Source organism: Ambystoma mexicanum, chromosome 1p (genome assembly GCF_040938575.1).
Source record: "Ambystoma mexicanum isolate Mex_15411 chromosome 1p, UKY_AmexF1_1, whole genome shotgun sequence".
Classification (NCBI taxonomy): Eukaryota; Metazoa; Chordata; class Amphibia; order Caudata; family Ambystomatidae; genus Ambystoma; species Ambystoma mexicanum.
Window position 1 is genome coordinate 673,336,563 of NC_090921.1, and position 1,153,433 is coordinate 674,489,995.

The 1,153,433-nt window shown below is 46.4% G+C and overlaps 3 protein-coding genes across 10 annotated transcripts; 1 reads left to right on the forward strand and 2 right to left on the reverse strand.

Moving 5' to 3' along the window:
* Window positions 1-29,413: 29,413 nt before the first annotated feature.
* On the reverse strand, window positions 29,414-68,956 carry LOC138578972 (cathepsin K-like). Its single transcript, XM_069649740.1, has 8 exons — window positions 68,831-68,956; window positions 63,494-63,629; window positions 41,982-42,104; window positions 41,575-41,724; window positions 40,683-40,901; window positions 38,864-39,029; window positions 36,476-36,581; window positions 29,414-30,185 (listed from the first exon to the last, which is right to left on the reverse strand). The coding sequence occupies exons 2-8, from the start codon at window positions 63,617-63,619 to the stop codon at window positions 30,086-30,088; spliced, it is 990 nt and encodes a 329-aa protein (XP_069505841.1). The 5' UTR covers window positions 63,620-63,629; window positions 68,831-68,956; the 3' UTR covers window positions 29,414-30,085.
* A 127,006-nt stretch (window positions 68,957-195,962) lies between these two features.
* On the reverse strand, window positions 195,963-871,301 carry ARNT (aryl hydrocarbon receptor nuclear translocator). 4 transcript variants are annotated; one of them, XM_069649742.1, is made up of 21 exons: window positions 871,177-871,301; window positions 796,013-796,124; window positions 752,661-752,705; window positions 734,926-734,970; window positions 647,913-648,126; window positions 646,642-646,855; window positions 574,680-574,782; window positions 486,148-486,213; window positions 418,684-418,769; window positions 418,333-418,409; window positions 416,963-417,097; window positions 416,586-416,660; window positions 415,707-415,858; window positions 380,732-380,842; window positions 380,472-380,538; window positions 352,293-352,416; window positions 351,204-351,309; window positions 312,357-312,504; window positions 286,647-286,803; window positions 233,040-233,179; window positions 195,963-199,288 (listed from the first exon to the last, which is right to left on the reverse strand). In XM_069649742.1, exons 2-21 carry the CDS (start codon window positions 796,120-796,122, stop codon window positions 199,199-199,201), a joined length of 2,265 nt encoding a protein of 754 aa, XP_069505843.1. In that variant the 5' UTR covers window positions 796,123-796,124; window positions 871,177-871,301; the 3' UTR covers window positions 195,963-199,198. The 4 variants fall into 4 exon arrangements, with proteins under 4 accessions (XP_069505843.1, XP_069505844.1, XP_069505842.1 ...); XM_069649743.1 differs by having other exon boundaries at window positions 312,357-312,501; window positions 752,661-752,708; XM_069649741.1 differs by having other exon boundaries at window positions 752,661-752,708.
* Window positions 871,302-871,392: 91 nt separating this feature from the next.
* Window positions 871,393-897,961, forward strand: LOC138579035 (uncharacterized). 5 transcript variants are annotated; one of them, XM_069649747.1, is made up of 6 exons: window positions 871,393-871,445; window positions 878,937-879,035; window positions 879,374-879,464; window positions 888,078-888,284; window positions 888,398-888,447; window positions 888,782-897,961. In XM_069649747.1, exon 6 carries the CDS (start codon window positions 894,294-894,296, stop codon window positions 896,208-896,210), a length of 1,917 nt encoding a protein of 638 aa, XP_069505848.1. In that variant the 5' UTR covers window positions 871,393-871,445; window positions 878,937-879,035; window positions 879,374-879,464; window positions 888,078-888,284; window positions 888,398-888,447; window positions 888,782-894,293; the 3' UTR covers window positions 896,211-897,961. The 5 variants fall into 5 exon arrangements, with proteins under 5 accessions (XP_069505848.1, XP_069505846.1, XP_069505849.1 ...); XM_069649745.1 differs by lacking the exon at window positions 888,398-888,447; XM_069649748.1 differs by lacking the exon at window positions 888,398-888,447 and having other exon boundaries at window positions 879,377-879,464.
* Window positions 897,962-1,153,433: the final 255,472 nt, after the last annotated feature.

A 1,153,433-nucleotide genomic window follows, 5' to 3' on the forward strand; every position in this document is an offset into this window, starting at 1 on the left:
TCTGCCTATGCCAAATCGCATTAAACACTATTGCCCCTATACCGTATTTTGCGTACATCTCATATGCCGGCGAACCCGCGGGTGGCGCGACCTGGCCAGTTTCCAAAGATTGTCTACAGCAGTGGAAAAATCTCACCAGATAGAAAGACAATTTCCCAGGCATGGTTAAGCCTTACCCTTTTCTTACCCTGGGCGTTTGATCTTGCAAGAGCAACTCTCGACCAATATCAGAACATTTAAGAATCGGGACAAAACTCACCTGATCAATCAATTCGTCACTAAGGACGCAATTCGTCCGTATACAGACGCAACCAAGAATCGTCGTGATTGCATGTCTGGCTCAATCTGCCTCGTTCCAGGACCCTCGCCTCGATGCTCTCTGGGCGCTGCTCGTCGATCAGGGATCGGCTGTGTATGGATCTGCAAAGAGTCTCTCATCACTTCTACAGGGGCGCCCCGAACACCTTTCGATCCCGGCTCGACAGCTTTGTCCTCGATTCGTTTTTACCTTCTTCAAACTCAATGTATAGGATGGAGCATAAGTGGGATGGTCCCTATTTTGGCGCCATATTTGCTAGGCCATAAAGACCGCATATTTAAACTAAGGCACAATAACCATATACACTAGTGACACGACAGACACAAGGTTCGATTTCCAAACAAGTCTGGTTTATTTTCAAAGTATCTCAGTCGGCCGACTGGGTCTCAACGCCTCGCAACATGTATTCCCAGACCTCGTGAGACGCAAGAGAGCGAGAAAACACTCAAGCAACAACATATATACATTACATGAAATCAGTACAAAGGCAATTCGATCCACCAATAGATGTATCATTCAAGCTAGGATTCGGTGATCGACAGTAGTGACAAATATGACACATTATGACAAGTCTTCATGCAGTCTAAACATAGTTATTCTAGCAATGGCAGCATAGACAGCGTTCTTGTTATGGGGAACATAGAGCTCTTAATCCAACAAAAATATCATGTTCGTAGCAGAGAAACATTCCTTAGCACTTTATCTGTGTGTTTCAGTTCATGAGCTAAGGGTCAGACAGTTCTGAAGCAGAAAATAACACTCTCCGCGAAGGAGTTCCGCTAGAAGAATATAATTCATGGTTTAACTGCCTTTTACTACAGCGTTTGCTAGACAGGCCTGCACCTGGACTACTGATTAGAAGCGGCCTCTGCTCGCCTTCAAGGACTTAGTGTGAGAGAAATAAAATGTATCTTTTCATAGTTTGACATTCCTGTCTGTGTTAGTATTTCAGCATTCAGGCCGTGGCCTTGCACCTTGTGTGAGTTCAAAGCATAGAATACATTTTGCAAAGCATTTTGAACAGAAAAGAAAAAAGCAAATGGCTGGCATTTCACAAAATAGACGCCCTCTGGTTACATTGACGATTCTGCAATTGCGATGTTTGTCACATGATGCGATTGGTTTCTGGCCAACATACTATACATACCATAGGGTCGTTGCTGGTCTAAGAGACATATCTGTTCTGAAGAGTCATCAGTCGTATGGCTCTCAGCTCTTCCGTGATAACATTGATTACCTTTCTTTCTGGTAGTGTTAATCATCTGTAACAATTCCCACCTGGTTATCTGTAATATTTGCTGCTGTCTGGATCCTGGGCATGAAGATTATCGTGAATATTGATGAGATGAGGTCTGACTGAATAATCAGTGTTCATATGGAATGGAATCAAAAGCTTCTATTGACTTAGCTGAAATATAGTTCTCTCTCTTCATTTGATTTATCAGCTAAGCAGATCTCTTCTTCCTCATGTGAGCATCTGTTTTTGGAAATTCACCAATGTTCAAGTCACTTTTAGGAATCACCAATGCTGGAACATGGACAATCACTATATAACACCGTCCTCCCCAATCTCTGGGCAGCTTCATGTAAGCTCTGGATTCACAGGCCCAGTAGTGATCCATTATCACTGCTGTTCCAATGTTCATTCCTGGTACATCAAAGACTCGACTACAATTTTGATTCTCTCCAACTTTTCTTGTGCCATTGTTTCTGAAACACAACTTTGCATTGTCCAGAGGTACTATCTGTAAAGGGCCTCCTTTGTCTTCGACCCATGTCAGTAGTTTTGCAAGTCTTGGCCATAACGGTTTGCATCCATTTTCCACAATGTCAATGGATGATTTGCGGCAACCCTTTATCACCCAGGCTCTGCAGATAACCACACCTTCCTCCCAGCCATCTGGAGAAAGTACTGATGCCCAGATCTGCATCTGGCCTCTTTCCTTCCAGCTTTGAATTTCCTCTGCAGTTTTTCCTGCACTCTTAAGTCTTCTGTTTACTTCCCATCTGATTCCAGCTCCTTTCACTCCAGGTTGTTCATATCTTATCACATGATTTCTGGTATGTGTTCTTGCTTTTATCTTTGTGTCCTGGATATAATAATCTTTGTCTGGAGCTGCCCATTCCAAAGATACGGTTCGGCCCATGAACTGACCTCTTGCTCGACATAGTGCTATGTGAGATAGGCAATGTGCTGTCTGAACATCTATTTCAACAGCTATGAATATCTTATTTTTTTTATTTATTTATTTTTTATTATTTTTATATGGTTTACAAAAGAAAACCTTTAAAACAGAAAACAAAATACACTTCTTCCCACTTCACCCCGTTGAACATACGTTATTAGAGGCTTTAACAATCATTCCCTTTTGATGTCCAAATCGGCTCTTTTAGATGGATTTTCATTTCCTTCAAAAATGGAACTAAACTAAACATGATTTTTCGGTCATCAACTTCAAATATAACTTTCCACCACTCTTCATCCGTATAGGTGCTACGTGCCTCAAAAAGCGGTCTGAACAACTTAGTTCGCAACGAGCGAAACTCTGGACAAAACAGCGTCAAGTGTTTTAGTGTCTCTATCGAATGTTTACAAAAACGACAGCTTAAATCAGCAGGATCTTTAAGTGACCAAGTACTTGTACGGTCTTTTGTCATGAAAAGATTAAGTCGAAAATGCAAGTATAGTAATCTTGAATTCTGGTCGGGAGATTGTAGCAGATACGGTTGTAGTTTGTCTAGCTCTCTTGCTTCTGGTGGTACATCTCTTAGGAGACGAGAACTAGATCTATCAGTGCAGGTTTGATGCCAGTCTGCACTCTATAGTTTACGTTCAGCCTTATTAGGATTTTCAAGTAAAGTAGTAATGTCGATATCGTTTGCGTCCAGAATTTCAGAACATTGCCGATTCGATTTGGCAAGCATTGTATATTAGGGATCTGAATCTGGCTTGTGTAGTATTTCGAAAGGAGGGGCTGAATTAGAGAGCTGCGATTTCCTGTATAGAGTTAGGGCATCCCAATAAACTCTCGCTTGTATGGATGTCAGTCCCAATTCAAATCTTATGTTACTAGTCGGACATCCTTTAGAGATATGTAACGCTCTGGTCCAAAAATTGTTTTCAAGTGTGTTCCATAACTCATGTGAGCAACCAAACATATTTTCAGCGCCATAGATCAAGGTCGGTATTACTTTTTGTCTGTAAAAGTTTATCACAGGTTTTATAGAGAATTTTCCGAATTTTTTGTTTATGATCACGGCCTGGCAAGCCAGTTGCTGACATTTTCTTTTGGTGGCCTCGACCCAAGGATTGTCATTTATGTGTGCACTTATTATGGATCCCAAATATTTTATGTGAGTAGAGATCCGAAGTGGTATTTTTTCCAAGTACCACACATATTGGGTTGATCTCTTTTTATAGGCTGACAGGTTACGCAATATCAAAACTTCACATTTTTTCTTTTTTAGACAGAGCTTGTTTTTCGTTACATATCTTTCTAAGGCATCCAATTTTCGTTGTAAGCCGACTGGTGTGACATCCAAGAGTAGTAAGTCATCAGCATACAAGTAACCCAACTGAGAGCCGTGAATTTTAGGTGGAAATGCTGTTACCTCATTTAATGCATCGCCTATGTCAGAAATGAAGAGGTTGAAAACAATTGCAGCCAAGGAGCATCCTTGTTTCACTCCTTTAGAAGTTGGAATCAAGGGTGATAAGGAGCCTCCTTTGTCGAGTCTGACTTGCACGGTGGTATTAGGGTGGAGCTCTTTTATTGCGTCTATAAAATCCACTGGCACTTCCAAGCTTTGAGTTTCTCCCACAAAATGGGGCGGTCAACACTATCAAAAGCATGTGAGAGATCAATAGATGCAACATAGATGGCAATGTTAGTTCGTATTGACTCCATTTTTAAGAGATTCAGCAGAAGGGTATTAAGACCACAACCTACGCCTTTAACAAAACCCGCTTGTCGTGGGTCATTACGATAGCTTTTAAGAGCCCAGGATTTTAGCATTTGTTGCAGTTGAGTTGCATAGATTTTTCCTATTACATCTACCAGGGCAATAGGTCGATAGTCTCTCGGGTCCAGTCTGTTCCCCTTTTTGAAAATCAGAACAATTATAGCATTTTTCCAAGATCTAGGGGTAGCTTGCTTCGTTTTTATTCTTTCGAAGAGGAGTAAACAGAGCTTCGCCCATTCTTTCGGATTTTGTTTCAATTAGTAGTTTGTGAGGCCATCCGGCCTAGGGGCTCTTGATGCATTAGAGTTCTTAATTGAGTTTGTAATGTCGTTTATATCGAACTCCAGTGCCCACGGGGTTCTGGCCTCGCTTGTACTTTTATCTTCCACTTCAACCGTGTTAAACAAGTTCGTGTAATGTTTTACCCAAGTTTCTTGAAGAATTGGAGATGCTTGCAATGCTACTTGTGGGGTGGCAAGATTGTTAATTACATGCCAAAATTCAGCTGAGTTGTTGTTCTTAAGAAGACGAATCATCTCTTCAGAGTCATTCTGCAAGATTATAGCATAATGATTTTTTCTCCAGTTTCTATATTTTTGTGTTATACGTTTTTTAGCTGCATAGTATAACTCTTTGTTTCCTCTTGGTATCATCCTTAATTCTTTGTGTAAAGTTCGTTTTTGTTGCAACACCTGTAGATCAAACTTGTGTTTATGCTGTATTTTATGTTGTTTAAGGCCTTGTTTGGGTTCCACAAATTGACTCACCAACAAGTGTTGATATTCAGTCTCACCAGGAGTGTCCTCCAAAGCAGATGTTACCAAATTTATGTCTTTTGTTTTGAAGTTGAGACGAATTCTTCCAGATCGGTACGTAGTGTCGTGAAGCCATAATTGTTGGGATGGCTGACTGTAGGCGTTGAACGACATCTTTAGCATGTCGTGATCGCTGTGTTTCATTTTAGTGATCTCGAGCCGATGTACTTTGGCTGCAGGATCTTCAGACACGAAAAGATAGTCTATAATTGAGGATTGGTTTTCACGTCTCCATGTGGGATGTGCCGGAATATCACTCGGTGTATTCCCATTCAAAAGTGTAAGGTTTCTCAAGTTCATTTCGTTCATCCAGAGATATCCTGTTTTTTCATTGGTCTTATAAGTCAAGGAATTTGTTTTTGACACAGTGTTCAGATTCAAGCAGTCTATATTAAGATCACCACAAAGAAGAATCGATGGTCTGCTTGAGTTTTCCATTATATTGTCCAGTATAGAGGTCACCTGATCTATGAACTTAACAACGCCAGTTGTAGTGTGATTCCAATAAAGATTGATTATGTACATGGACTCTGATTTGTCGAGGGTGGTAAAACTCACTTTGGCGATTTGTATGTATGGTGAAACATTTTCTGTCTCAGTGATTCTGAGTCCATGATCTTTTTTGACCGCTATCAAAAGGCCAGACATCGGCCTACCTTTGGGTGGTTTGACCGCTGGATTTACCACTATCTCAAAAGCGGGCGACAGCGGGCAGGTTGTCAGCCAAGTTTCTTGTAAACAAATCATGTCTAGATTATTCATCCAAGGGGAATTGAATAAATGAACAAAACCCTGTGTGTTCCAAGATCCAAAATTAAGGAACTGAGACGAACTCCGATTTAAACATTAATCATGGTTTTTGTTGTTTAGGTTTGCAGCCAACCATGCCCAATTTCCATTTTCTGCATCATTCTTTTGAGTAGACCTGATATTTTTGTTCAGACCTTCAACAGTTATTTGAATTTGGTCATTTATGTGGAACTGAGTTACTTCTGTGTCCTTGAGTTTAGCCTCAGTTCTAGTTGCTGTCCTAGGTTCCATGTCTTTATATTCTTTGAATTTTGTACTCAAAGTTATTGTTTTCTTTAAATTTTTCTGGCTTTTCTCAAACATATTGTTTGAAGAAGACTCAGGAATTTTGTCGACTTGGCTATGTGGATATAAATCAAAACCTAGGGACAGAAGTGCCGGTACCGCGTCCAACAGTATCTCTCAAATAATTTTGGATGCTAGGTGCAGAGTCACCGTGTCGTTTCTTTCTTCACAGTGAAACTCCACTATTTTCACGTCATCAGAATTAAGTGTTTGCAAACTCGGTATCAAATGAAATAATTTAGACAGATACTGCTGATTTAAAATCAAGTTATCACAGGAATCAAGTCTTTCCAGAATTAATTTTTCGAATGAAGATTCCTTTTTTGTTATTTTTAATTTTGGCATCATGTTTTTAGGACTTGATTTAGTTTCATCTTTAAGCTTTCCGTGCACAGATTGACATTGATAGGACAAACATCCTAAGCTTGTCGAACCACTTTTTCCAGTTATTGTGGGCATATCGGAGACCTTCACTTGACTGGTATCACAGTCAAAATCCTTCAAACTCTTCGACACCAGCTTAAGTCGCCTTTCGGCCAGTGTTACAAAAGGTGAGTCTGGTTTACCGTTTGCTTCAAAAATCGTGTCAGCAACCTTTTTTGTGGGCGTGTGAGAGTCCTTTGTTTGGCATGTTTCCGGTTCAAGGTCCTTTTTGCTCATAGCCACCAGTTTAAGTCGTCTTTCGGCCATTGTTAGAAATGGTGAATCCCGTTCGTTGTTCAGTTCAGGAGTCATATCAGCAGTATTGACAATAGTACATGTTCGTCGTATCTTTGATGATTTTTGAACCCCTGGTGGAACGTCCGGCCGAGACTTCTCAATATGGCGGCCCGAACTAGTGGCTTCTACTCCTGCGTGTTGTGAGGCTAGGCTCTTGTTCACAAGGTCTAAAGGCTCATCTACAGAGTTTTCTTCATCATCCTCATATGTAGATAGATTTACCAAATCCAGGACATCATCTAGAGTTAGTTCGGGAGAGCTGGTTTTGACATTAATGTTTCCAATTTCTTGCAGAGCATTTGGGTTGGCAAAGTTGGAGGAATTGCATCTCGTACTAGAGACTGTTAAATTTACTGTTTTCAGGTTCCGCAGAAATTTCCTGGAGCCATTTCCGCATCTCATTTTATTGAGCGGTAGATTTTTAGTCTTTTTCTCACAATTAGCAGGCTTCCCAACAGTGGGTGTAGATACTGGCATTGACAGCCGTTTGGATTTTTTGAAGATGTCGTATACTTCCACACTCACAGGGGCTGGCACAGTGTTCAATCTTGTCGATGTTTTACCATCGTTTAAGCCTTTTGGCTGGGGGACAGGTTTACTTCCTGAGGATGATGCCAATTGAGGGTCAGCAATTGCGGGGTTGCATGATTGACTACTAATTTCAACCATCTCATCAAATGTAGCTATCATTTGTAAAGAAGAGTCATTCTCACACACTTTAGACACTGGGACAACACTCTCCTTCTGTAAGTGTGGACCACCAACCCAGGCTGAGTTCTTAACCAAATGAGTCGTTGTAGAAAGGTCCGTACTTATGTTTTGTTTATTGGTGGCAGGAATGGAACTCGTCCAATTTCAGTTTCCTTGCGGTATTGTGGAGTTTGTGGCTGCTACGTTAAGCGCGCAGTCTGTATCGCTCAGCACCTTAGCTGAGGCAGTTGCTTCCAAATTTGTGTTACTCACAGACTTCACAGGGTGCTCTTTAAAAAGTTTTAAAGCTTCACGAGCTACTTCTGCCAACAGTTTTCTGTCCTCATTATTGTTTGCAGTAAAACTGCAGACAGAGTTTAAAATACGGCCAATTTTATCATTTGTAGAGGTTAAGTTAGTTTGATGTTTCGTTTCTTTCCTTTCTAATTCGATTATTTTTGTGTTAAGAAGCGCAGTTAAGGTTGAAAGGTCCTTTATGTTTTCGTTCATCTGCTCATAGAGTTTCAGAAAAGGCGCAAAAGAAATTCCCATAGATGCTATTATTACAGCCTGTAAATCTTTGCAAATGGGTGAATTTCGAGGGTCGTCTTGCTTACTGGTCTTACGTACTTGTTTTGAAGAATTGGAGCGTCTGCAAGATCTAATTTTGGGGTAAAGGCGCTCCATGATCGAAGAATCAGGCGAAGAGGTTTCTGAGACGGAAGTGTTTTGAAAGTGTTGATGTATAACGGCTTTGGAACGTTCAACGTGTTCTGATGAAGAGGACTCTTGACTTATTTGGCCATTGCAAAATGCTGATTTGGAGGTAACTTTTAACTTTTTTACCTGAGAGCAATGAAGCGGTGATAAGCTGTCTGTGTTAGTCCAACTGCGTTTTGCTCCCACGGTAACTCTACGTATAGCGTTTTGCGAGTCGCTTTGAGACACTTTTTGCATCACATGTCCTGGCCGTTCGTTTGTGGATGCCTTACGTTCTTGGGTCAGTATTTCGACATGTCGGTTTTGTTGGATTTTAGTCATTAGTGCTAGGTCAGTGATTAGCTTGTTAGCAATATCTAATCAATGTCTACAGATCCCCGATCCCTGTGTGGTAAGTACCTCATTGTGAAATTCAGAGTTAGGTAGTGCAGAGAGAGTTGGTACCTCTCTGGTCGGACCATCTCTTTGAGGAACTTCAACACATGAGGTGTTTGATGTTGTTGTCATTAATTAGACCGGCACATCGCTGCCAAGAGAGCCGTCGTGATTAAATAAGGCTACAGCATCTATAGACGTACAACAAGAAGGTAGTGGGCTCAAAGTGACACAATCCATTCCGTCACTACCGACCATGGTCTCAGAGTTAATGTATGTTTCACTAGATTTGCTGTTACAGTTGTCTATATCCATGAGGTTAATTACACCTATCTCAACGGTGTTAATGTCCGCAGAACACAGTACGTTCAAACGACTTCCATCATTTCCGCTGTGTTTTTCAATGCGGACATCAACCGGCGTTGACACAAGAGCCTCTTCTGTGAGATCAAACACTAAGTTTGTCGTTGGACCATGGTTAACGTGATGGGCGGTTTCCGCAGAGCTTTCTAAACAGACTGACCCTATAGTGGGGTTACTACTGTTAGTTAGTTTGAGTGGTGGACACTGCTCAAAAGCCTTGTGCGCAGACGAGCCATATGCAGATTCAACATTTGTTGCGACATTGTTAGCATCAACCTCGACAGTGGGGCTGATGGCATCACCTGTCTCAGTGATAACTTGCGTGCTAAATGTACTTACAAGTGCTGAGTTGCGGTCCCCGCAGAGAGCTGCATCCATCTTCTCGGAGACGGGGTGTACGTCCATAGAAATCCATTTCTTGGTTTGTGCGCGAGTCTTAACAAGGTGCATGAACGTCGGTGTTACAGGAACAGTTTGTGCTAAAGACTCAGCGTTCATCAGGGCAGCAGCAGCCGTAATGTTTAACTCGAACAGCAGACGGCACCTTCAACCGCCTTCACCGCAGACCACACAGAACAGCAAAACAGCACAGTGCTCGCCCTTTCGCCGAGGGCTTACGCCGCAAGGGCGTAGAGGCGGCTCTTTTAAAGTCAGCTGATCCTGTTGCTGACTTAAAGGCACACGCACCTCCAAAAGTATTTTCGTAGTTCAAACGCACCCTTTTTCAGACGCTCTCGGCAGCTAGAACAGGGCATGGGGAAGGAATTCCCAATGAGTTCCACAGCACACGAATCACCAGCAAAACATCACAGTGCTCGCCCTTTCGCTGAGGGCTTGCGCCGCAAGGGCGTGGAGGCAGCTCTTTTAAAGTCAGCTGATCCTGTTGCTGACTTAAAGGCACACGCACCTCCAAAAGTATTTTCGTAGTTCAAACACACCCTTTTTCAGACGCCCTCGGCAGCTAGAACAGGGCACGGGGAAGGAATTCCCAATGAGTTCCACAGCACACGAATCACCAGCAAAACAGCACAGTGCTCACCCTTTCGCTGAGGGCTTACGCCGCAAGGGCGTGGAGGCCGCTCTTTTAAAGTCAGCTGATCCTGTTGCTGACTTAAAGGCACACGCACCTTCAAAAGTATTTTTGTAGTTCAAACACACCCTTTTTCAGACGTCCTCAGCAGCTAGAACAGGGCACGGGGAAGGAATTCCCAATGAGTTCCACAGCACACGAATCACCAGCAAAACAGCACAGTGCTCGCCCTTTCGCCGAGGGCTTACCAGATCTTAAACCTTTCCATACTATAAGGCAGGAGTGCACATACATAGCATTCCTCCCCTGAGGTTCTTTTTCCTACCTCTTTCATGTGTTGATACCACATGTTATTCCACAAATGTGCTGTACTAGCTAGGTAGTCATTCAAATCATGTTCATTCTCCCTTGCACTTCTCTTAGGTCTCTTTCTTGCCCCATGAGCTCTTATGATCCTCTCATGAAGTATATCAGCATAGTTCCTTCTTACTGGAGGAATCATGGGGACATTTGTCAGTGAAATCAGTGTTTTTACATGTGCTACTGGTGTAGGAACAATCACATAGGGCCTTGGCTGTCATATAATCGCTATATCTGTACCTTCCTTCTGCATAGGAAGATACATAGGAACTACTGCTCTCTTTGGACCAACATAATAAACAGTATGTATTGTGAGAAACAGAAGAATAATGATGAATATAATACATGTATTTATTATGTACCAATAGATCCAACTCCAGCAACAGTGGCTTCTCGCACGTCGCTGCCATCTCTCGGCTATTTCAACAGCTATGAATATCTTAAACTTTTCCATACTATAAGGCAGGAGTGCACATACATAACATTCCTCCCCTGAGGTTCTTTTTCCTACCTCTTTCATGTGCTGATAGCACATGTTATTCCCCAAATGTGCTGTACTAGCTAGGTAGTCATTCAAATCATGTTCATCCTTCCTTGCACTTCTCTTAGGTCTCTTTCTTACCCCATGAGCACTTATGATCATCTCATGAAGTATATCAGCATAGTTCCTTCTTACTGGAGGAATCATAGGGACATTTGTCAGTGTAATCAGTGTTTTTACATGTGCTATTGGTGTAGGAACAATCACATAGGGCCTTAGCTGTTGTATAATAAATATATCTGTACCTTCCTTCTGCATAGGAAGATACATAGGAACTACTGCTCTCTTTGGACCAACATAATAAACAGTATGTATTGTGAGAAACAGAAGAATAATGATGAATATAATACATGTATATATTATGTACCAATAGATCCAACTCCAGCAACAATGGCTTCTCGCACATCGCTGCCATCTCTCGTTGTTTGCCACATTATTATTATTGCTATCAATATTTCCCATCTTTCCTGTGATTACTTTTAAGGAAGGAAAATAAACTTTAATCGGGAATGTTATTCAGGTGCACAGGTAGTAGATGAATTTGCATGATGATCACATGTATCAGTCAATTTATTGCAAGTCGATTCCTGGGATCCCTCAGAAATACACAAGTGTTAGTATGTCATCCAACAAGATAAGGATGTTTATGGAGCAGAAAATAAAAGATCATGCCAAGCAGTTTGTGGGCATCTTCATCAGATAGAACCATCTGTACTTTCCATACAAAACTCAGGTAGCTGAAGAATCTGTTCAATAATGGCTGTGAGCAGTCTCCTCACAATAGGCCAATTTTTAGGATCTTGCAGAAACAGGTTAATGTCACTAGTTCTCCCAACCAGCACAGGATATGCATAAAGAATGAAGAGGTAAACATCAAAAATGATCCGCTGAGTGTTGCCATTAGACACCACCATGGGTGCCTCGAAAGAGAAATTTGGTAATAAAGGAGTCTAAAAACTGTTCCCTCTTACAGTCATCGAAAAGGGATTAGAGATTTGGCATTTTTTCTTCTTCAGGATCTCAATGCCTCACAGTCCAATGTTAGCAAACTCCTGTGGCTCAAGAACAATAGCTTTTTCACTCCTTGTTTAGCAGCTACAAAGAGTATCTCGGAAGAACCACAGTCCAATGTACTCTTTATCTGTCTATTTGACAGTCTCTGCGTCCTTCTTCCTTGTCATCAATCTAGTCTGCACGTGCTGAACTTCTTCTCTGTGGCTTGCTTCCGAATCGGGTGGGCTGTGGTGGTCTCTCCATCATAGACTTTTACGTCCCCCAGGTGCATCCATGCGCGTCTCCCTAGTACTTTCACTGCTAATGGAGTAACGTCCTCCACTACGAAAGGGCAATTAAATCTGGGCTTGTGCCAGTTACACGTACAATTCCTAATCAGATTTTTGTCACCTGGAAATAGTCTAGGTATAGGTAATTCCTCAGGTATGGTTGTTGTATGGTCTTCATCTGTGTTCTGATACCGGCACCCCGTTCATTTGACTTGATCTGAAATGACAGTGATACTTGTGGTCATACACATTAAATAAGCATGTAGCTCATTTCCTAACAATTCTGCTGTTGTCTGGGCATCACTTCTAGTCCTCAGTGGAGGAGTGAGAGGCCTACTCATTCGTCTCCCCATAACTAGTTCATGAGGTGTGAGGTGATGGTCAGAGCATGGTTGGTTCCTCAATGCATATAATGCAAGGGGCAGGCAATGCAGCCATCCCTTTTTCAATGTTAACTTTAGTTTGGCTATCCTCTCTTTGAGCAGACTGTTAAGTCTCTCACATATCCCGTTTGCTTGCAAGTGATAAGTAGAAGAAAACGTATGCATAATGCTCAATAATAAACTTATTTGCTCAAAAACCTCATTCACAAAATGTGGGCCATTATCTGATCCTCTGCAAAAAGCTGGATGGACTCACCCAGATAAGTCTGGTGGTATCTCAACTACTCACGTTGTGCTTTTTTATTTTTTTTTATTTTTCAATAACAGTTACTTAGAATTCAATTATTCTCCTGTACAGCCCTTTCTGGAAATCAAAAGTATGCAATCCGTATGGTTTCTTCATGATATAAGTCAATGCTTTTATTCATCCAACATAGGTTGTCTGATAGTAATAATTTAACAGCAGTTACAGTTGCCATTACTCGTGAAAAACAAAGACAGTAAGGTAAACAATTTCCATCCATTGTATTTTGTGGATCCAGGTGTCAAAGGATCTTTATACAGTCTGGTAGCTCCTCCTACGCATATGAAAATGCCTATGAAGGTTCAAAGGTTTGAATAGTAAGCAACTTGAGTGGTGCCCACTTCTACCCTACCTTTCCATTATCTGATCTCAACACCTCACATATTCCCCATTTAGGAAATACTTCTCGGACTATAAATGTTGCAGCGGAAGTGGCGTCAGGGTGTGTGCATGGACCAGCCTCGATCCACCTAGAAAAGGAGCACACCACCGCTATCATGTACGCATATCCATTACAGACCTGCAGCATATCAACATAGTCGATATGTAAATGATGAAAAGGACCATTTGGTCGAGGAATAACTCCTCTGATTGTTCGCAGCGTGTGCCCAGCAGTAAACTTTTGACATACGATGCAATTTACTACATGAAAAGCAACGTGTCTGAACAGGTTTGGTACGAACCAGTCCTCCACAATGGTTGCTGCACGGCTTTATCTAGTGACATGCGCAGATTAGTGTAGCTGTTCCAACGCCAACCTTAATAAGGCTACAGGCATCACCGGTTTACCAGTGCTTTCCTGTCACCACAGTGCCTCGGAAGGGGATAAAGAACACCCCCTCCATGTCCACAGATCTTTCTCATCCTGTGGAGCTCCAACTTAAACTTCCATTAATTGGGTTTTCGACAACTGATTAAAGTTTTCATTCACAATCATCATCACCACCATTCTTCCTTTCACATCAAGCGTATCACAGCTCATTATCTGAGGTGAATATGCAACTCTTTTTGCTTCGTCATCTGCGGCTTGGTTTCTGTGTGAAAAAAAATCAGCTCTTCTAGTGTGCGCTGCGCACTTAAAAAATGCGATGGCTACTGGGAGATGTAGTGCTTCAATAAATCTGTCCAATAAGGCGGCGTGCTGCACTGGAGTGCCGTCCGCTCAGAGTTAGTCCCTCCTTTTCCAATGTGCTAGCCCTGTGTGCAAGGTTGACATCACATAGGTGGAGTCACTATAAGCCATTACTTCCTGGTTTGAATGTTTCTTGAGCGCGACAATCAGCACCACTAATTCTGCAGCCTGTGCTGAAGAGTGAGATTGTAGTCGTACACTTGTCATTACTTCAAATTCCCCATTAGCCCTGTGTTTTACCACAGCAGCACCTGAATATCTTTGTCCACCAGTTTGATCAATCTTCAAGGAACCATAAATAAAGAGAATCTCCCCCGCTGCTAGAGCATTTTCCTTCACCCTCTGGATCTCATCATAAAATTCCTCATAATTCGAGCAGTCATGTACCTGCTCGTCCTCTGCCAGTGGTTCAGCTACAAATGTGGCAGGGTTCACTGTTTTATATCTGACTATTTTAATCAATGGATTCGATATAACCACCTCATAAGCAGAAGCTCTTTGTGATGTCAGGGTACCCTTAGGTTTCTCCAAAACAGCAAACAAAGCAAGGCACAACCCCCCTTTAGATTTTTTGATAGGGTGCACAGCGGTATTGCAGGGTGACTCTGATGTCACTAAAATTCCCTGATCCATCATGGCGGATATTGTCTTAAAAATACCTTTGTCTGCCCCTCGAAACATGGGAAACTGCCTTGCTCGAGGTAAAACTGCTCCTGGCTTTAGTTTAATCTTGACTTCTCCAGCCACCTTTAATAGGCCTATGTCATAGAGGCCCGTAGTCCATAAAGAAACTGGTACTTTCGCTGTGTCTTCATCAAAATATTCAGGACGCTGTCGCACTATCATCATTTTCTGTGCAACCTCGCATCCTTCTGCCGTAACCCAACATGTAATGCTCATCTCAAATACTATTTCGTTGTCTGAAGGGTCATCTCTAAATATGTCCTCATCAGTGACATCAGTCAATCTATAACCCTCTCCAATAGCAATCACTGTGCTCCATGATCTACCGTCATCATCAAATCCTATGAGCATAGCCGATTCTCCTCGCACTACAGCTGCTTGCAAATCTAAGGGAAAAACCTGTCCCCCCTCTTCGTCCATGGGAATCTCTGGCCATCAGGTATTCTCATAGTCTTACCCACGATACCAGGCAGCCAGGTTAACAAAATGCCTGCCCCATAGTGAAATACTTCTGGTTCTAATGGTACTCCTCATATGGCTATTTGCCCTGTAAATGCCATAATAATTTTTCCCACCTTTAAATAATGTATTCCTGGCGTTGAACACACTGTGCCTTCATCAGTGAAAGTAATTGTCATGTTTAGTTTCGTCATTAAATCTCGGCCCATTATTTTAAATGGTGTCTTCTGTGAATACAACAATGGAACAGACATATCACATTATCTTATAGAGACTGGCAATTTTTCAGTAAAAGGAACTCTGCTTGTAGCTTCTGAGAATACTTGAACATTTATGGCATTACCCGATATTGAAAATGCTCCCTCTCATATAAATGAGTGAGTTGCACCCGTATCTACTAAAAAAGAAAAGGATTTGCCTCCTATAGTGACGTCAACCCTCAGTTCCTCTTGAGGTTTGGGAGTCACAGATAGTACTGAACACATCAAGTCACCCAGTGAGCTGTCCTATTATGGGTACATACTTATTCCTGTGCCCGTGAAAGGATTCCCACCCTCGACAGTGACACCCCCTATCCTAGGAGTCAATAACTGTCCTGTGGTTGCACTCTGCTGTATCTGCATAGGTGCGTGCTGTGACTGCCCTTGCAGCGGATTCAATGGTGCTTGCTGTGGTTGCAAAGCCTGTTATATTCTCGGCGCTTGTGCTGGATACACTGTCTGATCTTTGGCAAACCCATCCCTAATTTATGGGCTATATGCAGGCAGATAAGTAGTCCCCCCTCTTGAGAACTTCCCATTCTGTACATACCCTTGGCCCCCACGTGTTTGCACTATGTGCCCTGTCATTCCACATGTCCAACATACAGGAAGGAGTCTTCTGATTTGCCCTCCCTGCATTCCTTGATTATCATTCTGCATAGTCTGAAACCCACCTGGTTACTCTGATAATTCCCTTGATTATTCTGAAAGCCTCCTCTTCTGCTGAAACTTCCCCTACCTCTTGGTATGAATCTGTTCCCTCCTTGATTGAACTGCCATTGGTTATTCACCTTTGGCATGCCCGTTGCTTGTTGTAATCCTGACCCTTCTCCACTAGTTAACATTGCCCCTTCTATAGCATACTTAGATAGCTTCTTCTGTACTAGCTAAGCCTCCTCGAGTTTGCTAACATCATCTCTCTTTTGATTTTTCTCCTGCAACAGTCGGCAATGATGCGCAATTGTCAGCTGTATTTCTGGCCATGGTTTCACCCCCAGACACACTAGCTTCTTATGCTGTCTCTGTGCCTTATCTGGTAATCCCTGACATAATATATGATAAAATGCAGGTATAGATTTTCCCCATGGTTCCCATGTTTCCAAAGACCACTGTTCTTGAAAATTCTGAATACAAAAAAGCGGATCCTCCCCCCCCTTCCTGCATCTTTAGTGCCATTATAGCTCCCATTTCTGACGTATCAGGACATTGTACTCGAATCGCTTTCCAGACTGCTGCTCTACAATTATTAAACAGCGCTCCATTGTACGTTGTGTTCTGTGCAGTGGCACTCACGTATCCTGCTCTTGACCAAATGTCATCAGCTGTCTCCCCAAGGTTAGCTGCTAGAAGACCCTTAATGTCCCTTATTGCGAGCGTATTTCCTCCTATATTTTTTTCTAATTCATAGATCCATTTTCCGGCACCCGAAGTTAAACTCAGGAGTTTACACCTTAAATAATCCTTATCCATCTGGGGCCATGATATATATTGTGGTCTGGCCCCTCCTTTTTCCAACAAAGGGAACTGGAAAATCCCAAAATCGCACTTGTCTCCCATCGTCTGCCTGTCCATAGCAGGGACAATGGTTCTGCATCATCTTCCTCCTGGTAATGACCTTAGCCTAATCACATAAGGTGGCGAGTTCCTACTCTCACTAAGAGGTCACCTTTTAGGTCGATCTGGCCGTGTCAGGGGATCTGGCATCCTCGCTTTAGGTAGGTCCAGATCTGACCATCTTACTTCCGTATCTGTTGGAGAACATCCCTCGGGAACACATGCACTAGCGCCTTCCTCCCCATGGCAGGTTTCTCTTTCTTCATCTGACATATATTGTTTCCAACTAGTATGACTTCCCTTGTTCTCGTCTCTATTTAACGTTAGTTTGTCCAAAGACAAAGCTATATGCTCGAGGCTGAACAGACCCCCTTCTTTGCTTTGTGACTGAGCTCCCTCAAATCGCGATCGTCTTTCCCTTTATTTCTCAATTAACTTTTTGTCCTCATCTCCTGATAAGCTTTCTCGATTATATCTCCAATAGCTCCTATATCAAAATCATCTTCTAAGTCTACCCTAGAGGGTCCTGGCATTGGTTCTTGTGTTGGGAAGAACTCCTCCATGTCCTCCCATGCCACTACTGTATTAGGTTGCATTAACACTTTCTCTATGCAATCAATGTCGCGTGCCCATTGCCTTCTCATGTGTTCCATTTCCTCGTCAAACTCTCTTCATTTCTTTGCTTCCTCCCTAACCTTTTCCTCTTCCTGTCTTTTCACCTCTCTTCTCTCATTTGCTCTACGCACTTCTTCATCTCTGCGTGTTTGCATTCTTTTATCTCTTAATTTCTGTTCTTCTTCTTCTTCTCTTCTCTAACCTATCTCGTTCTTCGATTGCCTTTTGCCTGTTGTCATACTTTCTTTGCTCCGCTCTCTCTGTTTTTTTTAACTGTTCATCTTGATACCGTTGTTCCCGTCTTTGTCTACTCTTTCTTTTAGCCTCGTCTTTCAAACATTTCTCTTGTTCTCTATGTTTTTTATCTTGTTCGTCCTGATCTTCCTTTTGCCTTACTTCCTCAATGCTTTTCCCATCAAGTTTGAGCAATATCTGACCTCCCATCCATTTGTTCTTTATGAGCGCTACCTCGTCAGCTTTGTCTTTCTCTCCTTTCCATCTTTTTATTTCGCTCTCTATATCTAGAGACATACCTGGTCGTTCACTTCTCTCCTTGTCCCGTGGGACTTTAGGGATCACATCTCTTTCTGGCGTCTTCTTGGGACTCTCATCGCTGCTACATGCAGGTGACTTATGTGTCGGGTTGTTATATCCTGTCGCTGCCTTAAGCTCTCTTAAAGGATATAATCCGTCATCTTTCGTAATATTGTCATTTACTTCAGGCACGGTAGGGGGAGCAGAAGGCTCTTCATCCACCTCTTTACACTGGTTAAGCATCCAGCCTTCAGGAGGTGGGTCTTTCCTTTCCTCCTGGCCGATCTTCCAAAGCTCTAAGCTACCTAACCTATTTTCTAGCTTCTTTCCCATGTGCCCTCTGTGCAAATATGTCATCATGTGTTGCAAAACTGCTTTGGACAGTGATCCCCTTGTGGTCATGGCATGAACATTTTATCTGCCGTGCCCTTAACCCAATCTGCACTCTATTGCTTAAGTTTGGGTGCATGTTTTGGCAGCTGTCTGCACAAGTGTATAAGCAGAGTAACATCCTCCATCATGACTAGTCACAATCGACTGTCAATACTTACCGTTATTTTACACTAATAAATACTTTTCAGAAAAATAATACAATATGAGCGTGCACTAATCGTCGCAGCTCCAAACCTCTGATTCACTTTACTTTGATCTACCTATCTAATGAACATCATTAGTGAACTAAATAAATAAATAATCAAATTTCAACCTTTCACCACAATCTATTACTTTTCGTTTCTTCAATATCTCATAATTTCTTTACCATAGACAACATACAGACAAACAGATAAACTGACAGACTGGTCGGCCCACATAAATCTCTGTCAACGCTCCTCGTGACTCCTCTTGACCCTAATAATGACTCTGATTAGAGTATAAGTTGTTCTCTTTAACGATCCTTGATTGTTCGTAGCCTAGGTATGTCCACTTGTATTTTAGAACAACTTCTTCTTAAAACGTCCCTTGATGAAGGATTCTAGGCTTATTATATGGATCGCTCCTCGTCCATATATGTTAAACTATGACGTTCTTCGTCCTTAAACTAAACATACCCCAACCAACCCTCTGTTTTTTCTTTCCCTGTTATCCCTTTATCACTTCCCCCACTCAATGCCCATTCATCGTTTGCCCACTCTCTCAGTCTACTCACCATTTGCGTTTTCAGCTTCTGACCCTTGAGATCGCCTCCTTCTCAACCAGCCGCTTCAGCCTTCGGTCCGCTCAGCTACCTGTAGAGATCGGGAGGGGAATTCCGTGAAACGAGGGACCCGTCCCACCTGTCTCCAGTGACTTGCACGTTTTTACTAATGGCCGCTATCTACAGGGAGCTTTACGGTACTCCAGCTAAATGGCGGAGGACACTCGATATTTCGAGACCCATAAAAGCCTATTTGGTCGATGGGTCTTTAACCATCCTCTTTCTGCTACCACGTGAACCCGTCTATCCAACACTAGGCCCTTTAAAATGAGGGCGCAATACTTTGAGATGGATGGGGATGTAGAATATACTCAAACATCAATAATCAGACTGACTCAGGAAGTTGGCAAAGAGCGTCTTTTTTAATATCAATTATCTAAAACAGGGAGTATAACGAACATCAACGAACATCCTCTCGATCTTCTCACTCAGCAAGTTTCATAAAAAAGGCAGGTTATATAGAAAAACCTCATCATCATTGACGTCAATCTACGTGGCAAACTACAAAAACCTACAGAAAAGTGATAGGCTTAAAGAGAACATCTAGGTATATGTTCCATACTTGTTCGGGAAGTGAATTGGGTCTCTAATATCAGGTGGGGCAACTAAGCCCTCCTTGAGTGCAAATCACTGAACGACATCAAACACACAATGTCCTATAGGTTATATAAACTATAGGGCTCTCTATTACGTGGCCCTCTACAATTGATTGGCACCCTTGTACCCCTCTATGATATTCCACTTCACGCTAGCAGCACGCAGGCTGGCACCCAGGTGCTGGTGGGCTGGTCATGGCCATAGCTTCCCACCTAATTAGACTGCCATCTATCACCACTCTTGCTGTCTGCCAGTCAATTAGCCTTTGAACATGGTCTTGGAAATGTTCTCTGTGCCTGAAAATAAAAGGGAGTATAGGCATACTTTGTCTCTTGGTTTTGATACAGCTCAACTCAGTATCTATTTTCATCCGACCATGTGACTGAAGACCATGTTTCAGAGCTTTTCTGTATTTAAAATTCTATTAAATGATGAACCTCTGACGTCTTCAATGTTCTTGCTCCTCACCTCAAACAGGAGTTTGTTCTTTTCACATGTTTTGTAGCTATTGCATGAATATCCAAGCTCACAGTGGCCTTGACTTCCTGGTGCTGGGCCAGCCAAACCTTTCTTGAATCTACCTCCGTCATTAAGTCAATTTCCAACTGCGCCACACTGAAAAATGCTTTCTATTAAAGGGTTCAGACTCTGCTAAAGTACGTTGTGGAACAGCCTTAGTCTATTTTTTCAAAGATACAAGGTACCTGGCAAATATCTATGGTCCTCCAGGTGAGTATACCAATATAACAAAAAACTGGACCAATAGATCAAAGATGACAATGTACTCTGAATTCTTTTTCATTAATTCACAAATAATGATTTTAATTCATCACATATCATTGCATAAAAAAATCAATATCCATAAAACATTCATAACCTTTATCCCATCATTCATACACATTCATGCTTTCATACATACAATCTCTCTATATTGTTCAAAGACGGTGTCATAAACAATGCCACCATATCATACAATTCAATGAATATACTGTGCTAGCACCCTTTCTGATTTACAGGTGTGTCCCTCTGTATTAATTACAGGTGATCTAGCAGTCAACACGTGTTTTGGTTGATATTAAACAGGGCATAACATCTCATGCCCTTTAGTTCTTCCAACCTTCGTCAGGACTGAGGTCAACTACCCAATGTGTATTGCCTTGCAGATGGATGGGGTGAGCAACGTGATCTCCACTACACAATTGTTGGAGGGGAGTGTAGATTTTCTGGGCAAAATCCCATGTACACTCTGCCTGGATATGTGTCAGCTTTTTCTTATTCTTATTATGTATCAGGAATGTCTCATTATAGATATCCAATGGTCATCTCATGGGTTTTTTAGATGTGGGTGCATCATCTTGTTCGTGGGTGTCCTTGTGCTGACGTAACTAGTTGCAGATATTAATAAATGTTCTTTCAAAGGGCTTCTGTATAAGTTGGAGCCTTGTGAATATATATTCACAACAAGTCTTCAGTGATTAAGCAAGTGCTTGCTATTGTTGGTTTTCTACTCGCTCACGTCGACATTTACATGTGTCGTACGCGATTATGGCACAAAGAGCTCCTGCCGAACTCTATGTGGGGCGTTGAAGGTCATTCCTATGCATAGCTAGCCACAAGAATACTTTGTCTGCCTGCGTTACTGCGTCTGTATAATTGTAAAATGACTTTACATTTTCTTCATCGTGTCTGTATCATGAGCATCTTCATCTCAAGCCCGAAATGTTGCTCATCTTTAACACCTCCTCTTTAGATCTAAAAGAAAGTTTATGGCCTTCACCCTCTTTTCTGGATGTGTCAGCTCTGCTTCACATGACGTCATCAATCTTCTTTCTTGCTCGTTTTCACACTTCCTCCGGGATTTCATTCAAATGACCATCATATTGTCGGGAGGGCATATATGGCTTCCTCAATGGGTACTTTTCTTCCAGGATTCATTTCAGTTTAGGTATTTTCACTGGTACTGCGCGTGTCTCACACTCTGGCTCCCAACATATAGGCATCATGGGGGCAGAGCTTTGAGTGGGGGTACTTGGCTCCACCTCTACACAGGGGTAACCCCGTCTGCCACAAATTGCAATGTTTGTGTTCTGACTCATCAAAACATTTCTCCAACCCAATTCCTGTCAATGGAATCTCAGGTTAGAGCATCATACAGGGTTCTCATTCCAACTTTGCAAGCACTAACTGGCCCACAGTACCTGCACTTCTTATGTTTGGCCATGTTTAGGGCAGGGACTTCTCCAAGCTTGAGGAGATACTTAATAGCGTTTCCAACCGTCTCGAATTTCCTTGTGAAACATACAAGCTGTCAGAAGCCCCCACAGGTCGGTGTTTACGCTTCGTCCTGTGAAACGCCAAAGCGCAGCTAAGCTCAGCTGATCCCCTTGAAGTGTTGTTTTGTGTCAACAAAACCTTACAAAAAGGGAGATAGCCACTGCACAGGGGTGTCTGAGGAAGGACTATTCTCCATTAAGAGGTGGGTGATAATATATGAGAGGATAGCATAACATTGCATGCTGTGTGAAATGTAAGGCTCTAGCACAGAGGTCTTCAAACGCTATCCAAGGGGGGCCTGATAGCCCACGAGGGCCCAGCCTGAAATTAAAAAAAAGGAAATGCCAGGGGTGGCTCATACTGGAGCAAAAAACTGGCTCTGTCACCAATATAAAAATGGTCCATAGTTGCAGGTGGCAATTCATTCCTTTAGTCACAGACTGTTGGAATAGTATCCAAGTTTTTTTGTGTGTTTCTAAAATGTGTTTCTAAAATGTAAGCAAATTGTGATATTTAAAGAATATTTATTCAGCAACAATGGTCAAAACTACTAGCTGCATAGTGAAGTAACTCATCAAACAGGTTCACATTGGCCAAAAAAGTGGCCCATTTTGACCCTATCGGCCAGTCCGAGCCTGGTGGTTCCATCCATAATGTGTGAGGGGGCGTCAACTCAGTGGCCCCCTCATCCATTATGGAGGAGCCAAGGAGCCAGCCCAGTGAGACACTGAGCACTCCCTCAGCTTCTTTTTCCAGCTGAGGGAATGCTCCTGGGCTGGCCAAACTGGCAAATGGAAACACAGTTTCCCTTTGACCGTTCAGTTCTCCAGCCTCACATGCTCAATGAGCCATGCAAGGCTGGGGGAGTTTTGCTTTGCCAGACTTGCATAGCTCATTGGAAATGCTGTCTGGGGAACTGCATGTTGTTGGGGAGAATTCTAATTTCTGTGCTAATTCTCTTCAACCTTAGAGAACCCCAGCCCTTTTTTCTGGACTTTAGGACTTTTAAATTTTAACCCTGAAGTGAGTGAGCTTTTTTTCTCACTCTTTCATATGTTTTGACCTGATTTGGATTGCGTGTTTCCTTTGTTTTTGGAGTATGACAAACTCGATAGGCATCTACTTTTTGTATGGTGAGACACAGCACCTTCAACGCTTTAGATTTCGCCTAAGGTATGAATACCTTTTCTTGTCTGAACTACTCTTCCCAACAATAGTAAAGTGAAATTGACTTTACTTACCTTTTCTCTTTGTAGGTTCAGTACACCCCATTTTATGTGGAGTGCTGGGGGTTACCCAGTAGCCCCTTATCCTACTTACTCATGTAACAAATTGTATGTAACCCTCACTACTTTAAATGGCTGGTGTCAGTGGTTTAATTTTCCTACCATTGTGCTTTTCTACCACAGGCTGAATCTTCAGCTGCAGTATAGCACCCCTGGGTGACCATTTTGTCAAAATGGCCCGGTCTTCTTTTTTTACCATTTTCTGTTTGTGAGGTCTTTCTTGGGTTTTACTCTGTGCGCCAAGCCAGGTTTGAGCCCTTTGTTGGGCTTCAGTACTGAAACCCGCCTCTGGCTCCAGTGTGTCTGAAAGGGCAGGAAGTGAGGGAGATTCCCGAATCCCCCGTCCTTTGTCTTTAGGAATGCCTGAATGCACCCAGTTCTTATTGGCTGGCTGGCTGTCCTTTCAGGACAACCACCCTGCTGTTTGAGTGACAGCTAGGCTGTGCATGAATGGGAGAACCTACATAAAAGGCAAAGGTTTTGGGACTAGAGGCAGAGTCAACCACTGGGAAGAACACCCGACGAAGAAACCGTGAACGAAGTTTGCTGCATCCTCCTGGACCTTTGAATTGCCCAGTGAAACCCTGCTGCTGTGCTGAAACTCCTTTTTCTGATCGACAAGAGAAGCTCCGGAAGGGACGACTTCTTCCCTTGGGTTAGTGGGACCAACTAACCCCGAGGCGAACTCCACTGGGCCATTTTACCTGACTGGCTGTACTTCTTTGCTGCTGCAGGAACCGAGTGTCAGGGGTTGAGAAATCTGTAGTCGAGTGCAAAGTCTGCAATCCGGCCAGAAGCTCCAGGAGTCTCACCAGGACACTCCAGAAGCAGGATGACCAGAGCTCGAGTCCACTCACCAGAGTGCAGGAGTGAAGGAAGCCCAACCAGTGTTCAAGATCCGCAGTGGAGCTGTTTACTGAGCGCTGAAACCGTGAATTGCTGCTGATCGGAAAAGAGCCTGTAGCTGCCACCGACCTCCGAATTGCTGCCGCAGGAGTCCTCCAGACGTCCTACCTCTTGTCCCCATGACTGAGGCCCAGGATCTGCATCACTGCAACCAGACAGAAGCCAGCTGGACCACTCTTCTTCTAACCACAGGTACTGTTCTGACTTGGGGCACTTACCTCAGTGTCTTTAGCTCTGTTGACACTTGCAGTAGCTACTTTTCTAGAGTCAATTTCAGCTCTATGCTTCCCAATTGTAACAGCTTGTGACCCTACAGTGATTTCTCTTCAACAAACTCCAACTTTGTGCAAGACTTTGTTATCTAAGAAGTGCCTCAGCTCCATAGACTGTGCTTCAATTGACTTTGGCTGCCCCGGCTCCCTGCAGACTCATCTAGTCCACTTGACTTCGATATTTACTGTCCCTCAGAGGTGATAACTTGGTTTTAAACTATTATAGCTGGGAAAGGTTTTTGCCTAGACTCAATTGGATGATTTAAGTGCTCACATGCTCTGAGAACCTATTTAACCTGTTTCCCTCCCTTAACCTTTCCTTTCTACAAACTTCAGAATCTACAAAGTGTACTAGGGATATATAACTGCCATTACTGTCCTAGTTAGTGAAGTTACCTCAGGGTATAGGAAGTGAGTAAAAAGCATCTGTAAAAAGCATCTCTAAAGAGTATCTACTAGCTTTGCGTTGATTCTGGAAAAGTATTTCAAAGTATATTTGATAGTTACATATATTGCCCTTTTTAAAGAATGCTTATTTAAAAACTGTTGTTAAATAAATAGGTAACTTTATCTAAAACCTTGAGTGTAAGTGTGTGTGTGTGTGTGTGTGTGTGTGTGTGTGTGCGTGCATGTGTGTGTGTGTGTGTTTTGTGTTGGTCTGCAGAGCTGATTTTGACGAGTGGGGGTTTGTACAACAAAGGCATCAAATGCCTTTGTTGCACAATTCCCCTATCCACCTGCCAAAATCAGCTATCCTTCTGAGACGCTGTGGAGCCCAGGGGACAGGGATGGTATTTTTTTACTGGACATCTATGATAGATGTCCAGTAAAACATATCATGCCTGCATCAAGGTCCTGCCAGCGCCAATTGCAAACTGTTTGGCTTTTTACCCAATTTTTCTTTTAAAGTATGCTCTAAAATGCAACATTTTAACCCATTATTTTAAAAACCTTCCCGGGGGTAAACTCCTTGTGGGCTCCGTTGCTATGGCATATCTGGGGGAAATATTTATGCCCCTCCACTTAAAGAATTCACCAGCCGCCACTGGCCCTGGGACTGTGCTGGGAGCAGGGTGAGGATCCCAGGTACTGTGGTGGGAGCAGGATGGGCAGGAGCCATGGAATAGTGGTGGGAGCAGAGTGGGGAGAGCACAGTGTCTGTGGTGGGGTGAGCCCAGAGACTGGATAGGAATGGGATGAAGAAGCCCAGAGACTAATGGGATCAGATGGGGGAGACAAGGGACTATACTGGGAGTAGGTGCACTGACGGCGTGCGATAGTTCATAGCCATTTGGATTTACTGTCCATGTGGCATTTTTGTGGGGGGTGGCAGGCCCACATTTTGCTCAGGGGAGGCCCACTCCTAAAAGGTTTGAAGACAACTGCCCTAGCAGATGACATGGAGCTATGTGAGCACTGCGAATCTATCATTCGGAATCCGAAAAGGTCGATTTCGTTTTTTCTAGAACATTTCCATGCAATTATATGTGGGGGGAGACCCCCGCAGCCCCTCCCCCCAACCCTTTCCCCATATAGCTGCGGGGAAACGTGCATTTCAAAATCTGACATTTTCGGACCATTTTTACCTTCCCAGTGTGACATGATCCCAACGACATAACATTACTTTGCATTTCCTTTCATGTGAGTACAGTTTTAAACCCCATGTTCTTTCATTGTGAAAACTGTTTTAAAAACGTACACACTTTCATAGGCTTTTACTGCTATCCTGTAATCAGGATGGGTGAAATAAAGCCTTAATCCGATTTTTGTTGGACATGTTTCTAAAACATGTATATAATGCCAAGTTGGTGTCTTGCATAATTTGTGTACTTTAGAAGGCATTGCTATAAAACTAATCTTTTTAGACACAAACCGTAACAAATAATTGTATTATCTATAGATGGGAAGATATGTGATCAAGTGCTTTAATTGCAGACTATGCCCAAATCCTGGTTTCACCAGGTAAGCAAAGTGTGTGATCCTGGGCAAATCATTTCGATGTCCCTCTGGCCACTGTGTAAAAATTGGGAGTCCAGAGGGAAGAAAATCTCGCTAACGTCGGCCAGATTGAGGCGGTAATTTTCCAATCTCCCAGAGCTGTAAATGAAGGCTAGAAACCACGTGTAAAAGATTGGTGCATGCAACTAATTTGCCACTCATTTCAAAAGCAAATGCATATCTGTCAGCTTCTGATTTGATGATGGCAGATATGCATTAGATTCCTATGGAATCCTCCATCTTTTAGCAACTAGTAAGAGCTGGAGGGCTCCATAGGAGTTCATGTAAAGGACTGTTGTAATGTACGGACAGGGCAGGAGCCATTCACGATTGCACTACAAAGCTCAAAGAATGCACTGAAACTCGGGTTTGCCTGAATGTTCATGCATTTGCTCTTACTGGTGCAGGCATTCAAAATTGAATGGCAAGGGGGTTCGGGGGGCTGCTAGCACTCCAGTGTTAAGGAGATTGGTCCAATCTCTGCATTTAGCAGTGGTAAGAAAATGACTCCCCTGCCCACCAAAGTGAAGGCATGTTATGTTGCCCTCAGTGAAATCTGAGCTCCACTTTCCGAGGATCAGATGTGAACCCAAGTTGCACGTCCAAGTCTTACAAGCAACTCATTAGGATGATCAGGTTTTAAAGTAAGATGTGCACCTCTGCTCATTTTCATTTATCCAGAAACCCCTATGTCTCTCAGCAGGTGACATTTCTCTTTAAGCACCCTCGTTTATCCATAAGCCATGCTCTTCTTATAGTATTTAGTTGTCTTCTAGATCCTCCTTTTCTTCTAAGCCTGCCAACTTTTATACATCGCAATATTGTTGCCAAAACAGCGCAAACTCGGCCTGTGATTGATGGACGTCTGAGAGATAACTGCATTAGGCTTGCATAATCCAATGTCAAGCAAACTGCTTAAAAGTACACAGTTATACTGAGATTTTGGTTGGAATCACCGATTGTAATATTTCAGTGGGTCATGGATCCAAGCTCTGCAAAAAAGGAATTACAAAGAGCGAAAGAGAGATGACAATATGATTGGACTGGGGAAAGTGGTGAGAGAGACACATAAAAGGGATACAAATAAACAGTGAGACACACAGTGCAAGATACAGATAGAAAGTGAGACAAATAAACAGTGACACACAGTGCAAGATACAGATAGAAAGTGAGACAAATAAACAGTGAGGCACACAGAGCAAGATACAGATAGTAAGTGAGACAAATAAACAGTGAGACACACAGAGCAAGATACAGTAGAAAGTGAGACAAATAAACAGTGAGGCACACAGAGCAAGATACAGATAGAAAGTGAGACAAATAAACAGTGAGACACACAGAGCAAGATACAGATAGTAAGTGAGACAAATAAACAGTGAGACACACAGAGCAAGATACAGATAGAAAGTGAGACAAATAAACAGTGAGACACACAGAGCAAGATACAGATAGAACGTGAGACAAATAAACAGTGACACACAGTGCAAGATACAGATAGAAAGTGAGACAAATAAACAGTGAGACACACAGAGCAAGATACAGCTAGTAAGTGAGACAAATAAACAGTGAGACACACAGAGCAAGATACAGATAGAACGTGAGACAAATAAACAGTGACACACAGTGCAAGATACAGATAGAAAGTGAGACAAATAAACAGTGAGACACACAGAGCAAGATACAGCTAGTAAGTGAGACAAATAAACAGTGAGACACACAGAGCAAGATAGATAGAAAGTGAGACAAATAAACAGTGAGACACACAGAGCAAGATACAGCTAGTAAGTGAGACAAATAAACAGTGAGACACACAGAGCAAGATACAGATAGAAAGTGAGACAAATAAACAGTGAGACACACAGAGCAAGATACAGATAGAACGTGAGACAAATAAACAGTGAGACACACAGAGCAAGATACAGATAGAAAGTGAGACAAATAAACAGTGAGACACACAGCGCAAAGAAAGTGAGACAAATGGAGAACTACTTGAATGAGCGCAATTTTTGCACCTTCGTTTTTCATCCTCGGCCCACTTAAAGCCTGGATTGGTGAGTACCTGTGCTTCATTTTTTCTTTTTTTTTTACATTTTAAGGACTGTTTCAGGCCTCTCAGGAAAGAGTATTTATCATTGTAATTGCTATCCGAAGCAGGGGCGTTGCCAGGGGGGAGGGGGTTGAGGGGGCTGTAGCCCCTGATCTTTTGGTTGTAGCCCCTGATAGAATCTCAGGAGCTACAATCAAAAGACTAGCTAGCCCCCAGTCCCAACAGTTCCGACATCAGTTTAGCCCCGGGTCTTTTCCAGACCTAGCAACTCCCCTGATCCGAAAACTGGCCGCCCTTTGTAGGAAGACAACACACAGGTGGCGGCGAGAGCCGAGAACCTTCTGCCTGCACGGTGTAAAGTCTGTTGCGACAATTTCTTACCCCCTTAATGTTCGTCGACCCGGAAGCAGAGCAAAGATTGGGAACATGTTCTTTAAAAAGAAGAATGAGAGTAGAGACTGTGTGGTAACTTTACCTATCATATAATACTCGGGGACTTGATACATCGCTTTTCCAGTCCCAGAATGTTTGAAGTAATGTTTTGTCACAGAGTTTCTGGAGAAGTGTCAGTTGCCATTATCTTGCACACTGGTGTGGTGGTAAGAACAGGAGCAGTGAAGTCACAGGGGCAGTCACCAATAACAGAACACTGTTTATTTATTGGAACATTTTACAGATTATTTTCAAACGAAAGAATTGGGGGAGGGGGGAGATAAAAAGGCCATAACAACCATAGTGTACACAACATCCTGTAAGCGCTTCAGCTGGACTCGGAGTGATGCTGGCACATTTGCACATAGTAGGCCGTGCTTTGAAGTGGGAACACGAAAACGTTGATTTGAAGACGCTGCTCATTACATTAGCACCACATTATCGGCGGCAGGTCAGAAGATAAGAGGCAGTGGGGCGGCACCGAAGGCACAAACGGACAGCAGAACACCAGATCTCATTGGATGATGAACCAGGAAGGCAGGAAGGCAGGAAGAGCAGGGATGAAACAGGTTAGACATCACCAAAGGGCGCGGGGAGCGGGATGAGGAAAAGGGGAAAGAAAAGATACAACAATTAGGCCAGAAGGAAAACAAACAAGAGGAACGGAATACAAGCGACATGAGAAAGAACCTCAGACATCCTGAACAACAGTAGCGGCGGAGATTAGTGGAAGTCTGTGTTTGGGTACATGTCTGTGTCTCTCAAGATGCCACGGTAATGACACAAGAGCACCATCGCCTTCTGACGTAAGGTGCACTGTCTCACTCAAGGTGTACCGTCTTCTCCTCACTGGAGGTGCCCATCGGGTCGGTTCTGCACTCACATCACTGGAAAGCTGGCCAGGGTGGTGATCCCACAGGCGTTCCCTTTGTTTCTGGCCATCAGGACGTAGCCTTTATTACCCCAGTACACGCCCCAGCTGAAAAAGAAGGAAAACATGTCAGCCATTGTATTTGAATGTTCAGAGCTCCTTTACATATCCCACGGAACTGGCTAGTATTTCTAACCCTCTCCAGGCTAGGCAAGGGCCCCTTCAATGGAAGTGTCCCCTACCAAGCACCACCCAAGCGTTCCTTCCATGATAGTGTGCCCTGCCAAACACCACCCAAGATTTCCTTACAAAATAGTGTGTCCTACCAAACACCACCCAAGATTTCCTTACAGAATAGTGTGTCCTACCAAACACCAACCAAGGGTTCCTTCCATGATAGTATGTCCTACCAAACACCACCCAGGAGTTCCTTCCATGATAGTGTGCCCTACCAAGCACCGCCCAAGAGTTCCTTCCATGATAGTGTGCCCTACCAAGCACCACCCAAGAGTTCCTACCATTATAGTGTGCCCTGCCAAACACCACCCAAGATTTCCTTACAGAATAGTGTGTCCTACCAAACACCACCCAAGATTTCCTTACAGAATAGTGTGTCCTACCAAACACCAACCAAGGGTTCCTTCCATGATAGTATGTCCTACCAAACACCACCCAGGAGTTCCTTCCATGATAGTGTGCCCTACCAAGCATCGCCCAAGAGTTCCTTCCATGATAGTGTGCCCTACCAAGCACCACCCAAGAGTTCCTACCATTATAGTGCGCCCTGCTAAACACCACCCAAGATTTCCTCACAGGATAGTGTGCCCTACCAAACACCACCCAAGAGTTCCTTCCATGATAGTGCGCCCTGCCAAACACACCCAAGATTTCCTTACAGAATAGTGTGTCCTACCAAACACCAACCAAGGGATCCTTCCATGATAGTGTGCCCTACCAAACACCACCCAAGATTTCCCTACCAAACACCACCCAAGATTTCCCTACATGATAGTGTGTCCTACCAAACACCATCCAAGGGTTCCTTCCATTATAGTGTGTCCTACAAAACACCACCCAACGGTTCCTTCCATTACGGTGTGCCCTATCAAACACCACCCAAGATTTCCCTACAGGATAGTGTATCCTACCAAACACCACCCAAGGGTTCCTTCCATTATAGTGTGCCCTACCAAACACCACCCAAAGGTTCCTTCCATGATAGTGTGCCCTACCAAACACAACCCAACAACCCAAGAGTTCCCTCCATGATAGTGTGGGCTACCAAACACCACCCAAGAGTTCTTTCCATCCTAGTGTATCCTATCAAACACCACCCAAGAGTTCCTTCCATGATAGTGTGTCCTACCAAACACCACCCAAGTGTTCCTGTCAAGATAGTGTGTCCTACCAAATACCACCCAAGAGTTCCTTCCATGATAGTGTGTACTACCAAACACTGCACAGAGTTTCTTCAAAGATAGTGTGTCCTACCAAACACCACCCAAACGTTCCTACCGTCATACTGTGTCCTACCAAACACCACCGCAGAGTTCCTTCCATGATTGTGTGTCCTACCAAATACCACCCAGAATTCCTTCCCTCATAGTGTGTCGTAGTGAACACCACCCAAGAGTTACTTCCATGATAATGTGCCCTACCAAACACCACCTAGGAGTTCCTTCCATGATAGTGTACCCTACCAAACACCACCCAGAGTTCCTTCCCTCATAGTGTGTCGTAGTGAACACCACCCAAGAGTTACTTCCATGATAATGTGCCCTACCAAACACCACCTAGGAGTTCCTTCCATGATAGTGTACCCTACCAAACACCACCCGAGTAACTTCCATGTAAGTGTGCTCTACCAAACACCACCCAAGAGTTCCTTCCATGATTGTACGTCCTACCAAACACTACCCAGAGTTCCGTCCATCATAGTGTGTCGTAGTGAACACCAACCAAGAGTTCCTGCCCTGACATTGTTTCGTAGCGAGCACCACCCAAGCGTTATGAAGGGTAAAAAATTATTACAGACCAGTTGTGGTGTTATTTTTCTTACTAGATGTCGGTTGTGATGTTGCAACTAACATGTTACTATGGCTTTACTGCTACATGGAACTAAAATTACAGCGCTCACTATAGTATGTGACACAGGTGTGGTTTGAATAGGGAAGGAGCAGGACAGGGCACTTAAGCTTTCGTTAGAAGTGTTACAGCAATTATAACAAGCATTTCCAATGCCAACAGTTTAGACTTTTGTAAATGCATGGGAAAGGCATTTGCCAGGCCCTGCCACACATTGATGGCAGCAGCTGGAAAATGATGTGAGTACCTAGGCATATAATAGAAGTGCCTGGCAAATGCCTAATGTTTATACACAAGCCAAAGCAAAATGGTTGGCTTTGTCAATGCTTGTTTTAAGAGAACTTCCGTGAAGGACATGCATAGTGCTTATAAACCGAGTGGCTGAAAGCAGACCTTGTTAAATACATTTTTATTACACTAGGAGCGCCTCTACTGCTCCAATGAAGTCATTAACATTCAGAAGAATGCTTTAAAAAAAAATACTGGCAGACACTTTGACATCAAAGTTTGTTAGTACGGTTTGATAAACCTAGCTCAAAGAGATCCTAGGAGGATGTGCGTTGGGCGGGAGGGGCAGCAAGTGGGTGGGAATGGGCATAGGGATTAACATGGCCATGGACAGTCAATGGGTGGGTAAATAACCAAACAACACCTACAAGCTTTGTAACCCTCCTCATATGCCATGTCTCCCTAGCTGTACTCCAATGCAATAGTTTCGGTTTATAGGTGGCGGCAAAACTAAAAAGCAGCATTTTCGAATGCTGCCTTTTTTAATGCTCTGTCTGATTAGTGGTTTTGAAACCCATAAGCAAAAAATCAGGCCTGCTTGTGAGTGGAGGTATTACCTCTGCTCATAATGACAATAATAGCGCAGGGGGAATCACCACTTGCGGTGATACTGCCACCCCGCAAGGAAGTCTTCTTTAACTTCAGAATATGGAGTAATCAAAATACATAATCCAGAGCTCTCAAGGTTCCCATGGGTATGCATGAGAAGGCCATCCAGTCCTGGCTTTCCTTGGAATTCTGGGACTTGTAGTTTTCCGAAGTTTCAAAAGGGAAAGAATAAACGACAAGTCCAATAATCCAAATAGAAAAACAGAACTGGATGGCCGCCTCACGCATTGCCATGGAAAACGTGAGAGCTCTGAATTATCATCACCACTGGCATTAAATATCATTCTGTTTTGCATTTATTTTAATTTTAATTTGATATTTATAAAGCGCACCGAAACCAGGGGCATCTGGGTATTGGTTTACATGAAAGTAGTGATTACAATGGTTACAAACATAGGTGGTATATACATAGTACATAGATCTGAGTTTCTGGTCTATGTGGAGCTGACAATTGCCACGTGTCTATAGAGTTGTGAGAGTTCAATTACTTTTGGATGTCTTGGGAAAAGAGACAGGTTTTGAGGCCCTTGCGGAAGGACCAGAGGGATGCATGTGATCTTAGAGATAGAAGCAGGGCATTCCAGTGTTTGGCAGCAATCACAGGGAAGCTGCTGCCTCTGGCCTTCTGATGCCTGTATCTGGGAATGGCGAGTAAACCTGAGTAGGCAGCCCGCATAGGTCTGATGGATTGGGCCTTGGAGAATTTTCTGAACAAGTATGTCAGGGCAGTGTTTGATAGACATTTGGGGGCCAGAGACAGCGTTTTTTAACATGATGCGTTCTTGGACAGGGAGCCAGTGAATATATTGTCTAGCTGTGGAGATCTGGTCTTTTTTAGGGATGTTTAGCGCCACTCTTACGGCGTTATTCTAGATGACCTGTAATAATTTTATATTGCGGAAGTTGGAGCCTGCAAAGAGGGACTTACAATACTCAATCCTGCATAGTATAAGAGCTCTAGCAAATGTGATGCAGCTATTGGCGGTCAGGAAGGGCATGTAGGCATTGATTAGTTTAGCGATGTATGCTGCCGCAGCAGATGCGATACCGTTTACCTGTCTAGTTAGGGATAGCGATGAGTCTAAGTATATTCCTAGGGTTTTTACCTCTTTAGCAACGGTGATGATGTTCCCGTCGATAATAAAGGATTTGTAGGAGTGTTGAGTTTGTTTAGCTGAGATTGTGTGCCAATAAGGAGAAGTTTGTTTTTCTCATCATTTAGGCATAGTCTGTGTCGTGCCATCCAAGCCTGGCCAGAATGGTTTGGTACATTTTGCTCAGTGCGTTGGAATCAGTCTCATAGTTGACGGAGATAGGTAGGAGGATTTGGGTGTCATCTTCATAGTTAGAGTTGTTGACACCCAGGTTGTCTAGGAGGTCAAAGTGGGCCTTGGTAAAGATATTGTATAGTGTTGGTGAGACACAGGAACCTTGTGGCACTCTGCAAGTGACTGGGGCTGGGGGGAGCTGACACAGAGGTGGAGAACACTCTCATTGTGTAGTTAGATAAGAAGGACTCTGTCCAAGCTATGGCTTTAGTTGAGAAATGGGTAGCTGATGAGATGTGTTAGCAGAGGGATTTGTGATTGACCAACTCAAAAGCCACTGAGAGGTCAAGTAAGAGGAGGATGGCCATGTTACCCTTGTCTTTCATTTCATCCATTTGTATTTTTAGGTCCAAGAGGGCGGATTCCCCTCTGTGACCGGGGCGGAAGCCCGATTGGCATAGGCCGAGGAGGTTGTGAGTTTCCTGGTATTTTTGGATTTGCAGATAGGCTGCTCTGTCAAGTATTTTTAAGGAGAAAAGGTACAGTTATGATAGGCAGGTAGTTGGTGGAAACGTTGACATCTAATGTGGATTTCTTGAGGAGGGGAAGTACCCAAGCCTCTTTTAGGTTCTCTGGCATATTGCCAGTTGAGTTGGAGTTATTGATCAGTGCTGTAATGAAAGGGACAAGCTCTTTGGCAAAGTATTTTACAAGAGAGGCTGGACATATGTCTCCTTGGCATCTAGAGGGTTTCAAGCCTTTAATAATTTTGGTAGTTTCAGTAGTGTGACCGGGGCGAATTCAAATCAATGAGTGGAGATGGGGCGTGGGGGTCGCTGGTCTAGAGGCTGGTCAGCTGGCGAGAGGTTTTTTTTGTTTTTTTGCTGTGATTTTGGTTTGGAGGAGGGAGATTTTGTGGAGGAGTGCATTTTGGATGTTCCGGCACTAAGCAAGGTCTTTAATGCAGTTATCTTGCCAGTGAGTTCACGTAAAATAGCGAAAAACTCTCTTGTACCCAAGTTTGCTTTTTCAATTCTCTGGTTGTATGTATCACTTTTGGTTAGAAGAATAGCCTGTTTGTATTTTTTGGATAGGGCAGTGAAGTGATGTTTGTTCACGTCGGAGGGTATTTTTTCCACGCAGTCTCAACTGCTCTTTTTGTGGAGCGTAAGGCTTTACGATTGGGGGTGTACCAAGAGTTCAGGTGGGCTTTTGGTTTGGGTTTATGGTTGCTCAGGGGTGCTACGCTTTTTGTTCAGGGGTGCTACCCTGTTAATGGCTTCTATGAGAGTTTGGTTATAGAGCTCGACCATGGAGGTAGGCTCAGTGTTTGCATGTGAGTAGGCTGTTAGCGGTAGCAGCAGAGAGGGAAGCCGGTGCTGGTTGGATCGAGACATCCGATTGTACTATCGGTGACACTGAATGTGATAACATTATGGTCTGACCAAGGGCAAGGAGAGTTAGCTAGTATGTTTGTGTTGCAGATGAGATCTGCAACCCAATCTAGGGTTCAGCCTTCATGTGTGAGGCTTGAAATTCGGTGAGCGAAGCCTAGGCTTTAATGCCTAGGGCATTATTGGTGTTTCTGAATGGGAGGGGAAAGGATGTAATTTATTAGGAGGAATAAAATATGCATAACCCTTCACGTACTCAGAAAATGGCTAACCCATCGGCATCACTGTTACCTCATAAAGGGTCTCCGTGTTCAGCCTATGACATCGTACAGCATCTAATTTTGTAAGGTTGAAGTACTTTTTTTCTCCATCTATGAACTTTTCAATAAACGGTACACAAGACTTCATACTACACCTATTTAAGAAAAACATGCTGCTGAGAACATGTGAGCATGCTGCCTGCACCAGAGGCTAAGTCTGTCTAAGAACCCAGCTACCCTACAAGTTTCCAAATAAGATATTATACAGCCAATCAGCGAAAATGTGGAACCCAGAGCCCCAATGGAAGAGGACCCTGCTAAAGTGCCATGGAAGTCTGCAAGAGGATGCCTAGCACATGTACCCCAATACTAAGTGAGGTGCTGTAGGACTGGGGAGGAGACCAACCGTGGCATCTAACCATGGACCCTCTACTGTACTGGATTATCGCTCCCCGCCGCAGGACTCCTTTGCAGGTCTTTTCTGCATGTCATACCTGTTTTTGACAATCCAGTGCTTTGTCCCCTTCTGCTTTCCGTAGCCCACCACCAGCACTGCATGGTTGACGCCTTCAGCGTCGCAGCTGCTGTCGTAATACACACCTGGAGGACACAGAGGTTCAGAGTTAGAGGGAAACATCTCCACGTTCTGGCTCTTGGACACAAGACACTGTTCATCAAACTGGTCAAGTGGACCTGTGGCACCCACATTGTGCCTCAACTTTTGCCTCTCATGCTTCAGCCCTTGCGCCTCATACCTCACACATCTCGCTCGAAATGTTGAACTTCTTCCCTCTGTTGTCTCTACGCATATGATGTTCCTCCTGTGTGGCTCAGCGGTGCTGCGTTTAAAGGCTCCTCTGCCACCATTTGGCCCTGTGAGTTCATCCAGAATGCACCATGTCCACCAAATATCGTCAAAAGAGCAGTTTGCCTTCAGCACCATGTATGCAATGTCCCATATGTTGTTTAACCCCACTGTATGGTTCAGTCCGCAGCGTTGTGTGTTGCGCGTGTATGCCTGAATGCTCCCCAGTGCATAGCTCGGAGCAGTGTACTGCCCATCGCGACGCCCCTTGTGTGGATGTGCCTAGAGTGCATCACAGCAACATGCTGCAAGAACGTGTCTGCAGGGTTAGGTGCACTATAAATCATGAACTAAACTAAACTAAACATACAGCACGAGCACTGGCGAAAAGGGGGACCCTGTATCCCCTGCGGTGCAGGGGTCACCATGATGCTTATGCCTAGAAAGGGGGGGTCCAGTGGCAGTGGGGGGGGCACAGCAGGGCTTGCAGGGGAGCCCGCACATGTTGTGTTACACCACTGAGTATGAGGTCCCATGTATGCCTCTGTCCACGGCTGAGCCTGGCAGAATGAATCGTGCATGTTGATTCTGCCCAGGGCAGGGTTCAGCAAAACACCCCAGTGTATAGGACAGTCCAGGTCCAGTCCAGACGTCAACATGGCGCCCTACGTACCCTTCTGCTTAGAGTAGAGCCCAGTAAGCAACTACCCTTTTATCACATGTATTGTTCTGCCTTGAGTATAGACGTGCACAATGTCCCTTGTACCTACTGAGGGCTTGGAGTAGAAGATCCAAACAAATAGATTAACTCGCCCAAGCGGCTTACAAGGGGGTCTTTTGTATTTGGTTGCGTTCACATGGGGCGTCTCGTCTTGGATTGTGCTCGTACTCGCTCCTGCAAAGCGAAAGGTAGCGATTGATGATCTTGAATAGCTCTCAAGGGTGAAATGTAATTTTCTTTACACGCCTTTCTGTAGGGATATCTAGTCTTGGGGGGATTATGTTTGGTATTCAAGCATTGAATTAATTATTTGAACTCCTACACTTTATAAGAATTGATTGGGCATAGGCTGTTTATTCTAAGAGTAGAATTCTTCCATTGCGTGCCTTTGATGATCTTTCCTGTATCGATTGGAATTGGTTTTTACTTACGTCACTTTGTTTTTTACTGTTATTGTGTATTGTTTATGTTGGCTTTTATGGTATTTTATCGAAATAAAGCATGAACGAACGTATGTCCCTTGTATGGTTTTGTTCAGGCGTACCGCAATATCCAATTCTCTATGCATGACTCTTCCAGGAAATTGGCCAAAACTACACGTTGTTGTGCCCATTGAAGTTCCTGACCCCATTGCCTAGGCATATTGAGTGTGCTTATTGCAGCATGATGGCCCATGTATGGTACATGACTCTGCCCACACCTTGGCACGATGCTACATAGATTGTTCTGCCTTGAGTATAGCATTGTACAGTCACACAGCACTACGCAATGCTCAATGCATGGGTCTGTTCAGTGAAGTGCCCAGGACAGTGGCACATATATTGATCTGTCACATGCAGGGTCCAGAATGAGGCCCCTTGCATGACTACACCCAGAGCAGGGCCCAGCAGATGCCCCTTGTACGGCTATTTCAAGTGCATAGGCCAGCACATCACCCATGCATGATTCTACCCAAGGTGTCAAGTTCTTCTCAGTGATGAGTCTAGCAGGAGACACCATGTATGGTGTCTCTGTCCAATGTACAGGATTCCCAATGTGCAGTATTGCCTATGGCACAATCCGACATGGTTCGGCCGAGTAGGGGTGCTTGGACGGCTCTTATATGGTTCCGTACAGAGCTCGGTACAGAATGAGGCCCAAAGTGCAGGGTCTGAAGTTATGCCCTGCCCGTGGTTCTGCCCACAGCACAGTAAAGCACTGTGGCCATGTGTGGTGCTGCCAAGGGTTTAGTCCATCAAACAGGAGAAAGCTCCATGGATTTCCTGTGCTAGTGTGGAATCCCGGCAGTGCAAGCAAGAGTGCACCACGAGCAGAGCCACACACGAGTGCGGCCTGAAAGAGCGACCTGCTACTCACCTTTGCTGTAGAACTGGAAGGAAGGGAGACTGGCATCAATGCTGACGGCTACCGGGCCCACCTTGGCCACAGCTTTCTTCAAGGCCTTCTCGTTGCCTTGGGGGATCTCCTTGAATCCCGCACATCCGGCGGCTTTTCCAGTGGGGTTATAAAGGCAGCTTTCATCCTGCATAGAAAAGGAACAGAGGACAAATCATGAGCCAGCAATGCAATCCCAGAGCTGGCATGCAGGGGCAGCCCCACCTGTGGGTATCACATTAGAGCACTTCCTCCATCAAGACGGGACAACACCAATGCTTCAATAGGGGAAACAAGACATATTATTTTCTTGAGACTATATAACCGAAAAAAAAACAAGATACCATAAATGGAGACATATACGATTTAAGATTAGAATCCAGAATAAATCCCAAAGATTTGAGAGAGGAGACCAAGGTTGGGGTGTTGGCAAGAGAAGAGAGTGATTGGTGGCCCTCATGAATAGATGAATGGGAACTAGAAGAAGATGATAGGAACAAGCACTTTGTTTTGGTGGGATTTAGCTTGAGTGAAAGTAAGGACAGCCAATCCTCGATGGTGGCCAGGCTTCAGTGGACAGTGATCTGTTTGTGATTTCTTGTATTGCCGAGTGTGTGGCACACCCTCTAAACACAAATCAGGAGCATTAACAGCTGTGTGTAATTGGAGAAAGCTAAAAGGGGACCACGAGGTACCACAGATTCCCACTAGAGTAAGGGGCGGTTCCATCTGCCCTAGAGCACAACATGTGGCGCTGCCCAGTGAGCACAGTTTAGTGCCGTATGGACGTAGGTTTTTCACCGCAAAGGCCTCATCAGTTTCCATTTTTCACCCATGCCACAGCCCCAATATGAGTTTCATTTTCTGTTTGGTACTTATTTTGTAAATCGCTTCTGGGGCAGAGGAAACAATATCATTCATTTTTCCAAATATGTAAATTAGTCTTTAAATGCTACTCCAACTGAAGGTGCTGTGTTAGGAATTAAGATACTTTTGCAAGCGCCGACAATCTTCTTGCTGCTGTATTATCAAGGGAGCCCATAAACATTCAGCTTATGTTGATGGGGTCCCCTGAAAATACAGCTGCAATTAAGGAACCTGAGAAATGAGCCTAGCGTCTGGCCTGGCACGTTATTTGACGCAAATCTTGCACGCTCTGACCCACAGCCATTCTCCATTTCTCACTGTATGCCCCGAAATACCCTCAGTCGTGCCCTGCAGCACCCCTTGCAGCGCCATAAGATACAGTCAACTGCACTCGGCAGCACCGCCAGTTGCGGCCTTCGGGCAACCTCTGCACACCTTCAGAACCCCCAACCTCTGCAAGTCTGTGTTCCCCCAAATCGCACATCCTCGGTCATGTTTATCTGCACTCCTTTGGCACAGAGCGGGGGAGTACATTTCCACACTTGCACACAAGGTCTGTAAAAAGAAGGGGACTGAAAACTGATATTAGGGGGAGCAGAGGGACTGGCACGCAGCCTGAGCAAAAGAAGAGGTGTGCATAGGGCGGGTCACATGAACGCTCTTCATTTCTTCTCCTGGACTGCATTTATGTGCAGTGCCCAACCCAGAAGCTCTCAGCCACATTAGACCATGTAAACCTCCTACAAAGTGGTTTGGATTCCTACCAAGATTTGACCAATGTCACCGGTTCTGCCTATCCTTCCCTAGCCACCGCCTAACGTCGCCTGCTAGGATGTGACCATGTAGACCTTGAGTTACACGCCTACTTCCAGACCGCGGCACCAGCACTGTGCGGCTGTGTATGGAGAAGACCTGCTGGAGATGTAGACCTTACCTCTCCGACGTACGGGTACGTGTCCTCTGAATCAATGCCCTGGTTGTCCCTCACATATCCAAAGGCGTTGGTCATGTAGCCCCCTTTGCAGCCAAAGTTGTCCATATCGCAGTCCACCAGGTTCTGGGGACTGAGGGACACCAGCTTGCCAGTCTTCTTCATGAGCTGCCCCTCGAGGGCCCCAACTGAGCTGAATGCCCAGCAGGAGCCACAGTGACCCTGGAACACAGAAGGGGTGTAGTTTAATGTCAGAATTACAGCATCCTCCTGTTAGATGTCAACAGTGTCCCTGGGCCTGGTTCTAATTGCTGTGGCTGGTGTGGGATCTCAGTAGGGGCAGGCAGCATAATAGCACAACAGAAATAAATGCCAACATCTTCAATTCCACTCAGGAGATGCTAGTGCAGTCCTGGTTTCAACTTTTCATTCTGGGACTTGTAGTCCTGGATTGCCCCATTGTATGGCTAATGTTAGCCTTATGAAATGGTCTACAACTGGATGGAGTGCTCAACAATTAGGCTCCTTGGCTAAAGTGGTTTACTCCAGCAATAACGTCTCTTGACCAAGATGGCACCAGACCCCTTGGAGCTAACACTACGTTTGGAAACCGTGAAAGGGGCTGATCATCAGATCAGAAAGAACAGCAAGCCTTGTTAAAGTTGATGCACTCTCAACCAAACTCTGCCTCCTGTTTTGAGAGCACTTGTGCTGTGTTTATTCATTATTTTGAGTGTTTCCATTTTATCCTCCATCCCCTTTTCCTCCACTATATACATGCCTATATAATAGAGACCCCTTTCATTGGTACAGCTGTTTAAACCATGTACTACATTAGTTGCCCCACAGAATTAACCAGTCACTGCCACATGCCTTGAAAACGCTGCCCCTTTACCTGGTCCTGAACGGGGGTTACGTAGCCCTTCTTCCTGTAGTCCACATAATCTGGCACCCGCCCTTCGTAGTTAGGAACCCATGTGTTGTTGTTCTGCCGCTCCAAAGGCACCCGCAGACCTGTCATTTTACTCACAACTTCTTCGCTAGTCTAGAAAACAAAGCAAATATCAGCCAGAGACCAGTGAGTGCGTGTATGGAGGCAGGGCCTAGAAGCATACAACCTTCGATATAAAGCCTGGCCAATGGCCCTCAGTGCTGTGTATGAAGCCACTGACTTAAATGTAAGAAATGTCTATAGCGATCCACCGTCATCTCTATGATGACCGATTACAGTCAGCTCAGTTCAGAGAGTGAGACCAGGCTGCATAGCAGACACAGCTGAGAAGGGATGGGTGGATAACCTACCATGTCCCCCAGATGGTTCATGGCCAGTTCATAGGAATGCACCCCCATGTTGAATTCCAGGTTATGGGCATTGATGTACTTCAGGTTTTTCTCCCAGGTCATTCGCCTCAGGAGCTCATCCACCTGTACAAGTAAAATCAAGTAAATTATACATTACACTCTTTGTTTTAGATGTATGAATACTTACAAATAAGCCAATATTTGTTACTCTTATTGGTTAGTGTTCCCTCTTCCATGGTTCGAGGTCCCGCTTACGGGTTCATCCCCAGACAAGATAAAGGATAGATAAGAGACAGGGGGACATTGCCCTGGTGTCAGAGTTGGGTACTATGTTTGGATGGGAGTGCCAGTTCCTACTATCGATAGGGCCCAGGAGAACCAAGGAAGTTGGGCCAGTGTCCAAGGGGTATGGACGTTGGCGGGGAGTTGCGGCAAGGAGGGAGATGATTTCATTTTGGACTGTGTGAGAAGAGTTTGGGGCTTGTGGGAGATATCAGGGTAGACCTCTGGGTGAAATGAGAAGGGATTCTGGCTCCTGACCCGAATAATGGCCGACAAACGACTAACAAACCCTTTGCCCTAGCGGGCAACTTTCCCAGCAAGCCACTGAGTATAGCATTTGGGCATGTGAAAGTGAGGTTTGAGACATCTCTCAACCTTCTAACCAACATACTAAGGAAGGTGAAATGGGTGGGTTTGATCCTCAAATTGTAAGCTGCCCTTCCACTGAACCAGTGATCAAAGTTCCACTACTTTCATTTTTTCTGTTTATCATTCCTCAACTTTTTATGACCATATTCACCATTCTATACAGTGGAATTGTCCATTCATGTCCCGTACAAGTGAAAAGTTGTAATAGGAGCCTTAGTTACTAGTCACTTAGACTATTGTAATTCCCCGGCCACAACACCTTGCCACATGTTGCACTATTCTCCACCTACCTTCTCCCCTGCCGAGAACACAGTTCCACTACTTTTTGGTACACTTTACCACTGCACTAAACCTTAAGATCTTGCCGTCCATAAGCCTTAGCATGTTATGGTAATGTCTGAGTTTCCACGCTGAACCTTTCCCTCAACTCGCAGATGCTGGTTTTATTCTTTATGGGATACAATATGTCAGAGAGAGAGAGAGGGAGAGGGAAGGAAAGAGGCATTACGGGAGGAAGGGAGAGATAGAGAGAGAGGGGATGAGAGAGGGGGAAAGCAGGACAGAGGGAGATGGGGGAGAGAGAGAGATAGAGAGAGACAGTCAGTAAGAGAGAGAGAGAGAGAGACAGAGACAGAGACAGAGAGGGAGAAGAGAGAGCCAAGCATTGGGAGTTAGAGAAATGGAACCTGTCTGCAAAGGTCCAAGGGTTACAAGTAGTTTTGTTTGCATTGTAAAGCACCTGGCTATCCAACTAAGATCTGCTACCACCTTATAATACACACACACACTGACCTCCCACAACCGGCTAACACAGGCCTAGTCATTAGCACAGTAACACTAACCAAGCCGCAAGTAAGCCTTCTTTTTAGCCCAGTCACATTCTCCCACATCGGTGGCTAACCAGACCCAAAGAGCTGTAGTCCATCAAATCTTGGGGTCTTCCCTTGGATAATGTAGAGAAGCCCCTCAAAGCTCACACCAGAAAAAAAACAACCCACTAGGGAAAAAGGCCCAGCACACCCCTTGCCAGGGAAAGAAAGTTTTATTTCAACAAAATAGAAGTGCGCCAGCAAAGAAATCTGCTGTCACGGAATGTTCTGGCAAAATCAGTAGGAACAACACTTTATGAAGGCACATATCATCAGTGACATAAATTACATAATGTATAAACCCACGTAGCTGTTTGATCGAGACCCTATGCATAGGCTACCTACTCCATAAGGGATGCCAGGCCATTGGTCCCAGCCCCTTCTGTCCATCTTCTTCCATGTGGGCTCCTCCTTGCGTGTAATTAGGCATAAAGCTGCAACTAATTGGCAATTATGTGAAGGAAAACAATACAGGCTCTAACTCTAACCTGATGTGCACCTGGTACTGAGACATGGACTAAGTGGATACTTCAAGGCCATCGCTTCTAACAAACTACAGCTTGATTCCAGACACGCTGGCACCCATCAAAGTTCCCCACCCTCATTTTAGCTATGTTGTTTTATCCCCCCCTATGTTAAAGGCAAAAGATCTCTGTTTTCAGATCTTTTATGATCATTTGGGGGCCTAACAGCTTTATGGTTGGTGGTCTGGGAATTACTGGTATCTTGGAATGCTGGGGGCCTTGGGACTGGAGCTTTTGGGGTGCTGTTACTTAGAGCTGAGACAGGAAAGGTCAGAGGCTCATGCCCTCGTTCTCATGGGATCGCTTTTCACAGTGAGCTCTCAACCCCCTTAGGGCCTTGCAGGGCGCATTCCCTCTGGGATACGAAATGGTGGCAACACAAGACAATGAAAGGTCTATAGGTCTATGAATCTCTCCAGTCTGGCTTTTCTCACCAATGCCCAAGCTACAATCTATTTCCCTACTGCATACGCGTTTATTTCTATGTGTGTGGCTCGGGCCTGCAGCCCTGGCTTCGGCGCAAAACTAGGCCTTGATTCCAATATGGCTGCTACTATGTAAGATGGGGTTTGATTCCCCATGTATACTAGAGCAAAAAATTCACACCACCCTCCCCGCACTATGGCCCCTATTTATTTATTTATTTTATTTTTTTATACGCCCAGACCCAGAGGTATCACAGTGTAGGTTACAGAATGCTTACTTATCTGTTTACAATGCAAAGTCAATACCTGAATAACAAGATGCTTACTTTTCTGGTTACAGGTCACAATCAATACATGAATTACAGTCATACGTGAGAAATGTTGTAGTTCTAATCGGGGCCTAGTTACTAGAGTGAATCAAGTATTAAAGGGCAAAATGGTTGTTATGGTTCATTCACGCAAGTTGAAAAGCCAGGTTTTTAACATTTTCTTGAATATCTGGTGAGAAGGTACGCCTCTGATGCTGGAGGGAAGGGTATTCCATAATTAATTTCGGGGTCAAAACTGCAAAGCTGTGGCCCCCTGTCCTGGATCTTTGATAACGGGGGACAAAGAGAAGTGAATTGTTGCAAGATCTGAGGACTTTGGTGCTCTTTTCGTGGACAATGGTATTGTGCAGGTAAGTGGGAGCTGTGTTGTTAGGGCACTTGTGGGTGATACAGAGGCTTTTAAAAGAGATTCTGGCTTTGATAGGGAGCCAATGGGCCTCCCTTCTGATCTTTGAGATATGGTCGGATTTGTTTATTCCTACTGCTGCTCGCAGTGCTTTATTTTGTAGGAGTTGGAGTAAGGCAATGATAAATTTGGAAGCATGTAGCATTAATATGTTACAGTAATCTAACTTGGATAGGATAAGAACCCTGGCTAGAATAGTGCCGTTTTGGGGGTTCCAACATTTCCGGCTCAGTGCAATGAGCTTTGAGGTGTAGGACGTGGCTGAGGAGAGTGCATTGACATGTTTGGTCAGTGTTAGGTTGGTGTCAAAGTGGACCCCTAGGGTTTTGGCTTGGTTGAGAATTGGGATAGGTGTGCCGTCGATAGTTATGGAATTATAATCTGTGTGGAGGGCTTTCATTTTTGCTGGTAACCCCACAATGAGGATCTCTGTCTTTTCGTCATTTAGACAAAGACTGTTATTTGCCATCCAGTTTTGGATGATAGCATAGATTTTGTTGACTGTGATGGTGTCTTGCTCATGGTTACCCGTAATCGGAATAAGAATCTGCGTATCGTCGGCAACATTTGTATAGATCACTCCCATAGCATCTAGTGGTTTGAAGAGTAGCTTAGTGTAAGCATTATAGAGAGTTGGTGATAGGCAAGAGCCTCGTGGCACTCCTATCGTGACTCGAATAGGGTCGGCTGCTTTCTTTCCAATGCTTACTCTGGAGGTGTGATCACATAGAAATGATGTGATCCAGAGTGTGGCTTCTTGGGAGAAATTGAAGTTGGTATGCAGGGTATTACATAGTTTGTCGTGGTCCACCAGATCGAATGCGGCAGATAGGTCTAATAGTAGTAGGATGCTAAGATTTCCGGTGTCCCTTATAATATGCATTTGCATTTTTAAGTCTAGAAGTTCCGTTGTTTCGGTGCTATGGTTAGGCCGAAAGACTGATTGTCTGGCACCTAGGAGGTGCTTCTCCTCCAAGTAGTTTTGAAATTGGGAGTAGGCTATTTATCAATTATTTTGAGCAGAAAGGGGACGGTGGTTATTGGGCGATAGTTTGTGGGTACTGCAGGGTCAACAGATGTTTTTTTCAGCAAAGGAGTGACCCAAGCTTCTTTGATGCTGGCAGGGACCTCCATGGAGGCAAAAGAGGTGTTGACAAATTTTGTGATGATAGGTAATAGGGTAGGAGCGCATAGTTTGATCAGTTTGGCCGGGAAGCAGTCTCCTTTACAGTTGGAGGCTTTGAGTTTAGAGATGGTGTCAAGGACTTGCTTTTGACTGACCTGAGAGAATTTAAATGCTGTTGATGGATTTCTGGGTTCTAGGTCTAGCGATAAGCTAAGGGTTTTTTTGCTGACCAGCAAGGTTTTTTTGACTGTAATTTTATTTTGGAGGAGCGTGTCAATTTTTTATGCCAGTGCATTTTGTTTGGTGGTACACCATGCTTTACTGATATTTATGGGGGTGGTGGTGGGTAAGGGACTTTCCAGTTCTTTCAATATGGCAAAGAGCTCTTTGGTGTTTGACGCTGCATTGTTGATACATGTGTTGAAAGCATTAGCTTTTTGGTAATTTAAGGTGGATTTGTAGGTTAGGTTGGCTTTGGCGAAGGCCTTTGTGGAATCTATAGTTCTGGTTTTTGTATGGATGTGTTCCAGTGCCCTTTTGTTGTGCCTTAACACTACTAGTTTATCGTTAAACCAGAAGTTAGAATGTTTAGCTGGCTGCAGTATTTTTGTTTTGATTGGTGCTAGTGCATAGATGGTGGTAGTGAGGCAGGTGTGGTAGGAATCTGGGAGGCAGCTAGAGTCCGTATCTATGCTGGTTTGTGCAGCGAGTGCCTCTAGCAGGACATGGGTGATGGTTTCAGCTGAAAGGTTTTTCGTATTCCTTATTTCAATGGGGCTAAGGGGTTTCGTGTCCCTGGTTACTGTTCCTTGTGTGAGAATTTGGAAGCAAATGAGGTGGTGATCAGACCAGTTGCTTGCTGAGATAGAGTTGATGGATAAGCTTGCGTTAAGGGTAAGTATCCAATCTAGCATGCTGCCCTTAAAATGAGTAGGTGCATTCACAAGTTGTGCGAAGTTCATGTCGGAAAGAGCGTCGTGAAGGGTGCTTGCTTTGTGATCAGAGGTGTCATTGAAGCCTAGATTCAGGTCGCCAAGTAATATGAATTTGGTATTCGGTTTGATGTAAGGTGTGATAAGAAGTAGAATATTAGATTCAGGGTGGTTGAGGTGGTTAGGGGCTCTGTATGTAATGAGGAGGTTGATAGTGGTATTGGATTAGTAGTAAGTTTGATAAGGAGTAGTTTATAACCTTCCAGGTTATCACAGGGGAAGGATCTGAATTGAAGATGATTTTTAGCTATGAGGGAGACCGCTCCTCCTACTGAGTTAGTGCAGTCTGATCTGAATATGGTAAAATCCGTGGGAATGGCCAAGGTGGGTGCTGGGCCCAATGCTGGGTGCGGCCAGGATTCAGTGATGACTAGGAAGTCAAGGTGGTAATCTATGATGAGATCATGTATCTCAATGGCGTGGCCGCCTAGGGAGTGCACATTGAGGAGTGTTCCTTTGAGCGGGGGTGAAGGCACAGGAGTGGTAGAGGTGTTACTCTTGTTGCTAGCTGGGGTTGTGGTGGCTATTGTTTGCATTGCCGCTGTAGGAGAGGTGAGGGTGTGATACACTTTGGTTTCCCGTTTGGGCAGCTGGGCATTGCTTATTGTGTGGGGTGGGCTGTGGCAAAAGCGTGCCGATAGTCTGGAACGCCTGGTGTATCCTTTTCTTGGGTAGGTAGAAACTGGAGGTGGCGGAGGCACTCTAGCCTTGAGGCGGTAAGTCTGTGGAGGACTGATGCATGGGAGGGTGCAAGGTCTACTGGTCTGGGAGCTGTTAACAGAGATGGTATCGTCTTTATTAGGGTTTCTAGAGTTGCATTTAGGCGTATAGGCTTTGGGCAGTAGTGGTGTAAACTGGGAGAAGGGGACGGTTTTAGAAAGGAAGGGGGAAGGGCAAGGAATGGGGTAGTGGCGGGGCCAGCCTAGTTTGATTAAAACATTACCTACCGGGATGAATGCTCCTCCTGAACAGGGTGGTGAGTCCATGTTGATTAAGAACAAGTGCAAGTAGAGATAGGTCAGTGGTGATTGTGCAGTCTGTAATTTAAAGTCAAGGCCTGACTAGATCCTACGAACATTAGGTAGGTGATGATGGTTGTGCTGGCTGTGAGGGTGATTCTGTGTCATACTGCAAGTGCTAGGAGCTGAGAGGGCCTGCACTTTGGTAAGAACGGACGCATAGTGGGTCCTGGCTAAGCTGTGCGTGGAGGTGCGGTACACGGGCAGGTAATAGGATACAATAGATTCAATATGGCTAGGTAATTTCTTGTGTGGTAGAGGCAGCAGGCAATGGGAATCACAGTTTAGTCATCAATATGGGTACAAGCACAACTCTAACGGTGTAAGATGCAACTTATAGCACAATGTGGATACAGTGATGGTTGGACACAATTTTTAGGCAACAGGCAAACATATGATACAGTAAAATTGCGACGGCATGCAAATTATAACGTGGTATATCCCTGGTGTGCAGACATGCACATTTAAGCGATGTGCATTATATAGGGTGGTAAAGTCAACATAAGAATGCAAGAACATTTTGTTTTTTACGGCTGTGGCATGCACAGTAGATCACGGGTGCTGATGTAAGTCAAAGTAGCTTTCCGCATGCCTGAGGGGCATATTTACCTCTTGTGTAATGTTTGATGCAGCTATGAGGAATCTATGCAGCTGCAATACCGACAGCGTGCATAGCGCTAGTAGTCGATGGGGATGAGTTTACGATGGACTATGGGTCAACACTGCATGCGGGCATAGGATGGCAAGCTTGCAACAAATTGGTAGTACCGGGTATGGTGATTGTTTAGGATGACCAGTGGGGGTGTTGCCCAAGGAGGGTGCAGATCAATAACCTAATAACACCCATCTCCCACTTGTAACCTCCCCTAGGCCCTACTGCACACTCCCAGGCTTCTGTTTCATCCAAAAGTGATGGGGGGCCTGGGATGATCATCCTTCCTTCCCAAAATTCCCACCTTTTGTTAATACTACTTTAACAAACTCCCATGTCAGCCCCTCGTCCTTTTCGCCCCTTCCTTCCTTTTCCAATCTCTCAGCTTCCAAATATGAAGATGACCCTTCCATTGGTACCCATCCCTTATATACAGACCATTCACTTTCCCCTGCTTGTGCACATTGCTCAGGGATACATGTCCTATATATATTCATCCCCCATCCCCTGCTAAATCTCCCAGTGTTCTGTGTATTTTTTCGGGGACAGGTGGGGTAACTGTAGTGGCACCTGAGGGGTGAAGATGTTGTTCTATCGCAACCATGCATGGCTTTTTTGGATCATCAGTTTGAACAGCACCATCTTTTGTACCATGAGATGCCTCCTGTACTCCAATTGAAACCATCATCATTGTGCTACTAGGCAATGCTTTGGCACAACACTGAAGTCCCTGCGTGCTGACAAGTGCAGCATAGTACCAATACGAACATGACCACAGGAATCAACATCTTCACAATCGCCCCCATCCAGGATGGTGCCCAAGAAAAAAGGTAATCAAACCAGTCAGCGGCTTCTGTTTGCATATGAGAGCCGAGAATGTGCAGGGCCCGTGTTGGTGAGAGACCAGTTTTCTCTGTCATTAGGGGGTCCATAGGTACAGCATGAATCACCAATTTTCTTGCAGAGCCCTCCCTCCATGGCAGTGACGAGGTCCAGCACGTATCTATTTTGCATTGTCATCAGCCTGATTGGACGCATTTCTATCTTCATCGTGTTGGGCATGTTCTGGGTCATTGGCTAGCTGGATTACTTCCCACTGCACTATCTGGAGCCACTAGGCATTTGTTGCAGTTTGCACCCCTTGTAGCAACAGCGATGCAAACAAATATTCTTCTTTGCTGTAGAGCTGGTATTGATCTGGGATGTCTTTTAGCAATTGCGAGGAATCTTGCAATAGATAATTCGATCTTCTCCTCCTCTGCAATTTTTCTCTTTTTTCCTTCTCTGGTAGGATGCAAAAGATATGCTTCTGTGTTGGCACCGTGGTGGGGATGCCGGACCTTGGTGTAGCTTTTGGAACTGACAAGCCACCTGGCCCCACTATCAAATGTCCTACAGGGACCACCAAGAGTGCTGAGTGCAACGAGGCCACCGAGCAGGTGCCACTCCATGATGGTGGGAGGTGCAGCAACGCCTGCTGGTAGCATATCCAGTAGTTATCCATCATTGCAGCTGTCCTTTTTTTGAGATCTAGAATGTGTAATGTTTTGTTGCACCTACTATAGACCCTCACAAAGATGCTCCCTTTGTTGTTAAAGCACAGTTCGTACTCTTCCTCCTTTTGCACGTTCACTGGTTTCTCTATTGCCTCGATCCGTGTGAATTTTGCCACTTGTTCATTCCAGTATCTGCTGCATACCCTGTTTACTTTATCCATCACTTTTTCTCGAAATCCTACTAGCCGTCCTGCCATGCAGCACATTGTAGTTTATTGCCATCTGTTCGCCACAAACTTGACACCTTCCGACTTAAGATACGGTTGTTGCAAGCACTGCATGCTCTTGGGGTTTTGGGCACACTGCAGGTGATCAGGGTCCACCACGTCTATGCCTGGAAAGTGCTTTGCAGTCTGCACAATGTCAGATGCAGTAAACGTTGAGCCTTCACAATAGGTAATTTCCTGTGGCATTAATACCTTGTGGGCCCCCGACACATGTGTGGAATCAAGGAGCACACATAACAGCTTCCATCAACTTTCGTTTTCCCCACTGAGCTCATGTCTGCTTACCAACTATTACTTACCTCTGGATGGTGCACATCTTCTATCATGTCTAACCCAATCCCTTGGTATTGATCTTATTTAACCCTTCTAATGTGTCTTTTAAAATTCTTTTATCAAAATATGAAACCCCAAAAAGGAAAGTATAATTTATAATTATGTTAGAGAACACATTAGGAAATACTGATAACATGGGCATATTTGCAACACTCCCCATACATTGCTGGGTGACAAGAGTATCATTGAGAAATGCATCAAGCTGTTTATCATGGACTGCGGTCGCAGTATTATCTGTGGCAGTTATATTTGCAATTGTATTTGCAACATTGTCATGTGTTACAAATCCCACAGAGCCATTAGTAAACGATCCGTTAATATTAGCTGCATTTCCTAAACCCCCTTTTTATATCACTACTCCATATAAAACTACATCCTACATAAATTCCTAGTCCAAACATAGAAATAGCAAATATACTAGTTACCCAATGCATTACACATATGTATGTGGGGGAAAACACAGTTACAAGAGAACCTTTCTAACTGCGGGACCGTACATTGTTTTATAAATGGAGTTGTTGGCCCCCTGTACATCCATTGCAAGGTAAATGAAATGAAAGAGAGACTAGGGGAAACAATAGAGAGAGGAAGAGAAGGAGAGAGAGAGAGAGAAAGAGAAAGAGAGAGAGAGCTAGAAAGACAGAGCTCTCATTGCAAACAATGCAGAGCAGAGTTTTTATTTATTACAGAGGTATGCTGGATGTAGAACTTTTATTTTTATGTTTAAAAGCACTTTTGGCAGACACCAACAGTCAATCTGCAGCTGACAGTTGTTCTCTCAAATGTTTTACCTGGAGAAAAGGAATTACTTGGCAGAAACGTAACGTGTACTCTTTAGTCATTTACTGAGTTTGGGTGGGAAATGTGAGGCCTGGCCTGCTTTGAGAACATCAGATAAATGTACCCAGTACCGTAATTCACAAACATTTACCACAAGAGGAGTAGCATAAAAAGCCCCAAAGGGGCCATTATATCTAAGCTCGTTCCACCGGCAGACAATGTTTTTTATAAAGACGTGGTTGCCAGGGGAAAGCTGAAGAGGAGGTGACGTGGATGGAGTATCAGATGCAGCACTGATTGTTTCTTCAGTCCTTGGCAGCGCGATCTGTTGAGAGATACATTTTATGGCTTTGGTTAGGGCACACAAGTAGCAACATAATTCGTCCCCTAGCATGGATGCAGCCTGTGAGCATCAGATGCTCTCCAGATTGGAGATAGAGGGGTGTGCATGCAGCGCCCCATTACCACCTCGTGGAGCAATGAATGATGATCCTTACAGGGCTTCGTGTGCATACTGAACAAAGCAAGTGGCAAGCAGTGCACCCAATTCTTTTTTAGGGTGGTGCAAAGCTTGGAAAGAGTCACTCTTGATAAGAGCATTGATCCTCGCCACAACCCCATTGGCTTGGAGGTGGTAAATTGTACAATCTGATGCTTGATGCCCAATAATGCGGTAACTTCCTTAAAAAGCTCTTTGAAGAAGTGCGTGCCATTAACAGACCTTCACACTTCACACACACCCCATCGAAGAAAGACCTCTCTCACTAAAAATGTGGAAGCACATTTCTCATCAGGGTGTGCACAAGGACCAGCCTCCACCCACTGTGAGAAAGGACACACAACCACAATCAAACTTGCATAGTTGCCCAGTATGGCGGGGAAGTGTACCTCAGATAGTTCATAAAGTGAGACAAGTATTGTATCTTTGACACGTAGTACAGTTGATGACCATTTTAGTTATTGCCACCTGCAGATTGGGGACAAACCAGTCTTCCTGTATATCTGCGGCGATGTGTTGCTTGTATACATGGGAAGGGTGGTGCAGCTAGTCAAGCACAACCATCAGAATCTTGTATGGCATAACTGCTTTGCCCAATGTTTCTTTTCACCACAATAAATCTGTAGTTGTGCAATTGGTAAGGAATTGTAGGAGTCTGGCAATTGTTCCCTGCTCTGCGCTAACACTGGGTACTAAGAAATACTTGTCACTGGTAAATATGCTGGCCGCTGCGGTACCGAGTCAGACCTTGTCTGTATCGTTATTATGGGCAGTGCATTTCACTACTGCTGTTAAGGAGGGTTGGGCTAGTGCATCAATTAGTTTGTCGAACAATCCTGCATGTTGTACTGGGGACAAGTCAGCTCTTTCTAAATCCCCTCCTATTCCGCCGCACCAGGCCTGCGTGCACCATGGTGGTGATGTAGGCCGAATCAGAATAGATGGTGACACGGCACCCTTGAGATGCTAAAAGTGTCTTAATGAGCACTACAAGTACTTCTGCTTGGGCCAATAGTGAGTTGGTAATCTCTTCTGCACCAATACCTTGTATACTCCATCCACCAGGTGTACTACTGCTGCTCTTGTATGCCTCAACCCTGAGCTCTGTCTTCCTCAGTGCACTGCTCTGTCAAAAAGGTGGCCGGATTCACAGTTTTACACCTCACGATATGAATGTTCGAGCTGGACAAAATGATTTCATACGCGGACGCCCACTCTGTGTTCAATGTTGATTTGTGGATCGCTCCAAAATGGCGAACACTGCGCGATCCATGTCCAGTGTCACAGAGCACACCATAACAATTGTGGAGCTCTTCTCAATCGCAGATGCAGCGCTTGTTCACATGGTAACTAGCCCTGCAATACAGAATCTAGCCATCCGCTGCAATATGCCAATGGCTTGTGGCCCATCGTACTCTTTTATGTTAGTACTGCAGTCCTCAATTGACCATTTGAATGGGAAAAGAGATAGACCTCTTGCATGTAATCAGGGGTGGCCCGCACTAGGGCCTTGGAGACCCTTCCTTTAGAGCATACATAGTTAGCAAGCATGTCTTCCATCCATGCAATCTTATGGTCATTCTTTTGGGCCTCTTTAAGGCCGTGTAGCAGTGGCCAGGTGTATGACGCATAGCCTAGGATTCATGTCCTACAGTATTTACACAGCCTAAAGAATGTTCGCTTCTCTTGAACAGTTTTGGGCTGGGGAGTGCTGCGCACTGAGGTGGCATGATCATGTATAATTGTTTTCCTGTGAACCGATATCAAGTGGCCCAGATAGAGCACTTCTTAGAGACAATATTGCAGCTTCGCCTTGTCTATCTTGTACCCCTTGAACACCAGTAGCATTAGAAGACTGATTGAATACACTTTTATTTCTATGTGTGTGGCTCGGGCCGGCAGGCCTTGCTTCAGCGCAAAACTAGGCCTTGATTCCAATATGGCTGCTACTATGAAAGATGGCCCAGGTATACCAGAGCAAAAAACATACACCCTCCTCCCGCACTATGGCCCCTAGTGACACCACCCTCCCACCTGTAACCTCCCTTAGCCCCTACTGCACACTCCCAGTCCTGTTTCATCCAAAAGCGTTGGGGGACCTGGGACGATCGTCCATCCTTCCCAACAATAATATACTCCCAATTTTCTTCCACAAACCCATTGAAAGCGGATTGGCACTCAGAAACCTGGTATATCCCACCTGCACCTATCAACACCACAGGTCATGCATCTCACTTTCCAACTGTCCCAAAATGCCCCTCTTTTCTTACAGAGCCAACCCAGCAAGGCCACCAATAGTGGCAAACGGGTGCTATACAAGACCACTTACATTACACTACATTACATGGGAGATCTTTTGCACGGCAAACCACAAACATAATTTCTCCAAGTTTTTGAATATTAGGTGTTACTACAAAACACATTGCTACTCAAACCTGACGCACAAGAGGCAGGTCGATCCAGCATTCTCACCCGGGGAAGGGCCATTGGCCAATCAGGTGGCTGGAATAGCGAGCGAGAATATATATTCTCTGCCTGCTGTTCCAGCTACTCCAGGCCCTTCCTCAGGTTGGTGCCATTTTATAAATAAATGTATGTGGGGAGGCAACAGAGAGCCTCTCTGTTGCCTCCCCACCCTCCGAACCCCCCAAACCAAAGAAAACCTCTCCCCATCACTCCCTCCACACTTCTGTGCGGGACCAGAGCTTTGAGGTCCAGTCCGCCGCCTTTCGCCATAGAAATGGAACATGGACTTAGTCGCTCTTCCCTGTGGTGGCGACCATCTTTTTTTCCTTTTTTATTTTTTTCTGCTCTTCTCCTGAGAAGAAAAAAGAAAGCCATTTGTACCCCGGATGAACCCCGGAGTATGAATGACTTTCAGGACGGACATGGCTCAGGCTGATGGGCTGTTACCTCCCATGTCCGCCCCACTGGGGCGTGAAAGCCATTTTTCAAAACGGTTACATGCAAGTCTGTGTTAAACTCACTGATATCCTACCAGTGAGATTTCTGAAGCATACGTCCTCGGCACGCTGGGGTGCACATGCAGCTCACTGGTCATCTATAGCAAATGATTAAGCTTAGTCTTCACACTTCATTGTTAACCACCTGTTAACAATGAAAAAATAAGTAATTTTGAAATGCACCGTTCTCTTTTAATGCATTTTTAACCATTTTACTGATATCCCCCTACTATCGATCATACAACTGCTTAGAAGGTCACATCCCTTGGTGCCTTTGAGTATCAAAGACAGCTATGTCACTACCTGTCATGTCCGTTTTTTGTGATGTCACGTCTGGATAATGTGAATACATCTGCAAACTGGGTTAGGTGGCGCACAGGGCCTCACAAATCCTTGGACCGGACTTTCCGCTAACTTCTATACAAGGAGAGGGAATAAGGGAGAAATGAGAGGTACCAACCTGATGTAGAAAGGGGTTTGCAGATGGAGGAAAGAGATGAGAGTAACAGTTAGAGGCCAGAGCTAGAGATAAAACCTGGAGGCAGAATGAAAGGGAAGATCCTGACGGTACTGAGGAGTTCTTCACACAAAGGGTAGCTTTGCAGTTGTACTAACGCACCCTGCTTGGTATATGAGAAATGTAATTCTCTAGGGGAACGAGGAGCACAATCAAAAGGTGATGGCTGCAAGACTATAAATTAACCATAACGACTTTCATTGCTATGATATGATATGATATGATATGGTATTTGTAACGCGCCTATACACAAGTGTTTCAAGGTGCGACGAGGCAGGGAGGGAGGGAAACAAGGGGAAGACAGACAAACGATCCTACTAGGCCAGGTGTCATTCAGATCGCGCAAGTGCAGAGGTAAGGGGAAAAGGAGAAAGTGCAGGGGGAGGAGGTGGGGGGGAAAGTGCAGTACAAGGTAAGTAGCGTAATAAAATAATAAATAATAAATAAAAGGGCCAGCTGGTGGCAAGTGCGAGGTAAGTGCAGAGCAAGTGCTGGGAAGGGGGCTGTAGGGATACAGTGACAGTCCCACAGTGCAGGGGGAGCCAGGGAGGCAGTGCAAGTGGAGAGTGGCTGGGCCCTGGACCGAGGTCACTGAGAGTGGCCCAGATGCAGGTTTAGTGCAGAATTCAGTGGGGAGTTAAGCAGGTTTAGCAGGGGAGAGGGAGAGAGAAGGCAGAAGCGAAGAGGAAGGTTTTGAGGTGCTTCCGGAACCGGAGATGGTTCTCCTCGAGTTTCAGGGAGGCAGGAAGGCTGTTCCAGAGGGAGGACCCTGCTGCGGAGAGAGATCTACCCCCAGCTCGTTGCTTCGAGAAGCGGCTGACCATGAGGGAGTTGGAGACGGATGAGCGAAGGGCTCGTGAAGGAAGATATTTAGGAAGAGAGAGTTGAAGGTATTTAGGCCCCAAGCCCCAGAAGGCTCATGGCAGCCTTTCATATTCGCTATTACCGTCAGTCTGGTCCAGCCACCAAAAGGAGCCGTCCATTCTGAACGGTTAATCCATGTCCCCTCTGCATGGGATCAATAGCAACCCCAGCCATGTTATGATCATGTGGTGAAGCAGTTTGGGCCAGAGAGCTCTCAATGTGGCAGGACCAAATACTAATTTGTCTACAATGGTATGGAAGGCTGACAAGGGCAATGAGAGTGCTTATCAAATCAAATACAAAGTAAAAACCGGGGATTGGATTAGCTCCTCCCAAATGGAATGGGGCATCATGCCATGTAGGCTTGCCAGACACGCGAGGAAAGCGTAGCCCCTTTTTTCCTGCCCCGGTCCAAGCAAGGGTGTCCACCTCCTCCCACCAGACCTGGGAGAGTCCCCATGGAAACCACCAACCCCAGGCCAGACAGTAGGGAGGAGTGCTGCACCTCAAGATAGTATTGCTGATAACAGGAGATGGGCTACACCCTGAGTTCTTCCATCACAAATGGACACAGACACCAGAGGGAATTTAATATGGACCTCAACAAGGACCCCTCTTTATTTATTTAAACACTTATCTTTTAAACCTTTTATCTTTTATATTACCTAGGATTCCCCTGACATGAGCATCAACTCACTCTTCCTTGGCGGGGTCACGGGGACCCTTAGGGTGAGTCTGGCGCAACAGGCCCATTACCTAAACTCGGGTGTAGTGTGAGGCCAGAGGATGACCTCTGTGGGTGGTCCCATCTTGCTAGGTGGCCTCAGACAGGCCGCCACACTGGCCCGCTACCTCACGCCTGTCTATTTCCCATTTACCCGCCTTCTCTACTTAACGTCCATATATATATTTAATATCTTACCCTGCTTACCCTAATACTTATCCCAGCTTTACACTTCCCCCTACTTAAGAATTACCCTAGAGAACAGAAATGAAATATATACATATCACTGAACAAACGTCGTTAAAGGGACGTTATGGTTAGCAAAACCTATGAAATTCATTGAAAAAAACATTGCTCGCTGCCTCAGCAATGCATTGTTAAATGCAGAGGGCGGCCCGCTGTCTTATATTCACTGCTCCACCCTTCTGAGTGGAGCAGACTTCACTGCTCTTCACCTCCCAGGGTGCGCCTGACACAGGCAGCCCAGGAGGACGTATCAGCACGGGCCCACATCGCTGGCCACAAGACAGGCCCACTAGGGACATGGCTTGGCAGCCTGGCCTGGGCTGCCCCCACACACAGGCGGGGCTGGGCTGTTCATTTTCAATCCGGGCAGCCTCATGCACACCGCCCTGTCCCTTGGTGATTCCTGGACAAGGACGCTGTGTCCCGCGGGCAGGCCGACAATCGCCACTGCCCCATGGCAGCCAAGGTGCCCCTGGCATCAGCAGCTAGGCCCACAAGTTTAGTCTCTGGGGGGGCTCCCCCACCCACCACCTAGTGTCATTTCTTGATTAAGACCCTGTGGGGCTTCTCGAGGCAGCAACCCCCACCCCAGGTAGGTTTTTTCCTTTCTTTCTCTGCTTCTCTCTCCTTCAACTGTCTTTCTTAACTGTCACTTTCGTTCAAATCCCCCTCAGGATTCTTTTCTTCCCTGCCAGCCCATTTTTGGGCAGGGGAGCTCGGTTCTATTGGTCTTTCTTTCTTCTGAAAATACTCCATCCAGCCCCATGATGGGCTGGATGGTTTGATCCAACACAAACACATGTATAGTACACACATAAATAAAGTCAACACACTACACATTTAATAAAAATATTTTTATTACCCTAGGGTCTGCATCTCTATTTCTAGGTGTTGCCTTGGGGGACAAGCATGTAGCCCCTACTAGCCCGGCCCTGTCTACTGAGGGTATGTGCAAGGATGGACGAGGGCATGGGTGTATGAAAGCAGACGCAAGAGAATGTGTGTAAGAGAGGAACTGGGCAAGAGTGTGCATGCAAGTGTGTTTGAGTACCAGCATTGTGGGTCAGAAATGGTGCATTGTGAAAAGGAGGCACAAGGTGGGTCTGATAGGAAACAGTTGCATACACAGGTAGTGAGAGGTTGCGGGGCATAAACCATAAACGGGGAAGGTAGGGAATGGTGGTGGCAAGACCCATCTGGGTGAATAGAGGCACATGGGGGGTGGATTGGCAATTGGGAGAGGCACAAGGAATGTGGTCGACACGAGAAATGGGTGGTTGGTGAAAGGCAAGTGGGAGCCAAAAAAGAAACGAAGTGAAAGGAGAGGAATGGAGCAAAATAGTAATGGGGCAAAAGAGGCATGGTGGTGTTCACCTTCAGTCGAGGTCAAAGGAGTGTCTGGTGATTGGAGCATCAAGGATGAAGGGTCAGATTTGTTCGTAAGTGTGGTCAAGGCCCTCTTCCGTATGACAGATGGGAGTCAACAGAGGAAAGCTCAGAAATGTGTCATGCCCCCAATAGGTTTGGCTATCAGATGGCACTTGAGACTCAAAGGGAGATGGGGTGTGGGGAGTAGACACAGCTCGTGGGCGTTGTTTGGTTTTTACCCACTGATTGACTAACCATGAACATGCTAGCACCTCTTGCCATTCCCATTCACTACCGGCACCTTCCTTCCCTAAACACACTCTACTAGCATGTCTTTGAACTAGCTGTGTCAAGCAGTAACATCAAATGTTGTGCTCTATGTGGCTTATCAGTATTATTCCAAAGCAGTCTTCTGGAAGATAATGGTTTAATTGCGGCTACAAAGGAGATCCTTCTGGAATAAAAATGCCTTAACTAAGTGTTCCTTCGCCCACTTGATTTATATTCAATATGAGTGTCCTCACGTCTTCTCCTTGTTCTGAAGTCCTGTTATAAACGAGCATTGTCAAAGCCAAGGGTTTTGGCTTGTGTATAAGTATTAGGCATTTGCTAGGCACTAATATCATATTCCCATGTTCTTAAACCAGTTTCCAGTTGTTGCCATCTTATGGCCAGATAATACCAATATGGCATTGCTTCACAAATTCTTCCCCCATGCTTACATAAAAGCCATACAATGGTTGTTTTCCTTTGGTTTCTGTACAGATTGCTCAGCACAAGTCAAACAAGTTCTCTGTATTTTGAGCAGATTTGGGAAGGTGTGAATGGCACAGCCAATAGGAACTAGCTTCCCACTTGTTTATTGTGTTTAAACTTCAGTCCACACACTCAGCGCTCCCCACCTGAACAGACGCACTGCTGGCAATACTAGAATGAACGTGCAAAAAGATACCTAATGGTGGTGTGAACACTTGTCTGGAGTGGGACAACAGATTTGTTGACAGGGAATTTCCTTACATTTCGTGGGACTGACAGCAATACGACAATTGTTCATTTTGTTGAGCACATTGCGACAACCATGGAGGTGTATGGTTAATACGTGTTACTACTTGTTTTACTGACTTCAGAAGGATGAAACACTAAGTTGGCCCTACTAAGATTTGAACCTCTGATCTAGAGATACTGCACATCTCTGTAGCTAGCGCTCAAACCACCGAGCTATGCTACCATTATTCTCTTGCATGTCTTGTACGCAGTTGTATACATCTGAATGCAACTCACAGTGGTGAAGGCAGCTTTGGTGCTGGGGTGGTCAGCGGGGGCGGAGGTGGAGGCTGGCCCAACGGCTCCTGATAGAGCACCAGGAATATAAATGATTAATCGCCAGTCACGTCTCGTGAATATTTTCAGTGGCGCGGCCTATACTTCCCCATAATAATTAAGCAGAGTTTTGGGAAATTCTCCCCCAAGAATTTTTTTTTTTTAAATGTAGTGAAATAGTGCATTTAAAGAACAATGTTCGAGGAAAATTGGGGAAAGCAACCACACAATTTATCATTGGTTATCTTGGTTCATTAACATGAAAAAAAACATAAAATGCCATGATTCATGGTCAGTCACAGCTGTTCAATATTTTCAGAGGAGGTGCCCAAATATTTCCCTAAATTAGCTCACGTGATTCAAGTGTAGTGAGCGAGCCGAACATAATTTAGGGGGGGAATTTGGGCTTCTCCCCCAAGAAAGAAAATGTTTAATTTGTTGAATTGTGCATTTTACAGCACCGCTTTGAGAAAAATGGCATGAAAAGCTATACAATTTACAATTCGTTCTCTAGGGTAACACATGAAAGATCCTGTAAATGCCATGTCACCAACAGTACATAGGAGCATTTCACAACATTTTCATTAGGCTGTGCCACACTCTATGCCAGTAATAATGATCACTGTAAATCCCTTGCATGACACTGCAGCCACAATCTGTCTATGCCAGTAATAATGATCACTGTAAATCCCTTGCATGACACTGCAGCCACAATCTGTCTATGCCAGTAATAATGATCACTGTAAATTCCTTGCATGACACTGCAGCCACAATCTGTCTATGCCAGTAATAATGATCACTGTAAATACTTTGCATGATGATGCAGCCACAATCTGTCTATGCCAATAATAAGGGTCACTTTAAATCCCTTGGTTGAGGCTGCAGCCACAATCTGTCAATGCCAATAATAATGGTCACTTTAAATCACTTGCTTGAGGCTGAGGCCACAATTTATCATTGTCAGTAATAATGGCCAATGCAATTCGCTTGGATGAGCCCAAAATAGAAATCAACATTCCTATTGCTAATGCCCGACCATGCAAACACATCAAACACACATACGTGCATGCATTGCATTCACACTCACACCCGTACCCAGACACCTACACACAGAAACACACATGCACCCACACAAACTCTGACACTTACAAACATACATGCATATCTACAAACTCACCTGACCCAACACTTGCACACGCACATAAACACTGCATGCATTGCATACAAACACGCAGCCATGCATACATTATAACACAACACTTACCTTTAGGCATTCTGCTCTGCAGCAAATCTTTTGGCAAAGGAAGGAGTGGGCACTGGGTGCAAACAAATGCAGGCAGCACTGGCACACCACAGAAGAAGTGGAACACCAGCACCACTGATCAATTACATGGTTGCTGTGGCTTAGCAACCTTTGGGCAAATTGCTACACCACACTGCACACACATTTTCTTTTTAAAAAAGGAAATATAGCAATGTTAGCACTGGTGAGTGCCAGCCTGTGGGAGGCCAGGGGGTGTGAACTGGGCACCGAGGAGGATGCCGGGAGGGTGGCTGACCACCACCCTAACCCTTTCACTAGCTCTGTGTTATATGTGTTTGTAATTAAAAGAAGTTTTGTTTTCTTCAGTGCTGTAACTGGCCTGTGCATGCATCACAGCAGTTAGTCATTCCTTGCTTGTTATTGTATATAGTTTAGATGGGACTCTAGTTCCATCATAAAATGTAACATGGGGAGTAAATATATGGGAGGCCGGCATGTGGGTGAGGGAGTGCTGGATAGTCAAGGGGCGTGGAAGCAGTTTGGGGCCTCATAAGAATGGACTGGCCAAATAAAGTATTGGACTAGAACAGTTTGTATTCTGCCCAGCGTCATTACCTAAAACTCTGCCACTGACAACTCACCAATCAATCACTTAATTACATGTAGAACTATGTTATTTGTTTTCAATATGGATGTGAATTTCTCAAATAGTTACTCACAGTAAATCTGTAAATGTCACTGAGTTTACCAGATACACAGTTGTTTCCTTTGATTGGAATGGACAGTGTACTGTGGATTACCAAGGGGGTATTTTTAATCCCTACACTTTGCTAAATTGCCTTGTAATTATGTCTCAGATATGCATTTTCTTTTGTGCCCTCTTGCCCTTTCCGATTGACTCATTCCAGTTTTGAAATACCCGTTTTTATAAGGATTTTATTTATATTGTTGGGTTGCTTTATCATATGGTTTGGTGTTTTGCAGGTAAACTTCATTGAACACACAGTATTTGGTTAGATTTCGACAGACAGCCATGCGTAAAGAAGTTTACACTGGTGCACATTCTAAGATGTGATGGGAGGAAGTGTACTACTACCTGAATTACAAACTTTAGAACCAGAAAAACTTGGGTATACCCCAGAGCCTAAATTTGACCAAACGATGTGATTCTGTGCAAATCAGTTTACATCACTGTGTTTTATTTTCCTTCGGTAAAAAAAAAAAAAAATCACTTAATAGTGATCATTTTACATTTCCACTACACAAAAAGACTCGCTCATGCATGCTTTAATACAATACATTAATGATACCACAGAGTGGGTCAGGGGGGCATGGCAGTGCCCTACAACGTTCTTGGGATGAGGCATGAAAAAAACAATTATGAATGAGATACACCTTTGAGTAGGGCATTACATATGAAGACATATCAATGATATTAAGTCACAGCGAGTGTTACATTTAAATGTATTTAATATGTGGCCGGTTCACGAGTCATGGTGCTTTCCCTTTCAGTCAGGTAGACTGAATAGCTTGTTGGGAAAATCTCAAAACCACCCAGCCAAGATATGATTGGTTTTTCATAACGCATTTAATCCTTTGAGGTTTCTAAGCCCGGACCCCGGGATCGAACCTGTGGTGCTCTGTGTCGTATTGCTTCCAAGGCGAGCATGTTGCCCCTGAGCTATCCTCCCGAGCCATCCGTCACATCACTAAATAGCGATATTCCCCGCCCCCCATACATAATGGTTGTTTGGACCTTATCAGTCTGATATTCTGCTCCCTAACCCCACTTACTCGGGGTCCGTTGTGGATGTCTATATGTCAGAATAGTGCCTGTGGGTCCAGGCCATGGGGTTACCTGGCTGTTGTATTGTTTACTGTACGTCTTCTTCCACAGTTCCCAGTGTGAGTCCAAACTTTCATCCTGGTACAAAGTGCCAGAAACCACGGGGAGCAGCAGCAGCAGGAGGGCGGCCCAAGTCATTCTGTGAAGTCTGTGAAGGAACGAAAACAAGATCTCAGAGCTGCAACACGACATATGTCACCAAGAAGCACCCCGATTTGAAGGCAGGACTACAATTTGACAGTGGCTGCCAGGACTACATTCTAGCAGTAGGAAGAGAGAGGAGAGAGGGAGGGGGTGGGGGTATGATTCCTGGCATTCTCCCGGATGTATACTTTTGGCTGTGGCTGTAAAGCATGGTAAGCAGCAAGGAGCTCATGATTGCTATTCAGGGCCTGGCTAGGAAATTGAAGGTTTGCTGTTCAGGCCCCGTGTTCGATCCCAGCCAGGGATGCTAGCAATATGATTTAGTGTTAATTTAAAATAATTTTAAGTTTATGTTGTCTATATTATGTTGAATTGTTGACAAACTAGAGTTCGATCGGAGCCGAGATTGATACTTTCACAGCTGGTATTCTGCAAGGTCATCAGACGCTCTCTCCAAACCCGGGACAAGGTATTTCAATGATTAAAAACTGCTGCGACAGAGGAACAGACGCCGAATTCCAAGACAGTCCCGGCATTACCGGGGCGTCTGGTCACACTAAGATCAACATGACCTGTTTATTTTTTTATTTCAGGAGGTTCGGGTAGTGCTTCAAACAGAAACACTATGAAACAGGGCACACACAGGCAGGGAAGCATCATACATGCCAACATTATGCATTCAATCCAGGAGCCCTGTAGTCCATTCCTGGTTTTAACTTCGCACTCTGGGACTTTCATTCCTGAATTTATAATGGGGAACTTGGACCACGAGACCCGGAATGCAACATTAAAACAGGGACTGGACTAGCATATCCCGAATGGGATGGATCATGTTGGCATGTATGAAGCTTTCCTATTTCTGGCTGCCTTACAAGGGTGAGCAGAAAGGGTGAAGTGTTGCATGTGTCGGCTGGGGGGAAATGGGAACATGGACGAGAAACAGGTGGATATATGGGGGATGGGCGGAGTAGTGGTCAGGGGTGAAATGTGGAAAGCAGAAATAGATGTGGATGCCAAGAGTGAATGCGTGGTAGAGGCTGAAGGAAGGTGTTGGAGAGAAGAGAGACAATGAACACCAATTGGGAGACCACCTCTTGGAAGGAGATGGGCAAGCAGGGGCCAGCTTTCCACGAGATGGGGAGGGGTCGATGTGGGAAGTGGAAGGTAATCCAGCCAAGGGCAGAGCCACGAACGCCCATGTTTGCGAGGGCAAGAAGGAGGGAGGGGCGAGCAGCATTGCGGACGGCAGTAGATACCAAAGGGGATGTTCTGTGGAGTGCATGGAGCCGAACCCAGAATGAAGGGGGCTGCAGGAGTGTTGCTAGGTCTGGAAAAGATCCAGGGCTACACCAATGTCGGGACTGGGGGCTAGCCAGCCTTTTGGTTGTAGCCCCTGAGCTTCTATCCGGGGCTACAACCAACAATCCCGGGGCTATAACCCCTCCAGCCCCCCGCAGGCCCCAGCAATGCCTCTGTGCCACAATGTCCACTGGTCTCCTGCACGGTCTGGAGAGAATTGGAATAGTTTGGGAGGAGTAGATTTGTGTGATAGGGCAATAGCTATCAGGTAGCGGTCGGCAGCCCTTTTTTCTTTACATTTGATCAAATCCAAGATAAAACTGTAAGGAAATTGCAGCTGTGCTGTAATCAAAATCATGAGGTCGGAATAGCAAAGTATACATGAAATATGGCCAACACTTGTGGTGCATATGGGATGTTAAGGACCCTGAAGAAAGTTCCCTTGTTGCCTTCATTGGCCCAGAGCATGTGTCAGGTAGGCACCCATGGCAGGCCCCAAGCCCCTCACATAGCTCCAGGATAGACCACATCGGGTTATGCCCAAGTTGTCCCAGGAGGATAGCTCAGCGGCAGCAAAGCAACATAGGTTCGATCCCCGGGTCCGCGCTTAGAAATGTTTAAGCGCATTATAAATATGTAACTAAGACAAAAAAAAACCACAATTACGCAACTAAGAAAATCAAACGATTCCTGCCTGTGAGCGCTTTATAAATGTTAAAACTAAAAAATAAAATAGGTTAACCCGGTGTTCATGCCATCCCACAGGCCTCCACCTCAACCTCATCCTGTGTGGTGTCACATAACTCCTCAACAGCGCGAATCAGGCCCATATGTACCAGCAGTAGCTTACTTATCTCATATATGAATCCCATGCCCGAGATGCAGAGATTTCAGGGCATAGCTCCCCTCCTCCACACTGTACCGGTCTGTGCGGCAAGAAGCTCAGGGTATCACTCCAGGTGCAGAGACATTGCAACATTCAGACAAATCATAGAATAACATTAATAATGTAGCAGTCAGGTCTGAAGAGATGTCAGGGTATAACCCCCCCTATGGAACCAGTCAGAGCTGCAGAGATCCAAGGTGTAGGCCCTGTAATGGACCTGTCAGAGCTGCAGAGATCACAAAGTATAGTCCCTGTACTGGGCCTGGCAGAGGAGCGTAGATCCCGCAGTGTGACTGTCAAACTCTACTTGCCACAGCTGCATATATTTCATGATAACGGCAGAGGTCTCTGGGTATGACCCAATAAAACCCCCACCTCTCAGGATGCAGCAGTCTCGTAGTACTGCAGCCCTGCATAGTCTGTCAAGACCTAGGGCTGACACCCCATTCTGTGCCTGCCAGGGCTGCAGAGATCTCAGGGTTACAGCTCCATGCTGTGCCTGCTTGAGCTGCAGAGATACTAGGGTTAAAGCTCCATCCTGTGCCTGCCAGGGCTGCAGAGATCTCAGGGTTAAAGCTCCATGCTGTGCCTGCCAGGGCTGCAGAGATCTCAGGGTTAAAGCTCCATGCTGTGCCTGCTTGAGCTTCAGTGATCCTAGGGTTAAAGCTACATCCTGTGCCTGCCAGGGCTGCAGAGATATCAGGGTTACAGCTCCATGCGCTGCCTGCTTGAGCTGCAAAGATCCTAGGGTTAAAGCTCTATGCTGTGCCTGCCAGGGCCGCAGAGATCTCAGGGTTAACGCTCCATTCTGTGCCTGCCAGGGCTGCAGGGGTCTTAGGCTGTGGGTCCCATACTGTACCCATGAGAGCTAAAGAGGTCTCAGATCCCAGACCTCAGACATATGGTACCTGTCAGTGCCCCATAGGCCTCGAGCTCATATATAAGGCCCTTTACTGTGCGTGTCAGTGCTCCAGTGATCTCGGGCATTAGTCCACATTCTGTGCATGTCAGAACTCCACAGGTCCCAGGCTCTCCACCCCATGCTTCCTATAGGAGTGTTGCATTGCTCTCTGGATATAAGTGTCCACTACTGCACCTGTCAGGTCTGCAGACATCTCAGACTCTAGACCCCATACTGTACCCCCTCAGAGCACAGAGACCATAGCATATAGACACCATACTGTGCCCATGAGAGATACCAATGTGGTGGGCTCTAGATGACATGCTGTGCCTGAGCTGTGATATGTCGAGATATATAAACCCAATAAAACGCAATATTGCGCCCATCAGGGCGCCAGTGCTCCCAGGTTCTAGCCCCCATACCGTGCCCATCAGGGCAGAAGAGAGATCATGATATAAAGACCATACTGCGTGTAACAAGGCTGCAGGAATCTGAGGCGCTAGGCCCATTCTGTACCCGTGAGAGCAGCAGAGATGTCAGGCTCTGGACCCCATGCAGTCCCTGTCAGGGCTGCTGCGATCTAGAGCTCTATGCCCCATACTGCGCATGCCATGCTGCACAAATGGCAGGCGTTGGACCTTTTATTGCACCTGTGAGAGATGCAGAGATCTCAGGCCCCAGACCCTATGCTGTGCCCGCGAGAGCTGCTTTCTCTCCTCCTCTCAGCTGCTGAACTCCTGGTAGAAATTGAAACTGCACTGTTCACCTGGGTACCCTCTGATCTCGGGCCCAGGTCCCCTCCCCGCCAGTTGCACTCCTGCACTGGTTGCCCCCATGGCAACCCTTGCACTCGGGGTCTGTTTCTGGATCCCTACAGTCCCCTGCCCTCACTTGACACTTGATGTCTGCACTTACCCTTTGCGCTTGCCACCAGGTGGCCTCCCTTTTTATTTATTTGTATTTGTTTCATTTGTTTTACTGTGTGATCCCATGTACTGCACTGCCCCCTCCCCTCTCCCCTTGCACTTTCCCCTCCCCCTTCACTTGCGCAATCTCAGTGTCACCTGGCCTAGTAAGATCGTTGTCTGTCCTCCCTTGCCTCGTCGCGCCTTGAAACACTTGTGTATAGGCGCGTTATGAACGTCATATCATATAACTCAAGCTCCCAAACCAACCCCCTATACCGTGCTTGCCCATGCTACAGAGACGCCATGCTCTAGTCTGCATACTGTGCTGCCAGGACCCCACAGATCTCGGGCGCTCGGCCCCAGGCTTTACAGGTGGGAGCTGCATTGGTCTGCGGATATAAATGGAACACGTCTACTGCATCTGCCCAGGCTGCAGAGAGCATGCGCCAGTGAGAGGTGCAGCTATGGCAGGGTCTAGATTCCATGCTGTGCCCAGATATAAACCAAATACTCTGCAGCTCAGTGCTGCCGAGTTCTTAAGCGCTAGCTCCAATACTGTGCCTGCCAGGGCTCCAGAGGTCTTAGGCTTTAGTCCCCATACTGGGCCTATGAGGGCTGCATAGATCTCACGTGCTGGCACCTTCTCTCGGGGAAACTCTGTCTGCTGGGTCTGCACAGATCTCAGGCTCTAATCCTCGAATGTGTGCTTGTTAGGGCAGACACTACGCATGACTGTGCTGCAGCAATCGCAGGCAGTGACCTTCATGCCGTACTGATCATGGCTCACAGAGGCGTTGCTGGGGGGGGGTGGGCTGAGGGGGCTATAGCTCCGGTCTTTTGGTTGTAGCCCAGGATAGAAGCTCAGGGATTACAATCAAATAGGCTAGCTAGCCAACAGTCCCAAAATTAGCATAGCCCCTGATCTTTTCCAAACCTAGCAACAGCCCTGGCTGAACATACCCTGTACAGGGCAGATCTGTGCCCATTCTAAAGACCTAGCCCACGTAACATGGCTGTTATGGTTGCAGCTCTACTGGACCCCACAGTGGGCCTCTCCCAACAGAGCCCAGGCTCAAAGACCCCAAGGCCGCAGGGATCTCAGGCCCTATGCCCTACACTGGGAATGACAGGGCCGCGGCCTGCCTGGATCTCAGACTGTGCCTTTGCGGCCTACAGCGCAGAGACCTCGCACTCTAGGCGCAATGCTGTACCTGGCGTGCCTGCAGAGTACGGGCTTCCTCCAGTTCCTCGGACGCTGCAGGGAATGGGAGCGACTGCCGTCCCGAGAGACTCTTATAGTGACCGAGGGAGGGAAGTGCCCGGGCTGTGCGGAAAGATTGATCAGAGCAGAGCAGGCCGGGGCCGCTGAATCACGAAGGGAAGTAAACCGAAGGACGGCGGAAAATCATCTTCTTCCATTAGCAACGCGAGCGACGACAAGGCAGGAATTGGGCAAGTCTCGGCAGGGTTTGGGGACAGCGGCACAATGCCATTAATACAATTGGAGAGGACCTCTTTAGCCGAGGGAGAGTCTTCACCCACTGCCTTACTACCCTTCATTTCCTTACCCCAGGACATGGGCACCCTTGCCATTTACTTCCTTTCTGAATGCACATCCGAAAGCGTCACTTCCTTGTTGCATGCACATCCGAAAGCGTCACTTCCTTGTTGCATGCACACCTGTAACCAGACGTACGCATAGGCTACAATATCTGGGGATGGGGGGCGGGGGCAAACCCGTTGGGAGAAGCACTATCTTCAGAGACTGTGGGGGCACGGGCAAACATACTTGTGTGGGGGCATCTAACTTCTTTATATATTCAAATGTCACTATTGCAGTGCAGCTTCAACGTTACAAGCAGGAAACTCCATCCTTTACGACTTAAAGCACCCACTTAAGAATTTCTGTGGAAATGAGCTGCCTCATGGCCCCCAACCCCCAATTACAGTCACTCTCCTGGCATGCAAGTAACCCCCCATCGCGAGTTCAAGTACCTAAAAATGTATACCTATGCAGGTGCCAAGAATGACACGATGTACATTAATAATTGCTGAGCCTTTGCTAACTGAAGCCCCAGACACTGTTTTTCTATGTGGCCTGTTCTGTCCTTCCACGGCTCTGTAAATCAGCCAGGACAAGTCAACATAGCCCAATATTTCGGTGGGTGGGGCTAAAGCACGATCTGCCCAATGGCCGTTGCACCACTGCCTATTACCTTGAGTTCCTCACGCCATGCGCCCATCAGTGCTCATCCTTAGCTATACATGTGCCTTTCCATGCCCATCCTCTGCCTTTCATTCTTTGCCTCCTACCACTCTGTAGTCTTTACTCCCCTGCCCATGCCAATCCTTAGCATCCAGTTCCTTGTTCTATGCCCATCCTTAGCTATAAATGTGCCTTTCCATGCCCATCCTGTGCCTTTCATTCTTGGCCTCCTTTCACTCTGTAGTCTTAGTCCCCTGCCCTGCCCATGCCCATGCCCACCCTTAGCACCCAGTTCCTTGTTCTATGCCCATCCTTAGCTATAGATGTGCCTTTCCATGCCCATCCTGTGCCTTTCATTCTTTGCCTCCCACCACTCTGTAGTCTTAGTCCCCTGCCCATGCCCATCCTTAGCATCCAGTTCCTTGTTCTATGCCCATCCTTAGCTATAAATGTGCCTTTCCATGCCCATCCTGTGCCTTTCATTCTTGGCCTCCTTCCACTCTGTAGTCTTAGTCCCCTGCCCTGCCCATGCCCATGCCCACCCTTAGCACCCAGTTCCTTGTTCTATGCCCATCCTTAGCTATAGATGTGCCTTTCCATGCCCATCCTGTGCCTTTCATTCTTTGCCTCCGACCACTCTGTAGTCTTAGTCCCCTGCCCATGCCCATCCTTAGCATCCAGTTCCTTGTTCTATGCCCATACTTGGCCAACAGTCCCTTGATCCCTGCCAATTCTTAATTTTAAACCATGGTTCCAGTGCCTTTATTAACATTCAGTTCCTTTGCCCTGTACCCATATGTAATTCTCAGTTTCATGCCCGTTTCTCATCTTTAGTTCTTTGGTGCCCGCCCATGTTTGACCTTCATTTCCATGCCCCCTGCCTACCCTTAAGCTTCTGCAATGCCCAACCTTAACCTTGGCCCTCACCATCCCTTGCTTCGTGTCCCAGATTATTATCAGTCCGTCACCATCTTGCGTATCTTCAAGCACTAGTCACGTGCATCCCTTGGAGAACCCCATAAGCACCCCAAGGGCTGTGACAGACCAGGACAGAAGTTGATGTACCCTGTTTCTCCTGAGGCGAGACTTCTGCTCCCTTCTCTTTTCTCAATCCATGAAGTGCCCAGAATGAGTGCCTACTCCCTGCAGAGGCGCTGCCTGTCCCCAAGCTTGGTAGAGTATGCATTCTTGCAACCATGCACAATAGCGAAGGTGGGCACCCCAAAACCAGAGGCAGCCATGGGAGTGCCTGCTGCTTGCAGGTACCCTAAAGGTCTATCTAGCTGTAATTCGTAAGCCCTCAAACCGTATGGGGCTTCCAAGCACTGTGGCAAGATAAGAACAGGAACGTCTTGATTGCCTTTTGAAAGGCACCCAATTGTTCATGTTGCAGAGGTGTATGGGTATTTGATTTGGTAGAATAACTGCTTGAAATGAACAGTCTGCCACTTGAACTCTTCAGCACCGCTGGAGACTCATGGTTCCTACAATGTCGTGCTAGGGAAGATGTAGCCCCGCCTATTAGGCTTGGTGTTGTGTTTCCATAGGCAGGTGGGCTAGAATCAGTGGCTTCAAAGAGTACACTTTACTTCCTGAGCGGCTTCTGTAGTCCTCTTTTCACTTTCCATTGTCCTCTTTTTGTTTCTACTATTGGTGTGTTTTCCCTGGGAAGGGAATACATTCACAGCATTTCATGTATCAGATCATTCTTGCAGTTAGCAGAGGTGCATGGATAGGCATGCCTATGCATGGAACCATCTGTTAATGCGCTCCCAGCTCCATCTGACAAAGATCTACAAAGTGGACAGCTATTAGCAGAGGGGGCCGTATGGAGGAACGGGACAGTGGGCCAGGAGTATGTGCACTACTATTATTTATTCGTATGGAATATCCTATTTCCTTCATAACATCAGAACATTAGAAAGATCTGAAAAGAGAGAGGGGGGGAAGCAAAAAGGAGAACTCTCAATTATCCCCAAAAGCATTGGAAATGTGACTAAAATAACATCCTCCCGCCCCCACGCAGGTGGAACCCAGACGCTACTGCTTGCAAAAGGCACTGATCTTACACCTATCCTTCAGTGGGACACGTCTCTGGTAGGCCACAGGTGCTACGTTGGCCCTGTAAAAATGTGCATGAATTCCCTTGGATGGAGACAGGGCTTCAATTGAAAACAGAAGCCAATCTGTGGACTTCTAAATGCATCTCTGGCCAAAAGCCTGTAAGAAGACCTTTTGGTCTCTAATAGGATCCGGGTGAATTTGAAAGTCACGCTCGCATCTAAGTTGTGCAGGTTCCTTTCTGATGCTTCTAGGGGGATTTACATTAAATAACTGAGGAAAGGTTTCCTGGTTGATTGGCAGTTGGGTAAGAATAATGGACAGGAGCGGGAGCACCACCATATCCATATCTAAAATTGTACATTACTCACCTTAAAAGAGACCCTCAAGCTCACTGATAGGGTGAGCAGAGGTAAGAGCATCTAAGAAAGCCTTTTTTAAGTTATCATCTTCAGATCGATCAACAGAGCGCTGAAATCCTAAACTGCACGTGGATAGTTAGCCTATGAATACAGATGGCTTAAGTCGTCACCATGCCGTTTGATGACTGGGTTCTGAAATTAGAAAGCATTTGGCTCGCAATCATGGTAGGCCTAAAACGCTTCAAAATGTTCGACAGGAGTAAACCTTAACATAGCTGCCAAGTTGCCTTGTCTCCTGCATGACACCTCAAGACGTTGCTGGGATTAGTAGGCCCCTGTTTAGAATGGGAAAAGTTAAACTAAAAGTCGCTGCATTCAATGGGAAAACCAGGACTGGTTTGAGGAATCAGGCATGGCACGAGGTAATGTGACAGGTTAACACTTGGCATTGCCAGTTCAGGCAAGAGGAAATTGAGACAACAATCAAGATTGTTGCTGTCCTAGTCAAATGCACAACAGCAGAACATGGATGATTGCTGCAATGCTCAGAGCAATTGGAATCCTTAATACCCCTGGAGGGATGAGCAGGTTATCTATACTCAAGCCTAACTGATTAAAGGATATGTCTTTATGAGGCTAGGGACATCAATAATGGGGAGAACAAGTGCTGCTGTTGAAGGAATAGGTTGGGCCAGAGTGGTAGACTTTTTGGAGGATGCTCAGCCAGATGTAGGAGGTGCAAATGATATAACCTGGCGGACTACCAGAATTAATCAACGACACAGACTCAATTTGGGAATTTTCTTTTAGTTTAGAGGGAGAATAAGAAAGGAAAAAATGAAGTGGCACTTCCACAGAAGAAGGAATGCACCTTCCAAAGACGCCTCCCTTAGACCCAATCAAGATTCATACAGTGGGCATTTCCAATGTCTCCACAAATCCTTCTGAGTTGCATCCCTCACAAAATAGATGCCCTGTATGAGTGTTTCCCTGTACGTTTCCTTTTGTGGATGTGTGTGTGTGTGAAGAAGGGAGATGTGTTGTATCGTGCTTGGTGTGAATGCGGGTGCTAGGGAATGCATGAGAGAATGTTGGTGTGTCTGAGAGAATGTTTGGTTGTGAGTGTAGGAATGCCTGTAGGGAAGGTTTCAGAGTATGTCAGTTGGAGAGACCCAGCCTGGGTGATGGGACCTAGTGGTTCATGTTTACCATCTTAATGTAACTGGAATAAAGCTTAACTGTGGAACCTACACAAGATGACTAAGGATCTTTCATTATTACAGAGACAACCAGTGGTCGAAGTGGGCAGGAGCGGTTGGGAGCGGTGCTCCTCTACTTTTTAAAATTATGTGTTATTGTTCCTATACTTTTGTTCCTATACTTTTTATTTAAAAAGAAACTGTTCTGGAATGGTTTCTTGCACATTCAGTGCACTGCCGTGACCGTTCCTTTGAACAGCAGGTGCATGTGTTTGGGGTATTTGGAGTGTGTGTGGGAGGGGGCATGACAATGGAGTTTGTGGGGAACTGGGGCAGGCCAGTAGGGAACATAGTTCCAGTACTTCTTTTCGTACACTTCGACCACTGGAGGCAACCGGTTACTATTAGGCATGATATTAACAAAGTTTGACTATCCACTTAAAAACATTATTTTCATGCCAAACTAGTTCACATGGATATAAATTAATCTTTAAAATGAGCTTTATAGTGTTACTTTAATGGTCTTGGAAGCAGGCACAGACTTGCCGGTTAAGAGGTGGAATGAGATCTTTCAGTTGGAGAGTGTCCCATCAAGGTGGCAATTGCCTCACATTTGCAGAGAGGCAGATGTACACCTCATCTCTAGTGCCCATCCCCTCACCACCGTCGTACTGGAAGAATAACAGCTAGTCACTGTACATGACACTAGGTATCATCCTAATACCGTATTGAAGATATGAGAGACGTTATGCCATCAGACAACTGTATCGAATGTACCCTCACACTGACGTGGTGGAAGGATGTCTGCATACACTATTGGACATAGAAGAGCTATACGAGAAATCAGACCAGAGCAAAGTGACGTCATGAAGAGAAGACATGAGGGCACACTAAAACGACATGTGAATACTTAAAGAATGAAGATGATGTAACAAGAGAAACATATATGCAAGTACGAAGAAATCATATACACCAAGAAGATAAGTAAATGTATATATGCAGAAATGCAAGGTAAATGAGGCATAAAGAAGCTTACTGCAGGAGAAAATATAGCGCGAGTATAGCGGCCATGATGAAAGATGGATGTCGACTCTTTATAAATAATAAGCAAAGAAGTCTTAAAGAGGGGGGCGTGGCTAAATGGTCCTCTAATGATTCTCCGAAATTAGGACGCTCAAACCAGGCTGTAGAGGGCAGGACTTCATCCACTGCAGCATAAAGGTGTGAGGCACAACAAGAACTGCACTACTGTGAAAACAGTAACACGGGACACAACCCGTGAGCTAAAAGAGGTTTACTGAATTTGGGCTGCTGAAGGAAACAAAATGGCGGCGGGTGCCTTATCAAGAAACTGGCCACGAGACAAGATCCCGTGTGAGGAAGCGGATTACTGGCCCGACATGATAAGACACCGATCGGCGTGCTGGAGAACAAACGGAAAGCAGAGTTAAAACTACAGCAACATCGGGAGCGGACCGGCGTGCAATCCACTGTAGCAGAGCTCTGAGGCTACAAAGTATCACAGCCCCGCCATGAGACTCGAAAGATAAGGGCAACACACTGCTGACCGTACGCAGTGTGTGACACAAGTAAAAGCGAAATCAGCACCGTGGACGGGAATCAAAACAATTCCGGAACGCCCAGCTGGGGAATGTAAGAAGGTCGCTAGTATGCAAACCCCGACACCGAGACCAATACAATGAGAGCGGGACAGGCCTGGAACAGTCCCACACAGAGGCACCCACCCGAGGCAACCGAGGACTAGAAGAGGTACGTGGCGCCCGGAGACGATAAGTCACATACCAGTAGATTGCAACATCAAGAACCACGCGAGGCGTCCCCGGAACGAACACAAGAAACAAGGAAATGACCATCCCAATGCAATGCGAACATGAACACTGGGCAGAATGAAAGTTTGCAATAAATAGATAAGGAGCGGATGGCACATAACAGTAACGAAGCATACTATGTGAACGCCTAGAGCAGATTGAGAAGCACGGATGCCATAATACTAACGCAGGATACTGGGAAAGCGCATTTTAGACAAACCTTAAGTGCGCAATAAGGAGGCCTTAAGGCATGTAGAGGGTCAAAGTAGCTGAAGCTAGTACTGTACATGCCCACAGGCCCGAGGAGTGGAGGTAAGCGGCACTGCCCCACACTGCACAAACAGTACCCAAGCGACTCACTGAGGGACATTCAGATCCTGGTGCTGGATACCGAAAAGAGGCCCATATAAAAATGTGAGTCCCGGATGGCCCAGAGCAACACAGTCCTGTCAATAACACCTTCAAGCACTGCTACCACAAGGCAGGCCGTGGAGAGAGAGGGAAGACGAGAGCATGACTGGAGGGATCACCCATTACCCAAAGCTGAAAGACAATATAGCTCTCTGTGTTGGTAGGCCCTGACTATAATGTGGACCACAGCGCATGCATGTAATCGGAGGGCAATGAGAGCGAGCCTTGGACTATAGTTGAAAGAAAGAGTGAGCCTGGAGACAAAGGGACTGTTGGGGCACAGAAACAAGGAATCAGAGCCTGACTATACCATGAAAAGAGCCCAGTGTTCCAGCAGGAGTAAAAGGGTGCACGGGGACCACAGTAATCGGGAACTACAGTGGAGCTACGGACCTCAGTCCGCATACTGAAGCAGAAAGTAAGAGTCGAAGGCACAAGATCATGGCTGATGGACAAAACAGTGCGGCTGGACATCCACCAGGCCATGAGTGGACAGGCTACCCCAGGCTCGTAGGGGGAAGCCATAACAAAGCTGAGGCGGGACACATGGCGTCCAAAACAAAGAAACCCAAAGGGAAGCAGCCGTTGATGGACATATTTGCGAAATCGCCTCGTGCAGGAGAGATGGCGAAACCTCTGGAGCGCAATACACCGGAAGAGGTCACCTCGGCGAGAGACGACCGACAAATCTTGGATGCAATTGCAGACTTGAAAGTGGCATGGGAAGCCAAGTTGGGATCCACCATCGCAGACCTAAAGACATCTCTGGAAGGTAAAATAGACGATGTCAGTTTGGATGTTAACCTCTTGAGACAGGACGTGAGAGGTTTAGCTGAATGCACAGATAAACTAGAAGCCAAGGTGAAAACGAACACCAGCAGCTGTATCGCCAGCGCCAAGGAGATCGCAACTCTTCAACAAGTGCGTAACTTGGAAAACAGGCTGAGGAAGCAGAAAGGCGGGCGCGCAGAAACAATGTTCGGATTGTCGGTCTACCAGAAGGAATAGAGAGCCCGGACCTGACGAATTACATCGAGAACCTACTGCTGCAAGAGATCAGAGCGGGTTCACTCACACAGGGATTCACAGTAGAAAGAGCACACAGAGCCCAGACAAGGAGATCACCACCCGGGGACCCCCTAGACCGATCATTGCTAAGATCCTAAACTATAAGAAAAGAGAGAAAATCCTCGAATATTTCCGCAAAGGAGGCACTATCAGTCAGGCATGGGCAACCATAACGGCATACCCTGACTACACCTTCCAAGTACAGAGACAACGGTTAAGCTACATGGCGATCAAGAGACGGTTACATGAGTCCGGCCTGAAATACATGCTGATGCACCCACAAGATTGAAAGTGTTGCATAAACGCAAGGCGTTTTTCTTTGAGTATCCAGAGGATGCTATGCATTGGATGGACACGCAGAATTGCCCGGCGAAAGCGGATGACCAGACAGAAGGCGGTGGCAACAAGTGAACTTACACTTTGTTTACAAAGCTCAATTTTATAAAACAACTGGGAAGGGGCGGATAGAGTAAACTAGGTGAATTTCTGAGATATGGACTTGCACTAAGCAAGGCCGGAGGATACCGCACATAGCTAAAGATCCAAACTTTTGGACTAGATTATAAAGGGTAATGCGAGTCGCCTAGGAAGTGTGCATGACGCAGTGCTCAAGACATATGAGCGGGTAGCATATTGTGGCATTAATGCAGGAGTTATGGAGGAGACGCGTCCTCAGCCCCAGTAGTTAGTCAGTTAGGATATTAGTAGTATAGTATCCCCTTGCTGAGTTCTGCGTATCAGGGAAGCTGCGGAAAAGGACTAGATGTGGGGTAGTCTGAGATCCAAGGATGGACTTGGGCAATTGGTTGGGAGGGTCGAAGGGGTGGGAGTTGGGGTAGTTGGGGTAGGTAATAGTAGGGAGGGGAGGGGAAGACCCTGCAATCACAAGCCAGTTCACAAAAAGAGGAGAGCGGGTGTGGAGTCGGGGGAAGTGGGGTACGGCTGACATGCGGGACCTGAAGATAGTGACCTGCAACATAAGAGGGATAACGGCTACATCAAACGTAATAAGGTCATGATGTACTTGAAGAGGCAGAGAATAGACATTGCACTGTTACAAGAGACCCACCTGACCAAAGATAAGCTAGAAGTGATAAAGAAGAAAGGGACCACAATAGACGCACCATATTTGATATATGCCAGAGGGGTCATCACGCGGATAGCACCACATGTTCCATTCAAACTGGTACGACAGGAGATAGAAACAGATGGCAGGATGATATTACTGAAAGGGCTGATGGGGAACAGAGAGGTGAATATTATCAACTTATATGCCCCGAATAATGATACTACGATATATTTCAGGAACCTGTATGATAAGATTAGCACATACATAGATGGAGCAATTATAATAGGGGGGATTTTAACTGTACATTGGACCCCAAGCTCGACAGATCGGATATGAAAGCACCCAAGCCCAACCCGGTGGCAAAGGCCCTAGGGGCGCTTGTAAATGATTTTCATATGGTAAATGTGTGGAGGAGACTTCACCCACAATCCAGAGAGTACTCACATTACTCGGCTCCACACGACCTACATACCAGACTGGATTACATATTTGCAGCCAGTACAGTAATCGAAGACATGAGGAGAGCAGAGTACAAGGCAGCAGTCCTCTCGGACCACGTGCCATTGATCATGACTTGGCAGATCTCTCCTCCCAGGTCGAGAATCCCAACATGGAAGCTCAGGGCCAAAGCGCTGAGGGATACAATATTCAGAGAGGACCTGAGGAAGGTCATAAAGGAGTACTTTGAACACAATACGGGGAGTGTGAGGTCAGTCGGCACGCGGTGGGAAGCATTCAAGGTGGTGGTTAAGGGGGAAGCAATCTCCAAATCGAAAGGACTACAGGGTAATATAGTGCAAGAACTGCAAGACGCAGAAAAAGAGATAGAAACCAAAATGCGAAATGGGGCAGACTCCCGGGGAGAGGCTGAAGCCATAAGTCAATTACAAGAGAAATGCGGAGCCCACTGGGAGAGACTAAGCAATTTAAATTATAGGAGATATATAGAACGACAACATGCAGAAGGCGACAAACTAGGCAGACTGCTAGCCTGGTTGTGTAAGAATGAGGCCCCCAGACAGGCAATCAGAGAAATATAGAGGGAAGATGGGTTGATGTAGGACACTCAAGAAGGGGTGAATTAATGCTTCTACAGATATTACCAAAGGCTATACGCAAACAAGTTTGAAGAAGAGGAAATTTACATATTAGATGCACTGGCAGAGATCACTCTACCCACGCTTGGGGTAACAGATAGAGAAAAACTAGAGGCCCCACTCACGGTGGAAGAACTAGAACATGTGATCCGGATACTACCGACTAATAAGGCCCCGGGGGTGGATGGTCTCCCGAGTGAGTTCTATAAAACATATAGAGCTGACTTACTGCCACCGATGTTAGCCATGTTGACTGAGGCGTTTGACAAGGGTAGGCTGCCTGAGACCCCCAGGGAAGCGACTATCATCCCACTCCTCAAGCCAGATAAACTGAGCACGAACTGTGGATCTTACAGACCACTGTCGATGCTCAACCAAGATAGCAAGATACTCACTGCAGTAATGGCAAATAGACTGAAGTCAATAATAAATAAACCTTTACATCAAGACCAGACGGGGTAGGTCCTGAGTAGGTGTATTTCCGACAATCTCAGGAGGCTTCACCACGTCCTAGACCAGACAGAGGGGAGCCCCCAGGAAATAGCGATAATCTCGCTGGACACGGTAAAAGCCTTCGACTCGGTCATATGGCCGTGGCTGATGGCGGTATTGAAGGAAAGTGGGATAAGGGCCAGGGTATCTGAAATGGGCCCAATTGCTGTACAGTGAACCTGTGGCCATGCAAGGGTGCCCCTAGTCCCCGATGCTCTTTGTCTTAGCACTGGACCTTAAGTGATGTACCAAAGACAACAATATAGCAAGGTGGGAATCAATACAAAAGGGGTACAGCATCTGATATCACTATACGCAGATGACATGCTGCTTTATCTGAAATACCCTGAAGAAAACCTGCAATATATTCTAGAGGTAATGGAACGATATGCAATACTCTCTGGCATAACAATCAACCCTAAAAAGTCCACCATATTCCCACTAGGCAGATATGTAGGAATACCACAGCATGAGCTACCAGTGCTACAGATAGGATGGACAACAAACACACTAAGTACCTGGGAGTGGATATATATCACAAAGTTAAGGATCAACATAAACATAACACAGAAAAAGTGGTGGGGAAAATAGAACGAAACATAGTATTCTGGGCCCGGTTGCCTCTGACCATTATGGGCAGAGCAGCGCTGCTGAAGATGATAGTACTACCCAGGCTGCTGCACTACTTTGCAAATGTCCCGTATATGATACCTAAAAGGTTCTTCACCAAGATACAAAGCATATGCAGGGGGTTTATCTGGCACAACTCCAGAAAAAGGATAGCATTGTAGAAATTGCAGAACCCGTATGACTAAGGAGGGATTTGACTGCCCAATTCTGAGGTGTACTACCTGGCTGGCCAGCTTCAATGCGTAGCTAGATGGTTATCTGAGGGCCCCACACCGGAGTCTAAATTACTGAGGGCGGAATGTGCACCTTATTTTTTGAATGAATGGTTGTGGCTGGCAGAACCTCCGAAGGGAAAGGGGTCGACATTACTGGACCTGGGGAGGAAGATCTGGCGAAGAGCCTGCCAGGTGATGGGCAGTCCCCTTCCGTGCTCCCCACAGGTGCCTTTGGTGGATGAACAATTGAGGACTATTAGAGAACACTGGTAACCAGTAGGCGTAATAACCATAGGAGATGTATGGCAAGAAGGGGAAAAAATAGAATTTAATACACTGATGGAAGATATGGGCTTACATAGTGGACAATAGATTACACACGCTAGGCTAGTGGCAATGGTAAGGAAGACATGGTCAGAGGTGGAGCTGACCCAGCAAGCAGATGCTGCCATAGAAACGCTCCAGGCGGTATCTAACAGGGGCCATGAGGTCTCCCGAATCTATGAAATAATGATGTCCAAATTTGGGAAAGAGGTAGTCCAGATGAGGAGGGACTAGGAAGAAGGAGGGGAAACAATAGGCGACTGGCTGTGGGTCAGAATGCAAAGATACCATAAGAAAGTGTCTAGGAATGTGAGACTACAACAAATTCAGCTATATATTACCCACAGAACATATATGACCCCTAAGAAGATTGCTAAGTTTACGAATGCCAATACACAGAAATGCCCGAAATGTGGAGAAGCAGACGCAGGGATGGTACAAATGTCCTGGGCATGCCCCAACATAGCAAGATATTGGAAAGAATAGCACACCTCCTAGCAAGTAAAGGGGATAAAATTGGAAGTGGACTCTCTATGGGCGTGCATGGTAGGTGGATTCCCAAGACCACATAAACTCAAACATGTGAGCAAACTCAAAGGCCTGGCGTATATTCTAGCCAAACGTAGGATAGCAATGAGATGAAGGCAAGCAAGAGACCAAATACAGAGGTCTGGTGGAGGGACCTCCTGAAATGGGCAGATGCAAAAACGGTTGTGTGGAGGGAGGCGGTGGTCAGAGGGGGTGAGGAGGAAGCGATCACACTTACAGCCTGGATACATTTGATCACCTCACTGACGCGGTCTGGACAGGAGGGAACTGAGGCAGATTGCTCTTCGAACAGTGAAGGAAGCGTAACACCCATAAGTTAGAAAGTGGCAGCTGGAGATCTGCGAGGCTCTAAGGGGAAGGGAGGAAATTGGGGAGGGGGGAAATGTTGGAGAATTGTTATTATGTACTGTGTTTTGGTGCAATGTATGTTGACTTTTATGGAAACTAATAAAATATGTTTATAAAAAAAAAGAAGTCTTGAAGAGAGAGATTGGAGCTGCAGAGCTAACAGGCATTGGAAAACAGTTTTGCGTGAAAGAACAAAGAATATGTTTGGCTTGGGGTCAAGGATGCCATCAAGGGGTAACTGCAATACGCACAGCATATTTCTCTTAGATTAAGGAAAGGAGAAAACATTTACAGATGCCAAGCATTGACCAATTAAAGATGCAGAAAGCCTATGCAAGTCGGAACAACCAAGTCTCCAGAGGCCAAGAGGAGTAATAGCACTCAGCATAATTGAATTAAATAGCACTAAATAAAAGGTAGAAAAGGCCAAAATCATGGTCTTCTGACACGTGGTACAAGACTCGTAAACAAGACCTATTGATTAAGCTCTAACTGAAGATAGTGATGTACCTACACTCCCTTAAAATTCCCAAGGAAAAGACCAGTCAGCAAGGTCAACTACAGAGAAGAAGCCTTGGCTTAGGGCCTAACTGGTGAGAGATGTAGGCCAATTCACCAAGTGGGCAGTGGTCTAACGTTGTTCCCCGCATCTGGGTTTCGTTTTGTTTACGTGCTGCTAACAAGCCGAATGTCCAAGGTTGGGAGAGAATGCCAACCAATCATGAGGGCCTATGTAACAGTGTACCATACATTGTTGCAGAGGCCAATCCACTGCTGTTATTCTGCTATTAATCTGTATTGTATGTAGTTTAGAGGTAGTTCAAGGCATGCCTACCAGATAAGGGGCAGCCAATTATGTTCTAACACCTAAATAGAGTAGAGGTATATATGTTCACTTAACCATTCCCTCCTTTCGATAGGTTTTTACTGTTTGCCACATAGGATGATGTCATAGCTGACCTACATCGGGGTATAAAGCTTTGTGTAATCAACATGTAGACGGGAGTGAGTGAGCTGCAATCTGCTTGTTCACCTGGTTTCCCTACTTTATTTGAGCTGATAATAAAGTAGTATTTTGCCATATTCTTTGAGCCTGTCTGGTTATTTGGGTCTGAGATCGTTTATCAGTAAGTCTGTCTGGCACTTGGAATGCTCCAGGCGCCACCGGTCACATTCACACATAAGAAAGGCATAACAAAAGAAATATTTTCCAGAAGTAATAGAGAGGAATCTGTTTATAATGTAGACTGTGTCCTGCTCATGAGAGCTCCGAAGGTGAGCACTTCCCTTCGGCCATGGCCCAGTAGTTTGTGGGAGGGGGGGTGGCTGCAGCCATTAATTAAACGGTTCTATGTTCTTAGATCGCCGGGAGATTTTCCGCAGAAATTTTGCCGAAGATTTCTGGCAGAAGAAACTCCTTCAATCACCCCCAAACTCCTTTCCATGTTATCTAGTATCTTTTCCCCACCCCCACTGCCGCTTATATCCATTTACCCACCAACCCCCCATATTTTTCGATGAGTTTTTTCAGGTCGAACATTTTCGGCAAAAAACTCAGCAAAAAAAGCCTGGCGATGTAATAACGTCTTACCCATTACACTGCTGTCAATTAGCAGGGCCTGGCTAAAAACAAAGACAAGTGTGCAAAACGTTGGTGCCCTAGATGGCAGCAAGATGAGAGGCTGCACTGCTCCAAAAGGTCAGGGTTTTCTGCACTATAGAGGCAAGTGCGGGGGCAGGAGGGTTTTTCGATCCTTCGTTGCTTCGCAATTTCTGTCTGATTTTTTACAATGTATTTATGAGTCCTTTATTGCATTCCACTTGGACAGCTTAAAAACAAAAATCGTCCAACTAAATATCTTTTTTATTGTGTCGCAGACTCTTTCTCCCTCTATGCTTCTTTACAGAGCACCATCCTGTGTGACATCACTGTGGCATTAGCACACCAGGTCACATTATTTACATTTGCACTGCTGCTAAAAAAAATAAACAAAAGGACTTAGCACCTTTTTTTCTACTTAGGTCATTTGGAATGAAGAACAGAGCTGTTTTCCAAATCCGTAGTATGTAAGTTTCTACATAACGTAAAAAGAAAGGTGTTTTCTACATGTCTTTTTATAGTGCACAATACACAGTAAAAAAAAACAGTCTGCTTCATTTTTGCCCTTGTGAATTTTTTTTTAGGTAACACAGATTGAGGCAAAACCTTTTTGCTCCAGTCCCTGTTAAACAATCGATAGATTACTGTTCTGCATTTGTTTGCACAAGGGCAAAGTATAGATAATTTGCTGGCCCCCAATGACATAAAACCACGTGCGAAGTGACACTACTAAACAAGCGGCGGAACAGGAAACAACCTTGAAACAACATGTTGACTTTTTATTTAAAAAAAAGAAAGAATCTGATCTTGAAGCATGACACATTTCCACCGTATGTCAATAAGCTCATGCTCCGTATAGCTGCAGACAGTGGCTCCTTGGCAGGCGGTGATGGGTGCGTATGTCGAGGACGGACTCATCTAACCCTGACTGGATGCCTGCTGAGTAAGTCCCCAAAGCAGGACAGAGAGTCACACAACTCTGTCTGCACTTCCCGTCTAAGGGAGTTCTGAGTCATCCGAGAATCAAGCGTGTCCAGGAGGGGAACGGAATACAAGGCAAGGGTAGGGGCCACAAGTACAGGGTAGTCACTGTCACAACATGTGTACAACTATCCTAAGTCGCCTGTACTCCAGACATAAGGAATGTCCAGGCTGCAGGGCAGAATATTGTTTGTAAAAAAAATAGGAACATTATGTGTATGGAAAAATAATCATTTTTGTCTTTATGTAGCACATCTTCACTTTATTAACACCAGGGTAAGCAGGTTATCAGTTATATCTTTCAGCCCCAAATTGCCCGCAGCTTGGAGACTTAATTCTGCTGTTTGGGTCTAAACTGCTCCAGGGCTCTTAAGCATATCCCTGTTCTTGCCGCAGACCTTCCGGGTTTTTGGAGCAAACGGCCCAACTCTGGCCCTGAACATTTGACCTCAATGCAGTGCTTTCCGCTCCATGCACTCACCACAAAATGACACACTTGCTCATCCTTTCGATTATATACCACACTTGCACCACTCTGTCCCCAGGGTCGCAGTTCGCTTCTGCATAAAGAACACAGACGTTACAAACGTCTTCCCTAAAGAAATGGGCACTCACATGTAGGTTCGGAGCAGGTATCACGACAGAGGAGTTGATATGCGAGCAGATTATTATACATACTAAGAATTCCGTGATACCAGAGAGATTATGGATGGTAAGAGATCCATCGTTACAGCAGGCTTTGGTGATTGCAAAGAGACTTGAGCACACTCAGCGGTGTTCAAAAGAAATTAAAAGCAAGAAAAAGGAAGTTCAACAGTCTAGAGGAAACACAGAAGAAGAAATGGGTGAACAATCACGTGTAGCAGTGGTTAGGAAGAAGAAGGAGACCCAGATTGAAAAAGTAGAAGAGTCATGTGGTAAAACGCAGTCTAGAAATAAAAATCGGGACAGCAATGTCGCGAAATAAAATAAAATTGTGCGTAAGAGCACGTACCGAACAGGAGAAACCAGGGAAAGGGATAGATGTTTCAGATGCGGAAGAACAGGACACTGTGCCACGTCGAGAAACTGCCCAGCAATTGACAAAATCTCTACGGCATGCAGAGGCAGAGGCCATTTTGCAGTAACCTGCAGATATGAAAAGAGAGTGTCAGTCATGCAGGAAGACTCTGACTCCAAGGAAGAAAGAGTAGTAATGGTGCGCGAAGATAACCAACAAGGCATGAAGTGCCCCAGTTGTAAGATTAGTGTCGAGAATTGGATACTGAAAGGAATGGTTCGTTCAGAAATATTATTGTCCCTATGGTTCGGCCATGTGCTTTTAACCATAATTCGATCGATCGTACAAACATTTCCTATGTACCTTACCAAGGTTTTTGTCTCATGAACACAAGCAAAATCAGGCAGCAGGGCGCGGCCATCTTGTGATAATCTTATCACTTGCCGCATCACCCTGGGTGACCTGCGTTTGCGGCACTAAATCATATCCCCCGCCCCTGAGCCTGACATCACCAAATCATTTATATTCTCAGCCTCTCGCCATGACATTGCTGGGAAGCGTAGCCAAACTTGACCAGTCATCACCTACGTGACTAGATGAGGAACCCGGAAAACAACACACATCGTCTCACAGCACAGCGCGTCACAATTAAGAATATGAAACTGTACTTTAAAAGGAAACAGCAAGACTGTACAGTTGGTAAAGTACATTTTTTTCGCATTAAATGTTTCGATAACATTCGGCGTCTAACACAATCAATGAAAATTGAACTTTTTTTCTTTGCTCTCGTTCCATAAATCCGCAAATGTTTATCGTGAGTCACACGCTGTTCATTTTGGGTACACAGGGTGTTTGTTTTGTCTAAATGAAGCACTTTAGTCGCTCGGTGAATAGCAAGGCTGGTGCATCAGCTTGGCCATAAAGGTTGTTATGTTGCTCCTAATCGCCGGTACCGCGTACGGACATATTGTCTGTCGCCCCAAAAGACGGTTAAGTAGATCCAGTGATTGACATGTAGCTGCAGCTGGAGGTTGAAGAAATCATCGGTCGGGGTCTGGAATAGATGACAATCGCAGAACGGCACGATGTACCTGTTTGCAAAAGATAAAAATCGAAATGTGTCTCAGTAGCCGATCTTTATTATAATCAATCATTTTCTTTATTAGCGCAGAGGTGACACAATTTGAACCAAGAGAATACAACGTGGAATATCAAAGTTTCATTAGTAAGGACGAAAAGATTGGAAACTGGACACACAATTTGGAAAGACGACAAAGGTACATATCAATAGTAAAGTAGGAATGAAACATTGTGTAAAATAATTACACGATATGTAAATATGATCAGATTATCTCGTCCTATTGAAATGTGAAGACCCATACCTCTGGCACCGGATCTACTACGAGGGATGTTGTGATTGTAGTGGACGCTTGAGTATCTCCCTGAAATACAGTACTTGCATTAGTAAGGACGAAAAGATTGGAAACTGGACACACAATTTGGAAAGACGACAAAGGTACATATCAATAGTAAAGTAGGAATGAAACATTGTGTAAAACAATTACACGATATGTAAATATGATCAGATTAGGTCGTCCTATTGAACTGTGACGACCCATACCACTGGCACCGGATCATCTAAGAGGGATGTTGTAATTGTAGTGGATGCTTCAGCATCTCCCTGAAACACAGTACTTGCATTAGTAAGGACGTACAGATTCGAAACTGGACACACAATTTGGAAAGACGACAAAGGTACATATCAATAGTAAAGTAGTAATGAAAAATTGTGTAAAACAATGATACATTGCGAAAATATGATCACATTATCTCGAATTCCGTGCATAAAACCAGTCTGGAACAGAATAGCTAGGTAAGATTACCTGATACGCGCTCGAAGTGGTTGATGACTCCAGGCAAGACATGGATGTTGAATCTTGTTGCTTCATATACGGTGGATAGTCATGGAGTGGTAAAGGGAAAGTATTATTCGACTTAGAAATTCCAACATTAAAAAGTGGCATGTAAGGAGACTGAATACGAGAAAATTATGCTTATTGAAATGCATAATATAGCATAGTTATCCGTCCCCATAAATCATTTTTCTATGTGGGTTCTACAAAACAAGGACTGGTGTTTAGCAAAATAGTCATTATTTCAACAGCTATTCAATCACATAAATATGGAAAATACTATAAGTGACATTTACACCGAAAATACAGGCGTAAAGCTAAATCCGGAAGTGTGACTCACCTGTGGCAGCATTTTCACGAATAAAGTCGGAATAGCGTTTGGGAGCAAATTTCGAGTTGTTCTCAGTTGATTCCTCTTTGTGTACAAGGATGTATCGTACATATCCGGGTCGAAGTGCAGGCTGCAGAATCGATGACCCCTCTTGTCCTCCAAGACTTGTTTGACTCTACTTTCAAGCTCTTCCGGTGGATATCCGCAACGTCTGACCCATTCTCTTATTCGATCAACAGTCTTAGGGAATACATGCATTGTAATGCCTTCGGATTTGTCATGGGTCTTCGAAGGGCAACCGAAAATAGAACATGCAGGCATTGTTTTAAATACTGCAAAATAAAGGTCAACATTATTAGAAAATTATTTTGCATAAACATGTGAGAAAGAATAAATTGGACCATACATTGTTCATTGCACGCTTTCTTTTGGGCTCCACAGCAAAACCAGTGCCGCGTGTGCAGCTATATTATGGGATACATTTCACAAACGATTCATTGATGTGTTGAAAATCAGAACATGTTACTCGTCCCTTGAATGTTCTATCATGCACGAAAAGGAAACATGCTTATACTATAGACACGGTCCGCGAAGGATGCAAAACGATGCCAATTGATACTGATAAAAATTGATATATCGATAACATAACAAAAGAAACTCAAGTCAATAGCAATGATACAAATTAACAATGTACTACTGAGTACGTTACTTCGAAATAGATATAAATTTACAAATGAAGGAGATATGATTAGGATACATGCCCTTACCTTGACCAACAAACAGTTGGATTCAGCAAGCAGAGTAATTAGCGGCAGGAGAACTGGGAGATGTTCACAGGGAGCACACTGACGAGTTCACTCGAAGCGGTCACATAGTAGCACGTTCACGAGTTGACTTGCAGTGCTCAAAGATGTTCTCATGGTAAATATCAAGTGGTTTATAAAGAATAACAAAAAGGGGTGTGTTTGTGCATGAATTACGTGTATATGTCGTGGTATTATGTGTATTGCAGGGGAGCGGCCTGCTTCAAGCGGAGGCCTGCCTGGAGACACAGGGTCTGAGGAGGCATTGTGAACAATGGCCCCTGGGCGTAGGATACCTTTTGAAGTGTACATGTTGTTTGGAACCTTGGCCATTCACGCACCTGACAGCACCCCATGGCAGCGCACATCCACTGGTGCGAACTGCCTTTGATAGTGGAGGGAGGGATGGATGGGCCGGGAGGCGTGCAGACAAGGCACCGGAACACTCCTGAATGGAGACACACCTATGTGTATTGCAGGGGAGCGGCCTGCTTCAAAGGGAGGCCTGCCTGGAGACACAGGGTCTGAGGAGGCCATGTGAACAATGGCCCCTGGGCATAGGATACCTTTTGAAGTGTACATGTTGTTTGGTACCTTGGCCGTTTGCGCCCCTGACAGCACCCCATGGCAGCCCACATCCACTGGTGCGATCTGCATTTGATAGTGGGGGGGTGGGATGAATGGGCCGGGAGGCATGCAAACAAGGCACCGGAACACTGCTGAATGGAGACACACTTATGTGTATTGCAGGGGAGCGGCCTGCTTCAAGGGGAGGCCTGCCTGGAGACACGGGGTCTGAGGAGGCCATGTGAACAATGGCCCCTGGGCGTAGGATACCTTTTGAAGTGTACATGTTGTTTGGCACCTTGGCCGTTCGCGCCCCTGACAGCACCCCATGGCAGCGCACATCCACTGGTGCGAACTGCCTTTGATAGTGGGGGGTGGGATGGATGGGCCGGGAGGCGTGTGTAACGCTCACCTGATTCCCGCAGAGGGGCCGGTCTTGACTGGGTGAATGCCGTATCTTCAAAGGTGATGTGTAACACACGGTTGGCTCTTTGGGCGGACCTCTGTGCACTGTATGTCTGACTCGAAGAGTAAGATGTCTTAGGTAAGTGAACGCCGAGCTCTCCATCTGCCTCGGGGCAAGGTGCCGTAACCAGTTTCTTCACTGGATAAGGGTGCAGGCCTCTTGGCCTCAGAGGACTGCTGTCCGTCGTTAACTGCACGAACGGTAAGTTCTGGGCACTTCAAATGTCTTAAAAGTCTTTTGTAATGATATCTCTTGTTTTGCAGGGTTCCGGCGATGGCGGATGGCGGGCTGATGAGAGTTGAGGATCGAACCCGCGTGAGGAATAGAAGCGCCTGGAAGCACGTAAGTAAGCGCTTGTAGCCTGCTTCACGATGCGCACTAACTGTCCCTTTTATCTTGCAGGTACAAGTTCGGAGCTTTAGAGAAGCTGAAGGGTGCTGGAATACCCACTGGATTCGGCGTGGGAAGGAGTAATGGCACGTGAGTAATAAAGTTGCCCAATGTCTTTAAACGCACCTTCTTTTGTCTTTCAGATGCGGGATGCAGCACCGAAGGCCTCCGGAGCGTGCGAAGAGCTGGTAAGCTTTTGTCTTTCAGATGCCGGAATGCAGTGCGAAGACCTCCGGAGCATGCGAAGAGTAGGTAAGCCTTTGTCTTTCAAATGCCGGAATGCAGCGCGAGGCGTTGGTGACAGCCGATGGACCAGGTAAGAGATGCGCTGCCACTGAAGACCGTAGTGCTAACCTGTTCTTTCTTTGTCTTTACATGTGCTGCTGAAGACTGGATTCCAGGATGGTAAGCCTTTTTTCCCTTAGGTCCAGGATCAGAAGCAGAAGACACGATGAGCGTTCTGCTGCAGAGAATGCAGAATAACGCAAAGCAAGATTCATCCATCGGGTGTGGTTTAAATAGCCTCCTGTAGTGCTTAGGTATCTCCTTCCACAGCCACGCCTAGGTAAGAAAAGAGTTCCTGCTTTCCAGAAGAGTTCCAGTGTTCTGAACCTAGGGAGTGGCTCCTGCCCCACCCAACAGGAAAAGTAGTCCCAAACAGAAGAGGATCAGGGGTTCAACTGGCAGGTAAGTAAGCAGCATGGTCTGCTGCAGGTAAGTCCACCCAAGCATTATGAGCCCGGCGCTTCCAGCGCTGGGACTGGGCATCTTTATGAGCCTGGTGCCACTGGCGCCAGGACAGGGTCCAAAAGGTCCCAATTGGGACTGGCTGGCACTCGGAACCGGAGTTATGGGTCTGCTTCCAAGGGAGTCGGGCAAGTCCTGATCTTTTGGAAGCAGAGATCATGACAGCGTGCAGACAAGGCACCGGAACACTGCTGAATGGAGACACACTTGATTCACTTAAAAACTGAAACAACCATTGATAAAAAATATGTTGTTTTTTATTTGGTTTCTTATTTTGATGGCACAAAAATACTAGACATTGGAAAGGTCTGGTTGCAGCTCAGCGAGGGAAAATCCCCTGTACTGACCGCTGTCACTGGGGAAAGTTTGTCTAATGGCACCAATAACACAGGTGGGTATTACTCGACGAACGCGGTGTCCAAGCCTCCCATAAAGCCACCATGTGTACGAACGACAGGCATCCAGCCGGTACCACCTATGAAAGAGAAAGATATCATCTGTTTTTAAATGACCAAGATAAGTGTATTAAACCTTAGTTGTCAATGAAGAGAATTGCAAGACTAAACGGATATGACAATGACATCTTGAAGTTACGAGAGTATAGGGGACAACTTGAAATAGTAGTGGCCTAACTGACACCACAACCAGACTATACTTACTCGTTACTTGGATTACGAGGGCGAACTGTTGAGCGAAGTTCGTGCATAAGCACCATCAAAATCCTCAACATGGACCGTGTGAGGCAGGCTGCCGTGAAGTCTGGCAGCTCGGTAACGCATTGCGTCTGTGGATCGCCTTGCGATATGTAGGACAAACATCCAGAGTTTTCTCGGCAGCAGCAGTTCTCCTCCTCAGTTGGCATTAGCGCGCACCGATTGCAGGTACACCAGATGGAAACACCGTCCATGCGACTAGGCCCAGGCTCTTCATCTGTTGAAACGTCCGCCCAACTGTTGTCCAACTTCCCATCGGTTACGCAGCTTTCTCTTTCCAGTAATTCCTCCTCGGAATACTCAGTCTCGTACAAGTAGGGCATTATTGTTGCCATTGTGTGGTAAAGAAACGTAAATATTTTATAGCGGTCGTACTGGTATCTGTTCACACGGGCTACAAGCAATGAAGGTAGCTGACCAGAGCACAGAAACGAGTCACAGAATACTCAAAGAAATACAGCGAGAGGAAGGGAAAAGAAAATCTGCTGTTGTGTGTTGTGAAACGCTCTGTTTATACTTATCGAGGTAAGAGGCTTCCTGCCGTTTTCATGGCGACACGTCATTAGCTGAGGCGCAGAGAATGTTGCCACGAGACGTGCTTTGGCGTTGTGAAATGGGCGGTACGCATCTAGTGATGTCAGGCTCAGAGGCGGGGGATATGATTTAGTGCTACAAACGCAGGTCACCCAGGGCGATGCGGAAAGTGATAAGATTATCGCAAGATGGCCGCGCCCTGCTGCCTGATTTTGCTTGTGTTCAAGAAACGAAAACTCGGGTAAGGTGCACAGGAAATGTTTGTACGATCGATCGAATTATGGTTAAAAGCACATGGCCGAACCATAGGGACAAAAATATTTTCTGACCGAACCATTCCTTGAAGGTGATGGTGGATAGTTGTTCGCCATATACGATAATTATGAAGAACAAATGGAATCGAATGGCTGAAATAAAAATCTATGTGACCAAGAAAGGAGTGAATATATCGGGTTGGAAGGATCAAGCTAAGTTGAAAATTCAACTTGATCCATGTGAAACAGATCCTGTACTTTATGTTGATGAAGGAAGACATGAAGCAAGTAATAGTGAGGATACAAAGGAAAATGTGTTTCAATCGAAGGTGGGGTTGCTTCAAGGCTATTGCTTAAAACCAAATTGTTGAACTAAATATGTCTCCTCTGTAACCGGTACCACTCTCTCGTGCTTGATATACTGTTCCCCTGTAACCACGGAACACACTTATCCACTTCTGCTGTCTATTTTTTGTATTCAATGCTGTTAAACCTGTACTAAGTAAACATCCTTGTAACAGCGCCACAATGCCCCAGGGCCACTATGCACTATATAAATTCAAATAAATAAATCAATGTCTGGTACTCTCACAGAGGTAGCACGCACTGCAACCTCCTCTCAGGGGTTTCTGGTGCCTGTGGGGAAAGAGGGTTAGGGTCCACAGGTTGGATAGATAGGGGAGTTCAGGGTGACCGGAAAGAGGGTAAGAGAGAGATTAGGGATAGGTAGAGGGAGATATGGTAAGATATTGCTCCTTGGGTCTTCTTATCATAGCACTAATTGTGCGTATTGCATGATTTCCAAGGTTGGCATTTATACACACTGCGCAGACACTAACACATCTACAAAGAAAGCCTACTTGCAACGGACTGTTTTCCCATAATACAAGTACAATGCAAGACTAAGAATAATATCACTGAATGCCACACTAATACCCCCCTTGCTTAACTTGGTTATGTGTCGCTCTGCAGGTTCCCCTGCACTGTTTTAGCAAGTATACACACTAGGGAGACAATGGGCCTCATTACAATCCTGGCGTTAAGGGGTTAACAGCGCCGTAAAAGGCTGCGGCGCTGTTAAACCCTTAACGCCCGATTCACACGTAATTAGCACCTTCCCCATTCCCATTGTGCCCTATGGGCCAAAAATGGGAATGGGCAAGGGGCCATGGTGAATGGGAATTATCGCCCCACCAACCTTGTAATGGGCGGTAATTCCGCCATCCACCATGGCAGAATCCGGCATGGACCATGGTGCTAATAGCACCATGGTCCAATGCCAGGGTCGTAATGAGGCCCAATGGTTATGAACACCAGGAAGCAAATGCACTTAGCTTTAATCCTGCAGCTTGAGCGATGTAGCGCCCTCTGCGTCGTCCCTGGGAACGCTCTCGGGTGCTGTGGTGCCGTGAGCAACTGCGGGTCTATGGGAGAGTTATAATTAGAAGCTGTTGCTGTGCCGACAGCTTTATACACAGCAATCGTAGTGATCGTTCTTAAGTCATGTTAGTCTACATCAAAAAGGCGGATTAGTATAACCCCAAGTTTTCTGTTAGTATTTTCAACATGCAGGAGTTTGTTTCCCAAATGAGTATAATAGCAGTACGTCAAGCGGCAGTGCCACAGTACTTAGCTTTGCTGGAGTGGGCTCTGGAAGGAGGATCAGGCAGGGCACAGCCCCGTAGTGGTGTTCTGCCAAGGATCGGGCTTGGGAAGTGCTCCGCAATACATCTTCTCTAGTCGGAGGTTAAAGCATGAACAAAGTTTCCTAGGTGTGCATGCGCGTTGCAGTGGGTGAGGTCTGGCAAAGCCTCTGTGAGCGTGTCCAGGAGCGAAGGCTGCTGGGGAATGTAGTTTTCTTGTCCTGTTTTTCCTTCTGCTCCACTTTCTACGTGCCAGCTGTGTTTCTCTGATGTCTGCTAGCTTTTCCTGCTGGAGCCTGCCAATATGTAGCTAGAGCCTACCAGTATGTAGCACTCCACCCCTGCACATGGGACAAATGTGGCATCTACTGTGGGTGACATGTGGCTGTGCCTGTATGGCCCTCCCTAACTCAGTAACTGCACCAATAACAGCGCACCCAACCGTCTGTGCGTTCCACCTCCGGCCACCCTGCACCTGCCCATGTTAGGTACGTGCACAGAATTATACTTAAGCCTAAGGTGATCCCAGTGATACACAAGAAAGCCAGACCTTTCCCGTTTGCATTAATGGATAAAGTAGAGGCGGATTGGAGAAAGAGAATGTCATAGAGAAAATTGAATCGTCATGATGGATGAGCATGATCGTGGTGGCAGTGAAAAAGAATGGAAAACTCCATTTGTGTGTGGATTTAAGAGATCTGAATAGAAACATCCAGGTGGACAATTATCCGTTGCCAATCATATCAGAAATATTAAACTGTTTTGAGGGAGCAAATGTATTTACTAAATTTGATTTAGCAAATGCTTACCACCAAATAAACTTAACGGAAGAATGTAGATGTCACGAAGTCCAGATCCAAGGCGCAGGAGCGACGTTGTACCAACCACACCCACAATGGTCACGGACCCGCAAGTCAAAGCTTATACGGGTTTCCTGGACCAGAGCAGGGAAGGAGGGTTAGGGTCTCGATGGTTGGATAGGTAGGTGGGAGTTAGGTAAACCGGATTGAGGGTAAGGTAGAGGTTATGGGCAGGACAGGGGGAACATAGGGAAAGGTTGATTGCTGCACACTTTTGTTCAGGTGTCCTCATCCCTTACTAGCTATTCTTCACATAAGCACCAATTAGTTCATGAGCTTACCCCTCAACTATCTAGCCCTATGTCAACAGACCAGTACACAGTTGTAGGACAATACGTTTTGCATGCAAACTTAGCTCTGGTCTTTAGAGTCCTGTCCATGAAGGGCGGCAGAGTTCTTTGGCACGTCTAAGAGGTTCTCTCAGCAACGGTCCAAGCTAAAAGAAATGACAAGCATTAAAATGTGCCCTTCAGAGTCGTCAGCATTCACACCATGCCACACTCACACACATACAGTTTTTGCTTCCTTCTCAAGGCGCGGATTGCGCAAGGTAAATGCGCCCAAAGAACAGTGGTATACACCAAGGTGTACAACAAGTAACAAGCAGTCTTCCTGCAGACCCCTGTGGGCGTAACTGTAGCTTTTACCGAGTTCTCACAAGCGGTCTTCCCTCAGACCCTCGTAAACGCATACACGTTTAAAACATGGATGAGTATCACTGGTGTTTTTGCCTCGTGGGTCTTTCTGGGGCTCCAGGAGGCGGAACCACTCCAACAACAACAACACGGACCCCTGTGCGGGTTAATTTCCCCAATATATACTGCCCGCGCACTATGGCGCCGAAGTTTTGTCCACTTAGCTTTTACTCGAAGGGGCAGCGGCTCTGGATGGGCAAACTAGGGCCCCCTGCACTTTCCCATCGATCCCCTTAGGTTCTGGCATGAACAGGTACTTATCTTGCTGAAGCAAGGGGTCGGGCTGCTGCTCGGGTGGGGCTGGGCCCCTGGCGTGTGATTTTGCTGGAGCTCCGGTGCGCACGTCTTCTCGCCGTGGAGTCTTGAGCGCAAGCCCCATACCTGGGACTCTGCGCATGCGCATTGGGGTGCCACGCCCGTCCTGGCTCCTGATTGGCCCGGGCCGGACCGAGGCATACTGGGAGTTGTAGTTGTGTGGTGCCGGCTGCTGGGCAATGTAGTTTTGTAGAGCTGCTCTCCTGCACATAGGGCAAAGCAGCCTTTTATACGGTTGCAGCTTTCCCCACAATGTGTGTGCAGCTGATCCAGCCACAATACTCCCCACAACACCCCTATAAGAGACCTGTCTGTGTCTTTGCCTGCCCTGTCTGTGTCTTTGCCTGCCCACATCCCTGACAGCACTCCCCCTCCCACAGAAGGTAGTTGTCCCAGGTTTATTAGGATAATTCCTGTGAAAAGCGCGCAACAATCTGGGGGCATGAATATGCTGTGAAGGTTCCCATGTGCGCTCTTCGGGACCGTACCTTACCCAGTCCACAAGGTAAAACACCTGGCCTTTTTTGTCTTGTTTGGAATTCAATATTGCTTGAACTTCGTACTCGGGTTCCCCATGAACTAAGACGCAAGGTGGTTTCCTAGTGGCCGTTCCATGTGGGGCAGGTTTCAGGAGGGAAGTGTGGAAAGTGGGATGAACCTTCATTTGGGAAGATACAGTCAATTGAACGGCAACTGGGTTTATGACCTTTGCTATTGGAAATGGGCCCAAATACCAGGGTTGTAATTTCCTGGGTCCATCCTGACAAAGGTTGCGGGTGGATAGCCACACCTTTTCTCCCACACAATAGGGTGGGCTAGCTCGGCGACGCTTATCAGCATAGCGTTTATATGTGTCTTTGGCCCTCGTGACCTTGCACCTCCTTCCAAACTTGCTCTATGCCAATCCGTTGTCCGGCCAACGTAGGCAAAACTGGTTCTGAAGATGGCATAGCCATGGGGAGAATTTGTGGGTGTCGCCCATAAAGGCACTAAAAGGGAGTCTTTTTGGTGGAAGCATGTGTGGCGTTGTTATATGCCAACTCAGCCAACCAAGTATGTTGGACCCAGGTTGTCTCCCTACTTGTGGTAAAACAATGTAAATACTGCTCAAGGCACTGATTTACGCGTTCTGTCTGACCGTCAGTTTCAGGATAATACCCGGATGACAAGCGGACTTCCATTCCTAGGATCTTACAGAACTTGCGGCAAAAACGGGAGATGAACTGCGGACCTCTATCTGTAATGACACAATAGGGGAGGCCATGGAGGCGAACTACATTCTGTAGAACTAATTCAGTGATTGCGCTGGCAGTCGGGACTCCCTTGCAAGGGATGAAGTGAGCCATTTTTGAAAAGGTATCTATTACCACTAATACAGAAGTGTATTCCTGTACCTCAGGAAGATCCACAATTAGGTACATGGTGATAGTATGCCATGGTATCATTGGAGTTGGTAAGGGCCGAAGAAGCCCAGTGGGTTTTTGGTGACTAGCCTTGTTTTGCGCACAGACCTCGCATTTTGAGACATATTGTAGAATGTCTTGTCGCCACTTTGGTCACCAAAAATGTCTGGCTACCAACTCCTGGGTTTTTGACTTTCCCGGGTGTCCCGCAAAGAATGAATCGTGGCACCATGATATGGCCTTTTCCTGTAGTTGCTTGGTGGGCAAGTATAAGGCTGACCCATGATAGGGAAGCCCTTCAATAAGTGTGTTCTGAGGATCTTGTTTGCACCACTGATGGATTTCTAGCATAGTGAAATCCTTTAAAATGGTCTCAAAGAAATCTGAGGTGGCACCAATAATACGGGTCAAAGGAATGATAGGTTGGGGTGGAATTCCAGCCTCTCGCTCTGCTGACTCAGGATATCGTGACAATATGTCAGCCTTTCGGTTGTTAGCTCCGGGTCTATAGGTAATGATAAAGTCAAACTCAGCGAAGTTTGGCGCGGGCTTAGCGTCTTGGCGGTTCTTATGAACTGGAGGTTACGGTGGTCCGTTATTACCGTGATGGTATGACGTGCCCCCATCAGATAGTGTCGCCACTCACCAAGAGCTGCCTTTATCGCCAACAGTTCCCGATCGGCAATGATATAATTCTGTTCGGCAGGGAGAAATTTCCTTGAGAAGTAGGCCACTGGATGTAATAGGCCTGTTTGGGGATCTCATTGGGACAGGATGGCACCCAGAGTGCAGCTTGACGCGTCCGTCTCTACTACAAACGGTCTGGACAAATCTGGATGTTTCAGTACCGGCGCATTGGTGAATGCCTTTTTGAGCTGTTGAAACCCCTGGTTGTCCGCTGTGTCCCACACAAATGGGCAGCCCTTACGAAGAAGCTTCGTGGTTGGAGTGACCAATATTGAGAAGTTTTTAACAAAGCGTCTGTAGAAGTTCGCAAACCCCAGGAAAGACTGTATCTCTTTCACATTGGTAGGGGGAGCCCAATCCAAGATTGCCTGCACCTTTTTACTGTCCATTTGTACGCTAGTCGGGGTCAGATAATAGCCTAAAAATTCCATGGTGGTACGATGGAATTCGCACTTCTCCGGTTTTGCATAAAGATGATGTTCTCGCAGCTTTTGCAAAACCGCACGCACATGTTGGACATGTTCCTGGAGATTATGAGAATATATGAGGATGTCATCAATGTACACAACGGCACACACGTCTAGATATCCTCTAAGGACCTCATCCAGGAAGTGTTGGAAGGCTGCAGGGGCGTTACAAAGACCGAATGGCATAACCTGATATTCTTACAATCCAAACTTAGTTCGGAAGGCGGTTTTCCATTCATCTCCCTCGCGCACCCGCACTAGATGGTATGCGCCTCAAAGGTCCAACTTGGTATAGACAGCCGCATCCCTGACCTGATCGAGAAGGACTGGGATTAGGGGAAGCAGATAACGGTTCTTAATGGTTATCCGGTTCACCCCGTGGTAATCTATACAAATCCGGAGCTCTCCGGACTTCTTCGGTACGAAGAACAATGGCGACGACACCAGTGAATTGGAGTGTCGAATAAAGCCACTCTTTAAATTAGAGGCAATGTGCTCTTGGAGGTGATTATTTTCAGCCTCCGTCACAGCATAAATACGGCTACAAGGTAGGGTAGCCCCTGGCTCCACATCTATTCGGCAGTCAAAGGGCCGATGTGGGGGTAAAGATTCTGCAGCTTGTTTATTGAAACGTCCACAAAGTCTGCATACTCTTGGGGTAGGTCTTCGGGACACACTTCCATTTGCTTACTAGTGGTGCTAATAGTACACAAAGAAGGTGAAACTCCTTGCTGGCAATGTTCTTGACATGGCGCCAAGTTCAAACTGATTATCCCTGTGGTCCAGTGTATTTGGGTGTTATGCTTCTTTAGCCATGGTAATCCCAGAATTAGCCTGAATTGTGGGGCGGCAATGATATCAAAGGCAATAGTCTCCCTATGCCAAGCTCTGCATTGTAAAGCCACCAAACAGGTGCTATGTGTTATAGGCCCAGAGCAGAGCAGAGTGCCGTCTATGGCACATACAGGCTTAGATTTCAGGCTTAGATTTTTGCTGTACAGGGATACCTAAGGTAACCACATACTGGGCATCAATAAAATTCCCTGTCGCCCCTGAGTCCACTAACATAGTGACCTGTTTTCTATGTGTTTGAAATTCCAAACAACCGTGCAAGGTGGCATGCGTGGCATAGTTGGGGGCCCTGCTACTAAATAGGCTCGACCGGGTGACCCCCACTACCGACGAGCCGACGTGTTTCCCTGGGTTTTAGGCTTGGTTGGGAACTCACGGACAAAATGTCTGGATTTGCCGCAGTACATACAGACGGCGTCCTTCCTCCTTTGTTCCTTTTCTTCCTTGGTTAGGGGACCTCGGATGGAACCTATTTGCATTGGTTCGTCCCCCTCAGATTTGGCCGCCACCCCCCGGGATCCCTTATACAGATCTAATCGAGGTACAGGTCGAGAGTCTCCCTTTCGCCTATCGCCCCGCCTTTCTGCCATACGATGATCTAGCCATAAGGCCAGGTCAATCGTGTCTGAGCACTCTCTTGGTTGTGGGTCAACCTGGGCTATAAGGTCTTTAATGTTATCTCTCAACCCTTGATAAAAGCGAGACATCTGCTTGTCACAGGGCCAATCGGCATCGGCTACCAGCCGATTAAAATGTGTGACATAAGTCACCAATTCCTTGTTCCCCTGCTTGAGACTTAACAATTCCCGATCCTTAGAAAGGGTGGCCGCTCGCCAGTTGAATATTTTTTCAAACTCCGCCAGGAACTCATCCCAGTCATAAAGAATGGCATGGTCCTTTTGGACTAAAGGGTTTGCCCATGCAGCTGCGTCCCCCGTGAGGTACGATATTACGAATGCCGTTCGGGACTGAACGGACCTAAAGGCTGCAGTACTTGTGCAGACAAGGTGGCATAATCCTGTCTGGACGCCGCCAGTTCCCCTTGTAAGTCCTGCAGAGCTTTGGCTATCTCTTCCATGGCTTCAATGGGGGCTGGGTACGCCGATCGGGCACCTGAATAATTCGTGGGCTTGCGCTTCTGTCACGAAGTCCAGATCCAAGGCGCAGGAGCGACGTTGTACCAACCACCCCCACAATGGTCACGGAGCCCGCATGTCGAAGCTCACACTGGTTTCCTGGACCAGAGTAGGGAAGGAGGGTTAGGGTCTCGATCGTTGGATAGGTAGGGGGGAGTTAGGTGAACCGGATTGAGGGTAAGGTAGAGGTTATGGGCAGGACAGGGGGAACATAGGGAACATAGGGAAAGGTTGATTGCTGCGCACTTTTTTTTCAGGTGTCCTCAGCCATTACTAGCTATTCTTCACATAAGCACCAATTAGTACATGAGCTCACCCCTCAACTATCTAGCCCTATGTAAACAGACCAGTACACAGTTGTAAGACAATACGTTTTGCACGCAAACTTAGCTCTGGTCTTTAGAGTCCTGTCCATGAACAGGACACGTCTATGAGGTTCTCTCAGCAATGGTCCAAGCTAAAAGAAATGACAAGCATTAAAATGTGCCCTTCAGAGTCATCAGCATTCACACCATGCCACACTCATACACATACAATTTTTGTTTCCTTCTGAAGGCGCAGATTGCGCAAGATAAATGCCCCCAAAGATCAGTGGTATACACCAAGGTGCACAACAAGTAACAAGCGGTCTTCCTGCAGACCCCTGTGGGCATAACTGTAGCTTTCACTGAGTTCTCACGAGCGAGTTCCCTCAGACCCTCGTAAACACGTGCACGTTTAAAACATGGATGAGTATCACTGGTGTTTTCACCTCGTGGGTCTTTCTTGGGCTCCAGGAGGCAGAAACACTCCAATAACAACACGGACCCCTGTGCGGGTTAATTTCCCCAATATATACTGCCCGCGCACTATGGCGCCGAAGTTTTGCCCACTTAGCTTTTACTCGAAGGTGTAGGGGCTCTGGATGGGCAAACTATGGCCCCCTGCACTTTCCCATCGATCTCCTTAGGTTCTGGCATGAACAGGTACTTATCTTGCTGAAGCGAGTGGCCGGGCTGCTGCTCAGGTGGCGCTGGGCCCCTCGTGTGTGATTTTGCTGGAGCTCCGGTGCGCACGTCTTCTCGCCGTGGAGTCTCGAGCGCAAGCCCCGTGCCTGGGACTCTGCGCATGCACGTTGGGGTGCCACGCCCGTCCTGGCTCCTGATTGGCCCGGGCTGGCCCAAGGCATGCTGGGAGTTGTAGTTGTGTGGCGTTGCTTGCTGGGCAATGTATTGTTGTAGAGCTGCTCTCCTGCACATAGGGCAAAGCAGCCTTTTATATGGTTGCAGCTTTCCCCACAATGTGTGTGCAGCTTATCCAGCCACAATAGTCCCCACAACACCCCTATAAGAGGCCTGTCTGTGTCTTTGCCTGCCCTGTCTGTGTTTTTGCCTGCCCAGTGCCCACATCCCTGACAGTAGAGCCTTAACTGCATTCATCACAACTTTTGGCATGTATCGTTATAGAAGGATGCCTTTCAGACTGGCATCGGCAGCCACCGTGTTTCAGAGGGCTATGACGCAGGTGCTCAAGCTTCTAAAAGGAACACTGTTATATCAAGATGATATAAAAGTTTTTGATTAAGGTGAGAATTAATATGAGAGATTGCAGAAGGTGTTGCTGAAGTTGGTTGAAAAGGGGCTCAAGGTAGAAAAGAGCAAATGTACATTCAAGGAGCGTGAAGTGGAATATTTGGGGCACAGTGTCAGTGGGAAAGGATACAGACGTAAGTTGGATGCTATGGAAGCTATACGGTATGCTCCAGCCCCTACAAATAAGGAAGGATTGAGATCATTTTTAGGTCTGTGTGAGTATTATAGTACATCAGTGTGCAATATTTGCGAGCATCACAGAGCCTATTAGGAAGTTGCTGAGAAAAGACACTGCTTTTGTGTGTGACGCAAAATGTGTGCATGCTTTTAATGTCATAAAAGAATATTTGTGGGGCTTTGGAACTGGGTGGTTTTGTCGTTGGTAGAGAAACCAAGCTTACTGTGGATGCCAGTGGAGTGGGGCTGGGGGCTGTTTTGTCCCAGGTAGTGGGGAAGCGTGAGAAGGTGATTTGCTATACCTCAAGAGTAGTGACGGAAGTGGAAAGTAGATATTGAGTTATAGAAAGGGAGTTGTTATCGTGTGTGTGGGGGATAAATTACTTTCACAGGTACATTTGGGGAAGCAGATTTACTGTGTGTACTGACCACAAACTTTTAGGGGAGTTGTTAACTGTTAAAGGATTATGCAAAGCCACACCGAAGTTGGCAAGTCTGAGTGTAAGATTGCAGCACTATGATTTTGTGGTCAGGTATGTGCCATGAATGAGGAATAATGTGGCAGATTTTCTCTCAAGGTTATCAGTTAAAGATAGTGTTACTGGTGAAGAGGCGGAGGAGGAGGATGTTGTGGCAGTAGACAATGAGGTGATTTCCAGAGACAGTTGGATGGATGAGTTAACGGGAGACCAAGTATTTGAAAGAGTAGTTTAGTTTACTATTAAAGGTTGGCCAGCAAAAGGAGAACTGGGCGAAAATGCCAGGCCGTATTGGGAGGTCAGAGAAGAGTGTTCTATGGAAGGTGGAGTGTTAGAAAGAGATAACAAGTTAGTGCCACCAGTGAATTTGAGAAGAGTTGATGGAGAAGGCTCATCAACGTCATCCTGGGTCCACAGTGACAAAACGAAATTTAAGAGCTAAGTATTGGTGGCCAGGCATGATTTGATTGTTGAGTGGTTTTAGAGGAACTATTGGTCGCATCAAAATGCTGATAAAAGTTGCAAAATACAGAGTAGTGAATTGTGTACATTAACCATACCGGAAGGAGCATGGGAGCAGCTGGGTATTGATATTGTGGGGCCATACCATAGATTCGGGAGAGAGATGAGGTTTCTGATAGTGATGGTAGATTACTGTCCAGGATGGGTTGAAGCCAAATGAGCACGCAGTCTGAGTGCGGGTGAAGTAATGAAGTTTTGGGAATATATTTTGAGAAGAGAGGGTTACCCCAAGAGGATGAGTGACAATGGGGTACAGTTCAGGAGTGTAAAAATGATGAGGTGCGTGTGTGAGCTTGACATTGAGTGGAAGCTTTCAGCGCTTTACCACCAGGAGACCAATGGGAGAGTGGAAAGGTGTAACAGGGTCTTGGTGGAGGCTGCAGAATAAGCGGTCAGAATCAGTTGGGATGTGAGATCAGCAGTTGATGTAAAATTGTGGTGCATAAGGACATCGGTATGTAAAGATTCAGGGAAGTCACTGTTTGTAATTATGAGAGGAAGGGAACCTAATACCATGCTTAATCCGGCATGAGTCAACTTAAAGGAATGTTTTGAGAAAGAGTGCAGAGATAAAGAAAGGGCGAATATGACAGATAAGAGGAAGTTCAAGCCGGGTGATTTCGTGAGAATAAAGAAGGGTATGTCACCCAGTAGGGAGGTTCCAAGTTTTCATATCCAGTGAGAATAAAAGAAGTATTCAACAAGTCTGTCAGAATTCAAGATGGGACTGGGTGGAACATGAATAGGTTGAGTAGGTGGAATTGGAATGGTGGAAGAGTGGGTTTGGATGTTTGTGAATGGAGGAAGCATGATTTGTGGGTGGATGAAGATGTGAATGAAGTCGTTACAGAGGTGAGAAGCTCCAGTAGAAGTGGCGATGGTAGTACACAAGAGGAAAGTATGTTGCGTGGAGGAAATTAGATGAATGTTTCAGTTGCAGGGGGTAGAATTCACAGACCACCTGTTTGGTCCAAAGATTATGTCATGAAGTAAGGAAATGGCATGGGAAAAACGTGTTGTTGGGACATTTATGCTTTAGTTATACTGTTATGGGCCTTAGCATGGTTTTCTGCCCACATCTTGCATTTTCTTTTGCTTTTTTCTTTTGTTTTATGGGGAGGCGGGTGTGTTGTATGCTGTATGCTTCTACACGCGCGAATGTCACGTGTGTATAATGGGGAATGTAGAATCTGGGGAGGTGATGGTTGGGAGAGACTGGAGTTTATGGTGGATGTGCTGCACCACCCCCCTGGAGAAATAAATATACATGTCACTAGTCACTGCATCTTCGTAGTGATTTGGATACTTTACTTTCATAAACCCTGTGCCCAAAACAATCTGCAAGCACTGCCACTGGGATATACATTTCATGATGCCTCTGTCCTCAATATATGCCAGCACTCCCACTGTAAAGCACTTTCACAATGCCTGTGCTCACAATATATGCCCCTATTGTTTCACTGTAGGAAAGCATTGTAATTCTGGTTGTTGCAATACATTTGTGCATTGCAGCTGTAAGAACACATCCATGTTGGTTGTGCAGAATAATATTAGTATTGCAACCGTAAGAGGACCTTTTCGTGCTGGCTGTACCAGCACATCCCAGTATTGCCACTAATTGCACACTCATGCTGGCTGTGCACAATAATGGCAGGGTTGTGCCAATTTATACAAGCACTGCAACTGTAAGAACATGCTCATGTTGGCTGTGCTCAATAATGCCATTATAGACATTGCTAGAAAACATTTACATCCTGACTGGGCAATTTATGCCAGTATTGCCATTGTAAAAACACACAACTACTGATTGTACCCAATGCCACTATTGACAATGCAAAAATGAATGTTCATGCTGACACTGCCAATGTATGCCAGCATTGTGTGGTAACACATCTTGCAGACAGTTCCAAGAATATGCAATCAATGCCCAGTAGAATGCTGTGTTGCAGTCAGTCCAGTATTGCCATTGTGAAACACATTCTGATGGAGTTGGTGCCAGTCCCCTTAAGCCCAGTTCTCCCAGCCACCCCACAAAGCACATACACAATTAGACAATTACACATGCACACACAAAAATACATACATCCACACATACATGCATTCACACAATACGGATGCACGCACATAGATTATTTTAATGTATTTTTTCCAACCATCCTTTGCCTGGTCCCTCACTACGCTAATCTCCAGTGATTGTGCAGCAATACGAAGCAGGAAGGGAAATTCATTGATGCTGTGTAAGTTTTGATCGGATTCTGCTTAATTAGAATATTTATTGGACAATGCAAAAAGACAGCAAAGCAAGCTATTCGAATGAAGATAATGGTCGATGTAAATGCTGTGACTGATGAGCACACACAGATCAAAAACACTACCCGTAAGCACCTGAAAGAAAGTCATCTAGCACCCTCAGGAACAAAGTTCGGTTACCGTAAGGATCATAAGAACTATGTAGGGTGTTGGGTGTTCTGTCAACAAACTGGTGAGTGCTGCCACATCACCTGGAGTATTTACAATGCAGGTGGGCTGTGGGTGGTATGAGCAACCTGAAGGTGTCTCACTGGCTAGTGCCCGGAGATTTGTCATCCAGGTGGCCAGAACATGGCCATTGCTATTGGATCCAGTTTTTAGGGGTGGACCAGTGGGGGAGGTTCACCTGGATGGGGGTCTTCATGGGGTGGAAGTGGGACACTGATGGGGGAGACACGGTACCCCATTCCCTGCAACACCTTTTGCCCATCCTACCCTGTAGGGTATTTAGAATCTCTAACCCCCCGCCCCTTTTCTGACACAAACACTTTCTTACACCGTGACAGACAAATGGGCAAAACCAGAGCCGTTTACCTGACATGTCCGAACACAACGGTCAGGCAGAGTCAGGCAATTGACAATAACCACATTCACCTGACAGCCCCATACCTTCCCCACAGGAATAAAAGGCATAGCACGAGAGCACACTACGAGCAAGGCCAACCTCACAAGGCAGTAACTATACCGAACCGTCAGTTCAAGCGGAGAAGAAAGGCTGGGAAACCTGAAAGGATGACAAAGAGGGAAGTGCCCTTCTCCTTTTGAACCCAGACCCACAATTCCTCTGTGAAAGGAATTATAAGACCCGAATATACAGCTGGTGTGTGGCAAGCTCATGGCAGAGGTCAAAGAGCTACTACATATTAGCACTTTACGAACTTCTGTGTACCATCCCCATACTAATAGCTTGGTAGAAAGATTCAACAAGACCCTAAAATGAATCCTGTGAAAATTGGCAGACAAGGCCAGGAAAGACTGGGACCAAATGATCCCGTGGGCACTATTTGCAGTGAGGAAAACCCCACAGCCTCTACAGGATTCTCCCCCATTTGAACTACTTTAAGGCAGAGAACCCAGAGATGTCCTGGACATGCTCCAGGAAGCCTGAGAAGAACGAGAATAGGCACCCATTCCCATCTCGCAAACAACTACCCGAATGCGAGAACATATGAGACTTTTTGGAGATCTAGTCTGCACTCATATGGAAAAAGTCCAGAGCCAACAAAAATCTAATTACGGCAAGAAAGTAAGCTTGAGATGAATTTCTATAGGACAAAAAGTATTGGTCCTGTTACCCACCTCAGAAAACAAGCTTGTTTCTAAGTGGCATGGGACATATGAAATATTAGAATGAACAGGAACCTGCACTTATAAAGTAGTCCAACCAGACATAAAACAGAAGGTCCATTTATATCACGTAAATCTCTTAAAGCAGTGGACCAAGAACCCATCAGCCACCCATGCCAAAGGACTATCTTGTTTGGATCCAGAAGATATAAACAACTTTGAACTAATTCCCCCCCGAGTTATCTATTTAACAATAAGAAGATCTAAAAGATGTAGTTACATCAATCCCTGATGTATTTTCAGACAAAACAGGAAGAATCAAAGGCACTTACCACTATATTAGAACACCCAAGAAAAAAGTAATTCATTTAAAAGCGTATTGACTTCTGGAGGCCCGTAAACAGATAGTGGTAGAGGAAGTAAACAAAATGCTGCAGGCACATATTATTGAGCCTTTGTCGAGCCTATGGTCCTCCCCTATCATGTTGGCCACTAAACCTGATTGTTCCTGTCGTTCCTGGAGGTTTTGTATAGACTTACGTCAAGTTAATGCGATTTCTGACTTCAATGCCGATCCCATGCCATGCACCGATGACCTAATTTTTAGACTCGGAGCAGCCACCTTTCTATCCACCCTAGATTTAACAAAAGGGTACTGGCAGGTCCCAGTATATGGGCCAGATAAAGAAAAAACAGCATTTTAAATGCCCTTAGGACTGTTTCAATTCAAAGTCCTCTCTTTCGGCTTACACGGCGCACCAGCCACTTTCTAACAACTAATGGATAAAATGCTGCGTCTCTATTCTTATTTCTGTGGTGCTTATATTGACAATATCATCATTTATAGGAAGACATGGGAAGACCACCTTTCCATCTTCATACTATAATGAGAGTCCTCAAAGAGGTCGGCCTAACTGCTAATCTATCTAAATGCAGATTGGCATAGTCAGCCATAAAATATTTCGGCTTCTTTGTAGGGAATGGGAACTTACACCCCTAACATGAGAAAGTGAGAGCCGTCCTAGATACACCTACACCCAGGAATAAAAGGGATCTTAGAGCCTTTCCAGGGTTAATAGGATATTAGCGTAGGCTTATCCCAAATTTTTCGGACACAACAGCTAGGCCGACAGATAAACTCAAGAACGGCAAACCCCAGAAACTTAATTGGTCTGAAGAGGATGATATATGTTATAACACCTTAAAGAAAACACTGTGCCAGGACCCGATCCTGAAGGTAGCAAATTTCTCTAAAAATGTATTATTGCAGACAGACGCATCCTTTACAGGTCTAGGAGCAGTCGTATCTCGGGTGAGCAATGGATCAGCACTTCCAACGTGAAAAAAATTACTCCACTAAGATGACCCCCAGAACAGGATTCCAGGTGAAATCCAACATGGCCATCCATGCTGTTCTACAAATCCCTTGTAGTCTAGTGGTGCTAGGTGTAGCCCAGGTCTATATAAAACCCGCCCTGGGCCACACCCAGCGCTTTGCGTTGTCTCCGGCTGCTGAGCCGGCAGTGTGACATTTATCTCCACAAGTTCCAGCATTCCTCGCTTACCAGCTTGAGCATTCAGCAATCCTTCAGAGTTCCAGCTGTTATCTGAACACCGTCGGGCCACCCGCTTACCTGTTCCAGCAATCAGCAGAACTCCACAGCTCCAGCCATCATCGGTACACCGTCGGGCTTCCGCTTCTCTGTGTCAGCATTCACCTGCAATCCGGAGTTGCATCTGTCATCTGCACTTGTCTCCATACTCACTGCGGCAGTAGAGGAATGCTTTCAGCACACGGCGCACCCGGACCTGAAAAACAAAGACAAAGGACACAGTAAGCATCATTCCGGCATTACATCTAAAGCCCACATATAGCTGCTAACACTGAGGCAGCAACTTCCACAACCCGCTCACCTGCTATACTCGCTCCATGTTCTCGGGCCCTTCTGAGCACGTGCAGGGTTCTGGCACCTCCAGGGTTCCATTCTGCCGCATCTGCAAAGGGATAGAGACAGCAGTTAGTAACGTGTGCGTAGACATTAAAGAAGGATATTGCAGCCACAAAAAGACTATGGGAAAGGACATCCCTCCAGCAAGATACGCTGCTTAAACAAGAACACTTTCAAGGACTCTTAACAGCTTAACAAGGACATTGTCAAGGACTCTTCAACATCGCATCCCGTGCGCCGCAGCAGGTCTGGGCCACAACCACCAGTGAAGCAACTGGAACCAGATGCCGATTGTTAGGCCTCAAGCCTACTGTATCAATAAGGTGAGCAAGACTACCAGCCAGCCAGCCAGTATACCCTGGGGGAGAAAGGGGAGGTGGGAACCAGTCCACACAAGCATACATTTACATTATCCTCCTGTTTACTGGTAGATTCCATTCTTTGAAGACCAAGCATCAAACCCACAATGCTGAGGGTCCTACCAAATCCCTCTCGACCATACTGCATGCTGGGCAATCGCCATTCAGCGAAGCAGAGGGGAGAGTGTGCTCTGGGTTCAGCATCCCACTTCAGAAGGGCTGAGTATTCAACACCAAGGGAACCCACTTCCGACGATCTGGGCTAGGCACTCCTGCAGGGCACCAGTGGTAAGCATTACTGAATGCAAAGCCCTTGTGTAAACGCCCTGCCTGAGTGGCATGGCGTCGCAGTTGATCAGTTAGCTGCCCTTTTAGGCGAACTATGGGCAGAGGTACACGCCGCCCGCTTGGAGACTAATGCCATGAGGAAAGAGCTGGTAGTTAACCAGGAACGAACAGAGGAGTAAGCAAAATGCCCGACCAGGACCCAGGCGGGCCAGGTAACTTTACCAGGTCCATCAGATGGTTCTGTAGCAGTGCCCTCTCAAATACAGGTAACCACCCCAGTTACTGTCCCCTTAGCCCCTCCTGAACAGTTTTTGGGAGATCCCAACAAAATGCTGTTTTTATGAATCAGTGCCGGCTTCATTTTTTATGTCGGCCAGGTGCTTTTCCCACTGATCAAACAAAAGTTGCCTTTGTCTTGTCTTATCTGGGTGGGCATGCTGATAGTTGGTCAGTGCCCCTGGTAAACTGTGATGATCCCATCCTGTACAAATTCAGGGGTTTTCAGCAAGAATTAGATAAGCTCTTCACACGCAGGTCACAGGCAGGCTTTAGACAGAGAATTTCTCACCCTTCGACAGGGATGCCGAGATCTCTTAGTGTACATTACCACCTTTAACCGACTAGTGGTTGAAACGAACTGGCCTGAGGAGCAAAGAACCACCTTGTTTTACCAAGGGTTTCTAAGTGAACTTAAGGATGTTCTGGCTCAGGTTGTTAATCCGCCTGAACGTTGCTCAGAGTATATTTATTTGGTGGTGTAATTGGAGCATCAGTTACAGGAAAGAAAAGCAGATCAAGGTCGTTTGGATGGGCGCCCTGTTTATGTGCATCTGTGAGACGTATCCCGTACCACAGAAAATCCACCGGAGCCTATGCAGTTGGCCCCTGTGCGAGGACCCCTGACTAAGGGGGAAAGAGAGAGGCGCCGGCGTCAATAACCTTATTTGTATTGCAGTAAGGCCGGGAACTTCCTTAGAGATTGCCCAAAAAAACACCTTGCAGACCTTTGGGAGTGACTGATGTTGGAAGGGTAATGGACCTTCTTAAGGAGCCGTCAGAAAACTCCATGGCCTGACAAGTGTAGAGATCACCTTGTCGGGGAAAGAAAGGAAATCAGCGGTCTTGCAAATCACAACACCAGTAATTCTCATTTGTCCCAAACAGCCTCAGCGGATGCACACCCTGGAAGCTTACATTGACTGTGGGGTGGCAGGGAACTATATGGACATCACTGTAGCCCAACGGATCAGCATTTCCACACTCCAAAGGGAATAAGTAGATAACAAAGTTTTTGTGGACGGTGCACAACTGTCATCAGGACCAGTGACCAGGTGTTCCGAAGAGGTCAAACTGTTATGTGACGGTGGTCACCGGGAACACATAGTGTTTGACTTAATAAGCGCATCCTAGTTCCAGCTCATACAAGGCATGCCCTGGTTGGAGTGCCACAACCCGGTCATCAACTGGCGGCACACACCGTGCCATCAGAATCCCCATGTAACACAGCTGTGTACCAAGTGAAGAAATCAACCCGGGGGTCATGGAGATTTATGCAGGATCTCCGCCGGCTAAACAATATTGTTTAAGCAGAGTTTCCTTTAGTCCCGAACCTGCTACAATAGTATGTAACAAAATATTTCACAGTCATAGATTTCAAGAATACATTCAATTCCCCTTCATAAAGACTCCCAGGATGTTTCTTCCTTTTCGTACAGAAATCAGTGACTAAAACAACCAAGACTGCCTCAGGGGTACTGTGAGTCCTCATCCATCTATAATAGGGTCCTTCAGATGGAATTGGGCAATGCACAACTCGAGAGTACGATAATTCAGTATGTGGGTGACATTTTGTGAGCAGTATAAAAAAAATGGTATTTTCCCTTCTTTTTGTTTTTGGGGGATTAGTTTCCAATTGCGAAAAATTAGACAACGGAATACAAAAAAGAGAAACTGATTACCCCTCTCTCCACCTCTATAACTCTGACTGGTGACTCTTGTTTAAAGCCTCGTTCTAAAATCAATGTACACCAAAATTGTACAGCAAAATTATCTCAGCCACGAGACATGCGACAATCTGTATCCAAAGTATATCTTTATTACACATCAATATACATTTGCATATAAAAACATCATCTAACATCTGGTTCTTAAAAAAATCAGGACTGGATTCTTCAAAAGAATTCAAAAGAAAAATTCAAAACAATTTTCATCAAAACAATCAAAAACAATGGGGTTGTGGTTATGTAGTTGTACTATAGTTCGTCATCACTATTGTGGATGTATATTTGACACAGCACAGGATATAGCTTTTGAATTCTTTCCTATGAGATTCACAAATGACAGGTACTTTTCTTTGTTTTTTATACATCACATAACACAAAGGCTTAAGCCTCAAAGAAAACTAAAATGGCTTCTAAACAAAGACTTTACTAATTCCTAGCTGTTTTTGTTTACATATTATGAACCTATCCAGCTCTATTGCGACGACACATAGATGTTGTTGTATTTTTGGGAAATCAAAAAACAGTCCTATTATTCGCAGAGTTATTATAGCTATCATAATTCAGTTTTTGCTATACAAAGTGCACATTTGAAAAATAACAAAAGGTAAACACAGTAAATTAAAAATGGGAATTTTCCATTATATAAAATGCACACTAATAAGAAGACCAGCTACTCCAAAAGAGATCATGTGGCATTTGAATACTATGGCAATACTTCTTGCAACAACGTTTTGGCCTATGTGTTGTTTGTATTTTCGTATGCTCTTTACATTTCGTGAGATATGATTTTATAATTCAACTGAGTACCTGAGAATGAGACATCTCTTTTTATCCCTGACAAAGGCACAAGTGATATTTTTTCTGATATTTCTGAGCAAATTGCCCGATATAAAAGCGATGTTGGGGAGCTAATGACGGTATATATTCAAATCTTGACAATTCGGTCAATTTAAAGAATAATATGTGGTATCAGCACATGCAGAAAGTGGGGAGAAAAACGTCAGATGAAAGCTCCTATGTATGTTCCATTATACCTTATGCTTTGGGAACATCTAAAATATTCATAGCAACAGAAGTATCAGTGAAAAAGGCATACTGCCTGACGCACCTTGCACTTTGCCTAATCAGAGGACAATTCCAATGCAGGACCGCATCCACAGTTTATTTATCTATTTATTTATTTATTTATTTTTATTTGTAGAGCGCACAATACAGCCCACAGGCATTGCGGCGCTTGCAAGTCGAAAGGAAGCTTAATTGTTAATACAGTGATACAGACTTAGTTACATGGATGTTGAGTAGCAGGTGATAGGCTGAGGCTTAGGATTGGCAAATCAAACAAATAGTCTGGTTTTAATAGCTTTACGGAATGCCAGAACCCACAGTGTGGGTAAATAATACAACATCCCAAAGAGAATACAATTATGTACAAGACATGAAGTCAAGGACAAAGCTAGAGACAATGCATTGAATAATAAAATACAAACAGCCTGGAATAAATGGAGCAGGAATCAAAATCGAGGAAAATAGGATGTCACAATATAAGGACAAGAACGGTAAAGAAATACGAGAATGCTGGGAAAGAGGTCAACTGCGAATTAAAGGAACAGTCCTTACTCCCGAAGGATGGGCTGATGGACTTATCGTGTGCAAGTTAATGGCATTAATAGGACAATGGGAAGTTGTTGTGGTGAATTCAGAAAGAGAATGCAAGGATCAATGGCCTAAGATCGCAGGGTTGTTAACATGGTCAGACCCGTAGTGTGGCGGACCGGAAACAAGGGTGCCGGTGAGCTTACGGCGCACCCTCGTTTCCGGACGGCATACTTGGAATGAGGCCCAATATTTGGTATATGTGACCGCGTTCACTCAGAGTAGGGATTTAGTTCATGACAAAGAAAATGAGATAGAATGTCAGCACTGCAATGAAAACCACAATCAATCCTGTGAAAACCTCATTTCGAGAACAATCCAGTCACTGTGCCGTTGTCTTTTTAACATAGATATAAGCACTGCCTGTAATACCACAGAAATCCGTTCAGGTCTGCAAAAATAATCACACATTTTCTCTTTCTCGAAACACTTTTCTTTCTTAATGCAAACCATTTTTAGGACACCCAAAAATAAGTTACACACATACTGCCAGGATCTCACTGACACTGGATGGTTATCTTAACAGCTTCTAATGTGAAGTGTGATCTGTCTAGAGCCTGGGTTCCATCACCGGCAAGATCATAGCCTTTTTTATCCTGACCCAGCTACTTTGATACCACAATGCGCCTGCAGTGTCATGGCAGTTGTCCTCCTTCATGGGAGTAGTATTGATGTAATGTCATTGTCATATTTATTGGTATGGTCCCAACCCGCTTTAGGTTGAACGACCTCGGGGGACAGAAGTCCAGGTATAGGAAAGTCATCAGAGAGGATTAGAATGCGTGGGTGCATTTTAGCCAATAGAAAGGTAGGTAGGAGTGGCCAAATCCCTGCTAGCCACCCATGTTGTGCTGGGATGTGGATGGGTGTGGATTGGTAGTTCGGGGAGCATGTGAGAGCAAGAAAGGCATTTTATGTTCAGCTAGACCGAATTTGTATCGTGAGGGATAGCTGCATTCTTATGGCAAAGGTGTTGTGCAATGTGTCTTAGTGTAGTGTATCTATTGGGTGGGTGCTGAGAGATAATCTGGAGAGTATGCGAGAGCAGGAAAAAACTGTTATGTGTGCAGCTATTCCCAATTTCTATCGTGGGGGATAGCTAAATTATTATGTCAGGTGTGTTGCAAAATGTGTCTTAGTGTAGTGTATGTATTGGGTGAGTGCTGAGAGGTAGTCTGGACAGAAAGTGAGAGCAGGGGAAACATAACATGTGTATCTAGATCGAATGTTATCATCGGGATAGCTGCATTCTTATGACAGAGGTGTTGTGCAGTGTGTCTTAGAGTGGATCATGTAGTGGATGAGTGCTGAGAGGAACTCTGGAGAATATGCAAGAGCAGGAGAGTCATTATGTGTGCAGCCAGACCACATTTATTGTGGGGGTTAGATGTATTATTATGACAGAGGTGTTGTGCGGGTGGATGGCAGTGTCTCTGGCTAGTTTTGATAAGTGTGGGGTTTGATATGAACTCGCATAGCCTGGCTGGTTTCTGGGTTGCGTAGATGCATCTGAATTTAGAGGGGGGGTGGGATCAAGGCGCAGCTAAATTCTACCCAATCACTATATAAATGCACCTAGTATGATATAGTGGCTGCCATCTAATATTCACCTAAATTCAATATCTTGGATACACTCTGGAATGTGCCTGGATTCAAAGACATTGGTTAACCTCAAGAATTCATCTAACAGTGATAAATTGGCTAACCTCAAAAATGTATCTAAAATGCAATACCTTTGCTACCCTCAAACATCCATCAATAAGCAATACATTGGTTACCCTCAAAAATTGTACTAGATGCAAATCATGTATTACCGTCAGAGATTCATCTAGAAGTAATACATAGGTTACCTTCAAAATTCATCTATGTGCAATACATTGGCTACTCTAAAATTAAACTAAATGCCCTACATGTGCTACCCTCAGAAGTTCACTAGGGTTTCAAGCTACCCTGAAAAATCCATCTAATGCAATACTTTAGCTATTCAAACAATCTAAGTGCAATACATTGGCTAGCGTTCCTTTTGGCTATCTCCCTTAAGTATAGGCGTAACACGTACCTGTCTGCTATTCCTGGCTTCTTGGTTTTGTATCTGCTGCATGGATTATCTCCTGTTTTCTATTGGGGATTCTTAGTCAGGTTAGTTTTGACAAAATTCTTACCATCCTTTGGTGATTGTATGGGAACATTCATTCCTGCCGTGGTCATCATGGGTTGAATAGCTAGATCACAGAGGATGACAGGGTCACTCAGGATGTCAGGGGGAATAGCCATGCCTTGAGGGCCGTGCGGAATGCCAGGTGGTCCTCTATGCACCGGATGCTAAGTGGCATAGAATTCCATATAGAGGGGGCTTGGGCGGAGAAGGTGGTGCCTCAAATTCAGATGGATTTGAAAGAGGGGATCGCCAGTAGGAGAGCAGTGCCTGAGCACAGGTTTCTATTTGAGTGTTAGTGGGTGATTTTCTGTTAAAAGTATTTTGGGCTTGACTTGTGTAGGCCTCGGTGAGTGATGCACATGGTTTTGAAAGCAACCCTTAGTTGGGCTGGCAGTCAGTGGAGGATACGGAGGGCGGGTGTGATGTGCTCTCTGGGGCTGAGGGCTTAAATGAAAGGTGTAAGCTCCTGGGCTGTGGCCAGCGCCATGTGGCTCTTTCTTTCTAGAGTGGCTCACTTTTTTGTTCAGGCCTCTTAAAAAAACAGGGGTTCCACAAGTGTAACACTTTAAGTAGTGACCCTAAATAAGAAAGAATAGGAATAAGAAATAATTTGTCTTTCTGGAATTCCATACAATAATTGCTAGACTCATTAAAGGTTTATTTCAGACACACTACAGGGGGTGAGTCACTGATTTAGTCTGTTTTTAAACACCTCAACTCAGTCTTTCATCCTTCTGAGGTCGATAAATGAGTACCAACACAGGCTGGGTGTTTATTTGTTCTATATAAAGCACTTAAGTGTAAGTGCTACATAATAACACATCATTATCATTTGGTCATGGACGTCTGCTTGCAATCACAGTAATTTGGTAATATGGGCCTATACTCGCCTTGGACATCTGCTTGCAATCACAGTAATTTGGTAATATGGGCCTATACACACTGATATTAACGATACATATGGTGACCCATTCTTTTATGAAATGTATATCACATTACAGTGATATTGTAACCATATTTTTCATAGTGTACTTAGGATCAATGCTATGTGATGCCATTTCCTGTTCTGTTAAGGTGTGAAAGGTCATGTTCTATTTCTTCCTGTGATGTCATTTTAGGTGGGATCAAATGCCATCACTTCCTGTGATGTCATCAGAGGTCAAGGGCCGTGTGATGTCACTTCCGTTACCCCTGGCATTTTGGCGAAATGACGGCCCTGCATGATTGCTGTCACTCTGTGGGGGCAGGAGAGGTAGGAGAAAATGCACCTGAGTATGCAGAGGTATAGGCAGCATGATTTTGTCACGGTGTTAATGTGGTGTGATAGAGTCAGGTCAGTGTCCATCGTGCAGCCCAGGTTTTTGACTGTGGACGATGATGAATCAGGTGGGGCGGGGGAAGCAAGGGAGGGAGGCAAGGGCGTGGATTACGGAAAGAGGGTTGCCTTTCCACAGATCAAGATCCCTGTTTTGCCGGGATTGAGCAGAAGGTGGTTGACCATCCTCCTTCGGTCAATGCCGGTGAGGCAGGATGCAAGGACTGCAAGGTAGGTGGAGATGGACATGGGGATTTTAAAGATGATTTGTGTGTCGTCGGCATAGTTGTAGTAGGGGAGGTTGTATGAGCAGATAAATGCAGTGAGAGGGCCCATGGAGAGGTTGAAGAGAAGAGGGGATAGGCAGGCGCCTTTGGGGACTCTGTTACTGATGGGCCTGGGTGAGCAAAGTGAAAGGAGACAGATGAGTGATTTGGTGTCTGTTGGTAAGGAAAGAGGAGATCCGCCTTAGTGATGTGTCCCTAATGCCAAGGGAGTGGAGTCAGTCAATGAAGATGCTGTGGTAAAAGGTGTTGAAGGCCATCGAGAGGTCAAGGAGTATGAGCGCGGCGCAGCCCTCTGCGTCTGCAGTGTTTTTGAAGCCATCTCATTTGGAGATTAGGGATGATTCAGTTCCATGAAGAGAGCTTCCGTGAAAGTACTGCGCTGGTAGTCGACAGTGCGGCCGGTGAGTTTTGACTAGGAAATTGGTGTTAGAAATCGGTTTGTAGTTTGCAGGCAGGAAGGGGTCAAGTGATGTTTTTTGAAGGCGGTGTTTGACGTGAAATGTTTTGAAAGCTGCTAGGAAGATGCCTGAGGTGAGGGAAGAATTAAGGATGTATCTTGCAATGCTTTCTTGAGGGGGGGCATGGGTTACTCAGGGGTCTGGACGGACGGCTGTCAGTCAGTAATTTAAGGAATTCGAGTCTACAGATGGGAGAGAAAGAATAGAAGATAGGAGGGCACGCAGGCTGGTTGGCAGGTACATTTGGGTGAGCGAATAGAGGGAGTGCGGCCCATTTCATGTCGTTTGAGCAGGTTCTTTCTAGCGCTGTGTTGTAGATGTTTTCGGTGTGGGCATTACAGAAAGATTGGGAGACACGTTAGGGGGAGAAGTGCAGGGGGGCATGGATTCTATGATAATCTTGTGGAGCTCCTTGCTATTGTTACGGGTGTGAGAGATTCTGTTCTTGTAAAAGGATTTTTTGGCCTTAAGGATTTCGGCTTTGTAGATATGATGTTGATGGATGTAGGCTACTTTATTTTGGGGGTTTGGTCGGCCCGCCATCTACGTTCAAGGGAATGGCTGCCTGTTTTTACATTTACATTTACATTTGAGGAGGGCAGTGAACCGCCTGGGCAAGGGGCCTTGTCTGGAGGGGGTAGATCTTGAGGGCATGAGAGTTAGGAGAGCGTTGGAGAGCCATGAGTCAAAGTGACTGATGGAAGGTGTTCCTTCTTCGACTGGTAGGGAGGGGAGGTAGGAGAGAAAGATCCATGCACACTAGAAAAAATACAGGAAAGGGATTAGAGGCTGTGAGACAAGTATACATAGCCCGTGTATTGAATGTAGGACACAGATTATTAGCCTCACAGAAGGCCCATATCGATAAGCATAGATAAAGGAGATATATCAATGAAGAACGTGCACATACCATTGACCAGACTGAGCATACAGAAGAGATGTTAATGAGGTGTTAACAACACATACTAAAATTAGAAGAGGGTCATGGTTTTCAAGTGGTGTGGCCACCAATGAGCCAAGAAATAAATTACTTTGCAATGTGTAATGTACATGAATTGTCGCTTATTATGTATTTAGCAATACTATAGCCAGTTGACCCCTGAATGAGGCTTTTATTTTAAGAAAGTTCCTAGATAACTGAATCTCTCTTAGGAACTGACAATTTTGAATGTTTAGGAACTGGCAATTTTGTACAGGTTAGGCGCTATCAGATTATACAAGATGCCCAGGATAACACCCACTTTGGTGGGAAAAGGACATTAGAGCCCAGCCAGCAGATTTGACACTTGAGCATATTGCTTCCCAATTCTTGCTGTACAGCAAGGTGCAACTATTTTGAATGTTTAACTTTAAGAACTAAAATATTACCTAGTTTCAAGCCCTGACTTGGAAAGTACACATATCACATGATAAACAAAGATGACATTAAAAAAGTATTATTTGTGTTCATTGGAGAGGCATACACATTTTCCATGAATGTGCACAAGCGACTGAGTGTAGCAAGGGAGCATCAATCACTCAAGGCAGAGAGATGGTGGATCCCCAAAATAATTTATTTTTAAATAATTGCCCAAAGTGTTGCATTTTGCAGGACTTGTTTGTGAAAACTTGAAGCCACACAATTTACAATCAATGTTGTAGGGTTACATAAAAAAAATCAAAAAGATGCCATGTCACCCACAGTGCTGAGGAGCATTTTCCGACTTATTTTAATGATACCCTTCCCCACAATTTATGCCAGTATTCTGGCAGTATGAAAACTCATTTTGATAAGAACATCCTCATGTTTGCATTACGCTTAATTATAATGTAAGAAAACGTGTCATTGCTGTCTGTGTCAAAACATGGCCAGTATCCCTATGTAAGAACACTCGTGTTGGCTTTTCCCATAATGCCAATAACAAATAATGCTTTGCAACTTTAAGATAACATGTTCTTGATGGCTTTACCAATACATGGTTAGTATTCCCATTTAAAAATACTCATCTTGTTATCTTTGCCCATGATGCCAGTTGAAATGTCATGCCACTGTAGAAAAACATGTTAATGGTTGCTGCGCCAATGTAGACTAGCATCCCTACATAGGAACGCTCATGTTGATATTGCCCATAATTTCAGTAAAAATTCAGTGCCACTTAGAAAACATGTTCATACTGGGTGCACCAATGTATACGAATGCATAAGAACAATCACATTGTTTTCTACCATAATGCCAGTAAAAACGCCATGCCTCTGTAAGAAAACATGCCTGTGCTGGCTGCACCAATGCCCAGAATGATTCACCTCGTAGTCGAGAGATTGAAGGTCCTGGAATAAGGATGCAACCTTCACAGCAGCACTGAATATTATGGCAAATATCCTTACAGCCAAAGTTCTAAATGCCCCCCCTACCTATTTGTAAGGACAGAACAATGGCCTTCAATTTTTTAATATCTTTGTCTAGAGTTACGTAGGAGTTGCACATCATAACTGTCTAAAGACATATGAGATCATTTTGTGCAATCCCTTTTTCCACTGTTTTTGCTTTCACCATCACCCTCCTTGTCTTTATTGGAGTTCCAAACCTCTGTGGGAATGACTTTTCTAATTTGTCTTTGTTGCCTAAACTGACATCCAAAAATCAATCTGTCAGCATTCATGATTGCATGCAACAAATGGGGGATGTTCTATCAGTAGGTCAAAACCTGCAGTTACTGAATCCGAATCAACATCTTTAGACCCACGTGCATGAACTGTGTGATCGAAAACCAGTGGGGTAAATCTATTGAATAATGCAAAATCATGAGACGTCTCTAAACTCAAAGGATTTCCTATGAGTAGACAAGAGTATATAGAAACACAATTTACAACAGTATCACTCTCTACACTCTGAGCTAATTTTTTAAGGATTTCAATCAGGCGACACACACCCTAGTCGCGGCCTAGTATGCAGCGCACGACTAAAATGCTTATCTTTTTATATTGATTCAATATTGAGATGGTACACCACTCATATCACACACCCTTTTCAAATACGACAGGTCACAATGGACCATGAACCAGGCTGGTTGGTAAAATACAATATTTATTATTTATTTATTTTTAAATTCAAAAGATATCATACTATGGGGCAGCAATCACCAATGGGGTGATAATTATAATGAGAATGTGAGCAATGCACTGGGTTTAACCTGCTAGTGGAACATAGACACAGCAAAGCAGAATAGGAGCACTTTTTGATTTAGGACAGATAAAACCCAAGTTAGAATTTCCCCCTCAACCCACACAATCAATTCTGAAGGGATAAACAGACGCAGCAGCTAATCAGGAATGAGAAATAGGAAACAAGCAAAATCCAAATCTGACCGTCCCTCCCCAAATAAGAGAGAAAAACGGATTTTAAACCCCTTGCAATGTTAGTATCTGCTGAGAGTTTATGGTGTGGCTTCCTTCCTTAGAGGAAGATTTTAGCTCTGTTATCTGGAATAACTGGTTTTGGAGAACTTGCAAATTCAGCCCATGTGCTTTAAAATCTTTATTTTCTTATCTTGGGTCCTGAATTAAAACAAACATGTGGAATAAAATAGCCCCTGTGTGTGTCATTACCAACAACAAACTCCTTTACATTGCTAAATAAGGCAAGCTTTCATTCAACCATTTCCTTTTTAAACGGACCATTTTTTTCCCTTTCGTTTGCAAAGGCCCATTTTTACATGTGTGGTGAAAAGGTAGCCTTTCTTTCTTTAAATTCGGTTTGGCAGCTCCATCAGATTCCTAAAATGTCTTTGCAGCCAAAGTCATTTTCTTGAAAGCAGGAGTTTTGTCTGAAGCACAGATATATTGAAACTGACCTGGCGCAGAGAGTTAAAGTCGCTTTGAACTGCTGCGTTTTGGATACTTTTGAAAAGAAATAAACGTGTGTTCCTGTGCGAGTAAAAGTGGAGTTCCTTGTTAATTTCTCTCAGAGTTGGTTTGACAGGGCCTATCATTCAGAAACCATGCCTGGTTTTGCTGAGGCGCAATGTAATATCCTGGGCATGGCAGGGCCTTTTTAATCACAGTAGTTTAAGACAGAACAGATGGAATTAGCGTCAAAGCAGCATTTTTAAAGAGTGAAAAAGTTTCATTTTGAAGGGGAATTTTGGGTTTTCAGCAAAGCAGTGCTGCCTTTTCACTTTATCCATTTATATGCTTCAGAACACACTGGCATGCTCCTTCAGTGTGTCCTCTTCTTCCATCCTGCCTGAAGTGTGCTTGTCAGGTGGTGCAGCCATCTTTCTGTTGCTGTAAAAACGCAGTTTTCAGGTCCTGGTGTGCACAGGAGCCAGCACAGCCATTTGCTGTTTTCTGCGACAGGCAGCTTTGTGATGTGGCGAAATACTGTTGAGTGGGTTAATATATCCCACAAAATCTTCATGGATCACAACTGATATGTTGAAATTCCTGCCCCTCTCTTGATGGTGCTGCCTCGGCATCAAACAAGGATCTAACGGATTTGGCATGGAGTGCATAAGAGGGGTCACCTCTGGATTATGGGGATTCTTAAACTTCAACCTTGCCTGTTGTTTTGGGTGACTGAGTCCCATATTCCTTTCTTTAATGTAATTAATAAAGGTGATCCAATATTCCACAATTAGAGATATAAGAACATGAACTATCAGGAATAGGATGTACATGTATATCTAGCAAAGTAGCAGGGCATCACTTTCATTAATGTATTTTTCCTCCTATTTTTTCAGGTGAGAGACATTGAGTAGCGTTTGGTTTGTTCATGTTCCCAGCCAACGCTACAGCACAAAGAGAAAGCTAGCTTGTCAAAAAACCACATCAGGCGATATAACTGATTAAACATTAGGGCACTGAATAAGCAAATAGGGTTAATTATCAGTAAATAATTATCCCAACTACATGGTGCAGTGGTAGCTAACAAGAGGCATCAATAATCTGTCACTGCGGTAGGGAATGCCGCACTTGCTCCACTAGTTCGACTCCCCACACCCAACGCCAGAGATCACGGTCAATGATGCTTGCTGGAGTCTGATAGAATAAGTGGAGCAGAAGTAAACAAATGCACTGAACTTTCCCAGCAGTGCATTGGCAGTGTGTAGCCGCAAGGCCAGAACATATGCCGATTACCTGTTTGAAGCGCACAATAAGTCCACGGCTGGCCATTGGTGGATTATAAAATCATCTATTCGGTTTCATTCAAGTGATTAATTTCACACAATATATTGCGTAGCCATGTGGCCGTGAAACCAGTAAAAGTCTGACAAACTAAAATGATGGCTAATAGAAATAAAAAGAAAGAGAAAAAATTCTTCTTTCACCATCAAGTTCACAGACATATCTCAGTGGATGACCACATTATAATTAAATTCATTACAGTTATACAATAATGTTTGGTTCTTAATTTCATTGAGATCAACTTGAATCCAGATTCTAAATATAATAGCTGTTTAGATGTAATTTAAGATCAGATGGTCGGTACTAATCAATATTAAAATTAGAATGAGCAAGGAGACTAGCTATTTTCCTAATAACCCTTTCTATATTACCTCTCAAACATTGTTTGTTTTTTCAACTCTTCATAAAGGCATGTCTTTAAAGTCCTCCCTTTCGCTGCTCTCATTCTCGAATAGTTCTGGAGCCACTGAACTTTTCTTTTTGCAGCTGAAAGGTGGTCTATTCGGGATGTTAAGTGCAACCCACAGGACGTGCAAAGAGGTTGTAACAATAATCCAGTCTGGCACCAGTGATTGCTCAGGCGATAGTTATGCAGCTGGTCAGTGTCAGGAATTGTCTAGCTGCCTTGATGAGTTTAGCTGTGTATGCAGCTGAGGAGGTAATATTGCATTCACTTGTTTAGAGAGGGAGAGGGATGCATCCAGGTGGACGCCCAATGTTTTTACTAGGCTGAGACAGGGATCTGAATCCCGTCTATAGTGAATGAGGTGAACTGTGGGTCGGGTTCCTTCAACAAGGCATGGGGTCCCACCAGCAGGGTTTCCATCTTGTCGTCATTAAGGCACAGGTAGTTCGTAGCCATCCACGCTTGTATAGCTGAATACATTTTGTTAATGGTGAGGGAGTCCTCGTCGTATATGTCTGACAGGGGGAGGAGGATTTGGGTGTCATTGGCATAGTTCATGTAATACATGCTGATGGCATCCAGGAGGTCGAATAGAGCATTGTTGAAAATGTTATAGAGGGAAGGGGAGACGCATGAGCCTTGAGGGACGCCGCTGGGCGTGGGAATTGGTGGTGCATGGTCTGAGAACACTCTCAATTCCAGGAAAGAGGCTAGCTTCGATGTAGCTTCATGCGAGCAGTTAGCCCCATCTGTGAGGTGGTGGCACAGGGTTTTGTGATCCACCAGGTCGAAGGCAGTTGAAAGGTTGAGTAAGAGGATGCGTGCTGGTTTGCCCACATCTCTAAAGTAGTCTAGCTGATTTTTCAGATCTAGCAGTGCTGATTCTGTGCCGTGACCACCCAGAATCCAGATTGGCTCATCCCTAGGATGTGGTTGGTTTCTAAGTAGAATTGTATTTGGTTGTATGCTGCCCTGTCCGAGACCTTTAGCAGGAATGGTACCGTTGTGATGGGATGGTAATTGTTCGGGACTGATGGCTCGAGCAAAGGTTTTTTTAGTAGCGGAAGGACTCATGATTCTTTAAGGCTGGCCGGGACCAGGCTGGAAGTGAAGGAGGTGTTGATGAATTTAGCAATGAAGGGTACTAAGGTTTCACCTCAATCTTTGATGATGTAAGCTGGGCAGATGTCCCCGTTACGTTTTGAGGGTTTTAGATTTTTGAGTATGTTGGCCTTTTCTGTTTCCGAAACTTGTCTGACTTGGAATTGGGGTGAGTTCAGCAATTTAGTAGAGATGGTATGAGGAGAGAGTGATTTAGTCAAAGCTTGATTCTTATCAATTTTCTGTTGAAGGGTCCTTATTTTGAAACACATTGCGTTCTGGATATTAATGCACCAGATCTCATCTTTGGTGATAGTGGAAGTGGATGGGGGGTGGCGACTCTAAATGTCTAAGAATTTTTAAGATTTCCTGTGAGTTAGAGTTTGCATTAGATATTCTCATGTTACAGGTTTAAGCTGTTGTTGTGATAACGGCCTGCTTATATTCTTTGGCTATCAGGTTAAATGATGTTGCCAAGAGGTCTGAGGGAGCTTTGCTCCAGATGACTTCCACCTCTCTGTTTTTGCGCGCCGGGCCAGGAGGTCTGAGTTAAACCATGCGTTGATGTGGCTTGTTGGTTTGGTTTTCTTGGGGAGTGTTTTAAGCTTTTGTTGTGATAATGGCCTGCTTATATTCTTTGGCTATCAGGTTAAATGATGTTGCCAAGAGGTCTGAGGGAGCTTTGCTCCAGATGACTTCCACCTCTCTGTTTTTGCGCGCCGGGCCTGGAGGTCTGAGTTAAACCATGCGTTGATGTGGCTTGTTGGTTTGGTTTTCTTGGGGAGTGTTGGGGCCACCCAGTTCACTGCTTTGGTTAAGGTGTCAGTGTAGATATCTACTAGGACCTTCAGGTCTTAAGAGTTATGGTGTTCTAGGCAAAGTGGAGCAAGGAGAGGGGAGAGAGATTCTTTGGATATCTTCAGAGAGCTGCGAGACATGGTAGGGGGCATGGCTAGGGTCGGAGTCTGCTGTTTCCGCTGGGTGAAAGTGAAGCTAAGGGTATGGTGATCTGACCAGGGACAGGGAGCATTGGTGGTGATGGTGATCTAGCTATTCAGGTCGGCTATCCAGTCCAGTGTTCTGCCTTTGGTATGGGTAGGGGCTGAGACACAATGTTTGAAACCAAGGTCTGATAGTGCGCTCGCAACCGCTGTAGCAGTGGTGTCTGAGGGGTCTTTGAAACCTAGGTCAACGTCCCCCAGAAGTACAATTCTCGACGTAGGCTTGATGTTATTCCCTACCATATGAATGAGGTCTTCCTCGAAGGTGGAGGTTGGTCCTGGGGGTTTATAGATGATGTGAATGGTAGTGCAGTCTGAGGGGGATAAAGAGAGCTTCACAATAAGGAGCTCACAATTCCCATCCATTGGGATACCGAGGGGTCTGATTTGTAGGCAGTCTCTAGAAGTGAGTGCTACACCTCCACCCCTCATTTCAATTCTATTGCATCTTAGTTTGGTGAAGCCTTCAGGGAGAGCTAGGGATAGGGCATGGCCTGAGGCTTGGTGGAGCCAGGTTTCTGTGGTAGCTAACACATCTCTTTTTGAGAGGCGATCAGATCATTAGTATCTAAGGCATGGGTGGGGAAAGATCTTACATTGATGAGGGCTCCTTTGCGGGTGGGTAGGGTAAATCTACCTGGGGTGCAGGTGGCATTATCTATGGCAAGGACATCTGCAACTTCATGGCGTTGGTGCTGATGGGTAAGGGGACCTTGGCACTAGAGGATGTGGCCTGGGTGTGGGAGGTACTGATATTTCTCATGGGATAGTGTCTGTTGGGTGCAGTGGTGGACTGCCATTTCTTTTCATGCATGAGGCTGCTATCCCTGGATCGCTCCAGGCTGGAGTGCTTGTTGTTCTTTGAGCCCCTTTGAGGGGTCACTTTGGCGTTTGTGGTGGGCGAATGGTGCCTAGAGCGTGTTCTTAGGCTCAGGTGGTGATTCCTTCTTGAGGTGGTTGACGGGAGGTGGGAAGGGCTATATTTCGTTGATCTACGGCCTAGCCTGCTGTTCCGTAGTATGGTAGTAGCAGGGCTGGGGGTGATTGCACCAGTTAACTTGGGGGTCATTATCAGAGGTGGCAGAGTGGGGGTTCCCTGGTGCTAGATTCATGACCTTGGGAGGACGAATAGTCTGAATCAGTCCTGGCTTCGGGTAGTGTGTTGGCATTATGCCCTATAGCAGCAGAGGTGTTCCATAAGGAGGGGTTAGTTTTTCCGAGCAACTCAAGGGGTATGGTGAATGTTGCACTTTTCTTCTTCTGTATACCTGCTAGGGGTTGTTGTAGGCAAGAGACTATGTGCATCGCTGTGCTGCCTTTCAAATAAGGTACGTTTGCAATTCCGTGGTGAATGTGAGGCTCAAGAATATTCTGGTGTGACACCCCGTGGTGAGGGCTTTAGGCTAGGGCAATGGGCGTAGTGCGTGTGTTCAGTTTGGCACCCTCTGACAGACTGCATGTTTTCACGGCTATGGGGCTAGCGCTGGAAGTGCTGCATTCGTGGTGGGCTTGTTGGGCTGTGGCACAGGAGGTGCTCGGGAGCTCTTGGACACTGAACCACTTGGGGGTATGGGGCGAGACTTGAGGGGGGAGGAAAGGGGTTGGCAAGGGATCAGGTAGTGTCGCGGGCAATGCAGACATACATACCTCCCCAGAACAGCAACATAGGAGCCGGCAGTACAATTGTAACTCTCTTGCTCACCTTTTGGTTGGATCTGTTTGGAACAGGCTGTGCATGGACTGGTCTGTGTCCATTGCAGCGAGCAGCAGAGAGCTGTAGAGAGTCTTGTTGGTCTTAAGACACAGCCTTTAGTAGTGTCTGGCTCCGCCATCTGGCTTTGGTCGGGAATGGCTCTTTCTAGTATTTCAGGCCAATCATCTTGCTCCACAGTGCCTGGGGCCGCCATCTTAGCAGGGGGAGCATCTCCTACACAGCGGCTTACCATGCTCCTGCGTGTTCTCTGGTGATTCCGGTGTGGAGTCATTGTGCAGTGGAGCTACAGAGAGTCTTGTTGGCCTTAAGACACAGCCTTTAGTAGCAGAGGTGGATTCCGCTGCAACCAGAACGTCTTGCTGAATCCTGGTGTGAGGAAGAAAAGGAGGCTTGCAGAATCTCCCCTCCCTGGCCCAGTGCTTGTAGACGCGGGGCACCAAGATGGTAGCCACCATTGACACTAGGCTGTGTCCTCACCTCAGAGTGGCATGGGAGACTCACCACAGACAATAAATACAGTCTGGCATTCAGGGGGTCGGTGCTGGACATTCCCTGCTCACTGAAGGCCCTCCGGGAGCCTTCAGTATCTTGTGCTCCTGACATTAAAGCGGCACCTTTGCAACCAAAGGATTTTTATACAGGGTGATGTTTAGATCTGACAAAGTCTTTGAATGGCTTTGTCAGGTGAAAGAAATAAGACATGAATCAAATGAAGCACAGAGGCGTGGGCTATGTGTGCAACCTCTTAAATCATTCAGCACAAACTGGTGCGAAGGCGGGTGCTCCGCCTACAACAACACATGGGCTGCAACCCACGATACCAACAACTGAAAGGGGACAGGGTCCCTTCACATACATTAACAATAGAGAGGGGACACTACATCTCCCCCCTGACTTAACAGAAAACGTGCACCTTTAGTTCATTTCTTCAATCCAGCGAGAGGGCTTGGAAACCACCCTTCGAGAAGGACTTTGCAGGCGAGGCGTGCCCTCCGCATGACAGTCACTGTTGCTGTCATCAGCGTTCATGTCTTCTTCTCTGTATTCAGAGTCCAGATCTGATGAATCTTCACTGTTTGTGTTGTTGCTATTCTTCTCGAGGCCTTCACCATCAAATCTCTGAAAGAATGAAGAGTTTCTGGTCATGGTGCCATTGGGGCTGGCTGCTGTTATCATGGACCGTTGTATGAGAGTCACAGTCATTGGCTCTGCCTTAAAAGCGCACACTTCTTTAGAGTCTTGAGTTTGCTGAACTAGCACATGATCACCTATTTGGAAGTTGCTGGGCTTCTATGGTCTGCATACTCCTTAATTTTGTTCTGGCTTTCCTTGTCTTTGGCCTGTGCCGCTTCGGCATATTCAGCCGGTAAGGAGAGGTTGGGACTGTGTGGCAGTGTTGTCTTTACTACCCGCCCAAACATGAGCGCTGAGGGGCATGTGCCTGTGGAACTGTGTGGCATGTTTCAATAGTCCCGCAGCAAAGTGCATGCTGCCTGCATGAAGGATCCCTTTGTGATCGAGCATACTTGTAGGGTACATTTTAGGTTGTTCATCAATCTTTCCACTGTCCCATTTGCTTGCGGCCAAAGGGTGTGACTTTCCGATGTTGGAACCCAAGGTGTTCTGCAAACAGGGCAAAATCATATCCGCTGAAGGGAGGGCCGTTGTTGGATTTTACAATGGAGGGAATCCCATAGTCAGCAAAAGTCTTGTCCAGGGATGGAATCACCGCCTGGGCACTGGTGGAGTGGATGAAATGGACGTCCGGGAATTTAGACATTTTATCGATAATTACAAGTAGATATTTGCCGTTTGCTAGTGGGCCGTACATGTCGATGGCAATCTCCTCCCATACTGTGGTGGCATTGGTGACATTTTGAGGGGCTTCAGAAATGTGCGTGGGGCGACTGCCTTGCCTGCTATGCATTTGCCTAGTACTTGTTCTACCCTTTCATCCATCTGGGGAACCACACTTTGGTTCTAAGCTGTCTTTTTGTGGAGGCAATCCCTCAATGTCTGGAGTGTGCCATTGCAAGTGTATGGACCTGCAGGCTTTCCAGGATGACAATTCGATTTTCCTTCAACAGTAGTCCTTCCAGGGACACTGACAGTGTGAGCCAGACCGTGTGGAACTGTCTCTCTACAGCTTCAGTTAGTGGCTGGTCGTGTTTGGTTCTGGTGTGCCAATGGGCCGACTTTAGGCATTCCTATATTTTCTGAAGTAACTGGCCATTCTTCAAACCTTCTAATAGATGTGCCCTTGTGACTGATTTAGGCAGTGCATTACTTACTAGATAGTTTATGTATTGATTTGCTTTGATGGATTGTCTTTTGTCCTGAGCTGGTAGGGGATATCGAGAAAGAAAGTCAGCTGGGTTGTTTTTCTTCCCTGGGCGGTGTACGATTTTTAACAAATATTCTTGTAATCAGAGTCCCCACCTGGCAATGCATGAGGCTTCTTGGCCATTGGTTTGCCATAAATGGTTGTAAGGTCTTGATGGTCCGTGATAACTGTGAATGGGCATCCATATAAGAACAGAGAGTAATGTTCACATGTCCATACCACTGTGAGACTCTCTTTTTCCAGTTGTGAATATGCACATTCTGTCGTGGAGAGGCTGCAACTTGCATATGCCACTATGCGTCTTGGTCAGTTAGGCAGGGCTCCCGGCTTAGATTGAGCAAGGATAGTTCCTAGGCCTACCGGGCTGGCATCGACTGTCACTTTTGTGTTGAGGTCTGTGTCATAGAAAGCCATGCATGAGGCGGACGCAATTAGTTTTTTGATTTCTAGAAAAGCCTCATTGCACTTTCTGGACCAAGAAAATTCCTGTCCCTTTCCCGTGAGTAGTCGGAGGGGTGTGCTGACTGAGGCGAAGTCCTGGATGTATCTAGTGCAGTAGCTCGCCATTCCTAGAAAAGATCTTACTGCGACACTGATGTCGGCGTGGGGGCTCCCACTGGTGCTTGCACTTTGTCTGGATCCGGTTGTAGTCCATTGTTTGAGAAGATGTGTCTGAAAAACATTAGTGTTGCTCACATTTGTCCGCATTTGTTGGTAAATTAGCTTCCTCCAGCGCCATACACACTCTTCTGAGCATGTCATCATGTGCCTCTTGTGTGCCCCCAAATACTGAAATGTTGTTGCTATAATTTAAACAGTGGGGGATATGCTTGATGACTTGATGGATTTCATTTTGAAAAATCTCTGCGGCTGAAGACACTCCAAAGCTGAGGTGCTTGTGTCTGGAAAGCCCTAGGTGTGTGGAGAATGTTGTTATATATCTGGATGCTGGATGTAACTCTAGGTGATGGTACCCTTTGTTCAAATCGGGTTTTGAAAAAACCTTTGCCCCATGCAGCAGGTACATCATGTCTGTCATTCATGGCGCTAGATGACGTTCTCTCTCTATCGCCACGTTTAAGGTATGCCCCTGTAGTGCTGGGCTGTCAGTTGTACCTGGGTATTTATGTGTAGTTTTATTTAAGTTTCCCCAGACATTTGAACAATGTCAGAACATTTTCTTCATAATTTCCTTCAGGCCTGTTGTGTATGCAGACATGATCTGGCACATGACGTGTATGAGTCCTCCTCGTACTTCACCTCTTATGATGTAGATTTTGACTTTGAGGCTCTTGTCTTTGTATTGGCACATGGCTGTGAACATTCCTGTGCAGTTGAAGGTTTTGTTCGTGCCATATGGATACATTTCAGTGTCAGCTTTGCGCAGTTCTTTATTCTTAGTGAGAGAGTTGTATGTTTCTTCATTAAAGACATTTTCTGTCGCCCCTGTGTCTATGAGGAATTCACGGTTCTATCTATTTATCTGTAGTAGTAGGCTGGGGCTGTATTTGGTGGCTGTGCTGTTCCCTATAGCATGAACATATCCTCTCTTTCGGTCTCTGCTCAGTGAGGAGGAATTTGACTCACATCTTCGTCGTGGGGACGCTTCCAGATATATCTAATTTTCTGTCTTGGTGCTCGCCTCTGAGTCGCTTCTGCATCGGTATTGCTCTGAATCTTCCTTTCGGTCAGTACGCCGCCAGTCTTTGCGTGATGACTTGCGTGTTCTGCTGTGTGAGCTGTGTCTGCTGTTTGTAGGCAAACGCCATGTGGTCGGGCGAGGACTTTCCGGCCTTGGCCGATGACTGTTTTCACCTCTGGGGGTCTCTGCTTGATTCCGCCGCTTGGAAAAACGTAATGTTCTTACATACCGATGAAAAGTGGTCTTCTCCACACTCGTCACACTGATGTCCTACAGCCGGGCATGAGCTAACATGTGGAAAGTTATCTATAGCACTTCTTTTGTTCTGAACTATGTTCCAGGGTGGGTATGGGGCACAGGGTCACTGGTCATGCAGACTGTGTGATTTTGATGTTGCTTAGTGACTCGGTTTGTAAAGATAGGGTGGCATCCGCTATTGCGAGTTGAAGGATTTCACCCAGAGTTCTGCTTTTTTGTAAGAGCTTTTTCTGGAACTCAGGAGATTCACACCCAGCGATGGCCTGTGATTTGAGGGCCTCTCCTGTGGAGTAGAGATCAAAATCACAGTATTTTGACTTTTCCTTAGTCTCATTACAAAATTGTCCATGTTTTCTCCCTTTTCCTGCGTGGATGTGTGGAATAAATGTCTTTCGTAATCTAATGTTCTTCAATGGTGCAAAGTAATTATTAACCAGATCAATTATGCCTTGAAAGGTGTCTGTTGTGTTTTCAGGCATTTAGAACACATTGTCCCTCACTACTGGTCCCAGTGAGTGCAATAATTCTTCTCTCAGACGGCATTCTTCTCTTACGCCTGTTGCATCAATGTATATTTGTAATTCTTTTAGCCACCGGGACCATCTTGGTGCCAGACTGCTGGTGTCAGATATATCAAACTATGGCATGGCTTGCAATTGTAATGAGTCATGGCTACCCTCCTCCCTATGCGCAGGATTGCAAAGGGTTGACGTGGAGGGGGGGCTTTGTGAGCTGCTACCCACTTCAAGGTCAGACATTATGGTTGGGGCCAAACTGCTGATTGCTCACCTTCAGGGGTGCAGATGTAGCGGGCTAGATGGTAGCAGGCCTTCACAGCTGGATCTGATGCTTATGGCTGGCAAGATCTGGCTTGTGGTGGCGTAGTAGGGCTCTTGCTGCTTTGAAATGCAGCTTGTTGCTTGGGAAATGGGTTCATGTGTGCCTGAAATGCTGTAACGGTAGATTTCCTCTGTGGCGGGGACAGCAGGCAGGAGCACGAGGCTCGCGTGTTGTGCCACATGTACTACGCGGTGAGCACGTGTGTTTGAAAGTTTCCTCCGTGGCAGTACAATCATTGATATTGTCCGGCGGGCATTCGAAATGTTCTCCGTGATGGTGTCAGCATAAATATGCATGCACGGCGGTCGCGGCCGCTGTTACGCTCACCTGGTATCCACAGGGATGCCACCCAGCCGGGTTACTCACTGGTATGCTTCTCAGCTTTGCCCTGATGTGGTCTTCAGGGAAGGTTCTGCCTTGTGGTAGAATTAGGCGTGCTCTCCGTTCTGCCTTCTTTGCAGGGGCTTGTTGTCTTTCATGGGCGAGTGTGGTCCAGTTACTTCACTGACGCCGGCCCGTTTGATATTGTTCAGGTAGGTCTTATTGCTGTTCTTTAGTTTTGTTGCTATCCTGCATGCCTTTCTTTGTTTAAAATGTCGCTTTTTTCTCCCTTAGGTATGCAGAGCTTCAGTGCGGCGACCTGGCTTGGTTGAGCCTGCTGGTAAATGATGGCGCATTAAGAGCATTATGATGCGGTAAGCAAGCGTTATGTGCAGCGCTGCAAAGTCTTGCCTTTGCTAACCTGTGTTTTCCTTCCTTGTAGGTTGCGGTGTTCTTCTGCGCGAGTGGAATGTCCGGAGTGGTGACAGCCGAGAGGCGACCAGCCAGGTAAGCCTTTTGAGAAGTTCGTAATTTGTAAATGTCTCTACTGCTTTCTTTAATGTTGCCTCTATCTTCCTTCTTCAGGTCGTTCGGTCCGGGAGGCATGCAGATTCGAGGAAGCTGTTCTCAGTAGCTGCAAGTGTTTAAAGATGAAGACTGCAGGTAAGATGCTGCTGCTAATGATGTTCCTTCTGTCTCCTTGCAGGTTCTGCTTCTCCGAGGTTCGAGGGAACAGCTGGACACGGTGAACGTCACGTTGCAAGCTACAAAGTAACGCAAAGCGTGTTGTCTTGCTCAGGTGTGGTTTAAATAGCCCCAACAAAATAGTCCAGGTAAAGTAATCCCTAGGCTAACACACCCAAGACACTAGACCGCATAGCTTGGTTCTTAGGAACCAAGCTATGTGGATGCCTCCATGTTGGCTGACAATACAATAAAGTAGTTCCCAAGCACATTGTTTTTCATGGTGTATGAGCCTGGCGCCTAAGGCGCCAGGACTGGCCCCATGAGGGCTTTTGAAGAGGATGCCAGGCTCTAGAGGCCCGAGTCCTGAGTCCACCTAGCCAATGGGTTTGCCAGAGGGGGTTTTGGTCGAGGGTCGTGACAGTCACGCCATCTTTATGACTGAAAGCAGCACTTTCCTAGCATGCGTTTGAAGTTTCTCTGTGGCGAACCGTAACAGTTCAATCGCAGCGGTCTCACCTTCCTTGGGATTGAGGGCAGTGCTGCTAGCGTATGCGTGCGCTGTAGGCCGGAGCAGAGCGTGGGTGTTTTCGGCTCCGCAGCAGTTCAGGAAATTAGCTGGAGTGCCTACTGTCGCCTGACAGGGAAACGCCGGTTTTCTTGAAATTAGCCTGTGCGTTGAATAGTCACCTCGTTGCCATTGTTGAGATCTGACAAAGTCTATGAATGGCTTTATCAGTTGAAAGAAAAAAGACATGAATCAAATGAAGCGCCTGATGCGTGGGCTATGCGTGATTCCTCTTTAATCATTCAGCGCGAACTGGCGCGAAGGCGGGTTCTCCGCCTACAACAACACGTGGGCTGCAACCCACAATGCCAACAACTGAAAGGGGACAGGGCCCCTTCACATACATTAACAATAGAGAGGGGACACTACAGGACATATAGATCCTATCCTGCCTAATGTGTCATTTGCAAGGGAGAATTCAATAGACTGCATTAATACTCGATTCTAAAGAAGAATTTGCCTATAGCACTGTTGCTCACTGCTTTGACCTCCACTTGCTCGTACTTTTACTGAGATTTATAATCCAGCTTGCGTGTTACAACTGGAGGGGAGTGGCCCTACCCCCATCTTCAATAGTGCTGTAATTTACTGGACATTGATGTCATGGCAGCTGAGCCTTCCAAGGGCTCCAAAGAAAGTGATATCCAAAGGCGTAGCCAGGATTATCTAACTAGTGGATCCTGCAGCTAATACAGTTGGGCCCACTGCAGTGACATTAACATCTGTAAATGCCCACACAGTGCTGCTGAGATCATTTACAGATTTTGGGGGGGTACCTTACCCACTCAGGCCCTACCCTGTCTACACCTCTGCTCAGACTCTGGTGATATCCTCACCATGGTGCAAACTGAGACAGTGGTGGATGTCCAGATTCACACTCTGCGGGGAATGTGGAGGACTTATGGGCCACATGGACATTCAGCAACTGATTTCTGAGATCAACTTGGAGATTCTGGGGACTGTGGCCGACTTGGTACAGAAAGTTGAAATGGCAGACAAAAGCGTAGATGCACGGAAACACAATCCAGTGATTTTGAGACATGTGAGCAGGGATACACAAGTTTGCAAATGGAGGTGTCGACGTAAAAATGGAGGAGGCGCCCTAATAACATGGGCAGGGTCCTCTCCTCCCTCCCCCCTGGGTAAGGGGGAGGCAGGTAGGTCACAGAGCCAAGGGGCGGGAAGCCAGTGAAAAACAGAGAAATGCCCACGAGTTAAACAATGGAAGTGGGCGTGACAGGCAGCATATAAACTGCCTGGCTTCCTTCCACAGGAGATTCCGGCTCAAGCAGAAGGACGCCCGCTCGAGTGCAGCGGGCGCCTGTCCGCTTCTGCTTACAGCCTCTCGTCCGCGTTGACCCGTTGGCCTGCTAACTGGATCTGCACTGCCAAACCTACCTCTTCATCCCCGGTGCCTGAACATATTGCATTGTATGGAGCGGCTCCAGCAGGCAAACCTGTATTGTGCCAGTCCAGAAACAACAGTGCTGGTAGGCTTAACGGCACCATTGTTTCTGGACCGACACACTTGTAATGAGGCCCAATGTCTGTGTTGTGTCTTGTGTTCCCTGCATGAATGTTTGCTGGAGAGAATGCCTGGTGGAATGTATGCTGTGGTATGTTGTGGTGTGAGTGCCCTTGTAAATTCTATGCATGTCAGTTGGAGTGAAGCAGCCTGTGAGAGTGGAGGCCAGTGGATGTCTCCTGTGTACGTGCCTACTTACCCTTGGATTTACCTGATGTATATACCTTGTCACTGGAACTTAGTAAAGAAGGTGAGGTGACCCCTGTCCCATGGCTCCACAGCCGTTGCATGGCAGGAAGGGGGCAGCTGGGGGCGGGAGTTGACTGTATGTTGCAGTTGGAGCATCAGTAGGGCCACCTTGCAGTATTTGGCCACTGAAGGAGGCTGGTAAGCCCAGCTTGGGAGAGATTGGATCAGCAGTTCCCAGTGGGGCCACCTTACAGTTTTGGCCACTGGAGCAGCAGTTCTGAGTGGGGATACCTTGCAGTTTTTTTGCCCACTGGAAGCGACCGGTATTTCCAGCCTGGGAGAGACTTTGCTATCATAGCCTGGGAATTAATGTTAGTCCCTAAAGGGCCTGGGAGTGAGAAACACAGCAGCTGTCAAGACCTGGGAGTATGTGGAGCTTAGGAAATGTATGAGCAGAAATGACCTAAGTCTGGCGTTCCTGCATAACAAAAAGACATTTCTTTCTGCTGCTAACAAGAGCGGTCAGAAGGGAGCTATGAGAATTCTGTTTTGCCGTTGTTCGCACCGCCCACCCACATGGAATCCTAGCAAATCAGGTAAGGGCTGCTGTCCGTACAGGTGAACATCCGTGATTGTTTTACTGTGCTAGAACTGGCGAGTGCATTGGGGCTGCGAGCTCTATTGCTCATCTCACTCTGCTGAAGTCACTTAACGGCCATGATATGATATTTATAATGCGCTTAAAACCCAGAGGTTTCTAAGCGTGGACCCGGGGATCGGACCTGTGTTGCTCCGTGTCGTCTTGCTTCCAAGGCAAGCACGTTGCTGCTGAGCTATCCTTCCAAGATGAGTAGTTCGTAATGGGCCAGCGTTTGGAATGCAGATGACACCTCAGCAACAGTTGTTGGTTTCTTCAAGTGCTTCCCTTTTGTTTAGAGAAAAGCACCCATGGACGTGGTTTCAACATGCTGCAATCAGGAAGTTTTTGTCTTGATTGATTAGAGGCAAAGGCAAATGGCACATTTGGTGTCTGTGTCGTGCTGTGTAGGATCGCATGTAAGAGAGGTTCTGCTATCACACGGTAAAAGATTGTGTCATCATTATTAAAAGACATTTGTTTTTAAAGGACGCCCTGAAGTATTTTAAGAGTTCTGAACAAGGGAAGGAACAGTTTTCTTGCAGTTGGCTGGTTTACATCTCTTTCACCAGCGCACGTTTAGCTTCATCAATTGACATTTTTGCGGTTATTGTTGTCATGTGAGGCCTGCAATGGGATACTGTTTTTGCATTATTAGATACTAAGGAACTGTGAGGATATACCCTGTGTGGCTGTCTGGTTTAATGAGAGGATATACCCTATATGGTGTACTGAGTAGATAGATGATTTTCCCAGCATGTATGTTGTGGCCTTTGTTTATTTCTGATTGTCAAAATATTAGTGACAATTTGAATTTAGAATTTCATCAGTTCTAACAATAATTATACCTTACTTCAGATGGGATTTGGTCCACAAATTTTAAATGCGATTGGAGCCTACAACATGATATTTCCGCTAAACTATGGGTCAATGATGTGTTGTCTCAAGCATTTTGGCTGTTTAGAGCAACCAGACAGGGCTGCCCGCTCTCACCCTTTTTATTCAATCTATCCCCTTGAGCCGTTACTAGCATTCATTAGACAGGAATGGAACCTTTGCGGATGGAAGAGGGGCGGTGAGGTGAAAGTCTTGGCATACGCTGATGATTTCACGGTGGTGTTAACAAACCCAGGTGACGGAGGGACACTACTGAATAATATGCTACAGGAAGTGGGGGGATCTGTCAGGCTACAAAGTAAATTGGGGAAAAACAGTGGTTTTCCTGCTTAATGTGAGTCCGTCAAGTAGAAGGTTATTAGATTGGGAGCGTCAATGGGCTGACTCCTCGGTAAAGTATTTGGGTATTTATTTGGTGCGTGATATTAAGAGGACGGTGGAGCATAATGTTAATAAGTTAAAGGAGATTCTGTTAAGGGACATATATAGGTGGGATAGGCTGACATTGAGCCTTTGGGATAAAGTCAACGCCATAAAAATGATTCTACTACCAAAGGTTTTATATTATATACAATTGCTTCCTCTTAAATGTACCAAAAAGGTACTCAATCATATCGATAGAGTTTTCTTTGAATTTTTGTGGGGGATGGGTAAAAGACCAGGAATTCCACGATTTATCATGATTCGTAATGTCAAGGAAGGGGGTTTCAGTTATCCGGTGTTGGAGAATTATTATAAGGGGGTTTTACTAAAAAAGGCTTTATATTATTTTTGGGGAGGAGGGGGACAAGACCCTTTTTACTCGTAATGGAAAGAGAGATGCTTAGTACTTTTCCCTTAGATTGCTTATATTCTTATGGGAAGCTACCAAGCTCGGGGGCTAAATTGGAAGCATTGGTGGCTACGAAATCTGCTTTGGTTTAATTGATTCAGGGGTGTGAGCAGGATTTGTTTATTTATGATACAGCTTCTATTTGGCTTAATCCGGGATTACAGATTGAGAACAAAATGCTAAATTGGTGGGGCTGGGCTAATAGTGGCATTTTGAAGATTGAGGATGTGTGGAATGAGGGGAGAATGATCTCCTTTGATGAGTTGGTTGATCAATACGGGTTGAGTAATAGAGAGTATGGGAGGTACAGATCTTTGGCACAACTGATTACAGAGAGACAACAAATGTTCAGTGGGCCAATGAGTCATAAACCCCAAGTATGTGACCTATTTAGTACTCCCCCAGGTTTAGTATATAAACATATTAAATGAATGCCTTTACAGGAATGCATGAGGGATGCATGGGAGAGGTTGCGATTGGCGTGGGTTTCAGAACTGGGAAGACACTTGTCTGGGAAAGTTTGGGATGATGCTTGGAAGGTAACGGTAAAGCACCGGTGCGGGATATCCCTCAAAAGATTTTGGGTCGTATATATTGAACGCCGGTGAGAATGAGTGTAAGTGGATTGGCGAATACTGATCTGTGTTGGGGTTGTAATCATTCAAGAGGGACTTATTTGCATATGCTTTGGGAGTATGAAAGAGTGTTAGACTTTTGGAAAGATGTTTTGAATCAGATTGATCTGGTGGCGAGTATATAATTTCCTCAAACGTTTATGTCTGTGGTCTTTCTGTGAGGGTAGGTGTGAGGAAACTTGCAAGTTCTCAGACTGGATCGATAGGGCGTTGTTAATGGCTATAAAACATATCATGAAAGTGTGGAAATCTAGAAAAAAGCTGCATCCTGAAAAATGGTTGGCGGATATACAAACTCTTTCACTTTTTTGAGAGGTCTCAGGCATTGAGACTTCATCGGGAGGATGAATATGGTGAGAAATGGTGGTACTTTATGATTTATTTGGTCAAGGTGTAGGTTTGGTATTTTAGGTATAATAATGACAAAGTGGCTGAGTGGGAGGGGAGGGTATTTTGTCTTTTGTATGTTTGTCGTGTGTTGTATCCACTTTTGGGGCTTAGGGGTGGGATTTTGTTGCTATGTTATTTTTGTGTTCTGATTAGCTTATTTGATGGAATGAAATGTATATGGTTATTTAAACTCTGTTCTCACTTGAATGTTTCTTTTTATGATATTCATGGAATAAATGTTAAATAAAGATAAAAAAAGAATTTCATCAGTTCTCACAGCCGATTTATGCGTTAGGTATGTATTTATGTGTGACAAACCCATGTTTTAAAGACTACTAGTTCAGGGCAACCGACTTTTTTAGAGTAGGATTTTTGTTCTTTTACTTGCAATGCCTCAAATGTAATTTTGCCAACACTTGTGTGTTGATGATGTGTTTTGAGTTTGTTTGTTGTTGTAAACCCAGACTGCTGACTTAGTAAACCACTGGTTTGGGTATGTGGCAGCTCATATTGTGTGTGTGTGTGTGGTGTTTGCAGCACAGTATCCGCTTATGGGGCTTGACCTATCTTTGGTGGTGCAGTGTCTGCTGTGAGAACCTGGCATGTCCACGGGCCGTCTAGGGTGTTGGACAGCCGGCACTTAGTGGTCTCTGACCGCACAAATATTGGGGTTTGGAACCGAGCACTAGTTTTTTAGGGGTGTTCTGCCACCCCGTGCCACACATTTTGGGGTGCTGAACACCACGCCTGAGGGGGTTTCTTGCCTGTGCCTTTGGGAAGTTGGACGCTGTTAGCTTAGGGGGTAGTACTCTCTGCCTGCTTGTGCACGGTAGTGGGTGCCTGTGCTCTGTGCCTTTTGAATGTTGGGATATTGGACACCGCACCTCTGCCCGTGCCTTTGGGGAGTTGGACGCCGGTTCCTTAAGGGGCAGTCCTTTCCTCCTCCTTGTGCACGGCAGTAAGTGTCTGTGCTCTTTGCCTTTTTTAACCTTAATCATTTGTTCTGTATTAGTATAGTAGAAGATGAAGGCTGTGCTGTGTTTCGGTGTACTTCAGTTGTTGGCAGCAGGATGAACCAGGGTGCTGTTTTGGGATTGTGTGGAATGGGGGTGTGTTGAGAGTTAGGGCTGGTTCTTTTGTTTGAGTGTCTGTTGTTATGCCTGCAACAGACTGACTTTTTTGTAGGTCGTTGAAGGGACAATTTAGGTGGGAGCAAGTCCCCTTGTTCTTCAGAATGGAGTGACTGGTATTTGGTTTGGAGTTTGGAGTGAAGGTGGCCAGAGTGTTGTTGGTTTTATACTTTGGTTGCATTACCCCGTGTATTTCCCTTGTGCTTCTTTCCGTACCTTTATCTTGGCTTCTGTTGAGGAGATAGATGTGTCGTGTCTTGTGCTCCCTGCCTTGACCCATGCGTGTGGAATGTTGTGGTGTGAGTGCCCCAGTAAGTTCCATGCATGTCAATTGGAGTGAAGAAGCCTGTGAGAGTGGAGGCTGATGGATGTCTCTTGTGTACCTGCATACTTACTTATCCTTGGACTTACCTGATGTATATACCTTGTCACTGGAACTTAGAAAAGAAGTTCACTTCCCTTTCCTGCAGTATCAGATCTTTCATTTCACCCCGCTACACTGTGCTGTTTGCTTGTGACGAATGATATTTTTTGCATCACTGAGACCTATTTGTCGGATGCTTCGACTCCAGATCTAAGCATGCTATCCCCGACTCTTACTCAATCCTGCATGGTGACCAAAATTCAGTTCACCCTGCAGGCGGAGTGACAATTATATTCAAACAACAGTTCAAATGTTCTATTGTTATTGCCCAACATGAGCCAAAATGGAGCATATTCTAGTCCGACTGTCTCTTTCTCCCAATTCTACTACGTATTTTTTAATTATGTATCAACCCCCCCGACCTATGACCCTTCTTTTCCTGTTGAATTGGCTGATTTTCTCCTTGCTCTACAGCTGAATTATCCTCGTTGGAGATTTACATTTCTGGCCCGACGACCCTACTGATTTACATGCTGTTAATTTACTTGCTTTTCTTTCTGACTTGCAGTTTTCACAACTGGTGTCAGGCCCTACTCATTCTCATGGTCACAATTTTGATCACATTTTTGCCGAGATCAATAGTTTTGTTACCCATTCTGCATATCCAGGTATCTAGTCTGACACCACATTATTCCTTTTACTCTTTTAGCTTACGGCTTGGTACTATTGCTAGGCCCATGCACTCCCCCTCTCAGTTTTGGAGTCAAGTGGACTCAGCTATTTTATCTGTTTGTGTCATAGGCCATTATGACACTGTTATTACAAATTCACAATCTGACCCATTGTCAGCACTGTATTTGGATTTTAGCTTAGCAACTGACGAATTAACTCCGGTGGAACAGCGTAAGAAACCCCAAAGGCCGTCAGTCTCCTGGTTTACTGAGCATCTGCGCTGTCTTCTATTCTATACATTTCATGCATTGCGCCAACACGCCCGCAGGCCTCAGGGCGCTCACAAGACTCACAACAGGAAACAATTAAAGAGGAAAATGAGGACTGATCTCCAAAAATTCTCGCTCATCTCCTTTGTCAAACAAGTATGTCTTGAACCCTTCTTAAACTGTGTGATTGAGGGAAACAGTCCGAGTGAAAGCGGTATGATGTTCCACTAGGTAGGAGCCCAGGAATCGAAGCCGATTCCTCAAAATCTCTTCAAGAAATAGCGTGGCTGAATCAGAAGGTCATCCATATTTGAACGAAAGGGTGTGCCTAATTGGTGCTCTCTTAATTCTTGAACTGTGATAAAGTAGAGCATTACCAGCCAAACATGTATATACTATATAGACTCTTTAAAGTAGATTCTCTGTTGAACAGGGAGGCAGTGCAGCTTGAAGCTTTTTAATGTTGGTTTGAACTGTTCCAACCAAAATACTATTACAGTGGTCTAGTTTTGTGTTTATCGTAGCGGCTGCGATTAGTGCTCTGTTTTTTTCTGATAAATAGGGGCGGATCTGCCAATGTAAAATGTGTTGGGTAAGCACAAGAGGAGCTCAAATATGAAACATATTTTTTTTAAGGTTAATTGGGGGTCGAAGTAAGCACCTATATAACGAGCTGAGCGCCAATGGCGTTCTGCATACTTAGATAATGACAAACATCTACTGAACGCACAGCGGCTTGTTTATCATCAAGCCATTAGGGAAGCAAACATTTCTTACTTTTCTAGGATCATTTTTGCTGCACAAAGCCAACCTAAGGAAAGTTTTGCAGTTCGGGAGTTTTTTCAACTTGCTTCTGCTTTGGCGAAGGTGACGGCCTCCCAGGTGCTTTGCGATTCTCTTGCTGATTTCTTCAATCAGAAGATAATTAATATCCGCATTAATATATTGGATTCTAACACAGTTCAGTCGGTCCCCTCCTGCCCTGTTCTACTTCCTATATCCAATTCGGGAAACTCTTTTCTTACTTTTTCACCTGCTGTGGAAAATCAAGTTTTTCATATTGTTAACATGCTTAGATCCGCTTCTCCACGTGATCCTATACCTCTCTGTGTGTTGAAAACGATTGTATCTGAACTGTTGCCACTCCTTGCTAAAGCAGTAAATGACTCTTTGCAGGCCGGCGTAATCCCTGTGCCTTTAAGACACCCTGGGCCTCTCCTTTGTTTGAAAAGATCTCTCTTTGCCCCACTATTCCAGCCAATTTTTGTCCCATTTCACTTCTGTTGTTTTTGATGAAGACCCTTAAAGCCATAATCACACCTCAATTAAGGCACTTTCTCTAGTCCCACTACATTCTTGACCCATTTCAGTCGGGTTTCCACTCTTCAATGGGCACAGAATCGGTCCTGCTCTCTGTCATTGATGACCTCACCTTAATATTAGATCAAGGTGGAATGGGTATTAATATTTTACTGGATCTCTCTGTGGCGTATGACACAATAGACCATGTTATTTTGTGTCAAATCCTGGAGGAGATTGGAATTTGCGGCTCTGTTTTGGTATGGCTCTGGTTCTTTCTTTCCAATCATATGCAATCACTTTCTTTTCCCTCCTTTTTATTCCATTCCTTCTCCCCTAACCTGTGGAGTACCTCAGGGTTTGGCCATCTCTCCCCTGTTTAATATCTATGTGCTTTTCCTCTCCAAACGTTTTCATGCACATGGCTGTCGCTTCTACTCCTACACAAATGATACACAGCATATTCTGCATTTTGACCATGATCAAGAGCTAACAACCACTCATTTTAGGAACTGTCTGGCTGACACTGCTAACTTGAGGGAAACAAAACAGGCTCAAACTAAATGCCGACCAAAACGGAGGTCATGATCCTTGATGCTGACTCATTGGAATCTTCCCCTTGGTCCATGGATGTTTGGCTCTCTTCCCTGGGCCTTCTTCTTCTCCCAGTTAGCACAGTGAAAAGTCTAAGTACAAAAAATGCGTCCTCACTTTCCATTGAGCCTCAGATCACTTCCACATGTAGTGCTGCTAATTTTAAACTTAAACTGCTTAGGAACACCATACCTTTTGTCCAAGTCAATCTCCGGGAGATGGTGGTCTCCACTTCAGTCATGGGCATCTTAGGCTATTGCAATGGCACCCTGTTTGCACAACCCAAAACCTTTAGCCACCGTCTGCAGGTGGTCCAAAACTCAGGGGTTCAGTTGGCCATGGGACTGCCCAAGTTTCCCCAGACCTCTGCTGTGCTCCGAAAGTTGCACTAGCACCCGATTGACTGCCGTATTAAATTTTAAATGTTGTACATGGTCCACCGGCATACTATGGATGTGGGCCACCTATCTCTGTCATAAAACCAGGAGATATTGCCCCTCTCGCAACCTTCATTCTGCCAACCAGATCTACTACAAATTCCTCACTTTTGTAAATGTACCATGGGTGGAAGAGCTTTTTCAGATGCTGCGCCAGTTTCATGGAATTCCCTCCCTATTTATCTTGTGCTTTTGTGCAGGGATGTGACCAAATAATTCATGCTGGACTGTCCCTTTTGGGGATGAGACCAAACCTGATTTGCATATGGTCTTTCCCCTTCCTGTAATGGTTTGGCAGACGAAGAACAATGGTCTGAAGGGCTGCCCAGAACAATGCCAGATGTTCAGATTAATTCAAAACCTTCCACCCATCAGCTCTTCTGTTTTGCATAAAACATACAGACATGACAGAGTTGATTTCCTACCCTGGTTGCTCCTGGCAAATTTGGCAGGGATATGCCAGAGCGTTCTGCGGTTAAGAAGAACCAGGTCCCATCTTTGCAAAACGTCAGTCCATACTCACTGACAGATTTAATAATAGTTTTTTGCAAAATGATAGCATCAGGTATAAGATTTTGTAATTGACGTACATCACTGGGCATATTATTTTACGAAGAACACTTGGCATTGATATCTCTTACCAAAATCACCAGACCAGCATCAATGTTACAGATTACCACTCCAACAGCAGGGCCACTATTTTCACAATCTCAACAAGAGTTTCAGTCATCTCTGTTGTGCCATAGACATTAAATCACGTCTAGTTTAGATGAACCTGTCCTTTGAAATCAGGTTGCTTGTATTTTGGGAATATCCTGGGTGGTTTACCTCTGCTATCACAAAATAATTTTTTACCCCAATAATTAAACCTTTGCTTGGTTGCCCCTTGTGGCCATTGTGTGTAGGGTTTAATAGGATAGATATGCTATCAAAACATGGACGGCAACTCAACCAAACCATTTGTATGAGGAGAATATCATAGTTAGATATAAAGTTGAATACATTTCCCTGATAAGAATCTTCTTCTGGCCCAAGTAGTGCATGATATCAGAGACAGAGGGCCTAAAAGCGAGGGTGGCGGTAACCCACCGGTACGACCGGCGGGTTGCCGCCATCCCAGTAACACCGGATCCGGCGCCTGGCTTCCCGGTGCCACCAGGCCATTACAAGTCCCGGTGGCGTGGGAAGTCAGGCGCCGGATTTTGTAGCTCCCCATTCCCATAGAGTCTGAATCGAACTCTATGGGAGTGGGCAGACGGATGCGCCGGCACCATTGCGAACGGTGCCGGTGCTTCCTTGAAGAATCTCCCTACCGGCACCCTTGTTTCCAGGACCGCCACATTTGTAATGAGGCCCAGAGTCTCCCAAGATTGACTTGTGTTGGGGAAGAATCTCAGGGTGCTGTGTTGCTTCCAACTACTGGCAGTGCTTGCTTTGTTCTTTTCCACCATCAGTTTGCTTTTTCACATGGGTCATCGTTTTCTCTTGTCCTATTCCCCAGGCAACATATTTTCAGATAATGCACATCCCTTTACTTAGCTCAACCCTTTGTTGTTAAATGATCCTAATCCCTAACGTCTCTTATTACTCATTTATAACTAAGGCTCCCAGTTTTCAGTCTTTAATGATTTTGACAGATAAATGCAGGTGGATATCACTCTACTTCCAGGCAGTGTGTATTTGTAAAAAATTGAGAAAGAAAACTGAAATGCATGTCTCTTGGTTGGGTCTTTAAGTTGTCAATCATGCAGTGCAGTTCAATGCCTGTGCAGACTAACATAACAGGGAGGTTGAAAAATAAACTATCATTTGAAAGTTGTTTAAATGGCTGCAGATATGCGGAGATTGACATGCTGTGCAAGAACCCAGCTCTACAGGCCTCCTATTATAAGTATCCAAATGCTAGTGTGTCCGTTTCACGTGAATAAACGTGGAAATATACTATTTACAACTTATTTTTATTAACATAGCAAAAATTCAATCTGGATAAATGCAGAGAAAATGATGAAAATGTGAATAAAAATGGAAATGGTGAATACATATATATATATATATATATATATATATATAGAACGGGAGCCTCATTTATACCCCATGCAAGAGCATGACGGATAAATATTATTCCCCATTCCCATACACAAACGATATGCTAGATGTTCTAAGGCTAACTTGCCTGCAGCCATTGTTTTACAATAAGGTTTTGAGGTTATTCGTCCCTTCTCCCCAGAGGGGAGCCTCCCCCTTTGAGGGTAGGGAGGTGAGTCAGCTCCGCAAGAACCTCCCTAGGGGTCTGGGCAAGTGGGACCTCACTAGGAGATACTCCCCCATTGGGGACAAGGACTTCCATTCCTGTGAGGAACTCCCTAAACCCTCCACCATAGCAGCCTATGTAGGACTACCTGCCATGACATGAAGAATACTCTGACATCAGGGTGTTTGGCTGGGAACAATGCTGAAACAAACTATTTTAGAAAAGGAAGGGAAGGGTGAAGACAGAGGATCACAGGCAGGGGAAACCCCCTGATAGCAGTGCGTATTGGAGAGGCAAAGTGGAAGAGGAGAGAGAATGCCGTAAGCAGGGGAAGCCGCCTGATATCACTCTGGTATTTTCAAGCAAGCAGAGGAAACTAGTCTGAAACACCAGAGGGCTGGCATTTGCGTGAATGTAGAAGCTTTGTGAGCAGTTGTGAGCCAGGAGAAAAGCATCCTAGAGAGAAGGCAGAGAACGGGAATTCGGTGACACAGAGAAGCGCGAAACCCAAAGCAGGAGGAGACGACTCAAGCAAGTGCCAAGCCCTACCACGTTCCCTTGCACAGTAAGAGGTAATGGGGAGAAGTGGGAGGCTGCCGGGGGGCCATTATAAAATGAGAAGAAGACCATGTCCCAGTGAGACAAACAAGATACTAAATAGAAAACTTTAACTGGAGCTGTGAAAATATGATAAGCAGAATAGGTTGCATGGGCACAAGACATATTCAAACTAAGAAAGCTTGGGCTGCAAGACTCAGAGGCATACACGTTTAGCCCAGAGTTTAAGGAAGTGTATCAAGGAGGACTGTCAAAACCATATCCCTGATGAGGGAATAAAACCTAAGTATGTTCTGAACGAATTACAAGAACTTATTAAGCAGGTGGCAAGAGACTGCTCAAAGAGACGTTGCTCCTAACACCTTGGATTAAAGAAGAGATATTTCTATAAGAAATTACCAGGAGAAGAAACATTCTCTTGGTCTAATTTAAGTTAGTTAACATAGTGGCAGGGTCATTTAGAGTTAGTTTGGACCGCGGACATATTCAATTGCGACTTCCTGATGACCACCTTTAGTTTATTAGATAGGTAGAGATACACTCTAGGAGTAGGGAAAAATAGGCCTTATTCTTATCATTTTACTCAGTCAAAATGTCCTTAATGTGTCGGACTATTTCTTCTACCCCACCAGAAATGATACACATTTCCAAAGCCTGGATATTCTATTTTAATCAAAGCTGTTAAAATAACTTGTATTACTGGAATTAATGAGTATTATTCAGTATTTGTGACTTCTATTTAGTGGTACTGGCTCAATGCCTAGAAATAATTCCTCCATCACAAGACATGCAGTAGAAATACCATTTCTTAATAAACCGTTTGTGACAACATTGGCTTTTTTTTTTAAAGTTGACTGTGGATGTTTATGCATGTCTTAAGCTCACTCATCTCTTGCTGGGCTGAAGAGTCAAATGTGTTTCCAGTTGAGTCACTGTCAGATTTTTCAGACATTTCCTGTTGTGACTCCCACTCCTGACCTTCTGACTGTTGAATGTAGTTTGCTCTTGTCTTTATTTATCACATCTCCTGTTTAATTTAATAGGCAATTCACCTTGATAGCAAAGTTCCTTACTTGCGGTTTTCTCTGTGACATTGTTTTGTTCTCCAAGCCTCTCTCAAGTCACAGGACTTGATATGCGTGCATCTCATGTTTTTATTCTCTTTCTCTGGCTTTTTAGGGCATACTGGCCCTGTTCTGTAGTTATTAGTTCTATGTCTTCAAGACCACTCATTGCAAAGGTGTTCTTCTTTTGAGGTTGACCTACGTCGGGGTCAGTGATGCTCATCTGCATTGTATCAGTTTACATTAAATGTCAAGGGGCCTCATCACAAGTCCGGCAGTAACAATAAAAAGGGGCGGTAATGGAATTAGCGTGACCAATACCGCTCCGCCGGATCATGAGCCAGCGCAAATACTGCGACTGTAAAACCAGCCAGCACTATTACAGCCGGCGCTATTGCAGCTGGCGCTATAACAGCCAGCGCTATTACAGCCTGCCACATGAGGCGCAAACACAGTCCCATCACAAGTCCATGTACAGCAGTATTGGCGTCGAAAACCAGCACTAATACTGGTGAAAAACTGTGCCGAAAGCCCAGCCAGTTACCTCCAGCTTCTAGCAGTAGCTCTGGGCTGTTGTCAGGGGAGCCACAGGAAGGTGTGTCAATGTCCGGCTCAGGTGTCTGAGCACGCTGGCGGTGGCAAGGGCTTTCTGGTGACTGAGCATGCTGGTGGCGGAGTACGCACCCAGGGGTTTGTAGCCCTTCTGTATGCTGTGACACTGGGCTGGTGTCCCCCTTGAAACCAGTCGCCCTGCCTGGAGGTGTGACCTCGGTGTCATACCCTCCAGCTGCAGGAGTGGGTACAGTGGGCGTTGCAGTGGTTCTGGTGGGCTGTGGAGTCGACATCGACCTGGCCCTGCTGGGTTGTGGTGTCTCACGGCGGGCCATCCACCTTGGCGTAGCCTGTCTGCACCTTTGCAAGGTAGGGGTGGTGGCGGTCCCTGAGGGCCTAGATGCACCACTCCCAGATGGGCCTGACCCCTAGTCCTCCTCGGATGCCTCTGGCAAATGCGTGAGTGCCTGTAGGGGACATAGGAAATGTTGTCAGGTATGGTTCCCCCATGTGTGTCGGCATGCAAGACACATTTACTATGGTACAGAGTGGGACCCCACACATTTGGGCAGATGGGCATGGTTGGTCAGGGGAGATTGCATGTGGGCCCAGCATTATGGGGATGGTTGCAGCAATGCGTGTGTGACACATGCCCAGTCGGTCTTTGGCCTTTGTGAGGGGAGGGCAGGGTGTCCATGCTGGGGCAGCTGATGTTTGGCATGCATGCTTGCTGTCCTTCATGCCCCCACGTCCCCTCCCCAGGTGGAACTCAGCTTGTGGGGGCGGGTGTGGTGGCTTAATCCGTGGCACTGGCATGGCTCTATGGGACACTTCTGTGCAGCCACCAGGGTTGCACTTTGGTATACACTGATTGGCTAGCTGAGCCCATGTCGGTGTAGGGGGACATGTACTTCCCTGTGTCTTGTCTGCCATGCCAACATGGTGCAGGCCAACTGGGCCCGCAACATGATGGTGTGACTGCTGCACAGTGTCGTGGTTGCTCACGCACCACAATCCCACTAGCACAGGATGTGGTGTGCATGGCACTTGGATAGGTCACTTACCTCCCCTTCCTGCTGCTGTAAAGCACAGGGGTGCCCTTGGTGTTCTGTCCCATGGCTGCTGTGAAGGGTGGCTGATGTGCCTGTTGACAAGACCAGCTTCTGGGTCTGTTGACATGTGTCCCTGTCCACTGGGGCATATTATGCTAGATTGTCATTTTTGCATACACTTGTGCGGGGGGGGGGGGGTGAGTACCTCCTGCCTCCTGGCTGCTGGCATCCTCGCCTCAGATATTCTGGCTTGTTTCCAGGTTCGAATGGCTGCGGGAAGTGGAGATATTGGATGGATTGTGTTTTTTCAAAATGGCCTCTGCTCTGCTTCCCGTTCTGGCGATGATGCCGGTGGTAGCACTATTAGTGCCGATGTTTCGGCGGTAACCCTTATTTCAGCGTCATTTCCGCCAGGCACTAATAGCGTTATCACCTGAGTCGGCATGCTTTCACGCCAGGTTGTGATGAGGCGCTAATTCCGCCGTACGACCTGGCGGTAGCGCTATTTGCGCCCAACAGAAATTGTGCCAAAATCCCACCGGACTCCTGATGAGGCCATAGATCTTTTATGAATCCCCATCATAGAGGTGGTCGTCTGTATTTTTTTTTTTTTATCGTGTTCTCTTTTTAATATGGTCCTCTGGAATCATTTTAGATGTTTTGCTCACAAAACATTTACCTGCAGGCAAAATAAGAATGGGGCACTGAGAATTAAGCTCTTCCAGTTCGAGTTTAATGCCTTTACTTTGTATTTGTATTTATTTTATTTGTAAAGCGCTCCTGGCCCTGAGGCATCTGGGCGCATGTCTTACAGAAAATAGCATTACACAAAAATAGACAATCTTGTTCATGGATTACAAAAAGCAGTCAGAACAATACACAGTATTGAATTAGTGCCAGGTTAACAAAGGTGCAGCAGGTTGTACAGTGGGTACAAAGAAATAATTCAATCATAGCTAAACTGAAGACTGCTGCCCAGCAAGATACAGGTCATGGAGCCAACGTTTAGTATTACTCTTAAATAGTTGGAAGGAGGGTTCGAATCTGAGGGAGGAAGGAAGCGTGTTCCAGAGCTTGGCCGCCAGGACAGGAAAACTGGAACCTCTGGCTTTCTGGAGCTTAAATCTAGGGATGGACAAGGTGTGAACTTGAGCAACTCTTAGGGGTCTTGTGGAGGTGTGTTGGTGAGGTATTCTGGGTGAGATTCGCCCTTGCTTTGTGCGTTAATGCCAGGATTTTAAGGGAGATTCTATGCTCAACAGACAGCCAATGGAGGTTGCGTCGTGTGTCTGATATGTGGAGCTTCTTTGGAATGTTAAGGACGGCCCTGATGGCATTGTTCCGTGTTACTTGGATCTTATTGATGTTTCTGTGGCTAGTCCCTAAATAGAGGGCGTTGCAGTAATCAATTTTGGCCATAACTAGGGTTCTAGCAAGAGTAATACTGTTAGAAGTCGTAAGGAAGGGCCTGCGCACGGTGATTAGTTTGCAAGTGTATGCTGACGCTGCTACCACGGCGTTAGTTTGTCTGGTGAAGGATAGTGTGGCATCAAGGTAAATACCTAGTGTTTTAGTATTATTGGAGACCTTGATAGTGTTGCCATTGATAGTGAAGGATTTGAAGGCCGGGTCCAGCTTATTGAGTCTAATGTGAGAGACAAGGATTAGTAACTCAGCTTTCTCATCATTTAGGCAGAGACCATGATGCGCCAACCAAGCTTGGATAATTGAGTAGATTTCGTTAAGGGCTTTTGTGTCTGTTGCGTGGTCGCCTGTGATGGGGATGAATATCTGGGTGTCATCCGCATAACTGGTATACGTGACACCCATATAATCGAGAATGTCGAAGAGGGGCTTAGTGAACACATTATAAAAAGTGGGGGAGACACACGACCCTTGCGGGACACCACAGAGTACTGGAGAAGGTTCAGCCGAGGCAGTTGGTGAGAAGACCCTCATAGTTCTATTTGCAAGGAAGGACTTAATCCAAGATGTAGCCCTATCTGAGAAGTGGGCAGCTGTTTGCAGGTGGTGGCAGAGAGTTTGGTGGTTGACCAAATCAAAAGCTGCCGATAGGTCAAGCAGAAGTAGGAAGGCTAATTTACCTTTGTTCTTTTATGTCTTGGATTTGTGTTATGAGGTCAATCAAGGCCGTTTCCGTACCGTGCTTGGGGCGGAAGCCTGATTGCCTGGGGCCCAAAAGATTGTTAGTTTCTAGGTAAGCCTGTATTTGCAGGTAGGCTGCTCGGTCCAGTATTTTTAGTAGAAAGGGCACCGTTGTGATGGGTCTATAGTTGGAAGGGTTACTGGGGTCAAGGGTAGGTTTTTTGATTAGTGGGATGACACAAGCATCTTTAAGGTTATCAGGCACAATTCCTGTTTTGAAGGAGGCATTAATGAGATTGGTAATGAAAGGAGCAAGGTCATGTGTGGCCGCTTTGATGACAGGTGCGGGCATAGGTCACCTTGACAATTGGACGGTTTGAGCTTCCTAATAAAGTTTTCCACTTCTCACGTGGACAAAGATGAGAAACTAAATGGTTTAAGTGAAGGCTCAGGAGGGGTGATATTGTACATAGCTGGTTTGGAATCTGGATCATCAAGTAGACTACATATTTTGGAATTAATTTTAGTTTGTAACATAGATATTTTGTCAAGGAGAGCCTTCTGGATGTTGGCACACCATGAGGAATCTGTGATGCATTTATCGATGGGGGCAATAGGAGATTCAAGTTCTTTGAGGATCTTGAACAACTCTTTTGTATTGGATTCAGCTTGTATGATTTGTTTATTATAGGTGTCTTTTTTGGCTAGAATCATAGCTTCTTTGTAGTTGGAAGAAGCTGTGGTCAGGATACTTTTATTGGCTTCAGAAGGGCAGTTTTTCCAGTGTGCTTCACCATTTTTCCTGGTTTTGCGCAATTCTCGTAGGTGCGGTGTAAACTAGGAGTTGAGATGAGATTGTGGTTTGGGTTTGCGCAGTTTTAGAGGGGCTATAGTGTTTAGGGCTTTTAGAATGGTGCGATTGTAGGTATCTACTAGAACTGTAGGGTGTGAGTGGGAGGTAGAAGTGTTGTTGAGGAGGGGGAAGAATAAGTAGGAGGAGTTTTTCTGTTATAATGTCCTTCTTATTACAGGTATGAATAGCCGGGGCAATGTTCAGATTAGGGCTGTGTAGGGTGGCTGTTCTAATAGAGAAGGTTATTTTGTGGTGATCAGGCCAGGTGCATGGTGTGATGGACAGCAGATTGGTTGTACAGTTGAGGTCCGCGAGCCAATCAAGGGTTTTTCCTTTGATATAAATAGGCTTGTGAATGTGATGGGTGTATCCTAGATCGGATAGTGTACTAGCTAAATCAAGGGCAATGGTGTTCTTGGGGTCTTTGAAGCCAAGATTAAAATCTCCTAGAATTATGCTTTGCTAGGTTTAGTATTGGTAGCAAGGAGCATTGAAATGTCATCAGAGAATGTAGAGATAGGTCCAGGTGGCCGGTAGAGAAGATGTACTGTGGCCCTATGGTTTGGGGAGAGAGGCAATTTGATAGATAGAGATTCAGCAGATGGGACCTGAAGGTTAGGAATAGCTCTGATATCAACTGAGTTCTTAAAGATGAAGGCAATGCCGTCTACTTTTGTTTGGTTGATGTTTCCATCACATCTGATGATGGCATAGTTGTCTGGAATGGCAAGGGATAATAAAGGGCCAGCTGCTGCGTGTAGCCACGTTTCCGTGGCAGCAAGGAGGTCAAGGTCTTCCGTAGTAATAAAGTCTGCAATGTCCAATGCATGGGCTGGTAGGGATCTAGGATTAATAAGGGCTGCTATCTTTAGTGCTCGTGTCCTGAATAGTTGGATGAGTAGCAGTCATAAAATCAGTGCTAGAGATGGTACCTAAGTCATTGGCAATGTTTGTGGGCTTAGCGTGAGGCAAGGAATATTTGCTACTCTTAAGTGGGTGTCGTAAGTAAGGGCCTCAGGTCGATCTTAGAGATGTGTTAATGACAAGGCAAATAAGCTGGGTGATATCAGAGCAGAAAGGTATTGGTGGTGAGTGACTGTTGTGAGGGATCAGAAATGTGAGGCTGACAACTCTGACGTTTTTAATAAGCTGCCATTTTATTAATTTATTTATTTATTAAGGTTAGATAAACGCCTCACTAGCTATACCCCAAGGATGATTTCCATGCCTATCGAGAATAAATTAAAGGAAACACTAACAAAAGGATTCTGTCCCTCACGCTTGTACATACAACAAACTCAACAAGGTAATGTATGGCCATTCAAATATAATTAAATGTCCAGTTGTGTTCAAAACCTGATAACTGTCTCCTTGTAACCTGGGTGAGTTCACCATCCCCAGATTCAGACAGGATTTCAATCAACGGTTCAAAGCAATGGGGAAATTTGATCTTGCAAAAAATGTTCCAATAAAGTTCCTCTTGCTCCAATAAGTCTCTGACTTAGACTTGACCAACAGGTCAATAGTTCAACAAGTCTTTTATCTCTCCACTTGTGGTAGAGAGTTCTACATAACTTCTCTTCGGAAAATAGGTAGACTTCCACAGTTCATCAGTATCAACAAAAAGGCTTTTGTAAGGATAGTTCTGCAACAATTCACAAAATACTTGCATCAGCAATATTAATTTGTCAGGATGATTCCACAATTCTTCACAATGTACTTTTGTGGTCTTGCCACTTCGTCTTCAACACTTCAACTCTACAGCAGTTCTACCCCAGCCAATGTATTAATGACTTTTGACAACACTGTTCAATAAGCAGCATCAGCATTCCCAGATCCTTCTGGAGAACCAAACTCCACATCTGGAGATCCAAACTACTTGCATCTTGAAGAGTGTCAACCAGGTCCCTCATTCTCGACTCCTCCGACGTGAGCTCCTCTGGGACACCAGGCATGCCATAGTCCAGCCCAAACAATGGGCTCTATTCCTCCTCCTCTTCATAGATGGAGCTGGCTCAATGAAGATGTCGACGGTTTTGACATTGTCGACTTCGACATCGAGGGGCTCAACAGCAAAATCTTCGACGGAGCAGGAGGAGGTGGAGTTGGCTTAGAATTTACCCAAGGTGTCGAGTCCATTAACGGCACTCGAGGAACCTCAGAGATTTTTCTGTCTGGGCATTCTTGGGCACGCAAACAGAAGATTTGACTGACAACGCCCTGTCAGCCTGACTAGGCACAATGGGTCAGAAGCCTTTGACTCAAACAAAGGGGTGGGTGTTGCCGCCTTGGTGAATACCTCCAACATTTTTAGTCGGAATTCTTCCAACTTTAGAAACAGTAGTTTTCCATTGGGCGAGGAGTCCCAACAAGGTGATCGTGACTGATGGTGCATGTTGCTGGATTTCCTTGTGGAGGATGACGAAAAGTGACAAGACCTCAACCTGGAGCACTTCGCATGCTTACTGTGCTTCTTGGCCCAGCAAGGAGAAACCTCTCTCAAACTCTTGTCTTCTGAAGATCTTAACTTCGATGGGGTGGTTGAAGTGGATTTGAGAGAAGGCCTACCGAGGACGAGCTTCCCCTTCCTCTTTTTTAAGGCCTTCACCGTCACATTAAAATGAGCCACATCCATCGACTTTATGGTCCGTACCCAAGCACCAAAGACATATCTGGTGCGGGTCTGTGATAGATATCTCGGACCCGCAATCAGAACATCTTTTGAACACAGTTTTAGCGGTAGACATCGGCGAGTAAATTTGAATACACAGTCGAAAAAACGCTGAGGTGAGTGAACTGTTTTTAAGCAGCAGTGCAGAAAAACAGAACTGCAGCCACACGCGCGGCGAGTGCCGTTTATACCGATGCCGACACCATGGTAAAGCACAGATGGAGGACGTTGAGGGACACTAGGTCGGCAAAGCACAGCGCCCTCTGCTGTGGAAAGTTTTCCAAAGCTGCAAGCAGGATATCGGATAATATTCTGAGACTATCAAAGATGAGGAATACGTGGGATGACACAATCCATACAAAGAACAAATGACGTACCTCGCGGTAATGTTATTTCTAATGGATGTTCATCCTGCAGATTCCTCATCACCCTCCCTACCTGTCCATCATTGGCGATTCGCTAGTACACCTAGGCTCCGCGATCCCTGAGAGTCAGAGAGCTAGGGGGAAAAGGGTAGAACTAGGCCACGTGGTGACCCTATGTATACTGTCCTATACATCATGTGCGGTGCGTAGAGGTGTCTGGCGGACCCAAGGCAGAGCAACAATGCACCCCCTGGCAGCGTAAGATTCTAAAGAGCAGCTGTGCTGGGAGATAAATATGAAAGATAAGGAATCTATTGGAGGAACATCCATCAGAAAGAACATTACTGAGAGGCAAGTCATTTGTTTTTACTGCCATGCTTACCCATGGGAGAGAGGCATCTCAAGAAGAAGTGCTGCAAACTATGCGCTAGTTGGTCTTTCTTAATCCAACAAATAGGGTTTAGGAGAATAATCCTAGCACCGCCCCCTTCCTGGGAACAAAATCCTGCAAATTTGGAGGAAATCAGGCAATATGTAGGAGTCAGGCAGATGTTACTTAATCTCTCTGTGGCTTGTATCAGTTTAGAATCTTATGCTTTGCATATCACATGATCTATTTCTATTTATTTTGGCATCCGGTGGGTGAGACAACACGTAAGCATCAAAGCATGAAGATTACTGTGTCAGGAAAGAAAAATATAAAACCTAGGCACTGCTGAAAAGGAGTCATTTGCTTTTCTTCCTAAAATAGAAAAGATCCTCGGTTTCACTGGTATGTTCCGGGAGACGCTTTAAATCTTATAGCCAATACAGAGCATGATCTGCCAAATCTCTTTTCTGGTGGAAGCGCACCCCAATCACTGTTTGTCAGAAAATGGCGAGGAGACAACAGACTATATGACACGCTGCTTTAGGTAACTAAGAGTATGGCCATAAAAGGGCTAATCTAGTGGTTGGTGTGGAGTATTAGAACTTTACTGACAAAGTCAAAGGGCGCCAACATGGGTGGTGCAGCCAGACTATCCGTATGCTATATGTACACATGATGCACCATACACCAACATCCTCAGATTGTTTCTTGTCTGATAAGATACTCAAGTGAGGTAGAAAAAGAAAAAGTGAGTAGGCATTGTTCTATAGCTCCAATGTGGTAAAAGTGGGCGCATGTGACTCTAAACAGATACAAGCCATAGAAATATTTAAGAGTAACATCCGCTTTGAGGCATGTGAATGTGTCTAAACTTGCATGCTTTACATTGACGAGCAGCACCTACAGGTGGTGGTAAGCGAGCAGAAATAACAGTGGTAAATTATTTTTTTGAAACAGCCTGTCCCATTTGTCAATCTACCTTAGTTTGCGTGTCTGCAGAATAGATTTTTGTAGATGTACATACAGAACTCTATGTTGCTCCGCTGCAGATGGCTTCTAGAAGAACATTTGCAATGAAAGCAAACAAGACCCCTGCACCACTTGTAGAATGCGCCTTTGGAGTAAATGGTAAAGGGTTGCATGCTTGCTAAGCACACACAAACCACACACAATGATCAGTTTGGTAACGGGGTTGTACTTCGTGACCTGCATCCAAAGAAACAAATAACTTCTCTTACAAAGGAATTTTGTTTTGTTGATGTACAAGGTGATGTCTCTCCAAGCATGTAATGACCCTCCCCCTTTGTATGCTGGTTATGTAAAAAAGCTGCAAGTTTGACTGACTGACTTACATGTAACCTTGAAATAAACTTTGTTAAAAAACAGATGTGTTCTGAAGACCACCTTGTTCTTGTGAATAGCCGCAAATGGCTCATCCATGGAGAGGGCTCAAGGTTCTCTTGTTGAAAAACAACCTTGTATGCAAACAGTTGAAGAGCTGATGTATCCATGGGCTCAAATAGGAAGCTCATAAGTCTATACAAGACAGTATAAAAACCCTAACCTGGTGCTAGATGTGGTACTCATGGATCACTGTGTTTAACACCTCCCATAAATGTTTTAAACTCTTTTTCCAACAAAATCTTATGTTGTGATATGGTATATGTTGCAAGGGCTCCTAGGTGAAACTTCAGAGAGTTGAACACTAACCCCAAGTCTAGTAAGTCAAATAGATAAGTTACAATGTCCGCTGGTGAACAATCTATGGTATTAACTGTGTGTGTTTTGCACCATATAACAAACCGCTTCCAGTTGTTAAAGTAAAATGCTCTGCTATTGGGCTTTTGGTCCTCATTACGTATTTATGTATTTATTTATTTATATTTATATAGCGCGCAGACAGCCCAGGGGCATTGTGGCGCTGTTACTTGCAGGAACTTAGTTACAGGGGGTACAGGATTGGTAGCAGTCGTTGGCACATTATGATTGCTACGAACAGATTAGTCATTACAGCTCATGCATCTTTGGTCATTACATTACAGACATTTTATTGGCAAACATGGTGCTGCGAGAGACCTTATGTGAAGAGGATGGTTTTCATAGTTTTCCGGAAGGCAATGAGGGAGGGCTCACCTCGGATTGTGGGAGGGAGGGCATCCCAGTGTGATGGTGCGAGATAAGGGAAGCTGGATCCTCCAGCTCTGGCTCTTTTTACTAGTGCGTATGTCAATACATTGTTGAGCAGGGTTTAAATACCCACATTCTATGAATTTAGGGGCCAGGCTGCCAAGTACACAGCCTGTGGAGTTGGATGGTTTATCTGTTGACTGCTGTTTTGACAGGTTGTGCACTGGGATCAGTTTGAATGTTTTTTTCTATCGCCATGTGTAGTAAGTGAAGATATCCCACTTGTCATGCCTGCATGATGAGAGTCCTTGCTACTCACCTGAAGTAGCTTGTAAACTTTTGTGTAGGGGGGAAGCTGGAGGATAAGCACAAGCAAATGTATCTGACCAGCTTATCCATACAGCATTTCCTAGAGACTCAAGTAGTGGGCATTGCCCTCTCAGCGATGTTTTTTCTGATGGATGTTCCTCCCATGGATTCCTCATCTATGATATCTCTATCCCAGTGCAGCTGTTCTCTGGAAACATTTCTGCCACCAGGGAGGTACAGCATGGCTTCTCGTTGACTCTGTCTGCTGCCTCTACATGCCCCATGCTGCACATGATGTTACGGCCAGTACATACAACGGTGCTGCACACTGTGACCTCAGTTCAACCCTTTTTACCTAGCACTCTGAAGCAAGCTGAGGGACCATTGAACTGATGATGTCCTAGCTTCCCGCAAAGAGACAGGTAGGGAGGGTGATGAGGAATCCAGGGGAGTTACTGTAGCGACTTCTGTACTCCTTTCATCCATACCTACAAGAGTCCAGCCTGTGGGGACAGGAGCGGAACATTTTTGCACAGCACAAGAGTAAATTTCCCCTCTAGGTTCAACAGTAGGCATTACAGCGTGGCCGTGGCCAGCACCGCCTACCGGCAAAACCCATCAATCCTGGCATCAGCTAGACAGGACAGCTGACTAACAGCAAATCAATGGGGGAGGGCAGGTGGGGCTTATGGAGGAAAGGGGACTATGAACTAAATGTACAGAAGTCACTGCTTTGAGTAACTTGTTTTTACTCTTAAGTCCCATCCCCTTTCCTCCATACTTATGGGAGGTTACATAGCACTAATCCCCTTGGGGGGCTGGCAATAATCTAGGAAAAAGGTTCTGTAGTACTGCCTGGCCAAAATTGGCATCAGCCCTGGCTGAAGTGTCCACACAGTAGTGTTTGCAGAAAGCAGATGGCGAAGACCAAGTTACTGTCTTACTGATGACATCCCATGGAATGTTACTTTGGAAAGCAACAGCTGTAGTCTTACGCTCCGACTGCATGGGCGTGCAAGCCCTTGGGTATGGATTTCTTTTGCAGATTGTACGATTCAGCGATACAGGAGACAATCCATCTTGCTATTCTAGACTTTGATGCCTGAAGGCCCTATTGCTGGCCATCGAAAGAAATTAACAAGCTGTCAAATTTTCTATAAGAGCTCGATCTATCTAAATGAAATATAAGTGCTGCAAACATCAAGCGTATGCAGAACTCTTTCCCCTTCTGTCTGCAGGGATAGAAATAACATAGGTAAAATAATCGCTTGGTTCACGTGAAATGCCAACACTACCTTAGGCAAGAATTTAGGTTGAGTTCTTACCACCACCTTTTCCTTGTGAAAGGTTGTAAATGGCTTTGTTGCAGACAGGGCTTGAACCTCGCTAATTCCTCTAGCAGAAGTAATGGGCGTTAAAAAAAACTGCCTTCCACAAAACTAGCTTTATGTCTACCGATGACATGGGTTCAAATGGTTTATGAGAAACCGCAGCCAATACAACATTGAGATCCCATACAGGGTGAGGTTTAGCCACTGGTAGGAAAATATGGAACGAATCCTTGAAGTGTTGTTTTAGAACAGGGCTTGAAGTGTATATGTTGAGTTCCGGAGAACTGACATAGGCTCCTATAGCCAATAAATATGTGCAACAAGAATGTATATTAATGCCTGCAGCAGCTAGGTGAGACAGGAATGATGGGAGATTGCCCAATGAAGCGGGTCAAAAAATGTTCTAAAATCCACAAATAAAACCAAGTCCACTTACTCTTGATTGTGATCTGGAAGATGACTTTCTGGTAGCTTGCTTGATGGTAGGATTGTGATCTGACATGCCTAAGCCAGCAAAGGTTAACTGCTCAGGTACCAGGCAGTTAAGTTCTGAGATGTTGCGGAAGAATGAAACACCATCCCCCTGCTGAGATAGGAGATCGTGCTTCACCGACAAAGTCCATGGGCTGCAAGTGCTGAGGAGAAGCAAGTCTGAGTACCAAATCCTGGTTGGCCAGTTGGGAGTTATAAAGATTAGAGTGCAGTTGTTCACATTTTTTAATATCAAGAGCACCCTCAGAACAAGAGGTATTGGGGGAAACGCATAACATGCCATTCCATTCCAAGTAATCGGTAGTGTGTTCAATAAAAATGTTGGATCCTGTCCCGGAAGGGATGCAAATGTTTAGTTCTCCGGCTAAATGAACAGCATGAAGAGCAATCTGGTGAAGTACTGCCCACTCCCAAATTTGGATGGCTAGACAGCAGAGGTGGAGATCTCGTTCCATCTTGCTTGTTTATATAAAACATGGCTATCATGCTGTCTGTTTTCAGAAGAACCCTTGAATTGATAATCAGAGGTAAGAAGGATTTGAGAGCTTTGAAAATTGCTAACAACTCCAGGACATTGGTATGGCATTGGCTCTCTGCAGGAGAGCATAGCACGAGTTTGAATTTGCCCAAGTGTAGCTCCCCAGACCGTTGGCGACGGATCTGTTATGGAGTGCACGTGAGGAGCATCTTGAAAAGGCACCCCTCATCGAGATTCATGTCCTACCACCAGAGAAGGTCTTGCCTTCATTCGGGAGGAATCCAGATCTTTTTTAATTGTGGATCTCTCTTCTGATCTCATAACTCCGCTAGAGGAAGCCAGATTCTCCTCTTCTTGAGACGAACTAAAGGGAGAGCTAACATGGAATGCCGCCATCAGGCCTAGGGGTGCTGAAACCACCAAACCAAGGTGACATTGCAACTGAGAAAGTGTAAAATGGACTCCTTTATATCTTGAAATCTCTGTTGCGTGTGGAAAACTATGCCTATACCGAGTGCCATCTGAAACCTATGAAAGTGATGTCTTGTGTAGGCTGTCAGTGCCACTTGTTATAGTTGACTGACATCCACAGCTTGAACAGCAAACAAATCTAGCAATAGCTGGAGAGCTGCTGACACCTGATGGTATGATTACGCTCGGTCTAGCCAGTCGTCCAAATAGGGATATATGTGAATACCCTGTGCTCTAAGGTGTGCTGCTTTAGGGCTCATGAGTTTTGAAAAAAAATCTGGGGGCTGCATTGAGTCAGAATGGAAGAACTTGGTATTGATAATGAGGTTGGTTGAAGAAAGAAAACCTCAAATCTGTGCGGAATAAATTGGAACATTGAGATAAGCGTCCTTCAGATCCACTGCACACACCAGTCTACCTGGTGAAGTGCGTTGCGAATATGACCCGATGTAACCATCTTGAAATTCTCTAGTAGGAGGGAAAGATTTAGGGAGGGCAAATTCAAAACCATTTGCAGGCCCGTCAGGTTTTTGTTTGGAACGGTGAAGAGGCGAGAATAAAAGCCCTGACCTTTATCGAGGGAGGTATTACCTCCATCGCTCCGATGTCATGAAGGTTGAAATTCGCTTGAAAAGAGTGGCCAAACCCAGCTGACTAAAAGGGGGGAATAAGGAGGAAGGGGGCGGAATGGGTAACCAGTACCCATTGGAGACGAGCAATAAGGTCAATGAATCCTGTGAAATGGTGCGCCAGGTCAGCAGGAAGTCTGAGATTCTGCGACTTACTGGGGAGGAGTGGATCCAGATGGCCATCTCATTGTTTTTTTAATGTCCGATAATTCAGCGTTGGATGGAGAAAATAATCCCCTATTTGAAGTTCTCGGTTGCTTTCTACTCTGAGAACTGGAGATCTATCTGTTTGTCTGCCCTTTCTTACCTGGTAGCCACAAAACCCACCATAGCTCTTACTTTTGAAATCAGACTGCCTGGATGTTTGAAAAGGCTTCTGAGGCGCTTTCGTCAGAGTAAGAGATTTTGCAGTTACGGTAGAAGTTTTCTTCTTATTCAATTCCTCATCCGTGGATTAATGGAATAAATAATTGCCTTCAAAGGCAACGTCTAAGATCTTGTCTTGTAGATCTTTGCAAAAATGCATAGCTCTGGCCCATGTTGTTTACTTCGGATCTACTCCAATACCGATAGCTCTGGCGGATGTATCAATGTGGTGAACCACAGAGTCCCTCAAGTCTTGAGCAATCAATTTGGCTTCAGCTAAACGTGATTTGAAAGCCGCTATTCTTTCCTGAGAATAGTATTGTTGAAAATCGGCTTTTTCCAACCATAGCGTATGGTTAGTGGCTAACAGGAGTGCATCAGAGTTTGCCTGTCACAAATGAAGGGATGCAATAGCGTTAACTTTTTTTTCTTATGTGTCCAGCAACTTATCTTCTCTAGAATTAGAGCTTTGCGCACTAAAAGATGTATTCTGTGGAATTTTTGCAAAAACTGTAGTAGATGCTACCACTGAAGATTGATGTTGTGGGACTGGTGAGAGGCTTCAGGTTTCGGAGTAAACGCTCTCTGCATCTGGCATCTGATTTGTAGGAACTGGGTCAGAGTAACAATCTTGAATTTGTCCTTAAATAAGAACAAGAACAGCAGATCCAGAATGGGGTGCAAGCCCCCATCCTTCTTCTGCACTAGAAAATAGGTGGAGTACCACCTTGTTCTGAGTGCGGAACCAGTTTGATCGTGCTTTCTGTAAGAAGCTGATAGAAGCTCCTCTTCTAGGAGGATGGGATTCAGAGACAAGGGGGTGGCCAGAGGACCGTGGTCTGGTAGGCACTGGAGAAATGGGAGGCAATAACCCTGACGGATGACCTGTAAGGCCCAAGCGTCAGACATGGTCTCTGATCATTCCATGCTGAACAAGGAAAATCTCCCTCCCAATGGTGATGAGTGATGAAGCCTGTCACTGACGTTTGGCTCCCTGGGGAGCGGAGGGAACAGCGGTCGCTGCAACACCTCCCCGCTGGGAACCCCTTCCTCTACCTGTCGGGAAGCACCTGACCTGGCCCCTTTCTGGGCAGGTTGTCCACGGCTCCTCTGGGCAAAGGCAGGAAAGGGGAAAAAAAAAAACCTGCCCCGAGAAGAGGACTGTGTGGAAGGCTGCTGGACTGCAAGCCCTAAAGACTTGTCAGTCGCCTTAGGCAACTCAACCTTCTGGAGGGAGTCATCAGCCTTAGCTCCAAAAAAGTGCTGTGCGTCAAAAGGCATGTCGAACAGCCTCATTTGAACGTCGGCCACAAAGCCAAACGTCCGTAACCAAGAATGGCGCCTGCCCACCGTGCTAGTGGCCATGGACCTGCACACGCAGTCCGCTTTGTGAAGTCCAGATTGCAGTATCTGTCATGCCGTCATGCCGTCTCCTTGCCGTCCGAGACTAAGGTCAGAAACCCATCCCTCACTTTGCCCTCGGGGACGTACACCACCATATTGGCTACTGAAGACCAGAAGCCAAAAGAGAATTCCGTCACTGCACAAGAGGCATTCAAAGCCCACAGTGCTAGACTGCCTGACGCAAACACCTTTTTGCCCTAAGCATAAAACCTCTTACTCTTCCTGTCTGGTGGAAAGGTAGAGGTCTTCAGGCTCGCTGTTGGAGCCTGAACCACCAGGCTTTCAGGTGAAGCGTGAGTGGAAAGGAAACATGGGTCTGTCGTGGGGGATGGTGTTTACTTGGCAGGTCCCTGTCCACTGCCAAAATAGAGGATTGTTTTTCCCACACTTCCAATACCGGGGTATCCACAACCATATTAAAAGGGCATTTCCTTCTTTGTTGCATTGTCCAGAATGTCACAGAGGTCGTATTAAACAGAGTATCAGCCACCTTAGCCATCAGGCTCTGGAAGGCAGACTGAGGCTTACAGGGGGTGGGAGCAGTAAGATGTCCCAACTCAGGGGAAGTGTCTAGGTCCAGCATGTCCTCACCGTCCTCATGAAATTCTTCCGGGAAGTCTCTCACCTCCCTACAACACAGGTTCAAGCCAAAAAGGGACCTGGTTGACCTCCTCGACGTAGATGGCCATACCGAGAGACCTTGCTCTGCATCTGGTCCAGGCCCGAGCCCTTAGGCGTGCTGTGTGGTTTTCCGAGGGTAGCCTGGCGGTCACAGAACATGTGATGGGAGCCACCGGCACTGCAGCCGAAGCGGACAGCCCCGTTTCCTGCACAACAGGTGCCAGTACCGGCAACGCCTTGGCCAAGATGTCAAGCATCTTCAGGCAGATGCTCTCCCCTTCCTCTGGCGTGGAGGACGAGTTTGGAAAAGGCACTTTTGTCGACCGCTCAGGGTAACCCTTAGAGCAGTGGCTCTTTCTTTAGGAGGAAGAAGAGTGGCGATGAGGACTCACTCAGGGAGGGTGACCTCTTCCGATGTTTCTTCGCCACAAGTCAGATCTTCGGAGTGCCGCACCGTGCCATCTTGACAGACCGTGGAACCTCACCCTTCACCTTGGGGACGAACGTGACAATCTTTGCCACCTGTTCCAGGAGGGCCTTTGGGTGCATGGACTGACACGACCAGCAATCTTGGGTGTCGTGGTCTTTGCGCAAGCAGTACAAGCATATCTGCTGCAGATCCGAGACCGACATCTTCCATCCGCAATCCACACACTGCTTGTATCCGGACGCTTTCGACAGTCTCGGTATGACATTTTCAAAAATAAGCTTGACGAGCTTGTTCCCAATCAGCAAACAGACTGCGCAGAAAAAGGGAACTGAGGTCATGGGGCGCTGCGCCGATATATATGGTGGCCCCAACATATATGGCGGCGGGCGCATAGAGGCACAGAGCCGTGCTGCGCCCCCTGGTGGTGGAAAGGTTTCCAGAGAACTGCTGCAGTGGGATATCATAAATGAAGATTCCATGGCAGAAAAGAATCCCTTAGAAATGCAGGATGCCATGAGGGCCGGCAACCTCAGAAAATCGAATGCCGGTAACTATTGGGTGTTTTGAAATCTCATTACCATCTGCAAGATATGTTGAGCCCTCAACTTGGGAGGCGAATCCTTGCCAGAGGAAGAATCCAGGACTGTCCCATTGAATTGAAGCGTTTGAGAAGGTGTCATCTGGGACTTCTTGAAAATTGAGGGAGAATCCCAGTTTTTGGAGAGAGTGGCAGGTGCTGTTCAGATTTCCCAGAGCATGTTTGGGAGAATGAGTTCTGATCAGCCAATCGCCCAGGTAAGGAAAGATGTGAATCCCTCCTCGCATTAGATTTGCTGTCACTGCAGCCATCAACTTGGTGAAGACCTTTGGGGCAGAGGTGAGCCCAAAAGGCAGTACTTGAAATTGATAGTGAGAATGTCCAATCGCAAACCTCAGGTACTTCATCTGTGTCTGGGATGCATAGGCACATGAACGTAAGCATCCTGAAGCTCGGGTGCCACCATCCAGTCTTGGAGCTGAAGGAGCCTGGAGGATCTGCGTTAGAATGACCATCTTCAATTTGTATTTCCTGAAGAAATTGTTCAAACACCTCCGGTCCAGGATGAGTCGCAGTCCTCAGTCTTTCTTGGGGAGCAGTAAATCGGTGGAGTACCAACCTGGTTCTGTTCCACTACAGGTAACTTATCCACAGCACCTTTCTTCAACAGGGAGAGAATCTCTTAAGAGGAGCAGATCTGGATCCTGAAGTGTGCTTGCTCGGGGGACAATCTGCAGGCCTTTGGCAAAATGTGAGACAGTAAGGGTACTGGAGCACCGGCTTGGAGCACAAGGGTGCGCTACTGTTGTAGCAACAATGCATCGTAAGTAATGGCGCATCATTCTTGTAGATACTGGATCAATCTGCCTCCCACTGGGGTCCTGTAAGCAAAGTGCTCGGAGATGTTTTGGAGCTGTGGCTGAGGGCAAGGAGGAGGCAGCTGCGTGGGCAGTTTTTCCTCCATGACTTTTTGGGGCACGTGTAAATCTTCTTTGTCTTTGCTTTTGTACTGCCCAACCTCTTCCCATTTGACAGAAGGAAGAGTAATACCGAAAGGACCGCCCTCACCGGTTCTGTGAGGGTGGGCGGTTGTTGGATGGCTACACCAGAGATTTTGCAGCAGTCTTTGAGGTTTTTCCAAGCTGTCGTCCGTCATTGGGTCAAATATGTTGTACCCATCAAAGGGCATATTTAGAAGCCTTGATGGGCATTCGGGGAAGATCCAGATGTATGCAGCCATGCAACCGCCTGATTACTGCGCTAGACCCCATGCATCTGCCAACGCAATCTGATGAGTCTAATCCTGATTTAAGGGATTGAAAGGAAGCCTCATTTCTGTTATTAATCAGGCTATTAAGCCCCTCTGTGATCTCCCCTTCAGGAATATTATCTGTACCATGAGCAATCACATTCCATAATGTGTAGGTATATTTGGCCAGTGCACAAGATGCATTGACGGCTTTTAATGCCATGCTTCCTGCTGAAAAGACCCTTTTTGCAAGGGCGTCATAACACTTATTGTCCCTTTCTGGAGGGATGGTTGGATAAACTGCGGCTTTGGATGTTGAAGTCGCCGCCTGTACTACGAAGCTTTCAGGTATTGGATGCTTTTAAAGGAAATCAGAGTACAGAGAAGAAGGTTCATACTTTCTTTTTTTACCATTTCTTTATTTGCAGCCAGTGTGTGATGTCTGGTTTTTTCCAGACTTTCATTATTGGAATTTTTGTTTGCTGTATGGAATGGCAGCAAAGGCTGATTAGGAGGACCCTTGTCCAAGATGTCCGTTAAGTCAACCTGATTAATGTCCTTTGCAGGATGACTCGAAAGTTGATATTCTATCAACCTGTTCATTACAGTACTAGAGGCTGCATATGGATGAGAATGCACATTTGGGGTGTCAAACTCACTCTACTCCAAGCCACTGCTATCATGTAAGTTCCAGCTGTGATTCCTCGGAAATAAATTCCTCTGGAAGATTTGGGGTTATAAAAAGTTTGTACACAGAGAGGATAACATCATCTTCCTCCTCAAAAAAGAAAAATTCGTTTTCGATTGTGGTTTACATTTTGAAGTCAACTCTGAGGACAAAGTCGATGTCTAAGGTCCCTTCGACTCAGATTACTTCAAGGAGGATGTCACTGGAGCCTTTTGTTTCCATGTTAACTCAGTGGTCAATGCAATTCGAGTAGACATCTCAGAGGCCTTTCGACTCAGGCTTTTGGGCATGCAGGACAAAGCCTTAAATCGATTTCCTGACGGTCTTGGAGGACGCTTGGGTAATCAACAGCCTTCTTTGGTTCTTTTGAGGGACCAAGAGTGGCCACCTTTAAAAATACAACCAATATTTACCTTACTATACTAATTTGTTCTGTTCTCCCTCCTTCCCCCTCTCTTCTCTCCCACCGGCATTGTCCATTGTTAATGTAACATCAATCATTGTATATATCATGTACTATATGAAAAATGTGCATCTGATACCTAAAATGGATGTACACAATTTGCACAGAACTGCAACACTAAGGAATTTTTTGGGAAAGAATGTTCCCTGTTGGACCAATATTCACCAACAGAGGATAACCGGCACCAAATCCCGAACTGGCTAAGAACAAAACTATCTCCGTGTCAAGAAAGACACTACTCGCACCCAAGATCAAGCAAACAAATTGGGATGCAACCATAAGATTTGTGACTAGATATAATACAAAAAGCCACACAGTGCAACAAATCCTGAGAAAACATTGGTAACTCCTATTGATGGACGAACATATTAGACAAAACCTAACACCAAATCCTAGCCTCTCTTTTAGTAGAGCACCCGACACTGCACAACATTCTAAGCCCATCCTTTATGGCACAAAAGAACATAGCCGCCACAGATTGGCTCACATCGAGTACACCTGTAGGGTTCACAAAATGTTGTTCATGCACAATGTGCATATAGGCGAAAGAAAACTCAGATTGCAACCTTTAAAGAGTGTCCAGATTTTAAAATTGCAGAACAAACTGCAGAACAAAGTGTAATTTATGCAATCATGTGAGTGTGTGAACAAAATCTATATCCGCAGTATGATTAGAGAATTACGCATAAGGATCAGCGAACACTTGAATAACATCCATTCCCCAGACCCTAAACTACCATTGGCCAACCACTGGCAGCAGGGAAGACAAAAGACAGGTTTGCTTCATTGGCCTGCAAACTGTATAACATGGACCAAGAGGAGGTAACAGAGCGCAAACTGCGCCAAGAAGAATCAAGACTGATTTGCCATTTTAGATGTGTTAAAAATGGTTTAAATTCAGATCATGATTTTTTTTTTGTGGATAGTGATCAACAAGAGTATAACAAAAACAGTGTCATATTCTTTGATGAAACCTATTCTGCTTGCGATCAACAAGGTAAGGTTTTAACATTTTTCCAAGTCAGAACAATTTTGAAAACAATAGAACCCTCGCACCCACCCTCCCTCCAGGTCCAAACAGTTCAGGTAGCCGGATGGTTCAGCTGGTATTAGAGGCTTGCTGTGTCTGTCCATTTGGTACTAACTATGGGGAATACCGATCCAGTCACATGGAGAGATGGAAAACCACAAAGTAAATTATGAAGCCACTTGGGACAGGGCGTGATTTGACAAGCATTACAGCGACCCTGTCCCATGTTGCAGTAGCCCGCAATGTCCGGTGCGTCGTGGTTCTCAGGGGCCGCAGAACTTGTCAGGGCTTAGTGTTTGCCTCTTTAAAGAATTCTCGGAAGGGAAGCCATTGAGCGTTGACGTGTGTATGAGATTCCATGAGTAGTGCTGTGAGACTTTCCATCTCGTAGATCTCTTTTGCTTTGCGCAGCCATTCTGTTTTAGTGGGAAGTGTGGATGCTTTCCATTTTAATGTAACACACACGCGTGCAGCTAGAAGCAGGTTCCTGGTTATGTGGAGGAGGACTAGGTACTACTCTTCTACTCGTTCATCCCCTCTATCTGGTGGATCCACCCCATGATTTCCTTCAAATATGTTTGTATGTGTGGGCAACTACACCATTGATGCCAGTAGGTGCTTATTAGTGGGCACCCTCTCCAGCAGTTAGGGGTGACGTCTGTGTAAATTTTAGCCAAGCGTTGAGGGGTCAAGTGCCATTGTGTTAGGATTCTGCAATTATGCATTTTGTATTGCACTGCAATGTATGATTTCCAAACTGCTCTATGTATTGCTTCCCATCCTTCGTGGTTGTCTTCCCAACCTAGGGCCTCATCCCATTTTGCTTTCATACGTGGTGTAGGAAGGTGGCCCCTGTCTAGTAGAGCTCGATATATTGTTGTTATTAGACCCTTCATCAAGTATGGGAGTGGCTTAATCACTAATCCTTGCTGTGCCTCTTCTAACTCTCCCTTGGCTAAGAAAACCCCTCTTTCCACATTTGGCCAGCTCTAATTAGGCCCTGTTCGTATTGTGGTTGAAAGCGAATTGGCTCCATAATCGAGTCTCTGATGGGGGGGCCCAAATGCAACTAAGTGGGGAAGGCCAGGTTGTAATTCCGATCATGCTAGGGTTCTTTGTGTTCCATATTGGCCACAGCACCTCTAATTCTGGGTGTTCTTGTGTCTTTCGTGGGATGGATTGCGGGGGAGTCCACAGCCATTTTCCCAACGTCACTGGGGTGAAGAGGGTATTTTCTAGCTGAACCCATTGTTTGGTTTTCAACTCACGGATGTGGTCCTGCTTGTTTCTTCCCTCTTTTGGTATAACAATGATCCTGGCTTCTGTAAATGACGGTGGGGTGATCCCTTTGGCCATGATGTCATTATACAAAAGGGCTAGGAATGGGACAAGTGCTCCTCTCAGTCTTTTATAATATGCTGGCGTAAACCCGTCCGCGACTGGTGCAGATTCCGCTTTCAAGCGTGAAATGGCATGGTCTACCTCTTCTGACATTATGAAGGAATTCAGTTTGTCTCGGTCTGAGGGTTGAATTTGGGGAAACGTGACATTGGCCAGAAATTCGTTGGTGCTCTCTTGTGGGGGACTGCCATCTGTGGAGTATAGCTGTTGGTAGTAATGGGCAGAAAATGCAGTGATATAGGTTGCATTAACCAGGGTGGTTCCAGCGGGGGGAGTTTATATTGAGGACCACCCTCTCAGCCCTCTGTTTTTGGAGTCTGGCTGCGAGAAGAGAGTGTGCTTTGCCCCCTTTCTCAAAGAACCTCTGTTTAACAAATCTGAGGTGAGTTAAAGCCTTTTACGGCCAAATCTTTTTCAAATCCCGTCTGAGGTCTCTGATTTCTGCTCTATGTTCAGGCGTGTCCCTTTCCTCTTTTCCCTGGCTGCTTCCTTGTCTTTTATTTCCGGTTTGATTTGAGTTTCTCTAAGAAGTTTTACTCTTTTAACTGAGGCCCCCTGAGCAATTAGCAGGCCTCTGATCGTTGCCTTTGCCGATTCCCATGCCGTATTACGGGGAGTCTCCCCCATGTCGTTTCTCCTAAAGAATTCCCAGACGTCCTCGTTGAGCGATTCCCTGAAAAGGTTAAACTCGGGCCGATCAATCCTCTGCAGCTGTCGGCAGGTGGTACCTGCTGCGGCCCGCAGGCCCCGTGTTACGCTGTCTCTGTGATTCTATAACACTGGCCAAGTGAATCATCGGACCATAACACAGGCCAAGTGTTTCACCTGTCTCCCACTCCCAACAGGCAACGTAGGAACGGCGTGGTTGCAATTAAACACGGACCCAGTTCCAGCTAAGTAACAGGGAATAGGCACAGACGCCAGGCATATAATCATGAACACCACCAAAAATCGCACATACAAATCTAGATATGCCACAGCGGCCTGGTTACCAACCAAATCAGAAATAGTCCTTTCAGCCACAGGACCATCAAAGGACCAAGAATGAACACAGGACCTGCTAAAAATATACAAAAAACAAAGGGGACCCCACCCAGGGCCACACATACCATTGCTACCTTAGGTAAGACAACACATATATATATATATATATATATATATGATGCACTACTCACCGTAATTGTATTTCCGATGCTTGTATCCGCTTAGATTCACACGCTGTGCATAGGCAGACATCTAGTGGAAGCTGCAGAGTATTACAGTGGTTGTTTTCAAAACTCGAAAAAAGGGCCATAGACAGGGCGTGCCATTAAAAGTATCCCTAGTGTGACGTCCACTGTACCCATGATCCCTCACGCATTGAGGTCCCTCAGATTATTTTTCTGACATGAGGTAGCATGAGATGTAGCGCGAGTACAGTTGTATCCAAGCAGATACGATTAGACAAGCTCATAAGCATCAATGCGCCTTCTCTATGAGGGAGGAAGGGTGGGTCGCATGTGAATGTAAGCTGATACAAGCATCAGAAATACGATTGCAGCGAGTAATGTATCCCTTTTGAGGCTTGTGGAATCTGCGTAGATCACATGCTGTGCATAGATTAGCGAGCAATGGAAGAAGTCCCACTTGTGGATCTGTCTTGGAATGAGTGTCAATGCAGTAGTGCTGAATGAAAGTATGTATTGAGCTCCATGTAGCTGCTTTGCAAATACTGTCTAAAGGGACATTTGCAATGAAAGCCAGAGTGGCTCCAGTACCTCTTATGGAGTGGGCCCTTGGCGTAAAAGGCAGTGTTTTATCTGATAGGGAATAGCACAGTTGGAAACATCCGACTATCCATCTAGAGATGGCATTTTCAGAGATGCGGTCACCTTCTCTGCCTGGCGCTATGGAGACAAACAGTTGATCTGTTTTTCTTAGCTGTCTGGTCTTGTCTACATAGTAGAGGACTGCTCTCCTCACATATAGTGTGTGGAGTTTTACCTCAGCTCAGCTTTTGGGTTCCTGGAAGAAAGCCAGTAGCCCGATTGACTGGTTTACATGAAATTTGGAGATTAATTTAGGTGAGAACCTAGGGTGAGTATGTAAAACCAGCTTGTCTTTGTGTACAACAAAGCAAGGTTCCTTCACGAACAATGCTTGGATTTCACTAACTCTTCTTATGGAAGTGATGGCCACTAAGAAGGCAGTTTTATAACTCAGGTATTTGAGATTAGACTTGTGCATTGGCTCGAAAGGGGGTCCCATGAGCTTAGCGAGTACCACATTGAGGTCCCACCCTAGCGGCGGGTTAGAAATTGGAGGGTGTAGACTCTTTACCCCCTCCATAAATGCTTTGATAACTGGTACTTTCCACCATGAGACCTTATTATGAGAGGTTGTGTAGGCTGATCAGGCCGCCAGGTGGACTTTTAGGGAGTTAAACAATAACCCAGCATTTAGCAAATGGAGCATATAAGTTAGCATATAAGCTTTTTCCACAAGCTCCAAACTTGAGGCGGGCGTGGCAGAAGGCTGGATGCAGACTTGCAGGCACGGTGAGTGTTACGCTGCTGGATGCAGAATAACACGAAGCGCGTGCTGCTCTTCGGGCGGGGTTTAAATAGCCCCCAAAGTAGTCCCAGGCAAGTATTCCTCCCCAGCCCCGCCCGAGTAAAAAATAGTCCCTAAGTAAAGTAGTCCCTTCCAAGCCTCTTTTGGCTTGGAGCTCTTGCAGCATGGTCTGCATTAGGTAAGTTTGCAGCATGGTCTGCATCAGGTAAGTTTTAATCTATGAGCCTGGCGCCTATGGCGCCAGGACTGGACCCAAATAGCCCCTAGCAGGGGTTGTTGGGCTTGCTTGGGGTAACTTGATGCCTGCTTCCGGGGTTGCTGGACTTGGTATGGGTCCCCGGGGGTAGCCATCATGACAGCACTCCCCCCCTCCCCCCAATGCCGCTCCTAAAGTAGTTCTTCCCTGTGGTTTCGGTTTGTCTGGGAAATTTTGGTGGAATTATTTCACCAATCGGGGTGCATGAACATGGTCACTAGGTTCCCATGACCTTTCCTGTGGTCTGTAACCTTTCCAGTCGATTAAATAAAAGAGTTTTGACTTTATTAGCTTGGAGTCCAGGATGTTCATAACTTCAAATTCGGGTTCTCCGTCTACAAGGATAGGGTGTCTGGTGGCTTGGTTAGTCTTGTCCCTGGTTGCACTGGCTTCAAAAGTGACACATGAAAGATGGGGTGAATTTGCATATTAGCAGGTAAGTCCAACTTGACAGCCACCGGGTTGATAATGGCCTTAACAGAGTAAGGTCCCAAATATCTGGGGTTAAAGGACCATGTTCCCTTTAGAGGTATATGTTTTGTGGCTAACCATACTTGGTACCCTAACTGGTATTGTGGAGTATCAATTCTATGCCGATCAGCATCTTTCTTGTATTTTTCTTTCGCCTGATTTAAATGTGTAGTTGCTTCCTTAAAGGCTTGTGTAATCGTAGCGTGCAGATGGTCCACTGCGGGCATTTCTAAGTGTTGGGGGGAGTCAAGGTCTGAGGTTCGAGGATGGTGTCCATATAAGGTATAAAAGGGGCTTTGTCCAGTTCCAGAGTGTACTGAATTATTGTATGCATATTCGGTGATCCAAAGAATGTCTTTCCAATTACTCTCATTCTGATGTAACATACAACGCAGGTATTGTTCGAGAGTCTGGTTGGTCCTCTCCGTTTGACCATCGGTCTGGGGGTGGTGACTGGTCGATAAGCTCACATCGATTTGCACCAATTGACAGAATTTTTTCCAAAACTGTGAAATGAATTGACTGCCCCGGTCAGAGACCAATATGGACAGAAATCCGTGTATGCGAACAATGTTTTCGAGGAACTCCTTGGCCAGGATTGAAGCCGAAGGTAATCCCTTTAAAGGAATAAAGTGGGCCATCTTGGAAAAAAGATCCACAATAACTAGAATGGTGTTAAATTCATTGCATGGGGGTAGATCAGTAATGAAGTCTCACGATAAGGTGTGCCATAGTGTAGGCGGAATGTCTAAAGGTTGTAAGAGTCCAGCTGGTTTTTTCTTTTGACTTTTGTTTTGGGCGCAAATGCCACAAAACATCACAAATTATTTAATATCCTTTTGCCAGGTGGGCCACCAGAATTGTCTTAATTTTAGCTTCAGTGTTTGCAATACCTGGGTGCCCCTCCATTAGGGTATCATGATAACGGGAAATGACTAGCTCTTGTAGTTCCTTGTGTGGCAGAAATAGCCGCCCTTGGTAATAAGGCAGATCATTGGTGACAGAGTAGTCCGGGCCTTTTTTTACCCAGTCCTGCAGGGCTGTAGGATCAAAGAGTTGCTAGATCTTTACCTGAATGTCCTCTAGTGTCTGTAGAGTAGTCATGCCAAGAATTCTTTGTTCGGAAATTATAGGTACTGGTTCTGGGTTCACTTCTGCCTCTCCCATCCCTACTCGGGATAGGGCGTCTGCTTTACCATTCTTACAACCTGGTCGATAGGTTATTACGAAATCGAACTCGGCAAAGAACAATGCCCATCGGAGTTGACGTGACGATTGGGCCTTGGCTGTCTTTAAATACTTGTAAGTTCCGGTGATCGGTGATCACAGTAATGGTATGCCTGGCACCGAGAAGATAGTGCCGCCAAGCCTTGAAGGTGGATTTAATGGCTAATAACTCCTTGTCGGTAACCGCATAGTTCAACTCGGGTGGCGAGAACTTTCTGGACCAAAATGCTACTGGATGAAGCTGGCCAGTTTCAGGGTCCTTTTGAGACAGGACAGCTCCCATGGCTCGACTGGATGCATCAGTTTCCACTATGTAAGGAAGTTCAGGACGCGGGTGCTTTAATACAGGTGCAGACGTGAATTTCGCTTTCAGCTCTTGGAAGGCATTTTCAGCTTCTTCAGTCCACATAAAGCGTTTATTTTTTCGCAAGAGTGCTGTGATGGGATGTACAACATGTGAAAAATCCGGCATGAATCTGCGGTAGAAATTGGCAAAGCCGAGCATGCTTTGTACTCCTTTAACTGAACTTGGTGATGGCCACTTAAGGATTGCGTCCACCTTTCCTGAGTCCTTTCGGACTCCCTTTGGGGTCAGGATAAACCCAAGGAATTCAACTTCTGTGGCATGAAAAACGCATTTTTCCAGTTTTGCATATAGTTTGTGCTGGCTCAATTTCTCAAGGACTGCTCGGAAGTGCTTCACATGGTCAGATTCTGAAGAGGAGTATACTAGAATATCATCGATATATACGACAACACAAATGTCAATGAGTTCACGAAGGACATCATTCATGAAGTATTGGAAGGCTGCTGGTGCATTGCACAACCCAAAAGGCATCACCTGGTATTCGAATAACCCATACTTAGTGCGGAAAGCAGTCTTCCATTCGTCGCCTTCTTTTACACGTACCAGATGGTATGCCCCCCGGAGATCTAATTTAGTGTATATACAAGCGTCCTTCACTTGGTCTAGTAGTTCAGGGATCAGAGGCAATGGGTATCGGTTCTTAACAGTTATCTGGTTCAATGCGCGGTAGTCTATGCACGTTCTGAGGTCACCTTCCGTTTTGGGCACGAAGAACAAAGCTGAAGATGCAGGGGACTTGGATGGGCGAATAAAGCCATTGGCAAGGTACTGGTCTAAGTATTGTCGTAGGTGAAGGTTCTCAGGTTCCGTAAGGGCAAAGATCCTGCTAAAAGGGGGTTGTGCACCGAGTATGAGATCGATTTGACAATCGTACGATCTGTGAGGAGGTAAGGTGTTTGCCTGTTCTTTTTGGAAGACATCCTGGAATTCTTGGTATTCTGGAGGTAGTTGCATGACTGCTGTGGTTACTGTGGCCAGGCCTGCGTTCTGACTTTCCTTTGGGTAACAGGTTTGTGCACAATCTGGGAATGTTATTCTCTTCTCTCGCCAATCAATACAAGGATTATGTGTTTCCAACCAGGGTATCCCCAGTATTATTTGGAACTGTGGGGCTTTGATTAGATCAAACACAATAGTCTCTCGATGCCCATCCTGACCCAATAGTGTAATCTCTGCGGAGGAATGAGTTACAGGCCCAGAGGCAATTTCAGTTCCATCGACTGTGGTGATGACATCTGAGGTGGTTTTTCGGCAGAGGTAGATTCATCCTGGAAGCCAATTCATAGTCCACATAGTTTCCTATGGCCCCGCTATCAATGTATGCCCTTACTGCGTTCATACGCGATGGCTGCCCTGAATCCACGAGAACCATTGGTATGATGAAATGCGAGGTCTGAGTATCCTTCTTCAAGCTCGGCAAGCGCACCTCTACGCTTGTCGGGCGTGGTCATTTCCCGAGTCTGACTCCATATGGCTTTTATCAGCAGCTCCATCCACCTTCTTGGGTGGTTTTACAGGGTAATCCCGTAGAAAATGCCCAGAAGTTCCACAATATAGACACAATTGCATTTGCCGTCTCCTTTCTCTCTCCTTCTGGGTTAAGGATCCTTAAACCCCTCCGATTTGCATGGGTACGGAAGCATCTGCTCCTTTGGGATTAGCATGGGTTTTGACCAACACCCGATTCTCAAACTTGGCTCGATCAGCCTTTTTGTTCTGAAGTCTGTGATCTAACTGGACTACCAAGTCTATATTTTCAGCGCAGTCTTGAGGTGGGTTCACGACTTGAGCCAAGACATCCTTGAGTTCTCCTTGAAACCCTCAATGAAATAACGTGATTCGTTTTACCTCAGGCCATACAGTTTCCACTATCAACCTATTAAAGGTTGCGATGTAGGATAGAAGGTCCTGGTTACCCTGTCGTAGGGACAAAAGTTAGTTATCCAGGGCCTGTCCTTGGGAGTGCCGGGCAAATAGTCTTTCCATGCTCGTTTGAAAGCCCTGAAAATCCTGAAGAATTGGGTCATCCTGAGTAACTAGTGGAATTGACCAATCAGCTGCACTGCCGCTGAGATATGACAATACAAAGGCTACCTTGGCTTGATCGTTTGGGAAGGCTCCAGGTCTGCATAAAAAGTGCAAGCGGCATTGGTTCATAAACATGGCGAACCTTTTGGGATCTCCGGCAAAGCGTTCGGGTGGAGCTAATGGAATATTTCCTGGTAGGTTTATTTGCACAGGGTTACTCGATAACACAGGAGCTGGATTTCCCCCGGAACCAGGTGGGGTGCTTGTCCAGCCTGTCTTTGCAATAGTTGCCTAGCAAGGTCATCAGTTCACTCCTTCGACAAAATCAGTTCTCTCCTAAGAGCATTGGTTTCTTGACGGGCAGAATGCACTTCAGCCCTCAGTTCCCCTAGTAATTGGGCCAATTGGTCAGTCTCTGAGGTATCCATAACGCCCAGGTGGAAATTTGTGGGTAGGCTTTGCGTTCTGTTACGCTCACCTGGCTCCCACAGAGGCGTCGGTCGGAACTGGACAGCTGCGGTCTCCACCAATGTGACGTGTAGGGCCGAGATGACGGACTGGACTGGCCCACCTAGCTTCGTTTGCTTGAAGATGCAGTCGAAGTTGCGCCGACCCGTGAAGAGGAATAGTACCCCCGGTGGTAAAATCAGGTAAGTCTATGGGGGGGGTAACTAATATTCCTCTGTGTATTCCCTTTGCTCACCTTGCTGTTCTTGTCTTTTCCTTAGGTGCTGGAGTGCGGCGGGAACATGCAGGAGGATGCGGTGGAATGTGAAGATGCTGCGAAGGCCGGTGAGTTCAGCGTGGCGCTGCAGCAGGCAAGGCGACGCGCATAAATAGCTTCTTTCTTCCAGCTTGAAGGCGCGATGGATTGGGAATTCAGGTAAGGATCAAAGGTATTGCTCGTGTTCTAACCTTTTCTCCTTTCTCCCTTTTTCTAGGAGCTCCAAACTCGAGGAGGGCGTGGCAGAAGGCTGGATGCAGACTTGCAGGCACAGTGAGCGTTACGCTGCTGGATGCAGAATAACGCGAAGCGTGTGCTGCTCTTCGGCGTGGTTTAAATAGCCTCCAAAGTAGTCCCAGGTAAGTATTCCTGCCCAGCCCCGCCAGAGTAAAAAAATAATCCCTAAGTAAAGTAGTCCCTTCCAAGCCTCTTTTGGCTTGGAGCTCTTGCAGCATGGTCTGCATCAGGTAAGTTTTAATCTATGAGCCTGGCGCCTATGGCGCCAGGACTGCCTCTCCATATGAGCCTGGCGTTGGGCTTGCTTGGGATAACTTGTTGCCTGCTTCCAGGGTTGCTGGACTTGGTCTGGGTCCCCGGGGGTAGCCATCATGACAGTTGTACAGGTAAGGGTACACTGGGATTGCCTCCCTGTGCAGGTGTGCTGCCACCACTGCCAGTAGCTTTGTGACTATCCTTGGAGCCAAGGCTATTCCAAAGGGCAGCACCTTGAATTGGTAGTGCTTGTTTGCTACAAGAATCTGCACAAGAATCTTCTGTGTGCTGGGAACATTGAACTATGAAAATAGGCATCTTTCATATCCAGTGTTGCCATGTAATCCCCCTTTTTTTAGAAGAGGGATAACCTCTTGTAGTGTAGTCATGCAGAACTTTTGTGGTTTGACATACTTGTTTGCAGAGCACAAATCTAATACTGGGTGCATTGTTAGATCTTTCTTTGGCACAAGGAAGTAAGTTGAATAAATGCCTCTGTTTACCTGGTTGGCCAGGACCACTTCTATGGCGTCCTTTAATAGAAGTGTGGCTATTTCTTCTAGAAGGATCCGCTGATGTTCTTCTGAGTGGATTTTCTGCCTTGGGGGGGATTGCTGGGACATTGAAGTAGTTCTATACAGTAGCCCCCTGCTACTGTAGACAGCACCCATCTGTCTGAGGTGATACCCTCCCACGCGTGGGTGAAGTTGTAAATGCGGCCTCCTACTGGAGAAGCATGGGAAGACACCTGGAGTGGAATGTCACTAGCTCTGAGGTGGTGTGCCACCTCGAGCAGGGCCTCTGCCCAGACCACAACCTCTGCGTTGTCCTCTGGGATAATCTTGGAAGGATTGGCCTTGATTATTTACCCAGGAGGAACTCTGGCCCTGATTGTAGCTGGATCCTTGTCGAGAATTTTGGCCCCGAAAACAGGGAACGTTACCGTTCCCTCTCTGTCCAGAAAGCTTGTTAGTGATAGGGGTGTAGCGAACTTCGGGTTCGAGTAAGTATTCGGCCGAAAAAGAGCTATGCGGCTCCGGCCAAATAGTTTCTTGCTATTCGGCTCTTGCCAAATACTTTGTCATTCTCATTGAGCTACAATGCAACGAGAACTCAGAAAGGCAAATATAGACTTCAGTTTGCAAAACTGAATGGAATTAGACCAGCCACTTAGCCACAAAACCAGATAAATTGCTATCACACAGCTGTAAAATTTCTTATATTGTAATTTGCTCTTTAGGGCATGTTTTGTTACATATTCTTAGACATGAAAGGTGCTCACCTTTTATACTTAGCCAGCAACAATACAGGAACATCTTTTCTTTTGGGAAATGTGTATATGCACTGTGCACTTTCTTCAGTTGGAAAAGACAAACTCAAAGAAATGTGCATATTTCACTTTAGGATACATTCCGTTCCTGTCATGTCACTTCCCATTGCACATGTCATAGTCCCCACTTTTCTTTTTGTAATGACTTGAGTACTGAGTTTAACATTATCTGATATTTTATCAGGAATGATAAGGTGCATGTGTTTGTGTATTGGTGAGAAGGAGTGGTGAGGATAAGTGAAAAATGAGCAGCATTTGTACCTATGGGCCATGCCCAGAGAGAAACATTAAGAATTCACAATAGGTAGTGGAGACTAGCAGGGCTCGATTAGGTGGGGGCATTTTACTCTGCCTGACATAACAGACCTCTCAGAGGAATTTATGTTGGGTAATCTTTCCAATTCCAAAGTGGGCCAGTGTGTGACAGCGGGTAAAGATAGGTGTTTTTGTTTTTCCTATATTTGTATTTGGTTCATTTACAAAAAGAAATTTGTAGAACCTTTACAAAAACAGCATAAAAAGAACATTAAAATATTTACATATACTTCGTGTAAGTTTCCATCATAATCAGCACACATTTAATAACAGTTGAATCCTATCAACACTTTGTATCATCTAATACTTGGTATTTGAGCAGCTCTTTTTCAATAACTTTACACAGCCTAACCAGTTCAAATATTAAAGGTTTATGCATGCCTTGATTCATACGTGCCCAAAGAAATTGCAAACTGTCTTCGTAGTCCATATTCACAAATTTAGAGAGTCGCTTAGTTCTCATTAGTTTAAAATGTGGGCATTCAAGGATGAGATTTTTCATGGACTCAATCGGTTCTTTGCAAAGAGGAAAGCGACATTTCGTTAACTTTGGCTCGCCATGGTTAGACCAATTAGCAGTTCTTTCTCTGGTGTGGTATAGATTGAATCTATACCTCATGTAAGCTTGTCGTGTGTGGTTGCATTGAAAAGTAACAACATGGTCAAACCTGGGAGTCCGTTGTTTGAGGAAGGCACCGTACTCTTTGTACATTTTATATGTTGAAATGCTCTCAATTGTGCTCCTCCAATCCTGTTCGAACAACTTCTTTTTAGCAAACGCAGGACAGTGGTATACATCGTCTATTGTAATGCAGAAGAAATTCAACATGCTTTGCATACTCAGTTGATATTTCTTAAAGGACACAGAAGAGGAGGTGTTCATCAACCCATTTAAGTCAGCATACAATGAGTTTTTACAGGGAAAGCAAATGTTTGCGTACCCAGATAATTGACACCATATGCAGCGTGAAGATAGTCCAATCAATCCCAACTCATGACGTAATACTGCATTGGGTATACACATTGGCAGATGCATGGCAGATTTAAGCAATGTTCCCTGTGCAGTGTCCAAGATTGAGGTAATATCACTAAGAAACATATCAATAGCATACAGGATCACAGTTTCTATTTTTAAGGTTAAGAATTCTATCATGGGTATCAGTGAAAATTTACTATATTTTGAATAGATCATTTGTAATTGAGATAGTAAAGGGCGTGACTTATTTTTGATTAATTCCGTCCAATATTTTGTTGAATTTTGTGTGGTTAAGTTGTAGCCCAGATATATCCACTAATGGAACACTGAATTTTGGTTTGCATAATCTCCCATTGATATCTTTTGCTACTTTGCTTAACACCATAATTTTTAGAATAACTGTTTTTGCGGGATTGGGAGTGAGGTAATGTGCAACTGCGAATTCCAGAAAAAGCAATAATTTCGTTTGTAGTCCAGCCAGTGTGGGATCAAAAACTATAATATAATCTGCAAACGCTATCCACTTCAAACGAAGCGATCCAATTTTTACAGAGAACAAGTTGTTAAGATCCCATAATTTGTCTAGGTCTGCGATGTACAAGTTAAAGAAAGTCGATGCTAAATTGCAGCCTTGCTTGAGACCTATTGATGTGTTAATTTTATCCGTTGTTCTACCGTCTGCCGATATTTTTATTTTTATATGAAGTATTTGTGTGAAGTTTGATGAACCAATAAAACAGAACTAAGGGGATTCCCATTAACCTCAATTTATTCCATAAGAGGTTTCGCACCACTTTGTCAAAGGCTGCTGTCATATCTATCATGGCCATATATATAGGTTGTGAATTCTTTCCTTTCATGGCTGCCATAAGATGGGCCATGAAAGTAGTGTTCAGCGAGGTCCTCATGCCTTTTCTAAAACCTGTTTGGAACTTTGAAAGAAGACTGTTTTTTTCGATGAACAGTTCCAGCTCATGTAAGAGAAGGATGGCAAACAATTTTGCATCAGTGTCAATCAATGCGATTGGTCTGTAATTCTGTGGAAGAGAAGGATCGCCCTTTTTGAATATTGGCACAATGTTGGCTGTAGTCCAAGAGGGGGGAATTTGACCTGTGTTAATGATGAAGTCAAATTTAGTTTTTAAGATTTCTACCCAAAATTCCGGGTCAGCCTTATAAAGGCAAGGGGGCAGACCATCCGGGCCTGCTGATCTGGAGTATGAAATTTTTGACATGGCCCATTTGAGGTCATCCTGTGTCCATTTCAATCGGGCGATCTTGCTATAGCAGAGCTGTATATTGGTACAGACTCAAATCTCATTGGGATGCGAAATTTCGTAGTAATATAGTCGCACCATACGCTATCAGATATGCAGCTGACAGGAGTGGAAGGAATTCGCTCATCATTGTTTTTTATCATATGCCATATTCATCTTGTGTCATGCAAAGCTATCGCTCGTATGAGGTCACAATTCTCTCTATTGTATTTAAGTATACATGCGTGTTTTAAATTCCTCTTAAATTCCTTCAGAATTTGCGTCCGCATATAGTGGCAATGTTCCTCTCCAAGGCCAGATGTTTTAAGTTGTCTAAGTGCCTTATGTTTCGCTCGCTTAATAGTCTTACAAGTAGCGTCAAAGGAGTGGGAATGAGGAATCCTGGTATGTCTTTTACTAAACGTAGAGAGCACGTTTTCAATTACCTCAGCATAGTGGTTTAGCTTTGACATTTCAGTAATATAGTTGGCAGGTTGAAATGCATTTATCAGTTGGGATGCGTAGTAGACAAATTGCTGGCATAAGCCTTGCCTCCATCTGATGGAGATTTGTGGCCGATCAGTCTCAGCTAATGCTAAAGCTGGTACAACCGCTAGTCGTCTGCATTCCCATTTCAAGTTACAAGCAATTCGTGCGTGGTCACCAATCTGGATGGAACTACATTGAGAGGATAGAATAAGCATAGACAGGGGTCGGGTAACAAAGATAAAATTAATTGTCGTTGATTTGGTTCCACGGGACCATGTCGCTTGGGATTTGGGATCTTTGTATGTTACCATATCCATGTCCCAATTCTCAAATATTCCCTAAATTGAGCACCCCTGCCTCGTGACAGGTTTGACGGTTTAAGTGGGCCACTCACTTGATTCTCTACAATCACAATTGAAATTTCCTCCTATAATAATTTCCGCTGGTTGGTGCTTGCTAACTATGTTCCCTAAGCATTCATCCAATTCATCTAGCATTGCTTCAATCAATGAACTAGCAGGGTTCCAATATAGGCTAATAATAAAAATGGAAGGACATTTTTTAGTCAAGCTGTTATGTACAAGGACCCCCAAAAGATTTGCGGATTCCCATACCCATTCTGACTGAAGATTAACCGAGTTATTAATGGCTATTGCAAGGCCTCCACTGGGCCGTCCTAAAAGCGGCCTCCTAGTGGGCTTGCAATACGCACTGAATCCTGGTATAGAAAATGCAATTTCATAGTCTCCTGTAATATAAGAATTGTAGGTTGATCCTTACTTGATAGGGATGCATGCCAACTCATGAAGTTAGTATGGCCACAAGTATTCCAAGAGAGTACCTTGAGCAAGCCCAATTCAGCTTGCTATGAGTGTAAAGCTGGTGATTTAATTCCCAAAAGGGCAGTAACCATAGGTTCCAACCATGGCATGCCTTTAGTTATGGCTACTTGTGTTAAAACTGCATGCAAATCTCCATCGACATTCGCTTTACTTTGTTGAGTGTCAGTAATATATACTGGTTTCATGTCGACGTCAGGAGAGATGTATGCTAGAAAATCATTGGCTAATGATTCCAATTCAAAAGAAAATAAATGTTGTCCTTGGATTTTGAGCTCATCGCGATGGCACCAGAGAAATTTTAATATGGATTCAGAGCTCAAGTAGCATACTGCTCTATGATTGTCCATTTGGCCTCTAGGCACTCTAAGAATGTCTTCTGATTTGACCTTTCTTAATGGAGGGATGCGTGAGAAAAGCGACAGTATAAACGATCGAGTAATCTGCTTGCCTGCAGTTGACATTCTGTTTCCTTCCAGGCCAACCAGGAAGAGTTTTTTAGTGTCCTCGGTTGACTTCACGAGTTGTTTCTCCACATTACCAGGCGAAAAGAGGGATTCCTCTTTCGCGTTTTACCACTCCTGATGTTGGTAGTGCCTTATTTTGAGTTTCGTCATTTGAATCGTTAGTGAGAAGAGCTTTTCGGAGTATTTCAAAAATGTAATTGTGAGGTTTCAAGGGGGTTTTTATTTCGGTACATTGTGAAGCTAATGTTTCTGCATCAAAAATCGCCTTCGTAAGTGATTCCTTGCTAGACATATGCTCTTCAAATAGTTTCTCAAGAGTTCCCAGAGAAACTTGATAAGAAATACCGGACCCATTAGAATTGGTCATAGGAATGGCTCTGCTCAGAGCAGGGCTATGTAAAGAGATTTGAGTGGGAGCGAAAGTAGATTTTAACTCCTCTTTGCCCAAAAGACTGTTCCTTTGCATTAGAGTGGGCTGATCTGCTACCACCTCATTAACTGGCTGGGGTAACTTGACTTTGTCAAAGAAGGTTCCTATCAAATTTAGTTTAGATGGGACAAAATCAGAGTCTAATGATAAGGCTTTGCCCTTTCCATTGATTATCTTTGAAATTTTGCTTGTACTAATTTCCTTTTTTCCTGCTAAATTCGCTGAGCAGGAAAGAGACTCAGAGCAGACCGCACTATAAGATTTTTCCACTTTTGGATGCAGGTTAATATTGCTTTTAAGTTTATTGGTTGCCAGGATTTGCTCAGATGCAACATCTTTCCTGGTAGTACAAGTTCTTCCTAGGGTCGAAAAGTAACTAGTCAGATTCGATTTTACATGTGAAAAAGTTGGCTCATCAGCCACTTTGGGCTCCATTCCAGTTTGTAATCCTTCACTATTTGCCAGAGATCTTTTGGGCAAAGCATCAACCATAGGGAGCTTAGTAATTAACATTTTCACAGGGAGCCTTGTTTTTTCCATAAGTTCAGACCCATTATTTTTGATTTGTGGTTTAGGTATAATACTCGGTGTCGATATTAATGCCTCCTGACTCTCCTTTGAGAGTTGTCGAAGATCAATACTTTCCTCGTCAGAGATTATAATATCTGAATCTTGGGCCGGTATCGTTCTCAATGGTGTCATCTTGTTGTTACTTCCCTCCTTATCAGATTTTATAGCCTTTGCTTCCTTTCTCCTCTTCACAGTTCTTTTCATTGCTCTTTGGTGCATCCTTTTGGCACGGCGAGACATGAAAAAGGAGTCATTTTCGAGGTTATGGACTTCCCCTTCCATCTGCTGTTGTTCGTCGAGTGCTCTCACCAAAGTTGAAGGACTGTCCGGACAATCATCAGGGGGAAGTAACTTACTCAGTTGAGATATAATGGTACAGTTCATTGTTTCTATTGAAGTTTTAAGTTCTTTTACTTCCGACCTACAGTTGCCTAGCAAGGGGGATTTGCTAATATTAGAAGATAGTATAGTGTGATTACTTGAGTTATCATCAGTTTGAGTGGTTTTCTGACATTTTACCGAGACAAGTTGAGACGTTTTGTTATTTAAAACTCGTAGTGTGTCTGCAGCAATGATAAAGCCTTCTATCTTTTCAATTTTAGCACCAAGATGGTGCAGAGTGGCTTTTATCTCTTTCAATTCTAGATGAGTCAGATTGTGTCCCTTATCCAGCAAATCTAAGATTTTAATGATTACAGGAAAGGTGCATGGCAATCTCGAGACATTTCCGCCAGAGTCAATCGGGCCATCCAAAAGGTCAATTTGAAAAGGCCTGATTGAGACATCTGCACCATCTGATGTGTATGTCATACGCAGAAGAGGAGAGTCATAGGAGGGAAGTTGTGCATTGGCCCTGACTTACTCAGTTACTAAATCACAATCACCCAATGACTGGGAGACCACCCTTTGTGACTTCTTGGATGGACCATAAAGAAGAGGCGTCAATGTGCCTATGGCACGAGACACTTGGTCGTCCAGGGCAACCATGTTTTTTATAATACGATCATGATGGTCATTAGTAGATAAGGAACAAGTTACTTACCTGTAACTGTTGTTCTCCAGCATGGGTCTGGCATGGATTCACATGCTCATGAATATTCCCCGTCGTCAGGCCGGGAATCCTCGGTATAGAAAAAAAAAATCAGTATCAGTTTCGTTTCTGATCTGTCTTTCTTAGTAGTAACCAATCACTGGTCTCTGGGTCATTCTGCCCCCAGCCAATGACTGCCCTCTCCCTAAGCCCCGCCTCCGGCAGCCATCCTCAGATTTGGTAGCACGTAAAGTGGCAGTATGACCAAGTGAAGAGCCGCAGAGGGGTAGGCGGGAGGGTTCGCATGTGAATCCATGCCAGACCCATGCTGGAGAACAACAGTTACAGGTAAGTAACTTGTTCCTTCTCCAGCATGGGGTCTGGTATGGATTCACATGCTCATGAATAAGAGAATACATAGCAGTACACACATGCACAACCACGGGAGGTGGCAACAGGCTCAACATTAAGCAATACAACAACTCAACATTAAGCAACTCTTACCTCCTCACCAGGCTCACCTCAGGCGAACAGGTTGCGCAGCACTGCTTGGCCGACCCTGGACTCCTCCCTGGAGTCCCGATCGACGCAGTAGAATCTTGTGAAGGTGTGCGTCAACCTCCACGTCGCAGCCCTGCAGATGTCCAGCAGGGGCACACCAGACAGGAACGCTGTGGTAGCAGCGATCGCTCTGGTCGAATGGGCTCTCGGACGGCCGGGCAGCTGTCGGTTTGCCAACCAGTGACAGTGCATGATGCAGCCGGAGAGCCATCTGGAAATCGAAGTCTTCGAGAGAGCCTTCCCTTGATTCACAGTCTCAAAGTTCACAAACAGTTGTGAAGTCTTCCGAAAACTCTTCGTGCGGTCCACGTAGAACTTCAGCGCTCTAGCTACATCCAGCGAGTGCAAAGTCCTCTCAGCCGGCGACAAAGGCGACGGGAAGAAAACTGGCAACACCAAGGGCTCGTTGAGGTGGAAGTCCGACAGCACCTTGGGCATAAAGAATGGGTATGTCCTCAGCGCCACCCTCGTGTCATGAAAAGTCAAGTATGGAGGCTTGCAAGATAGGGCCTGGATCTCTCCCACTCGTCGTGCGGAGGTGATGGCCACGAGGAAAGCTGTCTTCCACGACAGGAACTTCAAAGGCGCCAAATGCATAGGCTCAAATGGGGCCCCCATGAGCTTGGTCAGCACCACATTAAGCTCCCACGCCGGGGCAGGAGCCTTCACCGGCGGGAATGATCGGAATAGTCCCTTCATGAATTCTTTCACCAGGCGATGAGACCACAAGGACGCCCGTCCCGTCATCCTGGTATATCGGGAGATTGCAGCCAGATGTATTTTAATGGAGGCGTGAGCCAGTCCAGCTTTGGCCAGCGACAGTAGGTACAGCAGTACTTGAGGGGCCGTAATCCGCAGAGGGTTAATCTTCTGTGCAAGGCACCAGACAGAGAACCTCTTCCATTTATGTCCGTAGCACTTGAGAGTTGAGGACGCCCTGGCCTTTGCAAGAACCTCTCTGCAGTTGGCCGGGATGTCGTACCCTCCGAACTCTAGTGCTGAAGGAGCCAGGCCTGCAAGTTCAGCGACTCCGGGTTGTGGTGAAGAATGGCGCCTCTTTCTCTGGAGAGAAGGTCTGCGTCCGTCGGCAGCTTGACTGGTGGGGACGTTGACAAGTCCAGAAGGTCCGGGAACCAGATCTGCCTCGGCCACGCCGGTGCGACGAGGATCATCCTGCACCGGGACCTCTTGAGCTGGTTGATGAGCCGGAGCAGCAACGGCAGCGGAGGGAACACAAAGAAATAGGCCGTCCCGGGGGAACGAAAAAGAATCGCCCATGCTCCTCGGCTGTGGGAACCTGCTGGCGAACCTCCGGCACTTGGAATTTGCCGCCGTCGTGAAGAGATTGATTTGGGGTTCGCCCCATCGTCGGAAGAGTCGATCCACTTGATCCTGGCATAGTTCCCACTTGTGGCACGAGCGCAGCTCCCTGCTGAGTGAGTCGGCGATCGTGTTTTTTATTCCTGCCAGATGAAGAGGCACCAGAAACATCCCTTGGCCGACGGCCCAATGCCACAGATCCTGGGCTTCCTTGGATAGGGCAGGGGACCTGGTTCCGCTCTGCTTCCAGATGTAGAACATTGCGGTGGTGTTGTCGGTGAAGATCCTCACCACCTTGCCCTTGAGGGACGGAAGAAAGGACCTGAAGGCCCAGAACACCGCACGGAGCTCCAAGATGTTGATGTGGAGAGACTTCTCCGGGAGCCAAAGGCCTCTCGCGTGAAGATCTCCGGAGTGTGCTCCCCAACCTTCCAGGGAGGCGTCCGTCGTCACCGTCACCTGGTGAGCTGGGGTCTGAAAGTCCGTGCCCGCCGAGAGTTGGGCGCGGGTACTCCACCACCGGATCACCTGACAGAACGTCTCGTTGAGAGGGATCCTGTCCTCGAAGCTGCCCGTCGATTGGATCCAGCGGGCGTCAAGGAACTCCTGTGAGGGTCTTATCCGAAGCCTGCAAAGGTGCACCAGATAAATGCAGGAGGATATCATCCCGAGGAGGGACTTGATAGATCTTACCCTGGCCATGTCCGTAGCCAGCAGACGTTGCACTTTGCCCAGAATGGTCCTGGTCCTTTCCTCCGACAGCGAGGCCAGCCTCGCCACTGTGTCAAGCTTGGCTCCCAGAAACAGGGCGACTTCCGACGGAACCAGGTGGGATTTCGGAAAGTTGGAGAATCCCAGGTCTGTGAGCAGCTGGACGGTCTTCGCAGTGTGCGCCACGGCGAGCTCCCTTGTCCTTGCCCGGATGAGTCAGTCGTCCAGGTAGGGGTAGACGTGGATCCCCTGTAGGCACAGCCGCGCCACCACCGGTGCGAGGCACTTGGTGAACACCCTGGGTGCCGACTTCAATCCGAACGGGAGGGCCTTAAACTGGTAGTGCCGCCCTTGGACCACGAACCTGAGGAACTTTCGGTGTCTTTTTAGAATGGGGATGTGGAAGTACGCATCCTCCAAATCCAACGACGACAGGAAATCGCCCTCCTCCAGCTGTCCCAACACATGCTGGAGGGTGACCATACGAAACTTCTATGCCTTGATGTACTTGTTCAGTCGTCGTAGGTCTAGGATGGGGTGCCATCCTCCTGTCTTCTTTTTTATGAGGAAGTACCTTGAGTAAACTCCGGAGCCTCGAAGCCTCTTTGGGACGAGCTCGATGGCACCCTTCTTGAGCATTGCCCTTACTTCCAACAGTAGTTGAGGGATGTGATTTTCCTTCCTGGCCACGGGTGGAACACGAGGGCACTTCTTCTGAAACTCGAGGGCGTGCCCTTGGGCCAGGGCGTCCAGCACCCAATGGTTGGTGGAGATGGACTCCCACACGCTGATGAACCTCGCCAGCCAGCCTCCCACCGGGGTGCTTCGGCGGGGGCCCGACCCCACGGTCGGTTCAAACTTGTTTGGAGGCCGCCTTGCCTCCTTGACCCCCTTGTCGACCACGACGGGCACCACCTGACTTGCCGCATCCCCTGTAGGCTTCCTGGGACGAAGATCTATCCGCTTGGCGGTAAGTGGAGGGGCCACTGCCGGATCCCTTGGAGGCACCTTGTCTGCCTCCGGAGCTCCGAAAGGACGGCCGTCGTTGTTGGAGCACTCCCAGTGCCCGGGCAGTCTCTGTGTCTATCTTGATGGCCTGAAGGGACTCATCAACCGCCTTCCCAAACAGGTTGTTCCCGTCGAAGGGCATGTCCAAAACCTTGGTTTGTACGTCCTGGCGGAAATCCGTGGCCTTGAGCCATCCTCGTCGTCTCAAGCAAACGCTGTTGCCCAACTGACGGAAACCGGTGTCGGCGATGTCCGTTGCCACCCTGATGGCGTGGTCCGAAGCAATCTCCCCCTCCTGTAGGATTTCAAGGGCCTCAGCCCTTTTGGCGTCTGGAAGGAAGTCTAACAGAGGGGCGATTTTGAACCACAACTCCCTGTCGTAGCAGGCTACGATAGCCAGGGCGTTGGCCGCCTTGATAGTCGTCGCTGTGGATGAGATGATCCATCGTCCCATCGTGTCCAACTTCCTGCCCTCGCCGTCCGGCGGGGAAGTTGATGTTGAGGGCGATGCCCCACCATCTTTCTTCTTTGCCGCCGCCGAGACGACCGAATCCGGGGTAGGTTGTGCCCGAAGGCACAAGGGGGCAGCGTCGGGGACCCGGTACTTCTTCTCGTACCGGTCCCTCTTTGCCGGCGCCATGGCAGGGTTCTTGAGGAGAGCGAGCCCCTCATCCCAGATGTCATCAAGAAGCGGTACGGCGAGGACCGTCTTCCTTTTAGCCTCGCGCCGTTGGTATAGGAACCCTTCTTTCTTCTTTTCTTCTGGGCAGAGCTGGAAAAGCTCGGATGCCCTGGAAATCATGGCATGAAAGGATCCAATCTCGTCGGGCGGGGACGCCCGAGCAGGGGGCGACGGGGGAAACGTCCCGTCGTCGCATCCATCGTCATCTGTACCTGTCGTAGCTGTGTCTGTGCCTGTATCATCCCCGTGGGTAGTAGACCGGGGGGAAGGCAGAGCAGGCCGCAGAGGTGGGAGAGGTGGCATAGGATGCGTCGTCGTCCTCTTATGCGGTGGATTCTCCGAAGGTCCTGGCTCCGGTTCCCCCGTCGGGTCTGGCTCAGGTACCTCCATCGGGGGAAGGGGCAACCTTGTCCTTATCTCCGAGCATAGGGACTGAATCGCTAACAAAATGGCCGCCGAGGTGTCCTGCGGCGCCAGAAACGACGGGCGCGAGGGCTCTTGAGGAGCCTTGTCGGCGACGTCATCGCCCTCGTCTGGATCCCTCCCGATGGGCTGGGCCTCTTCCACGACTTCGATGAGCTCTTCTTCAGAGGTCGTGTCCGTATCCACGATGGCCACCAGCCCCTCCCCCACCTTTTCCAACGAGGACTTTGTAGGGGTCTTCTCAATGTGCTTGAAAGACGATTCCCTTCCGCGGTGGCAGGGAGACTCTGGGTCCTGAGGGCGCATCCACTGGTGTAGCCTCCACAGGCTGAGCCAGGGCCGCGGCGACATCCTCAATCGAGGTCCTAGCAGGGTGAATTAAGGCCATCGTCACCTTCTGGACGCCTGGGGCCTTCACCTTGGGGGGAGGGTCCGAGCCTCAATCCCCCTCTGCCGGAATCTTCGAGATCGACCGGGGCCTCTCCAGAAGCTTCGCCGGGTTCTCGGACTTCTTCTTATCCGAGCCAGAGCGTTGGCTCATGGTTGATGGCGCCGGGGAGGATGCGCCCTGCCTGGCAGCCAAGGAGCCCAACCGTTCGGCGCTCCCGGTGCCCATGGACTCGCGGTGCTTAGCCTTTTGTTGGCCCCCCATCGCCGGGGCACCCTCACAGGACTTAGAAGACCGCTCGGACTTCTTTTTCTTCTTCTCGCCTGACGGGCTCTTTCCTTCCAGCCAGTTGGCGAGACGGAGGTGGCGATCCTTCATGGTCCGCTCCGACATGTTCCCACAAAACACACAGTCCTCCTCCTTGTGCGTCTTGTCCTCATGGAGACAGTAGAGGCATAACAAATGCTCGTCCTCCTTGAAAACATTATGAAGCTGGCATCCAGGGCAGGTCCTGAACAGCTTCCCGGGCGTCGAGCTTCCGTTCTCCTGGGCCATGTCCGGGGTAGGCCTCCGAACTTCTGGAATCCTCCAAAAGCGTAACTCAACGAAATCTTCACCCTTGAGGGGCGTAGAAAACTCCGAAACGGATCCCTGTTGATCGGATGTAGAAACGGTGGAGCTTGAGGCTCTATTAACCGAAAAATGAGAAAAATCTCCTGAAAAAGCGCGAAAATGCAGCAAAAGCTCGAGAGCTACAGCACGAGGACTCCCAACACTTGAACGTGCAGTAAAAATCTGAGGATGGCTGCCGGAGGCGGGGCTTAGGGAGAGGGCAGTCATTGGCTGGGGGCAGTATGACCCAGAGACCAGCGTTTGGTTACTACTAAGAAAGACAGATCAGAAACGAAACTGATACTGATTTTTTTTACTATACCGAGGATTCCCGGCCTGACGACGGGGAATATTCATGAGCATGTGAATCTATGGCAGACCCCATGCTGGAGAAGTTCAATAAGGTGCCCTCATCGCTTACATCATGATTTTCTGCCGTCCTAACTGTGTTATTATACATAATACTCTCGCTCTGAGAGGTAGTAGAACAGAGTGTAGGTAGTGAGTTCCTATCACTGGTGTGTATCATAACCTCGTACGGAGACGAAGTCGGGCAAATCTTGTCCCCCGTACACATCCCCGTAGTCATTTTTCCTAAAGTAACCGGTTCAGAATATGATGCACTGCCGTGACAAATGAGTGAGTCAATACTGGAAGAGGTGATTGCCATAAAGTCGTTACGTTTGCTCCTTAAGCCTGCAGCCATGTCTGTAGTAAGCAATTAACGGCTAGGTTTCTACAAAGGCGACACAATCAATATAATGAGTCTCGGTGGCTAATTTCTAGATTAAATAAAAATAAGTCTCAGTTCTAAATAAGTTAGTTCAAAATACGCTTTCTAGAAGTGGATACACCTCTAAAACAGGAGCGCAGATAGTTACCGTACTGGTTGAAAACAGTGTGCGAATTACCAAGCAATTTGCCTTGAGTGACTTACTTCGAGCTTTATCTTACTGTAACACAAGACAATCGCATAACAGATTCAAACCTACTAACTCACTCCAGATCAAAACTAAGATATCAAGGATCGACTTAAAAGCATCAATAGTCAGCACAAAGACCAGCCAGCATACTTTTATATGCCTTTCCGTGAGCGCATAAGAAACCACTTAGTACGTTGTATGTGGCTGAACACAGGTAGCAAAACCAGAATCAGGCTTTGGGCAATTGACCCAAAGCGAAGGTGAGCAATGCAACAGCATCACCTACATTAATTTCTCCAAATGGACTCGACAGCCCACCTCTTAAATAGCAGTCTCAGCTCCACAGCTTTATCGGGTGTTCCTAGGAAATAGTAAGGTAGGAAGTAATCAAAGAGGCAAACCTCCGCAGTCTCCCATCCAAGTACGCCACCTAACAGCCAAACAACAGCTAATGGGCTTATCTCCGAAGGGCTTTACGCCGCAAGTGTGGGCTGCAGTGCGCTTTGTAGTTGTGACACGTCACGTGATAGGTCAGATGAAGAGCGCAAGCCCCGCCTCCTCACCGCAGCGTTCACGCACCTGCAAGGGCTCCTTTACCGCTCGCAGTGCAGGTCTGTCCCAACAAGAAAAACAATCGTTGTGCACAGTTAATGTTCTTTGATCCAGAAAGTAGAGCCAGATCGGTGTGAGGACTCTGTATGAGACAGTCAGAGAGCTATGCTCTGTTGGTGGTATTTGTAGGATGTAGAGTTGGGAGAGCCAGAGAATTCCTGGGATGGGCCAAATCAGGGCCGAGACTTGGAGTCCGGCTTGGCTCCAAGTGGCACACGTGGGCTGAACCAGCAAAATAAGCATGCAACTATTGGAACCAAAGACACCATTGCTGACCCTCTGCCCGCATACAGTGCAAGCCCCCATTACTTGCATCCTCCCTCCCCAACACCTCCACAAACTTCCTACTTGGAGCCTGCAAACCCTTTACACACATACCATACATGGCATTCCACCTCCCACCTCAAATCCCCTACCTGGAATTATGCTTGCCCATCCCTACTAAACATAAATCCCTGCATCGCCTCCCACCTCCTCAGACCACGCAGAGACGAAACACCCTACACCTACTTGGAGAAATCAGAAAATGAAGGTTAAATCTCCCTTTTCTCTGGCTTTTATAATTCAAATAAAGATTCTGCATTGATTACAATGAAGAGAAATACAAGTATAGAATGCATTTAAGTTTTTTTGTAAGATGATTTATTAATTAAAGCAAAAATTCGGTATTCGGCCAAATATTAAATATGCTATTCGGCACAGCCCTAGTTAGTGAGTAGACCTAAAGATTTAAGAGTGTCATACTCATCCTTGGCTGTTTTAAATGCATCTTCAACGGCCTTACCGAAGAGCATGTTAGGTTCTACTGGCATGTTTATAAGGGTGGCCTGCGTTTTCGGTCTAAACCCTGACTGGCGCAGCCATGCATGCCCTTTAATAACGGTCCCCTCTGCAATGACTCTACCGGCATTGTCTGCCACGTCAAAATTGGATTTAAGGAGACAGCTAGACACAGCCCTCCCATCTGAAGCCACCTGTGCTAGTTGGGATCTGAGTGGCTCTGGGGCAGACGACATTTCTTCCCACTTGTGGCAGTTGTAGCTAGCCAAGAGTGTTGCATTATTCGCTATCCGGGTTTGATAGGCCGCAGAGGATGCAACCTTTCTGCGCATGGCATAGATCTTTTTGCTCTCCTTATCTGGTGGAGCCTCGGAGGAAGCAAGGGGAGTGCCTGCTCTCTTTCTAGTCATGGTCACAACTAAGGAGTCTGGTTTTAGTTGCCCTCTAATATATAATGGGTCTGATGGTGCAGGTCTGAATAATTTCTGCACATGTGGGTTTACGGCCCGTGTGAGATTAGGGGCTTCTAAGGATGGCTGAATTCTGCACTGCACTATTTTCAGTAGGGGGATACATTGGGCCACTGTCTTTTTGTCCCCCAGGATTTGTTCTGCAAAGTTTCTATCCTCCTGTACCTCCTGTGTGCCAATCTGAAAGTGTTCAGCAGCCTTGGCTAGTACTTCATTGAGGAGAGGTTGATTATCAATGGGGGAATCGACCACTGGAGTGTCTTGGTTAAGAGGGGAATCTATGGAGTACATATTAGCCTCTTGGTCTGCTTCTGGGTCCTCGTCATCCCCATAATAAGGGTCCTCTGTATCCTCATCAATAAGTTGAGGGTCAGATGCCTCTACAAAGAAGAGATCTTCTTGGTCTGATTCAGGGTCATAGAGATCTATAACTGTACTCTGAAAAGGTGCATCTGAATGAGATTTCTTAGAAGGGTGTTGAGTAGGAAATGCAGTGGCCTGTGAACCAGAGGGGGCCGAGGTTGGGGGGGGAGGGAGGGTTCGAGAGGAAAGTAATAAGGGTTTTTCTCGTAAAAATTGGCCATAAAAGTCATTCTTCTCATTACTCTGTGCATATCTTGAGAAGACCATTCTTTAGAACTTGAAATGACCAAGTCTTCATCAGTGGGAGGTACCACCTTAGGCCTAGAATCTTTAGGTTTTTCTATGGACCTGGATTTTCCCTTTGAGGTGTCTTCACCCTTGGAGGGCTCTTGTGCCTATGAGGGGTCTTCTTGTGGTGTTTCCACAGCCCCTGAAGCCCAGAGGAGTGTTTTACTGACTTCTTGGGTCCTGTCCCCTTATCCGATGCCGAGTGTCGAATCTCTGCTGCGGGTAGGGCCGAGGTCTCGTCAGCGGACGATCGACCTTCGGAGGGATTTTTTTGAGCGACACCTTTGCCGTCTTTCGACGGTTGTGCCCTGTTGTGTGGCGACCTTGAACGAGATTGCCCAGACGACAGGGACACAGTGGACCATTTCCTTGGTGTTGATCATTGTCGATCACTCGACCCATGTGTCGAGTCTCGACTTGGGCTTATGTGTTTAGTGGTGTGAGTCTTTGTAGCGCTCCCGCAACATGGCCGTCGGCCTGTCCTACAGGGTCGGGGACCTGCGCTTGAGTAGCTGAAGCTACTCCTTTGCCCTCGCCATCCAAGAGGACAGCGTTGCTGCCATCGCTGAAGTCCCCCTTCACGTCAATGGCCTCGAGCTGCCAGTGTAGTGGGCCCAGAGTTTCGTGGAGAGGTCCTTTAACGTCTTTGGCTTTAAGAGCCTGCACGCTCGATAAGACATTTCGACATGGTCTCTTGGAAGACACAAATTACAAACTAAATGTGTGTCCAACTATGGAAATTTGTGGTTACAATTGGGGCAAAATTTAAAAAGTGTATTTTCCATAATTATATGTTATGGTTATGGCAGCTGGCCGAACACAGTGTAGGAAGGGGAGTATATGCATCCTAAAATGGCCTCCCTCCTCTCTCCCTACTGTCTGGGCCGAGGCTGAGAAACGGCTTGTCCCATGTTTGGTTGTAGAAAATGGCTTGGTCGCTCAATCTATTCCTATTGGTGTAAAAACCGGGGGAGTCAATCCTTTGGGGTTCAAGTGGGCTTGACACTGTGCTTAAGGCACTGTTTTTCAAAGGTAGGAGGTTTTACAGGCCCTGCCTTTGCCGCCTACTTGGCATGGGTTTTGTTGCAGGCACAAGTGTGATGACTGCAACTTTTTGGGTGTCTGCTTAATTTGTGAGTGTTCCCCGGCGTATTGGAGTTACTGTGCACCATGTTTCAAAGACGGTTTAATCCAGTCTGTGTTATCTTTGGGCATCAACATCGATAACCCAGCACCATGTCTGTGGGCCGACCTTTAAGCCCTTTGATATTCAGTACTCTATGTCGGTTTCGAGGCTTTAGTAGGCTTGGTATTTTTTTTACTGGGATTTTGCGAGTTTTCAGGGTGCATCCAGAATCACTAAGTGTGGTCTCTTGGCAGTGCTTCTTGAACCATAGGAGGCAGGGGCCAGCAATGAGTGAAACGTAGGTGGTCCCTCCTGGGGTTGCTCTTCAGGGTTCGAAAACACCCCCCATGCCAGAGCTGTTAACATTAACCCCCTAAATCATGCCCAGGTCTTGAGCCTCCATCGTATACGCTGCACACTGTTTTTCTCTCTCAGCTTTGAGAGTTTTGGCCTTAGATCTCCAACACTCCAGTCACTTATCTCTGGCATAATGCCGGGCAGACATTTGTTACAGGCCTGATAGGTATTTTGCACTGCAAACCTGGTTTTAAACCAGGGTAAACATTAAACTGAGTATACTCCATAATGTAATAGAGGACAAGAAGACCAATAAAAGAGACAGTAAAGAGAAGAGAAGCCATTCTCAGCGAGAATGAAAGATCCCCTGTGACCCTACTGTGCACCGGTTGCCGGTGGGGTGAAGCCAGTTCTTTGCTGCGCTTCAAAGTCGCCATTGATACAAAACAATCAGGTTGGCATCGAGTCTGATGAAGGAGCCGTGGGTCGAAGATGAAGCCAGTAATTGCTGGATGCCGAGCTTCAGCTATTACTCCCACCACCACACCGATGCATGAACAGAATCTGAGAAAATTGACATCCAGAGAATCATGAATATATTCGTATGACAGGGATATTGTGGCAGCACTGCATCCAAGTCAATGCCCCTTTTTACTTTAGAAGTAAACAACTTGTGATATCATGCCTCGACCACCAGATTGCAGCATGTGCAAAGCATGCAACCCTCAACAGGGCCACAGGCCTCAGATACATCTCACCATCTGAGGACTGATTTGACTTGGAAGCTTGCATTATCACCAGTGTCTTCTCCATATCATTAGTCGTATCTTCAATACACCTTTTGTATTGCAATGTTTAAGACCGCTAACATTGTAACCGCTAGTATGAGGTTTTTGTACTTTATGTTTCAGTTTTTCGATGATACCCATCAAGTGGTTCCCCCGCCCCCCAAGTAGGTCCACAATTTATTTAGAGCTAATGAGTTTGGTGAGGGCTGCTCCTCACTTTAAAAGCAGAATCATCAGCCACAGGTGCACTCTGCTATTACTGAAGTTACAAGGTAAAGTGGCTTGAATGATTTCTCCAACTCCACCTGTGTGTGGGTGTGCACAAATAACATGCCTAAGAAACACAAGAGCCACATGAAATGAAAAATATTTCTTTATGTAAAATCTCTGCTACATATAATCTGCAACTTTCGGTCACAACACAAAGCCTTTCTTGCAGAATGTAATAAAGTACACAAACTTTATAATAGCCCCAAATCCCCTGTCCCCTCCCCCACCCCAAACTCCCAACCAACCACCCCATGTCACAATACAGCGGTTAGGATTGCATCTTAAAATATCTGATTATCAAAAAGAAGCTTCTGCACCAAAGGAAGCATACGATTGTCCGTGCCGTGTGATTTTATGTAAATTGTTGATTTGCACTGAATGGTTTCTCTCTCAGTTACAGGGAGAACCCTAACTTTTGTTTCCTAGCTCACCATGTGGGCTAAATGCCAGTGGGTAAATGTTGCACAGAAATTATTGTTCATAGCATTTCTGTAAACTACCTTTCATGTCCAGTATAGTGCTATGGCTTTCTCCCCTCTTTGTTACCTTAGTTCTGGCAAAAATACATTTATAATATAATAAACGTTATCCTTTAAGACAACCTTCGCAAATCCATTTGGTCTCTGGGCAGCAATTACATTGTGTGTATCCGGTGGCCAATCAGCACAAAATATCAACATACCTGGGATATCAGCATATGACTTGAAAAGGAAATAGTAATCCAGACCAAGTCTACTAGGTACAAAACGCAAACGTGGGATACAGGTTAGATAGTTCAATGGGGGAAGATCACCAACAAGAAGTCCATTCCACTGGCTGAAAAATGCGAAAGAGTAGTGGAGATGCCAGTAAACTCGGAGGCAGAGATTCGAGGATGGGATGTGCTGGATTGTTTTTGTTAATATCACATGTATTGTGCGTTTTTCCATTTTCACATCCTTAATGCATTCATTTTTATATCTTTCCCAGTGCGATTTGAGCATAACTAAAAAATGCAAAATTTAAAGTAGCATGGATTTTCGCCCTTTTTACCACCTTTCACTGTGTGGTCCTTTTGGCCGGATTCCTAAATGACCGTATTAGAAACTCAGCACAGCACTTCGCCAACTCCATTCATACTTCACTAGCCACAGGAGTATAACTTAATGTGATATTACACCCTTAAGCATGACCAAGCCTCTACATAACAATGGGATTTCATATTAATTTTACATCAGACCAACTTTCATAGTTCTGCTTCAGTGTCGGACAGATAGAAATCGTTCATACTTGACAGATGTACCGGAGCCGACAACTATGAATTCATCTTTGGAGTGAACAAAACAGCTCTCCAAACCGAGCCTCAAAGGTTGGATCGATGTAGAGTGCACCTTCATACAAGCCTCTGTCGCCTTCCAAAAAGTCACCCTACCCACTGAGCTATGGGAAGCGTCCAAAACTGGGCTTCCTTGGGCGTAAGATGGTATTCCCCCTGCTGCACGGAGTGCAGGAGCACTCAGATTCATCACAGAGTAGATTCCTTGTGAACTCTGCAGGCCAATATGTCAGCAGAGGGGTTAGAGTACTGTTCCCCTGCTAACCTATGCAGGACATGAAACAGCACGGTTCATAAAGGGAATTGACAGCGCCTAGGCGAAGTTTGAAATATGTTGGGAAGGGCAGGAGCAGCATGACAGGCCAGCAAGGAGGAGGAATAGTATAAAGTCCCAAGAAGAGTATGTACTTCTCCATACAATGATTATATAGGAAACAATGTAACTGATTAGCAAATGTGGAAAGCACCCTAAAAAACCGTGAACAGTAACCTAGAGAAAGATTACTAGACCAATGTTTTGCATAGCTGCTGCTCTGCAATTCTTGCTCTTAGAGGTTCCATTCATATTCCAGAACAATCATGCACTCATGAACAAGGCAGGCTCTTATATTACTTCCCAAGCCTTTCAATGAATCGGTGACTTAATTACAGAGATAGAGGGTATACTGTAGGGTGTCATTCTGTGGCTTTCTTTCCATTTCTAGGAGTATTGCAATGTACAAGGCAACAATAGACTAACCATTTCAAGAGAAAGCACCTGGAGATTAATGTATTTCACAGATCTGACATTGGCGCAGATCTTGTTCCATTTTATGACCCATGACTGTTCGTCTGATGGGTTCGCAGGATTTAAAGGCGTCATATTATTGGTGTTGTGTATAACGGTTTAAAATGCTTTCCAGTCATAGTCTATATGTCTATGGTTATGTACTTTCAGCAGCTCGCTCAAGGCGTTTTCCCTATTTTCTTTTTTCCTTTTAAAAACACATTAGGTGTGGATTATGTATGGCTGTCCAAACAGCTGGGATGATCTGGGAAGGGTGAAGCTTCAACACTGACCCATTGTGGCTAGCTAACCCCCGCCCGCTCTCCTTCAACTGCACACATCTTCATTGTCCTCCCTTCTGCTTACAAGGGAGGGATCAGTATCACTGCAAACCTTGATGTAAAAGTTAAATCATCGTGCCTGCAAATTAGGGCCCCAGATGTAACTTGAATGAATACTGCAAACCAAGGCGTTCCATGTTTTCCTCTTTCAACAATGGGTTCATTTTTCGGCTTTTCAGACAACTGGCCTTTTCTGACTTGAAGCGAGAGTGAAATGGTCAACTGACTTTAAACTTGTGTTAAGGGAGGAAAAGGGGAACTTCTGCATCCCGTGTATACACCGGGATCAATTAGACTTGAGTACACAAGAAGGCTGGAGGGACCCATCACAGTAGACCCCTCCTAACACACAGCAGCACCATTTACCAAGGGAAAGAGCAAACGTAGCACAGTAAACTCTGATCGAAGAAATCCCCACATGGTGCTGTCTAAAAGAAGTAAATCCCACATTACAGTCTGACAGACGAAATCCACACTTGGTTCAATCTGGGGGTCCTAAAACAGCTCTTCAGTGTTCAAGGTGATCTAGCCAGAGTAAAAAAATCCAGAAAGTCACACAAAGCAGGAAGATGCTGGTGGTGTCGGAATTCAAACAGCCTCGGGCGTGCCAGCCAGTCCTTGGTCAGAGTTACACGCAGCCCCATTAACAGAGCAGATTCTTCTCACACCAGAGATCTGCTCAAAGCTTCCAGGGGGCAACACAATGACTGCTCATAGGAAGGCTGAGGGACCTCTTCTGTGAACACTTAAGCGGTTCAAACCTTCTGGCAAGTGAAGCATTCAAAGGTTCATCAGTCTGAGAATGCGGGGAAAATGCCCCATAGCATCTCCTGCTTGGGGCCTGGCACAGGTCATCCCCCATACATCAAGGGATCCTTTCTAGTCCTTATCCTAGAAGGGTTTACTCAGCAAAGGACGGGAACATGTTCAGCTCTGCAAACTCTTCACTGTTGTATCCAGCTGCCTGTTCTCCCAGAATTGACAGCATGTCCTAGACAAGTAAGGAAAAAGAAAGGGTCAGTTGTTGTGAGACACAGAGCAGAGGTCAAATACCATTAATCAGTGAGGTACAGGTTAGACATCATGAGGCACTGAAGACAAATAGTTAACTGTAAGGGTGTTGAACTTATAGCCAAGTATCTTGCATTCATATGTTGCATATTTCCATGGTGCACAATATAAATCCCAGTTACATAACACCCAGCGATCCTAATCAGACCCAAGGGGACTCCAAAAACCATCATAATTCAGGTTTGCACCAAAACGGCCATGCGTTTTCTCTCAGACTCACATGGATTCCTTCAAAGCAGGTGGGATTTCAAATAAGGGAAGATTTCTTCAGGATGCTTGCTTTGTGTTGACAAGTCCTAAATTGTGACTCACAGTAAGTCCTGGTCATTTTTTGCTCTGGTCTCCCCCGTGCAGTGCACCAACCTCCGTTTGGAAAATCAATTTGTTTTGTAGCTTTCCCATACCATTTGAAGGTACGGCCTCAAGCTGTGCGCTTTATCTTTTTTTGCTAATGCTTTCATGATTCAGACATGTATGTCTTTTTAATTGCACCGGATGGTGCTCCGGTCTACAGCGCTTGACTGGTTGAATGCCTACACACATTCACGCTACTAGTTAGCGCTTCCATTTGATATTTTTTTTTTATTTTAATTTCCTTGTAGCCGACTAGCGGCAGAGGGTACCTGTACTCAGCTGTCCACCGATGCTCGTGCTCGGCGAGCAGTCTTTTTTTTCTTTCCTTAACTCACTCACTATCAGGGGCGGTCTGTCCTCACTGCCTGCTGGTAGGAGGACCGGATTGGCTCTGGTAATACCTAGGGGTTGAAATGGAACCTCTGTGCAGACAGCACAGCGGTTGTGCGCTCTAGCCGCACCGAAGTTGCGCCAAGGTTAAGCCTGTCTGGGACCGTCGGGTCACGGATGGGTCCGGAGGGAGGGCTTTGTTTTCTAGGCACTATACGCATGACACTCTCCTGGCTCTCTGTGGGTCTGATTTTGCCTAGAGGCATGTCAGTGCAGGGTTCAGCAGGGGAGACGGTGAAGACTGCTGGTAAAGAGCATTTAGAGAGATAAAGAAGAGAATGAAAGCTGAAGAGATCAACAAAGATATACTAATAAATAGATCACAGCATGCTAAATGAAGAGTTCAGCAAAACGATTGGATTAAAACAATAGAGGAACAATCGAAATATAAAAGATCTTTGAACTGTGCAATAGAATCGAGCGCTCTCAAAGAACTGCCAGCATACTTAGCATGTTTCCCAGAATGAACTATACAAGACCTATTCCTACGCTTTCGTTTACACATATTACTGACTCGCGACTACTTAACCACCATAAAACATCCAAAAACAAAGACCGCAGATTGTCGATTTTGCAAGAATGAGAATACCAGAGAGACACTCTTCCATATAATTATGGTTTGCCAAGCTTTGACAGAAAAAAGAAATTTGTTCAAGGACTTTTTCAAAATCTCTCATAAACAGATGAACACACAGGAACGATGTGCCCATCTCCTAAAAGATCATGACAAGAATATAATTTTAACAGTAATCAAATTTTGGACTGCAATCCTCAACGATTGCAACCCTCAAGAATTGGAAACAGATGTCAAATCTTTTTTTTTCTTTTTCTTCTGTGTTTCGATCTTTTCCTGTTTAAATGTAAACGCCATAATGAAAAGTTTGTTTTACCAAACACATTAAAAAATAAAATTTAAAAAAAGAGCATTTAGCGGCCATGCTTATTAATGCCCGATCGATGGTGGAGCACGCCCATTTCCTCCGATCGATGGTGGAGCATGCCCATTTCTTTTATGAGGTACTATCTGAAACACAGCCTGATCTGGTCTTTGTGACTGAGACCTGGCTGACAGAGGCATCTTTCCCGATACTCTCTCATGCCCTACCTGCTCAGTATAATATTGTTCACCTGGATCGGATCTCTGCCCATCCGGAGGGGTGGGGTTGTGGGGGACGGTTGCAGTAATATTCAAGTCTTTCCATATTTCCATGATTCCCCTGGTTCACCAGTTGCAAATGGAAGCATTGTTGCTACGTCTTATGTAATCGGCCTCCTTTTCATGGCATTTCCCTGTTATTTATCGTCCACCTGTATTCTAGATGTCCTTCGTTAATCCCTTTTCAGAGTTTTTTGCGGCCCTTCAGGTCAAATATGGGAATTTGATGGTATTAGGAGATTTAAGGCCCCCCATGCCTCCAGGGCTATCCCATTTCCGTGAGGCTATGCTGGATTTGGAACTGGCTCAATTTGTCTCTGACTGGACACATGCCCAGGGCAGCATTTTGGATCTTATATTTTCATCTGTAAGCAGTATCACTGGTGCTCAGGGGAAGCAGGTACTGTGGTCCGACCAAAGTCTCATCTCTTTTGATATTCTGGGACCCACAGGGTGAGCTAAATGACCCCCAGCTACGTCTTGGAGACGTAACTGGCATACAGTTGCTATCCTCTGAGATCGTGACTCGCTGCAGGGCCACTGGGACTATGGACCTCTCTTCACTTTCAGGCATCCTAGTTGATGTTGCTAACCTAACAGCCCTGCTTAAATTAGTTCACGCCTGGAAATACCCTTCTGAGCCCTGGTTCACTGATTTTCTTAAAGCATCTCACCTGCAAGTTAGGCAGGGAGAGCATAAAATGCACTGTGCATATGGATCTGTTCAAAAGGCTTCTTTTCAGTATTTTGCTAAAGTATACCATCAGAATGTGAAAACAGCCAAACAATCCTATTTGGCTAGCAGGGTGGAGCTTGCTCTTAACCAATCTAAAGAACTCTTCTGTGTGGTTAATTCTTTTTCCTCGGCCACCCGGGTCTCCCCGATGGTGCCAGCCTCTGAAACTCTGTAACTCTCTTTCAGATTGTTTCTACAGTAAGGTAGTGGATATTCGTAATAACATCTCAGGCTGTAAGCAGCACATAGCAATAGCTCCAACCTGTGAAAGGGTGGATGTGGATGCCGATAGAACAGGATGGAATACGTTTCCTGAATTTTAAGTTCTGCAGGCAGTGGGCCATTTGAAGTTGCGGGCCCCGTCTGACCCCATACCTCTGGCCACTCTTAAAATGATCCTGCCGGCCATGATCCCTTGGGTTGTGGAGGCAGGGAACTATACCTGTCTGACGGGTACGATTCCCATCGAGTTGAAGCAGGCTACAGTGATTCCACTTCTTAAAAGACCCTCTTTGGATGCGTCAATGCTGGCTAATTTTTGCCCCATCTCTCTTCTTCCGTTCTTTATGACGCTATTAGAGTCCCTGATAGCGCCCCTTCTTTCTTCTTTTTTGGAATCGTCCCTATTCTTTGACTCCTTTCATTCAAGGGGTTTCGACCAGGACAGGATCCGGAGAGTGTCCTGGTTTTGGTGGTCAATGATCTCACCATGTTGGTGGATCAGGGCGGAGTGGCGGGCTCTGATTTTATTAGGTCTGTCGACGGCATTTGACATGGTCGACCATGCCATTCTGTTATCTCGCCTGCAGACAGCAGGCCTCTTTGGACGGGTCCTGGCCTGGTTTCTTTCTTTCCTCACTGATAGGAGTCAATCACTATCTTTGCTTCCTTTTCTTTCCTCTTCTCACACATTATACTGTGCTGTTCCGCAGGGGTCGGCCTTGCCCCCATGCTTTTTAACATCTATATTCAGCCATTGATTCGCCTCATCCGATCCTACAGCTTCTGCTATTATTCCTATGCCGACAACACTCAGATCCTGGTCCGTCTTGACCAGGACCAAGTGACTGCAGCCTCTGAACTGCGGGAGGGTCTGTCGGCAGTGGGAAACTGGATGAGTGCGAACTGACTGAAGCTGAATGGGGACCGGACCGAAATCTTGGTGGTGGGTTCTCCTTCTGCTGTATGGTCTGCCTCTTTTTGGCCTCTCACCCAGGGTGAATTCCCTATACCGGTGAAGGTGGATAAGAACCTAGGGATTCTTCTGTCATCTGACTTATCTATGTCATTTCAAGTCAGTGCAGTCTGTAATACTGGACACTTCCTTCTTAGAGTGCTGCGCAGAGTTCTGCCCTTCTTGCCTGAATGTCTGTGACCACTGGTAGTGGCTTCTTCAATTACCAGTTGGGTTGACTACTGCAATGCGCTCTATCTGGCACAACCTTTGGGGTTGATATATCGTCTACAACTGCTGAAAAATGTAGCAGCCAGGGTGGCTACCACTTCTCCCTATGGAGCCCATACAAGTCCTGCGCTTCGGTCCTTGCACTGGCTCCCCAGAAGATTAAGTTTAAAGCTCTGTGCTTGGTACATCGTGCCTTTTTTAGGCAGGGTCGGAATACCTGCAGGACACATTCCCCCCCCCTATATTCCGGGCAGACCTCTGCGCTCAGGTGATGCCAATTTAGTGGCTATCCTGAAGGTCTGCGAGGCCAGATGTGCTTTTTCATATGCAGCCAGTAAACTGTGGAATGGGCTTCCATCTAGCCTTAGAGGCATGGTGAACCATCACCAGTTTAGACGGGTGCTGACAACCTTCCTGTTCTAGGACCACGGCAGTGGGCAGTATCCTTTGTTTTCCTTGCGGCAAGATGCCTTTGGGCGAAAGTGCACGCTATGATTACAATGAACATAACTTAACATCCCTTTCAGAGGGGACCCCCAGCATATCTGAAGCTGTTGGTGTGATACTACAAAGATTTTTTGGAGGGAGGTCTTCCGAACCTCAATCCCTAGCTTAACTCATTTTGTTTTGGGTACACTGGTCAGCCCTTAAGGCTCCCCGTGACTGGGTATTGTATACCCCATTTAAGTCAATGGTAAAGCACTACTTAGCAGGTCTGCAGCCCATGGATTTCCAGATGTTTTGCCCACGACTCCCATGATCCTTCCCTATAGGCTGTCTGCTAGAAGTTGCTGTCCAATACATCTTGAGAGCAGAGGTTGCAGACCCCTACACTAGTAGAGCCCATAAAAACATGAGCTTATTTTTGCAAATATGCGGACAACACTCAAATCAAATACTATTTGACTGGTGAGGAACATCCCGGTACCACTCTCAACAACTGCCTGACACAAGTAAGCAAATGCATGATGGCTAACAACCTCAAACTCAACCCAGACAAAACTGAAACAATAATCTTGCCTCACGCTGCCCCAGAAACAATTCAAACATGACCTCTGTAAATGGGTAATTGACCTAGAACATTGCAAGTGCTCAAGTAGGAATACATTACTTACCTGTAACTCCTGTTCTCCAGTATTGGCATCTTTCATAGATTCACAGTCGTCAGGCTGGGAATCCGGTTCTATGTGATATTACTGCATGTTAAAAACCGAACACAAAAAACATGGATGATGTTTTGGCCGTTTTTGTTGCGACTTTTAAATGCGGCAATATCACTTTCTGCGCCCCCCTCAGACAAGGTGAACCCCCACCCTCTCCCACAGGTTGTTTACTTAATCGGGGGTGGGGGAGCGAGGCCCTTTTAACCCACCCAGGGCCCCCTTCCCATCACAATACACACTCACTGCATACACCCAACACTCACCCACAAAAGCACACAGACATACACCCATCTTTCAATCCTACGACAGCTCTTCAGGATCCTCGTCAGCATGTCAGTCCCTGCGCACACACGTGTGCGGCAGGGGTTTGACAAGTATGACAGTTTGATTTAGAAAGACTGCTCTGTGCGATCACAGAGCAGTCTTTCTAAATTGATAATTTTTCTATTCGACCCTTTTAAAAAGGTCAATTAACTTAGGACTAGGAATCCTCGATAACAGAGCAGTTTCAATTGAAACTGAAACTTTCAGTCACTTTTATGCTCTAGTATAGTCACTTTTGGGTCATACTGTCCACAGACAATAGGAACATATCCCTTAGCTTCTCCCCTGTCGGCCATCTTCAGATTTTGGCAAGCGCACTTGAGAGGCAGCATGACCCAAAAGAAAAGCCAGAGGGGTAAGGTGGGAGGGTCGCATGTGAATCTACGAAAGATACCAATGCTGGAGAACAGGAGTTACAAGTAAGTAACATATTCCTTCTCCAGCATTGGATCTTTCCGATTCACTTGCTGTAAATAGAGGACTTGGTCGTCGACAGTGTTGAAGAGTGGTCGTAGACTGTCGTTGACGGTTTTACGGTTGATGACGAAGGGGCTTTGAAAATGTTTTTTTTGTGTGTTAAAGCTGTGATATAGATGTAATTTTGAACAGATATACGTATAGAGAGTGGGCGCTGTTGCGGGGCTAAACGGAGTAGCCACATTGCAAGGTCACTCTGCCCCATAGCCAGGTCGTCAGGCTGGGAAGACCACCCAGAGCGCCGACACAGATCAAACAAGCTACTGCATGAGGAGCGGAAACAAGCCGGGAGGTGCCAGGTGAAGTTTCAGGAACCCCTGCCTCACCTAACCCACCACTGCTGCCCTGTGATCAAGGGAACACCAGGGGGGGGAGCTGGCATGCGCCCCTAGGGAGAATCCATTGCCGAGCCACAGCCAGGTGTGAGAAGCTGAAGGTCTGACAGCTTCTAGACAGGAAGAGCAGAGCGATAACCGATGCGCACGGCAGACCCACATCCAGGTGTGGAAAACGCTAGTAACGCGCAATAAGGGGGTCAGCACGTAAAGGTCTTGTAGCTGACAGACAGCAGAGTGCAGAACCATTTCCAAGGAGGCCAAGCAGTCACAGAAGGGTTGGGGGGCCACCCACCCTCCGCCCAATTCCTGCACCGGGGGCAGGGAGCAACAAAAGGAGATGACGCTTGCTTCCTCTCCCCCCGGGAGCTCATCCAAAACAATACTGAACGCTGGGTCCCGGCCGGATACGAAGAGGGGATTTTAGGATCCTACGGCACATAGCAACATAGCCCGTTTACCACAGAAGTGGTATATTGCTCAGGGGTAGCGCCTGGTCCCCTCGTTCGATATACACCCAAAACCTAGGTCCAGTCTGACAGGAGGAAGGGGCACACAGGACCTGCGGAACATAAAACAGCAACTCCCAACACACGAGCAACAGCGTTGGCTATGACCAGAGAGAAAGACAAGGCCAAGAAGGCTGAGGGGCAAACAAAGATGAAGGCCTACACTTCTGGAGGGGCAAGAGAACATGCCCCACAGCATTCGCAGAAAGAGCAGTGTGCAGAAGGGGGAGGCGGCGAGACAACTGTGCCAAGTAAGACATCCTGAGAGCGATCCAGGACCCAACTGGAACAGCGAATCGACACAGTGGGTTTGGATGTGGATCTCTTGAGACAAGATCTCGTAAGGTTGCCTCGAGAGTTACTGAGGTTGAAGACCGCATTTCTGCAGTGGAGGACGCAATGGGCCCACTGAGTGTAGAAGTAAAAGCCCTGCTACGCAGGACAGAACAACTGGGGAGCAGAATGGAGGATGTGGAATGGAGGTCCAGCAGGAGCAACCTACACCCGAGTGGGCTGCCTGAAATGGCAGAGGGGCCCTCCATGGAATTATTCCTCAAGGAATTGATCCAGGAATGGATGGGGCAACAGAGCTGGTCTAAATTCTTTTCTATTGACCAGGCCCAGAGAATTCCAAGTACAGAGCCCCTCCATACCCCACACCCCCGTGAACACCACCCAGGCAAGTCATTGCTAAACTGCTTAATTGCAGAAACAGAGATGCCATCCTTCAGATGGCCAGAAGGAAAAGCCCAATGGAATATAATGGAGCCAAGATCGGCATATACCCGGACTTCACAAAATCAGTCCAAAAGGTCAGGCAGTCCTTCGATGCTGTGAGTAACAAAACTTCAGGACAGAGGATTTAAATATGCGATGATGTTCCCTGCGACAAAGAGTATGTGGCCGGCAAGGAGTATGCTTTTTCACCAGACCAGATGGAGGCGTGGGACTGGGTGGAGGCAACCCCAGTCCCTGCAAAGGATTGGAGGTGGTCACCCATGAAGGGGAAGGACATGGGTCACAATCCAGAGGAGTCACTCGCAGACGTTGCGAGTAATATCAAATGGCATAGGCCACATAAAGTCAAACAACCAGGCCCAAGCAGCTGACAATCGCAATCCAACTGGAGGTGACCGCCGGGAGACCAGCTCGGGAGAAAACGAAGTCAAGAAATACATTGAGGCCTGGTGGTAGGGGCAGAGCGATTGCCACGATATGCACAGCCCCCCAAGACGATCCTCATCTCTGAATCGGGAGCTGGGAAAGACAGTTCAGGGCACGACAGATGCTTCAAGTTGGTGAGAAGCATAGGGTGGGGGGCAGGGTACAGAAAGGAGAACAGGGGATAACACTGGAGAGGGAGTTGGGGAGTTCATGTTCAAATTAAGGTTTATGCTGGCATTACACAAGACTAGGCAGAGGGAACAGAGGAGCCCCAACCTATGACAGATACCCAAAGGTACGGCACAAGCAACGGCCAGAGAGTAGATGATGGAACCTAAGCTTATTAAGTGTTTGACATGGAATGTCAATGGCCTCTTGGATAAGATTAAGAGAGGTCTGGTAACATGATCTATAAGAGACCAACCTGCTGATATTGTACTGTTGCAAGAGACCCACTTGATGGACACGGTGTGTAAATTCCTGGGGGAAAGAGGCAATACTCAGCAGTAGAACACGCAGGCTATCTCGGGGGTCCAGAGGGGAGGCATTATTGATCTGAAAGGCTGTTCCCTTCCAGATGAATAGGATATTCGGAGGCCGAGGAGGGAGGTTTCTGGTCCTCACCAGCGACTTGTGGGGAGAATCAATCACAATAATCAACGCCTCTGCCCCACCACCGCTGCAAGCAGACATTGTGGAAGAAACACAGGGTATGGTGGTAGAGTATGGAGCTGAGCTCACCATAATCGGCAGGGATTTTAACCATGTCCATGTTAGGGAAATTTATAGGTGGTCACAGGGTTCAGATATTCACAGAGGGGGAAGAACACCAGACTACGTGATGTGTGGAGGGACCTGCACCTAGACCAGCAACAACAGTTCCCATTCCACTCTGGGGCCCACAATTCAATACCCTAACTGGACTACTTCTTAATGCCCTGCACGACTTTAGCTAGAGTAAGGGAAGCGCGCTATTTGGCCAGGGGTTATCGGATCATGCTCCGCTGAGCAGAACAGTAGAAGGAGCTGCAAGGAAAGGGAGCGGGACTGGAGATTAAACGCCTACTACCTAGGCATTGAGGTAATAAAACAGGCACTACTAGAGGGGACGGAAGAGGTTTTTTCAGCTGAATGCGGGAATGGTGGAGAGTAGTGGAACCTTGTGGGAATCATATAAAAGGCTGAAGAAAGAAACTACAGGGGAAAGAGGAGGAAGTGGGTGCAGCAGTGAGGCTTCATGCCCAGATGAACACCATGGACACCAGAGGGGCCTGGCTAGGAGAATACAGGGAGGTGGCGACAGACGAAGCCCGCCAAGCGTATTGGCATGCAAGAGCAAGAGTATACGAGCTGGGGGATAAAGGGGAGCACATGGTGGCCTGGTTCGAAAGACGGGAGGAGGGAGCTAGATGGGGGCGTGCTATCACTGACGGGGCGGGGGGGTTGTTTTGGGGGCAGTTCAAGGAAAGGGAGAAGATAGCCGGAGCATTTGTGGACTATTATCAGACGCTCTATGCAGAGGTATCGGGGCCCACGCCCACAGAGCTAGACAGATACCTGGCAGGGCTCACCCTACCACGCCTGGAAGAGAGGGAACGTCTAGATTTAGAGGGGGATATAACCAAAGAAGAGATCGGGGAGGCCATACAGGGACTACAATCAGGGAAGACAACGGGGTCAAAAGGGTTCCAGGTGGAATTCTGGTAAAGCGTTTGGGACAGGGTGGACAAACTCACGCTAGAAATGTTTTGCAAATGCCGAAAACAAGGAGAATTCCCTAAGGACCCGAGAACAGCTAATATTGTGGTAATACACAAGAAAGGGAAACCCCCAAGCGAATGGCCCTCATATCGACCTATTTCGCTGTTGAATGTGGAGGCAAAGGTACCTGCAAATAGGCTGCTCCCACTGATGACTAATATACTCAGACCAGTGTGGCTTCATTCCAGGCAGAGCCACTCGGGTGAATCTGAGAAAGCAGCATAATGCCCTGACCAACTAGAGGGGCCACACGTTATCATGGCATTAGACTCTGAGAAAGCCTTGGACTCTGTGTGTGGGCTGGGAGTTCCTCTGGGCGGTTATGACCAACATGGGGGTGGGACCAAATGTCCTGAGATGGGTTTGCCTGCTTTATACATGGCCGCTGGCCAGGGTGAGGGTCAATGGCCACACGACTTGCACATTCCTGCTGCAGAGGGGCACCCAGTAGGGCTGTCCATTATCGCCTGCTACTGTTCCTTCTGGCGATCGATCCATTGGTGCAGGGTATCCGGTCTGACCCACAGATCTGTGGATTTAAATGGCCCTGGGAGTGGGAAGATAAAATATCACTATAAGCAGATCTCCTTGTGTATCTGGGGGACCCAGCGAGATCCGGCCTGAGGCCAATGGCAACTTCAAAGGAGTTTGGGTGGTATTGTGATCTTAAAGTTAACTTGACCAAATCGGTGGTCATGCTGGTTAGAAGAGAGGAAGCTGCGGTACCTAGGGGATGCCCACTTTGAGTGGAAGAGGCAGGGTTCAAGTACCATGGGATACAAATTTCAGGGACCAGGGGGAAGTTCCTAGAGGGCAACCTGGACCCGATGATCAATAGACTATGGGAAGATGCCAAGCATTGGGCTACTCTTCCGATAACATTGCTGGGGAGAGTGAACTTGCTCAAGATGCTGGCACTTCCCAGGTTGCTATATGTGCTACAGAACACCCAGTCTGCATACTCAACAAGCAATTAGATGCGATTAATGATCTGGTTTGTGGGGTTATATGGGGCAACACCCTGTATACACATGAGAATGTTCACGAGATCAGTGTGGGAAGGGGGTCTGGGACTCCCTGATGTGTGGAAGTACTAATGGGCGTCCCACTTGATTGTGACCAACAAATGTTTGCTTGGGGGATACCCTCTCACACACGAGACTCCAACTAGCCAGTATGTGTGGGACGGATCTAATACAAGTGCTATATGGGAACCCGGGGAAACATCTCTCCCTAGCAGGGCAGAGACTAGTACAAATCGGGGCCGAAACTACAAAGGCGATGGGATGGAAGAGGAAAACCACCAAATGGCAACCATAATGGGGCAATCCGTGGCTCAAGGAGATGAACAAGTTAGGGCTACAACAGTGCTGGAGCGGGCCAGCATTAAAAAGGTGGGGGACGTGATTAAGAGTGAGGAGGTAATGTCATTCCAAAGCATACAAGATAGGTACGGGATTGGGCCGAACGATAGATTTGCTTATCTCCGGTTAATACATGCAATGGAGGCACATTTTGGGGGCTGGGGGGATCTCCTGGGAAATACTAAAAATATGGGGGAAAATGGGAGGAAATATTGGGTTGATGAGAATGTGCAGACCCCTGAACTGGGGCGGGCATGAACTGCCAGACACACAAGGAGGGCACCGAGAGGGGGGTGGGCTGAGTCAGGTATAAGAGGGAGGGTGAAACGGGTTTACAGTAACTTACAAGTTGGCAATGTGCTTTCCCCTTGTGTGTATAATTACTATTTTATATGATGGAACGGCCAGTGGAAATGCCAATAAGCAGAGTTTAAAAAAAAAAGATGCAAGTATAGAGAGATTTATGAGGATGTGTGGTAAAAAGTCTGATGATGGCCAACAGGGAAGGAGCTATGGGAGATGTTCCTATTGGCTGTGGGCTGTATGAGCCAAAAGTGACTATATTAGTGCACAAAAGTGACAGAAAGTTTCAGTTTACGTTTAAACTGCTCCATGTTACAGACGATTCACAGCCTGACGACAGGGAATATTCACAGCAATGATGGAGAATCTCAACATACTAAGGGACAACGGCCTAAAGCTAGACCTGCAAGTCAACACAACAATTGAAATAGTGCTTCTACCATCTACGCTCAGTTATGTGTTAAGATGGATTTCTAAAATCTGGCCTGATGGACAGATTTCAGGAAGCTAACCTAGTTGTAGTGAACAGGGGAACTCAGAGGTTAGCCAAACCCAATCAAGGTATGCATGCAGAGAGGTCAAAGCTTAGTCTCAGGCGTGTGTGAGTGTGGTAAGGGGTCCACAATGAGTTCACAAGTGGAAGCACACAACAATTCTACTTATACAGGTAGGTACACAAATACTCTAAGTCCCAGAACACACTAGAAAAATTAAACAAGCAGGTAACACCATCACACAACACTCAGTTAGAAAACATATATACAAGGACCTTGGGTTTGTAGAAATGCATTCAATTCACTTAAACAACTGAAAGGAAGGTAATTATGCAATTTGAAAAACCAGTGTAATACCCTAACTTTATGAATCCAATCCTAAAAATTGAATGGGGCACGGTGCCTAAAAGTCCCAAAATTCCTTTAGAAGAGGGGACAAAGTTAGAAAAGGTTCTTGCGGTGGTGAAAAAGGTTCCAGAAGACTTCAAGGATTTTACAGGCAAGATAAGTTTTTTCTATCTTTTAGAACTGTTTAAAAAAAATGTAAAAAGCAAAAGAATGGAAAACATTTTTTATTCTAAGATTTTTAATATGGGAGACAGAGGTGGCTGCAATTATTGCAGTTACTCACCGCCCTTGCTCAAACTTTCCTAAAGGACTTGGCAGGTCAACTGAGGAGCCGGACGCAGGTTTTCCTGCTGTTGGATCCAGTAGATCCTGCTGTTGGATCCTGCTGTTGGATCCAGTAGATCCAGTAGAGGAAGCATGGGAGCTGCGGGTGCAAGGCTGATTCCGGTCGGGTCCAGGAGCAGAGTGCAACCCTTTCCAAAGAAGAAATGCAGCAGGTACTGATGTAGGCCTCTTTTAGGATACTACCGGAGGAGGAAAGCTGGTTCTGGCGACAGCAGGCGTCTCTCCAGTTGCGCTCGAAGAGGACCTTCCAGGATAGGATTCCTTGATGCTGGAAAGCTGGAACTTGGCAGGGAGGTGACTTGTAGAACAAGCTGGCGATGTCTGAAGTTTCGGGTGAATATGCAGAACAGTGACAATTCTGGCACAGTAGCCCAATCTAGACCTGGTCAGTCCACCAGGTGGTCCAAGGATGATTCCGAAGGCTCAAACCTGCCGAAACGCAAGAAGATGTTCAGAGCAAGGTTGGTCCCATTAGTCCAAGGGTTGAAGCACTGCAGAAGGCCTTCTTGTATTAGGTAGTCCAGCAGGGCTTCACCAGGACAGTTGCAGGAAAGGTCGCCAACCCTCTTCAGGAGCCATTCATGTGTCTTCAGTCAGCTGCACGACTAGACAGTATACTTAGATCCAACGCTGATCTACTGGAATGGCTGCAGGAGTCCTCTTATCCCAAATCCAGGTCATGACAAAAACCATCTCACCAATTTTAAAGATCTGCACCACTCACTCAGCCAGTAGTGGTCAAATCAAGGCCCACTTCGGTTTTACTCGTGCATGCACACCAGACTCTCACGCACCACAGTTGTGGAATGGGAACAGACAGTCCCACCCACTTCCTGTGTCCAAACACACAAAGTTTGCACTAGCCCACAAAAGCAGCAGCTTTCCCGGGAAAATTCAAGACAATACAAGGGATTTCCTGACCTGAGAAGAACAAGTTACTCTCTTACCTGGTAACGTTCTTTCGATGGGATGGTCCGACGACTTATTCCATATCTATGACAGTAATCACCACAGCTGTGCTGCTTCGGAAAATCTTTTGGCGTCTGTGTCCTACGTCGATACGCCGCCCTCCAGGACCTCCTCCGACGGACGATGTCACTGGATGTAATAAGTAGGACGCACGACGCCCGTAGCCTCAGATGTAGTTTTTTCCCCAGAATGTGTGGCACCAGTCCTCTGCCAGTCTGACCACACAAAGCCTTGCGGAAACGTAAGCTGCAATCGCATAAGAAATTCTGTAGTGGGGAAGGCAGGGAGGGAGCGATATGGAATACGTCGTCGGACCATCCCATCGAAAGAACGTTACGAGGTAAGAGAGTAACTGGTTCTTCGAGGGGATTGGGTCCTCCAACGTATTCCATATCTATGACAGACTCCCAAAGCAGTAACAATGCAAGGAGGAGGGAAAAGAATTTAGCAAAAGAAATTTAGAATGCCCAATTAAATTGCGGAGCAAAGGACCGCCTTGCCAAAGGCCAGATCCTGCCCATGGATGGAATCGAGGGTGTAGTGACGTACAAAAGTATGGACCGAAGCCCAGGTGGCTGCGTCACAGATGTTACAAATAGGAACACCCCTCTGTAGGGCAGTAGAGGCAGCCACACCCCTGGTAGAATGGGCCCACAAGCCGACCGGTGGGTCCTTACCCGCCAAGCGGTAACACTCAGAAATAGCCAGAATAATCCAGCGAGACGAAGTCTGCTTAGTCACAGCTTGTCCCAAACGCTTACCAGCGTAACCAATGAAGAGTCGATTGTCCACTCTGACCCGGGACATGCGTGAAATATAAAAGCTTAAAGCTCTCCTAGGATCGAGCCTATGGAGCCTCTCCTCTTCCTTACCAGGATGTGGAGGAGGATGAAATGCCGGAAGAACAGCCTTCTGGCCTAAATGAAATTCCAACACCACCTTCGGAAGAAAGGATGGATGAACTCTAAGGACAACCCTGTCCTTATGAAATACAGTAAAGGGCGGCTTAACTGAAAGTGCCTGTAACTCACTCACTCTGCGAGCGGAAGTGACCGCAACCAAAAATACAGTTTTAAGAGTTAACAGTCTCAAAGGGCAAGAATGCAAAGGCTCAAACGGAGCACCCATCAGAAACTTGAGGACAAGGTTCAAATCCCAACCGGGCACCTGGAAAGGTGACGGAGGGAACACATTAGTGAGCCCTTTTAGAAACTGAGAAATTAAAGGAATTTTAAATTAAGAACACTCTTCAGACGAGCGCTTAAATATGGACAGCGCCGCCAGGTAACCCTTAACCGTACCCACTTACAAGCCCCTGTGGGCTAAAGAAAGCAAAAAAGACAGAACCACAGGAATGTCACATGCAAAAGGATCCACATTCATAACACTGCACCAGTCGCAGAACTCGCCAACGGCAACGGTATAGGGACTTAGTTGCGGGCCTTCTGGCAACACCTCCATCACGTCTACAGGGAGGTCCCAATCCTTATACCTCAACCTTTCAAAAAGCAAGCGTGAAGGTTGAGGGATCTGACCTCTGGATGGAGAACCTGACCTCCCTCCCGTGAGAGCAGATCGTCTCGGTAGAAAAGACGACGTGGAGGGCAGATGGACAAGTCGAGAAGGTCCGGGTACCACGTCTTCCGGGCCCACGCCGGAGCAATGAGGATCATCCGGGAACCGAACATTCGTAACCTCCGCAGCACTTGTGGGATGATGGGGACTGGAGGAAACGTGTACAGCAGTGGGTAAGACCACTCCACCACGAACGCGTCTCCTAAGTCTCCTTTTGGAGGAAATTCCCACGAGCAGAACCTTTCGCACTTCCGGTTGACACTGGAGGCGAAGAGATCCACTTGAGGGGTCCCCCAAAGGCCAAAGATCTCCAGGAGAATCTCCTGAGCCAACTCCCACTCGTGAGAGATCGCGCTCTGCCCGCTCAGAGCGTCCGCCGTCTCGTTTTCGTCTCCGGCCAGATAAGCTGCCAAGATCGAAACTTCCTGCTGGATTGCCCAGAACCAGAGCTGCATCGCCTCCCTGCACAGAGGAAGTGACCCTGCCCCCCCTTTTTGTTGAGGTAGTGCATGGCCACTGTTTTGTCCGTCAGAATTAGGACATTTTCTTCCTTGCACAGTCGGCAGAAAAGCCTTCAGGGCAAGCCTGACGGCTCTCAGCTCCAACAGATTGATATGGAGTCTGGACTCCTACGGAGACCAACGACCGCTGACTGTCAACTCGTTGGCATGAGCTCCCCATCCCGTGAGGGATGCGTCCGTCATGATTGTAACCTCCGGCCAGGGTAGCCAAAACGGAGCCCCCTTCATCAGATTGCCTTCAATGGCTCACCACAGAAGGTCCTGGGCAACCGGGGATGGCACCTGAACAGGGTCTGACATCCTGCCGGAGGACTGAGACCACTGGAGCTTGAGTGCCCATTGTAAAGATCTCATCCGCAACCTGGCCTCTGGCACCAGAAGAATGCAGGATGCCATGAGGCCGAGCAATCTCAAGAACTCGGAAGGTGGGAGACTCTGGGCAAGCTGAACCTTTTGCACCATCGGCTGAATGTGATGAGCCCTCACCTGGGGAGGAAAACACTGCCCCAGGGACGTGTCGAGCACTGCTCCGATGTACTGGAGCCTCTGAGTTGGTGTCAAGTGGGACTTCTTTAAGTTGAGCAAGAAGCCCAGCTAGTGGAGGGAGTGGCAGGTGACCGACAGATGATCCAGGACTTGCTCGGGAGAGCGTGCCCTGATCAACCAATCGTCCAGGTAGGGGTAGACGTGAGTCCCCCCTTTCCTGAGATGCGCTGCCACTACAACCATGAGCTTGGTGAAGACCCTCGGGCGGAGGTCAAGCCGAACATCAGGACCCAAAACTGAAAGTGCGAGTCGCCAACTGCGAACCTCAGGTACTTCTTGTGCTTTGGATGGATCGGCACATGAAAAGAAGCGTGCTTGAGGTCGAGAGACACCAACCAGTCCTGAAGTTTAAGGGCCTGGAGGACTTGAGAGAGAGTAACCATCTTGAACTTGTCCTTCCTGAGGAGTTTGTTCAAACCGCGCAAGTCCATGATGGGTCTCAATCCCCCGTCTTTCTTGGAAATCAAAAAAATAAGGGGAATACCATCCCTTGTTCCTCTCTGCTACAGGCACCAGTTCAATGGTGCCTTTCTCCAGCAGGGATTGAATTTCCTGCACAAGGAGCGGATCCGGACTCTTCAAAGAGATTCCCCGGTGGTTTGTCGTGAGGCCTCTGCCGGAAAGGAAGACAGTAGCCGTGGGCGATGATCTCCAGTACCCACACATCTGAAGTAATGGCATGCCACTCTCCAAGATGCTGCCCCAGGCTTCCCCCAACCGGCGAACCATGGGACATGGCCTCATGACTGAGCTGAAGCGGCTGCGGCGTTGCCTGATGGCAAAGAGGCAACTGCCCGAGCGGCCTTGGCACCTCGAGTACCTTGTTTTCCACCTCTGGCACTTCTACGGTGGCCCCTTTGACTGGCAGCTCCTCTCGCTTTACCAAAGGATGAGTAATAACGAAAGGAACCTCCCCTCCATTGCTGTTCCCTAGGACGAAAAGGCAGAGGTTGTCGAACTGCAGCGCCCAACGACTTTGCTGCAGCTTTGGAGATCTGCAACCTCTCAAGGCTCTCGTCAGCCTTGCTGCCAAAAAGATGTTCCCCGTCAAAGGGCATGTTGAGGAGCCGGGCCTGCACATCAGGAGCAAACCCCGACTTCCGCAACCACGTAAACCTGCGTATTACGGTGCTCGCCGCCATGGACCAGCTGACGCAATCTGCCATGTCCAAACCCGACTGAACGGCCTCACACATGGCATCCTTGCCATCCTGGACCATAGCAAGGAAACCATCCCGTTCGTCCCCTTCGGGAATATGTTCAGCCGCTAAGGAAACAGTTCCACAGAGTGTGCGTGAAACGAGACAAGGCGCACACGGAGTTGGCTGCCTGAAGCGCTATACCCCCTGAAGAAAACACTTTCTTCGCCCAACCATCAAAACGTTTGTCGTCCCTATCAGGAAGGATGGTAGGATACGACGCCTGCTTTGCTGGGACTGTAGCCGCCTGCACCACCAAACTCTCCGGAGTGGGGTGCTTGGTCAAGTAGCAGGGGTCGCTACTGGCTGGGCGGTATTTTCACAGCAAAGACTTGCCCACTGCCGGGAGACTCTCTGAAGCAGTCTAAGCCGCGGCCACCCTCCTCTGTAGAGCCATATGGAACAGCAGTACCGGGTCAGTTGGTGGACCTTGGTCGAGGATATCCGTAAGGTCATCATGAAGAAAATCCCCTGGGGGAGCACCCCACCCCAAGTACTCAGTGACCCTAGACATAAGGCGCCGGTACGAGGAGTCGGCATGAGTGCCAGGCTCAGGCCTACAAAACTCTACCTCCGGAGAGGTGTCCAGACCACTGGAGTAGTGCAGGGACTGACGCAGGTCCTCAATTTGGCTATGGCCCGAGAGAATCTCATCTGGCACCGTATCAGGAACCATGCCATCATCAGAGCTCTCATCCACCTCTGAAATGTACTCAAGATGGTGGGAAGAGGGCACAGAATGGGGAACAAAGCCATGCTTGACCTTGGCCAGAGCCTTTCTAGGGGGTTCCACCACGCCCTGGGGTACCCCTGTCGAAACAGCCTCGAAAGGCGTCGACACAGGCCTCGAGGGCAGAGCCCAGAGCGTGTCCCTCGACAGCCTGGGCGCCGATGGCGTTGACGACTTCTTCGGAGGCGGAGCCTCGAAAGAGTCCACCGACGACCTTGGCGCCACAGGCGTCGACGTCTTCCTCGAAGACACCACAGGTGCCCACGGTCTAGAGCGCGTCGAGGACCGGGACCTGGAACGGGCATGACAAGAACGATTCCCCTAGTCCGAGCGGGACCTTTCCCGCGAATCGTGCCGACCACCAGAGCCTGAAGGCATACGAGCGGTGTCTCTCGACCGATCACGACCGACCCCACTCGGAGGCGCGGACGGACCAGTGCCCTGCGATTCAAGAATCGCTAGCATTTTCTTACCGAAGGAAGCCCATTCCTCCGGCGCCACATGCTTGGTGGGATAAGCGACCCGCCGACGGGCAGAGTCCTCGGATGAGGACGGGGAAGGCGACCGATGACGGCGCTTCTGGGAGAGCCTCGGAGAGGCAGAGGAGTGGTGGGACCTACTCCCGGACCGAGACCCATTGGACTTCCGACGACTATGCGGAGAATCGCCCATCGAATCGTCTGTGGAAAGCTCCACAGACCTCGACTTCCGTGGTTTGGACACCTTACCTACCGACAGTTTCTTCTTGCGCTCCCGCAAGGCTTTGGACGTAAGCGATTGGCAGTCGACACAATCATCCGTGTCATGGGCCTCCCCGAGGCACCAGAGGCAGGCGTCGTGCGAGTCCGTCACCGACATCTTGGACCCACAGTCCCCGCATTTCTTAAAGCCCAGACGCGGGGTGGAGGACGAGGTAGACATCACGAAGGATAACTTCACAAACTAACAGGTTCGAAGAACCGATAAAGAACAGAAACTCCAAAGAGTCGAGGCGTGCCGATATCTCCGAAGCGAACACGTTCGCAGAAAAAACGGAACTGAGGCTACGGGCGTCGTGCGTCCTACTTATAACATCCAGTGAAGTCGGCCGTCGGAGGAGGTCCTCGAGGGTGGCGTATCGACGTCATCGACGCAGGACGCAGACGCCGAAAGATTTTCCAAAGCAGCACCGCTGTGGTGATTACTGTCATAGATATGGAATACATCGGAGGACCCAATCCCCTCGAAAGAAACAATATGGCCAAAGAACAAGCGAGAAGTCTTGTAGTACAGCCATTTTCAAGGCACTAGTCATGTTTAGAAGCCAGATTCCCGTAAACACGAATGTGCACACTAAAAGTACTGCAAAAATAGTATTAAATGTAACTGCTGCTACCACCATGTCTTTAAACACATATAAAAAAAAAACATGTCTCCCCCACCCCCCCGCGGTGGAAAGTCTAGGGGGATACAAAATAATCCCCGTGCACTGCATTGTAAGATGTTGTGGGCACTGTTCGAACCGTTAACAAAACAGGTAAAAAGTAAAAGACAAAAGGAACACAGTTTCCCATTCCTGATTGTCTGAAGGACTGATCAGTTTTCCCATGACAAATGAGCAAAAAGGTCTGGAAAGTGAAGTTGAAAGCTTCATTTCTCTGTAAAATGTCAGGACAAGTTAAAAAACTAAAGCAAAAAGTTTGGAGATACATAGAATATGGAGGGAATGTTGCCCAAAAGAGAAATCAGTTATGCCCCATCTCTCTTTGCCAAGCAGAAGGTTTGCCGTCATACTGCTAGTTCTTTCAAGAATCGACAAGACAACAAAATGTATCTAGGAATGCCAGATTATCTAAAAGAAAATCTAAAACTGATCCAAAACACAGCAACTAGACTATTACTTTTACATTTTGGACATTGTTCTACACCCAAACAAGCCCATACAGGATGGTGGCAGCTGTACTTTTCTCTTTTTTCTGTGCCCTCTTGCGTTGGGGGAGATTTTCCTCAAGCCTTGTGGTGTTGGTCTTTAGCTATGTATTCCCTATATATATATTAGGGATTCCCTCAGGTTTCGCTAGGGTTTCAAGTGGTAGAGTGGCACGGCAGCCCAGGCTCAACACCCAAGAGGTGATAAGGATGGTTAATTAGTACAGTACACACGTTTCACAAATGAGGGAATGTCCATGCGCTATATTTTTAAAAAAACAGCAAAAAATGAAAAGCTAAACAAACCGGTTGGTAAACTTCATAAAACAAATCTGAATCCCTAATCAAGCATTCAACAGTTATTATAAGTTCAATAACAGGTGTGTAAAGTGCTTTCCTATGTAGGGCAGAAAAGAGTTTTTAAAGAGGCTAACGGCAACCAGTTGCGTCAATTTATGCTGCCTTTTGCAAAAAAAGTCCAAAGGAATATTTCTGGAGATCTGGTAGAGTTTAAGCACCAGAAGTCCTTCAGTGATGAAGAGGGAAGCACCCAGATAGAGATCCAGTTCAAGAAAAGACTGGCCAGCAGAATATTGTGATACCAACACATTGGGCCCTTGAAGCAGTTTTGCAGGAGGCGATTTTGTGGTTTTCAGAGGCTTTTCACTGTGCACATTGTTTTTGACCGCTCTGGGCTCCAGCAATGAAGCCCGATTGTTGCCAAGGGTCTTGGGGTCCCTCCTACAGAAGTTATTGAAGATTCAGCATCTTTAGAGTCGAGGGTCCAAATCAGAGGAGACAAAAGATGAAGCAGCTACGGATACAGTAGTTGGTGATGCAGGGTTTCTTTGATGTCCTTAGGCTAAGGATTAGGCTGCAGAGGACGGGTTCCTCTTGAGATTACGTCTTGACAGGACAAATGTTGGAGATTAGCCCAAGGAAACACACTACAGAGGGGCTAGCCAAGGAAGGAGGACTGGGAGGCGAGTTAAATTGTGTGACTGCAGGACAAAGACATATACTGCTTGGGCTTCCCATATGTGGGGAGATTGAAAGAAACTCATTGCCCTGTGTCCTGGGATGAAGAAACACGGGTCCAGAAGGGGCTGCCACTTCTGGACCAGGCGAAGCAGGCACAGTCAGGAGCTTCATGCAGAAGAGGCCTTTAAGCAGGAGAGGTGATTCTGTTGCTGCTACTGGATCAAAGGGAATGAGCATCACAGCCTGTTCCTTCTCATCTTCAAGGGAGGCAGAGGTTTGCGGTCAGATTCAAGAGTCAAAAGGGTGCAGACACAGAGCTTTTGTCCTTACTGGAGCATCAGCCCTTCTGGGATAGTATGTTTAGAGTTCCAGCATTAATCAAAGGTGAGTGGGTAAGGACTGTGCAGTAATTGACCTGGATTTTACCTGATTCAGAATACAGAAAGAAAATATCCTAGGATCCTGAATCCGGTAAAACAAACTGTCCATGTCCTTGCTGAGACACATTAATACAATGCCCCCACAGTTATGAGCTGTTCTCAGTGATCAGAGAATCAGAGCTCAAAAGGGCTCTGCTCTAGCTTGTCTTCTTTGTTTTGAACTAAGTACATACAAGTGCAATATGCATCCTAGATGGCTGCAGACAGCAGCAGTGAAGGACTTGGTGTGGCACTGTGTATTAATAGGTACTTAAAAAAAGGAGCGATTCATGCTATGTGATACCATGACAAAAAACGGTTGCTTTTTTTTTGCACTGCATTTCATTCCAGATTGAGTGCCATTATTTAAGCTTGGGTTTATCTGCATGCTGGTAGTTGCAGGCTTCCATTCAAATCCAGCAGGAATCATACTTTTTGTTCAACTGTATCGTTAGGTGGGTTAGTTATGACATTTCTGCACATTCCAAATCATCTGTTATTTTAGTCCTGTCTTTTTACACACGCCTGCCACTTGTCTGCCATGGCCCCACCCCTAACCACGCACCATTGCACATCCCCTTTGCCACCTCATGGCATGCCAGAGAAATGTTCCCATTCCCAAAACTGGGTAAGAGGGGTCTCTTTCAGGAAGCAGTGAGATTATGCAGCACCCAATCACAAACCAAACAACATTCAAACAGAGGGGAGGTGCACCCTGTTTTGGCACAGGATATTTTGCTGCACCACTGTGGCTGCAGAACCCCTATGGGTGCAGCCACAATTGTACAACTGCCAATTCCGTGTAAAGCGCTCTATAAATAAATCAATCAATTCAGCACCTTTCAATCAGCGCAAAGGCCATTAAGGTACAGCTGCTAAGGTTTAGAAGCTGTGGCGGAACCACCCTCATGCCAAATGGGTGCAAAATTCTGGCATATATAAAAAGAAAACTTAACTGTACTCAGCTCTACAGATGAGGGGTCTACCGGACACTTTTACTCCCTAGAAATAGGCAAATACTCCCCAAATGTGGAGTAGAAATACTCCCAACAAACAATAGGAAACAGACACGTCCGACCTTGTGCTCCTGCTTTCACCCACACAGCTCCATAGATATGTTTGGACCAGAAGTGCACATAGTACTACAGGAAAAAACTACTATTATTACTGCCTGATTGGAAGAAGTAAACCTGTATCTTTTAATGTGTATGAATAACCAGATGCATAGGAATCATTATTACAAAAACATTTCCGTTTTCCAGTTGCAACATTTTTACTCACTTATAAAATACTCACAATGGGAATTGGACTTAACATGTTTACCCCTTAAAAATTCATTTTACTCCCAACTTTAAAAAATACAGAGTAAATTAGCCATATGACCAAACAGGTCTTATAGGTAGAGGGAACAAATGTCATACTTAACCTACAATTCTGCATGTATGTATATGTATGGTTGCAGGGATAGTATAAATGTTGTGCATCTCCAAGCTATAAACTCGGATTAGTTGTGTGGCTACATGCCAAGCCTTGAAGACGACAGACTTGGGTTTGGATATCACCAAGTGCAGCTGTACATTTGTTTTCCCATATTTATTTATTTGCATTTATAAAGCGTACAAAACAGCCCAGAGGCATCGTGGCACTATTGCATGAACTCTACTTTGTTACAATTGCACGTATGTGTACTTAGTTGTGCATGATGCATTACATGGACGGCGATAGGGCTGCACAAGGTTACATAGTGTGTAGCATATCGCTACATAGGGGCTCCTACTGAGCCACCATTATAAACCACTCGGTCCATGAGGCTCGTAGTTACTGCTGCCACTGTTGCTATTTTAACTGTGAACTGTGATATTGTGTTTTAAAGCAAATCTTGGTCTTTTAAAACTAGATTGACCGATTTACTTCCTTGTTATTCATTTGGACGCCGCACTCGCGGTCAGTCCTCTTTCTGTTGCGGTGAGGGGGTGGGCTCAGCCTCCCCTCTCTGTCACTTCTTCTGAAATGTGCTGCCCCGAACGCGCGTGCAGCGGACGGGCGCAGGGGGCACGCCATCAGCGCACCAAAGGCGCGCTTAAGGCAAACCCGTCTGTGCTCGTCCGTGTCAGGGCACCTGGGCGCTTGCACTACTCCAGGGCTCATCTTTTGGTGCTGTGCCCACCCACCTTCACACTCTTAACTGGCTGGTGTAACTCCACCCACCCCCTCCCAAGGGCATCAATAATCCCTTCTCAACCTGCGCCGGCAGAAGCTAAGAAGCCCAAGTCTCTTTCTCTACTGCTCCTTAATACTCGCTCTGTGCATGCTGATGAAGTTTGGTCCCTTCTGTCCGACCGATGCAAGGCCATGCTGTGTCTCACAGAGACTTGGTGGCAGGCTACTTCTTCCCCCTCCTTTGTTCATGCCATTCCTCCTGGCTATCTTATTTCTCATACGGATCGTCCTCCCCACCAGTGTGGTGGGATTGCTCTTATCTATAGGGACAATCTCACCATCACTCAGCTGAACTGTCCCCATAACCTGGCCATGGAAGCCCTCCTGGTCAGGTGTATTGACTCGTCTGTGAGGACTTTTCATTTATTGCTGGTATATCGCCCACCTGGCCCCCAGGCAATTTCCTTGAAGGTTTTCCTGACTTATTAGCCCAACTTCAAGTGCAATGCTCCCACCTGATTGTACAAGGCGATTTTAATATAAAATTCAACCAACCCAGGTCGCACGCACTTATTCTATTTTTTGACAGCCTATTTGATTTAGACCTACATCAGCTCGTCAACCCTCCTACACATAGGCTAGGCAATACGCTAGACCTGATTTTTGCAAACAAAATGCTTCTGACAATACAGTTCACTGAACCAGTATTATGGTCTGACCATCTGCTGGTGTCCTGCTCACTTGAAGCATCTTCTGGCGGCGCACGTGGTTGATCCACCGACACCCAGAGCATGGCCTCTGTTATTAAGGCTAAATGCAGGTCCGACCCGGCAGTCTCGCTCTCTTCTCCTTCCCAGGCCTTAGTCGAAGCTGCCAATTTGGTGGCTCCTCTTCGCCTGATTCAACCTCGCAGATCCCCTTCAGAACCTTGGATCCCTCTGGGCCAATCCAGAACTCTCTCTGCGGCAGTGAACTCACTGGTATCACCCGAAAAACGTACTCCTAAAGTCACCCCCTCTTAGGAATTATGTGATGCTCTATCCCAGTATTTTATTGCCAAAATTAATACTATTCGCCAGAACATCTCCACGTCGCTTGCCATTTCTGCGTCTGTGGAAAAACATCCTCCACTCGCTGTAGCTTCTGTTAACCCCACAGCCTGGTCTGTATTCACTATGTTCACTGAAGAATCAGTACTGACGGCTATCTGTAAAATGAAATCCTGTTCTCCCTCAGATGCTGTCCCGCTGGCAGTGATGAAACAGATCGCCCAGCCCTTCTCACAGAAATCCCGGTGGCCATCAACAATTCCTGCCATTCTGGGATGGTGCCTCAGAAACGGAAGGCGGCTAGAGTGATCCCTCTTCTGAAGAAACCATCCCTTGATCCCGGAACCCTGTCCAATATCCGCCCTATTTCTCTTCTCCCCTTCCTCTCTAAACTGCTAGAATCACTGGTGTCACCTCTTCTCGCCACATTCCTTGAATCTTCATGCTTACTCAATTCTGCCCAATCTGGGTTTTGTCCTGGTAGAGTGTGTTCTGGTCGCTGTCCAGGATGATATGGCCCGGCTGGTGGACGCAGGTGGAGTGGGTGATCTGATTTTTCTATATCGTTCAGCAGCCTTCGACACGGTCGACCACCCCATTCTGCTGTCCCTGGTAGGGAGAATTCTCATAAATGTCCTAATTCCCCTCACCTTAGAGAACCCCAGCAACTTTGCTGGATTTTTGAGGATTTGATTTTCTCACCTGGAAAGAGTGTGAGCCTTTTTTCCCCACTCTTTCATGTATTTTGATGTGTGTTTTACATTTGTGTTCTTTAATTATGGAGTTTTAGATACCTCCATAGGCATCATCATTTCATGTGTGTCACAGCACCTCAGTGCAGTGACACATGGATGTCTTTTAGACTTCCCACAGGTTTAAATACCTTCTCTGGGATAAACTACTGTTTCCCAGAGAATGTAAAGTGAAATTGACTTTACTTGTCTTTCCAAATTCCTAGACCGAGCACACACCATCTTACAATGGAGTGCTGGAGGGGTTACATAGTATCCCGTGTGTCTAAATAATCATGTAGCAGTCAAATGCTACCCTTTCCTATTGGAAAGGCTGTTGGCAGCGGTTTTACAACAAACTACCATGATGTTTCCCGACCGCGAACACCGGTAGCTAAAAATCACGGGAGCCATGTTTTTCAAGATGGTGCCTTAAGCCCCTTTGTTTAAACAGGTCCCGGTCGTCTTTTTTTGCCGTTTCTTTTTGGAAAGGTCCCTCTAGTGTTTGTCTCTGCATGCCAAACCAGGTTTGGTCCCTTTGTTCGTATGCCTTTGGTGGGCTTCAGGACTTAAGACCGCCTCTGGCGTCTGAGTGTTTGGGGAGGGCAGGAAGTGAGGTAGGTGCCCGAAACTCCCTGTGCTTAGTCTCCTAGGAGACCCAAATGCACTCCGGCGTGATTAGCTGGCGGACTGTCCTGCAAGGACAGCCACCCTGCTGGGTGAGTGACAGCTAGGCTGGAATGAAAGGGAGAGAACTGTTTAAAAGGTGAGTCTCCTTGACTGGAAAGCTGAGTCGACCACTGGAACGAAAGAACCGAAGAAGAGCTGCAAGAGGACGGCAGTCTAGGTTTCGTAGCCCCAGTTGTGCACAATAGGGGCAGTTGTGCACAATGGAGACAATTAAGTACTAACTTGGGGGTTGGTCTCTTTTCTTGCCCATTTCTAGCGTGGTTGTTCTTCGTTAGCCGTTCTACCATTCTGGGAGGGGAGCCAGTGTGTGTTTTGCCTTTGGCGGGAACCCATGGGTGTCCCCGCCTATGCTCCAGTATGTCTGGGCAGGCAGGAAGTGGGGGATAAGTTTTCACTCCCCTGCTTTTTGTCTGCCTGAGTGCCTGAATGGAACCATTTCCCACTGGGGGTCTGGCTGTCCTGATTGGACAGCCACCCACCCCTTTCTGAGAGAGATTGCAGAGGAGTGTGTGCTGAAACTGAATAAAATGTGAGGTTCCTGAGGTGACGGTAAGTCGACCACTGAAAACTTAAGTAACCAAAGAAGACAACCAGAGACCCTGGCAGACCCTTTACAACAGTGTCAAGCGACCACTGCTGCCCTGACCCTGTTTTCTATGCAACAGAGAAATTGAAGGTGGTCTAATTGTGCATTATTCACATTTGGAAACCAAATACACAAAATATGTTAATCATACTCCGATTCGTGATTATTTGCCACAAGGGCTACCTATGCGTCCTTGTTTAAAACCTATCATAGGTTGAAAATCGGAGAGAAAGAGGTGACCAATCCATAAGTCTACGGCAGGGTGGTGTAACATATTTTGTGTATTTTGTTTCCATATGTGAATAATACACATTTAGACAGTCTTCAATTTGAATTGATGGCCATCACACCTCACATGGTTTTGTCTGTTTTACACTGAATATTTTATGTTGACTACGGTTGTGTATGTATATATGTATCTTTGGAACTAAGAACACAACCGCCTGTACATTCACTGTACTGCTTATGTGATAAACACAAATAAAAAGTAATAAGCTCAACAAAAGAAAAGTACAAAGTAAACTGACAGCCAATTAAAGAAAGCTGTTTAGAAAAGAACATGGTGTTTTTGTATATGTTTGTAGACTGAACCTGCGAACCAAACACAGCCTTGAGACTGGGTGCTAAGAGCAGAATATTTCAAGCTTCTATATTCCTCAAATAACTTGTAGCATCTATGAATGATGAGATGTTGCAATTGCTAAGTGGCAGGACGCCCCCTCGTTTAATAGAGGGGACAGGAGGGCAAGCTTCCCATTCATCGCTGCCAGGCAATGGAACTCCCTCCCTCTCGCCCTCAGATCCAAACCTTCACACCTCGCATTTCTCAAAGCGATCAAAACCAGACTATTAGCCTAAAGCTCCCAAGTAATCCAATAACGTTCCCAGGACCACCCACATGTGTACCCAGACTACAACAGATATATGTAATTTGCTATGTTATGTTAAATCTACTTGTAAAGCGCACAGTCGCCCGAAGGTATCATGGCGCTATGGTGAGGAGGTCAAACCAGACACCAAGGAGAGCATAAAAGAGGTGAGTTTTTACAGACTTTCTGAAATCTAGATAGTTAGAGATTTTCCTTATGGTCCTAGGAAGATAATTCCACAGCTCTGCCGCTGCAACAGAGAAGACACGTCCTCCGACCCAGGCCCGTTTGTAAGTGGCCACCATTAACAAGTCAGCAGAGGCTGAGCGTAGTGGCCGGCGGGGAGCATAAGGAGAACATTTCACCTAGAGATATTCAGCCCCTTAGCCATGAACGGCATGGTGAACAATTCATAGTGCCTTGAAATTGATTTGTTGAGTCACCAGGAGTCAGTGCAAGCCTTGGAGAACTGGAAATATATGGGCACCATAAGGAGAGTCCGTGACAACCCAGGCGGAGAGATTTTGAAGTCGTTGCAGCCGATGAATTCATCCCTTTGGTTGAGCCAAGTAAAGGGATTTATGATAATCCAGGCGCGAGATCACTATGACCGCCACCACCGGGGCACGCACGGGGCAGGGATCATGGGGAGCACCTTTTTTAGCGTTTTGAGCTGAAAGTGGCCGGCTTGGCACACAGCTGCTACTTGCTTGTCCATAGACAGGGAGGCTGACAGTACTACCCCAAGGTTTTTAACCTTGTCCACTGGGGTGGGAAGGGGGCCATGGAAGAAGGTCAGAAGGAAGACACCCAAAGTGAAGGATCCGGAGGGCAGCCTACCACCATCACCTCAGTTTTGTCTCCGTTCAATTTGAGCCAATTGTGGTCCATCCACTCGCCTACGGCCGCCAGACACCTCCGTAGGCAGGACGACACCTCAGCCTGATCAAGATCTAGCCGGATCAGGATCTGAGTTGTCCGCATACGAATAGAACCCGACGCCAAATGAGTGGATGAGACACACAAGGGCCCATATGTAAATGCTGAACAGGATGGGAGACAGAGAGGAGCCTTGCGGTACTTCATAGCTGAGGTGACAGGGGACAGAAGAAAAAGGAGGCATAGCGAGAGCGAGTACGATCCGCCAGGAATGAGGTGAACCAGGCTAGTACTTGCCCAGATATTCCCAATTGGGCAAGGCGGGACTGTTAGGCAGAATTGCAGGCAGCACCCTCTGGGACCACTACACACAATTAGGACTACAGATGTTAGCCAAACCAACCTTTGGTATAAGTCTATACCAGACAGTTTTTGGTAGCGAGCTGAGCAGCCAGTCTTATCTCAAGAGTGAATGTGAGCAGTACAAGTAGTTACACAGAGGGCTTTCAATCACAGTGGTTCAAGTTGACACTGATACTCAAGGTTTCTTGGTAAAAACACTTATTAATTTATTACACAATCATTTAGAAAACATTTCACTAGAAGGAGGCAACTTAATATTATAAACCAATACACTTCAATACAAAATTCTAAGATTTTGAGACGGTTTGAGCTTGCCTGAAATAGGAGCCAAATGGCAGTTCAGTTACTTAGAAGGGAGCAAAAGGCACAGGGTAAGTAAAATAGATCATATATACTTTTTAGACAGTGCAAATAGTTTCAGTTTACCAGAAGAGTTCAATTCAAGTCAATAGGCCAGGCCAAAGTCAATGGGCTAGTGTTCTGGATAGGAAAGAACAGTTCTGGTATCAAACAGTAAAGTCTTATGTCGGGTCACAAGCTGATTAGGCCTGCGAGTTGGGAAAGTTTCACAAACTTTCACTGAATCGGGTTGGCACAGTACCTTAGTATCAAGAACAAAATGCAGCTGAAGACGTTGGCTCCTGGCAGGTCCTGCAGGTCTCACTGTTCCTGAGCCTCAGTCGTGGGGACAAGAGGGAGGACGTCGGGGGACTCCTGCACTGCACGGGATCGTTGAAAAAGCAAACAAGATGGAGTCACTTCAGTTCCAGTAGCGGTAGTTTAAAGCGCACAAGCAGGTGTCCCTCTCCGTGGTTAATCCTAACTAGCCTTGAGAATGGTATCCAGGTGGCTTACAAGTTGATTGGTCCCACCAATTCAAAGGAAGAAGTCGTCCTTAAAGGGCCTGCTCTGTCGAGATGAACTTGGCAATTCGGACCTGCAGCAGGGCTTCACCGGATAAACAAATGGTCCAGGAGTTGCAGCAGTCTTCCTTCAGCTCGTCTTCGGTTCTTTCGTTCCAGTGGTCGACTCTGCCTTCCAGTCCTGGAGACAGTTTTCTCCCATTCATTCCAGCCTAGCTGCCACTCACCCAGCAGGGCGGCTGTCCTTGCCGGACAGTCAGCCAGCCAATCATGCCAGAGTGCATTTGGGTCTCCTAGGAGACCAAGCACAGGGAGTTTCTGGCACCTCCCTCACTTCCTGCCCCCCCCCGCCCCAGACACTCAGAAGCCATGGGCGGACTTCAGTCCTGAAGCCCGCCAAAGCCTCACGAACAAAGGGACCAATCCTGGTTTGGCGCGCAGAGTTAAACCACAGAAGGACCTTTCCAAAAGAAACGGCGAAAAAAGAGGACCAGAGTCTGTTTTTACAGAGGGGTCTTGGGCGCCACATTGAAAAACATGGATAACCCGATTTTTAGCTACCAGTGTTCGCGTTGGGGAAAAATCATGGTAGTTCGTTATAAAACCACTGCCACCAGCCATTTTAAAGGGTAACATTTGACTGGTACAAGAGTGTTTAGACATAGGGGATGCTAGGCAACCCCTCCAGCACTCTATGGGAAGATAGTGATTGCTGGATCTAGGAATTTAAAAAGACTAGTAAAGTCAATTTAACTTTACATTCTCTGGGAGACAGTAGTCAGTCCCAGATAAGGTACTTAAACCTTGGGGAGTCCTAAAGGTGCTGTGTGACACAACAATAAAAAGATGATGCCTATGGGGTTATCTACAACTCCATAACCAAAGAACACAAGAGTAAAACGCACATCAAAAACCTGAGAGAGGGGAAAAAAGACTTGCACTCTCTCCAGGGAAAAGAAACAAGTCCTCCAAATCCAGCAAAGTTGCTGGGGGTCTCGAAGGTTAAGGGAAATAAGCACATTTCTGAGAATTCTCCCTAACAGGCGACAATTGTCCCTGGTTTGGGTTTCTTGATCTGGGTGGCTGAAGAAGGCACTTTGGAGGGAACAGATGGATGCACTTGAGCAGTGAGACACCCAGCAGTGGATCTTTGGAGGGGCTGGTGCATTGCAGCCCTTCCCAGGCTTCAGTTCAGCGACTGTTGTCGTCCGGGAGACCTTTCTTTGGTTCTCGTTCCTCGACTCAGCTGAGGGGACTTCAAGGAGTGGAAAAGTGTCACTGGAGGCCTGGAACGATGCCTACGAAGTTTCAAACGGATCGGCGCTTCACATGACGCTACACAGCAAAATGGCAAGGTCCCAGGGTTTGGGGAGTTTGCAGCCAGAGAGGGTCACAACTCTTCGTGGGATGGCGCAAAAATGCAGGTGGTCTTCAGACTGGTTGGTCTTCAAGAGATCGTCCCTGTTGCTCAGAATTCAGGGTCGGGTCTTAAGCAGTCACTCAACGGCTCTGACGGTGGCTTCGTGGTTGCTGGAACGTCCTTTAAATTCCTCTTCGAATCTTCAGACCAGTGGTCAACTCTCTGGTTCAGCATCAGAACCCTCACCTTTTATGCAAGAAAACCGGCTGAGTCCACCAATCACCATTCAAGCCTCTCATGCAAATCAGGGGTACAGCTGTTCAGGGGGCAGCTTCCCAGTTCAAACAGGTTCCAGACAGGCACACTGCAGGACAAAGACCAGGGGATTTTCGGTTACCTCCCCCACTTTGTCTTTTTAAGCACTCAAAGCACCTTGGTCGGCTTTCCAAGGGAAGCCCACCAAAGACAAGACCCATCAAGACCTCCCCCACCCAGGATGGTAGAAGAAGGCTCTAGTAAAAACAAGTCATCATGAACAGGGCTTAAAAAATTACAGCCACCATTTTAGGCAAATAGTGACCCCTGTTGTCTCTACTGCAGCTGCAAAGACAGTCTGTGGTAGAACTCCACAGAAAGTTGTGCAAAAAGGTACATACAAGTTCAGCTGACAGCCTGCAGGCAGTGTAACAGTAACTTAAGGGTACCGGAACAGTGAGAAAAGGGAGACAATGTTTCCCCCTCAGCACTCCACATAAGGTGGAGTGAGCTGAACTCACAAAATAAAATACAGGAGGGACAAAAGGCCGCCCCCCCCCGCGCTGGTAACTGTAGTTAACCCAGGTAAAATAAAAAGTAAAGCTCAAGGAGCTACCAGCAACACTTCACAGAAAGTGCTTGGTGCTGCAATAGTAAAACGTAGATGCAGGAAAAGATGGAGGAAAGCATAACTCCATTAAAAAGTACCCAAAAGAGAGAAAAAGGGTTCCCAGGGTTAAAGTAAAAGAAAGAGTGAGTGTGTCTTCACCCCTTTCCTCATTTGGATCTTGTACTGGAAGAGGTCTTGAACAGATATCTGTGCCCCGCGACAGACCGAAACAAAATACAGACGCCAAAAGTGACCTCTCCACCTGCGATCTTCCTCGACCGGACCAAGTGCAGATGGATTCCGGAACATATACAGTGGTCTCCGGAAGAATCAGAGTCAGGGGGTAAGATAACATACCAGTTTGTCCCTCCCCCAACCCTCTGTCCTCCATAGCATTACATTGGGCCTAAAATCCTGGGCTTAAACTCACTCTTGCGTAACCTTTGGTGGTGAAATCTGGATTACAGATCTTTCCGAAGGCATATCCTAGTATTTCCGAAGGCATATCCTAGTATTTGGGGGTGAGTACTTCCCTGAACTTCACTTGAACTTTTACCTAACTTTGGAACTCTTATGAATCATAACCACTGGCACTCCTATTCCTGTAAGAAGTATATGCTGTGTAACGGGTGGCTTTTCGGCAAAATACCCCAAACCATTTTAGGGTACGACTTTATAAGATTGAGGTAAGCTGCGTGGGTTGGTTATAAAGAGTTCTGCCTATTTTTCTATGCATCTGAAAACTTGCTTTATTGCACTGGTAATGGATTCATATGCAATTCTATTTTTCCTAAGGGTGAATGTACATATATCATTTATTTAGTTTTGTGTGTCAATACTTTCGTGTGATTTTGATCTGCTAAGTGTGCTATTAGGAGGCCTAATAAATAATTGTATTTCTATATGCTTATTCTCTAACAGGAATTACTGGTGTTGTATGGACTCATTTTAGCCCTGGACTACTTTCACACAATTCCTGAGACTAAGTCTTGACTGCTCTGCTATCTCACCTTGATTCGGTTTTGGCTAGCCTCTGAGTGTCTCCACTGTTCAACATGACAGGGTGGCCTCTAAAAATCCTCCGACCACGACTGATATTAGAAATCCATTTAAACAGCTTATATGACATAGAAGTGAGGGTATGAAGGACCAGATGGCTAAAAGACAAGAGGGTCAAAGGACAGGCAAAAGAAAATGCACAGCCATTTTAGAGTATATGTACTGCATTGTGTGTAAAAAAAATTAAAACCATGGTCAAAAACGAGTTGCTGCCACCAGCCTGTCTTGGACAGATTCAAGCAAAAGAAATATTACTTAAAACAGAAAAAAAGAAAACAGTATCCCTGCCACACTTCACTGTAAGGTGATGTGTGCAGTTTAAAAACAAGAAAGTTCATAATCAAGGACACGGCACCTCTGTATAGAAAGCTGCAGGGACTGATCACTGCCCCTAAAACAGATGAGATAATAAAGCCAAGTAAAAGCTAAAAATGACTTTACTAACCCTCAAAAGTCATGTCAGATTGCAAAACGTTGAGGGGTTACATATAGGTCTATAGGGCAATAGCAGCAACAACAAAAATGTGTTCCTAACATTGACATTGCCCCTGTAACATACAGCTATACTGGTTGGGGAACCCCGGATTGGCCCTATATGGTTATACCATATATGCACCAGTCGAATATTGATGCCTGAATGCCTTCGCTCAAAAGGAGAAATGGCTTCCCCTGGTTTACTGCACAAGGTTTGAAGCCTAGCAATTCTAAACACTTCTATTACCGGAAAAGCTTCAGACTGGTTGGGCTGCTGGCCATGCTGCTCTGCTGCACTGCTTTCATGGTGCTGTGACTGCCACTGGGGCCAAACTGCAACTCCTTCTGCTGCTGATGTCTGAAATTGGGCCGTAGCCTGATTTCGTTCTGGAATGAAATAAGGGGAGTTGAATAAAAAGCAGCATTAGCCAGAGTTCAATCTTTTCTTTATTTTTTAAATGGCAGTTTATTAGCATTTTCAGAGAAACAGAAGGATTCAATGCACGTCAAATATATGTGAAGAACAGGTTGTTAGTCTCTGAAAAATTAAGTCCTGCCTAAAACCCCTCACTCCCCCTCCTGTCTGCTCAAACACCTTGTACAGTTGTGTAGAACAAAGCAGATTCATTTTTACAAAATCACGTATATGTGGTATTGTACTTCTCTAAAAATGGCAGCCACAGCCAGATATCCCACACTTTGACAAGCCATTGCTTCTTTGTGGGTGTTGTCAGTCTTTTTGAATATAATGCTACACAGCTTCCCACTGCTATTAATAGGTTATGTGGCATATGTGCCAATGTACATCCCTCCTCACCCTCCTGGAACAGACCAAATAATATCTTTGGTGAGAGTGAGCATGGTTTCCCCTCCAGCTCCATAATTCACGATAACGCCTCCTTCCAATATAACTGAATCACTCTACACTTCCACCACATGTGCCAAATGTTGGCATCTACTTGGTCACATCTCCAGTAAGTTGAGGTAACATGGATTCACTTGTGACAGATGATGCGTGGAGTAGTGCCACTGATGCAATAGCATGATCGCTTGCCACTTGTACTGCAGTGAGATGAAGACTGGTGAGATTCACAGCACATAAGAGACCTTCCCCAATCAGGATTTCTCATTCAAGATCTTTGCCCCACTGTAATACAGATGCTCAGTGGGTCCCTAGGTTCATCAGATATTAGTTCATAGTATGTACAAGCTGTTAGGCCCATTGAATACATCACTGTCAGTTTGATTTTCTAAAAGGACATTAGGTCTCTGTGTAAATTCCGCCCCATCTTTTGTCTGTTAGGGCTCCTTTAGTTGAACATAGGGAAACATTAGAAGAGGGCGGATCCGTAACACCTCCTCCAATTGCTCACATGGTAAGTATTCCCCAACCTGACCACATCTGGTGGCCCTCTCCAATCGCGCCTTGTACCAACTCTGGAACCGTAATGGTTTGTGGATTAGGTCCCTTACTCCTTACTGGGGATGCCCAAATGCAGCTCAGCGGTGAAGGCCATGAGGTGAGACACTGGGTATGTTGCCCCTCCTTTTATATATCCCTTTGCAGTGCCAAGACCAAATGAACTATTCGCCTAGGGATATTTGACTGGGGAACCCAGACGCATTCATTCAACTGAACCAGAGGTAGCACCACATTATCCAGGTGCGCCCACTGCTTAGTGGAAAGCAGGTCTAGGTGGTGAATCGGCACCCTTAATTGCGCTGCCCTATGATAGGATTATCGGTCAGGGAAGCCGCTACCTCTGGGTAGAACTAATGTCTCGTAAGCAAATCGGGGCCTGACTTTAAACCACAGAAATCCCAGTAGGGTTCTTTGGGGCAGTTGTAGAAAAATGGGGGTTGGGGGGAACCCGGGTAGGTATCATCTGGAACAAAAAAAGGAATTGGGGTAATATGTTCAATTTAATAGAATTTAACCTCGCCATCCAGCAGAGGGGTATTTTCCCACATTTGGCTATATCGTTGTGCACCCTCTTTTTCATAGTGAGAGATCCTTTCTGTTGTAGAAATTAGACAGGTCCCTCGGTATGTAATAGCCTCCCTCTGGATTTTAAAGGGCAATGTTTCCAGATAATGTTCATCTCCCTCCAGTAAATTGCCTACGGGGAAGGCGTTTGATTTATCAAAGTTAACTCTAAATCCAGAGTGCCTCGCATATGTTTTGATTGCCTCTTCTATCTGTAGAAGCGTTTGACGCAGCTCTGCGACGTAGAACACACCGTCCTTAAGCTTAAACTTCTTACTCATGACCATTAGTCCCCTTATATTAGCATCTGTTCTGATGATAGCCCCATGACCAGGAAATAAAGTAGTCTTGTTCCTCTATATAGGCCCAAGGGTCCCAACCTGAACCCATTCACTAATACCATTACCACAGAATAGGAGTACAGGGCTTCTGTCCATCCTTTACACCTTCGGCCCATACCAAACGTTCCCAACACTTTGCTCATGAATGCTCAGCACACAAGCAAATGACTTTTTGGTGTCTAAAGACAGGATGATTGCTCCAATCTTCACCACCTCCAGGACAGTATTAAGAGTAGATTATTGGGCAATTATCTGCCCCTTGTCTGTTCTTAACGAAGCCCACCTGATCTGGGTGGAACAGGGATGGAAATACTCTGCCAAACATCAACCCTAACACTTTTGCAAATATCTTGGCATTAGATTCAACAAAGAGATAGGACTGAAAATGTCATCAGTTTCTTACATTACTTGGGGATGGCTACTATTACTGCTTCAAGGAATGATTTTGGGATGGCGTCAGCATACATGACAGTGTTAAAAAGCTTTGACAGGATTAGGAAAGATTTTCTTTTTGCACTTTTCCCTCAGCACATTCCTATGGGACCCCCAGTCATATGTTTTGTTAATTTTTAAACCTGTCCTGATTTTTGGAGGTCAGTAAAGCATCTAGCTTTACTTCCCTTGCCTGTTTTGCTCACTCTTATGGGGAAACTGAATAGTCCTTAATATCAGTACTGACAGATATTGTTTCTTTTGGAATTCTTGTATTTTTACAATTTCACTCATTACCTTACAGTGAAGTGCAGTTAGGATACTTTGCATCCTTATAACTTCTTACCTAATGGATTTTGGTACCTTTGATGATGGGCTAATAAAAGCTGGTGGCAGCTGTGTGATTTTTACAGTTGTGAATTTTACAGTTGATATGTTTCTCGTGTACTTTTGAATTTACTGCAAATGGGTACCAACAGTGGCTAGCACTCTAAAATGTCTGTGCCACAAGAATTTTGCTAGTTATTTGGAAATCTTGCCCCCCGGCCTTCTTCCTGAATTCTCTGGTCAGGAAATGCCATATAAGTTACTATGTATTTCTAGAATCTGGCCTGGTGAAAAGATTTTAGGAGGCCACCCTATTTATAGTGAACAGGGAAACTCAGAGGTTAGCTAAACCCAATCATGGAAAGCATGGCGAGTGGTCAGGGGTCCACAATGGGGCACTGAGCACCAATGTTCTCAGGGCACCGGATTACCACAAACCTTTTATTGTGCAGATGCCGCTGACACTGGGATAGGTGCTGTCCTTCCACAGTTAAATCACAAAGGCAGGGAAAATCCTATATGTTTTATTAGTCGCCAGCTTAAGGACAGAGCTCAGGTGGGCGTTTATGGAAAAGGAATGTTTTTCCATAGTGTGACCCTCCAGAAACAGATCTTACCTCTTTGGGACTCACTTCACTGCGCAGACTGTCCACAAGCCCCTAAAGTGACTAATGAACATAAAGGAAACAAATCCTACGTTTATCAGATGGTCCATAAACCTTCAAGGCTTTGACTTCACCATTGGGCATAGGCCAGGTGCACAACATAGCCATGCTGATGGGATTCCCAGAATCTATAACCTGGAACAAGAAACCCATCATGTGATGGATTAGATCCCCTGTCCCTAGTTGGGGGGATTTGGAGGTCACAGTGTTAGGAAAGATTCCCCTGCAACTTCTATGGGCCCAGAACCTTTTGCTTTTGAACCTGTCCTAACATTTTATAGGGAAGTGAAGCCTTCAACTTCACTCCCCAGTGCTTGTACTCATTTGTCATGGGGAAACTAGGTCTCCCTTTTGTCCTTTTACTTACACCTTTTTTTAACAGTGTGCACAGCATCTTAAAAATACAGTGCAGTGGGGATTCTTTTGTATCACCCTATTCTTTTACACTGGGTATTTTTGGCTATTTTTATATGTGCCTAAAGGCAAGCTGTTGGCAGCAGTTACATGTTTACCATGTTTGCAGTACTGTTACTGTGCACAATAGCGTTTACCATGTTTGGCTACACAACGTGGCTAGTGCCCTAAAATAGCTGTGCTACTCAATACTTTGCTTGTTCTTTGGCCATATTGTTTCTTGGCCTTCTTCCTGCCTTCTGAGGTCGAGAAATCCCTAATATGGCTATGCATTTTCACAGGAAAACTGCCGCTTTAGCGGGCTAGTGTATGCCATGTGTGTGCGGGCCCAGGAAGTGGGCTGGGCTGTCGCCTAAAAGTCTGGTGTGCATGCATAAGTGAAACCCACAGTGGTCCCTGATTGGATCAGTGCTGCCTGAGTGAGTGGTGCAGATCCTTACCATTGGTGGGCTGGGATTTGTCACCAGCCATGATTTGGGATACGAGGACGACTTCTGCAGCCATTCCAGCAGATCAGCACTGGAGCAAAGCATCCTGTGTAGTTGTGCAGCCAACTGAACGCTCGTGCACATCTCATGAAGAGGCCTTGCAACCTTTCCTGCAATTGGCCCGGTGAAGTCCTGCTGGACTACCTGATCTGGGAAGACCCTCTGCAGTGTTTCAAACTTTGGACTGGTGGAACCAACTAGAATCGTCCCTGGACCTGCCGGTGGACCGATCAGCTATGTTTTGGTCTACCTGGCCAAAAGCATCGCTGTTCTGCATTTTTGCCTTGACATTCGGTGGTCACCAGCTTGCGCTACAAGTTGACTTACTGCCAAGTTTCAGTTTCCCAGCATCAACGGATCCTGTCCTGGAAGGCCTTTTTTGACCGCGACTGGAGAGATGCGTGCTGTCGCCCGAGTGCAGTGACTGCCGCTGGAACCATCTCTTCTCCGTTTGGTAGAGTGTCTGAAGAGGCCTGCATCGGTTCCTGCTGCATTTCTTACATCAGAATGGGCTGCACTCAGCTCCTGGACCCGACCAGAATCTGCCTTGCACCGCATCTTCTACTGGATCCAACCTACCTCCAGCGACTACCAGTCGACCTGTCTAGTCACTTGGGAAAATTTAAGTCAGGGTGGTGAGTACTCGCAATACTTCCACCCGCCCCAGTCGCCCCTAAACCTTAGAAAAAAAACATTGTTTATTCCATCCACCTGCTTTTTAAACATTGGTTGTAAAAGCTGTTGTAAATGATCAGAAAATAGGCTTACTTACTTGTAACATTGTTGTGAGGTTCTCTGGAACATTTTTCACCACCACAAGAACCTTTTCTTCCTTTGTCCCCTCTCCTGAGAAGTAGTTTTCGTGACTTTTGGGCACAAGGCCCCATTCAACATAGGGATTGGCCTTATAAAGTTAGGGTTGATTAAGTAAATTGTATGCATTTCTACAAACCTAAGGTGACTGTATATATGTTTGAAAACTGAAAGTTGTGTGATAGTGTCTACTTGTTAATTTTCTAGTGTGTGCTGAGCCTACAATAGAGTATTTTTGTACTTACCTGTCTAAGCAGAATTATTGTGTGCTTAATTGCGTGGACCCTTGACCATGCTCACTCACTCCAGAGACTAAACCTTGACCACTCTCCAGGCTTACCTTGATTGGGTTTGGTTAACCTCTCAAGAGTTCCCCTGTTCACTATAACTAGGGTGGCCTCCAGAAATCTGCCTACCAGGCCAGATTTTTGCAATCCATCTCAACACAGATGTAGGTTTTTTGAAAAACGGATTGACATGCCGACGAGTGCTGCATGCCGCTCTCACGGCTGCCATAACAACCACGCTGGTGTTGCTACACGTGGGGCCGACATGCCCAGGAAGGCCTGGGCGCGCCTGCATTCATCATGTGTGCTGCCTGCTTCTGTCCTGAAGAAAAGGTAAATTGTTTTTGTATGTATTGTACATGTATTTATTATGAATGCATGTTGCAGCTGAGGGAACGCTCCTGGGCTGACTTGAACTGTCAAAGGGAAATATGGTTTCTCTTTGACAGTTTGTGCCCTAGCCGCATGTGTCCAATGGGCCATGCAAGGCTGGGGGCTTTTTCTTTCCCCAGCCTTGCATGGCCCTTTGGGGATGCAGGTTGTGGTACTGCAAATTTGTATGAGTGAGGGGGGGTGCTGTGCCAGCTGTGTAATTTTCCCTCCAGTTGTGTACACCACACATTTTTACTTTGTTTAAACACTATAGTCTGACTTGACCAGAGGAGCACAGCCTTCTGCTGCACTCTTCTGGGCTTTTCGCTCACTTTGTTATGGGGAAACTGACATGCCCTTAAAGACAGTCAGTACTGGGAGACTTTGTTTCCCTTAGTCCTTGTCAATATTGCAACTTTTCTGAGACATGTTGCAAGTGCACAAAGTACCTTATAGTACAGTGCACTTGGGCCTTCCTGTCATTTCTAAAGGCCCTAGTTACTCTCAAAGGATTTTTAGGAGAAGTGCAGATGTGCCTTGGACAGGGCTGGTGGCAGCTTAACTTTTAGTGTATTTTTAACCCTTTCCTGCCAGGTAAACCGCGGTTACCGCGTTTGGCATGGTTAGGTGGCCTGGCTCCAAAATGGCTAAGCCGTACGGTTCTTTGTCCTGTCCTTTGGCCATCTTGCCCCTTCACCTTCCCCGGGTCAGTCCTTATTTGGGCATGCATTTTGCTGGCTTCTGCATGCCTCGAGTGTGCGCCCCTAGGATGTGGGCTAGATGGCCTAGTTCCAATACACATCCTGGGTGCCAGAGAGTCTGGTGTGCTGTGAATGCCTGGGACACCTGTAGCCCATGATTGGTCCACGTATGGTATGCCTGTATGTGAGCAGATCTCCCATTGGGTCCTCTTCGTTTTGGCGCGAAGGAGATTTTGGATAAGAGAAGGCACCATGTCGATCTCTGGAGTTTTCCCTGAATGAAGGATAGGATCCAAGTATTCTGAAACTAAGAAGCCGAGTCAAGGAACCACTGGTGACCCACTGGAAGATGTGGCACCCTGAGCCCGCTGTCGTCCCATGGGACCCCTCCGAATCTGGTCGTCCTAGAAGGTCTGTGAAGACGCTTCAACCCATTGGAATAGTGGGACCAACTATTCTCGGGAACTTCATCAAAAGCTGCAAGTAAGCCTTTTCGGAAGCGTCCCTGGGCCAACCAGTGAGCTGACCAGCTTGCGCAGGACCTTTGCCCTGAAACCGCCTCCATTTCGAGGAGGCCCTTGAAACACAGTCCATTGCACACTCTGTGCTCACGGCACTCTCACACCGAATTTCGTACACTTGGCATTCCCAAATCTGGAGTAGAGTGAGTGCGCCCAAACCGGAGTATACGCGGTTACGGTGTCACCCAGCCGTGGTGACGAACTTTGCAAGTTCATTGCAGCTGTAGTCCTCTGTGCCCTCAATCCTGCTACAGCAGAACTGGCGTGATCCATCAACCAGGAGTGGAGAAATTGCCACTGTCCCGTTTGGGAATCAATGCTGTATCTTTGTCGCTGAAAGCAGCAGAGCTGCGAGATTGCTGAATTTGAACCTGCAACCGAAGTGGACTCGACTGCCGAAGTTTGGACCTGCAACCGAAGTGGACTCGACTGCCGAAGTTTGGACCGGAGTGCACCGGGGGTCAGTGAATAATTGCAACCCTAACCGGTGGCCCCTAGTGCATCCATTCATTGTTACGCACGAGTGGCCCCTGAAGGCCCCTCTCCTTTCCACTGCTAGTGCGAACTAGCAAACTATTCCCAAACTCTGGAACCTGCTCTGCCCTGCTGGGGAGACCCTCCACGAATAGTGGGAACTTATTTTGCATCACCTCACCCACCATCCTGAGCTGCTACAGACCCTTGAAGAGACCCAGTTTTGCCCATCTGCATTACTGCACGCACCAGCATCGCAAGTACATTTGAGCAATAGGCTCCACTCTTCTTAGGGATTGGACTGCCTTTCAGTTAGGATTGTGTTTGATGCAGAAGGGACTAAACACTATTTGCACTGCCCGTTTCCTTCCCTTTTTAGGTTGTGGACCAATTTCGTGCATTAACCCTTTAGACCGCATTGGTCTTGTATATATGTACAGTATATTGATAGGATTGTGTTGGCTTAGAAGTATTACTGTGATTTTATTTGTGTGTTGAACCTCAAAGGCCTTGAAATAAATGTATTTGTATTTTTAATATATCTACACCTGACTGGGAGTGAATTATAAGCGTCCTTTACTCTCTGTGTTCATTGAGGTCTTTCAGTCACCCTCACCCCTCCTGAGACCGAGTCTTGACCACCGCCAATGCTACCTTGATTGGTCTGGCTTGTCCAGAAGGTTACCCTCTTCCAAGAAACTAGGCTGGCCTTCTGAACCTCTGCCCACCAGGTCAGAGTTCATAAATCCATTTTAACAGTGCCACATCATCAGTGCTCCGGCAGTAGTTCACCCAAGTACATTAAAGAGAAATTACAAAGCCCTCGCATGACATGGCCGCAGTGTTGAGCGACGCAGGTGTTTGGCGGCAATGGGGTAGCGGCGTAGACTGAGTGCGGACAAACTCACCCTCCTGTCTGCGGCTGCAAGGTAAGAAGGTGCAGGGAGAGGTAGCTTGCTTCACTCCATGCAACCCCGCTGACCTGGTGCCCCTTCTCACTCTTGCACACATGCCATTCCCTCGCTACCGGTCCTTGCACGCCCCCTGCTTACTTGCGCTCCCTCCCTTGAATCTTAGGCCGCGTGCGCTCACTTGCATCTTATGCCGTGTGCTCCCTCACAACTTAGGCCGTGTGCGCACCCTCACAATTATAGGCTGCATATGCCCCCTCACAACTCAGGCCGTGTGCGCTCTCTCACAAATTAGGCCATGTACGCTCCCTCGCAACTTATGCCACGTGTGCTCCCTCGCAACTGAGGCCATGTGCGTTCTCTCTCTACTTAGTGGCATGCACCTCTCCTTCTCTTAGTCGCTGCGTTCCATCGCATCTTAGGTCCCTGCATTCCCAATGGTCCCTTTCCTCCCCTGTCCTCTTGGCTCCCTCCCTTGATCTATTGTGTACTGTTCTTGATGTTTTTGTTGCTCCAAGGTTGTTGGCTTACATTGTCATTGCCTGCATTCCTGTTGTGTACCTTCTTTACTTGTAGGTTCCTTTTGTGTTTGACCTTGTACGTCCACCTTGCTCTGATATTGTGCTGTTCCCCATGTTTCTTGGCATCACACTACACTGCCTGCTTCTTCCAATCTAGGTCCCCTGCTGTGCTTTGTGCTTTATTGTTGGCTCTGTCCTTCTCTTCTAGGTACCCTGCTGCGCTCTTGGTGCTTATTCTTTCTTCCCCTCTAGGAACCCTACTGTATTCTGTGCTTTGTTGTTGGTCCTTTGCATCAGCATCCGTTTTCTTCTAGATTCCCTATTGTGCGCTGTACTTTGCTGATGACTATGTACTGCATCTGATTTCTCTGGTCAGTTGCTTCTTGTCCATTGTTTTCCCTCCCCTCCTTTTGTGCCCCCCCCTCTTGGAGTCCACCCTACCTCCTGCTCCCCAGCGCTAACCCTTCAACCCCCTCCCCTGCTTGGGCTCCCCTCCTCTCACCACCCCCCCTCTTCCTTCTCTGCATCCTCTATGGAGCTCTCCGTCTCACCTATCTTCACTAACTGCTTTTCTATTGACTATCTTATCCCTCTCACTAGGTCTGGCAGCAAGAAGCTCAAAAAGGACATCCTGGTCTCCAACCTAGGCCTCCCTCTCGCTGATACCTACACCAGTGCTTCCTCCAGACAGACCCCGACATCCTCTTTGTCGTTCCCTCTCCTGTTCTATGAACCCCCCCCAATACGGTCTCTGTTCGTTCTCCTTTTTCCTCTTCTCCCATTAATGGTGGCACCCAGTGGGAGGCCCTCCTAGCCCCCTCCCCCTCCTCCAAGACATCATTAATGTCTACTTAAATGGCACCGTCTTGGTCCAGGGCCCTCAGGCCAACCTCCTTTTTTGATAGACGCTTCCCATGCACCTTATCAACTTCCTTTCCTCTCCTGCTATCCCTTCTTTTCCCCTCTCTGGATCCTCTGCCGCCTCCATCCTCTGCCACCTCTACCGCACCCTCTGCTGCCTCTCTGGCCACCCTGTTGCCTCCTTCCCCTGCCACCCCTCTGGCACCCTCTTCCTCCTCCCTGGCTACCTTGCCTTTTCCCCCTTCCTCCTCTGCCCATCCTCAGACACCTCCAAAACATCTGCAGGGCGTACCTCTGACCCTCCACGGAAGTCCTTCAAAGGGAGCAACCTGCTCCACATTGCTACTCTCAACTCTCGCTCTGCTGTCAAACACTCCTCTGATATCTACCATCTCCTGGAAGAACTTGATTTGGATCTACTAGGTCTCACGAGACTTGGTACGCGGCCAGCTCTGTCACAAGCTTTGACACTCATTCTTTATGGCTACAAGATCCTCTCCGGACCCAGAACCAACTGTCCTGGTGGGGGTGTAGACTTGATCTTCCCATAGTGGATCCCTGCATCTATCATTCCTATGCAGGACTACTCCTCCTTGGAATGCCTGGCCTGCAGGCTCTCTAACTCTCCTGGCCTCTCTCTCACTGTGGCAACTATCTACAGGCCACCTATCCAGATTGCCCTCTTTCTCTCTGAGTAAGCCGATCTTTCCTCCTCCCTCCTCGGCTCTACCTTGCTCTGAGCCCTGAACATCCACAACTGGATGCTACTTGTCCTTCTTCGGGACTCTTTAGCAACCTCTGCGACTCTCTCTCTGTCTCTATTCTTCCCTCTGGCCAGACTCACTCTGCAGGTGTTAGGCAGAATTGCATGCAGTACCCTCTGGGACCACCACATATAATTAAGACTACAGGTTTAAGCAAAACCAACCTTTGGTGTACGTCTGTAATACACAGTTTTGTGGTAGCGAGCTGAGCAGCCAGGCTTATCTCAAGAGGGAATGTGAGCAGTACAAGAGGTTACACAGAGGTCTTACAATCCCAGTGGTTCAAGCAGAAACTTACCCTCAAGGTTTCTTGGTAAAACACTTTTTAATTTATTACACAATCATTTAGAAAACATTCACTAGAAGGAGGCAACTTAATAATATACACAAATATACTTCAATAGCAAACCAATACGTTTCTGAACAAATTAGGCTCCCCTGAAATAGGAGCAAAAAGGCATTTCAGTTACTTTCAATGGGAGAAAAAAGGCACAAGTTAGCAGAATAGATCACACATACTTTCTTAGGCAGTGCAAATAGTTATAGTTCACTAGAGGACTTGATTCAGTTCAATAAGTTCAGGCCAAAGTCAATGGACTAGTGTCTTGGATAGGAAAGAGCTTTTCTTGAAGTAAATGATAAAGTCTTTGCGAAAGTTCTCAGAAGTAGTTTGTACGAAAAAGAATCGTATGTTGGGTCACAAGCTGATTAGGCCTGTAAGTTGGGAAAGTTTCACAAACTTTCACCGCAAGAGAATCGTTCTCTCAATCGGGTTGGCACAGTACCTTAGTTTGAAGCAAGAAATGCAGCTGAAGACTTTGGTTCCTGGCAGTTACTGCAGATCTCTCTGTTCCTGATCCTCAGTAGTTGGGACAAGAGGGAGGACGTTGGAGGACTCCTGCACTGCACGTGTTCGTCGGAAAAACCTGACAAAATGGAGTCACTTCAGTTCGAGTAGCTGTGTCATGATCTCTGCTTCCAAAAGCTCAGGGTTTTCCCAACTCCCTTGGAAGCAGATCCATAACCCAGGTTCCGAGTGCCAACCAGTCCCAATTGGGACCTTTTGGACCCAGTCCTGGCGCCAGTGGCACCAGGCTCATAAATATGCCCAGTCCCAGCGCTGGAAGCGCCGGGCTTATAATGCTTGGGTGGACTTAACTGCACAGACCATGCTGCTTACTTGCCTGCCAGTTGAGTCTCTGATCTTCTTCTGTTTGGAACTACTTTTCCTGTTGGGTGGGGCAGGAGCCACTCCCTAGATTCAGAACACTGGAACTCTTCTGGAAAGCAGGAACTCTTTTCTTACCTAGGCGTGGCTGTGGAAGGAGATACCTAAGCACTACAGGAGGCTATTTAAACCACACCCGATGGATGAATCTTGCTTTGCGTTATTCTGCATCCTCAGCAGCAGAACGCTCATCGTGTCTTCAAGACCGGCGCCTCTACGGGAATCAGGTGAGCGTTACAGAACGCAAAGCCTACCACAAAACTCCCGTCCAGGCGCTATGGAAACCTCAGATACCGACCAGCTAGCCCAGTTACTTGGGGAACTAAGGGCAGAAGTGCATGCAGCCCGTCAGGAAACGAACGCTCTAAGAAGGGAACTGATTATTTCCAAGGAGCGAACAGATGACCTTGCTAGACAATTGCTACAGTCACAAGCCGGACAGACCCCGTTACCCGCATCTGGGGGAAATCTTCCTTCTACATCCTCTATGAATCCAGTGCAGATCAACCTACCTGGGAATGTACCTCTGGCTCCGCCCGAACGATTTTCTGGTGACCCAAAGAGGTTTGCAGTATTTATCAATCAGTGCCGGTTGCACTTCTTATGCCGGCCAGCAGCCTTTCCAACTGATCAAGCTAAAGTAGCTTTCGTGCTTTCGTACCTGAGTGGCAATGGGGCAGACTGGTCGATCCCTCTGGTAAATCAAGATGATCCGGTCCTCCATGATTTTCAAGCTTTTCAGCTCAGTATGGAAAAACTGTTCGCACGACATTCACAGGGGTAGGCCTTGGACAATGAGCTTCTTTCGTTGCAACAAGGTAATCAAGACCTTTTGGCTTATATTGCGTCTTTCAACAGACTGGTAGTGGAAACTCACTGGCCTGAGGACAAAAGGATTACGCTGTTTTATAGAGGTCTACGCGGAGAGCTCAAAGATGTGTTAGCCCAAGTAGTGAATCCCCCACAAGATTGTTCGGACTATATAGACTTAGTCGTTCAAATAGATCACAGACTGCAGAACAGGAAGGCCGATCGTTCCAAGTTTGATGCTCGAGTATTTTCCAAACCGCCAACTCCTTCCAAAGGAGTAGACTCCGGGGAACCCATGCAAATAGGGGGTCTGAAAGGTCCTCTAACACAAAAGGAGCGGGAAAGGAGAAAACTGTTGCAATTATGCCTCTATTGCGGAAACTCAGGGCACTTTCTTCGAGACTGTCCGGTGAAACCTGCCAAGAAGGCAGTAGGAGCTGCAGTTACCAAAGTTACAAACTCTGAGCAGGGAAACGACCTCGCCCGACAAGAATAGAGGTCCTCTTGCCGAGCGTGAAAACCAGTTCCGTGACCTCGCATTAGCCCTGATAATCCGGATCGATTACATGCAATTGAAGCTTACGTCGACAGCGGTGCCATCGGCAATTATGTGGATCATGAAATGGTTTTGAGGATGGAATCTAACTCTTTGTCCCAAGGCTGTAAAGGACGTCATTACTAAGGTGGATGGTACGGAGATAGCCTCCGGGCCAGTAACGCATACCACTCAAGAAGTGACGCTAGTAAGTCAAGATGGACACCATGAGAAGATCGTGTTCGATGTGATCAAGGCCCCTCAGTTTCAGATTATTCTAGGAATACCTTGGTTAGAGAAACACAATCCTCTGATCGATTGGCGAGCAAGAACGGTCCAGTTTCCAGAATGTGTCTCTACTTGTCACCCTCCACCTGGTGTTGCACTGGCAGCAATTTCTTCAGAGACTCCCCAGTTACCTCCCAAATACCTAGAATACCAAGATGTTTTCCGGAAGGATCAGGCTAACTCTCTACCTCCTCATAGGTCTTATGACTGCCAGATCGACCTGATACCTGGATCTACTCCTCCTTGTAGTAGAATTTATGCCCTCACCGAGCCTGAGAACCTTCACCTTCGACAATACCTGGATCAATACCTCGCAAATGGGTTTATTCGTCCTTCCAAGTCCCCTGCTTCTTCAGCTTTGTTCTTCATTCCAAAAAAGGAAGGAGACCTTAGAACTTGTATAGATTATCGCTCCCTGAACCAGATCACCGTTAAGAATAGATATCCGTTACCTTTGATCCCTGAACTCCTGGACCAAGTCAGAAAAGCATGCATATATACAAAGCTGGATCTTAGAGGAGCTTACCACTTGGTACGAGTAAAAGAGGGCGATGAATGGAAGACGGCCTTCCGCACCAAGTATGGGCTATTTGAATATCAGGTCATGCCCTTCGGACTTTGTAATGCCCCGGCCGCCTTTCAATATTTTATGAACGATGTCCTCAGAGAGCTCATAGATGTGTGTGTTGTTGTTGTTTACATTGACGACATCCTCGTTTATTCTTCATCGGAATCTGAACATCGGAAACACGTGAAAATGGTCCTCGAAAGATTGCGTCAACACAAACTTTTCGCTAAGTTGGAAAAATGTGTTTTCAACGTGACTGAAGTTGAATTCTTGGGATTCATATTATCACCTGGCGGAGTGCGTATGGATTCAAAGAAGGTCGATGCAGTTCTCAAATGGCCATCACCATCCTCCGTAAAAGGTGTGCAAAGCATGTTAGGCTTCGCTAACTTGTACCGCAGGTTTATCCCCGAATTCTCTCGAATAGTCCAGCCCATCACTGCCTTGTTAAAGAAAAACAAACGTTTTGAATGGTCTACCGAGGCGGAACAAGCTTTCCAGGATTTGAAGACTAAATTTATCTCTGCACCAATCTTAAAACACCCTCGCCCCGAACTCCCCTACATCGTGGAAACTGATGCTTCAAGCCTTGCCATGGGGGCAGTTCTATCACAAAAGGACCCGGTAACCAATCAGTTGCATCCCGTGGCATTTTGGTCCCGCAAATTCTCACCTCCTGAAATCAATTACACGATTACTGACAAGGAACTTCTGGCTATCAAGTCTGCCTTTAAGGCTTGGCGGCATTATCTGCTGGGGGCCCGACACACCGTTACTGTGATTACGGATCACCGAAACCTGCAATATTTGAAAACCGCAAAAGCCCAATCCTCTAGACAACTCCGTTGGGCATTATTCTTTGCCGAGTTTGACTTCATAATTACCTATCGACCTGGTACAAAAAACGGTAAAGCTGATGCCCTTTCTCGGATGGGAGTGGAAGAACACTTGATCAACCCTAAACCTGTACCAATCATTCCCGAACAAAGAATTCTGGGTGTAATCGCCACAGAATCCATAGAGGAAGTTAAGGATAAAGCCAGGCAACTTGTAACTCCAGCAGACATACAGAATTGGCATCTGCAGGGAAAGGACTTTGCAGTAAAGGACAACTTATTGTATTTCCAAGAACGGTTATACCTACCCAGCACAGATTTACAGAAAAAAGTAATCTCTTGTTATCACGATTCTTTAATGGAAGGACATCCCGGTATGGCCAAGACCTCAGAAAAGATCAAGCGCTACTTCTGGTGGCCGTCTTGGAAAAAAGATATCAGAGACTTTATAATGTCCTGTGGAGTATGCGCCCAAAACAAGAGTCAAAAAGAAAGACCAGCAGGCCTCTTACGCCCTATTGACATCCCACCTCGCCCTTGGCATACGCTTTCTATGGACTTCATCACCGATCTACCTCCATGCTCCGGATACAATACGATTCTAGTAATCGTGGACTTATTCTCCAAGATGGCGCATTTCATTCCGCTCAAAGGCTTGCCAACAGCAGCAACTCTGGCCCGAGAATTTCTCGAAAACATCGTCCGACTGCACGGTTTTCCTTCGGTTCTAATTTCGGATCGAGGTAGTCAATTTATTTCTCATTTTTGGCGAAGTTGCTGTCGGTCGGCTCAAATTGATGTGAGACTATCAACCAGTCACCACCCTCACACCGACGGACAAACCGAGAGGACCAATCAAACTCTGGAACAGTATTTACGCTGCATGCTGCAACAAACTGAAAAAACGTGGAAAGACATCCTTTGGATAGCAGAATATGCCTACAATAACTCTGTCCATTCGGGAACTGGGAAAACCCCGTTTTTTCTTTTGTACGGCAGTCACCCTCGAACCTCGGAGTTGGATCCCCTCCAAGATCTTGAAACACCAGCAGTAGACTACCTGCATTCTACAATCACCCAAGCCTTTAAGGAAGCTGTTTCTCACCTTCAAAGGGCTAAAGAACAATACAAGAAAGGAGCAGATCAACATCGGAAGGAAGCCCCTCAATATCAAGTAGGGGATCAAGTCTGGTTATTCACCAAATATCTACCTCTAAAAGGGCCACGCACATTAAACCCAAGATACCTTGGTCCCTATTCCATCACTACCATAGTAAACCCAGTAGCGGTCAAGTTGGACTTGCCCCCGCACATGAAGATACATCCGGTCTTCCACGTCTCTCTATTAAAACCCGTGCAACCTCAAACCCGACTAACCAAATCTCCAAAACCTATCATCCTAGTTGATGGAGAACTCGAGTTTGAAGTCAAAAGCATTCTGGACTCCAAGATCTCCAAATCTAAACTATTCTACCTAATTGACTGGAAAGGCTACGGCCCCCAAGAGAGATCCTGGGAACCTGCTGAATATGTCCACGCTCCTCGCCTAATCAAAAGATTTCACCGAACATTTCCTGACAAGCTAAAACCCCCGGAGAAGACCCGTTTGGGAGGGGCCTTGAGGGGGGGTACTGTCATGATCTCTGCTTCCAAAAGGTCAGGGTTTTCCCAACTCCCTTGGAAGCAGATCCATAACCCAGGTTCCGAGTGCCAACCAGTCCCAATTGGGACCTTTTGGACCCAGTCCTGGCGCCAGTGGCACCAGGCTCATAAATATGCCCAGTCCCAGCGCTGGAAGCGCCGGGCTCATAATGCTTGGGTGGACTTACCTGCAGCAGACCATGCTGCTTACTTGCCTGCCAGTTGAGTCTCTGATCCTCTTCTGTTTGGAACTACTTTTCCTGTTGGGTGGGGCAGGAGCCACTCCCTAGATTCAGAACACTGGAACTCTTCTGGAAAGCAGGAACTCTTTTCTTACCTAGGCGTGGCTGTGGAAGGAGATACCTAAGCACTACAGGAGGCTATTTAAACCACACCCGATGGATGAATCTTGCTTTGCGTTATTCTGCATCCTCAGCAGCAGAACGCTCATCGTGTCTTCTGCATCTGATCCTGGGCCTAAGGAAAAAGGCTTACCATTCTGAATCCAGTCTTCAGCAACACCTATAAAGACAAGAAAGAACAGGTTAGCATTACGGTCTTCAGTGACAGCTCTTCACTTGCCTGGTCCATCGGCTGTCACCAACGCCTCGCGCTGCATTCCGGCATCTGAAAGACAAAGGCTTACCTACTCTTCGTGCGCTCCGGAGGTCTTCACACTGCATTCCGGCATCTGAAAGACAAAAGCTTACCAACTCTTCGCACGCTCCGGAGGCCTTTGGCGCTGCATCCCGCATCTGAAAGACAAAACAAGGTGCGTTTAAAGACATTGGGGAACTTTAATACTCACGTGCCATTACTCCTTTCCACATCTAACCCAGTGGGTATTCCGGCACCCTGCAGCCGTCCCGAACTTGTACCTGCAAAATAAAAAGACAGTTAGAGCGCATCGTGAAGCAGGCAACAAGCGCTTACTTACGTGCTTCCAGGCGCTTCTATTCATCACACGGGCTCCATCTTCAACTCACTTCAGCCCGCCATCCGCCATCGCCGGAACCCTGCAAAACAAGAGACATCATTACTAAAGACTTTAAAGACATTAGAATTACTCGAAACTTACTGTTCGTGTAGTAAACGACGGACAGCAGTCCTCTGAAGTCAAGAGGCCTGCTCCCCTTATCCAGTGAAGAAACTGGTTACAGCACCCTGCCTCGAGGCAGATGGAGAGCACGGCGTTCACTTACCTAAGACATCTTACCCTTCGAGCCAGACATACAGTGCACAGAGGTCCAGCCCAAAGAGCCAGCCGTGTGTTACACATCACCTTTGAAGATACGGTATACGCCCAGTCAAGACCGGCGCCTCTACGGGAATCAGGTGAGCGTTACAAGCTGTTCATCAAGCACACAAGCTGGTGTCCTTCCTCCTGGTTATCCTAACCAGCTCAGAGAATGGTATCCAGGTGGCTTACGAGTTGATTGGTCCCACCAACTCAAAGGAAGAAGTTGTCCTTGAAGGGGCTTCTCTGTTGAAAAGGAGCTTTGGCAATTCGGACCTGCAGCAGGGCTTCGCCGGGCAAACCAACGATTGAAAAACATGGCTCCCGCTATTGTTAGCTACCGGTGTTCGCGGTGGGAAGAAATCATGGTAGTTTGTTTTAAAACCCCTGCCACCAGCCATTTCAATAGAAAAGGGTGGCATTTGACTGCTACATGCGTTTCTTAACACAGGGGATACTAGGTAACCCCTCCAGCACTCTATAGGAAGATAGTGTGTGCTGGGTCAAAGACTAGTAAAGTCAATTTAACCTTACATTCTCTGGGAAACAGTAGTTTATCCCAGGGAAGATATTTAAACCTTTGGGAAGTCTCTGCTTCTAAGGTGAAGGGAATTAGCAACAGCAGGGCACACCCTGGACGAACCGATATATATTTCTGATGGTTGTATCTGCTTAGATTCACATGCTGTGCATAGGTCCGACATCCAGTGGTTACTGCAGAGTATTGCATTTTGTTTTTCGTAGTCGAAAAGGGGACGTCGACAAGGTGTGTCTGTAACACTATCCCTATAGTGACGTGCGGCGTACCCACAATCCCTCACGCGTCGAGGTCCCTCCGTTTGTATTTTTTCTGCCCTGAGGGAGCCTTCTAGACGTGAGTGAGTACAGAAAAGAGAGAGATATAAAAGGATGTGTATGTTCCTTCCATCCGAGCGGGGAGGAAGGGTGGGCGCATGTGAATCTAAGCAGATACAACCATCAGAAATGCTTTTACGGTAACCTTCCATCCGAGCGGGGAGGAAGGGTGGGCGCATGTGAATCTAAGCAGATACAACCATCAGAAATGCTTTTACGGTAAGTAATGCATTGTCTTCTGATGTTTGTTAATCTGCTTAGAATCACATGCTGTGCATAGACTAGCAAGCAGTACCCAGAGTTGGAGGTGGGTTGTGAGAAGGAACAGTAGAGAAAAGGTGTCTTAATACTGCTTGTCCCACCTGGGAATCAGCACTAGAGTGGGCATCTAGACAGTAATGTTTTGTAAAGGTGTGTACAGAACTCCAGGTTGCCGCTTTGCAGATGGACTCAAGGGGAACATTTGCAATGAATGCTATGGATGCCCCAGTGCCACGAGTAGAGTGTGCTCTTGGCTTGAAGGGTAGTTCTCTCTTAGCAAGAGTATAACAGAGAGTGATGCATTGAACAATCCATCTAGATATAGTGGACTTTGATACTGCATCTCCTTCTCTTCCTGCTGCCACCAAGACAAAGAACTGATTAGTCTTTCGCAGTGGTCTAGTTCTTTCCATATAAAACATGACAGCTCTGCGCACATCAAGTGTATGCAGGCTCTTTTCTCCTAGATTTGAGGGATTTTGAAAAACCTTTGGTAGTTCTATTGACTGGTTGACATGGAATTTCGAGATGAACTTCGGTGCAAACCTTGGTAGAACCACCTTATCTCTGTGAACCGTTACAAAGGGGTCTAGAACAGAAAGAGCCTGTAGTTCACTTACTCTCCTAATGGAGGTGATAGCTATTAGAAAAGCAGTCTTAAGAGTGAGGTCTTTAAGAGTTGCCTTGTGCATGGGTTCAAAGGGTGAACCCATGAGCCTGGTGAGTACCACATTTAGGTCCCAGCCGCGAGCTGGGTTTGCTATTGGAGGGTGTATCCTCTTTACCCCTTCCATGAAGGCTTTGATCACTGGGACTTTCCACCATGACACTGAGTTAGGAAGTGGTGTATGCAGAAAGTGCCGCTAGGTGGACTTTAATAGAATTGAATACTAGACCTGAGTCCAGCAAATGGGTCAGGTACAGAACAATTTGTGTGGGAGAGCAGTCAACAGGGTTGATGCTTCTTCCTCTACACCAGATGACAAATCTCTTCCATTTGCTAGAATAACAGTGACGAGCGTTAGTTTTTCTAGCTTCCCTGAGGATGTCCATGCACCTTTGTGGAAGTTGTAAATGTCCAAATTCTATGACCTCAGGAGCCAGGCTGCTAAATTCAAGGTTTGAGGGCATGGATGCAGTGTCCTGCCCTTGTCCTGTGACAGCATGTTGTACGGGCATGGCAGTTTCACTGGTGGAGACAGAGACATCTCCATCAGATGAGCGAACCATGGTTGCCGGGCCCACATAGGGGCCACTAGTATCATGGTGGCTTGTTCCCGGTGCATCTTGTGCACAATCTTGTTGAGAAGGGGAGTCGGGGGAAAAGCGTAAACAAATTTCCCTGACCATGGAATCGATAGACCGTTCCCCTTCGACTGGTTCTGAGGGTACCTGGAGGCGTAATCTAGGCATTGTGAGTTCTCCAGAGTTGCAAACAGGTCTATTTCTGGGAAACCCCACTGTGTGAAGACGTCGAAGACAATGTCTTCGTGTAACCGCCATTCGTACTCTGCGGGCAGGGGAAAATCTCTTCTGAGTTCGTCTGCTAGCAGATTGAGTTCCCCTGGTACATGTTGTGCCAGTAGGAACATGTTGTGTCTGAGAGCCCATTTCCAGATGTTCTGGGACAGCTTGGACAGTCCTGGAGAGTGGGTTCCCCCTTGCTTGTTGAGATAGTACATGGCTGTGGTGCAGTCCGTGTGGACCATCACCGTCTTTCCTTGTAGGTGTTCCTGGAAGGCTTTCAGTGCCTTGAACACCGCCAGTAACTCCAGTAGATTTATGTGCTTGGATGCTACGCTCGGAGTCCACACTCCGTGGGCAGTCTGATGGGATAGGTGAGCCCCCCCCATCCTGTGAGGGATGCGTCTGTGGTAAGAGTGGCTTCCACTGCGGGTGTGGCAAAAGGTTTCCCTATTAGCAGGTTCTCCTTTGTCCACCACCGTAGCGAGAGAACCAAGGCCTGCGAGACCACCACTAGATCGTCCCATTGTCCGCTGGCCTGACAACACTGGCTGTTGAGCCACTCTTGCATTGGGCGCATGCGCAGGCGCGCGTGAGGTACTAAATAAATACATGACGCCATCATTCCTAGCAAGTGCATTGCTTTGTGTACCGTCACCTCTCGACCTGCCACATATTGGGGGATCTGAAACAGCATGTTTTGGACCCTCTCGTTGGAGGGGAAGACGAGGCTGACCTTTGTTCGAATTAGAGCCCCTAGAAATTGTTTGATCTGGCTGGGGTCTAAGCTGGACTTCTTCTCGTTGATGGAGAAGCCCAGTTGGAACAAAAGGTCTACAGTCTTTTGGGTATTGGTGAAGCATGTTTCGTAAGAATCCCCTGTTATGAGCCAATCGTCGAGGTAAGGGTATACTGGGATGGACAACCTGCGCAGATGGGCCGCTGCCACTACCAGTACTTTCGTGAATACCCTTGGTGCTGATGCTATCCCGAATGGTAGCATTCTGAACTGGTAGTGTTTGTTCTCTATCATGAACCTGAGGTATTTTCTGTGCGCTGGCAACATTAAAATATGAAAGTATGCATCTTTCATGTCCAGTGTTGTCATGTAATCCCCTTGTGATAGCAAGGGGATTACTTCCTGTAAGGTTACCATGCAAAACATTTGGGGTTTCACAAATTTGTTCGCTGGGCGCAGATCTAATACAGGGCGCATGGTTAGGTCCTTTTTGGGTACAAGGAAGTACACTGAATAAATACCTTCCGTTACCTGAGATAGAAGCACAACCTCTATAGCTCCTTTTTCCAGTAGCTGTTCCACTTCCTGTAGAAGGATGGCGAGGTGTTCTGGTGTCATGCACCGTCCCCGTGGGGGTTTGTATGTTGGGGAACTGTTGAATTCTATACAGTAGCCGCGGGCTATGGTTGATAGTACCCAACGGTCTGATGTTATTCCCTCCCATGCTGGAAGAAACGATGTTAACCGGCCCCTGACCGGCGATGCATGGCAGGGGACCCGAATCTTCGGGTCATTTGCTGTTACTGGACTGGGAGCCTCAGGGGATAGAGGCCCGGCCTCTCCCCTTGCCACGGCGTTGGCCTCTATGATTGTACTGGCCACTATTACCCTGGTTAGAGGACCAGTTGTTGGCAGAGTATTGTTGATGATTCTGCTGCTGGCGTTGGCCACGAAAAAGGCACTTATTGCCATAGCCGCGTCTGTTAGGGGGCCTAGAAATCTGGTCATGGGTCTTGATTGTGTCAAACTGCTTTTTAGCATTTTCTAGAGCCTCATCAACTGCCTTACCAAAGAGATTGGTATCCTCTATAGGTTTGTTGATCGGGGAAGCCTGTGTTTCAGGTTTAAATCCCGAATTGCGCAGCCAGACGTGGCGTTTGAGGAGTATCCCTTGGACTAGGGAATGCCCAGCAGTCTCTGCAGCATCTAAAGTGTTTTTAACGATGCTTTGGTTCACTAGTGTCCCTTCCGTGATTGTGGCCAGAAGGCTTGTACACAGGGGTTCTGGTGCCTCTTCAGCGTCGCTACGTAGCTTGCTCCACTGTGCGTCTGCGTAGCTTGCTAGTTGTTATTAGCGATCCTTGCTGAGAAAGCGGCGGAAGCTGTGACTCTTTTCCCCAGGGCATACGGCTTTTTCCCCCTCCTTGTCTGGGGGTGACTCGCTGGTGGACAGTGGCACCCCTGCCCTCTTCCTTGTATTTGTTACTACAAGGGAGTCTGGTACGGAGTGGCCCCTGACGTACAAAGGGTCAGAAGGAGATGGACTGAAGAGTTTTTCTATTCGAGGATTGACCCCTTTGACCAACGCAAGAGTGGATAGAGAAGGGGTGATTCTTCTTTTTACTGAGGCAAGGAGTGGAATGGTTTGACTGACAGGGTGTTTCTCCTTAATTACTTTTTCCACAAAGTCAATGTCAGGAGAGGTCTCCCTGTGTCTAATTCGAAATGCGCTGCTGCTTTGCGCAACAGTGCATTAAACGTAGGCTGGTCATCTATAGGAGATGTGTTCCTAATAGGCGAGTCTTTGGGAGGAGATAGGGCTATGGCATCAGGGTCAGAGTACGCTGATGGGGACTGCCAGGGGTGTGAGGTAACTACCTCTAGTTCTTCTCCGAAGCCCCCTGCACCTGTATCTGGATCTTCTTGAAAACCCTCCTCCTCTGGGTTTCGTTCTTCCTCTACACCCATAAAATCATCCTGTTCCTGAAAATGTTGTTCCTCTTCAGTGAGGTCATACACATCTAATTCCTCATGTGAAGGATTAAACAGCCGAGGAAATTTGACCCTGGGGTCCTTCTCTTGGTCTTTTGGGTGTTGGTAGGTTTTGGTTTTCCATCAACCTTTCCATTTTCTCCATACAGAAATGGAGTCTCTCCAGAGTTTCATGGGGTACCCCTGAGTAGTCTAGGGGGGGGGGGGATTAGTGTTTTCTGCCTGGAAACGTTTTGACCTCTCCCATAATGTCGAAGAAAGATTTCCGTCGCTTTCTGAAAAGCCTTCCGGTAGGCCCTCTAGAGTCCCGCTAGATGAAGGGGGCAGTTCCTGGCTCCCCTTCGGCTTTTTCGGCGTGTCTTTAGCCCTTTGCGCCGTATTCGACGTGTCTTTCATCGTCTGCTTATGGGTATCGCCGGAAACAATCCTCGCTAGGCTCTCGACAAGTAAATTGTCTGTGGAGGTTTCTGGTCTCGACGTTACGGGCTTTGCGTGTTGTACTGCGACGGGCGCTCTTACATGTAGCGTTACGTCAGATGGTTTTGGGGTAGTGCCTTTATTTGTGGAAAGCCCAATCGCTGGTCGCGGCTGCGTTTGCGAGTGGGGCTTTAGACTCTTACGGTCTGAGGTAGACGCTGAGGTGCTCTGCGTCTCCTTCGGTGCCGATGGATTCTTTGACTTTGACGAAGAAGAGCCGTGGGTTGTGTGCTTATGGGAGTGAGTCTTTTGTGCGTCCTTGTCGCCGGGGTGTTCATCTCCATAAGCAGGGTGTGAGCCGAGCCCGTCGGGGCCGGGGACGGACGTCGAGAGCGGGAGCGCTCCCTCGAGAGGTTTAAGACTTCTGCAACGGAGGTCGTGTTATCACCTTCCTCGTCACTTTCGGCGGCGGCGGGTGAGGAATCAGACTTTGACATGGCGTAGGCCGCCCACCTCTTGACTCTACGTTCTTTTAGAGTTTTGGGTTTTAAAAGCCGACAAGCCGCGCAGCCGTCCTTCTTTATGACCGAGGAGCAATCAACGATTACAGCGTTTATGCTTGTCCTTCCAGGTGTACTTGCCCTTGCAGCGCGGGCAAAACCCAAAGGGTGTCCTCTCCATAGCTGAGGCAATAATTAGTGGTGATAACAACCCTGAGGGAAAGGGAAGGGAAAGGGAAAGGCATTCTCGAAGAGAAACAAGATAGTTCCACCCCCACTCTCCCTACTGTATGTTGGCCGGCGAGGCCAGGCCACGTGTTCGGCAGCGCCGAAGGATCTCCTCCGTCTCGTCTCCTCCGTCGAAGATCTTGTTCGGCGGAGAAACAGCTTCGCAGCTACGTCGAGGGGAGGGATCTATGTGTTAATGTAATAAGTCAGGACCAAGGTCCAGGAAATAAGTTTTGCAATGTCTCTCGAGGAGCTCCGTGTAAAGGCAACCAAAAGCTGGGCGGAAAAAATCAATCTGAGGGACCTCGACGCGTGAGGGATTGTGGGTACACCGCACGTCACTATAGGGATAGTGTTACAGACACGCCTTGTCGACGTCCCCTTTTCGACTACGAAAAACAAAATGCAATACTCCGCAGTGACCACTGGATGTCGGACCTATGCACAGCATGTGATTCTAAGCAGATTAACAAACATCAGAAATATATATATATATATATATATATATGATACATTACTCACCGTAATCGTATTTCTGATGCTTGTATCTGCTTAGATTCACATGCTGTGCATAGGCCGACATCTAGTGGAAGCTGCGGAGTATTACAGTTTGTTTTTCGAACCTCGGAAATGGAAAATGGGCGTAGACACAGGGCGTGCCAGTAATACTATCCCTAGTGTGACGTCCACTGTACCCAAGATCCCTCACGCGTCTAGGATCCTCAGATTGTATTTTTTCTGACATGAGGTAGCATGAGGAGTAGCGTGAGTACAGATAATCCAAGCAGATAGACAGAAAGGTAAGACTATAAGCCATCATACGCCTTCTCTCAGAGGGGAGGAAGGGTGGGTCGCATGTGAATCTAAGCAGATACAAGCATCAGAAATACGATTACGGCGAGTAATGTATCCCTTCTGAGGCTTGTGGAATCTGCTTAGATCACATGCTGTGCATAGATTAGCGAGCAGTACTTGAAGAAGGAGGTGGGATGTGAAAGGGTCATGAGCAAATAAGTGTCTTTGTCCCTGCTTGTCCCACTTGTGTATCTGCCTTGGAATGGGTGTCAATGCAGTAATGCTTAGTAAAAGTGTGAATAGAGCTCCAAGTAGCTGCTTTGCAAATAGTGTCAAGGGGTACATTTGCAATGAAAGCCAGAGTGGCCCCAATGCCTCTAGTAGAGTGGGCTCTTGGCGTGAAAGGCAGAGTTCTTTCAGAAAGTGAGTAACACAGCTGGATACAGTTAATAATCCACTTCGAGATGGCACCTTTAGAGACGCGATCCCCCTCTCTGCCTGTAGCTACGGAGACAAACAGTTGATCTGTTTTCCTTAGCGGTCTGGACTTATTTACATAGTAGAGGACCGCCCTACGCACATCTTGGGTGTGTAGTTTCACCTCAGCCAAGCTTTGCGGGTCCTGGAAGAAAGCCGGAAGCTCGATGGACTGGTTTACATGGAATTTAGATATAAATTTAGGTGAGAACCTAGGGTGTGTGCGTAAAACCAGTTTGTCTTTATGGACAGTAAAGAAGGGATCCTGCACGGACAGAGCCTGAATTTCACTGACCCTTCTTATAGAAGTAATAGCTACTAAGAAGGCCGTTTTATAAGTCAGGTGTTTGAGACTGCTTTTATGCATGGGTTCGAAAGGGGGGCCCATGAGCTTGGCTAGCACCACATTAAGGTCCCACCCTGGTGGTGGGTTTGAAATAGGAGGGTGAAGTCTCTTTACTCCTTCCATGAAGGCTTTAACTACTGGTACTTTCCACCACAAAACCTTGCTCTGGGAAGTGGTGTAAGCCGACAGGGCTGCCAGGTGTACTTTCAGTGAGTTAAAAACCAATCCTGCATCCAGCAGGTGGAGCATGTATGTAACAATAGTGGAAGGAGTGCAATCAACGGGGTTGATTGATCTACTCTGGCACCAGTTAACGAACCTCTTCCACTTGTCAAAGTAACAGTGCCTTGTATTTGGTTTCCTAGATTCCTTTAGGATGTCCATACACCTCTGTGGCAAATTGAGATGTCCAAACTCTATGACTTCAGGAGCCATGCTGCCAGGTTCATTGAGTTGGGTTGCTGGTGCACTGTTTGACCTTGGTGCTGGGACAATAGGTTGTACCAGGCTGGAAGTTTGATGGGCTCGCACACCGCCATCCTGCATACGTGTGGGAACCACGGTTGTCTTGCCCACATGGGAGCAACTAGGACAAGCGTCATCGACTCTCTGTTCATCTTGTTCACCACTTTCCTGATGAGAGGAGTTGGTGGAAAAGCGTACGCAAACATCCCTGACCAGTTCATCCACAGGGCGTTCCCCTGGGAGTCTGGTTGGGGGAACCTGGATGCAAATCCTGGGCATTGTCTGTTTTCGCTTGTGGCGAATAAGTCTATACTGGGGAAACCCCACTGAGAGAAGATATCTTCTACGACCTCTCTGTGTAGAACCCATTCGTGTTCCTCTGGGAGGGAGTCTCTGCTCAGAGCATCCGCTAGGTAATTGAGCTCCCCTAGAACATGTTGTGATGACAGGAAGATGTTCCGTCTGAGTGCCCATATCCAGATTTTCTGGGCAAGCTTGGACAGATTTGGCGAGCGAGTCCCTCCTTGCTTGTTCAGGTAGAACATGGCTGTTGTGCTGTCCGTCCGGATTTGCATTGACAGGTTTAGTAGGTGGGGCTCGAACGCCTGAAGCGCTCTGAATGCTGCCAGAAGCTCTAGCAGGTTGATGTGGTTCTTGGCCAGAGTGAGACCAGAGACCCTGAGCTGTGTGGTGGAGATGGTGAGCTCCCCACCCCGTCAGACATGCATCTGTAGTGACTACTGCCTGTACTTCGGGATCGTAAAAGGGTTTCCCCTGTGCGAGATTCTCTCTTGTCCACCAGTGAAGGCTTTGTACCAGTGTTGGCGAAATGACCACTAGATCGTCCCACTGACCACTTGCCTGAGACCACTGTTTCGCCAACCATTCCTGCATGGGACGCATGTGCAGGCGCGCGTGGGGGATCAGGTAAATACATGACGCCATCATGCCCAGTAAACGTAAGATTGCTTTGCGTACCGTTATTTGTTGACCGGACTGATAATGCGGAATTTGCAGTAGTATATTCCGAATTCTTTCTTCTGAAGGAAAGGTCAATCCCTCTTGAGTATCTAGGATTGCTCCTAGGAATTGTTTGGAGGTGCTCGGCACCAGGCTTGACTTTTTCTCGTTGATTGAGAAGCCTAACTCGTGGAGGAGGTCGATAGTCATTTGAATGTTTATCCTGCAAATTCCTGGGGTTTCCCCCGTTATGAGCCAGTCGTCCAGATAAGGGTACACTGGGATTGCCTCCCTGCGTAGGTGTGCAGCCGCCACCGCCAGTACCTTGGTGAATACCCTTGGTGCCAAAGCTATCCCGAAGGGCAGCACCTTGAATTGGTAGTGTCGACTGTCCACCTTGAAGCGCAAATACTTTCTGTGCGCTGGGAACATGGAAATATGAAAATAAGCATCTTTCATATCCAAGGTTCCCATGTAATCCCCCTTTTTTAGGAGGGGGATTACCTCTTGTAGCGTGGTCATACGAAACTTTTGGGGCTTGACATACTTGTTGGCAGGCCGTAAGTCCAATACTGGGCGCATTGTCAAATCTTTCTTTGGCACAAGAAGTAAGTTGAATAAATACCCTTGTTTACCTGGTGTCCCGGGACGAGTTCTATCGCGTCCTTTTCTAGCAGAATGGCGATCTCCTCGAGGAGAATCTTCTGATGTTCTAAAGAGTGTACTCTTTGTCGTGGAGGATGGTTCTGGGGACGCTGCAGTAGTTCTATACAATATCCTGTGGATACTGTTGACAGCACCCATCTGTCTGATGTGATCCCTTCCCAAGCCTGGGTGAAGTTGGAAATGCATCCCCCTACTGGGGTTGCGTGAGAAGGGACCCTGAACTGAGCGTCACTGCTTTGGTGGAGGCGTGCCGCCTCCCTTGTTGGGGCTGCCTCTGCCTTTACCACGACCTCTCCTATTACCCCTGCCGTAACCCTGGGAAGACTGTTGGTTGTTCCACTGTGTACCCTGCCCCTGGGAATAGGTAGATCCTCTCTGGGAATTTTGGCCGCGTGGGCGACGAAAATTACTATTCCCTCTCTGGTTAGGGGGTTTGTTGGTTAACTGGCCAAGGGACTTGAGTGTTTCGTATTCGTCCTTGGCATTCTTCAGTGCGTCTTCGACCGCCTTACCAAACAACAGATCGGTTTCCACCGGTTTGTCCAACAATGATGCCTGGGTTTCTGCCTTAAAACCAGACTGCCGTAACCATGCATGTCTCTTGATAACAGTGCCTTCCGCTATCAATCTACCTGCGTTGTCCGCGGCGTCGAAGGTTGCTTTCAAAATGCAACCAGACACGGCTCTACCCTCTGCGGAAATCGAGCTAACTGGCCCTTTAAAGGTTCAGGAGCAGAGGCTATGAGTGCCGCGACTACTGATGGCAGTTGTAGCTGGCCAACAGGGTGGTGGAGTTTGCAATCCTTGCTTGATAGGCGGACGTTGAGGCTACTTTCATGCCGAAACCGTATAGTTTTTTGCTCTCCTTGTCGGGAGGAGCCTCGGACGATGACAAGGGTGTTCCAGCCCTCTTACGAGTGTTGGTGACAACTAGGGAGTCTGGCTTCAGATGTCCTCTTATATAAAGAGGGTCAGACTGGGCCGCCCTGAAAAGTTTTTCAACCCTGGGATCGACTGGTCTGGTGAGGTTCGGGTTCACCAGGGACGGATCGATTCTCCACTGAATGGACTTAAGGATAGGGATGGTCTGGGCAACAGGCCTCCTTTCTCCCACTAACTCTTCTGCGAAGTCCCTTTCCTCCTGGACACCGTGGGTGTCAATGTGGAAATGTTCTGCTGCGCGTGCGAGAACCTCGTTTAGGAGGGGTTGGTTATCGACCGGGGAGTCGGTAACCGGGGCTTCGTTCTCTACCGGGGAATCTACTCTGTATGTTTCCGGGTCCTCCTCTTCCTGGTCCTCATCATCCCCATAGTAGCCCGTCCCGGTTTGCTCTTCTATCATACCAAATTCTTGGTCCTCAAAAAAGGAAGCCTCTCCTTGATACAGTGAGTATAGTCTTGCGTAAGGTTGCACCTCGAAGGGTTCTGACCTCATCAGAGTTTCAAACCGGGGCTTCTTACTTGGGGGGATAGGATCAGTAGAGCCTGAGGGTGTTGCCCCCTGTGGATCATACAAGAAGAAATGTTCTGGATTTTTATCATAAAAATCTGCCAAAGAAGACATTCTTGACATGACCCTATCTATGTCTTCACTGGACCATTTTTTGGAACTGGGGATGACCCTCTCAGCAAGTCTATGGGATTTTTCCTGAGTAGCTTTGCTGGTTTTAGACATATCAGCAGACCTGGTTTTGTCTGTCTGTTTAGGGGGAGAGGTGTGTTTCACAGGTGTGGAAGAGTGCAAAGGTTGTTTCTTCTGCTGTTTACCCCCCTCCCCGTGAGTGGAAAAATGTTTTCCCTGTACTTTAGTGGCTCCCGAGGTTTTCGACGCCTGGCGTCGAGGATCGGGGGTGGTGTCCCTATCCTTCGAGCGTGGGGCCTCGCTGGTTTTAACTGCGGGCTCCGACTCCTGGAGCGCGGCCTGGGGGTGGAAGTCGTCTTCGTCTCCCGACGATCGAACTTCTGTTAGCCTAGGGAGCGAGGCACTCTTGGCAAGAGTGGATGATTGCCTGGAGTCATGCGGCGAACTTGATCGAGAGCGCCCAGAGGACACCGAATCGGACCGTTCTGTTTGTGCCTCTTTCCGAGAACTCAACGTCGTTGAGTCTCGGTTGGACTTAGTGTGTGTAGTATGTGAAGCGCTTGTGTCGCCGGGGGTCTTCCCCATAGCCGCCCTGCCGGATGACCTTCCGAGGTCGGGGACCTGCGCTCGGCTGTCTTTCGACGCCGTAATGCCCTCGCCGTCCGAAAGTACGGCGTCGCTGCCGTCGCTGAAGGCGCCCTCCGCTGCCATGGCCGCCTGCCTGGCGTGGTGGGCCCAACGCTTCGTCGAACGGTCCTTAAGTGTCTTAGGTTTAAAATTACTACACGCTCTGCAGTTCGCTTCGGGGTGGTCCCTCCGCAAGCAGAGATTGCACGTGGCGTGCCTGTCGACCCAAGGGTATTTGCGATTGCACTTGGGGCAGAATTGAAAAGGGGTACCCTCCATACGCACCATGAGGCAGCGGGCTGTTACCTTCCAAGGCCCGGGCCGAGGCCAGCGGCCTTCCGAGGCCCAAATCCGTCGTGCAGCAGCCGACGGTCGATTTCTTCTCCAGCCGGCGTCGAGTGTCAATAGATTATAATTTTCAATTTTTAGCAAAAGTATGGCGGAAAAAACAATCTGAGGATCCTAGACGCGTGAGGGATCTTGGGTACAGTGGACGTCACACTAGGGATAGTATTACTGGCACGCCGTGTGTCGACGCCCATTTTTGAGTTTCGAAAAACAAACTGTAATACTCCGCAGCTTCCACTAGAAGTCGGCCTATGCACAGCATGTGATCTAAGCAGATTCCACAAGCCTCAGAAATATATATATATATCTCTCTCTCTCTCTCTCTCTCTCTCTCTCTCTCTCTCTCTCTCTCTCTCTCTCTCTCTCTCTCTCTCTCTCTCTCTCTCTCTCTCTCTCTCTCTCTCTCTCTCTCTCTCTCTCTCTCTCTCTCTCTCTCTCTCTCTCTCTCTCTCTCTCTCTCTCTCTCTCTCTCTCTCTCTCTCTCTCTCTCTCTCTCTCTCTCTCTCTCTCTCTCTCTCACCTCACCCATCCCCCACCTTAATCTCTCTATCTCTAACACTTTTGATGTCCTTGCCCCTGTCATGAGGATCCGTTTGAAGCCCAAATCCAAGCGCAACTCTGGGTACGATTCCGGCCTCATCACCCTTAAACATAGTAGGGTGGCTGAGAACTAAGTGGAGGGCATACAGACTCTGTCCTCGCTAAGAAGAGAGCCCACTTCCAAGCCCACGTCGCTGCAGCATCTATCAACTTGGTCAAACTCTTCAAATCTACAAGGAGCTGGCCAATCCTGCTGCAGTCTCTACCTTCCCTGTGCCCTCCCGGGCCCTTTGCACAGCCTGGGCTTCTCGTCTCATCACTAAACCTCAGGACATCCTGTCCACCCTCTCTTCATCTAGATCCTCCTCCACTCCTGGGCCACCTGCGGCTGTCTCCACAACCACCAGTCTGGCTTCAGAGCTGGCAGAAGCACAAAAACCGCTCTCCTGAACACCCATGAAGACCTGCTCTCAAACCTCGACTCCAACCTGTCCTCATTCTCCTCAATCTTGCTTCTGCTTTTGTTATAGTCAACCATGTCATCCTGCACAATCGCCTTCGTGATAACCTGGGTATCACAGATTAGGCCATGGCCTGGCTGACCTCCTTTCTCACTGACCGACGCTCAGGTCCAACTGGGGTCTTTACTCTCTTCTATCCCTCTCTCTAGCCGTGGTGTTCCCCAGGGGTCTAACCTTTCTCCCTGGCTTTTCAACCACTGCCTGGCACCTCTTGCCGACAACATCGCTACTTTCTTTTCCAACTTTCAGTGTTATGCGGATGATACCCAGCTATCCGTCAGGCTCCCCTCAGCAGTCTCTTCTCCCCTTTCCTCATACTAGACTGTCTGGCCACAATTCAGGTATGGTGTGCCGCTAATGATCGCTACCTTAATGCAAGTAAGGCTGAGATGAACAAGTTACTTTCTTACCTGGTAAGGTTCTTTCGATGGGATGGTCCGACGACGTATTCCATATCTATGACAGGTAATTACCACAGCTGTGCTGCTTGGGAACATTTTCGGCGTCTGCGTCCTGCATTGATATGCTGTCCTCGAGGGCCTCGATCGAGCCTACGTCACTGGATGTTATAAGTAGGACGCACGACGCCCGTAGCTTCAGTTGTAGTTTTTTCCCCAGAACGTGTGGCACCAATCTTCTGCCAGCATGACCACAGAAAGCCTTGAGGAAACATAAGCTGCAATTGCATAAGAAATTCTGTAGCGGGGCAGGTGGGGAGGGAGACATATGGAATATGTCGTCGGACCATCCCATCGAAAGAACGTTACCAGGTAAGAAAGTAACTTGTTCTTCGAGGGGATTGGGTCCTCTGACTTATTCCATATCTATGACAGACTCCCAAAGCAGTACCAACGTATGGAGGAGGTAAAAGAATTTAGAATATAGACATTTAGAATGCCCAATTAAATTGCAGAGTAAAGGACCGCCTTGCCAAAGGCCAGATCCTTCCCATGGATAGAATCTAGGGAGTAGTGTCTTACAAAAGTATGGACCGAAGCCCATGTGGCTGCTTCACAGATTTTACGAATAGGAACACCCCTCTGCAGGGCAGTAGAGGCAGCCAAATCCCTAGTAGAATGGGCCCGTAAGCCTACCGGAGGGTCCTTACCCGCCAAGCGGTAACATTCAGAAATTGCCAAGATAATCCATCTAGACAAGGTCTGCTTAGTAACAGCTTGTCCCAAACGCCTTCCAGCGTATCCTATAAAGAGCTGATCGTCCACTCTGACCTGGGACATGCGTGAATGTAGAAACTTAAAGCTCTCCTAGGATCCAATTTATGGAGCCTCTCCTCTTCCTTACCAGGATGTGGAGGAGGATAAAATGGCAGAAGAATGACCTTCTGGCTTAAATTAAATTCCGACACCACTTTCGGAAGAAAGGAAGGACGAACCCTAAGGACAACACTGTCCTTATGAAACACTGTGAAGGGTGGCTTAACAGAAAGTGCCTGCAACTCACTCACTCTGCTAGCGGAAGTAACCACAACTAAAAATACAGTTTTAAGGGTTAACAGTCTCAAAGGACAAGAATGTAAAGGCTCAAATGGAGCACCCAATAGGAATTTTAGAACAAGGTTCAAATCCAAACCAGGCACCTGGAAAGGTGACGGTGTAAACACATTAGTGAGACCTTTCAGAAACTGAGAAATTGAAGGAATTTTGAAATAAGAACACTCCTCAGACGAGCGCTTAAATATAGACAGCGCCGCCAGGTAACCTTTACTGGTGCCCACTTGCAGGCCCTTGTGGGCTAAAGAAAGCAAAGAAAACAGAACCACAGGAATGTCATATGAAAAAGGATCCACATTCTTAACCCTGCACCAGTCCCAGAACTTTCTCCAATGGCACCGGTACATGGACTTTGTGGCAGGCCGTCTGGACGAAAGCAACACCTCCATCACGTCTTCAGGGAGGTCCCAATCCTTATACCTCAACCTTTCAGAAGCCAAGCGTGAAGGTTGAGGGATCTGACCACTGGATGGAGAACCAGACCCCCTCCTGTGAGAGCAGATCATCTCGGTAGGGAAGACGGTGTGGAGGGCAGATGGACAAGTCGAGAAGGTCCGGGTACCACGTTCTCCTGGCCCATGCCAGAGCAATGAGGATCATCCGGGAACAGAACCTCTGTAACCGCCGCAGCACTTGCAGGATGACGGGGACTGGAGGAAACGCATACAGCAGTGGGAAGGACCACTCCACCACGAACGTGTCCCCTAAGGCTCCTCTTGGAGGAAATTCCCGCGAGCAGAATCTTTCGCACTTCCAGTTGACACTGGAGGCGAAGAGATCCACTTGTGGGGTCCCCCAAAAGGCGATGATCTCCAGGAGAATCTCCTGAGCCAGCTCCCACTCGTGAGAGATCACGCTCTGCCTGCTCAGAGCGTCCGCCGTCTCGTTTTCGTCTCCGGCCAGATGAACTGCCGAGATCGAAATTTCCTGCTGGATGGCCCAGAACCAGAGCTGCATCGCCTCCCTGCACAGAGGAAGTGACCCTGCACCCCCCCTTTTTTTGAGTTAGTGCATGGCCACTGTGTTGTCCATCAGAATAAGGACAGTCTTCCCTCGCACAGTCGGCAGAAAAGCCTTCAGGGTAAGCCTGACGGCCCTCAGCTCCAACAGATTGATATGGAGTCTGGACTACGACGGAGACCAATGACCACTGACTGTCAACTCGTTGGCATGAGCTCCCCATCCTGTGAGAGATGCGTCCATCACAATCATCACCTCCGGCCAGGGTAGGCAAAATGAAGCCCCCTTCATCACATCGCCTTCGACGGCCCACCACAGAAGGTCCTGGGCGACTGAGGGCAGCACCTGAACGGCGTCCAACATCCTGCCGGAGTACTGTGACCACTGCATCTTGGGAGCCCATTGCAGAGATCTCATCCGTAACCTGGCCTCTGGCACCAGAAGAATGCAGGATGCCATGAGGCTGAGCAACCTCAAGAACTCCAACGCCGGGAGACTCTGGGCATGTTGAAACTTGTGCACCATCTGCAGAATGTGATGAGCCCTCACCTGAGGAGGGAAAAACTGCCCCTGGGACGTGTCGAGCACTGCTCCGATGTACTGGAGCAGCTGAGTTGGCGTCAAGTGGGACTTCTTTAAGTTGAGGGAGAAGCCCAGCTTCTGAAAGGAGTGGCAGGTTACTGACAGATGATCCAGGACTTGCTCGGGAGAGTGCGGCCTGATCAACCAATTGTCCAGGTAGGGGTAGACGTGAATCCCCCCTTTCCTGAGATACGCTGCCACCACCACCATGAGCTTGGTGAAGACCCTCGGGGTGGAGGTCAATCCGAACGGCAAGACACGAAACTGAAAGTGCGAGTCGCCAACTGCAAACCTCAGGTAATTCTTGTGCTTGGGATGGATCGGCACATGAAAATAAGTGTCCTTGAGGTCGAGAGACAGCAACCAGTCCTGAAGCTGAAGGGCCTGGAGGACTTGAGAGAGAGTAACCATCTTGAACTTGTCCTTCCTGAGGAGCTTGTTCAAACCACGCAAGTCCATGATGGGTCTCAATCCCCAGTCTTTCTTCGAAATCAAAAAATAAGGGGAATATCATCCCTTGTTCCTCCCCGCTACATGCACCAGTTCTATGGAGCCTTTCTCCAGCAGGGATTTAATTTCCTGCGCAAGGAGCGGATCCGGACTCTTCAAAGAGAGATTCCCTGGTGGATTGTCGCGAGGCCTCTGCCGGAAAGGAAGACAGTAGCCGTGGGCTATGATCTCCAGAACCCACACATCTGAAGTAATGGCACACCATTCTACAAGATGCTGCACCAGCCTTCCCCCAACCGGTGAACCATGGGACATGGCCTCATGACTGAGCTGAAGCGGCTGCAGCAGTGCCTGAGGGTAAAGAGGCAACTGCCCGAGTGGCTCTGGCACCTCAAGTACCTTGTTTTCCACCTCTGGCACTCCTACGGTGGCCCCCTTGACTTGCAGCCCCTCTCGATCTACCAAAGGAAGAGTAGTATCGAAAGGAACCTCCCCTCCATTGCTGTCCCCTAGGACAAAAAAGGCAGAGGTTGGCGAACTGCAGCGCTCAATGACTTTGCTGCAGCTTTGGAGGTCTGCAACCTCTCAAGGCTCTCGTCAGCCTTGCTGCCAAAAAGATGTTCACCATCAAAGGGCATGTTGAGAAGCCAGGCTTGCACATCAGGAGCAAACTCGACTTCCGCAGCCACGCAAATCTGCACATTACGGTGCTCGCCGCCATGGACCGGCTGACACAATCTGCCACGTCAGACTGAAAGGATACACACATGGCATCCTTGCCATCCTGAACAAGAGCAAGAAAGCCATCCCGTTCCTCCCCTTCGGGAATATGTTCAGCCACCAAAGAGATACAATTCCAGTATGAGTGAAACGTGCTAAGGCACACACAGAGCTGGCTGCCTGTAAAGCCATACCCCCGGAAGAAAACACTTTCTTCGCCCAGTCATCAAAACGTTTGTTGTCCCTATCAGGAGGGATGGTAGGGTACGACGCCTGTTTTGCCGGGGCCATAGCCGCCTGCACCACCAAACTCTCTGGAGTGGGGTGCGTAGTCAAGTAGCTGGGGTCGCTACTGGCAGGACGGTATTTTTTCGGCAAAGACTTCCCCACTGCCGGAAGACTCTCCAGAGCAATCCAAGCCGCTGCCACCCTTCTTTGCAAGGCCATAGGAATGGCAGTACCGGGTCAGTTAGTGGACCTTGGTCCAAGATGTCTGTCCGGTCATCCTGCAGAAAATCTCCTGGTGGCGCAGACCACCCCAAGTACTCCACTACCCTCGACATGAGGCGCCGGTAGGAGGATTCAGCATGCGTACCCGGCTCAGGACTGCCAAACTCAACCTCCGGGGAGGTGTCCAGACCACTGGTGTCGTGCAAAGACTGACGCAGGTCTTCTAACTGGCTATGACCAGATAATAGGTCATAAGGAACCTCCTCAGGAACCAGACCTTCATTAGACCCTTCATCCACCTCAGAAATATAGTCAAGAGGCTGGAATAAATCCTTGGATGAGGGCACCTGTTTGGACTTGGCCAGAGACTTCCTCAGGGTTTCCACCGGTCTCCGGAGCACCTCAGAGAAATCCTCCTCGAAAGGCGTTGAGGGCATCGAGCACGGCGCCGATGGCTTAGACACAGGCCTCGAGGGCGGAGCCCCGAGCGTGTCCTTCGACAGCCTCGGCACCGATGGCTTCCGCGGAGGCGGAGTCTCGAGAGAGTCCTTCGACGGTCTCGGCGCCAAAGGCGTCGATGTCTTCTTCAAAGACCTCACAGGGTCCGACGGTCTCAATGGCATCGAGGACCGGGACCTGGAGCGGGCATGGCTAGAGCGATCCACCTTGTCCGACCGGGACCTCGAAGGTTCCTGGTGATCGCGACGACCGCTCGAGCCCGAAGGCATGCAGTTTCTCTAGCACGTTCCCTGCCGGCGTCTTTCAACAGCGCGGACGGAACGGAGCCCTGTGACTGAAAAATCGCCATCATCACGTAATGAATCCCATTCGGACTAGGACGGGGAAGGCGACCGGTGACGGCGCTTCCGTGAGTGCCTCGAAGAGGCAGAGGAATGGCAGGACCCACTCCGGGACCGAGACCCCCCTGGACCTACGCCGACGATGTGGAGAGTCGCCCCTCGAATCGTCAGTCGAAAGCCCAGTGGATTTCGACTTCCAGGGCTTGGACACCTTACCGACATAAAGCTTCTTCTTACGCTACCGCAAGGCCTTCGAAGTTAACGACTGGCAATCGTCACAATCGTCCGTGGCGTGGTCCTCACCGAGGCACCAGAGGCAGGCATTGTGCGGGTCCGTCAGCGACATCTTGGAACCCCAGTCCCGACACTTCTTGAAACACGGCCACGGGGTAGAAGAAGATGAAGACATCATGGAAATCTTCACAAACAAACGGGCTTGAAGAACCGATAGAGTAACTCAGAAGAACCGAGGCGCGCCGAGATCTCCGAAGCGAACACGTTCACGGAAAAAATGGAACTGAGGCTATGGGCGTCGTGCATCCTACTTATAACATCTGGTGACATCGGCTCGACGGAGGCCCTCGAGGACAGCATATTGACGACATCGACGCAGGACGCAGAAAATGTTCCGAAGCAGCACAGCTGTGGTGAATACCTGTCATAGATATGGAATACATCAGAGGACCCAATCCTCTCGAACCTCCTCATTAGAACACCAGCTCGCCTCCTTTCCACTCTCTCTCTGGCTGCCCACCCTGGGTCCTCTTCCTGCTCCTATCTGTGAGGCTAAGAACCTTGGTGTCACTTTCGACTCCACCCTCTCCTCCTCTCCTCATGGCTCAGACATCTCTAAGAAGTAAAACTATCAGCTGCACCTCCTCAAGAGGTATTCTTCGCTTCCTCACTTTCCCCCAGAAGCCCACGGTCTCCAGAGCTCTGGTACTCTCTAGGCTAGACTACTGCAACAACCTCTTTCTAAATCTGCCTGCCTCTACTCTCCGACCTCTACAATTTATGCAGAACAGGACTGCAAGACTTGTCCTTGGCCTCAGCCCAGGGATCGTATCTCACCAGCTCCAAAACCTCTTCACTGGCTCCATGTGGTGGCACAGATCAAGTTCAAGAACCTTTGCATCGTCCACAAGGCTTTCTGGGGCCTGGCACCGCAATACCTCCAACTCTCCCTTCCTAAACAGCTCCCTTCTCAAGCTCTGCGCTCATCCACTTCCAACTCTCTGAGGGTCAAATGCTTTTCCAAGCAGAGAGTTGAGGTCAGATCTCTATCTTCGGCTGGGGTCTCCCTCTGGAACAGTCTCCCTGCCTCTCTCAAACTTGAGCAGACCCACCTCCCTTCTGGAAGCAACTCAAGACCTCCCTTTTCGCTTCCTCTTTCGCTCCTCCTCTCCCCAGCTGATGTCCTAACTGCTCCACACACTGGTCACCTGGCTACCCTCTGAACTCTGGCCCAGGCTCCTGCATGTCCAGTGGCCCTTGCACTGCCTCTGTGCTCCCCCAGCACTCATGGTCTGTTATCTGCAACCTTAGAGTCCTTTCTTTCTGCACTTATGAGCCACTTACTGGCTGCACTTATTGAGTTACCTGGACTTCTCCCCTTCTACTTCCCTGCACTTGCGCGATCTGAATGACGCAGGCCTAGTAAGATCGTTGTTTTGTCCCCCCTCTGTTTCCCCCTCCTTGTCTTGTCACGCCTAGAAACAATTGTGTATACGCGCATTATAAATGCCATATCATAAGGGAAGCCCAAAGGGACAACTCAGCCTAAGCCCAAATGTTACAGGAAACTACAACTCCAATCACACACTATGGAGACATAAAAAGGTCACCCATAAAAAGAGTAAACAACTACGTGAGAGTGGAAAAAGATTCCCACTCACCTAGGGACAAGTCCAAGCAAAATGTTCTGAGGTTGACAGGTCAGGAAGATTGATCATGAATATGAAAATCTTACCCAACAGGCATCTACGCTAGAAGTCCAGTATAAAATGGGTTACCCCATCCGCCCTGGATACTCGTTCCCCGGCCCAGCACAAACACACAAACATGCGCATACACATTCACACAACACATGCACACACAACATTCACACGCACACCCATATGTCATACTCTCACTCATTCACATACATAAAAAAATAAAAACTTACCTGCACACAGCCCTGATCCGCACGGATTCTGTCGCCATCTTCAGCGCAGCAAGAGCAGCTTCTTGCGGGTCTGTGGGTTTTGCACCCTTTTACAGGCACCTGATGAACAACTATTGCTGGTTGGGTTCTCTCACTCTCTCAGTCCTTAACTCTGGTGAGGGGACTTCAGGGATTCAAATTGCGTCTCTGGAGGTCCAGCAGGAGTCCACCAAAGGTTCAGATTAAATCAGACTTCTGAAGACCATGCACCGCACACTGGCACTAGGTCTCTGGATATTGGTGGTTTGCCGCCCAGCAACGTCGCAGCACGTCGAGTGATGGCTCGTTTTGCAGTTCTTCTCAAGACTAGTGGATTCCATCAGTCTCTGGTTAGGAGATGTCGCATTCAGGACCCCCAGGTCGCTTAGAAGGAAGGGTTACATCAGGCTCCATCAGGCTCTGGTTACACATCAGGCTCTCTGGTCGCTGGAAATGGTTACAGCCTTGGTTTCTTCCTCTTTGGATTTGGTTCCAGTGGTCGACTTGTCAGCAGCTTTTAGGATTGGAGTATTTATCAGGAACTACAGCCCAACTTCTGCCAACTCTCCCTGCAGTTTACAGAAATGGGAGTTCTGGCCTAGGATGACAGAAAACAACCCAGGTAACAACAAGCATACAAGAAATGGTGAAAAAAGAAGGAGCTCACCAGTCCAGTAGAATGGTGGCCCTCCTGTGCATTACTGCGGCTGATTTGACAGCCTGCAAGTCATAAAGACTCCAAGTCATACAAGTAGTTTCACTGCTACCAGTCATCCAAGTAAACTTGCAATTGTAACAGAAATGTTACCAGGTAATAAAGCAAGAGGATACATTGTATCTCCCCAGCACTCCCCATAAGGTGGGGTGTGCTGGCTCACTATATAAAATGTAAAAGGGATGGAAATCCCACTTTACTCTTTGGGAACAGCAATTCGCCCAAGTACATTTAAAGAGAACAAAGGTCACCCATAAAAAGAGTAAATGACTAGGTGAGAGGGGAAAAATATTCCTACTCACCTATGTACAAGGACAAACATTTACAAGTCCAAGCAAAATGTTCTGGGGTTGACACAGGTCAGGAAGATTTATCATAAATGTGAAAATCGTACCTAAAAACTGCACCTCTTCTTAAACTCTAAGGCTGCTGAGTTAATTCAAATAAGCGCTCTTAGTTGCCTGACTGAAGTTGCTCCACAGTCCACAGTGTCCTAGTTATTTAACTCACCTGAGGGTGTAGGAAGGGTCTGTGTGTCACCCCCAATGGGTATCATCTGATTTAGAGAAACTGAATGTGTTTTGAAGTGTATTATAAGTGTTGCATAGATTGCTCCCTTCTGAAGAAGGCTTATACAACGGACTGTGAAATAAATTAATAATTGTTTTATCAGGAAACCGTGAGTGTAAGTGTTTATTTGAATAACTGCTACTGTCAAACTGTCACAACATCACTGCTCACATTGACCCCTCAAGATAAACCTGGCTGCTGAGCCACACTACCAACCTGTGTAGTTCAGACTTATACCAAAGGTTGGGTCCCTATTGCCAGGAGGTCAGGGTTATTGTGCACACAAATGGTATTGCATACAATCTTGCCTAACAAAGATCGATCTGGGGACTGCCCCATTTGAGGAAAAGGTTGTCCACTTGATCCTGCCGAAGCTCCCACATGATTCGGCGACTGTGTTCTTTACTCCTGCCAGGTGAAATGGCATGGTGAACATCCCCCCTGGGTGACGGCCCAGTGCCATAAGTCATGCGCCTCTTTCGACAGCGCTGGGGATTTGGTGCCCCCGTTTCCGGATGTAAAACATTGTGGTGATATTGTCCATGAAGACCCTCACCACTTTGCCCTTGAGTGACGGCAGAAACGATTTGGGGGCCCAAAACACTGCCCGTAGTTCCAGAACGTTAATGTGTAGAGTCTTCTCCGGCAGCCACAGGCCTCTGGCGTGAAGACTTCCGGTGTGGGCTCCCCATCCTTCCAGGGAAGCGTCCGTCGTGACCGTCTCCTGGTACGGGGAGGGCTCTGTAAATCTGTGCCTCCAGCGATATTGGAACACACGCCCCACCACCGTACCACGACAGAAATCCTCGTCAAGCACAATCCTGTCCTGGAACACTCCACACACCTGAACCCAACGGGCGTTGAGGAACTTCTGTAGAGGGCGCATCCGCAACCTGCAGAGCCGAATCAGGTATATGCATGACATCATGCTGAGTGGAGACATGATGGTCCTCACCGTGGCGACCCTCAGTGCCAACAGCCGTTGCACTTTGCCTAAAATGGCCGATATCCTCTCCTCCGATGGTGACGCCAGGCAGGACACCGTGTCAAGCTTGGATCCCAGGAATAGTGTGTCCTGCAATAGAGTCAAGCAGGACTTTGCACAATTCATCGAGAACCCCAGTTCTGTCAACAGGCGGACGTTATTCGCCGTGTGGTCGACGGCGATGTCCCTTGATCTGGCCCGGATGAGCCAGTCGTCCATGTAAGGGGGCACGTGGATCCCTTGCAGTCTTAGATGGCCCACTACCAGAGTCAGGCACTTGGTGAAGGCTCTGGGCGCCGACTTCAGTACGAAGGAAAGAGCCTTGAACTGGTAATAATTCCCTTGAACAACGAAGCGCATGAACTTGCAGTGTCCTTTGCGTATGGGGACGTGGAAGTACGTGTCCTATAGACCCAACGACGACAGAAAGTCTCCCTCCTCCTACTGGCTGAGCACGTGCTGCAGCGTGACCATCCTGAACTTCTGGGACTTTATGTACTTGTTGAGTAGTCGTAGGTCAAGAATGGGCCTCCAGCCCCCGGTCTTCTTTCTTACGAGAAAGTACCTTGAGTAAACTCTGTAGCCCTCGGAGTCACTTTGGAACCAGCTCTATCGCCCCTTTCCTTAACATGCGTTGTTCCTGTCGGGCCACCGGTGGTATTCGAGGACACTTCAGTTGAAACTAAGGTGTGTCTGTGGGTGAGAGCATCCAGCACCCATCCGTCGGTGGAGATGGTCTCCCACACGCTGACAAAGTCTGCCAGCCGGCCTCCCACCGGGGTGCAGCGGTGGAGGCCCGACGTCTTGGCCGGTTCAGTCCTGCTTGGCCGTCGGCGCACCGCCCTGGGAGCCTTGGCAACTACGGTGGCCACCTCCTAAGGCCTTAGAGCAACACCTGTTGGCTTCCTGGGTCGAGGAGCAGGAGGGTTGGCAGTAAGTGGATGAGACCCCACCGAAACCCTTAGAAGACCTTCTAGACTTTCCTCCTGAGGAACGAAAGGACGGCCTGTGTTGTTGCAGGGTGCCCAAGGCACCGGCCGCCTCGGTGTCAGCCTTGATGGGCTGGAGGATTCATCGACTGTCTTCCCGAACAGGTTGTCTCCGTCAAACGCCATGTCCAGGACCCTCGTCTGGACCTCCTGCCTGAAGTTGGTCGCCTTGAGGCACCCACGACAGCGAAGGCAAACCCTGTTGCCCATCTGGCAGAAACCCGTGTCCGCAATGTCCAGTGCCACTGTGATAGTGTGGTCCGACGCCACCTCGCCTTCCTGGAGGATCTCCAAAGCCTCGACCCATTTGTCATCGGGGAAGCCACCTTGTACCAAAGCTCCCAGTTGTATCTGGCAATGATCGCCAAGGCGTTGGCCGCTTTCACCGTCGTCGCTGCTGAGTAGATTACCTTTCTATTCATGGAGCAGGAGCGCGCGAGTGGCGAATTTTGAAGACTCGTGGAGAAAAGGGGCGTGGCTAAATCAGCACGAACACAGCAACTGCAATAGGAGTCTGGAAGTCACAGAGCGTTCTCCCCAGCACAACAGCCACTTCCGAGCCACTTCTCGGAGCGCGCGCGCAGGAGCGGCGAATTTTGAAGACTCGTGGAGAAAAGGGGCGTGGCTAAATCAGCACGAGCACAGCAACTGCAATAGGAGTCTGGAAGTCACAGAGCGTTCTCCCCAGCACAACAGCCACTTCCGAGCCACTTCTCGGAGCGCGCGTCCCTATGAACTACACTAGGGTGGAGGGTAGATCTGCAGCCACACTTGATTATATTTTTACCAATCAGTATGGTTTTCACTTCGTTATTGATATGGGTGTTGTAGAAAGAGATGAGAGCGACCACCTACCCCTGTGTTTATTATTTGCTACTCCAGGAAAAGAAGTAGAGAGCCATGACTATGATGAAAATGGGATGCTTAGCATCAATGAAGGTAATAATAGAATTGTCTGGCACAGTCGTAATATTGAGCATGTATCCCAACTTGTATATACTTTACTACCGGAGTTTATTAAGGAGGGGGTGTCTGGCATGAATGCTGGTAATTTAATCTTGCAAAACTTTACTGAGATTATGCATAATATACAGAAACAAGTGGGTGACCGTAGAAAATACAAATCATCTGGTGAACGCTCTAATATGGTTATTCCGCGTAGGCTTGGGAATGACAAAAAGATCAATGAAGCAAAAAAGAACCTACGTAAGGAAATTCGCGATGTTGTAAGAAACAATGATTCTCTGTTGACAGAGTTCGCGGTTGCATGCCATATTAAAAATCTTAAAAAGAACTATAAAGATTGGCTTAAAATGCACAAACGCAAATGTGAAACCAACTTGTGGAAAAAAATCGCATTGGTCGCCCTGTCTAACAACAAACAAGGTATCTGGCACCTGCTCAGGAAACACAAAAAACGTGATTTGACAATCAATTGTATTACTGAAGAAGTATGGGCCCATTATATAAATGGTACACTGGGTAAAGTCGAATTAGATGCTAATATCTCTCTACCACCTGAAGTTATATGGGATTGTCAATCTTCCGAACTCGACATAGTCAAGATTATTGAAAATCTTAAGAATTCCCGGGCAGCTGGACCTGATGGGGTCTGTAATTTAGTTCTGAAAAAGCAGCCTGAGTTGTGGGGTGCTGCACTAATGCTATTATTCAAACAAATAGGGAAGCTTGGTGCAATACCTCCATCATGGAAGACAAGCCACATTCTAACAGTGCACAAAAAAGGGTCATGGGACAACCCGGCAAACTTTAGAATGTTGGCTATGTTAGATGTTTCTTCTAAGATCTTTACCAAGGTATTGCTCCAGGAACTTAATGTATGGATTAGTGATCACAATATCCTTCCCTCTAACCAAATTGGCTTTCGTGCCAAATCAAGCACCACACACAATCTGCTACTACTCACATCATCGATTGAGCATGCCTGGAGTACACGCAATCTTAATGTCGATTGCGCATACATCGATTTCTCTGCGGCATTTGATACTATTCTTAGAAATAGACTTTGGAAAAAACTCAGCTCATGGGGGATCCCACAAGGTCTCCTAAAGATGCTTATGTTACTACATTCAGAGACCTCTGTACGCATTAGACTTAACGCGGCTGGTAAACTTTCTAAACCCATGGCCACTAGTTGTGGTGTGAAGCAAGGCTGTATGATCGCTGCCATCCTGTTCAACCTTTACCTGTCAGATATGATGAAAGCATTTCTCATCCCAGAGGCTAATCCCGTGAGGGTTAATGGTGTGACTATTGGTTGGCTTGCCTATGCTGACGACCTGCTGTTATTGGATTACACTCCGGCGGGTCTTCAACATATGCTTGACTCCCTGGTCACTTATTCTTCTGAAAATGGATTGACCATTAATATTGACAAGAGTAAGATAATGGTCTTCTCAAATAAACGTAGAACTAAGAAACACTCGTGGAACCTAGCCCTTAAAAAAGTTGAACAGGTAAAATCTTACAAATATTTGGGTGTTATTATTGATGAAAGGTTGAATTGGGATGAACAGTGGTCTACAATCAAAAGCCGTTGCACCGTAGCCGCAAATGCTCTGAGTGTATTTATTGGTAGAAATTGTTGTTTCTCTGCCATTGCAGTTCTTAATATCTACTTGTCAAAAATCAGATCAATGCTCCTCTATGCTGTTGAAATATGGGGCCACAAGTTTGTCAAACGTGGCGTGGTTTTTGAATCCAAACTTTTAAGAAAACTCTTGCGTCTACCCCGAAATGTGAGTGTTGAATACCTATACTTGGAATTTAACATCAGAAGTTATTTGTATGCATATATTTGTCAATGCGTTTTGTCGTATGAGAAAGCTGTGACACTTTCCACTAATACAATTTTTGTCCCATATGTCAAAGCCTACCTTAGTCTTGAAGGGAATGTGCTGATTGGTACAATTGGTATTATCCAAAGGCTCCATCGCATATGGTCTAATGGGTCTGTCCCAGGAACTATGTCTCTACTTGCCTTCAAATGAGACTTAAGAAAAAAGTCCATGATTACTGCCATGAACTTAATACGGTAAATTTAGCATCTAAAAGGTTCAGTGGCTGGTTTTTAGATGAGTATTTGAGTAGAGTTTTGTCTCCTCAATACATTATAGCCTATCCCAACACAGGTACTTTTCGCACTTACCTTATGATGAAATTTAACTCGACTGTTGCATTAGAGACAAATTGTGTCAAAATGGGGTCTCCACCAACATCAAAGTATTGTCGTCTATGTGGAGTAAATGTTGTTGAGTCCCTTCACCATCTCATTATGTGTTGTGAAAGCTTAAATGAACTACGAACCACGTGTTTTAAATCCTATAATAATGGCATTGTGTTGACTGACATATCTGATCAATGGATGCTTTTTATGAGAGGAAATGATATTAATCTGATATATTTTATTGTTGTTTTTTATCTGAAGATTGTGGCAATTTTAAAATGTATTGTATAGGATATATTGGAAATGCAATATGTTTTTAGATTTTGTGTATATATGTTGTCTGTTTATGTGTTATACAAAGCCTATTGGCTAAATGTATATCTAATTAATAAATAAATATTCATGGAATCCAATTTCTTCCCATAGTTGTCCGGGGGTACAGATGAAGAGGATGATGAGTTGGACTACTTCTTCCTGGCAGCCGCTAAGACTACGGAGTCCGGCGACGGTTGAGACCGAAGACACATGGGCGCAGGCTCTGGCACCCAGTACTTTTTCTCAAGCCGGTCTCTCTTTGCTGGATCTGAAGCAGGATTCTTCAGCAGCACCAGGCCCTCATACCAGACGTCGTCCAGGAGCGGTACCGACAGGATAGTCTTCCTCTTTGCCTCCCGGCATTGGTACAGGAAGCCCTTCTACTCCGGAGTGAGTTGGAAAAGCTCCGACGCCCGGGCAATCATGGAATGAAAAGATCCCACCTCGTAAGATGGAGAAGCTCTCGGTGCCGGTGATGCAGGATCTCCCAGTCCTGAGTCATTGTCTGTATCCGTTGTCACCGTCCCCCCCCAGGGTGGTAGAGGGGTGCAGCGACGGTTGGAATGGAGTTGAAGGGTGTCTCCTCCTCCTCATCCTCCTCCTCTTTGCCGGTGGGTGCTGGCGGGGTTGTCATCAACCTCCTCTGAATCTCCAACTCCAGTGTGTGGAGTGTCGATAGGATATCCTGTGATAAGTCACTTGGGAGAACAAGGGGGAGAGGGTCGCTGGGCCCAGAGCCCATGTCGTTGCCACAGTCGACGGTATCAACGTCATCATCGTCGCCGCTGCCGCCACCTCCGGAGGGCATCTACTCAACTTTCCCATCATCGTCGTCACCACAGTGGATGGTGTGGACAGAAACCATCTCCGCCTCGTCAGATGAAGCAATGTCCGTGCCCTGGAGTTCTTCTCCGCCCGCCACCCCCTTCTTTGGGTCCAGAGGGGTTGGTCCCAGGCTAAGCTCTGGCATCCTCTTCTCCAGAGATTTTTCTATAGGCTTGAACAAAGACTCTCGCGCCTGGCAGGGAGAGACAATCTGGCTGCCGCCAGGGCACCCTGGATGGGGCCCCCCCCCCCTTTTGCCTTCGAAAGAGAGGCCACCACCATCTCGATCGAGGAGGCTGACTTGGCCTGTATCACCTGGGCCTTCACAAAGCAGGTTGGCCATCTTGGCCTTCTTCACGGGCAGCTTGGACACCTTGCCCTGCTTGGCGTTCTCTGGTGTCTCCCGCAGCTTCTCCAGGGTAGCTGATTTCCTCTTGGATGAAGAGCTGGAGCAGTGGCTGGAGGCAGACACACTATGAACGCACCCAGACCGTCGCCGGACCCGCTTGCATTGTGACCCCGAAGGAAGCGAACTTGCAGTGCTTGGCCTTGTGTTGGGCCCCCACGGACGGAGCACCCTCAAAGGACTCAGAAGCCCGTTCAGGTTGGCTGGATCCGGAAGAGGCATGCCCCAGTGAATCACGCAGGGTAGAGGCCCTGGTCTTGAGCCACGCCGCCAACCGGGCGTGTGTCGATCTTCATCGTGCGCTTGGTGAAGCCACGGCAGATCTCACAATCTTCTTCTTTATGCGCCGGGTGTAGACAATGCAGGCATTGGGAATGTTCGTCATATTCCGCAAGCCGCAGCTGGTGCACAGCTTGGTCCGGCGTGGAGTAGGCCTGAAGACTTCTAGAAGCTTCCAAGAAGAACACAATGATTTCTGCCCTTGAGTGGCAATGAAAGATGCCAAAAAACAGGTCCCCGTTAATCGGAAGGTTAAACGATCGAGCACACAGGCCCGATTTGAACCGAATACAGTTTTCCTAGCAAAAAACACAAAGCTCGAAGAGCGAAACGAGAGGACTTCCAACACTTGAATGTGCAGTAAAAATCTGAAGATGGCTTAGGTAGGGGGCAGTCATTGGCTGGGGGCAGTATGACCCCAGAGCTCAGTGATTCGTTTACAGGAGAAAGAGTTTAGAAACAAAACTGAAACTGTTTTTTCTTTTACCAAGGATTCCCAGCCCGACGACAGGGAATATTCATGAGCATGTGAATGCATGCCAGACCCCATGCTGGAGAATTTACTTTATTTACATTTTCCTCTGTATAGAACCAACACACACTATCCTACAATAGGGTGCTGGAGCGGTTACTCAGTATCCCCTTTGTCTACCTTCTTGTGTAACATTTTTATGTTATCCTTTCTACAATTAATGGCTGGTGGCAGTGGTTTACTTTTTCCTACCGTTGTCAAAATGGCCTCCTTCTTGAGATTTACACTGCGCGCCAAACCAGGTTTGGTCCCTTTGTTCGTTTATTCTTTGGTGGGCGTTCACTGGTGAAGCCCACCTCTGGCTCCAGTGTGTCTGGCAAGCAGGGGTGTTGCTAGGTTTGTAAAAGATCTGGGGCTAAGCTAATGTCGGGACTGTCGGAACTCAGGGCTAGCTGGCCTTTTCTTTGTAACCCCCCCCGAGCTTCTATCCAGGGCTACAACCAAAAGACCCAGGGATATAGCCCCCTCAGTTTCCCCCCAGCAACGCCTCTGCTGGCAGGGCAGGAACCAAGGGAGGTGCCCGAAAATCCCTGTGCTTAGTCTCCTTGGTTACAGGAATGCACCCAAAGGTGATTGGCCGGCTGGCTGTCCTTGGCAAACAGCCACCCTGCTGTGTGAGTGACAGCTAGGCTGCAAATTAATGGGAACGACTTGCATATAAGGAGAAGTCTTTTGCAAGGAAGGCAGAGTCGATCACTGGACGAAGGAACCGAAGAAAGAAACTGCAAGAGAAGCTTGCTGCACCTCCTGGACCGTTGGTTTGCCCGGTGAAGCACTGCTGCAGAGCTGAAGCTCCTATTTCGACACAGACTAGAGAACCCCGAAAAGGACAACTTATTCCCTTTGGTTGGTGGGACCAATCGACCCCCAAGACGAACTCGACCGAAACCCCTCTCTCTGCTGGCTGTACTTCCATTTCTGCTGCAGGAACGAGTGCCAGGGGACAGGAACACCAGAATCGAGTGCATCGTTTTAAAGCCAGACCCGAGCTCTAGGAAGATCCTCCGGACTGCCTCGAAGCAGGCTGACCAAGCCTAAGCCACCTCAACGAGTGCTGGACCCCAGAAGCAAGGAAAGTCTACAAGGCGTTCAAGAACCGTGGTGGTGCCATTTGTGAGTAGCTGAAACCGCGAAGTGCTGCTGATCTGAATTGCACCTATTGCTGCTGCCGACCTTCAAATCGTAGTGCAGGAGTCTCCAGACGTCCTCCCTCTTGTCCCCACGACTGAGGCCCAGGAACAACAGGATCTGCAGGAACAGAAGCCAGCTGGAACCATTTCTTCAGACCTAAGGTACTGTGAACTAAGGGGTACTTACTTCTTGTGTGTGTAGCTTGCTAGCTTTCACTGGAGACTTGCATTTGTTGCCCTTTGCAGAGTTGCTTGCAGCTTTGCCCTTCACAAGCCTCCCAGCAGTTTGTGGCCCAACAGTGATAATCTACATTGCATTGGGGAGGAGGGGTCAAAAGTGCTTACCTGTTTGAGAAACTTGTTAACCATTGTTTCCTCACCTAACCTTTTCCTTTTTGTCACCCCTTCAGCATTACCATTTAAGTGATATATTAAGGTCCACAGTGTCCTAACTATTGAAGTCACCTCAGGCTGTAAGAATATCTGTGTACATCCCAAAAAGGGTATCTACTTTATTGAACAGAAGGAGTGTATTTTTATTGTTGCCAATTGCTCCCTTCGAAAGAAGGCTTTTTTTTAATATACTTATTTTAATTGAAAATCTATTTTTACAAGAATCAACAATTACACCTTTTCTATGATCAGATAAAACTTTAAAAGAAAGTCAAGATCCTCCAGAGGGGGTAGGAAGTTGAATAAGATGGTAGTGGGAGCATACAGTGTGACACGTAGAAAGTTGGTTGGTGCGCTCTCCAGCTGTAAGTCGCATGAAGTTCTCTCCTTACCGCTCAACAATTCGAAGGTTCTCCCACCCCCGATCCTTTGTGCAGTCTTTCATCTTAGCTTTCAGTCTGGTCTCATGGTATCTAATTTCAAGCTCTTGAAAAATTTGGTGACTGCAATTACCCACGTGGTTCGTTCGCCACTCATGAGACGAGACCACCATTCCTTTTCGTCATAGGAATGGAGGTCAAAGAGAATGTGGTTAAAATAAACTTCTCTTTGCTGCTCCAATGCTTGACAATTAACAGTAGACGTCTTAAAATTTCGATCGAGTCCTTGTTTTGACAAAACCGACAACATTTTTCAACCTTTTTGCCCCTCTCGGCTACTACCTCTTTTGTCATTAATAGATTCAATCTTATTCTCAAAAAATGTTCCCTTAGCTTTTAGTTGGGACATTTCTGGATGTAATTTGGAGGTTGGTTGATTTTGTTTATTATCAGAGGTATGTTCTTTGTCAATTTGTTTCTATTTGCCTGGTCTTGCGTTGCTATTCAATCCTGAATGAGTAGTTTATTTTTTATTTTTGATGGATTGTTCAAAAGATCCTCCTCTGTGCAGCCAATTTGGCCCAATCTCGTTTGGATTTCCGTGACCCATCTAGACATGATCTTAGTACTGGTTTCCTGAAGTTCTTTGTTAATTAGGCCGAATATGTGGGGCTTGCTTTGTCGATTATCTTCCTGTAAAGCATGATTCTATTGCGAGCAACTATTGATGAGATGGATTGCAGCCTTAGTTCACTCCGAATCGATGCTATCGGGGTTGATTGCGGCAATATCAAAACCCTTCGCCAAAACTTTCCTTCCAACTTATCCCATAGGGTTTCTGGGAGATTTGGCATGGTTTCAACGCCATATGTTAGGCTTGGTATTATCTTGGCCTTATAGAATTTCAGGACCGGTATAAAGGAGAATCTTCCATATTTCCTATTAACGGCTTTAGTCTGTGCGATCAAGGCTTTCAATTTGGAGTGTTTCTTGCATTGGTAAATCCCTTCTGTTTAGCTAAGGGTCACGCCTAAATATTTGAAGCTGGTAACTGTGCCTAGTTTTTTCCCTTCAATGACCCATTTTGGGTTTTCGTTTTTTTTCTTTGAGAGTTCAAAAGACATTATCTTAGTTTTGGAGTTGTTTATTTCCAAATCGTTTGCTTTAATGTACGAGGCCAAGTTGTCCAATTTTCTTTGGAGGCCTATTTGAGTTTGATCAATGATGATAATGTCATCTGCGTAGATTAGTCGGGGTAGATGTTCACCCCCGAAGGTTGGAGGGAAAGCTGGAACTTCCGATTCACTGCCCTTATAATCGGCAATGTATTCGTTATATAACACAGGTGCCAGGGGGCAGCCTTGGTTGACCCCCCCCAGGTCGTTCGATCGGTTTTGTTAATTGACCTGCTCTGCTAAGGCGTACTTGAATTGTTGTTTCGGAATATAATGCTCCGATTTGCCCCAGCAATTGCGATGGGCATTGCCAAGAAATATGTTTGTTCCAAAGTTTGGACCGGTTGACCTGGTCAAATGCCTGAACGAGGTCTATAAATCCCATAAATACTCTTGGTTTGCCTTCCAAAACTTTGTTCTTCAGTATACTCAATAAAAGAATATTTGCTGTTGTTCCTACGGATTTGACGAATCCGGACTGTAGTGGATCATTGATGTTATTGCTGTTGGTCTAAGTTTGGAATTGATCCAATAAACAGGCAAAGAGCTTTCCGATTGTGTCAAGTAGTGCGATTGGGCGGTAATGTTTTGGATTATCCCTTGCTCCCTTCTTGAATATTGGTACAATATTTGCACATTTCCATGACACTGGGAGTGATCTTGTCCGCTGACATTCTTTAAATACCTTAGAGATGAATATCGACCAGGCATCCGCCTGCTTTTTCAAGTCGAAATTGGTCACCCCGTCAGGACCGGGAGCTCTGGAGTGGTTTCATTTTTTTTATTTTGGCTAGTATTTGGGCCGGCTTGTGTGGAATGACCCATGGCTCAGAAGCTTCTTACGGTGTCTCTATGGTGTTCCTTGCCTGATACAACTGTTTAAAGTGGTTGATCCATTTTGCTTCTCCCACGCTGTTCTGTAGGACGTCATTGGATAATCTTGTGGTGGTTTTTACCAGGGTCCAGAAAGTAGTAGTTTTTCTCCCGCAAATGGCCCTCAGCATTTCTTCAGAGTCGACCTGGTACATTTTCTTTCTGTGGATTCTCGCCCAGACTTTATATTCCTTTTCAGCATTAATAGCCTCTGCTTTTATGCTGGGTGATGATGGTTTTTTTTGCCTGTCTCTTTAGTTTGCGCATCCATCTACGCTTTATGACTAGATCTTGATCGTATGTGTGGATTGTAGATCTTGTGCAAATTACTGATTTTCCGTCCGATTTCTTGAAGGCCATGAGAAGTGGACGATAGTCTATTGATTTATTAGTTGTATCAGTATTAGAATATTGATTGATTAGTTGTGCAATCCCTGCTTCTGTTATCTTAAGGCGCACTGCACTACAATCAGCCTTTAATTCATATTGGATTGTCTCAATTGGTGGTTTTGGAGAAATCCACTTCATCTGCAACATGTCGTGGTCGCTGTGGGTAGTTCTTACTACATTGAAAGATTTTATTTCTGCGAGTAGATTGCGCGAAACGTAGATGTGATCTATTGTTCCTGTTTGGTTTTCTCGTTCCCAGGTTGGAATCCTTTTTATTGCTGTTTCAAACAGCAGATGGAGATTGTGCAGGTCATTGATTTTCATGAGGGACTTCCATAATCTGGCCCTTACTGATGGCTCCGTATGTTGTTGGTTGGTCGTTTTTTGGTCACCAACTCCTTCGCAAGTTATATTTAGGTCGCCGCCAATCAAAATATGATCAATGTCATGGTTCTCAGACGTTGTTTCAATAACTTTTTCCAGATTGTGAAGGAAATCGTTGTTAGTAATAGCATTAGGGTTCCAGTAGATATTTATGAAAAGCATCTTCCTTTTTGTCGTTTCTGACTTTGCAATGTGACAGTTCCATAGAACTAGAGATGCTTGTATAAAATGTGTTGATGTTAATGCTGAAATCAGATGGAACCCGCTGCTTGAACGAAAGGCTGTTAATAGACCCAAAGGCTTATTTTAAAACGGACTGTTGAATTAATAATTATTTAATCAAGAAACCTTGAGTATAAGTGTTATTTGAATACATGTCACTGTGAAACTATGTTGCAACCCTACAGCTCACATTGACCCCTCTTGAGATAAGCCTGGCTGCTCAGTCACACTACCAACTTCTGTAGTGCAGGCCTATATCAAAGGTTGGGTTACCTATTGCCAAGAGGAAAAGGCTGGTGTAGTCTCCCACAGGGTTACTACATACAATCTTACCTAACAATATGTGCCATACAAATAAATATAAAAACCCTTGACTCACCTCTGTGATATGGAGTAATGTTTGTGCCATATGTGACATCTGGTAGAACGTGGAACTAACCAGTGTCCCCAAGACAAATTGATTTCCATTGGTGAGGGTGAAAAAGACAACTCACTAAAAAGAGGTCAGGATCACAAAATTAGTCACTAGATATTCTGGTGGTATGGGGTACCCCATTGAAAGAGCTGGGAAAGCTGCATAAAGAAGAATCGTACCTAACAACGATCCCTTTGCAAACAATGTTGGGTCATCTGGTTCCACTTACCGAAGCTGCCAGCCCGGCTTGCCAGACTAGAGTAGGCAGCTGTGACTGCTGAGGATGTCGATCCCTGAGTTGACATTGGGCTGAAAGGAGTAGAACTTGGTTGAAATGTCGTCATCCCAAATGGAGGGGATTGTGTCTTTGTTGCCTGTGATGACACCTATGGGGATCAAAAGACAAACATGAGTATTACATGCAGAAAGAAAAGTTACCTACTTCCCAACCAAACTTTGGTGACAACAGGATAGCATAGAAGGTTACTAGATGGCTTTACAGAACACTGTCTCACAACTAAGGCACATATCCTCTCCTCTACACCAGCCTTGTTGCCTAAAAAACCTTTTAGGATTCTTGATGATATGGCAATGTGTGAAAAAGCATATAGAAAAGTTGATTAACTTTGTAACCCAGCCTTCCTGGAAGCTGGGTCAGGAGAGATGGAATGAATACAAAACGAAATAATCTGTTGCGCAGCCAGCCTGCTTGCCTCAGAACAATGAGTCAAGTGGTAACTTACAGTGGCCTAGCTAAGCTACCTTTGAAACTGATGAAGATGCTCAGTGACAAAACAGAAATCTACAGTGTTAAGGAGTTTTAAAATAGTCCACCAATTGTAGGACTTGTGAAGACACACACTTGGGAAACAGGGCTCCAACTCTTAGTATAGTTATCACGATCCCCTGCTTCATCACTTAAGTCTGACAAACTCCCTTCCCCCGCACCTGATTCACTGGAAGTAGTGGAGGAGTCCTTGTTCCACTTTCTGGTGAGCTGCTTGGTCTTGAAGAGGTATGGTCTCCCTCGGTGGGAAGCCACAATGCCCGCTTGCTATAAAGAAGCCAGCTAGAGGCCTCTTCCCAAGGGAGCCAATTAAGAGGAAAAAGCCTGGTAGGCGGGAAAAAAACCTCTTGGTAGTGTAGCTCCTGTGTAGTGGTGAAGAGAAGCAGGTAACCAGATGGGACTGGCAAGTCCAACACTCCTTGGTGCAGAGGTTTGAAAGTAGTGTTGAGAGGAGGCGATGATCCTTGGATGGGAAGCACTCCAAAAGGGTACTTGCAGTCTTCACTGTTAGGAGGGTCCTGGGAAGGCTTAAGGAGAATGCAGAGCAGTCTCCACTGCAGAGATGTGTGGATAACCAGGGTCATGTGAGAATAACCTCTGTAGCAAAAGGTGGGGTAGCAGAGGTGAGCACAGGAAGTCCGAAGAGGAGAGAAAGAGTAGAACAGCAAAGCCATGAAAGGAAAGTAGAAGAAAAACAAAAGGCAACGAAGCAAGCACTGAGCAAGGCGGATCCTGTGGGAAGCTCCGGAGAGAGCGGCAGCAGGACGGGGCTCAGAAAGAGCGAGAGAAGAGGGAGAAACGTGGAGTGGCCACAGAGCAAAAGCCCCGAAGAGAGGGCTGAAAGGAGTGAACGGCAAACTGGCGAAGCGCCAGCAGGCACAAGGAAGAGCGGGGAACACTGCATTTCACCCAGAGCAGGGAGAGCAGCAAATTGGGTTGCACCGCGCCGGGTGCCTGCCGCGTTTTGAATTTACAGCCCTAGGCGGCCAGGACAGTTGGAAGACAAGACTGTCAAAGCACGCTTCTGTAGAATGTGCTGTGGCTTCCTAATGGCGTCCGTATCTCCAGGGTCTCCACAAGCACCAGTTCTGCAGGTGCTGCCAGTAGGCTTGAACCACACACGTTTTGTTGGTAGCAATAGCTGAGCAGTCAGGCTTATTTTAGGAGGGAGAACATGTTAAGGAGAATTTTCATTTTTGTGCTAAAATCCTCCCACCATAGAGAACCCCAGCTCTGAGTGTGACCTTTTTTTTTCACTCTCTCGTGTGCATTTCCCTGATTTGGATTTTATATTTTTAGTGTTTTTGGAGTCTGACAAACTCCATAGGCATCTGCTTTTTGTGTAGGGACAAACAGCACCTTTAGTGCATTGTCACTGAGAAATAAGTGATTTCTCTAAGGTTTAAATACCTTTTCTTGGATAAACTACAGTTCCAAAGAATAGTAAGATGAAATGGATCTCACTTACCCTTTCTCTTAGTAGGTCCAGCACACACCATCTTCTGTAGAGTGCTGGGGAGTTACTTAGCAGCCTGTTATCCTACTTTCTCATGTAACATTTTTTGTTACCCTCACTTCTTTAAATGGCTGTCAGCAGTGGTTTAATTTTTACTACCTTTGTGCTTTTCTACCGCAGGCTGAACCCTCAGCTGCAGTACAGCACCCATGGGTGTCCATTATGTCAAAATGTTCCCATATTTTTTCACCATTTTCAATTTGTAAGGTCTTTCCTGGCTTTTACTCTGTGCGTTGAGAAATATTTGAACCCTTTGAGTGTTTTGCCTTTTGCAGGCTTCAGCCATGACGCCCGCCCAGGCTCCAGTGTGTCTGGAAGGACCGGATGTGAGGGAGGGTCCCGAAACTCCCGTCCTTTGTCTCTAGGTGCGCCTGATCGAGCTAAGTCCTTATTAGTCAGCTGGCTGTCCTGGAAGGACAGACCCCCTGCTGTGTGATTTACAGCCTAGACTGTGGATGAATGGGAAAACATGCTTAAAAGGCAAGTGTTTTGGGACTGTAGGGAGAGTCGACCACTGGAAGAAACATCTGAAGCAGGAATCGTGACGAGATGCCCGCTGCAACCTCCTGGACCTCGAAGTACCGGTGAAGCCCTGCTGGTGTGCTGACCTCTTTTTTTCGAACTGACGGAGAAGCTCCGGAAGGGACGACTTCTTCGCTTGGGTTGGTGGGACCAACTAAACCGGAGACAAACTCCACTTTGGAGCAATCCCAGATTTGCTGTGCCTCTCCGTAGCTGCAGAAGCCCAATGTCAGGGGCCGAGTGCCCATAACCGAGCGCAAGTCTGCTGCGGAACAAATCTGGCCAAAAGCTCCAGGAGCCACCCAAGGACACTCCAGAAGCAGAATCCCTCACCAGAGTCCCCTCACCAGAGTCCAGGACCGAGGGAGCAAGGAAAGTCCAACCAGGGATTTGTTCTGCATCAGTGCTGTTTGCAAAGCACTGAAACCACGAAGTGCAGCTGAATTGAAGAGAGCCTGTAGCTTGCGACGACCTTCCAGAGTACTGCCACAGGAGCCCTTTAGACGTCCTCCCTCTTGTCCCCATGACTGAAGCTCAGGAACCAGTTTCTGCATAGCTGTAGCAAGACGGAATTCAGCTGGACCACTTTTATTCCAACCTGAGGTACTGTTTGGGCTTGAAGGTACTTACCTTCTCGCATTAAGTCATGCTGTCTCACTTGAGAATTGCACTTGCTTAACTTTCTGAGTTGATTCCAACTCCCCTTTGCACAGGCCTGACAGCTTGTGCGTCTTCAGTGATTTCCTTTGAACAATCTGACTTTGTGAAAGACTTTTATCCAAGAAGTGCATCAGAACTAAAGACTTTGTCCAAATGACTTTGGCTATCCCGGCTCCTTAAAGGCACTCTCCTAAATCTATTGACTTTGGTATTGCTTGTCCCTCCATAGGTTGTAGCTTGTTGAATACTGTTACTGCTGGGAAATGCTTACCTAGACTTCAGTGAAGGATTCAGTTGTCCTCACCTCTTTAATAAACTGTCCTAACCTTTTTATTTTCCTTAACTCTTCCTTCCTGCAACCCAGATTCTACAAAGTACATTGGTGTGATATATAAATGCAAATACTGTACCTTGTAATTGAAGTCACTTCAGGGTGTAGGAGAAATGTATTGAGCATATCCAACAAATATTCACCAACTTAATTGATTTTGTAAAGTATTTCCAAAGTTTAATTGTACCATTACAAAGAATTGCCTTTTTAAAGAATGCTCATTTAAAACTGATGTTAAATAAATAACTATTTATAACTGAAACCTTGAGTGTAAGTGTTACTTGTATTGACAGATTTCATTTGTGCAGCTCTACAGCTCACATTTACCCATCTTGAGACAGGTCTGGCTGCTCAGTCAAACTACCAATTTGTGTAGTACAGACCTATACCAAAAGGTGGGTTACCTAATACTAAGCAGATAAGTCTTGTGTGACTGCACCAATTCATACCTAACAGAAAGGGCTTTAGGCAGTACATAAACTTAATGTATAGACATAGGTCAAAGAAACACTGACACTAAAAGTTATAATCCTCTTCAAATACTGCCTCAACTACTTGGCAGGATTCGGCTGGGGTCGTAGCAGTAGAGCTGCATACCCTAATCAATTATCACATTAAGTTATCCTCATTACAAGCTATAGCCTGGTCCAGCCTGTATGGGCAGTCCTTCACTTAACAATTCTGAAGCACCCAAAGAGCCCTTAGATAATCCAAAGGGCGCCAACATCAATCAGTTGACCGCTATCCCTTTTAAACAGGGTCCTATTACTCCTGGTGCATCAATAGGGGAATAACAACCTGTTAGGGAGAATTCTCATAAATGTGCTAATTCCCTTCACGTTAGAAACCCCTACCAACTTTGCTGGATTTTGAGGACTTGATGTTTTTTTTTTTTTTACCTGGAGAGTGTGAACCTTTTTTCCACACACTCTCATGTATTTTGAATGTGTTTTACTCTTATGTTCTTTGATTATGGAGTTTTAGACAACTCCATATGCATCATCTTTTCATGTGTGTCACACAGCACCCTCAGTGCTGTCCGTAGGTTTAAATGCCTTCTCTGGGATGAACTACTGTTTCCCAGAGAATGTTAAATGAAATTGACTTTACTTGTCTTTTCAAATTCCTAGACCCAGTACACACTATCTTACAATAGAGTGCTGGAGGGGTTACCTAGTATCCCCCGTCTATAAACTCATGTAGCAGCCAAATGCTGCCTTTTCCTCTAGAAATGGCTGGTGGCAGTGGTTTTACAACAAACTACCATGATTTTTCCCCGACTGCGAAAACCGGTAGCATTAAATCGTGCGAGCCATATTTTTCAAGATGGATTCTTAGCCTCCTTTGTTTAAACGGGTCCCGGTCTTCTTTTTCCACCATTTCTTTTTTTGAAAGGTCCTTCTAGAGTTTGTCTCTGCGCCCCAAACCAGGTTTGGTTCCTTTGTTCCTATGCCTTTGGTGGGCTTCAGGACTGAAGACCGCCTCTGGCACCTGAGTGTCTGGGGTGGGCAGGACTTGAGGGATGTGCCCAAAACTCCCTGTGCTTAGTCTCCTACGAAACCCAATTGCACTCTGGCGTGATTGCTGGCTGACTGTCCGGCAAGGACAGCCACCCTGCTGGGTGAGTGGCAGCTAGGCTGGAATGAATGGGAGAAAACTGTTTAAAAGGCGAGTCTCTTGGCTTGGTAGGCAGAGTCGACCACTGGAACGAAAGAACCGAAGACAAGCTGGAAGAGGACGGCTGCTGCAACTCCTGGACCGTTGGGTTGCCCAGTGAAGCCCTGCTGCAAGTCCGAATCACCAAATTCATCTCGAAAGAGAAGCCCTTCAAGGACGACTTCTCCCTTTGAGTTGGTGGGACCAATCAACTCATAAGCCACCTGGATACCATTCTCAGAGCTGGCTGTATTTTCCTCAGAGTGCTGCAGGAAACCGAATAGCCAGGGCGAAGGACACCAGTTTGTGGGCTTGACTACAGCTACCGGAATCGAAGATTTGCCTTTGCCAGCTTTTTTACCAGTCCCAGTGCAGTGCAGGAGTCCCCCGACGTCCTCCCTCTTGTCCCCACGACTGAAGCTCAAGAACAGCGAGATCTGCAGGAACTGCCAGGAACAGACGTCTTCAGCTGCATCTTTTTCTTCATTGTAAGGTACTGTGAAAACCTGACCGAGAGAACTTACCTCTCCTGCGAAAGTGCGTGAAACTTTGGCAACTTGCAGGCCTAGTCAGCGTGTGACCCGACATATGAATCTTTATTTTACGAACTACATCTAAGAAACCGGTGCCGTCCCACCTGCCAGGGTCAGACCTGGTGAGTGGAATGGCACCCGTCGCAGAGTTTTATGGAAGCACTGGCATCGTTAATGGTGCCGGTGCTTCTGTGGTCCCGAGGACTCCATGGGAATGGGAATTTACAAAATTAGCAGCGCCTAACTTCCCGGCTGCCGGGGTCGGAATGCCCCAGTGTTACCGGGAAGTCAGGTGCCGGTAATTCATTATGGGTCCGTCGACTATCTGCCGTTTATACCGGCATGGCTACCGCCGGACCCGTAATGAGGCCCAATGTCTTTGACTTTCACCATTTAGGGCTTGCTGGTCTAGGCGCAGTTGTCAGACTACGCGGTCCACCCATCACAGGTCGCGCAACCAGGAACAATAGACTCTCCAACCCACACAAGTTCTTCTGTACTCTGTGCAGATTCACATTCACTTGGCTTCTCTTTATCAGCCTCTTGACTCTGTGTGCAGTTTCACACCCTCCTGGTTTCTCGGGGTTAGCTTCTTGGCTTTGCCATAACATGTTACACACTTCTTGGCCTTGCCGTACTGTATTCATTCATAAAATACACTTTGTGGTGGTCTTTCCCACGCCCCACCTTTCTGTTGCTTTCTTTCACACTTCCGCTCTTTTACGTAAGTTGCTTTCAAATGGGCACTTTCACTTTTTCGTGTTCTGTCGCTATTAACCTTGCCCATAAAGTTTTATTCAGTTCCGTATTCAATAAGCTTACTTTAGTTCGATTTCAAGGTTTCATTTAATTCGATATTCAATATACTTAATTCGGCTTTGTTTCAACGATTCATTCAGTTTGGTATTTAATAAGCTCATACAGCAATTGATTGTCTATGTGTAGACCTCTAGGAGTGCCCCGGTGTTGGGCACTTTCCCCTGACACTCACTAGTCATCGGTGTTCCTCTCCGGGGCGCCGCTTCTTCTCTTATGCTTCTCAGGTCGGTGGGCCGGCCTCGGCGAGCCTCGCTCGCATTCCGGATGCTGTCCTCCACACGCCGGCGGCTCTGCTGCGTAAGCACAGCCGCAGTTGGCATCCTTTCATCTTCCTTCCTCTCTGGCGACTCCAGCTGCTTTATCTCTCCAATGTGGAGGCTCCCACACCGGAGGTGGCTTACCAGCCGAGCTTGCACTGTGCTCCACAGGTCTCTGTGACATCGGCTGGCATCTTGGCTTCTTCTCAGGTCCCACCACTGATGCCTCCTCACGACACAGGCTCCCCACTGGTCCCTGACACACAGGCCTCCCTGTTGCTCACCTTGCTGCTCTTTGGTTCTCCCTTTACACACCTGCAACCACTTGATAGGTTTCAGATGCAGATCTTCAATTGCCTGACCATAGTTAAAAGGGACATGCCTGATCTTTAAAGCACTTCTTCATCCGAGTACCAGAGTGGTGAAATGAAGTTTTAGTGTTCTTCACTTCTGGTCGCTTCTTCCTCGTCCCAGGACTGTCAGAGGTAAAAGGTTGGGAAGAAAGGGGAGAGCTTTTACAATAGCCTATAAAGGCCGGGGGAGGGTTACCATGTCTCACCTACAGCCAACTCACTCCCAATTCCTAAGGACCCTCCACCCTGTGGGGTACGTTGACCAGCCCAGTAGAACTCCCCTACCTCACCAAACTACATCTCAGCAGTCACCAGCAGAATGGCTGCGCTGGCTCTGTTGAGCACTATCACCTTGCATTAAAACTGCGCTTTGCAGTCTACAAAATGATGGCTGCGCCATCTTACCAGCCACACATGGGCAAGATGAAAAAGAGAACACCCCGAGAATTGCTGCCAGTATTTTCTTCAATTGCACCAAAGAAAAGAATTCAAAGGCAGCACTGCTATGCTGCCAGCTTAAAACGTTTTCACTGAGAAGAACAAGTTACTTACCAACTATAACGTTCTTTTCGACTGGATGTGGCTACCACGTATTCCTCAACTATGATATTCATATATCCCCAGCTTTGCTGTTCAGAACAAATAAATCAATCAGCAGAGAGCGCTGTGCATGAGGTTGTGGCGTCGAAGTCCCTCAACCGTCTCCGTAGCGTGTCGACGTCACCAGTCATATAAGTAGCTTGTGCCACGCCCGTTGGCTTCAGTTCTGTTTTTTCGTGGAATTATTCGAGGAACACCCAGGCGTGCCTCTGTTACGCTCACCTGATATCCCGGGGGGCGTCTGGAAGGCTCTGAGATCTGGAACCCTGGATGCGTAGTTGCCCAGTGCTAAAGAATGAATCTGCAATTACAGAAGGGAGGATTTGTGATAACTGTCACTAATGGGTGAATCTCCCACCTCCCTCTGACCGATTCCCTTCCCACTGGGTTCTTTTCTCACCTTAGTTATTTGTAGGGTGAGCTATCCGTCCTGCGTTTCTTGTGCAGGGGCGCTTGACGTTTGTTGGTGAGCTGCCAGAGTTGCTTCACTGGTGCAGTACGCCTTCCTTGGGCCCAGGCCTGCTGTGACCCCGAATCTGCTGGTAGGCAAGTAGGTTTGTTAATTGTAAGGCTTTGTTCTGTTTATGGTGGGAATTCGTTAATGTCTTTATTTCCTTCTTTTCAGGTGCGAAGGTCTTGATGCTGGCGTGCCGGATGGAGAGGCATGTTTCCAGTTAAGAGAAAGCGCGAAGCGAAGCGCCTTTACTGTCTTTTAAAGCTAACCTGTTTTTTCTTCTTCTCCTCCTCCTCACAGGCCGCTGTGGTGCTGCGAGTGGATGAGAGCGCGATGAAAAACAGGCTCCCGGAATCTGTTAAGGTAAGTACAGCGCTGTGCGGACCTGAATATGTCTCTTTTCCTTTGCAGATGTTGCTGTGGTGCTCAGGATGGAAGTGTGGCGTAGCACGATGGAATTCAGGTAAGACTGATGGAATTCGATGTTTTGGAAGTGCGCATTCTAATATTGTTTTTCCCTTTCTCGTTATTGCAGGTCGCAATGTTCGAACAGCAGCTGTGGTAGCGGTTCGCCGGAAGTCCTTAAGCTAGTACTCACAGGTGAGTGATGTTTCTTCTTCTCTCGGTTTCCACAGATTGCAGCCCAGTTGAGATGCTGAGTGCTGGATGGTGTTTTCTCAGGTAAAACAAAATAATCTTGTTCTTGTTCTTGCAGGATTAAAGGAAGATGCTGAAGACCAGGACCTGGACACGGTGAGCGTCACGCTGCTGGTTGCAGAACACCACGAAGCATGTTCTGCAGTCAGGGTGTTGTTTATATAGCCCAGGGAAAGTAGTTCCAGGCCTGCCACACCCAAAACACTAGACCGCATGGCTTGGTTCTTAGAACTAGACTGTGTGGGTGCTTCCATGTTGGATTTAAAAGCCCATGTACATAAATGGGACCTAGTTTGAACAGCCCTTCCTTCCTACATATGAGCCTGGTGCCAAAGGCGCCAGGACTGGCTCCAGGAGCACTTTTGCAGTGGGTTTAAGGCCCTCAGGGTTCTGGTGGGAGCCTGCTTATGGCACAACTTGTGATATATGATATGATATGGCATTTATAACATGCCTATACACAGGTGTTTCAAGGCGCGAAACTGTGGCCCCCTCACAGTGGTCATGACAGCCTCAGACTGTAAGCTCTTTGTGAACGAGAAGTGTAAATAACAAACTGTACTGCGGGGTGGGATGGGCAATGAGGAATACGTGGAAGGAACATCCAGTCGAAAGAACGTTATAGTTGGTAAGTAACTTGTTTTTCGAATGGATTGTGTCCTCCCACGTATTCCTCATCTATGATAGACTCCCATAGCAGTAGTAAAATTTGGAGGTGGGAGTACTAATTATTTTGATCATGTACGGCATAAAGTAAAGCTTTTGCAAACAGACCTTCCTGGGCAGAAGAGGCATCTAAACAATAATGCTCAACAACAGTATGCATTGATGCCCATGTTGCAGCTGAACAAATATCAATTAGAGGGACTCCCCCTCTTCAGAGTCGCGGAAGTAGCCATAAGTACCTCTCGGGAGACAAGGCTTTCCCCGATGAAGTATCCATGACTGCTCCGATAAATTGGAATCTTTGGAATGGTACCATATGGGACTTCCTGTAATTGAGGGAGAAGCCCAGTCTGTGAAGGGAGTGGCAGGTGATTGAGCGATGTTCCTGAGCTTGTTCGGGGGAAGGAGCCCTGATCAACCAATCATCCAGGTAGGGGTAGACATGAATCCCCCGTCTCCCGAGACTTGCTTCCACCACCGTCATCAGTTTGGTGAAAACCCTCGGGGCAGAGGTCAGTCCGAATGGCAGAACTCGAAACTGATAGTGAGAGCCGCCAAACGCGAACCTCGGGTACTTTCTGTGCTTCAGATGGATTGGCACATGAAAGTAAGCATCCTGAAGGTCCAATGATACCAGCCAGTCTTGGAGTTGGAGAACCTGAAGGATCTGAGAAAGGGTAACCATCTTGAGCTTGTCCTTCCTGAGGAACTTGTTCAAGCTTAGTAAGTCCAAGATGGGTCTCAGTCCTCCGTCCTTCTTTGGGATGAAAAGTAAGAAGAGTACCAACCCTTGTTCCTCTTCGCTACAGGTACATGTTCTATTGCACCTTTCTCTAGCAGGGTTAAAATTTCCTGCACAAGGAGCGGATCTGGAATTTTGACAGAGTTGGCTCCCGGTGGATGATCCTGAGGCCTTTTTAGGAAGGGAAGGCAGTAACCCTAAGCTACGGTTTCCAGTGCCCAAGCATCTGAAGTAATGCCCCGCCATTCATTCAGATGCTGAGAGATTCCACCTCCGACTGGGGTCTTGTGTGCCAAGGTCTCAGAGAGATTTGGAGGCGGCTGCAGGAGCGGCTGAGGGCAAAGGTGCCGCTGCTGAGGCTGATTTTGCACCTCTTCCTCGTCCACTATGAGGGAAATTTGTTTTACCTTTCTGTGCAGCCTGTCCTCTTCCTCTACCAAATGAGGAGTAGTATCGAAAAGAACGACCTCTCCAGGAAGATGAGCCCGAATAAGGTTTTTGAGGCTGTCGCACAGAGGTGCTAAGTGACTTAAGTGCCGCCTTAGAGGTCTGCAGTTTTTCTAAGCTTTCATCAGGTTTACTGCCGAACAGCCTCGAGCCGTCAAAAGGCATGTTCAGTAGCCTGGCCTGCAAGTCCGGTGCAAACCCAGATTTCCTCAACCACGCAAATCTGTGCAGTACTGTGCTTGCAGCCATGGATCTGCTGATGCTGTCAACAGTATCCAATCCAAATTGGAGACATTCCACCACTGCCTCCTTGCCATCTTTCACAATATTCAGAAAGCCTTCCCTTTCTTCGCCTTCTGGAATATGTTCAGCCTCCACCTTTACGCAATCCCAGGGTACAGGTAACATTTGCTTACTTAAGGGCCATACTGCCCGAGTAAAATACCTTGAGAGCCCAAGCATCCACCTTTTTATCCTTACTATCTGGGGGGATATATGGATAAGCTGACTGCTTCGTGGAAGTAGCAGCTGGTACCACTAGACTTTCTGGCGTAAGGTGTTTACTCAGATAATCAGGGTCACAGCTTGATGGCCTTTACTTTTTAGGAAAGTCCATCGACTGCTGCAACAGACTCAGGAGTCTCCCAATTTCCAACCCGGTTCTTTGAAGATCCCTATGAAAGGGAAGAACTGGGTCCTTTTGGGGGCCCTGGTCCAGGATATCGGTCCCATCATCTTGTTCAAAGGTTGGTAAAGACCTACCCCAACCCATATATTCAGCAACTCTGTTCATCAAGTTCCTATACCCGGAATCTGCATGTTCTGCAGGATCAGGTTTTTGAAAATCTGATTCTGTTGACGTGTCAATGCCACTGGCAGAGTGAAGAGTGTCACACAGGTCTCTCAATCTTTACTCAGGGTCAATCAATTCCTCTGGCACATTTCTAGTACCAAATTTTACTCCAAATGGAGAAATGTCTTCCTCTGAGGCACTTTCTTCCTCAAAAATACAGGAGATGGACTTAAAGAAGTCTGATTCGAGGAAAGGGGTATACAACGTTGACGACGACTTCGATAAAGGAGCCAATATCTCCATCGGCGTTGAGGTAGTCGGTGCCGATGGCGTCGAAGAACCCGTCGAGTGCTTCGACGATTTATGCTTTCTAGCCGATACCGGGGAATCGCTCGAATCGCTCGACGAACCTTCGACGTTTTAACATCGGGTCGAGATCGTCGCGTTTCCTCCTTACTACTGGACTTGGCCTTCGTAGTTTCTGACTCTCCTGCATCGTCCAAAGGAGCGAATGGGGTCTGGCTCTTACGAGGTTTCTTTGAGGGGGTCGGGCTGCATTCTCGAAGACCTTCATCATTTGCTTTCTAAACTCTTCCAATTTCCTAGTGGAATTCGAGTTAGTCGGACATCTTACCATCTCGGTAGATGTGTCTGACGAAGAGAAAGGAGATCTATGTCTCCTCTTCGTCTTTTTAGAAGACGAAGAACGTCTCGATCTAGTCCTAGATCGAGATCTCTTCGAGTGTTTGTGTCTATCGGAGTCTCTCGACTCGCCGGACTTTCTATGCTTCTTAGAAGCAGCCTTCGAAGAGGCCCTCGAAGCTTCCCGCCCCACCGCTAGTTTACCTTTTCATTCGCGAAGAGCTTTCTCAGTCATCGATTGACAGGAGCCACAGTCGCTGGTCCGATGGTCCGAACCCAAGCACCAAAGGCAGTCACGGTGAGGGTCAGTGATCGACATTTTGCAACCACAGTTGACACACTTTTTAAACCCTGTCTTAGGAGTGAAAGGGAATAGTTTCTTACCTGTAACTCCATTTCTCCAACATTGGTATCTTTCATGGATTCACATGCTTAGAATATTCCCCGTCGACAGACTGGGAACCCTCGGTAAGCTTATAAAGCAGTTTCCCATAGGAAAACGTTTGACACTTTCGTGTCCTATCTACGTCGTTTTGGGCTGCGCACGCACGTCCCACTAGGACGTAGCGGTATGAATGCCCCGCCCCCGCGGCTCCCTTCAGATTTCGACCCCTCCAAAGCAGAATGGGGTGAAACCAAGAACTACAAGACTATTGCATTTAGGGGAGGCCGGCGGGCGCATGTGAATCCATGAAAGATATCAATGCTGGAGAAATGGAGTTACAGGTAAGAAACTATTCCCTTCTCCAGCATTTGATCTTTCATGGATTCACATGCTTAGAATAGAATGCACAGCAGTGATCCTGAAAAAAGGAGGAGGAGTGAATGCAATCCGGCACCCACCCAATCCTGCATATAGCGAATCACGTTTACATAAGATTCGAATTTAAAGTGTGCCACAGTAACTGCACAGAGCAATATACATATAAAGCAATAACAGTATACATAAACATACATTTATATCTATATATGTATATCCATACAGATATATGTCAAAATCAGCATAGACCCTTCTTGAAAAAAGGGCTTACCTTATTGAAATAGATGTCGCAAGACTACTCTTCCCATTTGTATTTCGTCCGCATGCTGTTGTTCGAGGCAGTAGTGGCGGGTAAATGGGTGAGGCACTGACCATGCTGCCGCCTGGCAAATGTCTGTCAGTGGTACCCCTGCCCACAACGCCGTCGACGACGAAGTCGCCCTGGTTGAATGAGCTCTCGGACGTCCTTGTAGTGGTTTTCCCACTCGCTTTTGAATGACAGAAGGCAATCGTCGACGAGACCCATCGGGCCGGTCCCTGTTTTGAGATTGCCTTCCCTTTTGCCGAAGGGCCATATGCAACGAAGAGTTGCTGCGTAGATCGAAGTTGTTGAGTTCGATGAAGGTAAAATTTTAGAGCCCTCTTGACGTCCAAGGCATGTAGGACCTTTTCCGCAGCCGATGAAGGGGTCGCAAAGGTGGGCAGGACAATGGAGGAGTTCTTATGATAAGTTGTAGGAACTTTTGGGATAAAACAAGGACTTGTTAACAAAATCACTTTGTCCTTGAAAAATCTGAGGTATGGAGGGTCTATGACCAATGCTTGCAACTCCGAGATCCGTCTAGCTGATGTTATAGCTATTAGAAAAGCCACTTTCCATGACAAGAACTTCATCGACGATGTGGCCATTGGCTCAAAGGGTGGTTTCATTAACCCTGTTAGCACTATATTCAGGCTCCACGTTGGTGGAAAACGTTTAACCGTAGGCAATGTCCAGAACAAACCTCTCATGAAGTGTTTCACTAATCTGTCGCTAAACAAGGGAGATGACTTCCTTCTTCTTGTGAACCTAGAGATGGCCGCCAGGTGAACCTTTAGTGATGAAAAGGACAATCCGCTTTTTGCTAGGTGTAGTAGATACGGAAGAAGCTGTTCCGGAGTAACCCTCAGAGGTTGCACTCCCGTCTGTCCTTGACACCACGCACAGAATCTTCTCCACTTACACCTGTAGGACTTGTTGGTGGAAGGGGCTCGCGCAGCATGTAAGATCTTCCGACAGTCCGAGGAAATGTTCAAGGCACCAAATTCTGAAAAGTCAGGAGCCAAGCTGTGAGATTGAGACTGTCTGGATTGTGATGCTACAGTGCTCCCTCGTCCCGGGACAGGAGGTGGGGAACCTTCGGGAACGTTATAGGACAGGTGAAGCAGGTCGGAAAACCACGGCTGCCTCGGCCAACACGGTGCCACCAGGATGATTCGGCACCTGTACCTGCGTATCCACTGCAGAGTTCTCCGTATCAGAGGAAATGGAGGGAAGGTGTAGAGGAACTTGTCCGTCCACGGGAAGGAGAACGCTTCTCCCAGCGAACCTTCCTGTGGCCTCCTGCTGGCATACATCTCGCACTTCTTGTTCCTCTTCGTGGCGAAGAGATCCAGCGGAGGCCGCCCCCATTTCTTGAAGACCTTCAACAGTTGACAGGTGTCTATTTCCCACTCGTGAATCTGGTCCATATTTCTGCTGAGTGAGTCCGCCTGTTCGTTCCTTACTCCTGGAAGGTGATGTGCTACGATGGATATATCGTGTTTCAGAGCCCAGTGCCACACCTTCTGAGCCTCGATGGAAAGGGTTCTGGATCGTGTGCCGCCTTGCTTCCTCAAGTAAAACATTGCTGTGGTGTTGTCCGTCAAAACTCTCACTGTGGACCCTCTGATGTGAGGCAGGAACGCCCTCAGGGCCCAGCGCACTGCTCTCAGTTCCAGAACGTTGATGTGCAGGAGAGATTCCCTCTGAGACCAATGGCCTTGTGTTTGCAGAGTGCCCATGTGTGCCCCCCAGTCAGTTAGGGACGAGTCTGTCACTATGATTAAATCGAAACTCCGGCTCCTTTAGGGGTACTCCTTTGGATAGAATCTGGACGCTTTTCCACCACTGAAGAGCTAATAGGAGCTCGTCGTCGTCGACGGTCAGTTTGTCTGACCAGAGGCCTTGAGCCTGCGTCCATCGGTCCGCCAGAAACTGTTGCATTGGCCTCATGAACAGGCGGCAGTTGCCCACCAGAGGAATACAGGACGCCATAGCGCCCAGGATCGACGTATATTTTCTCACTGACAGTTTGGTATTGATTTTCAACTGACCTGCCAATCGACTGAGTTTGGTGATCCTGTCGAGGGATGGTCTCACTAACCCTGACTGGGTCTCGAACTGTGCGCCCAGGAACACCAAGCTACTTGACGGTGTTAACGAGGATTTCTCGAAGTTTATCGCAAACCCCAGCCGTTGTAAGAAGTTCATGGTGGCCTGCAGACTCCTGTGCGTCGACATAGGGGAGGACCCCCTCACCAACCAGTCGTCGAGATACGGGTATACATGATGGCCTTGCCTTCTCAGCTAGGCTGCCACTGGGGCCAAACATTCTGGGAGAAGATTTTAGTCCAAAGGGAAGTACTGTGAAATGGTAGTGAGTCCGCCCTACCACAAACCTTAGGAACTTCTTGTGTCGCCGACACATCGGTATGTGGAAGTACGCCTCCTGCAGGTCCAGAGACGACAGAAAATCTCCTTCTTGAACTGACCGGATCACTTCTTGGAGCGTGAGCATCTTGAACTTCATGCTTTTCAACGATTTGTTTAGCTCGCGCAGGTCCAGGATGGGACGCCACTTTCCGTTTGGCTTTTTCACCACAAAGTATCGAGAAATAAACCCCTTGACCCCTTTGTGATGACGGAAACCAATTCTATAGCACCTTTTTGTAGCATAAGTGCTACTTCCTGCTGCAACACGCTCAGATGGGATTGAGCTACAAACGCCGGTGGAACGTGCAGAGGATTGCTTTTGAATTGCAGGGAATGTCCGTATCTTACAGTGTCCAACACCCATTGATCTGTTGTTATTTGCTCCCATTCATTGATGTAACGTGATACTCTGCCCCCCAGAACGTTCCGATGCCCGTCATTGCTGGTCCTTGGTCTGCTTATCCCTCGTCGACGAGTAACCTGCTCTCTTCTTGGGGGCTTGGTAGTCCCGGCGACGTTTAGCCGCTTGCGAAGCTCGTTTGTATCCCTGGGAGCGGTATGCTGGCCTACTGAAGGATCTGTCCCTCGATGCCGAGAATCTGGAATTTCCCGATGCTCCCCTGAAGGGACGAAAAGACTGGAAACTCTGACCACTCTGGAGGGCCCCCAAGGAACGCGCCGTGTCCGAGTCCTCTTTCATGCCCTTCAGGGCTTCGTCCACCTTCTCGCAGAAGAGGAGGTCTCCTTCAAAAGGCATATCCAGTACCTTGTGCGGCACCTCCGGTCAGAAGTTGGTGCATTTTAGCCATGCCTGCCGTCGGAGAACCACACCGTTATTCACCTGCTTAAACCCCGACTCCACGAGGTCCACTGCGATGTTTATGGCATGAATGGAAGCCTCTTCACCTTCCCTGACCAGCAACATAGCCGCTTTGCGATGTTCATCCGGAAGGTGTTCCAGTATAGGAGCCAGCCGGTGCCACATCTCCCTGTCGTACCTTGCAACTATGGCTAGAGAATTGACCGCTTTCACTGTGGTAGCACCTACCGACAGCACTTTTTTGACGAAAGCATCCTGTTAGGCAGAAACCTGTGCAGTTCCCTCTGGGACGACTGCAAAAGATTTAAGACTACAGGTGTTTGGCAGTAAACCCACTTGGTAGCAGTCTGTAGCACACAGATTCACTTGGTAGCTGTGGCTGAGCAGTCAGACTTCCCTCAAGAAGAGTTAGGCAGTATACAGAGTATCCACAATAGGTCCAAAGAACATAGTAGAACAAGTAAACACTGACCAGGGCATGGTGTAAAAGAGATATAATTAGTTATTTAAAATCACATCTAGTAAAACACACAGGCACTAATGATAAGCAGCTCAAAAACACGGCCACTAAAAGATATACAGTCCCGTAAAAGAATATTAGACAATTCTTAAGTAAAGCCCCACTTATTTTCAGAGAGCGGTGAGCGCTTAACACAGATGGCACTCTAATAATTTGTTTTAAAGAGGGAGAGAAAAGCAGAGTATAATTTGAAACAGATCCCAACACTTTCACAAGAACACACAAGAGAGAAAGGCAAAGTAAAACCGTGAAGTTAAAGTTCGGAAGTCAGGATCCACTTTAAGAGGATCAGAATGAAATGTGTCCAAGGTCACACGGTTGCAGTACACAAAAAGTCTTGAAAAGGTTCAGAAAGGGTGGACCATTGAAAGGGACCAGTTAGGTGGTCAAGGCGGCCAGCCGAGTCCAGAAGGTTAAGGGATTATTATTACCTTGTAGCAATCTTTAGAAAGGGAGGCCTGGCGGACACGGTACCTTAAATTGGTGAGAATACTCCAGCGGGGGCAGTTGCTTCCGGCAGCAGATGCAAGTCGGTGCTTCGTCCGGGGGAAGAGAGGATCTCGTCGGGGAGGAAGACAGGAGTCAGTTGCACTGCCAGGGAAGAAACCAGCCACGGAGTTCTCAGGTAAAAGGAGTGGTCCTTTTATTCGCGGTCCAGTGGTAAGTGGCTATCCAGTTGCCGGGGTGCTTGGCATGGGCAATTCGACCACAAGATGTCCTGGGATGTGAGGAAAAGAAGGAAAACTGGTTGTGCCCACCAGTCAGGGGAAGAAGCCTCTCCAGCCGGGAGATCTTCTCTGTCGTCGGGAAGTGGTGAGTCGGTTCCGCAGGGCTCCACCGGTGTTGTCGTCTTGGTAGGTCGGCTCAGCTTCTCCCTCGTCGGATTCTCAGGTCCTGTGGCGACTTCTGAAGTTCCAGTCCCCAAAGCCCTGCTTTTATGCAGCACACCCCCATTCACTCAGCCTAGCTGTCAATCAAACATGCTAAGTGGTGAGCCGGCCGGCTCACCACTTGGGTCAATCACACAAGTGTGCGACTTGAGTTACCAAGGTAACTCAGTCCAGGGTGCCTAAACCCCCTCCCACACCCATGTGGTACCCAGGCAGAGTGGCACCACTTTTGGAGGCTTCTGTGGAGAAGCCCGTCAAAAAGTGGAACAAAGGGCTCGACTTGGGTTTGGAGTCACAGAAGAGAACACAAACACCATTTTAGAATCGAGTCCTGGCAAAAAATGCCAACCGGCGAATTAATATTAATTAAATAAACCGGCGGTGTGTTCGAGGCTATGAGAATTAAATAATTAAAGTTGGTAGCCTCGAACAATGGGAAAATCCCATAGGGATATATTTGCGGTCGAATATAAAAAGTAGTATCCACTGCCACCAGCCAAAACTCGATCAGTGGGGACGGAGACGTGCCCCCTCGACTAACAGACCCCGGGGCAATCGAATTGCCCCGACCAGTACGTCCACAATATGATGGTTTGTACCGGTTTCTGTTAATAATTTGGGACTAGTAAAGCCAATGGTGACTTTACATGCCCTGGGAGACAGTAGTCATTCCCAGGGTATGGAGTCTATGGTGGGGTGTCACTATGACACCCCTGTGTCACTGCACGGAGGGTGCTGTGTAACACACATAGTAAAAACACATGAGGCCCTATGGAGTAAAGGACCCCATAGCCCATAAAACACATTAACAGTCAAAGGAACACCATAAATCATGTCCAAGAGTGGGAGAAAAAGAGTCTCACTCTTGGCAGGAGAAAAAAAAACAAACTCCAGAAATCCAGCAAAGCTGCTGGGGGACTCACTAGGTTAGGAAATTCAGCTTAAAGAGAGAATTCTCCCCAACACATCCTGTCGCCTGGCCTCACTTTCCGGGGGGGTCGTGCACTTGTGCCGGTCCCTCGCCTTCCTCGCCGCCGATACCACTGAGTCAGGAGTTGGTTGGGAGGAACGGCACTTGCGAGTAGAGTCCGGGGCTTTACATTTTTTCTCTAGACGACCCTTTATCGCTGGTTCCGAGAAAGGGTGGCGCATGGTCTGCAATCCTTCCTTCCACACGTGATCCAGGATGGGTACTGAAAACACTGACCTTCTCCTTTTCCCCATGTGGTCGAAAAGAAAACCGTCCTTTTTCTCTTCTTCCTGGGCCAGCCCAAATTCTGTACAAGCCCTGGCCATCATGGTGTGAAATGACCAAATATCGTCTTGGGGAGATGGCTGAGCCGGGCTCCTCGGGGTTTCCAATTCTGCTTCGGACTCCCAGGTTGGATCCCTGGAGGGGGAAAGGAAGACACCTGACGAGGCTTTGCTGTCCGAGTCCGAATCCATCAGTTCCCCTTCCTCGCGGCATGGGGCCTAGAGGCTTGCATTCAGCGGCACTGCCGCGGGCGTTGAAGGCAGTGGTCGACGAGACGGGCCCGGGTCGTCGATGACCGACCAGGCTGGAGTTGTTGTAGCTAGTCTCATCCAGTGTCTTCAGCAACGTTTGCAACGTGGATAAGACTTCCAATGACAAAAGTGACTGTGGATTGAGCAGAGAGGTAGAACCCAGAATGCTCCCGGAAAGAGGCCTGGTAGCTTGTAACCCTAGGTCTGCAGGGCCAGCTATTCAAACATCCTCGTCTCCCGAGGACACCGATAAGGCCTCTTGCTGCAGAAGTGTCTCTGGCAAAATTGGGTCGTATACCTCTGGACGCCAGGCTTCTTGCAGGATCTCAGTCGATGAAGCGATAGTCGGCTCCGTCATCGACGTCGTCGTCGTCTGCGGTCCAGGAATGGTTGAGGCCAACTGCGTCAGCGGCAGAGAAGTAGTCGACGACTACCCTACCGTCGACGACGGTGGTGGTCGTGCAGGCCTATGCGGCGTTCCCGCCTTTTCCGAACTCGACCTGCGTTTCTCTGCATCTCGACTCGAGGCCGATCTATGACGATCGCCCGAGGAGAATTTAGATTTTTCTTTTTTGTCTTTCCTCGCTGAAGATGAGGATGAAGAGGCCTTCTTCGAAGAAGAGTCATTGGAATGGCCTTCCGATGAATCTTTCTCCACCGGTCGCGATTTCTTCACCGGGGGTTCCGACGACGTTGAGCGGCGCAGGGCCCCTGAAGATTTTGACACCGAGGCCGTGTTGCGCGTGGAGCCCACCTCCGAAGGCAGGTATGCCCCCACTCCGTCGTTCAACCATGCCACAAGTCTTCGACTCCGATTTTTAAGAGTCTTCTGGGAGAAGCTCTTGCATATGTCGCACTTGTCTGCCGAATGATGAGGGTGTAGACAGTATATGCAGTCCATATGTGCATCCCCCTCGTACACCTTCAACCCGCACGTAGCGCACGGGCGGAACATCGCTTTTCCCGACATCAGGAGAAAAACTGCAACAGCACAACCTAACCAAATAGTAGACTACACAAGGTGCTCCCACTACTTTGGAGACGGTTGAAATCTACGTCCTAGAGGGGCGTGCGTGCGCGGCCCAAAACGACATAGATAGGACACAAAAGAGTCGAACGTTTTCCTATGGGAAACGGCTTTGTAAGCTTACCGAGGGTTCCCCGTCTGTCGACGGGGAATATTCTAAGCATGTGAATCCATGAAATATCCAATGCTGGAGAAGGGGTCGGAGATGACGACATTTTCTCTGAGGAAAATATGAAGCGCGCCGTTAACTCAATTGCGAAGCTATAGGAAAAATAGAACTGAAGCCAACGGGCGTGGCATGAGCTACTTATACGACTGGTGACGTCGACACGCTACAGAGACTGTCGAAGGTCATCGACGCCACAAGCTCGCGCACAGCGCCCTCTGCCAAAAATAAAATTCCGAAACAGCGAAACTGGGGAGATACGAATATCATAGAGGAGGAATACGTGGGAGGACACAATCCATTCAAAAGAAAATATTCTGCCTTTTAAAATGACTGCACCCTTATGCTCCTTTTCATCTGTTCAACAGTACACAGTTCTGATCCAGTGAGACCAAGCTAGGTCCCTCCATATGCAGGTTGTGCTCCAGCAAAAAAGGGGGCATTTCTCATTGAATGACAGGCTGTGTCAGGCAAGATCTGTGAAATAACAAAAAACTTCATTCCAAGTCGTATGCAAAACGCTTTCCTTTTTGCAACAAAATGACACAGATAAACCCTTCATAAGAAGCTCTCTCTCTCTTTGCTCATGTCAGTTTCATTGGACCCTTGCTCTGAACAGATTCCTGTGTAGTAGAAATTGACTATGGCCAAGGAAATGCTCAGAATAAAGATACCAGGAAAAGCTGCATTGTAAAGTGACAGCCAAGGAAAATGAACCATGTGTAAATTGGTGCTTTTTACAAACAAGAAAATGTTTAAAAGTTAAATGTTGAATTAAGGGCCAGTCCTTGCATAGAAATGTGATAGGGGTTTGTTTTAAAACATATATAGGATGTTTAATTCCAACAGTCTTGCTTTCTAATTCAGGAAAAGAAAAAATAAATCAGTACATTTACTATGAAACCAGCAGGACAGGTTTTTAGGCCCTGGCTTCAAAGGACTGACTGCAGGATCTACCCCCTCCCCACCCCAAGTGCACCAACATCTGGTGCATATGAATAGGCAAGGGGGAAGCATCTCACACCCTCATCAAACTCTGTGGCAGTGCTCCAGCCGGATACAATGGATTTCGGGGACACATAAGTGTGACTTTAGCAGCACCTCCCCTCCACTCAAACTAAGGAGCTTCAAAGACAGGTTCATCGCAACACAGGGCTAGTGCCTGACAGTTGGCTGTGGGTTGAAAAAAATGCCCTTATTTGGAAGACAATGCTGGCCCATTTGGGGCAAAGGCTGATTAAATTAATAAACTTTAAGACTTATTTCTGCAACCGCAAAATGCAGGAATGCAAAAGTTTAACAGTTTAAATGTAATTTTTGTGGCATTAAACCAAGATATTGTGGCTTTCCCTAGCATGCATGGGACGTAAACAGCAGAAAAATGTAATTCATGGGAAAAGTGTACATGATATCACTTTGAAATTTAATGCAAACATGCTTTGTGATAATAGGTACACATATAAAATTGGAGAATTTTTAATGAAATATTTCCCACCAAAAATTGCGAAAGATTATTAGAAGGGCTAAATGATACTGTATAAACTTGGGAGTTGGAATGCCATGCTCTGTGTGAAATATGTAATCTGCCTATGCGGTTTTCAAAAGTGCCACAACTGTAAAAAGGTGAATTTTTGTGTCATAACTGATTTTGGCAAAAGTGACTCTGTACCTCAAAAAAACACCCGATAAAACTGAGTCCCCTTCTAATCCAGTCCAATCTGCTTCTAGGGAGGAGGCGACATACATAGATTGACCTATCCGATTCTTAGAGGTAGGTCTAGCTTAGGTCTGGCCCCAGAGTAAATTCTGTGGTGTCACCCGCCTTATAAAAGGTAGAGTCTCACAGAGACAAAGACGCACACTCTTCTGAATTTTCCGGCTCCTGCGTATACAGACATTCCAGATTCATCCTGCAAGATTCCCGATCCCACTGCCAGGTCAGAGCATAGCTAACCCTATCCAGGCAGGACCACTGATCCAGAAAAACCCCACTAAAAATCCCAATAACTCAGGGAGAAAGAGGAAAGGTGGCTGAATCCTCATTGGGATTATCCAGTACTACCTGCTTGCCCTGCTATCAGCGTTATCCAGCTGAAGAGCCGCTGTGCTGTTTTCTGCTAGGAGAGCCTGCTGCTGTGACCAGTGACCAGTGACCAGATATTTCCTTTCTGTCCAGAAACTCTGTCCGCTGTTCAAAATACCCCATTCAAGTGCTTGTGGTAAGTATTTCCCTTCCCCAACAATCACAAACTGCGTCCTGTGTTCTGTTAGCTTGTATTAGGTCCAATCCCATAGAAATCCCATAACGGCCTTAGCAGAAATCCTTTAAACTATCAGAATCCTCTGTGTATCCTGTCCTTGATCTACAAGTGTTAGCGTCGTTCTTTCAACTAATTTTTGTCCTTGTGTAAGTCCTTAGTACTATTTTGAGTAAATACATTAATTTTCCCTGAAAGAGGCACACAGCGTGAAGGGGTTACAACTGCAGCTTAACCTTTCTATTCACGGGTGGTGTTTCTCTTTTCTAGCCACTAAAATCTAGTTTAAGTGAAACTTGTCCTTTCCTTACCGATGTTCTTTGTCCACTGCTTTCATTTTTAAAACCGAATTTCCTTTCCCATTGAGAATCTCATACTGTCATTAATTTAGAGTCACTCTTTCACTTTCATATTATCCCTTTGATGTGCATCCGTCACTCAGCATAAAAACTGCATTCCCATTTTGTCCATTTCACCTGTTTTTCAAACCGTTTTGACATTTAAACGTGTGTAAATTAGCAAATGCAATTTATATGCGCGTGATTTGGCTGCACTGCGTATTTCACTTTCAAGTTGATTTTCTGAATTGTATGCCCATTGTTGGGACATTGATTATAGTCTGCTAGTGTTCTTACATCTGTGATATTGCTATACTCATATTTACCTCATTCATTCAACCACACATGTAAAACAAATATTTACTAATTCTGAGTGCTATTTTGTGCAATTGCAAAGGTTGCGTGGGGTAAGGTCGGATTTCACTTCTGTTTGCTGCCTAGAATACCTGGCTCCTTGCTACCCACCACAAATTTGCTTTATAGGGGTTTGAGAGAGTATTGCAGGGGGGAAATCTTGAGTGGGGTGCTATCTACCCGAAAAGCCATCTTGCTCCTATTAATTTGTGCTTTGTTTATGTTATATTAGAAGGTCAAACTAAGTGTATTCTATCATTTTACAGTGTAAAGTATCACCCCAGTGGTGATTGCTGGCCAATATTAAATTTGTGTGATTTCATTTGGATTTTCAAAATAAATAAGCATTTTATTACCACCCACCGGCCTGGTTCATGGTCCATTGTGGCCCAGGGTATTTGTAAAAGGGGGTTTGAGATGGGTTGGGTGCCATCTCAATCTGAATCCTAAGTCAAATTAAGTGAAATTGTTTTAATTGTGTGCTGCAGCCTAGGCCAGTATCAAGAGTCCTGGTCTGGTGTGTGTTGCCCGATTAGAATCCATAACAACCCAGGTGATCCTCCGTCGCTTCTCTGCCCCAGGGACATGATCCAAGAGTGATGGCCCTTGCCTGACCACCTGGGAAAAGGATCCAGGGGGAGTTGGAGTGAGGATACCCTCAGGTTTCTCACAGTAGGGAACCCCCCTATTAGCAATATGGTGAGTAAGGCATTTTCTTTAAGTTAAATACAAGCCCTGTAGTATAAATATGTCTTCTGACCAGAGCCTTTCTTCTGGTACACATTGCATAAATTCAGTGAACTTAATACTGTGGTTAAACATGCTTGGATGGATGGAAGACTAAGATGTTGAAAAAGTCAAACAAACAACAAATGAAAGAAATAGGAGTAGAATTGTACGAGCTGGAAAATACTGTTGCCAAGTGTATATGTTATGGCAGAATATTAACTTGGCAAGTCACCTAAACATTTTGCAGACTTTCTAGGATTTCTGGCGTTCTTGTCCCACCACTACAACTCATAGTGGTGTGCCATCTTGTAGTAGCCCAAATGGCTACCATGGCAAGTTACTTGAAAGCGTGACATTCTGGACCCAGGTTGAATCCATCACTCGGAAAGTGCGCTAAAAAGAGTAAGCTGGTGACAGCTGTAACTTTGCTTTGGATACACCATGATTTTAGTGTTTTCCACAGCAAAACCATCCGAAATGGTAGTAAATTTACGTGTCTAAGACCTACCCCTGACCATTTTGTTTTGTGGCATTTCTTTATTTGAGCAGATCACAAGGACCATGGGTTTTAGGAGGAATTTCCATACATGCTGTCTCCCGGGCCCAGGTAAGTCTACCTCACTTGGTTTACAGGACTTATTTCACATATACAAGTCTTTCCCAAGGGAAAACATGGCAGAGCGCCCAATCCCAACTCCCACGAGGGGAGCAGAGTGGTCATAAGAGACAGCAAATGCTTTGGTAAATACACAAAGATTTGTCAACACAATATTTCCTTAGAAACTATATTCTTTATATAAATAAAGAAAATGGAAATCACTAAACACCCCCCAAAATCGTCAGATGCTAAAAACCAAAGAGTTGAAAAAGCATAAAATTCAGAGGTCCTATAAAATGGGACAGCAGAACCCTAAAAAATAGAATTGTGGCCTGACATCTCTTCTTTGCCTCATAAAGGTAAGGAGGGGTAAAAAAAGACAAAAAAAAACAAGAGGTGACTCTATGGCAGGTGAAACTCAGACATCACTTTTGGAAGAAAAAACGGTCTCATTATCACTTTCTTTCGAAAAGACCGGATAGGGAGATCTGCACAACAAAGCCTGAAGCTCATTCTCTCATCTTGTAGCAGTAATATCGACCAGGAAAATCCCTGTGTTTTAGAAACTGCAAAGAACAAGAATACATTGGCTCAAAATGAGCTTCCATGACAAAAGAAAATGTCAAATGGATATCCCACACTGGAACAATGAACGGTGGGAACATTTTTATATGTTTTAATGCTATAAAATAAAAAGTCACATTTCTACTGTACTTATAGGAGACTTAAGTTGGGTATTACAAATCCACGCACACAACAGAGGGGAACACAATTTCTTTCAGCTGCACACAAAGCTACACACACCTGTGCTGTGAAGGTTGGGCGTGCCCCTGAGCTCCAGTTGGTCCCAGTCACCTGTGTGGGGTTTGCATGGCGGGAGATTTGAGCCAACATCTGACCTGCTGAGGATGGCTGCTGGATTATGTTCACCGGGGGCACCATTCCTCCACTTCTGGAAAAATAAAAGAACTCATAGTTACATTTATAGTGTTACAGCATTGGCAGCTAATGAATAATAGTTGAGATTTTCTTGGGCATCCAGCCCGGGCATCAGCAGCAAAGGGCAACTCCCGGTTGGGGATGGAAAGGCTGTAGAAAAGCCCCTCAACGCTCACACCAGAAAAAAAATACCACCCACTAGGGAAAAAGGCCCAAGACACCACTTGCAAGGATAACAAGGATTTTATTCCTAAATAATAAGTGTGCATCATCAAAGAACTCTGCTGCCGAACATTCTGCCAAAATCTGCATGAGCAGCACTTTTAAAAAGGTACATGGTGTCATCAGTAACATCATTACATACAGTAGAAACCCGCACAGCTGGTTGGTGAGACCCTATACATAGGCTGCCTGTTCCATAGGGGATGTCAGGCCATTGGTCCCAGCCCCTTCTGTCCATCTTCTTCCACGTGGGTGATGCTGCAGTCAATATTGGTCATGAGGTGGCGGCCAATTGCCAATTATGTACAAATTAAACAATACATCGATTTATGTAGCAGTGCACCTGATACAAGTAGACAGGGGCAGAGGGAAAAGCCAAGGTCATTGTAAGTCACACACTTCACTTGATCCTAAACAGTCCGGCATCTGTCCAAGGTCTTCTACCCTGGTACTGGGCTATCATTTTATCCTTCCCTGCACCTCGGAGCACAAATCACGTGAACCAGAAGTGAAGGCAGAAACAGGTTTATGATCGGTGGTCTGTGGCTGGCAAGTACCTTGGAATTCAGGGGTCTTAAGGCTAGGACATTTGAGTGCTATAACTTAAGAGTTGGGACTGGTGGGGGTCAGCGCCTGTGCCCTCCTTCCTGTGGGATTGTATTACACTAAGGTGCTCAACCCTCATCAGCCATTTGATAACCCAAATGAAACTATCATCATGGCTTTAGCACATCATCTGAGTCCCAGCTGACAGGTGCAGAAAAGTACAAAGACGAACACTATTGCGGTACTAGTAGTTTCACGATTGCCCCATCCAGGATGGTGCCCAGGAGAAAAGGTCATCAAACCAATAATCCTTTTGTATGCCAGCTTCAGTTTGCATGTACGATCCTAGGGTGTGCAGTGCTCCCATTATGTGAACCAGGGAGCCGTTCTTTGCGTCGTTTGAGGGCACGAATGTGCAGCAAGAATCAGCAATTATTTTTGCGGTACACCCCTCCTTCCATCCCCTTGACAAGTCTAGCACATATCGGTTCTGGAGGGTCATCAGTTTTATTGCACACATATGGACCTTGATTGTGTTTAGACCTTGTTCTATGTCATTCGCCAGCTGTATAACCTCCCATCGAACAAATTAGTAGCCGCTTGGCGTTCGTAGTGGTTTGAACCCCAGGCAGCAATAGTGATGCAAAAAAGGTTTCTTCTTTCTATATTAATTGGGCATTTCTTTGAACAGTTAAGAGGAGTCTTGAGACAGGTAATTTGATCTTCTCGTTCTTTTGTTTTTCAGGTAAGATACAGAAGGCCCCCTACAATTGAGCCTTGAGTTGGAGCAAGCAAGCTCTTTGATCCCACTGTGAGGTGGTCTTCAGAGATCACGAGAAACACTGAGTGCAACGTGGCCAGTGAGCAGTAGACCCTCCAGGACGGCAGTAGGTTCAAGAATGCCTGCTGTGCACACACCAAGAAGTAGTCCATATCTGCAGCTGTGCCTTTGTGGTCTGGGATGAGCAGGGTTTTATTGCATTGCTGGTTGGCCCTGTCAGAAACCTGAAGGTGTCTCCCCTGCTAGTCCCCGGGGATCTGTCATCCAGGTGGCCAGGACACGGCCATTGCTATTGGATCCAGTTCCTGGGGGAGGACCAGTGCAGGAGGATCACCTGGATGGGTGGGGGGGGGGGTCTTCGGGGAGTGGAAGTGGGACACTAAAGGGTGAGACACAGTATCCCCTTCCCTATGACGCCTTCTACCTACCCCCCTTTTCCAACACAAACACTTTCTCACAGCGTGTATGACAATGGACTAATACCCAAGCCGTTTACCTGACATGTCCCAACACAAGGGTCAGGCAGAGTCAGGCAATTACCGACAACTACACACACATGACTACCTTTTCCCTTCTCCATAGGAATAAAAGGTGGAGCACAAGAGCACACTCTGAGCAAGTTCGAACGCACGAAGAAGCAGCCATTTCAGGACGGCACTTCAAACAGAGAAGAAAGGCGGCGAGACCCGAAAGGACGTCAAGAGTGGAGTTGCCCTTGCCCTTTTCAACCCAGACCCGCTAAGCCTCTGATGAAAGCAACGTAAGACCGGGTATCGCAGCTGGCAAATGGTCTAACGGATGTCAGCGGTACATGGCACCCTCACGCACTGGTAGCCACAACGGGGAGACATGGTTGCCATTGTGGTATCGTCCTTGACTCCGGCGGCAAAGGAACTGCCAATGAGTTCAACACAGCCAGTGAGTTGGAAGAACCTGATAGTCACAAACTGTGTTTAGCTGAAAGTTGCAGTGACAACATTAAGAAGATAAATAGACAAGAGGTCATTTGTGAACAAACTTGGTACCAGAGTTAGAGTGGTCCAGTGCCACGTGAGCACTCAGTCGAAGGTCTCTGGTCGGTACCCCTCTCTGGAGCAAAGAGACTGTTGAACATTGTGACGTATTTAAAGAAAACTACAAGTACCAAGAGGCCATAGGGAAGGCCGGTATAAGGTGGTTATACAAGGGTCAAAACAAATGCCTTGTACAACTGAAAGCCCTTGACACATTGCAGAACTTTTTCATATTGAGGAACAGGCGTTTGCGCCTGGCTGAAGGGAACACTGTGCGAACTAAGAAGGCATGAAGCCCGCGCTTGCAGTAGGTTAAATTGAGTGACCCAGCGAGACGAGATCGCCCTTCGGAAGTCTCTGTTTAAATTGGCAAGTGCTCTGGTCGGTCTGAACCCGAATGAGGGAGGACGATGACTGAAAAAAGGATCGGAGCACGGCTGAGAGGGATCCAAGGGTGAAGGGAAATCACCCGACGTAAAGGAAAATAGAAGGAACTTTTGTCTTGTTGTTTTGGCGTATCAGGCCCTCTGAATCAAGAGACTTTGAATGAGAAGAGATCTGGGCACAGAAGGCCCTGATAATGAGAAAAGGAACTGTAAGCTTGTGCCGGAGAAGCCCAGGAGTGTGCTGTGCTCAAGAGTCCCAACTTATCCCGTGCTAAAAACTTGGGGGATAGGAGACCCCAGCCATAGAATCCTGACTTATTTTAGGACGACTTCTTTCCTTCTTGTGAACATTTTCCCACTCTTTTGTAGCATAGAGGTAAGGATTGGCAATATGTTTTTTAGTATAGGCCCTTTTTATTTGACTAGACTCCACCAGGACTGTATTATTTGATGGTCATAGCTTGCTCCCATCTTAGATTTAGGTTTAGAATAGGTGTTTATCTCACCCATTTTACAGTTTAATAAACACCTTTGAACTGTGATCACCTGTGCTCGTCTTTCTTTGATGCAATGCCTTCCTTACAGCCCCTACAAAAACAGTTTCTTCTTTATAAAAACATAGTTCAGAAGTCTCTTGCCGTTGCACTTTTACTGGCTTTTCCATTGCTTCGATCCACTTTAACTTTGCGATAGGTTTGTTCCAGAATGGCGCACATGCTGTATTCATATGGGCCAACACTTCGTCTCCGAAACCCAGTAGCCCTCCTGCTTCGCAACTCATTGATGTTTCTTGGCAAGTGTTCACTGCGAATGTTACTCCTTGCAATTTCAGTTATGGCATCTGAAAACACTGGATGCTTATAGGATTTTGAGTGCATTGGAGCTGGTCAGGGTGCATACCTTCTAGTTTCACACTCTGCGCCTGGAAGATGCTTCACAGCCTACAAAGTGCTAGGTGAACTAGGCATTGATCCTCTAAAATTGGTATTTCTTATGATATTAAGGCCTTGGGAGCTCCCGAAGCATGTGATATCAATGAACAGACATAACTACTGTTAGGCAAGATTTATATGCAGTACCCTTTGGGTGCACTACAATAACCTTGACCTCCTGGCAATAGGGACCGAACCTTTGGTATAAGTCTGAACTACAGAGGTTGGTAGTGTGGCTGAGCAGCCAGGCCTATCTCAAGAGGGGTCAATGTGAGCAGTAATGTTGTGACACAGTTTCACAGTAGCAGTTACCCAAATAACCACTTATACCCAAGGTTTCTTGATAAAACCGTTATTAATTTATTTCACAGTCAGTTGGATATGCCTTCTTCAGAAGGGAGCAATATATATATAACACTTATAATACACTTCAAAACACACTCTTTCTCTAAATCAGATGATACCCATTGGGGATGGCACGCAGACATTTCCTACACCCTCAGGTGACTTAAATAGCTAGGACACTGTGGACATTGATTTATCACTGGTATATTTAGAGCAATTCTGAGTTTGGTATAAAAGATAGAATTTCAAATAGGTTTAACCCTTTCCAGGGGGAAAGGCCAAAACACAAAGTCAGAGGTAAATAGGGGTCCCTCACAGAGACAGGAGAGCCAATGTTAATTGCACAAAGTCAAGGGGAGCTGAAGTACTTCTTTGCAGGTAGGTAAAAAGTCTTGCACGATATTTTTTAGAAATGTTTGTACAAAACAGTACACTTGAAGGGCCACAAGCTGGGAGGCTTGTGAGGGCAAAGCTTTAGCAACTCTGCAAGGTAACCAAGACAGGTCTCAACTGAGAGCAAGTAAGGCTACACAACAAGAGGTAAGTTCTCTTAGACTTTGCAGTACCTCTGGTTAGAAGAATTGGTTCCAGCTGGCTTCTGTTCCTGTACAGCTCTGTAGATCCTGTTGTTCCTGGGCCTCGGTCGTGGGGACAAGAGGGAGTACGTCCGGGGGCTCCTGCTCTGCAATGGGAAGGACAGCAGCAACAATGGGCAAACTTCAATTCAGCGGTTATTCTGTGTTTCAGCTCCTCGCGTCTGACAGCAAATGGCAACACTGCGGTTCTCAGATACCACTTCAGACTTTCCTTGCTTCTGGGGTCCAATCACCCTGTTGAGGTGGCTCAGGCTTGGTCAGTCCTGCATCAGGGAAGTCCGCAGGATCTTCCTAGCGCTCGGGTCGGACTTAAAAGCAACACACACAATCTGGTGTTCCTCTCCCTGGCACTTCGGTTCCAGCAGCAGCAGCAGAAGTAAAGCCAGCTCAGAGAGGATATCCAGACAGGCTTACTTTGGAGTTGATTGGTCCCACCAACTCAAAAGGAGAAGTCATCCTTGCAGGGTTTCTCTAGTCGAGGCGAATTCGGAGCTTCAGCACAACAGCAGGGCTTCACCGGGCAAACTAACAGTCCAGGAGTTGCAGCAGGCCTCCCACCTTAGAGACCCTCAGCTCTTTTTGCTGAACTTTGGGGCTTTGTACTTTTAATTCTATGTGTTTTCTGTGTTTCTTTTAACTTTGGAGTCTGACAAACTCCATAGGCATCTTTTACATTGTGACACAGCACCTTCAGTGCAGTGGCACAGGGAAGTCTATTAGATTTCCCAAAGGTTTAAATACCTTCTCTTGGTGAAACTGACTTTCCTTACATTTTGTAACTCTCTAGACCCAGCACACACTATCTTACCATAGGGTGCTGGAGGGGTTACTTAGTATCCCCTTTGTCTAGCTTCTCATGTAACCTTTTTATGTTACCCTCTCTACAATTATGGCTGGTGGCAGTGGTTTACTTTTTACTACCATTGTGTGTTTTTACCGCGGGCTGCGTTCGCAGCCACAGTAAAGCACCCATGTGTGCCCATTTTGTCAAAATGGCCCTGGTCGTCTTTTTTCACCATTTCTTGTTGGAAAGGTCCTTGAGATTTACTCTGCGCGCCAAACCAGGTTTGGTCCCTTTGTTTGCTTTGTCTTTGGCAGGATTCACGAGTGAAGCCCGCCTCTGGCTCCAGTATGTCTGGCAGGGGCAGGGAGGGAGGTGCCCGAAACTCCCTGCGATTAATCCCCTTGGTTACAGAAATGCACCAAAAGGTGATTTGCCGGCTGGCTGTCCTGCAAGGACAGCCACCCTGCTCTGTGATTGGCAGCTAGTCTGGAATGAATGGCAGAATCCTGCATAAAAGGCAAGGCTTTTTGGCTTGGAAGGCAGAGTCGACCACTGGACGAAGGAATCCGAAGAAGAACTTGGAAGAGACGCCTGCTGCAACTCCTGGAACGTTGCTTTGCCCGGTGAAGCCCTGCTGCTGTGCTGAAGCTCTGAATTTGCCTCGACTAGAGACGCCCTGAAAGGACGACTTCTCCTTTGAGTTAGTGGGACCAATCAACTCCAAACATATCAACTTATGACGAAACCGAATATGAAGACGTTGAAGCGTTTTCTGAAATTACTGAAGAAAAACAGCAATCCAGCAACAATATACCAACTGATAAGGAAGTAACACGCGAAATGCCAGGGGGCAGACTTGTAGTGATTGAAAAGAAAGCACCTGTACGAGATACGGCAGCCCCTGATCTGGCAGCATCGCAACCCTCAATAGAAATGCCCGATGTTAGCATCGACTTGAGAGGTGGTCCTTCTCTGGCAAGATTGCAGATGAGGAGCCCTATCCCTCAGACCATGCAAGAAAAACACTTAAAAATACAAAGACGCTTATGCGAGAATTACAAAGGAAGTAAATAATGGTCAGTGTAGGAGCGACTCGAGTGGGAGGCAACGACAAGACTGCGAGAAACAGGCTGTTCATTATTCCCCTACAATGTCTGACAAACAGGACTGGAGCAAACCTCCAAAAGATCACAAAACTGACCCCTCATCGATGAAGAGATACCTAACTAGAGGAGAAGGGCATCGATATCGGGTCAGATTGATGATGGAGAGGCTACAATCGCACGACAACCTGATCCTAAATCGCAGTAACATTATCAAATTATTACATCTTATACCAAGTCTACGCTCAATCAACACTGAAGACCTGCTGATCGTCGAATTTCCGGACTTGCGGCGAAATGACAAAGCAGTGATCCATATAGCTTCAACTTTAATTGCTACATCGATTCTGGACGCTAATGTCTCTCTATTTTCTTTGGGCTTTGATGTTTATAAGTTACAATATGCTCACCTAACAGCTCAATCAAATATTAGAGAGACGGCACACTATGCATCAGAGCGCAAACTTCCCTCGCATTTTCCTTCGCTGGGATTGGACAAATCTGCCTCTAACCGGTCGATGAAATCTGCATCGCCAAATTGCAACAAGGCTAGAGAGGATGTGCCGATGCAAAACACGGTGACCACTAGGAAAAAACAAGTTTCGTTTGCGAAAGATAGAAGTCCAGAAACAGTAGACCGGTTTGAAAAAATAAGTATAACCATTCAAGGCCAAATACCAACAGAAGAAAGGACGGTCAAACCACCACTAGACAATAACACGCAAGAACCAATTCAAAACTGCCATTGGTTAGCTGCAACGTTAAACATAAATCAACCACAATAATGCCAGAAGGACCAAACCATGGAACATCTCACCTTAGGTTCTTGGAACACGAGGGGTTTTGGTCACCTGTTTAATAGAGAATAGCTGGGTGACTTATCTATTGCTTGTCTACAAGAGACCTGGCTAAGTGCCACTCCAATGGTAGTAGACTTTAAAATTGCTGTAAACCCAGCCATAATCCCAGAAAAGGGGCGCCCAATGGCGGGCTTGATAACTTTGGTCAGAAACTCAACAGGTTTTGACATCCTCAATTCAATAAACCACTCTCCATATATCCAAGAGTCAACGATTGGAAATTGAACGGTAGGTCTAAAATAATAGAACAAATGACTGTAATAAACGTCTATTGGAACCGTAGAAGAGCGGGGCAACAAGAATTTATTGATGCAGTCTCAACCATCATCGATCGCCTACTCGTGGAACAAAAGGGTACCAACATAATACTCTGCGGTGACTTGAATATCGATCACTTTAATTTGAAGACACCTCAGAGTAAAAATGTATAGTCTAATTGGATGAAGGAAATGAGTGCAAGAAATGTACAAATGTTAAATGGATGCACATAAGGAGATATACCACCAGCTCTGACATGGAATCGCGAGAATCATGGCTCTACAATTGATTATATCTTTGTATCAGCCGATCTCCACCAACGGGTGAAAACTTTAAAAGTGTGCCAAAAAGAAAATAGTGACCGTGACATGTTAATCATGGAATTCTGGAATGTGATGGGATTCGCGAAAGCAAAATGGTCACAGAAAATTAAGGTGGAGGCAAGTAGAGTGAGATTAAGGTTAGCTGAAGACGAGGTTACTTTGATATCTAACCAATTTTGTAGTGCAGAATCTACGCTCGAATATGCACACTTACTGGCATACTTTAAAACAAACAATGGTGGATTTAAACATGCTAACATGAAACGTCTTCACTGCTTTGATTTGGACATATTAATCCAAAAACGATTGATGAGACGAACAATTCGCCAAGCTCTGTTTGCTGACAAAGACACAAGTGGACCGAAGATGAAGGCTGCCAAACAAAGATACAAAAATTGGATTCGATCACACAAAAGCCTAATGTTACAAAGACTCAGAGCGAATGTTAGAAGGTCTCCTAAACAAGAATACTAGAACCTTCTGGAATATCATCAATGATACATAAGCCCCTCAAGTGGCACTGCAGGTTTATATGGTCCCGGAAACAGCATGGTTAGCTCACTTTAATGAGCTCTACAAAGCTAACGAAAATCCCTCTAACTTGTATGTTCCAACCACCAAAAAATGAGCTTTAACTTTTCCTAAGGATGAGATCTTAAGAATAATTATGAAAGCAAACAATTCACGCGCCCCTGGTCCAGACGGCCTAACAAACTTCACGATCAAGCAACAACCGGAACTATGGGCAAACGTTTGTGTGGCCCTCTTTCAGAGAATAAATGATCAGTGTCAAACACCTAAGTCCTGGAAATCAGCCGTGATCGTGCCAGTGTTTAAAAAGGGAGATAGAACTTGCCCGAAAAACTATTGCCCAGTCGCATTATTAGACATCTTAGGGAAGATCTATGTAACCATGCTACAAATAAAATTAGTAAAATGGGCCAAAATTTCAAAGCACGTAGACGTCAGACAGTCAGGCTTTGCTAAGCAGCTTGGCTGCTCTCTGAATCTGCTGATATTGAATTTATTGAAAATGGAGGCGATAAGAGCTGAAAAAATAATATATCTCGCCTTCATTGACTTCTCCTATGCGTTTGATACGATTGACAGAGGATTACTATGGAATAAAATGCGCACGTGGGGCTATCCGGACGACCTCCTGGCGGCAATAAAAGAACTGCATACTGACACTTCAATCAGGATACGCTTGGATCAATCTGGCACCCTGTCAGCACCGGTCAAAACATTTAAGGGAGTTAAGAAGGGCTGCCCCTTGGCAGCTGCGATATTCAGCTTATTCATATCGGACATTGGAATCACCATCGAGGAGACAAATTCTTTCCCCCAAAAAATGCATAGTTCTCCCTTGAGCTGGCTATTATACACTGATGACCTCATATTGCTGGACTTAACACCAATCGGTTTGCAAAGAAAAATCGATGCAGTTCAACAATATGTGGCTAAAAATAACTTACTTATCAATTCGAAGAAGTGTGAAATACTTGTCCTCACGAATCTTAAAGGGAGAAGGACTTGTCGATCAACGTGTCTGTCTTGGTCTATGGGGCAGGAAAATCTGCAGATAGCCTCCAGTGTAAAATATCTGGCCATGATCATCAGTTCATGTATTAATGACGAACCTTGGGCGACGGCTACAAAACGCAAATGTAAACAACTGGCGATCCAGGCCTTAGTACTGAAAAAAAGATTTGGCAAGTTTTCATTGAAACCTGTGCTACGATTTTATATTCAAAAGGTAATACCAGCACTAACGTACGGGGCCGAAAATGCCCTGGTTTGCTCGTAGGAGCTATGGTCCACACTTGAGTACATCTACTGGACCACAGTACTTAGTTTACCAAAAGGAACATCGACAGTCACCATTCGATATGAACTATCGTTAATATCTATTCACGCACAAGTTTGTTGGAACCTGTTGTCATTATATCGGAAAACAAAAGCTTGCAAACAAATTCCGCAATTTGAAATCTTTCACAGCGCCACCTCAACGGCTCCCGCAGTAACGGGAGTGTGGCTGAAACGATGCGAAAATTTGTTGGCAGAATACGACATTACTCCAGAACTGCTTCATGGTAATCCCGACGCAGCAAAAACAAAAATCTAGCGAACGGATTGGGATCATACTTGCACCCAAAGGGATGCCTCTAAATCATTGAGCGAGGTTCCACCTGAAGCCCGGGCTTTCAATATTTTGCAAAAATACATTGATCTATTCCCAGACCCAAATGCCAGACTATTGTTTATGTGTTTCCGACTTAACATATTCAAAACAAAGGAATGATTACGAGCATGGTCGGCAAACGTGGACCTGGATCCGAAGTGTCGCTGGTGTACACAAGAAATCGAAACTTTAAAACATCTAGTGTTATTTTGCACTATTTTACAAACAGAAAGAACTCGATACCTGGGTGTATGGAGTGAATCTCATCCAGCTCTCAACGCCTAAGATTGGTGGCAACAGATGTTCAACGGCACAGATATGAAACTGATATTGCCACTGACATACTTTCTGGCGATAATTGAAAAGCGACTACTGTCTTCTTGATTGCCGTAATCACTCAGATTTGCATCTCTGTTCATTAAGTTTGTAATAAGATGATAAAATTGCGTATTGAGAAACGAACATGTGTAAATAGTTGTAAGGAGTTATAATGGAATGGTTTTATTTTAAAGGTTTGTAAGTAAACCAATAAAATGAAATACATTTAAAAAAAGAAGCCTTGAGTGTAAGTGTTTATTTGGATAACTGTACTGTGAAACTCTGTGTCACAACATTACTGCTCACATTGACACTCTTGAGATAAGCCTGGCTGCTCGACCACACTTCCAACCTGTGTAGTTCAGACTTATACAAAAGGTTGGGTCCCTATTGCCAGGAGGTCAAGGTTATTGTAGTGCACCCAAAGGGTACTGCATACAGTCTTGCCTGACAGGAGAGTACTGTCATTGGCTGGGGGCAGTATGACCCAGAGGACAGTGATTGGTTTAGAGGAGAAATACAGTTTGTAAGTGAAAGTGAAACTGTTTTTTCTTTTACTAAGGATTCCCTGCCTGATGACAGGGAATATTCATGAGCATGTGAATCCATGCCAGGCCCCATGCTAGAGAACAAGTATTTCATTCCAATAAATTGGTAAGCATCAGCAAAAGACTCTGCTGCTGCTGAACATTCTGACAAAATCTGCATGAGCAGCACCTTAAGAAGGTACATCCCGTCATCAGTGACATCATTACATACAGTAGAAACCTGTGCAGCTGATTGGTGAGAGCCTATACACAGACTGCCTTCTCCATAAGACCATTGGTCCCAGCCCCTTCTGTCCATCTTCGTCCATGTGGGTGATGATGCAGTCATCATTGGTCATGAGGTGGCGGCTAATTTGCATTTATGTAAAAACTAAGCAATACATCTCTAGCTATGTATCTGCACCTGGTTCAAGCAGACAGGGGCCCGAAGGAAAAGCCAAGGTCATACTACGTCACACACTTCACTCGATCCTAGACAGGCCGGCATCTCTCCAAGGTCTTCCACCCTCTTTCTAGGCTATAATTGTGTCCCTCGCTGCACCTCGCAGCACAAATCACATGACCCATACGGGAAGGCGGAAAGTTCTGCTTTCTGATCTTTCTTGATCAATCAGGGGTCAAACAGGTTTATGATCAGTGGTATGAGGCTGGCTGGTACATTGATATGATATTTTATTTATATCGCGCTCGTACACAAGTGTTTCAGAGCACGACTAGGCAAGGGAGGGGAACAGGGGAGAATACAACAAGAACGATTTTACTAGGCCCAGTGACATTGAGAACGTGCAAGTGCTTGGAATTCAGGGTTCTTACGGCTGGGGCATTTGGGTGCTTTAACATAAGAGTTGGGACTGGTGGGGGTCAGTGGTCTGTGCCCTCCTTCTCGTGGGATTGTGTTACACAAAGACGCTCATCCCTCCTAGCGTGGCCTTGTAAGGAACATTCTTCCCAGAGCATGAAGACAATGAAGGGTTTATGGATCTCTGTGGTTCTGGCCTTTCTCAGTGGCTGGGATACAACCTATTCCTTTCCTCATGTTCGCAGCCTAGACCTAGAATTCTGGCTACTGCGCCACATTTGTGACTTGTGTTCCAAGATGGCTGCTAATATCTATGATGGTGTTTGTTCCCACATGCAATAATATGATTTTGTAAAGGACTTTAGGAATGCGCCCCTCCCCCCTGGTATTTTATATTACATTTCACAGCCTTTGCTTATTCTGAACCGATTGGGGGTGCGTGGGAAGATTGTCTCACCTTTCCAACAAGGGCATTGGGCCAGAACCCCTTCTCAAGCGAGGACAAAACACTTTAGGAAAATACCTCTATGCAAAGATTGCCCTTTGCCAAACTCCTGCTTCCACTCATAGGGGATCCTTAAACCTTGATATTACCTATAACCACAAAGGGACATCCCCATTTGGGTCCAGTTAACTGCATTTTGGGCACCAATAGCCTATCTGTAACCCAACACAGTACTTCTATTTCTAGCCAACCTTACATTCACCCCCCACTCCTTGCTGCTCACTTGCCAACCTTCTCCTTCCTGGGCTGTGCCCTTCATTGTCTTCTCATGCCGAATTGTACTCTCCATCATGCACCCTGACATCATCCCTTCCTATGCATAACTTGCTTGTCTCATCCCCTTCTCTCATAGCCTTCACCCACAAGTAACTCCTACCTCATTCTCCTCCTCCCATTTTCCTCATATTACCCAGCTCGCGCAACTCTTAAACCACACGCTACCTTTTTTTCAATATCTCCAACAATATCCATTCCCCTGGGCTATCGCACAACCCCTGCTTCTCTCTCCCCTGCTTCCAGTCACGTTTTCACTTACGGCTAGGAATGCACAATCCAATCGCTCTGCACTTTCAGGTTTCTCTGATAGCTAGATCGCCCCTCAGGATTCTGCAACACTAGCAGCACTCTACAAGGATGTCTGCCTTCCTCTCACTCTCCCCAAATCTGTTGGGAAGGACGGTGGAGTGGGGTTATTTATCGAGAAAGCCCTCACTACTGTGCTCCTAGCCCCTCCCCCCATCCCCAGAGACATCTCTTTCAAAATGCCACTATTAAACTCCTCCTAATCTTATTCTTCTCACACGTCTGGCTCCCTATCAACCTCCAGGCCCTCTCAACTGCTCCTTTCCAGACCTGAACCTGCTCCCTGAGTCACTTCTCACTGACATTCCCATTGCCACTTGGTGGAATTTAAACTTCCCACACCCTCCTCAGCCCCCTTACCTGAACCTGGAATTCCCTCCTAACTGATAACCCAGTCTACTCTTCCACGACCAGCCCATTCACTCTAATGGAAACTCTCTTGACCTTGCCTTTCCCTCTACTTCACTCTCCTCCTCTGACCTTTCAATTGACCCATCTCTCTCTGATCACACTGCTCACTTTAATGTCTCATCCCCCCTCAACTCCTACTCCTCCCTTCTCTTCAATGACCAAGAGGAAATTTAAGCAGGCGTGGTGCCCTTTGCCTCTTAGGGAGTCGTCCACGGATCTTCAGTCAGCTGCTCTTCTACACAGGATACTTGGCTTCAACACTGATATGAAGAGATGGCTGCAAAGGTCCTCTTCTTATCCTAAATCCTGGCTGGAAGCAAGCCCAAGCCTGCCAACAGTAAGGTCCATCCAAACAGCCAGGAGTGTCCCAATAAGGGACCACTGGTTTCAGTTATGTCCCACTCTCAGACTTTCTGGCACTACAGATGTGGAATGGGACCCGACAGTCCCACCCCCTTCTTGGTGCAAGCACACACAAAGGCATCAGTAGCCTGCAAAAGCACTGCAGCTTTCACGGGTAAGTGCGTGACCATATATGGGATTTCCTGAACTAAGAAGGCTAAACAACAATCTGGCCAAACAACAAGTGAAAATCGCATGGCACAGCCATTTAGGGTACTAGCCACCTTTAGTAGCCATACACAGTAAACAGAATTTGCACTTGAAAAATAATGGAAAAAAGATCATTGCTGCAATCAGCTTGTCTTTAGGCACATATAAAAGTCACCAAAAATTCCAAGTGTAAAAGACTCGGGTGACAAAAAAGTATCCCCAATGCACTGCATTGTAAGATGCTGTGTGGACTGTTAAAAAGTTACCCAGACAGGTAAAAAGTATAAAGACAAAGAGGGAAACTGTTTCCCCCCTACTAATTCTCTGAAGGATTGATCAGTTCCCCATGCCAAAATGAGCAAAAGGCCAGGAGAAAGTCAGGATAGGTTCAAAAATAAAAAGTTGGAGAGTCCATAGAATATGGAAGGACAGTTGTCTAGAGAGAAATCTTTCCTACAGATGGCTGCAGTGAGGTAGCCCCGAAGGGAGCTGGTCTGTCCACTGGATAGTCAAAGGACACTTATGAAGGTTCAGCAGGCACAATCCTAGAGCAGGGGTCGAGACTGGCTGTTCCCACTGGTCCAGGTGTCGAAGTACCTACAAAAGCATGTTAGGTAAGAATTAGTGCAGTCCAACTGGTGTGGGACTACACAAGACTTATCTATGGGTAATAGGTAACCCACCTTTTAATATAGGCCTGTACTACACAAGTTGGTAGTATGAATGAGCAGCCAGGCTCATCTTAAGCGGGGTAACATGAGCTGTAGAGCTGTGCAATGAAACCAATAAATACAGGTATCCAATAAAACACTTACACACTTAAAGTTACATATTACATTTGTATTTATTTATTTATACACAAGGATATTTAAAGCACTCTTTAAGAAGCAGTAATTAGCTGTAACATTAATCTCAAGTTAGGATTCAATTAAAAAAGTGAACAGAGCATGTGAGTAAGTCACTCATATGTTACACATGTTCCAGCACCCAGAGGCGACGTCATTTGAGGTCAGTATAGCATTTATATAGTATCACCTTTGCAATATTGAGTTTTTAAGGAAGGAAAGGTTAGGGTTAGATTAGAACAGACTGATCGGTGATAAAGACAGTTTGATGCTCCCAAAGTGATACAGGCAATCTATTATCCCAGCATTACAGTGTTTAAAACATGTAAGGGAACAAGCACTACCAAAGCCAATAGGTTCAGAAGGAGGCCTTTAGGGAGATAAGACAGCCAAAGTCAATGGACAAAGTCAAAGCTCTGATGCTCTTCTTAGAAAAATGTTCTTAAATAGACAGTGTTCAAAAGAGAAATCACAGCAACTCAAGAGGAGTCACCTTTAGAAAGCACAAGCTGTAAGGCCAATGCAGGTAAGTTGAGATCAATGTACTGTAGTGTTAAATTGCACTACCAAAGATAAGAAGCACCCCAAATGACAAAAGGATAAAATACCCCAAGCCCCACAGTACAGTGAAAATGAAGAAAGTGTTCCAGCTGGTTGCCTTCCCGATGCAATGCAGTAGACCCTTGTTCCTGGTCCTTGGTAGTGGTGACGAAAGGGAGGACGTCTGGTGGGCTCCTGGGGCAGCACTCGAGAGAGGGACTCGGCAGCAATGGATTTCCCTCGATTCAGGGGCTCTTTGTGATTTTGGTACCCTTTTCTCAGCCCCAGTAAAGAACAAAAAGCTCTGGTTATGATTTCCTTGATCCCTCAGTCCTGCACTCAGGTGAGGGGACTCGGGACACAGATTTCTTGCTTCTGTAGGGTCCTCTGGATGCCCACGAAGATCTGGCTGGATTCAGACTTTCCGTTTTTTTTTTGTAGCCTTGGACAGTCACAACAAGTCAGGGGTTATGCGCCAATATAGAGTTTGTCTCAGGGCTAGTTGGTCCCACCAGCCTAAGGGAAGAAGTCAGCCTTTACGGGTCTTCCCTTTCGATTCAAAAAGGGGGTAAGCACAGCTGCAGGGCTTCACCGGGCACTTTGCGGTCCAGGAGTGTGCTGCTGGCGTCTTCTCATATTCTGCTTCGGATGTTGTTCTCCAGTGGTCAACTCTGCTCTTAGTCCCAAAAAGCTCGCTTTTTATGCAAGTTGCCATTCATTCAAAGCCCTAGACTGTCAAACAGCAGGATGGCTGTCCTCCAGGACAGAGAGCCTGTCAATTGGAACTGGTTTCACTCAGGCACACCTAGAGACAAATTACAGTGAAGATTCAGGACCCTCCCTCGCCTCCTGCCTTTCCAGACACGCTGGAGCCTGGGTGGGCTTCAGGGCTGAAGCCTGCCAAAGGCAAACTACACAAAGGACTCAAACCTAATGCAACCAACAGAGTAAAAGCTTAGAAGAAACTAACAAGATCTGGCGAAAAAAGACCAGGGCCATTTTGGGAAAATGGTCACCCTTGTGTGCGGCAATGCAGCTGAGGTACTGAGCCTGCAGATACATGTCACTAGGTAGTAAAAAACAAACCACTGCCACCAGAGATTCAAGTAAGTTAGTGTAACAAAATGTTACATGAGGAATGGGTAAATGGAATAACTAAGTAACCCCCCAGCACTCCACATAGTGGTGTGTGCTGGACCCATAGAGTAAAGGTAAATAAGACAGGGGTCATTTTACCATTCTTGGAAACAGTAGTTCTCCCAAGAAAATGTAGTTAAACATTAAGAGAAGTCCAACGGACTTCTCAGTGGCACTGCACAAAAGGTGCTGTGTGTCACAATGCAAACGTAGATACCTATGGAGTTTACCACACTCCATAAAACAGTAAGGAACATAGGGAATGATAGTGAGGAAAACACATGAGTGAGTGAAAAAAAGGTCCCACTCACTCAGGAGTAAAATTTAAAAAGCCCAGAGTCCAGCAAAAGAGCTGGGGGGGTCTCTGAGGTTAAAGAGAATTGCCACAGAAATAAAAATGCTAACTAACGAAGCCTTCTTGAGATCAGGACAGAGGAGCAGGGCTTCACTGAGACAGCAATGGAGTCAATGCTTGCCAACTGGAGGGCTGATTCTCGGGTCGTCTTTGGGCTGCTCTTCTTCGTAGAGGTCTTGGATCCATGGGTGGTCTGATTAATGGTTGCTGGAGCCCTCCCTTTATCCACGTTTCAGGCTGGGAGCAAGCCCAAGTCCACTAATTTTAAGGATCCGCACCATTCAAACTAGCAGTGGCTGTCTAATCATGGTTAGCCACTGGACACATCTGCCTAGCAACAGCAAGTCAAGCAAAAGAGATGTAGATTGGGATTAGACAGTCCCGGCTCCTTCCACTGGCCACACACAGTAACCACCCATTAACCTGTGAAAGCCACAACTTTCCCCAGGAAAGGGATTACCATATACAGCATTTACTGACCTGAGAAGGCAGGAAGAAGGCCCCAGAACAATCTGGCCAAAGAAGAAGAGGTGGAAAACCTCATGGCACAGCCTCTTTGGGTGCTTGCCACCTTTAGTATCCATTCGCAGTAAATGCCAAAGAGCACAAGTAAAATGTCACAAAAATGGTATAAATATCACAGCTGCCACCAGCTTGTCTTTGGCACATTGTAGAAGTAACCAAAAAGCCTTTATACAAAAAGATATAAGGATACAAAGTATCCTAACTGCAGTTCAATGTAAGGTGATGTGTGCAATTGTAAAAATACAAGAATTTGCAGAGACCCCTACTGTCCATTTTCTTGACCCAATTGCTGCAATAGTTTCCCTAAACCGATGGCTCACCGACTCCCTTGGGGCTTCCTGGCTATACCTACTCTAGCCCAGCTTAGTGTTCTATAGGAAGATGGAGACTGTGCCTTGCACTCATTCACACTGTCTCACCATGCCCTAATGTCCTTTATTTGACGCTCCGTTTCTCCTACCACCAATCTTCTGTCCCCCAAATGTTACAATCCTCTTTTCTACCTCTACCGTTCGATATTAACTCCTTTCCCCTTCACACACTCCTGCTCCCACTGCACCTCCTTTCAATACTACCTTCCTCCGTTCACAACTAAAACTACTACTCTCCTCACTACTCCTCCTCTTCTCTCACTACCCCCACTCCACATTACCACTGCTCCTCACTAGTACTTGTCTTCTCACTACTACCACTGCTCTTCACTACCACTCTTCTTAGGACTACTGTTAGGGAGAATTCTCATAAATGTGGCAATTCCTCCCACCTTCGGGCCCTCCATCTCTTTTGCTAAACTTTGAAACTTTGAACTTTTCAAATCAATGTGTTTTCTGTGTTTGTTTCTTTTGGTTATGGAGCCTAAACAGCTCCATAGGCACCATTGTTTTATTTGTGTCACATAGCACCCTCAGTGCAGTAGCACAGGGAAGCCTTTCAGGCTTTCCCAAGGTTTAAATACCTTCTCTGGGATAAACTACTGTTTCCCGAGTAAGTAAAGTGAAATTGACTTTACTAGTCTTTTTAAATTCCGAGACCCAGCACACCCTATCTTACAATAGAGGGCTGGAGGGGTTACCTAAAATCCCCATGTGTCTAGAAACTCATGTAGCAGTCAAATGCTACCCTTTCCTCTCAAAATGGCTGGTGGCAGTGGTTTTACAATGAATTACCATGATTGTTCCCGACCGCGAGCACCGGTAGCATTAAATCGCGGGAGCCATATTTTTCAAGATGGCGTCTGAGCCCCCTTTGTTTAAACAGGCCCCAGTCTTCTTTTTTCGCCATTTCTTTGTGGAAAGGTCCTTCTAGAGTTTTGCTCTGCGTGCCAAGACAGGTTTGGTTCCTTTGTTCATTCGCCTTTGGTGGGCGTCAGGACTGAAGACCGTCTCTGGCGCCCGTGTCTGGGGTGGGCAGGAAGTGAGGGAGGTGCCCGAAACTCCCTGTGCTTAGTCTCCTAGGAGACCCAAATGCACTCTGGCGTGATTGGCTGGCTGACTGTCCAGCAAGGACAGCCACCCTGCTGGGTGAGTGGCAGCTAGGCTGGAATGAATGGGAGAGAACTGAATAAAAGGCGAGTCTCTTGGCTTGGAAGGCCGAGTCGGCCACTGGAACGAAAGAACCTAAGACGAGCTTGAAGAGGACGGCAGCTGTAATTCCTGGACCGTTGGTTTGCCCGGTGAAGCTCTGCTGCAGGTCCGAATCGCTAAGTTCATCTCGACAGAGAAGCCCTGCAAGGACGACTTCTCCCTTTGAGTTGGTGGGACCAATCAACTCGACACTAAGCCACCTGGATACCATTCTCTGAGCTGGTTGTATGTTCCTCAGAGTGCTGCAGGAATCCGAATAACCTGGGAGAGGGACACCAGTTTGTGTGCTTTACTACAACTACCGGAATCAAAGATTTGCCAGTTGCCAGCTTTGTGACCAATCCCAGTGCAGTGCAGGAGTCCCCCGACGTCCGCCCTCTTGTCCCCACGACTGAGGCTATGGAACAGCGAGATCTGCAGGAACTGCCAGCAACAGATGTCTTCAGCTGCACCTTTTTCTTCATTTGTAAGGTACTGTGAAACGAGACAGAGTACTTACCTTTCGCGGAGAAAGTGCTTGAAACTTTCCCAACTAGCAGGTCTAATCAGCTTGTGACCCAACATATGATTCTTTCTTTCAAAAACTACTTCTGTGAACTTTGGCAAAGACTTTTCCGTTTAATTACCAGAACTGCTTCATCCTCTACAAGACTTTAGCCCATTGACTTTGGCCTGACCTATTGCATTGAATGAACTCCTCTTTGTGAACTCAAAGTATTTGCACTGCCTAAGAGTAACTTTAATCTTCTTTTTATTAACCTATGCGTGTTTGCTCCTACTCAAAAGTACTCTGAATGCCATTTTGCTCCTCCTTCAAAGTAGTTTAAATGCCTCAGAAACGTACAGTGTAAAGTACTGAAGTATTTTTGTGTGTAATATAGACTGCCTCCTTCTAATGCATGTTTTATAACTGACTGTGAAATAAATTAATAAGTGTTTTACCAAGAACACTTGAGTGTAAGAGTTTATTTGAATACTTGCGATTGTAGACCTCTGTTTAACATAATTAGAGCTCACATTCCCCTCTTGAGATAAGCCTGGCTGCTCAGCAACGCTACCAAAACTGTGTAGGTACAGACTTATACCAAAGGTTGGTTTGCTTACACCTGTAGTCCAAGTTGTATGTAGTGGTCCCAAAGGGTACTGCATACAAACTCTGCCTAACTACTACATCTCTCCTCTCACCACTACTACTATCTCTGGCTCCTACTACCTCACACTCATACATGCACACTCACTATGCAGTTCCCTTTTCTAGTGAAAGCCTCCACACTCCACCACACTCCACCACTACGTTCTCATGCTGGTCTCCTGGTCCCCCTCCACTCCACTGCTGTCATCATCCACTTCCCCACCCTCTTCCCTTTTCCTACTCCGTCCTTTTATCCCCCTCCCCTCTCTGTGAGTGGTTTCTCTCCCTACCCAATCTACCGTATCTATTTTCCAAGGGTGTGTGTGGGAGGAGTGAGAAACTTTAACAGAGGCCTAAGCCCTGCTCCCTTTTCTCCATGCGGGCCCTGACACACTGAAGCCATGGAAAATAAACAGTCATGGGGACAGGGTTCTCCTGCTGCTGCAGCCTTTCTCCTCGCCCTCTTGACAAGGGAACTGAACTTGTGAAACCATATTCTCGAAAAGAGTGAAAAGGGGTTGAAAGGGCAGGGGGACTTCAGTAGACGTCCCTCAGGCCACCAATGATATTACAGAGATCAAAATATAAAATGAGGAACAGAGGTTGAGGGGGCCTAAATAGATGCCATATAAACCACAAACTAGGCATTCGGTCTTAACATTAAGTCACTGAGTTGCTGTTATGCTACCTGAATTTCTTTTTTTTTTATTGTGTATAATCACTTTGTGATGTGATTTTTACAAGGACAAATTTATTTCTTTGCAGCCTGAACATTTTCTGTACATCTAGCAGTGAACCGGTCCCCTGTTCAACATTGGAATTAATGTTTTTGAAGGCAATATCAAGAGGTTTTGCTGTAGTGGTGGTCCATTTGGCTTTTGCACCAGACAGTAGTCTATTCCACCAGATATTTTCTTCCCAGATCGAAGTGTCCATCCTGAGGGCTGACAAGTAGACTGACCTTTCCAGTTTCAGTACTTCACAATGCAGCAGTAGGTGTCTTAGATTTTCGGGCTCGTCTTGTGAGGCGCATAGTCTGCATTCTTTGGACCCAGACTGCAGTCTGATGGAAAGAATTTTGCGTGTGGGAAGTATGTTCAGGCAAGCTCTTAAGAAGGTCTTCATGAGGCCCTTGTCCGGGTATTTGACGCAATATGGCAGTAGATCTGTGAGCTTATTAAAGGTGGGCGGCAGATGTTTGGTCAGCTTATTCTCCTGGGCTTTGTCAAGCGTATTGATCCAGTCCTGTAATTCATTTTGCATTTTATTCTCTGGGGGTTCTTTACGAGGTCCTCTTCACTGCATGCCAAGTTGTCTAATATTGTTTGCGGCTTCTTTCCCCAGGTATTTAGAATGTTAATATGGCCCGAAATAAGCTCTGCTGAAATGAGCTTATATAATCGGGAGTGTGTCTGGGAGGAGCGTTCTTCTGAAAAGTTGCATGGCGTTCAGTTCAATTGTTGATTGTAAAGACAAAAGACCCAAGTCTCGTCTAATATTTGCGATCGAGACTGAGTTTGGAAGGCCAAGAACTGATCTCCACAATAGTCCTTCCAGCTTCGGCCAGATTGTGTCCGGCATGGTAAGTGTTGCTCCCATCCCATAGGTTATTACTGGGACGACTTTGCCTTTATAGAATTGCATTGCTGTTTCGTTGGCTGAGCGGTCGATGTAGGTATTTGAAATTGGTGACCACTTCGATCTTCGTGTAGCCTAAGTACCATCCTCTGTTGCGTCTGCTCTTTAAAGGGCCTTTTTCCAGGATCATAATTTTGGTCTTCAGTTTGTTAATTTCCAGATTGTTTGTACCCATGTATTGTTCTAGGTTTGTAAGTTGTCGCTGTAAGCCAATTTCAGTCTAACAGGATTAAGTCGTCAGCGTAGAGAAGACGGGACACGTTGGCGTTACCTATTCTTGGAGGGAAAGCTCGGATTGATGGTTCTGTGTCCTTGAGGTCGCCCAGGAAGCTGTTGAAGAAAGCCGGGGCTAGCGGGTAACCCTGTTTAACCCCGCGTTCTGACGGAATCTCTTGACAGCAGACCTTGGTTGTTTAATCGCACCCAGAGTTTGGTCGCGGTATGTAGTGCCATGATCGGTTCTAGAATTTCGTTTGGGCACTTCCAGTTTCTTAGTTTAGACCAAAGGATGCGCCTGTCCACTCTGTCAAAGGCCTGAGAAAGGTCTATAAAGGCGAGAAACACAGTTGGGGCCCCTTGTTTCACTTTAGATTTTATCAGATTCAACATCAAGATGTTCACTGAAGTTGCACTGTTTTTTAAGAAACCCATCTGGAATGTATCATTTGCTGGTGATGACTTTGCCCAGGATTGAAAGTGCTTGAGTAGTAAAGTGGCAAAGATTTTGCCAATGATGTCCAGCAGTGCTATTGCCCGATAATTCTCTGGCTCGTCCCTGTTTCCACGTTTAAACAGAGTAACTATTACTGAGTTGGACCAAGAAGTCGGGATTGCTTTTGATGAGCAGCAGTGCTGGAATAGGATGCTGATGAATTTGGGCCATTCGTCTATATTTTGTTTGAGGTCTATGTTGGAAAGACCATCAGGGCCTGGGGCTCTTGAAGATTTTAGAAGTTTAATGACATCCCTAATGTCCTCCTCTGCTGCTAGGGAGATCCATGGGCATTCACTCTTCAATGTTGGTGGTAGAGACGGAGTCACTGGTGCGGCAAAGAGCTTTTTCGAAGAAGTTGATCCATTTTTCTTCAGTCACTGAGCTGGCCAGATGGTTTTCTTTGGTGTTGCTCGAGTTCTTAACGAGCGCCCAGAAGTCGCTGGATTTTTTGGTGCTTAGTGTTCTCAGCATGGCCTCTGCGTCATTTTCATACATTCTGTATCTGTAGTTATGCAGCCATGCTTTATAGTTTTTCATTTCGGTTTTACATTCTAGCCAGGCTGATTCAGAATTTTCATTTTTTGCTTTTCTTTTTGCTTGTCTCATAAGTTTTCTTCTTTCCACTAAAGTTCGGTCAAACTTGTGGTTGTGTTTTCTGGCTATTGTTTTGCATCCTTTTGGTTCCACCTTGTATTTCAATAAGAGCGGAAGGTAATCAGGTCGTTCTGCTTCTTTCAGTTTGGTTGCCGTGTTTCTTTCATATTTGTCTGTAATAATCTTGATGTTGGCCGCAGTCAGGCGGAGTCTGGTTTGCTGGTTGTTTAATTCCAGAGATGGTAGGAAGATTTTACCTTCCGGGTGGTGCTGACGTCCATGTCATTGAAAGCATATTGTGATCAATTTCTATTGTCCAATTACTTCAAAAGATTCAATGAGCGACAGCAGACTGTGTGATACAAAGAAGTAATCGATAGTTGCCTTGGAATTTTCACATTCCCACGTGGGGATTATCTTTTCGCAGGTTTTCAGCCAGGCTACGTTGTGGAAGTTACGTGAGGGCATCAGGGACATCCATGCGCTTCCTCTTTCTTCCCTCGAGAGTTTTTGGTTGGATTTGGACGGATTGGTGTTCGCCGGATCACATTTTGCGTTTAGGTCGCCACAAATGATTATGTGAGTTGTGTTAGTGTCCACTCGGATGCTGTCGATTACACCGGCTACTTGGTTAAAGAAGATTTTGGTTGAAGTTTTCTGGGGTTCCAATAGAGGTTTATGATGGCTTATGGGGAAGTATGTGGTGATCTGGTCCTTGTATCAAGGTACGTCCATACAGTTTCAACCACTAACATCCCATAGGACTCTACTAATTTTTTTGTAATCCTTATGCCAGGGCCGAGCCATGTTGCGAGAAGGAGGCCCCCTTGTAGCTGGAGTGAATTCAATTGCGTATCCATCAGAGTCGGCTGCTCTGTTAAAGGAATGGTTTGGTCAAAAATGTGTATTGTCCCAACGGGGTCGGCCATGTGTTTTTAAGCCTAAGTCGCTCGATTTTAGAAACATTTCCTATGGACCTTACCCGAGTTTTCGTCCATTAAACGCACGCGAATACAGGCATCAGTGCACTGCCATTTTGTGATAATCCTATCACTTGCCCCATCGCCCTGGCTGGCCTGCTTTTTCGGCACTAAATCATATCCCCTGCCCCTGAGCCTGTCATCAGTAGACGCGTACCGCCCATTTCACAACGCCAAAGCACGTCTCGTGTCAACATTCGCTGCGCTTCAGCTAATGACGTCTCGCCATGGAAATGGCAGGACGCCTCTTTCCTCAATAAGTATAAACAGACCATTTCACAACACTTGGCAGCAGATTTTCGATTCCATTCCTCTCTGTGTTACTTTGAGTATTCTGTGACTTGTTTCTGTGCTCTGGTCAGCTACCTTTGTTGCTTGTAGCCCGTGTGAACAGATACCAGTACCACTGATATGAATTATTTTTGTTTGTTTAACACCAATGGCTACAATAATGCCCTACATGTACAAGCCCGAGTATACCGAGGAGGAACTACTGGAAAGCGAAACACGCGAAAACGATGGGTCTTCGGACGGCAGTTGGGAGGACGATTCAACAGCTGAAGAGCCTGGACCTAGTCGCATGGACGGTGTTTCCACCTTGTGCACATGCAATCGTTGCAAGCAAATGCCAACCGAGGACAAGAACTGCTGCTGCTGTGAAAACTCGGGATGCGTGGCCTACATTTCGGAAGGCGAGCCACGACCGCAATGCATCACCGAGCTGCCAGACTTCAGGGCAGCCTGCCTCACACGGTCCATGTTGAGGATAATGATGGTGCTTATGCACGAACTTAGCGCAACTGTTCGTCCTCGTAATCAGAGTAACGAGTAAGTATACTCTGCTTGTCATGCCACTCCTATTTCATGGTCTTCTACTATATCCAAAATTACATATACATATCATTGTAACGCATGAAAGCCATTCAATAGTGTGCAGTGTCTAGATAGCATTTGTCCGAGCAGAATGCCATTAGTTACAAGAATTGTCATTGACAACAAACGTTTATTAAACTTATCTTGGTCATTTAAAAACTGTTTGTTTCATTCCTTTTCACAGGTGGTAAAGGCTGGTGGCCTATCGTTCCTTTACATGGTGGCTTCACGGGAGGCTTGGACACCGCGTTCGAAGAGTAATACCCGCCTGTGCCGTTCGTGCCATAAGAGAAACTTTCCCAAGTGACAGCGGTCAGTACAGGGGATTTTCTCTCGCTGTGCTGCAACCTGACCTGTACAATGTGTAAAGTCTTGTATTTTTGTGTCATCAAAATAAGATACATAATAAAACACCACACATTTTAACAACGGTTGTTTCGATTTTTTAAATGAATCAAGTGTGTCTCCATTCAAGGATGGATATCAGACATCTGTGCTCCGAATGGGTCAAGGTCAGGACGCTGTGAAGCAGGGTGGTCACTATCTAAGCTAACATAATATATTCTCAATAATGCATGCACTAAATAACACTTGTTCAAAGTCTTTCAGTCGATTATTTCTCTATAAAAGTCACACATATACCTATACTATCAATTAACATTGGATTATACAGGCCTTAGGTTAAGGGTTTTGACCACTATAATACACTGTTTGAAGTGTGGGTCTGTGCTCACAAGAATCTCCGGTATGTGGCATTTGTTATTGATAGGCAACGATATACTGCAGTAGGGGTCTAATGTTAGTTGGGGATCTGCTAGGTGGGCATCATGGCGTGGTCAGTGGTCTGGCACATGAAGAGAATACCTTGCAGGGACACAGGGTCAGAATGGCAGTAAGTTTCCACTGGCGAGGGTGCGTGGGCAAGGACACGTTTGTGGAGATGAACGAGCTATGTGCTTAGTTCAGGCTGGTTCACATGCAGGACAGTGATCTCAGAAGAAGAGTGATGTGTTACATTTATTAGCTGTTGCAAATACCTCTGGAGTTTTCCAGTCAGAGTGGGAACAAGGGTGGGGGCCATGTGCTCTGCGCAGTGAGTCCTGGTCACCAAGATGGAGTGGAAAGGGGGTACAAAAATGGATGCCCTGTGTCCTGCTCAGTGGTCCCATCTACGCGAATGTCAACCAAAGTTAACATCACATAAGGGCAAGGGGCGAACCCACTACTGGAGGCACTTGGTCCGAGTTTCTACTGAGAAGTAAAGGATGAGAGGGGCCTGATGGCCCCTCGCTCCCACACACTTGCCTGCACGCCCAACGGCCCATCCATCCCACCCCCCTCTATCAAAGGCGGTTCGCACCCGGGGATGAGCGCTGGCATGGGGGCTGTCACAGGCGCAAACGGCCAAGGTGCCAAACAGCATGTACACTTCAAAAGGTATCCCACGCCCAGGGGCCATCGCTCACATGGCCTCCTCAGACCCCGTGTCTCCAGGCAGGCCTCCCCTGAGGCAGGCCGCCCCCCTGCAATCCACATAAGTGTGTCTCCATTCAGCAGTCTTCCTGTGCCTTATCTGCACGCCCCAGGCCCATCCATTCCACCCCCCTCTATCAAAGGTGGTTCGCACCGGGGATGAGCGCTGGCATGGGGGGCTATCACGGGCGCAAACAGCCATGGTGCCAAACAGCATGTACACTTCAAAAGGTATCCCACGCCCAGGGGACATCGCTCACATGGCCTCCTCAGACCCTGTGTCTCCAGGCAGGCCTCCCGAGGCAGGCCGCCCCCCTGCAAACCACATAATACCACGACATACACACGTCATTCATTCACAAACACACCCTTGTTTCTAATACTTTATAAACCATTTGATATGTCTCATGAGAACATCTTTGTGCTTTGCAAGTCAACTCCTGAACCTTCTACCTGAGAAGCACTGAGATCTATGCTAATTTGCTCGTCGTTGTGCTATCTGTGACCGCTTCGAGCAAACTAGTCAGTGTGCTACCTGTGGCCATCTACCTGTTCTCCTGCAACATACTGCTCGGTCTGCTGAATCCAACTGTTTGTTGGTCAAGGTAAGGCCATGTATCCTAGTCATATTTCAGTCATTTTTACATTTCTATCTATTTGCGATTACAGTACCCAATAGTGCTATAGTCATTGGTCTCATTGCTATTGACTTGAGTTTCAATTGTTATGCCATCAATAGATCTATTTATTTTCATCTGTGTCAACTGTCATCAAATTGCATCCTTCGGGGGTCCAGTCTATAATGTAAGCATGTTTCCTTCTCGTGCAAGACAGAACATTCAAGGGACGAGTCACATGTTCAGAGTTTAGTCACATCATTTAAAAAATGTCTGTAACTTATGCAAATACTAAGCCACACATGATGAAATGGTATAGTTCCAGCGGCCAAAACAAACCTTGCATTGAACATGGTATGGTTCATTTACTTTTTTATGACATTTTTATCCATCAAGGTTTTATAATAATCTTGATATTTACTTTTCAGAATTTTCAACAATGCCTGCCTGTTCGATTAGCGGTTGCCCTTCGAAGACCCATGCTAAATCTGAAGGCACTACAATGCATGTATTCCCTAAAACTGTTGATCGAATAAGAGAATGGGTCAGACATTGCGGATATCCACCGGAAGAGCTTGAAAGTAGAGTCCAGCAAGTCTTTGAGGACAAGAGGGGTGATCGATACCGCATCTGCAGCCGGCACTTTATCTCGAACATGTACGCCACATATTGGGTAACAAAGAAGAATAAACGGCGAACAACACGAAAATTGGTCGCAAACGCTATTCCAACACTATTCATCCACATTCCGCCACTGGTGAGTCAAGTGTCCGGATTTAGCTTTAGGCCTTGCGGTAGTGTGTAGGTAGCTGAATGGATTAATTTATATTTTAGGTGTTGTGTCCCTTGTAATACTTTCAATATTGATATGAGTGTATATCTTTTTGAATAATGACATTTATCAATAAATTATTTTTTGATTTTATAACCCCCAAAGGAAATCTATTTATGGGCACAGGGGAACTGTGCTATATTGCCATTTTCAATAGCATTATTCTCAAGTATTCTGTCGGTTTACATGGCAATTTTTTAATAGTTGCATTTCATTATCAAACAATAATTTACCTTTACAACTGCTTGACTATCCAGTGAATCTGAAGCAAGAACATTCTACATCTGTGACGTGCCCGCAGTTATCAACCACTTCTAGCGCGTATCAGGTAATCATACTTTGCTATTCCGCTACAGACTTGTTTTATGCATGTCAAGAAATAGTTTTTATCATGTGATTATTTTACCAATTGTTTGGTTAGTGCTTTCCAATTGATATACACCTTAGTTGTCGTCCCCTGGTGTTTGTTTCCAGTTATAATTTGTGTTATCCATACTAATGCAACTACTGTCTTTCAGGGAGATGCTGAAGCGTCCACCACATTGACAACAGCCCTAGATGTTCTTCAGCAGCACGAGGTATGGATACTGACAGCTCCATCGACCGTGATCATCAGGACTGGAACACTTGTCGTTTGATTGTTGTACACCATGTTTCATTCGTGGTTAGCCATTGATATGTACCTGTGCGGTTGACCCCAAGTGTGTGTTGTGTTTTCAATATTGTAATCCTTACTAATACAAATACTATCTTTCAGGCAGTTGTTGAAGCGTCAATCGACGCACTTGATGCGGAGCCTGACATTCAAGTAATTCCAGGGGAAGTGGAAGTGGGACCATGCGGATACGAATCGGCGCAACAGCTTTCGGAAGTGCGCACCACATTTACAACATCCATAGATATTCTTCAGCAGCACGAGGTATGGATACTGACAGCTCCATCGAGCGTGATCATAGAACGCGATTCCATTTGCTATCCTTTCTTCCCTATTAACGCAAGTACTGTGTTTCAAGGAGACGATGGAGCTTCCACTACAATCACAAGATCCCATTTAGATGATGCAGATGTAAAGAAATCAGAGAAATAAGTCAATTAAATCTGATCATATTTAAATATTCCTTGATTCTTTTAGACAATGCATCATTTGTGGTTATCTCTTTATATTTACCTGTGCCGCCGACCCCAAGTGTGTGTTATGTTTACAATATTGAAAACCATACTAACGCAAGTACTGTGTTTCAGGGAGTTGCTGATGCCTCCTCTCCAATAAAATCATTCATGGCAGTCTATGCAGAGCCAGAGGTATGGATACTGACAGTTCCATGGAACTAGGTCATCAGAGCTCGAATACTTGTCGTTTGATTGTTCTACACAATGTTTAATTCGTGTTGAGCTATTGAGATGTACCTGTGTGTTTGTCCTCACGTGTGTTTTATGTTATCTATATTGTGATACATATTAATGAAAGTACTATGTTTCAGGGAGTCGATGGAGCCTCATTCCATGCTGTCTATGCGGATACAGAAAATATAGTCATTGCAGCGCAAGAGGAAGGGAAGAGATGGGGAAACGAATCGGAGCTACAGCGTGCAGATGTTGAAGGTCGAGTCAAGAAAGTTGCAAAGAAAAGAAACAAAAATAAGGTTAGTTACAAACAGTTCATAACTTTAGAATTTCTTTGTGCTGGGGACTATTTTATGTTTTTTCCAGTCAATTGTACTATACTTTATCTTGTGTTTAAACTGAACATCCCTTTTCCAATCTGTCCTGTAGTTACCCGTGGGTCTACGAACTATACATACACAGACAGTGAAGCGAATGAGAGATGTTGCTTGCCAGACCATTTACACTATGGAGGAACTATTAATTCAGACGCTGCATGTTGAAACTAGAGATGCTCAAATCCAATGGCCAGAACATGAAATGAATGTGTCCGGAGAATCCAGTAAAGTTGTAAAGGACCATTGCTACAGTGCGACTGCACCACCACAAGAAGATGATACTGAATATATTGAGGATAGCTCGGAAGTAGTCGCAAATCAATTCACACAATCTACACCCGCCAAAAAATTGCCACCAAAAAAGCTGTCGACAATCTTGTGTTCTCCCATCAATGTTGAAGTAACAGATGTTGAAATGACAGAATGAACCAGCAGCAGCATTCACCGACGCATCAGATCCTGATATCGGCAATATTTCTTTCAGTTGTGGTGAAATGTCCTCAACGATGCAGTCCGAAACAAGTGTGACACCTGATGACAGTCTAATGAAAGAAGGCAAATACATAGTATTCGACAGTTGTTTGATGGATATTATAAGCATGTTGAAATGTGGGCGTTCCGTCAGAGGGAAAGTATGTCGGAGGCCATTGATTCATGTTACTCGTCAAAAACAAGGCAGCAACGTCAAAATACATGCCGCCTGTAGATTAAATCATGCGTTCTCATGGTCTGCACAACCGATGCTGGGGAAGCTGCCAGCAGGCAATCTACTGTGTGCAGCTGCATCACTTTTTAGTGGGTCCAGTTTTAGAAAGTTAGAGTCTTTCTTTCAGTTTGTGGGACTTAATTTCATTTCTAAAACGCAGTACTACAAATACCAACATGATTATCTGTTTCCGGCCATTAGTGATGCTTGGAAAATTGTCTCCAGCAAGTACATTCGAAGGGAAACGATTCAGGCTAGCCGGCGATGGACAGTGCGACAGCCCTGGATTTTCTGCCAAGTACTGCACCTACCACTTTCAGGACATGGATAGTAAGAAAATTGTGAGTTCAGGGGTCGTGCAGGTAACACAATGTACATCCTCAGTGGCCATGGAGAAACTAGGATTTATAAAATCAGTGGAATATCTACAATCGAGGGGAATGCACATCGACCTCATAGCCACGGACAGACACGTTTCAATTGCCAAGACAATGAGAGAGCAGTTCCCACATTTAAACATCAATTTGATGTATGGCATCTTGCTAAATCAATCAATAAGAAAATCTCGGCTGCAGGGAAAAAAAAAGGTTTGGAAAGTATTTCACAGTGGTCCCAGTCTATCAGCAACCATCTTTGGTGGAGCTCCAAAACTTGTGACAGGTCAGTGGAAATACTACTTGAAAAATGGCAGTCACTGATGCACCACTGTACCAACGTTCACCGCTGGTCAGAAAACCTACATTTCCACCAATGTGAACATAGCCCTTTGTCCCCAGAGGGGGCAAGGAAGAAGAAGTGGTTGATTCCATCTTCACCGACACACAAAGCCACTGAGAAGATTGTTTTCGATAAAACTATCAAGAGATTTGAGGGTACTGACAGAATTCTGTCACACAGGAAGTTTGGAGGTTTTCCACAATATGTGCCTAAAGTACAGGCCAAAGCGCTTGCATTTCAGCATACAGGGCATGAAACATAGGACGCTACTTGCGGTCTTGGCCCATAACGAGAATCTCTGCCGTGAACAATCTAGGACTACCAGTAATATAAGGATGCCTCGCTACACTAAGGTGTTTTCTAAAAGAAGTAAGCAATGGGTCATCAAACCAGTCTATGAGGAAATGGAGTTCGACTTTGTAAAAAGCCCTATTGTTGCTGTACTCGAGAAGCACACATGGAATTTTGAACATTTCTGTGCAGAGCTCTGATGCATGGCCCCCAAACATTGCCACTGTGCCATGTCCACCCAAAGCAGAGCTGGTTGTGAAGTACAAATCCCGGTTTAAATAATTATAATATGATTGTCTTTTTGTAAATAAATGTTATTGTACAGTGTACATACAAAGTATGCTAACCCTAACCCCTCTATTCACCTCATATCGCTGACCTTGTCAATATGTGTATGTATATATTTTTGTTGCTGTAACTAAGTTTCGCAAGGCTTGGTATTGCAAATAATAAAACAAACAATAGATCTCACTTTCAACTCAACTCCTCGGGTACTTTATACTTTCCCGGACCTTCCCCCAAAAAGTCAATGTCTCCATAGTTATGGGGGCCTCAGGACGCGCCAAGCGAGCCGTTGCAGATGGGAGAGAAGCCAGTTCGCATTTGCACATTGAAGGCTAGTACATAGATGGATTGGAAAATTGAAGTTCCCGTAGTAAAGCCATCTGTGAGATGTTGCAAAGTAAGAATGTATGCTCGTTTAGAGTGAAGGTCAGCGGCTTTGATTTTCAGCTGGCGGCCTGAAGAGGCCCACAACTCACACTGGCAGTATAAGGTTCTATTGTTTTTTGACCTTGAGAGACAGGGACCATGCCGAAAGGACTTCATTTGAAGGAGGGGTGCAATAACGTAAAAGACAATAAGGCAGAAAATTCTGAAACTAGACCGAGTTTCATGTTAGTTCAGTATACGAAAAATCGTTGTCAAGAGCACAGTGGGATTTATGGACTGCATTACGCAGACACACAATGGAAATAGCAAATATAATGTAAGTAACTCTTTAGACGCTTTTATACCGGAATTAAGAATTCATGATGGATGAATGAATGAAGAGCAAGTAAAACGTTTGTGGGATCGTCTTTGTACTGGGCACATGGGCATGCAGGTCCACATTCCACACGCATGTAGACAAACAGTTGTTTCTCATTGTGTGTTAACCTTGATTTATTTTGTTAGTTTTCGCATTGATTTTAGAGCCGAACATACTCCATTGCACTATCCTTGAAAGCAAATAGTTTCAGATTGGCTGTAATAAATAAAATGAATAATATTAATAAAGATCGGCTGGCGAGACTAATTATAATTTTTATGTTTTCAAAACAGGTATATCCTACCCTACTGCTACTGCCACCAGTTTCAGACCCCGGCAGATGGTTTCTTCAACCGCCAGCTGCAGTTTATCGTAAACAACTGCACCACTTTGACGATCCTATGGGATGATCGCCAAGGGCCCATATGCCCTTACGCGGTACTAGCGGCTAGAAGCAACATATCAACCTTTACGCTGGCCTAGTGCCTAGTTGATGGAACAGCCTTGCGGTTCACTGTGCGACCAAAGTGCTTATTTTAACAAAAAACCAACACCCTGTGTACCATAAAGTAACAGCGCGTGACTCACGATAAAATGGAACAGGATTTGGGGATAGAGAGAAAAGAAAAAAAATGACATTCCGATTTAATATGCCAATTGCTGAATATTCTATAAACATTTAATGTTAAATAAATGTACTTTACCAAATGTACCGTGTTGCTGTTTGATTTGAAAGTACAGTTTCATATTCCGAAATTGTGGCACGCTGTGTTGTGAGTTGATCTGTGTTGGTTTCCGGGTTCTGTGTGAAATCGCGTAGAAGACGACAGGGCGCGTTTGCCTACGCAGCACAGTAACGTCACAGAGAGAGGCGGGGAATATGAATGTTTTGATAATGTCAGGCTCAGGGGTGGGGGATATGATTTAGTGCCGCAAAAGCAGGTCAGCCAGGGCGATGGGGCAAGTGATAGTATTATCACAAAATGGCAGCGTCCTGATGCCTGTTTTCGCGTGCGTTTAATGGACGAAAACTCGGGTAAGGTCCATAGGAAATTTTTCTAAAATCGAGCGACTTAGGCTTAAAAACACATGCCCGACCCGTAGGGACAATACAATTTTTTGACAGAACCATTCTTTTAACCAGGTTTCCTGGAGGCATATGACATCATATCCCCCCAGGTTCTGGTTATCAGGGTTGGTAAGGTGTGTGTGTGGCTTCGGGTGTTCCATGAGGCCATTGACAAGATGTTTATCGTAGTTTCTTCCTGGCCTGAAGGTGATGGGGTCGAAGTCCAGTTCGACACCAGTTGTGATTGCTATCTGCGAGGCTGCCCCTTTAGTGCTACTATGATCCATTGCCACGGTCCTTTCATAGATCTTGTTTGTTCTTGGTCAGGTTGTTTAGCTCCGTTTCCAAGTGTATAGTAAACAGGCTTTCCGTTCGATGATGAAACGCCATGGGAACTGGAATGATGGTCTGTTTTGGCGGACTTTTGTGCGGCGAACCTTGAAGAGGCCTTCGTCTGAGTGTCGTTGCTATTTGTAGAAAAGCGCCTGTCAGGGTGAACCCTGCAAGGATTTGGAGGATGGAGTTCTCGGACGGAGACCTTTCTATCACGCCAGTTGTAGGGGTCTTGGGTTTTGGAGATGTAGTGGGTTTTATGGGCCCGCCCTTCTTCTTGACGTCCTTTTCGTGTATCAAACTGAGGGTTTCCAACCTCCGTTAGTATGAAGCCGGCTTGTTTGAGATTGTTGTAGGCTTCCACAGGGATTACTTGCAGGGCCCGAGATTTTATATGGAGAAATGTCTTGGCCTTTTGGTCCTTATGATAGGGCTCAATCAGGCGGAAATCTTCCGTTGAGAGATTTCAGTGAGTCGATTTTATTTAGAATTTTCAGCACCGTTTTTCTATTTAGTATCATGTAGGCAGATCTGCTTGATGCTTGCTCCAGTTTGAAAATTCGTTCGGGTCCCCCTGGGAGTTTTTTCTGAGCAAGTAGGGGGGTTTTGCGTGCTGTTTCTCTGTTGGTTTTTCATCTGACCGGTGATGATACTGACTTTTCGGGGTGCTTCGTCATAGGGAGGCAGGCTACCTGACACTGGCAATTCTGTTTCCTGGGTCGGTGTCTTCTTGGTATGTTTTTTTCCTTGATGGATTTCTATCAGTTTCTGGTGGCCGACCTATGCAAGCAGCTGTGTGTTCTTCACTGTTGGGGGTGTCTGCGTCTCTATGTGAGTGTCATTTCTGGCAGCTATGGTTGTCGTCAGGCTGTTCTGAGCTTGAGAGCTAATAAGAGAATCATCCAGATGTAAATGTTGCGATAAGTCCATCAGGCTGCTCGACGCTTGAAATTCTTCCGTTGTTCGCGGCGAATTGCTAAGGTCAATGAACACTGGGGCCTCTTCTGGTTCATATGTTTGTGGGGTTTGTTTAGCCAGTGGTGTAACTGCTTTTTCAGCTTGTTTGTTTCGGTCTGCACACTTTATTTTACCAGTTACTGGCTGCTTTACACCTGCCAGTTGTAGGACCAAGTTTTGTTTCTTCGGTAGGGAAGACCCTGTGTTCTTTTTTGTGGAGCTAGTAGATGGTATGTTGGTCTCAGGTTGTTCAGTGGGAACGGGTTTCTTGAAGATTGGAGCCACACTTCCTCCACTAGCTGGTTCATCCGTCTGGGAAGCCTTCTTTAATTTTGATCTGTTGGTTTGAGTGCTTTGGAAGGTATCGTTTTATCTTTGTTCCAGACTGGCCAGCTTTGCTTCCCAATTAGCATGGGCGATACCCTGTTTTGCTTCTGCTGCTGTAATATATCCCTCCATGAAGAAGAGTTTAGATTGGATTGCTGCTAGAATCGATGTATTATCTTTTGTGGCATTATTGATAGATTCGTACAGTTTGCAGAAGGGTGTCAAAGCTATGGTGATAGCTGACATTATTGTTGTCATATCTGGTTTCTTTTTAGGCGACCCTCTTTGGTGATCTCCTGATGAGTTCCTGTGTTGTCTATTTTTCACTGGGGCGACTCTATCGTCTAGCGTTGAGTCACGAAAGACCGTTGAGGTTTCCAATGGGAATATCTTCTGTTGAGCTGCCTTTTGTCTTGTTGGCGTTGATGAGTGCCCATTGTTTGCGCTTAAGTTCATGTTTGCTGGATAAAGTGACAGTGATTTGCTGCCTCGGTAGGGCTGTTGAAGATGAATTTTTGTCCACGGCTGGGGGCTCATTGAGTTCCCTCCACTGATCTCCTGCCCTTGTTGGTCTGCGATTTGCTGTGTATGCGGGATCGTTGCTCTGTCGACTTGGTCTCCAATAGACCGTCTTGCCTCTTCGATAGTTTCAGCATTTACGGTGACCGGGGACAATATTGTGATTTCTGGCTTGGTCAGCTGGCTTTCAGTTTCAGGTTGTGTGGTCTTGATTGGGTGATCATGGCCTAGCGAGGCACTTACTTGTGAGTCACAGGGCGTTGTGTCAAGTGGCTGAGACGGAACAAGTGGGAAGGGCATAGTATGTGAGTTGTCTGTTTTCCTTAGCTTTGGAACTGGGAATGTTTTTTCCAGGACCTCCAAAATGTCTGCATCTGAGAGTTCGGTCTCGATGTTTAGTTTCCGTTTACATTGCTGTTCTTTGAAGAGGTTAAAGAGGGCATTCGAGATGAATGGATTAGAGAGGGTTTGTTTCTCTGTGTCGTTTTTCTTATCTAAATTCTGATTTTGCTTTCTGCCTTCTGCTGGTGTGAGGTTTTTGCCTTTGGTTTTGTTGCCAGCATCAGGTCTTGGTGGTTGGTTTTCACTCACCTTCCCTTTGATTTTTCCAGTTTTGTTTTTGTTGTAGTTTATTTTCTTTGGCCAAGGGAAGGGGAGTTTGTGTCTGTTTTGTGCTAAGGTCTCTGGGACCGGGCTTGGGGAACCCTCATGTTCAGTAGTGACCTTTTCTTGGGTGCCTTTGGGGGACAGAATGTCCAATAGGCGTTCAACGCTGATTTGTGGGGAGACATTGAACGGAGGCCGTGGACCACTCCCTGTGGTTCCGTCCACAGGGGGTAGGCCACCAAGATGACGGGGTTCGGCGTGTATCATGGCCGTTGCCCAAGTTGATTTTAGGCCTGGGCGCCCTGAACTGCCCGAACTATAACCTAGGTCATACATGCTGTTATTGCTCTTTGTGTTTTCTGTTGTCGTCGGGTTGAGCATTGGGTTGGACGTTTGCAATCCAACAAGGTCTGGATCTGCACAGCCTGAGGAGTATGCCCGGGCCAGAGGAAGGACCCCCCCCACCCAGGACGTCCTCCGACGGCCTCAGGGGTAATCCCTCTCGCCGAAGCGGGACTCTGGCCCGGGCTGGGCACAGGCGCCGCAGCAGAGGCGGACGGCGAGCGCGGGCTCACACCAGCTTGCAGTGAGTTCCCACAATGTTTGGCTGGCTCCTCAGCTGAGCCGCGACAGTCTCCGGCTGCCGTCGGCGAGTGGGTGTGGCCAGGTCGGACCTCGGGAGCAGTTGCTGCGGTCGATGCCTCTTTCGGGCTCCTCGTCGCTGAAGGTGAGGATAACGAAGGCACTTCTGCATCGGGGATCAGAAGGTGCCGCGCCGCCAGAAAAGGAGTGCATGGAGAACTCACGTGCTTCGGGCGAGCCAAAGGCGCTCCCCCAGCAGGTGGGTTGTTCTTGCCTCTCTTCGGTGGGGAGGCCAGAGCTACTTTCTCGAGGCGAGTTGATGAGTTGGCGCTGCTCCGGAGGCATCGCTTCAGTTCGCAGTCAGAAGATGAGGAAGAGGCGAGGGTCGAAGGCTGTGCTTCGTCCATGGTGCCTTTGACGCCTCGGCCGTCCGAGGACTGCAGGACTGCTCTACTCAGCGTCCTACACTGCGTTCCGCTCCACGGAAAGCTCAGGTGTTTTGTGAGTCCTCCCACAAACAGTATCACAGCAATAGAGGAAAGACTGCAGGACTGCTCTACTCAGCGTCCTACTCCGCGTTCCGCTCCGTGGAAAATCTCAGGTGTTTTGTGAGTCCTCCCACAAATAGTATCACAGCAATAAAGGAGAGACTGCAGGACTGCTCTACTCAGCGTCCTACTCCGCCTGAATTTCTTTAAGGGTCCCTTTCACCTCAGCTGGACATCCAGGACTGTTCATCAGCATCAGGGTCTTCTGCTGCAGACCCTGCCCATCTGACTATTAACCACAACTGTCCAAGCTCTTTCTGGAATATCTGACTGAAATTCTTCATATAAACGCACTTACCTGTGCGGTTCTTATGTGGCTGTGAGGTTCCCAAGCTAAGCTAGTCCACCCAGAACAGGACCGAGTCCTTCCTCACATCTGCAACCTCGTGTGATGTTTGGTGAAAGCGTTTCTTGAAATAAGCCACCTCTGATCCCTCTAGGGGTCTTCTTTGCGTCTGAACTGCTTTCAGGGCCGCATGTGCAGACCGCTTGCTTACCTCCATAGGATAACAACGGTCTACTGTTTCTTAAGGACCAACAGACTTAACATTGGTACAGAGGGGGTAAATGTGCTCCTAAGGCCTGTGTGGCTTCCGACACGCCCACTTGGCCTCCTGTGAATTATGTCACCATTCTATGCTCCCATGAGATCACACTTTGTGGTGTTATATATATTCTGAAGTTATTTGTGTACTTGCCTACATATTTTGTAGTTAATCCCGATACACTACTACAGTAAAGAATCTACACTACAGATATGTTGTGGACGTTCATAGTTTGATATATCTGGGCCTTAGAAAAATCTCTAACAACCAGTAGGCATGACATGTCCACCACAAAATGTACTTTAAACATACGGGGTTCCCTGCAATAAGTGTTAAATCGTGCCGAGATGAAAGCTCTGGTCTTCTTACCTCCACTCAGATGAAGTTCCACCCTCTCCTCTCGCTCCTTTGGCACACTCGTGCTACCGATGTCGGCTTTCCCCGTCTTTGTGTCAATGACAAGTAATCATTGGAAGCATCTTTGTTACTGTATTCCTGGTAGATAGAGTATATCAACCGTAGACCAGAGTGTATCCAATCCCCTACCCATAAATAACATTCTTTAAAATCAAATGTCCCCCAGAAAGGAGACCATATTGTAAACGAGAGAACTTGTAGAAGCCGGGTAACGTATTCACGAATGCTCAACTTCATAGTAAGCATAGCTGTTCTATTCTTCCTCTGAGCACACAGAGCACACAACCAAATTATAGTGTAATAAAATAACCATTCTCAAATGTGCATAATAGGAGCCTCAGACCAATTGTGGTTTCGTTTCGGCACAAAACCACTAGATGGCAGCTTATGTACAACATGCAAATCTCAAACTTCTGCCAAAACGTAGGTAACAAGGGCAGATAGGCATCACACACTCACCTGAAGGTCTCTACAGGCAACCGGGGGGCTGCTGTGAAACTATTCACAGGAGGGAAGTGCTGCTGGCTGGTAGCTACTGTGCTTGGAGTGATTGATTTATTTTGATCTGTGGAAAAAAGAAAAGCAGAAAGTAAATGTGCCATGCTTTCCCTGAACTACTCTAAATATAGTGTCATGAAAGTGTGCACATACTGAATAGTTTAGTTACTAAGGGTGTATGATGTAGTGCTAAGTGATTATTTGTCCTGTGGAGAAGGTCAAGATGAAAGTTGGAGCCTTGTGGCAATTAGTAACTGTCAAGAAAGCTCAACTATTTAAGAACTTACCCTTTATACCTGTGTTCAGTCTACAGAACATAGGCTTTGCGTACCCCTGGGGGCAGATGCTGACAGTTCTGAGGTTAACACATTGATAATTGGGTAGAAATAACATCTATTATTAAAGTGCTTCGAAGAAGAAAATCTGGCATTAACAGTTATATAAATAAGGAATATTGCCCAGTCAATCAATGGAGGCTTCTGTCTGAATGTTTAACCTGCAGAAAACACCTTAAGATGAGTACCTGGTGCTTAGTGGGTATGGATGAACAACAAACCATGGCCAGAGCCCTCAACAGGTTAAGCACAAAAAAAGTACAGCAGTCCCGGTGACCACATGCAGGAACTGGGATAAGCAAACGTGAAAGGAAATTGTCAGGTGGTTACCATCAGGCAATGGAAAATTAAGGGGATTGGGGGGGAGGGGGTTGGGAGGGGCAATGGGAACTGCAGAAAAAACTCTGGATGGGTGTGGCAGCATTATCTGTAAGAAATGTGCAGAATGAACGGGCGTATGGGCCCATGCCAGCAGAGCAATGGGTCGAATAAATTAAACTGGGGTCCTATCTTCGGAAATGGGAAGACCATATTGACTGGCAGGTCTCAAACGGCATGGGGGGGGCATTAATGGTCCTAATTGGAGTGAAGTGGTTAAATTGGATGGGATCGCGGTCCTTATATACGTCATGACATTTTATGTTAGTAGGAACAAAACATGGACCAAACAAAATCCAACGTTCACTGATCCAAGAGCTGCTGCAGCCATTCTTACCCGTGTTGATAGCAGTGTAGATCTCAGAGAACCTAGGCTCCCGATCCTGCCCGAACAAACCATCTCCCTTCTCCAGCTGTTTACTCTGCTCTGGTCCAGTGGCAGTGACGGGCTGGACTGGGACCTGTGCAGGCAATAAATACAATCAAAGCATGCTCTTTAAACGGGAGGACAGAGCAGCAAGTCATGCCATGCTCTCTTCTTGCCCAAGTCTATGCACAAAGTCAGGGACCCAAAACACCAAGTATCAGTTTCTGATTAATAAATAGCTAGCATTACACAGAGTAATCATATTTATGTGACTTATATACGGTTACAATCACAGGCTTTCCAGCGGCTGCCATCTAGTGTTTGGTTCTGTGCATTCGTTTTTTTTTTCAAAATTGAAAGAGGCAGTCGCTGTGACACTACCCCTTATCCTTACTGTGCAGTTACCTATGATCCATCACGCATCAAAATCCTCAGATAAGTTTTCTTGCCATGGTTTACGATGTGTTGCACTGCTTTTCAGATTCGAAGCAGATGAAAGGTACAGAAAGACTTTCTTTGAAAGAAATGCTTGCCTTCTGAGGGCTTGTGAATCTGCTTAAATGCATGCGCTTTGCATAGACTAGTGTGAGAAACCTGAAGGTGTCTCACCCGCTAATCCCCGGGGATCTGTCATCCAGGTGGCAAGGACACGGCCATCGCTTTTGGATCCAGTTCCTGTGAGTGGACCAGTGCAGGAGGATCACCTGGGTGGGGGTCTTCACAGGGAATGGGACACCAGATGGCGAGACCTTTACCCCCATCCTAACAGGTAGGATACTTAGGAACTCAAACCTTCCCCCCCCCCTTCACAACACAAACACTTTATCACACACTGCTTGCTATGAGAGCTAACACCCCAGCCGTATACCTGATGTGTCCCAATACAATGGCTAGTCAAGGTCAGGCAATTACTGACCATCACACACACCTGACTTCCATTACATTTCCCCACACGGATAAAAGGCGGAGCATGCGAGCACACTCTGTGCAAGGCAAAGCACACGAGGAAGCAGTTGCAAGATGGCAGTTTAAAACAAGGCGAAAGACCGCGAGAGAGAAGGGGATCGCAAGGAGGGAAGTGTCCTTGACCTTTTTGACAAGGAACCGTTACTTTCACAAACCCTTGTGAATAGAAAGCAGGAAACCAGGCTGAAGAATCCTGCATGGTGTGTTTGAGGTCCTGCGTCGATAATGAATGTGGGGAGAATCGGCAGCTGACGTGGTACTATCCTTGGCTCCAACAACAAAGCAGCGCCAGTGAAATAAAAACAGCCGGTGAGACGGGGAGACCGATACCAACCTGTCTGTGTTGAAGCCAAGGTTGCAAGCAGCAACATTGCATGGTGAGTGTTGAAGCGAACAGTGTATGAAACGCATGTGATAACCAACGCAAGTAAAGTTGAACAACAGATGAGTGACTGAACTTTGAAACCAAGATACGATACCTTTGACAGAGTGGTCTGGCACCGCGTGCATGCTCATTCAAAGGTCTCTGTAAGGTATCCAACTGAGAGGTGGAAAAAGCGAAAGAGTGGTAAAGGATTGTGAATCGAAGTGGTCCTGCAACGGGTCAAACAAAATCCTGTGCACAATCCAAAGTCTTCGATTTTGATACTACCAAGAAAGTTGATGACAAAGTAGATGTTGGCCTGAGTCCGAACGAAGGAGATCAATTGAAAAGCTTTGGATTAAAGCAGGGTTGTGTTAAAGTGAATTAACATTGGTCCGAGTCTGGCGGAGGGAGACTGATTGAACATTGTGTTAAAACGGGTCTCAGTCCTGCAGAGGGGGATCCGGGGTGAACCGTGAATCATCCGAGGAATATGGACAGTATGAGCATTGTGTTAAAGGGGATCTGAGCCTGTCCAAAGGGGATCTGAGGTCAATAGTGAATCACCTGGGAAATTGAGTGTGTGTGAAATCCTAAGTGGAAAAAAACGTATTGTTTGTTGCATCAAGCCCTCTGAAAGAAGAGACTTTGAAAGGCAAAGAGACTTGGGCACAGAAGGCCCTGATGCTAATGTTTGAACTCCACCCTCGTGCTAGAGAAGCCAGAGACTGTGCGAAGCTCGAGTGTACCACCTTGTCCCGTGCTGAAAACATGGAGAAGGGAGGCCAACTGCCTGAATATCCTGACATATCATTTCTTGAACACTTCTTTCTTTTGCATAACATTGTTTCCCACACTATTTGTATTTAGAGGTAAGGATTGGCAGTAGGTTTATTAGTATAGGCCCTTTTAATTTGACAAGACTTCACTAGGAGTCTGTTATTATTTGATTGTGGTAGCTTGCTCCCATCTTTAGATTTAGGATTAGACAGGCGTTTTTCAAACCCTTTTTGAAGTTCAATAAACACCCTTGAACTGTGGTTTTACCGTTGATACCATGCCTTCCTTACACTAGCCAGCAGTACACGTGATGGTGGGTGATCTGAATAAACAGTGGAAAATATGTGTATTAGTACTGCTTGGACCACTTGTGAATCTACGCTTGCTTGCGGGTCGGCATAGTAGGGTTGGGTGAATGGGTGACATTCTGTGTTGCTGCCTGGTTGATCACAACTAGAGGAATGTTTGCAATGAAGGCCTGCATTGCCCGAGTACTCTGTGTGGAGTACCCTTTTGGGGGCAAGGAAAGATGTTTGTGACCTAATGAGCAACAAAGTTGGCTACAGCGAACAACCCACTTAGCGATGGTGGATTAAGTCAATGACACCCTCCCATACTGCTGCAATGCAGATCAAGAACTAGCTTGTTTTACCAAGGGCTTTGGTTTTACTTACATTGCTGCCCTACGAATATCAAGTGTGCGTAGTGGTTCTTGTTCGGTAAGAATTGGTGCAGTCCAACTGTTGAAGACTACACAAGAGTTTAAATAACCATTCTTTAAAACGTTATCTACTAGTAACATTAAATCAAGGTTTGGATTCAGTTTGTAAAGGACAATAAAAGTTGTTAAATACTAACACAATTTCCAGCACACAGGTGTGTGACTTCAGTTAAGGTCAGTATTCAACTTAGTTACCAATTCAGTTATTGAGTTGTAAAGGAACAAAAGGTTAGAATCGGATTTTGAACATACTTTCTACAGTGTAAAACAATTACAATCTCCCAAAGAGAGGCAGATTTACTGTTTACTTTTATCCCTGCAATAATAGTGTCCACAATTATAACCTATGAGGGAAAGAGTACTGTCAAAGCCAGTAGGGTTAGAAGGGTGCCTTTACAGAGCCAGGAATGCCAAAGTTAATGGGCAAAGTCAATAGTTCTGATGCACTTCTTGTTAGGTAAAGTCTTGACAAAGTTATTAAGTTCAGCAGAAATCTCAGTAACTCAAGTGAGCTACTTTGTAGAGAGCACAAGCTGTTCAGGCCAGTGCAGAAGAGTTGGTATCAACTCTTAAGTGGAGCAAAAGCATTTTCACAAGATAGGAAGCACAACTTATAGATAAAAGGTGAACACACCAAGCCCCACATTACCTGTGATTCGAAGAGAAATGTTCCAGCTGGATTCCTCCTTGCTACAGCTTGGCAGACCCTTGTTCCTGGACCTTGGTCGTGGTGACGAAAGGAAGGATGTCTGTCGGGCTCCTGCAGCAGTACTCAGTAGAGTGACTCCTCAGCTACGGATTTCATTTTTTTCAGCAGCACTTTCAGTTTTGATGCCTTTTCCTTGGCATCAATGAAGAACGAATATCTCTGGTTGGAAGAAGCTTGCGTCCTCGGTCCTGGACTATGGTGAGGGAACTCTGGATCAAGATTTCTTGTCTCTGTAGGATCCTCGGGATGCCCACGAAGATTTGGCCAGATTCGCACTTTGCAAGACGATGCACTCGTCAATGGTCACAAGACCACTGGCATTGGGCTTCTGCAGCTCTGGTGAGGCACAGCAGGTCGGGGGTTGTGCCAAATGGAAGCTTGTCTTGAGGCTAGTTGGTCCCACCAGCCCACCCGAGGAAGTCGCCCTGTACGGGACTTCCCAGGCAATATGAAAACGGGGTCAGCACAGCTGCAGGGCTTCACCGGGAACTTCGCGGTCCAGAAGGTTGTGACTGGCGCCTCGTCACGTCTTCTTCGCATGTTCCTCTCCAGTGGTCGACTAACTCTAGTCCCAAAAACCTCACTTTTTATGTGATTTCCAATTCATTCACAGCCTATGCTGTCAATCACAGAGCAGGGTGGCTGTCATTTCAGGGCAGCCAGCCGGCCAATCAGGACTGGTTTCACTCAGGCACACTTAGAGACAAATGACAGGGGAGTTTCGGGACCCTCCCTCACTTCCTGCCTTTCCATACACAATGGAGCCTGGGCGGGCTTCAGGGCTGTAGCCCACCAAAAGCAAAACACATAAAGGACTCAAGTCTGTATGAACTAGCAGAGTAAAAGAAAGGAAGAAACTAAAACATAAAATGGTGAAAAAAGAAGACAGGGGCCATTTTGGGAAAATGGTCACCCATGGGTGTTGTACTCTAGTTGAGGGTTTAGCTTGCGGTAAACACGCACACTGGTAGTAAAAAGTAAACCACTGCCACCAGCCATTTAAAGTAGGTTAGTGTAACATAAAATGCTAAACGAGAAGTGGGAAAGGGAATTACCAAGTAACACCCCAGCACTCCACATAGGGTGGTGTGTGCTGGCCCCACAAAGAGAAAAGTAAGACGGGGATCATCTTACTATTCTTGCAAATGGTAGTTCACCCAAGAACATGTATTTACACATTAAAAGAAAAAGTCCAAGGGACTTTTCAGTGGCATTGCACCTAAGGTGCTTTGTGTCACTATACAAAAAGCCAATGCCCATGGAGTTTGTCAGACTCCATAAAACAGTAAAACACAGAAATCCTAGTGTCATGGCCACTGGACAAGGGTCCAAGTCCTTCCTCATCTCCAGGGTCCAAATTAACCCAGTCCTGGCGCCTCTGGCCTCTGGTGTCAGGCTCATGAAAAAGTGTGCTTTGCACACTTTGTGCCTAAGGCACGTGCAGCAGGGCTGCGCGTGGCCATAGAACATCATTGGAAGGCACATGCAAGAGTCCCTGGGAGAGGCAAGGTGGAGCCACTAGGCGGGGCTAAAGGGAGGGGCCAGGGCCAGCCTATATAAAGCCAACACATCCACATGCCTCCGCTTCGCGTTATTCTGCTTCCTGCAGCGTAACGCTTACCGCAGTCCTTAACTGAGCATCCACTTGATTCCAGCTGCTCCATCTCTGAAGACATCTTACCGGATTCCAGCAAATCCATCGGTGAAGACGCCTCTTACCTGATTCCAGCTACTCCACCGCTGAAGGCGCACCTTACCTGCTTCCAGCCGCTCCATCGCTGTGCACGCCTCTTACCTGAATCCCATCACTATCGGAGTCAGAGCCTTCTTCTCACCTGATCCGGGCACCCAGCTACTCTGAGCTCCACTTCTTGCCTTCTCCTTCGCGGTACCTTCATCCTGCAACCGCCGCCGGCCTTCTCCTGAAAGGGAAAAATAACACAACATGTTAGAAATCATAGATAATCATAGATAACGAATGATTGGCCGCGCCATACTTCAGACTAGAGTTCCATCATAAAGGCCAATTTACCAGCTGCTTTGGGAGTTCCATCATCCTCAGGGGAATCCCCGGATTCGCTCCATGACTCCGATCTGCATCTTCACACCTATTGGGATGAGATAAGACATTGCAAGAATTACTATTAGTGATCAAGACAAAAGACATTACAAACTATAATCATAACCAAAAGACTTACCTTCTAAGTGGATTGGTCGCAGCCGGTCTGGATCAACACTTCCACGGACCAGTGAAGCAACTAGGTCCAACTCTACGCACCCCTGTTATAAGATGCAGGACCGATAGCTCAACGTTACAACACAACTGGTGAGCTTGCATGGGAAAACGCTTGCACACATCATTTTGGCACAAGAGGGTCGAGGGAAGTCACAACGCCACCATGCCATTCTCATTGCCTCTCATCTTCTCTCAGGGGCAATACCAGCATCCAGAACAGCAGGCCCTGCAGCAACAGGGAGAGAGGTGATCCAGGGGAGCCAAGTCGAGGGAGGGATCCAACCGTGCCCCAACACCCCCACAGAGACCAGGTGAGCGTAACACCTAGTCACAAAAAACACATCAGAGAAAAAGGTCCCACTCAATCAGGTGGAAAAAGTCTCAAGCCCCAAGTCCAGCAAAAGAGCTGGGGGAAGGTTGAAGGGAATTAGCACAGAAATGAAAATTCTCCCTAACACTTCTTCCCATCTGTAATGTGAATTTGGGAAACGGATGGTCCCACGGTGTGGTTGATATGAACTCTGGAGATGAATTTGGGTGTGAAACACAGATGTTTTTATAAAGACCATTTTATGTTTGTGGATGGTGACTGTTAAGTGGAATTTTCATTTCTTTGCCAATTCCCTTCAACCTTCGAGACTCCCAGCTCTTTTGCTGGACATAGGACTTTTTAATTTGAACCACTGAGTGAGTGGGACCTTTTTCTCCCTCTCTGAAGTGTTTTTACTCGATTTGGATTTTTGTGTGTTTTCACTGTTTTTGGAGTTTGACAAACTCTATAAGCATCTGCTTTTTGTATGGCGACACACAGCACCTTCAGTGCGGGGTCACTGAGAAATCCGTTTGATTTCTCATAATGTTTAAATACCTCTTATTGTGTGAACTACAGTTCCCAAGAATAGTAAAGCGAAATTGACTTTACTTACCTTTTCTCTTTGTAGGTCCAGCACACCCCATCTTATGTGGAGTGCTGGGGTGTTACCTAGTAGCCCCTTATCCTACTTTCTTATGTAACATTTTTGTTACCCTCACTACTTTAAATGGCTGGTGGCAGTTGTTTAATTTTACCTACCATTGTGCATTTCTACCGCAGGCTGAGAAAGCAGCTGCAGTGCAGCACCCATGGGTGACCATTTTATCAAAATGCCCCCCGTCTTCTTTTTTTGCCATTTTCTGTTTGTGAGGTCTTTATTGACTTTTACTCTGTGGGTTCAGACAGGTTTGAGCTCTTTGTTTGTCTTGTCTTTTGGCAGGCTTCAAGCCCTGAAGCCCACCCCTGGCTCCAGTGTGTCTGGAAGGACATGATGTGAGGGTGCCGAAACTCCACTGTTCTTTGTCTCTAGGAGTGCCTGAATGAAACTAGTTCTGATTGGCTGGCTGTCCATTTAGGACAGCCACCTTGCTGTGTGATTAACAGTCTGGGCTGTGCATGAATGGGAGAAACCTGCTTAAAAAAAAACCACTGGAAGAACATCCGTAGAAGACGCCGTGAACAAAGCTCGTTGAAACTTCCTGGACCTGCAATTGCCCAGTGAAGACCTGCTGCTGTGCGGACCTCCTTTTTCATCTCGACAGAAGCTCCGATGGAACGACTTCTTCCCTTTGGTTTGTTGGACCAACTAACCCCGGGACGAACTCCACTTGGAAGCCTCCCCGACTTGCTGTGCCTCTCTGTTGCTGCAGAAGCCCAATGCCTGGGGTCGAGGGACCATAATCAAATACAACGTCTGAAGCGGAACAAATCTGGCCAAAAGCTCCAGGAGCCTCCTAAGGACACTCCAGAAGCAGGACCTCCCGATCCAGAGTTCTCTCACCAGAGTGCAAGACCGAGGGAGCACCGAAAGTCCAACCGGTGTTTAGCGTTCTGCATCAGTGTGATTTACTAAGCGCTGAAACCGCGAAGTTCCGCTGAAGGGAAAAGAGCTTGCAGCTGCCAATGACCTTCCCGAGTACTGCTGCCGCAGGAGCCCTCCAGACGTCCTCCCTCTTGTCCCCATAACTGAGGTTCAGGAACCAGGCTATGCTTGGCTATAGCGAGACGGAATCCAGCTGGAACACTTTCTTCTAACCAGAGGCACTGTTTGGTCTTTGAGTACTTCCCTTCCTGCCTAAAAGTCATGCTGTCTCACTTGAGACTTGCACCTACTACTTTCTGAATTGATTTCAATTCCCTTTACACAGTCCTTACAGCATGTGGTCGTACAAGTGGTTTTTCTGAACTCTAACTTTGTGCAAGACTTTTATCCAAGAAGTGCATCAGATCCATAGACTGTGTCCAAATGATTTTGGCTGTCCTGGCTCCATAAAGGCACTCGTCTAAATCCATTGACTTTGATATTGCTTCTCCCCTTATGGGTTCTGGCTTGTTCAACACTGTTACTGCTGGGAAAGGCTTATCAAAACTTCATTGGAGGATTCAGTTGTCCTCACATATTCTGAGACTCTGTTCTAACCTTTTTGCTTCCCTTAACCTTTCCTTTCTGCAACCATGAATCTACAAAGTATGCTAGTGTAATATAGAAATGCAAATACTATCCTTGTGATTGAAGTCACCCCCGGGTGTAGGAGAAGTGCATGAAGCATATCCAAAGATTATTCACTGGCTTGTTCGATTCTATATTGTTACAATCTTTTGCCTTTTTAAAGAACGCTTATTTAAAACGGACGTTAAATAAATAACTATTTATAATTGAAACCTTGAGTATAAGTGTTACTTTGCAACTTGTATTTACGGATTTCAATTGTACAGCTCTACAGCTCACATTGACCCCTCTTGAGATAGGCCTGGCTGCTTAGTCACACTACCAACTTGTGTAGTACAGACCTATACCAAAAAGTGGCTTACCTAATACCAAGCAGATAAGTCTTGTTTAGTCTCACACAGCGTGACTGCACCAATTCTTACCTAACGTAGAGCATAACTGTTAAGGAAAACGGATACGTTTTTTGTATCAATGGTAGCAGGCAGGGAGAAAAACCCTGTCACCAGAGAAACTATTTCAAGATAGATTGTTAGGTGCATTCAGCTTTTTTATACTCTGGCAAACAAGACACATTAGTTCACATCTAAAGCACATTCAATGCATGCCACGGGAGCAATATTGGCATTTACAGCCGTTAGAAAATACTTCTTTATGCTCTTTTCCTCCCACAGATTTCTATGGCATACCTTCTTTCGCTTTTTCTTTTTTTAATATTACTGCTGTCCTGACATTTGGAGGTAAGTAAAGACTTATGCTTCACTTTCATAGCCTTTCAGCTCATTCTAAAAAGGAAACTGATCAGTCCAGCAGACTATCAGTGCTGAGAGAATATGTCTCTATGGATTTCTTGCATTTGTACAACTGCACACATCAGCCTAAAGTGATGTGCGAGGCTAGGGAATATTTTCTTTCTGCAACTTTCCCTCCACAGATTCTTATGGGTCACCATTTCTTTTTGCTTGTTTTGAAATTGGTCATGACTTTTGTGGTAAGTGAAGCATTATGCTTTTCTTTTGTTTCCCCATTAAGCTCCTTTTTATGGGGAAACCGACTAGTCCCTAAGACTGCCAGTACTGAGTTCTATTTGTGAACTCTTGTATTGTTACAACTGTGCACACCACCTTACAGTAAAGTGTAATTACAGTACTTTGTATCTATTTTCATTTATAATGGCCTTTTGGTTACTCTTACAATGGGCCTATGACAAGATGGTGGCAGCAGTGATATTTACACACACACACACACACACACACACACACACACACACACCCCCCCCAGGCAGTTCAATTCAAAGAATGGCAAATATATACATTCTATTGCGGTGCACACAATACTTACATTCAGTTACAAATGCACCAACTGCAGACAGTTTTAAATAGGTGTGTGAATTCTTCAGTAAGGTGTAACCGCATAGATTAGGAAAGAAAGGCAGGTTAGTTGTGAACAGTAGCAGAATGTTTTAACAATTCTGTGTGAGGATCCCCAGCCTGGTCAACCTGTAATGGAAAAGTTAGGGATTAACTTATCTTGTCTTTTACAGCCCAGTTATTTTTAAAGGTTCTAACGCAAAGTATTTGAAAATTAACAAGGGGGGTCCTGGGAGTCCCTCTGCCAGACATTAGTCCTGGTTGCGAGAGACTTACCCAGAGTCTTTAGCTCACTATCTTTCACAGAGAAGAAATATCCTAAACATATCAGTCTTTGTCCTGCCCTGGGGCAGTCCAGCACTGGACTGCTAGGCAATTCTCCTCTGAACAAGAGTACCAACAGCATCCCCAGACATGTGTTTCGGTCTGGTTGGACCTCATCAGTAAGAATAGTGAGCAAGGGGTCCACGTCAGGATTCCCCTAGTAACTTAGGGTGAGACCCAAAGTTACTTAAATATGCAAAGTATTTGAGAGGCTGCAGGAGAACAGGATCCAAGTTGAATAAGGAACACCTGGACGAAGATGCCCTTCCTTGTCACAGTACCTTTGGTGCCTTGGTAGGCGAAGTGGCAGAGTTTCCGGTTTCACTCGACGTTTACCCTTGAGAATGGACCACCCCACCCCCCCCTTGGAAGAAGGAGCCACTGGGATGCTGAGTCCAAGAAGAGAAATGGAACCAAAGTCTTTCTGAAGTGCAGCAGTTTTGCTCTTCGCAGTGCTCTCCATTGGTCGACGATTTCTCTGACTGTAGGAGTCCTGGAAAGATGAAACTTGTTGTGGTCTCCTCAAAGGCTTGGCAGATGAGGGTAAGACCCATGGGGACCTTCGATGACTTCTGGCAGCGACGGGTGCAGAGGTCACTTTTGGTGTCTGGTTTCAGAATATCTTGTTTTCCACCTTTCGGTTCCTCGGTGCTGCAACACGGACCTCTGGATGGCTTCTGGCAACCTGGACTCTACCACTGGAATGGACTACAGACCCTCACCAAGTCTGGACCTTCAATATGTCTTTGTTGGCTTCTGGTGGTGGGAAACCCACCGGCAGACCTTCCTCTGCAACTCACAAAAAGGAAGAGGGGAAGCAGCACAAGAAAGAGGGAACAGAGAATTCTAATTCCAACCATCCCAAAGAGGGCCACACATAGTAAGGGTAAATTCCACAGGAAGACTGGTAAGTCTAGTGAACCCTCTGGTGCTAAACAAGAGGGAGGTCAGCAGAAACCCCTATTCCAAGGAGCATTTGGGAAATGTTTTGTATGTGGGTCTACTGATCATTTGAAAGGGGATCCCAGATGCAAGGGTAAACCTTCAGGGGTCCACACTGCCTCCCGAGCCTTCATCCCTGAGGGAGAAGTTCAAATGGCAAGTAGCAACTTTGAACTACTAGCTGAAGATCCCATTGGAGTCTCAGCCAGTGTTTCTTTAGTGTCCCTGGGTCTGAGGGAATAACAGAATGTGGATGCGTACACCTCTATACCAGATAACACAAAAGAATATTATAAGAATAGTGTACTTGTAAATGGTCAGGAGACCCCTGTCATTAGAGACACTGGGGCAAGCATTACAGTGGTTGATGAAAGTTTCTTCAAACCGGACCATGTGGCTAAGGCACCCAAAGGTCCCTCTAAACTTGCACAAGGCCCAATCCAAATGGTTCCCATTCTGCCAGTCCAATAACATGACTGTAAGAATACCTGTCAATGTACAGAATGAAGTTCCAGTGAGAGTCCTGTTGGGAAATGATTGGAAAATTCTTGGAGTTGTATCTAGTATCCCCAGGCTTCCCAGCAAAAGGAAGCAGGAGAAAACCAGATTGGCTAGAGAGGCAACCTTGAGCGACTCTCAGTGGGAAGTGGATGAAATCCCCAATACCCACAGACCACAGGAAGGCCACCCTTCTATTTCTAAGCCAATGAAAGAGACAAAAGGGAAACCCAAAGTCTCAGAGAAAAAGAAAGGTCTCCAACCTAAACCTGTTCAAAGGACAAGGACATCCCATAGAGGACAGTCCCAGGTCACCGCAGTGAACCCTCCCCCAGCTGAGGCTGAGTGGGAGGTTTCAACCAACTCAGAAGAGTCAGTTACTGGTGAAACAGAGCTGAAAGAAAACCTTCCCTAAGTTGGAGATCTGGATCCTAAAGACTATCCTGAGCTGCAAACTTTAATTGCAGAAGGTGGACCCTCTAGGGCAGAATTCAGAAGAGGAAAAAGAGAGTGTCCCTCTCTAGACGGTCTTAGCCGTGTCCCTCCCTAGACGGTCTTAGCCAACAGACAGCTTCCTGGCTGGAAGGGCAAGTGCCAGGGAAGCATAGGCTTTACTGGGAGGATGATCTACTCTACAGTGATCCTACGTAGTCTACCCCAGGAGACTACAGGAGACGTTGTGCCCCAGGAGGTGAGAAAAACGTTCTTACAGTTAGCCCATGAGATTTCTCTGGCTGGCCACTTGACTTTTCAAGAGGACCAAAGAGAACATTCCGTAAGAGCTGCCACACTTGTCAGACATCTGGCAAAAGTGGAGCCAATAATGTGGCACATTTAGTGCCCCTCCCTGTGGTGGGAGTGCCTTTAGAGAGGGTGGGGATTGACATTGTTGGTCCCCTAGACCCTCCAATCTCTACAGGCAACCGATTTATATTGGTTGTGGTAGACCATGCTACCAGGTATCCTGAAGCAATACCTATGAGAACTGTTACTGCTCAGGCAGTGGCTAGGGCAGTGGTATATTTACCAGGGTAGGTTTTCCTAAGGAGGTCATCTCTGACAGGGGGGGTCACATTTTATGTCCCACTACATGAAAACCATGTGGGAAAACTGTGGAGTGACCTACAAGTTCTCAGCAGCCTACCATCACCAAACCAATGGGTTGGTGGAGATGTTTAATAGAACTATGAAGAGCATGATAGGTGCTTTAGAGGAACCCCTTAGAAGAAAGTGGGACCTTCTACTACCATGCCTTCTCTTTGCTTATAGAGAAGTCCCACAAACAGGGGTTGGGTACAGTCCCTTTGAACTACTCTATGGTCATCCGGTTAGAGGCCCTTTGACCCTGATCAAGGAAGGGTTGGAGAGTGTGCCTTCCCTAGAGCTAGTGAGTCGCTGACTATGTACTAGGCCTCAGAAAGAGAATGGCACACATGATGACAGAAGCTTCTGATAACCTGAAAGCAGTTCAGGTTCTGGTCAAGCATTGGCATGACCAGAAGGCCAACATGGTGGAGTTTACTCCAGATCAGCTAGTTTTGGTTATGGTAACTACAAGGCAGAGTGCCTTACAGGACAAATGGATTGGACCCTTCAAGGTTGTGGATAAACTTGGAGAGGTCAATTATTTAGTGGACTTGGGAAATCCCAAGGAGCCCCTCAGGGTCTATCACACTAACCGTCTGAAGGCTTATGTTTCCAGACCAGAACTAGGAGCTTTGCTTCTAGCCTCTGATCAAGATGAGGAGGAGGAGAGAGAGCCTCTCCCTGATCTCAGGGAACAACCTTCAGATGAGACAGTTGAAGGAGTAAAACTCTTCAGATTTGGCTCTGCAACCAGAGCAGGAGTTCGAAGCTCTGTTAAATCACTTTGGCTCCCTGTTCTCGCCGACACCAGGCTTGACCCCTTGGCATTAGCATGATATTCTCACTGGTGACAGTCTCCCTGTCAAAAGCAGGGGTTACAGGTTGTCAGATCATGTCGGATACCACATAAAACAAGAGGTCAAGAAGATGCTTGATCTCAGGGTTATAGAGCCATCTACAAGTCCATGGGCTGGTCCAGAGTTAGGCAAGATTGTATGCAGTACCCTGTGGGAGACTGCACCAGCCTTGTCCTCTTGGTAATAGTTAACCCAACCTTTGGTATAAGCATGTACTTCAAAAGTTGGTAGAGTGACAGAGCAGCCAGGCTGATCTAAAGAGGGGTCAATGTGAGCTGTAAGGTTGTAACACAGAGTTTCATAGTGACAGTTAATCAAATAAACACTTACACTAAATGTTTCATGATTAAATAATTATTAATTTAACAGTCAGTTGAATAAGTCTTCTTTAGAATGGAGCAAAATATGTAACACCACAAATATACTGATGTTTATGTTTATTGTGTTTATATAGCGCTTTACGCCAAAGGGCTTTACATTATAACAAGGATACAATAAAAAAACAGTAGAAGCAATTACAAAATATGAATCAATCCAGTAATACAGTAAGTAGAACTATTTGCCAGTGAAGATAAACGAGGAAGGAGGTGGTGGAGAAAGGGAAGGAAGTGCGAAACAGGAAGAGGAATAGGCTGAGGATGAGAGAGGAGGAGAGGGGACTTGGAACGGAGCAGGGAGAGAGAGGTAAGAAGGAGGATAAAAGGGAGGAGAGAGGAAGGTGGAAGGAGGGGAGTGGAGAAGAAGAGATTTCAAGGAGACACAAAAGGAGGAATAGGTGGGGATTGAATGGATAGAGAGAGGAAGGGAGTTCCAGTGGAGGGGGGGCAAGGAGCTGAAAGGAGTGAAAACGAGAGGCAAAATACTTCAATTAATACACTCCAAATTTCTTTAAATCAGTAGATACCCATTAGGGATGGCACACAGACACTTCCTACACCCTCAGGTGACTTAAATAGCTAGGACGCTGTGAACACTGATTTATCACTGTTACATTTAGAGCAATACTTGAGATTAGTGTCAATAGGAAAAGTTGAGGGAAGGAAACAATTGTTAACAAATATTCTTAAGCATGCAAGCACTTTCTGAACCCCCAAATCAAAGAAAATTAACCCTTTCCCAGCCACACAAGTTATAGAATGTGTGGCTTTTGTTGAGGGATAGTTAAAGCACAGAGTCAGAGGTAAAAAGAGTCTACCAAGGAGCCATGACAGCCAATGTCAATAAGCAAAAGTTTTGGAGCGATTAGGCACTTCTTGAAGGTAAGTATGAAAAGTCTTGCACAATGTTATAGAAATATTTGTAGAAATTAAATTACTGTAGGCCACAAGCTGGGAGGCTTGTGTGGGGCAAAGCTGCAAGCAACTCTGCAAAAGGCAACCAAGACAAGTGAGATCTAGCAAGGCTACACAACAAGAGGTAAGCAACCCTTTAGTTTACAGTACCTTAGGTCTGAAGAAATTGGTTCCGGCTGGCTTCTGTTCCTGTTGTAGTACGGCAGATCCTGTTGTTCCTGGGCCTCAGTCGTGGGGACAAGAGGGAGGACGTCTGGGGACTGCTGCACTACAGTTTGAAGGTCGGCGGCAGCAAAACAAAGTTCAGATCAGTGGCATTTCGTGGTTTCAGCTCCTCGCGTCTCTCGCAAATAGCACCAATGCGGTTCTCGGATACCTTGTTTGACATTCCTCGCTTCTGGGGACCAGCATTCTGTTGCAGTGGCTCAGGCTTGGTCAGTCCTTCTTCATGGGAGTTCCTGGAGCTCGGGTCCAACTTAAAAACGATGCATTCGATCTGGTGTCTCTCTCACTGGCAACTGGTTCCTGCAGCAGCAATGGAGGTACAGCCAGCTCCGAGAGGAGTTCGCTTTGAGGTTGATTGGTCCCACCAACCCAAGGGGAGAAGTCGTCCTTGCAGGGCTTCTCTACTTGAGGTGAATTCGGAGCTTCAGCACAGCAGCAGGGCTTCACCGGACAGATCAATGGTCCAGGAGTTGCAGCAGGCGTCTCTTCCAAGTTCTTCTTCGGATTCCTTCGTCCAGTTGTCGACTCTGCCATCCAAGCTAAAGACGTCGCCTTTTATGCTGGTTTCTCCCTTTCATGCACAGCCTTGCCGTCACTCACACAGCAGGGTGGCTGTCCTCCAAGGACAGCCAGACAGCCACTCACCTAAGAGTGCATTCCTGCCTCCTAGGCGATAAAGCACAGGAAGTTTCGGGAACTTCCCTCGCTTCCTTCCCTGCCAGACAGGCTGGAGCCAGAGGCGGGCTTCAGCAGTGAAACAAACCAAACCAAATTACCCAAGAAGGTCAGGTGGAATGAGGAGTGCACTAAGAACTGAAGAAAGCCCCTTGTCAAGCACCAGTCTTGAGAGTTCCTGTCTGCAACCAATCCTTCATTGTACAGACAGATGCTTCTAACAAAGGAATAGGTGCAGTTTTGAGTGAACTGGATGAGAAAGGCAGTAAACACCCTATCTGCTTCATCAGTAGGAAACTGAAGGACCGTGAGACAAGGTGGGCAACAATTGAACGCAAGTGTTTTGCCATTGTGTGGTCTCTGAAGAAGTTTGAACCATACATGTATGGATCTACTTTTGTGATTCAAACATACCACCAACCCTTGAGATGGTTAATGCAGGTGAAGCGGGAGAATCCAAAATTGTTAAGGTGGTCAATGTTAAAGAGAATTCTCATAAATGTGATAATACCCTTCACCTTAGAGACCCCCAGCAACTTTGCTGGATTTTGAGGACTTGATTTTGTTACCTGGAAAGAGTGTGAACCTTTTTCCCAATCTTTCATGTATTTTGATGTGTGTTTTACTCTTGTGTTCTTTGATTATAGAGTTTTAGATAACTCAATAGGCATCATCTTTTCATGTGTGTTACACAGCACCCTCAGTGCAGTGACACAGGGATGCTTTTCAGGCTGTGCCAAGGTTTAAATACCTTCTCTGGGATAAACTACTGTTTCCCAGAGAATGTAAGGTTAAATTGACTTTACTAGACTTTTTAAACTTAGACCCAGCACGCACTATCTTCCTGTAGAGTGCTGGAGGGGTTACCTAGTATCCCCTGTGTCTAAAAACATATGTAGCTGTCAAATGCTACCCTTTCCTATCGAAATGGCTGGTGGAAGTGGTTTTACAACGAACTACCATGATTTTTCCCGACCGCGAACACTGGTAGCTAATAAACACGGGAGCCATGTTTTTCAAGATGGCACCTAAAGCCCCTTTGTTTAAACAGGTCCTGGTCTTTTTTCGCCATTTCTTTTTGGAAAGGTCCTTCTAGAGTTTGTCTCTGCGCACCAAACCAGGTTTGGTCCCTAGGTTTCTATGCCTTTGGCAGGCTTCAGGACTGAAGATCGCCTCTGGCGCCCGAGTGTCTGGGGTGGACAGGAAGTGAGGGAGGTGCCCGAAACTCCCTGTGCTTAGTCTCCTAGGGGACCCAAATGCACTCCGATGTGAATGTGAAAACCTGACAGAGAGAACTTACCTCTCACTGCCAAAGTACATACAACTTTGGCAACTTGCAGGCCTAGTCAGCTTGTGACCCGACATATGAACCTTTCTTCTGTGAACTACTTCTAAGAACCATGGCAAAGACTTTTCCGTTTTAAATACCAGAACCGTTTTTACCTATACAAGACATTAGTCAGCTGACTTTGGCCTACCTATTGCTTTGAATCAACTCCTCTGGTGAACTCAAACTATTTGCACTGTTTTAGAGTATCTGTAATATTCGTTTTTATTAACTTATGGCTTTTTGCTCCTACTTCCAGGGAGCTCAACTGCTTAGTATTCAGTATTATAGTATAACTTGTGTGGTATTGGTTGCCTCATTTAGTGAATGCTTTATAAATGATTGTGTCATAAATTAAGAAGTGTTTTTACCAAGAAACCTTGAATCTAAGTGTCTATCTGAATACTTGTCATTGTAGACCTTTGTAACACCCTTACATGCTCACATTCCCTCTTGAGATAAGCCTGGCTTCTCAGCTCGCTACCAAAAACTGTGTGGTACAGACTTATACCGAAGGTTGGTTTTGCTTACACCTGTAGTCACAGTTGTGTGTAGAGGTCCCAGAGGGTACTGCATGCAAACTGTGCCTAACAGTCAATCAGCCTCCAAGGGCTTGATTTCCCCATAGAACACAGGTCAGGGTGTAATCACTGAAATGCTGATGGTCTCTCCATGAAGTATGACCGTCTGGATTAGGAGATTCATCCAGGAGTGGATTAAATCCTCCTGTCCCTTTACTCTGGGGGCAGGGTGGGGGAGGCTAATGTTATGGAGAATTCTCATTTCTGTGCTAATTCCTTTCAACTTTAGAGACCGCCAGCACTTTTGCTGGACTTTAGGACTTTAATATTTTAACCCTGGAGTGAGTTAGCCTTTTTACTCACTCGCTCACTCGTTTTGATAAGATTTTGATTAATTTTTCCTTTGTTTTTGGAGTATGACAAACTCCATAGGCATTTACTTTTGTATGGCGACACACAGCATCTCAGTGCAGTGTCACTGAGAAATCCTTTAGATTTCTCTTAAGGTTTAAATACCTTTTCTTGGGTGAACAACAGTTCCCAAGAATAGTAAAAATGAAATTGACGTTACCTACCTTTTCTCTTTGTAGGACCAGCACACAACCATTTTATGTTGAGCACTGGGGGGTTACTTAGTAGCCACTTTTCCTACTTACTCATGTAACATTTTTTATGTTACCCTCACATCTTTTAATGGCTGGTGGTAGTGGTTTAATTTTCCTACCATTGTGCTTTTCCACCGCAGGCCGAATCCTCAGCTGTAGTGTAGTACCCATGGGTGACCATTTTGTCAAAATTGCTCTGGTCTTTTTTTGCCATTTCTTGTTTGCAAGGTCTTTCTTGGGGTTTACTCTGCGCGACAAACCAGGTTTGACCCTTTTTATTAGTTTTGCCTTTGGTGCTGAAACCCACCTCTTGCTCCAGTGTGCCTGGAAGGGCAGGAAGCGAGGGAGGTGCCCAAAACTCCCTGTCCTTGGTCTCCTTGGTAACCTGAATGCACCCAGTCATGATTGGCTGGCTGGCAACCCTGCTCTGTGAGTGACAGCAAGGCTGTGCATGAAAGGGAGAAACCTGCATAAAAAGCAAGGGTTCTTGAACTGAAGACAGATTAGACCACTGGAAGAAACATCCAAAGGAATTATGAAGAGCAGCTTGAACTGGAGGCTTCCAGCTCTTTAAGAGGCGGTCGCAATGCCCGTAATTATTCAAACATCAATAATCGAAACGACTCAGGTAGTTGGCAAAAGGAAAACTGTTTTAATATCAATTATCTAAAACGGGGAGTACAACAGACATCAACGGACGTCTCAGCGTAAGTTCTCAATGCTTGAAAAAATGTATTATTTTATAGCAAAAAATTGTCATAGGTGACATCAACCTACGTATTACTAACATCATCCTACGTGCGAACTACAAAAACCTATTGAAGAAAGTGATTGGGTCTAAGGGAATATCTAAGTATACAATCCATGCTCGTCCTACAGAGTGAAGAAAAGTGATAGGCTTAACATCAGGTGGGGCAACTAATCCCTCCCCTTAAACAGGTCAATATGAACGTCGCTAAATACACAACGTCCCATTGGTTGCACAAACTATAGGACCCTTAATCACGCGGCCCCCTACCATTGGTTGGCTCTCTAACGTCTGTCTGTACTTTTCCACCTACATTAGCAGCACGCAGACTGAGCTTCCAGGTGCTGGTGAGTTAGTCTTCAACTATAGTTTCCAACTAATTAGCATAACCATCTATCATCACTTCTGTGGTCTGCTGTCAATTAGGACTTTGAACTTGTCCTTGGGAGTGTTCTCTTCCTCTGGAGAATTCAGGGGAGTGAAGACATGCTCTGCCTCAATGCGTAGGTATGGTTGTAATGCTCGTCCAACTTCATCCTTCCGCGTGACTGAAGACCACAAAATCGAGCTTCTGGTGCATTAAAATACTATTTTCTAATAGACCTCCGACATCTTCCTTGTTTTTGTCCATGCTTCCCGGACAGGAGCTAAATTCTTTCACACGATTTCTAATAGACAGGACGTCTTCCTTGTTTTTGTCCATGCTTCCTGGACAGGACTTCATTCCTTCACACGATTTGTATCCAATGTCTGCTCACCCGAGCCTGATATGGCCTTGGCTTCTTGGCTCATCCAGCCTTGCCTTTCTGAGTTTCACTAATGTTAATTCAATTGTTTTTAACTGTGACACACTTACTTCTTTTGCCCAGCTCTGCTAGAAAACGTAGTGGAAACATCCATTCTTTACTCCCTCCTATATCATGTAAAGGTTGGCGCATGCTGCAATCTATTCACTACTTAGCTAGCCTTAAGAAAACTTCATCTGCTTGTGTTTCTTTGCATATGTACACATGAAAAAAGACTTGATATCTTCATCATTTCTGTAGCATAAGTTTCTTCATCTTGATCCCAATATGTCACTTATCTTTGACACTTTCTTGATGCCTTATAGATGCATTCTCTAGTCTCTGCATCTCTTCTATGTGCGTCAGCTCGACTCTGTGTGACGTCACCATTCTTCTTTGCCATTCAGCTGTTCTCTCTCTTCTGGGATTTCATTCAAACGGCCATCATACTGTCTTGTATGCAGGTATGGCTTTCTCAATGGGAACCTTGCTTCCAGGATTCCCCTTGTTATCGGTATTTTCACTGGTACTGCACGGTGTCCGGTCATTTTTTCAAATAGAAAAGTTTTGAAAGGCAAACTTTTGAATCCTTTTTTTTCGAAATTCAAAAGTTTGGAATGACTATTTGATTGAAAAACAATTGAAAGTTTGCCTTTCTAAACTTGGGTTAGGGTTGGGGATCAGGGGTGGGAGATTGGCGTGAGGATTTGGGGGGAACCCCCCCAATATACACTAAAACCTTGCAACATTGCATGGAGCTGTCCAGTGCTGAAATTACAGGACTGGACAGCTCCTAGTAACGTTTCAAAGTAAAAAAAAAAAAAAAGACATTTAAATGCCAATATACACAAAACACTTTGAAACGTTATATGGAGCTGTCCAGGCCTGCAATTTCAGCAATGGACAGTTCCATGTAACGTTTCAACGTTACAAACAAAAAGGCAGTAAAATGCTACTTTTAACATGTAAAAAGTGCATTTCAGTTGAAACCAATCCATGACTATTGTCGATGGATTGGTTTCAAACTAAATGCATTTTCCATGTTAAACATAGCATGTCGTAGCTTCTGATTTCAAAACTTTTGTTTCAAAACTTTGGCTACTCTAATCTTTTGATTCGAACAAATGACCATAAACCGTACCACACACGTCTCACACTCTGGTTCCCAACATATAGGCAATATGGACAAAGTGGCTGATGTGGGGGTACTAAGCTCCTTCTCTACACTCCCCCTCTGGGCGATTCATCAACCACTCTACCATCATCCTTTACATCTAGACATCCTGGTCTATAGAAATGCTTCTTTGGGATACATATCTTTATGACTCCCTTCAGGCATCCAGCTGATTTCACATGCTCATCCTTGTTCCACGTCATGAGCATGCACGGTTCACTCGGACTGCAATAGATCCATCTTCCCACATACTTCTTATGGTTCTTTGGATACAGGAATTGTTTGTTCCCTCAGGTGCAGGGATACTGGCCTTCACAAAGTCTCTGACTTCTTCATCTGTCAAAGCTCTGGCCTTCCATCCTGATTCAACATCGATCATAATTTTCATCCCTATGGCTTTCTTTGCTGTCTTCTTGCATTGTGTGATTATTATCTTGATTACACAGAATCCTAGCAACACCAACACGATCAGGGCTCCAAGGAACATGAACATGTCTGCCATCCGTTGTGGAACCCAAGAAAAAAGTGATCCAAACCAGCTGTCATCAGCAATATAATATTTTCCACTTCGTCTATCATCTGGACATGTAGCTTCGTTAACATCTCTGTGGCCTCTGTCAAGGTGCCATTCTTGTCATTGTGAGAAGTTATGAACGTGTAACATGATTCTCCGATTTTTGCACAAACACCGGCATCCATAGCGATGATCATGCCCAGGACGTATCTATTCTGAAGAGTCATCAGTCGTATGGCTCTAATCTCTTCTCTGATAGCATTGAATCCCTTTATGGTTGTGTTGATCGTCTGCAGCAATTCCCATCTGGTAATCTGCAGCCATTTGGTATTTGCTCCAACCTGGATTCTCGGCATGAAGATCAACGTGAATACCGACGAAGTCTGGATAAACAGTCTTTGTTCATATGGGATGGAGTCAAAGGGTTCTATTGACTTGGCAGAGAAATAGTTCTCCCTCTTCATTTGATTAATCAGCTCCACAGATCACTTCTTTCTCAGGTGAGCATCTGTTTTCGGGAAACTGTCAAGGTTCAAATCACTTTTAGGAATCACTAATGCTGGAACATGAACATTCACCAGTGAACATCATCCTCCCAATCTGTGGGCAGCTGCATGTAAGCTCTGGCTCCACAAGCCCAATAGTGATCCACGATCACTGCTATCCCAAGTTTCATTCCTGGTACATCAAAGATTCAACCACAGTTCTGGTTCTCTCCAACTTTTCTTGTACCATTGTTTCTAAACACAGCTTTGCACTCTCAAAAGGCACTACCTGCAAGAGTCCTCTGTCTTCGGCCCAGGTCAGTAGCTTAGCAAGTCTTGGCATAATGGCTTGCATCCATTCTGTACAATGTCACTGACTGGCTGATAACAACCAATGACCACCCAGGCTATGCAGATCACCACTCCTTCTTCCCATCCATCTGGTAAAACTGATCCCCACATCAGCATCTGGCCTCTGTTCTTCCATCTATGAATTTCCTCTGCAGATTTTCCTGGACTTTCAAGTCTTCCGTTTACTTCCCATCTGATTCCAGCTCATTTTACTCCAGGCTTTTTGTATCTGCTCACGTGATTCTTAGCATGATCTCTTAGCCTTGTCTTTGTATCTTGGACATAGTCATCTTCATCTGGATCTGTCCATTCAGTTGCCCATTTGAGATAGGCATCTCGGCCCATGAACTGGCCTCTTGTACGACAGAGTGCTATATGTGAAAGACAATGTGCTGTCTGGACGTCTATTCGTCTATTTCAATAGCTATGAAGATCTTAGACTTTCCCATGCTATAAGGCAGGAGTGCACACACAAAGCATTCATCCTTTGAGGTTCTTCTTCCGACTTCCTTCATATGCTGATACCATATGTTATTCCCCAAGTGTGCAGTGCTATCCAGGTAATCATTCAGCTCATGATTAACCTCCATAGCACTTCTCTTATATCTCGTTCTTTTCTTACCAGCTTCTCTAACCATTTCATGCAAAATGTCAACATAACTCTTCCTGAGTGGACCAACGAAACATTTGTCAGTGTGCTGGGTGTATTTACATGTGCTACCTGTGTAGGAGAAAGTTCCAGAAGCTTCATCCTATCAACGTAGTATTTATGCATAATAATGGCTTGCATAATCTCCATACATGTCCTCCCTCTAAAAGGTAACCCAGGCTTATTCATCACAGGACCAGGTGCTCTTGTATGTACCCCTAGATTAGAAATGATTACATAAGGTCTTGGCTGCCTAGTAGTTGCCACATCTGTACCCTCCTTCTGTACAGGAAGATGCACAGGAGTCTTTGCTCCACTTGCATTGATATAGTAGTAGTGCGTACTGTAAGTGAGAGCAGCACCACTATGAACAAAATGCAAGTGTAAATTACACACAAATAAGACCATTTTCAACAAAAGCTTCTTGCACATCGTGGACGTCTCTCAGGATCTGTCATGATACTATTGCTATTAATGCTGCCCATCTTACTTTTTAAGGAAAGAAAAACAATTATTTAATCAGGTAACATTATGCACTACTTCTGGAAGCTGCAGAGTCGGTTCCAAATGTTCTTCAATCAGCTTCAGCTGGCTATACGATCATGAACAAAAGTTCCCAGTGGATACCACGAATTGGCCTATTAGCACACGACATGAAGATTCTCCTTCAGGGTAGTGTAGCTGGTCCAATGCCACCCTTAATAAGGCTACAGGCATAACCGGTTTACCAGTGCTGTCTTGTTGCCACAGTGCTTCATAGGGGCTCAAAGAACACCCTCTCTGTGTCCACAGGACTTTCTCATCCTGAGGCGCTTCCCCTTGGATCTCTACTAGCCGAGTACTAGACAAGTTATTTTAACAATTAGGCACACTTATCACCACCATGCTTTCATTCACATCAGGCTTATCAAATGACATGATCATTTCTGAACATGCAATTCGTTTTGTTTACGCGTCTGCTTTTTGATTTCCACGCGAGATAAAATCTGCCCTTTTAGTGTGCGCTGCGCAATTAACGACTGCAATGGCTACTGGGAGTTTTAGTGCTCTAATGAGTCTGTCCAATAAGGCTGCGTGTTGCACTGGAGTGCCATCCACTCAGAGGTAAGCCCTCCTTTTCCAACATGCTAGCCCTGCATGCATGGTTGACGTCACATAGGCGGAGTCACTGTACACGGTTACTTCCTGGTCTGCGTGATTCTCGAGCACGACAATCACCGGCACTAATTCTGCAGCCTGTGCCGGAAAATGAGACGGTAGTTGTGCACTTATCAATACTTCAAACTCTCCATTGGCTGTGTGATTCACCACAGCTGCACCTTTATATCTCTGCCCATCACTTTGATCGATTCTAGAAGACCAGTCAATAAAGAAAAACTCCCCAGCTGCCAAGGTATTTTCCTTCACCCTCGGGAGCTCATCGTAGAACTCCTCATAGTTCGAACAATCATGTGCATATTCGCCGTCTGCCAGTGGTTCTGCTATAAACATGGCAGGATTCACTATTCTGTATCTGACTATTTCAATCGCTGGATTCGAGATGAACACCTCGTAGGAAGAAGCCCTTTGAGAAGCCAGTATACCCTTAGGTTTTTTCCCCAAATGGCAAACAAAGCATATTTCAACAAATAACGTCATGGAAAACCCCTTTCCCTTTTTTTTTTTTTTTAAATCGGATAAATTGCAGTATTACACAGTGACTCTGACGTCACTAAGATGCCCTGTTCCATCATGGCGGATATTATCTTAAAAATACCTTCATCTGCCTCTCGCGACATGAATACTGTCGTGCTTGAGGTAAAATTGATTCTGGTTTCAATTTAATCTTCACTTCCCCAGCCCCTTTCAATAGGCCTACCAACAGGGGCCTGTTGTCGATAATGCAACTGGCACTTTCACCATGTCGTCATTAAAATACTCTGGGCGCTTCCGTGCTAGCATCATTTTCTGAGGTACCTCACGTTTAATTGCTCTCGCCCAATAATTAATACTCATCTCAAATACTGCATCATCTGATGGATGATCTCTAAACATATCCTCATCAGTGACGTCAGTCAATCTGTAACCTTCCCCAATGGCAATCACTGTGCACCATCGTCTGCCGGTATAATCAACTCCATGAAGCATAGCTAATTCTTCTCACACCATAGCTGCTTGCAATTCTAAAGGAAAGACTCGCCCTTCCTCTTCATCCATAGGTATCTTTGGCCTGAATAAAAATTAATCAAGTATTCTCACAGTTTTACCACTAAACCTGACAACCATGTTAACAGAATACGTATCCCATAAGGAAAAACTTCTGGTTGTAGCGGTACTCCTCATATGACCACTTGTCCTGCAAACACCATAATAAATTCACTCACGTTTAAATAATGCATGCACAGTATAGAGTCTCCTGCTCATTTTAAAAAACAGTCGAAGACACACCTGTTTGACTTAGATCTAGAGTAATGTTTTCCAATTTACAGCCCCACCTTCACTGCCCGATTTCCGTTTTGTTTTCTGATTTTATGTTTCTGTCTAGTGAGCGCTTAGAGGCCCAAGGGTGTAACGTGCTAAATAAAAAATTGAATAGATAGATTGATATCCTAAAACAAAACAATGGGAGATTATATCTTGAGGACCATGTCTGCAGGGAAAGGGTACATTTGGGACAGTATCTGTAATTAAACGGATAGAGCGAGTGGCTTTTGGGGAAGTGCCTGATGAAATTGTCAAACTGGTGGGCCCCAAAGTGATTCTCTTTAGAGAATGACAAACGGTTGGGCCTGGATGTCCAAATCTGAACGATATAGGAAGACTGGTAAGTCTAAAGGTAGATTCTGCAGGTAAATTGAAGATCCAGAATGGTCTCAAGTCCTAATGAGCAGGGAAATATTTAGACTGGGTTCCTGAGAATAAGAAATTTGTTAATTGTGTGTGTCCAAAATCCCTATCTGCGATAAAAGGCATAAGAAATGGTCAGAGATTTTTGTCTGTATGAAAATAAAAATATTTGAGGGAATCTGGCAGTATGGAGCACAAGAACTGAGGGCATCAAGGAAAATATGTCTAAGATAAGCACAGAAACAGTAGACAAATTAGATATGCTGTCAGTAATTGTTAGGGAGAATTCTCAGAAATGTGCTAATTCCCTAAACCTTAGAGGCCCCTTAGCAACTTTGCTGGATGTTGAGGACTTGGTTTTTTTTAACCTGGAGAGAGTGAGGCCCTTTTTCCACTCTCTCATGTATCTTAATGTGATTTCTGAACTTTGTGTTTCTTTTGGTTGTGGAGTCTGACAAACTCCATAGGCATCATCTTTTACATTGTGTCACACAGCACCTTCAGTGCAGCGGCACAGGGAAGTCTTTCAGATTTCCCAAAGGTTTAAATACCTTCTCTGGGATAAACTACTGTTTCCCAGAGCATTAAAGTGAAATTGACTTTACTTACATTTGTAACTTTCTAGACACAACACACACTATCTTACAATAGGGTGCTGGAGTGGTCATACAGTATCCCCTTTTGTCTAGCTTCTCATGTAACATTCCTATGTTACCCTTTCCTCACTGAATGGCTGGTGGCAGTAGTTTCGTTTTAACTACTGACGTGTGCATTTACCGTGGGCTGCGATTGCAGCTGCAGTAAAGCACCCAAGGGTGCCATTTCTGTCAAAATGACCCGGTCTTTTTTTGCCATTTCTAGGGTTCTTCTTGAGATTTACTCAGGTTTGGTCCCATTGTTCGCTTTGCCTTTGGCAGGATTCACAAGTGAAGGCCGCCTCTGGATCCAGGGTGTCTGAGGTGGGCAGGAAGTGAGGGAGGTGCCCGAAATTCCCTGTGCTTAGTCTCCTAGGAGACCCAAATGCACTCTGTAGTGATTGGCCGGCTGACTGTCCGGCAAGGACAGCCACCCTACTGGATAACTGACAGCTAGGCTGGAATGAATGGGAGAGAACTGAAAAGGCGAGGCTTTTGACTTGGAAGGAAGATTCAACCACTGGACGAAGAAACCGAAGAAGAACGTGAAGAGGACGCCTGCTGCAACTCCTGGTCCGTTGGTTTACCCAGTGAAGCCCTGTTGCTGTACTGAAACTCCAAATTTGTATCGACAGAGAAGCCCCTGCAAGGACAACTTCTCCCCTCGAGCTGGTGGGACCAATCAACTCCAAAGTAAGCCACCTGGATATTCTCTCGAAGCTGGTTGCTTTTCCACAGAGTTGCTGCTGGAAACCGAATAGACAGGGAGAGGAACACCAGATTGTGTGCGTTACTTTTAAGTTGGCCAAGAGCTCCAGGAAGATCCTCCTGACTCCCAGGAAGCGGGACGGACCGAGCCTGAGCCCCCTCAACAGAGTGCGGAACCCCAGAAGCAAGGAAAGTCCATCTCGAAGGCCAGGAACTGCTGTGTTGCTATTTGCAGTAGTTGCGAGGAGCTGAAACACCGAAGTGCCACTTGTTGGAAAGATTGCCGGTTGCGAGCAGTGACCATCCCATTGCAGTGCAGGAGTCCCCAGAAGTCCTCCCTCTTGTCCCCACGACCGAGGTCCAGGAACAGAAACAGGAACAGAGATCTGCAGAGCTGCACAGGAACAGAAGTCATCTGCTGCTATTTTTCTTCAATACAAAGCTACTGTAAAGTCTGAGAGAACTTACCTCTAATTGTAGAGTTGCTTGCATCTTCTACTACTCACAAGTCTAATCAGATTGTGGGCCTACATTTTATCCTTCTTTTTTTTAAAGACATCTAAAACATTGTGCAAAGACTTTTCTACTTACCTACCAGAAGTACTTCAGCCCATATAAGACTTTTGCCCATTGACTTTGGCTTAGCCAGTTATACTGAATGACTCTTCTTGGGGGATCCAAAAGTATTTGCCTGCTTAAGAATATTTGTGGTCTCTTGTTTGTTCTAATAACCTTTTCCTTTTACCAACTTCTAACAGTATTCTAAATGCAAATAGTGAGATATTAATGTCCCCAGCACCCTAGCTATTGAAGTCACCTAAGGGTGTAGGTTGTGTCTTTTGGACATCCCAAAAGGGTCTTCACTGATTTTAGAATATGAAGAGTGTGTGTTTTGAAGTGTATTTGAGTGTTACTTTTATATTGCTCCCATCTGAAGAAGGCTTACTGTAACTGACTGATAAATAAATGAATAATTGTTTATTAAATAAACCTTGTGTGTAAGTGTTTATTTCAATACCCGTCACTGTGAATCTCTGTGTAACTCCCATACAGCTCACACTGACTCCCCTTGAGATAAGCCTGGCTGCTCAGCACGCTACCAAACTGTGTAGTACAAGCTTATACCAAAGGTTGGGTTTCCTATTACCTGTAGTCAGAGTTGTTGTAGTGCACCCTAAGGGTACTGAAAACAAACTTTGCCTAACAGTAGTGCATGCTTCTCCACTGAGAGTGGAAAACAAATTAACAAAACCTTTACCAGACATTTGGGAGGAAGAGAAATCACAGCGTGTTCACCTGTGTGTGATTGTACACCCCTGCACCATCCCTTCCTGAGACCACTTCAAGTTCCGGCTGTTGCTGCCTGTATGAGATTAGAACATTACAAAATGATTAAAATACAGGGCAATGCCTTAAAACAAGCAAGATGTTAGAACAGATAATGACCAAGATTGTTTTTAACCTTGCATAGAATACCATTCCAACACACTGCAGGCACCAGCAACACCTGCTTTCCACATAGTATAAAATAAGTTAGTTGAAGGTCACCCACTCACCTTGGTGCTAGCTGGCCTGTGCCCATTTCCAAGGGAAGAGAAACATTCTGACTCAGCTGTCCACGTTGTACAGAGTTTGATACCACAGTGCGGGACTCCTGGGTGGCGTTCCTTGGAAAGTTCATGGTTATAAAGTTACAAATAAGGGAGTGACAGATTAAAACAACAACCCTCCTACCACATCAAGCAACCGGAAATGGTTTGGCAGCAATCAAGTAAGAGAAGTGCATTTGTTAAAACTGAAAACATAACTTTTATAACTTTAGTCTCTGCACAATATGTACACATTGAAATGGGTTTATTGCCACCCACATAAAAACTACCCATCTTTTTTCAAACACCACATACAAATATCAATAGTGCGTGACTACTTGTTGACAGACGAGAAAAGATGCAACATTGTCTCAAAAGGATGCAATGCCAAGTATCTGGGTTTTTACATGGAATGGAGCTTGTTAGTCTAGCATTGGTAGCTAGCAGGTATGCTGTAGCGGTGTTCTAGTGTCAATATGTGAGTTTTAATCGCCCAGACGGTGATTTAAAAAAGTTATTCACCATAATAACAAAGGAACTCCAACCAGAGTCCTCTTTACTCCATACGCAGAGCAGGGATGGTACTGGAGGCTGTTGCTTAGCAACTGTTGATCTTATTCTTTGAATATCTCTTGCATTGGCACATGCACTGGCAATCAGTCCCTTTATTCTTTCGAAGTTGGACATTTTTAAAGAAAGGAAGACTGGTGGGAGTATGGAGGAAAGGAGATTATAGATAGAGCACTGTTGTCACTGCAGTAACTAACTTTTTTTTTTAATGTCTCATGCCCTTTCCTCCATGCTTCAGGGAGATTCCCAAGCATCTGTAAACTGAACATGGTAGTTGGAAGTTATTAATTAGTTTCACAATGTTTGGACAGTACATCTACTCTGGAACTAAATTACAGTGCATAGTATTTACAGAAGGTGCGAGGAGTCACCATGTTCCAGTCTTACACATTTCCTCCAGGGGCGTGTGCCTATAGAAGATGAGCAATGCAGATTTAGCTCTCAGCACGTGTTGGGAAAGATTTTCTTTTTGCTGCTTGGATACCCTCTTTTTGCTATTGCCTGCTTCCTGGCAGATAAGTAAAGCCCTCAGCTCGAATTCCCTTGCTTTTTTTGCACTAATGTGAAAACTGATCATCCACAAGACTGTTAGTACTGAGGCACCCTGTCTCTCACTGGAACTCTTGTATTTTGGCCCCATTCTCAGGAGAGGAGTGTGGTGGCTCCCAGGCACAGTACGCACTTTTATTAATGCCAAGTAAAAGAATGTTCACGCAATATATGTTTGTCAAAATAAAGTTCTTTATGTAAAAAAAGGCATGCACTCCATCATGACTATCACTTGGAGAGCCTGGTGAGCTTCAGGGAATCACTTGCAGTACATAAACCAGGAAGACACACCTCAAGACCCCAACCAAAGGGGTTAAGGAAAATCTCCCCAGCAGTGAAGCAGAGTATTTTGAGGTGTTTGGGGCTGGCTGTTTAGGGGCCCAGGCGTGTGATGGAAGGGCTGGTTCAGACCAGCCCATGAGTGTTTGGGGTGATCTAGGAGACATCCTAACATGTCGGGCAGTAAAGCCTGCAGAAATTACAGGGGGCTATCACAGGGGGTAGAAAGTGGGCTTTCTACCTTCAATTCACCCACACAGGATGTGTAAGGGCCTGCCTTGGGCTAGCAACTAGTCCAAACCAGTCCATACCACAATAGAGGGTGCAAGATTAGGCTCAACGGGAGCCCATTTGTGTACAACTGCCATTTCAGGCTAGTTTTGCGATTTCCCAAGGCAAAGAAAAATCACAGTAAAAGTCGTCCAGAGCAAGACTTAAAATACAATATTAGTACCACAATGGCTACCAGCCAATAATGGATATTGGGATACTATTGCTGTAAATGGACTTGCACCTTTGGTGAAGGCAAAACTAAATCACAAATGCCAACTGCCTACGCCCTAAAACTAATGTAGGGAGATAGAACTGCCAGATTAAATGGGGTCCATATACTAAAGAAAAAGGTTGCAGTGGTAGGGCACTTCAGTAAAAGTCACACTGACCACAAAAGGAGGTTGGAGATGCAAAAAACCAAAGTGGGAAAGCGCAGGAACTTTAGGGCTCTCTTAAAAGCACAGCAGAAAACCGCTCAATGAAATTCCGCCCTAAAAGGGGCCAAAGTAATTTGAATATTGAGAAACCTTGCAGTATACAGGCCCATAAATCAAGGGCCTTTATACCGAATGTACACAGTAAAAAGGTTGACAGAAATGAACTGTCTTTGTGGGGGCTAGAAAGGTGTTCTTAAGTAAGAACAGTGAGACTGAGAGAAGGAGTTGTTCAGGAGTTGCATTGTCAGACCAAGAGAGTCAACTTGGGAGTTAGCCAGATAGAAGATTGCTTTATCAGTGAGCCACAGTGTTCGCAAGGACAGCTAAGGAGGCCTGCTGTTAGGGAGATGTTTACAAAGACCACTTGGTGAAGGAGGTTCAACCATCTAACCCAAAGGCCAAACAACACACCCAACCAAATGCGAAGCCAAACCCCTCTAAAGGCTGTAGCACTATCTGAGTAGTCAGACCTAACTTAAGGGGGGGAGGAGGGCAGGTAGGGTAATTCACTTAGTCCACGCAGTTCACCAAGGAAAACACCCTAATACTGAAAAACGTTAAAGTCACACACATACACTATGACTTAGCACGAGGAGAAACTAGTGAGATTATACAAATAGCAGTGTCAGTTAGGTCCCTCACCACCTCTACTGCCAACATGTAAATTCACTATCTAGTGATAGGCACTGTACATTCATGCTAAGAAGGAGGGAGGGACAAGGGAACATAAACACAGCAAAATGTACAACACTCTAGCACATAGTACCATGACTGACTGATTCAAAAGCACAGTACATTAAGTACATATAGATGAAGAGGGGTACAAGCAGAACTTCAGTAGTGAGAAACTTTGTGTGTCTGTTGGAATTCTTGTATTTATACAACTGCACGCATTACCTTACAGTGAAGTGCAGTGCAGTTGGGATAATTTGTATTCTTGTAAATTTTTACAAGAATGGCTTTTTGGTAACTTTGACGATGTGCCTCAGACAAGCTAGTGGCAGCTGAGTGATTTTTGTCTTGTGTACATTTGCATTTACCGCAAATGGCTACTAAAGGTGGATAGCCTCCTAAAATAGCTGTGCCACCAGATTTTCGCTGTTTTTTTTACCATCTTGTCCTTTGGCCTTCTTCATGCCTTCTCAGGCCAAAAAAATGCCATACATGGTAACTCCTTTCCCAGTGAAAACTGCTGCTTTCGCAGGCAAGCAGGCTCTTTATGTGTGAGCCAGAGGAGGGGGCTGGGACCATCTGGTCCTAGTCCATATCCTCTGGAGTCCGATGGTCTGATGCTGGATGCATGGATGCCATGACCAGTGGTTGTCCAGGATTAGACAACTCTGGGCTGTTTGGATGTTGCAGGACTTTACCACTGGTGTGCTTGGGGTAGCTCTGAGCCTGAATCTTGGATACAAGGAGGGCTCCTGTATGGTATGGGAGTTTTCCTAAAGTCCACTTTGGGGGGTAGACATTATAAAACTATCCCAATGGTATATAGATCCCCAACTCTTCGTATCAGTCTGTACTATTCATGGAACCTTGGTAAAGAGACAGAGCAGTTTGGCTTATCATAAGAGGAAGATGTGAGCTGTAGGTAAGCACACTGAACCCAGTTAGTAATGCAATTCATAGAAACACTTGTAGATACTTTTCAAAGGCCACTGCTTAGTTTGTAGTTGCTCGCTGTTACAATTGTCACAACTTTTGACACTGACAGTTCAACCGTATTATCGGTAATAAGGCGCACTCGCGCAGACTTAAAGATGTACAGTAATTGTATTTAGTAGCAAAACCACATAAGAAAGTCTTTTTGGAAGGAAAACAGTTGGTTAGTCAAACAGTAGCAAAGCTTAAGGTTCTAGAGGCAGTTTCAGTGCAAGTGTTAATTCCGCCGGAAATATATCGCGATGCAAAAATATCGCCATATTTTTGCGGCGAAATTCACACATGGACCCTGCGGGGGACACCCCTGAATCATTTTTTAATGTGCGGGGGACACCCCCGCAATCCCCGCTCCCACATAATATCCCCAACAAAAATATTGCCTATGGTGAACCAAACGGCCATATCTACGGTGATATTTTTGTAGGGGATGTTATGTAGTGATACCGCTAAAAGGCAGTTGGGAAAGGGATTACAGTCTTTTGAAGCAGCAGAACAGCGAAAATTCCTGAGGATACTTTCAGTCTCCAGGTAAGGATACTTGGAGGAATAACGTTGGAGACCCTGTTAAAGGACTCAAAAAAGGGGCACAAGTAGCAGGTTGGGCCAGCGGTAAGAGTGGACACCTCTACGTGCACTCCAACATTCTGGAGCGACTTCTTGGATCATGGTGATCAATATCTTTTCTCCCCACAGTACCTTAGATTTGAAGAAATGTTCGTGGCTGGATTCTCCTCGATGTGGCCGCGCAGGACACGACCTCTGGATTCTTTGGTCTGGTGACGAGAGGCAGGACAATGGATGGGTTCTCTCAGCGGCAGTATCGCGAGAGGACCTCTGGCATGGATTTCTTCAGCTTCTCTAGTCAGTCTGCGGTTTTGGCACATTATATGCAGCACCAACAAAGGACACGATTCGCAGGGTCAATCTTCTTCGATTCCTTGAGTCCTGCACTCTGGTGAGGGGACCTGGACGAGTCAGATTGTGTCCCTGGATGCTCACCTGGAGCTCAGCAAAGGATTGGACGGATTTGACCTAGGCAAGACGATGCACTTTGATTGGGCCGGAGGTCTCCTGGTATTTGCAGTCTGCAGCTCTGAAAAGCAACAGCACCTCGGAAATGGCTCTGAATGTAGTTTGTCTGAGGGCTGCCACCAGCCAAAGGGAAGGAGTCATCCTCTTCGGAGTTCCCTTCGTCGCTGTTAGGCAAGATTTGGACAGTACCCTTTGGGTGCACTACAACTACCTTGTCCTCCTGGCAATAGGGATCCAACCTTTGGTATAAGTCTGAACTACACAGGTTGGTAGTGTGGCTGAGCGGCCAGGCTTATCTCAAGAGGGGTCAATGTGAGCAGTAGGGGGGGTTACACAGAGATTCGCTGTGACAAGTATCTAAATAAACACTCACACTCAAGGCTTCTTGATTAAACAATTATTAATTTATTTAATAGTCAGTTTGAATAAGCCTTCTTCAGAAGGGGCAATATAATAATAACACAAATACACTCCAAAATACACGCTCTTAGTTTCTCTAAATCAGCAAATACCCATTTGGGATGGCACACAGACACTTCCTACACACTCAGGTGACTTAAGCAGCTAGTACATTGTGAACATTAACATTAATTATCACTATTGCATTTAGGGCAATACAGAGAAAAGAATTATAGAATAAAACAAGAGATCACAAAATTATTCTGAAGCAGGTAAGTACTTTTGAACCCCCAATGCAAAGTAAGATAACCCTCTCCTGGAAGGAATGGTGAAACACAATGTCAGAGGACAGAAGAGTTATTCAGGGAGCCAGGCCAGCCAACGTCCATTGGGCAAAAGTCTTAGTGAGCTGAAACACTTCTTGTAGGTGAATAAAAGTCTTAAACAACGTTTTAGAAGTCTTTGTAGAAAAAATAGAATCAATGTAGGGCCACAAGCTGTCTAGGCTTGGGAGGTAAAGAAGCTGCAAGCAACTCTACAGAGCAACCAAGACCAGTCTCACATGAGAACAAGTAAGGCTACACAACAAGAGGCAAGTTCTCTTAGACTGTACAGTACCTTTGGTTAGAAGAAATGGTTCCAGCTGGCTTCTGTTCCTGTGTGGCTCTGCAGATCCTGTTGTTCCTGTGCCTCAGTCGTGGGGACAAGAGGGAGGTCTTCTGGGGACTACTGCAACACAACGGGACGTTTCTGCGACAGAAAAGGACCAACTTCTATTCAGCGGCACTTTGCGGTTTCAGCTCCTCGCGTCTCAGCAAATAGCATCACCTGCGGTCTCATGGATAACACTCTGGACTTTCCTTGCTTATGGGGTCCAGCACTCTGTTGAAGTGGCTCAGGCTTGGTCAGTCCTGCTTACTGGGAGTCCGGGAGATCTTCCAGCAGCTCGGGTCCATCTTAAAAGTGATGCACTCCAATCTGGTGTTCCTCTCCCTGGCACTTCGGTTCCTGCAGCAGCAAAGAAGTACAGCCAGCTCAGAGAGGATGTCCAGACGAGTTCACTTTGGAGTTGATTGGTCCCACCAACTCAAGGGGAGAAGTCGTCCTTGCAGGGCTTCTCTAGTCAAAACAAATTCAGAGCTTCAGCACAGGAGGAGGGCTTCCCCGGGCAAACCAACAGTCCAGGAGGTGCAGCAGGCGTCTCTTCCAAGTTCTTCTTCGGATTCCTTCGTCCAGTGGTTGATTCTGCCTTCCAAGCCAAAAAGCCTCACCTTTTATGCAGGTTTCTCCCATTCATTCCAGCCTAGCTGTCAATCACACAGCAGGGTGGCTGTCCTTGGCGGACAGCCAGCCGGCCAATCACCTTTTGGGGCATTTCTGTAACCAAGGGGATTAAGCACAGGGCGTTTCGGGCACCTCCCTCACTTCCTGCCATTGCGAGACATACTCGAGCCAGAGGCAGGGACCAACCCTGGTTTGGCGTGCAGAGTAAATCTCAAGAAGGACCTTTCCAGCAAGAAATAGCGTAAAAAGAAGACCGGGGCCATTTTGACAAAATTGGCACCCATGGGTGCTTTACCAAGGCTGCAATTGCAGCCTGCGGTAAAAACACAATGGTAGTAAAAAGTGAACCACTGCCACCAGCCGTTAATTGTAGAAAGGGTAACAGAATTGTTACATGAGAAACTAGACCAAGGGGATACTAAGTAACCCATCCAGCACCCTATTGTAAGATAGTGTGTGCTGGGTCTAGACAGTTACAAAATGTGAGTAAAGTCAATTTCACTTCACTGCTCTTGGCAACAAGAGTTTATCCAAGAGAAGGTATTTAAACCTTTTGGGAAATCTGAAAGGCTTCCCTGTGCCACTGAACTGAAGGTACTGTGTGACAAAGTAAAGATGATGCCTATGGAGTTTGTCAGACTCCATATCAAAAAGAAACAGAGTTCAAATCACATAAAAATACATGAAAGTGGGAAAAAGGTCTCACCCAATCCAGGTTAAAAATTAAACAGTCTAAGAGTCCGGCAAAGTGCTGGGGGTCTCTAAGGCAGAGAGGAATTAGCACATTTCTGAGAATTCTCCCTAACAGTCGCATAGAAAACGGAGTCAGGGCCGCAGTGAGTGCTTCACAGTGTTGCAAAGGGTCTGCAGGCGTCTATGGTCGTCATTTTCGGTTCCTTCAGTTTCCAGTGGTCAGCTTGCCTTTCACCTCAGGAACCTCTCCTTTTATTCAGTTTCAGCACACACTCCTCTGTAACCTCTCTCAGCAGTTTACAGAAAGGGGCGGGTGGCTGTCCAATCAGGACAAACCGACCCCAAGTTGGGAGCTGGTTCCATTCAGGCACTATGGCAGTCAAAGAGCAGGGCAGTGAAAAACTCCTCCCCCCACTTACTGCCTGCCCAGACACACTGTAGCCTAGGCGGGGACACCCAAGGGTTCCCGCCAAAGGCAAAACACACACATAGACCTCCCAGAACGGTAGAAGAAGGGCCAACAAAGAACAACCATGCAGGAAAAGGCATAAAAAGAAAGGAGCCACCAAGTTAGTACTTAGGTGACCCTATTGTGCACAACCGGGACTGTGAATATAGTCTGCAGTATAAAATATAGCACAATAGTTGTTAGAACACGTCCACTGCTCCTAGTCATAACTAGAAGGTTATCTATGTGACAAAAGTCACAGGAGCAGAGAGAAGGAGGATACTAAGTATCCCTGTGGCACTCCACGTAAGGTGGTGTGCGCCAATCTCTCAGAATATTAAGCTTCAGGAGAGATACAAAATAGTAGAAAGGGGTAAGCTCTGGCCCAACGGGACACCCCTGCACCTAGAGCCACCCCACAGGGCCAGAATAGGGAAGGATCCGCCCCGCAGGGGAACAACACAGAACAAAATCGACAAGTACACAATGAGCACCCCAGCAAAGCTCCCGGGACCAGCAAATTGTTATTGTTATTTTCATTTATATAGCGCCTTATATACCATTGGTGTGGTCTGAAGGAGCTGGTTGGTTGAACGCCCTTGGGAACCGAAGTTCAGATCAGTAGAGAGAGTGGAGAGAGTCAAAAGTTGCGTGTGAGCACCGGGTATGTGTGCAGCTCGTGCGGTATCCGTGTAATAGCTGCTTTTTAGTGGTAGGTGTGATGGTTGAGAGATCAGGAGTATGTGTTCGATCTGGCAGGATTTATCCAGACCGGATGTGGCTGCGTTAGGCCTGAGGAGAACGCCTGGCTGGGGGTTGTGTAACCAGCAGTGATTACTTGATGTGGAGTGAGCGGCGGATGTTGGTATGAGAACAGTTATACCGAATGGTGTGATAGTATCTCTGTGTTCTAGTTGAGTGGTGATGTAAGTAAGCGTGGTGGTGTGATATGATGGGTTATATGCTCTTTCAGACGTTCTCTGCATTCCAAACCATACTATATATGTCGTGCAATTAAATGCGCTACGCACTTGTCCCCTCTACGCACTCCTCCCCTCTAGTCGCTCACCCCCTCTAGCCACTCCTCCCCTCTACGCGCTCATTACGCACTCATCACCTCTAGGCACTCGCCCCCTCTAGGCACTCGCCCCCTCTATGTGCTCAAACATTCATCTGCTCCAGCGAGCTACACACTTTCCGCGCTTGCATATTCATCCGTTATCCACACTGATGTGCTCTACATACTCATCTGCTCCACATACTCATCTATTCTAGACACTTATCCCGTTTATGCTCATCCGTTCTGGACATTCATCTGTTTTACGCACTCCTGCGTTCTACTCGCTTTCTATATTTATATATGGCATATTTATATATTCTATATTTACGCACTCATCCGCACAACACGCTCGTCCGTTCTACACACTCAGCCGCTCAACATGTTCATCCATTCCATACACTCATCCGATCAGCATATTCATTTGATTTCCACACTTCTTCGAACTAAGTAATTATCTGTTCTTCCACTCATGAATTCTTCCATTCAGCGCATACATTTAGTCCACCTGTTTCATCGATTCTAAGTAACTCGTCCACGCCCTTCACTTCGTTCATTCCGCATGCATTCTGTCCATGTCTGGAGTTTAAATCTCTTTACTGTTTCCGTATGAGTTACTCTTGTTAACCATTTCATTGCTTTGATCTACTTTATCTGTTTAATTCTGTTTGTCCTTCTAATTTATATTAGGGTTGTTAGCTGTGAGTTTCTCTCATCAGGTGGTTTGAATGGATTGGTGACATTGAGTTGCTGTTGGTCTGATTGAGTTAGTTTGGAACGGGTTGGTTTTAGGGGAAGAGCCAGGTTTTCAGTAGTTTGCGAAAAGACATTAAATCCTCAGTTAGGCGGATGTGGGGTGGGAGTGAGTTCCATAGCGTGCGGGCCATTGCTGAGAATGATGATCCGCCTAACCTGATTGAGTTTGTCTTTGGTATGACTAGGAGGCCGGCTGAGCTTGATCTTAAGGTGCGTGGGGAGTGGTAGGGTTTTAGCTTGTCTTGAAGATATTGAGGCCGGTTTTATGCAGTGCTCGATTGGAGATGCACAAGGTTTTGAAAGTCATCCTTCGGGCTACTGGAAGCCAGTGCAGCGTCTTAAGGGCTGGGGAGATGTGGTCTCTTGGGCCGAGCGCAAGGAGCAATTTGGCCGCCGCGTTTTGTGCTCTTTGGAGTTTATTTAGTTGGTAAGCATGGACTCCGAAGTATAGGGGGTTTGCGTAGTCCAGTCTTGATATAATGATTGATTCCACCGTGGAGAGTCTGTTGGGAAATGAGACATATGGACAGATGCGCCTAAGGGTTTTAAGGTGGTAGTGGCAGGACTTTGAGACGTTGTTGACTTGGCGCGAGAGTGTTAGGTCAGAGTCAAGGGTGCATCCAAGATTTTTCACTGAGTTGGAGGGGGTCGGTGAGTTGCCCATGGCGGATGGCCAGGGAAGTGGGTGTGGTAGAAGTTCAGGGTTGCCACATACCAGGATTTCCGTTTTCGAGGGGTTTAACAGGAGGTGGCTTTGGGTCATGCAGAGGTCTATGTCAAGGAGACAGGAGGCCAGGTCAGGTCGGGAGTTGGGTTTTGAGTTCAGGAGTTTTAGAATTAGTTGAGTGTCATCGGCGTAGTTGTAGCACAGGATGTTGTGCGAACGAATTATTGGTGGGAGGGTGATCAAGTAGAGATTGAACAGGAGGGCGGATAGGCATGCTCCTTGTGGGATTCCCGTGTCAACTGGTCGGGCTTGGGAGGTAAAGGTGGAGAGTATCGTTATTTGGTACCAATCTTTGAGGAATGAAGCTATCCATTTAAGAGCGGTTCCACGAATTCCTAGGGAGTGGAGGCAGTCTAGAAGGATTGAGTCAAAGGCGGCGATAAGGTCAAGAAGGATTAGTGCCGCACCTCCCGCTGAGTTTGCCGTCATTTTAAGGTCGTCCCAAATTGAGGTTAGGGTGGTTTCAGTTCCGTGACGAGCTCTGAAACCTGATTGAGCGGGGTCTAGGAGATTGTTGGCTTCGACAAAGGCATTTAGTTGAGAGTAGGCGGTTCAGTCAATGAGTTTGGCAAAGAATCTGGTGTTTTAGATGGGGCAGTAGTTTTTGGGCTCGAGAGGGTCGAGCAAAGGTTTTTTAATTAGAGGTTTGCCATGAACCGTTTTAAATGCGTCGCAAAAGATACCAGAGGAGAGGGAGGCATTTATGATGAATCTTGCGTGTTCACCTGCGCAGGTGGAAGCGAAAATTTCTTTGAGGGCTGTGGCTGGGCAAGGGTCCAGAGGGGAGCCAGATGGTTTGTGGACAGATAGAAGTTTGAGAAATTGCTCTGGCGATATTGGACTAAAGGATTCAAACGTTGTTTGCGTAGTGGTCGCAGCTGGACGGCCGGTCGGTATGAGGGGAGAATTGCTTGGTGGATGTAAGAGAGCCAGTTTGGTGGCTAGAGTATTTGTTCTTTCGAGAGCCGTGGTGAAACAGTGGAGGGAGAGTGAGTCGCACAGTGATTGTGAGGGAGTCAGGACAGCAGTGTTGCAAGCCGGATTGGTGAATTTGGAGATGTTGTTGTGGAGTTCTTTGCTTGGGTTTTTGCAGTTTAGGATTCGGGAGTTGTAGTGGGCTTTTTTTGCTGGGGTGGAAGAGGAGGCAACGAGTGGGGGCGCAGGCCAAACTCTTGTCACTCACTGACATCATGGCAGCAATCAGCGACTCTAGAACCTCGGTTGAGACAAAAATAGACGGCCTGGCCTCTGAGGTGTCCTTTTTGAGACAAGACTTAAGGAACCTAACTTCCAGGGTAAGGGAATAGAACAACGAATGTCAGACACAGAGGACACCATTAAAAACCTGCGTGACCGCCTCGAACAAATGGAGCGGAAAATCACTATGCTGGAAAATAGAGCCGAAGACAGTGAGGATAGGTCCCACCGAAACAACCTCCACATACTCGGCCTCCCCGAAAAAGAGGAGGGGCCCTCCATGAAACTCTTCCTGGAAGACTGGCTAACAAACTTGATGGCTCCCAAGAAACTCTCCAAATTTTTCTCAATAGAAAGAGCACACAGGGTTCCGTCGGGCAGACCAGTCCCGGGGGCCCCCCGGCGAACAGTGATCGCAAAACTTCTGAACTATAGGGATCGGGACACACTACTGCATATGGCAAGGGCTACTGGCCCAATCACTTATAACGGCAACCGGATTGGGTTCTTCCCCGACTACACAAGGGAGGTCCAGAAGTCACGGCAATCCTACGGCTATCAAAAAGAAACTGACACCCCAGGGCATAAAATACGCACTCTTCTTCCCGGCAACCCTCAAAGTGTACCACAACAGCAAGGTTCACGTGTTTCATAACCCCTGAGAGGCCTGGGAGTGGTTGGAAACACAGGTCCTCTCTACCCCATGCCCAGACAGACCGAGCAGAAACACACCTTGCAAGGACGACGGAGGCAATGATCACCCCAGTATGCGGGGAGGCAGGGAAAGCCGGACCTCCGGTCCATATGGGACCCACCTGAAATGGGGCAGAATACTGGGAGACTGACAAAAGAAACAGGAAAAGACCTCCAAATTCAGAAGCCCCGGAAGGGATTCATGAGAACGAACCACCACTACCCTCGCTCCAAACCAACCCTCCCCCCCGTGGGGATGCTTTCACTTTCATTTTTATTTACGTTCGGTGGTAATTCCAAACACGAGTTGGGGAAAGGGGTCCTCCTGACCCTTCCCGAGTTGGGGTTTTCCCTTCAATAGTTTAAATGGTTAGGGGAACAGGTGCTTCTGGTTGGGGGTGAAGTGCAGGGTGGGGGGAAGTTTGGGGATTTCGGGGGGGAGGGGAAAGGCCTAATGTCACAACTAACAGCAACAAAAGGTCAGTGAAATAAATGATCAGAGAAATCTTTGCACAGGACATGGGGGGGGACCGAAACATCCCCCCCAATAGCCCGTACGCACACATCCACGTAGGCACAGCCTACGGTTCACAGGTTGGGGTTCTAGAGTTTGCACAAGGAATACACAAGACCGATCGATCACATGGCGGGGTGGCAGGCGGGCTCGGGGCGCCTCACGATGGTGGACGCGATGGGGAAACGTGAATTACATCACATCCTCCCAAATAACCCCAAACCAGGAGTCACGCGGATGTAACACAACCGAGACAAGTATCCCTGTTGACCTGGAATGTGAACGGCTTGGGGTCATGTATAAAGACAAAACTGGTACTCCAATACCTCAACCGCCACTCCACAGACATTGCATTCATAACAGAAACCCACCTAATAGGTACCAACAGTGGGCTCTTTAAGAAGTCTAACTACCCACACACATACCTTGCTGAGTTTTCCAGAGGTTCCAGGGGACTCATGATCCTTTTACATAAAAGAATTCCATTCAAGACAAGGAAGGTGAAAGCGGACCCTCGGGGCAGGTTTGTGATGGTACCAGGGGAATTGCGGGGAGAGACCTGGGGCCTCATAGCAGTGTATGCACCTCCAACGCTGACGGCAGAACTCCTTGCCGAGCTCCAAGTCATAATGCTGGAAGAACAAGCGGTTTCATGGGCAATAGGGGGGGACTTTAATGAAGTCATGGCGATAGCTCGGGACAGAACACACGTGGGCAATAGGGCGGTGGATACCCCGACCAAGGTGTGCCCCTTCGCTGAGGCAATGGGGCTATCCGACACGTGGAGGGCAGCCCACCCAACGGACAGGGGCTACTCGTTCTACTCCAACGCACATCAGTCCCTATCCAGACTCGATTACATCCTCACTCCTAAAAACATGGCCCACCGACTATCATCCGCAGAATTTCCGATCACTCCCCCCTGCTGGTTAAATTAAAGGGTCTAGCACAAAAACAGGAACCCACCTGGCGCCTGAACACCTATTATCTGGCGACACCCGAAATACTGGAGGGGCTCTCGAATAAAATGTCAGAATACTTTTATCTAAATGAAGAAGCAGTGGACTGCCCAATAATAAAGGTGGGAAGCATATAAGACCGTTATAAGGGGGGAAGCAATATCCTTGGTGGCGGCTCACCGCAAATGACACAACGAGGCAATCTCCGAAGCAGAGGCCCAAGTAACCAGACGGGAAGAGCAATTACTCGAGGAGGGAACCCATGAGGCGCATGATGTCTTAGTGACAGCCCAAGCAATTTTGAAAGACAGGGCACTAGATAATGCCCGAACCGCCCAGTGGCTGGTCCGGAGGCAGATATACGAGCGGGGGGACAAAGCTACCAAGACACTAGCCTGGCTAGAGGGAAGGGAGCAGAGTAAAGGGCAAGTACGGGCCATCCAAACCCAGGAAGGGGATATCTTAAGGGGGGACGCTGAGATCGCAGGGGCCTTTGCAAACTACTATAGTGAATTATACTCCCCACCAGTACAATAACTCCCAACAAACACCCCAAACTTCTTAGACTTGATCACGATCCCCCGCCTCTCTGAACCACAGGCAGAATAGCTAGACAGAATCATCACTGAAGACGAGGTAGGGGAAGCCCTTTCACAACTACAGACAGGGAAGACCCGTGGCCCCAACATATTTCCATTGGAACTGTGGAAAAGACTGAGCGGAACGACAACGAAGCACATGCACAGCATGTTCCTCCGCAGCAGGGAACAGGTCACCCTCCCCCGGACCTCTAGAAAACTACCATAGTGGTGATCCCCAAAGCAGGGAAACCCCCAGAGCACTGTGCCTCGTATAGGCCCATTTCTTTAATAAATGGAGAGGCCAAAATATTGGAGTCCTTGCAAATAGATTGCTTTGGGTTATCGGGTCTCTAATCCACCCAGATCAGTGCGGATTTATGCCAGGTAAGTCCACACGAATGAACCTCTGCAGGGTTCAGATTGTCCTCGACCGGGCAGACGAGATCCCATCCCGTTGGCCCCCCTCACGGTCGATTTTGAGAAGGCCTTCGACTCAGTGGGGTGGGACGCCCTGTGGGCCATAATGGAACGCATGGGCTTCGGGCAACATTTCATGTCATGGGTCAAGCTTCTTTACACCCTCCCTGAGGCTTCCGTAAGAGTCAACGGGAAAACGACCAGGCAGGGATGCCCCTTCTCGCCCCTACTATTACTCCTCGCCATCGAACCTCTTGCGATCCGGCTAAGAACAGATAGACAATGGGCAGGATTTGCCTGGCCAAGGGGAGGGGAGGAACGTGTCTTGCTGTACGCAGACAATCTCCTGTTATATCTGAGCAATCCAATAATCTCCTGCCCGATTGTGACCAGAACCCTGGAGGAATACCAACACTTCGTGGGACTCCGGGTCAACACACAGAAAACAATTTACTTTCCGGTGCAAGGGGAGGGGGGTGGGAGGGGGAGGTGAAGCAATCCCAGAACCCTGCCTTTCCTCTCTTTCAGTACTGGGCTTCACTTTCCTGGGCACACGGATTAGCAGGACACAGGAGGACTTCCTCAAACTGAACCTGCATCCGATAATGCAAAAATTTGAGAACGATGTCACCCACTGACACTCCTTCCCACTTCGCTACTTGGGAGGGCGGCACTATTTAAGATGCTGGCGCTCCCGAGATTCCTGTACGTCCTTCAAAATGCCCCACTCCCCATCCCGACCACAGCATTTGCAGACATAAACAGGACCCTCCGTACACTACTCTGGGGAGGGAAACAGCTGTGCATTGCTTTAAAAAACACTTTACCGCTCAGTGTGGGAAGGGGGCATCGGACTGCCCAACATTCGCACATACTATTGGGCTGCACAGGCTGGGGTGGCAAATGAATGGCTACACAGGGACCCACTGCTCTCACACACCCGGGTGGAGGTGGGGGACACCGGCTCCCCATCCCCCCTGCACATACTATATGATGACCAAAAGAACTTAAGAGCAGCACCGAACGGGTCCCTCCATATCCATCGAGTCTGGAGGGGAAATAGATAGATACATCGGCTGGGAAGGCAGACCAACCTTGATCCAACCACTCTGGCGCAATAAACACCTCCCCGAAATCTAAAAAATGGGCCACTTTGAAACCTGGGCGGGAAAAGGGTATCCACACTGGCAGACATTGTCCAGGAGGGGCAACTGATAGACTTTGAAACTCTGCAAACGAAACACGGGTTGTCACCCATGGACCGCTTTAGATACCTCCAACTCACGCACGTCATTAACACTCAATTCCCGAACCTGGCCGACATACCCACCTGCTCTCCCTTGGAAACAAATGTACTCCCACACCGTATCCCTCTCAAGGTAACCTCCACCCTCTACCAGGCATTTAACTCCTTCGGATCGGGGGACCTCGCCAACCTCAAGGGTAAATGGAAACAAGACCTGGGGCTACTGGAGGCAGAAGAAAGGGTGGAGGCTCTGATGTCCCCAAGGGAAATAGGCATTGATGCCAAACTCAGGCTGATACAACTCTGAATCCTACATAGGTCCTACTACTCCAGAATGCACATGGCCAGCTGGGGGGGGAGGGAAGAGGTCGATACAGAATGTTGCTGATGCAAAAGGGCGGAGGGTACCTTCTACCACATGATATGGGAATGTGAGGTGCTGCAGGAGTTCTGGACAGCATGCTTACTTCGCATCTCTAGAATACTGGGCACCACAATCCCAAGGGACCCCAAACTTATCCTGCTGGGTATAGAAGGCGAAACAGAACTCAACATGAAAGAACATTCCTGGGGGTGGCACTTGGAGCGGGAAAGAGACCAACGGCAGCCACCTGGGCCTCGGGAGACAAGATAAACAGACAGATGGTACAATGAAATGGACAGATGCGCCTCCCTGGAAAAACTGATTTGTAATGCAAGGGAGTCCCCCCGTAAGTTTCAGAAAATATGAGGGAAGTGGGAAGTATAAAAACATTGAAGCCAAGAACAAAGGAGAGCCGGGGTACCCAGTGCGCCCGCCTGGTGGGAGGCGCGGCCTCTCTGCTCCCGTCGTGTCATTTACCGTCAAACGATAGGTTATGTTTTGCTATTTACCGCAACCTCGAAGACAGGACTCCTAATGTCATTGTGTACTCATGTTGTAGTTTTTCTTTTGTGTAACAAAACCTAATAAAAAGAATTTGAAAAAAAAAGAATAGTAGAAAGAATAAAGTAGAATCTTGAAGAGAACCCAAAGGATTCCCAGCATCACTGCCCATAAGAAGCTGTGTGTAGCAAAAGTAAACTACAGATGTCTTAAAAGAGATATGGCGAAAAGTAGATTCCATAGAAAAACGAAAACACAGAATAGAGTTCTAAAAGGTAGAGCCCAAAAGAATAAATGCGTGCAAAAAGGATCCACTCATTCAGGATATAAAGAAAAAGGTCCAGAAATCCAGCAAAACGTGCTGGGGGTCTTACTAGGAGAGGGGATGGTTCTGGATGAGCAGCGGAGAACCTGCTTCGCCGTGGACAGTGGAACCCCTGCCCTCTTTCTTTTCCGGTGTGGCATGACTCCGTATGTACGGTTGGAAGGAGATGGGCAGAACAATTTTTCAACCTGAAGGTTGACTACCCATGTGATGGGCTCTGATAACGAAGGAGGTATGCACTTCTTTATAGAATTAAGCCAAGGTATAGCCTGGCTAGTTGGTGGTCTCTCCTTAAGGATATCTTCAACAAAATCAGAGTCTGGGGCTGCCTCATGTGTTGCAATGGCAAAATGATTGGCCGCTCTCTTTAAAATGGCGTTGAACGCCATCTGATCATCCACAGGGGTGGAGGCGAAGTGGGTCGTGACAAATAATGTCCAGGTCAGGAGTATGTGTGGGTGACAGCCAAGGGCCCTGATCCCCAACCTGATCTTGATCCCAATCTGGGTCTTGGTCAGCTGTATCTTGAGGAAAAGGATCTATATCCTCATAGGCCACCTCCTGTTCTGAGACATCTAGGATATCCTCCTGGTAGTCTTGTACAGAGACAGGAAGTTCCTGTAATTTTTGTGGAATGGGACAGGAGTGTTCTTCCCTAGGCCTCTTGGGAGTGATGTATTTATCAGAGAGGGGGGGACGTGGCCAAGCAGCCATGGAGTAGGCTGGGATTCCTTGGAGCTCCGTGATCAGACTTATTGATTCGAAGCAAAATGCATGTGTTGACGGCCGATTCCAGCGGAAAAAAGATATGGTATCTGTGTGAATACTTCAGGCAGCAGATGAGCGTATCGGTGAGAGAAAGTGGACACAGCAGATTGAATTAGGCCACTTTATGTCTTGATCCGGAAGCGGCGCAATAGAAACTAAGATGGCGGCTTGCTAGCACAAAGGGACCCCCGGCGGCACTTGAAATCGGGTGCCCGGCGGGCAGTGACTAGACTGCTGGTGTGCAGCAGCGGATGAAACAGTGTGTGGACGACTGCAACGCTCACCTGACTCCCACGGAGGCGCAGGCCTGGTTTGGAGTGCTATTGCCTCTTCTATGGTGAAGCGCTGGACTCGGAAGATGGACAGGACCGGGCCCTCAAATCTGGCTTGTCTGGCTCGCAGAAATATCCTTCTGTGTGTGAAAAGGGAGTATTAACAATCTGCGGGATAATGTGTAAGTCTCCCACTCCCTTCTCACCCTCCACGAAACCCTTCTGCGATTCCCCGTGAAGCCTCACCTTAGGATCGGAAAGGACGAGCTCTCCATCCTGCTTCTGATGCAGGGGCGCGGAGTAATCCAGTTACTTCACTGGATCATGGATTGTAGAGAGTTCAAGTTTGCTTGAACTTCCCGGTAAAGTACTGTGAGAATTCTGTTTATAAGTATGAGCCCGAAATAATAATTGTCCGTTGTCTCTATTTCAGGTGCAGAACAAAGATTCCGAGATGAGCAATGGAACCGACGATGGAAACTCAGGTGAGTTGTTTGATGAGAGGTTCCTTTAGTGTCCTTGCATACATTTTTTTCCCCATAGGGGCCGGGGTTCGGAAATGCCGGAGATATGGCACCGACCCGAAGTGAGAGGTGCAGTTCCAGTAGATATCAGGTAAGTCTTTAATGAGCGTTCAGATAAAGTCTTAGTATTCGCTCACTAACACGGATGTCTCTTTTGTCCCCTTAGGGGCCGGGGTCCGGAAATGCCAGGATGCGGCACCGATCCGAAATGAAGTGGGAATGACCCAACAGGTAAGTCTTATGATGGCAAATTAAGGTTTTCTTATTCTCTTCCCTAGCTCACCTTTGTTCTTGTCTTTTTCTCCCTAGGCGCTGAAATGTGGCTGCAGATCCAGATGGTCGCTGATGAACATGGAGGCGCCTAGTAAAGGTGAGTGGAATGCGGCGCTGCAGCGATCGATGCGATGTGCTTTTAAAATGAATGTCTTCCTTTTCAGGATCATCGGCGAAATGTCTCCGGAATGCAGATTTAGCAGGTAAGGACTCTTCTTTCTCCTATTCTCTTCTCTTCTCCCTTTGCAGGTGTTCCAGGATGCAGGCGGGCGTGGCAGAAGTCAGGATGCAGGAGAAGACACGGTGAGCGTCCAGCTGCTAGGTGCAGAACAACGCGAAGCGTGAGTTGCTGCTTGGGCGTGGCTTAAATAGCTTTCAAAGTAGTTCCAGGTATGTATCCTTCCTCTCAGGTATGTAGTCTTCCTCCGGCCACACCCGCGTGGTTAAGTAGTGCCCAAGGATAAAGTAGTCCCATTCAGGCCTCTAGATGGCCCGGATGTTGCAGCATGGTCTGCATCAGGTAAGTTTACACCAAACACCTTTAAACACAAAGTCATCTTTTATGAGCCTGGCGCCTATGGCGCCAGGACTGTTGTCCAAAGGGCCCCTACTTGGGGCTGCTGAGACTTCCCTCGGGGACAAGATGTCTGCCTCTGGGGTAGCTGGGCCTGGTCTGGCTCCTTGGAGGTAGGCATCATGACACCGACTACCGCAGAGAAGCCCACGAATAGCCCGAGAGGATGTACACATCGTTGGGCCACTGGGCCATGAGATAGGCGGCACAGCCTTGGTGCTCCCACTAGACCGGGATAATGTATACATGAAACGGACAAGAAGACTGACAGCGTTCCCGCAGTAAGATGGAAGCATCGAGCACGAGGAGTGGATGAGCAAATACGGACACAATAAGTGGCGACGAGACCTGTACGCCAAAAACAAAATGGCGACTGATCCTGAACAAAGGATTACACTGGTGGACCGTGAAGCTGCCTCGTAAGGTCTGGGACGCAGCAAATGGTTATATGCATCTTGTATATACCATCAGCCTTTGATAGGTGCAAAGACCATGAAGAAGCACCGGAGATGCTGATGACGGCACGGAAGCTGAGAGGTGATTGTGACTCGGAAAAGTTACAATCCACCTGAATAACAATTTCATATGTAACAATTGGTGTAGGCTGATATACAGACACTCCATCTACTCGAACAACTAAGCGGCACCGTGCCGGAGTCAGAGACGTGGACAAGGTTGCACCATGTCGGTGAAAAGTTTGAGAGCCAAGACCAAACAACCTACAATGGAGGTCTTCGCGAAGGCGCAGAAGACCCCCACAACATCGGAGCGGAGCGCGTCCACGACTTCTGCTGAAGAAGCCGCAGAAGGAGACAAGCACCAAATCCTGGAGGCTATATCGGAGCTGAGCACCAAGTGGGGCGCGGCAATGGCGGACTTGCGGACAGCCCTGGAAGACAAAATTGATGCGGTCGGGACTGAACTTACCCTGGTACGGCAAGATGTCAGGGGGCTGGCGGAGAGAACAAGTGGGCTGGAGAGTGCCGTAAAGACCAATACTGATGTCAGCACAACTCACGCAAAGGAAGTTCATGTGCTCAAACAGCAGGTTGCTAACCTCGAAAATCGGGTGGAAGAAGCGGAGGGAAGAGCGAGGAGAAATAACATACGGATGGTCGGCCTGCCGGAGGGGGAGGAGGGTCAAGACCCTACAAACTACGTGGAAAACATGATCCTACAAGAAATAGGAGCAGATAAGCTTTCGCAGGGATTCACGGTGGAGCGGGCGCACCGAGCCTTGATGAGGAAACCGCGACTTGGGGCTCCGCTGCGACCTATCATCGCGAGGATCTTGAACTACAGAGATAGGGAGAAGATCCTAGAATATTTTCGTAAAGGTGGGACAATACAGAGAGCATCCGCCAACATTACAGAATACCCGGACTATACTATGCTGGTGCAGAGACTGAGATACAGCTACGTGGCCGTCAAGAGGACGCTGCGAGCAGCAGGCATCAAGTACATGTTCCTGTACCCGGCAAAGCTGAAGGTGCTACATAAGGGCAGAGCGCTCTTTTTTGACACTCCCGAAAGAGGTGGTAACGTGGCTGGATCTGCTGGGTTGCCCGGAACAAGAAGTGGACCATGACAGGCAGGAACAGGACGGCTAAAAAACGGGTGCCGCGGACATTGGGGGTAACGGATTATACCGGGAAATGAGATTAGTTGAACACTGGATAGCATTCGGGCCGTGTGCCCGTCATGGAATATAGTAGGTAAATTGTAATTGGAAGCAGCATAAAGTTAACACAATGCATAATACATTTGGGAATAGGAGCAATAGGATGGAGGCAACTCATCCCCCAAATACTAATAGTTAAGTGGTCATTAGGGCGACTTTACCCTACTGAGTCCTGAGCATAAGTTTGTGCTGGACGGGGCTAAATGTGCCTGAGATCCAGGGATGGAGCTAGGCAACAGTTGGGGGGGGCGTTGTTGGGGAAGGGTTGGGTTGGGGGAGGGAAGGGAGGTGGGAAGTTTGGGTTGTACATAGTTTTGGGGAGTTTAAGTTTAAATATGAGCCTACATGGAAGAGTTGAAGGGTTGTATCTGCATAGCATGACCGGGAGGATTCGGTTGGGAATGAGGGAGGAAGATATCAGAGCGCTATGGGAGATCTCAGGATAGTGACGTGGAATGTCAGGGGACTTAACAGTTATATGAAGAGGAATAAAGTCATGCTGTATTTGAAAAGGCAAAAGATAGATGATGCACTGTTGCAGGAGACACATTTGACGCGGGAGAAACTGGAGCTAGTTGGGAAAAAATGGAAAGGGATTGTGGCGGGTTCGTCGTACTCTCCTTATGCCAGGGGAGTGCTTGTCTGGGTAGCACCTCATGTGCCGTTTCAGCTACTGCAGGAAATGGTGGAAACTGACAGGAGGATGGTTATATTGAGAGGGCTGTTGGAGAATAAAGAGGTATGCATCATGAATACGTATGCCCCTAACCATAACACGGCGGCATACTTCAAGACTCTGTGCACTAACCTTAGTATGTGTGTGGGAAGCGTGGTTATTTGGGGCGGGGATTTCAATTGTGTAATGAACCCCAAAGTGGATAGATCTGACAACAAGATTGATCGGCCCACCCCAGCGGCCAAAGCATTGCAGGTGTTACTAGATCATTTCGGCTTGGTAGACGTATGGAGAACAAAACATCCCAATGATAGGCAATATTCGCATTATTCTGCCCCACAGCAGCTACACACGAGACTGGACTATGTCTTTGCCACGCCGAATGTGGTGGCAGAGAGCACTCAAATAGAATACAAGGTGAGGGTCCTCTCGGATAACTCACCCCTGATCCTTGGGTGGCAATACTGCCCCCCGAGGGCGCGAATCCCGACGCGGTGCCTCCGAGCGGAGGCACTCAAAGATCCGGTCTTTCGTGAGGACATAAGGGATGAGATCATTAACTATTTTGAGACGAATACTGGTAGTGTTGACTCGACGGGTACACTATGGGAAGCTTTTAAGGTGGTGATGCGGGGGGCAGCCATAGCTAAGTCAAAGGGCCTGCAAGGTGGGGTTCTGGCTGACCTACAAAGAGTTGAAGATGAACTAGAAAGGACATTAGAATGTGACAGTGTGGACCCTGAGCTAGCACTTAAACTACAACAGCAATGTGCAGAACATTGGGAAAGGCTCTGTTACCTCAATTATAAAAAGTATGTAGAAAGACAGCACGCGGGGGGAGATAAAATGGGTAGGCTTTTTAGCGTGGCTGTACAAGAGTGAGACCCCTAGACCCCCGATTAGGACAATAGTTGAGAAGATGGCGATGTAGTGGACACTCAAGAAGGAGTTAACAGGGAATTTGCGGATTATTATAGGGTGCTATAGGGTGAAGAGGAGATAACCGAAACACTAGAAGATATAGGATTACCCAAGATAAGTGATGAGGAGAGAGATGGGCTTGATGCACTAATTACCCTGGAGGAGCTGAGGGAGGTTGTGAAGCAGTTGCCCACCAGTAAGACCCCAGGAGCAGACGGGTTCCCTAGTGAATTTTACAAAGTATATAGAGAAGAAGTGCTACCCCCATTGCTAGACATGCTTAACGAAGCGTTTGAGATAGGAAGGTTGCCGGAGTCACTCCGAGAGGCGATCATAATACTGCTTCCTAAGCCCAACAAACCAGGGTATAGCTGTAGCTCCTACAGGCCTTTGTCGATGCTGAACCAGGACAGCAAGATACTGACGGCTGTCCTGGCAAACAGATTGCGGAGAGTAATTAGTAAATGAATCTACCCGGATCAAACGGGCTATGTCCCAAACAGGAATATAACCCATAATCATAGGAGACTCCACTGTGTGATCGAATGGGCAGATAGAAATGAAGGCGAAATGGCGATTGTATCCCTAGACGCAGTTAAACAGTTAAAGCTTTTAACTCTGTTAAGTGGCCATGGCTGCTGGCAGCCCTGGGGGGTTACGGAGTAGGGCCGGGTTATATCAGGTGGGCAAAAATGCTATACAGTGAGCAGTTAGCCAGAGTTCGAACGGGATCGGTGATATCCAAGAGATGGCAGCTTAGTAGAGGTACCAGGCAGGGGTGCCCCTGGTCGCCGATGCTTTACATCCTAGCCCTGGAGCCCCTAGAAATATACCTCAGGCAACAATACGATATGATAGGTATTGAGGTTGGGGAGAAGCGGCATCTAATATCCTTATATGCGGATGATTTATTATTATACTTGAAATACCCAGAAGAGAATCTTCAATATATCCTTGAAGTGATGGAGAAATACGCGGGGTTGTCCGGCATAGCGGTAAATCCTCAAAAATCCAGTTTATTCCCCCTAGGTAGCTATAAGGGGACCCCAGAGGAAAGGTTGCCGGTGTTACAGATACCCTGGGTGATTGGTTCTTTCCGTTACCTTGGCATAGATGTGTATCACACCGCAGAAGAGGAACATAAGCACAACACCGTGGTAGCTGTTGAGAAAATCCAGAAATGCATGAAGTTTTGGGAGAAGTTGCCCCTAGCTATGATGGGACGGGGGGCAATGCTTAAGATGGTGGTCCTACCTAGGCTTTTCCATTATTTTAACAATATCCCACATATGATACCCAAGAAGTTCTTCGCTAAACTGAATAGTGTGTGCAGGGACTTCCTATGGCATGGTACCCGGAATAGAGTAGCGCTATGGAAGTTGCAGAACTTCTATGAAAAGGGAGGTATCAGGTTGCCCAATTTTGAGGTCTACTACATAGCAAGTCAATTAAAATATGAGGCCAATTGGCTCTCCGACGAAGTGACCCCTGAACATAGGTTGTTTGGGCGGGTTTGTACCCCATTTTAAATTATATGGTTGCCTGAAACAGATATGAAGGAGCGCCCTAAGGTGATGATGTTGGGGTGGAAAATGTGGCGTCGAGCGTGTCGGATGATGGAGGACCCATTCCCGTGCTCCCCGCAAGTACCGCTGGTCGCATTAGCAGGAGGGGACAAGCAGCTGAGGGTGATTATCAGAACCTACTGGGAATCGGTGGGACTGGTAACGTTAGGGGACATCTGGCAAGAGGGGACCATTAGAGATTTCGAAGAACTTGAGGAGGAGGTGGGATTACACACTGGCCAATATGTTCCATACCATAGGATGGTCCAGAAAATTCGGAAAACGTGGCCTGAAACAGTGTTAGCAGAGGAACCAGATGCAACTGTGGGGGTAATATATGACATATCGGAAGGGGGGCATGAGATTTCTAGATTGTATGAGATGGTGATGACCAAGGTGGGGAAGGAATTGACACATTTGAGACTTGATTGGGAGGAGGAGGTGGGGGCCCCGATGGGATGTGGGAACGCACCCTGGGATATCACAAAAAAGTGTCAAGAAACGCCAGACTTAAACAAATACAGCTGTACATAACGCATAGGGCATACATGACCCCTCTGAAGATATCCAAGTTCCGGAACGCAGGGCAACAGGCGTGCCCTAAGTGCGACATGGAAAACACTGACATGACACACATGTTTTGGTCATGCCCAGTAATCGAAGGTTTCTGGGGTGAAGTGGCACAAAAATTAGCGACAAAGGGGGTCACGCTTGTCATAGATACGGCTTGGGCCTGCTTGCTGGGAGGGTTCCCCAGACCACGGAAACTGAGAAACTTGGCATATGTGTTAGCAAAACGGAGGATCGCCATGGGATGGAAGAATTGTCACAAGCCACAGGTGGAGGTATGGTGGAGGGAGTTACAGAAATGGGCGGAGACTGAAACAGTAGTATGGCAGGAGGCGAGCAGCATGAGTGGGGAGGAAGAAGTAGGTACCTTGATGGCATGGAAATTATTAATAGCGGAACTGTTCGGATCTATATCGGACCCGATTGAATCCGAAGATAGTGAGACCCAGCCACATGTAGCAGATACTGAACGAGAAGTACAAATAGGCTCATAATGGAGGGTGGGACTTGGGGAGCAGTGGCAAACTGGAAATACAAATGGTGTTTATTGGAATTGTTGTAAGTTACACTGCGTGTTGGGATTGTTTGTTTGTATTGTTGTTTGGTCTGAATAAAATTAATAAACTATTTTTTTTAAACGTATTTATCAGAGAAATCAGTAAATTGGGCCATTTTGTCCATGTAATTTTTGAATCTCTCCCTAGTCCATAGGGAGGGTGCAGGGGTGTCTGGAGGTGGAAAACTCTGCCTAAAAGGGGGAGATTTACCTAAGGCTTTGAGAGAGGCTGAGGTGCTTCGGAATACTCCTCTCGATGAGAGGGGGTTCCCTTGTGATCAGCAGCGGCCGAAATTATAGCCGCAAGACTCTCGCAGATCTTCGGCAGCTTAATGACAGGTTCCGACGTGTCTGATGGCGCCGCTCGGTCGCCGATTTCATCAAAGTTCTGGGTGCTTGAGTGCCCTTGGAAAGCGTTTCGGCAAGCGTGTGTTTTTTGGGGTGAACGACTTTGCGTGGAGGGTGCCGGACCGTGAGGTTCCGGAGGCATTGTCTAAGTTTTCGGCAGCCCTGTTGGCGTTACGCACTTATTCTACGCTTCCGTCGAGGAGGCCTTGGGGGTTGTGTGTTTAATACTTTGCGGTGCGTGGGTGCCCCCGTCTCTGGGGTGTGAACTCCCCATAACATAGTGGTGGCCTGTCTGCTGGGCCGGGGACGGGCATCTTGGAGCCTGAAGGTTCCGTCGAAAGGTCGATGGCTTCCAATTCGGAGACATGGCTGCCGATGGATTCCACATCATTCAAAGCGACGGCGTCAACAGGGGAATGGCGTTCGCCCTGCATTGCATAGGCCGCCCACCGTTTAGTCAGCCTGTCCTTGAATGTCTTGGGATCAAAGAGCTTGCAGGACTTAGAAGAACGCTCGTCGTGGTCTCGAGGTAGACACGAATTACAGCAGCGATGGGTGTCCTTTCACAGGAATTTGTAGTTACACGAAGGACAAAATTTAAAGGGCGTCATCTCCATAGCAGAGGGTGATGGCAGCCGGACCAAATAGGGGAAGTGAAGTGAAGTGAAAAGGAAATGCATTCTTGAACAAGAATAAACCCAGGGGCCCACTCTCCTTACTGTAAGAGCCTGGCCGGAGGCCCGAAGCTACGCGGTCGGCAGACGTCGATCAGTTCACCAGTTGCCGAGCAGTTGTGGATGTCTTCAGCAGCAGGAAGCCCACGCCGCAGTCGTCAAAAAGAAGTAGTCGGGAGACTAGACGACCATAGGTCGTGGGACAATGTAAAGCAATACTTACTCTTGTGAGCTCCGCATAAGGCAGCCAACTAGTTGGGCGGAAAAAAACAAACTGAGGGACCTTGATGCGTCAAGGATTTTGAGTACACAACATGCCAAGTTAGGAATAGTGTTACAGTCACGCCAATGTCGTCGTCCACTTTCGATCTTCGAAAGAACGAAGCAATACTCTGCGATTACCACTAGATGTCGGACTATATGCACAGCACAGCTTGTGATTCTAAGCAGATACACAAGCATCAGAAATGCATACATTTTTCTTCAGACTCCCTTTGTAAAGGGACAGTGATGGTATTGCCTTCGGCGGGATGGGTAGCGCATTCCACATCCCTGGAGCCCAGACATCAAAGCTCAGACCTCCTTGTAACATGGCCAGGCCAGGATGTCCTTATTTGATCGCAGGGCTCGTCCTATTGGTGCCTTTTAAATGCAAGAGCAGAGATACAAAGGGGCGTTCCCAGACAAGCATGTATACACAAGGGAGATTGCCTAGTTCTGTACTTTTTGCTCTCCAGGCGCAGTCCACAGCACTGCCACCTATCTTCTCGGTCATCAAGCGTGTGTCAGTGGACGCTTTCGCCGCTACTTTCTCTCCTCCTCCTACACCTTTGGCTGACTCACTCTGACAAAGCTCTCTCCAACCTACATCTCTGTATCTCTAACACTCTTGACGTCCCCTGAGATAAGTATCCGCTTGAAGCCCACTTCTAAGTGCAACTCTTGGTACGATGCCAACCTCGCCACCCTTGAACGCAAGTGTCGGAACTGAAGGGCATCACACCTACCCTCTGACAAACTGGCCTATCAACTGCTCCAAAGGCAGTACAGAGTCTGTCCTCTCTGCGGCATCCAAGAACTCGGCCGAACTTTTCACTATCTGCAAGGAACTGGACAATCCTGCTGCAGTCTCTACCTCTCCTGTTCCCTCCCAATCCCTCTGCACGGCCCTGGTTTCTCATTTCACAACTAAAACTTAGGACATCCTGTCCACTCTCTCTTCCTCTACCTCCACTTCCTCCTTCTCTGCCACCCCGGCCCGTCTTCGGCTGCTTCCCCTCCTCCTTTCCCCTGTTCACCCCTGATGATGTTTCTAGACACGTCCGATCTATGAAAGTCTCATCAAAGCAGGTTCTCCCCTGCTCATCCAGAACCATCAAGGACCACAGACACCCTGGCTCCAGCCTTGGCTGATTTCTGCAATCACTCCTTTGCCACTGGAACCTTCCCCTACCCCTTAAACACTCCCTTGTGCACCCACTTCTTAAGAAGTCCTCTGCTGATCCTTCCTATCCGGCTAACTATCACCCGATCTCCATCACCCCTTTCCTGGGCAAACCCCTGGAAAAGCTGGCCATCTCCCAGCTTAATCTGCATACTGAATCTGTTGGTTATCTCCACGTCCACCAGTCTGGCATCAGAGCTGCCATAAGCACAGAAACTGCTCTCCTGAACACCTGTGAAGACTTGCTCTCTAATCTTGACTCTCATCTTCCTTCTGTCCTCATTCTCCTCTATCTATCCTCTCCTTTTAACACGGTCAACCATACCATCCTGCTCAATCGCCTCTGTGATAACCTGGCCATCACTGGTCAGGCCCTGTCCTGGTTGACCTCCTTATTCACTGACCAACCCTTTCAGGTCCAACGGGGGTCTTTCCTCTCCATCTCTCTACTTGTGGTGTTGCCCAGGGATCTAACTCCCTGGGTATTCAACCACTAGCTGGTTCCTCTGGCCCGCTGCATCGTTACATTCTGTTCTAACTTTCAATGTTATGCAGATGAAACCCAGCTCTCCTTCAGGCTCTCCTCAGCCAGCTCTGCTCCTTCGCTCATACCAGACTGTCTGGGCGCAATTCAGGAACGAGGTGCTGCAATGATCTCTGCCTTAATGCCAGTAAGACTCTGATCCTCCTCATCGGGACACCTGCTCCCTCCTTTCCCCTCTCTCTCTCTCTCTCTCTGGCTGCCCACCCTGGGCCCTCTCCCTGCTCCTTCCTGTGAGGCGAAGAACCTTGGTGTCATTTTAGACTCCACCCTCTCCTTCTCTCTTCACATCTCGGACATCTCTAAGAAGCCACACTTTCAGCCGGACCTCTGTTAGGGAGAATTTTCAGTTTAGTGCTAAATTCCTCCCACCTTAGAGACCCCCAGATATTTTGCTGAACTTTGGGACTTTGTACTTTTAATTCTGTGTTTTCTGTGTCTCTAGGTAAGTATGGAGTCTGACAAACTCCATAGGCATCATCGTTACATTGTGTCACACAGCACCTTCAGAACAGTGGCACAGGGAAGTCTTTCAGATTTCCCAAAAGGTTTAAATACCTTCTCTTGGATAAACTACTGTTTCCAAGAGCAGTGAAGTGAAATTGACTTTACTTACATTTTTAACTTTCTAGACCTAGCACACACTATCTTACAATAGGGTGCTGGAGGGGTTACTTAGTATCCCCTTTGTCTAGTTTCTCGTAACATTTTTTTTATGTTACCCTTTCCTCGATGAATGGCTGGTGGCAGTGGCTTACTTTTAAATACTGTGGTGTGCTTTTACCGCGGGCTGCGCTCGCAGCTGCAGTAGAACAACCATGGGTGCCATTTGTGTAAAAATGGCCCTGGTCGTCTTTTTTTGCCATTTCTTTGTGGAAAGGTCCTTCTTGATTTACTCTGCGCGCCAAACTAGGTTTGGTCCCTTTGTTCATTTTGTCTTTGGCTGGATGTCCATCAAGAACAGCCACCCAACTGGGACCCGGTCAGCTAAGCTTGAATGAATGTGAGAAACTTGCATAAAAGGCAAGGCTTTTTGGCTTGGAGTCGACCGCTGGACGAAGGAATCCGAAGAAGAACTTGGAAGAGACACCTGCTGCAACTCCTGGACCGTTGATTTGCCCGGTCAAGCCCTGCTGCTGTGCTGAAGCTCTAAATTCGCCACGAGTAGAGAAGCCCTGCAAGGGACCAATCAACTCCAAAGTAAGCACGTCTGGACATACTCTTGAAGCTAGTTGTATTGCCACTTTTGCTGCTGCTGCTGGAACCAAAAAGCCGGGGAGAGGAACACCAGATTGTGTGCGTTGCTTTTAAGTTGGCCAAGAGCTCCAGGAAGATCCTCTGGACTCCCAGGAAGCCGGACTGACCGATCCTGAGCCACCTCAACAGAGTGCTGGATCCCAGATGCAAGGAAAGCCCATCTCGACAACCAAGAACCGCAATGTTGCGATTTGCTGAGACACGAGAAGCTGAAACCGCTAAGTGCCACTGAATATTAGTTGGTCCTTTTCTGTCGCCGACCATCCCATTGCAGTGCAGGAGTCCTCCAGACTTTCTCCCTCTTGTCCCCACGACTGAGGCCCTGGAACACAGGATCTGCAGAGCTGCACAGGAACAGAAGCCAGCTGGAACCGTTTTTCTTCGAACCAAAGGTACTGTACAGTCTAAGAGAACTTCGCTCTTCTTGTGTAATTGTAAAGACTGGAGGGGGGAGTCTGTACTCCTGCTCTCTATGTGGTAGAGGAGAGGCACAGAGGACCCCAGCCAAGATTCTCTATTTGGTAAACCTGGGCGAGCAATCAAGGCCTAGCTTCTCAGGAGGTGATACAGGCTGGTTCTTAAGTACAGTGTAGTCCCCAAGCACCCACAAAGGAATGTCCACACACTATTAGTAAGAACACAGTCTTTATATAATTAAGGTTCAAGGTTATATATACAATCACAATAACTCATTTTGTGTTCAGTTAATCTACAATGGCAAATATATACAGTTCTAAGTGGTACCACAATTACTATCAGATTTCATTAAAGCGCATAAACTGTACTCTAGTCAAATGTCACACAAATCAATTAATAAAGATAACCAACAATAGACATAGGAGGGAAAAGCAGTTGGTTAGAACAAATGGCAGAATAGTACTTTAGCTACTAAGTCACAACTCTGTATGAGGATCCCCCCAACTGGGCAACCTGTAAAATAAAAGATATACTACAAGCCCAGTCCATATATTGTTCAATTAGCCTTATTTTCTTCTAAAATATTTCTACCACCCAATGTACCTGGAATAGCAGAGTTCCTTGAGGAGGCGTCGATGAATCGTTCTGGAGTGACTCCCTTTAAGGCAAGAGCCACGGATTGTCGATGGGCCTCGAAGGAGGTGAACTTGGTGTCGATGATCCTCAATGAAAAGTTCAATGGCTCGGAGGCAGCGGTTTCGGTCCTGGCGGTGCTCATCGACGATGAGTCGAAGACGTCCTGCAAGGATGAGTCATGCGGGGCACCTCAATAGTTTGGGACTGCATAGAGTCTATGAAGAACGTTGGCCCAGCAAGGGCGTCGAGTCGTCCGGTGTCCGCGGTCCTCGGGTGAAGGGAAACACACCGGCGGATTCTCCTCGGCACGTCGGTGGCCTCGACTTTCTCTGGCGGGACAAAGCGGCCGGCGGTGCTGTCGAGAGATTCCTTCGATACGAATGTCTTAATCGATGGAGCTTTGCAGCTGCGGTCATCGACTGCATGGCATCAAGCGGTCCCCTCTTCTGGGCAACACGGCTTCGACGGGCATCCAGCAGTTATAGCAAACCTGCAAACCCTCGTCAACGACGGATGATGGAATGTCGGTGCTTCTCTTAGTTCTCCTCAGTGGTCCCCGTCTCCGGTTGGAAGCCTTTCGAGGGTATGACTTCCAGGGAGCTTTGGCGAAGGTTAGCGGTGCTCGATGGCCCCTCAGAGCTTGGGAAGAGGGTGCCTAACCAGGTCCTCTCTTCATCAGTCCTCGAACTCGACAGCTTTCAGATCGGGTCGAAGCAAATGCAGCACCAGATCTTCTTCCAGCTGGGCCTCAAGGATAAGCATCAAGTATCAACTTCAGCTTCTGAACAAATTCTAGCAGGGAGAGGCCCCTAGATATAATGTTCTGTCTCTCATTCATTCTGCTGGGTCACACTCAGGCAACCAATCACTCAGAAGGGCATTCAGGCAGTCAGGCAGCCAGTCAGCCATACAGTGCATTCAGGCCATTCTCCTCCCTCTCAGACACTCACAACAAGGAATGTGTATTGGGACAAGTACCCAGCCATTCAGTACTACACACTGCATTCATACCAGTTTCGAGCAGGGCTGTCTCAGTCATTGTGTTTCCTACCAGAAACCAGAAATTCACAACAAGAAGTGTATAATGGTCACACACTCCATTCACCCAGGTCCCACCCACAGGGTGTACCCACAACATACAGTCACTGGGAAGGTTCCAGCCAGTCTGGCCTGGACTTCCCCACAATACCATATATGGAAATTCCACCCAACAGCCAGTCAGGGGGAAGGGACAGAGTCAGGGCTTCCCAGGACTTTGGGAAAACAAGGTAATAGGCAATAGAAAGCAAGAGGCCACAGGGGCCATCTTGTTTTCTATCAGGAATCAACCGATTCCAATGGCAGGGCCTGAGTATTCCCAAAATGGAGGATACTCTGAGCACCTGTCAAATTCAGCATAGAGCTGCCACCAGCCCATACCCCGCTCTGTGGGCCACACACAGGTGCCCAAAAATATACACTAGGGGCACAGGGCTGTAGCCCCACCCATGGGTGCCATAAGGGTAACCCAAGGGTCTGTACACCAAACAAAAAAGAGTAAGCGCTGCACTGCCAGGAGTCCAACATGGACTCCTGGCCAGAAATCAATACAGAAAACATATGAAAAAGGATTACAGGACAAGGAAAGGGAGAAACCCTGTCCCTTCAATGCATTTCCAGCATCACAGTAATCTTACTTGTTCTCAATTGAGACTTGTCGTGGTTGCTTCTGTAGAGTTGCTAACAGCTTCTTTACCTCACAAGCCTAATCAGCTTGTGGCCCTACATTGATTCTTCTTTTCTACAAAGACTTCTAAAACATCGGGAAAGACTTGTACTTACCTTACCTGTAAGAATTGCTTGAGTTCACCAAGACTTTTGTCCAATTGACTTTGGCCTGGCCTGGCCTGGCTCCCTCAATGGCTCTTCTTCCATCTGACTTCGTGTTTGGTCCTCCTTCCAGGAAGGGGTTAACTTACTTTGCATTGCGGGTTTCCAAAAGTACTTACCTGCTTCAGAATATTTGTGAGATCTCTTGTTTTGTTCTAATAACTTTTCCCTTTGACATACTTCTAAGTATTGCTCTAAATGCAACAGTGATATTAATGTCCACAGTGTCCTAGCTATTAAAGTCACCTGACGGTGTAGCAAGTGTCTGTGTTCCATCCCAAATGGGTATTTGCTAATTTAGAGAAACTAAGAGTGTGTATTTTGGAGTTTATTTGTGTGTTACTATTATACTGCCCCCTCTGAAGAAGGCTTATTCGAACTGATTGTTAAATAAATAAATTGTTTAATCAAGAAACCTTGAGTGTAAGAGTATATTTGAATACTTGTCACTGCGAATCTCTAACTCCACTACTGCTCACATTGACCCCCCCCTTGAGATAAGCCTGTCTGCTTAATCATGCTACCAACCTGTGTAGTACAGACTTATACCAAAGGTTGGGTTCCTATTGCCAGGAGGGCACGTCTGTTGTAGTGCACCCAAAGGGTACTGCTCCAAATCTTGCCTAATAAAATCCTCAGAGGTATTCTGCTTTTTCTCACTTTCCCACAGAGGCTCAGTGTCTCTAGAGCCCTGGTCCTCTCCGACTATTGCAACAGCCTCTTTCTAAACCTGTCCGTCAATGCTCTTCGACCTTTACAACTCATCCAGAACAGGACTGCAAGACTTCCCCTTGTCCTCAAGCCCAGGGATCGTATCTCTCCAGCTCTGAAATCTCTGCACTGGCTCCCTGAGGCTGCAAAGATCAAATTCAAGACCCTTTGCATCGTCCACAAGGCTTGCTGGGGACTGGGACCGAATTACCTCCAACTTTCTCTTCCTAAGCATCTTCTTTCTCGAGCTCTCAGCTCATCCACCTCCAATTCTCTGAGGGTCAGCTTTTCCAAGAAGAGAATGGGGGGCAGATCTCTTTCCTCCGCTGGGGCCTCCCTCTGGAACTGCCTCCCTGCCTCTCTCAAACATGAGCAGACCCACCTCCGGTTCCGGAAGCAACTCAAGACCTTCATTTTTGCTTCCACTTTCCCTCGTCCTCTACCCTGCTAATGTCCCTGATAGCTCTGCACACTTGTCACCTGGCCACCCCTGAACTCGGGCCCAGGCTCCTGCATGTCCAGTTGTACTCCCAATGCCTCCGGGCTCCCTAGGCACTTAAGGGTCCGTATCTGTAACTCTACAGTCCCTTCTCTTTGCACTTAAGAGCCACCCTCTGGCAGCACCTATTGAGTCACCTGCACTTCTCACCCCCCATGCCCTCTTGTCACTTCTCCCCTCCCTTCTTCCCCGCACTTGAACGATCGGAAGGACACAAGGCCTACTAAGATTGTTGTTTGTCCTCCTTCCGTTTCCCCCTCCTTCTCCTTGTCTTGTCGCACCTAGAAACAGATGTAGAGGCGCACTATAAATGACATATCATACAGGGAGCCAGTGCAGTTTTCGTCTTGCTTCTGATACATGCGCTCGCTTCCCGAGCCCACACACTGCACGAACCGCATCATTCTGCACAGTATGCAGTTTCTTTATATTGGCTAAGAGGTGCCGACCAGCAAGCTATTGCAGTAGTCGAGTTCGCGTTGATATTGGCGGAGGCTACCATTGCCCTGTTCTGCTCAGATAGGAAAGGTCTTATCTGCCACAGCTATTTATTCATGTATGAACATGATGATTTTAGATGAGCAACATGTTGATCCGAAGTAGGTAGACTCCCAGCTTTTTGACATGCTGGGCAATGGGAATGGTATTACCTGCAATCACAAAGTGCCTATATTGAGGGTCCATTTTCTTTAGCCAAGCGCCAGTTCCAATAATCAGCAGCTCGGTCTTCTTCACATTATTAAGGGCTAACTAGTTCAGAGCTACCCAGGACTGAATTGCTGAAAAGATTTGGTCGACTCTTTCCACGTCTGTGGAGTATACCCCAGAGAGTTCAATAATAATATGTATGTCATCCGCCTAGTTGGTGAATTGCACTCCCAGATTGTCCAGAAGATCATACATAGATACATAGTTTAGGCATTGCTGGTTCTAAACGTGAGCTGGCATTCCATCACAGAGCACACACTTTATACTAACACTTCTTTAAGATATGTAAACTGAATGCCAAAAAAATAATGCAGATCTATCATCCACCTCTCTTACAGCCAACCCCACACAATATACAGTACTTGAAAGGAACTTGGATTCACACCATGCAGCTAGTTAGTGCTGTTCCTAACTACAGAAGAACCAACCTCAGATAGAGGCTGCCCGAACTTTGTACGTTTATGTATAGTTAAGCAGGTGTCTTGTACGTACTTGACATTGGTGTTGGTGCAAATGATGTACTCTATTTCGTCAGAATATGGGTTCTGGAAAGTGAAGGAACTGGTTCGTATCCAAAGCCAGTCTCGGCTTTTCGACCTGAATCGGAACATGACTGACAGAACCTGGCCTTTTAACTTCACCACCTGGAAACAAGATGCAACAGTACAACCAGTGACTGGCCGATCAAAGAATCAACATAATTTCAATATCAAACTACTAGAATACTCCTTTGCTTCCCACCCACAGCACAAAGGTTATGAAACTACAGCAAAAGGAGACCAGAAATACAATGTGGAAAAGCGGTCTGTACAGAGTGGTAAATCCACATTACAGTCTGCAGAAAGAGCGCCAGGGCACCACTACGGTTGTGATAGCGCGCAGTACAAATATCCTTTAACATTAACAGTACATGAGATCAATCCAAGTACTAGCTGCCAAAAAGTCAGGGAAAAGCCATCAGCAGCGGTGGTAGTGGTCCCTCTGGTGGGCATCCAACAGAGAGAGGGATTTGATGGAACACTCTGCAATAGAGTCTGATGGTTCATGGAACAGTCCTCAACTGAGGAAGAGGATCAGTGGATGATCAATAGAACATGCTCTCTAAGAGGAGGCAAATTTGTCTTTTGCCAAAGCAGCAGATTCATAAGAAGAAAGGCAGCAGATCATGAATACAGTTGCCATAAATGAAGTTAACTATCCAAGAGGGGGAGTGGATCCACAGACCTCCTTCCAAGGAAAGACAAGTGGGTGCGTTAGAAGAGGTTGTTGGCCATACACTACAAAGTGCACTTACCCAGTTCATAGCGGTTGAATCAGTAGGAATATAAAAACTACACTTATTATTACTGAAGGTGTATCAGAAAACATTACCTGCTGAAAACTGTCTCTGAGCAGCTGCTGGTCTTCAGGGTGTGAGAAGTCCACAATGTCTTTACCTAAAAGCTCCTAGATAAAACAAAATATGTTTATGACTTTACTGTTGGTGTCATAGAGGTCTCCAACCCAACTCTGGCAATGTTTGGCTCTAGGGGTCTAAACGGTTTTGCGCCACAATCAGACTTGTCTGTATCCAATCACAGGCTAACGTTGCCCATATGCAATGACAGACGGCCCGGTTCTACTTATTTAAATGTTACCAGAGTAGTTCAGATCGACTGATTGCGTATGTCAAATTGGATGAAATTTTGATCCACGTGCTTCTGCGCAGAGAGAGCCTGGCAAAATACAGCCTCTTCTAGGATCCTTACCTGCGGCTGGTAGCCAACTGTAGACACGCATCGGTGGTCCACAAATGTGAAGAGACCACTGGTAGAATGCCGAGAGACAAACTCGATGGGCTGACATGCAGTGCTCATGTCCGTGCAGTTTGGGGAGCTTGTGACCTACAACGAGATAAGATTGCCCATAACGTAACTGGAATGAACTGTAGAAAATGATGTTGTATGGAGTGCTTTGACACCACATTTTGGTTTGTGCTCAGAATAAATTATGTTTAAGATCATTTTGGAAAATAAAAAAATAAAAAATACATATCAGCAACACAACTGAATGCCAGAACTCTGGGGCAGATGCAACAGACTATATTAAAGCAGGCTTACTAACTGAAGGCAGCAGCCTATCTAGCAGCCTTGCATATCTTCCAATGGGAAACTGACAAGCAGGGACAATGTAATTATTCCGACACTAGAGCCACATTCTCCCAAAGGACTTGCAAACCCAGCAGTACATGACAGAGCATTTCATGTGTGAGTCCTACTGATCCTGTCAAACAGGAAAGGATATAAGAGTTGGGTATGGTAGGTCGAGTAATATCCAACACATAGCCTCTCCACCCGGTCAAACTACCCCCTACAAAAGAAGCCAAGTAGACTCAAAATGCTGTAGTTTCAGATCTTGTGCTCTCCTAGTTGTATAACATTTTCAAGAGCATCAGCCAATCCCATAGAAATAAAAGAGCACTCGGGTACTTCCAACCGGCACCCACCAGCAGAGTCAGACTAGCCTATATGGCGATAAATCAATGCCAAAGTGCAGGCCCGACATGCTTGTGTGGCCCAGTTTTTGTGGTCAAAGTGGGCTAGTATTTTGGCCAAATCAGGCCACTTTGATGAGCTTGTTAGTAGATTTGACCAGTGTTACTGAACAAATGTTTTTTAAAATTCACAATTTGTAGCACATTTTACTGAAAACTCGCCCGTGGATACTACTCAAAAAGTCTTCTCACAAAAGAAACAAATTGCCATTTGTGACTGTGGGACACTTTTTCCATTGGTGCCCGAGCCAAATTGATGCCCCAGTCCGACCCTGCCCACTAACACACAAATTTCCCATATGCATATCCTGCTATTCGACTAACAATCTCCTCTTCCTTTTTTAGAACCACACACAGCGAGGCCAACAAACCTGGCAAAAGCGGGTTGCATAAGTCCACTTTACATTACATGTAGGGCTAAGTACAACAATGTCTTGAGAGATTTTCTTTGTGAAGGCTGAATACTTCTAACGGAGAGTGCTGCGGCTGATCCTACTTCTGGAACTTCTTCGTAAGTGGCTAAAACATTAACATAGGTTGTTTTGTTTAATCACTGTCAAATGTAAATGATGATGATGGTCTTACCTGCAATCTACCAATAGCAACAAGGCAGAACTTGCTGCCTTGCCCAGAATCTGAATCGTCATCCGGTAATGAGACTCCTGTAAAGGGAAGAAGGGAACATTACAAACCACAAAAAGCTACAAACTCCAGCACATATTTTCCAAGTACTTACGTGGCACATTTAGCCAGACAGAGCCAACATTTTCAGTTACATAGGTTATCACAACAATAATTTCAAAGAAGTCTAAAATAGCATATAGAACAATCTAGTTTGACTAGACAGAATGCCTAGTCTCAAGCTTTAGGCTTACACTAGGGATCTTACATGCAAGAGACAGCTTTTCTACATACCGAAGCTGTAAGAGGTCTTACCTGCTGGGGGCCATGCTTTAATGTACCCAGTGCAATGCACAACTACAAACGGAGACTCCCCGTCTTTAGTGAGACCCAAGCCATTCCTACAAGAGATAAAACAGTTCATCAGATGACTTTATGATTCCAAATTTTTATTAGTTCGAGACATTTAAAACGAAAAAAGATGGTCAATCGACAATGCCAAAACTCAATCAAATGGACAGACGTCTCTAGCTTTTCCTTCTAATTTCTCGCTATGTTTTCTGCCTCATATTTGACAAAAGAACTAGAGATGCTGTTCCATCATCCCACAGTATTTTGAGAGAAAACATGCAGCTCATTTTTATCTTCCAGAATGTCGGGGAGCTTTGCTGTATGCGACAGAACTTGGAAAAGCCCACCTTATGTGACTTGGTTGTACCCCTTAGGTTTAGCCTGACCTATCCAAAGGTTTGGTAACAATGACTGAGTAGCCAGACTTACTCTAGGGTGGAGAAGGGCTGTAGTCAGTGTGAGGGGTCAGAAATGAAAGCCGGACACAAGGTAGTCATTTATTTGGTTAAAGACTTATTAACAAACGGGTTGGGAAAATGCCTCTCTGACCCTGCTCGAAGAGAAGTTTCCCTACCTAAAACCAAAAACTAAGGATCTGTCTGTGTCAGGATGTCAGAAATAAAAAGCCATCCTTGTGTCCAAATGTTCTATCCTGACCCTCACACTACAAACAAATGAATAAAGTCAGATGGGAAATGTCTTTCACCTGAGGTTTGCAAAAAAGTGTTCATTAATACAAATCTAACAGCTTCAACATTAAGGTTCCCCAAGATGAAAAGAACTTGGTTCTAGGCAGTAATTCCCTTCCCCTGGATTCTTCAATGGTATGATAATGTCTCTTGGTCTAACAGTCCTTTCTGTCTTTCTTGGCCCACAACCATCCTGCTAGGTACAACGCTGTTTAGCCTTTTAAGTCCTTTTTTAACAAAAGCTTTTTCTTTGTTCAACAAACACTGTCCTTTCTTTACACTTGTTGTAAGTTTGCAATTTGCCTGGTAGGGGTGTTTTCCTAAAGGCCGCTTGAGGCAAGACTTCTAAAAACTATTCCTAAGGCACACAGGTCCCCAACTCTTAGTATAAGCATACACTCCTCACGGAACCTTGGTAGAGTAGCAGAGTAGTCAGGCCCATCATAGGAGGAATATGTGAGCTGTAGGTAAGTACACTGAACCCAGTTAGTACAGTAGTCCAAAGAAACACATCTGGAAACCTATATCAAAATATATATATTTATTATATTTAAACAGGGAATGTCTTAAAATACTTAGATCACTTACCCAAAACACATAGGATTACTTACAAATATTTTTCAAAGGCCACTGCTTAGTTGGTATTTGCTTGCGGTACAATTGTTACAGAGTTTGAAATTAATGACAGTTCTACCATATTATCAGTAGAACTGCGCCCTCGCGTTAAGACAAAGATATACAGTAATTGTATTTAGTTCGAAAAAACCACATAAGATAAAGTGTTTTAAGAAGGAAAACGGTTGGTTAGTCATACAGTAGCAGAGCTTAAGGTTCTAGAGGCGGTTTCTGAGTAAACTAAAGCTTTTAAAGTCTGATCCCTAACTCTATGCAAAAGTCAGTTCGGAGAGGGCCCAAAGTCTTACGAAGCAGAAGAACAGCGAAAGTTCAGGTGGATAATTTCCGTCTCTAGATAAAGATGCTAGAAGAGTGAACAAAGATGGAGAACCTGTTAAAGGCCTCACCAAAGAGAAACAAACCGACAGCTTGGGAGTGAGGTAAGAGTGGACACCCTGGACACCTCTTCATGCACTCCAGCATTGTGGAGCAGCTTCTTGGTAAGGTAAGAAATACCTTATCACCCCCACAGTACCTTAGGTTAGAAGAAATATTTGTGGCTAGATTCTCCTCTGTGCAGCAGCTACTGACCCGGTCTCCTGAGTCCTCTGACTGGTGACGAAAGAAATGACTCTGAATGGGATGTCTCAGCAGCAGTATCAAGAGAGAACCTTGGCACAGATTTCTTCGTCTTCTCTTTTTCAGTCTGCGGTTTTGTTGCCTTTTTCCAACATAGGATGATATTCGCCCGGTCAATCTTCTTAGATTCCGGTCAATCTTCTTAGATTCCTGGAGTCCTGCACTCTGGTGAGGGGACTTGAGTCAGATCTCGTCTCTGGCAGTTCACATGGAGCTTAGTAAAGACTTGGACGGATTAGGCCTCTGCATGACGTTGCACTACAAATGGGTCGCAGGTCTCCTGGTATTCAGGGTCTGCAGCTCTGGAAAGGCACAGCACCTCAGGGGATGGATCAGATGACAATGCATTACTTACCGTAAAAGCATTTCTGATGGTTGTATCTGCTTAGATTCACATGCTGTGCATAGGTCCGACATCCAGTGGTCACTGCAGAGTATTGCATTTTGTGTTTCGTAGTCGAAAAGGGGACGTCGACAAGGCGTGTCTGTAACACTATCCCTATAGTGACGTGCGTTGTATCCACAATCCCTCACGCGTCGAGGTCCCTCTGTTTGTATTTTTCTGCCCTGAGGGAGCCTTCTAGACGTGAGTGAGTACAGAAAAGAGAGAATATAGAAAAGGATGTCTATGTTCCTTCCATCCGAGCGGGGAGGAAGGGTGGGCACATGTGAATCTAAGCAGATACAACCATCAGAAATGCTTTTACGGTAAGTAATGCATTGTCTTCTGATGTTTGTTAATCTGCTTAGAATAACATGCTGTGCATAGACTAGCGAGCAGTACCCGGAGTTGGCGGTGGGTTATGAGAAGGAACAGTAGAGAAAAGATGTCTTAATACTGCCTGTCCCACCTGGGAGTCAGATCTAGAGTGTGCATCTAGACAGTAGTGTTTTGTAAAGGTGTGCACAGAACTCCAGGTAGCCGCTTTGCAGATGGACTCAAGGGGAACATTTGCAATGAACGCTATGGAAGCCCCAGTGCTTCGAGTGGAATGTGCTCTTTGCTTGAAGGGTAGTTCTCTCTTAGCAAGAGTGTAACAGAGAGTGATGCATTGAACAATCCATCTAGATATAGTGGACTTTGAAACTGCATCTCCTTCTCTTCCTGCTGCTACAGAGACAAAGAACTGATTAGTCTTTCTCAGTGGTCTGGTTCTTTCCATGTAGAACATGACAGCTCTGCGTACATCTAGTGTATGCAGACTTTTTTCTCCCAAGCTGGAAGGGTTTTGAAAGAACGTTGGTAGTTCTATTGACTGGTTTACATGAAATTTCGATATGAATTTTGGTGCAAACCTTGGGTGTGTGCGTAGAACCACCTTATCCTTGTGAACTGTTACGAAGGGGTCTAGTACAGAAAGAGCCTGTAGTTCACTTACTCTCCTAATGGAGGTGATAGCTATTAGGAAAGCAGTCTTAAGATTGAGGTCTTTAAGAGTTGCCTTGTGCATGGGTTCGAAAGGAGGGCCCATGAGTCTAGAAAGTACCACATTTAAGTCCCATCCGGGAGCTGGGTTAGCTATCGGAGGGTGTATTCTCTTTACCCCCTCCATGAAGGCCTTGATAACTGGTATCTTCCACCACGACACTTTAAGTTGGGAAGTGGTGTATGCAGAAAGTGCCGCTAGGTGGACTTTAATGGAATTGAAGACTAGACCTGAATCCAGTAAATGGGTCAAGTACAGAACAATGTTAGTGGGAGAGCAGTCAACCGGGTTGATGCTCTTACCTCTACACCAGATGACAAATCTTTTCCACTTGCTAGAATAGCAGTGGCAAGTATTAGGTTTTCTGGCTTCCGTGAGGATGTCCATACATCTCTGCGGGAGTTGTAAATGTCCAAATTCTATGATCTCAGGAGCCAGGCTGCTAAATTCATGGTCTGAGGGCATGGATGCAGTGTCCTGCCCTTGTCCTGTGACAGCATGTTGTACGGGCAGGGAAGTTTCACTGGGGGAGCTAGGGACATCTCCATCAAGTGAGCGAACCATGGCTGCCGGGCCCACATTGGGGCCACCAGTATCATGGTAACCTGCTCCTGGTGCATCTTGTGCACCACTTTGTTGAGAAGGGGAATCGGGGGAAAGGCGTAAACAAATTTCCCTGACCACTGAATCGACAGACCGTTCCCCTTGGACTGGTTCTGGGGGTACCTGGAGGCGTAACTTTGGCATTGTGAGTTCTCCAGAGTTGCGAACAGGTCTATTTCCGGGAACCCCCATTGCGTGAAGACGTCTAAGACGATGTCTTCGTGCAATTGCCATTCGTACTCTTCGGGCAGGGGGAAGTCTCTGCTGAGTTTGTCTGCTAGCAGATTGAGTTCCCCTGGTACATGTTGTGATAGTAGGAACATGTTGTGTTTGAGAGCCCATTTCCATATATTCTGGGACAGCTTGGACAGTCCTGGAGAGTGAGTGCCCCCTTGCTTGTTGAGGTAGTACATGGCTGTGGTGCTGTCTGTGAGGACCATCACTGTCTTTCCTTGTAGGTGTTCCTGAAAGGCTTTCAGTGCTTTGAACACCGCAAGTAGTTCCAGCAGGTTTATATGCTTGGATGCTAAGCTCGGAGTCCACGCTCCGTGAGCAGTCTGATGGGATAGGAGAGCCCCCCATCCTGTAAGGGATGCGTCTGTGGTTAGAGTGGCTTTCACTGCAGGTGTGGCAAAAGTTTTCCCTAATAACAGGTTTTCTTTTGTCCACCACCGTAGCGAGAGAACCAAGGCCTGCGAGACCACCACTATATCGTCCCATTGTCCGCTGGCCTGACACCACTGGCTGTAGAGCCACTCTTGCATTGGGCGCATGCGCAGGCACGCGTGAGGTACCAAATAAATACATGACGCCATCATCCCTAGCAAGCGCATTGCTTTGCGTACCGTCACCTCTCGACCTGCCACATAATGGGGGATCTGAAGCAGCATGTTTTGGACCCTCTCGTTGGAGGGGAAGACGAGGCCGTCCTTTGTTCAAATTAGAGCCCCTAGGAATTGTTTGATTTGGCTGGGGTCTAAGCTGGACTTCTTTTCGTTGATGGAGAAGCCCAGTTGGGACAAAAGGTCTACGCTCTTTTGGGTATTGGAGAAGCATGTTTCGTAAGAATCCCCTGTTATGAGCCAGTAGTCGAGGTAAGGGTATACCGGGATGGATAACCTGCGCAGGTGGGCCGCTGCCACTGCCAGTACTTTCGTGAATACCCTTGGTGCAGATGCTATCCCGAAGGGTAGTACTCTGAACTGGTAGTGTTTGTTCTCTATCTTGAACCTGAGGTATTTTCTGTGCGCTGGCAACATTAAAATATGAAAGTATGCATCTTTCATGTCTAGTGTTGTCATGTAATCCCCTTGTGATAACAGTGGGATTACTTCCTGCAAGGTCACCATACGAAACTTTTGGGGTTTGACAAACTTGTTCGCTGGGCGCAGATCTAATACAGGGCGCATGGTTAAGTCCTTTTTGGGTACAAGGAAGTACACTGAATAAATACCTTCTGTTACCTGAGATAGGGGGACAGCCTCTATAGCTTCTTTTTTCAGTAGCTCTTCTACTTCTTGAAGAAGAATGGTGAGGTGTTCCGGTGTCATGCGTCGGTTCCGTGGGGGTCTGTACTTCGGGGAACCGTTGAATTCGATGCAGTATCCGTGGGCTATGGTGGATAATACCCAGCGGTCTGACGATATTCCCTCCCATGCTGAAAGGAACGATGTTAGCCGGCCCCCGACCGGTGATGCATGGGAGGGGACCCGAATCTTCGGGTCATTTGTTGGTATTGGGCATGGAACCTTTGGGGCTGGAGGCTCGACCTCTTCATTTGCCACAGCGTTGGCCTCTTTGACTGAACTGGGTGTTGTTACCCTGGTTAGAGGGCCAGTTGGTAGCAGAGTAAAATTGCTGTTGGTTTTGCTGCTGGCGTTGGCCACGAAAGGAGCGTCTATTGCCATAGCTGCATCTGTTAGGGGGCCTAGAAATTTGGTCAAGAGTCTTGATGGTATCAAACTCTTTCTTCGCATGTTCTAGGGCCTCATCAACTGCTTTCCCAAACAGATGTGTTTGTTCTATGGGCTTATTCATCAGGGAAGCCTGGGTTTCCGGCTTAAATCCCGAATTGCGCAGCCAGACATGGCGTTTGAGAAGTATTCCCTGAACCAGGGAACGGCCAGCCGTCTCTGCGGCATCTAAGGAGTTCTTTACGATGCCCTGGTTTACAAGAGTTCCCTCTGAGATTATAGCTAACAGGCGTGAACGCAGGGGTTCTGGTGCGTCCTCTGCTTCGCTGCGCAGCTTGCTCCACTGTGCATCTGCGTAGCTAGCTAGTAGGGAATTGTTATTTGCAATCCTAGTTGAGAAGGCGGCGGAGGTCGTGATTCTCTTCCCAAGTGCATAGAGCTTCTTGCCCTCTTTGTCAGGTGGTGCCTCACTAGTGGATAGTGGTACCCCCGCTCTTTTTCTTGTATTAGTAACTACGAGGGAGTCCGAAATAGAATGTCCTCTGATGTACAAAGGGTCAGAGGACGAAGGGCTGAAGAGCTTTTCTATCCGAGGGTTGACCCCTCTGACTAAGGCAGGATTGGAAAGGGAAGGAGTTATTCTTCTCTTTCTAGAAGCCAGGAGCGGAATAGACTGACTAACAGGGGCTTTTTCTTTAATAACTTTCTCTACAAAGTCTATGTCAGGAAGAGTCTCCCCTGTGTCTATTTCAAAATGCGCTGCTGCCTTGCGCAATAGTGCATTAAGTGAAGGTTGGTCATCTATGGGAGAGGTGTTTCCAATAGGTGAATCCTTGGGAGGAGAAGGGTGAAAGACATCAGGGTCTGAGTGCACTGATGGGGATTGCCAAGGCTGCACTGATGGGGATTGCCAGGGCTGCGAGGTAGCTGTATCTTCTTCAAAAGCTCCTGCACTAGTGTAAGGATCTTCTTCAAACCCCTCTTCCTCAAGTTCTTCCTCTCCACCCAAACACTCATCTTCCTGGAGGTATTGCTCCTCTTCAGTGAGGTTATATACGTCTGTAGAAGGGGGGAAACAGCCTAGGAATCTTGACCCTAGAATCATCCTGGGACCATTCTCTTGGTCTTTTGGGTGTGGGTGGGTTTTGGCTTCCCAAAAACCTTTCCATTTTCTCCATAAAAGAATGGAGTCTTTCAAGGGTCTCATGGGGGACCCCTGAATAGTCTAGAGGGGGGAAATCAGTGTCTTCACCTTCAAAACGCTTAGAACGCTCCCACAACGTCGAAGAAAGGTTTCCGTCACCCTCTGAAAAGCCCTCCGGTATTTCAGAAGTGTCCTTAGATGAAGGGGGCAGTTCCTGGCTACTCTTGCGCTTTTTCGGCGTTTCCATAGCTTTTTGTACGGTATTCGACGTTTGTTTCGTCGTCCGCTTACGTTTGTCTTCGGAAACAATTCTCGCCAGGCTCTCGACAACGAGTTTGTCAGTAGAGGGCTCTGGTGTCGACGTTGCCTGCGTTACGCGTTGTTCCTCGACGGCCGCTCTATGGAGCGTTACGTCGGATGATTTTGAGGTAGCGCCCGTGTTTGATGAAAGCCCAATCGCTGGTCGCGGCTGCGTTTGCGGGTGGGGCTTGAGACCTTTACGGTCTGAGGTAGACGCCGGAGTGCCCTGCGTCCCCTTTGGCACTGATGGATCCTTCGTCTTCGACGAAGAAGAGCCGTGGGTTGTGTGCATAGGCCTATGGGGTCTATGTGCGTCCTTGTCGCCGGGGTGTTCATCCCCATAAGCAGGGCGTGAGCCGAGCCCGTCGGGGCCGGGGACGGACGTCGAGGAGCGCGAGCGCTCCTTCTGGGGGTTAATGACTTCTGTAACGGATGTCGAGTTATCACCCTCCTCGTCACTTTCTGTAACAGCGGCGGCGGGTGAGGAAACTGACTTCGACATAGCGTAGTCCGCCCACCTCTTAACTTTTCGTTCTTTAAGAGTTCTTGGTTTCAAGAGCTTACAGGCCGCGCAGCTGTCCTCCTTATGATCGAGGGGCAAGCAACGATTACAGAGCTTGTGTTTGTCCTTCCAAGTGTATTTGCCCCTACAGCGTGGGCAAAACTTAAAAGGTGTCCTCTCCATAGCTGAGGCAATAATAACTGGTGATAACTACCCCAAGGGAAAGATAGGGGAGAAAGAAAGACATTCTCAAAGAGAAGATAAAAGTTCGAACCCCCACTCTCCCTACTGTATGTTGGCCGGCGAGGCCAGGCCACGTGTTCGGCAGCGCCGAAGGATCTCCTCCGTCTCTTCCCCTCCGTCGAAAAGTTCAGCGGAGAAACAGCTTCACAGCTAACATCGAGGGGAGGGATCTTTAACAATATAATAAGTATAATTAAGGACCGAGGTCCGTAGTAAGTATTTGCAATGTCTCTCTAGGAGCTCTGCGTAAGGCGACCAGAAGCTGGGCGGAAAAAAACAATCTGAGGGACCTCGACGCGTGAGGGATTGTGGGTACAACGCACGTCACTATAGGGATAGTGTTACAGACACGCCTTGTCGACGTCCGCTTTTCGACTACGAAAAACAAAATGCAATACTCCGCAGTGACCACTGGATGTCGGACCTATGCACAGCATGTGATTCTAAGCAGATTAACAAACATCAGAATGTAGTTTATCTCAAGACTGGTTGGTCCCACCAGCCAAAAGGAAGGAGTTGTCCTCTTTGGAGCTCCTCAGTCGCATATAAAACAGGTTCAGGACAGCAGTGTTGGCTTCACAGTGTTGCAAAGGTACTGCAGGCATAGCTGGTCATATTCTTCTTCGGTTACTTCAAGTTCCAGTGGTCGACTTGTCTTTCAACTCAGGAACCTAACCTTTTATTCAGTTTCTGCACACACATCTCTGCAATCTCTCTCAGCAGTTTACAAAAAGGAGCGTGTGGCTGTCCAATCAGGTCAGTCAGACCCCCAGTGGACACTAGTTCCATTCAGGCACTCAGGCAAACTGTTAGGCAAGATTGTATGCAGTACCCTTTGGGTGCACTACAACAACCTTGACCTCTTGGCAATAGGGACCCAACCTTAAGTCTGAACTACACAGGTTGGTAGTGTGGTCGAGGAGCCAGGCTTATCTCAAGAGGTGTCAATGTGAGCAGTAATGTTGTGACACAGAGTTTCACAGTAGCAATTATCCAAACAAACACTTATACTAAAGATTTCTTGATAAAACAATTATGAATTTATTCCACAGTAGTTATAAAGCCTTCTTCAGAAGGGAGCAATATATGTAGCAATTCAAATATACTTCAAAACACACAATCATTTCTCTAAATTAGTTGATGCCCATTGTGGATGGCACACAGACACTTCCTACACCCTCAGGTGACATAAATAGCTAGGACACTGTGGACATTGATTTATCACTAGTACAGTTAGAGAAATACCGAGTTTTGTGAAAAAGATGGCAGAGGAATACACAAAGGTTAACAAATAATTCATAAACAGGTAAGTACTTTTATGGAAACCTTCCATTGGCTAATAAGTTAAACCCTTTCCTGGGGAAAGGATAAAGCACGTAGTCAAAGGTAAAGAGGAGTCTCTCAGGGAGCCAGGACAGCCAATGTTAATTGCTCAATGTCAAGGGGGCTGGAGATATTCTTTGGCGGTAGGTAAAGAAAGTCTTGCACAGTGTTGCTGGGGGGCTTGTGAGGGCCAAAGTTTCAACAACTCTGCAAGGTAACCAAGACAGGTCTCAGTTGAGAGCAAGTAAGGCTGCACAACAAGAGGTAAGTTCTCTTAGGCTTTACAGTACCTCTGGTTAGAAGAAATGGTTCCAGCTGGCTTCTGTTCTTGAACAGCTCTGCAGATCCTGTTGTTCCTGAGCCTCAGTCGTGGGGACAAGAGGGAGGACATTCGGGGACTCCTGACTCTGCAATGGGACGGTCAGCAGCAGCAATGCGCAAACTTCAATTCAGCGGTCCTTCTGTGTTTCAGCTCCTCACGTCTAACAGCAAATAGCAACATCGCGGTTCTCGGATACCACTTCAGATTTTCCTTGCTTATGGGGTCCAGCACTCTGTTGAGGTGGCTCAGGCTTGGTCAGTCCTGCATCAGGGAAGTCCAGAGGATCGTCCTAGCGCTTGGATCCAACTTAAAAGCAATGCACACAATTTGGGCACTCCAGTTCCAGCAGCAGCAGCGGAAATACAACCAGCTTCGAGAGGATGTCCAATGATTGGTCCCACCAACTCAGAGGGAGAAGTCGTCCTTGCAGGGCTTCTCTAGTCGAGGTGAATTTGGAGCTTCAGCACAGCAGCAGGGCTTCACCAGGCAAACCAACGGTCCAGGAGTTGCAGCAGGCGTCTCTTCCAATGTCTTCTTCGGATTCCTTCGTCCAGTGGTAGACTCTGCCTTCCAAGCCAAAAATATACAACAAAGAAAAGTTCCTTTGTTGGAAATTTTAGATTAACTAGTAAAATTTATAAAAAATGAGTAATGCAATTGAAAAATGCTAAGTGAATTAATCACATAAATTATCAAATACATATCAAATGTATGTAGAAAACATGTGTATAAAGTCAATAGATCACAATTAAATGAGAAAAAAGAAGAAAAGTAAGATGTGAAACAAAACTTTAGATGGAAAAATTTATATAAGCAAAAACACGAGGGATGGAGATTGTTTTCTTTTTAGTATGAAAATCCCTCTCGTGAGTATGTACAGACCTTACGGTATCACAATAGGAAACCAATATTCACAAACTCTATTGCAGAGAAATTAGTAAAATGAGTGCTAGTTTCTTAAACACTCTTCCGGAAAGAAGCAGCAACAGAGAAAATGTTAACAGAAAAACAGTTATCTGAAAAACAAATAGAACAGATACATAAAACATCTTGAAACACAAAAATGTAATACAAGTGTGTGAGCACGACTGATCTTTTCTACCTGGCCATGGCCAACTCATATATATTGAGTAAATTATATTTCAATTTGTGCCAGGTGGCCGAGAGGCTTCAAAGTTTAAAGAATGTAATGAAAATATCATCAAAATAGAAACTTGGCGAATAAGTGCCAGACTGAGGCTAATAGAAGAGGCTGATATTAACAAGCTCTACGCCAACCGCCATCATTAAACCATGAAGCAATTTATATATTGCTAGCGTGATATGCCAACCGCTATGAACATAACAAACAACACTGTATTTAAGTGGTACACAAGCCTGAATGGCACAACTGAAATTTCGGTAGAAGATAGATTATGGACCACCTTCATCAGGAAGAACTGTCTGTTCATCCCCTAGGGAAATAGGAAAAACTATTGAATAAGATATTAGGACCTTCAGAGATCCTATTTAAGTGGCACTTAAATTTAACTAATGCCATACAAATACCATGTATGTTCTGGAACATTTTGGACAGCCCCAGAGAGTGAGTGCCCTCCTATTTGTTTAAGTAGTACATACACGGCTGTAGTACTGTCCGTGAGGACTAGAACTGGTTTCCCCTGGAGGTGTGTTTAGAAGGCTTTTAGGGCCTTGAACACTGCAAGTAGTTCGAATAGGTCGATGTGATTGGATGCTACTGCTGGAGACCACACGCTGTGCACCATCTGTTGAAGGAGGTGAGCTCCCCCACTCAGTCAGAGATGCGTCCGTGGGGAGAGTGACTTCCACTGCGGGGATAGGGGCGGTTTTCCCCTGCAGAAGGTTTTCCTTTGATCACCACTGCAGAGACTGAACGAGGGCTGCCGAGATAACAAGTAGATCACCCCACTGGCCGCTGGCCTGACACGATTGGCTTGAAAGCCACTCTTGCATGGGGCGCAGGCGAGCGTGAGGCACTAGGTAGATGCATCCCCATCATTCGCACGGCTTCATATACGGTCACTTGGTGACTGGCTACAAAGTGAGGCTTCTGAAACAGCATGTTTTGGACCCTCTCGTTGGAGGGGAAGACGGGCCCGTCTTCTGTCCGAATTAGAGCCCCGTAAACTGTAGGACTTGACTGGGGGGTTAGACTGGATTTTTTCTCGTTGATAGAAAATCCTAAAATGAAGGAGAATTACTGTCCTCTGGGTATTTTGTCTTGCATGTTCCGTACGAATCCTCTGTTATGAGCCAGTCATCGAGTTAAGGATAGACTGCCTGCGCAGGTGAGCCGCTACTACCGCCAGCACCTTTGTGAACACCCTTGGGGCTGAGGCAATGCTGAAGGGGAGAATGGATAGTGGGTGTCCTCTATCGTGAACCTGAGGAACTTTCTGTGCGCTGGTAACATTGAAATATGAAAGTATGCATCTTTCATGTCCAATGTGGCCATGTAATCCCCCTGCTACAGCAGTGGGATTACTTCCTGAGTGTTGTCATCCTGAACCTTTGAGGTTTGACATACTTGTTCGCAGGGCACAGGTCTAAAACAGGGCGCATGGTGCGATCCTTTTTGTGTACAAGGAAGTACACTGAATAAATACCCTTGTTTACCTGCAGAAGGGGGACGACTTTGATGGTGCCCTTTTCCAGCAGGACGCACAGGTGTTCTGACGACAGGCGTCTGCTTTTCGGTGGGTGGTAGCAAGGTGGTTGGAGAGGGTTAGGACTAAGTAGAAAAGTCCTACCACCAAAAGTCCCACCCCCATTTATTCACATATGTATATGTGGGGGGTACAGTTAATAAAAATGTATAGATGTAAGGTGGGGGGGCTCTGAGGGGTCTCCCCCCACATGTATATATGCGAGAAAAAAGAAAAGAAAAAAGAAATAAAGCAGACTTTGGGTGGTCAGACTTTTCCACTCAATAATTTTACGCCGATCCGGTCGGAGAAACTTGATACAATACCCATGGGCAACAGTCTTTAGTACCCACTGATCTGAAGTGATCCCCTCTCAAGCGTGGAAAAATGAGGACAAGCGACCCCCGAACGGGAAGCGTGGGAGGGGACCTGAACCGGCGAGTCACTTTTAGGTGGAGGCCGGGGAGCCTCTAGAAGTAGTTTTTCTGCCTCTACCTTTGCCCCTACCAGAGCGCCTCTCTGTTGGTATTGGAAGTTACTAGAGGATCCTTAACCGGAATTATTTCCTAACCCGTATTGCCCCTGGGGCGAGCGGGAGAAGGATTGGCCACGAAAGGACCGGCATGAGTTGGAGCTTCCATGCTGGTGAAAGGGCTTAGCCGTGATCTGGCCAAGTGATGTCAGGGTCTAGTGTTCGTTCTTTTCTGTCTCTAGGGCGTCATCAACTGCTTTGCCAAAAAGATTTGAATCCTCCACTGGCTTATTAATTAGAGAGGTCTGAGTTTCAGGATTGAACCCAGAGTTTTTCAACCAGGCATGTCTTTTAAGCAGGGTAACCTGATCGAGGGTGCGTCCAGCGGTCTCAGCCGAGTCCAGGGTGTTCTTCAGTATGTTTTGGGTTACTTGTCGGCCTTCAGCCACGACCACCGGCTGGCATGATCGGTGGGCTCTGGAACGTCCTGAAGACCATCCTGCACTAGGCCCGACTGAACATCACTGTAACTTGCCAGTAGCGTGGTGTTATTTGTGATCCTTGTGGATTAGGCCGCAGAGGCAGCGACATGCTTGCCCAGGGAGTAAAGCTTCTTGCAGTGTTTTTCCAGAGGGGATTCTGTTGAGGACAGAGGTAACCCCGTCATTTTCCGAGTGGTCGTAACGACTAAGGAGTCGGGTGTAGCATGACCCCTAATGTAGAGGGGGTCTGCGGGCGATGGGCTAAATAATTTCTCCACCGGGCGTTAACTGCCCCTGTGAGGGTCGGGGACAGCAAAGAAGGGGCCAGGCGCTTCTTTATAGAATTCAGTGAAGGGATAGCTTGGATATTTGGAGTCGTTGCCTTGAGGATATCCTCCCCAAAGTCTGGAGTGGCTTCGTGCATTGGAATTTTAAAATGGCCAGCTGCTCTTTTTAAAATGGAATTGAACATCATCTGGTTGTCCACAGGTGACGACTCTTTGTGGAGGGGTTGCTGGGGGATCTAGACAGGTGGCGTATGGTTCGACAGTATGTGTCAGTGTAAGCCAAGGACCCTGGTCCCAGTCTGGGTCCTGATCAGCTGGGTACTAATCAAATGGGTTACCCTCTTCATAAGACTCCTCCTGGTTTGGGTCATCTGGGACCTGAAAGATGTCTTCTTGCTGTCCCTGTGCAGAGGCGGGGAGTCTCTGCAATTTGGAGGGGATGGGGCAAGAGTCCACATCCCTAGGTCTCTTGGGTATAATATACCAGTCTGAAAAGTCAATGAACTGGGGCATTTTGTCCATGTATTGCTCAAACCTTTCCCTAGTCCATAGAGACGAAGCTGAATGGTCAGGAGTAGGGAAGGCTTCCTCAAAAGGGGGACACTTTCCTAATAAGGCCTTAGACGGGGGTGGGGGGTATCGGAATAGCCCTCTCGATGAGAGGGGGTGCCCTTGTCCTCCTTGGCCACTGAAATGATCTACAAAAGGCTTCTGCAAAGTTTCGGCAGCTGTATAGAGGGTCTCGACATGCCTGAAAGGCACAGTCGTGGTCGGCGACTCCCCCAGGTCCTACAGCGTTTACACGCTCTTGGGTGGTGGGTCAGCAACCGAGGATTTTTTAGAGGCCTTTGGGGTTGTGTGCTTTTGTACACGTGGTGTGTGTGGCAGACCTTGTCGCAGGGGTGTGTTTTCCCCTTAACAGTGCCGGTGCCCTGTATCGGGGAAGGGCATCTGGGAGCACACAGGCTCTGCTGAGACGTCGATGGCTACCAAATCGGAGCCACGGCTGCAGATTCTGCATCGTTCAAAGCGACGGCACCGACGGGTGAAAGGCCTTGAGCCTGCATAGCGTAGGCCACCCACCGTTTAGTCCGCCTGTCTTTCTATGGCTTCGGTCGAAAGAGCTTACAGGCCTTGCATGAGCGCTCGTCGTGGTCACGAGGAAGAAACCGATTGCATCGTGATGGGTGTCCTTCCAAGGAAACTTGTCGTTCCACGACGGGCAGAATTTAAATAGCAGAGGGTAGCGGCAGCCAGACCAAGAAGAGAAAGAGGGGTGAAGGAAAATACATTCTTAGAGGGGAATAAAACCCAGGGCCCCGCTCGCCCTACTCTAAGGGCCTGCTCGTCGAGTAGTTGAACAGTCACCAAGCAGATGTAGATGTCATCGGCAGCAGAAAACCCACAAAGCAGCCATCGAAGGTAGAAGTGACTAAATGACCGTAGGCCGTGGAAATAAACTTTAGCAATATAAACTCTTATAAGCTCTGCATAAGCGACCAAAAAGGTTGGCGGAAAAAAAACAGCTGGTGGGACCTCGAAGCGTCAGGGACTTTGGGTACACAACACGTCAAGTTAGGGGTAGTGTAACAGTCACACCCATGTCGACGTCCCTTTTGATCTTCGAAAGAAAGATGCAATACTCTGCGATTTCCACTAGATGTCAGATTATATGCACAGCATGTGAATCTAAGCAGATTCACAAGCATCAGAAACTAGGTATCCACTTGGCTCTCCACATAAGGTGGTGTGTGCCAATCTCTCCTAGTATCAGGTTTTAGGAGGGGTACTGTAGTTAATAAGGATAAATGAAGCCTCTCAAAGGAGAACCCAAAGGGTTCCCAGCAACTCTGCCCATAAGGAGCTGTGTGCTGCAAAAGTAAAACAAAGATGCCTTAAGAAATATGGAGGAAAGTAGACTCCATAATAAAGGTAAAACACAGAACAGGGCTCCAAAAGTCAGGGCAAATAAGAACAAATGAGTGGAAAAAGACTCCCCTCATTCAGGATATAAAGGAAAAGGTCAGAAGCCCAGAAAAAAGTGCAGGGGGTCTCACTAGGTGTCATGATGCCTACCTCTAAGGAGCCAGGCCGGGCCCAGCAACCCCAGAGGCAGACATCATTTTCCCCAGGGAAGTCTCAGCGGGCCCAAGTCGGGGCCCTTTGGACTCAGTCCTGGCGCCTTAGGCGCCAGGCTCATAGCGGACCCCAGTCCTGGCGCCTTAGGCGCCAGGCTCATAGAAGAGGATATGTGTTTAAGTGCTTGGGTGCACACTTACCTGATGCAGACCTTGCTGCTTCATCCAGGCCATCTTGAGGCCTGAATGGGACTACTTAACCTGTAGGACTACTTCACCACCCGGGTGTGGTCGGGGAAGGATACATACCTGATTGGTGGAAGGATACATACCAGGAACTTATTCCAAGGCTATTTAAACCCCACCCGAACAGCCACACATGCTTCGCGTTGTTCTGCACCTAGCAGCTGGACGCTCACCGTGTTAGCTCCTGCATCCTGACTTCAGCCACGCCTGCCAGCACCCTGGAACACCTGCAAGGGGAGAAAGGAAGAGAATAGGAGAAGAAAAGCCCTTACCTGCTAAATCTGCATCCCAGAGTCATTTCTCCAATGGCCCTGAAAAGGAAGACATCATTTTAAAGGCATTTCGTTTCGATCGCTGCAGCGCTGCATTTTACTCACCTTTGCAAGGCGCTTCCATCTTCAGCAGCGATCTTCCGGATTCAGCTACGCCCCGGCGCCTAGAGGAAAAAAGACAAGAACAAAGGTGAGAGGGAGAAAAGGAATAAGGAAAGCTCAGTTTCCTTTTAAGTCTTACCTGTTGGATTATTCCCACTGCATTTCGGGTCCTACCGCTTCCTGGCATCTCCGGACACCGGCCTCTATGGGGAAAAAAGACAAAGACATTGAATGAGCAAATGCAAAGACATTACCTGAGCGCTCATCCAGAACTGTTTCACTTCGGGTCGGCGCCATATCTCCGGCACTCCGAACCCCGGCCCCTAAGGGGAAAAAGACATAAGCATTAGCGCTTGCTGCAATTAGACAACGAACATTATTATTAAGCTTGAACTTTTGAACAGAACTTTTACAGCGCCTTACCTGAACAGTCAAGCTTACCTGAACTCCCATCAATCCTCAATCCAGTGAAGTAACTGGGTTTCAACGCGCCCCTGCATCAGAAGCAGGATGGAGAGCTCATCCTTCCAAACCCTAAGGTGAGGCTTCACGGGGAATCGTGGAGGAGGTATCGTGGAGGGTTGGAAGGGAGTGGGAGACTTGAGCATTGTTCCACAGTTGGTAATACTCCCTTTTCACGCACAGGAGGGTATCCAACGAGCCAGGGAAGCCAGAATAGAGGGGCCCTTCCTGTCCATCTTCAGAGTTCTGCGCCTTCGACGCCGCGCCTCCGTGGGAACCAGGTGAGCGTTACAGAACGCGAAGCCTTACCACAATTTCCCACCTGGGCGCTATGGAGACTTCCGAGACAGATCAGCTGGCCCATCTTTTAGGGGAATTACGGGCAGAAGTGCACTCAGCCCGCCAGGAGACTAATGCTCTCAGAAGGGAACTAATCCTATCCAAGGAAAGAACTGATGATCTGGCCAAAAGGTTATTGCAGGGCCAGGCAGAGCACACTCCTTTACCTGTTTCCGGAGATATTTCTACAACAATGGGTTTGAATAACCCGGTACAAATCAATCTACCTGGACACATGCCTTTGGCCCCGCCGGAACGTTTTGCGGGGGATCCCAAGAAATATGCCGTTTTTATGAACCAATGCCGTTTACACTTTTTATGCAGGCCCGGGGCCTTCCCCAACGACCAGACCAAAGTAGCCTTTGTACTATCTTACCTCAGTGGCTGTGCTGCCGATTGGTCTATTCCATTGGTAAATCAGGATGATCCCATTCTCCGGGATTTCCAGGGCTTCCAGGCCAGCATGGAAAGATTGTTCGCTCGACACTCGCAGGGACAGGCCCTTGACAACGAACTGCTATCCTTACGACAAGGTAATCAGGATCTTTTGTCCTATATCGCCACCTTTAATAGACTAGTTGTGGAAACCGGATGGCCTGAAAATAAAAGGATCACATTGTTTCATCGAGGCCTGCGCGGAGAGCTTAAAGATGTTATAGCTCAGATAGTAGATCCACCCCAGGCCTGCGCAGACTACATAGACTTAGTGGTTCAACTTGATCACAGAATTCAAAATAGAAAAGCAGATCGGCTCAAGTATGAAACCAGAGTACCTATCAAGACCCACGTTAACTCCAAGAGTACTGACGTTTCCGAACTTATGCAAATTGGCAGTGTTAAAGGACCATTAACGCAGAAGGAACGAGAGAGAAGGCGACAAATGCAACTTTGTCTGTATTGCGGAACTTCCGGTCACTTTCTTCAAAGTTGTCCAGTTAAACCACCCAAGAAGGTGGTTGGAGCCACTGATAACGAGTTATTGAGACCTGGTTCGGGAAACGACCTAGCCCGACAAGCGCAGGGGTCCGCTTGCCGAGCTTGAAAACAAACTCTTTGACCTCGCATTTTGTCATGCCAATGGTGCTTGTGAACCCAAAACAGCCTCAGCAGTTGCATGCTATAAAAGCATACATAGACAGTGGAGCTATTGGAAATTACATAGACCGTGAATTGGCTTCCAGGATTAAGCTTCCTCTCCGCCCGAAAGTAGCCCAAGATGTAATTACTACAGTTGATGGAACCGAAATAGCTTCAGGGCCTGTAACGCATTCCACAGTTGAAATCACTCTGGTGGGTCAGGACGGACATCGGGAAGCAATCGTGTTTGATGTGATCAAGGCCCCACAATTTCAAGTACTTCTTGGAATCCCTTGGTTAGAAACACATAATCCGAGAATAGACTGGCGAGCAAAGAAGATAACTTTTCCTGATTGTGAACCAACCTGTTACCCAAGGAATCCAGCTATGGGTCTAGCCTCTGTAACTTCCACCCCTGTACAGCTACCTTCTGAATACCAAGGATTCCAAGATGTTTTTCAGAAAGAGCAGGCTAACACCTTACCTCCCCATCGATCTTACGATTGCCAAATCGACTTGGTACCCAATGCACAACTACCTTGTAGTAGGATTTATGCTCTTACTGAACCTGAGAACCTGCATTTGCGCCAGTATTTGGATCAATACCTGGCCAATGGTTTCATTCGCCCATCATAGTCACCAGTCTCTTCCGCTTTGTTCTTCGTACCTAAAAAGGAAGGAGACCTTAGGGCCTGTATTGACTACCGCGCCCTAAATCAGATAACGAGTAAGAATCATTACCCTTTGCCCCTGATACCTGAGCTTATCGACCAAGTAAAAGATGCTCGTGTGTACACCAAGCTAGATCTCCGAGGAGCTTACCACCTGGTACGTATAAAAGAGGGCGACGAGTGGAAGACTGCATTCCGCACCAAATTTGGGCTCTTCGAATATCAAGTAATGCCCTTCGGTTTGTGCAATGCACCTGCCGCCTTTCAGTACTTCATGAATGATGTTCTTCGGGAACTTATCGATGTTTGTGTCATCGTTTATATTGACGACATCCTGGTGTATTCCTCCTCAGAATCTGATCACAGAAACCATGTTAGGGCAGTTCTTGAGAAATTGCGCCAGCACAAATTATTTGCCAAGCTCGATAAATGCGTTTTTCATACCACAGAAGTGGAGTTTCTCGGATTCATCCTGACACCTCAAGGAATCCGAATGGACTCGCGGAAAGTGGACGCCATTCTCAAATGGCCATCTCCTAGCTCTGTGAAGGGAGTGCAAAGCATGCTTGGCTTTGCCAATTTCTATCGAAGGTTCATCCCGGAATTTTCTCGAACTGTTCAACCCATCACAGCTCTCCTAAAGAAAAACAAACACTTTGAATGGACTCTTGAGGCTGAACAAGCCTTTCAGGACCTGAAAACCAAATTCACCTCTGCACCCGTATTGAAGCACCCGCGCCCAGATCTCCCTTACATCGTGGAAACCGATGCATCCAGTTCGGCCATGGGAGCTGTCCTGTCGCAAAGAGACCCAGAAACTAACCAACTACACCCAGTAGCCTTTTGGTCCAGAAAATTCTCTCCACCTGAACTCAATTACGCAATTACCGACAAAGAACTACTGGCTATTAAATCAGCTTTCAAGGCTTGGCGTCACTATCTTCTCGGTGCAAGACACACCATCACCGTAATTACGGACCACAGAAATTTGCAGTATTTAAAGACGGCCAAAGCTCAATCTTCGCGACAACTCCGATGGGCTTTATTCTTTGCGGAATTTGATTTTGTAATTACCTATCGCCCTGGCTGCAAGAATGGTAAGGCAGATGCCTTATCCCGGATAGGCATGGAAGAACCCAATTCGAGTTTAGAACCTGTGCCAATCATACCGGAACAAAGAATTCTGGGCTTGACTTCATTGCAAACCATTGAGGACATCCAAGCTCAAGTAAAACAGCTTTTTGACTCTTCTGCCTTACTGGAATGGAGTCAAAAGGGTCCTCACTACACCGTTAAGGATGATTTACCCTACTTCCAAGAGCGGTTATTTCTGCCAAGTAAAGAATTGCAGGAACTTGTCATTACCGTCATCATGAATCATTAATGTAAGGACACCCCGGTATCGCGAAAACAGAAGAAAAGATCAAACGCCACTTCTGGTGGCCTTCTTGGAGAAAAGACAAAGTCATTTGTGTTGTCTTGCGGAATCTGTGCCCAAAATAAGAGTCAAAAGAAAAGGCCAGCCGGCCTACTTCTACCTTTGGACATTCCACCAGCACCTTGGCACACCTTGTCAATGGACTTTATAACTGACCTGCCTCCTTGTGGTGGTTACAACACGATTCTCGTAATAGTGGATCTATTCTCCAAAATGGCCCATTTTATCCCTTTAAAAGGATTACCTTCAGCTTCCACCTTGGCCAAGGAATTTATGGAAAATATAGTGCGGTTACATGGTTTCCCTTCCATATTAGTCTCAGACCGTGGAAGTCAATTTATCTCCCACTTTTGGAAGAAATGTTGCCAACTAGCACAAATAGACGTGCGGTTATCCACCAGCCACCACCCCCAGACCGACGGACAAACCGAGAGAACCAATCAGACTCTCGAGCAATATCTGCGGTGCATGTTACACCAATCCGAGTTGAATTGGAAGGACATCCTTTGGATTGCAGAATATGCATACAACAATTCAGTGCATTCTGGAACCGGACAGACTCCTTTTTATACCCTGTATGGTCACCATCCTCGGACCTCTGACCTAGATCCACCTCTGACCCTGGAGATGCCTGCAGTAAATCACCTACATTCCACAATAACCCAAGCCTTCAAAGAAGCTACAACCCACTTACAGCAAGCCAAGAAAAAGTATAAAGAAAACGCTGATTTGCACCGAAGTAAAACTCCTCCTTACCAAGTAGGAGATCAGGTATGGCTAGCAACTAAACATCTACCCCTCAAGGGTCAGCGAACTTTTAATCCCAGATTCATTGGGCCTTACCCCATCAAAGCTATTATCAACCCAGTGGCCTTTAAACTCGATTTACCATCCAACATGCGGATTCATCCCGTTTTTCATGCATCTCTTCTAAAACCAGTACAACCTGGAACCAGACTGTCTGAGCCCCCAGGCCCTGTCCAAATTGATGGAGAATTAGAATTCAAAGTGAAAGACATTTTAGATGCCAAGATAGTTAAGTCGAAACTCTTCTATCTTGTTGATTGGAAAGGATATGGACCTCAGGAAAGATCTTGGGAACCCAGTAACTATGTTCACGCACCACAATTAATTCAAAGATTCCATCGAAGATTCCCGCACAAACCAAAACCCCCGGAGGAAAAGACCTTGGGAGGGGCCTTGAGGGGGGGTACTGTCATGATGCCTACCTCTAAGGAGCCAGGCCGGGCCCAGCAACCCCAGAGGCAGACATCATTTTCCCCAGGGAAGTCTCAGCGGGCCCAAGTCGGGGCCCTTTGGACTCAGTCCTGGCGCCTTAGGCGCCTTAGGCGCCAGGCTCATAGCGGACCCCAGTCCTGGCGCCTTAGGCGCCAGGCTCATAGAAGAGGATATGTGTTTAAGTGCTTGGGTGCACACTTACCTGATGCAGACCTTGCTGCTTCATCCAGGCCATCTTGAGGCCTGAATGGGACTACTTAACCTGTAGGACTACTTCACCACCCGGGTGTGGTCGGGGAAGGATACATACCAGGAACTTCTTCCAAGGCTATTTAAACCCCACCCGAACAGCCACACATGCTTCGCGTTGTTCTGCACCTAGCAGCTGGACGCTCACCGTGTTAGCTCCTGCATCCTGACTTCAGCCACGCCTGCCAGCACCCTGGAACACCTGCAAGGGGAGAAAGGAAGAGAATAGGAGAAGAAAAGCCCTTACCTGCTAAATCTGCATCCCAGAGTCATTTCTCCAATGGCCCTGAAAAGGAAGACATCATTTTAAAGGCATTTTGTTTCGATCGCTGCAGCGCTGCATTTTACTCACCTTTGCAAGGCGCTTCCATCTTCAGCAGCGATCTTCCGGATTCAGCTACGCCCCGGCGCCTAGAGGAAAAAAGACAAGAACAAAGGTGAGAGGGAGAAAAGGAATAAGGAAAGCTCAGTTTCCTTTTAAGTCTTACCTATTGGATTATTCCCACTGCATTTCGGGTCCTGCCGCTTCCTGGCATCTCCGGACCCCGGCCCCTATGGGGAAAAAAGACAAAGACATTGAATGAGCGAATGCAAAGACATTACCTGAGCGCTCATCCAGAACTGTTTCACTTCGGGTCGGCGCCATATCTCCGGCACTCCGAACCCCGGCCCCTAAGGGGAAAAAGACATAAGCATTAGCGCTTGCTGCAATTAGACAACGAACATTATTATTAAGCTTGAACTTTTGAACAGAACTTTTACAGCGCCTTACCTGAACAGTCAAGCTTACCTGAACTCCCATCAATCCTCAATCCAGTGAAGTAACTGGGTTTCAACGCGCCCCTGCATCAGAAGCAGGATGGAGAGCTCATCCTTCCAAACCCTAAGGTGAGGCTTCACGGGGAATCGTGGAGGAGGTATCGTGGAGGGTTGGAAGGGAGTGGGAGACTTGAGCATTGTTCCACAGTTGGTAATACTCCCTTTTCACGCACAGGAGGGTATCCAACGAGCCAGGGAAGCCAGAATAGAGGGGCCCTTCCTGTCCATCTTCAGAGTTCTGCGCCTTCGACGCCGCGCCTCCGTGGGAACCAGGTGAGCGTTACACTAGGAGAGGGGAGGAAGCATAAACATAAAAAATATCCCTAACAATACTTCCCTGCCAGGATTCTTTATTCACTTCCATTTGCCTGGTATACTCCCCTGCCAGGACTTCTTGTTTCCATATATTATAGTTCCTCTTTACATCCAAAACTGCATATCTCTTTCTTGGCTGTGTATATCTATCTGTTTCAATGTTCCTTTTAAGCTTTTCCCGCATCTGCATACATGCACTCATATTACTGGGGCTCATGTTTGTACTGCCTTTTTGACACGCAAACAATCTTTTTATTGTTTCTGTCTCTGCAGCTTTACACTGTTCAAACTTTGAGGCAGCCTCACCAGCTCTGTGTAGAGTCTTCGATCCTGGTTTGAACGTACCCGGTACAGCTTTGCTGCTTGCTTCCCACTCTGGGCTGCTCGGACGTCTCTCCAGCTTTTCTTGCAGCTCCGTTCCTGCACCCCTGCTTCCCTTCAGGTCCCAGTGAGGGTAATACTGCTACTTCCAGCTGCCAAATGCCCAGGAATCCCCTCAAAGTTCCTGGTGTCTCCATGGAATGTCCTACTCATGCAATGTTTCTTTCCTTCTCTGCTGGTGAGCCCCTTGGCTATGCCACACCGGCTCGTGCCTCCATCTTCAACATGCCTCAGAGGGAGGTGTAAAATCTTCTCCCGAACAGCTGCTCATAGTTTGGTTTCCATCTTTAAATGTCCCATGCAATAGGACTTTTAGAAAAAAAACTAGCACACTCAGTGAGCTTGAGGCTCTTCGGCACGGCATCATTTCCTTCATCGACCTCATCTCAGTACTTAAGTGGTTGTGGGAATTGGAGTCCATTGATGTAAACTGATGCATAGCATTTGGAAATCTCGCTCAATGCTTCCATAAGAAAAAACAGTTATATATGAAGGAGAATCAGAAATGAACAAGGCATTCCTGGAGTTTAAAAAAATATATATATCCATGGAGCTTTTACTTTTTAGATCTTGAATGGGAGGTTGGTCTGCAAGTTGTCGGGAAACGGTTTCTCTACTTTCCCTAAAAGGAGGAACAGATTGTTAGGGGAATTTTCCTAAAATCCTACTGGCAGTAAGACTTTAGTAAGCTATCCCAGTGGTTTGTAGATCCCCAATTCTTAGTATCAGTCTGTACTAGTTCAGGATCTGGGTAGTACGGCAGCGCAGCCAGGCTTATCTTAAGAGGAAGATGTGAGCTGTAGCTAAGTACTGTGAATCTTAGCTACACAGGCACAACAAAGAAGCACTTGCACATATATTTATATAAAAGATATATTATTTATTATATTTAAACCAGAATCACTTTAGAAGTTTACGGTAGAACACTTAGGAATACTAGATAATACACTTCATAGGGCACACTTTTGTGGTTGTTTGTGGTTACATTTGTAGCAATGTTAGAGGGAAAAGACAAGGTTATCGTATTATCGGTAATTGCGCATTCATGCGGTTTTCACCAGGTCATACGATAATGCATTTACTCTGCAAACACATAAAGAAAAGTCACTTAAAGGGAGGAAAATAAGTGGTTAGTTCAACAGGAGCTTAGTTGAAGGTTCTAGAGAGTTTCTTCACCTGGCAACTTTTCTAAGTCCAAAAACGCAACCCTAGCTAAATGCAGGTTGGAAAGGGCTTGAAGTCTTGACAAACAGCAAATAATGAGAGTTCCTGCAAATTTCTTCCAGTGTCGAAATATATTGAAGCAGCAAGTTAGCAACTAACAATCGAGACCTAAAAAACAGACTCAAAAAGGGGACACAAGCAGCAGCTTCGGTCAGAGGTAAGATGGGGTTGCCCTGGACACCTATGTGCACTCCAACGCAATGGAGCGACTTATTGCAATCAGGTAAGCAATACCTCTTTCCCCACAGTACCTTTAGTTTGAAGAAAGTGTTTGAGTTGGCTCCTCCACGATGTGGCAGCTCTGGACCCGGCCTCTGGATTCCTTGGTCTGGAGATGAAAGGCAGGACAATGGAGGCGTCTCTCAGCAGCACTCTCGAGGGAGGACTTGTAGCGTGACTTTCAGCAATCTTCTTTGCTTCCTGCAGTCCCGCACTCATGTTTGATCAGATGTCTGGAGTGTCCTTATGGTTCCAGCAAAGATTTGGACGGATTCGGCTTTCCCACGACTATGCACTCAAAATAGGCAGCAGGTCTCCTGGCATTGGGGTTCTGCAGCTCTGGAAGCTCCTAGGACCTCGGGAGATGGCTTGTTTCAAAGTTCGTCTTGGGACTGGTTGTTCCCACCAGCCAAAGGGAAGGAGTCGTCCTCTTCAGAGCTCCTCTGTCGCATAGAAAAGGGGGTCAGGATAGCAGTGGTCGCTTCACGATGTTGCAAAGGGTCTTCAGCCGTCTCTGGTCGTCATCTTCTTCAGTTACTTCTGTTTCCTGTGGTTGACTTGCTTTACACTCCAGAAGCCTCACCTTTCATACAGTTCCAGCACATACTCCTCTGCAATCTCTCTCAGCATTTTACAGAAAGGGGCGTTTGGCTGTCCTGATTGGACAGCCAGCCCCCCAGTGGGAGCTGGACCTATTCAGGCACTCTGGCAGACAAAGGACAGTGGGTGCAAGACTCCTCCCCCACTTCCTGCCTGCCCAGACACTTTGGAGTTTAGGCAGGTATACCTGCTGGTTCCCGCCAAAGGCAAACCACACACAGACGCTTCCCCTCCCAGAATGGTAGAAGGACTAACAAAGAACAACCATGCTAGTAATGTCGAAAAAAAAAGGGAGGCCCCAAGTTGGTACTTGGGTGCCCGTATTGTGCACTATCGAGGCTATGGACATAGCCTGCGGTACACAAAATACACAATAGTTGGCAGAACACGTCCATTGCCACCAGCCATAACTAGGTGATTGTCTATGTGACCAAAAAGCCACAGGAGCAGAGAGAACTGTAGTTAATTGAGGATATAGAAAAATAATCTTAAAGGAGGACCCTAAGGGTCCCCAGCAACAGTAACTTTACACTTTTATACAATTAGTTTAAGGGAACACTGATACCCTAGAAAAGTGTGGGGTAGGGGTAGTGCAGTACATAGGATAACAGTAAATGAATAAAGACAAATAAAGGTGCGGCCAGCTGGTGGCAAATGCAAGGGTACGTGCAGACATCAGGTGTCAAGTACTGGTAGGGGGCTGTAGGGATACAGAAAAAACAATGTTAGGGAGAATTCTCTGTTTAGGCTGAATTTCCTAACCTAGTGAGTCCCCCAGCAGCTTTGCTGGATTTTTGGGGTTTATTTTTTTCTCCTGCCAAGAGTGAGACTCTTTTACCCTCACTCTTGGGCATGATTTGAGTGTGTTTCTTTGACTCTAGATGTGTTTAATGGGCTATGGGGTATTTTGCTCCATAGGGCTTCATGCGTTAGTGACCCCCGAAAATAGACTCCATACCCTGGGGCCGACTACTGTCTCCCAGGGCATGTAAAGTCACCATTGACTTTACTAGTCTCAAATTCTGAACAGAACAAGTACAAACCATCATATTGTGGACGTACTGGCCGGGGCAATTTGATTAGTCTCCGTCCCCCCTGATCGAGTTTTGGCTGGTGGCAGTGGATACTACTTTTTATATTCGACCGCAAATATATCTCTATGGGATTTCCCATTGTTCGAGGCTACCAACTTTAAGTATTTAATTCCTATAGCCTCGAACATACCGCCGGTTTATTTATTTAATATTAATTCTCCGGTTGGTATTTTTTGCCAGAACTCGGTTCTAAAATGGCGTTTGTGTTCGCTTCTGTGACTCCAACCCAAGTTGAGCCCTTTGTTCCACGTTTTGGCGGGATTCTCCACAGAAGCCCTCCAAAGTGGTGCCACTCTGTCTGGGGTACTTAGGAGGGGTGGAGGGCAATTTAGGCACCCTGGACTGAGTTGCCTAGGCAACTCAAGTCGCACTCCGTCCTGATTGGCCCAAGTACTTAGCATGTTTGAGTGACAGCTAGGCTGAGTGAATGGGGGTTTTCTGCATAAAAGCAGGGCTTTGGGGACTGGAACTTTAGAAGTCGCCACAGGACCCAAGAATCCGACGAGGGAGAAGCTGAGCCAACCTGCTACGACGACACCACCGGTGGAGCCCTGCTGAACCGTCTCACCACTTTTCCCAACGACAGAGGAGATCTCCAGCCCGGAGAGTCTTCTTCCTTCAACTGGTGGGGATAACCAGTCTGCTTCCTTTTTCACTTCCTGGAGCATCTCGTGGCAACCGGGATACCACGTTTTACCACTACCGCAAATCAAAGGGTAGTACCTTTAACCGGAAAACTCTGCGGCTGGTTTCTTCCCTGGCAGTGCAACGACCTTCATCTTTCCTCCACGTCAAGATCTTCTCTTCCTCTGGACGACGCCACGACTTGCACCCGCTGCCAGGAACAACTGCCCCCGCTGGAGGATACTTTCCACCAAAGGTACTGTGTTCCGCCTGGCTTCCCTTGCAACCGACTGTACGGGGTAGATTTAGCCCCCGGCTTTCGAACCTGGGTTAGCCTGGGACACCCTGGCTAAACTTTTCTGAGCCTAACTAAAATCTTTCTGAACTCCCTGCAAGACTTTGTAAGCCTGTTGTCATTGTGTGATCTTGGGTGCATTTGTGCCCTGCTCTCTCCAAGAGTGGGCCCGGCCTATGGACTTTGGCTCACAAGTAACTTTTGACTTTCCTGCCTTGCTTAAGAGTTCCTAAGTATTAGTGTGGTGTATTTTCCGACATTCTGCCCTTTTCCCTACCTTTTTCGTTAATTTATTGGAGTGCCATCTATAGTTAAGCGCTCACCTCTGTCTGGAAATAAGTGGTGTTAACTAAGACTTGTCTGATAAGAAATAAGGGATGTATATATAATAATAGTAACTGTGTTTAGAGTGATTTACAATAATAGTGCTAGAGTGTTTCAATAAGTGTGTTTTTAAATAAATAATTATATACCTTGATACCAAAGCTCTGGTCAGTGTTTGCTTATGCTAGTGTGTCTGAGTGCCTATTGTGTATACTTTACATACTGCCTAACTCTTCTTGAGGGAAGTCTGACTGCTCAGCCACAGCTACCAGGTAAATCTGGGTGGTACAGACTGCTACCAAGTGGGTTTACTGCCAACACCTGTAGTCCTAAATCTTTTGCAGTGGTCCCCAAGGGAACTGCACAGGTTTCTGCCTAACAAACAATCCAAGTGCAAGGGCTGTCAGGGGGGCCGTGCAGGTGTGCAACTGGCGGGGAGGGACCCTGGGCCCGAGATCAGAGGGTAGCCAGGTAACCAGTACAGGTTCAGTTTCAGCCAGGAGATCAGCAGGGGAGAGGAGGAGAAAAAGCAGAAACAAAGAGGAAGGTCTTGAGTTGCTTCGGGAACCGGAGATGGTTCTCCCCAAGTTTCAGAGAGGCAGGGAGGCTGTTCCAGAGGGAGGCCCCAGCAGAAAGAGATCTACCATCAACTCGTTGCTTGGAGATGCGACTGGTCCTGAGGGAGTTGGAGGCGGATGAGCGAAGAGTTCGAGAAGGCAGCTATTTAGGAAGAGACAGTTGAAGGTATTGAGGTCTCAGACCCCAGAAGGCCTTGTGTAAAATGCAGATGGTTTTAAACTTAATCCTCGCCGCCACTGGGAACCAGTGCAGAGATTTCAGTCATGGAGAGATACGATATCTGGGCTTGAGGCCAATGACAAGTCTTGCAGTCCTGTTTTGGATGAGTTGCAGAGGGTGGAGAGTAGAGGCAGGCAGATTTAGAAAGAGGCTGTTGCAGTAGTCCAGCCTAGAGAGAACCAGAGCTCTGGAGACAGTGAGCTTCTGGGGGAAGGAGAGGAAAGGAAGAATACCTCTGAGGAGGTGCAGCTGGTAGTGTGACTTCTTAGAGACGTCAGAGGTTTAAGGAGAGAAGGAAAGTGTGGAGTCGAAGATGAACCAAGGTTTTTAGCCTCATAAGTGGGAGCAGGAAGAGGGCGAAGAGAGGCCGGCCAGAGAGTGACAGGAAAGGAGGGAGCACGTGAGCAGATGAGGAGAATCTCGGTCTTACTGGCATTAAGGCAGAGATCATTGGCGGCACACCACTCCTGGATAAAAGACAGAGATAAGGAGAAGAGGCAGTGGAAGGGAGCCGGAAAATGAGTTGAGTGTCATCCGCATAGCACTGAAAGTTGGGGCAGAGAGTGGCAATGCAGTGGGCAAGAAGTGACAAGCATTGGTTGAACAGCCAGGGAGAGAGGTTAGACTCCTTGTCAACACCACAGGTGGAGATAGAGATAGAGGAGAGGAAGGATCCAAGTTGGACCTGGGAGGGTCGATCGAAGAGGAAAGAGGTCAGCCAAGCCAGGGCCTGATCGGTGATACCCAGGTTGTCAAGGAGAAGGTTGAGCAGGATGGCATGGTTGACCGTGTCAAAGGCAGAAGAGAGATCAAATAAGATGAGGACACAAGGGGTGTTGGATTCAAGGTTGGAGAGCAGGTCTTCATGGATGTTCAGGAGAGTAGTTTCAGTGCTTCTGGCAGATCGGAAGCCAGACTGATGGTCATGGAGACAACCAACAGATTCAGTGTGAATATTAAGCTGGGAGATGGCCAGCTTTTCCAAGAGTTTTCCCAGGAAAGGAGTGATGAAGATTGGGCGATAGTTAGCCGGGCAGGATGGGTCGGCAGAGGATTGTTTTAAGAAGAGGGTGCACAAGGGATTGCTTCAGGGGGGAAGGGAAGACTCCAGTGGCGAAGGAGTGGTTGCAGAAGTCAGCCAGAGCAGGGGCCAGGGTGTCAATGTGGTCCTTGATGGTCTTGAAGGAACAGGGGTGAACCTGTTTTGATAAGACTTTCATAGATCAGACTTGTGTATAAACCTTGTCAGGGGAGAACAGTGGAATGGCAGAGAAGGAGGGAGGAGAGGTGGTCGGAGAAGGGCCAGGGGAAGGGCAGGAATTAGAGGGAGAAGGGGAGAAGAGACAGTATGTCCTGAGTTTTAGAGATTAAATGAGAGGCCAGGGCTGTGCAGAGGGCCTGGGAGGGGACAGGAGACGTAGAGACTGCAGCAGGATTGGCCAGCTCCTTGCAGATTTTAAAGAGTTCGGCCGAGATGTTAGATGGCGCAGAGATGCGGGCTTGGATGTGGGTTCTCTCCTTGATGCGGACAGAGAGCCGGTATTGCCGTAGGAGCAGGCAGCAGGCCAATTTGTCAGAGGATGTACCGGAAGCACGCCATTTACTCACAGCCACCTTGCACTTGCATTTAAGGGTGACAAGAGTTGCACTTGGGGGCAAGAACATCGAGAGTATCAGATATAGCAGAGTGGAGCATGGAAAGGGCTATGTCAGGGTGTGAGTCAGCCAAGAGGGCAGGGTGGGGGGGAAGGGGAGTGGAGAGATAGTTGCGGCGAAAGCCTCAACTGACACACGCTTCATGGGTCGGATAACCGAGATGGTAGGTGGCAGTGCTGGAGTTGGCTTGGCCTGAGGGGTATAGAGGGTGAGCTGGGAGAAAAGGAGAAAGTGATCACTCCAGGAGAGAGGAGCGGTTAGAGGGATATAAAGGGGAAGGTCTGATGAGATCAGAACATCCAGAGTGTGCCCTGCAGAGTGAGTCGGACTAGAGGGGAGAATAGAGAGTGAGAGTCACAGAGGTCGCAAAAGAGTCCAGAGGAAGGACAGGAAGCATCCAGGTGGATGTTGAAGTCTCCAGGAAGGAGGAGTTGAGTGGTCGAGACCGGGAGGCAAGAGGAGAGGTCTGCCCACTCAGAGAGGAAGGAGGAGATTTGACCGGGTGCGGGATAGATGGTTGCCACAGTAAGGGAGTGGCCAGAGAGAGCGAGCGCGAGAGCCTGCAGACGAGGCATTCGAAAGATGTTTAGGCCTGCGTAGGAATGACAGAGGCAGGAATCCACTCACGGAAGATCAGGGCTACACTCCCTCCGGAACGGTTGGATCTGGGTGCAGAGAGGATCTTGTAGCCATCAGGGAGGAGAGTGTCAAAGCTTGTGACTGAGCTGGCCGTGAACCATGTCTCGGTGAGACCAAGGACATCGAGGTTAAGTTCCTCCAGGAGGCGGCAGATGTCAGGAGGGTTTGACAGCTGAGCGAGAGTTTAGAGTTGCAATACGGAGAAGGTTGCCATCCTTGAAAGACTTCCGGGGAGGGGTACAGATAAGAGGTACACCCTGCGGAGGTGTAGGAGAAGCATGAGGGAGGGTAGAAGAGGAAGGAGGAGAGGGCAAGGAAGTCAGGGAGGAGACAGAGGGGGGAGGCAAGGATGCTGAAGAAGGGATAGCAGGAGAAGAAAGGAAATTCATGAGGCGCGGGAAGTGTCTATCAAAGAGGAGAAGGTTAGCTTGAGGGCCTTGGACCAAGACGGCACCATTCAAGTAAACATTAATGATGAACTTAGATGAGTAGAAGGAGGCCAGGAGAGCCTCCCACCGGGTGCCACCATTAATGGGAGAAGAGAAAGGAGAAAGAACAGAGACCACGTGTGGAGTCCATATGTCTGGCGACGGAATGACAGAGTATGTCGGTGAGGGTTTGCCTGGAGGAGGAACTGGTATAGGTATCAGCGATAGGGAGGTCTGGGTTGGAGACCAGGATGTCCTTTTTAAACTTTGTCCTACCAGATTTAGTGAGGAGAGCGGGATAGTTGATAGAGAAGCAGTTAGAAAAGATGGGAGGGACAGAGAGCACCATAGAGTAGGTAGGGAGAGGAGAAAAAAGGAAGGGAGTAGGAAGTCGGGGCAGGGAAAAACACGGGGGAAGGACACAGGGGGGGGCGCAAGCAGACTAGACGGAGTGAGACAAGTGCACAGTTGAACAAGACGACAGGAGCCTAGATATGGTAGAGAAGTATGATAGATAGATGTTTGCTTAGCTAGGAGGCAAAAAAACCAAAGGACAGCAATACTTTCACAGAAGTTTTCAAAACCAGAGGTAAAAATATACCTAAGTCAGAGAGTCCTGTGTCATGGGGAAAAAGCCTAGGTTTCACAATGCAATTATTTTAAACAGTAATATCACAGTAGAATTAAAAGGTAGCACACTAACTCAATGTAAAGCAACACAAAGTGAGAGAAACTACTTAAACCAATAAGCAAACTTTAGATCAGCTCTTGACCCCTGCTTAACCAATCTTTAAAAGACCAACCCTATACTATGAGTTTCAGAATCGAGGGGGGCACTTGGGTTCTGGTGACATGGGGCTGAGGAGGAAAATAGGCAGGTAGGCTGCAGACAGAGTACAGTCTATGAAGGTCCCTCAGGTTTGCAAGTAACAGTTACTTTGGCAAGTTAGAGCAAATGGGTTGTTCACCCCAATGGGACTCAGTGCCCTGGAGGGGGGGCGCAAGTAACTGCGTAACTGCAGCCCTCCAAGAACACTGCAGCAAGACCAGGTAGGTACCTAGGCTCGGGAGAGTGCCTTTTCAATGAAGAACTTGGTGCAGCAGGACGGTCCCCAAGCTGAGGAGGCAGTCCCCAGTTAGGGTTTCTCTGTGCCGGGCGGCAGAAGGAACTTTGGAGGGAACAGACAGATGCACTCTAGCAGTGGGACACCAAGCAGTAGATCTTTGCGGCACTGGTGCGTTGGAGCCCTTCACAGGCTTTGTGTCCGCGATGATTGTCGTCCCGTAGACTTCTCTTCGGTTTGTGGTTCACGAATCAGCTGAGGGGACATCTAGGAGCGGAAAAGTGTCACGGCAGGCCTAGAAGGATTCTCAAACGATTTCAGCGGATACCGCGCTTCACAAGACTTTGCAGCACGAAATGTCATCGGTCCCAGGGTATTGAGAGTTTGCAGCCTGGGTGGGTCGCAGCTCTTCATGCGATGGTGCAAAATGCAGGTGGTCTTCAGACTGGTTAGGCCCACCAGTACAGGGGATTCAAGAGATTTTCCCCATCTATCAATATTCGGGGTCGGGTCTGCAGCGGTCACTCAAAGGCTGTAACGGTCGCTTGGAAGTTGCTGGAATGTCCTTCTATGAATTCCTCTTTGGATCTTTGGTTTAGTGGTCGACTCGGGTTCAGCTGCAGGACCCACACCTTTTACGAAAGAAAACTGGCTGAGCCCACCAATCACCAGACAAGCCTTTCATGCAAATCTGGGGGGTGGTTGTCCAAGGGGACAGCCAGCCTCCCAGTTCAAACTGGTTCCAGACAGGCACACTGCAGGCAAAGATCTGGGGAGTTCAATTCACCTCGACCACTTCCTGTCCTTTCAGGCACTCAGGGAGTCTTGGCGGGTTTCCCAAGGGAAGTCTGCCAAAGACAAAAGACCCATATAGACCTCCGCCACCTAGGCAGGTAGAAGGATAAAGTAAGAACAAGTCATCATGAACAGGGCTTAGAAAAGTACAGCCAACATTTTAGGCAATGGGGACCTTAGTGTCCTCTGTCACAGCTGTGATGGTAGTCTGTGACAAATGTTCCCAGAAATTGTGCAAAAAAGTACAGTGCCACCAGTCTGTTATATGAATGTGTAACAGTAACTAAATGCTACTGAAACAGTGAGAAAAGGGAGCCAATGTTTTGCCTCAACACTCTACATAAGGTGGGGTGTGATGATCTCACAAAATAAAATACACGAGGGACAAAAGGATATCCCCCTGCCCTGGTAACATATGTTATCAGGCAAAATAAAACGGAGAGCAGAAGGAGCTCCCAGCAACACTGCACAGAAAGTGCTGTGTGCTACAGTAATACATTGTAGATGCCAGAAAACATGGAGGAAAGCATAAATGCAGGAAAAGTATCAAATAGATAAAAAGGGTTGCCAAGTACAGAGTAAAAGAATGAGTGAGTGTGGAAAAGGGTTCCCTACTCAGGAGAATTAGATTAAAACAAAGCAAAACGTTCTGGGGGACTCTCAGGTGGCAGGAATTTCACTCAAAATGGAAATCTACTCCAACACAGAGTATTTTTTTAAACTTTACTCTTTGTGAGGACAGTCGTCAACAGTACTATTGAGAAGATTTTTGCCAACCCTTTCCCCTCTAGAACCCTAAACCTTGCACACCAAAATAAATCCTAATCCAGGGCTACAGTAGGGATGCAGATTAATTGCCACCAGAGATACTCATTGGTCAGATTTGGGATGGCCTGAAAGCATCCTGGTACTCACAGTGTCAGCTGTTAGAAAGGTTTCCTCAGCCTTGTTTTCAAAGAGTGAGAAACACCTATCCACAACTGGGATTTTTTGAAGTACACCTGTTTCTCCTACTGGTTAACGTGGCAGAGTAGCCAAGGCTGTAATCTAGGAGGGGAGCAGGGTGGCTAACAGGTCCAGAAATCACTTTATAGCATTCTATAAATGAAAGTCCTTACAAACCTTTAATCAACATATTTATTTATCACACTCAGCAGAAAAAGTTAAATGCAGAATTACAGGCGAGTACCTTACGACACTGCCAACGTAGAGACGATGGGAGAATCAAGGGTCAACCGGGCCTCCAGGGATCCAAGTTTAACAAGTTGTGTTAATGACATCCAAAGTAAATATGTAATTTAAAGGGAAAACTTCTCCCATAAGAATTATTGCTTGAGGTGTAAAGACGATAGGCACAAAATTGCAGTCAGGGCACTGGTTCGTACTGCAGAATACCAGGCTGTGCCAGAACCAGAAACGAGAGGAAATTCTTCAGGAACAGCAGTATGAAGCACAAACAGAAGGGTATAGGTGCCTTCAGTAAGGGAGAAAGTTCTGCACAGGGCAGCAGAAACAGTTCCTTGATGAACAGCTGCAGGAGTGTGATGCTTTGTATCACATGATAGAGCAGACAATTTACTGGAGCAGCAGCAAAACCCACTCAGGTCAAACCAGGCACTCACCTCAGGTCCAGCAACAAACATGAAGAGGTTTCGGGAGTACACCAGAAGCTGCAGCAATGGAGTGTCCGGCACAGGAGGCCAGCAGGAGGACTCCCCCCCCCCGCACCGGAGAGGGGTTCAACAGGACGGCCATAAATATGTGTAAGAGTATGGCAGCATCAAGCTCCTCAGACATCCAATATGCAGCTTCATCAAGGTACAAATCTCTGGAATGGCCCTGTAGACATGGGCTGGGGTAACCTTATCCACAAACGTCAACATTTTGACACCCATCCTTTTTTCCCAGTCAAATTCCATATATTTACACACAACCACAAATGTAGTATGAGGAGTCTAGAGGACCCTCACTGAACTAAAAACAGCAATCAGTAACACAAATTATGCCTATGTAAGCTCTGTGAAGTGTCCACATAGGCACAACAGCCCTTTTGACCATGCCTAGTGGTTAATATGAAAAAAGACGATGTTAAGAAAGATTTTCTTTTTGCTAACTTTCCCTCGATAGTTTCATATGGAACCCATTATTTTTGCTCCGTTGTTAATCCTGCCCTGACTTTTTGAAGGGATGTAAAATCTTCAGCTTCACTCCCCTTTTTCTCATTGTTATGGGGAAACTTATCGGTCCTTCAGACCATCAGTACTCGGAAACCATGTTTCCTTTTTTAATTCATACACACCACACAGCACATTACAGAGCAGTGTAATGCATCACCCTACCTTTTCACGCATGTGATTTAGTGTTACTTTTATATGTGCCTAAAGGTAGGGGTGTCTGTCTGTCTGTGTCTGTCTGTCTGTGTCTGTCTGTCTGTGTCTGTCTGTCTGTGTCCGTGTCTGTGTGTCCGTGTCTGTGTGTCCGTGTCTGTCCGTGTCTGTGTGTCCGTGTCTGTGTGTCCGTGTCTCTCTCCCAGGGGGTTGGACCAGTCCACTCCATTGGTGCCAAAATGTCTACATGTGGGGAAAATCTCAAACCAGCAGTTGTCCCGAATTGGACAACTACTGGCTGTTTGAATGGTGCTTGTTCTTACCATTGGTCAGTTTGGATGTGCTTCCAGCTCAAATTATTGATAAGAAGAGGACCTCTGCAGCCATTTCTTCAGATCATCTTGCAGCCAAGAACCCCTCGAAGAAGAGCAGCCAGCTGAAGATCTGAAGACACTTATTCCTGAAGTGGCCCAGCATTCCATCCAGTAGCCGCCACAGTTAAGCCCTGCTCCTCTGCCTGATCTCTGAAGACCTTGAGCAGTGCCTCAGCCCTTGGACTAGTGGGACCAACTAGTCTCAACGCCTTCTCAATGATCCTGCCCTTTTGAGCCTTCGAAGTGTCCCAGGACTATCCTGTGGGCTGACCAGCTCCCTCATGGGCTACCTCACCAGAGGCGTTGACGTTCCGCAGTTGCACCCAGAACTTGGTGGTCTCCAGCTTGTGTCACAAGTCGCCTTCCCCACCAAATTTCAGTATCCCAGAATCAAGGGATCCAGTCTTAGAGAACATTGTGTTTCCGTGGCTGGAAGGACGCGCATCATCATGTGTGCGGAGACCATCACCTTCGTGTCCTGAAGAAGTATGCATCCTTGAATCCTTGAATCTTGCACATCATTGCTACTGTATCTGACCGGAAGAATCCATACACCCGCAGCTCCCGTGTGCCTCTCACTGAAACAAACTGTGGAAAATCCAACCTCCAGCGACCCCCAGACGAACCCTCAAGTCAACTGGGAAAAGCAGAGCAAGGGGAAATAAGTAAAGGCAGTGCGCATAGTTCTCCCCCGCCCCTGTTCTCCATAGGATAACATTGGGAACAAGTCCTTTTGCCACCTAACCTAAGCACGGATAGTATAGCTCAGTGGCAACATGCTCGTCTTGGAAGCAGGACGACGCAGAGCAACACAGGTTCGAATCCTGGGTCCGTGCTTAGAAACCTCTCTGTACTAAGTGCGTAATAAAAAAACAATTATAATTATAATAAGCTTCCATGCCACTTGCTTTTGGTTGAACCTGGGTATTAACTCCTGAAATACAGAGACTATTTCCTTAACTTAGTAAAATCGGAGTATTTTATTCCCTCACCAACACAAGTAAAATATAGTTTACCTGCTGTTAGGTCTTTACTAGTGGGATATTTTTACATAATACCTCAGTGAGTGGGAACCTTTTTACACACTCACATAATCTTTAACTCTTTGTGGGTGTCATTTTTAAGACTCTCCATAGTGTCTTTTTAAAGTTATCATCTTTAACAACGTATTGGCAATAAGTGCATGTTGATGCTGGGTTGCCCTAGGGGCTCCCCTTTTAACTTTCTTGTGCTAACCTTGAGTGAACTACAGTTCCCAAGGGTAGAAAGGATCTTTGGATCCCTTTTACATTTAATTCCGTGAAACCGGCACACCCCACCTTATGTGGAGTGCTGGGGAGATACAATGTATCCCATTTCACCTTAAAACTGTAACAATTCTGTTACAGTGACAAGCTTACCTTCAATGTCTGGTGGCAGTGATACCTTGTATTAATTTGGTGCACCTTTACCAATGGCTGTGTTCACAGCTGCAGTAAATGGACCAAAGGGTGTCAATTTTTACCAAAATGGCCCCCGCCTTCTTTTTTCGCCTTCTTGTTCCTTCACCTGACATCCAGGGCGGGAAATTCCTTTGTGTGATTTTTATCTTCGGCAGGAGTCGCTTGGACTCCCCGCCCAGGCTCCAGTCTGTCTGTGAGAGCAGGAAGTAAGGGAGGATTCCAAAACTCTCCAGCCCTTTCTCTTACGCCTTGCTTGAATGGGGACAAATCCCAGTGGGGGGCTGGCTGTCCTGATTGGACAACCAGACCGCCCCTTCTTGTAAAATGCAGGGAGGGGATGCATAGGTTGTGCTGTAATTCCTGATAAATACTGCAAACCTGGAAGCTGAAGACATGTCGACCACTGGAACTTCAACCGAAGAGGAAGATGAAGGAAAAGAGGCTGAGGCAATTTTCAGCAACCGGAGAGCCTGCTGTGTAACCGGAGCTTGCTGCAGCCCTTCCTTCCAATCGACCTGGATTCTCTGAAAACGACGACCCCGACCCAGACCGTGGTGAGACCCACTATACTCAAGGAGACCTGCATTTTGAGCCATCCCACTCGTTGCTGTGACCTTGCGTTGTTGTAATACCCCAATATCCTGGCACCTCAAGTCTTCCGAATTCCGAATCTCGCTGAAACTTCGTGGGAATCCTGGTGGATCTCCAGAGACACGAATGGAGCCCAAAAAGTCCCTTCACCAGAGTGCTGGACCTTTGTAACGACGAGAATTCAACTGGAATTTTCTGTCTTCTTCTGTGCTCCTTGAAAAGGTGCCAAAACCGCAGAACCGCATTCAGCCGCGAGGGAAACCTTGCCTAGAGCCTGCTTCATCGATCCCTGCTGCAAAGTTCCTTCTGAGGTCTTGTTTTCAGTCTCCATGATGTGATAAGGTACAAGAAGCATTTGTGGCTAAAATTCAAAAAGCCAGAAACAATATTATAACGGCTAGAGCAGCTGTAGATACTGAAACCTTCCGGAGAGTTACTCCAACACCTGAAGAAAGAGAATTTCAGCTTCTCGTCTACCTCAGAGGAAGAATTATCCGTGGTAATGTCCAAAATGAAGCCAACATCTTGTGCAGAGAATATTCTACCCACAAAAAACATTCTGGAACATAAAGAACTTTTCACTCCTATCCTGACTAGGATAGTTAATTCATCCTTCAGTGAGGGACTAGTGCCCAAGGAAATTAAGGAGGTCACGATAACCCCTTTGGTTAAAAAGGCGGGCTTGGAATCTACAACCTATTACTAACTCCAATTTTATCTTGAAGATTCTGAATAAAATTGCAACCAATCAACTGCAAAAACACGTGGAAGCCTTACAGATTTTGCATGAACAACAAACTGCTCACAGTACCGAGTCTGCTATGCTTGATCTACAGACCCACATGTTAGAATTGGTCGATAAAGGCAAAACTGGAATACTTATGCTGCTCGTCCAAAGTGCAGCATTTGATCTGGTAGACCACCAGCTACTACAATTAGAGCTTGACAAAATAGCAGGCTGGCCTCATTTCTGAAAGATCGGAAAGCAAGAATTCACTGGGGTGATAAATTCTCTTAGGCGGCCCGATAATGTTTGGAGTCCCCCAGAGAGCAAGTCTATCCCAATTATTATTCAATCTCTACATGAGAAGTCTCTGTGACTTATTAGAAAACATCGGCGTATTTTTCACAAACTACGCCGAAGATACACAGCTCATTTTTGAATTAAAAGAAGACCACGACATTGACAGCGCTAAATTAATGATTTTCGAGACACATCAGGCGAGATCTAAACTCGGAGCAGAGTATAAAGCTTTTTCCATAAAAGAAGCCGATATCCCGGTAATGCTCCAAGTAAAAACATCAGTGATGATGGTGGAAGCGTCAGTGCGCACAGAAGTACAGGTTAATTACCTGTACAAAAATAATGCGTATTATCTGCGTCTTTAAGAGTCATAAGACCTTTTATTGACAAAGAAAGCAGCCACCATTGCAAGAGCAATTATATTGTCACGCTTAGACTACGGTAACCCCTTACTACTCGGAGCCACCAAGAGGGAGCTAGCAAGGTGCCAAGTAATGGAAAATTATGCTGTTTGCATATTCATGGGAATTAAAAACAGAGAACACATATCGACCGGGAGAAAAGATCTTCACTGGCTCAGAGTAGGAGACGGAGTTACATTTAAACCCAGGACGATAGTACACATATGCCTTTTTGGAAATGCACCGAGTTACTTTAAAAACAATTCTCCATATACATGCCCCGGAGATACCCAAGATCAGCAGATGCAGGTCTATTGAATATACCCAGTGTAAATCGTGCCTCAGGGCGCAGCAGATCTTTCCCGGTGAAGGCTGCTAAATATTGGAATAAGCTGCCTGCCGCCCTGTGACGAGATGGAAACCACTTGGGTTTCAGGAAACCATTGAAAACCTTATTTGATTAATCTCAAAGTTCTAAAGCAATTCTTGCTGCCTATCATGTTCCAGGTTTTTAGTTAGGTTTTCAGGTTGTGAATTTTGTATTTCAGGTTTTTACGCGCCCTGATGCCCGTGGGCTATCGGCGTGTTACAAGTATATAAATAACATAACAAGGTATTTTACTCTCCTGTGATTAGGTTGTGCCTCTTCCCAAAAGTAAAGTGTTGCTATCACCCGCTTAGTCCTTTGAGGATAATTGTATGAGTGTCCCCCAACTGGGTCTTGCTTCCCCTGACTTGCTGCTAGCCGGTCCAGAATAGGTCTGTATTAGGTTGTTGCCTACCTAGAATAACTGTTCAGTAAAGTGTAACATTGGGTTTTACTTTCCCCTTCATTGTGAGGCTAAAAAAGTAGGTGGGTTTTACTTACCTTATGTTAGCTGTGTGCCATCCAAAAATAAGTTACACAAGTTACTGCTAACCTCAATCTGGGGTTCCCCGATTTAAAAAGCACCTGTAATTGTATATTACATCCTTAGGTTTTACTCACCTAGTATAACTGTGTTATCACAAAAGTAGTTATAGGTTTTTACTGCACCACAAGTGCTCCACTATTCACCAAGAGTATATTGTCCAGTTGACTGATTATGTGATTTGTACTGAGAATCATTAGACAACTGGAAGGGGCTGCTGCCCTTGCATTACTGAATGTAATTGTAAAAAGTAACCATTGGTTTTTACCCCAAGAATAGGCTTGACCTATACTGAATGTGTATGAAAAGGTTTTGACCCCTCTAGAACTACTATTAGGTATTTCAAATAAGGTCTATACTTGGGGTCTGTGTACTTTCAAGTATAGTGTTGTGTTTCTATACTGTGATTTCATATAATGTGTTAGTACTTACTTACCCCTAGAATTATCTGGCCTACCTGTCTTTAAATAAATCCTTTATTTTTACAATACAAAGTGTTTCAGTGTTTCTTTGGACCATTGGTATTACAATTTCACTTGTACTGATTCTACAGCCCTCTCTCCCTCCTAAAATAAGCCTGGCTGTTCCGTCTACGCTACCATTAACTCAGGTGGTACAGCCTTATACTAAGAGTGGAGTCTTGTACTGCCTCAGTTGAATGGTTTTAGTAAGCCCTTAGTTGGACTTCAGAAAAACTGTCCTAACACCTGCAAAGACTAATTCTGGTAAGAAGCATTGTGGATCCCGTGACTTTTGGGCACAGCGTCCCATTCATCTAACGATTTGGACTGCTTACGCTTAGGTAATTACCTTGTGAACTGGTTCCATCATATAATGCTTTATTTTACTAAACTCTTGTGTTGATTGAGTCATTTGAATGCAATTATGAACCAATGGTGAGTGTATATAGGTTTATTGAGTATCTTGCAATATCACTAGTTTTATTTTATTTTAATGTGTGCAAAAAGCCTAGACTAAATAACAATTTTTATACTTAACTGCCTAAATTGAATTATTGTGCATTATATTGTGTAGACTGAGGGCCCTGACCACACTCGCGCTTCTCCGGAGAATAGCCTAGGCTGATCTACATTGCTACGTTGATTGGGTTTTGGCTAATCTTAGTAAAAATAAAGTAAAGTAACCTCTCTGAGTTTCCTGCTCACTATAACTACGGTGGCCTCCTAAAATCTGTCTACTAGGTCAGATTCTAGAAATACAATTTAACACTCCTAGTTGCAGCAGTACCCCGGCACGCATAAATTAGCCATGCAAGACCAAGGACATTTTGCTTCCCCAGCCATGCATGGTCCATTGGGGATGGATGCAGGCTGGTGTACTGCAGGGCTGAATGTATGAGGGGGTGCTCTTGTGTCTCCCCACACATGCAGAGCTTGAGGGGCTGCGTGATGGTGGCACACCGGCTCCACCGCATGTTTGTAGAAGCCAGGAAACACTCTGCTTCCCAGTTCCTGTTGTATGCTGCACGGGGCCAGAGGACCTTAATGCAGCAGACCGCTGTTAAGATGGCTTTCTAGAATTTGGCTGGTGGACAGATTTTGGGAGGCCTCCCTTTATGATATGGCATAACCCTCCTGTACACAAGTGTTTCAAAGAACGAGTTATAGTGAACAGGAGAACTCAGAGGTTAGCCGAAACCCAATCAAGGAAAACACAGAGAGCAGTCAATGCTATTCTCCAGAGAGAACGAGTAGGGTCAGGGGTCCACAACGAGTCCACACAGTGAAGTGCACAATAATTCAATTTAAACTGCAATGTATAAAAATACAAATATTTATTGTAGGCCTTAAAACACTGCAGCAAGTGAGGACTGGGACCAGAGGACATGCTATCAAAGAGTTTTTTTAAAACTTAACAAGAAAACATCTTTCTAGCCATATTTCTGTCATGATTCCTGCCCCTCATGTCCCTCATGTCCCCAGCCCTCCAAGATGTCAGGCTGGAGCCAGGCCACGATCACTTACATAGCCCTCAAGGGCCTCTCCATCCCTCCAAAGACCCACTTGGAGTCAGACTTGGCGCTTGTGGCACCAGACTCACCCACTCCCATAGGATAACATTGGGGATAGGACTTGTAGTGCATTGATGGGGACAAGATGGATGCCCCCACATATTTCGGTTCCCAGAACTGCATGTGCAGTCTAGTCTTTTGGGTTTGGTTCAGACACCTGGGATACCCAGAGACTATTTAAGCCACGCCCAGGCTAAGAAACATGCTTTGTGTTTTCTGCACCTGCAGCGTGACACTCACCGTGTTCGGATCGGTCTCCAGTAGGCCTGCATCTTTCTTCTGCGCTCAGCTCCTGCAAGAACAAAAACACCGTTAGGAACAGCCTTACCTTGCGGCGCTTCTGCCCATCATTCATCGCTCCTTCTGTTCTGCGGGCATCTTCGGCGGTGACATTCCCATCCCGGCACGCTTCTTCCTAAGGAAAAGGGAAAAGAACAGAAAAAAGGCATTAGTAAGCATTCAGCAAATCTTTGCTTATTTTTAAAGACTGTACGAGCTTCAAACGCTTACCTGAATCCAAGCCGCTCTGGGGGAACTCTATCTGCAAGAGCGAAAAGACACTCCAGGTTAGTGTGGAAACATCTAGAGGCACCGCATACCGCGCTTACTCACTGCATTTCTTCTCCATAACCGGCATCCACGCTGAAAACATCACGGCACCTAAAAGGCACAGAAAAAGTATTTCGTTCAATACAAATATGAAAGGGTCGCATCGCGCTCTCACTCACCTTCAGCGCTACTCATCTCAGCAGCACGTCGTCATCCCCGGACGCCGGCCATCATCTAAGGAAGGAAAGGAACGAAGTTAGAGAACCATTCAAAAGACTCGTTATACTTACCTGTCGGACTCTTGCCAGTGAAGTAACTAGGCAGCAACGATCCTGCATCAATCAAAGCGCCCCTGCGCTGAAAGCAGGACGGAGAGCACACTTTCCAAGAAAACAAGGTGAGCTGTGGATCAAAGGGAAGGGTTGGACCCCGGGGAAGAAGGGGTTCAAGCACACAGAGACAATAGGGAGTTAAACTCTACCAATCCTGTGTTTCAGGCCCAGTCTCCAGTCGAGTAGACTCCAGGGAAGGGTTCGAGGTCATAAGAGGTCAGAACAGGCTGAGTGACGTCCCCGTGGATAACAGGTGAGCGTTACAATTTCTAAAATGGGAGTTTCCTTCGTAACAAATTATACTTCGGTGCTCATCAATAGTCAAAACAAAGAAATAGTCCTATGTCCAAACCTATCCTCTAAACTGGCCCTACCACTTAGAAAACAAAAATATAAAATAAAAACTAGGCAGTGTGCCCTGCCCTTAGAGTTGTGCACCCCGATCTTGCTTGAGGCTTCTACGATTCACTCCTGGCTCCAGATCCAATGGTTATCGGTAGAGAACAATTCTCCATGGTTCAACATTTCTCAACATTCTGTCAAAGTTTCTAAAAAAAGGTGCTCAAGTTAATCAAACAAAGTCTCAAGCTCCTGAAAAGATTAAGTGTCCAAGTTGCCTCGGGGGTGGTGGGGGTTCTATATTTCACTGATCCCTCTCCACCACTTGGGTTGGTTTCACCTCTTAGATGCCTCTGTGCTCCCCTCGAATCGGTTTTTTCACTTGTGGCTCCCTTGGGCCTCTCCGTCCCAACGTCTCACTTACCTCACTGGAGTATTGGTAACTACCCTTTCCATATGCCACCCCCGGTTCTTGAGAGTTTCTGTGAGCTGGTTGGCTGATTATATTATTCATGGTTACTGGGCTCCCATAACACTAATTGCTATTTCGTACTTTCTCCCTCTCCCTTCAGGCCTTTATGCCCCATGTGTGTAGTGAAGGTAATTCTTCCTTCTTTGCCTTTCCTTCTCTCTTCTCTCTTCTCCCTTCTCCCTTCTCTCGACCTGCCTCCAGTCTGAGCAACCTGGATACCTTATTTATTTATTTATTCATTGTGTTACATGGTTTAAACATTAACACACAAACACTATAAATAAGTAATAAAATACATAAAATACAATTGAGAATAATAGTACAGGTGGAGAAGCGTTGGTCAATGTTGAAGGATGTGACATAAACCTTAATATCATGATAAGTGAACTTAAACTAGACTCTGAAATGAACTTGTGATGGCAATGACAGCATTGCCCGAGTTGTGCAGGCAAGTTGTTGAAGGTATGTATGCTGAACGAAACCGTAGCATGGCACCTCAGGATAACGTAGCATCTGGGATCATAGACTATCATGGCATCTGTTATTTTTGTGGAGAACGTAACTAGTGATCTAGTTGCCCCTGATGCAGCACTAATTAACACAGACAGTGTGCAAGTGGAATCAAAAGATATGGATGGTAACGAAGAAGGTGATACTGTAAAAAGTGATGAAGTGGCACATTATGTCGTGAAATTATCGAGAGAAAAAAAGAAAAAAACTGAAAAGGAAACAAGCACGTGCCGTGAAAGCCCCAAATACATCTTCACGAAGGTTTATGCGTAACATAGACACACGTGAAGCTTTGTCTGAATGCAAGAAAGATAAGGTTGTTAGCACAGACCGGGTGATGCCCTCTAAGAACAGTTTAATTACTAATCCTCTGCCTGAACAATCTGCTGCTTTTAGTGCAGTTGGTGACAGTAGTGAAAAACATCATCAGTATTTGCATGGTACCATAAAGTTGGCTGATGCCCTCAAACATAAAGAAGCTACATCTATGATTGACCATAATTTACGAGCAATGGAACGTGGGGTGATGGATATTTTTGACATTTTCAAAAATGCAGACACCCCATCTCGCACTAACACACCCACATCTGCTGGACCATTATGTACGGGCATTCTGAACAAACTTAAGAAAAATGCTGTACCTAACATAGATTGCAACTCGTCAAGTGTAGCGAGTACGAACGACAAAGGCCTAGTTTATAGGGGCCAGAAACCTTATTTACGATCATTTGACATAATACTACGTAAGGGGAATTATGAGAATTTGTGTGACCCCAAAAAACATATTGGTGAATAACCCATTAAATTCTAATGGGTTATCAATTGCAACAGTAAGCACACTCATTGAGAACATTCTGAATAAAAAAATTCATGATGCAAAACAGACTATCAGGTAACATAGAGGACCAGACAGGGCAAGGTAAATATGAAAATATTCCAATTACAAAACAACAGTCTGAAATAGAATATACAAATAACACTCTAGATGTATATTATCGGTCTGTTCCTTACGCATGGAGTGATGGGAAAATGCAAAGTGGGGTCAGCGAGAATAAAATAAGGGAAGTGTCTCCTAACTGATAAAAACTTTAACAAGATGACTTCTAACGGTTTTAGACCTCCTGTTTTCCCTAACGAGTCAAGTCTAGTAATCTATTATGTGTATGAGGATGGTGGTCCCAGGTCCTTAAATAGGCTATATATACTTAACCTATTCAAGGATATTCAAGAACTAAGCCTGATATCATCAGCTGACATACCGCTGGTGGACTTTATACACAATGTCAGGTATGACTATGTCAGGATGGTAATTGCATCACCATTAGTGAGCTCTCTGATTCTGAAAGAGGTTGTTTCCCTGCAGAAAAGGGGGTTTGACGTAATTCCTTACCAAGAGATGATTAGTACGATTCGAGAAAGTAATCAGAACACAGGACGAGTTGATAACATAAGGCAGAGGTGCAGTAGTAAATCCACAGAATGATGGGTCTTCGGTCATAGCTGAAGCCAGATTGCAACTGAAGGATATGCAAGAATGGCATTATCCTTGAGAGAATCCATAAAGAAATTGAAACCAGTGAATAAATCCCTTTAGCGATGAGATATACCATATAGCCTTGTTTCTTGGAATACTAGAGGATTTTCCCATATAGTATCAAATAATGAAATCATTAAACTCCTTGAGCAGTTTGATTTTATTTTATTACAAGAAACATGGGCTGTAGGTAATCTGATCTTGGATCGATTTGGAGTTATAAACCTGCCGGCCAAAAAGAGTATTAGGGGTCGACCCAAGGGTGATCTTGCCTTGGCCTTGCCTTGGCATTCCGCTCGGACACCTCAATTAGAATGAAGTCTTAAATAGCAATAATGGATAGCGCTTTAACTGTTACCTTCAAAATAAAAACTAAAGGATACAATGTTGACATATCGATAAATATGTATTGGAATACTGCAGTTCATAATGACGAGCAGTTGAAAAAGGTATTTGGGATCCTAACTAATAGGATAGGTAAGTGGTTGGACATGTATCCATAGAAGTCAAACGTCGTAAAGCCCAATTAAGAAAGGACATTCGTACATTAAAAAAAGGTAATGCTGCAACTGATGAAATAAAAACAAAGATAAAACACTGTAGACAAGGCTTACAAAAACTGGGTAATTGCACATCGCTCTATTCGGGCGCACAAAGATGGTGAATCAATGCTAAAAGCAATGAAGGGAGGGAATACATGTAATGTTTGGTCTATAATAAATAGTACTGAAATATCACAGATCCAGCTGACAACCATCCCAATAGATACAAAGGTGTGGACAAAATATTCCACAAATTTATATAAGAGAACAGATGCTGAACTTGACGTCTTGCAGACCAATGTTATGTGGTCTGTGGACGTGGCTGTAAGTAATATTTTAAGCCTTATTCGGAAAGAGAAATCCTCAACCACACTGCCCCAAATTACTTTTTCGTAACATTGAAACATAATGCAGCAATGTGAGCTGGGTTACTGTATTTTTTGTTTGAGGACATAATAAGCACTAAGAGGATCCCAATGTCATGGAAGATGTCATATGTTATACTAATATTTAAGAAGGGTAACCGGTTATTTCCCAAAAATTATCGGCCCATTACCCTAACAAATGTTGAATCAAAAATATTTGCAGCGATAGTACTAGAGAAACTGAATCTATGGATTGATGAACAAAGGATATTAGATCTCAGACAGATTGGATTCAGGACATCAATGGGTACTGATGTGGGCGGGTTACTTGTATCGCTTTTACAGAGTATGGCAAGAGTTAAAGGTAAATAGTCACTCTATATTGCTTCCATGGATTTGACAATGGTGTTCGATATGGTCGATGGAAAAAAATGTACGAACTTGGGATTGATAAAGGACTACTCGAGCTTATAATATACCTTTATTCCGATATGGTGATTAGAGTACGTCTAAACAACAAGGGTTTATTGTCTGATGTTATCCAAACTTATAATGGTTTAAAGGCAGGGATGCACACTTGCGGAAACCCTTCATAATTTATATGTCACACAAGCGGGGAGGGTTCTCAATGAGAGTGGGCTGATTTCACCTAAGATTTGCGGCATAAATGTAAAGTGGGTAGCATATATGGACGATTTTTTATTGTTTGATGGTACAAAAGTTGGCCTGCAAAGACTAAAACACATTTGAGAAATACATTGCAGAAAGGAAATTGATAATAAACCCCCAGTAAAACAGTAATATTTCATACAGGTATTAAAAATATAAACCCCAAAACACTTACGTGGGGTTGCTGTGGAATGTGAATTAAAAATCAATCGGTTTTGAGTTACTTGGATTACTCATTTTCAAGTTCCCAATCACACAACTTTATTAAAAATAACTTAATGGAGAAAGCAATGGAGTCTGTGAATCAAATTAAAGTGATTGAAAGCAAATAAGGCAGATTTACATTAGCGCAATGTATAAAATATTATTGCATGAAGGCGATACCATGCTTGTTTTATGGCTTAGAGTTTCTTCCCGACGCTTTAATGCCTTATTTGAAGAAAATAGAGGCATGTCTTTGGCGTAAAGTAATGTTTTTATCCCAAAATGTATCCCCTTTGAGGTGATACAGTACGAACTTGGGTTACAATCACTTAAAAGTATTATGTGTTGGAGAAAGCTAGCCCTTTTACGAAAATGCTTAGTGTCTGTTATTTAGGCAAAGTACTTGAAGGATCGGTGTTGTGTTGTTTAAAAAATGTATGGGAAAAAAATGTATTAAAATTGGGGCTATCAATTGATATACTTATTAATAATCCAGCCAAGGTAAAGGAATTTGTAAAAGCCTTTGATTGGATAGAAAATAATGCTGTCATCCAAAATTCGAATTTGTAGTCTCAAGTCTTATCATTTTGGAAGTGGACTCCGACTCTGGAAAATTATATAATTAAATAGCCTTCTAGGAACAGAACAATGAGATTTAGATGTAATGTTTTAAATACTCAGGAGTGGAGACAAAATATTATAGGTTTTGTCAAATTAATGGAGTGAAGGAGTAATTAATACATCTTCTATTGTTATGCCCAAGTTTGAGGTCTCAAAGAATTGAATACTTTTCGATATTTGTTGATAATAACTCTTAAGTGAATAGGGAAACGTTATGGCATGAAATGCTCCACAAGAACTCTGCGGTTATGAAAATAAGAGTGAATGCATTTCTGAAGAACATTTGTGATTTAGATTAACTTTGTAATGAAAATGAATCATGTTCGATCACCATGTAAAAACTTTGTTTTAAAATGTGGTGCAATAGTATAAAATGTTTATTTATTTAAACACAGTCCCTTTTTAGAGATGAATTCACTTTTAGGAACTGATCTATTAGATGTTGTGAATTTAGGAACTTGGTTATGTTTGTTTAAATTTTTACTTAGTGCTGTAAAACTAAAGTTTTGTAAAGGTTTACATAAACCAAAAATAATAAAAGGAAGAAAAAAAATCAATTTACAATACGTTTGTTTCAAATCCATCACAAACACACAAAATTCAATTTAGACATCCACTCATCCTTTCTCAAAATCCTCTGTAATTGATTAAAATGCAATAGGTCAATTAAAACTTCAATCAATTTTCAAAATCTGGATTTTTTTGCTTAGTATTTATAGATGCCAAGCCGAACTCATGTCAAATTACAGTCATAGGCATCGGCTTTGGTAGATCCAGATTCGCTCTCCATATTAACCCTTCGATATAGTCCAAATTATAGTAATTTACTTGATGATCTCTAAGCCATAAAAGATTGCCTCGTAAAACTTAATGGCCGGCTGTAATGAAAACTTGCCAAATTGGCTATGCACATGTTTCATCAGGCACAATAACTGCTTTACTTTTCCAATTAGATAAGTAATCGATACTTTACTTTTCCCCAGCATAGCAAAAATGTGGAAACCTGAATATCTTATATTTGAGACTTCTTCGATGTTCTGTCCATTCCTCCACCAATCAAGTTTAGACCTCCTCCTGCCTGCTTTAAATGCCACCATCTTCGTCGTTCTGGTGTTAATCGTTAATGCGTTAGCCGCTGCATATTGCCAAAATGCAATGAAAAGCTGAAATTTTCCAACCTTGGTACGATCTAATAAAATGATGTTGCCGTACAATCTACTACCAAATACCACTGGGGGCACAGAAGCAGAACTGTCAAGAGATTTACCTAGATCGGACAGATGTAGATTAAATAAGACCAGGGCAAGGGCACTGCCTTGCCGCAGTCTGTTAGTCATGGGAATTGCATAGGACACATTACCTATCTGACTCTGCCAGGCTAACTGCTGTAATAGGGAAATTAATAAACTCGCTGCTGTTGTTCCCACGCCCTTTCTAAACCCAATTTGATTAGGTTTCAAGACTCCAGTTGTTTGTGCCCATGTTCTTAACTTTCCCAATGCCAGAGATGTAAAAGCTTTGGGGTCTGCGTCTAGCACGGCGATAGGCCGATAATTCTAAAGGGTCTACTCTATTTCCCCTTTTATATTTATTTATTTTTGCATCTGTTACAGTGCACAACACCCCCTGGTATCTCGGCGCTAGTTACATTAAGATACAAGGTTACTTGTTACATTATGAGAAAAAAGGTACAGTGGAGTAAAGTTACATGTTACATTGGAAAAAAGGGAGCAAAAGGGGGGTGGGAGTGGGACAATGCAGTGGGGGATGTAATAGTCTTAGGAGGAATACAGTCAGTTGAACAGCCAAGTCTAAGTTTCTGCAGAAGGTCCAGAAGGCCTGGTCTTTTCTGAGAGCTAGTGGCAGATTGTTCCAAAGTTTGGCCGCCATGACCGGGAAGCTCTTGCCCCCCAACTGAGAAGCGGTTGAAGTTGGGGGTCTTCAGGAGGTGAGAGTTTAATGATCTCAGAGGACAGGCAGGGGAGAATTTCTCTATGCATCGGGATAGGTAAATTGGGGCAGTGTTGGAGCGACATCGGTGGACCAGGGACAAGGTTTTGAATTGAATCCTTTCCCGGATGGGTAGCCAATGTGCAGCTCTCCTGGTTTCCGAGATATGGTCAGTTTTGGAGAGGCCAATGGCCGCTCGGAGGGCAATATATAGGTACAGTTGTGGCCGTAGACTAGGTACGAAGAAAAACTGTACTTTGTAGAATAGTGTTAAATAAAGAATATAAAGTTATTGCCCAATAATTGGGATCCATTTTAAATATTAGATTGCAAAGTCCACTGACTACTATTCTTAATTAATGACTCGATATCTACCCAGCCAAATACAAAATCCCACTACCCTTGTGGATTAACAGGCTCAGCAAGCTTTGACTGAGTGGAATATAACTGTTTAAAGTGGATGATCCAGTTTTCTCTGAAATGGGATTCTCTTGCAGACAAGACTGAACACAATTTTTGAATTTACTAGCTGCCAAAAAATCCTGTTGGATTTTAAAAGTATAGTTTTCATCATGGCCCCACCATGCTCCTGATAATTTTTAATGTATTCTTATGTTTTTGTTCCTCTCGCACAATCATATTTGCCTTATCCCCCCGTGTACGCCCACGCCTCTTCATATTTCAGATATTCCATCTCATTTCCAGTTAATGGCCTGTATTTCGGGAACATAGCCACTCAATCTAGTATTTTTATGAAAGATGGGAAAGCCATCCTGAATTATTGAACATGTACAATATAAGGAAATTAGCGCAATTGGCATAATTGATTTTTTTACATCTCTGGAATTCCTCACAATTTTCCCAAAAGGCCTCTGTAAACCTACTGACTGCCCAATCATTCCGCACAATCGTTTTTTTCCTTATTAATTTTTAAAGTAGATTCTGGGGCGACTCAGAAAAAGGATGAGGGGAAAAACCACAAGAAACTTAGTAAAGAAAATTCGAATCCTCCACCACCTAAAGAGGGCCTCAAAAACCATAAGGTCAATTTCATGTGACACCTTATAGGGTTAATGAAGCCTCTTGGGCCAAACCAGAGGGAGGTTACCAGAGACCCCCATTCCAGAAAAGATGTGGTAAATGTGTGGTTTGTGGCTCTAGTGACCACGTGAAAGGAGATCCCAGATGCAAGGGTAAACCTTCAGGGGTCTATACTGTCTCCTTAGCCTTCACTCCAGAGGAGGAAGCTCCAATGACAGGTGCTCACTTTCTCCTACTAGCCGATGACCCAATTGGAGTTCAAGCTAGTGTTTCTTTAGTGTCCTGGGAACAACAGAATATAGATGTGTATAACAATACCTGACAACAAAAAAGAATATTATAAGGACAGTGTACTTACAAACAAACAGGGGACTCCTGCCATCAGAGACACTGAGCCAGCATTACAGTAGTTGATGAAAGTGTTGTCAAACCTGAGGATGTAGCTAAGGCACCCAAAGGTCCCACTAAACTTGCTGGAGGCCCTATCCAAAATGGTTCCTATTTTGCCAGCCCTCATCCAGTGCAATAACATGAGAGTGCACATTCCTTTTAGTGTGCAATCTGAAGTACCTGGGAGAGTTCTGCTGGGGACTTGAAAACTCTTGGGGTAGTCTCCAGTTACCCCAAACCTCCCAGCAAAAAGAGACTGTAGCTGACAAGATTGGCCAGAGAGGCAAGCTTAAGAGATGCTCAGTTTGAGGTCAAGGAGGAATCCAGTACCTCAAACCAGCAGACAGGCCAACCTTCCACTTCTAGACAGAAAGACCAAGGAGAAATCAAGAGTCTCTGGAAATAAAAAGAGTCTCAAACCCAATCCTGCTCTGAAGACAATGATATCCCTGAGAGGACAGTCCCAGGTCACCCCAATGACCCCATCCCCAGTTAAAACTGAGTGCGTTGACGAACCAACTCCTAAAACCCCAGCTACTGGTGAAACAGAACTGGACGAGATCCTTCCCTGCTTGGAAGGGCTGAGACACCGGACAGCTGCCCAGTTGGAAGGGCAAGAGCCAGGGAAGCATAGACACTCCTGAGAGGATGGACTACCCTACAGTGAGCCTACAGAATCTACCCTAGGGGCCTTCAGGCGACTGGTAGTATCCCAGGAGGTATGATCTAAGCTACTACAACTAGCACATGAGATATCTCTGGCTGGTCACATGAGCTCCAAGAAGACCAAAGAGAGGTTTCCTCTGTACTTTTACTGTTCCACGATAGGTGCAGGTGTTGACAAACATTGTAGAAGCCGCCACACTTGCCAGACCTCTGGCAAAAGTGTATCCATGAATGTGGCACCTTTAGTGCCTCTCCCAGTGGGGTGGGGGGGGAGTTCCTTTCTAAGAGGGTGGGGATTGACATTGGTGGTCCCCTAGACCTTCCTACTTCCTCAGGCAATCGATTTATATTGGTTGTGGTAGACCATGCTACCAGGTACCCTGAGGCCATACCTATGGGAACTGTTACTGCCCAAGCAGTGGCTAAGGCTCTCCTTGGTATTTTTACCAGGGTTGGGTTTCCTACAGAGGTTCCCGGACAGGGGATCTAATTTTACGTCCCACTACATGCAGACCATGTTGAAGAACTGCGGAGTAACTTCGAAATTCTCAACAAGTACTCAACTGCCTACCACCCTCAAATAAACGGTTTGGTAGAAAGGTTTAACAGAACAATAAAGAACATGAAAGGTGCCTTGGAAGCACCCCCTGAGAAGAAAGTGGGACCTTCTACTGCCTGCCTTTTCTTACAGAGAGATGCCTCAAACTGGAGAGGGTTTCAGTCCCTTTGAGCTACTTTATGGTCATCCAGTCAGAGGCCCCTTGGCCCTGATTAAAGAGGGATTGGAGAGTCCTCCATCCCTAAAGCCAGTCTGTGTCACTGAATACGTGCTAGGTCTCAGGAGGAGGATGGGACTTTTGATGACAGAAGCAACTGAAAACCTGAAAGCTGGTCAGGCTCTGGTCAAACATTGGCATGACCAGAAGGCCAACATGGTTGAGTTTACGCCAGACCAGTTAGTATTGGTTATGGTTCCTACAAGGCAGAGGGCCTTACAGGACAAATGGATAGGACCCTTCATGGTTGTAGGCAAACTTGGTGAGGTGAATTATTTAGTGGACTTGGGCAACCCCAAGGACGCTCCTAGGGTCTTTCACACTAACGGTTTGAAGGCCTATGTCTCTAGACCAGAACTGGGAACTTTACTTTTACTCTCTGATCAAGAGGAGTGTGAGCCTCTTCCTGATCTCCTCAGGGGACACCCTTCAGATGAGACAATTGAAGGAGTCAAACTCCCTTCAAATCTCACTCTGCAGCAACAGGTGTGCAAAGCTCTGTTAAGTCAGTTTGCCTCCCCGTTTTCTCTGACACCAGGCCTGACCCCCCCCCCCCCCTTGGGACCAGCATGAATTCTACCTTGTCTTGTCAAAAGCAGAGGCTACAGAATGTCATGTCAGAATTCATAAAGGAGGAGGTTAACAAGATGCTGGACCTGGGGGTTATTGAGCCATCTACAAGTCCATGGGCAAGTCCAGTTGTACTAGTGCTAAAAGCAGGAACCAAGGAATTGAGATTATGTGTGGACTATAGGGCTTTAAATGCAGTCACAAAGACTGATGCCAATCCTTCACACAGGACAGATGGCGGACAAACTTGGATCTGCCAAGTTCCTCAACACATTTGATTTAACCTCAGGCTATTAGCAAATAGCACTGACAGACCATGCCAAGAGGAAAACAGCATTTTCCACCCAGGAGGCTTATACCAGTTTATGGTTATGCCTTTTGGACTAAAGAATACACCTGTTACATTCCAAAGGATTGTTAACCAGGTTCTGAATAGGTTAGAGGACTTCTGCATAGCATACCTGAATGACATTGCAGTGTTCAGCCCCACTTGGGAAGACCATCTTCATCATCTTGGCTATGTATTGCAGGCTCTTGAACAGGCCCATCTGACCATAAAGGCAAGTAAATGTCAGACTGGTCAGAGCAAAGTGGTCTATCTTGGATATGAGGTAGGAGGTGGTGAGATTAGGTCCTTGCCTAGCAAAGTACAGGCTGTACAGGACAGGGCCACCCCAACTACTCAAACCCAAGTGAGAGCCTTTCTAGGTCTCACTGGGTAGTACAGAAATGTCAATGAGAACTATGGGACCATAGTGTCTCCCCTGAATGTCATCTCCTCTCCAAAATTTCCTAAGAACGTCAGATGGAATGAGGAGTGTGCCAAGGCATTTGCAGGGCTGAAACAAGCCCTCTGCAAAGCTCCAGTCTTAAGAGCTCCTGATTACAACCAATCCTTTATAGTACACACAGATGCTTCTAATACAGGGATAGGTGCAGTATTAGGTCAACTGGATGAGCAAGGCACAGAACAGCCCATTTGCTTTATCAGTAGGAAACTGAAGGACCAGGAATAAAGGGGGGCAACTATAGAACATGAGTGTTTTGGCATTGTGTGGTTTTCGAAGAGGTTTAGGCCATACTTGTATGGTCCTACTACTTTCCTTATTCAAACAGACCACCAACCCATGAGATGGTTAATGTAAATGAAGGGAGAAAATCCTAAATTACTCAGATGGTTTATCAGCATCCAAGGGGGTTGATTTTACCATTGAGCATAAGTCAGGATGCAATCACCAAAATGGTCTCTCCAGAAATTATGAACGACTGGAAAAAGAGATTAATCCAGGAGTTGATTATACCTTCCGGTCCCTTAGTCTGGGGGGCGCATAAGTGTTGTGGAGAATTTTCATTTATGTGCCAATTCCCTTTAACCTTAGAGACCCCCAGCTTTGTTGCTGGACTCAGGTCTTTTGAATTTTTACTCCTGAGCAAGTGGGGCCTTTTTCTCACTCACTAATGTGTTTTTCTGACTATGAGTTTTGTGCAGTGCCACTGAGAAGTCCCTTAGACTTCTCTTGTATTTGTATTTTTATTTATTTGTATTTATTTTATTTGTATAGTGCACCAGGCCCAAAGACAACCAGGCACATACATCTTCAAACAGTAATGACAGAGGTTAAGGTTCAGGTTACAATCATTAGAGTTACAAATAGTCATTTGCATGAGCAGAGGTAAACAGTCCAGGATCAGTTCAGATAGGTAGGCAAAAGCAGGAATAGCAAAGAAAATAGTGGCGATCAGTAGGTCTGGGAGGACGGTTGGATCGGTGTGGTCGCTAACCAGAACTTAGCTCATTATTTGAATAAGTTAAGTGAGGGTAGATTTCTGATGGTAAGTGGCATGGTGTTCCACAATTTGGCAGCCAGGACTGGGAAGCTGACACCTCCTGCTGTTTGTAGCTTGTATCTGGGGATCATAAGGCCTTGTGTTTGAGCAGATCTAAGTGTCTGTGATAGAGTGTACTAGGTGAAGCGCGAGGCTAGGTAGATAGAGGCCTGGTTGTGTACGCATTAAAATGCCAGCGATTTCAGTGAAATCCTTTGGGCAACTGAGAGCCAGTGTAGGTTCTTCCTAGTTTCGGAGATGTGTGCTGATCTGGGAATGTTGAGGGCCACCCTGATGGCGTTATTTTGGGTAATATGAAGATTGATAAGGTTGTGTTGGCTGGTGCCTTGGTAAAGTGTGTTGCAATAGTCCAGTTTGGACATTACCAGAGTCCTAGCCAGGATGATACAGTTCTGAGTGGAGAGGAATGGACGGCAGGCTGTGATCAACTTACATGTGTAAGCCAAAGCAGCCACGACTGCGTTAGTTTGCCTCTTTAGGGAAAGTGTAGAATCTAGGTAAATTCCCAAGGTTTTGGTATCTTTGATGGTATTGGTATTGCTATTGATATTGAAAGAGCTGAACATGGGTTCAGCTTATTAAGTCTCTGTTGTGTGCCCAGGATGAGGAGCTCTGTCTTGTCGTCATTAAGACAGAGCTTAATGTTTAAATACATTTTCTTTGGTGAACTACTGTTCCCAAGAATAGTAAAATGACCCCTGTCTTACTTACCTTTACTCTATGGGTCCAGCACACACCACCCTATGTGGAGTGCTGGGGGGGTTACATAGTAATTCCTTAAACCCATTCCTCATGTAACATTTTGTTACACTAACTCACTTGAATGGCTGGTGGCAGTGGTTTCTTTTTTACTACCTAGTGACATGTACCTGCAGACTGCTACTGCAAAAGGGTGACCATTTTCACAATGTATTGTTAGTTTCTTCTGGGCTTTTACTCCGTTTGCATCAGATTTGAGTCCTTTGTGTACTTTGCCTTTGGCAGGATTCAGCCCTGATACCCGCCCAGGCTCCAGTGTGTCTGGAAAGGCAGGAAGTGGGGGAGGGTCTCGAAACCTCCCTGTCTTTTGTCTGTATGTGTGCCCGAGTGACACCAGTTCCAATTGGCCGGCTGGCTGTCCTGGAGGACAGCCACCGTGCTGTGTGATTGACAGCCTAGGGCTGTAAATGAATGGGTACTTGCATAAAAAGCAAGGTTTTTGGGACTAAGAGCAGAGTCGATCACTGAAGGAAAACATCTGAAGCAGAATACGAAAGAAGATGCCAGCAGCACCCACCTGGACTGCAAAGTGCCCTGTGAAGTCCTGCAGCCATGCTGACCCTGTTTTCAAACCAACAGGGAAGACCCGTAAAGGACGACTTCCTCACTTAGGCTGATGGGACCAACTAGCCTCGAGACAGACTATTTTGGTGCAACCCCCGACTTGCTGCGACTTTCCAAGACACAATACCTTGGGTAAATCTGCGAGGACAGCCACCCCCAGATGATTGACAAGTCCATAGTACTCAATGAATGGCTTGCTGCATAAAGGGTGAGGTTCTTGGGACAGAAGGCTAAGTCGACCACCTGAACTGACGCTCAGAAGAAAACGATCAGACACCTGCAGCACCTCCAGGAACCGCATAAGCCCTGCTGAAGTATCGCTGCTGTCCTGACTCCATTTTTGAATCGACATGGAAGCTGTCGCTCCTTTGCTTTTGGAGCACTGTTCACACTGTTTGGGTGTGTTAGGCAAGATTGTATGCAGTACCGTTTGGGTGCACTAGAACAACCCTGCTCTCTTGGCAATAGGAACCCAATGTTTGGTATAAGTCTGTACTACACAGGTTGGTGGCATGATTGAGCAGCCAGGCTGATCTCAACAGGGATCAATGTGAGCAGTAGGGGAGTTGCAGAGATTCACAGTGACATGTGTCCAAATAAACACTTAAACACAAGGTTTCTTCATTAAACAATTATTAATTTATGTAACAGTCAGTTTGAATAAGCCTACCTCAGAAGGGGCAATATAACAGTAACACACAAATACACTCCAAAATACACACTCAGTTTCTCTAAATCAGCAAATACCCATTTGGGATGGCACAGAGACACTGCCTACACCCTCAGGTGACTTAAATAGCTAGGAAACTGTGGACATTAATATATCAATGTTGCATTTTCTTAGGGACAATTCTCCAAAATGGCTAATTTCCCTTACCTAATGAGTCCCTCAGCAGCTTTGCTGAATTTCTAGTTTTTTTTTTTTCACCTGGTAAGAACGTGAGCCTTTTTTCCCCACTCTTACATGTGTTTTGCTGTGTGTGTTTAACATTTTTGTGTTCATAGACTGTGGAGCTTTACCTACTCCATAGGCATCATCTTTTTAGTGTGTGTTACACAGCACCTTCAGTGCAGTGACACAGGGTTGTTTTTTTCAGACTTCCCAACTCCGACTACATTTTCTGGGACTGACTACTTTCTCCCAGAACATGTAAAGTTTCATTGACTTTCTTACTCTTTTTAATCTCACATACCCAGTACAAACTATCTTACATAGAGTTCTGGAAAGGGTTAATATTTATTTTTGTCTGTCTCTCATGGAACATTGTTTTGTTCCCTTTTCATTAAGATTTGGCTGGTGGCAGTGGTAACTACCCTATTTTTCCTACCGCGGTTATCTTAAATAACCTTGGTATTGTGTTAGGCTATCTTGGTAGCCTCGAACTTAGACACACTGGACCAGATATGTTTTTATATGTTTTTTTTGTAAAAGTCTTTCTCGTGTTTTACTCTGCGCGCCAAACCAGGTTTGGTTCCTTTGTTCGCCGTCCTTTTGCGGGCTTCTACACAGAAGCCCTCCTTAGGCACCTGAATGTCTGAGGGGGACAGGATGTGAGGGAGGGGTTTGAGACTCCCTGCACAGGGTCTCCTTGGAGACCCATGTCAAACTCTGATTTGATTGGCTGTGGTGACTGTCCCGGCGGGACAGCCACCCTGCTGTGTGATTGACAGACAGGCTGTGTGAATTGGTGAAAACTGCATTAAAAAGAAGGTGTCTGGGGCTGGAAAGGCAGAGTCGCCACTGGAACGAGAGAACCGGAGAGAAGCTCACAGAAAAGGACCTCAACCACGACTGAACCTCCCGGTGAAGCCCTACTGTGGGTCCGAACCTCCAAACTTCGACAAAAGGGAAGATCTGCAAGGAATCTTCTCCCCTTGAGCGGGTGGGAAAAACTGCAAGCCAGGCCTCCCTCCTCTGGTCGAATTTGCTGTACAGAGCTACAGTGAACCGGATAGCCAGGAGGAACGGACCCTGCTTGGCTTGCTTCGCTGCTGGTATCTTCCCTAGGCAGTGCAGGACCCTCCAGTCTTCCTCCTTCTTGTCAGTCCGACAGTCGCTTCAGGAACTGTGAGCCTGCAGGACCTGCCAGGAATGTCTGCCTCAGCTACAGCATTATTCTGCTCTAAAGGTACTGTGATAACCCGGTTGTTCGTTTCGTCCGACCACAGTGAAAGTGTGTGAAATATTTCTCCAATCCGAGGGTTTGTCCTTCCCTATTCTTTAAAGTAACTTTTCACCCGACCAACTTCGTTGAGAACTCTTGGCAAAGACTTAACCACAAACTACCCTGAACTGTATGATTCTCTGCAAAGACCTTGGCCCATTGACTTTGACCCTGGCCTCTTGATTTGATTTCGTCACTGTAGTTCCTTTTTCTAGATTGCCCTGCTTACTTACTTGTTGGTGCTGCTCAACTTTTGTCTAACTTTGTCTTTCCCTCCCTTTTTATTACTGGAGTGCCATTTTGCTCACACTTCATTTTGAGCTTAACTTGTTCAGAATTTATTGGGTGTGGTGTAGTATATTAGAATCGTGATTTTTCAACTGCTTAATAATAGTGCAATGTTTAATAACTGATGTGTAAATAAATGTATATTCTTTTACTCAGAAACCTTGAGTCAGTGTTTGTTTGAATCATAGTAATTGTTGTCCTTTGTGTAACTATTGATACTGCTCACTTTACTCTTGAGATAAGTCTGGGTGCTCAGCCATCGCTACCACTTTACTGTGTAGTACAGGCTTGTACTAAAGGTGAATTTCTACTGTCACTTGTAGTCCTAATTGTGTGTGGTGTTCCCAAAGAGTACTGCATATAATCCTGCCAAACACATTTAGAACAATACTTGAAGCATGTCAAACAAAAGGGTTATTCGAATAAAACAAAAGATTACACAAATATTCTGAAGCAGGTAAGTACTTGTGAGATATACTGACCCACTCAACAGCATTGCCCCACACCACTAAGCTGTATTTGCGCAGAAATAACCACAAAAGGGTTGTGCTGGTTCATGTGAGCGCCATGGCTCAAAACTGCATTTTGCAACAACAACAAAAATGGATGCACCGTCCTGCCAAGCACACATCGGGCAGGATGGAACCAGGGGGCACATTAAAGGAGATTGCCCGTGTGTTCCAACATAAATAAAAGGAAGCAAGTGGAAAAAGCAGTGTTGCTTTGCTGCAAAAGCCACAATCTCCACTGAAAAGAAACCCTTTTTCACCTTTAAAAATTGCGACTTTAACATGAATTCCCTCTGTTCATTAAAGCCACTGTGATCAATAAGCCCTACCAAGCCCTGTGTGTCTCACGGTGTCTCAGAAAAACCAGGCATGATTCTGAATTGACAAGCCCAGTCAAACCAACTAAAAAAAAAATCTAAAAGAAATCAACCAGGAACCTTACTTTTACTCACATGGGAAACACAGTCATTTTCTATGCACAAGTATCCAAAACTCAGCTGTTCAGAGAGAGACTCTAACTAGCTGAGCCATGCCTGCTTCAATGTATCCATGCTTCAGACCAACTCCAGCATTTCAAGAGAATAACTATAGCTGCAGAGTGTGTGAATCTGCTGGAAATGAAAAGTTAAATTTAAAAAGGAAGGCCATCTGCACCACATGTAAAAAAAATTGGGCTTTTGCAAACTAAAGAAAAACAAATACCTGTGTGTTGGAACAGTACACTGGTGAATGAAAGCTTGCCAGTTTTTGGCAATATGAAGCGGTTTGTGGCTGGTGAGATTATATAACATGGGCTATTTTATGCAACAGGCTTGCTTTAATTCTGGATCTAAGATCAGAAATTAAAGGTTAAAACAATGGTGCCTGGAGTTGCAAGTTGTAAAACAGGTTTACTGCTTGGAGGGGTGGCACCAAAAGGAGGGCACTCTCTCAGCAGATGCTGACAGCCCCCTGATAATTACGCGGTTGAACAGACTTTCGTCTCTGCTGGGACCCGTACAATGAAGCCTGAAGTGTGAAGGGGCAATATAACTTCAATTAAGCTGAGAAACCCCCACCATGCTCTGAAGGAAATGACAGTTGACAGCAGTTGAAGTTAAAGAAAAAGAAATTACCCAGGGACAAAAAGGAACTGCCATTTGTTCACAAAGACTATTTCAGGAATAAACTTTAAAGACTCCTAGCTCTGCAGCAAGACTGAAAAATTGTAAAACTTGCAGTTTAAAAGTGATTTTTTTGCGCTTTCTTTTGAGACATGATAGAACTCATCGACACCTTAGGGGCAGAAAGGGCAAAGTATTGAGGATAAACAGAAAAGTATCAATGTTGCAAACATACATTTTTGTACATACATCCCTTTGGAGAATGCGCATATGTGTATAAAGTTGGGAATTTTAGGCCGAATCGGTCATGCTCAAAATTAACAAAATGTGTCAGAAGGGCGAAACAAGGTCCCACTGACTGGAGGATTGGACGGATATGTGCTGCACAAAATGCGTAACCCGTTTATGTAATTTGCCAAGAGATTGCAATGGTGTAAATGTATGTTTTTGGCAAAATCGAAGTAAAGTAAATGTGGGAGTTTTTGGACATTGTAAAACTCACCTCATAAATCTGACATCATTCCCTTGGAAATCCAACCAGTTGAGAGCAAGGCGGAGATTAGCACCCCTGTCCAATCCAAGTAGTTTAGGGGCATGCTTAGTTAACCCTGCCCAGACTCTAGACACACACACTCTTCCTGATGTCCTGTGCTGCGTTCCTGTACCCATCATCTTTCTGATCCAGACTCCAACTACAAGGCCAAGCATTGCTGAACCCATTCCCAGCAAGGCCACCAATATAAAAAAAAAATCACAATCTCCCATTAACAAGGAGAAAACTGTGGTACCTTTTGCATCGTGTTCCAGCCTGGCTTGCTGCCACTCACTGCATGCTGCTGCAGTCCTGCTACCCTGATGACCTATATTCTCCAGTGACCAGAATTGCCAGTCCAGAAGTGCTACCCCACCAGAACTGCCCTGCTGTTGCCAGGCGCCCTGCCGTGTAGTGACCAGAACTGTTACCTGTCCAAAATCCAAAAACTAAAAAAGTGGACTGCGAGTATCAATTGCCACCCCACCTAAACCCATACCCTATCTTGTCTTTGTCCTCATCCCACTCCCTAAGTCACCCTATCCTTATCCTGATACCTTGTTCAAACTGTCAGAATCATTATTGCAACCCTGCCATTGATTTATAGCGCTAGCACCATCTATTTAGTCATTTTGTCTTGTGAAATCCCAAGCTAATAATCCTATTTCGAGTGATCGGACTGGTTCCGCAAGGACGGGAGCTGGGGCGAGGGGGTTGAACTCACGAATCAACCGTGCAGCTTACTGTGTCCCTCTTTGGTGGCCTAGCCTGAATACTCTATTGTAGAGTAAAACTATTCTTGTCACAACTGTTTTTTTCCCTTTTAGCGCCTTCATTTACACAAAGTGCACCTTCTAGATCTTGCATAACTCATCCAATTTACCAGCTAGACTTAATTTCACTTCCATATTATACCTGTGATATATATCTATCTCCCTACCTAAAAGCCGCATCGCGATTTACAATATTTCACCGTTTTTTAAAGAAACCGCTTCAGTAAATTTACACGGAAAACGGAAATATTTGCAAAGTTTCCAACGTGTCATTTTGATTGTAAACCGTTTTAAATCTTCCATTCATTTTTCGAACTGTATGCTCTTACTAATCCATTGCTTGAGATTGTAAGTACCTTTACATTGTTGCTTTAGTGAAGAACTGAATTTGTTTCAAGGTTTTTGCACACATCCCTTATTTTATTCATCCATTTCCGAGTGTCCTTTTTAACAATGCAAGGGTTTCAAATCCGTTTTTTCACTCTCATTTGAGGAGGGAAGATCGGATTTGAATTCCGTTTTCAGCTTCTTAATCCTGATCACCTGCTGCTTCCTTATATCCATTCAGGATTGATTATTTGTGGGTTGAGGGAACTTTGCAGAGGGAAATCCTAACTTGGGTGCCATCTATCCTAAATCAAAAGTGTTCCTATTCTGCTTTGCTGTGCATGTTCTCCACTAAAAAGTCAAACCCAGTGCAGTGCTCATATGCTCATTTGTAACGATCACTCCATTGGTGATTGCTGCCCTATATTAAAAAAGTATGATTTCTTTTGAATTTGAAATAAATAAATATTGCATTTGACCAACCAGCCTGGTTCATGGTCCATTGTGACCCTGGGTATTTGAAAAGGGGGTGTGATATGAGTGGTGTACCATCCCAAAATTGAATCCACATAAATAAGGAGAAAAGCACCTCAATTAGGTTGCTACATACTAGGCCGAGACCACAGTGTTGAAATCCTTAACAAACCTTCGAACCCCCCAGTGCAGAGCAAGTTAACCCTTTCCTGGAGGGAAGGTAAAAACACACAATCCGAGGAGAGACGAGTCATTCAGGGAGCCAGGCTAGGCCAAAGTCAATTGGGCAAAAGTCTAGGTGAGCTGAAGCACTTCTTGCAGGTAAGTAAAAGTCTTGCACAATGTTTTAGAATCTTTGTAGAAAAAGTATAATGAATGTATGGCCACAAGCTGATTAGGCTTGTGAGGTAAGGAAGCTTTAGCAACTCTACAGAAGCAACCAAGACAAGTCTCAACTGAGATCAAGTAAGTGTCACGACCCTTGCCCAAAACCCCCTCTGGCAAACCCATTGGCCAGGTGGAGTCAGGACTCGGGCCTCTAGAGCCTGGCATCCTCTTCAAAAGCCCTCATGAGGCCAGTCCTGGCACCTATGGCGCCAGGTTCATACACCATGAAAAACACTGTGCTTGGGAACTACTTAATTGTATTGTCAGCCAACATGGAGGCATCCACATAGCTTGGTTTGTAAGAACCAAGCTATGCGGTCTAGTGTTTTGGGTGTGGTAGCCTAGGGACTACTTTACCTGGACTATTTTGTTGGGGCTATTTAAACCACACACGAGCAAGACAACACGCTTTGCGTTACTTTGCAGCTTGCAACATGACGCTCACCGTGTCCAGCTATTTCCTCGAACCTCGGAGAAGCAGAACCTGCAAGGAGACAAAAGATCATTAGCAGCAGCATCTTACCTGCAGTCGTCATCTTTAAACACTTGCAGCTACTGAGAACAGCTTCCTCGAATCTGCACACCTCCCGGACAGAACAACCTGAAAGAGAAAGATAGAGGCAACATTAAAGAAAGCAGTAGAGATATTTAGAAATTACAACCTGCTCAAAAGGCTTACCTGGCTGGTCGCCTGTCGGCTGGTACCACTCCAGACATTCCACTCGCGCTGAAGAACATCGCAACCTACAAAGAAGGAAAACACATGTTAGCAAAGGCAAGACTTCGTACCGCTGCGCATAGCCCTTACTTACCGCATCATAGCGCTCTTAATGCACCATCATTTACCAGCGGGGCTCAACAAAGCCAGTTCGCCACGCTGAAGCTTACCTGCATACCTAAGGGAGAAAAACAGACATTTTAAACAAAGAAAGGCATGCAGGATAGCAACAAAACTAAAGAACAGCAATAAGACCTACTGAACAATGTCAAACGGGCCGGCGTCAGTGAAGTAACTGGACCGCACTCGCCCATGAAAGAAAACGCGCCCCTGCAAAGAAGGCAGGACGGAGAGCACGCCTAAATCTACCACAAGGTGAGGAGAGGGCGCCAGAGGGACTGAAATCATACGGGGGTGGAGGGAGCATACTTAACCCAGTCGGTCAGTCTTGAACACAGTCCTCCTGTATTTTCAGGCAGAACCTTCCCCGCAGACCACATCAGGGCAAATCTGAGAAGCATACCAGCGAGTAACCCGGCTGGGTGGCGTCCCTGTGGATACCAGGTGAGCCTAACAGTAAGGCTACACAAGAGGCAAGTTCTTAGACTGTACAGTATCTCTGGTTAGAAGAAATGGTTCCAGCTGGCTTCTTTTCCTGTGTGGCTCTGCAGATCCTGTTGTCCCTGTGCCTCAGCCATGGGGGCAAGAAGGATTACTTCTGGGGACTCCTGCAACACGAACGGGACAGTCAGCGACAGAAAAGGACAAACTTCTATACAGCAGCACTTTGGGGTTTCAGCCCCTCGCGTCTCAGCAAATAGCTCCACCGCGGGCTCTCGGATGCCACATTGGACTTTCCTCGCATCTGGGGTCCTGCATGCTGTTGAGGTGGCTCGGGCTTGGTCAGTCCTGCTTACTAGGAGTCCAAAGGATCTTCCAGCAAGTCGGGTCAGACTTAAAAGTGATGCACTCCAATCTGGTGTTCCTCTCCCTGGCACTTCGGTTCCTGCAGCAGCAAGGAAGTACAGCCAGCTCCGAGAGGATGTCCAGACAAGTTCACTTTGGAGTTGATTGATCCCACCAACTCTAGAGGAGAAGTCATCCTTGCAGGGCTTCTCTAGTGGAGGCGAATTTGGAGCTTCAGCACAGCAGCAGAGCTTCAACGGAAAAACCAACGGTCCGGGAGTTGCAGCAAGCGTCTCTTCCAAGCTCTTCTTCGGATTCCTTTGTCCAGTGGTCGACTTGGCCTTCCAAGCCAAAAAGCCTCGCCTTTTATGCAGGTTTATCCCATTCATTCCAGCGTAGCTGTCAGTTACACAGCAGGGTGGCCGTCCTTGCCGGACAGCCAGCCGGCCAATCACGGTTGGGTGCATTCCTGTAACCAAAGGGATTAAGCACAGGGCGTTTCGGACACCTTCCTGCCAAGGGCAAAACGCACACAGACCTCCCCCTCCCAGAATGGTAGAAGAAGGGCTAACAAAGATCAGCCACCCTAGTAATAGTGAAAAAAGAAGGGAGGCCCCAAGTTGGTACTTGGGTGTCCCTACTGTGCACTACCAAGGCTATGGACATAGCCTGTGGTATACAAAACACACAATAGTTGGTAGAACACATCCACTGCCACCAGCCATAACTAGGTTATTGTCTATGTGACTAGAAAGTCACAGGAGCAGAGAGAAGGGGGGATACTAGGTATCCCTTTGGCACTCCACTGAAGGAGGGCTGTGCCAATCTCTCAGAATATACAGTTTGGGAGAGATACTAAGTATCTCTCCATCCTTAACAATGGTAGTTACTCGAGGATATAGAAAAGGGAATCTAAAAGAACGATCCCAAGGGTCCCCAGCAACACTGCCCATAAAAACAGATGCCTTTAAGATCTATGGAGCAGACAGACTCCATAGTACAGGTAGAATACAAAAAGTAGAGTTCCAAAAGTCAAAGCCCACAAGAATGAATGAGCGGAAAAAAGGTCCCCTAATTTAGGGTTGAAAGAAAAAGGTACAGAAGTCCAGCAAAACGTGCTGGGGGTCTCACTAGGAGAGGGGGTGAAGCATCAAAATTATAAATCTCCCTAACAGAGATAATGGCAGAGAAACGGTGAGGGTAGGAGAGGTATGGGAAAATACACCTGAGGATTCGTAGATCGAAGAAACAGGTTCTGGATACAGCGTTGATGTGTTGGGAGAGGGATAAGTGTGTCACCAGTGTGCATCCAAGGTTTTTCAACGAGGCAGAGGTTGGGAGGGATGTGGAGGACGGTTTAGGGATTGAGGCCAAGGAATAGGTTGGGAAAGGTGTTTACTTTTCCTGCAGACTAGAATTTCCGTTTTCCCAGGATTGAGGATGATGTGGTTGGTCGTCATTCAGTAGTCCATATCCAATAGGCATGATGACAGATCTGGATGGTTGTAGCCTGGCGATTTTGGGATTTTAAGGATGATCTGGGTGTCGTCTGCGTAGTTGTTGCAGGTGAGATTGTGGGAGCGGTTGAGTGCGGGGTGTGGGTTCAGATAGATGTTGAAGAAGAGGGGAGATAGGGATGCTCCTTGTGGGACCTCTTTTGGTACTGGTCGTGAAGTAGAGGTGAAAGGGTGGAGGAGCATGGTTTGTGAGCAATTATAGATAAAAGAGGAGAGCCAAGTGAGGGCAGTGTCTTTGATTCCTAAAGAGTGTAGTTTGTCTAGGAGAGTGGTGTGATTGATGGTGTCAAAGGCAGCAGAGAAGTCAAGGAGAATCAGTACAGCGCAACCTTCTGTGTCCGCTGTTCTTTTTAGGTTGTCCCACATGGACACGAGGGAGGACTCCATTCTTCAGAGCGGTCTGAAGCCAGATTGGGTGGGTTTGAGGAGGTTGTTGGCTTTAGTGGAATGGCCATGCTACTTGTATGCTGTGCGGTCCATGAGTTTGGCCATGAAGTGGGTGTTGGAGATGAGCTGGTAGTTCTGGGAAGGAGTGGGTCTAATGTAGGTTTTCTGAGGAGGGGTTTGATGTAGGAGGTTTTTAAGGCCTCCTGGAAGGTTCCTGATGTTAGGGAGTGGTTGAGGATTGAGCGTGGTCAGAGAAGAAGAGTCTTCCAAGCATTTAGTGGGAATAGGGAATACAACTTTGCAGATGTTTGGGCTTATTTAAAGTCCTGATAGCTGGAATTCGAAAACCTGAACATTTTATGAGCCACAAAGCAATATCCTTATCAATTTTACAACGTACTAGGCATCTGGAGAACATACCAGGCACAGAAGAAATATATTTAAAAACAGATGAAGAGTGTTACCTGCACCTATTCCTCATGTAGCTGAGCCTGTTCATGGACACTGGGTCAACAGCAGTGCTGCCACACCTGTAACATAAAAAAGAGAACATTTACAGTGTGCAAACACACAACCACGCGCCAGGTCAAAGGAAAAGAAAAGTGAAGCAAGACAGTGCTTCCTGGACAAACGTAAGAACAGAATAAGTGATGCTCCACAACTCATTCCAGTGCCTGGCAACATTTGGTATAAAAAAATAGCAGGTTAGTCATTGTAAACACTGTTGTCCTAAATCCACTCATGTAGTCAGAGATGTTTCTTAAGACTTATTTCTAGGGCCCAGAAATATTAATCTAGTTGGTTTACAGGATGTTTCCTCTGAGTTCCTGGCACTACAAGTGGTGGATTGGCCAGGGCAGTCAAGGCACTCTTGAAAAGATGGGAGCTGGTTTAAACGTCCAGCAAACACTTGATTAATCCAGAAAAAGGGGTGGTACACAAAATGTACCAATAAGACTATATACTTTATTATAAAGATGTACCAAGATAACAAAATAATAGTGAAGTAAATCACTGACTTTTTAGAATACAGTAAAAACAAAAGACTGATCTCACAAGATCTTGAAATGTTCGCACAAGTCCACAAAATCAGGTTCACAGGCCTGAGAAAACAAATGGCCCCAAGTGCCATGTTAGTCAGGGCTCTACAAAAGCGACCCCCTGCAGGAGAGCACCCCCGGCTGATGATCGCGAAGATTCTGAACTTCCAGGATAGAGAAACTATACTGAAGCAATCGAGAGAAGGAGGAGAGATACTGAGGGACAAGTCAAAAATAGCCATATACCCAGACTATACGCCTAAGGTTCAAAGAGCTAGAAACTCCTTTGTGCCTATAAAAGCTAGACTTAGACAATTAAATCTGAAATACATGCCGATGTATCCATCCAGGCTTAAGGTGTTCTACAAGGGCTGTGCTGTTTTCCTTGAGACTCCAGCTGCGGCTGCAATGTTGCTGGAACACAACAACCTTGACAAAGGAGAAGAAGCCGTCACTTGAGTACCACATTGCCCTGAAGAGGAGGGGACTACGGGGGGCATGGCAGGCTACTGAAAGGGTCAAATCCTAACTGCATGGATACAACTGCACACCGAAACCATGTGAAAGTAACCTAAAATTCGACGGGAGCAATGACTGGCCACTTACCTTGGGCTCAAATGTCTAACCAACGGAATGAATAGTGTTAGCCTGTTGCTGACACAAGACCACCCGCACACAACGGCCTGGATGGGCCATGGGGGCGCGGGGGCGCCTGAGCGCCACGAGGTTGACGCAGCAGCTAGGCGCTTGTTTCAATTATTTAATTTTCATTGTTGTTCGAAATGTTTGGTGCTATTAGCTTGTACAGGCAAAGAAGACAGAATGGTTGCTTTAATGGATGGGGAGTAGGGGGGGTCGGAAACATCAAAATGGCAGGTCGAGGTAGACATGTGTGTAAATAAGGGATGGTGAGACGATGGGGTAATGCTAGGGGGGACAACTCTGAACAGCCATGACAGCTAATGTTAAGGTAATAACTTAAGGGGAATGGGCACTTATTTACATAGGAACTGAGTGAAATCCTATCTTACTAGGAATAAAGTGTCCATCGCCCTGCTTCAGGAAACTCACTTAATGACTGATGCTATGGCTAAAGTGAAGGAACACGGGGGGGGGGGCAGGGATATGGAGTGGCATACTCTAAATATGCTTGGGGTGTCTTCACTTGGATAAATGCTAACGTGCCCTTCCAACAACTGGGGATGGAGGCTGACACAGAAGGTAGATACCTGATAATGAGGATTTATAGAACAAACAGAAGTATGCATAGTTAACTCCTACTTCCCTAACCATGGAATCCCAGCACACATTCACATGCTAGATGTTAGGCAAGGTGTGTATGCAGTACCCTCTGGGAACACTACAAACAACTCTGACTAAAAGTATCGGAAACCCAACCTTTGGTATAAGCTTGTACTACACAGTTTTGGTAGCGTGTAGAGCAGCCAGGCTTATCTCAAGGGGGGGTCAATGTGAGCTGTAGTGGAGTTACACAGAGATTTACAGTTACAGGTATTCAAATAAACTCGTACACTCAAGGTTTCTTGAATAAACAATGATTTATTTATCAGTCAGTTAGAATAAGCCTTCTTCAGGAGGGAGCAATATAATAGTAACACTCAAATACACTTCATGAAATATACACTCTTAACATCTCTAAATCAGTAGATACCCTTTTGAGATGGCCCACAGACACTACCTACACCCTCGGGTGACTTCAATTGCTAGGGTGCTGGTGACATTAATAATTCACTGTTGCATTTGGGAGTCAAAGGACAAGGTTATTTAGAACATACAAGAGACCACAAATTTTCTTGAGCAGGCAAATACTTTTGGATCCCCCCAAGAAGAGTCATTCAGTACAATAGGCTAGGCCAAAGTAAATGGGCAAAAGTCGTATATAGGATGATGCACTTCTGGTAGGTAAATGGAAAAGTCTTTGCACAATGTTTTAGAAGTCTTTGGAGAAAAGAAGAATCAAATGTAGGGCCACAAGCTGATTGCTGATTAGACTGTGTAATAGAAGATGCAAGCAATTCTACAGCAAGAGGTACGTTCTTTTAGACATTATACAGTACCTTGAAAAATGAAGAAAAGATGCAGCAGATGACTCCTGTTCCTGTGCAGCCCTGCAGGTCTCACTGTTCCTGGGCCTCGGTCTTGGGGACAAGACGGAGGACGCTGGGGGACTCCTGCACTGCACTGGGACAGTTAAAACCAGCAACATGCAAACTTCACTTTCAGTGGCTGTTCAGTGTTTCAGCTCCTCGCGTCTACCGCAAATAGCAACATCGCGGTGCCTGGCTGTCGAGATGGACTTTCCTTGCTTCTGGGGTCCCGCACTCTGTTGAGGGGGCTCAGGCTCGGCCAGTCCTGCTTCCTGGGAGTACGGAGAATCTTCCTGGAGCTTCTAGGCCAACTTAAAAGCAACGCAAACTATCTGGTGTTCCTCTCCCTGGCTATATGGTTTCCAGCAGAAATTCTGTGGAAATTCAAACAGCTCCAAGATGGATGTCCAGGATGCTTACTTTGGAGTTGATTGGTCCCACTAACTCAAAGGGAGAAGTCGTCCTTGCAGGGGCTTCTCTGTCGATACGTATTTGGAGTTTCAGCACAGAAGAAGGGCTTCACCGGGAAAACCAACGATCCAGGAGTTGCAGCAGGCGTCCTCTTGTAGTTCTTCGGTTCCTTTGTCCGGTGGTCGACTCTGCCTTCCAAGCCAAAAGCCTCGCCTTTTATTCAGTTCTCTCCCATTTATTCCAGCCTAGCTGTCATCCAGCAGGGTGGCTGTCCTTGCAGGACAGTCAGCCGGCCAATCACCACAGAGTGCATTTGGGTCTCCTAGGAGACTAAGCACAGGGCGTTTCAGCACCTCCACTTCCTGCCTACCCCAGACACCCTGGAGCCAGAGGCGGGCTTCACTTGTGAATACCGCCAAAGGCAAAACGAACAATGGGACCAAACCTGGTTTGGCGCGCAGAGTTAATCTCAAGAAGGACCCTTCCACAAAGAAATGGCGAAAAAGAAGACCGGGCCATTTTGACAAAAATGGCACCCTTGGGTGCTTTACTGCAGCTGCGAACAAAGCCTGCAGTAAATGTACACCACGGTAGTTAAAAAAGAAACCACTGCCGCCAGCCATTCAGGGAGGAAAGGGTAACATAAAAATGTTACATGAGAAGCTAGACAAAGAGGATACTAGGTAACCCCTCCAGCACCCTATTGTAAAATAGTGTATGCTGGGTCTAGAAAGTTACAAATGTAAGTAAAGGCAATTTCACTTCACTGCTTTGGGAAACAGTAGTTTAACCCAGAGAAGGTATTCAAAGCTTTGGGAAATATGAAACACTTCCCTGTGTCGCTACACTGAAGGTGCTGTGTGATACAATGTAAAAGATGATGCCTATGGAGTAACCAAAAGAAACGCAGTGTTCAAATCACATTAAAATACATGAGAGAGTGGGAAAAAGGGTCTGACTCTCTCCAGGTTAAAAAAATTAAGTCCTCAAAATCCAGCAAAGTTGCTGGGGGTCTCTAAGGTGGAGGGCATTAGCACATTTCTGAGAATTTCTGAGAATTCTCCCTAACACTAGGTGCCAAGATAACCCTGTACCGGGAATGTTTATCTGGGGTGCGGGGGAGTGACTTCAACTGTGTAGAGGATTTGGACTTAGACAGGCCCAGTCCACCAATGAACCAGACATCAGAAGCCACAATAGCACTGAATGCACTGACAGGGAGGCTGGACTTGGTAGATGTATGGAGGGAACTACATCCTGGTGATAGAGGCTACTCCTATGTTTCCTCTCCCCATGGTTTGTATACCAGAATTGACTACTTATTTTTGGGAAAGTCTCAGTTGGCACAGGTAGAATCAGCGCAATATCTGGCCAGATCGGTCACGGACCATTCACCACTGCTGCTTGAATGGAAGAGGTTGGGCCTGCGACCCCTCATACCGTTTTAGCACATGCCCACTGATGCCCTAGCGGACCAAGCTTTCAGAGATGACCTCTGGAACAAGCTAGAGGAATACATGGATAGGAATGTGGGAAGCATACAAGATTGGAGTACCACTTGGGAGGCAATGAAGGTTGTGGTAAGGGGGGGAGGTTATTGCCAGTGTGGGTGGTATTAGGAAAACGCTAAGGATGAAACTTGAGAAATGGGCGGAGGACATCAGACGAATGGAAACTGGTACAATGGGCAGCCCAGGAAGGGAAATAGGGCTAGCAGAAACCAGACATAAATGCCAAGAAGCATGGGGGAGGCTATCAAAATTCGATTATATGGTGAAAACGGCCAGGGTGCATGGAGAAGGGGACAGGCCAGGCAGGTTACTATCATGGTTGTGCAAAAGAGAACACCCTAGACACCCAACAACGGTGCTAAAGGATGAAGAGGTAACACCACATAAGACACAGCAAACTATAAATGATACCTTTAAGGAATTCTACTCCCAACTATACAGCCATGGGAGACTAGTGCCCCAGGAGGACATTCAAGATACGCTATAAGACATAGGGCTGTCTAGATTGGGCAAAACGCAAACTGAGGCTCTAGAGCACGATATTTCGGCCGAAGATATCAGCGAGGCTATTAGATCCTTTGCCACCAGCAAAGCTCCCAGAAGCGATAGTCTCCCCCCAGAATTCTATAAGGCATATATGTCAGAGTAACCCCGATGTTACTCGAATGAATTTAAAGAGGCCTACGAAAAGAGGGTTTTGCCAAAGAGCATGAGGGAAACACTAGTAGTTCCTATACCCAAACCAGGGAAAGCCACTGATGAATGTGACTCATATGAACCACTGGCGATGTTAAATTATGATGTCAAGTTTCTGACTACAATATTAGCTAAGAGACTTCCAAGGTCATTGGGGGCCTGGTGCACAGGGACCGGAACAGCTTCATTCCTGGTCGCAGCATGGCTATAAATCGCCGCCGATTACAACATGTCATAGTGCATACGGCAGACACACAAGTGCCCTATGCAATAATATCATTAGACGATATAAAAGCGTTTAATTCAGTGTATTGGGAGTGGCTACTCGTGGTGTTGAGGGAGTTTGGGTTCAGAGAACAGTTCATCAGGTGGGTGAAGATATTATACACTGCTCCAGTCGCGAGGGTTAAATCTGGAAGAGTGGTATCATCGACCTGGGACATACAAAGGGGCACTAGGCAGGGGTGCCGGCTATCACCCATGCTTTATGTGCTGCGGCTGGAGCCAATAGCAATTTATCTTCGAAAACAATTTCTAGAGGCAGGCATCTGGGTGTGAGGCGTTCAGCACATAATCGCTATATGCGGATGATGTACTTCTGTACGAGAGACCTGCAACATAATGTGCCAGTGGTGCTGGAGGTACTAGATAATTATGCAAAGGTGTCTGGGATCTTCTTCAGAAGGAAGAAATCTTGCATATTTCCTCTGGCAGGTCTATGTGAGGAGGAGACGTTCGGATATCTGGGGGTAAATATACAGTACAGGCCGGAGCAAAAGTATGAGAGGAATACAGCAGCAGTGGTGAAAGGCTTAAGGAAATCTATAGTGTTCTGGTCCAGATTACCGTTGTCGCTGATGGGCAGGGTGGCTATCACCAAAATGATAATTTTGCCAAGATTCTTACACCATTTTCACAATGTTCACCACTATATAAAAGCCTAATTGTTCTGATTGTTAGAAGTGTTACTACGGGAGTTCCAATGTGAAGGGGCCAGACACAAACTGACACTCACCACTCTATGCCTACCATACAGGGAGGGGGGAATGCAACTACCGGACTTCGAAAAATAGTATCTTGCAGAACAACTCAGTTTCGTAACCAGACGTCTCTCAGATTATGCCACATCGGAATCAGAATTGCTGCAGAAACTGGTTGCCCCTGCGTGCCTGAAACAAAAACTCTGGGTACCTCTGGGCAGCTTATGCTATACTCCCATGAATGTCACGCTGGGCAGAAAGGTGTGGCACAGAGCTAAGACGCTGCTGAATCTTGGGCATCCCTACTCACCTGAGACCCCATTAGCTGCTCATGTATGCAAGGACAGGACAGACTAGCAGTGGTAAGACACTGGGAAGGGTGGGGCATTTACACCTGGGGCAGACATGTATGATGAGGGAAGCTTTAGGGAATATGAATCTTTGCAGGATAAAGGGCTCCCAAAGGGACAATTTCTGTGGTACCAGAGGGCTCGGAGGGTAGCTATAGGGAAATGGAGAAGTTGGCCTGAGGAACCGGTAGCCAGCCCCCTGCTGACGCTAATGCATAATCTGAACGATGCTGGAAACCGGTGTCCAGACTATATGGCCAACTGGCAGATAGACTCCACCCCAAGAGTACAATGTTGAAAGAGAGGTTGGAGGCAGACTTAGGAGAGAGCATAACAGAAAGGGAATGGGAGAGGATACTGATTTGGCCCTGTAAAGTGTAAAGGAACTTCCGGTTTCGGCTGATTCAGTATACCGTCTTATACCGTACCTATATGACCCCGCACAGGGTGACCAAATTCAGCAAAGACACGCGCCCACTATACCCTTGGTGTGGAATGGGGGATGCAGGGCTGATGCATATGTTTTGGGGATGTGTACGGGTTCAGCGGTTCTGGGCATGGATAGAACAGGCTAGCAGGAAAGCAGGGCAGGCTAGCAGGAAAGCAGGGATAGTGAGATATGACTGGACCCCGAAGGAATGCTTGCCTGGACCGTACCCAGTAGTCTGCAAATTCAAACATGTGGTGAAGTTTATGGATATGGTCTGCATACTGGCCAAGAGAATCATTGCAATGGCTTTGAAATCGGCGGGGGGCCCACAATACACACACTGGCAAAGGGAACTTGAGTGCTGGGCACAGGCGGAAACCAGGGCATGGGGTGCTGGGGTGGCTGGGTCTGAGATGAATACGAGTGATACCTATGCAGCATGGAAGACACTGGTCTGGGATGACAAACCCCCATGAACACATAGTAGATATTCAGAGACAAGCACTGATGAGAGCAGTAAGCAGTTGGTACTACCTGGGAGACTATTCCTGGACAGAAACAACACTTACCTCAACTTGACCCTTATTCACCTGCAAAGTTAAATGATGTCTTCGATGTTAAGATGCTAGACAAGCGGAAGCCTTTTGTGTGTTACTATGTTTTGTTTTGTTTGTTTTGAGGCAATATTAGCACAACAGAATGTTTTGATTGCAAATGTCGCTTGGAACGTTTGTGTAACTGTACCTACATAAATGCCAATAAAAACAATTTCAAATAAATGGGGCAATGTTCACCAATGGAGGTATGTAGGTTGTGTACAAATGGGGCCCCAAAAGCAAGGACCACCAAAAAAGACCTTAAAAGGAGGCAGAACACCTAGAAGCTAAGATCCAGCCACAAAGCTAGAGGGGGTAGTGCCATCACGAGCAAGGGTTGCATTGGTTCTCATTAGAAAAGCCCATTCACAGGCAAACCAGCAGTGATTTAAAGAAAATCAACCCTGTGGGTGGATTCTGGGAGGCCGACCTATTATGGTAAACAATGAAGGCATTGAAGCATAGCCAAACCCAAACAAGATAGGTAGCAGAGTCCCAAGGCTTAGGAGGGCATGGGAGTGGTCTAGGGCTTCAATGAGAGACACAGAATACACAACACAGTAGGAATGATTTATTAGGCCTTTAAAATACACACTATGCAATGAATCCATCAGGAAGTATTGTCACACAATGAATGTAAAATACATACATGCATCCACCCTAAAACGTAACCTTAAAGACAGTTGAGCAATAGTTTAGCAGAGTTATCAGCAATGCTTTCAATATCTGTGTGTGGTGAAGTCAGTGAAAAAAAGAGAAAAGCAACTTATTGAAAACTAGTGCAATACAGGTAAGCAATCAAGTTAGAAAAGCACAGTAAAACACTGAAAAACAACCCTATCATTAGATCCCTAAAACGTACTAAGCCCAGCTGTGAGTTGGAATGGGGCTTGGTGCCCTAGAGTCACCAGTTCCACAATATATACCGTTCAGGTAGGAATACTATTCAATTGAGCGAGGCCAATGGTTGTGATTCAGATAATTATCCTTCTCCATCCCACCACTCTAGAAAAGGCATAGGGGGATCCGACTAGACTATCACTGATCTGAGTCAGGCAGGGAGAGTTTAGGTGATAAACTCATGTAACCCTGTGGAGGAGAGAGGGGAAAATAAACAGGTATGTTAACTTACCTCCTCCTCCCCCAACTCCGATTTTCCCGGAGAGGCCACTTCAGTGGTTCCTGAATCTGTTGAGGCCACATACTTCTGTGCTTGGCCTGGTCAAGGGAGGCCGAGTGCTCGTGGGTGCAGAGGTCGATTTCAGCAAATATTTATTTTCTGTCTGTCGTAGTAGCTATATTACAGATTGTGATTAATCTAACGGAGTCATCACTGATGCCCCGGCGGGAACCTCCTCCCATGAAGCCATGGGACTGCAGCTGCTACATGATCCTGACCCTGGTGGCGGCTATATGAGGGAGGATCACATGGGAGGAAACAACCTCTGGGGAGATGTCATGGCTTCATTGGAGGAGACAGGTTATTCCCCATTTTCCGATGAAGAAGATACCTAAAACTGTAATGACCTATTGCCATATATCTATCTATACCTCCTTTTAATGAAAGCAGAGATACCTTTTTCCAAAACCCCAAAGACCAAACTTACAACCCTGGTCTAAAACGTAAAATCTCAAAAACTATTGTTTCCAGTTCTAATTATCCATCATATAGAACTGGTTCATCATTTAAAACCGATGTAAGTGATTTTCCAGGAAATCTGTATCAATCAACATCAATTGACTCTTTTCCCCACAATCACCCAAATACTGGGATGAGGAAGAACGAAAGAACAATGCAGAACAGAAGGAGCCTCAAGCTCAATGAGCATTGTAGTTTTCAGAAGACAACTGTGCGCGGGCCATTTAAAGATCGAAGACAAACTCCAAGAGGCTGCTGCTGTTTGGGAGAAGTCATCGCACTTCTCTTTGAGGCTTGAGGAGATTGTAAGCACGAACCAGTGTGCCCAGAGCGAAATGTCTGAGATTGTCTTCATTTCCAGCCAATTTCAGAGACATTTCCCTCTGTCCACTCAACGAAACACGTCGCCAAAAACAGATGTCATACCTTCCCGCATTCCCACAGGTGTCCCGATGAAAACAGTACCTCACATGTGTGGCTGCTCCTACCAGGGCGCAAAAGGAAAAAGGCTACACCACTTGTAACCCCCAAAGGGTGTGGGGAGACAACCTACAGATTTGGGCCTAGGGTGTCCAAGCCACCAAGGAAAACAGGGAACCCCATGCATTTCTGAAAAGAGGACATCCGTCGGAATCCGTAGAGGTCTGACTTGCACAAATCAGCCCAGACTTTATTACCCAGAAATGCTGGCAAACCCCGAAATGTGGCGAAAAAACCCCAATTTCCGCACATTTCACTCGGCTCACCCACCGAAACATGCCGCAAACAACACATGGCCTACTGTCCCACGTTCTCACACGTGTCCCGATGAAAACGGTACCTCACATGTGTGGGTGCAGCTACCTGGGCGCCAAAGGGAAAGCCTAAAAGACCCCTAACCCAAAGTCTTTTCCGACTGCTGAATTTCAGGATTTTTTCAGACGGGCACACCATACAGATATGGGCCTAGGGAGTCTAAGACACCAAGGAAAACAGGGAACCCCGTGCATTTCTGAAAAGAGGACACCCATGGGAATACACAGAGGTGACTTGCGCGAAGCAGGCCAGAATTTATTACCCAGAACCCCAGACAAAGTGAACATTGTGTTTTTTCCCCACCAAATATCACACTTTGACGGGGATTGTGGGTAATAAATTCTAGGCCGCTTCGCGCAAGTCAGACCTCTTTTCGGAAATGCATGGGGTTCCCTGTTTTCCTTGGTGGCTTGGACACCCTAGGCCCAAATCTGTAGGGTGTGCGCATGAGCAGAATGCCTGAAATGATGCTGTGCCGAAAGACTTGGGCTTACCCGTGTTTTCGACTTTCCCCTTGGCGCCCAGGTACCGTTTTCATCGGGATGCCTGTGGGAACGTATGACATTTGTTGTGTTTGTGTGGTTTTCATAACGTTTCGACCCATTTGCTGGTGCCCTTTGTCACACAACCCTTTCATTTCCCAAATGTGCCCTACATTTAGTTGCTGCTTTAGGCACCATACACTTTTGTAACCTGCACAAGTCACCTACCCTTGAAAAGGTCTGCCTGTGCTCTTTCAAAAAATGTATGCTTGCCGTTCCTCACCACATTGGTTTTCCTGATTTACACATGCTAAGTACGTATGTTCAGGCCGTAAGCATAAAACTCCTGTGTACCATGGCTCAGTGTTTGGCTTGTTTTGTGAAACACTACAAAACAAAATCTGTGCTTTCCTAACTTCAAGAGTCGGAGGAATGTAGCGGAACATTGTTTTTCTCAAAATTCATAGAAGCCATTGTCGTATCAAGCCAACCATGTCCACCACATACCTTTTTGTCGGTCATTTTCCCGCTTTTTCCCCCCAAACTATGGCATTTTCCCCTACCTAGTTGTTGCCCGACCTGGGCAAATCACCCCTTCCTAAACTTGGAATTTTGTCTACTTTTCAGAAATGTATGCCTTTCTGTCCTAAAATCCAGCTTTACTACCCTTTTCTTCCATTCCGTCCACGCATGTACAATTGGCAAAAATAGCCAAACTCGCCTACCTCTCACAAAACGGTTGATAACCACATCAAAATAACTATTTTTTGTTTCCACTCAACCTGTTCTTGAGAGCCAGGAAATTGGGGAATTCAGCACAGCAAACCATTTGTTCCTAGCTCTTACAAGGAAAAAACCACAGGCTTCTTTGTACATCATTTTATTGTCATTTTTTGAAAAAACACAACATTTTCGTCCTTTTTGGTTATTTTCTCTCACCCCCTACAACAACCTAGGATACCTGGGTGGCGTTACAACCGCCTACATGTTTGAAAAAAGGGGCCAAATATGGCCGAGATATCCCATGTAACAAAAAAGTTACAAGTGAATGAATGGCGACATACCGATATCACCGAAAAAGGCCTTGGCACTGGGGGGCAAACCCCTAGCACTTAAATGGTTAAACAATTATTAATGTATTTAACATTCAGTTAGAGTAAACCTTCTTCAGAAGGGGGAAATATAATAGTAACACAAATACACTCCAAATATTTCTAAATCAGTAAGTACTTTTGGGATGGCCCATAGACACTACCTACACCCTCAGGTGACTTCAATAGTTAGGGTGCTGGGACATTAATATATCACTGCTGTATTTAGAAAACTCTACAGAGGAGTGTCAAAGAAAAGAGATTTCACAATATGACAAGTATTCAAACAATTATTCTTAAACAGTTAAGTACTTAAAAAAAAAAATGCAAAGTCAGTTAACCACTTCCTGGAAGGAAGACAACCCATAAGCAAAGGAGAGAAGAATCATTCAGGAAGCCAGGCCAGCCAATGTTTAGTCAGCAAAAGTCAAGGTGAACTGAAGCACTTCTTGCAGGTAAGTAAATGTCTTGCACAATGTTTTAGAAGTCTTTGTAGAAAAGAAGAAATCAAAGTAGGGCCACAAGCTGATTAGGCTTGTGACGTAAAGAATCTGACAGCAACTCTACAGATGCAACCAAGAGAAGTCTCCAATGAGGACAAGTGAGGTTACACAACAAGAGGTAAGTTCTCTTAGACTTTACAGTACCTTTAGGTTGAAGAAAAGTGCAGCAGATGGCTTCTGTTCTGGTGCAGCTCTGCAGATCCTGGTGTTCCTGGGCCTCAGTCGTGGGGACAAGAGGGAGGACTTCTGGGGACCCCTACACTGCAACGGGACGGTGACCGACCGCAACCGGCAATCTTCAAACAAGTGGCACTTCAGGGTTTCAGCTCCTCGCGCCTACCGCAAATAGCAACACCGCACTTCCTGGCTGTCAAGATGGGCTTTCCTTGCATTTGGGGTCCAGCACTCTGCTGAGATGGAGTCCTGCTTCCTGGGAGTCCGGAGGATCTTCCTGGAGCTCTTGGCCAGCTTAAAAGCAACACACACGATCTGGTGTTCCTCTCCCTGGCTATTAGATTCCAGCAGCAACTGCAGTGGAATCTCAACCAGCTCCCAGAGGATGTCCAGGAGACTTACTATGGAGTTGATTGGTCCTACCAACTCAAGGAGAGAAGTCGTCCTTGCAGGGCTTTTCTAGTCGAAACGAAATTGGAGTTTCAGCACAGCAGCAGGGCTTCACTGGGCAAACCAACGGTCCAGGAGTTGCAGAAGGCGTCCTCTTCAAGTTCTTCTTCAGATTCCTTCGTCCAGTGGTCGACTCTGCCTTCCAAGCCAAAAAGCATTGCCTTTTATGCAGGATTCTCCCATTCATTCCAGCCTAGCTGTCAGTTACCCATCAGGGTGGCAGTCCTCGTTGGACAGCCAGCTGGCCATTCACCTAAGAGTGCATCCTTGTCTCCTAGGAGACAAAGCACAGAGCTTCTGGCACCTCCCCCACTGCTTGCCCCCCCACCAGACACCCTGGAGACAGAGACGAGCTTCACTCGTGAATCCCGCCAAAGACATAACGAACAAAGGGACCAAACCTGGTTTGGCGCACAGAGTAAATCTGAAGGGCCTTTCCACAACCAAATGTCGAAAAATGAAGACCAGCGCCATTTCGCCAAAAATGGCACCCTTCGTCCTTTACTGAAGGTGTGAACGCAGCCCACAGTAAATGCACACCACAGTAGTTAAAAGTAAACCACTGCCACCAGCTATTCATCTAGGAAAGGGTAACATAAAAATGTTACATGAGAGACTAGACAAAGGGGATAATAAGTAACCCCTCCAGCACCCTATTGTAAGATAGTGGGCCTCATTACGAGGTTGCCAGTCCGGATACAACGGTACCGGTAAGCTTGCCGACACAGTTGTATCCGGACCGGCAAACTCTGAGTTGTGCTCGCGGGTGCGTTTCATTCCACCAGGTCTGACCTGGCGGAATGAAAGGCACCCGCGAGCACAGCATTTCGGATGCACAGGCACCGTTGATAACTGGGCCTGTACATCCAGTTTCCCCATTCCCATTGAGCCCCATCGGGCTCAATGGGAATGGGGAAGAATTTATTCTGGCGCCCAGGAATACCTGGTCCGGCAAGGCCAGAATAATCCAATAATTGCCCATTTACAGGCGCCAGAAAAAATGCAACTCCGGCGACAGCCGTGCCTGTTTTACTAAGTTGCAAAGTTGCTGGGGGTCTCTAAGGTAGAGAGGAATTAGCACATTTCTGAGAATTCTCCCTAACAGCAACAAACATTGGTGGTATCTGGTGAATCCATCAATGGACTTTCCATCGAAAAAATATGCATCGAATGCATGTTTTTAAAGGGTTAATTTTTTTGGGGGGTGTTTTAAAGGATAAAAATCAGGGGGTTGGAGAGGGAACACTCCCCCCCCCCCCATGAAAAAAATAAAAGAATTGCATTTGATGCAATTTTTTTCAATGGAAAGGACCCTCAATGGAAAATACTCGATGCAAAGACCATAAACCAATAGTGGTAGTGCAGCCCGCAAGTGGCAAGTGCTGGGTTTAAGACGGCAGACAGGGTATGTCTGATAAGTGCAGGAAGAGAAGAACAACTTACCCCTGGGAACGCTCTTTCGACTGGATGTTCCTCCAAACGTATTCCTCATCTATAACATGTAATGTCCAGCTTCGGCTGCCTCGGAAAACATGTTCGGCAGAGGGCGCCCTGCTTCGATGGCGTCAAGTCGATGTCCCTCGGAGGCGTTAGTTGCGGGTGATGTCATCCGGTGTTCTAAGTAGCACGTAGCATGCATGGCGCCTGTTAGCCTCAGTTCCATTTCCCCCCCTCCCCTGTGTAGCACATATGCCCATAACACGGGCTTGACAGTACTAAACCTTGTCGGAAAGAAAGCTGTAATAGCATGGGAAATTCTACAGAGGGGTAGGATGGGAGGGTAATGAGGAATACGTTGGAGGAACATCCAGTCGAAAGAACGTTACCAGGGGTAAGTAAATTGTTCTTCGATTGAATTGTGTCCTCTAACATATTCCTCATCTTTGACAGACTCCCAAAGCAGTATCCAAGATAGGAGGGTGAAGAATTTAGCCACGTAGAATTAATTTTTTTCTTTTTTTTTCATTTCTTTTTTTAAAGGGCAGAGTAAAGGACTGCCTTACCAAAACCAACATCCTGAGCATGGGAGGTATCCAGAGAATAATGCTTAGTAAACGTGTGTATTGGTGACCACGTTGCAGCATCACAGATGTTTTTAAAAGGGACACCCCTTTGCAGGGAAGTCTATGTGGCCATGCCTCTGGTACAATGAGCACACAAGCACTCGGGAGGATCCTTGCCAGCCAGTCTATAGAATTCAGAAATAGTGAGGATGATCCACCTAGACGAGGTCTGTTTAGAAACAGCCTGGCCCAGTTTGGGACCTGTGTACCCCACAAAGAGCTGGTCTTCCACTCGCATTTTGGACATTCTGGAAATATAAAAGCTTAATGCTCTCCCTAGGGTCCAACCTATGCAGCCTTTCCTCTTCCTTACTAGTTTGCGGAGGAGGACAGAAGGCTGGCAGCACAATTTTATGACTTACATGAAAGTCTGAAACTAGTTCAAAGGAGGGTTTCACCCTCAACACAACCCTGTCCTTGTGGAATATAGTAAAGGGTGGCTTGGAAGAAAGTGCCTGCAACTCGCTCACTCTACGCCTAGATGTAATAGCAACCGATAGAATTGTCTTAAATGTTAACCTCCACGGACATGTGTGCAAGGGTTCAAATGGGGTACACATCAGAAATTTCAAAACCAGGTTGAGGTCCCAAACGGGAACCTGAAAAGTAGAAGGCGGGAACACATTTGTGAGCCCTTTAAGATACTGAGTGACTAGTCGGATCTTGAAATAGGAGCATTCCTTGGATGAGCGCTTAAAGATTGAAAGCACTGCCAGGTAACCCTTAATGGTTCCAACCTGAAGACCTTTGTGTGCTAACGAAAGCAAAAAGGATAGAACATCCGGAGTTGTTCACTGAGAAGGATCAACATTCTTTTCCCTGCACCAGTCGCAAAACTTATTCCAGCGGTAACGGTATAGAGACTTTGTTGCTGGCCTTCTGGCAGAAAGCAACATCTCCATTGTATCATTCGGGAGGTCCCAATCCTTGTACCTCAACCTTTCAGAAACCAAGCGTGAAGGTTAAGAGTCTTAACCTCTGGATGGAGAACCCGACCCTCCTCTCGTGAGAGAAGATCCTCTCTTTGTGGAAGACGTATCTGAGGACAGATGGACATGTCCAGAAGGTACGGATACCACGTTCTCCTGGCCCAATCTGGGGCAATGATGATCATGTGGGTCCTGAATCGCCTCAACTGCCCGAGTACCTGAGGAATGACGGGAACTGGAGGAAACGCATACAGTAGTGGGAATTCCCAATCCACCATAAACTGGTCTCCTAGAGCTCCTCTCGGAGGAAATTCCCCTGAGCAGTACAGCTCGCACTTCCGGTTGACATCGGTCGGGAACAGATCCACTGGAGGGGTTCCACAAAGGGCCAAGATCTCTTGAAGGACTTCCTGAGCTAGTTCCCACTCGTGGGAGACTGTGCCCTGCCTGCTCAGAGCGTCCCCGGCCAGGTGAACTGTCGATAGGGAGATTCCTTCCCGTATTGCCTAGTACCAGAGCTGCATTGCCTCTCTGCACAGTGGTAGTGACTCTACGCCTCCTCTCTTGTTGAGGTAGTGCATGGCCACAGTGTTGTCATTATCAGGACATTCTTTCCCCGTACAGACGGCAGAAAAGCGATAGTCCGATTGCTCTCAGCTCCAAAAGATTGATGTGTAGCATGGAGTCCGATGAAGACCACCGCCCACAGATTGTCAGATCGTTGGCGTGAGCTCCCCACCACGAGTGAGGCGTCCGTCACTAGCGTGACCTCCGGGCATGGTTGCCAAAAAGGTTCTCCCTTCAGAATATTTGCCTCGCAGGCACACCACAGAAGATCCAACATCTTGCCGGAGAACTGGGACCATTGTGTCCTGAGAGCCCACTGAAGGGATCTCATTCTCGGGCGAGCCTCTGGCACCAGAAAAATGCAGGATGCCATGAGGCCGAGCAACCTCAAGAATTCAAAGGCCAGAAGACTCTGGGCATTTTGTTACCATCTGGAGAATGTCTTGAGCCCTCACCTTGGGTTGCGAGCACTTTTCCAAGGATGTGTCTACGACAGCCCCGATGTACTGGAGCTGCTGGCAAGGTGTCATATGGGACTTCTTGAAATTGAGGGAGAAGCCCAGCGTGTGAAGGGAGTGGTAGGTAACGCTGAGATGATCCAAGGCTTGTTCGGGAGAACGTGCCCTGGTCAGCCAATCGTCCAGGTAAGAGTAGACATGAATCCCCATTCTCCTGAGATGCGCTGCGACCACCACCATCAGTTTAGTGAAGACCCTCGGGCGGAGGTCAACCATAATGGCAGGATCCGAAACTGATAGTTCGAGCCACCAACGCCGAACCTCTGATATTTCTTGTGCTGAAGATGGATTGGCACATGAAAATAAGCATACTATAGGTCAAATGACACCACCCAATCCTGAGGTTGGAGGGCCTGAAGGATCAGAGAAAGAGTGGCCATCTTGAATGTGTCCTTCCTGAGGAACTTGTTCAAGTATCTCAAGTCCAAGATGGGTCTCAGTCCCCCGACATTCTTGGGATTGAAAAAATATGGGGAATACCAACCCTTGTTCCTCTCCGCTACATGCACTGGTTCTATAGCGCCTTTCTCTAGCAGGGTCAAGATTTCCCGCACAAGGAGCGTATCCGGAAACCTCAAAGAGTATCTCCCTGGTGGATTGATCTGAAGCTTTTTTATAAAAAGAAAGGCAGTAACCATGGGCTATTGTTTCGAGAGCCCAAGTATCGGAGGTAATGTCCCTCCATTCTTCTAGATGCTGAGCCAGTCTGCCCCCCCACTGGTGAGCTGTGACTGAAGCCCTCAGAGCGGTTTTGAAGCGGCTGTAGCAGATGCCGATGGTAAAGAGGCTGCTGCTTGAGCTGGCTTGGCACCTCTACCACGTCCACGACGTGGACATTTTCGTTGGCCTCTTTGACTGGCCATTCCTCTCGCCCTTTCAAATGAGGAGTAGTAGCATAAAGATCTACCCCTCCAAGGTTGTCCACTAGGACGAAAAGGCTGAGGTTGCCTAACAGCGGTGCCTAAAGATTTGGCCGCCGCTTTACATGTTTGCAACTTCTCAAGGCTCTCGTCATCCTTGCTGCCAAAAAGAGGAGACCCGTCAAATGGCATGTTGATCAGGCAAGCCTGCACATCAGGTGCAAAACCCGACTTTCGCAACCACGCAAATCTGCGTATCACGGTGCTCGTAGCCATGGAACTGCTAATGCCATCTGCAGAATCCAACCCAGACTGAAGGGACTCACACATGGCTTCCTTGCCGTCCTTAACAATAGCCAGCAAGCCGTCCCTTTCTTCCCCTCGGGAATATGCTCTGCCGCCATAGAGATGCACTCTCACAGAGTGTACAAAAATTTTGCCAGAGCACAAGTGGAGTTGGCAGATTTCAACGCCATACTCCCAGCCGAAGATACCTTTCACGCCCACCCATCTACGTGCTTATTGTCCCTATCAGGAGGGATGGTAGGGTACGCTGCCTGTTTCGAGTTAGCCGTAGCTGCCTGGACCACCAGACTCTCAGGAGTGGGGTGTGTTGACAGGTAGCCGGGGTCGCTACTGGAGGGGCAGTATTTTCTTGAAAGAGACTTGTTAACCACTGGATTAGTCGATGTTTCCCAATTCCTGGCCACCCTTTTTCGCAGAGCCACATGCACATGGAAAGGTAACAGAGGAACCGTAGGTGGACCCTTGTCGAAAATGTCAGTTAGATCATCCTGATCATAATGCACATGAGGTCTAGACCAGCCCAAATATTCAACAACTCTAGACATAAGTTGTCTGTACGAGGAGTCGGCATGCTCCCCTGGTTTTGGCTTGCCAAACTCCAGTTAAGGAGAGGAGTCTATACCACTGGCATTATGCAAAGTATCACAGCAATTCTGCATTCTACTCTCCTCTGAAATGAGGCACTCAGGAACATTAGGGGTCCCAAACTGGAGACCAAAAGGGGCATCCTCCTCATCCGAACGCTCCTCCTCCTCAAAAATGGAAGTGAGGGGCTTAAAAATGAATCCTTTTTCGGTAGAGGGGCATAGCTTTTCTCTGGTATGGTACCCAGAGGCTTTGAAATTGTCTAAGGCATCGACTTTGAATAGTTACCGCCTTCTTTGGAGGGTACACAGTCACTGGGAGCTGTGCCGGTAACATTGGCACAGCTGGCGTCAACGGCTTTGGCGTCAACGGCATCGAAGGCCTGACAGGGGTCGATGACCCGATGGGCATTACAGACGGCTGTGGTGCAGATGGCATCGACAACCTTGACCTCTCTACATGTCTCTAATGATCCTTATACACCTTGTCTGAACGAGGCCTCGAGGGCTCTCGATGTGGATCACGCTGTTTACTCAGGATCAAGGGCATGCGAGTAAAAGGCCGAGACCGCTCCTTGCCTGCTTCCACAGAAGGCGCGGCCAGAGCCTGGCACTGTTTATCAAACATTTTAAGCATTTCCACACGGAAAGCCTCCCATTCTGCCGGTGTCGACTTTTTGGGTTGGCATTTCATGCCTTCTCCTTTGATCTCTTTGATGAAGAGAAAGAGTGGCGGCAACCACTCCTATACTCCTAGACCTAGAGCACTTGGCCTTCTTCCTCCGAGGAGTCGCCTCTCGACTCATCGGTTGAAGGCCCAGCAGGTCGGGACTTATGAGGTCTGGAAACCTCGCCTACCTTGAGCTTCCCCTTTCAAGGCCTTTCCTGTCATGGATTGACACTTGGTGCACGTATCCGTATCGTGGCCCTCGCTGAGGCACCACAGGCAGACCCGATGCAAGTCCATGATGGACATCTTGGAGCCGCAGTCCCGGCATTTCCTGAATCCGGACCAAGGTGTCCGAGTAGAAGACGAAGACATATTCGAAAAACCAACAGCAAATACATTCACAAGTACGAGGCGCGCGAGTTTCTCACGAAGCAAACGCATTTGTGGAAAAACTGAACTGAGGCCAACAGGCGCCGTGCATGCTACTTATGACATCCGATGAAGTCACCCTCGACGGAGGCCTCCGAGAGACATCGACTCAGGGAGCCCCCTGCCGAAAAGTTTTCTGAAGGAGTAGAAGCTGGACATAACATGTCAAAGATGAGGAATACTTTGGAGGACACAAACCGGGGGTGAGGAGGGAGAAGGCAGAAGCAAAGAGGTAGGTCTTGAGGTGCTTCCAGAACCGGAGATGGTTCTCCTCAAGTTTCAGAGTGGCAGGGAAGCTGTTCCAGAGGAAGGCCCAGCCGAAGACAGATCTACCCCCAGCTCGTTTCTTTGAAAAACGACTGACCCTGTGGGAGGCAGAGGTAGAGGAGCGAAGAGCTCGAGAGGAGAGCGATTTGCAGAGATAGCTGAAGGTAATTTATAAATGTACACACTCATTTTCTGAAAGAAATAGTTAAGTGAAGCCGGCAGCATTACTTTTGGCGAAGGGGCACAACCAATTCACAGGTGAGCAAAATAACCTTATATCTACTTTTCAGAATGGCAGAGCAATTCTAAAGTGAGTAAACCAACCTTATATATACTTTTCAGAATGGCAGAACATTTCTAAGGTAAGTAATAACTTTTGTAACTGTTCACTCTCAACCAACTCTTTGACAAGTAAGTAACTTTTAAACACGTATTCTCTTTTCTAGACAAAAGGCCCAATCTTTTAAAATTCTTTACCTTATTCTTGGAGCATGAGTGTTCTCAGTGGCATAAGGGGGTTCACTGAAGGCTAGTTCCAAAAGGCAGTGTCAGGATAGGTTCTTAAGTAGCAAAAGTCAGGGTTCCTAAGGAAGGCTGTTAGAACAAGTAAGTACTTTACTTTAGAGTTAGTTTAGGGTCCATGCGACCCTAGGAGTATTCCGCAGGATCCTGGGTCAACTGGTTGAGTGGCCTCCCAATCACAGAAAACACCCCAAAACTACATAGGAATCACAAGAGACTTAAGGTAAGTAAATACCCAAGCCAGCCCAGTACTTCAGCACAGAAGAAGATTTTGCCGCAGGAGGACCTGAGGATCTGCAGCCAAAAACCTGGTTGTTGAACTCCTTTATTAAGAAGACAGAAAACACGACACTGTAAGGACTTTTGCAGCAAGGATCACGGGGAAGGCTCTAGGCAAGAGTTTTGTCACGGCTGGATGCAGTTCTGTGGATTTGCCACCTTTTTCGGGAGCGCAGGAGAAGGCGTTTTATCGCCGGTCAGATTCTCGTCGTTTGCAAGGTCCAGCACTCTGGTGAGTTCAGACTGGAATCGTGCCTCTGGAGATCTGGCAAGAAGCCCACGACGTTTCAGCGAGATTCGGAATTCGGAAAACCGTGCACTGCACAATGGCTCGAGGTCCCAGGGTATTGGAATATTGCAGCCCCACAAGGTCGCAGCACGGCATGGGGTGACTCAAAATGCAGGTCGTCTTCAGTTTATTGGGTCTCACCAGGCTATGGGTTGGGGCCGTTGTATTCAGAGTCCCCAGGTCGATTGGAAGGAAGGGCTACTGCAGGCTCTGGTTACACAGCAGGCTCTATGGTTGCTGGAAATCGTTTCAACCATGAATTCTTCAACTTCTTTGGTTTTGGTTCCAGTGGACGACTACTGCTTCAGCTTCTAGGATCAGACTTTTATGCAGGGACCCAGCCAATCAAACAGCCTTGCAACATTCAAACTTGGGGGGTTGGACAGCCAGCCTTCCAGTTTGAACTGGAATCTCACACTCAGGCTGGAAGACAAAGGGCTGCAGAGTTTTGGACTCCTCCTTCGCTTCCTGCCTTCACAGACACTCTGGAACCTGGGAGTGGAGTCCACAAGATTCCCACATAAGATAACAATCCCACAAAGGAATTTTCCGCCATGGAGGTTAGGGGAAGGAACAAGAAAGGACAAGGAACACTAAAATAGAAAAAAAAACAGACAGGGGACATTTTGGTAAAATGAGCACCCATGGGTGCCTTTTACTGCAGCTGTGGAAACAGCCCTCGGTAAAGGTGCACTGAATTAATAAAAGGTATCACTGCCACCAGCCATTAAAGGTAAGCTTGTCCCTGTAACAGAATTGATACAGTTTTAGTATGAAAGGGGATACATTGCATCTCCCCAGCACTCCATAGAAGGTGGGGTGTTCTGGTTTCACCAAATAAAATGTAAAAGGGATCCAAATATTCTTCCTACCCTTGGGAACGACAGTTCTCACAAGGTTAGCCAGAGAAAGTTAAAAGGGCAGCCCCTAGAGCAAACCAGCAACAATAGGCACTTATTGCCAAAAAGGTGTCAAAGAGGATAACTTTTAAGAGACACTATGGAGAGTCTTAAAAATGACACCCATAAAAAGAGTTAAAGATTATGTGAGTGTGGGAAAAGGTTCCCACTCGCAGGATGTATAAGGAAAAATAATACACCAGTAAAAGCAAAAAGTCCTGGGGTTAACACAGGTCAGGAAGATTTATCATTACTATGAAAATCTTACTTAACACTGTTTGAATCGGGTTTGAGTCCTTTCTGCATTTTACCTTTGGCGGGCTTCAGTCCTGAAGCCTGCCCAAGCTCCAGTGTGTCTGGAAGGGCAGGGAGTGAGGGAGGGTCCCGAAACTTCCCTGTGCTTTGTCTCTAGGTGTGCCTGAGTGAAACCAGTTCTGATTCGCTGGCTGGCTGTCGGCAGGACAGCCCCCCTGCTGGGTGCTTGATAGCCTACGGCTGTGAATGAATAGGAACTTGCTTAAAAGGTGAGGTTTTTGAAACTAGAGGCAGAGTCTACCACTGAAGGACAACATCCGACAAAGACGACGTGAAGAGACACCAGCAGCACCCTCCTGGACCATGAAGTGCCCGGTGAAGCCCAGCAACTGTGCTGACCCAGTTTTCGTTTCGATTGGAAAGACCCTCCACTGGGCTTGTGGGACCAACTAGCCTTGAGACAAACTTCATTTTTTTTTTATTGTATTTGTATTTGGTTTGAATAAACCTTTACAACATTTAAAACAGTGTAAAAACCAATGTAAAAAACATTTCTGAAACCACCGCAACAACTGCTTACTCACACAATGTTGCAGACATCTTTCAGAAATCGGACAACTGCTATCTTTAGTGATATTCCAGAACCATGCATCATTTCCCACCATAACATTTCCGTTAGTACCCGGTCAGTGGAGTTTACAAATTTAGCAAAATATTTGATTTGTGCTGCCATTAGTGGCTTACATTCTAGCAGGAGATGGTATAATGTGGTATAATAAATAAGTAATACAAAATTACACTCCGATAGTCTGGAAAGGCTGACTTTCTCCAGCAAATCTGGTCCGGGTTACACTTAGATAAAGTGTTAGGGTAGTTGCTTGGGATGGCATTCTCATTCTCACCTCACTGACTTTCCTCCAGCCTTTTAGTATACATGGTGTCCCTGCCTTTAGAGATCTCTGACCAGTTTTCCCCTTGAGTAGGTGCCGGGAGTTTTTGCCCAGGATAAAGGTCCGTCTCACTCACCGGGCCCACCAAGCCCTGACTTGCGTCTGCTACCTCTCGGGAAGACTCTTCCTTCGATTTCACTGCAGTCTGCTGAGTCTATCAAATCCCTTGACACTCCACTTCCATGCATACTGATTCTTTCCTTCCATCTATGCATAATTTACTCGTGAGAGGCTCGTTGCCTCCAAGACTTGAGAGAATGTTTTGAGGGGGGAGCAAGTCTTTCTGTCTTGCCTGGTCCAATATTCCTTGTATTAATACATTCACGTCGAGCAGGTCACCCTCATTCACTTTTGTTAGTGGTGACCGCTCCAGAAGGACTGAATGCGTTCTCATTCTCGACGAGGGTACAGAGTCCATGACTACCGAGTCTTCAACAGCTATTCCAACCGCTTCACTTAAGAGAGGAGGTCTTGGTAGCCCTTACATCCTCCTTCAAAATAGAGACCAACCCGCCCCTCTCCTGAACTTCAGGGGGGAGGCCAACCGAAGAGACCTCCTCTACCTGGTGGAACGGGTTACCTAAGTTCTTCTTAACTGCCTTAGAAATGATAGGATCTAACGTCTGCCCAGGCAAAGAGAGGGAAACCCTCTTAGCTGGTACAAGGAAATGCGTTGAGCCGACCATTGGTGGCACTTCCCCCCCCCTCTCTAACGAGGCAGGTTTCATTTTTTGTAGGCAAGGATTCGATGCCCTGTGCCGTCACACCCAGCCAAGCTTTCGTTTAAAAAAAAAAAAAAAAAAAAAGTTAAGCCAGTTATTTTGGGAGCAAACCGAAATCTGTTCCACCAAAAGTGTCTTTTGTTTCCCCTTAAAGTTATTAGAGTGAGACTTTACCTTCAAAGCTGAGAATAGAGTCTCTCGCCAGAGCCCCTCCTTCCCTTTTACACAAAGAAATATCTTTTCAATCGTTCTTCAGTTTTGTCATTATTCTACTCGCCAGGGAGCCCAAGGTCGGTTGATTATCCATTAGCTCCAGTGCTTTTTTACTGGCCTCATTTAATTGTCTCAAATCAAGTGTACCATCCTCCCGAGATAATGTCAAAAGTGAGCGACTTAGCAGTGAAGCCCTTGATTTTCTTGTTTTCTTGCCTTTGACCAAGGCAGAACCATTTTTCTCTGGCAGAGATTCTCTCAGAGCGCTACGCTCAAGGGCCTTCATATAGCGTTTTTCTCTTTACGAGAAATGAAAAATCTAAAATTACTTTCTTTTCCCGACCCTTGGCTGGCTGTCTGTGCTTGTTTCTCTATCACCGAATCTCGTGCTTCCTCCTCGAGAATGTCAGTAAGCATTGTTGGACTATCCAGATTTTCCCTGCCCACCAACACCGGCGATGAAGGGAGCTCCCGAGAGTGGCTTTGAGCCATTATGTCCTCCAACTGTTTCTGTATTAAGTTTAACTTTTGAGCCTGGTCAAAGTTCTGGGTTACCAGTTTTGTCATAAGATCTAGTTCAACCAATTTAGGAGATGATTAAGCAAAGATGCTTGAACAGCATTCGTCAGATTTTGGTACTTTGGGTCCAAAAGAAACACTGTTTGTGAGGAAATCTCTTTAATAACAATCTCATTTATCTGTGTGGCTTTTGAACATCTTACTAGGGGAGGAAGAGAGGAAGGGATTTCTTTCAAATTCTTTATGATTTCCTGAGAGCAGTTAAGGCCCTCTAATTTTCGCAATATACCAAGGATTTCAGCTAGTTTGTTGTTTAAGTCCCTCATTTCATAGTGGTACGCTCATGTCCTTCATCCAAAAGGTTTAAAATCCTGGTCAGCACTGGGAAATTAATTTCAGCTTCCTGCTGCTCTTGAAGAAAAGAGGAATCTATAGTATGGCCACCCTTAGAAGAGAAGTTGGAAAAGGGGGAAGGGGGGGAAATAGAGTTTGATCTAGGGCTAGAACAGGATAGCATTTTATTCCTAACTCTGGTCCTTCGGGATCTGAAAAGGAAAGATTATAAAAAGAAAGAAATTCCCCTTTTTCTTTCTCCCCCCTAACCACAGCCTTATCTTGGAAGACGCCCAGACAGACAGGGTGGAAGGAGTCGGTTCAGGGGCACAGAGAACTTTCATATTCCAGTTTATGGAAATGTACATTGTCTATGCCCACTCCCCTTGGGCTGGATTGGGGTGGAGGGACTCAAGGAGAGACAAAGCCACTTATCTAGTTCGGCCATCACGACCGGGGCCATCATTGGGGAGAATTGTTAAGAAGGATTCCTTTTTGGAGTGACCAGCTGACCGGGGGATCCGGGACACTAAGGAAGCTATGTTGCACTGATAAATCCGGGTCCAGAACTATATCAAGGGGGAAAATCTTGTGAGTCCTATTTGAAGCTGGAGAGCCCAACCAGTCCAGCGTGGCAAAGGGGTGGCGATCAAACTGGGGCAAGGAATTTTCAGCCCTTCCTCCCTCCCTCCCTCCCTCCCTCCGGAATACTATTTTCTGTATTGATTGCTGCCACTTCCTTAGCTACCGGGGTCGGGTCCAAAACCTGTTGCATGTCCTCCAGGTCCAAACTATTGTCCCCAGAGTTATCTAGGTAGCTTTCTATGCCGACCACCCCGTTATTTTTTTGCAGTTCTTTTTTGACCAAAATATAGGACCTCAATTTGCCACTCCTCAGCGGTCGTGCCATAACTAAACTCGCCGCTGCTTGATTCCCTACTATATGGGTAACCCGTGTTCCTGTTTACTTAGTAGGAGCCGGGGGAGGAAAAATAGACTTACGTCACCCCGTCTACAGTGCCGCCAAGTAATTGGCGACCTTTACAACACCCAACCTTCAAACTCAAACCCTGCTGCTTACACACATCCACGAGAGCGCCCTGGAAAAACTACCAAATAGACCCCTCCCCCCTAGGTGCAATATGGACAATATGTGTACTTAACTGAAAATCCCACGGTACCAAATCACAAAAATCACCAAAGCACCCAAACAACAGCGTTCCGCTGCAATAATTTGAGAAGAGGTAACCACACTCTCACCCGCTCCCCCCAAAGCAAATGAAAGCTGGAGGAGTGAGCAACTGGAACTCGTCCACTCAGAGCCTTCAGTGGAGAGCACCACCCGTAATGCACAATCGTTTCACTTACGTGGGTGAGAGTAGAACTCTTTCTCCCCAATTAAAGGATAGGTACAGACCGATGTAATTCCATTCAGTTTTGAGCTCCAAACATTTATCGCAAAGCACTACCAGTTCACACTCACAGCATGTATTAAGAATATTACTTATATGCATAACCAAAAAGTAAAGCAGCAATGGGAAAGCAATGCTTTCCTGAGGGGCGCACACGGGACAAGCTGACTGGGCTCGCACCGCCCGATTCTTTTGAACACCAGCCCCTATTTACTGTTGTCGCCCCAGGGCTTCAGAGTGGAGCCACCATGAAATAGGCAATAGTCTTTAATATACTCACCGCCCCTCCTCCTTTAGCTACTCTCATTAATCACTGCCCGTACTGTCCCACGAAGCAATATGCTCCTAAATTCGAGACGCTCCAGAGCGGAGAGAAGGAGAAAGTGAGACCCGGCAGCTGGCAGGGTGCCACTGGTGACGGGTAAGAGTAAAGGACGTCTCCCAAGAACCCGGAAGTACTGTCCCTCTAATATTTTGTTAAGGCAATCCGTGTGGAAATGACTAGAACAGAGGAATAAACTAATAAAAGGCTGTGCCAGGCCCAGTGCCAGCGAACAGCAAACAGCACTTGCAGGCACTTCGATGGGCACGCGCACTGGGGCGCGTGCCTGGTGCTTATGACCACCTCACCCACGCAACAGGGGGCGGGGCTTGACAGTCACACTAGAGTAAGAATAAAAAGAAAATAAGGATCACTGTAAGCATACGTAGTTAGAGAACATTAATCCGCTCAATCCACGCGCAAACAGACTTCAAAGAACTCAATTGCTACGCACAATCAAGGGTCCAGATAAAAGTTCAGCGTGTTACGGTGCTAGTCCAAGGCAGGCTTCTCCTGTTCCAGAAGCTCCGGAAGGGACGACTTCTTCCCTTGTGTTAGTGGGACCAACTTACCCCGAGACAAACTCCACTGGACCATCTACCCGACTGGCTGTACTTCTTTGCTGCTGCAGGAACTGAGTGCCAGGGGTTGAGAAATCTGTAGTCGAGTGTAACATCTGCAATCCGGCCAGAAGCTCCAGGAGTCTCCCGAGGACCCTCCAGAAGCAGGACGACCAGAGCTCGAGTACCCTCACCAGAGTGCAGGACTCAAGGAGTGAAGGAAGCCCAACCGCTATCCACGATCCGCGGTGGTGCAGTTTACTGTGCGCTGAAACCATGAAGTGCAGCTGTTCCGAAAACAGCCCGTAGCTGCTGACGACCCCCAAATTGCTGCCGCAGCAGTCCTCTAGATGTCTTCCCACTTGTCCCCACAACTGAGGCTCAGGAACCCGGGATCTGCATTGCAGCTACAGGACAGAATCCAGCTGGACCACTTGTCTACAAACCAGAGGTAATGTTCAGACTTGGGGAACTTGTCTTTAGCTTGCTCTTCTCAGTTGAGACTTGCAGTTGCTACTTTTGTTACAGTTGATTTCAGCTCTGCTCTCCACATGTTTAACAGCTTGTGACCCTACAAGCGATTTCTACAAAACTCTACTTTGTGCAAGACTTTTATTCACTACGAAGTGCCTCAGCTGCATAGACTGTGCTCCAATTGACCTTGTCTGTCCTGGCTCCCTGCAGACTCCTCTAGTCCATTTAATTTGATATGTTCTGTCCCTCAGAGGTGATAACTTGTTTTTAGACTGTTATTGCTGGGAAAGTTTTTGTCCAGACTGCATTGGAAGATTTAAGTATACTCACATGACCTGAGAACCTGTTTAACCTTTTTCCTGCCTTTAACCTTTCCTTTCGGCAACCTCGGAATCTGCAAAGTGTACTAGTGATATATAAATGCCATTACTGTCCTTGTGAATGAAGGGTGTAGAAAATGTGTGAAAAGCATCTCTAAAGATTATCTACGAAGCTTAGGCTGTTTCTGGAAAAGTATTTTAAAGTATATTTGATTGTTACATATCTTTCCCTTTTTAAAGAACTCTTATTTAAAAATTGATGTTAAATAAATAAATAACTATTAATAACTGAAACCTTGAATATAAGTGTTACTTGACTACTTGTATTTGCGAATTTCATTGCTACAGCTCACATTTACCCCTCTTGAGATAGGCATGGCTGCTCAGTCACAGTACCAACTTTTGTAGTACAACCCTATACCAAAAGGTGGGTTACCTAATACCAAGAAGACAAGTGTTGTGTAGTCTCACACAAATTCTAACAGTTGTCCACAGACTAATCAGCCACTGCTTGGTCGATATGGTCAGGGGATTGGATGATTTATACATCATCATCATCGTATGATCTGTATCCTCCATGTCCCCTTGGTCTGTTAAAGAGCCAGGGTCTTGGGAACCTCGAGTGTCATAATAGTATAGGCCATCAGACACCTTCTGGTAGGTTGACGTACTAGGTTGTGTTAGGTCCAGGCGAGCTCTTTTGCCATCGGGCTGCTTGTTAGCTGTATCGCCTTGAGAGGGACCCTGGAGGTTGGTAAATTGATCTGGGTGGTGATCCAAGAAATCAACAAAACTAGACATTCTCCTCATAACCCTATCAAACTGTTCGGGATCCATTGGGAGTAGCATGGTAACACTGTGGGAGCAGGTGCAGGCAAAGACTCTGGAACAAGGGCTGTTTGTTGTGCATTGCCCCTGAGAGAGTTTTCCTAAGGGCAGTGTATTCCTTATTCTTTGAAACCTGTGATTTTGAGGCCAGGAAAGTCTAAGATTTTTAGTTTTTCACTGTCTTTGCTTTGAGGGGAGTGTCAGAGACGCAGAGACGTGTTTTGTAATGAGTCCACTCATTTCCGAATGTTTAGCTGGGGCTGTCAGCGCGTCTTTCGACACATGTTCGCCGGAGCCCGAGGACTTTACTGATTTGGTTGCGGTGTTGGAAACTGACTTTGGCGTCTGTTTCGGGGGCCTGTCATGTGGCGAACGCTATGGCCCAGAGGACAGGGATTTTTCGGACTTTCCCTTCGACACCGCGTGTGGCTTATCAATCGATGACGTGGTCGAGTATCGGCCATGGCGTGTGTTTAGTGTGGCGTGCAGTGAGAGTGCCCGAGCCGTTGGGTGTCGTCACTGTAGCAGAACTGCCGGCATGCCTGTTGGATTCGAGGGCTCGCACGGGGGAATTCATCGGGTCCCAATCGCCCTCTGCGTCACTTAGGATGCCGATGCTGCCATTACTGGAGGCTCCCTCGATGTCCATGGTGGCCTTAGCCTGCATGGTGTGGTGGGGCCAGCGTTTATTTTTCTGGTCCTTTAAAGTTTTTGCCCGAAAACAGTCTGCAGGTATTGCACTGTTTTCCGGAATGATCCCTAGGGAGGCAAAGGTTACACACTCTGTCAGAATCCTTCCAGGTAAAGGAACAGGTGACTTGCCTGTAACTATTGTTCTCCAGCATGGGTCTGGCATGGATTCACATGTTCATGAATATTCCCAGTCTTCCGGCCGTGAATCCTCTGTAAAAGAACAAACAGTTTCACTTTCACTTACAAATGTATTTCGCCTTTAAACCAATCACTGTACTCTGGGTCATACTGCCCCCAGTCAATGACAGTCCTCTCTCCAAGTCCCTCCTCTGGAAGCCATCTTCAGATGTGTTAAACACTCAAAGTGGCAGTATGGCCAAGAAGAGCCGCAAAGGGGTAGGAGGGAGGGTTTGCATGTGAATCCATGCCAGACCCATGCTGGAGAACAATAGTTATAGGTACGTAACTTATTCCTTCTCCAGCAAGGGGTCTGGCATGGATTCACATGCTCATGAATGAAGAATACATAGCACTACAACATTACACAACCACAGGAGGTGGCAAAGCTCAACAGAAGCAATTACTCTTACCTCTGGAAGAGGCTAACCTCAAGCGAACAATTTGTGAAGCACTGCTTGACCGACTCTGGACTCCTTCCTGGAATTCGTGTTGATGCAGTAGAATCTCATAAAGGTGTGTCATGCAGATGTCCAGCAGGGGCACACCAGACAGGAACGCCGTCATCGCAGCAATCACTCTGGTGGAGTGGGCTCTCGAACAGCCAGGCAGCAGTTGGGTCCCCCAACCGATGACCATGCGTCATGGAGCCGGAGAGCCACTTTGAGATGGAAGCCTTGTAATATATCTTCCCATGGATCACAGGACCAAAGTTCATGAACAGTTGAGAAGTCTTCCGAAAACTTGTGCGTGCCACATAGAACTTTAGAGCACGAGCAACGTCCAGCGAGTGCAAGGCCCTTTCAGTCGGTGACGAAGGCTTTGGAAAAAACACAGAACACCAAAGGGTCGTTGAGATGGAATTCCAACAGAGCCTTCGGCATGAAGGAGGGGTGCGTCCGCAGCACCACACTCGATTTGTGGAAAGTCAGATATGACTGTGTGCAGGATAGGGCCTGGATGTCATCCACCCTCCGGGCAGAGGTGATCGCCACAAGGAAAGTCATTTTCCATGAGAGGAACTTTAGTGGGGCCTGATGCATAGGCTCGAAGCCCCCCCCCCCCCATGAGCATCGTCAGCACCACGTTGAGTTCCCACGCCGGGGCAGGATCCTTCACTGGCGGGAAAGATCTAAACAGTACTTTGAGGAACTCCTTGACCAGACGGTGGGACCAAAGAGAAGATCTTCCTGGAGACCTGGTGTAGGGGGAAATAGCCACCAGATGCACTTTGATAGAGGTGTGTGCCAGTCTCGCCTCGGCCAAGGACAACAAGTATGGAAGAATCTGCGGGATCGTGACCTTCAGGAGGGGTGATCTTCTGCGACTGTACCACGTAGCGAAACGCTTCCACTTGTGACAGTAGCACTTAAGAGTCGACGACGCGTTGGCCTTGGCAAGGACATCCTTGCAGTCTGCTGGCAAAATCGTTTCTACCAAACTCTAGGGCTGCAGGAGCCAAGCCATCAGGTTCAGCGATCCTGGGTCATGATGCAGGATTGCGGCTTCTCCTCTGGTGAGCAGATCCGTGACCACCAGCAGCTTGAACGGAGGGGACACGGACAGGCTGAGAAGGTCTGGGTACCAAATGTGCCTCGGCCACGCCGGGGCAATGAGTATTATCCTGCGTCTGCATTGTTTGTGATTGATGACTGGCTGCAAGAGATGCAACGAAGAGAACGTGTACAGAAACGGGCCTTTCCACTGTAAGGAAAGCACATCCTCCTGCTGCTCGGTTGGAGGATCCGCTGGAAAATGTCCGTCATTTGGAGTTCGCTGCCGTCACAAACAGATCGATCTGGGACGTGCCCCACTTGATGAGGATGAGGTCCACCTGGTCCTGCCAAAGTTCCCACTCGTGGCAGGAGCGCAACTCCCTGATGAGGGAGTCAGCAATGGTGTTCTTGACTCCCGGCAGGTGAAAGGGGACGAGGAACATCTCATCTCTGACGGCCCAGTGCCAAGGGTCCTGCACTGCTTTAGAGAGCACTGGGGTCAGAGTGCCCCCCTGCTGCAGAACATCGTGGTGGTGTTGTCCGTGAACATCCTCACCACTTTGCCCTTCAGAGACTATTGGAATGACTTGTGGGACCAGAACACTGCCTGCAGCTCGAGGATCCAGGATATTGCTGTGGAGATCCTTCTCCTTTGCATGCCACAGGCCTCTGGCGTGCAGACGTCCGGTGTGGGCTCCCCAGACCTCCAGGGAAGCATCCATGGTGACCGTCTCCTGGTACGGGGGGCTTTGGAACCCTGTGCCCCGGGCGACGTTGGAATGAACACCCGCCACTGTATCAGCCGACAGGAACTCCCTGTCGAGCGGGATCTTGTCCGCAAAGACTCCGGACAGCTGAACCCAGCAAGAGTCCAGGAACTCCTGAAGAGGTTGCATCCATAACCTGCAGAGCCGGATAAGGTAGATGCAAGACGACCATCATGCCGAGAAGCGACTTGATGGCCCGCACCATGGGGGTCTTCAGTGACAACAGTCGTTGCATTTTCCCCAGAATGGCCGCTACCCTCTCCTCCGAGGGCGACGCTAGGCAGGAGACTGTATTGACTCTGGCTCCTAGGAACAGTGCATTCTGAGATGGCGTCAAGCAGAACTTGGATAATTGATGGAGAATCCCAGATCCAGCCACAGCTGGACGGTCGTCTCTGTGTGTCCGACAGCCAACTCTTGCGAATTGGCCCGAATGAGCAAGTAGTCCAGGTACGGGTACATGTGTATTCCCGGTAGACGCAGATGGGCCGCTACCGGCACAAGTTACTTTGTGAACACCCTGCGGGCCAACTTCAGGCCAAAGGAGAGGGCCTTGAACTGGTAGTGCCGGCCCTGCACTACAAAGCCTATGAACTTTCAGTGCTTCTTGTGAATGGGGACGTGGAAGTAGGCGTCCTTCAGGTCCAGCGACATCAAGAACCCTCCTTCCTCCAATTGGCCGATCACATGCTGCAACGTGACCATCCTGAATTTTTGGGACTTGAAGTACTTTAGACGCTGCAGGTCTAGAATGGGCTGCCAGCCCCCAGTTTTCTTTTTGACTAAAAGTATCTGTAATAGACTCCGGAACCCCAGAGTCGTCTTGGAACCAGCTCTATCGCCTCTTTTTGCAGCATGGCCGTACCTCCTCCAAGAGTTGAGGGATGTGCTGCTCCTGCCGGGCCACCGGAGAAATCTGCGGACACTTGTGCTGAAACTCCAGGGTATGTCCGTGGACGAGAGCGTCCAGCACCCATCGGTCAGTGGAGATCTTCTCCCACTCACTGGCAAATCCCGTCAGCTGGCCTCCCACTGGGGTGCATGGGTGGGGGCCAGACATCATGGCTGGTTCAGTCCTGCTTCGGGGTCTGCGTCACACCTTGAGGACGACAACAGTGCTCACCACCTCCACTGCAGGCTTTGGAATGGCCTCCTGGGTCATGAACCTGGAGGGCTGGCTGTACGATGAGGAGAAACCTTTCGTCGACCTGCCCGACTTTCCCCTGGAGGCAAGAAAGGAAGAGCGGTGTTGCTGGAGAGTGCCCAGGGCATGGGCCATCCCTGTGTCCGCCTTGATGGCCTGCAAGGACTCGACGGCCTTCCCAAAGAGATAATCACCGTCGAAGGGCATGTCCTGTACCCTCGTCTGGACCTCCTAGCGGAACTTGTGGCCTTCAGCCAGCCTTGACTACGGAGGCAGACACTGTTCCCCCCTCTGCCGAAAACCAGTGTCAAGGATGTTCAGCGTCACAGTGATGAACGGTCTGAAGCCACCTCTCCCTCCTGGAAGAGGGTGCTCGCCTCCATCCTTTTGTTGTGGGAAGGAACTCCAGAATTGGGCTCAGCTTGTTCCCATGTTCCCTGTCGTACCTGGCCATGATCGCCAGTGCTTTGGCCGCCTTGATGGTTGACGCTGCAGTGTAAATGACCTTCCTCCCCATGGTGCCCAACTTCTTCCCCTTGCAGTCCGGAGGGAATGAAGACGACGAGGAAGGGTTAGACAAGCTCTTCCTCGCGGTTGGCGACACCACAGAGTCCAGCGATGGTTGTGACCGTAGTCACCTGGGTGCGGACTCCAGCACCCAGTACTTTTTCTCCAGTCTATCCCGCTTGGCCACGGCTGTGCATGGATTCTTCAAGAGGGCCAGGCCTTCCTCCCACACGTCGTCCAGGAGAGGTACTGCCATGATGGTCTTCCTCTTGGCATCGCGCCTCTGATAGAGGAAACCCTCCTTCTTGATTTCCTCGGGCATAAGCTGAAAAAGCTCAGAAGCTTTGGCGACCGTCCAGTGGGGACGCCTTCAGTTGCAGAGATCTGTCTGCCGTGACGATATTGTTTTATCGTCGCCGTCTCCGTCCCTGTGTCTACCGGGGGGAGGGCACCTGACGGGGATGTGGAGGATGATACGGGGGCATCGGATGGTGCTTCCTCTTTTTAGCCAGAGACTGATCGAGGGCTGCAGGGACTGGAGCCTGCGGCATCCTTTTCTGGATTTCTGACACCAATGTGTGCAGGGTCGATAGGATGTCCAGCGATACATGTCTCGGCTGAGCTGGTGTGGGCAGACCACTAGGCCCGCGCCGTCGGCGTTTCCACCGTCATCCTCTATCGTGTCCTTGTAGACCATGTGCAGGGACTCCAGATCCCTGTAGTCCGTGGATGAAATTTCCATGGCCTGGGGCACGGCCTGGGGCTAGCCTAGGACTTCATACCCCTTTCCCCCCACTTTTGGCACCCTGGGAGGTCGGGCCAGATTCAGAGAGGGCATCCTCTTCTCCGGCGTGCCAGCAGGCTTGGCCACCATCCCCGCTGAGGCCTCCCGCCTGAGGCAGCGTTAGGCAAGATTGTGTGCAGTACCCTTTGGGAGACTACAGCAACTTTGTCCTCCTGGCAATAGGAACCAAACCTTTGGTGTAAGTATGTACTACACAGGTTGGTAGTGTGGCTGAGCAGCCAGGCTTATCTCAAGAGGGGTCAACGTGAGCAGTAGGGCTTTTACACAGACATTCACAATGACAAGTATTCAAATAAACTCTTACAATCAAGGTTTCTTGATTAAACAATTATTAATTTATTGAACAGTCAGTTATATAAGCCTTCTTTAGAAGGGAGCAAAACATGTAACACTTATAGTACACTTCAACCCACACTCTTAGTTTCTCTAATCAGTTGATAACCATTGGGGATGGCACAGAGACACTTCCTACACCGTCAGGTGACAAATAGTTAGGACACTGTGGACATTGATGTATCACTGGTACAGTTAGAGCAATAGGTTAGACTGGGGAATAAAACAAAGGTTAAAAAATAATTAATTAACTGGTAAGCACTTTTTGAACCCACCAATGCAAAGTAAATTAACCCTTTCCTGGGGGAAAGGTAAAAGCACAGAGGTAAGAAGAGTTTCTCAGGGAGCCAGGACAGCCAATGTTAGTTGAGCAAAGTCTAGGGGAGCTGAAGATCTTCTTTGCATGTAAGTAAAAGTCTTGCACAATGTTTTTAGAAATGTTTGTGGAAATAAAATCACTGAAGGGCCACAAGCTAGGAGGCTTGTGAGGGCTGAAGCTGACAGTAACTCTGCAAGGGCAAACAAGACAAGTCTCAGCCGAGAACAAGCAATGCCACCCAACGAGAGCTAAGTCCTCTTAGGTTTACAGTACATTTGGTTAGAAGAAATGGTTCCAGCTGGCTTCTGTTCCTGTACAGCTCTGCAGATCCTGTTCCTGAGCCTCAGTCATGGGGACAAGAGGGAGGACATCTGGGGACTCCCTACAACGGGAAGGTCAGCGGTAGCAATGGGCAAACCTGAATTCAGCGTGTCTTCAGTGTTTCAGCTCCTCGCGTCTGACAGCAAATAGCAACATTGTGGTTCTCGTATACCACTTCAGACTTTGTGTTTCTGGAATTCAGCAGGCTCAGGCTTGGTCTGTCCTGCAAATATTTCAACGAAGGTAGCAGGCGCTCCTCTCTAGAAAGAGCACGGCATGATAACCTGTTCTGAGATGAGAGTTTGCAGCACACGCTTTTTGCTCACTGTACCATTCACAGATGGGAAATATCCCTTTGCAAATCAGTCTTTGTCCCGCCTACATGGGGTCTCTCCGAGTACTGTGAGCAGGGAGTCCACGTCTGGTTGCCATAGCATTTCGGTGCTGGACTGCCCATGTGGGCGGGACAAAGACTGATATGCAAATGTATATTTCCCATCTGTGAAAGGTACATTGAGCAAAAAAGCAGATGGTTGCGAACTCTCAATGTGGTTAACAACCACTGAACAGGTTATCATGCCTTGTTCTACCGAGAGAGGGGCGCCTGCTACCTTTGTTGAATTCTTTGAAGGAACTTGGGGTTGGTCAGCCTAGGTTACCTGGGGGCAACCAGACGTGGACTCCCTGCTCACTGTGCTTAGAGAGGCTTATCTTCACCTCACTGATGATGACCAACAAGGCTGAAACACGTGTATGGGGTGGCTGTTGGTAGTCTTGTTCAGAGGAATTGCCATAGCATTTCGGTTCTGGACTGCCCATTTGGGCGGGACAAAGACTGATATGCAAAAGGCTATTTCCCATCTGTGAAAGGTACAGTGAGCAAAAAGCAGATGGCTGCAAACTCTCAATGTGGTTAACAACCATTGAACAGGTTATCATGCCTTGTTCTACCGAGAGAGGGGCGCCTGCTACCTTTGTTGAATTGGTCCGTCCTGCATCAGGGAAGTCCGGAGAATCTTCCTAGGGCTCGGATCAGACTTAAAAGCAATGCACACAATATGGTGTGCCTGTCCCTGGCACTTTCGGTTCCAGCAGCAGTGGAAATATAGCCAGTTCCGAGAGGATGTGCAGACTGGCTTACTTTGGAGTTGGTTGGTCCCACCAACTCAAAGGGAGAAGTCTTCCTTGCATGGCTTCTCTAGTCGAGATGAATTTGGACCTTCAGCACAGCAGCAGGGCTTCAACGGGCAAAGCAACAGTCCAGAAGTTGCAGCAAGCGGTAGTTTCACCAAGAGAAGGTATTTAAACCTTTGGGAAATCTAAGAGACTTCCCTGTGCCACTGCACTGGGTGAGGCATGACCCTGTTTGGGGCACAGGCCAGAGGCCTTGGCGTTTAGCCACGCCACCAGTCTACTATGTCGATCCTTCATTTTCTTGGAGAAGCCAAGGCAGATCTTGCACTCTCCTTTGTGATCCAGATGAAGATAGTAGAGGCACTGAAGGCGTTTGTCCTTCACAAAATAATTCCGTAGTGCGCATCTGGTGCAGAGATTGAAAAGGGATCTACCTTCCTTCTTCCCTCCGTCATGGCCGAAGGTGCGGAGTAGGCCCGATCGTCAAAGTCTGGAAACTTTGACGATCCTTGCCCTTGAGGGGTGCTGAAGTTCATTAAGAAATGGGTGCCCGCTATCGGCAGATAGAGAGAAGAGCACACAGGCTCTTTTTTGACAAAAATATAAACTTTTTCTGTTGAAAAACGAAAAAACTGTAGAAGTTGCTCACAGAGCAAAACTCAAGGACTCCCCAACACTTGAACGTGTAGTAAAACATCTAAAGATGGCTGCCAGAGGCGGGGCTTAGGGAGAGGGCCCTCATTGGCTGAGGGCAGTATGACCCAGAGTACAGTGATTGGTTTAGAGGAGAAATACAGTTTATAAGTGAAAGTGAAACTGTTTTATCTTTTACTGAGGATTCCCGGCCTGAAGACGGGGAATATTCATGAGCATTTTAATCCATGCCAGACCCCATGGTGGAGAACTTCCTGTTACAGGAAGGACAGAATTTAAATTGTGCGTTTTCCATAGTATGGAAAGATGGCAGCCTGGCAGAATACAAGGAAGTAAAGGGGAACAGGCATTCTTTAAGTGATATGAATTATGACCTGTCCCACTCTCGCTAATGTACAGGTCCGAATGGCGAATGGTCGTGTCCTCGAAAGCTGCGGCCAGAGATCTTGCGGTGTACGGTCGTCAAAAGGACAGAAAGAAAGTCTAACTTTAAACTAAGTAATGGCGTTAGCCAGATGAAGGAACTCTACAGTTTGTGTCCGACTATAATGGAGGGAAAAACAATCTGAGGGACCTCGACGCGTGAAGGACCATGGGTACATTAGACGTCTGAATAGGGATAGTATTACTGTCACGCCCTGTCAACGCCCCTTTGAGTTACGAAAACAAAAAACGGAATACTCTGCGGCTACCACTAGATGTCGGCCTATGCATGGCATGTGATTTAAGCAGATCCACAAGACTCAGAAAATGTATACTATAACTATATACTAGAACTATAAGTTTAAGTGTCTTTACTGATTTCGTTGTACAGCTCACATTATCCCTTGTTAGGCAAAGTTTGTATGCAGGACCCGTTGGGACCACTACACACAACTAAGACTACAGGTGTAAACAAAACCAACCTTTGGTATAAGTCTGTACCACACAGTTTAGGTAGCGAAGCTGAGCAGCCAGGCTTATCTCAAGAGGGGAATGTGAGCAGTAATGATGTTACACAAAGGTCTACAATCACAAGTACTTATTAATTTATTTATCTGTCAGTTCTAAAACATTAATCAGAAGGAGGGAATATAATCACACACAAATATACTTCAATACTATTTCAGAATACTGTTAAAGAGGATTAGAAGGCAAAGATTATTAGAACATGAAAGGTTACAATTATTCTTAGACAGTGCAAATACTTTGAGTTCACCAGAAGAGTCAATTCAATTCAATAGGCTAGGCCAAAGTCAATGGGCTAAAGTCTTGGATAGGATAAAGCGGTTCTGGTAAGTAAACAGTAAAGTCTCTGCACAAGGTCTTGGAAGTAGTTTGTAAAAGGAAGAATCATATGTTGGGTCACAAGCCGATTTAGGCATGCGAGGTACGAATGTTTCAAGCACTTTCAACGCGAGAGGCAAGTACTCAGTGTGATTTCACAGTACCTTACAAATGAAGAAAACGATGCAGCTGAAGACTTCTGTTCCTGGCAGTTCCTGCAGATCTTGTTGTTCCTGTGCCTCAGTCGTGGGGGGGGGAGAGGAGGAGGACGTCAGGGGACTCCTGCACTGCACTGTGAGTGGTCCAACAGCTGGCACTTGGCAAACTTCAATTCCGGTAGCTGTAGTAAAGCACAAACAGGTGTCCCTCTCCCTGGTTATTCGGATTCCTACAGCCCTCTGAGGAAAAGGCAACCAGCTCCGAGATTGGTATCCAGGTGGCTTACTGTCGAGTTGATTGGTACCACCAACTCAAAAGGGAGAAGTCGTCTTTGTAGGGGCTTCTCTGTCAAGGTGAACTTGGCGATTCAAACCTGCAGCAGGGCTTCACCGGGCAAACCAATGGTCCAGGAGTTGCAGCAGCCGCCCTCTTTAAGCTTGTCTTCGGTTCTTTCGTTACAGTGGTCGACTCTGCCTTCCAAGCCAAGAGACTCCTTTTATTCGGTTCTCTCCCATTCATTCCAGCATAGCTGTCACTCACCCAGCAGGGTGGCTGTCCTTGCCGGACAGTCAGACAGCCAATCACCACGGAGTGCATTTGGGTCTCCTAGGAGACTAGGTACAGGGAGTTTCGGGCACCTCCCTCACTTCCTGCCCACCCAAGACACTCGGGCGCCAGAGGCGGTCTTCAATTTAGAAGGCCGCCAAAGGCGAATGAACAAAGAAACCAAACTAGGTATGGCATGCAGAGCAATACTCTAGAAGGACCTTTCCACAAACAAATGGTGAAAAAAGAAGACCAGGACCTATTTTTACAGAGGAGGCTCAGACGCCGTCTTGAAAAACATGGTTCCCGCGATTTAACGCTACCGGTGTTCGCAGTCGGGAAAAATCATGGTAGTTCGTTGTAAAACCACTGCCACGAGTCATTCTGAGAGGAAAGGGTAGCATCTGACTGCTACATGCGTTTCTAGACACAGGGGATACTAAGTAACCCCCCAGCACTCTATGGTAAGATAGGGTGTGCTGGATCTAGGAATTTAAAAGACTAGTAAAGTCAATTTCACTTTACTTACTCTGGGAAACAGTAGTTCATCCCAGAAAAGGTATTTAAACCTTGGGAAAGCCTAAAAAGGTTTCCCTGTGCCACTGCACCGAGGGTGCTCGGTGATACAAATGAAAAGATGATACCTATGGAGTTGGTTAGACTCCATAGCCAAAAGAAACACAAGAGTAAAACACATTTCAAAACACATGAGAGAGTGGGAAAAAGGGTCACACTCTCTCCAGGTAAAAAAATGAAGTCCTCAAAGTCCAGCAAAGTTGCTGGGGGTCTCTAAGGTGAAGGGAATTAGCACATTTATGATAATTCTCCCTAACATCACTCTTTAAGATAAGCCTGGCTGCTCAGTCACACTACCAACTTGCGTAGTACAAGCCAATATTAAAAGGTGGGTTACCTAATACCAAGAGATAAGTCTTGTAAAGTCCCACACCAGTTGGACTCTACAAATTCTTACCTAACACATGATCTTGAGAACCGGCTATATAGTGAGGTACTTGAAATAAAAGGTTTGGTAATCTCTCATTTGAGGGGAAAACAAACTCCTCTTGAGTATTTGTAACTGCAAATAACAGGGGGGATCCTGGGAGTCTCTCTGCCAGACTAATGAGATAAGTCTAATGGGTAAGTCTCTTGTAACCAGGACTAATGTCTGGCAGAGGGACTCCCAGGACCCCCCTTGTTAATTTGCGTATTTATAGCTTCTCCAAGGAATTGTCTTACTTGCTTTGGGACAAGACGATTTTTTCTTGTTGTTGGAGAAGCCCAATTTGAACAACAGATTGACTGTTCTCTGGGTTTATTTGCAGATTTGTGGCGTTTCTCCTGTTATGAGCCGGTCATTGAGATAATAGTACACTGGGATTGATTCTCTGCATAGGTGCGCTGCTACTACTGCTAGTACCTTTAGCACTGATGAAATGCCAAAGGGGAGGACTTTGAATTGGTAGCGGTTGTTTGCAATCTTGAAGCTCAGATATTTTCTATGCGCTGGCAACATTGAAATATGAAAGTGTGCATCTTTCATGCCTAATGTTGCCACGAAATCCCCTTGTTTTAACAGCAGGAAGCTTGACATACGTGTTTGGTGGACGCAAGTCTAGTACAGGGGGCATAGTCAAGTCTTTCTTTGGCACAAGGAAGTCTATTGAATAGATACCCTTGTTTACCTGGTTGGCATGGACTAGTTTGATAGCGCCTTTTTGGAGCAGGTACTTGATTTCTTCTAGAAGAATCTTCTGGTCTTGTGGTGACATCTTTCGTTGTTATGGAGGATGGCTGCAGGGTTTTTCTAGAAATTCTGTGGAGTAACCCCCTGCCACTATGGATAACACCCACTGACCGGATGTGATCCCCTCCCATGCGTGGGTGAACTGGCAAATGCGATCCGACTGGAGATGCATGGGAGGAAAACCTGCATCGGGACGTCATTGTTTAGAGGCAGGGAAGTCTCTGGTGGTGAAGGCTCTGTTAGGGAGATTTACCATTGTGCTTCAACCCCTCTCCTAGTGAGTCCCCCGGCACTTTTTGATGAACTTCTGGACCTTTTTGTTTTAAACCTGAATGAGTGTAGCCTTTTTCCACTCATTCATTCATTCTTGTGGGCTCTTGTCTTTTGAAACTCTATTCTTTGTAATTTACCTAAACTATGGAGTCCGTATGGTCAATAGCTCTTAAAGGAATCTGTATTTTACTACTGCAGCACACAGCTCCATATGGGCAGTGTTGCTGGGGACCCCTAGTGTGCTCATGTAAGATTATTTTTCTATATCCGTTAGGGAGAATTCCCATTTCGAAGGGATTGTGTCCTCCGACGTATTCCTCATCTTAGATAATTCGTCTCCAGCTTGCTGGCCTCAGAAATGTTTTCTCTGTAGAGGGCGCTGTGCGTCGACGTATGCTGAGTTGGTGTCCCTCGACAGCCACCGTATTGGCACCGACATCACCATGCCCATAAATAGCCACGCGCGGCGTCTGTTGCTCAGTTCCGTTTTTTCCGTGCTTCGTGGGGCCTCGGAATATGGTTGCTCAGTTCAGTCAGATAACCTCTAATATTTCCTCGATAAAACTAACTCGTACTCGATGGCTTCCTCATCCGAACCGACGACTCCGCGGCCCGGCTTAAAAAAATTTCGAGACTGCGGAAAGAAAATGTCACGAACGGATCGTCAAAGGATCTGTTTGTGGTGCTTGGGAGTCTAGCACCATTGTTCGGAGTGTGAGGACTGCATGTCCATGACGGCGAAAGCCTTGATGGAGCGCAAGGGGAAGCTCGAGAGAGGTAAGTCAGTCAAAACCTCCTCGAAAGTTTCTTCGGCCGAGTCGAGGCATTTGTCTCCTCGCCGTCGAAAGCATTCCCATTCTAGGTCTCGAAGTAGCTCCCACCACTCGTCGAGATCTAGACACTCAAAAAAGGGAGACGTTGAAGATCCCTTTCCTCATCATCTTCCCAGAAAGGGTCTCCTGTCCCACAAAACACAGCTCTCAGGCTGAGTGGGAGGAATTCAGGAAAAAGATGCTAACGTCTTCGAGAAAGCGGCCTCGACCCCCTCGAAGACAGCTGAGGGTGATACCCTGGGTGAAAGACCCAAAAAAATCGAAACGCTGCGAGTCGTTGCACCCGGCGAAAGAGTCTACCCGAGAGCGCCACGGGCCATCGGGTAAGAAGGCATCATCTTCGACGCCGTTGTCGAAAGTCCCTGGGACTCATGGATTGGCGGCATCAACGCCGTTATCGAAGGGTTCTTTGACCATCGGTCGATCGAATCGACGCCATCGTCGACGCCGACATCAACGCTGATAAAAGAAAAAACCACGGCTACTTCACAGCCAACGGTTATACCCAGAGCCTCCAGCACGACGCTGAGAACATCGTCGACATCCTCGAGCAGGATCCCGATCCTCTCGAGTTCCTCGAGCCCTCTACCAGTTTTCTCGACGCCTTTCTCGGCGCCTTCGAAGCCTTTCACATCAGCGTCGAAGACATCAACGTTTTCTCTGCCAATAATGACAAGTTTGGCTCCTTCTGCTTTAGAAATGGGTTTTACACCTATTCCGAGGTCAGAGTACCCCAGATTATCTTCGATCTATGAAGAAGGGGAGGATTCTGATCAAGAAAGACCCTTCGGGCTGCAGAGGACCGTTTCAGAGGATTTTACCTCTGAGGAAAGAAGGTTGAAAGACCTACAGGAATCCTTACATGAGGCAAGTGGGTTGGACACTTCCCCAGAAGTGGAATTGGTCAAACCAGACCCAGGGGAACATGCCGAAACCCCCTATAGAACCCTGATGGCAAGAATTATTGAATTCATGGGTTGGTCTGCGCCTTCACCTGTTTTTCAACAGGATGACCTTACAGACATACTAGATAAAAGTCCACAGGAGGATCCTGTGGTCCCTTTCCATACAGCTTTACAAAGGAAAATTTCATCAAATTGGGAAACTCCTGAGGTTATCCCTACAGTCAATAAAAAATTGTCAGCCAAGTTCAGGGTAGCTGCGGCTGACCCTGAGTATTTATCAAAACACCCGACTCCAGAGAGCCTGGTGGTTCAAGCAGCAACTTCAAGCTGCAGATCCGCTTATCCTAATATCCCACAGGACAGAGATGACAAAAGGTACGATTCTATGGCAAAGAAAGTCTTTCCTGCTTGTAGTATGGCGTTGAAGTCCATCAACGCCACTTGTACGCTCTCCAGGTTCAGTCACACACTGTGGGAGTGTGCTTCATCAGCGGCTGACTGCATACCGGAAGGAGATGAAAGGGAAGCCTTCCTTAACATCATTAAAGATGGCAAAGATGCCATGTGCAAATCTCTTCAAACTGGCATTGATTCCGCTGACAGTATCAGCAGGGCCATGGCGGCAAGTACCACAATCCGCAGGCATGCATGGTTACGAAAGTCTGACTTTGCTCCAGATGTACAGGCCAGACTTTTGAATATGCCCTTTGACGGCTCTTCTTTATTCGGGGAAAAAGGCTGATTACAGTCTGGAAAAGTTGCAAACATCTAAAGCAGCAGCAAAATCTTTAGGAGCTGCAATCAGCCAAACTCCTTTTCGCCCCTAAGGAACCTCTGGGAGAGGAAAAGTCCTTTCGCTATCATTCCGCATTCGGGAAAGGCAGAGGACAGCAGGCTCAAAGAGGCCAAAGGAGATCCACCCGAGGTGGACGGGTCAAAAGTACTAAGGCCGCAGCAGGTGCCTCTTTACTCTCGGCATCTGCACCAGCCGCCCCCAAACCACTCTGAGGTTTTTCCACACAAAACACCTGTAGGGGGCAGGTTAACTCACCATCTGACGGAATGGCAGGCTATTACGTCAGATGCTTGGGCATTGGAGACAGTTGCCCAAGGTTACTGCCTACCCTTTCTTCGCATCCCTCAGAGTCATCCACCGGGGCACAGCTCTCTAAAAGTTCCAGATCCGCTCCTCTTGCAGGAAATTGTAGACCTGCTAGAGAAAGGTGCCATAGAACCGGTACCTGTAGCAGAGAGGAACAAGGGCTGGTACTCCCCCTAATTTCTCATACCGAAGAAGGACGGAGGACTGAGACCCATCTTGGACGTACGAGAATTTAACAAGTTCCTCAGGAAGGACAAGTTCAAGATGGTTACTCTCTTTCAGATCCTTTAGGCCCTCCATTTCCAGGACTGGCTGGTATCTCTGGACCTCCAAGATGCTTATTTCCATGTGCCAATCCATCTCAAACACAGGAAATACCTGAGGTTCGCAATTGGCGGCTCTCATTATCAATTTCGAGTTCTGCCATTTGGGCTGACCTCCGCCCGAGGGTCTTCACCAAGCTAATGTCGGTAGTGGCTGCAAGTCTAAGGAGGGAAGGGATCCACGTCTACCCCTACCTGGACGATTGGCTCATCAGAGCCGTATCTTCGGAACAAACTCAGATCCAGCTAGATTATGTCTGCCACTTCCTTCACAAACTGGGCTTCTCCCTCAATTTAAATAAGTCACAGATGATACCATCACAGAGACTCCAGTTCATCGGAGCGGTCCTGGACACTACCCTGGGAAAAGCCTCGCCACCAGAGGTGAGGGCTGTTAGGCAGAAACCTGTGCAGTTCCCTTAGGGACCACTGCAAAAGATTTAAGACTACAGGTGTTTGGCAGTAAACTCACTTGGTAGCAGTCTGCACCACACAGATTCACTTGGTAGCTGTGGCTGAGCAGTCAGACTTCTCTCAAGAAGAGTTAGGCAGTATATAGAGTATACACAATAGGTACAGAGATACAGTAGCACAAGCAAACACTGATCAGAGCTTTGGTGTAAAAGTATATAATTATTTATTTAACGACACACTTGTAAATTACACTAGCACTAAAAAGGTAAGTAAATTCAGCACACAGTCACTATTATATATATACAACCCTAATTACTTATTAGACAAGTCTTAGTGAGAAACACCACTTATTTTCAGACAGAGGTGAGCGCTTAACATAAGATAGCACTCTAATAAGTCATGAAAAAAGGGAGGGAAAGGCAGAGTTATGGAAGCACACAAGTTTCAATACTTTTAAAAGAACCACAATAAGGCAGGATAGGCAGAGTTCTACTGGAGAGCAACGAAGTCAATTGCAAGGCCCAGCTCTTGGAGAGAGCAAGCAGAAGGGGTCCAGGTTCACACAGTGGGGTTATGCCCAAAGAGTCTTGTAGATAGTTCGCACAAAAAGGATGAAATTAAAGTCAGGAAAAGTTAGCTATGTTGTCCCAGGCCAGCCCAGGTTAGAAAGTCGAGGCTTTACCGTCACCCCGAATGATCTGTCGCAAGGGAAGCCAGGCGGGACACAACAGTACCTTAAGTGTGAAGGAAGCTCCAGCGGGGGCAGTTATTCCTGGCAGCGGGTGCAAGTCGGTGTTTCGTCCAGAGGAAGAGGAAGGTCTCGCCGTGGAGGAAAGATGAAGGTCGTTGCACTGCCAGGGAAGAAACCAGCCACGGAGTTCTTCGGTTAAACGGTACTACCCTTCTCTTCAAGGTAGTGGTAAGCCGTGGTATTCCGGTTGCCGGGGTGCTTGGCACGGGCAAGGCGGCCACGAGATGCTCCAGGAAGGTGAAAAGGTGAAAAAGGTAAAACTGGTTATCCCCAGTCTCCGGACTGGAGATCTCCTCTGTCATCGGGAAAAGTGGTGAGACGGTTCAGCAGGGCTCCACCGGTGGTGTCGTCGTTGCAGGTCGGCTCAGCTTCTCCCTCCTCGGATTCTTAGGTCCTGTGGCGACTTCTGAAGTTCCAGTCCCTAAAGCCATGCTTTTATGCAGCAAACCCCCATTCATTCAGCCTAGCTGTCAATCAAACATGCTAAGTGGTCACACAAGAGTGCGACTTGAGTTCCCAAGGCAACTCAGTCCAGGGTGCCTAAATCCCCTCCCACACCCCCTGTGGTACCCAGACAGAGTGGCACCACTTTTGGAGGCTTCTGTGGAGAAGCCCGCCAAAAAGTGGAACAAAGGGCTCAACTTGGGTTGGAGTCACAGAAGAGAACTAACGCCATTTTAGAATCGAGTTCTGGCAAAAAATACCAACCGGTAAATTAATATTAAATAAATAAACCAGCGGTATGTTCGAGGCTATAAGAATTAAATAATTAAAGTTGGTAGCCTCGAACAATGGGAAAATCCCATAGAGATATATTTGCGGTCGAATATAAAAAGTAGTATCCACTGCCACCAGCCAAAACTCAATCAGGGGGGGGAACGGAGACGTGCCCCCTCGAACAACAGACCCCGGGGCAATCAAATTGCCCCGACCAATACTTCCACTATATGATGGTTTGTACTGGTTTCTGTTCATAATTTGGGACTAGTAAAGCCAATGGTGACTTTACATGCCCTGGGAGACAGTAGTCAGTCCCAGGGTATGGAGTCTATGTTGGGGGGTCACTACGACACCCCTGGGATACGGCACGGAGGGTGCTGTGTAACCCACATCAAAAAACACATTAGACCCTATGGGGTAAAAGACCCCATAGCCCATAAAACACATGGAAAGATAAAGGAACGCCTCAAATCATGTCTAAGAGTGGGAGTAAAAGAGTCTCACTCTTAGCAGGAGAAAAAAATAAACCCTAAGAATCCAGCAGAGCTGCTGGGGGACTCACTAGGTTTGGGAAATTAGCCTTTACAGAGAATACTCCCTAACAAGGGCTCAAGATATTCTGCAGATAGACAACAAATTTCAAAATGCCCAACAACTCCCAGCCTTCGACTTTTTGAGATTGCTAGGCCTCATGGCATCCTGCATCTTCCTTGTGCCAGAGGCTCGCCTGAGAATGAGTTCTCTCCAGTGGGCACTAAGAACCCAGTGGTCACAATACTCAGGAAGAATGACAGATCTCCTTCGGATTCCGGACAAGGTAGCCCACGACCTTCAATGGTGGGCCTATCCAGAGAACATCTTGAAAGGAGGACTGTTTTGGCAACCATGGCCGGAGATAACAGTAGTCACAGACCCCTCACTCACGGGGTGGGGAGACCATGCCAACGACTTGACCATCAGCGGTCGTTGGTCTCCATCGGAGTCCAGACTACACATCAACCTATTAGAGCTGAGAGCGATCAGACTAGCGCTGAAAGCTTTCCTGCCATCAGTACAGGGGAGCAATGTCCTGATAATGACGGACAACACGGTGGCCATGCACTACCCCAACAAAAGAGGAGGCGTAGGGTCACTGCCACTGTGCAGAGAGGCAATGCAGCTCTGGTTTTGGGCAATTCAGGAAGGAATCTCTCTATCGGCAGTCCACCTAGCCGGAGAGAAGAACTTTACAGCGGATGCTCTGAGCAGGCAGAGCACAGTCTCCCACGAGTGGGACCTAGCTCAGGAAGTCCTTCAAGAGATTTTCGCCCTTTGGGGAACCCCTCAGGTGGATCTGTTCGCCACCAGTACTAACAGGAAGTGCGATCTGTTCTGTTCAAGGGAATTTCCCCCGAGAGGAGCTCCAGGGGACGCGTTCGTAGTGGACTGGGAGTTTCCACTCGTTTACGCGTTTCCAACAGTCCCTGTTATTCCTCAAATGATCAGGAGGTTGAGAAGATTCCGGAAAACCATGATCCTAATTGCCCCGGACTGGGCCAGGAGAACGTGGTACCCAGACCTTCTGGATATGTCCATCTGCCCTCCAATCCGTCTTCCACTCAAAGAGAATCTTTTCTCGCAGAAGGGAGGTCAGGTTCTCCATCCAGACATAAGAACCCTCAACCTTCACGCTTGGCTTCTGCAAGGTTGAGGTACAAGGATTGGGACCTTCCTGATGACATCATGGAGGTGTTGCTTTCGGCCAGAAGGCCAGCAACAAAGTCTTTATACCGCTGCCATTGGAACAAATTTTGCAGCTGGTGTAGAGAGGACAATATCAACCGTTTTTCATGCGGTACACCAACAGTGTTATCGTTTCTACCCGACTTGGCAAACTCGGGCCTTCAAGTTGGCACTGTAAAAGGCTATCTCGCGGCGCTATCAATCTTCAAGCGCACTGCGGAGGAACCATCGTATTTCAAACTACCCTTAGTAATACAATTTCTCAAGGGATTAACTCATGTTAGTACTGAAACCCGCCTCTGGCTCCAGTGTGTCTGAAAGGGTAGGAAGTGATGAGGTTCCCGAAACTCCCCTGTCCTTTGTCTTTAGGAATGCCTGAATGCTGGCCTTTTAGGACAGCCACCCTGTTGTTTGAGTGATAGCCTAGGCTAGGCATGAATGGGAGAAACCTGCTTAAAATGTGAGGGTTTTGGGACTAGAGGCAGAGTCAACCACTGGGAAGAACACTCAATGAAGAAACCATGAACCAAGTGTTACGCTCACATGGCTCCCACAGGGGCGTCGGTCGGACCCGGACTGCTGCGGCCTCCACCCACGTGATGCGTAATGCAGCGATGACTGACTGGATCTGCCCTCCTAATCTTGTCTGCTTGACCCGTAGAAATATTCTTCTACAAGTGGAGAGATGGATTTAGCCACTTGTGGATTTAAGTGATAGCACCCCCACTGTCCTCCCCACTAATCACCTCAGTGCCCTCTCAGCAATCTTACCTGATATTCTTGAAGGATGAGCCCTCCATCCTGCGAAGCACGCAGGGGCGCGTTGATGACCAGTTACTTCACTGGCCTGAAGATATTGGAAGAGTTGTAGACGAATCCTGACTCCAAAAGGTCCTGGCGAAGAGCCGTAAGTATATAGTTCGTAAGAGTTCAAAATGTCTGGAATTCACTCCTGCCCAATTCCACTTTTATCTTGCAACTTTGACCCAATAAGATGATTAACTGCTGAAAGCGCTCCGGTAAAAGTCTTGTGTTGCCTAATACTGTCCAGTAAATAATGCCAAGGGTTAAACTTGCTGCTTTCTCCTTTTCTTACAGGTGCGGCATAAGAAGATGTGGCGTGCTGATGAATAATACCTCTGGCGGTAAAATCAGGTAAGCATATGGCGGCTAAAGAGATTGTCTCTGTCTGTTCTCTCTGCTCACCTTGTTGTTTCTTGTCCCCCTTAGGTGCCGGGATTCGGCGATGTAAAGATGGAGACGGCGCCGGAACGAAGAAAAGCTGCGTGGAACGGCGAGTATGGTGTGGCGCTGCTGCTGCGATGCGACCCGTTTAAAGCAAAGTCTTTCCTTTGGTTTGAAGATGCGATGAATCCGGAATCAGGTAAGAAATCAGGTAATACTCTTGTTCTAACCTTTGCTTCTTTCCTTCTTTCTTGGTGCTCCAGGTTCGAGGCGGGCGTGGCAGAAGGCTGGATGCTGCTGCTGGCACGGTGAACGTTACGCTGCTGGATGCAGAATAACGCGAAGCTTGTGCTGCTCTTCGGGCGTGGTTTAAATAGCCTCCAAAGTAGTCCCAGGTAGGTATTCCTCCTCGACCACACCCGAGTAACAAAATAGTCCCTAAGGTAAAGTAGTCCCTTCCAGGCCTCACATGGGTTTGGATCTTCTTGCAGCATGGTCTGCATCAGGTAAGTGTGCACCTATGAGCCTGGCGCCTATGGCGCCAGGACTGATGTCCCATATGAGCCTGGCGCCAACGGCGCCAGGACTGAACCCAGACAGCCCCTAACAGAGGTTGCTGGGTTTTCTCAAGGCAACATGATGCCTGCTTCCGGGGCTGATGGACGTGGTCTGGATGCCCGGGGGTATGCATCATGACACCAAGCTTGCTGCATCCTCCTGGACCGTTGAACTGCCCGGTGAAGCCCTGCTGCTGTGCTGAAACTCCTTTTTCTGATCAATAAGAGAAGCTCAGGAAGGGACGACTTCTTCCCTTGTGTTAGTGGGACCAACTAACCCCGAGGTGAACTCCACTGGACCATCCTCCCTGATTGTTCCTGCAGCAGCAAAGAAGTACAGCCAGAGTGCCAGGGGTCAAGAAATCTGTAGTCAAGTGCAACATCTGTGATCTGGCCAAAAGCACCAGGTGTCTCCCGAGGCCCCTCCAGAAGCAGGACGACCAGAGCTCGAGTCCCCTCACCAGAGTGCAGGACTCAAGGAGTGAAGGAAGCCCAACCGGTATCCAAGATCTGCAGTGGTGGTGTTTACAGCGCGCTGAAACCGCAATGTGCCGCTGTTCCGAAAAGAGCCCATAGCAGCCGACGATCTCCAAATTGCTACTACAGGAGTTCTCCAGACGTCCTCACGACTGAGGCTCAGGAACCCAGGATCTGCATCGCTGCAACACGACCGAAGCCAGCTGGACCACCACTTCTAACCAGAGGTACTGTTCAGACTGGGGGTACTTACCCCAGTGTCTTCAGCTTTGCTCTTCTCAGATGAGACTTGCAGTAGCTATTCTTTTGCTAGAGTTGATTTCAGCTCTACCCTCCACGAGGGTAACAGCTTGTGACCCTACAGTGTTTTTCTTCAGAAACTCTCTAACTTTGTGCAAGACTTTGTTATCTAAGAAGTACCTCAGCTCCATAGACTGTGCTCCAATTGACCTTGGCTGTCCTGGCTCCTTGCAGACTCTTCTAGTCCATTTGACTGACATTTTCTGTCCCTCAGAGGTGATAACTTGATGTTTAACTGGTATTGCTGGGAAAGGTTTTGTCTAGACTTCATTGGAAGATTTAAGTATACTCACATGCCCTGAGAACATGTTAACTTTTTCCTTCCCTTAACCTTTCCTTTCTACAAACCTCAGAATCAGTGTACTAGTGATATAAATGCCATTAATGTCCTTATTAGTGAAGTCGCCTCCGGGTGTAGAAGTACGTAAAAAGCATCCCTAAAGAAAATCTACTAGCTTTACATTGATTCTGGAAAAGTATTGTAAAGTATATTTGTTTGTTACATATATTGCCCTTTTTAAAGACTACTTACATAAAACTGATGTTAAATAAATAACTATTTATAACAGAAATCTTGAGTGCAAGTGTTACTTGGCTACTTGTATTTGTTGATTTCATTGTTATAGCTCACATTTACCCCTCTTGAGATAAGCCTGGCTGCTCAGCCATAATACCAACTTATGTACTAGAAGCCTATACCAAAAAGTGGGTTACCTAATACCAAGAGGGCAAGTGTTTTTTTTGTCTTCCATAGGGTTACTACAACAATTCTTGCCTAACAATATCCTTGAGTAAACTACAGCTAGAGATACTTAGTATTTCTTAGTATCTCTCCCAAAACAATATAGACAGAGTTTGGCATACACCACCTTCAGTGGAGTTGCAAAGGGATACTTCGTATCCCCCTTCTCTCTGCTCCTGTGATTTAGTATCCCCCTTCTCTCTGCTCCTGTGATTTAGTATCCCCCTTCTCTCTGCTCCTGTGATTTTTTTATTCAGATAGACAATCACCTAGTTATGGCTGGTGGAAGTGTTCTACCAACTATTGTGTATTTTTGTATATATCGCAGGCTATTTCCATAGACTCCATAGCCTCGAAAGTGCACAATAGGGGCACCCAAGTACCAACTTAGGGCCTACCTTCTATTTTCGCCATTACTAGCGTGGTTGCTCTTTGTTAGCTCTTCTTCTACCATTCTGGGAGGGGGAGGTCTGTGTGTGTGTTTTGCCTTTGGCTGGAACCAGTAGGTATCCCCGTCTAGGCTCCAGAGTGTTTGGGCAGGCAGGAAGTGGAAAGGAGTCTTCCACCTCTGTGTCCTTTGTCTGCCAGAGTGGTCTGGCTGGCCCGATTGGACAGCCCAATGCCACTTTCTAAAAAAATGCCGAGAGAGATTGCAGAGAAGTGTGTGCTGGAACTGTATAAAAGGTGAGGCTTCTGGAGTGTAAAGCAAGTCGACCACCGGAAACAGAAGAAACCGAAGAAGATGACCAGAGACGCCTGCAGACCCTTTGCAAGACCCTGAAGAGACCATTGCTGTCCTGACCCCGTTTTCTATGTGACAGAGAAGCTCCGAAGAGGACAACTCCTTTCCTTTGGCTGGTGGTAACAATCAGTCCCCAGATGAACCTTGAAACAAGCCATCTCCCAAAGTTCCTAGGAGCTTCCAGAGCTGCAGAATGCCAATACCAGGATACCTGCTGCCCATCTCGAATGCATCACAGTGGAAAAGCCGAATCCGTCCAAATCTGTGCCGAGCCCGTAAGGACACTCCAGAGATCCAATCCAACTCGCCCAGGCCCTCTCACCAGAGTGTGGGACTGCAGGAAGCAAAGATGATTGACCAGGCGATCTGTGTCCTTTGTTGGTGCAGCTGAAAAGGCACCGAAACTACAGAGTGAACAAAGAAATTGCTGAAAGACGTGCTACAGGTCCCCCCTTGAGACTGCTGCCGAGAGACACTGTCCATTGTCCTGCCTTTTGTCACCAGACCAAGGAATCCAGAGGTTGAGTGCAGAGCTGCCACATTGCAGAGGAGCAATCAGAAGCACTTTCTTCAAATCAAAAGGTACTGTGGGAAAACAGGTATTGCGTACCTAATTCAAAGATGTCGCTCCACAGCGTTTCAGAGCACGTAGAGGTATCGAGGGCAACTCCCTCTTACCTCTGACCCCAGCTGCTGGTGTCCCCTTTTCAAGTCCGTTTTTAGTTGCTAACTTGCTGCTTCAATAACTTTAGACACTAGAAGAAATCCACAGGAACTCTTCAGTATTTGCTGTTTGCCAAGACTTCAAGCCCTCTCCGAACTGCCGTTAGCTAGGGTTGCGTTTTTTGGGACTTAAGACTTGCCAGGCGAAGAAACCGTCTCTAGAACCTTTAACTTGCACTAAACACTTATTTTCCTGCCTTTAAGTGACTTTTCTCTATGCGTTTGCAGAGTAAATGCATTACCACATAACCTGTTGAACACTGCATGAGTGCGCAATTACCGATAATACGATAACCTTCTCTTTTCCCTTCCAAACATTGCTACAATTGTAACCGCGAACAAACACAAAAGTGAAAGTGCTCTTTGAAGTGTAATATCTAGTATTCCTAAGTGTTCTACCATTACTGTCTGAAATATTTAAAGTGATTCTGGTGTAAATATAATAAATATATATATTTTATATAAATATATGTCTTCTTTGCTGTGCCTGTCTAGCTAAGATTCAGAGTACTTACCTACAGCTCATATTTTCCTCTTAAAATCAGCCTGACTGCTCTTCCACACTACCAAGGTCCTGAGCTAGTACAGACTGATACTAAGACTTGGGGATCTACAAACCACTAGGATAGCTTACTAAAGTCTTAATGCCAGTAGGACTTTAGGAAAACACTCCCAACAGCGAGGGAGTCCAACATTTCATGCAGCGATCTTTGAATGTTTTGGGCTTCAAAGGGAAATAGGCATTCACAAAGAGAAAAAGAGTAGATGTCTGCCCCCCACTCCACCTACTGTGAACGGCCGGAACACGGGAAGGCCCGCGTAGGCTGAAGCCAACAGTCATTGAAATTGAGGAGCTCTCTTCGATGCAAGTAGCTGGAGATGCCTGTCAAACGTCGCCAAAGGTTGCTTGATAGCGAAAGACGATTAAAGGATGCAACAGCAAATATAATTTTTAACTTTGCAATAATGAAGGCATAGAACCAGGAATCTCTGCAACACGCGATCGACTATGAAGGCGGAGAAAAACAATCTGAGGGATTTCGACACGTGAAGGACCATGGGTACAGTAGATGTCACACTAGGGATAGCATTACAAACATGCCCAGTCGACGTACCTTTTTGAGTTTCGAAAATATGTCATGCAATAGTCTGAGTACCATTAAATAAAGGCGTATTCAAAGCATTTCGTCTAAGCAGATCCACAAGCCTCAAATAAAATAAATATATATATATATATATATATATATATATATATATATATATATATATATATATATATATATATATATATATATATAAGGCTGAGAGGCTGTTTTCGGAAGAGCTTTGTTTGCAGTTTTTCAGCAGCCGTTGCCTCACCACTACCACTTCTGAAGACATTATTCTGTTTATTCGGTGTAAATTCTTTTGGACGCCGTTCGTGCGCCTTCTGCTGTATTTGTATTAATCTCACTGACACCACGCTGTTCAACCATCCGCATTCATTACGAATATAACGTGTGTTGCTCTTGTGTAAACTCACGTATATATGGGGAAATGGATCGCCGGTTTAAGCTTATTCAGTGGCTCTTTTTTTAACCGGCTGCTGTGTTAGGCCAGGAGTGGCCCTCAGCAAGGAAGATATTTCAAACGAATTTGGATTTCAAAGTGGACAGAAAGGCTCTCTAGGTGAGCTACTGCTTGTGTGCTGCTCATGCGGAGAGCAGAAAGATTATCAGCACGAACATCACCTGATCGGCCTGACACAGGGAAATAAAGCTAACTTTAAACATGAGGTCATGGCCTACTTGGCCTAATTGTAAATGTACCACTGGCTGCCGCCTGCATGCACACACAGCAAGTCAGCTATGTGGACCCAATTCCTTACTCACCCCACCCAAATTATTCCTCGGCAGTTGCAAGTGGTGAGTGCAAATTTTACAGCCTGTCATACTGCTTTCTGGTACATGTAGACCTTCATTTATAAAATGTACTGGAATACAACAAGGCATGAAATGCAAACCACAAGAATGAAACATGATCCAAGAGCTCAGTTTCGGGATAATTTTAGAAACTAGATTGTTGGGCAGGAAAGGGAATCCTGTTTTTTGGCCTTAAATACAGACCTTTTTTATAACTGACTGATCAAAGGGTTGGAGCACCAAGGGGTGTCTTCTTGAGATCAGGCAGAGGAGCAGGGCGTTTCAACGGGCCAATCAAGTCGATGCTTGTCATCTGCAGGGGTTTTCCTTGGGTCGTCAGCCGTCTGCTCGTCTTCGTACAAGTCATGGCTCCAACGGTGATCAGAAGAATAGTTTTAGAATTCCTCATTTTATCCATGATTTGGGCTAGAAGCAAGCCCCAGCCCACCAATGCTAAGGAGCAGCACCATTCAAACAGCCAAGGGTTGTCCAATCCTGGACAACCACTAGGTAAGATGGATTTCTACAATATGGCCTTGTGGACAGATTTTAGGAGGCAACTCTAGTTATAGTGAACAGGGGAACTCTGGTGGGTTAGCCAAAAACAAAGTCAACGCAGCAATGGGGCGCAGTCAAGTTTATTCTCAGGAGAGAATGAATGAAGTCAGTGGTCCACAATGAATCCACACAGTGAAGTACACAATCATTAGATTTAGACAGGAGTGTACTAAAATGCTATATTTATTCTAGACCCAAAACACACAAAAATATGAAACAAGCAGGTGATACCACACAACATTCAATAATAAAACTATATACAATCACCATAGATTCTAAAATACATTTAATAACAAATGAAAAAAAATAGGTCAAGTGATGCAGCAAGAAGAAATAAAGTCACAAAAAATATTCCCTAGCTTCAGAAGTGTAATCCCTATGAAGAGTGAGGCTTTGTGTCCAAAGGTCACAATGCTTCTCCCCAGAATGTATTAGATGCAGGTAAAGTACTTGTGTTGCTGAAATGTTCAAGAGTAGAGATGCAGTAAAGTTACTGGTAAGTAAAAATGTGTTAACTTTTGGGTTTCACTGCAACGACCAAAAAGCAGTGGAATGAAAGGATACAAAGACTTGTACTCATGACATGGGAGACAAATGCTTTGCCTTTACTTACCCTCCAGACTTTCCCAGAGAACTGGATGGCTCAACTAGGGGGGCGGGGTGGGCTACAGGAGGGGTGCAAGGATTCCTCCGGTCTGGTCCAGGAGCACAGTGCAACCCTTGGCGATGGAGCAATGCAGTAAGCACAAATACAGACCTCTGCCTGAGTGAAACCAGTCCCGATTGGCCCGCTGGCTGTCCTGAAAGGACAGCCACCCTGTGGTGTGATTTGCCGCCTAGGCTGTGAATGAATGGGAAATTGCATAAAAAGCAAGGTTTTTGGGACTAGAGGCAGAGTCGACCATTGGTGAGGAACATCCGAAGAAGACGTGACGAGTCCACAGCAGCAGCATCCTGGACCGCAAAGTGCCTGGGGAAGCCCTGCAGCTTTGCTGACACTGGTTTCAAATCGACTGGGCAGGTGGGACCAACTAGCCTCAAGACAAGCTTCCATTTGGCGCAACCGCGGTCTTGCTGTGCCTGACCAGAGCTGCAGAAGCCCAATACCAGGGGTCCTGTGACAATTGACGAGTGCATTGTCTTGTGAAGTCTGAATCCGTCCAAATCTTCAAGGGCATCCAGAGGACCCCATCGAAGCAGGAAATCTCAAAGCAGGAAATCTTGATCCAGCGTCCCCTCACCAGAGTCCAGGGCCGAGGGAGCAAGCTTCTTCTGACTGGAATTTTTGTTCTTCATTGGTGCTGAGGAAAAAGGTGCCAAAACACTGAAGTGCTGCTGAAACATTGCTGGGGAGTCCCTCTCCCGAGTACTGCCACATGAGCCTGCCAGATGTCCACCCTTTAGTTGCCACAACCAAGGGTCCAGGAACAAGGGTCTGCCAAGCTGTAGCAAGGAAGAATCCAGCTGGAAAATGTTTCTTCGAATCACAGGTACTGTGGGGTTCCGGGTGTTCACCTTTAGCCATAAATTGTGCTTCCTGTCTTGCAAAGTGCTTTTTGAAGTTGATCTCAACTCTCCTGCACTGGCTTAACAGCATGTGCTCTCTACAAAGTAGCTCACTTGAGTTAGTGATTTCTGAACTTACTCACTTTTTCAAGACATTATCTAAGTAGAAGTGCATCAGAACTATAGACTTTGTCCATTGACTGTGGCTGTCCTGGCTACCTAAAGGCACTCTTCTGAACTGACTGACTTTGGAAGTACTTGTTCCCTCATAGATTATAATTGTTGACACGATTATTGCTGGGATAAAAGTTTACCTGCCTCCCTTTAGGAGATTGTAATTGTTTTACAAACTGTTGAAATTATGTTCTAAATCTTAATCTAACCTTTCCTTCCTTTAACAACTCAATATCTGAATTAGTAACTGAAATAAGTGCAATACTGACCTTTACTGGAACATGTATAGCATAAGAAAAGTCTTTACAACTTTAATTGTCTTTTAAAAACTGAATCCTAACTTTGATTGAACGTTACTAGCAAATACAGCTTTTTATTTCTAAAGAATGCTTATTTAAACCTTGTGTATACTATAAATACATATTTATATACAACTAAGTGTGTAAGTGTTACTTGGCTTCTTGTACTTACTGATTTTAATTGTACAGCTCCACAGCTCACATTACCCCACTTAATATAGGCCTGGCTTCTCAGTCACACTACCAACCTGTATAGTACAGGCCTATATTAAAAGGTGTGTGAGCTAATACCAAGCAGATAAGTCTTGTGTAGTCCAACACCAGTTGGACTGCACTAATTCCTACCCAACAGGCTCCAACGTGGATCTGAAGAAATGGCTGCAGGAGTCCTCTTATCCAAAATCCAGCCTGGAAGCAAGTTCAAGCCCACCAATGGTAAAGATCGGCATCATTCTAACAGCCAGCAGTGTTCCAATCAGGGACCACTGTTGGTTTCACTCATGTCCCACACCCGAACTTTCAGGCACCAGAGATGCAGAGTGGGACCAAACAGTCCCACCCACTTCCTGAGTGCCGCGCCGCGCCACACCCCCATATACCCACACACACACACACCCCCATACACACACACACACACACACAAAAGAAAGGCATCACTAGCCCGCAAAAGCTGAGGCCGGAGCTTTTCCCAGGCAAGTGCATGACCTTATATGGGTTTTCCTGAGCCTGGCAAGGCAGGAAAAATGCCAAACAAGAATATGGCCAAACAACAAGCAAAATTCTCTACGTTAAGTAGCCATGTACTGTAAATGCAAATGTGCACACTAGAAAGACACAAATGGTAAAAATATAATTGCTGCCAGCCACCAGCTTGTCTTTAGGCACATACAAGTAGCCACAAATCCCAAGTGTAAAAGACTAGGGTGATCCAAAAGTATCCCCATTGCACTGCATTTTTAGATGCTGTGTGCAAGGTTAAAATGTTACACAAGTTAAAAAGTTACAAAAGTGTAGAAGTCAAATGATAAACACAGTATCTAACACTAGTAACCACATTTGCCTAGCAACAGACTTTCAGGATCCAGAGTTTGCGGATTGGGACTACAGTCCCAGACCCTGCCTCTGGCTCCCACACACACAAAACCCAGTAGCTTGCGAACGTCACAACAGTCCCCGGGATAGGGACTTTCATAGAAGGCATTTCCCAACCTGGGAAGAAAGGAAGAAGGTCAAAGGACAAACGTAAAATCTTGTGTCGCTGCCATTTTAGGGTGTCAGCCACCTTTAGTAGCCATTCACATTAAATGCAAATGTCCTGAAGCAAAATGAGAAACACCACACAGATGCCACCAGTTTGTCATAGGCACATTGTCAAACCAAAAATCCATTGTATAAAAAGTTATAAGGATACAAAGTATCCTAATTGCACTTCATTGTATGATGTGTGCATTTGTAGAAATACACAAATTCTTAAAGAGAGACGTCTACCAGTAATTATTTTTAATTTTTTTATTTATTGCATTTGATTATACGCCCAAACCCTTGGGTAGCACATACATCTTTGTTTTCATATTAAAGTTACATACAATTTGTTTTGCAGATGCTATAAAGTCATATATACAGAGTGTTTATCATTTGACATTGCAGTTATCTTGTGGTACTGGGAGGGCCGACCAACTCCGATGAAGAGCTGGTGCTGGAGTTTTAGTATTTGTTGAATAACCATGTTTTGAGATGTTTTTTAAACTTCGATAAGGAAGTTTCATTAGACAGGTGAGGGGGAGTGAGTTCCAGATGCGGGGGCCTGCGATGGGAAGGCTGGCGTGACCTGCTCATGTGGTGGTGAAGCGTGGGATGAGTAGCTGAGTATTGGCATTGGATCGGAGTGTTCTAAGCAAGGTTTTGCGTGTAATGCAACTATCGAGGTAAGTGGGGACAGCATCACATTTTTTTTGGGTGGTGGTTAGTGTTTTGTGGAGGATTCTTACGTGCACTGGGAGCCAGTGAGCCGCTCTTCTATGTTGCGTGATGTGTTCTCTTCTCTTGATGCCCAGTGCTGCTCAAAGTTCTTTATTTTGTAGGATTTGGAGTTTGGTTAGGTTTTTTTTTTGAGGTACCTAGCAGTAAGATGTTGCAATAGTCTATTTCTGGTAAAATGAGGGCTCTAGCAAGAGTTAGGCAGTTGTCCACAGATAGGAGAGTCCTGCTTAAAGTGATGAGTTTGGCGGTATAGGCCGTTGAGGAGGCAAGAGCGCTAATGTGATTGTTCGTTATGAGGTTGGAGTGGAGGTGGACTCCTAGCGTTTTGACTGTGGGAAATGGTGATGGGTGTGCCATCCATCACTATGGAGGTATACTATGGGTGGAGTTTTCTGAGCCTGGTCGGGGAGCCAATTATGAGGATCAGCTTTTTCTCCATTAAGGCAAAGGCTGTTATTACCCATCCAGTTTTGGATATGTGAGTAGATGGTGTTGATGGTGGCCGTGTCCTGTTCCAGGTTGCCTGTGATGGGGATAAGGATCTGTGTATCGTCAGCAAAGTTTGTGTAAATTACTCCCATAGCATCTAGTGCTGCAAAGAGTAATTTAGTGTAGGCGTTGTACAGCGTGGGAGAGAGACGGGAGCCTTGTGGTACTCCTAGTGGTACCGGGATAGGGTCCGGCTTGACTTCACCTAGAGTGACTCTTGAAGTACGGTCAGAGAGGAAGGATTTTATCCAGGCGGTGCCCTTCTGGGAGAAAAGAAAGTTAGTGGGTAGAGTTTGGCATAGTTTGTTGTGATCGACCAAATCAAATGCTGCAGAGAGGTCTAAGAGTAGAAGGATGCACAGTTTACCGGAGTCTCTGATGGCGTCCATCTGTTTTTTTTAGATCCCGAAGGGCGGTCTCAGTACTGTGGTTGGGGCGGAAGCCCGATTGCCTTTCCCTTAGTAGGTGATTTTGTTCAAGGTGGGATTGTTTGAGTAGAAATGGCACTGTTATTGGCCTGTAGTTGGTGGGGATAGTTGGGTCTAGGGAAGGTTTTTTGAGTAAGGGTGTGACCCATGCTACTTTGATGGATGTGGTATTTCGCTGGAGTTAAAGGACTCATTCACAAAGCTAGTGATGGTGGGAGCTAGCATGGAGGCGCAGTCTTTAACTACTTTAGCTGGGGTGCTGTCGTCTTTGCAATTAGAAGGCTTGAGTGATGCTATAGTTTTGAGGACTTGCTCAGAGGTTACTTGTTTAAAGTGAAATTCTGGTACTTCCGAACTAGTGGTCCAACTAGTGGTCATGGTCAGATAGTGAGGGGGCGTGGAGGTGAGATCTAGTCATTTTTTTGCGAGGCTATTTTGTTTTGGAGTGTGGTCCCTTTAGAGGATAGCGCATCCTGAATGGTGGTGCACCAAGATTTGCTAGAGATTATGGGGCTGGTGGGGTGGATAAGAGATTCGACTTATCTAATAATAGTAAATAACTCTTTAGTATTGTAAGCTGCGGCCGCTATACGGTCGTTGAAAGATTCCGCTTTGTGCGAGAGTACACCAAATTTGTAGGTTTTAGATATTTGTTGTAATTTGGTTTGAAGTTCTGGTTAGGTGTTCTAATGCTCTTTTTTCTCTTCTAAGTTCTACGAGCTCATTGTTGAACCAGGGGGCACTGCGTTTAGGTTTGGGTACTTTGGTTTTGAGGGGGCTACTTCGTCAACTGCTGATCTTAGGCATTGGTGGTAGTGCATAGCAATATTCTCTGAGCTCATGCTGTCTAGTGGTTTAGAGTTGAGTAGGTTCTTGAGTACTGGGTTGAAGTTATCAGGGGTGAGCTTGCGAGCATTTCTGACCTGGGTGGGTAGTGGATTACAGGTTTTGGTTGAGTGGTTAGTATCTAGGTTTATTTTTAAATTAATCAGGCAGTGGTCGGACCAGTGCAAGTTGAGGACATCTGTTATGGATACTGTGGTATTAAGGGTGAGTATCCAGTCAAGGATTCTACCTTTGGAGTGGTGGGGGTGTTCACTATTTGGGAGAATCTCCTGGAACGCCTTTTGACATGCTGCCACTTTGCTGTCAGTGGAGTCATTATAGCCTAGATTGAGATCCCCTAGTAGGATATATTTTGTTTTAGGTTTAAGTAGGGGTGTAATTAGTAAGGGTAGGTCTATGTCTGGTTTACATGGTGCGCTCAGAGTTCTGTAAACTATTAGGAAGTTGAAGGTTTCATGATGGTTGATGGCTAGTTTGAGTATCCAAAGCGGGTGCTTCCTAGTATTGGGCAGGTTTTGGCATGGGGTTGAGGTGTGATCGGGAATGCTGGTTGGTTGGGGAGGAATGGCGTGGGACAGGGCAAAGGGTGGTGTCTAGGTCAATAGAGTTGTGCCAGGCCTGTCTTGTGCCGTATGAATGCTTCTTTAGAACAGGTTATGTTGTTGATGCGGTTGTCCGTTTGGGGGATCAGGTAGGTGATGGCGGGTTTGGTGGTAGTTGTACTAAAGGGCATGATTCGATGCAGTGTAGTTCTGTGTAAGAGGAAGAGAGGGGTGAGGATGGCGAGGATGGTGTAGGTCAAGGAAGGGACTCTCTCAGAAGTGTGGTCAGTTCTGGGGAGGTTTGAGCATCTGGGAGTGGTTACCTGCGTGCAATGAGGTGTGAGTTTGCTTTGAGGCGAGTGTGGGGAGATGCACCAATGGTGTTGTGGGAGCAACTAATGTCTAGCTATTGCGAGGTGTAGGCAATCAGGATAGGTTTTTGCACGTGTGTGGCTTTGCTAAGGTGATACTTTGGGTCGAGTGATCTCTTGCGAGTACTGGTCAAGGTGGGCTGTTGCATACACGTACTATGTCAGGGTGGGCTGTTGCAAACGCATGCTATATGGAAATAGACAGTTGCAAACATGGGCTAGGTCAATGTAAACTATTGCAGGCGCATGCTAGGTAGAAATAGGCAGAGGTAATGGCAGTGTTAGGGATGAGTCAGTGTCCCCATAAGAACGAGCAAAACAAGCAAGGGATGTAAAGCAGAAGGCTTTAATGACCTCCACAAAGTAAAGATAGGGTGAAAAATAAGCAAAAAGAATTCAGGTCTCATAGGAATCTATGGAGTTAAAGGTGCAAAAAGAAACCCTTTCTTAAAGGATAAAGGGCATTCTGGCACATTAAGCCTCTCCAAAGGCATGAGGGAGGTGGGCGGGGTGGGACATGAGCAGCAAATGAGGGTTGTGGAACACAGTCACCTTTTTTCCACAGTTGTCAATCTCTTTTATTACAGACAGTATTGCTGGCCACAAACGAGACTATGGGGGGTCATTACGAGTTTGGAGGCAGCCATGGTGGTATTAGCACCATGGCTGCCTCCAAAGTCGTGTCCGGGTTCTCTAAATGGGGACTTACTGGGTCATTCCAACCTTGGAGGACCCGGTAAGCCCCCATTAAAAAAAAACCTTCCCCATTCTCATTCGAGCCCCCAAAGGGCTCAATGGGGAGGGAGCCAATAACGGGCCTGTAAATTACGGGCCCGTTATTAGCTTCCTGATCCCTTAGTGGCTCCCGCTAAGGACGGCTGGTTTTACCAGCTGGCCTTAGTGGGACCCGCTAAGGGACCTCGGAATGCGGCGGTAAGGGGTTAACGGCACCGGCATCCTTACTGGTGCCGTTAACCCCTTACCGCCGTACTCATAATGAGGCCCTATGTCACAAGCTTTTCCTGTGTACTTTGTAAAGAATCCTAACTTCTGTCCTGTTTTCCCCAATTCCTTTTCCACCATCACTTGATCTCTTTTGCATTCTCACCATCTGTGTTTGCTTCCAAGGGCTACATATATAGATCGCTCAATTCACAATGTGCACATTAAAAGCAACAGCCATTCATGTTCCCTTTCCCCCCCTCAAGTCCTCTGTTGCTCTTCCGTTCCCTACAGTACTTTGAAGCAGCTTTCTGGTACCATTAGATCTACACAATCAAGAGACGTTACAAGTTAACGTCTATTCTTGCTTTCCCGTTTCCCAGACTCCTTTTTCCATCCCCATATTCCTACCCGCTCTCCCAAATAATGCTTCAGTGTGGCTTTCGGGGCAACATGAGTGTAAAGACTGGAAGGGTTTCGGGGAGGGGAGTATCTGTACTTCTGCCCAGTACATGGCTCGGGTAGAAGCACAGAGCACACCAGCCAAGGTTCGCGAAGGGTAGCCATGCACTAGCAATCAAGGCACAGACTCCAGGGAAGTGCTGCAGGCTGGTTATTAGGTACAGTGAATCCCCAAGCTCCCTACAATGTAATGTCCAATGTGAGGAGTCAGAAATAAAAGCCGGACACAAAATGGTCATGTTTTTGGGTTAAAGACTTTAATTAAATAACAGGTTGGGAAAATGCCTCTCTGACTGTGCTCCAAAGAGGAGTATCCCCACCTAAAACCAAAAATCAAGGATATGTATGTGTCAGGTTGTCAGAAATGAGAAGCTTGTGTCCAAACATTCTGTCATCACCCTGACACTACAAACAAAATAAAGTGAAAAGGGAAATGTCTAACCTCGTATAGTCAAAAAGTGTTCATAACTAAAAAGAGAATAACTCCAACATAAATGTTCTTCAAGATGAAAAGACCTTTGTTCCGGAGGGTGATTCCCTTCCCCTGGATTCTTAAATGATTTGACAATGTCTTTTGGTCCAACAGCTCTTTGGGTCTTTCCTGGTCCACAACAATCCCGTTAGGTAAAAAGCTCTTTAGCCTTGTAAGTCTTTCGTTAACACAAGTTCCTTCTTTGTTCAAAATACTGTCCTTAGACACTTCTCGTAGGTTTGCAATTTGCATGCTTGTTAGTCTGGCAACAAAGAAGGCCTGTTTATCTGTATCTTCCATGTAAATAGTGTAAACCTCTCAAATATGCTTTATACTGTATGACAAGAATGTATTGTACTGCCGCACCCTACTGTGGGCCTCATTACGAGGATGGAGGTAAGGGGTTACCGGCACTGGTAAGGATGCCGATGCCGATAACCCCTAACCTCCGTATACCGAGAAGGGACCAGGGAGCTAATAACGGGCCTGCTATTAGCGGGCCCATTATTAGCTCCATCCCCATTCCCATTGAGCCCTATGGGGGCTCGAATGGGAATGGGGAATGGTTCTCAGAATGGGGACTTACCGGGTCTTCCAAGGTTGGAATGACCCGGTAAGTCCCTATTCAGAGAAACCGGACCCGGAATGCAGTAAGAGGGTAGTCATGGTGCTAATAGCACCATGGCTACCCCCTACCTCGTAATGAGGCCCTGTGTCTTTTGGAACCGTTCATTGATTAAGCTGAAACACATGTCTGTAACCATTTTCTTAAGTGTAAACACCTAGATACCCCTGGGTTATGTGTGTTATATAAATGCTCAAATAAATAAAATAAATACTTCCCTGCCAGGTCTCTTTATGCACTTCCAATTGCTTGGTATACTCTCCTACCAGGACCTTCTCTTGTATTTTCACCTGCCTGGTATATTCTTGCCAGGACTTTTCCTATTTTATGAAAGTTCCTCTTTGTTTTCAAAATCACATATACCTTCTTTGGCTTGGAATATCCATCTACTTCAATGTTCATTTAAGCTTCCCACACATCTGCAATCCATGCGCTCATTAGCTATTGAGGTTTGGGTCTGTACTTTGCCCTTTTGAAAATCTTATTCTTTCTATAGTTTTACAACATTCAACTTGTTGGTGCCATCGCTGTTAGGCAAGATTGTATGCAGTATCCTTTGAGTGCACTATAGCAACCCTGACCTCCTGGCAATTGGAACCCAACCTTTGGTACAAGCTTGTACTACACAGGTTAGTAGCGTGTTGAGCAGCCAGGCTTATCTCAAGAGGGGTCAATGTGAGCCGTAGGGGAGTAAACACTTACACACAAGGTTTCTTGAATAAAAAATTATTAATTGATCAGTCAGTTCGAATAAGCCTTCTTCAGAAGGGAGCAATAGAACAGTAACACTCAAATACACTTCAGAAATACACACTTTTAAAATCTCAAAATCAGTAAGTACCCTTTTGGGATGGCCCACAGACACTACCTACACGCTCAGGTGACTTCAATAGTTAGGATGCTAGGGACATTAATATATCACTGTTGCATTTAGAATCAGAGTTAAAAATATGTCAAAGAGAAAGGTTATTATGACAACATCAGATCTCACAAATATTTCTCAAAGCAGATAAGTACTTTTGTAAACCCCCCAATGCAAATTTAGTTAACCCTTTCCTGGAAGGAAGACCAAAAACATTCACAGAGGGAAGAAGAGTCATTCAGGGAGCCAGGCTAAGCCAAAGTCAATTGAGCAAAAGTCTAGGTGAAACTGAAGCACTTCTCAGAGGTAGGTAAAAGTCTTGCACAATATTTTTAAAAGTCTTTGTAGAAATAAGAATTCAAAGTAGGGCCACAAGCTGTTTAGGCTTGTGAAGTAAACAAGCTGTCAGCAACTCTACAGAGCAACCACAACCAGTCTCACCAACAGACAACAAGTGCAGTTACACGACAAGAGTTAAGTTCTCTTAGACTGTACAGTACCTTTAGGTTGAAGAAAATGCAACATATGACTTCTTTTTCTGTGCAGCTCTGCAGATCCTGGTGTTCCTGGGCCTCTGTCGTAGGGACACCTGCACTGCAATGGGATGGTCACCGACCGCAACAGGCAATCTTCAAACAAGTGGCACTTCGGTGTTTCAGCTCCTCGCATCTACCGCAAATAGCAAAACAGCAGCTGCCGAGATGGGCTTTCCTTGCATCTGGGGTCCAGCACTCTGTTGAGGTTGCTCAGGCTCGGTCAGTCCTGCTTCCTGGGAGTCCGGAGGATCTTCCTGGAGCTCTTGGCCAGCTTAAAAGCAATGCACACAATCTGTGTCCAGGTGGCTTACTTTGGAGATGATTGGTCCCACCAACTCAAGTGGAGAAGTCGTCCTTGCAGGGGCTTCTTTGTCGATACGAATTTGGAGTTTCATCACAGCAGTAGGGCTTCACCGGGCAAACCAACAGTCCAGGAGTTGCAGCAGGCGTCCGCTTCAAGTTCTTCTTCGGTTCCCTTCGTCCGGTGGTCAACTCTGCCTTCCAAGCCACAAAACTTTGCCTTTTATGCAGGTTTCTCCTATTCATCCCAGCCCAGCTCTCAGTCACCCAGCGGGTGGCTGTCCTTGCCGGACAGTCAGCCGGCCAATCGCCACAGAGTGCATTTGGGTCTCCTAGGAGACTAAGCACAGGGAGTTTCGGATACCTCCCTCACTTCCTACCCCCACCAGACACCATGGAGCCAGAGGCGGGATTCACTTGTGAATCCCGCCAAAGGCAAAACAAACAAAGCAACCAAACCTGATTTGGCGCGCAGAGTAAATCTCAAGAAGGACCTTTCCACAAACAAATGGGGAAAAAAGAAGAACGGGGACATTTTGACAAAAATTGCACCCTTGGGTTCTTTATTGTAGCTGTGAAAGCAGCCCGCAGTAAATGCACACTACGGTAGTAAAAAGAAAACCACTGCCACCAGCCATTCAGTGAGGAAAGGGTAACATAAAAATGTTACATGAGAAGCTAGACAAAGGGGATACTAAGTAACCTCTCAAGCACCCTATTGGAAGATAGTGTGTGCTGGGTCTAGAAAGTTTCAAATGTATGTAAAGTCAAATTCACTTCACTGCTCTTGGAAACAGTAGTTTATCCAGGAGAAGATATTTAAATCTTGGGGAAATCTGAAAGACTTCCCTGTGCCAGTGCACTGAAGGTGCTATGTGACACAATGTGAAAGATGATGCCTATGGAATTTGTCAGACTCCATATCAAAAAGAAACACAGAGTTCAAATCACATAAAAATACATGAGAGTGGGAAAAAGGGTCTCACCCTCTCCAGGTAAAGAAATCAAGTCCTCAAAATCCAGCAAAGTTGCTGCGGGTCTCTAAGATAGAGAAGAATTAGCACATTTTTGAGTATTCTCCGTAACAGTCGCCGAAACGCCCTTGGTCACTGTAGAGGAGGTCCCAAGGACAGCCCGCACTCCAACCATCCATTCTGAAGTACCAGGAACGTTCTCACCGAAATATGTGAAGTATGATGAGCAAATATACCAGCAGAGAGCCGCAGTGGGGCTCTGTCCAGTACCCATCAGAAGAAAAGCAACTATTGAAGTACGTATACCTAAGAAACCATGGACAGTAAGGTACCCATTGAGAAAACCATATCAACAAATGAAACGAAACGAAGATTGTCCAAGTACAGACCCTGAAGAAACCAAAAAGGTCTTAATGGAAGACGAATGGTGACGACACAAGAACCAGGACTGACTCGCATATAGAAGAGATGACGACCAGAGAATGACGTAAAGAGACGGAGACGCCATGAACTAGCGACATTGTGGACCTAAAGAGAAAGGACGATGTCAAATGTAAGAAGCTTACGCTGTAAGCATGACGAAGATATTCAACCAGTTTACACATGTACATATGCTTGGAACCGCAAGAAAATCGTGCGGCTTGTTATGCTTCGCAGAAGACAGACTGCGGCAAGCGCCACCTATACATATCTACCTCAAAAGCAGCACGTTATATACGTATACTTTCACTGTGCACAAGAAGCAGAATCAACCCAAAGGTTACTAAAAGCCACACGAGAAGAGCTTCATATTTAGCAAAATGAAGAATAAGCGGCAGAAACGAAACTCAGCAGAGGCAAATCGTGCCAGAAAGACCAAGGTCGTATCAGTTAAAATGGACTAACAGTAGCTACAATTAATTGAAGCAAAGAACAGAATATCCAGCTCTGAAAGGTCGAGATAAGAAACCGAAGGCAGGTGGTGGGTGAAACGAAAATCAAATACACGAATTACATGAAGAAGAGGCAAATTCACGGTGTCTGAATCACGTGACCAGTAGAGTGCGAAGAAGTGAGACTTTCACACCTACGCATGGCAGTGGGCCAGGCGAAGATATCCAGACAGGAGATGAGGTCTTGAGGCCAACCACAGTGAAATAATTGACACATGGCCACTACAGTGATGATTGATTGTAACAATAATTGGAGGAAGGCCGGGCGGAACTAGGGGGAACCCTGCACCTGGCCGACCATTCTGCGTGCTGCTAGGCAAAGTGGAGAAGTATAAGTGGGGTTGGTGCCAACCCAATAATAAAGGACCAAGTTATCTAGGGCCCTATAGTTCGTAGAACCAATAGGACATTCATACTTTTAGTGACGTCTACAGCAGCCATTTTGAAGGAAGGGCTTAGATGCCCCACCTGACAGTGTTTACCCAATCCCCTTACTCTGTTACCATATACAGATATAGTACCTATATTAAAGTTACCTTTGCTGAGCCAATAGAATTGCATGCCAACTTTTAAGCGTTACTCGTCAGTGATGACGAGTTTTTAGTATAAATGATGTGTTTTTTATGAAATTCGTTGGAGTTGTGAAGCGAGAGAGAAGATCCCACATCCGCTGATATTCATGAGACTCCCCGTTTTTTGTACTTGTCATTAAACGGACTCCCTTTGCCAAACTGTTGAGTTGTCATTATTGATTTGGTGTTGGAGTATTAATCTGCACCCCCATCTATCTCACGGGTGCTGCCATCTTATCTTAAAGTACTATTGGCCAAACCCGAGCTCTATGGGCCGGTTGTGGGTCCCAGTGTACACTTGGTAGCAGAGGATGGTTTATCGATTAGATAAGACACCCATTGACCGTCGACATAAAGTAACCCTAGGTCCTCGGCAATATCACAAGTCCTTTGCCATCCGGCTGAGTAGACCGCAAAGCTCCCCGTAGTCAGTGGTTAGAGTAAAAAAGCAGAACCTGCAGGCAGAGGTCTGAAGGGACCTGTGTTTCCCCACATAACCCCTTCCCATTCCTACGGGCAGGTGAACGGGTAAACGGCAGGAGAGGCGGTGACAAAGGGGGTGATTCCAAGCATCCAGAGAGGAAACATGCAAACGGTGAGTGAAAAAGACTAAATACTTTGGCAAAACGTGCATGCCTTAGAACAAGTAAGGGAAAGGTAACAGAGGGAGGCGGGAAAACAAAATATAGTCAGAAGTAGAGTAGAATATATATATATATACACATTATATATATAATGACTCAGAGGGTGACTAAGTAGCAAGATAGAGAATACCAGGGAAGACACCCGAGAAGAGAGAGGATACCGGGGAGGACACCCGAGAAGAGAGAGGATACGCCTAATTCCTACGCTTTAATATAGCAGCTAGAAGAAACTTGCATCCATAGTCCTGAATAAAAAAGGAACAAATGGGTCACCACAGCAGTTAAAGACGCTTGTGAAAGGGATGAGTTTACACTCCATGTTGGGGTAAACATTAGGGGCAGAGGTCTGTGTAACCAGCTCGAGTTTGTCTAGTCTGTTAACGTCTGTTTTACGTGTTATTTGTTTTGAAGTCAGAGGACGAAATTTTTCCTTCGAAGAACTAGCATAAAAATTACGTGATTGGATAATTGAAATATTGTAGAATACAACCTGATGTTTGCTGATTAAAATAGAAGATATAAAATTTTGTGGAAAAAAACGAGATTGGAGCTTGCGACGATTGGTGTTCACTCATACGGCTGAAATTGTTGAAGTAACAAAAGACATAACAAGTGTTATATAAAGAGAAAGTGAATAGATTTAAGCATGGAAGACATGACTCAATTAGTACACCTGTGCAAATAATTGCCAAAACATGCACCTAAGCTGAAAAAGTACAGTGCAGAATGGGTTAAAGGAACCGCAAACAAGATGTTTATGCCATGGCCCCAGGGTGGATTGTTATCTAAAACGGTCCTACAGCACATGTTGACAAATTTGCACGCCACATACATGGGCAAAAAGTTAGACAAACACCTAGCTAGTCTAGAGTTGTGGAAGATGTTTCAACAGCATAAGGAGGAGGAGCCGCCATTAGACTGGATACGTAATATATGCACAGAGGGGGGTGAGACGCCCTCTGCGCCACCCGCCCCATCTGAAATAAAAACTGAGGGCAGTAAGGACGTAGGGTTATACCCGCTAAGAGAACTTAAAGCAGCTACAGGGTATAGCAATCCTGCATATGAGTCACCTACGCAAAGTAGTAACGAAAACCTAGACAAGGATAAAGATAGAGATATCACCTCCAAAATCCCGAGGGACAAAGAGATGCGAGAACGAGAGAAAAGACCAGGCACAAGCAAGTACATCTCTCGACACGGAGAGAGAAGGCAAAAGATGGAAAGGAAGTGAGGATAGAACTGATAAAATAGCAGTCACACAGAACGAATGGATGGGAGGTCAGATTTTATTGAAACTCGAGGGTAAAGGCATAGAGGACGTGAAACAAAAAGAGAAGCTAGATGATTTACAGAGAAAAGAGAAGGAGCAAGAAAAAGGATTGAGAGACGAAAGAATATGAAAAAAAGATAGGCAGAGACGAGAACAGATATCGCAAAGAGCATGAAAGGTTACATGATCGTAAGCAGAGAGCAGCCAATGATCAGGACAGACGGGAGCAGCGAAGGATAGAAGAAGAGAAAAGGATACAGGAGAAAAGAATAAAGAGACGAAGGGATGAAGAAATTCGAAGGGCAAATGAACGTAGAGACGCAAAGAAAGAGGAAGAAGATAGAGTCAGAGAAGAAGCAAGGAAGCGCAGCGAATTCGAGGAACGTAAGCAAAGACAAAGAGCATGTGATCTTTAATATCTGGAAAGGGAGGTTAAAAAACCTGAGCCAGTAGTAGATTGGGAAGACATAGAAGAATTATTTCCTGAGTATGATTCAGTACCAGGCGCATCTAGGGCAAATATGGAAGATGACTGACACCAGAAGCATTGGAGAGACGATCGATAGAATATATGATGAAATGGGGCTAGAACAAGTACCCCAAGGGGAGGGGGAAGACGAGCGCCTGGAGAGCACTCAGCTGTACGATGCTTAGGATGTCTCCCGAAATAGTAGAAATAGAGTACTGTCCCTAGATATGTTGGAAATCAGTAGGAACAAAGCATGCGAGAGGTTGCATGAGTTGGGCACAGACAATGTCCAACACCGAAAGAGAGGAGCATGGGGAAAAGGAGGAAGAGAGGAGATGTGAAAAACTATTCTCAGAAGGGAAAGGGATAAGATGGTTAGATTCTAGTGGGTATGCACCAAGGGCATCAGAATCAGCCCCACAGTCAGACCGACACAAAGATGTATCTCACGGTCAGAGGGGGGTGTCTCCACCACCCTATGTGAGCCGGCTAAGAACATTGCCAGGTAGGCTGTGATGCGGGAATATTACTCCTGCAATATGCAGAAGAACAATGAGAGAAGAGAGAGGGCTATGCGTCCCACTTTCCGTTGCTTGAGAAATGTGGAACAAGACCACAGTATATTCCATGGCCACACATGGATCGGGAAAACCTGAAAAATAAGCTTCCAATGTTGACATCGGCAGCTGGAAAATGGATACACAAGTTAGAAAAAATGACAGGAGGGAACACGTTAGTTTTAGGGGATATCAAAGGTCTCCATACTCGGTGATAGAGCAGACGATGTGTGGACACGGGCAGGTTACTCTGGTGTGACCACAGTTAATACTGTGCATGACGGAGCACCATTCAACAATTGCAGAGCCGCGGTATGGAAAGCATTACGATTGCTATATCCGGATACTTCCGACATGGGAGCTATAATGACACATAAGATGAAGGAGTCGGAAGACCCTTTGCTTTACATCCAGAATTTCCAAGACGCGTGGGTACTCGAGACTCTGGAATCTTGGGGGTAATCTATACCCGTGTTTTACCATATATTATGCCAAGGGCTGCCAGATCAGTTACAGAAACAGCTCAAGAAATTGGTAGGAATCGAGGCCAAACCGTGATCTGAAATACAGTTGACCATAGCACACTATTGCAGGCTGCTGCAGGAAAAGAATTGCAAAAAAGAGGCTGCACGAAAGGGTGAAGAGGCTAAATTAGTGCAGAAGAAATTGTCAAAATATGCCCTTGATGGGGCAATGATAACTAGCACAGACGGGTCGAGCATGCAGCAAGTCAATAATCCACAACAGAATAATCAAGGCAATACTGGGATTTATCCCAGGGGAAGAGGTTTTAGAGGAAGAGGATGGCTGAGTAATCAGGGAGGTTTTCAGAATAATCAAGCAGGCTTTCAAAACATGCAAAGTGGCAATCAAGATATGTCAAATGGGCAAATCATCAGACCACCGCCAGTATGTTGGTTGTGTGGGATAACAGGGCATCTGGCACGCACATGCAGAAGTCAAGGCATGATGCAAAACGACCAAGGAACAAGAACAAGCATGGTGAATCCACCTGTGTTTTTACAACAGGGAGGAATTGGAGTTGCACAGAATCACACGGTGCAACAACAAATGCCAGGAGCACAGCAAAGCTTGCAACCTCAGAATTCGATGAGTTTTCCACAAGGACAGTCTCAACAGTCACCGATGCAACTGTCGCAGACAGTAAGTACAGGTCAGGCTGCAACCCCTGGAATGAGGAGTAACACTGGTGATGGGGAAGTCCATTCGCACAAGGTGGGACAAACTTGTATATGGACTAGGACAGCTCACTGGGAACCCTGATGTGTTCTATCCTATCTGTGACACCAGATGCTCACCAGGAACCAAGGGTGGATGTCGTTATAGGGGATAAAGAATATTCCTTCTTAGTTGACACGGGTGCAACACGTTCGTGTATACGTGAAGGCAAGTTTTCCTTGTCCGGCGATGCTATAAATACTCAGTTTCACATGAGCTACAAGTCGTGTTCCTTTTACAGACGCACTTCCAGTCTCTATAGGAGAATGTGATATGAATGTACCGCTATTATATTCGCGACAAACCCCAGTCAACACCTTGGATCGAGATCTAATGACGAAGTTAAACATGACAATCTTGTTCATGGAGGAGGGCATAGTATGTTCAACTCCAGGAATGCACTATTTGAACGTATGCGAAATGATTATAGCATACGCAGGACACACAGCTATGAGGGCTGTACCATTAGACCCTCAAATATTTGCATATGAAGTACGCATGCTAATGGCAGGGCTGCCAGGCCTTGCTGAGAAAACCATGAGGACCCCAGACGAATTTCTATTTAGGCCAAGAATACCTATGTACGAGGAAAAGGGCCAAGTATTTCCCTTGATGATACACACAGCCGCGATACGAGGGAAAATGGCTTTGATTGATGGTTGTGATGATGAAGGCCGACAATGGTGCACAGTAATCGGCATTGAAGAAGGGTACAGATTGACTGACGTCACTGATGACGATCTGTTTGACGAGCAAGCAGATAGGGGAGAAACAGCAGTTTAGGTAAATCTCACTTTCTGGGTGAAAATGATCAAAAGAGAAGTGCCTCAGAGAATGATGTTGGCACAGAACCGTCCTGAATATTTCGAGGATGACATGGCCCAGGTGCCTGTCTCAGTGTGGACTACAGGCCCCCATGACGTAGGCTTATTGAAAGTAGTCGGAGAAGTGAAAATTAAACTGAAGCCAAGAGCAATACTACGAAAAGCATGACAATATCCCATGTCCGGGGAGGCAGATGAAGGAATATTTAAGACAATTGGGGCTATGATGGAGCAGGGCATCTTAGTGACGTCAGAGTCGTCATGCAATACTGCAGTTTACCCTATCAAAAAATCAAAGGCAGGGTCTTGGCGTTTAATTCAGGATTTAAGCCCAATAAATGATATTGTTTAGGTCGAGTTCCATTTAGTCCCTAACCTGGCTATAATCCTATGTAATATACCTGCTGAGGCAAAATATTTCACAGTGATTGACTAGAAAAATGGCTTTTTCTAGATCCCATTGCACCGAGATTCACAAGATCTGACGTCATTCACATTCAGACAAATGCGTCTGAAAAGCACGAGGCTACCTCAAGGGAACTGTGAGTCTCCTTCTATATTTAACAGAGTCCTGCAGATGGACCTAAGCAATATTGCATTAGAAAGTGTTGTCTTACAATATGTGGATGACATCTTAATTTGTAGCACGACAGGGGAGAGATGCAGATACGATTCTATTCAGCCATTGACCATATTGGCTGAGAAAGGATATAAAGTTGACAAAGAGAAGTTACAATACGTTCAACAAGAAGTGCTATAAATAGGTCAGCTGATCTCACAAAAAGGGAAAAGGGTTACCCCAGAAAGGGCTGAAGCCATACTGAACACAGCCAATCCACACACAATAAAGCAGATGCAGAGCTTTTTAGGTCTTTGCAATTATGTCAGGGCATGGGTCTTCGACTACAGCTCATATACCAAGCCCTTGCTGCCGGCCCTGAAGAAGGCACAGGTGACGAAAGAAAAGATTGAATGGTCCGAGACCATGGAAGAAGGGTTTGCTGAACTCAAGAGAGCCATTTGCACGGCACCAGTTTTAGGGATTCCCAATTATGAATTGTACCCGTTTTCACACGAATGTCAGCATTATGACGGCAGTGCTCACACAGAGAACCACATTGGGGTAAAACCCCCTGGCATATTATAGTGGAAATTTTGACCCAGTGATGAGAGGTCATTTCCATTGCGAACAAAGTTTAGCTGCCGCAGCGTTTGCCACAGAGAAGGCTACAACCATTGTGATGGGATGCTCCATGACGTTGTACGTCGAGCACTCGCTATTTGCTATTCTAGAGAAACCGAAGGGCACATTGACATCTCAGAGAGCTTCTGCCTATGAAGGGATCATATCGAATCCATTGATTAAAATAGTCCCATGCAAGATAGTGAACCCAGCTATGTTCATAGCAGAACCAGTCACTGAAGGAGAGCCAATACATGACTGTGCCAATTATGAAGATTTCTGTGATGAAATTCCCAGAGTAAAAGAAAATGCATTGGCAGAAGGAGAAATTGTCTTTGTTAATGGTCCATCGAGAATCGATCAAAACGATGGACAAAGATATACAGGCGCTGCTGTGATGAAGCACACAGTAAATGGAGTTTCGAGTGCTTCTTAGTGCACGATTACCATCTCATTATTCAGCACAGGCTGCAGAATTATTGGCGTCAATGCTCGCGATTGAGAATCACGCAGGCCAGGAAGTAACGTGTACAGTGACTCCGCCTATGTAACATCAACAGTGCATGCAGGCCTAGCGCGCTGGAAGAGGAGGGGCTACCTCCGAGCGGATGGCACACCAGTACAGCACGCAGCCCTACCGGATAGGCTGATTAAGGCACTACAGCTCCCAGTGGGCATAGCGGTCGTGAAATGCACCACCCACACGAAGGGGACAGATTTTTATCTCACATGGAACTCAAGCAGCAGACACAGAAGCCAAGCGTATGGCATCCAAGAGCGAGACTATCATGGATGTGGAAGTCACTAATGTAAATGAAAAAACGATTGTCGCACGGAGTGAACCCGAAAGCTACAATAACATGGGACAAACGCAGTTAATGGAACTCCAAGGGGAGGCACCACAAGAGGAGAAAAATCTTTGGAAGCGGCGAGGGTGTTCTTTAAACCTCTCCGAAGGCTTGTGGTGACAAGACAGCACTGGTAAACCAGTAATGCCTATAGCCTTGTTAAAAATAGCATTGGAACAGCTACACTATCCAGCACACATGACAAAAGAGAATCTCGCAGCAACACTCGCTGAAGACTGGTCCATACCGAACTTAGCAGAGCATGTTGCATTTTTTATGGTGAACTGTATAATTTGCAACAGTTCACGGCTGGGCACACACTAAAAGTAATTAGAGGAGTCATCCCAAGGCCTAATGTACCTTTTCAGCACTTGCATGTCGATTACGTCGATATGATTCAAGTATGTTGTGTCCATTCTCTAGATGGATAGAAGCAGGTCCATGTACACACCCAGACTCTACCTGTGCATCCAAATTTCTAGCGAGAGAGGTATTTCCCAGGTGGGCAGTATGTGAAGTCATGAGATCAGATAATGGGACTCACTTTGTAAATGAAGTTTTTGAACAGATTAGCTTGTTGCTTGGTATAAAGCACAATTTCTCGTCGGCGTATCACCCACAAGGTAATGGAATATGTGAGAAGCTCAACGGCTTGCTAGTGGAAAGGATAGCCAAGTTGAAGCTTACTCTAAGAAAGGGATGGTTACACTGCCTTCCTTTGGCACTGTATGCACTCAGAAACCAGCCTGGTTCTGACCATCATCTTACGCTACACGAAATAGCAACAGGAAGAAGAATGCACACTCCCCTGACACCCTGAGACAGCGCTAGATGTGATGCCCAGCCAACAAGAGAAATCTTAGGGTCTGAAATGCAAAATTACTTGAATTGCATAACATCTTGTCTTACTGTAATTTCAGGCCAGCTGCAGCGACGACGAAAAGGGTGCAGGGCAGCACAGAACACAGGAGGTACTACTGCAGGCACAGCGCAGGAACTATGTATTCCATCAATCTACCCTGGAGACACCGTCCTGGTGAAGAACCACACAAGGGAAAAGTGGGACGAGCCAAGGTTTAAACGGCAGCTTTACAGTGGAAGACTGCACTCCCTCTGCAGTGAAACTGCAAGGAAGAAAAGCTTGGATCTTTTTGGGTGACATCAAGCCATACATCGGAGAAGGCCCCCTGCCTGCACCCCACAGCGAAGAGACTACGGGCGACGTGGAAGAACCACAGCATGGGCAGACGTGATCCATGAACAGGAAGAAGGACACATGACCAGCAGCAAAGCAAAGACAAGGAACTCTTGTGCAAAAGTTGAGGCTTCATTTTGGACATTCCTCTGAGAAAAAAAGGGGATAAAGACATAAAAATGGACACTGTGCATCCTAGTTGCAGGGTGAAGAGGAAAATTGCACGTGTAAGCCACAACATAGTCTCTTGACTTTGAACTTTGGTTTGAGGCACACTGAAGCCTTGATTAGAAAAGAATATGCCAAATTGATCAAGGACACATAAATCGGAAGAAAATACAGTATCCTGATTCTTTCAACACAGAGACTTTGTTCGGAATAACTTATGGTGTTCCACAGTAGCGACATCACCAACGACGTGTTAATATTTATCGAACTAGTACTGAGATCATACCCGTCATTGGTGGGGAGGGTCACCAGCATTACTGACTTTCTTCAAGATCCTGAAAACGAAAAGACAATAAGGAGGCTGCTCACTAATTGCAGAGCAGTTCCTCCTGCTTCCAGAATACAGCGAGGAAAAACCAAATGTCCCAAGCGGAGGAAGAAGCAAATAGGCTTATCAACGTACTGTTCTTTCATTTAATTGAAGACTGTCCAGATTGTGTCGGAAGAACTACTGATGTTTTGACATTTCTTCGAGATCCAGCAAACACAGAAGGTTTAAACATAAACCTGAATGGAATAGTTATCCAAGTTCCTCTTCACGCACACCAAAATTGCAGAAACTGTTCACAGTGAGTGAGGGCCAAACAGTTCCAAACTTCAGCAAAGGCAGGATAAATGTCCCTGTCGCCAGAAGATAGCAGATTGGCACGCAACGTCTTTTTTCGCCTAATCAAGGATTTTCCAGAACTCACGAGGAGACCTGTCAGTGTTGACGTCCTCACATTCATCAGAGACCCAGCTAATTCTGCACAGATGAGCATGCTCTTGCATGGTATTGTGATGCAAGTCAAACTTCCTAACCATCAACAGAACTATCTGAGAAGATTTTAACTTTCCACTGAGGGACAGATCAAGAAAGTAGTGCAAGAGACTTTACTTTTTGTTATATTGACAAGGACACAACAAGTCTTCGGGAATGAAGCAAATCAGAGGCACCGATTGTGATATATATTTTGAACATGCACAGCAAAGAGACCTGCTGAATTATTGCCTGATTTTGACACTTCCCATAGCCTAGCAAGAGAACTGTGTCCAGAGATAATAGATAATCCATTGTTCAGACAAAGGGGGACAAATTGTTTTAAGTACCTGCTACACACAAACAGAACCAGCAGAATCCAGAAATAATATTAAGAGTGTATTAAAAGTTATCATCTTTCAACGGATGATCGAGATGGGGATTCAAAGCAGCAACGTCGTCCTCCTTCAGCAGGAGAGACGTCCATATTTTTCTGGAACTAAATGCTGCAGATTAACCTACAGGGGTATTATGTACTTATGCATTATATTCATCATTGTTTTACTGACACTGACGATTAGAACTGCATTTTTTTATTGTGCACAAAGCGTTCCAATTCCAGTGCACCCACCTAATGATGCACGCATGAAGCCTACGAAGGCACCCAGACCTTACATAGTCATTCCAGTCCCTAGGAGGTCTGATGGTGGAATGAATGAACTTGAGATGGATGTGATTAGCAATGACACACACACACACACACACACTTGTGGTAGCAAGCAAATTGAAAAGCCGCAGACAGGGTCGGCAGAGTATGAATGTAAAAAAGTTACTGACAACCGCACGCATGCAAACACTGAATGCACGCACACACGCACGCCAGGCCTAGTGTCAATAACTGCCGAACCACAGGCCAAAGAAGAAAGGAAGGTTGGGCAGCCAACAATGAGTGAAGTGATAAGACAGGTGGGAAAAAATGAACCTTTGAAGAGACAAAAAGAGTTGGAGAGGAAACCAACAGAAATAGCATTAATGAACACCCCTGATACAACACTGATGGAGACAAAGACAAGCTCAAAGAAAATCTCACGAGCACAGCGGATATCAGAATCAATATGGGCATCATTAGCCAGAGCCAGGAATAGGCAAGAAGAAATAGAAAGAATTGCCAGACTTTCCTCCACTCTACTGGCACAGATGAAGAAACCTGCATCATGGATCAGGATACCTTAGAATTCTCCAGCAAGAAGAAGCCATACAGATGCATTCAATGATGTAGTTATAGCAAACTACATGAAAACCTTAAGAGTCAAGAGAAGCATACAAGGAGATGACAGTGAACTAAACGATTACTTGGACAGCACAGCACATTTGGGAAACAACATCTGGTACCAGCACATGAAAGAAGTTGGAAGACGAAGTTCAGAGGGGGAATGCTTTGTTTGTGAACTCCTACCTTACAGCATGGGGAAGTCAAAAATCTTTGTAGCTGTAGAAATTGATGTCCAAACAGACCACTGTCTGTCACACATAGCAATGTGCAAGACCAGAGGCCAATTCATGGGAAGTGATGCCTCACTGAAATGGGCGACTGAAGCAACCGATCCAAATGAAGACGATTATGTCCAGGACATAAAGACAGGAAACAAAGGAAAAATGAAACACATTGTGATTAGACATGAGAAGCCTGGAGCCAAAAGGAGCAGAAATCAGAAGAGAAGCAAATCAGAAGCTAAATATCCAAGGAAAAACTCCAAAAGAGGTTCGGAGTTGGAAAAACAGAGCTCAAATGCAGATTTGGGGAACAGTGCTTTCACCAGACGGATGGGAGAAAGAAGTAGCGATTTGCAGAGCATGGATGGTCCTCGGTCAATATGAGCCTACCATCAACATAGTGTGAAATGGATGCAAGCCATTGTGGCCAAAGCTTGCAAAACTGCTGACATGGGTCGAAGACTGAGGAGGACCCTTGCAGATAGTGCCACTGGAAAGCTCAAAATTCTGCTTCAGGAATAATGGCATTAGAAAGATTGGAGGGAATCAGAACTGTGGACAAGTTTTTGATGCTCCAGGAATGGTACATGGAACTGCAGTAATTATGGATCATTATTGGGCATGTGGATCCAAAGCATACATCAGGCTGCCGAGAAACTGGGGAGGTATATGCATAATAGTGAATGTCCACGTTCCAGCGTTGGTGATCCCGAAAAGTCACCTGAACATTGACAGTTTCCCGAAAGCAGATGCTCACCTGAGGAAGAAGAGAGCTGTGGAACTGCTGAATGGAATGAAGAGAGAGAATTACTTTTCTGCCAAATCAGAAGAAGCTTTTCATGCAATCGCATATGAACACATGCTATTCAGCCTCACTTCATCAGTGTTCACGACAATCTTCATGCCAAGATTTCAGGTTGGAGCAAATACTAAATGGTTGCAGATAACCAGATGGGAGTTACTGCAAACCATCAACACAACCATAAAAGGATTCAATGCAATTAAAGAAGAGTTGAGGGAAATCTGACTGATGACTCTCCAGAACAGCTATGTACTTGACATGATCACAGCTATGGATGGAGGTGTTTGTATAAATGTGCAACATGATTCTCCAATTTTTGCACAATCTCACGACGAAGAAAATGGAACCTTAACAGAAGCCATAGGTGTGCTGACGAACCTACAGAATCAAATGATTGATGAAACTGACGAAGTAGACAACAGTTGGTTTGGATAACGATTTTCATGGGTTCCACAATGGATGGCAGATGCATTCAAATTCCTAAGAACCCTGCTAGTGATGATATTACTAGGATTCTGTGTTATCAAGATAATAATCTCTCAGTGCCAGAAAACTTTGAAAAAAGCCATAGTGATGAAGATCATGATTGATGTCGAGCCAGGATGGAAGCCCAAAGACCTGACTGACGAGGAAATAAGACTTTGTGAAGGCCAGCATTCATGAACCAGAAGGAACAAAGTTTCTATATTCCAGGAAGCATGGAAATTATGTGGGAAGATGGGTTTACTGCAGCCCAAATGGACAGTGTCAACTAATGACATGGAAGAAGGACGAACACATGAGAACAGCAGGAAGTTTAAAAGGAGTCATAAAAATATGGACCCCAAAGAGACATTTCTTCATACCATCATGTATAGACCCAGAAGATGAAGAAAGAATAGACCCAAATAATGACGTAAAAGGGAATATAGAGGAACCAAAGAAGGTGGACCCAAAGGAAAAGATGAAAGTGGTCGATGAATCGCCCAGAGGGGGGAGTTTAGAGGAGGTCCCAAGTACAGCCCGCAAGGTCTGTCCAGTACCTATCCGAAGAACAGCACCTATTGAAGTACAAATACCTAAGAAACCATAAGGTACCCATTGAGAAAACCATATCAACAAATGAAACGAAACGAAGATCGTCCAAGTACAGTCCCTGAAGAAACCTAACAGGTCTTAATGGAAGACAAATGGTGACGACACAAGAACCCTGACTGAATCGCATATAGAAAAGATGACGACCAGAGAATGACGTAAAGAGACGGAGACGCCATGAACTAGGGACATCATGGACCTAAAGTAAAAAGGCGATGTCAAATGTAAGAAGCTTACGCTGTAAGCATGATGAAGATATTCAACCAGTTTACGCATGTACATATGCAAGAAAGCTAAGAAAATCGTGCGGCTTGCTATGCTTAGTAGAAGACAGACTGCGGCAAGCGCCACCTATACATATCTACCTCAAAAGAAGCATGTTATAGAAGTATACTTCCACTTTGCACAAGAAGCAGAATCAACCCAAAGGTTACTAAAGGTCACACAAGGAGAGCTTCATATTTAGCAAAATGAAGAATAAGCGGCAAAAACAAAACTCAGCATAGGCAAATCGTGCCAGGAAGACCAAGGTCGTATCAGTTAAAATGGATGAACAGTAGCTACAATTCATTGAAGCAAAGAACAGAATATCCTGCTCTGAAAGGTCGAAATAAGAAACTGAAGGCAGGTGGTGGGTGAAACGAAAATCAAATACACATTCACGGTGTCTGAATCACGCGACCAGCCGAGCGAGGAGAAGTGACACTTTCACACCTACGCATGGCAGTGGGCCAGGCAAAGATATCAGAACTTTTCCAGATAGGAAATGCGGTCTCACGGCCAACCAAAGTGAAATAATTGACACATGGCCACTAAAGTGATGATTGATTGTAACAATAATTGGAGGAAGGCCAGGGGGTACCCTGTACCTGGCCGACCATTCTGCATGCTGCTAGGCAAAGTGGAAAAGTATGAGTGGGGTTGGTGCCAACCCAATCATAATGGACCAAGTAATCTGCTTGCTGCTCCATTTCCCTATTTAAGGAGCCCTCCAGCTTCTTTTCCTTTGCAGATGGGGAGCAGGTGCAAGTGGATCTAGGTCACCTGGCCTAAGCCCCGCCCACCTGGTGCCTTCCTGCCTGCCGCTCTTTTTCACCACTTAGCAAGCCCTGCCCACCTGGTGCCTTCCTGCTCTTTTTCACCACTTAGCAAACCACGACCACCTGGTGCCTTCCTGCTTGCCGCTCTGTTTCCCTATTTAAGGAGCCCTCCAGCTTCTTTTCCTTTGAAGATGGGGAGCAGGTGCAAGTGGATCTAGGTCTCCTGGCCTAAGCCCCGCCCACCTTGTGCCTTCCTGCTTCCTGCTCTTTTTCACCACTTAGCAAGCCACGGCCACCTGGTGCCTTCCTTTACCATCACCGTCTTGTGGCCAATGCTGGATTTGACTTTTATGGACTTCATTCATTCACGGTGCGTCACTCTTTCCCAACTCTCATTCTGGACTTCCTTTGCATCTTGTACTCATGGTGGCCCTGAATCATGCTATTCCCATCTTCATCTTGTATCCTGGCTTGCAACATTATGTGTTACTACTGACTTCTGCAATTGTATTCGCTCTCCACTCTTGCGTCTCCACTCTTTTTGACTGCTTACTCTCTGTTCTCTCCTCCTTTCCCTTCTCCCTTTTCCTATCTCTTCCCCTTACTTTCTTCTATGCACTTACTCTATCAGAATTGTTCCTGGACCTAATATGATAGCAACCTTGTCTGTTTCCTCCACCCTCCCATTACTGTTTTTTTCCTCCTCACCAACCCTCCAGCACTATCTGAAATGTCGTCAGGCCTAGTATGATAGTCCCTTGTTTTGTTCCTCCCCTCCCTTTCTGCACCCTTCTCCCTCACCTTTTGTTTTTCTCCGGCTCTACCAGAAATGTCGTCAGGCCTAGTACGGTAGTCGCCTGTCTGTTTCCATTTCCTTCCCACTCTCCCCCTCCCTTCCTTATCTATGTCTTAGCTCTTGCACTATCTGAAATGTCGTCAGGCCGAGAACGATAGTTAATTTCACATCCTTACTGTTCATGGCCTGTAAGAATGTGGTTGTATTTTCCCTTGTTCCCTCCCTTGCCTTGAAGCGCTTTGAAACACATTGTGTATAGGCGCTATATATATATAAACTATCATATCATATCAATCTAGGGTCCTATAGTTAGTAGAATCAATAGGACGTTGTACTTTAAGTGACGTCTACAGTAGCCATTTTGAAGGAAGGGCTTAGATTCCCCACCTGACAGTGCTTACCCAATCCCCTTACTGCGTTACCATACACAGATATAGTACCTATATTAAAGTTACCTTTCCTGAACAAATAGAATTGCAATCCAACATTTAAGTGTTACACGTCAGTGATGATGGATTTTTTGTATAGATTATGTGTTTTTTTATGAAGTTCGTTGGAGTTGTGAAGCAAGAGAGAAGATCACGCATCCGCTGATATTCATGAGACTCCCGGTTTTTTGTACTTGTCCTTAAATGGACTCCCTTTGCCAAACCGTTGAGTTGTCATTATTGATTTGGTGTTGGAGTATTAATCTGCACCCCCATCCATCTCGTGGGTGCTGCTATCTTATCTTAAAGTACTATTGGGCAAACCCTAGCTCTATAGGCGGGTTGGGGGTCCCAGTGTACACCACCTTGCTTAGGCTGGCTCACCGGCTCTTCAGAGCGACTTTGGTCCCGTTCATGCTTACGGAGCGTTCCTTTGTTGCTTGCTTCCCACTCTAGGTGGATGCAACGTCTCTCCGGCTCCGCGCCTGCTTCCCTACAGGTCCGGGTAAGGATAATGCTGCATCTAAGAGCTGCCGAGCGCCCAGCAATCCTGTTGCGACAACGTTATCTCCACGGCACTTACCTCACGCTCAGTTTTACTTCTCTGCTGGCAAGCTCCTCTGCTCCGCCACATCACTGCATGTCTCCAGCGTCTGCATGCCTCTGCAGGAGATCAGACATCTTCTCCCGGGCTGCCCCAGATAGTTTGGTTGCCATCTTTAAAAGTCTCGCACACAGGGTGTTTTCACCAAACTAGCACGCTCAGTGAGCTTCAGGCTCTCGTTGCTCTGCATTATTTCCTTCATCCGCCTCGTCTCAGTACTTAGGTGGTTGTGGGAATTGGAGCACATTGATGTCATGTGATACATAGTATTTAGGGAGTCTCTGTCAATGATTCCATATGAAAGATCAGTTCTTCTAGAAGGGGAAATTAGAACAAAAGTTATTCTTGGGGTTTTATCTTTCAGGTCATAGATGAAGGTTTGACCTAAAAGGTGTTGGAAAAAAGTTTCTTTACTTTCCCTAAATGGGTGGGGGGCAGAGACATAAAAACAGGGCATTAGGGTATTGGGTATCAGGGGATTTTCCTCATGGGCAAATGGGGAAGAATGCGGTTCATTCAATGAAGCCATAACATCTCCCTGGTAGTTGTCTCCTCTCATGTGATCCTCCCTCATAGCTGCCCCCAGGGTCAGGATCAGGTCGCGGCTGCCGTCCCCTGGCCACATGGCAGGTCACAGCCGGGGAATTGGATTACCTCACCACACACTAGGTTAGCTGATAAGCACTTAATAAAAGAACAATTGGAACAGTCCTTTTATTAAAATATAAAGAGTCAGGTAGATGTACACAAATAAATAAGACTCTGTTTGTACTAGAAATCTAATCGTGTAATGTAACTTAATATTTACAGTTCTATGTGGTACCACTTACCTTTAAATTCAGTTATAATGCACCAACTGCTGACAGCTACTAAGCATTGAAATTATTAGGCAAGGGTTAACCTCATAACCATTACTGTAGAAAGATAGGTAATAATTCAAACACAGACAGAATGCTTTCTTTAGTTTAAAAAGCCACTGCTGTGTGAGAATACCCCCATTGGGCAACATGTAAGGAAAAGTTAAGGTGTACTTGATGTTGTATATTACAGCCCAGTCCAAATATGTTAATAGTCGGCTTCTCTTTCTATAGATCCCACTGCCCCATAGTATCTGGGAAGCAACAGGAGGACAGGTTCCAAGATGAATCTAGGACCACTGGATGAATCCTGAGGATGGAAGATGCTCTTCCTTGTCACAGTACCTTGGGTGCCATGGATGGAAAAGTGGTGGAGTTTCTCTGCTTTACTCGATGCTGCCCCTTGAGGATGGACACTCCCCCTTGGAAGATGGATTTGCTGGGATGTCGGTGTCCAACAGGAAAAGACAAACAAGCAGTGTCGGAAAGGGAGCAATGAAGGTCTCTATGGCGGTGGTCTACATTGGTGGGTTGCTACGCTGGCTGTGGATAGCCCATGAACATGAAACTTGCTGTGGACCCCGAGAAGGCTTGTATGTAGAAGATAAGTCCCTGGGTGGGCGTCAGTGACTTTCGGTGGCGCTGGGTACAGTGCCAGTAGTAGATGTAGGGTTTCAGTATTTTGCAGTTGCCTGCCTTTAGGTTCTTTGGTGCTGCAGAGCACGGTGGCTTCTGGGGTCTTGGACTCTAGCACTGGACTGCCATGTGGACCTTCACCAAGTCTGGACATTCAGGAAGCTTTCTTCAGTGTTTGGTGGTGGGAAACCCACCAGCTGGCACTCCTCTGCAGGCAGCGACCATGGATCTTATCTGATGCAGAAAAGCGGGCAGATGTTGTGGCTGCAATGCAACTTGAAGATTTCTTGTGTTACTTGGAACTTTGGCAGCACCAGGTGTTGAGCAGCACAATGCCGGGGTATCCAGTCTTCTTGGTGATGCACAGCAATTTGACTTCCAGCCGTCAAAAACACTCCTCTGGCCCCTGGATGACACAGGTGGACTTCTTGGGCTCAAGATGTCCAGACACTCCGCTTCTGTACCAACGAAAGCACCTCTTCAGGACGGCGGGCACACAAGTCTGGCTACCAGGACACTTCGGTGAAGAGCAGCAGTTGCAGATGTCCACTCTTAGCTACGGGAAGAGGTGCCTAGTCAGGTCCGCTCTGGTTCAGTCCTCGAATCAGAAAAGCAACTTCCTTCAGCCGGGTTCACGATACAAGCTTCTCAATACTTCAGCTTATGCTTCAGTTTCGACTTTAAGCTTCTGAGAAGGAGGAAAGTGAGATGTCCCTACTTGTACAAAAATGTTCCTCATTCACTCAGGCTGAGCCAGAAAATCACACGCCGTATGCATTCTTGTAGCTATCAATCAGACTCTCAGACATTCAGGCCATTCACCCAAAACCAGATACCCATAACGCAGGATGTGGATTGTAGGCAACTTCCAGCCTTTCAGAGCATTCTCTGCATTCATTCAGTTTCAATCAGGGCCGGCTCGGGCAGGTCCACAGGCATTGTGAAACAACCAAAACCAGACACCCAAAACATAGGATGTTATTTCACTCCTCTCGCCATTCAGGCAGGTCCCAACCCTAGAGTGTACCCACAACAGCAATCCCTGAGAAGGCTCCAGCTAGTATAGCAGGAGGCAGCCCCAGTTCCATACATGGTCCTTCCACCCGCATACAGTCAGGGGAAGGGAAAAGAGATAGAGTTTTTGAGGACATTGAGAAACAAGAGGGAAAGGCAAAGGAAACCAATAGGCCACCAGTGGTCATCTTGATTTTGCCCAGGAATCCATTGATTACTAAAGCAGGGCCTGGGTGTCTCAAAAAGCGATGACACACAGAGCCAATGTAAAGTCATCAGTTAGCTCCGACCAGCCCATACCGTGTTCTGTGGGCAACACACACATGTGCCCAAAAACACACACTAGGGGTACACGAGTGTACCCCTACCCATGGCGCCATAAGGGTAGCCCATTGGTCTTTTTTCAACAAGAACATAAATGAAGAGCTGCACTATCAGGGGTTCAAACAGTACCCATGTGCAGAAAACAGTCCAAAGTGGTAGTGGGACAAGGACAAGGAGGCCCTGTCCATCCAAGGCATTTCCAGCGTCACAATGTGTATTAAACAAGCCGCCAAAACGACATACATGTTAAAAGCACAACATTTAAGCAATGTGACTGTTTCCAGGCTGGAGGTATTAAGCACAGTGAAAAGCACAGGAGAGGGAATTTGGAAGAGATGGAACAAAGGCAACCATGTCAAGAAAAATAACTGGTGACCATTCAAAAGAAACACCTTGTCTTGTCTATTAGCCGGTCTATGTAGAATCTGAGGACACTTCAGGACTCCCACTATACATAATGTAGGGGAGGAAGGGTCAATCCCCCCCCTGTACTTTCAGCACAAAAGAAACCTAATACTCATGCAATAGTGGGGAGACGTCCTCCTTGCCCTTCCCTGGTCTCCATTTCTAGACTAGGCCGCATCCTGAGCCCTGCGAAGCCACCTCTCCCCTTCTGAAGCACTGCGCACCATGCACACAGGGAGCCGCCACCACCACCTCCTCCCATGTCTGAGCCAGCCCAGCTTCTTTCTCACGGATGCTGTGGCGTGAATTGTTGCAACCAGAAACTGTATTCTTCTATCCTTCCTCTGAGCTCATTGTCCTGCGTGTGACCGGGGATGAGTTTCAATTCTGTCCCATTTGTCTCCACAAATCTGCTCTTGCTCCTCTCACCCCCACTTTTTGAAGTTATTGCCGGTGTAACCTTTTGCCCCTCCAACGTTTCTTTGATGTAGCAGAAGTGTGAACCTTCCCCACTGACCACCCGAGTGCCCCCAATATAATTGGTCTCATGTCATCATATGTCCCGCCTAAAACCAACACCTATCAGTTCACTCACTCAAGCACTGGGGCGCCATGACAAACAAATCTTAGATCAAGCCCACTGATAACGCACCTGGGGGGCAAGGCCCTCGTACCCGTCACAACTACAAAGGCCTGAGGCCGGAACGTGTAAATACAGGTCTTCAATTTATAGGTGTCCCCATACCTTATTACTTAGTCTGTATTCTGTATTAATCATTGCATGTCAGGAGATAGCATGTAGCTTAGCTTAGACAGAATGACCTCTTGTGGAACTGACCTGACCTTCACACCACCCAGATGAGCCCAGCTGACCACCTACCATGCGAAGTAACAGCCCTGCACTAATCAATCATGTGGAGCCGGCCCCTACACTGCCATACTGAAACTTTGTTCTCAACCAATCCCAATCTAACTTGATGTACCTATAGAGAATCATCACTAGTGACGATTCTAACACATATAATGTACTGCATTCTGTATTGTAGACCAGAGCTCTCTCGAGGCAGCAGAGTCCTCTGCATGCATATATTTTGATAAAACTTTGTTCTCCTCTCAACCATTCTATTTGGTCTCAATCCCTACTGGGGTGTGTCCTCATTATTATTGGTCTATAATTGTATTTTGGGGATGAGCACCTTCAATACCCCTTCTTAATAGTACAGCTATTAAGAAGGAAAGACACAGAACTAATAAAACAATGACCATGAAAATCAGTATTACACAATTTAACGTGTCCTAAAGAACATTTCAGAAACTCCAAGATGGAATAGCAACTGAACAGAGTGGTTACATCTTTACAGGACCTTACCTCATGCGGCATATAAAGGAGCGCCGGGATCCCATACTCATCCTCATGGAGGACGGTTGACCTTCCTTCTTCACAGTGCCAGTCTTCAGATCCAGGATACGGCCTAAAAGAAGCAGCAAAAAGGATGCATGTCATGATTATACTATGGTATACAACAGACACTGCTCACTGGATGACTGCAAAGCAGCATGCCCTTAAGGCACAGGAAGGACTGCACATTCTTTGATGCAAGCAGCAGTGATAAGGACAAAAACCCTCACTAAAGACAGGCTTTTCTGATTGGCCAGCTACACAAATGGATCCTGCAACCTATTAATATGAAAAAATATGACATGACCTTTGTTTTACCATATCAATGTCAACTGCACATTGTGGGGAGTGGCATAGATGATACATTTAGGATTCTGGAAGAGAAAGCATGCAGGATGCAGGTCTTCTCTGAATATGCCTACTGTAAGGGTATGGAAGGTGGAAACCAACACAGGTGGTATTCTTTTGGCTATATTGGTTCAAAAAAATAAAGAGAAACCCCTAACTTTATCTTCTAAGAGGGGTTTCCCTGCCTCAACCAAAACACTAAAGTTCATCATAATGTCCAGGAAAAAATAATAAGTTCACTGTCCTGTTTCAGAAACCTATTTCTTTCCTTTACACTTCTAATTAAACTAAATGATTGGTAAGTCTTCTTAGTGCAGAAAAATGTCTCCCTTCTTCTGGAGAGCAGACTCTAGGTCCAGTAAAGCAAGGGACTGTCCTGCAAGGGAATGAATCCCTTCCCCAGGTCAAAATCCTTTTCCAAGGTGAAAACAAAGTTCAAAGTATAAAGTCTGCACGAGGAGTACATGTTCTTGGTTCAATTTTCATTTCTGTGCCAATTCCCTTCAACCTTAGAGACCCCCCTCCCCAACACTTTTGCTGGACTCAAGGCTTTTTAAATTTTACTCCCGAGTGAGTGGACCTTTTTTTTCACTCACTCATGTGTTTTCCTAACTGATTTTCCATGTTCCTTGGTGTTTTATGGAGTCTGGTAAACTCCATAGGCATCTGCTTTTGCATTGTGCCGCACAGCACCTTTTGTGCAATGCCACTGAGAAGTCCCTTGGACTTCTCAAAATGTTTAACTACATTTTCGTGGGTGAACTACTGTTCCCAAGAATAGCAAGAGGACTCCTGTCTTACCTTTATTTTATGGGTCCAGCACGTACCACCCTAGGTGGAGTGCTGGGGTGTTACCTGGTAATTCCTTTAACCCTTTCCTCATGTAACATTTTGTTACACTAACTCACTTGAATGGCTGGTGGCAGTGGTTTATTTTTAACTACCTAGTGACATAGTGACATGTATCTGCAGGCTGATACTTCAGCTGCAGTGCTGCACACACGGGTGGCCATTTTTCCAAAATCCATTTCTTGTTAGTTTCTTCTAGGTGTTTACTCTGTTGTTTGGATCAGGTTTGAGCCCTTTGTGTAGTTTGCCTTTGCCAGTGTGTCTGGGAAGCAGAAAGTAAGGGAGGGTCCCGAAAGTATGTCCTTTGTCTCTAGGTGTGCCTGAGTGAAACCAGTTCCTATTGGCCGGCTGGTTGCCCTGAAAGGACAGCCACCCTGCTGTGTGATTGACAGCCCAGGTCTGTGAATGAATGGTAACTTGCATAAAAATCAAGGTTTTTGGGACTAAGGAGAGTCGACCACTGGAGAACAGAATCTGAAGCAGAGGACAAGAAAAGGCGCCAGCAGCACCATCCTGGACCACACCCTCCTGGACCGCGAAGGTCCTAGTGAAGCCCTGCAGCTGTGCTGACAACGTTTTTGACTCGACAGGAAATATCCGCAAAGGACGACTTTCTCCCTTAGGCTGGTGGGACCAATTAGCCTCGAGAACTATTTTGATGCAACCCCCGACTGGCTGTGACTTTCCAAGGCTGCAGAAGCCCAATACCGGGGTACCTCGACCACTTGTGAGTGCATTGTCTTCCGAAGTCTGAATCCAGCCGGATCGTAGGCATCCAGATGACCCTAGAGAAGAAAGGAATCTGCGTCCATAGTCCCCTCACCAGAGTCCAGGACCCAGGGATCAAGGAAATTCTAACCAGAGCTTTTTGTTCTTCATTGGCGCGGAGGAAAAGGGGGAAAACCTCAAAGAGGAGCTGAATCAATGGAAATACATTGCTGCTGAGTCCCTCTCTCGAGTGCTGCAGCAGGAGCCCGCCAGACGTCCTCACTTTTGTCACCACAACCAAGGACCAGGTGCAAGGGTCTTCTGCATTGCATTGTGAAGGAAAACAGCTGGAACACTTTCTTCATTTTCAAGGTACTGTGGGGCTTCGGGTATTTTATCCTTTTGCCATTTCGAGTGCTTCCTACCTTTGGAAGTGTGTTTTAACCCAACACCAAGTTGACCTCAACTTACCTGCATTGGCCTTGCAGCTTGTGCTTTCTAAAGGGGACTCCTCTTGAGATGCTGTGATTTCTCTTTTGAACAATGACTATTTAACGACATTTTTGTAAGAAGAAGAGCATCAGAAATGTGACTTTGTCAATTGACTTTGCCTGTTCCGGCTCCTTAAAGGCCTCCTTCTGAACCTAGCTTTGGCAGTGTTTGTTCCCGCGCAGGTCTTAAATGTTGGACACTTTAATGCTGGGATAATTGAATGTCTGCATCCCTTTGGGAGAATCTAACTGTTCTTATAACCAATCAGTCTATTCTGATTTAACCCTAACCTTTCCATCCTGAAAAACTCAATATTGCAAAGGTGATACTTTATAAATGCTATACTGACCGCAAATGACGTCACCTCTGGGTGCTGGAACATGAGTAACATATGAATGAATTACTCACCTGCTTTATTGTTCACTGTTTGAATTGAATCCTACCTTGGGATTAATGTTACAGCTAATTACTGCTTTTTAAAGAATGCTTTAAATATCTGTGTATAAATAAATAATTTATTATAGCTTTAAGTGTTTAATTGGATACTTGCATATACTAGTTTCATTGCACAGCTCTACAGCTCATATTACCCATCTTAAAATAAGCCTGGCTGCTCAGTCACACTACCAACTTGTGTAGTACAGGCCTATATTAAAAGGTCGGTCTAATAGGAGATAAGTCTTGTGTAGTCCCACACCAGTTGGACTGCACCAATTCTTACCTAACAAACTCAAAGTTCAAAGTTCCAAAACATCAGCATTCCTTATTGACCAGGATTACCGATTTTACTGTTGGATCCCAGGAGAAAGTCTTCGCCTCTCCGGGTGTTCTGCTTCTATCCCATGGGTAGGACTCTCTTCCCCTGGATCTTGTTCAGACTTAATTCTGTGGGGTATCTATTACGCAATATCAGATGTGATGTCTTCTCAGCACCAGGGGGTATGCCCTTCTTCCCCTGGTTCTTTTTGGGTTTCTCACAATGCCAGAGGAAATGACTCCCTTTCCCCTGGCCTTTATCCAGCTTCTCACAACACCAGGGGTGAAGGACTCCCTCCCTTCCCCTGGTCTTTCTCTGGCTTCTCTACTGGTCGTATAGCAGACCCAGTTCTCTATCCTACCAGGTACTGCTGTTGTCCATATAACTGTTAGATTTTCTTTTCTACACTTGGGGGTTCCAGACCCTTACTTTAGGTGAAATTATGTGTTCAGTCTCTTTACAAGGCTTTCTTCTCAGCCCAGCTCTCTAGCGTACTTCCACGCTTCTTTTTAGGGCCCTAAGCCCCTTCTTCTGTCCCCACCAGCTAGCCCCGCCAAGTCCCTACCTTCAAGGAGCTTCGGTTTAGGCTCTGGCTGGTCCCACAATTCTCTCTCTTCCTATGGCATCTCTATTGCTGCTGCTCCCCGCTGGCCTGCCGTCCCAACGTGCACCGTGTCGTCCCGGCTCTTCAGTTCGGATCGGCAGCCTGCTTTCCAGTCGGGAGAAGGGTCCTTCCTCTTCTGACTCTTTTCGTAGGCTTCACCCTCTTGCCTCACATCTCAGCTTGCCGGTTTTCTCTTCGCTGCACTGCTGACCTGCTTGCAGCTACTCTAAGGAGGACTAAATGCCATCTTCACTCCTTCCCTTTTTATGTTGCAGTTGCTCACATATTGCCCAGATTGACAAGAATGCAGGTTTTGGTTACGCAGAGCGCTCTTGATTACTCCACACCTTTTCTGTATCTTGGTACTGGTGTTATCATTCTCAACTGGGTTACTTGGATTCTTCTTCATCCCAGTTTTTACATATGACTCACCTAGGTAGTCCCTATTTTTCCTCGTCTCAGTATTTCTTAAGTGGGTTGGATGATTTACCATACCCAACTACATGGAACTATGACACCCTGTATAGGATGGGAGGATGTGGTAGGTTGCGGTATAGTTTGGATATACAACGTCCTCCCGGATAGTCATCCCTAGTCTCATAGGGGGGTTCCCTCCCCATAAAATCCCCCAACTGAGTACCACCCCCTGGGGGATTATCGGATAGCAGCCTCACCTCGCTGGCCTCATGGGAAGGGGCTACCAGTAGAGGAGACGGGATGACATCCAAGTCACACTACCTTTCACAGGTATACATTTTAGCACAGCAGTCAAAGTTGTACTCAAGTGCGAAGGGTGAGGGAAATTTACAATTACGGATTGTCTACTCAATATAGTAGTTATAATATATTCTTCATATAAGTTTCGGCAAGCAAAGAATACCAAGTGTTTCACAAGCAGATGGCGTCCTAGTATCATGTTTTTAGGGAATGTCTTCAGCAGAAATCTCTAAACATTCAAGACATAGTTTTAGGATTTAGAATGCAGTGTTTTGGATTTGGTTTTTAGAACGGAAGAGCAAAACCCAATGTTACCTCTTCGGTTAGAATTCCATTTATGGGGCTTCTGCAATCCGATTTTATGGGATTCCTAAACCTTTTAATTTTCCCCCTTTGGTTTTTCTATGATGTTAGAGTTATTTTTGTGGTAACGAGTATCTACTTACTTATTCTAAATCTGAGTGTTATGAAGTGTATTTTCATTGTTGCATATTGCCCTTTCTAAAGAAGGCTTATTTAAAACTGACTGTTAAAATAAATATTTAATATTCATTTACTAGAAAACCTTGAGTGTAAGTGTTATTTGGATATTTGTATATGTGGATGTCGATGCTAGAGCTCACATTTACCCATTTTAGGATAAGTCTGCCTGCTCAGTCACTCTACCAACTTGTGTACTACAGACCTATACCAATAGGTGGGCTACCTAATACCAAAAAGGACAAAGACTGGTGTAGTCTTCCACAGGGTTACTGCATACAATCGTGCCTAACAAAAGCATCAACACTTCACTTTTTAGACAGGCAGACCAGATTCAATTAAGAATATTAGCGAACTGCGTGCAATAAAATCAGTGAAGAAAAACAGGTGCGCATTGTAAAACTAGTTTCAACCAGGCAAGTAATTAGAACAGTTTTAAAATATTTATACTTGCCTTATAAAATAAGTCCAAAGCATTTAAAAGTCCTTCCATACTAAAGAAGATGGGTCCTAGTGCCCAAAAAGTTGCAAGTCCATAAGATAGTCCTTTGTAGGGAGATTAGGGACTTTTAAAAAAGCAAATTAATTGTTGGCAAAGCCAACATGTAGGTATACGTGTTCCAATGAATTACGAAGAGAGCAACCAAAGTTCTTTCAGGGTCCTCTCCCAATCCCCACCACCTGTGGGGAAGACCAGGGGGATCCTTGGTCAAAATGCCCACGATCGAGAGCAGGCATAGGAGAGGTAGGACGAGGACATTGTGCCCATTGAACCCTATGGGAAGGGGATAGAAATCAGTATGTAAACTCAACTCACATAATCGGATTGCTTCAGAACCCCCACCACCACCTCCCAGGGTGTCTGAGTATGCATGGCACACTTAGGGTATTGGTTCCCTTACAGTGGGACTTCGGTTGATGCAGAGGTCACTTGCTGGATGGGCCTGGGGTCTGGCTGGTCAGCGGTTCCGTGCTCTGTCAATATTGTACCTCTGATTGTTCTGCTGGATGACTCTGGCACGATGAGAAGACGATAACGACGATGCAGACTAGCTCAGGGGACCACCAAGACCTGAGGAGACCTCAATGAACAGCAGAGGTGACCCTCGGATGGAGACAAAGAAGGTGGTCCTGCAAAGTCACTCTGTGCTGCTCAGCTGGAACTACAGGGGGAGGCATCTTGTCACACAACCCGAGAGCCTGTGGAGTTCCAAGTCCAATCTCTGTTAGGAAAGATTTCTCTTTAGGCAAATTTACCTCCATGTTCTATGGACCCCCAGACTTTTTGCTTCCATTTTCGGACCCATCCTGACGTTTTACAAAGAAGTGAAGCGTTCAGCTTCACTCCCTTGGCCTTTGTCCATTTTTTTCTGGGGAAACTGATCAGCCCTTCAGACTATCAGTACTGGGAAACTATTTTTCCCTTTTCTGGTAACATTTAAACAGCACACAGCGTCTTACAATGCAGTGCAGTGGGGACACTTTTGGGGGGGGCAAAGTGGGGGGAGGGGGCCAGAGGGAGAGAAGTTACGAGCAGGCCTAGGAGCTGGTGCAACCTGTCCCTGTGGATGAATGCAGCAAGCACCGGTGCTGTTCTCTTCTAGGGCACTCAACCTAGAAAACCGGTTTCATCGACAGTCACCGATGCACGGCATCAGCAAGTGTCAAAGTTGTCGCAGTTGAAAGAAGCCTCCTATTTCGGGACTCGTTCATGCAGGGATGATTAACTTTCGCAGAAAGGCTACTGACAGAAGAAGCTAGAGACCCAAGAAGTTTCCGAGGCGAAACACAGAACAGGGACATTTCTACCACAGTAGCCCAAACTGAAATTGGTCAGCCAACTGGAAGTGTCCCTGGACCATCCGGTGGGCTACCTCAGTAGAATCGTCACCTTTTACGCGTTCGTCACCGGAACTGCTGAAATTCAGCATCCCTGCATCAGGGGATCCTGCTCTGGAAGGTCTTAGTCAAGTACGACTGGAGAGATGCCTGCTGTCAGCCGTGTGGGCTAGCCGTCCCTGGACCACGTCTTGCCTGTGTTAGTCAATATTGTATGCATTAACCCTGTGGGAGACAACACAAGCCTTGTCCTCTTGGCATTAGAGAACCCAAACCTTGGTATAGGTCTGTACTACACAAGTTGTTAGAGTGACTGAGCAGCCAGACGTATCCAGCCAGACGTATCTCAAGAGGGGTCAATGTGACCTGTAGAGGTGCAACATAGAGATTCACAGTGACAAGTATTCAAATAACACTTATACTTTCTTATTAAAATAATTATTTATTAATTAATTTAACAGTCAGTTTAAAAAGAATCCTTCATCTGAAAGGGTGTTAGGCAAGATTGTGTGCAATATCCTTTGGAAGACTACAGCAACCTTGCCCTCCTGGCAATAGGGAACCCAACCTTTGGTATAAGTCTGTGCTACACAGGATGGTAGTGTGGCTGAGCAGCCAGGCTTATCTAAAGAGGGGTCAATGTGACCAGTAGGGTTGTAACAGAGTTTCACAGTGACAGTTATTCAAATAAACACTTACACTCAAGGTTTCTTGATTAAACAATTATTAATTTATTTAACAGTCAGTTATAAAAGCCTTCTTCAGAAGGGAGCAAAACATGTAACACTTACAGTACACTTCAAAACACACTTTCTCTAAATCAAATGATACCAAATGGGGATGGCACACAGACACTTCCTTCAACCCCAGGTGAGTTAAATAGCTAGGAAACAGTGGACATTGAATTATCACTGGTACATTTAGAGCAATACTGAGTTTGGTGTAAAGGATTCGATATGGGAATAAAACAAAATGTTAACAAATAATTCATAAACTGGTAAGCACTTTTAAAACCCTCCAATGCAATGTAAATGAACCCTTTCCTGGGGGAAAGGCAAAAGTACAAAGTCAGAGGTAAGAGGAGTCTGGCAGGGAGCCAGGACAGTCAATGTTAGCTGAACACAGTCTAGGGGAGCTGAAGATCTTCTTTGCAGGCGAGTAAAAGTCTTGCACAATGTTTTTAGAAAAGTTTTAGAAATAAGATTCACTTGAAGGGCCACAAGCTGGGAGGCTTGTGAGGGAAAGAGCTGAAATCAACTTTGCAATGGCAACCAAGACAAGTCTCAACTGAGAGCAAGCAAGTATACACAACAAGAGGTAAGTCCTCTTAGATACACAATACCTTTGGTTAGAAGAAATTATTCCAGCTGGCTTCTGTGCCTGTGTGGCTCTGCAGATCCTGTTGTTCCTGGGCCTCAGTCGTGGGGACAAGAGGGAGGACGTCTGTGGACTCCTGCAACACAATGGGCAGGTCGGCGGCAGCAATGGGCAATCTTCAATTCAGCAGCACTTCACAGTTTAAGCTCCCTGCGCCTATAGCAAATAGCAACCCTGCGGTTCTCGGATAGCACTTCAGACTTTCCTCGCATCTGGGGTCCACTCTGTTGAGGTGGCTCAGGCTTGGTCAGTCCTGCTTCAAGGAAATTCAGAGGATTTTCTTGGCGCTCGGGTCCAAATTAAAAGTGATGCACCCGATCTGGTGTTTCTCTCCCTGGCACTTTCGGTTCCATCAGCAGCAGCAGTGGTAGTGGTAGTACAGCCAGCTTCGAGAGGATGTCCAGGCGAGTTCACTTTGGGGTTGATTGGTCCCACCAACCCAAGGGGAGAAGTCGTCCTTGCAGGGCTTCTCTAGTCGAAACGAATTCCCAGCTTCAGCACAGCAGCAGGGCTTCCCCGGGCAAACCAACGGTCCAGGAGTTGCAGCAGGCGTCTCTTCCAAGTTCTTCTTCAGATTCCTTCATCCAGTGGTCGACTCTGCCTTCCAAGCCAAAAAGACTCGCCCTTTATGCAGGTTTCTTCCATTAATTTCAGCCTAGCTGTCAATCTCACAGCAGGGTGGCTGTCCTGCAAGGACAGCCCGCCGGCCAATCACCTTTGGGTGCAATCCTGTAACCAAGGGGATTATGCACAGGGAGTTTCAGGCACCTCCCTCACTTCCTGCCCCTGACAGACATACTGGATCCAGAGGCGGGTTTCACTTGTGAATCCCGCCAAAGACAAAACGAACAAAGGGACCAAGCCTGGTTTGGTGCGCAATGTAAATCTCAAGAAGGACCTTTCCAACAAGAAATGGCGAAAAAAAAAGACCAGGGCCATTTTGACAAAACACAGCTCACTGTAAAAACACAATGGTAGTAAAAGATAAACCACTGCCACCGGCCATTAATTGTGGAGAGGGGAACATAAAAATGTTACTTGAGAAACTAGACAAAGTACTACGTAACCCCTCCAGCACCCTATGGTAAGATAGTGTGTAAAGTCAATTTCACTTCAATGCTCTTGGAAACAGCAGTTTCACCAAGATAATGCATTTAAACCTTTGGGGAATCTAAGAGATTTCGCTGTGCCACTGTACTGAAGGTGCTATGTGTCACAATGGGGGGGATGGCACACAGGCACTTCCTATAACCTCAGGTGACTTCAATAGCAAGAACACTGTGGACATTGATAAATCACTTTTACACTTAATGCAATACTGGAGTTATGTAAAGGGGAAAAAGGTTAGGGTAGGGAAGGAAACAAAGGTTAACAAGTTCTCTGAACAGTTAAGTACTTCACAATCCCCCAATGAAGTATAGGTTAACCCTTTCCTAGCCATACAAGTAATTTATGTATGACTTTTTGGGGTGACTCTCCTCCAAGGACAGCCAACCAGCCAACCAGCCAATCACCTTTGGGGTATTCCTGTAATCAAGGAGACTAAGGAGACTAAGCACAGGGAGTTTCCGGAACCTCACTCGCTTCCTGCCCTAACAGACATGCTGGAGCCAGAGGTAGGCTTCACCTGTGAATCCTGCCAAAGACAAAATGAAGAAAGGGACCAAACCTGGCTTGGGACGCAGAGTAAATCCCAAGAAAGAACTCACACGCAAGAAATGGCGAAAAAAGAAGACTTGGGCCATTTTGACAAAATGGGCACCCATGGGTGCAATACTGCAGCTGGAGATTCAGCCTGCGGTCAAACGCACAATGGTAGGAACATTAAACCACTGCCACCAGCCATTAATTGTAGTGAGGGCAACATACAAATGTTACATGAGAAAGTAGACAAAGGGCATACTAAGTAACCCCCACAGCACGACACATAGGGTGGGATATGCTGGGTCTACAAAGAGAAAAAGTAAGTAAAGTCAATTTCCCTTTACTACTCTAGGAAAATAATAGTTTATCCAAGGGAAGGTATTTAAACCTAAATCGAAAGGAATTCTCTGTGACACTGCACTGAGGGTGCTGTGTGCCACAATACAAAAGGGGATGCCTATGGAGTTTGTCAGACTCCAAAACAAAAAGAAACACAGAGTCCAAATCAGATAAAAATACATAAGGGACTGAGAAAAAGGTCTCACTCACTCCAGGTTTAAAATTAAAAGTCCTAAAGAAGGGACTGAGCACAGAAATGAGAATTCTCCCCAACACTTGTCCCCTCTCAACACCCCAGACTAAGGGACAGGAGGATTTAATCTACTCCTGGATAAATCTCATAATCCAGTCGGTCATACTTTCTGGAGAGACCATCAGCATTTTGTCGATTACACCCAGGCATGTGTTCTATGGTGAAAACAAACCCTTGGAGGCTGATTGACCACCTTAACAATTTAGGATTCTCCCCCTTCACCTGCATTAACCATCTCAAGGGTTGGTAGCCTGTCTGAATTACAAGCTACAAATGCAGAACTAGTCTCAACTGAAGGAACAAGTTACTTACCTGCAACTGTTGTTCTCCAGCATGGGTCTGGCATGGATTCACATGCTCATGAATATTCCCCGTCATCAGGCTGGGAATCCTCGGTAAAGAAAAAATCAGTATCAGTTTCGTTTCTGATCTGTCTTTCCTAGTAGTAACCAATCACTGATCTCTGCGTCATACTGACCACAGCCAATGACTGCCCTCTACCTAAGCCCCGCCTCTGGCAGCCATCTTCAGATTTGGTAGCACGTGAAGTGACAGTATGACCAAGTGAAGAGCCGCAGAGGGGAAGGCGGGAGGGTTCGCATGTGAATCCATGCCAGACCCATGCTGGAGAACAACAGTTACAGGTAAGTAACTTGTTCCTTCTCCAGCATGGGGTCTGGCATGGATTCACATGCTCATGAATATAAGATTAAATAGCAGTACACACATGCACAACCACGGGGGGTGGTAAAAGGCTCAACATTAAGCAATACAAAAAACTCAACATTAAGCATCTCTTACCTCCTCACCAGGCTCACCTTAAGCGAACAGGTTGCGCAGCACTGCTTGGCCGACCCTGGACTCCTCCCTGGAATCCCGATCGACGCAGTAGAATCTCGTGAAGGTGTGCGTCGACCTCCACGTAGCAGCCCTGCAGATGTCCAGCAGGGGCACACCAAATGAGAATGCCGTAGTAGCAGCGATCGCTCTGGTCGAATGGGCTCTCGGACGGCCTGGCAGCGGTCGGTTAGCCAACCGGTGACAGTGCATGATGCAGCCGGAGAGCCATCTGGAAATAGAAGACTTCGTGAGAGCCTTCCCTTGATTCACAGGTCCAAAGTTCACGAACAGCTGTGATGTCCTCCGGAAACTCTTCGTGCAGTCCACGTAGAACTTCAGCGCTCTAGCCACATCCAGCGAGTGCAAAGTCCTCTCGGCCGGTGACGAAGGAGACGGGAAGAAAACAGGTAACACCAAGGGCTCGTGAAGATGGAAGTCCGACGGCACCTTGGGCATAAAGGAGGGGTGCGTCCTAAGCACCACCCTCGAGGCATGGAAAGTCAAGTACGGTGCTTTGCAGGATAGGGCCTGGATCTCTCCCACTCGTCGTGCGGAGGTAATGGCCACCAGGAACGCAGTCTTCCACGACACAAACTTCATAGGTGCGGAGTGCATCGGCTCGAATGGGGGCCCCATGAGCCTGGTCAGCACCACGTTAAGTTCCCATGCCGGGGCCGGGGCCTTCACCGGCGGGAACGACCGGAACAGTCCTTTCATAAACTCTTTTACCAGTCGATGGGACCACAGGGACGTCCGTCCTGTGGTTCTGGTATATCTGGAGATCGCCGCCAGATGAATCTTAATGGAGGCATGGGCTACCCCAGCCTTTGCCAGCGATAGCAGGTACGGCAGCACTTGAGGGGCCGTAATCCGTAGGGGGTTGATCTTCTGTGCTCGGCACCAGATAGAGAACCTCTTCCACTTATGACCGTAGCATTTGAGAGTCGAGGACGCCCTGGCCTTTGCAAGAACCTCTCTGCAATCGGCCGGTATATCGTAGCCTCCAAACTCTAGCGCTGCAGGAGCCAAGCCTGCAGGTTCAGCGACGCCGGGTCGTGGTGGAAGATGGCGCCTCCTTCTCTGGAGAGAAGTTCCGCGTCCGCCGACAGCTTGATGGGAGGGGACGTTGACAAGTCCAGAAGGTCCGGGAACCAGATCTGCCTCGGCCACGCCGGTGCGACGAGAATCATCCTGCACCGGGACCTCTTGAGCTGGCTGATGAGTCGAAGCAGCAACGGCAACAGAGGGAACGCATACAGGTATAGGCCGTCCCAGGGGAACGAGAACGCATTGCCCATGCTTCTCGGCTGGGGAAACCTGCTGGCGAACCTCTTGCACTTCGAGCTCGCCGCTGTTGCGAACAGGTCGATTTGGGGTTTGCCCCATCGTCGGAAGAGTTGATCCACCTGATCCTGGCGCAGTTCCCACTCGTGACACGCGCGCAGCTCCCTGCTGAGCGAGTCGGCGATGGTGTTGCTTTCTGCTGCCAGGTTGAAGGGAACCAGGAACATCCCCTGGGCGACCGCCCAGTGCCACAGATCCTGTGCCTCCTTGGATAGGGCTGGGGATCTGGTGCCTCCATGCTTCCGTATGTAAAACATTGTCGTGGTGTTGTCCGTGAAGATCCGCACCACCTTGCCCTTGAGCGACGGGAGGAACGATTTGAGAGCCCAGAACACGGCTCGGAGTTCCAGGACGTTGATGTGCAGGAGCCTCTCCTCTGGGAGCCAGAGGCCTCTTGCGTGGAGATCTCCGGTGTGGGTGCCCCAACCTTCCAGGGAGGCGTCCGTCGTCACCGTCTCCTGGTACGCCGGCGTCTGGAAGTCCTTGCCCGCCGTGAGATGCGCTCGAACGCCCCACCACTGAATCGCCTGCCGGAACACCTCGTTGAGGGGGACCCTGTCTTCGAAGGTGCCTGTCGCCTGTATCCAACGGGCGTCGAGAAATTCTTGAAGAGGGCGCATCCGTAGTCTGCAGAGGCGCACCAGGTAGATGCAAGAGGACATCATCCCCAGGAGGGACTTGATGGACCTCACCCTGGCCACGTCCGTGGCTAGCATGCGCTGCACTTTGCCTAGAATGGTCTTCGTCCGTTCTTCCGACAGGGCCGCCAGGCGCCTCACTGTATCGAGCTTCGCTCCCAGAAAAAGGGCCACCTGCGACAGCACCAGGTGGGACTTCGGGTAGTTTATGGCGAATCCCAGGTTTGTGAGTAGCTGGACGGTCCTCGCAGTGTGTTCGACGGCGAGTTCCCTCGTCCTTGAGCGGATGAGCCAGTCGTCCAGGTAGGGGTTGACGTGAATCCCCTGTAGGCGCAGTAAAGACCCTGGGGGCCGACTTCAATCCGAACGGCAGTGCTCTGAATTGGTAGTGGCGTCCCTGGACAACGAACCTGAGGAACTTTCGGTGACTTTTGAGGATGGGAACGTGGAAGTATGCATCCTCCAGGTCCAACGACGATAGAAAGTCGCCTTCCTCCAGCTGTCCCAGTACGTGCTGGAGGGTGACCATCCTGAACTTATGTGATCTGATGTATTTGTTCAAACGACGAAGGTCCAGGATGGGGCGCCAGCCGCCCGTCTTCTTCCTGACGAGGAAGTACCTTGAGTACACCCCGGAGCCCCAGAGCCTCTTCGGGACAAGCTCGATGGCGCCTTTCCTGAGCATCGCCCGTACTTCCAACAGCAGTTGCGGGACGTGATTTTCCTTCCTGGCCACAGGTGGAACGTGAGGGCACTTCTTCAGGAATTCGATAGAGTGTCCTCTTGCCAGGGTATCCAGCACCCAACGGTCGGTGGAGATGGACTTCCACACGCCGACGAAATTCGTCAGCCGGCATCCCACCGGGGTGCTTCGGTGTGGGCCCGAGACCACGGCCGGTTCAGTCCTGCTTGGAGGTGGTGGCCTTGCCGCCCTGGCCACCTTGCCGACGGCAGCAAGGCGCTCCCTACTTGCCGCGACCCCTGTAGGCCTCCTGAGACGAGGAGCGTGCCGCCTGGCGGTAGGACGACGAGCCACCGCTGGATCCCTTGGAGGCACCCTGTCTGCCTCCGGAGCTCCGAAAGGGCCGTCGTTCCTGAAGGGCTCCTAAGGCGCGGGCCGTCTCCGGGTCCGTTTTTATGGCTTGGAGGGACTCGTCCACCGCCTTCCCGAACAAGTTGCTGCCGTCGAACGGCATGTCCAACACCCTGGTCTGGACGTCCTGACGGAAGTCGGTCGCCCGGAGCCAACCCCGTCGTCGTAGGCAAACACCGTTGCCCAGCTGGCAGAACCCGGTATCGGCAATATCGGTTGCCACCGTTATGGCGTGGTCCGACTCCACCTCGCCCTCTTGCAGTATTTCCAGGGCCTCGGACCTCTTGTCGTCCGGCCGGAAGTCTAATATGGGGGCCAGCTTAAACCAGAGCTCCCTGTCGTAACGGGCCACGATCGCCAGAGCGTTGGCTGCTTTGATAGTCGTCGCCGCCGACGAAATGACCCGCCGCCCCATGGCGTCCAACTTCTTTCCCTCGCCGTCCGGCGGGGAATTCGACGTCGAGGCTCCTGACCCCGCCACTTTCTTCTTCGCCGCCGCCGAGACGACCAAGGCTGGCGTTGGCTGGTCCCTGAGGCACAGGGGAGCGGTTTCCGGTACTTCTTCTCGTACCGGTCCCGTTTGGCTGGTGCCGTGGAGGGGTTTTTGAGAACCGACAGGCCCTCCTCCCGGCGCTGATAGAGGAAACCTTCCTTTTTCTGCTCCTCTGGGCAGAGCTGGAACAATTCGAACACCCTGGCGATCATGGCGTGGAATGAACCAATCTCGTCGGGCGGCGAGGCCCGTGCGACGGGAGACAGGAGACCCGTTGAGCCCAACGCACCGTCATCTCCCGACTCATGGGAGGATGAGGAGGGAACTGTAGGCCTTACGGGGGCGAGCAGAGGAGAGGGTTGGGTCCTCCGTCGTTTGTTCTGAGGACTTCCCGACGGGCCAGGTTGCGGGTCCTCCGGCCTGGGCCGTGGGAATCTCGTCCTTATCTCAGAGCATAAGGACTGGATGGCAGACAAAATGGCCGCCGAGCCATCCTGAGGCCTAGGATCCGGCTGCGCCGGAAGGGAAGGCCGCTCTTCCTCACCATCGTCGTCTTCCTCGGTTATCTCCCGAGGATCTTCCTGACGGGATCGAACCTTCTCGAATTGGACTTCGAGGTTCCTCACGGCCTCAGTCAGTTCCTCCTTCGAGGCTGACTCCGAGCTCGAGGAGGGCACCGTGCCCCCCCCTCGCTTCTTCCATCATGGCGGCCACGACGATGGGCTGAAAAGAGGATTCCCTCCTTGGCGGCAGGGAAACTCTAGTCCCGGAGGCAGTCTCCGCTGGCGGTGTCTCTGCCGGCTTGGCAAGAGTCGCCGCGATAGCCTCGATAGAGGCCTTCGCTTGCTGGGTAGTGGCCTTCACCACCTTAGGTGCGTCCCGGGCCTTCTCCTTCGGGGGAGGGGCGACGCCTCGCTCCCCCTCTTCCGAGATCGGACGGGGCTTCTCCCGAAGCTTACCCGGGGTCTCGGACTTTCTCTTCCCCGAACCGGAGCGTTGGCTCGTGGTTGACGGTGCCGGGGAAGGTGCGCCCTGCCAGCGGACTCGCGGCGCTTGGCCTGGTGTTGGGCCCCCGTCGCCGGGGCGCCCGCACAGGACTTAGAAGCCCGCTTGGACCCTTTCTTCTTCTTCTCACCCGTCGAGCCCTTCTCCAACCAGCTTGTGAGACGGGATCGACGGTCCCTCATGGTCCGCTCCGGCAAGTTCTTGCAGAACTGGCAGTCCTTCTCTACATGAGTCTTGTCCCCATGAAGACAGTAGAGGCATTGCGAATGTTCGTCTTCCTTAAACACATTCTGCAGCCCGCATCCAGGGCAGCTGCGAAACAGCTTGGGTCCGGGCGACAAACTCGCATCCTGGGCTATCTCGAAGTAGGCCGCAAATGTTCTGGAATCCTCCAAGAAGTTGATTCGACGAAATCTTCACCCTTGAGGGGCGTAGGAAAATCCTGCAACGGGTAGCCGTTAACGGGAGTAGAAACGGTGGAGCTTGAGGCTCGATTAACCGAAAAAATGTGAAAATTCACCTGAAAAAGCACGAAACACGCAGTAAAAGCACTTGAACGTGCGTTAAAAATCTGAAGATGGCTGCCAGAGGCGGGGCTTAGGTAGAGGGCAGTCATTGGCTGTGGTCAGTATGACGCAGAGATCAGTGATTGGTTACTACTAGGAAAGACAGATCAGAAACTAAACTGATACTGATTTTTTCTTTGCCGAGGATTCCCAGCCTGATGGGGAATATTCACGAGCATGTGAATCCATGCCAGACCCCATGCTGAGAAATAGCTGAATGCTTTGCATCCTATTATGCAGAACTCTACAGTGCGCAGAGCAACCCGTTAGATGGTACTGCAATAGATGGGGTTACCCTCCCCTCATTAGATACTGAGCAATCAGATATGATGGAAGGAAACATCACAGAAGAGGAAATATCAGCCGTCGTCTCCCAACTTCATTCAGGCAAAACCCCAGGCCCAAATGGTTTCCCAGTGGGTATATGGAAAAAACTGGATAGCGACAACGTTGTCCCTCACCTGTTTAACATGTTTCAACACTCAAAAACAGAAGGGATACTCCCATTGGATTTATGCAAGGCCACCATAATAGTAATACCGAAGGAAGGCAAACCACCAAATAATGCAGCTCCTACAGACCCATCTCCCTGTTAAATAGTGAGACTAAGATACTGGCAAAAGTACTCACCAACAGACTCCAAAAGGTAATCTCACCCCTCATTCATCAGGAACAATGCGGCTTCATGCCAATGAGATCCTCAAGAATGAATATCCGTAGGTTACATCTAGCACTTGAAAAGGCACCAGCCCTACATGAACCACTGGCACTGTTGGCCATTGATTTCGAGAAAGCCTTCGATTCTGTCTATTGGGAGGCACGGTGGGCAATTATGAGAAAAATGGGCTTTGGTGAACAGTTCATAAGCCGGGTTCAACTCTTACCTCTGCCATAGGTGCGTTATACGATTGAACAGCGGGCCTTCTCGTAACATCCAGCTGAGAAAGGGAACCAGGCAGGGATGCCCCCTGTGGGCCATGCTATTTGCGTTAATAATTGAGCCCTTAGCAGTGATACTGAGAAATACACCAACGTGGATGGGTTTTCGCCGGGACCAGACTTGGGAAGACAGGGTTTCCCTCTACGCGGATGATTTACTGATTTATTTGGGTAACACAGCGGTCTCCTGCCCCATAGTCACACGGCTGCTGAATATGGCAGGTTCAGCGGATTGAAAGTGAACTGGGGCAAAGCGATACTGTTCCCGGTTAAGGGAATAGACTGTATACCTCCTGAGGGTTCCCCGTACAGAGTCGAGATGGAACAATTTAGATATTTAGGCATCCTGGTCTCGAACAAACTGGAGAACTATACGACCAGAAACCTATATCCAATCATGCAGAGATTCTCAAGAGATACGAGTCACTGGATGACGCTGCCACTGACCCTATTGGGAAGAACAGCGCTTTTCAAGATGCTGGCTCTTCCTCGCTTTCTATAGATCCTACAAAATGCTCCTTTGCACATTCCTGCATCTGAATTTCCTAAAATAGATAAGACATTGCGGAAGCTATCAAGGGGTGGGGGGGGGAGACACCCAAAGATAGCGTTACACACTCTCCAGCGTTCAGTGTGGGAGGGAGGGATTGGGCTCCCGCATATCCAAACATACTACTGGGCGAGCCAGATTGCGGCTATAAATGACATACTGCATGGTAATCCAGAATTACCGCACATACAAGCAGAGAAAGTTGCGAGACAAGGCATACCCCCCGCTTGAAAGCCTATACCATGTTGTGACCCGCCCTCCTTCATGCACGATAGCAACCCACATGGCTCAAATCTGGGTGGAGTCACACAGGCATATAGGCTGGGCAAATAAAATCACCCCAGTACAACCTATATGGAATAATACAGTTCTCCCCGAGCTTCACAAGCTGCTGGAATGGCCGAGCTGGGAGACAGCTGGCATATTAACACTCAAGGAAGTGATAAAAGACGGGAAAATTATACCCTTCTCAGACGCGTCGGCCACCCACGGTCTCCTAGCATCTGAACAATACTGACACACACAGTTGTCCCACGCACTTCAAAAACACATGCCAGACCTCACTGATAAACCAGAATGTACACCCATAGAGAGGAACATCGTTCTGGACAGTGTGAATGTTAAAACTACATCTGTTATGTACAGCGCTATCTCTTCCTTTGCCACAAAAGAATTATGTAGTCTGAAAGCCAAATGGGAACAGGATATGGGCCCACTTTTGCCTGAGGACTGGACCTTGACCTTAATGTACCCAAGAGCGATAGCAATATCGGCTAGGATCAGGCTTATAAGTGTTACACAGAATATATTATCCACGAGTGCCACTGTACCGTTGGGGCAAGATTGCAGATGCCAATTGCCTACGCTGCAAACAGGAAGAGGGTAACTTCTATCACATTCTATGGCAATGCACACGCATCCAGTATTTCTGGCAAAAATATTGTGATAGAATGTCAAGAGGTTTGTGCCGTCAAATTCCTAATGAACCAAAGTTAATGTTGTTGGGGATTGAGGAGGTGGGTGACATGACTTGCTTTGAAAAACTTCTATTCTCAACGACCATGGGACTGGCCAAGAGGAACATTGCACAACTGTGGGGCTGGGAGATCACTCCCCAATATGACCAATGGGTGTCGGACGTGGAAGCCTGTATAGCAATGGAACATCGAGTCTATTCAGCTAGAGGCTGTCCTGAGAAAGCGCACACAATTTGGCGGAAATGGGAACAAGCTATGTAGCAAATGAATTAGGATCTGTGGGTCAGGATTTGTGCCAGACATAGCACAGAGATATGACTCAAGTACCAACCTGCAATGAGCTGTACAGTTGTAACCAATATAGTTGCAAACTGAAATGCCTTTGTTGTATGTATGTATGTTCCTTTTCATACTGTATGTTCTCGTTCTTAGTTAATGAAAATACAATAAAATGTATTATTTAAATAAAAAAAATGTTGAAAGTTACCACTTGCCATATGAACTTCTCCCTCAGGGATGAAGGTTAAGGAGGCTGTGTGGACCCCTGAAGGTTTACCCATACATCTTTCACATGGTCAGTGGACCCATATGCATAGCATTTACCAAATGCTCTCTGGAATGGGGGTCTCTGCTGAGTCCCTCTGGTTTAGCAGCAGAGGTTTGACTAAACTGACCAGGTTTCCCATGGGACTTACCCTTTTTTATGTTTGTGACCCTCTTTTGGATGGTTGGAATTAGAATTGTCTTTCCCCTCTTTGGGCTGCTTCATCCTTTTTGTGAGTGGCCCCAGAGCCGTTGGGAGTGTCCCTGTTGGTAACCCACAAGTCAGCATTTGCTAACTTTTTTAGATCAATCTCTTGTGAGTCAGCCAGGTGCTGTCTCAGCTCAGGAGAGCAGGCATCAAAAATAGATTTTAACAAAAAAAGATTTTACATTCCTTCAAAGGTGTTCACGTTGTAACCCTCAACCCAACCATCTACGTCTTTCAAACATTCACACACCAAAGTAGCCCAAGGGGTACACATCAGTCCTAAACCTCTTAAGGTACTGGGAAGGAGTTTTGCCAAACTGGATATTAAGGCCAGCTTCAAATGTTCATATTCTTGCCTCTCAAGGGCACTCAATTCCAGTATAGCATCACTTGCACTGTGGGGTATCCTAGACAAAAGCCAGGGAATTAAAGCATTCCCTGTGAGACCCTGAATCTCTTGATTGTATTAAAAAAAAGCACTCTACCAATCCAATATATCAAGTTTCACATCATACATACTCACTGATTCTTTGGTCAGGCAAGGCCTCTAGGGACTGGAAGACCTAGAGGACTCTGGGAGGGAAGCAGATTCAATAGACAGTCTTTTCATATCCAGCGCATGCTGCATTTCCATTTCCCTGATTCTGATGTTTTGATGTTTGGCTTCTCTTTGAGCATCTAATCTTTTGGCTGCCAATTCAATTATCCTTATCTCAAGGGAAACATACTCTGGGCTCAATGTTGGACCTCATGGGGTCCCAATGGAAACGGGTTGAGGCAAAAAGGCAGGGTGTGGCAAAGAGGGGCTCTTATCCCGAGACTCATCTACCTCCTCCGACTACTCTTCAAGAAATGGAGTTAGAATCTAAACTGTCACCCTCATAATTTTTCACATTTCTTGGGTTAGTAGGTGTTACAGGCCTACTACCCAAACTTTGGTGATTTAACAACCTTGTAAGCAAATCATTTTTCATTCCTTTTACAGTAAGACTTCTGACTTCACACATTTCTTTCAGCCGATTTACTGTACGAATGATCAGGGCTATAATAATATAATTGCTTTTTACTTTCTGATGGAGCTTAGACTTGTGGAGGTTTAGTTTAACACAAGCAAAACAATAAAACTCAACGTAACAACTCTACACAAATTCCACCAGTGTTAGGTAACATTGTATGTAGTAACCCTGTGGGAGATTACACCAGCCTTGTCCTCTTGGCAATGGGGAACCCAACCTTTGGATTAGGTCTGTACTACACAAGTTGGTAGAGTGACTGAGCAGCCAGACTAACTCAAGAGGGGTCAATGCAATATAGAGATTCAAAGTGACATGTACCCAAATAACACTTACACTCCAGTTTCTTATTAAAAAAATGATTTATTAATTTAACCGTCAGTTTTAAAATAAGCCTTCTTTAGAAAGGGCAAGATGCAACAATAAAATACACTTCAACAACACACTCTTTCAGTTATGTAGACCCCCCCCCCTCCCTGGGGTGACTTCAATAGCTAGGACACTGTGGACATTGATAGATCACTTTGACACTTAAATGGAAAAAGGAACAAGGTTAGGGAAGGAAACAAAGGTTAACAGGTTCTCTGTACAGGTAAGTACTTTACAATCCTCCATCGAAGTATAGGTTAACCCTATCCCACCTATACAAGTAACTTATGTATGGATTTTTGAGGGACAGATGAACACAAAGTCAGAGGGTAAGAAGAGTCTGCAGGGAGCCAGGACAGCCAATGTCAATTGAACAAAGTCTAGGGGAGATGAGGCACTTCTTGAAGATAGCACAAAATGTCTTGCACAGTCTTATATAGAGAGTTTGTTGAAAAGAATCACTGTTGAGCCGCAAGCCCAGCGGTCCTTCGTGGTTTCAGCTACTGGCAAATAGCACCACTGCGGTTCTTGTACACCTTGTGGGCTCCCCTTGCTTCTGGAGTACAGCACTCTGTTGAGGTGGCTCAGGCGTGGGTCACCCTGCTTCGGGAGGGCCCTCAGGAGCTTCCTGGAGCTCGGGCCCCGCTTAAAGACGATGCACTCATTCCTGATGTTCTTGTCCCGTGGCACTCGGTTCCAGCCGCAGCGAAGTAGTACAGCCAGCAGGAAGGGGGTTCCAGTCAAGTTAATCTTGGGGTCAGTTGGTCCCACCAACCCAAGGGCTTCTCTAGTAGATACGAAATTTGGAGCTTCGGCACTGCAGCAGGGCTTCACAGGGCAAACCAACGTCCAGGAGGGTGCAGCAAGCTTCTCTTCTAGTTTCTTCTTCAGTTACTTCGTCCAGTGGTCGACTGCTATCCTTGCAAAATACTTCAGATTTTAGGCCGGTTTCCCCCATTCATTTGCAGCCTAGCTGTCAGTCACATATCAGGGTGAACATTAAAAGTCCTAAAGTCCAGCAAAAAGAGCTGGAGGTCTCGAAGGGAAATAGCACAGAAATGAGAATTCTCCCTAACATCACGTCTCATGAAGTGTTCTGAAAAGGTCTGCATCATTGTCTACTGCATTTCCACTCCACACAGGTTTGCACTCTGCTCCTGGAGCAAACCCGAAGAATTCTTGCACATGCAGCTCCTGAGCACCACTCAATGGAACCAATGGTGTGAAAGCCTACCTCCAGCAACTCCCATTCGACACACTTAGTCATCTGGGAAAAATGGAGTCATGGGGGCACGTAATTGCAACCTATTTCCCCTCCCCATGTTTTCCTTAAAATAAACTTTGGTTATTCCATTCCATCACTCTTTTTTCGTCAGATCTACCAGCTTGTATCTATATAGGAATATCATTTTACTGACCAGTAACATTGTTGAAATTGTTAGGGAATATTTTCATAGTAAATGATAAAACTTCCTGACCTGTGTGAACCCCAGAACATTTTGATCTCAGTGGTGGATTTATTTTGCTGATAGCTCTGAGTTGGAACCTTTTCCCACACTCTCAGAATATTTTACTCTTTTTATAGGTGTCATTTTTAAAACTCTGCATAGTGTCTTTTAAAAGTTTTCTTCCTTGACAACTTTCTGGCAATAAGTGCCTATTGTTGCTTGGTAGCCTTTGTGCTACCCTTTTAACTTTCTCTGGCTAACCTTGTGAGAACTATCGTTCCCAAGGGTAGAAAGAATATTTGGATCCCTTTTACATTTTATTTGGTGAAACCAGCACACCTCACCTTATGTGGAGTGCTGGGGAGATGCAATGTATCCCATTTCACATTAAAACTGTAACAATTCTGTTACAGGGACAAATTTACCATTAATTGCTGGTGACAGTGAGAACGTTAATTAATTCGGTGCACCTTTACCGTGGGCTGTTTGCACCTCACCGGTAAAGGCTATCAGGTAATAAAACTTCGCCAAAAATTTCACCGGTAAAAAGAAAATTGCTGTGGGTTGCCCCAGTAAAGGTGTACCCCATTATACCATTTAAGGGGAGGGGGGGTTGCGGCGGTGTCCCCCACTCCCCTTAAATGGTATAATGGGTCCAGGGGTTGCAGGGGTGTCCCCCGCATCCTTTAAATGATTGTGGCGGCAAAACCACAGCATTTTTGCCACAATATTTTGTAATCGCAGCCATTTTTGCCGCGATTTTAAGACATAGAAACCGGTAAAGGCACCCATGGATGCTCATTTTACCAAAAGGGCCCCAGTCTTGTTTTTTCTGCATTTTAGTGCTCCTTGTCCTTTCTTGTTCCTTCCCCTGACATCCAGGGTGGGTAATTCCTTTGTGTGGCTTATCTTCCCACACTCATGCTCCAGAGTGTTTGGGAAGGCAGGGAGCGAGGGAGGATTCCAAAACTCTGGAGCTCTTTGTCATCCAGCCTGAGTGTGAGATTCCAGCTCAAACTGGAAGGCTGGCTGTCCTGAAAACCCCCCCAGTTTTGAGTGTCGCAAGGCTCTTTGATTGGCTGGGTCTCTGCATAAAAGTACAATCCTGAAAGCTGAAGAGGTAGTCGACCACTGGAACCAAAACCGAAGAGGATGAAAGCGGCTGAGACGATTTACAGCGACCGGAGAGCCTGCTGTGTAAGCAGAGTGTTAGGCAGAGCTTGTATGCAGTACCCTTTGGGACCACTACACACAACTATGACTACAGGTGTAAGCAAAACCAACCTTTGGTATAAGTCTGTACTACACAGTTATTGGTAGCGGAGCCGAGTAGCTAGACTTATCTAGAGAGGGAATGTGAGCTGTAATGATATTACACAGAGGTCTACAATCGCACGTATTTAAGTAAACTCTTACACTCAAGGTTTCTTGGTAAAACACTTATGAATTTATTTCACAGTAGTTAAAAAAGATTCATTAGAAGGAGGCAGTTAAATATCACAAAGATATACTTCAGTACTATACTTGTTAAGTTTATGAGTCATTCAGGCTACTTTGAAGGAGGAGCAAAAAGGAATAGGTTCAGAACATAAAAGAATTACAAGTTTCTTAGACAGTGCAGATACTTTGAGTTCACCAGAAGTCAATTCAATTCAATAGGCTAGGCCAAAGTCAATGGGCTTAAAGTCTTAGATAGGATAAAACAGTTCTGGTAAGTAAACGGTAAAGTCTCTGTAGAAGTTCTCAGAAGTAGTTTGTAATAAGAAGAATTATATGATGGGTCACAAGCTGATTAGGCCTGCTAGTTGCAAAAGTTTCAAGCACTTTCACTGCGAGAGGTAAGTACTCTCAGTCTCATTTCACAGTACCTTACAAATGAAGAAAAAGATGCAGCTGAAGACTTCTGTTCCTGGCAGCTCCTGCAGATCTCGCTGTTCCTGAGCCTCAGACTTGGGGAGAAGAGGGAGGACGTTGGGGGCGGACTCCTGCACTGCACATGGACTGGTCAAAAAGCTGGCATGGGCAAATCTTCAATCCCGGTAGCTGTAGTAAAGCACACAAACTGGTGTCCCTCTCCCTGGTTATTCGGTTTCCTGCAGCACTCTGAGGAAAATACAATCAGCTCTGAGAACGATATCCAGGTGGCTTAATGTTGAGTTGATTGGTCCCACCAAGGGAGAAGTTGTCTTTGCAGGGATTCTCTGTCGAGATGAACTTAGAGATTCGAATCTGCAGCAGGGCTTCCCCGGGAAAACCAACGGTCCAGGAGTTGCAGCAGCCATACTCTTCAAGGTTGTCTTCGTGTCTTTCATTCCAGTTGTCGACTCTGCCTTCCAAGCCAAGAGACTCGTCTTTTATTCAGTTCCCTCCCATTCATTCCAGTCTAGCTGTCACTCACCCAGCAGGGTGGCTGTCCTTGCCGGACAGTCAGCCAGCCAATCATACCAGAGTGCATTTGGGTCTCCTGGGAGACTAAGCACAGGGAGTTTCGGGCACCACCCTCACTTCCTGCCCACCACAGACACTCTGGCGGCAGAGGCGGTCTTCAGTCCTGAAGCCCGCCAAAGGCGAACGAACAAAGGAACCACACCAGGTTTGGCGCGCAGAGCAAAACTCTAGAAGGACCTTTCCACAACGAAATGGTAAAAAAAGAAGACCAGGACCTGTTTAAACAAAGGGGGCTCAGACGCCATCTTGAAAAACATGGCTCCCGCGATTTAACGCTACCAGTGTTTGCGGTCGGGAAAAATCATGGAAGTTTGTTGTAAAACCACTGCCACCAGCCTTTGAGAGGAAAGGGTAGGATATGACTGCTACCTGGGTATCTAGACACAGGGGATACTAGGTAACCCCTCCAGCTCTATAGTAAAATAGGGTGTGCTGGGTCTAGGAATTTAAAAAGACTAGTAAAGTCAATTTCACTTTTCTTTCTCTGGGAAACAGTAGTTTATCCCAGAGAAGGTATTTAAACCATGGGAAAGCCTGAAAAGGTTTCTCTGTGCCACTGTACAGAGGGTGCTGTGTGACACAAATGAAAAGATGATGCCTCTGGCATTGTCTAAAACACCATAACCATATAAAATACAAGAGTAAAACACATTGATTTAAAACGTTCAAAGTCCCAAAGTTTAGCAAAAGAACTGGAGGGCTCTGAGATGGGAGGAAATGGCACATTTTGAGAATTCTCCCTAACACGGAGCCGTTAGGCAAAGTTTGTATGCAGCACCCTCTGGGACCACTACACACAACTCAGACTACAGGTATAGGCAACCCAACCTTTGGTATAAGCTTGCACTACACAGTATTGGGTAGTGTGTTGAGAAGCCAGGCTTATCTCAAGAGGTATACATGTGAGCTGTAGTGGAGGTACACAGATTTACAGTTATAGGTATTCAAATGAACTCTTACCCTCAAGGTTTCTTAAATAAACTATTATTAATTTATTTATCAGTCAGTTAGAAAGCCTTCTTCAGAAGGGAGCAATATAATATTAACACACAAATACACTTCATTATTGTACATGCTCAGTTTCTAAATCAGTAAAGACCCTTTTGTGATGGCCCACAAAATCTGGTGTTCCTCTCCCTGGCTATACGGTTTCCAGAAGCAACTCTGTGGACATTCAACCAGCTTCAGATGGATGTCCAGGTGGCTTACTTTGGAGTGGATTGGTCCCACCAACTCAAAGGAAGAAGTCGTCCTTGCAGGGGCTTCTCGGTCGATGCGAACTTGGCGTCGGCACTGCAGCAGGGCTTTACCGGGCAAACCAACAGTCCAGGAGTTGCAGCAGGCGTCCTCTTCAAGCTCTTTTTCGGTTCCTTCATCCAGTGGTCGTCTCTGCCTTCCAAGCCAAAGGACTCGCCTTTTATTCAGTTCTCTCTCATTCATTCCAGCCTAGCTGTCAATCACCCAGCAGCGTGGCTGTCCTTGCCGGACAGTCAGCCAGCCAATCACCACAGAGTGCATTTGGGTCTCCTATGAGACTAAGCACAGGGAGTTTCGGGCACCTCCCTCACTTCCTGCCTACCCCAGAAACTCTGGAGCCAGAGGCGGGTTTCACTCGTGAATCCCGCCAAAGACAAATTGAACAAAGCGACCAAACCTGGTTTGGCGTGCAGAGTAAATCTCAAGAAGGATCTTTCCACAAATAAATGGCGAAAAAAAGAAGACTGGGAGCCATTTTGACAAAGACAACGCCTAAATGCACACCATGGTAGTTTAAACAAAACCACTGCCACCAGCCATTTAATGAGAAATGGGTAACATAAAAAAATGGTACATGAGAAGCTAGACAAAGGGGATACTAGGTAACCCCTCCAGCACTCTAATGTAACATAGTGTGTGCTGGCTCTAGAAAGATACAATTGTTAGTAAAATCAATTTCACTTTACTGCTCTGGGAAACAGTAGTTTATCCCAGAGAAGGTAGTTAAACCTTTGGGAAATCTGAAAGACTTCCGTTTGTCAATGCACTGAAGGTGCTGTGTGACACAATGTAAAAGATGATTCCTATGGAGTTTGTCAGACTCCACAACCAAAAGAAACACAGAGGTAAAATCCACATTAAAATACATGAGAGAGTGGGAAAAGGGGTATCACTCTCTCCAGGTTAAAAAAAACAAGTCCTCAAAATCCAGCAAAGTTGCTCGGGGTCTCTAAGGTGGAGGGAATTAGCACATTTCTGAGAATTCTCCCTAACATTCGTCCCCCCCACACTAAGGGACAGGAGGATTTAATTCACCCCTGAATGAATCTCCTTACTCCAGTCGGTCATACTTTCTGGAGAGACCATCAGCATTTTGGTTATTACACCCTGACCTGTGTTAAATGGCAACATTAAACCCCTGTAGGCTGATTGACCATCTTAACAATTTAGAATTCTCCCCCTTCATCTGCATTAACCATCTCAAGGGTCAGTGCTCTGTTTGAATCACAAAAGTAGATCCTTACAAGTATGGTCTAAACTTCTTTAAAGACCACACAATGGCAAAACATTCTCTTTCTATGGTGTCCCACCTTGTCTCAGGTTCCTTCAGTTTGCTACTGATGAAGCAGATTGGGTGTTCCCTGCCTTTCTCATCCAGCTAACTCAGAACTGCACCAATACCTGTATTGGAAGCATCTGTCAGTACAATAACGGATTGGCTGTAGTCAGGAACTCTTAAGACTGGAGCTTGACAAAGGGCTTGCTTAAGTCCTTCAAATGCCTTAGTGCACTCCTCATTCCACCTGACGTTCCTGGGGAATTTGGGTGAAGAGATCACATTTAAGGGAGAAGATATGGACCCATACTGCTCAATGAAGTTCCTATAGTACCCTATGAGACCTAAGAAGGCTCTCACCTGGGTTTGAGTAGTAGGGGTGCCCCAGCCTTTTACAGCCTGCACTTTGCTAGGCAATGGCCTTATTTCACCTCCTCCTACCTCATGTCCAAGGTAGACCACTTTGATATGTACTTGCCTTTATGGTCATATTGGCCTGCTCAAGAGCCTGCAATATATTTCCTAGGTGGTCAATATGTTCCTTCCAATAGGGCTGAACACTGCAATGTCATCCAAGAATGCCATGCAGAAGCCCTATCCCATTCAGAACATGTTTCACCATCCTTTTAAATGTAGCAGGTGCATTCTTTAGTCCAAAAGGCATAAACTTAAACTGGTCGATGACTCCAGGGGTTGAGCATGCAGTTTTCGTCTTGGCATGGTCTGTCAGAGCTATTTGCCAGTAGCCTGAGGTTAGGTCAAATGTACTGCGGTACCTGGCTGAACCACATATGTCCACCAGTCCATCTGTCTTAGGTAAAGGATGGGCATCAGTCGTGGTGACTGCATTAAGGGCTCTATAGTCCACACATAATCTCAACTCCTTGGATCTTGCCTTTGGTACTAACACAACTGGACTAGACCAATGACTTGTAGGTGTCTCTATTACCCCAAGATCAAGCATCTTGTTGACCTCTTCCTTTATGCGGGTTCTTACATGGTCTGACATTCTGTAACCTCTGCTTTTAACAGGTAAACCGTTACCATTGAGAATCTCATGCTGGCCCCAAGGGGTCAAGCCTGGTGATAGTGAAAACAGAGGGGCAAACTGATTTAACAGAGCTTTGCACTCATCTGGTTGTTCAAGTGTCAGATAAGAAGAGAGATTAACTCCCATCTTTCCATCTAAGGGCTCTCCCCTGAGGAGGTCAGGTAGAGGCTCACTCTCCTCCTCCTCCTGATCAGAGGCTAGAAGCAAAGCTCCCAGTTCTGGCCTAGAGACATAGGCCTTTAGGCGGTTGGTGTGAAAGACCCAGGGGGGCCTCCTTAGGATTGCTTAAGTCCACCAAATAATTGACCTCTCCAAGTTTTCCCACAACCTGAAGGGTCCAATTGTGAAGGATTCCAATCGGGCGTCACACCCCGGACCAGGACCCTTGGTCTCAGCCTAGGATGTAGCACTCAATGAGAATACTTTTTCTTTATTTTCTATGAATTCGAATTGAGCAGATACCCGTCTCGCACCCCCTTTTACAAATACCCCGGGTACCAATGGACCATGAACCAGGCCACTGGTTGGTAATACAATATTTATTTATTTTACTTTCAAAGGAAATCACACAATTTTTATATTTGGCAGCAATCACCAATGGGGTGATAATTACAATTAAACCACTGAAATACACTTGGGTAACCTTCTACAATAACATATTCAAAGCACAAATGAATAGGAGCACTTCTTCTATTCGGGTAGATGGCACCCAAGTTAAGGCTTTCCCCTGCAATGTTCCCTCAAACCCCAATTAATCGAATTCTGAGTGGATAGAAGGACGCAGCAGGGAGTCAGGGATATGAGGCAGCAAACAGAATCAAAATTCAACCTTCCCTCACAAAACCCTTTGCAATGGCATAAAATCCCCTCGGAATTTAACAAATTATTAAATATATAGGTGTGGTTAAATAATGATGTACATATGTTTTATCACAGTATCAGGGATGTTATATTAACCACGAACACCATATGTGTATCAGTGATGTTATATCAACCATGAACACCATACTTAATACTAGTACTTCTTCCCCACATAAAACCGTGATCAAGGGGGCACTGATTAATGCCAGGTCCCTCACTGCTCACGCGCTTGACATGGCCGACCTGATCACAACACATGACCTCGACTTCATCGGCATTAAAGAAACCTGGCTCCATGTTGCCTCAGGACCACTTCTATCAATGGCCAACCCCACAGGATTTACTATCATCAGAAGTGATCGCAACACTAGCCAAACTAAAGGAGGCATTTTGCCTTCATACACAAAAACGCGATTAGCCTTTGTATCGCCCCCACACAACAAACTCCATCAGCAGAGTTACCCTCAGTAAAATAAGCCTCATCACCTAACCAAACATCACACTTCACCTTATTTACAGGCATCCCGGTCCTATATCTACATTTGCAGAAGACATATCCTACATCCTTGCTGACAATACCAAAACTAAATCGCAAATTATTTTATTAGGTGATTTCATCCTTGGTCTCCAAGATCCCAATGTCGCTACAGCACGCGATATTACTAACGTACTATCGAACCTAGGCTTTACGCAACGTATCAGTGAACCAACACACATTAGGGGCAGAACTCTTGACTGGTTAGCAGACCTAAACTGTGAAATCAATATTGAGTCTAACCAACCCTGTGCTTGGACTGACCACCACTTAATCACCTTTAGCATCCCAGTAAAAAATGTTTGCACCACACAGGACATCGAGCCCGCAATCTGCACAAGAAATAAGACAGATAACATGTGAAAAACTGCTTCCACTTCTCCTTTCAACTCTCAACGATCACTCCTCCCGGATTGCACTGTCCTGGTAGAGATGTTTAATCAGACTATGCTGAAAGCTCTTGAACTCATTGCACCTATTAAATCTAGGAAACCCAAACCACATGTCCACCTCAACTCTTGGTTCACACCGCAGTTGAGAGTTTTACGTAAAGAAAAACGTAACCTAGAAGCTCGCTGGAAAAGCAATCCTTCTGAAACGAACAAAGCTAGCCTCGCCTTAGCCACCTTGAACTACAAAGATGCCATCCTGCAGGCTAAAAAAAAGACACCTATAATAAGCGAATCCTACAAGCCAAATCAAACAAAGAGTTGTTTAAGATCTGAAAAGAATTGGAATGACATGCATTACTTACCGTAAAAGCATTTCTAATGATGGTATCTGCTTAGATTCACATGCTGTGCATATGGTCCAACATCCAGTTGTAACCGCGGAGTATTGCATCTTGTCTTTCGGGGGACCGAAAGGGGACGTCGGCATAAGCGCGTCTGAAACACTATCCCTATCGTGACGTGTGCAGTACCCAAAATCCCTCACATGCCGAGGTCCCTCAGATTGTTTTTTTCCACCTAGATAAATGGTCGCCCTATAGCGGAGCTCTTCAGAGACATTGTTTATCTTACCGAATTGTCGGTTTAATTCCCGTTAAATCACTTCGCCTATCAAGAACATCTTAGACGAAGACTACGGGGGTACTGTCTACGGCTGTGGATTCCGGCACCTAAGATCCGGCGTTCGGACCTCCACGTGGTCGGGCCTTCTGGCCGGCCTACACAGTAGGGAGAGTGGGCTCGGGGTTTGCCATACTGCTATGTCTTTCCTCTTTTCCACTTCTTTCCTTTTTGGCCTGGTCACCCTTCCCTTCTGCTATGGAAAGGACTCCATTTAGATTCTGCCCTCTGTGAAGGGTCAGATATCCGTGGAAAGACGAGCACACTTCGTGTATGCTTGTCTCCCCCTAGAGCACTAAAGCGGTGTTCGACATTTAACTCCTAAACCTAACCCCTTAAGGAGCGCTGGTTGAAGCGGTGGGCTGCGTACGGTATGTCACACGTGGAGCCTCCCTCCCCTGGCGCGATACCAGCCGAGAGTGACGGGGGTACATCGGATGACCAAACGTCCAACGCAGACGTTGTAGACCTTGTGGCGGACGATTCTAGAGCCACCATGCCCATCCCCGACCCCTCCAGGCTCGACTCCGGTCTTGCTACAGGGACCAGACCCGGTGACAGGGGTGTACAATCGCACCGCACAAAACACACAACCCAAGCGCCCTCCTCGACGACCTCGTCGAAGAAGGCGCACGCGCCATCGGATCGATTTGACGACTGGCCTTAATAAACATAACAAAGGCGCTACTCCCCAAACTACACACGCCGAAGTTTCTGAACAAGTAACTTCAACTAGTTTCAAGGTTTCCAAGGCCCGTGCAGGCCCGAAAACTATGAGTAGGCCTCTAACTACCAGTAGGCCTCTACCCGAGAAACCATCATCGGAGGCTTTGTCCCCCGAGGATTCAGTAACCATCAGTAAGAGTATCAATAGGATTGATACGGCGGTGGGCCTAGTACCAGTTTCGCCCACAGTTATGGGCCAATCCGCCGAAGGGTTTCCAACAGTTTTGGACGATGATCCTGAGGACTCTTACGAAGAGACCCAGATACCCCTCTCAAGCACCCTGAGGAGATCCTCTGAACGCCTTAGGGCAGAGGACCCTGTTCCTGCTCAACTGGGTCCATTTGGGTCATCCAAGTGGACTACGGAACAATTTGAGGGGTATATGGATCGACTGGAGCAGGTTTTCGGGGCGTCTGATCAACCTCCGCCGAAAAAAGCTCAGGTACCCTAACCCTCACACACGAGTTGCCCAACACCTAGATGTTCAACACTTTGTTGATTATCAAGAAGATGTCCAGAAGGACACGTATAGAGACATCTATACAGAAGAAGAGGAGACTTCTTTTCTGGACAATTATGGGGAAGATCAAGGTGCAACGGACAACTGGGAGGACCCCTAGCAGGACGATCACAATTCTGATATTGTTTGCTTCGACTCTTTCCCATCCACACCGGTTCGACAGGCTCCCCCGGTGGATGATCAAATGGCTTTCAACAACACGTTGAAAAAGCAGGGGAATTCTTTAAAATTGCCACGCTTGAGGCATTGCCTGAACAAGATTTTGCAGAAAACATTATTAATGACACGCCTCCGACAAGCCAGTCTATTCCTCTCTTGAATTCTGTAAAGAGACGGCTGGCCCCTTCTTTACTCACACCCGCTCAGAGTAGGGCTGTGAATCCAAGGGTCGAGAAACTCTTCCGGCCCTCCCCCGCCGACCCGCTTTATATCAAAGCACACGCAATCCCAGACTCGCTGGTGGTGACCAACACTCGCAAGAGAGCAGGGGTTCCCCTTGCCACGGGAGAGTCCCCCCCCCCGGACAAGGAGTCCAAAAGGTTGTATGCCTTAGGCAAACGGGTCACGTCGGCGGCTGCTTATACAGTCCGGATTGCCAATAACACAACGTTACTGGCAAGCTATGTCGACGCCCAATTGAACCTACTCCAGGAAGGCCTCCAGGAGGTTCCGGAACCAACCAGAGCCAAGCTTCTCGCCATTGTCTCCGAGGGCAAACTTGCCAATCAAAATGTTGTAAAGAATACCCTGGACTCCGCAGAGACAGCAGGCAGGTCTCTCGCACAGGGTACTCTCCTAAAGAGACACACGTGGCTGCGCACGTCGGGTTTCAGACCTGAGACCCAGGCTTCCATCATCAATAAACCCATTGAAGAGGCCAACCTCTTCGGAAAGGCGGTGGACAACAGCCAAGAAGGAGCATGAGACTATTAAGTCGCTGCACCAGATTTCCCAAAAACCCTCTTCACAGAGGGGCAGCAATTCTCGGCGGTCCTTTCAAGGACAAGCCCACGCCGCTCAAAATAATTTCGGCACGGGCAACTTCAACACAAGTCAACCGGCTGCAAGCCCCACTTACTACCCCCAGAGGGGTCAGAGGCACGGAAAGAATAGAGGCAGAGGCTCCAATTCCAGAGGTGCGTCAACCTCTGGTCAGAAATGACCACCAAGTTCAGGTCCCCTCCCATGTCTCCCCGGTCGGAGGGCGATTAACATCTTTCCTCAAGGCATGGGAGGGGATAATTTCAGACCAGTGGGTATTAAAGACGGTCGCCCACGGTTATTGCGTGGAATTCGCCCGACCCCCACAGTTCAGACCGCCGAAACATCGACGCCTTTCACCGGAACATCTGCAGATACTGGTCCAAGAGGTGGAGGCGCTGCTGGGAAAGGACGCCATAGAAGCCGTCCCGGTTCTTCAGGTAAACGAGGGTATTTATTCAATATAGTTCCTTGTACCAAAAAAGGATCTCACCATGCGTCCTGTTCTAGACCTGCGCCCGGCGACCAAGTTCATAAAGCCCCGGAAGTTTCGCATTGTAACACTTCAAGAGGTGATCCCATTGCTAAAACAAGGGGACTTCATGACAACATTTGATATGAAAGATGCATACTTTCATATTTCAATGCTGCCAGCGCACAGAAAATTCCTAAGGTTCGTGATTCAGGAAAAACACTACCAATTCAAGGTACTCCCCTTCGGCATAGCCTCGGCGCCACAGGGGTTTACCAAGGTCCTGGCAGTGGCAGCAGCACACCTGCGCAGACTTTCAGTTCCAGTTTACCCTTACCTCGATGATTGGCTCATCACGGGGGACTCGTTCAACGTTTGTTTTTCGAACACCCAAAAGACAGTAGACCTACTGTTCAGCCTGGGATTTTCTATCAACGAAAAGAAATCCAGCTTAGTCCCCAGCCAAGTAAAACAGTTTGTGGGGGCTCTAATTCGCACAGAAGACGGTCTGGTCTTCCCTTCCAGCGAGAGGGTTCAGAACATGCTCTCAAGTTCCTCAGTATGTAGCCAGTCGGGAGGTGACGGTACGCAAAACTATGCGTTTGCTAGGGATGATGGCGTCATGCATATACTTGGTCCCCCACGCGCGGCTGCGCATGCGTCCCCATGCAAGAGTGGCTCAGCAGCCAGTGGTGTCAGGCCAGCGGACAATGGGAAGATCTGTCAGTTGTCTCGCCAGCCCTCGTTCTCTCTGAGCAGATTAACAAGCATCAGAACCCTGGTTACCCCACTCGATACGTGTACTAAAGATAGCACCTGGTGTGCGAATATTCAGAAGGCGCTCCTCGGTAAAATAGTGACTCGCCAAGCCAAAATTAATGACAAAGCAAACTGTCACCAGATTGACCCGCATTACAAGTCCCAGCATGATAGATCTAAACCTAGCATTCACTCTCATAAACCATTCAGCTTCTCGCCCCTCTCCACTAAAGTTGAAAATATCATCAACCACCTCAAACCCTCCAATTGCCAGGGTGATTTATGTCCAGCCCCCATTATCAAGGAGGAATCACATAACTTAGCCCCATTCATCACCGCCTTTATAAACTCATCATTTAGCACAGGTATTGTCCCAAGATAATTTGAAGGATGCGTGGGTCATCCCGCTTCTTAAAAAACCTACATTAGATGCAAGCAAACCAACTAACTACAGGCCTATCACTGTGCCTTTCTTGTTAGAAATCTTGGATCAAGAGCCTACCTGCATATCCAAGACTATCTGGAAACTAACAAACTCCTGGGCCTTAGACAATCTGGCTTCCATCCGCGTCACAGAACCGAAACCGCCCTTATTGACCTAAAAACCCAGATTGAAGACAAGGGAAAGTTAGCCCTACTACTCCTCCTTGATTTATCAGCAGCGTTCAACCTGATAAATCACCAAATCCTCTGTCAACACCTCAAATTAGCTGCCCACTTTTCAGACAAAGCTCCTGCATGGATCAACTCATTCTTGGATAACAGATCCATGAGGGTCTTCTCCCCCAATGCTGCTGCTGAACCTTCACCAGTTCCTTGCAGGGTACCACAAGGATCGTGCGTTTCCCCTACACTCTACAATGTGTTTACGAAACCACTGGTCGGCATCTTGGATTATCTGGGTGTCACCTAAATGAATTATGCGGATGACACCCAGATACTCATCCCCATTACTTGTGACCACACAGCAGACACACTAGCTGTAAATACTATCTACCAAGTCATCCAAGCCAGGATGTCTCAACACAAACTCTGTCTCGATGACGAAAAGACAGCTTCTCATTCTGGGCTCTCATCAGAGACTCAACAAACTAGACCCCGCTTTCAAATCTTTCGTCATTAATGGCAGCATAATTTAAGTTACAAACAACACCAAAACATTAGGTATATATCTCGACTCCACCCTTTCCCTCTCTAGACAAACTAACGCAGTATCCTCAGCCGCAGCTTACACCTGCAAGCTAATCACAGCCTGCCGACCCTTCCTCCCACCAGCCAACTGTACTACCCTAGCCAGGACTTTGGTCATGTCCAAAATCAATTACTGCAACCCCCTCTATTTAGGCACAAACCAATGCAATCTCAACAAATTACAGATTATCCAAAATAATGCCATTAGAGTCGCATTAAACATCCTCAGGGACCATCACATTTCTGACACTAGGCAGAGCCTTCGCTGGCTTCCGGTATCACAAAGAGTTTCACTCAAAACACTTGCTTTGATGCACAAATGCCTCACCAACCAAGCACCCAACTACCTGGTCTTCAGATTTGCCTACCACACTTCCAACAGACCTCTCAGAACTGCCCAGGCTAATTGCCTCTCCATACCTCGCTTTAAGTTACAAAGATCAGGTGGGGATTGCTTCCCAGTCCTTGCTGCGAAACTATAGAACTCACTTCCAAACCCTCTGCGAGCTGAACCCTTGTTCCTTGCCTTCAAGAGCAAGGCCAAAATATGGCAGTCTGCCCAAGACCTTTCGCTAAACTAACATACCCTTTAGTCTCCACCCGCTCTCTCCGCCTCACTGCTTAATGTTGCTTGTGTATATACCCTGTAATTAATGGTTATATATTTACTTGTACTTATTTTGTGCTTGGTGATTGGGCCTGCTTATTAACGCCTTTTGCTCGTCTGACTATAGAACCTGTATATGACTGTAATTTATGTTTCTTCCTTATACTGTATATTACCCAGTATGGTATGCTCATGTCAATCTGCCATGTAACCTAAGTAATGTGCGCGGATGCCCCAGGACCAGGTGCGCTATAAAAATAAATAAAATACAAATACAAATATCACTAGCAACTACAAGGCAAAGTATCACAAAAGCATACAGTTCAAAAGCAACTTGAAATGGAGAACATAGTGCTGTCAAAATCGCACGTGGAAAAGTTGCAATTTACACTTTTTGCAGTTTTAAATGTCAAAATTTTTTTTTTTTTTTAAATGGGTGAAATATACAGAATCAGAATGCGGTTTTTAGGCTGGGTGATAGATGCACATCACAGGGATCATATAGAAGTAAAAGAGTGACTATAGCTGAATAATTGGATGAGATTTTCAAGGGGCAAGAAATTTGGTTTTGATAAAATAAAGCAGTTAAAAAGAGAAAATCAGTTTGGAAAGAAAAAGGACAAGTTTTACTTAAACTAGATTATCAAGAAGATAGCGTTGCCCATGAAACAGGTTAAGCAGCTGAATTAACCCCCTTCACGCTGTGTGTCTCTTTATGTGGAAATTAATTAAATTATTCAAAATATTGCTAAGGGGTTACAAGATGGGGTGAATGAAAGGATGGCGCTAGGAAATCAATAACAGGATGCACAGGGAATTCAAACAGTCTAAACAAGTTACCAGGGTTTGGATAGGATTACTTATAGAGTAGGACAAAGACAAAGGGTCAAGATGGGATAGGCTAAGTGTTGCTATGGGATGGGGAAATACTCACAGTGCGCACTGGAGTTTGGGATTTGGGACAGCCAACCGGGTTCTGGACTCCAAGGGCTCTGGTCAAAGCACAGCGGGCGCCACTTACAGCAAACATCTGGGCAATTCTGGTCACTGGATGCAACGGTACAGCGGGCATGCAGGTAGTGGGCAAAAAAGCTGGTCTGGTCACTGGATACACCCAAAAGGTACCACAGTTTTTCCCCCTTTGTTATTTGGATTTTTAGTGGTGTTTCTGGATCAATGGCGTTGCTGGGATAGGGTCAGCTATGCTTCGGCCTGGCAGTAGAGTCTGGAATCTTGCAAAGGTGGATCTGGAATGTCTGGATACGCAGGCGCTGGAAATTCAGGAGAGTGTGTGTGTCCCTGTGAGCTCCCACTACTTATATAAAGCGGGTGACATCACCGGGTTTATTGTTGGGCAGAACTAAGCTAGACCTACCCCCAAGAACCGGATAGGTCAGCCTAAGTTGGTCGCCTCCTCCAGAATGGGACTCAGTTTATGGGTTTGTGTTTTATGAGATACAAAGCCATCCCACAGTCCTTTTTGCCAAACATCCATCTTAACATAAATCACACATTTGTACAGTGGTGGCAATTTTGCAAATGACATAGGCATATTACATATTTCACACATACCATGGTAGTCCAACTCTCACGTTTGAAGGACTTTGTTAAGTCTGTCTAATAACTTTTCATCATTTAACCTACAATTCCATAACTTTATACATGTGTATATAGTATAAGGCATGCGAGTATTACATTTGAAAGTGGCATCATATACACTTTCTTCAGACTATCAAATTCTCTGGCATTTCCGTCCCCAATGTGCCAGTGAAGGCTACAATGGCTTAAATTAAAGCCACCAAAATTGCATCTAGATTGTGAAACTTTCTCATTACTGCGTTGTCGAATTTCGGAGATAAAAAGTCTTGAAATGTATTAATAAAATAGCATTTGGAGCCACAGGCCCAGCATTGTCTACCAAATAAGGGCATAACTTCCAAGGCTGCTCTGGAATTGGCTTTCAAGCTCCCCAGTAGAAGTTGAGGGGAGGTGATTTTCCAAAAGTCACCAGTAGGCATCCCAGAATCTATTGTGTCAACCTGGCACACAGACTGAAGTCTGATGAGCGCGTGATACTCTGCCTCCTGGCCATTCAGAGTTTCAAAGGGCACAATTAACACATAGGTGTCCCCAAAATCCCTTGTGGCTTCCTTTGGGGGAAGGCAACTCCTGTTGTCAACACCCAAATGTCCCTTGAGCCATGGCAGAAAACCTGTTTGGGCTGATTTCCCAGTACAGCCAATACATGTATTTCTTTAAATTATTTTATTTTGTTCTGAATCAAAAGCAAGCCTGTTGAAATAAAACATTTCATATGTTTCCCAGCAAAAACCCCTTTACATTGTTAGCCAAGGACAGGGGCTCATTCAACATTACATTCTTAAACCAGGTATCTTATTTGCAAAAGCACATTTCAACACGTGGTGAGGTCTGCTGGGATGTCCCTTTCAAAATGTTTTCTCTTCCATCCGAATTCCCAACATTATTTTGCAGCCCTAGTCAGCTTCTCTTATACAGCAATCCGTTCAGACACAGGTCCACTGAAATTAACATATGCCCATAGAGCTAGGGTTTCTTTTGAAGCATTGATTTTTGACATTTTGTAGTCCAAAAGTCAAGCATTTTTCCGTGCGGCTGGAAGCAAAGTTTCTGTGGATTTCCCAGATCTGGTCTGACACAGCCTGTCATTCAAGGATAATGCTCTCTTCTGCTGGAGCACAATCTGAGTATGGATGGGCAAGGCAGGGTCTCACTGATAAAAGCAGTGTGATGTTAAACAGATGAAGAGCGTCAGGGCAGCATCCTTTTCAATGTAAAATATTCCAGTTTCAATGGGAACTTTTTAGCAAGCAAATCCGCTTCTTTGGTGCACACAAGAAAACACACTGGCAGCCTTCCTCAGTGTGCTCCCTGTTCCAACTTGCCCAATAGGTGCTTGGCAGACAGTGCAGCCATCATTTTGTAGCTGCAAAACACCGTTTTGATGCGAAGCAATGGTGCCCAAAGGAGCCAGCACAGCCATTTTGCTATTAACTGCTGAAGTGCAGCTTGGTTATGGATTATATGGATGGGAATTCTGCTGAGTGGGTCAATCTATCCCACACAATCCATTTGTCCTGTAAGGCATTCTGCCTTGTAGGTACCATAATTAGAACTAGCTGGTCTTGAGTAAATGCAACTATGTTGGCCTTCTGGTCATTCCAATGCTTCACCAGAGCTTGACCTGCTTTCAAGGTATCTGAAGCTTCTGTCATCATGTGCGTGATTCTCCTTCAGCGACCTAACAAATAGTCAGTGACTCTCACTGGCTTGGGGGAAGGAGCACTCTCCAACCTCTCCTTGATTAGGGCCAATGGACATCTAACTGGATGACCATACAGATGCTCAAAGGGACTGAATCCCACCCCTTCCTGAGGCATTTCTATATAAGCAAAGAGAAGGCATGGCAGCAGAAGGTCCCACTTTCTTCTAAGGGTTTCTTCTAAAGCACCTATCATGCTCTTCATAGTTCTGTTAAACCTCTCTACCAATCCGTTGGTCTGAGGATGGTAGGCTGTTGAGAACTTGTAGGTCACTCCACAGTTTTTCCACATGGCCTGCATGTAGTGGAACATAACATTAGATCCCCTGTCAGAGATAACCTCCTTTGGAAAACTTAGTCTGGTAAAAATACCAAGTAGGGCCTTAGGCATGGCCTGAGCAGTGACAGTTCTCAAAAGTATTGCTTCAGTATACCTGGTAGCATGGTCTACCACAACCAATATAAAATCAGTTGCCTGGCGCTGTTGGAGGGGTCTAAGGGACCAACAATGTCAATTCCTACCCTCTCAAAAGGGACTCCCACCACTGGGAGAGGCATCAAAGGTGCCACATTCTTGGCTCCACTCTTGCCAGATGTCCGACAAGTGTGACAGCTTCTACAGAATTTATCTACATCAGACCCGATCTTAGGACAGAAGAAATAAAGAGAAATCCTTTCCTTGGTCTTCTTAAAACTTAAGTGACCAGCCAAAGGAACCTCATAGGCTAACTGTAGAAACTGGTGTCTCACCTCCTGGGGCACTACAAGTCTCCTGTAGTCTCCTGGGATAGACTCAATAGGTTCACTGTAGAGGAGGCTATCCTCCCAGTATAACCTGTGCTTCCCTGGCTCTTGCTCTTCCAGCTGGGAAGATGCTTGTTGGCGAAGTCCTTCAAGAGTATGTCACTCTCTTTGACGTCTGCTGAAGTCTGCCCTACAGGGGCCACCTTCTGCCAGTTAAGACTGCTGCTCAGGATGGTCTTTAGGATCCAGATCTCCAACAGGTGGAAGGTCTTCTTCCAACTCTGTCACCAGTAGCTGACTCAACCTCTTCTGGTTGGATCTCACACTCAGCCTCAGCTGGTGGAGTAGTCACTGGTGTGACTTTGGACTGTCCTCTCGGGGATGTCCTGGTTTGATGCACAGGAGTGCCATCTAGCACTCAACCAATCCAAAATATCAAGTTTCACATCATACATACTCACTGCTTCTTTAGGCATGCAAGGTCTCTTTGGACTGGAAGACCTAGAAGACTCTGGGATAGAAACATTTTCAGGAGACAATTTCTTCATTTCAAGAGCATGTTGCATTTCCATTTCCCTTAGTTTGATGTTTGTTTTCAGCTTGGAGTTGTAATCTTTTGAACCGTAACTCATTTTTTCAAGAGAGGCAAATTCTGGACTCAGTACTGGACCTGGTAGGGTCCCTCTGGCTAAAGGTCGAGGCATAAGGGCCTGCTGAGGTAAAGAGGGACTCTCTTCCTGAGACTCTTCTGACTCTTCAACAATATTAGAGTCAGACTCTGAATTGTCATCCTCATTATCATTTTCCACATTTCCTGGGAGAGTAGGTGTGACAGGCCCACTACCCAGACTTTGATTATTCAACAATCTTGCAATTAGTTCATGTTTCTTTCCTTTAACAGGGAGGTTCCTGACTTTACACATTTCTTTCAGTTGCTCTACTGTTAAAATGATCAGGGCTTTCTGCATGAAGTTGTCTATCTCTGGCATGTTACAATTGCATTTCTAGTGGAGCTTAGCCTTGTGAAGGTTTTTAGTTGAACAAAAGTAAAGCAAACTCAATGTAACAACTCTACAATCTATCCTCACCGCCCACCACCAGTGTTAGGCAAGGTTTGTATGTAGTACCCTCTGGGACCACTACACACAACTCTTGACTACAGGTATAGGCAACCCAACCTTTGGTATAAGCTTGTACTACACAGTTTGGGTAGCGTGTTGAGCAGCCAGGCTTATCTCAAGAGGGGTAAACGTGAGCTGTAGTGGAGGTACACAGATATTAACAGTTACAGGTATTCAAATAAACTCTTACACTCAAGGTTTCTTGCATAAACAATTATTAATTTATTTATCAGTCAGTTAGAAAGCCTTCTTCAGAAGGGAGCAATATAATAGTAACACATAAATACACTTCAATACTGTACACTCAGTTTCTAAATCAGTAAAGACCCTTTTGGGATGGCCCACAGACACAACCTACACCCTCATGTGACTTCAATAACTAGGGTGCTGGGGACATTAATACCTTACTGTAGGCATTTAGAATACATTTAGGAATTGGTAAAAGGCAAAGGTTATTAGAACAGAAGAGACCCAAGACGAGTCATTCAATTCAATAGGCTAAGCCAAAGTCAATGGGCAAAAGTATTGTATAGGATGAAGCACTTCTGATAAGTAAATGGAAAAGTCTTTGCACAAGTTCTTAGGAGTCTTTGATGAAAAGAAGAATCAAATGTAGGGTCACAAGCTGATTAGACCTGTGAGTTGTAGAAGTTTCAAGCAACTCTACAGTAAGAGGTAAGTTCTCTTAGACTTGTTTTACAGTACCTTAGAAATGAAGAAAAGATGCAGCTGCTGACTTCTGTTCCTGTGCAGCTCTGCAGATCTCACTTTTCCTGGGTCTCAGTCGTGGGGACAAGAGGGAGGACATCGGGGGACTCCTGCAATGCACTGGGACGGTCAAAACTTGCAATCAGCAAACTTCACTTTCAGTGGCTGTTCAGTGTTTCAGCTACTCGCGTCTACCGCAAATAGCAACACTGCGATTCCTGGCTGTTGAGATGGACTTTCCTTGCTTCTGGGGTTCCGCACTCTGCTGAGGGGGCTCAGGCTTGGTCAGTACTACTTCCTGGGAGTCCGGAGGATCTCCCAAAAGCTCTAGGCCAGCTTACAATCATGCACACAATCTGGTGTTCCTCTCCCTGGCTATACGGTTTCCAGCAGCAACTATGGAAATTCAACTAGCTCCGAGATGGATATGTCCAGGTGGCCTACTTTGGAGTTGATTGGTCCCACCAACTCAAAAGGGAGAAGTCGTCCTTGCAGGGGCTTCTCTGTCGATGCGAACTTGGCGTTTTGGCACTGCAGCAGGACTTCACCAGGCAAACCAATGGTCCAGGAGTTGCAGCAGGTGTCCTCTTCAAGCTCTTCTTCGGTTCCTTCTTCCAGTGGTCGACTCTGCCTTCCAAGCTAAAGGACTCCCCTTTTATTCAGTTCTCTCCCATTCATTCCAGCCTAGTTGTCAATCACCCAGCAGGGTGGCTGTCCTTGCCGGACAGTCAGCCGGCCAATCGCCACAGAGTGCCTTTGGGTCTCCTACGAGACTAAGCACAGGGAGTTTCTGGCACCTCCCTCACTTCCTGCTTACCCCAGACACTCTCTGGAGCCAGAGGCGGGTTTCACTTGTGAATTCCCCCAAAGGCAAAATCAACAAAGATCAAATCTGCTTAGACGTGCAGAGTAAATCTCAAGAAGGACCTTTCCAAAAAGAAATGGCATAAAAAGAAGACCGGGAGCCATTTTGACAAAGATGGCACCCGTGCTTGCTTCACAGCAACTGTGAACGCAGCCCGCGGTAAATGCACACCATGATAGTTTAAACAAAACCACTGCCACCAGTCATTCAATGAGAAAACGGTAACATAAAAAATGTTACATGAGAAGCTAGACAAAGGGGATACTAGGTAACCTCTCCAGCACTCTAGTGTAAGATAGTGTATGCTGTGTCTATAAAGTTAGAATGGTAAGTAAAGTAAATTTCCCTTTACTGCTCTGGAAAACCGTAGCTTATTCCAAAGAAGGTAGTTAAACCTTTGAGAAATCTGGAAGACTTCCCTGTGTCACTGAATTGAAGGTGCTGTGGGACACAATGTAAAAGATGATGCCTATGGAGTTTGTCAGACTCCACAACCAAAAGAAACACCGAGGTAAATTCCACATCAAAATACATTAGAGTGGGAAAAAGGGTCTCACTCTCTCTAGGTAAAAAAAAATCAAGTCCTCAAAATCCAGCAAAATTGCTGGGGGACTCTAAGGTGGAGGGAATTAGCACATTGAGAATTCTCCCTAACAGGAGCATGCTGTAGCTCTTCCCTCCAATCGACCTGGGGATTCTGAAAACGAGGACCCCGGCCCAGAGCCTGGTGAGAAACACTAGTCTCAAGAAGACCTGCATTTTGAGCCATCCCATGCTGTGCTCAGACCTTGCGGGCTGCAATACTCCAATACCCTAGGACCTTGAGCCATTGTGCGGTGCACAGTCTTCCAAATTCCGAATCTCGCTGAAACTTTGTGGGCATCCTGCTGGAGCTCCAGAGGCATGATTCCAGTCCCCTCACCAGAGTGCTGGACCTTGCAAATGATGAGAATCTGACCAGCGATATTCTGTCTTCTGTTCTCCTGAAAAGGTGCAGAATCCACAGAGCCGCATGCAGCCATGAGGAAAACCTTGCCTAGACCCTTGCCTGTTGATCCCTGCTGCAAAGCCCCTTCCAAGGTCCTGTTTTCAGTCACCACGACAAGCAATCCACCGACCGGGTTTTTGGCTGGAGATCCTGAATTCGTCCTGCTGCAAAACCTTTTGTGCTGAGGTACTGTGCTGCCTTGGGTATTTACTTACCTTAAGACTCTTGCGATTCCTCTGTAGTTATGGGGTGTTTTCTGTGATTAGGATTCCTCTCGTACAGTGCACTGAGGCCCCTGCTGGAATCCTGCTAGGGTGTCTTCTGTGAAGCACCTGGACCCTCAACTACTTCTAAAGTAAAATACTCAACTGTTTGAACAGTCTTGCTTAAGAACTCCGACTATTGCTACTTAAGAACCTATCTTGACATTGCCTGTTGGACACAAGTCCCTAGTGACTGTCACGCTCACCTGATTCCCACGGAGGAGCAGGTCTGGCTTTGAGTGCTGATGCTTCTTCAATGGTGAAGCGCAGGACTCTGATGATGGACAGGAAGGGCCCCTCTACTCGGGCTTTTCTGGCTCGCAGGAATATTCCCCTGTGCGTGAAAAGGGAGTATTACCTACTGACGGAATAATGCTCAAGCCTCCCACTCCCTTCCAACCCTCTACGATTCCCTTCCACGATTCCCCGTGAAGTCTCACCTTAGGGTCTGGAAGGATGAGTTCTCCATCCTGCTTCTGATGCAGGGGCGCGTTGAAACCCAGTTACTTCACTGGATTGAGGTTTGATGGGAGTTCAAAATAAGCTTGACTATTCAGGTGAGGCGCTGTAAGAGTTCTGTTGCAAGTTCAAAAGTTCAAGCTTAATAATAATGTTCATTGTCTTATTGCTGCAAGCGCTAATGCTTATGTCTTTTTCCCCTTAGGGGCCGGGGTTCGGAATGCCGGCGATATGGCGCCGACCCAAAGTGTAAGTTCTGGATGAGCGTTCAGGTAATGTCTTTGCATTCGCTCATTCAATGTCTTTGTCTTTTTTCCCCCATAGGGGCCGGGGTCCGGAATGCCAGGAAGCGGCAGGACCCGAAATGAAATGGGAATGACCCAACAGGTAAGTCTTAGAAGGAAACTGAGCTTTTCCTATTTCCCTTCCTTCTCTCACCTTGTTTTCTTGTCTTTTCTCTCTAGGCTCTGGGAAGTGGGTGCGGATCCGGATGATCGCTGCTGAAGATGGAGGCGCCCAGGAAAGGTTAGTGAAATGCAGCGCTGCAGCGATCGAAGCGAAATGCTTTTAAAATGATGTCTTCCCTTTCAGGATCGTCGGTGTGATGTCTCCGTGATGCAGCTTTAGCAGGTAAGGTCTTCTTTCTCCCCAATTCTCTCTTATCTCCCTTTGCAGGCGACCCAGGATGCTGACAGGCGTGGCTGAAGTCCAGATGCAGGAGCTGACACGGTGAGCGTCCAGCTGCGAGAAGCAGAACAACGCGAAGCGTGAGTTGCTGATCGGGCGTGGTTTAAATAGTTTTGGAAGAAGTTCCAGGCATGTATCCTTCCACCGATCAGGTATGTATCCTTCCCCGACCACACCCAGGTGGAAAGTAGTCCCACAGGTAAAGTAGTTCCATTCAGGCCTCAAGAGGGCCTGGATGTAGCAGCATGGTCTGCATCAGGTAAGTGCACATTAAAACACTTGAACACATGTCTAGCTTTATGAGCCTGGCGCCTAAGGTGCCAGGACAGGGGTCCAACATGAGCCTGGCGCATAAGGCGCCAGGACTGTGTCCAAAGGGCCCCAGCTTGGGCCCGCTGGCACTTCCCTGGGGGGAATGATGCCTGCCTCTGGGGTTGCTGGGTCGGACCTGGCTCCTTGGAGGTAGGCATCATGACAGTGACCCCCCTTCTTCCACTGAGAACACTCATGCTCCAAGAACAAGGGAAAGACTTTTAAAGGTTTGGACCTTTTGCCTAGAAAAGAGAATCAGTGTTTAAAAGTTACTTACTTGTAAAAGAGTTGGTTGGTAACCAATTCCGAGAACGAACAGTTACAAAGAACAAGTTACTCTCTTACATGGTAACATTCTTTCGATGGGATGGTCCGACAACGTATTCCATATCTATGACAGTAATGACCACAGCGGTGCTGATTTGGAAAATCTTTCGGCGTCTGCGTCCTGCGTCGATGACGTCAATACGCTGTCCTCGAGGGCCTCCGTCGAGCCAACGTCACCGGATGTTATAAGTAGGACGCACAACGCCTGTAGCCTCAGTTGTAGTTTTTTCCCCAGAACATGTGGCACCAAACCACTGCCAGTATGACCATAGAAAACCTTGCGGAAACATAAGCTGCAATCGCATAAGAAATTCTGTAGCGGGGCAGGTAGGGAGGGAGCGATATGGAATACGTTGTTAGACCATCTCATCGAAAGAATGTTACCAGGTAAGAGATTAACTTGTTCTTCGAGGGAATTGGGTCCTCCAACGTATTCCATATCTATGACAGACTCCCAAAGCAGTACCAATATATGGAGGAGGGAAAAAGAATTTAGAATATAGAAATTTAGAATGCCCAATCAAAATGCAGAGTAAAGGACCGCCTTGCCAAAGGCCAGATGCTGCCCATGGATAGAATCGAGGGAGTAGTGACATACAAAAGTATGGACCGAAGCCCAAGTGGCTGCATCACAGATGTTACGAATAGGAACACCCCTCTGCATGGCAGTAGAGGCAGCCATACCCCTAGTAGAATGGGCCCGTAAGTCTACCGGAGGGTCCTTACCCGCCAAGCGGTTAACATTCCGAAATTGCCAAGATAATCCATCTATACAAAGTTTGCTTAGTAACAGCTTGTCCCAAACGCCTTTCAGCGTAACCAATAAAGAGCTGATCGTCCACTCTGACCCGGGAAATGCGAGAAATGTAGAAACTTAAAGCTCTCCTAGGATCCAACCTATGGAGCCTCTCCTCTTCCTTACCAGGATGTGGAGGAGGATAAAATGCCAGAAGAATAACCTTCTGGCTCAAATGAAATTCCGACACCACCATCGGAAGAAAGGAAGGACAAACTCTAAGGACAACCCTGTCCTTATGAAACACCGTGAAGGGTGGCTTAACTAAAAGTGCCTGCAACTCACTCACTCTGCGAGCGGAAGTGACCGCAACTAAAAACACAGTTTTAAGGGTTAACAGCCTCAAAGGACAGGAATGTAAAGGCTCAAGCGGAGCACCCATTAGGAATTTCAGAACAAGGTTAAAATCCCAACCAGGCACCTGGAAAGGTACTGGCAGAAACACATTGGTGAGAAATTAAAGGAATTTTAAAATAAGAACACTCCTCAGACGAGCGCATAAAGATAGACAGCGCCTACAGGTAACCATTAACAGTACCCACTTGCAGGCCCCTGTCGGCCAACGAAAGCAAAAAAGACAGAACCACAGGAATGTCACATGAAAAAGCATCCCCATTCTTAGCCCTGCACCGGTCGCAGAACTTTCTCCAACGGCAACGGTACAGGGACTTTGTTGCCAGCCGTCTGGCCGAAAGCAACACCTCCATCACGTCTTCAGGGAGGTCCCAATCCTTATACTTCAACCTTTCAGAAGCCAAGCGTGAAGGTTTAGGGATCTGACCTCTGGATGGAGAACCTGACCCCCCCCCTCCCGTGAGAGCAGGTCGTCTCGGTAGGGAAGACGACGTGGAGGGCAGATGGACAAATCGAGAAGGTCCGGGTACCACGTCCTTTGAGCCCAAGCCGGAGTAATGAGGATCATCCGGGAACCGAACCTCCGTAACCTCCGCAGCACTTGCGGGATGACGGGGACTGGAGGAAACGCATACTTCAATGGGAAGGACCACTCCACCACGAATGCGTCTTCTAAGGCTCAGTTCGGAGGAAATTCGTGGGAGCAGAACCTTTTGCACTTTCGGTTGACAAAGGAGGCGAAGAGATCCACCTGAGGGGTGGATCTCCAAGAGAATCTCCTGAGCCAGCTCCCACTCGTGAGAGAATCTGCTCTGCCTGCTCAGAGCGTCCGCCGTCTCCTGTTGGTCTCCGGCAAGAGGAACTGCCGAGATCGGGATTTCCTGCTGGATGGCCCAGAACCAGAGCTGCATCGCCTCCCTGCACAGAGGAAGTGACCCTGTCCCCCCCCTTTTTGTTGAGGTAGTGCATGCCCACTGTGTTGTCTGTCAGAATCAGGACATTCTTTCCTCGCACAGTCGGCAGAAAAGCCTTCAGGGCAAGCCTGACGGCCCTCCGCTCCAACAGATTGATATGGAGTCTGGACTCCGACGGAGACCAACGACCGTTGATTGTCAACTCGTTGGCATGAGCTCCCCATCTCGTGAGGGATGCGTCTGTCACAATCGTCACCTCTGGCCAGGGTAGCCAAAATGGAGCCACCCCGTCCCCCATCAGATTGCCTTCGACGGCTCACCACAGAAGGTCCTTGGCGACCGAGGGCGGCACCTGAACGGGGTCCGACATCCTGCCGGAGGACTGTGACCACTGCATCTTGAGAGCCCATTGCAGAGATCTCATCCGCAACCTGGCCTCTGGCACCAGAAGAATGCAGGATGCCATGAGGCCGAGCAACCTCAAGAACTCGAACGCCGGGAGACTCTGGGCATTCTGAAACTTGTGCACCATCTGCTGAATGTGATGAGCCCTCAGGGACGTGTCGAGCACTGCTCCGATGTACTGGAGCTGCTGAGATGGCATCAAGTGGGACTTCTTTAAATTGAGGGAGAAGCCCAGCCTGTGAAGGGAGTGGCAGGTGACAGACAGATGATCCAGGACTTGTTCGGGAGAGCGGGCCCTGATCAACCAATCGTCCAGGTAGGGGTAGACGTGAATCCCCCTTTCCTGAGATACGCTGCCACCACCACCATGAGCTTGGTCAAGACCCTCGGGCGGAGGTCAATCCGAACGGCAGGACATGAAACTGAAAGTGCGAGTCGCCAACCGCAAACATCAGGTACATCTTGTGCTTGGGATGGATCGGCACATGAAAATAAGCATCCTTGAGGTCGAGAGACACCATCCAGTCCTGAAGTTGAAGGGCCTGGAGGACTTGAGAAAGAGTAACCATCTTGAACTTGTCCTTCCCGAGGAGCTTGTTCAAACCGCGCAAGTCCATGAAGGGTCTCAATCCCCCGTCTTTCTTCGAAATCAAAAAATAAGGGGAATACCATCCCTTGTTCCTCTCCGCTACAGGCACCAGTTCTATGGCGCCTTTCTCCAGCAGGGATTGTATTTCCTGCGCAAGGAGCGGATCCGGACTCTTCAAAGAGAGATTCCCTGGTGGATTGTCTTGAGGCCTCTGCCGGAAAGGCAGACAGTAGCCGTGGGCTATGATCTCCAGAACCCACACTTTTGAAGTAATGGCAGGCCACTCTACAAGATGCTGCGCCAGCCTTCCCCCAACCGGCGAACCATGGGACATGGCCTCATGACTGAGCTGAAGCGGCTGCGGCAGTGCCTGAGGGCAAAGAGGCAACTGCCCGAGCGGCCTTGGTACCTCGAGTACCCGGTTTTCCACCTCTGGTCCTCTTACGGTGGCCCCTTTGACTTGCAGCTCCTCTCGATTTACTACAGGATGAGTAATATCGAAAGGAACCTCCCCTCCATTGCTGTCCCCTAGGACGAAAAGGCGGACGTTGGTGAACTGCAGCGGTCAACGACTTCGCTGCAGCTTTTGAGGTCTGCAACCTCTCAAGGCTCTCGTCAGCCTTGCTGCCAAAAAGATGTTCACCATCAAAGGGCATGTTGAGGAGCCGGGCTTGCACATCAGGAGCAAACCCTGACTTCCGCAACCACGCAAACCTGCGTATTACGGTGCTCGCCGCCATGGACCGGCTGACGCAATTAACCATGTCCAGACCCGACTGAACGGATGCACACATGGCATCCTTGACATCCTGCACAATAGCAAGAAAACCATCCCGTTCCTCCCCTTCGGGAATATGATAAGCCGCTAAGGAGATACAGTTCCACAGAGTATGCGTGAAACGAGACAAGGCACAAACAGAGTTGGCAACCTGAAGTGCCATACCCCCAGAAGAAAACACTTACTTCGCCCAGCCGTCAAAACATTTGTCGTTCCTATCAGGAGGGATGGCAGGGTACGACGCCTGCTTTGCGGGGGCCGTAGCCGCCTGCACCACCAAACTCTCCGGAGTAGGGTGCGTGGTCAAGTAGCAGGGGTTGCCACTGGCTGGGCGATATTTCTTTGGCAAGGACTTGCTCACTGCCGGGAGACTCTCCGGAGGAGTCCAAGCCGCAGCCACCCTTCTCTGCAAGGCTATATGGAATGTCAGCACCGGGTCAGTTGGTGGACCTTGGTCGAGGATATCAGTCAGGTCATCCTGCTGAAAGTCCCCAGGGGGTGGCGGGGGGGAGCCAACCCAGGTAATCCATGACCCTCGACATCAGGCGCCGGTATGAGGACTCGGCATGCGTGCCAGGCTCAGGCCTACCAAACTCCACCTCCGGAGAGGTGTCTAGACCACTGGCGTCGTGCAACGACTGACGCAGGTCCTCAAGTTGGCTATGACCAGAAATGAGGCCATCAGGAACCTCTGCAGGAACCTCACCTTCCTCAGACCCCTCATCCACCTCAGAAATATAATCCAGAGGCTGGAAGGAGGGTACAGAAAAAGGAACAAAGACCTGTTTAACCTTGCCAGAGCCTTTCTGGGGGTTCCACCGTGCCACGGGGAACCTCTAACAAAGCCGCCTCGAAAGGCGTCGAGTGCAACGGCGTCAAGCGCAGAGTCGACACAGGCCTCGAGGGCAGAGCCCCGAGCGTGTCTCTCGACAGCCTGGGCACCGATGGCGTCGACGACTTCCTCTGAGGCGGAGCCTCGAGAGAGAGTCCGTCGACGACCTCGGCGCTGCAGGCGTCGATGTCTTCTTTGAAGACATCACAGGTTCTCGCGGTCTCTAGGGCGTCGAGGACCGGGACCTGGAACGGGCATGTCTAGAGCGACCATCCTTGTCCGACCGGGACCTCGAAGGCGACCCGTGGTCGCGACGACTGCTCGAGCCTGAAGGCGTACGAGCAGCGTCTCTAAACGGTCACGGCCGGCGTCTTTCGACGGCGCGGACAGACCAGAGCCCTGCGATTGGAAAATCGCCAACATCTCCTTTCGGAAGGAATCCCATTCCTCAGGAGTGGAATGCTGGTTGGGCAAGCAACCCGCCGACGGGCGGAGTCCTTGGACGAGGACGGGGAAGGTGACCTGTGACGGCGCTGTCATGACCGCTGTCTCCAAGGAGTCAGCCCCAGCCCAACATCCTTGGAAGCAGGGTCACAACTTCCATTCTAGGCACCAGCCGGTCCCCACAGGGGCCTTTTGGACCTTGTCCTGGCGCCAGTGGCGCCAGGCTCATAAGGGAACCCAGTCCCGGCACAGGAAGCGCCGGGCTCATATTGAGAGGAATGGTGCTTGGGTGGACCTACCTGCTGCAGACCATGCTGCTCACTTACTTGTAGGATGATATCCTCATCCATTCCTGGCTGGAACTACTTTACCTTCTGGGTGTGGCCAGCACCACTCCCTGGGACTGGATACTGGAACTGTTCTGGAAGCTGGAACTTCTTTCTTGTCTGGGCGAGGCTGTGGAAGGAGACACCTAAGCACTCCAGTGGCCTATTTAAACCACACCCGATCAGTGCAACGTGCTTCGCGTTATTCTGCACTAACAGCAGGACGCTCACCGTGTCAGCTCCAGAGAATCTTCAGCTTCTGCATCTGTGAATAAGAAATCTTCAGTCTTACCTCCCGGAAGATCAGTCTTCAGTCTTCAGCAGCGTCTGAAAGAGAACAAGGACACCAGGTTAGGACAACACAAAACCAGCGCAGCACTTACCTCGTCCATCGGAGCATCCTGAGGCCGCGTGCCGCACTCTTCATACTCCGGCAATCCTGCGGAAACAAAGGACATTGGTTAGTGAACCTCCGTGATTATTCTGCTTACCTGTGCCACGTACGCCTCGATCTTCGTCAGGCGCTGTTGTCCGCACCTGCTAAAACAAGAAGGACATCATTAGGGGCACAGTACGCCATCACTACTCACGTGCCTTCTAGCTGTCATCGGCTTACCCATTCTCCGGCACGTACCTCGGCGTCCATCTCCACGCCGACTGCTACGGCTACCTGAAAAAGGGAAAAGAGACATTAAGAAGTGCATTTAACTTCGAAAGGGAAAAGAGACATTAAGAAGTGCATTTAACTTCGAATAACATTCTTTTACTTACGTGCCTTCACGAGCTCCGGCATTCTTCTCGCTTACCTTATCTACATACCGGACCAGCAATGGCGAGAGACATTTAAGGGGTCATATAAATAAAACTCCATATTCAAGCAATCACCGTTCGTGCAGCTAACGACGGCCTTGCTCCCTGACTTCATCCTCTGCAATCAAGGGGCTGGGCAATTAACCAGTGAAGCAACTGGCATCAGCACCCCTGCACAGACGCAGGATGGAGAGCTCCGCTTTCACCTATATAAGGTGAGCATATTCAGCCTACGAGTAACGTGGGGAGTCCAGAAAAGGGGAAGGTCAGATTGGCCAACCAGACATACATTAACCCCTTGTTCTCCTGCTTGCAGACACCTCACCCTCCAGGTCAAAATTACGGTGAGGAGAGGGTCTATCCAGGGTGTTACCAGAGGCCTGCGCGTGACCCTAGAAGACACTGAAATCTCCAAGCCCGGACCTGCGCCTCCGAGGGATTCAGGTGAGCGTTACAGAACGCGAAGCCTACCGCAAAATTCCCACCCAGGCGCAATGGAAACCTCGGACACAGATCAGTTGGCCCAATTGCTTGGGGCACTGAGAGCTGAAGTACAGGCATCCCGCCAAGAGACAAATGCTTTACGAAGGGAGTTGATCGTTTCAAAAGAAAGAACGGATGATCTGGCCAGACAGTTGTTACACACATAAGCGGGACAGACGCCTCTGCCTGCCTCGGGAGGGAGCTACACTCCTACAACCTCAAATAATCTGGTACAAATTAATCTGCCAGGGAATGTGCCTTTGGCCCCGCCCGAACGTTTTTCAGGTGATCCAAAACGGTTTGCAGTATTCATCACTCAATGCCGCTTGCACTTTCTGTGTAGACCCGCCGCATTCCCAACTGACCAAACCAAAGTAGCGTTCGTACTTTCCTATCTTAGCGGTAGTGCTGCAGATTGGTCCGTTCCTCTTGTGACACAAGATGATCCGATCCTCCATAACTTTCAAGATTTCCAGACCAGTATGGAAAAGTTGTTCGCCAGACACTCACAGGGGAAGGCCTTGGACAATGAACTCCTATCACTAAGACAAGGGAATCAGGATCTCCTAGCATACATAGCATCTTTTAACAGACTGGTGGTTGAGACTAGGTGGCTTGAGGATAAGAGAATCACGCTTTTCTACAGAGGGCTGCGTGGAGAACTTAAAGATGTCTTAGCACAGGTGGTGAATCCCCCGCAAGATTGTTCCGATTATATCGACCTAGTAGTCCAATTAGATCACCGGCTACAGAACAGGAAGACCGATCGTTCCAGATTTGAAACCCAAAAATTTTCAAGACCTCAGAGCTCCGCTAAAGGAACTGATTCCGTGGAGCCCATGCAGATAGGGGTTGTTAAAGGACCGTTAACCCAAAAGGAACGGGAAAGGAGAAGACAATTACAGATGTGCCTCTACTGTGGGAATTCCGGACATTTCCTTCGTGATTGTTCAGTGAAACCGGTCAAGAAGGCTGTAGGAGCTTCCGATAAGAATGCTGAAAAACTAGAATCGGGAAACGACCTCGCCCGACAAGTGTAGAGGTCCGCTTGCCGAGCGTTAAAACCAGTTCCTTGTCCTCGCATTTGGTAATGCCTATGGTCCTCATAAGTCCAGATCGACCAGATCGCATGCATGCAATTAAAGCATACATTGATAGCGGAGCGATCGGTAACAATGTAGATCAAAATATGGCAACCAGGATGAATCTTCCTCTATGTTCTAAGATGGTTAAAGACATAATCACTACAGTGGATGGTACAGAAATAGCTTCCGGACCGGTTTCTCACACCACCATGGAAGTGATGTTGCTATGCCAAGATGGACATCGGGAGAAGATTGTGTTTGATGTAATCAAGGCCCCGCAGTTTCAAGTAATCCTGGGTATTCCTTGGTTGGAAAAGCACAATCCTCAGATAGACTGGCGAGCCAAGGTAATCCGGTTTCCAGAATGCGCCCCAACTTGCTACCCTCGACCCGATATCAGGCTTGCAACCATCGCTTCCGAGAGCCCCCAATTGCCTCCAGAATACCAAGAGTTCCGCGACGTCTTACAGAAAGATCAGGCCAATACCTTGCCCCCGCATCGGTCATACGACTGCCAGATAGACCTAATACCTGGATCTACTCCTCCGTGCAGTAGAATATATGCTCTCACTGAGCCAGAAAATCTCCATCTCAGGCAATACCTGGACCAGTACCTGGCTAACGGATTCATTCGTCCCTCGAAATCTCCAGTTTCTTCTGCTTTGTTCTTCGTTCCGAAAAAAGAAGGTGACCTGAGAACATGTATCGATTATCGCGCCCTGAACCAGATTACAGTCAAAAATAGATATCCTTTGCCTCTGATTCCCGAATTATTGGACCAAGTTAAAGGAGCCTGCATATACACAAAGCTAGATCTCAGAGGAGCTTACCACTTGGTACGCATTAAGGAGGGTGACGAATGGAAGACGGCCTTTCGCACTAAATACGGATTGTTTGAGTATCAAGTAATGCCCTTTGGACTATGTAACGCACCGGCCGCCTTTCAGTTCTTTATGAATGACGTTTTCCGAGAACTTCTTGATGTATGCGTAATTGTTTATATCGATGATATCCTGGTATACTCATCCTCAGAAGCTGAGCACCGAAGACATGTCACAGCGGTTCTACAGAGACTTCGCCAACACCGTTTGTTTGCTAAATTGGAGAAGTGTACTTTTCATGTAAAGGAAGTCGAATTCTTGGGGTTCATCTTGTCACCCAATGGAGTTCACATGGACTCAAGAAAGGTGGACGCTATCACCAAATGGCCGTCCCCAACTTCCGTGAAAGGAGTACAGAGCATGTTGGGCTTCGCTAATTTTTACCGGAGATTCATTCCAGAATTTTCCCGAGTAGTTCAACCCATCACGGCCCTTCTGAAAAAGAATAAAAAATTCGAGTGGACTCCAAAGGCCGAACAAGCCTTCCAAGAATTGAAAGCTAAATTTGTCTCCGCTCCAGTCTTAAAGCATCCTCGTCCAGAACTTCCGTATATCGTCGAGACAGACGCATCCAGCCTTGCAATGGGGGCTGTGCTATCACAAAGAGATCACGAAACACACCAATTACACCCTGTGGCATTTTGGTCTCGCAAATTTTCGGCCCCCGAAATCAACTATACAATTACGGACAAAGAACTTCTGGCAATTAAGTCCGCCTTTAAGGCCTGGCGGCATTATCTCCTGGGAGCCCGGCACACAGTCACTGTAATCACTGATCATCGCAACCTCCAGTATCTGAAGTCAGCCAAGGCCCAATCTTCGAGACAACTCCGCTGGGCATTATTCTTCGCGGAATTTGATTTTGTGATCACGTATCGGCCAGGGAATAAGAACGGAAAAGCAGATGCCCTTTCCCGAATAGGGGTAGACGAACACTCAGCTAATTCAGAGCCGGTACCAATAATCCCCAAACAAAAGATACTGGGAGTAATCAACACGCTATCCCTTGAAGATATCGAAGCAAAAGTCAGTCAACTAATAACTCCTGATGATTCATTGAATTGGCAACTGAAAGGGAAAGATTTTACGATAGATCAGAATCTATTGTATTTCCAAGGAAGACTATATTTGCCATGTGTTGACTTACAGAAGCAGGTCATCACCTGCTACCATGATTCTCTAATAGAAGGACATCCAGGGGTGGGCAAAACCCTAGAGAAAATTAAAAGACATTTTTGGTGGCCGACTTGGAGAAAAGACATTAAAGATTTTGTGGCTTCTTGCGGCATCTGCGCACAAAACAAGAGTCAAAAGGAAAGACCAGCAGGTCTGCTACATCCAATAGACATTCCACCATGCCCTTGGCATACTCTCTCAATGGATTTTATCACAGATTTACCCTCCTGCTCCGGATACAACACAATTCTAGTAATCGTGGACCTTTTTTCAAAAATGGCTCATTTTATTCCACTGAAAGGTTTACCAACAGCTCCCATTTTGGCCTGAGAATTCCTTGAAAACATCGTCCGGTTGCACGGGTTCCCTTCAGTGTTAATCTCCGATCGAGGGAGCCAATTTATTTCCCATTTTTGGCGAAGTTGTTGTCGTTTAGCGCAAATTGATGTACAACTTTCCACCAGCCATCACCCCCAAACTGACGGGCAGACTGAGAGGACTAACCAAACTCTGGAACAATATCTACGCTGTATGTTGCAACAATCGGAGGGCACTTGGAAGGATGTCCTTTGGATTGCTGAATACGCCTACAACAATTCAATCCATTCAGGAACTGGAAAAACCCCTTTCTTTCTGGTGTATGGAAGTCATCCTCGAACCTCTAATTTGGATCCACCTCAAGCTCTCGGAACGCCCGCTGTAGACCATCTGCATGCGACAATAACTCAAGCATTTAAGGAAGCCACAGCTCACCTTCAACGAGCCAAGGAAATATATAAGAAAGGAGCGGATCAACATCGAAAAGAGGCCCCTCAATACCAAGTAGGAGACCAAGTCTGGCTGTCCACGAAGCATTTATCCCTAAAAGGACCACGCACCTTCAACCCAAGATATTTAGGACCCTACACGATCACGGCTGTGATAAATCCGGTGGCTGTGAAATTGGAGCTACCTACTCGGATGAAGATACATCCCGTTTTCCATGTTTCTCTCCTTAAACCTATGCAACCCGGAACCCGTTTGACTAATCCTCCAGAGCCAATCCAGGTGGATGGAGAACTCGAATTTGAAATTCGAAACGTCTTGGATTCCAAAATGTCCAAATCGAAACTGTACTACCTGATTGATTGGAAGGGATTTGGCCCCCAGGAGAGATCTTGGGAGCCTTCAGAATATGTCCATGCACCTCGTCTAGTCAGGAAGTTTCATCAAACTTTTCCCAACAAGCCAAAGCCTCCGGAGAAGACAAGCTTGGGAGGGGGCCTTGAAGGGGGGTGCTGTCATGACCGCTGCCTCCAAGGAGTCAGACCCAGCCCAACATCCTTGGAAGCAGGGTCAACTTCCATTCCAGGCACCAGCCGGTCCCCACAGGGGCCTTTTGGACCTTGTCCTGGCGCCAGTGGCGCCAGGCTCATAAGGGAACCCAGTCCCGGCACAGGAAGCGCCGGGCTCATATTGAGAGGAATGGTGCTTGGGTGGACCTACCTGCTGCAGACCATGCTGCTCACTTACTTGTAGGATGATATCCTCATCCATTCCTGGCTGGAACTACTTTACCTTCTGGGTGTGGCCAGCACCACTCCCTGGGACTGGATACTGGAACTGTTCTGGAAGCTGGAACTTCTTTCTTGTCTGGGCGAGGCTGTGGAAGGAGACACCTAAGCACTCCAGTGGCCTATTTAAACCACACCCGATCAGTGCAACGTGCTTCGCGTTATTCTGCACTAGCAGCAGGACGCTCACCGTGTCAGCTCCAGAGAATCTTCAGCTTCTGCATCTGTGAATAAGAAATCTTCAGTCTTACCTCCCGGAAGATCAGTCTTCAGCAGCGTCTGAAAGAGAACAAGGACACCAGGTTAGGACAACACAAAACCAGCGCAGCACTTACCTCGTCCATCGGAGCATCCTGAGGCCGCGTGCCGCACTCTTCATACTCCGGCAATCCTGCGGAAACAAAGGACATTGGTTAGTGAACCTCCGTGATTATTCTGCTTACCTGTGCCACGTACGCCTCGATCTTCGTCAGGCGCTGTTGTCCGCACCTGCTAAAACAAGAAGGACATCATTAGGGGCACAGTACGCCATCACTACTCACGTGCCTTCTAGCTGTCATCGGCTTACCCATTCTCCGGCACGTACCTCAGCGTCCATCGCCACGCCGACTGCTACGGCTACCTGAAAAAGGGAAAAGAGACATTAAGAAGTGCATTTAACTTCGAAAGGGAAAAGAGACATTAAGAAGTGCATTTAACTTCGAATAACATTCTTTTACTTACGTGCCTTCACGAGCTCCGGCATTCTTCTCGCTTACCTTATCTACCTACCGGACCAGCAATGGCGAGAGACATTTAAGGGGTCATATAAATAAAACTCCATATTCAAGCAATCACCGTTCGTGCAGCTAACGACGGCCTTGCTCCCTGACTTCATCCTCTGCAATCAAGGGGCTGAGCAATTAACCAGTGAAGCAACTGGCATCAGCACCCCTGCACAGACGCAGGATGGAGAGCTCCGCTTTCACCTATATAAGGTGAGCATATTAAGCCTACGAGTAACGTGGGGAGTCCAGAAAAGGGGAAGGTCAGATTGGCCAACCAGACATACATTAACCCCTTGTTCTCCTGCTTGCAGACACCTCACCCTCCAGGTCAAAATTACGGTGAGGAGAGGGTCTATCCAGGGTGTTACCAGAGGCCTGCGCGTGACCCTAGAAGACACTGAAATCTCCAAGCCCGGACCTGCGCCTCCGAGGGATTCAGGTGAGCGTTACAGGCGCTTCATGGAGTGCCTCGAAGAGGTAGAGGAATGGCGGGACCAACTCCCACACTGAGAACCCCCCGGACTCACGACGACAATGCGGAGAGTCACCCCTCAAATCATCAATCGAAAGACCAGTGGAACGCGACTTCCGGGGCTTGGCCACCTTACCGACCGACAGCTTCTTCTTACGCTCCAGCAAGGCCTTCAATGTGAGCGATTGTCATCTGTATCGTGGTCCTCGCCGAGGCACCAGAGGCAAGCGTTGTGCGTGTCCGTCAGCGACAACTTGGACCCGCACACCCGACACCTTCTTAAAACCGGACCGCAGGGTGGAAGAAGCCGAAGACATCATACAATATCGCAAGGAAGAAACAGGTTCGAAGAACCGAAAGAACAGGATTCAGTAGAACCAAGGCACGCCGAGATCTCCGGAACTGACGCTACGGGCGTCGTGCATCCTACTTATAACATCCGGTGACGTCGGCTCGACGGAGGCCCTCGAGGACAGCGTATCGACGTCATCGACACAGAAAGATTTTCCAAAGCAGCACAGCTGTGGTGATTACTGTCATAGATATGAAATACGTTGGAGGACCCAATCCCCTCGAAAGTGTATTACTTACCTTAGAAATGTTCTGCCATTCTGAAAGGTACATATAAGGTTGGTTTACTTACCTTACAATTGTTCTGCCATTATGAGAAGTAGATACAATGTTATTTTACTCACCTGTGATTTGGTTGTGCCTCTTTGCCAAAAGTAACGCTGTTGGCTTCACTTAACTATTTCTTTCAGAAAAAGAGTTTGTAAGTTCCCCAGCTGGATCTTGCTCCCCCTGACGTGCTGTTAGCCTGTCCAGAATAAGTCTGCATTAGGTTTTACCTACCTAGAATAACTTTGAGTCACTCATAAAGTGTAACACTGGGTTTCGCTTTGCCTGATCTGTTTTAGACAGACACAAACACAGTCTTAGGTTTACACCTGCCTTTAAGTTGCTTATAGCTCCTGTAATGAGTGTATAGGTTTTACTTACCTTGTGTATAACTGTGTTATCCTAAAATAAGTTAGAGTTATTGCTTCCCTTAGTCTGTGACCTGAAAAGCAACTGTAATTGAATACTACACCCCAAGGTCCAACTCCCCTAGAATAACGGTTATCCTGAATCAGAGTTATAGGTTTATGCTGTTCCTAGAATCTGTGTTTCACTAGATCAGAAAAGTATATTGTCCAGTTGATATTAATATGTGATTTCTTGCTGAGCGTCCCAGTACAACTGATAGGGTTTACTACCCTGGTATTACTGAAGGTAATTTAAAAGTAACTATTTGTTTCGACTTCCCTGGAACTCCTGTTACGTGTTCCAAATAAGGTTATATGCTTTGGTCTGTGTACCTTACTGCATAGTGTTGTGTTTTTCTATAATGTGTTTATATGATCTGTGATAGTACTTTTTTCCCCCCAAGATTTATCTGGGCCTACTTGTATTTAAATAAACCATTTAGTTTTACAATAGATAACGTTTCAGTGTTTCTTTGCACCATTTGTATTACAATTTCATTCATACTGATTCTACAGCCCGCTCTCCCTCCTACGATCAGCCTGGCTGCTCTGACTACGCTACCCAGAACTCAGGTGGTACAGCCTTAATACTAATAGTGGAGTCTTGTACTGCCTCAGTTGAATGGTTTTACTAAGCTCTTAGTTGGACCTAAGGAAAACTGTCCTAACAGAAATATCTTCTGGAACATTTTCACCATCACAAGAACTCAGTCCCCTCTCCTATGAAGGAGCTTTGTCTCTTTTGGGCACAAGGCTCCATACATCATAGGGATTGGGCTTATAAAGTGTTAGGCAAGAATGTATACAGTAACCCTGTGAGAGACTACGCCAGCCTTATCCTCTTGGTATTAGGTAACCCACCTATTGGTATAGGTCTGTACTACACACGTTGGTACAGAGACTGAGCAGCCAGACATATCTCAAGAGGGGTAAATGTGAGCTGTAGAGCTGTAGCAGCAAAATCCAAACATGCAAGTATCCAAATAACACTTACACTCAAGGTTTTCTAGTAAAATAATGTTTTATTTTAATGGTCAGTTTTAAAGAAGCATTCTTGAAAAAGGGCAATGTGCAACAATAAAAATACACTTCACAACATGTTCTCAGAATCAAGATAAGCAAGTAGATCCTTGTTACAGATGCTTCAAACACACTTCCTACACCCTGAGGTGACTTCAATTACTAGGACAGTATTGGCATTTATATATCAATTTTTGCACTTGGTAAAATTCTGAGGTTGTGGAAAGGAAAGTTAAGGGAAGGAAAAAGGGTTAACAGGTTCTCAGAGCATGTGAGCACTTTTAAATCTCCCAATGAAGTTTAGATGGAATCTTTCCCAGCAATAACAGTTTCAAAAAAGTTACCACCTATGAGGGACAGTTAGAATCAAAGTCAATGGGTCAGAAGAGTCTACAGGGAGCCAGGACAGCCAAAGTCAATTTGAACAAGGTCTATGGAGCTGAGGCGCTTCTTAGCACAAATATCTTGCACAAAGTTAGAGAGTTTGTAGAAAATCACTGTTAGGCCACAGGCTGTTAGGCTTGTGAAAGGTAGAGCTGAGATCAACTCTGCAAAAAGCAGCTACTGCCAGTCTCAAGTGAGATAATACAAGCTACAGACAAAAGAGGTACGTACCCCTTAGCACAGTACCTTAGGTTAGAAGAAGATGATGATCCAGCGTGCTTCTGTTCTGGTTGCAGGGTTGCAGATCCTGCGTTCCTGGGCCTCAGTCGTGGGGACAAGAGGGAGGACATCAGGAGGACTCCTGCACTGCAGTTTGAAGGTTGGTGGCAGCTACGGGCCCTTTTCAGTTCAACGGTACTTCGCGGTTTCAGCTACCAGCAAACAGCACCACCGTGGATCTTGGACACTTGATGGACTTTCTTCCCTCCTTGAGTCCAGCACTTTGGTGAGGTGACTCGAGCTTGGGTCCTTCTGCTTTGGGAGGGTCCTTAGGATCTTCCTGGAGCTCTACTCTGGCTTAAAGACAATGCATTCGACTACAGATTTCTCGACCCCTGGCACTCGGTTCCAGCAGCAGCAAGGAAGTACAGCCAGTTGGGGAAGGTCCTCCAGCAAAGTTGGTCTTGAGGTAAGTTGGTCCCACCAACCCAAGGGAAGAAGTCGTCCACTCCAGAGCTTCTCAAGTCGATTCGGAAAAGCAGTTTCAGTACTGTAGCAGGACTTCACCGGGCAGTTCCCCGGTCCAGGAGGATGGAGCAAGCTTCTCTTCACGATTCCTTCATCGGATGTTTCGTCCAGTGGTCAACTGTCTTCTGTTCAAGAAGCCTCACCTTTTTATGCCGGTTTCTCCCATTCATGCAAAGCCTAGCTGTCACTCACAGGGCGGGGTGGCTGTCCTTCAAGGACAGCCAGCCAGCCAATCAACAATGGGTGCATTCAGGTAACCAAGGAGACCTAGGACAGGTAGTTTTGGCAACCTCCCTTGCTAAGACTGGGGCAATTATTACACAGTGGCCACCATTGGGCGCTATACTGCAGCTGAGGATTCAGGCTGTGGTAGAAAAGCACAATGGTAGGAAAATTAAACCACTGCCACCAGTCATTTAAAGTAGTGAGGGTAACATAAGATTTTTTACATGAGTAAGTAGGAAAAGGGGCTACTAGGTAACCCCCCCCCCCCCCCCCCAGCACTCCACCTAAGATGGGGTGTGCTGTACCTACATAGGACAAAGGTAAGTAAAGTCAATTTCACTTTACTACTCTTGGGAACAGTAGTTTACCCAAGAGAAGGTATTTAAATCTTATGAGAAATCCAAAGGACTTCTCTGTGATACTGCACTGAAGGTGCTGTGTGTCACCATATAAAAGTAGATGCCTATGGAGTTTGTCAGACTCCAAAATCAAAGACAACACAGAGTCCAAATCAGATCCAAATACATGAGAGGGTGAGAAAAAGGTCTCACTCACTATAGGATAAAAACCAAAAAGTCCTAAAGTCCAGCAAAAGAGCTGGGGGTCTCTAAGGTTGAAGGGAATTAGCACAGAAATGAGAATTCTCCCTAACAAACTTAGGGCATCATTTTTGTGAATTGGTTTCAATTTACTGCATCATTACTTACCTCCTTTTAATTGCCTAAATATTGAATGTATTCCTACAAACCTAAAGGGTAACTGTATATATGCTTGATAATTGCGTATTGGGTGGTATTACTATCTGCTTTTTTCGTTTTCTACTGGGAATTTTGGGCCTATACTAGGAGTATGTTTGTACTTGTATGTCTAAATTGAATTATTGTGTGCTTCACTGTGTGGACTCATTCATTGTGGACCCCTGACCTCACTCATTATCTCCCGAGACTAAACCTTGACCACTCTCCATGCTTACGTTGATTGGGTTTGGCTAACCTCTCAGAGTTCTCCTGTTCACTAGAACTAGGGTGGCCTCCTAAAATACGTCAACCAGGCCAGATTCTAGAAATCAGTCTTAACACTTGGGACAGCAACAGATGCAGAAAAGAGGGTCATGGGGAAGCTGGACTGTTCACAGGGTGGTCCTAGGAGACTCCCAATAGCTTCCAAGGGCAGGGTCCTCAAAGCAGGTGTCAGGACTGGCTGTTCTTACCGGTCCAGAGGTTGAATCACTAATGAGGGCCTTCAGGAGATCAGACAAAGGATAGGGCTTCCCAAGACTTTGCTAGATGCAATGCTGGTTGCATGCAACAACAATACATGGGTCTTAAGCAGAACGCTCCTTTTTCGAAGGATTCTTGCTCCAACGATGTGACGAATTACCACAGGATTCTTCCTTTTATCATAAATTCGACCTTGAGCCGTCCCCGAAACCACCCTTGATAAGAATCTGCACCATTCACACTGGCAGGGGCCGTCTAATCGTGGACAACCTTCAGGCACCAAACCAGCCCAGCAACAGACCCCCACCCACCAGGACCTGAAATGGGACAGATAGTCCCACCAACCGCATCTAGCCACAAAAGCATACCTCTGCATCGCCTTACATAGGGCTTACCTTATATGGCCTATCCATCCCTGAGAGGGCAAGAGGAAGGCCAAAAGACAAGACAGCCAAAGGACAGGACAAAATCCTATGGTGCAGCCATTTTAGCATATATGTACTCTAAACGGCATTATGTGGTCAAATGCAAATGTGCACATGAGAAAAGCGAAAACCACAGTTGAAAAATCTCCACTGCCACCAACCAGCTGTGAACAATTTATGCAAGTAACAGAAAAGTTACTTTAAAAAAAAAAAAAAAGAAAAAGGGATATCATGTATCCCGGCCACACTTCGCTTTAAGGTGATGGGTGCAGCTTAAAACAAACAAGGAATTTCATAGTGGGTACAGAGTACCACCTGCACGGATAGCCAAATGGACTGTTCAGTGTCTCCAAAACAGATGAGCTAAGCAGGGTAACAAAATAAAGCAACAAGGCTTTACTTACAATCAAAGGTCTGGTCAGGATGAAAACAAAAGCAAAAAGTTGGGGTACTCCATAGAAGTCTATGAAGAGAAAGTGGCAAATGGAAAATATTTCCCCAACATTAACCTAGAACAGTTTTGTGGATTATGCTGGTGGGAGGTGTAATTTAATTAATTTTGGAATCACCAGGAAAGCAGCCAATTTGACCGCATTAGTAGTCCTACCGCCAACCATTTTGATTTTGGCTATCCCCTTTGACCAAAAAGAAGAACAATCAGCCTTCCCAGGACAATGACCCACTGGCTAGGAGTGAAGGCAATGGAGGAAAGGGCAGCACAAAAACGGCAGAATCAGATCAAGCAGATCTGGACAGCTGGATGGGCAAAACAGAGGGCCAGTCAGTAGAAAACAGCCCCAAAAAATGAACATGAAGGCGACCAATGATGGCCCCCAATGAAGAGCAGGGGCAGTTCAGTGGTGTCACGCTACCCTCCTGGACAACTGCAGCTTGCTGCCTTAAGGTGCAAAACCAGGAAGATACTTCAAGCAAAAGTGGGAAAATAGCCAAGAAACAGTCTCACAGGACATCTAGTCCATCCAGTGAGGAGGACCAGTGGAGGACAAAAGACCGCTCAGAAGGCAGTCCAGCAACTAAAACAGGAAACCAGAGATAAGGATATGGGGCACAAATACCAGCCAGTACAGCCAAGCTTTGGACCAGGGTTTCAGCAGCGCAGGTTTGTGGCAAGAATCGTCCAGCATGCAGATAAGTAAACCTACAAAATCCAGCAGAACGGAGGAAGAGTCCAGATCTTCCCTAGATATATCGAATTGCTCAAGGGCTGGCATAAACCAGCTCTCCAATTACACAAAAGGGCAGGTACACAAAGGATTTAGTGGCCAGACAATAAGGCTGGCACTACAAAACTGCCAAACACACAGTCCAACCACATAGTGTTGCTAGGTAAGATTTTCATATCAATGACACATCTTTCTGACCTGTGTCAACCCCAGAACATTTTGCTTTACTGGTGGATTATTTTTCCCTATACCTCAGTGAGTGGGAAACTTTTTTCCACACTCACAGATCCGTTTACTCCTTTTATTGGTGTCATTTTTAAAGACTCGCTATAGTGTCCTTTTAATCATAATCCTCTGACAACTGTTGGTCTATACCTTTTTATTGTTACAGGGTTGCCCTTTGGGATCCCCCTTTTACTTTCTCTGGCTAACCTTGTGATAACTACAGTTCCCAAGGGTAGAAAGGATATTTCTATCCCTTATACATTTTGTTAGGTGAAACCTACACACGCCACCTTATGTGGAGTGCTGGGGAGATACAATGCATCTCCCTTCTCATGAGCACTGTAACAATTCTGTTACAGGGACACGCCCACCGTAAATGGCTGATGGCAGTGAACCAGTGAACCTTTTTACAAATTCGGTGAAGCTTTACCGCGGGCCATTGTCACAGCCCACGTAAAGGTACCCATGGGTGCTGTGAGAAACCTGAAGGTGTCTCATGTACTAGTACATGGGGAACTGTCATTCAGGTGGCCAGGACATGACCATTGCTATTGGATCCAGTTCCTGGGAGTGGACCAGTGCGGGAGGATCACCTGAATGTGGGGTCTTCGGGGAGTGGAAGTGGGACACCGGAGGGTGAGACGCGGTATCCCCTTCCTTTTGACACCTTTTCCCCATCCTGTCCAGTAGGATACTGTTAGGCAAAGTTTGAATGCAGTACCCTCTGGGAACACTGCAAACAACAATGACTACAGGTATAGGCAACCCAACCTTTGGTATAAGCTTGTACTAAACAGTTTTGGTAGAGTGTTGAGCAGCCAGGCTTATCTCAAGTGGGGAAATGTGAGCAGTAGTGGAGTTACAAAGATTCACAGTTACAGGTATTCAAATAAACTCTTACACTCAAGGTTTCTTGCATAAATAATTATTAATTTATGTATCATCAGTTATAAAGCCTTTTTCAGAAAGGAGCAATATAATAGTAACACACAAATACACTTCAATACTATTGAATACTATATTTATAACTGAAACCTTGAATATAAGTGTTACTTGTATTGACGGATTTCATGTGTACAGCTCTGAAGCTCACATTTACCCCTCTTGAGATAGGCCTGGCTGCTCAGTCACACTACCAACTTGTGTAGTACAGACCTATACCAAAAGGTGGTTTACCCAATTCCTGGCAGATAACTCTTGTGTAGTCTCACAGAGTGGGACTGCACCAATTCTTACCTAACAGCAACCACGTCTCCCCGCCCTGGCAATCAGTGCAGGAGCATTGCATGTACCGCTGACATCCGTCACACCATTCGCCAGCTGCAATTCCCGGTCTTCTCCAGCATGGTGTCCCGTAGGACGCAGGGAACGATGCCGGCGGAAACGCAGAGGTGGTCAAGGGCGGCGGAAATGCTGACTGGGACGATGACGACTGCGGAAATGCTGATGACGACGTGGGCGCTAGGCCCAGCAAGTCTACTCCCGACACCTCCCAGGATTTATTGCTGGACATCCTTTCAACTTTCCACACACTGGTGTTGAAGATCCAGAAGAGGATGCCAACAGCACCCCCGGCTCTGGCCACGGTGGCACCAGGCCTGCCACCGAAGAAGAGAAAACGGCACCCTACGCCTCATCAACCACCGCACATGCCCTCCTCCCCTACGGATACGGGTACAGACACGGCGACTACGGACATGGACGAAGATGGCAGCGTTTCTTCGCCGCCGAGTGCCTCTGGCCCGGATGAAGTGGTGTTGCCCTCACGTCTGAGCTCCTTCAGCTGACGGCAGAAAAGACCAAGAAGGAAGGTTTCCTTTACCAACGACGTGAGGCCAAGTGGAAGACCATTCTAGTGGTGCCTCTCCTGGACGACGTTTGGGGATGAGGTCCTGGCCCGGATGAGAAATCCGGCATCAGCCCCGGCGAAGAGGGAAAGACTGGAAAAGAATTACTGTGTGCCGGAGTCGGCACCCAAGTGCCTACGGTCGCAGTCCTCCCTGGAGTGAGTGGTCAAGGCAGCTGCTAGGAAGAAGTCTTCCAATCCCTCATCCTGAGCCTCCGTTCCCCCGGACAGTGAGGGGTAAAAGTTGGACGCTGTGGGTAGGAAAGTGATCTACTCGGCAGCGACAGTCAAGGCAGCAAATGTGCTTGTGATCCTGGCCAGATATGACACAGATGTGGTATAAAATGGCCCTGCTGCTGGAATTTGCCCCAGACGACAAACGGGTTGGGGTGCTGGAGATCCTCGAAGAGGGCGAGGTGGCATCAAACCATGCCAGCACCGTGGCCCTCAACATTGCAGACAATGGGGAGCGGTGTCTGTCCCCGTCATCGTGGCTGGTTAAAAGCCACCAACATTTAGCAGGAAGTCCAGACTAGGGTTCTGGACATGCCCTTCAACGGGGACAACCTCTTTGGGAAGGCCGCCGACGAATCGCTGCAAGCCATTAAGACCGACACAGAGATGGCCCGTGCCCTTGGCACGCTTCAGCAACTCGTCCTTTTCGTGCCTCAGGAGGGAAATCCGGCAGGTCGTCGAAGGGTTTCATTTTCGTACCGCCAGCCCTACCGTTCCACGACCCAGGAGGCCTACATGGGCCATATTCCAAGGCTTTCTGAGGTGGCCGATGTCTCTCCCAAGGTGGCACGCAGGCCCTGAAGCAAGAGTGAACCGGCCGGGACTTCGGGACGTCGGGCCCTCACCCTTGCAGCCCAGTGGGAGGAGGGCTGACAGGCTTCATCAGCAATTGGGAAAAGATCTCCACCAACTGATGGGTGCTGGGCGCTCTTGCCCACGGACACGCTCCAGAGTTCCAGCAGAAGTGTCCGCGGATACCACCGGTGGCCCGGCAGGAGCAGCACATCCCTCAGCTCCTGCAGGAAGTACGGGCCATGGTAAAAAAAGGGGGCAATAGAGCTAGTTCCAAAGCGACTCCGGGCCAAACCTGGTTTGACGCAGAGAGTAAATCTCAAGAAGTATCTTTCCAACAAAAAATGGCAAAAAAAGAAGACCGGGCCACTTTGACAAAATGGGCACCCATGGGTGCTATACTGCAGCAGCAAACACAGCCCACTGTAAAAACACACAATGGTTGGAAAAAGTAAACCCTTGCCACCAGCCATTAATTGTAGAAAGGGCAACATAAAAATGTTACATGAGAAGATAGACAAAGGGGATACTAAGTAACCCCTCCAGCACAGTAGGATAGTGTGTGCTGGGTCTACAAAGATAAAAATGTAAGTAAACTCAATTTCATTTCACTACTCTTGGAAACAGTAGTTTATCCAAGAGAAGGTATTTAAATCTTTGCAGAAATCCAAAGGATTTCTATGTGATACTGCACTCAAGGTGCCGGGTGTCACAATGTAAAAAGATGATGCCTATGGATTTTGTCAGACTCCAAAACCAAACGAAACCCAGGGTTCAAATCAAGTAAAAATACATGAGTGGGAAAAAGGTCTCACTCTCTCCAGGATGAAAATTAAAAGTCCTAAAGTGCAACAGAAAAGGGCTGGGGGTCTCCAAGGAAAAAGGGGATTAGCACATTTCTGTGAATTCTCCTTAACATGCCTTTGGTGCCCTATCCTTTGTCTCTAGGAATGCATGAATGCAACGATTCCCGATTGGCTGGCTGCCTGTGATTGACAGCCTAGGCTAGGCACGAATGGGAGAAACCTGCTTAAAAAGTGAGTGTTTTGGGAATAGTAGCAGAGTCGACCACTGGGAAGAACAACCCGATGAAGAAACTGTGAAAAGAGCCCGTAGCTGCGGCCGACCTCTGAATTGCTGCAGCAGGAGTCCTCCAGGCGTCCTCCCTCTTGTACCCACGACTGAGGCCCAGGAACCCAGGAACCTAGGATCTGCATCGCTGCAACCGGACAGAAGCCAGCTGGACCACTCTTCATCTAACCAAAGATACTGTTCTGACTTGGGGTACTTATCTCAGTGTCTGTAGCTTGCTCTTCTCAGTGGAGACTTGTAGTAGCTGCTTTGCTAGAGTTGATTTCAGCTCTACCCTTCAAAGGTGTAACAGCTCGTGACCCTACAGTGATTTCTCTTCAACAAACGCTCTAACTTTGTGCAAGACTTTTACTATCTAAAAAGTGCATCAGCTCCATAGACTTTCAGCTCCATAGACTTTGCTCCAATTGCCTTTGGCTGTCCTGGCTCCCTGCAGACTCTTCTAGTCCATTTGACTTTGATACTTGCTGTCCCTCATAGGTGATACATGGGTTTTAAACTAATATTGCTGGGAAAGGTTGTTATCTAGACTTCATTGGAGGATTTAAAGTGCTCACATGCTCCGAGGACCTTTTTTCCTTCTTTTAATCTTTCCTTTCTACAAACCTCAGAATCTACAAAGTGTACTAGTGATATATAAATGCCATTACTGTCCTAGTTAGTGATACTGTCCTAGTTAGTGAAGTCACCTCAGGTTTTAGAAGTGTGTAAGAAACATCTCTAAAGGGCAGCTACTAGTTGCGTGTTGATTCTAGAAAAGTATATTTGATTGCTACATACATTGCCCTTTTTAAAGAATGCTTATTTAAAAGCTACTTTTAAATAAATGTATTGCTACATGCGAAACACTCAAATTACCTATGTTGCATTGATCTATTGTACCACTTGTTTTGTAACCAAGAAACTTTACTGTTGGACCGCATTCACTGTAACCCTGAATCAAGCCTACTTACATTTGCCTGTAATAGCGCCTCGATGCCTGTGGGCTGTAGTGCACTCTACAAATCCAAATAAATAAAAAATCATTTATAACATACACCCTGAGTGTAAGTGTTACCTGGCTACTTGTATTGGTGGATTTCATTGCTACAGCTCTACAGCTCACATTTACCCCTCTTGAGATAAGCCTGGCTGCTCAGTCACACTAGCAACTTGTGTAGTACAGGCCTGTACCAATAGGTGGGTTACCTAATACCCAGAGGACAAAGGTTGTGTAGTCTCCCACAGGGTTACTACATCAATTCTTGCCTAACAAGTAGCTCATTATATTGGAGCTGATTGTCGACTGGCGAGTCAGCCACTGGCTGGTCTTGATGGTCTGGTGACTGGATCACGTAGAGGTCCTGGTCGTCATCGTCAAAATATTGGTCCTTGTCATCTTGGTTTCCTTGATCTCCCTGAGATTCAGGGTTTTGAGACCCTGAGGGATCTATAATGTAGAGGCCTTGAGAGGGTTCTTGGTACTTGTAGGTGGCCTGGGTGGAAGTGCTGGGCTGTGAAATGTTCAGACATGGCCTTTTAGTAGATGGTTCATCCCTGACCCTTTTGTGTAGGGCACTGAAGATTCTCAAGTTCCACAGGGTGCTTGTCCATGAAGTCCACAAAGCAGGACATTTTCCTCATAATTCTATCAAAACTCTCTGGGTTCCACTTAGTTGATTTGGGAAGTACTGACGGGTTAGGGGTGTGATGCAAGGGTGGCTGTTCCTTGTGGTGCATGACCCCTGAAATGGTGTCTCCAGCGGGAGAAAGGTCGCTATCCTGGGAGGTAAAGGGCCGGGATGGTAGAGGCATTAAAGATTTTACTATTTTCGACGTTTTAGACTTTAAGAGGGTGACCGGGATGTGTTTTTTTATAGGAGGGCTTTTTTAGATGGAGTGTCTGAAATGGCTTTCGGCACCTGTTTCGGAGGCCTGTTGTGCAGCGAAGACCGCGGCCCTGAGGACAGGGACGATTTAGAGGACCTCTCCTTTGACACTGCACGGCTCACTGGTCGACGACGCGGTTGGTCCGTGGGGTGTGTGTTTAGTGTGGCGGGAGGTGTGTGTGCCTGAGCCAACAGGTAATGCTCAGTCACAGGGCCGCTGGCCTGCCTATTGGAGCTGGGGGCCCGCTCATGGGATTCCACTGAACCCAGATCGCCTTTGGCGTCACTAAGGACGTTGATCCTGCTCTTGCTGGATTCCCCTCTCACATCTATGGAGGACTCAGCCTGCATTGTGTGAGCGGCCCAGCATTTGGACCGATGGTCCTTTAGGGTTTCTGGACGGAAAAGTCTGCAGGACTTGCAGTTTTTCTCAGGGTGGTCCCTTGGCAGAGAGTGATTGCACACCTTGTGCATGTCTTTCCAAGCGAATTTCCTGTTGTAGGAAGGGTAACATTTAAAAGGAGTATTTTCCATTCCTAATGGAAAGGGCAGCGTAGTGACAAAAGGGAAGATAAGAGGACAGAAGAGGCATTCTCTAAAATGGTACAAAGTATTGACCTCCCCCCACTCTCCCTACTGTGAAGGTTTGAGGCCCAGTGAGCCCTGTGTAGGCCGCAGTCTTCATTCGTTGAGAGTTGAGCGTTGTCGATGATGTAGCCGTCTGTCGAAAGCTGCCGAAGCAGTTGGTAGTGTAGCGTGCAGTTGTTGGAAGGACAGAATAAAAGTATAAAGTTAAACTTTGTTTAGACAAAGCCGTTAGCCAGAAAGAAACTCTGCAACCAGCGACCAACCACAATGGCGGAAAAAAAACAATCTGAGGGACCTCAAAATGTAAAGGAACATGGATACAGTAAACGTCACACTAGGGATAGTATTACTAATGCGCCCAGTCGACGTCCCTTTCAGTTTCGAAAACAAATCATGTAATACTCTGCCGGTACCACTAGATGTCAGCCTGTGCATAGCATGTGATCTAAGAAGATCCACAAGCCTCACAAATATATATCGTTTTCCTCACTGCCCAAAACATGATTAAATACAAAAATCAAGTTGATTTCAAACATTGTCCAAATGACCTATACAAATTCCAAATTCAGAATTGCATCCATTTAAATCTATTAGGCATCAGAACTGCAAATATTAAGAACAAAACGTTACCCTGTTCATTTTACTTACCAGACATGGAATTTTCTGATGTGGAAAGTTGCTCACGCAGTTTTTCTACATCATCGGGGTGAATCTGGTCATAGAGGGTGCTGCCAAACCACTCGGACTGTGTCTGGTTTAATACAGGGGTCACTGAATCGGACACATACACGACCCGTCCGGTCTCGCAGGACACCACAAAGAGGAAGCCGTCTGCAGCCTCCAGGATGAGGTGCTTCAGCTCCTATGAGAAAGCAAAATACATTGTTGAGCCCCTTTCTGAAAAGCTCGAAATGGGACAAGCAGCACTTAATGTAGACTTAGTGTACCAGGTGAGGAGAATACTTTGATTTTTGGCAGTAGCATATTTTCCAGGTTATACTATAACACCAATCAATGATTAGGCAGTGTCAGGAAAACAGGGCAACGCCTTTCAGAAAGTATTTTGGAGGCTTTTTCTCAACCACAACACGTTTCTAAGCATTGGAGCAGTGTTTAGAGTACCATACTTTCTAAGGAGAAGCTAAATATTTCCCAAAGTACCCTGGAATCATTATGCACATATAGCAAGACTGAAACTAACCCAGCACTCAAATGGTACCCATACTACATCAGCACAACACAATCGAGCATAATCCAACAACCCCCTAGAATCTTTGACCCCATGTAACAGACTACTTGTCCCACAGCAATCGGTCACCCACATATCAGCAAATGGCTTTACCATGCAAAAGCACACATGGCCTCTTAACAGCATCAGAATCAGACAAGGTCCTTGCACTAGTTCACTACGTCTCCAAACAGTACTAATATAAGAGCATGGTTCTGGTAGTATCTCACATGTCAGACAAAAAAGCATACAAAACATGTGTGTGAATGGATCTTACTGAGAGCAGAGAAAATAATTAATGAATGCAAAGGACACTAAAAGGGAGTAAAACAAATGACTGTTCTGTATTTCAAACTAAAGACTTTTTTGGGGAACCTTGATACCACTGCAAGTGCTTCAAACGTGCTTCATGTTGCATACCTGCCAGAGCTATAATAGGACTTCTTCCATCTAACTACCTGATACATAAAGGATTAGTACATGCACTTACAGAAAATCCTGCAGTTAAATTTTCCTGCCAGAAGTGAAGCATTTAATGTAACTGTGTGGTACAAAGAAGCAGACTTTTGTTATGTTGGGCTGCTGAAACAGTAGGATATGCACTTGGCTGGATCGTTTTAACTTCAGGAAATGTATACATGTACAAATCAGACAAGAGCAACAAGCAAAGTAAAGAGCAAGAGTCAGACACCTGATCAGTGAGGAAGGAAGGCTTGTAAGTGCCATCTGTGGATGTATTGCCAGTACCCCGCAGCGACTTCATGTGGGACACTGCCATGCGAAGGATAGTCAGCTTATCTGGCTTGCGTGCCAAGGCGCTGCAGGTAGGAACCATGTCTGAGAGCTCTGTGATGTAGGCTGTCATCTTGTTACGCCGTCTGCGCTCAATCTCGCTGTGGTTCTCCCTACGGAAAAGGGGAGCAAGAGCAATCTGTATGAGATATCCTACAGATTTTAAGACACACTGAACAATTAATGGAACACCAATCTGACACTGCACAATCCACTGTCACCAGCAAAAGTGCTTAAAAGCTTGGTATGCAAGACATGGGAACACACATGTCACACAATAAAAGCTGAAGGAAGAATGAATAAAATGAATGTGGATTGTGTGTGCTAGATTGTGAACACAGACCACTTAGGCCTTGTAATTGTAGATAATGCAAAATAAACTCAAGCACTAGGCCAAGGTGAAGGGTGCACCTATTCTCATACCTGCTAGGAGTTTCCCACTGGTAGAGACATGTAAGTTACCGAACTCTGCTAGGACCACCTTTAGCGAACGTCATAGCGGTTGTTCCACAGCCAAACAAATGCCTTAGGAGTGGGCGATAAAGCGGCATTTGAAAATCTAGACACTGCTCTGCTTCACCTACACATGTAAAGTACATTTATCTTACTCATTAAGAAAACAAAACTAAAAACGTTTCTTCAAAACAGTAATAAAATGGTGAGAAGGGAATATGCTAATAGAAATGAATGACCAAAATCACAGTTTCATACTAGTGACAACTCTACTCCCTACTCGACATGCCCCTTTCCTCCATACTTGTAGGGTGTCAGTAGTACATATTAGGGCCAGACCTATACGCAGCAGGAATTTAAAGAAAGACATTGGGGCCCACGCGTGAGCCACACCAAAACACAGGCCAACACCATATACCTGCTGCTCCCCCACTACCACTCGCCAGTCCTTTTTGCAGTGAGTGTTTATACAGGAAGGGAATCACTTTTAAAGAAAGGAGGGGCCATCTGAAGGAAAGGGAAGTACAGTAGTCCGTGCAGTGAGTAACGGGTTCTTAGTCCAATGTTCAGTCCCTTTCTTCCCTACTTGCGGGAGATGAGACAACAATGAAGCAAGTAGGAGGGTGGTAACAAATCTGTTAATTGTTGAGTCAGCCAAAGATATTCAGCCTGGTGGAATCCTGCATCCATGCTTGGACTATAACCGAGTAAGTAGTGTCTGCAGAAAGCACGAAGAGGAGACAAGGGTGTGGGTCTTCGATATCCTCCAGTGAAACATGCCGCTGTAAAGTCACAGAAGCTGCCTGGGCTCCAACAGGGTAAGTATTCCCTTGGGAAGAGGCAGGGCCCTTACCTTGTAGAACTGCACAGTGCAGGAGATACTCCAAATAGCAGGTGATAACTTTGAAGCCTACTTGTCAAAATCTGAGCCTCACTTGTGATGAAAAGCTTGGTGGGCGAACATATTTGTTTAGTGCAATCAGGACATTATTTTTTTATTAAAGTCTCTTGACTGCAACAGTTAAACTCCAACGCACAAACGACTGCACCACTGAATGTGACAAGTAGAGCGATGGGAAGCAGACTAGAGGTCACGACTGGACAGACTTGTGTGCCAGAACAGGTAAGTGGTGGGTGCGGAGGAATAGTGCAGCAGTGAAGTCAGCTGGAGGTATTTTGCGGTACCCCACAAAATGGGCTACGGGAAGGATGAGGGAGACATAAGAACAGGATAGCCCAGGAGCAACACACACGTTTTGTAAACCACGCCGAGCAGCAAAGGTTTGATAGCGAGTCTCTCGCATACAGGCTGTAGTGCGGCATGAAGCACAGTATAAGAAAACAATTTATTTGCAGAGGGTGGCCTTCACAGCTGCCTTCTGCAAAGTCGGCCTTGCACTAGAGGTTTTTAGACCTAGACCTGACTTTTTGCACTCTTGCCACATCAAGTGTGTGAGGAATACTTAAAGTTCCTCAGAATGGTGTGGAAAAAACAAAGATCATTGATTTACTGGTTGATATAGAATTTTATGTCCCACCTTCAGGGAAAAGACAGGTGTGTGCCAAACACACATTTCTGTCTCGGAAACTGAATTAAAGACATGTACAAGAAAAAAACTTTCATCACACCAATCCCCCTCGTAGATTGTAGAGCCACTACAAAAATGTTTTCCACATAATTATCTGAAAGTCTGTCCATGTCATGGGCTCAAACGGTTTATAGGTCAGCTCATGTCAGCTCATCAGCTCATTACGGATGAGGTTGTTCTACCACTTCAAAATGTTGCAGGACACCAATGAAGCGTCTCTACATCACTGGATTCCAAAAGGAGTACAGGGAATCACCCGAGTTATGGTAGGTCCCTATGCTGGAAAGATAGCTGAGCCAGTACTCTAGCTTCAGACCATATTCGAGACTGGTGCTCATCTCCAAGAACCAGTTGCAGGAACACAGGCCCTTTCTGTCATACTTCATGGGGCCGAAGGTAAAAGGTACCTCCTCAGGAACCAACCTGCCAAATTGAACAACTTAGTAGAGTGACAGACAACCTGCCCGCTCTGCTGGCTATAGGAGGGCTTGTGATGGGGCAATAGCTAGGGAATGAGTGATGCCAGTTCCTTCTGATCAGAGCATCAATACTTTGCCGGCCACCATGGTCCATCAATAGTAGATGGCAAAAAGGTCTCCTCAGCTTGTGCATCAGTCTCCAGATGACAATGATTGGGGAATAGGCATAAAGGAATGGTTTCTCCCACTTGAGGCAAGGTATCTTCCATGGAGATGCTAGGGATGCAAACAAGGGACATGGGGCAAATCTGAAAAATGTATGTTGAGGCCAGGTCATGGATTTCGAATTCATATGTGGGGAGAGGCAGCCTGCTCTACGCATCTGCTTCCACATTGAGGGATCCAGACAGATGGAACAAATGGATGCATGTCCTGTACAATAGCCGAAATTGAAAGCTGTAGGACAAGACTGTACATGGTGGGAAATTCTGCCCCCCACTTGTTAATGTAAAACACTGACCATCATGCTGTTGGTGTGCATCAGGACAGGACGATGCAGGGTGCACAGAAACCGTAACAGCTCTAAGAATTTGAGCAATTTCAGTTTGGAGTGGTCCAGAGATCTTGCAATTGCAGATGACCCATTCATCATCTTAGAAGGAAGTGTCTGGGTTAGGGGGCGAAAGGGGACACCACCTCACCGCCAATGTAAAATTGGGAGGTTGTGTACACTAGGAGAGTTCCTCCAAAACAGGGGGACACAGAAACAGAGGCTGATTGGGGTGGAGTCTACTGGTCTTAATGAGCTGCTAAGTGAAGCTGTAGGACTTGTATTGGGAACTGTGTAAAAGAAAGCAAGCAGTCTGACGCAGACAAAAGGATTGTCCTAGGTCGTATGTATAGGATTTGGGAACATCAATCCCCAGCTAGGTTTCAGTGCTTCCCCTTAAAAGCCCAACTCTACAGAGGCAAAAGTGGCAAAGCAGTCTGAGGCCAAACTCCTGGGAAGAGAGCAGGGAGATAAACACGTACAGCAGAAATTATATGCAATGAGGAGATAACCATACAATAGATCAATAAAAATATCTTCCTTATTTAGGCATTATGCAAAAGAAAAATGTAGTGCGTTACAGTTAGGTAATGTTTCTAACAGTCTTTAGGGCAGTGACTTCTGCACTACACGTTTAGGGATTTTGTTTAGAGTCCAGATGCATTGATTTTGGTAGGGCTTTTAGGACCAAGGCAAAACCCAATGTTACCCAATTGAATAAAAAGAAAAATCTGACATGCATTACTTACCGTAATAGCATTTCTGATTATTGTATCTGCTTAGTTTCACATGTTGTGCATTGCATCTCGTCTTTCAAGGATCGAAAGGGGACATCGACATGGGCGTGCTTGTAACACTATCCCTAACGTGAAGTATTGTTAGGGACAAATCTCAGAAATGTGCTAATTCCTCTCTACCTTAAGAGACCCCCAGAAACTTTGCTGGATTTTGAGGACTTGAATTTTTTACCTGGAGAGATTAAGACTTTTTCCCCACTCTCTCGTGTATTTTTGTTATGATTTGAACACGGTTTCTTTTGGTTGTGGGGTCTGACAAACTCTGCAGGCAGCATCTTTTACACTGTGTCACACAGCACCTTCAGTGCAGTGGCCCAGGGGAGTCTTCCAGATTTCCCCAAGGTTTAAATACCTTCTTTTGGATAAACTACTGTTTCCAAGAGCAGTAAAGTGAAATCGACTTTACTTACATTTGTAACTTTCTAGACCCAGCACACACTTATAATAGGATATTGGAAGGGTTACTTAGTATCCCCTTTGTCCAGCTCTCATGCAACATTTTTATGTTACCCTTTCCTCGAAGAATAGTTGGTGGCAGCGGTTTACTTTTAACTACCGTGTTGTGCTTTTACCGCAGGCTGCATTCGCAGCTGAAGTAAAGCACCCAAGGGTACCATTTTTTTCATAATGGCCCTGGTCTTCTTTTTGCACCATTTCATTGTGGAAAGGTCCTTCTTGAGATTTACTATGAGCGCCAAACCAGGTTTGGTTCCTTTGTTCGTTTTGTCTTTGGCGGGATTCAAGATTGAAGCCAGCCTCTGGCTCCAGGGTGCCTGGCGGGGGCAGGAAGCGAGGGAGGTGCCCAAAACCTCCTGTGCTTAGACTCCTAGGAGACAGGAATGCACTCTTAGGTGATTGGCCAGCTGGATGTCCGGCAAGGACAGCCACCCTACTGGATGACTGACAGCTAGGCTGGAATGAATGTGAGAAACCTGCATAAAACGCGAGGCTTTTTGGCTTGGAAGGCAAAGTCGACCACTGGACAAAGGAATCCGAAGAAGAACTTGGAAGAGATGCCTGCTGCAACTCCTGGACCGTTGGTTTGATATATTATATGATAGTTTATATAGCGCCTATACACAATGTATTTCAAAGCGCTTCAAGGCAAGGGAGGAAACAAGGGCCAATACAATGACATTCTTACAGGCCATGAACAGTAAGGATGTGAAATTAACTATCGTACTCGGCCTGACGACATTTCAGATAGTGCAAGAGCTATGACATAGATAAGGAAGGGAGGGGAGAGTGGAAGGAAATGGAAACAGACTACTGTACTAGGCCCGATGACATTTCTGGTAGAGCTGGAGAAAAACAAAAAGGTGAGGGAGAGGGATGCAGAAAGGGAGGGGAGGAACAAAACAAGCGACTATTGTACTAGGCCTGACAACGTTTCAGATAGTGCTGGAGGGAAGGGGGGGGCAGTAAGGTGAAGGGGAAGCGACAGACGAGGTTGCTATCATACTAGGTCCAGGGACAATTCTGAAAGAGTAAGTGCGTAGGAGAAACTAAGGGGAGGAAGGAGATAGGAAAAGGGAGAGGGGAGGAGAGAACAGAGAGTAAGCAGTCAAAAAGTGTGGAGAAGCAAGAGGGGAGAGCGAATACAACGCCAGAAGTCAGTAATAACACAATGTTGCAAGCCAGGATACAAGATGAAGATGGGAACAGCATGATTCAGGGTCACCATGAGTACAAGATGCAAAGGAACACCATGAGTACAAGATGCAAAGGAAGACCAGCATGAGAGTTGTGAAAGGGTAACGCACCGTGAATCAATGAAGTCCATAAAAGTAAAATCCAGCATTGGCCACAAGACGGTGATGTTGAAACCAGAATATATCAGGACAGACTCCTGTGTGCGGGGAAGGGGGGCACAAGGGAACAAGACAGGGGGACCAGAGAGGGTGGGGATGGCCTGTGGGGACAGAGGGTGTAAACACATGTTGGTGCATGCTTTGCCCGGTGAAGCCCTGCTGCTGTGCTGAAGCTCTGAATTCACTACGACTAGAGAAGCCATGCAAGGACGACTTCTCCCCTTGAGTTGGTGGGACCAATCAACTCCAAAGTAAGCCTGTCTGGACATCCTCTCGAAGCTGGTTGTTTTTCCACTGCAGCTGCTGCTGGAACCTGCTGGAACCTAAGAGCAAGGGAGAGGAACACCAGATCATGTGCGTTGCTTTTAAGTTGACCAAGTTGACCAAGAGCTCCAGGAAGATCCTCCGGACTCCCAAGAATCAGGACTAACCCAGCCTGAACCACATCAACAGAGTGCTAGACTCCAGATGCAAGGAAAGCCCATCTCAACAGGCAAGAGTAAGTGGTGGTGCCATTTGCTGAGACGTGAGGAGCTGGAACCGCAAAGTGCCACTGCCATGCAGGAGTCCTCCAGACAACCTCCCTCTTGTCCCCACAACTGAGGCCCAGGAACAAAGGATCTGAAGAGCTGCACAGAAACAGAAGCCATCTAGAACCATTTTTCTTACAACCAAAGGTACTGTAAAGTCTAAGAGAACGTACCTCTTGTTGTGTAACCTCACTTGTTCTCAGTTGAGACTTGTCTTGGTTACTTCTGTAGAGTTGCTAACAGCTTCTTTACCTCACAAGCCTAATCAGCTTGTGGCCCTACTTTGATTTCTTCTTTTCTACAAAGACTTCTAAAACATTGTGCAAGACTTATCTACCTGCAAGAATTGCTTCAGCTCACCTAGACTTTTGCCCAATTGGCCTGGCTCCCTGAATGACTCTTCTTCCCTCGGACTGTGTGTTTTGTCTTCCTTCCACGAAGGGGTTAACTTACTTTGGATTGGGGGTTACCAAAAGTACTTAGCTGCTTCAGAATATTTGTGAGATCTCTTATTTTGGTCGAATAACCTTTTTCGTTGACATACTCCTAAGTATTGCCCTAAATGCAATATATGATATATATATATGTCCACAGTGTCCTAGTTATTTAAGTCACCTGAGGGTGTAGGAAGTGTCTGTGCGCCATCCCAAATGGGTACTTGCTGATTTGAGAAACTAAGTGTATTTTGGAGTATTGGGGTGCTACTATAATATTGCTCCCTTCTGAAGAAGGCTTACTCAAACTGACTGTTAAATAAATTAATAATTGTTTAATCAAGAAACCTTGTGTTTAAGAGTTTATTTGATTACTTGTCACTGTGAATTCCTGTGTAACTCCCTTACTGCTCACATTGACCCCTCTTGAGATAAGCCTGGCTGCTCAACACGCTACCAACGTGTGTAGTACAGACTTATACCAAAGGTTGGGTTCCTATTGCCAGGGGGTCTGGGTTGTTGTAGTGCACCCAAAGGGTACTGCATACAATCTTGCCCAACACGTGTAGTGTACCCAAAATCCCTCACGTGTCAAGGTCCCTCTGGTTGTGTTTTTTCTGCCGTGAGGGAGCCTATAATTATCATGAGTGAGTACAGAGAGAGTAAGATGTCTATGCTCCTTCAACTCCGAGAGGGGCGGAAGGGTGGACGCATTTGAATCTAAGCAGATCCGATCATCAGAAATGCTATTACGGTAAGTAATGCATGTCTTCTGATGCTTGTGAATCTGCTCAGAATCGCATGCTGTGCATAGACTAGCGAGCAGTACCCAGAGATAGTGGTGGGATGTGTGAAAGAACAGCAGTAAAGAGATGTCTTAGTACCACTTGTCCGACCTGAGAATCAAACTAGAGCAAGTATCTAGGCAGTAGTGTTTTGTAAAGGAGTGTAATCTAGGCTTGAAGGGAAGATCCCTCTGTGCAAGAGTGTAGCATAGTGTGATGCAGTTTACAATCCACTTTAAAATGGCTGGTTTAGAGACAGGGTCCCCTTCTCTACCAGCTGCTACTGAAATGAAAAACTGGTTTTATTTTTCATGGTTCAGTCTTTTCCAGATAATATACGAGGCTTCTTTCTGCCATGTTAGTGGGGTTCTGGAAGAAGGTGGGTAATTCTATTGACTGGTATACATGGAATTAACAAATTAATTTAGGCGCAGACCATGGGTGAGTGCACAGAACCACCTTAATGTTTGTGAATTGTAAAAAATGTATCTATAACTGAAAGGGCCTACAGTTCACCAACTCTTCTTATTGAGGTGACTGCCACAAGGAAGGCGGTCTTGAGTGAGTGATTTAAGGCTAGCCTTATGCATAGGTTCAAAGGGAATTCCCATTAGTCTTGTGAGAACCACATTCAGGTCCCATCCTTCCATTTAAGCCTTGATAACTGGTATTTTCCACCACAAAACCTTTTTCCGGGGCATAGTGTAAGCAGAAAGTGCAGCTAAGTGTACCTTAAGGGAATTAAAAACCATACCCGAGTCCAGTAGGTGAGTCAGGTATAAGACAATATGTGTCGGTGAGCAGTCTATGGGACTGACGCTCGTGGAATTGCACCAGATGATGGAGCGCTTCCATTTATTGGAGTAGCAATGTCTGGCGTTAGTCTTTCTTGCTTCTCCAAGTATGTCCATGCATCTTTGAGGAAGTTGGAGGTGTCCAAACTCTATGACCTCAGGAGCCAGGCCGCTAAATTGAGAGTTTGCGGGCATGGATGGAGTGGTTCCCCCCTGTCCTGTGATAGCATGTTGTACTGGCATGGTAGTTTCCTCGCAGGGGAGTCTGACAGTGCCATCAGATGAGAACCAGGGAAGCCCCAGTCTGCGAAGACATTGAGAACAATGTCTTTGTGCAATCGCCACTCGTACTCTACAGGTAGTGGGAAGTCTCTGCCGAGCACGCCTGCCAGAAGATTGAGTTCCCCGGAATGTGTTGTGAGAAGTATACAAGAACTCGCACAGCGGGTGGCTTCCCCCTGATAGAATTGAAGTGCTTTCGGGTACACTGAGGAATCCATTTATCTTGAACGTTTGGAATCGATTTCCGATTTCCGTTGACCTGTACAATCTCCACCACTAGGACAGTGGAGTGTTTTTATGTTTATTTTAAGGAGTGTGAAACCAAAGGAGGGGCTTAGATATGTTCCACTGACACATAAAAAACAGGAGTGAAGACATGGTCACTCCTAGTGTTTGTCCTGAAGAAGGTCGTCCAATCACCAGGCCACAGTAGATGGCCACTGACTGACTGAAACATATGTAGACAAAGGGAGTCTATACGAGAACATCATTGGACTATTGTGCATATTGAAAAAACCTTGAAGAGTGCAATATAATTATGAAAATATGTTAAGGGGACGAGGAAGACCGTATTGATAACGGTTAGTCCTGTTCACTAAAATTGTTGGTGTAAGTGTGCATATGATGGTATGAATGTGTGTGATAGGTGGAAAACAATGGTGTATGTGAAACTATAAGTGCCCGGTACGGTATTCGGATATATTTTATACTGTTTTGATAATAATTGTGGAAAATAAATTTTGGATGAAAAGATTGGTTTGGAAATAGTGTGGTAATTCAGCCTCACCACCACGGTCCATTTCTTTGTTTATGTAGGTGTGTTTGAAAGGCCTTCAAGGCTTTGAATACTTCCAGCAGTACCAACAGGTTTATGTTTGTGTTTGTTTTATTATTTGTAATGCGCACCAGACCCGGGAGTATCAGGGCGCAACAGTTACAAGAATGTGCGAAGCTTAGTTACAGTGATACATAAAATGAAATACATTACATACAAATACAGGATATACAAATATTACAAAGCAGTACAATAATTAGAGTTCTACCCATAGGGACCACAGGTGGGCAGTGCTAAATTACATTTCAGTTACACAGGCATAGGTCATCCCAGGGCGGAGTTTACATCGCCCGCGTTTACTGGTCGGAAAATTTGAACCATGTGATAGTATTAGATCTGAAATTCTGGTAGGACTGGTTGTCACGATGCCTGCCCCCGGGAAACCAGGTTTGACCCAGCTTCCCCGGAAGCAGGCATCATGCCATTTAATGCAAGCCCATGAACCCCAATTAGGGGCTATTTGGGTGCAGTCCTGGCGCCAGGCTCATAAGTTCAGAATCAGTCCTGGCGCCAGGCTCATGGTCAAGGACTTACCTGAAGCAGACCATGCTGCTAACTTACCTGAGGCAGACCATGCTGCCAGTGACCAGAAGTCAAATGAGGCCTAGGAGGGACTATTTTTCCCTAGGAACTATTTTTTACTCTGGTGGGGCCGCGGAAGGATACTTACCTGGAACTACTTCCAAGGCTATTTAAACCACGCCCTGACAGCAATCCATGCTTCGCGTTATTCTGCACCTGCAGCCTAACGCTCACCGTGCCTGCAGCAGCTTCCAGTCTTCGGCCATGCCCGCCTGGATGCCGGAGCTCCTGAAAACCTGAAAGAAAGCAGAGGGAAGGTTAGAACCAGAGTTTTTACCTGCAAACCTTACCTGAATCCTGAATCTTCTTGGCTCTGACCTAGAAGGAAGAAATCAGACGCGCGTCGCTTCGCATCCTGCAGCGCCGCGCGGGAACTCACCTGAAGCAATCCTCCGCATTCCATCGCGCTTTTCAGCATCCAGCGGCCGCTCTCCAACACCTGTGGAAATAAAGTCAATAAGGTGAGCAAGGGAGCATTCCCAGACAATAAAGGCAATCACCAGGACTTACCTGATACCACAGAGGGTACTTACCTCATCTCGGGTCGGCGCGGCCTCCACAGCTTCTCCGCCGTACCCTGGCCCCAAAGGGGAAACAAAAGCAACACAAAAGCGCAAGTAGGGGAAACCGAATTCCGCTACAGACTTACCTGGTTACTGCCTGAAGCCGCAATCACCGGAACCTCCACCGATTCAGCGCCTGCAAAAGGAAAGGGTCACAGGTTAGACCAGGTCCTCATTATCGAACTGAACAGAATCCATAAACACTTACCTGCATCTTATTGGTTGCCACTTGGAACTCTTCTCAAGAACTATTAAGGAAACCTAGGGAATTTGGACAGAGTGAAGGCCAGACGTTTTTGAACTCTTTTTCAAACTATTTTCTTACGGAGTCAATACCGTTCTGCAACTCTCCAACATCCCACACCAGTGAAGTAACTGGTCATCTACGCGCCCCTGCGCTCGAGGCAGGATGGAGAGCTCATCTTTCCAAACTATCAGGTGAGAACGTAGCAAGAGTTCGGAAGTAATTTGGGGAAGAGATCGCAGGAGTGGGGGAAGGTGGGGTTGGCGCCCAGTCCCCGCAGGTGGCTAATTCCCTTTTCTCCATTACAGAAAAATATTCATAAGGGCAAAACAAGCTAAGCTGGGTGGTCCGGTCCAGTCCATCATTTCGGCGCCCAGTGTGTCGCTGGAAGAGGTAACAACAGCCCAGTTCAGATCGACGCCCATGTGGACACCAGGTGAGCGTAACACTGGTCTTCTCTCAGTGAAGGGGGCAAGGAGTTCCAAAGTTGGGCCGCTTTGACGGGGAAGCTATTATCTCCAATCGTGGATAGTTTGAATCTGGGAATGGTCAAGCAGTTCAGGTTAGCTATGGTGTCCGCTTGTGGAATCTCTCAGAGAGGTAGATAGGTGCGGCATTGTTAAGTGATTTGTGAGTGAGTGACACTGTTTTTAGTAGGATTTTGTCATTGTCAGGAGCCAATTGTTCTGTCGCCTACTCTCAGAGATGTGATCTCTTCTGGCTATACCTAAAGCCGCTCTTAGGTCATGATTTTGGAGGATTTGGATTCTCCTGATGATGGATTTGTTTCAGCCTATGTACAAGGCATTGCAATAATCTAGACGGGACAGAATGAGGGCTCTGGCCAGGATGATGCAACCGCTGTTAGAGAGAAAGGGCTTACCAGAGTTTACACGTGTATGCCGTGGTGGACACTAGTGTGTTAAGTTGTATGGAAAAGGACAAGGTGGAGTCGAGATAAAATCCTAATGTTTTTACCTCCTTAACTACCTTGATGAGGTTGCCGTCAATTATAAAGGAGGAGTAATAAGGGCCTAATTATTTTAGGTTGGTGGGGATACCCAAGATAAGTTCAGTTTTGTCATCATTCAGGCATAGACCGTGTGTTGCCATCCATGCCTTAATGATGAGGTACTCTCTATTCACCAAGGCCAAATCCTTGTCATGATCTCCTGAAAGTGGGAGGAGAATCCGAGTATCATCTGCCTAGTTAGTGTAGGCGATACCGAGATGGTCCAGATCATCGAAAAGGGGCTTGGTGAAAATGTTGTGCTACAGCTGGGGACCAAACGCTGTGCGCTGTCTGATTAAGGAGGTTAGCGCCCCACCCCGTCTCAGATGCGTATGTGGTGAGAGTGGCTTCTACTGCACGGTGGTGAAGGTCTTCCCTTGCAAGAGGTTTTCCCTTGACCACCACTGCAGAGAGAGACAATGGCTGCCGAGTTAACCACTAGATCGTCCCATTGTCCATTGGCCTGGCACCATTGGCTTGAGAGCCACTCTTGTATTGGGTGCATGCGCAAACATGCATCTGGGACTTGATAAATGCAGGAGGCCATCATCCTTAACAGTCGCATGGCTTTGCAACTGGCTACATAGTGAGGTATCTAGAACAGCATGTTTTGAACCCTCTCGTTGGAGGGAAAGACAAGCCCATCTTTGGTTCGAATTGGAGCTCCCAGAAATTGCTTGACTTGGCTTGGGTCTAAGCTGGACTTTTTCTCGTTGATTGAGAATTCCAGACTGAAGAGATCATCTACCGTCTTCTGGGTATTTGATAGGCATGTTGCGAATGAATCCCCTGTTATTAGCCAGTCGTCGAGGTAAGGATAGACTGGAATGGACTGCCTGCACAGGTGAGCCGCTACTACTGCCAGTACCTTTGTAAATACCCTTGGGGCTGAGGCAATGCTGAAGGGAAGGACCTTGAACTGATAGTGTTTGTCCTCCATCATGAACCTTAGGTACTTTCTGTGCGCTGGCAACATTGAAATATGAAAGTATGCATCTTTCATGTCAAATGTTGCCATGTAATCCCCCTGTGTTAGCAGAGGGAATACTTCCTGCAATGTTGTCATTCTGAACCTTTGAGGCTTGACAAAGGTATTCGCTGGGCGCAAGTCTAACACAGGGCACATGGTGAGACCTCTTGTAGCAGAATTTTCAGGTGTTCTGGCGAAAGGCGTCCTGGTGGACGGTATCGAGGTGGCCGGTGGAACTCGATACAATACCCGTAGGAGACGGTCTTGAGCACCCACTGGTTTGAAGTGACCCCCTCCCATGCATGAAGAAAAGATGTTATTCGTCTCCGAACGGTGAGACATGGGAGGGGACCCGGACTCGCGAGTCATATTTGAGCAGAGGCCGGGGAGCCTCTTGGGGTGGAGTTCCTACCACTTCCTTTGCCTCGGCACGGATCCATTTGTTGATATTGACCCTTGGCAGTTGCTCCTTGTCCGTAGGACCATGGTGTATTCCTGTTCCGTACTGGTTGTGGGGGGAATGTGGGAAAGATTGTCCCCAAAAGGAATGGCGAGAGCTACCCCCTCGCTGTTGATATGGTCTTGCCGTAATTTGGTTTAGAGGCTTTAAGGTTTCATGCTCCTTCTTCGCTCTTTCTAAGGGGCCGTCTACTGCCTTTCCAAACAAGTTAGTCTCCTCCACTGGCTTGTTAATAAGGGATGTCTTTTTCTCAGGCTTAAAGCCTGAATTCTTGATCCATGTGTGCCTTTTAAGAAGGGTACCCTGGCCCTGGGCCCGTCCCTGCTGTTTCTGCGGCATTCAAGGTGTTTTTCTAGGATATTTTGGTTGACCTGCCTCCCTTCTGAAACAACCGCCAGCAGGCGTGATCATAACGGTTCAGGGACTTCTTGTAGGCCTTCCTGAAGTAAATTCCATTGGACGTCACTATAACTAGCCAGCAATGTGGTATTATTGGCAATTCTAGTGGAATATGCCGCTGACGTAGTGATGCGCTTTCCGAGGGCGCATAACGTTTTACAGTCCTTGTCTGGTGGTGCCTCTGCCGTAGACAAGGGTACTCCAGCTCTCTTCCTTGTAGTAGAAACTACTAGGGAGTGTGGAGGGCATGGCCCCTGATATACAGCGGGTCTATTGGGGAGGTTCTCGACTGGAGGATTGACAGCTCTCGTTAGAGATGGGGTTAACAAAGAGGGGGCAATGCGCCTTTTGATAGAAGTAGTGGTATCGCCTGACTTGTAGGGGGTTTCTCCTTTAAGATATCTTCCACAAAGTCTGTGTCCTGCACTGCCTCTTGTGTGACAATTTGAAAATGTTCAGCAGCCTTCTTCAGAATAGCATTGAAGGCCATTGAGTCATCAATGGGTGAGGCTTGCCATTGAGGAGGTGAGGAGGGAGGTTCTAGACAAAGGGCGTCTGGATCTGGAGTAGTGGTGGGGGAAAGCCATGGAGCTTCCTCTATTGGCTGTTCATCACTCCAGTCTGGGCACTGGTCTGGTGTCTCCTAAAAAGGATTCTCTCCCTGGTTACAGGGGTCTTCATAGACTTCTTCAGGTTCTGAAATGTCTAAAACCTCCTCCTGTGGGAATTGACTTGGAATTCTTGATACTTTTAAAGAGTAGGGCAGGAATCCTCCTCCCTGGGTGTTTTCGGGGCGATACATTTCTCAGAGAAATCTACAAATTTGGAAAGTTTGTCCATGTATCCTTGAAACCTAACTCTGGTCCATAGGGATGAACCAGAGGGCTCTGGAGCGGGGAACGGCTCTTCTGGAGGACAGAAGTCCTTTTAGGTTGAGATTTTTCAGCCATTGTCAGATAGGGGCTGTGAGCCTTCTGAGTACTCCTCTCAACGTTTGGACGAGTCTCAAGGTTTATTTGCCGCCAAAACGATGGCAGCGAGACTCTCGCGTAGTTCTGGTGGGTCAGGGAGTATTTCCGACGAGCCTGTAGCTGTCGAAGATTTTGGGTTGCCGAAACCTTTTGAGTAGACGTGCCTTTAGAAGTCGCGTCAGGGCCCTTGAGAGTTGAGTGCCCGAACGCATGCAGTGTGGATATTTGCAGGGAAGACGGTCGATCACGAGGATTGCTGGGCGTCGTCGAAACTTTGACTGGCCCGCTGGCTTCTATTGCTTTCTCGACGAGTTTGTCGAAGGAGCTAGTGGGGTTGTGCGCTTTCCTTCTTGTGGTGTGGGTGTGCCCCTGTTGCCGGGATATTGTCTCCCCATAGCAGCGCCGGAGGCCTGACTGGGCTGGGCTGGGCTGGGGCTGGGCACTTGGGAAACTTCTGGTTCTGCGGGGGGGTTGATGGCCTCCTCATCAGAGCCATGGCTGTTGCTTGCATCATCGTCACTAAAGGCGCCTGCGCTGACGGGGGTGCTACACTTCGGCCTGCATGGCGGAGGCCGCTCACCGCTTCGTCCATCGATCTTTTAGCGTCTTCGGATGCAAAAGTCGGCAAGACTTAAAGGACTGCTCATCGTGATCACGAGGCAGACACTTGTTACACCTTTGGTGAGTGTCCTTCTACAGGTATTTGCCGTTGCAGGACGGGCAAAACTTAAAAAGGAGTCCTTTCCATAGCAGAGGTGAGAAGCGACAGCGAGACCAGAAGGGAAATGAGGGGGTGGGAGGCTGGGAGGAAATGCATTCTACAAAGAATTAGAACCCCAGGCCCCCACCCTCCCTACTGTATAGGCCTGGCCGTAGGCCTGTTAGGAAAGATTCCGATTTATGTATCATTTTCCCTCCAGTTGTGTACACCCCAACTTTTTGCTGCTGTTTAAACACCATAGTCTGACTTTGCCAGTGAAGCACAGCCTTTAGCTGCACTACACTGGGCTCTGGCTCACTTTATTATGGGGAAACTGACATGCCCTTAAAGACAGTCAGTACTGGGAGACTTTAGACCTTTCCAATGTTGCAACTTTTCTGTAACATGTTACAAGCGCACCATGTGCCTTACAGTACAGTGTGCTTGGATCTTCCTTTCATTTCCAAAGGCCCTAGACTCTCTCAAAAGATGTTTTATGAGAATTGCAGATGTGCCTTGGACAGGGCTGGTGGCAGCTTATCTTTAAGCATATGTTTAACCCTTCCTTGCCCTGCAAACCGCGTTTACCACAGTTGGCACAGGAAGGTGGCCTGGCTCCACGAGGTTCTTTGTCCTTTCCTTTGGCCATCTTGCTCCTTCACCTTCCCCAGGTCGAGCCGACCTGGGTCCGTCCTTATTTGGGCATGCATTCTCCAGCGAAACGCCAAGCTTTCGTGGGCTTCTGCATGCCTTGTGTTTCCCGCCAGGATGTGGGCTGGACTGTCTAGGTCCACTACACATCCTGGCTGCCAGAGAGTCTGGTGTGCTGTGAATGACTGGGACCACCGTGGTCTGTGATTTGTCCACGTCTGGTGTGCCTGTATGTGAGCAGATCTCTCATTGGGTCCTCTTTGTTTTGGCAGAAAGGAGATTCTGGATAGGGGAAGGCTCCAAACACCCACACCAGGTCCAAGTATCCTGAAACTAAGAAGCAGAGTCGAGGAAACACTGGTGACCCGCTGGAAGGTTTGGCACCCTGAGCCCGCTGTTGTCCCGCTGCATCTGATTGAATTAGAAGGACTGCGAAGATTACCTGAATAAACAATTGCACATCCCTGCCATGCACACTATCACACTATAACTACCCTAGCTCGGCACTGACCTCTTCACCAACCACTGCCAACCCCTACCTTAATTCACCAGCCCTCTGGCTCAAACACTTTGCTACCAAACCTACTCCCAATCAACCATGCTCACTACATAAAAGGAACCTTAGACCCGACTCCAGATTCCTGCATGCTTCTCACCGCCACACCGGCACTACCAAGCATTCTAACCCTGCAATACATTCTAGAAGAGACCTCACCACACTATTAGCCACCTTATCCTTGAACACCAAACAATGATAGTACCCCTCGCGTACAGAAGACTGCGATCAAGGGGGCACTGATTAATGCCAGGTCCCTTACTGCTCACGCGCTTGACATGGCCGACCTAATCGGAACATATGACCTTGACTTCATCGCCATTACAGAAACTTGGCTCCATGCCGCCTCAGGACCACTTTTATCTCTGGCCATCCTCATAGGATACACCATCAACAGAAACGATTGCAACACCAGCCAAACTAAAGGAGGTGGTATTGCCTTAATTCACAAAAACCCGATTAGCCTCCGTATCTCCCCCACTCAACAGAAGCCATCAGCAGAGCTACTTTCGGGGAAACTAGCCACATCACCTAACCAAACCATCACACTTCACCTTATTTACAGGCACCCCCGGTTCTATATCTACATTTGCAGAAGATATATCCTACATTCTTGACAACAACATCAAAACCAAATTGCAAATTATCATATTAGGTTAAACCTTAGTTTAACCTCAGTCTACAAGATCCTAATGATGCCACAGTACTCGATTACTAATTTAGTATCGAACTTAGGAGCATACTCGTCCTTGGCACTTAAGAGGTTTTTAAACTGCAAAATCAATATTGAGTCTAACCAACCTTGTGCATAGACTGACCACCACCTAATCGCCTTTAGCATCCCAGTAAAAAACATTTTCTCAAGCTCTCCTGCTACGCAGGACATCGCTCCCGCAATGTGCACAAGAAATAAGGGAGACATAACATGTGAAAAACTGCTCCCACTTCTCAACAAATACTCCTCCTATTGCACTGATCTTACTGTCCTGGTAGACACATTCAATCAGACTATGTTAAAAGCCCTTGACATTAATGCACCTATTAAACCTAGGAAACCTAAACCATGTGCCCACCTCAACTCCTGGTTCACACAGCATTTGAGAGTTCTTCGTAAAGAAAAACGTAACCTAGAAGCCCGCTGGAAAAGAAATCCCTCTGAAATGAACAAAGCTAGTCACGCCTTGGCCACTCTGAACTACAAAGAGGCTATCCTCCAGGCCAAACAAGACACTTAAAAAAAGCAAATCTTACAAGCCAAATTTAACACTAAAGAGTTGTTTAAGATCCTAAAAGAATTGGAATCCCCGGTCACCCCACCTGATACGTGTACTAAAGATAGCACCTGGTGTGCCAATATTCAGAAGGCGTTCCTCAGCAAAATAGTTACTCTCCAAGCCAAAATTAACGACAAAAAATCTCCCTCCAGCTGGACTCTTAAGACAAGCACCAGTATGATAGATCTAAACCTAGCATTCATACTCATACGCCATTCAGCTTCTCGCTCCTTTCTACTACTCAAGTTGAAAATATTATCAACAATCTCAAACCTTCCAACTGCCAGGGTGATCTATGTCCAGACCCTATTATCAAGGAGGCTTCACATAACTTAGCCCCATTCATTACTGCCATTATAAACTCATCATTTAGCACAAGTATTGTCCCAGATAACTTGAAGGATGCGTGGGTCATCCCACTTCTACATTAGATGCCAGCATACCTACAAATTACAGGCCTATCATCACTGTGCCTTTTCTGTTAAAAATCTTGGATCGGGCAGCCTACCTGCAGATCCAAGACGATTTGGAAAATAACAAACGTTTGGGCCTTAACCAATCTGGCTTCTGTCCCCGTCACGGTACGGCAACCGGTCTTATTGACCTCAAAACCCAGATTGAAGACCTAAAAGACAAAGGCAAGCTGGCCCTTCTACTCCTTCTCGGTCTATCAGCAGCGTTTGACTTGGTAAACCCACCAAATCCTCTGTCGCCATCTTGAATCATCTGACCACTTCTCAGACAAAGCCACTGCCTCGATCAGTTCATTCCTGAATAACAGATCCATAAGGGTCTTCTCCCTTACTGCAGCTGCCGAACCATCACCAGTCCCTTGTGGGGTACCACAAGGATCGTGCGTTCCCCCGACACTTTACAACGTGTTTACGAAACCACTGATCGATATCTTGGATTATCTGGGTGTCACCTACACTAACTACGCGGATGACACCCAGATACTCATCCCCATTACCGGTGACCACACAGCCGACACACTAGCCGTTAAAACTATCTACCAATTAATCCAAGCCTGGATGGCTCAACACAAACTTTGTCTCAACAACGAAAAAACAGTGCTCATCATCCTGGGCTCCCATCAGAGACGCAACAAATTAAACCCTTATTTCAAATCATTCGTCATTGATGGTAACATCATCAAAGTGACGAATGACACCAAAACATTAGGTATATTTCTTGACTCCACACTATCCCTCTCTAAACAAACTAACACAGTATCCTCAGCCGCAGCCTACACCTGTAAGCTCATCACTGCCTGCCGACCCTTCCTCACAACAGCCAATTGTACTACACTAGCCAGGACCTTGGTTATGTCCAAAACTGATTACTGCAACGCCCGCTACCTATGCACAAACCAATGTAATCTTAACAAATTACAGATAATCCAAAATAATGCCATCAGGGCCGCGTTAAACATCCCCAGGAACCATCACATCTCTGACACCAGGAGGAGCCTTCACTGGCTTCCAGTATCACAAAGCATTTCACTCAAAACTCTTGCCTTGACGCGTAAATGCCTCGCTAACCAAGTGCTCAACTACCTGGCCTGTAGATTTGCTTACCACACCTCCAACAGACCCCTGAGATCTGCCCAATCCAACTGCCTGTCCATACCTCGTTTTAAGCTACAAAGATCAGGTGGGATCAGCTTCCCAGTCCTTGCTGCAAGACTATAGAACTCACTCCCTAACCATCTTAGAGTTGAACCTTCATTCCTTGCCTTCAAAAGCAAGGCCAACACATGGCTGTTTGCCCAAGACCTTTCCCGGAACTAACATGCCCTCAGCCACCACCTTGCTTTCGGTTTCATTGTATAAAGTTGCTTGTGTATATATTCTGTAAACTCTCTGCCCACATCCCTACTTGTACATTCCTGGTGTTTTGTGATTGGCCCTGCTTATCACTGCTGTTATGACTGTAAATTATGATTACTCTTGTCCTTCATTGTATTTTACCCTGTACATTTAATCTGCCATTTAACCTGTATATTATGTTTTATGTCAATCTGCCATGTAACCTAAGTGATGTGCCCGGAGGCCCTTGGGCCATGTGCGCTATATAAATAAAATACAAATACAAATACAAACCCATTGGAATAGTGGGACCAACTATTCTCGGCACCTTCATCAAACCCAGCAAGTAAGTCTTCTCGGAAGTGTCCCTGGGGCAACCAGTGGGCTGACCAGCTTGCACAGGACCTTTGCTCTGACACCGCCCATTTCAAGAAGACCCTTGAAACCTGGTACATCGCAAGCTCTGTGTTCACAACACGCTCACACCAAATTGCGTACACTTGGCATTCTGTCTGGAGTAAAGAGAGAGCACCTGAACCAGAGTACACGCAGTTACTGTGTCGCCCCGCCGTGGTGACTAACTTCACAGGTGCCTTGCTGCTGTGCCCCCCTGTGCCCTGAAGCCTGCTACAGTGAAACTGGCCTGATCCATCCAGCAGGAGCAGAGAAATCGCCACTGTCACGTTTGGGAATCATCCCTGTAACTTCGCTGCTGAAAGCCGCAGACCCGCACAACTGCCACATTTCAAACTGCAACCGGAGTGGACTCGACTGGCGAAGTTTGGTGCGGAGTGCTCCGGGGGTCGGCGAGTACTCTCAACCCTTAACATCCACCCATTTTTACGCACAAGTGTCCCCTGGGGGCCGCTCACCTTTCCACAGGTAGCCCGAGCTACTGTCCCATTCCCAACTCCTGGAACCTGTTCTGTTCTCTTGGGGAGACCCTCCACGAATAGTGGGCACTTATTCTGCACCACCTCACCCCTCTTCCTGAGCTGCTAAAGACCCTACAAGAGACCCTGTTTTCGCCCTTCTGCACTATTGCGTGCACCAGCATTTGAAAGTACATTTGAGCACTAGGCTCCACTCTTCATAGGGACCGAACTGCCTCTCAGTTAGGATTTGAGCGTTGCAGAACTGCCTAAGGTATACTTGCACTGTTTGCTCCCTTTCCTTTTAGGTTGTGGACCCATTCTCTGCATTAACCCTGTAGGCCACTTGGCATTGTATATATGTGCATAGTAGTGTTCTACCGGCGGGTTTGGCAGTAGGGCTATTAACGCCAGTGCTATTAGCACCGGCGTTACCGCCCAACTCGTGATGAGGCCCTTTGTGTTGAAACTGAAAGACCTTGAATAAATGTACATGTATTTTTAATATATATGCACCTGACTGGGAGTGATTTGTAGTGTCCTTTATTCTTTGTGCTCATTGTGGTCTTTCAGTCACCCTCACCCCTCCTGAGACCTAGTCTTGACCGCTGCCAATGCTACCTTGATTGGTCTGGCTTGTCCAGAAGGTTACCCTGTTTCAAGAAACTAGGCTGGCCTTCTGAATCTCTGCCCACCAGGTCAGAGTTCATAAATCCATCTTAGCAATGGCCGAGGCCACACGGTTGACAGCGTCAACTGAAGCACCAGCCACCGAAATCTGTAGTCGTCTCCAGCGTAGGATGCAAAAGTAGTCGTCAATGAAGGATGGTCGAAGACTAAACGACCAACGGTCGTGGACAAAGAGTTATCATTTTCAATGATGTACAAGCTCTGCATAGGGCGATCAGCTAGCTGTGCGGAAAAAACAATCTGAGGGACCTCAACGCGTGAGGGATTTTGGGTACACTCCACGTCACTTTAGGGATAGAGTTACAAGCACACCCATATCGACGTCCCCTTTCGATCCTAGAAAGACAAGATGCAATATGCCGTGATTACCACTAGATGTAGGACTATATGCACAGCATGTGATTCTAAGCAGATACAAGCATCTGAACTGCAGTTATAGCCAAAAGGAGCTGCTACCCTTCAGAGTCAGCACAAGTTTAGGTTGTGGACCGCTTGCGCGCAATTTCAGTCTATAGGACAATTTTATCCAGTGAGAGAGACAAGCAGCAAGCCTCATGATTGTAAGCACAAGGAGCTGGCCTAGCAGGATTACATAAGTACCATGAACTACATAATGGAGGTGTTACCGATGCTGTGGTTTGGTATGGCCGGAATTTCAGTCTTGGTAGTTGAATAGGTGCAGGAGGTGGGCCAGCGATTCGTAGGATGTAGGCTGGTAGTTTGGCCAGTTGTAAATTGCAGTTCCTACATACTTCCAGTCCTTAAAGGGTGGGTGGTTGGGAGTGGGGGTTGTCACAGATTGCACAAAGGTTACTCAATCTCGAGGATGGTGCAAGGTTATTTACATTTTTGTGGGTAAAAGGGTCATCCTTCTCTCGCGAGTCTCTCTTAGTATGTTCTCCCTAATCCAAGCGTTCGTTAGTCTGCTAAGTGCTACTGAACAGTAACCCCTACTGTCTAGTCACTGTCTTCTGCAAGCAGTGTCTCCCTAAATGCAAGATGAGTAAACATCCTCAGGGGCTTCCTAGCTGTCCCCACCCTAATCAGTTGGTAGCATTCTTATGGGAGATTGGTATAGTGCCTTGCATGTATTACTCCGTTGGATTCAGGCTGGTTCACTCACACTGAACTCTTCTACTTTCACTACTACACTCCTCTTGCAACTTCCACCACTGCTGTTCATGCAAAGGTTCACTCCTAGTTCGCCTCCACCCGCACCATTTTACAATTCTTCTTCCCCACTACTATTCTCCTCCAACCACTTCTCCCATCATACACCCTCCTTTGACCTGGTGCCAGACTTCACATTCACACCTTACACTAACCTCTCTACTCACTTAACTCTCCCACACACCCACTCATACTGTAGACCCACTACCAATTCAAAGCCAATTGCTCAAAAAAATCCTCCCCACAAGTTGCCACTCCCCACCCCTGCTTGTCTCTTGATTGCCCTCCACCGCCCCATCTGATAGCAAATGAAAAACACACACTTCCTGCTTCCTGTCGCGTGCTTAAATAACTCTCCCTTGTGAGGATTGGACAACCTTTCCTTGCCAATCTGGCCCTATATTCCCCACCCAGGGTGTGTATGTATAAAGGGAAAAATACCCACTATATAGCAACGATGGCAGTTAGGGAGTTCGGAATCGAAGTTCGTGGTCTGTTCCTGTTGGGCATCCCAGTAAGTTTGGGGGAGGACAATCCCTTTGCCCTGATTTGTCCATGGTGGTCTAGGGGACCAGTTACTTGCTGTGCAAGTTTGCCAAAGGACTCTGCCGGTCATACGAAGCAGGCGCTAATGAAGCTGCAGGTGGTGTGTCTCAGTCTCATTATCGATCTGCTTCCTTTTTGTTGGATGCAGCGAGCGCTGACGTTTGTTTTCTTACTTGCCATTCTCTGTGGTCCTTTTTGCATCGAACTAGGACTTTCTGAAGGCAAAATCAAACACTGGCCAGAATCTGAACCCTGAGGCATGGCTTGAAAGGAGGGTCTGCAAACATGCATGCTGGCACAAGGGGCAGTGGGGTGGACCGGAATTGGGGCCCACTTTGCTGCCACCATCCACATCAGGAAAAGGGATGGATCTAGATTCCTCCCGGACAACCATCCCCACCCATGGCTCAGGGGCTACCCACCTCCTCTGGCAAGGCTAGGGTAGTGTGTGTGTGTGAGATCGAGAGTATGTGCCTAAGTGTGAGAGAGAGCAATTGCCTAAGAGTAATTTAATTTCGATTTTCCCCTACTAGCTTACTGATCTTTCCACCAGTGAGACGCCATTCAGAGCCTTCCTGTCAATGTAACGCTGTTATATGTCTCTTGGAGTCCGAAGACCTCTAGGTCAGGGTACACCAAAGGTACCCAGTAGTCTGTTTCGCCAAGCAAGTCACCCTGCTAGGCTACTTGTTTAACTATGACTGGTGTGGGACTTTACAAGACTTATCTCTTGGTATTAAATAACCCACCTTTTAATATAGGCCTGTTCTGCACAAGTTGGTAGAGTGACTGAACAGCCAGGCTTATCTCAAGAGGGGTAAATGTGAAACATACAGCTGTACAATGAAATTAGTAAATACAGGTATCCAAGTAAACACGTACACACTTAAAGTTATACTGTACTTATTTATTTATACACACAAGGATAATTAGACAATCTTTAAAAAGCAGCAACTAATAGTAACATTAATCCCACAGTTTGGATTCAACAAGAATAACAGTAGGTGAGTAAACTTTTCTTATGCTAAACATATTCCAGCACACCGAGTGACATCATTTGAGGTCAGTATTAGTACTTATTTATGATCATCATTACAATATTGAGTTTCAAGGAAGGAAAAGTTAAAGTTAGATCAGAACATACTTTGTAAGTAGTAAAACAGATTCTCCCAGAGAAACATAGGCAGTCTTTTACCCCAGCAATAATAGTGTTTAACAATTAAAACCTGTAAGGCAACAAGCACTGCTAAAGCCAATAGGTTCCGAATGGGGCCTTTAGGGAGCCAGGACAGCCAAAGTCAATGGCTCAGTTCAAAGTTCTGATGCACTCTTCTTAGAACAATGTTTTAAAATAGTGAGTAGTTCAGTAGAAAATCACAGAAGCTCAAGAGGAGCCACCTTGAAGAAGCACAAAATTGGAGGCCAGTGCAGGTAAGTTGAGATCAACTCAAAAGGGTTTAAAATAGTTCTCCCCAAGATGGGAAGCACCGCAAATGGCAAAAGGTAGATGTACCCCTGGTCCCACATTACCAGAAAATTGAAGAATTGGTTCCGGCTGGATGCCTTCCTGTTGCAGTGTAGCAGACCCTTGTTCCTGGTCCTTGCCGTGGTGACAAAAGGGAGGGTGCCTAGTGGGCTTCTACAGCAGCACTCGAGAGAGGGATTCTGCAGCAATGGATTCTCATTGATTCAGTGGCCTTTTGTGGTATTGGCACCTTTTTCTCAGCACCGAAGAAGAGCGAACAGCGCTGGTCCCTCGGTCCTGGACTCTAGTATGGGGACTCTGGATGAAGATTTCCTGCTTATGTAGGGTCCTCTGGATGCCCACATTGTTTTGGCTGGATTCGCACTTCCAAAGACAATGCACCCGATGATGGCCAGGGGTCCCCGGGCATTGGGATTCTGCAGCCTTGGAAAGTCACAGCAAGTTGGGGGTTGCGTAAAAAATGGAGCTTGTCTCAAGACTAGTTGGTCCCACCAGCCCAAGGGAGGACGTTGTCCCTTGGAGGTCTTTCCAGTCGAAACGAAAACTGGGTCAGCACAGCTGCAGGTCTTCGTGATCCAGGAGGGGGGCTGCTGCATATCTTCATGTCTTTTTCATCGGATGTTGTCCTCCATCGGTCGACTTTTCTTCTAGTCACAAAAACCTTGCCTTTCAAGCAAGTTCCCATTCATTCACAGCCTTAGGCTGTCAATCGCCCTCCTCCCCGACAGCCAGCCAGCCAGCCAATCAGAACTGGTTTCATTCAGACACACCAAGAGAAAAAGGACAGGGAAGTTTCGGGACCCTCCCTCCCTTCCTTTCCAGAGACACGAGCCTGGGCGGGCTTACGCCCAGAAAGAACGAACTGACAAGAAATGGAGAAAAAAGAAAACCGGGGCCATTTTGGGAAAATAGCCACACTTGGGTGCTGTACTGCAGCTGAGGAATCAGCCTGCAGATACATGGGACAAAGATAGTAAGTAAGTAAGTAAGTAAGTAAATAAATAAATAAATAAACCATTACCACCAGCCATTTAAGTGAGTTTGTATAACAAAATATTACATGAGAAGTGTGATAAGGAGTTACTAGTTGAACCCCCATCACTCCACATAGGGTGGTGTGTGCTGGACCCACAAAAGAAAAGGTAAAAGTCACCTTACTATTCTTGGGAAAAGTAGTTCACCCAAGAAAATGCATTTAAACATTAAGCGAAGTCCAAAGGACTTCTCAGTGGCACTGCACAAAAGGCGTTGTGAGTCACAATGCAAAAAGCAGATGCCTATGGAGTTACCAGACTCCATTAAACAGTAAGAACACAAAGTTCCTAGTCAGAAAAACACACGAGGGAGTAGGGGAAAAAGTCCCACTCAGGAGTAAAAATTAAAAGGCCCTCAGCACAGCAAAGAGCTAGGGGTCTCTAAGGTTAAAGGGAATTGGCACAGAAATGAACATTCTCCCGTAACAAGGACCAGATGCGGCTAGATGTATGAATGGGTTTCTGGGATTCAATGCTAAATCCAGATCCTGAAGTGAGAGTGCAGAAAGATATGAATATGGGGCTATCAGTTATTGAATGTTGACCAAATGTCTGAATGGTGCATTGTCCCCATTTGGAAGATGGATGTGCATAGTAATGTGAGAGCCAGGAAAAATACTGAAAGATTCTAGTTGCCTCACCCCCACAGATGTGGATTTTTTCCCATTGATTTTTTTATCATCATCAAGGTATTTGAGCCAAAACCCCATCCAGGTATCAATGGAGAGCAGTCAAGGCTATTGTCAGGAGAGTGAGAGTGGGGTCAGGTGTCCACAATGAGTGCACACAGTGACGCACACAATCATTCAATTTAGACTGGAATGTATAAAAATACAGGATTTATTCCAAACACTAAAAAAAAAAAAAGAAACATGCAGGTTATGATTATATTGAACAACACTCAACAATAAACATAGATACAGTCACCAAAGGTTCTTAAAATGCATTCAATGACAAATCATCAAAAGAGGTAAGTAAAGTGATACAGTAAGATGGAACCAAGTCACAAGTAATATTCCCTAACTTCAGCAGCCCAATCCCCAAGAAAAGTGAGGCTGTGTGCCCAAAGGTCACAATGCTTCTATGCAGAATGCACCTGTAGCAGGTAAGTTATTTGTGTTGATTATTGTTCAAAAGAAGAGATGCATTATGTTACTAGGTAAGTACAATGGGTTCTTATCTTTCAGGTTTCACTACTCTGGTTCGACGACCAAAAAGCAGAGGAATGGGAGGACACAGACTTTTTCTGAATGTTATCCTATGGAGGACAGGGGGGAGACAAATAATTTGTGTTTACTTACGCTCCTGACACCAATTATCTCAGCTAACTGGATGGGCCTAAATGGGGCCTTGGGGTGGGGGAGTTAGATGGAGATTGGATTTTCCTGCCGTTCGTTCCAATGAGAGATGCCCAAGAGCTGCCAGGATTCTTCTGGTAGGGTCTAGGAACAGAGTTCAAACTGTGGCGATGGAGAAATGCAGAATGCACAGATGCAGCCCTCTTCAGTACACTTCACAGGACACAGACGACGGCAGGCGTCCTTCCAGCCCCATTTGCAAAAGTCCTTCTAGGAAAGATTCCTTGAAACTGAGGCTGAAATCAGTCAGGAAAGCGACTTATACCACAAGCTGGCAAGCACCAAAGTTCCAGTGGAACGGCAACGGGTCTAGCGAGGTAGGCTCTGGAGACCTGGACAGTCCACTGTGTGGTCGAGGGATACTTCAGAAGGCTCAGGATGGCTGGATCCTCAAAAAATGTTTAGACTGCATGGCCCCACTAGTGGAAGCACTGCACAGGGCCATGGCAGATTAGATAGTCCAACAGGTCTTCACCAGGCCAGACGCAGGAGTCTTCTTCGGATCTACAGTCGGCTGTTCTTCTATAAGGGTTTCTTGGCTCCAACTCTGAAGAAATGGCTATAGGTGTCCTCTCAAAACCCAGCCGGGTAGCCAGTCCAAGCCCACCAACGATAAGGCTCTACACCATTCAAACAGCCAGAGGTTGTCCCATTAGGGACAACTACTGGTTTCACTCATGCCCCAGAACTAGACTCACTGGCACCACAGAAGTGGGAGTGGGAAAAGACAGTCCCATCCCCTTCCTGGGCCACACACAAAAAGGCATCACTAGCCAGCGAAAGTTGCAGCTTTCCCAGGCAAGTGCATGACCTTATATGGTATTTCCTGACCTGGCAAGGCAGGAAGGTTGCCAAACAATTTGGCCAAAGAACAAGCGATATTCTCGTAGCATGGCCATTTCTGAGCACTAGCACACATTTAGTGGGCCTTTGCCCTAAAAAGACTTGACCCATCGATGGGCATGTCAAGAAGCCTAGACTGGACATCAGGAGCAAATCCAGATTTACATAGCCATGCAAATCTCCTTATGACCCCACTTGATCCCATAGAACGACAAACACAGTTTGATGCATCCAATCCCAATTGGAAAGACTGGCATGCAGCTTCCTTACCATCATTAATTATGTTGTAGAAGCCATCCCTCATTTCTCCCACAGGAATATTATCAGCCGCTTGGGAAACTACATTAAAAAAGGTGACTGTATAAATGGCTAATACGCAAGATGCATTAAATGGCCTTGAGAGCCATACTCCCAGCGGAGAACACCCTGTTCCCTAGCGCGTCATATTTTTTGTGATCCCTCATCAGGTGAGATTGATGGATAATCTGCTGCTTTAGATGTGAAAATAGGCGCTTATACCACCAAGCTCTCAGGAGTATGGTGCATGGAGAGAAAATTGGGATCAATATCTGATGCCTCATATTTTCTTACCAACTCCTTGTTGACAGCAGTTGTAGTATCATGCTTCTGTCAATGTTCCAAGATATGTTTTTGAGTGCAGAATTGAAAGGCAGTACAGGTTCTTTGGGGGGTCCTTTCTCCAGGATATCTATAAGGTCATCCTGCACTATATCATTTGCCGGATGTTCCCAACCCGAATACTCAGGGACTGTTCATCACTGTCCTGTATGCAGCACGTGGATGCGCAGCCGAGTCTGGTGAAGCAAATTCCAAAGAAGTGTCTAACCCACTGGCTTCTTAAAGGCAAGTAGCCAAGTGCTCTAAACGAGATTCCTCAGAAATGAGTTCCTTAGGGACATTAATACCTGAAGGGTACGGCGTCTTCAATCTCTTCTTCCTCCTCAAATATTGATCCATAGTCTTTCTTCGACAGTGGTATAAAACTTGAAGATGGATCGGAGGCCAATGTCGATGGTTTCAACGTTGAAGACCTCACCATCGAGTCCTTCAACGGTGAAGATGTGGAAGCCACCTTTGGCTTTGATGCTTCCTTTGTGGTCAAAACAGTTGACGCCACTCAGATAGGCATTCCAGAGGGCATTTGACCCAGGCTTTTGAGTGCACGAGTCAGAGCCTTCGAAGATTTTCTGTCAGCTTTAGAAGGCGCTGTGGGATCATTAACCTTTTTAAGCTTTTTCGAGGGACCACCTTTGAAAAGACGTCCATATTTTCAAGGAACTCTTCCCAATCTGCTGTGGAGGCAGACTGGTCGGTGAAGCATACATGTGTCTTGTCGGGCGAGGAGTCAGATGACAAAGAACTATGGCGTCACTGCTTATATTATCTTTGAGAAGACAAAGTCTGATGTGAATCGCTCCTTGACCTCAACCGCTTAGAGTGTTTGGAGCATTTCTTAGGCCTTTGAGGTGACTTTGTCCTTAAACTCCTATCTTCAGAGTATTTCCTCTTTGAGGGAGTAGAGGACAGGGATTTTGATACTGACCGAAGTAGGGTGAGTTTAGACTTCCCCTTCTTCAAGGCCTTATTACTCATGGACTTACAGGAGCCACAGTCGTCCACTTTGTGCTCCTTACTGAGGCACCAGAGGCATAGCCTGTAAAGAACTCTGACATCCGAGTCACAGTCCGCACATCTCTTAAACCCAGTCTTAGGAGTAGACATAAACTGTCATGATGCCTACACCCGGAGCACCAGGCCAGGCCCAGCACCCCGGGAGCAGGCATCACGCCCCCGGGTAAAAGCCCAGCGGCCCTTTATAGGGGCTCTTTGGACTATGTCCTGGCGCCGTTGGCGCCAGGCTCATGTTGGACATTAGTCCTGGCGCCAGGCTCATAAGGGGAAGTGTTTGGTGCACTTACCTGAAGCAGACCATGCTGCATGAAGAACCAAGCCAAATGAGGCTTAGGAGGGACTATTTTTCTGAAGGAACTATTTTGTTACTTGGGTGGGGCTGTGGAAGAATACTCACCTGGAACTTCTTCCAAGGCTATTTAAGCCACGCCCGGACAGCCACACGTGCTTCGCGTTGTTCTGCATCCCAGCAGCTGAACGCTCACCGTGTCTGCTCCGGCACCTGGACTCCAGCCACGCCCGCCTCGAACCTGGAACACCTGTAAGGAAAGAAGAAGAGAGTAAGGTGAAAACCAAGAACTTATTCAACCTTCTTACCTGCATCCGGAATCTTCACGCCAGCATTCCTGAAGGAAGACTTCCATTTAAAAGCACCGCGTTGCTCGCTGCAGCGCCGCGCTTCACTCAACTGTTCCCGAGACGCCGCCCGGCTCCATCGCGGCTCTCAGCACCGGTCGCCACATCTCTGCACCTAGGAAGAGACAAAAGGTGAGCAATGGAACACAAGAGGAAAGCCGAATTTACAGCCATATTACTTACCGGCTTTTCTTGGTGAACCATTCCACAACTCGGGTCGGCGCCGCATCTTTGGCAGGTACCGCACCCCGGCCCCTATGGGGAAAGGACAAAAGACATTACTGGGGAATTATAAAGACATTTAGAGGGGTCACCCTCATCACTAACTCACCTGATTTTACCACCGGCAATTTAACCCCTCAACCCATCGCCTTTGTTCTGCACCTGAAATAAAGGACAGATCACAGGTTAGGAAAAACATAAAAGGAGGCTCACACTTGAACTTTTGCATCTTCATACTTACGGCGTATCGCTCAGTAAAGTCAAGTGGATTTGCCAGCGCCATTCTGAAGACCAGTGAAGTAACTGGACGAACGCGCGCCCCTGCACCAGAAGCAGGATGGAGAGTTCATCCTTTCCAACCATAAGATGAGCTTAAACCGGGGGTTTTGGAGGAAGTCAGAGAAGAACGAAGGGGGAAAGGGGGGAGCAAGCACACTATTCAGCAGACAGTTAATCCCCTTTCTCATCTGCAGAAGGATATTCCTACCGGCCAGACAAGCAAGATTTGGGGGTCCTGTTCAATCGCTGGTCCAAATTCTGTGCATCACGGTTGAGGAGGCCACAGCAACCCAGACCAGCACCTCTGTGGGAGCCAGGTGAGCGTTACATAAACGAAGAAAAGTACTACACAGTAGAAAGAAATCACTGAGGCGAGTCTAATTGTTCCGAAGCGTGCTGTGCATGCAGAAAAACAGAACTGAGGCAAAGGACGCTGTGTGTGCTATTTATACCACCGTCTACGTCACGTCAGAGCGCAGGAATGGAAGCCATTGAGGGACATTGATCCGACTCCAAACAGTGCCCTCTGCCGTCGAAAAGGTTTGCAAAACTACAAGCAGGATAGCAGTATATTAAAGATGAGGAGATCATGGGAGGACAATCAATTAGAAGGTTCATTTTGCATTTACTCGACTGGAAATCAAATGGGTTTTGCCTCAGTTCTAAAAAGACTCCATATTAAAACCAATCTATATAAAGTATACATGAATAAGGTCTGAGCAATCCCTTATTGCATCTTATGGTATGTAAATCTCTAACTTTTTACCACTGTATTACCCTTGTGAGAGTACAGCCCTAATTTCTCTGACACAGCTTCCCTCTGGGACAGTTATATACATAGAAGCACAGAAACTAAAGTGTGGAATGATTCTATAAAACCCTAAACATGCAGTGTATGAAAGTTCAAACTGCAGCAGACAAAAGGTGGGCGGTGCATGGTTCAGAATTTGTTTTTAATAAGTGGTTCCAAAGGCAATCAACACAGCTGTTCTTGCATGATAAGAGCAAGGGAGCAAACAGACAACCGCAGGAGGCATGGGGGAACAACAACCACAAGCAGTCCCTCTATAAGGTTAATCACCTATAGTTTCCAAACAAAAAGCTTGTGGAAAACATCTGTTCATAGAGGAAGATTCTTCTACCCCAACAGTCAGAAGGTAAAGTCAATCTGTGCTTGTCAGATTCAAAACATATTTTTTTTATTATCACAATCATTAAAACCACATTTCTTGCATTGATTTTATCAATTCAAAGGTGTGAGTTGCTACAGTACAAGGAAACAAGTAGTGCAAAGGGAACAGACTATAATCAGTTCCCAAATCTTTCAATCAAGTGTCTAGTACTGTGCAAATTTAAAACACTACTCATCAAGCACACCATTCATACTAATTACATGCCAATCATACTAATTCATAAAACATACTAACACCCAACATGTTTCTTTCCTATTATTATTGATCTTACTAATACAAAGAAATTCTTCAGGGGCTATCTGTTTCAACACAAACCAATGTTCAACTTTCAAAATACAACCCAAGTATCAGTTTTGGTTAGATGCGCTGAATAACAGTTTTTATTCAGCTCTTATTTTATTCAGCTGTAAATCCTTCATTCGTCAGCATCATCTTAGTCTTGACTAGAATGATGAATCTTACCCACAAAGGCCAAACGTGTTAAATGCCCGTGGGTGGCTCAAGCCGTCATCAAGGTCAACTGGTACCAAATACTTGCACACCACATCTTGATTCGGAAAAAGCCGTAACACGGAGGACACGAAGTAATACTATCAAGTTCCAATTGGGCACACGTCAGCTTCAAGCAGTACGACCCATCATTCCTGCGGGTGTTAGTATAGTGCTTACATGACGATTTAAGTTTCGTACTAAGCCTGCTCAATGTGAGGCAACGCAGCGTCAGGATATCTTCACTCTAGATGGCGGCATCGGCCGCCCGAAGTCGAGGTGGGCGTGCTTGTAGGCCACCTTTAGGTAAACAGTCTCACGAACTTCCTTCCACCATAAATTATGGGAGTGTCTGGGGCCAACGTATTGACTTTAGTGTCATCTCCCTGTGTGTGCCGTAAGGCTCATCTTTCCTCCTTGACCGTCCGGGGGGGCTCGGAGCAGCAGATGTGGTTCACTATGGTCGTACAAAAATAAGTTTGCACAGAGCCCAGCAGTAATTTGCCTTCAAATTGCGGATTCTAAGCAACATGTCAAAATGAGCCTTGCTAGTCCTTTAGACAAGTAGTTCTTCTAACTGCTTGGGAACTAGTCCCAGCGTTTGATAAAAGGTACCATTTAGAAACCCCAATCTTTAGAGCATACTTGTGAGCTGGATGCACATACAGCTTCCAATCGGGTACAGTGCACCATTCAAATATCAAGCAGTGATGTCATCACTTTCAACCATTCCCAGCTTCCTTCCAGGCACCCATTCTTACATCTGGTCATGGCTACCATAAGTTCCCAACCTGGAGTCTTTAGCAGCTCATGACCTTAGATGGCCATGCAGTCATTGTAATGCTTTCAGGATAGACACAGCCTTGTGGAGTCTCACTGGACTCCACAAATCAGGACACTATTTTAATGGAGACCTGCAGGAAAAAACCTTTCTTCAATGACAAGTAAAATTGAAGAAGAGTGCAGCCTTCTAAAAATGTATGCAGAAAGTGGAGTGAAAGTGTTCTGCGGGACCTGCGCCGCAGTATTTCCACTCCCTCTACCTGCTGGAGGCGTGTCTCCTGTGCCTGAACTTCCTGCTGCTGTTAAAAACTCCACTCCACTGCGGAAAGTGGAGTGAAAGTGTTCTGCAGTGTTCTCGGGGCTTGAGGGCGATGGTGCCGGCTGCCGCAGTGGATTTAAGATCATCGCCTTTCCTGCAAATCGACCCAACAGAACGTCAACTGCTACAACACGAAAGGTCAGTTAAAGCCTTTAGAAGCATCAGCATGCACTCGGAAGCACCCTTGGAACTTTCTACTAAAGCACCTATTAAAGCACCTATTAAAGCACCTAAGCGGAGTGAGGAAACAGAGGGTCGGCGGCTGAGAAGCCACCGGACCCCCTCTAATAACATCCCCGACGGGGGTTTCTAAGCGGTCGACCGTGAAACCCCCCCTGCAGTCCTTAAAACCATTGGCCGGTCTGCATCATCTGGACCGACTAGATCTTTGACCGACCCCTTAGTAAACTATGGTGATCACGAGTCTCGCCCTCCCACAGTCGAAGCAGCTGACCCCAAGGGGCCCAACAATCGACCTTTGACTGTGGCTTCCCCCGCTTTGAACTTAAGAGACATCACCATTTTCAACGTTTAGCAACAAAAGGAATAAAGATAACAATACTGTCTTGGAACACAGGCTGTCCTCGAATATTGTAGAGGAGCGACAGAGCAGCCTGACGATAGATCTCAACACATGTGACAGCGATCCCACCAGACATTCAACACGCTCAATATGAAGGCAGCCCCTTTGAAACAAGGCCCAGTCAAAGTAAACGAAGCCTTGCATGCAGAAGAAGATGAGCTCTGTCTTAATAATAAACACCTACTGCAGCGTTGCCAAGATTCTTTGGAAAAGATGAAAGGGAGCTCAGGGCCCCCCGCTACACCAGACTCCTCAAACCTTCTTGCAACGAGTGGTGCCGGTCCGGCGATTGACTGTCTCCACCCCCAGGCCACGCAGCACGGGCCGAAATTAACGATCGAAGCTATGATGCATTCAGAGCCTCAGGACAATGTAACTGTGGATCTTGCCACGCGGCCCGTTTCACCCCACAGGATCTCAGATGGACCTAACAAGGCCCTTTTCGTGACAGGTTCTGTCACTTCAGAGCACAACGTCCTGCTCGATGGTGACTCTCCACCTACTTCGTCCAAATCAAAAAAGTCTCTACAAGCCTCGGATAGTGGGCCCCGAACTCAGGTCCTGAAACCCATCTTTACGAGAAAGCAGCGTCCCAAAGCTATGGCCCTTAAAAAGATAAAGGAGAAAGTGCCTCGCCATTTTCCTTCTTACAAAGAAGGTCCCTGCACAGGAGCCGAGACCACCCAGAAAACTGCTGCCCGGATACACCCTGTGTCGAAGAAGCAGGCTGGAACCAACAGGAAGGTCCTTCCCATTCCAATGCAGTCCAATGCACTATAGGATTTTTTTAAGAAGCAATGGAAGAGAACACTTGACTTGTCAACTGAACTGTTTGACGCAGAAATTCTCGAAGTCGTTCAAGCATCGCCTTCCAACAAAGCTCGGAAAATAGATCAGTCGGAATTGAACAAGGACCTTGTGTCATCACTGTTCCAACATCCTCCTCTTTCGCCATAGAGTTTGGATTTACCCAACCGATTGACCGAATCCTCTAAACCCCTCTCGGAAGGGCGTGAAGAACAAGAGGCTACACATGGGAAGACGGGTGTCCAACAGGGTCATCTCCGGAGGACGTATTCTTAAACCCTCTCCGGCAACCGGTCCACCCACAACTGACAAGTCCTCTATTAGAGAAAGAGGCGAAATCAAATGTGGGCGAACGACCGGAAACCACTTTGTCACCACTAAGAGACCCGTCCAACGCGTTACTCCAACCGTTGTGGCCATCCCAGCCAAACGTCTCTGCGCTGGAAACTGAGCCATCAGCAGAAAAAACACCTGATAATCAGCAGAGCAATTTGCTCCCTCACGTATCAAGAGAAAAAGACCCTCTAGAGCCGATGTCGTCTGTTGGTAGCCAAAAGAAATGAGCCTCATTCACTTCAATCTCAGTCCTAGCCACCGACGTAGCTCGGTGACAACTAGTCCAACCAACAAGCACAGACTGAGTGATTTTCACGGTTCAGCTTCTAGGGACACCCACTCAAAGAAACCGGACCTCTTGACTATTATGTCAACAGTGACTACTGCCCTGGCCCCTTCAGCAAATTATACGAGGCAGTCAACGATTCCTTGAAGGACCAAACCACCATCATATCGATGATGCACTCGAAGCTTATTTTCTTAGAAGGTTACATCACGGCCATGGAGCAAAGAGCGCTGGACCATCAGGGGAAATTAGAAAAAAAGCTCCAATCCTTGCAACAAGAACAAAATTCACAACTTCCCACTTCCTGCAATGAAAACAACAGGCCAGAGAGTGAAGGACTGCCTTCAGTGGCACAAGTGGAGTCTAGACCACCTCATCCCCACCACTCTTCTGTAAGCGGAGGAGTCCAGTGCAACTTGACCTCAGGAGTCCAATCACCTAAAGTGGCCTGGATTGCGACCACAACGAAAGCCCAGAAGTCCCAGACCCGCCCTCTACCACTGAGAAGCAGGGCAAGACCCCGTCAACCTATATTCAAAGCTGTGAGGAAATAGGGCTAAAATAGGGCCAAAAGCCACAGTGGATTCGACGTTGGGCTTTCCGATTTTTGAAAATCGGAAAACAAAAACTAAAACAGTGGTCCACGAAAAAAGACACGTATTGCTAGTTTTAGTAACAGAAGGTTCACGGGAGGTACGTGAAGACAAGCAGTCCAAACGGGGCATGAGACTGGACATCGACGAGGCCCACACTAACATTCATACCTTGGCGAAAAGACCCAATCCAGAAGGTGAAGTGGTGGACTTGGTGAAATCTCCGATCACCATCAAGGATTTTGTGGCTGATATAGCACTCATGGACCTATCACTACACTCGGATCATGAGCAAGAACCTTTGGCTCTCCCTGTGTCCTCCCTGGCGAAGGGAGCATCAATCGTCCTCGATCCGTCTCCCACAGTCACTAGTACAAAAATGAGTGGCTGAAAAAGATCAAATCGTGACTACAGCCATGCCTCCCCCACCGGGAAGCGGAAAACCTCTAGCAGTGGTGCCAGCCAGTCACCAACCCTGGATTCGAGGAGATCCAGAAAAGATCAGAGGCCGGTGGCATCGGACCAAGCAGATGGCAGTAGCCGTAACGTTCCCTGGAACCGTGAGGACGACTCAAATTTGAGCTCCATCCATCGAGAAACTAAAAGCGACTATAGATCCTCTGTACCCACGAGAACCTTCAAATTAGAACAAACACTGGCTGCTAAGGAGGATTTTGTTTTGAACAGTGCTGTACATTCTATCGACCATAAGCAAATTAAGAGCATTGAAAACTGACGCCTTCACTTTGATAGAACCTTACCATAGAAAACGCAGAGCCAAGGCCTACCACCACATTAAACCAAGTGTGGTCCAATCGCTCTCATCAGAAGTGTACAAAGACCTGGAAAAAAAGGGTTGCCGCCTCACTGAAATCGAACTTCCAAAGCAAAGTCAGTCGAGTATCATGACCATGACTCCATCTGCGCATCGAAACACCCGCTACACGTCAAGAACTGAAGATTTGTATAAAGACTTGCGATGGGGCAGACATCCCTGCTCACGAATGGACCACACGGTGGACTCGTCAAATCACAAATCCAGTGACCTGTTTCCCCGTCATCACCTAGATTCCGACACAAGGTGGCTCAGCCCCAGACGTAGATGCACTGGTCCGCCACAAAGAACAGGGAGCAACTTTGAACGCCCCTCCAATGATAACGTGGTTTGAAGTTCGAGGCGATCAACTCCACCTAAGACAAGTGCACAAGGCATTGATATTCAGGAAACTGATCCAACAATCAAAGATAAGCCCAAGAATGGCTGTAAAGGTCTGTGGGCTTGGTTACCAAAAGCCCTGGAACCCAATACCAGGAAATAGCAACCAGAGCATAACATCGAGTCTTAGGGCCAAAGTGTGAAAGCGACCCTCAAGACCAGCTACTCCTCGCTGACACTGGGATCATGGAACAAGAGGACATCTCCATCTTACTCGACCCAGTGAAACAAACCTTGGAGCTTTCAACATCATTTGTCTACAGGAGACATGGCTGGAGGATCGACCGGCTCTTGACGGGTTCACTGTGATCACCTCTACGGCCCTTAAAGGTTTGCTTGGCCGACCTTCATCTGGTCTTCTCCTGGCGGTCCAAGCCGATGCTGGTATTAACGTCATAAAAAAATATCTGAAGCCTACAGGCACCTCGTGGTTCTACTTATATGGGAACATTACAAAGCTCTGTGTTCGAAGCCTGAAACGATCCAATTAGCTATTGTGATGCTGTATTGGAAACCACAGTGAACTACGAACAACAGCTTTTGCACATCTGTGACCGATATGATCGACAAGCTCCTTGTGGACTATCAGCTATCTAATATAATCATCTGTGGGGACTTGAAAGCTAAATGTACAACATCTACAAAACCTGCTGAGTTAAGCACGTAAAGATCAGGTGCTGAGGATCGAGGACTGGCGTGGTTGGAAGTGATGAATTCTCGAAATTTTCACAACACCGCTTCAATCCTGGACAACAGACCTTTTATCCCGAGGTAGAAATGAGATTCGTCATCCGCAACTTTGGACTATATTTTTGTGTCGCACGGCATGGTGCCCCTAATCACGAATTTTGCGGTCCAAAGAACTGAAGCCAGTGATCACAACCTGTTATCCGTTTCCTGGAGTGCCTGCCGTGCTCAAAAACCATCCTGGAATCCGAACATTGAGCTGAACCCGCAACAAACTTGCTTAAGAGTTTTGGCCACGGACATACTCAATGTGACCAGAAAGTATAATCAACAAGCAACGCCAACCAACTTGGGAGGTCTGACCCCCAAGGTCAATTACCAAACTTTGTTACTCAAATATAGAGTAGACAGAAATGCAAGACCTAAAACGACCCGGCTGGCAAAACATGAGTATAACAAAATGCTGGTGGTCAAGAGGCGACATTTAAGGCAGCTGCAAAGGGCCACAGCGAAACATAACACATGTGAAACAAGATCAACCCTTGCTGCTGAGACCAGATCCTATAAAGCATGGCTTAGAGGCTACCGTGCAACGCTATACCAGCAAGACTCTGAAAATATGCTCAAAATCCTAAATAGAAAGAACAGAGAATTCTGGTCTATTGCTTGTCCATTAGTTAACCTGATTAACGAAGCCCTCACAAATTCGGTCAGTGAATCAAAATGGGTAATCTATTTCACGGCACTCTTAAATCTCTGAGTGGTTCCAAAAGACCAACATCATTCAATGGGAAGATCTCGCCGATAAAGATGATATCCGAAAAACCATCAAGAAGCTAAAATCGTCTAGAGCACCAGGCCCAGATGGCCTGATGAACATAGACTTAAATCGTTACCCGGAGGAGTGGACTGTGCTAGCGAGTCAGATATTCACCCATTGCAAAGATGAAAAATCAATCCCATTGTCTTGGACCACAGCAGTCATTGTACCAATCTTCAAGAAAGGCGTCAGAGAAGATCCGACTAACTATCGCCCGATAGCCCTGCTGGATATTATTGGTAAGATCTTTGCGACTCTGCTCCTCGAAAGATTCCAAGGTTGGGCTAGGTCAGCGCCTTGCACAGATCCCTTTCAAACAGGGTTCTTAAAAAATGTGAATACCTCCGTCAACATAATGTTACTGAACATCATCAAGAGTAAGATCATGATTGGTGCCCCGAGAGTGTACCTAGCTTTCATCGACCTTACCCAGGCCTTTGACCGGGTAGATCGAGAGAAACTGTGGAAGAAACATTGAGCGTTGAACTGTCCAGCACCGATACTGGGCCCCCTCATCACCCTCCACTCAGGCACAAGCATGAAAGTGAAGCTTAGCGGCAAGGTGTTCTCTCTGTGGAAATTCCCTCGAATCGAGGAGTAAAGCCGGGCTGTCCATTGGCCCCAGCCCTATTCATTGCTTTCCTGGGCAACTATCAAGAGACTGTAACAACGTTATAAGCCTTGCCTCCCAAACTGATCGATAGAAAATTTGGTAGATTTTCACTGCTTCCTGCCATTCAGTTCTATAAATCTAAAGTGGTCCCAGCCATCACATATGGAATGGATGCAAGCCCGGCTATCCCTTCGACAATATGGCCCAAACTAGAAGGTTTCCTCTGGAGAGCCGTCCTGATTCTACCAAAATCCACTCCCATTGCAGCAATCCGACAGGAGCTAGGGCTGCTCTCACTATCGGCAGCGGTAGATCATACCAGTATGCAACTTTTTAGAAAGACCTTAATGCCGCACAGCTCACCAGTCTACAGATTGATTGCAGACGAAATTTCCAAAGGTTCCTCTTGCATGCTAAATACCTGGATGGAAAGGAAAAAATCTCTCCTTGAGACAATTTTATGTTCAGAGGAAGTCTTGATATTCAACCCAATGAGTAAAACAGAAGATGGAAGATCAGGATTGGTCAATGACTCAGGATAAAACAGTAACCAGTAAATCTCTGGCCCAACTTGCATCAACAGTAAGAAAACGGAATTTCTCGCCAGAGTAAATCACGAAACATCCTGACAAAAAGCTAAAAGGAACCTTTATCAGAGCGCGGCTTAATCTTCTTCTGACTCGTGAAATTCAGAAAGAAGATCCCAGTCCAACTAAAATGAATGTAGACTTTGCCCAGAGAAAATTGGAATCCATCAGACATCTGAAGCGGTCATGTCCAGCAACGTGAGGAGTGCCTACCTTATACCTCTGTTTTCCACCTGCGACCTTTGTGAATAAGAAATCTAGTGGGCCGGTCTCATCTCCGGAGAAAATACCAGATGGATAATCGCAGGAGTCAAGATTTTAAATGCTGCCTTTGAGAAAATAAACTCTGTGAAAACGGAGCGCAACTGATGCGACTAATTTACAATTCAATATGAATTCTCGAAGCTGCGACCTTCACTCTTGTAAAAGCCTCTATGTGGCTAAACACAAGTAAATTAAAAAATGTTTTTACAATGTCTTGTGTGAAGGCATCATGAAGCCAGACACAGATAACAGGCTTCAAGTTCAAAGTAAAATACTTTATTAAATCAAATGTCAGGATGGTAGAAGGCCTAACTTGCCCTATGCTAAGGTGGGCTTCCCCTACCTGAACAAAACTAAGGAAGTCGAAGTCAAAGAGTTCAACTTAAAAGACTGTCTGTGTCTGAAACCAATACTTTCTCTCACAACTAAAGCTAACCAATGTGTAGGGATATCACAATTTAAAGAAATAGTGTTAAACTCAAAGTTCTGAGCTTCTTCCAGCTTGCAGCTTTCTTTCAGCTCCCAATCTCCAATTACAAAAAAGTTCCACGAAAAAAAGTGTCAATCTCCAGTTCAAGGTGATGCAGTTCAAAAACAATTCTCGGGTTCTCTTCCCCAAGTTCCAAGCAACACAGCTCACAGAAAACAAAAGGTTTTGAGGCTTTGTTCTCAAGACCACACATGTAGCTCCTCAAGTCTCATGGTTCTCTTCCCAAAGACTTTAACTTCATCATCACAATGTCTTCGGGTTTTCAACATTTAGGGCTCACTGGTCTAGGCGCAGTTGTCAGACCAAACGGTCCACCCATCAAACGTCGCGCACCCAGGATTCCTGACTCTGACTCTTGGCTTTGATGCGTAGATTTACAATCCTCTGGATTTTCCTTGTCAGCCTCTTGGCTCTGACATCACTTGTCGCACATCTTTCCCAGTCTTTGGCCTTGTCGCACTGCATGCATTCATTCATAAAGTTCAGTTTAAAGGTGTTTTGCTCACATCCATCTGTAATCCATTTGCACGTGGGCATTTGGGTGATTCACATTATTTGCTTGGCCCATGAAGGTTTTTATTCCATTCAACATGTATAATGCTTAACTTCAGGGTTTCATTCAATTCGTATTCAATAAGCATTCATCCAGCTTAATTTTAAAGTTCCATTCGGTTCAGCATTCAATAAGAATTTGTTTTGTTAATTTTAAAGTTCCATTCAATTCGGTACTCAATATGTATTTTTGTAGGAGCACCCCGTTGTTCGAGCGGCCTCCCAGACACTTACCGGCTAAATGGGTCTCCTTACGGCGGTTCCCTCTGCTTCTCCTTCACTTCTGAAGCCGGGAAGCTCACCCTCTTGAGCTCTGCTCGCCTGCTGCGTGCGTCTCCCTGCATGCCGGCAAGCAGAATGCTTCTTTCCGGATGCAGACAGCATCCCTTCTTCTTGGTGCTCTCTCGCTGCTCCTGCAGCTGATTCTCTATCACAGAGGCTTCCAGACTTGCAATAGGTACATGGCCCACTAGCTACGGGCTGTGCAAGTCCTCTGGGGAATTTGCCAGTGTCCTAGCTTCTTGTCCGTTCTCACCACGGCTGCATCCTCTGAAGCAAGGTCCCCCCTGCTGGTCTCTCCCACACAGGCCTCCCTGTTGATCTGTGTTCTGCTTCACTGCTCTCTCTTTATACACATGCAGCCCCATGACAGGCTGCAGGTGTGGATATCCAATGAGACTTTCCTGACCATAATTAAGGAGACATGCCTGAACTTCATAGCTCCTTGTAGGCATATGTCCCATCCAAGTACTAAAGTGGTGAAAGGTTGTAGTGTTTATCCCTCCTAGTCCATCTCAGCACTGTCAAGAGTTATATGTGGGAAAAGGAGGGGAACAGCTTTAAAATAACCTCCAATGGTCAGGGGAGGGTTTGATGGATTCTCAACAGGGCAAGGGGGATACCATGTTTCTCCTAAGGGTACCCCACTCCCAGTCCCCAAGGATCCTCCATCCAGGTGATCCTCCCTCGCTTCTCCACCCCCAGGGTCAGGATCCAAGAGCAATAGCCATTCCCTGGCGACCTGAGAAGAGGATCATGGGGTTTTAGGAGGGAGAATACCCACGGGTTTCTCACACCTGTTACCAGCCAGTATGTTACACAAGGACCAAAGCAGGAAGACCTACAAGGTACCTTTGGAGCACTCCGACCTGGCAAGTATTAGACAATCCCAGGTATAAAAGTGTAATCGTCAGTAAGAGTCAGGAGCAAGACTCACTACTTAAAAGTGCGATCAATCCATGAGAGCAAGCAAAAAAAGTCAAGGGACTCCAGTAAGGTCATAGGATAATACTTTGGACCTAAAATGTGCTCCAAAATGTACTAGAGAAATAATAGAAGGTATGTATGGGTGGCAATGGAAATCAAAGTGTCTCAAATGGCCAGAATCATTTTGTGAAGCAGTAAGGAAAATGGTCCTAAATAGCGCATTTCTGCCAATACTGTTGGCCTCGCCGCACACTGGGAGGTTCATTGGTGCAAATTACCAGTAGAGTAGCCCCATGGTTGGGATGCAGCGATGGGTCTGGTGGGGGTGTTGATAGCCAATTGACTTTGTGGTCATATTGTCTCTATAAATATTTTTACAGATGCATACAATTGCACATATGGTGCAAACACTTAAAGTTAATAAATTGTGTAATCCAAATTTTGTTACCATATAAAAATCATAATATTCTCTCGCACCATTGCTGGAAAATGTACAGTTATTATTTGAATGCTACATATCCTTACTGCCTCCGACCAGCACAAGAATGCTGCATCGATCATTTGTGTGTTTTACTGAGACCATCTGATACCAGTTAACCAAGAGGTTAACATCGTCCAAGATGGCTGCCCGATGATTTTACGCACCTCCAGTGCAATCACGCTTCCTCCCTGAAGCGGACTGGTGGCCCAACAGGATTTATCCCATCAGGGCACACCGGCAGGTGTAAGCTGGCGAGCTGTCGAGTGGCGAGTGCCTACAGCTGTGGCTTAAGTTCGTCCCTTACCCAGTCTACCATCCTGCCTGCTTGACACATACACCCAGAAGCCCGCCACACAGACCCTCGCACAATAACATTGCACTCGATGGACTCCTCTGTGCTCCAAGGCACGGGTTGTATCTGGCGTGCATTCTGACGCCCTCCGCTCCATCAGTACCTGTCCCACTCAAATCAAACTCACGGGTGAGACGCAAATGCGGGCCAATATATGTATCATTTCCCCAGACTTGATACCGGCCCTCTGGCAAGCCGCATTGTTTCTATTGTGACTTGCACCCAAAGCGCACCGCTATTATATGTATGTATGCACTCTATGCCGGCCTGTAACTGTACTACGTCTCGCCGCTGCTCATGAACACCTAAGACTCCATGCTTTTGATCCACTGTCATCATTCACATGCTATATTGTACTACTTGTGACCCATGACCATAGTGTATAGTTGTATGCTGCTTGTTCTGATATTATCTCAGGTTTGATAATTGCCCATGCCCTGTGTATGTATCCACTATATGCCGCTCCCAAAGTGCTTTGTCGGTGTACACTGCACCACTTCACAGTTTGTAATGCTACTACGCCGTGCCACTGCTCGCGCTCTGCCAACACACTCTGTATCTCTCCGTTACCGCCGGCACATACCATTGGTGAGCATCTCCGGAAAGTGCACACTTATAAGCCATTCTGTACCTTTCCTAACGTGCCACTAATTGTATCACGGCTTCCTTACCGTACTGTTAATTATCCTCCCAGTATCCCCACCATGCATCCACACACCACTAAGACCGCTGCCCTGTTCTATATATTGACCTACATATGCCACTGCCTGACATTTTCCTTCTCACGGCCCCTGCGATGCTAACATGCTTACACATCTGACCCAGGACAAACATATCAATGAACCTAAGGCAACCACTAATGTGCTCACCTATACACTCAGCACTCCACACCCACTTGGTACCCAGAAATGCCAACCTTGCACTTAGGACCTACCTTTCCAGAGACATCACTGGTACCTTTGTCCCCTCCATCAGAACCAGAAATTAATTCCTCCAACTGCGCACATCGAGCACCCTCTCACAACTCTCATACACACCTCCCCCTCTCCCAACGCATCTAACCCAACCATCAAGGGAGCACTCATCAACGCCAGATCTCTTCCTGTCCATGCACTTGACATCGCAGACATTATCACACTAGACAATTTGGACTTCCTGCCCATAACGGAATCCTGGCTCAACGACGCCTCTGGCCCAGTCCCATCTATGGCTATCCCTGACAATTATTCATTATGCAGGAGGGACGGAGCCAATGCCAAAGGGGGTGGAGTGGCTATCATAGCCAAATCTTCCTTGAACTTGAGAGAGGTACCTCCTACTCGCGCTTCTTCCTGTGAACTCCTTTCAGTAAAATTGTCCCTCTCAGCTACAGCCACATTAAACATCCACCTCATTTACCGACCTCCAGGGATGAGGTCACGCAAATCATTTCCTCTAATACCAAGCCCAAATCACAATCCATTCTATTGGGTGATTTCAACCTTGGCTTTAACGACCCCCTCGACAACAATCCTCTCTCTGTGGCCAACTACATGTAAGCTCTCAGTTTTCCACACAAGATCCAGAACCCCACTCACGTGAAGGTTGCATACTTGACTGGCTTGCAATTGTCAACTGCACTTCCACCATTTTATCTAACTCTCCCTGTCCCTGGTCTGACCACCACCTTGTCACTTAACATTAATACCAGATCGAGCTCAACCAACCCACCTATGGCTGTATCTCAAAAAATATATATTATAGCAAACAACTTGCTCCCACACCTGCAACCCGTTCTGGCCTCTCCTACAGACACAACGGATGACCCCCCTCCTCAATGACCACATTATACAATGACACAATGCTAGCAGCTATAAACAAAATAGTGCCACAGGCGCTAGGCAAAGCCAAACAACCAGCCCATGACCATGCTTGGTTCACCCCCGAACTAAAAGGCTTAAGAACTACCAAAAGAAAAGCAGAATGATCCTGGAATAAATTCCCCACTTCAACTAACAAAATCTTATTTGTCACGGCCTCTAGGAACTACAAACAACAAGTACTTCTCACCAAAGGCAAATTATACAACAACAGAATATCCAAAGCCAGCTCCAATACCAAGGAACTATTCCAAATCCTCAGAGTTAGAAACCCCCATCCGACCACCCGAAAGCTGTAATAAAGACGCTAATTGGTGAGATTATCCAAAATGCTCTCCAAAACAAAATCAGTCGCCTTCAAGCAGCAATCAAAATCAAAAAGAACAGCCTATCCACATCTCACCACCACCTCCCACCGCCAACAACCTTAAGGTCCTCCCCCAATTTGATTTCATGGAGATCACCATCCCAGAAGTCCTAAAAATCATCCGTAGCTTAAAACCCTCATGGTGCCAAGGTGACCTTTGCCCACCTTCAGTCAAAGACTGTGCTCCCCAACTCGCCCCATTCATCACCAAACTGATCAACGCATCCTTCAAAAACAACTGCGTCCCAACGGACTTAAAAAAAGCATGGGTACTACCGTGACTAATAAAAACAACCCTTCACCCAAACACATCCTAATTACCGCCCCATAACAACAGTTCCTTTTCTTCTAAAAATTCTCGATAGGTGGGCCTACCTGCAGATTCAGAAATATCTAGAAGTCAATAATATTCTGGGGCAACGTCAATCCGGCTTCCGCCCAAGACACGGGACGGAAACAGCACTTCTCGACTTAAAATCCAAATGGATAACCTGAGGGATAAGGGTAAATTAGCAGTGCTTCTTCTTCTAGACCTCTCAGCCGCCTTCGACTTGGAGGACCACAATATTCTCTGTAAACGCCTAACATCAGTAGCAAACTTTTCATCAAACGCCACACTATGGATAAAATCATTCCTTAGCAACAGAACTATGAAAGTCTTCTCCCCTAAAGCCAAAGCTCCCCCCACCCCAGTCGCATGCGGATTGCCACAAGACTCCTGTGAAGCCCCCACCCTGTACAATATCTTCACAAACCCTCTCTTTGACCGCCTTGACAGCCTGTGTGTCACCTACATTAACTACGCAGGTGACACCCAGGTCCTCATCCCTATAACAGGACACCATGACACCAACACAGACACCCTCAACTCCCATCTACCACTCTATCCAAGAATGGATGGCTCAGCACAGGCTCTGCTTAAAGGACGATAAGACTGAGCGCTTTATTGTCGGCTCTCAACACAGAACCTCCAAACTCACACTCTTCAAGTCCTTCACTATAGACGGACACACCATCACAGTCGCCAAAGAGGTAAAAACACTGGGTTTCTACCTAGACTCCACACTCAACCTCAATAAACAAATCAATGCCACCACCTCAACCACTTCACCGTTGGTATGATTTCAAAGCGCTGTGGGTTGAACGCCCTCCGGGACCATAGTCCAGGTCAGTGGAGAGCTTAGTGTAGTGAATAGTGCCTGCGCACACTCAGTACGTGTAAAGCCAGGGCGGATTAAGTGGTGTGTAGCTTCATTATAGTACTATGCGTTGTGCAGTGGTTGTGTGAGATGAAATGAAATACTTTATTTATATCGCACTCATACACAAGTGTTTTAGAGCGTAACCAGGCAAAGGGAGGGGGAACATGGGAGAACAAAAAAAATAAAAATAAATAAGCAATCTTACTAGGCCCAGTGACATTAAGAAATGCGCAAGTGCATGGGAAAGGGAAAAGGGTGAAAGTGCATGCAGGGGGGTGGAGAAGTAGAAAGTGTGGAATGCAGGAGAGAAGGAACAAGTTACTTACCTGTAACTGTTGTTCTCCAGCATGGGTCTGGCATGGATTCACATGCTCATGAATATTCCCCGTCGTCAGGCTGGGAATCCTCGGTAAAGAAAAAATCAGTATCAGTTTTGTTTCTGATCTGTCTTTCCTAGTAGTAACCAATCACTGATCTCAGCGTCATACTGACCACAGCCAATGACTGCCCTCTACCTAAGCCCCGCCTCTGGCAGCCATCTTCAGATTTGGTAGCACGTGAAGTGGCAGTATGACCAAGTGAAGAGCCGCAGAGGGGTAGGCGGGAGGGTTCGCATGTGAATCCATGCCAGACACATGCTGGAGAACAACAGTTACAGGTAAGTAACTTGTTCCTTCTCCAGCATGGGGTCTGGCATGGATTCACATGCTCATGAATATAAGATTAAATAGCACTACACACATGCACAACCACGGGGGGTGGTAAAAGGCTCAACATTAAGCAATACAAAAAACTCAACATTAAGCATCTCTTACCTCCTCACCAGGCTCACCTTAAGCGAACAGGTTGCGCAGCACTGCTTGGCCGACCCTGGACTCCTCCCTGGAATCCCGATCGACGCAGTAGAATCTCGTGAAGGTGCGCGTCGACCTCCACGTAGCAGCCCTGCAGATGTCCAGCAGGGGCACACCAGATAAGAACGCCGTAGTAGCAGCGATCGCTCTGGTCGAATGGGCTCTCGGACGGCCTGGCAGCGGTCGGTTAGCCAACCGGTGATAGTGCATGATGCAGCCGGAGAGCCATCTGGAAATAGAAGACTTCGAGAGAGCCTTCCCTTGATTCACAGGTCCAAAGTTCACGAACAGCTGTGATGTCCTCCGGAAACGCTTTGTGCGGTCCACGTAGAACTTCAGCGCTCTAGCCACATCCAGCGAGTCCAAAGTCCTCTTGGCCGGCGACAAAGGAGACGGGAAGAAAACAGGTAACACCAAGGGCTCGTGAAGATGGAAGTCCGACGGCACCTTGGGCATAAAGGAGGGGTGCGTCCTAAGCACCACCCTCGAGGCATGGAAAGTCAAGTACGGTGCTTTGCAGGATAGGGCCTGGATCTCTCCCACTCGTCGTGCAGAGGTAATGGCCACCAGGAACGCAGTCTTACACGACACAAACTTAATAGGTGCGGAGTGCATCGGCTCGAATGGGGGCCCCATGAGCCTGGTCAGCACCACGCTAAGTTCCCACGCCGGGGCCGGGGCCTTCACCGGCGGGAACGACCGGAACAGTCCTTTCATAAACTCTTTTACCAGTCGATGGGACCACAGGGACGTCCGTCCTGTGGTTCTGGTATATCTGGAGATCGCCGCCAGATGAATCTTAATGGAGGCATGGGCTAGCCCAGCCTTTGCCAGCGATAGCAGGTACGGCAGCACTTGAGGGGCCGTAATCCGTATGGGGTTGATCTTCTGTGCTCGGCACCAGATAGAGAACCTCTTCCACTTATGACCGTAGCATTTGAGAGTCGAGGACGCCCTGGCCTTTGCAAGAACCTCTCTGCAATCGGCCGGTATATCGTAGCCTCCAAACTCTAGCGCTGCAGGAGCCAAGCCTGCAGGTTCAGCGACCCCGGGTCGTGGTGGAAGATGGCGCCTCCTTCTCTGGAGAGAAGGTCCACGTCCGCCGACAGCTTGATGGGAGGGGACGTTGACAAGTCCAGAAGGTCCCGGGAACCAGATCTGCCTCGGCCACGCCGGTGCGACGAGGATCATCCTGCACCGGGACCTCTTGAGCTGGCTGATGAGTCGAAGCAGCAACGGCAACGGAGGGAACGCATACAGGTATAGGCCGTCCCAGGGGAACGAGAACGCATCGCCGATGCTTCTCGGCTGGGGAAACCTGCTGGCGAACCTCTTGCACTTCGAGTTCGCCGCTGTTGCGAACAGGTCGATTTGGGGTTTGCCCCATCGTCGGAAGAGTTGATCCACCTGATCCTGGCGCAGTTCCCACTCGTGACACGCGCGCAGCTCCCTGCTGAGCGAGTCAGCGATGGTGTTGCTTTCTCCTGCCAGGTGGAAGGGAACCAGGAACATCCCCTGGGCGACCGCCCAGTGCCACAGATCCTGTGCCTCCTTGGATAGGGCTGGGGATCTGGTGCCTCCCTGCTTCCGTATGTAAAACATTGTCATGGTGTTGTCCGTGAAGATCCGCACCAACTTGCCCTTGAGCGACGGGAGGAACGATTTGAGAGCCCAGAACACGGCTCGGAGTTCCAGGACGTTGATGTGCAGGAGCCCCTCCTCCGGGAGCCAGAGGCCTCTTGCGTGGAGATCTTCGGTGTGGGCGCCCCAACCTTCCAGGGAGGCGTCCGTCGTCACCGTCTCCTGGTACGCCGGCGTCTGAAAGTCCTTGCCCGCCGTGAGGTGCGCTTGAACGCCCCACCACTGAATCGCCTGCCGGAACACCTTGTTGAGGGGGACCCGGTCTTCGAAGGTGCCCGTCGCCTGTATCCAACGGGCGTCGAGAAATTCTTGAAGAGGGCGCATCCGTAGTCTGCAGAGGCGCACCAGGTAGATGCAAGAGGACATCATCCCCAGGAGGGACTTGATGGACCTCACCCTGGCCACGTCCGTGGCTAGCAGGCGCTGCACTTTGCCTAGAATGGTCTTCGTCCGTTCTTCCGACGGGGCCGACAGGCGCCTCACTGTATCGAGCTTCGCTCCCAGAAACAGGGCCACCTGCGACGGCACCAGGTAGGACTTCGGGTAGTTTATGGCAAATCCCAGGTTTGTGAGTAGCTGGACGGTCCTCGCAGTGTGTTCGCCGGCGAGTTCCCTCGTCCTTGAGCGGATGAACCAGTCGTCCAGGTAGGGGTAGACGTGAATCCCCTGTAGGCGCAGCCGCGCCGCCACTGGTGCTAGGCACTTGGTAAAGACCCTGGGGGCCGACTTCAATCCGAACGGCAGTGCTCTGAATTGGTAGTGGCGTCCCTTGACGACGAACCTGAGGAACTTTCGGTGACTTTTGAGGATGGGAACGTGGAAGTATGCATCCTCCAGGTCCAACGACGATAGAAAGTCGCCTTCCTCCAGCTGTCCCAGTAGGTGCTGGAGGGTGACCATCCTGAACTTTTGTGATCTGATGTATTTGTTCAAACGACGAAGGTCCAGGATGGGGCGCCAGCTGCCCGTCTTCTTCCTGATGAGGAAGTACCTTGAGTACGCCCCAGAGCCTCTTCGGGACAAGCTCGATGGCGCCTTTCCTGAGCATCGCCCGTACTTCCAACAGCAGTTGCGGGACGTGATTTTCCTTCCTGGCCACAGGTGGAACGTGAGGGCACTTCTTCAGGAATTCGATAGAGTGTCCTCTTGCCAGGGTATCCAGCACCCAACGGTCGGTGGAGATGGACTTCCACACGCCGACGAAATACGTCAGCCGGCCTCCCACCGGGGTGCTTCGGTGGGGGCCCGAGACCACGGCCGGTTCAGTCCTGCTTGGAGGTGGTGGCCTTGCCGCCCTGGCCACCTTGCCGACGGCAGCAAGGCGCTCCCTGCTTGCCGCGACCCCTGTAGGCCTCCTGAGACGAGGAGCGTGCCGCCTGCCGGTAGGACGACGAGCCACCGCTGGATCCCTTGGAGGCACCCGGTCTGCCTCCGGAGCTCCGAAAGGGCCGTCGTTGCTGAAGGGCTCCTAGGGCGCGGGCCGTCTCCGTGTCTGTTTTTATGGCTTGGAGGGACTCGTCCACCGCCTTCCCGAACAAGTTGCTGCCGTCGAACGGCATGTCCAACACCCTGGTCTGGACGTCCTGACGGAAGTCGGTCGCCCGGAGCCAACCCCGTCGTCGTAGGCAAACACCGTTGCCCAGCTGGCGGAACCCGGTATCGGCAATATCGGTTGCCACCGTTATGGCGTGGTCCGACGCCACCTCGCCCTCTTGCAGTATTTCCAGGGCCTCGGACCTCTTGTCGTCCGGCCGGAAGTCTAATATGGGGGCCAGCTTAAACCAGAGCTCCCTGTCGTAACGGGCCACGATCGCCAGAGCGTTGGCTGCTTTGATAGTCGTCGCCGCCGACGAAATGACCCGCCACCCCATGGCGTCCAACTTCTTTCCCTCGCCGTCCGGCGGGGAATTCGACGTCGAGGCTCCTGACCCCGCGGCTTTCTTCGCCACCGCCGAGACGACCAAGCCTGGCGTTGGCTGGGCCCTGAGGCCCAGGGGAGCGGTTTCGGAGACCCGGTACTTCTTCTCGTACCGGTCCCGTTTGGCTGGTGCCGTGGAGGGGTTTTTGAGAACCGACAGGCCCTCCTCCCAGATGTCATCGATTAGGGGCACCGCGATGACCGTCTTCCTCTTGGCCTCCCGGCGCTGATAGAGGAAACCTTCCTTTTTCTGCTCCTCCTGGCGATCATGGCGTGGAATGAGCCAAACTCGTCGGGAGGCGAGGCCCGTGCGACGGGAGATGGGAGAACCGTTCGTTCGTCATCACCGTCGCCCTCAGAACCCGTCGTCGAGCCCAACGCACCGTCATCTCCCGACTCGTGGGAGGATGAGGAGGGAACTGTAGGCCTTACGGGGGCGAGCGGAGGAGAGGGTTGGGTCCTCCGTCGTTTGTTCTGAGGGCTTCCCGACGGGCCAGGTTGCGGGTCCTCCGGCCTGGGCCGTGGGAATCTCGTCCTTATCTCAGAGCATAAGAACTGGATGGCAGACAAAATGGCCGCCGAGCCATCCTGAGGCCTAGGATCCAGCTGCGCCGGAAGGGAAGGCCGCTCTTCCTCACCATCGTCGTCTTCCTCGGTTATCTCCCGAGGATCTTCCTGATGGGATCGAACCTTCTCGAATTGGACTTCCCGCACAGGACTTAGAAGCCCGCTCGGACCCTTTCTTCTTCTTCTCACCCGTCGAGCCCTTCTCCAACCAGCTTGCGAGACGGGATCGACGGTCCCTCATGGTCCGCTCCGACAAGTTCTTGCAGAACTGGCAGTCCTTCTCTACATGAGTCTTGTCCCCATGAAGACAGTAGAGGCATCGCGAATGTTCGTCTTCCTTAAACACATTCTGCAGCCCGCATCCAGGGCAGCAGCGAAACAGCTTGGGTCCGGGCGACGAACTCGCATCCTGGGCCATCTCGAAGTAGGCCGCGAAACTTCTGGAATCCTCCAAGAAGTTGATTCGACGAAATCTTCACCCTTGAGGGGCGTAGGAAAATCCTGCAACGGGTAGCAGTTAACAGGAGTAGAAACGGTGGAGCTTGAGGCTCGATTAACCGAAAAAATGTGAAAATTCACCTGAAAAAGCGCGAAACACGCAGTAAAAGCTCGAGAGCTAAGCACGAGGACTCCCAACACTTGAACGTGTGGTAAAAATCTGAAGATGGCTGCCAGAGGCGAGGCTTAGGTAGAGGGCAGTCATTGGTTGTGGTCAGTATGACGCAGAGATCAGTGATTGGTTACTACTAGGAAAGACAGATCAGAAACGAAACTGATACTGATTTTTTCTTTACCGAGGATTCCCAGCCTGACGACGGGGAATATTCATGAGCATGTGAATCCATGCCAGACCCCATGCTGGAGAACAGAATAAATATTTCAGCAAGTGCTAGGTTAGTCAGATACGGTATATCTGATAAGTGCAGAAGTAAAGTGGGTGGGGGACTGTATGGGTACAGATACAGGCCCCAGTCCAAGTGGTGGCCTGGAGGCAGTGGGGAAGGGGAGAAGAGAGAGAGAGAGAGAGAGAGGGGTCTGAGATAGAGGGAGAGGGAGAGGTAGAGGGAGAGGGAGAGGGAGAGGGAGAGAGGCTTCTGAAACCAGAGATGGTTCTCCTCTCAAGGTGGCAGGGAGGCTGTTCCAAAGAGAGGCCCCGGCCGAAGACCCCCAGCATGTTTCTTTGAAAAACGACCTACCCTGAGGGAGTTAGAAATAAAGGAGTGAAGAGCTCCAGAGGGAAGGGATAGTTGAAGGTATTTTGGACCCAGGCCCCAGAAAGCCTTGTGGACAATGCAGACAGTTTTAAATGTAATCCTTGCATCCACAGGGAGCCAATGGAGGGATCTCAGTGCTGGAGAGACACAATCCCAGGGCTTGAGGCCAAGGACAAGTCTCGCAGTCCTGTTGTGGATTATTTGTAATGGGCGGAGAAAGTTACTCATCAACTGGTAACGTTCTTTTGACTGGATGTTCCTTCCGCGTATTCCTCATCTTTGATATTCGTATCATTAGCTTTGCTGCTTCGGGAAAAAATAATTCCACACCAGGGGGTGTTGTGCTCGATGACATGGCGTCGATGTCCCTCGAAGGTTGCCGTAGAGCATCAACATCATCCGTAGTACAAAGAGCTTGAGCTGCACCCGTTGGATTCAGTTCTGTTTTTCCGAAAGCTTTTGCTTTGTGTATTTGAAAACAGCGCTTCAGTCTTTCGTCAAGATATCTTCATCTTCGAATCCTTCTACCCCAAGAACTGGCTTTAAAAAAGGCCACAATTGCGGGAAGAACATGTCGATCACTGATCCCCATTGAGTTTGTCTATGGTGCCTGAGCCCCGACCATCGGATCGATCAATGCGGGTTCTGTCAGGCTATGACGCCTAAAGCGCTCATCGAATGGCAAGGTAAATGGGCAGTGGGGGAGGAAACTTCGAAGATAATTAGAGACTCTGGGGAGTCTAAGGACTCGTCCCGGCATAAGTCGAAGACGTCTTGATCGAGGAGTCGGTCATGAAAATCTTCATCTTCTTCTTCGAAGGAGGCGGAGAAGAGACATCACCGATCTCCCTCTTCTTCTGACTACACAGGGGCTATTACTTATCCAACTAAACATGACTCCCCTAAGAAATGGGAGGCCTTCAGAGCCTCAATGATGCAAATCTTTATCACACAGGCCTTCAGAAGAAGGTCATAGCTAATTGGGAGACCCCAGAATCTGGACCTGCAGTAAACAAAAATGTTGCAAGAAAATATAGACCATCATCATCTGATCCAGAAGATTTAGCTAGGCATCCAACACCTGAAAGCTTAGTGCTGCAAGCAGCTACATCCACAAGACAATCTGCTTACCCATCAATTCCCCCCGATGGGGATGCTAAAAGAATTGATGCATGGTCACGCAACATTTTTTCTTCAAGCAGTATGGCTTTAAAGTCAATCAAAGTTACCCTGTGGGACTGTATTAGTATAGCGGCTCAACACATTCCGGAAGGAGAGGAAAGACGGCTTCTGGCTATTGTAAAAGATGGAAAGGAGTCAATGGGGGAATGTCTCCAGTCAGGATTGGACACTGCCGACATGAACAGCAGGTCCATGACTTCTAGCACCATGCTACGCAGATTTGCGTGGTTGAGAAAGTCGGGCTTTGCACCGGGTGTGCAGGCCAGACTACTCAATATGCCCTTTGACGGCTTGAGGTTGTTCGGCAGCAAGGCAGATGAGAGTCTGGAGAAGCTGCAGACATCTGAGGCAGCGGCTAAATCTCTTAGCGCCTCCATACGTCAACCTCTACAACACTCTTACTCAGGCTCATCTTCCTGGAGGGGTCGTCCTTTTTGTTTTGATTCCTCATTTGGAAGAGGAAGAGGACAGGCTAGTGAAAGAGGACAAAAGAGATTTCCTCGTGCTGGGCGAGGAAGGGGTGCTAGATCAGCCCCAGCAGTGGCAACTGTCCCCTCAGCAGCTACTGCAGCCGATTCTAAGCCACTCTGATGTCTTGACCCACAAGACCCTGGTGGGAGGCAGAATATCTCTGCATCTGAAAGAATGGCGAGGCAATAATTCAGATGCTTGGGCACTGCCGAAGCAGCAAAGCTGATACGAATATCAAAGATGAGGAATACGTGGGAGGACACAATCCATTTGAAAGAGGCTGTTACAGTGGTCCAATCTGGAGAGAACCAGAGATTGGGAGAAAGTGAGCTTCTGAGGGAAAGAGAGGAAAGGCACAGTACCTCTGAGGAGGTGAAGTAAGAAGTTTGAATTTTTAGAGACATCAGAGATGTGCGAGGAGGAGGACAGTGTAGAGTTAAAGATGACCCAGAGGCTCTTAGCCTCGCAGCTGGGCGTAGGAGGGGGGCCAAGGGAGGGGGGCTAAGGGAGGCCGGCCAGAGAGTGAGGGGAAAGGATGGTGAAAGTGTACCAACGAGGAGGATCTCAGTATTGTTGGCATTTAATCATTGGCGGCACACCAATTTTGAATGGCAATTAGGCAATCAGAGATGAGGGAAGGAGAGGAGGTGGCAGAAGGAAGCCTGAAAATGAGTTGGGCGACATCAGCATAGCACTGGATCTTTTAGCAGAAAATGGAAATGCAGTAGGCGAGAGTTGCCAGGTATTGGTTGAAAAGCCAGGGCGAGAGGTTAGACCCCTGGGGAACACCACAGATAGAGAAGGAGATGGAAGATAGGAAGGACCCAAGTTGTACCTGGGAGGGTCGATCAGAGAGGAAAGAGGTCAAACAGGCCAGAGCCTGATTGGTGATACCCAGATTGTCACAGTGACAGTTGAGCAGGATGGTATGTTTGACCGAGTCGAAAGCAGAGGAGAGATCAAGTAGGATGAGGACAGAGGGGATGTTAAGAGTCGAGGTTTGAGAGCAGGTCTTCACAGATGTTCAGGAGAGCAGTTTCTGTGCTTCTGGCAGCTCTGATGCCAGATTGATGGTCATGGAGAGAGCCAACAGAATCAGAATGAAGGTTAAGCTGAGAGATGGACAGATTTTCCAGGAGTTTACCCATAAAGGGAATAATGGAAATTGGGCGATAGTTAGCCATACAGGAAGGATCAGCTGTGGGTTTCTTAAGGAGAGGATGCACAAGGGAGTGCTTCAAAGGGGAGGGGAAAGATCCAGAGGCAAAGGTGAGGTTGCAGAAATCCGCAAGGGCCAGAGCGAGGGCATCGATGTGGTCCTTAACAGTTTTAGATGAACAGGGATGAACCTGTTTTGAGGAGGCTTTCATAGATCGGACTTGTCTAGCAGCCTCATCACGGGATAATTGAGGAAAGGAGGAGAAAGAGGGAGGGGGGTAGCTGAAGGTGGGTCAGTAATCAGAGAAGGAGAGGGGAGAGGAGGGGGAGCGGAAGAGAGGGTGGACAAGATGTCCTGGGTTATAGTATAGTGGGTATAAGGTATAGTGAGGGAAATAAGAGATGGGGAAGCCAGCGGAGATCAAGACATCAAGTGTGTGACCAGCAGTGCAAGGGGGAGAGCCTGCAGACAAGGCATTCAAAAGAGGAGTAAGGGAATGATAGAGGCAAGAATCCACTCGGGGAAGTGCACCTCCTGCGGGCCGGGTGAATCTGGGGGCAGAGAGGATCTTGTAGCTGTCAGGGAGGAGAGTGTCAAAGCTTGTGACAGAGCTGGCCATGAACCATGTCTTTTTTTCTGCCCAGGAATCCATGTGGGACTCCTAGCAGTGCAGCGCTTCCTGTTTTTGGTTTGGTGAACAGACCCATGGGATACCCGTATGGCACCCATGGGTGGGGGTACAACTCTGTACCCCTAGTGTATGTTTTCGGGCACCTGTGTGTTGCCCACAGAGCAGGGTATGGGCTGGTGGCAGCTCCATGCTGAATTTGACAGGTGCTCAGAGTATCCTCCATTTTGGCCAGTGGAATCAGTTGATTCCTGATAGGAAACAAGATGGACCCTGTGGCCTCTTGCTTTCTATTGCCTGTTACCTTGTTTTCCCAAAGTCCTGGGAAGCCCGGACTCTGTCCCTTCCCCCTGACTGGCTGTTGGGAGGAAGTTCCATATATGATGGTGTTGTGAAGTCCAGGCCAGAGTGGCTGGAGCCTTCCTAGTGACTGTATGTTGTGGGTACACCCTTTGGGTGGGACCTGGGTGAATGGAGTGTGTGACCAATATGCACTCCTTATTGTGGATGTCTGGTTTCTGGTGTTTGACACAATGACTGAGACAGCCCTGCCGGAAACTGGTATGAATGCAGCGTGTAGTGTTGAATGGCTGGGTACTTGTCCCAATACACATTCCTTGTTGCGAGTGTCTGAGAGGGAGGAGTATAGCCTGAATGCACTGTATGCCCGATTGGCTGACTGACTGCTGAATGCCCTTCTGAGTGATTGGTTGCCTGAGTGTGACCCAGCAGAATGAATGAGAGATCAACGAGTATATCTGGGGGCCTCTCACTGCTAGAATTCGTTCAGAAGCTGGAGTTGAAACTAACATTGAAACTGAAGCTGAATCTCAAAGCTGAGCCTGAAGAATGTTGACTGCTTTCTCCCTTCGCCGAAATCCGAAAGCCATCGAGACTGATCCAAGAGAGGACCTGGTTAGGCTCCCTCTTCCCGTGCTCCGAGAGACCATCGAGCACCGCTAACCTTCGCCGGAGCGCCCTGGAAGTCAGACCCTCGAAAGGCTGCCGACCGGAGACTGGGACCGCTGAGGAGAATGAAGATAAGCAGCGGACATTCCGTCCATTGCCGTCAACCAGGGTTCGCAGGTTTGCATAACCGATGGAGGCCCGTCCAAGCCGTGTTGTCCAGAAGAGGGGACCGCTTGATGCCGTGCCATTGACGACCGGAGCCGCACGCTCCTTTGCCGAAGACTTTTGATTCACTGACGCGCTCGTCCGCACTGCCACCTGCCTTATCCCGCCGGAGAAGGCCAGGTCGTTGATGCGCCGAGGAGCATCCGCCGGTGGGTTTCCCGCCACCCAAAGACCGTAGAGACTCCGGACGACTCGACGCCCTTGCTGGGCCACAGTTCTTCACAAACTCTTTGCGTTCCTGAACTATCAACATCGAGGTGCGCTGCACGTCTTTTCCTTGCAGGACGTCTACGCTCTGTCACCGACGAGCACCGCAGCTGCCACCTCGAAGCCAAGTTCACCCTCTTCGAGGGATCTCGACGATCCGTGGCTCCTGCTATTCCATGTACATTGGGGTGGTAGAAACCTTATAGAAGGAAATAAGACAAATAGAACAATATATGGACTGGGCTTGTGATATATCTTTTTTTTACAGTTTGCCTTGGTGGGGGCAGGGGGGTTCTCCACACAGAGCTGTGTCTAGTGGTAGGGGCCAGTATTCTGCCAATTGTTCTAAACCTCCTAGGTCTATTGTTGGTTACCTTTATCAAGTGATTTGTGTGACATTTAACCAGAGTACAGTTGATGCACTTTAATGAAATCTGATAATAATTGTGGTACCACTTAGAACTGTATATATTTGCCATTGTAGATTTACTGAGCACAAAGTGAGTTATTGTGATTGTGTATATTACCTTGAACCTTAATTATATAAAGACTGTGTTTTAACTAATACAGTGTGTAGATATTCCTTTGTGGGGGCGTGGGGATTACACTGTACTTAAGAACCAGCCTGCATCAACTCCTGAGAAGCTAGGCCTTGATTGCTAGTGCATTGCTACCATAATAGAGAATCTTGGCTGGGGTCCTCTGTGCCTCTCCTCTACCATATAGAGAGCAGAAGTACAGACCCCACCTCCAGTCTTTACAGTCATGTTCTTCAAGGAGGTGGCAGATGTCAGAGGAGTGTTTGACAGCAGAGCGAGAGTTGAGCGTGGCCAGATGAAGAAGGTTGCCAGTATTAAAGACCTTCCGGGGAGGGGTACAAATAATAGGTACATCCTGCGGAGGTGTGGTTGGAGCTTGAGATGGGGCAGAGGAGGAAGGAAAAGAGGGCAAGGTAGCCAGGGGAGGAGAGTAAGGGACAGCTGGAGAAGGAAGTTGATGAGGCAAGGGAATCGCCTATCAAAGAGGAGGAGATTGGCCTGAGGGTCTTGCACCATGACGGTGCCATTTAGGTAGACATTAATGAGGACTCTGGAGGAGCCAAAGGAATCCATGAGGACTTCCCAGCGGGTGCCACCATTAATGGGAGAGGAGGAGACAGGACAGAGAACAGAGATCATATGAGGGGTCCAGAGATCTGGCGAAGGAACGACAAAGAGGATGTCGTTGAGGGTTTGTCTGGCAGAGGCACTGGAATAGGTATCGGCACAGGGGAGACCTGGGTCGGAGGCCAAGATATCCTTTTTAAATTTCTTCTTACCAGAGCTAGTGAGAAGGGAAGGAAAGTTGATAGAGAAGCAGTTGGAGTAGATAGGAGAAACAGATGACGCCTTGGGCAGGTAGAGAGATGAGGCAGTAGGAGAAATATGCAAGTACAGCGGTAAAGGAACAGTCACTGGGCTAGCAGGTTACAATTGAGGGCCAAAAGTTAAATGGAAAACACACCAAATTTGACTATCAAAGGCAGATGCTGGGGCACCATAGGTAAAATAAATGAGATATAAGTTAGAGGTGAGTGCTGAAACGAGAGCAATTAGAGAGCAAAACAGGGAGACCAGTTGGAGCTGGTAGAAGGAAAGTGAAGGAACTTGAAGGGAGGAGAAAGGGTAACAGAGGGAGGTAACTAGCACATAGGAAGGGAAGTAAGAGAGTCATTGGTAGTCCACTTTCACAAATGAGTGAGTTGGCATCCCCAGGGAGGATCAGGAAGTGGTGGTGGATTCATGTAATGTTGTGGTAGCAGACAGGGGCCTTATAAGAGGACCTTTGCCGAGGGGGCCGGCTAAAGCCTGCCAGTCCCTCGTTGGTGCAGAAAAGAAATTCCCCAACTAATCCCTGATCAGGATGGAGGACGGCAGATGGCAAAACACTGCCTCAGGATATGAAGAGGCCTGGACGGCCATGTTGGAAGCAACGCATGGTGCAAGTAACAGGCAAAAATGAACACAAGCACAGCTTTTCGCGGTGAAAGGCAGCAGGATCGAAAAGCAGAAGCTGCCCAGAGCGCGATGATGAAACGCTGTTATTTTCAGGCAACAGTAGCAAAAAATATAAATTGCACATACTACAACCACAAAGCCAATTGCCACACTGACAACACAAACTCCAAGGATCAGTAGATTGTATGCAGCAAGGCTAATTGAACTTGTGTAGCTGCATTCCAGCGGTGGGAGGCTGTGAAAGGGATTATATGTCCAGCTAGGCCAATATCCGTGGGGTATAACTGCATTCTAAAGACTGTTGAGGTGTTCATGGAGGTGTATAGGTGTGTGTATATAGCTAGGCCAAATTAATGGAGGGGTATAGGTGCATTCTATTGTTTGTAGGGTGTAAGGAATTCAGGGTGGCAACAGTAAAGACAGACACAAGTGATCACAGTTCAAGGGCGTTTTTTAAACTGTAAAGGTAGGTTGGAAGAATGCCTAATCTAAACCTAAATCGAAGATGGGAGCAAGCTTCGATCATCAAATAATAAGGCAGTCCTAGTGGCATTGTGTCAAATAAAAGTGCCAATACTAAGAAAAACCTACTGCCTGTTACGTTCCCCTCGTCTCTGCCTGGACTTTGGGGCACGTTTGTAGCCCTCACTGGACTTGGCTCCCCTGGATCAGACTTCTTCCCCAGCTTCTGTAGTGTGGGCTGCTCTGGCTGCTGGCTGCTGGCTGCTGGCACTGACCCAGAGAGAATACGAGAGGCAGTGAGAATGCTGTGGTTGGACTGTGCTTTCCCTTGAACCCTTCGTTCCAGAATGAGGTGAGTATACGTTTACCCATATAGTCTCACCTGTTTTCTTATAAGGATGAGCTCTGCATCCTGCTTCTCAACTGCAGGGGCGCCTTTGATGGACCCATTTGCTTCACTAGTTCGTGTGCGTGGCAGCCCAGACCGGCTGTGACTGAACGACTTTGAAGGTAAGTGTTCTTAACAATGATTATTGTCCGTATCCTTTTGCAATGTCTTTTTTCTGTGATTTTTGGAGCGAGTCCAAATGGCTGCCAGAGGGGTTTACGAGGTTCCCAAATAGAAGGTAAGTTGAAGTTTCAAGGGCGAGCGCAAGGATTGTGTGTTGCGCGACCAAGCGTATGATATTTATGTAGTCTCTAACCTTGTGTTTCCTTTTCTCTTGCAGGAATGAGACAGGAGGCGGCTATCCGAAGACCTACCATCGGTTACTGAATAGATGGATCCGTGAGGAGGCTGGGCGAGAAGAGCTCCCGCGTAGTTAGATGCCCGGAACAGGTGAGGATACGCCTCACCTCCGATGACAATGGAAATCAGGTAAGATGCGATGTGCTGCAGGCGATGGAATTGCAGGAGTTGGGTAAGATGCGCTTCCGGCATTGGTGTTGCTGGAGTCAGGTAAATTGCGCTTTGAGTGATGGTATTGCTGGTAGCAGGTAAGGTGCACGCTGAAGATGAGGTGACGGATTCAGGTAAGCTGCGCTTCAAACGATGGTGTGGCTGGAGTCAGGTAAGGTGCGTGCTGAAGATGATGAACTGGAATCAGGTAAGAGCGCTTCAGGTGGCGGTAAGCGTTACGATGCAAGAAGCAGACTAACGCGAAGCTCTTGCATGCGGGTGGGGCAGGCTTAAATAGCCTGGTCCTAGCCACGCCCCTTTGGCTCTGCCTTGTGGCCCCACCTTGCCACTCCCAGAGACTGCTGCACGTGCACCCCAATGTTTCCCAATGGCCACGCCCAGCCTGGATGCACGTGGGGAGCCTGCTGGGGAGGAAGTAACACGTGCCCCAGACACAAAGTGTGCAGAGCACACTTTCTCATGAGCCTGGCGCCTTTGGACCCTTTAGATGATAAGGATAGTAGCCCTTGACTTGTGACCATGGCACTCCCACTCCTTACGCTAAATACAAAAGAATTGTGGGATAATGTTCTCAAGACAGAAGGAAGTGTTCTCAAATAAGTCAGGATGCGGTACTTGAGGTCTCCCTTCCCCACGTTTTCAGCACGGGATAAGTTGGGACTTGGAGCACAGCAGACACTTGAGCTTTCCCATCACAAGCTAACCGTTCCGCTTTCAGCAATCAGGACACTCAGTGGCTAAGCCTCTTTTTTCTATCAAAAAGTATTTTGCCGCTGTGGGCCTGATATATACAAATAATAAAGCAAGAGTTCCTTTTCACAGATACAGTGGGTGAAGTCTTTCACCTCTGGATCCCCCCCTCTTCTGGGCGCAGATCCCTAGAAAGTTCTTTAATGATACCAGAATCTCTAATAGTTACTCCTACTGCTTTCAAGGGTCTGTCAGCTTCACAGTATCAAAACAAAAGTTCAACAAAAGCTCTTCTCTGTATTTGGGTGATAGTTCTTCACCCCCAGGTTCTCCCTCTTCCGGGTTCAGACCCCTCTCAAATATCACTTCTCTTTATCGGCTTCCCTCTGGCATATCATGCATTCATAAGGCTTTTCCTTTTGTATTTTTATTTGTTGCACTCACGGGTCGGTGGCTTTTCACCACTGGATCCCCGACTTCCAGAATCAGATCTGACTCAACTATTCGCCTCCCTCAAATGGGTTCACTATGGCTTTCACTGCAACTGATCTGGTGACTTTCGTAAAATGTCTTTTTGTACAGTTCACTGTGGACATCCCTCTGCGGGTTCACTCTTGTCAACACACTGTATTTCGGGACTTAGAATTCACCCCCCATTGTCGGCATCCCTTGTTCGGGTTCACATTTTCTCCTTTGTCGAAATCCCTTGTTCGTGTTCACGTTTGCCAATTTGCCAATCTGTCAATCGTACCTTTTCTCATTCAACTCTTACAATACGGAATTCACTTCCCTTAGCTTCACAATCTATCAGTCAAAGACTTTCGATTGTACAGAGGATTTTACAAGACCCCTGTAGGACCACTTTGACCCCTCTTCTCACCTTTCCCAAGGCCTTCTGGTTCTGGTAGTTTCAATAATCGGGTAATTGCCCAGTTTTTCCTGAGTGAGCACACACCTGGTGCCGGACTGCTCTGTTGCTAGTTTTACCCTTTTCTCCTCAATCACTCTTTACGCTTTCAGAGTTCAATTGGCCGTTTGCTACTTTTCGTTCAACACAGTTCAGTTTCTTACCGGCTCTCCCCTCGACTCACCGGCTGTGATGAACCGCTTGGCTGTCTTCCTCTTTCGAGACAATGTTGGTACGAAAAAGACAAGTGTCTCTCCCCAGCTTGTTTATCAGCATAGGAGGGTCTTGTCTACCGTTCACATCTGCTGCAACACACGCTGGCTATTGTTCGCGGTCTTACGATTACTTCTGCTGAGGTCTCACTGGCTTTGGTCGGAAAGGGCAAGGTTGCTTCTTTCCTCGTCACCCTCTCGGTATTCCCCGGTCTTTCTCCTCCTCTTTAACTGCCATGCTGAGATAGCTTCCCGGATATGCAATCTGTCTTGCTCGTTGTGTGCTTTTGTGCGCCACCGTTTATCCCTGTGGGGAAGGGAAAGGTCCGTCAGGTGTGCGCGATTCAGGTTAATTGCCTGACTTTGCCTGACCCTTGTGTTGGGACACATCAGGTAAACGGTGCTGGTGTTTGTCAGTCATCTTTCATGATGTGCGAAAGTGTTAGTCGGAAAGTGGGGAGGGGTAGAGTGTATTTAAGGGTCTTTAAGGTACAGAGGAATTAGCACATTTCTGAGAATTCTCCCTAACAATGGCCATGTCCTTGCCACCTGGATGACAGATACCCGAGGACGAGTTAGGGAGACAACTTCAGGTTTCTCACAAGGTGCAGAGGAGAGAGTTAGCATATTGGTGTGTTTGAGTTTCTGTCTGGAATGGAAGGCGACCCTGTTCCTGATGACCTTTCATTGCCTGTCGAGGTGGCAACATCTCCTTTTGGGCAATGATAACCAGATCTTGTCACAGCACTTGCAGGAGCTTTCCGCCATGTCCACTTACCTTGGCGGGCTCAGTGGCGTCTTGACGACTTCTCCCTGCGTCTCCGGCCGGTTGCTCGCACTCCACGCATGGGGGCCGCCATGCGCCGGGGGCGGCGGCTGACTTCCGCACATGCGCAAGGAGCGCTGCTTGGTCCGTTGCCAGGGACAACAATGCCTCAGCTTTCTTTCATCATTGGCTTCTCCACAGCATAAAGACGCGGCACTTAGTAAGCCTGATGCGTCCCAACCTTTTCTGTAGGTGAAACGCTGTTCAGTGTTTCTGTTCTTCTTGGATCCTTGCCTGACCTTGCTGCCTTGCCTCTTGTTCACGCTCTTGTTGGCATGCCTGCCTGGCCAGCCTTCTTCTACCCCCTGCCCCTTTTTTTTTTCTTCTCGCTCCTTTCTCCTTGTGAAGATCTTGGCCTCCCACTTACAGTGCTTGCACTGTTTGGCACAACCACTTGTGGAGAGGTCGGATTACCGTCGGGCTGCGGAACTGCTCCCTGTTCCAGGCTTGCTCTGTATCACAGCTTGGCTACGGGAGTGGATATCCTCACTACAGGTATTTGGGACTCATGGGGGGCCCAGCTTGATAGATCTGGCCCAAATAGTATCATTTCAATATAGGTGCTAGAAGAACCTCAGTATGTCATTCTGCTCACTACATTCCCAGATAAGTAGGATTAGTAAAGATAGAAGCGCTAGTATTCCATCAGTGGGTAGTTCTGCTCAACAAACTTTCAGATATCACCCCTCCTGGACAGATATAGTGCATACCTGGATGAGGTAATAATCAAGCTTAGTCATGGCGTAGGTACTTAAGTGCCATTAGGACTCGGGTTACGAGTCTAGAGCAATTGATCCCGATAATTAGAGAAGGATACTATTGGCTTGTGAACTTAGTGTATACCTGGTGGAGGACAAAGGACAGACAGCAGGACTAGTCATAGCGTCCATAACGGTAGTCTTTCGTACTGAACTTTGGTTGCCGTTTGCCCCTCAACCTGCAACTACCACCTCTGGTTCGACCACCCGCCTCAATATTAGGTTGTATACCTTAGCAAGAGTTGCCACCCTTTTCACTAATTGTTCTGATCATGCCCTTTTGCCTATGTACCCATTCATATACTACTGTTGTACGCATTGATCCTACTAATGATAATGATGTGTCATTTATATAGCGCCTTAATCTAAAGCGCTTTACAGAGCACATATTTACATACAATATCACCCAACCGAAATTGGTACTGATTTATCGACCTCAGAAGGCGGAAAGGCTGAGTTGGCCTTGCCGGGATTCGAACCTGCGACCTGCAGATCACGCTCAGATCGCAGCAGCGAGTGCTCAGCCCGCTGAGCTATTTTACCGGCTATCCTAGCCTCATTCCTGTGCATCATACTGCGTTAGTGTTCCCAGTACCTACGTACCGTTGCATTTGAAATTGCTCTCATCAATCCTGTTCCATTTGCATGTTTGTTACCAAATTCCGTATTGGCCGAACACTCCTAACTAATGAGCCTGACACGTATAAGACCTATAAGTTACTGTATTTACTGCTCACATTGACCACTGCACCTGATGAGGTCATCCGTATGAGCCTTAAATCATATTGTGCCCACCAGGAATGACAATGCATTACTTACCGTAAAAGCATTTCTGATGGTTGTATCTGCTTAGATTCACATGCTGTGCATAGTCCCACATCCAGTGGTCACTGCGGAGTATTGCATTTTGTTTTTCGTAGTCGAAAAGGGGACGTCGACAAGGCGTGTCTGTAACACTATCCCTATAGTGACGTGCGGTGTACCCACAATCCCTCACGCGTCGAGGTCCCTCGGTTTGTATTTTTTCTGTCCTGAGGGAGCCTTCTAGACGTGAGTGAGTACAGAAAAGAGAGATATAAAAAGATGTCTATGTTCCTTCTATCCGAGCGGGGAGGAAGGGTGAGCGCATGCGAATCTAAGCAGATACAACCATCAGAAATGCTTTTACGGTAAGTAATGCATGGTCTTCTGATGTTTGTTAATCTTCTTAAAATCACATGCTATGCATAGACTAGCGAGCAGTACCCGGAGTTGGAGGTGGGTTGTGAGAAGGAACAGTAGAGAAAAGATGTCTTAATACTGCTTGTCCCACCTGGGAATCAGATCTAGAGTGGGCATCTAGACAGTAGTGTTTTGTAAAGGTGTGTACAGAACTCCAGGTTGCCACTTTGCAAATTGACTCAAGGGGAACATTTGCAGTGAATGCTATGGATGCCCAGGTGCCTCGAGTAGAGTGTGCTCTTGGCTTGAAGGGTAGTTCTCTCTTAGCAAGAGTGTAACAGAGAGTGATGCATTGAACAATCCATCTAGATATAGTGGACTTTGAGACTGCATCTCCTTCTCTTCCTGCTGCCACCGAGATAAAGAACTGATTAGTTTTTCTCAGTGGTCTAGTTCTTTCCATATAAAACATGACAGCTCTGCGCACATCAAGTGTATGCAGGCTTTTTTCTCCCAAATTTGAAGGGTTTTGAAAAACCATTGGTAGTTCTATAGACTGGTTGACATGGAATTTCGAGATGAATTTCGGTGCAAACCTTGGGTGTGTGCGTAGAACCACCTTATCTTTGTGAACCGTTACAAAGGGGTCTAAAACAGAAAGAGCCTGTAGTTCACTTACTCTCCTAATGGAGGTGATAGCTATTAGGAAGGCGGTCTTAAGAGTGAGGTCTTTAAGAGTTGCCTTGTGCATGGGTTCAAATGGTGAGCTCATGAGCCTGGTAAGTACCACATTTAGGTCCCAGCCGGGAGCTGGGTTTGCTATCGGAGGGTGTATTCTCTTTACCCCCTCCATAAAGGCTTTAATAACTGGGACTTTCCACCATGACACTAAGTTGGGAAGTGGTGTATGCAGAAAGTGCCGCTAGGTGGACTTTAATAGAATTGAATACTAGACCTGAGTCCAGTAAATGGGTCAGGTACAGAACAATTTGTGTGGGAGAGCAGTCAACAGGGTTGATGTTTCTTCCTCTACACCAGATGACAAATCTCTTCCATTTGCTAGAATAACAGTGACGAGTGTTAGGCTTTCTAGCCTCCCTGAGGATGTCCATGCATCGCTGCGGGAGTTGTAAATGTCCAAATTCTATGATCTCAGGAGCCTGGCTGCTAAGTTCATGGTCTGAGGGCATGGATGCAGTGTCCTGCACTTGTCCTGTGACAGCATGTTGTACGGGCAGGGAAGTTTCACTGGAGGAGATAGAGACATCTCCATCAGGTGAGCGAACCATGGCTGCCGGGCCCACATAGGGGCCACTAGTATCATGGTAACTTGTTCCTGGTGCATCTTGTGCACAATCTTGTTGAGAAGGGGAGTCGGGGGAAAAGCGTAAACAAATTTCCCTGACCATGGAATCGATAGACCGTTCCCCTTGGATTGGTTCTGGGGGTACCTGGAGGCGTAATCTAGGCATTGTGAGTTCTCCAGGGTTGCGAACAGGTCTATTTCCGGGAATCCCCATTGTGTGAAAACGTCAAAGACGATGTCTTCGTGTAAACGCCATTCGTACTCTGAGGGCAGAGGGAAGTCTCTGCTTAGTTCATCTGCTAGCATATTGAGTTCCCGTGGTACATGTTGTGACAGTAGGAACATGTGTTTGAGAGCCCACTTCCAGATGTTCTGGGACAGCTTGGACAGTCCCGGAGAGCGAGTGCCCCCTTGTTTGTTGGGGTGGTACATGGCTGTGGTGCTGTCCGTGAGGACCATCACTGTCTTCCCTTGTACGTGTGTCTGGAAGGCTTTTAGTGCCTTGAACACAGCAAGTAGCTCCAGTAAGTTTATGTGCTTGGAAGCTACGCTCGGAGTCCAAACTCTGTGAGCAGTCTGATGGGATAGGTGAGCCCCCCATCCTATGAGGAATACGTCCGTGGTTAGAGTGGCTTCCACTGCGGGGGTGGCAAATGGTTTCCCTATTACCAGGTTTTCCTTCGACCACCACCGTAGCAAGAGAACCAAGGCCTGCGAGACCACCACTAGATCGTCCCATTGTCCGCTGGCCTGACAAAACTGGCTGTTGAGCCACTCTTGCATTGGGCGCATGCACAGGCGCGCGTGGGGTACCAAATAAATACATGACGCCATCATTCCTAGCAATCGCATTGCTTTGCGTACCGTCACCTCTCGACCTGCTACACATTGAGGGATCTGAAACAGCATGTTTTGGACCCTCTCGTTGGAGGGGAAGGCAAGGCCGTCCTTTGTTTGAATTAGAGCCCCTAGGAATTGTTTGACTTGGCTGGACTTCTTCTCGTTGATGGAGAAGCCCAGTTGGAACAAAAGGTCTACAGTCTTTTGGGTATTTGAGAAGCATGTTTCGTAAGAATCCCCCGTTATGAGCCAATCGTCGAGGTAAGGGTTTGTTTGTTTGTTTGTTTATTTATTTAGTATAGCGTGCAAAACCCAGAGGTAACAGGGCGCAACAGAGGTCAGGAAGATAGGATTACATAAAAACTTGGTTACAGAATAGGATAGGCATGAGAAAAAGAGCATTACATTTACAGTTACATTGTGTGGGATGTGCATATATACATATAATTGAGCGAAAGCTTACAAATTTACATAATTAGTGCTGTGCATAGGGGCAGTTCGGTTGCATTTACATATTTACATATTTAAGGCTGTGCATGGTAGTCAGGTTATAGCACTGGCATGATCAGATTAGATGGCAGGGTTAGTCGTGAGGATCATTGGCCCGCAGCCAAGTGAGGGTGTTTCGCCTGAAGCTATAGTAGGATTGGTCTGTCCTAATGTAGAGTGGGAGGGCGTTCCAGTGTTGGGCTGCCAAGACAGGCAGGCAGGCTGCCGCCGGTTTTCTTTTGTCTGAAATTGGGTACCTGCAGGCAGTAGGAATTAATCGATCTGGTGGGGCGGGTGGACGTTTTTTTCTTTATTCTGGATGCGAGATAGGGGGGGGCTGCGTTGTTTAAACATTTGTAGGTGAGTGTTGCCGTTTTGAGGGAGATGCGGTCGTGGATTTTAAGCCATTTGTGTTCTCTCCTTTTGTTGGAGATGTGTTCCTTGGAGGGTAGGTTGAGGGCTGTTCTGAGAGCGTTGTTTTGTAGTGTCTGTAGTTTGTTGGTTATGCATTTGTTGGCTCCTAGGTACATGGCGTTGCAATAGTCCAGTTTGGATAGTATTAGGGCGTTGGCTATGATGATGCAGCTAGCTTGGGTGAGGAAGGCTCTACTTGCCCTAATTAGCTTGCATGTGTAGGCGGTGGAGGATGCTAGTGAGTTAACTTGTTTTTTTAGTGACATGGTTGCATCAAGGTGAAAGCCTAGTGTTTTCACTGTTTTGGCCACTGTGATGGTGTTGCCATCAATGTTGAAGGCCTTATAGTTGGAACTGAGTTTTTTGAGATTGGTATTGGATCCGAGGAGCAGGATTTCGGTTTTCTCATCATTTAGACATAGACCGTGTGTGGCCATCCATGCCTGAATGATGAGATATATTTTGTTTACCAAGGCCGTATCTGAAGCGTAGTTGCCTGAAAGGGGTATGAGGATCTGGGTGTCATCTGCATAATTGGTATATGAGACACCCAGTCTGTCCAACTTGTCAAATAGGGGCTTGGTAAAGATGTTGTAGAGGGTGGGAGAGACGCAGGAGCCTTGGGGCACCCCACAGGTTATTTTAATGGGGTCTGCTGAGGCTAGGGTGGAGAAGACCCTCATAGTTCGGTTGTCCAAGAATGATTGGATCCAGGCTATGGCCTCTTTCGAGAAGTGGGCTGCTGAGGCCAGGTGTTCGCACAGGACTGCGTGATCTACCAGGTCAAATGCTGCCGACAGATCGAGGAGTAGTAACATGGCAGTGTTCCCTTTGTCGTTAATCTCATTGATCTGCAAGGGTATACTGGGATGGACAACCTGCGCAGGTGGGCCGCTGCCACTGCCAGTACTTTCGTGAATACCCTCGGTGCTGATGCTATCCCGAAGGGTAGCACTTTGAACTGGTAGTGTTTGCCCTCTATCATGAGCCTGAGGTATTTTCTGTGCGCTGGCAACATTAAAATATGAAAGTATGTATCTTTCATGTCCAGTGTTGTCATGTAATCTTGTTGTGATAGCAGGGGGATCACTTCCTGTAAGGTCACCATACGAAAATTATGAGGTTTGACAAATTTGTTCGCTGGGCTCAGATCTAATACAGGGCACATGGTTAAGTCCTTTTTGGGTACAAGGAAGTACACTGAATAAATACCTTCCGTTACCTGCGAAAGAGGCATGACGTCTATAGCTCCTTTTTCCAGTAGCTGGTCCACTTCTTGTTGAAGGATGGCGAGGTGTTCTGGTGTCATGCGTCGTCCCCTTGGGGGTCTGTACGTTGGGGAACGGTTGAATTCTATACAGTAGCCGCAGGCTATGGTTGATAGTACCCAGCGGTCTGAAGTTATTCCCTCCCATGCTGGAAGAAAGGATGTTAACCGGCCCCCGACCGGCGATGCATGGGAGGGGACCTGGATCTTCGAGTCATTTGGTGTTGGTGGCTTGGGAACCTCTAGAGGCAGAACCCCGACCTCTCCCTTTGCCACGCCGTTGTCCTCTCTGGTTGTATTGGCCACTGGTGCCTTGGTTAGAGGACCAGTTGTTGTTTGCAGAGTATTGCTGCTGCTGATTTTGCTGCTGGGGTTGGCCTCGAAAAAAGCGCCTATTGCCATAGCCACGTTTGTTAGGAGACCTAGAAATCTGGTCCAGGGTTTTGATGGTGTCAAACTCTTTCTTTGCCGTTTCTAGTGCCTCATCAACCGCCTTTCCAAAGAGGTTGGCATCTTCTATAGGTTTGTTGATTAGAGATGCTTGTGTTTCAGGTTTAAACCCCGAATTACGCAGCCAGACATGGCGTTTGAGGAGTATTCCTTGGACTAGGGAACGGCCAGCTGTTTCTGCAGCATCCAGAGTGTTTTTCACAATGCTTTGGTTGACTAGGGTCCCTTCAGTAATCATGGCCAGAAGGCGTGTACGTAGGGGTTCTGGTACCTCCTCGGCGTCCTTACGTAGCTTGCTCCATTGTGCGTCTGCGTAACTTGCTAGCAAGGAATTGTTGTTTGCAATCCTTGCTGAAAAAGCAGCGGAGGCTGTGATCCTCTTCCCCAGGGCATACCATTTTTTGCCCTCCTTATCTGGTGGTGCTTCGCTGGTAGACAGCGGGACCCCTGCTCTTTTCCTTGTATTTGTCACCACTAGGGAGTCTGGTACAGAGTGGCCCCTGATGTACAACGGGTCTGAAGGGGAGGGACTGAATAGTTTTTCTATCCTCGGGTTGACCCCTCTGACCAACGCGGGTGTAGATAGTGAAGGGATAATTCGTCTCCTTACTGAGGCGAAGAGGGGAATGGTTTGGCTGACAGGGGGTTTCTCCTTGATTACCTTCTCCACAAAGTCAATGTCAGGAGAAATCTCCCCAGTGTCTATTTCGAAATGCGCTTCTGCCTGGCGTAGTAGGGCATTAAATGTAGGTTGATCGTCAATAAGTGACGTGTTCCTATTAGGGGAGTCCTCGGGAGGGGACAGGTTTAGTACATCAGGGTCCGAAAACGCTGATGGGGACTGCCAGGTATTTGGCCTGAAAACGTTTTGACCTCTCCCATAACATAGAAGAAAGGTCTCTGTCTGAAAAGCCTTCTGGTAGGCTAGGAGTCCCTTTAGATGAAGGGGGCAGTTCCTGCCTTCCTTCAGGCCTTTTCAGCGTTTCTCTAGCCTTCTGAGTGGTATTCGGCGTATCTTTCGACGTCTGCTTCTGGCTATCGGCGGAAACAATCCTCGCCAGACTCTCGATGACTAATCTGTCTGTGGAGGGCTCTGGTATAGACGTTACGGGCGTCGCATTCTACGGCGACGGGCGCTCTCCGACGGAGCGCTTCATCTGGCGGTTTGGGGGTAGCGCCCTTATCTGGGGGAAGCCCAGTCGCGTCTGCGTTTGCGAGGGGGGCTTAAGACTCTTACGGTCTGAGGAGGATGCCGGTGGAACCGGCGTCTCCGTTGGCGCTGCTGGTTTCTTCGTCTTCGACGAAGAAGAGCCGTGGGCTATGTGTTTATGGGAGTGTTTTTACTGTGCGTCAGTGTCGCCGGGGTGTTCATCCCCAGAAGCAGGACGTGAGCCGAACTTGTCGGGGCCGGGGACAGACGAGGAGCGCGAGCGCTCCTTAGAGAGGTCTACGACTTCCGTAACGGAAGTCGGGTTATCACATTCCTCGTCACTTTCTGCGGCGGGTGAGGAATCGGACCTCGACATGGCGTAGGCCGCCCACCTTTTGACCTTGCGGTCCTTTAAAGTCTTAGGCTTAAGAAGCCGACAAGCCACGCAGCCGTCTTCCTTGTGGTCGAGGGGCAAGCAACAGTTACACCGTTTATGCTCGTCTTTCCAGGTAAACTTGCCCTTGCAACGCGGGCAAAACCTAAAGGGTGTCCTCTCCATAGCCGAGGAAATCTTTCACTGTGATAACAACCCCGAGGGAAAGGGAGGGGAAAAGGAAAGGCATTCTCAGAGAGAAACAAGAAATGTCCCATGACCCCACTCTCCCTACTGTCTTATGGCTGGCAAGGCCAGGCCACGTGTTCGGAAGCGCCGAAGGATCTCCTCCGTCTCGTCCCCGCCGTCGAAGTTCTTACTCAGCGGAGAAAAGGCTTTGCAGCTACGTCGAGGGAGGGATCTAATGTAAATCTATATTAATAAATAATGACCAAAGGTTGAGTAAATGAATTTGCAATGTCTCTCGAGGAGCTCCGCGTAAAGGCGACCAATAAATGGGCGGAAAAAAACAATCTGAGGGACCTCGACGCGTGAGGGATTGTGGGTACACCGCACGTCACTATAGGGCTAGTGTTACAGACACGCCTTGTCGACGTTCCCTTTTCCCCTACGAAAAACAAAATGCAATACTCCGCAGTGACCACTGGATGTCGGACTATGCACAGCATGTGATTCTAAGCAGATTAACAAACATCAGAAATTGTATTACTACTCTATCACGCCTAAGGATCTACATACTCTCCCTGCCTGCTATATTATATGATCTATAGTTGCGATACCCTGTACTCTCCATAAGGGACTTACTAATCTACTGATGGACATAGATACATAGTACTGTTACCTGTATTGTTTCAATGACCTTTTGATCGCCTCTCTGGCACTATATTGACATGGGGCTCCTCGTGTTGCCTTCTCACGCTGCACCATTACACTCTGCAGCTCCTGTTCTCTAGGATTGCACCACAGGTCATTCCCTTGTTCCTCATAGCATCACTTACCCAGCCTTGCTCTACCAACTGTAGAAACTACAGACTTAGTTCTAGACGTCCACGTAAATATAGTGCCCACACCACCCTGGTCAATACCATGGCAACCAATACAGCTAATCCAACTGCTTTACAGGCTCTGGAAGCTAGCCTGGACTCTTCTATTAGTAAACAAAAAAACATCTCACCTCCCATCAAAGCTGCCCTTATCAATGCCCGATACCTACAGGCTCATGCATTGGATATCGCCGACATCATACTATTACACGACTTAGACTTTATCACCATTACAGAGACCTGGTTACACACAGCCTTGGGTCCCTCCCTCGCCATTCCAGACAATGGGCCTCATTACGAGTCCGGCAGTAGCTTTGCCGGAAATACTGTCAGGCTGCCGCCGGACCAGTAATACCATTCCGCCTCAGTGATTGCCGGAATCACTGGGGCATTACAACCCCGGTGACCCAGTAATTCTGGAGGCGGAATTCTGTAAATCCCCATTCCATTGGAGTCCCATAGGACTCCATGGGGATGGGAGCCATGGAAACACTGGTTCTGTCTATGACAGAGCTGGCGTTTGCATGTCCGCGTGCAGGCGTATGTGGTTATTTCCACTACGTCAGACCTGGCGGGTGACACCTTACGCCTGCAGGACTCTGCATCAGCCGGTTTTACCGCCACCATTGTTTCCGGACCAGCTGATTATCGGAGCAGATCGAGACACCAATATCTCCAAAGGAGGGGGCATTGCTTTTATACACAAAACCTCACTAGGTCTGAGAAATATCTCCAACTCACCTCTGCCATCAGCCGAGCTTCTATCAGTTAAGCTATCCACGTCACCCACCTCTACTATTACCATTCACCTTGTTTATTGTCCGCCAGGTCCCACCTCCACCTTTGAAAATGATATCTCTCACCTACTTTCCACCAACATCAAGAAGAACTCTCAGATCATCATCCTGGGAGATTTCAACTTAGGCTTACATAACTCTAATGAGCAGAAAGTGTTTGCCCTTAAGAACACGATGACTGTACTAGGACTAACACACTGCATCTCTGAACCCACTCACAATAAAGGTAGAATCCTAGATTGATAGCGGACTTCAATTGCATTATCGATTTCCTTTCTAACATCCCTTGCGGCTGGACTGACCATCACCTCATACTGTGCAATATTAATTCATCTGTATCACATATCCCACAAACTACAGCGCCAGCTACAATGACTAGGAATAAACGCAATCTAACCCTAGATAAACTCCTCCCTCTACTTGAACCGATCACCAACCCCACCACAACTAGCTCTGACCCCCACAGTGCTGGTCGACCTGTATAATCACTCCATCCTTAAGGCCATCAACAGACTAGCGCCCATGAAACTACGCAAATCTAAACCACAAGGTCATCTCAATACCTGGTATACCCCTCACCTAAAGGAGCTTAGGAAAATTAGAAGATCTTCTGAGGCATTATGGAAGAATACACCTTCAGCGCCAAAAAAGGCTAACTTCGCCACAGCCTCTTTCAACTATAAAATAGCTATAATCCAAGCTAAAAGAGACAATTAAAATGCCTGCATCTCCAAAGCAGAGTCCAATACCAAGGAACTCTTTAACATCCTGAAAGAATTAGAAACCCTAGCCCCACTCCCAGACACATGCATCAAGGACACCCAATGGTGCACCAATATTCAGAATGCACTCCAAGACAAAGTCACCATGCTCCAAAACAAAATAGCCACTAAGAAATCTCTTATCTCTAACGCCAACCCTATCCAGAACTCACATTCCAAGAGGAACACTCAGACCCAATTCAACTTCTCGCCCCTATCAAAGAGGTGGAAACTATTATACTGAAACTTAAACCATCTAATTGTCAGGGAGACGCTTGTCCTGCCCCTCTTATTAAGGAAGCCACAAAGGAACTAGCCCCCTTCATTACATCAGTTATCAACGCCCCATTCAAATCCAGTACAGTACCCAACAACCTAAAAGACGCCTGGGTACTCCCGTTGCTAAAAAAAAAAAAAAAAACTCCTTGGACCCTAACAACCCAGCCAACTACAGACCCATTACGACTGTCCATTTCTGCTAAAAATATTGGACAGAGCTGCTCATCTACATATACAGCAATATTTGGAATCTAACAACTTACTAGGCCTAAAACAATTAGGATTCAGACCTAGCCATGGAACTAAAACCGCTCTTATTGACCTCAAGACTCAAATCCAAACCTTGTCAGACAAGGGCAAACTAGTCCTGCTTCTTTTACTTGACCTATCAGCAGCAATTGATTTAGTGGACCACAAAATCTTATGCAAACACCTCACACCAACTGCGCATTTTTCAGACCAAGCCAACGCCTGGGTTGAATCTTTCCTCAATAACAGATCTAGGAGGGTCATCGTACCCTCTGCTACTGCTATTCCCTATATATATGTGCTTGTTACATTCACGTTGTTACATCAAGGTTGCATAACTATTAAACGAAGCAGGCACTTTTGTGTGGATAATCTCCCCCCACCCCCCATTGCATTAGATTTTCTCGATCCCTCTCCCTTCTCTCCTCCCCCCTCCCTCCCCTGGGCGGTTTTCTTGATTCGTCCAGTTCGTTGGCAAAGGTTCAACTCGTAATTAGCACAAGACGGGACGTCTATCTCAGGCAGTCTTTTTAGGCTCAGAGTGTGTGACAGAGTTTGCGACAGGCTTGGTTGGCTTGTAGCTGGTGAGGTGATGTTTGCTTCCTGCAGGTAGTGTTGCTTTCTAGGGTCCTTGATGTGTTGGGTTGTTCTCTTCCGTGTGAATGATATGTAGATTAGCGAAGTCACACCAAGTTTCATCGTGTCGTGCGCCCTTATGGTGGAGGTCTGTCGTAATTTTCTCCATTGTATAAATGTTCGTTGCAATCTTAACCCATTCCTTTTTAACTGGGAGGTATGGGGATTTCCATTTAATGACCAGACCCGCCCTCGCTGCCAACAATAGTGGGGATGCCAGTCCCTTTATCCTGATTAGCTCCTCCTCTTCCTCTTCCAGACCAAATAAAGTCAGGAGGGGGGACGACTTCCGTTCAATGCCGTCTATCTGTTTGATCCAGCCTAGGACTTTGTCCCAGTATATGCAGACTTTGGGGCAGCCCCACCACATGTGCCAGTAATTGGCGTCCATTCCACATTGTCGCCAGCATTTCGGACTGTTGGTCTGGTACATTTTGGAAAGCCTGCATGGATCGTACTGCCATCTGTGAAGTAGCTTTATTGCATGCAGCTTATATTGCGCTGCAATTGATATTCGGGTTGGTGTTGTGCACATTATGTCCCATGCCTGCTGATCGAATTCTCTGGCCAAGTCCTTTTCCCATTTTTCTTTGAGGCGGGGGATTGGAGCTCGATCCTTACCGATCAAGGCGCTGTACATGCAAGCTATCAAGCCTTTGTTTGTGGTGGTCGTATCTAGGATTTTTTCAAAGGGCGCGAGTTCTCTTTGAGTCTTATCTTTCCATTCCCTTTTGGATAGGACGCCTTTCAAAAGTAGGTACAGGAAGATCGGGATTGGGTGCAATTGGAGGGCTTCTTCTAGCTCCGAGGGTATGAATTTATCTTCTCTCCACAGCTGGCCGACCCTTTCGAGTCCGGCATCGAACCAAGCTTGGTATCTAGAGTGTTCGGGGATTTCCTCTCTGATCCCGGGGGACCAGAGATGGCTCAAGGGGGATGGCCATGTGGTGACGCCAGTCATCCCTTTCCCTTCCTTCCATATGTTCCATATTGTTCCCAATATTGGGTGGTTGCGTAGTCTTCTCGTGAGATTTGGTCTGGGGACCCACAGCCATTCTGCACGAGTTGCAGGAGTTAGGTTGTCGTTGCAGGTCCTTTCTGTCTCGTAGATGTGAAATGAGGACCCTTAGTTGGGCAGCCTGGTAGTATCGCTCGATGTCAGGGAGGCCAACCCCTCCTTGCTCTTTGGGTAGTATCAGAGTTTCATACGACGGTATTCATGGTTTCTTTCCATCCCATAGGAATTCGGTAAGTGCCATTTTCACTCGTTTGAAGAAGTGTTCTGGGACGGTCACAGGAAGTACTTGGAAGGGGTATAAGAAGTGTGGAAGGCTCACCATCTTGATGGCGTTCAGGCATCCCAGCCAGGAGATCATGAGAGTTCTCCATTCTGTGAGGTCTGCTTTAAGGGCGGCAAGGAGTTGGGGAAAGTTTGCCTCGTACCCGTCTGCGATGTCCCTCGTTAGGTTGACACCTAGGTATTATAGCGTTGGGCCTCCGATGATTAATCTGAGGTGCTCGGGTCCGTTCGTTGGTCCAGAGTGGGTTCGTGGAGCGGGAAGAGGATGGATTTGGTTTTGTTAATTTTAAAGCCCGACAGTGCGCCATATTCTTCGATAAGACGGATCGCTTGGGGGATCAACGTCATTGGATTCTGCACGTGGGGCAGCCAGCTTGTATTCTCTGCCATTCACCTGCATCTCCTCGACACCGTTGTTTGTTCTAAGCGTTTGTGCCAGCGGTTCCAGCAACAGTGCAAATAATATTGCCGAGATGGGGCAACCCTGTCTTGTCCCTCTACTCAGGGGGAATCAGCACGAGTACTGGGAGTTCACTACCACGGATGCTCGAGGCGCCGTGTAAACGGCCTTAATTCCTTGTCGAAGTGCAGGGCCCAAGCCTATTTTCTGTAGCATGGCTTCCAGGAAATGCCATTCGACTCTATCGAACGCCTTTTCCGCGTCGATTGAGAATAGTGCGGGGGTGTTTGGCATTTTCTTGGCTTCATGTATGAGGTGAAGGATCTTCCGGGTAGAGTCCGCTCCTTGTCTGCCGAGGATGAATCCCACCTGGTCGTTGTGAATTATGGCGGGCATGTGCGACTCCAGCCGCGCTGTGAGGACCCTCGTGTAGATTTGGCATCTGTATTTAGGAGGGAAATCAGGCGATATGATGCGCATAATTTGGGGTCCTTGCCTTCCTTTAGGGATAACCGTTATGAGCGCCTCGGAGAAGGATTCTGGAGCAGAGCCCGATTGGAGGATGTTATTGAAGAGCTCGGCCATGAATGGAAGGAGGGTGTCTATGAACGTCTTGTAGAACCCTGCAGTATAGCCGTCGTTTCCGGAGGCTTTCCCTGTTGGGAGCCTTTTAATCGCTTCCTCTATCTCCTCACCTGTGATGGGGGGGGGGGCGTTGATGGCTTGCGCTCTGTCCGGGGGTAGGCTTGGAAGGGATACCTTGTTCATATATTCTGTAGTCGCCTCTGGGTGTGGTGCGGCATCTGAGGTGTATAGTTTCTCATAGAAGCTGGCGAATGTCTCTGGGATATTGGACTGGTGATTTCCGTGGGACATTTCCACACTTTGTATTGTTGACACCCATCTCACTCTGCGTTGCCCTCGTAGTCCCGCGGCGAATAGGACGTCTGCCTTGTCCCCTTTTTCGTATTGTTTCTGTTTTAGATATTGAAGCTTGCGGACGATGCGATCGGTTTGTAATTGCTGCAGTTCCTCCCTCTTGTCGTTGGGTTCCTCTATTATTTTTCGGTTTAATCGGAGCCGGCTGATTGGGCACTGTGATCCAGTTGGGTTATTTCATTTCGGAGCTTGTTTTCTATGAGTTGGCGTTCTCTTTTTTTTTTTTTTTGCTGCCCCTTCTTTGATGAGTATCCCTCTCCACGTGGCTTTGCCCGCTTCCCATACTGTATTTACGGAAGTTTCACCTGTGTTGTTTTGTTCGAAGTACTGATCAATGTCCTGCCTAAGTTGATCTCGGAATATCGGGTCCTTCCAGAATGTCTCGTTGCAACGCCATTTCGAGCTTCTGTGGGGGACCGCCATCCGACTGATGGTAGCCGTGACCATGTCGGGGTCCATCCACGTTACTGGGGATATACTAGATGCGGACATCACCTCGGTGAGGTCTGGGGTGAGGTATAAATAGTCAATTCTGGTGTACGTGGCATGCGGCTAGGAGTAGAACGTGAAGCCTGTCTGGCGTGGGTTTATATGTCGCCATGCATCTTTGAGTTTGTAGGCATCCATCATGTCTGCAAACTGTGAGCGACCAGATTCCGGTGAGGTAGCCGCTAGTGGGTTGCCAGCTTGTCTGTCCAATTCTGGGTCTATCCACGTGTTAAGGTCCCATCCCAAGATCACTTTGCCTTCTGCTTCGGTCATGACTTTGGGGACTGTGTGTTGTAGGAACCTGGACTGCCCAGAGTTGGCGGCGTATATGGATACAAGTGTAATGGTGGTGCTCTGTATTTTGCCGACCAGTAAGAGTGCTCTTCCGCTTCCGTCGGCCCAGGTTTTCAAGATTTCGAACCAGAGCTCTTTGCCGATTAGGATGCCGACACCGGCTCTCTTGAGTGTGCCGGAGCCCCAGTATTCGGAGCCCGTATTAGCGTACAGGACCCTCCTCTCCTCTCCCCGGCTGTATCTGGTTTCCTGTAAGAAAAGTATATCAAGCTTCGCCCTCTTGAACTCTCTGGACACCAGTGACCTTTTGGTGGGGGAATTGAGTCCCTTGACGTTCAATGTGCCAATTTTGATTACGATAAGCCTGTTGCTCGTTGTGTCATGTCTGTCGATCATTTGCGTGTCTTCTTAGATTGCGCGCAGAGTCCCGTCTTCTGTCTCTGGGTGCCGCCGTAGTGGAAGTGGCCTGATTGGTGCCCATAGCTGCCTGGAGCTGTGCTGTTTTCATTTCCCCTCCCCCTCAATCCCCCTAGAGGTATCCAGCCCGATACCCCTCGCCCTATGTTCACTTTCTTCGTCTTTCCCCTTTTCAACGAGGGCCTGCATCTTAGTTTAGTGGCGTCCGGATTGGACTGAGTGAATGCAGCCAGTCCAATGTCAGACCACCGGTGGGGATTGTTACCTCATGGTCCTTGTTGCAGCTAGTATCAATATAACATTTTGAGCCCCTTTCCCGCCCCACCAACACTTCAATACTTAACAATAACTGTTATAAGTGAAAAATATAGTGATACATGCAGTTCCATGGTTCATCCTCAGCCAACTGTTCCAGTCTGCTTCCGAGGAGGAGGCCCTTCTATGAGGCGGGCCTTGCATCGGAGGTGCGCGAGTCGCCCGGATCCTGACGAGTATCCATGCAGTGATGTCGGGATGATCATTTTCAAGAAGTCGAACACTGGGGTGGGCTGTCATTTGTCGCTGTCTGGTGTATCGTTGGGCTGCCTATGCTACCTTGACCCCTTCACTCTTTTCCTCTTCGGGCCTTGAAGCTCCCATCGCGTTCCATTCCGCTCGGGTTCCTCTCGATCTCCTTTTGGGCCCGTTTCGAGGAGGTCAGAAATACAATCTCGGATCTCTTCCTCGGATCGCAGCTGTATCCTTCTATTCCATGCGCGAAAGTGAGGGAGAAGGGGTATCCCCACCTGTATCTCGTGTCTTGCTCTTTGAGCCATTTCGTTAAGGGACTGCAGAGACGTCTCGGGGCTAGGGTGAGTGAGGATAGGTCCTGGAATATGGTGATCTGCACCCCCCCCCTCCCCAGTGTGAGGGGGGACCCCGGACCTGGCTTTCATAAGCATCCTCGTTCTGTCCCGAGATCTGTGAAATCTAGCGAGGACTGACCTCGGGCCGCCTGGTGGGCCACTGGCTCTATATATTCTCTCAGTTTTAGGCTCATCGATGTCCTCATCTGCTGTCAAGATTGTGATGATGTTGTCTATTGTTTTTTTTTTAGGTCTTCTGTTTCCCCTTGCTCCGGTATCCCGAAAAATTGTAGTTGTTCCTTCTTTCTCTATTTTCTAAGTCGCCCATCTTCCGGCAAATTTCTTCTTCCCTCTTATCTATGTTGCGTATCCTGAGTTCCATCTGGGTTTCAAGGGTGTCTATTGAGGCTTGGTTGCTCTCAACACCTTCTAGTCTCTTTTCAATGTTATCCATTCTCTGTGTGATCTTCAATTTTGCCACCGAGGCTGGCGCCCATGTTCTTGATTTCGCTCAGGAGGGCAGCGATGTCGCCCTTGGTGGCTGCCACTCCCGTCTCTAAGACTTCCCTTGGCATTGTGGTTTCGAGGGAAGAGCTCGAGGGAGGTGAGGTGTATGCATATCTGGCTAGCTTGCTTTTAGTGTTCATGGAGCGGTTGTTGTGTCAGAGGAGGCACACGCCCCTAGCGAGGGGGCCTTACCCTCTGTACCAACGTGTGGTCGGGTGTCTTTAGAATGCTTCCAGACCGTGGAGCCGCAACTTAGCCCACCATGCTTGTTGCGTCCGCGGGACAGGAGGAGGCACTCGCCCTGGGATCAGGGGCCCTACCCTCCGTTTAGTTGATCGTCAGTTGATGGATCTGGTGTGATTCTAATGGTGCACCAATGCTTAGGGTATCTTGTGCGGGGTCACTGGTGGGATCACGAGTGGCCGATATCTTTTATTGACATGGTCTCAGTTTCGCGGGGGGCACGTGGTTGCTCTGGTGCTCCTTCTTACTGCGGGCCACTGGTTCCTTTCCTGGTCCGGCCGGGGGCTAATGAAATACCTTCCCACCACGGGGGAATCCTGACGCTGTAAGCCGTTCAGAGGAGGGCACACGCCCCGTGTTTGGGAACCCAACCCTCTAAACAGCCCTCGGAGTGGCGGTGATGTCTCTGCCTTGACTCCCCATGGACCTCGGTAGCTTGCTTTGCAGGGGTCGCGTTAGTGGCCAACTGGCTATATGTGCTAGGTTCAGTGTTGCCAGTTGTAGTGTTTAAGCTGGCTGGGTGAGGATTGGCTTCGCTATGGAGTGTTCCAGTGGTGAGATGTCCACCACGGCGGGTGGGAGAGAAGTTTCTGTGGCCTTGAATGTTCTAATGGCAACGAGAATTGTGAAGGTGGCGGCCCGCTGCTGGCGCTTTATGCCAAGGCCGGGGGGGGGGGGTGGGGGGGGGGGGGTGGGGGGGGGTGGCGACTTCAATGGAGGTACCTGGTGTGCACGTGGTACTGGTGTCTCCCTTTATGGCTTTTCTGGGGTTTGTGACGCTTAGTGTTTCTATGCCTGCGCGCGATCTGCGCAGGCTTGTTCTGTTCCGGTGGGCCTTTTAAGTTCAGGGCCTTTCAGGAGATTACGGAGTCCTGTCGGTTCATATAAAAGCTCTGGGGCATGGTCCGGGGGCCGTAGGTTGTGATGTTGCAGACTGGAGCGAGGGGCTCCTCAGAGGTGGTGGGTCACCTCCGCGTTCGGTGTGGGGACTGTGTCCACGTTTTGCCCGGGGACTAAGGGAGGGCCCGGAGCGCAGCTGCTCTGCTCCAGGGCCCTGTGTGTCCCACTTCGTCGGGAGGGTGTGGCGTGCGGAGGGACCTTCCCGCGGGCCTCTGTGCACTTATACAATGGGGAGGCGAGGCAGCCTGGCCGCAAGTCTGTTTATTAGATGGGAGAAGATGCGCTCTCTGCTCGCAATCCAATTGTGTATCGTGCACCCGATTCACAGGTCGGGTGCACGTCGATGGTTGGTGGGGCCCCTTTCTTGTGCTTAGCGCCGCCAAGCGCACCCGGTGGGGGCCGCCGACCCACCTTTTTCCTTTCTCTCGTCCGAGCGGGACGCAGGGCCTCGCTCCCACAGTGCCTCCCGCATGGGCGGTCAACCTCTCCCGGCGGGGCTGAGGGATGTAGAGTGGCGGTTTACACGCTGGCACAGGTGCTGGGGAGCCCGTGCCACCTGCGAGGGCCCGTGACCAGGAACCATGCCCTGCAGTATTCCCTCCTCGCGCAGCTCGTGTCCCTTTCCTGCGTACGTCTGGGAGGGAAGGAGGGAGGCGTGAAGAATCGGTCCCCTCTCTGTGAAGACGCTTCTGATTTTGCTCGGATTTTCGCTCACTAGGGGGGTGGGGGGGAATTGTCACTTCTCACAGCAGTCCATCGGTTAATGTGTGGGGGGGGTCAGAAGTGGGGGCTCAAGTCACTTCTTGGACCCGTGGGACAGGAGCTCACACGGAGGTGTTCCTCATCCGTGCGCCCCCTGGTGGCCTTCCCAAGCTTACCTTTAATGGCTGGTGGCAATGAGCCTTTTTACTAATTCAATGCACCTTTACAGAGGGCCGTTTCCACAACCCTGGTAAAGGCACCCATGGGTGCTCATTTTACCAAAATGCCTCCCCTCCTCCATCTTCTTTTTTTTGCCATTTTAGTGTTCCTTGTCCTTTCTTGTTTGTTACCCTGACCGCCAAGGGGGGGTGGGGTAAGGGGGGGTGGGGGGAGAACGATTAGCAACAATGTAATCTTTGGCGGGAGACCGCGGTGAAGCCGTCCAGGCACCAAAGTGTCTGTTAAGGCAGGAAGCGAGGGAGGAGTCCACAACTCTGAAGCCATTTGTCTTCCAGTCTGCCTATGAGAATCCAGTTCACACTGGGAGGCTGGCTGTTCTGAAAGGACAACCAACCACAACAAGTTTTAATGTTGCACGCACGTTTGATTGGCTGGGTTCCTGCATGAAAGTCTGGTCTTGGAAGCTGAAGAGGTAGTCGACCACTGGACCTGAATCCGAAGAGGAAGATGAAGAAACCGCGGCTGAGATGATTTCCAGCGACTGGACAGCCTGCTGTGTAACTGGAGCCTGCGGTTACCCTTCCTTCCAAGCGACCTGGGGACTCCGAAAATGATTATGCTGACCCAAAGCCTGGTGGGATCCATTAGACTCGAGAAGACCTGCATTATGACCCATCCCATGTCGTGCTGCGACTCTGCTAGGATGCAATACCCTGGGACCTCGAGCCACTGGGCAATGCATGGTCTTCCAAATCGAGCTGATACTTTGATGGTATCCTGCTGGACCTCCAGAGATGTGATTCCAGTCCTTGAAGTCCCCTCACCAGAGTGCTGAACAGATTAGTGATGCAAATCCAATCAGCGATATTAAGTCTTCTTCTGGCTCCTGAAAAGGGCACCAAAACCACAAAGCCACATCCAGCTGCGAAGAAACTCTTGCCTGGAGCCCTTACCCATTGATCCCTGCTGCAGAAGTCCTTCCAGTTTCCAGTCTTCATGACAAGGAATTCAGCAACCAGGTTTTTGGCTGCAGATCCTGAAGTCTCCCCAATTTCAAACTCTTCTGTGCTGAGTAAACCACGTGAAGAACCTCTTGTTTAGATCCAACCCTGTGATCCCTGCTGCAAAAGTCCTTCCATTGTCCAGTCTTCTGTTTTCATGATAAAGAAATTCAACAACCAGGTTTTTGGTTGCAGATCCCGAAGTCTTCTTGCTTTAAATCTTATTCCATGCTAAGGTACTGTGTTGGCTGGGTATTTACTTACCTTAAGCATTTGTGATTTCTGTAAAACTTTGGGGTGCCCCAGTGATTGGGAGTCTTCTCATCCAGTTCACCCAGGCCCAAAGCTGGAATCCTCCTAGGGTGTCTTCTCTGAAGTCCCGGGACCCTAACTAACTTTCAAGTTAACTACTTAATTGTTTGTACAGTCTTCCACAGGAGCTCTGACTTTTGCCTGCAACAGAACCCTATCCCTCACTCCCTACAGCTGGATCCTAGACCACTAGGGTCCCTCTTCTGCCGCTGAGTGAACACATGCAACAGAATAGGGAATGACTGGATAAATAAAGGATTATGTCTGGAAAAGTATAACACGTGTTTAAAAGTACTTAATCGTGAAAGAGTTGGTTGGTAACTACAACTCTGAGAGTGAAGAGTTACAAAATGTCTTACTAACCTTGAATGTGTGTTGTGTCATTCTGAAAAGTATATATACAGTTATTTTACTCACCGGTGAATTGGTTGTGCCTCTTCTCCAAAGGTAATGCTGTTGGTTTCACTTTACTATTCCTGTAAGGATATACACGTATGAGTGTCCCCAAATGGGTCTTGCCTCCCCCAACTTGCTTTTAGCCTGTCTAGAATAAGTCTGCCGTAGGTTATACTTACCTTCAAGTTGCTGTTAGCTCCTTTAAAAAGTATATAGGTTTTGCTTACCTTGAGTTAGCAGTGTGCCATTCTTAAAAAGTGTTCTTTAGGTGTAGCTGACTTTGGTCTGCCTGGTGCAATCCGCTTACTCACCTAGAATAACTGTTATCCTCAAAGTAGTTCTAGGTATATACTGTTCCTTGATTCTGTGTTCCACTATTCAGAAAAGTATCCTGGTAACAGGGTTGGCTGATTGTGTGTTTTCTTTGCTGAGTGTCGCTCCATAGCTGACAGGGTCTACTACCCCAGACTTACTATAAAGTAATCAAAAAGTAACATATGGTTTTTACTCCCCATGTACAGGTGGGCCTATCCTGAATGTGTATGATAAGGTTCGACGCCCCTAGAATAACTGTTTGGTATTCTGAAGAGGTTGTATGATTTGGTCTGTGTACCTTCAAGCATTGTGTTGTGCTTTTATTAAGTGTTTAGGACTATGACCAGTACTTACCCCAAAACGTAACTTGGCCTACTTTTATTTATAATAAACCTTTATTTTTTTTTAAACTTCAGTGTTTCTATAGAATGCTTGGTATACTACAGGTTTAGTGTACTTTCCACATCCCTCCCTCCCTCCCTTCTAACATAAGCCGGGCTGCTCTGTCTACACTACCATATACTCAGGGGGTATAGTCTTATACTAAGAGTGGAGTCGTGTACTGCCTCAGTTTAATGGTTTTGATAAGCCCGTAGTTGGACTTCAGAAAAACTGTCCTAGTGACACATTAATAATTTTCATTTTTGTGCTTGGCACTCATGTTCTTCAATAAATGTGTCAAATGGAGCTGTAATGGCAATAAAGTCTTGTATTCTACATAACCTTTTGGGAACGTCTTGTTGGCCGTGAAACTGAAAGGGGTAAAGCGTGAGGTTCACCCTCACAAACGTCCCATCCTCACTAATGTTCTCCTGACTCAGAAATCACGAGGAACCTTCTTCTGCATAATAGACTGAAGGCTTACCCTTCTCCCCCCACAGTGTATTAACACCCCTGATGTTCAAGGCTTGTGTAGGGTGGATTTATTTTTTTGGTGTCGTTTTCTTGCTCGCTAGTTCTCTCCATATCATGTTGAGACTGAACGATTTTCGTGTTTTTCGGTGCTGATTGCGCTCAATGTCACAGGGTCTCAACAGATCTACACAGACAGACCTGAGGGTAACTGCCAGCCCACCAATCATATCTCACACACCATTTAAACCACTGGCAGACACCAATTCTTTTAAAGCCAGAGCCACTCCTGTTTTCACAGGATCGGCATGGGCGCACACATACAGTGATGTTGAGTGAGGTGTCTGGCAGACCATCTAGAACCAGCCCGAGCCAATAAGGCTGCCTTTGTAAACTCTGGGCCAGAGATCAAGTAGGCGAATTGTCAAACAAGGCAATTCCTGCCTCAGTAAACACCTGAGACAGGCAACATCCAATGGCCTAACTGCAGGGTTTTAAAAACACATCACGGTAATGTTGCTCATTTCCTGGGAGACAATGGGTAACACAGCTACACTGCTGTGTAGCCCAGTAAAAACCTGTCACCAGCCTGTAACTAAGGCGCATTATCGGACTGAGAAATATCACTCGTTTGTTTTTTCATTTATTTGGTAATGCGCACCAAACCCATAGGTAACCGGGCGCAGCAGAAAGGATACTTGATTCTATGCTGTAACTAAGCTGCAATACAGAGCATACAAGGATAAAATACAACAGGGGAGGAAAGGTACAGTTAAGTTACAGAAGGGTGGAAGGATGCAGTAGATTACATAGAAACATGAAAGTATGGTACAATATACTAGACATTTTCATATGGGGGTGGTTAGACCGTAGCCAATTTAGGGAGTGGGGGCACTTTTGGAGTTTCCTCTGCCCTAGTAGTCATTGCTACCTAGGCGGTATATACAAAAACGAGTTGCAGTCCCAAGTGAATATTTGGATTAAGCAACACAGGGGAGAAAAAGATCAGGATACTTAAAAGGCCAGCAAAACTGTTAGGGGGCTCGCCTTTAGGAGTGAAAGGGATGTACTCTACTAACAAGCTACTCCTAGAATAAGGCTTGCTGAAGACAATGCAAATGTCATGTCAGCATATGCTCATAGGCCACACAGATGAGAAGTAAAATCTATGCATTTTTCAATAAATCTGCCTCAGTACCATAAACATGCTAAATTTCTCGGAAGCCCAATACACAAACAGCAGTAAAGGCCAATCAGTTTTTTAAATGTGCCTGTGAAATACAGACCTTGCTTCAACATATCCGCTAAGCACAGACAACAGCCAACTGTTTGCTAAATATGTAATATCCAGAATGGGCATCACAGCGCAGATCACAGCCACTGTAAATTAACTGGCCAATGCAACAGTGTCATAGTCCAAGGTTAAGGGTTTCCCCAATGGTGAGCATCATGGCCATATGCGCTCCTGGCAAAGTAGAGACAGCACAAACTTTACCTGGCAAAGCGCTCTTTATCATTCGGGAGTTGGTCATCATCACACCTGCAGGGAAAAACATTTGGGAAACAATTGCTTTAAAGGTTTTGGCTAAGAAACCTCACAAAAGGCAAAGATGCAATGCTGAAAAAAACCTTAGCAGTTATGACGGGCAAGGGAGTTATTTTCAAGTTTTGCATTTTTGAGCGGGGGAGAAGAGGGATAGTGGAAGAGGAACCATCTCTCGCGAGCCTATTTTGTCAGATTTCTAAGTACATTCCATTCCCTTGGAGTTAAATCCCCTCCCCAACTATGTTCTGCTTATCTTTTAAGTGCTCGGTCGTAAAGAGAAAGCAAGACGATGGGAACTGTAAATCGAGGCAATTCTTTTTTTCATCGCAAACATATTTAACCTCCTAAACATCCAATTTGCTTTCAAATCCTACGCCCCCCTTACTGCCATTGTCTCTGCAACTCTGGCTAAGGTTTTGACATTGGTACTGCCGTCCACAAATAAAATTTGTGGCAACTCAACCTTTGTAATATCTTGTCCAATACCTACCAAATGTATTTCAGATTCCACAATTTTTTTAATAACATATTTTATTGTCATTTTATAAATATGAACAAGACAACAAAAATAATACTTGGTTTACACGGTCAAACATACAGGTGATCACACATTTTCGGTGCTTGGCTCTCTCACATGTGATATAATCATATTAAACATATTAAGTCTATGGGCTCCTGTCAGCTGATCAATTGGATTTCTTTAGTCCATCAAGTCTCTCGCTTGTTTTTATTTTTTGTGTCTTCAGTTGTCCTCCCATCTCTGCCATATCTTACTTGCTTTCCCTGGGCACCCCCTGGTGGTGTACACCCTCATCTACATTGGCACACACATATCCACGTCTGTTACCCATTTCTCGTATTGTGGGGACGAAGCCGAGCCCCACAGTTGGGCTATATTCCTTTTTGCAAGACCTGTGGTTGTTGCGAGCATGAGTTTTTCAAATCGGGATATTTCTATATCTGAATCTATCCCCAATAGTAGGGATTTAGGGTCCATTGGTATCGTTCGGCCAATTACTATTGAGAGTCTCTGACAGCATTTCTGCCAGAAGTTCTGGATTTGTGGGCATTTCCATAGGATGTGGTAGAAAGTCCCTTCTGTTTGGTGGCAGCGTAGACAGTTGGGATCTGTCACTCTCCCCCACTGGTGTAAGGCCTCTCTTGGGTAATATACCCTGTGTAGAATTTTTTGCTGGATCAATCTGATTCTGGCCGAGATTGCTGTCTCCCTGGGATACATGAGGGCTGTGGTCCAGTCCTCTGGTTGTATTGGGCCCATATCTCTTTCCCATTTTTCTTTAAGATCTGTGAGTTCAACTGTAGCGAATGAGGCAATCGCATTATACATTGTGGATGTTATTTTGGTGTCGATCCTCTCCATTACTATATTTCTCTCAATCGGAGTACATTCAGGTACGTCAGAGAGGTCCAACCCAGTTGTAATGATTGCGTGTCTCATCTGCCTGTAATTAAAATGTTCAGTAGCTGGTAGATTGTATTTGTCTCATAGGTCTTGGAAAGTTATTATTTCTCCATCTTGTATTATGTCTTCCAGTTTTACTATCCCGGCTGCTTCCCTGGTTGCCCATTTGGGGAGTTCCCCAAGTTCTGGCAGGTGACTGTTGCGCCACAGGGGTTGTTTCAGTGTGACCTTCCCTTCCCATCCTAGATATCAGTGTGCGTCTGTCCAGATCCGTGTTCTTTGGCCCATTATTGTGTTCGGGGTTGGTCGTGTTTTCTTTTGATAGAGACTCTCTAATGGAGTAATCCCTTGTCCCATCCGGCTGTCTGCTCTGATGTGTGGTAATAATGGATCGTTATGCAGGATATCGTTTACCACTGACATTTGGGCTGCCCAGTAGTAGGTTTGTAGACGGGGAAGTCCGATGCCCCCTTCCATACAGAATGTTGCAGGGTTCTCAGTGCGATTCTAGAATGCCCTCCTCCCCACAACAGTTTCCGAAGTATGTCGTCTATTTTGCGAAATTCCTTTTTGGGTATGTATAGTGGTGCGTTCTGCAGGAACCGGGTATAGGAACCGGGGTAGGGCCAGCATCTTAAACAGTGCAGCTCTTCCGAGGAGGATGAGTGGGAGGGTCATCCAATGCTTCACGTCGTCCACAAATCTATCTCTGATCGGGTACAGATTCTTAGTTGCATATAGTGTGAGATCTGTCGTGATCTGAATGCCGAGATACCGGAATGGTTCTTTTTCAATTTTATATGGGCAGTTATTTAAATCCGTTGCATCAAGGTCCTTGATCAGGAACAGTAGGGATTTATTGTAATTCACCTTCAGGCCGCTAAAGGTTCCATAACTGTTTAGTATGCTTGTGACGATGGGGTATGAGGCTGCTGGGTCGCTGAGATAGATCAACAGGTCATCAGCATACAGGGACACTCTATCTTCCCAGTCCTGGGCCCAATGAAATCCCCTCCATAACTGCGATTGTCTCAACATTATCGCTAGAGGTTCGATTGCTAGTGCGAATAGCATCGCCGAGAGGGGACAACCCTGTCTGGTTCCTTTACCCAGCTTGATGCTGCGAGAGGTACAACCATTCACCCTGATCTCCGCTGTCGGGGCATTATATAGGAGTTTGACCCAGCCCGTGAATTGGTCACCAAAACCCATTTTATCCATTATATGCCATAGGGCGTCCCAGTGGACCGAGTCGAAGGCTTTCTCAAAGTCGATGGTGAGGAGAGCCAGTGAGTCTTGTAGGGCCGGCACTCTTTCAATGGCAGCGTGGAGCCTGTGAATGTTCATTCGCGTGGATCTCTGCGGCATAAAGCCACATTGGTCCAGGTGGACGAGGGAGTCTATCACCAGCTGTAGTCTGTTGGCTGGTTTTTTCGCCAATACCTTGGCTTCCGTGTTTATGAGCGAGATCTGTCTGTAGGAGCTACACGCATCTGGTGGCTTGCCTTCCTTTATATTCACCACTATAGTGGCGTTTCTTAGGTCTGGAGGTAGCACTCTTTTTTTTTTTGAGTGGAGGAACATTTTTACCATGTGGGGCGCTATTTCTTCAGAACCAATTCTTTTCCATGTTTCTACTGGGAAGCCATTTGGTCCCAGGGTTTTCCCGTTTTGTAGCTGGGCGATGGCTGCTATCAGTTCTTCCTCTGTTATTTTTGCTTCCAGATTTCTTCTCTGTGTTTCATTCAGTGATGGGATATTCAACGTGTCCAGTATACTGGGATCCGATGGGGACACCGGAGGAGCATACAACGTCTCATAGTACGTTGCGAAGGCCTCCGCAATGCCTGGGTCAGTTGAGGTCCATTCTGAGTTTGTGGTACTAATGCGGCGCACTTGGAGGTGTCGTGCATCTCTCTTCTCCAGCCAAGCTAGCATCTTGCTAGCTTTGTCCCCCGTCTCATATAGTCTGGCGCGCATGTTTTCTATGTGCCTGTTTCGTGCAGGTCATTGCAACATTATGTAGCTTCTTTTGTGCCACTAGCAGGGCCATGTTGTCTTCGGCTGCTCCAGTGCTTATGTATTTTGCCTCTTCGTGTTTCATCTCTGCTTCCGCATCTTCGACCTCTTGCCTATGTGCTTTTTTATGAGCAGCCGTCCAGCTCAGCACTTCGCCTCGCAGGGTTGCCTTATATGCTTCCCATATTATCCCTCCATCATTAACGGAATCTTGATTCAATTCAAAGTATGTTGCGGTCGCCCCTTCAATCTTCTCGGTCAGTTCTGGGAATCCCAGGAAGTATGCGTTCAGCCGCCATTTTGGCCGGGGCTGGGGTCTTTCTGTCTCAAGCAACATCGTCAATGGCGAGTGGTCCGAGATTCCTCGGGGTGCAGAGTTGCTTCCGTTAATTTATGAATGCTTTCACCAGGGAGAAAGAAGTAGTCCAGTCTAGACATTGACGCATGTGCGCCTGAGTGGAATGAGTATTGTCTCTCCGCTAGGTTGAGGTCTCTCCATGCATCCCTCAGGCCCAGTGCTGTCGTGAAGGTAGCGGGCTTGGTTAGCGTTGCTGGATTTCTTCCCCTTATGTGTGTGTGCGATCCTCATTTATGTTCATCACATCGTCGAAATCTCCACCTATTACCAGACTATCTGATGTGTTATTAACTATGATCGGGGTGATGTCTTCTATGAAGGCAGCCATGAGTGCCGGGGGTGAGTAGAACGCCAGTATGGCAATGGTTTGGTTCCAGAGCATGCCTTGTATTCATGCATATCTGCCTACAGGGTCTTGGAGTACATCGGAGATGTCGATTGGGGTTCTTTTGTTTATCAGTATTAGTACTCCTCTATAGCCCATGGAGAATCCTGTGTGGATTGCCGTCCTATATTTAGTTCTCTTGAAGAATTGCCACACTGTTCCTGCCAGGTGCGTTTCGGTTAGTAGCACTATGTCTGGGTTGTGTCGGTTTATATGACAATGCATTACTTACCGTAAAAGCATTTCCGATGGTTGTATCTGCTTAGATTCACATGCTGTGCATAGGTCCGACATCCAGTGGTCACTGCGGAGTATTGCATTTTGTTTTTCGTAGTCGAAAAGGGGACGTCGACAAGGCGTGTCTGTAACCCTATCCCTATAGTGACGTGCGTTGTACCCATAATCCCTCACGCGTCGAGGTCCCTCTGTTTGTATTTTTCTGCCCTGAGGGAGCCTTCTAGACGTGAGTGAGTACAGAAAAGAGAGAGATATAGAAAAGGATGTCTATGTTCCTTCCATCCGAGCGGGGAGGAAGGGTGGGCGCATGTGAATCTAAGCAGATACAACCATCAGAAATGCTTTTACGGTAAGTAATGCATTGTCTTCTGATGTTTGTTAATCTGCTTAGAATCACATGCTGTGCATAGACTAGCGAGCAGTACCCGGAGTTGGAGGTGGGTTGTGAGAAGGAACAGTAGAGAAAAGATGTCTTAATACTGCTTGTCCCACCTGGGAATCAGATCTAGAGTGGGCATCTAGACAGTAGTGTTTTGTAAAGGTGTGTACAGAACTCCCGGTTGCCGCTTTGCAGATGGACTCAAGGGGAACATTTGCAATGAATGCTATGGATGCCCCAGTGCCTCGAGTAGAGTGTGCTCTTGGCTTGAAGGGTAGTTCTCTCTTAGCAAGTGTGTAACAGAGAGTGATGCATTGAACAATCCATCTAGATATAGTGGACTTTGAGACTGCATCTCCTTCTCTTCCTGCTGCCACCGAGACAAAGAACTGGTTGGTCTTTCTCAGTGGTCTGGTTCTTTCCATGTAGAACATGACAGCTCTGCGTACATCTAGTGTATGCAGACTTTTTTCTCCCAAGCTGGAAGGGTTTTGAAAGAACGTTGGTAGTTCTATTGACTGGTTTACATGAAATTTAGAGATGAATTTTGGTGCAAACCTTGGGTGTGTGCGTAGAACCACCTTATCCTTGTGAACTGTTACGAAGGGGTCTAGAACAGAAAGAGCCTGTAGTTCACTTACTCTCCTAATGGAGGTGATAGCTATTAGGAAAGCAGTCTTAAGAGTGAGGTCCTTAAGAGTTGCCTTGTGCATGGGTTCAAAGTGAGGGCCCATGAGTCTAGAAAGTACCACATTTAAGTCCCATCCGGGAGCTGGGTTAGCTATCGGAGGGTGTATTCTCTTTACCCCCTCCATGAAGGCTTTGATAACTGGTATCTTCCACCACGACACTTTAAGTTGGGAAGTGGTGTATGCAGAAAGTGCCGCTAGGTGGACTTTAATGGAATTGAACACTAGACCTGAACCCAGTAAATGGGTCAAGTACAGGACAATGTTCGTGGGAGAGCAATCCACCGGGTTGATGCTCTTACCTCTACACCAGATGACAAATCTTTTCCACTTGCTAGAATAGCAGTGGCGAGTATTAGGTTTTCTGGCTTCCCTGAGGATGTCCATACATCTCTGCGGGAGTTGTAGATGTCCAAATTCTATGATCTCAGGAGCCAGGCTGCTAAGTTCATGGTCTGAGGGCATGGATGCAGGGTCCTGCCCTTGTCCTGTGACAGCATGTTGTACGGGCAGGGAAGTCTCACTGGGGGAGATAGAGACATCTCCATCAAGTGAGCGAACCATGGCTGCTTATACCGTCCATTTTGACTTCCATAGTGGCTCTGGAATTGGAGATAGCGTTCATCATCACATCTCTTAGGGATAGGTTTTCATCAGGGTTTTTATGTCATCAGGCCTATTTGGTTCTGTTGTCGGAGCTGGGGTGGATGTGGTATATTGCTCCATTGTGCTTTGGTTGGCTGCTTTTCTTGCCTTTTCTTTGCCCATTACAGCTGTTGCAAGTTGGCCCTTTGCTGCTTTGTAGAGAGCAGGATTTAATGCCAGGGTTCGAGGTGAATGGGTCACCCTATGCTGCTTGTGACCATGGATAGCGTGGTATCCCAAGTTTGCTGTCCGCAGTGCGGCCGCTTTCTTGCCTGTTTGGATTTATCCCCTTATTGTGTTTAGTTGATCTTGCTTAATGCGGTGAGTGCAGATTGGGTGCTTCTGTCTGTAGGTATGATGGCACTGCTTTCTTCTCCTAGCCCTTTGTGGATAAAGTTGTTACAGTGGGTTACTTATAGGGAGTGCCTCGATCCTTGTACTAATAATGGGTGCTGGTTCCAGGATCTTTCTTTCACTGGTTGGATCGAAGCTTTCCCCTTTTTCCTTCCACTGTATTTCTGTTCTGGACCTGTCGTCTCAGCCTCCGGACTTGTTTGTCCCGCTTTGCACTGTCTATGATCAGGGTTTGTGAGGTCAGATTGGCGCTTCGGGTTGAGGCGTTTGCGGGTGTTCTCCGTTGCCCTCTTCCCTCGTTGCGGTAACTCTCCGCCCGAAGTTCAGCTCACGGGCTGTGCCAGCGTAAGTAGGTATGTGGGGGGGCGATTTTTGTTTCCTCCCTCCCGGCTGGTTTTGTTATCGGTGCTTGTATCCCGCCTCCCCTTCTCCTTACCGGCTTGTTTCAGCCCCGTCGGGCGCCTCTCGGCTGTAACGTGCTGTTGACTGTGCCCAGGCGCTCAACGTTATACGGAGCGCCCGCTGCTGCTTGTGTCTCAGGGGTTGGGAGCTTGTGATACGTTTCGCTTTCCGGGGCCGCACTTTCCGCCTGGAGCTCGGGTGCGGAGTGCAGCGGATGAGCCGGTGCGAGGGCTCCTAGCTGCTTCCCAGGGTTGTTTAGTCCCACGCCGGAGCACCGGAACCTGTCCCTTGCGCCGTCTGGCTCGGGGACGTCGGGATGTGGGGAAGCAGTTCCCTTTGGCGTTCGAAGGCTGTGTCAGCAGCGATGCGGCGCAGCGGAGAGGTCAGTGTGTCGCTGCTCTTGCCGAGTCTCGGGGTGGCTTCGTCTCCCTTCTGCAGCTCCCGCCTCAGCCGTTGCTCGTCTACGCGGCTTTTCCACTTTCTTGGCGCCCAGCGGCCATCTTAGGTTCGCTTGGATGTCGGTCGCTGCAGTTTCTCCAGCAAGTTCACCCGGATCTCACCACCGGTTCGCTCTCACACTTTATCCATCTGTAGCCGGAGATACGCGGTCTTGAATCATGTTATTTGTGTTCGCCTTCACATTCTTTTTTCCGAAGGATTTTGCAGGATTCCGCTGGCGGCCCGGGAGCACCGAGAGATCACGTCTCCATGCCTAGCCCACTGGCCACGCCCCCCAGGATTTCACAATTAACAGTTACCAGTATGGCTATCAAGTACACACAAGCATTCTGATGTGATGGGTAAAATCAAAACTTCAAACTACAGAACATGCAAGGTGATGAGTTTTTCTATTAAGCAAGGTCAATTAAATCAATACAAGCTGTACCCAGTTGTATTTTGCTGCCTAGAAATTTTAGGAATGTTCGGAAAAAGGACTAGAATTATGAATTGTCAAGGCAGTTTTTGTATCACCCTGTGTATTGGGCACTACAGCAACTGACCTTAAAGTGGGCTAACACACCTGAAAAGAAAGGGAAGCAATGTGGATAGAGCAGCAAACTCCACAAAAGGTACAATTAAAATACAAATAAAAAAATTAAATACACACACACACATCACCCCCCCACCCCACCCCCCCCCCCCCATGAGGTGATCATTCCAAAAACCCTGGCCTGGATCTCTTCTCATGTGGCCAGGGAAAGGCAGCCGCTACCTGATGACCCTGATCCTGACCCTGGGGGTGGTATAATGTGAGAGGGTCACGTGGGAGGAGACTCGGGCCAGGAGGAATGGGTGAATCCTCGGAACAATGTCCCTAATGACTAAACAGTTTTAATGACTTGCTGTCAAATTGATGATTTTGATTTTAAAACAAAGAACATTAAGGACTCAACTGAGACAAGAGGGGTCCAGAATAACAAACTGTGATGAATGGTCTAGATGTTATAATGACCCACACCTGAGCAGGACTGTTAAAACATTTACAGAACTTTCAGGTGTGGGCTAAGCAAGAGCAGTAGGGAGAAGCAGAAGTTGGACTTTTTGCTGTGCCATGCAGAAAACGTGGGAGAAGTCAGGAGATAAGAATTATGCAGAGGATGTGCAGCGGGAAGTTGCATTGAGGCCACCTACCCCAAAGGAGAGAGAAGATCTGTGTCCCTCGACCGGCTCTGGTGTACGGTTCGCTCTGGAGAGCGTACGGAGCTGTGACAGCTTCATAGTCAGCGCGAGCAATGGCAGACTGACTGGAGCTGCCAACCACAGAGAAAGTCACTGAATTTGTAGATTTGATTATTATTGCTGACATGTTTATTCCTTTCTTAATCTATTTTATTCCTTTTTTATTATTTTTTTCCTTTAATAAGCTGTTACGTTTTTTCGTTTGTGTTAAAAATGTGTTATAATGGTTTAGATGTTAGTTAGATTTCTGGGTTTCACTGTGATTTTCTTTGTTTTTCTAGTTTGCCTTAATTTTTGTTTAAATTCTCTTCATCTGTTTATTATCAATTGTTTGTGAAAAGAAATAAGCAGTTTTTAACATGAGTATTGTTTACCATTTTAAAGTTTTTAACATTTCATGTATGTTGTGCATATGTATGAATGTTATATGTAAATTGATCAAAGGTTGATTTTTGTTTCGACCATATAATAAATAAAAAAAAGGTGGAGAAAAAGAAATAAAAAAGCCACCGCTTCATTTCCATTGCCTGTTTCGCTCATTCCCGTGGGGAAACTAACTAGTCCCTAAGACTGTCAGTATTGAGAGACAATGGGCCTCATTACAAGTTGGCCGGTGCAGTAATAACATTTACCGACACATTACTGCATCGGCCAATTACAAGCTTTGTTAGGGAGTATTCTCAGAAATGTGCTAATTCCCCTCTACCTTAGAAACCCCCAGCTCTTTTGCTGGACACTAGGACTTTAATTTTTTGCCTGGAGAGAGTGAGACCCTTCCCCCCCACCCCCAACTCTCTCATGTATTGTAATGTAATGTGATTTTGAACTCTGCGTTTCCTTTGTTTGTAGAGTCTGACAAACTCCATAGGCATCATCTGTTTACATTGTGTCTCACAGCACCTTCCTTCAGTGCAGTGGCACAAGGAAGTCTTTTGGATTCCCCAAGGTTTAAATACCTTCTCTTGGATAAAACTAGTGTTTCCAAGAGCAGTAAAGTGAAATTGACTTTACTTACATTGTAACTTTCTATACCCAGCACACACTATCTCACAATAGGGTGCTGGAGGGGTTACTTAGTATTGCCTTTGTTTAGCTTCTCATGTAACATTTTTATGCTACCCTTTCCTCGATGAATGGCTGGTGGCAGTGGTTTACTTTTAACTATCGTTGTGTGCATTTACCGCGTTTGCAGCTGCAGTAAAGCACCCAAGGGTGCAATTTTTGTCAAAATGGACTTGTCTTCTTTTTTGACCATTTCTTTGTGGAAAGGTCCTTCTTGAAATTTACTCTGCGCGCCAAACCAGGTTTGGTCCCTTTATTAGTTTTGCCTTTGGTGGGATTCACGAGTGAAGCCCACCTCGGGGGCAGGTAGCGAGGGAGGTGCCCGAAACTCCCTGTGCTTACTCTCCTAGGAGACATGAATACACTCTTAGATGATTGGCCGGCTGGCTGTCCGGCAAGGACAGCCACCCTGCTGGGTGACTGACTGCTAGGCTGGAATGAATGGGAGAAACCTGAATAAAAAGGAGAGGCTTTTTGGCTTGGAAGGCAGAGTCGACCACTGGACAAAGGATCTGATGAAGAACTTGAAGAGGACGCCTGCTTGATCCTGGGATATCTCCATTAGTCTGGCCGTTCAGCATTGACATCTCACAAGTCTTAATTTCACACATCCATGTTGCTGCCCTTGTTCCCAATAGCGACTTGTGCAGGACCGCCCCCTCACTATCTAGGAGACGCATGTTAAGATCACCACATAAAATAAAGTGGGGGGTCATCTACTGACACCAAAGCCTCATCTACCATTGACATTATGGTATCTAAAAGGATCGAATCACTGCATTTGCTCCCACTCCAATATACATGAATAAGGATTAATGTCTATTTTTTTTTTATTGGTGTCTTGACTCTGATAAGCAATCCATAGTCTGGACAAATGGATTTGGCTGAAGCAGCTTTACCACCATGAGGTTTCTATCATTTTTGAATAAACGGCAGTAGCCCAGAGAATGGTCTTCCAAGAGGGCCTTTCTGCACCTCATTTAGATAAACCTCATAGCCGTCACATAATAGTTTAACCCACAGCCATGATTCTTGCAGGCATAGGATATTGAATTTTTCAAGGCCCAACTTTCCATTTGTGAACAGTTCAGCAAAGCCTCTCGTATTCCAACAGCCAATTTTCAGTGTCCTTGCTACGTCTCCTTTCTGGCTCTAGCGCTACCGGGGTTCCGTCAGGGCTACCGCCAGCCAGAACTAAGAGTGCAGCTTGTCGTCATCAAGTCTCCGAGCATTGATCGTTTTTGCTGCTTGTTTTTTTTGGGCTGTGTTGCTAAAAGTTACTGACCGTGGGGACTTAGAACTGTCCCAAGGCATCCATTTGGTTTCCTCTCTTCCATATGCTTCAGCCTTAAGTTTGATCCTCTTTTACAGTCAGCTGTCTTTATGTCCTAGATGGAACATTTAGTTGCAGACTCATTGCCGTCCCTATAATCGCTTAGCTCATAGCCGAGGGGGAGTAACAGTTCACTCAGTTCCAATATTTCTGATTTTATTAATTGAGATCTCAAATGTAGAATGACCCAGTCCATGTGAGTTTCGTTTATGAACTGGACTACACGAATATTTTCAGATGTTATAGATCTCAGTTTTGGAATAGACGCATTACATTATGCCGATTTAGGATTAGACTTTCTACATTGGGAAGGAGGTTTTCGAGGCAGACTCTAGAATCTTCCCTGTCGACGCTGTAATGGGTTTTGCCCCTCCTCGACATCTTCGGGACTTCCCTTCTCTTGATGGTTTAGGCGAGGATCTCGGCTCAAGAGACGGAAGATCCACCTTGGCTGCCTATAGGTGATTTCTCTTTTCCTTGAGAGTTCTAAACTAGGTTTTTTGCAATGGTGTTTTAACAGGCAACCTCTCCTTCTGCTCCTTAAATGTGGTAGGTTGAACAGCATCTGTTGGTTAACCATGTAACCGGTCTATTTCCACCAGTTCAGACCGGCTCATCATCTTCCTCTTCTCTTGTTATTATATCAATAAGATAGCCCAAACAGGAGTCTGAAATCACTTCAGACTCATCCTTTTCCCGGGTGATGTCCATCTCCAGCCTACGCCCATTCCTAACATTTTCCTGGCAGTCTTTCAAGTCTTCCTTAAGATCTCTTCTTGGGCATTTTGTTGGTAGGGTTAGGGAGGTGGGGGGTGAAGTGGTCTCAGAAAGGCCCTTGACCCATTGGATTACATTCTTTTGACCAGTCTTCATGTTTTTTTTGGTAACCCATCATTTTTTCGAAATGAAAACTTTAGAATGCAATTTTTGAGAATACATTTTTTCAAACAGACATTTTTTTTCAAATAGTCATTTTTGTGAAAGATTTTCGACTATTATATCTAAATTATGGTCTATGGTTAAAAAAATCCAGTGAGACTTATAGTTACAAATTCATGTTGGTTTATTTCTTAACAATTTTTGTTTTTCAAATATATTAATATAACAATTTATTAACATTTATTTTACTAACTTTTCCTAACTTAAATGTGTTGTGTTATTTGACCAGCAGATGGCGCCATTGTATCATTTTTTGTATGGTCATTGATTTTCTGTTTTTGTATATTATTATAGTCCAACGTGCAATGTATGACGTTTACATAATGCGTGCATGGACGCCATTTTGCGAGTTCCTTTCTACGCGTTGGAACTCTCTCCTTTCTTTTGTATATTTTTTTCTTCAACTTGGATTGTTTTTGTATTGTTTTTTTTGTTGGATTTTACCCTTTTTCTTGAAATTTTGATGCTGCAGTGGATTGGATCATTTTTTTTTTTTTACTATTTTGCTGCTTTCCTGGATTACATTGTTTCCGGATTTTGGATCCGAAACTTCGTCGACTGAAGTTTCATTTTTGGGTTTCTGGATTCTTTTTTTTCTTTGGAGTTTGGATTTTGCATCGTGTATTGGATTCTTTTTTTATTTTGTTGGATTTAGGCACATTTTTTTTCTAATACTCAATGGATTTCGGATCATTTTTGATGGTTGGTTTTTGGTGCAGATTCTGTACTCTGGATTGCTTGGATTGGGGAATTATGGCGAAATTGGATTTTTCTGCCGATTTCTTGGTGCGGATTCCGGATTATGGAGAATCGTGGTCTTTTCGGTGAGTATTTACTTTTTTTTCAACATTTTAGGTTATATGACAGTCCTTGTAAATAGTTTATAGCATCCATTGTTTCAAATCTGTTGACTTTAGTCACTATACGTTCCTCATAATCTCTATTTTTTCTTTTTTGTATGGGTATGTTCCATTGAAATTGTTTGAGCTATTTTAATTTCTTCGGCCGATTGTTCCATTTTAGGTGCTTTATAAAATGCCAGAGATTTGGGTTGCTTATGTTAAAATGTTTATTTAGTTTGCTGTGCCAACCTTGAATGCTGTTGGTTCTTGACCAGTTTTCTTTCACTGCTAGGTAGCAGTCCCATACTGAAATTGCATATTTTGCTTTTTCTCCTTGTTCCATTTCGTGTTAGTTGCCCTACCCAGGTGCTTTCTACGTAGTCTAGTAAGTCTGTAAACTGTTCCTCATTTATTTTGAAGTATTCTGTGTCAATTCGTTTTTCGTAATATGTAATTACCTGTTCCTCTTTAACAAATGCTAATGCAAATATTTGTTTAATGTTGTGTTGGAATTCACTGTTCTCTATATATTTTGATTGCAGTCCCAGTTTTTGTATTTTTCGCCAAATGGCCTGGCCAAAATGAAAAAAAACATCCTTGGATATTTGTGTCTGGGTATATTGATTTAAATGCTTTCATTTGTCCTTGTTCAAAGTCCATTACCACTGTTGTAGACTTTTTATCTGGAATAGCTTCCTTTATTTTCCCAAATATACATCTGTACAATTCTTCAGTTTTATTTGGCATTAATACATATACCAGCGGTATTACTGTGTCGTTTATGCTGCCATGTGCACTATAAAACTGTTTAAACGGGTGAGGGCATGCTTTCAAGGTTGCATCGCCATGCCATACTTTTGAATTTCCAAGGTGTAATAAATTGCCATTTGTTGTAAATATTAGTATTTCTTCTTGTTTTGTTTCTATTGTTGTGAAGAGAAACTGTTCTCCCTTTTCAGTTTCTTTAAATATTTCCAGAATTTCTATTTCTGCATATGTTCGCGGTTCCATTGGTAGGTTTTCTTTTAGTTGTTTTTTTCTGTTAATGTTACGTTGGATCAGTTTGGTATCCGGCATCTGAGCCGCAACATATAGCGGGTTTTTTTCACATGTTCGGCTTATTACCGATCCACTTGCCTCATTTGGGTGTTCATCAGCATTTTTCTTCATTTCATTTATGGTCTTTTTTATTAGTATAGCAGTATTGTCGGGTATATGATTGTGCTCTCTGCTGCTTCTTATGTTCTCCCCTTCAGTAATTGCTCTTCCCGTACACCGTCTTGTGGTACTCTGTACACTTCCAGTAGGTTTTCTCTTTGCGTACCATTTCACGACTGTACATATAGCCTCCATATACTAACTGGTTTCCTCCCATCTGTGACTTCACATACTCGATCGTGTCACTCATCACGTATCTGAAATATCGAATTTGCTGGTTAATTTTGTTTCCATGTCTTTCTTATAGGTCATATTTTTCATTTTGTAATTTCTTTGTCATTACTCATTTCGTTTACCTGTATGTTTTCTGTCACGCAGTACGATGTTCTTTTTAGCAGGTGTCTTCGTTCTCCGGTTCTATCACACACTGGCAGTTTGTTTTCAACTGTCAGCTGTGTGTCAGTGTTTACATAAGGTTCTTTACTCGTCATCAGTTGTTAGTGTTTTAACCCTTACTTGATCGGCATTGCAAGTACTATCTGGTTTTGTGTGTTCGTGGAGGAGGTTTCGAGGGTTGGTGGGAGGAGATTGGTAGAGGGTTTGGGGGGACCCCCCCCAATTCATAAAGTGCACATTTTTTCAGGACAATTAATGCTCTCATGTTGTCCCGAGTATAATTCATTAATGTGTACAAAGTTTTTGTTTCGACGGAATGACTTTTTACATGCTTTCTATCTGTTGTCGAAACATTTACTTTCGATACATTTTTTCCCAAAACTTTTGTTTGTCGACTGTTTTCGGTACTATCACTATAAAGATCTCTTTTTGGGCATTTTGTTGGATGGGTGGGGGAAATGGGGGGCAAAGTTTATTCGATTACATTTTTTTTGACCCGTCTTCATGTTTTTTTTCTTCTCGCTGGTCCCCGGCAGGACTCGTTTAGTGCTACTGTCAATCACTCCTTTGCCTGCCTGCGGGTTCTGGAAGATTGACAACATATTACCATCCCCACAGAGTGGGATGTCTACGACCTCGCTAATTCCAGCTAGACTATTCTTGTGCTGCAAGCCCGGCTCTTGAGGGGTCCTGTGAGACTTGAACCGCCACTCCCCCAACTCTTTTGGCTGATGGCAGGTCCTTATCTGCCGACCTGGGGTTTCTCTATGGCTCTCGCCATTGATTTTGAGGTAGCATTAGTGATGGGTATTTGCATAGCTGTTACCTCCTGTTCACTTGTACTTGATGGTATCCCGTCTCTTCTGCCCTTCATCCACGATTGAGCCTCTTTAAATTGGGCTTGCATCTATTTGCAGTCCTCTAATACTGCTTCCATTAGCCCAGTTCTTCACGTCTCTGCAGATCACAGAGGCGATTTTGCCAGTTTAAGGACGCCTCTGCTTCTCCATCTAGACGGTCCGTACTTTCACCACAAAGCTTTCCAGAAAGGTAATTTTGGCATGGGCCACGGCTATCAATGTGGCCTGATCTTTCAAAGAGTCATTCAGTGCTTCATATAGCTATCTGAAAGGTACTAAGGATATTGATAAGGCTGCCATGACCGTTTTGCATTTGCACCATCGCCTCACTCAAAGTTCCTCCATCTACTGTCTGCTCCTCCTATTTGGCTTGCAAGTCCCTTGTCTGGTCTCTTCTGGGCCCCGAGTACTAAATACTCTCCGATGAGTCCTAGTCCATTTCAGAGGGTGTCGGCGACCTAAGCATCCGCCTGCTTTGCAGACGCCATCTTACCGGATCTTCATTGTTTCCCCGATCAGTTTCGGGGCTTTTTCGGATCGTCACATCCTTTCCAACACTTTCAGTGGGCGGCTCTTCCAGGGCTACTTTAGGTTGCCCTTTAGCCCCTTTCTCAACATCATCCCAATTACCTAATGCGGTCAGCCCACCCCGCCCTTTAGCCCCTTTCTCAACATCATCCCAATTACCTAATGCGGTCAGCCCACCCCGCATTTCCACAACGTTCTTAGAATTCAGCAAAATCCATCGCCTCTGTGAAGCAATTTTTGTATTTGGGGTCAAATGTCCCTTGACAGAAGGGCTGCCAAGAAAAAGTTCATAATTTCTCTGCCTCTCGGGTCCTCAATACTCTCCACCTCATCTTTAGGGGGTTTGAAATTCCCGTTGTGAGACTGTTTCACCCCTCCACCCCCAATTGTGGTGTGGGCTGTATGAGCAAAGCACGACCCTCCTCGGTTAGCTGTTCACTGGAGTTCCATTCCGGCACCTCCTCCCCTATATGTAATGTGTAATTAACACCAATAGCCAATCTACTAGGGGAGTTCCTAAGTACCTGTTGAACGGGGCAGTCCCTGGGTTCACCTTCTCTGTCCCCACCACCTGCTGTGTATTTATTAACAAGGGGCTGGTTAGATGTTAATTTAGCCGGCTTCCATGTATCCTCTGTGTCCGGTAGGCTGTCAGTCCTCGTAGGATGGAAATGTTAATCCACCACACACAGCTATAACCATCACAATCAATTCTCACAGCCAGCTACTCATGACTGGGACCAAGGTCGGATTAAAAAAAAAAAAAAAAAAGAAAAAATAAAAGTGGACCATCCCAACCTGTGCTGTGAGCATCCATCTATAAACATCAGTGTCAGCATTTAGAGCATGCAGGCATTAATCTATGTGGCCTTGACAGCATGCAGCAACAATCTAATGGAAAGGGACTGGATGTGATAGTACCTGCAAGAAGCAGGGTTCTTGGCTTGCTCTACAATACAGGATTACCATTTATCCACATGTTCTAGGTTTGTCAAAGGTAGAAGAAAAAATGCTGACACAGCTTTGTCAAAATTAAACCAGAATACATGCATATTTCCGTAGCAAGCAAACATGCTAAATACCAAAGACCATTAGAAACAAAACAGTTAAAAACTGCACAGATCAATGACAGTAGACTTATCAGACAGCAGATGAAGTTGTAGAGAAAAGTATGGCAGAGGGTAAAATCATGTCTAGGAAACAGAAAATAGTAACGATGTAACTAAAGAGGCAGATTACGAGGGAGAAGCAGAGTGGGTGTCAAGAGACGCAATGGGCTGGAAAGATGGACTGGCATAAGGGTGTTGAGGTGGAGTCTGCGAGAGATTTTGAAGAGTGAATAAGGGACCAGTCAAGGATAAGGGAGTGCTATTAAATCCGAGGACAGGCAGAATATCAAGTTAATAAAAGATAAATTCCTTATATTCTGAGATGCGAAGGTAAGGCAGGAGATCAAGTAGGTTCAGATAAGTGAAATAAGGAGGTTCAGATAAGTGAAATAAGGACCTGCAATCATTTAATCAAACGTTAGGCATCTCCATAAGACATATTATGTGCTAGCGGGCCTTAAAGAAAGAGTGTCATGGTGGTTGGGACAAAGTTTGCCTATCAAATGCCATTGGTTGTGAAGTGGAATTGCATTAGACAGTATTATTGGCCTGCAGGAATGAATTGGTCATGGTTACTGCATGCTTGCAAATCCCATTCCGTAGGGTGGTATTGGATATGAATAGTGGTGTTTAACTTAATTAAAATATGAAATAATTTGCAACTTTTTTTTAACAGAACAGCTCTAGTAACCATTGAGATAATAGCAATTACTGAAAATTAAATATTGGAAACACGTGCAGGAGGGCTTCCTCAATCAGTACAGCCTAGTTGGCCCATTTGGACCAGGGCTGTCTCATGATGTTCGCTGCCATCATCACAGACATTAAGTACAGTATTGATAGCATGCTCATGATGCAACTTGTGCTTAAGGTTTCAATCACTTACCGGAGAAATTTGCTGTTGTCTTCATCATCATCGTCAAAATCGAGACTACTAAATGGAAAAGAACACTGATGAACAGAAAACCGACTACTCAGAAGAGAATAACAATGCGATTACAGTATTATTACAGCTACTGACACAATAGCCTTATTCACCTTTCACCACGCAACTCACTAGCACCTATTTGAGCCATGCATACACCGTGTGGACCAACAATAATGTATTTGTTTTACATTGCTCCACAGAGGGGCAAAGCACTAATGTACTTTAGCATACTTAGTATTGTTCAGTTGGTGTGAGGAGGTGAAAGCAATAAGACGCACCTCAACAACATGAAATGTTGGAAAAATTGCACTTTTATGATGCAAATGCTTTATGGTTTTGACATGTATTTTTTAGATCTGTTTTTAGGAACAGGATCTTTTTGTATGCGTTTTCTTTGTATATATAACTGTTGACATGCCGACTGACAAGCACCTTTGTGTGTAACAGTAGGTAAGAGAGGAGTAGGTTTCATACTGTTCATTTAAACATATATTTTGATTTTCTTCATTTGCATGACGGGAATGAGAACAGGTTTAGAAATGATGAATGAATAATATGATGATTATATATGACTAAGGGCTTGTTTTGAATAAGGAAGCAATTAATTTAACATGTACAAAGTAGTGGGAGACTGCTGAAATTAAGTTGAATACAGATGTATACAAGTAAGAATAAATGAACCAAATGTAAGTGTGCTGGAAGCATGTTTTGTGAAGTATATCCACCATGTGGACCAATAACCATAAGAGAACCTTGTGCCCTGAACTTTGCGGAATTGTTTTTGCAATTTGCAAACATGCAAACCGAACCCCTGACCAAGTCTCAAACAGCTCCAATTATGTCTTTTAGGTGCATACCTTGTCTTTCTGCCAGTGTTTTTCGAACAAATCCGATCAATAACCTATCAGGGGAATCACAAGTCCTTAAAGGGGAAGTTCGCTCAAATATTTTATTGTCCTGATCGTTCGGACATGTATATTGAAGCATACTATAATCAATCTTAAAAAAATGTCTATGCATGTTAGCTTGATTTTACTCACTTTTACACATGTGAAAACAACGGGTTGGGCACCGCCATCTTGTGTTAATCTTATCCTTTGATGCATCACCCCAAGTTCAAGTGACCTCGCAGCAAGAATACAGATCGACCGCCCTCAAACTGACATCACTAGGTGCTTATGCCCCTATTAGGTAAGACTTTAATAGTAATGATAACTCTTCCTGACCTGCGTCAACCCCTGAACTTTTTGATTTTACTGGTGGATTATTTTCCTTTTCCCACACTCACAGAATCTTTTATAGGTGTCATTTTTTTTATTCTTATTTTACTAAGCATTTTTGAGGTTAACAAAGCACATCAGAAAAAACAATATCATTCATCGAATGTCCCAATTCCCCACAACAAGAGGATGAACCTGGGAAATGATCACAACTTGAAACGGAAATTCTGCGCACGTTTTTCCAAATGAGGTAACCTCTTACACACACCCCTGCCACCTCCCTGGGACAAGTTGGGTCGAGCATAACAGTTGGAGTTGATGTAGTTCGAGTAGGACAGCGAAGCGTCTACGGTAGGGCGTGGGAGGATTCATTTGTACACGTTGAGGAAGGGTAACCGTTCCATTTCTCTTGCTGGGGTGATGTTGTGGAGTGCACCAGTAATGGTCTCCATTTCATAGATCTCTCTGGCCTAAAGGACCCACATTCTTTCTGATGGGAGGGTCTGGGCTTTCCATCTTATTGTGAGGCATACTCTAGCCGCCAGTAGCGGGACGTGTGGCATGGGTGGGAGATGCGACCATCGGCCGTCTGATTCTTCCAGCCCGAATAGGACTAGCCAGAGGTTGTGGCTGCGTTCCACCCAGTCTATGCTTTTTATACACGCCAGAAATTCCTTTCAGAATGCCTGCGCTTTTGGGCACGACCACCATACGCGCCAGTAGTCTGCTTGTTCGCCACATCCTCTCCAGCAGAGTGGGCTTGACCCTCTGAACATCTTGGAGAGGGGCTTAGGGTCTTATTGCCACCTGTGGAGCAGTTTCCATCTGTACAGTTTGTATTGGCATGAGATGGAGGTTTAATGGCCGTTCTTACAAAGGTGCTTCCAAATGTCTTTGTGGATTGAGTCACCTAGGTCCTTCTCCCAACCTTTCCTGAAGGCTTCATTTGCAATTGTTTCTTTGCACAAAAGAGTTTTGTATATTTGAGCGATGAGGCCCTTAGATTACGTGGTTTCACTCAGTCCTTCCATTTTGGGGACGTCAGAAACCCCTTCAGTTGCAAGAAGTGGAAGGGCAGCATGAGTATGATTTTCAATCCTTTATAGTTCTTGACGGGAGGGGCATGATTTGCCTTTATCATCTGGCTCACTCTTTCCAATCCTGCTTCGTACCATTCTTGGAAGCGCTGCGGTTCTTGGATCTCATTCCTGATCAGGGAGCCCAAATGTGGTTCATGGGTGAGTGCCATGTTGTGAGACCCTTCATTTTGCCCTTGTTCCATCACAGTTTTAGGAGAGCACACAGTATCCTCTGGTCTATAGCCTTCTTTGGGTATGCTGATTTTGGTGACCAGAGCCATTCCCCCAGAGTCACTGGCCTCAGTAAATAGTTTTCTGTTTCCACCCACTGTTAGTTTTGTCTCCCCTGAGATGTGCACCAGGGCCGGAATTGGGCTGAGCTGTAATATGAGTAACAGTCAGGGAGGCTCCCCCCTCCTCCTTGCCCCGAATCAGAGTGTTGATTGATATCCTCTGCTTCTTCCCTTGCCATAGGAACTTGCTGATTTTACTTTTCAGTTCAGAGAAGTGGTCCCCGTGGAGCTCTAGTGGGAGCATTTGGTAATGATAGAGGACTCTGGGGAGGATTGCCATTTTAATTGCAATGAGGCGACCTAGCCAAGAGATAGTCAGTTTTGCCCACCTATCCAGCTCGATGCTAAGCTCCGACATGAGCGGGGGAAGGTTTGCCTCGTAGAGGGTCTTTGTGTCCTATGTAATGTTAATTCCAAAGTATTTCAGCGTTTTTGGGGGGACTGGGATTCCTAGGCTGGATAAATCCTCCTCTACAATGCCCCTTGGGTTGTTGTACGGGAAAATTATGGATTTCTCTATATTGGCCTTCAGTCCTGCCCATCGGCCATATTCCCTTATGGTCTGGAGGACTTTGGTCGGGCTGGCCATGTAAAGGAGCACATCGGCAGCAAACATTCCCAGTTTATATTCTCAATTTCCTGATTCCTTCTATGGAGGGTTCCTTCCTGACCATGTTTTCTAGGGGTTCTATCGAGAGGGCGTACATGAGGGGTGAGAGCAGGTAACCCGGTCTGGTTCCCCTTGTGAGATCAAATTCTCTGGAGGTTTTCCCGTTGACTAACACCCTTGCTGTAGGGCATTATATAATCGCTCGAATCCCTGTCATGCACCGCTCCCCAAATGCTGCGCTCTCAGGCGTGTGTCAAACAAACTCCCACTCCACCCTATCAAAAGCGTTTTATGAGTAAACTGAGCAACGCATGGTTCCCCCCCACCTCCCTTCCTTGAGTGTTCCATAATGTCTAAGATTTTGCGCATGGCGTCAGCTACGTGACTACCTTTTATAAAGGCCACTTGGTCAGGGTGAACTAGGCGGGGCAGGATTCCCTCCATTCGGGTGGCCGGGGCTCTGGTCTAAACCTTTGCGTCTGTATTTAAGAGGGATATTGGGCGGTATGACTTACAATTAATTGGTGGGGTATTTGCCACTTTTGGGGATGACCACTATGTGTGCTGTTACAGAGAATTCTCACAAACGTGCCAATTCCCTTCTACCTTAGAGACCCCCAGCTCTTTTGCTGGACTTTAGGACTTAATTTCTAACCTTGAGAGAGTGAGCCCTTTTTCTCACCCTCTCATGTATTTTTCTTGTGATTTGTACTCTGGAGTCTGACAAACTCCGCAGGCATCATCTTTACATTGTGACACACAGCACCTTCAGTGCAGTGGCACAGGGAAGTCTCTTAGCTTTCCCAAAGGTTTAAATACCTTCTCTTGGTGAAACTACTGTTTCCAAGAGCAGTGAAGTGAAATTGACTGCTGTGCTGAAGCTCCAAATTCACCTCGACTAGAGTAGCCCTGCCAAGACGATTTCTCCCCTTGAGTTGGTGGGACCAATCAACTCCAAAGTAAGCCCATCTGGACATCCTCTCGGAGCTGGCTGTACTTCCACTGCTGCTGGAACCGAAGTGCCAGGGAGAGGAACACCAGATTGTGTGCGTTGCTTTTATGTCAGACCCGAGCACCAGGAAGATCCTCCGGACTTCCCTGATGCAGGACTGATCAAAGCCTGAGCCACCTCAACAGAGTGCTGGACCCCAGAAGTGGTATTCGAGAACTGCAGTGTTGCCATTTGCTGTCAGACCTGAGGAGCTGAAACACAGAAGGACCGCTGAATTGAAGTGTGCCCATTGCTGCCGTTGACCTTCCCATTGCAGAGCAGGAGTCCCCAGACGTCCTCCCTCTTGTCCCCACGACTGAGGCTCAGGAACAACAGATCTGCAGAGCTGTATAGGAACAGAAGCCAGCTGGAACCATTTCTTCTAACCTCTTGTTGGGTAGCCTTGCTTGCTCTCAGTGGAGACCGGTCTTGTTTACCTTGTAGAGTTGCTATAGCTTTGCCCCTCACACGCCTCCCAGCTTGTGGACCTTCAAGTGTTCTATTTTCTACAAACATTTCTAAAAACATTGTGCAAGACTTTTTACCTACCTGCAAAGAAGATCTTCAGCTCCCCTAGAGATTGTGCAATTAACAATGGCTGTCCTGGCTCCCTGAGTGACTCTTCTTACCTCCGAGTCCGTGCTTTTTCTTTTCCCCAGGAAAGGGTTAATTTACTGAACATTGGAAGGTTTCAAGAGTACTTACTCGTTTTATGAATTATTTGTTAACCTATCTACCCATCGTTTTATTCCCCTATCTAACCTTTGCACCAAACTCAGTATTGCTCTAAATGTACCAGTGATAAATCAATGTCCACAGTGTCCTAGCTATTTAAGTCACCTGAGGGTGTAGAAAGTGTCTGTGTGCCATCCCCAATGGGTATCATCTGATTTAGAGAAACAGAGTGTGTTTTGAAGTGTAAAGTGTCACATATATTGCTCCCTTCTGAAAAAGGCTTATACAACTGACTGTGAAATAAATTCATAATTGTTTTATCAAGAAACCTTATTTGAATAACTGCTACTGTGAAACTCTGTCACAACATTACTGCTCACATTGACCCCTCTTGAGATAAGCCTGGCTGCTCAGCCACACTACCAACCTCTGTAGTTCAGACTTATACCAAAGGTTGGGTCCCTATTGCCAGGAGGTCAGGGTTGTTGTAGTGCACCCAAATGCCACTGCATACAATCTTGCCTAACATGCTTTAGTGAAGGAGGGTGAGGCCTGACGGGAATCTCGTATACGATTGAATAATATGGTCATGTGGGGGGGGGTAGGGTTCCTGCAAATTTCCTATAAAATCCCATTGTGTAACCATATTCCCCTAGTGCCCCTCCAACGGCAGTCTCTTAATCACCGCCTATATTTCTTCAGGTTAAATGGGGATTCTAAAAAGGTCTCTTTCAGCTGGGGTCAGTTGCGTCAACCTTGACCCGGTGAGATATTCGTGCATCTCTGATCTACCTGCAGAGCCTTCACTTTTTTTGAGATCTTTGTAATATGTGGAAAAGTGGTTTGCTAGATCTTCCGGGGAAGTGGCGCAGTGTCCATCTTCCCCCTTGACTTGTTCCACCCATCTCTCTGCCCTCTGAACCCTCAACCTGGCGGCCAGCACCCTGTCTGCCTGGTTTCATTTTTCTTAACATTTTTGTTTTAAGAATTAAAATTTCCGTACTGTGTCCCCAACTCCCAGTGCGTTCAATTCAGCCCTTTTTTATTTTAGTGCTCTCAAGTCTTCATCTCGGTAGGTCCCATGGGAATCTAGTTTGCACTCAAGATTCTTAATTTCCTAGCCCAATAGATCCTCCTGCAGCCTTCACTCTTGTTTCTTCCTGGTTCCTTCTCTCATTAGGGCCCACCTTCATGTTGCCTTTCCTGCCCCTCAAAGTGTTGTCTCCTCCACTTCCCCATTGTCACTAATTTGGAAATATTCCTCTATTACACTGGTGAGCTCCTGGGCGAAAAGCGTATCTCGCCACAGATATTCGTTGCTGTGCCATTTGGACTCACCCCTGCTTATACCCTCCATCACTAGGTACATGGTGACAATGTCATGGTCCGACCAGCCCACTGCGCGGATTGTGCCATTTCTTACCCGAGATTTATACTCTCTGCTTAATAGCAAATGATCAATTCTAGTGAAGGTCACATGCATACTCGATATGAATGTGTATCCCTTTTTGTCTGGGTTTCGGGTTCTCCAGACATCTAGTAGGGCTTTGCTTTCCAGGCTCTTTCTAAATGTGTCTGCCCCTCCCTGTGGCACCCCCCCCTTATGTTCCGCCCGTGTCACTTGTCTATCCAGTCTTGGGGCCGCCCATGCATTCAAGTTTCATCCAATTATGATTACCCCGTCCCCCCTGCTCCTGGTCAGTATGGTAGTGAGGGCTTCTTGTTAAAGGCGTCCTGGCCCTGGTTGGGGTGTGTATACTCCAGCTAGGGTTACCCAGTTCCCCTCCCAGGCCCACTGGACCAGCAAGAGCCTGCCCCTCATCAGGGAGTGAACGCCTGGCATAGCAGCCGGACCCGCCTTTGTGGCATCACTCCTACCCCTACTTTTTTCTGCACAGCCGAGGCCCAATAGGTCTGCCCCACCCCCTTTCCTCTCAGTGGCCTTGCCTCTCCGGCTTTCAGTCTGGTCTCTTGAATGAAGAGAACATCAATGGATGCCCTCTCAAATTCCCGTGCTACCAGGGACCTTTTGGTGGGAGAATTCATACCCTTTATATTTAAATTTCCCACCTTCAGGAGGCCTCTTCCACTTATTTCCACTGGTTTTCCATCCCTTCCTGGACTACCACTTCCCATTTGTGACCCCATACCATGTGTCCTCCGTTTCCCTGTCTGTATTTCTCCTGCCCTTCAGTTTTTCCTCATCTTGACCCAATCTGTGTCCCTGTTCTCCCTCCCCCCCTTAACAACTGGTAACATAACTGAGATAACGATCCAACAATTGCGTACCCAAACCATGGTACCCTGTATTGAGATGCCCTCTTTTAATTGAGGGCCACTAGGTTAGGAATTGGCCACTGCTTGGGGTCTTTCAATTTGTTCCCTTCACCTTCCCAGTTTACCCCCTGTGTTTTTCATTTCTTTTCTTAAAAGCCGCCTCAGTGTTCTTCTTGATCATGGTGGCTTTGACGGCGATTGGGAGCTTAGTTTCACATACTTTCCTCCCGCTTTTCTTCTTTTGCGCCTCTGGAGTCTTATTTCAGCTTGCATTGTCCTTGGAGAGGGAGCTCCCGGCGGACCTGTTGGGACTTTTGTTTCAGTGCCCTCTGCCAGATGTTGCAGTACTTACTTTGCTTCCTCTGCTGTGATGACCATTCTTCTCCCTTGACCTCGACCAGCAGTGTGAAAGGGTATCCCCCGCCCCCCACCTGTACCGTATTCCTTTGTCCGTGAGCCATCTGGTGAGCCGTCTGCATTCCCTCTTACGCCCCTAGGTGAGGCCCGACAGATCCTGATATATTTTGACCTTGGTTCCCTGGTAGTCTATTTCTTGTGCCTGCTGCTTCACCCTGGCGAGGACTTGCCTTCTCTTTGTATTGCAGGAAATTCACTACTACGGAGAGTGGACCGCCACTGAACGCTCTTGCTCCTCTATGGGCTCTTTCGCCTTACACTTTTTTCCCTCCTTCCGCTTGGTAGAGGAGGTTCTCAATGTTCTGCACTTTCTTCTTGACCTGGGTCAGCGTTTCCCCGTCCGTTTCTTCTAAGCCAATTATCTGTAAGTTCGTTCTACGTTCTCTGTTTTCTAGGTCATCTAGTTTCAGGGTGAACTCCTCCTCCCTTAACTCGATGTAGTCGGCAGTCTGGCATTTAGTTTAATCTCCACCAGGTCAGCATTGATTTGGTTGCATTGAAGTTTTCTGCCTTTTCCTCCTTTTTCTCCACCTTTCCTCACAGCTCTGCAATGGATGTTTGAATGTTTGTGCGCAGGGCTCTTATTTCGGCCATTACTCTCACTATGTTCTCTTTTATGGATGTGTCGCCCATTTTTGGGACCAAGGTGGGAGTGTCCCTCGAGTGGTGGGCCCCTTTCCCTTCTGTATTGCGGCAATGCTTCTGGATCTCCTGTGGGGGTGGCCGTGCCACAGCCTTTGCTCTCCTTCTTGCGAGCCTATGGTGGAACTTTGTTTGTCCTGTTCGAAGAACTGTGCTGTAAGTCCGTGTCCGGTCCCTGCTGCTTTTCTTCATTGGGCGCCATCTTTGGCCCTTTGGGCAGGTGGGATCTGGCACTCTCCCCTTGATGTTCCCCATGTGGCATGGCTCTGTGTGTTCTTCTTTGGTGGGATTTTACGTGGAAGCCTGTGTGCTGCCCGACCGCTCTTGGTGTCCCTGTTGCTGCTATGGGCAAGTCCGGTGTGGGAGGGGTCACCCCCCCAGCGCTTTTATTGGTGGGTATATTGCGAGGGGTCTGTCTGCTGATGGGGGTCCACCACCTTCCTTGGTCGCTCGTCTCTCCGGTCCTCTCCACTTCCCCCCCACATTTGGTTTTGCCAGTGGGCTCTCCAGATGGGTCTCTTTCCTGGCTCTCCAACCTTCTAGCGTGAGGGCTTGATTGCTTCCAATGCCCTCACCTGCCTTGTTGCTGTACATGCCCTGTGAAGTTGCCTTTTGAAGTGGGCTCTGTTGCTTATGTCGGGCCTTGGGGAGATGTGTCCCATCTCAGGTGTTGACCGACCCTGCGTGGTTATGTGTATGTACTGTGCTTTTGCGTTGAGGCGGGTGGGCCAGGCGTGCTCTCCTTGCCTTCTATAATGTCTGCTATGTTTTATTTCGCTCTGAGGTGGGGAACCTGTATTGGGGGCTCACCACCCTGTCCCTGGCTCGCAATGCCCCTTGGTTATTTAGCAACAGGGGGCATGGGGTGGTCTAGATGGAGGCTGGTGCCTCTCCCCCTACGCCTGCTGTGCATTTATGCTGCTTGGGGCACCAGGGTACTCTCACCTTCCTCCCGCTGTTGGCTCGCATTGTCCGCTCCTCTTCCTGGCACCGTCGGTGGCTGTCTTCACCTTTTTTTCCCCTGGCACAGGTGGCAATTCGGGGTTCTCTCCTGAGGCAGACCGCTTCATTCATTCTTCCTCAGCCACCGCTTCTGTTGCGTGCCTTGGCGTGTCAGTGCTGCTCTCCGGTTCGCCACGTTTCCTCCTACTCTGCTTCAATTTTCGCCCACGGCAGTTGTGAGGATGCACCACCTGTGGCGTTGGCAATTTATTCACTGGGCCCCCGCTGGCTCTCCTCGGCTTCCCATTTCTTCCCTGAGCACAGCGTGTCTTGCTAACACCGCTCTGTGTCTTTGCCCATTAGACAGGCTTTAGAGTGAGAGTTTCTTTCTTGCCGCAGGGTTCTCTGCACCAGACTCGGGGATGTCGCCCTTCCCTCACTTTCTCTTTGGCGCCCACCGGCAACAGCCCGCTGGAGTTGGCCCGGCCGCGGCATCTGCTCTTCTCTACCATGGTCTTTCCCATCTTTGGCTGGGGCTCTTCTAACTTTGGAGGGTCCTGTGTCTTCTAGGGTTCATCGGGCGCCTTGACCTCCGCTTCAGGCTAGTGGAGCTTCGGTTCAGGCAGCCATTGCCGTCCGCGCCCCCTACTGGTCTCATGTGTGTCATTTTAAGACTCTCCACAGTGCCTTTTAAATTTTATCCTCTTTGACAACTTTTTGGCAATACAAGCCTGTTGCTGGGTTGCCCTAAGGGCTCCCCATTTAACATTCGCTGGCTAACCCTTTGAGAACTACAGTTCCCAAGGACAGAAAGGATCATTCGATTCCTTTTACATTGTATTAGGGGAGACCAGCAAACCCCCACATTATGTGGAGTGCTGGGAGGAATACAGAGTATCCCTTTTCTCCTTTGAAATGTAACATTTATGTTACAAGGACAAACCTACCTTTAATGGCTGGTGGCAGTGAACCTTTTTATTAATTTGGTGCACCTTTACCATGGGGCTGTTTGCACAGCCCTGGTTAAGGCACCCATGGGTGCTCATTTTACCAAAATGGCCCAGTCTTGTTTTTCCGCCATTAAAGTGTTCCTTGTCCTTTCTTGTTCCTTCCCCCAACATCCAGGGTGGAAAATTCCTTTGTGTGATTTTGATCTTCGGCGGGAGTCCTGTGGACTCCACGGCCAGGCTCCAGAGTGTCTGTGAAGGCAGGAAGCGAGGGAGGAGTCCAAAACTCTGCAGCCCTTTCCAGCCTGAGAGCAAGATTCCAGTTCAAACTGGAAGGCTGGCTGTCCTAAAAGGATTGCCAACCCCCACCCATCCAGGTTTGAATGTTGCAAGGCTGTTTGATTGGCTGGGTTTCTGCATACCAGTGGAACCAAAACTGAAGAGGATGATGAAGGAAAAGCTGCCGAGATGATTTCCAGCGACTGGAGAACCTGCAGTGAAACCAGTGCCTGATGTAGCCCTTCCTTCCAATCGACTTGGGGACACCGAAAACGACGACCACCACCATCCAGAGCCTGGTGAGAGCCACTAGACTCAAGAAGACCTGCATTTGGTGCCATCCCACGCCATGCGGCAATCTTGCGGGGCTGCCAAACCACAATGCCCCGAGACCTCGAGCCATTGTACGGTGGGTGCACGGTCTTCCGAATTTCAAATCTTGCTAAACTTCGTGGACATCCTGCTGGATCTCTAGAGACACGACTCAAGTCCGAAAAGTCCTCTCACCAGAGTGCTGGACCTTTGTAACGTCGGTAACCCAGCGATATTCTGTCTTCTTCTGTGCTCCTAAAAAGGCGCCAAATCCACAGAGCCGCATCCAGCCACGGGGAAAACCTTGCCTAGAGCCTTCCCTGTTGATCCCTGCTGTAAAGTACCTTCCAAGGTCCTGTTTCAGTCACCATGACAAGGAATCCACCGACTGGGTTTTTGGCTGCAGATCCTGAAATCCTCATGCTGCAAAATCTTCGTCTGTGCTGAGGTGCTGTGCTGGCTTGGGTATTTACTTACCTTAAGTCTTTTGTTATTCCTGTGTAGTATTTGGGGTGTTTTCTGTGATTGGGAGGCCTCTCGTCCAGTTCACCCAGACCCACTGTTGGAATCCACATAGTGAGTCTTCTATGAAGCTCCTGGACCCTCAATTAACTCTAAAGTAAAATACTCACCTGTTTGAACAGTCTTCCTTAGGAACTCTGACTTTTGCTACTTAAGAACCTATCCTGACGCTGCCTGTTGGACACTAGACCCTAGTGACCCCCCTTCTGCCACTGAGAAAACTCATGCTCGACTTGTAAAGGATTGGGTCTTTCGCCAAGAAAAGAGAATAAGTGTTTAAAAGTTACTTACTTTTAAAAGAGTTGTTTGGTAACTGAGTGTGAAAAGTTACAAAAGTTATTACCTTAGAAATGTTCTGCCATTCTGAAAAGTATAGAAGGTTATTTTGCTCACCTGTGAATTGGTTGTGCCTTGTAACAAACGTAATGCTGTTGGTTTCACTTCACTATTCCCGTTGTATGAATGTCCCCAACTGGGTCTTGCTTCCCCTGACTTGCGGTTAGCCTGTCCAGAATAAGCCTGCCTTGGGTTTTAACTACCTAGAATAACTGAGTCATTCAAAGTGTAACACTAGGGTTTTACTTTTCCTGGTCTGTTTTAGACAGACACAAAAAGAGTCTTAGGTTCACAACTGCCTTTAAGTTGCTTATTGCTCCTGTAAAAAGTCTATAGGTTTTACTTACCTTGAGTCTAACTGTGTTATCCTAAAAATAAGTTAGTTATTGTTTCCATTAGTCTGTGAATTGAAAAGCAAACTTGAAAGTATTAGAAGTCCTAAATTGTGCTTTTACCTGAATAATACAATGACAGACTTTATTGTGAGCACAGCTTAATTGTTTATTATAAGAAAAAGCAAAGTTTGCCTTCTCAAATTGAAATTAAAATAAGATGGAAAAAAAAAGGAATAATATTCCGTTACATTCACAAGTAGTGTTATGTTGTCCAAAGTTCAGTGTTGCCAAGAATAGTGCTCTCCTGGAAATAGTTCCTTAAATTCAATGTCTGTAGCGCTTAGGCACAAGTAATATTTGAATTTCTGAACCTTTCTGAAGTTAAATTTGAGAAAATAAAATTGTATTCAGTTAAATTCACTGATGTTGTTTTATTGCCTTGAGATCAGTATTGCCAAGGATGGCGCTCTCCTAGAAAAATGGTACCTTAGGTTCAATGTCTGTAACACTTAGGTACACATAAAGTTTGATTGTCTGGACCTCGACACGTGTTTCCCCGCTTTTGTGCGTCAAGCGGATCCTCAGGAGGTGCAGTTCCAACAATCACATGATTAATTCAATTCTCATTCAATCCTGTATTGGTATATTTCACATTAGGTTAATGTGTATGAAACCTAAAAACCAAGACAAAACAATGTTAAAAGGGCCAAAAGTTGCTAAATACTTAATGGTGAAATTGTTAGTGAGCAGTTATACATACAATTAGTAGCTTAATGGAGATGAAGCTTGTGATATTAGAAAGCATTCATAGGTTTGACCTGCGATAGACATGATATGATAGATCTTACAATTATGGTCTACCTTGTATTGTGGTAGTTATGTATTAGAACTAAGAGTTTTCTGATTGTCAAGAATCAGGTATGCCCGCATTAAGCACTTACCTTCTAAGATTTAGAGTGTGGATCTCGAAGCATGCTTCAGGATGGTGTGATTGCCATTGATGCAAGAAAGAAATGGCTGTTATTTATACTACGCGATAACGTCATCGCGTTTACGTGCACGATGATGTCACGCATGTCCATTCAGACGCCATTTTGGAACAGGATAGTGTTCCCGATGGTAAACACCTCTAATGAATGATAAATTGTAAGGTTTCCCCGATTTACTATAAAATTGTGTTTTACTAAAGGCCCCTCAACCTTGGTTTGTCTTGGAAAGTTTTTAAGCTGCATATGGAAAGTAAAGGTTATGCAAGTTTATAAACCAAAAAACTGCCTATAATAATCTAGAGTGCTGAACTTCAATCTCTATAGTGACTCCTACGGGTTATGTAAGGTAACATTACATCGAATACAGCAATGTAAAAGAAAAGGTAGAGTGTACAGTCAGAATAGGAATAATATGATGAAAAGAACATATGATAAAGCCAATATCTTTAAAAAGTGGTATCGTTCTTGGTCAGAATTAAGACCAGAATGGCACGTTGTTAGGATTCGACCATGGAAACTCTGGCATGCTTGGAAACGCACTGCAGTTTAGAGTTCCTTATCAGGCGGTCTAGTCCTCACCTAATATGGCCGCCGTGTGTATATTACTAAGCCCCGCCCACCAACCGGTGCGTTGTATCTGCTTACTGATACTCAGCGCTCCGCAGCTAACCACGCTTAGCAGCCCTCCTTTACCTTCCTAAAGAGTTTGTTAATACCTCTTTCTCTCCTTTCAGTCTGGCTACTTCGCTGAGCTTCCTTGGAAGTTTTCTGCTTACTTTTCTTTTCAGCGCCCGCTCGCTACTTTCCTCCTCTCTTTTGTTTTCCTTGCCGGTGGCTACGCCATTCTAGCTTTCAGTTCTGCTTCTCCGCCTTCTCCTACGGCTCTCCGTACTCCCTACTGTTTTCTTTTGTGTGATCTCTTTATATCTGGTAAGTGTGTTCCTAATTTATTGCTTCTTACCTTTTCCTTCCGCGGTACTCCAAACAGTCTCTCCCTCATTCTACGTGTGCTCACTCTTCGTTCACACCGCGGCTGACACCGGCCGCAACATTCTAGTTTCCAGACCTATTCCTTGGATTTACGCTGTAGTCATACTCACCCAATCCTTCGGTATCTTCAAGATCTGCACCCCGGAGTATATCTTCTTGTCAAAGTCAAGACCCAGGACATACTCATTTTCCCCAATTGTGTGAATTCCCTTGACATCCCGGACCTACCCACAGAAGGACACTGCATCAGGGTTTTTTGGCGCCATCCGGCTTTTTCCCTGATCTTTGGCTCCCCGAAGTTCTCCTTAGACAGGTACCAATCCCTGTCAAGGTGGCCTCTGAGGGAGCTAGACCTTATCTACACGATAGGAAATCAAAGGATAAGACACCAAGGGAGAATTCAGGATCCCAGAAGAAATCATCATCCTCTTCCAAGGACAGCAGATCCGAAGGTTCAGGTGAGGAGCAGGGGAAGGCCAGGGCACGTTCTGACAGAATACAACGCCCAACCAAACAGATGGCTTCCCTAGAACAATACCAAGCACTAGTAACTGCTCTGCAGGGCCTCACAATTAGGGTGCAATCTCTCAAAACTGAAAACGCTGCACTTCGTCAACAAGTAGTGCTACACAGACATGATCAGGGTAACTTGCCACCCATGCCGTTGTCATATGGTAAATATGATGGCTATCCAGGAGGTTTTAAGGATTTTTTAGATGCCTGCCAGGTGCATTTTTCCTTTAGAACCCATGCCTATGAGACAGCCAGATCCAAGGTGGGTTTTCTTATTGCAAACCTAACAGGTAATGCCCTACCTTGGGCAATCCCTCTGGTCTCAAATAATGATCCAGCTCTTAATGATTTCGACAGATTTGTGGAACAGTTCAAGGGGAGATTCGACCGTCCTGAAGTCCTGTAGACGTCGCTGGAGGCTATTCTGGATGTTAAACAAGGAACCACAGATTTACATCTCCCGCTTTCTGAGATTGGCCGCTAAGGCGGACTGGCCGGATCCAGCAAAACAGACCATTTTTAGAAGAGGACTCCACGACGACATAAAGGACAAATTGGCGCGAGTAGCACAACCTCTCTCCTTTCAAGACCTTACGACACTCTCCTTACAGATCGAATACCGGCTATCTGAACGATGACAGGAAAGTCAAAGGCCTCGATTATTCTCTGCATCTCCTAACCCTGCTCCTTCACCATCTAGAGAACCTCCAACTACGGAAGAACCTATACAGATAGGAGCCACCCGTGGACCTTTAACACCAACCGAACGAAAGAGGTGCAGAGACTCAGATGAGACTGTCCAGAGGTACCTCCATGACGGAAGGAAAACTACAGCCCCCGGTCCTATGCAAGGGAGGTGTCGGGGGGGAAAAGTCGACCAACCTTGCTATCTCACAAGACCCATCGAAGTAAAGGAGGATAACAGTCTGATGGTTTTTCATGTCAAATTGTGGACTACAGGTACAAGACCCATGGAGGTATTAGCCATGTTGGACTGTGGGGCGGCAGGCAACTTCATGGACATCAATTGGGCCAGAGAGAATCAAGTACCTGTACAACTGTCATGCATGCTGGACGTGGTCCTACCTCCTACGCTCGTAGAAGAGCTAGACCGTTCTATTCCAAATGGCGGTTGTTCGATACGTTGCCGGGAAAACGACGTTTGCACTTTTCACGTCGCTAACTTCACGTGTATTTTGCTTCGTCACGTGAACTACGGCATTACGTATTTAAGCAGCGTGGAAACTTCACTCGCTGCTTCTGATCGAATCATTTGGCGTTGTGTAGCTGAACCTCCGGTCTGCTTCCTTGCAGGTTACTACAGCTACTTTTTGGGCCCTCTATAGCGTGTTTTCCGTCACACGCTGATTCCTGGAGCTGTTTGGTTGCGTGTAAATCCACACGCGCACGCTATCTTCAAACGCTGCTGGCCTGGTCTGCGTGAATCCTGTTCGCGTGTAAATCCACACGTGCACGCTATCTTCAAACTCTGCTGGCCTGGGCTGCGTGAATCCTGTTCGCGTGTAAATCCACACGCGCACGCTATCTTCAAGCGCTGCTGACCTGGACTGCGTGAATCCTGCTCGCGTGTAAATCCACACGCGCACGCTATCTTCAAGCGCTGCTGGCCTGGACTGCGTGAATCCTGCTCGCGTGTAAATCCACACGCGCACGCTATCTTCAAGCGCTGCTGGTCTGGACTGCGTGAATCCTGCTCGCGTGTAAATCCACACGCATATCTTGTCTTCGAACGCTGCTGGCCTGGACTGCGTGAATCCTGCTCGCGTGTAAATCCACACGCATATCTCGTCTTCGAACGCTGCTGGCCTGGACTGCGTGAATCCTAATCGCGTGTAAATCCACACGCACGCGCTCTTTTCTTTGCGGCTGTACAGAACCGCGTGAACTTTGTTTATACCTTAAAAGGAGCGTTATTTCCAACTCCTGCACCTGTGATATTAACAGGGGGATTGATTCATCTCTATACTTTACTCTACGTGGGAAGGAAGCTTTTCAAGGATAATTGGAAGGTGACAGTGAACAGTACTTTGGACGCTATCCTGTGGTGCATCAACCCGGTATCTAGCGTGAGCCTCGTTCCGTTCGGGATAAGTCTCCCTTACTAATCTTCCCTTCCTTGTCGTTTGTTCTACCTTGGATTCCTCAAGAGACTCTGCTGGATTCGTCTGCCCTAGACTCAAGGTCAGTGTGTGCATTCATGACATTTTCTATTCCATCATATCCAGGTTGGGGCAGTTATTCATGATACTTTATTTTGTTCTAGGCTGACTTCCTATACCTTACCCACGCCCTTTCCAGTGATCCATCGCTCTGCCTGTTTTACCGGTCAGAGAGTTGTATCATTTGGAAGGTCTTAACTTGACTTCACAACTATCAAAACGCGTGAACAGGGATCCGGAAGACCCTACCACCTGTATCCTTTTGAGTACCGTATCCTTTTCGGTTAATACTGTGGTGCTTTCTGACAACATAAGGAAAGGCCGATACCTGTTGAAGGGGTGGATGGTATCCCATTGTCCTCGGGACCCTTAAGTATGGAGTCTTTACCCTTACAGATGGCATTAAGCGAACACCAAGAGTTGGTAGTATTTGATTTAATTTGAGCAGCACATTTTCCTCTGGTGATCGGAATACCATGGTTGAGGAAGCATAACCCCAACATAGATTGGGCCTCTAACCGAGTGAGTTTTGACTCTTCCTTTTGTAAGAACCATTGCATGACCACTCCTCAGAGGAAGGAAGAGATTGTTGAGAACAGATCATCCAACCTCAAGATAGTATCCCAATTCCTCTTCAATATGCGGAGGTATTTAAGGACACCATACCCAGGAATATGCGGAGGTATTTAAGGACACCATACCCAGACTTTTACCTCCGCATAGAACGGAAGACTGTGCTATCGAAACACTCCCAGGGTCGGATGTTCCTTTTGGAAGAATGTACCCATTATCGCTTTCTGAGATACAGGCTCTAAGACAATATTTAGACGCTAATCTACAAAACGGACTCATCCAAGAATCAAGGTCTTCCGGGGGGGGCCTCATTGTTTTTCATTCCATAAAAGGATTCGTCAGAATTGCAACCTTGTATAGACTACAGAGGTCTCAATCAAATCACCACGAGAGACCGCTACCACATGCCATTGATGAGACATTTTGGAATCTGTCAAAGGGGCAAGATATTGCACCAAACTGGACCTCAGAGGGGCATATCATCTCCTGAGAATAAGAAGCGGGGATGAATGGAAGACCGCATTTAGAACCCCGTTTGGGTTATTCGAATATAAAGTGATGCTGTTTGGTCTAGCAAATGCCCCGGCTATATTTCAAAGATTCATCGACAAGGTGTTCTCTGACATGTTGTTTATTTCAGTAGTCATCTACTTGGACGATATTCTGATATTTTCACGAGTACTTCAGGTTCATCGCACTTTGGTAAAGAAGGTTCTATGCCGTCTCCAGACCAACCAACTCCTAGTGAAGCCAGAAAAATGCCAATTCGAAGTCACATCAGTCTCTTATTTGGGATTTATCCTCTCAAAGGATGGTATAGAGATGGACCCTTGTAACATTAAGGCTATCCTGGAATGGAAGGAACCAAGGTGTGTCAAGGACATACAAAGAATTTTGGGTTTGGCTAATTTTTATCGCCAATTCATCCCAAACTTTTCAAATCTAATGCTACCCCTTACAGTGTTACTTAAAAAAGGAATCACGTTTCAATTCGACTAAGAACAAAGAGAAGCTTTCTCTCATCTCAAGAAATGATTTACCTCTGCACCGATATCGATACAACCAAATCAAGATAAGCCCTTTTTACTTGAGACGGACGCCTCTGGAGGAGCTGTTGGCGCACAGTTCTATTACAAGAAGCAGATGATGGACTAACCCACCCTGTTACGTATTAAGACTCTTACAAAGAGTGAGCGTAACTACTCTGTCCTGTGTCCTGGAAAGAGAGGTCCTAGCCATTAAGCTAGCGTGTCAGGAATGGCGACATTTTCAGGGGGCAGCACACCGTTTCCTTATTCGAACAAATGGAGTGTTCTAATGCCCGACATGCTAGATGGGCTTACTTTTTCTCCCAATTTGACTTTCAAATAACATACATACCTGGATCAGAAAATAAGATGGCAGATGCCCTCTCTCGCAGTCAAAGAGAGGAGACAGGTTTTTACCAAGAGCACAATCTCTTATTCCCAGAACTAAAAGTGATAGCTAATGTGTCGCCTTTTCTTCATGAACTCACAACCCTGTATGCTCAACAACCCAGCTTCCCCGTCACTGTAAACCAAGGTTGCTACGACCTTTACTATCATGGCACGGCTCTATACCTTCCTTCTGAGAAACTTCAGGATCAGGTCCTTTCATGGTGTCATGATTTACCCCTCTCCGGACACCCGGGTATCAAGAAGACCTATGATCTAGTCAGTCGGCGCTTCTGGTGGCCCGACTTAGGCAAGGATGTCAATAAATATGTGTCCTCATGTCCTGTTTGTGCCGCAAACAAATACAGAACAGGCAAACCTCTCAGAATGCTTCAACAACCCCAGTTACCCGGTCATCAATGAGAGCACATATCCATGGATTTTATTGTAGACCTGCCCAGTTCGGGGAATAGGACTGCCATCATGGTCACAATAGACTCCTACAGCAAGATGGCACATTTTTCTGCTTTATCCCAACTGCCTTCAGCTCCTGAAACTGCCTCCATTTGTGTGGAGGTTCAGGTTAGGAGCAGGGGAGCAGGGGAAGGACAAGGCACGTTCTAACACACGTGTCCATAGTACAAATCCATTTGGCTTCCTGTTTTCGCAGGAGTAGTTGTAAATTGCCCTCTTGTGGTGGGAGGCTGATTATTTTGAATTTTAAAGAATTTGAATGCACTAAGATATTGCACTTCAATCCTTATTTTGAGTTGTCTAATAGTACTGCCTATATATACTAGGTTGCATACGCATTTGATTCCGTAAATTACATGTGTGCCATTACAATTGATCAATTGTTTGATGTCTATGTGTTTGCCATTGGGCAACAAGATGGTCTTTTTGGCGTTGTCAGAATATTTACAGACCTTGCCTTGTAGTGGTGGTTTCAACCACATTGATTCTGGTATTGCAAACTGTGGTTGATTGTGTTGAAAATGTGACCGGCTGAGTTTGTCTGAGGCTTTTTGTCTTGCGGAACATGATAAAACATCCAAAACGGTATACAGATCTTGGTCCACTTGCAGGATATTCCAATTTTTAGATGAGATTTTTTTGATGATGTGGTTATCTGTACTGTATGTGGTAATACATCGTATTTTCTGTTGTCTTGCAGTGTCCGGTTGATATCTTTTGTCTTGTAAAAGTTGTTCTCTGGTTCTGCTGTTTGTTTTTTGATAGCTTCTGTTGATCAGGGTCTGACTGCATCCTCGTTCCTTAAAATGTTGCATTGTTTGGAGCATATGTTTCTCAAATTCCTTTTGAGTGGTACAATTGCGTTTGACTCTAAGCATTTCACCAAAGGGGATGTTGATGACGTGAGAAGGGCGATTACTGGTCGCATGTAGAGTACTGTTAGCTGCATATTTCACAAAAGGTAGCAGGCGCTCCTCTCCAGAGAGAACATGACATGATAACCTGTTCTGAGTTGAGAGTTTGCAGCACACGCTTTTTGCTCAAGGTACCTTTCACAGATGGGAAATATCCATTTGCATATCAGTCTTTGTCCCGCCCAAATGGGCAGTCCAGCACCGAAATGCTATGGCAATTCCTCTCTGAACAAGAGTACCGACAGCAACCCCATACACATGTTTCAGCCTTGTTGGGCCTCATCAGTGAGGTGAAGCTGTGCCTCTCTGAGCACAGTGAGCAGGGAGACCACGTCTGGTTGCCCCAAGGTAACTTAAGGTGACCAACCCCAAGTTCCTTACACATATTTCACAAAAGGTAGAAGCCGCTCCTCTCCAGAGAGAACATGGCATGATTTTGAAATACTGTTAGCTGCAGTCGGCTTGATATATAAAGTGGTATGAATTATATTGTCTTGATGTCCCCCCCCCTTCCTTCCCTGACCTCTCCTCCCCCTTCCTTATTCCCTTCTTCCATTCCCCCCTTCCGTCCCATTCATTGAAGGAGTTGTCCGATTCACGAATGGTTCGCGATTAATAACTTCGCCAATGCTTGGAATTGACTTTTGGACATATTGAATCTTGGTGCTTCACTCCATCAACTCTGATGCTGGACCTACCCTGGATCTCGCACTCAGGTTGTCCCTGAATCATGCTGTGCCCATCGTCACTGTGAATCCTTGCCTACATTTTCGGTTCCCTTGTGACATTTATTGACCTCTGCAACTGTATTCACTCTCCCCTCTGCTTCTCTGCTCTTGTCACTGTTTTTATTCTCTGTTCTCTTCTCTTCTCCTCCCCCTTCTCCCTTCTCTCACTCTCCTCCACCCCACCTTACTTTTTTCTACGCACTTACTCTCTCAGAATTGTCCCTGGACCTAGTATGACAGTAACAAGATATTTTGTCTTCTGCTCCCCCCCCCCCCTGCTTGTTATTCACCCCTCCACCTGCAACACTATCTGAAATGTCGTCAGGCCTAGTACGATAGTCGCTCTTGTTTTGTTCTTCTCCCTCCTTTCTCCTCACCTCGTGTTATTCTCCGGTTCTACCAGAAATGTTGTCAGGCCTCGTACGGTAGTTGCCTGTCTGTTCCCATTTCCTTCCCATCTGTGTCTTAGTACTTGCACTATCTGAAATGTCGCTAGGCCGAGTACAATAGTTAATTTCACATTCTTGTTGTTCATGGCTTGTAAGAATTTTTTTCTTTTTCCCTTGACCCCTCCCTTGTCATGAAGCACTTTGAAACACATTGTGTATAGGCGCTATATAAATAAACAATGATATCATATCATTGTATGTAAAGGTTGATGTCCAGAAAGTTGATAGATGTTTGACTGAATTGTGTAGTGAGTTTAAAATTGTAGGAATTGTCATTTAGGTAGATGAAATAGTTTTGAAGTTGTGTTGTGCTGCCATTTCAAAATCATAACAATGTCATCAATGTATCGTGCCAAAAAAATAATATTGTTGTGTTCTGTGAATGATAGGTGCAGCCATGCGTGCTCAAGTTCGTAATGCCCTGTGTAAAGATTAGCATACGATGGGGCAAACTTGGCACCCATGGCGGTTGGGTCCTTGGGTTTGCTTGTACAATTGTTTATTGAAAACAAATATATTGTTGCTCAACGTGAAGAATAGCATCTCAAGGGTCATGTTGTTCTGTTCATAAGAGATGGATCTCATTTTAAAAAAATAGTATGTTTGCAATCCTTTAGTATGGAGAATGCTGGTATATAATGCCAAAACATCCATTGTGACAAGCCAAAAGTTAGATTCCTAATGGATAGTTTCCAACTGTTGAATAATGTGTTTGGGGTCTCTGATATAAGAAGATAATGAGGCTGCTAATGGTTGTAGTTGGTGGTCTATATATTCTGATATGCGTTCTGCAAAGGATCCAATTCTGTTAATGATAGGACGACAAGAAGGTAAAACTGTAAATGTTTTGTGTATTTTGGGCAAGAATTACAATGTGGAAATGATGGGAAATGGTGTACTCATATATAGATATTCTTCATTTGTTAATAGGCCTATGGCTCGCCAGTGTTGGCTCATTAGCTTCCAATCTTCTTGTAGTTGGGGATTAGTTGATAATTTCTCATACCAGTGGGTGTCCTCAAGGTGTTCCATTGCCATTTTCATGTAAAATCTTGTTTTAAGTAGCACAATATTGCCTCCTTTGTCTGAGGCTCGACTATGATATTGGTGTTTACTTGCAATTCCTTTTATGCAATTTCTTTGTGAAAGAGTCAAGTTGTGGTGGATCTTCTTTTGCGTTTCTTGTAGATAGATTTGTCTTAAGTCCTTTTGGGTGACTTTAAAAAAAACGTGTCAATAACATCGTCAGGTGCCAGTGTTGGTAGAAATTTGGATTTGGGTTTTAGAGAGGTTGTAGTAGATAATCACATGCCAATTTCTTGTTCTGACGCAAAGGATTCCAGAGTATATTGGTCATTAGGATCTGGTATATTTAGTAAATCAACTGCCTGTTCTACATGTTCAACTGATAAATCGGATGGTACAGTATGGCGAGTTGGTTGTTTCAGCACATCTATTTGCGCAAAGAATTTTTTAAGTTTAGGTTTTCTACAAACGTCAAACAAATCTACAATGGTGGTAAAGTAATCATAATGGTTCACTGGACAAAAGTTCAAACCTTTATTCAGGACCATTATAAGATGTGGGGAACGATCTGTGTTGGTGAGGTTAACAACTAGGTTTTACGTTGAGGTAGTGGACTCTGTGATCTGGTATGCACTCCTTTTGTTGTGCTTGTTTTTGGATCAGTTACCCCCTCTGGGGCCTTGATATGTTGTTGTGGTACTTACTTTGTTTATGTAGGGTCTGGGATAGTTTCTAATTTGTTTTTGTTGGATGAACTCCTCTAAAAAAGATTATTTCACATTAAACAAGGTTAAAGATTTGGGTGAACTTGCTGGTTGCTTGTCTCTTGGTAAAGAGGGACCTCCTTCTAGATATGTGTCGCTGACAGTATCTGTGTCTGAGGTTTGTTGTGTCGTAGATGGGGTTACTGCCAGTTTTGGTGGAGCTTGTTGTTGGGGTTTGGTATTAGGACGTTTGTTAAAGGTATAGACTCTTTTGAATTTATAGTCCAATTAATCGCTCAAAAATTGCCTTGGTTTCTTGACCTTAATTTGTGCTGCATAGTAATCAATTATATCATCCAATTGAAAAGCAATTGTAATTGAATATTACACTTCAAGGTCCAACTCCCCCAAAAATAACTTATCTTGAATCAGAGTTATAGGTATATACTGTTCCTAGACTGTTTCACTAGATCAGAAAAGTATATTGTCCAGTATATTACCATGTGATTCATTGCTGAGCGTCACAGTACAACTGATAGCGTCTACTACCCTAGTATTACTGAAAGTAATCTAAAAGTAACTATTGGTTTTGACTTTCCTAGAACTCCTGTTAAGTGTTCCAAATAAAGTTACATGCTTTTGTCTGTGCACCTTGAAGCATAGTGTTGTGTTTTCATAATCGTGGTTATATATAATGTGATATATAGTTATTTACCCCAAGATTTATCTGGGCCTACTTGTATTTAAATAAACCATTTATTTTGTACAATACATAGTGTTTCTTTGCACTATTTGTATTACAATTTCATTGTACTGATTCTAAGAGTGGAGACTTGAACCTCAGTTGAATGGTTTTATTAAGCCCTTAGTTGGACTTCAGAAAAACTGTACCAACAGTCCCTTTTCACAACGCCAATGCACGTCTTGTGTCAACGTTCTCTGTGCACAAGCTATTGACGTGTCTCCATGGAAATGCCAGGACGCCTCTTTCCTCGACAAGTCCAAATGGAACCTTTCTGAGCAGACAACAATGCAGTTGCTTTTACAATCGTCTCACTGCATTTAGTTTCTATCGCCCACGACTCGTTTCTGCCCTGTTCAGCTATCTTCCTAGTACGGCACCCCACAAACAGGTACTTACACTAGCAGAACTGATTTAACTCGGTACTTACGTTTTATTTAAATATTTGTCATATTATGTACCAATGTCTTCACCAAACCTTATTTAATTTCGAAAGGTCAAAGTTTGTGCCAATTGTACATTTATTTGCTCTATGGGTATTTTTAACATTGCAATGTATTTTCTTCTCCTTCTTTGCCAGTAGTTGCTATATACAAACACAAACCTTTTTATTTTTCTGACTGTGGATTTTGTACTTATTCAATTTTCAGGAACTATAGCAACAATACAGCTCTACCAGTACGATCCTGGATATTCTGAAGAGGAACTAATTGAAAGAGAAAGAAGAGGAAATGATGGGGAAATCGGTCGATAGTTGGGAAGATGAATCACCGGAGCCTAAGCATAGTCGGAAGACGTTTCAAACTGGTGTACCTACAATCATTGCAAGGTCATGCCAACCAAGGTGGAGAACTGCTGCTGCCAACAAAACTCTGGATGCGTGGCCTACACAGACAAAGAAGGCACACCACCACTATGAGTTACCGAGCAGCATGACTTCAGGGCAGCCTGCCTCACAAGGTCTGTGTTGAGGATTATGATGGTGCTTATGCACGAACTTCGCACAACAGTGCACCCTCAGAATCCAAGTAACGAGCAAGTATACTCTAGATGTGATGCAATTTTTAAAACTGAGATGATTAAGATTTCATGTATTTCTACTACATTGTCGTAACTTCGATCGATCACTGATGAATGAATTTAGTCTGTAAATTGAATACATTTCTCGCACTTGTTGCAAATCAGAGTGTTCATCGTTTATGTGTCTCACTTTCGACAAAAAAAACAATATTTCTCAATGACCCAAACCGTTCTGGCTTGAATGGGTGTTTTCACTTTTGTAATGTGTCGATACTTCAAAGCACAAGTACATTTTTACGGAAAGATACTTTAAGGGCAACTATGCCATCAAATTTAGGAAGCATTTTCAAGTGAATTGGTACACTTGACAGGTGGCACTGGCTGGTGGCCTACCGTTCATTTGGATGGTGGATTCATGGATGCCGCATTCGAGAAGTAATACCCGCCTATTCCGTTCAAGCCATTCACGCCAAATTCCTCAGTCACAGCAGACAGTACAGGGGATTTTCTGAACACTGTGCCGCAACCTCGTGTATACAATTCGTAGTTTGTTTGTGCCATCAACATCACCAAACTAAAGCAAATACAAATGAGCTCATACAAATAGTTGTTTGAATTTTTAAGTGAGTGAAGAACATGCCCAATCGTCTATGAGGGTCATGAAAGAATGGTTGGTGCCCTTTTGCGCTTGTCCCGTCCCCACACATCCCCCCACCTCCAGTATCAATGGCAGTTCACACCTATGGCCGTGCGCCCCGAAGTGGGCTGGGTGGATGGGAATGCTCATGGAACCTAACACCATGTACAGCTCAAAGGGATCTTCCGCACGGTGACCATTGTTCACATGTCCTCCCAAGACCCGGTGTCTCCAGACTCCCCTTTCAAGACCCAGCCCCAGAAATCAACATACGTTTCTGTCCCTTGAACATTGTGACAGGCATTTTGCGCTCCCCTCGTCCACATCCATACCCCTCCCTAGTATCAATGGCAGTTGGCACCTATGAACAGGGTCGTACTGGCCCATAAAATGGTCATCGGGAACCAAAGAAAACTTGACCCAAAGTTGGAAGTCGCTATTCATTCCTTTTCGGACACTGTTTGAATAGTACCCTATGGGGAGATTTTGAATAAAGGGTGATGCAAATAGTGCATTAAAAAAAATATTTATTTCAGCAACAGTGTTCACTACTACTAGCCACATATTGAAGTAACTCAAACTGGCCCACATAGCCCAAAAAATGTGGGCCACTTTGATTAAAAAAATAAAATGGCCCATGCCAGCATTTTGTGTTTGTGGTTCAGCCCTGGTTCTATTGCCCTACAGGCAGTACACGAGCAGGCCTATGCCTGTGCGCTCGCAAAGGGGGCTGGCTGGGTGGGTATGGCATATGTGAAACATTGGCATCGAGGCTGAGTGAGTGTCAACGAGCATGTCACACATTCACATACACACCCACTTTTCTTTTCTAAGCCTTTTTTAAACACCTTGGCATTTACCAGGAGAACATCACTGCAATCCAGAAGGTATATCGTCATCGAGCTACCTGTTCCATGGCTACTTGTTCCCCGGCTTACTGAATCGGCTCATTTGTTTGTCCAAGTAAGGGTGGTCATCTATTTGGTTCTGTATTTTCATCAATCACTGCTCTGAAAGTTTCAATCGATTTCCACCTAATGTACACAGTATTCTAATTTTCATTTATGTTAAAGACAACCATTATCGATTGTCTGATGTATTTTGATCTCGGTAAATAGCACATTGCATCACTGTGCATTGTAACAGAATGGAATGTTTCCTGGTCCATGTTTGAAAGCATGTTTTCTTTTGGTGCTTGAAAATTCATTCAATGGACAAGTAATACGTTACAATTTGTGGTATAACTATCAGTTCTGGCAAAAGTGATTGCTGTGTTAATTAGACTAGGTTACACAGGTTTTCTTTATTTCTTTAAAACAAACTTTACAGACAAAGCTGTGTAATAGGTGATTTATTCACAATCAAATTATTATTTGTAATAATCATATTTTCTGTTCAGATCTAAAGGACTTTAAGAGGTTGTATACAAACTGTTCGTTTTACAACTGTTCGAATTACAATTGACCTTTTCACAATTGACCGAATTGTGAAGGTCAATTGTAACATATATGTGGGGGGAAACCCCCCACCCATCCCCAAAACCCATATATATATATATATATGGTCAATTGTGAAAAGGTCAATTGGGACCCTTTAAATTCGGTCAATTGTTCATTCGAACAATAGTAAACGAACAATTTGGGAAATACCTTTCAAGAATGCCTTCATGCATCGTTTTCGGTTCCCCTTCTGTATGCATGTCAAAACTCCGGGCACAGTCCTGCATATATTCCCAAAGGATATAGATTTAATAAAATGGATTACAAATTGCAGATTTCCAGTGGACGAGGTTGAAAGTAGAGCCCAGGCTGTCTTGGGAGACGTGAGGGCCAATCGATTACACGTCTGCAGCCTGCACTTTACCGACTATATGTACGAACAATCAAAGTACACAAAAAAGTGTCGACCCAGAATTCGTAAATTGCTTCCAAATTTAATTCGGACTCAATTTCAGCACACGCTGGCTCAGGTGAGTAGTGGAAGATGAATTTATGTTTGTTGGTATGTAGGACAGTGGTCTGTATAAATAGGTCTTCTCAATGATCGCTTGATCAATTAAAATAGTATATTGAAAAGGTAACTTCATGAACGTTTTAGAGTTTTACGTGTTTATTGACATCAAATTTGTATTACTCAGGTTTCTCTAGAAACCAGAATTACCCAACTTTTAAAATGTTTCACTTTAGACTACTTTCTCTATCCATGCTTTCGGGGTACTAATAAGTCAGTGAAATGTGACCCTTAATAAAAACTTCCATAGTGACCAAAGTCGCCTAATGTTTTCAAAATGTGTTGGTTGACATGTCCTTCTTTATGTAGAGCTCACTGGCGGTAGCACAAACCCTCACCAGTGACGAAACCACTGGCACGTCTAGTATCCCAATGGTGAGCCCAACCGCCATGCACGAAGCGATATTTTAGAGCGTTGGATGTGGCCATATTGCCAACACTAATGTACTTTTTCCATTGTACTCTTTTCTGACAATGTACTGAAAATGAAGGGGCAAGATTCATCAATTACTTTTCCGGAGTCAAAATCAACCTCACTATCAATTAATTATATTGTACAAGGCCTTTATATGAGAACGAACAATACATGCATGGTTTATGCTTGGAATTTAAACATATTGAAAATTATTATGTATAGTATTAGTTATTTACACAAAGTGTCAAATATGTGTGTGTTTCAATATGCACCATCGTCTGCATCTCATGTTTTCAGTTTAATTTTGCTTTTACACCCATATTAAAATAAGTACTATGTTATAGGGGGAACTTAAACCACAATCACTTCCTCGTTTGCAACAGGTCCAGAGTATGAGGTATGCATACTTAGTTTCCTTGCTACAATGGCACTAAATCCTACAAAAGATCTATGTGTTTTCTCAGAAGGTTATGAGGTAAAATCTGAAATGTTTATTATGACTAAATCACGTACACAGTTTGAGGGTATGTTCATACAAATGTTCTATTTGTGTTGCAACAACAAACCTTATGGTATAAGGTTTGCAATCATTTTAAACTATTTTGTGACGAAGTGCTCTGTGCGGTGAAGGATTTAACATTTAAGTTCGATTGACATTAAACTCTTTTCTATGATTCTTCTCTCCAAGGAATATATTAAAGATGTCGAAATTGAAGAGACATATGGATCAGAAGTATACACAACATAATATGAAATAGAATTGAGCATCACATTGGATTGGGATGACAAATGTATAATGTTGTAATGTTTTGAAGTCCGTCAAGTTGGTTCTGTTTGTAGATCTGTACATGTGTTTGTTCGAGGCGAAAATAAATTTTCTTGATTTAAACCATATAAAAACTCTTTTTTTTCAGCTTGATGTTGCGGTCGGCAAAGCGAACTCTGCGGTTTTGAAGCGAATTAAGAAAACCAGGGTAAAGAACAAACTAGTTGGTTTTGGAAAAGTTTGGAAGCAGATGTTTTAGTCATATTATGTTTTTAGTTGGAAAATCTTATCTTCTGTATGTGTGCTATACATTCAGCATGTCTTTCTACAAATCTGTTAGAGGCCCAGAAGAAAGAGGAGTATAATGGCTCCGACAACAACTGAAAACAAAGATGTTGCTTGCTAAACGGATTTCACAATGGAGCAACTACTATTTGAGGCAAACCGGGTCCAGTCAATATTTAGAATCGTGATGCATATATCCAGTGGCCAGAAAATGATTGGAGTCTCACCTGCGAACCATACAAAGTTACCATGGACCATTACTTCTTTGTAGAAAACCGCCCAGATGAAACTGAAGACAATGAAGATGCCTTGCAATTGCTTGCAGACCCTGTGACACAATCTACCAACCAAACATTCAATGTTAACGGTTTCTCCAGTTCATGCAGAAATATCACAGCATGCACTAACAGAGGCTGAAGCATCAACACAATTGACTGACACATTTGCTCAAAATCTCTACTTCAGTATACCTAGTTAGGGGGAATTGTCCACCAATGTCGAGTCAAAAAACACAGTCGTACAGGACGATTGGCTATTAAAGGAGCAAAAATACATTATTCGACTGCTGCCTGCTAGAGATTGTACAAATGATTAAATGTGATCATAAATTAAGTGGGAGCATATGCGGGAGCCATTGGTGAACTTCTCTCGTGTATTACAAGGCAACAACCTGAAAATCCAGCACAGTTGTGTCCACCTCCATAACACATTTTCACGGTCGGCTCATCCGATGCTCGGTAAAGTGCCTGCTGGAAATATACTTTGTTCAGCGGATCCAGATTTCCAGTTTCTGTCTATTTGTGTGGCTTGGGTATCTTGTTAAAACCCAGTACTACAAATCTCAGAGGGAATTCTTGTTCCCTGCTATTAGTCATGCCTGGAAACTCGAACAGATGTCAATGGACAGTACACTCTCTGGCAAAAGTGTCAGGCTAGCTGGCGACGGACAGTGTGACAGTCCAGGATTTTCCACTAAGTACTGCACTTACCACTTCCAAGACATAGAAAGTAAAGAGATTGTGAGTTTGGTCATCATGCAGGTGTCTGTACATCGTCTGGCCATGGAGAAACGTGGTTTCATTAAATCCATTGAACTTCTAGAATCCCGGTGAATGCAAATGGACCCGATAACAACTGACCGGCATGTTGGAATTGCAAAGGTCATGCGAGAGCAGTGTCCACACGTTCAGCATCAATTTGATGTACGGCACGTTGCCAAATCAATCACTAAATGAATTACAGCTGCTGGTAAAAAAAAAAAAAAAAAAGAAAAAAGGGGGGGGTTCAGAAAACCTTTTAAAGTGGTCTGAGTCTATCAGCAACCATCTTTAGTGGAGCTCCAAAACTTGTGATGGATTTGAAAAATGGTGTTCATTGATAGCACCATTCCAACACACACTCCTGCAGAGAAAACAAACAATTCCATGAATGTGCGCATGGACCTTTATCGAAGGAGCAGGAACGTAAGAAGAAGTGGCTGGTGCCATATTCCCCGCCACACACCGCACTTGAGAAGATCATCTATGATAAGACGCTTTCAAGAGACCTGAAGGGACTCACCGAATTCTGCCATACTGGAGATTTAGAGGTGTTCCGGAATATACGCCTAAAGGACAGGTCAAAAAGGTTGCATTTCGGCATAGACAGTATGAAGGCCAGAACAAGAATGGCTGTACTTGCACACAACGAGAACGTTGGGAAGGAACAAGCGAAAACTGCAGTAACTTTCAGGATGCTTCGTTAAGTCATGGCCTTTACAAAACAAAGCAAACAATGGGTGGCCAAGCCAATATACCAGAAAATGGATTTTGAATTTGTGAAAGATCAGACATGGACTGTGCTGGCCATGCATACCCATGGAATGGCTCCTAATTTTGTTCCCAGGACACTGAGAAACCTGAAGGTGTCTCCCGGGCTAGTCCCCGGGGGATCTGTCATCCAGGTGGCCAGGACATGGCCATCGCTATTGGATCCAGTTTCTGGGGGTGGACTAGTGAGGGGGAGAAGGGGAGGGAATCAGCTGGATGGGGGGTCCTTGGGGAGTGGGACGCCGACAGGTGAGGCTTAGTATCCCCCTTCTTTCAACACCTTTTCCCCATCCTACCACGTAGGATAGTCCAAAACACTTCCCCCACCCCCTTTCCCGACACAAATACTCGCACAACACAGAAGACAACGGACTAAGACTAGAGCCGTTTACCCGACATGTCCCAATACAAGAGTCAGGCAAAGTCAGGCAATTGACCAGAATCACACACACCAGACGGCCCTTTCCCTTCCCGGCCAGGATAAAAGGTGCAGCATGAAAGCATAGGACGAGCAAGGCAGACCGCACAACGTGAAGGCTAAACACAGCACGGCAGTTCCAGAGGAGGAGAAAGATGACACAGACCGTGAGGATGACAGGAAGAGAAGCGACCTTGCCCTTTCCGACCAAGACCCGTGAATCCTCCACAGAAGGAATCGTAAGACCGCAAACAATAGCCAGCGTATGTTGCAGCAGATGTTTACGGTACGCAAAACCCTCCTCCGCTGATAACCAAGCCGGCAAGGACGCTGGTCTCAGTGGTACCAACCTTGACGCCAAGGATAAAGAAAGACAAGCGGTTCATCACAGTTGGTCAGTCGAGGGGAGAATCGATAAAAAAACTGAACTGTGTTGAACGAAAAGTAGCCAATTGCTCATTTGAACATTGAAAGAATTACCACGTGGGTGCTCAAGCAGGAAACTATGAGCGATTACTTAATAGTAAAATAAACTACTGTAATTAGAAGCCATTGGGAAGAGGCAAAAAGAGGGCAAAGTGTTCATACAGGGGTCTTGTAAAATCCTCTGTCATCGAAAGTCTTTGACCGACAGATGATTATGAAGCAAAGGGAAGTGAATCCTGCATGGTGAAAACAGTATATAAACAGTGTGTTTCTTAAAAGGTTGTCAAGAGTGAACCCGGCAGAAGGATGCTAACAAAAAGGGGCAAAGTCCAAAGTCCCGAAGTATAGTGAACTGTTTGTAGAAGTTGGCGAAAGTGAACCTGGCAGTGGGAAGCAGACAAATCAGGGACAAAGCCTTTAGTACTGTTTAAAAAGACATTAAGACTTGTGAAAGTAAGAGGTATTGGAAGACCATGGGAAGTGAATTGTCCTCATTGTCAAGTGGGTCCGAGCCCTGTTGAGGCAGATCCAGGGGTGAAAAGTCATCACACAAAGTTCATTGAGAAAGGAACTGTTCAATTGATTGGTTGAATACGATTCCTGAGGGGTCGGCGCCTGGAAGAGGGGGACCCAGAGGTGAAGCCATCACCCAACGTGAACTGTGCAAAATAACTTTGTGTTTGTTGGATACATCAGGACTCGAAGGCAAGAGACTTAACCATCGAAGAACCTGATAGCTGGGACGGAATTGTCGGATCATGCTGGGAAAGCTCGAGCGTGTGCTCCAAGGTCCCACCTTGTCCCGTGCTGAAAACGTCAGGAAGGGAGACCCGTAGCAATCACATCCGGACTTATTATTTGGAACACTTCTTTCCTTATTGAAACCCTATCCCACATGTTCTACAATTAGTTGTAAGGAATTGGCAATAAGTTTTTCTTTAGTATAGGCCCTTTTATTTTGACACCACGCTACTAGGGCTGCCTTATTTTTCATTTGATGGACGCTTGCTCCCATCTTAGATTTAGGTTAGGTGTTTTCCCACCCTGCATTCATTGTTCAATAAACACCCTTGAACTGTGATCACTTGTGTCGGTCTTTACTGTTGCCACTATGAGTTCCTTACAACACATACAATGCCACAGAACATTGCAAACGATCCTTGTCCTCCAAAACTGGAACTTGTTGAAAGGTTGACTTCCAGATTTCAATGATTTGTAGCGGCCTTCAAAATCTGTTCACAATCAGATTTTCAATATGTTCCCCAATGTTTGACATTGTACAGAAATAATCTAATGGTATTACACTTGCAATTTCAATGCTAGATAATGTATTCAAAAATATTTTACGCCGATATAATTGGGTCTATGATGCTTTCATGTATTTCTTTTAACTTTCCTTCATTTATATTGCTTATCCTCTGTCTAGAAGACACGTGTCTGGGGTTGTTGTTGGTACTTTTGATCAGAAGACAATTGCCTAGCATTTCGGTGCTGGACTGGCCATGTGGGTGAGAGAAAGACCGATATGCAAATAGATATTTCCTATCTGTGAAAGGTACACTGCGGCTTGGTGTCTTTCAATCACTCTGGTAGACCCAAACCCATGCACACATGCAATCCATGGCACTTGTTTGTTTCATCTACCTACTTCTACTGACTTGCAAACTATGTTAAGATGGCCGCCGCCTTTTTGGCTTTGCTCCTGGTTGTCTGCAATGCCTGACCAACATGGACCTGAGAGCATGATTCCAGCTGATTGGCCTTCCCATTCAACTAATACAGAGACCCGGCTGAGTCGTGAGGCAAAGCGGGGCCCGGTATTAAAGGCCCAGGTTTAAGGCCCCCGTCTTCTCCCCATCTACCTCTGGCTACCCGCAAACCGCACAAGCTGTACCTTGCATCGAACTTGCACTAAGGTAAGAATGATTGTTACCCCTTATCACTCTCCCACAAGTCGTGCTACACGCTATCCTGCCGCTAGACCCCGCCAGGCACAAGGTCTTGTACCCATGCACCCCCCTTCGTCACCCTCCCTATATGCGTTTGACAGATATTGTCTCGGATCACCTTCATCACTATGTTACCGCCTCTCCCACTAACGGCATCTGTTTACCGAAGATATGAATTCGGCACGTTAGCCCCCTGCTTTAATTAACCCCCTTTCTTCACCTACACTTCCAATATTCTACTTTGCTGAAAGTTCACCATGGCGTTCTACAAGCTTTGCTCATGGGCCGTGTGGCCCTACGACCTGGCCCTCTCTTTGCGAAACACAGACTACGCCAAGATTGCTGCACAGCCCCAAGGAATATTCTTCCTGCGTTCCACTTGGACGGCTAGTAATGATCCGATCAATGATCACTGTGCTCAACTCAACTTGCACATCGGCGTCATACTGATATCTCCACACTTACCGTCTTTGAACTCTGCGGCCCTCCCCGCTATCAAGACTCTTATTCTGTACATTCACCAGAATATCATTATGTAACCTCCACCTCTGAACAACCCCTGCTAACAATGTTAAAATATTCTACCTAAACTGACATGCAAGTTGTTTTCTCCTGTATTATCGAAGCATTCCATCTCGCACAGCTTTGGCACATCCACCTTAATACCAAACTTTGGCATGTGATCCAACCGTCTCTCTCTGCTTGTCTCTACCCTCCCCTCCCTTGTTAGACTCTTACCCTTGTCTTTCATATGTAAGTCTGACCCATCTTTGACAACTAGAAAAGAAGCTTATTAGTCTTGCTTACATTGCCTACTATGTCCCGTATGCATATCTGTTGTAGCTCCTCGCAACAAGGAGAAGCTTTCTAGTATGTATCCTTACGCTTACTATATCCTTATGCATGCCTGATGCAGCTCCCCGTAACAAGAGGAGAGGCTTTCCAGTATGTATCCTTACACTTACTATGTCCTCATGCATGCCTTATGGAGCCCCCGTCAACAAGATTAGAGGCTTTTCAGTAAGTATCGTTACACCCATCATGTCCTGATGCATGCCTGATGTAGCTCCCCATAACAAGAAGAGAGGCACTCCATTATGTATCCTAATGCATATTCTTGTACGAGCACTTCTGTAACTAGCGCCTAGATACCTCAGGGATTTGTGCGCTGTAAATAAATGCAAAGGAGAAAAACAGATGTCATCGCAGACAAACTCTATCCTATGGCTCCAGGTAGCTACATGGATCAAAATCAAGACCCTCAGCATAAATCACAAACCGTTCTGGAGCCCGACCCCACGCAATGTCCTACTTTCCTTCCCTAAATAGTACCTTGACACAGTCGTACACTCCTCTAATTCCAACTCCATGACAGTCAAATACTTCTCCAATCTGAGGGTAGGTGGCAGGTCCCTCTCCTCCGCAGGTGCCTGCCTTCCCAAAACGATCCATGCCCCTGTCTTCTGGATCACCCGCTACAGTTCCGCAAACTGGTAAAAACTGTAGCCTTCTATACCCCTTTTCCTTCCCCGGTAATGTCTCAACTGCCGCTCTTACCAGTGGTCTGATCCTCATGATTCCCACAGGTTCCCCCGGCCCATCCTCCGAGTCAATATTACTCGAACCGACTAGCGACCTTGACTAAACTGGCAACGTTTAGTCTGCACTGTGCCGAGGGTGAGTGAGTACTTTCATCACTAACCGGTGGCCTCCTGGCACAACTGATCCCTTTTACTCACGAATATTCGATCTTGGCTAGGTTAGCCTGCGCTCCCTTAGCTATTCTCACCTTTTGAAAACTGTTCTGCCGCCAGGGGCAGATCCTACTTTAATAGTGGGAACCCATTCTTCTTCGCCTCAAGCCCCTTCCTGACTTGCTACAGCCTTCCCAAGACGACCCGCTTTTTACTTCACCTGCGCGATCATGTCCTTTTACGCACAACTGTACTGTTGAGCACAAGGCTCCCGACTTCGTAGGGCTGGACTAGCAAGTTAGGGAACGACTCTGGAGAATTGTCCAATGCTCCTAGTGTGCTCATCCTTCCTGTGTGGATCAGTTGGGTCACCTCTTCGTGGGTTATTTGGACATTCAGCCCTGCGTGGGCTTGTGGCTTTCTCAGCCCGTTCACCCCCTCACCTTCCCATGTGGTATTCCATTTTTTAGTTGGGAGTGTGCTCTCCTGTGGCCTCACTGCCCTCCATCTGCTCTTGATGTTCATCAGGGGTTTCAGTGTCTCTGCACGATGCTGCATCTCAGATGTGGCTTCGGTCTGCGTGGTCGGATTTCTTTCAGCCGTGTCACTCTTTCGGAACAGACAGGTTTTGAATGTCACTTCGGCAAGACGTCAACCCACTGCTCCTGGCTTGGCTTCACCCTTCACCAAGAGGCATCGTTCCACAAGCCTCCTAGACTCTCACCCACAAGTGTCCTTCTTGTTCTTCCTGTAAGGCAGGGACTCCCTGCTCTGTACGTTCACGCAGGCTAGCGTTTCTCACTCTCTGGCTGCTTCTCTCCCAGTATTGACCAAAGCTGAGAGTACATTGGTTCCCCTCTCCACAAATAGGTGACACCAAGTTGGGTCCAAAACCAAGCCTTCCACTCTTAAAGGGCCCTGTGCATTACTGCCCTGTTCAGCCCCAATGTAACCAATGAGAATACTTGTGACTAGGGAGAAAGGAGGGGGTGGAATAACACCCTTACTTGGGAATTCCTTGTCCCCTGGGGGAGTAGGGGTGGCGAATCACCCCAGCGGGATCCTGCTAGCCATGTCCCCAATGGAGGGTTTTGTTTAGTAGGCCAACCTTCCTGGTCCCAAAGGGGGTGGCTCCCGTTGGGGAACAGGGACACATTCCCTGGATTCATCACATTTGCTACGGTATGCTATGTTTATCCATTTTGTGTCAAGTGGTGTTATGCTTTGCTTCTCTACATTTGGTTATGATATTTGCAGAGTGCAAAGACAACACTTGTCCTCTCAGAACTAACAATACCTGAACTTTTCCTAAAGAGGTTATAGGTTTTACATTTGTATGGGTTCAAAGCTAGGTGAAATTTAAGAATGAAAGTCTTGCTCTGCCAGTACAGTCTTGTTAGGACAGTTTTTCTGAAGTCCAACTAAGGGCGTAGTAAAACCATTCAACTGAGACAGTACAAGACTCCACTCTTAGTACAAGGATGTACCACCAGATTTAATGGTAGCATAGACAGAGCAGCCAGGCTTATCTTTGGAGGGAGAAAGGGCTGTAGAATCAGTACAAAGAAAATGTACTATACATATGGTCCAAAGACTGACGCACTATGTATTGTAGAAATAAAGGGTATATTTTATATACAAGCAGACCAAGAGATTCTTGGGTAAGTAAGTACTATCATAAAGCATATAAACACATTACAGAAACACAACACTATGCTTTAAATACACAGATCAAAGAACAGACCTCATTTAGTAGACCCCAACAATACTTTCTGAATACTTTCAGTAATACAAGGGACCCCGTCAGTTATGCAGTGACACTCAACGATGAAATCACATAGTCAACCAACTTGCAAATATACTTTTCTAAATAGAGGCACATAGATTTAAGGAACAGTATACACCTCTACTACGTTTGTGATAACACACAGTTAGACTAGGTGAGTAAGACCTTTTTGGTGGAATATACAATTACATGTGCTTTTCCGCACAGTGGAACACAGTCTAAGATAAGCAAGAAGTATTTACTCTTTACACTAATTCTGGAACCTCCAGGTAACCCAAGGTCAGCTACACCCAAAAGAACACTTTTCAGGAATGGCACTCAGCTATTCTAGGCAGGTAAGGCCTACGGTTGTAATATTTCTATTACGGTCTGCTTTTCAGATCACTGGAACGCAGATGGAGATGGAGATAAGCAATAACTAACTTGTTTTAGGATGACACACAGCTAACAAAAGTTAAATAAAAGCTATATACTTTTTAAAGGGGCCATCAGCAACGTAAAGATAAGTATAACTGAAGGCAGACTTATTCTGGACAGGCTCACAGCAAGTCAGTGGAAGCAAGACCCAGTTGAGGACACTCCTCAGTTATCCCAACAGGAATAGTAAAGTGAAGTGAAACCAACAGTATTACCTTTGGGGAAGAGGCATAAAATGCCATAAGAGGCAGGTGAGTAACTTAACCTCATATGTACTTTTCAGAATAGTGCAACACACATTCAAGGTAAGTAAGAACTTTTGTAACTGCTCACTCTCAGAGCTACAGTTACCAACCAACTTCTTTTACAAGTAAGTAACTTTTAACACTTGTTATTCTTTTCAAGGCAGAACCTTTTTCTTTTGGAGTCCTTCCCTTAGTCTAAAGCATGAGTTCACTCAGAGGCAGTAGAGGGACCCTAGTGTTCTAGGTGCCAGCTGGAGGAAGGATTCAGTTGCATGCAAAGTCAGAGTTCCAGAGGAAGACTGTTCAAACAAGTAAGTATTTCACTTTAAAGTTAGTTGTGGGCTCAGGGACTTCAGAGTAGACACCCAAGGAGGATTCCACAGAGGGCCTGGCTGAACTGGACGAGTGGTCTCCCAATCACAGAAAACACCCCAAAGCTATACAGAAATCCCGAAGGCTTAAGGTAGGTAAAATAGCTCAGCCAACAGTACCTCAGCACAGAAGAAGAGTTGCAGCAGGAAGACTTTAGGATCTGCAGCCAAAAACCCGGTTGATAGATTCCTTTGTCAAGAAGACAGGACTTTGGAAGGACCTTTGCAGCAGGGATCACAGGAGAAGGCTCCATGCAAGAGTTACTTCTTGGTTGGATGCGGCTCTGTGGATTTGGCCCCTTTTCAGGAGCACAGAAGAAGAAGAAAGAATGTAGTTGGTGGGATTCTTGTCATTTGCAAGGTCCAGCACTCTGGTGAGGGGACTTTTCAGACCTGAATCGTGCCTCTGGAGATCCAGCAGGATGCCCACATATTTTCAGCGAGTGTCCGAAGACTGTGCACCGCACAATGGCTCGAGTTGCCAGGGTATTGGGGTATTGCAGCCCTGCAAGGTCGCAGCACAGCGTGGGATGACTCGGAATGCAGGTCCCCTTGAGGCTAGTGGATCTTACCAGGTTCTGGGTCGTCGTTTTCGGAGTTCCGAGGTCGATTGGAAGGAAGGGCTACAGCAGGCTCTGGTTACAGAGCAGGCTCTTCGGTCGCTGGAAATCCTCTCAGCTGCGGTTTCTTCATCTGCCTCTTCAGTGTTCGACTACTTCAGCGTCCAGGATCTGACATTTATGCAGGAACCCAGCCAATCAAACAGCCTTGCAACATTCAAACTTTGGGGGTTGGCAATCCTTTCAGGACAGCCAGCTGCACAGTTTGAACTGAATTCTCACATGAAGGCTAGAAGACAAAGGGCTGGAGAGTTTTGGACTCCTCCCTCGCTTCCTGCCTTCACAGACACTCTGGAGCCTGGGCAGGGAATCCACAGGATTCCCGCCTAATATAAAAATCACACAAAGGAATTTCCCACCTTGGAGGTCTAAGGAAGGAACAAGAAAGGACGAGAAATGCTAAAATGGTGAAAAAGATGACAGGGGCCATTTCAGTAAAATGAGCACCCATGGGTGCATTAACCAAGGCTGTGCAAATAGGCCGCGGTAAAGGTGCACTGAATTAATAAACAGGTTAACTGCCACCAGCTATTAAATGCAAGTTTGTCCTTATAACATATAACAACAGTTACATTTAAAATGAGAACAGTGATAACTCAGTATCTCCCCAGCACTCCCCATAAGGTGGGGGGTGCTGGCCTCACTTAACAAAATGTAAAAGGGATCCAAAGATCTTTTCTACCCTTGGGAGCTGTAGTTCTCACAAGGTTAGCCAGAGAAAGTTAAAAGGGAAACCCCCCAGGGCAACCCAGCAACAATAAGCACTTATTGCCAAAATGTTGACAAAGAGGATAGCTTTTCTCATCTTATGAAAACCAGCGACATAAATCTGGGAAACTATGATCTTGTGTGTCTCCAAGAAACCTGGTTAAGCGAAAAACCTATTCTTGACGGATTTGAGATATCTTTGAGCCCGGTAAAAAAGGTCGGCCGACTTCAGGCCTACTATTCACAGCCAAATCAGGAAGCACACCGAGTCTTGGCAAAACAATTTCATCAAACGCTTTTTCTCAGGAGCTCCTTATAGGGTTGCAAGTCCTCAAAAAGTCACACACTGGCATTACACCATCTAAACTGGTAATAATTAACATTTACTGAAACCCACAAGTGGTTACGGACGAAGCATTCAAGGATATGATATCAGAACTGATTGACGGCGCCTACATAAACCAGCAGAGCGTGTAGAGCCTGTATGTTATCATATGCAGAGACTTGAACACAATGTGTATACGAGCTGACAACCAGCTGAAGGACTCAACACAAGGAAGCAAACGATCAACTACAGGCACTAAGTGGGCTTCACCTATGACATCTAAAGACCTGCATATGCTCAACAGCAACATGAAGTGGGATATGCCACCCCAGGCAACATGGGAGAGCAATGATCGTTCGTCGACAATAGACTATGGGCCTCATTCCGAGATTGGAGGTAGCCGTGGCGCTATTTGTGCCGGTCTGGTTCAATGGGGACTTACCGGTACATTCCGACCCTGGAGGGACCGGTAAGTCCCCATTGAACAAACTATTCCCCATTCCCATTGAGCCCTATTAGGGCTCAATGGGAATGGGGAGGGCGCTCATAACGGGCTTGCGAATAGCAGACTCATTATTAGCACCCTGGTCCCTTTATGGGTCCCGTTAAGAACATGTGGTCCGACCACACATCCCTTGCGGTTCCCCCTAAGGGACCTCAGAATTGGGCGGTAAGGGGTTACCGGCACCGGTCTCCTTACCGGTGCTTGGTATCCCTTACCGCCCAACTCGGAATGAGGCCCTATATCTTCGTCTCAAGAAGCTTCCTTCCTTTTGTGACCAAGTTTAAAATAGTAAAGACATTCAACAGTGACCATCACCTGCTACATATGGAATGGGTGGCCACTACATCAGGTGAGAGACAGACTATGCCAGCTGAGGTATCTGTGAGTACTGGAGGAAACAGACTGAAACTGACTAAGCACAGCATCAGCAAACTCACAATGGATTTTGTAGAGGAGGGATCTAAAGTGCAGAACACACCCCTTCTGGAGCCACACCGAACATAATCTCGATAGAAACCCTCACATTTCCAAAACACTTTACATGTATTCAACGGAAAACTGGTGGAAAAAAGAAAACTAATGAGGAAGCTGCTACGCATGGCAAAAATAATTGGCAAAAAAAATCAAAACACCTGCACAACGAGACTGCAGCACTAACAGAGAAAAGGAACTACAAGCATTGGCTGCTTTCGCAAAGACTAATTATGTAACAAACAGACTCTGAGACAATGCTCAGAGACAATGCTCAGAGCGATCTGAGGCCGGAAAACCAGCAACTTCTGGGCATTGGTAAAATCAATGGGCAACACCTCAAGAAAGTCTCAAACTAATCCCATAGGTGAACAATGCTGGATTCGCCACTTTGAGAAATGATACGTGGCAACTAAGCATCTAGAACTACCCCGTGATTACACTAGATGCACGGAACGTTGGGCTTTTCCGTATCAAATTCAAGACATTGAAGACCTCATTCACAAGCCAAACAACTCACAAGCTCCAGGCCCGCTTGGGTTATCAAACTCCATGCTAAAAGAACATCCAGAGGATTGGGCCAAATTCATCACAAATTATTTGGGCTGATCACCGAAACAAACCAAATACCAAGCTCCTGGAGGAAGGCGATAGTGGTCCCATTTACAAAAAAGGGGACAGCGAAAATCCAAACTACAGACCTATGGCCCTCCTGGCACCACAGCAAATATCTTGTTACTAAATATCCTGAAAGGTTGGGTCCGGAAAGGCAAACCAAAGATCTTCATGGCCTTTGTGGACTTGGTTCAGACCTTCAACTAAGTAGATCGGCACAAACTCTGGAGAAAGCTAGACGCTGAGAACTGCCGGAGTCACTGATGGGCCCACTAGTAGCCCTGCATTCCACCACAACTATTAGAGTGCGTCTGAACCAGGCTGGCCTGCTTTCAGAAGAAATCCCTACAAAAAGGGGGATCAAACAGAGTCTGGCTCAGTGATACTCAAGATGAAAACCCCAATGGTGAACCATCTAAGAGAGAAAAGCAAATCATTAGCTAGTCAAGCGCAAGCTTTAAACAAAACATTTGGTCGCTTTTCAATATACCCAGTACTAAATTAACTATAAAGCGAAAGTGATTCCCTCTTTAACCTATGAGGCAATGTTCTACATACCGAGTATGGTTTGGCCCAGGGTGGAGGGTCAGTTTTGGAAAAAAGTACTGGGACTTCCACTATCGACCCCAATCCAGATCATACGTCGCAAGCTCGGCCTTCTTCCCCTAAAAGCTATGGTGGATTGGAACAGCCTAGCACTTTACAGGAAATGTTTCATCTCCCCTCAAACGCCGATTCTGGATCTCATCTATAAGGAACTAAAATCTCACAATAGTATGATGCTGAACAACGGGGCACAGAAATAAATAAATAAAACCGATAAACTGGACAAAATCAGGGATCTCTCAAATACTTAGCACAGTTCCAAACCAAGTGTACTGGGACCAACTTTTGAGAGCAAGACTAAACCTCTTGCCCACGAACGAGATTCTGGCAATACGTGGCATAACTCAACAGAACAAGTGTTGCTTCTGCAAGGAGGATCCACCTGTGGAAAGACTGAAGCACTTTCTCCTTTCCTGTCCTGGGCTAAAAGACGAGCGATATGTGCAATTCGGCCCCTTGATGTCAAACTACTTGGTACAGGACCTGGAAGACTGGTGGAATGTGCTGACGAGAGACTCAAAGACTTCACATGTGATCACAGTGGTTACATTTTTGACAAAACTTTTCAAGGACACTTAGAGATCTTATGAACAAATTATGACGGATGAAAAGGAATATCTTGGTTTTACTGTTTTGCTAAAAAATTGTAATCAAATGCAAATAACACATTTCTTTTAATGTTTCCCATTACTGACATCCTGAAGGACATGTCAGTTTCCCCATGACATTTGGGCAAAAGCCAGTGCAGTGAAGTTTAAGGCTTCACTGCAATGTAAAAAATACAGGTCAGATTGAAAAATAAAAGCAAAAAGGTTTGGGGGTTCCATAAAGATGGAAGGAAAGGTGCAGTAAGGAGGAATCTTTCCTAACAGCGCGATGCCCGTATTCCCACACAGTGCTCCTGCTATAGAATCTGGGAGTTTGTGGCCAGAGTATAGAGAGTGAGCAGGATAGCCCATACTTTACTCTCAGTCTTAGGTCTGTTATACAGCAGAGAGGTCCCACAGCTACCTTCAGCCAAAGGACCAGACCCAAACATTGTCAGAAAACACTACAGATGTCTTCTTTAAATGACAGATAAAATAACCCATTGGTTGACCAGACAACCACAGTGGCTTACAAATACGTGGTCTGAACTTCCACCATACTAGAGGCCCACAAGCAGTTGCAAGTGGTTGAAAAGCAATACACAGAATTCTATAAGAAATCTAAATAAATATATTTAAGAAGATGTAGGCTCCAACTTGAATGGAAGTACCCTTTAACAGGATAGAACAGGCCATTTGAGCAAGCAAAATGCACTTCTCCTGTAAGATAACCACCAATCCAGAGGCAGTGAGCACTGCAATGTGCATACCCATAATACAGTGCTCAGTGACTCTGAACTGCAGGTGAACTTCCAGGGATGGCTAGTGAGTGGTGCTGTAGCATGTGCGGCATAGCTGAAATGGCCTAGTTTACTCACACATTTTGGGTAGGAGTTTTCTCTTGATTTTTTTAAAAGCATCTGAACACTAATAGCGTTTCGTTAACAGGGTGTTAAACCCACCCTACCACTGGGGTGATCAGTACACTTTGCCAGGAAAAAACACTCAAGGAAGAGCTGGGAAGGCTCTTAGAACTCCCCCTATTCACTTACACAGGCCGTCTCTTGTTTGCTCGTTGGAGGAGTTCCCCAGCCGCTTGACTGCTTGTCCCGTTATTTCCAGGCGCTACAGCAACACCCATGGATGGGACATCAGACGCCATCTCTGGAAACAAAGAGACAAAACTATGAGCTAAGTGATACAGACATTGAATTCGCATGAGACACACCTTCACTACCAACAGATGCAGAACAAGGTTGCATTCGAGACACAAATAAAATCTCTATCAAGAACCTCAGCAACCCAACAAGCAGAAAAATATTACATGCAAAAGAGGGGCACAGGTAGAAATTCAGAAGAAAAAGCTAAACAGTGATGTGAACAGCCGAGCAAGGAGCAATCAGTGATGTCACAAGACAGTGACATCCCTGGAGAGGGGCAGGGAGAGGTCAATGATCTCAAGATTCTGGTGGGGAGTGGACTCTAATGTCCAGAAAGAAAAGAGGTTTGCAGACAGAAATGCCGGTAGAGACTTGCCGACGATCACGTCAAGGAAACTACAGAACAAGCAGGATGTGACAAGAGATGAGTAGACAGTGGTGTCATGTGGAGCAGGGACCGGCAGTAAAGACACGAGAGATGGGGGGGGAAGAGCATCAAGGGCACCAAAGACTGATGCAAGAGCACAAAAGACAAGTAGGGAGTGGGGGAATGAATTTACAAGAACCGAGCAAGAGGCATACACTATAGTCTCAAAATAAAATTGGGAAGGTGGCAATCATTGTCACAATAGGTAGACGGGAGTTAAGGAGGTCACAAAAGACTGTCAGGAAGCGATGTCAGAAGATATTGCCAGTGTTCATCCCAAATACATAAGACTTTCCTCAAATATGGCATAAATGAGCAAACCTTCAGAGCACAGATGCCTGCCTAAAACTCTAACTCACTATAATCAAAATATTCTAGAAATGCCAGTACACAAACTAGAACCACAAAAGTCTTCCAAACCACCTATTAATATGCGAAGAATCTCATCACATTAGTTAGCAACTGACCAACCACACAAAGACCCTACTACCAACACAAAACCAATGCAACATGTCCACAACAGTAGCTTGCCACTTACATACTAAAAGGATAGCTTTTAAGACATCACCCAGACTTTGAGATCTAGACTACAGCTTAATCAGATTCAGCTGAGTGAGAGTAAGCTGCCAAGTTTCATCACTGCCCACTAAAAGGTGATGCAGCCTGCAATCTGGAGCACGGTTATAGCGCAGCAGCCACCGTAAAAAAAGTCAAAAAAACAGATCCACATTGGCCCAACTCATCTCATACATAATGATAACCTTAGAGATGCACCTCATCCCAAAAAATCATTGCACTATGCTATAGAGTGCAGGGGAATAAAAACTGATTTCTGGTAAAAACTCTGGGCTGCCTCTCTGGAAAGTCTTGAGTTAGCAGGAGAGGCAGTCCAAGAACCACTGGGTTATGTGAAGAATCTAATGAGATCATCACTAAAAGAACGATAAGGCCTCCTCTCATGTGGGCAGGGGAAGGCAGTCCCTACCGGATCCTGACCCTGGGGGCGGTATTATGTGGGAGGATCACATGGAAGGAAACTCGTATCTTCTCCCTGGTGGCGACTTCTTCAACTCAGGATTCTCTTATTCTCCCTGAAGTATTAATAGCATATTGTAAAGTAGAACAAGCCAATGAAGATACTATGCAATCCACTATGGACTTCACTATCCATAATGCATGTGGTACTTAGACAAGGAACAGGAACTCAAGAGTTACTGAGGATCAGAGGTACAGTTGAACATAAGGTGTGGTCTAGTTGTTGTAGAGCAAGGCACCTGAGTGGAAAATGTAAACCCAAGAATGGGCTTCAGGTGAAGAGAAGTGTGGCAGGAGTAGTAGAGGCAGAACCAGTGCGGAGTCCTGGTAATGCTGCAGAAGCCGAAAGAAGGACACCAGCTGAAGCTGACGTGAGCAGAGAAGGCGGGCGAGACTTCAGTGTGTGCTCAGCAGGCAGCAGCGTCGTCATGGACGGCAATGGGAGAAGAGGCCCAGCCTTGCGGAAAACATGTTCCCAACCAGACGAATGATTCATCGGTGCACGGGAGGTTCAACAGAGTCGGTAGAGCTCCGGAGAAGAGGCGGGCAGGCTGCTGAAGCTACACGGAAGCGGTCAGAGGAGCGGGCTGAATGAAGAAACCCCCTTGCAGCAGCAGAAAGTTAAGCAGAGATGCCAAAACAAACCAATGAGTTGGCCTGAAGTGAAAGGTGACCGCAGGCGCTCAGAGCAGGACATTTTGCAGAACTTAATGATTTTGAATACCAAACTAATAAGTGAAGAGGCGACAAGGGCACATTTCCCCTTCTCTGGATACCAATTTTGGGAAACCTGTAACCTGCATTGTCCATAGCCAAGAGTCTATAAAGAGAAGCAGTACAAAGACAACAAGTGTGTAAGTCCCCCTCTTTGCGATACCAACATCGGAAAACCTGTAACCCACATTGTCAAGAGACTAAAAATAGGCAGCCATTGTTCAATCCTCCTCACATGGGATACTGGTGTGAAGGACATTGGAACACATATTTCCACTAAGACCAGTTGTAGGAGTTTTTCTTCCTGGCAGGCAAGTACAGCAGGAAAGGGATCAATAGTAGTTAGTCCTGGCAGACGAGCATACCAGGAAAAAAAGAAGAAACTTTGACGAAGTGTGGTTGTGGCAAAAAAGGTGTGGTGGAAAGAACATGTTAACCATATTATCATTCTGATAAACTGATACATCAATAAAGGTAGTTGCTGTGCTATCCTGACAAAAGTACTCAATTTGAAGAAGTGTGATATGCTAATAATTGCTTTACATTTTGAGAAGACCAATTGCCTTGGTTTATGAACTTATATTTTGTGAGAAAGACATTTGCCCTATTTTTTTTTTATTGGATATGGTTTAAAAACCTTTACAAATTAGTTAATTTAAAATAAGTACAAAATACAGAATAAAAGAAAAGGCTATACCAAGACAAACATAAAATCATAAAAAAACAGTTTAAAAACACAAAATATTAACAACAGAATAAAAATGTGCGATAGTTCATGTTTGAAAATGTGCAAAGCACATAATATTAAAAATACAAGATACAAAATAGCAGAATATACCAAAACAGAATCATGGAATCATACAATCAATTAAAATTGCTGAATATCGACAGCACAATATAAATTCATGTTAGCTCACGATTGAGAGGTGAAGACACATAGTATTTCAAAGCAGTCTAAGAGTGAGTAGATTAACAAAACATAAAAACAGTGGCTGAAGAAAAAAAAAACGTCCACTCTACTTTGAATAGATGTATGGAATTATCGCTAACATTAATTATATTGTTATCTCATAATGTCGTCATACTGTCATCCTCAATTGAAGTGATACATGATAGCTGCAAGCTACATACTATGTGTCGGCAATGGCTGGCAGGTCAGAGGCGAGCCTTCTTTCATTTAATTCTAAAGGTTTAAAACATTCTGCAACTGCTAAAGTACTCAAAGTAGTTCTACTGCTTAGGCATCTGTGCCAGGTATGCATTTCCTGAACCCATTGATTAACTGGAAATATTTTGGACACGTAGCAAGACCTTTATTCATTTAACCCTTTACAAAAGGACAACAGATGTCTAGCAGATTTAACGGTGCCTTTATGATTACAGAATCTGCACCCCGAGTCTTCAAAATTAATGATACCACAGTGTAAGAGAATTTTTGGTTAACAGTAGGTTCCATCTAAACTGTAAAAATATTTTCCTGTGATGTCTATCAGGAAATTTGATGAGATATCATGCAACTTCACCCCTCTTTTCATGTTCATGAGAGAGATGTGACATGGGTGTATAACCAAGTAAATTACCATGCGTCTCAAAGCAGTCATGGTCAAATAACTTTTTTTACCTTAATCAGATTTAGAATTATGGTATCATTATTCATGCCTATTTTCTGTAAGATTCTCTCCCAATGGTTTCTAATTACTCCAAAATAGTTTGTGCATTTCCCAATAGAGGACGAGTACATAGACTCCTGCAAGTTCATATATAGGGAATCACGAATTGGCAAAAGTAATTTCCTAAACAGGGTCAGGAGACTCCACTGCACCCAAACGAATAGATATGAGGTCCAAGTCATACTTCAATGCAGCTAGCGGAACACAATTTGGAACCCCCAAAACTCTTCTGCATATCTTAGTTTCCCACAGGTCTAAATATTTCAGAGCTACGTCAAAAACTGATTCTTGTCCGTAGATTACCTTGGTAACCACCTTTCCAACATAGAATTTCAAGACTGGCATAACAGAAAAGGCTCTGAATTTACAATTAGCACCAGGGCATGGGAGAGCAACATAGTTGCCTTTTGATTTAGCATATTCCTATCATTACTAGAGCCTGGCGCAGCAGATATCGTATAGCCAAGGTATGTCATACAGGGGGCTGAAGCAATCGCAGTGTTTTCCCCCCCTAAGACCACAACCTGGACCCACTTCTCATACTTTGTGATACGGCTAGGATTTTAGTTTTCTTTAAATTAATCTTAAGGCCATTATCGCTTGTATAAGTGGAGAAGGACTTGAGGAGTCCATTTAACCCCACTCGAGATTTATCAAAAAGGAGGAAGTCATCCACGTATCCTAGCCAGGATACTGTCCATCTACCCACCCTAGAGGTAGTTTTTTTAATGTATCAGAGCGCAAGGCCATTAAGGAAAGCCATATGAAATTTAGATAGTCTTGACGTAACAGCAGCCAATTTTTCGGTAGGCTGAAGTAGAAGCGAATAAAAGAATCTTACTGTCAGCATCCAACAACAAAATAGGTCTATAGTTCATGGGAGTCAGACCTTAAAACTTTTTAGAAAATGGGGACAATAAAGGCAATATGACACGTAGCAGGATAGATTTTTGGGGAAAAACACTCTCGAATAGAATAGCCAGAATGTCAGCCCAGTTTCTCAGGTCGTTTTTTAGAATGGCATTTGATTTGAATTGATTTTAATGGGTATATCTTTTACTAACACATTGTTGGATTTTCAGTGCCATTTACAGATTTGACATTGCCTAGATCATACAAGTTCGAAAAAAATGAAATTCACCTGGACTCATCTACTTCATTTAACTGGGAAGTACATGTAGGCAGGGCTTGCCATTAATTAAGGTCCAAAAAATGCCCAGATTTTTTTTGCTAAAGTTCTCACCATCAGTTCCGAATCTTGCTGAAGCAAGAATGCACGCTGATGGTTGCAGTAGTTATAATTTTGTTTTAATAATTTGCACTTAGCCAATTTCTCTTCATGCGAGATTGAATAGCCCTATGTTAACCTTACCATTGATCTCATTTCAGTTTTGGTCATTGTAAGCATGTTGGTGTTTCTTACGAACGAGGTTCCGAAGAGGGTTAAGATGGTACGTAGCACCAGAGATAAAGGCATCAATGGTGCCTTCAAAATTCCCTACATTGAACACTTGCATCTTCCAATCAAGGGTTGACCGTGCCATGATTTCACTAAACTTGTGTGCCAACCTATCTACATTCGGAGCCGTTCTGCGAACAGCATTACCCGGGCAGGAATCTTTATATCAAGGGGGTCCATGATGGTGTTACCAAAGAGTGTATGGAAAGTTTAGAGTACCTCTCAAAATGCAGTGGTCACACCATGGGGTAGGACAAGTAGAACAAATGGAGCAAATCTCAAGGATATGTGGAACAACAAAGATGTAATCAATCGTGGATTTACTAGAGACACAAAACCATGTGCAAAGACTATCAACACAGTTACCATCTTGGACATTGAGAGGATAAAGATTTAAGGGATCAAGTGTGGAGCTCCATTGCAGACCGTCTTTAGATTTCTGATCATACAAGAAATTATTGAATTTAGAATTGATCAAGAGGTCTTCAATCAATATGGATATACATTTGACATTCAGATCACCTGCCAACAAAACATGTTGTGAACCACTTCTCACTTTCCATTTACACACCAATGCAGCAATCGACTGCAAGAAGTCATCCAATTCACACACACCATTATGCCAGTAAATGTTAATTTGTAAGAAGTGAAATGCGTAGGAGAGCAAGTCCAGTTCAACTGCCAAGATCACACATGGGATGTTAGAAACCTGTCAGGAAGCCACCAAAAGGTCAGATCGTAATGCAATAACCAACCCACCATAGGGTCTGCCAATTCCATGGGCCTTGGCCACTTGACAAAAAGATATGGAACCCATCCAATGGGTGAATCACAGAGAGCCAGGTTTCTTGAATCATAAGGCAATTAGAATGTCTCAATTCATCCAAAACTGCCTTATTAGTGTGTAAGTGGTTATGGCCTCTGGAATTCCATGACAAATGTTTTAGATCCCCATTTTTAACACAGCTACTTGCAGACACGACTTCATCATCGACGCTGCCAAGAGTCAGAATTACTAGGCCCTTGTAGTTTATGTGCTCCATCGACGCCCAACTGACTTTTATCTCCATGCCAACGTTTAAGATCGTTAACATAAGAATTATCCTTAGCGTTTAGAGTATAAGCATCCCTGGCTAATTCCTCCCGACTCTCAATTGAGAACCCCAGGTTATGCCTGTCAATATCAGCAGATGCAATTGCCATTAATGAGGTAATTTCAGCCAAAATGAACAAGATATTCATACGATTTAAATAAATTGGCATGGTGTCACCGAAGAGACTAGTAATTAATAAAACTTTATGAGCCTCCTGAGTTTTCCTATTGGAATTACTAATGTACCAAATCCCTATTCTATGGCTGATTGCACCATAGGATTGGAATTAAAATGCACCATCCTACGATTCGATGGTTTATTCATAGCAATACAGGGATCACTTTCCCCGTGACCCAGGTTCTTTGGAATCACTACAGGAGCCTTTGAGCACGCACAGGTCTGACAAGACGTAGGGTTTACTGAAGAGTGCTTTCCACTCAGTGAAAATTTCACACGGTCTGAGGTAACTGTGGAAAGTCTTTCAGTTGGGATATATAGCCTATCGTGTAGAGCACCTAAGTCAGTATGTTTACCAAGATCAACAGATGTTTTCTCTGAGCTTACAGTGGGTTGACACAAAGAACAATATTTCATTGTATCCAATCCAGTCTGAGGGTTATGTTCATTGGTACTAAGAACATTATCAGTTGGACGTTCTAAGTACCCATTGAGCTGGTCAATCGGGGCATGATCACATTGTAAGGTACTCCGGCTGATAGGAGGGCACAACAGTTAACTATGACTAACAGCATGATCGGCTAGTTTGTCATTAGCATAGTGATTAGGTACTTTGGGGTTTGTGACCAGACTCAGTAATGCCAGCTTGATTTCCATATCACATTTGCAATGACACAAACCATGGTTCGCCTCACGTGGCTTCAAAGTTACTGGAGTCTTTACGGATGACAAAACTAAAGGCACTCTACACACGTCTTGAGCACAGCTAGTTGACAAATGCGTAGCATCATTAATAGATGCATGCTTGCATTCAGATTTGGAAACAGTCTGTATGCAAGCATCAGCTCTTGGTCCCATAGCCATGTTAGATTATGCATGTGTTAATAGGTTAGGTGTAGATAATCCGCCACTGCAGACTTTAGCCACTAAAGGTTCACAAGTAGTAAGAGCTGTAGACCCATCTAGATCAGGTGTACATTTTGGCTGAGATTCAGGTGTCGACCCAGATAGAGTACACAGGATGCTTGTAATAGCAGACCGAGTGCAAGGACAACTCTCTTCGGGCACTGGCGTTAGTACTAGTCCTAGGTCCTAGTCCTAGTTGGCTTTTTGTAGGCCTTCATCGAGTCAATTATGGAAAGGTTGTGTAGCCATTCTAAGGAAGAGCTGTTTCGCCTCTTTAATCATTTCTGATTCTTTGTCTTTTTTTCCAATCGAATGGTAGGATAGTCAATTGAAAATGTTTTGGAGTATAATCATGGCAGTTGTTTGCTGTGGGGGATTATCGAGGATGTATACAGTGATAGGATTCTCATTCTGTCATGGCACGTAACTGCATGATTATCATTGGTGGCAGATATTATTTAACTAACAGATTCTTCAATAATAATAATAATAATAATAATAATAATGACAGCTTGACCAGGGTCTGAAATTATAGGTTTTTCAAATGGTACCTTACCGGAGGCCAAATGGCCAACCCATGCTTCCAAATCGATAAATAGATAACATTGTAGAGTGAGTCTTCACCACATCCCAAATATTATCATATAATTTCACACAAAAAAACTCAAGGCCATATTAAGGGCAGAAAGGCTAGACAAGGACAACCTGATACAATCATCGGCTTCTCTGAGAGTATGATGAATTGCTCCATTAATAGGTTGTGTCAAATAGTCAGGGGATGAGCTAGAATGGACTGTGTGCTTTTCCTGAGAAATAGTAAGTTCAGTAGGAAAGCCGATATGAGAGGCATCACATGTTTGTTGGGTAACACTATCTAAGGTTACACAGGCTTTTGTCTGGATTATTGTGTCTGCATATTCAATTATGCGTCCGATCGATTATTGCAGTTTTCCTTAGAGGGACTATTTTAATTTCCGTACTAGTCCCAGTAAGTTTCAGGAAATAATCCATTATACATTGACCCACAATGGGAGATCTTGGTGGGGGAGTGTTGACAGGGCCCACAGAAGCAGATTTTGGGCCACGCTGATGCCAACCCTTCTGCTTGGGTTTCTCCACACACACACTGAAGAAGTTGTATACAAGCCAGCAGGAGGTTTGCGGACACCTAAATTGTGGCTCAGTACTGCTACAAGGTCTGCTTCATTATTGCAATGCAGGTCACCATTATGAACCACTTGATTTCCCGCTGAGCCAATCGTGGATTCAACCACACAAGTGTCCATTTCTGAGGTATCCCTCTCGAGTGCAGTAACTGATTGAGGTTGGGGTTGACGGCGCAAGCCAGTGCGAAGAGACACGCGGTTTACCACACTGCAGAGTTAGCAGAATCAAAAGTACTCAGTTACAGACCACACCAATAAGAGCCTTCTACTAACGGAGAATCTAGCCACTACCCAGGTAACATAGAATCAATGTGCACTGTGCGGTTGAAAGGGAGTGGAAACAAACAGAATAGCTCCCTCCAGTCACCAACACGGACAAGTCTTAATGGCAATAATAGTAACAGAGTGTAAATGAACACTGTGCGGTTCAAATGGAGGAATGGTAAACACAGTCACTTGCCACAATCAACAGCACAGACCAATCTCAATGCCAATAGGCAGGTTTTAGGATTTACTAGGACCAATGAACCGAACGCGGCTCAAAGGGAGCATTAAACCCCCCCGCAGTCGCCGGTACGGTAAACAAAACTTTAAGGAGCGGACAAGAATGACAATACACCCCCGTAGAGCCAAACAAATGGCGTGTGGAGGGATGAAAGATCTTGGAGTCTGTGAGGTGTTGTCATGCCTGCACCATGGGCGCATACATTTACGATCAATATGGACTTTATTTTCCATTTGCGAGACTTTGGTGCTTTTTTATTTTTCCCAACAAACTACACTTACCATAATGCACTTGGCTATAACTATCTATTCCTGGCTATTCCTATTGGTCATCATCGGAACTACACTCCCCAAAAGCCCTAGGGATCAGCTCTGCTTCCACCAGCTCAGGAACAGAGAGGGAGGAGGTGGATTGTATGCAGGTGTGCTGATCCAGGTGCGACCAATTAGCCTGCCTCTGTGCTGGGCAGGGCAGTATAAAAGCTGCTGCCTGCAGGGGCTCAGTCTCTTGCATTAAGAGTCCTTCCGGCACCTTTTTGCTTCGAGCTACGGATCTTTGTATGCGGTTCCTCCTTACTCCTGTTTTGGATCCAGTGCCTTGCTGGGCTCTCTGCACTGCAGCCGGTCACGCTCTGCTGCTTTCCAGCCTCTGCCTTTGCCCTTCGGGCTTCTCCCTTGCAGCCGATCTCGCTCAGCTGCTACCTTACGCCATTGCCTTCCAGGCTCCTGCCTTGCAGCCGATCACGCTCCGCTGCCTTCAACCTACAGCCTTCGTCCGCTGGGCTACAGTCCTCTGCAGCCTTCTACAGTCAGCGGACTTGCTCCTCTGGGCTTACTCCTTGCTGCCGGTCCTTCTGGCTCCTTGCCGCGCAGCCTGCTTTTCTCCGCTGCCAACAGCCCTTGTACTCGGGGATTCCTACCTTGCAGCCGATCACGCCCTGCTGCTTGCAACCTACAGCCTTTGTCTGCTGGGTTCTCAGCCTAGCAGCCCTCTACAGTACTCTGCAGCCTTCTACAGTCAGCAGCCCTGCTCCCCTGGGCTCACTCCTTGCTGCCCGGTCCTTCTGGGCTCCTTGCCGTGCAGCCTGCTTCACTCTGCTGCCCTAAGCCCTTTCCCTCTGGGCTCCCTTCCTTACAGCCCTGCTCCTTTGGGCTTGCTCATTGCTTTCCTGCTCCTCTGAGCTCTCAACCTTGTACCCTACCGTCCTCTGCTATCCACAACAGTTTACCTACATTATTTACTTTCAGTTATTGCAGTACCCCTGTTTCCTGACTGCTGTTCCCTTGCTTTCGTACTTGTTTTCAACCCTCTGTTCTTTATTCCAATCCAATCCTGTTATACGACTTTCCCTTCATTTCCTTCTGCTAGTTTGCTATCGACTTCCTTTTTCCTGGATTTGTCCGTTAGTGTCTTCTCTTGTTCTGTTTGTAGACCCCTTTGTACAGAGCTTGTCTGTAGGTTTCCGTCAGGCAACCTCTGCCCCTTCCCTTGTCTCGTCTCATTTCTGCATTACAGACACCCTTAGCTGTTGTTCCAAGCCATGAGCAAACAGCGTGGGTCTCTGTTATAGCAAACTGTGCAGAAGTCTAGAGTTTTTCCTAAGGTCTGTGGAATACTCTTTTCCTATATCTGCATACACCCCTAGAGGCAATCCATTCTGTTGTACCTTATTCCTTGCTCCACTTGCCTACTCTTCGTTCTCTTTACCTTCTGCTGTGTGTGTACTTATCTGTCCACCTTACTTCAGCACAACCTATGCCACTCTTACAGAGTGCCATCCGTGACAGGTGTTTAGCCTTTCATAAAGCGAACTCCATTTGAAAGAGCGAGGATGAAGTTGAAGTGGTGGCCGGCTCAAAGAGAGAAACCTTCTCCCTGCAGTCGCCGGCACAATGAACACGCTGCAATTGGAGACATGCGCTGCTCGGGGTAAGTACACAGATATTCTTCTCCAGCGAGCACAGTAACAAAAGTTAGAGCGCTGAGGAAATAAGCGCTCACAGTTGAAAAATTTACCTGAGTGGGGTAGCTGAGTGTATGGTCCTTCAATCCTTCGCAATACAGCAAAGCAATGAAGGCGGCAAGGGCAGTCCTGAACCTCGCATCCAGCAGACAACAGACTACAGACTGCCACTTAGAGGGCCACTTTGCAGCCTACTTCACAGGGACTAATGCAGTTGTCGAGAAAATCATAGGTGGAGCCAGGTGGAGCCAGCGAGCACAGCAAGACAGGCAGCAGAAAGAACAGCAGGTACTGCAGACTGCCACTTAGAGGACCACTTTGCCTTATCAAGAAAGATATTGTGGCGAACAATTGCTTTGAGTTTTGAACAAGTGTTTATGAAAAAGACTTTTATTTTGAAAAGTGGAAGGTCGCACTGGCAGGAAAGTATCTTTTGTTTTAAAATGAACAAAACTTTGTTGAATCAAAACTTTTTCAAGGGTATTTCTGCATTGATCAAGGGGAAGGGAACCCAACCCTGGTCACAAGTACTTTCAAAAACCTATAAGTTTGAACTTTTACACTGTCGTGTTTGTTACGTGGTACATTTCTGATTCTGCACTTTCTTTTGGTTCGAGATACATCACATCTGAAGCAGGAACACTGGCCTAATGATTTGACATAAGGACTGGCCTAAACATCTAACAGCCATGAAAGCAGATGTCGCAGAGAACCACCAGAGCACAACCAGCCCAGCTAGCTGTGGAATGCCGCAGGCCTCGCAGAGACGGGCATGAACAGCCCTCCCTTCGAGAATGTACACAGTTCGGATGCTGCTGGCTCAAGTCCCAAGGTTGATAAGAGCCTGACTTGCAAAGACAATCTGAAGTTACGAAATGTACTTGATTGCCTTTTCTTCGGCGAAATGAACTATTGTTATGAATACGTACGGCTAATGGGAGGAGATTAATATGTAGCTTTGCATTGTACATAAGTATGAGCCAGGCCTGGGAGGGGGCAGAGTCGATGCAGCCCTCCAGAGCCTGGTGTGTGTGTTAACATTACAGCACTTTTACAACCCCACTTCTGGCTTTGTGGGTTATTTGTGTCCGAGTGCCAAGTGCGTGGAATGCCTGAGACGGTGCGAGGGAGCTGGATTTGCACTAGTATCGGGGAGAGCAGGACGAACGATTGTAACATATGGTGCCGAAACCCGGGAGCTCTTCTGTTCATCAAGTGCACAGAGATAACAGCAATACAACGGGTAAGTGAAAACATTTTCGCGGACCCTGTTGTATGTTGCGGTAGTGGAATTTGGGGAATTTGGAGTCTTCAGGGACTCTAGGAATAATACAAAGATAGGGCAGAGCATTCTTAGGCACCTGTAATACAGTCAGAGCACCGGGGCGTGGAGAGTGGGTGTAGGGTCGATGCTGTAGAGGGCACAGAGTGGGAGGTCTGTCTGAAGGTTGAGTAAAAGAGGAATAAAAAGAGGAATAAAAGAGGAATAAAAGAGATTAAAGAATACAGATTACAGAATACAGTTTCAGTGGCAACATGGCAGATGCCGGTCCACTGACAAGGCAAGAGGCGGGTGAAGATCTGTCATATAAGTCGGGGGCAAGGGCTGTGCTGGAAAGGCTGAAGAGCATGTTGCACAATTGGGATGTGATCCCCCAGTCGGTACAAAGGAAGAAGGAGTCTGGGGCTGCCCACGAACATCAGTTACAAAGGGTGGTGAAGGGAATGGACAAGGGAGGAAGTGCTGAATCACAAGAAAAGGTACAGAGTGATCAGAGACGCTCAGATTTTGAAGTAATGCTTACACAAAAGTTCATGATCGGCACAAGATGGCAGCTGCTAGTAGAGATAAGGAGGGTGGTTGAAGGGAATGTGGAGGAAAGGTTAAGATCCGCCAAGGGGTGGGCAGACATTCTGAATGCAGCTGATGACGCATGGCTGAAAATGAAAAAAACAGTGTTAGTAAAGGAGGGGGAGGAGAGAGGACACAAAGAGGGGCAGGAATGTGAGGTGCCAGCACCAGTGCCTTTGGGGGTTGGGGTGGATGACGCACAACGCTGTGGGGATGGCTCTATGTATTTCCGAGAAAGGGAAGGAAGTGGGGGAAGATACCGGAGGGAGGACATTTTGGAAGAGAGAGATGCAATCACTTATTTGGCAAACGGGGTCCTGACAAAATGGGGGAAGGCATGTCCAGACAAAGGGGCAATAAATAAACTGAATTTCAGAAGGACAGGTGACTGTGCAGTGTGCACCTTAGACAAGGAATTGAACAAGATGATAGTGAAAGGTGTAGTGTCAAGCGAATACATGCCAGAGAATGTCAAATCACAACAAGACGCTTTCAGGGCATGTGCACCAGAGAAGCACATTGACAGGCCCACATATGAAGTTGGTGGTCAGTGTCAGCGTCACTTAATAGTGTTTGGGGGGGAAAGAGCAAAGCATGGTGAAGCACAATCAGTGGTGCTGCATCTGGGAAGAAAGATGGTAACTGCATCTGAGCGAGAGTGGCCCGTGGCACCTGACAATGATCCACAGCCAGAGCTAATGGCATCCATAGAAGATAAGGAGTGTCATTTGATGGAGGGGCCACAGCTTGAAGTGGTGGAGATTATCTTACAGAAGAGCAAGAAGCAGGATCAAAGGAAATGTGAGCGCCTCCTGGGTATTTGGAAAGCAGAGGATGAACTAATGATTCAGCTTCTCAATGCAGAGAAAGGGCAAGACAATGCATTTCAGTGCCCGACAGAGAGGGCCTGGGGGCCCACAGCAAAAGATGAGTGGCAGGAGCACATGGACATTTGTGTGGCTCAATGGAAGAACAAACAGAAAGAGGTGCCCAAGAAGGAGCAGTTCAAACAGATGGATGAGAAAGACACACAGTGGCAAGACTGGCTGTCATTTGTTCTCCATGGACTGCTGAGAGAGTTTTCAGCGACCAGGTATTCACCATGGAAGATGCTACTTGGGAAAAATATGACAAGCACTGACAAGTGGCTGCTGACACTGACTGCGGGTGCACCTAGGGAATGGGAGGTACTAGAGGGTTACTATCTATTGGAAAGTAAGGGAGAGTTTGACTTGGACAGTGCAAACAAACATGACAGGCACATGTATGTGGTGTTGCTGAATGTGAGAGTGACAGGGATGCTCAGAGCTGGAAAGGGCGGGACATGTAGTTATGTTTGTTTTAGATGCACTCTAGATTATGGCTGAGGTTAATAGGTGGCAGTGTTTATGCAATACAGTACAGTGAAGGGCTTTAGATGTGTAAAGACATAAATAAGCTGTCTTAGTTTGGTAATGTTTTTTGTTATTTTTCTGCTTCTTTATTGAGTAAGAATAGTTTTATTACAATGTGCTTATGTAGAAGTAGTGCAAGGGTTTTCGTTAGTGATTGATAGATAAAATAAGAAGAGATGAAAAAAAAGTGGGCACATGTTACGTGGTACATTTCTGATTCTGCACTTTCTTTTGGTTCGAGATACATCACATCTGAAGCAGGAACACTGGCCTAATGATTTGACATAAGGACTGGCCTAAACATCTAACAGCCATGAAAGCAGATGTCGCAGAGAACCACCAGAGCACAACCAGCCCAGCTAGCTGTGGAATGCCGCAGGCCTCGCAGAGACGGGCATGAACAGCCCTCCCTTCGAGAATGTACACAGTTCGGATGCTGCTGGCTCAAGTCCCAAGGTTGATAAGAGCCTGACTTGCAAAGACAATCTGAAGTTACGAAATGTACTTGATTGCCTTTTCTTCGGCGAAATGAACTATTGTTATGAATACGTACGGCTAATGGGAGGAGATTAATATGTAGCTTTGCATTGTACATAAGTATGAGCCAGGCCTGGGAGGGGGCAGAGTCGATGCAGCCCTCCAGAGCCTGGTGTGTGTGTTAACATTACAGCACTTTTACAACCCCACTTCTGGCTTTGTGGGTTATTTGTGTCCGAGTGCCAAGTGCGTGGAATGCCTGAGACGGTGCGAGGGAGCTGGATTTGCACTAGTATCGGGGAGAGCAGGACGAACGATTGTAACAGTGTTGAATTGACGACAGCCATATATTCCTTGTTATTTTGTTGTATGTATAAGTGTGAGGGTCAGAGACTTTTGGAAGCTAGTATCATCTTTTCTTTAGTTTGCTAGGTTGGATCATTCCCGTTAAGTTAGGGAAAGATATGCATTTATTTCACCCCTTATTTTAATAAATGGCAAGCCTTGAGAAAGCGACACCTTTGTGTCCATCTCGCGTTTCTGACCCCTCACAGTTAACTCACTCTCCCCTCTCCAAGAACTCGAAACCTTCACCATTTGTAGTACACATAATCAATCTTGATTCCTTGCAAGCAGTATATCTCTACCTTGTACACTTCTTGAAAAACTGTACACTCATTGGTTAGGTCACAGATGGCCTCATGAACACACCAACTCTTGAAGATGGTTGAGGTGTCATCCCCCCCCCCCTCGTCTCTTATGGGCTTTCACCTCCCTATCCCAGGCATTCCTAAACCTGAAAAGGTGGTTACTAGGTTTTGCTAACCCTACCAGCTTAAATCTGGGTAGCTAGTAGTGAGAGCCCAAAGGAAAATGCCTTGTATGTCTTACTTCCTCTGGGATCTTCTCGGTGGATCCTAACCTTGGGTACCACAAGAAGAATGGTTTTAAGAAGTGGTGCCTTCCAGTCACTCAGGACTCGTTCGTTTGTTGCCGCTCACGCTCTTATTTCGCGCCCTAATGTTCTTTCCTTCCTTTCTGTTCCTCCTACTCTCCCTCATTCGTCTCCCACTCTCCCTCTCTCTTCATCGCGGTTAGTCCGATGATGTTCAGTCTACTATTCTCCCTCACCCTTTAAAAGTCTACTCCCCTCTCCCACTACTCTCTATTACACTCTCTTCCATTTTACACTTCTCCCAGCCACACTCCTTTCATTATCTCATGCACCTTTCTCACCCAACCTCACTTACTCCTCTGCACTCCCACTTTATCTTACTCACTCACTCACTCACCTTACTTACCACTGTGTTAAGTCAGACATAGACAGACAGGAAGAAAAGCTTCAAGGGGTTTATTAAAAAGGAAAGAAAACCTAAACGAGCCCCATCTCTATGATGAACATTCTCTAGCTTCAAAGAAAAAAAACAAAAAGATGTTTCTCGGATGTCTCAAATACATTCTGTCCTCTGTCCAAAACCTATTCTATCCTACGCTAACTCTACCATCAAAACAAAACAATGTAACTGTTCCCGAGTGAGTTGTTCACTATACTCTGGTTTGGGATGGGTTTGTGACCCCCCCCCCACCCACCCACTTCTGTCTTTTGGTTTGCACTCTCTTTTTTAGGCCCCGGCCTGATAGAAATATTCAAAGTAGGGTGCTTTGAGTATTTTCTTCCTTCTGGATAATGTTACTCGGGACCCCTGTGCAAATTGTCTTAATAGTTCAAAAAGTTCCTTTCTAATCAGCACTGATTTAAGTCAGGACTTTCTGGCATTTGACACTCAAGTCGGCTTCTTGTTCACTCTGGTCCAATGTGACAATATCCTTATCTTCCTTATCTGGCCCTCTAGGCCACTGCTTGTTGCAGATTCTTCCACCCCCCCTTTGGGAGGTCCTTTCTTTGTCAGCCCCTAGCAGGCTATTTCCGGTCTCATCGCCCAGTAGGCTTCTTATTCGCGTCTAACACACTTGGGGGTTATGCTTCGTGTTAGCCCCTTGTAAGGTATACTATATCTCACCCCCTTGCAGGCTATAATCCCTCGTCCATGTACCTGTGTTGCAGTGGTGGTGGATGCATTTTTGGGAGGCAACTTCTTCTGGTGCTGCAGGACTGTGACTCAGGCTTCCTCGCAGTTCGTTCATCGGGCAGCCCAAAGCTCTGTTTTTCTCCAGGGCTCACCAGTGTTTTGCAGGCTCTCCGCCCACCACCCCTCCAACTTGGTATTGCCTCCAGGTTTTTGCGAGGGATCCATGCCCTGCTCCGTGCTCCTAAGCAGAGTTCTGGGCTTCAGCGATATGCTGGTGCTCTCCCATTCTACATGGGCCTGAGCTTTTCAATTACTTCCTGAAACGCAAGAGCGGACACCATTGGTCATGGGTTTCAGGTAGGGACATTGAGAGACGAAGGTCAGAGGCCAAGCCAATCCCCTTAAAAGGGTCTTGCACATTAGGACACGATTGAACTGTCATATATCCTACAAACATTTGAGAGTCAGCATAACAGAGAGGTGTGGTAGCATCGGGTGAGGGGGTAGAGGCACCCGCAGTGAGATCCTGCTTGCCCTGTCACAAAGGGAATGTTTTGCATAGCAGGCTCACCTCCTTAGTCCCAAAAGGGATGGCTCCCACTTGGAGAAAAGGGACAAAGTCCTTGGATTCATCACACCATACAAGCGCGGTCACAACAAAGTACCACTTTCTCTCGCCAACTAATACCTCACCTTGCACACACTCTCTGTAATCTTCCTCCATACTCTGCTTCACCATGCTTCCTCTGACTGGTCCCTCAGTCCACCTTCTCCTTCCGTTGCCTCATCCGAGCAACCCACACTGTGCGGTTTCCTGCAGCTCCTTTAATTCTGCCCCCCCATTGGTTCTGGCCCCTGCTTGGTTCCACAGGACAATCACTACCTTGATCTCCTCCAGGGGCTAGGTTACAAAGATGGGAACACACAAAACCCTCTTGAGCCATGCCCTGTTTTTTTAACGTGGGTCTGCCAAAACCCTGCAATGGCAACAAGATACAATCCGAGTCGGTTATTGAGCTCGAACTCAGCGTGGCATGGGCAGCTGAATTGCCGGTCTGCAGCAAGCGATGCTGCGCTGGCTTGCTGTTCACCCCCAGCTCAGTCGCTGGTGGGTTGTGCATTCCCTCCTCCGCCACCAGGATGTCTGGGCTCAGTAGTCCTGGAATAGAAGAAAGAACAATGGCCAGTATGGGTCACGGCAAGTATGGGGCAAACAAAATTGACACTTCGCAATTGCATTCTGGCAAATAAAGAAGGAACAGAGACTGTGGCCCTCAAAACACCCTCAATCTACCTCTGTGGATCTGATTCACACTGGTGGGCCTCCTGCCCCAGGTTGAGAGGGCTCCTCATCCCTTGTGTCAACATAACCTGTGGTTTAATGCAAGAAGTAAACGTATCAACTTCTGCTCTTCAACATATTGCGACAATTCACTTGCTCTCGTCACTTCTCAGAGAGGAGCCCATTTCTATGAGGCTAGGGTGGTGAGGCCGCTAACCGATAGTCCCCCTCGGGGTGATTACATGAGGGAGGACATCATGGAAAGGAACTCCCCTTGTGGGGTTAATCGCATGAGTCGGAGGAAAACCCTCTCCTACACTCAACCCTACAGGGTGACAACCACCACAAATCCTTCTAGAAGTAAAGATTCTTGTCCCGTAACCGATTACCCTTACCCTCCCAGTCTTCAGAACACAAAGCTTATAATATCTGGGAAGAGTTGTTCAGAAAGTGGCACAATATACTCTTGTACTAGCTTGTCATCCAAGTCTGCTAGTTCTGATCTTGTTAAGAAGACTACCCTAGACAGATTAGCTCATTCTAACCTTTTTCTTACAAGACTGGGACAAAGAAGACTGATGACAATGCAAATAGTATAGCTGACTCAAGTACTAGCATGAATAAAATCATCAGAAAAATAAAGATCACCAGCCATGTACTAAATACTGAGAAATAGTGGCAGGAATGTTACAGACGTCCACGGAGGAGTGGTCATGCAAATTTCACAATAACAGACAATGGACTAAACACCTGGTCTCTGGCAGACGCAGAAGACTGCAGGTGTGTTGCACACCGAACGTAGGAGATTTAAACCTGCATCGTGATCTGGAGGGAGAGCTCCAAGGAAGCTGGCAGTCCACCACGTCCGATGATCTGAAGGTCCGCAGGAACAGAGTTAAGCACAGCAGTGTCGAGAGGCAGAAGTTACACAGAAGGCAGCCGGGAACGCTGTTGCAGAGGCACAGGGCAAGCAAGACACTGGAGAAGCTGAACCAAACCACCGCAATCCCAGGAAGCCCGAGAGATGTGGCGAAAACCTCAACAAGATAAAGGGTTGCACAGGAGACCCTGAACGGACGTGGAGTGGCTCACCTAGAGGGCGCATGCAGTGGTCCCTGGTCCCCTTTGCAATCATAATGCTTGGGTGGCATGGCAGGGATAGAACGCCTACAAAACTTCTCCTCACCACCGTGGTGGAACAAAGCCTGTTGACCACCAGGCAAGGGTTGAAGACCCCAAGCACTATAAAAGAGAACTCGAGAGAGAGTCCCCCACAACACTGGAGCGATAAGCCCACTGACAACCAAAGGAGGGTCAGGGACCCTAAACAAAACACGAGTCATCTTCCTCGGGGGAGTACCTGGAAGGGGAGTAAACCAAGTCAGCCATATTAAAGAAAGAAGAGAAGCCAGGGATGTGCAACCTCCTAACAATTCGAATTGGGTGTTGTAGATGTGAAGCCTAATGAAAAAGACCAGGGGAAGAGAGTCATTCCCCCTGGTTGTAAGGAACTGATAACATATCAGGAATGGGAATCATTCTCCTGGTAACCTGGTCCAGCAGTAAAACCCCAAAAGGCCTGGGGAAGAGAGTCATTACCCCGGGCTATCTAAGACCCGACATCAGGACAAGGGAGACAATCTCTTGGCCCACCAAGAAAGTATTGTTTGGAACTTCACCATCGGGGGAGGGGAACCATTCCCCCTGACAACCTGTGAGACGCAAGACTGTTACTGGAACTATAACCCATGAGAAGGGAGTCATTCCCCTGGGACCAGAACAGTACTGCCTTACTCTTTAGTTTCTAGTGTTTTCTTAAAACAGGAAGGTGGAAACGTTTGAATTGACAGACATCCTGACAGTCACCTTTCCTCTCTAGTTGAGGGAGGGAAACACCTCTGAGGAATAGGTATAGTTAGATGTTCTTTTTCCTTCCTATTCCATAAGTCTTTAGCCCCAAACATGCCACCTTTGTGTCTGCCTCCTTCTGCACCCTTACAATATGCAAGGCTCTACTAATGAGTCATCAAAAGACATGGACTCACCTGTTACAACTACACATTGAGAAAAATAATTTTCCAAATAACCAACAAAGATACGGACACCACCTGCACAAATTGCCTTGCTCTAGCAAATGCCTGGATGACTGAATATTATACCAAAGCAGGACAAGATGAACATCATGCTCCACAATACGCTGCATCACAGGCAGCAATACTCTGGCCAATAGATATGAGTACTACCCCAGAAATCTCAAAGATGAATAATAACCTTGTGATTCTTATGAACTTACATTAGACTCCCACATAAATTCATTGTCAAAGAAACATTTTTACTACCAGTGCACGACCAGGTAGGTAAAAACCCGCCCCCACAAGACAATCACTATCTCATCTCTAGTACAATCTCGAATAGACTATGCAAAATAGTATATACCTCGGCATGACCGATTAAATATATTCAGAACAAGGCGACAACCAAGGAGAACACTGAGATTCAGCAACAACATACTTCAAACCATGTGCTACGCTAAAGAGAGATAGGAGGTATTGGTTTCACCAACATCGGCGCAAAACTCAACTCCCTCCCAAAGGAAACATGCACAATCAAGGATCATTTGACTTTCAGGAAAACCTTGAAGACTGCACTTTTTAAATACACCCATCTAGCCACGGCACCATTCCAACAATCTGCCACGAATGCACCTAACAGACACTCATAGCGCCTCCTGGGTCTTTCGCTAATCCCCTAATGCACAGCATGCACACCAACAATGGAGCTAGCATATAGCATAAAAAAATACCATCCCTAGACTTCAAACACTAGAGTACCCCACTACAACCAACTTACATACCACACAACACGGCCAATGCATCCTAACACCACAGGCACAAAAGGCTCCCATCTACAAACTCCTCTGAGCCCTGGACAAACAACACATAGAACAGACTCATGTGCAGGGCTCAAGGAACTTCCAGTATGCACACAGCAACACATCAGTAAAGCTGTATTGCATTTTCCATCGCCTTTCCTCCAAGTCTTGTAGCGACTGCGAAACCTGCTTTAGCTTCTAACTGCCACAGTTTCAGCTTCAAAGATGTGCAATTATTTTTTGTTACAAGCACCCAGCTGCCTTCCCCAGCTTTAAAGGCGTCTCTGTGTCTCCAGGGTCTAACCCAAAGCTGAAATACCACTCTCGCTGTTTTATAGGACTTTGTCACCCTTGTATCAGAGCACTCTGGGGTAGTATTAGCTCCAACAACTTCAAGACGACAAGCTTCAGTTCTTAATTGAGCTGGTGTTTGCTTTGGAAGGTTCTGTCTACTGACTTGGGCAAAGCTTGCACTACTTACGAGTTCAACAACTTCTGCAACAATCAAATGTAAAATGTTACCAGAGTCAAGGTTCACTTCAAAATCAGATTTAGGAATACCGGATTGCTTCTTGATGGTAAACTCCAACTTGCTACAGGCATTACCTTTGATATAGATAGCATTCGTCTTTAGCAATGATCAGGAAACACTCACTTTGTACGCAGCCTTTCTAAAGTGAGATATTCTTGAAACGTTTTTGGAAAGTCTACCACGGCTTGTTAAATCATTACCACTACCATTCTCCCCGTTGATAGGAGGCAAACGACTTTTCTGGTTAATGATTTTAGTGCAACAATGGAAAAATAAAAGACTTTCTTCACACAAGAGCACTTCACTGATTTCAGGATAAGCGCAAGATACATTTCCCATTGTTTAACAAGACTTCCCACAACTACAAATGAGTTAATTCGCTTTACCTTCTACGCAAGTGAATCCGAGCTGGTTACATTTACCGTTTCCTGAGTTACAGCGGATACAGGCTTTTTCCACTTCCCAACTTCTTTTCCTCTGCTACTGCTACTACAGGCACTCTCGGGATCCACACCCCTCCTCAGCACGGGTGTTTCGGATCGGGCCTCGTTAAAGGAGAGTCTTCCTCTCTTCAGTTTCCCTCGGCTTGCTTCTGTACACGGGCCTCAGGTAAAACACAGGACCTCAGCTCTGCATTCACAATTAGCCGCATAGGCTATTAGGCTTGACTTGCCTGCCTGATCTCTACTCCTGCATGCCTCTTTAACCCTTTTCTTCGTCAAAGTCCATGAGGGATTATGGGAAATGTAGTCTCTTCCAGGGAAATCTGGTTATCCTACTGCTTTGATGGTTTTACCAACAATTTAATTTCCCTTAATATTTTTAGAAGAGGATTTGTAGGGCTTAACATTTTTAGAGATGCATGGGACAGAAAAGACCACATTTCCATCAACCCGTTTGGTATATCTTTGACTTTGGGAAGAATATATATGTTTAGGGTGTGTGAGAAACCTGAGGGTATTCTCACTCCTATTCTCCCTGGATCCTCTTGTCAGGTGTCCAGGGGACGGCCATCACTGTTGGATCCAGAACCTGAGGGTGGACAAGCGAAGGAGGATCACATGGGTGGAGGGTCCTTGGAGATTGGGAGTGGGTTACCCATAGGCAAGACAATGTATCCCCTTTTCCTACTGACCACCAAGCTGCCCTTACCCCTCCCACAACCTCTTTGTGCTGCGGTAAAACATCTCCCCTCATCTATTGGTACTGAGGCTTGGAATCTTCCCTTTCCCAATTTACAATTACCCTACTATCCCTCAGCCTGTAGGGGCCATGGTCAATCTTATCCGATCCCCACGAGGAAGATGTGCCCTTGAATAATGATTGCCTATTGGAGAAGTGCCAATAGTACAGAGGAGAAAGATGACCAAGGAGGTACACTGCAGTACGCTACCAACACGTTGCAGTGCAGAGGGAAATCAGCTAGGAGAGCAGAAGGGAGGCTGAGTGGCTGAGCCCAGCAGGGGATCCTTTATTACTCCTGAACACGCTTGTGCCAGAGAAAGATAATTAGTTGGCAGGAGAGCAAGAGCGCCAGAACCAGCCAGGACCTGTAGCAGATGAACGGGAAGCCAAGGTACTGGAGGTCTGCAGGGTGAAACAGAGGACAACGGTGTGGCAAGGAAGCCGGAGGGTCAGTGAGAGAAAGCTTGAAGGCGCGCTAGTCCCTTTGAATAGAAAGCAGAATACATTGCTCGTTCCCCTGGGCCAGCGAGCAAGCCCGGGAGTGTCTGAGGGGCAGGTGGTGAGACCCTGATCTCAGAACGAAGAGCCATCAAAGCTGAGCACAACCGGCAACATAGAGATCATAAAAAGGGGAGCTACTCAAGAAGGGAAAAGTGAACAAAATTCTCAAGAAGAGGTGTATGAAAAAAAAGCAATGTGGAAAACTTAAGATTTGAAAGTTGGAACTAAGTGAGAGAATTTAAGTTGTAAAGAATGGGCAAAGCTAAGCCCCAGGTCCCGGGTTGCACAAAATGGGTGGATCGTGCCGCCTGACTACTTCGCCACGACCCAGGGAGACCTCACCAAATTGTGTAACAAGAGAAAGAGCTGTTTGAAACATGGGGAAGGGAACCCCTGAAGAAATAAGTTGAACTATTATAAGCTGAACTTTGAATTTTAGGATTTGATGAGATAGTAGAACACTTTGGAAAAAGTGAACTTTGTGAAACCTTTTGAAAGGTTAACTTTGGGAAACCAAGAGGAGTTGAAGTAAAGGTGTTTTGAGTTTGGGGAAAAGGAAACCCGGAGAAGCCCACAAGGAACTATTGTGAACTGTATACAACCTATTGGGTTAACCTGTGTATCTTGAACTGGGGGTAGGGAGCTGTGGAAAAGCTCCATTACCAGCCAGTCTTACCTTTTGCATACTATTGAGTATGTATAGACCTCTGCACATTGCTATCCTATAGATGTGAGGGCAAGCATTGGTGTAACACAGACAGCCCATTTGTTTTGACTGACTTATACTACCCTTTTATTTTACTCTATGGTTGCAAGGCATACATTAGTTTTCAAAAATATAATCGAGTTTGCTAATTAAAATGTTCTTGATTAGCAAACAAACTTATCTGATTAGCAATTTTGTACTAATATTTGTAATGTCACCAGACATTATTTGCATCCAAAACATAAAATGAGCAACAAAACAGCATTTTTGTGTACCACTGAAGTAAGACATTAGTGAGAGGAGTATCTAAAATGTAAAGGTTATCGGCATGAATGGACACCACAAAAACAGATACAATAAAAAGGCTCTAAAAACCTTTTTTTAATGCAAGGCTTTGTGCAGTTGGGTGCAGTTTGTGTTGCACAGTGCAGTGTCCCGTATATTTTATGCTTGACCCATCATTTGCTGTGCAAAGGGAAGATCAGACATTTCACAAATAAATGTTGAAGGAAAGTCATAGCCTGAGACTAAGTACAAAGTATGGTGTTGCAGCAGGCAGGGTCATTGTCAACTTCAGGTGGACAAGATGGCCCTCGCCTGTCTTTGTTATCAACCGCTTTCCATATAGCGTTAAATACCACTTTCGGGGGAGGCAAGGCTGCAAAGAGGTCCTTAAGGCCAATCCAGGTAGGGCCAAGTGCAGCATTCCAGCCATGCACTCCCATGAAAGTGGTATTTATCGCGATTAGCACTCAGAACTGCCATTTGGGTGACAATAGGTTTGTTTGGTTTTAAGAGAAGCAGGCTTTGCCCAATTGATGTATCCCTTAAAAAAAAAAAAAAAAGCCATGTCTGCAATTGGAAATATTCTATTTGATAGCTTTATTAGGCATAAAAACCTTTAGCATAAATTCAATTTAACAATTATACAAAAAACAAAAAAAAAAAACAACAGGAAATTAGATGTACATATGTTAAAAAGAAAAGAATGGAGTAAAACATGTTAAACAGTGGAGTAAAAACAGAACAACTCCTACTAGAAATATTATTGCACCTTCATCTATTATAACTTTTATGAGCAGAGCATGCTTGCAGCCTCTTTATTAAAAACAATTCCCACGTATCTCTGCCTGAGTAACCAAGCTCGATGCACACACCGTGTAGATGTAAAAACAACTTTTCTATCAACTGAACACATTAAGAATTGCATAACCTCCTTCATACAACAAACTCCTTGCGCATTAAATGATGGTTTCCAATACAATCTCCTTAGATCGAAAGTGGCGGGACAAATTGGCATGTAATGGATTAATGTTTCATTAGCAAATCCACACATTGGGCATAGACCAGATCCACAGGTTGACCATGAGCGTGTATACCATGCTGTATGCAATATCCCCAGCCTCATTCGTACATACAAAGAGCGCTCATAAGAGGGATAGATTTCATCCAGAATGCTCAGCGGGTTAATTTCACTGCACAAAAACTCTGGTGCATTCTTCAAGGAGGCCCATTCCACTTCCAGCGTTTCCATTGCTTTCACCCTTGCATTTGCTTTAGGATCTACTTTTAAAGAATGTTTGCAGTTCAGGGGATTATCCCAGAGAGCTCTTGCGTCCCATATATATCATAGGTGTTTTACATGGGTCAGCCAACAGCGGCTCTTTGCCCCCTTCAGAAGTAGAAAATTTGTCAGAGCCTCCCGGTACATTGGCAATCCCAGGGAAGACCACAGTCTAACCCAATAGAGCACAGGTTTAAGGGCAATCTGGTCAACCATAGGAAAAACACTAAGGAGCAATAGCACCAGGGAAGTCTGAGCTCTTCTAGGCAACAAAAGTTAACTTTTTTTGAAACGTGTTCTCGATACTTGACAGTGGGACCGATTTAGAGTAACCCTACAGCTCTGACCCATAGAGGACCACTGGCAAGGACATGAAATTGCCCCACTAACATTACCGGAGAGTAAATAAATAAAAATAATGTTATTCCACCACTAGATTTCCCCAAACTAGTCTTAGAAAGTTGATCAGACCAGCTCCCCGACTCGTGGAACCTAATTTACCCAGCTTTATAACATCTGCCAGCTTGCTACACTTACTTTTAAAAATAGCCAGCGATGCCTCAAGGCCCCTTGGGAAATGTGGCCAAAAGAGGGTAGGCCATTTTGTATGCGCAATTAATTCTGGGGGCATCAAGAACATCCCTTTTCTAAAGCATCTATTATGTAGGAAAAGGAGGTGTGCCAAGACACAACCTTGCTGCACCCCACTATTCACAGCAAACTGCCTTGATTGCTTCCCCCGCCCTCCCCCAACTCCATAGCGGACTGATACCTTGGTTTTGTAATATAATAATTTGATGGAATCAATCAATGGCGTGGGAACGTTAAATTCATTTAATACCTGCCAAAGAGTGGTTCTTGAGACTGTGTCAAAGGATGATTTTACAATCAAGGAAAAATGGCATATAGCTTGGTTTTTGCCAAAATTACATATTTTTGGATCAGTAAGAACAAAAGAAAGTAGTGATCCACAGTACCTCTACCGGCACATAATCCCGCTTATGCGTGTGTGTAATATCGCAGCTTCATTTACCCAATTATGTAATCTGATCAGGATGTTTTGCCGACAGTCTTGTAATGCAATCGGGCGGTAATTCTCTGGGAGACCCCTCCCCCTTTCTTGAATATGGGGACTATAGTTGCATCCCTTCAAGTTTTAGGGATTTCTCCTGAATGGATAACAGCATTAAAAACCGGGATTGTAGCCCAAATTAAAATGTCATCAGGGCCAGCTGCTTTGCCCGGCTTTTGAGAAATCGGAGCATTTTGACCTCATCACTCGTAATAAGCCAGGTTCCTAATGGAGTCAGGTCATTTTCATTTTGCCCAAGCACATTCCCTGCTAATGGGTCTGGACTTGCGTACAATCTAGAAAAAAGTGCCCACATTAATCTGCGGGGATATGACATTGAGGAGCCTGCTCGGGGTTCAACTCCCTTGATGTTACCAGTTTCCAGAAGCTGGCGCCATCTCCTTGCGCCAATGCAATATGTAGCACTGCCCACCTTGATTTAGCATACTCATTTTTTTATTAGTATTAGGGTCTTATATTTTGCCCTAAGGTCCCAGGGCCAGTGCTTGTCCCGACCTGTATCAGCTCATTTGCATAAAACAATGCCTTTCTTTGCCCTTATACAGTCCCGTCATACCAAGCATTTAGCACCATGGTCTTCCTTTTCGGGCGGCCTGGTGCATATGTTAGGAAGGGGATCAGTTTCCTGCTTACCAATTCGAAATCTGCAATAACCATTCTGTTAGACAAACCACTACTGCAGATATTTCCCAAGTTATGTTTAATGGAATGAAACACCTCTGGCATTACTTCTCTTTTTAGCCAATTGGCCCATTTCACTGGCCACAGTAGTCACAGTTTGGCTCCTGGCCAGGCTAAGCTTCAGGGATGGTTTTGGGGCCCTCCCACATAATTGAAGCACAAGAGGATAGTGATCACTCTTGCTTATTGCTACCACCTCAAAATCCAAGACATTAGACCAGCTAGGGCCTGTAATGAAAATGTAGTCTATGCGTGACAAACCATTACAGCCACTGAATGTTACTTTCATTGGTTGGTCGCCTGGTATTCTGCCATTGCAGACTCTAAGGTTTAGGTTCGCAACAATGCAAGCGGATTTCATCGCCAGTCTATGAACCCATTTGGCAGAGGTCCCTTAAGGGTTGAGAATAGTCCAAGCCGGATCTTGGTCGTACCAAAGATCTACAGTTTCTTTCAAGGGCTCTAGCTGGGAATTCATATCTCCAGTGACTATGCTAAACTCACCCTGAAGGATCAAGGGGTTACTTGAATCGATCAGCTCCTGGAGTTTCGACATGGCTCCCCTATCAAAATCCACATTGGGATTGGGAATTGAGCCACCCCTTTTGTTACCACTGAGAGCAGATGCAGATCAGCCGAGTGGGACTCTACGTTAGCCACCTTCCAACCAAGGTTTGCATCAATCCAAATGTGCAGGCCCCACCAATCGTTCCCCAAATCGCTGGGATTGTATGTATAGTTTACATAGCCTTGAAAATGAACAGGACTTGGTAACCAGGTCTCCTGGAAAAGCAGCACATTAATAATAATAATAATAATAATAATAATAATAATTTAGCATTTATATAGCGCTACGAACCCTCAGGTATCTGAGCGCTGCTTATTATTACCCACGGTGTGTGGTGCTCATCTATCGACCTCAGAAGGATGAAAGGCTGAGTTTGGCCCTGCCGGGATTCGAACCTGCATCGGCAGGATCTGCACGGATGTCAAAGCGAGCGCTCTACCCGCTGTGACACTTGACCATTGTGTTCTCTGACAAAATTACACCAATCCGGGTCAGATAAGACTCTATTAAGGCCTGCCATATTCCAGGACATAACCTTCAGCGAGTGTACGATCGATTCAGCATCACCTTGCTGATTCGATCAGGCAGCCTGCTCCAAGTGGCTCACAACAGGCCATCCTTTGAGGATCCAAACTTGTTCCCCCTCCAATCACCATCATGACATACTGTCAGTTTAAACCCCAGCTCAAACAATGCCGGTGAACAACCACAAAATAGGGATGCAATAGCAGATTAAGCCAATTTAACAAATGCCCAGTTTGTGTGGCTTTTCCACGCATAGTAAATCACTACTTTTAATTGGAGAAAGCCATGGAATATCTTTCCATATTGCCAATAATCAAGATCAGTTTAGGAAGAGGCTAGTGGTCGTTGGGAACAGTTCTTCCAGTTTAACCAGTGGACCAAGGAACATACGTGATCTCAGGTCGTACAAAAGTTTTGAACAGCACCTTGAGCACTCTTTATTGTTCTCAATTGCTGTGTGCTTCGTTGTAATGGGCCAGGCATATTGTTAGGTTTGGGTCTCATGGCTCTGTGAGTGTTATTCGCGGTGCTACTTTCTGCTTTATTGCTAAATCGCCCACTTCCTTGCGTCTGGCCAAATTGCTTCTCGCCCACAACGTCAGCATTGCTCTTTAGCCATGTATCAATAGGAACCCTGAGTTCAGCCTGTCTTGTGTTCCCATTGCCCAAATCCTTAGAAATTGTAGTGGAGTTAGATCGTTTAGGCCTCGCAGGGCGTATCTCTTTGTTGGCAAAATCCACTCTCCTTTGTCGCCTTAAGTTTTTTTCCTTCATCAGCCTTTTCCCAAGGCCGTATAGCTGCTTGGGTAGGCAGCCCAAGGGATACATCGAGGCGATCTGCCTCACTGGCATCCTCGTCTGTTGCTGCTGTTACGGTTAGAGTATCCTTCTGGATCATAGCGGGGTCAATCAGGGATGCAGGGGTTATTGAATTGCTGTGTTTCCACTGTAGTTGCCGATTTTATTGATAGAATCCCATTGTCGGGAGTTTGGGCAATTTCGTCCTCCCCTGCTGTCAATTGGGCCTCAGTAGAAGTCGCTTTTGGAGAAGTTCCTGATCGTGTACTTAAGTAGAAGCTACTGGCCAAATTAACATCAACAACTTTCAGATGATATGTTTTAGTTCTTGATGCTCTGTTGCAAAGTTTGTATGAATTATGAACAGCGCCTCCACCTTAGAGAGGATGGAATTTAGATGGGAAGATAAGGCAGCATGAGTCCCCATTTCTATTAGAGAGCTATCATGCGGCACGCATTCGCGGCTTCCACACACAAGCTTCCTCGCCCGAGAGCCTTGGATTTGAAGCTAGGGCTGCAAGGTTAGGGCTGACGGATAGATCAGAACCTATGAAACTGTTGCCATTATACTTGCTGGGTTTTGGTGCACTGAATTGCACTTCAGATTGAGACAGAGGTTGAGCAGTGAGCCATCATTGTCAATCATGAAGGAGTGGTGCCCAGTTATGGGCTCAGAGTTAATTCTAGAGTCAGTAAAGGGTGACATTGGTAAATTGTCAGTAGCAGTCGATGGAATGGGCAGCAGCGAGGAAATAGGTAAAAAGGTGGTAATTTTCGGCTGTTTTCCGGTAGTGCTGCTGACAAAATAAGGGGGCTCCTTTTTCCCTTTTTAGGGCATGTCTGGGCTTTTAGAATCTCAGTCTTTTTACCTAGACTTCGGGGTCGCTTACTCCAGTTGTTAATCCCACAGCAAAGACTGCCTCTAGATGGCCTCATAAGCTTCATGTTCTCCGTTGCAGGTTTAATAAAATGATCTGAGGGGGACAATTCAGTTTGGTCACTCTGTATTTGAAATACTCATTTCGCAAAATTCCTTTTTACTTTCTGTTCCTAGATCATAGCAGGGAGAAATTGCCTCTAAAGGGAATCTTTGGACTTTAGTCTTTGGTGCGGGTTCCAATAAGCGTAGGGCTCCGATGACCAGCCAGGGCCCAGTGTCGAAACAGGGTGCAGTCTGTACTCGCCGCCACACTGCACGAGCACAAGGAATGTGCTCCATTTAGAGCTCTTAGTCCTACGTAGCTTACAGATGGACCACCAGCGCTACAAGCAATCAAGCCGCCCCGATATCGATGCACCCGCTTAAAGCAAGTCAATATTGCCGCTGGTGTTTGTCCCCGCCGTGTCTTCTCGCTGGGGGTGCACCACCAAGGGCTCCAGTTCTCAGTCTGGGGTCTCGGGGGAGAACGCCACCGGCTAGGCCAATTGGTCCTAGATAGTGAACTCGATTGGCCCATAGCAGCGATTCCCCACTAGCCCAAGCAGCAGCCTTCCCCACACTTAGTGGGGTCTGCACCTGTGAATGCCTTTGCAGTAGGGGCGCACTCCACTGGGCTGCCAAGCAATGGTGGAAGAAAGGGAACAGGAGTAGGTATTCGCCGATGGCCATAGATGGGAGGCAAATTACAGCCAAAAATAAATTTAAAAAAGAAAAAAAGAAAATCGCTTACTCTGCAGCTCTCACTCTCCCAGCTAGGTCTTTCCCCAGCTGGCACCACAGAGGAATCTACAGCCACTGGAAGAGGAGCCACGGGGGTGCAAGGTAAGAGAGCTGCCACCAGTTCTTGGCTTGGGTCCTCTGGCCCTCCTAGCTCTAACCCCCTTAGCGCCGGCACCAGTCTGGCACCCGGGAATGTTCGGGCTTGTTTGCGATCTCGCCTTGCAGGGGTCCGGGGGGAATCGGCGGGGTGCAACTGAACTCGCTGCGCCGATCAGGAAGAAGTGGAGAGGAAAGGACCTCTCAACATGCAGAAACTGGTCAAGCCGACCTCGGTTTGCAACTCAGTGAATCAGTGAGGTTGCTTCTGACGCAAAAAGGAAAACTATTCTCAGGACCTGGAGGTGAGAAGAGGTGCACAGGGGGGCGAGGAGGTTGAGGTGTAGCACTTCGGTGTAGACTTGTACTGGGGCACTGCCTCCATGGACTTGGTGAAGGCTGGGCAGAGATTGGCTACCTCTCTCCCACAGGTGCTAATAGATAATGCAAGCATAAGTATAGAGCAAAGCAAGCTATGGAGACTAACTACAGTGTATGGTATTGCAATAGATCTGTAGATGTACATATTGGATGGAACTATTAACCTACTTTCGGGGTCATCACGAGTTAGCCAGTAACCCTTAAATGCGGCGGTAATGCTATTACCGCCGCATTTAAGGGTCCGCCAAATCACAGGTTTGGCAGGATTTACCCCCAGCTCTGAGCTGAGGGTAAATCTATCACGAATTTGCAGATTCTTGGTGCAATTACTGCGCGGTAATACCGCTGACGGTAGTCGCGCCGAAAATTCCCCATTGGGCCCAATGGAAAATTCCCGAATGGGACCAATGGAGAATTCCTGTTCCGCCAAATTTGTAATCCGGCGCCAATAGCCACCCGGGGGGTTTGGCAGCAATGCTATTTGCCACAGTGGTATCCCGGTGGTAATACTGCCGAAATACCACCCAACTCGTGATGAGGCCCTTTGTGTAAACAGCCAATTATCGGTGTGGGCAAACTATGTGGAATATTGTAAATTGTGGCCATCCCATTTTCAGGGTAGATGTATGAGGCAAAAAGTTGATAAGATTGAACGTCAAGGTGTTTTCAACTAGCAGGTAACAGAACAAGGGTTGCCATCAAAATCGTTTGGCCATGTTTTCATGCACATTTTCAAAGGTGTTCACTTGTCAATAGGATGCACCTTCCCAAACAAAATGAAATAGTTGACACTGAGATTTAGATACACTAACCTAAACTTTACTGAAAAACTGACAATGCAGTGTTTTATAGTACCAATACTGTAATCCTGAATTATGTAACAACTAAAATGTTTGGAATGGAATTGCAGGACTGCCTTTGAAAAAAAGAAAGTAACACATACTGCTGTTTGCCAAACAGGATACAGTTAGCTTAATAAAAGCATCATCCGAATTGCTTCTGGTTTATGCTCATTTGAAAAAGACAGACCTTTTCTTGCCTTGTACTCCCACAGAGCCCTTTCTCACGTTTAAGAGTGGAGAGAATTACTACTGCACTCTCTCGTTCACCCCTTTCAACACAGAGGGCAGAGAGAGCCTTGAAGGCAAGAGATGAGTGCAGGGTAAGCTACTGTTTCATTAAACAAGGTAATTTAAATAGCTCATTTTGCTACACAATTGCCATTTTAATTCGCAAATCTACAGATTTGCATAGCAAATTGCTATGCAACACTGCTTATTTTATGCCTTGGGTTGAGACTACTCCCACCTTAGAGTTGGCTCCAGTTAGGTATCATGCCAACCCTTCTGACCAAATAAATGTTTTGGAAACTCGATCGTTTGTGGCTGTGTCCATCTCTTGATACAATGCCTACCTCACAGGGCGCAAAAGGCCGGTTCTTCCAATACGGTACTTTGTTGAATTATACTCTGGGAGTTTCCCTCTCTGTCGGAGGAGGAGGTTGAAATGTTTTAAATTGACAATATGCCAATTTCTCCTTTAACCCATTAGTAAGAGTATCCCTCTCCAGGGAAAAATACTGTGCCTCACCCTGTGAAATCTCTCCACCGTCCCAGGCCTTGTCTCCACCTAGGCGATCCTCCCGCAACACACCACCCCCAGTATTGGGATCAGAAAGTGTCTACCCACTCCTGGCCACCTTGGAGGAGACTGTAGGCAGTTTCAGTGGGGTATCCATAGGATTTTACACAGGGTAGAATATCCGAGTGGAGATGAAGTGTAGTGAAGGTCTGCTTTTTAAAAAGTAGTAAAGAGGAAGAGGGTCTTTATTTTTGTAGACTGTTTTTGAAAATGCTATTCAAAAGTGGCACCTCATGTGCGAGCCTTTGGATCATCATTTATTTTTCCTGCTTCTTGGCTTGTAGTGTCTCAGTACCCCTCTGTTATTCTGGTTGTGCATTAAACTGTTTGAAGCTTCTACCACGTATTCCTCATCTTTAGATATCTTCCCTTTGGGTGTCCACTGCTTCAGAAAAAAATATTCAGCAGAGAGCGATATGCAGTCGACTCAATGTCCCTTGAGGGTCTCCGTCTCGAGGTCGACATCATCGCAGCACTGTTACTTCAGTTACGTTTTTTCTGCCTTCATTCCACTGGATTACCAGTATTAGCATGTCAAAGACAGTATCAGACGATGAAGGAGCGCAAGATGTAATACACAGAAATTCTACTGCGGGGTAGGATGAGAGGGGCGATGATGAATACATGGGAGAACCATCCAGTAGAAAGAACGTTACCAGGGGTAAGTAACTTGTTCTTTGAATGTATTGTGTCCTCCCATGTATTCGTCATCTTTAGATTCTCAGGTTTTGACATGGAGAGAATGCAGAACCGCCTTTCCAAATCTTTCCTCCTGGCCTGAAGCAGAGACCAAGCAGTAGTGTTTTGTGAAGGTATGAATGGTAGACAAATGTCATTAATCGCCACCCAACAAGGCAGAAGATGTAGCAAAGAAGCCCATTGTGGAGTGAGCCCTCGGGCCTTCTGGAGGATCCTTTCCTACAAGCCTGTAACATTTGGTGAAGCATAGGATTACCCATTTGGATAATGTTTAGTGACCCCCCAGACCCAATTTGTGCATGTTGAACCCCACAAAAAGTTGGTAATCCGGTCTTACTTTAACCATTCGTGATATGTAAAAAAAAAAAACAATGTGCCCTTTTAGGGTCTAGTTTGTGTAATCTTTCCTCCTCCTTGCTAGGATGTGGAGGTGGATATAATGTTGTCAGAACAATCTTTTCTTTATAGATGTGAAAGTCTGATACTATTTTTAGAAGAAAAGTGTGTTTTATCCAGAGGACAACTTTGTCATTATAAAAAGTTGGAAATGGTGGTTCACTTGAGAAAGGCTTGTAACTCGCTCAGCTTGCGGGCGGATGTCAAAGCGACTAATACGATGGTCTTAAAAGTCAGTCTCAACGGACATGAATGAAGCAGCTCAGAGGGAGCGCACACAAGACATTTCAGTACTAGATTTAAATCCCAAACTGGGACCATAAATGGGACTGAGGGAACACATTTGTGATACCTTTTATAAATTGAATAATCAGTGGCATCTTCAAATATGAGGCTTCTTCGGACGTGCGCTTAAAGATTGAAAGAGTTGGCAAGTACCCCTTGATGGTTCCAATCTGGAGCCCCAGTTAAGCAAGACCACATCATAGGTGTGTCGCACTTAAAGGGATCCACATTATTTTCCCTGCACCAGCTGCAAAACTTGTTCCAACGGCAGCTATACAGAGAATTTGTTGCTGGCCTTCTGGCCGAAAGCAAAATCTCCATTACATCTTCCGGGAGGTCCCAATCCTTACATCTCAACCTCTTAGAAACCAGGTGTGAAAGTAGAGTGTCTTGACCTCTGTATGGAGAACCCGCCTTCCTCTCGCGATAGAAGGTCTTCTCTTTGTGGAAGACACATTGGAGGGCAGATTGACATGTACTGAAGGTCCAGGTACCACAGTCCTGCTGGCCCAATCCGGAACCATTAGGCTCATGGATTTCCTGAACTTTCTCGACCCCCAGATTACTTGAAATGACAGGAACTGCAGGAAAGGCATACAGGAGTGGAAACTCCCAGTCCACTACGAACGTGTCGACATGAGTTCTTCTTGGGGGAAATTCCCTGAAGCAGAACAGTTCGCATTGCCGGTTGACACTGGTCGCAAACAGATCTACTTGAGGGGTTCCCCAAAGGGTGAAGATTGCTTGAAGGACTTCATGAGATAGCTCCCACTTGTGGGAGACTGTGCTCTGCTTGCTCAGAGCGTCCACCGCTGTGTTCTCCTCTCCGGACAGGTGAATTGCTGATAGAGAGATTCCTTCTTGAATTGCCCAGAACCAGAGCTGCAGTGCCTCTCTGCACAGTGGTAGTGACCCTACACCTCCTCACTTGTTGAGATAGTATATGGCCACTGTGTTGTCCAGAATTATCAGGATATTCTTTCCCCGTACACAGGGCAGAAAGGCCTTCAGAGCTAGTCTGATTGCCCTCAGCTCCAAAAGGTTGATATGTAGTTTGAATTCCGATGGAGACCAAAGACCGCTGACTATCAGATCATTGGCGTGAGCTCCCCACCGTGTGAGTGAGGCCTCTGGCCATGGTTGCCAAAAATGTTCTCCCTTCAGAATGTTGTCCTCGCAGGCCCACCCACAGGAAATCATGTGCAGCCCTGCTGGGAACCTGAAGCAGATCTGACATCTTGCCTGATAACTGAGACCACTGTGTTCCAAGAGCAGATTGGAGGCCATGAGGCTGGGCAACCTCAAAAAGAAATCCAAGGCCATAAGAGGCTGGGCACTCTGGAATTTGGTGACAATCTTCAGAATGTGTTGAGCCCTCACCTCTAGTGGCAAGGCTTTCCCCAAGGACGCATCCAGGACTGCTCTGATGAACAGGAGCCTTTGAGATGGTATCATGTGGGACTTCTTGAAATTGAGGGAAAAGCCCAGTCTGTGGAGAGAGTGTCAGGTTATGCTGAGATGTTCCGGGACCTGTTCAGGAAAACAGCCCTGATCAGCCAATCTTCCAAGTTGGGGTAGATGGCAGAACTCGAAATTGATACTGAGAACCGCCAACTGAGAACCTCAGGTACTGTCTGTGCATGTGATGGATAGGCACATGAAAGTAAGCATCCTAAAGGTCCAATGACACGATCCTGAATCTGGAGGGCCTGAAGAATCTGAGAAAAGGGGACCATCTTTAACTTGTTTTTCCTGGAGGAACTTGTTGAAGCATCTCAAGTCCAAGATGGGTCTCAATTCTCTGTCCTTCTTGGGATATGAAATGGGCAGCATACCACTCTCTGTTCCTCTACGTCACAGGTATTGGTTAGATCACCTTTCTCTTGCAGGCTCAACATTTCCTGCAAAAGGAACCGGTCCGGAACTTTGAACGAGTGACTCCCCAGTGGATGACTCAGACGCATTCTTAAAAAGGGGAGGCAGTAACCCTGGGCTACTGTTTCCAACGCCCACACATCTGAAGTAATGCCTCACCATTCTTGCAGATGCCGAGTGAGGCTGCCTCCCAATGGGGTTTGTGGGTTAAGGCCTCAGAGAGGCTTTGAGGTGGCTGAAGCAGCGGCTGAGGGTAAAGCAGCCGTTTCTTGGGCGGGTTTGGCACCTCTTCCCCATCCTCCGCGAGGGAACTTTCTTTGGCCCCTTTGGCCAACCAGTATGATTACTCTACCAAATGAGGAGTGCTTATGAAAGGACCTACCCTCGAAGCTGGTCCATTGGGGTGTGACGGTTGTGGCTGTCAGATGGCAGCACAGCTCTAGGAACTCTTTTGTAGTCAGACAGCAGGACATAAGACTATTTAGGCCCACCACATTAACCAAGGAACGCACGAATAAAGGTCTTCTCTGGTTGCTAAAGACAGTCGAGATGACCCCTGATGGCCGGTTTTGACAATGCTGGTTCCCTGAGCAGCCGTCTCATTTCTTCTTTCTTCATAATCATGATTCCAGCAGTTGACCCCATGAATAGCTCCATATCCCCCATCATCCAAAAACAAACCAGGCGTGGGCTGCCCCAGCGACCAACGGGAAAGGTCTGTCCCTTGCAAACAGCTAGTGGCTGTCGATCTGCTCAGCAACAGACATCCCCTGGGTAAAATGTGGATTAGGACCACAGAGTCCTAATCCCATTTTCAGCCAGTTCCGTTTACACAAAGCACTGGCCAAGAATTCAGGCTGGATCTTGCGAATGATTATTACCTAATATTGGAGCGTCTGCCTAAGATGGAAAATGCAGCCAAAAAGCAAGATAGCACAAAAGATAGGATGTGTACTTTGAGAAGCAGCCACGTTGAGTATAGATCTACTGAAAAACAGCACGATTGTGGTGTGGCAGGGTCCAGGTTATGAGCCTGTCGGGGGGGGGAGGGGGCGGGGAAGAGGGATCCCTCCTAACCTGGTACAGGTAACTGACCTACCAAAGTGTACACCATAGCTGGTCCCATCCCAGAAGTGGAGTGAGAGGGTTTAGGGTTGTGGGGGGCGGTGGCAGCAGTCGCTGCTGCCATGGAGTGTGCCCTGTATAGGACTGCTGGTACTACGGTCACCTCCACCATCAGCCTCTTCTGGCCAGATGTATCTTCTGTCTTTCAGAACCACAACACCCAGAATGCACCTTGACCAAACCAAAAAAACTCAGACTGGAACTAGAGAAATGCAATCGGGAACAGACCTGGAACGGACTGGGATTTTTTCTGCAAAAAAGGAACGAGACTCCAAACAGCCTCCCTACCAGCCCCAGAAGGACTCCTGGAGAATGGTGAGGCGACAGAGTGAAACGGGAGTGCAGGAGTCACAACTCCTCCCCAAACCAAATGGGAACAAAACTCTCTACCACCTGTCCCTGAATTAAGATTTGCAAGGAAAAGGCAAGTACACCAGTCAGGAAAAGGCACAGGGGCTCTCAACAAAGGTCTAGTTTAGGACTTCATCCCCACAAGTGCAATGTGTTTTAAACAAATATCCCATTTGAAGGTCAAAAGCATACCTCTAAACTCACACACTTTTGGTGAGTGTAACCCGCCATGTAATCATTGCACTCACCCCCCTAGCTACTTACATGGCCCTACACTTCAATTGGTTTTCACTCGCCAAAAACAAAATGTTATATTTTCACCTACCATGGAGAGAAAAGGTTGAGAGAGAGATGTCAAAAGGAAGCATGGTTTAATACGCTGCAGCCCATCCCAGTGTGTGACACATTAAAAGCACTCCCAATATGCATTTTTATTTAAATAAATGTGAGGCCACTTTGCAGCAGAAAGGGTAAGGTTAGACATCTTGAATGAGAGGGAATGGGGGGGGAGGGGGGACCATGACATGCTATCCTGGGCCTGCAACCAGACCTGAATATTTTCCCCACTGGCCACTAATGACGAACTGAGGACATAACATTAAAGTTACTAGCTTTCTAAAAACTCCTCTTTAGGCAGTCAGAGGAACTGATGAATAGCCGTTACCCTCTAGCTCAGAACCAACGTCATATATAAAACGTCCAGATGGCCAATAAGTGCTTACAATGGAAAATGTAGCGCTAAACGACCAAATAAACATTACACACACCCCTCTCACCAATCCACCATGGGTTTGCAATTAGATGTAGTCTTTTTCCAATCTTCCATTATATAAAATCCCTTCTACAGAAACAATTTACAAACCTCTACAGCAAATTCTTAAAATAGGTCTATGGTGACTGCGCCCACTTGGACCTGGCATTGGCAACTTATGCCCCTTCATTCTCAGAGAACAACGTGGCAGCCCAACTTCATTAGGAAATGCAGGTAGTCTCCATGATGTCCAACAGGCCCAAAAACCTGTCTCCTTAACTTGCAGCGCACAGATCCAAGCCGTGCCTCACTTCACAATGAGGGGATTCGTTCTGGGGCATCATCCACTTGACTAAATGCCAAAGGAAATATTCTGGAAAAAGCAAAATGTTAAAAAAAGAAAATCTGTGGGCTCGTAATGAAAACCAGAACGATGACCCCCCTAACCTCGAAGTGTGAGACTGAGCACAACACAGAAAACCCGCCTGGCACTGTCGAAATAACTTCAAGAATCATCATCCCAAATAATTCGGGAACATTCTGTTCTTTTATTCCCGACTGCTTTCACCATTTTAAAGCATGAGCTTCAAGAACCTTATCGGCTCTCTCTGGGGTTCACAAGACTTTCCATAGGCACTCCTCTCTCGGACAAGTGTGGGCTAGTGCTCGTTTCGTTTAAGTTATTATTTGCGTCCAGTACAGTGTAGAGTAAGCAATCGAATGAATAATTTGCACGAGACCTTAGTTGTAACAGATTGTGTGATGAGACGGTTTGAGAATAGGCGGGGGAGCAGGTAATCGGCTTGCGATCTGCTACCACACCAAGAACAAGGAAACACAATATTTGTGTGTAGAAGGCCTACTAGTAAATCACAGTTTAAAAGTCATAAAGGCAAGAAAGTCAACAATAGAAAAGGCGTGAAGCAGAATTTCGCCGTTCTCAAAACAGTACTTCCATTTAAATAAACTGAATTATTGCATTAATCTAAATGAGGATTGGCAAAGCAAATCGCGTGGTGAAATGTATTTATATTTTCACACACGCACGAACGTGGGGGAGGAGGGGGGATCAGATGCAAATCAATCCAGAAATACAGCCTTTAGAGCACTAGCACCCTCAAACTACTCTACACGGACACTCAGTAACATTAGGTCACACGATTGCTGCTACTGGCCTACTCGTGGCAGTTGTGTCCCCACACCCATCTCCATTCCTTTATGCTGTTCCATCCGGCTATTAAATCCTCCTCCTTCGGGCGCCTCGCAACCAAGCGTCCATTGCGAAGGGCAATTATCCTTTGGCCCTGTTAGAGCCGAAAGGACGCAGGAACCCTGCACTAGACACAAAAGCCACATCATGCGTCTCCGCTTTTTCTGCACAGCCCATCCTCACTCTCATCAGACATCACAAACGACACAGCTCGTCACCATCCTGTACTCCACATCACAGCAATCTCACCCACAACCCCCTGTACAGACCCCCAACAAGAATGGTGAAGGACTTGCCATCATTCCCAAATCATACTTGCCCTCCTAAGAGCGCTCATGCTGCAGCCCCCTCTCTTCCACTGAAGCAGCCACCTTCAGCCTCATCTACAGGCCCCCCCCATATGCAACACCCCCTTCACCGAGGACTTTGCCAACCCAGTCACCACCACCATGTCCCTCACACACCAAAACATCTTCCTCCGGGATTTCGGTCTGGCAGGCAGCACGAACACCAAAACTATGAAGGAAGCAGTGCTCAGCCTTTTAAGCACACTGAACCATACCCAACCACTACTGACCCACCCCACATGCCAAGCAACATCCTAGATCTCTTCATCACTGCCCTGCCGACCCTCCATTAGAACACACATGTACCTCGTGAATGGACTGATTACTTTGCCATTCCATTCACCATCAACGGCTTTGCCCTAAAAAAACAGAAACAACCAAAATGTATCAAGCAGACATTTCACTCCTTCAAATATAGAGTGATACATTGATGACTTCCCAAACCCACCTACTCACCATCAGGAACCCAGTAGAAAGACTACAGTGACATACTAGAAGCTCTCAACATGCTGAAAACCAATATCAAACACATACGCCAGAGAAATAAAAATCAGAAACAATCAGCTCGAGCACCTGCAGGAACTTAATATCAGTGCATGTGTCATGCAAAAATAAGGGAAAACTTGTTGCAAGTAATGTTCATCTGCCATTACTAGTCTCCAAACTGATCATCACAAGGAATCCTACCTACTACCGGGCGGGCATTGCCAAAGGCAACAAACAAAGCAACGCTCTCTTCCAAGCAGTCGAACAGTGCTTCAACCCCTCTCGCCAACCCCTCATTCCACTGAGAAATCTACCATCAACAACTTCTTGATTGACAAGATCAGCAGGATCTGTGAAAACAGTTACACGAACAGCCCCACTCGTCCCAGTCAGTGAAAATGCCTTGGACTACCTTCCAAACTCTCTCTAAATAGGAACTGACCAACACCCTAGCTTTGCTCAATGTTACCTTGTACTTCGAGGACATCCAGCCAGCCTCCCTCAAGACACTCCTAACTGAAGCACTCCATCCTTTCCTGGCTATTGTCAATGCACCCCTCACCCAAGGATGTAAGGAAGTACTGCTCTGCGGGAGTATAGGGACGTGTAGTGGTTTAACGTCTACTGAGCCCCAAAGTACCACTAAACCAGCAGTGATACCAATCAAAGGTGAAACAGGCACAGCCCAACAGGTATAGCTCCTTCATCTCTCGGTAACGTGGACCGAGGGCAGACTAAATCTTCAGGAGAGGTGTAAGCTGATACAAGTATCTGGATAACATGTTTGTTCGTAGTTACAAAGTCCCCCCAACCATTTTTATAGCAATGCCCGTCCCCAATGGTAGTATAGATCAGCTGCCGATAATGATCAATATCCATCCTTAACTGAAACTTCCTGAGTCCAAGAGATTCTGTAGACTGTAAAGTTGAAAGTATAATGGAAACAGCTAGACATGTCCTTACTGAACGCAAAGTTATGTGGTTGCTATTTATGAGGCTGCTAGGAAATTTTGTTTGGGATTATGATTTAATAAGTAGTGATTTCTCGAATTTCTGTATTAATACTCGAAACAAGTAACTGAACCTGGCTATGTACAGAGTTTGTCTGGAGGTCTGTAAAGATTTTTAATTCTGTAATTGAGAAGTTTTCTTTTTTTTTACTGTGAATGAATGTTATGGCCGAATGCTTATGGTTTTAGGCTTGTTACTGAACTTTTAAACTATAGGCTGTTACTCATGCGATCTTTGTATATATGTATGTGATTGGTGTGAATATACTGTATGTTATAGTAATGTTAAACGTATATAAATTTATTTGTAAAGTTAATTTTGAACTAATCACATTCTATACCAGTAGCAACCACAAATGGTTCCAAAACAAAACGAATGTCTAAACAAGGTTCCAAAGAAATAGAAACTTTAATAAAAGTGCACTCTTGGTTGATGAGCAGGGGTATTCAGGCAAGTGCACTTCAGCATGAAAGTCAATGTTCAAGGATATGTTAAAGGCAAAGAAGCGGAGGGGCTTACAATCAACTATTATCCCTTAAAGCACACCACGAGACAGGGCTATTCAAAATGCATTTAGTGCTTTTATTGGGTACTCCGCATCAAGCCAGACATCTACAATTTCAGACATTAGAGTAGTGCAGTCCCACTGGCGTGTCGATGTCGAGGTTCGACATGCAGTCTCCCTTTGGAGTAAGTCTGTTCGAGAAGGTCCAGTTGATGGCTTTCAACTGTTGGAGGCAGAAAGTCTATCTGTGGCAAAACGATGCTTCTGCAGAGTCGAGTCAGCATTCGAGACATGGAAGTCGATGGCTTCCGACAACAAGTCACCATTTGAATCAGTTGCTTCCACAGAGGCAAGCCAGCAACTGGATGGCTCAAAAGGCAGGTAGGAGGTTTGAAGATGCAAAGTGCCAACATGAGCAGTGCAGTTCCTGTAGGCAGCTTGAGTCAAGTGAGCTTGAGGCGATTAAAAGAGAAACCAAGCTAATTTTGGGTTGCTGAGAGGCCCCGTTAAGGAGAGTCCTCAGTTCAGTAATTCCAGTCCAAGAAGTTCTCTGTTACAGACAGGTGGCCCTTTATCTCCAGTGAGCAGGAACCTGCTGGCAGCGCATAGCTAGCAGAGAGGCTTTGGTCTGACAGAAGTGTCACCCTCACTGTTCCCAAGGGATAATTAGGGGGCAGAGCTCTGCACTGCCTTTGAATCTTCTGTCTTCACCTCTGTAGCATAGGAATTTGGAACAGACTGTAGTCCCAACAGAGTTCCAGGTGAATCCTCCTCCTTTAAGAGTCCAAATATGAATCTACTAAGGAGAGGATTTTCCCTTAATAGAATTGCCAAATGTCAAATGAGTTTGGTTCAAATCAGCCCTGCTGTAAAGGATCCAATCCGGGATGTTTTAACAACTGTCCTTTGCCATCTGACATCATACCTAAAATGCATTTTTTGCAGGAAATGGTGAGGACAGGAAGTTGTAACGCACCCTAGCAGAAACGGATTGTGGAGACCCTCTCAGCCCACACCTCTCCTCTGGCTACTCTAACTCTGCCCCTTCCCATGCCGGTTGACTTTGAAGCAACTCCGGTAGTTAGCACCCCGGTACAAGAGGGTCTTTACTATTTCAGTGTCGCCTTTGAAATACTGATTCACAAAGGATCTCTTGGGAAGGGTTCCTGTGGCATGGATGGAAAGTGTGCTGCTTCCTCCAGGAAGAGCAAAAGGTAGGGTCCAGAGTTATCGTCCCACATGGCTGTTGTGGGCACATCCAGGCCAAAAAGCTAATACACATCACCCACATGACACTAGCAGGATATCATATTGCTGTGGCTGTGCAATTGTGTGACCCTAGAAGTCACCATGACATGCACTCAAAACGGCACAAAATACTCCTTAAAAATTAAACCCTCTTTCTGCGGCTTTCGATACGGTGGACCATGAAGCCATCATTGACATTCTACACAACAGCATGGGAATTGGGTCATGCCATCCTCTAGTGGTTCACCTCCTACCTAGAAGGCCAGCCTCAGTGTGCCTATCTGGATACCGACAGAACACACCCAAAACAGGTCAACTGTTAAGTCCCATAGGATCCATGGTTTCACCCTTGATCTATAACCACTACCAAGAGCCCTGGGGATGACTCCTTGCTAGTGACATCATCCACATCCACCAATACGCAGCTGTTACTCAAATGCAACTCAAAATATCTTCCATCAAACACATCCACAAGATAGAGTACTTCTTCGCCAAGAAACTGTAAAAATAAAATGATACAAATCTGGATGCCCAATGCATACCTCAAATTCAACTCCATCAAAACTGAATTCTTTTGCCTCACCAAGAACGCTGAACAGACCCAGATCCAGACCTGGCTACCCACCATGAACCTAAAGGGCTTCACCCCACAGCCAACACCATGTGTCAATTCCGTGGTATTCCACAGATCACCACCATTTCTCCTTCAAAACACACACAGAAAAGAAAACCCAAACAGCACGGCAGCAACAACCCCCTCTCTTGTGGAAAATCAAGCCATTACTTTCCAATTTCCAATCCACAGTACAGACCCTAGTCCTGTCTCACATGGATGGCGGAAAAAACATGCTAACTGGCCTACTCACTGCCACCCTGCCACAAATGAGAAGCATTCTCAACAGCACAGCCAGCCTAATGAAAAGGCCTCTGCGAATTGCACCACATAATCCGCTCTACTTTCAAGACCAGCTGCATAATTTCCAAAGCCGTTATCTTACATGCTCCCCCCAACTGAGCAACAAGTTTACCATCTCTGGTGACAAGAAACCAGGACAGCTGGTAAGATCAGAGCTGTAAGAAAAACCAGTAAACAGGCTCTCAAACTACAGTCACAGGCAGTGGAACTGACTTGCGCCCACCCTCTTGCAATTCAGAGAGGAGCTAGAGACTTCAAGAAGGACCTTCTTAATGTACCGTAACACCAATTTGAGCAAATGCCCTCCCCACCCCAGCTCAACTCGCTCTCAATTACTGTTCTGTTGCTTAAATGTAAAGTAACACAGCCCGTTGTAACATTACCCCATCTCAGAACGCGGAATCCGATTAACCTACCATGAACAGCACCCCACTAATTTGTAAAGCTACGTTTGCACTCACTAGCTATTGTGGCCAGCCAGAAGGAGGACTCGAACCCGAGGCCATGGTTTCCAAGTAACTTTATATAACTTAAGACAAATGCCTCACTAACCCTACTGCTAAAGGGGAATTCCCTTCCTATCAAAACTAAACGAAGGTACTTGTCAATAGAAAAATAGGTCCAAACCTATCCACTAAACTGGCCCTACCACTTAGCAAAGAACATTACAAACAATAATAATGTTCTACACTCAGGGTTGTTCACCACAATCGCTCTTGGGTGTTCCACAAGTTCTTCCCAGCTCGGATTAGCCAACAGTCATCCGCATTGAACAGTTCTTTGCATTATATTAAAGTTCTTCAAGTTTCTTAACTTCAACAATAAAAGTTCCTGCAAAAACAAACAGATATTTCCCTGATCCCTCGCCACCGCTTGGGTGGGTCTCTCCCCACTCAATTCTGGTGTTGGGTGCCTGTGCTCCCCTCCTATCTTCTCTTTGCTTTATTAGGCTCCCTTGGGTTCCGCTGGCCTAATGTCTCATGTAACACTCTGGGGTATTGTGAACCTCTTTCCTTGTGGCTCCCTTTGCGCTTGTGGGTTCCTGTGGCCGAATGATACTACCCCGGTTTCTCGGGCTACCGTAACCCTTCTCTTTTAGTCATGCTCATCCCTCTCTGGGCATCTTTGACCATGGTATGGGGTTAGGCCAATCCTTCCTTTTCCACACTTGCTACTCCCCGCCTCACTCAGACCTGGGTAACTCGCGTACCTTCAATGTTGTAGGGTTTGTTCCAGAGACAATGCATCTTTTCAGCAGCTCTGGCATTTCCACGGCTTGCCACTGCACAGCATTGGGAACGAGCGGGTCTCAGGTTCTGCTTGGTCACTGCTCTGTGCTGAGAGCAGAGGATCCACTCCTCCCTTGGTTCCCGGTTTCGCTGTCAGTTTGATGGCACCGGGGCTCACTAGTCTTTGGCACGGTCACACTTCCAGGTAAGCTCGGTTTTGTGCGGCCTTTACTTCTCATGCCCGTATATCTGTCAGGCCGGTGGCTTCTCCCTTTGCCGTCAGCCCCACACTGCACAAAAGCCGGCTGCAGCTCTCGCTGACACCCGCGTCAGAGGCTCGCCTCTGGATATGGTTTCCCTCTCCATTCAAGGGTCATTGGCCCTTTATTCTCGCTCTGCGACTACAAAGGGTTTTCTGTTGCCCGTCAGCTGTCCTTACCTTGAGCCAAACACAGAGGTAGTGTCAGGGTTATTTTGAGTCCAACATATAGATGAACCATCAGTCTCTCATACTCCCATGTAGGCAGATAATACTCTAGGTATAGGGAGTTCCGAATGGGAATCCCTGTCCCCAGGATGGGAGTCACTCCCAGTGAGGTCCCACTTTCCCAAACCCCTACGCAGGATTTCGCTTAACTGGCTCACCTCCTTAGCCTCACAGGGGATGGCTATCACTAGGGAAGAAGGGACGGAGTCTCCAGATTCATCACAGTATACAAAATAAATACCAGATATTCTGGTACGGAGACTGAAAATAGCTTGATCCTACACTGCTGTACCCCTGCTAGCTCAGCACTAACAGCCACACACATACCTCTGCCAGAACACAAAAACATCCCTAGAGCACATAGTGCTAGTCCAGTACTAGATCACACAACATACCAGTGCACCTCAATCCCGATCTGCAGCACATCCTGCTATTCCATTACTAGAAGCAAGACACGAAACTATGGTGTACTGCCGGAACCAGCTCCCACCATGCATCTCGATGTGCATAGCAGCACCTATGCCATAGTAGCACTGTGCTGGTGGTTTGCGGTCTACAAGGACTCCATCGCTGCTGCAGTAAGCCGTTTTCCAATAGGCCATAGCAGAGGCCTTGACGGACACAGATTAAATTAGCGGCCCCCTATTGCGCCACACATTTCTTATTAACTCAGAACAATGTCAGCCATTGCAGACGACATGAAAGTTATGCATGCAAAACGTATTGCTATCATGTGACCCGGATGGAGGGAAAGGTGCGAGAACATTCTGGAAGAGGTTTGGACTGCAAATTGTGAGGGATCAGTAATGTGAGGATCACGATTGAGTTTAGAGTGTTCAAGATTTGACATTTTATTTTGAAATGAAACAATATAAAAACCTTCCTACTTATTCTAAGATCTAAGGGAAAGCCTCCTAGCATACACAAAATTAACCCTCACACTAAATGCAACAATAACATAAATAAAAGATTACCAAACAATTAAGGTCTTGGTTGACTTCTGCTTGCTCTGGGCAGATTAGACTACCCCAGAAATGTCCAAAGTCAATTCCCCCCCACCACCCCCAAAGGAAAACAGCCTCAAATAAGTTCTTGTAAAGTTCCAAAGAAAATAGAAAGTCGCTTAAAAATAAATCCACAGGTAACAGTTTCTCTTGTCTGGATGAAAAGCTCCCTTTTCAAAGTTCCATAAAGAACAGCACCAATGGTAATCCTGGAATAAGTTCAAAAACAAAAATGCCACTTCCACTTCACAACAACTTTATTTTCTGCAGCGTCTTGTATGCAATTTGTCAGGATGCTTCTTTTAAGTTAATTGTGCTCTCCGTGACAACTTCCTTTTATCAGTGTTACTGCAAGAGCAGGCTTCTCTATCCCACAGACTGCTTCAACTTGTAACAGTTCTGACAAAAGTCTAGACAACCACAGTTCAACTTCTGCCGCTACAACTTTGTGGAAATGTCATTAGGCAACTTAAACAAGATTCTTCAGCCTCTACAGGTTGGCAAAGCACTCTTCTTTCCACTACAACCAGAAAGGGCAGCCTCTTTGGCTTTCCTCCAAGTCTTGTGGCTACCACAAAATCTGTTTCAGATTTTGACTACCACATTGTCGGCTTTACTGATGCGTGATTGTTTCTTATGAGTGACAAGCACCCAGCTCCCTTCCCCAGCATCATATGCACCACTGTGTCTCCAAGGTTTACCCCAAAGCTGTAATGCCACTGTCTCAGTTTCATATGACTGTCACTCTTGTATCAGAGGACCCTGGGTTAGTACTAGCGTCAACAACTTCCAGACAACAAGCTTCAGTTCTTATTTGGACTGGTTTCTTCTTTGGAAGGTTCTGCTCATTCTGCTTCCGAGTTTAACAATTTCAGCAACTTCCGCAATAACGATATCTGGCGAGTTCCTTTGTTGCAGTCATTATAGTTCATATTCTTGTGTTCCAAAGCATCCCATGTAGGCCATGGTATGTCCAGCCTGAGGGAGTTCCTAATGGGAACAGGAGTTCTTGTCCCCAAACGGGAAGTCTCTCCCAGTGAGGTCCCACTTGCCTCTACCACCAAGGTGGGATTTGTGGAGCGGGCTCAGCTCCCTAGTTGCACAGGAATGGGCTCCACTTGGGGAGAAGGGGTGAATTCCCTCGATTTGTCACAATACACAGGAGCTGCTTTTAGCTTCTGCTCATCTAATCTTAATTGTGATCCCTGTTGCCATGAAGGAAATAGAGGCATAAATGCAATCAATTGCCTCCTTCGGAGCCAGATATGGTCCCTTGGTTTGGACACCATTGTGGAAGATACCATCAAGGGGTAATTGGAGTGTTAATGCATATCTAAGGGTGTTCCCTCTCCACCACTAAGCAATACAGAGTTCGCCAAATATGTGTGGCAGGAGACATCGGTCAATTTCTTCAGCTCACTGAGGTCAGATCAACACCTGCTCATGATCATAGCGGAGTACTCGCAATTCCCCATCGGGTGCGGTGTTCAAAGATGCTGGGAGCTATTTAGCCACCGCTTCTAACCTAGAAGAGCTGGCTAGCTTGAACCAAAATCTACAAGGAGCTGCTTTTTTATCTCCCCGGGCAATCCTGTACCCTACATGCATGCCATTAACTGAGTATTTGAGAGCATTAATAAAGAATTAAAATGCACGTAGGAGACATTTGAACATAATACATCATAAATAAGGGGCAAGAAATAAAATGTGCATATCATGTTGAAGGTAGATTTGCGAGACGCTGGTTACTCACTCCTGGTTCCCTATTGGTAGCTCTTATTTAGTGGATAATGCCCAAACAGTCAGAAGTGGCTTTAACTCTTACTCATTGAATCTTAGTTTCAAACCCTGTGTGTGCAGATCATTCATAGTCTAGTCAGCAGTGGCAGCAATGCTGTGTGGTGTTTTCAACGTAACTAAATCAGACAATTTACACTTGTTCAATAGCCATGAGTTGGTGACATGCACCAAGTACATTACATTTACACAGAGAAAGATTACAGTGATCTGGCAAGAGGCCACAAAGGCATGGAAGAGAAGCAGGCAGTAGAAGCGAGAAGGAGATGCAAGACAGGAAAAATAAGAAGCAGGGCATACACCAACAATAAAAAGACAGACGAGACAATCATCCTTGGAGAGTGAAGACGAAGTTCTGGTGCACCGAAACAAAGTAACGATACCAAGTAACAATCAATAACTGTGTTGCAAAACAACCGCTAGTAGAGACAAATATCACAGGGCGGGGAAGAAGTTAACAAGGAACTTGTCACAATTTCGAAAGACTGTCAAAAGGGAAAGGGACTGTCAGAATACTGTGAGTACTAACAAGGGCAGCGGACAACACACAGGATGTGAAGGGGCCGTGCCTCCAGGGGTTGCCTAGCGTGAGTGGTCTCACTAAGGGTCGAGGCCAGAAGGAACATCAAGAAACCCCACAGCCCAATTGGCGCTGCATGAAAAAGAAGGGTGGGAGGTTATGTCATAACCAGGCTGCTATAGTGGGGTGGTATACAATTCTCCCCTATCAGCACCTTTGCACAAGCGAAATTGGCCCACCCTGGTCTAAAGGAAGGACTTTAGAGACCATTCTGAGATCATCGAACTACACTAGAAGTCATTCCCATATCAGACGTCATCACGCTGTTAAAGTCATCAGCAAACGGCTCAGAATGGTGGGTGATGATTTGGGGGATGAGCTTAGGATAACTTAATGAATATGCTAGTTTAGAAAAATCTTTGTTCCTGATGCTTTTAGGATGACTTGCTGATCACTTCAAGAGATTACACGCTTGTCCCTAATGATTTGGGGATGACCTGCTGATACTTCACGAGCATCGCCATGAAACATGTTTGTTCTTGATGATTTCAGTATGACTTACTGATTACTTCAGAACATCACATTTTGTAGGATGATATGCAGACTAATACAGATTGTCATTCCGCTTTTGCTTAGTTGCACTTGTGCTGAATGACCCCCAATATGGCAAGGATAAAGCTTGAGACTATATATGGCCAAAGTGGAAGGCAGAGGCCTAAACAAAGCATGCACCCCCTGGGTGAGAATCCTTTGCCATTCCAGTCAAAAGTAGGCACCCAGCACCCTCACAATCCCCAATGGGGCATGGGTAAAGCTTGCGACTATGTAAGGGCCAAAGCGGAAGCCAGAGTCCTACACATAGCATCCACTCCCTGGGTGAGAATCCTTTTCCATCCCAGTCAAAAGCAGGAACCGAGCACCCTCACAATCAATAGATTTCCATGCTGAATGCACCAATATATGCCAGTATTCATATGTATTGCTTTGCGCATAATCCAACAAACAACCATAACCAAAAGGACACCCAGGATTTAAAATAAATAAAAAAATAAATAAATAAGATCCAAAAAAGAAAGAAGCAATAAACAAACAGATCCACAAAGTCCTTTCAACCGAGGTCGCAACTACCCACAACCTACCAAATACAAGCAACTACAAACCACAAACAGCAAAGACTAAACCCAAAAGACCAGGAAAAACATTAATCCAAAGACGACGCCCACTCAAGGGAACACAACCCACACATCATGCCTCGCCACAAGAAAGACGAAGCCAGAACAAATAACAGAAATAAGAAAACCCAAACCACTAGGGAAGGCAGCAACCAGCATGATACCACAACCCTATAAAAATTGACAATAAACATCACAGATGGCCCCAAGGAGACATACACATAACAGAGCAAAGACAAACTACATTGCTCGCTTACCGGTCCACATACGACGATGTGGTAAACAAAAACGGCACAGCAACAACACACCGACAGTTAATAAGCGGCATGAATACAGACCCAACCAGGACAAGTTGGAATCCATCACACTCTACACCCCCAACATCACCAGGACTGGAACAACAAAGGAGTAGCTACCCTATTTACCACCCGGAACAAACAGGAACCTGCCAACCCCGCCATAAACCTTATCGGTCTACTCAACAGAAGAGTGACCAACAAAGAACCACCCCACCCAACAGACTCAATTCGGGAAAACCCACCTGGAATGGAAACCCAACCAACACCACACAGGTCAGAACAAATAATACTAAAAACATCCCGAAAGGGAAATCAAGCAAACTACACTGCAGTCTCCACAACTTTGGATCCATGGCAAACATTCAACAGAAATTAAATGACCTAAGCGAAGGAGGCACAAACAAGCTCTTCCTTACAGAAACCTGGCTATCGGACAACTATAAAGCCATAGCGAACAAAGCAATACCCAACAAGCAAAAATTATTACACACCAACAAAGAAAACCAACAAAAGGAGGCGGAATCGCAATTATACACAAAGAACACGTCCTAGCATCTTGAATCATCACAACCAACAATCCTTCCTGTTCAAAATATAACTCAATGACCACAATATAGTATTCCTCCTGATCTACAGACCACCTTCTTACAACCCCAATTTTGCAAAGAAAAGCTAGCAGACGAGGCTGCCATGCTATCAACCCACCACAACAACCTAGTCATACTGGGAGATTTCAACATATGGTTAAAAAAAGTGCAGTTCAAGCAAATAGTAAATGGATCCACCCACAACGCCGGACACACCCTGGAAGCAATTTTCTGCAGGGAAGGATGATGCACATCCGTGCCACCTACACCAATCGTGTGGAGTGACCACTACTTGATACCATTCTACATCAAACCCCAAACCCTGCCTACAGGCCGGGAAGGAAGTCCTCCACAGCAGCAAGAAAAGAAACTGGAAGAACTTGGACCTAGAGGACCTAACAAACCTTGTAGATACAACCGTCTCAAGCAAAAGAGATCTCACTGATACAAACATAGATACAACAGAAGACACACTCAAAACAATTGGATCACCAAGGCCCTTGACCAATTAGCACCAGCTAAAACATTCAAAGCAACACCCAAAAAACTGGCAGCAAAATGGTTCAAAGAACTGAAAAAACTCCCAAAAAACCGACCACAAAATGGAAACTAAATGGAGAGAATACACCCGACAAGACAAAATAAAATATCAAAGACAACTCAAACTGTACAAAGCAACAGTCCTCAAAGCAAAAAAACAAATACAGCACAAGAACAGAATCGGTAAACAATCCACAGAAAGAACTCTTCAAAATCATCAGAGATCAAAAATCCTATTCCTGCAAAAATTCCATCACCCCTACACAAACACTTGTGACATCACCAACCATCTGAGAGCAATAATAGACAATACATGAGACCATCAACCTAGCCGGGACAAATACAACCGCGACCACTTGCCCACAGACACCAAACGAAACAGAGATTACAGCAAATCTCATCTGCCTAGATCCAATCACAGAGGAAACCTTTGCCACACTACTCAAGGACACCAACCTTGCAGGATCTCCATTGGAGCACTGCCCCCATACGCCTTCAAAGCAATACTCAATCAGCGAACCCCAGTGACACTTTTCCAGAACCTAATGAATCTATCACTTAAAAGAGGAATAGTACCATCCTCCTTCAAGTCAGCATACATCAAACCATGATTAGGTTAGAAAGTGCAGAAGACCCGAGCAACTACAGACTGATATCCAACCTGCCCTACCGAGCGAAGATCGTGGAGAACCCACAACTGGACTGGCCAATCGGCATGGTAACGCAACCAGAGACTACCAATGTAGTAAACAACCTAGGAACACTCATGGACAACGGACGATTACTGAAACCGCAAGTCACACGCAATCGCCAAAAAATGATTCTTCTTCCTACAACTACTCAGAGGATTACTCACTACCACTCCTTCCCCCACAGAACCCTCACAACTATATCCCTGATACTCACATGAATTGACTAGGCAAACAGTTTCTACCTAGGAATGCCAGAAAGACTCACCAGGAAACCCCCAAAAGCGCAAAATACAGCAGCCAGGATCCTACTAAGACTGAACAGAAGAGACCACATCACTCCAGCACCGAAAAGCCCAAATTGGTTACCTGTAAAAAAGTGCATCAAATTCAAAGCACTTTACATCGCCCACAAAGCCTTGCACAGACAAGGAGCGGAATTCCTCCAAGACAAGATTAGCCAGTATAGCCGAGGAAGGGAACTAAGATCCAGCAATGACTTGCAAATTGCGGCAAAACACTACGAAAAAAGGAAATTCAGCGGAACAGCGGTCTCACGTTCAATTGCTAACACCTGGAACAATAGGACCAAAGTAATTAGAATCACAGAAGACCACATTACCTTCAGGAAACTGCTCAAAGTCTGGCTATTCAGCAGACGATGACAACCTAGCAGGGACATCGGCAACAACAACAACACAAACAAACAACTAGAGAGGAGACAAGAGGGGCCAAAGAATGGCAAATAAGCACCTGGCTAGATACCGTCAAGCGGCATCCAAAGGGCCGTTCCAGAGAGACCACAACAAACTGACCGGCTTTACTAACCCTCTTCCTTTCCTGCTCCTCCTACATAACTGACGCCTCTACACCAGATGTTGGACCAGCCATACTCCTAAACATACAGAGAACCATCCAGAGTGAACCACCCACATTGCCCAATACCATCTCAAATGCAACAACACACCAACATGCCGGACTACCTTACAGCTACGACCACCTGTGACTCTGAATCCCTTATGGACACTATCTAACCAGTACACACAACAAACCCATAGCAACCACACAACACGAACACTGATGCAAAACAGTACCACACACCCGAAGCATGGAATCGTACCCATAAGGATACAATGCGCGAGGCGGCTCACAAATGACCACATCCAAAACATCACCCATCCTCCTGGTTCTGAACCTATCCACTCACCCTTTTCCCCACTATCCTCCCCACCCCCTTTTTTGCAGAGCCACGCGACCGCATGGAGACTGCCCCTAGGTGGTAGCGGTGCACGGTACAAATCAACATAAGATAATGCCAGTAACTATACTATAAGAAAACATGCCCACCAAGGTTTTGCCGCACACTCCTGTTGGCTGTGCCTTTAAAAATGTCTTGTCACAACAAGAAAACATCTCTAAACTGGCAGCACAATGCAGACAAGTCTAGATGCGTAATAATGCTCATCATGTTTGCTTTACCCTTGATGCCCAGTGAAAAAAGTCATGCCACAGTAAGAAATGGCTTGACTGGCTGCCCTAAATGCCAGTCTAGACACATAATAACACTCACCATGCTTGCTTCGTCATAGAATCCCAGTTAAAAAAAGAAATGTCATGCCACAGCAAAGAATGGCTAGACTGGGTGCTCCAAACCGCCAGTGCAGCAACCCACTTAAAAGCACATCTCATCCCTACTATAAAAAAAACAAAAGAAAAAAAGCATTTTGTACTGGCATCTACGATGGATACCTATCAAAAAGTGCATAGTGAATGGATTTCCATTCCACCAAGGGGACAGCAGCGTGATAGTGGAGCTCTCACCCCCCCACCTCCCACTCCTCCTGGCCAAAGACAATAAAGATAGATTAAAAGAGCCTTCCCCAGGCGGGGGTTTATCGATGTAGGCTACGGTGGTTGAGTGCAGCAGCCCAGATCGCTGGTGGACTTCGACAGAGGACCAAGAGCAAGGGGTACCACTCAGGGAAACCTGGGGCAGCCGAGGACCCAGTGCGGCTGCAAGGCGGAGTGGCAGAAAGCAGCCGCTGTCCAACAGCAGAAGAGCCTGTCAGGAAGGCGCTGTCTGCGATATTGGAGGTCCACCAGGGCTGGATTCGTGAAGCAAGCACCAGCGGGAAGATCAAGGTTGGACTCATAGCCCACTGCTGAGAGCTGCGCAGCAGAGAAGAGCCCCTGGAGTGGCCAAGAGGCCCAGGAGAGGCCGCACATCGAAAGTCAGGAGGCAGGAAAGTGGAGCCCGAGGTGCCCCCACACCCCCTTGGGCAAGAACCATCACAGGTCAGCATGCGCCCTGGCCCAAGAAAAGGGTGCAAGAGGGCAAAGGCTGGCCAGTACAAGCAGTGACCACCAGCTTTGAGCAGATTGACTATGTGAAGTGGGGGAGCGCGGCCCCCCACCCAAGCTTTGAAGCCTGACCTTTGCAGAGAAGACCAGGGGAGGCCCTGTGGTGTTATAGCTGGCGCAGCTGGAGGCCATTTTAGGTACATTTTGGAGCTGTATGTAGTGCCTCGGCCAGCGCACCCCCATCCAGAAGCATAGCAAGTGAGACAAAGGAGCAAGAGGCGCACCACGCATAGGAAACAGTGGCCGGTGGGGCCCTGGCCTCCCCGGGCCACTCCTGAAGCCAAATAGAGAGCTAAAGAGTCTTGAAGAAATCTTACTGCCGACAGCATGGAATGCAAATGTTATGGAAGATCAGGATTTCTTTTCTTTTTTAAATAATGCAGGCAGTGACTGGGTTCCTTAACAGAAGCAGGTGGCGGATGAGGGACACAACCTGTTTTTGTGAACCCTCCACCTCATCTGAGAAGGAGGTACTCCAGACAACTCTTTGGTGTTCCGTGTCTTCTATTGTGTTAAGAGGCTGATTTTTTTTAAAAGCTGTATTAATTTTGTCTTCTTACTCAGGGCTTTCATTTCATTTCCCCAGGATAAAGTGTTGAGAATAATCCAGGGCAAATTGGAAAGACACCTAGAGCCACATATGGTACCATCTGGCTTTATACTAGAGCGGTTATATGTAGCCCTTTGTAATAATATTTTTGAATTTAACAACAAACATTTTTTACAAAAACATGAGTGGCCATGGGTTCATCATTTGCACCTTCAGTGGCTAATATTTATATGGCCAATTTCGAGGAACATTATCTGGAACAACAATCCCTTTTACCCAACAAGTAATACAATGGAGACAATCCATAGACAATGGGCCTCATTACGAGTCCGGCGGTAACCGTGCCTGAAATTCCGGCAAGTTACCGCCAGACTCGTATTACCATTCCGCCTCCATGATTCCCTGAATTGCCGGGGCATTACGACCCCGGTGACCCGGGAATTCCGGAGGCGGAATTCGGTAAATCCCCATTCCCATTGAGTCCCATAGGACTCAATGGGAATGGGGAAGTGGAAACAACGGCACCATCTTGTGATGGTACCAGTGTTTCCACGTCCGCCTGCAGGCGGGTGGTGTTAAACCCGCCAGGTCAGATCCGGCGGGAATGACACCTCCCGTCTGCAGAACTCGAGATCACCCGGTCCAGAAACAACGGTGGCAGCGGGTTTACCGCCACCGTTATTTACAGACCGGGTAACTCGTAATGAGGCCCAATGTTTTTTCTTCCATTTGGCGTGGTGAGACAGTTTGTGGCTTTTCATGGAGTGGCTGAACCAGCAAGACTAATTTAGCGTTTTGCAGCCAGTCAAATAAAAACATGCTCCCTTTTTTAGATCCGACCATCAGCCAACATCAAGGTAAAATCTATACAAGTTTGTTTCGCAAAGAAACCGACAGAAATACACTGCTATTGCACACCAGTCAACACCCACATTCGCTAAGGACAATTTACCATACAGCCAGTTCTTGATGATTCGGTGGAACTCCACATAGGCCACAAGGCCTACGGGCGAATGGCGCCATAGAAAAAAGAATATAGATGGATAGATAGATATGTGGACGACTATACTTATGACTCCAGAGTCCATTAAACAAGCAGCCAAAAGGGCACGTTACATGGACAGACTTGTTGTTGCTCCGAGTGGAGCAACAACAGATTGTGTCACCACTTTTTCCAGACAGACAGCTAAGATTAAAACGCTGATTAATAAACATTGGAATTTGGTGACCAGCACCGGCTGCGCCACGGGACCACCTCCGTTTGTGCTCAAACGGGGTCGCAATGTGCGTGACAGTCTGGTACATTCAAGATTTATTCCCCTTACTCAGGGGTTGCAACAAAATACATTGCAAGCATCATGGCAACACAACACAGCACCTTTAGTGGGCCACTATCAGTGTGGTAATTGCAGTGCCTGTCAATTTACTTTGAGCCACAACTTTTGTACATCACAATTTTGTGTGGAAGTTCCGCAAATTTACGAATTACCAGAACAGTAATGTCATTTATGCCATTAGATGCCTGTGCAATTTATTGTACATTGGTATGACCACCATGAAGGCAGTGACTAGGATTAACGAGCATGGATCTCGGATACGTACAAGAACTGAGTCAGCACCCCTTGTCTTACATTTTACACAGGCTCAACACACAGCCGACGACATAACGTCGACCATCATCGATCTGGTACACAGTGATTGCTTTAATTTCTCAAGTTCAACTACACTACAAAAATTGGAACAACGGTGGATACACCGTTTCCAAACTCACACTGCTGGATTACATGAACATTTGCAGTGGCCCGCATTATTCAGTTAGCCATCATCCACGAAACTACAACTTGATACACTCATCCAAGATGGCCGTCTTTGGGTCCCCATCATTACACTGCAGAGTCACGGTCTAGTTTCCTCTCTAGATTTTGTCCACCACTGGGGCACCGCACATTGAGCTTCCAGCGAGGTCACTGGTACCTGTAGATATCAATAAGAGGTTCGGCAGGACTTAGTTCAGAGCACTCAGCAGGATTTAGATAAGGCTGCGCTCGCTTTCTCGCCCGACAAGCGGGAGTGTGTTTTCATTATCACTAGACATGAACAGTATGGTTATTTTATTCATAAAGCGCCTATACACAAGTCAAGAGTTTCAAAGCGCTGAAGGAGGAAGGGAACAAGGGAAGAAAAAACAACAGTCATTCAGAGCCCTTGAATTTCTGAACGATACAAGCATACACAGGCAGAGTAAGCGCATATAGTACAGTTAACAGTGATAACATCAAATGGGTCATGACGACGATTCTGCAGTTTTTCCAAGTGCATTTAGGCGCCACCATGCACGGTGGGGGAGGGAGGGAAGATACACGATCTTCAAAGGCATGGTAAGTGCACCCAGTGAATCAGAAACTGGGGTAGGTGCTGAGAGATACCACTCTCATGGGTCATTAACCAAGTACAGTAGTGATGAGGCAAGTGCAGGCACGGGGGCAAGTGCACGGAGGACTGGCGAGGGTGCCGGGGACCTGTGAGACTGAGGTACACCCAGCAGCCAGTCTGCAAGCTGTGTGGAAAAGCAGGGGAGAGGAATAGAATGGGGAAAAGGTTAGCATGGTAGAGGGATAGAGAAGAGGAGAAAAGGAATGTCTTGAGGAGTTTCCAGAACTTAAGGAGATCATGCTAAAGACAGAGGGCGGCAGGGAGCTATTCCAGAGGGAGGCCCCTGCTAAGGATAAAGATCTTCCTCCAAATCTCTGCTTGGAGAACCGGCTCATTCGCAGAAGGTTGGAGGTAGATGAGGGGAGGGCTCGGGATGGACAGTATTTAGGTAGGCATTGTTGCAGATAGGTAGGTCCCAGGCCCCAGAAAGCCTTGTGGGCAAAGCAGAGGATCTTGAACTGTATCCTTGCAGTCATGGGGAGCCATTGAAGGGATTTCAGCTCCAGAGAAAAGGGGTCCCTGGGCTTGTGGCCAAAGATAAGTCTTGCGGTTCGGTTCTGGACGAGTTGTAAGAGGCAAAAAGCAGAGGCAGGGAGGTTGAGAAAGAGGCTGTTGCAGTAGTCCAGCCTTGAGAGAACCAGAGGCTGGAGACAGTGAGCCGCTGGGGGGAGGTGAGAAAAGAAAGAGTACCTCTGGAGGAGGTGCAGCTGGTAGTTGGATTTTTTAGATATGTCCGAAATGCGAGTGGAGAAGGAGAGAATGGAGTCAAAGATGACCCTAAGGTTTTTTGCCCCGCAGGCGGGTGCGGGCGCAGGGCCAAGGGAGGCCGGCCGGAGTGAGAGTGGGAAAGAGAGAGCAGGAGTCCCAATGCAAATGATCTCAGTCTTACTGGCGTTCAGGCCGAGGTTGTTTGCAGCACACAATGACTGATTTGCGGACAGTCAGATAAGAGTGAGGTAGAGGAGGTGGATGAGGGTAGCTTGAAGGAGAGTGGAGTGTCATCCGCATAACACTGGAAGTTAGATGAGAAAGTGGCAATCACAAGTGCCAGGGCAGCCATGTAGACATTGAAGAACCAGTGAGGATAGGTTAGAATCCTAGGGATTGCCACATGTTGAAAGAGTGATAGTAGAGAGGAAGGATCCAAGTTCCACCTGGGATGGGCAGTCAGAGAGGACGGAGGTTAACCATGCCAGAGCCTGACTTGTGATTCCCAGGGTATCACGGAGACGTGCAACAGGTTGTTATGGTTTACCCTGTCAAAGGCAGAGGAGAGGTCAAGAAGAATGAGGATAGAGGGAGTGTTAGTGTCAAGATGAGAGCAGGTCTTCACGAGTGTTCAGGAGAGCAGTTCCCATGCCTCTGGATATCTAAAGCCAGACGGATGGTCATGGAGGAGAAAAGCAGATTCAGTGTGGAGCTTGAGCTGGGAGATAGCCAGCTTCTCTGGGAGTTTGCCCAGGAAAGGGGTGATAGAGATGGGGCGGTAGTTTGCCGGAATGGGGGGGGGGGTCAGCAGAGGGTTTCTTATGCAGAGGATGCACATGGGAGCGCTTAAGAGAAGTTGGGAAAACTCCAGTGGCAAAAGATAGATTGATGAGATCAGCCAAGGCCGGAGCGAGAAAGTCAATGTTTTCCTTAATGGTTTTGGAGGGTCAGTGGTCCACCCATTTGGATGAGGCCTTCATAGACCAGACTTGTCCGGCGACCTCATCAGGTGTGATTGGAGTGAGAGAAGAGAAGAAAAGTGGTGGAGGAGCCAAGGGAGGCTCCAGAGGTGTTGGTGTATGATGTGGTGTGGGGGTGAGAGGAGAGGATGTCTTGGGTTTTTGCGGTGAAGTGTGCAGCCAGGGCCGAGTAAAGGTCCTGGGTGGGTGTGACGGATGAGGAGGCTGCTGCAGGATTGGGCAGTTCCTCATAGACTTTGAAAAGTTTGGCTGTGTTGTTTGATGCCGCGGATATGCAAGCTTGAATAAAGACTTAGTGTGGAGTCGGTATTGCCTTTGAAGAAGGCGGCAGGCCAGTTTGTCAGAGAGTCCTCCTGACAAATTCCATTTCCACTTAGCTGTCCTACACTTGCATTTGACGGCATCCAGATCAGAGTTGTACCAAGAGTTGCACTTTTTGGAAGGCTACAGTTGGACCCTCGTGACAGGGGCGAGAGCGTGAAGGGTGTTAGAGAGGGATTGATGTTAGCGAGGGCTGTATCAGGGTGGGCGTCAGCCGCCGGAGTAGGAGGCGGAGAGTAGGCGGAGGCAAAGGCAGCTGCTGTCACTCTTTTCATGGATCTGGTGACTTTGAAACCAAGTGGCCGCACGGGGTGTGACGATGCAATAGGCGAGGAGAGCGTCAAGTGTGAAAATAGAAGAGTGGTCCGTAGAGAGAGGTAGTGAGAGGGATGTCGGTAAAGATGAGAGCATCCAAGGTGTGGCCAGCTGTGTGCGTAGAGCCAGAAGGTTAGATAGGAGGAAGAAAGTCACATAGGTTGCAGAAAGGTCCTGAGGAGTCAGTAGAGTCCAGTTGGATGTTGAGGTCACACAGCAGGAGAAGTTGAGAGGAGGGGGAGGAGAGTAGAGAGGAGGCCAGGTCAGCCCATTCCGAGAGGATGAGATAGGACTGTCCTACTGGCCGATAGAAGGTGGCCATAAGGAGAGAAGATTAAGAGAGAGTGAGAGTGAGAGCCTGCAGACTAGGCACTCGAAAGAGGAGTAGGCCTGAGTGGGGATGATTGACACAGTTATCCCTTCTGGGAAGATCAGCGCCACTCCCCCTCCTATCCTTTCAGGGCTGGGGGGCGCAGAGAGGATCTTGTATCCTTCAGGTAGGAGTGTCTCAAAGCTTGTGACAGAGCTGTCCTTGAACCATGTCCCCGTAATGGCAAGCACATCTAGAGCCATGCGTTCAAGGAGATTGCACATGTCAGACAAGTGTTTGACAGAAGTGCGAGAGTTAAGCTTGCCATATTTGAAGGTCTTCCGTGGGGGGAGGGGGGGTACAGGCGACGGTGGTCCCCTCCCCATCCCCCCCTGGGGATGGCAAGAGAGCCAGAGGGATAGTGGAGGAAGGTGAAGGAGTTAAAGGCTGACAAGGGAGCCGGGGCAGTGAGGCAAGGCAGGGGCACCAGTGCAGAAGAGGAGGAAGGCACAGCAGAGGAGGAGAAAGGTGCAGCAGGCAAGGGAGCCTGTGCAGAGGAGGAGAAAGGCACAGTAGGCAAGTGAGCCTGTGCAGAGGCGGGGGAGGAGGAAAGCACAGTAGGCAAGGGAGCCTGTGCAAAGGAGGAGGAAGGCACAGCAGGCAAGAGAGCCTCTGCAGTGGGAGAGGCAAGGTTAGAGAGGTGATGCAAGAGCCTGTCACAGATAAGAAGGTTGGGTTGAGGACCCTGAACCATGATGGTTCCATTACGATAGACACTAATGATGACCCTGGAAATGGCGAAGAGGACAAGGAGGACATCCCAACGGGTGCCACCATTAATGGGAGAAGAGGCTGATAGGAGAGAGAAAGGCGACCATGTACCAGGTTTATTGGTCAGGTGATGTCTGAGAGAGTCTCTCCGGCGGAAGCCGTGACATAGGTGTCTGCAATAGGAAGGCCTGTCCTTCTTAAGTTTTTTCTGGACATATTTAGTGATAGGAGAAGTATCGGAAATAGAGAAGCAGTTAGCGAAGATAAGAGAGATAGATAGCGACATGGCTAGCTGCAGTGGTGAGGACGACACTTACCGGACTGATGTACTGAGGCACATAGGGGGGGTGTGTGCGTAGCAAAAACACAGGGAGGGGGGTGAGTAGAAAGGATAAGAAAGGGAGGGGGCTGAGGACCCGGTAGGAGGTTAATGCAGGATGTACTCATCAGCAATGCGGTTAGTAAAAAGGTGCTAACAGTTGTGCACCCAGCAGGAAGAGACTTTAAGAATGGTGACTTAGGTACACAGGAACCTTTTTTTTTTATTTAACAATTTATATTGTATTCGGTCAGAGAAATGGGGTCAAACATACAGCATGTTTACATATAGCATTGAACAGAAACAATAGTAAGTCACTTGTGTGCAGAGTTATTCGCTGTTTCCCCTCCCATAGAGGCACCCCGCTCTTGCTTTCAAGACCCCCGACCCATGGTACTTATGAGTTGAGGAAAGTTCAGGGCGGAATCTTCAGGTGACATCCCCCAGAGTTAGTCTTGGTAGCCGAGGTTTGAGGGTTAGTTTCTGGATAGGACGGTCATAGTCCAACAGTGGAGCCCAAATATCTGTGAAGGGATCCCTCCCTCGCCGCAGTGACCTTTTCTGCTACTAGGATGTCCCAAATTTTGATCCACCATAACGCCGTCAGTGGGCCCTCTGGGGCTTTCCAGGTGCGAGCGATCGAGATCCATCCTGCCAGGAGTAGTTGAGAAATGAGTTTGGCGATTACCCCTGTCCTCAGATAAACCTTCTGAATTGGGGTCCCTAGTAGAATCACCTCAGGATCTTTAGGGAGTTTATGGATGTGATGGCTTCAATGGTGGAGAGGACTTCATCCCAGAAGGTCTTGGCAGTGGGGCACACACACCACATTCTGGTCCAATTAAGGCGTTCTGGGGAAGTAGTACCATCGGAAGGGCAGTTTGAGGGTGCATTCCCCATTAGAGAGACATATCGATGAGGAGTAGCTTCTCGTCCAAATGTCCACCCATGTGCTGTCCTCTATTGGATGTCCAAAATCTGTTTCCCATTGTGTCGTGTACGCGGGACGTTGGCATACCATGCCGTCTTGGAGCAGTTTATACAGTTTGGATGTGTTCCCTTTGGTCGGTTTTCCCTGGAGGGTAAGTTCTATGTGGCCAAGAGCTTGTGTCGCTCTTTGTCTCACCAAGGGGTGGGTGTACCAAAGGCGGAGTTGGATGTATGAGAATCTGTCCCACTCGGTCGGGTGAAAGGATTCCTTGCAGCTCTCACGCTTACGGGGTTGCCCATTTTCAAACAGATGTGTGAGGGTTTGCAGCCCGCCCCTCATCCAAGCACACATGCACATTTAAAGAATGGTGACATAAGTACACAGGCAAATCAAGTTCGATTTTAGCTGTGGTAGAAGGAACACAATGCAGCCAGTGCACACCTCCAAGTTCGAATTTTAGCTAAACTGAAAGAAGCACAGTGCAGCAGGTATGCTGCAAAGTACAGTTCTGATCCTGATCCACTTGGTATAGTAGGCCAAATGAGTGATAGGTGTAAATTCAAACCATAGGGTGGAAGCACAGCTAAAAATGGATTATCATACAGACAAGCACCGTCAGGAAGGGGGTGGACAGGCTAAAAACGACTTTCATGCAAACAGGCATAGTCTTGGTGGAAAGGAACGGAGGTGCACCGCAGCAGAACAGTAGGAGTGATTCACAATGAGTGCAGCAGCTAGCAGAGTCACCGAAGAGAGTGGAGCATCAAGAAGGAGGATGACGGGAGAGGCAGTAGAGATGAATTCAGTGACACCGGGGCAACCACCGATTTGCAGTACCCGCGTGAGGGCACGTCATGGAATGAAACAAGCAGAGTTGAGTCAATGTGCGTAGATATTTTAGTACAGTGCGTTTTCGTTGGGGATGCCATAAAGTTGGGCATGGGACACGGCCAGGCACTGACAGGAACAGACAGGGCCTTTGAGCGGGGGGCCGGAGTTCGCCTGACAGCTCCCAAGATTGGTAGAAGTAAGGCTTGGTTGTAGCCAATCACTGTAGAAACAGAGTAAAAGGAAGCCAAGTGCTTCCCAATTTGGCAGCCATTGTGTAAGAGGAACAAAGGCCCAGGAAAGGCAAGAGGTCCACTCAATGGAGCAGTAGAGTGCTCGATGTGGGAAGCGAACCCATATTCTTTTCTTATTATTTGTTACTATAGCATGACTTTCTTTCCAGTCAGTGAAACAACTTGGTCATAGGAATTCTACCTCCCCGCGGCCCCGTCAATGTGCAACATTGCATCGGCGGCGCTGGGTCGACGTACGTTGCTTAGGATTCCTTATCCAGGTACTGTCTCAACTACACTTGGGTGGTCCCCCATCATGTTCCTTACTAGGTGCTCCCTATGATTTCAGACATTTATACTTGACTCTCAATTTTGTTGCAGCCCCATTGATCATAACATGATTCAGCAACTGTTTTCTTCTGAGACACGCCTTCATGGGTAACCTATTCAGTGGGTGTTTTGCATCATGCATGCTTTTACCAGTGCTTTACAACCCTGGCACGGGTGCCCATTGTACCTGGGGGTTCTCTTGCAGTTGTCTCTACCAGACTTAGGTTGACAATTAACTGGTCCCTTCCACTCTGCACTGCTAGATAACCATTAGCCACCAAAGGGTTCTCTCACTGTCAGTCACCTGTCTGAATTCCAAGCACTAGGACGGCATTACATGTGCATGAATTGACAACATCAATTCTTTTGATTTCCACTAGCCACACACTCCTGCCATTAGCTAGTCCTAGTAACACAAGGGGTTTTGGACAGATTCGGGCTTACTTTGTCTGGGCACGTTGAGGCGAATGCACTGGGTTACAGTCTGCTTTTCTTATTAAGTGTATAGTTAGAGAGTGTTGTCCTTCAATGCTTTTTTTAATTACTATCAACTTTGATTAACTGTTTTGGTTACATTGTTAGTTTTTATATGAGAGTGGGTCCATACTTTGTGTTTATTGTAGTTGCTACTACCCTTCTCTGTCTGTTAATTAATCTCGCCCTGAGGAGGCTGGTCCGATTGCCATCTCAAGGACCATTCAAGCCGAAACTCGAGTCAACGACATCAGATACAAACACTGTCAATCAAGCCCTGTTCTGTGATAACTGATGAAATCACTACCTACCTTAAGTTTACCTCAGTTGTTGGCAAAGGTCCTAGATTGAAAAAAGTGGCGGAGTAATTTATAATTTATAATTTTGTGACACCCCTGTTGTTGGCGAACGACCAAAAACATTACAATATGCACACTGGGCTTTTGTTTTTTATCTTTTTAGTTTTCCTTATGAATTGTTATATCTGAATGGTATGCACGTGGGAAGTATGTGGATGACAGAAATATATAAGGAGGTTTGATAGCCATGAATGTGTGGGTGCAGGTTTTGCTCCAGGTTATAAATATTGCTTTATGATTATGAGTTATAATTATGTTATAGTGATAATTCATAGGTTTGTGTGCATGAAATTCATTAACAGAAATCAGTCCCAAAAAAGCATCAATCAGTCTATTGATCATTGCTAACGGGTATTTTTTCAGTGTGTTTTAATCTCATTTCTAGCAAAGTGATTGATTCTGCATAATTGGGTTTACAATATTTTCATACATTGAGAATATTTGAAACCCTTTTCTTTCGTGTAACTTTTATGAGTGGGGCTTCGGTAGCATTTTGTAAAAATGTACCTTCGACTGGCATTACATTTTTTTGCTCACCTTTCTCTTATTCTCGTTGCCTGTAGTAAAGGCCTTTCACCTCCATGGGTTTTACAGGTTTTGCAATCAGGGTCGGAATGCAACAAAAGAAAAACATGCCATTCATCTTATACAGATTTTTGTGCTTGCCACAGAAAGCGGGACATTTCTCATTTTTATATGTACTGCAAAATTTGGGAAATACCACAGAAAAGTTGCAAAATATTTTATTTTACCACTCTGCCACTTATTGCAGTAGGTCCGAGCATCAATTTCTGATATCCAGTGCCCACAGCACCAATGGCTCCAGCTCCATACAGCGTTTTACATGAAGGAACTTGCTTTGTGGGAGATAATGTTCGATCTAGAGGCCAAATAAGTACAGTAGAAATGGAAATCTATAACTATTTTAATTAAGCATACATGCTGCAACATGTATATATTTGTGCCACAATGTTTCCTTTTTCTTGTTGCAAAATTCGGAATTGAATGCTGCAATATCATCTAGCGGGAGGTGGGGGGTGGGTGCATGGTAGAGACATTTTCCAGGCACTGCCATGATGGTGCTATCTGGCCATAAAATGGAAAAAAATTGGCAAATGGTTTTAGAACATGGGTATTTTATGACAGTGCCTAACAAATGCATATACAAGAACCAAAACCATTGGCTTTGTCAATGCTTGTTATGAACAGAAAAAGGAACAGATACAAGGGCACACATATTAATTATAAATCAAGTGCACGAAGGCACTACTTGGTTGAGACATTTTTATCACACCAGGAGATGCTCTGTCATTCGGAAATATGCCATTACCTTACAGAAGACTGCTCAGTAGTAATGTAGGATGCCCCATAAAAGCATAGACCTAGCTCAAAGAGCTCATGGGCTACGTTTTTTTTTAGATGGGGCGGGGAAAGGTACTGGTTTAGCATGGTCCTACTGACTAGCAGGGCCATGAATCGTCAATGGGTGGATAAATATCTGAACAATACCCACAGGATGATTTTCACCCCTCACATCCCTTCTCTCTCCAAGCTTCACTTCCCATTCCAATAGTTGCAGCTTGAAGTCAGTTCTTAAAGTGCCACTTAATCGGCAACTTCTGATTCCAGGTCTCTCAAGTTTTAAGTGGTCATGTGTGAGAAGGCCACCCAGTCCTGTCCCCCCCACCCAAATCTGGATCCCAGGACTTGTAGTTTTTCTTTCCCATTTGAAATTTAGGGAAACTCAAAGTCCCAGAATTCCAAGCAAGACTGGCCTTCTCACACCTCACAAATGGCCAGGGGAAACTTGAGAGCTCCGAGCCTGGCCTCGCTGCCACTTTAAGGAGTTGCACATTTGAGATCGGACTGCAAAATCAGTGAGTTTAAACATATTTCAAGAAAGCCTTTTGGTATGCCGCGGTCTGCAAGCCAATGGTTAGGTTGGTATATTGTGATTTGCGCCTAGCCATTTTCCCTTTCAGACCCCCCACTCCAGTCTCTACAAAAACGGCAAGCTGAAAATAAAAAGAGTTGCTCTAAATACTTCTGGTAAGCGTATGCGAAATGCAAGGAAATTACATGCAACTACTCAAAAACAAGTCACAGAGAAATGTCTGTGTAGGCTTGGGCAAACTAGGATTGGGGTACACGGCACACAGAAAGCACATTTGCATTAAACTATGAAGTAAGCAAGGATGTGGAAGTATTTACCTTTCATAAGTGCCCCTCTCAAAATGTCCTTGTCAGCACAGAAACAACAGTGCTTACCAATGGATAATTCTCTTTTCAAAAATCAATATCGTGGATTTTCCTACCTATCGTCCACTAAAGGTTTGGACCAATAATTACAAAAGATAGTCAGGTAACAAAAGTCAGGTGTGAATAAGACATTTTAATAGGTCATAGGATTTAGCTTATTTATTGAGAAACAAAGTTATGTGCACTTATACAATGATAGGATGTAAAGAATACATTCATCAATAAAATGTAATGATGGTGCGCAATGTGCAAAGGTGGTTTAAAGTCAATCAAGAGCATTCAAAAAAATCAAAACATGTTACTGTAACCAAAAGACATGTTGGAATCAGTACATTTTAAGGTGTGGAATCAGCCTTTGTCAAATGAACTCACATTACTTTACAGCTCTCGCACTGCCCCATGTCAGGAGAAAGTCAGATAAAACTATTGGCTTTATCAGTGCTTGCTTTTAGCAGGACATCAGTATATGGAACAGGTATAAATCAAAGGGCTCCAGGCACACATGGTTAAGACTTTGTATTACACCAGTAGCACCCGTTACAGCTGCAATAAGCCACTACATCTCAGCAGACAGATTAGAAGCAATATTGGCAGGACAAAGTTTGAACTTACTGTTTGAGAGGGATAGCTCAGAGATCTTAGGGGGATGTGTTTTGGGTAGGGAGGTGCTGGTACTGGGCGGAAATCGCCATAGGTATCAGCATGGACATGAGAAATCAATGCAGGAGCAAATGACGTATGCCCCTCCTCACTTGCCATTTCCCTCCTGGATGTACTCCGGCACCATCGTTTTGGCTTGTAGGTGGTGCTGAAGTGCAATATAGTAAAAACCTAAAACAATGGCTCGTAGGAGTGCATTTATCATAAAATATGTGGCAGAAAATTTTAAATCCCATTGTGCCAGTGACATTGGTGCAAATTACCAGCTGCCCAGTGAAGTCAGTCATCAAACTAGGACACATTGGCTCTGAATTAATACACATACAAGTGGCACACAATATCCTGGTGGCAGCCCTTTCAATTGTGTAAAAGAATACAAGTAGTTGTTGAGAGTCTGACAGAGTATAAAGATGGTCTAGGCATGAAGTCTGAAGATCCCCCGCGAGCCCCTCTTTTCCCTCTTTGGGAGTTATATTGCTTTTTGGTAGGCAATGTGAGGATTTATCACCACTAAAACTACCACCAGTACAAGGGTAGGTAGGTATATTATCGAGTAACAGTATGCATATTTTCTAGCAGGGCCAGTACTGTTACTTAGCATGGTTCACATGCTTTAAACAAGTAATATGAATATATTTCAGAAATAAATATATAATTATAAAGGAAAAACATTACTCAGTAGGACGTATACACTTTTTCATTCGGACAGTACAGTACATACACTTCTCAGGGGTGTTGTTATACTGTTAACAACACCCTAATTAACTTGGTGAATGTCGCAGAAGAGTGTCAAAGAGCTGAATAGAACCAATGCTTGAACTCATACTTCCCGCTTCTGGAGCAATTAGAATAAACTCCTGTGGGCAGTGTTTGTAAAGGCATCCTGCATAGTACGTTCAATCTGGCATTTTTCATGGCCTCTCCATCCCCCCACTGAAATGTGTGCCCGATCTACCATCCTTTCAAAAGGTACTAACCGACTAAAAAATCTCCTTATTTGCATAGAGGACAGACCTTCCATTATTTTATAGGGCTCAAGCAATGCCAGTCAAAATTTATGCAAGTGTTACACGTTACTAATACTGCCCACGTTCTGCGGCCACTAGACTGGTGCAAAGCATAGATCATTCAGCTCCCGCTGTAGAGATCTAGGCTTAACCCTTAAGTGAATCCTGGTTAGTTTGCTTTGTGAGGTAATGGGTCTGCTGCACAAATATGCGTTTAGAAAGCCAGTCAATGGTTTGAATCACAGCTACATTTACTTAACCTTTCATTTATACGCTCAACTGCTAGATCTGTAATGGGGGATGGGTCACCTAGATGTAATGGAACAGTATGGTACTTGTATTTAGGAGTACTACGCTTAAAGGGCATTGCAAGGTATGTATCATCAAAAATGCCATCCTTTTAATCAGATAGTACTGACACTTATTAGCGTAGCTGCAAACTTTTTACAGGGCATTAGGGTTGTACATCCTATGCTGTCAGAACATAACACTCTGCATCCCTCGTTTCCGCTGTTCCAGAGTTTGTTTCGGCTGCGCGGGATGGCGGCTGTGCCCTGGCCATGCCTCGACTGGAGGTAGAGATGGGCGGAGCGGTCGCTATCAGGGGAGCCTGCGCTGGCTTGGTGGCGGCGGAGGGGTGTGCGTGGGGGCTGGAGGGGCGACGGTGTGCCCGGGAGCTCAGTGGTATGAGTGAGGGAGGCGAGCCCGAGTCGACTGGGAAACGGGTGCCTGAGGATCAGTTGCCGGAGACTGCAGCTGACGATCAGCTGGGTGAGATGGTATGCGTCACGCCGAACGGGGCAAGCTCTCCTATGCAAAAGAAAAACAGTCTAGGACTTGAAGCCCATCCTAAGGAAAGGCGTGTTGTTGTACACAGCACAGCAACCTCTAGCGAGCAGGAGGTCGCTCCCGGTTGTCAGGCTGACTTGAGCTCCCGGGGTGCTAGTGTTACGCCAGTTGGAACGAGTTCTACACAGAATGGAGAGGAGAGACTCATTAGGAGTAGCAGATTGGGTTTTACAAAATCTGGTCCAAATGAATAAGGTCTGCAACGAGACATTGCTTAGAGGCCCCATAGCACCCACCACACTTATATCAAAACAATCTTTAAAAAGAAATAACACCCAATTAGTGGGTGCAAAGAGTGAAATATGGCAGGAAGTGTGCTACAAACGAACTAAATCAAATGACAACACAGACAATGGAGATCATTTGCATGATGTATCTGGCATGTTACTGAATTCACAAAAAAGGCTGACAAAAGTGCAAATACATGATTCTGATGCCATCGACTCGTCACAGAGTTTTGGTGAACTCAAATAGAGCACAGTTGTCATTAGATGAGCACGAAGTGGCACTATTGAGAAATCAATATTGTCAACCGAAGGTGAAACTTGAATACGAACATATTTTAATGCAGTTTAAAATCAAGAATGGAGGGTCTAAGCATATGAACTTCGCACAGTCACATTGCTTTGACCTGGAGATACTACAACATAAACGCCAGATGCATAACGCAATCAGACGAGCTCAAACTCTGGATGATGGGGCACGAAAACAAGGAATAAAGATTGCAAGGCAAATCTTCAAGAACTGGATAAAATCGCACAAACATGTCATGTTACAGAATGACGCAGAGAGAATGTTAACAGTATTAAAAGATAAAAACACGAAGGACTTTTGGAGACTAACACCCAAGCCCCTCAATGTACGCTGCAAACTTGTATGGTGTCTGAAACAGATTGTTTTATACAGATCTCAAAATGAGCAATCCAAACGAGACACCGTGCGATTATGTGGCAGATTCTTCAAAACCGTGGACATTGACCTTTGTGAAAGAAGACATTGTGACCATAATTAAGAAAGCATCTAATTCATGAGCACCTGGCCCAGATGGCCTCACAAACTTCACCATTAAACAGCACCCGGAGATATGGGATGATTTATGTGTGACTTTATTTAGGAGGAAAATGTGAATCATCGAACACCAAAATCCTGGAAATCAGCTGTGATCGTGCCTGTATTTAAAAAAGGCGATAGAGCAAGCCCCAAAAATGATCGCCCAGTTGCTTTGTTGGACGTTCTAGGTAAGATCTACGCCACAATGCTTCAAAAAAAGCTGATAGACTGGGCGGTAAAATCTAACCATGTAGACAAAAGACAGTCCGGGTTTGTAAAACAGGTAGGCTGCTCAATAAACTTATTGCTGCTAAATATGATCAAGATTGAGGCCATCAAAACAGGTACAAAGGTCTATTTAGCCTTTATTGACTTCTCCTATGCGTTTGATACTATCGATAGGTCAATTCTATGGGCTAAAATGCAAAAATTGGGATATCGTCGACTTAATAGCTGCGATCAGAGAACTCCATACTGAAACTTCCATCAAAATTAGATTGGACCAAAACGGGCTTATATCAGCACCAATTAACACCTTTAAAAGGTGTAAAACAGGGATGCCCTTTGGCTGCTGCAATCTTTAGCCTATTCATATCGGATATAGGAGACTCAATCGAGGCAGTAAAATAATTCCCGCCGAAGATAATTAATTCTCACATAAGTTGGCTGCTCTACGCTGATGATTTGATCGTGATGGATGCAACGCCCATTGGGCTGCAAAGAAAACTAAATGCTGTACAACAATATGTGACATCTAATCAGCTATCGATCAACACTACAAAATGTGAAATTTTGGTCTTAAAAAAATTTGCGATGTAGAAGTAAAAATCCAAAATGGACCTCGGGGCAAGAAACAGTTCAGATATCCCAAAGTGTAAAATATTTGGGAATGACTATAAGTTTGTGTATTAACGATGCCCCTTGGACTACTGAAACAAAAAGGAAGTGTAAACAACATGCGAGCCAGGCTTTAATCATGCAAAAGAAATTTGGGGAATTTTCATTAAAACCCTTACTGGCATTTTATCAACAAAAAGTAATTCCTGTTTTGACATTCGGTGCTGAAAATGCCTTAGGCTGTCCTCATGAGTTTTGGGCGACCTTAGAGTTATGTTTTTGGTCTAAAGTTTTAGCGCTCCCGAAGGGTCTGACAACAGCGTGTATAAGATATGAGTTATCACTCCTATTGATCCACGCCAGGATCATTTGGAGTAGATTAAGCCTGTTTCGGAAAAAACATGCCCTCGAGCACAAATACCACAATTTGACATCTTCTATAATGCAATACCAGTGAACTCTAGTTTTGTATCAATGTGGATGAACAGATGTGAGGCTCTAGTAGAGGAATATGATATTACTTCAGATTTGCTTCATGAAAACCCTGATGCAGCAAAATTAAAAATCTGGCGGGCCGACTGGGAGCAAAACTCATGAGTGATGTGCCTCTTGAATCGCGCGCTTGCAATAACCTACAACGCTACATCCAACTGTTTCCTGACCCCACAAGCACAAGGTGTTTAGGTTATTTCGCCTAAATATGTTTAAAACTGCGGAACGTTTATGGAAAGATAATGTCCTCTTAAATTCTGACTGTAGAATTTGTATGCAAGCCAAGGAATCTATCAAACATTTGGTGTTATTTTGCACAAAATTACGAACAGAAAGAACTATTCTTTTGGGCACTTGGAGCTTGAACCATCCCTCCCTGTGTGCAGACGAGTGGTGGGCGTACATGTTCAGGGAACTGACTTGAAATGAATGCTGCCTTTAACAAGGCTATTAGCAATAATTGAACATCGTTTATTGATGGCCTAAATGGGAGATAGCGGAAGGCTAACTATGGTTTACTTGATTTGACCTGTCCTGACTTGATTCGATGTAAATGATGAAGTGGGACTTGACGTGTAGGTTCGGAATTTGTGTGTGTTATTTGTCGACACCAATTTTAAAGGTTTGATAAAAACCAATAAAATAAAAAAAATCATCTGCTTCTCCTACTATGCTGGATAAACATTCCAGGTTGCATTTTGTTTAGTATCACATGCCAAGTCTCTGCACTTAGTAAACATTGGGCCTCATTACGAGTTTCCCGGTATTCTGGCGGTAAATCCGCCGGAAAATACCGACAAACAGAATTTGCGATGACACCACTTGGTCAGGCAGTATTACCTGCAGCAGTAATACCACCCGATTATGAGTGGCAGTTTGCCAGTGTAAATTTCCATTTAATGGAGTTTTTGCCAGTATTACCTCAAACGGTATTTCCAGATGGTCATACCAGCAATTCTCAGAGATAAAGTGTCGGAGTTACCTCCAGTTTGAAGCTTCAGCATCTGGTAATACCGGCAAACTTGTAGTTTGTGACGCTGCTTGAAAAATTGAAGTAAGCGGTATTACCTTCACTTTTTTTCCTGCACCACCAAACACGAAACGAGCCTGATTGGATTGCATAACACTGAGACTATACCATTGACCAGCACCATTTAATGAATGGACACAGGTTCAACTGCAATTAAATTTCGTGCAACAGCCATTGGGAATATGTCACATTTATAATTCATAACATTTATTTAAGACATTAATGCACAAAGAAAGCCCTTAACTCTGTTTTGTTGCATTAACTTTCACCTCAAATAATTAAAACACTTTTCATACATTCTTTACCACATTCATAGATTTCTTTTAATATCGAGAGCATGGTACTTTGTCACTTTGAATATGACCAGACACAGACTTATGAATCGTATGCAAAATGCATTCTCTCTGCAAATGTATGTGTCCAGGCTTTATGTGCAAGCAAAAGCCACGTGAAATCCCTACACTTAGAGAAAATAGTGCAGATGTCCACTGTGGGCATGAACACGTGTAGTTTATGCATTCGTGAAGTGAATTAGTGATCTGCCCCCTCCCTGGTGATGGATCAGAATGGCCAGAAAAGCATGAGCAATCCAACACTGTCACGTTTGGTTCTTTACCATAGCCATTTTATGGCTACCCAAAGGAGCACTTGAGAGCCCATTTCAGTGGTGAGCATGCTCTCACAAAAAGATATAACCTCAGTCATATATATTGATTACATATTTGGAAAACGTGCATCCAAAACAACACAGGACCACATGTTTTTAAAAGTACATTGAAGGTATTTCCCAGCACCACACAGTTACGCTGAAAGGAGTTAACACATCGCTACCCCTGGTGGCTCATTAGCATCAGCATTGTTTATGCCCTTATGATTTTGGTGATATGACATCCTTAGTCAGCACCCCCACTCTAAAAAGTGTTCCAGCTGCACTGGGTTCGATGTGTCAGAGGGGAATTAGGAATGGGAAAGGACACACGAGAAGGAAAGGGTGCATGGGTTTTTTACTGTTTCTTCAGTCATTAACCCCAGATTTGATCATGAGCAGGTATTGTTGAATACCATTAGCTCCAAAGCAGATACTGTGACTGGAATAGTTAGTCCCAGAGTACCTACTGTGCATCCCATCATTCAGGTATTCTGTCATATGTAACGGAATCAGCGGGTATTGTATCAAACGTCATTAGTTCCAGGACATGTTCTGTGTCTGGAATCGGTATCCCAGATGCGGTACTGTGTCTGTAATTATTTGCCCAAAGGCAGGTATTGTCAGGTGTAGCTGATGAGCAGGTACGTACTGTATCGGAAGTCATTAATTCCAGTGTAGGTATTGTGTCTGCACTCATTCGCTGGCCTTTACCTTTAGCGCTAGAGAAGGTAGTAGTGTCTGCTGATATTCATCGGGATATTGTTTCTGTGTCTGCAGCCTGGCCATTAGACATAGAAAAGACACTGTGCCTGCAGTTATTATCCACAGAAGGGTCATTGCACCCAGAGAGAGCGCCGGATGCAGCCATTAGCCCTGGGGAATCATTACTTTCACAGTAGGCACTGGGCTAGTACACGTCTGCAATCATTAGCTGCCGCAGGTATAGCAGACCACGGTGTATGTAGCCGCACAGCAGTTACTGCGTATGAGACCATTCCAGAGCCTGAACTGTACCGTAAATGCGGTTCGGAGGAGCAGTTACTGTGTCTACGATACCAACAACAGGCTGCCCTGTGAAATTTCCAAACCAAATGTTTAGAAAGTCACGTACTTACACATTTTAATGTCAACATGTGATAAGCACAATACAACGAATTACAACTGCAGCTACACTCAACGTGCATGTCCAAAGGTTGCAAAAGATCTCCTTTTACCAAAATAACAACAATGCGGTGAGAACGATCTAAGTTAATAGATGCTAAAAGAAATGTGAAGAAGTATGATTCTTTATGTCACACAACGCGCCAGGAGTGGGCAGGTAAGATTAATTGGTAAGTTTATTCCAAGGGTGTTACTTGGTAGAGATACTGGCACATCCCATCCAGACAACTTCCAGTTCTAACTGACATACCTGGAACCCTCAGAGCCACTCACACATCATATGTTGTCCATGACATCAACACATAACCCACAATACAACAAAATGCACATACAAGCGCTGGATCGCATTCACTCACCTGATGCTGCCTGGAAACGGAAAAGGAGAGTTTGGCAAAGGGAGGCCTTGTGTTGCTTTCATCATCAATTGAAACACAAATTCAAAGTGCCTATGAGACCCGATAGCATTGTATGTTTATTTAAAAGTTGGCCGACACTTTCTGAAATGCCTTTTTGGCGTGTTTACGTTTCACGCATTTCTGAAGTCGTCATGGCGCTTCACGTAGACGCCTACGTGCTTAAGAAGAGAATCATGGAGGAAGTAGGGTCCTATCCGGTGTATTGGCAGGTATTTATTTTGTGTTGTGTATTTATATGGCGCTTACACATCGGCAGTGTTTTGAAGCGCCAGGTATATTTAGGTGCCAGTGGGGTTGTGTTTCCTATTTTGATTTTGGTTGCAGCATCAGCGGACATGTGTGTGTCTTCTTGGTTGGTAAGTATTATCCTCATCCCCGGCTCCCTTCTCCCCCGCGCCCAAACAAAAGTGATGTATGGCCGCGCACGCCTAGGGAATGTCAGGACAGATATTTGTTGCAAATTCGGCTGTCACCAAGTTGGATTTCTTGTTTGGTAAGCGTACTTGTATGTTTTCCACCTCCAAACGGCAGTGTTTTTTTGCTGCGTTCGCGGGCCTTTCTACAAAACTGTACAGTGTATATGCCATATTTCCTCACCTTTATCTGTGCAGCACGGCTTTTACTGTTTTAACAGCAATGAAATCGCCCAGTTTGAAATTAAGCCCCATGTCGATCCCAGTTTTATCACAGCCTAGTTTGACCAGATTTAAAAAGGAAAACATTAGGACAGGGCAACTAACATAAAAGTATAACTAACTCGTGAAAGTGGCTGTCCAGACACTACACTTAAGTAGCGGTTGGAGAAGGTTGTTTAAGGGTTACTTATACTATCTTAAGTTGTAAAATGCAGCATTTCTTCTGCGTGAGCTGTTCCTGCCAGCTATGAAGACCTACTACCAAAAACCTGGACCACTGCACTTTCCAATGGGAACATAATCTTGACGAAGGGGGACAGACCTCAAATTTCTGGGACAGTCCCGGCAAAACCAGTATGTCTGGTCACCTTACCACAGCTGCATGCTTACTACTTTTTCTGCAATGCTGCACAGGCTCACATGGGCTTGGATGCCTCTGGGGCTGCCGAGCCCTCCTGCCTGGGGGTGTGGGGGGGGGGGGGGTGATATGAATATGGCATTCACAACGTGCCTGTAAACAATTATAGGCGTGACAAGGAGGGAGAAACAAAGGGAGGACAAAATAACGATCTAGGCCTCGTGTCATTCAGATCACACAAGTGCGAGGAAGAGAAGTGCCAGGGGAAGGGGGAAGTGCAGTTAACTCACAAGTGCAGCCAGTGGGTGGCTTATAAGTGCAGAGAGAAGGGACTGTGGGTTGCAAGTGCTGGGGAACCCCAAGGCAATGCGAGGGCAAATGGACATGCAGGAGCCTGGGTCTGGGTTCAGAGGGCGACCAGTGCGCGTGCGGAGCAGTCTGGTGCAACAGCAGGGGAAAAGAAGACTGGAAGCGAAAAGGAAGGTCTTGAGTTGCTTCTGGAACCAGAGGGGATTCTGCTCAAGTTTGAGAGGCAGGGAGGCTGTTCCAGAGAGAGAGAGGGGGGGGGTGAGTGCGCTGGTAGCCCGGGGCTGTGGATTAAGAGCAAAGGTCGCAGGGGGCAGGAGCGCTAAGGCATTAAGTTCCCATGCCATGATTTTACTGCCTTTATTCCGCTCAGTGCTGACAGGCATTGCATTGAGCTGTACTGGCCAGAGTCTGTCTGTACCACAAGATTTCTCTCTTAATTTCCTTCCCAGCATTTCTTCTGCTGTCTGTATAGGACAGAGTTCCTTCATTTCCCTGTGTCTCATTGACTAGATGCCTGCATGTTCATGTATACTAGGCTAGCATATAGTGAACATGCAGATTCCTATGTAGTCCTGCCAGCAAGATAACAATTGAGTATTTTTCCTTAAAACTAGCCATACAGTATGCAGATGGCTTCAATCTGTGGGGTGTGCCTGCCCCACCCGCCCCTCCCCAGGGTGCGGCCACATGCCTGGGTGGTGTGGGGGGCGTGATCCAGGACTGCAAGAAAAGAGAAACCATATACATTGTGTTTTTGCCTCACTTAACTGTGCATGGCGAGCCACTGCCCCACCACACCCCCATGCACCTGCTCAGTCAGTGGGATGGGAGCGTGGCCACAAAACAGGAAATAAACGCAGCCTGGACACGTGCTTTCCTGCATTTGGAGCACGCGTCCAGGCCACGTTGTTGCTTTCTGCTTGTGCCGCCAGCATCTTCTTGCCCGGTAAGGGATTCTGCTTCTCAGCTCAACCCCCACCCACCATGGGTGGAGGGGTGCCAAGAAGCGAGCGTTTCAGGCCTTTTCCGGTCCCTCTGCTCCCCCTGTGGACCCACAAAGGTGGATGCGTGCGTAAAGGAGGCGAGCAGGGGGTTGGATCAATGCAATGCTGGTCCCCCTGCACCTCTGCCTCTGTGACCCCACCTTGGGCGCCACAGGGGAGAGGAGGCGAGCGGGGGCAGAAGCACGCATTGCCAGTGTTGTATGATATCCGGCTCCCCAACAGCATATTGCTGGGCTCCATCAATCTGCCATAGGGGAGCTGGATATCGTACAACACTGGTCCCCCTGCTTTGGCTGCCCCTCTGCCTCGTCACCCCTCTGGTCCATGGGCTGGCTCTGACTGGGTCCGAGATCCGGCATTAGATGTCTGGCCGATTGTTGGGACCCGGCCAGCCTCAGTCCTTACCAGGCTTTACCAATCCCCCAGCTTTGCTGAGGGATGCTGGGGCTCGGTGACCTAATCTTCGCTGTGCTCCTTTCCCCCGTCATCACTCGTGCATTTCCTGTCTATTTGCTCACCCTGTTTGTTTTCTTCTGTCTTGAAAGATACACCACAGGAATCAATGGGCCATGAACATCAGTTAGGTGGGGAAAGGGGGGCATCGCTGTTGAACAACAACCTTAAAGAAGCTTGGGTCTTGCCACTCCTCAAAAAACCGAACTTAAACCCCAACATACCGACTAATTATAGGCCCATCACGACCATCCCTTTTCTCCTGAAAATACTAGAGTGGCATGCCTCCAAATACGACATTTGGAAGACAACCTCCTAGGCTTGCGACAATCTGGCTTTAGACCCAAGCTTGGGACCGAAACGCACTCCTGGACCTAAAAATCCAATGGATAAAGCCAAAGATAAGGGCAGTTTGGCCATCTTGCTCCTGTTGGATCTGTCTGCAGCTTTCGACTTAGTCGACCATGAAATTCTCACCAAAAACGTCTCTTCTCCCAGAATGCCACCAATTGGATTCGGTCCTTCCTGTCCGACAGATCAACCAAGGTTTTCGCCCCTTCTGCTGCTGCTGGCCCCGTCCCAATCCAATGTGGAGTACCCAAAGGATCTTGTATTTCCCCTAAGCTTTACAACATCTTTACCAAGCTTCTCTTTGACCGCCTTGAGGACTTAGGTGTCACATATAGACACTATGCTGATGACAACCAGGTCTCATCACACTCATTGGGAGCTATGAGAAAGATGTTGCAAAACGAAATGAAATCTACCTCGAAATTCAAGAATGGATGGCCACCCACAGCCTCTGCTTAAACCACAAGACTGAACTGCTTATCGTTGGATCCCAGGCAGCATACTCGACCCTATGTACCAATCTTTAACCATCGATGGAAACATCATAAAAGTCTCAGAAGTCAAACACTGGGTGTGTATCTCAACTCCACACTCTCGCTCAAAAAACAAAGAAATGCCACTATTTCATCCACAGCCTATACCAATAAACTTGTTAACACATGTAAGCCATTCTTATTTACCATCAGTTGCCTCACATTGGCTAGGGCTCTGATATTGTCCAGATTGGACTATTGCAATACTCTTCCTTGGCTCCACTAATCGCAACTTGAACAGATTACAAATTCTACAGAGCAACGCCCTCAGATGTGCCCTTAATCTTCCCTGCAAGGCCCACGTCTCCATTATAAAGGAGGTTCGCTGGCTCCCTATCCGTGACGGAATCAAATTACGCTCGCTCGTCATTAAACACAAATGCCTCTGACAGCCCCACGCTACTTATCAGACAAATTCTCCAGACATAGCTCATCCAGACCGGCCAGAACCCCTTATTTGCATATTAGGCAGAAACTTGTGCAGTTCCCTTAGAGACCACTGCAAAAGGCTTAAGACTACAGGTGTTGGCAGTAAACCCAATTGGTAGCAGTCTGTACCACCCAGATTTACCTGGTAGCTGTGGCTGAGCAGCCAGACTTGTATGTAGAGTATACAAGATAGGTACCAAAATACAGTAGCACAAGCAAATACTGACCAGAGCTTTGGTATCAAGTATAGAATTATTTATTTAAACACACTTAGAAATACTCTAGCACTATTATTATAAGTAAGTTCAAAAACAGTCACTATCATCATATGTACAACCCTTATTCCTTATTAGACAAGTCTTCGTTAACACCACTTATTTCCAGACAGAGGTGAGCGCTTAACTAAAGATGGCACTCCAATAAGTTTAAGAAAAGGGAGGGAAACGGCAGAAATTAGGAACAGCACACAACGCAATCCTTCAGAAGCACTTAGCAAGGCAGGAAAGTCAAAGTCTACTTGTGAGCAAAAAGTTCAGAGGCCAGGCTCCCTCTTGGAGAAAGTAGAACACCACTGTGCCCAAGATCACAAAGTTTAAAAGGCTTGGAGAGTCTTGCAGAGAGTTGAGAAAGGAATCGGTTCAGTTTAGAAAAGTTCAGTTAGCCAGACTAGGGCCAACCCAAGTGTTAAGTTGAGGCTTTAAGAGTCACCCCACACAGACCGTTGCGAGGGAGGCCAGGCGGACACAGTACCTTTTTAAAATGGAGAGGATCCTCCAGCGGGGGCAGTTGTTCCTGGCAGTGGGTGCAAGTCACATGGTCTTCCAGAGGAAGAGATGATCTCGGCGTGGAGGGAGGCTGAAGGTCGTTGCACTGCCAGGGAAGAAACCAGCCGCGGAGTTGGTACTACCCTTTTATTCCTTTTATTCGCGGTAGTGGAGAAAACGTGGTATCCCGGTTGCCGGGGTGCTTGGCATAGGCAAGGCGGCCACGAGATGATCCAGGAAAGCGAAAAGGCGGGCAAACTGGTTATCCCCACCAGTCAAAGGAAGAAGACTCTTCGGATTGAAGATCTGTCGGGAAAAGTGGTGAGACAGTTCAGCACGGCTCCACCGGTGGTGTCGTCGTTGCAGGTCTGCTCAGCTTCTCCCTCTTCGGATTCTTTGGTCCTGTGGCGACATCTGAAGTTCCAGTCCCCAAAGCCCTGCTTTTATGCAGAAAACCCCCATTCATCAGTCCTAGCTGTCACTCGAACATGCTAAGTGGTGAGCCGGGCGGTTCACCACTGGGCCAATCACACCAGAGTGCGACTTGAGTTGCCGAGGCAACTCAGTCCAGGGTGCCAAAACCCCCTCCCACACTCACTGTGGTACCCAGACAGTGGCACCACTTTTGGAGGCTTCTGTGGAGAAGCCTGCCAAAAAGTGGAACAAAGGGCTCGGCTTGGGTTGGAGTCACAGAAGCGAACACAAACGCCATTTTGGAACAGAGTTTCGGCAAAAAATGCCAACCGGTGAATTTATATTAATTTAATAAACCGGCGGCATGTTCGAGGCTATATTAAAAAGTGGTAGCCTCGAACAATGGGAAAATCCCATAGGAATATATTTGCGGTCGAATATAAAAAGTATTATCCACTGCCACCAGCCAAAACTCTGTTTTGGGGGGGGGACTGGACAGTGCCCCCTCAAACAGACCCCGGGGCAATCGAATTGCCCCGACCAGTACGTCCACAATATGATGGTTTGTACTGGTTCTGTTCACAATTTAAGACATGTAAAGCCAATGATGACTTTACATGCCCTGGGAGACAGTAGTCAGTCCCAGGGTATGGAGTCTATGTTTGGGGGTCGCTACGACACCCCTGGGTTACTGCACGGAGGGTGCTGTGTAACCCACATACCAAAAACACATGAAGCTCTGTGGGGTAAAGGACCCCATAGCCCATAAAACACTTTACAAAGTCAAAGGATATCTCAAATCATGTCTAAGAGTGGGAGGAGTCTCACTCTTAGCAGAAGAAAAAAATAAACCCCAAAAATCCATTAAAGCTGCTGGGGGACTCGCTAGGTTTGGGAAATTAGCCTTAACAGAGAATTCTCCCTAACACTGCACCAACTAAACATTCCCAAGTTCAATCTGAGGCAGGGGGGCTAGCTTCCTTGTGCTAGCAACAAAATGCTGGAACGCACTTCCCATGATGATCAGAGCCGACGTATCATTCTGGTCATTCAGAGCCAAGGTGAAAGTGTGGCTTACAACTCAGCAATAATCTGATACCGCCCGCGGTGGGTGACCAATCTGTAACCTTTGTCGCGGACCACCTTGTAACCTGGTCCTTCATGCTATTCTTTGTATTGTCCTCTGCTGTACTTTGCATGTGCAACCTCTGTAACCTATGTTCTACAAGTCTAATGTGCCCAGTTACCCCAGGGTTTGGCTGCGCTATAAAAATAAACAAACTAAACTAAAGCAGGCTGTCTACATGCTGGGCACATTATTATTATTCAAATGTGCATTTAACATGTTCCTAGGAAAGTCATTTCCAAACTCAAAAATGCTGCAGAAACTTGCATTTGCAATTTTTCTTAGGGGTGTGTGTCTTTTTTTTTTTTTGTCAGAGCACCACGCCAATACTCTGTAATTTGTATGCTCCTTGATTTTTTTTTTAATCACAGGTTATATTTGTGAAGATGTTAAACTGGTTTATCACAAATGCTTCCGTTGTGCTAACAGCAGTTATTAGAAAATCAAACTGTGGGTTCATGGGTGTCAACTATTGTTTTTCACTACACAGGCAGAAATATCCCGACCCATCCCTTGGCCATTTTATAGCACTTTCTTTTTTTAAAAAATAAGTAATTGCAAAAAGTAATTTGATCAACAAGATTTGCGCATAAATAACATCTCAGCAATGGTCTTTCAACCTTCTGAGCTACCCTAGTAGCCATCTACTATAGAGCAAATATTTAAATCCCTTGATCTACTAAAAACCACTGCATTACCAACAGTACTTTGGGTGCACCACTGCCATAGAAGTGATTTAAAGTGGAATGCATGTAAATCTTCCTGCTGTGGGTGCCAGGCCTTTGCCTGCATGGGGCACCATATGTTGCAAGAAGCCAGGGGCCCTCGTGTCTGGCACGGCAGCTGCGGCAGAGTCGGCATCTACTTCAGCGCTGTCACCGAACTGCAGTAAAAGCTAAATGGCTATTATTCGATTGTTTCCAAATGTTAGCTCGTGGGTTAAGCACTACCATGTCGGATTCTATGTAAGATATGTAGATGAATGATTGGAATGCCAGCAGGCTGGACTTCTCAACTGTTCTAGGCAGGGAACAGAAAGGGTGAAATAAAACTAGCTGATGCTCTTGCGCTCTCATTTCTTTTGTCTCTGTGACTCAGTACGACACGTTTTAAGGTATGTGCGCTGACTGCTCTGTTCTCTCTGCCAGCTGGGGTGGACTGGCCTATAGGGAACTTTGGAGATTTCCCAGTAGGTCTCTGCACCCTAGGTCCCTTTTGTGTCCAGGGGAGGATGTGCGCTGACTGGCTTGGTGTAGTGTGCACATATTGTCAAGGTCAATCTGGTACGTCTATAATATTTTGTATTGTACTTTTTCAATTGCAGGAACACAAATTGTCTCTATCATCCCATCTAAGACAACAAATTCCCCAGCAGCAGTGGCGCCATAAAAAATCCTGACATCTGTAGTAGGACTTGCCTAAGGTAAGGATGCCTTTTTTAAAAAACAGTTTTTTGTTGTGGGTGAAGGTGGGGCAATTTTAAAGGTATAGTTGGCAGTCACAATCACAGATTTCAAACCTATTTTTGAGCCGGTTCCTTTCTCATGTACAGTTTGGAGGGAGGTACTGAAAGTTCACGTCTCGTGTGGAATTTCATTTACAGTGCGCTGTGAACTCTCGCCTGGTTTCCCAGGTTTGGGTCCTGCTTACTAGCTGATGCTTAACACCCAAGAGCTGGTTTTAGCCGTGCTCATCTAATCTTAATTTTGAAGTCTGAGGTAGATCCATGTATCCTTCACAAACCATTTGTTTTCATTGCAGCAGCATCGCTCCAAGCGTCAGTGTATCAACCTTAACCACCTGTCGCAGCAAGAAAAATCCAGCAACGCCCTTGACCCAGTCACGCAGGCAGGTAAGTTCTTTTCCCTGTGTACCATTGGTTGAGTAGGTAGAAGTGCTGAAGGTTTATATCGGCAATGCACATCCATCCAGGTGTGGTTTTCGCAGGCAATCTGTGGCCTAGCCCAGCACCACTCTTCAAGCTAGAACTTAACAGGGAGTCTTTGGAGACCTGCATAAATGTGGTGTTTTTTAATCAAACCAGTATTTCTGACCTATTTTTGCAAGGGCTTTTTTCCTGCAACCTTTTCACATGGTTCTTTTTTAAATCTTTGCATGTGGTTTTAGCCATTTGAAATCTATTTTTTTTTATATTCTTTTTTTTTAGGCATTTTTAATTTTTGAAAACTTGAAATGGTTTTAAAAAACGAATGTGAGATAAAAGTCGGGGTTTGCAATGTTTTCACAGATTCAGGCTCCTTTTTGAGATGGGTCGTTGGTACTAAGTGAAAAGATATTTTTCACTGGACTGAGGGTGGGGCAGGGAGGTCGGGTCGATTCAGTCTTTCTAAATTGAACAGTCATGAGTGCACACAGGGGCTGACGGGCTCTGTGAGCCCCAGTGGAGTCGTCGCAGGAGAGTTTTGGACTGTATGTGTGAGTGGATGTGGGTATGTGTCGGGAGGATGCGTGTGTTGATGCAGGAAGGAGTGGTGGGTGTGGAATGTTGGGCTTTGGGGAGTTTACGGTTTACGAGTGAATGAGCGGGAGAGGGTGGGGACTGTGAAGGAGGGGAGGGGGCAGTATGTGATATTTCTAAAGCCAACACACTAACCAGCAAAATGATATTTTTTTTGTGTGTTCGGCACTTTAAAATGCTGGAATATCACATAGAACCAGATTGTTTCCTAGTGTCCAAAGATGGTGGGAATCTCAAACGGAAAGGAAGAGAGGTGGAAAGAGACAAAAATGCAAAAACACAGATATGTCTCTTATTTGGACTTTGGGTTCACATGGATCGCAGTTGCTGGAGATGTTAAGCTGCAGCATGGGGCGCTGGAATAGAAAATGACAGCCTCAAGCCAACAAAAATAAGGCGGTATTTGGAAGCAAAACATGCCGACTTAGCAAAAAAGACCAGGGATTTCTTTGTACAGCAGCTGCAAGGCATAAAAAACAGACACTGTAAAAATGTGGGCTTGGTACCTGCTAGTGCTTTGGAAGCTTATTGCTTACTATCTGGTCAAAAGCAGCCTTTTACAGATGCTGAGAAAGTGATTCTGCCAACTATTCTCGCTGTCAACCGGGTAATGCTTGGTGACGGTGCAGCCTATGCAAAAGTATCACTGTCTTGACAACACAATTTTCTGCCGCATCACTGACCTGTCCTCTGATATCCCGTACAGAATAGATATCGTGCTTCAGTCCGTTTACCCTACAGTTGGATAAGGCCACTGACATTTCAAAAAGTTCATTTGATGTGAGGCACTACCATGGAAAAGAGAAATTGCAGGATTTCTTATTTTATAAACCAATTCAGGGCAGAGCAACTTCATCTGAAGTCTTTGACTAAGTTAACTTCCCACTGCCTAAAGTGGGAGGCATGTGTTGCTATTTGCACGGGTGGTGCTCCTTCAATGTGTGCTGCTAGAGCTGGTTTAAAAGCAAGTGTTGGCAGTAGCTCCACATATATTGTGGAAACACTGCATGATACACTGGGAAACTTTGCCTGTGCGCAATATGGAGAATGAACTCAAGAGCTGCTGACTTCTGTTGTAAAGATTGTACATTTTATTAATATGCATCCCACAAGAGCCAGTCCATTTAAAACATTATGTGCAGAAATGGCAGTTGAACATGATGCTTTGTTTCACACGGAGGTCTGGTGGCTCTCCAGGGGAAAGGTTTTAAATCGTATTTATGAACTCGAACAGTGACAATTTCTCCTGGGTTTAGACCAAGAGCCTCTGATTCACGCTGGCTTGGACTGTTAGTTTACCATGGCGACATCTTTGAAAATAAAAAATGTCTAAACCTCTCCGTGCAAGGCACAGAAACCACATCATTGGCTATGTACGCAAAAATATCCGCATTCAAAAAGAAGCTGGAGCTTAGGAGGAGGGTTTGTTAGTCTGGAAAACAAAACCCCTAACCATCGTCTTGCCCTCCCCCCTTTCTGGGCAAGCATGCTCAGGTCTCAGACAATCTCCTAGGGGAGGTGTGTGGATCTCTACGCCCCCCCCACCCCCCTGCTCCTACATACCTTAGGCCCTAGGTGCACTGTGTTACTCCTAGATTACTTCTATCATACCCATGCTATACAGAACAAATACCAACATACTCCTATCTTACTACTGTGGACACAAATCACAAGACACAAAGAAAACACATGAATCGATTCAATTATAACAATGGAATACACTTATTTATGCTAATACCAAAGCATAATTCAAACGATGCTAAAACTCTAGCCATTATTGAATTTGCACCTTTTATGCTTCTGGTCCAAATCTACCATGCAATAACTAGAAGCCTTTCAGGTTCCTAATGCAAGCCTGTGATGCACGTGTGATTCTAATGCAGTCTAAAGCAAGCCTGTGTTTCTAATGCAAGCGTCAAACATCCAGCAATCCTCTCCTCTATGCAGAATCAAACCCCTCCACACCATGCTTCACACTCGCCCTCTTAAGACAATCCCTGCCTGATCTCCCCTTTCCCAAACTCAATGCTCTGTGTCTGACCAACAACTAGATGGTGTCACATTCTAATCATGGGCGTAAAAGTCTTGGGGGTTGGGGGGGGGTGGACAGGGATGCCCGTCCCCCAACCTCCATGGCACTCCCTTCTGTCGCCACTCATTTGGCTCGGTCACCTCCCCTTCAGATGCCATGTCCTTCCCAAACCCATCAACAAAGTTACCCCACTAAATATCCATCAGTTTGTCTAGCCATGAACCGTACTTCCCATTTGCTTGTGCATCTGTCTCCAGCTCTCTTTCAGGTCTTTCCTCTGTGCACAACTCTGCAATCAGCCAGTCAGCAGTGGCAGACCCCATAAGATCTGGTCAGACAAACTGCTTCTGCCAAGCTCTCTCTCCCAAAGCCATTGGATTCTGCTGCACCAAGACATCTCTCCCTCATTCTCAGGATTCCATCCAAAACTCCATCAGCAACTAGCTCGAACAAACTCCATCGGTTTCTAACCCCATTCTCCAACAGACTCTCGGCAACCAGCAAGGACTAGGGGCAACTCCTTCACAGCAACTCCCTCGAACTAGGCACTCTCCAGCTCTGGTTATAGTTTCCAATGACGCACTCATTTCTCCATGGTTACTATAAACATTCTCTAAGCTAAGCATGTCTATTCCCTTTGTGTCAGCATTAACAATGCCTGCCAGTCTGTTATGTTCTTGTCGCGTTCTGGTCACTACGTGTGCTGTGTCAATCTGACATAGAACATCATATCTCTCTGCCTTGGCATTCCATGTCTGGTGCAAAAAACACTATCTAATTCGATCTATTTCTACATTCACTCCACTGTTTGCTCTGTCTGCATTATGAAATGCTCTTAGTGCCCGTTTTCAAAGCAACTGCTTGTGTGAAAAGGCTTCACTCCTCTCTCCCCGTGTCGCTCATGGCCCCACCTTCGTTGTCTCTGCGGCACACCAGCAATGCTGATTAGCCAGCCGTCTCCACTCGGACAAAGGCAACCTCTTACCAACCAAAACTGTTTACAAATTCCTTCTATCACAGTGTACCATAACATCTTCGCCCTGAGCCCAGTGCAAACAACTTCTGTGTGTCTCCATCAGAAATGGCTCACAGGCCTCGTGCTAAATGCTTCTTAGCGTTTACTCTATTCTTCTCGCAATGCAAGCGCTAACTATATGCAAACTCTTTCTAAGTACACACTCAACATGCATACATGTGTGTCAAACCTCTCTAAACTACAAAGCATAGCAATGAGTCATTCTAAATGGCTCTACACAGCATTTCAAATGACAGTGTCATTTCCAGGCCTCAGTCATTCTCTCTAATAGCACGTTTCTCTCTGTCTAAGCGCTACATTCTAATGCATAATGCAATAACATTTTAAGCAAACCCTTCATAGAACATGGCCTATTTCTCTCTTCAAATGCATAAGTGCAAAATGGCTAATGCAAACTAAGTGGCAATCTAATATGTGGATTAAATAATTGATTCTACTTCATGTACTACTCAGAACTGGATGCAATAATGGAATGGATAACTAACCATGATGCAATCATGCCTAAAAGAATAATACTGGGTAACAATAAGTAATGGTTCTCTACCAATGGGTAGTGGTTCTGTAACAAGAGTACTGATTCTCTCCAACAATTCTAATTATGAGTCTAACAACAATCCAGGCATCTCATTTTATCAGATTCCACAGGTTGATGTCGGCATTACCAATGTTATTAGCAGATGCTTTTGAGGAGACGAAATATGATCTTTCATGTGTTGCAGAACTAAAGAAACCATCTCAGAACCAGTCTCCAAGTACTTTCCAGGAGACAATTGTAACGTCAATGACTGGGTGGTTCAGCCTTTCCTAGCAGAAGTAGGGGCCCGCCTGCCAATAAACCCCCAGGAGGGACTAATGGAGCTTCAAAGTGACCGCCTACTGGAGAGCCAAGTCAAAAAATGGTCTTTAGGTGGATTTTGTTAGAATGTGGCTGCAGAATTTCCAACCTTATTCAAATGTGCAGTCAATGTAGTCTTACCTTTCAGCACCTCATACCTTTGCGGGATTGGATTCTCTGCACTGACTCACAGCCCTAAAGACTAAATATCAGTCAGAGGTGGAAGAAAAACTGCTGGCTTCTGAAAGACGGGCCCACCCTTCACACTAGTTCTCCAATATGCCACTGTCCAACTTGCAAGTGACTGCATTGATGGTAATCTCAAAGTTGTTGGACTTGGACACATTGTTACACCAGTTGCATGTCAAACGTTAGGACCGCAATATTGGCTGTTTTCTTTTGTGGGAAATAGATATCCAACAATACTTTTAGTCAATTCCTCTGTATTGTAGCAAAAAATTCGGAATGTTTACAAATATTTGTCCTCTTTGAAAGAAGTTGGTGTTTGGCACCCACACCTACATTTGCGGCGCCATTCTATACCAGTGCGCGACAACCGGTTGCAACCGATTAACATTTTGGAGTCCATGTGTATAGGAGGGCCCAAGCCAAGTACATCTTTCTTATGAGGGGACCTCTGGGTCAAAAAAGTAGAGACTGTAAATACCATGTTTGTTTAAAAAAGAAAAAAAATACCTAATGGTTATCTTGCTGGCACCGTTGTATGTTAACATATTTTGATTGCTAGTTTAGAAGAGCACTTAGACCCTCCCCGGTCCCTAGTGGACAGTGCACCTGCAGTCTTGAACGGAAGCATAATGTACTAAACAAACCTTTGAAAAATCTCTGGTTGCTTTTCTACTTTTTAAATTGGTCCGGTATCCATGTGCTTGCGGTGCCCTTGTGTGCGACGTTGCTATGTGTACGGTACAATGCATATACAACTCGTACACATGACCGCACCTTCAGTGGGTACGAGCAAATCATTCCAGCGCTTTAATGTGAAGGACAGTCACACGGGCCCAGCGATACTCTAGATTTGACTCTTGTCACCTGCTTAAGAACATTGCAATGTCGCGTAGCCCCTGTGAGAATCTGTCTATTGTATCTAAAGGGTACGGTGGCGCTATGCAGACTCCCACTGGCATAGGTTTCCCTTGTGAGGATTATTAATGTGTGGCACATGGGAAGCGTGTGCGACTTTCGCAGCATCTTCAATATTGCTTAATTCTGTAGCATGGCGCCAAGGGGCAGAATTTTTTTTGGCTGGCAAAGTTTTGAAGTGTGTGGCAGACTGTCTGAGCCCCTGTTTGGTACGGGATGTGCTGCACACATGGTCAGGTGTAGTCTCAGCCCAGGGATGGTTGAAATGCCCCGATGGATTTGATTCCTGCTTCTGGTGGCACAATGCGCTTTGGGCTTTACTTTACAAAAGCTTCAAATTGGGTTTGCTCTATTCATTCTGCGCACAGAGAATGGTTGCTGAGATTGGCCATCGAAGCTCTCGTTAAGAAGGGAGGGAATTTTTTATTTTTTTTTTAACCAACAGTGAACAGATGCCTCCCATTTTATATATTTCTCTTAATATTGCTCGCAGCCTGGTCCTTGCTTTCACTTAAGTCCTTGCTTTTACTTAAAGCAGTGAACACCAGCCAAAAACAAAAAGTGAAAACAGAACGTCACTCAGTGGCATCCATTAGGAGTGTCTTGGCACCCTCCTTTTCCACCTCGGGGAAGATTGTTTACAGTATGTATCATTTTGAGATTTGTGTAATGTGAAAAGTGTACAGGACAGGTATTCTGTTTTCAAGGTCGAAGCACCCCTTCCTCTCACCTCCTTATGTACGCATGCATGACTCTCTCCTCCTTCTGTACGCATGCATGACCTAAATGTACTAGGACTAGTTAGTTCGTCTGTCCTGTGCACCCAACCACCCTTTTTAATAAAAATTATTTATTTTTATCCCCCTCTCTAGCTTGGTCACTACTGTAACACTTCATGCACTTGCACGAGGAGAAATGCCGTCGGGCCTAGTATGCTAGTTTTTCTGTTAGATAATTTTGGAAGCTTCAAGTCAGAATGTTAATTTCCATCTATGCATTGGTCTATATATGCTAACTGCTTTGCTTGGCCTCCTGTGGCCTGGCAGACACTTTCCTCCTTCTGTTATGTGTGTGTTCGCCGCCCTGAAACCTCAAGGTCAGGGGAGCGCAATATAAATCAATAAAGTAAAGGCATAATAATGATTACTGAATTCAAATGTTCCTTCCCGCCTTGAAGAATCCACCTGTTTATAAGAACTGTATAAATAAATATGTTCTATAAAGCCACCCCCACCCCCATAAAAAGCAAACTGTCAGGCATTCAAAGACTGTCATTTTGTATTGTAATTCTTTTGTATATTTTTTGACTGCTGAAAGTTGTGGATGCTCTACCCGTGAGGCAGAGCTGTTCTATTGCTTTTACGCCATTTAGTTTAAAGAACATATAGACAGCGTGTTTACCCCAGTTGATTTATTTTCTTTCCCATTGCCTTTTCAGTTCACAGTAGGGCGAAGTTGTGCCAGCCTTTGGGCAAGAGGAACAGTGTTCCAATTCCCTCCTTGACTCATGCTCTCCTCCATCTAGGTTTAGTTTAAATGCAAGTTTCAGGGACTCTGACAGATTACTGCATGTTCTAGTTATACTCATACTCATGTCCCATTCTCTATGCTGATGAGGTTCCTGGAGGGTTTTTATTGTTCATTCTATGTTTATTTATTCCAACCATTGCACCTCAGCAGTGAATTGAAGATAGCTTTCCTGTAAACTTTATAACTTATTTATTGAATGCTTGCCAGGGCTAGTTGTGACCACTGTCATTAATTTAAACATCTTTTTTGATCATTGCTCATCTGTGGGTGAATGCTATGATGTTTTTGTTGTCAATGATGGGACCAGTTCATTCTCATTAGATGTTGTGGCGCTTGGAGCAATTTTCTTGCTTTTCCAGCAGCCTTGCATAACGAAGGACTGGCGCAGTAGCGGGAGTTTTCTGACCTGGGCGTGAAAGGAGTCCTGTTAATTGCAATTTCAAAGTGGGAGTTTATTTTATTCCCTTAAGGCAGTTTTCTTCAAACACCTTTATGCTGGGATCCCCTTGAGTAAAAATAGTCTCCCTTACTGCCAAAAATGCTTATTTTCTATTAAAACGGTCACCCTAGTCCAGCATACAGAGGCCCCCTTTTGTGGGTTGGCCGTTTCCTTCCCTTCCCAGTTTCACATGACTATCCTACTGATCAGTCTTATCGCTTTCAAACCGTCGCCAAGTAGGTGCCCCTCTCTGGCTTTAACGCTGTTGCTGCTCCAACGGCCCCCACAAAATTCCACATCAATAGGTTCATGCCTTCCTCACATAGCTTAATGCTTAGAGTCGGGTGCATCTATCTATGTGGATCAGGCTATGGCGCATGTGTGAAACTATGCCGCTGCAAAATGTACCCAGGGCTTGGTTTTTTTGAAGGATTTTCCGGCTGCTCGTGAGCGCTGCATTATTTCAGCTTTAGTGCATAATTTATGGCACAGTAGCGATGCTTATGGGGGCGCGGGCTTCTGACCCTTCTGGAGGATAGTGCCTGGCTCATGTCAGCAAAGGCCTGCCTGCTAAGGTGTAATGTTTTTGTTCCCCCAGTAAATATCACTTTGGTCATGGGTTCTATCCCTGCACGTACTCTTATTTCTGGTCCCTATTTCCTGTGCATGTTGCTGCCCTCAGGCTGGGACTCTCTAAAGGTTGATATTGTCTTTTAAAGGACACATGCAAAATGACTGCAGCATTATAGGTACAATAGCTCGGCAGTTTTAAGTATTGCCTCTCCAGAACACCCACCACAAATGTTATTAGTGAGCAGATTGAACTGGTTGAAGACTCAATGGGGGAAGTCTTCGAGGAAGTTACCAAGCGCCAATAGACCTTTGACTCACAAATGGGTGCACATCGGGCAGGAACATCCATAGCACGGCCACTATAAATTAATTCGTTTTGGTTACAGGGAAGTTTCACAAATACTTGGAGAATACTAAATGTACTTTTGTTTTTTTAGGCAATGATTCAAATCATGGCACTCTTTAATGGGCCTTTCTTTGATTCCGACAATTCACTGTGTATTTGAAAGGATGGTGAATTTGAGCCTTTGGCAATTCCTGGTGAAGTTAATTGTAAATGGCTGATCTCGAGGGTCTCGATGAAAGTACACGAGAAATGCGTGAAGAAAAAGATTTCAAAGCAGACGTGCTTTTCCAGTCAGTAGGTAAGCAATGTTTTTTTAATTTTTTTTTATTTTTTTGTCCATCTATTTGATGTTTGGGCGAGGAGGGTACATATGATGTCCCTAAGTGAAGCCTTTCCCTTTTTTACACAAAGATGAGTGCTGCACAGTGCCTACCACTCTTACAGCATCTCTTAACTTTAGAGTAAGTATCAATGGTCTATGATTTCTCAATTTATTGGGCATTTGTAGAGCGCCTTTTACCATTGGTATGACTTTAAATCGCTATGTGTTGAAATCCCTCGTGGACCGTAGTGCATGCTTGAGTATGTGTGCTTCTAGACTGAGTTGTGGGTAGCTGCATGGGGAGGGAGGGAAAGTGCCAAGGAGCGCAAGAATAACAAAAAAATGAAACCCAGGGGACGGATAAAATCGCACTTATGGGGTGTCGCTTACCCCAGTGTACAGCTCAAGCAAAATGTCTGTTGTAGTGATGGTCACCTTTTAGAAGTTTTAACTTGCCTTTTTCATACCCGCAGCCAAGAAACGTATTAAGACACAGAATACATTTGACGAAATAATTAAACTGATTGTGATGCAGCGGGTCCACTTTCAGGCTTTAAAAAAGCCAGACGAGGAGAAGCAGCTACTTGTGGAATCTTGCAAGCGCTGGAGAACCTGTTGCGTGAACTACAAGCAGAAGATGCAGTGAAAAAAAATCAAAAGAAAAATTATCCCAAACTTAGTAATAGCTGTACAATCTAAGTGTTTTGGCAGGGATGGCCAGTGTTTTTCCCTGCTCCTACATTCCTACCTGAGAACCCGCCTCTGTTACTTCACCTGGACAATTGAAGGACACAGCAGTAAATCAGCAGATGTCTCCGTATAATGTTGCAGTTCCCAAAGAGCTGCGCAACAATTGGAAAATATTGGACTATCGAGTAACAATTGTCTGCTACAAAAGTTTTATTGGACAGAACTAATTTGACAAGCTCAACTCTGAGACCACATCTTCTCAGCAGTGTCTCTCGTGCTCTGAACCACTTGTGTATGGGTGTGATACAAATAAAATATCATACATCCTTGTTACATTATGACAGTCATGCCTGTTTAGACAGTCAAGTAACACCTAAATGTTCCCACACACCTGCTCAACCATTCAGATTATGGTCTTTAAAAACAATGGCATTGGAACATCCCCACAACAGAGTTTGGTTGCTTTGTCCGCCCCTGCGAGGTAATTGTAGCTTGCATGCTGCTGTGTGAAACTGAAGATGCAAGTGCTCTTGTGTGTAGAACTATATAGTTGCTCTGGTGAATTTGTAGTTTGGTGCCAACTTGTAAATGGTACATGTTTTTGTGCTATTGGGTATTGTCTATGATTTCTGGTGGGGTCAGTAAGTGTTTTTAGGTTGTGGTGAATGGTCGAACTAATTGTTAGCGTCTCGTAGTGATATTGGGTGAAGTGACTGTCGGCAGTCTGTCATGCAGCCTTTAACAGATTCTGTTGAGTGTATTTTAGTGGTGTGATTTTTGTAATTGTGGGAGTTTATTGGTGTGATTCCATGTTGGCTTGAGGTGAGAACTGAAATGAGGGAGTTTACAGGTTGGTTCTTGACATTGTGGGGTGAATTTGTAGTTTTGTATACAAAGTTGGCGAACTTGGAGTGCTCTAGCATAGAAGGCAAAGATGGAAAGTGACAGCTGCAAAGTCCATTTAGGTGTTACAGTAGACTATCCATAAGTCTAACCCTATAGTAATACCACCCATCTTAAACACAAGGGATTCATCCTGGGTCTATCAAAACCCTTTTCCTAAATCTTTTGGAAGCACTCCTCCTGAAGTTCTTTGATCTCTACCTCTCACCCGTACACCTAAACTCTGCCATCCTGATTTGAACCACAATCAACAACTTGCCTGAGCCCAAACACCCCACATGCACCACTCACCGCCCTTCCTCCCCACCATATCTCTTGCATACCTACCACTGCCTGCCTACTCTTCCTGGTCCCCATTGACCAAGCCCACTCACCGCCCCCCCCCTACCCCCCCTCAAAGAGCCCTTGCATCCTGAACCCCCCCCTCATTCAGTCTCAGCCACCCAGACTGATCCAACAACACCTTTGCCCCCCCGCTTCTCAATCCAACCGAGCCCTCCCAGCCACAAGTGTCAAAGCCACCATGCCTCATGAAGTCACCTGCCCACTTTTCAATGCCCGCTCTGTGGAGAGAAAGGGCACAGCATCTTTGACCTCCTATCCTCTGACAATCCTGACCTCATTTTCATCACTGAAACTTGGTTCTCAGACGATTTTTGCACCAGTGGCGCACAAGTGTTTCCCCTCTGGCTACTTATCTCCCCACACAGACCTTCCAGAAGTGGTGGAGTAAAGATCCTCTACATTTCTCACTCACCGAAACCCAGACATGCAATGCTAACTGTGAATCGCTTCTAGTAAACCATCAACACTCGCAGCGTCCTACTCATATACAGACCCCATTTTGCCAACAATCTGACTCACTAGCTAACATTCAGGTAAACCACCCAACACTCGCACTACTGGGGGACTTCAATATCTAGTTTGTGCCCAACAACCCCATGACCCAACCCCTGGTCGGCAGTCTAGAGGCACTCCACCTCTCCCAACATAACATAGGTCCAACCCACTCCGGTGGTCACACCCTTGATGCAATCTTCAGTTCTTATGACCTTGTCTCTGTATCTAGTCCCAGACCACTCATCTGGACAGACCACTCTGTCCACACACCACCCCCTCCACACATGGCTCTCCCTGCCCTCACACATGATCACAAATGCTGGAACAAGTCATGGTACTCCGACATAGCTGAAGCCATGCTATAATCTCCCAGCACCGCTGACCTTGGATACAACCTTAACAATTGAATCCTTTGACACCTGCCTTAAAGAAGGGCTACTTCCTCACACCCGCTCACGCTGCACAGCCTTTTGCAAAGGACCTTCGCCCAAATGGTTCATGCCCCACCTGAAAACTTTCAAAAGCCAAAATAACTTTCTTGAGCGCAAATGACAAACATCTAAAACCACTCTCAGATCTATATTCGCCTGCCACCACTGTAATTACAACTCAAAGATCAAAAAGGACTATTACAATAAACAAATCCAGAACTGTCGCAGCAGCAAAGGGCTCCACAGGATCATCTCTAAATTTGTGAAAGCCACCTGCACCTTTGCCCAGACCACGCAAACGATCTGCAAATTCCGCTCGCTGCATTTCTACAACACATCACTAGACAGCATAACAACTCTTAATACCAAACTTTCCACCCTCACCCCACATGCCCCTCCCGATTCCATTGCTCTGGTGACAACAATGCCATCTTTTGATTCTTGCAACCTCACTTCGAGAGAAGAGTTCCTTGAGCTACTATCTGGCAGCAGACCCTCCGGATCCCCATTGTCCCGCCTCTCTTCTGAAAGAAATATTCTCCATTTGTGCAGGAGAACAAGCATGGTCCATACTAAATGACTCCCTCACCTCTGGCATCTTTCCCGAGGCCTTTAAAATAACACATGTCAAACCACTTCCAAAAAAAGCATCGCTTGACCCCGAAGAATTACAGGCCGATCTCCACACCCAATTCCTGGGCCAAACTCTGACTGCACGGTGTACTCGCAACTCTACTGCTTCATAGAATCCACCAAACTACTCTACCCAGCTCAATCAGGCTTCAGGCCGCGCCATGCAACAGAAACCACCCTGATCTCGATCTGGGATGGCCTCAAGGTTGCGGCAGTCTGAGGGTTGTGCAGCACTTGTTCTCCTTGATATGTCAACAGCTTTTAACAAATGACCAACTCTAATCTCTAGGAATCCAAGGATAGGCACTCCAATGGATTGCCTCCTTTCTCAACAACAGGAAACAGATCACTTTGATATCCCCTTTTTTCTCAACTGCTCGCACCAGGAACACTAGTACCTCAAGGTGCATGCCTATCTGCTCTCATTTTGAACCTCTATCTGACCACTCTACCAGTGATCATCCGTGCGCACAGCCTCACTTGCTACAACTAGGCTGACGATACCAAAATTATCTTGAGAATTCCCAAGCAAAACAAAAAAAAGCTTGCGACCTTGAAGCCTACCCCAGACATATTGACGTTTAGAACCGCCGATCATACAATAGGCGGATTCACTGAACTAGGTATTTGACCTAGAGAGGTGGTACCCGGTAAACTAGGGACACCCCTTGAGTTTAGTACTAAAACACAATTTTTTCATGAGATTGGGTCTTTTTTACTCTGTTCTTACAACTTATTAATGAAGTTAGTTGTATGTCTCAGAGCTTTCTTTTTTTTTAAATAAAATTTCCCATGTGATTTTCGGTACATGGTGCACTTTATTATGTGTAATGATGTTTACGAGATTCTTAGTGAGATTTTAGGCTTTTAGTGCTAGCCATTGTTTTTTATCAAATATTAAAAAATAAAATTCTCTTTGTGAGGAAATTGAACAGTTCATTATGTCAATTTAATAAAATATTATACTGATTTATATTATTGAGTGGTCTATATGGTATACTGTTGGTAATTTCCGACCTTCGGTGAGTTTCAATGCCTAAGCTGGGGTCCTATGTGGAAACTGCGAGATTCTTTACGTTTTGAAACGACCGTAGGCTGAGTTAAGGGGGACGAATCTCACAGTATTATTCAGTAGCCCCTTTGTCTTCCCTTTGGTTAATGTTGATTAGAGCGGTCCTCTCCGCAAGACCTAGTCATAAGTGGTAAATGTAGCTAGACCGACACTTTTCAATGGTAGATTGATAAACGTTGCGGGATTTGCATTTAAATAGAATTTTGTTTCTTAACAGCTTTTTTTGAAGTAAGTCCATGATGGCAGTTGAACGGACTAAGAGTTATGACGATAAATACGTCCTAGAACTGTTGGCACAATCTTCTCTTTTCAGATGAAGGAGAAGGGTCTCTTACAGCTAACCTAAGCAATTGGGATGAATTATTGCAGCTTAAAAAAAGATTAATACGGACAGAGCTTCATGGTTCAATCATGATTGAATATTTACGGTCAGGTACCCTACCACAAGGCCTTGTGGTCCGCAATGAACCCCGCTTGTTTTTGGATAATAGGGACTTCATTTTGCAATGGAGTTACATTGCAAACAAATGCGGGAGGGACTGGACTATACTTATAATAGATACAGCCCGCGCTATGACAATCAAGATCTCAGGTGATCTTGAAAAAATGGAAGAGGAAATTAAGAAGCTAGTTCCTCTTGATACCTATAAAAAACGCCTAGAAGAGATTTTGAAAGAGATTATTGACTTTAAAGAATTTTGCACACAAGATCGCATTACACGAATGAAGAAAGATCTTCTTCAATTTTCGCATGAAAACGCGTTCCGTTATACTAAAGAAGGTTATGATCCTTTTGCCGGTCGACACCCTAATGGACAAAAACAGGGTGGACAAACGTGTTGATTTTGGGAACACTTCTTTCAGTTCAGGCAGCTCTGATAATAGTAATCTTTTCCAGCAGAGAGGCTATAAAGGTTCTAGGAACCGAGGAAGGAATCAAAGGAGAGCAGGACGCAACACACGTAATTCCCGTAACAGTAATAGGAATAATTTTTATTCCCCACAACAATTGCAACAGTTAGGTTTTTTAGATCCACATCAGGATGTAGATATTTGGGACGAAGCACCTCGAGTGCTCCGCAGCAACAGACCCTATTAGTAAATTTATCTACTTATAGTCCATCCACAGAGGAGGTCTCCGTGATTAACAAAGGGTTGGGTTTTGTCCCAACGGTTCATTATGATAAGTTCCGCACACGTGTGGAAGTTGAACAATTGCTACGTAAAATTCATTTACAACAATATTTTTTTCAGAACAGTTATGATGATCCGAACAATGAAAGCGGTTTTCGCAATAAATCTTCTTTTAATCCTCCGGCAGCCAGCTTTACACCAGAAGCGATAGTGTTTGCTAAGAGAGTGTGGCATGATCTCGAATGCCTAGAAAACTCACAACCACAACATACCTTTCAGAATATGAGCAACCCAGAACGTCTGGCAGTTAAGAACCTGGCCAGCCATCCAGATATCATTTTGCGAAAAGCCGACAAAGGGGGAGCGGTAGTCATGTTAAATAGAAGTGATTACATTAATGAATGTTTACGTCAACTTAATGACAAAAGTTTCTACCAGCCTATCACTGAAGATCCTACTAAACGGCTAGCCGCACTTATTTCCAACAAAGTTGAGAAGGCATTAGAACGGGGTTGGATATGTCAACAGGAGTGTGACTATTTGCAAGTTAAAGATCCCACAATACCGAAATTTTATATTCTTCCTAAAATTCACAAGACAATGGTGAACCCTCCCGGACGCCCGATTGTCTCAGGCACTGGTGCGATTTTAGAACCACTCTCGCGTTTTGCCGACAGATATCTCAAACCTTATGTCGCAGCCATGTATTCCTTTGTACAAGATACTACTGAAGTGATTAATATGGTTGAAGACATGCAATTCGACCCTCAACAGCAGTTAATGGTCAGTCTTGATATAGTGTCTCTCTACACTTGTATCCCTCAGCAGGATACACTACAAGTATTGGAAGAGACCCTTCTAAACAAAAGAACAACGGGCAAAGTACCTAACAGTTTCATTCTGTGGTGTGCCGAAATGGCCTTAACCGAGAATTATTTCGGGTTTAATGGCCAGTTATACCATCAAGTTCATGGCACAGCCATGGGGTCATCAGTTGCCCCTTCAGCAGCTAATCTATACGTAGAGAGTTTTGAAAGAGGTGTTATTTATAACCCCTCTAACCCCTTTTTTGAGAATCTGGGCTTATGGCGACGCTATATTGATATATTAATCATCTGGAACGGCACCGTAGCTAGGTTTGAAAAATTTGTAGAATGGATCAACAAACAAAACCGGTATATGAAGTTTACATCTACCCATAGTAACAAGGAACTTAATTTTCTAGATGTTACCGTTTGGGTAGATAGTGGGTCTAATATATTGAAAGTTAAACCATTTCATAAACCTACCGATCGCAACTCACTATTAGATTTTAGTAGTTGCCACCCTCGACACACGAGGGAAAATCTTCCTTTCGGCCAATTCCTACGCCTGAAAAGAAATAGTTCCACACGTGATATTTTCCGTCAAGAAGCTCAAGTCTTGGGGTCCAAACTGAAAGCACGACATTATCCCGAGAAGATTATTAAGCGCACTTACAAAAGGTCCTCGAACAATGACCGAAGTGCACTACTAGAATATCGGGACCGGACTACAGAAAGTAAAAATCTAGTGTTTGTCAGTACTTTTAGCCCTCTAGCCAATCAAGTGGTAAAAATCATTACTAAAAATTGGCACATCCTCCGTGGAGGTGAGTGCCCGTTGGATCCCCCTATGTGTGCATTCAAAAGGGGTTCCAACCTTAAAGAACTCCTAACAAAGAATATCTCCAGAGGTCAACACCAACAAAAGAGCATTACCGAAATGTGGGGTCTACCTAAAATGGTGGGCCACGCACCGTGCGGCCAATGTACCAATTGTATACTCACCAGCAGAACATTGCAGGTTGATATAGGCCTTAAAAAGCTATGGTTACAAAAAACCTTCACTAACTGCAACTCTAGCAATGTGGTTTATGCAATTTGGTGCCCCTGTGGTAAAATGTACATAGGAATGACCAAACGCAAAGTTAAAGTAAGGATCTCCGAACATAGGAGTTGTATTAAGAATAAGGTGATGACAGCACCTATGGTAGGCCATTTTGTGGTCATGAACCACAAAGCAGATGAACTTAGATGGACCGTGTTACTACATATAGCAGCCGGTATAGATGGTGATTCTGTCACGAAGCGATTATTAACTAAAGAAACTTGGTTAATTTTTCTGTGTAACACTACAGAGATCGGATTAAACGAAGCCATCGATTGGAATAACATTTAAAACCTTCGGAATCGATATGTAGTGAAAGTTTTCTTATTGCACTTTTTAGACCAGTGCTTACCTTGTTCCAGGACGTCAATTGTGTGTATACGTTGAACCGCTGAGGTTACTGACGGGCGCTGCCCCTTTAATTGGGCAGCTAACAACACCCTACACAGGTGATCTCGCCGTGCATCTTCCGACGCTAAGCCTTTATAAATCCGTCACTTCCGTAAATACGGTTGACGGTTGCCTGAGTGCATGAGCCGGAAATAGAAGTCCGCGCGTTTGTCTAACTGATTTGAAGTAAGTGTTAGTCGAGCGTAATATTCCTCAGGGGTCAAGGCGGCTTATTAACGGCCTGCGTTTAGGCAGTTATCGGTTTTTTTACAACTTTAAATACTGTTTAATAAGATATTCCTTCAGCAGCAACATGTCGGCTTTAATGATCTCACTCGTGGCGTCTCTTTCTTTTCACGCAGGAGTCTGCTTATGCTTACAGCAGAGAGTACATGTAACGTATGTAATACGGATTGGGCTTTCATATAGCCCTGCTACATTGAGTGGTTTTTCCATCTCGTTCCTTTTCCGCCATCGGGGTCAAGTTTCCAACGGGCCAGTATCAGTTTCCGCATATTGGAGCTGGCGAAAACGAACGGATAGCCGCGCTAAATACAAGGTAAATGTTGCCACTTATTAAGACGCTATAAACGGGGGTCTTTAAGCAATTGTTATGCAGTAGTCACACGTGACATCGTTTACGAATGTATTCCTGTTGACTTCAGAATTGGCGTACTAAGTATTAGGCTTTTTATCCCAGAGTGTTAGATTTTCTGGTTGCCGGTCCCTTTCAGTTATTCTTTCGAGAATGCTCCATCTGGATGAGTCCTCTCGATCTGCCTTTTGAATAATTAAGCTATAATTATTAAAGGTCTTATTGTGCGAATCCCGTGACCAGGTTTACCTTAACCATTGTTGTATTGTCTGTTCTAGATCTACCTGTATCTATTAAGAAGATACCTTTATCCACTCGTCACTTTAAAGTCTATTTGATAGTGTTGACGGTAAGCTTATAGTGGTGTAAATTCAAAGTACCTGCTGTTTTTTGAGCTTTGTATAGTATTTACAGCCTTCACTGACAGCTGTTCTTTCCATGTTGTTCCCCCTAGGCAAATGAAATTCACCGTGAAGGAAATTGAACCGAATTGTCAAAAGTTTTATAGTTTCAAGACCTATTATGTTTGTTGTTGTTTTTTTGCTTTACCCCAGATGAATTTCTCGCATTTTGTATAAATCTTTGTTTAAGAATGAAACATGTAGGGTTTATGATTATGTTGTATTATTGACAGCATCCTAATACATTAAAGTTATATCTAACTGTTTAGAACCGCCGATCATACAATAGGCAGATTCACTGAACTAGGTATTTGACATAGAGAGGTGGTACCCGGTAAACTAGGGACACCCCTTGAGTTTAGTACTAAAACACAATTTTTTCATGAGATTGGGTCTTTTTTACTCTGTTCTTACAACTTATTAATGAAGTTAGTTGTATGTCTCAGAGCTTTCTTTTTTTTTTATAAAATAATTTCCCATGTGATTTTCGGTACATGGTGCACTTTATTATGTGTAATGTTTACGAGATTCTTAGTGAGATTTTAGGCTTTTAGTGCTAGCCATTGTTTTTTATCAAATATTAAAAAATAAAATTCTCTTTGTGAGGAAATTGAACAGTTCATTATGTCAATTTAATAAAATATTATACTGATTTATATTATTGAGTGGTCTATATGGTATACTGTTGGTAATTTCCGACCTTCGGTGAGTTTCAATGCCTAAGCTGGGGTCCTATGTGGAAACTGCGAGATTCTTTACGTTTTGAAACGACCGTAGGCTGAGTTAAGGGGGACGAATCTCGCAGTATTATTCAGTAGCCCCTTTGTCTTCCCTTTGGTTAATGTTGTCTGGTGACAACAATGCCATCTTTTGATTCTTGCAACCTCACTTCGAGAGAAGAGTTCCTTGAGCTACTATCTGGCAACAGACCCTCCGGATCCCCATTGTCCCGCCTCTCTTCTGAAAGAAATATTCTCCATTTGTGCAGGAGAACAAGCATGGTCCATACTAAATGACTCCCTCACCTCTGGCATCTTTCCCGAGGCCTTTAAAATAACACATGTCAAACCACTTCCAAAAAAAGCATCGCTTGACCCCGAAGAATTACAGGCCGATCTCCACACCCGATTCCTGGGCCAAACTCATTGACTGCACGGTGTACTCGCAACTCTACTGCTTCATAGAATCCACCAAACTACTCTACCCAGCTCAATCAGGCTTCAGGCCGCGCCATGCAACAGAAACCACCCTGATCTCGATCTGGGATGGCCTCAAGGTTGCGGCAGTCTGAGGGTTGTGCAGCACTTGTTCTCCTTGATATGTCAACAGCTTTTAACAAATGACCAACTCTAATCTCTAGGAATCCAAGGATAGGCACTCCAATGGATTGCCTCCTTTCTCAACAACAGGAAACAGATCACTTTCATATCCCCTTTTGTCTCAACTGCTCGCACCAGGAACACTAGTACCTCAAGGTGCATGCCTATCTGCTCTCATTTTGAACCTCTATCTGACCACTCTACCAGTGATCATCCGTGCGCACAGCCTCACTTGCTACAACTAGGCTGACGATACCAAAATTATCTTGAGAATTCCCAAGCAAAACAAAAAAAAGCTTGCGACCTTGAAGCCTACCCCAGACATATTGACCAATGGATGACAAGAAACCACCTCCTTCTGAACCCAAATAAAACTGAAATCATGGTGTGCGGCAACATTGCCCTTCTCCTGCAACCTCTCCCATGGCCACCCTACCTCCAATATAGTCAAAAACATTGGCTGCACTATGGACTCTGGCTTAACCATCACCCATCAGATCAACAATTGATCAAAATCCTGTCACTACCACCTCCAACTCCTGAGACGCAACTTCCCTTATTTCACCTACCCCCACAGACTCGCTGCTATCCTGTTCATTGTGATGTTCAGACTGAACTATGCCAACTCCTTATACCTGGCTGCACCGGCATACCAACTTAAACTCCAAAGAGCCCAAAATGTTGCTGCAAGACTCCTCCTTGCTCTGGGAGACAGGGACCACATTTCCCCTGCTCTCCACACCCTTCACTGGCTCCCTGTTGGACGAAGGGCCACTTTCAAAATCCTGTGCATAACTTGCCGTGCACATGACCGGCCCAGCATACCTACAAGAGAAGATTACACCCATCACGCACCCTGACGTCAAGCAGTGCCTGCCTACTAGTGATTCCAGCCGCCAATCCAGCCAGGATTGAAGGGTCTGCCTTCTGAGCCTTGGCTCCAACTCTGTGCAATTCACTCCCTCTGCACATTCGACACACCCAAGACTACATGGCCTTCTGCAAAGCTGTAAAAAAGTTTTTTTTTTTCTGTAAACCATGACTATGGATTGATGACTTCCACGGTATTACTCTGGACAGTAATTACAGCCAGCCGACTGACAAATGTCCAGGTGCAAGATATCTCCTGTCCTATAACCAAGTTCCCTGCCTAGACCCACCATAATCCACAACAGGAGACCCGGTAAATGGGCTCCTAAAACACGTAGTGCTGAGCCTAATGAAGAGTGACCCTCTGAGCAAAACATAATTTTATCACAACTGTACCTTTGAATCTACATCAGTGACGCTACCCTGAAACTTGAGGACTACCACTTCGTCCAGATTGAGAATGTAATACGGGAACAGTGGGGTCATAAGAGTAAATCATCCACTCCAAACACTCTCCTACCACTGCTTTACACCAACGCTCAATAGAGCACAGCTATACCATTTCGGCCTAGCTGTTCACATAGGAACATTACTCTGTGAACATCAACATCCTGCAAGAACGCAGCTATGCCCCACGAAAAAAACATCCTAGGTGCACACAAACGTCCTACACAGGCCTAATGCCGCCAGAATGCAGTCTCGGAGATGAACCACCTAACTACACACATTGAACTGATATCACACTATCACTGCACCTAATCTTAGAATGCAACTACCCACCAAGCAATCGCACTAGCGGCACACATATTGAAAGCTCCCTATACTACACTGCTCCCTGGACTACGGTGCCCAAGGGCCTTCGACCCAGAAACGCTTAAACATCATACCAATGATATAGCTTGCCTCAGTGATATTGAATGATGGATGACAAAAAAACCACCTACTCCTGAACCCAGATAAAACTGAGAGCATGATGTGCGGCAACACTGCCTTTCTCCTGCAACCACTCCTGTGGCACCCCTTACAGACACCTGACTGCCTTTTCCCTTCCTCATAGGGATTGCATTGATTATTTGTATAGTGCCTATACACAATGTGTTTCAAAGCGATTCAAGGAGGGAGGGAACCTGAGAGAATACGGTTACAGTCTTACAAGTCGTTGAAACAATTGAGAATGTGGAGGAAATAAAACTATCTTAATCAGCCTGGCGACATTTCAGATAGTTCAAATGCAGGGAACAATAAGGGAGTAGGGGGGGGAATTAGACGAAACAAGCGGTTACATTACTATGTCTGACTACAATTGATGTAGTGCTGGAATATTATCAGGGGGTATGGCATTAGGGAAAAGGTGAGGAACAGCACAAGCAACTAACATACTAGGTCTGATGATGATTCAGATTAGTGCTGGAGGGGGAAGTGGGAGGAGAAGACAAGGAGGGGGGGGCAACAAGCTGCTATCACAAAGGTCACGAGACAAATGATAGAGTAAGTGCTAACGAACAGTAATAGGGAGGTGGGGAGGAAAGGGTAGGTGATATGATAGTTTATTCATATAGCGCCTGTACACAATGTGTTTCAAAGCGCTGCAAGGGAGGGAACAAGGGAATATACAATGACGTTCTTGCAGGCCATGAACAGTAAGGATGTGAAATTGACTATCGTACTTGGCCTGACAACATTTCAGATAGTGTAAGAGCTAAGACCTAGATAAGGGAGGGAGTGGTAAGGAAATGGAAACAGACAGGCGACTACCGTACTAGGCCTGATGAAATTTCTGGTAGAGGTGAGGGAGAAGGATGCAGAAAGGGAGGGAGGACCAAAACAAGCAACTATTGTACAAGGCCTGACAACATTTCAGATAGGGGGGGGGGGGGGGGGGGCAGATGCTAGGTCCAGGGACAATTCTGATAGAGTAAGTGCATAGCGGGGGGGGGGGGGAGAGAAGGGAGAAAACAGAGTAAGCCGTCAAAAATAGTGGAGAAGTAAGAGGAGAGGGTGAATACAATTGCAGAAGTCAGTAACACATAATGTTGCAAGTCGGGATACAAGATGAAGATGGGAACAGCATGATTCAGGGCCACCATGAGTACAAGATGCAAAGGAAGTCAAGCATGAGAGTTGAGAGAGTGAGACACCATAAAAGCCAAATCCAGCATTGGCTACAAGACGGTGATGGTGGAACCAGAATGTATCAGGACAGACTCCTGCAGAAGTAGCAGGGAGGGGAAGCGGGGTAGAAGAATCAAGCAAAACAGGCAACACCTGTGCGAGAAATGAAAGCCCCCAACGAACACTAGTATTTAGGATAAAACATGGTGTACCAATATTGAAAATGCATTATCCAATAAGATTTCTACCCTCAAACCAGCAGCAAAAAAACGTAACTTGCTTAATCTAGGCACCTCTCAGAAAACCCAATCTAACTCCTCTAAACCTCCCCAGCGATTTAAATTTGCCCAAGTCTCTGCCCAAGAGGTGGAAGACATCATAGCTTCACTTAAACATTCTAGATGCCAGGGAGATACCTGCCTGGCCTCCACAATTAAAGAAGCTGCCAAATACTTGGCCCCCTTCATCACCACTATAATCGACTCTTCATTTCAAACCTGCACCATCCCTACTTACCTTAAGGACGCTTGGGTCCAAGGAGGGTTTCTTTAGGAGTGGTAGCACTCAAGCATCCAGACTAATTATAGACCCATTACAACAGTCCCGTTTATATTAAAGATATTCGACAAAGCCTCCAGATACAAGCGTACTTGGAGATTAACAATCTTCTAGGGCTCCGGCAGTCCATGGCACAGAAACAGCTTTTTGATTGACCTGAAGTACCAAATTGACAATCCAGTTCAAAACTGTCTCCCTTATTCGCAAATGTTAATTAACTTAATGGAAAAAATTGCCAAAAATACGTCAACACCCCCTACCAGGACCGCAAACTCTTTGGCTAAAGGTCCCCAGATTTAACTACAATGTTCACGACTCATTGTTCTTTTGTTTCCTTTTCAAATTACCAGAGTGGTCTGTAATACAACATCCTGTTGTTTGACTTATTATTCAATATTCATTAGTATTACATATGTCCCAAACAATAATTCCAAAAAAGAATTTGTTTGGTCACTAACCTTGTTTTGACAAGTGTCCATTCCTCACTCTTTCGTCCATGCATGTCAGATTTAACCTTGAAGGTCTGTGGCCAAGTTAAAACGGTTCTGAGACTGTATTGCATGCCCATGTTAGGAATTTGTGTCTTGCAGGAAGGAACCCAAGAAGAGAGGTGGGCTTGTGTTGTCAATGTCATGAAATTGTATGTCTAAGGGGATGGTGCCACAGCGAAGACATACAATGAGATTGTGGGAACTAGATTTCCTTGTACAGGGCTAAACCATTTGTATTTTGGGTGATGACTTTGAAAGAGAACAGGAGGGAAATGTGGGAGTGTGTTAACTGTTCTGGAAATGTGTATATATTCTATATCTGTTCTGTGGTTCAGGGAGACTCGGTTTAGTTCAATCTCCAAGGAGTTGTCTAGCCTCTCTCCCAGCAGTCACGTTTAAACTTGGTTTAATGACAGTGTGCATTGCCTTCTTGAGAGGTGGGCTATTTTAGAGTGCAGAGATCCAAGGTCAGCCCTTACAGGATATAAATTAAATTGGAAAAAAACCTTTTTACAGAAGAGCGTAGGTTAATCTAACAAAAAGTAAAGTCTGCAAGGAGTAAGAACAACAACATTAAGGTACAACACTCACTGTATACCACTACACATTCAACATGAAACTCACAACCTCAATACTTACTTCAACTATGGTATTGATGCACATGCCTAGTAATTGAACTTTTTTTATTGAGGTTTATTATGTTTTTCATATCTGCATACAGTGAGTTTTTGTGGGGAATATGGCTTGTAGCCTATGAGTGTATGCCAGAAAAACTCTATGTAGCATGGGACAATGCCAGAGTTCTGGCCTTGTCAAGAGGGCATTGGCCCCCTCTCAGCCAGTGTGGGAGGCCAACCAGGGAGAGATCCAGAGTCAGTCCTACCCCTGAGGTGGACGGTAGCAGTTGAGAGGGCTCTAGTTACTGCCCCCCTAGTACCGGCATGCTTCTGTGCAAACCACATTTATCTTAAGCTTTGCCACCAAAACCACATACTTGCCAGTTCCTACATATCTTTTAGAGACACCTCATACAGTCAGAAAGCCAGGAAAAAACATAAAAAGCTGAGATCAGAGGCTGTGCCTCACATTCAAGACAAGCGAGCCAATGCTCGATCGCTATCCACCCGACAACCAAACCAGGGCTTCATTGACTTATTTGTCCATTTTTGAAGCTCACTAAACCGAGAGGCATCAAGGCGCTGTTAGGGACTTGCACCAGGGAAGGAGAGAAGAGTGTTAAGATGCTGAGTCCAGCTTTCGCAAGAACATCTCAGAGCAGTTGAAGGACTCGGGAACTACCCCACAGTGAGCCATAGACAACCAGAGACTTAAGAGTGAGGAAATTCCAACCATTTCCATTGATCCTATCTCAAAGATGCTGGATCAGGGCCCCAAATCACAAGCACTTGCCTTCCTAGGCTGCCATGGCTGTTCCGCATAAGTGGGCAGGGCTTATACCACTATTTCTGACTCAAAAGACATATCATTGCCCCTCGTGGGGAAGACCAGGCCAGATTCTCCAGGGAAAGATGATCAATCCCAGGAGGAAGTCAGGAATATAAGAGAGCAACAGGAAGTAGGTGTGTTATCCGGGTGAGGTCAGAGGTGGAGGAGGTGAAGGACCAAGAGACCAGCAGGAGGGAGAAAGGAGCAACAGAGTGTGGAGGCAATCTTTGAAGGTGGTGAAGTATTGGCTAGTGAGGGAAAGTAGTACTGCAGTGAGAGAGTGTGGTTAGAAAGATTAGTGTAAGGAGGGATTGTGAAGTTGACTGTACTGAAAAGAGGGTATTTGAGTAGTTTAAGGAGGGAAAGTAGTGTGGAGAAGGGAGCCATACATACAGTTTAACATCAAAGGATGGAGGCTAGACCTAGAAAGAGTAAGACGCATCAGAGGGATAGAGGAGTGAGGCAAAGTTGATAAGCAGAAAGAGTAGGAAAGAAAGAGGTGATAGTGAGCATGCTTGACAAGGACTGAATTCAACTGGATATTTGTAGGGCACAATTCCCAAATCCCAGTACAACACTAACAAATGGATAGTGTAGGGAAAGTTAGGAAGTCCCTGATGGAGTTTAGAAAGATGCAGTATCCTGCCGTGTAGGTCCTCACAACTAGCTGAAGACAGAATTAGAAAATCTGGGTCAACCATATGTATCTACTAACCTGAGTGGGTTAGGAGGGGTGTGAGAGATGCCCTAGTTATGGAAGAGGTACAAATCAAAATGAGAGCGAGGGGCATCCCTAAGGCCCATGAAAACATCAATAGAAACCCTTGAACCATCTCTGCCAGCGTGTTGTATTCATAATTTAGCAGGGAAAATCATGGCATATGGTATTTTTCTATCATGTAAAGCGCGTTTTATTTGGTCAAAGTTATGTGGGGCCATCTGGACTCTAGTTGAAAAATCTGAGTATTTATGTATCCTGGTCGAGTCTAATTGTAGGGAGCCTTTTTCTCGTGACAGCCAGAGTATCAGGTCGCTGGAATTGAGGAGGCGGGCTATAATTGGGGGAGGGGAGGTGAGGGGAAGGGCTCGGGTTTGGGGATTGGAGCCAGAGAGCGGTGTGCTCTTTCTACAAGGAACTGTGTAGAGAATTGCGCCTCCGAGAACAAGGAGCGTAGCATGTCCTCTGCATATTGAGTGGTTCCTCCGATACACCCACTATCCTGTTGTTATTGCCACACAACTGTGATTCCAAGTCATCACACTTTACCCGTACAGTTAACTCTTTTTTTTTAATCTGTTCAATGTCCTTTCCGTGTGTTGTAATCGTATCTTCCAGGTCTCCAACCCCGTTCTCGTCTAGTTTGGCATTCACCACGAAGCCTGCCTGCATTGCAGCCATGTATGGGTCCATGGCAGTGTTGGTGGAGGAGCAGGTGTCAGAGGGTGGGTCTTGTTGGCAGGCAGGGTTGGTGCTAGACCGGGATGTGCCTGCGAAAGCAGCCATGGGGCCCTTCTTGTTCCCCTTGGCTCCCCCTCGGGTCATTGCCAGCGGGGTGTTTCCAAACAATATGTGCTTAGATACCAGTGGGGGTGTTCCCAAACAATATGTGCTTAGATTATTGTTGGAGGAGCAGTGTTCTTTTGCGGCTTTGGTGGTGACTTGGGCTAGTGTACACTCCTCGTACAATGAAAAACACAGGCACAGGATTTGTTAGTGTTACTGGGCAAGTATTTTGGGGTTGTGGTTTTTTCAAGATGCTGCCTTAGTGGGTAACCAATGCTTAGCCATGCATAAAGGGGTCGTTCCGCCTACACCTTGTCAACGTTATGCTTGAGTGTCGTGCTCTGACTACAGTCAGTGGTATTCGCTGCACTTAGGGTGGATTGCTATATTTTAATGAGGCCGGTGTCAGCCCAGTCCACTGGTGGAGCCGGGGTCCTGTTGGTAGCAGGCAGTGATTAAAATCCAGGTGGGTAGATAGGTGTGACCACTGTGCAGTGTCCTTATATAGTTAATCTCAGCATTCGTATTACCAACGAGCAACAGGCCAGTGCCGGACGAGGCTGTGTGTATCCGCGAGCTGTGTTAATTTGCCTGCGTGCTGGGCTCTGCCTCCCGGCCGTCCTTATCTTGTTGATTAATGGCTACTACAAGCCAGATTCCGGTGCTCACATCCATGGTGGGGCCGGCCTGTCGGGGTAGAGCGCCGCAGTATGCAGCGGTCGGAAGGGTGAATGTTCCAGGGCCACCCCCGGTGTTCTAGGTCCTCGAAGCTTGTCCCTCATTTGTCGGCTCAATTCCCTTTGTGTTATCCCAGCGGCTGTTTGGTCACGTGGATTACAGGCCAGCGCTGCAGTCAGCCGACAATTGTGGGCAATATTCACTCCGGTTATGCCGCATAAGTTCCGACACAGTGTGCTGCACTCGCTGCAGATATTTGATCCCTTGAAAGTCAGGATGTTTGAGTCAGGATATGTGTGGTCACAGAGCTTCACAGGTTATGCAGCCATTCTCTTCGCCGCTCAACAGCGCCCCCACACCCCTGAAACATCTCTAAGACAGTCATTCTTGTGCCATCTGTGACAAGTATGAGTGTATGCAGTTCATATTTTGTACATCTACACATTTTACATCTTGTATACATTGTATATACATCTTCTATACTTATGAAAATTCACAAAGGTAGTCCTGATTTTAATATGAGTTTGTATACATTTAGTAGAGTACATGCATCTAATGTACATTTCCCACCCGTACATGTCCACTTGTGTACAAGATATCCATTCATTTAGTGCATTCCTTGTATCCCTTCTATGCATAGGCGACTTGGTGGCATAAGTGTGTGCCATAAGAGTGTATAAGGCGTATGAGTCTTTGGTGGGTACATTTCTGACATCTATGTGTGACCTACAATTAGCGTATGAGTCTTTGGTGTGAAGTGATGAGACATGCACATGCCCTGTATGTCTCCTATACCTATGGAAACTCACAAAGTGAGGTTTCACTTTGATTTGAGATTTGTTATGTTTAGGAGGCATATCGAATGATACCTTTCATACATGTACGCAATTAACATATCCTATATGTTTCATATACATATTAGAAAAAGACTCCAAAGTAAGTCAGGTGTGAGTTTTCATACGTATATTAGGGTACATGTATGAAATATACATCACCTACATGTACTGTGATGATTCCCAGGGCATTGTCACTGCTTCCATGGGGGGAGCCCCTTCCCATGAGGGTAGGGAGGTGAGGCCACTATCCGATAGTCCCTCTGGGGGTGCTACTCAGTGGGTGGATATCATGGGGAGAAAAACCCTCCATGGACTAGTGACTATCATATTTCTATACCCTCCTCCCTTTCGCCCCTCTCATTACCCTGTGGTCCTGCACACCTCTATCTGTGTAGAGTTGAGGAAACCAAGTCCCAAGAGACGAAGAAGAGTGCTACGGAACTCTATGGTGATCATCAGTTCAGTACTGTGATGAGGAGGAAGGGTGGAGCAATGAGGAATACCTATAGGAACCAGAATACAGAGTCTATTTGCTGGATCATGCCTATTGGTTACCCAAAGTACACATTAGAAGAAGGACTAGACCTTTTGTCAAGCCTGCCCCAGAGGAACCGAGAGTGAAGTTTGAGACACAGGAAGAAGCTGTAGATCGGGAAGACGGTGGAACAGAGCCGCCGTCTCTATGGGTGCTGTCAAGAAACACCAGCTCAAAAGAAAACAAAGAGAAACTAAGTATGCAGAAGATTTGGGAAGCCTCCTGGATGGAGGCCGTGCAGCTCGACTCGCTGAAAAAAACATGGATGACAGCCGGAGTTGAGCGAGGAGGATTGGACGTTTGCCCAGAGAGTCGGAGGAGCGCGAGTGGGACGCTACGGAGCAGTAACCCGAAAACAAGGTACGGGTGCTGCCTGGGTCCATTAGAGGGTCTGGGGACTGAATGAGGGAAGCCTAAGGAGGGTCGGGGACCCAATATGAACTGCAGCTGATAATGTATGGGTCAATGACCATGAGAGAAATATAAGGACACAGACATATGCTGCATCAGTAGTGTGATGGCTCTAATGATGTCATCACTCCTCTCCCTCAGCCTCTCAGGTGGCCAGGGGACGGCATTTGCTGCCTGATCCTGTCCCGTGGGTTGGCTATTTGAGGGAGGACCACATGGGGGAGGTGACCGTCATGATGACATCATCAGGTGAGTCACAATATCCCCCTTTCCCTTTTACGAATGTCCCCTCCATCCCACATACCCTAATGGCAAACTGCCATCATCACCTTCAACAACTTGACAATTTAACAAAAGTATTCCTCAATATTGGAGAGCAAATAAGGAACCAAAACTGAGACAAGGATAAGGCAAGGAGCAATGATGATTACTCCTACTGAAAACCAACGCCAGACGTCTAGTAGCTGGAAGAATGCGATTGGCCTGACATGGTTTAAAACCATGCCAGGAAAAGAAGCATGGAGTTGGTCTTCTTAGCCAGCTATGGTGAGAACAGCCAAGCAGAGAGACTGGGAGTACGGCGGATGGCGGCGCAGGAGATTCACTACTTCCTATGCAGGTGGATGAAGCCAGACGGTCTTGCCAAGTCGTGGAAGAACTGGGAACGTCGTCAGAGAAGCTCACGGTCGAAGCAATGACACAGAAAAGAGGAGCTGCTGCCAAGGGTAGCCAGAGGCGTGGTGGAAGCGGACTAGTAAACGAAGCATTCCACAGACCAGGTTAGAAGCCACAGACTGACACCAGAGATGCAAGGGACCCGAAGCCGCTGCTGAGAACCAGTGAGCCCGCTGAGAGGGACCGGCTGTTGTGTGCTTTGGAGGGTTTTGTGCGTACAGAAGGAAACAGTGTGAGAGCTGGGGGAAGCCTGAGCAGTATAAAAGGGCCCCAGGGACATAAGAAGTCCATGAGAAAGGGTCTGGGACCCATAGCCACATTAGAAAATACATGTGTGGAAAACAGTGTGGCAGAAAGAACTGAAATTTAATGAATGTTAAAAGACCTGGCAGGAGAGTATACCAGGTGAAAGAAAGAAAAAAAAAATCTCTCTCTCTCTCTCTCTCTCTCTCTCTCTCTCTCTCTCTCTCTCTCTCTGTACTTTGTACTGTAAATGTGTAACGGTACATTTCAAGTGTTGTACAAGAGTGACAGTGTTGTATGATGGCGGCTTCGATGCGACTGGTGGATGCGTGTGTGCCTATTTACGCGTAACCCAATGAAGTGGAGCTGCAGAGAACATATTGCAAAGGGAAAAAGGACTGCTCCAGCTTTACAGGGGTGCGGCCCATGCCAAAATGTGCCCTTTACACCACCTTGCCTAATTGCCACGGCATTGTGGGGATTAGCAAATCAGGTAATGTGGGTGTGTTTAACAGGAAGGGGAGGTGTAACTGTTGTACATTATATTCTGCGTACTGAGGGTGGCTGACATGGCAAAACGCATTGTGTTGACTGTAGGTGATCCCTTTGTCATACATCTGCACAACTATGCCCTACAAAGAGACTTTGACAGCAATTTTCCTTTGGAAGGAGTGGACGCATCGTGGAACGCTGTGTATGAGTGCAATTTTGCCGATATGCATGCACTTTACAAAGACCTCGCCACTTTTCCAGTAGTAGATGTCATCGTCATCCATTACGGCAGCATGCATATGGGTTACCTGCCTTGCTTACATTTGTTCCGTAGACTGAGGAAATTGCTGAATGTCGTGAGGACGCTTTTTCCCACTGCCAAGGTGCTTTTCTCATCCATAATACCACAAAGAGTATGGCCTACTGCTCATGGTTGTTGTTCCGAGCCAGACGGAGGAAGGTGTCTCATTAACAGAAGCATGTATACTTTTTTGTCCGCTTGTGGAATGTTCTTCTGCAACAATGACAGCATTAGTTGTGGAAATGCAGAGTGTTTCCAAGAAAATTGCATTTTGTTGTCACCCATTGGCAATGCAGTTTAGTTTGCTTGTCTACAGGCTGCGGCGTAGAGTTTACTGTACTAATGTGAGCAGAAGAACTCAAAAATGCTAGTAAAAACAGAAAAAAGTGTTTCCGTAGAAGCATCTAAAAAAAAAGAAACAACCAGCTCTTTGAAGAGTTGCCCCTTACCACGGACTACTCCTACCCTGATTGGAAGTTACTCCCCCAGGCATGCACGCAGCGCGAAAGGTACATCCAGGGATTTTGCGAGTGGCGGCCGCGAAAACGGAACTGTGGGGATTGTCCAATCACAGTGCGAGGGACGAGTGCGCACGAGGGGATGAGTGCGCACGGATGCTGAATGAATAAAGCAGACTGAATGAGTGAAGAATGTAGATGGAGTCTGTATGGATAGAACAAATGATATATGTGAATGGAAGTGATCACATATACGGACTGAACGGGTACCGGATGTGAATGGAACGTGTGACGCATGTTGACAGAACAGCCGACATATGTGAATTGAACGAGTGCCGTATATCGACGGATTGGGTGCCATAGGTGGACGATCGGGTGCCGTATACAGACCAAACGAGTGACGTGTATGGATGAATGTTTAACTTAGGTGACTGGAAAGAATGGAATATGATGAAGCTACGGATGAAAATATACAGATGGAGTGCATAAAACAACATGTTATAGACAAAACGGTTTGGGGTAAATAGAGCGCATCTGACTGCGTGTGGCGGAGAGGAGTGCGTGTGGCAGAGAGGAGTGCTTGCATGAGACTGACAGGAGTGCATGCATGGAGCAGACAAGAGTGCATGTGTAGGGCAGTCTGGAGTGCGTGGGGCTGACTCGAGTGCATGAGCGCGTCGAGAGGCCTGGAGGGCGTAGAGCCAAATGGGGTGCACGAAGGTGATAGAAAGAAAAGCGTGACGTATATAGTATGGTCTGGAATGCAGAGAACGTTCAAAAGAACTTATATCACATCATAACACACCTCCTCGCTTACTCTCTCCTTACACCACCACTCAACTAGAACGCAGAGATACTATGACACCATTCGGTATAACTGTTTTCATACCAACATTCTGCCTCGTACTCCCCATCACTCTAAATAAACACTGCTGGTTACCCACCCCCCAGCCAGGCGTTCTCTTCAGGCCTAATGCAGCCACAATCGATCTGGATAAATCCTGCCAGAACGAACACATACTCCTGACCTCTCAACCACCACACCTACCGCTAAGAAGCAGCTATTACACGAATACCGCACCAGCTGCACACATATCCAGTGCTCACACGCACCTTGAATCTCTCTACTCTCTCTATTGACCTGAACTTCGGTTCCCAAGGGCGTTCAACCTACCAGCACCTTCAGACCATACCAATGGTATATAAGACGCTATATAAATGCAAAGTAACATAACATAACATGATTAGGGTGTGCGCCAATATGAAGAGGGACTCCTGCTTCACTCGGGCACGGCCCTCGACCTACTTGGGGACCCGCACGTGCCACATTCAGCGCTTCTCACCATGCTGGCGTATGGAAATGGGAATGCAGCGATTGTCCTATCAGGTGGTGCTCAGGGTGTGCGTCACAGGAAAGCGCAACAATACATAGAAGCACTCCTCCTGCTGTACTCCGGCGCAGCCCACGTGCTACTTTGAAAAATGCACGTGCAGATTCTGTGCTTTTTAGTATGCTGGCCAATGGAAATGGGACTATGGCCTTTGGCCAATGAGGTGCTTACAGTGTACGTCCAGGAAAGAGCTCCAATAGGGAGAAGGAATCCTCCTGCCTCACCGGGGCGCGGCTCTCGGGCTCATTGGGGAAAGGCATATGGCACATTTTGTGCTTCTCACTATGGTGGCCAATGGAAATGAGACTATGGATTTTGGCCAATCAGCTGATCTGGGTGTGCGTCACAGGAAAGGGCGGCATTCAGTTTCCCCATTACTTTGTGTACTGCAGTTGGCAATCATGGCAAGATGCACAGTTTTCGTCATGGGTGATGGCTTTGTACAAGATCGGTGCCTGTATGCTCTCCAAGAAGACTTGTCTGGCAACTTTGGTTTGGAGGGAGTGGATGCTTTGTGGTGTAGTGTTGAATTGTGCTGTTTCGGCGGACTGCTTCTAGAATGTCGATACTTGGCCTCTTTGGCAACTGTACATTTTGTGATCGTGCACTTTGGAGCCTTCTTTTTAGGTTACATGCCTTGTTCCCTTGTGTTTAGTCAACTGAAGATTATGATGAAAGCAGCGCAGCGCATCTTTCTTACTGCCAAGGTGCTTTTCTCATGTATACCCCTGAGAATAGTGTGGAAGTATTCCAAGGATTCCTGTTGCCAGCCAGAGGTCGGAAGGGGTCTTATCAACAGAAGCAAGCATGTGTGACTTTGTGAGTGCTGCTGGGATGGTCTCTTGTCAGAATGAGAACATTGGTTCGCGCTACATACACCTTTTCAAGGCAAATGGCATGTCTTTGTCGCACAGTGGCAATGAAATATTGTTTCACAATCTAGAGGAGGAGGTTGGGTTGAGGACCCTGAACCAAGATAGTGCCTATGTGGTAGACATTAATGATGCAGCGTGATGATGAGAAGCTGGCCAAGAGGACTTCCCACTTGATGCCACCATTTTCTGGAAAAGGGACAGTGTCTGCAATGAGTAGGCCAGGGTTCGTGGACAGGATGTCTTTTTGTGCTTTTTCCATCCAGACTTCGTGAGAGAGGGAGGATAGGTGATAGTGTAGCAGTTAGAGAAGATAGGTGAGAGCAATAGAGGTTAGTTGAGGAATGAAAGAAGAGTGGCTGCACAGCACAGTTCTAGCTAAACTCACCAGGTGGCCTAGTAGTCACAAAAGGCACAAATGCAATCCAAAAAGTGTGTGTGTGTGTGTGTGTGTGTGTGTGTGTGTGTGTGTGTGTGTGTGTGTGTGTGTGTGTGTGTGTGTGTGTGTGTGTGTGTGTGTGTGTGTGTGTGTGTGTGTGTGTGTGTGTGTGTGTGTGTGTGTGTGTGTGTGTGTGTGTGTGTGTGTGTGTGTGTGTGTGTGTGTGTGTGTGTGTGTGTGTGTGTGTGTGTGTGTGTGTGTGTGTGTGTGTGTGTGTGTGTGTGTGTGTGTGTGTGTGTGTGTGTGTGTGTGTGTGTGTGTGTGTGTGTGTGTGTGTGTGTGTGTGTGTGTGTGTGTGTGTGTGTGTGTGTGTGTGTGTGTGTGTGTGTGTGTGTTTTTTTTAAAAGAGAGACTGCCTGATGAGGGAAAGAATAAATAACCAGTCCAAACCCTGAGGATGGTGGTTGCTGAGAGAGCCCCAATTCCTGTGCCCCACCCCTTGTGCCACAATCTTTCTTTCCAGACCACTTATCACAAGCCTTACCTCCAATGTCATATACTTGCCAGTGTCTTTCTGTTGCTTTTAGAAACTCAACACCCGAGTGAGCAAGCGAAGAAAACCATCAGGATGTGCACCAGATAAGAGTGTTAAATTGCCAACAGACCAAGGCAGTGATCGGCCGCAGAAAGAAGAAAAAACACAAAGAAGTAAAGCTAGCAGCTCACTGCAGACTCACACCATACTGTGCCAAGGAGAAAGGATGCCGCATAGAGAGGTCATCTTACTATGCAGCAGACAAGAGAAACGTGCGGAGCCATCAAGCAAAACGGGCAAACCCATGCAGCAACCCTACAAGCTCACTAGACCACCGGGACAGTACCCACCTTCCCCTGGAGAACTTACCTAGGGGAGAACCAGAACAGGTCCTGCAACATGAGCACTTGCCATCCCTGGTGCCATCTCCAATAGGCAGAAGGCCCACGTGTGCAAGGCTTAGCCTACTAATGAGTTTTGTCTTTACACACATATCCGGGGTGGGGAAGACTGGGCCAGATTGGCCAGCGAGAGAGATCCCATCCTGAGAAAGGGGATATGCGCAGGAAGTGTAGGTCATTCGTTGAGGGCAGAGGTGGGGGATGACCAAGGGATCAGCAGGAAGGAGGAGAGCGGTGGGCTGTAAAGGGGATTTCTGGAGCAGGTGAGGTATTCACAAGGGAGTGGAAGTGGTTGTGCAGTGTGCTTGTGCATGTTTGTCTGGTGTGGTAAATCAGAATCAGGTGACGGACAACTCACTGTGGTTTGATTTAGTAATTGCTTTATTTTATTTCCAAAACCCTGTTCTAATCCATATAACTCTGATCCCTATCCTCAGAAAAGGAAAGGCAAAAGAATGCACGTTAGGATGTCGTTAACACAAACTCTACCACCGTCTAGAAGAAAATCTAATATAGATTAATCCTAACTCTACCACTTATAAAGGAAAAGAACCTAATCAAAACCCAAAAATTACTTGAGGCCTCTTGCCCAAGTGGTATACCTCTGGCTGGTTTCTGACCCACTCACAAGGTTCTGAGGAGTATCGGAAATATCCTGCCCTGAACGGATTTTTCACCAGTCAATGTCTCTGGGCCCCTTGCCCAAATCTGCAGCTCCAATCACATAGTTCAGCAAGTACTTCTGGTCTTCCCTCCTGGTAGTTAAAGGAATAGTAAATGTCCCTAGGCTTCCTGGCCTGCTATTCAGTGTCACTGAGGAAAAGTCTGTACAAATGTTCTTAAGTAGCTGGGCTTTGTCCAGCCCTGCGCAAAACTCTTTCGACTCCTACCCCTCCCAGTGGTCTCAGGTTGTTCAGCCCGTCCTGGGGTTGGTCTCTGCTTGGCTCCTTCTGGATTCTCGCCTCATCCTGGGCTCTATGTCTTTGCATCCCCTTGTGGGGCATTCATTCTCTCAGCCTTGCTCGGGTCCTTTTGTCGCTCTGTCTCTCTTGGCATCTCACCCTAGCTTGGGTTGTGTGGGGGTCTCGCCCAGGTTCCTTCAACCCTATAAAGACCGGAGTGGGGGTATGCACTTCCGCTCTCTATTATGGTAGAGGGGAGGCACAGAGACCCCTGCCAAGATTCTCTATTATGGTAATGTAGTCGAGCAATCAAAGCCTAGCTTCTCAAGAGGTGATGCAAGCTGGTTGTTAAGTACAGTGTAGTCCCCGAGCACCCACGAAGGAATGTCCACACACTGTATCGGTTAAAACACAGTCTTTATATAATTCATATTCAAAGTCATATACACGATCACGATAACTCACTTTGTACTCTGAAAATCAACAATGGTAAATATGTACAATTCTAAAGTGGTACCACTAACGTTATTAGATCTTATTAAAGTGCATACGGTCAGAATGACACACAGATCAAAATAAAGAGGAAACCAGCAGTAGAGAGAGGAAGGAAAGCAAGATTGTTGAGCAAGAGACAGAATACAGAATAAATCCAGTTCTGTGTGGAGATCCCCCCACCTGGGCAGCCTGTAGAAGAAAGATACAAACCCAGTCCAAATATTGTTCCCACTAGACTTTCCAATAGTTCTGCAACCCCAAAGTACCTTGGCGTTGTAGCGTTCCTCATTGGGGAAATCGCAACCCTTCTTGAGTGTCCTCCCTTTCAGGCAGGAGTCACGGGTCGTCGAACGCCCGACGAAGAACAGGTCGAGCTACGACGGTGAAGTGGCCACGTCGTTCCTAGCTGTGCTCGTTGACGGGGAAGCATAAACGTCCTGCAAGGAAGAGGTGTGCGGGGCACCTCTGTGTGTCGATAGTTCTGGACCTCAAAGAGTTTGAGAACTGTGGCCCAGCAAGTTTTTAGGCAACCGGAGCACGGCGGCTCCAGTCGGCGACGGCGGTCGTCGACAGTGGCGGACAACAGTCCAGGTACTTCTCCTTGGAGTTCCGCATCAGTCCCCGTATCGGGTCGGCAGCCTGTCGAAGGTCTGTCTACCAGGGAGCTTGGGCAAAGATCAGCTGTGCACGAAGGTCCCTCGTAGCTCGGGAAGAGGGCGCCTTACTAGGTCCTCTCTGGGTCAGTTCTTGAAGCACAGCAGCTTTCAGATTGTGAAGGAGAGCAACAGCAATTCCTCTCGTCCAGCAGGGCTCAAGATTAAGCTTTGTTTACTCCAGTTACTCGTCGTAGTGGACTTCAGCTTCTGAACACGATTCCTAGCAGTGAGAGGTCCCCAGATATACCGTTGATCTCCCATTCATTCCGCTGGGTCATACTCAAGCATCCAATCACGATTGCAGGCATTCATGCAGGCAGGCAGCCAATCAGGCACACAAGGTATTCAGGCCATTCACTTCTCTCCAGACACTCACAACAAGTTATGTGTTTTGGGACAAGTACCAAGCCATTCAACACTCCAAGCTGCATTCATACCGGTTCCGGGCAGGGCTGTCTCCACCATTGTGTCAACCACCAGATACTAGACAGCCACAACATAGAATGTATATTCGTCACAAACTCCATTCACCCAGGTCCCACCCACAGGCATACCCACAACATACGGTCGTTGAGAAGGCTCCAGCCAGTCTGGTCGGCACTTCCCCACACTACCATATACAGAACTTCCATCCAACAGCCAGTCAGGGGGAAGGGACAAAGGCAGGGCTTCCCGGGACTTCGGGAAAATCAGGGTAACAGGTGATGGAAGGCAAGAGGCCATGGCGGGCATTTTGTCTCCATCAGGAATCTACCGATTCCAATGACAGGGCCTGGGCATCCCAAAATGGAGGACGCTCAGGGCACCAGTCATTTCAGCACGGAGCTGCCACCAGCCCATACCCTGCTCTGTCGGTCACACACAGGTGCCCAAAAACATGCCCTAGGGGCACAGGGTTGCACCCCTACCCATGAGTGCCATAAGGGTATCCCATGGGTCTGTTCACCAAACCAAAAGAGAGAGAGCTGCACCTCCAGGAGTCCCACATGAACTCCTGCGTGGAAAACACGACAGAACACATGATAAAAAGCAGTAAAGGACAAGGATACGGAGGCCCTGTCCCTCCGATGCATTTCCAGCATCACAGTCACCCCCCCCCCCAGACTGAGGTGGAGGGTGCCTAATCTCCCCCGGGATAGACACCCTCATCCAGACGGTCCCCATACCTTCTGGAAAGGCCATCTGCATTATCGTGACTCTTCAATGGTCTGTGCTCAATGGTAAAGTCTAGTCCTTGCAGACTAATGGACCACCTGAGCAGTTTCGGGTTTTCACCCTTCATCTGCAAAAGCCACTTCAGGGGCTTATGATCGGTTCGGACTTTGAAGATAGACACGTTAAGGTAGGGTCTAAAACGCCTAAGGCTCCAAACAATGCTAAAACATTCCTTTTCAACAGTAGCCCACCTAAGTTCCCTACCCTTAAGTTGTCTACTGATGAATATGGTTGGATGTCCTCTTCCTTTGTCATCTAACTGGGACAAGGCAGCTCCATTTCCGGTGTCGCATGTGTCAGTTTGAACGATAAAGGGCTTGCTGTAATCAGGCGCACACAGCACGGATGCCCGACACAGACTTCCTTTCAAGCCATCAAAGGCCCTCTGACAGTCTTCAGTCCAATTAACCTTCCTAGGTTGTTTGGCAAAGTCAATGCTGTCAGGGGTGCAGCTATGGTTCCATAGTCTGCCATGAAATTGCGATAATACCCAGTGAGGCCCAGAATGCTCTCACCTGGGTTTGAGTAGTGGGAGTCTCCCAGTCATGTACATCCTGTACTTTACTGGGGAGAGGTTGGATTTGACCCCCTCCTACCTCATGACCAAGACAGGTGACTTTCCCCTGAGCTATCTGGCACTTGGTGGCCTTGATAGTGAGGTTAGCCCTTTTTAACGCCTGCAACACTTTATCCAGATGAGTCAAATGATCTTCCCAGGTGGAACTGTAGACAGCAATGTCGTCTAAGTAAGCCACACAAAAGGCTTCCAGCCCACTGAGCGCATGGTTGACTAATCTCTGGAAAGTGGCAGGGGTGTTCTTCAGCCCGAAAGGCATGACTCTAAACTGGTAGAGTCCCTCTGGTGTTGAGAACACCGTCTTTTCCTTGGCATGGTCCTTCAGAGCTATTTGCCAATAGCCTGAGGTAAGGTCAAAGGTGCTCACAAATTTGGCAGCACCTATGGTGTCCACGAGCTCATCAGCCTGGGGCAAAGGGTGCGCGTCACTTTTGGTGACGGCATTGACTCCTCGGTAGTCCACACAGAACCTCCAATCCTTGGTACCTGCCTGGGAACTTGCCTTGGGGACAAGGACCACTGGACTGGACCAGGGACTGGTTGAGGGTTCAATAACACCCAGATCCAACATCTTGGCGACCTCAGCTTGGACGTGGTTCTTGATGGTATCTGACATACGGTAGCACCTGCTTTTGACAGGCACACTGTCACCAGTGTCAATCTCGTGCCTACACCACGGTGTAAGGCCTGGTGTCAGTGAAAACAGAGAGGCGTACTGCCGGAGTGGGACCTGGAGAGGTGGCCTCCCAAACTTCTCGGATCAAGGCAAGGGGCCCCCCTCACGGGATTCCCAAAGAGTAACTCAAAGGGGCTGAAACCAACACCCTCTTGAGGCACCTCTCTGTAAGCAAACAGCAGACATGGCAGGAGAAGATCCTATTTCTTCCTGAGGGGCTCTTCCAAAGCGCCTAACATGCCCTTGAGAGTTTTGTTAAATCTCTCAACCAAACCGTTGGTCTGGGGGTGGTAAGAGGTGGAAAATTTGTAAGTTGCTCCGCATTCTTTCCACATGGTTTTCATGTAACTCGTCATGAAGTTGGATCCTCTATCAGAGACAACCTCCTTAGGGAATCCAACACGGGTGAAAATGCCCAGGAGAGCCCTGGAAACCACCTTGGCCATAACCGTCCGAAGGGCTATAGCCTCAGGGTACCTGGTGGCATGATCTACCAAGACTAGGATGAACCGATGTCCACCTGACATAGGAGGGTCAAAGGAACTGACGATGTCGATGCCAACCCTCTCAAACGGTGTGCCAACCACTGGCAATGGTTGCAGTGGGGCGATGACTGCCTCCAGTCTTGCCAGACAACTGACAAGTTGGGCAGGTCCTGCAGTGGGACTCCACTTCTACTCCCATCCGTGGCCATTAGAAATGGGCAGAGAGCCTCTGCTTAGTCTTCTTGGTACCAAGATGACCAGCCAAGGGCACCTCATGCGCCAACTGCAGCAGAAAGGGTCTGTAAACCTGGGGTACCACCAACCTCTTGAGGGCACCAGGTTTCTACTCCCATCCATGGCCATTAGAAATGGGCAGAGAGCCTCTGCTTAGTCTTCTTGGTACCAAGATGACCAGCCAAGGGCACCTCATGCGCCAACTGCAGCAGAAAGGGTCTGTAAACCTGGGGTACCACCAACCTCTTGAGGGCACCAGGTTCAGGCTTAGTAGACTCACTAACAAGGAGCTCACCCTCCCAATAAATCCGAAATGTCCTAGGCACTTCCCCTTGTGCCTGGGACAGGGCCTGTGTCCTCAGACCCTCGAGAGAGTGGCACTCTCTCTGTCCCTTACAGAGGTCCGCCCGGGAGGGTCCCCCTTCAGCCAACAAGCATTGAAGGTCAGGATGATCCTCCGGGTTAAGAGCCTCTCCCACAGGAAAGTCTTCTGGCTTGTCTCCCACAGGAGTTGAGACGGGATCTACCACTGGACCCATCCCATCCGGAGCATGGATCCCAATGGGTGCTGTCGGAACAGCGGGAGGAGTAGGGGCTCCCTCCACAGAGGTGGCCTTCTTACTCCTATGTTTCTTTCGTGCCTTGGGTTTCCCCGTCGGCAAGGATAACGGGCTCGCAGCCGGACCCTGTGCGACCTGCGATCGGGTGACCGCCAAAGCAGCCATGGGTAGACCATCCGTGATCATCCCCAACTCGACCAAATCGTTTCCCAACAAAATGTTCGCAGGCACGTTGTCCTGAACCAGGACCAGAAGCTGCTGTCTTGTCTCCAATCATGATGTTGACTAAGGCTACAGGCGATAATTTGGGAGGTCCACCAGCTAACCTGGTGGTTCTAACAGGAGCACTTACATAGTCTTCTAGCTTGAGCAGAGTCCTCTCCACCACTGTCATGCTTGCCCCAAGGTCTCTCACACCAGTAGAAGGCTGGCCATTCAAGAGGACACTTCTCAAAAACCTACGAGTGTTTTGCGGGATAGTCGCCAGTACTTCTGCGTACTGGTCCCAGGCCCCTAGGGACAATAGGGAAATCTCTACGGGAACACCGAAGGTGATCCCGGTAGAGGAGGGGAGGACGGTGGCCTCCACCTCAGGTACAGAGTAGGGATATGTCAGGCTGACATCCTGGACTCCAAGTGCCTTACCCTTACACTTGGGGTCACCCCTTCGGTGATCCAGAGCCCCACAATCCCAGCATGTGCCGGACATGTGGGGTACGGTACTGGAACCACTGGGACCCTGCTTTGCAGCAGGCGGACCACTACTCTTACTCCCACCCACAACAGACTTATCCCCACTAGGTTTTTGGGTCTTCGGAGAGGAAGGTTTTGGTTTACCCGACTGTGATTGCTTTTGGGACTCCTCAGCTTTCTGAGAGGCCCCCTTTTCTTTGTCCTTGTCCTTCCCACTGGAGTCCTTAAGGGACACCCGGTGGGAGACCCACTTGTCAGCCAACCTAGCCAGCTTAAAGGGGTGAAAAATGTTCTGGTCAGCAACATACTGACGCAGCTCTGGTGAACAGGCTTCCGAAAAATGCTCAAAAAACAAGAAGTGAGACATTTCAACAAACGTTTTCACTTTGTAACCATCAATCCACCCCATCATGTTCATGTGCGCGGCACTCACCCAGTCAACCCAAGACACATTCTCTCGTTTCTTAAAATCCCTGGACCGTTTAATGTATTGGGTAGGCAATTTGGCGATTAAGGCAGACTTCATGCACTCATACTGACCCCTTTCTTCCACACTCAGCTTCAGAATACAGTCATATCCAGTTTGAGGCACTCTGCTTAACAAACACTTAGCCCAATCTCTCTTATCAACGTTGTGAATTGCACAAGCCATTTCAAATGCTTCAATCCATTGGAGGATATCAGAACCCTTCGCATACACACCAACCAAATCTTTCATAAACTTGGTTGCTCGGGACCTGACACTCTCATCTGGTTTCGCTGAAGTCTCCACTCGAGCTTTCTCTAGCTGGATTTGCTGACATTCAGTGTCCCGGTTCTTGAGTTCAAGGTCCTCATCTTTGAGTTCAAGATCCCTATCTTTTAGCTTAAGATCCCGGTTCTTGAGCTCCACTTGCTGTCCAACTCCTCTTTCTTAAGCTCAGCATCTAGTTCCAACTTACGATATTCAAAGGCTAACTTCATCCTCAATAACTCAAGCTCTAAAGAATTGCTGGGGTTCGGACCAGAGGAAGCAGGAATGGTGGCATTCCCAGAATCAGTTTCGGCGACAACCCCCGGGGTAGAGTCCTTATTGGTTGCATCCCCCCACTTCAAGAGTTTCACAATCGATCTGGTAGTCCACCAGGGCAGCTATCAGCTCAGCCCTAGACTTATCCACAAAGTCTAATTCCTGGCTTCACAAGCACCCTGGAGAGCCTCTAAGCTCATCCGAGTCAATTTATCATTCGCAATAGATTCCATTGCTTGTAATGCAGTTATCTTGTACACGACTAAACTTTAACAAAGTGCAGATATCCTTCGTAAGTGGCACGCTTATACACTGAGTCTTAAAACCATAAGCATCCCACCGCTGCCACCAGCTGTAAAGACCGGAGGGGGTGTCTGCACTTCCGCTCTCTATTATGGTAGAGGGGAGGCACAGAGACCCCTGCCAAGATTCTCTATTATGGTAACGTAGTCGAGCAATCAAGGCCTAGCTTCTCAAGCGGTGATGCGAGCTGGTTCTTAAGTACAGTGTAGTCCCCGAGCACCCACGAAGGAATGTCCACACACTGTATCGGTTAAAACACAGGGCCTCATTACGAGTCCGGCGGTAACCGAGGCGGTAAAACCACCTGGTTACCGCCGGACTCATATTACCATTCCGCCTCCATGATTCCCGGAATTACCGGGGCATTACAACCCCGGTTTCCCGGGAATCACGGAGGCGGAATGGTGTTAATCCCCATTCCCGAGTCCTATAGGACTCAATGGGAATGGGGATCATGGAAACACCGGCAGCATCTCGTAATGTTGCCGGTGTTTCCTCGTCCGCCTGCAGGTGGGCGGTGTTAAACCCGCCAGGTCAGACCTGGCGGGAACATCACCTCCCGCCTGCAGGAGTCGGGATCAGGTGGACCGGAAACAACGGTGGCGGCGGGTTTACCGCCACCGTTATTTCCGGACCGCCTGATTTGGGTGTCCAGTCATAATTTCGAAAACATAATTTCGAAAGTCAAAAAAGTCGAAAAAAAAAATGTCGAATTGTTTTTTTTTTCAATATTTTTTTTTGGGCTCTAGTTTCTGTGAAAAAAATAGGTAAAAATAAAAAAAAATGGGGGTTGGGGGGGAACCCCCGCATTTCGAAAAAAAACGTCATTAAAAAAAAATTCGACATTTTTTTTTTCGACGGTTTTTTTTCGACTTTTTGACTTTCGAATATTTTGTATTCGAAATTATGTCTATGAACCCCTGATTTGTAATGAGGCCCACAGTCTTTATATAATTAATATTCAAAGTCATATACATGATCACGATAACTCACTTTGTACTCCGAAAAGCAACAATGGTAAATATGTACAATACTAAAGTGGTACCACTAATGTTATTAGATCTTATTAAAGTGCATACATACGGTCAGAATGACACACAGATCAAAATAAAGAGGAAACCAGCAGTAGAGATAGGAAGGAAGGCAAGATGGTTGAGCAATAGGCAGAATACTGGTAACTACCATTAAACCCAGTTCTGTGTGGAAATCCCCCCACCTGGGCAACCTGTAGAAGAAAGATACAAGCCCAGTCCATATATTGTTCCCACTAGACTTTCCAATAGTTCTGCAACCCCAAAGTACCTTGGCGTTGTAGCGTTCGTCGTCGGGGAAATCGACAACCCTTCTTGAGTGTCCTCCCTTTCAGGCAGGAGTCACGGGTCATCGAACGTCCGACGAAGAACAGGTCGAGCTACGACGGTGAAGTGGCTGCGTCGTTCCTAGCAGTGCTCGTTGACGGGGAAGCGTAAATGTCCTGCAAGGAAGAGGCATGCGGGGCACCTTGGTGTCGATAGTTCTAGACCGCAAAGAGTTTAAAGAACTGTGGCCCAGCAAGGGCGTCGAGTCGTTCGGCGTCTCTGTGGTCTTTGGGTGGCGGGAAACCCACCGGTGGATGCTCCTCGGCGCGTCGACGGTCAGGCCTTCTCCAGCAGGATACGGCGGCGACGATGCGGACGAGAGCGTCCTTGGATCAATGAAGTTCTTAGTCAATGGGAGCACGGCAGCTCCAGTCGGCGACGGCGGTCGTCGACAGTGGCGGACAACAGTCCAGGCACTTCTCCTTGGAGTTCCGCAGCAGTCTCCGTATCAGGTCGGCAGCCTGTCGAAGGTCTGTCTACCAGGGAGCTTAGGCAAAGATCAGCTGTGCATGATGGTCCCTCGTAGCTCGGGAAGAGGGCGCCTTACCAGGTCCTCTCTGGGTCAGTTCTTGAAGCACAGCAGCTTTCAGATTGTGAAGGAGAGCAACAGCAATTCTGCTCGTCCAGCAGGGCTCAAGGTTAAGCTTTGTTTAATCCAGTTAGTCGTCGTAGTGGACTTCAGCTTCTGAACACGATTCCTAGCAGTGAGAGGTCCCCAGATATACTGTTGATCTCCCATTCATTCCGCTGGGTCATACTCAAGCATCCAATCACGGCTACGGGCATTCATGCAGACAGGCAGCCAGCCAATCAGGCACACGAGGTATTCAGGCCATTCACTTCTCTCCAGACACTCACAACAAGTTATGTGTATTGGGACAAGTACTGAGCCATTCAACACTCCAAGCTGCATTAATACCGGTTTCGGGCAAGGCTGTCTCAACCATTGTGTCAACCACCAGATACTAGACAGCCACAACATAGAATGTATATTCGACACACACTCCATTCACCCAGCTCCCACTCACAGGCGTACCCACAACATATGGTCGTTGAGAAGGCTCCAGCCAGTCTGGTCGGCACTTCCCCACACTACCATATATGGAACTTCCACCCAACAGCCAGTCAGGGGGAAGGGACAGAGGCAGGGCTTCCCGGGACTTCGGGAAGATCAAGGTAACAGGTGATGGAAGGCAAGAGGCCATGGAGGCCATTTTGTCTCCATCAGGAATCTACCGATTCCAATGACAGGGCCTGGGCATCCCAAAATGGAGGACACTCAGGGCACCAGTCATTTCAGCACAGAGCTGCCACCAGCCCATACCCTGCTCTGTGGATCACACACAGGTGCCCAAAAACATACACTAGGGGCACAGGGTTGCACCCCTACCCATGGGTGCCACAAGGGTATCACAGGGGTCTGTTCACCAAACCAAAAGAGAGAAAGCTGCACCGCCAGGAGCCCCACATGAACTCCTGCGTGGAAAACACAACAGAACACACGATAAAAAGCAGTAAAGGACAAGGATACGGAGGCCCTGTCCCTCCGATGCATTTCCAGCATCACAAACCCATCTTCGGCTGTTCGGCTTCTCACCCCATCTTGGGGTATGTCAGTCTTTGTACCCATTCAGGTTTATGGTATGACATCCCCTATTGGGCTATTCAGATTCATGCCCTGGCTTGGGGTATGTGGGACCTCACCCTGGTTTAGTTTACATGTTGCTTCAATCACATTAGGCTGGTTAGCCTTCTCAACCTGGGTTGGGGTATTTGTGTTCTCCCCCGGCGTGAGGCATTTCTGATCTCACCACGGCATGGGGTATGTGCAGACCCATTCACCCTCCTCCTTGTTCCCTGAATGCAACGTGTACTTGTAGTCTTGCTATCGCATTCCTCTGGAAAGGTGGCAGCACAGCCTCAGTTTGTCTGCTCTGTTCCGTGTTGCTGCTTGGTCTCGGGTGCATCCCATCGGTTCTACCAGCACCAGATGCCCACAGTTCGTGTGGTCACGTCTCTTCTTTCGTTGGCAGGGCAAAGCTACTCCAGGCCTGACCACAGGAAGCAGCTCCATGCAGGCTGTATCGTTCCTTCATGCTCCACGCCGTCTGCGTGTGACTGCTTCCTCACACCACCTCCAAGGGTGCTAGACACTCCTCTTCATCGCAGCTCCGCAGTCTTGTGTGCCTCACTCCTGCTTGCTCACTTGGTCACGCCCTGGCTCTCCTGTGGGCATTCTCACAAGTCCTTTATGTCTCCCCCTGGGAAAAGACAGATCATGCCATTGGTTATCCGATTCACATAATGAGGCCAACATTAACAGGCCAGAAACCACAGCAGCTCCTACTTCAGGACCATTTCTATATTTGTCTGATGTAATTCCCATATAGCCATTGAAAACGATGGATATCTGGGACAAGGGAGGATAACACATATCCCTGTAACGGAATGCCCTTTCCCCATAAGGTGGGGCTCACCCACCGTAGGACCCTGCTTTCCCAGTCCCCTAGGAGGTGTTAGGTGTAGCATGCTCACCTTACTAGTCCCAAAGAGGGTGGCTCCCCCTTTGGGTGTGGGGACAAATTCCCTAGATTCATCAGTGGAGAGTGTGTTTAGAAAGATACGTGTAATGGGTGGCTGTGAAGTGGGTGGTACGGAGTGAAAGGGGGTGTTTGAGTAGTAGTTGGAGGGAGTAGCAGTAGTTGGGGATGTGGTAGGGGGAGGGAGTAGTAGTCTGCAATAGGGAATAATAGTCTGGAAGAGGGAATAGTAGTGTGGAGGAGGGAGCAGTAGAGTAGTGGAAGGAGGTGTAACATCAAAGAGTGGAGATGTGTGGAAGGAGTGTGGTGAAGTGAATAAGAGGAAAGTGTAGAAAAGAGAAAGGCGAGAGTGACCGTGTTAGATAGGGAGCCTACATCAAACAGGATATTTGTACAGCAAAATCTGCACATTCTGGTAGAACACCAACCACTGGAGAGTGTAGGGAAAGTTAGGAAGTCCCTGAGCCTAAATCAAACAGGATATTTGTAAGGCACAATACCCAAATTCTGGTAGAACTCCAACCACGGGAAAGTGTAGGGAAAGTTAGGAAGTTCCTGAGGGAATTTAGCGAGATAAAGCATTCTGCCTTCAGGTCCTCACCACCAGCAGAAGGTAGAACTAGACAGCAGGGGTCAATCTTCTATATCTTTTGTTTTTAATTGTTTTATATATCTGTGGTTATCAGTGGATACCTTAGCCCTTTTTTTGTATTCCTGTATGTTCTCTTGTATGGCACTCTCTTATCACGTCGGAAGCGGCGGCATTGAGTATCTTGGGATGGAGAGTAGTGCAGCTTGATGTGCGTAGGTGTCTAGAACCACTATCCCTCTCTCCTAGTCTTGGTGGACACCTAGGGAGTCTAGAAAACTGTGTAGTGTTGGTTCCGACAAGAACATGCTGTACAGTGTGTGTTCCAAGTGACAGCTATGATTGTTTAGCCAGGCCATTACCATTCAGCTCTTATCCAGTCGGTGCTCATTAAGCCTGGGCAGAGATTTTCTGTTGTACTCTGGTCACTTATGCTCAAGGTTCAAGAGTGAAAATCACAGAGTGCAAAAATCGAGGACATCCTTGATTCTTTGAGTCCTTGATTCCTTCTTGAAACATAGGATATTATCACTACTAGTCCTATTCCTTGTTGAACTCCCTCCAACCCTTTCCTTCCCTCTAACTCCTTATTGGAAGTCTTAAGGAAAAGTGGGTCAAGTGGCCAAGGTTCTTTAAGCTCCTACTCCTGGCTGTTGCCCGCTGATTTCTGGACTTGGGATTGATTGGGACTCATTGTTTTCTGCAATAGCTGCATAGTTTGGGATGGTGATTTCTCAAAAACCTTGTTCCAAAAAAGTGGCCCCTGGAAAGGCTAAGTGGAATAAACCTCCTCTCGATTCATTGACTTGTGAGGTTGTAAAGGGAGGAGGAGTCAAACCTATCCAGTCTACTATTAAATGGGCATTAAGAAGCCAGAAGGTGGCTCTGGCAGTTCAGAGCTTGCCCTTGGAGCCAGTTGATGATCCTCTCATATCCTTATTTCCGATGGCGAAATATCCCTGTCGAGGAGCGATTGCGAAGGAGGGCAGAATCCCAAGGGGACACTTTCTGCTGCTGGACCCTCCATTGCTGATCGAGTGCTGAGTTTGTCTCAATTGAAAGATATGCAAAACATGGGAACCGTAATGGCCCATGGGGCCCATGAGACTTTGGGAGGTTCATTGACATTAATGAAGATGCAGGAGACGCATGACACTTCTTTGGTCTCGGATGTATGTTTTGTTACTTCAGCCGTAGTATTGGCCATGCCTGCTCCATCCAAGGGCATGGACGTGACCAATGAGCCTTCTAATAGGTCATATAAGTCAGCTTGTGGGACCCACAAACACTCGGATCGCTCATTCTTGAAGGCCCTAGAATTAATCGACTTTACATGGAAAACTGTCAACGTCAGGTGCCAGACTTGTCTGCAATGGACTATCAATCAGATAGATCCTTGGTGGATCACGGGGGGTGGGGGGTCTCTGAGGTGATAGACTGTGAAGGACCACTGGTGCATGTAGCTACTGCTTGTCACTCTGTGGACTATACAGGTGTAGAGGTTTCTCAGAGCTTCCAGGCAATCCCTGCAATAAATGAAATTATTATTGAATGTGTTGGGACTCGGGAAGATGCAGGAGGCATATTGCTTGATTGCCCCGATAATCACTCTGTAGGTCCCATCATTGAACTTGGCCGATCCACCTTGGATTATGTGCCGCAGTGCACTAGCCTTCTACTGGAGCTATTGGTGTCATGGGGGCCTCTAGAGCCAACTAGGGAGATCAGGGGGTGGGCGGGGGGTAGTTCTCTTAGGAGTCCGTTGCAGGAGAGTCCTAGTGCTGTGTCTTTTTCCCCTTTCTCCCTATTTATGGTAAACCTTGTACAACTTCTGCAAGAGTTGAAAAATATAGTGTAAGTGAGGAGGTGTGGTAATGACTGTGTTGAGAAGTGTTTACCTATTATCTCAAGTCTCTTACTCTGTTCCCGTGCCCTAAATAGCATGTGCCCGCCAATGCCTACTGTTGGGGCTTGGCTAATGTAAGACAGCATATGGCGGACCAAGCTTTGCAAACTATAGGGAGTTGGAATTCTGATATAGTGTGTCCGATAGTCCCAGTGGGGACCCAGGAAGGGACTTGTCTACTGTTGGGAGTGTAAGCCCAGCCTAATAATCGGGCCATTTATCTCCCTTGGTGTTTGTTTGTTTGTTTGTTTGTTTGTTTGTTTATTATATTTGTATGGCGCGCCAAACCCAGAGGTAGAAGGGCGCTTAAGAATTTGGTTACAGCGTTGAGAAGTATCTTAGTTTTACATAATTCATACAAGTTTATAATATATACATATATATACAGTGATCAGTAAACAAGAGCAAATGCGTACAATATACAGTTTTCAATATAAATACAGTGTCTAAGCCAGTTACCGCAAGGTCTGGTGTTAATGGCGTTATTCTTTGTTTAGAAGCCAGTTGATGACCTGCTTCCTAAAGATCTGGAAGGATTCGACAGTTTTGATGTTAAGCGGTAGGGAGTTCCAGAGTTGGGGGTCAAACACTGTGAAGCTTACCCCTCCAGCTCTTTTTAGGTGGAACCTGGGCACTGATAAGCAAAGAGTGTTGGAGGATCTGGTGGAGGATTTCAGGGTGAATTTATTAGCTAGATATGGTGGTGCTAGGTGATTGAGGGATTTGTACGTGAGGCAGATGGTTTTTAGATCAATTTTTTGGCTTATGGATAGCCATTTGCAGGCTTTCCTAGTAGCAGAGATATGCTCTTGTCTGGGAATGTTGAGGGCTGTGCGCAAGGCGTTGTTTTGTATTACCTGCAGCTTGTTGAGTACCGATTGATTAGCACCTAGGTACAGGCTGTTACAGTAATCGAGTTTGGATTGTATTAGGGCCCTGGCAAGGGTGAGGCAGCTATTGGGTGATAGGAAAGGTCTGCTGGCCCTAATGAGCTTGCCGGTATAGGCAGCGGCTGAGGCGGTCATATTGGTGTGTTTGCTAAGGTTGGTGTTGGCATCTAGATAGAAACCAAGGGTTTTTACGCTTTTGGCTATGGGAATGGCATGGTCATCTATGGTGATGTTGTTATAGCTAGGGTCGAGTTTAGTTAGAGTGTTGGGGGAGCCGACGATTAGGAGCTCTGTCTTCTCATCATTCAGGCAGAGGCCATGGGAGGCCATCCGTGCCTGAATGATGGAGAATATTTTGTTGATCCGGGCAGAGTCTTCTTGGTAATTACCAGAGATGGTGAGGAGTATCTGGGTGTCATCTGCGTAGTTTGTGTAGGTTACACCCAGACGGTCCAGTTGGTCAAATAGAGGCTTTGTAAATATGTTGTACAAAGTGGGGGATACACAGGATCCTTGTGGGACCCCGCATGTGATGGGGATGGGGTCTGCTGCAGCTGTAGTGGAAAAGACATGCATGGTTCTGTTTGCCAGGAAGGATTGTATCCATGTGATGGCAGAGGAGGAGAAGTGGGCTGCGGTGGCAAGGTGATTACAGAGGACTTTGTGGCTGACCAGGTCAAAGGCTGCTGAGGTCTAGTAGGAGTAGGATTGCGGCATTGCCTTTGTCTTTAATTTCATCAATCTGGCTTTTGAGATCAACAAGGGCGGTTTCAGTTCCGTGTTGAGGTCTGAAGCCAGATTGACGTATTCCTAGCAGTTGGTTGGATTCCAGGTATTCCTGAATTTGGATGTAGGCAACTCTGTCCAGGATTTTCAGTAGGAAGGGGACTGTGGTGATGGGCCTGTAGTTGGTGGGTATGGCCAGGCCGAAGGATTGTTTTTTCAGGAGTGGGAGAACCCATGATTGTTTTAAGTTGCTGGGGATAGAGTTAATGGTGAAGGATAGGTTGATGAGTTTGGTAATGAAGGGGGAGAGCTCTCTGACTGCATCTTTTATGATCTGTGCCGGACAGCTGTCTCCCTTACAGTTAGGGGGTTTTAGGGAGGTGATGATTTTTTGAACTTCCGGGATGGTGACTTTCTTAAACGAGAAGCCTGCGCTAGTGTTGTTGGGTGTGGGTAGGCTGAGGTTGGTGACCTTATTGTTGGAGAGTTGTTGCCGTTTGTCTTCAATTTTAGTTTGGAGTCCTAAAATGTTATTGTTGAGGGCGTTCTGGATGTTGGTGCACCAGGATTTGTCTTTCAGGCAGGTTTCTGGAGGTGAAATAGGGTTTTCTAGTTCCTTCAGAATTTTAAATAATTCTTTAGTGGAGGATCTTGCCTGAGTGATCCTGGTGTTGTAAGCATCTTTTTTGGTCCGGCTTATCTCGCTTTTGTAAAGTGAGGATAAGTTAGTGAGGTTGGATTTGTTTTCCGCGGTGGGGTTAGTCTTCCAGGTGTGATGAGCTTTAGCTTTCTCTTTCCTGAGTATTTTGAGCTCAGGGGTGTACCACGAGTTCAGATGAGCTTTGGGTTTTACTTTGCGTATTTTTAAAGGGGCAACAGTGTCCATTGCTCTAGCCATGGAATTATTGAAGGTGTCGATCAGCAGGTTTAGGTCAGCGTTGGCTGGGAGAGCATTGAGGGTAGGTAAGACCAGTGGTAGTAGGGCTTCAGCAGTAATGTTGCGTTTATTCCTGGTGGGACATGCTGGTGCCATGCGGTGCTTATTGGTCAGTGGCTGATTTGTGTTGACCTCAAGAGGGATCATGTGGTGATCGGTCCATGCCAGAGGTTGGGGGTCTTTGCAGGCTGTATTGCAATTGTGAGTTGCTACCCAATTAAGGGTTCTGCCTTTTTGGTGGGTAGGGAGTACAATGAGTTGAGTAAGACCATGATCGGTTAGGACATTGGCTAGGGATGCAGCATGTGCATCGTTCGGGTCTTGGTAGCCGAGATTGAAGTCTCAGAGGATCATGATTTGTGCTGGTGGTTTGGAGTTTTCAGTGATGAGGGATGTGATGTCTTCTTCAAAGGTCCCAGGGGGGTCTGGGGGTCTATATGTAACGCTCACCTGATTCCCACGGAGGCGCTGATCCCGGCTGGGCTACTATCGTTTCTTCAATTGAGAAGCGTAGAGCTCGGACGACTCTCAGGACTGGGCTTCCTCTTATCGAATGTCTGACTTGCAGGGTAAGTTTTCTGCAGGTGGAAGAAAAAGTGTTAATCACCGTTTGATGGGATTCCTTCTCCCACCATTCGCCAGTTTCTCCCACAGCCTAGCTTTCTACTTGTCTCGGCGAGCTCTCACCTTAGGCGTATAAATGCTGAGCTCTCCATCCTGCGTCTGGTGCAGGGGTGCGTGGATTCCAGTTACGTCACTGGATGAGTTCAGTGTTGAGGCTCAAGTCTTTTGCGGCCTTAGTTGTGGCACTGGTGCTGGGATGCCGAAGAGCGATGCCGCCGTTACTGCACGAGCGGATGCCTGTAAGTATACTGTAGTCTTTAGGCTTTAAAAGATGGGCACCTCAATAATGTCCCTTTTCCTTTGTTTCAGGCCTCGGGATGCTGTGGGCGTAGTTTTCCGTTGCCGCTGCACGTGCCGATGCACGTAAGTATAATGTTCGTTGGCCGCTTTTAATGGCACCTCTAATAATGTCCTTTTTCTAGTTTTCAGGTGCCGGGATGCTGCGGTTGATGCGGCCGCTTCTGCGCGTGCAAAAACTGGTAAGTTAAGATGAATGCGACTGCCTTCACCCGAACCCCTTTTTAATTATGTCCTTTGCCTTTCAGGTGCAGAGAAGCTGCCGAAGAGAAGGCCGCGGTTAGCTCCGTTGCAATCACGGATGGATCAGGTAAGCGGGCGCGGCTGCGAGCGAGTTGCACTTTTCTAACCTTATGTTTATTCTTTGCAGGTTTTGCCGGTGACTGGATTCCGGGATCTGGTAAGTATTGTTCTGTGTCTTTCTTCATCCACAGGTTGCTGCGCGGAAGCTGAAGATGACTCTGGACCTGGAATGCAGGGGCCGACTCAGTGAGCGTCCTGCTGCTGCTGCAGAATAACGCGAAGCACGTGTTTTCCATCGGGCGTGGTTTAAATAGCAGAGAAGTGCTTCCAGTGTGTGTTCTTCCACCGGTTCCACCCAGGTAAGAAAAGAGTTCCTGAATGGAGGGAATAGTTCCTCCCAGCCCTGATGGCTGGGGACTTCAACCAGACTGGATTGTTCTGGGTAAATATGCAGCATGGTCTGCCTCAGGTAAGTCCACCCAAGCATTATTACACTGTTTATCAATATGAGCCCAGCACCTATGGCGCCGGGACTGAAACCCTTCATGAGCCTGGCGCCAAAGGGCCCCTGTAGGGGTCTGCTGGGTCCGGAGTAGTGGAAGACGGGTCTGCTTACGAGGGCGCTGGGCCAGTCCTGGCCCCTCGGGAGTAGCGCCCATGACACTATATATGAGGTGGATGGTGATCGTGGTTGTGGGGGATGTTTGTAGCTTGGCTGTGAGTAACTCACAGGATGTGAGTGTGACTGTGTCGGTTGGTCTAAGGCATAGGGCGGATTTGGAAATGATCGCTACACCTCCACCTCTGGCGTTTGCTCTGTCTGCTCTGAGGATAGAGTATTTGTCTGGGATGGCTAGCGATAAATGGGGTCCGGACGCCTCATGAAGCCAGGTTTCTGTTAGGGCTAGAAAGTCAAGGTCGTTGGTAAGGATAATGTCTGCAATTTCTGTGGGGTGGGCAGCCAGGGATCTGACGTTGAGTAGGGCGCCTTTTAGTGGGGGAGGTGTGGGCTTGTTCGAGGCAATGTGCTTTGTATTAGTTTTGGTGTAAGGTTTGAAGCTGGGTCTAGAAATTGTGGTGGGGAGCCTGGAGCCTAATCTGTCATTGCGGGCTGTGAGGTTGGGAGTAAGGGATGGGGTGGTTAGGCCGGGTGGCTTAAAGTGGGCGGGAGGATTGGTGGTCGGTTTGGATGGATGGCAATGGAGGTGGAGGTGGGAGGGTGGTTAGTGGAGGGGAAGGGGGATGCGGAGGGTAGGAACGGAGTGGGGCATGGATGGGGTGGTGTCTGGGGCACCCTAGTTTAGCCAGGCTGTCCTGGTCGGCTATGTAGCTATTGTTGCTACAGGGTACGTTGTCCTGTATTAAGCAGAATGGGAACATGATTAGGGCGAGCCAGAAGATCATGGTCTGTAGATAGAGGTGGATTCTAGTGGCGCTGGTGGGGAGCAGGCCAGACTATGATAGTCGGTGGCTAGTTGGCATACATCAGGGGCACCTAGATGTGACAATTCCTAACATTGACTAAAGTGCATACATCAGAGGGCACCTAGATGTGACAGTTCCTAACATTGACTAAAGTGCATACATCAGAGGGCACCTAGATGTGACAGTTCCTAACATTGACTAAAGTGCATACATCAGAGGGCACCTAGATGTGACAATTCCTAACATTGACTAAAATGGGGCAGCACCTAGAATCAGAATAGTACATTAACTGAAATGCAATGGGCCTAAATTCAGAATAGTGCACTGACTAAAATGCAATGAGGCAGTAAAGACACTAGGGGCCTCATTACGACCCAGGCGGTAAGTTACCGCCTGGGCCGTGACTTTACCACCATGGCGTAAACTACGTTTACGCCATGGTGGTTGGCGGACTTACCGCCCCATTCCGACCTAGGCGGGGCGGTAAGTCCCCAATCCCCATTTACCCTTCCCCATTCCCATTTTTGCCCCATAGGGCATAATGGGAGTGGGGAAGGCGTTAATTACGCCACCGTAAATTACGGTGGCGTAATTAACAACAAGGTCCCTTAGCGCCATGGATTTTAACACCTGCTAAAAGCAGGTGTTAAAAGCACCATGGCGCTAGGGGACCTCGTACTCAGGCGGTAAGGGTCGGCGCTGTTAACGCTGCCGTAAACCCCTTACCGCCTGAGTTGTAATGAGGCCCTAGGGCTAGAAGCAAAAGTGTGTACAGATAAGGCTAACGTGGCATGTGCAGACAGGTACAGTAGACCAGAAGGGTTCATCTAAATGCAGGATTCACAAGTGAGGCTAACATGGCATGTGCATACAGGTACAGTAGACCAGAAGGGTTCACCTAAATGCAGGATTCACAAGTGAGGCTAACATGGCATATACAAACAGGTACAGTAGACCAAGAGGGTTCACTTAAATGCGGGATTCACAGGTAAGGCCAAAGAGGCATGTGCAAACAGGTACAGAAGGGTCACCCAAGTGCAGGGTTCCCAGGTAAGGAAATAGGTTCAAAGGCAATGTGGGCAGCAAGATCACGGCAATATGGGAACAAAATGCAGTGTAGGCAACAGGCTCTTTCTGGGCGGCAGTATGCGGGGCTTGCAGCGTCGTGAGAAAGGGTTGTCCCGTAGTGGATAGGTGGGTTTGGGTGGATGGCTGGGTGTGGATTGCTTTGCCCCTCCAGTGGATAGCAAATCAAATGAGGGGGTGGTGAGATCACCTCGAGTTCTGGCGTGAATAGGGGTCCCTGGCAGGGGCAGGCTCAGATGCAGGAGAATCGTACCTTATGAAGATTTCGATCGGGACAGTAGAGCGCAATCCGGCGCATAACAGGCGTAGAACAGGGCCTTATCGTCGCGGGCCTTGCCGGATGCGGGCCGGCTTCCGCCTGCCGGCGGGAAGGAGGGATTTAAATCCCTGATGCGTTGCTGGGCAACGTGATGCTTCTGGTGCCGGGAGCACGGGCGGCCATCTTAAGAGCAGCCGAAGGATTGAGCATTCTTTCGCGCTGAAATTCAAAAAAAGAAATGCTGTGTGGGCACGTTTGGGTATCCTCTTACCTACAAGCTACATCAGCCCACCAGGACTGAACGGTGCTTCATTGTGGCTCGACCTGCTAGGATGCGGGTAGGAGCAGGATCGAGTGCAGATGGGGACAGCTGCTGCAGAGGCAGAGAGAGCTCCTGCTCCCTCTGAGGATCGGGTGCAAATGGGGGGGGTCAGGCGTAGAACAGGGCCTTATCGTCGCAGGCCTTGCCGGATGCGGGCCGGCTTCCGCCTGCCGGCGGGAAGGAGGGATTTAAATCCCTGATGCGTTGCTGGGCAACGTGATGCTTCTGGTGCCGGGAGCGCGAGTGGCCATCTTAAGAGCAGGCGAAGGATCGAGCATTCCTTTGTGCCGAAATTCAAAAAAAGAAATGCTGTGTGGGCACGCTTGGGTATCCTCTTACCTACAAGCTACAGCAGCCCACCAGGACTGAACGTTGCTTCACTGAACGGTGTGATGCTAGCACTTCTGTACCAGCCTATGCTGCTGGCAAATCTCCATCTCTCAACCTTGGCATGAATGAGGCTCAGAGGTGCAAGTGCAGTGGGCAGGGCCAGGTGTGCGCATCGTCAAAAAGCGAGAGTATAAAACCTTTAGCGGGCCCTACGGTGAGACCTGATCTTGTACTGAACATGTCTTTGCCCATGCCACCTGCAAGGTTAGGATCATTTAAACAGCCAGTACCTGATCCATTGCAGGTCTGGCACTATACAAACTTAATATTTACCTTTAAAGGTAGAACACATGGGAAAAAGAGTGCATACAAGCATGCCTTGGTCAAGGCACTATCTAATGTCTTGGGGGTTGATGATATCACATGTTCAATCTTTTCAACCTGCAGGATACTTTCAGACTGTATGTTCTGCCGGGGGTGTAATGTCAGATTTACTTTTATTAACCCCCACGTAAGATCCTGCTTTCTGAATTGCAAGGAGGCTATGGCAAGTAAAAGTATCATGGTTTGCCTGGATGCCGTATTTAAGACCTGTCATCTTCATGATTCCTGATATAGCCCCATTCCAGGCCTATGCTCTCCAATGGTGGTCCGTAATGAGATTAGCTGTGACCATCATCTTGGGAATAAGAACATAGTACTTGACTGCCCCAATGTATCCTTAACCTCGTTGCTAAAAGCAACTGCATTGAATGCTCCTTGTTTCATTTCAAGGGGTGCGAAAGATATTGTTTATAGCTGCATGAACGTGATTCCCCCGTTATGTACCTGAGAGGATGCAAACTTTAACGGGTCACAGGGACAGGTGTCGGGGCTCGGTCATGGGTACTGGTATGTGGCTGAGGGCGGTCCGGCTCCTCACCTTTCTCGTGAGAAAAGGGGTGGTTCAGAGAGCGCTAGGCCAACGCCACATCCCCCATGTCCACTATTGTCCTGGAATATGAATGGTGTGACCAGTAAGCTTAAAGATATAGAGAATTTCAAAATTGTTTGTCTCCAGGAAACATGGCGTACTGGCCTGACTCATAAGTTAAACTATCGGACATACCATAGACCAGCAGTTCCATCCAAAGGGGGCCGTCCAAAGGTTGGACTTCTTATTTGGGTACATGAAAGCCTTAAAGTTGTGTGTACTCTAGTAGAATTGAATTCACCTGGTATGCTTGGCGTAATTGTGAGGACGGCTCTAATTTAGCAATCTTAAATGTATACTTAAGGCAAAAACATCAAGCCATAGCGTCCTTTGAGAGTGGATTAAGCATCATAGATACCTTGGTTACATGACATGGTGATCTATGCCATGTCATGGCTGACGATTTTAACTGCCAGTTGGAGGTCCCTAGCCACACTCTGTTCGATTCTGAGGAAGATGAATTGTGGGCCATCCCAACACCAGTGGTGGAATCTCCTTCATCTGTTTATCCATATGCCGATACGGTCTGTGTTCTATTGTATTCCCATGGGCTGCGTGCATCTAAGAGGAGTTTCCTGAAGATGTCTCTGCTCATGTAACCTTTCATACCCAAGCAAGGAATAGTCATATTGATTATATCTTGATATTGTTGCTGCACTGGGAGGCTGTGGCCTCCTCTAGTGTCGTAGAACATGCCAAGAGTGATCATGAACCCCTCCTCTTATAATTATTGCCTGATGTGCTTGGCCCGGGCGAGGGTTCTAGGGGTAACCGGTCTGATTTCCCTGTAAATTCTACTATTATGAGGAAGCAAAGCTGGTCATCAGTGATCTTGAGGAATTTGCTTCCCTTGATTTATAAGACTCTGCTTCGTGTGTTTATTACTTTCTCGAAACTCAAATACCTGCTCTCTCATATCGACTTTTATAACTTAGTGGTGGCTAAATTAGCACCTTTGATAAGAGCTAAAGGGGCCTCCACCACTAGCATTAACCAGCACTGATGGTTCGATGGGGAGTGTAGATTGTCTAAGGCGGCTCTATTAAAAGTATTACAAAATAGTGATGGCAAATGCTCAGGAACAGTAGCCAGTTGTAGATCTGCCTATAAGTCTCTTCTTCTTTGGAAAAAGAGAGAACATGGTGAAAGCATCTGGTGGGTCCTGGAAGCGGCAGCAGGGGCAAAACATAGTTAAACATTTTGGTGATTAGTCAAATCTAACATCAAACCTGAACAGGAGCCAAAGTCCCATAACATCGAACCAGGCGAATGATTCAGGCACTTTTCTACGGTGTACTCACCTGGACCTATGTCATTAAAGGGGGTAGTGGAAGCACAGGTGTTGGGACGCAATGGCTGGACCTTCAAGATGTGTCATCTATGCCAGATGCTTTCACACTTAATGAAGTGGAAAGAGCAGTGCTGGAGCAGAAAAGTGTCAGAGCTGCGGGCCCAGACTGACTTCCAGCAGATTTGTTTAAGGGTGAACCTGGTTTCTAGGTGCCTTTTTTAACCACTTTTTTAATGGTGTTCTTTGAACAAATATTCCTCCTGATAGCTGGAGAGAAGCTGTTATCATTCCTATTTTTAAGAAGAGCAGGCCAAAGTTGCCATCAAACTTTAGGCCAATTTCTCTAATCGTTTCCCTCGTGAACATTTATTCAAAAGTCATCCTGAATCGACTAGAGGACTGAGCAGATAATTTGGGTATCCATTCACGTGTACGGGCAGGTTTACTTCCTGGGATATCAACACTCGATTATCAGTAAGGCTGGATCTTTTTCGCCGCAAACATGTAACCTTGAAATCACTCCCAATATATTTAGCGTTTGTTGACCTGCAAATGGCTTTCAACACTGTTCCCTGAGATTGATTGTGGGCATCCCTAAAGAGGATGCAAATCCCACCACGGTTGGGAGCTGCCATTGAGTCATTATATTCTGGTAACAGTGCTTGCATTCGTTGGGGCCCCAATGGGGAAAGAAACAGAGCCTGTCCCAATTGAGATTGGTGTAAGACAGGGCTGTGTGCTGGCTCCTCTTATTTCTGTTGTTTATTAATGATATTGCTACAGATTTGCACAAAGTTGCCAAGGATGCTCCTGCTCCGGGTTCACACAAATGGAGCCTACTTTCTTTTGCAGACGATGCTGTTCTTTTGGATGAAACACTAGTGGGGTTCCAGCATCAGCTTGACACCTTTGGGAAATTATGTGCTATAAAAGGCCTTCGTATCAATAAGTCAAAAACGAAGACAATGATCTGTGCCCCTCGTGGGGCTCCCTTGGTTCTCACATGTACGAACAATGCTTCTTAATATTGGTCTTGCAGACCTATTGCTAAATCCTACTAAAATGGGTTCAGGTTATAAAGGCACTGTGTTAAATCACTGGGCCTGGGGGAGGATGATGCCCTCCTGCCTTGGGAGCAAGCGGGCAGTTACCTACCTCCCGATTAAAAAGTCCTGGGGATTCGAACAGTATTTGGATTTTCACTTGAATATGAAAAAGAAAACTATATTTGTGAAATTCAGACTGGGTATCTTGCCACATGCATGCCACACATGCAAATGGGGGGAAGAATTTGCCCGCCAGGTGCCCTTGCTGTTTAGCTTCAGTTAAGGACGAAAGGCACTTTTTGAAAATGATTTCTTTATTGTGTTTTAGTAGAACTTTTCACATCATGTTACAAATACAATTTTTTAATATAACAGAATTTTGATCTGTACATTTTTCAGATAAACTTCAACTCTGTTAACAAGTTTACAACTGCCCATGTTAACAGTGCTTGATGTCCTGAGCATAGTCTTTCCCAAAAAGAGGCGGTTTCTATCCACCAATCATGATTCACAAATTTTGCATATCTTTCAATTTTTAGACTCCAAATCCCACAACAAATTGTTATGATGTGTCTAAGTGTTTGAATGATCAAATGTTTACACATTGTGCATACATTGTTGGCATATTGCTCCTTGTGTCTGGCAAAAGGAATTTCTCTAGTTGGAATGAGATTTAACTGAAACCTGAGAAAGTTATTTCTACATTTAGAGTTGGGAAAACATTTTAAATAACCCAACAATAAGCCTTGTGGTTTATCACATAAAGAGAGTGACTGATGTAATTTAGTACTGTGCTTCTCCATTATTGTACTTATCCAGTCCACTCTTTTCCAATGTTTTTTTTACTTGCATGGGATTGTGTATTCTCCAGCATGGGATCTGGCATGGATTCACATGCTCATAAATATTCCCCGTCGTCAGGCTGGGAATCCTTGGTAAAGAAAAAATCAGTTTCAGTTTCATTTCTGAACTGTCTTTCCACTAGTAACCAATCTCTGGTTTCTGGGTCATACCACCCCAGCCAATGACTGCCCTCTACCTAAGCCCCTCCTCTGGCAGCCATCTTCAGATTTTTACCGCACGTTCAAGTGTTGGGAGTGCTCGTGCTGTAGCTCTCAAGCTTTTACTGCGTTTTGCTTTTTTTGAAGAGTTTACTTTATTTTCGGTCAATCGAGCCTCAAGCTCCACCGATTCTACTTCCGATCAACGGGGACCCGTTTTCGGAATTTTCAACGCCCCTCAAGGGCATCTTTTCGTCGAGTTTCCACTTCTCGGAGGATTCCAGAAGATCTTTGAGGCCTACGCCTACCCCGCGTGGACTTGGCCCAGGACAAAGGAAGCATGACGCCTGTTGGATCCAAGCTGTTCAGGAGCTGCTCTGGATGCGGACTACAGAACGTCTTTAAGGAGGATGAGCACTCTCGGTGCCTCTACTGCCTTCACAATGACAAATCCCACGTGGAGAAGGACTGTGCGTTTTGTAAGAACATGTCCGAACGGACAATGAAGGATCGTCGTACTCGGCTCACCAACTGGCTGGAGGGGAAGAGCCCAGCAGCAGGTGAGAAGAGGAAGAAGTCCGAGCGGTCCTCTAAGACCTTTTGAGGGCGCTCCGGCGATGGGGGCCCAACAAAAGGCAAAGCACTGTGAGTCCGCGGGCACCGGGAGCGCCGATCGGTCGGGCTCCTCGGCTGCCAGGCAGGGCGCATTATCACTGATGCCATCAACCACGAGCCAACACTCTGGCTCGGTGAAGAGGAAGTCCGAGAACCCGGGTAAGTTTCGGGAGAAGCCCCAGTCGATCCCGACGGAGAAAGCCAAGGGGGAGAGGGGCGGTGACCCTTCCCCCAAGGTGAAGGCCTCAGGCATGCCCATGGTCGTGAAGGCCCTGATTCACCCGGCTAAAGCCTCGATCGAAGGAGTCGTGGCAGACCCTGGCGAAACCTACAGAGGCTTCCCCGGTGGAGACTGCTCCAGGGGCTAGAGTTTCCCTGCCACCCCAGAGGGAATCTTCTTTTCTGCGTATCGAGAAGACCCCTGTGAAACCCCAGCAGGAGAAAGAGGGGGGGCATGGTAGCCATAACGGACACGTATACCACCTCTTAGGATGAGTTGGCTAGCGTCCAAAAGATCCACAACAGGCAGTCCGACGAATCCAGGGCCCACAGGAAGGATCTCAACGAGGCCGTTGAAGAGAGCTACTGGGGAGCCGACGAGGAAGATAGGGCTGCGGAGGGCCCCACACCCCAGCCGTCGGCCCGGTTGCAGCCAGTACCCATACCAGGGGACAATTCAGGAGCTATCTTGATGGCTATGTAGGCCCTGTGTATGGACATAAGGACAAAGATGCCCTTACCCCCCCACCGATGACCCAGCAGTGCCTGGACCGTTGGGGAGCCCACCTAACAAGCGGAGATGAGTCCATCCTCTTCCCGCCTTCCAGCCTTCACCCCCATCCCCTCCTCCGAGGGCTCAGACGGGAACAGAGACGGCGACGACGGGATGGACCTCCCATCACCACCTCCCCGGGCCCCCCCCCCGATGAAATTGTCTCCTTCCACGCCATGATCGCCAGGGCATCTGAGCTCTTCCAGCTCTGCCCCGAAGAACAGAAGAAGGAGGGCTTCCTCTACCAACGATGGGAGGCCAAGAGGAAGACTGTCCTCGCAGTCCCGTTACTGGATGACATCTGGGACGAGGGGCTGGCACTCCTGAAGAACCCGGCCACGGCTCCCACTAAGAGAGACCGGTACAAGAAGAAGTACCGGGTCCCGGACTCTGCCCCTATGTGCCTCAGAGCACAGCCTTCCCCGGATTCAGTGGTCTCTGCGGCGTCCAAGAAGAAATCGGCAGGAGCGACGGCCTCAACTTCCACATCCCCCCTGGACGGCAAGGGGAAGAAGCTGGACACCATGGGACGACGGGTCATCTCGTCGGCAGAGACCACGATTAAAGCGGCCAACGCCCTCGCGATCGTGGCACGCTACGACAGGGAGCTGTGGTTCAAGATCGCTCTGCTCCTGGACTTCCTCCCGGACGACAAGAGGGCTGAAGCCCTGGAAATCCTACAGGAAGGCGAAGTGGCTTCGGACCATGCCATAACGGTGGCCACGGACATCGCCGATACCAGGTTTTGCCAGATGGGCAACAACATTTGCCTTCGCCGGCACAGTTGGCTCAAGGCCACCGATTTCTGCCAGGGCGTGCAGGCCAGGGTTCTGGACATGCCCTTCGATGGGAACAACCTTTTCGGCAAGACAGTGGACGACTCACTGCAGGCCATCAACGCTCGGGCCTTGGGCGTTCTTCAACAATGACGGCCGTCCTTTCGGAACTCCGGAGGCAAGCAAGGTGCTTCCAAAGGATCCGGCGGCGGTTCCTCGTCGTACCACCAAGCGGCCCGCTCCTCGTCGCAGGAAGCCTACAGAGGACACAGCAAGACCGAAGGATCCCATCGTCATCGCCAAGGAGGCGAAGGCGGCAAGGCCGCGACGAAACATGATTGAACCGGCCGTGGCGTCGGGCCCCCACCTGAGTACCCCGGTGGGAGGCCAGCTGGCGAAATTCGTCAGCGTGTGGGAGTCCATCTCCACCGACCGTTGGGTGCTGGATGCCCTGGCCCGCGGGCACACTCTGGAATTTCAATAAAAGGTGTCTCTGTATACCCCCCGTGGCCAGTAAGGAAAACCACATCCCTCAACCTCTATGGAGGTATGAGCGATGCTAAGAAAGGGAGCCATCAAACTCGTCCCAAAGAGGCTCTGGGGCTCCGGAGTGTACTCGCAGTACTTCCTCGTCCAGAGGAAGACCGGCAGTTAGCGACCCATCCTGGACCTTTGTCATCTAAACAAGTACATCAAGTCCCAGAAATTCCGGATGGTCACCCTCCAGCACGTGCTGGGACAGCTGGAGGAAGGCGATTTCCTATCGTCGCTGGACTTGGAGGATGCCTACTTCCACATCCCCATTCTAAAAGGACATAGAAAATTCCTATGATTTGTGGTCCAAGGGCGACACTATCAGTTCAAGGCCCTTCCCTTCGGATTGAAGTCGGCGCCCAGGGTGTTCACCAAGTGCCTAGCACCAGTGGCAGCGCGGCTGCGCCTGCAGGGGGTCCTTGTCTACCCCTACATGGACGATTGGCTCATCCAAGCAAAGTCAAGGGAACTCACTGTCGATCACACAACGAAGACCATCCAACTGCTCACGGATCTCGGATGCTCGATCAACTTCGCGAAATCGCACTTAGTACCGTAGCAAGACGCCCTGTGCCGGGGAGCCAGATTCGACACAGTGGCGTGATTGGCTTCGCCGTCGGGGGAAAGGACAAAGGCCATCCTGGGCAAGGTACAGCGGCTGTTGACCAGGGACGTGGCCAGGGTGAGATCCATCAAGTCCCTACTCGGAATGATGTCCTCGTGCATCTACCTCATGCTCCTATGCAGGCTACGGATGCGACCACTGCAGGAGTTCCTCGACGCCCATTGGATGCAGGAGGCGGGCAGCTTCGAAGACAGGATCTCACTCAATGAGACTTTCTGCCAAGCGATCCGGTGGTGGGGTACCCGCGCGTATCTAGTGGCGGGCATGGACTTCCAGACCCCGGCACATCAGGAGATGGTGACGACAGACGCCTCCCTGGAGGGATGGGGGGCACACACCAGAGATCTCCACGCAAGAGGCTTTTGGCTCCCGGAGGAGAAGTCACTACACATCAATGTCCTAGAGCTCTGAGCAGTGTTCTGGGCCCTCAGGTCGTTCCTTCCGTCCCTCAAGGGCAACGTGGTAAGGGTCTTCACTGACAACACCACCGCAATGTTCTACATCCAGAAGCAGGGGGGGCATCAGATCCCCAGCCCTATCCAAGGACGCAGGATCTGTGGCACTGGGCCGTCGGCCGAGGGATGTTCCTGGTACCCTTCCATCTGACAGGAATACAGAACACCATCGCCGATTCACTCAGCAGGGAGCTTTGCCCGTGCCACGAGTGGGAACTGCGGCAGGATCAAGTGGATCTCCTATTCCGACGATGGGGCAATCCCCAGATCGACCTATTCACGATGGTGACGAACACTAAGTGCCGGAGGTTCGCCAGCAGGTTTCCCCAGCCGGGGAGCATTGGCGATGCCTTCTCATTCCCTTGGGACGGCGTATTCCTGTATGCGTTCCCCCTGTTGCCGTTGCTGCTACGACTCATCAGTCAACTAGACGGTCCCAGTGCAGGATGATCCTTGTCGCACCGGCATAGCCAAGGCAGATCTGGTTTCTGGACCTTCTGGAATTGTCAGCGCCCCCCGGTCAAACTACCGACGGACGCGGATCTTCTCACCAGGGAAGGAGGCACCATTCTCCGTCAGGATCCAGCAGGATCGCTGAACCTGTAGGCCTGGCTCCTGCAGCACTAGAGTTCAGAGGGCATGATATCCCGGCAGACTGCAAGAAGGTGCTTGCAAAGGCCAGGGCGTCCTCGACGCTCAAGTGCTATGGACACAAATGGAAGAGGGCCTCTGCCTGGTGCCGTACACAGAAGATTAACACTCTGCGGATTACGGCCCCTCAAGTGCTGCCGTACTTGATATCGCTGGCCAAGGCGGGACTGGCGCATGCCTTCATCAAGATCCATCTGGTGGCTATTTCCCGCTACACCAGAACTCCGGGGCGGTCATCTCTATGGTCTCATCGCTTGGTCAAGGAGTTCATGAAAGAACTATTCCGATCGTTCCCGCCGGTGAAAGCTCCGGCGTAGGACCTCAACGTGGTGCTGACCAGGCTCATGGGGCCGCCATTCGAGCCTCTGCATTCAGCACCATTGAAGTTCCTGTCATGGAAGACAGCGTTTCTTGTGGCCATCACCTCCTCACGATGAGTGGGAGAGATCCAGGCCCTCTCCTGTAAACCTCCATACCTGACATTCCACGAGTCGAGGGTGGTACTGAGGACGCACCCCTCCTTCATGCACAAGGTGCTGTCGGACTGCCATCTCAATGAGCCCTTGGTTTTACCTGTTTTCTTCCCGTCACCTTCGTCGCCGGCTGAGAGGACTTTGCACTCGCTGGATGTGTCTAGAGCGCTGAAGTTCTATGTGGACCGCACAAAGAGTTTTCGGAAGACATCAGAGCTGTTTGTGAACTTTGGACCTGTGAACCAAGGGAAGGCCCTCTCGAAGGCTTACATTTCCAGATGGCTCTCCGGCTGAATCATGCACTGTCACCGGTTGGCAATCCGACCGTTGCCCGGCCGTCCGAGAGCCCATTCAACCAGAACGATCGCTGCTACCATGGCGTTCCTGTCTGGTGTGCCCCTGCTGGACAGCTGCAGGGCTGCTACGTGGAGGTCGATGCACACCTTCACGAGATTCTCCTGCATCGACCGAGATTCCAGGGAGGAATCCAGAGTCGGCCAGGCAGTGCTGCGCAACCTGTTCGCCTGAAGGTGAGCCTGGTGAGGAGGTAAGAGATGCTTAATGTTGAGGTGTTGAAATGCTTAATGTTGAGCCTTGCCACCTCCCGTGGTTGTGCATGTGTGTACTGCTATGTATCCTTGTATTCATGAGCATGTGAATCCATGCCAGACCCCATGCTGGAGAAGGAACAAGTTACTTACCTGTAACTGTTGTTCTCCAGCATGGGTCTGGCATGGATTCACATGCGAACCCTCCCGCCTTCCCCTCTGCGGCTCTTCTCTTGGTCCTACTGCCACTTTACGTGCTACCAAATCTGAAGATGGCGGCCAGAGGAGGGGCTTAGGTAGAGGGCAGTCATTGGCTGGGGGCAGTATGACCCAGAGACCAGTGATTGGTTACTAGTGGAAAGACAGTTCAGAAACAAAATTGAAACTGATGTTTTCTTTACTGAGGATTCCCAGCCTGACGACGGGGAATATTCATGAGCATGTGAATCCATGCCAGAACCATGCTGGAGAACAACAGTTACAGGTAAGTAACTTGTTCCTTAGCTCACCTTCTATGCAGTTACATTCCTGAAATATTTTCAGGGCATGAGATCTCAGGCTGCACAGATATTCATTTTAATTAGTGTGGAGAGTGAGATATTTTTTCTGGTTTTATTGTTTTTACAATATAGAAAACATTTGACCACAGTCATTAACTTAAATATACATCATCTTCAGACAATCAACTCATCCTCAGAAAATCAACTCAGTCCTATCCATCTAAAAACACAGGCTAACTCATTTTCTAGGTCGATTATTGTCCAACTCTCACCCACCCGAGAAGACAAGAGCACAAAGCCAGTATCCCTCCACCCTCCCGAGAACTTCCTATGATCGTGTTTATTGTTCACTTTTCTTGATTTTCTCAAAGATTACTATCAAAAGTTTAACCAATGCTAAAGTAATGGGAGTCTTTTCTCCTGTAATGAGCACCCTACACCAATCATCCGCCTTCATCAAATCATATTTCTTAATCTCCTCTCCCAGGGTTTTAGTTCTTATTTTTATGAGGACTGGGCAAAAAAGTGTCAGATGTTTCAACGTTTCTTCAGAATCTTCTTTTAGACACAATCTACATGTTGCATCGGCTCCACTTGTTTTTGCTCTTGGTCTCAGAACCTCTCGTTGGGAGCATATTTAAGCGGAATCTCATTAACTGTGCTCTAAAATAGTGATTTGGGAACAGCTGTAGATATATTGGGAGTGTATTCAACTTCCTTGCTTCTTGCAATGGTTTACCATATATTCTATATGCTTGCCTTCCGTTCTGAGTCATTATGCAATCCTGCATATAGAGCATCTTTTTGATCTCATCTGGATTTCCCAACAGGGTTTTATCTGATTCTCCCAATTGTAATATGATTGATTGGCAGATGACCTTCCATTCTTCGAGGGTCCTCTCAGTATGGCCCCTCCTTTTCTTTTCTAAAACCTCAAATCCTCCCATAGGGTTTTGTTCAATACATTTTCGATAGAGGGAGATAGATTTCCAAATTACTACTGCGTGCATAGATGTCAGACCAAGTTCCACCCTGATTGCTGCAATCAGTGTACTTTTTGGCAGTCGCAAAACATTTCCACAATATTCCTTCCAGTTTAGGCCAATTTTCTGCTGGAAATGTAAAAGATGTTTCCGCTCCATATGTTAAAATTGGCAGCACCTTCATACGGTAGAAGGTGACAAGTGGCACTACTGTGAAGCTGCAGTACCTATTGAAAAGAAGTCTGCTCTGCACCCCCAGATTTATGGCTTTATTTCTCAGCGCGAACTCTTTTGGAGCATCCCTGGTACTAGTGTTCAAACAGACACCCAGATAAGTAAAGGAGGTTACCTCTTGAATTTCTTTTGTCCTTTAAATTCCATGAGTACCCGTTTCCCTTTTTCCAATTTTTGGATTTGTCAAAGCACATTATCCTTGATTTTTTAGGATTAATTTTAAGCCCATTGACATCAGCGTATTTTTGTAGACCATCGAGCTGTCTCTGTAATCCTATTGGTGTTACATCTATCAATACAACCTTGTCCGCATAAAGCAGTCTACCAATAGGCATCCCGCCTATGTTTGGCAGAAAGCATTTGATGTTGGCATACGGTTATTTTAGGTCCAAAATGAAGAGGTTGAACAGGTCTGGTGCCAGTGGGCATCCTTATTTTAAGGCCTTATTGGTCTGTATTGGGTCAGTTAGGATGCCTGATCTATCTAGCCTCACCCTTACGGTTGTGTCCGAATAAAGATCTTTCATCATATCAGTGATGTCTTTTGGGCATCCCCAATCATCTAACTTCTTCCATAGATTCAGCTTTTTTATGGTGTCAAAGGCCTGTGATAGATCAATACATGTCATATAGATTTTTATCTCCTTTTTTCTCCCCACCCTGGCCATTAGGATGTTTATTATAAAGACATTAAGCACAGTTCTGATTCCCTTAACAAACCCCGCCTGCCATTCATCTCTATGACCAGCTGAGATGCTCCATTTGCCTAAGGCCCTCAAAGTAAGGGTAGCAAACACTTTACTAGCCACGTCAAGTAATGCAATGGGTTGGTAATTATTTGGATCCAACCTCAACCCTTTTTTAAAGATGGGAATCACCACTGCTGTTTTCCATGTACTTGGGACCTACTTTACTTTCAAGATGTATTCAAACAAATGATACAAAAATATGACCCATTGATGGGAGTCCTTTTTCAGCTTTTCGTTTGTCATCCCATCTGGGCCTGGAGGGTTACTGGCCTTTACAATGATCTCCTCAATCGATGTTAATTTTAGCCCAAGTTTCCATTCCGTGTTGTTTCTCTGGGTAAACGTTGAGAGATCCACTTCCTCCTTTGCTTCAAAGAACTTGGCAAAATGGCTATCCAATTTTTGGCTGATATAGGATTGGCTATTAAGGCATCTTGTGGAGCATCCATCTCATTTATTGCTAGCCATATCTCAGCAGAATCTTTGGAGCTGATCCTATGCAGCATGGCTTCTGCATCTTGTTTTAAGAGCCACTTCTTATGCAGGCGTAGCCAGTTGCAATATTGTTGCTTCAATTTATGACCTGCAATTTGGGCTTGGAGTGTGGAGGCCTTTTTAAGTGTACGTACTTTGGTGTCAAGACATTTTCCTTTTATTAGCCTTTTCTAGGTCATATATGTGGCGATGTTGCATGCTCATTTTCTTCTTATGCGCTTTCTGGGTCACAAAATCTTGCAAGATGATAGAATAATTGATTCTTTGTTGTTATTCCTTATTATTTAGTTTTTACGATTGTAGTTTTCAGTTTGTTCGTAAGCCACCCAATTTTCTCCTGGCTATTTCTGAGCCTATTTCTGCAAGGGGTGACTCCTACTTCCCCATGATATAGAAATCCTTGCGAATTATTCAGAGGAGCGCATTTGAGTTTTAGAAGATTATGATCGCTTGCTACCATTTCTTCGACTACCATTGACTGAGCAGCCGCAGTCATGTTACTAGACATGCATATACAGTCCAAGATTTGGCCACCCTTTTTCCCTTTTCTTGTTGTTTTAGGTGGGATATCGCCCTTGATGTTACCATTCAAGAGAGCAACATATTTCTCCAAGCCTTGACCTCTCATTTCCACTGGATTAGCTGATGATAGTTAATCCTCAATGAGGGTTCTGTTTGAATCAAAGCACTTCTAATAAATATCCCCACATATAATAAACCCTGGATGTTGCCACTTTTCCATTTGCTGGTCCACCAAATCTGCTATCTGTTCGCGGAGATTACGTATTTCCTTAATTGCCGGGTTCCAATGTAAATTGTCAATGACCAATATCCTTATGTCATTTTGTCCCCCTTTTGATATTTCCAAGGCTAGAATCTGGACATATATGGGTTGGGGTGTAGCACTTGCAATGCTGTGAATTGGGTTTTGTTGCTTATAGCCGCTAACAGTCCAGACATAGGCCTTCCGTTTGGCCCCTGACTGCCGGGTTCAGAAAAATGATATAGACTTCTAATATCGGAATCTCCCTAAACCACGTCTCTTGGAGACAGATCAGGTCAAAGAGTTTAAACTGCAGTTCTCCTTTACTGAATAGATGGAGGAATCCCCTGGTATTCCAGCTGCTAAGTATGAAGTCTTTTTGATGGATTGTATCTTGCCGTTATGATTTACTGATTTTCTCAGCCAGAAAACCTGTCAGCCATTTCCAATTTTCTTCATTGCCCTCTCTTTTTGTTGTTGGGTTATCAATCTCAGCGCCTCTATCTGACCTCTGATCCACCATTGTGATGTTCGGTCTTGGATGTTCGTCTCTATTTTGTACCTTTTCTTCATCTGGTGCCACACCGTGATTTGAATCGATACCTTCACCTACTTTCTGAATTTTCGATTTTCTTTCCCCGTTGTTTCTGGTTCTTATTCTATGAGATCAAAGACCATTGGCTGTAGGCGAAATGCCTCCTCCATAAGCAGCTGTCTAATTATAGTTGAGGTGATATACAAAATCGCGTTTTCCAATATTTCATCTTCAGGAAATTTGATGATATCTAAGTCATCTGATGTTAAGAGTCTTATATTAGGCACATGATGTAAAAGATGCACCACGTTGGCCCGATATAGGATTCTTTCCAACATCAGGCCCTTGCTCCATGGCAGACAGGTTCTTCGATGATTCTTTTTTTGATCCTTGCTCGATGACTGGAGATGCCTCTCCTGATTGTTTACTATTGCATCAAATGTTCGTTTCTGCACCCTCTCTAGTCTTCTTGTTACGCTCACCTGGACCCCACAGGGGTGTCGATCGGACCCGGACAGCTGCGGTCTCCATCAACATGATGCGTAGTGTAGAGTTGACTGTCTGGACTGGCCCCCCTAGTCTTGTCTGTTGGACCCAAAGAAGTATTTTCTTGCAAGTGGAGACAGGGATTAGCCACCTGTGGGTTTTAGGGATGGGCTCCCAACTGTTCTCGCTCTCCCCCTCTAATCACCTCCGATATCCCCTTAGTAACCTCACCTTATGTTTGTAAAAGATGAGCTCTCCATCCTGCGTGTCTTGCAGGGGCGCGTAGATACCAGTTACCTCACTGGTTTGAAGGCGTTGGGAGAGTTCCGGTAAGCATTGACTCTGAAGTCCCAGGCGGGATTGGTAAGTATCAAGTTCAAATACTTCAATGTGCCCGATGTTCACTCTTGTCCCCTTCCTTCCTTAAGTTGCAACTGCGTTCGTGAGAAGAAGGTCTCATAGCTGTTGCTGGTGTTCAGTTAAGAGTCTGTGTTACCCAACGCTGTCCGGTAACTATTGCATGCGTTAACATGTTGTTTTTCTCCCTCTTTACAGATGCGGCATATGAAGATATGGAGAATAATACCGCCGGTGGTAAATCAGGTAAGTCTATGGTAGTAAGAGGTATTTGTTGATTCCCTTGGCTCACCTTGTTATTCTTGTGCCCCTAGGTGTCGGAGTACGGCGAATGGAGACAGTGCCGGATCGAAAGATGCTGTGAGAACTGGCGAGTATGGCGCCGTGCTGGAGCTGGCGAAGCGACGCGTGCAGGACTGATGTACTTTCCAGGTCGGGAGATGAAGTGGATCCGGAAGCAGGTGAGGAATTTGAAATAAGTTTGTTTTCTAACCTTGTCCTTTTCTTCCTCTTTATTCTAGGAGCTCCGGATTCGAGGTGGGCGTGGCAGAAGACTGGATGCTGGCTGCAGGCACGCGGGCGTGGCAGAAGACTGGATTCTGGCTGCAGGCACAGTGAGAGTCACGCTGCTGGATGCAGAATAACACAAAGCATGTGCTGCTGTTCGGGCGTGGTTTAAATAGCCTTCAAAGTAGTCCCAGGAAAGAAGTTCCCCAGGACCACACCCGAGTAAAAAATAGTCCCTGTAGTAAAATAGTCCCATCCAGGCCTCACGTTGGCTTGGATTTATTTGCAGCATTGTCTGCATGAGGTAAGTAATGTCTATGAGCCTGGCGCCTATGGCGCCAGGACTGATTTTTATTATGAGCCTGGTGCCTACGGCGACAGGACAGAACCCAGACAGCCCCAAGCTGGGGCTGCTGGGGTTTTTGTAAATGTCTGGATGCCTGCTCCCGGGGCTGATGGGCTTGATCCGGATGCCCGGGGGTATGCATCATGACAGCACTCCCCCCCAAGGCCCCTCCTAAAGTTGTTCTTCCCATTGGCCCTGGTTTGTCTGGGAAGTTCCGATGGAATTTCTTCACCAACCGAGGTGCATGAACGTGGTCACTAGGCTCCCATGACCTTTCCTGTGGTCCGTAACCTTTCCAGTCGATTAAATAAAAAAGTCTTGATTTAACCAATTTAGAGTCCAGGATATTCTTTACCTTGAATTCAGGTTCTCCATCTATTAGGATGGGGTCAGGTGGTTTGGCAAGTCTTGTCCCGGGTTGAACTGGTTTCAGAAGTGAAACATGAAAGACAGGATGGATCCGCATATTAGAGGGTAATTCCAACTTGACGGCCACCGGGTTGATAATGGCCTTAATAGTGTAAGGTCCCAAATACCAAGGATTAAAAGTCCAAGTTCCTTTTAGAGGTATGTGTTTTGTAGCCAGCCAAACTTGATCCCCAATCTGATATCGTGGAGCATCGCTTCTATGTTGATCAGCATTTTTCTTATATTTCTCTTTCGCTTGTTTCAAATGTTCTGTTGCCTCCTTAAAGGCTTGTGTAATAGTAGAGTGTAAATGACTAACGACAGGCATTTCTAAGTGCTGAGGCGAATCGAGTTCTGAGGTTCGAGGGTGATGTCCGTATATGGTATAGAAGGGGCTTTGTCCGGTTCCAGAATGTACTCAGTTATTGTATGCATATTCGGAAATCCATAAAATATCCTTCCAATTGCTTTCGGTCTGGTGCAGCATGCAACGTAGGTACTGTTCACGGGTCTGGTTGGTCCTCTCCATCTGACCATCGGTCTGGGGATGGTGACTGGTTGATAACCTCACGTCGATTTGCGCCAATTGACAACATTTCTTCCAAAATTTTGAAATGAATTGACTGCCTCGGTCAGAGACCAATACGGAAGGAAATCCGTGTATTCGAACAATGTTTTCGAGGAACTCCTTGGCCAAAATTGAAGCGGAAGGTAATCTTTTTAAAGGAATAAAGTGGGCCATCTTGGAAAAAAGATCCACAATAACTAGGATGGTGTTAAATCCATTACATGGAGGTAGATCTGTAATAAAGTCTAAAGACAAGGGGCCTCATTAGGACCCAGGCGGTAAGGGGTTTACGGCGGCGTAAACAGCGCCGACCCTTACCGCCTGATTCCGAGGTCCCTTAGCGCCATGGAGGATTTAACATCTGCTTTTAGCAGGTGTTAAAATCCATGGCGCTAAGGGACCTTGTTGTTAATTACGCCACCGTAATTTACGGTGGCGTAATTAACGCCTTCCCCACTCCCATTATGCCCTATGGGGCAAAAATGGGAATGGGGAAGGGTAAATGGGGATTGGGGACTTACCGCCCCGCCAACCTCGGAATGGGGCGGTAAGTCCGCCAACCACCATGGCGTAAACGCAGTTTACGCCATGGTGGTAAAGGTACGACCCAGGCGGTAACTTACCGCCTGGGTCGTAATGAGGCCCAAGGTGTGCCATGGTGTAGGTGGAATATCCAAAGGTTGTAAAAGGCCAGCAGGTTTTTTCTTCTGGCTTTTGTTTTGGGCGCAAATGCCACAAGACATCACAAATGACTTTACGTCTTTTCGCCAAGTGGGCCACCACAACTGTCTCTTAATTTTCGCTTCAATTTTTGCGATACCTGCGTGCCCTTCCATCAGGGTGTCATGGTAATTGGAGATGACTAGTTCTTGTATTTCCTTGTGTGGTAGAAATAGTCGTCCTTGATAGAAAGGTAGGTCATTGACAACTGAGTAGTCTGGGCCTTTCTTTACCCAGTCCTGCAGGGTAGCTGGATCGAAGAGTTGTTGGATTTTTGAATGAATATCTTCTAGTGTCTGTAGAGTAGTTATGCCAAGAATTCTTTGCTCGAGAATTATTGGCACCGGTTCCGGGTTTGCATATGCTTCTCCCATCCCTATTCGGGATAAGGCATCTGCTTTGCCATTTTTGCGGCCTGGTCGATAAGTGATCACGAAATCGAATTCGGCAAAGAACAATGCCCATTGAAGTTGTCGCGATGATTGGGCTTTGGCTGTTTTTAAATACTGCAGGTTCCGGTGATCAGTGATTACGGTAATGGTATGCCTGGCACCAAGAAGGTAGTGCCGCCAAGCCTTAAAGGCGGATTTGATAGCTAATAGCTCTTTATCGGTAATCGTATAGTTTAACTCAGGTACTGAGAACTTTCTTGACCAAAACGCTACTGGGTGAAGTTGACCAGTTTCAGGATCCTTCTGGGACAGGACAGCTCCCATGGCTAAACTGGATGCATCAGTTTCTACTATGTATAGAAGCTCAGGGCGTGGATGCTTTAAGACAGGTGCTGATGTGAATTTCGCTTTCAGCTCTTGGAAGGCCTTTTCAGCCTCTTTGGTCCACAAGAAGCGTTTGTTTTTTCGCAAAAGTGCTGTGATGGGGTGTACAACATGGGAGAAGTCCGGAATGAATCTGCGGTAGAAATTAGCAAATCCGAGCATGCTTTGTACCCCTTTGACTGAACTGGGTGATGGCCACTTGAGAATTGTGTCCACCTTTCGAGAGTCCATTCGGACTCCCTTTGGAGTCAGGATAAATCCAAGAAATTCAACTTCCGTAGCATGAAAAACACATTTTTCCAATTTTGCATATAACTTGTGTTGGCGTCGTTTCTCAAGGACTGCACGCACGTGCCTAACATGGTCTGATTCTGAGGAGGAGTACACTAGAATATCATCTATGTATACGACGACACAGACGTCAATGAGTTCACGAAGGACATCGTTCATAAAATACTGGAAGGCTGCTGGTGCATTGCACAACCCGAAGGGCATCACCTGATATTCGAATAATCCGTAATTGGTGCGAAAGGCAGTCTTCCATTCGTCGCCTTTCTTGACACATACCAGATGATATGCCCCTCGGAGATCTAACTTAGTGTAGATACAAGCACCCTTTACTTGGTCTAGTAATTCGGGGATCAGAGGCAATGGGTATCGTTTTTTTACCGTAATCTGATTTAATGCGCGGTAATCTATGCACGTTCTAAGGTCAGCTTCCTTTTTTGGCACAAAGGATAAAGCTGAGGATGCAGGAGACTTGGAAGGACAAATAAAGCCATTAGCAAGGTATTGGTCCAAGTATTGCCGTAGGTGAAGATTTTCAGGTTCCGTGAGGGCGTAGATTCTACTGCATGGGGGTTGTGCACCGGGTATGAGGTCGATTTGACAATCGTATGATCTGTGAGGAGGTAATGTATTGGCCTGTTCTTTTTGAAAAACATCCTGAAATTCTTGGTATTCCTGAGGTAACTGCACGATTGGGTTAACGACTGTAGCCAGGCATTTGTTCAAAGTTTTCTCCGGGTAACAGGTGTGTGCACAATCCAGGAAGGTTATTCTCTTCTCTCGCCATTCTATACAAGTATTATATGTTTCCAACCATGGCATCCCCAGTATTATCTGGAACTGTGGGGCTTTGATTAGATCAAACACAATAGTCTCTCGATGCCCATCTTGACTCATCAGTGTCATCTCTGTAGTGGAATGAGTTACAGGCCCGAGGCAATCTCAGTTCCATCAACTGTGGTGATGCCATCCGAAGTGGTCTTTTTGCAAAGAGGTAGATTCATCCTTGACACCAATTCGTGGTCCATATAGTTTCCTACGGCCCCGCTATCTATGTATGCCCTTACTGCGTGCATACGTGATGGCTGCCTGGGATCAAGTAGGACCATTGGGATGATCAGATGCAAGGTCTGAGTGTCCTTCTTTAAGCTCGGCAAGCGGACCTCTACGCTTGTCGGGCGTGGTCGTTTCCCGAATCAGGCTCTATGTGGCTTTTATCAGCAACTCCTACCACCTTCTTGGGTGGTTTTGTAGGGCAATCCCATAGAAAATGTCCTGAGGTTCCACAGTACAGACACAACTGCATCTGTCGTCTTCTTTCTCTTTCCTTTTGAGTTAAGGGTCCTTTAACCCCCCCGATCTGCATAGGTTCAGATGCATCTGTTCCTTTGGGGGCAACGTTGGGTTTAACCAATACCCGATTCTCGAACTTAGCTCGATCAGTCTTTCGGTTCTGAAGTCAGTGGTCTAGCTGGACCACTAAGTCTATAAATTCTGTGCAATCCTGAGGTGGGTTCACAACTTGAGCCAAGACGTCTTTGAGTTCTCCCCGAAGTCCATGATGAAACAATGTAATTCGTTTTTCTTCAGGCCACCCGGTTTCCACCACCAACCTATTGAAGGTTGCAATATAGGTTAGCAGATCCTGGTTACCCTGTCGAAAGGATAAAAGTTCGTTGTCCAGGGCTTGACCCTGCGAGTGTTTGGCGAATAGTTTTTCCATGCTCCTTTGAAAACCCTGAAAATCCCTGAGAAGAGGATCATCCTAGTTGACTAACGGAATGGACCAATCCGCTGCGCTGCCACTAAGATACGACAATACAAAGGCTACTTTGGCTTGGTCATTTGGAAAGGCTCCCGGTCTGCATAAAAAGTACAAGCGGCATTGGTTCATAAACACGGCGAACCTTTTGGGGTCCCCAGCAAAGCATTCGGGTGGAGCTAACGGAATATTTCCTGGTAAAACCACTTGCACAAGATTGCTTGATGAAACGGGGTTGGTTTTCCCCCCATATCCAGGTAGGGGCGTTTGCCCAGCTTGGTTTTGCAGTAGTTGCCTAGCCAGATCATCAGTGCGCTCCTTTGAGACAATCAGTTCTCTCCTGAGGGCATTAGTCTCTTGGTGAGCGGCATGTACTTCCGCTCTAAGTTCCCCCAATAATTGGGCCAGTTGGTCGGTTTCCGAGGTTTCCATAACACCCAGGTGGGTATTTTTAGAAAGGCTTCGTGTTCTGTTACGCTCACCTGTACCCCACAGGGGTGTCGATCGCACCCGGACAGCTGCGGTTTCAGTCAACGTGATGCGTAGTGCAGAGATGACTGTCTGGACTGGCCCGTCTAGTCTTGTCTGTTGGACCCGAAGAAGTATTTTCCTGCAAGTGGAGACAGGGATTAGCCACCTGTGGGTTTTAGGGATGGCCTCCCAACTGTTCTCGCTCTCCCCCACTAATCACCTCCGATATCCCCTTAGTAACCTCACCTTATGTTTGTAAAAGATGAGCTCTCCATCCTGCGTGTCTTGCAGGGGCGCGTAGATACCAGTTACTTCACTGGTTTGAAGGCGTTGGGAGAGTTCCGGTAAGCATTGACTCTGAAGTCCCAGGCGGGATTGGTAAGTATCAAGTTCAAAGAGTTCAATGTGCCCGATGTTCACTCTTGTCCCCTTCCTTCCTTAAGTTGCAACTGAGTTCGTGAGAAGAAGGTCTCGTAGCTGCTGCTGGCGTTCAGGTAAGAGTCTGTGTTACCCAACGTTGTCCGGTAACTATTGCATGCGTTAACGTGTTGTTTTTCTCCCTCTTTACAGATGCGGCATATGAAGATATGGAGAATAATACCGCCGGTGGTAAATCAGGTAAGTCTATGGTAGTAAGAGGTATTTGTTGATTCCCTTGGCTCACCTTGTTATTCTTGTGCCCCTAGATGTCGGAGTACGGCGAAGAAATGATGGAGACAGTGCCGGATCGAAAGATGCTGTGAGAACTGGCGTGTATGGCGCCGTGCTGGAGCTGGCGACGCGACGCGTGCTGGACTGATGTACTTTCCAGGTCGGGAGATGAAGTGGATCCGGAATCAGGTGAGGAATTTGAAATAAGTTTGTTTTCTAACCTTGTCCTTTTCTTCCTCTTTATTCTAGGAGCTCCGGATTCGAGGCTGGCGTGGCAGAAGACTGGATGCTGGCTGCAGGCACACGGGCGTGGCAGAAGACTTGATGCTGGCTGCAGGCACGGTGAGAGTCACGGTGCTGGATACAGAATAACACGAAGCATGTGCTGCTGTTTGGGCGTGGTTTAAATAGCCTCCAAAGTAGTCCCAGGAAAGAAGTTCCCCAGGACCACACCCGAGTAAAAAATAGTCCTTGTAGTAAAATAGTCCCATCCAGGCCTCACGTTGGCTTGGATTTATTTGCAGCATGGTCTGGATGAGGTAATTAATGTCTATGAGCCTGGCGCCTATGGCGCCAGGACTGATTTTTATTATGAGCCTGGTGCCTACGGCGCCAGGACTGAACCCAGACAGCCCCAAGCTGGGGCTGCTGGGGTTTTTGTAAACGTCTGGATGCCTGCTCCCGGGGCTGATGGGCTTGATCCGGATGCCCGGGGGCAGGCATCATGACACTTCTTTCCTCCATTGATTCAAAGCACGGGGCATCACATTCTGTTTCTTCTTTACTCAACTGATTACATTTTTTTAAACAGTGAGCAGTTATCCCCTCTTAATTCATTGCATTCTTTATGTTTCGCCGACCTTCTTTTCTCCCTCTATTCTGGTTTTAATCGTTTCGTGGCAGTCCTTGATTGTATCAGTCTTAGTTTTGTTGATCTTGCTCTTTCGCTATCTTTATCATTCTTTGCTAATGGCCTGGTCACAGTGGTAGTCATCAGCTGCGGTGTGGATCGTTTTACATCCCGCCATCTCACTCTGAGGGCTGGGTCAGTCTTCTCCATTTCCCTTTCTTTTCTCAATCGTTTTTCTTTTTGCCTTCTACATTTTTCTACTGGCTCATTTCTGATTGCTTTTTCCCTCAACTCGTTGTCCGGTTCCTCTGACCCACTCTTTTCACTTTCCCTATTATCCAAATCACTGCTACTTAGCTCCTTTTCTGATCTAGTGATTTCTTCAATGGAATAATTTCCCGACGGTATTGTTCAAAAATTACCTACTCCCAAAAGTTCGACCCCCAATTTTCTGCATATATATATGTGGGGGGGGCTAAAGTGAATAAAACATGTATAGGGGTAAGGTGGGGGTTTTCCCCCCCACATATATATTTGCGGAAAATTTTTAAAAAAATGTTTTAAAATTACTTTTGGGGGTGGAAATTTTCGGTTCGGTAAAATCACGTAGATCCTTTCCCTACACTGTATACATTGAAAGATACATCAGATCAATTTCATCCATCTCATCCGGTTGTTCAGATCTTACCCATTGAGTAGTCCTTGGCTGTACTTTAATATTGTGATCTTTTTCCCGTAACTTTGATTTATTTCCTGTAGGTGCTTTACTAGGGGTCTTATTCTGTAGAATAGTCAGATTCCTAATAAAAGTATGACTTCCATTTGATCTCTGATTTTGCAGGATCGCTTTATTTTTTGACTTTTTCTGGTTGTCTTCTTTCACTCGGGAGCCATTTGGTGGGCTTTTTATTGATTTTCCCGAAGTGTGTATTAGTTGTACGAAGTCTTCCTTTGGTATCTTTTGGTGTTTCTTGAAGATGTCAAAGACCTTCTGCAGTATTTTTTCCTTCTGCCCCATAGTTCCTTTTATTGGTCCATCCGTCTTTGGTTCTCGCCTCAATGGACTATTTGGTAGTCTTTCAACATTCTCTGGGCACACTGATGTACTTTCCGGGTTGTCTCCCACCTCTTGTTGCCCTTGCGGCTTTAACAGGTCATGGTCATCGCTACTCCTCATTTGTGTCTGTGTCATGTCCTTACTCTCTGCCAGTGTTACTAATCCTATTACCACTCCAATTGATTATGTCTGGCTAATAAATGCCACAACGAGCTCTGTCTCCAAGTATATTATACTGCCATTAGTTGGTTTATTAGCCACAAGGTCTGTTAAAGGAGTGGTTGTCTCCTCTGGAGGTCTGTGGTTCCTCTTACTTTTCTTATCTTTAGTAATGGGCTCCAAAATGTTGTGTAAAAGATTAGAAACACGCGCCAAACTATTGTCCAGATTATTTTGGATTGCCGTTATGAAACCTTCCACAAACACCATCTGTGCATTATGGCAATCATGGTAGTCTGATCCTTAAGCTGGTCTTCTATGTTTTCATAAAGTTTCATGAAGGTAGCCATTGTAGCAGTCAAGGTGGTAATTGTAGAAAAATCTGTTTCCTTTTATTTTACTGGATTCCCTTCTGTTTGTACTTCAATGGTCGCACTTTCTATTATATAATCGGTCATTGTAGCACAATACATTGTGGGGATTCCGCCAGTACTGTCTTCCTCGCTAGACAGTTCAGTCCTCCCTCTTTTCTGAGCATCGTTTACCCCGGTGGTGTAGGATGTCATTCTACTTGGTTCCTCTCTTACCCCCTGTTAGGCAGAATTATATGCAGTACCCTTTGGGAACACCACACACAATTAAGACTACAAGTGACAGTACAAATTCACCTTTCGTACAAGCCTGTACTACACAGTAAAGTGCTAGCGATGGCTGAGCAGCCAGACTTATCTCAAGAGCAAGTGAGCAGTATCAATAGTTACACAAAGGATAGCAATTACTATGATTCAAACAAACACTGACTCAAGGTTTCTGAGTAAAAGAATATACTTTTATTTACACATCAGTTGTATAACATCTCACTAAAGTAAAGCAGTTGAAAAATCACACTCTATACACCACACCACTCCCAATAGATTCTGGACAAGTTAAGCTAAAAAATGAAGTGTGAGCAAAATGGTACTCCAACAATTTAAAAGAGAGGGAAAGACAAAGTTACATACAAATTGAGCAGCACCAACAGGTAAGTAAGCAGTGCAATCTAGAAAGAGGAACTACAGTGATGGAATCAAATAAAAAAGGCTTAGGGCCAAAGTCAATAGGACAAAAGTCTTTTGCTCAAGATCACAAAGTTCAGGGTAGTTCGCGGTTAAGTCTTTGCCAAGAGTTCCAGACGAAGTTGGTCGGCAGAAAAGTTAGTTTAAAGAGTAGAGAAGGACAAGCTCCCGGATTGGCGAAAGGTTTCACATACCTTCACTGCGGCTGGACGAAACGAACAACCGGATTTGCACAGTACCTTTAAATGGAGAAGAAGCTGTAGCTGACGTCAATGGCCTTGGCTCCTCCATAAAAAGTCGGCCGGTGCCCCAATACCTTAATCGACACCCACCAGATATAGCCCTCCTCACGGAAACACACTTGATTGGAACCGGCAACGGCTTCTTCAGTAGGTCCAACTACCCACATACATACCAGGCGGGGTTCACGAAAGGAGCCAGGGGTACGATGATACTCATCCACAAACGGGTGCCCCTGCAGGTCAAGAAAGTGCAAACCGACCCCCGTGGCTGATTTGTAGTGCTACTCGGCGACATCTGGGGAGAACGCTGGGGCCTAATTGCGGCATTCGCTCCCCCCACACTCACAAAGGAACTCCTTGGCGAACTACAGAACATACGGTTAGAAGAAGAGGTGGACCTGTGGGCCCTTGGGGGGACTTCAACGAAGTGATGGAGGTCACTGCCGATAGATCTCACAGAAGAGCCGGAACCCAACACGCCCGACTGCTCTATACATTTTTGCCGAGACACTGGGAATGTCTGACACTTGGCGATCACTACATGACACCAATGCCGGATTCTCGTTCTTCTCCAGTGCACACAAAACATTCTTGAGAATTGACTATACCTTCATCCCCAGCAAAAGGTCCCACAGGCTCATATCTGCTGAGTTTCTGGCAAGAGGAATCTCGGATCACTCCCCGCTCCTTATAACCATGAAGAATGCTTGCCAACGCCCAGACATCACCTGGCGCCTGAACACTTACCACCTGAGGCTTCCCAGAATTGCTGAAGAACTAGAAAAAAAGACCACGGAATACTTTGAAATAAATGAAGGCTCAATAGAATGTCCAATTTCGATATGGGAAGCGTATAAAACAGTCCTCCGTGGAGAAGCCATCTCGGCGGTGTCAGCCCATCGCAAACGACACACCCAAAAGATTGTGGACGCCGAGAAATGAGTATCTGAATGTGAGGAACAATTCCTCGCGCAATGAACCCAAACCACAAAGGAGGCCCTGATAACGGCTCAAGAAGCCCTTAGCATCATAGCCCTGGATAACGCACAAACAGCCCATCGACTTGTTCAAAGCCAAATCTACGAGAAAGGGGACAAAGCAAATAAAACACTAGTCTGGCTGGAAAGACGTGAACAAACAAAAGGGCACGTGCGGACTATCCGATCGCCTGAGGGGGAACTACTAACTGCAGACTCCGACATAGCGGAAGCATTCGCCACCTTTTATGAAAAACTCTACGCCCCACCCGTAGGGAACCCCACATCCGCTCCCTCTAAATTTCTTGACCAGATCGAGATCCCGAGAATCTCAGCACAACAAGCAGCCTCCTAGATGCTGATATCACTGAAAATGAAGTGCAAAAGGCGCTTGCACAGCTCCAAAAAGGAAAGACCCCAGGCCCCAATGGATTCTCACTGGAGACCTGGAAATACATCGGCACTGCGCTACCTGGACACATGCACCGCATGTTTCTTCAAAGTAAAGAACAAGGCACACTCCCCCTGGACCTCAGAAGAGCGTGCATTGTGGTCATACCCAAAGCCGAGAAGCCTCCGGAAGACTGCGCCTCCTACCGCCCCATCTCGCTGATCAATGGGGAGGCCAAAGTCCTCACCAAGGTACTGGCAAATAGACTGCTCAAGGTAATTGAGTCCCTTGTTCATCCAGATCAATGCAGATTTATGCCCAATAAGTCCACCCGCATGAACCTATGTCCAACTTGCCCTTGACAGGGCCCCAGAGATACCGTGCCCGCTGGCCCTCTTGGCGGTCGATTTTGAGAAAGCATTCGACTCAATCGGGTGGGAGGCCTTGTGGGACATCATGGCCCGGATGAACTCTAGGCGAGACTTTATCTCCTGGGTTAGACTCCCATACGCAACCCCAGAGGCAACCGTAAAGGTAAATGGCAGGACTTCTAGACTGTTTTCACTAGGCCGCGGGACCAGACAGGGCTGCCCCTTTTCTCCCCTCCCATTCTTGCTAGCTATTGAGTCACTAGCAATTAAACTCTGATCGGATAAAAAGTGGTCCAGATTCACCTGGCCAGGAGGAGGAGAAGATCGGCTCTCGCTCTACGCAGACGATCTCCCTATATACCTTAGCAACCCTCTCACCTCATGCCCGACGGTGTCGCACACCCTTAAAGAATACCAAAATGTTGCCGGCTTGAAGGTGAATGAGCAAAAAACCATCTACTTCCCGATCCAGGGTGGCGACACTGCGATCCCCGAGACTTGCCCCTACACATCTCCATTTGAGAATTCAAATACCTAGGTATACGCATCGGCCCGACCCTAGACAGATAGCCAACTTTTTTTTTTTAAACTCTTTTTATTGTTCAACGGTGGTCTCAACAGTTACAGCAACTTAACCCATCAATAAACACAAGTCGACAAGCAAAGATAGCATTTACATTCAACATTATATGGACATTTCATCATCTGAGAGCAACTCACACAGATAGGTTCGGAAGGGGCCCCATATGTCTTTTGGTCGGCTTGCCCCTGGCAAAATCAAAACATATTGTTCCTCACATTCATTGATGTATGTAAGTTCGCGGAGGAAAGTGATCACATTTAGTGGCACAGGCATCTTCCAGGCTTGTAGGATACATTTCTTTGCCACAGCACATGCAACATTAAATAGCCTCCTGGTTTTCTCCGAGCACTTGTCAATGTCTCCGAATAAGTATTTTTGGGGGGTTAGCTGTGAGGGTATCTGTGTAATTTCGGTCAATATTTTGGCCACCTCTCCCCAGAATCTCAGGAGAGCAGGACACTCCCAGTACATGTGAAAGGAGCCCGCATGTTGGGCCCCACACTTGGGGCACTCCCCCCCCATGTTCTGCAACAAATTCTGCCATTTTAGCTGGCGTGTAGTGTAACCTATTTAGGAGTTTAAATTGTATCAAACGTAATCCTGCATTTAATGAAACCTTTTTTGTGAGTGCACAATATCTGCTCCATTTGTCCTCCGGGATAGGTATTTGCATGTCTGTCTCCCATTTGTCCTTGACCCGGTTCACCGAGGGGGTGTGGGCCTGTACTGCCTCATATAGTTTAGCCTAGCCCAGCCTTCATGGTGATGAGTTGTGTGCAGGGGTGTTGAGGAGGTACATCTGGGAACATTGGCCATCTTTTCTGAAATGTGGCCCTTACTCTGTAGTATTGTAGAATTTTGAGTGGCCCACCCCCCATCGCTCTAGTAAAGTCCTCTCTGGTTGCAAATTTACCATCTATAAACATATCGCCCACCTTCATTTCCATGCGTGGATCCCAGCCTTCCTGGATACTCACATCCGACATAGGGGGGATGCCCGGAAAATTCCACAAAGGGACCTCTGGTTTATATGGTGTTTCCAGTTTCAGTCGTCTAAATAATGCGCCCCAGGCCCTGACCGTGCAGCTGACCGGATCGTAATCACAAGTGTCTTCGTGACGTGAGTTAAATAGGACTGACTTAATGTCTGCTGGAAATATAGTTTGTGCTTCCACCCAGGTGTGTGGTGTTTCCCCAGGTTCCTCGTACCAATACTTTGCAAACTGTGCCTGGGCGACCAGGTAATAGGGCTCAAAGTCTGGGGCCGCTATACCTCCGGTGTCGTAGGGATCTGTCATTTTCTCCCACCCAATTCTAGCCGCCTTCCCGTTCCATATAAAGGTTACCACCAACGACTGTAGTCTAGAGAAAAAATCTCTACCCGGCCATATGGGTATATTTACAAAAATATATAATAGTTTGGGGAGGGCTATCATCTTGAGTAGGGCTATCCTGCCATACAGGGATATAGGGAGGTGTCCCCAGATCTGTAACTTAGTGCTCAATGTTTGCAGCGCCTTCTCATGGTTGTCCGCGTAGAGGGTTTGCCTGGTCCTAGGCACTAACACCCCAAGATATCTAATATATTGGTCTGACCATTTAAGGCCACAGGTGTTCGCAGGGCATTCAGTGAGGGGTGTGAGCGGGAATATTTCCGATTTGGTTATGTTAATGACGTGCTATGTTTTTTTCTGGTTCGCGGACGTAGAGTAACGTATCGTCCGTGTAAAGTGAGATTATCTGGATAGAGCCTTTCATGTTAATTCCCTTGTCCCCGTGTCTCAGCCGAACCGCAGCTGCCATAGGCTCAATGGTTAAGGCAAACAAGATGGGCGAGAAGGGACATCCCTGCCATGTTCCTCTACCTAATTGGAACATCTCAGAAATGGTTCTATTAGTGCAAACTCTGGTGCCCGGAGCAGTATAGAGCAGCCTTACAAATCTGATAAACGCGGGTCCCACCCCAAACGCTTCCAAAACCGTGAAAAGGTAAACCCATGATACAGAATGGAACGCCTTTTCGGCGTCTAGGGCTACAGCAGCTGCGCTTCTGCCCTGGTCAATCTGCGCCATTATACTAAATAGTCTGCGGAGGTTCAGCGCCGTGGATCTCAGGGGAATGAAACCATTCTGATCGGGATGGACTAGTGTGCAGACCAGGGGCAACATTCGATTCGCTAGTACCTTAGCAAATACTTGGCATCAACATTGATGAGCGAAAGGGGCCTGTATGATGACATGTCACTAGGTGGGCGTCGGGGTTTGGGCAACACAGTAATAATGGCTTCCCTCATCGTCGGGGGTAGTATGCCTCCCTCTAGGGCTTCTTCCCAGGTCTCCAGCATTATGGGAATTAGTTCCGTGCGGAACTCCTTATAGAATTCAGCCCCTAACCCATCAGAGCCTGGTGCTTTGCCCGACGCTAGACCCATAATTGCCTCACTCATTTCGTCCGCAGTGACCGGTTGATCTAGTGCCATTTTACCCTCGAGTCGGAGTTGTGGGAGCCCCAGCGACGCCAAATATGTTTTAATCTCAGTAGTCGTTTTCCTATCTTTATTGGAGTACAGCTTCTGATAAAATTTGGCAAATTCTCCATTTATACCCTCTTTGCTCGTCTGTACCTCGCCAGCAGCGTTTTGTATGCTAGTGATTGGGTGCGGCTGCCTCTCATGTTTAATCAGGTTAGCCAATGTTCTGCCCGCCTTATTGCCCTCACCATATCTACGTGCTCTGGCAGGGGCCACTATATATTGTATTTCTCTAGCGGTTAGATCATTAAAGGTTTGAAATGTTTATTAATCTCGGCCAGAACGGCCTTATCGTGTGTATGGCTATACGTCCCTTCAAGGCTGTTCAAGGTATTTTCTACCCCTTCTAGCTCCCTCCTCACTCCCTTCAGGAGGCCAGTGGACTTCGAGATAATTGCCCCCCTAGCCCAGACCTTAAAGGTTTCCCATACCGTAGAGACACGTGCCACCGACCCAACGTTATTACTGAAACACTCTGTTATTTCATCCCGTAGGGCCTCCACTACACCTGGGTCACCAGGTATCCCACCCGGCATTCGCCACCTCCTGGCAGGTCTAGGAGCATCTCCCAGCTTGAGCTCCAGTGTAACAGGGGAATGGTCGGACAGTGTGTGGGGCAGGATTTCATCCCAGAGAGGTTCTGTGATATAAAGAAATAGTCTATTCGTGATTCACTGTCGTGAACGGATGAGTAGTGGGTATAATGTCTAACGTCTGGGTGTAATGTGCGCCATGCATCTATCAATGCCATTTGTGGAAGTAGTTGCCCCAGTGGCAGTGCCATTTTGGTTGGTGTCCTCGTTTTCGTACTGGATCTATCCATCACCGGGTTCAGGACCATGTTGAAGTCCCCCCCCCCCCATATTATGGAGGAAGCATCTAGTTTGTTGAGGGTCTCATATATGTTTAAATAAAAATCTGGATCATTGATGTTGGGGCCATAAGTATTAACCAAAGTAAGTTGCTTTCCCGCTATTTTCCCCCACACAAGAACAAATCTACCCATCGCATCCACCTTGTGCTCCTCCGCCCGGAACCCCAGTGAGGGATGGATGAGAGTGATGACCCCCCGGGACTGGGACGAATAGCTTGTGTAATATCGTGTCTTTCCCCATTTGGGCATTATATTCATATTTACTGCGCCCATAGCATGAGTCTCCTGTAACATCACGATCTGAGGGCAATGTCTAGAAACATAGTTATTGACCTTCCTGGCCTTCATCGGGTTATTTAAACCTCTTACACTCCAGGACAGCAGCAGTATTCGCAGCCCCCCTGTGGAGTCATTCCCATGTGCAATGACACTTGCCATACCATCAACCGATTCCAGTATTCACATGGCGGGAGCAGCAACCGCAACTGCGAGACCACTTAACCTTCAAGCCAAGCTCAATAACAAAGCAACTTACCCTCTTCCCCCTTTCACCCGCAGCTCAACGCAGCTAACTGTTACCTCGCAGCCTGTCCCCCCACCCGCATCATCTCCCCCAACTCGACGATGCAGCCCATTAACACTCATAACCCGCCCAGTGGGCTTTCTTACTGAGTTAGTGGACCTTTCCAAAGGGGCAGCAAATGTCGCCACTTGGCCGCCCACGCCGGAGGCCCCAGGCTCAGTAGTTACGGAGATCGGTCCAGTCTAGTTGTATTGACTTATATGAAGGAAAGTGAACAAAATACCATTGCGGGGATGGTGTAGCTTTATCCATTTGCCAGATCTCTTCAGTCTTCACCAGGATTGAGTCTCGCATTTTGATCCACATTTCGATCTCTGGGAGGCAACGGGATGGAGGCCTCCACGTATGCCATAGCTTCAGCAGGGTTCTCAAAGAAATGGGCCCTCCCTCCGTGCTGGATTCTTATTTTTGTGGGGAACATTAAAGCGTAGGGGACACCACAGAGCCGTAGCTGTCTTTTAACCATCTCCTAGGACCTGCGCTGTGATTGTATGTTCGCAGAGAAATCCGGATAGATGTGGATTCTGTTTTCCTCGTAATGTAGCGTACCTTTTTCTCTGGACAGCCGGAGTATTGTATCCCTGTCCCAGTAGTTGGGGCGCGGTGAGCTCTTTCAACAAGGAAGTGGTCTGAGAGGGATCCTGTCCCCAGCACAGACTTTAGCAGTTCCTCCACTTGCCTTTCCATGAAGCCTTTGCCGAACGTCTCAGAAACCCCGACTATCCGAATGTTGTTTCTGCGGGACCTAGATTTGAGATCCTCGCACTTATTCTGGGTTTTGCGCAGTTCAGTTTGAAGTAGAGCTATATCACGGCCAGGTTGTGTGAGTACATCTTCGCTTGAGCTTATCCTGTTCTCTGCCTCTGTAATGCGCGTGCTTTCCTTTTCTACTCTCGCCTTCAGGGAACCAATTGTAGCCACTATGTCGTCCAACTTGACGTTAACAGCCAGGAACCCATTCTGCATGATTGTTGCCACGCGAACCAAGGGGTCCGTGTCTCGGCTTTTGGATGTTTGTGCCATCCCCCCGTTGTCGCCTGCGGTTGGGAGCTGGCAAAGGAATCCATTGGGATGGTTTTTTCCCCCCCCTGCAACCTTCTTCTCAGTGCGGCCCATTAGTTACCACCACTAGTGTGGGGTGGATTGTGTTCTCCCACGTATACGTGATGGGTGCCCCGGAGACCAGAGTCTGATGTCAGCAGTTGTATGGGAGGGTGGTGTAGCAGCCTTAGCCCTGTCTGCCAGCAAGGAGCTTGTCGCAACACAAATGAGGGATTGAGGCTTGGCGCGACCCAGGTGTATACTCCCTACCTCAGGTCGTTATTATTGAGCTCTCGTGATTCTCAGTGGGGCACTGGCTAGGGCCCAAGGGTATGTTGCTCATGCACTTTCTGCGTGTATGTCTTCCACCCCTCTGTTACTGCAGTGGTCCGTTGCAGCCGCGTCCGGACCACCCGAGCCGCGTTGTCTCGCTGTTCCCCAATCTCCCCGGGGTCCAGGAGCCCCGTTATCACGCAGGCGCTAGTCTACCAGCCGTGTTGCTTCGTCAAATTGAGGCTCGGGGCTCCAGTGGTCCGCAGAGGCGCACAATGGGTTTGAGGGAAAGTGGTGGTACAGCCCAGGCTTGTCTCACAGTGACAGGTGCCCTGTGATGCAGCTGATGGACCGGGTCCTGCCCTGCTCCAGGCGTATCCCCTTGTTTGTGGGCCGCTGCAATTCGATTTCCCCTGTCCTCACCTGGGTGTCAGTAGGATTTAAAGGTCGTATGCGTTGGCCGCCAACCCACAGCGTGCCCCTTCCTTCACTGGGTCTGCGGCAGCGGGCTGTCTGTGTCACTGGGCAACACCGGCCTTGTCCTTGTTACGTGCATCCCCGCGTGCACGGGGGTCCAGGTGTGCCCTTTCCGGATGTCTGACAGATAGCTCCATCTTAACCTGCAACCTGTACTAGACAGATTTACCAAAGATGTCTCCCAGTGGCAAACACTCCCCCTATCACTAATGGGCAGGGCAGCTCTATTTAAAATGATGACACTCCCCAGACTCCTAAATGTTCTACAAAATGCTCCACTCCCCATCCTCCACGAAACCTTTGCATGCATAGACAGGGGCCTAGGTACACTGCTCTGGGACGGGAAACAACCCAGAATCGCTCTTACTTCACTCCAACGCTCTGTATGGGAGGGAGGCATTGGATTACCATGCATACACATGTACTATTTAGCAACACAGACGGGGTTGGTAAACGTATGGCTACATGCCAACACCACATTACCACATATCCACATTGAAACCGAAGCTATGCACCCCGTATCACCCCTTCAAGCCCTATACGCCACCAGTAACCGAACCTCGAAAATGCCAAGAATGTCACTCCATATCCACCAGGCTGGAAGGAAGTGCATAAACATATTGGCTGGGGAGCAAAACCAACACTAGCCCAACCCATATGGTACAACATACATCTCCCAGAAATACAGAGAATGGGCTGTTTCGAAAACTGGGAAAAGCGTAGGATAACCACACTTGCACACATGATCCAAGAGGGACACATACTAGACTTCAATACTCTTCACGACAGATTTGGTCTGACACCGATGGACAGGTTCCGACACACACAACTGGCTCACGCTATACACACACAGTTCCCAGACATATCCACCATACCCCCCTGCTCCCCTCTAGAGACCAACACGCTTCCACAACGCATCCCGTCCAAAGTCACATCTATGCTTTACCAAGCCCTCAACTCTTTCGGAACTAAAGAACTCACTAAGCTGAAGGAGAGATGGGAAAGGGATCTAGGTGACCTAGAACTGGAAGACTGGGTGGACGCACTGACGTTCCCTCGAGAGATAGGTATCGAAGCCAAACTTAGACTCATACAACTCAGAATACTCCACCGCTTCTACTACCCTCGCACAGCCCTCGCCAGATGGGGAGGGGACCAGAGATGTGACATGTCTCCGATGCAAACGAGAGACGGGTACCTTTTTTCACATGATATGGGACTGCGAGGTGCTACAAACCTTCTGGGAGGAATGCATCAATATAGTGTCCAACATACTAGGAGCAGCAATTCCGAAGGACCCCAAAATGATAGTCCTGGGAATCTGGGGGGAAGCCGACCTCACCAAACATGAAAAATCGTTCCTAGCGGTGGCAATGGGTGCAGGGAAACGACTGACCGCTGCAACCTGGGGCTCGGCAGACTCTATATGCTTGAACCGATGGATCAATGAACTAAGCAGATGCGCATCTATGGAACGCTGCATCTATAACGCGTGGGGCTGTCCCCGAAAATTTGAGAAGATATGGGGAAAATGGCTAGACGTATACTGAGTGATACTCCCCCCTCCCCCCTATCCTCTCCTCCCGTACCCCGCTCCCCACCCCACTCGCCTCTCCCCCTTCCTCTTTCCTCTCTTCACCCGGGGACATGTCACGTTGCCAGAACTATCACCCGGTTTCTGACTCTCAGGGGTACGCAAGACACCCCTAGGACTTTGTTTAACGCCATTGTCAAATACTGCCATATTTTCTTTTCTGATGAATGCCTATGTTTATGATGTTTTGTTGTTTAAACTCAAATAAACAGAGTTATAAAAACTTTTTTAAAAAAGAAGCTGTAGTTGAGGCGGACGTTCCTGGTAGGACCTGCAGTCTCACGGTTCCTGAAGCGACTGTCGGACTGACACGAAGTAGGAAGACTGGAGGGTCCTGCACTGCCCAGGGAAGAAACCAGCAGCAGAGAAAAGCAACGAATAAAAGGTGTGCACCTTAAAACCGAAGCAGGGTCCGACCTTCCTGGTTATTCGGTTCACTGTAGCTCTGTACAGCAAATTCGACCAGAGGAGGGAGTCCTGGCTTGCAGTTTGGGCGAACTGGTTGGTCCCACCAGCTCAGGGGAAGAAGAATATAACCATGGGATGTAGATCTTCTCTGTCGTTGGAGTCTGAAGATTCGTACCTGCAGCAGGGCTTCACCGGGCGGTTCAGTTGTTGTAGGGGTCCTCTTCTGTCAGCTCCTTGTCTGTTCTTTCGTTCCAGTGGCGACTCTGCCTTTCCAGACCCAGAGACCTGCTTTTTATGCAGTTTTCCCCCCCTTCTCACAGCCTGGCTGTCAATCACACAGCAGGGTGGCTGGCCTAGTCGGACAGTCACCTAGCCAATTAAACAGGAGTGCGACTTGGGTTACCAAGGGGCCCTGTGGTAGGGGTCCTAAAACCCCTCCCTCACATCCTGCCTACCCAGACTTTCAGGTGCCTAAGGAGGGCTTCCGCGGAGAAGCCCACGAAAAGACGGTGAACAAAGGAACCAAACCTGGTTTGGCGTGCGGAGTAAAACACGAGAAAGACATTTTCAAAAAGAAATGGTGAATAAACCCAGCCAGAACCGTATATAAACGTATATGATCCAGCAGGTTTAAGTTCGAGGCTACCAAGATAGCCTAAAACAATACCAAGGTTATGTAAGATAACCGCGGTAGGAAAAATAGGGTAGTTACCACTGCCACCAGCCAAGACTTGATGAAAAGGGAACGAAACAATGCTCCAAGAGAAACAGACAAAAAGAGATAAGTATTAACCCTTTCCAGTACTCTATGTACGATAGTTTGTACTGGGTCTGTGGATTTTTAAATAGAGTAATACAGTCAATGGCAACTTTACATGTTCTGGGAGACAGTAGTCAGTCCCAGAAAATGGAGTCTTAGTTGGGAAGTCTAAAAGACAACCCTGTGTCACTGCACTGAAGGTGCTGTGTAACACACAGTAAAAAGATGATGCCTACGGAGTAGGTGAGGCTCCACAGTCTATGAACACAAGAATGTTAAACACACACAGCAAAACACATGTGGGAAAAAAGGCTCACACTCTTATCGGTGAAAAAAAATGAATCCTAGAAATCCAGCAAAGCTGCCGAGGGACTACTAAATAGGTGGGTGGTATAATTAAGTGGAGTTCCTTGCTCGATTTGTGGTCCGCCCTCTCGCAAGCATCCACCCTTTTTTCGCAGGCTTCATTAATTGAGGCATCATCCCCTGTAGGCAATGAGTTGGGTGTACTTTTTTTTAATCACTTTCCTTTTGTGAAACCATCTTTTTCCCTCCAGTTCCAGGGCGCTCCCCACATTGCCTTCTTTGTTTTTTGAATTTTTATCCAAACTTCCTGTCCCCTCCACTCAGATTGTGCTTTCCAGCAGGGCTTGATCCGAAATTTCTCTCCCAGCCACAGAGTTTCCTGGTGTGGATCTTAACACTGGGGCTAGATTTTTATGGGATGGCTCCCCTGGTTTCATATAAGAAAACTGTTGCTTTGTTGGTAGACTCCTGGGCGCCAGGTTTAGTGGCTTCCAGATATTTCTCTCCGGGGCCTGGTGTTCATTAGGTTTCTTTCGAGCTATAATCAGCCCTCCACTCCCCATAGGGTTTCTATTTAGTATAGGCCATGCTCGTATTTGTGATGTTGTTGATCCACACATCCGTAAATCAGAAGAGGTCCCCGGGGGAGGGTTCTCTAATGAGTCTCTCATAGCCAAACAATCAGACGCAGCTGACTTGGAGGTTCCGTCATTTGTACTTCAGTTTGCCGCATTGAATAGGTACAGCGTAGTCCGCAGCACTTGCGTCATCGTGGTTACAGTTGTATTCTCAGTCTCGTTTTGCTGCATCTCCATAGTGGGTGGGGGGCGGATAACCAGCCCCACTGTTCCCATGTAACCTTGGAACATGAGCAATGCCTGTAACAAATCATTTTTACTGTGTCCTCAATATTGTACCTATTCCAATGTCAATACTATGCCTTGTCAAGTGAGCTGTCTGTAACAGCGTCACGATGCCCTAGGGCAGTTATGCGCTATAAAAATGCAAATAAATAAATAAGGGAAGGTCGTCAGCTCCCCAGGATGCTGTATCCGCTGAAATGACTTCCGCCACTGGGTCCTGCACTCCGACCCACTGGAAACTCACTGCCTGCTTCATGGGCAGTACGGTGCACTGTTCTCCAGTGTCCCCTTCTGCCTCAGCTGGTATGCAATCAGCATTTCTCACCAAATTCCCCTCCTTCCCCAAGTCGTTGTTCAACACATTCACCACTGCTGCGAGTCCCAGGGACCCACTGGATTGGAAGCTGTCTATGAATAGCGCTGTGCTAGCCCCGATCGATACTTCCATATTGAAGTGGCAGCCAGGGTATTCCCGTGCTCCTTTATCAATAGAGGGTGGGACACTCAACTCAATGGTTGTCACGGTTGTTGATCTCGACCCTGGCAACGTGTCCATAGTGCAGTGAAGCCTCTCCGTCATGGCCTCCTTCTGCAACAAGAGCAATAGAGCGTTGGTGTTGGTAATAACCTCGCCTCCTTCCATTGTCAGCAGTCACTTCTCCATCACACCAACTTGACCCAGTCTGCCAAGACTGTTTCACCTCTGCGACAGCTCGGCGGACGCTCTGCGTTGCGGGCTCTCTTTTGAAGGTGGCTCCTCCTCTCAAGCAATAGGCACTGGAAACAGACTGGAAACGAAGAAGCAATAGGCAGACAGCTTCTCCTGCCAAGACTGTTTCACCTCTGCGACAGATCCACAGTGATATTTATCTCCTCATATAAAAAGTTTTCTATTGGAATTATGAGCCTGTATAATGATAGTAATTTCTACTCAACATGTGAGCACAGGGATTGCAAGCCTAACTCATATCTGAGACAGTGAACAGCCAGACTTTGTGGAAGATTTAAGATGTTTTTCCACATTTCCCCCTCCATTAAAGGGGAACAACCTTGCCAGTATGAAATGTAATTAGAGGTGCCAAGGAAAATGTACAGTAATCGTTGTAAGAAATGTTCATTTGCCGATTTAGTTGGAGTAGTTTGCCTTCAATGATGGGTTTCGTGTGTAATTTTGATGGGAAAGATCTTAAATTAAACCCCAAATACATGACTTCACTGACTACTGTTTCTGTGTTCCAAAAGGATCTCCAGTTGAAAGGAGGAGTTTTTTTAATGGATGTTTGAAGTCCAGGATTTGTGACTTGGGGGGATTTATTTTTAAATCATTGGAGCTCGAGTACACCTTCAAGGCGTTCAGCAATTGCTGAAGTCCTATGAGGGTGTAATCAAGCAACACAATGTCGTCCACATCAGCGAGACAGTTTATTCGCACTGAGGTGATCGTTGGGCTTGCCAGCACACAATTTGTATAGGGAACTGGCCAGATCTGCTAAATAGAGATTGAAGAGATATGAGACAAGTTTGCAGCCCTGCCTCACGCCTCTCTCAGTGCCAATTGGATCAGAGAGATTCCAGCGCAGATCTATTCTCACCCGAAGGTGCGATCGTTCATGGAGGGCCACCACAATCGCTAGAAGCGGTGGTGGCGATATGCCCCACTGTGAGTTTCGACCATAGTCAAGCTTTATTCACTGAATCAAAAGCTTAGAATAGATCAATCTATGCTCCAAATAGTGACAAACTTCCTTTCTTTATTGCGGAATTGGAGACCATACCTATAATTAATCCATTTAGGGACGTTGACAGATGCAGACAAAAGCCTGCTTGGTGTTTTGACAGTATTCTTTCTCTACAGGCCCATTGTACTAGTTCTTTCAACTCTATTCCCACAAAAGTTTTACTGTCTGCGTCAAGAAGGGAAATCTGATGATAGTTTGTCTTATCAGTGTGGTCTCCCTTCTTGTATATCGGAATTATTGCGGCTCCAACTCTCCAACAAAGTCTCTACAAAAAACACCATAAACGGCAGTGCAGGAAGTCAGAAACCTGAGTACCACGAGACTAAGTTAATGCGGGTGGGTCATCACCCTTGATGTTTCCGTTGGCCATAAATATATTCCACTCAGTCAAGAAGGAAAGCCCGCGATTTCCATTGAGAGTTGAAATTTTTACTGTATGATTTTGTAAAATTGTTTTGATGCATTGGGAAATCAAGTCTGCTGTCAAGATGATACTAGTTGACCCATATGTCATTTCGACTTGAGTAAGTAAATCTCCTGATGTTGAGAATTCCATGAGCGGGGAAGAAGCGGGCTCCAGTACATGTCAATTATAACCTGAATACTGACGACATTGTTGATCTTCAGATGACTTTTTATCGTCAGTATTCCTGAGACATCACTACAGATCATTTGATTTGAGGACATAGTAGAGTTCCATACTGCAATTAGGAGACCTCCAGAGGGCCTCCCCTTATATTGAATCTGTGCCGGTTGGTTCATGGTTGTGAAACCATCTACATCAAATCCTGCTATCAACCATTTCTCTTGAAGATTTAATTTCTAGTTTCTTTGTTTTTGAAGGAATTGGAGCCCCTTCTATTCCATCCCATGAATCTGATCTCTTGAGTGGCTAAAGAGAGGTCTCAGATAGCCCATCCCCTAAAAAACCTGCAAAATTATCTCTGGTACAAGTGACCAAATGTTTGGTTTTGGCTCAGTATGATTATTCACTTGTGTAGAGTTTCTGTCCCCTGGCTTCGGATTATGAGGATTAATGAGGCTTAATACAGTTCTGGGCATATTAGTAGTCACTTGGGGTTCTTGTGTGCTGTTATTGCCCATTCTGCTATCATTGAAAGGCTCAGCTGATATTTCAATGCCTTTTTTTTCCTAGCGCCTGAGTAGCTGATATAATGGCATTGGATCCTAGTTTTGTTTTCAATTCTATCTCTACAACATGGGTGTTAGGGTAGGTGGGAAAAAGGACATATTCAATGTCAGTAGAATGAAATAGGAACAGATCATCCACTTCATGTAAAATTGCCTGAATTCTGGTTCTGTTTAAGGGTTTTGCTTTTTTTGTCCCATTGATTCTTCTCATCCATAACTTTGGAATTGCATAGGTATTAGATGGTTGAATGGGTTGTTCGGTATTTGATCCATTCTCTGTATCACCCATACTTGTTGATGAGACTGAATTTTCTTTTGGTAGTACAAGTACAGATCTTTGATTATTTATATCTGGACAGCGAGAGCTTCCACTGTGAACTGTTTTGGTGCAGATCACTCTTTGCCGAAACGATAATGGATCCTCTGCTTCCATAGAGGTATTTCTTTGGTGGACGACTCCATCAGGCATTGTCTTTGACACAGCTGGGAGGAGTTTTGGTTTACATTTCCTCTGTGGAAATATTGGCGCTAATTTTAAATTAGCTTGAAGTGTTTCTGTTTGACCACCCACACTCATTTTTGAGGGAGTTGGAGTTGTGACATCTGATTGAGTTCCAGAGCATTGCTCCATGTCTTTTTTTAATGGACTTGTGGTTGTTGACTTAGATACATTAGTTGATTGAATTTGAACTCTTCCCAGAATTTTGGCTGGAATCTTTTGTTGCCTTGATTATAGCACACAGAAATTGGTCTTTTGCTACCTTTTTTATTTTTGGTGGTATTTGGTTCTTTGTTTTACAGTCTTCATTGTTTTGAAGCAACTCCTCCTTTGATTTGTCTTCCATATTTATTTATTTTTCCTCTTGATTCTACCATTGGTTTTCCGGGTTTTAGTCTGTGGATCTGCAAGGACCCCTAGTGAAGACGGGGAAGGGCTGGATGTTGACTGCACTTGTTTGTCACCCTCGTCAGTTATTCGTGCAAGATGGATACATTCTTCCATGATGGATTCTGACAGAGGTGTGTCATCAAAAGGTTGAGTTTTGCATTCACGGACACCATTTTCTTTTGGAATTTCAGGTTTTGCCGTTTGTTGTATTTCTTCAGTGAGTAGTTTTACTCCATGGTTTACTGACTCTGCAGACCTTTGCAACGCTAACCATTAGCTCTTCAGGTCAGTCAAGGCTTGGGTTTGTTGGTTAATGTCTTGTTTTATAAAATACTCTATTGTGGTATTTAGACCCACCATGGAGCTTTCACATTCACTTACTCCTTTTGTCAGTTCCATTAGTAGGCCTGTGTGCGTTTGCGCTATGCCTTTTAAGAATTAGAATACATTAACCAAAGAGATTAGTAAAACATTTAAGGCTGTTAAGAGTGGTATCGCTTTCCTGTTTGTGAGTCGCCTGGGTCGTTTTGATCGTATCTGTAGTCTCATGTGTTGAAATGTCTGAGGCCACTTGGACGTTTATTCAAGCGATCGATGTATGAGCCAATATAGGGCTTAATGTTAAAGTGTTCAGTGGTGGATGAACTATAGAATCGTCGGGACCTGCCATATTTATTGGAGCAGATGGTACTTGTTTCATAACATTTGCCATTTCTGAAAAGGTCCAGTTATTCCAGACTACAACATCGTCACCTTGGAAAGAAATCTGTGATGGTTTCATAGTTGTAGCAGTTAATGTATATTCTAAACCCATAATTTGGGCTGTTTTGAGCACAAGGCATTGGGGGGGGTGGGGGGGGGGAATAATTTATGCCATCTAGATTGATCCGCTCACTAATGATGAAAGTGTTAGATTGGTAAGAGATATGTGTGAGCTGTCTTTCTGCTGACGAAATTAGTATAAGCTCTTTAATTATGCAAAGGCTTAGTTTCGAGCAGCGGACTGGTCAAGAAACCCATGTATTAGAGCCGATAGATGATTGCAATTGCAGACCGGCTCAAAGGCGCTTAACATCCTGCAGTCACCGGTCACAACAACAAAATGGAGGATCGACTAAGGCTTTAAAGCCCGCAGATTTCGACGAGCAGAACCAGTTTGGTGAAATAGGCACCAAAATGAGATCGCGCAAAAAATGTCAATATAAAGTAAGCACAATGCGATCACGTTTCTTAGTTTATTGCTCACCTTTCAGGAGATTCAAAGATCTTCTGAGCTTTCCCATGCCTTACAAATGGATATGCGCGTTTGGTATCTCACGAAGGGTCAGCCAGCAGTTGGACTGCTTAGACTGCCTCTCGTCGCCGATCTGCCTTGTGGAGGGGTTTTTGTATGAAAGCTCCTCCTTTAGAAAAAGGGAATAGAAGAGAGAAAGCACACGGGTTACTGCTTAGACTGCCTCATCTCCTCTGCACGTTGTGGAGGGGTTTTTGTATGTAAGCTCCTCCTCTGTAAAAAGGGAATAGAAGCGAAAGCAGAAAGCCCAAGGGTTGCTGCTTAGACTGCCTTTCTTCACCTCTCCTTGCCACTCTGTGTTGTGGAGGGGTTTTTGTATGAAAGATCCCCCTCTGGAAAAAGGGAATAGAAGAGAGGCCAGAAAGCATAAGGGTTTCTGCTTAGACTGCCTCTCTTCTTTTGTTTGTGCCCTTCCTACGGTAGTGAGCGATCCCGCTGATATTTGGTCCTGTCTTGGTGTAAAATCCTCTTGTACTGGATTGGAAACATTGAAAATGTGCATGCTTATAGTAGAATTGAAGGTGATTGCAACCATTTTTAATCATGCTTTTATGAAACGTTTTTACTTACTGTTACTCTGATTTTTATGATGTGTTTTAATTTACTGAAAGACTGTTTGATTTTTATATTGACCTGTGTGTTAGCACCGAATTAAAGATTTCTACTACCATACGTACTAGCCTGGAGTCAGGCTGCCTGAGTTAGGGCAGAGGTGCTATGCAAGACGAGAAAGAGAGACAGCCCTAGGCCCACAACATCTTCAATCAAAACCCTTGAACCACCTCCGAGACCGAGAGGGATTCTTATGAAAGCATGTGTCGTAAAAGTGTGTGGTGTAAGGAGTTTGATGGCCTAGAAGTCGCATATGATTGTTTGGTATAAAGTCATGGAATGCACTTGTCCTAGATGCCTCCTATAAGTATGAAAAGTCACATTAAAGTGACTTTTGAGTTTGATGCGAGTTTATATTCTCGTAGGAGGTGTATACGAGTTGTACAGCTTGTACATGGAGGCAATTAACATCTCTTAAAAACTTGCATCAGTCATTCATGACTTTGATGTGTGTTTTCATATGAATATTAGTGTACATGTAATAAATGTACATCTACTACACATATTTGTATGGTTCGTATTGAAGATTAAACTGATTCTGAGGGTATGCCATAATAGCATGTGTTTTAAGAGTCTGTCCATAAGTCTCTCTGTGTGTTATAAGAGCATGTGTCATTAGAGTGTGTGTGGTGTAAGAGCATATAGCGTAGGAAAAACTGGCGGAAGTGTGTATGTGTAGTAAGAGTGTGTCACATATGAGCATGTTTGTCGTAAGAGCATTTGTCGTGTGTGTCATAACACGGTTTGTGTCTTTAGAGCCTGTGTCGTTAGAGCATGTGTTTTTTTTGTTGTGTCGTAAGTGTGTGTCCTAACAGTGTTAGACATAAGAGCATGTGTCGTAAGAACGGTCATCACATGTGTCACAGATGACCTTAAAATCACACCAACTCCCAGATGCGGTCCAAGGGTTTTTAATTTTGTAATAGCCAGGGTCTAATGCCCATCCCTCCCACCTTCTCTCTAACCTAGGAAGGGGCAGTCCCAGGTATCCCTGAACCCCGGAATAGTACTAGTGATCGGTAACCCTTACTATCTAAAAGCTATTGGTTTATTGATGATGGCCTAAAGACAAATGCCTTATCCATCTAGAATGCCTCTCTGAACAATCAGGCCCTGATAGTGCCTTTCAATCACTCCAGGCACTTGCCAGATCTCCCACGCCCTCCTATTCTAACCTGCCTCCAAACCACCACTACTACTCCTCCTTCCACACCACTACTACTGCTTCCCACATTCTTCTCTGTCACCTTTTCACTCACTCCCTACTCTTCTATATCAATCTCACTCACACAACTTGCACGCACACTTACAACAGTACCACTTTATCCCGCCAGCCAATACCTCACCTTTTGAACAAACCACCTCCATACTCCTCTACATCGTCCTTTCTCCTTTTGGTCTCTTGTTCTTCCACCTCCTCCTCTGACCTCACCCAAGCAACCCACAACTCCCTGTAGCTCTTTTATCCTACCCCTCCTCCTTTCTCCATTGGTTAACCACGGCTGATTCCCTGGGCCAATTATTCCTTGCCTTCTCCTCCCGGGAGGTGTTACAAGTGGCTAATAGCATAAAAGGGGTTGTAATCTCTGCCTCCTTCTCATATACAGGTCTGCTGGCGTGTGTCCATGGTGGGCCACTTTTACCATAGTCAATGTCCCAATGAGGGACTACCAGCGTCATATGAGACCTGCCCTGTTGCCTCATCATAGATAACAAGTGTCTCTGTTTGGTACATGCTGTGAACGTTGGATGGGTCGATGCTGTGCAGACCATTCAGCATGCTCGCATTTGTCTATGTCGCTTAGTGTAGGAGCTCTGTCAGTTTGTCGTTCCGCTTGTCTCTCTCGTCCTCCCCCAGCATGATTGTTCCTTCACCAGTGGGCACACTGGGATTTGTAGTTCCTGACAAGAAACCTAGACAAACTGGCCAGCATAATGCAAAAGAGATATGGGAAGATTAACAGTGGTACTGCTCTCATTCATATAGGAACTGGGGCCCTTCCAACTGCCACTTGTCCCTCTGGTATGTCTCCCACTCCAGGCCGAGAGGGGTCCCTATCCTCTCTTGACAGGGTCAGATAGCTGACCCTGTCACATATGCGTTAGAGTCGTAAGCGTGTGTGGTCAGTGTGTGTATGTCATAAGTTTAACTTGTGCTCTTACGACACACGCTTTTAAGGTGCACACTCTTATGACACACAACACGCACACAGCACATGATCTTACAACACACGCTATTAAGACACATGCTTACAATCAATGTACAGCTTCTATACGAACTATAAACATATGTGTAGGAGATATACAATTCGTACATTTAAACTAATATACATAGGAAAACTCACATCAAAATCAAGACTTGAGTTTGAAATCCTTTTTCATATGTACCTGAATCATCCTGGAGATGTCACTTGTGTACATGCAAAAATTGTAAAACGTATACATCACTCCTAAACATATAAAAAGTCACAGCAAAGTGAAACCTCACTTTTATGTGAGTGTTCATACATATAGGCAGCCTATGGGACATGTGCATTTCATAGGACTTCACACCACCAAACACTCATACTCTACTTATACATCATACACACATGCCAGACACGTACACACCAAAGACTCATACACCTTACACTACACACTTTTACAACACACACTCTTATGACGCATGCACTTACAACACATACTTATGAAACCCAGTCGGCTATGGATACAAGACAGGCGCCACATAAATGGACATCTTGTACACAAACTAGAAATGTAAACATATGAAATGTACCTTATATACATGTAGACTATGTGGTAGATAAGAATCAGGAGACGGATTGGGTGGCATTTTCACAGAATATGTCTTTATTCAAACGCTAAAGGCCAATGCTGTCCTTAAGCCTACGTTTCTCTGCCCTACTCTATAATGAAAAAGCTGGAAAGGGTGCTTGTCGGGATGTCTTACGAAACAAGAAAAGTCCCCTTTCCAGTATCCTATGCTAACCCGAGATCTGTTTCTACCACTACCAAAAGGAAACACAAATTCTACAATGGTACAATTAGGGCCATTGCCCAAACAAAAGAATGGTGTCTGGTTTCTGACCCCACCCTGGTGGCTCTTTATCAAGAAGATGTGATTAACCAGAAGGTGTCTCACCCACTAGTCCCCAGGGATAAGTCATCGATGTGGCCAGGACACGGCCATCACTTTTGGATCCAATTCCTGGTGGTGAACCAGTGTGGAAGGATCACCTGGGAGAAGAGTGTTTGGGGGAGTGGAACACCGGATGGTGAGGCGCAGTAGCCCCTTCCTTGTAACACCTTTACCCCATCCTACCAGGTAGGATATTTAGGAACTCTACCCTCCCTCCCCACACCCTTTACAACACGAACACTTTCTCACGGGCAGACAGCTATGAGAGAAAATGGACTAACACCCAAACAGTATACCAGACGTGTCCCAATACAATGGTCAGGTGAGGTCAGGCAATTACTGACCATCACGCACACCTGACTTCCATTACACTTCCCTACACAGATAAAAGGCGGAGCACGAGAGCACACTCTGAGTGAGGCAAAGCACACGAGAAAACAGCAGTTTCGAGACGGCAACTGAGTAAGAGAGGAAAGACGGCAAAAGCGAAGGGGATCACAAGGAGGGAAATTCCATTGACCTTTTCAACAAGAACCTTTACTTTCCAAAGGCCTTGAGAATAGAAAGAATAGAAAGCCTAACACCAGGAAACCAGGCTGAAGAATCCTGCATTGTGTTTGTCTGAGATACACGGGGCCCTCCTGCATCAATAATCAAGACGGGAGAATCACCAGCTGCCGTGGTACCGTCCTTGGCTACAAGAACAAAGCAGCTTCTTTGAGACTGATACAAGCTGCTCTGTGTTGAAGCCAAGGGTTCAAGAAGCAACAATGTATGACGAGGGCTGGAACGAACATTGTTAAACCGCGTGTGATAAGAGACGCAAGCGAAGTTGAACTGCTGATCAGTGATTGAACTTTAAAGCAAGCTACACTACCTTTGACAGAGTGGTCCGGCACTGCGTGGGTGTTCAATCAAAGGTCTCTGTAATGTATGCAGCTGAGAAGTGAAAAAGGTAAATACATTTGGTCTGAGCCCGGCAGAGGGAGTCCAATTGAAGGTTTTGTGTTAAAGTGGGTCTGAGCCCAGCGTAGGGGTTCCCGGGGTGAACAGAAAATCACTCAAGAAGTTGTATAAGTGAAAATCCAGAGAAAAAAGGAACATTACTGTTTTGTCGTGTTGCGTCAGACCCTCTGAAATAAGAGACTTTGAATGGCAAAGAGACTTTGGCACAGAAGGAAAACAAAGTAACAAAAAGCTCAATTACCCCTCTTTTCGTCCGCCTTGCAAGGGAACAGGGACAGAGGGATTTTTTGATAGATATGTTTCTTATCTATCTAGAAGTCGCATAGGAGCATTTCATTATTCAGAGAGCAGTCAAAGTAAAAACACAAATTCTAATAGTTTAAGTTATACACTTTTATACGTAGTCGGTGCTTTCCACAAGACACCTCCAAACTTAGAAAGAAATACATAAAATTAAAAGGTCCAGCAAAAACACACACACATTCTGCTCGTGGTGTCTAGGGTTAGTAAAGTGACAATTCTGATAAGACACTTTGCCAATTTAATTGTTAAATTCCTTGTTCAGTTTGGGGAAACCAAGACATTAAATGTACAGCATAGAAATGTTAACGCTGTAAAAAACACAATTATTTTAGTGTCAGGATGTCTACATATGTTTCGGCACACAGTTTGCATCAACGCCATCCTTGGTGTTCTGCTGTTTTAATTGTGGCCCTCTTCAGGACGAGGTGTTGTTTTTCAAAATGACAAAAGTTCAGAAAACCCCAGGTATTCACTCTGTTTTCCAGTGCTTTATATGCTTTTATAGTCGGACTCAAGATATTTAGTTTTATTTGTAGCGACAGGTGGATTCACTTCCATTCCTTGTATGTCGTCGTACAGTAGATTGCTTTTATCTTGTTTGGGCTTAGTGGTTGGTCCTTTCGTCGAGATAATTCAGACATCAAACCTGATAGTTTTATCGGAGTCATGTAATTCAGTTTGACACTGGTTGTTTTCACAATTACACGTTTCCCCTGTATGTGATTTCCTAGGGGTACCGTCTTTTTCTATTCCAAAGGCCTTCTGAATGATTCAGTGGGACGATCTTTTCTCATCGCAGTGCAGCTCCTCTCAGTTTCGGCGCGGGAAAACCAACTCGTTTTGGAATAGAAAAAGACGGTACCCCTAGGAAATCACATACAGGGGAAACGTGTAATTGTGAAAACAACCAGTGTCAAACTGAATTACATGACTGTGATAAAACTATCAGGTTTGAAGTCTGAATTATCTCGACGAAAGGACCAACCACTACGGCCAAACAAGATAAAAGCAATCTACTGTAGGACGACATACAGGGAATGGAAGTGAATCCACCTGTCGCTACAAATAAAACTAAATATCTTGAGTCCGACTATAAAAGCATATAAAGCACTGGAAAACAGTGTGAATACCTGGGGTTTTCTGAACTTTTGTCATTTTGAAAAACAACACCTCGTCCTGAAGAGGGCCACAATTAAAACAGCAGAACACCAGGGATGGTGTTGATGCAAACTATGTGCCGAAACATATGTAGACATCCTGACACTAAAATAATTGTGTTTTTTACAGCGTTAAAATTTCTATGCTGTACATTTAATGTCTTGGTTTCCCCAAACTGAACAAGGAATTTAACAATTAAATTGGCAAAGTGTCTTATCAGAATTGTCACTTTACTAACCCTAGACACCACGAGCAGAATATGTGTGTGTTTTTGCTGGACCTTTTAATTTTATGTATTTCTTTCTAAGTTTGGAGGTGTCTTGTGGAAAGCACCGACTACTTATAAAAGTGTATAACTTAAACTATTAAAATTTGTTTTTACTTTGACTGCTCTCTGAATAATGAAATGCTCCTATGCGACTTCTAGATAGATAAGAAACATATCTATCAAAAAATCCCTCTGTCCCTGTTCCCTTGCAAGGCGGACGAAAAGAGGGGTAATTGAGCTTTTTGTTACTTTGTTTTCCTCCAGAACCAAGTCCCGTTTTTAGCTCAATCCCCCTTTAACAAAAAATTGGGACTTACCCTCCTTTATACACTCCTTTGGAACAGAAGGCCATGATGTTGAAGTTTTGAACCGCATCCTCGTGCTGGAGAAACCAGAGAGTGTTCTAAGCTTGAGTGTGCTGCCTTGTCCCGTGCTTAAAAAGTGGGGAAGCCAACGGCTTGAATATCCCGACATATAATTTCTTGGACACTTTTGTTTTACAGAACATTGTTTCCCACACTATTTGTATTTAGAAGTAAGGATTGGCAATAGGTTTCTTAGTATAGGCCTTTTTATTTTGACAGACTCGACTAGGACTGCATTATTATTATGTGATGGTCGTAGCTTGCTCCCATCTTTAGATTTAGGATTAGATAGACATTTTTCAAACCTAAATGAAGTTCAATAAACACCCTTGAACTGTGATCACTTGCGTCTGTCTTACTGTTTGATACCATGCCTTCCTTACAAGGGTCTCCTTGCACAGATTCACAGTTCATGCAAGCACACTGAATGTCTCTTCAACCTCTCTCTCCTCGGATTGGTTTTCAGTCTATGATTTGTCCCATTCTGTCTGGTCTACCATGGTTTTGTCTCAGTGTCTTGTATTCTTTCTCACTTGGGCACTGTGAGAAACAAGAGGGTATTCTCACTCCTTTTCCCCTGGGTCTTCTGCGCAGGTGGCTGGGGAAAGGCCATCTCTGTTGGATCCCGACCTGGGGGTGGAAAAGTAAGGGAGGATCATCTGGGTCGAGGGCCCTTGGGGACAGGGAGTGGGGTGCCCTTGGCTGAGACATGGTATGCCCCTTTTCCTGTTAATGATCAACCCAACCCTTCCCCCACCTTCATGAGCTGTTATAAGCCAGCTTGCCTCAGTGTGGCCCATTCAACCTACTACAGTACTGATATGAGGAAGAGGAGACAGAGTAATGAACACCACACACTTTCACCACTCCGGTACTGGGATGAGGAAGAGACCTACAGAGTACTACAATGGTCAGGCATGCCCCTTTAATGATAGTCAGGCAATTCTAATGTACAATCCACACCTGCAACCTGTTTAGGGCCTACAGGTGTACACAAATTGAGGAAACCGCAGGGAAAAGAGTTGGGTTTGAAGCAGAAGCGAGAGTGTAATCCGATACAGGAGAAGGAGGCATGATGCCCAGATCCAAGGAAGGGAGAGCACACCGAGACTGAGACTGAGGGCCATGTGAGGCCGAGTTTTGAGGCTGGCAGTGAAGCTCAGAGTTTCTTGCCCAACGATGGTGCAGCGGGAAGATGTGCTGACAAAAGGCGTTTCCAGAAAGGTTGAATGGGACTGCTCGTTCCTCCGTGGGTCACGTGTACCACGGAATAGCTGAGGGGCAGAGCAGAAGCCCTTGTGAGCAGAGGACAGAGAAGCATCATGCTTAGAGCGCTGCTGCAGGAGCATAAGCCGGTGAGTGTCAGCTGGGAAAAGGACACAGAACCGCTTTGCTCGCGAGCGTGAATGCTAACTGCAACAGTAACTAACAAAGCATTGTCAAACACTCTAAACACTGTGATACTCACTCACAAATGGTTAAAAGGTAACACACCTCTGTTAAACTAATTGAAAAACCCTGCAAGCCAATACATTGAAGGGAGGCTGAATATGTTACTTGAAGCTAAAGGCATATTGTAACAATATTAAAGAAGGCAGTGCAATAGTGGTCACGTGTCTCCAAGTAAGGAAGGAGAATGTTTTCGCAAGTCTTTGGTAACTTGAATTCTTATTATTGAAAAGAATCCTATGCTGGAGTGGTCACATGCCTTCAGTAAAATGAGAGGGACGTTGTTGAAAGACTCCACAGAGTGTAGAAACACAATGACTTGGTTTGAAACTATTGTGCACAGCTACAAAGTGGCGATCCTATGTTCTACAATTGTTTTCAAGCAATTAAATTGAAAAGATTACGTGAGTGAAACAATTGTCCTGAAAGCAAAGGTTTTGACACTCGCAATGTTATTTTGAACTGATGAATTATCATATTTGAATTAATTTGAAATAACAAACTATACACATTTTTTAAACTATCAAATATAAGTTGATGCATCAGAGTCCTGGGGGCGGGAGCTCTAAGACCATTATGCAAAACTGACTTCAACTTGGGGAAGGGAGCTCCAAGACCCCTATGCAGAACTATAGTGAACTTGGGGAAGGAAACTCTGAGACCATTGTTGTGGAACTATTTTTGAACTTAAGGAAAGAGAATTCAATACCCTTTATGTTGAAAATGTTTTACTGTGATAATCTGGATGAAGGGAATCCCCGAGATCATCTGGAGCTGGAAGAAGCACAAGACTTTATTTTTTAACACTGTTACTTTGATTGCATATGTCCCTACACATTGTATAGATTAGTTGTGAGGGCAAGCATGGGTTTTGGACACAGATAAATTCCCAAGTTGAACTCTTTGACACAGACGTTCCTTAGTTTTATTTAGGTAGGGAAATCCCACCTCAGCATAGCGCAAGTTAGGCCTTTTTCCATCCCGACGTTAAAATTAATAAAATAGACTGTTTGAATTTTGAATCTGTTGTGTGTCCCCTTCTTCATGATGCCTTCACAGCACCCCTTGCTCATATGCCCACTTTGGCTGTTCACCACCAAGAAAAGTCCTGGTGCTCTCCCCTCTGGGCACCTCCTCATTGTTACCCTGCCTTGGAGTTTCATTCCTCTCATCCAACCTTGGGGACACGATTCTCTCACCCTGCCTTGGTGCCTTGCTTCTCTTACCCCACCTTGCGGTCCTGTTTCTCTCGCCCGCCTTAGGCTCCTGTTTCCCCCGCCCCCCATCCGTGGTGTCTCGCATCTCTCACCCGCCTTAAGGGGTCTTCTTTCTTGCACCCTGCCTTGGGCTCTCACTGTTCCTACCCCTCCCTGAGGTCTTGTTTCTCTCACCCCATTCTGGGGTCATGTCTCTTTCACCCCACTTTGGGCTCTTTCTTCTCATACCCCGTCTTTGGGTGGTGTCTCTCTCAAACTGCCTTGGGGTCTTGTCTTTTCCACTCCACCTTGGGGGTCTCATGGGGTCTTGCCGCCCTCCTCCCGGTTCCCCATAGCCAGCACATACCTTCTTTTAAGAGGGATGTGTAAACGTTCTGAAAAAAGGGCCAGTTTTGCTCTTTAGTCAATGCTTTCGCCTTTCAGCCCCCTGAAAAGATGTACATTCTTTAGATTGAATTTAATCTTGACACAGGTGGATCAGCATTAGGTTTTCTGTAGGAGGTCCAGGTACCCCCTACAATGCTCTGCAGAATTGATGCCATTTCATATTTGTACACCTATTCTGTATACAGAATCATAAAAAATAACACATTATTTACACCTTAGTAAAACATCTGTATAACTGATTTTCAAGTTTAGAAATAAATATAACAATACCCATGTATCCTCAAAAATACTGAGCCAACCTCTGAAATGTAGGAGGGTCGCATGAGAACATAAAACAGATACATGTTGCAAAAATACTGTTAAAGTTGTCTTCACATGTTCACTGTGAATCTGCTTTAGATTCACATGCTCTGCATAGATAACCAACCAGTATGTGACACTTCTGTACGCGCGCGATAGAAATAAAATATCAATATATGTGTACCCCCTATGGAGGTGGCTGTAAGGTTGCAACATTTCTAAATACATTCTTTATCACATCCTGTCCCATCTAAGAATCTGCTTAAGGTTGGGTATGAGTGCAAAGGCACATCTGTGAAGTAAGGGACTGTTGGTTCGGTAGTCCTTGTTCAATGAGCTCTAGACTTGTGCCATAAATTCTTATTAGCTAATTTAAAGTATCCTTGTATACATTGTACAACTTTGTCATGGGTAGGTAATACATGCAGCTCGTCTAACATCCATGCACATTTCTTTTAGCATTTGGCTGCTGCTCTATAATCACATGTGCATTGGTAATAATGAAAGGAGGGAATGGTTGTGGACAACTGCCTCAATTAGAGGATTGGTTCTTTTCATCCCTTCCATGAATACCTGTTGGGCAGAAAATCCTAAGCTCCAGCTCTGGCTCAATTCCCCTGAACCACATGCATTTCCTAAACTGGTTCTGGTTAACCTTAAACTATTCCAGTGATCCTAGCGGTTAGGGACCATATCAAAGACACTGCAAGAACTCGGTTTCATAAAGATATTCAGCTGTAAAATACTTTATTTTATATACCCGTAGAGCAGATAAAGATATATTTTCATTAATGTATTGTGTGGCCATTCTCTTACTGAATGTCATAGGTATGTCTAATGTTAAGTATACTGCTCCCCTCTGAAGAGTTTAAGCTTGGCTGCTTGGCCACATTTATCACTATGAAAGTCAACTGGACTTGGGGGAAACGTGCTTCCTTATTGTGGGTCTCTCTTTCTCATACCCTCAGCATATGGCAGAGAAAAGCCCGCCTAACAGTGGCTGAAAAATTGTCCACAGGAGAGTTTATGCTTGAAGTTTTCTATGTTGTGAAATGCTCATTTAGAAAGTTATACGAGTCCATGGTGGGATGTGTATACATAAAATGAGACTATATGCCATTCAGAGCATCGTTTGTGAGCTTATTTATGTCCACACATCACATTTTTAATTTGTTGCTTTAGCATAGCCGTATGCTCAGTGATCTTGCTTCATTGAGAACTTCCATACAAGGGGTGTGCATTGCCACAGAGCGACATGGAGACCTTTCCCTAAACTATGCAACAGCCTCCCTTCCCTCTGCATCTTCAGCAGGACTTCCTTAAATTATGGAAGCTCCTCAAGACTTTCCTCTTTGCCTACGTCTTCCCCCCTTCCCTCCTCTGCTAATTCTCACAGTTGCTTTAATTAGTCTTCAGGGCCCTTATGCATCTTCGGGGCCCTGACCTCCCACACCGAATCGCCTCCAGCTTCTGTATATCTTCAGCACTTGCTCGGCACACCTTCTGTCCTGAAGGCTCACACTTACCATACCTTGCACTTCATCTGTTGCTCACCCACGGGTATGGGCACCCCAGCACCTACCACCAATGCCCCTGCCCTTCTGCACTCACACGTTCTGAATACTCACAAGTAGGTTCATCTTTTTCTCCCCTCCACTGTATTTAATATTTGTATGTATTTTAATGTGTCTCATTCTCATGTCCCCCCTCCCCATTGCCCTGTGGGCGCTTTGAAACAGAATTTACTTGCTGTATAAGTGCCTAACAAGCAGAAAATAAATAAAATAAATACATTAACTCTAGCGATGTTCCTCTGTCCACCCAACCACCTGCCTCATTCCTTCTGCCTGAGCCAAATGGACCCCATTAGGCATGAGGGAGCGAACATTGAAAAAACATAGACTCCTGATATTGCCAGTCAGTGAGTGCTAGGCATTGTAAGTAAGGTGCAAAATCTGAGGAACAGAAGTGGTCATGCATCCAACAGGGGACTCCATCTTGGTGCATCAACATATTTTATGCTCAAAGTAGAGATTAATTTGCAGAAAACCCCTCGTTGCTGCAAGTGTTATGTGGGGAATAGGGGACTGTGCCTCCTTGTTTTGCTCCATATCATTTTATCACATTCACTATGCCCGCACTACCACAATGAAGCTGAACTGATTTTCTGAAGTACATTTTTCCGCACACATGATGATCTGGGCATGTCTGTAATCTCAAAACTGATTTCATTGGGATGTAGTTAGTGACTGTTCTTTTGTCTCTTCAACTGCGCAGATTTGGAATGCACAGCCATCTCGACGCAGGAACGCACCACCATTTTCAATGCTCCATACCATACTCAATACCCAACGAAATAAAGCATTTGAACACAAACCACCACAGAAGAATATGAAGCCTGCCAGACCAACATAACCACCACCGCATAGAACGGCACAGACATCTAGCATCACCAACTAACCCTACTATATATGTTCCAATATCCTACATACTTACCGGCAAACACCAAACAAAACCCACACATACCTCTACCGCAGAAGAAACTTTAAACCACCAAAAAATGCATACACTCAGCAACACAACACACTAAAGAAAACTAAACCAATTATATGCAAATCATCCCACAAACAATCATACAACAAGCACCACCTAACCCGTATCAACTAAAAACAAACCCAGGACACACGGACTGGCTTTTCCAAACTGAAGCTACCAACAGTACATCAAAGCTTTCTAGCGCTTTCCCTCTCGATTCCACTAACTAAGCCCCCCTTCCTTTTCAGATCCACCAGACCGTCTGGAGACCATGAAAATTGCAGTGGTGCAAAGTATAAATCACAATAACAATATATTCATTGGTTCAGGCATCCACCTCCTGCAGGCACTGACTGGTTATACATGTACGTAGCTATGGAAGGCCCAGACACTTATGTACCTTCAACTGAGTTGCCTATAGGTGCTGCTTTTCAGTAACAAACTGCGAAGGTTACTTCTTATGGAAACCACAATAGGCATAACTTTTCTAAAGTAGCAAGCTTTAATCAGGGTTAAAAGAATAAATGGCAAAAGGTTCAAAGATAAAAATACACGCTGCTACTGAGGTGATAATAAGCTGCTGCCTCATCAGCTGTGCCTGCCTGTCTACTTTTTTTTAATGAATGTTTATTTGGTTCCAAATATTCTCTTATATAATTACATTTAATCCACTCATAATAAAATCCATATTATTCGAAAAATCAGTATTACTATAAAACCAATCCATTTATAATTTGATCATGAATACACATGTTCTTTTCAATAAACTCCAACAACTTCAAGCATCGTAAAATATGTTTTTGATCTGAGCCCAAGAGGATCCCTTTGCGAATACGTTGCATATCATTGTGTAAGCCCCGACTCATTCCCATACAATTTCTATGCTGTATATTAAAAGCAAAAGTATACATTACGTGTTTAATAGCTTCGCATAGGCCACTACGCTAACAAACTCTACATGCTCCATTATCCCTGGGAATGCCTCTTCATGCTCCTGTTAAAGAAGCAACCGATAAACCATCAGTTTTCAAGGACAAGGGACTCTTGCAATATCAACTGGCCTTTTAGTGTTCTAAGGAACATATGAAGGGTAGTTCCTCGTAATCATCCTACTTTCTAATTACCTAACGTTATAACATCCATGATAGTCATTTTGACCTTAATATACTGTTTTCAAGCATAACTATCTTCCAATGCCTGTATGCCCAACTTCAAGATATCTTAACATTTCTGTACAATCCTTGAAACTTTCTTTTATTTAAATCTCCAAAGTCTGAGATTAAAAACTCATCCTTAGTACAAGATAATTTCACTATAAAAATGTAATGCCCGACGGTTTGTCAAGGACACTGTGGAGATTAAGGCACAATATATCTGAATAAGCTACATCAATGTGCTTCTAGGTAACCTCAGAATGGGTTTGCAACATTTACCTTTTATTTTCCTTCACTATTTATCCCCACGAAAAGCTCATAATTCTAAGCAATATAGTATGGTAGGCTTCACATTTGACTTAAATGCGTCAGTCTGAGGTTTTCCATGTTAAATCGTATTCGTGCTTCCATCTGCATGGTACACATGTTATAAATCACCTCAAAATTACTAGTCCCGCTTGTAGTACAATGCAGGTTGTGCAGGGCCACAACCTGCATTGTGACCCCGCACAACCTGCATTGTACTACAATGCATCCTTCTGCTTCATCTTTTTATAACTTCTGCAGCCTCTTTGGTATAACTTGTCAGGATGCTTCTTCCAGGGGGTTGCTTTCTTCTTGACAACTCCCTTCTGCTACTGGCACTGTGAACGCAGGCTCCTTTGCTTCACAGTGTACTACTGTTAGAGTGTAGCTACTGTGCTGCTACATGTAGAAGAGGAAGAGAGGCATGAAGAGAGCCAGGTGGGGACTTCAGCACAGCAAGGAACGTGGCGATGGGATTGGTCACTGGTAAAAGGGAAGAGAGAGGGTCGTGGTATCTGTTTAAAGGGCCCTCGAGGGATGGGCTTTGGAGGTGGGTTGGAAGGGAGTGGCGTTGGCACCTCCTTAAGGGCTGGGATTTATCATTCTGAGGAGGGGGGAACTTTAGCAACTATAAGTGATTATAACACCTGGTTGATATAATGGTTGGTCAGGGTGGAGGGCCGGGGGGGAAAGTCTTGGGACTCAAGGGAGGTGGTAGGAAACTTCCCGCTGGGAATGTCCTCAGGATTTATATCGGGCCTTAGCTTGGTGTATTTGTCCCGAGGTTATCATAGGATCATGGGCCTGGGCCAAGGAAGGGGGCGAGGGGAAGGGAAACAGGGAGGGGAATGAGGGGGCAGGAATACCAAACGGAAGGAAAAGGCAGTGGTATTTATGGGGGAAGGGCTCACAGTCGTTGCAAAACTATTTATATAAACAACATTCAAAGTATTCTCATATTAGGGGGTTGAATTCCCCGGCTAAACGGAGAAAGGTAGAGATGATAATTAAAAGAGAAACTGTGGACATAATAATGTTGCAAGGGATGCAAATTAGAAAGGTGGACAAGGCGATAGGGAGATTTAGAATGTTTGACGGAAAATACAATCTAATGTGGGGAGGAAGACTCTGGGTGTTCTAATAGGCATTCAAAATTCATTGAGGGCAACAGTGGTGCGACGGAAAGTAGACGCGTAGGGTAGATATTTGTTTGCACAATTGCAAATGCAACGTAAATGGATTACTTTAGCTACAGTGTTTGTACCAAATACGGGTCAGGTAGCATATATATTGCATGTCTTAAACAAACTGGAAGAATTTGCGAAAGGGAACATAATATTAATGGGGGATTTCAACATGGCTTGGGACCCTAAAGTAGATAGGACTGGGGCGGGGCAAAAGGCACGATTGAACCCTTGCGAGCGCTGAAGAGAAGATTTGAGAACTTAACATTGCGGGATGTGTGGAGGATGAGAAAGAGCGATGATAAGGGGTACACTTGTTTCTCACATGTTTACCTTTCTCTATCAAGAATTGACTATGTGTGGGTGACGGCAGATCTTTGGAGGAAAAGTGAAAGAATTTGAATTGGTATCAATAGCATTGTCGGATCATGCCCCTTTGTTTGTTCAGTTTAGGGATATTGGTCCACGGGTGGGAATATGGGCATGGACATTTCCTTACATGATGAGGTATTAGCCAATGAGGTTCGAGCCAAGATCGAGGAATATTTCGCTATAAATACCTCTTATGAGGTAGCACCAGAGGTCACATGGGATGCTTTTAAGGCAGTTATCCGGGAAGAGCTCAAAGCGCTCAAAGTACAGAGAAAGAAGATGAGGGTCAAGCTATAAATAGATTTAGAATCTCAACTGCAAGAGATCCAAAAAACTATAGCCAATGGGAGAACGCAGCGTTAACTAATAAATTAAAAGTGGTGAATAGCCAGCTAAAAATATTGAGTACTGGAAATGCTGAGAGGTCTTTGTTGATAACTAAGCAGAGATATTATATCTGGGCCAATAAGGTGGACAGGCTGCTGGCTCGTCAATTGAGGGGAGCGGAAGCTGCAAAATTAATACAGCAAATACATCAATCAGATGGGTCATGGGTAACAGGGACAGTGGAGATAACTGAAGCATTTGCTCAATATTATGAAACATTGTATACATCCGATTGCCCTGGGATGGAGAGATTTGAGAATATTTGAGCGAGATAAATTTGCCTAAAATAACTCCAGAAGAGCGGGTAGACCTGTATAAGGAAATAACATAGGAAGATGTGTTCATAACTATAGAGGCTTTGTCTATAAATAAGGCTCTGAGACCGGATGGATTTCCGGCGATGTTTTATAGGAAGTATGCTAAGCAACTGGCCCCAATGTTGACGGGACTATTCAATGTTATAGAGACTAAAGGGGTAGTCACGCCTAAAATGTCGGAAGCTAAGATTGTGGTATTTGGCAAATCGGGGAAGGATCTGATGAGATGTGGGTCCTATAGACCTATTGCTTTTTTAAACGTTGATGCGAAGTTGTATACAAGTATCTTGGCAGCGAGATTAGCACCTTGCTTGCGTACGTTAGTACATATGGATCAATCAGGATTTATAGTCGGTATACAAACCTCAGATAATATTAGAAGAGTTGCAAATATACTAGAAAAGGTTCAAATTAAACTAATCCCATATACTAGAAAAGGTTCAAATTAAACTAATCCTTGCAGTTGTAGTGGGTATGGGAACTAAATTTGTTCAAATGTTGCGGGCTAATTATCAGTTTCCTTCATTACGATTGGCGGTTAATAAACAGATTTCACATAGCATTAGAATTGGTAGGGGTACTCGTCAAGGTTGCCCACTTTTGCCTCTCTTATACGCTTTGTAATTGGAACCATTTCTAAGTAAAATTAGGTCGAGAGAGGAAATGCAGGGCATTAGGTTTGGGAGTGTGGTTCATAAGATTACGGCTTTCGCAGATATGTTACTGATGCTGCAGGAACCCAGACAATCAATACCAATTTTATTGCAGGAATTTGGGAGAACTAAACGGGTGGCAGGGCTGAAGGTTAAAATGGGGAAGTCGGAAATTTGGGATTTATGTCTATCCCCAAGTCAGAAGCAGGAGTTACCTGCTTATTCGCCATTTACAGAAGCAGATATGTATATAAAATACTTGGTGGTTAATATAACAAGGATGGTTTCTCAGCTGTATGAATGCAATTACCCACAAGTGTTACAGCAAGTGAAAAAAGATCTGGGGGGATGGAATCCGTTACAAATATCATGGTTAGGTAGGATAGCCACGGTTAAGATGGTGACTCTTCCCAGATTGTTATACAAGCTTCAAACTCTTCCAGTAATGATCCCTAAATCATACTTTAAGGAACTTAATAAAGAAATTGGGAAGTATATCTGGCGGCATAAAGCGCAGAGATTAGCCTTTCATATTGTAACGGCTTCTAGAGAAAATGGGGGGATGGGCTTGCAGCACTTAGAAAAGTGTTTTGAGGCTGCACAACTAGGGGTGCTTCGTGAATGGTTTAAGGGTGATACTGGGAAACTATGGGTACAAATAGATCGAGCAGTGGCTGGATGCCCACTAGAAGGGATGGTATGGTTGAAAAAACAGGATAGACCTCCAAATAGGAGAGCTAGTCGTGTATTGTCAGTAGTGGTAGAGGTATGGGATCGCTTGATAGATAGAGGTGCCTTATCCACACGTCCATCACCATTCACCCCAACGTATGAGAACCCACAATTATATCCAGGGATGATGAGGGGATCACTTAAGCAATGGCAGGGAGGTGGCTGTAAAAATATAGGGGATATGGTGCAGGGAGGGGCCTTAAGCACGTTTGAAGAGTGTAAACAAAGAATGGGGCTATAGGAAAGAGATAGGCTAGAATATTAACAATTACAACATTGGCTGAATAGTTCAGGGATGAGGGAAGCGGTGGAGAGAGAGCTCACGATATTTGAGAAATTCATCACCGCCCACTCTGGGAATAGACAAATGGTCTCTAAACTGTATTCGATCCTTCTTGAAGAGAAAAAAGAACAGAATTGGGGATACACACTCAAATGGGAGAAAACATTGGGGAGTGACCTACCGAAGGAGCATTGGGAATTTTTGCGGAAAAATATCCCTAAATTAACGAGATCTACACAAATAAGGGAGGCATGGTATAGGGTTATGGATCAATGGCACTATACACCTGAGAAACTCCATACAATGTTTCCGGCCTCTTGGGAGGAATGTTGGCGAGGGTGCGGAGCGTGGGGATGACTGGCAGCATATTTGGTGGGATTGCCCAAGATTAGAGAATCTTTGAGGGGATATCACACAACAGGTAACTAAATCCTTTCCCCAAGTAGATGAATGGACTCTAACAGTGTGGTTACGTGGTTTATTTGACCCAGATAATAATGTACTTACTAAAACACAGAGTAAGGCCTTTATGCTGATGTTGATAGCCGCATAGTTGGTTATTGCTGCCGCCTCGAGGCAGAAGAGGCCGCCGGGGTTTCTGGATTGGCTGATTAAACTGTGGGTGTTTGTAGCTTTGGAGTGGATGACGTATAACCTACAAGGAGAACAAGGGAAATTTCGGCAGGACTGTGCTTTTGTGCTGGAGTATCTTAATGTGGACTTTGTACAACAATGGTGTCCACACAATTTGAGGATTTTGAACATTATGTAAATGAAGTTGAGGACTATAATGAGAATATGTAAACTGTAAGCACTTCTTTTCGGATGAGGGTAGAAGGGGGAGAGGGTTTGGGTTGGGGGGAAGATCGGTGGGGGCGGGGAAATAATCTTGTTTATTTGAAAATGTCGATAAAAATACTTTAAAAAAAACATTTCCGTTTTAACATTTCGTTTTTTTATTTTTATTTATATTTTATTGATTTCACCAAAACAACAACGAAAGAAACTTTCAACTCCCTCACCCCCCCTCCCCCACTCCCCTCCTTCCCACCGGTGATTAGCCTCTGTAACCTTTGGAGATTTTTATGCTTGGAAGAGGTCCAAAATCCTGATTCTGTGTGGGCACCTTTGCATCATGTAGTGTGATTGTAGATAGTCCAGGACCACCCCCACCCTTTTATGAATGCCCCAGGGGGCCCTTGTAAGTCATATGACAGTCTTTCCATCACTACCAGCGACCATACCTTCTGTAGCCAGGTTAAGATCCCCATAGGGTCACATTGCTTCCAGTTTTGGGCTATCACTGCGCATGCCACAATAACCAACCCCATGAAGCATCTCCATTGTGCCGTTGAATACCTCTCCGCTATACGATCTCTCAGACCACACAGCCAAACCTGTAATCCCAACTGATCTACATAAGGGAACATCTTCTTCATTTGGGATTTCACCTCTTCCCAAAAGGCCTGTATCCTCTCACAATCCCACCAAATATGCCTCCAGGTTCCTTCCCACCCACAACCCCTCGAGCAAAGTTTGGACACCTTTGGGTACATCACATGTAGTCGCTCCGGAGTGTAGTGCCACTGCAAAACAATCTTAGCCCACATCTCTCTTGCTTGAATGGAGCGTGTCAGCTTAGGGATATTCCCCCATTAATCTTTCCACTGCTGTTTAGTGATGGGTTCCCCCAACGATCGTTCCCATTTTTTCATATAGTTCCACTTGATGTCCTCTGTTTGTACGTTTATGAATCTATACAAAGTTGACACAAATTTCTTTGCACCAGAGTTGGTTACTGTATACCGTTTAAAGGGTGTGAGATCCCTCCCAGCCGCCCGCTTTATTGTTGGCGTCACAAGTCAGTGCCGTAACTGGTTATATTTATATCTGTCCAACTCCTGTAAATTTAGGAGTCTAGAACATGTCTCGAAGGACTTGGCCTCCCCGTCCTGGTACATTTCCCCCACCTTGGTCCATCCTTCTTGCTCCCATTTCCCAAAGGCCCCTTCTTCCATCCCAGGTGGGAAATCAGGATTCCCAAACATCGGAGTAAACAGTCCTGGGACGCTCGTCATCACGCCCTTCCCCCATAGTTCATCCCAAGCTTCAAGAGTAGACCCCATCACTTTACTTATGCACACATTGGGATGCCTGCTATGTACCCCTTTCCATAAGAGGCTCTGTCCTGATCTGCCCAAATCGTATGCCCTTCTCCCCCCATCCATTCCTTAATGACCCATAATTGTGCCGCTTGATAGTATCTATGAAAGTGCGGGAACTCAAGGCCCACCGTCTTGAAGCTGGGCAGACAGCACATCCCTTGCAACCCTGGGCGGCTTCCTCCTCCAGACGAAGGAATGTACTAATTTTGCGAGGGCTCGGAAAAAGGACTTAAGGACTGAGATTGGGAGGGCCTGAAAGAAATCTAACAATTTTGACAGGACTGACATCTTAACCGAGACCATACGTCCCCACCAAGAAACCGTCAAGGGATTCCAGCGCTCAATCTCTCTTTTGACCTTAGCCAGGAGGCCCGTATAGTTTGCCCCATACAGGGTATCTATCGCACCTGTAAGGGTGACACCCAGATATTTGATCCCAGATTCCGCTACTTTCAGGTTAAGGGACGTCGCCACCTGCGTAATCTCCTCCCCATCCCCTGCTTACACCAATACCTCTGATTTGTTTCTATTAATCTTCAACCCTGACACAGCCCCAAACTTCTCACGTTCCCGACAAACCTCCGGGAGGGAACGAGTCAGGTCCGTGAGAAGCACCAACATGTCGTCCACATATGCCATCACCTTATGCTGAATGCCCGTCATATCCATCCCAGTAATCTTGTGTTGCTCTCTGATGTTGATTAACAATGGTTCAAGAAATACAGCATACAGTAGTGGCGAGAACGGACATCCCTGCTTAGTGCCTCTCGTTAGCTCCACCCTGTCCGTGACCTCCCCATTCAGTGCAATTCTAATCGAGGGGGTGTTGTAATTGGCTTTGACCATTTTCATAAATTGCCCTCCGAAGCCCATACCCTCCACAGTCCTAAAGAGCATTGACCATTCTACCCTGTGAAATGCCTCTTTGGCATCAAGTGCCAGGAGGACTTCCGGGACTTGCTTGAACCCAATCTTTTCTATCAAATGTATGATTCGCCGGATATTATCATGTGTTCTCCGGCCCTGGATAAAGCCTGATTGGTCCTTGTTGATCAGTTTAGGGAGCACTGGCGTCAACCTTGACGCTAGTACCTTCGCATATATTTTGGAGTCCAAGTTAATTAAAGCAATAGGTCTATAAGAAGACAGGTGCGCTGGGTCCTTTCCTGCCTTATGAAAGACCAAGGCTTTGGTCTCGTTCATCGATTGTGTTACTGTACCCTCCTCCCTAAAGCAGTTGAATAGCTGTACCAGGAGGGGGGGTCAGAAGGTCCAAATATTTTTTATAAAATGCCGCCGTGAACCCGTCTGGACCCGGAGCTTTATCAACTCGGAGTTATCGCCTGTCTAACTTCCTCTTCTGTAATTTCTCCTTCCAAGGATTCTCTATCTTCCCCTGACAACCGGGGCATATTTATCTCCCTTAAATAAGAAAGTTGGGCCTCCCCGCTCGGGTTATCCGAAGAATATAACTTCCGATACTAGTCTCTAAAGACTTCTCCCATACCCTTTGTGGTGGTTAATCTCCCCCTGCCATGTTTTTAATCCCTTAATCGAGCGTTCCTGCTGCTTCGCTTTTAACTGCCTAGCTAAGTATCTATCGGCTTTATTCACCTTCAGATAATAGTAGTGGCGGAGATAAAGAAGGCTTCTCTGCTTTTGTAGTGCGACCCTCTACATGCCGCAAAGCTCTTTTCAATCGTAACGAGGGAGAGCGAGCCATTTTCGACTCCAACACCTTCTCCCAAGCATAGCGCTGTCTATCTTTGGACACCTTCAAGGCTATCACCTGCCCCCTTATCACGACCTTAAAGGCCTCCCATGCAGTGCCTACACTTACATCCCCATTGTCATTGAGGGCCCAATACTCCTCTGTGTTTTCCCTAATCAAGTTTCCTACCATCGGGTCCTGGAGGATTCCACACGGTAGCCTCCAACGCCAGCGACTCAACCTCTTCTCCGGAGTGTTCAATTCTATCCACAGCGGCGCATGGTCCGACAGTGAGATGGGCCCTACTTCCGTTTCCTGAATACACCCCAGCAGCCCCACTGCAGCCCAAAAATAATCAATCCTCGACCATGTATTATACACATGCGAGTGGCAGGTAAACCCCCTTTGCTGACCCTTCATAGCCCTCCAAACATCACAAAGTGCCAGTTGGTTCATTGCTTTACGAAGCCGGTTCGATGGAGCTCCCTGACTATGCCGGGATCCCAAGCTCCGATCCACTGCATGGTCCATTACCATGTTTAAATCACCCCCCCATGATCTCCCCCTCAGCAAAAGCCTCCAGTTTCTCTAAAGTCTCTCTCAAAAAGCCATCTTGCCCCGTATTTGGGGCATACACCGAGGCCAAGTTAAGTACCATCCCCGCCATTGCGACATTGACAAACACAAATCGACCCATTTTGTTCACTAGAGAATTGTGTATTTGGAAATGCAGACCATCATGGAAAGCCACCAGGACCCCTGCTTTCTTGTCAGCCGAATTGGATTGTACTATCCTCTTGTACCCCCGAAGGCGTACCTTTGCTTTATCCCGTAATCTAATGTGCGTTTCCTTCATGAGTAGGATATTTCCCCTATCCCTTCTTAAGAAGTCCTCCACTTTCCTCCTATTCACCGGGGCGTTAAGACCCCAGACATTATACGTCAACATTCTCAACTTCCCCATATATATTGACCCCCTTTCAATGAAGTCATCCCTTTTAGGCTCTGCAAACTCACCGGTCTTCCCCCATCCCTCCCCAAACCACCCCCCCTAACCCCAACTGACCCCAACACCCCATAACTGACCCGAGGAGGGCCCAGGAATCTAAGGTTGCTAGGACTTTCCATCCTTCGCACCTGCCCCTCAGAGAACTTGGGTATGTCGCCCCGGGGAGTTTTAAACCCTGCATACCATTACCAACTCTCTCGTAGAATTCCGGTGCTAAAACTCTCGCTGAAATGCAATCCAATTGACCAATGCTGTGTAATCTCGGTCTCTCTGTTGCCAATTTCTGGTCCCATTGGGTATTCTCTCATTTTTTTAAAACTATTGTTGCTACTTTTATTCTATGTTGTTTTTTAACATGATCATATAATGCATTATTATATTTGCCTGTCATATTCTGGATTTTTGTCCCATGGGGTTGTTGGACATTGTCCCCATTGGAGAGTTGTCTTTATCCTTATTTATTTATTTTTATTTTACATTCATATTCTGACATTCCCAATTTTACTATACTGTTTATATTTTTATTTTACAATATGGCATGAAGGTTTTCTTTGTTCTTACTCATTCGTTCACTTATTGGAGATTATAGATATGCCCTGATTTGAAAAAGGCATAGTCAATGCCGAAACACGTGTAATCATAAAGGGCCAATAAACAAAACTATTTTGAGCACCAACACATGTGATTTTGGAACTTTGTTCATACACAATTGTGGCACAGCAAGAGGGTGTGTGGAAAATACACATTACCTTACAAACAAACGGAGTGGGGGATCTCTTAGTCTCCGTCTTTAACACACCAATGCGACACCTACAAATCTAAATTAAAATACTGGTCGCAGGGGTTTCACAGTGATATCACAAAAAGCTCCTCAAGCCAAAGTCAGGTCTAATTCTGGTTTGATAAATATGAATTATGTGGGACGGTACCATTTACTGAGTGAACTCTTCTAGCATCACACACACTGAGGCCTACTTGATACAATCCTTGTGTTTGATCACGCTCAGCGTGGGTCATTGTGGAATTCCTATTACAAATCACTACAAACCCTCTACAACATTTACCATTTATTCAACAGCTAACCTTGCTTATTATTCTAATTACTACCGTCGACTAACGATTATGTTACCAAATTCCAGTAGTAGCTAATTTCTCTTGCCGACTGGTAGCATGACTATATTGCTGCCATTATTATCGCAAAGCATCAATAACTGCAACACATATCAATTTAACTGAGCAATTATTAGCTATTACCAACAATTGCAAGGGGAAATATGCATAGTTTGTAAGGTTGCAGGGTAGTCAGGCTTCAACCTTCAGTATTGCCAATCGGTAAGTGCCGGTTTTAAGCCCTGGTAAGTGCAAACATTTTCCAGTTAAATTGTACATAATGATCATCTTCAACACCTGTAGCATCTTCAAGCAACTCACACATACAAGGAACAAGGTCTACAAACCAAAAGTCTCAGAGGATAGCTCAGGTGCAACATGGTCGCCTTGGAAGAAAGATGATGCAGAGCAACACAGATTCAATCCTCGGGTCTGTGCTTAGAAACTTAGAAACTTCTGGGTATTAAGCGCGTTATAAATATATAATGCTTGTGGATCTGCTGAGAATCACATGCTGTGCATATAGTCCGACATCTAGTGCAAATCGTAGTATTGCATCTTTCTTTTGAAGGGGACGTCACCATGGGCATGACTGTAACACTATCCCTAACGTGACGTGTAGTGTAGTGTACCCAAAATCCCTCACACATCGAGGTCCCTCCAATTGTTATTTTTCCGCCAACCTAGTTGGTCGCCTATGCGGAGCTCGCAAGAGTTTTATATTGCTAACTTTGTCCCACAACCTATGGTCGTCTAGTCTCCCGACTAATCTTCTTGACGACTGCCTCATGGGGTACCTGCTGCCTCCGACATCTACCACTACTCAACTGTCGACTGCGTGGCCTCGGCCCTCCGGCCAGGCCCTTACAGTAGGGAGAGTGGGGCCCTGGGTGTATTCATCTCTAAGAATGTATTTCCTTTAACCCTCTCTTTCTCTTCTTGGTCTGGCTGTTGCTACCCTTTGCTAAGGACAGGACGTTGCCATTGCAGTCAGTGTCTTCCTCAAGACCACGATGAGTGCTCATGGAAGGCCTGTAAGCTCATTCGACCGAAAACATTGATAGTCAGGTGGCCTAAATGGTGGGCGGCCTACGCTATGCAGGTGTAGTGGAAAGCATCTAGACGCTGGCGTTAACCTACTGAGCTAACTGTGCTGTCTTGAAATAAGGCTTGTCGCGCATATATTTAATTCATTTGAAGAGTGTAGAAAAATGCTGTTCAAGCACATGATCAGGGTGAGCCCGTCTGTGCTTGTGAGGGGTTAACTGGAAAAAGCACCTCAGCGCGTAAACATTATTTCTTGCAAGAGGCTCTGCGCAGACATTTGCAACCCGGCACTGCCTTGTACTGCTCTCGCTAGGTACTGATAAGAATGGAATGTAGAGAAGCACAGCTTCCCAAAACAAGGTGAAGCGAGCCTAAGAGCCAAAGAGCTTGGACATTTCCTATCAAAAACATGTGTTTGTGCACCGAGGCCTCTGTCGAGAAGATTCTCCACAATCTAATATGTCACATTGATACACAAGCAGGCCATTATAAGAAGGCTTCAACTGAGCAAGGGGGCGGGGGGGACTCTTCCTGGGCTGTTTGGACCATGCACACACAAAGCAGCGCCTGGAATACCAGCCAAGCACTGCTGTCACATCCCGTTTATGTGCAGGCTGCCGGAGCTAGGCCAGTTCCGGAGCGGTGCCGGGCGCAAGGGGAGTGCGGGTCCTAGGTGTGGCCAGATCACATCAAGATCATCGATTTCTAGGAGCATAAGATATTTGCATCTCACTTGTAACTAATAACATGCATTGTTTAGCTTGCATTTTGATTCCCATATTATAGAAAATGGCTCCTTGGATTTTGTTATTAGTAAATAAATGCACGTATGAAATATTCGTGTGGGTGGGTTTCTTCCAGACTGTGTACATTGTGTTATTCGCATAGTTTCGAACTTGTGAGTGGTGGTAAAGGGTCATCAGGGCTGGTCCTGTGGTGAGCAGATACCCTTTTCACTACAGCAGGCCGAAAGCCTTTCCCCCGTTGGCGCCGTCAATTCAGACGACGAGGAATCTGTCGGCTGCAATGGCTCTGACTTGGAAGCCATCGACATCTCAGCGGAGCCTGCAGGCTCCCAAATGCCTGTGCCTGGCCCCGACAGACAGGCCACCGGCTCTGTTATGGGGAGATCACACCACAGCAACAAGGGCACCCACGCACCACAGATACAAAAGCACACAACCCCTAAGGCCTCTTTGACAGAGTCGTCGAAGAAGCGTACAACGCCAACAGGGCCATCGAAAGCTTCAATGGCACCTTCCGAACATTGTGGTTCTGTACCCTCCACATATCCGCCTTTTGCAGCATGCGACTGGGCATCCTTCTACAATGGGCGGTCACCCTAAAAAACATATCTTCGTCGACATGCCATCCAAGGGTGCACAAGCACCTAAGGCCTTGGTGGAGTCACCGACCGCGACTGCGCCTTCAGGTGCGTCGAGACCTTTCGACACAACCACCCACATTTTGTGAAAGCATTGGGGCTATCATTTTGGCAGCCAGAGAGCACAAGGGCACCCCGTCTCATCAAGAGGAGTATTCCGAAGCCCCCAGCCTCTTACTAAGGCCTTATTGGCAATATCTCCCCTTCAGGGCAACCTTTTCCACCTCCAGACCCTTCTGCCTCTTCCCTATGGACTAGGGAGAGGTTTGAGCAATACATGGACAGCAAGTCCCGTTCATTGACTTTTCAGACAGGTACACTACACCCAAAAGACCCAGAGAAGAGGACTCCTGCCCCATTTCCTACAAACTGCAGAAATTACCCATCTCTGCACAGAGACACAAGGAAGATATCTTTGATGTCCCAGAGGACCCAACACAGGAGGACACTTATGGAGACATTAATCCTTTTGCACAAGACACGGCTGATCAAGACCTAGACTGGGATCAGGAGGAGGATCAGGGCCCTTGGCTATCACCAATGCATACCCCTAACCTCAACATCATTTGCCTAGTTCCCCCTTCTACTCCACAGAGGGATTCATCAACTGCTGACGACCAGATGATGTTTAATGCTATTTTAAAAAGAGTAGCCAATCATTTCCAAATTGCAACACATGAGGCAGCTCCAGACTCACTCAGACTTCATGGACGATATCCTTAAGGAGAAGGCTCCAACTAGGCAAGCCATCCCCCCTTCTAAACTCTATAAAGTGGCATCTGGCCCCCTCCTTGCTGTCCCCGTCCCTCACACGGGCGGTCAACCCTCGGGTCAAAGGATTATTGCGCCCAGCTCCTTCCCACTCACTATATATAAAGGGTCATGCTACACCAGGTTCCTTGGTCACTATCACTCGGAAGAGGGCTGGGGGTTCCACTGTCTTTGGCGGAAGCCCCTCCGGACGAAGACAGTAAAAAGCTTTATGCCCTGGGTAAACGGGTCACCACCTCTGAGGCCTACTCCACAAGGATCGCAAATAATAAAACTCTCTTGGCAAGTTACAGTGATGTCCAATGGGGCCTAGTTCAGGATGGTCTCCAAGAGGTTTCAGATCCCACCCAATCACGCCTGCTGGCAGTCATGGCTGCTGGCAGACAAGTCACCCATAACATATTGAAAAACACTCTGGACTCTGCTGAGACCACTGGACGCACTGTAGCCCAGGGGACCTTACTTAGAAGACACGCCTGGTTAAAGAACTCTGGATTTAAGCCTGAAACTCAGGCCTCTCTGATCAACAAGCCAGGCGAAGATTCCAACCTTTTTGGGAAGGCTGTTGATGATGCCCTGGAGATGGCAAAGAAAGAACACGAAACACTAAAGTAGCTTAGCCAGATCACGGCTAAACCCTTCCACCAGCATGGAGGCTGTTACTCACGCCGGTCCTTTTATGGCCAATCTTTCTCCCGCTCTCCCCAAGGACAATACGGCTCAGGGAATACCCCCTGGTCCTCCGGCAAGGCTTGTCTAGTAAAAACCAATACCAACAGAGAGGCGCTCGTAGGGGCAAGGGTAGAGACAGGAACTCTAGTCCTAGAGGCTCCTCAGGCTCCACCTCAAATGGCCCTTTCCAGTTCAGGTCCCCTCCCACACTTGGGGGTCGGTTGTCATCATTCATCCATGCCTGGGAGGGGATCACTTGAGACCAGTGGGTACTAAAGACCGTTGCCCACAGATACTGCATCGAGTTTGACCAACCACCTCGATACCACCCACTGAGAAGCAGATGTAAAGTAGGGTATTATTCAGTGTACTTCCTTGTAACCGAAAAGGATCTCACCATGTGTCCTGTTTTAGACCTGCACCCAGCGAACAAATATGTCAAACCTCAAAAGTTCAGGATGACAACACTGCAAGAGGTAATCACCCTGCTGTAGCAGGGGGATTACATGGCCACATTGGGCATGAAAGATGCATACTTTCATATTTCAATGTTGACAGCGCACAGAAAGTACCTCAGGTACATGATAGAGGACACCCACTATCAGTTCAAAGTTCTCTCCTTCGGCATTGCCTCAGCACCACAAGTATTCACAAAGATACTTGCAGTAGTAGCTGCTCACCTGCGCAGTCAGTCCATCCCAGTACATCCTTACCTCGACGACTGGCTCATAACAGGGGATTCATACGGAACATGCCAAACAAATACCCAGAAGACGGTAGATCGCCTCTTCAACCTAGGTTTCTCTATCAACGAGTCTCTATCAACGAGAAAAAAATCCAGTCTAGACCCCAATCAAGTCAAACAGGTTCATGGGGCTTCTAATGCAGACAAAAAACGGCCTTGGCTTTCCCTCCAATGAGAGGGTTCAAAACATACTGTTCCAGATCCTTCGCTATGTAGCCAGTAACCAGATGACTGTATGCAAATCCATGCAACTGTTGGGGATGATGGCTTCCTGCGTATCCCTAGTTCCTCACACTCGTCTGCGCACGTGCCCCATGCAACAGTGGCTCTCGAGGATCTCACCATGTGTCCTGTTTTAGACCTGCACCCAGCGAACAAATATGTCAAACCTCAAAAGTTCAGGATGACAACACTGCAAGAGGTAATCACCCTGCAATCACCCTGTAATCACCCTGCTGTAGCCAGCGGGACGATCTAGTGGTTATCTCGGCAGCCCTCGTTCAGTCTCTGTAGTGGTGGTTAAGGAAAAGCCTTCTGCAGGGGAAAACCTTCATCACCTCTGCAGTAGAAGCCACTCTCATGACAGACACATCTCTGACGGGTTGGGGGGCTCACCTCCTTCAACAGACGGCGCACATCGTGTGGTCCCCAGCGGTAGTATTCAATCACATCAACCTGTTGGAACTGCTAGCAGTGCTCAAGGCCCCGAAGGCCTTCTAGAGACACCTCCAGGGGAAGACAGTTCTAGTCCTCACAGACAGTACTACGGCCATGTATTACTTAATCAAACAAGGGGGCACTCACTCTCTAGGGCTGTCCAAACAGTCCCAGAACATATGGAAGTGGGCTCTCAAACACATGTTGTTCCTTTCACAACATGTTCCAGGGGAACTCAATCTTCCTGCGGACATACTCAGCAGAGACTTCCCCCCTACCCAAAGAGCACGAGTGGCGGCTACAGGTAGACATTGTACTCAACCTCTTCACACATGGTTCTGGAATTTTGGCTGCTTGCCCCCCCCCGCCGATTCCCCTGCTCAACAGAATAGTGCACATGATACACCAAGAACCAGTCAGCATGATTCTGGCGGCCCCTATGTGGGCTCACCAGCCTTGGTTCTCCCATCTCATGGCAATGAAAGCCTCCACCCCATGAAGCTGCCGTGCCCGTACTACATGATGTCTCAAGACCAGGGGGAAACACTACATCCATGCCCTCAAACTCTCAACTTAGCAGCCTGGCTCCTGAGGTCAGAGTTCGGGCACCTCCAGCTTCCTGAAATATGCATGGACATACTCAGAGAGGCACGGAAACCTAACATCAGGCATTGCTACTCCAGCAAATGGAAGCGCTTTGTCATCTGGTGTAATGGCTAGGGTATCAATCCTATTGAATGCTTAACTAAAGATATCGTCCTCTACTGAACTCACCTGTTAGATTCAGCACTAGTTTTCAATTCTCATAAAATGTCCACTTAGCCACACTTTTGGTGTACACCACGTCCCAGACCACGGTTTCATGGTGGAAAATTCCTGTAATCAAAGCCTTCATGGAATCGGTAAAGAGACTTCATCCCCCCTATTTCCAACCCAGCTCCTGAGTGGGACCTGAATGGTGTTCTTACCAGACTAATGGGACCTCCCTTTGAACCCATGCACAAGGCCTGCATTAAAGCACTCACTTACAAGACTGCCTTTCTGGTGGCTATAACCTCTATAAGGAGAGTTAGTTTCAGTTCAGGGCCCATTTGTCACGATTCACAAAGACAAGGCGGTTTTGTGCATACACCTTCGCTTTGCGCCCAAGGTTATCTCCAAGTTCCATGTAAACCAGTCCATAGAACTACCCACCTTTTTCCAGAACCCCACTAACATGGCGGAAAGAAGCCTCCACACACTGGATGTAAGGAGAGCGGTACTCTACTATCTGGAAAAAACAAAGCCACTAAGAAAAACAAACCAGTTCTTCATCTCAGTGGCAGCTGGTAGAGAAGGGGACCCTCGTCTCTAAATCAGCTATTTCTAAGTGGAAAGTAAACTGCATCACGCTGTGTTACACTCTTGCTAAGAGAGATCTACCCTTCATGCCCAGAGCACACTCTACTCGGGGGACAGGGGCTACCATAGCATTGATTGCAAATGTTGTTCTTGATTCCATTTGCAAAGCAGCAACCTGGAGTTCTGTAGACACCTTTACACAACACTACTGCCTAGATACACACTCTAGGTCTGATTCTCAGGTGGGACAAGTGGTGCTAAGATTTCGAATGGATTGTGTCCTCCAACGCATTCCACATCTTTGACATGTAATGTCCACAGCTGTGCACTTCGGAAACTTTTTCGGCAGAGGGCGTCCTGCGTCGATGGCGTCGGATCCATGTCCCTCGAGGGCCTCCGTTGATGACGACATCACAGGATGTAATAAATAGGACGCACAGCGCCCATAGCCTCAGTTCAGTTTTTTCCGTGAACATGTTAACTTCGCGAGACTCGGCGCACCTCGTGTGTTTTTCTTCATTGAAGATGTCTTTCTCATCGACCCCTCCGACTCCGCGGTCCGGCTTCAAGACCTGCCGGGACTGCAAGTCTAAGATGTCGTCACTCACAGACCCCCACCGCATTTGTTTGTGGTGCCTGGGCGAGTCGCACAACACAGACAACTGTTCGAAAGGCCAGTCGCTGACTGTCAAGGTCTTGCGGGAGCAGAAGGGGAAGCTCCAGGTAGGTCGGGGCTCTAAGCCTGTTAAGTCCCGGACTTCCAAGTCCAAATCCAAGGGGGTTTCCACCGACGACTCGAGGGTTGACTCGCCGCGTCTGAAGGATTCCCGGGGATCCCGGCCCCGGAGTGGTTCCTGCCACTCTTCTTCCTCATCCCGGCACTCAAGGAAGCGCGGTCGCCTTCCCTGTCCTGGGAGGATGGTGCCTCGAGGAAGGTTTCGTGCCCTATGAAGTCCTTGACTCCAGAGGAATGGGCAGCGTTTAAAAAATCCATGATGGCGATTTTTCAATCGCAGGACATGGGCCCGGCCGCGCCTTCTGACGAAGCCGGCCAGGATCGGTCTCGTTCTGTGGCTCGCACGCCTTCGGGCTCGGGGTCATGACGTGACTCTCATCGGGAGCTGTCGAGATCCCGTACGGAAAAGGAATCGAAAGGTTGCAAGAGGCGTGTCTCTAGATCTCGGCCCTCGTCCCCAGCGAGACCGCAGCAACCTATTGAGGGCTCAGGGCCGGCATCGACTCGTTCGGCGCCGTGTCCGTCCGATTCAGACATCGATGCCTTGCCATCATATCAGCCCACGGCGCCGTCGGGACCTGTGTCGATGTCAGCGCCGCAGCCTTTGGCGATCCCGACGTCGAGGTTGTCAACCCTCTCGTCGTCAAAGCCTTCGATGCTATTCGCACCTTTGGGGATTTTTTCTAGAAATTTGCTGTTGGAGCACCCAGACATTGTGGATCCTCCAAGGAAGGCTGCATTGAAGTCGGTGAGGCCAGTTTTGGCCTCCAGGCCCTCTTCTGTCCCCAGACCTGGGTTTCAACCCCCTCTGGATGATATTTTTGAAGAGGAGGAAAGGTCTGAGGTTGAGGAACCTGGTGACCTTATGATGCTCCAATTATTTTTTCTGGTGACAGTCAGTTGGAGGAGTTGAGGCAGACCCTCCATGATGCAAGTGGACTGGACACTTCCCCGGAAGTAGAGCTTGGTAGACCTGAGCCTGGGGCTCATGTGGAGTCTTCTTATAGGAGACTCATGGCGCGAGTCTCTGAGTATCTGGGCTGGTCTAGTCCTCCGGAAGACTTTGTGCAGGATGATCTGATGGACATCTTGGATCAAGGTCCGTCCTCTGACCCTGTTTTGCCATTTCATTCTACCTTGCAGAAAATGGTGGCAGCTGCTTGGCAGTCCCCGGAATCTCTTCCGGTTGTGAATAAAAATCTAACTATGAAATACTGCCCTTCCGTTAGCGACCCAAGCTATTTATCTACTCACCCCACTCCTGAGAGTTTGGTGGTTCAGGCGGCTACAGCCACCTCCAGGCAGGCGGCGCATCCCTCCGGATAGGGACGACAAGCACTTCGACGGTTGGGCCCGGAAGGTATTTTCTGCTGGAAGCATGGCCTTGAAGTCGGCCAACTTCACGTGTGCCTTGGCAAGGTTTTCACACACACTATGGAATTGTGTTTCCTTCGCGGCTGAGCATATTCCTGAGGGGGAAGAAAGGGATGGTTTCCTTGCACTCGTGCAAAACGGCAAGGATGCCATGTGCGAATCCCTTCTGTCGGATTTGGATACGGCCGACACTGTTAGCCGATCCATGGCTGCGAGCACCATGATACGCAGATTTGCATGGTCTCGGAAGTCGGGGTTTGCTCTGGATGTGCAGGCCCGTCTTCTCACCATGCCCTTTGATGGCGCACATTTATTTGGCAGCAAGGCTGATGAGAGCCTTGAGAGGTTGCAGACTTCAAAAGCTGCGGCGAAGTCTTTGAGTGCTGCGGTGCATCTAACAGTGGAGGGGAGGTTCCTCAGATGCGTGGATTGTTGGATACCATAGCCCACGGCTACTGTCTTCCCTTCCTTCAGCGCACTCACGACAATCCACCAGGGAAACTCTCTTTGAAGTTTCCAGATCCGCTCCTTGCGCAGGATATCTTGTCCCTGCTGGAGAAAGGCTCTATAGAACTGGTGCATGTAGGGGAGAGGAACAAGGGATGGTATTCCCCTTATTTTGTTATCCCAAAGAAAGACGGGTGTTTGAGGCCCATCATGGACTTGTGTTGGTTGAACAGTTCAAGATGGTCACTCTTTCTCAAGTCCTTCAGGCCCTTCAACTTCAGGATTGGTTGGTGTCTTTGGACCTCAAGGATGCTTACTTCCATGTGTCCATCCCGCACACAGGAAGTACCTGAGGTTTGCGGCTGGTGACTCGCACTTTCAGTTTCTTCACCAAGCTAATGGTGGTGGTGGCAGTGTATCTCAAGCGAGGGGGGATTCACGTCTACCCCTACCTGGACGACTGGCTGATCTGGGTGCGCTCTCCCGAGCAAGCTTTGGATCATCTCGGTGTCCAATGCTGCACCCTCCACAGGCTGGGCTTCTCCCGGAATTTCAAGAAGTCGCACCTGACACCATCCCAACAGCTCCAGTACATCAGGGCTGTGTTGGATACTTCCTTGGGGAAGTGTTCTCCTCCCAAGGTAAGGGCTCATCACATTGTGCAGATGGTGGACAAGTTTCAACATGCCCAGAGTCTCCTGGCTTTCGAAATCGTTAAGGTTGCTTGGCCTCATGGCTTCCTGCATTTTTCTGGTGCCAGAGGCCAGGCTGTGGATGAGATCCCTGCAATGGGTCCTCAAGATGCAGTGGTCGCAGTTCTCCAGCAAGATGGTGGATCCTGTTCAGATCCCACGCTCGGTCTCCCAGGACCTTCTGTGGTGAGTGAACGAAGGGAACCTGATGAAGAGAGAACCGTATTGGCAACCATGGCTGGAGGTGACTGCAGTGATGGACGCTTCCCTCACAGCGGTCGTTAGTCTCCGTTGGAGTCCAAACTTCACATCAATCTGTGATTCAGCTAGCCCTGAAGGCTTTTCTTCCCTCGGTACGGGGGAAGAGTGTCTTGGTCATGACGGACAACACAGTGGCCATGCATTACCTCAACAAAAAAGGGGGGGCCGGATCACTCCCGTTGTGCAGAGAGGCAATGCAGCTCTGGTTCTGGGCCATCCAGCAGGAAATTTCGATCTCGGCAGTTCATCTGGCCGGCGACAAAAATGCGGCGCCGGACGCTCTGAGCAGGCAATGCACAGTCTCTCGCGAGTGGGAGTTGGCTCAGGAAGTCTTTCAGGAGATCTTCGCCCTGTGGGGGAACCCCGCAAGTGGATCTGTTCGAGACCAGTGTCAATCGGAAGTGCGAGAGATTCTGATCAAGGGAATTTCCTCTAAGAGGAGCCTTAGGAAACACGTTTGTGGTGGATTGGTCATTCCCACTGCTGTACGCGTTTCCTCCAGTCTCTGTCATTCCTCAAGTGTTGCGGAGGTTACGGAGGTTTGGTTCCCACATGATCCTCATTGCTCCAGATTGGGCCAGGAGAGCGTGCTACCCGGACCTTCTGGAAATGTCCATCTTCCCTCCACGCCGTCTTTCCCACCAAGAGGATCTGCTCATGCGCGAGGGAGGGTGGAGGGGGTCAGGTTCTCCATCCAGAGGTCAAAACTCTCAACCTTCATGCTTGGCATCTGAAAGGTTGAGGTATAAGGATTGGGACCTCACAGATGACGTGATGGAGGTGTTGCTTTCGGCCAGGTGGCTTGCAACAAAATCCCTGTACCGTTGCCGTAAGTTCTGTGACTGGTGCAGGGATCACAATGTTGATCCTTTTCAGTGCTCCATTCCTATGGTTTTGTCTTTCTTGCTTTCTTTGGCCAACAGGGGCCTTCAAGTGGGTACCATTAAAGGTTACTTGGTGGCGCTGTCTATCTTTAAGCGCTCGTCTGAAGAATGTTCTTACTTTAAGATTCCTTTGATTTCTCAGTTTCTTAAAGGACTGACTAATGTATTACCGCCGTCCCCTTTCCAGGTGGCGGTTTGGGATTTGAATTTGGTTTTGATATTTCTCATGGGTGCTCCATTTGAACCTTTGCACTCTTGTCCTTTGAGATTACTGTCCTTCAAGACTGTGTTCTTGGTTGCCGTTACTTCCGCTCGCAGAGTGAGTGAATTGCAGGCACTTTCAGCTAAGCCACCCTTTACTGTGTTTCACAAGGACAGGGTTGTACTGCGAGTATGTCCTTCTTTTCTACCTAAGGCAGTCTCTGAATATCATTTGAGTTAAAAGGTGGTTCTTCCATCTTTCTACCCTCCTCATCCTGGTAAGGAAGAGGAGCGTCTCAATCGGTTAGATCCTAGGAGAGCTCTTAGCTTTTACATTTCTAGGATGTCCAGGGTCAGAGTGGGCGATCAACTCTTTGTAGGATATGCTGGACACTGATTGGGCCAGGCTGTTACCAAACAGACCTTGTCCAGGTGGATTATCCTTACCATTAAGGAGTGTTACCGGTTGACGGGTAAAGGCCCTCCTGAAGGGTTGAGAGCTCATTCCTCTAAGGGCGTGGCTGCTTCCACCGCCCTCCAGCGGGGAGTTCCTATTAGGAATATTTGTGATGCTGCTACTTGGGCTTCAATCCATACATTTGTAAAACATTATTCCCTGGATACAGTCCATGGTCAGGATATGGCCTTTGGGAAGGTGGTTCTTTACTTCGCAATCTAATTGGGTATTCTAAATTCTTTTCCCTCCTCTATTTACTGGTACTACTTTGGGAGTCTGTCAAAGATGTCGAATGCGCTGGAGGACACAATCCATTCGAAGAACAAGTTACTTACTAGCTGGTAACGTTCTTTCGACTGGATGTTCCTCCAACGCATTCCACATCGCCCTCCCAGCCTGCCCCTCAGGAGAATTTCCTATGCGATTGCAGCTTCCGTTTCCGCAAGGCTAAGTGCAGTCCAGCAGGCATCAGAATGGTGTCACACGTTCTGGGGGAAAAACTTAAACTGACGCTACGGCGCGGTGTATCCTATTGATAACATCCTGTGACGTCGTCCTCGACGGAGGCCCTCAAGGGACATGGACCCCGACGCCATCGGCGCAGGATGCCCTCTGCCGAAAAAGTTTCTGAAGTGCACAGCTGTGGACATTACATGATGTGGAATGCGTTGGAGGAACATCCAGTCTAAAGAACGATACCAGTTGGTAAGTAACTTGTTCATAACTTTGCTACTGTTCCTTCATACATCCCACCACCATCTCTGGGTACTGCTCGCTAGTCTATGCACAGCATGTGATTCTAAGCAGATCCTCATGCATCAGAAGACATGCATTACTCACTGTCGTAGCATTTCTGATGATTATATCTACTTAGATTCACATGCACCCAGCCTGCCTCCACTCGTGGAGTAGAAGGAACAGAGACCTTTTACACCTTCTCTCTTCTGTACTCGCTCACGCTGACTAGAAGGCTCCCTCACGGCAGAGAAAGCACAACCAGAGGGACCTCGACGCGTGAGGGATTTTGGGCACACTATGTGTCGCATTAGGGATAATGTTACAGTCAGGCCCACGTTGATGTCCCCTTTCGATCTTCGAAAAGAAAGATGCAATACGGCGCGATTTCAACTAGATGTCGGACTATATGCACAGCATGTGAATCTAAGCAGATGCAATAATCAGAAATGCTATTATGGGGAGTAATGCAGCATATATGTATATACATAAAAGAAAATGCTGTCAGAGGTCATCTAATTATGTAGTCACCCTTAGTTTCCTACCACAGCAACAATCTACAACAGAAACAATCAGCAATAGATTTAATTACTGCATCAACTAACAAAAAAGAAACTGTAATATAGTCCTAATGCTTTAGACCAGTGGTTTTCAAACTTTTTTGGCCTGGGCCCCCCCTGAGCAAAGTTTGGGCAGGCCGGGCCCCCCCAAAAGTGCCAGATGGACAGTATGTAGAAATCGCTATGAACTTTTGCTTGCCGTCACCGCACCCTACTCCCAGTACAGTCACTGGGCTCTCCCCACCCTACTCCCACCACTATCCCAGTGCTGCCGCCCATCCTCCTCCCACCACAGTCCCATACCACAAGCATACACACATCCATACACATTTAAATAAAAAGTAAAGCGCCATAAACGTACCTTCTGCAGGGGCCTGCGTGTAGTTGCTAAAATGCCCCGCTACAGGTTGCTCTGCCTGTATGTCCGAGGAGGCGCAGGAGCCCCCCCTCGCACATGCATACATGCAGTGCCTCAGCCAGCATTTCCAATGAGCTATGCAAGGCTGGCGAAGCAAAACACCCCCAGCGTTGCATGACTCAGTGATCATGTGCAGCTGGGGAAATGAACTGTCAAAGGCAAACAGTGTTTCCCTTTGACAGTTCAGCCAGCCCAGGAGCACTCCCTCAGATGGAAAAAGCAGCCGAGGGAGTGCTCAGTGTTTCACTGGGCTGGCTCCTCGGCTCCTCCATAATAGGTGAGGTGGCCAGTGGGTGGACGCCCCCTCACCCATTATGGATTAGCCGGCAGGCTTGTACTGGCCTATAGGGCAATAAGGCGATGGCCCTAACAAAAATGCAAAATGTTAGTGTAGGCCAGTCAAAATAGGCCACTTTTTTGGCCAATGTGGGCCAGTTTGATGAGTTACTTCACTATGCAGCTAGTAGTTTTGGCCATTGTTGCTGAATAAATATTGTTTAAATATCACAATTTGTTTACATTTGAACAAAAAACAACCCCTTACGTACTATTCTAAAAGTCTGTGACTAAAGGACTGAATATCCATTTGCAACTGCTGGCCATTGTTTCATTGGTGCCTAAGACCGTTTTATGGTCCAGTCTGACCATGTGAGCTGCCCCTTCCCATTTTCTCCAATCTAAAAAAAAAAAAAAGTTTTAATTTTTTTTTTTTTACATTTCATGCTGGGCTCTGGCGACCCCCCTGGGATGCGGCCGCGCCCCCTTGGGGTTGCACGCCCCACAGTTTAAAGACCTCTGCTTTAGACTAACCGCAACAGAGTCTGCTACAATCTTTAACAGAGCCCTGTACGCAAACTACTTATGACTTTCATGTCAGTTGTTTGACTAAGAGACTGCACCATTTTGAGTCAATCTGCTAGCTGAACCACAATACATAAGTGCATTTCATTTCATGATAATATACAAATATGCCTCAAAACCTAGAATATACATGCAACATTGGGCCGGTGACTGCATCAGCTCTGGTAAAGCAGGATAAAGCCTATCCATCAAGCTTCCGACATGCCAAAATCCTCTGGAAATAGTAGTTAAGCTTAACTATTAAACCTCTGAGAAACGCCTACTAATATCTCTACTATGGATGATAAAAAACCTGAACTCACTGAGGCATTTGAAGTATAGAAGGCTAGAAGAATCCCTACCAGACCTAAAAAAAATACGACATCCTCGGCATATAATAATGTGCCTCCTCGGATTTTACCATGTGACAGCAATAATGAAAGCAGACAAATCCTGTTCAAGGAATAGGAATCACAATCAGCTTCTCAAGAGAGTTTTCAAGAAGCAAGATGAAAGACAATGTACTTCCAGACAGGATATAATTTAATGATATGGAAGTTAGCATCTTGGACCCTGCATCAATAATCATAACCCTCAAAACCATGCTTTAACAGAATCCTGTGGATCCTTTCACATTCATTAACATCATGAAGCTGGACAATTAGGATGTCCAATTTTAAATTCCTTAGCAAAGGCTTCATTATTGGTACTGCATACTCCATGAGCATTATGCCAACACATCCTTCTTAATTTCTCTTGTTCAATAATTACAAGGCATATCTCTAACTTTGTGGTGACCCTAATTTTCAGGAAGGGGCCAATATGCCTTGAAAATCTGATTCACCTGTCTTGACCCAACATTCAACCGAATTTTAATTTAAAAAATGTTGACCCAGGATTGCCTGTTCTATGCCGTCAGTAGTGTTGCACTGTGATGTTCGTCTGCCATTCTATTGTATTCATCAGTTATATAAGCTCAAACAATGTTATGGACTTTTTATTTTCCTCATTTATCAACGGCCTTTGTTGTTGGACTATATCCATACGTTTTGAATATTATGCAGCTTGTGTGAGTGACCAAGACCGGTTTAATGAGCTTGTGAGTGAGTCTGTGTATGAAAGGTAGCACAGCACTAGAGAGGATGTCGGATGCTGATTCGTGTATTTGGCCTCCAAGTCCCTGACCAGAATTATCAAATAGAACCCTGATGTGGGCCAGAAGGAGGCGGGGTAAAAGGAAACAAAACACTGAAGCTTAAGGGCATCCTTCTGTGGGTGAAGCCCAAGATAAGAGTAGGAGTGTTGTCTCAGTGGGGCACATGAACACCCATGCTGCCAGGGAATTGTTGTAGTAGTATGTGGTTGTACATAAAAATAAAACATTCAGGAAAATGGGAAAGCCACAGTAGCCAAAGAAAACTGAAAAGTTGATGGTCGGAAGGAAGGTTTTGAATAAATCATAACCACGGGCACAGCTCTGGGTAATCCTCTAGAGCATTGTTTTTCAGCCTGCCAACCCATTACAGACGGGGAAAGACCATATGCAAAGCAGGCTTCGTCCCACCACAAAAGATGCAGTCCAGCCGAACTGCTAAAATCCCTTCTGCATGATACCACAAGCATCCCCAGACATTTTTCCACCTTCTTGGGTGTCATCAGTGAGGTGTGGCTTGGGTCTGTAGTCACAGCAGGCTCTGGACCCGCATCTGCGCCTACCAGTCCCACTCAGAGTGACTAAAGCAAATCCAAAAATTGATGGCTGGAAGGTTTTGAATACATCATAACCACGAGTACAGCTCTGGGGAACCCTCTAGACTATAATGGGAAAGACCATATGCAAATCAGGCTTCGTCCCACCAAAAAAGGTGCAGTCCATTCCAAACTGCTAGGTTAAATCTGTTCTGCATCCGCAGACATGTATCAGCATTGTTGGGCGTCATCAGAACAATGGTCTTGAGGGTTGCCCTGCGCTTCTGCCTCATCTCAAGAAAGACCCTCTTTGGTGCTTCGACCCTTGGACTGATGGGAATAACCAGCCTCGACCCCTGCTCAAGGAACTGTACCTTCTGAGCCTTCGGAAGTGTTCCTGGACCAACCAGTTGACTGACCACCTTTCTCGTGTGCTACCTCCCTGCAGCCGTGATCATTCCGACTAGAGCCTTGGAATTTGCAGTACTACAGCTTAAGCTAAAAGGCGCCTGCTCCTGCATTTTTAGCCATCTCCCTTCAAGGGAAGCTGTGCTGGGGCTGCTTCTGGGTTTGCCGATGTACGAACACCTGTCACCGCCTGACCGTAGTGACCTTTCTTGGAAGATTCATCAATCCATTCAGGTGTCCTGGTAAGGGAGCTGCAATGCAGACATCTTCTTCTGGAAGCTGAATGGTACCTTTTGCTGTGCAACGAGACAGACTCCTGACTCGGTAAGTGACCACAGCACCTGCAACCTTTGGGCCTTCCGAAACAAGCAAAGAAGATTGTGTCCCCAAAGGATTCCAGAAGACCTGCAGTGGTACCCGAAAGAATCGGAATCTGGGAGCTAAATTAACATACCAGTTTCTGACCCCCTGTTTTCCACAGGGAACATTAGCCGTAAAGTCCTAACCCTAACTCACTCTGACCTAACCTCTGGTGGTGGAACCTGGGTTAAGGATCCTTTCCTAGTCCTACACTAGTGAATCGGATTGAGTATAGGAGTTTTCTTAACTTTACTAAATACTTAGCTAACTTTGAAAACGGTCTAAAAACACCACCACAGGCCACAGCATAATTTCTAAATAGTCTTCCCTGAAGAAGCTATACTTTGGAACTTGTGACTTTTGGGACCGAGGCTCCATACCATCTCAGGGTTGAACTCATTAAGATTGAGGGAAGCTGTTCTTGTGTTGGTTCTGTCTATTTTTCCTTGCATCTGACTCACCTGTATTACACTGGTAGTGGACTCATATGCTACCATATATGTTAGATATGGTTGTGCGAGACAATACGTAGCTGTGATTTTTATATGTTTAATGTGTAACTAAAGGCCTAATAAATAACTATATGTTTACATACTTACTGTCTATCTTGAATTACTGGCGTTACCCTGTGTGGACTCAATGTAGCACTGTCACACTTTTCCTGAGACTAGGCCTTGACTGCTCAAATACCTTTCCTTGATTGGGATTTGGCTAATCTCGCAGTGTCTTCCATGTTTACCATAAATAAGATGGCCTCCCAAAATCCTCCCACGAGGGCCGATTTTGGAAATCCATCTTAATCGGAAGGGAGACCCAGAGCTCTGATGGAGACAGATCAGGAAGGAATGGGCAGTCACTTCAGCGAAGGTGGAGAGCAAGATGTGGGAACTGGAGCAGCTGCTCCATGAGCAAACTACAGCGACCCGCACAACTGAAATTCACAAGAAGGTTGACAGAGGGGGGATTGCTTCAGGCTTAGGAGAACAGAAGGAGACATACCTAGCAAAAGGGGAGAGAGAACGAACAGGAGCAGAGGTTACCAACCACAGAAGGAGAAAGACCAGCACAAATTCCAAATTCGTGCAGCAAAATGCCTTCCAAATCAAAGTACGAGATTAGTAGAAAGGGCATTGCCGAAGAAACATGTTCCGTGTGTCTATGTATTTTGATGGACAAATCCTGTCTGAACCAGAAGTAATCCTAGTACTTCTTTTCCCTTATTTTTCGGTCATTTATTAATAGCATTGCATGTAATGCTTTTTCTCTTATGTGTTCTGTTCTGAATTCTTTTGACAGGCTTTCTAGTTTTTATCCATCCAAAAGCTTCCAAGATCTGTTTCCACTTTCTGCTCAAGGTCACGTATTGCCTACTACCAACCATGATAGTGGGGGTGTCACAACTCTACAGTTCTGCTTCTGGACAGCAATGCCTGCAGACCATGGCAACCTACCCCAAATAGGGTCTCATAATCCCAATCCGGCTTCTGCTTGCACAAACCTGTATTTTCAGAAACATTGATGAATGCAAGCAAATATCAAAGACTTCCATTCCCATAATGTATCTGTGAGATATCTTATAAAACTACCTAACTTTCAGGAAATGACTACAAACCTGGCTATTCAACTCACCGAGATAAACATAGACCAATCATCCAACAACCACCGTGAGGTGCATACCACTCAAACCACAAATACCCACAGACCAACAAAAACCCACTTACTATCCCCCTTCTCTCTTGAACCCCACAACTCTCACCTAACACTCATGCCCAGAGGGCTAGTGAAACAACTCAACAAAACACTCAAACCACACATCACTCTCTAGGCAAACTACAAAACCAATAGCCTACAACACCAAATAACTCAAACAGTGGACGCTGCCTCTCCAGACACAACAAGCACCCTTGCACAAAACAAAGCACACCCAGAAAGCTCACGCACAAAGACGCCTGTTGCTCAGGGTTCTGTACGCAGCAACAGAGGAGCACAATGCCTATCGTATCCCTCACTCTCCACTAAACAACCCAACCCACTTTACCTTACAGAGCTATGTGAGCACTTGGAAACCATGAAAATGGCAGCAGTGCATGGTATAATTCAATTGAACATAACATACAGAAGCCCCCCTGTGGAGAAAAGGGCGCTGTGACTACAACACTGTATTTGCTGTTTGTGCTGGGGTGCATGGACAGAGCACTTCCTTGAAAGGACGTCGCCCGATATCCTTTTGCACCGTATTGTGTCATCTGGATGCCAGTGAAAACTCAAGAGACGAGGCGGTAAGGAGAACTTCCAGATCGATAACTGCACATTACGGTTTGGGAAACTACAAGAGAACTGCAGGAGTTCTGCTCCATTGATCCATATACATCGCCATAATTATTTGAATCACTAACACTGGAACTACTTTGATAACTTTGGATACGAATGCAGTAGAAAGTAAAAGTTGAAACGCAATTATCTTACGTTTTTCTACCGGTCGTAACTGTGGAGTTAGCACTCTTTGAGCAGCCGGTTGTTTGGATTACTCAGAGTCAGATTCTATTCACCTGAATAGATCTGCCCGATTGGATAGATTCTTTGTCAGACGATCTTTGACACTTGCCGGACCAGTGGGGGGGAGAGACGGACTAAGGCAGCTCCCTAAGCCATCGGGTATTCCCAGGATGGCAAATTATCTATACTGTGCAGCGCTATTAGTGCTGAGTCTCACAACATTTTTTACATTGAAAGAATACTTGAAATATTCCTATAAGGGGGCTGCAAGGCTTCCCTCTCCCCGACTGAACTTTATACTATTTATTGTGCTGTGACCCCTAGGGGCCTTTTTTTGGAATAGACGATTTTAAATTTTGTATGTTCACTCATACTTTTACAAATTTGCACTTTGCCTGTCTTTTACATGTGATTTTAGGGTATTTATATGGTTTGGTATATCTTGCAGCGTTTTATAGATGTTTTACTCTTTACGATATACTTATATAAATAAGAAAGGTGACTGTATTTATTCCCTGCCCTACAACCTTACTCATAGTATTACGGGACATTTTGATTGGGGTTACCTCCTTTGATAGTATCTCTTTACAACACTTTCCATTATCTTTCTCTGCATTTTGGGGTGTCCATAGCTGTATTATGCCGGCTCTAAGAAGCGGCTTTGGCTCCACTGAGGAGCAAGTTATAAAGGGGCCAGAGATACAGCAGGTTATATCAGCTAGAGTGGTGGGAGGGGAGGCGATTCTGATAGACGGGGAGCAATGCTCTCTTCCTCCCAAGGCCCAAAATTTGGCAGGGATGAGAGCTTGCTACCGAAACAGCCCTCTAAGAAGACTTGCTCCATAATTCAATCATCACAACCATACCTGATTTGAATGATGCTCCTAAGCATCTGGAAAAAACGTATCCTTTGTCTAAAGAGGCCTCATTGGGAAATACGGGCCTTTATACTAGTAGATATGAGTTAACCGACATGGAGGGCCTCATTACGACCCTGGTGCTCCCGTAATGAAGGGGGAGGTGGTACGGGACCGGCCCCCTTCATTACGGGAGCGCCAATTACGAGTTTCCCTTTGCGGGATCCGGATCAGACGTCTGGTAAAACCAGACGTCTTTTCCGGGTCCCGCAAGAGGAAGAGGGAGTTAACAACAGGACACTTGTAATGTACCCGTTGTTACCTCCCTCCCTATTCCCATTGGGCCCTATGGGGGCTCAAATGGGAATGGGGAATGGTTCCTGCAAGGAGGACTTACCAGGTCCTCCTATGTCGGAATGACCCGGTAAGTCCCCATTGCAGGAACCCGGTAATGGAGCCCCGTTTGGAGGCCCAGAGTTTTTACTGGAATGTGTGCCTGGTACATTTTCATGCATCCACACCACTACAGGAGTCAAATCTAAGGGGAAAGATGAAGGGGAAATGTCTCCCTTTCTTTGACTTCTTTAGTGGGGGGAGGCTGAAGGCATGGCTGGGCAGCATACTGCAGCCAAGACACTTACTGCCCAGCATTCTGCCTCTGTTTGTATTTGGAACCACCAAAAATGATATAAGGCAAGACCTATCCAATACTGGGGACCGGGAGAGTCAGCTGAAAGATGCCACCACCACGGGTCAGCAAAGATCTAAGAGTGCGTGGGGAGGCTATGGATGACTCATTTTTGCAAATGGCTGACACAACTGGGGAGCTATTAAAAGAAATGATTGATCTGGAGATGCCTAGAAGATTTCCAGAACCCAATCAGAAGGGTCTAAGGAGCCTTTCGGAGGGGGCTGCTATTTTAAAATTCCCAAATATTATAAAAAATAAAACTAACAGATCTCACAGAAGAATGGGTTAAGGAAGCCATAGAGGAAAACTATGACCAAGAGAAGGTTGCTTTGACCATCGATGTTAAAGATAGTGGCACACAAACAAAACCTTGGGAGGGATTAGAAGATCGGATTGAGATTATGGATAAAACTCTTGATAATGAGTAGAGGTACAGGAAAGCTTACCCACAATAGAACGGAGCAAAAACCTACAGATAATCAGGGAAGTGGCAATTTTACTTTTTCCCTCCTCTCTAATTCATATATCAGTTTGCATTTGGCACTTAAAACCCTGGACGAAACACAGGAAACCTTGGGAGGCGTCTTGACTGGGCAACAATCGGCCTTTAACGAGTTAAACGTATGATTGGTCTTTTTGGAGGGGCTTGTAGAGGGTAAAACAACGAACAATTTAAATCTGAAAGAGGCGGATGGAGTGAGGATCGAACAAAATATTAGGCTGTCCACGATGGACGCAAAACTCACTACATTGCTAGAACTTATTATGTCAGGTGAACGGCCATCTCCATCTTATAGGGGGGGAAGAGTTGAAGAAACTTTATGCCCCTGTCGTAATACTCTAGAGAATTGCCCCGGATCCATCTAAGAGATGGGGGATTATGAGTATTAGTAGTGAAGAATCAGGTGAAGTGCACTAGACTCTGCCGACAAAAGGGACCAAGTGGAACAAAAAAAACAAATATACTAGAAAAACAGCGGATTCACCATACAAGGACATTTCCAATTCTCCTAATCTGCAAAACCAGGGGGAGGGGTCTCATAATGTATCTAATTATGACATTAATGAGGTGCCTCAGTCACCTGCGCAGAGGAGGAAAAAAGAGAAAAGAGGAGTGAAAATGCCTAAGAAAACTAAAAATATGCCAGATACCAAAATTAAGGGTAGGGATTCTAATCTTAGAGCAATTAGAAATATACCTACTCAAGATGATCAATCCAAATTGGCTTCTACTGGCAATAACCCTTTGAGTGGCGACCTGGCCCACTCCAGGGAAGCATCAAAGGGGGGGGTCTGTGGTTGGGAGGGAAATAATCAACGATAGAGAGATGCATAATATAGATGAGAGGGACGAAAAGCAATTTAGGGTAGCGCAAGACCGTCCACAGACTAAACAAACCAAGATGATGTCTTTTGGAAAAATAGTTAGCACTAAGCATACTAGAATGTCTACTGGCTCACAACAATTGGGGGTTCTCCCCGCATTGGGCACACAGTCTATAACCCCCGCATTCAGCGAAATATCCTTGACAGCCCCTCAGATAACTGGGACACAGTCTACAGCCACCAAAGACAGGGGGCCGGTCTCTAATACCATGATTTATGGTGTAGTGCCCACCAGCCCAATTATTACACTGGGGGGGGATAATACTCTAGGAATAGCTACAGCCAAGTCAGAGGAACCTGTACTTAACAGGAATAAGGAGACGTTAGTCTCTGACCAGTCGGTCGCTGTGACTAATACAGGAAAAATCATTGGTTGGATAAACAACAATAAGGCAGACCAAGTGGCCAATCTAAACAGAACTAATATGTTAAATATTTTTAAGAAAATCCCCCTACTTCATTCTATAACCACGGATGACATAGATGCCATTTCCCTGCCAGCCCACAACAACCTCCGAATTGTGTGTAACTTGTATGCAACTTCCATTCGGAGATGGCGGCCGATGTGGTGCGAGCCCAAGAAAAGTCATTGGGATTTAACCTGCCGACACTTTCTAGTGCTAAGGGGGCGGACATGTTCCTTGCATATAAGGAACCCGCTATTATTCCAGTGGGGCAAACGGTACACTCCGGCTCTAATTCTTCTATAACTTCTGCACCAGTTCTGTCCTTGATATTTACTCTCTTAAACAACAGCCAGGACTGGTCCTGGCTACAGCTAGCCCTCAAAACGCTAGAGACTAAGACAAGGCTCAGGAAGTGCATGACATAACTAATATAGAAGTCATTTAATGGAATACATGTGGGAGTATAAATTTAAGCACCTTTTTGTGTATGTATTCGATCAATACTTTCCCACGCATTTATTTATTCCAAGAAACCATGATGTTCGACAATCTGAGCATAGAGGGCTTTCATACCTTTTCACATCCGGCCTACAAGGGTACGACGGAACGCCCTAGTGGGGGCTTGACCATAGCCATAGATTCAAATTTGGGGTTCAACTGTAGGGTGGTCTGTAGTAGGGATTGGCTCTTGGGTATCGCAGTTGATATAGATAAAGTGCTAGAGCCTATACTGTTGCTGAATCTTTATTGGAATCCCCGGAAAGTGCCTTTTGAGACTGTGGAGGAGACTCTCAGTGAGATTCTAGGGGAATGGTGTGAGAAGGGTCTTGGGAATCGCATTGTGTTGGGAGGAGATTTTAATTCACTATCTGCTGAAGGTTCCGAGTGGAATGATAGGGGGGCTACCCCTAAGATCCTCTACCCCAATCTTACCAGGGGGATGCAGTGGGAAATTTTGGAGGGTTGGGACTTGGGGGTGTTGGACCACCCATACCAATCTGAAGTACCAAAGCATACGTGGAGGAGGGGCCCTTACAGTTCAAGGATTGATTTCATCTATGTAGCTAAGGGATTGAAATTAACCTGTGGGAACCTGGCACACAGATACTGACCTGGGTGATCATATCCCTTTAGCCTTTATTCTGACTTTGGCCCTTCCGGATATCCAAGTAAGACCGGCACTCATGGGTCTTTCTGTGGCAAATCAAGGGAGATCGATTAATTGGAATAACAATACCATTAGGAGATTTAACACCCTCCTCACAGAATACCTAACGAAAGTTGCTCATCCTTATTTGGGGGATAGTTCTCATTTACAAGGAGGTAACCTATATAACAGCATTATGCTGACCTGTGCCTATAAAATCAGTAAAGTGGGAAGCAATATCAGCAACAAACCTGAGAGCTTTAGATGGGACACTAGCATCTACAATTCAAAAATTAACAAAGATAGGGATTTGGTGGCAACTTAAAAAACGGTCCTTACCGTTAAGGGAGTTTTTGGTTCTAAAGAAAAAGATAATTCTGAGACATAATAACCTGAAATCACTATCTGAACTCCCATCAGTCTATGATGTAAAGTCTCTTTAAGGGCATGGATGGCAAATTCTGGGCCACAGTTAACAGGATTTTGGTCCCCTCTAAGGGCAGCTTGGACTGTGCAATCCAAGTCGTGGCTTGGACTTCATATTATACTAACAAATTTGCCCTCCCCGCGAAATTTGCTAAAGGGCCAGACATGGACCTGGGATCTCCTGTTACGGGAGGCTGTACATGGGACCTTGAGGATATTACATGGGCCATACACAAACTTAAGCCGTCTAGAGCCCCCGGCCCCGACGGTATTCTGCCTTTTGTTATCAAGGCTGCCCCCTAGTTGTGGGCCAATCTCTTGAAACCAGTATTCAATTACATCTTTGAGACCCACACAGTGCCGGAATCTTGGGTTCAATCCATCATCGTGCCCATATGCAAAAAGGGCGATGTCCTCAACCCGAGTAATTATAGACCCATAGCGCCCATCGATGCCGCTAGTAAAGTTTTTGCCATCCTGCTCTTGAGAGACCTTAATAAAGTGGTCAGGTATAACTCACATCTTAGCAAATTCCAAGTTGGCTTTAGGGAAGAGCTGGGAACGAACCTAAACGCAACGGTCCTGGCTCACCTAAGAGACTCGGTACACCAGTCTAATACAGGAGATGTCTTTATAGCATCATTGCACCTCTCAAATGCATTCTATGGAGTAATAAGATCGAGATTGTGGTAAAAAAAATGCCAGCTATGAAGATCCCACGCAAGATTGCTCAGCTCCTTGCATTACTTCATATGAATACATCCATCAGGGTTCGCTTGACTAAGGAGGGTCTCTTGTCCAGGGAAATTGCTACATACCTGGGCATCAAGCAGGGCAGTTCACTGGCACCTATTCTCTTCAACCTGTACCTGTGTGATTTGGAGGGAGTGTGGCAGGGACCTTCAATCGCACCGGCCAGGTTGGGGAGAATGGTGAGTGGATGGCCTTTGCAAATTACTTTATCCTTTTGGACCGTACCCCTGGTGGTCTCAGGAGAATGTTTTTTCTTTTTTACCATTATGCAGTTGCCAACAATCTTTTGCCCAATGCATCCAAATCTCGGAATTTGGTCTTTTCTAAAAGAAGAAAGACTCAGACTTATAATTGGACCATGGGAGATGAATCAGTGGACAAACGTACATGCCATTACATATTTGGGGTACACCGTTACAAATAGGCTTAGTGCCAAACTATGGAAACGGAGCCTTGACTAGAAGGCCTGTAGACTTAAATCCTAAATGAAATTTTTGAGAGTGAAGGTCTGCAGATTTTCTCTGATACCGATAAGGCGATACTATCTTGCCAAATGTGAGCCCATCCTACTTTACGGTCTTGATATCTGTACCCACGATATGAGCCTTACTCTTAATACCACTCAGGGAAAGTTGTGGAAAGATCTACTGGGCTTATCTATGGCTGTGCCCAATACAGTTATCCGCCATGAGCTCTGCCTTATATCCCTTAAAGCTGGGTACCTCTGGAAACAACTTTCCCTGTATAGGAAAGAAGCGACCCTCCGACTAATACTCTTTACGAAACCCTAAGAGAGGTTGCTAGATCGGAATCAGTTTTATCCATGACAAAGTTTTGTGCTAGCATGAATTTAATACTACTTTCCCTTGGACTATCTATAGAAGATCTTGTGCAATGCCCAGGACTGGCAAAGAGGTTTCTCTTCAGGGTAGACTGGGTGGAAACGGTCAACTCTGTCAATTCTTATTCCACTTATAAAGAATATTCCAACTTTTGCCACGCAAGGGAATGCTTGCCCCTTTACCTGCAGAGACTCCCGTGCGAGAGGGGAAGAACCAGATATATGCGCTTTAGGCTCAACCAGCTACCGACCCTCGAGAGGACAAGGCACAGGGGCAACAAAGACGCACCAGAGCCAGGTTTTCTTGACTTAAGGTGTCGCTTTTGTGGAGACACCAAAGCACTTAGTGCTTGGTTGCTCTTACTTTGAGCCTATATGTGCTTTGACCCTCAAAGATAGGTTTGAGAAAGATTCAAAGCGGTCAGTGAATCGTTTTTGGAATAGATGCATGTGGGGGCTAAATATATCCCTAATCGTGGCTTTGAATGCGCTCTTGCAGGGCATAACTAAAGATCTGGAAAAAATGAATTTGGCCACTTAATGCTAAATCACAGATGTTGGAACTTTGTTTTCTTTGTGAACTCTGCAATTTAATTAGATTTATATCATTATACTCTGTGATGAATTTAATGGACAGGCTAATGTGATGTATTATGCAATATGGATTTTCTATGGATTATGTATTTTATATGTTTTTCTACATGTTGTGTAAGTTTTCTTGTAAGCTAAATACGCAACAATAAATAAAATAAAAAACTTTAAAAAACATAACGTACAGGTGGGAGGACGGGGGGTGCATAGTTAGCCGCCATCTAGGTTGCACCAGGGTGTTTTTAGAAGAGATTGCTCTTAAGTCCTTTTCTAAACTGAAGGGGATGGAGCTCAAGAGGATGGGAGCATAGCATGAGAAGAGCTGTTGCCTAGTTTTCTCCTTGCAAACCAGTCTAGCTTCCAGTATGGCAATGATGCTACTGCAGGATGAATGTGTGGCACTCGCTGTTTTTAGATTGGCTGTCAAGAAGGCATGTACATAGTTTTCATAAAGAACTGACTAAAGAAAGCATATCTAAAAGGACTGTAATATCCAGAATGCAGTGGCAAGAAATCCTAAAACTACGGCAACTAATATGCCTTCATTTCTATACATCAACTCTCAGAGTTTGTCAAAACTGGATCCACTTTTAAAGTGGTATTAAACACAACAGCAAATCTTCCCATGCAAATTCTCAAGTGCGAACTGCATCTACCCTGTCGTGAACATAACGGGGATCAGGAAAAAAAAGGCAAAGATAGAAATGCTCTTAATAGATTCTTTAGTAACCAAAGTTAACTAAAGGGGGGTAAACCTATAAATGGGGACCTCTCATGTAATTTATTTATTTATTTATTTATTGCATTTGTAGAGCGCACTACAGCCCACAGGCATCGAGGCGCTATAGGAGATTTTTAAGAAGGCTTACTTGAGGGTTACAGTAAGCTGCCCCAAAGGTCATTTTAAATACATTCACTTATGCATATTTGCATGGTTACATATTATACAGATTGATTGTTACAGTTGGTTACTAATCTTGTCTAGGTATATCGTCTCCTATACATGGTGAGTACAGTAATAATGAAGACCTAGAGTGGCAGGCTCTTTAGATGAAGAGCTTGGTTTTTAAGGCCTTGCGGAAGGCAGTGTGTGAGTCGATTGATCTCATCTGAGCTGGGAGGTTGTTCCATAGGGTAGCCGCCATAGTGGGGAAGCTGGTGCCTCCTGCACGCACTCTCTGTGTGTGTGGAACAGTGATGCGGTTGGCATAGGCTGCCCTTGAAGGTCTGGAGATAGTTTGTCTAGTTATCCTCTGTGTCAGATAGGCACTGATGAGTCTTCTCAACTCTTGGGACATCCAACAAAAAACAAAAAAAGGTCTAGGTTGATAGAGTTAATGCGCCTGCAACTGCCCTTCTGCTCAGCTCTCTTTTTTAATGGCTTACTCCAGGCTTAAGGGTTTCCTGCACCATTCTTCTGCGGGTTCCTTGGGCCTTTTCATCTCTCGTGTCTCAGTCCTGGATTTAGGGGTTTTTCCTGCACCCTGTGATGATGATTGCATTGCCTCACTAGACTTCTGTCTCAGTCCCAGGCTTAATGGTTTCTATGCTACAATTCTGAGTCACAGGATTAAGGGATTTCTGCACTTGATGATGGTCTACACAATGTCTCTGCCTCTTGGTTCTCACTGTCAGCTTAAGGAATTCCTGCAGACTACGCTGGTCTTCTCAACAAGGTGTTCTTCCAAGGACTTCCACCACCTCCCTTGCTGAGAGTCCTGGATCTTACCTGAGGCTCCACCTTGCTTTTTATGCTCTTCTTTATCGCCTCTTGGGCTTCCTCTCACTGTAGGCTCTGTCTCTTCAGGCTGAGGATCCACCCAGACCACCTGCCTTGGCCCAACCTGTCTGCATGGACCTTTTTCATCTTACTTACTAGATATTGTTGTTTTACCATTGTTTTGATAGCTTTGAGCTGATCGGCCACCTCCTCCTGTTCTCTGTCCCCTAACTTCCTCTATATTTTTCCTAGCCACCTCTTCTAATTCTTCACCAACATGTCTAGATCTTCCCAAAGCAACTCCTGTCATTTCTTCACCTTCAGATAATACTTCATACCACCCTCAGCCAAATCTTTCACAAACCTCCTGTAGATATTTCCTCACCACTTCCTAATATTCTCTCCAACCACTACCAAATCATTTACTAAGCTCCTCCAGAAGTTTAATCTCCGTCTCTTGATAATGTTCACCAACTTCTTCTAAATATTTAGCAACCTTCTGCAGTCTCATCTCCCCCCCTCATGATCTCCAACCTCCTTCCCGATGACTTCAGCCATCATCAACCACCTTCAAACTCTGCATATCTCTAACCTTCAAATACTTGATTTCATTCCAACAGTTTTATCTCTCCAGCTCCTATGCCAAACACATATTTACCAAATTCTGTGATTGCTAATCGTGAGGTTGGCATAATTCCAAGTTGGCCTATTTTCACAGAGCTCAAGGATAGAGGTTGCAATACCCAGTTCAGGAAATTACCTTTCATTGGAAAATCTGTACCCTAATGAAAGGTGATATTGCATAGAATCACAGCCCTAGCGATTTTCTGATTACATCTTTGCCTTCAGTATGGGTGTCCAATGATTATGCTAGCCGATGTAGGGACATGTGCGGGCATTTGGTCCTTTGATCTAGAGGTTGCTCCGGCAACTAAAATGTCAATTTTAACAACCAGGTGCAATTTCAGTCTGTTGCGGTTTAGAGCATCAGCCTTAACTCTATTTTTGTTCTAATTTAAACCAATTGAAGTACGACCATTCTTCAAACCTTCATCTGGTGTCACTCTAGAATAAAATGAAGGTTGGTTGAAGTCCAGCCCTTCCATGCTGAAAACTTGCACATTACTAGCTTCCAAATGATTACAAGGAATTACACGGCATTGTACATGCCTCACTCAAGTAAAAGTATTTAGAGGGGATTGGGTCCTCCGACGTATTGATTACTGTCAAAGATATGGAATACGTCGTCGGACCATCCCATCGAAAGAACGTTACCAGGTAAGAGAGTAACTTGATCGTCTGCACCCCGCTCCCTCGCTTACTGGGCACCAACATTCCATCGTGGGATACCAGTTAAGGCACACAGAAGGACAGGTCCTCCCCCTCCCCTTACTGCTCCTCTTTGGTATTGCTATAATCAGCTTTTACACTTCTCGCTGGACTTTGTCATCTCTGGTAGTTGGGTTTGGCAGTTTCCTGACTAATATCGTGCGGTTTGTCCTGGCATGGTCAAAAATAACTGGCAAATAAACCTGAACACTTCACAGGAAAACCTGACACCATCATGCAGCCACTCAGAAACTACTATTAGTACTACCTCGGCGTGCTGGGAAATTGCCCTCACTGTAATGATGTCTACTAGCGCACACCTTATAATTGCCATTGATAAATCTGCACACCTTCTCTGATCTACCTGTATGGTGACAACTACACAGTACATCCCTACTTTCACTAAAGCCATCATTTTTCCTTTATCATACCTTTCCATCACCCAACATCTTATGAAGGTCTAGCCTACACCTTCTTTGCCCCTTCCTCTCCAGTTTTCCCTTTCTTCTGCAGACCAAGGTTTGGATAGCTCCGATTTGGCACAGTATTAAAGCATATTAACCCATCATTGTAATTACCTTACTATGCTCTGCAGCACACAAGTGTTAATAACTAACTACTGTGAGAAACCAGAAGGTGTCTCACCCGCTAGATCACAGGGTGTCTCTCTCAGATGGCCAGGGCATGGCCATCGCCTTTGGATCCAGATCCTGGGGGTGGACCAGTGCAGGAGGATCACCTGGGTGAGGTGTCTTCACGGAGCATGAGTGCGATACCTGATGGCGTGTCGCGGTATCCCCCTCCGTGCAACACCTTTATCCCATCCTACCCGGTAGGATATGTAGGAACACTACACCCCCCCTCCTTTTCCCATCACGAACACTTTCACACGGACAGCCCGCTCTGGGAGAAAATAGACTCGCACCCGAGCAGTGTACCTGACATGTCCGACTACTATGGTCAGGCAATTACTGGTAAACATTCACACCTTCCATTAAGCTTCCCCACATGGATAAAAGGCGGAGCACAAGTGCACACTCTCAGCGGGGCAAAGCACACGAAAGAACAGCATTTTTGAGACAGCAGCTGAATGAGGGAAGACGGACGGCAAACCAAGAAGGACGAGCAAAGAGGGAGATAACCTTGACCTTTCCGGTGGAAAACCGCTACTTTCTAGAATCCTTCTGATTAAAAAGCGTAAGGCCAGGAAACCAGACTGAAGAATCCTGCATTGTATGTCGGAGATACCCAGGACCCTTCTGCATGGCTGACTGAGTCGGGGAGGAGCAGCCGCCACTGTGGTACCATCCTTGGCTCCAAGATCAAAGCAGCGCCATAGAGATCAACACAGCCGGTGAATTGGGGAGACCAATGCAATACCAGTCTGTGTTGAAGTCAAGATTGCAAGTGGCAACATTGTATAAAGATCGCAAAAACAAAGATTGGTAATATGTGTGTTGAAAGACGCGAGGAAAGCCTTATTGCTGATGGATGTTTGAACTGTAGCAAAGAAAGATACAATATCTGTGACAGAGTGGTCCAGCAATGCGAGTGTGCTCAATCGAAGGTCTCTGTGAGGTATTCAGCCAAGAAGTGGCAGAAGCGAAAGTGAAAGATAAGAATAAGAAATGGAGTGAATCGAAATGGTCCAGCAACGGTTTAAGCAAAACTCATTGCACAATCCAAGGTCTTCGGTTTTTGGTATAAAGAGCAAAGGTTTGAAAGTTAGCTTAAATGGCCCGAGACCGAAGGAGGGAGACCAATTGTGAACACTGTGCTAAAGAAGTCTGAGCCAGAATGAGGGAGACCAATTGTGAACATTGTGCTAAAGGGGTCTGAGCCCGAATGAGGGAGGTCCGTGCCCGAACGAGGGAGACCAATTGCAAACCTGTGAATGTGAAAATCCTGATAAGGAAGGAAATTTGGTGTTTGTTTGTTATGTCAGGCCTTATGCAAAAAGAGACTGTCATTGGGAGAGAGACTTTGGCAGAAGGCCCCGACACCTATGCTTTGAATTGTTTTCTTGTGGCCGAGAAGCCAGTGTGTGTGCGAGCAAAGCCCAAGGGTGCCGCTTTATCCCGAACTGAACACATGGGGAAGGTAAGCCAACTGCTCAACTATCCCGACATGTCATTTCTTTTTTTAATTTAAATTTGTTTATTGATGAGGAGATACAGCTTCTTGTATTATACATTACTTGAGTATTTATACAGTGACATCATATCCTTAGTTTGCTATAAAACTCTGATTATACCCCAATTCTTTCGGACTAACATCAAATCAACATACCAACAATTATTCTGCTTAAAGAAAAAGAAAAACAGGTACACTTGTACAACTGTTTGCTTCACAGGTGTAGGCAGACGACACATTGATCGTGGTGCGGGCATTCTTAATTATAAAAGTTCGGAGTTTGGGTTCCACGGCCCTGCCCACTGTTTACTTCACAGGTGTGGACTTCCCTTTTGGCAACAATGATATGGGTCGGCGTCTCTGAATCTAGTGTAGGTCTCACTAGAGAACAGTTTATGTCATATTATGTGCCGATCCTCGTGCCTCTCTCTTCAAGGAGGGTGGTGGTCATCATGTCATTTAACATTTGTCCCCAGTCCATGCTGCTGTTCACCTCCACATCTGCAGAGGTTTGATCTCTAAGTAATTCCATCTCTGCCTTCCCCAACGATATACATCTTTCAGACACAATTAGATTGATGGGCCTTTCGGATGCTTCCAAGAGATCGCAATTCTACGTTTGGCTTGTATGAGTAGAAAGGCCCCTTTTTCTTCGTGGATTTTGTACGTTTCCCCCTTGTAGTACCCCCATAAGCATGTTTCAGGTGTGCACTGATATCTACTGCCTGTCCAGGTGTTAGTCTTGTTCACAACTTCTTCTCAAAATGCTTTGATTATCTGACCCTCCCAAGTCATATGCCATAAACCCGCCATGGCTCCCTTACATCTTGGACATGTATGTGGTTGCTGTGGGTTGATCATGTGAAGTCTGGATGGGGTCATGTATACCTTGTGGATAAAATGATTTTGTACAAGTCTAAACCTGGCGTTTCTTGACACCTTAAATGTGTGTTCCCATATTTTAACCCACTGCTCGTCCGGTATCTCCCTTTCCACATCCCGCCCCCATTTTGTTTTCACAGCTAATTCTGGGAGTGTCCTCGATTCGCTGAACTGTTGGTATCAGACCTCAGCTATTGGTGATGCCTGGCAACTGGTGCATTAGGGATTTATTTTCCGGTTCCACAAGAGTGTCTGCCAGAGGACAGCTATTCTTTTGACTATTCGGGCATAACTTAAAAAGGTTCCTTTGGGGCATGTCATATTGTTGGCGCCATACCGGGAATGGTAATAATTTCCCTCCCTCATAGAGATCTCCCATTTTTGTGCACCCTTTACTCCGTAGCACTGTCAAGATTAGTCAGTATGCCTCTGATCTTTGGGTCAAAACTCAATGGCAGGTCTGGGCTATATGGGTGGGAGTCTTGTGAATTCCTCAGTATCTGAGTCCACACCTCCCTTGGTACTGTATAGATTCTGCTCTTTCCTTTAATTACTGTCGGGTCCCACAATAATTCGATCCCTTTCCTGGGTTTAGTGAAATCCCCTATTAGGCGTTTCAAGTCTCCTTATGGTGTGTTCACCCAGTTGGAGACTGTCTGTAGTATCCCTCGTAATCTGGCAGTGTAAGCCCCCCTTCTGTATGAGGTCTCTGCAAAGTAGTTAATGCCACCCGCCGCCTATTGGAACCCCAGAGAAAATTCCCTGCTGTAGGTATCTAGCATCTTGAAAAATATCTTCTTGATCTTATAAGGGATATTAATAAAGTCATACAATAACCTAGGTAATAACACCATTTTATCCAGGGCTATTTTCCCCATCAAGGAGATCGGGAGGGTTTTCCTAAATAGTATAGATTATCCTAATCCCGCCAGTGCTCTTCCCGTGTTAAACTCGAATGTTTCTTCTAAGTTATGGAAAATAGTGACTCCTAGATAGCGGAATGATTCTGGTTCCCAATGGATGTATCCTTGTGGGAGCGAGTCCAGTGGTAGTGCGCTCATGGCCCCCAGGGGGAACACCAAGGATTTCTCCTTGTTGACACTATAGCCCAACAGTTTCCTGAAATTGAGTACCGCTAGTATTATTGGTATATTGGCCGTGGGGTCACTCACATATATCAATGCGTCAACCACGTATAATATGTTGTGCATTATACCACGAACTTTGATCCCCATCTCTTGTATCTAGTGTCTAAAGTACCCTGTCAGGGGTTCTAATGCCAGGGCAAATAATATTGGGGATGCAGGGCATCCTTGTCGGGTGCCCCTCTCCTATGTCCATTTCTCTGATATCCACTCACCCGTTTTTACTCTTGCTTGGGGTTGGTTTATAATAGTTGGATCCAATGCAGTATTATGGGACCCATCCCTATACCCTCTAGGACCTTAAACAACCATTTCCACTCCACCAAATTGATGGCCTTGGTTTTATCCAGGGCCATCAATGCCAATTCCTCTTCCGAATGGCGGGTGTGCTCCATTATAAAATGCAGCCTCATGATATTCATAGAAGTGTTCCGCCCTCCAATAAAACAACATTGGTTTGGGTGCATAATGCTAATAGCTGCTTTCTCTAGCCTTAATGCTATTATCTTCCCCAAATATTCTGTGTTGATATTTAAGAGTGAAATGGTCTGTATGATCCACAAAAAAGTGGGTCTTTACGGGGTTTCAGGATGGCTGTGATCAATGCCTCCCTCATTGATTCGGGGAGAACTCCCCTTGTGAAGGCTTCCTTGTAGACTCTCTGCAGAACCGGGAGCAATATCTCTGCATATTCTAGGTAGTATTCGACCCCTAGGCCGTCTGTCTCAGGGGATCTCCCTTTCTGCGTTGTTTTTAGCGCCTATTGAATTTCCTCGACCTCTATGGGGGTTTCCAGTGTCTCCCTCTGGAGTGCCGTCAATTTGAGCATCCACAAAATTTCGTCCCGTGTTAAACTCGAATGTTTCTTCTAAGTTATGGAAAATAGTGACTCCTAGATAGCGGAATGATTCTGGTTCCCAATGGATGTATCCTTGTGGGAGCGAGTCCAGTGGTAGTGCGCTCATGGCCCCCAGGGGGAACACCAAGGATTTCTCCTTGTTGACACTATAGCCCAACAGTTTCCTGAAATTGAGTACCGCTAGTATTATTGGTATATTGGCCGTGGGGTCACTCACATATATCAATGCGTCAACCACGTATAATATGTTGTGCATTATACCACGAACTTTGATCCCCATCTCTTGTATCTAGTGTCTAAAGTACCCTGTCAGGGGTTCTAATGCCAGGGCAAATAATATTGGGGATGCAGGGCATCCTTGTCGGGTGCCCCTCTCCTATGTCCATTTCTCTGATATCCACTCACCCGTTTTTACTCTTGCTTGGGGTTGGTTTATAATAGTTGGATCCAATGCAGTATTATGGGACCCATCCCTATACCCTCTAGGACCTTAAACAACCATTTCCACTCCACCAAATTGATGGCCTTGGTTTTATCCAGGGCCATCAATGCCAATTCCTCTTCCGAATGGCGGGTGTGCTCCATTATAAAATGCAGCCTCATGATATTCATAGAAGTGTTCCACCCTCCAATAAAACAACATTGGTTTGGGTGCATAATGCTAATAGCTGCTTTCTCTAGCCTTAATGCTATTATCTTCCCCAAATATTCTGTGTTGATATTTAAGAGTGAAATGGTCTGTATGATCCACAAAAAAGTGGGTCTTTACGGGGTTTCAGGATGGCTGTGATCAATGCCTCCCTCATTGATTCGGGGAGAACTCCCCTTGTGAAGGCTTCCTTGTAGACTCTCTGCAGAACCGGGAGCAATATCTCTGCATATTCTAGGTAGTATTCGACCCCTAGGCCGTCTGTCTCAGGGGATCTCCCTTTCTGCGTTGTTTTTAGCGCCTATTGAATTTCCTCGACCTCTATGGGGGTTTCCAGTGTCTCCCTCTGGAGTGCCGTCAATTTGAGCATCCACAAAATTTCGAATAAGTCTGAGGCATCCTCCGAGTATGTTCCCTCACTTGTGTATAGTGACTTGTAATATTCCTGAAAGATTCCGTTAATCTGCTGTTGTGTGGTCACCCTGGAACCCTCACTGTCAGTGATCTGTGTGATTGGCATATCATTTTTTGAACTCTTTTCTTTTTGCCTACATTGTTGTCCCACACCATTTGTATGTAGAAGTAAGAATTGGCGATAGGTTTATTAGTATAGGCCCTTTTATTTTGACAGAGACTCCAATAGGATTACGTTATTATTATTTGATGGTCGTAGCTTGCTCCCGTTCTTAGATTTAGTGTTAAATAGACTTTCAACCAACCCATTGAAGTTCACAAAACACCCTTGAACGGTGATCACTGGTGTCTGTCTTCACTGTTTGATGCCATGCCTTCCTTACATGTTGTGTTAGGAGTGGGATGCGACTTAATTGAGACACATTGGGGGACCCTAAAATTCCAGAAACGTAGTCACAGAGTCTCAAAACCCTCTACTGCCACTAAAGAATCCATAGGCTTTGATATTTGTAGCAGCAGAGAAGCTACTATCCCTACAGGGAAAAGAGGGCTGATTCCCACGGACCTGGTCCTAATACCCACTGAGGGTTGTTATATGAGATTGACCCCAAAATCTGGCCTAGGCTGGCAGTTTGGTCTGGATGTCCTAGCAGGCGTCATAGATTCCGACTTGCGGGGAGACGTAAAGGTTCTCCCACAGAACCATGGCAAAACGCTATTTGAAATACATCATGGGGACAAAATTGCACAGGCAATTCTTGAGAGAGCTCTATTTCCCCATTTGAAGGAAGAAACTGAACCAGAAGAAACAGAGGTAGATTAGGCTTTGGGGAGGCTGATGAACCACCCATCACTGAGGCAAAGAAGGAAGAAGAACCTGCCATCCTTCATGATTTAGCCTTCACCCAGTGAAATGATCCAGCAGTCGTAGAGGCTTTCATACAAGTGATTCCTGAGGGAGAACTACTAGAAGAGGGGAGCCCCTTTTTCTTCCTGAAACAGGGATTACTATATGGAAAGGAAACCTCCAGAGAAGGCTGAATTAAAACTCATTAGTAATCCCCAAAACCCATTGCAAGATCATGCTAGAGAATGCACATTCTCATTTGACAGGGGGACTTTTAGGACAGTCTAAAACCCAAGCTCGCATCAGTGGCAAACTCTACTGGCCAGGTTATCCATGCTGACATAAAGAACTTCATCCAGACATGTCAAATATGCCCGAAAAACAGCGCACATATTCCCTTCCCTGCCCCTCTAACCCCCTTACAAATCATATAATCACCTTCTTCCGAATTGGGATGGATATCGTTGGACCATTGGAAACCTCTAGACTGGGTAATAAATAAGTTCTTGTGATCTTTGATCACGCTACCCGATACCCCGAGGTGTCCACCATGCAGAACAATACAAACCAGCAAGCCTTAAAACTCCTAATACCATTGTTTTCTAGGGTTGGTTTCCCCAAGGAAATTCTAATGGATCACGGATCCAATTGTATGAGCAAACTCATGGGTGTAGTCAAGGAATTACTACATATTTCCACCTTAAGAACCTCAGTTTACCACCCCCAAATGGATGGATTGGTAGAGAGATTTAACAAAACTCTTAAGATGATTAAGAGAACATTGGTAGATGAGGACGGAAAGGACTGGGAAAGCATAATCCCCTTGGCCCTATTTGCAGTGAGAAAAACCCCGTAGGCATCCACTGGCTTCTCTACCTTTTGAACTGCTTTATGGAAGAGAACCAAGGGATGCCTTAGACATGCTCCGGGAGACCTGGGAAGAGGCACCTATTCCCCTCTCACAAACAGCTACCCAATTGTGAGATCATATGAAACTAGTTCGAAATCTAGTCTATACTCACATGAAAAAAGCTCAAGCCCAACAGAAGTCGACATATGACAAGAAGGTACATTTAAGATCCTTTTCAGTAGGTATTAGTCCTCTTAGCTACCTCTGAAAATAAACTTGTCTCAAAGTGGCATAGGCCGTATGAAGTTCTAGAGTAAACAGGAACCTGTACCTATAAAATAGCCCAACCTGAGAGGAAGCAAAAGACCCACCTTTACCACGCAACTCCCTTACACTTAATGGAGTGGAAAGAAAATCCTTCCGTTGCCTACGCCTCAATATTGTCTTGTTTGGTACTGGAGGAGATAGACAATTCTGAGCTTATTCCCCAATAACTAAATAGACAGAAGCAAGAAGATTTAAACGACCTGGTTATGGCATTCCTGATGTATTCTGAGAGATACCAGGGAGAGTACATGCCACTTATTATATCAGAACTCCAAAGGGAAAAGTGCTCCATTTCAAACCCTATTGATTACCAGAAGGATAAAAACAATTAGTGGTTGAAGAAGTGAAAAAAAGCTTAAGGCAAACATTATCGAGCCCTCTTCAAGACCACGGTCCTCCCCTATTATACTGGTAACTAAACATGATAATTCTTGGAGGTTTTGCATAGAGTTCAGATAGGTCCACGCCATCACTGCCTTCGATGCCTATCCTATGCCACGCATCGATGAGTTAATAGATAAACTCAGAAGTGCCACATTCCTATCAACTCTAGACTTAACCAAGGGATATTGGCAGGTCCCCGTACACAGATCTGATAAGGAAAATACAGCTTTCTCGACGCACCTATGACTATTCCAGTTCAAAGTCTTCCCTTTTGGCCTGTTGGAGGGCCCCAGCCACTTTCCGGCGGCTTATGGACAGGATATTGCAGCCCAGCTCTGATTTCTATGGGGCCTATATTGTCAGTCATTTATAGTAAGACTTGGGAAAACCATCTTTTTCATCTTTATACTATTATAAGAACACTCAGAGAAGCTGGCTTAACTGCCAATCCATCTAAATGTAAGCTGACTCAATCGGCCGCAAAATACCTTGGCTTCTTTGTTGGGAATGGCAGTGTCCAGCCGCAATGATAAAAAGTGAAAGCTGTCCTAGCTACCCCCACGCCTAAGACCAAGAGAGATCTTAGGGAATTCCTAGGATTGATTGGTTATTACCGTAGATTTACCTCACATTTCTCAGATAGAACAGCTAGGTTGACAGACAAATTAAAGAACACTGAACCCCAGAAGATTAATTGGACTGAGGAGGACGATGTGTGTTACAACAACTTAAAACAAACCTTGTGTCAGAACCCAATCCTAAAAGTAGTAAACATTTCAAAAGAATTTGTGTTACAAACTGATGCCTCACTCACAGGGTAAGGAACAGTTTTATTGCAAGTTATTAATGGCTTAGAACACCCTATCCTTTACTTTATATTACCTTAATCCATTTATAACGCGCACCATGGATCCTGAGGCTTAAGGGCTCACAAGAAAACACAACGTATATGACAAAAACAAGACAGGAATACAAATGTTTAGCCAATTTGAATGACTGAGATCAGAAACGATGGATAGGGAGAGCCCTAGCATGGGGGCAATCATTATCGAAATAGAAATGTTTTCAGCCTTTTCCTAATTATTGGTGTAGAACTCAGTTCTCTTAGATCTGGCGGCAGGGCGTTCCATTCCATAAGTGCAGCTATAGCAAATACGCAATTCACGGCCTTGCTAGATTTGCATGCCAGCTTATTGAGCTGGTTAGTGTTATTAGACCTGAGGCTCCTTACACTAGATGTATCAATCAGCACCTCATTCAGATAGACTGGCATTGATCCCAGGAGACATTTATGGGTAATCAGTAACAAGCGATAGTGAATCCTTGTCTTGACTGGAAGCCAAAGCAAATTATGCCTAGCGTCTGAAATATGATCCCTCTGTTTGATTCTGAATAACTTGAAGACGATTGCATTCTGATTTAGAGATTCCCACTAAAGGACTGCTATAATAGTCAATTTATAACCCAACAATAGCCCTCGTAATTTTGTCTCCGAGTTGGCTTGAGAAATATATGGCCTAAGTTGAGCTGGCAATTTTATGTAATAGGCCGCGGTTGAAACTAGGTTGCTTACTTGAGCTTGCATATTCAGGTTCTGATCTAAAACAATCCCTAAAGTTTTCACTTCCTTCTTTGTCGCAATATCACACCCTCCTACTGAAAAACAGTTGTAGCCAAGTTTTCTTATTTTATTCTCAGTCCCTACCACAATCAACTCTGTTTTTCTTTATTGAGTGCTAATCCCTCACATATCACCCATGTTTGTAGACGATCATATTTTATTGAGGATTCTTTCGTCCTATATATATATATATATGTATATATATATATACCGGATAGTCGGTAAAAGCGAAACCATTTTTTTCCCAATAGGTTAAAGGGAACTGTGAAATCATTATATAAAGAAGGTGACAAACAGGCACCCTGCGGCACTCCTAACAGCACAGGTAAGCTTTCTGTGTCCTTGCTGCAAACTATGCACCACCTGTTACTCAAAAAAGAGGTGATCCAGAGAGAAACATCATCAGAAAAGGGAGCCACCTCTTCAAGCCTGATAACCAGCAGTGTATGATCGACCAGATCAAAAGCTGCGGTATGATCCAGCAGCAGAAGAAAAGCAGTTTGACCTTTATCCATTTAGTTTAACAGTCTTGATTTCAAATCAAGCAATGCAGTTTCTGTTCCGTGTCCCTACCTGAAGCCAGACTGCCATTTATTTAAATTCATATGTTCATTCAAATGTGCTGAGATTTGAATATAACCCATGCAATCGAAAATATTTAAAAGAAAATGAGTGTTAGTAATTGGTTGGTAGTTAGCTGCGTATTCGGACATAGTCCAGGCTTTTTTAGTAGCTGTGTGATCCAAGCACTTTTGAGCCCAGAAGGGACATCATTTTCTGCGAAGGATACATAAAGCGCTAATCAGGGTGAAAAAACACACCTGTATAATCATTGCCGGGCAAGGATTCCCTTTGCAGCTAGCGGGTTTAAGATGATCAACGATGTTTGGCAATTCAGCTTCAGATACAGCATTGAAGTTGAATTGAATATCCAATGGTTTTTGTACAGGTGCCACCACTTCATCATTGTTAACAGCCGGACTAGTATTGGTCCTCTTTACATCAATATCCGTTTTTATCCGATCCAACTTCCCCCATATAGCATCTTGAATCAGTGTACACCAAGCAGCATCTTTTACTAACGTATCAGAATCATTCTGATATGGAGTTTCTAGTTCCCTCAATATTTTAAAAAGTTCTTTACTCTCTGATTGAAATTTAACTAACCTTTTGTTGAACATACTCTTTTAGCTGCCATGACTGCTGTTTTAAAATCTTTTGCAGCCATTTTATATGCTTCTCTGCTAGGAGTATCTTGAGATGATCTCCATCCAATGTAGTATTTGGTATTAGTCATTTTCAAATTTTGTAGTTCAGGAGTAAACCAATCATTGCCCTTTTTCTCATTAACCGATTTAGTTTTGAGAGGCACAAGGGTATTCGTAGCTTCCTGCATGGATTGCAAATAGATGCTAGCAATGTCTTCAGTTTAGTAACCTCCTGCATCATTGCCCGTAACCAAGGCTCCAAGGTTCCTGGGGTAAGATTTGTAAAATTCCTTACTCTAATACTCTTTTTTTCCTTTACCCTAATCATTACAGGTTTCTCAAGGACTAAACTAAAGGGAGAAAAAGAATTATCTGATCATGGTCAGGGTAAAACTGCCTGGTCAGTTGTCCCAATATTGTGTATGGCCACCCAATCTAATGTATGCCCTTTGATGTGTGTGGGAGTTCTAACCAGCTGCTCAAAACCCACGTTATTCAATAAGTCTTCAAGGGTAGTAGCTGAGAAATCCTTATCGCAACCCAACCAGTAGTTAAAATCTCCCAAAATAACAAGTTTGGTGTTAGATTTGAGGATAGGTAATAAATGATTGCAGAATGTGTAGGAAAATCTGGCATGGAAGTGGGAGGCCTGCGCAGTAGAAGCATATTACAGGTGGTTTCTGCATCGATACTTATCTTAATATGTTTTTTTTAGTACCCTCGATACCTGGGGAATCCACATCCAAATATCCCAATTTGATTTAAAAATAAAAGCAATTCCGCCTCCTCTCCCCTGTGATCTATCCTGACATAACATGTTGTACCCAGCTGGAAAGGCTAACGCCAGGGTCGGCCCTGCTGCCTCATATCATCAAGTTTCTGTGAGTGCACAAATATCCACATCCTGATCGGTAATGTAAGTGGCTACCTGTAATGCGTGTTTTAGCAGTGAAGTGACCTAGTATTCAGGAGCACTATTTTTAAAACCCAAAAGTAGCTCACTTTCGTACTATGAGAGGGTCCAGACATGTCCATCTTTGCCGACCTCCACTCATTACCCACCGTCCCTTTCTGCGGCTTATCCACATTATGTACATTCAGAGTATCTAGTGGTACCCCTCTCTTATGCTCCCCTGAGAAGAACTACTCTGTGTTGGAATTAGAGGCCCCTGCCATCAAGTGGGCAATCACCCATCTAAGATGCTAACTTCTAGGGAGGAAGTTCATACTTGTCACCGACCACTCTCCTTTAGTATGGGCAAGTCAACGAAAGGACTCTAATCCTCGAGTCACGCGATGGTTCTTAGACCTGCAACCTTATTGTTTCACTGTCGAACACCGAAAAGGTAAGGACCAGGAGAACGTTGATTTCCTTTCCCGGTTTCCCTGTGAAACAGATGCGGCTACATCGTATAGGGGAAGGGTATGTGAGAAACCAGAAAGTGTCTCACCCGCAAGTCAACGGTGGTCTCTCTTAAGTGGCCAGGACACGGCCATTGCCTTTGGATCCAGACCCTGGGGGTGGACCAGTGCGGGAGGATCACTTGGGTGAGGAGTCTTCAGGGAGTGGGACACCTGCTGGTGAGATGCGGTATCCCCCTCCCTGCAATACCTTTACCCCATCCTACCCGGTAGGATATATAGGAACACTGCCCCAACCCCTTTCCCTTCACGAACACTTTTACATGGATAGCCCGCTCTTGGAGAAAACAGACTCGCACCCGAGCAGTGTACCTGACAAGTCCCACTTCTATGGTCAGGCAAGGGTCAGGCAATTACTCGTAACCATTCACACCTGACTTCCATTAAGCTTCTCTACACGGATAAAAGACAGAGCACAAGAGCACACTCTGAGCAAAGCAAAGCACATGAAGGAACAGCATTTTCGAGATGGCAGCTGAATGAGGGAAGTAAGACGGCAAACCAAGAAGGGTGTGCAAGGAGGGAGATACCCTTGACCTTTCAGACGGAAAACCGTTACTTTATAGAATCCTTCAGATTAAAAAGCGTGAGGCCAGGAAAGAAGACTAAAGAATCCTGCATTGCTTGTCAGAGATACCCAGGACCCTCCTGCATAGCTGACGAGTCGGGGAGGAGCAGCAGCCACCATAGTACCGTCTTTGGCTCCAAGATGAAAGCAGCACCAAAGAGATCAACGCAGCCAGTGAGATGGGTAGACTGATGTGTTGAAGTCAAGGTTGCAAGTGGTGACATTGTATAAAGAGCGCAAGAACAAAGATTGGTAACGCTTGTGATGAAAGACGTGAGGAAAGCCTAATTGCTGATGGATGTTCGAAACTATAGCAAAGAAAGATACAATATCTGTGACAGAGTGGTCCCGCACCACAAGTGTGCTCAATTGAAGGTCTCTGTGAGGTATTCAGCCAAGAAGTGGCATAAGCAAAAGTGAAAGATAAGAATAAGAAATGGAGTAAATCGAAGTGTCCTGCTATGGTTTAAGCAAAACGCAGAGCACAATCAAAAGTCTTTGGTTTTTTTATACAAAGAGGAAAGCTTGGAAAGTGAGCATAAGTGGTCCTGTCAAACGAGAAATTATATCGGACCTCCTATTGCAATGAATATGTGTATTTTGGCCTACGCCAAGCTGCTTATAAGCCACTTGCGAAGAAATCCGTGTTGCAAGGTCCTGACCTTAGAATCAATGTAAGCCGCCATTTTGGGTCAATCCGCCATTTTAGGTTCTCTCTGTAAAGTCACCCTGCGAGTTAAAATGGTGGACGATGTCATTACAACATGGCCATCTTCACCTCTGTGTGTAACTAATATGTAACTTGCCTGCAGGCCACTTGTTGGGGTCGTGAACTGAGACCTCGTCCTTCGCTGACCTGTGTGTAAAGGATTACTTGCGCCAATGAAAACTAATCCGCGAGCATATGTTAAGAACAATGTATCCAAATAATAAACTAAGAACACTTGTTTAACTACATTGTATTAATGTTTGAGAAGACCTTTATGAGAAATCCTAAAATACACTGTTACCGTGTAGGCTTGTTGGTGAATGTATTAAAGGCAAACTCTATGCATATAGTGATGCAAACTCGGTGTGAACCCTAGATCAGTAATGTATTAGAGGAATATGAACCCAAAGTAGGGTTGGACATCATGTTCGCAAATGGTATAAAAGAGCAACGAATTCTAATGTACAGTGTCTCTCACTAAGCACACTGAACCACGCTGGAGTTTGCTGTGTTGTATTGAGGACCGATAGCTATCTGTTACTTTTCTCTGAAAACTGTTCAGTATAAAATAAAAAGATCTTTGTATGTTCCTTTGTAACCCGTGTTCGGTGCATTTCCTTTTGGGGTACTCAGCCTTGATATTTTGATTTTGTTTTCACAGTTGGCGCCCGAAAAGGGTCCCTCAAGATTGATGCCGGATTGTCGAAGGTTGACACACGCTATCGGACCGGGATCGGACGGTGTGACAAAATAAGGGGCCCCTTCTGAACGAGACGCGACACCTCAGCAGCGCTGCACGACCCGCTCCCTGGACGATTAGCTTGTGGTCCGAGACGGCATCTTGACGAGGTCCACTTATCGAGGCGGGCAGATCTGGCGAAATCACCAAACACGAGGTAAAATTAGTTAGGTAAGATTCTTTGTAATCCGATCGGACCTCCTTAGGATTGATCAGGTGAGTCGTGACCCGATTCTTAAATAATCCTGATAATTTGATTTTGGCGTATTGTATCTGCAGACACAATCATTGACCAGGTAACACCAATAATTTGATATGCCTGGGAAATTGCCTACCTGCTTCAGGGCGTTGTTCCGCAGCGATGGACAATCTTTGGAATTTAGCTGTTCAGCACCACAGGAGGGGTCGCTGGCGTGTACTGTGTACTGTAAGCATGGAATTGGAAGTATAGTGTTTAATGATATTTGGCAAAGACAAACCAGACATGCCTCCGAACTTCAGTGGCCAATCAATGGTAGTTTTGAAATCCCTCGTTTTGAGTATTTAGAGTCGATTCTATTAAAGAAAAAGGCCAGGCCTGCAGCATTCGATGTTTTGCAGAATTGGAAAAAAGAAGTGTTGCAGCAACTTAAGAGTAGAGAAAAACATGTGCGCCGTCATAAGACGAACGCCGAAAAAGCATTATTGTATGACCAAGATAAACATTCTGAGTCGACTAGGAATATGTATAGGGCTTTCTCACTTGGAATTCAGAAAATGTATCCTTCTAAAGACCTTCATGTTTCCGACGAATTCATAGATAAATTGCTAAATGAACGAAGGCCTGGTGCCTCTGCGCCACTTCCGTATGTCCCTCTTCCCACTGCTTTGCCTCTTCCTGTTGTTCCTGCTCTTCCTAATGTTCCTCTTCCTCCACCTATTCCTCCACCCCTTCCTATTGCACCAGTAACATTACCTCCATTGAATTTGCCTGCTCCCCCTCTTGCAAGTGGTCCTGTGCCGCTTGTAGTCGATAAGGATGCGGGGTCAAGGGTTGTCACTCGCAATACTGTACCGCCAGAGAAGAAACGTGATTTGATTACATGGGCTAAGCATGGTATGGAGAGAGATGATCAAGCTAATGTTTTTGCCACACTTTTTAATATGGATAATTTTCCTGAGAAAAATGTTTTTATTGAAGGTTTAGGGATTCATTTATGTGTAATGTGGGGCAAATTAAATAATACAGATTTCCCGCAAGGGTTAAGGGATCTAAACACTTTAGTGTTTTCAAGAGACACTGTGGAGAAAGTAAATGAGCATGTCAAGAGGTTATTTGAGTATAGAAAGGAGTTGGAAAGGTTACAGAATGAGGATGACGAGGGGCAAAGTATGTATGTACAGAAATGGTTCCTTCCTTGTCGAAAATCGATATCTGAGGAAGCACGAATTTGTACGAAAGATGCGCTTAGATGGATTTCAGATATGTCGATAACTCCAGTTGAGGTATATGACACATACAGTCAGTATACGCCAGAAATGCAGAGGAAAGTTATACAGGTAATGATAGAGTACCTACAGGATGATTGTGTAAAGAGAAAGATTAGTTGTCCCACAGAGTTATTGGGCCTCATTACACGGTAGGCGGTAAGGGTTTACCGGTACCGGTAAATCCTTACCGCCTTACTACGAGGTCCCTTTGCGGGTTGGGGATTTTAACGCCTGCTTTTTGCATGCATTAAAAACCAACCCGCAAAGGGACCCAGGGAGCTTATTGCGGTACCGCAATTTGCGGTGCCGTAATTAGCACCTTCACCATTCCCATTATGCCCTATGGGGTAAAAAATGGGAATGGGGAAGGGCAATGGTGGAAGGGGGAATTACTGCCCCGCCAACTTTGGAATGGGGCGGTAATTCCCCTTTCCACCAAGGCGGTGCCAGTATTTTACCGGCATGAACCATGGCGCTAATAGCGCCATGGTTCTCCGCCTACCGTGTAATGAGGCCCATTGAGTATTTATAAGAGAGCTTTTTCACTTGACACTTCTTCGACTGCTTTAGCGCTCGATTTAGCTCTGTTGCTTAGTAAGCGTTCGGAGTTGCCTTCTTCTCAGTTGCCTATGAGAGAGGTTCCTCTGACATTTGTCCCGAAGGTTGAGATTGCGGCTGATCCTGCAACAAATGTAGTCGCTGTGAACATTCCTGCACATTATGTATCGCATTTTGTTCACGTCCCGTTCTCAAGAAAATCTGACAGGATTCTATAAAGAAATAAAGTCTGTATTGCAGTCCTCAGTATTCACCCTAGGTGATATTGATTTGTTATTTCCTGTACTCCTGCCCGTAGATTTGTGGAAACAAGTTAGGACTATAGACGACATAGCAGGGTTGGGAGATACATGGGCGAACATAACTAGATTTGATGGAGAAAGGCCAGCTGGTGAAAAACCGCCCCAGGTGATACTAATTTTGCCTGATAGAATCATTGCAAAATTGAAAACCATAATTCCTGAGAAAAGAATTATTTGGGACAAAGTTACGGCCTGTGTCCAAGGGAAGTCTGAGGGTGCTACCGAGTTCTTTAATCGATTCGAACAGGTATTCTCGGATTTCAGCGGACAAGACTTAGGCACAGAGTCAGGGAAAAGATTATTTGTGGACAAATTTGTGCGTGGATTGCTACCTGACATCCAGTCACAAATTATGTCTTCTGAGAGCGCTTGGCAGGTGAAGTCCCAATCAGAAGTACTGCACATGGCTCAGTACTACGAGAATTGTGTCAACAATGAAAAAGATAGAGTTGAAAAGCGAAAAGGTGATTTAAAGACTAAAGTACTATTACAGCAAATTGTTAGAGGCCCCAAAGGGGGTAGTTCTCAGATTAGAGGTCAGTATGTTCCACAAGGGAATGTGCCCTTGGGTCCTGTGAACATTAACCAGTGTGCCTATTGTCGACAAGAGGGTCATTGGCGTGCACAATGCCCCGTCCTTCGACAGAGGTCAAATAACACACTTGGGAATATGGGTAGAGATCCAGAGGTCGCCCGGGTGTAGGGGGCCCTGGTAGAGGTCAGTTTGCACAGGATCCTCAGCAACCTTTTTCACAGGATAATCAGAGTCTGAGTGTGGATACTAGGAACATATTTGATCATCCTTCTGCTGCATATCTATCTGAAGAGCTTCCTTTTGATGATATTCTGTTTCGTTAGGATTGCCCGAAGCAGGGTTTGGAACCTACACCTATTCCCGTCAATCAGAAAGGTCCCTACGTTGAAATGGTGGTGGGAAATAGGAAACATCAGTTTTTGATAGATACTGGCGCACAGAAGTGTTCCATTGATCATTCACGTGTTCCAAACATTCCACTGTCAGGGCAAACCAATGTTTCTGTAGGGTTTTCTGGCACACCAGTTGTTTGTCCAGTTTCTTCTCCGGTACCTATTTCTTTGGGTCCCTTTACGGACCACTGTCCATTCCTTTTGACTTCGAATTGTGGAGAGAATTTGCTGGGGTTGAACCTGTTGAAAGAATGGAATGCAGTAATTTATTGTTCCTCCGGTGGAGTGCGCTTGACTATTTCACCACAGCAACTTTCTGTCCCTCAATTCTTAACCAGACCTTTACCGCCAGAATTCAGTGATACAGCAGAGTGCTTGTGGGCTGTTGACGACAATGATGTTGGTGTTTTACAGATTGAGCCTGTTAAGATAGTCTTGAAACATGGAATTGAGTTGCCACACATTCCTCAGTATAAGATTTCAGTTGAGGGTGAGCAAGCTTTGAAATGCATTGTTTCCGATTTTGTGCATCGCTGGGTGATTGAGGAAATTTCAGGAAGTTTGTGCAATAGTCCGATTTTACCCGTGTACAAAAAAGGCGATAATGCAATTCCATTCCGTTTCATAATTGATTTACGTGCCATTAATAAAGTCGTCGCTCCGCAATTCCCAATTGTGCCTGATGTGACGACAATATTGACCATGATTCCAGCTACAGCTACAGCTACTTACTATAGTGTTGTGGATCTGAAGAATGCTTTCTTTAGTATTCCTATACAGAAGGATAGTAGATACTTGTTCGTGTTCACCTTAGGGGGACGCTTGTTCACATTTACTCGTGCACCTCAAGGGTACACAGAGAGTCCTAGCATCTACAGTAGGGCTTTGAAAGAACAGCTTGATACCCTTGAATTGCCCTCTAATTGTACATTGCTTCAGTATGTTGATGACCTGCTTTTAGCTGCTGACTCTGTGAGCGCCTGTAAAGAGGGCACTGTGTTGTTGCTTATTCATCTAGCTAAACATGGTCACAAAGCTTTGCTTAAAAAGTTTCAATATTGTTGCCAGGAGGTCGCTTATTTAGGCTATCTCCTGTCAAAGGAGGGAAGAAGATTGACACCTGAAAGAATAAAACACATTTCTGGCATGTCTGTCCCAAATACACAGAAGGAAGTTGGAGCCTTGATAGGTATGGCTTCTTACTGTAGGTTGTGGATCCCGAATTTCTCACTAGTGATCAAACCGATGTTGGCTTTGACAAAGAAGGGCATTTATTCGCCATTGCTGTGGAACACGGAGCACCAGCAATCGTTTGACTTGCTCAAGACTGCATTATGCTCAGCACCAGTTTTGGGCACACCAAACTATGAAAAGGCCTTTGTGTTGTTTGTGCATGAATGTGATGGTTGTGCTTTGGCTGTATTAACGCAGGAACATGGAGGGAAGAATAGGCTGTGCGGTTACTTTTCTTCCGCCCTTGATCCTGTAGCATGCGCTTTGCCAATATGTTTGCGAGCTGTCGCTGCTGCTGCTGCGTCTGTAAAACAGAGTGAGGGAATGGTCCTAGGCCATGATCTGACACTGATGGTGCCTCACTCTGTAGATGTTCTACTGAACCGAACCCAAACGCAACACCTCACTTCCTCACGGTTGACGAGATATGAATTGATCTTGTTTGCTCCTCACATCCAAATTAAGAGTTGTTGTGTTCTTAATCCGGCTGAACTCCTACCTTTCCGGCAAGGTACTGCTTGCGGCGATGAAGAGTCACATGACTGTCTGTATACTACCGAACAAGAGACAAAGGGTAGAAATGATTTGAAAGACACTCCTTTGAATAATCCGCAAGGAGAGCTGTTTTGTGATGGCTCCTGCTTCAAACTTCCGGATGGTACATCCACAGCTGCTTCTGCAATCACCACATTAAGCACGGTCGTGGAAACCCAAGAGAATCACGCATAACTCAGCGCAGGCCGCAGAGATTATAGCATTGACCCGAGCTTGTGAACTTTCCGAAGGGCTTACAGTAAAAATATATACTGATAGTCAGTATGCCTTTGGGGTAGTTCACAACTTTGGGAGACTTTTGGTGAAGAGAGGGTTCTTAACTTCACATGGCACAAAAATCCAGCATGGCTCCCTAATAGTACAACTGCTCTCAGCGCTTGCGCTCCCTACTCAGTTAGCCGTCATAAAATGTGCAGCACATCGAAAGATTACAGATGACATAGGAAAAGGGAATGCTTTCGCTGATCAGATAGCTGGACCAACTGCTACCGATCTCTTTACGGAGATGTATGTTTCACGGGAAACTGTAAATGCCTATGCAATGGACGAGGGTGTTGGGTCTGTACGGGATATCCAAGCTGATGCCACGTTAGAAGAATCCAAGAGGTGGGCTGAAGGCTTGGGGAAACTTGATGATGACGGGTGTTGGGTGGACATAGTTGAAGGGAAATGGCTACTCCCTGACGCTTATGTAATGATGATGGTCATCATGGCCCATGGTCCTACGCATATATGTGCCCAGAAAGTCACGAAAATGTTAGAGAAAGTTTAGGCAAATGACAAAATATCGAAAATTGCCCAGCGCTATGTTCAGGACTGCATGATTTTCCTACAACACAATGTGGGAAAGGGGACATCAACTCCAAGCGGAAGTTTTGGGCCACCCTCGGTCCCCTTCAAAGTCATCCATTTTGACTTTATTGAAATGGAACGGTGTAATAATATGAAGTATGTATTAGTTGTTATCTGTGCTTTTAGTAAATGGGTCGAGGCTTTCCCTGTTAAAGATGCTACAGCCATGACTACTGCAAAGACTATGTTAAAAGAATACTTCCCGCGGTTCTGGCTACCAAGAGTCATCTGGTCAGACAATGGTCCACATTTTGTCGCTGCTGTAATTCTGCAGATATGTGCGGCATTACAGATCGACAAACGGTTCCATTCGGCCAGACACGCTCAGAGCGCTGGACTAGTAGAAAGACACAATGGTATCATCAAGAACAAGCTCGCTAAGACGTGTGCCGGCACTAAATTAAAATGGCCGGACGCCTTAGCGATCGTGTTATTAGCCATGCGTACGACCCCTCAAACTAAGACTGGGTACACTCCATTTGAGGTGGTAATGGGGAGACCTGCCAATATCTGGAACCTTCCTAAATGTAGATCTTTGAGAAATGTTGAAAATGTATTACTTTCAGATTATTGCAGCCAGTTGACTAAAAACCTATATTTGATTTATCACCAGGTGCGAGAGGCTTTACCTGTGCGATACGAGGGCCCGGGCCACAGCATATGGCCTGGGAACTGGGTGCTCATCAAGGCATTTGAGCGTTCTTCCTGCCTTGCACCTCGTCGGCGGGGCCCATTACAGGTCCTGTTGGTCACACAGACGGCGGTGCGGATTTCTGGCAGAAAGAACTGGATCCATGCGTCACACGTCAAGAAACTTACTCACCCAGTGCCACACGATACAGAAGAAACAGAACCCCTCGCTAACACTGCAATCAACGATCCCAAAGCAGTAGATAGCGCTGAGAGTGTATCAGAGAATCTTTCTGAGCCCGTGAGGCTTGGGAAACCTGCCATTTTGTCTCCACACTCTCCAAAAGTTTTGTTTCCGGAAACTGTTGTTTCAAATTCGGCATCTTCACTTGTTTTTGATACGTTGCTTCCAACGGGAAGTGACAACACATTTTTTCCGGCTCAATCAGTACTGGGAAAATCAAGGTACAATATGCGTCCAAGAAAACAGACTTACAGTACGGTTTTGCTGTGCATCTGATAGACTTACGGCACGGTTCGGCTGTGCATTCAGAGAAGGAAAGTATCATCGAGGGCTTGTTTTTGCCCAAGTTTGAGAAAGGGGATTCTGTTGGCTAGGGTTGTGGAAGGACTAAGTCGTCGCACAGCAGGAGGTCGCCAGCAACAAACATTGGGGGTTTCCGTTTGAAGACTACAATGCCTGCCACCGCTACCGCTCGTATGGGACTTGTAAATGATTGTGTGACCAGCCGGGATAATGGACAAAATATTTGGGCCCCAAAAACTTGTTGCTGTGTTTTTATAATAATATTTGGTTTTATAATAGTCACTGTCTTAGGCTTATGGTACCTCAAGGAACTCATCTTTTAGAGTCCTTGTTACCGACTGAAAATGTACCTACTGTTCCTACTCCCTTTATAGTCCCCTAGGGACTCCCAGCATAGACAAAGGTACCACAATAATACTCTGTTACTTATCATGAATGCCACGCATGCCATTTTTAATAAGTCCAACTGTTGGGTCTGTTCACATTTACCGCAACACAGGGATAAGGGGCTAGGTTGGTATATTCATCCTTTACCTTTGATAACTGCTTGTTATGCTTCTCTTAGAGCACTGTTCTTTGGCCGTTGGAACGATAGCATCTCGGGGAACTTTGATGGCACTAATTTGAATAGTTTTGAGAAACGTGTTCTGACGCCCCTGGGATGCTCGCTTTTCGCAACTAGGAGTAAGCTCAACGTTGCTTCTATTAGGCCTTCTGATAGACTGTCTCGTCCTTTCCAATCTTTGATTTCCTTTAAGATGGCTCCAATAGGAAATAAGGATGCCATGCCTCCTTCCTACACTGTTAACCATAGCCCGATTCAGTTAGTTTCTGCATACAGAGGAATGGTACTCAGTCAATGGGAGATTTTAGAGGTTGTGCCAACGTTGCAAATTTGACTGGGGAAAACAGACCTTTGTATGTAGGCGAACCTGTCTACTTTGTTTGCGGTAATGTAGCATTTCCATGGTTGCCCAGGGATTGGCAGGAAACCTGTTATTTAGGGATCCTGTTACCTGGGGGTGTTTATAGCTAGTACAGTAGAGGTTTCAAAGACTCGTCCACGGCGAGACGAGAACGGTGACACTCCAGCACAGGTCTTGGGAGATGTAGCAAAATCATTTGTGCCATTTTGGGGGCAGATAGCGAATTCCGAGGATATCAGAAGACTAGCGAGAGTACTGGAGAGAACCATCAAACGGACCACGGACATACTCTATAATATGACATTAGAACAGAAAGCGATAAGACTAGTAGCGCTTAAGAACCGGATGGCATTAGATGTCATTCTGGCTGAACGTGGTGGAGTGTGTAAATTAGTGGGGTCCGCTTGCTGTGTTTCGTGCCAGATTCCTCCCCAACTATCTTCAAGGCAATACAGAATCTGCATGTCATTAGTTCAGAAGTGCATGTTCCCGAGGGAAATTGGGATCTTAACGCTTGGTTCTGGGACTTCTTGCGATCTTGGGGTTGGAAGGTACTTTCGGTCTTACTGATCATTTTGGGAATTCTGTTGTTCCTTTGTTGTTGAACCCAGTGTTTACCTAGTATATGTTCGATGCTAGGGGGATGTTGCGCACAAGCGATAGGTACAATAGGACATAAAGTGTATGCCCCAGATAAAACCTTCAAGGAATACGTGTTAAAAGAAATTTTAGCAAATTACCTGATGACAATAGATATTTCTGACAACGATTCAGGGTCAATGGACGATGATGCATGGAGTTATTTGCAAGGAGATCAGAAGTAGTTTAGCACTTGGCATAGGCCAAAAGGAGGGTTTGTCAAACGAGAAATTATATCGGACCTCCTATTGCAATGAATATGTGTATATTGGCCTACACCAAGCTACTTATAAGCCACTTGCGAAGAAATCCGTGTTGCAAGGTCCTGACCTTAGAATCAATGTAAGCTGCCATTTTAGGTCAATCCGCCATTTTAGGTTCGCTCTGTAAAGTCACCCTGTGAGTTAAAATGGTGGACGATGTAATTCCGAAATACAACATGGCCGTCTTGACCTCTGTGTGTAACTAATATGTAACTTGCCTGCAGGCCACTTGTTGGGGTCGTGAACGGAGACCTCATCCTTCGTAGACCTGTGTGTAAAGGATGACTCACGCCAATTAAACTAATCCGCGAGCATATGTTAAGAACAATGTATCAAAATAATGAACTAAGAACACTTGTTTAACTACATTGTATTAATGTTTGAGAAGACCTTTATGAGAAATCGTAAAATACACTGTTATCGTGTAGGCTTGTTGGCGAATGTATTAAAGGCAATCTCTATGCATATAGTGGTGCGAACTCGGCATGAACCCTAGATCAGTAATGTATTAGAGGAATATTAACCCGAAGTAGGGTTGGACATCATGTTCGCAAATGGTATAAAAGAGCAACGAATTCTAATGTACAGCGTCTCTCACTAAGCACACTGAACCATGCTGGAGTTTGTTGTGTTGTACTGAGGGCTGATAGCTATCTTTTACTTTTCTCTGAAAACTGTTCAGTATGAAATAAAAAGATTTTTGTATGTTCCTTTGTAACCCGTGTTCAGTGTATTTCCTTTTGGGGTTCTCAGCGTCGATATTTTGATTTTGTTTTCACAGTACGAGCCTGAACGAGGGAGACCAATTGTGAACATTGTGCAAAAGGGGCCTGAGCCCGAATGAGGGAGACCAATCGGAAACATTGGCTCTGAGCTCGAATGAGGGAGATCCGTGGTACAAGCTCAAAGGAGGGAGACTAATCGCGAACCTGTGAATGTGAAAATCCTGGTAAGAAACGAACTTTGGTGTTTGTTTGTTACTTCAGGCCCTCTACAATAAGAGACTATCATTGAGAGAGAGACTTTGGAAGAAGGCCTATGCTTTGAACGGATTCCTTGTGGGCGAGAAGCCAGAGTGTGTCCAAAGCTCAAGCGTGCCGCCTTATACCGTGCTGAAAACGTGGGGAAGGGAAGCCAACTGCTCAACTATCCGGACATATCATTTCTTGAACACTTTCCTTTCTGCCTACATTGTTGTCCCACGCCATTTGTATTTAGAAGGATTGGCAATAGGTTTATTAGTGTAGGCCCTTTTATTTTGACAGAGATTCCACTAGGACTGCATTATTATTATTTGATGGTCATAGCTTGCTCCCATCCTTAAATTTAGGGTTAGAAAGGCATTCAACCAACCAATTGAAGTTCAATAAACACCCTTGAACTGTGATCACTTGTGTCTGTATTCACTGTTTCATACAATGCCTTCCTTACACTACCTATAACTAATCACAAATATACAGAAATACAAATAAATAAACAAACAAATAAACAAATAAGGCACGCCTGCCTTTGTCAGTTATACTAGGTGTGAGACAGACATGGTATCAAGAGATGACATAGACAACAAAGGTTTACGCTGTAAACAGTGAACTTCTTTATTTAAAGTCAGGATGGTGTAAGACCTAGCTTTCCCTCTCTCTAATTTGGGAATTTCCCTCAACTGATGCAATTAGGCAAAGTGCAAGTCCAAAACAAAATGTATGTGTCAAAACCTATGCTTGCCCTCACATCTAACTAAACAGGATTTTCTTGCTCAACAAAAATAGTGTTCAAAAGTAAAATGCAAAAACTGTTCTGCTGGGGATCTTCTTTGGCTCCGTTCCCCAAGTTCAAAGCATATTAGTTCACAAAGTTCAACAAGGTTTATCAGGGTTCCCTTCCCCAAGCTTTAAACACCTTCTGGTTTAAGCATTTTGATTCATAAGGTTCAACAACTGTTCTCCAGTATTCAACAGGACTCGGGGTACTCTTCCCAAAGTTCAAAGTCTCTGGTCACACTATTCAAGAGGGCTCTGGGCTCTCCTTGCCAAAGTTCAAGGTTTATTATCACACTAGTCAACTGTTATCTGGAGGACGGCCTACTGGAGTCAGGTCAATGAAAGGACGCAGAGACGTGCAACTGTTTTACACTACATTTATTTTAAAACTGCCGTTCCTCCTCTCCAGGATCCTCCTCTTCCTCCCACTAATGACGTACTCTTAAAGGGTACGTCTACATACTGCTTGCCTCACAACACCTCCCCCATGCATATCTCCTTACGTCCATCTCATAATTTCTCAATGAGTCTGTTGGGTCTCCTGATGTCGGCCATCTCCCCCAGGCGGCTTTTTTCAGGGGTCTTGACTCTTCTTGCAGTGCATCTTCTTCTCTGCCTCCTGCCACTTCCTGTGTCTCAGTGCGTATGTTCCATGTCACCTTCTTCCCCAGACATATGTTGTTTGAAAAATGACACATTCCTGGTCACTTCCTTCTTTCTATCGGTGGCGTTGACCATAGTCCCCTTTACACTCGTCACCCGCAGAGGTGTACTCTCATATCTTGAGTCTGTCCTTCTCTGTATTTGCAGTTTCACTAGAATGTTATCCCATTCATTGAAAACCTTCATCTTTGCTCTTCTCGCCCAGCCGGTGCGCTACTTGGCTGTTTGTTTTTCCTAGGGCATCTCTTTCTCTTACATGCTTGTCCACTCCTTCCCGTTCCTCTCTTGAGGCACTGTTCTTTCCTTCCACTTGGGGTAATCTGGTCTTTGCCAGGTATGCCCTCATCAGATCGCTAGGGTGTGTGGCGTGTACATGCATTATGTGGCATCTGGCACAGTGCTTGTTGTATGGGCATCCCTTCAATTATGGCTTTCTGTATCATTCGCTTTATGGATGACATGAAATGTTCTGCCATGCCGTTCGCTTGAGACCACAACAGTGTTATCTTGTGGTGCTTCAACTTTAGGCGTATTGGAAATTGATGGAACTTTTGTCTGTTAAATGGTGGACCGTTGTCCATCTTCACAGTGCAGGGATGCCCCATTCACTCAAGACCTTGTCAATAACTCACACCATCTGGGCAAATGTAGTGAAGATAGTCCTCTTTACAAGCAGAAATCTTGCAAACTCATCCATGATCACAAGTAGGTAGCCCCCCCTATGTCCAGGGCCCCATAAAAGTCCATTGCGACCTTGTACCACACCCTCTCGGGAGGTGCTGTCACTTGTAGCAGGAATGGCGGGTCGTTCCTGGCCACACATTGGCACGGAAAGCACTTCCTGGCTGCCTCTTCCACCATGCTTTCCATAAATGGGAACCACACATTCTGCCTGAGCATTTTCTTGGTTGCTTCCAGTACCCGGTGGCCTTTATGTGCCAGCTGCACTAGGTTCCTTTGTAGGAAGGACGGTATGATGAGACGGCACCCCCTCAGCAGTAACCCCTGTTCCGACATTGCCAACTCTGTCCATACTTTAGCCATCCTTTCGATGACTTGTCTGTTGGCGCCCGCGTGATGCTTGGACTGTCGCTTGTAGTCCTTCAACTTGTTGCTGCTGTTCCGTTCCTTGGCCATGCAGATGGACGGTCATCATTTGAAGCCTGTGCCAGTTTGTGCATCGTCAAAGCTGGTGGTATGGCCTGTGCAGTCACGTGGCAGAGGTATTCGACCTTGCCCTCCCTTCGTGAATGGTGTTCCAGACTCGGTGTTGCGATATATTTAGTCGGGTAGGTTGTTGTCACGGAAACACCCAAAAAGACAGAAAAAAAACATATGGCATATTTGACTGATTATGGCTGTCAGAAAATCTTGAATAGCCTAAAAAATTCAGAGAAATATGCCATACAAACCATTACAGTGAAGAAGGGTGCAGGGATGTCCCCACACCCTTCTTCACTGTAATGTGAGCAGGGGTTGCGGAGGAGCACCGCTATCGTCTCATAGTAAAAAAAAAAAAAAAGGAAAACGGAAAAGTGGACCCTAGAGCACCAGTTCCCATACACGCAAGTGAAGGGAGCCGGCATCGCAGAGGGATGCTGGAGACGGTAGCACACAAGGAGTTGTGCCGCACACAGGTAAGTAAGGGGGTGGGGGCAAAAGGATAGCCTGAAATGTTTCTAGGAGAGAAAACCAAAAGTTCTTTTGGGTCAAATAACATTCAGTCTTTTCTCCCGCGAACATTTCAGCTTCGTGAAAATCACAGTAAATTGTGGTCACCCTCCTGGCCTGTGGATAATATCATAGTCGTATTCGGCTGCATCTTCGTCCTCGGGTTGCCAAACAACGGCAGGGAGGCCTTGTGGTCTGTCACCACTGTGAACTTCTTACCAATGACAAAATAATGACATCGCAGGCCCAGAGTGCTGCCAAACTTCCCTTCTTCGCATGAGTATGCGTTCTCTGTCTGGGATAGCGCCCGGCTGGCGTAGGCTACGATGAAGCTGGCTGGATCCTCGGGATGCTCAGATAGGGCAAGGATGCCCCAGGGGCTGGCATCCACTACAATCTGTGTATACCAGTCCAGGTTAAAATAGGCTAGGTGGGTTGCGCTTGTCAGTTCCTTTTTGACAGGCTGAAATGCTTTTTGGCATTCCTGCGACCAGCAAAAGGGTTCCTCCTTCCACAGCAGCATTCGTACGGGGATAGGTGGTGATTGCATATCTCGGGAGGTATCGAGCGGAGTACCCCACCATGCCCAGAAATGATCTAACGTGAGCCACTTGCGTGGGTGCCGGGAGCTCACTGATGATGCACACTTTTTCCGGGTCGGGTTGCATTCCCTGAACAGAGAATATCTGTCCACAGAATTGCAGCTTGTCCCTGCTAATATGATTTGGGGTTGTTTTACCGAAGCGGAAATGTTTGAGGGAGAAAAGACCAAAGATCATTTTTTCAACATAATCTTTGGTCTTTTCTCCCCTGAACATTTCCAACTTGGCCCACACCTCTACCCCTAACCACACCCTGCAACCCCCTACTTACCTTGCACTCCGTCTTGCTCTGTCCCTGCGCCGGTTCCCTTTCACTTCTGTGATCGGGAACTGGCGCTTCAGTGTCATTTCCTTTTTTTTTTCGGGTCAGCTGCTGTATAATATAGTGAGCGCAGGGTTGCGGGGGACACCCCCTGCAGCCTTTTTTGAAAAAAATCTTTGGGGACAGCGGGACTGCTGCGGGGGACACCCACGCAAACCCCATTCACAGTATAGTGAGCAGGTGTTGCAGGGGACACCCCCGCAGCCCCTACAGCCCTAGACCGAATCCAAATGACCTACCAAACCAAATGTTGACCTTTTATAAGGTCAAACATTTGGTAGTACCTTCTTTCAGACTTTTGGTTGGTTATGTCATTTGGATTCAGTCTTTTTTGCCGAAACCTGCTAATATTGCCCAGCTCCACTCAGGATGTCTCATATGGCCACAAGGGCCCGGTCATGTTCTTCCTGTGACGTGCCATACACCAGGATATCATGGGGATAGTTGAATGCAGACTTCACTGGGATCAGTAGCTGCCAGATCGCTTCCTGCAAAAGTTCTGCAGTCGACGATATCCCAAAGTTAAGACATTTGTAGCAGAACAAACCATCATGTGTGGAAAATGTGATTGTTCTTGATTTGGGGAGCAGCTACAGCTGGTGGTACCCCTGGTTGAGGTCCAGCTTAGAGAACTTTGTGGCACAATTCAGTTGAACAATCATGTCCTCAATTTTAGGACCTAGATGTTTCTCTCTCTCTAGAGCAGTGTTCGCCATTCTCATGTCGATGCATAGCCTTAATCTGTTCCCTTCCTCTGGTGAGATCCATGCAATGGGCCCTGTAGCCTTTTTTCAATTATATTGTTGTCTAATAACTGTTGCAATTCATTGGACACAGCTTCCTGTAGGTGGAAGCCTACTCTCCTTGGGTGTTGCGGAACGGGTTTGTCGTCCTTATTAATGTGTAACTGGATCAACGTGTCCTTTAACTTTTCTAGTCCCTGAAACAGTTCTGGGAATGCTCGCTTGATCGTTTCCTTCCCCATCAGTGTCTCCATCATGTGGGCGATGGTCTGGTTTCACACTGCAACAAACCACATCATTGTTCTGGTAATGAATGTCAATTAGGCCAAGGGCCTGTGCTGTGCGGTAACTGAGCAGGCACTTCCCATTTACGGGGCTTCTCAGCATGTGAATGGTGGTTTTGGTTGTCTTTCCGTTGTGCGATAGTGTTCTATGAAACTGTCCCAGTGATGACAGAGGAGAGTTGGCTCCCCACTGGAAAATTAGCACATTGGACTGTGTCAGTTCTCTTATGTCTCCAGTTGCAAAAATTCTTATTCTCCCATTAAGTTGAAAAATGTGTCTGTGTACTCAAAGTATGGCTCTTGCAAGTATTCGTCATAGTCAATGTATGTATCCCCCTGGGCATCCATACTGCTCCTGAGGATGTATGTGATTTCTTCGAATATATTTCCCCTACTGGAGATTTCACTGAATCCATTTCACTGGAAAACTAGATCGTCCACCGTCCCTATTCACCCCTCCCTACCCTAACTTATACCCTTACACCACAACCCACTTATTAGGCATTACACATATACCATTTCCCCTACCTTTTTTGGTGAAATAACATATGGGGAAATGGTATTCAAAGAAGTCTACGGTAACGGCTCTGGGTAGTATCCTGTCTGTCAGTTGACCCTCTGTCAGGGTTTCTCCAACGTCTTGGCCCTGGTCCATTGCTCGAACCATCCTTCTCGGCATCTGTGGGTAGAATGGTGCCTGTCGCCACTGCTGTGGTGGGTTTTGCCTGGCCGATGGTGCCAGTCTGTTGGCATCGCTGGTGTCTGCTTTCCCGGCGGGAATGGCCTTCCTTCCCGACAAACTATGTGGAAATGGCCCTCTCTGCCACATTTCGCACAGTGTTGGCTGATGGCTGGGCATGGTTCTGCGTGTGGGAATGTTTGGCCACAACAGTAACAGTCTCTGGGGGTAGGGGCCCATCCATACTTGTGTGGATCCATCTCTCTGCAGTCCTCCCCCTGCGGCCTGGTTGTAACTGGGCCCTCTCTCTAGGCTTCCAGGTGTCGAGAACGCGACTATCTTTTCCTCCTTGTCATTCTTCTTCTTGGGTGTTTCCATGGCGGTCGCCTGTACCTCTACTCTTTCGTGCACTCTTGCCATCTCAATCACTTAATCAAGGACAGGTTTTTTTTTAAAATTGTTTCCTTATCGTGGAAGACACACATCCCTCGATGACCCGAAGATGGATTGCATCATCATCAGAGAATTGGGCAAACAAGCAGTGGACTAGCTTATGCCGGAGTCGAGTGATGAACTCTTCCACAGTCTCCTGCGGGGACTGCTGACATGGATTAAAAGTGTATCTCTCATAATCCCCGTTAAACTGTATGACCAATCTTTTGTTCAGGGCTGTTACGAGTTCATTGTATGTGTGCCTTTCACCTGCCGGAATCATCTTGATGATGCCTTTTATTTCTTTGCCTGCCAGGTTCATGAAGATGTCTTTTAAGACGGCTGATTTCTCTTCCCCAGCGGCCCTGATGAAGTCATCAAAGTCCTCGACCCACTCAATTCACCTTGGTCCCTTGTCTTGGGGTTGCAGATTGAACGTGCCCCCTTGTTGCAGTCCCTCTTGGTCTTCGCCGCTGATCCACCATAGTGGTGGTTCAACTGACCGCTCACTGTCTCTGCCGTGAGTGCGCTACTTCTCCGTCAACCCCGGTGGTAAGCAGCCCACTGAGGTTACTAGATTTCACCCCGTGGTGTGGGGAACTGGTCTCACCTAGTGTGTTTGTGGGCGAACACCAGCGGTGCAGTGTGTTCTAAGCATGCTCTGTGTCATTCAGGTGGACTGTCGTGGGTCCACCCTGGTGCGGTCCAGCAGGTGGTTACAGCGGAGTACATTCGCTAAGAGTGTAGCTTGGCAGTGATTTGGTGGACAGCCTGTGGTGTGTCTTTGTACTCTCGATGTCCTTTTTCAACTTTTTATGTGGGGTAGTGCCTCTTCCCCACCAGCAGCTGCTCCTTTCCTTCATCTTCTCTTATTCGTGTTTTTTTCCAATTATTTTTGTGTGGAGCACCCTGCTGGCTGTGGCTCACACTGCGAGCTGGCATGCACACTTTGGTGCGCGCCGATGGGCTGTCCCTGCCAAATCACGGCAGGGCAGCGGCCCACCCCACATATTATGGAACATGAATGTTGCAGCCCCACAGGCTGGAAAGGACTGCTGGAGGCGTGTATTTGGAGTGGTGCAGCCCCAAGGGATGGAAAAGACCGCTGTAGGTGAGTATTTCAAACATTGCAGACCCGTGGGCTGGAAAGGACTGCTGGAAGCATGAGGAGTCGGAGGAAGTCTGACCAGATGTGGTGCAGCCTCACTGCGGTTAGGTTTTCTGCAGGATGACTGCAGGACACTCAGAGGGTGCGAGGAGGAAGGCTCGCTCTTGAGCCACAGCAGATGCTACCTTTGGCGTTTCCCAGTTCGATTCCTTCATCGCCAGTTGTTATCTGGAGGACAGCCTACTGGAGTCAGGTCAAAGAAAGGACGCATAGAAGTGCGACTGTTTTACACTACGTTTATTTTTAACTGCCCTTCCTCCTCTCCGGGCTACTCCTCTTCCTTCCTCTGATTACGTACTCTTAAAGGGTACGTCTACACACTGCTTCCCTCACAACAGTCAAGGCTCTGGGTTCTCCTTCCCAAAGTTAAACATTTATTGTCACACTATTTAACAGCAGGTTTCTGGTTCTCATTGATTTCTTTCATAAAGCACTTTGTCACAATATTCAACAACAGATTTCTTGTTCTCATTAATTACTTTCATAGTTGGTTGGAACCCTCTGGTCTAGGCGCAGTTGATAGACTGCATGGTCCACCCATTATAGATTGCACAACCATATGCCCATAGCTTCCCAAGCTCTTCTTATTGTGTTTCACTCAAGTTTCTCAGCAATTACTCGGTTCCCTATATTGCATCATTACCCCCCCCACCCAACCCCTGCACCTCCCCCCACCTCCCCTCTCCTACACTTGCACGATCTGAATGTACCATGCCTTGAAGATCATCTATCTGTTTTTCCCTGTCTCCCCTCCATGCATGGTTCACCTCAATGCACTTGAAAAAATACAAAATCGTTGTCAAACCGATTTGCTGTTATCTACACTATTAATTGTATTATGTGCCATTGTTCCATGCACTCTGCCTGTGCAGACTTGTGACGTTCAGAAATTCAAGGGCTCTGAATGACTGTTTGCTCACTGTTCAGAATACTTCAAACACATGTCTTTCTTTATACAAGGTCACTCTCATACAATGTTCCACGCGCTTTAACTTTCCTGCGCTCCTTCGCATCATTTAGTTCATTGTTCATTTCTACACTCGATTGTCCTCTTGTTAAGGCTTCTCGCCTTCATTCTGAGACTGTCGACCACGTTCCGACTGCATGCGGCCACTCCGCTACACCGTATCCAGTCACTTGCATTCACTCGCGCACCGGGTTTCTTAACAAACTCACTGATCGCTCTGTGGGTTCTTGCTGCTTCTTCGCTTCCACGGTTTCTACCCTTATGTACTCCTGGGTAGTTTCTCCACACAGGGGGACAAGCAATCTTAATCTGCCAGAAAGGGACCGCCTGCTCACATGGCCTCCTTTCAATACTGCTGTCAGCTCCCCAGAGAATCAATTCTCTCGCCACACTCCCGCAGATGACCCCTCTCTCTGCTTCACTACTGCGTCTTGGCGTTCTGATTTCTTCCGCTCCACAACAGCTCGGTTCGGCTTCCTTTCTGCGCCTCTCCCAATGTCTTCACTTTGCTCTTGGGGCTTTCTCCTTTTATACAGCTGCCAGTCAATAGGTTGCAGGTGTGAGACTCAATTGCCTAACATTCCCTGAACATATAAATAGGACATGTCTGGTTTGAGTAATAGTATTCTTCCATATCCCTCTTCCTCATCTCAGTACTATACTGGTGTTTCAAAAGGGGTTATGCATTACTCTTTGAGGCTTCTTCCTCATCCCAGTACTTGATGTATTTTCAGAGGGTAGGACAGGATAGGAATGGCAATATCCTATAAAAGCTGAGGGAGAGTAGGGTAAATCAGTGTTGGAAAAAAGGGCATACCATGTCCCACCTTCAGGCACCCAATCCCCAAGGACCCTCCACTCAGGTGATCCTCCCTCGCTTGTCCACCCGGAAGGTTGGGTTCCAAAAGCGATGGTTCTTCCCTGGCCACCTGAACAGGAGATTCCTGGGGGTTAGATGTGAGAGTACCTTCAGGTTTTTCACACTAGTCAGTTAGATCGACCTTGAAACTCTGCTTCAATTGATAAATAACATTGTGTAATGCATGATCACATCATGTTCAAATGAATGCCTTGGAGATAACCATAAGGCCTCTGTGCCTATTGCTATCTGCTAAATCTCACAGCTACCATGTAACACAACAACATTGTAGAAAAGAGCATGTCTTTCCCTATTCAAATCATCAACTAACCATAAGACGCAACCGACTACACACTGCATACAATTTTCATAAAGAATAATTAAACTGTCCAATGAAAAAGTCAGTCAGTTCAATAGGTTAAATACCATTTGGAATGCGATTACATTAAACCTGACATCAATGAATTAGTTTACAAATGTGTTTGTAGATCATACTGAGTAAATTAAACTAGGAAAAACAAGTTAATCTACAGCATCTCATGGATAATTCATCATGGAAAGCTCAAACAATGCCATGTTCGTTAGTAATTTTAGTCTGGTTAGGATTGACATTTCTTTACAGGTTACAAAATAATCAATAAACAAGTTAAGGTATTGGACTCTAAATTTCTCAATTGAGGTAATTTGATAATTGGATAATTCTCAGCTTGGTCAGAACAATCTGTCCTTGTTCTTGTCCATCAGACATAAAACTCAAGTGCTACCCCACAAGAATCATAAAATGGAACCTCGAACAGGAAGAACAATGGACAACAGACTGACAAAAATGACCACTGCCAGGTCAAAAGCAAACTAACTAAAATGTTTCAGCCTATCATTAAACTCCAATAACTGGAGTCTTGTTTAAATCAGAATCCCTGCTTCTTCCCTCCCCAACTAAACAACTCGCCTCTTCATCTCTGAGCACCTGCACATTACATCCACAAACCACCATGCATTGCAGGCTTCTGCCAACTAATATCACATTAACTTTTACGGAGCAATGCCAGAGCTCATATTTACCTCCATCACACACCCACTGCTGTGCCACTGGCTTTCGCAGCAGGGGTGTTGCTAGGTCTGGAAAAGATCTGGGGCTAGGCCAAAGTCAGGACTGTTGGGAATCGGGACTAGCTAGCCTTTTGGTTGTAGCTCCAGTAGCTACAACCAAAAGACCTAGGGCTACCGCCTCCTAAACTCCCCCTAGCAACGCCTCTGTTTCCCAGTACTTTCATCTAATAGATCTTTGGTTCTCCACTCCAGATAAAAACACCACCCATGTTTCACCGCCACAAATCACAAAGAACCATGCTAGCACTCAGGACTCAAGTACTTCTAGTCTGCAATAAACACTATCTCGGCTTTCACATCTGTCTCTTCCTCGACCACACTAACATCCTAATCCTTCCTCTTTTTTTGCAGAGCCACATAATAGGAGGCTTGGAAACAGCCAAGCTATGCTATACAAAACCACTTCATATTACATTATGACATAACCAACATGTACAACAACAAAAAAAGTGATGTTAGCAAAGCCTTACATGCAGAGTACACTAAGAAGAGTTTTGTACACTATGATGTTTGGGCTCTCCCTGTAGTAATTCCTGTATGTAATATTCTTTTGCCATGTGAATTTATCACTCATTCTCAATATTTATTGTATCCAAGTCTAATCTAAGATGTAGTGTTCACCAAAATTCATAATACGTTATCAAGTCAATTGTTCCTTTAACCACTCTGATACTTGGTAACTGCTTGCTGTTGTGTATTATGCATTGCACCCTGAATATATTGTGCACACTCTACATACATATGTGCATGTCTAGATTTCATGCTACCCTGACAGGAAATATACACACATATACACACACACAGGGCCTGCGGTAGCGACACTGTAGTTATGGTGAAGTTACTCAACTTATAGAAGGAGCACTTTATGGGCAGATTTATAACTTTATCCCCCCTGGACGAATCCTCACCAAACTTTGCAAAATATGGGAACCTCAGAATGTTTCTGTGGACTTTGGTGCAGTTCCGTCAGAAGGGGGGATTGGGGGGGGCAAAGTTATAGGGAACATTTTTGAAATCCTCAGACATAATGTAAACAAATGTTTGCTTGTGCCTACAGCCCAAACCACTGGATGGATTTTCATCAAACTTGTGCCAGGTGCGGCGGCTTGGTCCCGAAAGCATGCTTTTGTAAATTTGGTGTAAATCTGTCCCGTAATTTTTGAAAAAATGGGCAAAAAGTAGGTAAAAGAAAAATGTGCGCTATCTGGCTCCGGTCTGCAGACCCATTTCCTGATTCGGAGTCCATGGACGCCTCTGGACCAATCAGGGAGCGACTCGATGTCTGCGGACACCAAAAAAAACACACTGATTGGATGCTCAAAAATGTGAGGTGCGTCAGATTTTTTTAAACAGTCGCCATGTTGGATCCACGTACAGCTGCCATTGTCTGCAGACAGCGTGGTGAGCAAAAAGTCTGGAAATTATATTTGGGGTTGTGTTGTGGCCAAAAGAGGGCCTGGAAAGTATGGGGGGGGGGGGGGAAAGGTTGACAGGGAGTTGTTTTTATAGGTGAAAAAAAAAACAGTGCAGGTGCCGCTGAGTCCACAGTCATTTTTACTGTCCGTGGAAGTCATTGGGAGTGGGGAGGTCCAAGGTGAGTGGTGTTATTTGCAGGGGTATTGCATGTACTTGAAAACATGGTTTAATCCTATTGTGGTGGTTGTGGCCAGTGGCCAGATTCTTTGGGCCACAGGCCATGCTCCCAAGAATCTGGCCGCGGCCATAGTTCTATGTGTATAGTAATTATAGGTACTGTATGGGGAGTATATAGTATTTGTAATATGCTGGACTGATATAATTGAAGTATATATGAGGTTTATGATCATAGCAGAATTGAGTGGTTATGGATTCTGTATTTGTTTCTTTGTGAAGAAAACAAACAGGATAATAGTGTCGTTACTTATTTGCATATGGTAATAAAGGTGGAATCTGGTTCTTTTTATGTGAAAAAAACAGTATAATTTATTAAACAAGATAGTTTAAAACCTTTAATTGCATACAATTGTACATATAGATTTATTTTTTGACCCTCATAAATAGTACATTCTATGTTTGGTACAACATTTGTGTGTGATACACTGTTTTTGTTTTGATATGAAGTAATCACTGGGTTATTGGGAAAAAGGATGCCTGGCATGGAAAGGGGACTGTAGACAGTCATGGATGTCCACGGACATTGGGGGATCAGCCAATCAGTTTTCGTGTTCGTGGTGTACCGTAAGACAGGGTAGCAAGTGCTTTCTTTGATGTGTGCAGTGAAGATGGCTATGGCTTTGAGGAAGAAGTCTGTGGCCCTCATTAGGACTCCGGCGGAAAACTATGGTGCTATTAGCACCATGGTCGATGCCGGAGTCCGCCATGGCGGAATGGGGAGTTACCACCCCATTCCAAGGTTGGCGGGGCGGTAATTCCCCATACCACCATGGCCCTTCCCCATTCCCATTTTTGCCCCATAGGGCATAATGAGAATGGGGAAGGCGGTAAGTACAGTACCGCAAATTGCGGTACCGTACTTACCTCGAGAGTCCCTTTGCGGGCCCCTACTTTAATGGCTGGTCTAGACCAGCCGTTCAGGTCGGGTCCCGCAAAGGGACCTCGTAATCAGGCACTAAGGGTTTAATGGCGCCAACACCTTTAACGGCGCCGTTAACCCCTTAACGCCAGGGTCCTAATGAAGGCCTGTGTGTGGATGATGGGAGATTCCCGGATCCATTCATTCAAGTTTGAAACTGAATCTTGTGGCATCTCTGGTACTTTTGAACTGGAAGTGCATGTTTCCTGGCTTGCAGTTTGTGGGTTAAAGTGGGTGACCTTATTACCATTCTGTGAGAGTATGGCTCACTTTAAACGTCCAGATATTATTGTACATTGTGGAGGCAGCAATTTGGGCTATGTAACTGCAGTATCTGTGCAGTGTGGCATGAAGGATATGCTGAAGAGCCTAATGGCAGGGACGTCTCTATGGGGGGGCAAACGGGGCACGTGCCCCGGGCCCCCCATCCTGGTGGTCCTGGAGGGGGCCCCCAGCCCCCAGTGCTGAACACATTGTGTTTTATTTTTTTAATTTATGTGCGTGTGCGTGCAGGCTGCACTGCAGTGCAGCCCCGGCCCCTGAATCAACACTGGGAATCGAAACCACGGCTTCACAGATCACAGAAGTGTCAAGATTCAGGAACAGGGCCCCTGTTCCTGAATCTTGACACTTCTGTGACCTGTGAAGCCGTGGTTTCGATTCCCAATGGCAATGTTGATTTTGACTGAACAACAAGTGGGGGAGGGGGAGGAGAACGACGCAGGACCACGAGCCGTGCGTTCCCCTCCCAACCTCCCCCCACCCCACAGGGAATACGGCACGTGCCACTGGGAGTGCGCACTGGCACTGCTGCGCAGCTTGCAGGCAGCCTCCTCAGAAGAACAAGCCAGCCAGCAGCAGGCAGCGTCGCGACACGTGCTGACTGAGCTTCCGAGGCTAAAATTGTGTGGCTAGCTTCCCAGAGCACGCTTCTCCAGGTCAGTGTGTTATGTTTTGTGGCTCTTACACATGGCGCCTAGTTGCCATTTTGTTATGGATTTGCAGAGCAATGGACTTATTTCAGTATAGGAACTCGTGTCTCCTGTCTCTTCACACTCTGTGGACCAGGGAACATACAGTGGAGAGGTCAGGCTTTAAGCAAATGGGAGATGTGCAGAAACGTTTGACCGAGGTGATGACCAAATCTGAAACTGGCAACTAAAAGATGGGACTGGGGCGATCAGGTGACTTCATGTCAGACGAGGATGTGTGTCACAAGTGGGAATGCTATTTTTTCACAAAATGGCCAATATGGCGATTCTTTTGTCGATCATGTATTTTTCCTGTTGCATTTTTTTGTATCTTTAAATGAGGAATGGCACCCCCAAAAACGCCTCATTACTCTTTTGTCAGTGCACCTTTTCAGCCTATTTCCTCTTCCTTGCTTCCCCTTTTTGCACACGTTAGTCAGCTTCCCTACAACCCTGTCTACTACTCCACAATCCTTTTCATTCAAGAAGGTTCAAAGATACGGGCTGTCGCTTTTTGTTTGTTTTAGTGACTGAACACAATCACCAGACACCATTTCCCCAGTCCCAGCTTTCCTTTTTGAAAATCGCTCATATCAGGTGTACATAAATGTGTCCACTTCGAGTTAACCAAGACTACAACACCGAGAATGCATTTGTTTCGTTTGTTAAATTAAATTGCATGGTTGGGAGTGAGACTTGTGCCCCTGTTACATGGAGTCATTTGGTCATCGTAGTTTGTACTGTTCCCCATTCCTGTTGACCTTTCAGAGACCTATGGTAAAAATCTTCCTGTGTATCTGCACCTGGGTAGTGTTCCCAGTAGTGCATATAATTACCGCACTGTAATTTCCGCCCGAGTTACACACACTCTTCATAACCTGACCACAAACAAAGAGGGGGAGGGCAGGGAGGGGGCAAGCAATTAGCCTCATATTCAGAATTCCTTTCATGAATTAAAAATTCTATTTACTTTTTGGTTAAGTTGAATCTGTACCTCTGCTATCGTTTCAATGCATCTTTGCTAACCCACTGCTCCTTATGCCCTTTTAAATGGGTTCCTTTGTATTGTGCTTAGTGTTTTTTTTTTTAGTTTGTTAAACTTTAATTCGATCCAGAATAGATCATAAAAGTCATAGCAATAATTTACAACATATAACACTTCATGCATAAAAAAGAAACTAACTTAATTAATGAAATACAACATCACATACTCGATTGAAACAAGTGAAAAAAAAGAAATTAATTTGAAACCCAGTTCAAATTGTGCTTTGTTATGCTATTGCATTACTTGAATGATTATAGTGTATTTCACAAAGCAATTCATTTTCCTGCTCGTAAACGCAAACATGTGGCTCTTTAAAATACAGCGCTATAGTCCCCAGTTGACCTGAAATTCCCAGCATGCCCCTGGGCGTACGTGGGGAACAGGGAGATGATGCGCCCGCCCCTGCCCAGCCCTGGGCCCACCGGCTCTGAACGGGGGGCAGGAGGGCCCAGAGGCACCTCTCCCCCTGTGCAGCTTGGAGATGTTTGCCCGATGCACTTTGGTAAACACGGATTCAAACCCCTGCACAATGGCGCTATAGTCACTAGTCCTGGGAATTCACATGCGGTGTTACTAGCCATATAGTCTGTAAATTACAGAATCACATGTTCAAGTGTTGTGTTGCTTTTACATGACAAGCGCAGTCTAGCATGGCCCATTACTGCCACGTCACCATACACCTGGTATATGGTTGCAATAAGAAAGGTACACGCTGATATGTGCAGTTGCTGCCATCATTTTGCAAATGCAGCCTCGTGTCGAGTAAAAGCAGAGCTTGAGGGTTCTGTAATACGCACGCACCCGCCATATGAGCGGAGTCGCCTGAAACCATTTCGGCTGAAGCTCTGCAGCGAGAGAAACTGGAAGCTGAAGAAAAGTAACAGAGTGTGCGGCTACTGCACCCTTCACACACTGTCACAGCATGAGGAGTCAGGCTGCTTTCTTCCAGTGAGAATGTTAAGGGTGCGCTTCTTTACTGACCTCGTCTGCTTCAAAGCACAGAGATATGATACATTAAGCAGGCGCTCCCCTCTGCAGCTGTGAGATTATCAAGCCGGTCAAGTGGCACAGCGAGTAGAGCGCTCGCTTTGACATCGGTGCAGAGCCTGCTAACGCAGGTTCGAATCCCGGCGGGGCCAAACTCAGCCTTTCATCCTTCTGAGGTCAATAAATACCACACACCATGGGTAATAATAAGCAGCGCTCAGATACCCGAGGGTTCGTAGCTCTGTATAAATGCGAAATTATTATTATTATTATTATTTATCTATACGCTAACGAAGCCCGCGACCTTCACGCGGAAGGAAGCTCAAATGCACGCATTCAATCTGGAACGTTGAGCCCCCCGCGCTCACTGACGCCGTGGAATGTTCTGGCAGGCCGTGTATTTTCCACAATACGATCTAAAACCTATAAAAGAGTGTTGGGATGGGATGCACTAGGAATGCTCAGCTCCGAATCTCTCAGACCTGCAGTGCCGATGCTAGTGAATAAAGGGTTTCTAACATGTAATGGTCCCTCCAATAGCACATTGGGACCTTAACTATGGTGAAAAGCGCTATAAAAAATGAATGAATAAATGCTAGTTAATTTCTCATTGGGTGGACATCTCTCGAGTCTAGGGCTCATCTCCCACATGGGGGCAGCCGGCACAACAAAAGATCGAATGCCAACAGGGCAAACTCAACCGGTCATCCAGGGACATTAAGACTGAATGCCCATATCTTCTCCATCTCTGTTAAAGCTCCCCTAGAGGTCATCACTGCGGCACTATATGGGGTGGAGTTACGGGGGTTCGCTCCTTGACTCAAGCAGGTTTGTGATGTGGAAGTCTTCTTGAGATGCCTTCTGAGCTTAGGTTCAGGCACCCCAGTTCCTCCTTGAAGACGGAGCTGGGGATCCCGCTGGGGTCCGAGGAGGACCTTCTGGAACCCTTTTGGATTGGATTAGACAGTGACTTGAGCCTAGTGATTCAGTTTGAGGAGCTCGAACTGTTCAGGGTGCTCAGTCACTCGCTTGGATGAGGCATATTAGTGTCTGGAGTTAGTGTCTGGATGTGGGCCACTTGTAGGGTCGCCCAGAGAGAAGGACTCATTGGAAAGAGGCTTTTTGGCACCACTGCAGGGATCAGTCGCGGAAGGCGAGTAGCTACATTACCCAGAAGCAGCTTCAGGGAACTGGCTTATTTTGGCCCTGGGTGTCATTCCACGCTGCAATCCTCTTAGCAACTATTACATTGCATTTGAGTGAAGACAGCTGTGACCACCTGAGCAGCAAAACCACAGCCCAATGTTTTTTCTTCGGCCCAATGTATGTGCCACTACAGTGGCGTGTGTCTTGTGAGATCACATCTATGTTGTCCCTTTCAGCTATCTGCACAGTTTTTATACATACCTTTATGTGTTAATATTTTCTCTATTTTGGATATGTTGTGTTGATTGTAATTGTAACGCTGTGATATAAACAATACATTATTATTAGTATTACTGCTGCTGTTGCTACTTGTCCGGTATATATTCACCATGTGTATATTTCAGCCTCGCATGTCCATCTAATGCTATGAATTGTATAGTGGCAATTAGGTTGCCTGGGAATTCGGACTTCACTCTGAACGCTGCAGAATTGCTTTGGCAGACTGGTGACCAGTACTGTAACTTATTGAGTGACCTACATAATCGATATCACAATGCAACTTAAAAATGCAATTATGATTTGGCAGCTGCTCATTAACCTCTGAAAACCTAGAAGGGCTGGGGCAGACAGGGTCTCCTAACATGGGCTAAACTCTGCTTCGGCAATGCATTGCATACGATGTTGCACTTATTTATTTGCATTTTTAAAAAGCCCGGGGGCATCGAGGCGCTGTTCCCTGAATATGTCTTAGTGCGTATTTATAACGCGCTTAGTACCCAGAGATTCCTAAGTGCCGACCCTGGGGATCGAACCTGTGTTGCTTCGTGTCGTCTTGTTTCCAAGGCGAGCGTGGTGACCCTGAGCTATCCTCCTTTCGTCTGTGATGGTAGCATTTCAGTATTTGACGATGCAGTGGGCATCTGGATTTATAGGGTCATAGCTATACCTTCTATATGCCGTTGTATGTGGCATAGTAGATCAGTGCAGGGCATGTGAGGCTTCACTGAACATATGATGGAGTCCTTGGACATGTGAACCTTTTCCTGTACCTGGCAAATGGGGCTTTACATGACATTAGATTCAGCTCTCGACTCCCCCATCTGATGCCACACTTGGCATATTCCGGCAGCACCTGGACATGTGAGGTTGCACCTATTCTGTCAAGTATGAAAGTGTATGCATAAATATATATACACTCATGACAGCTTGGCAGTGCACCAGTCCTCCCCTGCAGTAGTGGGCATGGGCAAACGGGTGCTGGTGTGTCTGTGTGGTGAATTAGAGGGTGGAACTTAGCATTATGGACACATTTCGGCTGGAGATAAACTCCAAGCGTTTGGCCTCGAAAGCAAATGAGGTTTGGCTCTGGTTGCAATTCCGGCTGGGGCTCGCTGGCAGTAGTTCCTGGCAGCCTGTGTCAGCCAGCAGCATGTCAGCCAATGCACAGGGCTGGTACCTGCTTTGATAACAGATGTCCGCAGGTTCTGCCCTCACACCTTTGACCACCTAGCAGTGCACAGAGGCAGGGCTCCCCTCCCTGTGCTCTGATGCACTGTCTACACTGCCTGTGGAGTGGACCCTCAGTAAAATGCATATACCACCACTTCAAGGTGTTGTAATGCTGGCTGTGCCAATGTACGCCAGTATTGCCATATTCTAATTCATGTCATGTTTTAAACTTCAAAGGTACAGTGCTAAAATTATTTCCTTGTACTCTGCCTTTTCAGGTTCACAATCCACAAAAAGAGGATGCCACAAGCCAGCGGTTTTCAAGTCTATCTGAATGAAATGCTCTGAATGAAAGGCTCTGCTCCTGGTAAGTTAAGTTTTAGCAAAGAAAAAAAAGCCAATCAATACATGATCTCACAATGAGGCGTTCATATGAAAGTGGAGCTGCCAAAAGGAAAAAAGTAGAAAGAAAAGAGAAGCATGGTAATCAACAAAAACTGTCTTCCTTTTTCTCTGCAACTAACACACAGGGATTTGCCTCAACTCCACATTACCTCAAAAAGCGGGTATGTGTCCTTTCTGTTACCAAAAAGTACTATAACACACAAAACAGACTAAGGAACAGAAAAGCTTCACCAGAGCTATTTATTGTATTGTGCAATTAATGCAACCCTAACTCTTTCCCTGCCCAATTGTTTTTATATGCGAGGAACAGCACGTTCGGTTTCTGTGGTATTGCCACTTTCAAATAGTAGAGTTGGAAAGCCTGAAATGGTGTCCTGAAGATCAACCAGACACACCTCACGGAGGGCAATTAAATTGTCGAAGAGTGTGACGCCGAGTCCCACGTGACCTGTCTGTTTCATCCAAGGGTACAGCCGGGAAATGTTTTCTTCCGTAACTGTCTTGGTTTTAATTGTTTGGATTAACGAAATTTGGATGTATAAAATTTATTGTGGCAGTTCACTGTGAATATGGTTTTTCATGTTTGTAATATAGGGTATGAATAGTCCCCATGCAAATTCTGCCGACAGTCGGCATATTAGCATTCATTTAGGGTTAGTAACATCAAGCAGGGGTAGCTTAGTGCACTCCCTGCAGGGAAAGAGTTAGGGTTGCATTAATTGCACAATACAATAAATAGCTCTGGTGAAGCTTTTCTGTTCCTTAGTCTGTTTTGTGTGTTATATTATATTCCTTTTTCTCTGTACAGCCAAAACCATCTAGTAGTGATACTTCTATTGAGGAGCAACCACAAAGCAAAAGTGCGCACACTGAGGCTCATGCTGAGTCCATAGAAGAGTCCACTGAGGGGTTATTTGCTGCTCCCACTTCACCTAGCAGTGGACATCTACAAATAGTGGCTAAGCAACATTCCCCTGCACCAGGAGGAGATGACAACAACCAGCCTGCAGAAATATTGGAAACTGCATCAGTGAGCAGTAGTGGTCATCTACAAATAGTGGCTGAGCAGCATTCCCCTGCACCAGGAGGAGAAGAAGATGACAACCAGCCTGCAGAAATATTGGAAACTGCATCAGTGAGCGTCACATGTTCTTCCACAGATCCCGCACTATGGGATCCTATCACAAATGAATTGCGGTACTATTGGATTAAAAAAGGTTCGGCAGCCTGTCAAAACCTCAACAGCAATTTTTCCAAGTCAACCCGTGTTTATGTACTTGGTGACAAAAGAATAAAAAGATGCTTAACACAAGCATTATTTAAGCGAAAAATGCGGAATGGCGAACTTGTAAACCGCAAATGGTTGCTATACTCCCCATCACAAGGTTCAGTTTACTGCTTTGTCTGCCGTTTGTTTTCTAGTACTGATTCCGCATTCAGTACAACTGGTTTTAATGACTGGAAGCATGCATCTTCCCGCATTCATGAACATGCTCCTGAACATGAAAGGTGCAATGTAATACTTTGGAAACGTCAAAAGGAAACTGGCCGCATTGACTCAGCATTAGCTGAACAGTTAAAACATGGACTACTGGCAGGATGTGCTTAAAAGAGTTGTAGCAGTTGTAAAGTTCATGTCATCGCGGGGTCTAGCATTCCGAGGAGAAAATCAGATTATAGGATCACAGCACAATGGAAATTATTTAGGGATTTTGGAGCTGATCAGCCAATTTGATCCCTTCCTGGACGAACACATCAAAAAATATGGAAATGCTGGTAAGGGAAATCCATCCTATCTGTCAGCAAATATTTGTGAAGAATTCATCACACTGATGAGCAAAAAGGTTTTCTCTGCTATTATTTCAGAACTGAGAGAAGCAAAGTATTATTCACTTAGCGTCGACTCCACTCCAGATGTGTGTCACATTGACCAGTTGACTTTTACGGTGCAATATGTAAAGGATGATGCTCCAAAGGAGAGATTTCTGGAGTTTCTCCCAATTCATGGCCATGGAGCAGAGTACCTTGCAGATGTTGTCGTCCAGTTCTTGAAAGGGGCAGGGATCCCCATATCAGATTTCCGTGGCCAATCATACGATAATGCATCCAATATGGCAGGACAGTACTCAGGCTTGCAGGCAAGGATAAAAGAGATCAACAAATTTGCTGTTTATGTTCCCTGTGCAGGACATTCCTTGAATCTAGTTGGTGTCAAGGCTGCTGAGTGCAACATGCAGGTAGTATCTTATTTTGACTTTGTTCAACATTTGTACACATTTTTCTCTGCTTCTACTCTTCGCTGGAATGTGTTGGTGTCTTCTGTAGGTCCAGCTCACAAGATTGTGAAGCGCTTGTCTGACACTAGATGGTCAGCTCATGCAGATGCAGTTAATGCTCTGTGTGATGGCTATGAAAGAATTCAAGCTGCTCTTGATTCACTGAGTAGTGATAACACACAAACAAAAGACACCGCACACGATGCACTAAGTCTTCTTAAAAAAATGGAGAAGCTGGAAACCATTTTTCTAACCATTGTTTGGAATGACATTCTGTTACGTTTCAATGAAACAAGCAAAACTGTTCAGAAAGAAGATATCGACCTCTCTGTTGCAGTTAATATCATCCAGTCATTGAAGTTGTATGTACAAGAAATAAGAGACAAATTTAATGAATATGAAGTCAAGGCAAAGGCAAAAGCGCCAGAGGCAGATTACAGTGACCAAGGTAAACGTGTGAAACAGCGAAGCTCTCATCTAACTGGCTTTGAAGGAGCTGCTAGTGACACGGTCCTTCAAGGACGGCAGAAGTTTCACATAGAAACATACTTGCCAATCATGGACTCAATAATTAATGGGTTAACAAGACGAGGTGACGAATACAAAGATATCAGCAATAGATTTGGATTCCTTGTGAACCTGAGAGACATGGATGGAAAAGAAATGAGTGAACATTGTATAAAGCTGGCCTCTTACTACCACCAAGATCTTGAGAAATCCAACCTAATTTCTGAATGCCAACAATTTAAGCATTATACATTTGAAAAGAAAGAAACCATGTCACTTTCGTGTATTTACAAGATAATAAACAATGATAAGCTTGGCCCTGCATTTCCAAATCTAGAAATTGCATTAAGAATATTCCTCTCTATGATGGTGACAAATTGCAGTGGGGAGCGTTCATTTTCAAAATTGAAGTTGATAAAAAGTGAGATACGAAATCGTATGCTTCAAGCCAGGCTGAATTCTTTGGCTCTGTTAAGCATTGAATCTGAAATGGTTCAAGAGATAGAATTTTCAGACATAATTAAGGATTTTGCAATACGCAAATCTAGAAGGAAACACATAGTTTAATGTGGGTGGTGTAGAAAGCATATCCTCACTGTCATCTCATTCTTTCTAGGATTACTTGAATTTGTTTGCTGTGCGGGCATGAACTGAAATGCCAAGTGAATTTTGATGTTTTGTTACATGCTTTTGTCATGCTTTTGTCATTTCTGTACTGCCTTATTTATTTCATGTTTTTCCAAGTGCTTTGGACACATTCATACAGGCAAAAAAGTTCATGTTGAACTGTTAGGTTTTCATTTTGTTTAATAAATGCTTGCTTAAAATCCTTTTCCTTTATTTTCTTACAAAATATATTATTCGAAAGAAAAACAAAGTGAAATGTCCTTAATATAGCATCCTATTGGGGAAACAGATCACAGATGTATAATGTTTATATTTTATTAACAACTAGATAATCCATTTAAAGCTTAGATGAGTATCTGTTGAATTAGACTCGAGATATGGAGGGTGCATGGGTGTCGTGTCGCGGGGGCGACATGGGTTTGGAGGGGGGTGGGAGTAGGACATGGGTTTTGGGGGGCAACATCGGTTTCGGGGGGGTGGAGGGGGCCCCCCAAGGCTGTCTGTGCCCCGGGCCCCCAAAACTGTTAAGATGGCCCTGCCTAATGGAACTGTTTCCATCTACGGAGAATACAGCTTCGAAGATAATTTTTTCCGAAATTATTCAAAGAAAAATATGGAGATGTCCAGACTTGTTTTGCCCACAAGTCTTAGTTACTTACCTGCAACTGTATTTCTCCAGCATTGGTATCTTTCATAGATCCACATGCTTGAATATTCCCTGTTGTCAGACTGGGAATCCTCTGTGATAAAATAAATTATTAATTTATTTTTTTAATATACACACATTGTTACATAGCAATGCATGTACATAGCCCATTATGGCCTATGAGCCATTCTATTGTGTAGTCCCTCCACCTCACTTTGGTCCTTTATGGCCCCAACCAATGAGTTGGCAGGGCTTAAGCTCTGCCCCCGGCAGCCATCTTCAGATTTTGAACCATAGAAACTACAGTATGATGGACGCTGAGCATAGGAGCAGCCTCTCAGGGGAGGCAGGCGGGCGTATGTGAATCTATGAAAGATACCAATGCTGGAGAAATACAGTTACAGGTAAGTAACTAAGACTTCTCCAAGATTGGATCTTTCATAGATTCAGATGCTTGAATAGAATTCCAAGCAGTTAAACATGCTACCATCATATACATATATGCATAAATACAGAAAACATTTCTGATCAAACCTTTACCAAGCAGCAACACAACGGTTACATACTTCGGGAAAGGTGGGAAAAGGAGGATGGTCCTGCTTTATGCAAAGAGATGCTGGAGCCCTGCCTGTCCAACTGCAGTTTCTTTGTTGCTATCTTCAGCCAGGCAGTAGTGTTTCGCGAACGTGTGCAGAGTGCTCCACGTGGCGGCTCTGCATATGTCCTTCAAGGCAACCCCTGCGTGGAATGCCGTTGACGCCGCCCTCCCTCCGGTGGAGTGCGCTGATGGCGGTCTAGTTAGAGGGGCGCCTTTCATCTGCTGGCAGTGGGTGATGCAGGACGACACCCAGCGTGCCAGACTTTGTTTAGAGATATGTTGTCCCTTGGTACGGCCAGAGAAACCAATGAACAGTCGGTTTGAGGAACGGAACTCCTTAGTTCTCTGCAAGTAAAATTTCAAAACTCTTGCAACGTCTAGAGAATGTAATGCTCTTTCCGTTTCAGAAGCCTGATTCTGGAAAAAGGTTGGTAAAACAATGCGCTCAGTGAGTGTCATCTCCAACAGCACCTTGGGAAGGAACTTAGGATGTGGTCTTGAGATGACGCAGTCCTTCTGGAACAAAGTAAACAGAGGTTCAGACGACAAAGCTTGTAACTCACTGATCCTTCTGGCTGATGTGATGGGTATCAAAAAGGCTGTTTTCCAAGACAAGAACTTCATGTCGCATCTGTTTATGGGTTCGAAGGGAGGTTCCACGAGGGCTGTCAAGACGGTGTTCAGGCTCCAGTTCGAGACTGGCGTGGGTGTAAGAGGATAAGTACGCATCAGCCCTTTCAAAAAGATTTTAACTTCCGGTAAAGAGCAAGGATTGCAACTCCGGAGTTGTTGTGTACGCGGCTATGGCTGACAGATGGACCTTGATGGAGGACAAAGAAAGCCCTGTCTTAGCTAGACACAATAAGTAGGCTAGAACTTGGTCAACCGAAACGGTGAGAGGATCGATGGCCGATCTCTCGCACCATTTTGAAAAACGAGTCCACTTCCTGGTGTAGGTGACTTGTGTCGACGGTGCTCTCGGGGCCCTGATGATAGCCCAACATTCTGATGGTAGCTTGAGATTCATCAGCTTATGCTGCTCAAGAACCATGCCTTGAGAGATAGGCTCCGCAGGTCGTGGTGGAGGACCTTGCAGTTCTGTTGCATCAACAGATATTGATGTGCCTTGAGGCGAATCGGGGGCTGTCGGGATAGATGCTTCGGAGTCAAGTACCAGACTTGTTGCACCCAATCCGGCGCAATTAGGATCATTGAACAATTCTGTTCCTTCAGTCTGCGTAGCACCCTCGCAATAAGGGGAATGGGGTGGAAAGGCATAGAGGAACTTTCCCGTCCAAGCCACTGAGAAAGCGTCTCCCAGTGATTGATACCTCGAGGCAAACCTTTAGCACTTCTTGTTGTCTTTGGTGGCAAAAAGGTCGATCTGCATATTGGCCCATAAGGCAAAAATCTGTTGAGTTTCCTTTTCCTCCAGCTCACACTCATGAGACGACGTGTATTCTCTGCTTAGTTTGTCCGCTAGGACATTGTCCACTCCCGGAAGATGCTCTGCTTTGATCTGCACTCCGTGGTGCAAGGCCCATGCCCATAGCTGTTGGGCTTCTTGTGACAGGATCTCTGACCTCGTGCCTCCCTGCTTGTTTGTGTAGTGCATGGAGTTTGTGTTGTCTGTCTGGAATGTAAGTACCTGTCCAGCTACCACAGGCAGGAAAGCCTTCAGCGCCCACCTTATGGCCCTGAGTTCTAACACATTGATGTGGAGTTGGGACTCTTGTGCCGACCAATTGCCCTTGGTTTGGAGGTCCGCAAGGTGAGCGCCCCAGCCTGATAATGACCCGTCCGTCCTCAGCAGAAGAGTTGATGTCAGTGCTTGAAACAGCATCCCTTGTAGAAGATTCTGCTGAACATTCCACCATCGAAGGGACTTGTGTAACGTTGATGGAATCTGGACGACGTCCTCCCAACATCCGAGAGCTTGTTTCCATTGGTGGTCCAGGGCCTCCTGAACCGGTCTCATGCGAAGCCTGCAATTTGGTATGAGGAATATGCACGCCGAGATAATGCCCAGAAGGGATTTGTAAGAGCATACCGATGTTGTCTCTCTCTTCAGGAAGCACGAGGTTGAGCGTAGAATCGCTGCAACCCTTTCTGCTGATGGTCTCACCCTGGGAATGCTGATATCAAACTCGGCTCCCAGGAAGAGACCTGTCTTGCTGGGGACTGGGCAGGACTTTGTGTTGTTTGTGGAGAAACCTAACTCTTTTAGGAGGTTGATAATCCTTAAAACTGCTGAGCGAGCCCTAGCGGCAGAACCTGCTTTTATCAATGAGTCGTCCAAGTATGGGAAGACTTCCGTTCCTGTCCTCCTGAGTTTTGCAGCTACTGGTGCCAAGCATTTCGTGAAAACTCTCAGTGCCAATTTCAGCCCGAACGAGAGCACTCGAAACTGAAAATGAAGCTCTCCCACCGTGAACCTGAGGAACTGTCTGTGAGCTGGATGGATCGGTATATGGAAGTATGCGTCCTCCAAGTCTAAAGTGGCCAAGAAGTCGTGCTTGTTTAACCAAGGAAGCACTCCTTGTAATGCTACCATCTTGAATGTTATGCGTTTGATATATTTGTTGAGTGCCCTTAGGTCCAAGATGGGTTTCCATTGACCGTTTTTCTTTTTGATGAGGAAGAAGCAGGAGTAGAAACCTTTCCCATTCTGGGGGTACGGCACTGGCTCTACCACTGCTTTCTGGAGCAGTTTTTACACTTCGGACATGACCTGCCTTAACATATGCACCCTGCGTGAAGTTGGAGGCAAGGAAGGAGGTTGGTCTAGAAATTCTAAGGTGTGACCCTCTCGGATCACCTGCAACACCCATTTGTCCGATGTGATTGACTGCTAGCGTTGGAAGAACTGGCTTACCCTTCCCCCCACCGGGGTGTGACATTGAGGGGAAAGAATCAGATAGTCAGTTTTGTTTGCTTTTTTACTTCCCTTGGGTGGAACCACACCTGCCTCTATGGGCGTATCTGTTGGAGGATTGATACTTGTTCTCTTGGTACGTGCTACCTTGCGCCTTCTGACCATAAGGGAAGCGGCCGTACCCTCTGTACTTAGAAGATGAGCCTCTAAAGGGGCGAAAATATCGACGGTCCTCATCCTTTAAAGAACTGATGGCTCAGGCTGTGTCAGTGTCTGATTTGATTCCCTTCAGGTGGTCGTCTATTTTCTTTCCGAAGAGGTCTTGTCCATTAAAGGGCATGTCCAATATCTGCGCTTGGACTTCCGGCCTGAAATTAGTAGCTTTCATCCAGGCCTGTCTTCTGAGTACTGTGCCATGTACCATCTGTCTGAAGCCTGATTCGGCCACATCAACCGCGCGTCGATCATATGATCCGAGGTTGCTTCACCATCGGCGATTACCGATCTAGCCTCTTCCTGGAGCTCTGGTGGTAACTGCTTAGCCAATTTGGACATGCAGAGCCAAAGCTCGTGATCAAACCTTGCAGTCATGGCCAGCGCATTACCCGCTCTGATGGTAACCGACAACGAAGCCGATACCGATACCTTCCTGCGCATGGCTTCTAGCTTCTGCCCTTCCTGGTCCAGTGGTGCCGACAGCGGCGAAGCAGGATTAGCAAGCTTCTTCCTAGCTGCAACTGTGATAACCGAGTCCGGTTTTGTATGACCTCTCAAACAAAGCAGTGCAGACTCGGGTGCTTTATATTTCTTCTCTGGTCTGGACACCAGAGCCGGAGTAGACAAGGGCGTAGACAGGATCTTGGATCCGGACTCCCAGATGGTGTCGAAGGAGAGGGATGGTGGTCACCGTTCTCCTGCGTTTGTCCCTGTGCTCATAAAGCACCAATTTATTTTCCTCTGATGTAACCTGAATTTTGAACAATTCTGCAGCCTTGCCTATTATGGTGTGGAAAGAAACCAGATCATCCGGAGGCGAAGCATTGCCAGGGAATCTCTCTTCCTGGGCTTCTCGACAATGTAGTCATCCCACTCACTGGCTGTGTCAGGCTCCTGTGTAATCTCGCCTTCTTCTGGATCAGAGAATTCTCTAAAAGGATCCTCCTGCCAATCTGAGACTGAAACGGAGGACGGCAGCATTGTTCAATCCCTATCCGGAGATCAAGGTCTATGCGATGATGGTGGTGATGGGACCCTTGTCGGTGAAGCACTGCGAGTCCTGCTCCTAGACCTTTGAGCATGCTCAGGTGATTGTGCTCTCTTTTGAGGTGAACTTCTTGATGTGCCTGGAATTGGAGACACGTCTCTCCGACGGGTTTCCGGTTCTAAAGGGATCAGCCGGCGTGCTCTTCTCCCTTTGATGCCTGTAAATCTCATCCATGATCCTCTGTACGGACAACATCAGTATTGGGTCATGAGGATAGTTGGCCTCTTCCGTAGACGGCTGCCAAGGGGGACTGTGTTGCTTAGGGGAAGGACAAGGTTGTTCTTCCACCACTTCTGCATCTGAAGATTCCTCCTGGAGAATCACATCAGGAAGTTCTGCCATGTCCCGCAAAGGAGAAACTTGTGATACCATTGGTTCAGCAGCTTCAGCAGCCTCAAGGAAACTGTCCTCAATGACAGGTGTCACCCTGGCATGAGCGGAAGGCGCCTCAGGCTCCAATTCCTCCATATATGCAGGAATTTGTGGTGTCGCCGACGGTGTTGTGGTCGATGGTACCTTCGTCGACGAGTGTCCCCCCGACAGTAGTTCTGTCGATGATTGTGGTTTGGATGCTCGCTCTCCCGTCGACGAGTGTTTCATCGATGAATGTGGTTTGCCCATCGACGAGTGCTCCGTGGACGAGCATTTCATGGACGAGTGCCTCGTGGACGAATGGTGTGTTTCCTTCGTCGATGACTGCTTCGTGGACGATAAATCCGATTACTAGGCTCTTGCCGTAGACAAAGTCTTATGTGTAATCGTCGTCGATGTGGGTTTCGTCGACGGTCTGGCCGACGACGGGTCTTTACCCTTCCCATCGCTCGTGGACGGTTTCCCCGTCGACGACTGCCCTCCCCGGTTTTTTCCAAACTCTTCCTTACCTTTGGAGGTAGATTTTGCTGACGAATGTGACTTCTTCTGGCTTGAGGAGTCCAGTGGAGGCAGAAAGGGTATTAACTCCAGCTTCCTCTTGCTTTTGGCAGTGGGCGAGGAACTCCTTTCCACTGAAGAGGACCTTCTCTTCGAAGTTTGCCTCTCAGATAGAATGCTGGAGTGGACAGGAGCTGTTCTGACAGACTCTTCATCCGAGGATTGATCCCTGGCTTCCAGGTGTAAAAGAAGTCTTCTGTGCCTGTCCTGAAGAGTGTTCTTGGAAAAGGACTAGCAAATATGGCTTTCTGAATGTCATGCGGATACAAGCAGTAAATTCAATGTTCATGGAGGTCCTTCATGTAAACTAACTTCTTCTTGCATCTCGTGCAGTCCCTGAACAGGGAAGGCTTCTTGACAGCCTGAGATGCTGCCATTCTGAAGAGAAGGTTTACACAACGATTTTGGGTCAAAAACAACAAATATGTGTCCCAAAGATTATCTGAGACCAAAGCCCCTTAGCAGGGGAACAAAGTAGAATATATTTGAAAAATATATTCCACACAAAAAGTAGAAAAGAATTGAAGAGCTCAGAGAGCTTGAGGATTCTTTATGTCTGTTAGGCTGCAGTGAAAAATCTGAAGATGGCTGCCGGGGGTAGAGCTTAAGCCCTGCCACCTCATTGGTTGGGGCCATAAAGAACCAAAGTGAGGTGGAGGGACTACACAATAGAATGGCTCATAGGCCATAATGGGCTATGTACATGCATTGCTATGTAGCAATGTGTGTATATTAAAAAAAAATTAATAATTTATTTGATCACCGAGGATTCCCAGTCTGACGACGGGGAATATTCAAGCATCTGAATCTATGAAAGATCCAATGCTGGAGAAATGGAGAAAGATAGGCAGCATGTCAATAAAGGTGTATGTGCTTTCTAAATGGTTTAGGAATGGCATATTTTGACAATGAAAATATCAAGTTGGATGGTGTAAATATTTTTCAAACCAATGGAGTGCATTTGACTGATGTTGGTAATCAGATTTTTCTCTTGAATGCATTCAAGATGTTTGTGTGTACAAATTAAAAGGGAAGCTGTGGAGTATATAGTAAAACATTTGTTAGTAGTTGTAGGATATAAAAATGAGAAAAAAAACATTTGAAGCAGTTTCTGTAGTAGTTATAAAAACACACGAGTACAATTTAGCATGTGTTATTTTAGTAGATAAAAGCAAAATCACAGAAAAGGGGTGTTTTTAAACAAATTAAAAATAGAAATTTAAGAGCCACTGTAGAGGAGGAGGTACTTGTCTTCTCCCTAATCTTCGTCCCCTTGCCACCATCATATTGGGATGACAGACGAAGAGCCATGATGGGGAACCATGCCTGAATCTTTGCAAAATTCCTGTACCACATTGAGTATATGAGAGAAAAATAAAAAGATGCGAGAAGAAGGTGCATATGGATTTTCAAGAGAATCAAGCGTAGATAAAGGGGTAACATGGTTAGATCTAGAAGACCCTATAAGAATAACACCAGAACCAATACCATATACTTCAAGTACGATCGCACAGTACAGGGGATGCGTCCCCGCCATATGTGAGCAGATTGAGGGCCTTACCAGGGAGAAAACAAGCAGGCGATCATCATGCTGCCTGGAGAACAAGGAGTGAGGGTAGGTATGACCAAGGACAAGGGGTTTGACAGTTCCCACTATTTGAGAAAGGACGGGGTCAACCACAATATATACCATGGCCACAGATGGATAAGGACAAGTTAAAATGCACACTGCCGAGTTTAACTTCCGGTGCAGGAAAATTGATTAAAGAATTAGAGAAAAGGACGTCAGGAATGACGTTAGCCATAGGCGACATTATAGGCCCATTATCTGCTATCCTAGGGGAGAGGGCTGATGACATTTGGAGAAGAGCAGGGTACCCAAAAGTAACTGCACAAAACAGTGCATGATGGAGTGCCATTCAATAATTGTAGAGCAGACATATGGCGAGTACCATATCCAGATGCATCAGATATTGGGGCGATAATGACTATGAAAATGGGGGAGGATGAAGACCCTATTGCTTTTATTCAGGATAGATGTAGTTCGGAGACTGACAAACCGTGGGATAAAACAGTAGCGTACCATTTATTATGACGGGGACTGCCAGAACCAGTACAGAGGCAGTTATAGAAACAGGTGGGCATGGAAGCAAAACCATGGGCAGAGATGCAATTGGTAATCGTGCGTTATTGCACAATGCTAAAAGAAAAAGATAAGAAGAAAGCTAAGGGTATAAAGTAAGAAGAGGCAAAGTTGGTGCAGAAGAAATTATCAAAGTTCACCTTAGAGAGAGCACTGTTGACAAGTAATGAGAGAAGCGCAGTGCAGGTGATGCAGCTCCCACAGCAAAATAATATAGCCAATGCCCAAGATTAGAGTGGGTATAGTTATATGCCAAGAGGCAGATGGAATGGACTTTGAGGAGGACGACGACGACGAGGAGGATTTGAAAACCCTCAAAGAAGGGAGGATTTAATGGCAGACTGCCCTTAACATGTTGGAATTGGGGAAAAATAGGACATATGGCTAGAACATGCAGAAGTAGAGAAGGCATGCAACAGAATTGGCAATCTCCAAGGGGGCGCAGGATATGCTCCACAATATAATACAGACTTACAAGGATATAATGCCCAAGATCACACACAATCAGGCATATGCACCACAACCAAAGCAGTTTCAGCAAGTGCCAATACAGACAATTGTCACAACCACAGCAATTCCAACAAGCACCAATACAGACACAGTCATTACAGGGGCAACAACAGCAAACACCTATGCAAATGCAACAGGCATCTTTTTGGGAGGGGGTAACCGCATCCACCCCAGGCGCTTTAAAGTAAGGCAAGATGCTTTCGAGGCACTGTAATGAACTAGGGGGTGGGAGTCAGTGAAAGGGACGCTTTCCAGTCCAGCAGGACCCCATTCTATCATCATCAATTATAGCATATTCATATGGTGTGGCCCAAGGTGCGGGCGGCAGCGCTATTTCACATACTTATTAATAATCCTAGGTAGAAGAGAAGGCTTGCGTGGTAAGCACGGTAAAGGTGGCAGTGCATGCACTAGGCCCAAATCCGCGAGGCAACGTAAATCTCCAGTCATTCCCAAACTCCCATGAGGACAGTTTGCACCCCACTCGCCACACTGGTTGTTCATTTTTCTTGGAAGTGTTGCAAAGGATGTGTCTTTCACCCAAGAGCAATGTGCCAAACAAGTCCGCGATCAGATGCCGGTGCCTTGTGTGCATGTTATCACACTTTGGCCAAAGCATGACCTGGATCATTCCCGAGTGACCACGAGTTATATCCCATATAACTGACTAAACACTAAGATCCACGAATTCCATGACACCAGGTGCCCTTTGACTAGGGGGATTAACAGGGTGTGTCGTTGAAGTGTCAGTCAAGTCATTTGTATTGCGAGGTGCTGCAAGGGATAAATTATAGTTCAAAAACAAGGGTGGAGACCTTGGAGTCGGATGGAACGGAGGGAGTGAGTGAAATGTGTATGTGAAGATTAGAGTGCCAGGGAACCTCCTGTGTGCCTGTCTTAAGGTCTGCCAAAGGCACGGTGTGAGTGATAAACAAGCTGCATAGTAGGCGTATAATTAATTTGTCGTCTGACCTTTGACGTGAGAAGAAGATAAGCGCCTCGCAGCCCCCACGTGATGAAGACAGATGGACTGGGGTGGGATCATAAACCTTACAAGATCGACTTGGGCCTTTCTTCCCTAGCGGGTTATATTCTCTCTGGTGTGAGCATACAGGGGGCTTACTTTCAATTGATGACCCCGACGTGATCCCAGCGCCCCCCGTACCTGCAGCGGCTTCCAGGCCGCTTCTCCAGAAGGCGCTGTGCCCACCTACAGTGACCGGCCCCGAAAAATCCACGTGTTCCGAGTGGTCTAGTAGGAACCACAGTAAGAAAAGTCCCCTCTGCTCTTTGAAGTGGGCATAGCTCAGGAGGAGAGTGCAGGCCAGTGTTGGAACCCTGTGACGGAGGAGTTTGGGTGAGCACGCACATGTGAGTAGACTGTTGTAAGCGATAACAAGTAGGGGACAGATGCGTAGGGAAGTGTGAGAGGTGTGAGCACGTGGAGAGCAAGATCATTGAAGTGACACGGATGAGGGTAGGGTTATTGTTGATAACATCTGTAGTAGTGATTGAGTCGCTCGGTAGAGTATTATCAGGTAAGGCATTATAAGGTAAGGCAGGGATCCCCTCCTCGGAAGGGGAGGGAATGTGGTACCATGAGGCAGAATAATATTTAAAGGAGGTCAATGGAAATACAAAGTAGTGGTCTCATACAAGTAGTAGGCCAGGAATAAGTAGCAGTTGTTAGTGTAGTGTGTTGGTTTAGTTTACGGTAGTTGTATTTTGTGGGTGAAAAAGTAGGCCCTAGAGGGAGCGGTAATTGTGTGAGTCACAGTGTGGTGTGGTGCTGCCCGATCTCTTGGAGCAGCGTGTGTGCTTATGGAAGGGTGAGAGAGAAGGGTGGGGGTTGATTCTTTTGTTTCTGTTGTTATAAGCAAGCAGCAGTGTGCACAGCATATTAGAGGGGCTTTGCAGGGCTGGTAAGGGATAGACATCACTAGTATGAGTAGAGGATCACCAATAGAGCACATGTATAAAGACCTGCCACTGTACCGTAACAGGGTGGAAAAGTATCATAAGCAGTGGATCGCGGAGACAGGAGGGGGATGTCCTGCCCATGACCAGGGCAGGGCTCGCACAACAAGAGCGTTTTGAAACACATGTCCACATTTTTAGTAGCAAAAGATAAGGTAAGAGAAGGTAAGATAAGAAGAGAAACTAGATGCTTGATCTTTGGCGTATGTTTGAAGATACAGAGGATCAAGGGAATGAAACGGAGGCACAGAGAAGTGAGAAGTACGGAAAGGGAGAAGGGGAAGGTGGGGTGCAGGTAGGGAGTAGGGGATTGTATGCCTTAACACCATATACTGCAGAAGGATATAGCAATCAGAGTTATGCATCCATTGTGGTGGGGACCCCTTCTGCTGCAGTAGGGGCCCCCCACACCCATCCACCTGAAGTATCAGCATCATTTGAGTACAGGTCTAGGGAGTTTCAAGATAGGATGGCAGGTTTGCTAACAGAACTGCAAAGGTTACAGACATCCCCAGAAACAGGAAGGGATACAAGTACACTAAGAGAGGGATTGGGAGAGTGAAAATCAGGGGAAATCTTGCTCAGGATCGTGATCAAGATGGACAGTGAAGGAAAAGAGCCCGGGCGGGTGGATTATCTTGGGAGACGAGAATACGATGTGGGGAGGGGATGCAGGCACGTTCCAAGAAGACCGAGTGAAGATGAAGAGGGGTGAAGAGGCGGCTACAAATACCCCTCCCCCCAAGTAGACGGTATATGGGTAGGAGGTAGGTTCAGGAACAGGGCTGGCCGGATGGCATTGGTAAAAAGAAGAGGAATCATGAGGAAGGGTGTGGGTGCTGCTAATACATAAGGGGAAAGGGAGGACACAGTGTGTGCCTTGGCCCCAAAAGGATAAAAACAATTTAATTAAGGCCTGCCCGCAACTTACAGCAAGGGCAAATAAGTAGATATATGAGTTTAAAAAACAAATGGAAGGGGTGCCCCTAGCAATAGAGGATCTTAAGAGCTTATTGGGTGCCGTAATTGGGGAACAGGCTGGAGAGGTGTGAGTTGATGCTGGATACCCAGGAGTAACCCTGGGGGGATGATACGCATGATGGAGCATCATTTTATGGAGTTAGGGCAATGGTATGGGACGCATTACAGAGGGCCTTTTTGGACACTCCCGATTTACAGTCTCTGATGCAGTTCACCATGGGGGATGATGAGGACACAGCTGGATGTATTCTCAAAATGCAAGACAAATAGAGAGCAGAGACTCAGGGGTCGTGGGATCAATCAATCCATTCTTCTATTTTATCGTAAAAAAGGGTTTGCCAAAGGAATTGCAGAAGGCACTGGATAAGATTGTGGCAAGGCAAAGGGGTGGCCGGAAATACAGAACATAATAGTGCATCATTGCAAGAGGATTAAGGAGCGGGAAAGGGAAACAGCGCAAAGGCCTCAGGGGGATGAAGCAAAGTTGGTACAGAAAAAATTGGCAAAAGTGGCAGTTCAGGTGCCCGTGCCAACACCAGTACAGGTGGAGGGAACAGAGAGTACAGAGCAAGTTGTGATTGCCAGTATTGCGGCGCTCTATGCAGAAGGAGGACAAGGACAGTGGGGCAACAGTACTCTGGAGGGCCGAAGCGAGGAAGAGGGGGATTTTGAGGAGCAAGGGGGGGGGGTCAGACAGTCTCAATGTTAGAATTGTTTAAGGTAGGAGAATTTCGCAAGGGAGTGCAGGAGCAGGTCCGCGGTGGTGTATAGTTATGGGCCACAGCAGCAGAGCTAAGGGCCCCAAGGTCCTCAAGGATTAGGATACCAGCAACAGGGCCAAGGGTACCAGAACCAGGAGTATCCTCTGGGGCAATACCAAACCTATAATCAGCAGTCCCAAACGGCAGACACGCAAACGCGACACCCGCTGCAGCAACAGCATAAGTAGGAGGTAGCCTTTTCTCGTTTCCTGGAATTAGCATGTATCCCGATTAGGACAGTCCACATAGAGCACTCGCGTGTCCCGTCCCGTCGATGACCATCCACCCTAAAGAGGAACCTTTGGTGGGGGCGGAGATAGGAAACAAGCAATTTATATTTATGGTGGACTCTAGTGCAACCAAATTATGTATTATGGAAGGCAACTTTCCACTATATACAAACATCTTGACCCGCAGGGGTTCTCTGGGGCTACTTCCAAGGTTTCATACACTGATGTGCTGGACGTGAAGGTGGCAGGGGAAGTAGTACGGGTGCCCCTACTATATCCAGAGAGTTCCCCTGTCAATCTACTGGGTAGAGATCTGCTCAGTAAATTAAACATGACTATATCCTCCATAGATCATGAAGTAGTATGTTCCACCCCTGGGATGTGCCCTGTGAGGGCGATGTTGATAATCCACACGTTGGCAAGGGAGGTGGTGGTCCGCGGGATTTCCGTAGACCCAGACATGTTTATGTATGGTATCACAGTGCTTGTGAAGGCGGTGCCCCAGTTTGCCAAGCAGTGCTGGCAAGTGCCCACTGATTTCATTTTTCATCCAGCTGTGTCACCCGAGGGGGCGGCAGGAACAATATTATTGCTAGACCTGCAGGGTTTGTTAGTGTCGGACAGAAGGATTGTCCTATTAGGAACGGATAGGGACGGATGAGTGGCGCACAGTGCTGTGTAGACCGAACAGTGCAGCAAAAGGTGGTGACGGATGATGAATTGTTTGAGAATAACGACAGAGGGGGAAATAATACTGGACATTTGCATCCCTTGTGACATAGTGATACAGTACCGAAGAGTGCAGTATCCCCTAATGGCAGTAGTAACTCAATCACCATTTTGCGAAGAAGATTTACGGCACGTGCCCCCGCAGTTGTGGACTACGAATCCATATGATGTAGGGTTGTTCAAAGATGTAACACATGTGCGTATAACCCTAAAACCAGGTGAGGGGCTGCCCCGGGTAAGACAATACCCACTGTCAGGAGAGGCAGAGGAAGGCATTAGAAAGACCATACAGGCTGCACTGGACCAGGGATTATCGTGCCTTCTATGTCCCTGTGCAATACAGCGATATACCCAGTGAAAAAATCAACGGCGGCAAGTGGAGAATGATCCAAGACTTGTACCCCTAAATGATGTGGTACAGAAAGAGCTTCCAGTGGTTCCAAATCCTGCAAAGTTTTTATGCAACATCGCCAAGGTTTTTATGCAACATCGCCAAGGAGACTACATATTTCACTGTGGTGGATTTGAAAAATGCATTTTTCTCAATTCCACTCCATGCAGAGTCGAGGTACCTTACGGCATTTACGGAGGGTCAGATGAGGTTCGAGCATACTAGATTACCTGAAGGGTACTATGAGAGCCCGAGCATATTTGACAGAATACTGCACGCTGATTTAGGGAATATTCAGGTGCCCAGCATTATTATCCAGTACGTTGATAATCTGCTACTGTGAAGTGACAATTAACCAAATTGTCGAAGAGACTCGGTTGTGCTACTACAATTGCTGGCTTGTAAGGGGTACAAGGTTGATCAGGCCAAATTGCAATATTGCCAGAAGGAAGTCATTTATTTGGGGGCAATTCATATCAGTGGATGGGAAGAGGATACTACCCGATAGTATAGCATCTGTACGTGCCAACCCCTGGACCCGCCTCAGTTAAGGAGATGCAGCACTTTCTGGGCCTGTGCAATTACTGCAGGGTCTGGATCCTCGATTACGTGGCATAGACCAGGCCACTTTTTCAAGCAGTAAGGGAAGCACAGAAAACAAAGGTTATTGTGGATGACAGAAATGATTAGACAATTTGACGATTTAATAGACGTCATCAGTTCGGCACCCGTACTGGGCACCCTGGACTATACACAGGTATTCCATTTGTTTTCACATTTTGATGGTCAGCTTATGATAGCAGTGTTGACACAGAAGAGCACTATGGGCCATAAGTCATTTGACTATTATAATGGTACTCTAGATGAAGTGATACAAGGGCAGTTTACGTGGGAACAAGCATTATCAGAAGATACCTTCTGCTATAGAGAAAAGCTCTACGATTGTAATATAACGTTATGTATAACATTCTCCATTTGCTATTCTAGGACGGTCCAAGTCCACCTTGACTACCCAAAGGTCATCTGGATATGAAATTATCATCTCGAAACCCCACATGCACGTGGTTAGGTGTAAGACAGTGAATCCAGCCATCTTTTTAACAGACATGCCTACGGCAGAGTACTTGATGGCACATGACTGCCACATATGAGGGGGAGGAGGATGACACTCCCAAAGCCAGGGATCATGGATTGACAGAGTGTGTGGTACTTTTCATTGACGGGTCATCCACAATTGATCAGGAGGATGGACATAGACGGCAGGGGCAACAGTGGTACGACTTGAGGGAGGGAAGTACAAGACAGTGGTCATGAAAAGGTTGCCCACACATTATTCTGTGCAATCGGCAGAACTTGTGGCACTCATCGAAGCGCTGACAGTGTCACAAGGGCATCAGGATACAATATATTCCAAAGCCGCGTACGTTACAAGGGTACACGCCGATCTCCCCCGTTGGAAGAGGAGGGTGTTTCGGAGGGCAGGCGGGTCCCCAGTGCAGCACGCAGCGCTATTAGAGATGCGGATAGGAGCGTTATCACAGCCATCTGTTGAGGCGGTCATCAAGTGCACTGCCCACACTCACAGGACAGACAAAATCTCAAGAGGGAATGCAGCCGCCAATGTGGCAGCCAAAATGGCGGCGTACCAGCCATACAAAACACTGAGTATGGTGTAGCTGCCCCACCGACAGACTAGCATCCAGTGCATTATACTACATTGCCCATCTGCCAGATTATTGAGCTGCAAGGAAGAGCGCCTGAGTGGGAAAAGGAGTTGTGGTCATGAAGAGGATGTAAGCAATCTCCGAGAGATCTGTTATGGAGACAGGAGAGCTCGGGTGGTGCCCCAGGACTTGCTAGCAGTAGCATTTGAACAATTGCATTACCCCCCCATAGCTCAAAACAACACATAGACGCAGACATACAAGAGCACTGGTTCACACCAAGTATTCAGGAAAGCATCACTGGTATGGTCCTCCGCTGCACCACATGTCAATGTTTTAGCACAGGGATGACACTACGGACATTACGGGACACTTTGCCTGCCCTATTGGGCCATTCCGGAAGTTATTTATAGACTACGCAGATATGGGGCAGCGTTGCAATTAATCTAGGTACCTCATTGTGGTGGTCTGTCCCTTTTCAAGGTGGGTGGAGGCAGGGCCATGTGCGCATCTGCATGACAAATGTGCTAGGAGGTTTCTAGTGCAAGGAGATTTCCCGCGCTGCGGGATGTGCGAGGTTTTGAGATCAGACAATGGCACACATTGCTTCAATGCATTATTCCAACATGTTACAGCACTACTTGGTATCAAGCATCGGATGTGTTCAATTTATTACCCACAGGCCAATGGCATTGTGGAGAGAATAAATGGCCTCCTTAAGAGCAAATTATCCAAACTGTGAACTACACTGAAGAATAACTGGGTTTATCGTCTGCCCCGGGCCCTCTATAGTCTACACACAGAGCCACGTAAAGACCATCATCTGTAACCTCGCGAGGTGGTCACTGGTCGGCGCATGCATACTCCCGTGTCCCCTCTGAGGAGGGTTTCTGATGGGCATAGTGCTGCAGCGGTGTTAGGAGAGGGATTCGGGCCATTAAATGCGTCTCCCAACAGATTGCACCTCGCAGGATACAGACTACAGAGAAACCTGATGCTGCACAGACAACAGGGACAGATCCTGAGCACATAACAACTAGACCACTGCTGCTGGAGGATTAAGTCTACGTTCACAACTTTGTGCGCCGTTGGAACAGTCCTTGGTTTCAAGGACCGTACGAGGTGGTGTTTTGCACCCCCATCATGGTTAAAGTCAATTGCCCTACTGGGTTCACCTCTCAGATGTCCGTAGAGCACCTCCACAGAGCAGGGTGGTGTATCAGTTGTTTTGTGAACAGGGGTAACAGTACCTGTACCCCAAGCACTTTACCAGCCTGTCCAGAGGAGAAACTAGCATAGTGGCACGTCTGAGGGGTAGGCCAAGGATCAGCTGCTCACTCCGCACTTTTCTTTTTCTGGGAGCGCTTTTTCTCTTTTTTCCCCGCTCTCTTTCTCTCTCCCTCTGGTGCCCTCCCGTTTTCTTTTTTCCTTTTGTACAGTGCACGTCTTGTACGTCTCCCGCTTTTTTCGCTGTATGTGTGTCTGTGCTTCTATTTCAGGAGAGAAGAAGATGGACTAAACTAATGTACATAGCTTGTTAAGTAGGGATCTGAGGCGTAGAGACACGAATGAGAGACTGTGGACATATGTATATTATTGCGTGTCAGCTATTGCTGGAGGATTATGTCTAATATTGCTGCTACTTCTGGGAGTGTATTGGGGGAGGGTATTATAGAGGGAGGTCCTGTAAAAGGGGCAATGGGGGAAATAGAATTGTAGATTATCCGAATGGAACGATACATATAAATGTTAATAACACGAGTGGAGTTACATATATTAGTACTAATATGAATATGAATAATAATAAGGGTAACAGATTCAATGACTCCAATATGCAAGTTCCGCCTGTGAAGGAATCAGAGAAGAAGTTCTTTACAATACGTAGGGGATTGTCTACCACTATGGAAAGGTATAATGGTATTTCTGACAGTATTACTAAGGCGGCCATCCTTGAGAATGTGTATAGAAGAGTGAAAAGAGAAGTACGACAAAAGTATGACTCATATCAAGGGTTGAGTTTTTATGTGATTGGGGATATTCATCACCCCAAATTCTCTAATTCATGGTACTCTGATATGAGTGGTGTGGGGAGAAATGCTGTAAGTGGGAGCTGTTGTGTGTGCACTGATTTCGCATTCGCCAGGGGCTCCCAGTGTGTTAGTGCCACAAGCAGTCCCAATTGTAGAGGCACAGTGCCTGGTTCATCTTGCGCTATGCAGAATAAAAGGAACGTTTCAGGCACGCAGTGTGGAATTGCAAAAGGTGGGCCCAGATTTCGTAAAGTGTCCCGACGACCAAAGAAACATCAAGTGTATGGAGTTACGTTATCTGATGGTGAAGGGGCGGAAGTATGTCAATAATAACTGGCAGGACAGCACACTACATTGCTTGGCAGAAGGATGGGTAACATATAGCAAGTACAGAATAGCAGGAGTGGTCAACTTCTGTGCACAAATCTGGACAGAGCATATCACAAAGCTGATGTTGATTGCAACGATGAAAAAGCCGGTGCAAGTGCACAAGGAAGAATAATATAAGCTCTGTTTCCGCAGCAAGGGTACAATCTTTGTTGGCATAAATGAACATTGGAATAAAACTCTCTTGATCGCAGACACGAAGAAAGGAACGGTGGCACTGATGGATTACTACTGGATTTGTGGTCGACAAGCTTACTTGCAACTCCCAGCTTCATAAAGTGCCTGTTTACTGGCCACGCTGCATTCAGCACTATTGGTAATCCCAGAAGAGCACCTGAAGGGGGGAGTACTGTCTGCAGAAGGGCCAACAAGTTTTCCCCCAGTACAACCTGAAGATAAGAACCTGGTGCCCACGCAAAAGCTTCACATCCAGCTAGGAAAAGGACAATTCCAGCAACCGCAGAGAATGAAAAGGTTGAATTACATTTCTTAAGACTCTTCCACTTTGCTTGCTGATATACTAGAAGAGTATCGGCTTTTCAGCTCAGCAGAATCCTTCTTCGCTTCTCTACGGTTGCCAGGGGTACAGGTGGCAGCCAATGCCAAATGGCTCAAAATAATGCAGTGGGAACTGGTCCAGCTTGCAAACGACACAGAGAATGGGCTCAAAGTGATCAAGGTTGAGTTACGAGCACTAAGATTTATGACAATACAGTACAGATACATGCTCAATATGTTGACAGCAATGAAGGGTGAAGTTTGCAAACAGTTGCACGTTCGTACCTCCAGAAGACACTAAAAATGCATCATTATCCCACATCATTGCAGCTGTCCATGGCCTAGGTGCTCGTATGAAGGAGGGAGGAATAAAGGACAATGATTGGCAAAGCATAACATTCAACTGGGCCCCATCGTGGCTAGGAGCAATCGTGAAGATGTTAATACCTATCATTGCATTCATCCTGGTCATTTTCTACAAGTGTCAGCTGGTTCTTCGATGTTGTGACTGACAGCGCAAGAACAATGTATCAATTGGGGGATCAAAAGCACTTTGCAAAACAAAAAACATTGAAGTGCGGACCAATGTCCCACAGGGTGGCCCAAAGTATGAAATGTGTCCCATCCCATATGGAGATGAAGTTGATCCTTTATACCACACTGTCATTTCCCAACCCCCTGATCCAGAAAATTACACGTAGGTTTGGGTGGAACTGGTGGGGCATGGAGGATCGTATTTACATGAATTGTCTAACTGAATAGCACACGCGTAGGGGGAAGTATGTGATCAGTGTGTAGGGCATGGGTGCCAGTAAAAAGGCATAAGGCATATGTGGATGTAGAAATGGGAGAGTGGGAATGCAGAGCTATTCCAGAATGTGTTACTGTAGATGTAACGAAAGGGGGGAATGTTGGGAAGAGGGTAGCCCCACCCACCCCCGGCGGTTTAAAGTAAGGTGAGATGCATTCAAGGCACTTTAATGAACAGGGGGTTGGGGGGGGGTCAATAATAGCATATTTATATGGTGTGGCCGGCATCTCTATTTCGTGTAGATATTAATATTCCTAGGTAAAAGAGAAGGCTTGCGTGGTAAGCAGGGTAAAGGCAGCATTGCATGCACTAGGCCCAAATCCGCGAGGCAACAGAAATCACCAGTCTCCCATGAGGCCAGTTTGCACCCCCACTCGCCACACTGGTTGCTCATTGTTCTTGAATGTGTTGTGAAGATGTGTCTTTCATCCAAGAGGAATATGCCCCACAAGGCCGTGATCAGAGGCCGGTGTCTGGTGTGGATGTTATCTCACTTTGGCCAAAGCATGACCCGGCCCATTGCTGAGTGACCATGAGTTATAGCATGTATAACCGACTAAATTGTAAGATCCCTGAATTCCATGACAACAGGTGCCCTTTGACCATCAACCCCCTAGTAACAAGTCTTGAAATGTTCAAAGAGGATGGACAGGGTGTGTCGTTGAAGTGACAATCATGTGATTTGTATTGCAATGTGCTGGAAGGGATACATTATAGTTAAAAAGCCAAAGGCGGCGACCTTGGAGACGGATAACACGGAGGGAGTGAGTGAAATGTGTTTGTGAAGGTTACAGTGCCCGGGAACCTCCTGTGTGCCCGTCTTAAGGTCTGCCAAAGGCACGGTGTGAGTGATAAAAAAGTTGTATAGTAGGAGTATAATTAATTTGTTGTCTGACCTTCGACGTGAGAAGATGAGCCCTGCAGTGCCTATGTGATGGAAGACGGTCGGACTTGGACCAATAAACTGCCATCCCATACGGATAAAGGCAGCACCTGTAAAGTTGTCCATCCAATCAGCCACTTGGATTGTCACCATATGTACTGTGGCATTTATGACAATGTTTTGCTTTAAATGTTTCTACTTGTACCTCTTTTTGGCAGAACGTTCTTGGCAGTAGAGTTCTTTGCTGTTGCTCTCATCTGCGCATGAGATTAAACTTGTTATCCTTACAAGATCGACTTGGGCCTTTTTTCCCTAGCAGGTTGTATTCTCTCTGGTGTGAGCGTATAGGGCCTTACTTTCACACCCACTCAATAAATATAATACATCCCAATGCAAGAGACAGACGCATCACAATGGCAAATGGACACAGGAGCTCCATAATCAGCCAAACCCAAATTAGGGAGTGTGACTGTGGTGGGAAGAACCCTTTCACAGGCACAGGGATGCATTTATATCCACAATAGGAAAGCCCACAGGACGACCGGATGTGTTCAGTACTTTCTGTAACACCAGACCCAAAAAGGAACCAAGGGTCAAGGTAATGATCGGAGACAAGATCTTCTCATTTCTTGTAGACACTGGAGCGACTTGCACAATGCTCAGGGATTTTCTCGGGCAATGAGTTTAGTTCCATTTACAGACGAATTACCTATTTCTATAGGGGAACATGACATGTCTATGCCATTGCTATACTCTGAACGACACCATTGAATATACTAGGGCGTGATTTAATGACAAAACGTAACATGACTATCTTTTACTGATGAAGGCATAGTCTGTTCAACACCGGGTATACATTATGTAAATGTGAGGGAATTTATATTAGTCTTCGCAGGAAAGAAAGCCTCAAGTGGAGTCCCTCTAGACGAAGAAGTATCTTTGTACGGAGTGACCGTTTTATTACCATGGTTATCTAAATTGGCATGTAAAATAATAAGGATGCCGGGTACATTTTTGTTCAGGTCAGAAATTCCTATGGATGATGAGGAAGGACAATTAATTCATCTGGAATTAGAAGCAGCATTAGTAAGAGGAAAGGGTGATGTTCATGGGACAGACTATGAGGTGAGGGGATGAAGAACAGTAGTAGTCCTCAATGAAGAATATAGATGAACAGACTTGACAGATGAGGAACTATTTAGGGATGATTATTCAGATGACTAGTTAGTAGTGTTTATAAGTCTCACTTATTGTATTAAAGTTGAGCACATAGAGGTACCACAGAGAATGGCGTTAGTAAAAATGACTGCCATTTTTTCATTAAGACATGGAAAAAGTGGCAAGTATCTTATGAACCACAAGTCCATATGACATGGGCCTATTGAAAGGAGTAGGAGCAGTGAAAATTAAGCTTAAACCAGGAGTTATTTTGCCACGTGCAAAACAGTATCCGATGTCAAGAGAAGCGGATGAAGGGATATTTCAAACTATATCCGCCTTAATGAAGTACCATCAGATTTTCCATGCAACACGGCTGTGTATCCAGTCAAAAAATCAAAACAGGGTTGTGGAGATTCATACAAGATCTTCACCCCCTAAATAATACAGTTGAAGCAGAGTTTCCTTTAGTTCCAAACCCTGCAATCATATTGTGCAATATCCTGTCAACAGCAAGGTATTTTACTGTTGTCGATTTGAAAAATGTATTTTTTCTCAATTCCCCTACATGAAGACACAAGATTTGACTTCCTTTTCATATAGTACAATTCGCCTGAAACATACTCGTTTGCCTCAGGGTTACTACGAGTCCCCTTCTATTTGTAATAGAGTCCTTCTGATGGACTTAGGAAATGTTGAGCTCGAAAGCACCATAATTCAATGTGTGGATGACATTTTAGTGTGCAGTGAGACAGAAGAAAAATGTAGAGAATTCAGAAAAAGGGTACAAAGTAGACAAAGAAAAATTACATTGTCAGGAAGAAGTATTATACATAGGACAGTTAATCTTGCATGAAGGAAGAAGAATGACACATGAACGAGCAGAAGCCATTATGACAGCCATGCAGCCAAAAAACGGTGAGACAAATGCAGCAGTTTTTAGGTGTATGCAATTATTGCAGGGCCTGGGTCTTGGATTACAGTACATATATTCAACCACTTTTAAAAGTGCTTAAAGAGGCACAGGTGGCTAAAACTAAATTAGTGTGGCCAGAAGATATGACTAAAGGATTTAATGAACTAAAAAACGCGATTAGCACAGCTCATGTAGTAGGAATTCCAAATTACAGGGAAGAATTTTAATTATTTTCCCATTCAAATGGAGAAGTCATGACAACAGACCTTATGCAGAAAATGACAATCGGACATGATCATAAACCATTAGCTTATTACAGTGCGATTTTAGATCCAGTTATGAAAGGACACTATCCTTGCGAACAATCTTTGGCAGCTACTACATTTGCCATAGAAAAGACTTCAAGTATAACTATGGTGTGTTCCATAACTCTATTTGTAGAGCATACATTATTTGCAATCTTGGAAAAGCCTAAAAGTATGTTGACCACTCAAAGAGCATCAGGGTATGAGGTGATTATCTCGAACCTATCAATCAAAATTATTAGGTGTAGCACAGTGAATCCAGCAACGTTCATAGCTGAAATAGTGGAAGAAGATGATGTGCACGACTGTCACATACACTGAGCATTATAATGAGATTCCGCATGTTAGAGAGAATGCTCTATGGAGGAGGGTGCGAAAGTGGTTTTCATTGATGGTTCATCTAAAATCGATAAGAAAATGGGGGTGAGACATTCAGGATCAGCAGTAGTAAAACTGACCTGAGGAGGTACATTTGAAGTATTGATAAGTAGAAGATTGCAGTCAACTTATTCAGTGCAGGCTGCAGAATTAGCTGCGCTTATTGAAGCACTTATACGTTTTGAGAATGAGAAAGTGACTGTGTACTCTGACTCCGCCTACGTGACTTCAACTTTACACACGGGCCTGTCACTTTGGAAGAGGAGGCGCTTCCTCCACACAAACGGCACTCTAGTGGCAACTTGCGGGGCTATTAGACAAGCTCATTGAAGCATTAAGCTTTCCAGAAACCATAGCCATTGTGAAATGTGCAGCGCATTAAAAAAGAACAGAATTAATTTCTCACAGGAACGAAGCCACAGACCTAGAGGCTAAACGTGCCGCATATTATTCAACCATGTGTAAAGATGAGTTAAAAGATTTAAAGCAATCGACAAGGCGGTGCATGTGGGTAAAGGAAAGATTTAATATGACGTCCATTGTTCAGTTAATTGAGATACAAGGATGAGCATTGCAAGAAGAAAAGGTGCTATGGAAAAAGCTGGGATGTTCTTTATCCCCAAATGAGGCAATTTGGAGACAGGACAGTACAGGAAAGCCAGTTATGCCTCTAGCATTGTTGAGCGTAGCATTGGAGCAGCTCCACTATCCTGCGCATGTGACTCAAGAGAGTCTAGCTGCTTCAATAGCAGAAGACTGGTTTGTACTGAACCTCAGTGAACATGTGGCACAGTTCATTTAAACTATTGTGTGCCAGAGATTTGTGAACAGTGAGAGGAGCAATTTCTAGATCTAGTGGTCCCTTATAATATCTGCATATAGATTATGTGGATATGTTGCAAACATGTAATGGTTATCGATATATGTTAGTTGTAGTATGTCCCTTTTTTAATTGGATCAAAGCAGGTCCATGCATGCATCCTGATGCTGCATGCGCTGCAAAGTGTTTAGTCTGCAAGGTCTTTCCAAGATTGGGGGTTCGCGAAGTTTTGGGATCCGATAATGGACCACAGTTTGTGAATTAACTCTTTGAAAATATAGTCTCACTCTTAGGCATCAAGCATGAGTTTGCTTCAGCCTATCACCCACAAGCCAACGCAATATGTGAGAAATTAAATGGCCTTCTGAAAGAGAGAATAGCAAAGCTTAAAAAACATAGAAGGAGGGATGGCTGCATTGCCTACCCCTTGCATTATATGCATAACACAACCAGCCTGGGTTCAGACTACCATTTAACGCCTCATGAGTTGGTGAATGGACGCCGAATGAGAACTCTTCTCACCCTCCCAACAAGGGAAAATACAGATGCCGACAGTGTAGTGAAGGCATTAGGGGACGGGATGCATGATTATTTGAAAACAATGATTCAAAGTATTTATTGTATTTCTCAACAGATCAAAAACCAACAGGAGGGGTTAAAAATCTGCCTAGTAGTTTGGGGGACTCATTAAAACCTGCAATATTATACCCAAGGGACCAGGTGCTAGTATGCATGTTTGTGCGCACCTGAAATACCCTGCAATTCAACTGACCTTTTGAAGTGGAGGAAGTAAGCCCTACTGCCGCGAAGCTCAAGGGCTGACGGGCTTGGATCAATCTACACAATATCAAGCACTATAAAGGTAAAGCATTGACCTCTCCTGCATCTACTCCCAGCGAAGCAAGTGCCTACAGTGAAGCAAGAGAAGAGCGACAACGAATGATAACACAATCGATGGCCAAGAACCCGGATAAGGAAAGCAAAACATTTTTAGATTAGGATTGACTTCTGGACTTATTCGTTTGCCATAATTGTGGACCATTTTCCCCACAATAGGCTCCAAGAAACAATGTGAGAAAAGCTTAAGCTTTGAAAGAAAAAAGAGCAGAAGCATTTTCTAATCTTCATCTATGATACCTTTTACATTGGTATATACATTCTTAGTTATCCTCGTGTTTTACCCTTCTGAAACATATTCAGCTTTGATCCAAAAAAACAAACATTGTCGCATTTTTGGCGAACCCCAAGAACAGTTTGATCGTTTGGAGATTCATTGCCTTCTAAGAAATCGATAAAACTTTCATGTGATACTAATGGTGACTCTCCATTGGTATCATGATCTGTGTTTTCTTCCTGATTAGAAAGGCCTTTAGAAATGTTATAAAAGATGATGGCATAATAAATGATACAGAAACATACTATTTTCTCTGCCAAAGATATATTTCCCAAAGGTTTAACTACCGTCTCTGGGATAAACTACTGTTTCCCAGAGCAGTAAAGTGAAATTGACTTTACTTACCTTTGTAACTTTCTAGACCCAGCACACACTAACTTACAATAGGGTGCTGGAGGGGTTACTTAGTATCCCCTTTGTCTAGCTTCTCATGTAACATTTTTATGTTAACCTTTCCCTTTCCATTTAGTTGTGGAAAGGTCCTTCTTGAGATTTGCCCTGCGCGCCAAACCAAGTTTGGCCCCTTTGTACGCTTTGCCTTTGGCGGGATTCATGAGTGAAGCCCACCTCTCTCTCCAGGGTGTCTGGCAGGGGCAGAAAGTGAGGGAGGTGCCCAAAACACCCTGTGCTTATGTGAAAACAAAAATCAAAATATCGAGGCTGAGTACCACAACAGGAAATACGCTGAACACGGGTTACAAAGGAACATACAAAATACTTTGTTTTATACTGAATCCAGTTACAAAAACAGAGCAAAATCAGATAGCTTTCGACCCTCAGTACAACACAACGAACTCCAGCGTGGTTCAGTGTGTTCAGTGAGAGACGTTGTACATTAGAATGCATTCGCTTTTTATACACTTGGTGGGCACGCTGCCCAGCCCCACTTCGGGTTAATATTCCACTTAATACATCACTGATCTAGGGTTCGTGCCAAGTCTCGAACAACCGCATATAACTGGTTTTGCCTTTAATACATGTATCAACAAGCCTATGCAATAACTGTGTATTCTAAGTTTTTCCATGCAGGCCTTCTCAAACATTAATACAATGTAGTTAAACAGATGTTCTACGTTCAGTATTTGAATACATTGTTTCTACATATGCTCGTGGATTAGTTTCATTGCACGAGTAATCCTTCTACACACAGGTCAACAAAGGAGAAGGTCTCAGTTCACGACCTCAACAAGTGGCCTGCAGGGAAGTTACATATTAGCTATGTACAGAGGTCAAGACGGCCATGTTGTATTCTGGAATGACTTCGTCCACCATTTTAACTCACAGGGTGACTTTTACAAAGCGAATCCTAAAATGGCGGTTTGACCTAAAATGGCGGCTTACGTTGATTTAAGGTCAGGACCTTGCGACACAGATTCTTTCACAAGCGACTTTCGAGCAGCTTGCCGTTGGCCAATATTAATATTTTTATTGCAATAGGAGGCACGATATGATTTCTCTTTTGACACTTAGTCTTCTAGGAGACCCAAATGCACTCTGTGGTGATTGGCCGGCTGACTGTCTGGCAAGGACAGCCACACTGCTGGGTGACTGACATCTAGGCTGGAATAAATGGGAGAAACCTGAATAAAAGTTGAGGCTTTTGGCTTGGAAGGCAGAGTCGACCACTGGACGAAGGAACCGAAGAAGAACTTGAAGAGGACGCCTGCTGCAACTCCTGGACCATTGGTTTGGCCGGTGAAGCCCTGCTGCTGTGCTGAAACTACAAATTCGTATCGAAAGAGAAGCCCCTGCAAGGACGACTTCTCCCCTTGAGGTGGTGGGGCCAATCAACTCCAAAGTAAGCCACCTGGACATCTTCTCGGAGCTGGTTGAATTTCCACAGAGTTGCTGCTTGAAACCGAAAAGCCAGGGAGAGGAACACCAGATTGTGTGCGTTGCTTTTAAGTTGGCCAAGAGCTCCAGGAAGATCCTCCGGACTCCCAGGTAAGGAGCAGTGTTTCTCATTCTCCTTGTTTGCAGCCTCAAAAGCACTTCAAAACGGCTCCCCCTTCCAGAGTGGTGGGTTGCAGTATATACAGACTACTGTTGTCTTGGAAAGATATGGATCAACATCCACTTTTATGGCTTGAGAGGCAGCTGATGGGATCCTCTGCCCCACAGGAGTAGCCTTTGTGGTGGCAGGAGCGGTTGAGGAAGAGGAGGTAGGGGAAGACAGCCTACTTCTTCCTGAGAAAGGAACAGCCTTTCTCAGTGCAGCCCGGAGGTTTGAGCGGGTGTGGTGGTGCATGGAGGTGTTACCAAAAGAGTACTGCCTGTGTTGTCCACGACTGAGTATGATTCTGTAACGCTCACCTGATTCCCGCAGAGGCGCCGGTCTTGACTGGGTGAATGCCGTATCTTCAAAGGTGATGTGTAACACACGGTTGGCTCTTTGGGCTGGACCTCTGTGCACTGTATGTCTGACTCGAAGAGTAAGATGTCTGCAGATAGAAAATATGGGATTAATGAACTGGGGTTATTGGGTGCCTCTCTCCTCTTCCCTTTCTCTTCTCCTGTAGACCCCAAAGGTTAACACCCTCACCTTAGGTAAGTGAACGCCGAGCTCTCCATCTGCCTCGGGGCAGGGTGCCGTAACCAGTTTCTTCACTGGATAAGAGTGCAGGCCTCTTGACCTCAGAGGACTGCTGTCCGTCGTTAACTGCACGAACGGTAAGTTCTGGGCACTTCAAATGTCTTAAAAGTCTTTTGTAATGATATCTCTTGTTTTTCAGGGTTCCGGCGATGGCGGATGGCGGGCTGATGAGAGTTGAGGATCGAACCCGCGTGAGGGATAGAAGCGCCTGGAAGCACGTAAGTAAGCGCTTGTAGCCTGCTTCACGATGCGCACTAACTGTCCCTTTTATCTTGCAGGTACAAGTTCGGAGCTTTAGAGAAGCTGAAGGGTGCTGGAATACCCAATGGATTCGGCGTGGGCAGGAGTAATGGCACGTGAGTAATAAAGTTGCCCAATGTCTTTAAACGCACCTTCTTTTGTCTTTCAGATGCGGGATGCAGCGCCGAAGGCCTCCGGAGCGTGCGAAGAGCTGGTAAGCTTTTGTCTTTCAGATGCCGGAATGCAGTGCGAAGACCTCCGGAGCATGCGAAGAGTAGGTAAGCCTTTGTCTTTCAGATGCCGGAATGCAGCGCGAGGCGTTGGTGACAGCCGATGGACCAGGTAAGGGATGCGCTGCCACTGAAGACCGTAGTGCTAACCTGTTCTTTCTTTGTCTTTACAGGTGCTGCTGAAGACTGGATTCCAGGATGGTAAGCCTTTGTTCCCTTAGGCCCAGGATCAGAAGCAGAAGACACGATGAGCGTTCTGCTGCAGAGAATGCAGAATAACGCAAAGCAAGATTCATCCATCGGGTGTGGTTTAAATAGCCTCCTGTAGTGCTTAGGTGTCTCCTTGCACAGCCACGCCTAAGAAAAGAGTTCCTGCTTTCCAGAAGAGTTCCAGTGTTCTGAACCTAGGGAGTGGCTCCTGCCCCACCCAACAGGAAAAGTAGTCCCAAACAGAAGAGGATCAGGGGTTCAACTGGCAGGTAAGTAAGCAGCATGGTCTGCTGCAGGTAAGTCCACCCAAGCATTATGAGCCCACGCTTCCAGCGCTGGGACTGGGCATCTTTATGAGCCTGGTGCCACTGGCGCCAGGACAGGGTCCAAAAGGTCCCAATTGGGACTGGCTGGCACTCGGAACCGGGGTTATGGGTCTGCTTCCAAGGGAGTCGGGCAAGTCCTGATCTTTTGGAAGCAGAGATCATGACAGATTCCACACTAAATGCATTCAAAATGGGCAGCCCGAGCCTTTGGTACCCCTCTTATGGTTTTAAAGAACCACCACACCCATGATTCTCTCTAGGTGCTGGAGGTAGGCATTTCCTCCATCTCATATTCCTGGTCCTCCTGATCCTCCTCTGCATCATTGCGCCTTTTCTCCTGTCCAGGCCCTCTAGGTGGTGGTGGTGGTGATGGCCCCTGGGGAGAAGGCATGGCCATGGCTGATGCCATTTTTTAAGCTAAATAGCAGGTGCACCCGTTTCTCTTCCAAGCAGGGGTTCTCTCTCCTGGATTGCAGATGGAAAATGAGTAAGAATGGATCTAGGAGCTGTGGAAGGGTGAACTTTCAGCTTGAAACTTCCAAGATCGGCTGAAAATGCAGTTTTGAAATGTTTGCGAAGCACAGACCCGTTCGCGGACACGTCTTCATGTCGCACGTGCGCAGTGACGTGATACTGTTCCCAGAAGTCTGCAATGACGTCAGACGTGTCGGTGAACAATCACCAGTGTAAAGAATTGTAGAAAGTTGATGAAATGTTAAGAATGTTGCGAGGAGGTGGGGAATGGCACAGTTTTCACTTGGAAACTTCGTAGATCGGCTAAATATGCAGTTTAAATATGTAGTAAATTAAGGGGGCCTGGTAAAAACATATAAAATTCAGTGAAATAATGTTGTTAAAGGGACGTTATGGTTAAATTGCACTAATAAAAACCTAGGAAATTCAGTGAAAACACTTTGTTTAAGGGACGTTATGGTTACAAGTAAAACTGAAAAAAAACACCAGAAATTCTCCAGTTGTGGTAAGCTAAGCATCCATAACTCACGCCACCACTGCTAAGATCAACAACCAGGATATCAAAGATGACTTCACAAATGTCATTGATGACATCACCTATGAACTTAATTTTGATGAAAAGTCCCTACAAGTGGTTGTGTTTACAATGTTGGTGACAAGATGTCAGGAGTGATCGGGAGACCCACCATGAACTACTTCATGTATAAAAAAATGTACTCATCTAAACAAAAAATTATATTGGAGAGTTTTTTTTGGTAATACAGGAATCTAATCAGATAGGCAATGGCTTCAGCATGCACCATGGAAGTGCAATATTTTTAATCTGGTAATTTTGGCTAGTAAAATAATGAATGCTACCCTGTCAGAGTTTTGAGTAATGTTAAACATGGAATAAATAACTCACATTTGAAGACTTACTACATACTCGTGTTAGTACAAACAATACATACAAAGTCCCAAAATGCATAATAATCAGAGGAATACAGGGAGACTAAAGTAAGGATGAAAGAAACAACATCACTAGAAAATGGAAATAACATTAAAGTTAATTATCATGTATACAAATTATTTGTGTGTTTCAGGCCTGCTTACTGCCCCAAATATGTTGTGAGACATGCATGGTATCAAGAGAGACACATACTCAAAAGTAACAGTTCAAAAACCTTTATTTATAAACTTTGTTGGGTTGGTGGAATGCCCAACTGGCCCGATTGCTAAAGGAATGGTTACCTCAACTGATGCTTTTGAGGGCCATCGAGGTCTGTAAGTCCAAAACCAAAGTCTTTGTCTAACCCTATGCTTGCCCTCCCTCTTAGAGAAAATGTGTTTAGGTATCTTCTTGAAAATAGAAAATGGTGGTTAAAAAGGAAATGTAAACCAGCTATTTTCAGGTAATCTTACCAGTAGGTGTAGTTCTGCCCGTTCAAAATTGTTCAACTCAAAAGGGTTGCTCTGGGAACCTTTCATGTAGGGCTCTTGCCGTAAGTCAATAGAGTTCACAATGTCTCCGAGTCTCTTGGGGTTCCCTTCCCCAAGATTTGAAAATTCCAGTTGCAAACAAAAGAAAGACAGTTCCTGTTATGCCTCTCAGAGTACCCTTCCCTAAGGTTTAAGCCTCTCTTCACAATGTTCAATAATGTCTGAGGTGGGCCTCCCGGGGTTTCCTTCCCCAAGCTTAGGCCTTCTTCAAATTCAACAATGTCTTGTGTGGGTCTCTCAGGGTTCCCTTCCCCAAGCTTTGCTTTCTTTCACTCGTTTTCAATCTCACTTATTTTCAATATGTCGGGTCGCTCGCACCCATTCTCGTGTTTCGGGTTGCTTGCACCCTCACTTTACTGTCTTTCACTTCGCACCCCTTGCACACACTGCTTTTTCCTTGCTTTATTTTCCTTTTCACTTACCGCTTTACTTTCTGCTTTCAAGCAGCCGCTCAAAGCATCCTCACGTGCCTGGGTTCCTCTCATACACTTAGTGAGACTCACCCAGACAGCGTGGCGCCAATGAGCAGCTCCCTGGGATACAGGTAGTGAGGTCAGGGTCTCACCACCTGCCCCTCAGGCACTCCTGGGACTGACATGTCCCAGGGGAACGAGCACTGGCCTGGACACGGCCAATAAGCAGCACCTCGCCTTCCTCCGGCTTCAGAGACATGGCTCCTTCGCTATGCTGTGACCCCTCTGGTACACTGGCCCAGTGTCTCGGCGTCCCGTTCTGCACTGGTCCTCCCACGCTGCCTTCACGATCCAACTAGAAATCCCAACTCGCTCGTACTTCTTGCCAGAATCACAACTTTTATACCTGAAGTAATTGTCAAGTGGAGTCAGGTGTAAATGTTTTGGGATGATTGCCTGACTGACAGTCTACTGATGGAAAATAGTAGTAGGCTTCTACCTGCCTTCCTATGTTAACTCTCAGTCGCCTCTTCCTAGTCCCAGTACATGTTGGAAATAGGGCAGGAGATACAAAACAAGATGGAGATTTATGTCTGTAGATGACGTTATTATAAGACGATTGGCAAAAAAGTGAGGGGAATCCCCTGGCCCTGTTTTTATATAATACATGTGATTCCCTTTGTGTCAGATTACTCTCTACCACAAACACCCTGAAATCAGGGTACTGGTCTTCATAGTACTTCCTATGATCTAAACTAGGGAAGACAAAGAAGTGTTGCAATTGAAGTTATGTCTTTGTCTTATCTTGTCCTCCCCTTGCTGGGTTTTGTTCCAGGGTAACATGTTTGCCTTCCTCTCGGGTTGGGGACCATGGGACCTGCATATCCCACGAAGGCATCTGGAACTTCCTTCTCCTTCACCTACCGTCTTGTTGGGATACTGCATCTCGCCTGGGGGATTCCCCTGAGTGCACCCCCGTTCTCCCTTGCCCAGGTGATCCTCCCTCGCTTGTCCACCCCCAGGGTTGGGGTCCAAAAGTGATGGCCCTCCTCTGGCCGCCTGAATAGGAGATTCCTGGGGTCCACAAGGAAGAACGCCCCTAGGTTTCTCACAATGTGCACCATGAGCTGAGACCAAACCCTAAGGAAAGTACTTTAAGAACATACAAGGTTAACGTCTAGATCTATAGCACCTTTTGAAATTTAACATTCTCACTGTCAGTAAACAAAAACAAGTGGCCCAGATATGTGAGGTCATCAATGACATTGGTGATATCATTTTTCATGTCCTGGGTGTTAGTTTTAGCAGTGCACGGTGGTGGCGTGAGTTATGGTTGCTTAGCTTACCATAACTGGTGAATTTCTGGGGGTTTTGGTTTTACTTGCATCCATAATGTCCCTTTAACAAAGTTTTTTCACTGAATTTCATAGGTTTTTATTAGTGCATCTTTACCATAACGTCCCTTTAACAACGTTTTTTTCACTGAATATATTTATTACACAGCCCGCGGTAGCAGCCATGCAGTTATGGTTAAGTTGCTAAACTCATAGGAAGACCACTGTTGTGAAACAATGTCATGATGCCTACCCCCGGGGACCCAGACCAAGTCCAGCAACCCCGGAAGCAGGCATCAAGTTATCCTAAGCAAGCTCAACAACCCCTGCTAGGGGCTATTTGGGTCCAGTTCTAGCGCCTATGTCGCTAGGCTCATATGGAGAGCCAGGCTCATAGATTAAAACTTACCTGATGCAGACCATGCTGCAAGAGCTCCAAGCCAAAAGAGGCTTGGAAGGGACTACTTTACTTAGGGACTATTTTTTTTGCTCGGGTGGGGCTGGGGAGGAATACTTACCTGGGACTACTTTGGAGGCTATTTAAACCATGCCCGAAGAGCAGCACAAGCTTTGCGTTATTCTACATCCAGCAGCGTAACGCTCACCGTGCCTGCAAGTCTGCATCCAGTCTTCTGCCACGCCTGCCTCGAGTTTGGAACTCCTAGAAAAAGGGAGTAAGAAGGATAAAAAGGTTAGAACAAGAGCAATACCTTTGATCCTTACCTGAATTCCCGATCCATCGCGCCTTCGAGCTGGAAGAAAGAAGCTATTTATGCGCGTCGCCTCGCCTGCTGCAGCGCCGCGCTTAACTCACCGGCCTTTGCAGCATCTTCACATTCCACCGCATCCTCCTGCATGTTCCCGCTGCACTCCGGCACCTAAGGAGAAGACAAGAACAGCAAGGTGAGCCAAGGGAATACACAGAGGAATATTAGTTACCCCCCCATATACTTACCCGATTTTACCACCGGGGGTACTATTCCTCTTCACGGGTCGGCGCAGCTTCCACTGCATCTTTGCCGAACCCCGGCCCCTAAGGGGAAACAAAAAAGGGACTAACAAGGGGAACCCTCCTCACCACAATAGACTTACCTGATTTTACGGCCGGAGGTATTATTCCCCGAGACTTCATACTTTCTCTCAGCGCCTGAATATAAGGAGGAAAGCAACAGGTTACATATTGACATTATTTTATCGAACTGTGTTGGAAAATACAAATCCTTACCAGAATACTACCGGTTGCCACGAGGAACTCTTCATTAGGGTCAAGCTGCAAACTGCAAGGAATTGGACAAGAGTGAAAGTCAGGCATTTGAACTCTTCCGAACTTTATACTTACGGTGTCTTGCTGGGAATCTCGGAGTAAATATTGTTCTGGAACTCACCAATTCCTTCGAGCCAGTGAAGCAACTGGTTATCAACGCGCCCCTGCGCTCAATGCAGGATGGAGAGCTCACCTTTTCAAACCATCAGGTGAGACTATAAGAGGGGACATCAAAGGTGATCTGTGGGGAGAACAGCGGGGGTGAGGGGATTTCCGCTCAACTCCATGGGTGGTTAATTCCCTTTCTCCATTTGCAGAAGAATATTTCTACGGGCCAAGCAAACGAAGCTAGGTGGGCCAGTCCAGTCCGTCATCTCGGCCCTACGCGTCACATTGGTGGAGACCGCAGCTGTCCAGTTCCGATCGACGCCTCTGTGGGAGCCAGGTGAGCTTAACAAACAATTAGTGTTCAACACAGTTGTGCCCAAAGTACAGTACACAAGCATGATAATTACAAGGCGTGATGAATACGCTAACACATTTGGAAGACAACTCATAAGTAGGTGAAAAACATCATGAAGCTGAATTCAGTGAACACAGAGTATTAATGAGAGTTAAGAGATGGAGACTTAGATTAAAGGTCTCCTATGCCCGGCTAGAATCAGACCTCGTAGTTGGTCTACGTCTAAATAGAATGTTAGAAATATCAGTGCAGCCTTAAAAAAAGGGCCCAGGAGAGTATGGGCATAGGTGCTGCTGACGTTTCGGCTGAGGTGATGGAAGCCTTCTTCGGGGGCCATGAGAGTCAAGTCACACTGTGTAGATGACAAGTAAAATAATGAACAATGCGTTAAAAAAGAAGCTGGGTGCTTCAGTGTGTAAAAAGAGAATATCTAAACAAATTGACAGATCCAGTGTAGTTCCAGTTACCAAACCACTCACCGAAAGTAATGCTGGGAGTGTTACTTGGTGCTTGACTGGAGTTGCGGCTGGGCAGGTGATGAAGGGGAGGTCCAAAAGAGGACTAATGGCTCAGTTGTAGCCAGATTGAGGGGGGGACAAAACCCCCTAGTGGAGGCGTTTGTAATCCTGGCCGGCTTGTGAGAGTCCGGGAGGAGGCCGTGGGCTGGATACCTAAAACAATGGAGAGTAATAATGAATGTTGTGCCGCAAATGGTGAAAGTCCAGAAGGTGTATAGATATACTGGAAAATAGGAGGCATTACCTTGGTGCCCTGGCGATTAAAGCCAGGTACTGGAGACAGGCTCAAAAAAAGGTAATCCAAGCGCGGTCCATCCAGCTGAATGGCAGGGAAGAGTGGAGAGAGTGCACCCTGTGGTAAGGTAAATAAGTACAGAGATCTATATAAGTGTCTCTGTGGCAGGTGTGCCTTATATGAAGAGCGGCCAGTTACAAAGTGAGCAGCATGATTACCTGCTCAGTAGAGGCGCTGGTTGAAGACTATCGTCTGAATGCGAAGCCTGTGCTGCCTCTAACAAAGGAGCTGCGTATATGCAGGAGAAAGGAGGACCCTGGGCTGGCGCACATGCGTTAGGAGATCGTGTCACTATAGCACATCGTGCCTGCGCATGTGTAGTGTCTGGATCTGTTGACGCGCATGTGCGAAGGAAAAAGTGTCCCTCCGGCTCGCGCATGCTTGAAACTGCTGGCTATGGAGGGCCCCCGTGTGGGCCTGTGTGTAGGGACGTAGGTAAACAGCACACAAATGCTCTATAGTATATGGCCCCAGCAATACCCTTGAGCAGTTCTTTGAGTGGCTCAACTCACGCACCCAGGAAATTCAATTTACCATCAGCAAAAGCAATCTGAAAAATTAATAATCTGAAAATTAATTTTCTGGACCTCACAATAGCATCCAAGGACAATAAACTGGAATGTTCCATTTTCAAAAAAACAACAGACAGAAACACGGTGCTCCATTACAGCAGCCACCACCCTAAAAGTGTACGGGATAACCTCCCCTATGGTCAGTTTCTCAGGATACGCCGCAACTGTACCCAGCTCGAAGAATTCCAAAAACATTCCGGCACTCTCCAACTCAAACTGGCCTCTAGAGGGTACCCTAAAAAACGTATCAAAAACACCCAAAGAAGAGCCCGCTTCACACCCAGAGAAACCCTTCTGACACCAAAAAAACACACCAACACATCAGACAACATCATGGCCTGTGTCACAACATTTGGCCCTACTACTTCCAAACTTAAGTCGCTGATCAGAAAGTTTTGGCTATTAGTTCAACTGAACCTACCAGCGGAACCGAGACCTAGAATGGCACTTAAGAGGTCCAAAAACCTGAAAGATCTCTTGACCAACGCCAGAACCAGCAAAAATACTGCACGTTCTACCTTGTGGAATATGATGGAGATCCGCGGACACCATCCTTGCGGGCAATGCACCGCGTGCAGACAAACACATAAAATCAACTCCTTCCCCATTGACGGCAAAGAGTGGCAACTCAGGCACTTGTCTAATTGCAAATCGGCCAACGTCATCTAGGTTATCCAATGCCCCTGCGGACTACGTTACGTAGGGCAAACCTCCAGACTCATCCATAAACGCATAGGAGAACATAGATCCAGGATACAGTGTAGGAATTCCACCGCTCCCCTTGTTAACCATTTCAACGAGTTCCAGCATGGTCCAGACTCTTTCTCCTGGTGGGTGGTCGACAAAGTCCAAGACAGGATCAACATTGCCAACGCCTTGAACTTCAAAGAAGCATGGTGGATGTACAAACTCAAATCCACCACCAAAGGCCTCAATGGGGCCCAACCGGGACAATTCAGCACCTAGCCTTCTATTCAGTCCACATTCTGACCTGTTTCGGCCTTCAATCAGCCATCTTCCATGGTCTGTCCCAATGCACTAGACTCTAGTCCTCCTGTCCGGTGTCTCACGCTTACTCATCCCAGGTGGTGCTTGGACTTACCCCCTACCCGGGAACTGTGGACTCCCCTACACCAGCAACTCATTTCACCCATCCATGCAGCCCTTCCACCTATTGCCTCTGTTCCCATTTCTTTGCACCCTCAGCTGGCACTATACCCCGAGGACCCCATGGGCAGTATCAATGATACTGGATTGTTTCTTTCTTCCAGGCATGATCACTGTGTCTCACCCATACATGCCACTCTGTAACCATATGGCATGCATTTTCTCTATACCTGCTGCTTTTTGTTGTTTTTAGAATATTGTCTCAATTAATAACCTTGTACTACATGTTATGTTCATTATGGTGCTCTTGTAGCCCTTCAACCTTTTGGCTCCGCCTTTAGCACATTACAACCCTATCTGGCCTGATACCGGGTCCACATGGCTCCATCTATGTTTCAAATGCATTGTTATGTGTTCTTCCAGTCATGCTGTCTCGGGGGCAGTCATTTGTGCGTCCTTGTAACCATATGGCAAGCATTGTTTCTTTACCTGCTGCTTTCTCGTGTTGCTCATGACACTGCCTCTACACAGTTCCAGTTAATTGCTTTTTTGTAAGCATTGTGATAGCTGATGTCTTGGGCTATATACTATACGGCATATGTGTGCGGTTTACCTACGTCCCTACACACAGGCCCACATGGGGGCCCTCCATAGCCAGCAGTTTCGAGCATGCGCGAGCTGGAGGGACACTTTCCCTTCGCACATGCGCGTCCACAGATCCAGACACTACACACATGCAGTCACGGTGTGCTATAGTGACACTATCTCCCAACGCATGCGCGCCAGCCCAGGGTCCTCTTTTCTCCTGCATATATGCAGCTCCTTTGTTAGAGGCAGCACGGGCTTTGCATTCAGACGTCTACTGTATTTTGAGCACAACTGTGTTGAACACTAATTGTTTCACAACTATGTATATCACTAATTGTTCTGTATAAAAATCCTTTCTTTGCAAAAATAGAAAAAAAAAGCCAAAGTATCAGCTAATCAATTTAAAAGCTGTGTTACTACATATGAATGTTATGTGTTCTCATAAGTAGCTTGCTTGTGGTACAAATGGTGAATGCCCCATTTAGATGGGTGTTCACAAGGGTTCAAACTAACTTGCATTTAAACTGTCTTTCAAATATTTGAATTTTTAGAGGGTAGGACTACCCCCCATTTACAGTGTTTTGTTAGCCCTCCAGTCATCCCCCTCCCCAGGCAGCCTCTTTTTGTTTAAGCAACGACAATACCGGCTCTCTGTCCTCACCAAGAAGAGAGCTCATATCCAAGCCCGCCTCTCTGCAGCATCTAACAACTCGGCTGAACTCTTTAAAATCTGCAAGGAACTGGCCAATCCTGCCGGAGTCTCTACCTCTCCAATCCCCTCCCAGGCCCTTTGCATGGCACTGGCTTCTCACTTAATTTCTAAAACTCAGGACATCCTGTCCTCGCTCTCCTCCTATCGCCTCCTTCCCTCTATTCCCTGCTCTTCCTCTGGCCCTTCTGCAGCCACCCCCGCTCCCTCCTTCTCTGCCTTTCCCCTTTTCTCTGCAGACGAGGTTTCTAGACAAGTCCGATCTATGAAAGTCTTGTCAAAATAAGTTCACCCCTGTTCCTCCAAAACTATCAAGGACCACATCGACACCCCGGCTCCTGCCCTGGCTGATTTCTGCAATCACTCCTTCGCCACTGGATTCTTCCCATCCCCCTGACGCACTCCCTTGTGCACCCTCTTCTTAAGAAACCCTCTGCCGACCCCTCCTGCCCGGCTAACTATCGCCCAATCTCCATCACTCCCTTTCTGGGCAAGCTCCTGGAGAAACTAGTCATCTCCCAGCTTAATCTCCACACTGAATCTGTTGGTTGTCTTCATGACCATCAGTCTGGCTTCAGAGCTCCCAGAAGCATGGAAACTGCTCTCCTCAACATCATTGACAACATGCTCTCCAACCTTGATTCCAACACACTGTTCGACCTAATCCTGCTTCATCTTTCTTCTGCCTTTGACATTGTCAACCATGCCATCCTGATGAACCGTCTCCGTGATAACCTGGGTATCACTGGTCAGGCTCTGGCGTGGCTGACTTCTTTCCGCTACGACCAACCCTCCCAGGTCTAACGTGGGTCCTTCCTCTCTGATATCTTTTTCTCCACCTGTGGTGTCCCCCAGGGGTCTAACCTCTCTCCCTGGCTGTTCAACCAGTACCTGGCACTCCTTTCCCACCACATCGCCGCTCTTTGCCCTAACTTTCAATGCTATGCAGATGATAACCAGCTCATTTTCAGGCTACCCTCGGCCTCCTCCTCTCCTTCCCCCATCTCTGTCTCTCTGCCATCCATGAGTGCTGTGCCGCCAATGACCTCTGCCTTAATGCCAGTAAGACTGAGATTATACTCATCAGCACACCTGCTCCCTCCTTCCCCGCAGCTCTCTGGCCGGCCTCTCTTGGCCATCTTCCTGCTCCCACCTCCAAGGCAAAAAACCTTGGAGTCATCTTCGACTCCACACTCTCCTTCTCACCTCACATCTCTGACGTCTCTAAGAAGTCTCACTACCAGCTGCACCTCCTCAGAGGTATCCTTCCTTTCCTCTCCTTCCCCCAGAAGCTCACTGTCTCCAGAGCCCTGGTTCTCTCTAGGCAGGACTATTGTAACAGCCTCTCTCTAAATCTGCCTGCCTCTACTCTCCGCCCTTTGCAACTTATCCAGAACAGGACTGCGAGACTTGTCCTTGGCCTCAAGCCCAGGGATCGTATCTCTCCAGGACTTAAATCTCTTCACTGGCTCCCAGTGGCTGCGAGGATTAAGTTCAAAACCCTCTGCATTGTCCACAAGGCCTTCTGGGGCCTGGGGCCGAAATACCTTCAACTCTCTCTTCCTAAATATCTTCCTTCTCGAGCTCTTCGCCCATCCGCATCCAACTCCCTCAGGGTCAGTCGCTTCTCCAAGCAAAAAGTTGGTGGCAGATCTCTCTCTTCGGCAGGGGTCTCCCTCTGGAACAGCCTTCCTGTCTCACTAAAACTTGAGGAGAACCATCTCTGGTTCTGAAAGCACCTCAAAACCTTCCTCTTTGCCTCTGCTTTCTCTCCCCCTCTCCCCTGCTAAACTCTTGGCAGATACTGCACCTGTTTCCCCTCCTGATTCTCATGCCCAGGCCCAGTCAGTTACCCACCTGCATTGCCTCCCTTGCTACCCCGGCACCTGGGGACTGTTTTCTGTATCCCTACAGTCCCCCTACCAGCACTTATGTCTGCACTTACCATGCACTTGCAACTAACAGCCTTTTTTCTTTCTTTTTTATTTATCTTATTGTATCCTATCCCTTGTACTGCACTTCTCCCCTCTCCCTTCCCCTCGCACTTTTCCCTCTCCCCATGCACTTGCGCGATCTGAATGATACCTGGCATAGTAGGATCGTTTTTCTGTCTTCCCTTTGTTCCCCCCCTTTGTTTCGTCGCGCCTTGAAACACCTGTGTATAGGCGCGTTATAAATGCCATATCATATCATAAAATATAATATATCATCCGCGATCGACCAGAGCGCACTTACTTGGCTCTTGGAATACCACCAGCGCTGCACGTCTTACCTGACCTTCAGCTCCGACACCAGCACTGGAGTTCTACATGGTCAGCTTTGTCGCGGTTGCAGGCATCCTTCACCCGCCGACAGGTCCACGCACCGCAACTCATCTCCAAGTGCCACCAGGCTATACCTGCAGAAGGAAAGAACAAACAAGGTTAGAAACCTAATAGGGACATTTGCTAAGTTAGCACGCCATCGCAACTAGCGCTTACCTTAGGGTTCCAACTTGTCATCTTCTTGGAAACACCTCGAGTCCTCCACCGGGGCAACGGCTCCGCTGGGCCGCCATCATCTATAAGGGAGAAAGAGACATTATTAAGAATACGAACTTAAATCATGTGACAGGACATTAATAATTATATGAACAATAATCATCAAAAGGACTCCTACCTTCAAAGTTGTTCGGTCACAGCCGGCCTGGGCCACCACATCTATGAACCAGTGAAGCAACTGGGTCATCTTGAAGCCCCCATGCGGATGAGAAGCAGGATGGAGAGCTCGCCCTCACTATATATCAGGTGAGCATATATGGGTAAACGCTTACTTACCTCATTTTGGCACGAAAGATCAGAGGGGAGCCACGATAACTCCACACCCTTCTCATTGCCTCTCGTGTTCTTGCAGGAGCAGTACCAGCATCCAGAGTAGTGTCCTCGGAATCGAATCCTGGGAGGGCTCGAACCGTGCCCCAACATCCCAGCAGAGACCAGGTGAGCATAACAGACATAGGACAAAAAAAGCCTTTTGTTTTCTGGGACAGTACTACTGATCCAAACCCATATCCTGTTTTACATTTCCCCCACCAATCCCCCCAGTGCAGGAGAGATACCATCCCAATTCACGCACTCCTCTTCTGGATGCGTTCCAGAGGCGGACAGTAGAAGGGGGCAGATTTAAAAAGAGCCTGTTTCAATAGTGCAGCGTAGCCAGAAGTACAGCCGTGCAGACAGTGATCTTTTGGAAAGTTGCTTTTGCTTGGTACCATACATTCAATGTTGCTATTGGTGGCATTTCTTTTACAATTTAGGTAGGAGGTGTGTTAGTGGGGAAAACATTTCGTAGCATCGCCGGAAGGAAAGCAGAGAGTTCCTGTTTCGATATTACCCTGTATGATATGACTAAATGAGAATGTTGCAAGCACATATCACTGAAGTGCCACTTCATGGTAGGGGATGGGGAAAAAAACCTGTATGCTTTTAAAGAACGTTATGGCCGCTCAGTGGCAGATACTGTGCGCAGAGGCACTTATAACCCAGTCATACACATAGTGCAGAAAAAGTTTCTGTACCTCCTTTTTGTGGTGATGGGTGCGCAAGTGGATGAATGTGGATGAACAAATCTTTTACTAAACTTTCTACTGGACGTGCTGTCCAGTGACAGCACACTAGCAGGCTGAACTTGTAACAGTACCTATGAAGTGTTGTGAAGAACTGACAGTGCTAGAGCGTAACGTCTTGGATGGCATTGGTGGAATCGTGTGTGCCCATTTACCCGTACCCAATGAGGTTGTCCTGGACAAAAGGTAGTGGAAAGGGAAGGACTGCTCCTGCTTTACTGGGGTGCGGCCTTCGTGGTACTTTTGGCACTGACCGTGCCACAATCTGTGCTTCTTATCTTGATGGCCAATGCACATGGTACTTTCGGGATTATCCATTGAGGTACTGTGGGTGTGGTTCACAGGAAGGAACGGGCAAATTGCTTTACATTACACTCTGCGTAGTGAGGCTGGCTGACATGGCGAAACGCATTGTGTTGCCTAAAGGTGATGCTTTTCTACTAGATCTGCACAAGTATGCCCAGGAAAGAAACTTTGCTGACAATTTCGGATTTGAAGGAGTGGTCGCATTGTGGAATGGTGTCTATGAGCGCAGTTTCGCGGACATGGATGCACTTTGCAAAGACCTGGCCACTTTTGCTAGAGCCGATGTTATCCTCATCCACTACGGTGGCATGGATATGGGTTACATGTCTTGTTTAGGCTTGTTCTGTCTACTGAAGAGGTTGCTAAAACTAGTGAAGAGGCTTTTTCCCACTGCCACAGTGCTTTTCTCATCCATAACACCATGAAGAGTATGGGGCGTTGCTCCTGGAAGTTGTTCCGAGCCAGAGGCAGCAAGGTGTCTGATCAACAGAAGCATGTATACTTTTTTGTCCGCTGCTGGGATGTTCTACTGCAACAATGACCCCATTGACTGTGGAAATGCAGAATTTTTCCAAGAAAATGGCATTTCTTTGTCACCCATTGGTAATGCTGTTTTGTTTGCCCGTCTACAAGATGCGGTGAAGAGTTTACTGTAACAATGTCTGCACAAGAAAACACAAAAAAGCTAATAAAAAGTGAAAAAAGGTGTTTATCTAGTAGCATCTAAAAAAAAATAAAAGCTCTTTTGAGAGCCGCTCCTGTAACCTCTGCACCCTGATACCTCCTGGTCTGGCACGCAATACAAATAAACAAACTCCCCCTAGCCTGGTTGCAAGTTATTCTCCCATGCTCGCATGCAGCACGAAAGCCACATCCAGGGATTTTCAGGATGGCGCCCATGCAAATGGGACTGTTGATCCACAGGGATTGCGCAACTGTGTAGGCAGAGGACTGTTGTATAGAAGTGATACTGTTACATGGAGAGCTCTTCAATGTCATTGGTGGAAGCGTTTGGAACTTTTTAACAGTACGCAATGACGGCATGCTGCAAACAAGACACTGGAAAGGGAAGAAGAAATGTTTCTGCTTCATTGGGACACGGCCCTCGCCATCCTTGTGGAAACGCATGTGTGCATACTCCCCTTTGCCGCTAGCTACCCATGACATTGGGACAGTGGGGACTGTTGCAGCTGCGGGTGTGGGCCACAGCAAGGCTTGTTCATAATTTTCTCCATTACTGTGTGTACTCAGTCGGACAGACATGGTTGCTATTAGTTGCAGACGAACTGTAACACAACAGATTTGGTGCACCATTACTTACAGGGCAAACCTATGTGGCCTGCTACTCTGTTCTGAAAAGCTGCAAACAGATTGCACAGCAACTCTGCGTTGTGCACTTTTGTAGGGTTGCAGTGGACAACTTCCACCCGGAAAGCAGGCCTACATCGTTCCAATACATACATACATGTTCAACGGCACATTGTGCTGTGTTTTAAAGCATGTACTTTCCAAAAAACACTCTGCACTTTGCCAGTGTTCGAGGGTCTGGCTCCTGTCCCCGAAATAAGGGCACATGCGCAGCGTGGGTGCGGTCGCATGGTGACATCGCCAATGTTCTCCTTTGGGACGGCTGTCCGCTGGATGCGTTTTGAGTGAAATGCGTTGTGCGCATGTGCTTGGGTGTCCTATGCACACCGTTGCGTCTTCTCTACTGACAAAAAGTGCGCCACACGTGCACCAAACATTTTGGGTGATGCTGGCTATTTATAGGGTACAGCAGGTGGGATGTGTATAGCTACCTGTAGGGCGTGGGTGGAATCACCGACTAAATGAACGTTCCTTTGCATATGCTGCACAGTGGCGATGTTACCAGGACACAGAGGAAAAGATACATTTGCGTGTACTTGCACTACACACAAACGTGTGCTCCCACACGCATTGATAGGTCGACATACGGATGCCTCCATTGTCATTGTGTATAAGCCGGACAGCTGCGGTGTCCGTAGGACACTTACCTTTTTCTTACTTGCGGTTATTGCAACGAGGACTGTGGCGCTGATTCAGAACCCCATTTCAGGTAAAAAAAAGAATACCACACAAACACTCAGCAACATTCTCATTATTACCGTTTACTTGTTCACATGCATACACCCCATTTGGAAAGGGAAGGGGTAGCAGAAGTGGATACTTATTGTGGGGAAATGGGGATTTGCACAACTTAGTTGTGAGGGGAGGAAGAGATTGATGTACTAACGTAATGTCTCCCATGAAATGATTTTTGAGGGAATGGCGGGCTCCGATATGGGGAAGGAGTACACGTGCAGGTGTGCCAGTGCTGTTTCATTGTGTCCAAAATATATCCTTGTACACAACCTTTAAAGCAGCACAATTGTTCACCAATTTCTCCACTTTGACTTCCACACAGTCCATTTCCCTATGCATAGAGTTTCTTTCCTTTCCTATGCCCGTATGCTGCTGTGGAAGGGTTTCTGCTTGAACTGCCTTGCTTTCCTTTATGTTCTCTTACCAAAAAAAGAATGTGTTTGGTGTACATGAAGCAATATATATTATATAATTTATGGTTCACAGCACTGTGCGTACCAATGGGGCTACTATGGAAAGTCATTGCATCATGAGGGAAATTTTACTCCTGCCACTCTAAGGTGCTTGCCATTGCTGCGTTACAAAAAGACATGTTATGCTTCTGTACTATTGCATACTGCAGCACCTGTGCAATTATTAGACAAAGTTTAGGGTCCTTAGTACATTGTAGTGACGTTCAGGTTTTAGCACTTTCCAGTCGTGACTATGGCCGTTAATTTTTTATTCCCCTTTTCAGTAGCAGTGCGGTAAGATTGTTGAAAGCAGACGTCACTTCTGTTGTTGATGCATTCTGTTATGGTGTACTCCCTATGCCTTTATCCTGTTTGCTTCATAAGTACACAATTTGCAAAACTACTCTATTTTCCCTTGCAATTCTTGCACATGGTGCTGTTTGTCTATGTTCTTTGCGTTTGGTGATTGGTACCACTATGTGAGATAGCACCTGCCTTCCTCAGCAGGTTGGATGCCACACGATCTCCGCAAACAGATGCATAGTCCGCAACTGCTGTCTGCATTAACATGGTGCCAGCAGTTGCACTATGTTGCACAGTTCTTGTTTACAAACTAAGGGTATCCTGCTAAAAACCAATGAAATTCACTGACAAAAAACGTTTTGTGATGTCATCTTTGATGTCATGGGTGTTAGTCCTTGCAGTGCACAGGGGTAGCGCGAGTTATGTTTGCTTAGCTTACCATAACTTGCGAATTTCTGGGGGTTTTCGGTTTTACCTGTAACCATAACGTCCCTTTAACAATGTTTTTTTGTCAGTGAGATATATATATATATATATATATCACAAAAACATATATGCCATCATTAACACACAGAAGGTGGGCACTGCTAGGCAAGGGCAATGCAAGGCAAAATTCTCATGGGCTAATGCAGTATTTAAACCATCTGCAACTTTATTACAGTTTTAAAATGATTTCAAAAGGGATCACATCCCATTCAACAGACGTTTCGGTGTATGCTACTGCTTAACCATGGTGATAACAAGCGACAAGGGACAATCCATTTTAAATCCCTTCCAATTCCCACTCCATGTTCCATAAACCCATGGTAAAAATTGTAGTTAGATAGTTGCCATGGAAGACAGGTTTTAAAATACTAACCCAGTCCAAGTGACAGTGCTTGATAGTAAAAAGTGCAAATAAGCAATAACATCATAGTTATCAAAGTGACTGTGCTTGTTACGCTCATCTGGTATCCACGGGTAGGCCACCCAGCCCTGGTTGGATGATTTGCACTCTCGAACCCTATCCCGGTCCCTTGGTAAGGCCTCTGGTTAAAGCTGGGTCTGCAATATAGGAGAGCTGGATTCAATACCAGATTGTCTTTATGTTTTCCCACCTCCCTTGGCCTCAACTCCTTCTCCACAACCTTAATATTATAAGAGGTGGATTCTCTGTCCTGCTCCTCGGGTCAGGGGCGCGTAGATGTGGGGGCCGAGCAGCGACCAAGTTACTTCACTGGTGCAAGCCCCCCTGAATAATAATGTCTTGCTTCTTTCCTTTTAGGTATGGAAAGGTATTTTGGTGTTGTCATGCAGTTTGAAGATGAGCATGGGCCGGTAGGCGAAAGCACGGTGTGTGCGATGCTGTTCGGTGAGTAATGCACGATGCGTGGCGCTGTTTCGCCTTTTATATTGCTAACCTGTGTCTTTTCTCTCCTTGCAGGTTGCGATGTTACTCGCCGAGCGCTGTAATGTTCCAGCAATGATACAGACCAGGAGATGACTACCCAGGTAAGAATTGTGTGGCTTTCTTCATTCGGGAGGAAACGTGAGTAAACCCTTACTGATGTTGTCTTTCTTTCTCCTCTTTCCAGGTTATGGTATTCCAGGATGCATGCGGTGCCGGATGTTGGAGTTCGTACCTTCAGGTGAGTGGAACTGAAATCAGCGATGGATTGAAGACAGGATACTGTTCCAGGTAATTTTCGTAGTGTTCTTTCTCTCTCTGCAGGTCCTTGGTTTCAGGTAAGCTGGCATCAAAGAACTGGACACGGAGAGCGTTACGCTGCCCACAGCAGAATAACGCAAAGCATGTTCTGCTGTTTGGGTGTGGTTTAAATAGTCTCAGGTAAAGTAGTCCAGGTAAAATAGTCCCAGGCCTGCCACACCCAAAGTAGTCCAGGTAAAGTAGTCCCAGGCCTGCCACACCCAAAAGACTAGACCGCATAGCTCAGTTCCTTGTAACTGAGCTATGTGTGTGCCTCCATGTTGGCTGAACCTTCCCCCTGCCCCCCAAGTTAAATAGTCCCAAGTAAATAGTCCCATTCTAATGTTGGTCTTCATGATGGTTATGAGCCTGGTGCCAAAGGCGCCAGGACTGTCTCCAAGAGAGTCTTGGATGAGGTTTTAAGGCCTTTGACCTGGTCCTAACTGGAAGGCTGACTTGCCAGTGAGGGCCAGGGGCAAGGGTCATGACAGCGCTTGAGCAATTTTGTGTGAGAATTGCATAAGAGCATGCCTCTAATGTCTGCGGACATTCCTGTGGCAGGTTTTATAGTTGGTGATTATAAAGTGCATATTGAACAAATAAATAAAAGCATTGCCAAAGTGACAGTGCTTTAATTATGTTGTGCGGAAAAACTGCTCACTTTCATATATTCATTACCATTTGATAAAAATAAGAAAAGATATTGCACATAGAAAGGCAAACACAGTGATATCAAAATCAATGTTTAAAATTATATTTATGAATTCCGTCAAAGTGACAGAAACAAATCAATCCATTTGAGTGTTCATCAATGCTTGCCAATTCCATATAAAACCAAAACAAATAGCTGCCAGAGTCAAGAATGCCATTTAGTACTTCACCTGGAAAGGAAAGATACCCCATCTTATAAAGTGCCATTGCTTTATATCCCAGAAATACTACCAAAACAAAAACCAATTAAAGCATCATAAAAAGAAAGGAAAAAGGGACGGGGAGGAGAATTAAAGAAGCAAAAAAGACGAAAAGCAAAATGTACTGAATGTACATAACTAGAACCACAAATTCAATGTATCAGAAGAAACAGCAAAAAACAGAAATATTAATGTTACAGAAACACATGTCTGCCTTCAGTTATATCCAACCGACAGGGACTTCTGAATTAAAGCGTAAGATCAATCAGCCTTCTAATATGCGTATTACCCTTATGCGGATGAGGTTTTACACAAGCCAGTCCGATTCATTTCAAAAGTCTATGGTCTTTGTTATTGGATTCCGCAAAGTGAATGGCTACTGGGTAATTCTCATTTGTAGAATGGATTTCTCTGAGATGTTAAAAAATTCTCAATTTTCAACTTTCTTTTCGTGCTGCCGATGTAAATTTTCATACATGGGAAAATAAATCTATAAACTACAAACTCTGTATTGCAGTCAATCTGAGAGGGGATGTAATGTAACCAAGTTGTACCGTTCATTTGGAAGTTTGAAACTTTGAAAGCCACAGAGCTAATTCTGTAATTGCCACAAGGGAAACAGCCTACCCGTTGATGTAGCCAATGTTGTTGCTGTATGGTCTCCAAATGGCTATGGGTGATCATATACCCTATACCCTTTCCACGTCGATATGTGATCTGGCATCTCAGATTCAGACACATTTTGAGAACTGGATCTTTAGATATGATGTGTCAATGCTTTATCACATTCCAGATTTGGGGCACTTGTAGACCAAATGAAGTTATTAATCTACTGTCTTCCGATTAGGTTTTTTAATTTTTGTTTTCAAAAGATCTCATTTTGAGAATTCATTTTACTTTGAGATTTCTTTAACGTCCCAGTTCAGTAACCCCTTTGCAAGAATCTAGACGATGACATTGCAGATTGTTTCTAGATCTGAAATGCAAGAGCAGCTTCTTCTCACTCTAAGAAACTCTGCACAGGGGATGTTATTTATGGTACTTGCTGAATGGCATGACATTGTATGGAGTTACCAGCTGCTGGTTTACGATACGTCTTTGTTTGACCCAATCCATCAATCACTGAGATTCTCAGATCCAAAATGTCAATGCTTTCCTAGCTAGCAGTCATAATAAGTTTCAAATTCAGATAATTTGCATTCAAGAACTTATGGAATTGATGTAATTCTTCCATGCTCCCTTGCCAGATCAAAAACAAATCATCAGTGTAGCAGAGCCACATGATGAATTGGAATTCCATATATTTAGTGGATTTTTCAACACAAATACCTCTTCCTAGTAGCCCATCAGGTGATTGGCATAAGGTGGTGCATATTTCATGCTCATGGCAGTCCCCATGAGTTGCAGGTAATAATCACCATTAAAGAGAAAATAATTATGCTCCAATTCAATCAATCATTTCAAGGAGCATTTCGTTGTGTCTCTTGAAACTAGGGGATCAATTCTGCAGGAAGAAATTGGCTGCTTTCACTGTCACTATGTCTAATCACCATATACATAGATGTAACATCAAGAGTGACATAAATGAAATCCTCCTCCCATGGTATAAGTTGAAGTTAATTTAAAAAATCACGAGTATCTTTTACAAATGAAGGTAAGCTAATGGCAAGAGGAAGGAATCTACAAGACATGGGTTCAATCAGAGATCCAATTGAACTGACAATGGGTCTGCCAGGTGGCGATGATTGGTTTTAATTGATCTTAGGTAATAGTGTTGCAATGGTTGGGCATTTAATAGTTAGAAATCAAAACTCATCTTTGTTTAATAGTCCTTCCCCCTACCACCTGTCAAGCAGATTCCCCAAAGACACCAATACACAATCAGTGAGATCTTTAGGCAGCTCCTGGTAACTCCTGCCTCTCAGCAACTTGTGGGCCTCCTTGACATAATCCTCACAGTCCCAGATAACCAAATGTCCCCCTTTGTCTGCAGGTTTAATCACCAATTCAGTTTTTTTGGCCAATTCTTTGAGGTAGCTCATATCACCGCATGACAGGTTAGTAGGGTTCTGGAACCAATTGATTATGTCAGGGTCTTTCTTTACCTGCTGTTCAATTTGTACAATGATTTTATCATCAACAAACAGTGGTATAGAGTATGATATTGTCATGGCCACAGAGCAAGGAACACAAGCTCCATCGCATAAAGGGTGCAGGTGGACCCAGTCCTGGCGCCTTTGGCGCCAGGCTCATGAGAAATTGTGGCCATCCATGTGCATCCAGGTCGGGCGTGGCAATAGGAATACATTGGGCCGCACATGCAACATCTTCTGGGAGTGGCAGGGTGGGGCCACAAAGCAGAGCAAAGGGGCGTGGCTGGGACCAGGTTATCTAATCCTGCCCCGCCCGCATGCAAGCGCTTCGCATTAGTCTGCTTATAGCAGTGTAACGCTCACCGCTGCCTGAAGCGCATCTTACCTGACTCCAGCAATACCATCGCCTGAAGCGCATCTTACGCGATTCCAACAATACCATCGCCTGGAGCGCATCTTACCCGATTCCAACAATACCATCGCCTGAAGTGCATTTTACCTGACTCCAGCAATAATCATTGCCTGCAGCGCATCTTACCTGATTCCAGCAGTCACCGCAGTCGGAGCGCATCCTTACCTGTTCGCGCTTCCAACACTTACTTGGGAGCTCATCTCGGCCAGCATCCTCGCGGATCCAGCCATCCATCACCCGCCGGCAGATCTTCGGATAGCTGCTTCCCGTCTGACTTCGCCAGGCCATCCCTGCAGGAGAAAAGGACAAATAGGGTTAGAAACAACATAAAGACATTACGCTAAGGTTGCACGCAACTCATCCTCGCGCTTGACCTTAGAACCAAACTTACCATCTATTTGGGACATCGTAAACTCCTCAGGTCTCCATTAGGGCTCGCTTCCAGCACTGCAACTCCGCTGGGCCTCTCATCACCAATTGGGGAGAAGGAAAGACATTACAAGGAATACGGACAATAATCACGGAAAAAAAGGCACTGCAAAAGAATACAGACAATAATCATTGTTGAAGAACACTTACCTTTGAAGTGGATCAGCCACAGCCGGTCTGGGGTGCCACGCACATGGACCAGTGAAGAAACTCGGTCTATCTAAGGTGCCCCTGTATTTGAGAAGCAGGACGGAGAGCTCACCCTCAAACAAACAGGTGAGGCTATATGGGTAAACGCATGCTCACCACATCCTGGGAAGAAGGGTTCGAGGGAAACCATAGCCATATCGCAGCATTCTCATGGCCTCTCGTATTCGCGCAGGGGCAGTATCAACAACCAGCGCAGTCCAAAACACAGGAGCAGGGGAAAAAGCCTGACCCTGGGGAGTCAGTTCCAGGGAGGGCTGCAACCGTGCCCCAACGTCCCCACAGAGATCAGGTGAGCGTAAAAGAATGCAAAGCCTCTCTGAACCTCTGCCTGGGCGTTATGGAAACCTCGGAAACTGACCAGTTGGCCCAACTACTGGGGGAACTGCGGGCCGAAGTTCATGCCTCCAGACAAGAAACCAATGCCTTAAGAAGGGACCTTATTGTAGCCCGAGAACGAACTGATGACTTAGCAAGACAGATGCTTCAGACATATGCAGGTCAGGTTCCATTGCCTGGAATTGCACAGCCTCCTATACCACAGCCATCGCCACCAGTTCAAGTGGTGCTTCCAGGTGCAGTGCCACTGGCCCCGCCCAAACGTTTTACCGGCGATCCTAATAAGTATGCCATATTCATAAACCAATGTCGCCTTCACTTTCTGTGCCGACCTGGGGCTTTTCCTAACGATAGTGCGAGAGTCGCCTTTGTTCTTTCATATTTAGGAGGCAGCGCAGCGGACTGGTCGATACAATTACTAATCCAGGATGATCCTCTACTCCGAAACTTTGGGGAATTCCAACGGGAAATGGAAAAATTGTTTGCTAGACACACCCAAGGACAAGCCCTGGATAACAAACTATTGTCCCTCAGGCGGGGAAACCAAGATCTGCTGACTTATATTGCTACCTTTAATCGTCTCGTGGCACAGACAAATTGGCCAGATGAAAGGAGGACCACGCTCTTATCGGGGATTGCGTGGGGAACTAAAGGATTTTCTAGCCCAAGTAGTCAACCCTCCTGAAGGTTGTGCGGAGTACATCAATCTGACGGCACAGCTTGACCACAGGTTGCAGAATCGAAAAATGGATCGCACAAGAACTGAAGGGAGGTCGGTCTATATGCGACCTCGGGACAATCAAATCAAAACCCACGAACCAACCGAGCCTATGAAGATCGGCGGATTACAGGCTCCTATCTCCAAGGCGGAGAGAGAAAAGAGGAGACAACAACAACTTTGCTTATACTGCAGAAAAGCAGGACATTTCCTCTGGGAATGGCCCAGTAAAGCCCCCCCAAGAGGACAGTAGGTGCAATGGACAATGGCAATGAATAAAAGGAACAAAATCCGAAAAACTCCAACGCCCGACAAACGTAGGGGTCCACTTGCCAAGCGAAAAAAGGAATCTGTACAGCCCTCACATATGGTCATCCCGGTACTTTTGGTTAACCACCACCAACCCTCAAAGGTACATGCCTTGGAGGCATATATTGATAGCGGAGTGGTGGGAAATAATATTGATCAAGATCTGGCTGCACAAATAGGCCTTCCTCTCCAGCAAAAGCTAAAATCGGAAAATGTCACAGCAGTGGATGGTTTTCAGTTATCATCCGGCCCAGTGACGCAACATACCGACAAAGTCATGCCGATGTGCCAGGATGGTCACCGGGAAGACCTCTCTTTCAATCTTATTGGGGCTCCTCAGTTCCAGATCTTAGGAATGCCGTGGCTGGAAATCCACAACCCTAGGATCAACTGGCAAACAAGAGTGCTGACCTTTCCTCAAGAATGCGCTAACATCTGCTACCACAAAAGCGTGAAGAGCCAGGAACTCAAGGCGAAATCTATCCTGGGGCTCTCTGGTTCCCTACCCCCTGAATATCTGGATTACCAGGACGTGTTTCAGAAGGAACAGGCAAACACCCTGCCTCCACACAGATCTTACGACTGCTAGATCAATCTGGTATCCGGAGCACAAATCCTCTGCAGTCGAATTTACACTCTAACAGACCAAGAAAACCAGCATCTGAAGTCTTACCTGGATCAGTACCTAGCTAACGGATTCCTCCGCCCGTCTAAGTCCCCTGACTCTTTGGCTCTCTTTTTCGTACCAAAGAAAGAGGGCGACTTAAGAACTTGTATAGATCATAGAGCACTGAACCAAATCACAGTAAAGAACAGATACCCCCTGCCACTCATCCCAGAGCTGCTAGATCAGGTAAAGAATGCTCAAATCTACACAAAACTGGACCTACGAGGAGCCTACCACCTTGTGAGAGTTAAAAAGGGAAACTAGTCCGAACCAAATATGGACTTTGAGTATCAGGTCATGCCCTTTGGATTATGTAATGCCTCGGTATTGTTCCAATTCTTCATGAACGATGTGCTTCACGAATTGTTGGACGTTTGCGTACTTGTTTACATTAATGACATTCTTATTTACTCAACGTCCAAGGAGGATCATGTTGGCCATGTAAGAGCAGTTCTGGAAAAGCTTTGTCAGCACCGGCTGTCTGCAAATTGGAAAACATTTTCTTCCATGTCACGGAAGTTGCATTTTTGGGCTTCATGTTTACCCCACAAGGAGTTCACATGGACATACGCAAGGTGGATGCTATCCTTCAGTGGCCGTCACCAACATCCACAAAAGGAGTACCAAGCGTGCTCGGGTTTGCCAATTTTTATCGACGGTTTATCCCAAGGTTTGCACAAATAGTTCATCCAATCACCTCCCTACTGATAAAAAATAAGAAATTCTTCTGGTCCCCCGAAACAGAAAACGCCTTCCAGGAGCTGAAACTTGCCTTCACCACAGCATCAGTTCTTCAGCACCCCCGACCCGACCTGCCATATGTGGTCAAAAACAGACGCTTCCAGCACAGCCATGGGTGCAATTTTATCACAAAAGGACTCAGACATGGGAAAATTACATCCCTTAGCATTTTGGTGCCGTAGGTTTTCTGCAGCAGAATTAAACTATGCAATCACTGACAAGGAACTGCTAACAATGAAAGGAGCCTTAAAAACAGGGAGACACTATCTTCTGGAAGCAAGACACACGGTCACGGTTATCACAGATCACCGTAATCTACAATGCTTGAAGACTGTCATGGCCCAATCTTCACGCCAGCTTCGCTGGGCTCTCTTCTTTGATTTTGTCATTACTTGCAGACTTACTTACAGACTTGGAGTACGCAATGGGAAAGCAGATGCCCTGTCACGCATGGCTAAAGATAAAGAAGCTTTCACAACATCTGAGCTTGTGGCCATTATTCCCGAAGAACGGATCCAAAACCAGATCACCGCAACAGCCCGTTGGGAGGACTTAACGAATGATCTCCGATCTCGGATGAACCAAACAGCACAACAGGAGTGGTTAGCTAGGGGAGACCAATATTCCATCAAAGATGATCTACCCTATTTTCAAGGAAGACTGTATATTCAGGACAAGAAATTGCAAGACCAGATAATAGCCAACTACCATGAATCATTAGTGGAAGGGCAGCTAGGGATTGCCAAGACTCAGGCTTAAATTCAAAAGTGCCATTGATGGCCAGCCTGGAGAAAAGACATTGCCCAATTCATTGCAATCTGTCGTGTCTGCGTGCAACACAAATCTCAGAAGTTAAGTCCTGCAGGGTTACTACGTCCCTTGACTGTACCACCAGCACCATGCCATACGCTGTCTATGGACTTTATCACGATCTTCCTCCCTGCAACAGGTTTAACACGATCCTGGTTATTGTAGACTTATTCTCCAAGATGGCCCATGTTATTCCATTGAAGGGACTTACCACTGCTTCTGCCCTTGTCACTGTGTTTTTGGAACAAATTATCAAGTTACATGGTTTCCCATCGGTATGATTTCAGAGTGCGGAACAGAATTCGTCTCAGCTCTCTGGAGGAGGTTGTCAAGGATGGCACTCTGTCAAGATTGGCACAGGGCCCCCAGGTAGGGTTTGGGTGGCTGTGCTGATGTAAGGTGACAGATAAGTACACACACAGCAGGAAACTCAACAAGAAAGAAAAGTAGGGAACTGTAGTTGTGAACAGGAAATACAAAGATACAAACTGGATTCCCTCTTGGGTGTATGCAGAAATGGAAAAGAGTGTTCCACTGACCGTTGGAAACTCCAGCCTTCTGCACAGATTACTCTTACAGGGGCCCACTTTGTCTGCTCATGACTGGGAACAACAGCTGTGGGTGTCTGTAACACTGAAAACGTGACAAGGGAAGGGGCAGAGTTTGCCTGCCGGAAACCAACAGTCAAGCTCTGTACAAAGGATCAACATAAGACACAAGAGAGACAGGAACAGAAATAACCAGGGAAAAGGAAGTTAACAGAAATCTAGCAGAAGGGAATGAAGGAAAAACAGTACAATAGAAATGGATAAACTAAAGGGGAGGACAGAGGACACAAGGAAGAGAAGGACAGGGATCAAGAACTAGGGGTTGCAAACAAGGAAGAGAGCAAGGGAGCAGCAGCCAGGAAATAGGGGGGCTGCAAGCAAGGAAGCAGGGCTGCAGTAACGGATGGCACAAGGTGCAGAACAACTATAGTGGATTGCAGAGGACTGTAGTAGGCTGCAAGGCAGAGAGTCCAGAGGAGCAGGACTGAGAGCTGTAGTAGGCGGCAGACAGAGAGCCCAGAGGAGTAGGGCAGCAAGGAGCGAACCCAAAGGAACAGGGCGTCGAGGCAGGGAGACCAGAGGGTCAGGGCTGAAAGCAGAAGAGAGTAGTAGGCTGCAAGGCAGGGAGCCCAGAGGACCCGGGCTGTAGGCAGCGGAGAATTGCAGGCTGCAAGGCAGGAAGCCCAGAGGACCAGGGCTGTGAGGCAGGGAGCCCAGAAGGCTAGGGCTGAAGGCAGCGGAGTGTAACAGGCTGCAAGGCAGGGAGCCCAGAGGACCAGGGCTGTAGGCAGCGGAGGGTTGCAGGCTGCAAGGCAGGGAGCCCAGAGGTGCAGCGCTGTGAGGCAGGGAGCCCAGAAGGCTAGGGCTGTAGGCAGCAGAGTGTAGCAGGCTGCAAGGCAGGCATCCCAGAAAGAGCACTGGATCAAAGCAGGAAAATGCAGCAACAGGAACAGCATACAAATTCGAGTCACAAGGCAAAAAGGGGCTGGGAGAACTCTTGATGCAAGAGACTGAGCTCCTGCAGGCAGCTGCTTAAATACAGCCCTGCCCTGTACTGAGGCAGGCTAATTGGCAGCACCTGGAGCAGCACACCTGAAGATAATCTGCCTCCTCCCTCTCTAGTCCTGAGATGGTGGAAGCAGCACTGATCGCTAGGGCTACTGGGGATTGTGGTTCCAATACTGACGAATGGCAATGGCCAGGAATTGATAGCAGCAGCAAGGTGCATTATGGTACATGTAGTTAGCTGAATAAAATAGGAAAGTACCAATGTCATACAAATGGAAATTAAGGACCAAAATGTGAATAGGGGTTGTTTAAAGAGTATTATGAAGATAAACGAGTACCATATCGTCCATGATGGTTGCCAGTGGCACAGGCGTGACAGAGGTGCTGCAAAATAGCCAAAATTGACCTCTGGTTATCCACGAGTCATCATCCCCAAACCGATGGCCAAACCGAACGGACCAACCAGACCTTGGAGCAATACCTGAGGTGTATATTGCAACAAACTGAGGAGTCCTGGAAAGATACCCTCTAGTTGACCGAATTTGCCTACAATAATTCCATCCACACTAGCACCGGACAGACCCCATTCTACACAGTGCACGGTTGGCATCCTCGAACGTCCACTTCTGATTCACTTGACAAATTGGAAATGCCAGCAGTTACAACATTGCACAAGACCATCACTCTAACCCTTAAAGAAGCAGCAGAAAACCTGACCAGAGCCAAAGAACAACAGAAATAATTTGCAGACCGACATCGAAGAGAGGCTCTGCATTATCAAGTCGGGGATAAGGTTTGGTTGGCATCCAAGTACATTCCCTTGAAAGGACCCCGAGCCTTCCGTCCAAGGGACCTTACCCCATCAAGGCCATCATTAACCCTGCTGCCATGAAATTGGATTTACCAGCTAACATGCGGGTCCATCCGGTGTTCCATGTTTCTCTCTTAAAACCCATGAAACCAGATACTCGGATCGAAACACCACCGAGCCCGACATCATAGAAGGAGAACCGGAATACGAAGTCTAAACCATTCTGGATTCCAAGATAGTATGATCTAAACTGTACTACCTTATAGACTTGAAAGGTTACAGACTTCAAGACCGTACATGGGAGCCTAGTGAATTCGTCCATGCCCCAGTACTAATCAGACAATTTCATCGTAACAATCCCACCAAACCAGGACCAGGAGGAAGAACGCCCGTGAGAGGGGCCTTGAGGAGGAGTGCTGTCATGGCCACAGAGCAAGGACCACAAGCTCCATCACATAAAGGGTCCAGTTGGACCCAGTCCTGGCACCTTTGGCACCAGACTCATGAGAAATTGTGCTCTGCACACTTTTATTCTGGTACCCGTGTTATTTCCTCCCCTGCAGGGCCTCCACGTGCATCCAGGTCGGGCGTGGCTATAGGGATACATTGGGCCGCACGTGCAGTATCTTCTGGGAGTGGCAGGGTGGGGCCACAAAGCAGAGCAAAGGGGCATGGCTGGGGCCACAAAGCAGAGCAAAGGGGCATGGCTGGGGCCAGGCTATTTAAGCCTGCCCCACCCGCATGCAAGCGCTTCGCGTTTGTCTGCTTATAGCAGCGTAACGCTCACCACCACCTGGAGCGCATCTTACCTGATACCAGCAATACCATCGCCTGAAGCGCATCTTACCTGACTCCAGCAATACCATCGCTTGAAGCGCATCTTACCTGATTCCAGCAATACCATCGCCTGAAGCGCACTTACCTGACTCCAGCAGTCACCGCAGTCGGAGCGCATCCTTACCTATTCCGGGCTTCCAACACTTACCCGGGAGCTCATCTCAGCCAGCATCCTCGCAGAACCAGCCAGCCATCCATCACCCGCCGGCAGATCTTCGGATAGCTGCTTCCCATCTGACTTCGCCAGGCCATCTCTGCAGGAGAAAAGGACAAATAAGGTTAGAAACAACATAAAGACATTACGCTAAGGTCGCGCGCAACTCATCCTCGCGCTTGACCTTAGAACCAAACTTACCATCTATTTGGGACATCGTAAACTCTTCAGGTCTCCATTGGGGCTCGCTTCCAGCACTGCGACTCCGCTTGGCCTCTCATCCCCTATTGGGGAGAAAGAAAGACATTACAAGGGATACAGACAATCATGGAAAAAAGACATTGCAAAAGAATACAGACAATAATCATTGTTGAAGAACATTTACCTTTGAAGTGGATCAGCCACAGCCTCTGGGCTGCCACGCACCTGGACTAGTGAGGAAACTAGCTCCATCTAAGGTGCCCCTGCAGTTGATAAGCAGGACGGAGAGCTCACCCTCATAAATAAACAGGTGAGGCTATATGGTTAAATGCATGCTCACCACATTCTGGGAAGAAGGGTTTGAGGGAAACCACAGCCATATTGCAGCATTCTCACGGCCTCTCGTATTCTTGCAGGAGCAGTATCAACAACCAGCACAGTCCACAACACAGGAGCAGGGGAAGAAGCCTGACCCAGGGGAGCCAGTTCCAGGGAGTGCTGCAACCGAGCTCCAACGTCCCTGCAGAGACCAGGTGAGGGTAACAGATATGGGCTTGAAGTTGCTGTGGTGACAGAAGAATTCATAATCAAAACACCCGGTAGGTGGAAAGTCTTGGCAATTTTTGACAGCGCAAAATACCTTTTGCCTCCTTGCTTGTGGCTATAAAACACCGAGTTGGTCTTGTCTGTGAAGACCAGGACCACCTGATTGCTGAATTGAGGAAGGAAAGACTGGAGGGTCCAAAACACTTTGCGTAGCTATAGAAGATTGATATGAAGAGTCTTCTCCTTGGGTGTTCAGAGACCCCTGGCATGCAGATCCCCGGTGTGTGCACTGCTGCCCTCCAGGGAGGCATCTATCGTAACAATGACTTGATGTGGGGGAAGACGAAATGGAGCACCCTGGACGAGATGAGCTTGGACTGGCCACCAGCATAGAGCTTCCTTGAATTGCCTTGTCAGACGGATCTTGTCCTCCCAGGAACCAGAGGCCAGCCACCAGCGTACAACGAGGAACTCCTGGAGCTATCACATGAGAAGCCGACAATGTTGAAGCAGATGAATGCACAAGGACATCATCCTTAACAGGGACTTCAGGAGGTAGAATGAGGCCATCGACATCCGTGAGAGTAACAGGTCCTTGGCAAAAAGGGCTCGCACCCCCTCTCCGAGAGAGTAGCCATGCAAGAGCATGTGTTCAGTTCAGCCCCCCCAAGTAGAGCGATATCCGAGATGGTGTTAGACAGGATTTCTGAAAATTCACAGAGAACCCTAGAGACTGTAGACATTGGATAGTTTGTGTGGTTTGATGAGCCACCAAGGGAAAGGGCTCTGCCCACACCAGCTAGTTTATGTCCAGGGATGCCAGAAAATCCACCTTCTTGAAGCCGATACAAGATGTGCTGTATCGTCACTATCTTGAAGTTCTGGCCCTTGAGGAATTTGTTGAGCAACCGGAGATCGAGGATGGGCCTCCAAGCCTCCTGACTTCTTTTTGACTAGAAAGTACCTAGTAACCAGTGTATTCTGAGTGTGTTGGTGACCGTGATTGCCCCAATATTTTTGCTGCCTGCTATGTGTTGCTGAAGAGTCGACCCTTCATTTCTATCAGAGGGAGGAGTTTTGCAAGCCACTGAAAACACTCATAAGCTACACCCCTATGCGAAGTGTAGCAGAGTGTTTGCTGAGTGTTCACTGATGGAGCCCTCAGCGGACCCTGGCAGACTTCAACGGATGCGTTTGCAAGCTCGGCTAAGGAAAGAAGGTCGGACAAACTGCGGATGAACCTGCATGATGTGAGCAGGAAACAGAACCTACATAAGTGATAGGTAATACTTAGTTGGCTCCAACCCTCTCTTGCTCTGTTGAAGTGTTCCCAGAAAATGCCTCGGCTAATGTGTCCATGCTGGGGGTGGGGGGTGAACAAAAGGGAACTACATAGATAGAACGAGTGGACGGAAAGCAGTCCGATAAAGGAAGAAATGTAGCCAAATCTGTCATCCCTGCTGGGTTGATAGCCCCTATTCACAACCAAGGTGCGGTGGGTGAGAGTTTGGTATGGACAGCTGCTGGTTGTATGCCGAGGGGAAACTCCAGCCCCAGTTCTGTTGATAAGGGGAAAAATGTGACCATAAAACAAAGATCAAATTGAAACAGTGAATTGTGGAACCCGGAAGTGGCATTGCAAACGCACAGAGGAGGGTGCTACATTAAAAACAAAATCTACCTCTGAACTATCAAAGGAGAAAGAAAAAATGTATAGTAGGTCGACGCAGAGGTGGGGAGACCTAGCGGATGCCGCTATGTTGCAGTCAGCTGAACTTTTTGATCTATCATAGCCCGTTTCCGTATCGTCAAGGGAGATAACTTTTAAATCGTACCTGAAGAGTGTACCGGTTTTGTCGTCGGCAATCTTGGTTGGAACAGAAGGGGATTTGACACTAGTTGGTTCTGGAATAGTGAGCCCAATAAAAGTTGCTCCGCCCCAGCCCATTACTTTACACCAAGATGTGGGTGGGGAGGACCTGGTATGGAATGAGGCTAAAAGTAGCCTTGAAACAGCTTGGAGGCAGTGGGATCCTCAATTGGAAACATCAGCTGGAGAGGAGAGGTGCCCGGCTCCAACAGCAAATTGCGACACGGAAGGAGGTTTACTCACTTTTGTTGAAGGCAGAGTGGCTCCTGTGGTCGAGGTGAACCAAGATAGTGTTTCACTTTTTGGGGAGGTAACACAGAAAAGCAGCATAGCTTTATGTACCTCACAAAAGATTAAGGACTGTAGTCATTTGGGGAGACGACACACTGAAGACCTGGAAAATGAAGATAGGATGGAGTCAGGTATCCCGGCAAAACGCAGAAGAAGGAAGATGCGCTTAGAGGACCCTTGGTTGAGTGCACAACACTCCTTCCAAGATGATCTGGCCCGAGTAGGGCCGTTATATCTCAAGAGAAAGTGAAAAGCTCACTCTGTGGGATATTGATATTTTATTTCTATCGCGCTCGTACACAAGTGTTTCACAGCAAGACAAGGCAATGGAGGGGAACAGGGGAGAACAAAACAACAATCTTACTAGGCCCAGTGACATTGAAAACACGCAAGTGTATGGGAGAGGGGGAGGGAAAAAGTGCATGGAAGGGGGAGAAGTGGAGAGTACGGATCAAAGGAGAAACAGATAAATAATAATAAATAAATAGTAAAGGCAACAAACAGTGGTAGTGCAGCCAGCAATTGGCAAGTGCTGGGTTTAAGACAGCAGACAGGGTATGTCTGATAAGTGCAGGAAGAAAAAAGGGAGGGGGACTGTATGGGTACAGATACAGACCCCAGTGCAAGGGGTGGCCCAGAGGCAGTGCGGGAGGGTGGCAGGGTGAACAGGCACCTGGGCCTAGAGGACAGAGGGTGACCAGGTGCACAGTGCCAAGAGAGAACAGATCAGCAGAGGAGAGGGGGAGTGAAGGCAGAAGCAAAGAGGAAGGTCTTGAGGTGCTTCCGGAACCGGAGATGGTGCTCCTCAAGTTTTAGAGTGGCAGGGAGGCTGTTCCAGAGGGAGGCCCCAGCCGAAGACAGAGATCTACCCCCAGCTTGTTTCTTTAAAAAGCGACTGACCCTGAGGGAGTTAGAGGAGCGAAGAGCTCGAGAGGGGAGGGGAGGTATTTGCAGAGAGATAGCTGAAGGTATTTTGGACCCAGGCCCCAGAAAGCCTTGTGGACAATGCAGAGGGTTTTGAAATTAATCCTTGCATCCACTGGGAGCCAATGGAGAGATTTCAGAGCTGGAGAGATACTATCCCAGGGCTTGAAGCCAAGGACAAGTCTCGCAGTCCTGTTCTGGATTAGTTGCAATGGGCGGAGAGTAGAGGCAGGTAGATTTAGAAAGAGGCTGTTACAATAGTCCAACCTAGAGAGAACCATAGCTTGGGAGACCATGAGCTTCTGGGGGAAGGAGAGGAAAGGCAGAATACCTCTGAGGAGGTGCAGTAGGAAGTTTGACTTTTTAGAGACATCAGAGATGTGGGCGGAGAAGGAAAGTGTGGCGTCAAAGATGACCCTGAGGTTCTTAGCCTCGCAGGTGGGGGTAGGAGGAGGGCCAAGGGAGGCCGGCCAGAGAGTGAGGGGAAAGGATGTTGAAGTTGTGCTGATGTGGAGGATCCCCGTTTTGTTGACAATCAGACAAAGATAATTTGCGGCACACCAATCTTGAAAGGTAGTTAGGCAATCAGAGATGAGAGAGAGAGAGAGAGAGAGGAGGTGGCGGAGGGCAGCCTGAAAATGAGTTGAGTGTCGTCAGCGTAGCACTGGAAATGTGAGCAGAAAATGGCAATGCAGTGGGCGAGAGTTGCCAGGTATTGGTTAAATAGGGCGAGAGGTTAGACCCCTGGGGAACACCACAGGTAGTGAGGAAGATAGATGCTAGGAAGGACCCAAGTTGGACCTGGGAGAGTCGATCAGAGAGGAAAGAGGTCAGCCAGGCCAGAGCCTGATCAGCGATACCCAGGTTATCACAGAGATGGTTGAACAGGATGGTATGGTTGACCGTGTCGAAGGCCGAAGAGAAATCGAGGAGGATGGGGACAGAGGGAATGTTAGAGTCAAGGTTGGAGAGCAGATCTTCACGGATGTTCAGGAGGGCAGTTTCCGTGCTTCTGGCAACTCTGAAGCCAGACTGGTGGCATGGAGAAAGCCAGCAGTATTGGAATGAAGGTTAAGCTGAGAGATGGCCAACTTTTCCAGGAGTTTGCCCAGAAAGGGAGTAATGGCAATTGGGCGATAGTTAGCCGGACAAGAAGGATCAGCTGTGGGTTTCTTAAGAAGAGGATGCACAAGGGAGTGCTTCAGAGGGGAGGGGAAGGATCCTGAGGCAAAGGAGTGGTTGCAAAAATCAGCAAGGGCCAGAGCGAGGGTATCCATGTGATCCTTGATGATTTAGAGGAACAGGGATAAACCTGTTTTGACGAGGCTTTCATAGATCAGACTTGTCCAGCGAACTCATCAGGGGAGAAAAGAGGAAAGGACGAGAAGGAGGGTGTGGGTGGCTGAAGGAGGGTCAGCAAGTACAGAAGGAGAGGGGACAGAGAGGTTGGACAGGATGTCCTGTTTCTTTTTTAGATAAAGTGAGAGGCAAGGGCATTGCAAAGAGCCTGGGAGGCAACAGGAGGGGTAGAGACTGCAGCAGGGTTGGCCAGCTACTTGCAGATTTTAAAGAGTTCGGCCGAGTTGTTAGATGCCGCAGAGACACGAGCTTGAATGTGGACTCTCTTCTTGTTGAGGACAGAGAGTCGGTATTGCCTTTGGAGCAGGCGACAGGACAGTTTGTCAGAGGATGAACAAGAAGCCCTCCATTTGCCGTCAGCCGCTATACACTTACGTTTAAGTGTAGCTAGGTAGAGTCAAACCAGGAATTGCACTTGGCTTTGGACTTCAAATGGATCCTCATGACAGGGGCAAGAGCATCAAGAGTATCAGAAATGGAAGAGTAGAGCAGAGACAGGGCTGTGTCAGGATGTGAGACAGCCAGAGGTGGAGGGGGGGAGAGAAGGTGGCGGCGAAAGCCTCAACTGACACACGCTTCATGGGCCTGATGTCCGAGTAGGTAGGTGGCAGTATTGGGGTAGGCTTGGCTTGGGGGGAAGAGAGGGAGAGATGAGAGGAGGGAGTGATCGCTCCAGGAGAGAGGAGTGGTCAGAGGAGATCAATACATCAAGTGTGTGCCCTGCAGAGTGAGTCGGACCAGAGGGGATGATGGACAGGGAGGAGTCGCAGATGTCACTGAAGAGTACAGAGGAGGAACAAGGAGAGTCTAAATGGCTACTGCGGTCACTGAGGAGGAGGAGTTGAGTGGTAGAGGCCAGGAGGGAGGAGGAGAGGTCCGCCCACTCGGAGAGAAATGAGGTGAATTGACCAGGAGGCTGGTAGATGGTAGCCACAGTAAGAGAATGGGTAGGAGAGAGAGAGCCTACAGACAAGGCATTCAAAAGAGGAGTAGGTCTGAGTGGGAATGATAGAGGCAGGAATCCACTCAGTAAAGATCAGGGCTACCCCCCCATCTGGGTGTGGAGAGGATCTTGTAGCCATCAGGGAGGAGAGTATCAAAGCTTGTGACAGAGCTGGCTGTGAACCATGTCTCAGTAAGACCAAGGACATCAAGGTCTAGTTCTTCATGGAGGTGGAGGATGTCAGAGGAGTATTTGACAGCAGAGCGAGAGTTGAGAGTAGCAATATGAAGAAGGTTGCCAGCCTTCAAGATCTTCAAGTGCTTCCGGGGAGGGGTACGGACAGAGGTACACCCTGCGGAGGAGAAAGAGCCCTAGGAGGGGCAGAGGAGGAGAAGAGAGAGGGCAAGGTAGCCAAGGGGGAGTGGAGGGGACAGCAGGAGATGAGAGGAAATTGATGAGGCGAGGGAAGCGCCTATCAAAGTGGAGGAGATTGGCCCGAGGGCCTTGGACCATGACAGTGCCATTAAGGTAGACATTAATTATGACTTTAGAGGAGTCGAAGGAAGCCATGAGAACTTCCCAGCGAGTGCCACCATTAATGGGAGAGGAGGAGATAGGACAGAGCACAGAGATCATATCAAGAGTCCATAGATCTGGCGAAGGAACGATAAAGAGGATGTCGGTGAGGGTCTGTCTGGAGGAAGTACTGGAGTAGGTGTCGGCGATAGGAAGACCAGGGTTAGAGGCCAAGATATCCTTTTTGAACGTCTTCCTACCAGACTTAGTGAGAAGGTAAGGATAGTCAATGGAGAAGCAGTTAGAAAAGATAAGAGAAACAGAAAGCGCTATGGGGGTAGAAGCGAGGAGAGGATGGAGAAACTGGGGGGACTAAGGCAGGTAGAACACAAGTGCCAAGTAGGTGGAAAAAAGCATATGAGTCATCAACAGAATCATCAAGCAACAGCGATCGCCGTCTTCCTTGTTACCAAAAATAACTGAGGACCAGGTGTTTGTCAAAATCTAAAATGCCCACCACTAAAACAGTGAAGAAGGAAAAAGAGCGGGCGATTTTCAGCACTTGCAAAATACAATTTTGGCATCTGTTGCTATTACGTTAAACCGGTTTCTCAAATAGTATGAAAATCTAAATGAGAATTATAGAGATTTAACTACTTTGATGGCATTAATGCAAACTAAGCTGTCTCATGTGGAGACTTTTATAACTGCTATTAACGAGAAGAGCTCTAGAGAAAAAGACTTGACAGGAGTAATTTTGAAATCATTAATAGACCTATCCCAGAGGCAAGGTGTGATAAGAGGATGTTTCTTGAGGGAGTTTGGGATATAGTCCTTCGTTTAAACCCTCTGGAACATCGTAATGAAGATTTAAATGTAAATCGAGACAAATATAGGGAGTTCCTTCCAATGGTGGTTGAACCTTCTAGGATGAGTCGAACTGATACTCCAAGACAATCACGACAAAGGAATTTGACAACTCAACAAGATCTGGAAAAAATGGATGAAGTTTGTATAGAATTGGTCTCTGGGGTCTCAGGAAACAGGGCAACAGTATCTACTCTAGAGCCCTGTATAATCATTGAGGACCCCATAACGCAAATACTTGTAGCGGAGGAATCAGGTCAAAAACCAAACCAACCTGAAGAGGAGCAAACACCACAAAAGGAAAACGAGGAAGGACGACAGGTGGGTGAGTCAAGTCAAGCAGGTGTACTACCAAAAGCGCCCCCTCAATGGATGGGGCCATCATGGTCTTGAAGTCAGGGGCACAGGCATGCAGGGGTCACATGCACAGGAGACCTGGGTGGACGCTGTCCTGGCGCCGTTGGCGCCAGTCTCATGAACAAGAGTAAACAAGAACATCCATTTAACATCAAAAAGCTTTTATTATGGACATAGCACTTCAGATGCATTAACCTGAAACATTACATCCATTAAGCAGGATGCATTAACCTCGAACATTCCATGCATTAAGCAGCCCCAAGTGTATTCTTGGGTGTGGCTGCTAATGGATTGCCTTTGCACGTGCTCACTCTCTAGGAGTGGCAGGGTGTGGCTGGTAAGCCGGCTCTAATGGGCGTGCCCACGATCTCAGCTATATAACCTGCCCTGATCCTCAAGACAGACACTTTGCGTTATTCTGCACTTGTAAGCAGCGTAACGCTCACTGTCGCCTGAGGTCAGACTTACCTTTGAAGATCCTGATTCCTGGCCATCCTGCTTCCTTCCAGCATACTTACCAACTGGGGGAAGCTGTTCTTACCTGTACATCTCTTCGGCAAACCAAGTATTCATCTTTCCACTTTCCGGAACGCCGAAATCTTCATCTTGGCATCGCAGCACGACACGCTCCATCGTTGACAGCAGCGCCTGCAAGGAAAAACAGAAGACAAGGTTAGACATCGAAAAAACAGTCAGTTTAAGGTTGCGCTTCGCCATATTTCGCGCTTTTCCTTAAATCATCACTTACCTGCTGTCGAACATTGCGGTAGCATCCATCTTCCATCCAGCCGCGTCTCGCATCTCACAGCTGCCTTGAGGCCGCATTTCCATCTAAGAGAAGAAAACAGAAGCAAGACATTATTGCGGCAATAAATAGGAGCAGCATATAAAGACATTAAACAGAACGAACAGCATCACAAGAGCTCAAGAAAGACTTACCAATCATAAGGAGAAGCACAGTCGCAGCTGGACTGGACTAATCCTCATCAGGGACTAGTGAAGGAACTAGATCCCATTCGACGCACCCCTGCCAGAAGTAGCAGGACGGAGAGCTTATCTTCCATAATTCACAGGTGAGCTTTATGGGCCGGCGTATGCTCACAGAAACCGTACTTTGGGGTGAAGGGTTCGAGAGGTACAACAATCACAGATTGGCGCACTCACACACTCTTATCTCCATGCAGGAGCAGTATCACCACGTATCACCGCTCACAGCTTTTCTACTGAGGGAGAGGCCTGAAGGGGGTGATTCAAGTTCAGGGAGGGCTGCAACTGTGCCCAACGCCTCCGCAGAGACCAGGTGAGCGTAACTGGGGTAAATAACTTTCTGGTTTTTGACCAGAGTCACATAGACTCTCGATGTGGTAAGGTTCAAAGGAAGAAGTGGGAGGAAAAGAAAAACAAAAACATGCAAAGAACTAAGCAGGGGAAACAATGGGGGTCTCGCAGTTTCCTAAGAAACCTTAAAATTGTTTTCACCACCTCACTGCAATGCAGATAAAATCTAGAGATAATCCTGGTGTTGAGAAGGCTAAGACTATAGTAGAGAAGAAATTGTTGAACAGGATGACTAACATTTAATGGAACTATCAACTTATGAACATTCTGATGTGGAGGACGTTCAGGAGAAAATAGTGCTGGGACAGGGCAATGCTTTGGAGGCAAATGAAGAACATTTGGAGAACGGAGAAATAGTTGAATGTAGAAAAGTCTCACTAATAGGTGGTGCAGATAAGTTTAGCCCTTATCTGACAATGGAGGAGATGAGAAATAAGGCAACTGGTGTGGTGACGGTTCTAGACAAAACATCGGAAATTGTGAGAAAAATAATTGAGAACTCCAATATGGCTGCTGTTTCCTTGAATAAAATACTGAAACAAGAAGAGGAAAACCCGAAGCCCAAAATAAAATTTCAAAGATTCAACCAAAATAAAAACTTAGTCTCGAAAACCAAGTAAACCACTAGGGGGCCAAGGAAAAAAAGGTGGAGACAAAAGTGGAAGTAGCCATGTAATTGAGTTGGAGCGTATTCTAAAATGTATAGATGATCTGATCTTAAATATATCTAATACCATGTGTCCATTTCATCACGTCCCAAGATTGAGAGTAATCGAAAATGAGGACAAAGATTGTGGATTTTCTGAGTGAGAAAGAAACGGACTGAGTTCAGCTCCATAAGAGAACTGCTACTTTAATTACATTATTGTTGGACTGTAGAGATGAACTGCGTGTGTTGGGATTTGAGCTACAGAAAACCAGGGAATATAGTAGGGCAAGGAAACAATGGTGGCAGGTTTGAAGGAGTAAGATCGGGCCCAAGCACAAAGTGGAATAGAAAGTCCAAGCCCGGAACGGTGGAGTGGTACAAACAATGAAAAGCAGGAAAGGGGAAAAAGCCCCACAAGTAGGATGCTGCAGGTGAATACATCTAGGCCAATTGACTTATCCCAGCTGCAAATAACAATAAGAAAACCAGCTTTGTAGTCCAATCCTAATGGTCAAAGATCTGTGTCTAAACCTGCAAAATCATCATTGAATCAGGAGTCTTCATGGGATTGGGTGGCAAGAGCTTTGGTGTCTAAACCCTAAAGCCAGATCGATGAAGCCGTAGGGGTCTGGCGGATTGGCTCCTGGAATACTAGGGGATTTGCTCATCTTTTTCAGGAATTGGATCCTGTGGCGGCTAGCATGGACATTTAATTTTTGCAAGAGACTTAGTTAATGGACACGTCTATGTTAGATGGCTTCTCTGTGTATCCCAATAAGGCCATTAAGGGAAGCCTAGGGCGGCCAATGGCGGGTCTCTTGATATTAGTAAGAAATGGAGTGGATTTTGAATACATTGAATCGATTAATGGAAATGTATATATTCAGATTCTGGTCCTGGCTTTTACTGACCCTGTGTCCGAGAAGCGAGGGCAGATGAATCTGTTTAATTTGTACTGGATCCCGGAAGCTGAGGATGCACATGCTTTCATTGACATTGTGGTGTCCAGGATCGATTTGATAAATCAAAATAGTCCTGACCCAATAGTCTTTCTGTGTGGACACCTGAACATAGATTGCTTAAGCAAGTATGGTTCAAATAGAGGTGGGTTTGGTAAAAAGGAGGACTTTTAAATTAAGAGATCCAAAGAATGGTAGTAGGAAATGGAGATTAGGGATTTGGCTATGTTGAATGGTCAAACCCCGGGTGACATTCCTGGTGGTGTTACATTGCGAAATGGGTCGAGTAGAGTAACTTTGGATTATTATTTTGTTTCAAGCAACGTTAGTTCACACATTCTCCAGTTGATGGTGTCCCCCACCACCTATAGTGACCATGATTTGCTAATCTTAACAATAAAGATGGGCAAAAAGAGGGGAAAGGTGGGTTGGAACCAGAAGGTGGAGATTGAGGGAGGAAGATATAGATTACCTCTGAGACCTGAGATAGTTCCTGATTTGGCAGAGCAGCAAAAATGTTGGCAATTAAATAACGTACTGGGTGTGGAATATGATTCCGTCCTGGTAGCATTTAGAGAATAGTTGTTAAAGCATTCAAGACCCCTCTTTAAGCCAAAGCATGTGTATGACAAAGAGGTTGTTTCAAAGAAACGGCAGCTGCAGAAAGATCTCATGTTTCTTGGTAGCGGCCGTTCTTCGGAAAAATTATGAGTTGGTTAAAAAGAGGAAACAAATTTGTAAAAACAGGCTTATCTCGCACACAATTATAATGAATCAAAACGATGCTGAGAAAATGCTAATGGTTTTAAATAAGAACAATACTAAATCACTATGGCAACTTATAAATGAGAATGCGCTCCCTCAAAAGCGTTGCAATGGGGTTGCTGTTGCGCACGACAGAAATGGCCGCCTGATAACAGAGCTCCCGCTCCACCGAGAAATCCTTCGCCTTTTCATCCGTCACGGCACTGCCTGCTGAGCCCAAACGCTCTGTAAATATAGCCCAGCTATCTGTGGTGGGCCAGCTGAACTCCTGGGACCCAGAAGCTAGAAACGCCAGTGATACAGCGCTATACAGATTGGCCGACACACGTGGCAAAAGACATCCGACGGTGAGCTCCAGTGAGATCTACGCGAGGGCCGCTGGCGCGAATGTGGGAGCGAGGCCCCTGATGGGAGGGGCCTGAACTGCAGCCAGGGCCCATCACCCACCGGTGAGGCGCTATCTCTGTAGCTGGCTGCGGCGCGGAGGGTGAAGCCGGCCGTTCCCGCACGCGCTCCAGCTCGGCCCCGGTTGCGGCTGCTGAATTCCAGAGAACCCCTGCAGATCCTGTCACGCAGCACAGGGCGAGGCGTGCGGCCGGTCCGCGACACCTGACCGTGCAAGGACTCAGACGACGAGATCCGCATTGGTGTCAAGTAAGGAGGCAGGGTTGGACGGCGGAGGGGGGGGCCATAAAGGACACGTACTTCTCTGGGTGCAACGGCTGGTGCGGACCCAGGGACATCAACCATCTGCCCACATTGCTTGGCCAGCGACCTCTGGAGGTGCGCGTAGAATGTTGGAGGGTCTGATGAGAGCGTCTCCCTGTTTCCGGGGCCCCCTTAATGCCCCCAATACTCTGCTGAGGCGGCGCTGAGCGGACCGCTGCGGGCCTACGCTCCGGCGTTGTGCTCTGGTCCCCGGGCACACTAAAATACGCGCCATTGGCGCTCTGTGGGCACACACTGCCACTACTATTTCTCAGAGCGCGGGTTGTGCCCGCTCAGAGGACCAGCTTGGGTGGACGTCCTAAACGCGCGAGAGCAGCCTGCAGACCGGAACGGTTCAGTGCCCCCTAACAAAAAACACAACACGGAACTGTACAACACTACGATCGAGGTAACTACAGAGTGCATTACGTGGGGGGACACAGCCCACTCGAAATACCAAGTGCCGGCTGGGGGCACATTGTAGAGTGAACGTATGTAGCGCCTGTAACCCCCCTCAATCTGATCCTGCCCCAGGGCTGTGACACTGTCAGAAGGAGCGAGAGTGAATGGCAAATAAAAGTGTGGCTAGTAATTTACTGCATTGCCTCAGAACACCGTTTCGACAATATCATGGGGGAACCACAGAAGTCGGGGAAAAGGTGCCAAGACTCAGGGAAAACAAAAGAAAGACTGCTTGGACGCCTACACGGGCAATCAGAGTCAGGCCACGGTCGCTGAAGTCCAAATTGATGCCAACTAGACCCTGAATACAGAGTCTAGTGATAACTTGGATAACTTTACTACAATAGTGCAGAATGGCTTCCGGGCGGTCAACACGAAGTTGGATGACAGTGTCCACCATTGGCTCTCTGAAGGCAGAGTGGAGAAAGAAAGTGCGCGTATAACAGAAACTGAAAACAGAATAAGCACTAATGAAGACACTATCGCACATAATAGCCATGACATCACCCATATCAAGGAAAACATGGGGAAACTACAGAATAAATGCAAGGACTTAGAGTCACGCTCAAGGAGAAACAACATCCGTGTGGTGGGCGTAGCGGAGTCATTTGGCAAAGGCCAGATGGAGAAACAACTCGAGACACTGCTCAAAACCCTGTTTGGGCCGTAAACATTCTCCGAACACTTTTTGGTAGAACGTGCACACCGCACACTGGCTCCAGCACCCAAACCAGGCGCACCACCGCACACTATAATCGCACGACTCCTCAATTATAGGGACAGAGACAATCCAACGAAAGGCTAGAGAGGGGGGGCACCCTCCAATATGAGGAAAGTCGCATACACATATATCCGGACTTCTCCTCAAAAGTCCAGGCAAGCAGGAGATCCTACGAGCCAGTTAAGAGACTCTTAAGAGAATGCCAGATCCCATACGCTTTGATCTTCCCGGCCAAAATGAGGATCCAACATGTACGAAGAGCTCATTTCTTTGAATCTCCAGCCGAGGCTATGCAATACATTGAGACTTCCATACCCCTTCCTCCCAGAGGGGGCAGATCAGCACAAAATAATAGTGTTACTCTCACCTGGCTCCCACAGAGGCGTCGATCTGAACTGGACAGCTGCGGTCTCCACCAATGTGACGCGTAGGGCCGAGATGACGGACTGGACTGGCCCACCTAGATTTGTTTGCTTGGCCCGTAGGAATATTCTCCTGCAAATGGAGAAAGGGAATTAACCACCCGTGGAGTTGAGCGTAAATCCCCCCACCCTCGCTGTTCTCCCCACAGATCACCTTGATGTCCCCTCTTATAGTCTCACCTGATGGTTTGAAAAGATGAGCTCTCCATCCTGCATTGAGCGCAGGGGCGCGTTGATAACCAGTTGCTTCACTGGCTCGAAGGAACTGGTGAGTTCCAGAACAATATGGACTCCGAGATTCCCAGCAAGACGCCGTAAGTATGTAGTTCGTAAGAGTTCAAATGCCTGACTTTCACTCTTGTCCGATTCCTTGCAGGTTGCAGCTTGACCCTAATGAAGAGTTCCTCATGGCAACCGGTAATATTCTGGTAAGGATTTGTATTTTCCAACACAGTTCGATAAAATAATGTCAATATGTAACCTGTTGCTTTCTCCCTTATTCAGGCGCTGAGAGAAAGTATGAAGTCTCGGGGAATAATACCTCCAGCGGTAAAATCAGGTAAGTCTATTGTGGTGAGGAGGGTTTCCCCTTGTTAGTCCCTTTGTTTCACCTTGCTGTCCTTTTGTTTCCCCTTAGGGGCCGAGGTTCGGCTAAGATGCAGTGGAAGTTGCGCCGACCCGTGAAGAGGAATAGTACCCCCGGTGGTAAAATCAGGTAAGTCTATGGGGAGGGGGGGTAACTAATATTCCTCTGTGTATTCCCTTGGCTCACTTTGCTGTTCTTGTTTTCTCCTTGGGTGCCGGAGTGCGGCGGAACATGCAAGAGGATGCGGTGGAATGTTAAGATGCGAAGGCTGGTGAGTTCAGCGCGGCGCTGTAGCAGGCGAGGCGACGCGCATAAAATAACTTCTTTCTTTCAGCTCGAAGGCGCGATGGATCGGGAATTCAGGTAAGGATCAAAGGTATTGCTCTTGTTCTAACCTTTTCTCCTTCTTTCTCCCTTTTTCTAGGAGCTCCAAACTCGAGGCGGGAGTGGCAGAAGACTGGATGCAGACATGCAGGCATGGTGAGCGTTACGCTGCTGGATGCAGAATAACGCGAAGCGTGTGCTGCTCTTCAGGCGTGGCTTAAATAGCCTCCAAAGTAGTCCCAGGTAAGTATTCCTCCCCAGCCTCACCCGAGTAAAAAAATAGTCCTTAGGTAAAGTAGTCCCTTCCAAGCCTCTTTTGGCTTGGAGCTCTTGCAGCATGGTCTGCATCAGGTAAGTTTGCAGCATGGTCTGCATCAGTTAAGTTTTAATCTATGAGCCTGGTGCCTATGGCGCCAGGACTGACTCTCCATATGAGCCTGGCGCCATAGATGCCAGGACTGCACCCAAATAGCCCCTAGCAGGGGTTGTTGGGCTTGCTTGGGATAACTTGATGCCTGCTTCCGGGGTTGCTGGATTTGGTCTGGGTCCCCGGGGGTAGGCATCATGACAAATAGATCCAGACCCGCAAACTAAGGAACATTCAGGAGTCAATCCTCTCTAGGGATGGAGTCAAGATAAGTCAAAGATTAAGCGGTACCAGGCAACTCGGTTGGTGGAGCTGCTGGACCTGATCGGCGGCCATGTGGAACAGCATGGCTACCCGCGGAATATTCCATAAGTTTGGTGGGGCGCATCGTCAAATTGGGGGTGATGAGGGTGGGTGGGACGGGGGGGTACAGGAACTGGAGATTTCAGCTCCAGTATTGACGTATGGCGGCATGTTGTTGGGGGTTGGCGCCGCTCTACGCAGCTGTGTTCAAGGGGGAAGTTGTTAGAAGTAACTTGTTGGTTGAAAAGTGAAATTGTGGTTGCATTGAAGCTGGCACCGACCATATTGCATGACTACTGTAAACCCGTCAAGTGTGACAATGGCAAATGTTCAATCTCAGAACCCCGGTAGTGGGTTTAAGGTAAAACTCCTGACGTGGAATGTACGGGGATTAAACAATCAAATGAAGGTCAGGAAGGTTGCCAATTATATAGCCAGGCATAACCCCCACATTTTAATGCTACAAGAAACCCATGCTGTGGGCACGAGTAACGCTCATATCCTGCCAAGATGGGGTCCCTTAAGGTTCCATACAAACTATTCAGCCTAGTCCAGAGGGGTAATCACCCTTATCCATCCAGGCCTTGGGTTCAGGGTGGGAGGACACAAGGTTGATCTCCTGGGCAGATATGTCATGGTCTGGGGGGAGGTGGCCGCCAAACAATTACTCCTGGTTAACACATACGGTCCCAACATCGATGACCCTTCTTTTTATGTGGATATATATCAGATAATTGTGTCACTCAGTGTGCCAAATGTGATATGGGGGGGAGACTTCAATCTGGCCCTGGACCCGATTCTTGATAGATCCTCGAAGATAGTTCGAACCCCAAGTAAGGCAGTACTAAATCCGAGACATGTTTTGTCACAGGGGAGTTGCTAGGTCTGGAAAAGACAGGGGAGTTGCTAGGTCTGGAAAAGACCCGGGGCTAAGCTGATGTAGGAGCTGTTGGGACTGGGGGCTAGCTGGCCTTTTGGCTGTAGTTCCTGAGATTCTATCTGGGGCTACAACCAAAAGATCAGGGGCTATAGCCCCTTAGCCCCCCCCTACAACGCCCCTGTTTTGTCACAACTTGTGCTGGTGGATGCATGGAGGGAAACTCATCCCGGTAGCAGGAGATATACGTTTTATTCCTCGGTTCGTGACTCCGAGTCCAGAAATGATTATTGGTTTGTCTCCAAGTCTGTGAGAGCTACGGTGGAGGGATGTGAAATCCTTCCTCGAACATTGTCAGACCATTCTCCAGTACTGTTGGAACTAATGTTCCGGAATACCCTAAGTCCCTCCAGGAGGTAGAGAATGCCAGGTGGACTGTTAGGAGACCCGGGGATGGTAGAAACACTCCATGTTGAGTTCCTATCTAATAATGTGGGATTGGTTGACAAATACTCGACAGTATGGATAAGGGGGGTATTGATGTCTAAGACTACGGGTAGGCTGAAGGCAGTGAGAACCGAGTTACCATCCATTGAAAGCACTCTAGATGCACTGGAAAAAACATACACAAGCACGCAAGATAAGGCATTATTAGCCGATATACACACACCCCTTCAAGAATTTGATAAACTGGCCATGAGGGTAGTACAATACATGGCGGCCCCTATATGTCACGCCGATACGGGGAGGGTAACAAGGCTGGCTGCACGCTTTCCATTTTACTTAAACATGATAATCAACCCACTCAGATCACTAGTATACGCACAGCACAGGGGAGGGTAATGCTTCGAGATGAAGACATTAATGGGGAATTTATGGAATTTTATAAGGAATTATATTCAAATAAAGACAAGAAAACACTCACAGAAATTAAGATTTATCTTGAGGCTCTCGCCCTCCCTAAACTCCCAGATGAGGAACGCCTAGCTATGGACCAACCGGTGACTACGGAGGAGATTGCGGAAGCAATCAAAGCATTGGCTACAGGCAGGGCACCAGGGTCGGATGGGTTGGGGGCTGAATTCTACAAAGAATTTCACGAGGAACTTGGTCCGATACTGATGCAGGTGTGAGAGGTAGCACTTGAGTGCGGCAGGTTACCCCCAACTATGAGAGAGGCTATAATAACTGTACTCCCTAAGTCCAGGCGACCACCACAGGATGCATCGTCCTACAGGCCCCTGTCACTCATAAATACTGATGCCAAAATATTTGCAAAGGTCCTGGCGAATCGGCTTCTCCCGGCAGTTCCTACCCTAGTCCATCCTGATCAGAACGGGTTTATCCCCACAAGATCCACAGCCTTAAACATCTGAAGACTCTTTGGCATAATGGCACAAATAGACCCCGCGAGGAGTGCAGTGGCCATATCCCTTGACGCTGAAAAAGCTTTTGATTCGGTCTCGTGGCTCTATCTCCTTGCGGTGCTGGAGGCGTTTGGGGTGGGGCCCAATTTCATACGATATGTCAGACTGTTATACACAGAGCCTGGAGCTCGTGTCCTGACAAATAAAGCTATTTCCGAGATGTTCCTGCTGGGTAGGGGAACTAGACAGGGTTGCCCGTTTTCGCCCCTGTTGTTCCCATTAACCATCGAGCCAATGACGGCCGCGGTCCATCTCAGGCATGCGGCTAGAGGGATTAAAATGAAGGGATCCACCCAGCTAATCTCGCTCTATGGGGACGACACATTATTATATGTCAGGGAACCTGAACTTAACATAGTACCCATTATGGCGGAGGTTCAGGAGTTTGCAAATTACTCTGGGTACACGATAAACAAGGCTAAATCGCAAATATTTCCACTTACACCAGCCACCAGATGCCCCGCAGCGACAGATGGACTCAAGTGGTCAGAGGACCATATCAGATACCTGGGAATTCTGGTCTCCAGGAATAGGCTCACACTATATTCGGATAACCACGAAAGTGCCCTTCAAACTTTAACTACCAAACTCCAGATGTGGGGGCGGCTCTCAGTTTCATTAGCCGGTAGAGTCGCTATTCTTAAAATGGTGATCTTGCCTAAACTCCTGTACCTGTTTGTCAACATCCCCTTATGGCCTGGTAGGGCCTTCTTTGCCAAACTCAGATCCATGGTTCTAACATTTCTTTGGAACGGTAAGACAGCAAGGATAGGGTGGGAAAAAATGATGGAACCCTATTCTTGTGAGGGATATCAGCCCCTGATTTTGAACTCTATTAGTATGTGGCCCAAGCACAGTTTGCAAAATATTGGTACAATGAGGTGGACAGCACACCCCACGCATGGATAGAGGAATACACTACACATCCCACAAACATTAAATCAGTCATTTTTGATCCACACTACAAAGACACATGTGAATACAACCCGGTCAGCTGAACAATCAAAGCATGGAAAGCTATATACAAAAGACTTGGACTAGAGGC

Excerpts from the sequence above, each read along its gene's own strand:
- LOC138578972 (XM_069649740.1), bottom strand. The coding sequence starts at position 63,619 with ATGACTTGGGCCGCCCTCCTGCTGCTGCTGCTCCCCGTGGTTTCTGGC. Across the intron at positions 41,725-41,981 it reads TGAACCATCTGGGGGACATG|ACTAGCGAAGAAGTTGTGAG; the intron begins GTAGGTTATCCA and ends TTTGTTTTCTAG. Across the intron at positions 40,902-41,574 it reads TAACCCCCGTTCAGGACCAG|GGTCACTGTGGCTCCTGCTG; the intron begins GTAAAGGGGCAG and ends TCTGTGTTCCAG.
- ARNT (XM_069649741.1), bottom strand. The coding sequence starts at position 796,122 with ATGGCGTCTGATGTCCCATCCATGGGTGTTGCTGTAGCGCCTGGAAAT. Across the intron at positions 486,214-574,679 it reads TCCTTTATATGCCGCATGAG|GTGTGGCAGCACTGCTGTTG; the intron begins GTAAGGTCCTGT and ends TTTATGTTACAG. Across the intron at positions 286,804-312,356 it reads GCCCAACCTTCACAGCACAG|GTGTCATCACAGGCAACAAA; the intron begins GTGTGTGTAGCT and ends TGATCCCCATAG.
- LOC138579035 (XM_069649747.1), top strand. The coding sequence starts at position 894,294 with ATGAGCAACCCAGAACGTCTGGCAGTTAAGAACCTGGCCAGCCATCCA.